The 1,153,433-nt window shown below is 46.6% G+C and overlaps 1 protein-coding gene, 2 long non-coding RNA genes and 1 pseudogene across 4 annotated transcripts; 3 read left to right on the top strand and 1 right to left on the bottom strand.

Annotated features, from left to right (window-relative positions):
* Window positions 1-15,941: 15,941 nt before the first annotated feature.
* LOC146859534 (uncharacterized) lies at window positions 15,942-17,126 on the bottom strand. The gene is made up of 3 exons (XR_014979783.1): window positions 17,003-17,126; window positions 16,798-16,904; window positions 15,942-16,142 (listed from the first exon to the last, which is right to left on the bottom strand). It is a non-coding gene; the product is annotated as an uncharacterized LOC146859534 (long non-coding RNA).
* Window positions 17,127-517,202: 500,076 nt separating this feature from the next.
* On the top strand, window positions 517,203-1,145,627 carry LOC146859531 (CD5 antigen-like). Its single transcript, XM_085650238.1, has 6 exons — window positions 517,203-517,265; window positions 637,509-637,826; window positions 731,442-731,756; window positions 860,085-860,405; window positions 915,141-915,173; window positions 1,144,836-1,145,627. Exons 1-6 carry the CDS (start codon window positions 517,211-517,213, stop codon window positions 1,145,354-1,145,356), a joined length of 1,563 nt encoding a protein of 520 aa, XP_085506364.1. The 5' UTR covers window positions 517,203-517,210; the 3' UTR covers window positions 1,145,357-1,145,627.
* Window positions 556,143-561,175, top strand: LOC146859533 (uncharacterized; annotated as a pseudogene). The gene has a single exon (XR_014980136.1). The product of XR_014980136.1 is annotated as an uncharacterized LOC146859533 (transcript).
* Window positions 663,505-665,531, top strand: LOC146859532 (uncharacterized). The gene is made up of 3 exons (XR_014980138.1): window positions 663,505-663,567; window positions 664,941-665,030; window positions 665,457-665,531. It is a non-coding gene; the product is annotated as an uncharacterized LOC146859532 (long non-coding RNA).
* Window positions 1,145,628-1,153,433: the final 7,806 nt, after the last annotated feature.

The following is a 1,153,433-nucleotide window of genomic DNA, read 5'->3' as shown; positions in this document are numbered from 1 at the left end:
ATAGGTAAGCTTTTGGACAATGTGTTACCTGAAGAGAAACAGTTTGGGTGTAGGAATTTGTAGGGTAAAGGTCAGAGACATGTGGTCATGGACCTATAAGAGGTGTTCCGGACATGGCTAGATGAGGCAGCTGCTCTGTCATGTGAGGCAGACTGTCTGCATGACATTTCCTCCTTTGTCCATGTGTAGACGTGTCTTTTTGAGTTCACATATGCTACAATGTCAACTGTTGACAATGGCTATTGTCTTAGAGGCCTCAGTCTCAACCCCCATGTGTGGACTGTGATGTATGTGGGTTGCTGACCTTCTAAATGCACATGGTCCCTCTGTGCTGTTCTATCTTGTCATGTTTATCGTGTTGTTCAATTTTGTACCATACGCTCCTGTTGTAGTATGCTTGGCTCATTGATGAATTTTTGTTCCGCCTATCTGACTAGATCTGGATTTACTGATTAATAAAGATGATTTACTATCCATCCCAAATTGTGTCCAGGGCATGGTAATGAGCTGATAGTGAGGTTTTTGTTTTGATATGGAAATGTCTTTTGACTTGTGTGCAGGGACGTTCATTGTACCATATGCCAGCAAATGTATTTCCCTCTGTCTGTCTTTTGTATGTGATACATTTTCTTAGTTTGGAAATGTGTGTCTTTCTTCATCCATTGTTTTGGATGATGAACCATCCTTTGTGTACTTGAAGATTTGATGCCTGCTCCGTGTGGACTGTATCATGTTGTCCCTTTTTGGAGTGCTGTGACTCCAAGTGGGATATTCTGATTCTCTGTCCTGACTGTTCAGGTAGGTATCCTATCCCATGCCCTGCTAGCTGACCTGAGTGAACCGTGGTGGGTGAATGGCACGGGTCCACCAGGGGCATGTAAACCTGGCCTGGCAAAGCATAGGGGGCCGCAAGATAGTTGTGTCCCAATGTATTCGAGTGTGGTGTGCGTGCTATCAGACCTGTGCGCATGGTAAGGATTGGTTGTAAGAGATTCATCTGTCTGAGTCTGGATCTGTGCTGGATCCTTCCCATGTTGTTATTCCTGACACATCCAACATCTCATTCTGGCTGTGTCTCCCTATGATGAACTGGGTACATGCCCTGCGGTGTGGTGGATGTAGGCTTTGGTGGATACCTGCTCAGACACGGCTATACTCCTCAGGACACATGATGTGGGACTGTGTAATTGGGCTGATGGGGGAGTGGCAGTCCAGGTTGGACTGTACTAGTCAATTTGTTGTTTCTAGACTTGTATTGATCTGTCAACAATTGGTGCATCAGGTAAAGTTAGGTGTGAGAGACAAAATTCAAGCTGGGTCTAGGTTTTCCATCTGATTGGGTGGATGTATTGTCTTGCTACTTGGTAGATCAGCTATAGGATTGGACTTCACTTTCCTGTGTGATTTATACATGTTGCTGTTTTGTTTGAAGCTCTCCAGAGTAGATAATGTGCTCTGCTATGTTTTGAAAATGGCAAGGTAATTATGACAAATGGTGTCACTTCCCGCAATGTTATTTCCTATGACATCAGGGGCCAGATGTACGATCATAGCATTTTGCGTCAAATTGCGAGTTACAATTTGCGACTTGCAAAATGCTATGTATAACAGTGTCTGAGACACTGTTTGCGATTCACAATAGGGTCGCAAATTGCATGCCTCATGAATATTAATGAGGCAGTCGCAATTTGCGACCCCATTGGGAATGGCTAGCACTCCCAGGGATGGTGGTCTGTTGGGGTCATCAGACCACCATGTCTTGGACTGCTTTTAAATATAGCAGTTTTTCAAATAATATGCAGCCCGTTTTCCTTAAAGGAAAATGTGATGCATTTAAAAAATAAAAGAGAAACTTTTAAGTTTAATTGCGCATCTTCTGAAAAGGGTGGTAAACTGCTAATGTTTTGCAACCACAATTACGGTCACAAAACATTCATACAATGGTTTTGGAGTCGCTATCAGGAAGGGTCACCCTTGGAATGCCCCTTCCTAATAGCGAGTCGCTAACCCTATTTTGTGAGTCGCTAATTTATTGGTTGGTACATGGGCCACACGTTTTTTGTGGTCGCAAACAGGTCTAAAACCCTTTTGCAAATGCAAGAAATGGTCGTACATCTGGCCCGAGATGTTCTTGTATTTGTATGTGCTTCAGACATTAGGATTTTGCCTGTGAAACTGATACATCTAGGTGCGGGCATGGTGCCAGTGAATATGTCTCTATGAACATACCTTTGTGAGTACATTGAAGTTCTGTTGCTCTGTAATGTTTCATTGTGTGTTGTGGTGTACTCATGTATTCACTTTGTGATACATGCATATGTGGCTATGGCCATTCCTGTGTCAACGTACACTGTGTGTTTCTCCCAGTATTTGTGGTCTGAATGTACCTACCTGATACGGACATTCCCTCATTTGACATACACAACATGCTACGGAACCAGGGTGGTATTGGGATCACAATTAGGCTTGGGCACTCCAAAACAAAGTGGCCCACATTCCGTGATCATCCCTTTCATTATAGCCTCAGGGCATTTACTTGGCAAGGGAGGTGTCAAAAAGCACACTGCTGCAGATCAAGGGGGTGGGGGGCTGAATGAGAATGGCCAAATAAAACTTGTCTCCCTGCGAGGCCCCTGCATACAACCCACCCTCCCTGCACCTGCCATGATCTAATAGGGATGGCTCGGCAGGAGCGATAACACTGCTTCTGGCAGGGCATACGAGGCAAGGCGCCAAGATGGGAATGACTTAAAGGCTGGCCCCAGCCTCAATTTACAACACGACTGGGGAGCGAACAAGATACTGGCACCACATTGAAGTGCCCTGGTGGGGACTGGGTAAGTAAGTCAATATCTTGGGGTACTTTACAGAAGCCCCACAAAAATGGCCCACAGATGACCATGGGGCACCAGCCCAATGATCAATGTCCGATTGCCCGCATTCCCAATCTGAGCCTATACGGAACACTTTCTAGTAGAACGCAACACCCATGGGGCTCAAAGGGCTCCAGCCTCCCTCGCTGTGTGTGTCAGCCTGGGCTGAGGCAGCTTCCAAACACACATACAGACAGCTCTTCAGCTGCTGTGGGTGCTGGGTGTGGCGTCTTATCGCAGTAGCACCCGAGTATTTCACAGGTCTTTAAAAGACCATTTACTTGAAGACAAGGCTTTGTTGTTTCTTCACCCATTCCTAGAGCCCCTGCATCTCCGCTCGGCCTATTCCTTAAAGCTGCAAATTACTTTTGATGCCACAGTGTGAGAATGCATTTCCTGAAAATTAACATTAGGCTTTTTTTTTGCATTTTTATACAGCTCGAACTCAACCTAAACTTATTGAGGTACTTTACATGAGCACCAGTTAGATTATTAAAGGACACATTGCTGGAAGTATTAGGCCCCCCCCAACAAAATTTAGATCTCGTTTCGCCCCTGCTTTTTACTGTATTGTCTTTCATCGGGTAGTTTTGGTATCCTGTAGGTATAGGTGTCTAATTTACTTTCAGCGATGACTGCGACAGTGGGGGTTGTAATATTCATCGTATTTGTACAGTAAAGGGGTGACATGGGCAATGGAATGCATAGCTGCACAGTCTCAGTTTTAGGGATCATGTTGTGATGAAATTCGGAGTTGAAATAGTCCTCTTACGACTACTCAGAGGAGGTGGTTGGTCCGACAGATTCAGCGCATCTTAAGTCCGTATCGTAATAGGGCGGACAGATTCGGACTCGGAAGTGGCTCCGAACAGCTCCATTCGGCGTTTCCCAAGACTTCTCGTCAGAATATCTAGTCGGCTTCAGAGTACTGAGTCGGTCGGTAAGCAATGGGTTTTGGGCATCATAATGCGTCGGTCTTGAAAACCGCACCCGAAAACAAGTAGGCCGGACGATCCGACTCCGATGGATTCTTGGATGCTTATCTGACCAACATCGTAATCAGCCACTAAGTACAAAAACTTTAGTATAAGGGTGTTGTTTTGTTTGATAGAGGGCATGCACCAGTATTTATTTATAATTTTATCTGATTTATCAATGTTATTGTGGTAGGTGGCCTGCAGTTTGTCAGTAGGAGCCTGGTTATATTTGTACATTTAATTTTCTTCTTTTGTAAAAGAACAATATTGCACAGTTGAGTACATTTAATCCATGTTTGTTTAAATTAGCTTTCTTTATTTACTATGTGGCCTAGTCTGCCAAGGGGCAATCCAGTAGACCCAGGCCAGTGCCAGTCTTGGGTGCCTGAAAAAACAGTTTCTGTGGTATATATTGTTTTAAAACATTATTTAGGGCTGGGATGATATTGGTTTGAATTAAACATGTGTTTTTATTTTTTGTATTTTCATTTTTTGTGGGAAATATGTATTGCCTTGGGAGAATGTGTGTTGCTGTAAAAATTTTAAAGCTCAGTTAATTTTCATTTTTGGCATTGCTGAATTAATAGTAGTATTTGCTTCAGTGTTAGCATGCCTCCTTTGTCGGTCCAGTGTGTTTGTGTGTGTTTGCCATAAGCCATCATTAATTTGTCTTTGTTCTCCATTACTTTTGGCCGGGGGCCATTTTGTGGAGTGTTTGTCCATAGGCCTGAATGCGCTCTCTTTGTTCCTCATGCCTCCTTGCTCAGTGTTGTAGTTTGACCATGTGGCGCTGGCTGACAGCCATTTTGTGCATCCAGCCAGTGTGCCTTTGCCATCAGCTTGCATGTGTTCTTTGTTCCCCATGCCTCCTTGCTTAGTGTTGTTGTTTGACCATGTGGCACTGGCTCTGCATCCAGCCAGTGTGCCTTTGCCATCAGCTTGCATGGATGGATGTGAGATATCAGTTTAATATTATGCTTGAGGATCTTTGTAGCGTATGTATATTAAGAATATGATGAACAGTGCTTATATATTGCATGCATACTTTGCATTCTTTTTGCACCTCCAATAGGTTTCTTTTTATCCTCCAATATAAATATTGCCAACTATTCCATGTTTTTAATATTAATTTATATTTTGTTGGTTTTTATTGTTTTATTTTCATTTTGCTATTCTTTATTTTTTTTTATTTCATGTGTATTTTATAATGTTATTCTTTTTTTTATGTTTTTTAATGTTGTTACTTTATTTTGTCTCAGACGATCGATTCATCCATCCATCAAAGGCCACAGCAGAACAACAGCTTTTTTATATATAATTCCATTTCCTCCTGGATATCCTGGCTGCGGAGCACTTTAGACAACATCAGCATCATTCATTTGTGTGATGATGGTTATTCCATTTCCCCCTGACTACATTGCCTGTCATTGACGCACACTAACCTCCATTTACCCATGCACTTCCCTGAGTGCCACAGGTGTATCCTTTAGAATATAGGGACATAAAAGAAAGAGCTCTATCTGTGGCTTGAATTTAAATGGGTTATTACCTAAGTAACCAGCCATACTAATATTCAATTTGTCTGTACTGATTCAAACTACAACTATGCCACGTTTTACTAAATGTTTATCTGTGCTTGTTTGCTTTCAGGTGCCCAAGAGAAGAGACATCACCCACAGTATTGACAAACAGAAGGCCTGCACAGTGATTTAACACTGCAATCCTCGTACCTCTTCCGCTGGTGCAGCTTAGTGCAAATGACAACTGAGATTTTTTTAAATGGCCCCAAAGAAAGATGCTTCCAAGAAAGTGGTCAATGAGAAGGAGCAGCTTCCCACCAGTGGTGTGCTGCCCAAAACATTTTTTTAACCAAGTTGTGTGCCTATCATACCAGCCTGAGGGGAGCAAACTGAGAGAAGCACTCCTGCATCAACAGCAGCACCCCAACCTAAGCCCAAGACCATGACTATCCCTGAGGCGGCCACTGCAATCATGGCCACCCAGTCAGGCTGTGACACTAGAATTGATTTGTCCCTTTCACAAAGTAATACCCAATTGTTTAAGGAAACAGAACAAAGTGGACAGCAGCCGCAGCCAGCAATAGTACATTTTCCTGATGTTGGAGCAGAACAGGAGGTTGAGCTTGCTTGCGAGGCAGAACCTCCTCTTTTAGAATCACTGGCTCCCAGATCTTCAGCAAGTAAAAAAAGGGTACAATTCCACCATCTTCTCCAAGCACCACTTCTGATGATGATGAAAGGGACCAGGCCTGGGCGGAGTTCGCTGAGTTGTGCTACGTGGAATTCCACAGAGTGACTAAAAATCTCCATCATGCTACTTGGAGCTCCATGGGTGGACAGAGCTTCCCGGCGCGCCCGTTTTTTGTGCAAAACACAACGAGGATTACATTTTTGTTTTCCAAATTGTGCATAAATGACACCATGAGGATCACAAGGGGTCGGCCATCTTGTTTTTCTGTTCTGTTAATGGTGCTGGGCCTTATTTTCAATCTCTTTGTTGTCTTTGTAATCCTCCCCCCTCTTAATTTATCAACTTCTTATTTCTATTTATTGTATGCTTTTCTGTCTTTGTCATTAATGTTTTTTGTAAAAAATGGACTTTTTGTATTTGTTTTTATTTTTCCTCTTCCTTATTTCTTCTTTCCTTTCTTTTCTAGTCTTTACCCCACCCAGTGCCAATGCAGAGCATGGTAGGCCTCCTCCCAGGTGTGCAGCCCCGGTTGATCTTCAGCGAGGAGGAGGTGACGCACTAGTCTTTTTTTGCAGCACCACCTCCCGGCCATGCTAGCAGGCCAGAAAGTGGATACCCCCTGCCGGAGTTTTGGTTGCACAGATGATAGGGAAAGTGATGCACTGCACTACAGGGAAAGGAACGGGCTATATAGATTGTATCTGGCACAATCAAAGTGTTTAGCATATGCCAAACTTGACATCAAATCATGCACTTGCATGTGTGTGGGAGTCTTCATTCATTTACCTGTGTTTACACTCATTTTTTAATTGTGCATTCAAGGATTTTAAGAGCACCAGTAAGTTAAACTTTTAATCATATTTCTTGAATACATAACATTTTTTCTCTCTATGCTACATCAAATTGGCGAGTGTCTTGTTGTCACACTTTAGTGACTATGGCTACTAATGGTTTATTAAATCTTACTCCTCCTCAACCCTTTTTACCCTCTTCTGCAGACAATGCAGTGAAGTGGCAAGAGTGGAAAGAGTAATTTCTTAATTACATTTCCACCTTGTATGAAGACGATGATTTGACACCTTTTAAACAAAAGAAAATATTGCTTCATTCTTTAGGTCCTGTGGAGTTAAAGGTGTACAACCGCATTACTAAAAACACTTTTTGGTTGAAATGTCTTCTTATAAGCCTTGGTCGATTTGGGTGCATGTTATGCCCCTATTGTGTGTGTAGGTATTGACCATTATAAATTCTTGCACAGGAAGCAGTCCAAGGATGAGACAGTGGAGGAGTATGTGTCCGATTTAAAGATTGTTGCTTTGACGTGCCGTTTTGGCACCTTGCATGACAAACTTATTAGAGATCAAATTGTTATGCATGCTGCTAATGGTTTTAGGTGATGATTTTTCCACATCTCGATATTTCTCGAAAAGGTTTCACCAGGGAACCAATTGCTTTGTAAGGGTTTCAAGAAATTGAATTTCCAAATTAAGAACAATTTGGCATTATGCAAGTTATACGTTTCCAAAGCTGGTCCTTCTGATTCAGGATGATGGGACCAAGGAAAACTTTGTATTATTTTGGATACCAGTGGTATAGAACCACTTCTTGGAGTTTGTTTCGATTCGAGTCATGACACCAATGTTTATAAATATTTTCCCAATGTGTTTTCGGATCAAGTGGATGCACTTAAAGGTTTCCAGCATAAAATTATTTTGAAGGAAGGTGCCACACCATGTATACACAAAGTCAGGAATATTCCCTAAGGGATCAGAGATAAAGTCTCAAAGAGCTGGATAAACTTCAGGTTGAAGGCATTATAGAAAGCTTAGAGTCGTCTGATTGGATCGCACCATTAGTGATAGTACGACAGGCCAATGGAAAAATTAGACTGTGTGTAGACCTTAGAGATGATAGATAAGAACATTCTGGTTGACCAATTTCTGCTCCCTAAGATAAGTGTGATGTCTATCAGCAAGAGAGCGAAATGCGTATCATCAGGTCCTTTTCACCATGATAGTTGCAGGTTAACTGCATTCATTACACCATTTGGGTGTTTTCAATTTGTTGTGTACCCTTTGGTCTGGCGACCATGGCTGCCATGTTCCACCAGTTAAAGTTCAAATTGTTTAAACATGTTAAGAAAGTAGTTTTCTTCCAGGATGACATCTTAGTCATGGGAAAACCGAGGAATACAACATGAAACTCAGGGAGGTTTTAGAAATCCTTAGTGAAAAGAGATTTACGGCGCAATATTCCAAGTGCAATTATCACTTAATTAGGCCATGAAATATTTGACAGAGGGGTGCAACCGAAGGCATCTTTAGTTGAGGCAATTAAAGAAGCTCCCACACCTACCAGTAAGGATGAAATCAGAACTTTTTAAGGCATTGCAGAATTGTATTCTAAATTTGTCCTGACTTTTTCTAGTAAAACTTTTCTGATCAGACCTCTTTTGAAAGATAAATGCGCTTTCCATAGGTCTGAAGAATGTCAACAGGCATTTCAGATTGTGAAAAATGACATTAATGCTGCCCCAGCGTTACAGGGTTTTAATCCTGTTCTGAGGAGTATTGTCACAACGGACGCCGACTGTAAAGGGTTAGACGCTGTTCTCACACATATTGATACAAGTGGAAACAAAAGTGTTATCGCTTTTGCTTACCGCTCCATTAGCCCTACAAAAGTGAAGTATTCAGTTATTGAAAAGGAGGCACTTGCATGTGTGTGGGGTTTGAAACATTTCAGGTCTTACATCTGGGTTTGCATTTCACCCTTAGGAGCGATTACAAGTCCCTAACTAAAGTTCTTAGCACAAAGGGTTTGATCACTATTTCTCCTAGATTGGCTTGCATGTCCATCACACTTTGGACTATAATTATGATGCTTGTTATGTACCTGGAGAAAAGAACAAAACGGCAGATTATTTGAGCAGGCTACCTTTGAAAGTGACTAACCAACCCTTAGAGGAGTTTGGGAATTTTTGTGTAGCTAAAGTCAACGAAGGCATTATAGAAAATGAGTGGGTGGAAGCCACTGTAAAGGATTATGGGCTGCAAAAGATTTGTAAATGGACTGGGGACGGTTGCCCATCCAAATGTGAGTTGAGTAGTGAATACAGACTTTTTGGGGAATTGAAACATCAATTGTCACTTGAGGAAGGAAAAGTCCTACATGCTGGAAGAGTGATTCCTCCTGATTCCTTCAAAAATAAAATATGCAAATTATGTCAGTCATGAGGGACATTTGGGAACTGCATAGTACATAAAACTACCTCTTTTTATCATCCAGCATGAAACGAGGCAGTGGTACGCTTTAACAGAGTGGTAAAGAATACTGTTCAGGTGGCGAATGAAGCCATCTCTCATGGTTTTAGGAAGTGTGGTGCACTGTGTGTACCTTGCAATTCTACTGGACTTAGCCCATTTGTACTCATGAGAGGCAGGCTGCCAGGCACCAAAGACAGTGTGAGGTGGATGCATTGCTGTAGGAGAAATGAATGGACCCCTGCCACAGTCAAAGAAGGTGTGACAAAACCACAGCCCTGTTTCTTGCTTTCTGTCCCTGGATGGATGGTGAGGAGGGGGTCATAAACACTTCTCTTGGTGATTATTTTGTGGCCTTCCTGGACTTCTCTGTTAGAGGACCGGCTTAATCGATTTGCAGAGCAGGGTGATGGAGAATGCTCTGCACTGCAAAAAAAGTAAACTGTCTCCCGTAGTGACCATTTTCAGTTTCTTTACTTTGTTTTCTTAAAAGTGCACCATGACTAAAGTGACAGGATGCACAAGCACTTTCTAATTGTGCCATGCAGAGCCAAGAAACAAAGAAATCAAGGAAAATTCAAGATGAGTCCCTTTATGTTTATTGCAGCCTATTAGATGAAAATGTTTAGCATTGCGGCCCTTTAACAATTTGGTACTCAATTTGTGTTTTGCAAAATCGCTAAAAGATGGAGGGTCCGATTGTGGAACAGCCCTCCCTAAATTCACATCGCTCCATCAGGAGGAGATGTTTTTAATGTGTCTATTCTGAGTCTTTGTAGGCGACATTTGGCAAGGATTTATCTATTATGTCCAGAAGGGTGATCGGTCCATACCTTTTGGGATGATTCCTATCACCCTCACCCTTGTTATATAAAGGAATAATAATGCTTCTCTTCCGTTAGACCTGACAGCTGTTTGCCTCCCTCTTTTTCCTGACCTGGTTTTTGCTGGTATTAGGACTCTGTGCACTTTACCACCTCTAACTATTGCTAAAGTGCTTGAGCTCCCTCCTCTAAACATAGTAATATTGGTTCATCCCCTATCGATATATTTAATGTACTTAGAAGTCCCTAGTAAATTATGCTCCGTGTGCCCAGGGCCTGTAAATTAAATTCTGCTAGTGGGCCTGCAGCACTCATTGTGCCCCCCACTTAAGTAGCCCCCTAAGAATGCCTCAGGCCTGCAATGGCAGCGCCCGTGTTTGCAGCTTAAACTGCCAAGTCGGCCTGGAAAGATAAATATCTTGCCAGGCACTCCCTTTTTATGCGTTCAAGGCACCCCTTTGGTAGGGCCTGGATCACCTAGTGAGCAGGACTTAATATATTTAAAAGGCAGGACATGTACTTTTAAGTAGTTGTACGATGGGGCCACTCATGCCTTTACCAAGCATGCCATTACAATGCAGTCAATACAATGAATGAGTCATTGCCACGCATTCCTGTACCATGCAGGGCGCTACAATGACTTGTCTTAGGGATGTACTGGACTTTGGAATACTATAATTTATTATTCTGACTCCAATCTGCACAACAGAATGGAAAGTGTTGGACTTAAATTGTAACACCAGTCCAACAACAAGTTCCCTAAAGCAAGCCGTTGTAAAGACTTGTGTAGTAAAGTTGCATTCGTTGTTGAGATCATGTTGTAAAGGCACTGCATGGTTCCAACTGTGTGACAAAGGTTATTTTCCCTTTTAAGTTTTACATGTCCTGGTAGTGAAAAAAATCGCTAAGTGTTTTTTCACTACAGTAAGGTCTACCTCTCCCATGCGATAGCAATGGGATTACCTAATTACATTTTATAGGTGTAATTCCTAATTGGGAACAGATAGAACCCCTCCAAGCCTGGTGTCCTAACTTATGGTAAAGTTGGATTTTAAAGTGCAATTCTGAAAATGTCACTTTTATACAGTTGAGATGTTCTTACATTATCCTTTTGATGCCTGCTGCTTGTTTCTGGTCGTAAGTCTGGGGTGGGTGACAGCTAAGCTTTCTGTATTCCCCTAGACAGCCACGCAGAATGAGAGCTTAGGTGTGACTTGGTGGTCCACCCTTGGGGGATGCAAGGGAGGAGCTGGACGCGCCCTCACTTCAAATTGAATGGCTGTGTCCTGTGAGTTTAGAGCCTGGGCAGGAAGGGCAGGACTGCTGTGTACTTCAAAGGCAAGTCTTTGAAGTCTCCACCACTTCAAAGGCTAAACTGGGTATAAGAACTGGACCGCTGATACCACCTTTCAGTACAGTTTTGGGCCTGTAAAGACTTTTCTAGGAAAAAGGACTGCTGTGCTGATAAAGGGACAACAATTCTGTTGGACTTTTGTTTTGATGAACTCCTGCCCTTCTGTGCTGACCTGCTGCCTGTTGCCCTGCATCACTTGAACCCAGAGTGACTCAAAGGACTAGCTGGCTGGCCTCCTGAACTGAAGTCTCAAAGACATAAAAAAAAACTTCAATCCATGAGTCTGCCCTGTCAAGTGGTGCCACCCCAGTCCGGAACCCTTAGAGGTGGGCTTAAGGCATTTTGCCCCAGAAACCGATGCATCCTCTGCTGAGCGATGTATCCCCAAACAGGACTGACACATCTCCACTGCTGTTGTGTGGATAGGACCGGTCACAAAAGACTTGCATCTCTGCTGCATCCCGCTTATGGAAGTGATGTGTCACTCTCAGGACACATTGTACACTATACTTTTCCCATCACAAGCTCCTCACATTCCTTGTTGATGGCCACATCAGCAACAACAGCTAACCCCCACATCTCAACTTCACCGCTCATCGGAACCAACACATCCTCTCAGCTGCGCCTCTAATCCTCCACACCAGCCTTCACATCAAAGCCCACTTCGACAGGATCCTCAACGTCGATGCATCAGGACCTCATATGGCAGCATGATCGTATCTCAGAACCGCTGATTCACCTCAGTGATGTGATGCAGCTTCAATCTGGATTCACGCATCTCTCCACAACTCGTATTAAGGTACTTTTGTTCAGCGGGCCTAACAGGGTCCCTGTAACTGGCCTGCACCCCATCACAGTCGGCCTGAACTTTTGACTTTCTGTCCGATCAGATACCCTTTAGTAGAGCTTTTTACTTTTTTGTGCTATTTTCAACATAAAATTTACAATCAATATCTCAAGTTCAACCTATTGGATTTTTTTTTTTTGTCTTGTTATATTTTTAAATTAAGTTCTAATTTTCTAATCTGGTGTGTAGTCTTTTTGTGTGGTGTTTCCTTTGTTTAACTGTTTGATGTGTTGCATACATTTTTTATACTTTATTTACAAATTAAGCCTGACTGCCCTGTGCCAAGATACCAGAGGGTGAGCACAGGATAAGTTACGATATTGCTTGTGCCTTCTCATAAGTGTGTGGTTAGTGCTTGACTGGGGCATATACCCCAGTCAGCCTGGAACCTAGAGCCCATGAGTTTAGATTAGATCCAGAGATTCTGAGAAGTTGGCCTGGTATATGATGGTCACTAGTTAAAGTGGCCACCTTGCACCAGTACAATTCGACTCTTATGGTAGATAGGTTTAAGACAACCTTTTTAAGAAAGCTATCCTAGTGGTAGCTGTGGAGAGCAGCCTTCAGGCAAAGTCTTTAGAGGAATGTAAAGCAGCTTGTTTTACCTTATAATCTCTTGAATTACTAAATGAAAGGACACCACACAGGTATATATATAAAATATATATGTATTTATTACTAGACACACTCTATTAATCTCTTTATGAGATTAGAAGTCAGAAACGTATGCACAAATCAACATTTCACAACAAGTTAAGCACAAATATGGCTGGGTCCTAGGGGTGTACCAGACCATATACTAAAAAAGAGACTTAGAGATAACGACTTGAGAAGGGACAAGGCCTAGGACCTTTAGAAGCGCTGGGGCCTCACTAATCCACCCAAGGCAGGTAAGTAAAGGACCCACGGGAGACGCATGCAGTGTTAGAACACAGCCGTGGATCCCAATTGACTTCAATGGAGCAAGTCGCGATTGGAAATTTAGAGTATTAGGATACTTCGGGAGAGTCTACAAGCAAGTCACTTACAGGGTAAGTAGTTCTAGAACCAACACCCACAGGAGCACCGTAGTGCTAGAGTTACCTCACCCAGGGAAGCCGGGTGCATTGGTGTCTTTTGTTGTCGGGTCGCGGCGTCGTTTTCAATGGGAGCCAAAGAAGACTTGCTGCTTGTGAAGACAGGAGAAGTGTCCCGTGGTATCAAAGCCTGGATTCAGGAGAAAGAAGACCTGAAAGCAGAGGGGACAGTGTTCAAAGTCACTTGGCAGTGACCCGGGGCGAGGAAGCTGGATGCCCACAGTTGTCGGGTGATTTCAGGTGATCACGGGTGTCTTGACTCTTCAACCACGAGGTCCAGGAGGCATCGACAACAACCAGGAGCTGGATTTGGCGTGTCCCACAAAGTCTGCAGCTTACTGCGGTTTTGGCGACCAGATTGGAGCCAACAAGCCTAGGTAACAGCAAGTCTTGTGGAAAGTGTAAAAAGTCAGGGGTGCAGACCAGCAAGGTCTGAGGGACTCACCCAGCAACGGTAAGTCAGGGCAGGCCTGGAGCAACCAGGGGAGCCCTTTGGTTTTATAGAAAAGTCTTCTTGGGACCCACAAGCCAGCCGGAAAGAGATTGCAAAGATGCCTCGGGAGGATTCACTCACCAGGAGTCCAGGGTCAATCGGGATGAGGTAGGCCTCTGATCTTCAGATAAAATCCTGCTGGAGGCTTGGACCACATGTGGTCCAATGCACAAGTTCGTAGAATGTCGTGAAGGGGTTGCACTTGAAAATAGTGCCCGGTACCCAGGTATTGTGGTACCTCGTCACTCGTGGGGTCCACTTGCCTCAGCGTCACTGAGGACTCACATTGACCTTGGACAAGTCCGGAACTCTACTTCCTGGGCTGCAGGGACTTCGGACTCCGGCGGGAGCGGGAAAGTTTGTGAATGTTGATTCAAAGTTTTCGTGCCTGCCAAGCAGTGGAGTCACTCCTTGACTCCAAGGGAGATTCTTCAGCCTTCCTGAGGTAGTGGAACGTCGAAGATCCAGGATTCTTCTTCAGAGCATCGTCCAGGGATATCTAGTTTGCAATGGCAAGGGTTCCCTAACTTATACTAGAAGGAAGGGAGGGGCTAGCTCTATGACCCCTCCTATGGGAGGGTCAGGGGAGTGGGTGGCTACACCCACTTCCTTTTGTCCAGTTTTGTGCCAGAGCAGTGGCAGGTAGCCCCTGAACCGGTTTGAGCTGGTATATGCACAGAGTAGCCTACTACTCCCCCAGTGCAGGACCTCAAAGCACTCTAGGAGTGCACCCACCCAGCCCCAATACACTAAACCCTGTCTGGGAGGTGACCACACCTCCCTGTGACAGAATGCCTATTGTTGGGTCTCCTCCACTGGGAGTTTCGGTCAGCAGCAGGAGGCAGCCCAGTGTCTGTGACTGGTGGCATCCATTTTGTGATGCCAGGGCTCTTCAGGATTCTACCGTGTTTCCACAGTGGGTACATGTCTATCCCTCTAGAAGGGTGGGATCATACTCCCACACCAGTTACTGGTGTGGGGTATGATTCCAAAGCGTTTGACACCAAACACGACATGTTTTGATGCAGCCATCCCTGAGTTAGTATTTACCGCGAGGGTATAATGCACTTAAGAGTATATGGTTTAACCGCATCCACAAACAGCCACAGAGAATAGACTCTGAGAGCTGCAGAGGGGCCCTGCTCAGGCAGAGGCACCCGCTCACATGGAAACCAAGCACCCTGCCCTCAGTACTGATAGGGCCTGCCTTAGGGGTTTATATATGTGTGTAGGTAGAGATATAGTGATCTATATCTCAGTGAGGAGTGCTAGCACTACCTCACCCAGGCTGCAGTAGCAGGCCTGTGGTGTCAGATTTAGTCTGCGTCCCAGGGGTGGCATAATACATGCTTCAGCCCCTGGTAGGTCTGTGAAGTACCTATACCCTTGGTACCTAGGGTACCATATACTAGGGGCTCATAAGGTACCACAGTATCCAATCACTAGTGCATCTAATATGCACTCCAAGTTGTTTAGAGAGAACAGAGAGACTGGGGCCCTGATTAGCAGGGTCCCATCCAGACTATAGCCAGAAACCAGTGTAAACATCAGAAAAAAAGTGGGGGCAACATAATGTGCAGATCCTACTCTCCTACAGAGATCAAAGGTTTGTTTTAAATATATTGCCTGAGAATTGGGGAAAGATTCTAATATGCCAACAGAGATTTTGTCCTGACCCACTACCCGACAATTTTTCAACTCTTTGATTGCAGATCCACATATATACAGACACATATAAACCTATAAGGCACTCCTATGGCAGGCCTTGACAACCCTGAAGGCAGAGTGCTTGGTTTTGTGTGAGAGGGTGCCCAAGCATGAGCTGAGCCCCTCTGCAGCTTTCAGAAATAATTCCTTATGGCTGTTCTGTGATACACAAACGTCTGGTGGACTGTCACAAGTGTACTGGATGCTCAGGAAAGTATAACGTATTAATGTTTCAACTATCTGCAAAACTGAAGAAAAACTGAAACAGTTTCAATTCACAATATTTATCTGTAAATGATTGATCTCATATCCAGCAGATTGTTATTAGTCATACATTAAAAGCACTGTTCAAGTTTTGCGTGCATGTTACAATAAAAGAAACACTGACATTTGGATGTTGAAATACATCAATAAATCAAAACAATACAATTAAGCTAACAGAAAACATAATACGCAAGGTATCAAAGTTCTGCCCAATGCATTTCGGGATTGAAATGAATCCCTTCTTCAGGGGCCTCTGAAAAGACAAATGAAAAAACATTTTGAAAGATGTCATCAATGATAAACTAAATTGAATTGTGGACGAACAGTAACAATGCTAAAGGTGCAGGGTCTGTGGCCGCGGCCAGAGTGAAATAGTTCCTGTACGCTTTCAGCCCATAGCAATGATCATCACAAAATGAAAAAATTGGAGAAAGCAAAGCGAAACTGGTGCACAAATTGAAATGGACGGGACGTGGGAATGAAAAGCATGCTTGACAAATACAACCAAGTGACTGCATGCCAAATATCGTGGCTAGTATAGAACGTTCTAGTGTTAAAAATCTGCGATGACTGCTTTAAGGGTACTTGCTGATGGAAAAGAGTTCAAATAGTTCCTGTTGGCTCTAGACTGTCTATGTGAGAGGAAACATGTACGTTGGCTGGGTCTCTATCATCAAAAATAAAGAAGTTGGATGAACTGGGTGCAAGAAGTGAAAAAACGTACGAAGAAAGCTGTGACTAGTGTGGAAAAAAACGTACTGCTGGTGAGAAAACTGCGGTAAAAAAACTCGGGAGCAATGAGGCGTGAAACAATTGAGGAAGACGCTGCTGGAGAAGAAAGGGAATATCAGTAGTGCCCAAAAGCTACCAAGAACTGCTGTGTAAACCGTATTACTAATGCAAGGTACCTGAAGCGTGTGAGCACGCTCGTTAACTCTCCAATGCGAATGAGACTTCCAACAAGCATGGACAAAAAATTGAGGAAATGGCCAGGTGCTTGTGCGAAACTGACGTTCTGTGAAAAAAAGAGAAGAAAAAGGTGAAATGGTGTGCGGTAACAATCACCGTTCACCAAAACTCTGATGTGACCTAAAACAGCGCAATAAAGCTTACCGGGGGTCTAATAAGGATAGTCCGTTCACTGTGCCTGAGCGCAGATCAGTGCATTGCTGAAGGAATGAGAAGAGCGTCGGCAATGATTGCCGGTAAATAGAGACACAGTCACGGTGCTTCGGCGTGTGACGTGAGACTAGTAAAACATAAAAGAGGGACTGATCAATATCAAACATAAGCGCCATCTTGAAATGGGGATGGAAAAAGTAAAATGAACTGTGAATCTGAATGTGAAAAAACGTGCGTTAATGAAAGTCACCCATGAGCAAGTATGCAAAGAAGAGAAAGGAGGAAAATAAAAATGGACAAAATAGTGGAAACAGGAAAAAATTGCGATTAGTGTTTGTTGCAAAATAAACAACTGTGACAACAGCGAAGGGGTGATAGTAAGATTATAAAATGCATGATAGAACGAACTGAAAAATATATGGGGATAACTGCAAAATGGACAGGGTGAGTACACGAGGAGATAAAAAATTGCTTCTAGTGTTGGTAAAAAGTGAAGACATGCTATAGCATTAAGGAAATGATAAGACGTGGTGTGAAAAAGATAAGGAATAAAGAGAACTGAGATGATTGCTAGGGACAAAGCCTACTTACAATCTGAGACAATTGCATTTCAAGTTTGTCATTCAGTCCGCCTGGCAGTAACGTCTGTAGATACTTGGTCCACCACACTTCTCTTTGAGCTAATAACCTGTCAGTATTGATTTCAGAATTAATCGAAATCATTTCGAGAATGGTGAATCTCAACTGGGTGATAGTGTGTTGATAATCTAACCCATGTGCTACTAAATGTGACTTCAGGGTTTTGGTGCGAATAGAGCTCTTATGTTCTGTAATTCTCAATTTTCCGAGACGTTTTGCCAACGTACAATAAGCCACACGGGCATTTAATGGTGTAGATGACATTATTGCTTTTACAGTCACCATTATATCCTAATGATATTGATTTCCCTGAATGCGGATGATTGATGATATTACCTGTTATAACATTAGGCAATTGACACAATTGTGACACTTGCGCATGCCCTTAAATTGTTCTTTGTTTGCTGGAATGGTCTGTGACAACATATCTTTAATATTTTTGCTGCGTGTATACGCGAATAAGGGTTCATGAGCAAACAAACCATTAAAGTCAGGTTCATGTTTCAATAATTCCCATCTTGATTTATAATTTTACTGATTTTAGCTGAATTGGTGGAGAATGTGGAAACAAAAACATGCCGGTTTTGGCTTATTTTAGGTTTTGTAAATAACAACTTAGTGCGTTCCTTAGCTCGCGTTTTCATGATAGCGTGTTCTAACACGCTATCAGGATATCCTCTCTTTTTAAATTTGTCATATTGCTCATTCAAGGCTGTTTCTAGCTGGTTGATGTCTGACACTATTCTTTTTATCCTAAGCAACTGCGAATAAGGAAGGTTGCGAATCAATGATGGGGAATGAAAACTCGAGAACAACAGTAGGTTGTTCCTGTCTGTGGGGTTGGAATTCACTGAGGTTGCTCGGAAATTAATGTTTTTAGTGATTAGTACATCCAGAAATGATAAATTGTCTTCATTGATATTGTATGTGAACTTGATGCGAGCGTTTTTCGTATTCAACTCATTAATTTGTATTTCCAGTAACTCCTAAGAGATTTTCCAAATCAGAAAGCTATCATCCATAAATCTGACATAAAATGCCAGATTGGAACTCCAAAGATGATCAGAAAAAATGTGGTTGTGTTCAAACTTTGACATAAATGTATTGGCATGAGATGGGGCGCCAGAAAAACCCATCGAAGTTCCGCTAGGGATACAGCCATACCATATACTCTTAAGTGCATTATAACCTCGTGGTAAATGCTAACTTTGGAATGGCTGCATCAAAACATGTCGTGTTTTGTGTCAAACATCTTGGACTACTACTCCCCCACCTGTTCTGGCGGCCGGGGTAGTATTCCACCCTTCTAGAGGGAGAGACATGTTCACACTGGTCCAACGTGGTAGAACTTTCCTGAGCCCTGGCATCACAAAATGGACGCCTCTGCCACAGACACGGCTCTGGCCTCCTGCTGCTGACCGAAACTCCGGCACGGGTGGCCTGGACAATAGGTTTCCTGTCAAAGGGGGGTGTAACCACCTCCCCAGACAGGCAGATGTGTATTGGGGCTGGGCGGGAGCACTATCTGGTGCTTTGAAGTCCTGCACTGGGGGCACATTTGGTGTCCCTGTGCATAGTCCAGTTCAAAGAGGTTGCAGGGGCTACCTGACCCTGCTCTGGCCCAAAACTGGACAAAGGAAATGGGTGGGGCCTTAGAGTTAGTCCATCCCCTAAACTTATTATAAGTATGGAAACCCAGTCCTTGTGACTTTAGATTAACCTGGACGAAACTCTGCAACATATATCCTGGACCTTTGACTTTCTATCACGACTAGAAGACTGAAGAAATCTCCCTTGGGGTCAAGGAGTGACTCCCCTGCTTGGCAGGATCCAAAGAAGCAACTGACTGGTCTGCATGGCTGAAGCTCCCACCGGACACCGAAGTCTTTGCATCACCAGAGGTGGATTTCCAGACTTCCCCGAGGCTACCCTGCATCCACAGCAAAGCTGAGGCCCGTGGCTATTGTGGGTGACGTGGAACCGTGACACCAGCACACCGTGATCTTTTGCAGCAACAGCATCTTCCTGGGATTCCTCGAAGTTCTTCTTTGGGCTCCGAGTAGCCCCAGCCTTGAACACCTCCTGCACCAAAGATTGCTGGCCTCCACTCCACGAGTGACCCATGGGCCAGTTTCAAGTGTGACCGCTTGAGGCTCCTTCGCGATCACTAGCCCGTTGGCTACCAGGTCCCCACGAAGGCAACTCCTCTTCTACTTGGGCTTTCCTGGTTGCTCCAGACGTGCCCAAACTTACCCTCGCTGGATGAGTCCCTCAGACCTTGCTGGTCGGCAACGCAGTCCTTTCTCTGAATTCCAGTGACTTGCCGTTGCTAAGGCTTGTTGGGTCCAATCTGGTTGCCAACACCGCAGCACTCAACAGACAGATGTTGTTTTTCTGCCACTGTACATCGATGAGTATGAAAAATTGCTGGTATGTACATTTCTTTGACATCCAGCACATAAATGGTGTTCTACTTTCTATTCTTGACATAAGGGTGTGTGTAGGCAAAACAACCAGCCACCATTGCATCATTGTGCACATGTGTTGGAGAGGAGTTGGCCTAACGGCTAGGGCGGTCAACCTCGAATCTGGGCAAATCACTTAGGGCCTCATGTAGGAAGCCAAATACCGGTCGGTAACGGCCGATTTTCGGTAATAATACCGTTACCGACCGGTATTTTGGCCATTGGTATGTAGGGGGACATATTTTGCTTTCGGAATTTACCGAATCGGTAAAAATACCGATTCGGTAATAATACCGAATCGGTAATGTTACCGAATCGGTAACTTTTCCGAATCGGTAATTTTACCGATTCGGTAAATTCCGAAAGCAAAATCGAGATGTAGGGGGAGTGTGTGTGTGTGTTTATGAGTCGGTATTTACCACCAACTTATAGTTGGTGGTAAATAATGAATGTATGTGTAAATGCATTTTTACGCGCGTAGCAGTGTGCAATGTGGCATACATACATGCCCTTAGGGCATGTATGTGTGCCACATGTGCACACATGGCCGAAACAGGGGTGCAACAGGGTGTCAATGTGACACCCTGCCACCCTTGTATGTGTTCCCCCCATTACCGAATCGGTATTCACCGATTCGGTAATGAGGCATACCTTCCCATCAATGGGAAGGTATGCCTCATTACCGAATCGGTAAATACCGATTCGGTAATCACCGACTAGTAACGAATCGGTAAAAATTACCGACTCATTACCTACATACGAGTTACCACTTCTTAAATACCGAGTCGGTACGGCTCGGTATTTAAGAAGTGGTAACTGGTACGCTACCTACATGAGGCCCTTAATCTCCTGTGCCTACCAAAAATGAATGTGTCCTCATGTAACGCAACTGGTGCAATGTAAAGCGCTCTGTTGCCAAATACCGAGTCAAGTTTGCACTATGTGAAACTCTGTAAAATAAATAAATGAATAAATAAAATGTGTCATCTTGTTGTCCAGACATAACGTTATGTTTGATTTGCAGATTCCAAAAGCATTGTCATGGTATCTGTGCTTCCCCCTCTTTCAAAGTGAGTCACAGGATAATTATCAAGATCATTTTGGAAATGAGAATGAGCCCTGTGCTCCTGTGTCCTGTTTTGTGGTTCCGTCGGGTGGCACACCACTGTCACATGGACACTGTAGATTGGATATGTGTTATCGTGTTGTAGTCTACATTATTCTTGGCTAGGAAGGGTTAGCACATTGTCCATGGTATACATTATTTACATTAGAAAAATGTATGATGTACTTTGTAGTGGCCTGCCTTACTTCATACCTTTTAAGTCTTACGTGAGTGTCTTAGAAGAAATTGGATGTTGTTTTTCTGCCACTGTACATCGATGAGTATGGAAAGGTGGTGGTATGTACATTTATACCATATATTTTACATTATACGGAATACTCTTATGTAGACATATTTCCCATTGCAATGTAGACATGACATGGGAATGTGCTCCACCATAACATCAGGACAGATGACAGTCCCTCATCCCATAGCATCATGGCAGATGACAGTCCCTCATCCCATAGTATCATGGCAGATGACAGTCCCTCATCCCATAGCATCACGACAGATGACAGTACCTCATTCCATAGCATCACTGCAGATGACAGTCCCTTATCCCATAGCATCACGACAGATGACAGTCCCTCATCCCATAGCATCATGACAGATGACAGCCCCTCATCCCATAGCATCATGACATAGCATCATGACATAGCATCATGACAGATGACAGTCCCTCATCCCATAGCATCATGGCAGATGACAGTCCCTCATCCCATAGCATCATGAAAGATGACAGTCCCTCATCCCATAGCATCGTGACAGATAACAGTCCCTCATCCCATAGCATCGTGATAGATGAGAGTCCCTCATCCCATAGGATCGTGACAGATGACAGTCCCTTATCCCATAGCATCGTGGCAGATGACAGTCCCTCATCCCATAGCATCATGGCAGATGACAGTCCCTCATCACATAGCATCATGAGAGATGACAGTACCTCATTCCATAGCATCACGGCAGATGACAGTCCCTTATCCCATAGCATCACGACAGATGACAGTCCCTCATCCCATAGCATCACGACAGATGACAGCCCCTCATCCCATAGCATCATGACATAGCATCATGACATAGCATCATGACAGATGACAGTCCCTCATCCCATAGCATCATGGCAGATGACAGTCCCTCATCCCATAGCATCACGACAGATGACAGCCCCTCATCCCATAGCATCATGACATAGCATCATGACATAGCATCATGACAGATGACAGTCCCTCATCCCATAGCATCATGGCAGATGACAGTCCCTCATCCCATAGCATCGTGACAGATGACAGTCCCTCATCCCATAGCATCGTGATAGATGAGAGTCCCTCATCCCATAGCATCGTGACAGATGACAGTCCCTTATCCCATAGCATTGTGACAGATGAGAGTCCCGCATCCCATAGCATCATGACAAATGACAGACCCTCATCCCATAGCATCATGACAGATGACAGTCCCTCATCCCATAGCATCATGACAGATGACAGTCCCTCATCCCATAGCATCATGGCAGATGAGAGTCCCTCATCCCATAGCATCATGACAGATGACAGTCCCTCATCCCATAGCATCGTGGTAGATGACTGTCCCTCAACCCATAGCATCATGGCAGATGAGAGTCCCTCATCCCATAGCATCATGACATATGACCGTCCCTCATCCCATACCATCATGACAGATGAGAGTCCCTCATCCCATAGCATCATGACATATGACAGTCCCTCATCCCATAGTATCATGGCAGATGACAGTCCCTCATCCCATAGCATCACGACAGATGACAGTCCCTCAATCTCAAAGCATCATGACAGATGACAGTCCCTCATCCCATAGCATCATGACAGATGAGAGTCCCTCATCCCATAGCATCATGACAGATGAGAGTCCCTCATCCCATAGCATCATGATAGATGACCGTCCCTCATCCCATAGCATCATGACAGATGACAGTCTCTCATCCCATAGCATTATGACAGATGACAGTTCCTCATCCCATAGCCTCATGGCAGATGACAGTCCCTCATTCCATAGCATCATGAGAGATGACAGTCCCTCATCCCATAGCCTCATGGCAGATGACAGTCCCTCATCCCATATCATCACGAAAGATGACAGTCACTCATTCCATAGCATCATGGCAGATGACAGTCTCTCATCCCATAGCATCATGACAGATGACAGTTCCTCATCCCATAGCCTCATGGCAGATGACAGTCCCTCATTCCATAGCATCATGAGAGATGACAGTCCCTCATCCCATAGCCTCATGGCAGATGACAGTCCCTCATCCCATATCATCACGAAAGATGACAGTCCTTCATTCCATAGCATCATGGCAGATGACAGTCCCTCATCCCATAGCATCATGATAGATGACCGTCCCTCATCCCATAGCATCATGACAGAGGACAGTCCCTCATCCCATAGCATCGTGGTAGATGAAAGTCCCTCAACCCATAGCATCATGGCAGATGAGAGTCCCTCATCCCATAGCATCATGACATATGACCGTCCCTCATCCCATACCATCATGACAGATGAGAGTCCCTCATCCCATAGCATCATGACATATGACAGTCCCTCATCCCATAGCATCATGACAGATGAGAGTCCCTCATCCCATAGCATCATGGCAGATGACAGTCCCTCATCCCATAGCATCACGACAGATGACAGTCCCTCAATCTCAAAGCATCATGACAGATGACAGTCCCTCATCCCAAAGCATCATGACAGATGACAGTCCCTCATCCCATAGCATCATGACAGATGACAGTCCCTCATCCCATAGCATCATGATAGATGACCGTCCCTCATCCCATAGCATCATGACAGATGACAGTCTCTCATCCCATAGCATCATGACAGATGACAGTTCCTCATCCCATAGCCTCATGGCAGATGACAGTCCCTCATTCCATAGCATCATGAGAGATGACAGTCCCTCATCCCATAGCCTCATGGCAGATGACAGTCCCTCATCCCATATCATCACGAAAGATGACAGTCCCTCATTCCATAGCATCATGGCAGATGACAGTCTCTCATCCCATAGCATCATGACAGATGCCAGTTCCTCATCCCATAGCCTCATGGCAGATGACAGTCCCTCATTCCATAGCATCATGAGAGATGACAGTCCCTCATCCCATAGCCTCATGGCAGATGACAGTCCCTCATCCCATATCATCACGAAAGATGACAGTCCCTCATTCCATAGCATCATGGCAGATGACAGTCCCTCATCCCATAGCATCATGACAGATGACAGTCCCTCATCCCATAGCATTGTGGTAGATGACAGTCCCTCATCCCATAGCCTCATGGCAGATGACAGTCCCTCATCCCATATCATCACGAAAGATGACAGTCCCTCATTCCATAGCATCATGGCAGATGACAGTCCATCATCCCATAGCATCATGGCAGATGACAGTCCCTCATCCCATAGAATCATGATAGATGACCGTCCCTCATCCCATAGCATCATGACAGATGACAGTCCCTCATCCCATAGCATCGTGGTAGATGAAAGTCCCTCAACCCATAGCATCATGGCAGATGAGAGTCCCTCATCCCATAGCATCATGACATATGACCGTCCCTCATCCCATACCATCATGACAGATGAGAGTCCCTCATCCCATAGCATCATGACATATGACAGTCCCTCATCCCATAGCATCATGACAGATGAGAGTCCCTCATCCCATAGCATCATGGCAGATGACAGTCCCTCATCCCATAGCATCACGACAGATGACAGTCCCTCAATCTCAAAGCATCATGACAGATGACAGTCCCTCAACCCATAGCATCATGACAGATGACAGTCCCTCATCCCATAGCATCATGGCAGATGACAGTCCCTCATCCCATAGCATCATGATAGATGACCGTCCCTCATCCCATAGCATCATGACAGATGACAGTCTCTCATCCCATAGCATCATGACAGATGACAGTTCCTCATCCCATAGCCTCATGGCAGATGACAGTCCCTCATTCCATAGCATCATGAGAGATGACAGTCCCTCATCCCATAGCCTCATGGCAGATGACAGTCCCTCTTCCCATATCATCACGAAAGATGACAGTCCCTCATTCCATAGCATCATGGCAGATGACAGTCTCTCATCCCATAGCATCATGACAGATGACAGTTCCTCATCCCATAGCCTCATGGCAGATGACAGTCCCTCATTCCATAGCATCATGAGAGATGACAGTCCCTCATCCCATAGCCTCATGGCAGATGACAGTCCCTCATCCCATATCATCACGAAAGATGACAGTCCCTCATTCCATAGCATCATGGCAGATGACAGTCCCTCATCCCATAGCATCATGACAGATGACAGTCCCTCATCCCATAGCATTGTGGTAGATGACAGTCCCTCATCCCATAGCCTCATGGCAGATGACAGTCCCTCATCCCATATCATCACGAAAGATGACAGTCCCTCATTCCATAGCATCATGGCAGATGACAGTCCATCATCCCATAGCATCATGGCAGATGACAGTCCCTCATCCCATAGCATCATGACAGATGACAGTCCCTCATCCCATAGCATCATGGCAGATGACAGTCCCTCATCCCATAGCATCATGACAGATGACAGTCCCTCATTCCATAGCATCATGAGAGATGACAGTCCCTCATCCCATAGCATCATGACAGATGACAGTCTCTCATCCCATAGCATCATGACAGATGACAGTTCCTCATCCCATAGCCTCATGGCAGATGACAGTCCCTCATTCCATAGCATCATGAGAGATGACAGTCCCTCATCCCATAGCCTCATGGCAGATGACAGTCCCTCATCCCATATCATCACGAAAGATGACAGTCCCTCATTCCATAGCATCATGGCAGATGACAGTCCCTCATCCCATAGCATCATGATAGATGACCGTCCCTCATCCCATAGCATCATGACAGATGACAGTCCCTCATCCCATAGCGTCATGACAGATGACCGTCCCTCATCCCATAGCATCATGACAGATGACAGTCCCTCATCCCATAGCGTCATGACAGATGACCGTCCCTCATCCCATAGCATCATGACAGATGTCAGTCCCTCATCCCATAGCGTCATGACAGATGACAGTCCCTCATTCCATAGCATCATGACCGATGACAGTCCCTCATCCCATAGCGTCATGACAGATGACAGTCCCTCATTCCATAGCATCATGGCAGATGACAGTCCCTCATCCCATCATACTTGCTTGTTGATGTGGGTCACACTGTCTTAGTCAGTGTCCACATGTGTGACTTGTTAACTATATGTTGTACTTTTGTTGTTATATATGTGAAAAGTATATGGGGTCACAGCAACAACGTATGCACAGTGGTATTCAACACCAAACCAATTTGACATTGTTGTCCACCATGATTGAGAGCCTTGTGGTCTGTCGTATGTTTGAGACGTACTTAATAACAAGCAGGCCATTCCCATAGGTCCCATTCCGGAAACGCTAACTGATGGCAGATGTATGGAAGATGTAGGAGCTGTGCACACTGCCAGGGTAGTTTGCAATTATGAATAAGCCCAGATAGTCTAAAATTGCCTGCACATTCATTGAATAGGTGTGCTGCCTCTTGCGGTATATGTGTGCAGTTTCTGCAGGAGGCACAAGTTACACATAGGTGCCGTCCATTCCCCCCAACAACTGTGGCAATCCAGCCATGGCATGAAAGCTGTGCCTGGTGTCCTGCCGATGCTGCGCAGTGGTGGAGAAGGAGAGGTACTGTGGCGTGAGGCTTATGACGGTGTCCATGGCATTGTGGAGGCCTCTGGAGAAGGCTGGTATACTCCTGCCGCTCTGGTGGTGCTGGGTTGGAAAGTTCCTGACACCAGCGTGTGCAGGACAGCGAGTAGCTTGGCCTCTGGATGGACGTTGCTGCAGCCTTGGCGCATTCTGGTTCAGGACGTAAACAATGGACCCCCGCTTAAGCCTGTAATGGGCAATATTATCCTCTCGCCTGAGGTCAGCGAGGGTGACCCTCAATGGTGTATCTGCTCCCGTCTGGCGCTGGCTCTGTGGTGGAGGTGATGGTGGTGGTGGTCTCCTTGGCGCAGCAGAAGTTTGGTGGCATAGTTGAACTTGCCAAGGATGGTTTGAGTCTGTTCTACTTTTAAACAAGTGTGTCAGCATCATTCTTAAGACCAAATATTTCCTTGAGGTAAAATACTGTTGCTGCTGAGACCTAGCGGCAGTTTTTCACTTTTAGTGACGTTCAAGAAGATCCTTGTACATATGGGTTTGTGTTTTTGTGGGTGTTTTACCGTCGGAACGCATACCTTGCATATCATATTCAGAAAGTCCCGCGTGCCAAACTGGCGTTGTTTAAAATAGGCGCTGGCTGTGAAAAGTGATGCTAGAGGGGTCTGGCAGCACTTTGTAAATATGGCGATAAAGAAAGCTGCGGAATGAAAATTGACGATACGTAGCATTAAATCCTTGTAAATACGCCCCAGAGTCATTAGGCTCTGAATGTCTTGAATGCTTTCCAAGGCTTGTAAGACCCCTCTTATCTGTGCCTTCCATGTTACTTGAGTAGAAAACAGGAAACCAATGAAACTGATAATGAACACTCAGGGGCGAAGCCTGGTCGGTAAGATTGGGGGGTGAGCTCCAGATGTTCTGAGACTGGCATATAATCTTTGAATACATTCTACAAGAAGCAGCGTGTGTGAGGAGGGGTGGGCGGAATTTGCGAAAGTGACTTTCCCAAATTATCGCGAAAATGTTAAAAATTTCCGCACACAACCGGAAATATCGCGAAAATGCGGAAATTTTTTTCCTGCCTGTTCGGGGTATTTTCTGCGTGGTCGCGGCTCGCCAACTTACCCATGCGGTTGCTTGCGGGCGTGGCCATCTTGTTTTCACTCTTCTCGCAGTGCATGATCGTGAGAAGAAAGACATGATCGCGCGACTAATGACATTTCTGCAGGCGCGAACTGTCGCGAGACAGCGCAAATGGCTACCAACAATCCAACATCTTATGGAGAACGCGACCGGATCGGGAAAACTTGTCGGCGAACGCGGGGATTCAGGTAAGGCGATCGCACGCGAGAATGTATTATTTTACAGCGCGAGCAAGAAACAAATTATCGCTAAACTGCAGAATGCGGAAATTTTGACATTTTCGCGCTCTCCGCAGAATGCGAAAATGCCAAATTATCGCAATTTCCGCGACCGGAACGGAAATTTAGCCCACCCCTAGTGTGAGGGGCCTTGGGCCATGGAGAGGGGGAGGAATGCGGGCTGGCATGCGTACTAAGAGAGAAGTCACTTGTCGTAAAATAACCAATATTTTGAGAACTTTGAAAACCAGGAGGAAGAGAGCACATCCCAGGTGAAATGTGACTGACATCTCACAACACCAAACTGAAAAGCAACTGGACCCAGCTATGTATCTGAAAATACACCCCAAACAACCACCCTGAAGCTACACCCCTGTGAACAATATTTAAAATGTTTGGTATAGAAAGGCCGAAATAATACGTTCTTTGTGTCCTTAGGTGAAGGAATAGAAACAGAAAAGGTGCACTGAGGCAGACTCACTGCACACTTACTATAGGGTTACATTCCTCTAGAAAGGGCCCAGTTTAGAAGTGCAGATACCACCGGGAAGAGAGGGTTTAGGTGGAAATGATTCTTTTGTGGGGTGATTTCAACCTTCGCTTGTGTCCCTTCCATCCCAAAAAACGATGGCCCTGGTAAGCACCGATGAGAGCGATATAAGACACTCCTTACGCACATGTTATGGAGACACATTTAATGAGTAACTTGTTAAATGTGATTTGGAGTTTGCAATGAATTCTGTAATCCAGCTGTGGCGTTTAATAGCACCTTTAAAGCAGGAGGGGGCAGCGCAATAGACTTTATGCTGCTTCACAATCTATTCTCTGCATTCGTCTCAAAATGTGTTACATGTGATATCGCGATAAGTGAAGGAGAGATTTGAACATCAGCCCTTCTAGACACCAGGCTGAGACCGAGAGGTCCCAACTGCTGGGGATTGTCTGCCTCAATGGATCTGCCCTGCGCTGGTCACTGGGAAACCCCAAAACATTTCTAGAGCACTTAACTACCACTCAGAGTGAAGCCTTTGCGATTGGATGATACAGCGGGGACACAAGACGTCACTGACGCCTCCGCGTCCGCTACAAAGGGCATCAAGAAGGGACACGTGCGCACCGGAAGCAAGGGACGCCAGAGCAGAGGGGATGGCTTGACCCAGCATGCACCAGGGCCTGCAAGAAATGAAAGGTCGCCCCAGGGGTACCCACTGTAGACGGGCATTGCCTGAAAGAGCCATGCCATCAGGCATGCCTGAATGAAGATGCCACGGCTGCCTGGCGCGCGATGAGCCCTTCCTGAGAGAGGCCCGAGCCCTCCCTTGAGCTGCCATCAGTGACGCTGAATGGGCTCAATATTCAATCTATATTCAAACCCTGGCGGGTTTTCTTTTACTGCATCTGCGTCTGATTCCTCAATAAATATTTTCCCCATGAAGATTTATCTATCCGACATTTACCCTTGAGGAGGTTACTTTGGCTTTAAGAGTGAGTAAAGGGTAGGCCTGAGCAAAATTTCCGTTCCGTTCGCGGAATTTGCGATAATTTGGCATTTCCGCGTTCCGCGGAGAACGCGGAAATGTCAAAATTTCCGCATTCCGCAGCTTTGTGATAATTTGGTTCTTGCTCGCGCTGTAAAATAATACATTCTCGCGCGCGCGCGATTGCCTTACCTGAATCCCCGCGTTCGCCGACAAGTTTACCCGATCCGGTCGCGTTCTCCATGAGATGTTGTATTGTTTTAGCCATTTGCGCTATCTCGCGACAGTTCGCGTCCGCAGTGACGTCATGCGTCGCGCGATCACGTCTTTTTTCTCGCGATCATGCACCGTGAGACAACTGAAAACAAGATGGCCGCGCCCGCAAGCAACCACATGGGTATGTTGGCGACCCGCAACCATGCAGAAAATCTCGCGAACATGCCGGAAAAAAACTTCCGCATCTTCGCGATATTTCCGCTTGTTTGCGGAGATTTTTAACATTTTCGCGATAATTTGCGAAAGTCGCTTTTGCAAATTCCGCCCACCCCTAGTAAAGGGGCCAAGCACCGGGCCCAGATAGCATTCCTGTCACCTTTTTTAAATATAACATCGGTTTACGGGGCGCTCTTTGACTCTGCTTTTTAGAGCCTGGGGTACTGCTGGGTTTTTATTTACTTGGACAGAATCTCTTATTGCCCCTGTATATGAGAAGAGGGACCGTAATCACCCTACCCAATATAGACCAATCTCCCTCTCAGATTATTTGCTTCAGGCTGCTGGTCATATCCCTCTGAAGAGATCGCCGGATTGGGCTGATTCTAATAACATTACATGAGACTCACTCAATGGCTTCCGTTCAGGAGTAGGGAAGACTGATCAAACTTTACACTTGAATCTTTTAATCGGGAAAACCATCCGCACACAAAACAAGGCCACATGTGTCTTGCATTTGTAGATTTAACATCTGCATTTGATTGTGTTGTGCATGACAAACAGTGGCGGCTCGCAGTGGGCGTGCTGCGGGGCGGTGAGGCGGGGCGTTGGAGGGGCAGTGTTGGGGGTAGCAAGCATGGACATACGATGGAACGCAGTAAAGTAATTATTAAGTTCCCCCATTCCATCTTACGCCCGTGTTTTCTACGCCCTCCACCCTGCCCCGCCTCACTGCCCCACAGCACGCCCTATGTGATCCACCACTGATAACAAACGATGGATTATCATGTACGTGCCTCACCGCCTCGCAGCACGCCCTATGCGATCTGCCACTGATGACAAACGATGGATTATCATGTACGCGCCCCACCACCCTGCGGTTCAGTGACTAAATATCGAGGGACAAAATATCGACTATACAAAAAATCGACACTAAAATATCGAGGGACAGAATATCGACTCCCTATCTACAAACAGGTAAGTACTAAAATATCGATTCCAAAATATAGACTGTCAAAATATAGTTAGCCAAAATATCGAATTTTTTAAATGTATTAAAAATAATATAAAATGAATTAAATATTAAAAACAATTAAATAAAACATACATAATATAATATAAAATAGCTTAAAATGTAAACATAATATAAGTAATTTAAAAAAGTAGAAATGTTGTTGGATACTGAGAGCGTAAAAATTACTATTCCCACTCCAGTGAGTGCAACAGTAGGGAAAGCGTTGGATAGCGTAGGGGTAAAAATTACTATTCCCACTCCAGTGAGTGCAACAGTAGGGAAAGCGTTGGATAGCGTAGAGGTAAAAATTACTATTCCCACTCCAGTGAGTGCAACAGTAGGGAAAACGTTGGATAGCGTAGGGGTAAAAATTACTATTCCCACTCCAGAGAGTGCAACAGTAGGGAAAGCGTTGGATAGCGTAGGGGTAAAAATTACTATTCCCACTCTAGTGTGTGCAACAGTAGGGAAAACGTTGGATAGCGTAGGGGTAAAAATTACTATTCCCACTCCAGAGAGTGCAACAGTAGGGAAAGCGTTGGATAGCATAGGGGTAAAAATTACTATTCTCACTCCAGTGAGTGCAACTGTAGGGAAAGTGTTGGATAGCGTAGGGGTAAAAATTACTATTCCCACTCCAGAGAGTGCAACAGTAGGGAAAGCGTTGGATAGCGTAGAGGTAAAAATTACTATTCCCACTCCAGTGAGTGCAACAGTAGGGAAAACGTTGGATAGCGTAGGGGTACAAATTACTATTCCCACTCCAGTGAGTGCAACAGTAGGGAAAGTGTTGGATAGCGTAGGGGTAAAAATTACTATTCCCACTCCAGAGAGTGCAACAGTAGGGAAAGCGTTGGATAGCGTAGAGGTAAAAATTACTATTCCCACTCCAGAGAGTGCAACAGTAGGGAAAGCGTTGGATAGCGTAGAGGTAAAAATTACTATTCCCACTCCAGTGAGTGCAACAGTAGGAAAACGTTGGATAGCGTAGGGGTAAAAATTACTATTCCAACTCCAAACAGTGCAACAGTAGGGAAAGCGTTGGATAGCGTAGAGGTAAAAATTACTATTCCCACTCCAGAGAGTGCAAAAGTAGGGAAAGTAATGATTTAAATTAAATATAAGATGACATTAATTATCAATACTGATAAAAAGTTAATTAAAAATAATTACCAATTAATAACAATTAATTACCATTTAAAAATATTAATTATCAATTGATAACAATTTAATACCAATTATTAATAATTAATTACCAATTACAAATTAATTATCAATTATCAATACACATGAATAAAAAATTAATTATTTACTTTATTACAATTAATTTACTTCCCACCCAATTCCCCTACAAACCCACAACCCGCTCCTATTAATAACAAATACAATTAACATAATTATCAATTAATCAATTAATATAAATTAATTACCAATTAATAAAAATAAATTACCAATTAATAATTAATTATCAATTAATTAATTATCAAAACATATAAATATAATTAACATTTAATTAACCGTAATTAAATTACTTCCCACCCTATTCCCCTATAAACCCACAACCCGCTACGGAATTAAATTATGCAATAATTAAATTACATAACATTCATTTGTTTAAATAAATTAAACATACTTTACAACAATAATACATCATTTTAACACAAATACTACCATACATAACACAAAAAAAATTCGATATTATGGTAATCTATATTTTAAAATTCGATATTATGGTATTCGATATTTTTAAGGTCTATATTTTGGTAATCTATATTTTTAAGGTCTATATTTTGGTAATCGATATTTTGTACCCCAATTTCGATACCCTGACCTATCTATATTTTGTAGAGTCGATATTCTGTCCACTCTATAATTTAACTTCGATATTCTGGGCAGTCGATATTTTGGAATCGATATTTTGGGTGTTTACCCCACCCTGCAGCACGCACTATGCGATCCGCCACTGATGACAAACGATGGATTATCATGTACGCGCCTCACCGCCCCGCAGCACGCCCTATGCGATCCGTCACTGATGACAAACGATGAATTATCATGTACGCGCCTCAACGCCCCCCAGCACGCCCTATGCGATCCGCCACTGATGACAAACGATGGATTATCATGGACGCGCCTCATTGCCCCGCAGCACGCCCTATGCGATCCGCCACTGATGACAAACGATGGATTATCATGTACGCGCCTCACCGCCCCGCAGCACGCCCTATGCGATCCGCCACTGATGACAAACGATGGATTATCATGGACGCGCCTCACCGCCCCACAGCACGCCCTATGCGATCCACCACTGATGACAAACGATGGATTATCATGTACGCGCCTTACCGCCCCGCAGCACGCCCTATGCGATCCGCCACTGATGACAAACGATGGATTATCATGTACGCGCCTCACTGCCCCGCAGCACGCCCTATGCGATCCTCCACTGATGACAAATGATGGATTATCATGGACGACTTGAGGGTAGACCCATCAATAGTCAATTTCCTGAGAGAGTTGTTTTCGGTAAGCAGGGCTAGAATGCACTACGGGCTAAAAGGGAAATGTACGCAGCCATTCAGCATAGAGAGAGGGGTCTGTTGTCTTGCTCCCTTTCTGTTTAATTTATGTATAAACACACTGGGTGATGTTTTAGGAAGCAGATGTAAGGATCTCCCCCAAGTTGGCCACCGACCTATTCCGGCCCTCCTCTATGCTGGTGATGCCATGCTTGAGGCCCGTATCCGCTGCGCCTACAGCGTCTTCTCAACCAGTTTGTTAGGTTTACGCAGGATTTGGGATTACAACTCAATATAAGTAAAATCATTAAACTTGGGAAAAGAAAAATTCCGTGATATACTGATTGAGAGCGTTAAGATCAATTCTACATCGGATTTTTTTGATTTAAAGTGGACTTGGCCATGTGCTCTCAAGGCCAGAAGGCTCCAGTCCGTGAACCCATTTCAGCCCTCTGCATTTCTCTAGGAAACTGAGGAAAAAGTCCCCATGAGAGATGATGACTATATTTAAGGCACAACAGTACACTGAACTAAGGGCCGCGCCCGCACGACACTGCGCCCGCCATGGTGACGCCATGAGTCAAGATGGGAGAAAAAACTTCAAAATGCAGTTTATCGAGAGCTTACTGTGAATTGGGCTGTTCCGTATACTGACAGTGGAAACGGAAGGTCGTGAGGAGCCGTGAGGAGTCCTGGTGGTCCTGTATTGCAGCGCTCGGCGCGGTGAGCACCGTGGGGCCAGAACTACACTACCCACAATTCCGTGAGGGGCACTTCCACCCACAGCGCGCCCGGAGGCGCAGAAAAGCCGCGAGGATTCCCCGCGTCGCGGGACGCGCGCGGGCGTCGCCGGGCTGAGCCCGGGCAGAGGGCGGGCCGTCTGTGGCCGTCCGGGGCAGACCGAGGCTGGGCTGGGCCACGACCCTTGTGACTTTATCCTGGACACGTGAGTTCGCTGTTAATCCTACACTTGGAGGAATTGGATTGTAGTGGTCTGGCGTGTCTCTTAGCCCTGATATTGGGCCAATAATTTTGACTGGGTGTAGTATATACCTCTTTGGTTTGGGGCTGGCACTGTCATCTGTGTACTGACTATGTCGAGCACCAAAACGGATATATGTACAGTTGCGGCTGGCCCCATGGATAATTACCTAGTGAAAGTGGTCAATAAAATCAATAATGACCGCAGACTATCTCTTGGGAGGGGGGGCACCCTTGTTCACCCTGATACTTCTTGTATACCTGTGGATGTTAACCCTGTTGACGATATGAACAGTGTTCGAGCTAGTCCACTCATAACTGTAGAAAGCCAGGTTGTCCTTGAGAACTTGGTAGATTGTCTCGATCCTCCGGATCTGGCTACCGCTGCAACTGAGGATGTTCTCCCCAGTCCAAGTCCAATGAGAGCGTGTAGAAAACAATTAAACAAAAGGGGGGGGGAGACCCACTAAAAAAAGGATAGAAGCCTTACACAAAGCCCAAAATAGTATTGCCTCTGGGTCGGGTCTACAGGAAACAAGTAGTTTGGGTGGTAATATTCTAGATCCAGCTCAATTTGTTTCACTCATTGCTACTCTTGAGGCTAAATTTGAGACTCTGTTAGCTGAGCACACGCAATCCTTACTGCTCCAATTACAAAACACTAACAAGGAAGTACAAAGGCTTGGTGATCTGGTAGCGAAACTTTTGCCAGGTCGTGGGGTATCTAAGTCATCAGATATTGGCTGTGCTGGGGTCCCTAATGATAATTTAAATAAACCGTCGCCACTACCTTCCCAGGCACCCGCTCCTCTAGTTTCTGCCTGTTCTGATCCTCCACCTCCCATTATTCCAGTTAAGCCACCCTCAGCGGGACAAGGTGGTACTTTTACCCCTAGACATGGTATTTCCTCAGGTTTTACCAATCTCCCTCCTGAGTGTGCTCCTTATGTAGTCGTCTTGACTAATGTGCCTGTTTTAGGAAACTCGCACGCCCATACTAGTGAGGAAACACATGAGTCGCTAAAAAATAAAACTGTAGATTGGCTCAACAGTAGATGTGGCTTTCCAGTGCATCTTGCAGATCAAATTATCTCTACTAGAAGTACTAAGTGGATTGGTCCGTCTCAGAAAAGCTGCGGTGGGGACTGTGTTATAGTTAATTTTAGATCCCCACAACATGTTAATACAGTCCTGATACGTGCAGCTTCCTTGACGACCGGAAATACTAGTGTGTGTGCGCGCCCGTTGGGTTATTTTTATAAATGTTATGGGAGTGTCCTAAATAGACCGGCTTTGAAACCCCTTGTAACCAGGGCTCCCCAGAGATCTATAGAACCACAGTGGGATAATATGGCAACTTTTTGCAGGGAAGATCATAACATCCCCACCCGCAATAGATTTGAGGTACTCTCAGGCCTAGATGCCTGTGATTGACAGGAGGATTCTGTAATCCAGGGGAACGCCAGTGTGGTTACTCCTGACTCCAGAGAAATTGATGAAATTATAATGCACCATGGAACCCCACGATCAAATCCTGTTAATATTGCATCTGATTCTGGTGAAACCATAAAATTTATGAGTTGGAATATTGCGGGTCTACGATCCAAGAAGAATGACCGTCGTTGGTTAGACATTTTGCAACAATATGACATCATTGCCCTACAAGAGACTTGGGATAAGGACTGTGACTTCTGGATGGATGGTTATACCTCCTATTTTGTACCAGCCCTGAGTTCTAATGCGGGAAGAGATAGGGGAGGCCTCATGTTCCTTGTTACTGTAAATATTCTGGGCTGTGTCAAGCAGATTGTAAGCACCTCCTATAATTGCCTTATTCTGGAAATTAGCTTGGCAAATGATGTTAAGTTCTTGTTTATTAACTGCTACAATTCCCAGCAAGAAAAGTCCCCTAACGAGCATATTCTTTGGCTGACTGAATTTTTAAAATCCTATAAGGACAATCATACCACTTTTTGCCATTATATTTTGATGGGTGATTTTAATGTTCATTTATGTAATGCTAACTGCCACTATAGAGATAAGGATGGCCCTGAATTCTCTAACCCCCAACATTTTGAACACAGTCCAAAAGGGGTTGCCATGGAGTCCCTTTTGTCAAATACTGATCTCTATGAGGCAGGTTTTCGGGACAAGTATTCTCGTGTCCCTACCTATGCTGCTAGGGATAGGGAAACTATAATTGATTATATATTTTTATCAGCGGGGCTTTTAAATTACGTGTTTTTTTATAACGCCCTGCGCTCCTGTTTTAGTGACCACAACCCGGTGATATTGATCTTGGCCAATGTTTTCCCAATTTTAGACAAACGCAATTTGACACCTGTGGTGGTTTCAGTGAATGCCAAAGACCAAGGGAGGAGATTACATTGGTCCAAGGTTATTCCTGAAGATTTCCTTGATTTAATTATATCTAAGACTGGCTGCCAATTAAATATATGTACTGACCCATCCTCTCATGAGATAGACATAATAACGGCCTTTGAAACCATTTGCTCTCAAGTAGCTATGGAACTTACCACTAAAGGTGGTCCCGCTAAACCTAAAACTGACCAAGGCTGGTTCAATCATAGCTGTACCTCAGCCTCAAACCAACTTAGGAAAGCCCTCAATGAAAAACCAAGGAATAAAGGATTGGTCACACAGTTAAGAAAAGCTTACTCTCAAGTATTACTGACACGGAAGAGGGAAATAAAACAGGAAGCTTGGGTAGCCTTAATGGATAGTGCTATCCTGAAAAACAGCTCCAAATTCTGGGAAATCATTAATTCCCCTTTTTTATCTGGTTCCCAGAACTCGGCGCTGGAATTGAATATCCCCGAGGAAGATTGGCTTGCCCACTTCGAAAATATTTATGGGAGTAATCTCGAGCAGGAAGTATTTACGATCACTAATTCCAGCTCTCCCCTCCCTCCTATTATTTTTACCATTGAAGAGGTGGAGAAAGCTATTGAGGGCACGGCCGGACGTAAGGCTCCAGGCCCTGATGGGGTGCCTACGGATATGTATAAGGCTAATACCAAGTACTGGGCCAAAGTTCTGTTAAATGTTTTTAATTCTGCTTCTTTAGTAGCCCCACCAAAATCATGGTCCCAGGCTATCATAATCCCTGTGTTCAAGAAGGGTCAAAGGGGTGATCCTAGATGTTATCGACCTATATCCCTGTTAGATTCCTCATTTAAAATTCTGGGAAAAGTTATTCTGACAAGGATAAATAATTGGGCAACTGATAAAGGGGTTATCTCTAATGCCCAGTATGGGTTTAGATCAGGGAGGGGTACAGAGGACCAATGCTTGAATTTACATCTAATCATAGCAAAGTATACCAAAGCTTCTGAGGGCTCGATTTTTGCAGGTTTTATGGACCTATCTACAGCTTTTGACCTGGTTAACAGGTCCAAGCTTTGGTCAATACTTTTAGAGTTAGGCTTAGATAAGCCCCTTGTGTATTTTATGGCAGAACTACACAAAGACCTGAAGGCTTCAATTAGGATGACCAAGGAGGGGAAACGCACTGCTAGCTTTAAATCCGGTAGAGGGGTACGCCAGGGATGTATTCTTGCCCCTTTGCTATTTACTTTATACATAAATTCCCTGGAAGAGAGTCTGCTAGCTGCCTCTCTAGATATCCCTAGAATTGATGGTAATCCTATACCTGTGCTCCTCTATGCGGATGACACCGTTCTTTTGGCGCGGACTCCACTTGGTCTCCAAAGATTATTGAATGCTTTTGGTAATTTCATGTCATCCTTGGACCTGGTGGTTAACAACGGCAAATCCCACGTAATGGCATTGGGGAAGGGAAAAAACCAACCCAAAACGTTTTACTGTAATGGGGCGGCTATCTCAAGAGTAAAAGTTTTCACCTACTTGGGTATCGTTTTTGACGATAAAGGCAACTGGTTACCCCAAGTAATTTCTAAGGCGAAAGCAGTGCGTAGTTCTTCGGCTGCTATATTGAGCTTCGCAAAAAGGTTGGGAGGGAAACCAAGTGAGGCTATTTTGAAAATTTACCAAGCTAAAACTATATCAGTAGCTAGGTATGGGGCCGCTATTTGGGGGTACATTAACCCTGATTCCATTCAAATAGAAGAGAATAAATTTTTTCGTGCCCTTCTTGGCCTCCCCCAATCCACCGCGACCTATTCTGTACATTTAGAATTGGGGATGGGATATATCTCTGACATTTTAAAGTTAGCCCCACTTTTGCTATGGATAAGAACCTGGTTGAACCCGGATCTTACAATGAATCATAATATCCTAAAAGAATGCTCTAAATTGGATAATTGGAAGAATATTCAGTGGTTGTCTCATATTAAATTGACTGCAAAGATGATAGGACGACCTGAACTTTTTTCCAATCCCGAAAGTTTAAGGAAAGCTGACTTAAGGTGGGTTAAGACGTACTTTATTAAGCACTGCGAGGTGGAGCGAGAATCTCAAGAACTCAGTAAAACTTCAGTTAGGGCTCACCTCTTGCTTAACTTATCTACGGTCATGCACCCATATTTATCTATGGTTACGAATAATTACCATAGGTGGCTTTTGATAAAGTTTCGTTTTAACCAAATACATCAGGTTTTAAGTGTTCCGCAGGGCTGGTTCAGATTTGAAGATGGGGTTCCCTGCAGATGTGACAATTTCTCCGCCCAAGATACGATGCATTTCTCATTTTTCTGTCCATTTTACCTAGAGGCCAGGAAAAGGTTTATCCGACCTATATTGAGAAAGGAGGCTTTTGTCCAGGTAAAACCAGCATTATTATTCCTGCAACTAATGGAATCACCAACAACTATGTTCTGTGTGGCTAGTTTTTTGGTTGCCTGTATTAGATCAAGGAAATTGAGATTGACAGCTTTGGAAGAGATCAATTAGTTTCTATATTGTGAATCACCGGGGAAAAATTTATTTATTTTTTAACATGTATATGATGGATTGTCTTCTCTTTTTATCTGTATAAAATGTCCTGTACACTTTTATGATTTTAACTAATCGAATAAAGTGGTTTTGATTGATTGATTGATTGATATATTTAAGGCTAAATGTCGGATACCGTAATGTGTGGAGTGGAGCTGTGGGGTTATGTCAATGTTCAAATACCGTAATGTGTGGGGTGGAGCTGTGGGGTTATGTACATGTTCAAATACTGTAATGTGTGGGATGGAGCTTTGGGGTTATGTCATTGTTCAAATACTGTAATGTGTGGGGTGGAGCTGTGGGGTTATGTTAATGTTCAAATACCGTAATGTGTGGGGTGGAGCTGTGGGGTTATGTAAATGTTCAAATACTGTAATGTGTGGGATGGAGCTTTGGGGTTATGTCATTGTTCAAATACTGTAATGTGTGGGGTGGAGCTGTGGGGTTATGTTAATGTGCAAATACCGTAATGTGTGGGGTGGAGCTGTGGGGTTATGTCAATGTTCAAATACTGTAATGTGTGGGGTGGAGCTGTGGGGTTATGTTAATGTGCAAATACCGTAATGTGTGGGATGGAGCTGTGGGGTTATGTCATTGTTCAAATACCGTAATGTGTGGGGTGGAGCTGTGGGGTTATGTTAATGTGCAAATACCGTAACATGTGGGATGGAGCTGTGGGGTTATGTCATTGTTCAAATACTGTAATGTGTGGGGTGGAGCTGTGGGGTTATGTTAATGTGCAAATACCGTAATGTGTGGGGTGGAGCTGTGGGATTATGTCAATGTTCAAATACCGTAATGTGTGGGGTGGAGCTGCGGGGTTATGTAAATGTTCAAATACCATAATGTGTGGGGTGGCGCTGTGGGGTTATGTAAATGTTCAAATACCGTAATGTGTGGGGTGGAGCTGTGGGGTTATGTCAATGTTCAAATACCGTAATGTGTGGGGTGGAGCTGTGGGGCGATGTAAATGTTCAAATACCGTAATGTGTTGGGTGGAGCTGTGGGGTTATGTGAATGTTCAAATACCGTAATGTGTGGGGTGGAGCTGTGGGATTATGTCAATGTTCAAATACCGTAATGTGTGGGGTGGAGCTGCGGGGTTATGTAAATGTTCAAATACCGTAATGTGTGGGGTGGAGCTGTGGGGTTATGTCAATGTTCAAATACCGTAATGTGTGGGGTGGAGCTGTGGGGTTATGTCAATGTTCAAATACCGTAATGTGTTGGGTGGAGCTGTGGGGTTATGTAAATGTTCAAATACCGTAATGTGTGGGGTGGAGCTGTGGGGTTATGTCAATGTTCAAATACCGTAATGTGTGGGGTGGAGCTGTGGGGTTATGTAAATGTTCAAATACCGTAATGTGTGGGGTGGAGCTGTGGGGTTATGTCAATGTTCAAATACCGTAATGTGTGGGGTGGAGCTGTGGGGTTATGTAAATGTTCAAATACCGTAATGTGTGGGGTGGAGCTGTGGGATTATGTCAATGTTCAAATACCGTAATGTGTGGGGTGGAGCTGTGGGGTTATGTCAATGTTCAAATACCGTAATGTGTGGGGTGGAGCTGTGGGATTATGTAAATGTTCAAATACCGTAATGTGTGGGGTGGAGCTGTGGGATTATGTCAATGTTCAAATACCGTAATGTGTGGGGTGGAGCTGTGGGGTTATGTAAATGTTCAAATACCGTAATGTGTGGGGTGGAGCTGTGGGGTTATGTAAATGTTCAAATACCGTAATGTGCGGGGTGGAGCTGTGGGGTTCTGTAAACGTTCAATCATTGTAATTGGTTGAAAACGCTTTTCTTCCCAAAAGTTGATTCCCTTTCGCCTGTCACTCGGAGTTGGGGGTGCCCTTTCTAATGGACCTAATTAAGATACGGCCTGCCTTGCTCTGGTACAAGCTTTGGACATCTGAGTCTGTGGGTTTAACCGGTGACATTAGAAGGACTGTCTCAAACCTCGGCGCACCCTTAGAGTGCCAGGGCTCAGGAATGTCAAACACCGTTATCAGATCTGGGACACTCGGATCCCTGTGATCATCAAAGTCTTTGAGCAGCATCTCTAGGAGAGAGCTCACATCTCTGCTCGAGGATCTAAGGTCATCCACAGAACCCCTGAAACCTACACTTCTTGGGAATCAACTGATGTTGCCTCCACATGATTTCAACCCCAGCTGATAAAGGTACCTGATGCTTGTCACAGATCTGCATTGCCAGGACTCAGGAGGGACATTTCTCACCGTCTATCTAGTGTTCCTACTAGAAACGAGTGGTCGCAAGACGAGGTGCCATGCCCTCGTGACACTGTACCCGCCCAGAGCACCACGCACATTGCTTTTTTATTCTGTAAATATTATTCAGACCCGAGAAGATGTTTAATCAAGTCTATGTTAAGATGTTTAAAATGTGTGCAGCGTCGACCAGATTTTTACAATCCCTTCGGGGTCTGTATATCTGTGTGGTTATGCCACGTTATTTATTGATTGTTCTCACTCGCAGAACGTTTTTATAGTTAACTTCATTGCCTATGTAAAATAATTTGTCTTTTATTTGTTTTATCTGCATTGCATATGTCTTATCGTAATTTTTTTACAGAACCTTTTTTTAACTCGAGCAATGAACTAATTTTATTTTTTACATACTTTTGTCATTTACAATGTGAAACCGAATAAACCTTATTTTTATTTTGATTCGACAGTTCAAATGCAGGTCAGCACTGTCTTCGAGGCCAACTGAGGCCGGCCCTTCACCGGAGCTATCAGAAGTATTTTATTTCTTTACCAGATGCCGAAAGACCTGCGCTTCCAGCATGATTGTAAACCAGGGAACTGAAAGGTTAAATAAAACAGGCTGAATCGAGCCCAATAACCCTGCCGGGTGAAGCCTGGGTGCAGATCTCATCATCCCAGGGGAAGAAGGCTGAGAGAATCGGCTGAGTCACACAGCACCAGCTAAGTCACACGGCACCAGCTGAGTCACACGCCACCTGGCTGAGTCACACGGCACCAGCTGAGACACACGCCACCTGGCTGAGTCACACGGCACCGGCTGACTTACACAGCACCAGCTGAGTCACACGACACCGGATGAGTCACACGGTAGTAAGTGCATTCTGTGAATACCAAAAGTAGTAAGTTTAGGATTTTGTCTTAAGTTAATTCTGTGACTCGGGCCCCATGTTCCAAAAGTGTTGTAGCATGTGACACAATAGGAGCATGTGTGATAAGTCACCTGTTTAGGAGTTGCAGTTCCAGCATTGTGGGGACTGGACAAATGTAAGCTTAAATAGTCTGGCAGGGATCCACTAGTTCCTATTTATGATCATGAATTTTTTTTGTGAGAGAGTAGGGGGGATTTTGTGTTTGAAAGGCATCAAATGTATTTGTGTCCAGTCTAGTGTAATTGTAGTAAATATCACTTAAGCCTGCGTGACTGCAGTATCCTACCTGTAGTGAATGCCTCGCTGGCATTCTTCACCAGAACTCCATGTTGCCTGGTGATGACTCTCCTCTAAGTGTTCATTATTAGAATGTTTAGGGTTGAATTGAACTTACTGTTGGGAATTTGGTAACTGGTGGAGCTTCTGTCCTATGCTCCACAACCTTGTAGCCAGTAAATAAACCTTAACGACTTACCTTGGGTCCTGAGTTGTTACTACAAACTGTTGGCCATGACCTGGATACACGGAGGGACCCCTGCGTGCTGCAAGTTCTTCATTACTTCCTCTGAAACCTCATCCTGGCTGTCTCCTTCGCTGCGCTGCCTTCTACTCAGGATTCCTGTTGGTGACTGCAGTGTAGTCCTGTCAGACACTGCTTCGTCGCAACCTCCTGTCAGCCAGATTTGTAGAGTTGCCTCACTGTTTGTTTTCCAGAGCTTAATACCCAACGCAGCTCAGTTTGTGAGGATAAAGTGGATCGTCACCCTTATGAAGCAATGAGACTAACCCCTGGTTTTTAAGAAGTTTGTTTTCTGTGCGCTTCCTGCCATTTCAAGGACCTTGCTTACGCTGCCGTCTTTGCGAGTGCATTTTCGAACGGTCATCCATTAAATCTGAAGCCGTGTGTAGAATTTGCTTGTCCTGTTCTTCAAAACAGTTTGCGTGTTTCTTTGGCATCCAACAAAGAGATCTCTAGTACTCCGGAAGGGTAATGACTATGTAAAAACGTATCTTTTTGTGCCTCTATTTTTGTTCCATTCAGCTTCTCTACGTAAGGGCGTGCGTCAGACCACAACCAACATCTGGGCATGCCTGCCAGTAGCCATCTGGAATAATACCTCATCTGAGTGGGAACGTCGAGTGAAGCTTTTATGTTTCCCAGCAACGGAACCGGCATCTGTGAAGCGTTTTCACCTTATCTTTTCACCAATACGAACGGCATATTTTGGTTTAAAGCTGTGTGTATTTACCTAACACACTATTATATAAAGTATCTATCTGTTTCGCCGATGTGCACAGCTTGTTATTTATTTATGGAAATACATTTAATTTCAGCTATTTGTATCCTGCAAATCTTCACCGATGTGCACGCTTTCATCAATTTTTCATCAACATTTTTTTTTAAAGTGCTTTGCCAACGTCTACAGTTTTTTATGAATCTCACAAGTACATTTCATGTTAACTTCTTTTTGGAAAACAGTAGTTTTCTATTTTAAGTTGCCTCATTAATATATTTCCAAAATGTGGTCTCACTTGGTATTTTATTATATGCAATATTTTTCTGCGTAATTAGGCATTTTATTTCAATCTTCAGCTGCAAACTCAAATGTTGGACTTACGCAACTTATTTTCTTTAATTTTATTTTTACAATGCAAGCAGTTACTCCACCTCAATCATTTCTTGACAACCCTGGGGAGCCACCAGTGCGTTGGGAAATATGGTTTGATGCTTTTGAGACTTATGTGGGTGTCATTGGGGTATCCAGGTTTTGCGCTGAAAGAAATAAATGTCTCCTTCTACACTCCCTTGGTTTCAAGGGTAGATCAATATACAAACATCTTCCTGACATTATGAGAACAGATGATGACAACATTGATGAATTTCATATGACAATTATCAAACTCAAAAACAGGTTTGACAAACAACCTAGTCTCATGGTGCTTCGTCACAAATCTTTCAAGAGAAACAAAATGATGGGGAGGATGTTGATGCTTACATATCTGTGTGTTTATTTGAAGGATTCACAGACCAACTAATTTGTGATCAATTTGTATGTCAGTATAAAGACAAACAAATTAGACAAAAGCTGTTATCTATGGGCAAGTGTGTTGATCCTGTTGCTGAAGTCATGGACGGTGGCAAGACTTTGAAATTACTAGTTGATACTGGTGCTAGGATCACTATGATTATGCAGCAACTGTTTGAAGAAACTTGGAGTGACAACATTTTAGAACCTCCTGATCGATGTCCTGTTTCTTACGAAGGATGCCGTATTGACTTACTTGGATTCTTTGAAGGTGAGATGAAATTTAAGAGAAAGAACAAAAGAGGGAAAGTTTATGTAGCGGTCAAGGGACTAAACATACTTTGATGGTTTAACCAAGGTCTTTTCGGTATTATTCTAAGGCCTGGTACCAAGGAACAAATTTTGATTGCCAGTTGTGGTGATAATGGGCAAAAATGGAAGGAACGTTTTCCTTCTGTTTTTGGAGATAAATTGGGTAAGATCCTTGGGTTTAAACATAAAATCATCGTTAAAGAGAATTCCATCCTTATAAAACATAAACTAAGGGGTGTTCCATTCAGTGTCAGAAATTATTTGGACAACGAACTTAAGGGTGTTTGTGAACAAGACATAATTGAACTCACTGAATCTTCTTTATTGTTGTCTTCTTTAGTTGTAGCTCGTAAGGGGTGTGGGCAACTTAGGGTGTGTGTGGATTGAAGGTTGTTAAATAAGGAGATATGGGTAGATTCACATCCCCTACCCAAGATCAATTACATGTTTGCATGTATCAAGGGAGCAAGATTCTTCACCAAATTAGATTTAGCATGCGTTTGCCACCAAATAGAACTACATCCCGAGTTTCGCAGTCTCACTGCTTTCAGTTCATCCCTGAGAACATTTCAATACTGGCGTATGCCATTTGGATTAACATCTGCTGCCTCTGTGTTTCGGAGAGTGATGCAAGAACTTTTGAAGGGTATTGATGGAGTCTTAGTTTTTCAAGACGATGTATTGATTTTTGCTGAAGATGCTTGTTGTCACGATTCCCCATATCCCTACCATTAGCAGAGTAAGCACACACCCCCGCACTCCCTTTAAGGTACGAATGCACCGGAGTGAATGGCAGAAGGGGCCGCGGCACTACAACTCCTAGGATGCCAAGGGACGAGACACCTCCAAGCTGATTGGAGGACACAGATTCAAACACACACATAAGCACCACCTACACAGGGTGAAGGTGCTTGACAATCGTTTTTGCTTCCCTTCGACAGTGCGGGCGCTTTCCTTCCCGCGGAGGAATCTCGAAACACCGTCTTTGCAGCCTCCTCGAGAAAACGCCCTGAACACTGAAGCGGCGTCGTTGAAGCCTCATCAAGACACCATTCCGGATGCCGAGTTCTGAAGGGAGTCTCTGGATGCGGACACGCAAGTACTACCTCCCTGTTGGAATTCCGGCTGAGAACTTTGTTACCCTTGTCTTTGCGACAAGCCTGCGTTTTCCGTTCTTCCCGCAAAGAGGTTGCGAGGAGAAAACTTTCACCCTTAGTTCCGCTCGTCAGAGGGCTGTTTCTACTGCCAGAAACCGCCTTTGATACCTTACCCTTTGCTCCTCACCCTTCACCCCAACCCGAATCCCCGGTACCTGGGGCAGTTCCGCATTTTTCCTATGGACCCCAGCTGTGAAGCTAACAGCGTCTAGGTGCTTCTCACCTCCCCGGAAAGGGTGCACGGGAGCACAGACTTCCCTGAGCATTGCCCGCGAGAAAGAGACTTGCATAAATGTGGAGATTGACCGGCTCTCTCTAAACTGTTGACACAGGTCATGTATTCCAGGGCTGTTACTGTCGGGTTCCTTGTAAGTGCCTAGGGTGCCTATCTTGTTTGGGAGTAAGAGTGAGCGAAGGTGGTGATAGTATTTTTTATGCTTGTGTTCCTTCTTGTCTTCCCCTCTGTAGGGCACTCACGCTAGAAGGATTCGAGAGCAGACCAGACTCAGGCCAGACGCTCCCCAGACAGTGACCTTTATTATTTTGTCCCCTTCCCTTTTCCCCGGGGTGCTGAGTTCCATAGTTGCGTGCTATTGCACTGTGGGGTTTATCATTTCGGAGAGTTGGGAGGATCCTCAGCGTACCATCGTTTCCGCTGGCTGCTGCGAAACGGTTAGTGGTGTCTAACTCTGTCCGTTACCACTAACCTCGTGACACTTGTTCACATGAGGCCATTTTGCACCATGTCCTTAAACGGTTTGAGGAAAAAGGAGTTGTATTGAAGTCAGAAAAGTGCAAGTTCTTGTGTTCTGAGGTTGAAAATTTAGGACATTTATTAACTCAGGATTGAATCAAGCCCAGGCAAGGATTGGTAGAAGCTATTGTCAACGCTTCTGCTCCTATTGACAAGGTTGGTGTCAAGTCCCTCCTTGGCTTATGTGAGTACTGTTCACGTTTTGTTTTAGATTTTGCCACTATAGTTAGACCCATAATGAATCTACTTAAAAAGGGAGTCAAATTCATGTGGTCAGACGAGTGTACTACAGCTTTCAATGTCATTAAGTTCGAGCTTAGAAGCTACTCTCACACAAAAACATCATGGTGGTGAAGACACTGTGGGCTCTACATCAAGGGTTTTAAGAGATGCTGAGATAGACTATTCAGTGATTGAAAAAAGAACGTTTAGCTTGTTTGTGGGCCATTGAGAAATTTCGCCTGTATGTTTGAGGCAGATGCTTCTTCCTACTTTTTATTTTTTAAACTGTTTTTATTGGTTTTTTTAACAAAACAGTAGCATCACCAGAAATTTCGAATAGTTACACAATGCTTTGCAATACATCCATAATGTCTTCAGAAGCATAAATGCCATAACAATATACACTTTCTAAACATGGCAGTAACTCAGTTATGCCTTCGAGGGCCAAGTAGTTTGCACCCTGCACCAATTGACACCAACCTTATCATAACCAGCAATGAGAGCCTCGCAGGTCAGTTTCCTATTAATGTTGTCTCAGTACACCTTCCAGACTGCTATCCCCAGTGGCGTGCGGCCGCCTTCAGAGAACATAGCAACTCCTCATCTTCGAGCTCCAGCATTCTTCCATACCCACACACACAGCCACCAACCTTCTAGTGTGACAACCCTCCTGTCTCCAGTCTCGATGCCACCTGCGGATACTCAAGCAAGTAACAGGTCAGGAGAGCCCATATGTTCCGCGGCCTAGAAGCCCTAGGCAATAACTCAGAGTATGTGTCCAGTTGCTCTCGGCATGTCACAAGATCAGTAATCCAATCCTTGAATTTCGGGGCTCGGCCTCTGCCCCATCGGCAAGCCAGCCTCCTCTTTGCCATCAAAAGTCCCAGTGCCACAAATTTCCTATGTGTTGCCTGTATTGGCTGGACATATCCGAGCAACGCCATCAATGGTGTGGGGTCAACTTGCGTATGCACCATTTGAGTCAGCGCCTCGAAGACCTGCCGCCAATAGGCATTCACCTCTGGGCATTCCCACGCCAGGTGCAGAAAATTCGCCCCAGGGGCCCCACATCGTGCACAGCAATCCGTCTCTCTCAGCCGATATTTACACATTTTAACCGGCGTGTAATATAGTCTATGCAGGTACTTGTAGTGTATCATTCGGAGTTTACTGCTGGCCGACACTCTTTCAGTCTGCAGACAGCAATACTCCCACTGCTCATCCGAAAGCTCCTCAGTAAGCTCCGCTTCCCATCGTGCACGAGAGAGTGGGTCTGCTAATTCCCTTTGCGTGTGTACTGTTCTGTAAACTAATGAAACCAATTGTGTGGCTGTCTTGCACTTCAACATGTCCTGCAGTGGAGCACACGCCACTGGTTCACCCGGGAAGTTTGGGGTAGTAGCTCTAATCCCCTGTCTTAACCTACTATACAGAAAGAGATCAAGCGGGGTGTGGTGCGGACCCCGCAACATCTGCCCTGCAGTGCGAAACCTTCCTTCCTGATATAAGTCTCCCCAGGTCTGAATATACATTCATTCCCTGAACTTATGGAACAGTGTCTCCTGCAGTAATGGCATATTTCGGTGGTGCGTGAGTGGCAACAAAGCCGCATACTGCATGGGCGTCTGCAGCATGCACCCAATTTGACGCCAAGCCTCGATCGTACAAGTGACGGTATTTGGTGTCTTATCCCGAGGTCCAACCGGTTCAAATAGCACTCCATCTAACGGTATCGGATGCGTGAGCCAATGTTCAGCCGCTACCTGTGGCATATACTTGCGCTGTGTCACCCAGTACCAAGCGTAGTGGGCCTGCACACTGAGGTAATACAATTCAAAGTGTGGCACCCCAAAACCTCCTTGCGAGTATGGCCGAGTAAGCACCTCCCATTGCAGCCTCGGCTGCCGACCTCCCCAGACCAGTCGCGTTAGCTCCGACCGGAGCATCGTAAAAAAATGTCTTCCTGGATAAAACGGGATATTGAGAAATAAGTAGAGTAACTGAGGCAGGAGCACCATTTTAATTAGAGAGACCCGCCCCGCCATTGACAAGGGGAGCGCGATCCATCGGGTCACACAGTCGGCAATTCGTGACATTGCAGTTCCATAGTTTAATCTCAAAAGCTCATCTTTGTCCCTCGTCACTCTTTTCCCCAAGTAGCGCAACTCCTCATCACACCATTCCAAGGGGTAATCCAACGGAAATTTACGCGTTGCCTGCGTTAGTGGAAATATACTGGATTTGTTCCAGTTGATATGAATCCCCGACAGTTTCCCAAACACTATAAACTCTCGCAGTATCGGATTCAGATTATCATGAGGATTCCGGATATATAATGTAATATCGTCTGCGTTTAAGGATATAAGGATCTGTCGCAGGTTGCATCGCAATGCCTTATCATTATGATGCTGCCGCAGTTTCGCTGCTAGCGGTTCGACGGTGATGGCAAAGAGAAGTGGAGAGAGGGGACACCCCTGTCGGGTACCACTCGTGATGGTAAGTGGCGGCGACATGTGTCCATTTATAAGTATCTTGGCTACTGGTACATTATACAGTAGTCTAATCCAGGACAAAAATAGGGGGGGAAATCCCATTCGTAGCATGATCCCAAATATATAATCCCACTCTACCGAATCGAACGCTTTAGTGGCGTCAAGGAAAACGGCCGCCAAAGGTAAATCAGGTGAGACATTGTTAAGAATCGCAAACAGTGTCCGTAAATTATGTGATGTCGCCCGCCCCGGCACAAAGCCAGACTGGTCCGGGAGTATCAAATTCTCCAGGAGCAAACTCAGGCGGTTGGCAATTAGTTTGGCTAGTATTTTAGCATCGCAATTGAGGAGGGATAGTGGTCTATAGGAATCACATTGCCGGGGCGATTTCTCCGGCTTCAGCAGCGAGACTATAAGCGCTTCCCTCATAGATGCAGGAAGGGTGCCCACCTCCAATGATTCCTCGTAGACCTCCCTCAGAAAGGGGGCCATAATATCTATATATGTCTCATAAAATTTGATAGGGATGCCATCCGTTCCAGTGGCTTTCCCAGATTGCATACCCATAATAGCCTCCCGAACCTCATCCAGCTCAAACGGTGCACATAAAAATTCTCTTTGCCTATCACTAAGCCACCCCAGTGCCACATCCCCCAGAAAACCCTCCAGATCTAACTCATCCATTCTGGTGGTCATATACAATTGCCTGTAATGTCGCGTGAATGCGCTAAGAATGTTAGCTGTATCCCGGTACACCTCACCATCAAGGTCTTCAATCTCCAGGACATAGTTGGAATAGCGAGGTTTCCTAACTGAGGTTGCCACCATCTTCCCCGGACTTTCACCCTTTCCATAGCAGCGGGCCCTCCAGTATTTCCCTCGAAAGCGTGTCTCCCTTTCTGCCGTGGCCATATAGTCCGTGAGTGTGTCTCTGAAGCTCGCCTGGAGCGTGGGAGATGGCGTACGAGCCATCTCCTCCTCCATCAATTTTAACTCCCTCTCCTGCCTGTTTAATGTGTTAGTGAGATCCTTCAGCACCCCAAACCCCTTGGACATGCAGAACCCACGCATCGTTACCTTAAATGCCTCCCAAATAATTTCTACACTGTCGACTGAACCCTTATTACGGGCAAAGAAGTCTTGTATTTCCTCCAGCAATTCCTCTCGGAAAACCTCATCCAGCAGCATGGTGGGCTGCAACCTCCAGGCACCTCTCAGCACCCTGAGGTCCGTGGAGGACAGTGTGAGGAGCACTGGGGCGTGATCCGAGTTTGTCCTGGCTAGGTGTTGCACCTTCAAGATCGCGGGGCCCAGCCCCCTAGACACCAACCAATAAACAAGTCGCGCCCATGAGGCCGCATGCGCCATGTAATGCCTGCCTTCTCGCAGTCCCGGGTGTACATGCCTCCAAGCTTCTAGCAATGGATATGCCTCAATTGTGTCCCTTAGGACCCCAGCCACCCTGTTGTAATGGTGGGAGGCCGGGTGCGATCTATCCCACCCTGGATTGTACGTGACGTTGAAGTCCCCACCCCAACTAATGTGTTGGGAGCCCGTCTCAACCACCTTGGCCCAAAACGCAGTGAAGAACACCGGGTCATCCACATTTGGCCCAAAACACCAGGCCAATGTAATCTACAGCGAGCCCAATCTCCCCCACGCTATACAATATCTCCCTTGCACATCCCCCACTGAACCCACAAAATGAAAGGGCACCTGCTTCTTTATGAGGATAGCTGTCCCGCGCGCATAAGAAGAATAGGAGTTGAAAATCCTGTGTTCAGCCCACTTGATCGCAAAGCCTCCAGCCCCCTGTAGATATGCAAGCAATTGTCGCCTCTTTCGCGCGTCCCCCAGCCCCCGAACATTCCATGTAACAATATTCAAACTGCCTACCATACAATCAGCCATACTCCTGAGCATCATACAAGCCCCCAAGTATCATTCTAGCATGGCAGGGTACCCACCCTCCTAATATATCACATAGTCTCTTTGACAATCCGCGATGCGCAACTGTAAACTCAGCCGAACGTCTCCCTAAACCATGTCCATTAGCATCCTTCTGGGAGATAAACAATTGGTAACCATCAACTCCCCTATTGATTCCCACCCTCTCTCACTGAAGCAGCCCCAACTTGCCAGTACTATGGTCCCCCCCCTACCCTCCCCAATCCCAACATAACAATCGTATACGCCACAACACCGAACTCGGATGCGTAGCGAACCTCCCCGGGGTAATACCCGCTGGGGGCTTTCACTAGGTAGGCGCACAATCACCTCTCGCCCCCAAAACAACCCGAAGCCCCCCTCCAAGGGAACATCCGGGCGCCAGGGGCCAGAGGGGCGCCCAGCACTCAAAATCTTACGCTCGCTTAGAACAGCAAGTAACAATAGTATTCAGCTTCAGTCTCGACACCTGCCACTTCGATAACAATGTACATCAGGTCTCGAGGGCGCTCCCTCCGGGTCCGTGTGCAGTAGCCTCCAGGGGGTCCTCCGTCTCTCTCTCCGACACTAACTGCTTCGCTGCGGGACCTCCACCCCCAGTACGACTCGATCGCTGCAGGTGCTTGAGAAAGTCTTCCACTTGATTCGGTGCGGTGAAGAAGAGTTGTTTTCCCTGATATGTCACCCTGAGGCGCGCCGGATAGAGCATCGCATAATCAATTTGTGCCTTTCGCAATTTAGCCTTGACCTCCATAAATTTACGTCTCTCCTCCTGTACCATGGGTGTAAAGTCAGGATATATGGAAAAGGAATTCCCATCATACGTAAGAGTCTGCTTGCGTCTGGCAGCGCGCAGCGCCACATCGCGGTCTCTGTAACTTAATAATCTTGCAATGATCGGATGCGGATTCCCCCCCGGCGGCGGCCGCGGGCCAAGAGCTCTATGGGCACGTTCCACAATGAACTGGCTGGAGAATGCTTCCGCGCCAACCAAGGATAAGAGAAGCTTTTCTATATATTCTTCCATCCGTCCAACATTGGTGGATTCCGGAATTCCCAGTACGCGTATATTGTTGCGCCGACTGCATGCCTCCAAATCCTCATTCTTTGCGGCAATTACCTTCAACAAATTATCCATCCGGGCAAGCCGCGTGGTATGGCTGGAGGCCATGTCATCCACATCTGATATGCTCCGTTCCGCTTCTGTAAGCTGCTCCTCATGCCCGTCAAGTTTATGGACTATGGCATCCATTCTGGTCGACATGCGGTCCACCTTCTCAACCACAGTGGCGAAACCCTGGCGGATCTCCTGCAGGATACTTTGGACGTCCGCATCTGGCGCCGCAGCTCCTTCCTGAGCCCCATTCCGTCCCTCGTGGGTTGATCCTGTTTGTGGGGCCTGGGTTCCGCATCGCACCGTCTCAAAATTCAGTTTCGGCTGCCTTTCATCCGTCTTCCCCATACTGTCTCTGTATCGGTGGTATAGGCCTAGCAGCGACCCACACCTACCTCACCAGCACCAGGTCACACTTCTATCCCCCGGCCAGCAGCCTCTCCCTGCTGCTCGCTGCCTCTTCCGGTCTTTGCATCGCTCTTCGTACTCCTCTCACGCCAGTACCTCAGCCCTCCTGCCACTCCACTCCGATATTGCCCCTCGGTGAGATATTCGCGGGTCAGCTCTTTGGGGCAATGGGCTGCGTGGCAATCCCCGCTTCCAATGGCCTCCCCCTCAAATCCGCCGTCACTTCGACGCTAACTCCGCTGTTAAGAATCCGGATCCCGCACCCAGGTGGGCCATACCAGCGAACGCGGGTGCCCGAAGCATATGATGCCCCTACAAGTGCTGCCAAGTCTTTTTCCTTCCGCAGTTAGGGCAGTGACTCCAATGATCCCAGACTTACTGTTGAACTCAGTGCACTACAATCGGGGGGGGGCCCACATGTCCGCAACTCAGTGTCCTCAAATACCCCGTCTCAGAAATCGCTGTCCGTCTCCGGCTCTGCCCTGTTCTGATACTCGACTCTGTAGCAAGGAGGGGGGCTCCTTCTCTGCCCTGCACGACCTTCTATCACCGCCCCGCAGCCGCTTCTCAGCCACGTTCGCGTGTCTGGCCCTCCGCTGCTCTGGTCCTCCCCTCTCCCTGTCCGGATGTGCCAGCAATTCTTCTCTCACCCTCATATATCCGCGAGGTCCACCATCCGGAAGCCAGCTCGCACCAATCCCCTCTTTCTCGAGAACGTCCGGCGCCCAGCACGCTCTCCGAGGCCCGATGCCTCGTGTGCAGCCGCGGCCTCAATTACTCCCAGCAGCCGTCCGCAGACCTCCGTGCATTCGTCCGCAGCGGCTCGGCCTCACCTCCCGGCCGTCTAACTTCAGATCTCGCGCCCCAAACTGCACCAGAATTGCATCGAGGCTGCCCGGAGGGTTCCCGCTGCTGTTGAGAGATTCTAAGCCTGCCGCATCAGCATTCGAGCAGGATAATTTAAGGATATTAGTGCCGGGCTACAGGAGCCTCACTGTAGAGCGGACATTCCATTTGCGCGCCACCTAGCGTCCCCATGCTTCTTCCTACTTACTGATCACAAGCCATTAGTTTCCATTCTTAGTGCTGGTGTCAATAAATATTGCACACCCAGGATTTTAAGGATGATCTCTAGACTTTAACAGTATCAATTTGATGTGTCTCATATTTCTGGAGGTAGGAATCTAAGAGCAGATTTCTGATCTTTTTTTCCTCAAAAGACTGATGAAAGTGAGGAAGTTGTGTACAGTGAATTGTGTGAAGAAGACTGTGATGATTGTTTTGTAGCTGTGTTAGATTTACTTACCTCAACTCTGGGTTCAGAAAAAGAATGGATAGTTGCTCTAAAGAATGATGAGTTACTTCAACAAGTTTGTGAATTTGTACATTGTGGTTGGCCAAGAGAGAAAGTCTTATCTCCTCTTCTTCAGCCTTATTGTAAGGTTGAGGATGAGTTATCTATCGAGGATGGTTTATTGTTAAGATGTAATAAACTTGTTCCACCTCATACTGCGAGACAAGAAATTATCAGAAATGCTCATGAGGGACATTTGTGGGCGACTCTCACTAAGCGTTGCATTCGTGACAGTTATTGGTGGCCAAAGATGGATAGTGAAATTGAGGAATTGGTTGCCAATTGCTGTGTATGCTGCGCTGCTGACAAGGGATTAAAGACTGCATCCCCTCCTTTACAGCCAATTGTTTGTCCCTGTGGTCCTTGGATAAAAGTGGGCATTGATGTCATGGGTCCATTTGATAGGTTGTCAGGTGGGAATAGATTTATTCTTGTACTCATAGACTATCCAGGTGTCCCTAAATCAAACTTGTGAAGGAAGCCAACTCTTCTCCCATTATTTCTTTCCTTAATGAAATATTTTTGAGAGAGGGTTTTCCTGAAACTCTTGTATCCGACAAGAGGACTCAATTTGTATGTGAGCTATTTGAAGATTTTTTTGCCTCCTGTGGGATTAAGCATGCCAAACGTTCTCTGTACCACCCTCAGACTAATGGCCTCATTGAGAGGATGAACCAGGTGGTGGGAGAATGCATCACGTTGGGAAAGCCTGGGAACCATGACATTGTTAAATCATTACACAGTATGCTGTGGTTCTACAGAACTATTCCTCATTGTTCTACTAAGATCACTCCCTTTGAATTACTTAGAGGACTCAAGGCCAACACGAGCTTCAGCCCTTGTTGGATGAATAAGTGGCTTAAGTCTGAGTCTGACTTAAATAAATGCATGGAAATTGTGAAACTAAATATGTCTGAATCTCAGAGTAAACTTAACACATGGTTTGATCAGAAGAAAGGTGCCAGAACTATTCCATTAATTGTTGGAGATTTAGTCTAGATCATGTCTTCTGTTCCTGTGAAAAAAGGTGAGAGCAAATACAGAAAACCCCTTAAAGTTGTGAGAATCTGTTACAATGCTGTTCATGTTTCGGGGGGACATTGGTGGAATCTTTCTAAAATTGTTAAAGAACAAATTGGAAACAATGTTTGTATAAAAAACAATGTGGAGAGTAATGGTTATGGTTCAAATCCTGTTCCTGCTGGGATAAGGAAGAGTTCAAGGGTACGTGTCTTTCCAAAGAGGTTTCGAGAGTGATTGTATCATTAACTATGTTCTTGTGTTGTCTTTTTCTTATTTTTTTCTTGTTTTGTATTTTTTGGGTTGTTTATTTTATATAAGAAGGAGGAGAGTTATGTAGTATCCTACCTGTAGCGAATGCCTCTCTGGCAATCTTAAACAGAATTCAATGTTGCCTGGTGATGACTCTCCTCTGAGTGTTCATTATTAGAATGTTTAGGGCCGACTTGAACTAACTGTTGGGAAGTTTGTAACTGGTGGAGTTTGTGTCCTATGCTCCACAACCGTGTAGCCAGTAAATAAACATTAACAACTTACCTTGGCTCCAGATTCGTTACTATAGTGACACAATGGCAATGCAGTCCTATCTTTTTATGTGCAGAAACTCTGCGCTCAGAATGTAGCAGGGATTCTGCTCATGCACAGAACTATGCGCAGGAAAGCAGGACCTCGGTGTATTGTTGTTTACCAAAACACCCACCTCAGTGCCCAGAACCCCAATCCGACTACCAATATTGTCTCATTTGTTCTCCGTACTACAGCGAAGCTACCAATGATTAGACAACCTAGAACATGCGACTTAATAAACTCTTAGGAATAGTGGGAAACAAGAACACTCTTTCATTCACACTCCTACTTGTCCACAACATGAGTAATCAGAGACACTGCATAGTTCAAAATGTTTATGTTTAACTAACGTGCTCTAAGGTGCAGTACTCTGGCCAACACGAGCAGCATAATGCATGAGAGCAATATAATCAGCATTGTTACAATTCCATAAAGCACAAAAGGGGAAATCATATTATAATGACAGTGGAAACAGGACTATAGCGCCTTCTACCACCCTCACCGTGCTCATGAGCTAGTTTAGAATATTTATAGAAGACCTCTAGGCTTTGTCAGCGAGACCCAATACCTACGAGATCAGATGCAATGAATCACATCCCAGGATCAGCACAGCTCATCTATGTTGGAAAGGTTTTCTCCAAGAGCCTCCTGATGCCTGTAATGCCATATTACAAAGCACCCGAGTTTCAATACAGTGCTCATAAACAATTTTTAAACTTAAAAATGTCCACAGGGGTACTGAATGAGGCAGACAAAAATCATTAATACATAGAAGGGCATATTAAAATGTCAAGTATTTGTAAAGCGCAAACTTGTACCCGAGGGTGTCAAGGCGCTGAAGGCCATTGGGAAGATTAATCAAGCTATTGCCCAAAGTCACATGGTGCTGGGTTGACCTGCCGCTGGGGATCTAACCGTGAGCCCCCTGGTTCAAGAGTCAGCTGCCCCGGCCACTGTTCCATACCTCTTCCACCTCTCATAGGCATAAACTTAAAAAACAACAGTGCATGTTCAGGCCTGGAATAAAGAAAGGCCTACATTGCCATATTGTTTTTAACCAAGTGTAAGGTGACAAAATTAAAAACTTGGCACGCCATATTGTACACAATTTTAACGTGCCATTGACTGTTGCAGTACACCTGTACAAATACAGGTCCTGACACTATAGGTCAAATGGTTCTGCACACATTGATACAAAATATAGAGTGTATCACAATTTAGACTAAATAAATTTGTTTTTATAAAAATGAATTTTGTTTTAGTGTAAAACACATTGTTTGTGTTCATGTAGCTATAGAATAACTCATGTTGTATCTATGGCTAATGGGGGGCTCTGTGTGAACAGAAAGGTTTTGAGCCTTTAGCAAGGCTCTTACAAAAGGCACTTGGAGGGACACTGATGGGATAAAGGAAAAAGGTCCCAGAGCTGAGCACCCAGGGGTGATGAATTGTATCCACCAATCAAAATGAAGAGCTGTGTAACATTGGTGCAGTGAAGTAAAGAGAATCCTCAGGATTTGTACCACAGCAGCCACAGGAATCATCTTAGCCTTAAAAGAGAAGCGGGATCCCTGAGATGCCATGAGGGACCCTGCAGTTTGGGGACCGAAGGGAAAGAGGAGGTACAAGACATTGCTGCAAGGTTTCGAGGAAAGATGGTAGCCAATCAAACATACAGGATCTAACCCCGGAGATTTACAAAAAGAGGCTGAGACATCAACACTAAGCACCTCTCCCTCAAGCATGAAAAGTATCAAAATGATTCCTGAAGTGCACGAGTCTGAAAGACCAAGCCTCATAACCTTCCACACAGGAGATGCTCCTTACACAGTGAATACAACTATTGACTCAGCACAACTGCTTGTATCGCTTATGACAATTAGTAAGTCCGTTAAAAGTATCAACATTAGTATATAACATTATGCTCACACTCTTTCTCATTCGTGGAAATCACTTCTTCATTGATATTCTTTTTAAATCATCTTCTTGTGTCTGGTCGTAGCCAACGCATTTTGTCCAAAAAGTCTTCTTCAAGGCTTTGTAATGGATTCGCACTTCATGTCACATGGAGATCCGGTATCGGGAGGCTGCACAGCCAGAGATGTTACATCTTTGAAAGGACTTACTAATTGTCATAAGTGATACAAGCAGTTGGGCTATCCTGAGAGAAGGCAGTTTACTGATAAGAATGTAATGGCCCAGACTGCCGGTGAAAGCAGAGAAGGAAGGCCCCTTGACTATGTTCCTGGGGGGATCATAGATGCCAGAAAAAGGGACGGTGTCTAGACCGCCTGTGGAGTAAACAATAGATTGTACTGGGTCCAAAGCTTCAAAGACATCTTTAAAGGAGGATATTGTTCCAGGAACCTTGACTGCAGCTGAGGCACAGGACAAATCAGGCTTTTTCAGAAGTGAAATAACAATGGCTGGCTTGAATGTAGAAGAAGCAGTGACATATAAGTGAATCACATGTTCTTGGGGCCGCCACATCCAGGGCCATCTGAAGCCTAGGCTGGAGGACATGGAATTAGGGGGGAACCCAACATGACAGCAACTGACAGAATTATTAATGCCTGGACAATCTGAGTCAATACAGGAGGAGATCTGCAGGGGTTCAAAGTCACTTCTGAGTGACTTTTCGCAATTGAGGTTAACAAACTGATTGAGAGATTGATCTACTGTTTTAAATCAGGGAGGATGGCAGTGATCTAGCAAAGATGATGACCAGTTTCTTTATTAGCACTTGGTAGGTGGCCTGTACAGCGCAGAAGCACTCGCCTCTACCTCACCAGTGAACAATAGTAGGTAATAGGTATGAAAAAGATCACGAGGCTCTGGTGAGCTGGGAGGTTTCTCTCTCTTCAAGGTTGACATTGCTAATTTGATGGTGTCCACTATACTTCACATTGTGTACCAGGGCAGTGAAAATATGCATCCGAAAGACTTTATACTACAGTGCACAACCAACTGCACCATAGACAGTGGACCTGTGGGAAAGAGGCGGAGACCTTTGGTTGCAACTGGCAGAGCCGGTTCCACTGATAGATCCTCCTGCTGTTAATCAGAGGGAACTATCAGTCTGTTGGAGAAGAAGTTCTGCTTATTTACGGCAGATTTTCACCTCTCCGAACTCTACTAAAGAAGAGTCAAGTTCTTTTATGATATTAGACAGTGCTTTTGAGGTACTGGAGAAAGAACAGATGCAATTTTGAGAGTCAGAGCTGTATGCTTGAAAAATGGCTTCTTTATTGGAGACTAGATGACATCCATGTACATCTCCAAGGGTGGTATCACATTTTTTCTGCCAGGAGTGCTCAAGGTTTGTTCCCTTAGTTTTAAGTCCAGAGAGGTGAAGGTTTTAGTTGTGAATCAGGACAATAGACACCACTGGATCTTCGTGATCACAAACAGCTGATCAAACGTGCCACTGAAATTCATCAGGTCTGGAGTTGGATCGAAACCTTTAGAACTGATCACCACATGGGGTGTGGTCATGTTAGAAAAAGCAGTGTTGCACAACTGGCAAACATTTTGATGATGGAAGTATCAGTCTCAGAATGGTGGCTCGCTAGTTCTGGGTGGAAATGCCATCACGTGTAAGAGTATAAAGTACACAGGACTAAAACTATTTGAGAAAGACCAAAATCATAAATAGGAAGAAAATACTCAGACAGGGAGTGAAGGTTAAAGGGAATCACCTTAAGAAAGGAATGAATTTTAGATACAGACGTATCTGTGATTAAATGACCTATAGCTAGAGAGAGATGCTGGTGGGCTCAAGTGAAGCATGGTGGGCCAGGTGTTGCAGGGCCTGGTTAACGGTCCATGGCTGAGGAAAAGGAATCAGCATGCTCTGCTGACATCACAGACACGCGTGCCCATGGTGCACCTGATGTACAGGTCCACTGGGCAACTGCTGGACACCTCTGCAGTGTGAATGGGCTAGTAACGACTCTGCGCAGTAGTACTCAACCAGTGGCCATGTCCATCCCCATCCACGGACACTAATATCTGAAATGGAGAAAGAGGACTTCCTGATTGAAACCTAGACCTCACATCTTGGTTCTACTACAGCAGCATCAGTAACGAAAAAGAAAAATAATACCACATAAAAGCACAATGGAAATATTGTGAAACAAAATTCTGATGTTAACTTTGAAGTTAATGAGAAGTGCATTTCAAGGACACTGCGTGTGCAACTTTGTAGCAACTGAAACCATTGAACCCTATAGAAGAGGTGGTGATGACGGAAAAAATGTTAAGAGAAAGAGAAAGTTTCTGGATTTTGAAACTTCAAGCCTTTACATTAGGTTGCAATAAGGAAAAGGAATTCCATGACTTACTATGACGTCCTTTCCTTCTGTATACTCTATGAAAAATACAATACCATGAATTCTGTATTAGGATAGGAATTGTTAAATAATAAAGCCTGCATTTTAGGCCTCGCCAGCGGTAACATCAGGATGTTATGTCATTAAATGACAGAGTGTTATTGGAATATAACTGTGGCCTCTGTGCAAATACGTATACTTAAGACCTCAAAAATAGAAACTTTCCTTACATTTAGACATATACTTATGAGCAAGAATCCTTGCATTTGTCTGTGACTATAGCTAGTGCTAGTTCCAGAGTCTCTAAAGGCGCTATAATAACACTGAATACCTCTCTATTTGTGGCCATTGGAGGTGGTATGATAATATTTTGTGCATGACACGATTCACTGTAACTGCATCTGACACCGGCATATCGGGTGGACATAGCTGTCAACGCTTCAGGGTGCTATGTGTGACATTTCTACAATGTCAGTGTAATTATGAGTGACATTTCAATGACTATGAGTGACACTTTCACGCGAGCAAAATCAAGCAAGGAAGACGAGGGGAGCAGATAAATATCAGGAATGGAGCAGTTGTCCCGACACACTGTACTTTCCATCGTTGTAATGTCCACTGACATTTGACAGGGGCATCGAGCGCGTGCGACTCGGACAGGCACATCTGGAGGATATTTTGTCCGCATGACTTTGTAGGAGTTCGAGACTGCTTGCAGTGGTTTGTTTTTAAAATTTTAGTATGCAATATCTGAGACATATATTTTTGATGAGAGTGTCTCCTTTTTTGTAGCTTTTTACGATGGTACCCTTTGAGCTCTTTCCACAACTATCTGTTTACCGATGAGATGACTCACTTGCCGGAAAATTTGGATGAATATTCATGGAGATAAGGTATTGAATTTTACTAAGCATTGATTGCCCGTATATATGGCAATCTGCTCCTGGAATAGGTTTTTTAACTCTTGTCAGTTTTGAGCATGTTGGTATTTGTTTTGCACTCTTTTAGAGTAATTTGGAGGAAAAAAGAATGGAAGCCAGTCCCTGATTTATCGTGCGTCGTGTTGACTGTAGGTAAGAGGGAGATAATTCTCTCCTTGTGGTAATTCTGATTTGACACTTATCTGGACGCATCTTGAGAGTATGGCTTCTTAAGGTTGGTTCTTTGGTTTCTTTTTCCTTTCCTCTTTCTTTTCCCTCTTTTTTAGAATTTCGAGACAGAATAGTATTTCTGTCATGCACATATTCTTTTGGCTGCACTTTTTCCTTCTTTTTTTGGAATCAGCACTTTCTTTTCTTGTCACACTGCTTCTCTCGTGCACGTTTTGTTCATTCTTTGGTGGTGGTTTGTTCTTGAAACACAAACAGTTTAGCTCTTATACTTTTTATTGTGAATTGAGCAAATTAGGATTGATTTGCTTAAAGACTGTTCTCTAGTCATTTGGAAATTAACTATTATCAAGTAATGATGTGGATCACATTTTGTAATTTAAATTTATTGTCATATTGACAGTCCTGAGGAAGCCCATGCGGGTGAAACGCGTTGGCTGTGGCTGTTGCTGTTTATATTCCTAATCCTGTTGAAAAAAAAAGAAGAAGTCTCTACACCGAAGACTGTGGAGATCTATTATTAGTATTTTGTGGAATATTATATGCCAGTTGCCTAGTGCCTCTCTGTGCTTTGTTTTATTTGTGTTTATATATTAGGTCTTATGGCACCGGACCTCAGAGGTGGGCACACATTGTGATATAAGATTGTTGTAAGTTACATCAAGTGAATAAAGGGTTAGTGCGGCTTTAATTATCCCAGCGCGTTGTTAACATGGCCTCTGGATTCATAATAGAACATGGCATAGCATAGCATAACATAACATAACATAACATAAAATAGCATACCATAACATAACATACCATAACATGGCATAGCATAACATAACATGACATAGCATAACATAACATAGCATAACATAAAATAGCATACCAAAACATAACATAACATAACATAACATAACATGGCATAGCATAACATAACATAACATAACATAACATGGCATAGCATAACATAACATGACATAGCATAACATAACATAGCACAGCATAAAAGAACATAACATAACATAATACAACATAACATAACAAGACATGATGAGGAGGGGACAGTGAGGTGTTGCAAAGATGGTATAGTGCTCTAAACTAATGCAGTCAGATAGCCAAAGGAGAGGCCACTAAGTCGAGCCCTCCTAGTATGAGAGAAAGGAAGAAGCCTGAACAACAACAAATTGAGTGCAAATGATTATATGACTGAAAACAGAGCTTGCAACCAGGAGGGACCGTATGAATGACCAGCACGATGGCAAAGACTCTTTTTCCGAAGGGAAACCAGTTTAGTTCTCTCAGGTAAGGAGCTCTGAGGCCATTTCCTAAAGCCCAGCAGCAATTGTGCTGCAGCATCTTGAACCAGCTGTAAGTGTCTGTTCTTTTGACCTTGAAGGATCAAATTACAGCAGTTGAGTCTTGCCACAAAGGCTTCTCTATTCTTTCTAGCAATGACATTTTGGGACAGATCTTCCTGTTTTAAATTTTACGTGGTTAATTTTTTTAGCAATGATTTTTCCAACTCAAAGTATCTACTTTTTGCTCATTTGTTTATTTTTTTCTCTAATTTAGCACCGGTCAAGAATAGTAGGTTAATGGAACCGCCGGACATGTTGTGTGGAGATTTCAGTGCTAAACTGGGTGACCCAACTTCAAGAGTTGGGATTGCGATCGTCATTGCTCAGGTAGCAATCTGCAGTGTGATGGGCAGAGAATTGTCTAGCTGTCTAGCATGGCACGATTTAGTCAACCTAGTCAAAGCATTCTTAGAGGGTGAGTTCCGACAGGCCACTAAAAGAGGCCACATAGGCATCCTCTGTCATTGATTATATCTTTGTTTCTAGATGCCTTTACCCTTTGCTTAAGAGTGGGTGGGTCTTCAAATAGCATGGGGTCACAGCAATGCAATTGTTGGTGTAGGATTCCTTCCCATAAATAGGTCCCATCCTACACCAGCAACATTACCGGTTAAGCATTCTAGTGATGAGCATAGGCATTCCCTCTGAAGCCTTAGCATATTTTCTCAACTCGCATCACAGGCTATTTCTTAACTGTTTAGCGGAAACCCATGATGACTCTATGTTTTTAGCCCATAATAATTTAGTATCAGCCGTAAAACAGTTTCTTTTAAAATCCATTCGAGCCAACAAGAAAGTACATCTATGCTTTGATAAGGCATGCTCAGCGGCAAATAGGAGTTTAAAACTGGTCCTTTTCCTTTCTCCCAGAATCAGAGCTGAAGTCCTGGCGGCCCGTTTGGCCTACTAAGTCGCCCTTAAAAATAGGGAGAAAGTTCTACTCAAAAATGATTGGGAACAATTAGAAACAGCTGCAGTGAGCGGTAATAGCAGCACTTTTTGGAACACAGAGCAGGCCTGGGCAGAGCTCGCAGAGCCTCACTACGTGGAATCCTGCAGAATCATTAAAAAACTCAGGGGTATATTCACAAGAACTTGTGCTAAACATCACCAAAAAATGTTAACGCAACTTTACACATCGCAGCCTGTCGTGGGAAAATAACCCTGTGTCAACCTGGAATTCACAACAACGCGGCCCGTGCGATAGTTTGCCGAAACCACGGCCAATGCCCGCGATACAACCACCTAGACGGAGATAAAAACACAAACCCCAACGCGAGAAAACCTGCGATGAGCCAAAGTGTGATGAGGAAATCAGCAATAAGCAGTGCCAGGCCTGCAACACACACCTGGCAGGTGGGAAAAATCACCATAAAAGTAGAAATAACACCCAAACACAAACTGACCAACACCCAAGCACCATGGAGGCAGCTGGAGCAGGCACAGAGGACGAGCACAACCCCACAAGCACCCCGGATGACCAGCCCAGGACCACGGGGACAGGGATGGGCAATGACAAGAAGAAGAGGAAGACAAAGTTCAGTCTGCAGGCGAACAGGGTTATAGTCATGGAGGTGATGGAACACCATAAACAACTGTTCATCACCTCCAACGTGTAATTGGGCACCAAAAATTGAATATGGTGGGACATCGTGGACAAGGTGAATGCCGTCGGAGGGCACAAGAGGACAATGGACGAGGTCAAGAGGTGATGGAATGACATCAAGCGAAAGACCAAGGAGAAACTCGCAGCCAACCAGAAGGCAGCAATGCAGGCTGGAGGTGGGGGCCACCCAGCTCATGCTGGATGACATGGAGGAGCTGGTGATAGTCATCAGTGTGGAATCTGTGGCCGGAGTCGGGGGACCAGCCACTGTTTGACAGGACACAACACAACTGCAACAGTGTGAGTGACCACCAGGTACTGGGGGATGGGTGGAGATGGCCATGATGGCACACATGCACAATCAAGCAGAGCACAGTGCACACCATCAATGACTCTGGGTCATCGCCCAGAGCTATAGACTGTCACAATGTACAACGCCATGCTGTCTGAATGACAACATGTACCATGCGGCTACATACATGTGGACACATTGCAATACACCATCTTCCCTTCACATTGCAGGGGCACCGTCAACACCTTGTGCACGGCAGTCCCAGACACTCTTCACTGATGACGAGGAGGACAACCCCAGCATCGACACACAAGCCCTCCTAGACATCATTGACATCATCCTCGACTCATGTCCAGGATCATGGCTGCCCAGCTGCATCGGGGAGACCCTACCCACCACCCAAACCACCCAGCAGGAGGCACCCACAGCCCCCAGCAGTCTCCCAAGACCCCCAGGAACAACACATGGCCTTCCAAAGCCGTGTGCTGGAGGGCCAGAGGGAGACGACTGAACAGGTGCGGGTGGGGTTTGACCTCATGGCTACCAAAAAGGACGTCATCCATGGGTGTCTAGGCCTGCTCCATGGCCTCCAATGAGCCCTGACTGACATCGCTGGAGTCATGACGCAGAGAGAAGAACACCTGTCCGCTCAGAGGGGCTCCAGCGATACTAGCCGTGAGCTGGCACACCTGCGGAGGCTCATTGAGGACATGAGGCAGATGGAGGTGGAAAGGATGGCAGCTACCGCTGCACACCAGCAAAATGTAGCTCAGATCTACCATGTCCTGCAGATCCTCATCATGGCATTGCTGCCACAATTTGTGGCGATGATGAATGCTGCTGCTCCCACATCATCCACATCTCCTCCCCCTGGTGTACCATTGCCTCACAGTGTGGCAGACGTAGCCACTTCAGTACCTGATGTGTCAGTGGCACACAGTGCCTCAGCCAGTACTGCAACACCCACAGGTGGGGCAGAACACACATCCGGGGATGAGGAAATGGATAGGTTTGTGATCAGGAGGCACTAGCATTCATTTCCACTACCTGGCCTGTTTCTGCTTGGTGCCGCACATGGGCCCATGACCTTCCACTGACCCCCGATACACTCCGATGCACTCACCTTGGACCATGACATGGACTGCCATATCCTGTTTGATGACCAATGACACGGCGACTAGACTGCAGACTGTACCTTTCCTTTTCTGCAGTACTTGTTATCCCCGGATGGACTCTGGCTGGCCCTCCACGGGCCCTTATTGTGTAGTGTGCTTGGCATCGCCCTGTACCACTCCAGCTACAAAACTGCACTGGATGTGCAATAAACATCCAGTAACGCACTCCTGTGTTCTGTCTTTCATCTTTCATGCATGAATGTGTGGATGAATATAGGGACATTGATTTCCCTTGCGTCAATGATGCTCATCCTTTGGGCTGCCAGTCGGAGGTTGTTACATTGCATATTGTGTACCGGGTGCCGTGGACACTACAACAGGGACACACGCATCAGTCACTTCCATGTCCGGACATGAACTGAACCATGGCCAGAGCCCACAAGTCATTGTTGCAAGCCCTGCGCTTGTCTGGCGTACGGCAGGCCAGACCACTGCGCTTGCGCTCTGAGGGGGGCCCTCATTGCTACCTATCGCAGGCATACTCGCTGGTGGTGTGCAGGTCACTGGTCTAGTTGTCAGCATGTCACAGCCACTCCCTGAGGGCAGGTTTGCACACACACCACACCCATCCGGCACAGGCGTCACAGGCCATGTGACTCTGCCAACATAAGGGGCCGACGACGTCACATTCCCCTCTGCCGGTGGTGACTGGATGACGGATGCTCCACGGTTTTCAATCATAAAGGGCCCATGAATTGTTGCGCACAGGGTTAGTGGCACCCGAGGTCTTGCAGCCGTCATGAGCCTACCACCACGTGGTGCAGACTGGGGTTGCACAGGGTTAGTGGCATTCAAAGCTCTGCAACTGGCAGAGGTACCTCGCCACAGGACGGTGACTTTGGGTGCACTGAGGTAGGGGCACCATAAATGCTGAGCGGGTGTGCAGCCTGTGATGATGCCCCATCCCGGCGGTCCAAACAGCTCAGGTTTTGTGTGCTCTGCTGGACCGCAGTGTAGGCCAGAGCCGCGGGCAGCACGAGCCTACCGCCATGTGGCGTCGCTTCCGGGATCACAGAGTTAGTGCCACCTATTGGGCTGAGCGGGTGTGCAGCCTGCTATGAGGCCGGGTGCACTGGTATGTCCTCTGCCATGGAGTAATCAAGACCCAGCACCAAACGTGGGACCTGGTAGCCTGTGAAGCATGGCTGCATAATGTGAAGGGTGCCTTATCTGCAGGTCCTGGGCTTGTGGCTTACAGCGGCACGTGGTGGGACCTTTTGTCTGCACGCCAGTGGCGGAAGGTGAGCAGTGAAGCCTGGGTGTACATGAGCGGGCATGCTCCAATGGGCAGCGGGAGAGGCTGGGGTGCCTCTGCCTGGGTGTGCATGGGTGGGCAGGCAATGTTGTCTTGTGCAATTGTATGTACTGTGCCAATCATGTATCTGGACTTTTTTCAGATGACGGGTCTGTCTCAGATGTGTGACCTGGTGAACTGTAATATATACCGGCAAGTGGTTGGAGACACACCGGTGGCAGCAGGTGAGCCGTGTGGCCTGGGAGCGTAGGCGTGGCACACTCTCCCTCTCTCCCCCTCTCTTCCTCTCTCTCTCCCCTCTCTTCTCTCTCTCTCTCTCTCTCTCTCTCTCCCCCTCACTTTTTCTCTCTCTCTCTCCCCCTCTTGTCTTCTCTCTCTCCCCCTCCTCTTCTTCTCTCTCTCTCTCCCCCTCTCTTCTTCTCTCACTCTCTTCCCCTACCTTCTCTCTCTCTCTCCACCTCTCTTCTTATCTCTCTCTCTCTCCCTCTCTTCCTCTCTCTCTCCTTCACTCTCTCTCTGTCCTTTGATGTGCGCAGGCAACACCTTCTCATCATGATATTTGTCTTGCAGGCTGTGACCAACGGATTGTCCTGAGGGGATCCACCATGTTTCTTCATTTCATTTCAGTGTTCGTTTTAATAAAGTTTCATTTGTTGCTTCGAAAGTGAATGTGTGATGTTCATTTTTGTGACGACACATGCATGTCACCAGTTGTGATTGTGCGACAGCATGCAGAATATTTTGTACATGTTTAGGTGTAGCTGATGTGGCATGTCTTTGGTCGGGGGGGTTGCTGGGGAGGGGGGCCCTGGGGGTGGTTGTGGCGGGTGTTTTTTGGCCTTTCGGCCCTCTGGGCTGCATGTTCAGTTGCCCGTGGGCATCTGTTGTTCTTCATGTGTGGCTCTGGGCTGGGCTCCCTTTTGTGGGGCAGGCTGTGGTCCGACTTTGCACCAGGTCAGAGCAGGTGTTATTTTCCTGCTGCTAACGCGCCTTATCACCTGTTTTGTGTTCTTATCGCAGTTCTGACTGGTCGTTGTGAATGTTGTGGAGTGGTGTTGTTGCGGCTTTTGGCACGGGAATGCCTACTCTGCATCTCATTAGATATATTTGCGGGGGTCATCTGTGGCGATGTTTTTTGCGGCTGCTATCGCGGGTAAACTGATGCTGTGGGATGTTATCACCAGCTTGTGATTGGGGCGATAAGTTTATCGCTACTTTCGCTGCAATAAATTGCCGTTGACTCAGCGATAGATCCTTGTGAATATGCCCCTCAGTGAATTCCAAAGAGCTCCTCCGGTGGGCGTAGTATATTGCTAGACCACCCAGCACCAGGGTACGTCTGATGTGCCTCTCGGGCCCACATTCCACTTCCACCATGTCTGTGCACAGCAACTCTGTCAAATGAACGTAGACTGCAGGTGCTCACATGCAGCATGTGTTGGGTGATTGCAAACCCCTGACTCTCCCTCATGGAGTGCAGTCCGAGCAGCCACGTAGCCCCACTCCTCCTCCACTGTCGCAGGCCACAATCGCCCACAAAGGCCCTGATGCCCCAAGCCCCCACAGGATCCCTCCAGGGAAAAAGAATTCCAGAACAGTTCTGCTGCCGGAAGTGGGTGCCAGCACCAAAGAGGAGCTCAGGCATCAGCTCATGATGTTCTCCTTAGCTCTGGTGCTGTTGTAACTGTGCTGCTTTCTGAGAGCTGCACTCACTTCCCCAGTTCATCACTGCTCTCAGAGCTCACCGACATCTCTGCAGCGCCCTCTGATATGAGCAGCAAGTTCTACACAGCCCAGCAGAGTTTAGCATTGGGGTGAGCTTTGACTGTGTCGCTTCACTGGCGTTAGGCAGAGTTTTGCAGAAATCTGATTTCCAAGGCAAACGTGTAGTAGGCAAAACTCCTGGAACTCCGAGTGGATTTGCTGTCCAACCTTAGCTAAGAGTATAAGATCAAGAAATACATGTGTTAGCACACTGCTCAATTGTAATATTCTGGGGCAGACTGGGTATCTCATTTTACCACCATCTATTATTTAGAAGACAAGGTAGAATTAGACATCTCCCTTCGCACAAAATTGTCACCTAGTGTCCGAGGTGATGCCAGCTATTCGCCAGTGTACAGAGGGAAAGAGCCCGGGCCGGATGGGATCTCAATAGATCTCTTAAAATGCAATGTAGATCACTAACCTTTTTAAAAGCTCATTTAATATAAATATCTCAGAATGATGGTCCTTATCGACCACAGTACCCATCTTTAAAAAGGGATGGCACAGCCCCAACATGCTAGGGTCCAATTTCACTTATTGACAGCAAAATTATTGGCAGATAGATCTATAATAGCCTGATTGAGTGGGCCGAAGACCAAAATATTCTCTCACCCTTTCAGTATGGATTTCGCTGTGGGCTAGATACAGTTGAACAATGCTTGAACTTGAGTTCAATTATAAATAAACAACGTGGCTAAGCATTGCCCCCTGTATCTTGGGTTTATAGACCTGTCCATGGCATTCGACTCAGTAAACAGATCAAAGCTGTGGCTAATGTTGTTGGAACTTGGGATCAAGGCCCTTTTGGTCAATTTCCGGTATTATCTGCATGTCGGACTTAAAGCCAAGGTGCGCATTAGCCCAAACTGCGATATGTCGCCTGAGTTTGTCTTAAAGATGGAGTGCGCCAAGGATGCATATTGGCCCCTTTACTGTTTTTAGGTCTCGCCTACGCAGCGCGCACGCGCTGCGTAGGCAAAAAGACCTTTTGACATTGCTTTGGCTTTTCAGCCAAAAACGTGCACGCGTTCCGTTGCCTTCAATGGCAACACGTGCACGTCTGGAGATTCACTTGCGGGAGCACGCAGCGCCATATGGTAGCAATTATCGCTCCTGGCGCTGCTCCCTCTCGCAAGTGGGGCGCTTTCACTCGCCCCCTCCTCTGCCCCTCCCCCTGCTGCCTCTTTTTAGCGCGAGGGACGCTCTTGTTTAAGACTTGTTTTTTTGGGGTAGAATCCTTGATTAGACTGGGATGGTAAGACCAACGCACATTTGTTTGGCTTTTACGTTCCCCGCCCTGCCCCGTACCATTAGCATTTCCTGTGCGAATCTTTCTGAATGCTTGTAATCGGAGGGCCGAAGCCATGCAGGGTACGGCAGGCCTACAGTCCCCCGCTGGCATTTACAAAGTGCTGAGATTACAGCTCATGTCCCTAGAAAAAGCATGGGTCAAAAATAAACACAGAAAAACACAGCCCATGGCTGTAAGGCGACATCTGGGTGGAGGGCTGCTGTGCGCTCCATTAACTGACCAGTGCTCTCATTCTCAGAGTGGAATGTGGCCCCCACTCGTCTCTTTCGAGCCGCAAAACATTGATGCATGTCCCTGCAATGCACAAGGAACGGACGGGAGCACCGCTTTCAGGCCCCACCGTCCTTGCAAATCACAACGGGTTACAATGCTCAGATTGAGACTCTGTGTCCCTTTGTTACACCAGATTCTACCTTTGCGCTCATCAAACTAGTTCTTTTTGCACACTTTAGGATTTGCAAGCGTAAAAAGCAGCAGCACATTGGACCTTTAATCCCCCCCCCCTTTAGAAATCAGAAAAATGGCGAAAATTAGCCTGAGTCATTTTGCTACTGTGCAAACATAAGATAACAGCGATCTGTTTTCACGTAGCGCTTCCTAGCACGGACCTGGGTTTCTTAACACTGCAATTACCTGTTTTTACTAATCGGCATTTGAGGCTGTCGCTGCACAAATACCTGCAGCAGGTGCGGTGACCCACGAGGCTACCAGTGCAGTGAGAGGGCGGCCTCTGCACTGTGCATTACGGCGGCCAAGGAGGGCAGCTGGCGCCGGCAGGAAGACAAGAAATTTTAAATAGACCTTGTATTCAACTCGCTTTCACCGGAGGCAGGTAGCTTTGGGAGATACTGGGAGGAATATTTTGGACTCTTGGCAGTTCTATGGAAATGAAATATGTCTTCATCATTTCGATAAGTCAGCGCTTCAACTAGACAGCGGCCTAGGGCCCAGCTATCATTCTGAGATGTGTATTCGAAAGTAACTTGTAAGATCGACCAGCAGTAAAGAAGCCCACTCCCCAGAGCAACCTACAGAAAAGTCTATATTTCTACTAAACATTGCAGGGCGCCCCTTCCTATATTGTGCGCTTTAATGTTAATGTTTAAGGCAGAAACGTGGGAGTGTGTTTTGTTTAGGGGTGGGCGGAATTTGCGTAATTGCGTTACGCAAATCTCCGCGAACAAGCAATTCCGCGTGTTCGCGATGCTTTTTTCCTGTTCACAATTGCTGTTTGCGTGCTCGGGGAGAAATATCTCGCGAACACGCATTTTGAGAACGCGAACAAGCAAATATTTCGCGAAATCGCGGAATGCAGACTTTAGAGCAATTTCGCGTTCTCCGCGGAACGCGAAATTCGGCAAATTCCGCAAATTCCGCGAGCGGAACGGAATTTACCGCCCAGGCCTAGTTTTGTTGCTTTGTATCGCTTGTGTGCACTATCTTACAAGAGGTAACTGAATATGGAACAGCATTATTAAAAATCCGACTCAGGCAGCGTCGAAGGGAGATGCGCGTGGTCTGGGAGGAGGGTTCAAAGCCTCGGCGGGCACGGGATGGCGCCGCTGGCGAGCTCGGACACACAGCAGCAGGGTGCCTCACTGGAAGAGTGCCGGGAAGTTCCTCTATTTCATACTGTATGTGACAGCGGTGCTATAAATGTGTAAAAGTACATTAAATGCACCCGAAGACAGCGTAATAACACCCTTATACTCACTGCTCAAGAATGGACTGTATATACTTATGAAGCATCGCCTTTATTTACAAAACAGGAAGATAAATTATTCGAGAATATTATAGATAGTGGTAGCAATAATAATTTCTGGACATAGTAATACATTGTATGTACATACTCGTAGGTAACAGACAGACTGTGCTACCCTCCGCAAATTGCGACTTGCCCAGTCGCAATACACTATAGAAAACAAGCATTTGTAATGCAATAGGTCTCACATTTACGCGAGTTTAAGCTATTGGCGCTGTAAATGACAATGCCTTTTATTTTTGTATTTTTAAACATAAATAAAAGGCATTGTCATTTATAATGCTAATAGCTTAAACTTGCGTAAATGCGAGACCTACTGCATTGCAAATGCTTTATTTCCTTTTTTTAACACAAATTAAACCCTTACAGTCAGGTAGAGATACAACATTGTCCACCACACTGGGGTCTGTAGCCCACAGTATAGGAGGTGAGGACATCTGCAGGAAGATGATGCTCCATGAAAGAACAAGCATTGGCATAGCCAATAGGTCTCGCCTTTGGGACCTTTATGCAGCACAATATCCTTGGTGCAACAACATGTTGCGTGGCTAAACACTTATAAGGTCCAAAACGCAAGACCTATTGGCTATGCCAATGCTTGTTTATTTATATAGCGGTACAAAAGGGGGTGGTGATGGACAGAGCATCAGAACCAATCAAACACTCACACCCAGTCAACAGATCTGGGTTTGATCCATCACCGTTCTTTAGCCCACTCTGCCACCCCAGTTCAGACATGGCCATATGCAAATCAGTCTGACCCTGTGCCTCATGGGAATAGTCCAGCCCGAACTGCCAAGCCATGTCTTCCCTGGACCGGAAACAAGCTTCCTAGGACCAGTTTCTGGCATTTCAGCCATCTTCAGACAGGTTTGCTTGAATCCAGTGGCAACGTGAGCAAGGGACTCAACGTCTGAGCAAACCCTGCCAACTTATGGCGAACAAAGCGGTAAAAAAGGAGGTGGTGATGGACAGAGCATCAGAACCAATCAAACACTCACACCCAGTCAACAGATCTGGGTTTGATCCATCACCGTTCTTTAGCCCACTCTGCCACCCCAGTTCAGACAAGGCCATATGCAAATCAGTCTGACCCTGTGCCTCATGGGAACAGTCCAGCCCGAACTGCCAAGCCATGTCTTCCCTGGACCGGAAACATGTTTCCTAAGACCGGTTTCTGGCATTTCAGCCGTCTTCAGCCAGGCTTGCTTGAATCCAGTGGCAAAGTGAGCAAGGGACTCACGTCTGAGCATACCCTGACAACTTATGGCAAACAAAGCGGTACAAAAGAAGGTGGTGATGGACAGAGCATCAGAACCAATCAAACACTCACACCCAGTCAACAGATCTGGGTTTGATCCATCACCGTTCTTTAGCCCACTCTGCCACCCCAGTTCAGAAAAGGCCATATGCAAATCAGTCTGACCCTGTGCTTCATGGGAACAGTCCAGCCCGAACTGCCAAGCCTTGTCTTCCCTGGACCGGAAACAAGCTTCCTAGGACCAGTTTCTGGCATTTCAGCCGTGTTCAGCCAGGTTTGCTTGAATCCAGTGGCAACGTGAGCAAGGGACTCAACGTCTGAGCATACCCTGCCAACTTATGGCGAACAAAGCGGTACAAAAGGAGGTGGTAATGGAGAGAGCATCAGAACCAATCAAACACTCACACCCAGTCAACAGATCTGGGTTTGATCCATCACCGTTCTTTAGCCCACTCTGCCACCCCAGTTCAGACAAGGCCATATGCAAATCAGTCTGACCCTGTGCCTCATGGGAACAGTCCAGCCCGAACTGCCAAGCCATGTCTTCCCTGGACCGGAAACAAGCTTCCTAGGACCGGTTTCTGGCATTTCATCCGTCTTCATCCAGGCTTGCTTGAATCCAGTGGCAACGTGAGCAAGGGACTCAATGTCTGAGCATACCCTGCCAACTTATGGCGAACAAAGCGGTACAAAAGAAGGTGGTGATGGACAGAGCATCAGAACCAATGAAACACTCACACCCAGTCAACAGATCTGGGTTTGATCCATCACCACTCTTTAGCCCACTCTGCCAAACAAGTTCAGACAAGGCCATATGCAAATCAGTCTGACCCTGTGCCTCATGGGAACAGTCCAGCCCGCACTGCCAAGCCATGTCTTCCCTGGACCGGAAACAAGCTTCCTAGGACCGGTTTCTGGCATTTCAGCCGTCTTCAGCCAGGCTTGCTTGAATCCAGTGGCAAAGTGAGCAAGGGACTCAACGTCTGAGCATACCCTGCCAACTTATGGCGAACAAAGCGGTACAAAAGGGGGTGGTGATGGACGGAGCATCAGAACCAATCAAACACTCACACCCAGTCAACAGATCTGGGTTTGATCCATCACCGTTCTTTAGCCCACTCTGCCACCCCAGTTCAGACAAGGCCATATGCAAATCACTCTGACCCTGTGCCTCATGGGAACAGCCCAGCCCGAACTGCCAAGCCATGTCTTCCCTGGACCGGAAACAAGCTTCCTAGGACCGGTTTCTGGCATTTCAGCCATCTTCAGCCAGGCTTGCCTGAATCCAGTGGCAAAGTGAGCAAGGGACTCACGTCTGAGCATACCCTGCCAACTTATGGCGAACAAAGCGGTACAAAAGGAAGTGGTGATGGACAGAGCATCAGAACCAATCAAACACTCACACCCAGTCAACAGATCTGGGTTTGATCCATCACCGTTCTTTAGCCCACTCTGCCACCCCAGTTCAGACAAGGCCATATGCAAATCAGTCCGACCCTGTGCCTCATGAGAACAGTCTAGCCCGAACTGCCAAGCCATGTCTTCCCTGGACCGGAAACAAGCTTCCTAGGACCGGTTTCTGGCATTTCAGCCGTCTTCAGCTAGGCTTGCTTGAATCCAGTGGCAAAGTGAGCAAGGGACTCAATGTCTGAGCATACCCTGCCAACTTATGGCGAACAAAGCGGTACAAAAGGGGGTGGTGATGGACGGAGCATCAGAACCAATCAAACACTCACACCCAGTCAACAGATCTGGGTTTGATCCATCACCGTTCATTAGCCCACTCTGCCACCCCAGTTCAGACAAGGCCATATGCAAATCAGTCTGACCCTGTGCCTCATGGGAACAGTCCAGCCCGCACTGCCAAGCCATGTCTTCCCTGGACCGGAAACAAGCTTCCTAGGGCCGGTTTCTGGCATTTCAGCCGTCTTCAGCCAGGCTTGCTTGAATCCAGTGGCAGGGCTGGACTGTTCCGATGAGGCACAGGGTCAGACTGATTTGCATATGGCCATGTCTGAACTGGGTATGGCAGAGTGGGCTAAAGAACGGTGATGGATCAAACCCAGATCTGTTGACTGGGTGTGAGTGTTTGATTGGTTCTGATGCTCCGTCCATCACCACCCCCTTTTGTACTGCTTTGTTCTCCATAAGTTGGCAGGGTATGCTCAGACGTTAGTCCCTTGCTCACTTTGCCACTGGATTTAAGCAAGCCTGGCTGAAGACGGCTGGAATGCCAGAAACCGGTCCTAGGAAGCTTTTTTCCGGTCCAGGGAAGGCATGGCTTGGCAGTTCGGGCTGGACTTTTCCCATGAGGCACAGGGTCAGACTGATTTGCATATGGCCTTCTCTGAACTGGGGTGGCAGAGTGGGCTAAAGAACGGTGATGGATCAAACCCAGATCTGTTGACTGGGTGTGAGTGTTTGATTGGTACTGATGCTCCGTCCATCACCACCCCCTTTTGTACCGCTTTGTTCGCCATAAGTTGGCAGGGTATGCTCAGTCGTTGAGTCCCTTGCTCACTTTGCCACTGGATTTAAGCAAGCCTGGCTGAAGACGGCTGAACTGCCAGAAAACGGTCCTAGGAAGCTTTTTTCCGGTCCAGAGAAAGCATGGCTTGGCAGTTCGGGCTGAACTGTTCCCATCAGGCACAGGGTCAGACTGATTTGCATATGGCCATGTCTGAACTGGGGTGGCAGAGTGGGCTAAAGAACGGTGATGGATCAAACCCAGATCTGTTGACTGGGTGTGAGTGTTAGATTGGTTCTGATGCTACGTCCATCACCACCCCCTTTTGTACTGCTTTGTTCGCCTTAAGTTGGCAGGGTATGCTCAGACGTGAGTCCCTTGCATACTTTGCCACTGAATTTAAGCAAGCCTGGCTGAAGACGGCTGAAATGCCAGAAACCGGTTCTAGGAAGCTTTTTTCCGGTCCAGGGAAGGCATGGCTTGGCAGTTCGGGCTGGACTGTTCCCATGAGGCACAGGGTCGGACTGATTTGCATATGGCCATGTCTGAACTGGGGTGGCAGAGTGGGCTAAAGAACGGTGATGGATCAAACCCAGATCTGTTGACTGGTTGTGAGTGTTTGATTGGTTCTGATGCTCTGTCCATCACCACCCCCTTTTGTACCGCTTTGTTTGCCATAAGTTGGCAGGGTATGCTCAGACGTGAGTCCCTTGCTCACTTTGCCACTGGATTTAAGCAAGCCTGGCTGAAGACGGCTGGAATGCCAGAAACCGGTCCTAGGAAGCTTTTTTCCGTTCCAGGGAAGGCATGGCTTGGCAGTTTGGGCTGGACTGTTCCCATGAGGCACAGGGTCAGACTGATTTGCATATGGCCATGTCTGAACTGGGGTGGCAGAGTGGGCTAAAGAGTGGTGATGGATCAAACCCAGATCTGTTCACTGGGTTTGAGTGTTTGATTGGTTCTGATGCTCCGTCCATCACCACCCCCTTTTGTACCGCTTTGTTCGCCATAAGTTGGCAGGGTATGCTCAGACGTGAGTCCCTTGCTCACTTTGCCACTGGATTTAAGCAAGCCTGGCTGAAGACGGCTGAAATGCCAGAAACCGGTCCTAGGAAGCGTTTTTCCGGTCCAGGGAAGGCATGGCTTGGCTTGACAGTTCGGGCTGGCCTGTTCCCATCAGGCACAGGGTCAGACTGATTTGCATATGGCCATGTCTAAACTGGGGTGGCGTAGTGGGCAAAAGAATGATGGATTTAACCCAGATCTCTTGACTGGGAGAGAATGTCTGCATTGTCAGCATTCCGTCCATCATTTGTTTGTTGTAACGCTTTTCGCCCTAAGTGGGATGGGTATTCCCAGACGTGGGACCCGTGCTCACTACGCCACTGGAGTCAAGCTATCCTGGCTGATGACGGCTGATAGCCAGAAACCGGTCCTAGGATGCTTGATTCCGGTCCTGGGAAGACATGGCTTGGCAGTTCGGGCTGGACTGTTCCCATGAGGCACAGGGTCAAGACTGATTTGCATATGGCCATGTCTAAACTGGGGTGGCGTAGTGGGCAAAAGAACGATGGATTTAACCCAGATCTCTTGACTGGGGGAGAATGTCTGCATTGTCAGCATTCCGTCCATCATTTGTTTGTTGTAACGCTTTTCGCCCTAAGTGGGATGGGTATTCCCAGACGTGGGACCCGTGCTCACTACGCCACTGGAGTCAAGCTATCCTGGATTATGACGGCTGATAGCCAGAAACCGGTCCTAGGATTCTTGATTCCGGTCCAGGGAAGACATGGCTTGGCAGTTCGGGCTGGACTGTTCCCATGAGGCACAGGGTCAAGACTGATTTGCATATGGCCATGTCTAAACTGGGGTGGCGTAGTGGGCAAAAGAACAATGGATTTAACCCAGATCTCTTGACTGGGGGAGAATGTCTGCATTGTCAGCATTCCGTCCATCATTTGTTTGTTGTAACGCTTTTCGCCCTAAGTGGGATGGGTATTCCCAGACGTGGGACCCGTGCTCACTACGCCACTGGAGTCAAGCTATCCTGGTTGATGACGGCTGATAGCCAGAAACCGGTCCTAGGATGCTTGATTCCGGTCCAGGGAAGACATGGCTTGGCAGTCCGGGCTGGACTGTTCCCATGAGGCACAGGGTCAAGACTGATTTGCATATGGCCATGTCTAAACTGGGGTGGCGTAGTGGGCAAAAGAACGATGGATTTAACCCAGATCTCTTGACTGGGGGAGAATGTCTGCATTGTCAGCATTCCGTCCATCATTTGTTTGTTGTAACGCTTTTCGCCCTAAGTGGGATGGGTATTCCCAGACGTGGGACCCGTGCTCACTACGCCACTGGAGTCAAGCTATCCTGGCTGATGACGGCTGATAGCCAGAAACCGGTCCTAGGATGCTTGATTCCGGTCCAGGGAAGACATGGCTTGGCAGTTCGGGCTGGACTGTTCCCATGATGCACAGGGTCAAGACTGATTTGCATATGGCCATGTCTAAACTGGGGTGGCGTAGTGGGCAAAAGAACGATGGATTTAACCCAGATCTCTTGACTGGGGAGAATGTCTGCATTGTCAGCATTCCGTCCATCATTTGTTTGTTGTAACGCTTTTCGCCCTAAGTGGGATGGGTATTCCCAGACGTGGGACCCGTGCTCACTACGCCACTGGAGTCAAGCTATCCTGGCTGATGACAGCTGATAGCCAGAAAACGGTCCTAGGATGCTTGAATCCGGTCCAGGGAAGACATGGCATGGCAGTTCGGGCTTTACTGTTCCCATGAGGCACAGGGTCAAGACTGATTTGCATATGGCCATGTCTAAACTGGGGTGGCGTGGTGGGCAAAAGAACGATGGATTTAACCCAGATCTCTTGACTGGGGGAGAATGTCTGAATTGTCAGCATTCCGTCCATCATTTGCTTGTTGTAACGCTTTTCGCCCTAAGTGGGATGGGTATTCCCAGACGTGGGACCCGTGCTCACTACGCCACTGGAGTCAAGCTATCCTGGCTGATGACGGCTGATAGCCAGAAACCGGTCCTAGACTGCTTGATTCCGGTCCAGGGAAGACATAGCTTGGCAGTTCGGGCTGGACTGTTCCCATGAGTCACAGGGTCAAGACTGATTTGCATATGGCCATGTCTAAACTAGGGTGGCGTAGTGGGCAAAAGAACGATGGATTTAACCCAGATCTCTTGACTGGGGAAGAATGTCTGCATTGTCAGCATTCCGTCCATCATTTGCTTGTTGTAACGCTTTTCGCCCTAAGTGGGATGGGTATTCCCAGACGTGGGACCCGTGCTCACTACGCCACTGGAGTCAAGCTATCCTGGCTGATGACGGCTGATAGCCAGAAACCGGTCCTAGGATGCTTGATTCCGGTCCAGGGAAGACTTGGCTTGGCAGTTCGGGCTGGACTGTTCTCATGAGGCACAGGATCAAGACTGATTTGCATATGGCCATGTCTAAACTGGGGTGGCTTAGTGGGCAAAAGAACGATGGATTTAACCCAGATCTCTTGACTGGGGGAGAATGTCTGCATTGTCAGTATTCCGTCCATCATTTGTTTGTTGTAACGCTTTTCACCCTAAGTGGGATGGGTATTCCCAGACGTGGGACCCGTGCTCACTACGCCACTGGGGTCAAGCTATCCTGGCTGATGACGACTGATAGCCAGAAACCGGTCCTAGGATGCTTGATTCCGGTCCAGGGAAGACATGGCTTGGCAGTTCGGGCTGGACTGTTCCCATGAGGCACAGGGTCAAGACTGATTTGCATATGGCCATGTCTAAACTGGGGTGGCGTAGTGGCCAAAAGAACGATGGATTTAACCCAGATCTCTTGACTGGGGGAGAATGTCTGCATTGTCAGCATTCCGTCCATCATTTGTTTGTTGTAACGCTTTTCGCCCTAAGTGGGATGGGTATTCCCAGACGTGGGACCCGTGCTCACTACGCCACTGGAGTCAAGCTATCCTGGTTGATGACGGCTGATAGCCAGAAACCGGTCCTAGGATGCTTGATTCTGGTCCAGGGAAGACATGGCTTGGCAGTTCGGGCTGGACTGTTCCCATGAGGCACAGGGTCAAGACTGATTTGCATATGGCCATGTCTAAACTGGGGTGGCGTAGTGGGCAAAAGAACGATGGATTTAACCCAGATCTATTGACTGGGGGAGAATGTCTGCAGTGTCAGCATTCCGTACATCATTTGTTTGTTGTAACGCTTTTCGCTCTAAGTGGGATGGGTATTCCCAGACGTGGGACCCGTGCTCACTACGCCACTGGAGTCAAGCTATCCTGGTTGATGACGGCTGATAGCCAGAAACCGGTCCTAGGATGCTTGATTCTGGTCCAGGGAAGACATGGCTTGGCAGTTCGGGCTGGACTGTTCCCATGAGGCACAGGGTCAAGACTGATTTGCATATGGCCATGTCTAAACTGGGGTGGCGTAGTGGGCAAAAGAACGATGGATTTAACCCAGATCTCTTGACTGGGGGAGAATGTCTGCAGTGTCAGCATTCCGTACATCATTTGTTTGTTGTAACGCTTTTCGCTCTAAGTGGGATGGGTATTCCCAGACGTGGGACCCGTGCTCACTATGCCACTGGAGTCAAGCTATCCTGGCTGATGACAGCTGATAGCCAGAAACCGGTCCTAGGTTTCGTCGTGGAGTTCCACCGCTCCTTCTGGGCGGGGGGCTCCAGACTCCACCCAAGCTTTCAGTGCCTTCTGCATATCTTCTTTGGTGTTGAGACCAGTGGTAGCGATTTTTAGTTCTTTGCAGAATTGCTTCAGTTCTCTGTGCGTGTATTCTTCCAGTTGTTCCGCCTGGAACACGGTACTGGTGTCGTTTTCTGTGAGACTCATGGCGTTTCCTTCTGCAATCTTTGTCGGTAGTGCGTCAGCCGTTCACGGTACGATCTCTAGATTATGGGCCCGAATCCCGTTGCTTGCCACCAATGTTAGAAGGCGACCTCAGAGGAGCCCGGAGGGGGCCCTGACTATCCTCAGACCGACCCTCGAGGTATCGTAGCCGGGCACTGGCGGGAGACTCCTCAGGGGAGGAATCTCGTATCTAGGATCGTACACTCGGCACCACACGACAAAGAGACGCCACACCGTGAGTTCTTAAGAACAGATCTTTATCAAATCGGAGTCGTAGGATCTTTATGATCAGCAAGGCAAATATATACAAGTAGAGCACGGGCTCGCAGAGTCTCGGGGGGGGGTTGGAGGTAGCGGGACAGTCTTTTGGGGATATGGATCAAAGGCAGGGGCGTACCCAGCGCACAGCTCACAATCCTCGAGCTGGGGCATATGCCTGTCGTCGTCGGGGTCCGGTGGGACCAGGAGAGTCTGTGGGAGCCGCGAGTCACTCAGCAGGGCTCCAGCACAAGTTCAGAGGTCTTACGATCTTTCGGGGAGCCGCGAGTCACTCAGCAGGGCTCAAGCACAAGTTCGGAGGTCTTACGATCTTCAGGGAGCCGCGAGTCTCTCAGCAGGGCTCAAGCACAAGTTCGGAGGTCTTACGATCTTCAGGGAGCCGCGAGTCACTCAGCAGGGCTCAAGCACAAGTTCGGAGGTCTTACGATCTTCAGGGAGCCGCGAGTCACTCAGCAGGGCTCAAGCACAAGTTCGGAGGTCTTACGATCTTCAGGGAGCCGCGAGTCACTCAGCAGGGCTCAAGCACAAGTTCGGAGGTCTTACGATCTTCAGGGAGCCGCGAGTCACTCAGCAGGGCTCAAGCACAAGTTCGGAGGTCTTACGATCTTCAGGGAGCCGCGAGTCACTCAGCAGGGCTCAGGTGTTTCCAAAGGCGAATCTCCCGGACAGTCCCAGAGCACCCCTTGTTATAGGTCGACTCCTCTTTGATGTCCGGAGTCTGTGCAGGCAGGGGTCTTGTCACCTGGGGGTCGCTTGTCGGGGTTTCCTGCCATTGTCTTTTGATCCTTTCAGGGCCGGGTCGGGAGGAGTCCCAGACACCCAGCAGGCGTGGAGCCAGCCCTCGGGGAGACCGGAGGGCCGATCGAAACCCACCTTCCCAGGGGTGCTCAGAGGTGCGATGGAAACTGCTCCTCCCTCTCTCATCCCAATGGGAGCACGATGTCCTCCAGCCGGAGTGACACCTCTAGGCCAGGGTCGCGCTGGGGCCGTGCGGCCATCATGGTGCATGAAGTGGGCACGTGGGCCCGGTGTGGCCGAAAGGAGGAAGGCCACGGACGGGGAAGTCCGGGTTGGGTGTGTGTGTGTTCTGGTGGGAAGGATCGGCTAGGCCGTGTGCTCGGGGTCTGCATGAGGTGCATGGGTCAGGATATGTGGTGCGGGGACAGGGATGGCCATGCCACGAGGCCGGGTCTAACGGTAGGTATACTGGGTGTAAGGTTCTGTTTGTGCCTGCAGCACGGATGTAATCGTGCACAGATTGACACATGGCCTAGTGTTTATCAAAGGTTGAAGGGGGGGTTAAGGCACTGCCAAAACTTGTCTAAATGCACACAGTCCACCTGCTGACGAGCGGACATGGCCACACCACCCACGGGTGATTTGGTCTCCCTCTGTCTCCCTTTCTGCCTCCTTCTGTCAGCCTCCTCCCTCTGTCCGTCTCCCTTTCTCCCTCCATCTGTCAGCCTCCTCCCTCTGTCCGTCTCCCTTTCTCCCTCCCTCTATCAGCCTCCTCCCTCTGTCCGTCTCCCTTTCTCCCTCCCTCTATCAGCCTCCTCCCTCTGTCCGTCTCCCATTCTCCCTCCCTCTGTCAGCCTCCTCCCTCTGTCCGTCTCCCTCTGTCTCCCTTGCTCCCTCCCTCTATCAGCCTCCTCCCTCTGTCCGTCTCCCTCTGTCTCCCCTTCTCCCTCCCTCTGTCAGCCTCCTCCCTCCCTCTGTCTGTCTCCCTGTGTCCACCTCTGTCTCTGTCCCTCTCTCTGCCCCTCTCCCTCCCTCTGTGTGTCACCCTCTGTCCCCTCAGCCCAGCTTCCTGGACACACACAGTTTGCAGGTCTTGCAAAGGCCATTGGCTTGTTCATGTGGGTTTGTTTCTTCTCTGCGGGCACCCATTGGGCGGAGTGTCTGAGTCTGCGCTGCTGCTGTGGCGGTGTGTGCTGACACTCTTTCAGTGTGCTGCGTCTTCATTGGCTGCTGTTATGTGCAAACTGTGCCTTCATACCCATGTCGTCCTGCAACGCGGCCACCATTAGCAGGCAAAACAGTACTCTGTGGGGACACACTGTTGGTATGGCTGTGCCCTAAGCCATATGGGCTGAGGGCATTGTTGTGTGCTTCAGAGTTGCTCTATGTTAGTTTTGAGGCCCACCCTCCCGGCATCAGGGACATCCTGTCTTGTGTTGGTGTTTTGTGTGGCCTGTGACTTGGCATGGCCTTGCTTGGGGCATGGGGCATGGAGGCGCTAGTGGCATGTGTGTGTTTTTGGAGTGTGGTTGTGTCCGGTGCTGGCTTTGGGGGGTTGCGTGCATGATTGGTATTTGGGTTGTAAATGGCGTTCCCCCATGTGAGGTGAGTTGTTTGTATACTCACCAGACTCTCGGACTCCTTCTAGTCCGTCTACTACCAACGGCGGCAGTGTGGCCATCACCTTCTCCTCCCAGAGATGGTAGTGTACCGGTCTGCGGGCCGGCCCTCCTCCAGTGATGTTGGCCTGGTTGTGCTCGTCCGTCATTTTGCGGCGGACCGTCCTCCGCAGATCGTACCACCTGGCTTGGCACTCATGCCTGGTCCTTCTGGTGGCCCCAACAGCATTCACGGAATTGACTATCCTCTCCCACATGGCAGTTTTTTCTCATATGCTGGTCCGTCTGATCAATGTTCCAAAGAGCTGTGGCTCGACTCTGATGATTTCGTCGACAAGGGACTCCAGCTCGACCTCTGTGAACTTTGGATTCTTGTTGGTGGGCATGGTGTGGGGTGTGGGTGTGGATGGTTGTGGGGGTGTGGGTGTGGATGGTTCTGGGGGTGGGGGTGTGGATGGGTGTGGGTGTGGATGGTTGTGGGTGTGCAGGTGTGTGTGTGTGTGTGAATGTGATGAGGGTGTGTTTGTGATGGTGGTTGTGTGAAGGAGTGCAAGTGTAAGGTGTATTGATGGTTGAAGTATGGTGCAGTGCGTTGTCTCTGGGGTCTGGCAGCAGTGGATCTGTTGCAAAGGATCATGGTTTGTGTGTGTTGGGCCTTTTTATTGGTCCATTTGTGGGTGTGGCTGTGTTTGAACTTTGGGTGGGTGTGTTATAAGGAGTGGTAGTGGTTTGGGCCTCTGTTTCTCTGTTTTTCAGTTGCAGGTCAGTGTATAGGATGTATTTGGCCTTGTTGGATATGTTTTGTGGTGTTGTGTGCCTCGGATTGACTGTCCTTATGGTTTTATGGTTAGTTCTGGTTCAGTAGGAGTGTTTTTAGCCTCTGTACGGTGCGTACATGGGCCATGTTGTTGTACAGTGCTGTCCTTTGCTATGGCTTAGTACGACTCGTACATGCCCGATGTTGGGTGAGGGTGCTGGTGTGTGGGCCTGGGGTAGGGTGCGTACGAACACGGGCAGGGTGTTGGTCTGCACCGTCCATCGGTGGTGGTGTTTCGCACGGTACATACAAGGGGGGCTGGGTGTAGGGTCCGTACATACACGGGTGGGGTGGGGGTACGGTCCGTACATACACGGGTGGGGGTATGCTCCATTCATACACGGGTGGGGGTACGGTCTGTACATACACGGGTGGGGTGTTGGTACGCTCCATTCATACACGGGTGGGGGTACGGTCTGTACATACACGGGTGGGGTGGGGGTACGGTCCGTACATACACGGGTGGGGGTTCGGTCAATACATACACGGGTGGGGTGGGGGTACGGTCTGTACATACACGGTGGGGGTACGGTCCATACATACACTGGTGGGGTGGGGGTACGGTCCGTACATACACTGGTGGGGTGGGGGTACGATCCATACATACACGGGTGGGGGTACGCTCCATTCATACACGGGTGGGGGTACGGTCCGTACATACACGGGTGGGGTGTTGGTACGCTCCATTCATACACGGGTGGGGGTACGGTCCGTACATATACGGGTGGGGTGGGGGTACGGTCCGTACATACACGGGTGGGGGTTCGGTCCGTACATACACGGGTGGGGTGGGGGTACGGTCCGTACATACACGGGTGGGGGCACGCTCCATTCATAAACGGGTGGGGGTACGGTCCGTACATACACGAGTGGGGTGGGGGTACGGTCCGTACATACACGGGTGGGGGTTCGGTCCATACATACATGGGTGGGGTGGGGGTACGGTCCGTACATACACGGGTGGGGTGGGGTACGGTCCGTACATACACGGGTGGGGTGTTGGTACGCTCCATTCACGCACGGGTGGGGGTACGCTCCATTCATACACGGGTGGGGTGGGGGTACGGTCCGTACATACACAGGTGGGGTGGGGGTACGGTCTGTACATACACGGGTGGGGTGTTGGTACGCTCCATTCATACACGGATGGGGGTACGGTCCGTACATACACGGGTGGGGTGGGGGTACGGTCCGTACATACACGGGTGGGGGTTTGGCGCGTACATCCGCGCCCTGGGGGCATTTTGCGCGTACATGCGGGGTCTGTGGTGGGGTGTTCGGCGCGTATGCGGGCACGTGTCTCCATGCTTGCTATGGGTGTTCGGGCCGTACGGTGTTTTTTGCATACAGTTGTGAAATCGAAAGGACGGGAGTGATCGTACTTGCGCGGTCGGACTTCATTTTTCCGATTCGTACGGTAAATCGTCCGGGGATTTGTCGGACACAATTTCCGACCCGAGGACATGTGGGGGACTTTTACGGATGTGATTCCTATGGAGTTTTTCTCATGCGAATCGTACTTGCCAGTTTGTACGGTACTTGTGCGACTCGTACGTAAAAAAATACGGATGCGAGTCGTACGGTATTTTTTTTTACCGGATCGGAATCGGCACCATTATCTATTTTTTCTAAGCACTGTGATCCTGAAGACTACTATAGCAGTTCTGGGTGATGAAACTGTGTAAACTATACAGAGACCACTTTTTGGTAGTGTGCTCTATACAAAGTTAAGTGTGCATATACACCACTTCTCAGAAAACACTATACCCCTCACAGAAAGTAAGATGAATACCACAAACAAAACTATTTTTCAATTAATTAGCAATAGGACACACTAAAACAAGGCGTAGCTTAGCGCACCATGAACAGCTCTGCAGGCCTCTTTCTGCTATTTCTTATATTCAAATTAGTTGTTTAATGTACTACAATATTCATCTTCAAATATTTTGTTTAAAGTATACAATCATGATCAGGCATATTTTAAAGGAGAAGATTGTGAAGACCTGCTGGGATGGATATTGTTAATATTTAACATCTGATTGTCATTGTGAGATGTCAAGGAGCAGTTGTGTGTAGCCATTCTGACCAGTAGTGGTGTTCTATATTACATTCCTATATAGGCCCATGACATGTGGCAGAGCTGTTTAGTTATTCCACGCCTGTTCAGAATGTAATGGGTGGTTAATTGTTGCAGACTGGTTTAGTAATGGGGGAGGGACATGACCCCTAGCAGTTTCATTGTATGTGAATGTAAGAGTGTCAAGCAATGAAAGTGAATTTTTATACAGCCTGTATGACCTAAAATTTACTGACTAGACCGATGAGTCTATGGTATTACTATTATTGTGGGTTTATATCTTGTATTGTATTGCAAATGGATTTATATAGTACCTTCTACAGCTGACGAGGCTCTGTGGCTTTTTTGAATAGGCAGGACGCTGCTCGGTCATCTGGGCTAGTGCGGTTAATGATTGGCCCTCTCAGAAAATGTCAAGAATGTGGTTTTATGGTATTTGCTACAGCCAAATCCTCATCCAATTCTACTGTGTGGACTTACTGCACTGTAAAGTAGCTCTTTTAAAATACCCAACGCGAAATAGGCAGAGCAGTATTTAATCATGTCATTCTGCTTCTTCTGAATCATAAAACAGGCCTAATTATCCTTACTAGCTCTTGTCTCTGTTACAAATCAGGGTTCATTGAGCTCTTCAATGCCCTTGTTCAAAACCTTTTAGGACCTATTATTTTTCATAGCCCATCTGTGTATCTATGATTGCAGTTTTCAATAGAATAATTGGTATTTAAGATAGGGGTGTGTATAATAATTTATATCTTATTTTTCCCCTGTGAATCAGGTATATATGTTTATGTAAAGATTTGTCCAATTTGTGCTAGCCCGGTCTGGTATCAAGAATATACAACAGGATTTCACAATTTTAATGACAAGACATTTTTGGCGATTCCTCTGTGTGTTCTTATGACCTCGTCATTTCAGGTACTGTGTGTGTGTGTGTTTGTGTATATGTGTCCTTGTGTGTGCATGTGTGCCTCTGTGTATGTGTGTGTTTTTTCACTAGTTGATAATATTTGAAGGCTTCAACAAATACATGCTCATTTATTTAAATTTTACATTGTGAGGAGTAATACTATTTTTCAAAATTAATGGACGATTTAACTTTAAAACAATTGTAGTGATTGCAATATGTTTACATGTGCACTTAATTCACTGTGGACAGGATTCCCATCCTCTGACTCAACATTGGTACTCTATTGAAATTTCGATTTGGCAAATCTGTACATATGTTTAGTTCATCTGCTTATAGGATTTATGATAATACTGAATATAGTAATTTTAGCCTCTGTAAAATTAGTCATTCAACATGTATAAAAGGATTAGACACAATTTAACTACTTAAAATTTGATTCAGTTTAATGTTCTAAAAATCAATTTCTCTCTTGTTGCAGAATCATTTGTTTGTTATAAACATTCCCATCAATATTATTACAAGCCAAATAGATTTAGAGCACTCTTTTATGAAAACAATTAGGGGAAATTGATTGTGGTACTCAACTTTATTTTCTCTTTAATAAAGCAAAACCATTAAGTTAGAAAGGCGTTTGGCAAATACTTCAAACCATGCTTATCAGGACGCTGATTGTTATGTGTCATCAACCGTTAAAGATCAAAAAGTTCTTATTAGGAGGCAATAGTTTTATCTTTAATTCAAAGGCAAAAAACCTTTGCATTATCCTTCAATATGTTGGTGAGGATGTGCGTGATAATTAATACATTTCATTACTTTTGTTTTATTTAATATTAAAGTGTGATAGTCTGTGGTTACATTTAAAAAAATATGAAAAATACTAACAGATTATGTTAGTAATATTCACAATGCTTTATACTCAATAAAACCACACAGCAATTGGACATTTCTTAACTGGATCACTGACAAAATATCGAAGGTCAAAAAATCGACCTACAAAAATATCAGAGCAAAAATATTGATGTCAAGAATATCGACATCCTATCTACAACATGGTAAGTACAAAAATATCGAAAATAAAATATAGAATGTCAAAAGTAGCGTTATTACAAATATAGGGTATTTTTTTGTTAAAAAAAAAGTAAAATAAACCAAATAATACTTATAAATAAAGTAAACATAATTAAATATATTTCATAATGTATACATTTAATAATTAATATATAATTTAATAAAACATTAATTAAACATATACATATAATATATAATATATACTTACTTAATAATCAGTTTTAATAATTGTTTTAATAACTTATAAATTATTAAAAATTATTATAAATTACAAATATATCATACACATAAAACAATAACATGAATAAAAATTAAATAATTATATATAACACATTTAAAAATTTACATTTAATTTGAATATCGTTAAAATTAATTATATATTACATTAGCTAAAATAATACAAAAAATATTAAATAGCACAGACAATAAAACTACTACTCCAGCTCCAAAAAAAACAACAGTAAGGAAATTGTTGGATAGCGTAGGGGGAAAAATTTCTATTCCAACTCCAGAGAGTGCAACAGTAGAGAAAGTGTTGGATAGCGTAGGGCTAGAAATTTTTATTCCCACTTAAGAGAGTGCAACAGTAGGGAAAGTGTTGTATAGCGTAGGGGTAAAAATTACTATTCCCACTCCAGAGAGTGCAACAGTAGGGAAAGTGTTGGATAGCGTAGGGGTAAAAATTACTATTCCAACTCCAGAGAGTGCAACAGTAGAGAAAGTGTTGGATAGCGTAGGGGTAAAAATTACTTTTCCCACTCAAGAGAGTGCAACACTAAGGAAAGTGTTGGATCGCGTAGGGGTAAAAATTACTATTTCAACTCCAGACAGTGCAACAGTAGGGAAAGTGTTGGATAGCGAAGGGGTAAAAACTACTATTCCCACTCCAGTGAGTGCAACAGTAGGGAAAGTGTTGGATAGCGTTGGGGTAAACATTACTATTCCCACTCCAGTGAGTGCAACAGTAGGGAAAGCGTTGGATAGCGGGAGGGAAAAAATTACTATTCCCACTCCAGAGAGTGCAACAGTAGGGAAAGCGTTGGATAGCATAGGGGTAAACATTACTATTCCCACTCCAGAGAGTGCAACAGTAGGGAAAGCGTTGGATAGCGGAGGGTAAAAATTACCATTCCCACTCCAATGAGTGCAACAATAGGGAAAGTAATGAGTTAATATATTAATAACAATAAGTTAAATATCAATACCAATAATATATTAATTAAAATTAATATCCAATTACATAATATTTTATAATTAATCAATTATAAATGCAAATAAATATTAATGATGACAAATTAATTACCTATTCATAATTAGTTAACAACTAATTAATTTTCAATTATAAAAATTAATTTATAATGAAAACTATACCAATTAATAATTAATTAACAGTAAATTAATTATCAATACAAAAAATAATGTTAATATGTAATTAATTACAATTACATTACTTCCCACCCTATTCCCCTATAAACTCTCAACCCTCTTCAGAAAATAAATTAATACATTTAACATAATTATCAATTAATAAAAATTAATTGCAAATTAATTACCATTTAAAAATGAAATAACAATAAATTAGAAATCAATACCAATAAATAAATAAAAATAATTACATTATTACAATTAAATTACTTCCCAGCCTATTCCCCTATAAACCCACAACCCGCTACAGAACTAAAATGCTAAATTAAATTAAAAATAATTAATAATTCCTAAAAATTAATATTTAATTTACTATAATTACTTCCCACCCTATTCCCCTTTAGACCCACAACCCGCTGCGGAATTAAATTACGCAAATATTAAATAACATAAAATTCATTAATTTAAAATAATTAAACATACATTACAAAAATATTAAACAATTTTAACACATATACTAACATACTAAACACTTTAAAAAATTCGATATTATTAAAAATTCGATATATTTTAATGCCTATATTTTATTACTTCGATATTTTGACAATCGATATTACTTACCTTCAATTCGATATTTTTAACCACTATATCATGTCCATTCGATATTTTGTCCATTCTATATTTTTACTTCGATATTATGTCCATTCGATATTATTTTTTCGATATTATGTCTAGTTACCGTTCATAAGGATCATATCAGTGTAACAACTTGCACCATAGATGTACTACTTATTAACCAACAATTCCAAAAGCAAACAGCAGCCAATACAGTACCACTTCATCAACCATTATCAACGTGTTGCACTGTAGGAGAGTCAGATAACCACAATATGTTAGCCCTTATTCTAAAATATTTACAAGACATACACCAAACCACAATCTAACTCAAAAGAAATGACTTAAGTCTTTCAAAATGGTTTGGCATGGTAGCACAGAGACCCTCAACCTGTCATGAAAGTAAAGACAGGCAGGAATAAACTATTTTAGATAGTTGCTGAAATCCATAACTTATAAACTGTCTAGCCCTACTTATGACTAAAAGGTCACCATCTTGGGGTGTATTGATCACCTCTAAGGAAAATGGGAATATCGGTTAACTTATATTGTTGTCAGTCTTGGTGTAGAAACAGCTGACAATTATAAAACATAAGACGTAGTGCAAATGTTCATGTGTATAAAACCGTAATTCAAGTCCCCAGCACACGTTGAAATCTGACAATGCAATAAATAACAGCAGTAGCTATTGTAAGTCACAATAGCTATATATACAGAAATCAAAGTTGTTTCCTTGATCTTTTATTCTTTCTCATGAATTCTTCAAACTCGGATCTTTAAACCAACTCGTATTTTGTCGCCTCAGTAATATGTACATGCACATTTTTCAAGGCTATGCAGTTTTCAGTTTGAAGTGTCCTTCGGTGTGTGTTAAGCAGAAACGATGCGCTTCTTAAACTCGCTCTTCAATATTGGAGTTAGGTCACGTCTCAGTATTCCTGTAAATGTCCCGAGTCCACATGCCGAGTTCTCGTGTATGAGCTTGAATTACGTTGTATTGTACCTTAGGCCACAGGATTTGGGGAGGCTGGTGGTTCTCTCCACCCTACAGCACTGTACTAATTGAGACTATTCAATCAATATTTACTGGATATACCCGCTCAGGCACCATTTCCCTATTACCCATACCACCATTCCTTCCTGTGTGTACAAAACCGGTTTAAGATTACGGTGTAATGTCTGAAGTCTAATCTTGATCAATGGACCAATGAAACTTATTATTATCAGCATTTGTTAATCACATAGCTACCCAGAGGCATCCCAGTGCTACCAGCAACAGACAGGGCAGAAGCTAGGTGGTTTATGGGATGGCGTTATGGAACAACCAGGTTGTGAGGAGCTTCCAAAAGGGGGGATGGAGGGTCACTGAGCGAAGATGTGGAAGGAGAGTGTTCCGCAATCTATAGGTGTTATACAAAAAAGGAACTGCCTACACAACTTACCTTTTTAATTTTTGTTATTGAGGCTAAGTATAAGTTAGCCGAACAAAGGCATTACCTGGGACGGTAGAAACTTATGAGAGAGCGATTAATTGGGGTCCCTTTCCTCCCAGACGGTCTTATGGGCTATGTAAAGAGATTGAAATGTAATTCTTTTATTAATAGGCAGCCTGTGTAGGGTCTTCAAGGCCGGATTAGCGGAATGGATTTTTTTAAATATTAAGCAGCATCCATGCAGTAAAATTCGGCACAACTTGCAATAGAGGGAGTTTCTGTAGACAGGCAGGAAAGGATCAGAGCTTGGATCATGATTCTCCTTGCCATAACGGAAAGGAGAGGTAAGACTTTCTGAAGCAATCTGTTGCATTGTCAGCTATTTTTTTCCCCTGCTGCTGCCCCTGCAGCCCACCCCCTGACCTAGCCAAAGGCGCTCCTAAGGCAAGCCCGTCTGCGCCCATCGGCGCCGGGACCACGCCCAGCACCAGACCCCCTGGCCCACGCGAGCGCCACAACCAACTCTGTTACGACCCCAACACCCTCCGCGCACTCAACTCCGGCCGATCCTCTACCTGCTTCTAGGCCACCCCGAAGTTCACCCACGGATCGTTCACCTGCCGAAACTGCAGCTACACCTGCCAGACTGTTAGAACTGGCGATTTCTGGTTGGCTAGGGCTTGCGCCAAAGCCAGGCAGAAACCACCACTCTAGTCAGGGCAAGGAAGTTACACGCCAAAGATAACCCCTGCTCACCCCCTTGGTAGCTTGGCACGAGCAGTCAGGCTTATCTCTGAGGCGATGTGTGAAGCGTTTGCGCGCGCACCCAGGCACAACACCCAAGGCCCACCACAAAGGAAACTCCACACAGAGTATTCTATAAAAATAGCCTTTGTATTATACACAACACATTAGATAAAAACACACACTTTACAAGGTGCCAACAGGCATGGGCAGAATTTACAAGGGATTTGTACAAGACAGGGCCACTGTTCTGCTCGATTTTCCCGGCCTTCTTGTGAGGAAAGGTGATTGAATGTGACTTCAGTCTCTTACCATTCAAGTCTAAGGGTTAGAGTAGTGAATGGAGCCTATTTACTAGGCACTTCGACATGATCCTGTGCTCTTCCCCATAGATCAGGGCTTGCACACATAGCCTAGGGGATAGATTCGTTAGTATTAGGGATAACCTGTCCTGTAGTGAGGGTATTTCATGGAGCCGTGCTGAATTCAGGCCTGGTAGGCCTCAAACGGGAGAGACTCCATCTTTCTTTCTGCTCCGGCAGCTTGGGATGCTTCTAGGTCAAATGTAATGTTTTAGTTATGAGGTGTTATTCGCTTGGAGAGAACCGGTTCAGGCCGGCCCTTATCGAAGGATTGTATTTTTCTTCATGCCGAAGACACTACATCAGGCCGGCCGGCTGGGAACGTGTCCTTGGTACGGGGAGGTACAAGAATTTGGTGGCCGGCAGGTTACGGGCCGGAATTTTCCATGAGGAAACGCACCTCTATATTAGTGAAAGTCTGAGGCAGTTACATGTTCAGTCCGTAGGCGGCATCTAGCCGTTAGCAGTAAAGCTACTACTTATTCCAGGGAAGACAGACGCCATCTTGAAGGCGGAGAAAAACCGAGAGACAGATACTCTCCTAGCAGAATAGCCAGAGAGGAGAGAGTAGCCGATAAGGAAGAGGTCCCAGTGACTCGGAGAAGGGTGAAGAGAACAGCGCATAGTGGTGCAGATGTGTATCCGTGACTGCGGAGGTGTGACTTCCAGGCGAGCCGAGGCACAGACGAGAAGGGAACCTAGATGACCACTGAGTGCAGGCTACACACTACTAAGGTGATGTCGACCCTTTCTTATTAGAGTGCACAACTTAATCTTTCACTTTTCTTTGCAGGTTATGTGTTATATTGTAATGTTATGTGATTGCATATGTAATGAGTAATAAAGTACCCAGTTTGTAGTGAACCAACATGTGCTGCGTGTTCTTGTATGAGAGGGTAGCCTATTCTTCTAGTCAGCTGCGGCTACATGAACAGATGTTAACCCTGATCAGGTAAGTGGTAACTGAATAAGGGAAAGAGGAGCCCCTCGAACCGGAGAACAGGCTATGCTCGAACTGGCAGTCCTTGTGTGATCTGATGAATAGTGAGACTGATTCCCTTTTTGTATGTTATGGTGATCATAGGATGAACTGTCGTATGAGACTGCCGTCTGGGTAGAGAGGTCTGGATTCGTATGGTATCGCGAGGCCGCCACTTGTGATACTGTCGTATGGGCAGAGAGGTCTGGATTCGTATGGGATCGCGAGGCCGCCACTTGTGATACTGTCGTATGGGCAGAGAGGTCTGGATTCGTATGGGATCGTGAGGCCGCCACTTGTGCTGAGACTGCCGTCTGGGTAGAGAGGTCTGGATTCGTATGGGATCGCGAGGCCGCCACTTGTGATACTGTCGTATGGGCAGAGAGGTCTGGATTCGTATGGGATCGTGAGGCCGCCACTTGTGCTGAGACTGCCGTCTGGGTAGAGAGGTCTGGATTCGTATGGGATCGCGAGGCCGCCACTTGTGATACTGTCGTATGGGCAGAGAGGTCTGGATTCGTATGGGATCGCGAGGCCGCCGACTGTGCTGAGACTGCCGTCTGGGTAGAGAGGTCTGGATTCGTATGGGATCGCGAGGCCGCCACTTGTGATACTGTCGTATGGGCAGAGAAGTCTGGATCCGTATGGGATCGCGAGGCCGCCGATTATAAGAGGTCTTGGTATGTATAGTAGGAATTCCCTGTCCTTAGGTGGTAGATATATGTGGTTACCTATTGTAAATAGGCCCTAAGGAGGGGGAGGGGGTAACGTTCTGGCTGGGTTAGTGAGGCTCTGATGAGCGGGTTCTATCTGATCCGAAAACCCAAGCAGAACAGCCACCTGGACCACTGTCAGGAATTAGCACTTTTAGAACTTAGCACATAAAATATATAAAATTACTGTAGCACAAAAATAATATGTATAGCACACAACCAGTACTTACTGGTATCAGGTGAGTACTACCTACGTAACCCTAACTACCTTAGGAAACTGTCACGCAGGGAACTAGAACCTCACTAGCACCACCTGTACTAGGAGAAAGCAAACAACCACCTAAGTATCACAATACCTGTAGGGGTAATAGAACGTTACACATGATGCATCACATTCAGAGGTATAGGGAAGGAAAACACATGATGCATCAAAACACATTCAGAGGTGTAAAGCAATGGCACATGACGCATAAAAACACATTCAGAGGTGCAAGGAAAGGAACAATTGCGCACGAACTCATATGCCACCACCTGTGGCAGTCCCTAGGCCAACTGGCCTTGTAGGGGCTAGGACGCCCTGTGTTCAAGTCAGGCTGCGCCAGCTGCGCAAAGCAAAACGTAATTATCCCCACCTAAACGTTGCAGCTGCCCACTAAGTGCTGGGCAGCTGTAGGAAGGAGCGTGGCCACCACTCTGCCCTTTCAAACACAAATCTGTCGCTCTCGTGGGGAGCCTCTCTGGGCTCTAGACAAAAGAATGTCCCCTAGAGCCTTCGTGGCTCTAAACACATTTTTGCCCCGTCGTTGGAGCCTCAACCGGCTCTGAAATCAATATGTCCCCAAGAGCCTTTCAGGGCCCTCAACGTTACTGTGGGCAAGGGGGGAGTGGGCCGCTGCCATCTGGGGCCACTCGATCGCTGGAGAAATGGCCCTGGACCGTTGGAGCCTATTCGCGCTCTGTCCCTCAAGAAATGCCCCCTATGTTGGAGTCCCACTCGGGGGACTCGTGGCCACACCGCGGCCCGCGTTGGAGCCCGACAGGCTCAAGAAGCACTGCCCCCCCCTCGATGGAGCGCATGGCGCTCTGCACCCCACACTGCTGCCCCCACTCACCGGGATTCTGGCAGAGGCGGCGCTGACGTCCTCAAAGGCGGCGGGGCTCTCCTCTTCCTTACAAGAGCCCCGCTCGGGCAGCCAGTACCTCAGGGACCCTTCTCTTTTCCGGCGAGGGCAGGAGCGCGGGGTAGGCTCCCGTAGCTTCCTGCTTCAAAGTCCCGCCCCCGTCCCAACGAAGGCTGCCTGACTTCCGGGCTTCCCCGGACCGGGCTGCAGCGGTGATATAAAACTTCAGCAATAAGAGGGGTAGGCTCCCTCGTCATAGAGCTAAACGGCGGGGTGGGCATCCGCCGCGATATACCACAAATAAGCGGGGTGGCACCCGCCAACGGCAAGGACAGGGCAAACGCCGGGTGGGCACCGGCTTGCAGCAAGGCAGCGCTCCCGAGCGCTAAAGGCGGATAAAAGCGCTTCCAGGCGCTTAGGGCTACAAATAAAGTGCTCCCAGCGCTTTAGGGCACAAATAAAGTCCAGCCAAAGTCTTCCAAGAGCAGGGGGGCAAAGGCTGGGCCCAGAGCCAGCACACAGGGCCCTCCAGCAGGGAGGCAGTCCCCAGTGGCGGTCTCTCCTGGCGCCCAGCAGCAGCAGGCCCCCTCCAGATGATCCTGCAAGAGAACACATTGTAAGGGGACACAGCCCCTTTTTATACAGTAAAAAGTCTTTGTCTAAAGGTGCAGGGAAGGGGTGAACCAGTTCCAACAGGTTCCTGAGCACTTTGTTTTGCTCAGCCCATCTCCCTATTCACTGGCAGGCCAGGGTCATCAGACGCACCACAGGGGCCGGCGCCAGCATTGTGTGGGGAAAGCCCTGTCCTATTCAGGACCCAGTTATACTCCTCCCCAGCCATCAGTATGCTAAACTCCCAGTCACCAATGGGTGACTCCTCCTGTCCCTGGGGATTTCCCTAGTCCGTCACATGACCTCCACCAGCCAATCGCCAGACAAGCCACACATTTCATACTGCACACTGAAGTGCCCACTTCTAGAAGTGGCACTTCCACACTAGGTACATGCACGCCGCACACATCATCGCGCAGCATTCACTCACACGATTCCGCACATACCAAACTCGGGCCTGCACACCACACGCATCAGGAACTACCAGGACACATACATTCCCCCATGCATTCCTATGGGAGGGCAGGCCAACCTCAACACACGCCCGCACTTTACCCTGGGACACAGCGGTAAAGTGCGCCTAAACCAAAAATCATTACACCAAGTTACCAATAGAAAGCAAAAAGTCTCGGGGGTGAACCTGCCAGAAGGGCCAAGTCCAACACGACCCCCTTCCAGCCAAAACGCAGGGTAGACCAATCACCACCGTGATGGTCTTCCCTGCTTGGGGCGATAAAACACGGACGCAGGCCCGCAACGGCAGGGACACTCTCTGGTTTTACGCCACTCTAAACCCATGGAATTCCTTCTAAAAGAACTCGGCGGACCAACTGGGCTACCCCGCTGGTACTCCTCAGTTGTCCGCGGCCAGGACCAGGCCCTAGGCCATCTAGGCGCCACTGGTCCTTGCCTAACCACAGAGTGGGGGGTAGTAACCCCTGGCACATAGTGACCATTTTCCACTCTACCCCTCATCAGGGCAGTTCTAAACTGCCACAGATCCTCCAGCCTAGGGTCCGTACCCTCAGGCTGACCAAAAGTCACGGGTGAGGCTCTCCTCCCCCTACCTCTTCTCCTAGGGTTCCGCCCTCTCTTCCTCTGAGAGGCGACCCCGTAACATAACTCACCAACCAGCTCAGGACATCTCCCTGAGAACTGGTCTCCCAACCTAGGGTTTAACCCCTCAGGTTGCACCGGGGTCAGAGGTGGGCTCTCCCACCCTCTGCACCCCCTTCCAGAGTCCTGCTCCCTACCAACTGGGGCGGTACCTCTGGAAGAAGAACTGGTCAGGACACTTGTTACAGTAGTCCTACTCTTCAGGTCAGGCTGCTCCTGAACCTGGCCTCCCAACCTCTGGTCTAAAACCTTCGGTGGAATAATTGCCTGGCACTTCAGGACTTCTGGGGACTTACACACCATCCCCCTGAGGCTGACACATGACCCATGTGTCGTGTGACTGTCTGTCTGGCGCAGATCTCCCGCCCCCTGTCCACCTGACAGTGCGCGAAGATCCCCCAGAACAGAAGTGGCGCCACCCTGGTCCCCCCAAGAAGATCTAGCCCAACTGGCTAGTCCCTGGTCCACTGGTGCATCCACTGGGAAACTCATCCCCCAACCACTCCTCACGCTGGACTCCTGTACCCTCCCTACCGGAGCGGTACTGCCAGACTCTAGAACCACAGGAGCCCTGCTTACAGGCGCTCCAGGTCCTCTACTCGCTAGGTGGTCCTCCTCAAATGGGCTAACAGGACAGCCTAGGTCCCCAACTTGGTGTTCCCTCATGAAACCATCCAAGTCCTGAGGCAGGGTTTCGTACGTCTGGGGACCCTCGGTCACCCACTTACTCCCGCTCCACTGAGCCAGGCCGTAAGGCCCTACACCCTCCTCTCTATCCTGGGACCTAGCTGGGCTACACGGAGCCTCTTCCACCACGCTGGGCTGGAAGATCCCTGAACCACTACTTTTGGAGTCACTCCCTAATGACTCTAGAGAACCTTGGGCCCTTTCCCAACGGTCTGCTTCCTCTGCAAGGTCCCCTGGACTAGCAAACCCATACTCCAACAGGTGTTGGCGCAGCTCGGGACAACAATTCCTGAGCATCTGCTCTTTGACAACCAGACCATACATGGTGGAATAACTGCGTTTCGGGTTAAGACTCGCCCAATCGTCCAGTGCATCCTCACATTCACCCAAAAACTCGTCCCAAGGCTGGTGAGACAGCTTCCTACTGCCCCTAAACTTCAACCTTAACTCCTCCTCCTGGGAAACAGGTACCAGACTGGGGGAACTGGGACTTCCTATACTGAAATCTATCTCGCTGCCACCACTGGACTCAACCCTCCCTGGGGAGCCCAGAAAACTAAGACTGCGCGCAGGGGATAGTCTACTCTCCAGCGCTGATTTCTCCCTGGTGAAGGCCCTCTCAGCCTCCTCTATCCTCTCCTGCGCTAAGACCCTCTCGGTCTCCAGCTTTTTCTCTTCTATAGTCAGCTGCGCCATCCCCCGGGCATGCTCTAACCTGAGTTTCTCCATGGCCAGCTGATGCTCCCTCTCTTCCCTCCTATCTACCCACTCCTCTGGGGACAGGGAAAGGGATGGGGTGCTGCTCCTGACACTGGACCCAGCAAGGGACTCCCTATCTATGGGGTCTTCTCTCTCTACTGGCGTCCCTGTCAGGTAATCCTCCTCCTCTTCAGATTCCTCAGGGCTCCCCTCAGACCCACCACACTCTCGGCGTGCAGCCCGGGCCCTATCTTCCTCGCTGCGCTCTCGCTCCCACTCATCCTTTTGCCATAGGATCAGGTTGTCCCTCAGTTTGGACTGGGTATCTGACTCACCCACCTCCATGTCCCTCTATTCACAGAACCTTACCAACTCCAACCTACTGTATCTAAACAGACCACAGAAATTAAAAGCAGGCTCCATTTTGGCGGACGTTCCTGAGAAGAGTTTAACACAAGGAACCTGAGTGTCTGAGCTAGCACAGGGGTACATAATTCACAAGGGACACCTTTAGGAGAGGAAATAATGGAACTTCAAAAAAACAATAATCCCTAAAATGTGGTTATCTAATGCAGAGTTTTGTGGTGTAGCCAGTCGCTGCTGCGGTACAGCGCAAACGCAAGTCCAAATCCCACCGCTGATCACCAATGTTAGAACTGGCGATTTCTGGTTGGCTAGGGCTTGCGCCAAAGCCAGGCAGAAACCACCACTCTAGTCAGGGCAAGGAAGTTACACGCCAAAGATAACCCCTGCTCACCCCCTTGGTAGCTTGGCACGAGCAGTCAGGCTTATCTCTGAGGCGATGTGTGAAGCGTTTGCGCGCGCACTCAGCAACAACACCCAAGGCCCACCACAAAGGAAACTCCACACAAAGTATTCTATAAAAATAGCCTTTGTACTATACACAACACATTAGATAAAAACACACACTTTACAAGGTGCCAACAGGCACGGGCAGAATTTACAAGGGATTTGTACAAGACAGGGCCACCTGGACCACTGTCAGGAATTAGCACTTTTAGAACTTAGCACATAAAATATATAAAATTACTGTAGCACAAAAATAATATGTATAGCACACAACCAGTACTTACTGGTATCAGGTAAGTACTACCTACGTAACCCTAACTACCTTAGGAAACTGTCACGCAGGGAACTAGAACCTCACTAGCCCCACCTGTACTAGGAGAAAGCAAACAACCACCTAAGTATCACAATACCTGTAGGGGTAATAGAACGTTACACATGATGTATCACATTCAGAGGTGTAGGGAAGGAAAACACATGATGCATCAAAACACATTCAGAGGTGTAAAGCAATGGCACATGACCCATAAAAACACATTCAGAGGTGCAAGGAAAGAAACAATTGCGCACGAACTCATATGCCACCACCTGTGGCAGTCCCTAGGCCAACTGGCCTTGTAGGGGCTAGGACGCCCTGTGTTCAAGTCAGGCTGCGCCACCTGCGCAAAGCAAAACGTAATTATCCCCACCTAAACGTTGCAGCTGCCCACTAAGTGCTGGGCAGCTGTAGGAAGGAGCGTGGGCACCACTGTGCCCTTTCAAACACAAATCTGTCGCTCTCGTGGGGAGCCTCTCTGGGCTCTAGACAAAAGAATGTCCCCTAGAGCCTTCGTGGCTCTAAACAAATTTTTGCCCCGTCGTTGGAGCCTCAACCGGCTCTGAAATCAATATGTCCCCAAGAGCCTTTCAGGGCCCTCAACGTTACTGTGGGCAAGGGGGGAGTGGCCCGCTGCCATCTGGGGCCACTCGATCGCTGGAGAAATGCCCCTGGACCGTCGGAGCGTATTCGCGCTCTGTCCCTCAAGAAATGCCCCCTATGTTGGAGTCCTACTCGGGGGACTCGTGGCCACACCGCGGCCCGCGTTGGAGCCCGACAGGCTCAAGAAGCACTGCCCCCCCCCCTCGATGGAGCGCACGGCGCTCTGCACCCCACACTGCTGCCCCCACTCACCGGGATTCTGGCAGAGGCGGCGCTGACGTCCTCAAAGGCAGCGGGGCTCTCCTCTTCCTTACAAGAGCCCCGCTCGGGCAGCCAGTACCTCAGGGACCCTTCTCTTTTCCGGCGAGGGCAGGAGCGCGGGGTCGGCTCCCGTAGCTTCCTGCTTCAAAGTCCCGCCCCCGTCCCAACGAAGGCGGCCTGACTTCCGGGCTTCCCCGGACCGGGCTGCAGCGGTGATATAAAACTTCAGCAATAAGAGGGGTAGGCTCCCTCGTCATACCCGCACCCGCCGCGATATACCACAAATAGGCGGGGTGGCACCCGCCAACGGCAAGGACAGGGCAAACGCCGGGTGGGCACCGGCTTGCAGCAAGGCAGCGCTCCCGAGCACTAAAGGCGGATAAAAGCGCTTCCAGGCGCTTAGGGCTACAAATAAAGCGCTCCCAGCGCTTTAGGGCACAAATAAAGTCCAGCCAAAGTCTTCCAAGAGCAGGGGGGCAAAGGCTGGGCCCAGAGCCAGCACACAGGGCCCTCCAGCAGGGAGGCAGTCCCCAGTGGCGGTCTCTCCTGGCGCCCAGCAGCAGCAGGCCCCCTCCAGATGATCCTGCAAGAGAACACATTGTAAGGGGACACAGCCCCTTTTTATACAGAAAAAGATCTTTGTCTAAAGGTGCAGGGAAGGGGCGAACCAGTTCCAACAGGTTCCTGAGCACTTTGTTTTGCTCAGCCCCTCTCCCTATTCACTGGCAGGCCAGGGTCATCAGACGCACCACAGGGGCCGGAGCTAGCAGTGTGTGGGGAAAGCCCTGTCCTATTCAGGACCCAGGTACACTCCTCCCCAGCCATCAGTATGCTAAACTCCCAGTCACCACTGGGTGACTCCTCCTGTCCCTGGGGATTTTCCTAGTCCGTCACACGACCTCCACCAGCCAATCGCCAGACAAGCCACACATTTCATACTGCACACTGAAGTGCCCACTTCTAGAAGTGGCACTTCCACACTAGGTACATGCACGCCGCACACATCATCGCGCAGCATTCACTCACACGAGTCCGCACATACCAAACTCGGGCCTGCACACCCCACGCATCAGGAACTACCAGGACACATACATTCCCCCATGCATTCCTATGGGAGGGCAGGCCAACCTCAACACACGCCCGCACTTTACCCTGGGACACAGCGGTAAAGTGCGCCTAAACCAAAAATCATTACACCAAGTTACCAATAGAAAGCAAAAAGTCTCGGGGGTGAACCTGCCAGAAGGGCCAAGTCCAACACAGACCATTTATACTCTCAATGTTGATCCGGCCCAGCTCTCCCATGCTGCTGCACCACTCTGCTTCCGCCTCATTTCTCTGAGTGCTTTGTCTTGCTTTTCCATAATTTTGACTGCTTTTTCCTTCCTTTCCCCCACTTTTGCCTTCTTTTTATGGCTTTCGCCTTCATCTCACCTATTTTTTGAGTGCTTTCTTCTGCTGTACCCTCATTTTTCACTGTTTTCTCCTTCTATTGTCTCTGTTTTTCTGAGTGCTTTACTTGCTTTCTCCACAAAGCAGCTAGCAACTCCAGAGCCGCGAGACCTTAACAGGTGATTTGCTTGGCTTTATACATCCTTTTCGATTGATTGATTGATTAACTTCATATAAACGTTGACCTGTTGAGCCTCACTAACGATCTGTAATTCTCTATTCATAATAGTTCAGATATGTAAATCACATTTCCATGTTCTTCTTAGATTCCTGCTGGCATTGTCCTTCATCTTTTAGGAATTAATCCAGAAAAGCTCATCATTCCAGTGCATAGACAATCGTGTATATCTTTCATAATTTCTGAAAGTGGCATTATGTTGATAACAAACTTCCAAGCATATTGGAGATACAGTATCCCACAAATGTTTAACTTATGAACAGTTTGAAATAAAGAAGTTAAAGATAACAGTAAATGTCTGGTCACATATGCTATGCAATGTTATTTTATGTCATGTTAAGTGTACTTTTTAACTAACGTCTCTCCCAGGAGGGTCTCCTGGTGCACATGAGCAAGTGGGCTCTGGCTGGTGCCCATGTGAAGAGCTTCATTTGTTGTTTCTTTCTAAATTTAAATACTGAGTTGGCAGCCCTCATGTGAAGTAGATTAGGAGCCGGAACAGAGGAGGTGATGCAAGTGGCTCTGGTTCTTCAGATGTGGGTACCAGTGGTGATCAGGAGGTTGACTCAGCTGAGTTGTCCAGTGGGGGTGTAAAATGTGATGCGGAGGTTGCGGTAGGTGGGTACTAGTCTGTGAAGTGTTTTGTATGTATGGGTGAGTAATTTGAATAATGTGTGCATATTTGTATGGGAAAATGTTTCTCCTTTATGTATGATGGAATGCACTGTGGTCCAGTAATCATGGTGGTGAAATTGTTTTGCCCTGTGCCCATAGAAAGTTTGGTATGTCTCTTTTAAATTTTCGCATCAAGTATCAAGTACAGGGGGAGTTAACCGGTGTAGCATTTCACCATAGGGACTTTTTTTAATCTGCCTCGAGTTCTGCTACAATAGTTTCCATGTTGTGATATGGCTCCTAATGTCTATATGACTCTTGTTTAGGTCTGCAAAGCATTGTTTAGCATTGTTTTCTATTTTCTTTTTGTAGGACATTCACATTGTTTTTTTTCCTAGAGTTGTTGGCGGTAATTCAATGGAAACTGGAAACCATTTTATTCTGTGGGTATGCTAAATTACATTTAAAATGGAAACATTTCAAATCTAAAGAGTTATTGTAAAATCTGACTAAATTTCAAATCTGTACTGATAAACATCATAAGCAGTCACATTGGCACACCCGTTTGTTGAGAAAGTGAATTTGTGGGTCCACAAAGTGACACACATCAAAAAGATATGAGTCACAATCACATTTTTCTTTGCGAAGCCTACGATTAGAAGCTTTGATCATGAGGTCCTGAAGAAAGCCAGGGATAGTCTTCCCGAAGGCTGAAACATGTCGACCAGTACATAGGAGCAGTAAACGTCTTTTAACTGCTTCTTCTTTTTTCTTTTCATACACTGCTTTTAGATAGGAACACGATTGATGGGACACAAGTTAGAATTATATACCCAGTGTTCGTCAATTGCTTATTCTATTTTAAAAACACCTTAAAAAACACAAAAATTTTCCTAAAAAAGTTTTGCATTGCACTCTAAATACTTTTTTCCTCTTTTCTTTGATGAATGCTTGGTAAGAGGATACAACTCATTCGTATCACCTCGACGTCACAAGAGGTTGTTGAGAAGAGTTGTTTGGTACCCCAGATGATGACACTGGGCACTTACAGAGTGTAATGATGGGATGCTGATTATCCTTAGATCAAGTTCATTCTCTTACCTCTTTTTTGTCTTCACTTTTTTGTATCTGTTTATTACATGCTTACTTCTTTAATTTACTGTTGGAGCAATTGCTAAGTGGCAACTTTCTTGAATTTGTATCAAGGGTTGCGATGTAGACCTCGGACTTCTTTTTTGTATTTGAATATTTGCAAAGGGGGATTAGGAATCCTCGAAGGTCTCTAAATATTTTCCCTCAGACCCTATTTGTATTTGTTTGTTCTTGCACAGCCTCCGGCTGCGGGTCTTTCTAATATAAAACAGATTCTTTTGAACTGTTTTTTTGTTAAAATATGGCAGAATTTAGCGGTTTGGCATATGATGATGCAACTCTCCAATCCATTCTGGATTCTACACCTAGTATTATTGATAATGTATCCAATGTAGAGACACCTACTGAGAATGATTGGAACAAAGTCCTTTTTTAAAAAAAATCTCACTCTCGCACTCTCCTACATGGAGCCATAATGGCAGAGTACCTGCGGGGTAATTGTGCCCCGTCGGGACTGATTGTCACGAATGCTCCCCACCTTTTTCTTCAAGACAAAACTTTGTTGAAAGATTGGTCCTTAATTGCATGGCGATGCACACGTGATTGGTTAATTCTCATAATATGCACAGCAAAGCGGATAGCAGACACCATCCTTGTAGAGATCCAATCACTTGAGGCACAAATAAAAACTACGATCACGGCGACCCTTTTTAAGAGGAATCAGGACGAGTCTAATAAAACAAATAAAGAGTTTAAAGATAATATTCTACTCACAAAGATTGATAAATTCAAGAAAGATTTGTTACGCTTTAAACACGAGGTAGTATATCCATATACTAGCGATGATTACTCTCCCCCTGAATTCAATAAGAAAGGGTGACGCTATGGCTCTTCCTATTCAGGATCAAGCTCAGAGGGGAATTCAGATGAAGGAGATCTACCTACGGATAATCGACAACAGTTTCGAGGGAGGGGACGTGGGAGGTATAATAGATCCAACTGGCAAGGAGGACCACAGACATCACACTTTCAACAGTGGTGGCCACCGACCCCTTGGGGTTTTCCACCAGCACACTTTCAACCCCCTGCACCTCATTTTGCAATGTAATTTCCACCTCAGTTTCCACCCAATCAGCAACAATATCCTTATCAGCCTTTTTTAGGATTTGGCCAAAGGAGACCAAGAGGCAAATGAAGGAATGCACCAAGCCAGGTACATTGGGAACAGCCCATAACATCACACATGGGCACCAGGAGCCAAACGAAAAAGAATGCACAACCAGGGACCAGTGCAGACCAAGTTTGATAGTAAATCTCAGCCAAAAACAGCTAACCGAAGACGAAACCCTAGTCCTCAATAGAGGTCTGGGTTTTGTAGAAACAAACTCAGGCGACCCTTTCCAAGTGAATTGTGAACTAGCACAGTTCTTCCGGAAAATCCGCCTTTTCTATTTTTTTCGTGATAAGGATACCTCTTCAGATCAGACTGAGTGTGAGAATAAGAATACTGGCCTGAAGAAACGCTCCTCATTCAATCCCCCTATCACTAGTGTTCCTCACAAAGTACTCACATTTGAAAGAGCAGTACAAGAAGAGGTAATGAGTCTATGTAAAAATCAAAAATCTCAGTTTCATAATCTATCTAAGAAAGAACAAAATGCGCTTCAGACGCTAACGAAAGATCACACGATAACAATTAAGCCCGCCGACAAGGGCGGAGCTATTGTTATCCAAGACAGGACAACATACAGAGATGAGTGCCTGCGTCAATTGTCAGATAGGCGCTCTTATTTACCGCTGAAAGAGGATCCCACTGAACGGATCAAAAAGACTATTGGCAATCTTGTTGAAGAAGGCATTTCGGAATGCTGGATTACTGCACAAGAAGCAGGTTTTTTGCATACGAACCATCCAGTAATGCCGTATTTCTATTGTTTGCCCAAAATACACAAGTCACAACGACCACCACTGGGAAGACCCATAATATCAGGTATTGGGTCACTTTTGGAGCCCCTCTCCACTTTTGTAGATTATTTTCTACGCCCCATAGTTAAGACTATGCCGACATTCCTACAGGACACTAAGGATGTTTTGCGCTTGCTGCCAGAGATTGATTTTGATCGAGACCTAGATTATTTAGTGTCTTTTGACGTAGAATCACTCTACACGTCAATACCGCAAGACGAGACCCTAGACACCGTTTACAACATCTTGACTAATGCCACTCTAGACTCTATAACACCAGTCCCATTCATAATGTCCTTGGCCCAATTGGCTATGAAGGACAATTTTTTTAAATATGAGGACACTATCTACCTACAGACCTCTGGGACCAGTATGGGCAGTATTTTTGCGCCTAGCTTGGCGAATCTTTACGTCCATACTTTTGAGCAAGAACACATCTTGACCACATCTAATCCATTCTTTGAATCGATCCGTTTTTGGAAACGGTACATCGATGATATTTTAATTGTGTGGCACGGTAGCTCTGAGTCTATCATTACATTCAAAGAGTGGCTTAATACTAGAAATGACTTTCGGAGATTTACAGCAGAAGTGGGAAAAGACAGGATAACTTTTCTAGACCTTTCCATTTTCGCCACTCCCACAGGTCTACAAAGCGGACTGTACCGCAAACCAATGGCACGCAATTCGCTGTTTCGCTTTGACAGCCAACATCCCAAATCACTCCGAGAGAACTTGCCCTACGGCCAGTTCCTTCGTATTCGGAGGAATTGCTCTACTCGTGAGAAATTTGAAGCACATTCCAACAATCTTAAACAACAACTTAACGAGAAGGAGTACCCAAAAAAACTGATCAAGAGAGCTTAAAAAAGAGCCTCCAATAACAACCGGGAGGCTCTTTTAGAACCCCCAGTGAGTAAACCTCCACTGGAGTGGTTAACCTGTGTGACTACCTTCTGTACGTTAACGAATGTGATCCAAAAAAGTGTTCGCAAACATTGGCGAATTCTGAACAGCCACACTGACAAAATACCATTACCTTTGTTTTCCTTGAAAAGAAGCACCAATCTAAAAGACATATTGGTCCACACTCGACCATGTGATCAGAAGCATATTGCAGACACTACCCTATGGGGCTTACCTCCGGTCCAGGGCCACTATCCGTGTGGCTCCTGTGCCGTTTGCCCACAAACCCAAGCGTCTAAAACTGTTGACATTGGTACTACCAAACCATGGGTACAAAAGAGTTTCACGAACTGTAATAGTGAAAACTTGGTATATCTCATTACATGCCCATGCCCTTTCCAGTATATTGGCATGACAACGAGGAAAGTTAAATTACGGATGCAGGAACACAAAAGCACATTTAGATGCAAAAAGACCATGACAAAACTTACCAAACACTTTTTTGAAAAAGGCCACAATGCAGGTGATTTTAATTGGACTGTGCTTGAAAAACCTTATATTCCACCACATGTCAGTGATGTGTCCAATTTCTTGTTTCTACGAGAGCAGAGATGGATATTTAAATTGTCCAGTGATGTACGCGGTCTAAATGACGCAATACCATGGATGTCTCTAAGTAAGAAGTAACAGTTGATTCAATTGCATCATAACCCTGACGTAAGCATCTGTTTATGTAGAAATATTTTTCAAATATATTTTTTTTAAACCAAGCACCATTTCCAATACACCATTGAGCACACCATCATACCTTACGAAGTAATCACAAATTGATAGAGGGTTCCTTTGATCTTCTATTTTCTGATTTTTGTGCTTTTTTCTGATAAACCAGTACCAATGCCTATTGTACAATTGTGAACATCCTCAGATCCCACTAAGCAATTGACATAGGGCCCCTTCGTAGCTCTCTCAATGTATTGTCATTTTTTACTATTTGATAAATGAAGTTAAGATCGATCCTGTTCTAGGTATTTGCTGCGATCTGTAACGTTTTTAGCACTTACTTTAGCGCACGTGAGGAATAGATGATATTGACTTTTAAGTCAAAACATGTTTATTTTCTTTTGCACTCAGTCCTGTAATAAATCACAGAGAGGACGCGTGTCGCCATCTGTCATTGTGCTAATACTATTACAAAAAACACTGCCCATGGATATCTTGCCGTAATAAATAAACATTTGCTACTGGGAACTACAATTACCGGCCATCATGATGCCGTTCTGTAGTTCTTACATACGTCATGCTTCAAGCGCCGGAAGTTCTTACGGCGTGTCTTTTGCTAAATGCTGACAGCTGTTGTTTGTTAAACATACGGTATAAAATTTAGCCGTCTGGTCACGTTCGGTACCTCCATCCCAGCGCGAGTCCCTGCCGGAGGTACCGACGGACAGGTATGTTTTTACAGCCCTTTCTTTAAATGACTGGCTCACTGGCTGCGGCTTTTTCTCGCTTGTCAGCTGCAAAGTGTAAGCCGTGCCCGTGTAGATGCTGTTTAATCTGGTTTTTAGAACCATGTCAAACTCTTTTACTATCTGAGTCACTGTTCCATCTTGGCTTTATACCAAAATAGTGCTAACAACGTTGGACTCTAACTAATAATTACGATTTTTTGAGTCGCTGGTTTGTTTTTCACATTTAAAGCCAGATGGATTATGTTACCTTAGGTGCTCTTTCGAGTATGGAGATTTGTTGCATCATTCTCATGCCATACCCCGTCTTTTGATTTTAAGTATGCCAATTGCTGCTCCGCTGACAAGCTCCTGCCTCTAATACTTAAATAGTAAGGGACATGGTCAAGCGGTTTGTTTGTCTTTTCTTATTATTTTACAGTTTTTGAGTTAAAGAGACCGCATTTTCCTGTGCTTGTCTTCTTATTGGCTCACGTTTGTTTTCAGAGCGGGGCCTCTTTCTTGACTTGAGCTGGTGCCAAGTGAAGTGGGGTTTTTTCCCTCAATGTTGATTGGTAAGCATGATTATTATTATTCTTTGTAGATACTCTGAGAAGTGGGGACAACAGATGTAAGCATTAAATACTATGTGATTATCTGTATAAATCCAAATCTTAACGTACATCTTTCTGTTGTTTCTAGATGTCACTAAACATCAATAATCACAGTGAGGATTTGGAAACAGCTATAAGGGTATAGTAATAACCCATTTTTCTGTGCGAAGCCTACGATTAGAAGCTTTGATCATGAGGTCCTGAAGAAAGCCAGGGATAGTCTTCCCGAAGGCTGAAACATGTCGACCAGTACATAGGAGCAGTAAACGTCTTTTAACTGCTTCTTCTTTTTTCTTTTCATACACTGCTTTTAGATAGGAAAACGATTGATGGGACACAAGTTAGAATTATATACCCAGTGTTCGTCAATTGCTTATTCTATTTTAAAAACACCTTAAAAAACACAAAAATGTTCCTAAAATTTTTTTGCATTGCACTCTAAATACTTTTTTCCTCTTTTCTTTGATGAATGCTTGGTAAGAGGATACAACTCATTTGTATCACCTCGACGTCACAAGAGGTTGTTAAGAAGAGTTGTTTGGTACCCCAGATGATGACACTGGGCACTTTCAGAGTGTAATGATGGGATGCTGATTATCCTTAGATCAAGTTCCTTCTCTTACCTCTTTTTTGTCTTCACTTTTTTGTATCTGTTTCTTTACATGCTTACTTCTTTAATTTACTGTTGGAGCAATTGCTAAGTGGCAACTTTCTTGAATTTGTATCAAGGGTTGCGATGTAGACCTCGGACTTCTTTTTTGTATTTGAATATTTGGAAAGGGGGATTAGGAATCCTCGAAGGTCTCTAAATATTTTACCTCAGACCCTATTTGTATTTGTTTGTTCTTGCACAGCCTCCGGCTGCGGGTCTTTCTAATATAAAACAGATTCTTTTGAACTGTTTTTTTGTTAAAATATGGCAGAATTTAGCGGTTTGGCATATGATGATGCAACTCTCCAATCCATTCTGGATTCTACACCTAGTATTCTTGATAATGTATCCAATGTAGAGACACCTACTGAGAATGATTGGAACAAAGTCCTTTTTTAAAAAAAATCTCACTCTCGCACTCTCATACATGGAGCCATAATGGCAGAGTACCTGCGGGGTAATTGTGCCCCGTAGGGACTGATTGTCACGAATGCTCCCCGCCTTTTTCTTCAAGACAAAACTTTTTTGAAAGATTGGTCCTTAATTGCATGGCGATGCACACGTGATTGGTTAATTCTCATAATATGCACAGCAAAGCGGATAGCAGACACCATCCTTGTAGAGATCCAATCACTTGAGGCACAAATAAAAACTACGATCACGGCGACCCTTTTTAAGAGGAATCAGGACGAGTCTAATAAAACAAATAAAGAGTTTAAAGATAATATTCTACTCACAAAGATTGATAAATTCAAGAAAGATTTGTTACGCTTTAAGCACGAGGTAGTATATCCATATACTAGCGATGATTACTCTCCCCCTGAATTCAATAAGAAAGGGCGACGCTATGGCTCTTCCTATTCAGGATCAAGCTCAGAGGGGAATTCAGATGAAGGAGAACTACCTACGGATAATCGACAACAGTTTCGAGGGAGGGGACGTGGGGGGTATAATAGATCCAACTGGCAAGGAGGACCACAGACATCACACTTTCAACAGTGGTGGCCACCGACCCCTTGGGGTTTTCCACCAGCACACTTTCAACCCCCTGCACCTCATTTTGCAATGCAATTTCCACCTCAGTTTCCGCCCAATCAACAACAATATCCTAATCAGCCTTTTTTAGGATTTGGCCAAAGGAGACCAAGAGGCAAACGAAGGAATGCACCAAGCCAGGTACATTGGGAACAGCCCATAACATCACACATGGGCACCAGGAGCCAAACGAAAAAGAATGCACAACCAGGGAAAAGTGCAGACCAAGTTTGATAGTAAATCTCAGCCAAAAACAGCTAACCGAAGACGAAACCCTAGTCCTCAATAGAGGTCTGGGTTTTGTAGAAACAAACTCAGGCGACCCTTTCCAAGTGAATTGTGAACTAGCACAGTTCTTCCGGAAAATCCGCCTTTTCTATTTTTTTCGTGATAAGGATACCTCTTCAGATCAGACTGAGTGTGAGAATAAGAATACTGGCCTGAAGAAACGCTCCTCATTCAATCCCCCTATTACTAGTGTTCCTCACAAAGTACTCACATTTGAAAGAGCAGTACAAGAAGAGGTAATGAGTCTATGTAAAAATTAAAAATCTCAGTTTCATAATCTATCTAAGAAAGAACAAAATGCACTTCAGACGCTAACGAAAGATCACACGATAACAATTAAGCCCGCCGACAAGGGCGGAGCTATTGTTATCCAAGACACGACAACATACAGAGATGAGTGCCTGCGTCAATTGCCAGATAGGCGCTCTTATTTACCGCTGAAAGAGGATCCCACTGAACGGATCAAAAAGACTATTGGCAATCTTGTTGAAGAAGGCATTTCGGAAGGCTGGATTACTGCACAAGAAGCAGTTTTTTTGCATACGAACCATCCAGTAATGCCGTATTTCTATTGTTTGCCCAAAATACACAAGTCACAACGACCACCACTGGGAAGACCCATAATATCAGGTATTGGGTCACTTTTGGAGCCCCTCTCCACTTTTGTAGATTATTTTCTACGCCCCATAGTTAAGACTATGCCGACATTCCTACAGGACACTAAGGATGTTTTGCGCTTGCTGCCAGAGATTGATTTTGATCGAGACCTAGATTATTTAGTGTCTTTTGACGTAGAATCACTCTACACGTCAATACCGCAAGACGAGACCCTAGACACCGTTTACAACATCTTGACTAATGCCACTCTAGACTCTATAACACCAGTCCCATTCATAATGTCCTTGGCCCAATTGGCTATGAAGGAAAAAAAAATTTAATATGAGGACACTATCTACCTACAGACCTCTGGGACCAGTATGGGCAGTATTTTCGCGCCTAGCTTGGCGAATCTTTACGTCCATACTTTTGAACAAGAACACATCTTGACCACATCGAATCCATTCTTTGAATCGATCCGTTTTTGGAAACGGTACATCGATGATATTTTAATTGTGTGGCGCGGTAGCTCTGAGTCTATCATTACATTCAAAGAGTGGCTTAATACTAGAAATGACTTTCTGAGATTTACAGCAGAAGTGGGAAAAGAGAGGATAACTTTTCTAGACCTTTCCATTTTCGCCACTCCCACAGGTCTACAAAGCGAACTGTACCGCAAACCAATGGCACGCAATTCGCTGTTTCGCTTTGACAGCCAACATCCCAAATCACTCCGAGAGAACTTGCCCTACGGCCAGTTCCTTCGTATTCGGAGGAATTGCTCTACTCGTGAGAAATTTGAAGCACATTCCAACAATCTTAAACAACAACTTAACGAGAAGGAGTACCCAAAAAAACTGATCAAGAGAGCTTAAAAAAGAGCCTCCAATAACAACCGGGAGGCTCTTTTAGAACCCCCAGTGAGTAAACCTCCACTGGAGCGGTTAACCTGTGTGACTACCTTCTGTACGTTAACGAATGTGATCCAAAAAAGTGTTCGCAAACATTGGCGAATTCTGAACAGCCACACTGACAAAATACCATTACCTTTGTTTTCCTTGAAAAGAAGCACCAATCTAAAAGACATATTGGTCCACACTCGACCATGTGATCAGAAGCATATTGCAGACACTACCCTATGGGGCTTACCTCCGGTCCAGGGCCACTATCCGTGTGGCTCCTGTGCCGTTTGCCAACAAACCCAAGCGTCTAAAACTGTTGACATTGGTACTACCAAACCATGGGTACAAAAGAGTTTCACGAACTGTAATAGTGAAAACTTGGTATATCTCATTACATGCCCATGCCCTTTCCAGTATATTGGCATGACAACGAGGAAAGTTAAATTACGGATGCAGGAACACAAAAGAACATTTAGATGCAAAAAGACCATGACAAAACTTACCAAACACTTTTTTGAAAAAGGCCACAATGCAGGTGATTTTAATTGGACTGTGCTTGAAAAACCTTATATTCCACCACATGTCAGTGATGTGTCCAATTTCTTGTTTCTACGAGAGCAGAGATGGATATTTAAATTGTCCAGTGATGTACGCGGTCTAAATGACGCAATACCATGGATGTCTCTAAGTAAGAAGTAACAGTTGATTCAATTGCATCATAACCCTGACGTAAGCATCTGTTTATGTAGAAATATTTTTCAAATATATTTTTTCTAAACCAAGCACCATTTCCAATACACCATTGAGCACACCATCATACCTTACGAAGTAATCACGAATTGATAGAGGGTTCCTTTGATCTTCTATTTTCTGATTTTTGTGCTTTTTTCTGATAAACCAGTACCAATGCCTATTGTACAATTGTGAACATCCTCAGATCCCACTAAGCAATTGACATAGGGCCCCTTCGTAGCTCTCTCAATGTATTGTCATTTTTTACTATTTGATAAATGACGTTAAGATCGATCCTGTTCTAGGTATTTGCTGCGATCTGTAACGTTTTTAGCACTTACTTTAGCGCACGTGAGGAATAGATGATATTGACTTTTAAGTCAAAACATGTTTATTTTCTTTTGCACTCAGTCCTGTAATAAATCACAGAGAGGACGCGTGTCGCCATCTGTCATTGTGCTAATACTATTACAACAAACACTGCCCATGGATATCTTGCCGTAATAAATAAACATTTGCTACTGGGAACTACAATTACCGGCCATCATAATGCCGTTCTGTAGTTCTTACATACGTCATGCTTCATGCGCCGGAAGTTCTTACGGCGTGTCTTTTGCTGATTGCTGACAACTGTTGTTTGTTAAACATACGGTATAAAATGTTGCCGTCTGGTCACGTTCGGTACCTCCATCCCAGCGCGAGTCCCTGCCGGAGGTACCGACGGACAGGTATGTTTTTACAGCCCTTTCTTTAAATGACTGGCTCACTGGCTGCGGCTTTTTCTCGCTTGTCAGCTGCAAAGTGTAAGCCGTGCCCGTGTAGATGCTGTTTAATCTGGTTTTTAGAACCATGTTAAACTCTTTTACTATCTGAGTCACTGTTCTATCTTGGCTTTATACCAAAATAGTGCTAACAACGTTGGACTCTAACTAATAATTACGATTTTTTGAGTCGCTGGTTTGTTTTTCACATTTAAAGCCAGATGGATTATGTTACCTTAGGTGCTCTTTCGAGTATGGAGATTTGTTGCATCATTTTCATGCCATACCCCGTCTTTTGATTTTAAGTATGCCAATTGCTGCTCCGCTGACAAGCTCCTGCCTCTAATACTTAAATAGTAAGGGACATGGTCAAGCGGTTTGTTTGTCTTTTCTTAGTATTTTACCGTTTTTGAGTTAAAGAGACCGCATTCCTTTGCTTGTCTTCTTATTGGCTCACGTTTGTTTTCAGAGCGGGGCCTCTTTCTTGACTTGAGCTGGTGCCAAGTGAGGTGGGGTTTTTTCCCTCAATGTTGATTGGTAAGCATGATTATTATTATTCTTTGTAGATACTCTGAGAAGTGGGGACAACAGATGTAAGCATTAAATACTATGTGATTATCTGTATAAATCCAAATCTTAACGTACATCTTTCTGTTGTTTCTAGATGTCACTAAACATCAATAATCACAGTGAGGATTTGGAAACAGCTTAAGGGTATAGTAATAACCCATTTTTCTTTGCGAAGCTTACGATTAGAAGCTTTGATCATGAGGTCCTGAAGAAAGCCAGGGATAGTCTTCCCGAAGGCTGAAACATGTCGACCAGTACATAGGAGCAGTAAACGTCTTTTAACTGCTTCTTCTTTTTTCTTTTCATACACTGCTTTTAGATATGAACACGATTGATGGGACACAAGTTAGAATTATATACCCAGTGTTCGTCAATTGCTTATTTTATTTTAAAAACACTTTAAAAAACACAAAAATGTTCCTAAAAAATTTTTGCATTGCACTCTAAATACTTTTTTCGTCTTTTCTTTGATGAATGCTTGGTAAGAGGATACAACTCATTCGTATCACCTCGACGTCACAAGAGGTTGTTGAGAAGAGTTGTTTGGTACCCCAAATGATGACACTGGGCACTTTCAGAGTGTAATGATGGGATGCTGATTATCCTTAGATCAAGTTCCTTCTCTTACCTCTTTTTTGTCTTCACTTTTTTGTATCTGTTTCTTTACATGCTCACTTCTTTAATTTACTGTTGGAGCAATTGCTAAGTGGCAACTTTCTTGAATTTGTATCAAGGGTTGCGATGTAGACCTCGGACTTCTTTTTTGTATTTGAATATTTGGAAAGGGGAATTAGGAATCCTCGAAGGTCTCTAAATATTTTCCCTCAGACCCTATTTGTATTTGTTTAAGTCAAATCTATGCCTTGTTGAAATAATATCTTATTGCTGTATTGATTACTACATTTTAGATTCTTTGTATTTCAACAACCTTTATTGATAATATGGCTTGGCATAGATATATCAATGTACGAGCATTGGGCAAGCCTTTTATTAATACGTTTTGATGTATAGCAATATTTCATTTGATTTTTTGCAGATTTTTTACGGCAAAACACAGAGGTGCCGATTACGATCCTGTAAAAACCGGGTACGAACCGTCGGTCGGAGCGTTTTTTCCGTCCGACTCATACCCGGTCGTAAAACTTTACAAACAAGGAATTACGATTCGCACGGAAACACCATTTCCGTACGAATCGTAAAAAACACCGACCGACGAAAATATACATACGAATGTGATCCGGGAATGCTGCGACGTGATGTCGGGACGCTTTCAGGCAGCATTTCACGACCCAGGAACCACGATTCGAACCGACAGCAGTCCGGACGGCAATATTTTCACGGCACCCAAAAAGTGCTGGAAAAGCGAAGTACGGCGTGAAACGACCAGAGTAGGTGGCCTGGTACGCGCCGTACCCCCAGCCCCGTATGTACGCGCCGACCCACCCAGCCCCCGTATGTACGCGCCGACCCCCCCCAGCCCCTGTATGTACGCGCCGACCCCCCCAGCCCCCGTATGTACACGCCAACCCCCCCAGCCCCCGTACATATGCGCCGACCCCCCCCAGCCCCCGTATGTACGCGCCGTACCCCCCCTGCCCCCGTACGTTCGAGTCGTACCCCCGTGTATGGACACCCTTGTACGTGTCGTACCCCCCGTGTATGTACACCCTTGTACGTGTCGAACCCCCGTGTATGTACACCCGTGTACGTGTCGAACCCCCCTGTGTATGTACACCCGTGTACGTTCGAGTCATACCCCCGTGTATGTACACCCGTGTACGTTCGAGTCGTACCCCCACCCGTGTATGTACGGTGCGTACCCCCAGCGCGTACGATTCGCATGGTAAAAAGTCCATACGTATCGCATTGGGAATTATTCCCCACACGTCCTACGCGCTGGGGGTACGCACCGTACATACACGGGTGGGGGTACGACTCGAACGTACACGGGTATACATACACGGGGGGTTCGACACGTATAAGGGTGTACATACACGGGGGGTACGACACTTACACGGGTGTACATACACGGGTGGGGGTACGACTCGAACGTACACAGGTGTACATACACGGGGGTTCGACACGTACAAGGGTGTACATACACGGGGGGCACGACACATACACGGGTGTACATACATGGGTGGGGGTACGACTCGAACGTACGGGGGCGGGGGGGGTCAGCGCGTACGTACGGGGGCTGGGGGGGTCGGCGCATACATACGGGGGCTGGGGGGGTCGGCACGTATGCGGGCACATGTCTCCATGGTTGCTATGGGAGTTCGGTGCGGACGGTGTTTTTTCCATACGGTTGTAACATCGGACGCACGGGATGGTTCGTAATTCCGCGGTCGGACTTCACTTTTCACATTTGTACGGTAAATCGTCCGTGGACGTGTCGGACACATTTTCCGACCCGAGGACGTGTGGGGAATAATTCCCAATGCGATTCGTATGGACTTTTTACCATGCGAATCGTACTTGGCAGTTTGTACGGCACTTGTACGATTCGTACGGTAAAAAGACCGGATACGAGTCGTACGGAGATTTTTTTTACCGGATCGTAATCGGCACCATATAATACAAATGTTTGATTCCTTGGGCAAATATAAACGTATTGATGATAATGACATGAATATACTTTGGTAAGTATCATCAGCACACCTGTTAAATTATTTTTATCAATAATTTTAAAATAATAGTAGAACCACTGTGGTATATTTATCATAAGTGTCTTTTTGTTTTTTATAACTCAGAAATGTTTTCAAGCACATATGGGATCTTCAACAGTGGAAAATTGAGTACCCAATACAATGGAAACAGACAGACAGTGAGAGTTGTGGTGTATTTGTCTGCACTGTAAGTTTCAATAGAAATCTTTATTCCTTGTCTAATATTAATTTCCATGGATAACCCACAACTGTTTTATTTTGTTTTTCAATTAATAGGCAGCTGATGTAGTCAGTCGTGGTATCTTAATGTCATCCGAAGAATTATCAGCGACTAATATGCAGCACCTAAGAAGATACCATGCTTCAAAACTCATGCTGATCTTAGAAAACAGGTATCATAATTCTTTAATCAATTAGATAATAAATACTAGTAAACTCTTTACATTTTTTCCTGGTGAAATAAAAAGCAAATTCATAATTAAATGGGTTAACATCATACATCCAATTATGATGTGTGCACACATATTATTTATTTAACTGATTATTGATCAATATTGATGTGCATTTTATGCGGCAGGTGAAAATATGGACTCTCAGTTTGTGGAAAATACATGCAAAGGACATACTTGATGTAAGTTGGATGGTGGATATGAGATCATCAACTGTCCTCAGAAGTTATAAGCATATATGCTATTGCACTGTCACTCCTTACTTAGGAGAAACTGGCTCCATGCATCAGCTTGTCATGACAATAAATCTTCATCCTAGTTACCCTGGCATTATTTGTCCTTCAGTTACAACACAATTGGAAAACGTTATGACTGTAATTTTCTTTTTAAAACATGCATTTGTTCATCCAAATATGATAGTATTCAAATACAGATGAATGTTTAAAGCCTTGATGTGCACATATGTCAAGTCCACCTAAGACAATGTATCAAAGTAAAATGTCAATCTAAATCAACTTTTTATCCAACTGTAGCTCTGTCTGAGTTTGATGTTGTGGATTGTTACATCGACAGCAGATTTAAAACAAAGTATCATACAAAATTAATGAATTCCATTACATTATGTCCAATTATTCCAGTTTTTTAGATGTGTTTAGATTATTTTGTGCCATGATTTATCAATGGTATGTTAGTATTTTATGTAGTTACTTCTAAGTTAAATTAGCAAGCATTAATGTTGTTAATGTCTTACATGAAAAATTTCATTTTCATAAAACCAATGAAGTAAAGTACTGCTATTTTGTAACCCTGGGCGTAGTTCGCGAAGTAGCACTTCGTGAAGCTACGCAAAGTGCACTTCACACTACGTGAGCTACGCGTAGCACTTCGCGAACTGCGTAGTACCTTGTTCGCACTGTTCCAGATGTCATTTTCAATGATTGCACAGTGCGGACAAGCAACCGGCACTGTGCAATCATTGAAAATGGCATCTTGCACAGTGCGAGCTGTAGTTTTCTGCTGCTCGAGTAGATTTTTACTCGAGCGGCAGCTTTCTCAACGCGAACTGGTAGTTTCTCATCGCGAGCGGTCGCGAGCATAAGCGACCACTCGCAATGAGAAACCTGACCTCCTCTCGTTGGGAATCTCGCCGGGAGGTTTATTTTCCATGCGCACGATCGCCAACTTGATGTTGCTGATCGCGAACAAGGAAAAAGTCTCACCGGGATGTCATTTTGCTTGCTTACGGTCGCCAACTTGACGTTGAGGACCGCGAGCAAGCAAAAAATGACCGCAGCGCTACGCAATACTACGCTACGTGTTCGCACTGTGCTACGTGCAATTCGCGTAGTGCGAAGTAGCGCGAACTTCGCAAACTACGCGAGCGTAGCGTAGTGCTTTGCCCAGGCTTACTATTTTTGTTCAAACTCTAATCTTGACAGTCACACTTTCCTGAGACCAGTTCTTGAATTGTGTTGTGAATTCTTACTCAAATGTCAAAACATTTTCACATGCAAACATATAGCACATATGCATTTATGTCCGCATGTTGTGTTGCGCCATACGCAATTGGACTCACTATATTTTTTTACCATTAAGGAGAATACCATTTCCATGACAAACAACTATGAGAAAGTAAAGTGCATGCTTTCCTAAGTTCAACTAGGTGCACAAATACCTTTGGGAAAATGGTCCTTATTCATGGTATTCATGGTGTATATTACAGCTATACAGTAATCTCACTGAACATAAACATTTGCAAGTATATTGTTCTTTTATAGTGCATTGAGAAGGAGAAGGTAGCCTCAGTTTCCAAAGAGAGTGGTCTGAACACTGAACAGTTAATGCAAAAAGAAGGTACTTCAGGAGCAGATCAAAGTGTTGTCCAAAAAAGAGAGACAGGAAAGAGCCTAGTTCGAGGAATCGATGGCACAGAATGCATTGCAGCAAAAGAGATGGTCTGCCTATACCAAGAGAGTGCTGATTTTAAAAAAAAGTAAGTTAAGTCATGTCTGTTTATAATATAACTATATATTATATAAATATTAGTTTGTGTCAGTGAGAAGTACTAGGATGTCCTATAAAATCAAAACCTGCAACTAATATAAGAATTGTTTTTTACAGGGAAAGTTATGCAACTGAATCTATAGTGATCTTGTTTCATGGTATAAATAAATAGCAACTATCCTAAGCCGGAGAAAAATGAGAGCACACTTCAATTTTTTTATTGACATTGTGACTATGTTGTTCTGAGTTTTGAGGATTGGAGATAATGTAAATAAGTACTTTTGCCTGGAAAAGTGATGCAAAAGATGCACTTTGTATTTTAAAATTTTACTTTTCACTGTTGTAAATGTCTTATCACAATATATTTGCATGAGCAGGTCACTGTATCCCAAAGAACAAAAACTGGAATGGATAGAGTGCGAAAAGTGCAAACAGTGGTTACATTCTGATTGTGCAGATGTACCAACACCAGAACAGTTTGTGGACACCCCATTTTATTGCGGATGCCACAAAGAAGTTCCACTTGCATTGGACAGGTAAATATGCAGTTAAAAATTGAATATATGTATTTATTTGACCTGCTTCTTGAAAGGAAAGGTGCAAAACTATAAGCCACAGTAAACTTGGATGATAGATAAGGCAGTTTGTACTGCATATCTCCACATTTATATGTTATGAGTGATTCAAGTGATACCTTTACTGTTCCTATTACCAATTTTGCATGGGGGAATCCATAATAAATGATTAGGTGTAGATATATCTTGCTATATAATTGAACACCACATTGATGGAAATTATGAGCAGTTGAAAATTCGGCAAAGTAAATTGTGATACTTGAAATTCCCATCATTTGAAGGCCAATAGAAAGTCACCAGGTGAGGTTAAAGAAGGAACATTATGATAATTAGTTGAGGTTTAGAGGTCGGATGTTCTACTAAGAGAAAAATATGCCAGAAGTTGATGATAAAACCTTTTAGCAATTACACTTGCTACATTTCCAAAAATGTAAATGGTTACAAATATAAATTATTTGAAATTCCAGCAGCATTCCAGAATTACTGATATTAATCTGTAACTGACATACATTATATTGAATATTCTTAGAATTCTTCATAGCTTTGAGAAAGGTTATTCAAGAATTCACAATAAACTAGTCTTTATGAGATGATATTTCAAGCTTTTATCAGCAATAGAGCATTATGTAATTCACAAGTAAAAAACTATTATGTTTAAATTTAGTCACACAATTAGTGAAATTTTTGATAAAAAATGCACAAGAAGAACTTCAAAATGTCTGATTTTGCTAAATGCATTGTATTTAATGGTTTCTAATTTTTAAATTAGAGTCATAAATGAAAACATTTAAAAGAGTTTTTAAGAGTTAGGCATTACTGTTTCTTATTATTCTGAATAAGTATTCCTTAAAAGAGTTATACATAGACTTTGATTACATTCAATGATTATGTTTTTAGAAAAATAGTTGAAAATGCCAGACAATCAATTAATATGTAAATATTGATTTTTAGGCTAAATAAAAACCTGGAAGACAGAGGCATCGTGAATTTACTTACTGAAGATGAGATAAAGGCTTGTATGAAATAATGAGTATTTCTATGAATTTTCCATTTTGTGTGTTTAAAACATGTATTTCATAACACAAACGTACTGAATGGAACTACCTTCCTCATATTAATGTTCAATATTAATGTGTTCAAGAGCCATGACACATAAAAAGAGGTTGCATGCAGTTTGAAGATTAGTGAAAACATGGAAAAATCTTAACTGTATTATTTTATGTCCTCTTTGAAAACATTTTATTAATAACAACATAATTGTTTAAGTGCTTATGTCCCTGCTAGCCATTTATCGACTTCTTGTAAAATTCTCATTTCCCTAATTACATAGATTTATCATAAGATTTTTTTAACATGTTGACTGTGTTCTCTGAATTAAATATGCTAAAACTCATGGTCCGGGTTCAACATGCGACCTTGGTGCGAATTAGTAGCAGAACATGTGGATAAGGGGTAATATAAACATGTAAATGACTCTTAAAAAAATCTAGGTCTGAGCTACGTGAAGAAACAAATATTTTACTAAATAAGGAAATAATGTGAAGTACTTTGGTGAATGCTTTTGTCAAAAAAGAGCATATTTCTGACTCATGATGTAAGAAACATGACGCACAACAAGACCCAGAGTTACTAAAGTTTGATGCAAACCCATGTTCAGCACTTACAGGTCTATTTAGAAACAGCATTTAGTAATATTACTATAGTACTACTAACAATCTATAAAATGCTATTTACAAACTTACTGTACACCTATCCTATTTTTTCTAGGCCTGGGCGGCAAATTCCGTTCCGCTCGCGGAATTTGCGGAATTTGGGTAATTTCGCGTTCCGCGGAGAACGCGAAATTGCCCAAAATTCTGCTTTCCGCGACTTCGCGAAATTTTTTGCTTGTTCGCGTTCTCAAGATGCGTGTTCGCGAGATATTTCTCCCCGAGCACGCCAACAGCGATTGTGAACAGGAAAAAGCATCGCGAACAAGCAATTCCGCGTGTTCGCGGAATTTCTGCGTGTTCGCGGAGATTTTTAACCGTTTCGCGGAGATTTGCGTAACGCGATTACGCAAATTCCGCCCACCCCTAATTTTTTCTGCTGTGGAGATCTCTGTCCAACTGCGGACCATCTGCATACGTAGGTATAAGTTAAAGTAGTAAATATGGAGGGTTTTGAGGGGAGGGGCTGGAAAATAGGGAACAGTTATGATTAAAGTGAGTGGGTTTGGGGAATAATGAGGGATTTACGGAGGGTCAAGGAGAGTGAGTGATGGGGTTAGGAACCCACAAAAGAGTAAGACTATTTCTCTAAAAAAAATCACTTATGTAGTTACTACAGCCCAGTCTCAGTCAATCTCAGAGATGAAATATGCTCAGAACCACCCATGGTCAACAAATGATAAAACAACACCCTCCTATACAAAATAAAGGTGATAGGAACTTAGATTAAAACACCATAGGAAATTGTTAGACCTGTCAGCCCTTTGGGTGGTCCCTCCTCATCATTATTTATTTTGTCCCACTTCTGCCTCAAACCCTGTTATAATTTTTCCTTTTTGGGAACCACCAGAGTTGTTAATGTTGATGCAGGGTCAGGGAGCCATTTTCCCTACCCCTGGAACTTCTGTTAGAGGGCCTGAGACACAAAATGGTGGCCATCCATTGTCACCTGTGACATAACCAGAACTCACTGGAGGTTTCTAGAACCTCCTGGAACATTCTAGAATCCTGTGATAGTGGGAGGCAGTTTAGAATGTTGGGAGGCCATCTCAGAGTGGCAGTTGGCATCTGACTGGAGAGGAGAGAGGACAGAGATAGAAGGAGGTCGGAGTAAGGCAGCAGAGGTGGAAACCAGTGCTTGGAGTGGGGTCCAGAAACCCACCCTTGATGCTAGTCCCTACTGACCTAGCCCAGCCTAAAGCCCTGTGTGGGACCAAGACCAGAAGAACCATCTTAAGGATCTGAACATTTGGAACAGGCCTTAAAGAGGAAGAACAGCAAGTTCCTGACCTGTTCAGCGGTATCCTCCTGGAGTCCTGACGTCGAGAAGCCTGGAGACCTGGGGCCTGAGGTAGAGAAGCGGCGCTGACAGAAAGCAGACGTCGTACCCGGAGCCGTCAGAGGTCGAGTGAGGGCGCCGACGGAGGTCGTGGAGAGGCACCGGAGGTCGAGTGAGGGCGCCAACGGAGGTCGTGGAGAGGCGCCGGAGGTCGAGTAGGGAGTCACCTGAGGTCGAGGTGAGGCGTCGACGGGGGAGTGAAGTCCGCCCACCGGAGTCGCCGGAAACTGAGGTGAAGCGCGCCGGAGGTCGGGAGTCGAGATCGCACTCCGGAGACACCCGGAAGAGGGGGAAGCGCGCCGGAGGTCGGGAGTGGAGATCGCACTCCGGAGACACCCGGAAGCGGGGGAAGCGCGCCGGAGGTCAGGAGTGGAGATCGCACTCCGGAGACACCCGGAAGCGGAGAGACCGTGTCCCTGCGACGCCGGAAGGCGACATCGAGTCGAGACCGCCCAGCGACATCGAGTCGAGACCGCCCAGCGACATCGAGTCGAGACCGCCCAGCGACATCGAGTCGAGGCCGCCCAGCGACATCGATCCGGAGCCGCCTCACGGCGTCGACACGGCGCCGAGCGGAGCCGATCGTCGTGGAAGGGACAGTAAGTGGTAGAGGGGGCGTCGAAGGCCCCGTGGAGCCCTAAAGACCATCCTAGGGGTTAGAGGGGTGTTAGGACCAGCCTGGGAGTGCCAGGGGTGAACTGAGACTGGTACAGTGACCTCCGTAAAGGGCTGTGTAGTTTGGAGGGCCAGATCTTTAGGTTACCCTTGCTCTGCCTCAGCTTAAGCCCCAGCCTTGACCAATCTAGGTGGGACACCCCCATGCCATCCAAATGACCACAAGCTGTGTATGGGCAAAGTAAGACCAAGTGACCTCATGAAAGTGATCTGATCTGTAATTGTCATTGATTGCTTTACCTTAATTATTGAAGGTGCTTTATTTATTGTCTTCCACTAATTTATTCTTGCACTGTATTTATTGTCTGACTGTATTTATTTGCCGTCTGTATTTATTGCACCTCTATTTATTCTTTGCTTAGTGATGACCTGAACCTATTTGTTGAAATTCCGAAGTAGCATTGTTTATTTGACCTGCTCTTTTGAAGGAAAATCCTATTGTATTGTATTTATGATGTGAAGCCTGCAACTAAGAGAAAATAAGATAAAGACATATATATTTTAATTTTGTCTTCCATAATTTTTACAGTGTAGTGTCGTTTTTGGAACGGATGAACGCATGGTTATTGTGAGGGTGTGACGTACGCTTAACACGGTGCCTGACCCCCAACCGCTCGAGCCAAGCTACCACTGTGCTGGGAACCTGGTGACTGCTAACCCGGTTGCCCGGTTTCCAACATAAAATTGGTGTTCAGTGGTGGGATAGAGCTGTGCTTGCGTCTACTCGACAATAAGGGTGGGCGTAGTGGGCGTAGTGGGGCTACGTGAAGCAGCACGTAGTGTGCCCAAATCTACGCACACTACGCGCTTCGCGTAGCCCCACTACGTGCCACCCACCTCCCGCCCGCCCTTCTTTTAAATAATATAAGCATTGAAAAATAAATTAAAATAAGTCGACTTACCCGTAAGCGCGGCGTCTCCGGGGCTCCCTCTTTCTGTTTCTAATTTCTTCTGGCAAATGCGCATGCGCGGACGCCCGCGCATGCGCATTTCTCGCGAGAAATGCGCATGCGCGGGTGTCCGCGCATGCGCATTTGCCAGAAGAAATTAGAAACAGAAAGAAGGAGCCCCGGAGACGCCGCGCTTACGGGTAAGTCGACTTATTTTAATTTATTTTTCAATGCTTATATTATTTAAAAGAAGGGCGGGCGGGAGGTGGGTGGCGGGTGGCAAGCAGCTACGCTTCGCCCTCGGCGTGTGCGTAGCGCTGCCCTGCTTCGCCTACTTCGGAAAGTGCGAAGCAGGCAGCGCTACGTACACTACGTGGGCGAAGCGTAGTGCTACGCCCGGGGTTACTCGACAATAACTTTGGGTAGTCCATAGGCCTACACCGGGAGTTTTCTCCAAGCGGACTTCCTAATTTTGAGTTTTGTTTTTTCCAAATTTACTTCTGGTGGTGGGAGGAGGTATTACAAAAGGTACCCCCCTGCATAGCTTCTGTAATCAACTGTCTTCTATCCTGAGTGGGCAAAATGGAGTTTGTGTTGGAGGATGTGGAAACTTATACTGTGGCCTAACTCAGAGAGTTTTGTCAGCGAGAGGGGGTGTATTGTCCCCAAGGTGCAAAGAAGGGTGAGCTCCAGACCAGCTTGAGGGCTTGGGGGGAGGCACGACGAGAAAGTAAGGTTGAGAAGGAGGACAGGGATGGAGAGACTGACAGCGAGGGGGCTGGTTTGTACCAACCTGAGGTGGGGAACCTATTAGCGGGGCCCAGAACACTTTCAAGGAATGGCAGCAGTGTCTCTAGCAGCGGCTTATCAGAAGCAGAATTAACTGACCGGAGGGAGAAAAGACAGCTCACATGGGAGTTGGCGAAGCTGGAGAAAGAAAAGGAGGAACGGAGGATGGCTCAGGAGTTGAGGCTCAGGGAGATAGATCTCCAGATCCTACGGGTCGGGCACACACTGTTCCTAATGGTGGCAGCGAAGACAGAGAAATCACCAGGGAACCCAAACCCTATCTGCCAAAATACATAGTAGCCAGCTATAGTGCGGGAGATGACATCGCCAAGTGGCTAGCGGCCTATGAGGTCTCTTTAAGAGCCCATGGGGTTCCAGAGAAATATTGGGGAGGGGGATTGTATAAATACATGCCTCCAGCTGGCAGGGATACATTATTGGCCCTGGAGCAGGATGAGCAGACCCACTACCCCACCATGAAAGTGGCGCTCGTGAGGAAGTTTGGACTAACACCCGAGAAGTACAGACAGAAGTTCCGGGGTAGCCACAAACTGGGCACACAGAATTGGGTGGATTTCCTGGACTATGCAAAGAAGGCATTAGAGGGTCGGATACAGGGCAGCGAGGTGAGGGACTACGAGGGGTTGTTTGATTTGATGTTGAAGGAACACCTGATCGAAAAATGTTTCCCCGAACTGCGTCAACACCTGGTGGATAGCAAGCTGACCAATCCCCGGAAGCTTGCTGAGGAGGCGGACATTTGGGCTAGTACCCGGGTGTCCACAAGGGGGACTGGAGGGGACTCTCAAAAGACCGGACAGGGCGCCCCCCAGAAGAAAGAGGGAGGGGAAAAGAAAACAGAGTTCTCTAATGGCCCCCAAAATAGTTTCCAAGGGAAGGGAACGGGATTCACCCCTAGGGCTAACCCTCCCAGAAACCCTAATCCTGGCCAGAGTCAGCAGCCAAGGGTTGTCCATTGCTTCGAGTGCGGTGGTGTCGGACACTATAAGGGAGATGTGAAGTGCCCGAAAAGACCACCCCCTCCCATCGGAGGAAAGGCCCCTGGAGTAGCTAGTGTAGTGCTCGGGGAGGAGATGCCTTTAGATAAGGGAAGGGAGTGGGCGGGTGTCACTTTAGTGTCCCTGGGAGAACGGGAGATGGTTCCTAAGATCCAGGTGCCCGCAAATACCACAAAGTATGGGCAGTGGGTCACCATCAACGGCCAAAGAGGGGAGGCTCTGAGAGACACAGGAGCCAGTATGACTATGGTACGTAGCCAACTGGTGTCTCCAGAGCAGGTGATTCCCAATGTACTCCACCCTGCCGCGATGGCTGACGGCAGAATGGGCCACTATCCGGTGGCCGAGGTTCCATTTGAATGGGAAAGGGTTGCAGGGTTGCTTCGAGTTGCTGTAAGCCCTGCCGTGCCAGTCGATTGTCTGCTGAAGAATGACATGGAGCATAATGCTTGGAAGGAGGTGGAATACCGGACTCATGCTGAGATGCTGGGTACACCTGACTGGGCCTGTGTCAGCACAGGGTCTGCGACTACCCGGAGGGGTAGTTAGTTTAGGCGGGAGCCTGGAACAAAGGCACAGCCGGCTGCCGACCAAGGGAAGAACCGAGGGCAGGAGGAGCCTGCCTCGGCATCCGCGCCCCGTGTGACGGATAGGCCACCGGAGGTGGTGGACCAGGAGTCCGCGGAGGGGGATGTTACCGAACTGGAGAACCTACCCATCCCGGCCAAGTGGCACGTGGAGGGAGGGCCGACCAGGGAGGAATTCTGCAAGGGCCAGAGGGAGTGTCCTACCCTTGAGGGACTGAGGCGACAGGCCGAAGCCCAGGCAGCAGGGAACGTTGAGGGGAACTACAACATTTACTGGGAGGATGGCATCCTCTACAGTGAACCCAAGGCACCCATGCACCGATCGTCACGGGCCTTGGTTGTCCCTCAACGATATCGAGCCTTTCTCCTGGAATTGGCTCATGAGATCCCCTTGGCAGGACACCTGGGGCAAGACAAGACCTTTGCCCGGCTTGTCCCACACTTTTATTGGCCTCAAATGAAAGTGTCGTCCGACACCTACTGCCGGACGTGTGTGTCTTGTCAAGCCCGTGGGAAAACAGGGGTGAAGCTGAAAGCTCCCCTGGAACCACTTCCTGTCGTTAGCACCCCCTTTGAAAGGGTGGGCATCGACATTGTGGGTCCGTTAGATCCGCCTACTACAGCTGGTCACAGGTTTATCCTGGTTCTGGTGGATCATGCCATACGGTACCCAGAGGCTATACCTCTGAGGACCATTACTGCACCTGTTGTGGCTAGGGCCCTGATGGGAATCTTTACCCGAGTGGGTTTTCCCAAGGAAGTTGTGTCTGACAGGGGGACCAACTTCATGTCAGCATACATGCGGGCCATGTGGAAGGAGTGTGGAGTGACCTACCGGTTCACCACCCCTTACCATCCCCAAACCAATGGTCTGGTGGAGAGGTTCAATAAAACCTTGAAAGGCATGATTAGAAGTCTGCCTGAAAGCCTGCGGAGGAAATGGGACGTCCTCCTACCCTGTCTATTGTTTTCTTACAGGAAAGTGCCACAGAAGGGAGTGGGCTTCAGCCCCTTCGAGCTTTTGTATGGGCACCCTGTGAGTGGACCTCTCGGCCTGGTGAGAGACGGATGGGAAAGAACTCCCAGAAAGCTTCCCCAGGACGTGGTGAGCTACATGCTGGCCTTCCGGAGCCAAATGGCTAAGTTGTGGAAGCAAGCTTCTGACAACTTGGAAGCCAGCCAAGCAGTGATGAAGGCGTGGTATGACCACAATGCTCATCCGGTGGAATTGGAGCCTGGCCAGAAGGTGTGGGTGATCGAACCAGGAGAGCTTAGCGCCCTCCAGGATCGCTGGTCAGGACCCTTTGAGGTGTTGGAGAAGAAGGGTAAGGCTACCTACTTGGTGGATCTGAAGACCCCTCGCCAGCCCCTACGGGTGCTGCATGCCAACCGCCTCAAACCCCACCATGAGAGGCCCGAAGTCATATTGCTGATGGTGACTGACGGAGCAGAGGACGTGGAAAGCGAGCCTCTCCCTGACTTATTTGCGTCTCAAGAGAAGGATGGGTTGGTGGAGGGAGTGATTCTCTCCCCGTCCCTAACTCCTGAACAGCAGGAGGACTGCCGCCAGGTCCTGGGGCAGTACTCTTCGTTGTTCTCCCTTGTTCCGGGTAGGACTCACCTGTGCGTCCATGATGTGGACACAGGAGACAGCACACCTGTGAAGTCAAAGATCTACCGGATGACAGACAAGGTGAAGGCCAGCATTCACAGTGAAGTCACTAAGATGCTGGAGCTAGGAGTGATTGAATCTTCCAGCAGCCCCTGGTCCAGTCCGGTGGTATTAGTACCAAAAGCTGTACCACCGGGTGCCCAACCGGAAATGAGGTTCTGTGTGGACTACCGGGGACTGAACTCAGTAACCAAGACTGATGCTCATCCGATTCCGAGGGCGGATGAACTAATTGACCGGCTGGGAGCTGCCCAATATCTGAGTACCTTTGACCTTACTTCCGGGTCCTGGCAGATCTCTCTGACTGATGGAGCTAAGGAAAGGTCAGCCTTCTCCACGCCCAAGGGCCACTACCAGTTCTGTGTGATGCCCTTTGGGCTCAAGAACGCACCTGCCACGTTTCAGCGTCTGGTGAAAAAGATCCTCACTGGAATGGAGAGTTTCTCTGCTGCTTATCTGGACGACATTGCCGTCTTCAGTAACAGCTGGGAGGATCACTTGCGTCACCTGCAAACTGTTCTCCAGGCCCTGAAGCAAGCTGGTTTAACGATTAAGGCCAGTAAATGCCAGATCGGGCATGGGTCGGTAGTGTACCTTGGACACTTGGTGGGTAGGGGAGCGGTGCAACCCCTCCAGGCGAAAATCGAGCCCATCATGGCCTGGGAACCCCCCAAGACTCAGACTGAGGTCCGAGCTTTTCTGGGCCTCACTGGATATTACCGCCGCTTCGTGAAGGGGTATGGTACCATTGTGGCCCCCCTCACGGAGCTTACGTCCAAGAAGCAACCTCGACGGGTAGTCTGGACGGAGGCTTGTCAGCAGGCCTTTGTGAAACTGAAGCAAGCCATGTGCGAGGCCCCGGTCTTAAGGGCCCCAGACTTTTCCAAGGAGTTCATTGTCCAGACGGATGCATCGGAACATGGCATTGGGGCAGTGTTATCACAACTCAATGAAGAGGGTCTGGATCAACCTGTGGTCTTCCTATCCCGGAGACTACTTCCCAGGGAACAGAAGTGGAGTGCAATAGAGCGTGAAGCCTTTGCAGTGGTATGGGCTCTGAAGAAGTTGCGGCCATACCTGTTTGGCTCGCACTTCCTTGTTCAGACCGATCACAGACCCCTTCGGTGGCTGATGCAGATGAAGGGGGAGAATCCCAAGTTGCTAAGGTGGTCTATCTCCCTACAGGGAATGGACTTTCAGGTGGAACATTGGCCTGGAGTGGAGCACGCCAATGCAGACGGTCTCTCAAGGTATTTCCGCCTTAGTGATGAGAACTCCCAAGGGGTTGGGTAGCTCTCCCCACTTTCAGCTGGGGGGGACGCGTGTTAGACCTGTCAGCCCTTTGGGTGGTCCCTCCTCATCATTATTTATTTTGTCCCACTTCTGCCTCAAACCCTGTTAGAATTTTTCCTTTTTGGGAACCACCAGACTTGTTAGTGTTGATGCAGGCTCAGGGAGCCATTTTCCCTACCCCTGGAACTTCTGTCTGAGGGCCTGAGACACAAAATGGTGGCCATCCATTGTCACCTGTGACATAACCAGAACTCACTGGAGGTTTCTAGAACCTCCTGGAACATTGTAGAATCCTGTGATAGTGGGAGGCAGTTTAGAATGTTGGGAGGCCATCTCAGAGTGGCAGTTGGCATCTGACTGGAGAGGAGAGAGGACAGAGATAGAAGGAGGTCGGAGTAAGGCAGCAGAGGTGGAAACCAGTGCTTGGAGTGGGGTCCAGAAACCCACCCTTGATGCTAGTCCCTACTGACCTAGCCCAGCCTAAAGCCCTGTGTGGAACCAAGACCAGAAGAACCATCTTAAGGATCTGAACATTTGGAACAGGCCTTAAAGAGGAAGAACAGCAAGTTCCTGACCTGTTCGGCGGTATCCTCCTGGAGTCCTGACGTCGAGAAGCCTGGAGACCTGGGGCCTGAGGTAGAGAAGCGGCGCTGACAGAAAGCAGACGTCGTACCCGGAGCCGTCAGAGGTCGAGTGAGGGCGCCGACGGAGGTCGTGGAGAGGCGCCGGAGGTTGAGTGAGGGAACCGACGGAGGTCGTGAAGAGGCGCCGGAGGTCGAGTAGGGAGTCACCTGAGGTCGAGGTGAGGCGTCGACGGGGGAGTGAAGTCCGCCCACCGGAGTCGCCGGAAACTGAGGTGAAGCGCGCCGGAGGTCGGGAGTGGAGATCGCACTCCGGAGACACCCGGAAGCGGGGGAAGCGCGCCGGAGGTCGGGAGTGGAGATCGCACTCCGGAGACACCCGGTAGCGGGGGAAGCGCGCCGGAGGTCGGGAGTGGAGATCGCACTCCGGAGACACCCGGAAGCGGGGAGACCGTGTCCCTGCGACGCCAGAAGGCGACATCGAGTCGAGACCGCCCAGCGACATCGAGTTGAGACCGCCCAGCGACATCGAGTCGAGACCGCCCAGCGACATCGAGTCGAGACCGCCCAGCGACATTGAGTCGAGGCCGCCCAGCGACATCGATCCGGAGCCGCCTCACGGCGTCGACACGGCGCCGAGCGGAGCCGATCATCGTGGAAGGGACAGTAAGTGGTAGAGGGGGCATCTAAGGCCCCGTGGAGCCCTAAAGACCATCCTAGGGGTTAGAGGGGTGTTAGGACCAGCCTGGGAGTGCCAGGGGTGAACTGAGACTGGTACAGTGACCTCCGTAAAGGGCTGTGTAGTTTGGAGGGCCAGATCTTTAGGTTACCCTTGTTCTGCCTCAGCTTAAGCCCCAGCCTTGACCAATCTAGGTGGGACACCCCCATGCCATCCAAATGACCACAAGCTGTGTATGGGCAAAGTAAGACCAAGTGACCTCATGAAAGTGATCTGATCTGTAATTGTCATTGATTGCTTTACCTTAATTATTGAAGGTGCTTTATTTATTGTCTTCCACTAATTTATTCTTGCACTGTATTTATTGTCTGACTGTATTTATTTGCCGTCTGTATTTATTGCACCTCTATTTATTCTTTGCTTAGTGATGACCTGAACCTATTTGTTGAAATTCCGAAGTAGCATTGTTTATTTGACCTGCTCTTTTGAAGGAAAATCCTATTGTATTGTATTTATGATGTGAAGCGTGCAACTAAGAGAAAATAAGATAAAGACATATATATTTTCATTTTGTCTTCCATAATTTTTACGGTGTAGTGTCGTTTTTGGAACGGATGAACGCATGGTTATTGTGAGGGTGTGACGTACGCTTAACACGGTGCCTGACCCCCAACCGCTCGAGCCAAGCTACCACTGTGCTGGGAACCTGGTGACTGCTAACCCGGTTGCCCGGTTTCCAACATAAAATTGGTGTTCAGCGGTGGGATAGAGCTGTGCTTGCGTCTACTCGACAATAACATAAATTAAAAGAAACAGTTACAAATTTAAATAAATGCGTTTTAATTTGAAAGCTGACATGTAAAAATTGTACTTTTGTATATAATTATAGTATATGTTATTATGTATTTTCATGTACAAATTAATGTTACAGTATTTATTATTAAAATCAAATTACATTATTTATGATTCATTCTGTTCCTCCTCTTTAATAACTATTAAAGCACACAAAATCTTTCTTCTACAGTAGGTGGAAATTGATTTTTTTCATTTAAAATTACCCAAAATTATTTAAATTTATTTTTGTTTAGATTATTATTATAGAGTTATACTAATGGTCTAAGATGATGTGAGAATTGAAAATGGCTCTCTAGGAGTAGTTAATTTGGTGTGTGTTAGACATTGGGTTAATGGAAGGCAAAGGTATGTACACTGTAACCACATTCATAGTCAGGGTAAGTCAGAAACACACTGTGGAATTAACCTGTGCTCAAACTCTGGTGGCTTGGGACAGAGCTGTCAGGTTTAACTTAAAAGGCAATATGTGATGTATTTGTGCTCCACATCAAACAGTAATACAGTTAAAACTCCTCAAAAAATCCAAACAGTTAAGAAAAATAAAGACTATGGTCCCAATTCATATCTCGCTAGTAATGCCCTGCATACAACTCGGATCCGTAGGGCTTTATGAGCAATTCGTGCAACTGGAGTCCAAACGAGCGAGTATGATGCATTCTTATGCTTACGGACTCGGTTTGCTCAGACTCCCATTCGATCCGTTAAAGCCAAATCCGATTCCTAGGCCTTCCGAGCGAGATCGGAATCGACCCCCTAAGTCAATGGATCAAACAAGATCAAAACATAAAAAAAACAAATGTGTAGCAGTCAAGGCAATAATTTTTAATGATTAAACGCAAAAATAGTGCTTAGAAGCAGTTATTGCCTAAAGAGATATTTCGTCATACCAGACAGGGACAAAGTTAAGAGTGCAGGCAGACTGCGATGGAGCACGGGTGGGAATCGGGGATCCACCTGGGCCTATTAAACAAAAGTACCTTAGTCCTTGGTTTGCATAGATAAAGAAGTGGGGTGCAGCCGAGCGATATGTCAGTGATCCCCACGCAGTTGTAGTGTTGCAAATCATGCTTCCATGCAATTGCGGTAAACATTAGTTCCATGAATGAGATGCCAGGTCTGAAGTGCAGTGGTTCTGAGTGTGATGCGCTGGGGTTTCTTCACTCTGTAAAGATGATTTGTCGATCTACTCCACACAGTGGCAGAGATGCATTGGTTCTGAAGTGGTGGCTCCGGAGGCGATGGGGAGGTTGCGAGTGCAATGCACTGACCTGGCTTCAACACAGCAGTAATGCATCACCCCAAAGCTCACTACAGGGGATGTGTTTGTTCTGATCAGTGCAACTGCCTCGATGCAAGGGTTTTTGTTGTTGCAGCACTTTATGCTAACTTTTAAGAGCCCTGGACTGGGTTGATACCACTTAGCACAGCAAGACTTGCAGAAAGCACAGTCCAGGTGCTGTTTATTGGTTGAAAAGATGTCTTTGATATCTCTTATACTTCAGAAACTGGATGCAAGCCAACAAGCCCTTGGAGATACTTAGGCTCAGGGATGTTGAGATGCAGATCCAGTCCTTCTCACTCCCAGGCAAAAGGACAGCAGGCAGCAGGCAAAGACATCAAAGTAGTTCAGCAAACTGGCATTCCATCCAGCCGCAGCACAGTCTTCCTTTTTACTGATATCATGTCCTCAGTTCTAGAAGTGCTCTGGGTTGGTGGATTCACCACTTATACTCTGCTGGGCCTTAGAAGTGGGGAGACTTCAAATAGATGCATTTTAAAATGCACAAGTCACTGCCTTTCTTGCCCTGTCCCCAGACTCAATAATTGCAGCCATTTGTGTGGGGTCAGTGCATATCGCTTTCAGGTTAAAGTGTCAGCACCTTGTTTTCATTCTGCCCGGGATAGGCCCTCAGGATGTGGATGACCTTTTAGTCACACCTATGCTCCCTTTGTTTGTAGCTGTCTAGAGGTAATGAAGAAAGCCAGCTGTCACCCACCCCAGACGTGTATGCAAAGACACATAGAAGGCACCAAATTGTTACAGTAAAAAAGTTAAATTTTCAGAATTTCAATTTAAAATCCATCTTCATCATAAGTTGTGTTTTTAAATTGTGATTCCAGAGAGACCTTAATTTGAGGTTCTCATCTCTTCCCATTTTGAAATTATACTTTTGAAATGTAATAAGGCAATCCTAACTTATCCTATGGGAGAGATATGCCTTGCAGTAGTGAAACAAATTTAAGAGTATTACAGAAACTAAAAACTAAATATGTCCTACTTTTGAAATACACTGAACCCTGTCCATGGTCTGTCCAGCGCTTTGGATCAGGCAAGTGGATTAACTTTCTAGGTAAAAATGGCAGTTTAAAACTGCACACACAGACTTTGCAGTGACAAGCATGACACATGTTTAAAGGGCTACTTATGTAGGTGGTACAATCAGTGCTGCAGGCCCACTAGAAACATTTAATTTACACGCCCTAGGCACATGTAGGGCACTTTAGTAGGACATTATAAGTTATTTAAATATGCCAACTTTGGATAAGGCAATGTTGCCATGTTGTCAGTAAAGCACAGCTGTACGTTAGCACTGTTTATCATGGTTAAAGTACCCAGGCTACTAAAGACATCAAAAGCGAAGTCAGCAAAAACATGAACTCTGAAGGGAAAAAGGCAGGGTAAACCATGCCAAGGATGTCAGGTCTAACAGTGTCCATAGTTAAAAAGAAGAGAAAGTAAGCGGACGCGAATGAAAGAAGGTATATTCACCCCAAACTTTTGTGAGTCCCTTGGCAAATAGTAGTTTCATAGCCTTAATTAGGTCTATTGAGCCCATCTCATGGTTCAATCATCGTTTTTGCCTTCCTAACTGGACTCATATTTTGCCTTGGTCTGGTGGTTTTGAGAAAGTACAAGACCAAAACTCCTACATCTCTCTAATATTGTTCCAACAATATAGGCTTGCCAGACAATAACTTAGGCACACACATACAAAGACCCCAGTAGGCTAGCACATACATATAAGCAAGCATAGAAACAAATTAGAATGACACGCTCAATAACATACATGCTGACTTACACTTATTACAGAAAGAGGTATATGTAGAAATGTGTCTCTACCTTAGTTTCATAATCATTTAAGAGTTACCTGCTGGGCAAAAGTGGTAAATACCTCCTTTTTGCATGTTGCAAAGGCAACAGGTAAGTGTAGGGTAAGGCTGTGGCACTTGTCAGCCAGCCATATTGTGGAAATCTTCAAAAGGGGTCAAGAGAGCTGCAGCTCTCTGTCTCCTAAAATCTGCTGGACATGATCATGAACAAAAGAACATTGAGTTAGGTGAAGGTCAGGGAAGGGCCAGAGATGGGCCGATATGAAATTGGAGGAGAATTGCCTTAGACTGGTCTCCTGAAACATCAAAAGACATCTGAACCTGAGATTATAGAGGAAGGATTCTTGCAATGGTGAGTACAGGAATTGACATGCATCAGTAGCATCCTTTAACCTTGTCCCTCGTAGAGTCCACCTGCTCACGTCACTGTTGTGACAATTTAAAGAATGTGTGAATATAGATTGGATAGATCTAGAGGACTCTGCAAAGAAAATGCCTGCCTTAGAGCGAGTTATGGCAAAATAACCCCTATTAGAATCACCAGCCATTCTTCGCCGGTGCCTTGAACCAACACCTAATGAACTTGCAAGATTGGGGTATCACTGAAGACAAACAAATAACAAGTATGTGCCACTGCCATGCTCCAATGCCCTTTAACCTCAAGGAGCTCCACTGGGAGGATATTTGGCTATCGGCACATATTGTCAATCCCTTTCTCACCCCTTCTCAATGACTGAAGGGAACCACCCATAACAGACACATTGACAACATGTGCCAAATGTAAACAGATTTCTTATATAAATACATATTGTTGTATTATTCATGATCACTTTATGGGTGGTTTATGTGCAGACACCTGGCTTACCTCTGCCCAAAGACAAACTTAAAAGCAAAGGAGATGCAATTATCATCTTTTGTCAAGAAAGCCATGACATTATTATTGAAAAACAACAAAAGGTCATGAGTTAACTGTTGTGTTACAAAAATGTGTTTCTAGACTTATAGGAAAGGGAATGTGATTGGTGCAGCCACTCTTTCAGTGGCAAATGTGTAGAACCATTCAAGACATGTTAGAATTAGATATTTGGAGCGAGTGGGACCGAAAACAAGAGTTCAAAATAAATAGTTGGTGGAGCAAGGACCTGTACTAGGGTGCGCTTAGAAAGGAAGAGCAAACAACTAAGCTAGAAGCCCTAACATGGCGAGGGCTAGATAAAGTTGAAAGTCTTTCATCCAAGACGGGAGAGACAGGTATGGCGAGAACAGATACAAGCTAGTTTGTTACCTTGTAAGCATTGCATAGGCAGATTTGGACACCATTGCGGAATCAGGGTCTAAATGTTACGCATTAGGTGAAGTTGTAAACAGAGCAGATAGCAGAGCAGTCATCATCATCATCCAAAATAAGAAGACAAGGGAGAATCTAACCGATCAATGAGGTTGATAAATGACCTAAACATATTTTAGGCACTATGTAGGTAGCATTTGTAAGACAAATAAGAGAATGATCACGAAGACACGGCAGTACTGGTTGCTAATGCCAACTGAGTTTTGAAAAGACTAGTTAAGCCATCAGTATAGTAATAGAATATGAAGGTACGACCCATGAAATAGGGTTAGTCAGAAAATATGAGAATGAAAGGGAATCACTCAGAAATTCAAACTGAGACAAGAGGTTAACAGGATAATGTATGCATACTTTTAGAAATCAATAGCAGGGGAGAAAGCAGTAACTAGTATGAAAATAACTTTAGGTAATAAATTAATTGAACTAAGCAGGTGCACCCAAAAGACATATTATTAGGAAGCCAATCTTAATCCATAAAGGTAATGGTTAGCTAACAGCATTAAATCTTTAGTGTACAATGCTTCTTGAAGAGTTTCATTATTTGCTTATAATCCAATTTTTATATTACATAAATGTGTGGAATTGGTACCGTAACTTTATGATTTTCATCTTTACTATATGGCAAAAGGAAATGAAATGACAAGCTATATAATAAAATACGCATTTTAAAACAAAATTAATACTGTCACAGATTAGACCTTTGTAGTTCCACTGATTTTTATTAAATTCCCATGTGGTACATAATACATTGTAGGGTGCATCAACTGTCATACAGAATAAATTTAAGATAAATTTGAGATATTACAGAATAATTCCATTAAGTTATATAATTGTTAATATAGTAACATACCCAGCAGGATGTCAACAAATAGCAACATTAATAGGGTGGGATTGGTATCTGGGTGTCTGGTGCAATTGTGTTGCTATTCCTTCAGCACAGTTTAGAAAAACAGGTACTCACTTATATTGAGTTACAACAACTTTAAAATGTATACATTAAACGTAAAAGTGACTTAACTGAAAAGATAAAGAAGACAATTGGAATATAGTTGCGACCACCATGGCTCACGAGTGGGTGGGGTCAAATGTAACTGTACGCCGGCCGGGTCCAGCATCTTCTCTGCTCCTGCCTCCGGCAGAAACAGGAACCAAAAGCAGGCAGCCAGGCTCCCGCCAATAAACCAATCACAATACTGCAAGCAGCATTTCGATTGTTTCAGATGCCGCCCAGCTAGCGGCTTATGGGGAGGCGATATTCTCCATGCAAGCTGCCTTGCAGCTTGCATGGAACAGGGCAGAGTGCACATGACTAGTTTGGGTTGCCCCAGGGGGCTGACGAAACAGTCTTTGCAGACTAAGTAGTGCGCAGGCACACCGCTCCTCCCCTTCATTTTGCAGAGCAGTGCTACCAACACACCCGCCCACAACCAAACATAAAATGCTAATAACAGAAAGTTATTACCATTTTATGTTTCTGCTTCTTGCACTGCGAGAAAGCAGTAAGGCAACGCTCCTCCTCCCTAGTGGAGGAGCCGCCTCTGTTAGAATAGGCGTACATTTTCATTAGAACTGATACACAAAACCTTTGCTATGATTATATGTAGACTATTATTGCAACACCCCTGGTTTACTCTTGAGTTAAGGTATAAGTTGTTTTACTCCTAACATACTCCATGTGTGGGGAAGTCAAGAGTACAAGAGTACATTTGATCATGATCTTTCTAGCTTGTGCTCATATTAAATAAAGATGATTCTTTACAAATCTTTTCAATAAGTAAAACGATGTAGAGATGACTGTAGTTAAAATGTATGAGGTTGGTTAGTTAAAGACAGCTGAAAAAAAACATATTGGACATTCTCAGCTACTTGCCATGTGATAATAAGGTCGAAGTTGAGAAACATTGGTTTGCTAATTGGTGATTTGTCTTTTATCGTTAATAGGAACATGCAAACAATATTATCAAGGGCAAAAAGAAATCCAATCGATTGTTCCTTTTCTCATACCCTAGATTTATGCCAAAATTAAAACAAGAATTTAATAGGAGGATGACAATATTCAATGAAAATGATGCGAGTAAAATATATTATTTATCAACCACACTTTGTAATTGATTCAGTAAATTAAACTATGTCGCTAATACCAAAACCGTTATATTATGATTATTTTTTATTGCAGGCAAGAAGTCTAATGGAACAAATTAAAAAAGTTCTACATTTTTCACTAAGTAGCCGAAAAACATCACTCATGATTGATGTATTATTACCAGAGGTGAGAGTTTACGTTAATGAAATAATCACTGCTTTTCTAAATTGTGATTTCTAATAATCAATTAATCAATCAATCAGTCATTTGTGAAGCACACTACATTGGTTGTTCTTCGGATGCCCGGGACGGTGGCGAGTGAGAGGTCAGCGGAGCGTAGCTGGCAGTTGTAGAAGGAGAGCCGTCTGTTGAGGTAGGCTGGGCCGGTCTTGTGGAGTGCTGACGGGGAGCCAGTGCAGGTTTCTTAAGTGCGGGGTGATGTGGCTGTGTCATGGTACGTTGAGGATCAGTCGTGCCGAGGCGTTTTGGATGCGTTGTAGTCGTTTGATGAGCTTGGTCGGGGCTCCCGCATAGAGGGCGTTTCCCTAGTCGAGTCTGCTGCTGACGAGGGCCTGGGTGACTGTCTTTCTTGTATCTGTCAGGATCCATCTGTAGATCTTGCGGAGCATGCGGAGGGTGTTTAAGCAGGAGGAGGAGATGGCGTTGACTTGCTTGGTCATAGAGAGCGTTGAGTCGAGGATGATTCCCAGGTTGCGTGCATGGTCGGAGGGTGTCGGCGCTGCCCCCAGTGCCGTCGGCAACCAGGAGTCGTCCCAGGCTGAAGGGTTGGAGCCGAGGATGAGGACCTCCGTTTTGTCCGAGTTCAGCTTCAGACGGCTGATCTTCATCCAGTCGGTGACGGCCTTCATTCCTTCGTGGAGGTTGGCTTTGGTGGTGATGGGGTCCTTGGTGAGGGAGAGGATCAGTTGAGTGTCGTCGGTGTAGGAGATTATGTTGAGGTCCTGCTGTCGGGCGACGTCTGCGAGCGGGGCCATGTAAATGTTGAACAGTGTCTGGCTGATGGAGGATCCCTGGGGTACGCCGCAGATGATCTTGGATGCTTTGGAACGGAATGGGGGGAGGCGAACGCTCTGGGTTCTGCAGGAGAGGAAGGAGGTGGTCCTTTCCAGAACCTTGTCTCGGATCCCTGCGGCGTGGAGGTGTGCATTTAGTGTGCGGTGGCAGACGGTGTCGAAGGCGGCGGAGAGGTCTAAGAGGATGAGTGCTGCGGTCTCACTGTTGTCCAGCAGGGTCCTCATGTCGTCGGTGGCGATGATGAGGGCAGTCTCGGTGCTGTGGTTGCTGTGGAACCCTGACTGGGAAGGGTCCAGGATATGAGAAATAAATACGTTCAAACTGCTTTTAACACTTTTTTGTGGCTAATTATATAAACTATAAGTAAATACATATAAAATACAAATAATAAGGAGTTACATTATTAGCTCACACAAATGACAAATCAGTAGTGAATGAGTTGATTTTATGATTAGACACGTTAGATTTTATAGCACCATCATAACTAGCAGTCGTGTGAAAAAATTAACACATTAACATGAGGACTGCATTGCACCATCATCAGCATTGCCCAAATTGTGTATATTCTTATTTAGTGACAGAAATGTCATAAAAATTATCTAAGAAAACAATATTAATACAATGGGAAGATATTAACGACTGCAATTCAAATTAAGTACTGCAGATAATTACCATCTTTTCTGTGGTTCTCCCAAATGTGTACCCAATGTCTTTTGCTGGATTTCAACCTATGTGCACATTATCGCAACTTAAAAAACTAAATATCTCATCTTTAATTTTTAACACATGTATATGAGTTTATCCTTAACTTAAATGACTTATTTAACTTCCCTAAAAGGCTCTAGTATAGGGTTAGAAAATGAACCCAGGGCCTGGAAGTAAAATTCCACATGTGGAATACTCTAAAGATTGTGCGATCCACGGATGGTCCTTAAAAATATGATTTAGGCCTTCCATATATTGCCAGACTGTAGCAGCTTAAAATGTTTTCCGTTACACATGTCACTATAACCCTTTTGACAGGAAGAAAACCTAGTTTTTAAATATTGATAATTCACTTCTAAGTACATCTTGCTGCCCATATGGTAGGGTACTGGAATTTAAAAGTAGAATGTGTGCAAAATAATATTGGCATAATCCGCCTGTGAGTGATAGGCATTTGAATCCCACATTGTTTAATTTATACATCTCCCCTTTAAATAGGCTGACATAGAGAGTTGGCCTTTGCATTATGAAATACTCAAACAATTCACAAATTGTAGACACCTTGATAGCTGAATCTACATCTGGGATTACTTTTCATGCATGTATGGTTTATGTGAACCAGGGGTTGTGAAAAAATGCCTTGAAATTTAATAGGGCTAAAACACAACTTCTGGCTTAGAACCTTTGTCAATATCTTAAAGTAGAAACTGGTGCTTTTCCAAATTGCAAGGGGCTCCTACACCGGCACCTTCTGATGGAACACTATGTGTCTTCATTAACATTTAGGTCACTTTCTAAAAGCAAGTAAATGCAAATGTAGTGTCCTGTTTTTTCTTTTTGGGTTGTTAACATAGGTGTTAAACATAATCCTACCATTCTTTCCCGGGTAGACTACTGCAATTCACTATATTTTTGGCTTCCTTCTTTAAAAATTTGGCCCTGCTTGCAACATGTTCAGAAAAGGGCAGTTAAGATTCTGCTTGCTGTGAATTGAAACAACATGGTCACCCAGACATAGTCCACAGTTTACACTCTCTGTCATTAAATAAGATACATTCCAAACCGATCTTTAATATCTGCTGATGCTCTCCTACTTGATGTTTCTCAACTTAAGTATGCGCGTAAGGGGAGGAGATCATTTGCTTTTCTCACCTATAAGGTATATAATACCATTACACCTGCAGGGTGAGCCCAATCACCTACAAATGTTTAAGTTTCTGAAAACTTGTATCTTCAAAGAAGTAGTTGTGTCTATCGTCCCAGGCATTCTTTACTGGGTATATGTTGGCCACAAAACATTTTCTCCACTAACAAGGCACCAGCAGAATCCTAGAAAATGTCAAAGTAAAGATGATATACTTTAATTTGTAACTATTGACAGGTAATTAGTACTAAATTCATGCAAATATGTTCCATGTTTATAAAAAAAAAAAATACATTGATAATACCTAATACTTAGCAAATATTTATTTAAAGTAATCTTTAGAAAGTTACCTGTTCCCTGTCTAAAACTCTGGGATGCTAATTTCCATTTGCTCTACAGCAGATGTCAAGCCACTCCTTGGCCTTCATAAACTGTGAAAACTGCTCTCAGTGCAGTAATAATGGCCTTGCTCTGTGGAGGTGTTTTTCTTCCCCTTACCGGAAGGCTAGTAGGGTTGGACCAAAAATGTACCTAACAAGTAAATGAACGGTGGAGCCTGGAGAAGGCTGCCCTTTGTCAACCAGCCACGTTTGCACAAATACAATGTTGGAGGGAATCTCATCCCTGTAATGGTTTAGAGTGAACACAAAGAAGAGTCATGCTGAGTTCCCTAACTAGCCCCATGTGTAGGTAAATAGGATCTGCACAAAGGAGGATGAATGAGAACAATCTCAAGCTCCATGCAGATAAGACCAAGACCATGCTGTTTGGTAAAGCCTCTTCCATCTGGGCAGCTAATTGTTGGCCTCATCAACTGGGTGCCACTCCTATGCCAAATCAAGCACTAAAGAATCTTGGGATAAAACTAGACCAAACCTTAATTATGAGAGAGCACATTATGGCCACCACTGGCTCCTGTCACCACAACCTACGACTACTGTGCAGAATTTTCCCTTACCTCCCTATTTCCTCCCGGAGTACTTTTGTTCAGTCCATCGTAATAAGCAGACTGGATTATGGCAATGCCCTGCTGTCAAACGTTAGCGAAACGCTGATCTCTAAACTTCAGGCTGTTGAAAATACGGCAGCGAGGCTTGTGATTAACTGCCCTTCTATCACTTCCTTGGAGCCGTTGCTGAAAGAACTATACTGGTTGCCCAGTTGCCTGTGAACAAACGCTGTAATTTTAAAATATTGTGTCTCACATATAATGCCTTAAAGGGCAAAGGCCCACTTTATCTTCAGAAAATAATAAAAGCATATGCTCCCTACTGTATTGCAAGATCTGGCTCGAAAGACCTGTTGTGGGTGCCCCCGCATTCGTTTAACACACAGCACTGGAAAGGCTTTTTCATATCTCACCCCTGTGTAATGGAAAAAGCTTCCTCTTCTTGTTCATTCATGTCCAAATTACTGTAAATTTAGGAAACAACTCAAAGCCCACTTATTTTAATCACCCTCATCGACTCTTGTTTTTGGTTCGTAACAGCGCCGAGATGCCCTAGGGTATCAAGTCAAATTAACATAACATCTTGAATTTTATTGTTAATGGGAGACAGAGAATGGCCACTGCAAAAATGGGACTTAGAAAACATTTGGACTTCCAGACCTCTGAAGGACTGGGACCTACCAACATAGCAAAACTCGTGAAAATGTGACCTTCCTGGCATGGAAAGTGTGTCCGATTCGGCCGGAAACAAGGGTTTCCGGATCTGATTCGGCAAACACAAATCCGATTCAGAGCCCTTGTGAACGACTTCAGAATTGGGCCCCTAGGCCCCATTTCCTGTTGGAGTTCTTGATGTCTCTGCCAAGGACCATAATATTTACCTTGCTCAGGTTGGCCTATAATAATTTATTGTTGTTGTAGATGTAAAGGAAATTCAATGCCCTTTGCAGGCCTATCGGATACAGGATAATTAGATGAACTATATAATGTGATATTTAAATATGTTGATTGTCAAATTTTGTGGTGAATACTCAGCCCTGAAGTAAGGTTATACCAATGTCAGCTTTATAGAGAGAGAATAGACAGCAGCCTTGTATCCAACATCTGTTAGTAGGTCCCTGGTTAGAAATTCAAGTGCCACCACCTACTTCAATTATGACCCAAATGGTGTTGAGTACGGAAAGGATTTCACTGAATAACTGTGTTTGGAATTCCTCAATCTTTCAAATTAACCATAAAATCCTTCTTTCAACAACAATAAATGCGACAGTATATTCAATAAAACATACATATAAAAAAATGCATTGCTTGTCAATACAGTGATAGACATCAGGATAAGAGCTATAATATTATCTTCATTGCAGCAATTTTGCCCAAACCATTTTTGATAGAAAGAGATATTCTGTTTCTCCTCATCCCAGTTTTTAAGATCAGTGAGTGGATTGGATTCAATCCATTGAATCCTAGCCTGGGACTCATTTTAATCCAATATTAAAAGGGGCAATTGGGTGCTAATTACATGGATTGGCTCTGTGTTCCGTTTTAGAAAAAACGTGTAAGATAGAGCCTTCCCATGTGTCAGGGACAGAGCTCAATTGAAAGCAGGCGTTAAGTACTGGGTGTGACCAAAAGACCAAGAATTCTGTATCATATTTACAAACTAAGTTAGATGATGGTGCATCATTGGATGTAATTTTCTGATTGCTTAGATGGGTAGTAAACAGGTAAAAAGATAATTTAAAGAAATGGAGGATGTAAGACAAGTAAAAAAAATTGACCTTCGTTGTTGTGTTATAAAAAAGAGGGCGTCCCTCGACTTGAGTCTGATTGGTATTTGTATGCGGCAGGGAATTCATTGTAATAAAAATCAGTGTTTTTGTTCAGTAATTCATGTTCCATTTTTTCTGTCAGGGCTATTGATATCATCATGTTGATTTCTAAAATGACGGAATTTGTTGAGAGTGTAAATTAAGACCAATGTTTGAGTCAAAAGTACCTCTTTGGAGCCTCTATATTTTTCTAGTAATTTTGTTTATCATTTGTACTAAATTATTTACAAGTGCTTCATACCTGTGGCTTATTTACTATTGTTGTTTATCACTATTAACTGCACTCATTCTTTGTCTCAGTGAATCTGAGAACCAATTATTTCCTACTTGGGGTCTAAGTCATCCTATATGATGGTCTGTGCTAGCTAGATTCTTTTTCAAGGAATTATGGAACTCAGCCATATTTAATACATGTAGATAAATGTATCCTGGCTATCAGGATGGTTCACAATCTAGGGTCAGGGTGGATTCCTACCAATGTTTACATTTATCAGGGACTAAGGAACCTTTTGATCATAGTTAATAATAAAAACATTTGGTATTTCCAATATGTGGCTAATAAGCAACATATGGGATTTCACATGACATTGTGCAAGAATATGGAAGTGGTCAATGTTGTTACTCTGAACCACAGTACATTGAGAACAGAATTAATATAGTGAACATGAACGAAATATATAATCTTGTGTGGGCCAGCTACAGGGGTGAACAATTAAATGAGGGCTGCCATTTAAAGGAAAGGGATTCAAGGTGTGAAAGAGACCTACAATTTCCATGCCCTCTGTCTTATAATTTTTATTGGGGGATCCCCTATTTCATTATAAGTAGTAGCATGAGTGTAATCATTATAACATTTTCCCTTTATTTTTAAATACATTTAAATTAAAATCCACCGCTGTAATCAATGCTGCTCCAAGACATATGGTTTTCAATCTGTCGATATTGCTCAAAACAAATATTTAAATAAAATGTTGTGGATAGTTAGATTGACAATTATACTAATAAAATGTGGAATATTTTTCCTAATATACTACATTTATACAAAAAAACTGCTTTGAAATCAATTCAGAATTATTTTATTGCGTAATAGCGATATGGATAGCTGTAGATATGTAAATTGAAAAACTAGGTGGGGAGGGACCATGTTTACATGTCATTCTATCCAGGAAGAAGGTTTTATGGTAGCCATTTACGGCATGAGATTTTGTGCTACAAGTCTTATGCAAACATAAAATATACCAGTTTATTTAGAAGGAAATTGTAGTGGGTTGTTGAGAAAAGCTCCTTCGATCCGATGCATTGTTGGAGATTAAGGAATATGATAGTTGACTAGGTATATCTAAGAATTGATACACGTTAGTAGGAGTGTTGTTTGAGCTGATCCCCAAAAATGTTTATGAGCCACGGTCAACTTGTTATCAAAGCCTATGGAAATTAATATTGAATGTCTATGGTATGGGAAATGGTTTGAGTCTCCTATTGTTCCAATCGATGCTGCAGGGGCCTACATTAAAGATCTCGGTCTGTGTACAGTATTCCTAAGAATGTATGGATATTTTTTACATTATTTGTGCAGCACATCTATGCCATAAGTATGACCGTTTGTGATTAATGGCAACTTTTTCTTATTATTTTTGCAATGGCATAATGAAGTTAAATACTGCTTAAATCAGGCTTCCGCAAACTATTGGATAATGGCAGCTTTAAATGCCACATTGTTAGTAATCATGGTATATTTGTGTCCATTTGTCACATCATTCTGGCTATTCTTGGAATAATAATGTCTATGACTGACATGTTGTGAAGGTTCCTAGCATTATGGTGTACATCCATTGAACAGTTGTGTCCCTGACAAAACAGTGGGTTTCCTTGCATGAAGTAGTCATCTTTAGCATTATGGTAGGCAAATCTGGAATGTGATAAACGAAACCTGGTCAGGCTGAGCAGACTATTCCAATGAGATTCATTGGCATTAGGAGAATCACAAAGGGGCATATAGGGGCTATGCTTGAAAAAAAAATTTGAAGTAAAAATTGAGTTTCCTTTTGAGACAGATTTTTTTTTATTTGAGTGTGTTTACCCATTATAAGAAGTTCATATATAAAAAAATAAAAAGACATGCATTCTTCTTAAAAGGGCTAAAACTATGGGTTGATGTTTAGCCATCTTCTGTGACCAAGTGGCCAGAGTGAAAACGTGGGCATGTGGTGCAGGAAAATGTGGTTATACACTTGCAGAGTGTATTGGAAAAATTTACATAAAAATAAATAGACACAAATGAGTAAGCCCTTCTCTTTACAACACATACCTTATAATTTGGCATTATTCATAAAACTGCAAATAATTCATTACATATCACCAAAATGAAATTTCAACTAAAACATCTATCGTTGATTAAAAAACTCGAAATTAAAATGTGCTATTTAAAAATGTATGCACATAAACCTGAACGAATGTAGGGTTTAACTTATCAGCGAAAAACTGTAAAACATGAAATAACCAGGCATTTTTCAAGCGCAAACACAAACGGGCAAACGGATATCCTTGTATGTTTAAATTGGGTAAAATCAGACAACTTGTAACATGTTCATAAATGTAGGTAGCAAGGGTAATGATAATTATAAAAATGAGGTAATACAACAAAAGAAGAGCCATATTTACAATCCTAAATAGTTGTACATTTAACTGTGTGTTTTCGTATAACATGAAATAAAAATGTTTCCATGGAAAGAATAAAAGGTAAGCAGCTTATCATATTGTAAAATGATCATTTAAAACATCAATTGCGAATCAAACTTTTGAAAATATAAAATAAGTGTACACACTTCACACCTGACAATAAATCCATCTGATAAACGTAAACTACTGAAAAATCAAATAACAGAGGACTGTAATTCTTTTTTTTTTTTTTGTCCTCATTCTGCCAAAAAAAAAGTCTTGATGGGATTCCTCCAATCAGTCCATGCCATCCTGTTTCCAGCCCTTAGGAGAGGCAGATGGAGAGAAAAAAAGGAGCTTTCCCTCCAAGATAGTACCGTTACCTTCTCCCACAACTGTTCACATCTCATGGGGCACCAGGATGTTACTTAGGAGGCCAGGACCGACGGTACATTGGCTTAATCATGGGACCCACTCTCAATCTCCCTCCAGTCTACTAGAGCTGCCCAAATCTTGCCTTTGCTTTTTTGATCGCAAGCCATATCTGATTCCCTAACATAGATAATACTCTTCAAGCATTCAGCAAAGGTCGGGGGATTTCTGATTTCCATGCCCTGCAGATTTCCCTCCTTGGAAGGATTACCACATAGAACGCAAATTTGGAAGCGGATGCATTCATGAAGTCATCGTTCGGTAGACCGAAAAAGATCATACTAGGACTTACTTCTATCTGTTGATGCAGCACGGCTTCCACAAAATCACATACCTCCATCCAATAATGTTTAATTCTTGAACATTCCATGAACATATGAATATCGTCAGCTGCAGGGTACTTACATCTAGGGCAGCCATATTCATTCCCTGTCACTTTAGATAGCTTTTTTGGGGACCAATAAACTCTGTAGGCGGTATACAGATGCAGCTGGTTTGACTATAGCAGGGGTCTCCAACCTTTTCTGTATTGAGAGCTACTTCATCTCAAGGAAAGTCCTGTTGAGCTCCTCGCAAATTTTATCACTGTAAAATATTAACAGCACATGTAAACTTTACACTATGACCACCCTAAGCAGGATGGTCACAGTGCCACCCAAGTATTCCAGGTGATAGTACCAGAAGAAATGCTAGGGAAACAATTATCAATATTAAATGCCCCCACCTGACTGATAAAGTAATTTTCAAATCTTCACATGCCTTGTGGCACAAAGGACATAACCACGGCAATAAGTCTCCTCCATTCAGCTTGACATATCTTTCAAGTATCAACTTTAAATGTGTTTTGGAATTGAAACCTTCATCAGCATATCATTTCTGAAAATATACAGATTTTTCTATCACCACTTTCCATTTTGGGCAAACAAACTAAATTTTCCTGAAAAAAACCCTTGTTTTTTTTCATTTTTAGGAAATACATAGTCCGCAAACATCAGCTAGTCATTTTAATTGAGCACTCACCTGTACAAATGCCTCATATGGACAGACTGCTTCAAATGCTCAGGTATTACAGTCCTAATCCATGGCACCATAGCACCGAGGACGACTGTATAATGCCAAAAATGCCCACCAGTATAAATTGTGCCAAGTCTGGACACCATAAGGACCAGGATGGCCACCATATTATTAGTCATGGTCCTTATTATGCAAGGGGCAGCCACAATTATATCAGGGACACCTAAATATAGTGCAGTCATGCTCTTAATATGTCATTGATGGCTGCCAGTGTACCATAACTAGGGGTGGGCGAAATCTGCGAAATCCACTTTCGCAAATTATCGCGAAAACGTTCAAAATTATCGCAAACACGCGGAAATATCGCGAAGATGCGGAAGTTTTTTTACCGCATGTTCGCGAGATTTTCTGCATGGTTGCGGCTCGCCAACTTACCCATGTGGTTGCTCGCGGGCGCGGCCATCTTGTTTTCAGTTGTCTCGCGGTGCATGATCGCGAGAAGAAAGGCGTGATCGCGCGACGCAGGACGTCACTGCGGGCGCGAACTGTCGCGAGACAGCGCAAATGGCTAAAAACAATACAACATCTCATGGAGAACGCGACCGGATCAAGAAAACTTGTCGGCGAACGCAGGGATTCAGGTAAGGCGATCGCGCACGCGCGAGAATGTGTTATTTTACAGCGCGAGCAAGAAACAAATTATCGCCAAGCTGCGGAATGCGGAAATTTTGACATTTTCGTGCTCTCCACGGAAAGCGAAAATGTCAAATTATCGCAATTTCCGCGAACGGAACAACATTTTTGCCCAGGCCTAACCATAACTAGACCACGATTACCCAAAATAGTAAAGGATGGCCATAATTATGTCATTGGGACTATTATGCCATGAACTGACACAATTGTGCCACAGACAAAACCCATGTGATGGGGGATAGCGTACCCATTTGGTAGTCCTTGACACCAGGTGTAGCGTACAGGAAGCAACAGTGTTTATAATGGATGCAAACATGGATGAATGCAGATGAGGCTCTTCATTTTCTCTGCTCAGGATCATAGCTTTCCTCAGCTCTTGGCTGCTCATGCACCCAACTGAAACATTTTCACTCTGACTCCTGGCGTCCCACACTTTAGTGGGTCAGCCCTGATTACTGCTCAGGCTACCATTGGCACTCTTCATTTATGGCCCACTGTTCACGCACATGGTGAAATTGATAGACCAGGGGACTACCACATGGCTAATCACCTTGTGACTTAGTCTGAGACTGGATAAAGCTGACCATGTGGCAGACTCAATAGGCCGACACAGTGTGTGTTTGATTGTTAATATTAGCCCCTGCCATAGGCTGGTTGGCTAAAGATCTTCAGATGAGAAGTGCTGCCTTTTTTTAAATGCTTAGAGTCTCTTCATAGACTCTCTGAATGAGATACTGGGATTGACTTCACCTCTGAGAGCTACTTTGAGGGTATTGGCGAGCTACCAATAGCTCCCAAGCTACTTGTTGGAGACCCCTGGACTATAGCCTGCAACATAAGAAAAGAGTCAGACCATGTTTTATACACATCATTTACTCTGTCTCCAAATACTTCGCCCCACAGTCTCATGACTTCAGATTCCCCATCCTCGTCGACTTCCAGGAGGGCCCAGTACCAAAACGAAACTTCCCTTTTCCATATGCCTGTTCTAGAAACCAGATCGAACTTCCAGTTTGCCTCCTCCTTGCACCAGGTCTGCGTCGCCCACCAGGAGGATAACTGATAAAACTTAAACCTTGTCAGTGACCCTCCAGTTAATCTGCTAAGCGCCTCCCAACTTACTAACTTTGAGTCTTCTTGCAGGTCACCCCAGCGTCTTATACCTCCCATTTTTAGCGGCTGACAAAGTAAGCATTCCAGAGTGCCGGGGGAGTCCCAAATTGGAGCCTGAGCTGCATAATATGGAATTTTCATTTTTCTTCTAATATACATCCAATTCTTTAAAGCAGCCCCCAAAATCTTTAGTCTAACTTTTTTATAGAACTTCGGGTCTCCGTACTTATATAGAAATAAATCCTGCCCTTGCACCACATCCCTTGACATTGCCAGGAACAATATACCTAATGATGAAGAATCGGTTTTGTTAGCCAACATCCTAAAAAATGTTAAATGGAAAGCATAACAATAAGTGAGTAGGTCTGGTAGCGCTAACCCACCCACTGTAAGGCCTCTCCTTAGCTTTTTCCAAGCTATCCTGGGATTTTTCGTAGCCCAAATGAAGGTACCAATTTTACCTTGTAACTTAGCTATATCCTCCGCCCTAAATGGCAATGGGATTGAGTTATATAGGAAGGTAATTTTGGGCAAAATTATCATTTTGACAAGGTTAACCCTCCCATAGATGTTTAAAGGGAGGTTTGCCCATCGTGTTAATAAACTGACAACCTCTTTGGAGACCCTCTTCCAATTAACTTTGGGGATATCATCTAGATTCTGGGGCTAACTGAACCCCCAGGTACCTCATTTGACTTTTTACCCCCTGACTAGCAATGACTTGGTTCCATTCCATTATTTCAGTTTTTTCCTTATTTATTTTATACCCTGAAACTTCACCAAATTTTTCTGCCTTCTCAAATAACCTAGGTATTGCCTCTGCTGGATTTGATGTAAACAGAAGCAAGTCATCTGCATAAAGAGCAAGTTTTAGCTCTAACTCTGCGATCTTGAAAGGGTGAATGATAGGGTCTGTCCTAAGCCAACTGACAAACGGCTCAATGTACAGGTTGAATAAAAGTGGTGACAGGGGGCACCCCTGCCTAGCGCCTCTTGAGATATTAACCCAATCTGTCAGGGCCCCATTTACCAAAACCTTTGCTTTCAGGTTTAGATATAGGCACTTCACCGCCTGGACAAAGTTGTTAGATAAAACAAAGCTTTTTAATGTCTCCCATAGATATACCCAGTTGACCTGGTCGAAAGCCTTTGCGGCATCTATTGCTACGATCGTTAGAGGGACCTTCTTTGCTTCTGCTACATATATTGCCCCCATTACCTGAAAGGCAAGCTCATTTAGCTGTCTCCCAGGTCTGAACCCTCTTTGATCTGGATGAACTATAGCCTTAATAACTTTTGCCACACTTGCTGCCAATATTCCTGCAAAAACCTTATGATCTGAGTTTAATAACGATATTGGTCTATTAGACTCAATCTTCTGTGGGTCTTTGTTTGGTTTTAAGATCAGAGTCACTGTTGCTTCTGCCCATGAACCTGGAGTACATTCCCCCTCTATGTTTTTTAACACTGGGACTACCTTATCTGAAATAGCTCAGTATACCTCAATTGGAAGCCCATCTGGGCCTACATCCTTACCCCTGGTCATTTTTTTAAATTGTGCTCTGACCTCTTCCTCCGTAATACTGGCTTGCAAGGATGTCTTATATTCTTCTGTCAACTGAGGGAGAGTTATTAACTTTAACTATTCCTGGACTCCCTCTAGTCCTGATGTGGTGTCTTCCTTATACAGGTCATTCATAAAAATTCTAACCTCCTCCCGGATTTTATCATCCTCATATATCAACACTCCAGACCCTCTTTGGATTATGTTCTTTATCAGGCTCCTTGCTCTATCCATTTTTGCCTTCCAAGCTAATAGAGAGCTACATTTCTCTCCGTATGCAAAATGCTACAGCTTGCTAGCTTTCCACCTATCCATAAGTTTTTTTTATCTAAATTGGCTTGAAATTCTGCCTGTAAGCCCTCCAGCTCTTTTTCCAGATGTGATACTATTCTCTGAGATGCCAATGATGCCTTCTGCAATTCTGTCTCTTTTTCCTTTATCTTAGTCATCTTATCTGTTTCTTCTTTTTTCAAAGCTTTCCTTTTACTTATCATTATCGAACAAAGTAACCCTCTTATATAAGCTTTGAAGGTCTCCCAGACTATCTGATCTTTAACTGTGCCAATGTTGAACTTCAAATACTCATCCGTTTTGTCTCCTAACTCCAATATCGCTAACATGGTCCTATCAAGAGTCCACCTTCTTTGAATCTCTTTTTGCTTAAACCCCCAATGTCATTGCCACTGCTGAATGATCTGATACGATTGCAGGGATATGAGTTATTGACTCAACTTCTGAAAACATTGCCTGATCAACAAGAAAATAAGTTTTCCCATTCTTACATCTAAATATCGAGCAGTTTAAAATCTTTAATCCAACTTTTCATCGCAGCAGACATTTTTGGTGGGCTGTTGTATTTTGCTTTTGAGGTACGATCTATCTCTTTATTTAACACCAGGTTAAAGTCTCACGCAATTATAATTGGTGCGGTCGTGTTCAGCAAACTAGCCTCTAGTTGTAAGAGCGCTCCTGGATTGTCTTCATTGGGCCTGTAATAAGCTACAAAGACTAAAGGGATACCCCAGACTGTTAAGGTGGCTGCTAACCATCTCCCTGACTTATCTGTGTCTTGTTTTACTACTTTTATGCCTACATTACCTCTGATAATTAGAGCGACTCCCCTTGTAATACCTTTTTGGTCTGAGCAAAGCACCTCTTGGATCCATCTAACCTTACTGAAACCCTGTTTGCACTCATGTACTGTTCTTCAGGAATTCAATAAACCGTGACAACTTCCTCCTACTTTTGAATCCATTTACGTTCCAAGTTATTAATTTAACTTTATTTGGCCTGTTCATTTTCATCGCACCCTAAACTCTTCCCTCGCAACTATAAAGCTTTAAGATTTGTATGAGGACTACATTTTTTATTTTTTCCTTCTTGCTCCCAACACCCTGTGCTCCCTCCCTTCATCCCACCCATAAGGAACCCTCCTACAATACCCTTGGCGATGAAAAACCACCTCTTCGGGACCATCCCTTTGCTACTGAGACACCTACTGTAAAAAGAAAGGGCTCACCAGTTGAATTATAGCTAGCTATATCAATTTTTACCAAATTTTACTAAACTTTTTGTTTACTCCTCTTTTTTCCTTTATTTCATTTTTCCCTTTTTTTTTTTCCTCGTCCTCCTTTTTTTTTCCTGACTATAATATATGCCCTTCTTCCTTTTATATTATCTAGTTATCTGACTTGTATTGTGCTGCCTCTGCCCTCAACAACCCTGAAGTCAATCCGGGTAACGGCGGCTTGTATTCTCCGCCACAGCTTGGTTCGGCGTGCTCCGAACCCAACGTACACCGCCGCTTCCTGCCCCATACGATAACACAATGGTGCGGCACGTCAAGGTCGGCAAGAAAGTAAGAAAAATAAGAAAAAAGAGTTTTAAAATCATGGCGTATCTTTAAAAAGAATCATCGTTATTATGTACCTGACGGTATCTTCACTAAACGTCGCTGTGAGTCATTTCATTGCCAACTTCGATTTTCTGCCTCACTGCTCCCGGAGGTCCCATGACCGGTGTCAGCCCGCCGCCATGTTCCTTACCGGGGGAGGAGCCAGTTCTGGCTTCTTGAACAATGGAGGACTGTAATTCTTCTAAGGAATGTTATATGGTATGAACACTTTCCATGTAAGCTTTTAAGCTAAACGTATGTAGATTTAAAAGTTCTTTATTTTCTTATTGCAGATGACAATCAAAATTCTCCAAAAACAGGAAGAGGTAAATAGATATGAAGCAGAACTTGTACTGATGAGAGGATACTTCCTAGACTCCGATGAGGATGAAGTAGATGAAGTGCAAACATTGAAAAAAGTGAAAAGGGACGCACTGAATTAACATTTTTGAAAGATTGTCTTGTTCATTACATTGAAAAATTAAATTGTATGTTTATGTTAAATGGTGTATAGTATTACATGTAACTTTAGCAAAAGATTTGTTATGAAAAATATTTATTGATTAAAATATAATATGTATAAATGTTTACTGTGGTTTAATTAAAAATAAAAGCAAAAAAGGGAGGTATTTTTTAGTAATGAGATAATAATACAACAAAGATATTCTTTGGCATGCCTATCAGAATCATATTGTACATCATTTTTGGTTTGTGGAACATAGAAATCAAAATGACTACCATACAGTGCAATTTTAAAAGTTGAATTCTACATCAACTACAATTTCATGTTATTTCTAATTTAAACTGATATTAATATAGAATGCACTTAATTACTGTGTAGATGTTTGCTAAATGGCAGGAAAATAAACGGCATGTCTGTCAAAATTAAAAAGAACAACACATTTAGTGGACTTTATGGGAAGAAACAGTTCAGGTAAAAGAAAATAAATATCTGTGATTTATCTTCAGGAAAAGAACATCTTTTGCATTACATATACCCAAAGTCTTGCCATATCTGTTACTGCTGGGTGTAGAACTATACGTTACACCTGACCCGCCTTTCAATATGATGAAATTGGTATCTTGGTATATTGTAAATTGGCATATTTAATCTTACTTCTAAGCCCCTAGTCTTGTGCACAAAGTGTACCCAAGGCCTGCAAGTTAAATGTCACTGTTGGACTGTAGCACCGAGTGTACCATCAACTGATGGTGTTAAACAAGGCTTCGGGACTACCTGTAGAAATATTATGGTTGGGGAGCCTTACCTTGTTATATTATATTTATGCCCCAAAGATGGTCCTTGAATTCACAGTAATACTTCATTTTTGTTGGTCCTAGTAAGTAGAGTGGCTAAAAGAAATCAGGCTTTACTAGAGGAATGTTGGACTTGGCCCTTTTTGCAGGGTCATCCCTAAACTTTTTGCCTTCCTCCTGTATTTTTTCTGACCTGTTGTTGGCTGTTTTATGACTCTGGGCACCTTACCACTGCTGACCAGTGCTAAGGTGCATATGCTCTCCCTATGGTAAAATGTATACATTGATTGGTGTCCATGTTTGGCTTATTCGGTTTACTATCAGCCCCTAGTAAAGTGCACCAGGAGTGCCAGGGCTTGTAAATGCGAATGCTGCTGGTGGGCCTGCAACGCTGGTTGCGCCACCCACAGAAGCGGCCTTGTAAAATTTGTCTAGGGTCTGCCACCGCAGACCCTGTGCGCGGTCTGGGACCGTCGCGCTGACTGCGCAAGTGCCCCCACTTGCCAGTCCCTAAACCTTCCCTTACCTACATATTAGCCACCCCTCTGGTAGGCCCACGGGCAGGGTGCATTGTAGGTGTAAGGTAGGACAAGCCCTGAGTGTGTGGCATGTCCTAATAGTGAATTACAGCCATTTTCGTTTTTCACTATTGAAGGCTACCTGCTCTCCATAGGCCAGAATGGGCTGCTGGAGTCACTACAACGCTGTGACCCCAGTGGACTCAGAGAGCATGGTAGAATGTCAAGTTTAGTATGCCTGAACTCAGAATAATAAAATACTTCTTGTAGTCAAGCTTATTTTAATATCCTGGGTTTGTAAATACTACTTTTAGAAAGTTAGTATTTACTGACCTGGCCATTTCAGTCCGCCTCTGCTGTGTGTGTGTGTTCTGCCTAGCAACAGTAAGGAGCAGGGTTGGGGAATCCCCAGAGACAGGTTGGCTGCCAGGTGGTGGGTAGAGAGATGACACCAGGATGGGTGGGAGGAGTACACCTTGACTCTTGAATAAACCTGTGCTCTGCCACCACAAAGCCGGCGCCGCCCCCTGTGGAGCGGCTGACGTCTCTGCCCTGCTGCTGAAAGGAAAGAGCAGAGTCACCATAACAAAGTGCTCCAGAACTGGACTGAGCCAGGCCCAGGCCCCCTGGCGCTAAAGAACAAAAGAATCACGGTATAAAAGTAGGAGCCTGGCTCCTAAGAAATCAGAATCCTGTTTACCACAAAGAACCTCTGCCCAACTAGAAGGAGAAGAAGACGCTGGAGGAGCTGGCCTGCTGCTTGCCTTGCTGAGAAAGGAGAGGAAGAGACTTACTGAAAAGACTTTGCTACTTTGTGCTTGAACATTCTCCAAGGGCTTGATCTGAGCTTGCCCCCTGAACTGAACCCCAGGACCAGTGGGTTCTCTGTGCTTTTGCTCGTCCTCCAATTCGAGCCGTGTGTGCATCCCGCTGGAAAGAGACTGCGCCCCTCATCGCCCCTCCTAGGGCCGTGACACTCAGAAGCTTGCCTGCCTCAAACCCGTGAGAGCCCCGCTCCGTCCAGAGCCGCTCTCTGTCCCCGGGCCAGGTCGCCTGCATCCCTGTCACCGCCTGCTACTGGAGCGCGCTGACCGCGCAACCACCCCTCCCGCCGGAAACCGTCCGACGACTGTGATCTACGCCGGGTCATCCAGCTGCACTGACCGTGCCCTGCGACCCCGCTTCGCTATCCCCGGACATCTCAGGCCGCGCCGCCCCCGCTGTGGAGACCCTCCGGCACCGCCGTGCTAAAGGGTCGCTGGCCGCGCCTGCCTACTTGCCCACACCTGCTGATTGAGGACCCAAGAACACTTCCCAAGCTGAGAGTCGCACCGACCTGTGCCGACTCTCCACATCACGAAAGAAGTTCCAGTATCGGGCTCGGGGCCCGCAACGCCTTATTTCCCCGTTCGCAGGAGCCGATCTCTGTGAGTACTGGAACCACAAGTAACATTTGCAAGAGACTACAAGGTCTCCATTTGAAGCTACGAACCAAGAACATTTGCCTGCTTTACAACCTGGTGGCATAGCGAAAACGTTATTGGTCTTGTGATAAGTCTGCTGAGATATATATACCTATTTTTACATAAAGAAGCATATTTTTATATATATCCAAGTCTGGTGTCCGTTTCTGGGGGGATTGATGTATTTACTGTGTGTATGATTGTAAGTGCTTAACCAACAACGCCCGAGGAATCGCCTTGGCTGCTCACGCCACGCACCTAGAGGGTGAGCAAGGGTCATTCGCGAGGGGTTATCCTGCACCCTGACGTGGAGGAGAGGGTTCCTGCTTGACACAAGGGCAACCTTGCGCCAACCAGAGACTCCCGACTCTAACAAGGAACATGTAAACAACACAACTTGTAAGAAATTCAGCATCAATCTACATAAAGTAAGGGTAATATTATCTTAATGTAGAGACCAAAATTAACACAATAGCATACTTATAATTTGAGTTATAGATTTTTAAAGCAATAGTAAATCAGTGCAGAAAAATACAGAGACAAAATAACATTGAAGTCAATTGCAAAATCCACAAGTGACAATAGGTCACTTGCAGGTCGAGTCAGCGGCGGCTCCTCCGCTGAAGCGGGACAGAGTCCCCCCACTGCTCGTTGAGCAGCTCAAAAAACAAAAAAGAAAATAGTAATAACTCAATGTTATTATCAGTTATTTTTCAGTGCGAACTCAGAGCCAGGTTAGGGTGGGACGGGGCTGGGCTGTCAGAGCCAGTGGGAGGAGAAAATATGTCTAACATTAGTGCACATGTCAGTTTGGCCAGCCAGGTGGAGAACGGTCCTAGTCTTCCAGGCACTGCCTGAGCAGCCAAACAGGAAGCTCAGACTAATCACGACGCTGATGTCTTGTTGGTGACAGCAGAGTTGTGATTGGCTTAGGGGAGTCTGGGAGCCTGTGTGCTTCTGTTCTGTGATGCCAAGAAGACAAGAAGAGAAGAGGATGGAGGAGAGGCAATGGCCGTACACAGTTAAGTATTTTTTCTTCCCCCAACACCCCAGTTCCGCAGCAGCCGCCACTGGGTCGAGTTACTTGGAACATGATAAATTTAAGGTCATGCGGGCCCCAGGACTGGGACCAGGCCACAGCAGTCAGCTACATTTTACATAGCCCCAGGTGCATAGTTGTCCTGGCGCTTCCTTGGTACAGAACTGTACCCACTGTGTTACCCCTGATTTTACCGCTTACACGGAGCAGCAAGAAGCAAAATGCAAAAGCATAACAGGCACACAATGCTGATGTCGGATGTTGGTTGCACACTGTTCTCTGTAGATACAGCGTCATCTGTGGGGGTTGGTTTACAGATTGGTGACTAACATGTCTTGGCTGCAGTAAACACAATGAAAAGCTTCAGGAACATCATTGGGTCAGTAACATAGTGGTGTGAAACTTTAGGGCAGGTGAGACTACATCTCCCACAATGCACTCGACCACCTTGTTTTGGGCAATCCCTCAGAGGGCCCAATAGCAAAGAATTATTCTGAGTCAGTGAGTCTATTTAAATGCAGTTTGTAGGGGAGTAGTTTTTCTAGTCCAGGGTAGACTGAGGGTTCGTCTGGCTTCCACAGGGGCCACCGTTTTGAGGGATGTTGAGTTCTAGCCAAGGACGTGGGTCATTCAATAAGTTCCAATTCTGTTGCCATTTGTTTTTGGCTGGTGGGCAAAGTTCTGTTATTGGGAACACGGGTCTCCTCTTGGGCCCTTTTAGAAGAAATCTTTTCAGATCTAAGTCTCTGGTGTCATGGGGGGTCCCTGAAATCCTAGATTTAGGGAATGTAGGGATGAGTGAGCTAGGAGCCAATGCGTAGCTAGCCTCTGCAGCTAGTCTGCCCTTGTAGTGACCTCATCCGGTGGTGGAGGTCACCTTTTCTACCCAGAAAACACTATTTCTGCCCTCCTAAAGATGAAAGAATTTAATTTTAGGTGTCCATACCAGTTTGCCCAAATGAGAGGTATGGCCAGCCTTCATCTATGTGATTGCCTCCTGCATAGCTAATTTCCAAGCTTTCCCCGTTGCAAGTGCGCCTGGGGCAAGGGGAGTGTTCTTTCCTCCCAGATCCATATCAGAGGAGGTGCAGCCTTTGAAGCTCACTGCTCTGATGTGCCAATTCACTAGGCTACTGGGGATGAGGGAGGTGTCACCTCCTGTCTTGGCTATATCAGGCACGAGAAAGCGCGGGTTGGTCAGCAAAAGCACAGTAGAGCTGGGCGTAAACTCTAAGGTGCCACATGGGTGCTTGCCACATCACCCAGGGCACAAGAATTGTGTCCGCGGTGAGAAGGCACTTTGTTTGATACCAAGCATGACTTATTCAAGGGGCACCAAAAATGGAACAGCCAATCTCGATATGTCCGGTTGACAGCCCATGTTATCCTATTGACCGCTAACATATATACTAATTTATAATGGGGAATGCTACTATAGGGACATATAGGCTTTCCCTTATTTGTTCACACCTTTAATATAATGCAACCTGATGCCTGGGTTAAGGGGTCCTACATTAAGGAGTGTCTTAGATACAGTAAAGGCTGTGTAGGTGACTGTGCCACACATTGTGAGGGCACAGTAGAGTTTGTGTAGTTTGCACTGCTTCTGCAAGGACAGGACTGCTGTCTTTAGTTTACATAGGTCACCCAGGGTGGCAAAAAATGTGCTGAAGCCCTGGTGACTCCTCTACTACCAATGCCCTGGGTACTCCGTGTACCATATGCTTGAAACTTATAAGGTGGTAAAATGTTTGCCAATTTGGGATTACCAAGTGGAAGATAGCAGTTTTAGGAGAGAGGACAGGCACTGGTGTATAGGCAGCAGCCTTTAGAGCAATGAGGGGGGTAACTATACAGAAAGCGGCACTTCCCTGCACTGCCATGATAGCCTCATTGTGGCACTTTAAATATTACAGTTCAACCTATCAAAGTTACCCCTTTTTACCGGTCCGAACTTTCTTTCTAAATATTAACACCTCACGCCTATGAAGGCCATTCTGCCCATAAAAAAAGTGTATTGGCAGATTTTCATAAAAAATGCACACAACATAATGCAGCAAGAGAAGTTGCTGAGCTGTGATACAAGAATGGAAAAGAACAGAACAGTGCCACATTGCAAACATATGGCACATTTCAGCTCCCTACCTACGCTGGTGAACTTGCACCAACTCAGGCAGACTTGCACCAGGATGCAAAGGTATATATTATGGGCAGTTGTTGTTTTTCTATAGGAAGGCATACCTCCCAGCAGAAAAACAATACTTAGAGGCATATTCCTTGCAATATGTGTGCTGCAGAATAAAGCACAAATGCAAAGAGGAAGTAACAAAGCAAAATGAAGCTTTTTCTCCCTGTTACTGCTCTACCTGGCAGGTGCGCGATTGTCACAGTAGATCAGGGTTACTACCTTCAGTATTGCAGGAATGCATTAGAATACAAGTGTGGGTGTGTGGGAATGCTCGTGGTCCACCCATTGTAAGGTCAACCCTTCACAGTGTAGCCAATGAGTCACGCAAGGTGACACAAATTGGCCCTTGAGTGACTTCCAAATCTCAAATTGCATTTTGAAGTCTGAACAAAAACTTCTAAGTGCTGTCCGTGAGGTCATGAGACACTTGGTTGACTTCTGCTGCAATCTCTGAAAAGTTGGAACAGAAAATGGCTTTGAACTTCCAGCCATAGGAGAACTGAGACCAACCATCTGAGCCAATCCCACAAGAGTGCGGCTTCACTGGGCTGAAGAATACGGTTTCTTGTGCAAGGAGCTTCTCTGCAGCAGAAAATCTGTTTCAGATGGTCCTCTATGAGAAGGTATCCAGGCCCCAGGTTTCCAGACTCATCATCAGATAGAACCTTTAGCCTTGTCAGATGGATGATTCTGACCTCTGAGAAAAGAGACTTAGGGATTGATTATGAGTTTGGCAGATTTGTGGACCACCAAACCCACAGTGGCAGTGCAGTAAGCACCACACCAGTGGTCCGACTGCTGTATTATAAGTATAGCATTCAGATCACCATAGGACTGCCACAACCACCAGGAATATGCAATCCCTAGGGGTTGATCAGTAGTCTGAGGGCCGCAATAAGCTGAAAGTACCACTGCAGCACCGCCAATCATGTTACTAGTTTCCTCACATCCAACCTTTTCATGGTGGTGAGTCCCCCACAGAAATGGTGGCAGTGAGAAAACCTAGAGGGTCTTATAGGGCCCTCTGTTCCCACTGGGTCATGGGATGCAGACATGGGGGCACATGGTGTGCCCCCATTTCTGCATGCACCCCCTTTCCTGCAAAGCATGCACTTTACAGTATATGCCGTGAATGAAGGGGCTTTGGCATTGCCATTGCTAGGCCTTTTTTATAGGCACCACCGTGGCAATGGCAAAGGACCACCTGCCAGACTACAAGATAACTCTTAATCTCGCGGGTGGCCGCCGGTAATGTATGGCAGTGTGGGAGGGGCGCTGGTGTGGTGTCTTGCTCTCCCACCACCAAACTCATGATCAGGCACTAAGTACAAACTTATAAATCTTGAACTGCCTAACAAAATTACTTGCACACAAAATTCTAACATTTCCCACCTAGGCCTTTTTTATAGGCACCACCGTGGCAATGGCAAAGGACCACCTGCCAGACTACAAGATAACTCTTAATCTTGCGGGTGGCCGCCGGTAATGTATGGCAGTGTGGGAGGGGGCGCTGGTGTGGTGTCTTGCTCTCCCACCACCAAACTCATGATCAGGCACTAAGTACAAACTTATGCATCTTGAACTGCCTAACAAAATTACTTGCACACAAAATTCTAACATTTCCCACCTAGGCCTTTTCCCTCCAAAACCAACAACTTCAGCAGGAACTCGTCCTAAAACTATCTGGCTTCCAGAAAACTTCCTCAGGTATGGTCTGCAACCTTAGCACAGGCAAGGATCTCCACTTTCATTTCTAAGTCCTAAGGTAAAACCTTCAATCTGACTGGACCCATTTGCTATATCTGACTGCATTTTATCTCAGTTAGCCTCAAATTACACCTAGGTCCAGGTCCCCCATGAACAGTGAATTATTCTTAACACACTTTCTTTTGAAAATATAATATCTCAGGTTCCCCTTATTGGTATTTCATTATTTTGAAGTAAATCTGTTTATTCAATTTTAAATTATTTTTGCAGATTGGAGTTAGATTACTAGTGTGTTGTGTTTTAAACTTTTAAGTGTTTTGAATATTTTAAATGCTTTACACATTTTCTGTAATTTAACAGTGTTTGCTCTGTGCTATATCTAGCAGGGGCTTAGTTTAGGTTTAAATTACTAAAATATAAGCTTGGACCAAAAAGGTTTTTGACTTTCTTACTTTGCTGACCTACCAACCACCCAAAAGTAATAATTGATTTTCTTACTGGTACCCTATGGGGTTCTTTTCTACACTACATTCCCTCATCCTGCTATGCAACTGCTGGCTTCTCAGAGATGCATACAATCTCAGAGTTTGTAAAAGTTTAAAATAGACTGTTCTAAATAATGCCTAAACACACACCAGTGCATTGCAACTTTAAACTCTTCTGTAAAACAACAAAGAAGATAGAAGCTTCAATACTTAAGCAAGAGCACATTACCAGCTCCTCAGAGTTCAGGGCTTACACCTGGAATGAAGTATCAGCATCCAGTCTAAAAAGATTATATTCAACCCATTTGGTGTCAGTGTCTTTCAGTGCAGAACAAATTATAAATAAAATGTTGCATGATGTTAGAACAAAACTAGAGTAAGATCCCTAAACTTTAAGGGCGCAATTTAGAGTTTGATAGGCAGTAGTCTGTCAGTCAGGGTGGTGGAGGAAATTTCATAGGCCACTATGATGTACTACAGCACACCGGATTTAGAGTTACCCTCAAGCCCAGCAATTACTTTTGTACCTTCACGGGAAAAGCTGTAACAATGGGTCCCATGAAGGTACAAAAAGCCTTGTGAACAGCAGACATCATTTTTGACAGCCAGCTACCAAACTCCAAAAACCTTCGGGGCTCATGACGATGTTGGACAGAATCACTTCTGCCCGATACTGACTCAGTCATGGAACCTACCGACGCCCAGTCGTCGACCCTGACCGCCCTATTATGATGCAAACAGACATTGTTCTGTTGCATTCCTATATTTTACTATGGGAGCATACCTTCCGGCCATAAACCGGCCATAGTAAAATGGGAGTTGCAGTTCATCCCTGCAGCCCGTGGTAGGAAAATAAAGGTGTTTTCTCAACCTCAAACGGGAGGCTATGCACCAAAGGGGGCACTGCTGGGGCACCCTAACACGCTTTTCAACATGGTTTCCATCTTGGACAGACCGGCATGGAAACCATGTCGGAAACCATGATCGTAATCTCAAGGGCGGAAAGAGCCACACTTTAGTTTACAGGCCGCATTCCGACTGGCAGACAGGCTCTCCAAGCCAGTCGGAATAAACGGGCAGAGTCCATTCCGACCCCCTCCATCAAAATGAGGTCGTCGGAAAGAAATCCAAACGGCCCATTATGATGTGGCTCGCCTTCCGAGCCATATCGTAATGGGCCCCTTAGTGTCATGGCTATGGTGTTGTCGACCCATCAGACCATATGCTAGTGAATAAAGTGACACAGATTACATTGTGGAACTTGACACAGATTTGTGCACCCAGAACCTTTTAATAGCAGTGTCACCTAACTGGTGATGCATGTGATGGACGGGTGTGGGTGTCAATAAAGCCGCGAAGGAACGGTAGCTAATTTCTGTGTTCAGCAGAACACTACAATAGCTAAGTTACTAATATGTGATTTATCCTGTTTCATAGGATAACATATCTTTCAAAGTCTCCCGTAGCTGTTGGGAACCGTGTGGCAGTGTTTCTGACCCAGAGATAGCCATGACCGGAGAGTTTGCAGTGGCTGCGGTGGTGAGCGGCCTTGGAGGCCAAGTGGGCAAGAATCAGGTGGAGCCTTCTGGGCAGCAGCCGGAGCTGAGAACGACGGGCGCGGCAGCGCCAGAGTGCTCCGAGGGTGGAAGGGCTGTCCGAGGGCAGAATTGAATTCTGGTTGCTGGCCTGGCGTGCGTGTTGTGGCAGCAACAGTGTATATGTGACTGGGAGGTCCCCAGTGGTGACCCGGTAAGTGTTTTTGCTCATCTCCCCTCCACCCACCTTCTACATTGATTCTAGAGGTCGATCGGGCCGCGGGAAGGGGGTGTCCCGCTGACTCACCGGGGGCCCGTAGTCGAGTGAATTGCCTGCTGGGGTCCAGACAGCCCGTGGGGGGCCATTGGGACTGTGCAGGGCCCAATTGGAGGTCCGTGGGCCGGCTCACGTGACCCTGCTTCCCGGCGGCTGTAGCATTGTGGCCTGCAGCATGGGGACTGGCACGGGAGCTGTTGGGCTCCACAAGCCATATATATCCACTCAGTGGAGGGACGCTGTGACCCTTTTTCTGTACAATAGTGTTACGGCTTGAGCCCTGGGATGTATTGCCCCTGACTGCAGGGGAAGAGCGCCATTGGAGGTACTGCGGAGCGGAGCCGAGCGCAGGGCCCTTAGCTGATGGGAGCTAAATAGAGCCCTGTGCAGTAGTGAACAGCCCTGCATGTACATTTGTGGTTCTTCTCACGGTGGCAAATAGTGAACCTGCGGCATGAAGGTCGGCTTGTGCTTGCTGGTCCCCATATATGCTACTGACTTTTACCAATCAAGGAGCCAGGTCTAGGCTTCATGCGCAATGTGGAACCCAGTGCGGGGGTGAGATATACTACCCTGATCGGCTGGACAGGGTGACACCGAGTAGGGGGACACACGACTGTCTGTGGAAGCAGGCGGGTTAGCGCTCGGTGCGGCTTGTGGGCAGGAGGTCTCCACCCAAGTCCCGATATTCAAAGCAGCAACAGATATCGACAGCCAAGACCGCAAGGGGGAAGATCTATGTGCCACAGGCTGTGCAGGTGTGGTTCGTACAGGGGGCCAGTCTGGGTGGTTATAGACCCGCCATCATGAGGTATAAGCAACAAGATTGCACCATGACAAAAGATAAAATGGCAGGCGGAACTGCTGAGCACAGCATGCTGGACCGCTACACCGGAACATGGGCCTCGACAACCCACCAGGGAGGTACACAGGGAGGCATTCCTGACAATGTCGCATTCATGGCGGCCATCACACAGTCCAGGGACACATTGGAAGAGAAGATTGGAGAGGTGGGCTCCGATGTCATGCTCCTAAGACAGGGTCAGCGGAATGCGGTGGAGCGCATTACTGAGACCGAGACCAGGGTCCAGGGTGTGGAGGATTCCATCACTACCTTGCAGAAAAAAGTTGCGTCACTGGAGACGATCACCAGGGGTCTGCCCTCGTGGGTGGAAGACGTGGAGGGCAGGGCCAGGAGAAAAAACCTACGCTTTATGGGATTCCACGAAGAATGTGAATGGGGGGACATGGAACAGTTCCTGACTAAGTGGCTCGCGGGCTGGCTTCCTCCATAGTTGTTGTCCTATTACTTTGTTGTTGAAAGGGCGCACAGGGACATGATGCAGAAGTCGCCCTCAGAAGCAAGACCAAGGCCTGTCATTGCAAAGATTTTGAATTACCACGACAGGGACATGATTTTAAAGCAAGCCACAATCAAAGAACCCCTGATGTTTGAAAACACTCGCATCCTCAAATTTCATGACTACACAAGACTAGTCCAGCAGAAGCGACAGTCATATATGGCAGCCAAGGCCCACCTTAGTGAGCTGAAACTTCCCTATGCATTGCAGTATCAAGCCAGGATGAGGGTGGTGTACCATTCCTGTATGCTATTCTTTGAGTCGCTAGAAGATGTCTTTAACTGGATGGATGAAACAGTGAAGATCCGGCCCACACACCGCTAAGGTTGGAATCAGATTCCTCATCCAGTGAGGTCATCCACAGCCCACCCAATCACAAAATAAAATGAACTAGGAGGGTGAGATCTAGACGCCAATCCTGCAGAGATCCCAACAGATCCACTTCGGTGCCCTGGCAGGGGTCTTCAGCCTCATAGGTACGTCAGGACTCTCACGGGTGGGAGACTGTTGGTGAAACTTGCTCAGACCGACGAAGCATGAGCTAGTACCTTTGTTCGTCTCTCAATAGTTGAGGGGAATGTCCGTTGACAATGGGCAGGTCATTGGGGAACCAATTGCGGGGGCGGGCACGGGGCTCCCATTGGGATCCACAAGCCACCTACGCCGCGACAGATACTTCAGCAGTTTTGAGGTATAGGTGGGGTTTGGAGGAAGTTGGGGTACACATGTTATATGTTTGCACTGCCTCACTGCTACACATGGCAACTATTCGCACACTGGCTTATAGTTGTCCCACACATCAAAGTCACTAGACTTTTAGATGGTAGTCACTATAGATAGGGCGTGACTCCAGGTGGGGGACCTCCGAATAGTGAGTTGGAACGTCAGAGGAGCACTAGATAAAGTCAAAAGAGCGGCTATACTCCAACAGGACAAACGGTACCGAGCAGACATCCTGATGCTTCAGGAGACGCATTTAATGGGTACTACAGCATTGCGTCTCCTCCGCTATGGCTATGTTTAAGTGTACCACTCTGGCTTCACCAGGGGGTCCCGTGGGGTTGCGATTTTAATTCATGGTAGTGTCTCATACCAGCATATCAAGACATGGACAGACATCCAGGGGAGATGCGTATTTATATGGGGGTACCATGTATGAGGAACAAGTGGTATTGGGCTGTATATATGCCCCCCGCCGCTGCAATGGGCGTTAGTCGAGCGTCTAACGACCCTGTGGGCGGATATACCGGAGGGATTAGCAATAGTAGGGGGGGACAGGAATGTTGTAATGGACTTGGCCATAGATAGATGGGGAAATTCCAATGTGCTCTATGGTACCAAAGTGAACTCCCTGGCGACGGGACTGGGATGGATGGATCTATGGAGGCGGCTGTATGTTGAGGAGCAGGGATACACTTATTTTTCGTCAACACATGATTCTTGCTTCCGTCTTGACTATATATTTATATCGATAGGAGCCATGGAGTCCATGAGGCCGAGGCACCACATGCTCTGGTCTGATGCATCCAGTGAAACAGCACATCCTACTGGAGTCCATGAGGCCGAGGCGCCACATGCTCTGGTCTGATGCATCCTGTGAAACAGCACATCCTACTTGAGTCCATGAGGCCAAGGCACCCACATGCTCTGGTCTGATGCATCCTGTGAAACAGCACATCCTACTGGAGTCCATGAGGCCGAGGTGCCACATGCTCTGGTCTGATCCATCCTGTGAAACAGCACATCCTACTGGACTCCTTGAGGCCGAGGCGCCACATGCTGTGGTCTGATCCATCCTGTGAAGCAGCACATCCTACTGGAGTCCATGAGGCCGAGGCGCCACATGCTGTGGTCTGATGCATCCTGTGAAACAGCACATCCTACTGGAGTCCATAAGGCTGAGGTGCCACATGCTCTGGTCTGATGCATACTGTGAAACAGCACATCCTACTGGAGTCCATGAGGCTGAGGCGCCACATGCTCTGGTCTGACGCATCCTGTGAAACAGCACGTCCTACTGGAGTCCATGAGGCAGAGGCACCACATGCTCTGGTCTGATGCATCCTGTGAAACGGCACATCCTACTGGAGTCCATGAGGCCGAGGCGCCACGTGCTCTGGTCTGATGCATCCTGTGAAACAGCACATCCTACTGGAGTGCATGAGGCCGAGGCGCCACATGCTCTGGTCTGACGCATCCTGTGAAACAGCACATCCTACTGGAGTCCATGAGGCCGAGGCGCCACATGCTGTGGTCTGATGCATCCTGTGAAACAGCACATCCTACTGGAGTCCATGAGGCCGAGGTGCCACATGCTCTGGTCTGATGCATCCTGTGAAACAGCACATCCTACTGGAGTGCATGAGGCCGAGGCGCCACATGCTCTGGTCTGACGCATCCTGTGAAACAGCACATCCTACTGGAGTCCATGAGGCCGAGGCGCCACATGCTGTGGTCTGATGCATCCTGTGAAACAGCACATCCTACTGGAGTCCATGAGGCTGAGGCGCCACATGCTGTGGTCTGACGCATCCTGTGAAACAGCACATCCTACTGGAGTCCATGAGGCTGAGGCGCCACATTCTGTGGTCTGATCCATCCTGTGAAACAGCACATCCTACTGGAGTCCATGAGGCTGAGTGAACTGAGCAAGTCAACCACATAATACCAGAGAAAAAAGGCAATTGAGGGAAGAACAAAATATGTCAAACCCGAATGTGTTATGATGCCTTAGGGGGTAACGTCTGTAACTATGTTGCCAGAGCCACGCGTTCGGAAGTCTGCAAGCGTAACCATGCTTGCCCAAACGCACTTGTCTAAACCACGCATATGCAAGGGCTGGGTTTGGGGGCGTATTTAAGGAAAGGGGTGTTTTTAGAGCTCCGGGGGCAGGTAGGGGGTTTGTGATTTAGGGCTTAGGGTGGGGGACACGTAGGGAGGTTGTCATTTAGGGCTTAGGGCAGGGGGAGGGAGGGTCAGAGTAGTGATAAACTCATCAGCACATACACCCTTACCATTCATGTCTTTACCAATTTGAATTTTGAATTTGACTTTATTGTTTGATTATTTAAAACCATTACAATTAGAAAATACTTTGTTTGTATAAAAAGAACTCAAAAAGGCAAGCTGTTTACACAAAAGTTAAAGAACAATAATGTTTTTAAATTTCTCTAATGAGATGCAAAGTGGGCCAGACATGCCAGGAGAAATGTCGCTCAGCGACTTTTCTCCTATCATCAAGCCCCACGCTATGAAGCATAGTGGCAGGAAAAGTAGCGATAACCCCTCTTATCGCTACTTTCCTTACGCCTGCTTCAGGACTGACTTAGCCATGATATTGTATGGAAGGTGGATATCATGGCTAAGTTTGTGAGTCCCTATCAACAAGCTAACGCCACACTACCTGAGATTATCGCTGGGTTTGCAGCGATAATCTCACGTTAGGCAGTTAGCGTGAGGATTTTTATCGGTTTTGAGATGAGTGTTGTTAATAGCACGCTATCTCAGCGATAAAAATCCACGCTAGCCGGCGATAATTATCCTAGCTTTAAGTGCGCTTAGCGATAATTATCACCGGTTGTTGCTGATATGCCCCTTGGTGAGCTGGATGTTAAGCATCGTGTTTTCTGGATTCATAGCTACTATGATGGCTTTTTGGCACGATCTGACCCCGAATTTGTTCTATTCGCCCCGCAACAGAATCCTTCTGTCATTGAGGAAGGCGGGACAGACACATACCACATGCTCAATCGATTCCAAGTGGCGCACGCACCCCTGCAATCGGTGTTGGCACTTGGGTGGTGCCATTCTGGTAGATGTTGTAAAAAAGGCCATTCGCCCATCCTCAGGGCCAAGAACCTTTTTTTCCATATAACAGCATAAGTGCTTGATATATAGCGAGCCTCTGCTCTGGGCTTAAACCTCGAAAGAACCATTCAAGCATGTTCTCCTTTTTCCAGTTGTGCCCTATCAAAGGAAAAGACCCGAGTGGGACTCTTCTTTTAATAGATATTTTTAGTGCCTACTGGGGTTTGATACTTCCCCAGTATTCTTTTACATCAAGCAATTGCAGGGAGTGTTCTAAGTAGCGTCAATGTTTTTGTCCAACTTGGCTGGCCGATATTTCTTGCCACAGCCTAGCCTCCAGACTTCCTTTCTGTGAATTACACAGTCTGTTACACAACGTGATAAAGAGGCCAACCCCACCTCCTTGATGATCTAATAGGCCGAACTCCAGTCGTATCTGGGCTGGGGATGAGGATTTCGGCAAGTGCCATACTCGCTTAAATGAAAGGTAACTTGTAATCTTAGCTTTTATAAATGTTAAAATCAGAGTTACAAGTAGCTGCCTCGCAAGCTTCGTTAATGCTGCCTCGATTGACAGGGCTTTTGCCTCAACCACTTCCTTCTGTTTTGAGAAAGTTCCCTTTGAGTCCATATAGACCCCAAAGTTTTATAGAATGTCACTGTTTCAATGCTTCTGCCATGAAAAAGCTGCCCACCACTCGGCTGCTTTATTCCCTAAAAGAAATTGTCTTTGTTTTCGATAAGTTTAATTGCAGGTGATTACTTGTTGTACAAGGAAGCGGCTGATCGAGAAGCCTCTGTAGACCGACTCTTGTGTGGCTGATTATGATAAGGTCATCTGCACTTTACTTGTGCCGGATCTGCCTAGTGGAGGAGAGTGGGAGTTGACATTGTCCAGTAACTGTGATAAATCTGAAATAAAAAGGTTAAAAAGCAGAGGAGCCAGCACACGTCCTTGTTGAGCGCCGCAGGAGGTTTGTATTGTTCTTGAGGCATAAGATCCCTCTCTCAAGTATTCGAGTGGAGTTGGATTGTTGCCTTTAAGAGGGCAGGAGGAATTCCCTATTTCTGCAGTTTAAGCCAAAGCAGACCCCTGGCCAGCTCTAAACGGGGGTGGCATGGTGAGCAAAAGAATGATTTAACCCAGATCTCTTGACTGGAGGTGAATATTTTGAATTGTTCTGCATTCCGTCCATCAATTGTGTGTCTTCTGCAGACCCCTGGGCACCCGGTCAAAGGCCACTTTAAAGTCGACGAAGCAACAATGGATTGGCATTCCTAGAACTGTTGCTTTCTCCGTCAATACAGATAAAGCAAACAGATTACTGGTCGTTCCTGATTTGGCCACAAATCCGGTCGGATTAAAAGGTGGATGATGTTTTTGATGTGCCCAGGACGACAGCTCTTCAAGCAACAGACGTGCGTAATGTTTGGATTCAACATCCAGGAGAGCGGTCATCCTAAAATGTTGGGGTCGACTCTCCTACCTCCTTTAAAAATTGGGTGGATAATGGCTCCTTTTCAAGACTCTGGCATGTCATGGCCTAGCCAGCAGTAAGAGAATTAAGGGGCGAGGACCACAGCTTTGGATCAGCTTTATACAGGGCCTGGGGGAGACCGCTGGGCCCGGGAGCCCGTCTGACCAGGCGTTGCTGATGATGCGTGCTATTCTTGATATCAGCACTTCGGGAGCCTTTAAAACCTTTAACATGAGATGTTCTTGCTAATTCACAATATCGATAGTGTTAGTAACTTGGGCGCGAGCAGCTGGCGCATTTTACCGGGCTTGCCTCCCAGCACTCGGTGTTCTCAATAGGGGCTGCGACGGCTCAGATGGTTCGAAGATGCTGAATCGGTCCTCTCCATTCTTGGATCCCTTAAAATGGTCTGTTAAAAAGAGTAAACATTCGTCTTTGCGTATGTTTGCTCGGCTTTGCCCTCTGGAGCCCAGAGGCTTCCTGTTCACAAGCGAACAAAATACCTTTGGGTTGGGGTTTTTGAGCGCGTGTACTCATTTCAGCCAAAACGGCAGTTTTTGGTTTATCTTGCTAAATTACTTTCCTACATGCTTTTTGGGCTGGCTTGTAAATTTTAAGTAACTGAGCATCTCCCAGACTCTGCCTAGTGTAACTTAGGGCCACGTTATGTCGAGATTTTATTTTTTTGTCTCTGCTGAGATAAGGAATTGGTTGCTGGGTGGCTGTTTTTCTGAGGTTGACGGAAATGTACTGAGTAGTTGGTTTGAGGGAAGCCCCCATGCTTCCTTCGGGGCAGTGTCTTCTCTCCCTGCTCCTAGGAGAGCTCCGCATGTTCTCATTGTTGCAGGGATTGAGCGATCTGACCTTTTTAGCCTCTTGAGATGCTCTGCGCGAATTCCGAAGGTTGTTTGGCTAGTTGCCGAGTGAAGGGCGACAATGAGGGATAAACTGATTATTTGAGGACGGTGATGCGATTAAACAATGTTCCATCAGGGGAAGCATTTCTTGTGGCTTAGCGTGAAGTCTAAAAATGAATGGGTGCGGCCATTTGTTCTTGTCCAGGATGGTGGAGAATCCATGGGAAAACTTAACCCACACTGTTAAGTTGTAGAACTGTATATCCTACTAATTTGCTCGGCCCGCTACCGGCAGGTTTCGATTGGGCCACTAAATGTAATGGGACTGCTGGATGTAGATCATTATACTTCTCTGTAATGTTGTGAAAGAGATTTGTCTAGAAATCACCTGAAATGAGACAGGGTTTGCTTTATGTTCGCTTTTTAAATTACACACAAACTGGGTCAGACGATCCAATTTAGCCTTTTTCTCTCTGTCCTATGGGGAAATGTATACGTTGAGCTGGAGCAGCTGTCCAGTCGAATTAAGGCTTCCGACTCTGATGCCGATAATCCGGTCTTCATCAAATTCTCGCTGGTTGATGTTTAAGTTTAGTTTACAGGCAGCGTAAATCGAAAGCCCACCCCGAGGTCTGCCTTCCTTGTGCTGTCTTGAGGCAGGAGACCTATATTCCGGGTATCCTTCTATTTGAATGCTTGTCGCCGGCCAAGTTTCCTGGAGAAATATGATGTCATGTTTTTTTATAAATTCCAGCGTATTGACAGGATGAGATTTTGTGATAAAGCCATTGGTGTTCAAAGAGCATATTGTTAGCCCAAGAGGGATTATGTTTCAATCTTTTGAACCCCGGTACAGGGACTCACGTCTGGGCATACCCTTCCAACTTAGGGCCAACAAATCGATACCAAAGGGGATGATGGACAGAGCGCTTGAGCTAATCAAACACTCACCCCCAGTCAACTGATCTGGGTTTAATCCATCATCATTCTTTAGCTCACTCCACCACCCCATTTCAGACATGGCCATATGCAAATCAGTCTGACCCTGTGCCTCATGGCAACAGTCCAGCCAGAACTGCCAAGCCATCTCTTCCCTGGACCGGAATCAAGCATCCTAGGACCGGTTTCTGGCTATCAGCCGTCATCAGCCAGGATAGCTTGACTCCAGTGGCGTAGTGAGCACGGGTCCCACGTCTGGGAATACCCATCCCACTTAGGGCGAAAAGCGTTACAACAAACAAATGATGGACAGAATGCTGACAATGCAGACATTCTCCCCCAGTCAAGAGATCTGGGTTAAATCCATCGTTATTTTGCCCACTACACCACCCCAGTTTAGACATGACCATATGCAAATCAGTCTGACCCTGTGCCTCATGGGAACAGTCCAGCCCGAACTGCCAACCCATGCCTTCCCTGGACCGGAAACAAGCATCCTGGGACCGGTTTCAGGCTAACAGCCGTCATCAGCCAGGATAGCTTGACTCCAGTGGCAAAGTGAGGAAGGGACCCACATCTGTGTCTGAACTGGGGTGTCCATTCCATACCAGTTCCCATTAACATTGGACAAAATCGTTGGCTCTTGGGGAATTGGAAGCCCCATAATATTGTGTATGTGGCTAAATACTTCTTTCAAATGCATTTCAAATACCGGACTTGACCCCCAGATATATACTGTTGAGTCCTCCACTCATTTTACTAGTCGTTTCTCGGTATAAGGTCCGCGGGACCGGACTAATTGAAAACGATAAACCAGCCCCCTTTGCTCTTGTGGCTTCCTTCTTTGCAGAGAAAGATCCTTCCACTGGCCCTTCATCCATTTCACGAAAACCACTGTGGTTAGCATGTTTCCATATCGGTTCCACTTGATTTGTTACATAAAATGAAGATCAGCACATACATTGATATTCACTAGTGACTTGCTCTGCACCTGTCACCCCCTGGAGGGTGAGCTCTAATGTAAAGCTTCGCTCCGATGTGCTGCTTATGGGTTAATATTTACCCACAGAGAATGCTTCACTTCAGACCTTGGTACAGTTGTTGCCTGAGGCTGGTTCCTTGTTTGCACACCTAACAGGCCTCAAGCTTTAGGCGTGTCTCTCTGTTGCCAGTTCTGGAACCTTCCAGTGCTGAGAAGATGTACACTGCCAAACAATGCACAACACAGCCTCCCTGGGGACTCTCTTTCCATCCCGACTTCCTGCTTGTACTTTTCACACATTAAAGGCTCCTGGTGTAGACTGTGGGGCAGCGGACCTTGGTGAAATGCACAGACCAATTTAGATACTTCGAACTCTCTCCCAATAAGATTCACCACAGACCACATGCCTCAGTTCTTTTAACTTTACAACAGTCCTAACACTTGGAAGGGACATATTATTTATGGTGCCTCAAACAGTGTTATGTCACAGATTATGGTCTGTCAGCATACAATGCCCTATAAATACACAGACAGACTGACACACAGAGACATGCAGACACGCACAGACAGCCAGAAATCTCTCCTGCTTACACACACACAGACACATACAGACAAACACACACAGACAGAGACAGACACATAGAACCGCACTCATGTGTATGCTTTGGTGCTACAGCCGTCAGCCAGACCTTTTGTAAGGAACTGAGTAGAAAGCTCTTCGACTAGTCTAGGGCCTGGCTCAGCACATGCTGCTCCTGCTATTTAGCACCAGAAAACCCTCCAGGATGAGTGGTGTGCACTACAGATACACAACACAACATAACATAACATAATAAAACCACACAACATAACAGCCAGGGGAGGGGACAGCAAGGTCACAGGTTTTTGGTGCATCCAGAACTCTAAGGGCCGGATTTATCAAGGTTTTGTGTTTCCCTTATGCCACACCAGGGGGTGCAAGAGCGACACAAAACCTGAGCGAGATTTATCAATGCGTGCAAGGCCGCCTTGCATCCCCCTGCATTGCTTGTTTCATCTAGATTAATGCTGCCTTGCTTCACTCTGCCCCAGGGAAGCATTTCATGAGTGGAGAGAGGGTGTTCCTGATGGAGCAGGGTTTTTTCTTTAAAATTGAATACCTGTTTCATTTTCGCATGTTATAATTAAAAGTACTACTGATTAATCATTAACCACTAAAGAGATGTTAAAGTCATGCCTAACCAACCTTATTAACAAGAGAATTACACGTGGGAACGCTATTGCATGGCTACAATAATAAGTGAACTAAGTTGGTGAGCCAACTGACAGAAATAGATGTTGCTTATGTAATGTTATTGTGTTTGCGCTTATAATTAATATGCATGAATGGCTTCTGATGTCGCAAATGGCTAGATAAATACATACACATAAGGGTATTAGCTGGGGAATAACACTGTATAATCATTTCCGTGCAGTAATTCTGTTTTATGTCTATTTTCACTTAAGTTGACTAATGTGGCCTACCAGAAAATGGCTACCACCCGCAGCCTGCATTCGAGTAGATGGAAATTTTGCAAAGAGGCTTCGTGCTGCCTGTGACCTTGCCTACTCGACAAAACTGAAAAGCCATGATCATGACGACAAATCCAGGATGGATGCCAAGAGCCCCTGAACATGAAATTTGTTGCGAATAAGAATGCTGAACTTATGAACTGATGATCCCACCACTGGGATACAAATTATCTTAAATAGACATCCGTAGAAGTATCGAATTAGTCATGGACATTCAAGTTTTTCTATTCATTATTTGGGACAATCTAAGTGTGAGAAAATCTTGCACTGTATCGCAAATGTACCAAGAGGACATTATTTCCGCCATTCATGCGTTCTGAACAATAAATTGTAACATTACAGAATGTAAATTTTGGTATAAATATTAGTAGACTAGAGAGGTCTAGCGCCACTTCTTCCCGAACTGATGATCCGAGGTCCCTATGCTGACGGAGAGGACGGTGACTCTACAGGACGGCTAGAAACCTTGATGGAATTACTGAGGACCGGTTCTGACTTAGGATCTGACATTTAGACAGAATAGGTAAATACGAGAGAAATTAATTTGCATTTAATTGGCTTTTCCTACAATTTTAGATAAACGAATATTCTGTTTGAATCTCTGTGTCGGGTGGTTATTTTCTTGTCATGTTTATTGAATTTATTTGCATATTATTGGTAAGGTTTTTGTCAGATTTATAAGCAACTAGTAGATGCCATTGACCTCAAAGTACATGCAGATTGGTTAGGTATCAGAAAGTGTTTCCCCTTATACATGGCACGGATAAGAGTGGTAGGATGAATGTTGGTGTAATGGGCCCCACCAGCGTGTGATGTGTGTGTGCGTGTGCGACTGTGAGATCACTCCGTCCGTGGAAGTAGAGGGGATTCGGAAGCTCCGATCTGCACTATTCCCACGCATACACCCATGGATTTTGCCATATTCCCAGATTCGTGGTAGACCTGGGAATGCGTCAAAATGCTACGCCTCCTCAGGGAAGCATAAAGAGGAGAAATATCTTTATTTATACTCGTTTTTTACACTTTCTATATTCTGCACCACACATAGAAAGAGGAAAATGCCTCTCAGGATTGCTTTTGAGCCTGCTCCCAGGCTCCCTTGCACCATGACTCAAAAGGACAGGAGTGCCCCGTATAACGCTAATTACGGCATGTTCCTGCCCTTCCCCTTTTAACGCATTCAGGTGTTTTGCTGCGTCGCACTGCGAGAAATATGGGCTTGAGTGAGGAGTTGTCTTGCAAAGATGGTAGAGTGCTCCAAACTGATGTAGTCAGATAGCCAAAGGAACTGCTGCCGAGTCGAACTCTCCTAATATGATGGAAAGAAAGAAGCCTGTGAGTGTGAAGGCTTATATTCCTGAAACAGAGAGTGCAAGCTGAATCAACAGCTTGATGGCAAAGACTCTTTTTGCAAAGGGAAGTCAGTGTAGTTCTGCAAGGTAAGGAGTTATAGGTCACATTTTGTAATGCCCAGCAGCAATCGTGCGGCAGCATTTTGGAGCAGTTGTAAGTGTCTGCTCTGTTTCTTTGTCCTTGAAGAATTGAATTTTACTATTTGAGTCTTGACACAAAGGGGGATTGAATTACCGTGTTCCTATGCTCCAGATCGATGAATGAAAGGAGTGTCTTTAATACATTGTGAAGGAGAAAGCAAAAAGACCCTGTTTTAGAAATCTGATCTTGAAATGAAATTCAAATGTCAGATATTTTGCCTAAATTCTTTGCAGACTGAGTCGAGCAGGCAGCAGTTCTTCCGGACTCTGGTTAGAGTTTCAGACTGAAGGATTAACAAAAAGTCAAGATTATGGGCTTTGCATTTAGTTTTAGGCAATTACTAGATAACCGATGTGTCCCCATTTATCTTGATGTCAATTGAGTGTCATCTACCTTTGCATAAAAGGAGAAGCCAAAGGAACAAATGAGTAGCCAAGAGAGCCACATACAGAGTGCACAGAGTTACAGAGTAAATAGGGTGGGGGTCTGTGACTATGATGGACGTGGTATGTGGAGATAAGAGGGTCTGTCTAGGAATATGAATGTGTGTGTCCGGTGGATGTGTGTGCATATCATGGTGGGTGAGTGGGCATACGGTTGAGAATGTTTTGCTTTTTGGTGGTGGATGGATGTATGGACACCGGATAGTGCCTTTGTTGATAAGTGATTCTATAACAAGACCGGAGGCTCATTGTTTTTAAGTCAAGCCTGCAAGATCGTGCACTTGGGCATGCAATCTCGCCAGCAAGACTCTTTTATGCAATAATGGGCTTAGATATCACCCACAGCTTACCATTTGTTTGCGCCATTGTCTCTCTTCTTTGCTGCCTTTTCATTGGGCAGTACTTGCCAAGCCTCACTTCCTTTTCTTCGTGTGGTGCACAGACCAAGCACACATTAATTTTCTTTGACTAGTGCCCTCTGCTGGTCATCTGCTGTTTGTGCTGGAAGCCAGGTACTATTTCTCAGCTATGCCGTGGTCAGCACTGGCTGAGTCACATGTCTTTTTTCACTTCTTTTAACTTAAACATAATCCCTCCCTGTTTCTTCTCCCCTCCTTCCCGTCCCTGTTTGTTCTCACATCTCCCACCTGCCCGGTCTCTTTTGCTTAATTTTACTTCTCCCAATTTCTTTTCATCCTGTCCCTTGCTCTTCTCCCCTTCACACCCACTCCTGGCTCCAGGGCCAGCTCTAGGGCGGTGCGACGGGTGCCACCGCACCCGGAGTTCACTTCCAGGGGGCTCGTGTTTGCAAGTTCATTATGGTTTAAAACTATCTGCTGCCAAATTCCTTTCCCCCAGCAAATTCCAGGCAACAAAAAAGATGTCAAGATAACTCCTGTGATTAATGTTCTTCCTGGAGAGAGATCAGAGTTTTGTCTAGGTGAGATTTTCACTCACTATAATGTAGCGCAGGGGGTCAATATGCTTGATGCAAAAACATGTATCATGCAGATTACAAAGTGCAAACAATGTGAATAGGTCAGTGGGTTATTGCTTTTAAAAGAGACAAACTTTTCTTACTTGCAATTTCTAAGTTAAATTCCTAATATAGAGCTGTGAGATATTAGCTTTCATCGTAGAACTGGATGCACACTGCAAGGTATAGATTAGAGCACAGATAAATGTTTTAAAAAGGGTTAGTTTGGGTAGAAATCAATTGTCATTATTAGTTACTTTTTACATTCTGAGTTTGTGCTTCTCTAGACAAAGCACTCTTAAACTACACTACTTACCAGTAGGGATGACTTGTCACTCCTACACCTTGAAAGCCTCAGTCCTATGTAACATTTCCAAAAACACTGATTAACAAACGTATGATTGATTGTCTCTATGTAATGTGTGTGTAATGCAAAGTGCTCTGACACCCTACGCATTCATGAGTGCCATTATAAAACTAATTGATTGCATCTGAGAGAGACTGGTTATGGAGACTTTGGCACTGTTAAAGGGTGGTGGTGAGGGAATCCGAGGTGGAGGTGGTTATTGGAGGGTGCCAACAAACATTGTCTCACCAGACGCCACCAGTGCTAAAGCCGGCCCTGCCCGGCTCTCCAAAGTCAATCTAAAAAGTGCTATGGAGAGTAGGCCATTTATATCACTCTTTAAAATCATCACATTAACCTGTTGAGTGCTCATGACGAGCTCAGCTCGTCATGAGTCAAAGTGGAGCTGTGCTCATGACGAGCTGAGCTCGTCAGAACGGCCGCGGCCCTCCCACGCGCGATTAATTCCCCGCCTGTGCAGGAGAATTAATCAGTGGGTGGGGTCATGACGAGCTCAGCTCGTCATGAGCACAGCTCCACTGTGAGTCATGACGAGCTGAGCTAGTCACAAGCACAGCGGTGCCACGGCCCTCCGCACCACGGGGGAATTTCCCCCGCAGGGAAGGGGTTAAAAATCAACACCATCTGCACTCAGCCCTCAAGTTAGCCAGCCCACCCGATTGGCACAAGCTTTTCAAATCAAATTCTCCACCAAAGTACTGCTTCTCCCAGCATTAATGCATTCTACACAGTGCATTATCATTGGGATATTTGCCCTTTCTACTTCCTTGTGCTGCTTCACCTTGAACCAAAGTGCATTATTAGATGCCCTCTGGACCTTTCAGTAATGAGGTAGTTGTTACACTAAGTTGTGTGCCTCACCTTCTGTATCTCAACAATATAGAGGTGATTGATTGACAGGTGTCAGTGTATACGTAATAGAATCAGAAGATGAACAGTATCTTCGGTCAGGCTTCATTTTGTGGGACAGTTGTTTTGACATATCCTTTGATATCCTGAGTAGACTGCTTACATCACACAAACAGACAGACGTGGTGCCAATTTCCTCCCTCCAGACGAGGCCCCTCAGTGGTCACTACAGAGACTTCAGTTGATATTTACTTTGAACACCTTCAGCACACATGGCACTTTCCTGCCAATTTCTGGGACTTCAGGTTCCAGGTTACAGTTACGTGGCACTTCCACAGCCTCTTTAGAGCTCTTGGGCTGTGCTTGGAAAGGCACTTGCCTCAGAGTGACGTGGAGCTTTCCAGCCACCATTTTGTAAAAACAGTGACAGAGCGAACGCCACCTGCAAATGACTCTGGTCAAGCAGCTTGTTCTCCTTTTATCACAGTAGATCTGTTGAGATAATACCCTTGGCAGTGGCATGTTCTAGATCTTTATTCCACCGACAGCTGACACAGCTTAGACACAGCGTCCTTGCTTCTTCTCCCACCAGCTGCCCACTAGCTCTCTCGACATACCACCAGTTACGATGGTACCCCTGGAGCATCACTGGATGGAACACCAGACCAGGGATATTACAAAAGCAAGACACACACATCTCCCTCCTATGGATTTTAAAGTTCCTCTCCTCACAATAATGTACAAAACTGAGCAAGAAAAATAAAAGTCGAAAACGTAAGGATATAAAAGCAAAAAAGAGGAAACCGGTATACTCTTTAAAACTCACTCTGATTATTCGTGGCTTTATACAGCACAACAAGTACTCAAAGTGTGTCCCGGCGCTAACAGTAAAATGTAGCCCAACAAATAAAACAACTAAAAGGCTGACCCAAAGAGCTAAGTCTTAAGAAGTTTCTTGAAGAGGAAAATGTCCCTGGTGGCACTGAGTTGTACTGGAAGCGCATTCCACTCATTGGCAGCCACATAAAAATAAGAGCTGCCTCCCCATTTTTTACTCCTAAATTGAGAGATGACCCCCAGCAAGGGTTTGGAAGACTGAAGAGACCTGACCGGTTGAAACAGAATACATCTGTTGGACGGGTACTGAGGACCTCTGCGATTAAGTGCTCTATGAGTTAGAACTAGGCCTTTGAACATGACACGTTCTTTCACAGACAGAGCTGGCTGGACGTGAGCTCTCCAGGGGAGATGCAGCAAGAGTCGAGCGGTGGTATTCTTCACTAGTTGCAATCTCCTCAGGAGGTAGGCAGGCAGCCCCCAGTAGAGTGAGTTGGCCTAGTTTAACTTAGAGGTGATCAATGCCTAGATCACTGTTTTTTACTGCATGAGGAGAAGCAGATACAGAATGTTTTCTAGCATTTTTAGCCAAAACAGGTACCTACTATCCCTGCCACCTGAGGGGCAAAAGACTGTGTTATCAGATTTCACCCTCATAATACTCACTACCGTGGCAGGGGGGTAGAGGGGGATTGCCTGAGGCCAAATCCATTGTCCCAAGTGGGGGGAGACCTGAAAAGCAAGATTTATGTCTTGCTGGCATTAAATTAGAGGCTGCTGTCAAGCATCCATTGGAATACGGCAGTGATACATGCCTTTACTCAGACCATTTGGGGTATTATGGTCCAAGTGAGGAGAAGCTGGGGCTCAGTGCAGACCTCTGGGAACTCCACAACTCAATCACTTTGGTAATGAGGTGAAAGAAGTTATCCAAACTGCTTGAGGTCTCTCTTCAAAGAAGGTACGCAGCAACGCCAAGGCTGGACCACTTACACCTACTGCACCAAGACGCTGCAGGAGAGTGGAATGCAGGACCATATCAAAAGCTGCGGATATATCTAGAAGAACCAGCGCCACCTGCTGGCCCTGATACACCACTAACCACTAGACGTTGAATCAACTTGGCTTGTTTCCAACCAAAGGGAGTAGGGACTCAACAAGGGATTTACTATTGGTATAAAAAAAATTGAAAGTTGAGTGCAGAGTTTGAGAGAAGGTTTTGAGTGTTGAAGCACGGAATCTGGATGGATACATTAATTTACAATTTTAAAGACCTCACCAGGTTTGTTATCTGATGAGTATATCACTGGAATCTACCATCTTCATCCGCTCCTCACACTTCAACCAGGATGGATTGAGTTTGGACCCAGCGAGACTTCTCCTCAGACATTTGAAAGTTGAAAGCTTGGTCACTATATTTGGTGCATTTCTATGTGCAGACGGTTTCTCCATGAGCATTGTTCTGAATTGGCCTCTACTTTCCACTGATATCTGAGCAGATGCTTTAACCAGTCTGTTCATGCCCTCAACCAGACCATTAGCCTTCGTTGACAACAACTCTGTGTGAAAGTGTGTAATATCCAACTCCTCCCAAAACTCCTTCATCTCATTTGAGACAAACTGAACTGCATTGTCAATGACAATGGATTTAGGAATCCCTTCCAAAGCAAACACATCCCTTAAAAATTCCAATGCACTTCTGATTATCATGGCCCTCACGCAACAAGCTTATAACCCTTTAGATGTGTAGTCAAACAACACCAAGACAAACCTTTCTCCTTGAGGCAACAGGCCAACAATGTCCAGCCCCAATTTAACACAAGCTTCCTCCAGTACCGCTCCATAACTATCGCCTTGGTGAAATTCCTTCGCAAATGTCTCTCATGTGTGAGATTCATAATTGTGTCTCGCATTCACACCGGAGGAAGTAACCGATTACCATGGAAAAGATTCCCATCCTCAATATATATCTCCTCTTGAACATTCCAAAATGCCCTTGCTTCTGCCGCAAGATAATTGAGATTAAGACATTCTGCCACCACTCATTTTTTTGACCAGATCCCTTACCTCCTCTTTGTGAGGGTCAAAGTCCCTATCAACCGTTCCAATTTCTGATTCCTTAATCCACATAACTGAGTTCATCACAGCTTCCTCCCCAATGAGTTTACTTGAAGGCAACCATGACAAACAATCCGCACAAACGTTCTTAGCCCCATGAAGATACTTGACAAGAAAATTAAACTCCATCAAATTTTCTGCCCATCTTTTTATTCGTGAGGAGCTGTTGTCTACATTCCTGCACCTCAGCAGCTGTTCTAGGGGTCTGAGATCTGTCCTGAGTACAAATGGCAGACCCCACAAGAAAATGTTGAATTGGTGTATTGCCCAGCTGCAGGCTAGTGTCTCTTGCTCAATTACTGAGTATGTTTAATCAGCATCGTTGAGAGACCTGGGGTTGAAAGCAACAACCTTCTGTCCTCCATCCTTCACCTGGGACAATACTGCACCAAGTACCTTCAAAATCGCATCAGTTATTAGGAAAGTTCTCCTTGTACCATCAAAATGACCAAGAGTCAGCATTTTGACAATTTCATTCTTTATGACTATGAAAGCTCTCTCAGCTTCATCAGTCCACTCAACCGGTAGACCTTCCTTAAGTTGGAACCTCCGAGGCTGCACAACACTGGCAACAATCCTGACAAACTTAGAGTAATGCTCTCTAAAAATTACCTGATTTGGTCTTTATTAGAAGGAAATGGCACCTCTATGATTGAATTGGCCAACTCAATTTCAGGACTGTTTCTTTCTCCAGAAATTGTGTGTTCGAGGTATGTAAACAACCCTACCCTAACTTACACTTCTCTTTTTTCAAGGTAAGAACTCTGTCCTTCAGTGCCGCTCAATACCTGCCTCAAGACATCATCATGCTGTTGCTTATCCTTTCTATAAACCAATATATCATCTTGGAAATGCATTACAGATCCTCTATCTTCCAACACGAATATATGATGTTACTTAGCAGACCATTATGCATTTACTTCGCAGTATATTACTAAGTAAACAACTTCCATGCATTTTTGACTCTTTTACCCTTACCCTCATAAACTACATTACCCTACACTGCCCAAACACCACTACACTACCCTAAAACACTACCCTACACTACACAATCAACACAACACTACCCTAAACCCAAATACACTACTCTACACTACACAAACACAACCCTAAAACCTAAAACACTACCCCCTGCACCACAACACTACCCTAAACCCAAATACACTACTCTACACTACAGAAACACAACCCTACAACCTAAAAGACAACCCCCTGCACGACCACTACCCTAAACCCAAATACACTTCTCTACACTACATAAACACAACCCTAAAACCTAAGAGAGTGCCCCCTGCACGACAACTACCCTAAACCCAAATATACTACTCTACACTACATAAACACAACCCTAAAACCTAAAAGACAACCCCCTGTACCACAACACTACCCTAAACCCAAATACACTACTCTACACTACATATACACAACTCTAAAACCTAAACGACAACCCCCTGCATCACAACACTACCCTAAAACCAAATACACTACTCTATACTACATAAACACAACCCTAAAACCTAAAAGACAACCCCCCCACACAACCACTATCCTAAACCCAAATACACTACTCTACAATATATAAACACAACCCTAAAACCTAAAAAACAACCCCCTGCATGACCACTACCCTAAACCCAAATACACTACTCTACACTACATAAACACAACCCTAAAACCTAAACGACAACCCCCTGCATCAAAACACTACCCTAAAACCAAATACACTACTCTATACTACATAAACACAACCCTAAAACCTAAAAGACAACCCCCTGCACAACCACTATCCTAAACCCATATACACTACTCTACAATACATAAACACAACCTTAAAACCTAAAAAACAACCCCCTGCACGACCACTACTCTAAACCCAAATACACTACTCTACACTACATAAACACAACCCTAAAACCTAAAAAACAACCCCCTGCACAACCCCAAAACCTACACTGCCTCACTTACCTCTCTCTCCTCGTGGTCCCTCGCTTCACCATGCTTCCTCTCTTCTCCTGTTTCAGGCGTCGTCAGAGCTGCACGTCGTTGTTTGGAAATGGAAGCGCACCCCTTCTCAAACAATGATGTGAATAGTCATCAAAGTAATTGACTTTGCTAAGTAACGGTATATTGCTAAGTAACGGTATATGCAAAGTAGAAGCATGCAAACTTAAAGCATGCAAAGTAAAACATTCTGCTAAGTAAAAAATGCATAGTAATGGTAAGTCGTAGTAGTGGCCGCAAAGTAAAGGTAGATTACGCTTCCAAAGGCATGGCGAAAGAGGTGAGAAATCTTAATGCAGTAAAACCTGGTGGTAAGCGGCAGACAAATCCATCACACTAAACACTATAGCCTCATTAAGTGTGGTAAGACCCTCTGGGATGTTCAACAGTGTTTGATGATTGATCCAGATGCTTTGATTGAGATCTCTGAGATAGACACACATTCGCAGATTTGCACCGTTGTCTTTCGGGGCAATAACTACTAGGGCCAAACACTCTGAGGGCTCTATCTCCAAATTTAACTCCAATTATATCAACCTGTTCAACTTGTCTTGCAAAGGCTTAATCGTGTGACTGGCCACCTTCCCTGCCTGATGCACCACTGACGTGGTGATTTGTACGGATGATTTTATTTTAAAATCCTTTCAGAAAGCCTAATTGATCCTTGAATACTTCTGGAAATTCATTCACCAAGCCAATGTCTTCCCCAATGGTGGCTACCATCATGCCATGATTGGGAGAATTGGGGTTCAAAACAATTCCTAAATCTCTCTGATGCCTCCACCCCAATAGGATGTCTCCCCACTTAGCCATGTGTATTTTAACCACTATCTCTCTTCCCATGAAATTTATAATCATCACCTTGTAGCCTACAAAGGTGCCGATTACGATCCTGTAAAAACCAGGTACGAACCGTCGGACGGAGCATATTCTCCGTCCGACGCGTACCCGGTCGTAACAATATACAAACATGGAAGTACGATTCGCACGGAAATACTATTTCCGTACGAATCGTACAAAACCCCAACCGACGAAAATAAACATACAAATGTGATCCGGGAAAGCGCCGACGTGACGTCGGGATGCACGCAGCCTGCCATTCACGAACCAGGAAGTATGATTCGCACCGACGTCATCCCGCACGGCGAATATTTTCCGGCAGCCAAAAACTGCCAGGAAATCAGGACGACGCGAACAAGGAGTACCTGCACGCGACCGACAGACATGGACCCGAACATTCGTGTCATCCCGGCCCTCATAGCAGTCGACCTCCTCTACAGGTTACGACGCAGATGCCGCAGAAGGTCAGAACAACAAAGGGAGAGGGGAAAGGGGGGGCAGGAGCAGGGGCAGGCCACAAAACCCCCACCGAAGTCACACAGCACACATGCCCTGGACATACCTGACCCCCAGGCCCTGGTCACTACGAGGGGGTGGGGGCGTGTCCAGCAAAGGCAGCGTCCGCCACAACGGAAGTGGTTGACGACGCGATCCGGCAACACAACAATACAGGTACGTCCCGTACCCACGCCTTAAGAGCGTGGGTATGAGTCGTACCACGCCCACACCTACGTCACCCCAACAATGGCGGGACGGCTGTACCCACGTGGCAAAGGCCTGGGTACGGACCGCACAAGCATTCCACAGCGTGGGTACGGATATGTACGGACCGTACCCCCACCCCCGTATGCATGGAGTGTACCCCCCACCCCAACCGTGTATGTACGACCCGTACCCTCACCCGCGTCTGCATGGAGTGTACCTCCACCCCAACCGTGTATGTACGACCCGTACCCTCACCCGCGTATGCTTGGAGCGTACCACCCATGCCAACAGTGTACGTACGGACCGTACCCCCACCCCGTATCCATGGAGCGTACCCCCACCCCAACCGTGTATGTATGACCCGTACCCTCACCCGCGTATGCATGGAGCGTACCTCCACCCCAACCGTGTATGTACGACCCGTACCCTCACCCGCGTATGCATGGAGCGTACCCCCACCCCAACCGTGTATGTACGACCCGTACCCTCACCCGCATATGCATGGAGCGTACCTCCACCCCAACCGTGTATGTACGACCCGTACCCTCACCCGCGTATGCATGGAGCGTACCACCCATGCCAACAGTGTACGTATGGACCGTACCCCCACCCCATATGCATGGAGCGTACCCCCACCCCAACCGTGTATGTACGACCCGTACCCTCACCCGCGTATGCATGGAGCGTACCTCCACCCCAACCGTGTATGTATGACCCGTACCCTCACCCGCGTATGCATGGAGCGTACCTCCACCCCAACCGTGTATGTACGACCCGCACCCTCCCCCGCGTATGCATGGAGCGTACCACCCATGCCAACAGTGTACGTACAGACCGTACCCCCACCCCGTATGCATGGAGCGTACCCCCACCCCAACTGTGTATGTACGACACGTACCCTCACCCGCGTATGCATGGAGCGTACCACCCATTCCAACAGTGTACGTACGGACCGTACCCCCACCCCGTATGCATGGAGCATACCTCCACCCCAACCGTGTATGTACGACCCGTACCCTCACCCGCGTATGCATGGATCGTACCCCCACCCCAACCGTGTATGTACGACCCGTACCCTCACCCACGTATGCATGGAGCGTACCTCCACCCCAACCGTGTATGTACGACCCGTACCCTCACCCGCGTATACATGGAGCGTACCCCCACCCCAACCGTGTATGTATGACCTGTACCCTCACCCGCGTACTTATGGAGCGTACCCCCACCCCAACAGTGTATGTACGACCCGTACCCTCACCCGCGTATGTATGGAGCGTACCCCCACCCCAACCGTGTATGTACGACCCGTACCCTCACCTGCGTACGTATGGAGCGTACCCCCATGCCAACAGTGTACGTACGGACCGTACCCCCACCCCGTATGCATGGAGCGAACCCACACCTGTGTATGCTCTAAGCGTACATATCCTGAAATAGGAGGGTTGGGTGCAGAGTCCTCCCAGCAGTGCCCAGACACAGGAGGGGTGGGTGCAGAGTCCTCCCAGCAGTGCCCAGACACAGGAGGGGTGGGTGCAGAGTCCTCCCAGCAGTGCTCAGACACAGGAGGGGTGGGTCCCTAACACTCCCAGCAGTGCCCAGACACAGGAGGGGTGGGTGCCTAACACTCCCAGCAGTGCCCAGACACAGGAGGGGTGTGTGCAGAGTCCTCCCAGCAGTGCCCAGACACAGGAGGGGTGGGTGCCTAACACTCACAGCAGTGCCCAGACAAAGGAGGGGTGGGTGCAGAGTCCTCCCAGCAGTGCCCAGACATAGGAGGGGTGGGTGCAGAGTCCTCCCAGCAGTGCCCAGACACAGGAGGGGTGGGTGCCTAACACTCCCAGCAGTGCCCAGACACAGGAGGGGTGTGTGCAGAGTCCTCGCAGCAGTGCCCAGACACAGGAGGGTTGGGTGCCTAACACTCACAGCAGTGCCCAGACACAGGAGGGGTGTGTGCAGAGTCCTCCCAGCAGTGCCCAGACACAGGAGGGGTGGGTGCCTAACATTCGCAGCAGTGCCCCTGCAAAGAAAAGGGTGGAGTACCCACAGATCCAATGCCCACAAATGTCAGTCAGGTGCACAAAGATCCTGCAGTACATGTACCACATGTGTGCGAGGCTGGGAGTATACACATACACGAAAAGAAAACATGTCCACATGAAGTCATGACAACAGTCTACATACACAAGTACAGTGACCACCAAGGACGCCACGAATGATGCAGATGGAGACATCGCTCAGCATGCATGGCCCAAGTCTAACGAGTCAGTCACACACCCAGCCAATGTAGACACAGCTCAGCACCACATATTGGAAAGACCCTGCAGGGAAGATGTCAGGTTACACAGAGGAAGGAACACACCTTGGGACAATGTCACCATACAGTACTGCTTACATGAACAAAGTTATGTAGCCAACAGCTTGTGATGGCACACAAATACCAGGATCCACCCTATGACCAGCACAAGACTACAATTCCCACACACCCAACACATTATCACCACCCAAAATAATGGAGCAGGTCCACCAAAAGCAATACCAGACAGACAGTAGTGTACTAAGGAAAAAGAAATTGCTTTATTCAGCATCCAAAAATCTGTTTGTCCCTTGAAAGTTCAAAATGTACAATGCCCATAGGGCAATCCAAAGTTCAAATCCAGGTGGGGGACACAGTGGGACGCGTGTCCCCTAGCTTGCCTGCACAGTCAGACTCCTTGGTCTTCCAGAGGGGGGGGCATCATGTGGGGGGGAAGGACCAGGCACCGCAGGGACATGAGGGCGAAGGGTAGGCGTCGTGGGTGCAGGGATGGAGGACTCCACCACAGGGGGTGGGGCAGGGCCAAAGGCGGATGCCAGGATGGCGCTGCACACCTAAGCAAGGTCCTCCAGCGACTCCCCTGCACCAGAAGGAACCACAGGCCCCAAGGAGGATGGGGGGTCAGAGGGATGGGTCGCAGCGCCACTGGGGGAGGGTGTGGACAGGGGGGGGGACTCAACCACCCTGACCGGGGACTCCCTTGACAGCTTGCGGGGTGGTGTCACTGTGGGGCTCAGGGACAGAGCGGCCATGAAGGAGTCTTTGCTGGATATGTGGCCAGGAGAGCTGAGGGGAGGGGATTTGGAGGGAGTGGATTTTGTGGAATGCGGACTCCCACTCTGGCTGCGTGTCTTACGTTTGCCCCCCGACCCAGTGGGTGTGCCTACTTCACCCTGTGTGTGCGTGCCAGGAGGTGTGCATTTGACCTTCCCTGCTGGTGTGGTGCCTGTGTCTGTTGTGGTGGGTGCATGCTGACGTCTGGGTGTACGTGGGACAGGCATGGGAGTGGGAAGTGTGGATGGGTCAGGGGTAGGGGTTTGGACGAAGCGCTGCAGGAGACCCACTGCTGCAGTCAGTGTCGATTCAATGGACCTCAGCAAGTTGCGTTGGTCAGCCTGCGATGAGAACATGCCCTCCAAGTATGCCTCCATGTTGTTCAGCACTTGGCTGTGGCCATGGAGGACATTAAGCATCGCAGCCTGACCAACCTGCAACTGCCGCTGGATGTCCACAGACTCGGCATTGGTGGCAGCAGTGGAGACAGGGGCAGGGGGTGCGGTGCCTGGCAGGAAGGAGACATGTGATGACCGGGCACGCTGGGAAGGGACACGAGCAAGTGGGAGGCGGCTGATGGCAATGGAGGGGGCGGGGAGAGACGTTGTGCCACTGTCAGCTGCTGGTGCAGCCTCCGCCCACTCGGAGAGCTCATCCTCGGACCCGTCAGCTTCATATTCTGTGGTGGCACTGGACAGGTCCTCGGCCTCACTCTCCTCCGCCTCAGTTCCACTCGATGTGCCAGCCACGATGTCACCGCTGGCACTGGTGCTCGGTCCCTCCGCTCCATCTGTGCTGATGTCTCCCTCCGTGTCCCCCGACGATGCTGTGGGCAAGGTGAAGAGACAGCAATTAATCATACACCTGTATGTATACATATGTCACATGAGTCCAATCTACATAGGTTACAGTGCATAGCCTGAAAAGAAAGATGAGTAACATCTACAAAACAAGGTACATATGTAGGGCATGCAACACACAGTTGGTTGACCCACCATGCCACTGAAAAACTATGGAGAGCATGACACAATAGCAAATGACATGAAATGGATTTTGACAGAGGAGCCAGGCTCTGGGGACAATCCAGCACTGCATCTGCACCACACAGCGTTGCCGAAAATAGGGATGAGCAGGGACCATATCCATGAACTTTAGGCACATGCTGCATAGGTAATACTGAAAAAATGCCCACCATGACTGGCTCACTGCACCTTGAGTGTATGTCCAGACAAACATCACACACTGGCCACACCTAGCAAGGAGATTTCAGGTTTTGACATGTAGGCTTTGCCCGCACCAAACACCCCCTACATGAGACAATTTGTTGAGACACAGGAAGACCTTACATCTCTTAGTCTGGGTGGAATACACAGGGGCTGCATAAATACAAGATTGGACGCCAAATACCCAAGGTGCGCCTGTCCAAATAATCATGTACAAATGGTCATCATCAGATGATTGTAACAAGACACACAGGCACTGGCCGCCGTGAGTATGAACAAGGAAAATCAGGTCAGGCTGTACAGTGGACACTACATTTTACGTCAATATACATGGTGCCAAGGGACAATGGCACAGAGCACAACCTATGCTGTAGACACTGAGAGTGTCCACATTTTGTGATGACACACATGATACCTAGCAAAATATGCCCCAGGCGACAGTAGTGGCCACACAACTCCATGCTCCTGAATGGGAATGACTGCAACACACGCTACTACAGTCAGTGGGTTTTTGTTGTTTTTTTTCTTCAGCATGATGTCAACTCCAGAACCACATTGCAACAAAGTAGATTCATTCAAACTGACTTCTGCTGTGCACCTGCAGAAAAAAATTCATACTTTAAACTTGGTCTCCATGACAACCAGCATGCATGTAGGCCTTTATACTTGTCCCTCATGTGTCCCCTATGTAATTTTGAGTTTCACACACAGGTACGGTGCGTTCCGGGGCCCTAGGGCACCCCAAATGCATAGCAACGGCCCGTACAGGTGTATGTATGGTCCGTATCACTATGGGTACGCATACGCGAGCACACCCATAGTGATAGTGAGCGTACAGGCGTGTGTACGGTCCGTATCACTATGGGTGTGCTCGCGTATGCGTACCCATAGTGATAGTGAGCGTACAGGCGTGTGTACGGTCCGTATCACTATGGGTGTGCTCGCGGATGCGTACCCATAGTGATAGTGAGCATACAGGCGTGTGTAAGGTCCGTATCACTATGGGTGTGCTCGCGTATGCGTACCCATAGTGATATGGACCGTACACACGCCTGTACGCTTCCCCAGTCATAATTGTGACCTAGCATGTTGTCATCCTTACATGTGTAGAGTACATGCACATGCAAGTGAATGTGCTTTTTGTGGCTGACTTCTTGTGTGTCTCTCATCCCCAGGTACTTGCGCATGCCGTCTGCTGGTTGCATTGTTGTGGCACTGCTATTCCTCATGAACACGTCATCGTGTGCTGACTCAGCATTACACGCACGGACCAGTTTGGAAGTCTCCTTAGGGTAAGGGATGCATCAGGGGTGTATTGGGTGTGGCAGTTGTTTACGATGTGTGCACACTGCCCCTGTCGATGTTTGGTTCCTCTGCAGACATGTCGCATCACCATGGGACACATGACATGTAGCTGGGTACACCTGAATAGATGGTCAGACTTGTTGACAGTCATCTGTGATGGGATAGTGGATTGTGATGATGGCATCAATGTGTGTAACACTGCCCTCGGACACATACGGTTTGCATTGGCATTACATGGTGTGGGACTTCCACATCAGAGGATCAATGGTGTATGGCAGCCTCTCCGTGAGCAGCAGGGGGTGTTTAGCTGTTAGCCGACACTTGTGTGCCAATTCCATGGCTATCACGCATTTGTGCTGCAGAAGGGGGGTTCCAGTGTTGGACCCACATGTTACTCCACATGACCTGTGTATGTGTACTCCGAGTTGCCTCTGCATTCCCGAATACATGAATAATAAAGGTGTCCCTATGCCTCCAAGGTGCCTATTCTCAGTCAATGCTGGTGTGTTGCCACGGTGCATACGGCATGTCTGGCATGGTTTTCCCTGATAGTGGCTATGTGTCTATGTGTCACAAGATGCAAGCTGTTTGTGTGGGATTAGACTGTGTATTGTGCATGATGTCCATGACTGTGTGGGTATTGTTACATGTGCCATCCCCATGCATCCAACGTTGGCCAGGCCACCATTCTCTGCATCCACCTGACTCAAGCTTGCAGGACATGGTTCTGCCACCTGTCCACACATACCTGGGTGCCCCCCAGGACACTCCACATGATCCCTGACCTCTGCGCATGGCTCTCGCTGTACTCAATATGTCTGTCGGCACGGTTGTGCGGCCACCCCCTCAGCTGGTTGGGCCCATCACGGGTGTGTATGGTGCTCCATGTCTGTGTTGCCTAATACATTGACCCATGTGTGTCCTGTGCCAGACTCAGGCCCCAGGGTGTGGATGGTTGAAGTCATATGAGAACTCAGGCATGGTTAGACTTTACAAGACACATGTAAGGTAATAATGCAAAATGTTGTCATCATCTCTTTATCGTGTAACTTTTTATTTTTGTTGGGGTACGTGGGGGGGGGTATGACATGAGGGGCTTTCTGGGTGTGTGGAATCCAAATTTCACTAGGGGAGTTGGTGTCCTTGCCATTGGAAATCCTCAGAGTCCATGCCACAGTCTTTGTCAACATTGGTCAGACAGTGACCAGCAAGTCCATGTGGCAGAGAATGTCTTTTGCTGATGTGCTGCTGTTGGTCCAGTGGGCCAGGTGCCAGGACAGGTGTCCTGGGAGATGGTGCTGTTGCGCCGACCCTCACGGTCTTTTCCATGGACGACCCGCCCTCCTGCGGGAACCCTCAGAAGCAGGCCGTGACGATGTTTGGGATGCTCCGTCGGATGTCTCCCCCTCCTCCTGATCCCTCCCTGTGGGTGGTGATGTTCTACGCCTGGTGGCACAGGGAGGGTTGCCTATCCGACGGAGTGTACGGTGAATTCCCGTGAACACCGTCATGAGCTCAGCCTGTCTGTCCTCCATCCGCCCTTGGTGTCGCAGTAGACAGGCATGTTGCTCCGCATGTTGCTGGGCCTGCTGGGTCTTGATCTCCTCGAGGATGGACACAACCTGGGCCATGCCCGTGGTGTCCTGCCGGTATGTGTCCAGGATGTTTCTGACATGGGAATATACCGGTTCCGCAGCCAACTGGTAAGGCTCGCGCCTCCGCCGTCCTCCACTCCCACCACCCCTGCCCACTTGCACCTGGCCTGCCCTTGTGGGCACATCGGGTCTCCGGGACCCCTGAGGGGTGGCATTGGCGTTGTCGCCTGCCTCCTCCTGGGTGCCCGGTACACCGTGTCCCTCCTGGTCAGCCTGGCTGCATTGTGGTGGTGGGGCAGGGATCCTGGGTGTCTCCTGGGATGTGGCAGGAGTGGGGGTGGTGGTTGGCCCAGTTGTACCTGACGCAGGTGCTGCAGGTGGTTGGACACCAGAGGGGCCAGGTTGGTCGGGGTCGTCCACAGAGTGGTGAGAGTCGTCGCTGCCGGTGGGTCCGTCATCCCGCCGAGCCAGGTCCTGTGAGTCTTCCCCCCCAGTGTTGGGGGGTGATCCACGACGTTGACCTGTGTGTGAGAGAGACAATGTTAATTTTGTTCCATGCAACATCCATGTTTCATTCGTTTCTAAGTTGGCACATTTCCTCTGGGAATTTGGATATGTCTTGCATTCCACTCACAGTGCACTTGTGCATGGGTATGTCCCTTGGCCACAGCTTTTGAGACGTTACCTATGTGTGGCACAGTCTTACGTGCTGCGTCAATTGTGACTGCAGTCAGCAGTGGAGTGAGCAGGTGTGGCGAGCCATGCATTGGCGCCTTCCGTGTTGCACTGTACGTGGGCACATGGAGTTGTTCCACACACTTATATAATGCAGGTAGCTGGCGTTGTGCTCGTGCACAGGTTGAGACATAGCCCAGTGTTTTGCCATGGAGAAGAGAGGGGGATTCAGGCACTGCCCACCCTTCTCTGCATGCACGCAGTACACCTGCTGAGGGGCAGACATTCCCACACCCCCCAAGGCTGAATTGGTCTCCCTGTGTGTCCCTTTCTCACTCCCTCTCTGTCCCCCTCTCCCTCCCTCCCTGTGTCAGCCTCCTCCCTCTGTCCGTCTCCCTGTGTCTCCCTCCCTCTCTCTCCCCCTCTCCCTCCCTCTGTGTGTCACCCTCTGTCACCTCAGCCCAGCTTCCTAGGCACACACTTTTTGCAGATCTTTGAATGGCCCTTGGCTTGTTGATGTGAGTTTGTTTCTGATCTCCAGGCACCCATTGGGTGTAGTGTAGGCCTGGGCAAAAATTTCGTTCCGTTCGCGGAAATTGCGATAATTTGACATTTTTGCGTTCCGCGGAGAGCGCGAAAATGTCAAAAATTCCGGTTTCCGCAGCTTGGCGATAATTTGTTTCTTGCTCGCGCTGTAAAATGATACATTCTCGCGCGCGCGCGATCGCCTTACCTGAATCCCTGCGTTCGCCGACAAGTTTTCTTGATCCGGTCGCGTTCTCCATGAGATGTTGTATTGTTTTTAGCCATTTGCGCTGTCTCGCGACAGTTCGCGCCCGCAGTGACGTCATGCGTCGCGCGATCACGTCTTTCTTCTCGCGATCATGCACCGCGAGAACAACTCAAAACAAGATGGCCGCGCCCGCAAGCAACCACATGGGTAAGTTGGCGACCCGCAACCATGCAGAAAATCTCGCGAACATGCCGGAAAAAAACTTCCGCATCTTCGCGATATTTCTGCTTGTTTGCGATAATTTTAAACATTCTCGCGATAATTTGCGAAGGTTAATTCCGCAAATTCCGCCCACCCCTAGTGTAGTGTCTGTGTCTGCGCTGCTGCTGTGGTGGTGTGTGCTGCCACTCTTTCACAGTGTTGGCTGTTTATTAGCTGCTGTCATGTGCAAAAACGTGCCTTCACCCCCATGTCTTAATGCAAGGCGTCCGCCATTTGCTGGCAAGTCTTTCCTGTGTGGGGACACACTGTTTGTCTGGCTGTGACCTAGGCCATATGGGCAGAGGGCATTGTTGTCTGCTTCTGAGTTGCACTATGTGATTTTTGGGGCCCACACTCCCGCCATCCGGCTTATCGTGTCTTGTGTTGGTGTTTTCTATGGCCTGTGACTTGACATTGACCAGCTGGGTGCATGGGGCATGGTGGCGCTAGTGGCATGTGCGTGTTCATGGAGTGTGGTTGAGTCATGCGATAGCTTGGGGTGCTTGCGTGCCTGATTGTGAGTTTGGTTGTGGATGACTTTCCACCCATGTGAGGTGAGTTGTTTGTGTACTCACTCGGGTCTCGGAGTCCTTCTAATCCGTCCACTGACACCACCGGCAGTATGGCCATCACCCTCTCCTCCCAGGGATGGTATTGTACGGGTCTGCGGGGCGGCCCTCCTCCAGTGATGTTGGCCTGGTTGTGGTCGTCGGTCATTTTGGCTCGGACCCTCCTCCGCAGATCGTACCACCTGGCTTGGCATTCATGCCTGGTCCTTCTGGTGGACGCAACAGCATTCACAGCATCGACAATCCTCTGCCACATGGCTGTTTTTTCAGAAATGCTGGTCTGTCTGACCAATGTTCCAAAGAGGTGAGCTCGACTCTGAGGATTTCGTCGACAAGGACCTCCAACTCTTGGCTAGTGAACTTTGGATTCTTGTTAGTGGGCAGGGTGAGGGGTGTGGGTGTGGATGGTTGTGGGGGGTGTGGGTGTGGATGGTTGTGGGTGTGTGGGTGTGGTTGTGCAGGTGTGTGTGTGAATGTGATGAGGGGGTGTTTGTGAAGGTGGGTGTGTGAAGGTGTGCAAGTGTAAGGTGTAGTAAAGGTTCAAGTATGGTGCTGTAGGTTGTCTGTGGGGTCTGGCAGCAGTGAGTCTGTTGCAAAGGCTCATGGTTTGTGTCTGTGGGCCCTTTTTATTGGTCCATTGGTGGGTGTGGCTGTGTTTGAACTTTGGGTGGGTGTGTTATAAGGAGTGGTTGTGTTTTGGGCCTCTGTTTGGGATTTTGGCTGTTGCAGGTCAGTGAATGTGTTGTATTTGTGCTTGTTGGACATGTTTTGTGGCTTTGTGCCATTCGAATAGTGTATTCTTGTGTTGTTTTGCTTTGTCCTGGTTGTGTACGTGCGTTTTTAGCGTGTGTACGGTGTGTACTTCGGCAATTTTGTTGTACAGTGCTGTCCTTGTGTCTGGCTTGGTATGACTCGTACATGCGCGATGTTGGGTGAAGGTGCTGGTGTTGGGGCCTGGGGTGCGCTCCGTAATTAGAATGTTGGGGTGGGGGTACGCTCCATACGTACGCGGGTGAGGGTACGGGTTGTACATACACGGTTGGGGTGGGGGTACGCTCCATGCATACGCGGGTGAGGGTACGGGTCGTACATACACGGTTGGGGTGGGGGTACGGTCCGTACATACACGGTTGGGGTGGGGGTACGCTCCATACATACGCGTGTGAGGGTACGGGTCGTACATACACGGTTGGGGTGGGGGTACGCTCCATACATACGCGGGTGAGGGTACGGGTCGTACATACAAGGTTGGGGTGGGGGTACGCTCCTTGCATACGCGGGTGAGAGTACGGGTCGTACATACACGGTTGGGGTGGGGGTAAGGTCTGTACATATACGGTTGGGGTGGGGGTACACTCCATACATACGCGGGTGAGGGTACGGGTCGTGCATACACGGTTGGGGTGGGGGTACGCTCCATGCATACGCGGGTGAGGGTACGGGTCCTATATACACGGTTGGGGTGAGGGTACGGGTCGTACATACACTGTTGGGGTGGGGGTATGCTCCATACGTACGCGGGTGAGGGTACGGGTGGTACATACATGGTTGGGGTGGGGGTACGCTCCATGCATACGCGGGTGAGGGTACGGGTCGTACATACAGGGTTGGGGTGGGGGTACGCTCCATGCATACGCGGGTGAGGGTATGGGTCGTACATACACGGTTGGGGTGGGGGTACGCTTCATGCATACGCGGGTGAGGGTACGGGTCGTACATACACTGTTGGGGTGGGGGTACGCTCCATACGTATGCGGGTGAGGGTACGGGTCGTACATACACGGTTGGGGTGGGGGTACGCTCCATGCATACGCGGGTGAGGGTACGGGTCGTACATACACGGTTGGGGTGGGGGTACGGTCCGTACATACACGGTTGGGGTGGGGGTACACTCCATACATTCGCGGGTGAGGGTACGGGTCGTACATACACGGTTGGGGTGGGGGTACGCTCCATACATACGCGGGTGAGGGTACGGGTCGTACATACACGGTTGGGGTGAGGGTACGCTGCTTGCATACGCGGGTGAGGGTACGGGTCGTACATACACGGTTGGGGTGGGGGTACGGTCCATACATACGCGGGTGAGGGTACGGATCGTACATACACGGTTGGGGTGGGGGTACGCTCCATGCATACGGGGGTGAGGGTACGGGTCGTACATACACGGTTGGGGTGAGGGTAGGGGTCGTACATACACTGTTGGGGTGGGGGTATGCTCCATACGTACGCGGGTGAGGGTACGGGTCGTACATACACGGTTGGGGTGGGGGTACTCTCCATGCATACGCGGGTGAGGGTACGGGTTGTACATACACGGTTGGGGTGGGGGTACGCTCCATGCATACGCGGGTGAGGGTACGGGTCGTACATACACGGTTGGGGTGGGGGTACGCTCCATGCATACGCGGGTGAGGGTACGGGTCGTACATACACTGTTGGGGTGGGGCTACGTTCCATACGTACGCGGGTGAGGGTACGGGTCATACATACACAGGGTGGGGGTGGGGGTACGCTCCATGCATACGCGGGTGAGGGTACGGGTCGTACATACACTGTTGGGGTGGGGGTACCCTCCATGCGTACGCGGGTGAGGGTACGAGTCGTACATACACGGTTGGGGTGGGGGTATTCTCCATGCATACGCGGGTGAGGGTACGGGTCATACATACACGGTTGGGGTGGGGGTACGCTCCATACGTACGCGGGTGAGGGTACGGGCCGTACATACACTGTTGGGGTGGGGGTACGCTCCATACATACACGGGTGGGGATTCGACTCGTACATAGGAGGGCTGGGGGGAGTGTTGGGCCCGTATGCGGGCACATGTCTCCATGGTTGCTATGGGAGTTCGGTGTGCGGACGGTGTTTTTTCCATCCGGTTGTAACATCGGACCCACGGGATGGATCGTACTACCGCGGTCGGACTTCACTTTTCACATTTGTACGGTAAATCGTCCGAGGATGTGTCGGACACATTTTCCGACCCGAGGACGTGTGGGGAATAATTCCCAATGCGATTCGTATGGACTTTTTCCCATGCGAATCATACTTGGCAGTTTGGACGGCACTTGTACGATTCGTACGGTAAAAAGACCGGATACGAGTCGTATGGGCAATTTTTTCCAGGATCGTGATCGGCACCATAGTCTTTATTTATCCCCCGTACCCTTCTGGGAAAATCTCAGAAGGTAGCAACACAACACCACTCTTCCCATAGACGTCTTCCCAAATCGTATCCTCCACCAGCCTGAATGGAGACAAGAATCCACCAAAACTGTGAGGCTTTTTACTCCTATTTCAACCTCACATTCAGACATCGTTATATGGTCATTGTCAACTATATCATCTACCTGATTAACATCTGTGGAGGAAAACACCACACAATAAAACCCATTCTGACTCCACTCAGTCACGTCCAGCACCTAATCCTCCATCGTTCTCCTACAAACCTGGGCAAAATGCCCATATTTTCCTCAACTACGACACACAGAATTTTGTGAAATACAATTAGGACTTTCTGAAAGATGGTAAGGACTGTAACATTTAAAACAATTGAGTTTGGATTATTATCCAGTATTGGGACTTACATTGCAAGATTCAGCACCTTCACCACCCATGGTTTTCTGATTGCCACTAGATGCCTTGCCAACATACGCCTGTCAGGAAATGTAGACACGCTGTGCTCCGGATGGGGTGTGTTTCCCTGCATTTCCTTCACACACCCAGAAGCATGCTCCATGCCCCCACTATCTCCATTGCTTCTTTGACTGAGGGATGTGCATCATACCAATTGATCCCGGAAGAGGGAGTCAGTCAATTCACCAAATTTAGAGGTCAGTGCAATATTTTTTAGAAAAGCTGCATTGTTGGCTGCCTGTTCTTATTTAGTCTGGGCCCTCACAAAAAACTTGTGTCTCTCCATCACCACATTTATGTGTGGGCAAAAATGTGCCTCCAGCATGGTGAGAGACATCTCAAAAACATCCTTTGGTTCACCTTGCCCATTGCAAGTTCTTCCAGGCTCTCATAGATATGGCGTCCCTCGATGTCCAGATTGTGAAGAAGTACAGCCTGTTTCCTTGCTGCTTAGAATTCTCCCCCCAATTGCTATCAAATAGGAGTCAATAAGATGCTTCCATCATATCAGGTTTTGGAATGCTGATGGTGCTGCCGACCTTACACAACATAATCTTCTTCAACTCTCTTCTGCTTTAACTGTCGGATGTTGGACAAATCCTGGCTGACATTGCCGGAGCCCCTCTGACCAGGCAGTTGTTGTTGTCTCAGAGTCATGACTCCAGCAATGTCAGCCATGGACCTTTGGAGAGCATCGAGCAGGCTGTGGGTGTCCGTGATCTTCTGTATGTGGTCTCAGATGGGACTTAGACACCCACGTATGGCATCCAGTTTGGCCGCCAGAATCTCAAAATCCACCTGCACCTGATCAGCCATCTCCTGCTGGACCTCTAGCACACGGTGTTGAAAGGCCAGATGTGGGTTCTGGAGGTCCTGGGAGCCAGCTGTGGTGGGAGGTGCTTGCTGCTGGTTGGTTTGTGTAGGGGGTGGGGTTGCTGCGATGCTGCTGGGTTGCCCTGCTCCTGGAGGTAGGGTGCTGAGTGAGTCAAGCAGATTTTGCAGTTCATCCTGGTTAATGGTAGTGTATTCATCCTCGTCATCAGTGAAGGTTGGTCTAGTCTGCTTTCCAGGAGTTGGTGTCTCTCACTCTGCAATGTGATAGGGGAGATACAGTTTACCAGTGTGTTTCATGTATGATCATGCATTGGATGAATTTACGAGCAGACTGCAGGACAGTGTACATTTTGAATGTTTTTGAGGAGATGCCTATTTTTTTGAGAGATAGTGGTTATTTTGAGGACATAACCAATGTGATGTTGTTGTTGTACATTGTCATCTCACAGTTTACAGATATGGCAAAGGATGATTGTCGTATTTGTATACACAAACAGCACATGTTGTGTCCTATGTTCATTTGTGTGAGTAATGCAGTTTGTACCACATAGTAGTCAATGTTGATGAGCTAAGATTTGTATCTATGTGTACTGCATTGTGTGATAGTGGCACCTGCAGCTTTTGGTTTACTGCCCGTTATAGCGTTCAGGCAGTGACCCTTTCACTTCTGTGCATTTAAATTTTACAATGCTGAGATGTCACAAGCTGGGTGGAATACGGGTCTTGGTCAGAGTTGGGAGACTTGTGCATTGTTTGTCATCAAATGTCTTGTTTACGTCAGGGGTTGTATGTACACTAGGATGTCTCAGAGAGTGACCTGCTCCCTTAAGGATGTGGTCCACACTCAGCCACCTCAGTGAGGTACCCTGCACCATGTTAATATATTGTGCCTGCAGGCATTCTATTCATCATGTACTGTCAGTAGCCTTGTCAGTGTGGCTCACGGAAACGCAGCGTTGCAGGGCAATGCAAATGTGCATGTGTTTTGTGCAAGATGAGTTATGTGTGAGGAGGGCCCACTTTAGGCACATTAAGAATGAGAGCCTTCTTGCTGTTTCAGCGTGTGCTGCACTATGTAGTACCCATGTGCATCCAGGTAGCTTTGTCTATTGTGATTGTTCTTGTGTGCATGTTGTCGCTCATGTTTTGTCTTGCATGCATTGCTTACTGCCCTCCTGTTGGCTTACCCATTGTGAGTATTGTGCAGCATGAGCTTCTATTGTTGTTGCTGTCTGAACAGACAGTGTCAACACCTATTACCCTCAAGGTTGACCCCACGTGTGGTGTGTAAGTGGTCTGTAATTTGATGTATGTGCATTTCCTGATGCCTGTTTATGGTGCTCAGGCCTTGTCACCGCCACCCTCACAGAACATGCAAATGGCAGGGTGATGTGTGTTTGTGTATGTGCCATGCAGCTGCTGACATGGGTGATACATGCTGTGCTGATTCTGGTATTCAATGGCTGGCTTAGCTTTTGGGTGATAACTACCTGACTGCAAATGTGTTCACTAACACAGTTGACTTACCAAACTGTTAACTTTAATTGCACATGATGGTGTGATGCACAACTCACATCAGGACTGATGTGAAATGCTATTTTCTGTATGGCAGATGTGTAGACTTGGGGGTGGAGGAGTGCAATTTGACCTAAAGTTTGGGCTTGCCATTTTTTACTTTGTCATTAATTGTTGCAAATTTGCTATCCTTGCTTGTTGTCATACTTTGGTTGTCATAGTACTTTACAGACACATTTTGGTTCTCTGAGTATGTCACACAGACAAGGCATGCAGTACATATTTGTGTGACACATTCCTATTTCTGCATTGTCCACATACTGTGGTGCTGCAGTCAAGTCTGTTGTTTGTGTGCATTTTTGGATGTGCATCTTTTATGCAGCGGCCTACATGGTCATTTTGTTGTGACATTGCGTGTGTGTCTGGTATGCAGACTCACTAGATGCTTCACTACTTGGTGTACAAATGGCTGCATCTCATGAACAGGCAAGTGTGCACATTCCACATCATCACACATATACAAATCGTCTGCACAGGGATGCATCTCTCTCTGACGCACAAATGAGGATGCACTGTGAATGTGACTGATCATGTGCACGAGTAGGAATGCCACCATCAATGTCAGCACACCTGCAACATTGTGTACGTAGTCCATGGAGGCGATTGTTGAAAACTAAAACGGCGATATGATTAAGCATTCACTGAAGACATGAATTCTCTCTAGTTAAAACATGTTTCTTGTCTTATGCTGACTAATGTCTGGACTCCATTTTGTATTGTCATGTCTCCACGTGCTTTGCATGAGAAGAGTCCTATCTTTTCGCTAGTTGCTCTTGTAATCTGCCCAGTAACAGTCTATAAATAGCTCCTTTGTCCGTCTGGCGCATGCCCAGACTTGACCACATCTGTTATCAGTTAGTCCTTGTTTGACCATGTTTTCGCGGGCTTAGGAAATTGTTAACTCCGCCCACATATTGATCCTGTATCGAAAATGTCCATAAATGGTAATGAATTTTGCTCCATGTTGTATCCACCAACTTATGAGCCCCTCTGTTGTGTATAAAAGGGGACCGTGTACGCAAGTTCTTTGTGCTACTCTATGCAATACTGAAGAGTGTTGTGTAGGTTGTAGGACCACCCTTAAGGGTTAATAAACTTTGTCTTTGTATTTGCAGCTTCCGTGCCAACTTCCTTCTAGCTTTTGTTACAGGAGAGCGAACCCTTGTATTCTGTGGGCCTAGCTGGGGCCTGTATTCATCAATTGGCGCCCGTCACGTGGGGCTCATCGGCGACTCGGATGCTCGAAGGACTGGTCGTGACGAAGGTGAGGAATTTGGCCGGGGATGTGATCACTGCCAGCGGCGTTTTTAGTCCTGGCATCCCGAGGTTTCTTCCTTCCCTTCCGAACTGACCTTCTGGGTGGTGCCGGTCCTCGACTGAGACCTCTTCTGTCGGTTTGCCGCGACAGCCGTTTGGGCGAATTTTGGAACTTGGCAGTTGGAATCTGGACACTCTTGCTTGGTAAGAACCGTTGTACGGTACTTGCTCCGAGTTTTGAAGCCTGGGTTGGCTATTTGAGTTTGATTTGTGATGACCGGTCATATCTTGTATTGATTACTGTGAGAATATATGCATTGCAACACATATAGGCAGGTAATGTGGAGATATTTCTCCAGGGTTGTTTAAATCTGAACGGCGCAAAGTTTAAGTGCCATTTTTTTTTTTTTTGATAAATACTGCATTTTGCATTATTTTTGAGCATGCCTGCTTTTAGCGCACTCCGTAAGTGGTGCTGCTGCTTTGGAAACCGGTTAAATCTCGAGGAATCTGCTCCAGCCCCCCCAGAGGGGACTCCTCATAGGGATATGTATGTGAAGCATGGTCTTTCCTCTATAATATACAGCACAGTGTGGAGGAAATACACCAAAAAGGATCCTGAGTTACGATGGCCTTTGTATGGATCGTTTGATATGCGTAAGATCGAGTATGTGGAACAGTGTATGTGTAAACGGCGTGCTCGGCAAGACATGTTTGAATGTGTACGGTTATGGGTGAAGGAAGTGCGTGAGCGAGAGAAACGTGAGAAAGCGCTGTTTGATAAAGAGCAACGGAAAAATGATCATGTGAGAGCACAGGAAGCGAAGCGTCGGAAGGAAAGAGAGCTGGCGGAGAGACAAGAGAAAGAGCGTAGGTTGCAAGTCTCGGGTCAATATGCTGTCCGCCAGCCCCTTTATCCTGTCCTTACTAATCTTGAAGATGATTTTTATTTATTAGATCGCTTTCCGCCCCCTTATGTTGGCGCGTCTGCCCAGAGGTCACAGGATTCTGGATCGGTTTCGGATAAGGTAGACACGCGGTCCATGTTATCAGTTGAGCATATGGGTGAGCTTTGGAAAATTTCTCTGCGTGTGCTTAAAGGCAAGCTATCTCTTGCTGAATTGTTGGGATCTTTGGAAAGTTGGCAGGATAGAGAGAAGCTGTATTTTGCTGCAACTTTTTCTGATGGAGTGATTACTGCCTTTCGGAAATATTCAGATGTTTTTGAGCCTGATGATATAGTATCAGATTCTAAAGCATTACGTAACGGTGTTTTTTCTCCCTCTGAGGTACCCGATGCGGTCCGACGGCTGTTTGCATTGCGAGACGCGGCGAGTGAACTTAAAGAGAAAGCGTGCCTACAGGCAACGGAGAAGGAGCAATCGGATTCACATATCGGCGGCGGCCAACCATCTACTTCCCATTCAGATAAGAGCGAACTAGTGCATGCTAAACCGATGCGAGAGGCGGCACCTTTGTATGTTCCTCCTAAAGGAGCAGGAAATAGTTCAGATATATCTTCCCCCGATGCTAGGGGATATTTTGTGTATAATTGGGTTTATACTCCCTGGCATAGGGCTGATGTTATGGCATTAAAGAATGCATTGCCTGACCCCCGCAAGAATCCGGCGGCCTTTTACGAAGAGGTCGAAGGGGCCTTGAGTTCTTGTACTATGACTTTACCACCGGATATGTGGAGATCTGTGCGGAAGGTGGATGATGTTACCGCTTTTAAGGCTAGGTGGTCTGAGATTGAGGATGAGGATAGGGAGAGAAAACCCGCGCAAAAACCACCACGGATTATTTTAGACCTTCCTGCCGCTATCTTGACTAAATTGAAAACAATTATTCCCCCTAAAAAGATTGACTGGAATATGTTAGCCTCATGTAAACAGAAGGTTGATGAATCAGTTTCAGATTTCTTTACGCGCTTTGAGGAGACATTTCATGATTTCAGTCGTCAGTCACTTACGGATGATACGGTTCGACATCTTTTTGTCGATAAATATGTGGCGAATTTATTACCGGGAATAACAGCTCGATTGAAAGTGAGTGAAAGTTCTTGGTCCACCTCGTCTCCGGCATCCCTCCTGACTATGGCTCAGTATTATGAGCGTCAGGAACAAGAAGCGAAGGGGAATGAGGAGAAGAAATCGAAAGATTTGAAAACTAAGGTGATGCTAGCACAAGTGTATGGTCCGCCTCGTCGGGGTGTCGAAAGAGGTAGAGGAGGATTCTATGGTCCCCCTTCGGGTCGGTCAGATGTTAATAGAAATCAATGTGCGTATTGTAAACAGTCGGGTCATTGAGTCAGAGATTGTCCGGTATTATATGCATCTCGTCAGGGACATGGTCAGAGACCACCGAGAGGTAGAGGGGGCTTTTCGAATTTTAGAGGGAACTCTAATGATCGTGCTCGATTTGAGCCTAACGTACAGCAACGGGATAGACCTAATGTATTTGATCGGCAACATCAGTATCAAATGTCTGGGAATGACCAATCTGGGTACCATGATTCACAGCATGCGTAGGATTGCGTTGGATGGGGGTTGGAATCAGTTGAAGTGCCGGTTGATCAGAAGGGTCCTTATGTTTCAGCAAATGTTTTGGGTTCTACTGATCGGTTCCTAGTTGATACAGGAGCTACTCGTAGTGCGCTGTCCAAACAATTGGTTCCGAGGGCTCCCCCATCTGGCTTAATGGTTACATCGGTAGGGTTTGATGGTACACTCTCTCGAAGCCCTCTATCCCGACCCCTTGCATTTCATGTTGACCACTTTTCTGCACCCTGTCCGTTTTTGCTTGCCCGGAACACGCCTGACAACATTATGGGTCTTGATATGCTTAAACACTTCAGAGCAACGATCCGCTGCTCCCCTACTGGAGTACGTGTGATATTAAATGATAATCACCCTATGACAGAACGGATGTGTGTGGTTGCGGAGGATGCTGCATTAGCTTCCCTCCCTCATTCTTTGTGGGCCACTTCGGATACTGATGTGGGACAGATGGTGATTCCGCCTGTCCACATTAGTGTCCAGGAGGGTGCGGTGTTACCACGCCTCCCTCAGTATCGTATTTCCCAGGAGGGGGAGGAGGCACTCATACAGATTGTGCAGGATTTGATTAAGGTGGGAGTAGTGGAGGAAGTTCCCTACAATGTCTGCAACAGTCCTATTTTACCCATTTTGAAGAAAGATACCGATACCAGGGTTTATCGTTTTATCATTGACTTAAGGGAAGTGAATAAGATAGTGATACCTCAGTATCCAGTGGTTTCTGATATCACGACGTTACTCACTTTGGTCCCGCCAACGGCGACCACGTTTTCAGTTATTGATTTGAAAAATGCTTTCTTTTCGATTCCTATTCATCCTGATAGCCGATACCTTTTCGGCTTTACTTTGAATAATAGGTCTTATAGATTTTGTAGAGTCCCTCAGGGTTATACAGAGAGCCCTAGTATTTACAGTCAAGCATTGAAAAGGCAATTGGATTCCTTTGTTCTGCCTGAGGGTGTCGCCCTTATACAATATGTCGATGACATCTTGTTGGCGGCCGACACTCCTGAGCTGTGTGAGAAGTGTACGTTATCTTTGCTTTCCTTTTTGGCATCTCACAATCACAAAGTGTCGAGGAAGAAATTGCAATTCTGTAGACCAAAGGTGACTTATTTGGGTCACCTTTTGTCTAAGGAGGGGCGTGCACTCACACCAGATCGTATTCAAGCAATTTTGGACACGCCAGTACCTTCCACACAGAAGGATGTGCGTGCATTTTTGGGTCTTGCTTCTTTCTGTAGGCAATGGATATTGGGGTTTTCACACATAGCTAAGCCATTGTTAGCACTTTTGACAAAAGACACACCGATTCCTCTTCCCTGGTCAAATGAGTGTGAAATTGCTTTTCAGCAATTACAACAAGCCCTTTGTTCAGCACCAGTGTTAGGTACCCCTGATTATACGAAGCCCTTTTCACTGTACGTGCATGAGAAAGATGGATGTGCATTACCAGTTTTAGTGCAGATGCACGGCGACAAGCAGCGCCCTTGTGCATATTTTTCGGCTGTACTTGATCCTGATGCCCGAGCATTACCTGGTTGTTTTCGCTCGGTTGTGGCGACAGCTGTGTCAATACGCCAAAGCAAGGGAATTGTGTTATCTCACAAACTGTTGGTATTAGTTCCCCATGCTGTTGATGCCCTGCTTAATCAGACAAAGACGCAGCATTTGACCAGTGCTCGTTTAACGGGATATGAGTTGATGCTTTTGGCTCCTCATATTACGTTAAAGAGGTGTGCAACGTTAAATCCAGCCACATTGTTGCCGTTCCCGGAAACTCAGTCTGAAGCACGGAAAGCACATGATTGTATTCTTGTGACTGAGGAACAGACAAAGGGTCGTATTGATCTCCAGGATACGCCCTTTACAGATGTTGATGGAGAACTTTGGGTGGACGGATCATGCATGAAGCTACCAGATGGTACGACTTCAGCAGCGTATGCAATTACCACATTACAAACAATAGTGGAGACAGCACGCATACCGCAGAAATCAGCTCAGGCAGCGGAACTGATAGCATTAACACAAGCATGTGAGCTCAGTGCAGGATTGTGTGTGAATGTTTATACAGATAGCCGCTATGACTTCGGAGTAGCGCACGATTTTGGCCTACCCTGGAAGGAGAGAGGGTTTCTAACGTCACATGGAGCACAGATAATGTATGGAGAGTTAGTTCACAAACTTTTGACTGCATTAACATATCCAAAGAAGATTGCTATAGTTAAATGTAGTGCCCATAAGAAAGTGGTTGATAAAGTTGGAGAAGGGAATGCTTTAGCAGACCGGGTGGCACGAGAGACTGCGATGCAGCCTGGCGCTACTGCAATGTATGTTGTGAAGTCACAGGCAGAAAGATGGCACGATGCTAGGAGAGAAGTGCTGGACCTACAGAGGACCGCTTCCGATAAGGAACGGGAGCAATGGTCCAATGTTGGAGAATTAGATGATGAAGGGTGTTGGAGAAGTAAGCAGATGGATAAATGGAAGTTACCCACAGCTTTTGTACAACCTATGGTTCAGATGGCACATGGACTAGCGCATGTCGGAGCTTCCGCAATTGTCAAATTACTCACACGAGTTTGGGAGCATCCGGAGATCGCTAGTACGGCAAAGAGGGTAGTGCAGACCTGCATGATTTGCCTGAGGTACAACCCAGGAAAGGGTACACAAACTCCAGCAGGAGGAATTGCAACACCTACTGCACCTTTTGAGGTTTTGCAGATGGATTATATTCAGCTTGAGCGCTGTAACAATCTGAAGTATGTTCTAGTAGTGGTTTGTGCCTTCAGTAAATGGGTTGAGGCATACCCTACGAAAGACAATACTGCAATGACTACAGCCAAGATGCTATTGAAGGAGTTCTTCCCTCGATATGGTGTTTGTAGATTGTTGTGGAGTGATAACGGACCTCATTTTATAGCAGACGTTATCAAGTATGTCCTGAAAGGCCTAGGCATTACTCAGAAGTTCCATGCAGTGTTTCACCCTCAGTCTGCGGGATTGGTTGAGAAATATAACGGTACTTTGAAGCTTAAGATCGCTAAGATCCAAGCTTCGACTTCTTTGACTTGGCCAGATGCTTTACCGTTGGCATTATTGTCAATTAGATCGATACCGCATTCTCGGACCGGTCTCACACCCTACGAGATCGTGTTCGGACGCCCAATGAATATTTGGGGTCCACCAAAACCAAAGTCAGTGTATGATGTACCTTGTGTAATGATGAATGATTACCTGGCACAGTTAACGGATAATTTGGTTTCTATTCATCAACAGGTTCGAGAAGCGCTCCCTGATCTGTCCACAGGTGAAGGTCATAATCTCCGACCTGGGGATCAGGTTATGATTAAGGTGTTCGAAAGGACGAACAGTCTGGAGCTGAGATGGGTTGGTCCTGAGCAAGTCTTGCTCGCAACGAGGACAGCTGTGCGAGTTTCCAATCGGAAGAAGTGGATCTACTCATTGCACTGTCGTAAAGTGCCGCCTGGATTAGTGGAGCCTGCTGTATTGACCGACCATCGAGAAATCCTGACTGCAGAGAAAGGCCGTGCTGTGGAACCGGCCGACACTGAGGAGCTCTTCCCGGACCAAGCGATTCCTGGAGGAGGAAGATATCATCTCAGACCGAGGAAGTGATTTTTTTTTTCTGTATCCAGTGACGTTGTCAGAATGGCCCTTAGGTTAGTGAAACGGAGAGCCAATGAGGCAAGGGGGGGGGATCAGCCCTGCATTAGTGTAGTGACACCCGTCTTGGCCCGCTGGAGAAGAAATCAACGGCTGCCTAAGGGGAAGAGTTCTGACAACCTTTTAGTTTCAGGAAGATATTGATTTTTTACTACGAGATGGAGAAGAAGAAGATTCTTTGTGCGACAAGCTTTATTATCATTGTAGCTATTGTTGGTATAACCACATGGTTTGTTGAGGATGTGACTCCTGCCCGTGAGTTGCTTGTTTTGACCACTCCAGTGCCTGAGGAGCACTACTTTTATACCCTTCCGTATCAAGAATTGAAGCATCGTCAGTCTTATTTGAATAACACTTTCATCCAGATGTTGCATCATACCCATGTCGCTACAAATGCTACGAACTGTTGGATATGTGGTATGATGCCAGCTCATCAGAAGAAAGGAGGAACGCCGTTCATACCTCTTCCTTTCTCTCATAATGGCTCTTGTAGAGCATGGTATACTTTGCTTTTTGCCACTCGGAAACCTACAGTGGGACGACTACTTTTTAGACTTAACAGGGAATGTCATCAAGATAAAGAAGGCTATCCACAAGCGAATGGGACAATATGGGAGTGGGAAGAATATCGACCAGACAATGAATCGATCCCCTACATCTTCACGAACACCAGAGACACTGCTGGGAATGAACAATTTGTGATTCAAGTGGCACAAGCTCAAGCGGACCAGTGTGTTCAGAGTGTGGGTTATATTCCTGTTGGTGTTAGCGACTGTATTATTGTTTTAAACATAGATGGATTAAATAATAGTACTTTCTTAGCCTCCCATAACACATACTTCATATGTGGGAATAAGGGTTATTATCGCTTACCAGCCGGCTGGTCCGGAGTATGTTATGTAGCGTTTTTATTACCTCCTGTATTCTTAGCACCTGCATCCTATCATAAAGATTTGAAGTTGTTGAATAATGTGACTGTAAATAGGTATAAACGTACTCTATCCATTGATGATGTTGATCAAACTGATACTAGCTTACAACAGTATATTGATTTTAACCTAGGATTGTTTTTCTTTGTTGGAGCTGCCCTAAATAGTAGGAAGGTTCGAAGATTAACCAGAGTTGTAGAGGCTGTGACGAATCAAACCGCTGCTGCTCTTGGGAATCTTACGGAAGAATTACAAATTACTAGAATTGTTGCATTACAGAATCGTATGGTATTAGATGTTATGTTAGCTGACAGAGGTGGAGCATCTAAAACTATCGGAAGTAGTTGTTGTGTGTTCATTCCTGACCATACGCCGTCAGTTTACAACGCTATTAATAAATTGCATAAAATCGCAGCTGAGATTCATACAGAAAATGGCACTTGGACCTTTTCTGGATGGTTTTGGGCATTGATCACTACATGGGGATGGAAGGTTTTAACTGGTCTCTGTATTATTGTAGCAATTCTGTTTTCCTGTTGCATCTGTGTTCAGTGTGGCCCTTTACTCTGTTCTATATGTGTGTCATTCTGTATACCTGATAAGAAAGCTATTGCCAATATCACCTATCAGAAACATTTAACCAAAGAGGTGGAAGAGATGATGAAAATCGATATATATGATGATTATCCTAATAAGCCGAATGTCTTCAGTAAATGCTGAAAGGGTCGTCTGTTGTAAACTAAAACGGCGATATGATTAAGCATTCACTGAAGACATGAATTCTCTCTAGTTAAAACATGTTTCTTGTCTTATGTTGACTAATGTCTGGACTCCATTTTGTATTGTCATGTCTCCACGTGCTTTGCACGAGAAGAGTCCTATCTTTTCGCTAGTTGCTTTTGTAATCTGCCCAGTAACAGTCTATAAATAGCTCCTTTGTCCGTCTGGCGCATGCCCAGACTTGACCACATCTGTTATCAGTTAGTCCTTGTTTGACCATGTTTTCGCGGGCTTAGGAAATTGTTAACTCCGCCCACATATTGATCCTGTATCGAAAATGTCCATAAATGGTAATGAATTTTGCTCCATGTTGTATCCACCCACTTATGAGCCCCTCTGTTGTGTATAAAAGGGGACCGTGTACGCAAGTTCTTTGTGCTACTCTATGCAATACTGAAGAGTGTTGTGTAGGTTGTAGGACCACCCTTAAGGGTTAATAAACTTTGTCTTTGTATTTGCAGCTTCCATGCCAACTTCCTTCTAGCTTTTGTTACAGGAGAGCGAACCCTTGTATTCTGCGGGCCTAGCTGGGGCCTGTATTCATCACGATGGCTGTTAGAAATGAGGGGGCTCTGGTTGACGCAGGTGTGAACCCACAACAAGCAGGGACCCTTTACTTCTTGTCAGGGCAAAGGATGACTCCCCAGAATAACCCCTGCTCACCCTCTAGGTGCATGGCGCGAGCAGTCTAGGCTAAGTCTCAGGCGTACACGGTTAAGCAAATGCAATTACACATACAGTAAACCCCTTGCATGCACCACAAACGGACACCAATCAGGAAGTATATAAAAATAAGCTTTTATGTCGATTCAGCAGATTCAATACAAGGCCCAGTAACGTTGAACTGATGGGGCCACAATTCTTAGGAATACGGTAAAGTTCTCTTTGTTACGGAAAGTTCTTTAGGCGGGCACAAGGTAACTGTAGGCCTCAGCGCACTTCGTGCTGAGGCGGCGTCCGGGAAGCACGCGGCAGATGACAGGGAAATCAGAACGTTGCGGACCCTGGATCCGATGCGAGCTCCCGGTCGAGTTCGTAAGTACAGTACCTTGTTTCTTGACGCGAAGGTGGGTGCGGGATTTCAGCGGCTCTTCGACAGAAGGGCGAGGCGGCGTCCGAGGCTCCCACACTTCACGATGGGTGTCTGATCTTCAGGCTCACGACAAGAGCGGGGTGTTGCAGGTGGCGGGTGAACAAAGCGGGGCAGCCGGGCGCGCAGATACGTCCGGGCCGTCCGAGGCTTGGAGATGCTCACAAACGCCGATTCCGGCGGGAGGGTGAAGGTGCACAGCGAGCCTCCAACGAGCGAGGTGACAGGGGCAGCCCAGCACAGCGTAGGGGGAGCGGCTCCGATCGAGCGAGGCTCTTCCCAAGGCAGGGGCGGCTAAGCAGTCCTGGTCACGGCTCAAGGAGGGACTGGGGCACGAGGGTCACAGCTCCGGCGAGGGAAAGGACACCACAGTCCAGCGGCAGGCGAGTGAAGATCAGGTAGAGCCCAATGGTCCTGGGGCTCCGTTCAGGGGGCAAGCTCAGTTCCAAGCCCTTGGAGATCGTTTTGGAAAAGCACAAGTCTTGAAAGTAAAGATAAAGCAAAGTTTTCAGCAACAGTTTCTCTTCTCCCCTTTGGCAGCAAGGTCACCACTGCAGGCCAATCCCCCAGGACAGGGACAGTCTTCCTCCTACAGCTTTCCCGGTGCCTCCTCCTCAGGCAGAGATTCTTCTTGGTCAAAAGCGGATCTAGTTTCTTAGGAGCAGGGCTCCTCCATTTATACAGCAAATCTTTTGTTCTCCCAGGCCAGGGGGTCCTTTGCCTAGTCCAGTCCGGTTTCTGAGCACTTTGTTTACGCGATGCAGGCTTCTTCTTTCAGAGTGCAGGGCAGAGTCCTCAGACGCTCCACAGGGGGCGGAGCCGGCATTGAGGTGGCAGAGCACTGTCCTATTCAGAGCCTAGGAGCACTCCTCCCACCCATCTACCTGTCGATCGTCCTATCCACCACCAGGCTACCTAGCCCTGCCCATCTGGGTTCCCCAGCCCTGTCACTCACACTAGCCAGACATCAGATACACATCAAGCAGAGGCGGGCTGAAATGTTTAGGCAAGCAAAGGCCAGCTTTCTAAAAGCGGCATTTGCAAACCCAGAATATTAAAATAAACCTTGCGAAAAGATGTACCTTATTATTCCGAGTTCAGGCATACTAAACTCGACCTTCTACCATGTTCCCTGGGCCGGTTAGGATCATAGGGTGTAACAATCCAAGCCGCCCATACTGGCCTATGAGAACAGGGTAGCCTTACAGCAGTGAACAACAAAATGGCGGTCATTCACTACCAGGACATGCCACGCATCTAGGCTTGTCCGACCTTACGCTCACAACGCACCCTGCCCGTGGGCCTACCAGAGGGGTGACTAACATGCAGCTAAGGGAAGGTGTTAGGGACCGGCAAGTGTGGGCACTTGCCAGTCAGCATGTCAGTACCAGACTGCACGCAGGTTCTGCGATGGCAGACCTTAGACATATTTTACCGGCCGCTTCTGTGGGTGGCACAACCAGTGCTGCAAGCCCACCAGCGGTGTTTGCCTTTACATGCCCTGGCGCTCCTGGCACACTTTACTGGGGTCTGACAGTAAATCAAACAATCCAATCATGGAATCCAACCAACATATACAATTTACATAGGGAGCACTCGCACCGCGACACTGGTTGGCAGTGGCACAGCGCGCTGAGTGTCCAACACCATGAAAACACATGAGGCACAGCGACAAAAAGAGGAAGGGAGACTCGCGCCAAGGTGCCAGGTCTAACACGTGTCCCCTCCAGCTGAAAGGTGGGGAGAACTACCCTACCCCAGGGAGTTCCTCATCACTAAGGCGGAAAAATCTGGACAGACCGTCAGCATTGGCGTGATCTGTACCAGGGCGATGTTCCACCGTGAAATCCATACCCTGTAGGGAATGGACCACCTCAACAGCTTTGGATTCTCACCCCTCATATGCATCAACCATCTGAGGGGCCTGTGGTCTGTCTGAACCCGGAAGTGAGACCCAAACAAGTAGGGTCTTAACTTCTTCAGCGCCCAGACCACAGCAAATGCCTCACGCTCAATAGCACTCCACCTTTGTTCCCGTGGAAGTAACCTCCTGCTAAGAAAGGCTACGGGTTGATCTAGGCCCTCCTCATTAATCTGTGAAAGAACAGCCCCCACACCATGCTCTGAAGCGTCTGTCTGAACGATAAACTCTTTGGAGAAGTTGGGAGCCAGGAGCACGGGCGCCGTGCACATAGCAGTTTTCAAGGCCTCAAAAGCTTTCTGACAGGTGTCAGTCCAAATCACTTTCCTGGGCTGCTTCTTCGAAGTCAGCGCTGTCAAGGGGGCAACCAGGTTGCCATACCCCTTGACAAACCTCCCGTAGTACCCGGTGAGACCTAGGAAGGCTCTCACCTCCGTCTGGGTTTTGGGCGCCTCCCAATTCAGGATGGTTTCTATCTTGGGCTGAAGGGGTGCCACCTGGCCACTCCCAACTTGGTGTCCCAAGTACACCACGGAACCCTGTCCGATCTGGCGCGTACTCGCCTTGATCGTGAGGCCTGCCTTGCGCAGCGCCATCAACACTTCCCAGAGGCGACGCAAGTGTTCCTCCCAAGTGGAGCTGAACACTGCGATGTCATCCAGGTAGGCTGCACTGAACGAATCCAGCCCAGCCAACACCTGGTTGACCAATCTCTGGAAGGTGGCAGGAGCATTCTTCATCCCAAAGGGCATAACCCGGAACTGGTAGTGCCCATCTGGGGTGGGAAATGCTGACCTCTCTTTGGCCCCCTCGGTCAAGGCGATCTGCCAATACCCAGATGTTAAATCAAACGTGCTGAGGTAGTTGGCAGCCCCTAGCCGATCGATGAGCTCATCAGCTCTGGGGATGGGGTGTGCGTCAGTCCTAGTGACTGAATTGAGTCCTCTGTAGTCCACACAGAACCGGAGTTCGGGTGTGGCTCCCGGCGCTGCAGCCTTTGGGACCAAGACCACGGGGCTGGCCCAAGGACTGCTGGAAGACTCAATTACCCCGAGTGCAAACATCTTGGAGACCTCCTCCTTGATGCATGTCCTCACCCTGTCAGTCACCCTGTAGGCCTTGTGCCGCACAGGTGGACTATCCCCAGTGTCCACATCATGGACGCACCAATCAGTGACACCAGGGACCAGGGAAAACAGGTGAGAAAATTGTCCCAGCAACTGGCGACAATCATTCTGTTGCTCAGGGGTCAGGGTGGAAGAGAGGATGACACCATCCACTGACCCATCTTGCTCCTTGGCTGACAGGAGGTCAGGAAGAGGTTCGGTCTCCTCTTCCATCCCCGCATCTGTTGCCAAGAGCATGCCCACTTGGGACCTCTCCAAGTGGGGCTTGAGGCGGTTGACATGCAGGACCCTTAAGAGGTTCCTAGGAGACTTCAGGTCCACCACGTAGGTAACAGGACTCTTGCGCTCCACCACCTCAAAGGGACCGGTCCACTTATCCTGGAGCGCACACAGCTCCACGGGGGCCAAGACCCATACTTTCTGCCCAGGCTGAAGCTCTACCAAAGTGGCATTCTGGTTGTACCACCGCTTCATCTCCTCCTGGCTGGCTTCCAGATTTGCCTCAGCAAGTTGCCTGAATCGCCTAGTCTGATTCCTGAAGGCCAGCATGTAACTATATACATTCTGGGGAGGTTTCCTGGGAGATTGCTCCCAGCCTTCCTTGACCAGACTTAAAGGTCCTCTGACTGGGTGACCATACAGAAGCTCAAAGGGACTGAACCCCAGAGACTTCTGTGGCCCCTCACGGTAAGCGAAGAGAAGGCATGGTAAGAGGACGTCCCACTTACGCCTCATGGGTCCTTCTAGGCCCATTACCATGCCTTTGAGGGTTCGGTTGAATCTCTCAACCAACCTGTTTCCTTGGGGGTGGTAAGGTGTGGTGAACTTGTAGGTTACACCACACTCTTGCCAAAGAGATTTCATGTACTTGGACATGAAATTGGTACCTCGGTCAGACACCACCTCTAGAGGGAATCCCACTCGGGAGAAAATTCCCATCAGTGCACGTCCCACCACGGGGGCCGTCACTGTCCTCAGAGGAATGGCTTCCGGGTACCGGGTGGCATGGTCCACCAGGACCAGGATGAACCTATTGCCCATCGCTGTCCTGGGGTCCAGTGGCCCTACAATGTCAATCCCCACTCGCTGGAATGGGGTACCGACCACAGGGAATGGCTGGAGTGGAGCCTTCTGCTTCCTTCCACTCTTTCCACTTGCCTGGCAAGTCTGGCATGTCCTGCAGTGAGTATCTGAACTCCTGCGCATTTGAGGCCAATAAAAGTGGGTGACAAGCCTTTCAAAGGTCTTGTCCTGCCCCAAATGCCCTGCCAATGGAACATCGTGAGCCAGCCCCAGTAGGAAGGCTCTGAAGTCCTGGGGTACCACCAGCGCACGGGCTGACCCAGGCTCAGCAACCTTAGGCTCTGTATATAGGAGGTCGTTCTCCCAGTAAACGAAATGTGATCCTGACTGATCACCTGCGGCCTGGTCTGCAGCCTGCTGCAGCATACCCACGAGAGAAGGGCACTCCTTCTGTGCCTTGCAAAAGTCCTCCCTGGTGGGACCCCCTTCCTGCTGCCAATGGGTCAGCTCCGGCAGGTCTCCCAATTCAGCTATCTGTTCCCCTGTAGGCTCCAGGGCATCCCCCTCAAGGTCTGCTTCCTATTGGACCGTGGGAACTTCAGGGGCCGGCTTCCCGCGCCCCTTGCTCCTTCTCTCTGAGGCCGGTTCCTGGGCCTCCCTCTCAGGCTCCAGGACCTCTTGAGTACCTCTACTGGCTGCCATGGACCATGTGGTGACACACGCCCAATCCGGCATACCCAACATCTCCAAGTGAGCACTCCGCTCCACCTTAGCCCAAGGTGAGCTCTCCAAATCGTTCCCTAACAAACAGTCATGGTGGGCTCAAGTTTCAAGTTTATTTTATTATGATAAGGAACTCTTTATGAGGTCCACATAAAACAACATATACATACAAAACAAAAAAATACATAAAATATTATTCCATCACAATTCCACGAAACATCTTAATACAGGTCCAAAAAACATTAAAAAAAGTTGTACAGTTTAAAAGCAAACATTTCATTGGGTGGGTTAATCAAGGCTGCCTTAAATGAAGAAGCAGATAATATGTTGAGATGTAAGCAAATTGGTCTTAACCATCTGCGCCTGCAAGACATCAGTGCAGGACAAACAAACATGACATGATCTAAGTCCTGATCATACAATTGACAAAGATCACAGCATGCCGAATGACCATGCCAGTACTGTACAACTTCTCGATATAATGAACCCACACCTGTTCCTCAATGGCAATAGGCGTAGGACTGGCTCTGGTACCACAACCTTTGCCAATTAAGGACCAGAATGTCTTGGTTTGGCCATTATAAGAAGCTTCCCTCAGTTGAATCCAGAGGGCATCTTCCTTAGAACGTTTTAAACGGGCCTTAAGTCTAACTCTCCTTCTTTTTAAAATAAACAACTTAGACTTAGCTTCTTGGGTAAAGAATAAAAATTGTCCCCTTACCACTTTGTTTATTTCTCTATTTATAGCCCGTAAAGGATGAGGGACTACGAGGGATTGTTTCACACCTGGTTTCTTTTTTGCACTAGCAGTTACAGAATCTAAAAAATTAATAAAACTCAACAGCTCTCTCCCTTCCCAGAAGGGTAAATTCTCAACAGTAAAATACAAAAGAGGCACCACATTTTCAACAGTACAAGGGTTCCAAAAACATTTCCCTGATCTGGAATCAAAATTCACAAAATCTGTATCCAGACTCCACGGATCCACTCTCTGAAGATTAACGGAGACAGAAAGCATCAGTGCATTATGGTCACTAAGAATAGACTCAATGACCTTCATATCCTTTAGTAGGTGAAAACCGGCATAATCTACCATGATAAAATCAATAATAGATTTTCCCTTATTAGATTTACGAGTATAAGCTGCCGGGATGTCAGACGGAAGCCTCCCATTTACTATTAAGCATTCAACTTTAAGTAAACCATCTAAGATAAGTTTACCTCTTTTGTTAGTTTTAATTTTGGAGGGAAACTGGGCAGGAGGTATATTCAAAGACTCTTCCAATTGAATATTTCTAAACAACTCCAACCCACAGTTAGATATATTACAATTTAGTCATGGTGGGCCTCACAGCTACCTGAAGAGTACCAGAGACCCCCCCCCCCACTCAAAGGGAATCTGAGCCACCTTGCAGTGTCTCTCTGTGTTGTCAGCGGCAACAACGGGGTAGAATGCATTGGGGACCACCTGCTCCTGAGACACCAGGTGACACCTGACAGCTGTCACACTGGCTCCTGTATCTCTAAGAGCTTCCACCCTATGGCCATTTATGGTCACCCACTGCCTGTACTTCTTAGTGTTCTCAGGCAGCTGGGTTGGAGGGGCCACTTCACGGTCTCCTAGCGAGACCAGGGACATCTCTGCGGGCCCCCACCCACCTTGGACATCCCTCTCCTCCCCCAAGGCTACACTAGTCACCTGCCGGGGTGGAGCACCAGTGGGTGCTGGTTTACCAAACAATGGACACTTCACATCAGAGGCAAAATGCCCCAAATTGTTACACCTGTAACATCTGACGGGCCCCTTCTGAACAGGAGGACCTGTCGGGGCCCCGGTCGGTTTCTGGGGTGGGGGAGGCTGAGAACCCTTCCCTTGGTTCCCTTGGGGACTATTTTGGGGCCCTTTTTGGAACTGCTTCTGTTTACCCCTGTGCCCCCCACTCTTCTGCTGGGGACCCTGCCCACCTTTGGCGGAATCTCCCACGGTACCCTTATGGACCCTGGTACTGACCCAGCGGTCCGCCTCCTCAGCAAGCTTCCTAGGGTTAGTCAGCCTACTATCTATCAGTTGCTGGCGTAGCTCAGGAAAACAATTACTGGACAAGTGCTCCCATGCCATTAAATCAAGAAGCCCTTGATAATCATTCACCTTACTACCCTTTACCCAACCATCCAGCACTCTGCAAAAGAAAGTCACATACTCCACATACGTACTATTGGGAATCTTAGTGCAACCCCTAAACCTCTGCCTATATAACTCAGGGGTCAACCCATACCTAGCCATCAATGCTTCCTTCATATGGGCATAAGAATTATGAACATCAGCAGGTAAATCTAACAGTGTGTCCCGCCCTTCACTCAGGAACCGTCCCCACAACCCCGCTCCCCAATCTTTCTCAGGGACCCGGTGGGAAGACATGGCTACCTCGTAGGCTCTGAACCACTGCCCGATGTCGTCATTCTTGAAGAACTCCTTCACTACATCCTTGGGAATATAAACTCTTGGTTCCGCCGGTACTGGCGGTGTGCTGCCACCAGAGGGATTAAGCTCCAAACTTTTTGCTTTCAGCTCCAGCTCCCTCAGCTTCATGTCATGCTCTAATTGTAGTTTCTTTTCTTCCATGGCTAATCTTTGTTTTTCCTTATCCATCTGCCCATGAAGTTTTGCCATCTCTACTTCGTGTGCCCGGGTTGCTGCCCTGTCTGCCAACTCTTCTGGCGACAGGCCTCTGCCAAACTCATGGACACTTTCTGGTGGAACCATTTCCACCTGATTCTCTGGTGCCTTTGACTCATACCAGGCCCTCAGCGCCTTCACAAATTGTTCCTTCTTTTTCAATCCAGTTTGGGCAATTCTGAACTCGGAGCAAAAACCTTTCAATTCTTCATTGCTATAATTCCGAAGTGCGCTTTCTTCCCAATCTATGTCCTCAAATCCAGAGATTATAGAAGCTGCCCTTCCGGCGGGAAGTGAACCAGGCATGGTTCTATCAACGGAGATTCTTGGCAAAACAAAAACAATTGCTAGTCTTGTGGCTGTGTTACTGGTCTGCTCTCACTACGTGGTGATCAGTGATTCACTATACGCAAACCACAAATGCAAATCCGTAAATCCTCACCGCTGCCACCAATGTTAGAAATGAGGGGGCTCTGGTTGACGCAGGTGTGAACCCACAACAAGCAGGGACCCTTTACTTCTTGTCAGGGCGAAGGATGACTCCCCAGAATAACCCCTGCTCACCTTCTAGGTGCGTGGCGCGAGCAGTCTAGGCTAAGTCTCAGGCGTACACGGTTAAGCAAATGCAATTACACATACAGTAAACCCCTTGCATGCACCACAAACGGACACCAATCAGGAAGTATATAAAAATAAGCTTTTATGTCGATTCAGCAGATTCAATACAAGGCCCAGTAACGTTGAACTGATGGGGCCACAATTCTTAGGAATACGGTAAAGTTCTCTTTGTTACGGAAAGTTCTTTAGGCGGGCACAAGGTAACTGTAGGCCTCAGCGCACTTCGTGCTGAGGCGGCGTCCGGGAAGCACGCGGCAGATGACAGGGAAATCAGAACGTTGCGGACCCTGGATCCGATGCGAGCTCGCGGTCGAGTTCGTAAGTACAGTACCTTGTTTCTTGACGCGAAGGTGGGTGCGGGATTTCAGCGGCTCTTCGACAGAAGGGCGAGGCGGCGTCCGAGGCTCCCACACTTCACGATGGGTGTCTGATCTTCAGGCTCACGACAAGAGCGGGGTGTTGCAGGTGGCGGGTGAACAAAGCGGGGCAGCCGGGCGCGCAAATACGTCCGGGCCGTCCGAGGCTTGGAGATGCTCACAAACGCCGATTCTGGCGGGAGGGTGAAGGTGCACAGCGAGCCTCCAAAGAGCGAGGTGACAGGGGCAGCCCAGCACAGCGTAGGGGGAGCGGCTCCGATCGAGCGAGGCTCTTCCCAAGGCGGGGGCGGCTAAGCAGTCCTGGTCACGGCTCAAGGAGGGACTGGGGCACGAGGGTCACAGCTCCGGCGAGGGAAAGGCCACCACAGTCCAGCGGCAGGCGAGTGAAGATCAGGTAGAGCCCAATGGTCCTGGGGCTCCGTTCAGGGGGCAAGCTCAGTTCCAAGCCCTTGGAGATCGTTTTGGAAAAGCACAAGTCTTGAAAGTAAAGATAAAGCAAAGTTTTCAGCAACAGTTTCTCTTCTCCCCTTTGGCAGCAAGGTCACCACTGCAGGCCAATCCCCCAGGACAGGGACAGTCTTCCTCCTACAGCTTTCCCGGTGCCTCCTCCTCAGGCAGAGATTCTTCTTGGTCAAAAGCGGATCTAGTTTCTTAGGAGCAGGGCTCCTCCATTTATACAGCAAATCTTTTGTTCTCCCAGGCCAGGGGGTCCTTTGCCTAGTCCAGTCCGGTTTCTGAGCACTTTGTTTACGCGATGCAGGCTTCTTCTTTCAGAGTGCAGGGCAGAGTCCTCAGACGCTCCACAGGGGGCGGAGCCGGCATTGAGGTGGCAGAGCACTGTCCTATTCAGAGCCTAGGAGCACTCCTCCCACCCATCTACCTGTCGATCGTCCTATCCACCACCAGGCTACCTAGCCCTGCCCATCTGGGTTCCCCAGCCCTGTCACTCACACCAACCAGACATCAGATACACATCACGCAGAGGCGGGCTGAAATGTTTAGGCAAGCAAAGGCCAGCTTTCTAAAAGCGGCATTTGCAAACCCAGAATATTAAAATAAACCTTGCGAAAAGATGTACCTTATTATTCCGAGTTCAGGCATACTAAACTCGACCTTCTACCATGTTCCCTGGGCTGGTTAGGATCATAGGGTGTAACAATCCAAGCCGCCCATACTGGCCTATGAGAACAGGGTAGCCTTACAGCAGTGAACAACAAAATGGCGGTCATTCACTACCAGGACATGCCACGCATCTAGGCTTGTCCTACCTTACGCTCACAACGCACCCTGCCCGTGGGCCTACCAGAGGGGTGACTAACATGCAGCTAAGGGAAGGTGTTAGGGACCGGCAAGTGTGGGCACTTGCCAGTCAGCATGTCAGTACCAGACTGCACGCAGGTTCTGCGATGGCAGACCTTAGACATATTTTACCGGCCGCTTCTGTGGGTGGCACAACCAGTGCTGCAAGCCCACCAGCGGTGTTTGCCTTTACATGCCCTGGCGCTCCTGGCGCACTTTACTGGGGTCTGACAGTAAATCAAACAATCCAATCATGGAATCCAACCAACATATACAATTTACATAGGGAGCACTCGCACCGCGACACTGGTTGGCAGTGGCACAGCGCGCTGAGCGGCCAACACCATAAAAACACATGAGGCACAGCGACAAAAAGAGGAAAGGAGACTCACGCCAAGGTGCCAGGTCTAACAATCGCTTAGGGTGCAATGAGGTCGGTGATGGTGCTGGCAAACGAGGCACGAGGTCCGGGGGATCTGTGGGTGAGGGTACTGGGAATTATGGTTTTGGGGCTGGTCTGGACCTGGAAGTGAAGGTGATATATGGGGGACAAAGATCAGAGGGAGATCCGGGTTTGCTATAGCCAGCAGGTGAAGCATCTGAGACTGAGAGATTGGCTCACATCTTTCCAATAGCACTGGAGCAGTATTTTGAGGTTATTCAGTAGTTTGGATTTAATCTAAGGACTTCCTTTCTGTTTCACCATGTTGGCGACTTACACTTCAGGACATAGAAACAACGGGTCCTCTCTGCTGCACTAGAAATCCCAAATGGGTAAGTTGTCCTACAATGCCAGTGGGCCAGGTCAGGCAGCTTGTTCTAATCTTTGAGCAATGCCAGCACCTTGGGAATCTCACGGGTGATCAGCTGCGCTATATAAATGATTGATTGATGCAGAACAGTGATTCATTTAATTGTTCAATTAACTTTAAATGGGATGAAAAAATGGGGGGCTATCAAAAGGGGGTGGCCTGTGCAATTAAGGGAGTTGCTTAAACACCCGGGGGTCTATTACGATGGCAGGCGGACAAAGTCAGCCCACCATCGTTTTGGCAAATGGGACCACCCGTTATATGTGTGGCGGTCCCACAAATCCAATTAGGATGTGCCTGCCACACTGGCGGGCGCATCTCGCATTTTTAACATTGCGGCGGGCGGTGCTTTTAGCAACACCCTCCGCAATCTTAAAAAGGCATTTGTGCATTTGCATGCACAATGTGCACCCCACATGCCCCCGACACCCTGGTGGCCCACAACGGGCCCCCACATGCAAACTCCGCATGCCTTTCCGAAAAGCACTTCACCGCCTGCATCTTGATATGGATAGCGGTGTCTTGCAGACACTGCCACCATTTCATTTCCCTTTCCCGCCCGGTCTCCTGTTAGACCGGCGGAAAACTGGCGGACGGTCTTTCCGTCCGCCGGGGACACCCCTGCCATCCTAATATGGCAGGGGAAATGGGAGGCGAGCAGTAAATAAAGCGGGCAGGCGGATCGCCACCACCATACGGGCGGTGGTGATCCGCCCACCATTATAATAAACCCCGTGGTGTTTTGCTACCAATTTCTGCCATTGCATTGAGATATATATACAACAATTGATATAACATCTAAAAACAAGCCAGTACTATTGGCTCTGTCAATGGTTGTTAGCTGTACAAAATAAATGAGTAACATCATGACTTTGTTGTAAGTAATATTAAAAACATGCTTCCATTCTGAAATGATGGGATTGCAAAGTAACTATGACGCTCCATTAGGAACATTAACTCAAATCCTTTGTAAAATATTTATCTTAATTTATTGTGGGCTTCAAAAATGTCTAGAAGTTGCTAATACTTGGCAGCAGCCCATAAAGCAGCTTTATCGCTGTGGTCCTGTTAGGTTTAGAGTCTGAGCTCTGTCCTTCACCCCATACCCCTCTGAGGATTCGCTATCTGGTGATCATATCTTTCTGGTTGTGGCAGCATGCACAACAAAGGTGTCTCTTTGAAGATTCATCAAAGGGCTATCGTGGGTGGTACTGCCAAGATAAAATATTTTCTTTACACTAAGGGCAAAAATGGAGAGCCCGATAGGAGCCCATCTCAGCACCTGGTTTTTAGAACTGCACCGCTGAGCACTGACAGGACGATGCCCAATTAAAGCCCCACAACATTATCTCACCATTCTGGGTCCCAGGCAGTGCCCATTCCAGGCACCCCTCTGGGCAGGTAAATGTCACTCTCAGCCCTGGGAGTGCTGGAGATCCTGAGCTTTGTCATCAAAAACAGAGGCAAACATAATGCCAGCCACAAAATGATTTTCGTCACCTCAGACTCCTCGATCCGCTGCTCATTTATCCATTCCATTTCCTGGGCCCGCCTCACTTCTGCAGCATCATGACCACCACTTTCTGAAACTCCTCTTCCTCAAAGTGCTGGTTCACGTCCAACCTCTGACAAAGGGAGAAAGACTGGGAGCCGGCACAAAGCCTCCCCCTCAAAGACCAGGAGCAGGCACAAAGTCTCCCTCTCAAAGACCAGGATCAGGCACAAAGTCTCCCCCTCAAAGACAAGGAGAGGACACAGAGTCTCCCCCCTCAAAGTCCAGGAGCGGGCACAAAGTATTCTCCTCAAAGACCAGAAGCGGGCACAAAGTCTTCCCTTCAAAGACAAGGAGTGGGCACAAAGTCTCTCCCTCAAAGACCAGGAGCAGGCAAAAAGTCTCCCCCTCAAAGACCAGGAGCGGGCACAAAGTATCTCCCTCAAAGATCAGGAGCTGTCAAAAAGTCTCTCCCCTTGAACACTTACTGCACCCACCTCTAGCCAGTGGTGTACAAGGGTTCCTTCTTATGGCCACTTAGGTTTTCATGCGCAAGGCAGCTGTCATTTTGGCTACACAGTTCACTGCAGATGCCTAGACCTGAATCAAAGAGCTTAGTGGGTGAAGTAGGGAGCCCTGCCACTGTTCAGGTACAACTTTGCAGTGACACCAAGAAGACAGACTCCTATTCCTCTAACGTCTATTGCACAGGATAATCTATATTAAACACTGGTTGATCCAGAGAGGCACAAGGAAGCGCCCTACACCATCGTGCTCCTAATGTAAGAAAATACATAACAAATTAACCCACATACTTGACATAGTACAAAATAAAGTTAGTTTTGGCAAGTAATGCTTTTAATGTCTGTGATTATCTTACAGCACTCGGCCCGGACAGACAAAGAAATAAAGAGATGAGAAGGTATCATTTTTTAGGTGTTCTTTTAATCTGGTAATTATAGGCAGCTTTAAATTCACCAGCATTTGTTCTCTTCACATATGCCTATTTCCTATCACATAAATGGAATCATTCTCCTAGCTTCATGTCCATTTTCAAAAGTTAAGGGTATCTTCTAGTCTTCATGTGCAACTGCATTGATTTGTTCATTTCAAATTCACATCCTGTTTAAGCCTGTGCAAAGCACTACGCTACGCTCGCGTAGTTTGCGAAATTTGCGCTACTTCGCACTATGCGCATTGCACGTAGCACAGTGCAAACACGCGTAGCGTAGTGCAGCGGTAATTTTTTGCTTGCTCGCGGTCCTCAACTCAAATTGGCGACCATGAGCAAGCAAAATGACATTCCCGCAAGACTTTCTCCTCGTTCGCGATCAGCAACATCAAGTTGCCGATCGCGAGTGTGGAAAATAAACCTACCGGTGAGCTTCTCAACATGGGAGGTCAGGTTTCTCATGGCGAGTAGTCCCGTATGCTCGCGACTGCTCGCGATGAGAAACTACTAGTCCGCGTTGAGAAAGCTGCCGCTCGAGTAGGAATCTACTCGAGCAGCAGAAAACGACCGCTTGCACTGTGCGGACAAGGATCCGGCACTGTGCAATCAGTGCGAACAGCATTTTGCACAGTGCACTAAACAGTTCACGTAGCTACGCGTAGCTCGCGGAGTGCGAACTGCACTTCACGCAGCTACGCATAGCGCTACTTCACAAACTGCACCCAGGGTTAATCCTGTTAGAAATTGGGATTTCGCCAAAATCATCCTCAGAATCCCCTTATCTTCTGGAATTTGACCTTCAAATGGATGCATTGCCAGAGGCCTTCTAATACACATTCCACATGCCTATCTGTTCATCACATGTATGTTCTACCTCAAAGTCTCTTGACTTTCCTCAAGTGCAAGCAATTTTAAAAGAATATTACCCCTCCAAAGGCAATGCCTTATATTCCCTTTCATGTCACTCTAAATATCTGTCGCTCCAGCAGAGTAATAATTTAATGTACGAGTAGATATCTAATTTAAGGTATTTGATTTAGACGATGGTTGTTAAATGGCAATCTTCTCCTATCAGCACATTATTACATTGGAAAACTTCATGCATGGATTGAGCATGGTCACAGTGGTGTTGATACATGAGAACTTTGCTCTTATTTTTCTTAAATTGTGTCGTATATAGGGGTGAGACCTGTGTGATCACCTTATATAAACGCTACATGTAAGCACTTCAAGGATATAGTAATGCACTCAGTTGCGATTCCGGTCTCCTAGCTCTCTCTTCCTGTGTGCTGGAGCATGCAACCTCAGAAAATTTTGTCCTGTGTACATTGTTCTTAAGTATTGTTTGTACAAATGTTGCAGCCTTGAAAAAGTCACTGCTCGACAAAACGTGTCAGCTGCCTTTGATGTGCCATTAAATCACAATCAAATTATAAGAGGACTGGAGATATTTGGATTCTCTGGAGTGGGCTTACCCTTATTCACAGAGGACTCAGGTGTTTAAGACATGGTAGTCCATAGCTTTGCTTGATATCCAGGAGTAGGTCACGTAACCCTATACCTTCTGGCACAGTTTATTGACATGTTTTAAATATGGACTACATTTGAATGTGTGCTTAAGTATTACCATTTTCTCATTTAAAGATCAGGAACTTCTGTCCTTTGATCTTCATGCACCCTAAGGTAGCGGGATGTATATCCCATGTAAGCACCATGACACTCTGAGGATTGGAACCTTGACCCTTGTCTTGATTGTTCTGATATGTGAGGAATGGCACAATGAATCTGAATAGGGATAGAATGTGTGGATTGCTCACTGGCAGGCTTTATTACTCTGATTCCACATTCCTCGTATCTTTACTCACTTCCCTGCTCATCCACCCTGGTTAGGTGGAAGTTGGGTAAGTGCTTAGGGAAAAACAGAAGACACTTGGTAAGGAAGAGTGCATGGTGTGAAGTGAGACCTCAAACCTGTTTATGTAAGTAATGGTCCAAGGAATGTGGAATTGGAGCAATCCAAACTTCACGTGAGGCCCAGGCATTAGAAGGAGATGCACCAGGACTCCGTTCATTTTGGCTCCCAAGCCAGTTTCATGCAGAGGACACCTCAAAAATGCCAGAAGTGTCGGTCCTACCGAGGAGAGGTTTACAACTCATCTCAAATCAGTGTCTGAAGATACACTGGGTGGGGCAGTTGGAATCAGATGGAGCCCATCTAACTGTGATATACAATATTCTATGCCTATAATGGATCCAAGCAGGATAAGCATCAATTCTTCTCTCTCTTCCCTAAAGGTGCCTTCTTTACAAGAGGCCTGCTGTTCATAGGTGGAAATGGCAATAGAGTTCTAAATTTCAACTGTTAGAAATGAGGGTATCTATTTGGCAGAGGTATGCACCTATGTCGAACTAGGGACTCTTGCACTTTAGATAAACCCTGCTCACCCCCTTGGTAGCTTGGCACAAGCAGGCAGGCTTACTCCAAAGGCAATGTGTAAGGCATTTGTACCCCAGGACATAGTAACACAGTAAAAACACCACAACTTAACACCACACCAGTTTAGAATAATAAAGTATCTTTCTCTAAACCAAACAAGACCAATGCGACAAAAATCCAACATACATGTACCAAGATATCTCTTTTAGAAGGATTAATTGAACAAGAGAACTGTAGAAATAAACAGCTCTACATAGGGCTTTTACGACATTGTGACAGGCACAAATCCAAAGTACAGCACAGACCGTGAGGTGCGGGGGCTGGGAATGGCCGAGGAGAAGCCGGTTCCTCGTTTCCACTAGGGAGGCAAGGCATTGAGTCTGTGATGAGGCAAGTCATTGAGTTTAATAGTTAAAGAGGTTGTGGATACTTTTTCAATAGAATAAATTAATAGTAAAGGTGTGAGGTGAGACTTTAATACTGCTTATGAGAATGCTTGCAGCTGTGGGAGGCAGGCTTGTGCCGCCCTTGCCTGTTCTCACCTGCCCCAGCCTTGTACCACATCACACCGCACACCCTGCACAACACATTTTAACGTGCCGCACCCAACTGTACACTTTGATAATAAATGCAACTGTTCATCTTTGTGAGCTTAAGCCTCAAACCCCTGTGCCACCTAATTAAATTGCAAGTCACAAGTACAAAGGCAAGTCAGTTGCAGTGATCTCCCCACATCTGGGAAAAAAGAAAAGAGCCAAAAAGCCTAGGGAAGTAGCTGATTTATATATCCAGTGATTTAGTCAGTGACTTTTGTAGGAATGAGATCTGGTAGAATCAGGTCAAGAACATTACTGGGACCCCAAACACAGAAAGCTACAACACCCACTGGCAGTAGCAACACCAGTGGTGTCTCATTACATGCGAGAATGGGGCGCAAAATAAACCAACCATCACCTAGGATCTTCAAATTATTTAATAAGTGTGCACCTCAGGTAAATACCATTGATAGATCTGAATTCCTTGAGCCCAGCACCAGCTTTGCTAGTTTAAAATATTTTATCGAATTTTATAGATAAATGAACAAGAAACAGACAAAAAATATAAGCAAAAGTGCGGTACACATTTACAAAAATGATATTCATGTGCTATGCAATTGTATAATAATAAATATATAGGAATTAATAATAACCTTGGAAAAGAACTCACAAAGGGGGACATATCCATGCCCCCATCACTGACAAGCATAGCCTGAGTTGGTACTCTGACTAGGCCAGAGTCCATCTCAGAACCCAGGGTCAACCCTACTACATCCATTAATTAAATGCTGCTGTATGTATTTGCCCAAGTTACTGGAACTCACAAAGAGGGACATATCCATGCAATCCCATCACTGACAAGTATAGCCTGAGTTGGTACTCTGACTAGGCCAAAGTCCATCTCAGAACCCAGGGTCAACCCTACTACACCCTTATTCTGTGTATTCCCACCAACAATTGTAACTACACTAGGGGAGCAGGTGCCTTAGGGGCATTGGTGGGGGCTGGAGTATTTTCTTTGGCCTTGGTGCAGTCACTGGTCCAGTGAATTTTCTGTTTACAGATTTTGCACCAAGGTTTCTTTTGGCCTTTACCCTTTCCTGACTGTGAATCCCCACCTGAAGAAGATTGTTGGGCCCTTGAGAAGACTTCTGGTCTTTACCCTTGTCCCCACCCTTGTCAGAGTTTTTGGAATCTTGATTCTTTGGGTCACCACCTTGGTTCTGTACCTTCTGCTTCATCCTGGTTCTGACCCATTTGTCTGCCTTCTTTCCCAATTCTTGGGGAGAGGTCAGATCAGAGTCTACCAGGTACTGGTGCAACAGCTGATTTTGACAGTTATTAAGAATCTGCTTTCCACAAAGAGCTGCTCCTAGTGTGATAACCCAAACGAGTTACAAGAACGTCGTGAGTGTGGGCATCTCACAAAAAGTTACGGACTGGTCTCACACACCACCTGGTGTCATGCTTCATCATTGACCAGTCCTCGCCCTCTAAAACCTTCGTTTGATAGAGGGCGGGCATACACTTGATGACAAGGATGCACTTCTAAATGACTAAGTGGGGGCCCGTGAGATTGTGAGTGAGGTTAAAAATCATTATAGTAATCAGAAGTGTATTTTAATGTGACTGAAAACTATATGATATTAAAATGTATGTGACGGCGATTGGGGTAATTAGTGTCCTCTAACCGTCTTGTGAATGGTCAACATGTTTCTGCCAAAGTGGCCCAGTTGGGTCCATGGCATTCATCAGGACCTAGTAATATATGTGGGCTCCGTTCTTACCAAACGTTGGTAAGGTGTTACCACTGTGTGGGTGTGGCGAGGGCCACACTTCACTTCCTAGAATGCTTCCAATGATGAAGCCTATAAAACAAGAAACATTTGAGAGATGAAGGTTAGTTGAAACTCGTTGGGTCAAATATACCTGTAAAGGAAAAAGAGGGGAAACAATGCATACATCGATTTCTAAGAGTGAAAAAAGTGTACGTGACTTTGTGACACTCTTTTTGTGTACACATGTGTGAGACTTTGAGGCTGGAGGCAGACAGTGCTGCCGCCAATCTTACCCTAATTAAATAGACAACTTGTCCCATGGGGGGAGGGAGCGGAGGGAATCCAATGATTGTCACCGCTGTAAGAGGTTAAGAATCTGCTCCCTTATTATCAGATTGTACAATCCTTTGAAGTCACACACTTAACTGCCCAATAACCAACCTTCCAGAGCCTTAGCAGCACAGTCAACAAAGTCAATCCAGTCCTGATTTTGTGCCTTTTGGGTGCCTCTGAACTTTAACCTGTATTGTTCAGTGGTTAGGCCAAACCCATCTATCAGTGCACTTTTCAAGACTTTGTAATCATCAGCATCCTCTTCTCTTACAGTGAGAAGCTTGTCTCTACCTTTGTCTGTAAAGGAGAGCCATAAGATTACTGCCCACTGACCTCGAGGGACCTTCTGTACTTTACAGGCCCTCTCCAAGGCAGATATCCATTTGTGGATGTCATCCCAACTCTGGTAGGGACAATCTTACTTAGGTTTCTATGGTCATAAGAGCTCTCCCTATCTCTAGGGAAATTGCTGCCACCAAGGGACTCTAGTCCCTCTTTTTTACTATATATTTTTAAAGGACCGATTTGCAAAACCTTTGATTCCACTTTGTTCGTGGCAAGCCACTTTTCTCTATATAGTTCTGTGATCTGTGGACGTTCACAAAACCCAGGACTAGATACTTGGGGGAGATTTCCAAAAGTGAAAACACACTTTCAACCCGCATACAGACATATTCATTAACAAAATTAGGTGTGATATACGTCCTTCAAGGCAACATCATTACACCCTCTTACTTCCCCTAGAGACCATATTCAGTCCCATTCTCAGTGGTATTGACTTCCCTCACATCCCTTACCAAGGGGCATATTTACAAGCTGGAGATAAAATATTATTGCCGCTTTTGCGGCCGTTTTCGGCTGAAAATCGGCGATAATTTTATCACCTAATTAGCAAGGCCACGCTAACACGTGAAATCTTGCTTTAGCGTCAGGATTCCTAACGCCCAGCTTTAATGAGATGCAAAGTGGGCATTCCTGACCTAACATGACAGGAGAAATGTCGCTAAGCGACATTTCTCCTATCATCAAGCCCCACGCTATGAAGCATAGCGTCAGGAAAAGTAGCGAAAACCCCTGTTATCGCTACTTTCCTTACGCCTGCTTCAGGACTGACTTAGCCATGATATCCTATGGAAGGTGGATATCATGGCTAAGTTTGTGAGTCCCTATCAGCAAGCTAACGCCACACTACGTGAGATTATTGCTGGGTTTCCAGCGATAATCTCACGTTAGGCAGTTAGCGTGAGGATTTTTGTCGCTGAAGAGATAAGCGTTGCTAATAGCACGCTATCTCAGCGATAAAAATCCACGTTACCCGGCGATAATTATCCTCACGCTAAGAGCGCTGAGCGATAATTATCGCCGGCTGTTGCTGATATGCCCCCTAATGCCTACCCACGCCCCTGGGACACGCCCAACAACTGCTGAAAAGCCCAGCAGTACGTGTGCTGCACCTCCCTGAAGAATGCTTTTGTGTCTCGCAGGCTCTGCTGCAGGCGAGCACGGTACTTGTAATGAATAAAGCTGCGACTCAGTTCCCTGGCCGGGCCAGACCTCATGCCGCTGCTAGGCTCCAACTCCAGTCACTCCTCTGTGCTGCAACCACCGCGATCAAAATAGGCAGCTGGCACAAATGCGCATGAACTTCCTGAAACAGATCTGCGCACGTACAACCACACACTGTATAACTAATCCTGCCGTGAAATTTAACGCATGCGCACCACCCATAAACAACAATTCTCCCTCTAGTGTCTTAATCTTGCGCCTGTGTTTTTTTCCCAGAGGTTTCTGTAGTGTTTTCACCGAAATAGGAGTTTAAATCTTCACCACTCAATAGGGTACTGCATTCTTTGTATGTTAAAATTCCTCACTCTGTAAATTTGAATACGGCACCTCTGTGGTTGTGTCACAAAAGAGACACAGTATAGTGACTTGTGTATTTATAGTGGTGCGAAGTTCCAGATTGAGACAAATAGAACGCACACTAAACAAGCATTGGCAATGCTATTGCATTGCAAGCAGAGTGCGTGCGTGCGTGCAACAACGCACAAGGGGGGGTGGCGGCTGCGAGAAGGCATTGGTCTGCCGGAGGAGGGGGGCACGGGAGTAAAGTAGTCTTTCCGGTAAAGGGGCTGATAGCCATGGAAGGACACAAATGATGACATGGCCGTCATAAGGAGGGACTTAGAAGCCTACAACCAATAGGAAGGCAGCATTCTGAAACACAAGCCAATGAACAAAGATGGGCAGAGAGTGGGCTGAGCTTCCAGGAAGCTTCCAGCTATACTGTATACTGCATGCCTCACAAAGCGAGCAGCACATGTGTTGCAACGCTAGGCAAGACCTAAAAAGTGGTATAAGAACCACGACTGAACTCGACACAAGGCCTAGAGCCTGTAGAATCGCTGACACCCCAAGGAACCACCCAAGGTAGTTACACAGGGGACCCACGGGGGCTGTATGCAGTGTGAGAACACAACCGCGGGTTCCCGTTATCTTCTATGGGCAATGTCGCGGTTGGAAATTTAAAGATTATGGACACTTCTAATCGAGTCAGGACCAAACCATTTTGGACTTAAGATGTTCTAGGGCTAGCACCCACGGGAGCACTGGAGTTCCCAGGGAAGCCGGGTGCATTGGTGTCGGGTCACGTCGTCGATTGCAATGGAAGCCTATAAAGAACTGCTGCTGCCGTGAAGAGGATAAGTGTCCGAAGAGATCCAAGCCTGGATCTGGGATAGAAGGAACCTGAAAGCTGAGGAGACAGAGTCTGGGTCACTAGCCAGTGACCAAGGGCAGGATGGACCAATGCCCACAGATGTCGGGTGCTTCAGGTGAGTTGATGGGTGTCTTGACTCTTCAGACACGAGGTCCAGGAGGTGTCGACAAAGTCCACAGGTTGGATTCGTGCTGTCCCACTAAGTCTGTCAAGTGCTGCGGTGTTGGCGACCAGATTGGACCCAACAAGCCTTGGCAACGGCAAGTCACAGGAATTCAGAGAAAGGACTGCGGTGCAGACCAGCAAGGTCTGAGGGGCTCACCCAGTGAGGACAAGTAAGGGCACATCTGTAGCAACCAGAAAAGCCCAAGCAGAAAAGGAGTTGCCTTCATTGGGGCCTGCTAGCCAATGGGCTAGTGATCGCGATGGAGCCTCGAGCGGTCGCACTTGAAACTGGCCCACGGGTCACTTGTGGAGTGGAGGTCAGCAATCTTCGGTGAAGGAGGTGCTCAAGGCTGGGGCCACTCTGAGCCCAAAGCACAACTTCGAGGAAGACCAGGAAGATGCTGTTGCTGCAATAGATCACGGTGTCCAGGGGTTACGGTTCCACGTCACCCACGATAGCCACGGGCGTCAGCTTTGCTGTGGACTCAGGGTAGCCTAGCGGAAGTCTGGAAATCTACCTCTTGTGATTCACAGACTTCGGCGTCCGGTGGGAGTTTCAGCAATGCAGACTGGTCAGTTGCTTCTTTGGTGCCTGTCAAGCAGGGGAGTCACTCCTTGACCCCAAGGGAGATTTCTTCTGTCTTCTAGTCGTGATAGAAAGTCAAAGGTCGAGGATATATGTTGCAGAGTTTCGTCCAGGGTAATCTAAAGTCCTAGGGACTGGATTCCTATACTTATACTAAGATTAGTATAAAGCGGCAGCAGGGCCTGTGCCCTCCCACACCTAATTTACAGAGCCCCGGGGAGGTGGTGGTATAATTATACGATGGTCCCCAGGACCTGGCCCACCTGGGGGCTCAGTTAAATGAAGTGGGGGAGCCCCGCTTCATTCATTTTTCAAAAAGTTTTTTGTCCAGATTTGCGCACCCAGCGCATATTTGGACGTTTAAAAAATAAACAATTGAGGGGGTCCTTGTAGGACCCCCCTGAGCAGGCCTAGGGGGTCAGGGTGATTCCAACCTGTCAACACTTCCTGGTTTGGAGTGTTGGCAGCCAATCACAGTGAAGCTCGTGGTATGGAGGGTGCGCGAACCCACCGCGCCCCTAGATATCGAAACTTTTATTTTTTTAATTTCTCAGCAACTACTGAACAGATTTACACCATTAAAGGTCGCTTTCTAAAGCATGCACTACCTTTTTGCCAAATTTGGTATAATTCTATTCAGCAGTTCGGGCTGCCGCCTTGGCTAAAGTTTCCTATGGAAAATTGATTTTGACACTTTTAGTTTTTGAATTTCTCAGCAACTACTGAACGGACTTACACCATTTAAAAAAAGGTGGCTTTCTGAACCAAGAGCTAACCTTTTGCCAAATTTGGTGTAATTCCGTTCAGCAGTTTTGGCTGTAGACTTTTCTAAACTTTCCTTTGGAAATTAACATGGAGAAAACACTTTTTGGGACCACCCTTTTTTCTCAGTCCCCGCTTGACAAATCACCCCCAAACTTTTAGGATAGGAGCTAATAACGCCAAAGTTATTAGCAAATCAAAAAATGCCTTTTCAATGGAACCAACATCCTAACTGTATCTACCTACTGGCGACTGCCAGTAGGTAATATATATTAGCTACTGGTGTTCACCAGTAGGTAGTTATAGTTAGGATGTAGTTTTCATAGAAAGAAAATTTTTTCATTTGCCAATAACTTTGGCGTCGTTTGACGAATCCTTCCGAAATGTTCACAATTAATGGGCCAGCAACTTCAGCTGCCATCTTGAAAATTTCAGGGTGATCCACCAAGCAGGGGCCTGAGGAAAAGAGAGTGTCCCAAAACTCTTTTTCTCCATGTTAATATCCGTAGGAAACTTTAGACAGGTCTACAGCCCAAGCTGCTGAATGGAATTACACCAAATTTGGCACAACGGTAAGCGCTTGGTCCAGAAAGTGACCTTTTTCTTAAATGGTATAAATCCGTTCAGTAGTTACTGAGAAATTCAAAGATTTCTCAGATATATGATTGTGTCCGCAATGGATTGGCCACCCCTCCCAATCTTGTGCCTGCGATCTGATTGGATGCTAACCCTTCAAACAAGTGTTGGTAGCCATCTTGTGACCCGGTTGAACCGAGTCACATTAAAAAACATTAAAAAAAGGAAAAAGGGGGAGGGTAGACAAACCATGAGCCCCTAGGCCCCTTGGGGCCAAAAAAGCATTTTTTTTTTTTAAATTGCGGGAGTCTTGGTAGATCCGTGAATCCCAGGAAAGTTTTTCAAAAACGAAGCACAGGTTTCTGCGCTTTGTTTAATGAAGCCCCCGGTTGGGCCAGGTCCTGGGGCAATTAAAAATAATGATGAAGGGGCCCGCATGAGCCCCCCCCGGCCCCAGGGACCCTCACATCCGCGGGGCTATATTCCTTAATAACGTGTGGTGGAGCTACTGCCCCCCTGCAGTCCCGGAGACTGCCACCTCTCTCGGGATGAAGACAAAGAAAATGTGGGGGGAATAAATCCCCCACAGCCCTGAGGACTAAAACCTCCCCTCGGCTATATTAATTAATAATGATGGGGGGCTCCTGCCTACCCATGCATTGCAGGGGACCGCCAACTCCCCTAGGGGGCCTCGCAGTCACCTCTGCCCCGGAGATCTCCACCTCCCCGGGGCACACACTTTAACAATAAAAAAGCAGGGGATCCCCGGGACCACTTCCTCCGGGGGGCGCAAATTAAATCACAAAGGGGGTTTGTTTCAGACCCCCGCCCAGGGGACCACCACCTCCCTGGGGCAAATGTGATCAAAGAAGGGGGGACAGTGTGACCCCCTCCTAGATAGCTCTGGGGACAGCCACCCCCCAGGGCCAGCTGCAGCAATGTCCCAATGGTCCCACCCCTGGGACATTACAGTTTGCTATGGCTTGGCGGGAGCACTGCTCCTGCCTATTCATAGCAAACGCAGCTCCGCTTTGCTTGCTTCCAGGAAGCAGAGCAGAATTGCAATGCCGGCTCCAGCAGAAGGCGGGGAGCGGGCATGGTTCGCAGGGGCCCTGAGCCTCCCCCACGCTCCCCAACAAGCTGTCCATGGCCCGAGGAATGGAGTCCCTGGGGCAATATTGGCCCAGGAAGGGTGGCCCCCTCCCCATTTAAAAAAAATATGAAGGCCTTGCCCTTGGGGTTGAGTTCCCTGGGACAAAAATTGGCCTAAGGAGGGGGGGGGGGGGGGCTTGCATGGCCCCTCCCTTTAAAAAAAAAAAACATGATGCCTGGCACTGGGAGATGGGGTCCCCGGGGCCAAAATCGGCATGGGGAGGGAGCCGCCTGACCCCCCTCCCCTTCTTAAAAAAATAAAAATACATATATATAAAGGCCAGGCCCCTGTAGATGGGGTACATGTCTCACTCACGCCTCTTTCTCTCTCTCCTATACTTTGCCACTCTCAGTCACCAGGTCCAGTCCTTTGCTCCTGTTCAACTACCGTGATCTCTGCTGTCTCTACTTATGGACTGAGATTAGAGATGAGGGGGCCTGGAGATTGCTTCACATCAATGGCTGATGTTTCTCAGGGAACCGACACAGCACACAGAGCAGTACAAGCTTTACTGAATCACACAAAAGGTAGAGCATCTCTAACAGCATTGACACACAAAGCAGGTGCAGCACAGGAGGAGGGAAAACGTTTCACGATCCGCAGGTAATCCGAAAAGGCAGCAGCCGTGCAAATTCATTTCACAATGAACAGGTTCAGCATGTGCATAAGCTGTTCAGGTTTCCTTCATATGGAACATGTACAGCACAGACAGCAATGGACAGATTCTAGATGGAAAGGTGAAATATAAAATACCTAAAAACAGGACAAGCATGGAGAAGTATGAGAGGATGTGTGTGTGGCAACCACGTGGATCCACGCCATTGTGTCATGTTTAGACAGTTATGGGTTTTTATCCAAAATGATTTTGCTAATGGTATATTTTTAATTAACATACTTATACAGGTAAAGAGAAAACTAGTGTTCCAAAATGTAGAGTCATTTTCATTAAGAAGCAAGGAGAAGCTAAAAGAAATATCCTTTGACAAGAAGTGAGAGGGATAGAGAAAGACAAAAGGTGAGTGTGAATGTGTGTGAGTGTGTGGGTTTGTGTTACTATCCTTGTGGGGACTTGAGTATAACACACTCATGCTGTGGGGATTTGATTACACTGTGGGGACCTGAACCCAAGTCCCCACAAAGTAAAGTCTTGTAAATGATTTTAAATGAGTTCAAAAATATCTGTGCCAAGTTTTACAAATTTTTAAAAAATTGCCTTGTGTGTACCTGTGTTTCACCAATTGTGTTTATTGTTTTGCTCAGCTCTGCCCCTGTAGACCAGAGGTGGTACTGCAGCCTTAAACACACACAGCATATTAAACACACTTCAGTAATTGGATTACATCTAGCAACAAAGAGGATTGTGATTTTGAAGGAGCATACCAACTAGAAAACATAATACATGAATGCAATGGCCTTTTTAAATCTATATAACCTTTTGTTATATTTTTTTTTTAGAAACAAATTGATATACTGATGTTACACTTTTGTTTTTTGGTGGCTATTTTCTTTGAAAAGCATAGACATGCACAATTAATAGAATCCTATTTCTTTTACACTTCAAACACCCACTTTAGCAAATGACTCCTGCATTGACAGTCAATGCAGTTTACCTGGTTGCTGCACTGCATTACGTAAAATGCGTAAATCTGTCCTAATATTACTGTGTAGCACACAATGTGAGCAGACTCCTCTATCCATGCGCACAGAGCATTCCATCTCTCACTGTTCATCATATGATAAATGCAGCCCCCTCCATACATGTGCCTCCTGCTTCACATCAATTACTGTGCAGCACACAATGTGAGTAGCCTCCAGATTCGATGTGCACAGAGCATTTAATCTGTGGAACTGCAGGAATTTATATGTGCAATCTCCTCCATGCGTGTGCCCACTGTTTTCCAACACGCAGTCTATAGGAAAGGATGTCAACAGCCATGTTCAGCTACACACACACTACATTCCATCACTCACTGCACAGCACAGTGTGTGTAGCCTCCGCCATGTACACACTACATTCCACCACGGAGTACCTCACAGTGTGAGTGGCCTCTGCCATCCATGTGCACACTGCCTTCCATCATTTACTGTTCAACACACAATATGTGCAGCCCCATTATCCATGTGAATACTATCTCCCATAATTTACTGTTCAACACACAATATGTGCAGCCCCATTGTCCATGTGCACACTATCTCCCATCATTTACTGTTCAGCACACAATATGTGCAGCCCCATTATCCATGTGTACACTACCTCCCATCATTTACTGTGAAGCACATATGTGCAGCCCCATTATCCATGTGCACACTATCTCCCATCATTTACTGTGAAGCACACAATATGTGCAGCCCCATTATCCATGTGCACAATATCTCCCATCATTTACTGTGAAGCACATATGTGCAGCCCCATTATCCATGTGCACACTATATCCTGTCATTTACTGTGAAGCACACAATATGTGCAGCCCCATTATCCATGTGCACACTGCCCTCGCATCATTTATTGTTCAACACACAATATGTGCATCCCCATTATCCATGTGCACACTATCTCCCGTCATTTACTGTAAAGCACACAATATGTTCAGCCCCATTATCCATGTGCATATTATCTCCCGTCATTTACTGTTTAACACACAATATATGCAGCCCCATTAGCCATGTGCACACTATCTCCTGTCATTTACTGTGAAGCAGAAGATATGTGCAGCCCCATTACCAATGTGCACAATATCTCCCGTCATTTACTGTGAAGCACATATGTGCAGCCCCATTATCCATGTGCACACTACATCCTGTCATTTACTGTGAAGCACAAAATATGTGCAGCCCCATTATCCATGTGCACACTGCCCTCGCATCATTTACTGTTCAACACACAATATGTGCATCCCCATTATCCATGTGCACACTATCTCCCATAATTTACTGTGAAGCACAAGATATGTGCATCCCCATTATCCATGTGCACACTATCTCCCATAATTTACTGTGAAGCACAAGATATGTGCATCCCCATTATCCATGTGCACACTATCTCCCATAATTTACTGTGAAGCAGAAGATATGTGCAGCCCCATTACCCATGTGCACACTATCTCCCGTCATTTACTGTGAAGCAGAAGATATGTGCAGCCCCATTATCAAGGTGCACACTGCCTTCCATCATTTACTGTTCAACACACAATATGTGCAGCCCCATTATCCATGTGCACACTGCCTTCCATCATTTACTGTTCAACACACAATATGTGCAGCCCCATTATCCATGTGCACACTGCCTTCCATCATTTACTGTTCAACACACAATATGTACAGCTCCATTATCCATGTGCACACTATCTCCCATCATTTACTGTTCAGCACACAATATGTGCAGCCCCATTATCCATGTGCACACTGCCTTCCATCATTTACTGTTCAACTCACAATATGTGCAGCCCCATTATCCATGTGCACACTATCTCCCATCATTTACTGTGAAGCAGAAGATATGTGCAGCCCCATTATCCATGTGCACACTATCTCCCGTCATTTACTGTTCAACACACAATATGTGCAGCCCCATTATCCATGTGCACACTATCTCCCATAACTTACTGTGAAGCACACAACATGTGCAGCCCCATTATCCATTTGCACACTATTTCCCATCATTTACTGTTCAACACACAATATGTGCAGCGCCATTATCCATGTGCACACTGCCTTCCATCATTTACTGTTCAACTCACAATATGTGCAGCCCCATTATCCATGTGCACACTATCTCCCATAATTTACTGTTCAACACACAATATGTGCAGCCCCATTATCCATGTGCACACTGCCTCCCATCATTTACTGTTCAACACACAATATGTGCATCCTCCTCTATCCTTGCGCAGACCACTTTCCATTAAACACTCTTCAGCACACAGTATTTGAAGCATCCTTTGTCCATGCGCCCACTGCATTCCTTCACTCACCGCGCTGCGCACAATGTGTGCAGTCTCTGCCATCCAAGTGTCCACTACCCGCCATCAATCACTGTGCAACACACAGTGTGTGCAACCTCCTCCATCTCCTAGGGTTTGAGCCCCTGTTCTTTTCCACCTAACCGACAGGACATCTCTCTGAGAGCCTGACCGGCGGAGAGCAGCTTTTCCTACTCTTGTAGGTGAGAGGCTGTGTATGTAAGGGAAGAGGTGTGGCGCAGTGGCCAGGGTGCCTGACTCTGGACCACAGGGTTTACAGTTCATTCCCCGGCCCTGGCGGCAGGTTCGCCCACCACCATGTGACTCTGATCAACAGCTCGCTTAATCTTCCCGACGGCCCCCAGCGCCGGGACACCTCTCTGGAGGTAGCTGTGCGCTTTACAAATGCTGGTATTTATTTATGCTGCTGCTCTGACGGTTTCTGCACTACCCCCAACCTTCATTGCAGCTGAGCTGTGGAATGCACATAGAATGTGTACAGGCACACCGGGACCAGCGGCTAACTCCTGTGTATGGCACATCTAATAACATAACATGGTGCTTGATGAATGGATGGAATAACTCTCTGCCCAAAGGATGAGATATTAGCAGCATTGATTGCACTTAAATGTGAAAGCGTCCTTATGCTGATGCATAATCTAAAATGTGCATCTGATCAAAGCCAGATGCTGCTACTAAGTAGTGCCTCGCTTTGCCCAATCCTTTGCGGGGTTGGACCTGCAGCGCCCCATTCTAGGCACCTGTAGCAGCCATGTAAAGAGTAGTGACAACAGACCCAACTTACTAGCCCTCAAAAACCACTGAAGACACCTGTTATGCCAGCATCTCGAATTCAAAACTAAATCTGCTCTCACTGTCAGGGTAAAAAAGTATGTGAGATATTACCTTGAAGCGCAATTATCCAAACACTGGCATTTTAGGGTGGGCAATTATGCAATTTTGTGCGCCTCGAGAATTAAAGGTCCACAGGGACAACCATTCACACTGGCTGTGTTAAGATTCAGTTTTAAAGTAAAAGTAACTTCTGCAGGCTACTTATAATACAAGTTTGCAAATGCCAGTGTCCACAGCAATAAGGCCATCAATGTTCACAGATAAAGGAAGGTATGTGATTTTATCGCTTACTTGTAAATATGCCCCTACATTATTTGCAGAGGTGTTTTCACGCAGGCGTCTTAGAGATAGTCACTTTATTTTTTGTTGGTTAAACGGGTAATTCTGTGCGTCTTTTCGAATAACCTGCTGGCCACTGATGTAGGTGCTGCTTCGCTATATGAAATCCCAGGACCTAGGAGTGTACTAAGCTAACTCCTCTTCATTTCCCTTCATGCTCAGGAGGTGCAGGGTTTTCTTAAACAAAACACACAACGCACAGCATTTGCTGGCACAAGTGCATTGCAATAGATTTTCTTTCTTACTAGGAAACATGTTAAATCCTCGGAAAGAAGCTAGGAGGAAAATGTGACACTGCAACGAAAATGGGAAATTAATGAATGTATCTTTTTATTCTGACACCTGTGGAACTGCATTTATTTGGGGAAACAAAAATGCAAGGGTCATGGTGGCAAGCAATGTAAGAGGGAAGGCCAAACAAACCCTCATTTATATTGTGCAAGTTAGAATCTGATAAAATACAGAGACCGAGCAGAATGCAGACACTTCAGAAGATGTTTGACAAACAGAACAAGCAGAGTGCAGACACTTCAGAAGATGTTTGACAAACAGAACAGGCAGAATGCAGACACTTCAGAAGATGTTTGACAAACAGAACAAGCAGAATGCAGACACTTCAGAAGATGTTTGACACACAGAACAAGCAGAATGCAGACACTTCAGAAGATGTTTGACAAACAGAACAAGCAGAATGCAGACACTTCAGAAGATGTTTGACAAACAGAACAAGCAGCATGCCGACACGTCAGAAGATGTTTGACAAACAGAACGAGCAGAATGCAGACAGTTCAGCAGATGATTGACAAACAGAACAAGCAGAATGCAGACACTTCAGAAGATGTTTGACAAACAGAACAAGCAGAATGCAGACACTTCAGAAGATGTTTGACACACAGAACAAGCAGAATGCAGACACTTCAGAAGATGTTTGACAAACAGAACGAGCAGAATGCAGACACTTCAGAAGATGTTTGACAAACAGAACGAGCAGAATGCAGACACTTCAGAAGATGTTTGACACACAGAACGAGCAGAATGCAGACACTTCAGAAGATGTTTGACAAACAGAACAGGCAGAATGCAGACACTTCAGAAGATGTTTGACAAACAGAACAAGCAAAATGCAGACACTTCAGAAGATGTTTGACAAACAGAACAAGCAGAATGCAGACACTTCAGAAGATGTTTGACAAACAGAACAAGCAGAATGCAGACACTTCAGAAGAAGTTTGACACACAGAACGAGCAGAATGCAGACACTTCAGAAGAAGTTTGACAAACAGAACGAGGAGAATGCAGACACTTCAGAAGATGTTTGACACACAGAACAAGCAGAATGCAGACACTTCAGAAGATGTTTGACACACAGAACAAGCAGAGTGCAGACACTTCAGAAGATGTTTGACACACAGAACAAGCAGAATGCAGACACTTCAGAAGATGTTTGACAAACAGAACGAGCAGAATGCAGACACTTCAGAAGATGTTTGACAAACAGAACAGGCAGAATTCAGACACTTCAGAAGATGTTTGACACACAGAACAAGCAGAATGCAGACACTTCAGAAGATGTTTGACAAACAGAACAAGCAGAATGCAGACACTTCAGAAGATGTTTGTCAAACAGAAAAAGCAGAATACAGACACTTCAGATGATGTTTGACAAACAGATCAAGCAGAATGCAGACACTTCAGAAGATGTTTGACAAACAGAAAAAGCAGAATACAGACACTTCAGATGATGTTTGACAAACAGAACAAGCAGAATGCAGACACTTCAGAAGATGTTTGACACACAGAACAAGCAGAATGCAGACACTTCAGAAGATGTTTGACACACAGAACAAGCAGAATGCAGACACTTCGGAAGATGTTTGACAAACAGAACAAGCAGAATGCAGACACTTCAGAAGATGTTTGACAAACAGAACAAGCAGAATGCAGACACTTCAGAAGATGTTTGACAAACAGAACAAGCAGAATGCAGACACTTCAGAAGATGTTTGACACACAGAACAAGCAGAATGCAGACACTTCGGAAGATGTTTGACAAACAGAACAAGCAGAATGCAGACACTTCAGAAGATGTTTGACAAACAGAACAAGCAAAATGCAGACACTTCAGAAGATGTTTGACAAACAGAACAAGCAGAATGCAGACACTTCAGAAGATGTTTGACAAACAGAACAAGCAGAATGCAGACACTTCAGAAGATGTTTGACAAACAGAACAAGCAGAATTCAGACACTTCAGAAGATGTTTGACAAACAGAAAAAGCAGAATACAGACACTTCAGAAGATGTTTGACACACAGAACGAGCAGAATGCAGACACTTCAGAAGATGTTTAACAAGCAGAACAAGCAGAATGCAGACACTTCAGAAGATGTTTGACAAACAGAACAAGCAGAATGCAGACACTTCAGAAGATGTTTGACAAACAGAACAAGCAGAATGCAGACACTTCAGAAGATGTTTGACAAACAGAACAAGCAGAATGCAGACACTTCAGAAGATGTTTGACAAACAGAACAAGCAGAATACAGACACTTCAGAAGATGTTTGACAAACAGAACAGGCAGAATTCAGACACTTCAGAAGATGTTTGACACACAGAACAAGCAGAATGCAGACACTTCAGAAGATGTTTGACAAACAGAACAAGCAGAATACAGACACTTCAGAAGATGTTTGACACACAGAACAAGCAGAATGCAGACACTTCAGAAGATGTTTGACAAACAGAACAGGCAGAATGGACACTTCAGAAGATGTTTGACACACAGAACAAGCAGAATGCAGACACTTCAGAAGATGTTTGACAAACAGAACAAGCAAAACACAGACACTTCAGAAGATGTTTGACAAACAGAACAGGCAGAATGCAGACACTTCAGAAGATGTTTGACAAACAGAACAGGCAGAATGCAGACACTTCAGAAGATGTTTGACAAACAGAACAAGCAGAACACAGACACTTCAGAAGATGTTTGACAAACAGAACAGGCAGAATGGACACTTCAGAAGATGTTTGACACACAGAACAAGCAGAGTGCAGACACTTCAGAAGATGTTTGACAAACAGAACAGGCAGAATACAGACACTTCAGAAGATGTTTGACAAACAGAACAAGCAGAATGCAGACACTTCAGAAGATGTTTGACAAACAGAACAAGCAGAATGCAGACACTTCAGAAGATGTTTGACAAACAGAACAAGCAGAATGCAGACACTTCAGAAGATGTTTAACAAGCAGAATGCAGACACTTCAGAAGATGTTTGACAAACAGAACAAGCAGAATGCAGACACTTCAGAAGATGTTTGACACACAGAACAAGCAGAATGCAGACACTTCAGAAGATGTTTGACACACAGAACGAGCAGAATGCAGACACTTCAGAAGATGTTTAACAAGCAGAACAAGCAGAAGGCAGACACTTCAGAAGATGTTTGACAAACAGAACAAGCAGAATGCAGACACTTCAGAAGATGTTTGACAAAAAGAACAAGCAGAATGCAGACACTTCAGAAGATGTTTGACAAACAGAACAAGCAGAATGCAGACACTTCAGAAGATGTTTGACAAACAGAACAAGCAGAATACAGACACTTCAGAAGATGTTTGACAAACAGAACAGGCAGAGTGCAGACACTTCAGAAGATGTTTGACAAACAGAACAAGCAGAACACAGACACTTCAGAAGATGTTTGACAAACAGAACAGGCAGAATGGACACTTCAGAAGATGTTTGACACACAGAACAAGCAGAGTGCAGACACTTCAGAAGATGTTTGACAAACAGAACAAGCAGAATGCAGACACTTCAGAAGATGTTTGACAAACAGAACAAGCAGAACACAGACACTTCAGAAGATGTTTGACAAACAGAACAGGCAGAATGCAGACACTTCAGACGATGTTTGACAAACAGAACAGGCAGAATGCAGACACTTCAGAAGATGTTTGACAAACAGAACAGGCAGAATGCAGACACTTCAGAAGATGTTTGACAAACAGAACAAGCAGAATGCAGACACTTCAGAAGATGTTTGACAAACAGAACGAGCAGAATGCAGACACTTCAGAAGATGTTTGACAAACAGAACGAGCAGAATGCAGACACTTCAGAAGATGTTTGACACACAGAACGAGCAGAATGTAGACACTTCAGAAGATGTTTGACAAACAGAACAAGCAGAATGCAGACACTTCAGAAGATGTTTGACACACAGAACAAGCAGAGTGCAGACACTTCAGAAGATGTTTGACACACAGAACAAGCAGAATGCAGACACTTCAGAAGATGTTTGACAAACAGAACGAGCAGAATGCAGACACTTCAGAAGATGTTTGACAAACAGAACAGGCAGAATTCAGACACTTCAGAAGATGTTTGACACACAGAACAAGCAGAATGCAGACACTTCAGAAGATGTTTGACAAACAGAACAAGCAGAATGCAGACACTTCAGAAGATGTTTGTCAAACAGAAAAAGCAGAATACAGACACTTCAGATGATGTTTGACAAACAGATCAAGCAGAATGCAGACACTTCAGAAGATGTTTGACAAACAGAAAAAGCAGAATACAGACACTTCAGATGATGTTTGACAAACAGAACAAGCAGAATGCAGACACTTCAGAAGATGTTTGACACACAGAACAAGCAGAATGCAGACACTTCAGAAGATGTTTGACACACAGAACAAGCAGAATGCAGACACTTCGGAAGATGTTTGACAAACAGAACAAGCAGAATGCAGACACTTCAGAAGATGTTTGACAAACAGAACAAGCAGAATGCAGACACTTCAGAAGATGTTTGACAAACAGAACAAGCAGAATGCAGACACTTCAGAAGATGTTTGACACACAGAACAAGCAGAATGCAGACACTTCGGAAGATGTTTGACAAACAGAACAAGCAGAATGCAGACACTTCAGAAGATGTTTGACAAACAGAACAAGCAAAATGCAGACACTTCAGAAGATGTTTGACAAACAGAACAAGCAGAATGCAGACACTTCAGAAGATGTTTGACAAACAGAACAAGCAGAATGCAGACACTTCAGAAGATGTTTGACAAACAGAACAAGCAGAATTCAGACACTTCAGAAGATGTTTGACAAACAGAAAAAGCAGAATACAGACACTTCAGAAGATGTTTGACACACAGAACGAGCAGAATGCAGACACTTCAGAAGATGTTTAACAAGCAGAACAAGCAGAATGCAGACACTTCAGAAGATGTTTGACAAACAGAACAAGCAGAATGCAGACACTTCAGAAGATGTTTGACAAACAGAACAAGCAGAATGCAGACACTTCAGAAGATGTTTGACAAACAGAACAAGCAGAATGCAGACACTTCAGAAGATGTTTGACAAACAGAACAAGCAGAATACAGACACTTCAGAAGATGTTTGACAAACAGAACAGGCAGAATTCAGACACTTCAGAAGATGTTTGACACACAGAACAAGCAGAATGCAGACACTTCAGAAGATGTTTGACAAACAGAACAAGCAAAATACAGACACTTCAGAAGATGTTTGACACACAGAACAAGCAGAATGCAGACACTTCAGAAGATGTTTGACAAACAGAACAGGCAGAATGCAGACACTTCAGAAGATGTTTGACAAACAGAACAAGCAGAACACAGACACTTCAGAAGATGTTTGACAAACAGAACAGGCAGAATGGACACTTCAGAAGATGTTTGACACACAGAACAAGCAGAGTGCAGACACTTCAGAAGATGTTTGACAAACAGAACAGGCAGAATACAGACACTTCAGAAGATGTTTGACAAACAGAACAAGCAGAATGCAGACACTTCAGAAGATGTTTGACAAACAGAACAAGCAGAATGCAGACACTTCAGAAGATGTTTGACAAACAGAACAAGCAGAATGCAGACACTTCAGAAGATGTTTAACAAGCAGAATGCAGACACTTCAGAAGATGTTTGACAAACAGAACAAGCAGAATGCAGACACTTCAGAAGATGTTTGACACACAGAACAAGCAGAATGCAGACACTTCAGAAGATGTTTGACACACAGAACGAGCAGAATGCAGACACTTCAGAAGATGTTTAACAAGCAGAACAAGCAGAAGGCAGACACTTCAGAAGATGTTTGACAAACAGAACAAGCAGAATGCAGACACTTCAGAAGATGTTTGACAAAAAGAACAAGCAGAATGCAGACACTTCAGAAGATGTTTGACAAACAGAACAAGCAGAATGCAGACACTTCAGAAGATGTTTGACAAACAGAACAAGCAGAATACAGACACTTCAGAAGATGTTTGACAAACAGAACAGGCAGAGTGCAGACACTTCAGAAGATGTTTGACAAACAGAACAAGCAGAACACAGACACTTCAGAAGATGTTTGACAAACAGAACAGGCAGAATGGACACTTCAGAAGATGTTTGACACACAGAACAAGCAGAGTGCAGACACTTCAGAAGATGTTTGACAAACAGAACAAGCAGAATGCAGACACTTCAGAAGATGTTTGACAAACAGAACAAGCAGAACACAGACACTTCAGAAGATGTTTGACAAACAGAACAGGCAGAATGCAGACACTTCAGACGATGTTTGACAAACAGAACAGGCAGAATGCAGACACTTCAGAAGATGTTTGACAAACAGAACAGGCAGAATGCAGACACTTCAGAAGATGTTTGACAAACAGAACAAGCAGAATGCAGACACTTCAGAAGATGTTTGACAAACAGAACGAGCAGAATGCAGACACTTCAGAAGATGTTTGACAAACAGAACGAGCAGAATGCAGACACTTCAGAAGATGTTTGACACACAGAACGAGCAGAATGTAGACACTTCAGAAGATGTTTGACAAACAGAACAAGCAGAGTGCAGACACTTCAGAAGATGTTTGACAAACAGAACAGGCAGAATGCAGACACTTCAGAAGATGTTTGACAAACAGAACAAGCAAAATGCAGACACTTCAGAAGATGTTTGACAAACAGAACAAGCAGAATGCAGACACTTCAGAAGATGTTTGACAAACAGAACAAGCAAAATGCAGACACTTCAGAAGATGTTTGACAAACAGAACAAGCAGAATGCAGACACTTCAGAAGATGTTTGACAAACAGAACAAGCAGAATGCAGACACTTCAGAAGATGTTTGACAAACAGAACAAGCAGAATGCAGACACTTCAGCAGATGTTTGACAAACAGAACAGGCAGAATGCAGACACTTCAGAAGATGTTTGAAACACAGAACGAGCAGAATGCAGACACTTCAGAAGATGTTTGACACACAGAACAAGCAGAGTGCAGACACTTCGGAAGATGTTTGACACACAGAACAAGCAGAATGCAGACACTTTACAAGATGTTTGACACACAGAACGAGCAGAATGCAGACACTTCAGAAGATGTTTGACACACAGAACGAGCAGAATGCAGACACTTCAGAAGATGTTTGACAAGCAGAACAGGCAGAATGCAGACACTTCAGAAGATGTTTGACACACAGAACGAGCAGAATGCAGACACTTCAGAAGATGTTTGACAAACAGAACAAGCAGAATGCAGACACTTCAGAAGATGTTTGACACACAGAACAAGCAGAATGCAGACACTTTAGAAGATGTTTGACACACAGAACAAGCAGAGTGCAGACACTTCGGAAGATGTTTGAAACACAGAACGAGCAGAATGCAGACAGTTCAGAAGATGTTTGACAAACAGAACAAGCAGAATGCAGACACTTCAGAAGATGTTTGACAAACAGAACAAGCAGAGTGCAGACACTTCAGAAGATGATTGACAAACAGAACAAGCAGAGTGCAGACACTTCAGAAGATGTTTGACAAACAGAACAAGCAGAATGCAGACACTTCAGAAGATGTTTGACAAACAGAACAGGCAGAATGCAGACACTTCAGAAGATGTTTGACAAACAGAACAAGCAGAATGCAGATACTTCAGAAGATGTTTTACAAACAGAACAAGCAGAATGCAGACACTTCAGAAGATGTTTGACAAACAGAAAAAGCAGAATGCAGACACTTCAGCAGATGTTTGACAAACAGAACAGGCAGAATGCAGACACTTCAGCAGATGTTTGACAAACAGAACAGGCAGAATGCAGACACTTCAGAAGATGTTTGACAAACAGAACAAGCAGAATGCAGACACTTCAGAAGATGTTTGACACACAGAACAAGCAGAATGCAGACACTTTAGAAGATGTTTGACACACAGAACAAGCAGAGTGCAGACACTTCGGAAGATGTTTGACACACAGAACAAGCAGAATGCAGACACTTTACAAGATGTTTGACACACAGAACGAGCAGAATGCAGACACTTCAGAAGATGTTTGACACACAGAACGAGCAGAATGCAGACACTTCAGAAGATGTTTGACAAGCAGAACAGGCAGAATGCAGACACTTCAGAAGATGTTTGACACACAGAACTAGCAGAATGCAGACACTTCAGAAGATGTTTGACAAACAGAACAAGCAGAATGCAGACACTTCAGAAGATGTTTGACACACAGAACAAGCAGAATGCAGACACTTTAGAAGATGTTTGACACACAGAACAAGCAGAGTGCAGACACTTCGGAAGATGTTTGACACACAGAACGAGCAGAATGCAGACACTTCAGAAGATGTTTGAGACACAGAACGAGCAGAATGCAGACACTTCAGAAGATGTTTGACAAACAGAACAAGCAGAGTGCAGACACTTCGGAAGATGTTTGACAAACAGAACAAGCAGAATGCAGACACTTCAGAAGATGTTTGACAAACAGAACAAGCAGAATGCAGACACTTCAGAAGATGTTTGACAAACAGAACAAGCAGAATGCAGACACTTCAGAAGATGTTTGACAAACAGAACAAGCAGAATGCAGACACTTCAGAAGATGTTTGACAAACAGAACAAGCAGAACGCAGACACTTCAGAAGATGTTTGACAAACAGAACAAGCAGAATGCAGACACTTCAGAAGATGTTTGACACACAGAACGAGCAGAATCCAGACACTTCAGAAGATGTTTAACAAGCAGAACAAGCAGAATGCAGACACTTCAGAAGATGTTTGACAAACAGAACAAGCAGAATGCAGACACTTCAGAAGATGTTTGACAAACAGAACAAGCAGAATGCAGACACTTCAGAAGATGTTTGACAAACAGAACAAGCAGAATGCAGACACTTCAGAAGCTGTTTGACAAACAGAACAAGCAGAATACAGACACTTCAGAAGATGTTTGACAAACAGAACAGGCAGAATGCAGACACTTCAGAAGATGTTTGACACACAGAACAAGCCGAATGCAGACACTTCAGAAGATGTTTGACAAACAGAACAAGCAGAATACAGACACTTCAGAAGATGTTTGACACACAGAACAAGCAGAATGCAGACACTTCAGAAGATGTTTGACAAACAGAACAGGCAGAATGGACACTTCAGAAGATGTTTGACACACAGAACAAGCAGAGTGCAGACACTTCAGAAGATGTTTGACAAACAGAACAAGCAGAATGCAGACACTTCAGAAGATGTTTGACAAACAGAACAAGCAGAACACAGACACTTCAGAAGATGTTTGACAAACAGAACAGGCAGAATGCAGACACTTCAGAAGATGTTTGACAAACAGAACAGGCAGAATGCAGACACTTCAGAAGATGTTTGACAAACAGAACAAGCAGAACACAGACACTTCAGAAGATGTTTGACAAACAAAACAGGCAGAATGGACACTTCAGAAGATGTTTGACAAACAGAACAGGCAGAATGCAGACACTTCAGAAGATGTTTGACAAACAGAACAAGCAGAATGCAGACACTTCAGAAGATGTTTGACAAACAGAACAAGCAGAATGCAGACACTTCAGAAGATGTTTGACAAACAGAACAAGCAGAATGCAGACACTTCAGAAGATGTTTAACAAGCAGAATGCAGACACTTCAGAAGATGTTTGACAAACAGAACAAGCAGAATGCAGACACTTCAGAAGATGTTTGACACACAGAACAAGCAGAATGCAGACACTTCAGAAGATGTTTGACACACAGAACGAGCAGAATGCAGACACTTCAGAAGATGTTTAACAAGCAGAACAAGCAGAATGCAGACACTTCAGAAGATGTTTGACAAACAGAACAAGCAGAATGCAGACACTTCAGAAGATGTTTGACAAACAGAACAAGCAGAATGCAGACACTTCAGAAGATGTTTGACAAACAGAACAAGCAGAATGCAGACACTTCAGAAGATGTTTGACAAACAGAGCAAGCAGAATACAGACACTTCAGAAGATGTTTGACAAACAGAACAGGCAGAATGGACACTTCAGAAGATGTTTGACACACAGAACAAGCAGAGTGCAGACACTTCAGAAGATGTTTGACAAACAGAACAAGCAGAACACAGACACTTCAGAAGATGTTTGACAAACAGAACAGGCAGAATGGACACTTCAGAAGATGTTTGACACACAGAACAAGCAGAGTGCAGACACTTCAGAAGATGTTTGACAAACAGAACAAGCAGAATGCAGACACTTCAGAAGATGTTTGACAAACAGAACAAGCAGAACGCAGACACTTCAGAAGATGTTTGACAAACAGAACAGGCAGAATGCAGACACTTCAGAAGATGTTTGACAAACAGAACAGGCAGAATGCAGACACTTCAGAAGATGTTAGACAAACAGAACAGGCAGAATGCAGACACTTCAGAAGATGTTTGACAAACAGAACAAGCAGAATGCAGACACTTCAGAAGATGTTTTACAAACAGAACAGGCAGAATGCAGACACTTCAGAAGATGTTTGACACACAGAACAAGCAGAATGCAGACACTTCAGAAGATGTTTGACAAACAGAACAAGCAGAATGCAGACACTTCAGAAGATGTTTGACAAACAGAACAAGCAGAATGCAGACACTTCAGAAGATGTTTGACAAACAGAACAAGCAGAATGCAGACACTTCAGAAGATGTTTGACAAACAGAACAGGCAGAATGCAGACACTTCAGAAGATGTTTGACAAACAGAACAGGCAGAATGTAGACACTTCAGAAGATGTTTGACACACAGAACAAGCAGAATGCAGACACTTCAGAAGATGTTTGACACACAGAACAAGCAGAATGCAGACACTTCAGAAGATGTTTGACAAACAGAACAAGAGCAGAATGCAGACACTTCAGAAGATGTTTGACACACAGAACGAGCAGAATGCAGACACTTCAGAAGATGTTTGACAAACAGAACAAGCAGAATGCAGACACTTCAGAAGATGTTTGACAAACAGAACAAGCAGAATGCAGATACTTCAGAAGTTGTTTGACACACAGAACAAGCAGAATGCAGACACTTCAGAAGATGTTTGACACACAGAACGAGCAGAATGCAGACACTTCAGAAGATGTTTGACACACAGAACAAGCAGAATGCAGACACTTCAGAATATGTTTTACAAACAGAACAGGCAGAATGCAGACACTGCAGAAGATGTTTGACAAACAGAACAGGCAGAATGCAGACACTTCAGAAGATGTTTGACAAACAGAACAAGCAGAATGCAGACACTTCAGAAGATGTTTGACAAACAGAACAAGCAGAATGCAGACACTTCAGAAGATGTTTGACAAACAGAACAAGCAGAATGCAGACACTTCAGAAGATGTTTGACAAACAGAACAATCAGAATGCAGACACTTCAGAAGATGTTTGACAAACAGAACAGGCAGAATGCAGACACTTCAGAAGATGTTTGACACACAGAACAAGCAGAATGCAGACACTTCAGAAGATGTTTGACACACAGAACGAGCAGAATGCAGACACTTCAGAAGATGTTTGACACACAGAACAAGCAGAATGCAGACACTTCAGAAGATGTTTGACAAACAGAACAAGCAGAATGCAGACACTTCAGAAGATGTTCGACAAACAGAACAGGCAGAATGCAGACACTTCAGAAGATGTTTGACAAACAGAACAGGCAGAATGCAGACACTTCAGAATATGTTTGACAAACAGAACAGGCAGAATGCAGACACTTCAGAAGATGTTTGACAAACAGAACAAGCAGAATGCAGACACTTCAGAAGATGTTTGACAAACAGAACAAGCAGAATGCAGACACTTCAGAAGATGTTTGACAAACAGAACAAGCAGAATGCAGACACTTCAGAAGATGTTTGACAAACAGAACGAGCAGAATGCAGACACTTCAGAAGATGTTTGACACACAGAACAAGCAGAATGCAGACACTTCAGAAGATGTTTGACAAACAGAACGAGCAGAATGCAGACACTTCAGAAGATGTTTGACAAACAGAACAAGCAGAATGCAGACACTTCAGAAGATGTTTGACAAACAGAACAAGCAGAATGCAGACACTTCAGAAGATGTTTGACAAACAGAACAAGCAGAATGCAGACACTTCAGAAGATGTTTGACACACAGAACAAGCAGAGTGCAGACACTTCAGAAGATGTTTGACAAACAGAACAAGCAGAATGCAGACACTTCAGAAGATGTTTGACAAACAGAACAAGCAGAATGCAGACACTTCAGAAGATGTTTGACAAACAGAACAAGCAGAATGCAGACACTTCAGAAGATGTTTGACAAACAGAACAGGCAGAATGCAGACACTTCAGAAGATGTTTGACAAACAGAACAAGCAGAATGCAGACACTTCAGAAGATGTTTGACAAACAGAACAAGCAGAATGCAGACACTTCAGAAGATGTTTGACAAACAGAACAAGCAGAATGCAGACACTTCAGAAGATGGTTGACAAACAGAACAAGCAGAATGCAGACATTTCAGAAGATGTTTGAAAAAACTGAACAAGCAGAATTCAGACACTTCAGAAGATGTTTGACAAACAGAACAGGCAGAATTCAGACACTTCAGAAGATGTTTGACAAACAGAACAAGCAGAATGCAGACACTTCAGAAGATGTTTGACACACTGAACAAGCAGAATGTAGACACTTCAGAAGATGTTTGACACACAGAACAAGCAGAGTGCAGACACTTCAGAAGATGTTTGACACACAGAACAAGCAGAATGCAGACACTTCAGAAGATGTTTGACAAACAGAACAAGAGCAGAATGCAGACACTTCAGAAGATGTTTGACACACAGAACGAGCAGAATGCAGACACTTCAGAAGATGTTTGACAAACAGAACAAGCAGAATGCAGACACTTCAGAAGATGTTTGACAAACAGAACAAGCAGAATGCAGATACTTCAGAAGATGTTTGACACACAGAACAAGCAGAATGCAGACACTTCAGAAGATGTTTGACACACAGAACAAGCAGAATGCAGACACTTCAGAAGATGTTTGACACACAGAACAAGCAGAATGCAGACACTTCAGAAGATGTTTGACAAACAGAACAAGCAGAATGCAGACACTTCAGAAGATGTTTGACACACAGAACAAGCAGAGTGCAGACACTTCAGAAGATGTTTGACAAACAGAACAAGCAGAATGCAGACACTTCAGAAGATGTTTGACACACAGAACAAGCAGAATGCAGACACTTCAGAAGATGTTTGACACACAGAACAAGCAGAATGCAGACACTTCAGAAGATGGTTGACAAACAGAACAATCAGAATGCAGACACTTCAGAAGATGTTTGACAAACAGAACAGGCAGAATGCAGACACTTCAGAAGATGTTTGACACACAGAACAAGCAGAATGCAGACACTTCAGAAGATGTTTGACAAACAGAACGAGCAGAATGCAGACACTTCAGAAGATCATCATCATAATCTTTATTTCGGTCACTTGGACCATAAAAGATGCAAACAAATACAGGTACTTATTTGTACAGCAATGAAATAGACAAAAAGATTACATAGAGATGAATTTAAAAATAAAGCTAAAAGAAACCTAAAAGATTCGATTAAAAACATTCAAGATGTACATGCAGTCATATTAAACTTGATAAAATGATTACGAATAGACCACATTAGTGTAAGAAATCTAGCGACTACAAATACAGTTAGGGCAGATAGATCTGTTTTTAAGATTCTATACGCAGAGGGATAGTTCCTGAAACCAGAATTTTTAAGAAAAGGGATGAGCCAATATTTCCGCGCTGCTTTATAAGCTGGGCAAAAAAATATAATATGTAGGTCATTCTCTTTGGGATAAGCACATGCTGGACAGATAGTTTGTGTTTTTGTCCAGCATTCAGTGTGTGTCCAGCATTCAGTGTGTGTCCTCAAAGCGAGAGTGCTGTATCTCCACTGCATACATAACTTCCTTGTTATTTGAGGGGCCATGTCGTCAAAGGTTTCAGGCCCAACTCCTCCTTAATAGATCTTAGGCCTAAATCAAATCTTAAGGGGAGAAGTGGTGTACTGAGTGGTAGTGCTGTCAGTTGTCTTATAAAACTATTCTCAGTAATCTAGAGTTTCTGATCAGCAGTGTGCCCCCAAATCTCACCCCCATACATTGCTGCCCCTCTGGCCTGCGTTCTATAAATTTGGAGTGGTGGGCCCAGTGGTTTATAAGTCGACCTGGCTAGCATCCTGCATATCCCACCCGTACTCTGCACTAACTTCAAATTTACCTTAATTCTGTGTGTGTCCCAGGTCATGGATTGGTTTAGGGTTACCCCCAGATAATCAAACGTGGTAACCCGCTCCAGTCTGACAGACCCTAGGATTGGGTTTGGGCGGGTTGAGGGATGCGGATTGAAGACCATATATTTGGTTTTGGACACATTGATTTCCAATCCGCGCCCCTTACAGAAATTCGTAAATCCGTCCAACACCCGTTGTATGCCTGTGGGTGATTTGGATAGCAGTAGGGTGTCATCGGCAAACATAATTGCCGGCACCCTACTGCCATTCAACTTGGGGGCATCAATGTTATTTATCCCTATAAGGTGATTGATTACCCCGTCCACGAAGAGACAAAACAGGGTTGGTGCGTGCACACAACCCTGTCTGACCCCAGTTTCTATGGGAAAGCTATCCGAAAGAGTGCCCCCTCTGCCGCACCTTACCTTGGCAAAATTGCCCTGATGTAGTCTCCTTAACATAGATAAAATATCTGGAGGGACACCTAGATCCTTTAAAACATTCCATAATTTGTCCCGTAAAACTAAATCGAATGCCGCTCGTAAGTCGACGAATACCGCATATAGAGTGCCTCCCTCAATTACCACCGTCTTCCAATATAAAAGGTTAAGACGGAAGATCTGGTCCAGAGTTGAGACACCTTCTCTAAAACCAGCTTGATACTTGCTCAATATATCCCGTTCCTCAATCCAATCTTGAAGGCGGTTTAATATCAGTCTTCCAAATAACTTTTGGGGAACATCTATAAGACTGATTGGTCTATAGTTGGCTGGGAGCAGAGGCGATCCCTTTTTAAATATTGGGACGATCTCCGCGCCCAGCCAAGTATTTGGCACCTCCATACCGCCGAGTATAGAATTAAATAATGTGAGTAAATAGGGGGCCCAGACATCAGGTTCTTGTTTGAATAGGTCTCCTGGCAATCCATCTAAGCCAGGTGCCTTGCGTGCTGTGAGTCTTGCTATAGCCTCGCGTACCTCAGTAAGTGTTAATGGGCCCCTATTATTGCATTCTTATCTGGACTAATGGGATTGGATCGGGCTTCATTGGGTAGTGTATATAGAGACTGGAAATGATTTTGCCAAACATTAGCGGCAATGTTGGGTTCGATTGCATTAGGCAGGTCTTCAGTTCCCGTATTCACAAGACGCCAGAAAGAACGGGAGTCTTTGCGTGCCAAGGTTGTTATAAGTTTCTCCCATTTGCCCTGTTCCCATTCCTTTTTAGCATGACTAATTAATGACCTGTAGGTCGATCTTTTTGCCCTGATTACTTCAGTCCCCTTACCCTCCTTGATCGCGATCAGAAGATCGGTTTTAGCCTTGCGGCAAGTAGGGTTGTACCAGGAGGGACTGAAAGCACATCCACTCCCCCCCTTTGATGTAGAAAATAAAATTTTGGACAATACTTGAATAAGGTCCTCATGTAGCAAACCCCTTAATTTATATATATCCAGTGTACTCTCTTTTTCTGATAATGCAAAGACCGTTGAGAGAATAGGGATAATCTGGGAATAGAGTCCGGGTAACTTCTCTGGGTCGGAAACAAGTCTTTCCCACTTCACCCGACGTCTATTGTTTGTGAGGGTTAATCCCCTCACGGGTGGTACCCTCAATGTCCTCCTTGCAACATAATCAGGCAAGTTATAATCCAATTCCAAGGCGTTGTGGTCACTATCTGATCTCGGGAATACCCGGAAGTCATTGATAAGTGGCCACAAAGCCAAAGGAACCAGGATATAATCTAGTTTAGATTCTCGACCCTCTCTATTATATGTATTTTTGGGGGGAATATCAGATTTTATCCTACCATTACAAGCACAGAGTCCATATTTTAAAGCTAAAGATGTAATTTGGACAGCGAGAGGCGTCCAGGTTTTTGGACCCGGTGCCTCCAAGGGTGGTATGGCCCAAGACTCATCCTCTTCTAAAGCTAATCAATCCAATGAGCTAAATATCGGCTCATAGTGGCAATTAAAATTGCCTCCAATTAAGAATGGAATTCCATCGGGGATTTCGCTTAGAACATCAGCAAGGTCCTCGATGGTGCGGGACTCTTTGGTAATATTTGTTGGCCTAGAATAGATGTTTACCAACATAAGGTTGATTGAGTTAGGCCATTCGAGCAGGACTACAAGAATGTCCTCCCTACTAGATGGTAATAGAGTAGCCTCACATCCCAGGTCAATGGCCACCCACGTAGCAAGTCCTCCCGAGGGGCGTCCCTTGCCCCCCCATTTCGCATTTATAGAAAACGTGACATAGCCCTTGTGTGTTAGCTCTTGGCGTGCCCAAGTTTCCTGGAAGAGGCATATGTCTTTGCCCTGGATGTATGAATTCCATTCCGGGCAATGCAATTTATTATAAAGACCCGCCACATTCCAGGAAAGTAACTTAAGTGGATGGGTAAGGTCACCTTTTTTTGATACATTTATAGGCAATCCCCTACTTAGTTGCGGCCTCCACGATGTGTTAGTTCGAGTATTACTGTTATGATGTAGCATGACCATACTTCTACTGGTTGGGGAAGGAGCAATCCCGGTAACTAACTCATCGTTAATATAATTCTCCTCATGATTAATTTCTATGCTGGGACTGGGTAAACAGGGTTTGATAATCTGAGGGCCATAGTGACCACACACCTCCTCATTTATCGCCTTGGTCAGTCAATCGACCATATCAAGACTGCTATATCGATTGGAGATTGGGAGGTAGTCATAATGTTGTCTTCTAATTGAGTAGGGGATCCTAGGTTCTCTATTTCCCCATTTACCCCTTGTTCTCTGGACTAATTCCCAACCTTCCTCAGCACACTCTTGTATTGGAGGTGGATAAAAGAAGGATAATGGTAGGGCTTGAATAGAGGTCCCCTTATCACGGTAAGGCCAATTACATATATGGGAAACAGTCCGGGGATCTCTAAAATTGACCAAAACACAATCCCCAGCAATAGATTTCCTGGTGTCGCCAAGCCATGGAGCTCTTCTTACCATTAAGACTTCACTATTTATTCCATCAGGAAGAGGTCTATTTGTGGAAAGCCAATTGATGACCTTGTTTTTAAGTGCATCCACAGGTTCCCGCGTAGATTGCTTCAATTCGGGAATACCTGCCAAGATAATTGTGTACGGACTTGCCTCTGGTGGTAGGTTCACTGTCCTAATTTTGATATCGTTGCCGTCGTTCTTGGCCTTACTTTCGATCATAGACAGATTCCCCTGTGTGTTTGTGCTAGCTAGATGATCTAAGAGTGGCTGATTGGAGTGTGATGAAGGGAATTGTGATTGTACAAGGTTTAACTCAGGAGCCCTTTCTTTAACTGGGGGTGCCATTTTAATTTTCTCACCACTAGTGGTCAGACCTGTTCCTGGCATCTCAGTATTTTACATAAGGGCGACTGACTGTTGTAGAAATCCCTTTTCAATATTAATTAGGGAAATTTCCATCTTAATTAGTCGCTCCTCCAAGGGTTTAAGCATTGTCCTCAGGAGGGTGCGAATATCAAGGAGAGTAATATCATCCTCCATAGAATCTATATTAATGCTGGGGGATTTTTGCCTAGATGGATTTGGTGATATTGTGCCTTTATATAGTGACGCTTTTTGCCTATAATTTTGTGTGACATTTTTTTTTCCCTCATTCAAGGACGAAATCCTAGTAGTTTTCGTCTTCCTTCGACGAGAATTCTGGACCTTCCTCTTGTTTTTTGGAATGGCTTCCTCCCTCACTCCCTGTCTTTGCAGCGTGAGCTGGTTTGCCTCCATGGTAGATCCTTTTGTGGCTGGCATATTACAGTTAAGAGCGGTGTGAGATGGAGGGGGCTCTGGATGGGGTAAAGATAATATGCTTGAGTCTAACAGTGCCGAAATATCACAGTCAGTATCGAGCGCGGTAGGCCCATTTGAGCCTAAAGTAGGGTGCATGTCATCAGTTCCCTTTCCCCCAACTGACATTGATGTACATTCCAATCGTTACACAGGGGAAATTGCATGTGCAAGGGGGCCCATAGATGATCTCCGTACCCAATCAATTTCCTGTGAAATACGACGTTCTAATGTGGTTATATCCTCAATCAACAGGGAACCAGCCTTTGCAAAGTAAATATCCAAAGTACCTTTGGGCTTCCCCGCAGCCTGCGAGGTCTTGCTTCTTGTCTCTCTCGCAGTCATGGTTCAGATGGGCAGGCGGGGGATTGAGGGCCAAAAGGGGGGGGGCGGCCCGGGCCCTGCCTCGCCCGTCCTCGAACGGCCTCAAACCGCCCACTCTTAGCACGGTCTTCGCTCCGTGCTTCGTTCCGTGCGCGTTCCGCTAGCGCGAATGAAGTGGGCAGTATTTGTAAGGAGAGAGAGACAGGGGAGTGGCTGTGAAGAGGACCCAGCTGCGCCGATGGTGCTCCGGGCGCTGGGGAAGCTGGTCCTCGCAGTCCCACCCTCCGGTGATTAACAGTCTCTATCCGGCGTGCAAGTGCGGGGCAAAATCAGGACACCAACAGTTCGTAGACAGAGCTGGTATTTAAATCCGAGCGGCTCCCGCGAAGCGGGGGCCGAGAGTCGTTGCTTGCTGATCAGGGGAGTGGCTGGGAAGAGGACCCAGCTGCGCCGATGGTGCTCCGGGCGCTGGGGAAGCTGGTCCTCGCAGTCCCACCCTCCGGTGATTAACAGTCTCTATCCGGCGTGCAAGTGCGGGGCAAAATCAGGACACTTCAGAAGATGTTTGACACACAGGAAAACCAAGGGAACGCCATTTCCACAGGACAGATGTAAAGTTTCAGTCTGAAAAAAACGCGATTGCTGTAAAATGAAAAGGAGATCTGGACGTACAAAGGTAAAGAAGGGACAATTAAGACACGTCTAGATAGAGTAGCACATGAGATCAACAACAGAGTAAAGCACATACATTGGGAATTTCATGGAAAAAAGAGAAAACACGGAAGATGCATGATGGACAGCAGGAATTGCCGTTGACACATGGGACATGCATGTAAAGCACAAAGTCCTGTTGTAACAGGAAGTTCCCTTGCATGATTTGCACGCATGCATACCTGCCCTGCTGACCTGTTTTCTGCCTCAGTGCTCACATCATTTAAGTGCATACACTGAGGACCCCTTCTCGTTAGAGGCATTGCAACCCATAGTCGGTTTGGAGGAGCGCACCAAGCATGCCCTCCTTAGTGGGCACCCGGATTGCCCTCCTTAGTAAATGTTATCATTTCAGACTGGCAGTGGTGGCAGTGTGTAACGTGAGTCCCTTGCTCACTTTGCCACTGGATTCAAGCAAGCCTGGCTGAAGACGGCTGAAATGCCAGAAACCCGTCCTAGGAAGCTTGTTTCCGGTCCAGGAAAGACATGGCTTGGCAGTTCGGGCTGGACTGTTCCCATGAGGCACGGGGTCAGACTGATTTGCATATGGCCATGTCTGAACTGGGGTGGCAGAGTGGGCTAAAGAACGGTGATGGATTAAACCTAGATCAGTTGACTGGGGGTGAGTGCTTGCAATGTTCAACACTCCGTCCATCATTTCCTTTGGTTTTTGCTTTGTTCGCCATAAGTTGGCAGGGTATGCTCGGACGTGAGTCCCTTGCTCACTTTGCCACTGGATTCAAGCAAGCCTGGCTGAAGACGGCTGAAATGCCAGAAACCGGTCCTAGGAAGCTTGTTTCCGGTCCAGGAAAGACATGGCTTGGCAGTTCGGGCTGGACTGTTCCCATGAGGCACGGGGTCAGACTGATTTGCATATGGCCATGTCTGAACTGGGGTGGCAGAGTGGGCTAAAGAACGGTGATGGATCAAACCCAGATCTGTTGACTGGGTGTGAGTGTTTGATTGGTTCTGATGCTCCGTCCATCACCACCCCCTTTTGTACCGCTTTGTTTATTTATATAAACAACCTTTGCTCCCATTTGACATATTGTCCTGTTGACACTCCAGGAATTGCCACAGACCAGGTTCCTGCACTTACATTCGTGGATGACGCGATCCTGTTAGACTGTACTCTTAAAGCTCTGCGGGAACTTGAGAACCATTTTGTGCTCTTCGTGAACAATTTAAATATGACAACTAATTACAGTAAATCCCAAATTATAACAATGGGTCCTGGGAAAAGTACTTTAAATAAACTCACTTGCAATGGGCAGTCTTTTTGGTTGTAAAGGAGTTTAGCTACCTGGGACTTATTTGTAACTCGGCTGGCACCTGGCACCCGCATGAGACTTCTTTTCAGTCCATCACATAAAGGTAGCATTTCTTCTTTGCTAAAAGTATACAATGCCCAATGTATCCCTGGTACAGTATACGGGGCAGGGGTCTGGGGTTACCATAAATCCTGTCCACTTTCGACCGAGATAAGTCGCATTTGTCGCAGGGTGGTACAGCTCTCCCTGACAGCTTCCACCTATGTTATCAACACTGAGCTCGACCGACAGTAGATCAATACAATCCACCTGGCTCCTTTGTTGCTCTGGATTGGCATCTGGGAATCCCCAAGCCAATCTAAGCAGGGATATCATTTTGTATTGTCTCGCGTTCGACAAGGGTTCAATCAATCAATCATTTGTAAAGCACACTACATACCCGCGAGGGTCTCAAGGCGCTGGGGGGGCTGCTACTGATCGATCAGCCAGGTCTTGAGTGTTCTCCTGAAGGTCAGCAGGTATTGGGTCTGTTGTAGGCTCAGTGGGAGGGTGTTTCATGTTTTGGCGGCGAGGTGGGAGATGGATCTCCCGCCTGTGGTAGTTCTTCGGATGCACTGGACGGTTGCTAGTGAGAGGTCGGCGGAGCGTAGCTGGCGGTTGGGGATGTAGAAGGAGAGATGTCTGTTGAGGTAGGCAGGGCCGGTCTTGTGGAGTGCCTTGTGTGCATTTTGCAATGTATGCGTCAGCTCCCCCCATGACCTCTCTAGCAGCAAGCTCAGACATTCGAATACCCCCCTCGACATCAGTAAGTAAGACCAGACCAGTACAGAGAATGGTGCTTACAGAGCGTCTCACAGGCACGTTCAATAAAGGAGACGAAGAGCCACCCTTGACAACGCTAACTAAGACACCCATGGGTTTGGAAAGAGGGGTGGTTACACCCATTTCCTTTGTCCAGTTTTGGGCCAGAGCAGGGTCAGGTAGCCCCTGCAACCTGTTTGAACTGGACTATGCACAGGGACACCAAATGTGCCCCCAGTGCAGGACTTCAAAGCACCAGATAGTGCTCCCGCCCAGCCCCAATACACATCTGCCTGTCTGGGGAGGTGGTTACACCCCCCTTTGACAGGAAACCTATTGTCCATGCTTCCCCTGCCGGAGTTTCGGTCAGCAGCAGGAGGCCAGACCCGTGTCTGTGGCAGAGGCGTCCATTTTGTGAAGCCAGGGCTCAGGAAAGTTCTACCGCGTTTGACTAGTGTGAACATGTCTCTCCCTCTAGAAGGGTGGAATACTACCCCGGCCGCCAGAACAGGTGGGAGGGGGGGGGTAGTATTCCAAGATGTTTGACACCAAACACGACATGTTTTGATGCAGCCATTCCAAAGTTAGCATTTACCGCGAGGTTATAATGCGCTTAAGAGTATATGGTATGGCTGTATCACTAGCGGAACTTCGATGGGTTTTTCTGGCGCCCCATCTTATGCCAATACATTTATGTCAAAGTTTGAACACAACCACATTTTTTCTGATCATCTTTGGAGTTCCAATCTGGTATTTTATGTCAGATTTATGGATGATAGCTTTCTGATTTGGAAAATCTCTTAGGAGTTACTGGAAATACAAATTAATGAGTTGAATACGAAAAACGCTTGCATCAAGTTCACATACAATATCAATGGAGACAATTTATCATTTCTGGATGTACTAATCACTAAAAACATTAATTTCCGAGCAACCTCAGTGAATTCCAACCCCACAGACAGGAACAACCTACTGTTGTTCTCGAGTTTTCATTCCCCATCATTGATTCGCAACCTTCCTTATTCGCAGTTGCTTAGGATAAAAAGAATAGTGTCAGACATCAACCAGCTAGAAACAGCCTTGAATGAGCAATGTGACAAATTTAAAAAGAGAGGATATCCTGACAGCGTGCTAGAACACGCTATCACGAAAACGCGAGCTAAGGAACGCACTAAGGTGTTATTTACAAAACCTAAAATAAGCCAAAACCGGCATGTTTTTGTTTCCACATTCTCCACCAATTCAGCTAAAATCAGTAAAATTATAAATCAAGATGGGAATTATTGAAACATGAACCTGACTTTAATGGTTTGTTTGCTCATGAACCCTTATTCGCGTATACACGCAGCAAAGATAATAATGATATGTTGTCACAGACCATTCCAGCAAACAAAGAACAATTTAAGGGCATGCGCAAGTGTCACAATTGCGTCAATTGCCTAATGTTATAACAGGTAATATCATCAATCATCCGCATTCAGGGAAATCAATATCATTAAGATATAATGGTGACTGTAAAATCAATAATGTCATCTACACCATTAAATGCCCGTGTGGCTTATTGTACATTGGCAAAACGTCTCGGAAAATTGAGAATTACAGAACATAAGAGCTCTATTCGCACCAAAAGCCTGAAGTCACATTTAGTAGCACATGGGTTAGAACATCAACACACTATCGCCCAGTTGAGATTCACCATTCTCGAAATGATTTCGATTAATTCTGAAATCAATACTGACAGGTTCTTAGCTCAAAGAGAAGTGTGGTGGACCAAGTATCTACAGACGTTACTGCCAGGCGGACTCAATGACAAACTTGAAATGCAATGTTTTTTGTAATTGTCTCAGATTGTAAGTAGGCTTTGTCCCTAGCAATCATCTCAGTTCTCTTTATTCCTTATCTTTTTCACACCACGTCTTATCATTTCCTTAATGCTATAGCATGTCTTCACATTTTACCAACACTAGCAGCGATTGTTTATCTCCTCGTGTACTCACCCTGTCCATTTTGTAGTTATCCCCATATATTTTTCAGTTCGTTCTATCATGCACTTAATAATCTTACTATCACCCCTTCGCTGTTGTCACAGTTGTTTATTTTGCAACAAACACTAATTGCAATTTTTTTCCTCTTTCCACTATTTTGTCCATTTTTATTTTCCTCCTTTCTCTTCTTTGCATACTTGCTCATGGGTGACTTTCATTAACGCACGTTTTTTCACATTCAGATTCACAGTTCATTTTACATTTTTCCATCCCCATTTCAAGATGGCGCTTATTTTTGATATTGTTCAGTCCCTCTTTTATGTTTTACTAGTCTCACGTCACACGCCGAAGCACCGTGACTGTGTCTCTATTTACCGGCAATCATTGCCGACGCTCTTCTCATTCCTTCAGCAATGCACTGATCTGCGCTCAGGCACAGTGAACGGACTATCCTTATTAGACCCCCGGTAAGCTTTATTGCGCTGTTTTAGGTCACATCAGAGTTTTGGTGAACGGTGATTTTTACCGCACACCATTTCCCCTTTTTCTTTTCTTTTTTTCACAGAACGTCAGTTTCACACAAGCACCTGGCCATTTCCTCAATTTTTTGTCCATGCTTATTGTAAGTCTCAATCGCATTGGAGAATTAACGAGCGTGCTCACACGCTTCAGGTACCTTGCATTAGTAATACGATTTACACAGCAGTTCTTGGTCGCTTTTGGGCACTACTGATATTCCCTTTCTTCTCCAGCAGCGTCTTTCTCAATTGTTTCACGCCTCGTTGCTCCCGAGTTTTTTTACCGCAGTTTTCTCACCAGCAGTACGTTTTTTTCCACACTAGTCACAGCTTTCTTCGTACGTTTTTTCACTTCTTGCACCCAGTTCATCCAACTTCTTTATTTTTGATGATAGAGACCCAGCCAACGTACATGTTTCCTCTCACATAGACAGTCTAGAGCCAACAGGAACTATTTGAACTCTTTTCCATCAGCAAGTACCCTTAAAGCAGTCATCGCAGATTTTTAACACTAGAGCGTTCTATACTAGCCACGATATTTGGCATGCAGTCACTTGGTTTTATTTGTCAAGCATGCTTTTCATTCCCACGTCCCGTCCATTTCAATTTGTGCACCAGTTTCGCTTTGCTTTCTCCAAGTTTTTCATTTTGTGATGATCATTGCTATGGGCTGAAAGCGTACAGGAACTATTTCACTCTGGCCGCGGCCACAGACCCTGCACCTTTAGCATTGTTACTGTTCGTCCACAATTCAATTTAGTTTATCATTGATGACATCTTTCAAAATGTTTTTTCATTTGTCTTTTCAGAGGCCCCTGAAGAAGGGATTCATTTCAATCCCGAAATGCATTGGGCAGAACTTTGATACCTTGCGTATTATGTTTTCTGTTAGCTTAATTGTATTGTTTTGATTTATTGATGTATTTCAACATCCAAATGTCATTGATTCTTTTATTGTAACATGCACGCAAAACTTCAACAGTGCTTTTAATTTATGATTAATAACAATCTGCTGGATATGAGATCAATCATTTACAGATAAATATTGTCAATTGAAACTGTTTCAGTTTTTCTTCAGTTTTGCAGATAGTTGAAACATTAATACGTTATACTTTCCTGAGCATCCAGTACACTTGTGACAGTCCACCAGACGTTTGTGTATCACAGAACAGCCATAAGGAATTATTTCCGAAAGCTGCAGAGGGACTCAGCTCATGCTTGGGCACCCTCTCACACAACACCAAGCACTCTGCCTTCAGGGTTGTCAAGGCCTGCCATAGGAGTGACTTATAGGTTTATATGTGTCTGTATATATGTGGATCTGCAATCAAAGAGTTGAAAAATTGTCGGGTAGTGGGTCAGGACAAAATCTCTGTTGGCATATTAGAATCTTTCCCCAATTCTCAGGCAATATATTTAAAACAAACCTTTGATCTCTGTAGGAGAGTAGGATCTGCACATTATGTTGCCCCCACTTTTTTTCTGATGTTTACACTGGTTTCTGGCTATAGTCTGGATGGGACCCTGCTAATCAGGGCCCCAGTCTCTCTGTTCTCTCTAAACAACTTGGAGTGCATATTAGATGCACTAGTGATTGGATACTGTGGTACCTTATGAGCCCCTAGTATATGGTACCCTAGGTACCAAGGGTATAGGTACTTCACAGACCTACCAGGGGCTGAAGCATGTATTATGCCACCCCTGGGACGCAGACTAAATCTGACACCACAGGCCTGCTACTGCAGCCTGGGTGAGGTAGTGCTAGCACTCCTCACTGAGATATAGATCACTATATCTCTACCTACACACACATATAAACCCCTAAGGCAGGCCCTATCTGTACTGAGGGCAGGGTGCTTGGTTTCCATGTGAGCGGGTGCCTCTGCCTGAGCAGGGCCCCTCTGCAGCTCTCAGAGTCCATTCTCTGTGGCTGTTTGTGGATGCGGTTAAACCATATACTCTTAAGTGTATTATAACCTCGCGGTAAATGCTATCTCTGGGATGGCTGCATCAAAACATGTCGTGTTTGGTGTCAAACGCTTTGGAATCATACCCCCACACCAGTAACTGGTGTGGGAGTATGATCCCACCCTTCTAGAGGGATAGACATGTACCCACTGTGGAAACACGGTAGAATCCTGAAGAGCCCTGGCATCACAAAATGGATGCCACCGGTCACAGACACTGGGCTGCCTCCTGCTGCTGACCGAAACTCCCAGTGGAGGAGACCCAACAATAGGCATCCTGTCACAGGGAGGTGTGGTCACCTCCCAGACAGGGTTTAGTGTATTGGGGCTGGGTGGGTGCACTTCTAGAGTGCTTTGAAGTCCTGCACTGGGGGAGTAGTAGGCTAGGCTAGTAAGAATCCTGGACCTTCGACGTTCCACTACCTCAGGAAGGCTGAAGAATCTCCCTTGGAGTCAAGGAGTGACTCCACTGCTTGGCAGGCACGAAAACTTTGAATCAACGTTCACAAACTTTCCCGCTCCCGCCGGAGTCCGAAGTCCCTGCAGCTCTGGAAGTGGATTTCCTGACTTCTCCAAGGTCAACGTGAGTCCTCAGTGACGCTGAGGCAAGTGGACCCCACGAGTGACGAGGAACCACAATACCTGGGTACCGGGCACTATTTTCAAGTGCAACCCCTTCACGACATTCTACGAACTTGTGCATTGGACCACATGTGGTCCAAGCCTCCAGCAGGATTTTATCTGAAGATTAGAGGCCTACCTCATCCCGATTGACCCTGGACTCCTGGTGAGTGAATCCTCCCAAGGCATCTTTGCAATCTCTTGCCGGCTGGCTTGTGGGTCCCAAGAAGACCTTTCTATAAAACCAAAGGGCTCCCCTGGTTGCTCCAGGCCTGCCCTGACTTACCGTTGCTGGGTGAGTCCCTCAGACCTTGCTGATCTGCACCCCTGACTTTTTACACTTTCCACAAGACTTGCTGTTACCTAGGCTTGTTGGCTCCAATCTGGTCACCAAAACTGCAGTAAGATGCAGACTTTGTGGGACACACCAAATCCAGCTCCTGGTTGTTGTCGATGCCTCCTGGACCTCGTGGCTGAAGAGTCAAGACACCCGTGATCACCTGAAATCACCCAACGACTGTGGGCATCCAGCTTCCTCGCCCCGAGTCACTGCCAAGTGACTTTGAACACTGTCCCCTCTGCTTTCAGGTCTTCTTTCTCCTGAATCCAGGCTTGGATAACACGGGACACTTCTCCTGTCTTCACAAGCAGCAAGTCTTCTTTGGCTCCCATTGAAAACGACGCCGCGACCCGACAACAAAAGACACCAATGCACCCGGCTTCCCTGGGTGAGGTAACTCCAGCACTACAGTGCTCCTGTGGGTGTTGGCTCTAGAACTACTTACCCTGTAAGTGACTTGCTTGTAGACTCTCCCGAAGTATCCTAATACTCTAAATTTCCAATCGCGACTTGTTCCATTGAAGTCAATTGGGATCCACGGCTGTGTTCTAACACTGCATGCGTCTCCCGTGGGTCCTTTACTTACCTGCCTTGGGTGGATTAGTGAGGCCCCAGTGCTTCTGACGGTCCTAGGCCTTGTCCCTTCTCAAGTAGTTATCTCTAAGTCTCTTTTTTAGTATATGGTCTGGTACACCCCTAGGACCCCAGCCATATTTGTGCTTAACTTGTTGTGAAATGTTGATTTGTGCATACGTTTCTGACTTCTAATCTCATAAAGAGATCAGTAGAGTGTGTCTAGTAATAAATACATATATATTTTATATATATACCTGTGTGGTGTCCTTTTATTTAGTAATTCAAGAGATTATAAGGTAAAACAAGCTGCTTTACATTCCTCTAAAGACTTTGCCTGAAGGCTGCTCTCCACAGCTACCACTAGGAGAGCTTTCTTAAAAAGGTTGTCTTAAACCTATCTACCATAAGAGTCGAATTGTACTGGTGCAAGGTGGCCACTTTAACTAGTGACCATTATATACCAGGCAAACTTCTCAGAATCTCTGATTAAACTCTGGATCTAATCTAAACTCATGGGTTCTAGGTTCCAGGCTGACTGGGGTATATGCCCCAGTCAAGCACTAACTACACTCTTATGAGAAGGCACAAGCAATATCGTAACTTATCCTGTGCTCACCCTCTGGTATCTTGGCACAGGGCAGTCAGGCTTAATTTGTAAATAAAGTATAAAAAATGTATGCAACACATCAAACAGTTAAACAAAGGAAACACCACACAAAAAGACTACACACCAGATTAGAAAATTAGAACTTAATTTAAAAATATAACAAGACAAAAAAAAAATCCAATAGGTTGAACTTGAGATATTGATTGTAAATTTTATGTTGAAAATAGCACAAAAAAGTAAAAAGCTCTACTAAAGGGTATCTGATCGGACAGAAAGTCAAAAGTTCAGGCCGACTGTGATGGGGTGCAGGCCAGCTACAGGGACCCTGTTAGGCCCGCTGAACAAAAGTACCTTAATACGAGTTGTGGAGAGATGCGTGAATCCAGACTGAAGCTGCATCACATCACTGAGGTGAATCAGCGGTTCTGAGATACGATCATGCTGCCATATGAGGTCCTGATGCATCGACGTTGAGGATCCTGTCGAAGTGGGCTTTGATGTGAAGGCTGGTGTTGAGGATTAGAGGAGCAGCTGAGATGATGTCTTGGTTCCGATGAGCGGTGAAGTTGAGATGTGGGGGTTAGGTGTTGTTGCTGATGTGGCCATCAACAAGGAATGTGAGGAGCTTGTGATGGGAAAAGTATAGTGTACAGTGTGTCCTGAGAGTGACACATCACTTCCATAAGCGGGATGCAGCAGAGATGCAAGTCTTTTGTGGCAGGTCCTATCCACACAACAGCAGTGGAGATGTGTCAGTCCTGTTTGGGGATACATCGCTCAGCAGAGGATGCGTCGGTTTCTGTGGCAAAATGCCTTAAGCCCACCTCTAAGGGTTCCGGACTGGGGTGGCACCACTTGACAGGGCAGACTCATGGATTGAAGTTTTTTTATGTCTCTGAGACTTCAGTTCAGGAGGCCAGCCAGCTAGTCCTTTGAGTCACTCTGGGTTCAAGTGATGCAGGTCCAGTTCTCTCCACCAGGCAAGAGGGCAACAGGCAGCAGGGCAGCACAGAAGGGCAGGAGTTCATCAAAACAAAAGTCCAACAGAATTGTTGTCCCTTCAGCAGCACAGCAGTCCTTTTTCCTAGAAAAGTCTTTACAGGCCCAAAACTGTACTGAAAAGGTGGTATCAGTGGTCCAGTTCTTATACCCAGTTTAGCCTTTGAAGTGGTGGAGACTTCAAAGAGTTGCCTTTGAAGTACACAGCAGTCCTGCCCTTCCTGCCCAGGCTCTAAACTCACAGGACACGGCCATTCAATTTGAAGTGAGGGTGCGTCCAGCTCCTCCCTCGCATCCCCCAAGGGTGGACCACCAAGTCACACCTAAGCCCTCATTCTGCGTGGCTGTCTAGGGGAATACAGAAAGCTTAGCTGTCACCCACCCCAGACTTGTGACCAGACACAAGCAGCAGGCATCAAAAGGGTAATGTAAGAACATGTCAACTGTATAAAAGTGACATTTTCAGAATTGCAATTTAAAATCCGACTTTACCATAAGTTAGGACACCAGGCTTGGAGGGTTTCTATCTGTTCCCAATTAGGAATTACACCTATAAAATGTAATTAGGTAATCCCAATGCTATCGCATGGGAGAGGTAGACCTTACTGTAGTGAAAAAACACTTAGCGATTTTTTTCACTACCAGGACATGTAAAACTTAAAAGGGAAAATAACCTTTGTCACACAGTTGGAACCATGCAGTGCCTTTACAACATGATCTCAACAACGAATGCATCGTTACTACACAAGTCTTTACAACGGCTTGCTTTAGGGAACTTGTTGTTGGACTGGTGTTACAATTTAAGTCCAACACTTTCCCTTCTGTTGTGCAGATTGGAGTCAGAATAATAAATTATAGTATTCCAAAGTCCAGTACATCCCTAAGACAAGTCATTGTAGCGCCCTGCATGGTAAAGGAATGCGTGGCAATGACTCATTCATTGTATTGACTGCATTGTAAAGGCATGCTTGGTAAAGGCATGAGTGGCTCCATCGTACAACTACTTAAAAGTACATGTCCTGCCTTTTAAATACATTAAGTCCTGCTCACTAGGTGATCCAGGCCCTACCAAAGGGGTGCCTTGAACTCATTAAAAGGGAGTGTTTAGGCCTGGCAAGAGATTTATCTTTCCAGGCCGACTTGGCAGTTTAAGCTGCAAACACGGGCGCTGCCATTGCAGGCCTGAGGCATTCTTAGGGGGCTACTTAAGTGGGGGGCACAATGAGTGCTTCAGGCCCACTAGCAGAATTGAATTTACAGGCCCTGGGCACACGGAGCATAATTTACTAGGACTTCTAAGTACATTAAATATGTCAATTGGGGATGAACCAATATTACTATGTTTAGAGGAGAGAGCTCAAGCACTTTAGCAATAGTTAGAGGTGGTAAAGTGCACAGAGTCCTAATACCAGCAAAAACCAGGTCAGGAGAAGGAGGGAGGCAAACAGCTGTCAGGTCTAACGGAAGAGAAGCATTATTATTCCTTTATATAACAAGGGTGATAGGAATGATCCCAAAAGGTATGGACCGATCACCCTTCTGGACATAATAGATAAATCCTTGCCAAATGTCGCCTACAAAGACTCAGAATAGACACATTTAAAACATCTCCTCCTGATGGAGCGATGTGAATTTAGGGAGGGCTGTTCCACAATCGGACCCTCCATCTTTTAGCGATTTTGCAAAACACAAATTGAGTACCAAATTGTTAAAGGGCCGCAATGCTAAACATTTTCATCTAATAGGCTGCAATAAACATAAAGGGACTCATCTTGAATTTTTCTTGATTTCTTTGTTTCTTGGCTCTGCATGGCACAATTAGAAAGTGCTTGTGCATGCTGTCACTTTAGTCATGGTGCACTTTTAAGAAAAAAAAGTAAAGAAACTGAAAATGGTCACTACGGGAGACAGTTTACTTTTTTTGCAGTGCAGAGCATTCTCCATCACCCTGCTCTGCAAATCGATTAAGCCGGTCCTCTAACAGAGAAGTCCAGGAAGGCCACAAAATAATCACCAAGAGAAGTGTTTATGACCCCCTCCTCACCATCCATCCAGGGACAGAAAGCAAGAAACAGGGCTGTGGTTTTGTCACACCTTCTTTGACTGTGGCAGGGGTCCATTCATTTCTCCTACAGCAATGCATCCACCTCACACTGTCTTTGGTGCCTGGCAGCCTGCCTCTCATGAGTTCAAATGGGCTACGTCCAGTAGAATTGCAAGGTACACACAGTGCACCACACTTCCTAAAACCATGAGAGATGGCTTCATTCGCCACCTGAACAGTATTCTTTACCACTCTGTTAAAGCGTACCACTGCCTCGTTTCATGCTGGATGATAAAAAGAGGTAGTTTTATGTACTATGCAGTTCCCAAATGTCCCTCATGACTGACATAATTTGCATATTTTATTTTTGAAGGAATCAGGAGGAATCACTCTTCCAGCATGTAGGACTTTTCCTTCCTCAAGTGACAATTGATGTTTCAATTCCCCAAAAAGTCTGTATTCACTACTCAACTCACATTTGGATGGGCAACCGTCCCCAGTCCATTTACAAATCTTTTGCAGCCCTTCATCCTTTACAGTGGCTTCCACCCACTCATTTTCTATAATGCCTTCATTGACTTTAGCTACACAAAAATTCTCAAACTCCTCTAAGGGTTGGTTAGTCTCTTGCAAAGGTACCCTGCTCAAATAATCTGCTGTTTTGTTCTTTTCTCCAGGTACATAACAAACATCATAATTATAGTCCAAAAGTGTGATGGACATGCAAGCCAATCTAGGAGAAACAGTGATCAAACCCTTTGTGCTAAGAACTTTAGTTAGGGACTTGTAATCGCTCCTAAGGGTGAAATGCAAACCCAGATGTATGACCTGAAATGTTTCAAACCTCACACACATGCAAGTGCCTCCTTTTCAATAACCAAATACTTCATTTTTGTAGGGCTAATGGAACGGAAAGCAAAAGCGATAACACATTTGTTTCCACTTGTATCAATATGTGTGAGAACAGCGTCTAACCCTTTACAGTCCGCGTCCGTTGTGACAATACTCCTCAGAACAGGATTAAAACCCTGTAACGCTGGGGCAGCATTAATGTCATTTTTCACAATCTGAAATGCCTGTTGACATTCTTCAGACCTATGGAAAGCGCATTTATCTTTCAAAAGAGGTCTGATCAGAAAAGTTTTACTAGAAAAAGTCAGGACAAATTTAGAATACAATTCTGCAATGCCTTAAAAAGTTCTGATTTCATCCTTACTGGTAGGTGCGGGAGCTTCTTTAATTGCCTCAACTAAAGATGCCTTCGGTTGCACCCCTCTGTCAAATATTTCATGGCCTAATTAAGTGATAATTGCACTTGGAATATTGCGCCGTAAATCTCTTTTCACTAAGGATTTCTAAAACCTCCCTGAGTTTCATGTTGTATTCCTCGGTTTTCCCATGACTAAGATGTCATCCTGGAAGAAAACTACTTTCTTAACATGTTTAAACAATTTGAACTTTAACTGGTGGAACATGGCAGCCATGGTCGCCAGACCAAAGGGTACACAACAAATTGAAAACACCCAAATGGTGTAATGAATGCAGTTAACCTGCAACTATCATGGTGAAAAGGACCTGATGATACGCATTTCGCTCTCTTGCTGACATCACACTTATCTTAGGGAGCAGAAATTGGTCAACCAGAATGTTCTTATCTATCATCTCTAAGGTCTACACACAGTCTAATTTTTCCATTGGCCTGTCGTACTATCACTAATGGTGCGATCCAATCAGACGACTCTAAGCTTTCTATAATGCCTTCAACCTGAAGTTTATCCAGCTCTTTGAGACTTTATCTCTGATCCCTTAGGGAATATTCCTGACTTTGTGTATACATGGTGTGGCACCTTCCTTCAAAATAATTTTATGCTGGAAACCTTTAAGTGCATCCACTTGATCCGAAAACACATTGGGAAAATATTTATAAACATTGGTGTCATGACTCGAATCGAAACAAACTCCAAGAAGTGGTTCTATACCACTGGTATCCAAAATAATACAAAGTTTTCCTTGGTCCCACCATCCTGAATCAGAAGGACCAGCTTTGGAAACGTATAACTTGCATAATGCCATATTGTTCTTAATTTGGAAATTCAATTTCTTGAAACCCTTACAAAGGAATTGGTTCCCTGGTGAAACCTTTTCGAGAAATATCGAGATGTGGAAAAATCATCACCTAAAACCATTAGCAGCATGCATAACAATTTGATCTCTAATAAGTTTGTCATGCAAGGTGCCAAAACGGCACGTCAAAGCAACAATCTTTAAATCGGACACATACTCCTCCACTGTCTCATCCTTGGACTGCTTCCTGTGCAAGAATTTATAATGGTCAATACCTACACACAATAGGGGCATAACATGCACCCAAATCGACCAAGGCTTATAAGAAGACATTTCAACCAAAAAGTGTTTTTAGTAATGCGGTTGTACACCTTTAACACCACAGGACCTAAAGAATGAAGCAATATTTTCTTTTGTTTAAAAGGTGTAAAATCATCGTCTTCATACAAGGTGGAAATGTAATTAAGAAATTACTCTTTCCACTCTTGCCACTTCACTGCATTGTCTGCAGAAGAGGGTAAAAAGGGTTGAGGAGGAGTAAGATTTAACAAACCATTAGTAGCCATAGTCACTAAAGTGTGACAACAAGACACTCGCCAATTTGATGTAGCATAGAGAGAAAAAATGTTATGTATTCAAGAAATATGATTAAAAGTTTAACTTACTGGTGCTCTTAAAATCCTTGAATGCACAATTAAAAAATGAGTGTAAACACAGGTAAATGAATGAAGACTCCCACACACATGCAAGTGCATGATTTGATGTCAAGTTTGGCATATGCTATACACTTTGATTGTGCCAGATACAATCTATATAGCCCGTTCCTTTCCCTGTAGTGCAGTGCATCACTTTCTCTATCATCTGTGCAACCAAAACTCCCGCAGGGGGTATCCGCTTTCTGGCCTGCTAGCATGGCCGGGAGGTGGTGCTGCAAAAAAAGACTAGTGCGTCACCTCCTCCTCGCTGAAGATCAACCGGGGCTGCACACCTGGGAGGAGGCCTACCATGCTCTGCATTGGCACTGGGTGGGGTAAAGACTAGAAAAGAAAGGAAAGAAGAAATAAGGAAGAGGAAAAATAAAAACAAATACAAAAAGTCAATTTCTTTACAAAAAACATTAATGACAAAGACAGAAAAGCATACAATAAATAGAAATAAGAAGTTGATAAATTAAGAAGGGGGAGGATTACAAAGACAACAGAGAGATTGAAAATAAGGCCCAGCACCATTAACAAAGCAGAAAAACAAGATGGCCGACCCCTTGTGATCCTCATGGTGTCATTTATGCACAATTTGGAAAACAAAAATGTAATCCTCGTTGTGTTTTGCAAAAAAAACGGGCGCGCCGGGAAGCTCTGTCCACCCATGGAGCTCCAAGTAGCACGATGGAGATTTTTAGTCACTCTGTGGAATTCCACGTAGCACAACTCAGCGAACTCCGCCCAGGCCTGGTCCCTTTCATCATCATCAGAAGTGGTGCTTGGAGAAGAGGGTGGAATTGTACCCTTTTTTTACTTGCTGAAGATCTGGGAGCCAGTGATTCTGAAAGAGGAGGATCTGCCTCGCAAGCAAGCTCAACCTCCTGTTCTGCTCCAACATCAGGAAAATGTACTATTGCTGGCTGCGGCTGCTGTCCACTTTGTTCTGTTTCCTTAAACAATTGGGTATTACTTTGTGAAAGGGACAAATCAATTCTAGTGTCACAGCCTGACTGGGTGGCCATGATTGCAGGGGCCGCCTCAGTGATAGTCATGGTCTTGGGCTTAGGTTGGGGTGCTGCTGTTGATGCAGGAGTGCTGCTCTCAGTTTGCTCCCCTCAGGCTGGTATGATAGGCACACAACTTGGTTAAAAAAAGGTTTTGGGCAGCACACCACTGGTGGGAAGCTGCTCCTTCTCATTGCCCACTTACTTGGAAGCATCTTTCTTTGGGGCCAATTCTCAGTTGGCATTTGAACTAAGCTGCACCAGCGGAAGAGGTACGAGGATTGCAGTGTCAAATCACTGTGCAGGCCTTCTGTTTGTCAATACTGTGGGTGATGTCTCTTCTCTTGGGCACCTGAAAGCAAACAAGCACAGATAAACATTTAGTAAAACGTGGCATAGTTGTAGTTTGAATCAGTACAGACAAATTGAATATTAGTATGGCTGGTTACTTAGGTAATAACCCATTTAAATTCAAGCCACAGATAGAGCTCTTTCTTTTATGTCCCTATATTCTAAAGGATACACCTGTGGCACTCAGGGAAGTGCATGGGTAAATGGAGGTTAGTGTGCGTCAATGACAGGCAATGTAGTCAGGGGGAAATGGAATAACCATCATCACACAAATGAATGATGCTGATGTTGTCTAAAGTGCTCCGCAGCCAGGATGTCCAGGAGGAAATGGAATTATATATAAAAAAGCTGTTGTTCTGCTGTGGCCTTTGATGGATGGATGAATCGATCATCTGAGACAAAAAAAAGTAACAACATTAAAAAACATTGAAAAAAGAATAACATTATAAAATACACATGAAATAAAAAAAAATAAAGAATATCAAAATGAAAATAAAATAATAAAAACCGACAAAATATAAATTAATATTAAAAACATGGAATAGTTGGCAATATTTATATTGGAGGATAAAAAGAAACCTATTGGAGGTGCAAAAAGAATGCAAAGTATGCATGCAATATATAAGCACTGTTCATCATATTCTTAATATACATACGCTACAAAGATCCTCAAGCATAATATTAAACTGATATCTCACATCCATCCATGCAAGCTGATGGCAAAGGCACACTGGCTGGATGCAGAGCCAGTGCCACATGGTCAAACAACAACACTAAGCAAGGAGGCATGGGGAACAAAGAACACATGCAAGCTGATGGCAAAGGCACACTGGCTGGATGCACAAAATGGCTGTCAGCCAGCGCCACATGGTCAAACTACAACACTGAGCAAGGAGGCATGAGGAACAAAGAGAGCGCATTCAGGCCTATGGACAAACACTCCACAAAATGGCCCCCGGCCAAAAGTAATGGAGAACAAAGACAAATTAATGATGGCTTATGGCAAACACACACAAACACACTGGACCGACAAAGGAGGCATGCTAACACTGAAGCAAATACTACTATTAATTCAGCAATGCCAAAAATGAAAATTAACTGAGCATTAAAATTTGTACAGCAACACACATTCTCCCAAGGCAATACATATTTCCCACAAAAAATGAAAATACAAAAAATTAAAACACATGTTTAATTCAAACCAATTTCATCCCAGCCCTAAATAATGTTTTAAAACAATATATACCACAGAAACTGTTTTTTCAGGCACCCAAGACTGGCACTGGCCTGGGTCTACTGAATTGCCCCTTGGCAGACTAGGCCACATAGTAAATAAAGAAAGCTAATTTAAACAAACATGGATTAAATGTACTCAACTGTGCAACATTGTTCATTTACAAAAGAAGAAAAATTAAATGTACAAATATAACCAGGCTCCTACTGACAAACTGCAGGCCACCTACCACAATAACATTGAAAAATCAGATAAAATTATAAATAAATACTGGTGCATGCCCTCTATCAAACAAAACAACACCCTTATACTAAAGTTTTTGTACTTAGTGGCTGATTGCGATGTTGGTCAGATAAGCATCCAAGAATCTATCAGAGTCGGATCGTCCGGCCTACTTGTTTTCGGGTGCGGTTTTCAAGACCGACGCATTATGATGCCCAAAACCCATTGCTTACCGACCGACTCAGAAATCTGAAGCCGACTGGATATTCCGACGAGAAGCGTTGGGAAACGCCCAATGGAGCTGTTCGGAGCCACTTCCGAGTCCGAATCTGTCCGCCCTATTACGATACGGACTTCCGATGCGCTGAAAAAGGCGGTATGCTCACGGAAGGAGAGTTATTGGATGAATTCGCTCATTAGGAAGGTTTTTGCTTCCTTTTTGAAGAGTGACAGAGAAGGTATTCTTCTGATGGAGGTGGGTAGTGAGTTCCAGATTCTTGGTGCAGCCCCAGAGAACGCTCGGTTATATGTTTTTTTTTTGCGGAAGCGGGGTGCTTTGAGCACACGGTCTCTGGCAGACCGGGAGTTTGTAGATCTCCCAAATATCACAATTTTCTGGGCGAGATATGCCGGGGAGTTCGTGTACAAGGCTTTGTGAGTGATGCAGGCCAGCTTGAGCTGGATTCTGTCTTCAAGAGGAATCCAGTTCAAGGCCTTCAGGTGAGGTGAAATGTCGTCAAATATTTTTGAACCAGGTGACCGTGGGTTGGTCTTCATGGGTCCAAACGGGAAACATCGGGAACTACACAGCCAGAGCCTTGAGTTCCAGAACCCCGCAAGCGTTATCAAGTTTGCCTGAACACCGAATTGGCCTTAGTCACACATATGTGTGGTTCAGGCACATGCGCTCTAGTGTTCAGAATGTGCGGGGACTTGAAAGAGGAGCATCAGGAAGCAGACTCAGACAGGTAAGTGAGGCTGGGGCCTGGTATGGGTGCATTGGGTAGTTTTATGGGATGGTGGTGGTTCAGGGTGGTTTTTAGGGGTAAGCGGGTTTGGGGTAATCTTAGGGGGTGGTGGGGATTCTGGATAGTTTTCAGGTATGGTCGGGGTATGAGGTAGTATTCGAGGGAGGGTTCAGGGTAATTATAGGGGGTTTGGGGTAGTTTTATGGTGTAGGGGTGTTTGGGGTAGTTTTTAGTGGTGGTGGGAGTTTGGGGTAGTTTTCAGGGGTACAATGGGGGTTTGGCATAGTTTTCAGGGGTGGTGGAGGTTTGTGTTAGTTTTTAGGGGTGGTGGGGGTTTGTGGTAGTTTTTAGGGATGGTGGGGATTCGGAGAAGATTTTAGGGGTGATAGGGTTCGGGGTAGTTGTCAGAGGTGGTGAGTGTTCTGGGTAGTTTTAAGGGGTGGTGGGTGTTTGTGGTAGTTTTAATGGGTGATGGATGTGCAGGGTAGTTTTAAGGGGTGGTGGGGGCTTGGGGTAGTTATAAGGGGTGGGGGGTGTTTGGAGTAGTTTTCAGGGGTGGTGGGAGGGGTTCGGTGTGAATCTCTTAACCACGGAAATGTGTTTACCATACATGGTTTGACAACACACAAATCGTTGTGATTAAGACTTGCGTTGCACGGACTGCATGGAACCTGCATGCGTGCTAAACACATTTGTGGGTCCAATACACAGCCGTCCAAACACATCAATAAATAGGATCACCAGTCACTGAACTCCACCCATGACGCGCAGGCTGTGATTTAGGGTCTGTTGCGCCAAATCATTGTCTGTCACTCTCCACATGTGTCCCATCTCAGCCATCAGTGTGCCATGTGCCAAGAAATGGACCCCTGCAATTTAGGATCCTCCAGCAACTGGACAAAGATAATGTGCTCCCAGACCCTAAATAGGTCCCCGACTGAACTCCATCCAGTGTTTCTCCATGCTGTCAGTCCTTCACAACAATGCTTCAATGGAAATAAGTCAGGACATGCAGAATAAAATACAGAGAGTATGGGATCTTGTCCGTCAGTAGCCACAGGCCCAATACTCCAAAAAACACTTTCATCAGGCTGTCGGCCGCACAGGGGAGCTGTACTTCATGGAGCAACATTGATCCCGCAGTCTCATGTGCCCTACATTTTGAGAATCTCCTCACTTTGTACAACTGCCTACCAAACAAACAACACTGACCCTTGCAGGGGTCCTGCCACAAAACATTCCTTTTAACATGCACAGCCATGATGGCCCTCGCTCTGGCAGATGCAGCCTACACTGAGCAACCCTTATAATGCCACTATTGCATATCAACCCTCGCAGCATGGTGCCCAACTCCCTGGAGGGGGCATCAGGCACAGCCGCTGTATGATGATGGCAAAAACACAAGATGCAGGGGAGCGGTATCTCCTCAGGAAGTGAAATGCAGCTGTGCCCTGTAACTGGAGGATTGCTCATAGAAACTATCTGTGGACGTTATGAGGATATGGTCCTGGTAACATTCACACAGTGAGACAGTTGGCATCATTCAGTTACAGATCCATGAAATGAAAATAAAACATGAAGGCAGCCACGCATCACACTCGACTTATCCATCTTCACCTCTTGTGGAGGATAATCCACACAGAGGGCAAAAACACAACACATTGGCCCAGTTAACAAGCAAACTCGACCCAGACTACAAATATGATTGTGTCACAGGAATTTCTGGAACGTCCCTGCCGATAGACTGAATATAGAGCAGCATGTTGTCTGCATCAATGGATGCTACACGTACCTCATCATCTAGTGGAACTCACCATGATTAACACCTCTGACAAATTTGTGGGCTAGCGGCTACATGTCAGGGCAAAGCAAATTTGAGAAAGGGGACAACACAAACTAAAGTAGGGTGATACTTCACTTGGGCAGTTGGCTTGGCATGAAAAGCACATATTTGTAACCCTGGGCGTAATGGGTGAAGCGGAGGTCCACAGAGTTGCGAACAAACTCCGTGGAACTCCGCTCCACCACCCGCCTCCCCCCGCCTATTTACAATGACTTGCACATTAATAAAAATTACATTAAAAACCACTTAACTGTACTGCGGTGTCCCCGGGATGCCCTCCTCCTCTTCCTCGATGTCTGGGTAATCCTTGAGAAAACTGCGCATGTGCACAGACCCATGCACGTGCATTTCTCGGCTGATACAATGTACTCTAGTTAGATCTACAAGATAAGTGTTTTCATTGCTGATATTGAGTCAAGTCTTTTAACAGTGCATTTTCAGATGGCACCACAAGTTCAATTTCCTCTCAGGATTATATTGTATATAACTTAAATATCCCCCACCCAGAAATATTTTCATTTTATTTTCTCACGATCTGGTACTTGCTTTCGTGTTTGAGCCACTGCAAACCTAGCATTTGATGGGTACCAAATCCCACTCTCAGCTACACTAACAAGTCTTTTGAAATGGAATTCATTAAATAATGACTTGCATATTGCTCTGTTCTAAGCACAATGACAAACATAAAAGAGAACTACAAAGGGTAAAGCTATCCAACATGTGTGATATAGCCACTGTACAGAGCATTTACAGCATAGACATCGGAGTTATCAAATTTGCAATAACTGTTCCCTTACTTCACAACACAAGCAAAATAACTGAATTTTTATCCAAGCAGCAATGTCACTGCAGCAATTAAAGTCAAAGGACCAAAGAATCCGAACACAAAATGAAATCACAGAACATTGGCACGGATTCAAGATTCCGTCTAACCTATCACAAACATATTAGCAGTGCCTATACAACCACAAAAGGTATCTGAAGCAAAAGTACGAAACTGTCAAATTCCAATCAAATGCGTTAGCTATGGGGTGTGGCCAAGCGGTCCGACATGGCGAACGCGCTTTAGACGAGCTCCGGAGGCACATCTTCATATCCGACTATCATCTTATGCCATCAGCTCCCTTTTTTCCCCTGGATCTCCCTACGCTGTGCCCGATTGTGCCACTGATGGAGCAGGGTTTTTACTTTAAAACCGAATACCTGTTTCATTTTCGCATGTTATAACTAAAAGTACTACTGATTAATTATTAAGTATTAAAAGTTTGTCAAATGTTGTCTAATCAACCTTATTAACAAGAGAATTACACGTGGGAATGCTATTGCATGGCTAAATAACAAGTGAACTAAGTTGGCGAGCAAACTGACAGAAAACGATGTTGCTTATGTGATGTTATGGTGTTTTGCGCTTATAATTAATATGCATTAATGGCTTTTGATGTCGCAAATGGCTAGATAAATACACACACATAAGGGTATTAGCAGGGGAATAACACTGAATAATCATTTCCGTGCAGTAATTTTGTTTATGTTTATTTGCACTTAAGTTGTCCAATGTGGCCTACCCGAAAATGGCTACCATCTACAGCCTGCACTCGAGTAGATGGAAATTTACAAAAAGGCTTCGCTCTGCCTGTGACCTTGCACCTCCGATGAACTGAAAAGCCATAAACATGATGACAAGTCCAGGAACGCAGCCAAGTGCCCCTGGAAGATGGAGATGTTGCACATGAACTTGTAATGAACTCTCTATTGAAACAAATTTACCTAGTAGAGACATCCGTAGATGTATCGAATTAGTCATGGATGTTCAATTCTGCTATTCATTATTTGGGACAATCTAGGTGTGAGAAAATCTCGCAAAATATCGAAAATGTACCAAGATGACATTATTTCCGCCATTCATCCGTTCTGAACAAAGAATTGTAACTTTATAGAATGTAAATTTTAGTATAAATAATAGTAGGCTAGAGAGGTCTAGCGCCACTTCTTCTTCCCGAGCTGATGATCCGAGGTCCCCATGCTGACGGAGAGGACGATGACTCTACATTAGGGGTGGGCGGAATTTGCGGAATTAACCTTCGCAAATTATCGCGAGAATGTTTAAAATTATCGCAAACAAGCAGAAATATCGCAAAGATGCGGAAGTTTTTTTCCGGCATGTTCGCGAGATTTTCTGCATGGTTGCGGGTCGCCAACTTACCCATGTGGTTGCTTGCGGGCGCGGCCATCTTGTTTTGAGTTGTTCTCGCGGTGCATGATCGCGAGAAGAAAGACGTGATCGCGCGACGCATGACGTCACTGCGGGCGCGAACTGTCGCGAGACAGCGCAAATGGCTAAAAACAATACAACATCTCATGGAGAACGCGACCGGATCAAGAAAACTTGTCGGCGAACGCAGGGATTCAGGTAAGGCGATCGCGCGCGCGCGAGAATGTATCATTTTACAGCGCGAGCAAGAAACAAATTATCGCCAAGCTGCGGAAACCGGAATTTTTGACATTTTCGCGCTCTCCGCGGAACGCAAAAATGTCAAATTATCGCAATTTCCGCGAACGGAACGAAATTTTTGCCCAGGCCTACTCTACATGACTGCAGGAAACTCTGTTTCTCCTACTGTGGACCGGTTCTGACTTAGGATCTGACATTTAGACAGAATAGGTAATTATGAGAGAAATGAATTTTGCATTTAATTGGCTTTTTCCTACAATTTTAGATAAATGAACAATCTGTATGAATTTCTGTCTCGGTGGTTATTTCTGGTCATGTTTATTGAATTTATTTGTGAAATCTATGAAATGTTCTCGCTAGATTTACAAGCAACAAGCTGGTCGCATTGACCTCAAAGTACAGGCAGATTGGATAAGGTTCTTGTGAAAGTGTTTTCTCCTTTACGGGGCACGGATAGAGTGATTTAGGATGAATGTTGGTGTAATGGGCCCCACCAGCATGTGATGTGTGTATGCGTGTGTGACTGTGAAGTCATTCCGTCCGTGGAAGTAGAGGGGATTCGGAAGCTCTAATCTGCACCACCACCATCTCGGAGCAGACACGCTTTAGATGAGCTCTGGAGGCACATCTCCATATCCGACTATCATCTTATGCCATCAGCTCCCTTTTTTCCCCTGGATCTCCCTACGCTGTGCCCGATTGTGCCCACCATCTCGTAGCAGCAATCAGAGCCCGAATTGACGCTGCTGCGGCCCATTGGCAGAGCCTCTCCCTGGTTGGAGCCTGCTGCCTCGGCTCATGCACTGCTGCGGCCCGGCCTGGTGCTCTGCATGCGCTGGGAGTCTGTAGCCTACCACCCGGAGGCTCCCTAGAAAAGACCCGGATGGGGATTGTGCTAGCCCAGCTTGAACTCTGACGCTGTCCTAGGACTATGACACCTGCGCTTTTATGCTCCCTGTCGCCCACCCCTGAATGCGACCTGCCTCTCCTTCCCTCGGCTGTGAGGAAACGCCCCTGGGGCAGATACCAGCTTTCTGTGTGGGGCTGCGGCCGGGCCTCCGCTGCGGGATGCTGCAGTGGAGAGGCCTGGTGATCGGCGACATTGGGCCCGGCGGCCTCCGTGGGCAGTGGCTTTGCCGCGTGACTGCTTCTGTCAATCGGAGACTCCTTCCGAGGTCAGTGTGTGGCCCTCCCCTTGCCTCATCTCTACTTTGGCTTCCCCTGGATATCCCCTGAACATGCTGTGCTCCTGTCTGGACCCGCTGTCTGTCAGAGGGCCTCCTCTTGTACTGCTCTGCCTGTTGCTGAGGCCAGGGCCGGCTTTACCGCTGGTGGTGCCCTGTGCGGCAATGTTTGTTGGCGCCCCCCCAATAACCACCTCCACCACAGGTATCTCTCGCTAGCACTCTTTAACAGTGACCAAGTCACCATAACCACACTCTCTCAGATGCATTGAATTAGTTATATAGCCCCACTCATTTTAGAGCACTTTGCATCACACACACATTACACAGAGACAACCGATCATACGTGCGTAAATCAGTGTATAGGAAATGTTACATAAGCCAAAGGACTGAAAGTGTAGGAGTCACATGTCATCCATACTGGGAGGCAGTATAGTTTAAGAGTGCTTGGTGTGGAGAAGCACAAACTCAGAGTCGAAAAAGAAACAGCAAAGTTGGGAGTTTTATTTAATAATAGGAATCGATTTCTAGCCAAATTAACCCTTTTTGCAGCATCAATCAATGTTCTAATAATGCATACGTTGCAGAGTGTATGCAGTTCTGGGATGAAAGTTAATAGCTCACTATTCTATATTAGGACTTTAAGTTATAAATTGCAAGTAACAAAAGGATGTCTCTTTGAAAGCAGTAACCTGCTGATTTGTGTACATCGTACGCACTCTGTAATCTACTTGATACAAGTTCTTTGCAGCAGGCATATTAACCCTCTGCACTAACTTCACCTAAGTCAAAACCTCAACTTTACAAAACACTGATCTCTCTCCAGGAAGATAATTAATCACACGAGCTATCTTGACATTTATGTGAGGCCTGGTAATTACCGGGGGAAAGAAACGCTGCAGCAGGTGCTTCAAAACCTTCAAACACAGCACCCCCACGAAGCCAGCAACCGGTGCAGTGGCACCGGTCGCATCGCCCTAAAGCCGGTCCTGGATGAGGCTGGGGTGTCACGCTGGGCTGAGCACAGAGCTGCCCCCCATGATCTGACCTTTAATCTGGGGCCCTCTATGTGCACAACTGTTGGGACTGTCAGCGACCTTTGAGGTTCTGTAGCAATCCGAACCCGTGTATTCAGTATCGTAGTACTGACACGATTTTGGTACCAATGAACAGCAAATGATCCATTATATACATAACAGTGTTTTCGCTGCGCAACTAACATGAATTCACTGAGAAATAGGGCATTCTGTTGTTAAGTCATGGCATCCATTTTAGATACGGCATCCATTTTGTTTCTTGCCCTCACATAGTCAATGAACGGGCGATGACCCCGGCAGAATCACCTTGTTAAGGACACGTAAGCTCGAGCCCCGAGAAAGGCTGACGCTGCATGACTAGGCAGAATCAAGCCGCCTCCCTTGCCTGAGGCCAGTCCTGCTATACTGGTTCTCGTGACCATTGTCCTGACTGAGAGGCCGAAGACGGTAGCCATGTCCGTTTATGATCCATAAACACCTCTTATCCTACTTTTCAATCCTTTGCACCTGGCTCTACTCCTCTCCTTCTGGGCTTTTACAATGGGGAGGTTACGATTTTTATGATGGGGAGGATCGGGCAAAGAATGGAAAACTGACAAGGGGACCTGATCGAATACCGAAAACCTACGACTAATTATTGTTTGATGTATATTTATTGTCTGTTTGGGATACCGGGTTGGGCATGAGAAATATTCGTGTAATGTTGCCTAAAGACATATTTTGTGTATTTAAGGCGCAACCCACTTAATGCAATTTGAACAGTCTCGTAGATTCTGCCTCTGTGTGGTTCCCATGACTTCTGTGTCCCTGCAGTAAATAAACCTTGGTCTTTGACGCCACCATCGAGAAACCCGCGTCTCTGTTTATTTTGTGCACCGAGACAGGAAGGAACTCAGGGGTCTTCGGTTGTTGTTTCCCTGACACCTCTGGACTCTTAAAAGTCCAGAACCTCAATTTGGCGCCCATGTGGGGCGACGTCATCCGGTACCGGTCCAAAGCCTGAAAAGTTCGAGGAGCTTCGTGTGAAGATTCCGGAGGGAGGTACCCCGCTTCATCGATCCCTGCATGTCGTAAAAGTGTCCCGACGATCTCTTCCACGAGGGTTCCCGTTCCCAGACGGCTACAGAGGACCGCTGCCCTGACTGTCGGCCTGTCTTGGACCCAAGGTGCAGGCCTTAGTACGGCGAGACGTAGACGGGTTCTCCTTGGTGACGTCTTCCACATTTCAGTTAAGTATTAAGTGGGTCGCGCTCAGTTTGGTTGTCTAGATACGTTTGTTTTTGAATTCGTAGATTATCATTGGTTGCTCTTGTTAAGATAATCTTTGTTTTGGTATTGGTTCATTTTGGTAAGTTCTCTGCGCATTTTGGTTGGAATTTGGTTTCGTTTGTCATGACTAACAGTAGTAATTGTATCTTGTCCTGGTTACGTTGCAACGGGGATTCCCGGTTGGAGGATTCATGTACAGTTCCTCCGATTGGAACTCCTACATATGAGCTCTATTGTAAACATGGTGTAGGTCCTATCGCTTATAATGAAGTATGGGTCCGTTATACCAGAAAAGATGGTGTCCTTAGTTGGCCACCGCATGGTAGCTTCGAAAGCGAAATTCTAGACAACCTAGAAATGAAGTTGTTTAAAAGGAAAGCCCGGCCGGCAATGTTTGATTCTTTTCGCGTATGGCGTAAAGAAGCCAAACAGAGAGAAATTAGGAAGACGAAGAAAGAACAGAAAGAGAAAGGGTTGACTTTAATGGAGTCTGCTAGGCAGCTGCATGTCAACGAGACTGAGAAAGCAATGGAGATGGCGAATAGAAAATATAATTTGGCAATTGATAAATGTTACCCTGTATTGCCATCTTGCCCTGCTAAGCCGATAGGGGACCACGAAAAAGATCCTCTGTTGTCTTACCTGTTGAGATCACCTCCACCGTATGCACAGGGTATTATTACAGCACCACAGTTACTACCTGTTGTACAACCAGCTGCTGGTCAGCCTGGAATAGTTGCTCCACTTCCTTTGATTCCAGCTCCTATCTTTCCTGTGGTTAATGTTCCTTCGGCACCCCCTCTTCCTGGGTCGCCTGTTCCGCCTTTACCTGTCGTTTCGCACACTGCTTTACCTGCAACACCCACCCTTACTATTTCATCTGCTCCAGCTGCCCTGTAAATATTCTGACTCCGCTTTCTGTTCGTCGGAAAATAACCGACTCTGTAACTAATATCTTAACTCCTCTCTACAGGTCTTTAATTAGGACCCCCGTTTCTGACTCTATACAGAGACGTAGCCAGCTTCCTGGTCCCCAGGAACGAGAAATGTTAGATTCGACAGCTCTTAGGTGGATGTCGAAAGCTGCGAAGTATGATGCACGAAGAGTGTTAGATACCTTTATGCAATGGAATGAACCAACTCAACGTTATGTTTTTGACGTGATGTGTTCTCTTGTGCGTGAGGAATGGGATGATGATGACTTAGATTCTGTCCCCTCTGATCTGATAAATGTTCAGCAGAAATTTGCCGCAGGAATGGTGATAGGTTCAGAAGTAGGGGAAGCGATAGAACTGATTTTAGCTTATAGGGATGATTCCCCTCTTCGAGCGCCAAGGGACCCTGATGGTTCACCGATTACTAGGAAAAGACGAGGTCAATATCCGATGAGGGAAGTTCCACCGATATGGCGTGATGCAGTTCAAGCTGATGGGGCTAATGGTATTGCAGCTGCTTCGGCACAATTCCAGAGAGTGTGGATACACATCCCTTGGAAGCGGGCCGAAGTATTAGCAGTAAAACAAGCGTTGCCGGACCCGCGTAAAAACCCTGCTGGTTATTATAAAGAGTTAACGCAAACAGTTCAAGCGTGTGTCATGAATTTGGCAGATATTGAAATGCTATTTGGCAATGTAGTGCCACAGCCTATATGGGCCAAGATTCGGCAAGAGAATCACCCAGTCGCCCTAGGAGGTGATTGGCCAGCTATTGTAGCGGCAGATGCGCAACAAGTTGGCGGTGCTAAACCTGAACCTCTGATTGCTGCCTTACCTGGCAGAATAATTAATCTGATGAAAACGCTGATGCCGGCGTTACGGGTAAATTGGGATAAACTATCAGCATGCAAACAAAAGAAGGATGAAAGCGTTTTGACTTCTTCACTAGATTTGAAGAGACCTTCGTAGACCACAGTGGGCAAGATATGAGTACTGAGGGAGGTCAGAGGTTGTTTGTCGACAAGTTCGTGTTTAATTTACTGCCTGAGCTTAGTAACAAGTTAAAAGATTCTAAGAGTGCATGGGCAGTATCAACGACAGCACAGATACTTGCAACTGCTCAGTATTATGAGAATAGAGAGAAAGAAGAGAAAGAAAAGTCAGAAAAGAAGACAAAAGATTTAAAGACTAAAGTACTACTGCAACAGGTATATCCGCCTCGCTCGAATCAGTCAGATTCACAGCAGCGACCCCAGTTTCAGCAACAGCCACAATTACAGCAAGGGACGTCCCAAAGATTTAATTATGGTTTTCCTCGACAACAGTTAGCATGGAATCAGTGTGCCTATTGTAAAAAGGAGGGCCATTATAAGAACGAGTGTCCAGTACTGCACGCACAGACCAGTGGTGTCCCAGCTCAGAGAGGTAATGGCGGGTTTATGCAAGCTCCTAGAGGTAGAGGACGTGGTACTATGACACCACAGGCCGATCGCCCATCAAATTATTTCGATCAGCGAAATATACAACCTGCACAACAGGGTAGATCTTCACAGTATCATGTTGAGGATTACTATGATCATAATGAAGAGATTCAGAGAAGCGAGTACTAGGACAGCCACAGGCAAAGAGAGGGAGTAGTATCAGTTCCAGTTGATCAGAGTGGACCTTATGTCGCAGTAGTCACATCAGGCGTGGTCGAACCGTTTCTGTTGGATACTGGTGCGGCAAAAAGTTCAATTATGCATGCGAAACTCCCTGGCGCACCTTTGTCTGGCTTAACGAACACTTCAGTAGGTTTCTCAGGCGCCCCTGTTCACAATCCTGTTTCTAGTCCTTTGTCAATCTCTGTTGGGCCATGCGAACTAGAAGCACCCCTTATCCTAACAACCGGTTGTAATGAGAATCTGCTTGGTTTAGATCTGTTGAAACGCCTGCATGCGACACTGTACTGTTCTCCTTCGGGAGTGCAGCTCACATTAGGCAAGAGAGTCATTTCTCCAATGTACATGTCGATGGATAAACTCCCACCGGAGCTGCGTTCTCTCCCTGATACTCTCTGGGCGACTGGTCCTAACGATGTAGGCCTTTTGGAAATTCCCCCTTATGTGGTAAGTCTGAAAGCAAATGTTAAATTCCCACGAATCCCACAGTATCTAATTTCAAATGAAGGTGAACATGCACTTTTACTGATCGTGAAAGAGTTAATACAGAAAGATGTGATAGAGGAAACTAGAGGAAATGTCTGCAATAGTCCTGTTCTGCCGATTTTGAAACGCACTGACCCTTCCAAACCTCCAATCTACAGATTTGTGATTGACCTCAGAGAAGTTAACAAAATAGTGATTCCGCAGTTTCCTGTGGTACCAGATATCACTGCATTATTGACGTTGATTCCTGCCTCAGCCTCATGGTTTACAGTGATCGATTTGAAAAATGCATTTTTTAGCATCCCAATAGCCGAGGAAAGTAGAGACATTTTTGGTTTTTCCTTAGGAGGTCGCAGTTTCAGGTTCAAACGCACTCCACAAGGCTATTGTGAGAGCCCTTCAATTTACAGCCAAGCATTGAAAAGTCAATTGGATGCTCTTGTACTTCCTCCTAGTGTTGCTCTTATCCAATATGTAGATGATCTTTTACTGGCCGCTGATGACAAGGAAACTTGCAAAACAGCTACAATTTCTTTATTACGTCATTTGTCAGACTTACATCACAAGGTTTCCCCTTCTAAACTGCAATATTGTTGCCAAGAAGTGACCTACTTAGGTCATCTTTTGTCAAAGGAGGGAAGATGGTTGACCCCAGAGAGAATCAAAGCAATCTCGCAGATGAATGTACCAAGCACACAGAGAGAAGTGCGTGCGTTTTTGGGTATTACGTCATACTGCAGGCAATGGATCCCAAATTTTTCTCTCATGGCAAAACCATTGGTAGCCCTGACTGGAAAAGGTGTTCCGAGCCCTTTGCCATGGTCTGATGAATGTCAACAGAGCTTCTCCAACTTACGTGATGCGCTGTGTTCAGCTCCTGTGTTGGGTACTCCTGACTACAGTAAGCCGTTTACACTATATGTCCATGAAAGAGAAGGTTGTGCATTGAGTGTTTTAACGCAACAATTTGGTGACAAACAGCGACCTTGTGCGTATTTCTCATCTACATTAGACCCGGTAGCCAGAGCGTTGCCAAGTTGTTTAAGAGCTACAGCAGCAGCTGCAGTGTCTATTCGACAGTCTGCTGGACTAGTCATGAACAACATGTTAGTAGTCATGGTTCCACATGCTGTAGATACACTCATGAATCGAACGAAAACTCAGCACCTCACCAGTGCTAGACTATCAGGCTATGAGCTGACGCTTTTGGCAAGTCACATTCAGATCAAGCGATGCAACATATTGAATCCAGCAACGCTGTTGCCGACTACTCTAGAGTCGAGTGATTCAGAGCCCCATGACTGTTGTTTCAGAACTGAAGAAGAGACAAAAGGTCGGATTGATTTAAAAGACACTCCGTTATTAGATCCAGATGGCACTTTATACGTCGATGGGTCATGTTTTAAACTACAGAATGGTGATGTGACGGCCGCGTATGCAGTTACGACTTTGAGTACAATTGTGGAGACCGCAAGAGTGAGTCAGAATTCTGCCCAGGCTGCAGAATTATTTGCACTAACAAGAGCGTGTGTTTTAGCTGAGGGAAAGAGAGTGAATGTGTTTACTGATAGCCAATACGCCTTCGGCGTAGCACATAGTTTTGGACGCCTGTGGAAAGAAAGAGGTTTTCTCACGTCCCATGGGACTAAGATCCAACATGGACAGTTAGTCAGCGATCTATTGGAATCCCTGACCCTACCGAATGAAGTTGCGATTGTGAAGTGCAGTGCACATCGAAAGATTACGGATGATGTTGGCCGTGGGAATGCGTTTGCTGATGAGGTCGCCAAAGAGACGGCCAAGAACATGACGAGCCGAATGTACGTTGCAACGTCTGCAAGATGGATTGCTGAATCAGGGATGTGTGAGAATACGACTGAAAGTGTGAAGGCAATCCAGAATGAAGCAACTGAAAATGAGAAAAATTAATGGAAGGAGAAAACGGGTAAAATGGATTCAAGTGGATGTTGGGTTGATTTGTCTGAACAGCAGCGTTGGATGTTACCTGATGCGTATGTGCTCGCAGTAGTCACGATGGCGCATGGAACGGCGCACATCAGTTCGAAAGGGATCTGTAAAATGTTAGCTCCAGTATGGAAGAATGATGGAATTACTATTGTATTGGGATATGACCCTGACATCTGCCTCTCGTGCTGGCCAAGGCTCTAACTTGACTGGCCGCTTCTTTGATATTAAATTTTTACCATCCTGCGAGGCATATTGGGATATCATAGAGAGGCCCATGGACAGGAAACTGTATTTCCAGTTCAGAATCGGGTCTCTCCCTGTAAAAGCTTTTACCCACAAATGGTCAATCTCCAAGGATGATAAATGTCACCACTGTCTAGACTTGATTGAGGATGCTGGTCATTTGTTGTTTGTGTGTCCGCTATACACTGCCCCCCGCCATAGATGGATAAAGCCAGTATGCCTAAATTTGGGAACACGTAGCTACAAGGAAGCTTTAAGAATTTTAGAATCTGATTGCACCCCCTGTTTGGTAATCGCTGTTGCTAAATTTTTGGGGTGGGCTTGGATATTACGCTTTCGTGCTTTGAAATCCACTGAAGCTGATCAATGAGTGTTTTGCCACCAAGAAATGTCTATTCATTTTATACAATGTTTGATCTTTTAAGATCTTTTAACTATTGATGATGTTTTTATCTGATCTTATCCGCCAGCATAATGATTTAATGTATTTTTAAGCTATTTTACCTTAGTATTTATGGAATTGTTAGGATGTATTTGCTTTTATGATATGCTGTCGAATAAATCTTTTGAAACTTGGAATTACTAAGTGTGCGGAAAGAGTGGTGAAAAACTGCATGATATGCCTGATGCATAATCCTGGCAAGGGAACCCCAACCCCAACTGGTCATTTTGCTCCCCCTTCTTGTCCCTTTGAAGTGATTCAGTTGGATTTTATCCACATGGACAGGTGTAACAATCTTAAGTATGTCCTAGTGGTAGTCTGTGCCTTTTCAAGATGGATTGAGGCATATCCATTAAAGGATAACACTGCTATGTCCACTGCCAAAATCCTCCTCAAAGAGTACTTCCCTAGGTATGGTATGCCACGGATTGTTTGGTCGGACAATGGAAGTGAGTTTGTAGGGAAAGTTATGAAGAGTGTGTGTACGGGTCTGGGTATCACCCAGAAGTTCCACAGTGCGAATCACCCACAGTCGGCAGGTTTGGTTGAAGGGTACAATGGTACCTTGAAGCTGAAACTTGCTAAAATTCAAGCTTCCACTGGTCTATCTTGGCCAGATGCACTGCCTTTAGCTCTACTGTCCACCAGAGCGACTGTACACTCTCGAGTAGGGCTTAGCCCATATGAGATTGTGTTCGGTCGTCCTGCTAATGTTTGGGGAGTCCCTAGGCCAAAGGAATTCAAACAGATCGAATATCCAATGTTGATTGATTATCTTTATGACCTGACTGCTAAACTAAGCCTTATTCGTCAACAGGTATTCGAATCCTTGCCTAAACTGCCAGAGAGTACAGGCCACACGTTGAAACCCGGCGACCAAGTGGTGGTCCGGAATTTCGAACGAACCCGGAACCTCCAGCCAAGATTCGTGGGCCCGTTTCAAGTACTCCTAACAACGAGAACTGCTGTACGCCTAGCTGGAAGAAAGAATTGGGTGCACGCTAGCCATACGAAGTGTGTCCCTCTCCCACTCCCCTACGACAACTGGGTTAGACAGTGATTTGGTGTATCCGAGACAGAACCTGTTCCTAGGCTCATCCCATTCAGTGATGCAGAGTACATAACGGACCCACGGACTGAAACGCAGAACTCTGACACCTCAGCAGGAACCGCTCTTTCGAACCCAGAACAGAGTATTGCACAAAGTGAACATTTGTCACCTGTGGAGTCGAACATTTCTACACCTGTAGACCAGCTATTTCAAGATCAGACAAGACCTGGAAAGTACAGATATAATCTACGTTCTCATGCTATGAACTAATGACATTGCATAATTACCTTTCTATTTGAAAACTGTTTTGATCTTATTGTATTCCATTCAGTCAGGAAGTTCGCTCTATAATTTTTATCCTTTTTGTTTTTACTCACCTTGCCATCTGGGTTACCGTAGGGTCGTAACGTGTGCCTTGTTTTAACTTGCAGGGAACCAGACACAAGGTCGGTTTCTTCTGTTTATTTTGGGAACCCCCAGGGTAGACAGAGGCAATTTTTTAACAGGTATAAACCATCCGTTGCGAACGGTTGTAGAAGATGGAGCTTCCTGAACTGCGACGGGCTTACGTCATAAATGTGCACAAGACAAAACTATATGACATATTGTATAGCAAATGTTTCCTAATGCAATGTGCTCTGACACTTCTGATTGTTTTAATAACTTTGGTAGGCGGAATTATTTTTGGTATTCAATTGATCTTTGCACCTGTTACGTCTACAGTATCTCCCCATGTTTCTGTTTCTCCAACTGTTGTTTCTATTCATTCATTCCATCCTTTTCCTGCACACAAGCAAGCTCGACACTCCGAGTTTATAAATAACACTTTCATTCAGCTCTTGCACCAACATCAACTAGTGGTTAACACAACGAACTGCTGGGTGTATGGCTTGATACCACATACCATGGATAAGGGCATCCCTTATCTGGTTCTGCCTTTTAGTTATAATGGATCATTCTGGGCATTTCAGACCATGTTCGTCTATGCTCTAGAGACCTATCCCCCACGACCTCCGCGTTCCACTAGGTATAACTCCGCTAATAGAGCCTTGGTAAAGGGAATCACTGACATGGTTAGAGACGTCAATAACACTCCGTTTATTCCTAAGGATGAATTGCGAGTTTACATGGGTTGGAACGTTACGGAATATGGCATTACTTTGGGTGAGAACAAACGTAAAAGCTCGACTCCGATCTGGGTCGTACCCCACCAAGGTCAAGTCTGTTTGCAAGGAAATGGGAGGAATCCGAAAGCTCGACTAGGGAAGAGTGACTGTATCGAAACATACGTTTTCCCATCACAGTCTTCCCCTGCATTCTTAGCTGCTAAGGGCACCTATTTTGTTTGTCAAGACAGAGCATACACATGGCTGCCCGCTGACTTCTCAGGCTCATGTTATATCGCTCAACTGTTACCTCCGACATACACTGCTGCACCGGACTATCACAAAACTAGAGTTGTGAGAGGTGTTACACAAAATCTCTGACTCCATTCATGTGGAGGAAGGTGACTGGTCATTAATGGGATGGTTCTGGAGTCTGTTATCTGCGTGGGGATGGAGAGTTCTGATAGTCACTGGTGTTGCGTTGGTATTTTTATTTTCGTGCTGTCTCATTGTTCAGTGTGGTCCTGCCTTATGTAGCGTTTGTGTTTCGTCATGCGTAAGAAGACCACCTGTTTTTAGGGATACGCGACGGGATAGAGTAATGCTTCAGCAACATATCAGTGACCTGATGAACATAGAAATGGACTCTGACATAGAGTAAGTTATTGCCTATGTAAGGGCAAAAGGACGGTCTGAGGTTCTGTAGCAATCCGAACCCGTGTATTCAGTATCGTAGTACTGACACGATTTTGGTACCAATGAACCGCAAATGATCCATTATATACATAACAGTGTTTTCGCTGCGCAACTAACATGAATTCACTGAGAAATAGGGCATTCTGTTGTTAAGTCATGGCATCCATTTTAGATACGGCATCCATTTTGTTTCTTGCCCTCACATAGTCAATGAACGGGCGATGACCCCGGCAGAATCACCTTGTTAAGGACACGTAAGCTCGAGCCCCGAGAAAGGCTGACGCTGCATGACTAGGCAGAATCAAGCCGCCTCCCTTGCCTGAGGGCAGTCCTGCTATACTGGTTCTCGTGACCATTGTCCTGACTGAGAGGCCGAAGACGGTAGCCATGCCCGTTTATGATCCATAAACACCTCTTATCCTACTTTTCAATCCTTTGCACCTGGCTCTACTCCTCTCCTTCTGGGCTTTTACAATGGGAAGGTTACGATTTTTATGATGGGGAGGATCGGGCAAAGAATGGAAAACTGACAAGGGGACCTGATCGAATACCGAAAACCTACGACTAATTATTGTTTGATGTATATTTATTGTCTGTTTGGGATACCGGGTTGGGCATGAGAAATATTCGTGTAATGTTGCCTAAAGACATATTTCGTGTATTTAAGGCGCAACCCACTTAATGCAATTTGAACAGTCTCGTAGATTCTGCCTCTGTGTGGTTCCTATGACTTCTGTGTCCCTGCAGTAAATAAACCTTGGTCTTTGACGCCACCATCGAGAAACCCGCGTCTCTGTTTATTTTGTGCACCGAGACAGGAAGGAACTCAGGGGTCTTCGGGTGTTGTTTCCCTGACACCTCTGGACTCTTAAAAGTCCAGAACCTCACCTTGAAGACTAGACCCCCCTGCGACTCTGAGGTGAGGCTGTGGGGGTGGAGTGGACCACTAGCCTGCGCTGTTCTCGGAGTGCAATTGCCTGCTACTGCCGATCCTGCAATGGACCTGCCCCCCGCTCACCGCGTGTGGCATAGGGAGGAGCTGTTGCTGGTGGGTGTCGGGGACATTGTACATTCATCGCGGTCCCTGTGGAGCACCCCCACTTACAAACTTATCGCGGCCCAGCAAAGGCACCCATTAGGGGGGTGGGGAGTCACCTACGTGCAGAGGCGGCTGGGCTAGGCCCCGGTGTGGCTTATGTGTTGGTTGGCTCCACGCCTGCTTCTCTGCCTGCCCGGTCGGTGAACAATATCTGGATTGCCCGCTCGCTGTGGAGAGCCCTTCCCCTTCTCTGCCTCTCCGGCGCTTCTGCCTTCACAACGGCCAGTCTGGGTGCTGACATACCGCCTGCTGGCCTCCCTTGGAGTCAGCTGACGTTGGGTGGGCTCCTCTGTCCCTGCTAATCATGACTCGCGACAAGCCGCAGAACTCTAAGCAGAGCACGCTCGATAGCTATACCTGCTCTGGGACACCGTTGGCCGATCCACCAAGTCAAGCATTTCCTGGTCCAGACAACGCTGTGCTGATGGCGACGATAACGCAGTCGCAAGACACTCTGGAACCCAAATTTGGGGCGGCGGGGTCCGATGTGATGCTAATCCGCCAAGATCTCTGCAAGGCGGTGGACAGAATTACGGAAGCCGAGACCTAGATTTCAACCACAGAAGATACGGTTGCATACCGCCACAAGAAGGTATCCGCTCCGGAATCCATCACCAAGGGTCTGGCACTTAGGGCAGAGGATGCCGAGGGTAGAGCCCGGAGGAATAACCTCTGCTTCATTCGCTTTCCTGGGGGCTGTGAAGACAAGGATGTGGACCAATTGCTTACTACATGGATCATGGGTTGGATCCCTCAGGCGTCACTATCTAGGTGCTGTGTATTTGAACACGTGCACCATGCCTTGATGCAAAGACCTCCACCAGGGGCCAGACCTCGACCCATTATAGCTCGGCTTCTCAACTTTCACAACCGGGATACGATCCTTACACAGGCCAGATTATTGGGTATACTCCAGTATGACTCCCATCTTGGCCTAATCTTTGATTCGGAGTAGTCCTCGGGGGAGGACGCCCGCCAGCTTCCCAAGCCCAAAGGGAAATCAAGTCGGACATCGCGTTTGTGGCACTGCTCATACTCTCAGGGTGCTTCCAGCTCCCGGATGGCCGGGGAGCCATGACATTCATCACCGTCGCCTTATGGAGACTGAGAGCCACAGATGTAGTCCCTACGCAGCCCCCATCGGCTGGTGAACTCTGCCTCCTTTTCATTATTTTCTTCTCTATTTCACCTGTATGATGTTGGTATTGGGGTCTAAGAGCTGGGACTTGTTTATACCTTATGCTGATGTCATGAAGTATGGGCCTAAGTGAGGCCTTTCCCCCATTCCTCTCTTCTCAGTATTTAAAATCTATACTGTGTGTTTTTGGGAAAGTGTTATGGGGACCATCGATGTTGGGCTGTGCCCTGTCCCCGTTGGGGCGGTGGTACGAAACTCACTGCAACAGATACTTTTATTGGTTTGAGGTATTGGGAGGGGTGGGTGGGGAAAGGTTTTTTTTAACTGTTTGATGTTACTTGCCATTGCCACTGGCTCTTTCGCCATATTTGTACCTGGGACTACCACTGCCACCCATCTTGTTTATTTATTCTATACATGTCACTACCGTCTAGGTCGCAGAACTTAGCAGGGGCTGGGAGTAGAGAGCTCCGAATCCTTAGTTGGAATGCCAATGGTCTGCTCGATAAAATTAAACGTGGCGCCGTGTTGCACCAAGCCAAAAGGCAGGGAGCAGGTGTCCTCCTTTTACAGGAGACTTACCTGGTGGGAACTAAGACACCTTGTTTGGGACGGTTTGGTTTTGCTCACATGTATCACGCTGGCTTTACTAGAGGTTCCAGGGAAGTTGGAATTCTTATACCTCGCACCATCCCCTTTGTCCACAGCCGTACGTGGTCGGACCCACAAGGTAGATACATTGAGATACATGGGACTATATATGGCAAACCTATTGTTCTAGGCAGTGTATATGCCCATCCACCCTCTTGTGGCCCCTAGTTGAAAAGTTGACGTTGCTCTGGACTGACCTTCCATCAGGATTGACTCTAGTTGGAGGGGACTGGAATGATGTTATGCTCCCATCACAGGACAGGTGGCACACCACTCCCCGAGTTGTGGACCATCCAGACTCCAAATTGCTGCATCTGGCTCAAAGCCTGGGGTAAGTTGACACATGGAGACCCGTACATCCTGACCTGCGTGGTTATACATATTTTTCTGGAGCCCATTCATCCATTCCTCGCCTAGACTACATTTTTCTCTCGGGGGCACACACTCCTAGGTTAGTTCAGGCTGCGATTCTCCCCAGGGGGCTCTCTGATCATTCACCAGTGTCTGTTCTCCTGTCCCTAGATCCCAGGCGTTCTCGATTTTGGTGGTGTTTGTCACCATGGTTGTTGAGAGATGATGACTATAGGGCGCATATTCATAAATCTTTGACGGACTACTTATTATTTAACACAGACACTTTAGAGTCTCCTGTCACCCTATAGGAGGCAATGAAAGCCATCCTCAGGGGGACAGACATCGCCTTTTCCACCGCACGACGCAGACAGTGACGTGATAGACTGATTAAAATCGAGGCCCAATTGCTTGAGCTGGAGCATGCTAGCAGGGACACAATGGGGCAGGACGCTCGTAGGCAGTTGCTACATGCACAACAGATGTATGCCAGTGAACAAAGCCCGACTCTATTGGCTTGCTACCTGTAGTTGGATATGCCAGTGGGGAGACAAACCCACTGCTCTTTTGCATCGCCTGTGCCTACGGACACTATGCCCTCAGATGCTGCCTAGTATACGGGGTCCAGATGGCACAGCTCCTACAGACCCAGCCGTCATTGTAGACCACTTTGCCTCGTATTTTGCAGACTTATATGCCCCCTTGAGGTACTCCCTAGTGCCCTGATTGTTGACTTCCCGCCGCGGGCACTATCAGATACAGCACGAGATGCCCTAGACGCCCCCCTGTCAATAGATGAACTGCTGCCTGCATTGCTAGCTATGCATGTCGGAAAGGCGCCGGGCCTGAATGGCTACCCCTGTGAGTTTTTCCAGAAATATCATCCGCAACTGTTAAAACCCTACTTAGCTGTGCTGGAAACTGCCTAGGAGAGTGGTGGTCTCCCGCCAGATTGTCGGCATGCTGAGATTGTGGTGTTCCTGAAGCCAGGTCGTCCACCGGAGCACTATTCGTCTTATCGCCCGATCTCTTTGCTTAATGTGTTGGCTAAACTCAGACCAAGGTGATTGCAAACTGCTTAGTCCCCTATTTTGCAGACCTGTTTCACCCGGATCAGGCAGGCTTCATGCCCAACCGCGCTACGCGTCACACTATCCGGTGTGCCCATAATGCTGTTGCGGCGGTTGATAGACTTGATGACCCTGCCGCGCTCTTGCTGGCGGACATGAACAAAGCTTTTGATTCCCTGTGTTGGACATATCTCTTTGCCCTACTTAATCACCTGGATATTGGTCCCCAGCTATTGTGCCTTATTCGCTTACTCTAGACTGACATAACTGTCACAGTCCGAGTGGCTGACTCGGTTTCCTGAAGCTTTCCTGTCGGGCGGGGAACGCGCCAGGGTTGCCCACTCTCCCCTATCTTTTTTCTCTTGCTTTGGAGCTGCATGCGACTTGGATATGCATAGATGCGCAGCTGCGCAGTTTTGAGTGACCACCGGGCTTGTCTGACCGCATAGCTTTCTATGCAGATGATGCCTTGTTTTTTTCTTATGGACCTTGACCGAATTGGTCCACGTCTTCTCCGCATCATGTAGATCTTCGGCGAAACATCCGGTTTATTCATGAACCGCAGGGAATCCTATTTGTGGCCGCTGCGCGGCAGAGACCGGCTGGACGCCTGGTCACGGGAAGTGATAGTGGCCCCAGACGGCTTTAAATATATGGGAGTATATCTCACATCGTACCCAGCACTGGCGTGGAATAAAAACCTCTCCCCCCTGTGGATGCAGGAGAGTGATCAGACGCGGACGTGGTCCCATCTCCCCCTATCTCTCTTTGGTAGGTCTGCTATTTTTAAGATGATTTCCCTGACTCGTCTCCTTTGCTAACTACAAAATCATCCCTATCTGATAAAACTGACATGGTTTTGCCAGATAAATGCTATTCTGGCCCGTTCTGGGGAGGTGGAGCATCGCGTGTGGTTCTGACGACCTGTTTCCAATCCACCTACACTGATGGAGTGGCCACTCGGGATGTCCAGGCCTACTACTTGGCCTCTCATTTACTTGTCCTTAATGACTGGTGGAATGGAGACCGCGGGGACCCGGCATATGCTGTAGAGCGTTGGCTACTGGGAGACAACGCCCTCCACCTGGTTCTCTACTCAGTGGCGTTACTTCGAGAACTACCACCTGCCACAATTATGGTCTTCAAAATCTGGAAGTCGGCTCTTTGTCGGATGGATTGGGGGGGAAACTCACTAGGGAAACTCCACTGTGGCATAACGGGCAGCTCCCACAGTTCACACACTTGTCTGGCTTTCGAGGCTGGGAGACCATTGACATAGACACGGGGGGTGCAGTTGTACGAGATTGCACTCTCAAGTCCTTCCTAGATATTCAGACGGAATATGGTATGTCCCACACGCAAGTTTATCGTTATCTCCAATTCCGACACGCCTTTACCCCATATATCTCACATCTAACAGAGATTCCCGAATTTAACCCTATTGAGGCAAAGGTCCTTATGGGCGACCAGGGAGACCATAAAATAACCAAAATATACTGCATACTTATCAATAACACCCCTACTGCATTACACAAAACCAGAGAGGCATGGCAACAAGACTTAGGACCGTTGGAGGAGGATGACTGTGTGGAGGCTCTGGAATCCCTGCGCAGTAGGGAATTGTGGCCTGTCTGCGTCTTATTCAATTCAAATACTTTCATAGAGCATATTATACCAGGCACAGGTTGTAGCGTGCAGGGCTTATCGCGTCCCCACATTGTCTACGCTGTAAGTCTATGGAGGGCACCTTCCTACATACCGTCTGGTCCTGCCCAACACTGTCAAAGTTCTGGAAGGGGGTGTTCACGTGCTTGTCTGAGGTTTAGGGGTGGGTCATTGCACCCTCATCGAGGCTCGCCATGTTGCATATTACAGAAGACATAGGTGGGAATAGGTATAAGCGACATCTTCTATTTCTTGGCCTCCCAATTACAAAATGTGATGACGCCAGGCGTTGGAAAGATGAGGCTCCATCATTACTTGGGGTATGGAGGAGGGACCTAGATTTCTATATGGGCATGGAACTCCCGGTCTTTCTAGCGAAGGGATGTTCCCGTAAACATTACAAAATCTGGAAAAGGTGGGCTGACTATAGGGGATTATATCTGGAGCCTCCTCCACCTCAACCGACGCTGAGGAACCACTGCTATGACACCATTCGACCTCTACTCAGAACTATGGTACTTGTTGTACGGAGATATTGGAGATATTGTGGCAATGTTGTTTTTGTTTCCTTTCTCTTTTTCTTATTTTTTTCAATCTCGATATTTTTCCCGGCAATATATTTACTGTGGAATCCATCTGTTACTATTGTTGGAAAAGTTGACTTTCTTGTACTCTATGTACCTTGGGTGCCCTACAAGGCCCTTTTATTATATTGGCTGTCAACAATAAAATGATGTTGCGAAAAAAAAAAAACGTTAGCTATTATTTCAGAACTTCCGCCTCAAACCAGTTTGTGATGGACAGCCTTCCTTTTGGACAGGAAAAACCTTCATTTCTTAGCCATTGCTATTGTTTTGAAAACATACTAGTCCATAGAAGCGTCACTCCTGAAAGTTTGTCTGCCCTGAAGAAGGTCAGAGGACCGACGTGTTCCCTTCATTTATGGTCGTGTGAGTGATTTCACGCAACACTGCAACACTGAAAAATTATATTTTCTACGTGTCACCTAACTGATTCTGGCTTCCAGGTCAGAGACTACTCCTGGCAGACCGTTCACAATAATAGCATGGATCGCTGCCAAAATTATTTGTGATCATTAACCTCAACGTGCGTAACAAAAACATGAATGTTTATAAACAAATAACAGTGGGCGGCAGCTATAGTAAAGTGAAAATGCGCTGTGCTGCACACTAGCATTACATTAAATGAACAAGTAGTCCCCACATAACACAATAACAAGTACAAGTGTAAGGGAACTGTAATTAGCCAATGCTCCTTGCGAACAAACGGAAATGATGTATCGGAGCACTAACAAATAAGGAGCAAGGAAACAATAAAACAACACCTGAATTAAACAAATGCAAGAAGCAGCCCAGATTACACTCCGTAGAGTGATTACCGCAGGTCTTGCAGATAGCGCACTCACACTGATGCTTGACCCAAAAAATGACACAAGGGAAGAACTGAGAAATTCAAGATGAATCAACAGGCAAAAAATTATTTCATGAAAAGAGATGAGAAATGTCAAGAATCTTATGATGAATGAATCAACAGAGAAGGTAGTATACTTAAAGTAAGGAGAGTAAAACGACCGCGTAGTGTGGTGAGTGCCTAAGGAAAGGAGGCTCCAACAGTAAATTTAATTTTAAAATGAGCACCTCGAAGGGATCCTCTACAATAGGAATGCCCATAACGTGAGGTGTACTTACTCAACACATCACAGTGTTGCGAGAAAAGGTGGTACACGGTGATGTGGCCTATGAAAGTGGAAGCTTGTCCTAACAAAAATACAAGTGAAACAAAATCTGTGTAAGTCCAGGCATCTGTATCGCACGTGTGAAGTGACACAAGTGAGGTGGAGTTTTCACACTTACTAGTAGGAGAGCAAAATGTATCTTTCATTCTTTACATACAGTATCAAGTTTGTCGCTCTGTAGAGAAGACTCCTCCCTGTTTTTTACTTAGCCCTTGGTTACTTAGGACTTTGATTCTCATCCTTGGTCAGCAACCTCTGATGCATCAATCACCGTTGGAATTAAGTGGAATTGTTGGGGAAAATAAAGTCCAGAGCAGTACATGTTGTTGTTTGAGGGAGGGAAGGCACCACAATGTTTTTCTATTTTCTGATTTTATTTGTTTGCCATTGGATGGCTGGTGTTTTAGTGTGAAGGGTGCAGGCAGCAGGCTCATGTGGAATCATGAGAAAGTAAAGTAAGGGTAGTGTACATTTTTTGATGGTAGACTTTGTGATTTACATATATATGTCCTCCTTTTCCTTGTGTCTTTGTGAATTTTCCCAGATGTATCATGATACAGTAGTGTTTTACTGTCTAGTCCGGTGTGGAACTTTAATGCATTTTTACTTTCTCACTGCTGCTGTGCTAGAGATTATTGTTATTTTTTTAGGGGCTTGTGGATGGTTTTCAACTCATGCCAAATTTGGGTTCCTAAAGACCGCATAAGATCAGGGATGGGAGCATTATGCCCACATCCCCTTTCTTTTCATGTCAGGGGTGTTTCTTTAGGGAGTACAGGTGTCCACTCGTCTTTTTTTTGATGTTGCTGCAGATTTGTGGAAACTCTGCAAATTTGCTGAAAAATGGAAAAATACATGTTTTGGTCCCAGGCAGGGTCCATCCGGGACCCTTCCATCAAGCCTAGGGGGTCAGGGTATACCTACCCTGACTCCTTAGCTAGGGGCATATTTACAACATGCGGTGATAAATTTCGCAAAGCACGCTTAGCGCTTTTATATTTATCGCCGTCTCTCACTGAAATTTATCGCCATACTTGCACTATATTTATAACGCATAGCGCTATGGCAATATAAATTCCAGCGATAGCGGGGTAATCGCCATCTTGCAGGGAACATTGCTGGTTTTCCAGCGATGTTCCCTGCAAAACGGCGATATGCTTGTTGATATGACCATGTGGTCATAACACAAGAATCCACCCCCATGTTAGGTATGGGTTAGTCATGATTTTAGCAGACGTTAGTTTTTGGCGAAAACAGCGTTTTTCACCCAAAACTAACGTATGCTAAAATGCGTGGGCCACCTTGTTAATATTGCGATGTGCACATCAGCGATATTTACAAGGTTGTACTGCCCAGTGACGCCCACTTTGCATTTCATTAGAGATGCAAAGGGAGGCATCGGAAAAAAGGGTGCTAACATGCGCTAATGCATGTTAGCACCCTCTTGTAGATAGGGCGATATTTTTATCTCCGCTTTTTAAGCTTTAAAAGCCAAACAAGCGGAGATATGGCCCTTGTAAATATGCCCCCTATTTCTTTCCCTTTTTGGTAGGACTGGAGACTGAGACTTGAATTCTTAAATGGATGCCACCATATAATTGTTAATGTGGTTGCAGCGAATCATGACTCAGCATAAGATCTGTCAGGTCCGCAGAGCCCCCGCAGTGTGACAAATACAAAGTGGTTGAACATTAATTACTCACTAACCATGGTACAGATTCAAACCAAGTGATAAAAAGCATGCTTTCTGGCTCAACACCTCGCTTTCTGCCAAATTTGATGTAAGTCCGTTCAGTTGGTTGGTGCTGTAGCTGTGACTAAACTTCCCTTGGAGGAATAAATGCAGAAAAGGCATTTCGGGACCACCCCTATTCTTGGCCCCTGCGAGATGGATCCCCAAAAACTTTCCATGCACAAATTAGACAAGAAAAACACTTTTTTTGAAACGTTTTGGGAAGATTCATCAAACAGCACTGCAAATAGCAAAACAAAAAAAAAATTCCAATGGAAATATGATCCTAACTATAACTCGCCACTGGGTAGTTATAGTTAGGATCATTTTTCCATAGGACATTTTTTTTTCGTGTTGCTAATAACTTTGGCGCCGTTTGAAGAATATCCATGAAACTATCTGAAAAAGTGCTCTTCTTTACTTCATTGTGCAAAGAATTGTTTCACGTGACCTGTCAAGCGGGGGCTGAGAAAAAAATGGGAGCCCAAAACATGTTTTTCCCATAGGAATTTTAGACAAATCTACAGCCTAAATCAATGAATGGATTTTGATCAAATTTTGCAGATCTAGGTCCAGAAACAGTGCATTTTGAGCTTTGGTGAAAATCCATTAAATAGTTTTTGATCAATTATTGGTCAAAAAATTGTGTATCAAGGGACATGAAGGTACCACGGATCTCAACAGATCTCAAATTGAGATCTAATTGATTACCACCACCTCAACCAGGAAGTGGTGTCAGCCACATTTGGACTCAAGATTCGGTCTAAGATGGACCCTACCTGAGGCCAAAAATGTTGTTTACCGCGCTTGTTCTTTAAGCCCTCCTGTGGTGTGTCAGGTCCCAGGGAGAATTGATGCTTATCTTTAGGGGGAGGGAGCATGTGTAGTCATGTGGTCACTCTCCCCATGCCATCCCAAGGGGCCAGGTGCAATTTCCTGGAAGAGGGTTTATTTGGCCCCGTCTCAGGGCCATTTTGGTCTCTTAGGTCCCCTTCCCCCAGGCTTGCTGTATGTTTAAAAGGGAAAAAGGCACACAGCCCTCCTTCCCAAGCTGTCAATTAGGTGGAGCTCATGAAGTTTCACTCTGCTGAATTCCATGGAGTTATTGAAAATTCTGTGGAATTCCTTGGAGTTCCGTGAGCGGGTGAAATTAGAAACACACAGCCATTGGAGTGCCCTCCGTGCTAGCACAGAATCATTCTAACGTAGGTGCTGTTACCACCAGATGGCACCACCCCCTCTTCCATTTTCTACTGACATTCTGAAGACAATCTTTTCTCACAAAATAGTTTTATTCACTCGCAATCCTGCATGTCTCACTGTCTCGATTGTGCATTACAGTAACATTTTGAGGATGCGGTCTTTGGGCTATGTTTAAGGTTAACTTTTTTCTCTTCTCTTAGATGTTTTATAATAGTATACTCAGCTACAACAAAGTATTCACCAGGCAACATAAATAAGCATTTAAAAGATGTAGCCGCTCACTAATAGCCCCTTCTGGGAGACACCCAAATACTCTCCCAATGCCTTGGGCGCCATATTGTAACTGTGCTCCTCTTCATTTTCACAGTTGCTGCAGTGTTCATTGTTGTTGTCCTCCAACTTCTGCCTGAGTGGTGTCTCACAGTCGCCCAGCATCTTCTTTAATCAGGGACTAGTATTCGGGCCTACCAATGCATGACAACATGCTGGCACCATATTGGATGTGTTGCACCAGGTTCTCTGATTCTTGTAGTTTAAGTGGGAGTTTCTTCATGTTGGATTGAGAGAAGACCAAAAACAAAGCATGCTGGGAGCTATAGTAAGAATATGATTACACAGCCATGTTGCACTGTGTAAGCTGACCAACACACCACAATGTTTAATAAGGACCCTTTTCAATCACAAAAACAGGCACATATAATGCCAGCGACTGTGCTTTGTATTTGCTGGTGTACACCCAGTTTTGCTTCATTTTTTGTAATTATGTTGTTGTGTATTTTCTTGGAGTTGTAAGTGATACATGGACAGTGTGTGCATGTTTACAGAGATTGCAGTGTGTAGCTGTTTGCACATTTAATAAGGAGATGTGTATTGTTAGGGTTTCTGCTGTACCCTGGGGCTGCTAGGTCTGTGTGTGAATGTTCAATCGGAGCTCCACTTGTTGTGTGTAGATATTTGTACACTTAATGCGCATGCATAGTCATGTATCATGTTGCACAGCATGACTGCGTGCAGTTCCGGGCTCATTTGTATGCAGAAAGATGTGTGAGTACTCTCAAGTTTTCAGCTGTTTTGTATCGATGTTGGTACTGACAGCTCTGCAGTACAAGCAGGACTGGGTACACTGGGACAGTGTGTAAAGTTAATGCTTTATACAATGCTGACAGTTGTAAACAGAGACCTGTGTGAGTTTTTGCTGCTGCACTTGTGAGGTGCTAATCCTTAGGCCAATTAATGTGTTTGTTATCTTCTGCAGTGCCACACTTTGCTTGTGTGCTATGAGGGCTGTGTACAGTGCCCCACTGTGTTCACAAAGGGCAGTGCACTCACATGAAGTGTTGTTGATGGGCTCCAGCAGTTTTGTACTAAGGACCAAGTTTGCTCTCAGAACTGTTGCACCATGCACTTTCGGCTGCCTGCACTTTCAGCTGTTGTACACACAGAGGGCTCAGTGTACTGGCAGTGATATTCTCTGAGAGCTGTGAAAACTCAGTGTAACACACTGTGGGCTGCTTACAGGTGAGCTGTCACTCACTGCCTGAATACTCCAATGAGCGGCTGCTAACCAATGGCTTTCTCTGTTGTATGTATGAACACACAATATCTCATTGGAAATTGAAAGCCAGCAAGCTCCCATGTAGAAGGTAAATGGCTCATGACACCCCCAAATCTATATGTTTGTGGTGAGCACGCCAGTAAACTCCACTTCGCCGGTGGCGGGCGGAGTTTTTGCTGAACTCCGAGCTCCAATCAGAGCATGGAGTGGGAAAAACTCTGCAAACTCCCCTGGTGGAGCAGAGTTTAACACCCATGACTAATTTCAGCCGCACGGCCCCCATCCCTTGGGGTCAAGCAGCATGTGGCTCACCTCCCGGGCCAATTTTATCGATATTTCTAAGGGGAAGTAGGCCTTGTGCCCCCTTTCCCAAGTAATAATGCTGTACCCAGGGGGATGGGGTCTTATGGGCATCATCGACCCTGGGAGGTAAGCCACATGCCTCCCTCACCTGAAATTGTAACCTAACCCCGAACAATTGTGTACCTGTGGCTGAAATTTGCTTGAAGAAGGCCCGCATGACCCCTCCCCAAATAACATCACTTTGGGCCCTGGGGAATTGGGTCCCCAGGGCCAGGCCCCGTGGTCAACTACCCACAGCGCACAGCCAAGGCCATGTGCTATATGGGGTTGGCTGCATTTCGAGGGGTTGGCCGCATGGACTGGCTGGGGGTTGGTTTTACGTATTGCAATCAAATATTGCTTTATTTTTAACAGAAACCCTAGACTTTCAGTGCAAAAAAAAGGTTAAAGTATCATTTTAGTTAGGTGAAATATTCAGTAACAATGTAATGGTTTAAGCTCTAGAAACTACATGAATTCACCAGTTATAGTTAACTCAAGTACCTATAACTCATGCCCTAAGGTAATAATGACTTGTGCCGTCGCCATGCACTGCTAATAGCCTCACATATTACATCTCTCATGACATCTACTATCACATCAACGATAAGATACCTGCAAATGTTAGAGTGAAATTATAGATGGGAAAACTGTGTACGTTGGGAGGCGAGTTATAGTTACTTAGGTCATGAGTTAAGATTGGTTGAGATAACTGTAACTGGTGAATGCAATGGTTGTTAGAGTTCAAAACACTATGTTGTGACTGAACATTTCACCTAACTACATCGTTATTTTAACCTTTGTTTTTTATGGTTTGAATATTTATTAGTATTTTTGCAACAACGGAGCACAACAATCATCCCACCTCCATCCACCAGCCAGTGGGGAGGGAGCAAAAGAGTAATACCTGGGAAGGCAATTAGGGAAACATGAAGGAGTCATTGAGGGGGGGAAGGGGTGAGAAGAAGGGGGTGAATTATATCGACAATCTGAGAGAGATAAGACATCAATCGTGAAAGGAAGAAAAAAATAAGAGGGGATGTAGGACGAACTGAGGGCAGTATGGCCGATACCATTTCAGGTGGATACATGGTCTGAGTGAGTGAAGCGGAGGACACGCAGGTACGTTGGGCAAGTCAGTTCTCTAAATTCACATGAAAGGTATTGTGTACATGGTCCCCTCACCTTACCAAATTGTGATAGGGTATGGGAGACTACTGCTGTCAATTTTTCAATTTCTAAGAGTCCCCACAGTTTTTGGAGTCAGTCCAGTCTCATTGGGAATGTATCCAAGCCCCAGCGAGAAAGTAAAAGATGCTTGGCAGCCCCGATTGTTAATAAAATGGTGTGCCCCTTGGCTGATCTTAAGGGGAATGTAAGGGGATTTGGGAGGCCCAGAAGGATGTAGCTAGGAAATCTGGGGAGTTCAGCATCGTGCATTTTGCCCACGGCTGCTAACACTTCTGTCCAAAAGGAATTGATTTTGGGACAGTGCCAAAGAAAGTGTGTGTGAGGGTGCCACTCCTCCCACCTTTCATTGGGTGACCCTGGCTGGTAAATAATATACCAGTAGTGTGCATTTTCTTTCTGGAGGTACTACAGGCAGGAGCTCAATCTCTGTTTAATATGTCTCTCTGGGGCATATCAACAAGAAATTGCGATAATTATCGCTAAGCGCTGGAAGCGCTAACATTTTTATCGCCGGCGAAGTCCTTTGTTTATCGCTGCCGTAGCGACGTATTAACAAGGCGCCGCTAGCAATCAGTTCCGGCGATAAAATCTTAGCGCCGGCGATAAAAAAACGCACGCTAATCCACAAAAAGTAGAGATAAGCAATTTATCTAAAAAATCAGCCTGACAATTGATAACAGGCCTGCATTTTGCACGCAGCAAGCGGGAAAATGCACTATAAAAGGCCCCCAAGCAGGGGAAAAAAATGGATTCCAGTGACCAGAGACCAGACCAGAGACATGGAGGAAGCAGGGCCAAGCGCAGAGACTGTAGCGAACCCCACAGCCAGCCAGGAGGAGCAGGGAGAGAGCCAGGGGAAGGAAGAGAGGAGGAGGAACCCCAGGTTCAGCCACCAGGAGAATCAGGTCCTGTATAGCCTGGTGGCTGAACACCAGCAGGAGCTGTTCATTTGGAAGACAGTGCCATTGTCCAGAAAGAAACATATCTGGGAGGAGATCACAGCTAAGGTCAATGCTGTGGGAGAGAGGAAGAGGAGGACCGTGGAGGAGGTGAAAAAACACTGGAACGACAGCAAGAAGAACACCAAGGAGAAGATGGCCGCCATCCGGAGGGCAGCCATGGCCACCTGAGGTGGTAACCCCGTGCCACAGCTGGAGCTGGATGAGCAGGAGGAACTGGTAGCGCAAGTCATCACAGAGAGATGGTGGTTGAAGTGCTGGGTCGGGACACCGCTGCAGGTCAACCGACACAACCACAGGGTGAGTACAAACTATGGAGTGGGTGGACGGGGGTGGATGGCCACAATGGCACACATGTATAATAAATAGCATTGCATACCCACAATTACTGTGGTTCAGGTCCCAGATAGCCCTGTGCATGGTGGCATGGACACACATAAACATTGCTAGACACACTTTGACGAACACACTGACATCCGCGCCGGGACACTCTTTGAGTATCTCCGTGAGTAATAAATGTACATAACATAACATAACATCGAAATGTGCACTGAAACCTCAGAAAAACACAGTCTAGCTACATCATCAGACCACAAAATAAGTGCCACATCACATACCAAAAGGCCACATCACGTAGAGACGCACAATGCTCACAAAATGCACACCTTGCACCATCACAACCTATATCCAAATCATCTCCACAAGGCCGCAACTCACAGGTGCCAAAATGAGTATGCAGTGTGAATGTGACTGATCATGCGCACCTGTAAGCATGCCAACAGCAAGAACAGCACACCTGTAAAATAGCACATGTGGCTGACTTGAGTGCAAGGATGTGTGTGGCCAACAAGGGTGACTTGGAGGGTCACACACAACCTTGCACACGAGCCAGACACATGTGCAATGTTGCAGGTGTGCTGAGCCTGTCGCTGGCATGCTTACTCATGCACGGGACCAGTCACATTCACACTGCATACTCATTTTGGCACATGGGAGTTGCGGACTTCTGAAGAAGATTTGGATAAGTGTGGTGATGAGGCAAGGGGGACATTGTGACAACCGCATGCCTGTACTACCAAAGTGCCCCCTTGCCTGTACATGCTATGCAGCACTGCGTACAGCAAGATGAGAAAGTAATGAGTCACTCCGCATACCGACAACACATGCAATGTCACACCAAAAATATGGATTATGGTGCATATTACCAAGGACGGCATTAAAATAATAGCCGCTTGAGCGGCAGAAAACTGCCACTAAAGCAGCGATAATGGCCCTGAAAAAATGCCCTGGAGAAATCCAATGCAAGCCCATGGTCACGCCAGACCATGGACTTCGATTGGAATTTCCTAGGGCATATTATCAAGGCCATGATCGCCGCTTAAGCGGCAGTTCTCTGCTGCTCAAGTGCCGATAATCTCTAATGCTGTCCCTGATAATTTGGCCCTTAGTTGTGTGCTCTCCATTGCAAAATGCAATGTGGGGCGCACCATGAAAGCCATTCAGTCATCCAAAGGCAACTCACCTGCATGCACACATATCCCTGTCCATAACACCCACCACCCTCTCCCGCCCCACGTCAACACATGGCATGTACTATTTTCACTAGCAAAATTTAAAAATCCTCATGTCTGCGTAATCTAAGAATTGTGCAAACCTAGGGACATATTACAAAGATCAGCATTAAAATCATTGCTGCCTTAGCGGCAGGAAACTGGCACTAAATTGGCGGCAATGGGCATGATAATATGCCCCTGGGAATTCCCAGAGAAGGCCATGTTCACACCAGAACATGGACTCCTTTGGGAATTCACAAGGGCCGACCATCAAGCCCAACACCGGCGTGATAGTGGCAGTTAAATCATATTAACGCTGATCCTGATAATATGGCCCCCTAGTCCCTCTCCACTCACTATGGTGTTCATTTTTCTGAGCATAGGATCCTTGGCTTGTTACAATGACATGTCTCCTTTACTACCTTCAATATTAAGAACCATGTAAAAAGGGGCATACCAATCAATTAACAACACAGGGCATATAAACCAACATCACAAGTCTATTTCACAATCCCTCAAGGCATGTCACTACCCATGTTGCTCTGTACACATTGATAGCCTTACCAGTGCGTAATCTGTGGTAATCTGTGTTATCCAGAAGCTAAACACCAAAAACACAATATACAGGCTGCCGCTTGAGATTCACTCATCATGCATGTCTACAATGGTGTGGAATGGTCACATCTACGCGCTATAAAGGCACTAGCCTGGTACCAGCTCACCTGGCTCGGTGTTGACATTGCACTCGCTGTCTTCGTCCACAAATGGTCAAAATAAATGGTCCCATGCCCTAGCCGCATCAAGTGATCCCTTGCCCACTGTACCCTTGACCAGTAGTAGCCTAACTATCCCATAACACTCTGCCCATTTGGTGAACTGGCACTCCCATTGATCTAAACTCGTGGCCCCCCTTGCCTTCCAGTGCATCGTAATATCCCCTCATGGCCAATAATAATACCCTATCCATAAACTTGCGGCAAGCACACTTTGAGCCGTGTGTGGGAAGCAATGTAGGATGCAAGTCCCCTACGACAGATCAACCTCCTTGTCTGTCAACACCTTCAATACTGTCATCAGTATGGTCCAATAAGTTGCCTAAAGTGGTCACCCCCAAATCATGTGAGGAAAGTTTGCCCCCTCTCCCTGAACCCTTGTGCATGCCTATGAGTCAGTGTAGAAACATGCATTGACTTTCTGCCAGTGTGAGGTAAGGCAATGTAAAACATTTTAAATAAGCCTTTGGAAGCGGGTGTGCCTTCTGCACCTCCATGCTTACTCCACAATCTCTGCACAAGCCCTTTCCGGGATCTCTCGAACTACACCTACCTCCCATTTCAATTCAGTTTGTCCAAAGGGGGCAGCTCCACGAGACCCATGCGCATGTACAGGCATGTGACTGCCTTAAACTTTACAGCTGTTGTCAATATGTATTGGCACCCTAAAGTAAGCTCAGGTCATGCTTGGTCCCCTTTACAATGCGCACAAATATCCGCTGCGATCGCTGCATGGAGCATGTAGTCCCCCTTTGAAAATCAAACCGCTCATGCAGAGTCTAGAATGTTTGCTCCTGGTATGATGCACAATACGGCCCACCACTGCCACACACACTCCACATGTGGGACAAAATCTGTGGGTAATGGGTGTGGACACTGCCTGCTCAGATAGCAACAACATTTGCCATACATGCTGCACCATACTCTGAAAGGGTAAACCAAAAGAAGTGCAGGAAGCAAGATTAAACATGACGCAATGCACACAACACAAATTGCAAGGAGCCAAAGCAACTTAGAGGCACATGTGTCCTACACAGTGCAGCTTTGTAGAAACAACATGGCATATATAATCAAGGAAGTTCTTAAAATTATCGCCACTTCAGCGGCCTGAAACAGACACCAAAGCGGTGATAATGTGCCTGATAACATGCAGCAGAGAATTCTAATCAAAGCCCATGTTCACACCAGAACATGTGCTTCTCCTGGAATTATATGTGGCACATTTCCAAGGACATCTTTGCCGCTTGTAGCGGAAGTCTCCTGCTGCTAAAGCGCAGATAACACCATGGACGTCCATGATAACATGCCCCCAAGTAGGCCCCCATTGCCAATGTGCCAATAGTGGGCACTCATCACACATCACCAATAGCACACTAAACACATGCACATGTGCAAGCACCTGCAAAGCTGCAACTCCTTGAGCCACATTGATAAGGCATGTGATAGGGCATGATGGATAGCATGCCTGCAGGACAAAGAGATTCACATGGTGCAGGACACCTCACTGATGTTGCGGAGTGTAGAACTCATCCTCAAGGGAGCATGTCACACCCTGGCACAAACTTATGTACACACAACCCCTGATGTGACCAAGACACTTGGGGGCATATTATCAAGCCAGGCGATAAAAGTATCGCCGCTTTAGCGCCAGGAAACTGCCGCAAAAACGGCGATAATGGGCTTGATAATATGCTCTATGGAATTCCAATTGAAGCCCATGTTAGATGTGAAGGACATCTAACATGGACTTCTATTCGAATTCCATAGAGCATATTATCGAGCACATCATCGCCGTTTTAGCTGCAGTTTTCTGGCGCTAAAGCGGCGATAATTTTATCGCCTGGCTTGATAATATGCCCCTTGATGACCTACTATGCACAAGTGTCACTACTCTGACAAGGATACACCATCCACACAGATTTACACATGTCTGCATTGTCCATACACAGAAGTCAAAGGCCCATTTCATGAAAGGGACAAGGGGCAGCTAAACAAAGGCAGCAGGTGCCATCATCACACAATGCAGTGTACACACATACTAATCGGAGTACATCAACTTTGCCTAATAGGTGTTGCAGACTGCATCAGTCACATAATACAAACCAAGACACAACAGGTAGCATTTGTGTGTAGCCACTGTCAAGACACATTTCTCACCTAGGCAACTAGTGATAATACAATGTACAAGTACACACACACATCTGTGATGTCTCTGAAATATTCACCATCCAGTAACTAGCATGCATATTGTACAAAATATCTCTCATGTCCAGTCTCCCTCAGTCTGATTGTTAAGTCAAATTATGCATGCCCATACATGGATCCCACTGTTAAACTGTATCTCCCATGAACATTTCAGAGGGAGCGACAACACCTCTTGGACAGCAGGACGACCCACTCCAACACGATGACTCGTCCCAAACACCAACTATCAATATGGACGAGTTTGAGCGTATCCTCGATTCCTTCGCAACACCAACTCCAGTAGCAGGGTTACCCACCAGCATTGCACCCAGCCCACCCCCTGCACAAACCACCCAGCAGCAAGCACCTCCAACCACAGCTGCCTCCCAGGACAAAGCCTGCACATGTGCGGCCTTTCAAACCATGGTGCTGGAGGTCCAACGGGAGACACAGGACTTTGTGCGGGTGGGCTTGGAGAGCCTGGCAGCCAACTTTGAGGAGCTCAGGGGGTGTCTGAATCGCCTTGAAAACAACGTTGCGAGGCTGCCAGACATCCACACCTCCCTCAATCACATCCAACGCTCCCTGGATGACATTGCTAGGGTCCTGATCCGGAGAGTGGACACACTGTCCCGGCAGGATAGCTCCAGCAGTGTCTCTGCTGCATTATCCCGACTGGCAGGGGTAATGGAGTCCAGGGAGCGGAGGGAGCTGCAACAGATGGCTGCCACGGCTCAACACCAGCGCAATCTGGAACAGATATGGCAGGCCATGCTTCTCCACATGACAGCTTTACCTCCCCACGGTCTAGGGACATCTGCTGCTTGCGCATCCACATCCTCAGTTCCGCACCCTGATGTGTCTGTCCCTCACAGTGCTGCTCCCACCATACCACTGCCCACATGTGAGACACACGACACATCATCGGACGAATGTGAGGCTGAAACTGCCACCATGGTGATGCGCAAGTCCAGCTAGCAGTGATGTACAAAGGCCTGTCGGTTTGTACACAACAACATTTCACTGCCCTTCCTCTCCCACTGTCTGCCGAAGTCCATGAACACCCAGCATGGACCCACACATTGACCCACAGCAGATCTCCTCTTGTTCATTGACAATGGCACTGGCACTGCTAAATCCGCCTCCTCCCCTGGCTCTGTCGCTCGCAATGGACTGCCAATCCCATGTTCTATGGTCAAGTTCTGGTCAATGCAAAAGCACTTTTTTTGTAAATAAATGCACTTTAATCACACAGGTGCGTGTGTCCATGAACAATCAAGTATTTAACTTAGGTAATAAGTAAGGGTTGTGAATTCACAAGAAGGTCCAGCAAGGCTAAATCAATCAATGTACATGTGTCACCTGACACAGATAGGCAGTGAGATGGCCGTGTATGTGCAAAAGCAATCTAGATAATTTTCCTATGACAACATCTTTAAAGTGCACCACTAACCCCTGAGTGTCTCAAGGAGCGGGGGTGGGTGGGAGTCTGCCACTGCTTGGAAAACCCATTCTTGAGGAGTCACATTAATGTCAGCATGAACTGTGCCTGCTGCAGGAGGGTGGGGAGAGTGTTCCAGTTATTTGCGTTGAGGTGGTATAATGAACTCCTGCAGGAGTTAGCTGTCCAGATGCGGGGGACTGTGGCAATTGCAATGTCAGCGTACCGGACCTGCTGGAGTGGGGTTCAGAGGCTGAGTCGTCTGTTGAGGTATGCATGTCCGGTGGCATGACCAGCCACATGGTCAAAAAGCAAGCAAGGAGGCATGGGAAATAAAGAGAAGAGATGCAGGCCTATGGCAAAAGCACACTGGCTGGCTACACAAAATGGCTGCCGGCCACATAGTCAGACAACAAAAACATCCAGCAAGGGGGCATGGCCACAAACAAAGAAGAAATGCAGGCCTATGGGGAGAGCACACTGGCTTGCTACAGAAAATGGCCACCAGCCACATGGTCGGACAACAACAACCAGCGAGAGGGGCATGGCCACAATCAAAGAAGAAATGCAGGCCTATAAGGAAAGTACACTGGCTGGCTACCCAAAATGGCCACCAGCTACATGGTCACAACAACTAGAAAGAGGCCTGAAAAAAAAGAACACATGCAGGCCCTGGCCACATGGCAAAATGATTCTTGAAACAACAAAGGCAAATGGTTGCGGGGTGTGTGGCCAGCGAGCCATTAAGGTGGGTGCAACTCTATAGAGCTCCGCGCTTAATCCCTCAATTATCCTAATTGTTCCAAGCAATCTAACCCTTCCAGCCGAGAAAACGACAACATCTGCCTGCAATACAAGCATTGCTGTGTCTACGCCTCTGGGGCAGCCCCGGAACGCAGATCTGACCTGTGGTGGTGGTGACAACGTGTGTGAGGCCCAGGAGACCCCAACTACAATTGCAGAGGTGGAGCGTGGTCAGACACACTATTGCTGCGCCGCCTATGCCTACAAGAGACCTGCTCACTAATATATTTGCCATGCCGCCACCGTGATCCCATCTGAGGTCAACCGTCTGAGATGCTGCTGGAGTGTGAGCCATTCTACGAGGGATCTGGCGAGGCGGCCCCTAAACTATTTTCCGTGAGCAGGAAACCCTTGCACTTCAACTACTTCAACAACTGCTGGGACGGCGCTACGGGGGAGACCTGATGTCACGGACGCCGCTGAGGTCAAACCGCTGCTGCTGCCAATGAGGCCCTCCAGACAGGCCTATATACTGTAACTAGGCCAGGAGACACTGCAGGAAGGAAACTACCGAGACTGCAAACATTATAAGATCCGGGAGTGCTGTGAAGATTGACAGTGTTCACATATGACTGGAGACAGCCTGAGTCCGCTTAGAAACTGCGTCCTGCTCCTCGAGGGATCTGGCCCCTGCATCCACGCCCAGGCGCAGAGAGTGGACTGTGCCTGTAGTGGGATGGGCAGCTAGGCCCTGCACTATTGCTTGGAGGCAACCCGTGGCCAGCTCCGACCTTCGCTCTGCTCTCGGAGAGACCCAGTTCCTGGACCCACACACATCTGCCTGGAGTCTTCATCCCGGTAAGCTGAACACGCTAAACCCTACTTTTCGCACCCGGTGTTCTTCCCGACACCAGCCCTACCTCGCATGAACGTTTTGGCCCAGAGTTCACTCTGCGTTCTGATCCTGCCCTTCCAGGGAATCCAGTAAGTAGAACTGCTATTCCTGGCTGCAGCCCCTCGTGGAAACTGGGGAAAGTCCTGAAAATGCAGTTACTACTGGTCCTGCTTGTGCTGAGGCGCAGCTGAGAAGCAGCCAGTAATCGTCTGGTGGCAGCGTTCTGGAGATGCATTGATCAGTGCCTGGAACCAGGAAAATCCTGCTGCCACGTCTGTGGTCAAACTGACTGCTGAGCTTACAAAAGCAGCGGCAAGAAGAAATGAGTCCTGCACCCTGCACCTGAAATATGGCATAAGGTAAGCCCTGCACCCCATACCAACCTGCGTGAGCCTGTACCTGAACCGGGGAAACTGCTCCATATGTACATAGGCGACAGTGCAGCATAGAATCGGTAATTTTCAGCCGCCATGGTCCTATGGCGCCTGCTGCTGCTCGCTGATACACACCGGGTCACCCACAGCGCCTTCCTCCCACCTGGGACAACCTTGCAAAGTGGTGGAAACAAGAGTGGGGTACTCTGAGTAACATAGTGGAGCAATAGAGCTCCAACAGGCTGTGAACCACCTAACGAATGTCTGAGTAGATCAGTACCAGGAGGGCAAGACCGGAGGGACAAATCTAGACGCTGACTCCTACGTGAATGTACATCGACGTTGTGGTCCGAACTGTACTGACCCTGCATTAATAACCTTCGCCATCCAATACACAGCAGCAGAGAGTACAGAACTTAACTGTCAGGTGCAGACAGGTTAGACACTAACCTCATAAGCCGGATACAGCGGGAGCGATGCTGGTTGCTCGGTCACCCTCTCCCCCTACATGGAATCACTCGTGAGCCTCCAGAAGGCGATCAGCGGGGAACACCACCACAGGGGAAAGGGATCAGAAGAACGCAGGGGAAGGAGGTAAAGGCGGGACCCTCAGATGAGCATGTCTAGAGTTGAAGCCTCACTTTAGTAGCTTGTCCCTCAGGTGCCCTGGAAAAGAAGAGCAGAGAAGGGTAGTCATGTACACGATGCTAGCACACAAACAAAAAGGGAGGCACAGTGTCTAACCAACAGCAACACTCACATGACTCAGGGCAAAGTCCTGCCAGCATGTAGATCCAGGGACGTTGATTATGGCCCCCCTACTTTGAAGGCCCTAGGTGTCGGGGTTGCTCTTTTGGTAAATCACCTCAACGACGTTCTGGAGACAAGACATCACTTCTCTAGGGGTTGGCCAGCGTCGCTCTCCAAGTCTTTCAACCGGCTCCAAGCGTGCAGGTGCTCCGGTCGCGATACGCTCTCTGAGCCGTTCAAGCAGCTCCAAGCGTTCGCTAAAGCGGATGTAGCTGGTCCAGTAAGGGTCCTTCCTTGGAACCCCAGGAACCCCCTATCATGAGTTTAAGGGAAAAGAAAAAGGCACACCCAGCCAGGAAAACGAGTGCGTCATTGGCCACACTGCCGAACTCAACGGGTCTCTGGACGGTGTCCTGCCGGGAGTCCCTGCCTTACTGCAGGCAGAAGTGATGAAATCATAAAAAGGTATTCCCTGAAGTCGGGTGTCGTACTTTAATCTCTGGGACCGCGTAAGGAACAGGGCCCTACCCCTGTCTATCCTGGTATTAGCGAACCGCAAATGGTTAATGCGGTATGTACAAGTGCTTTGTATAACGTTCTAGCTATGAATGCACTGTGTACACGCTGTTTTACATTACTTCGCGGGTTCCATTTTGGAAGCGGTGGCCATCTTGTCATTGCCCTCACATAGGCTACAATGGAGCAAATACGGGCCTCACAGTACATGGGCTTTTCCTTTGACTTCTCTGTGACCTGGGCAGCTGGCTCTGTTGCCCCGGGTCAAACTGGTCTCACGAGCTCCCCTTCCTCCATCCACCTGCGATTAGCATCAGGGCTTGACCCATCATAAAACCCTTCCATTCTACACGAGCCCCCGGCTGATCTCTTTCACACCTGACTGTTCCTGCTTTATGACTTGTTTCCCAAAACAGGAGATGCTCATGTTTATTGGGGGGCCTATTGATATCCGATGTGGGATCTGAACCTTACTGTGTAAATCATTGTGGGCTGGCCGAACTGGAATGTGGGATGGTCATCATGACTCTGCCTTTTCTTTTGAAATGTACACTTGTTTATTACCGTATTATAAAACCTAGGAATGTATGCTTGAGGCAGAAAAAAGCGTATTTAAGGTGAAGTCCGTTTCTATGATTTTCAGCAGTCTCCTGAGAACATACACGCTGTTGTACTTCTAGGATACCTGTAATTGGTCTGCAGCCAATAAATGAATCTTTGACTTCACCCAGAAGACTCTGTGTTTCTGTAGGTCTGGAACAGGGTGAACCCAGAAGTCATAGGGTGTGTGCCCCTGCACCGCTGGGTCTAAAATACCCAGTACTTCAGTTTGGCGCCCAACTCGGGACGATTTCAGCGGTACCAGTCCAAGCCAGAGGTTCGTGAGGAGCTTCGTGTGGAAATTCCGGAGGAAGGCCGCCACTTCATCGACCCCTGCATGTCGACGTGGTCCGAAAGTCTTTTCTGCGAGGTTCTCCGCGTCCCGACGGCTACGAAGGACTGCTGCCCTGATTAATCGACCTGTTTTGGACCCTTGACGAGTTTGAGAGAGCGAAACAATCGAGAGAGTCTTCTGGTGACGCCATCGATCAGCAATATTCAGTTAAGTATAAGTGGAGCGTCTCCCATTTGTTTGGTATCCCTCGGGATCGTTTGATTTGGTAATTTGGAGTTTGCAAACGCCAAAGCCAGAGGACTCGTGTATTCACGAGACTATCGTAATCGATAATCCTTTGACGTTTGGATCTAGACTAGTGAGCAAAGATGCCTGGTTCTAGAATATTTGGTAGATTATTCTGTTTGGGTTGTGGAAAAGATTTCCAGCTGGAGGAATCATGCCCGGTTCCTCCGGTTGGAACTCCAACTTATGAGCTCTGTGTAAAACATGGCGTAGGCCCCATTGCATATAATGAAGTATGGATCCACTACACCAGGAAAGACGGTGTTTTAAAATGGCCCCAAAATGGTAGTTTCGATACCGATATTTTAGATAATTTGGAAATTAAATTGTTTAAAAAGAAAGCCCGGCCGGCGATGTTTGATTCTTTCCGCTTATGGCGAAAGGAAGCCAAACAGAAGGAAATTAAGCTAGCGAAAAAGAATAAAAGGGAGAGAGGTATGACAGTAATGCAAGCAGCTGTACAATTTAAAGACAATGAGGAGGAGCAGATGAATGAGCAATTGCACAGACAGCGTAAGTTAGGGATTGACAAATGTTACCCAGCTTTACCACACTCTAAGCAGAATGAGTTAGAAGAAAAGGAGAAAAATCCCCTGATGTCGCATTTGTTGAGTTCGCCTCCCCCGTATGCTCAAAATGCCACGGCGCCTCCCCAGCTTGTGAATATGCCACCTCCAGTTAATATACTGCAAGCCTTGCCGCTACCGCCAGCTGCTGCGCAGCCGGCTCTTATCCATATAGCGCAGCCCTCTCAAGGGCCGCCAGTTGTGTTCCCGACTGCCCCCGCGCTTCCTGCGACTTTGCCTAATTCAGCAGCTACCTTCCCTGACACTCTTCCTTGCACCACTCCAGCACCTGTTTCTGCATCCTCTTTTCTCCCCTCTGTTTTTCCCCCTGTTTTCGCCTCAGCTTCTCCTTCAGCGCGACAGCGCTTAGCTAATGTGGTTACTACGTTAATGTCGCCTCTCTTTGAGTCATCTGGTGCGACTCCTGGTTTACAGCGTAAGCAATTGCGCAGTCAATTGCCTAACCCTGATGAGAAAAAGGTAATAGACAGCATGGCGCGTAGATGGATTGTTTTCCCTTCATTGTATGATGTGGAATCAGTTGTCAACGTTTTCCATCAGTGGGATGCCCCGAAACAGAGATATGTGTTTGAAAAAATGTGCGAAATTCTCTGTGAAGAATTGGAGGATAGTGGTAAAAACCCGAGCCCGCAGGAGTTGTGTAGAGTGAGGTTTGATTTTGGAACTGGTACAAATGTGGATCGCGAGGTAGATAGAGCAGTTGCGGTTGTATTGTCTTTCAGGAATGATGATTGTCAACAGTCATTGTTTGAACAAGATGTCCTTGTGGGGAAAAAGGTAAAAGCGCGACAATACCCCATGAGAGAAGTTCCCCCGGTAAGGAAGGAAGCAGTTGCAGCTGATGCCGGTGCCAGTATCGCTGCTGTGCCAGCGCATTTCCAGCGTGTTTGGGTACATGTTCCATGGAAGCGTTCTGAGGTGTTAGCGCTTAAGCAGACATTGCCTGATCCCCGTAAAAACCCTGCAGGATATTATAAAGAGTTGTCACAGACGGCAGGGTCATGCGTTATGAATCTGGCCGACATACACATGTTGTTTGGTAATGTTGTTCCACAGCCCCTATGGGGATCAATTCGTAATGCAGATCACGATGCAGAACTAGGTGCTACATGGGCTGACATCATTGCCGCTGACGCTAGACAGACTGGTGGCGCGAAACCTGAGCCTTTAATAGCAGAACTCCCTGGTAGAATCATCACATATATGAAGACAATAATGCCTGCGATGTGCGTAAATTGGGACAAGCTATCTGCATGTAAGCAGAAGAAAGATGAGACAGTGTCAGACTTCTTTACCAGGTTTGAAGAAACGTTTATTGACCATAGTGGGCAAGATATGAGTACTGAGGGTGGCCAACGGTTATTTTTGGATAAGTTTGTGCAGAATCTACTTCCTGACCTGTGTAAAAAGTTAAAAGATTCAGAAAGTTCTTGGGCTGTTTCCTCTTCAGCGCAAATACTGGCTACTGCACAGTATTATGAAAATAGAGATAAAGACGAAAAAGATAGAACAGATAAGAAAACGAAGGAACTAAAGACAAAGGTCCTTTTACAGCAGGCTTACCCACCACGTGGAGGTCAGAATAATTATAGGCAAACCCAAGATGTCTATCACCAACCCCAACAATTTCAGAACAATCAGCAAATGAACGGGTATTATCAACCACGTGTCCCTGTAGGTCCCAACCAATGTTCATACTGCAAAGAGGAAGGTCATTTTAAATATAGTTTCCCTAAATTAATGCAGCGGAACGGTAATGCGTATGGCGCAAGAGGTAGGGGTGGTCAGCAAGCTCCTAGAGGCAGAGGGCGTGGAAGTGTTCCCCAGAAAGCTCGTCTTCTTCCGCCCCAAAGCGCCATTAATAGCTTTGATCAGCAAGCTAACGCGACTAGTAATACAGCCCAGTATTACAATAATGATTATTATGCAGAGGATGGCGATGCAGGAAACAATGGTTACTAGGACAGCCGTAGACAGAGAGAGGGAGTTTTTTCAGTGCCAGTGGATCAGAGCGGACCGTATGTTAAGGTGACTACAGCAAATGTAACGGAGCCCTTTCTGCTAGACACTGGTGCTGCAAAGAGTTCAATCATGCATTCAAAACTCCCTGGCGCACCTTTGTCTGGCGAGATAAATGTTTCAGTAGGTTTTTCTGGCGCCCCAGCTAGGAACCCGATTTCTAGTCCCATGCCACTTTCTATTGGACCTTGCGAGCTGAAAGCACCCCTGATTCTAACAACAGGTTGTGGTGAGAATTTGCTAGGGTTGGATTTGTTGAAAAGATTGCATGCTACATTGTATTGTTCACCGTCAGGGGTACAACTTACATTAGGCAGGAAAGTGATTTCCCCAATGTACTTGTCTAAAAATACAATGCCGCCTGAATTGTCATCCCTTCCGGATGTCCTTTGGGCTACTGGTCCTAATGATGTGGGCCTCTTGGAGATACCGCCATACGTGGTGACTTTAAAGGCTAATGTCAGGCTGCCACGTATTCCCCAGTACAAGATCTCTAATGAAGGCCAGAAAGCATTGTTAGACATTGTCGGCGACTTGATTAATAAGGGTGTAATTGAAGAGACAAGAGGCAACGTTTGCAATAGTCCGATTTTACCTGTCTTAAAACGAACGGACCCTTCACAGCCACCTGTTTACAGATTTGTGATTGATCTTAGAGAGGTTAATAAGATTGTTGTGCCACAGTTTCCAGTTGTCCCTGATATAACTGCCTTGTTAACGATGATTCCAGCCTCTGCTGCATGGTTTTCAGTGATCGATTTAAAGAATGCTTTCTTTAGCATCCCAATTGCAAAGGAGAGCAGAGACATTTTTGGCTTTAGTCTGGGAGGCCGAAGCTTCCGCTTCAAACGCGCTCCCCAGGGCTACTGTGAGAGTCCATCCATATACAGTCAAGCTTTGAAAGCGCAGCTTGATGTACTTGTTTTACCTAGTGGATCTATTCTGATTCAATACGTGGACGATTTACTAATCGCCGCGGATACTGAAAAGATTTGCAAAGAAGCTACATTGTCATTGTTGCGCCATTTATCTGCCTTCCATCACAAAGTGTCTCTCTCAAAGCTGCAATATTGTCGACAAGAAGTGACCTACTTAGGTCATCTTTTATCGAAGGAGGGAAGGAAACTGACCCCAGAAAGAATTCAAGCCATTGCACAGTTGAGTGTGCCAAAAACACAGAGAGAAGTACGTGCTTTCTTGGGCATTACTTCATACTGTAGGCATTGGATTCCTAATTTTTCTTTGTTGGCAAAACCTTTGTTAGCCTTAACATGTAAAGACACACCAAATACTATCCCATGGTCTGAAGAGTGCCAGAAAAGTTTTGTGGAATTGCGTAATGCATTGTGTTCAGCTCCTGTGTTGGGCACTCCTGACTATAGCAAGCCTTTTACATTTTATGTTCACGAGAAAGATGGTTGTGCGTTGTCAGTGTTAACACAGCCTTTTGGCGACAGACCGCGCCCATGTGCATATTTTTCATCAACCTTGGACCCTGTAGCGAGGGCATTGCCGAGCTGTCTGAAAGCGACAGCTGCTGCAGCTATGTCTATCCGACAATCTGCTGGTTTGGTAATGGACAACACATTGATCGTTATGGTTCCACATGCTGTAGACACATTATTAAATAGGACCAAGACACAACACTTGACTAGTGCGCGATTATCAGGCTATGAGCTCACACTGTTAGCAAACCACATACACATAAAGAGATGCAACACACTGAATCCAGCTACGTTGTTGCCAATTCCAGCAGACTCAAATGAGATTGAGCAACATGACTGCCTGTTCAGAACAGAAGAAGAGACGAAAGGGAGAGTAGATCTAAAAGATACTCCCCTGACTGAGTGTGATGGTACTTTATGGGTGGATGGTTTGTGTTTTAAGCTCCCTAATGGTGACACGACTGCTGCATATGCTATCACGACTTTACACACGGTCGTGGAAACTGCACGAGTGCCACATAATTCGGCCCAAGCAGCAGAATTAATCGCCCTCACAAGAGCATGCGTGTTGTCTGAAGGAATGAGAGTGAATATTTACACAGATAGCCAGTACGCCTTTGGCGTGGCTCATAATTTTGGGCGATTGTGGAAAGAGCGTGGGTTCCTGACGTCGCGTGGAGCTAAAATTCAGAATGGCAAGTTGGTGAATGATCTCCTTGAGTCACTGACCCTACCGTTGCAAGTTGCGATCATGAAATGCAGTGCGCAGAGGAAAGTCACAGATGATGTTGGACGTGGGAATGCGTTTGCTGATGAGATCGCGAAATAAACAGCGCAGAATGTGAAGACTAGAATGTATGTTGCAGGCCCCGCAAGATGGGTTGATGATGTTGGAATGTGTGAAAACACAATAGAGAGTGTGAAGTCCCTTCAAGCTGAAGCCACAGAGAAAGAATTAAGCAAGTGGAGAGAAAGTATGGGTAAGTTGGATGAGAATGGTTGTTGGATTGATCTGACAGATCATAGGCGATGGTTGTTGCCTGACGCATATGTGCTTCCAGTGGTTACTATGGCACATGGAATGGCACATATCAGTACGAAAGGAATTTGTAAGTTGTTGGCTCCAGTATGGCAGAATGCTGGAATTCCCAAGTGTGCAGAGAATGTGGTCAAGAATTGCATGGTATGCTTGAAGTACAACCCTGGTAGGGGAGCCCCAACTCCAGCTGGTCATTTTGCACCCCCATCATGTCCATTCGAAGTTTTGCAGCTGGACTTTATTCACATGGAAAGATGCAACAAACTGAAATATGTACTGGTGGTTGTTTGTGCTTTCTCGAAATGGATAGAGGCTTATCCTCTGAAAGATAACACTGCCCTATCCACAGCCAAAGCCCTTGTGAAATAATTCTTCCCTAGGTTTGGGATGCCAAGAATGGTGTGGTGTGATAATGGAAGTGAGTTTGTGGGTAAAGTGATGAAGAATGTATGTGAAGGTTTAGGCATAAAGCAAAAGTTCCACGCTGCAAATCACCCCCAATCAGCTGGATTAGGAGAACGCTACAACGGCGCTCTAAAACTTAAATTGGCCAAGATCCAGGCGAGCACCGGTCTTAAATGGCCTGACGCTCTGCCTCTAGCACTCCTGTCCACCAGAATGACCGTACACTCACGAGTGGGACTTAGTCCTTATGAAGTGGTTTTTGGCCGCCCGGCCAACGTATGGGGTGTACCGAGGCCTACGAAGTTTAGTGAGATCGAGCATCCAGTACTACTCGATTACCTGTATGATTTGACTGTTAAACTGCGTGTTTTGCACCAACAGGTACATGATACTCTTCCCCAAGCTTCTGAAGCTCCTGGACACCCTATCAACCCTGGCTCGTGGGTCCTGGTCCGAAATTTCCAGCGCAAGAGCAACGACGAGCCTCGCTGGATCGGCCCCCACCTTGTGCTTTTATCAACAAGATCAGCGGTGCGAGTAAAAGGGAAGAAACACTGGATCCATGGTACCCACTGCAAAGTAGTCCCCTTGCCTCTGCCATATGACCAGTGGGTCCAGGAGGGTATTGCCGACTCTGAAGCAGACACTGTACCTCGTTTTCTACCATTCAGTGACGCACGCATAAGAGGCACAGTTTCAGACCAAGAGAGTGACAATATTCTGCAAGAAGCTGTGCCACCATCAAATCGACTGGACACCACAGAGCCTGAACTTTTGTTCCAAGACCAAACAGCACCTGACCGTCTCCGTTATAATTTGAGACCAAGGCCCATGGACAAATAAAGATTTCCTTACTATTTCCTTTTTGGCATTTTCAGCTCTCCCATCTGAAGGACTTTCTTGATTTTTGTTTTTCGAACCACCATCCGGGTTCTGCCGCAGGGTCGCGGTGCCAAGACTTTGGGGTACAGGCCGAAGACGTTAGGTCAACGGTTCTAGTTGGTCTAGGGCGTTTCCCTGGACTGACAGGCGTACTCCTTAGCAGAAGAAACTCATCCGCCGCGAGCGGCCCGATTAGAGGATGGAGTTTTTTAAGATGGAGAGACCGATTGAGGAAATGAACTTTAAAGCAAGGATGTGTAGAATTGTAAAAAGTAAATGTTTTGTATTTTTGTGCCTATTTACACTGTGTAGTATAATAATGTTCATCGTAGGATTTGTGTTTTTCTCCGCTCAAAAGCCCATTGCACCCACTGTACAGCCTATACCTCTTTCTACTGCCTCCTCTCACTCTTTTCACCCTTTGCCTGAGCACGAACAGACCAGACGATCAGAGTTCGCAAATAACTCGTTTATCCAGCTCTTGCACCAGCACCAACTAGTAATGAATACGACCAATTGCTGGGTGTGTGGGTTAATGCCACATACCATTAACAAGGGTATTCCCTATCTGGTGCTACCATTTAGTTACAATGGATCGTCATGGGCATTCCAAACTATGTTCCTCTACGCTCTAGATGCTTACTCCCCGCGACAACCGCGTTCCATCAGACCTGGTACAAATAATAAAGCCTTAGTGAGAGGAATTGCCGATATGAGCAGGGATATTGATGCATACTCATCCATTCCCAAAGAAGAGCTGAGACCTTATGTAGGATGGAACGCGACGGGGTATAGTATTAGTCTGGGTGAAAGACAGCGAAAAATCTCATCTCCAATCTGGGTCGTACCCCACATGGGCCGGTTCTGCTTACAGGGTAATGGTCAAAACCCTAGAGCTCAGCTGGGAAGAAGTGACTGTACTGAAACGTACACTTTCCCGTCACAGTTTTCCCCTGCATTTTTGACTGCCAAGGGTACATATTTCATCTGCAATGACCGAGCATATACATGGTTGCCCCCTGATTTCTCGGGCACATGTTATATTGCGAACTTGCTACCGCCAACATTTACTGCTGCCTCTGATTATCACAAGACCAGAGTTGTGAGAGGCGTGATTAGTAAGGAGGATACTGCCGGTCAGGAAGCGGGAGACTTCTTCTTGGGTTTCCTGCCGTTTTGGGGACCTATGGTCAATAGTAGGAACCTGAGACAGCTGACTCGTGTGGTTGAATCCACTGTCAATGTAACGGCTGGTGCCCTTGGTAATCTGACAGCTGAGCTCCAAGCGGATCGCCTTATGACTTTGCAGAACCGCATGGTTCTAGACGTTATTCTTGCAGACTGCGGTGGGGTATGCAAGGTCATCCAATCCAGTTGTTGCATTTTCATACCAGACAACGCTCCAACAGTATATCAGGCCATCTCCAAACTGCATAAGATATCTGAATCCATACACGTGGATAAAGGAGATTGGTCACTGGTGGGGTGGTTCTGGGAACTGATATCTGCCTGGGGTTGGAAAGTTCTAATGGTCATTGGAATGATCTTAGCCATTCTTTTCCTGTGCTGTCTGTGTATACAGTGTGCTCCTGCGATATGTGGCCTCTGTGCTACCTTAGGTGTAAGGAAACCTGTATCGAGGAACGAGCTAAGTAATAGGATGATGCTACAGCAACATCTCCATGACTTTGTGAACATTGACCTAGACTCGGATTAAGATGAGTATAGTGATTGCCTATGTAAGGGCAAAAGGAGGGTCTGTCGTACTTTAATCTCTGGGACCGCGTAAGGAACAGGGCCCTACTCCTGTCTATCCTGGTATTAGCAAACCGCAAATGGTTAATGCGGTATGTACAAGTGCTTTGTATAACGTTCTAGCTATGAATGCACTGTGTACACGCTGTTTTACATTACTTCGCGGGTTCCATTTTGGAAGCGGTGGCCATCTTGTCATTGCCCTCACATAGGCTACAATGGAGCAAATACGGGCCTCACAGTACATGGGCTTTTCCTTTGACTTCTCTGTGACCTGGGCAGCTGGCTCTGTTGCCCCGGGTCAAACTGGTCTCACGAGCTCCCCTTCCTCCATCCACCTGTGATTAGCATCAGGGCTTGACCCATCATAAAACCCTTTCATTCTACACGAGCCCCCGGCTGATCTCTTTCACACCTGACTGTTCCTGCTTTATGACTTGTTTCCCAAAACAGGAGATGCTCATGTTTATTGGGGGGCCTATTGATATCCGATGTGGGATCTGAACCTTACTGTGTAAATCATTGTGGGCTGGCCGAACTGGAATGTGGGATGGTCATCATGACTCTGCCTTTTCTTTTGAAATGTACACTTGTTTATTACCGTATTATAAAACCTAGGAATGTATGCTTGAGGCAGAAAAAAGCGTATTTAAGGTGAAGTCCGTTTCTATGATTTTCAGCAGTCTCCTGAGAACATACACGCTGTTGTACTTCTAGGATACCTGTAATTGGTCTGCAGCCAATAAATGAATCTTTGACTTCACCCAGAAGACTCTGTGTTTCTGTAGGTCTGGAACAGGGTGAACCCAGAAGTCATAGGGTGTGTGCCCCTGCACCGCTGGGTCTAAAATACCCAGTACTTCAGTTTGGCGCCCAACTCGGGACGATTTCAGCGGTACCAGTCCAAGCCAGAGGTTCGTGAGGAGCTTCGTGTGGAAATTCCGGAGGAAGGCCGCCACTTCATCGACCCCTGCATGTCGACGTGGTCCGAAAGTCTTTTCTGCGAGGTTCTCCGCGTCCCGACGGCTACGAAGGACTGCTGCCCTGATTAATCGACCTGTTTTGGACCCTTGACGAGTTTGAGAGAGCGAAACAATCGAGAGAGTCTTCTGGTGACGCCATCGATCAGCAATATTCAGTTAAGTATAAGTGGAGCGTCTCCCATTTGTTTGGTATCCCTCGGGATCGTTTGATTTGGTAATTTGGAGTTTGCAAACGCCAAAGCCAGAGGACTCGTGTATTCACGAGACTATCGTAATCGATAATCCTTTGACGTTTGGATCTAGACTAGTGAGCAAAGATGCCTGGTTCTAGAATATTTGGTAGATTATTCTGTTTGGGTTGTGGAAAAGATTTCCAGCTGGAGGAATCATGCCCGGTTCCTCCGGTTGGAACTCCAACTTATGAGCTCTGTGTAAAACATGGCGTAGGCCCCATTGCATATAATGAAGTATGGATCCACTACACCAGGAAAGACGGTGTTTTAAAATGGCCCCAAAATGGTAGTTTCGATACCGATATTTTAGATAATTTGGAAATTAAATTGTTTAAAAAGAAAGCCCGGCCGGCGATGTTTGATTCTTTCCGCTTATGGCGAAAGGAAGCCAAACAGAAGGAAATTAAGCTAGCGAAAAAGAATAAAAGGGAGAGAGGTATGACAGTAATGCAAGCAGCTGTACAATTTAAAGACAATGAGGAGGAGCAGATGAATGAGCAATTGCACAGACAGCGTAAGTTAGGGATTGACAAATGTTACCCAGCTTTACCACACTCTAAGCAGAATGAGTTAGAAGAAAAGGAGAAAGATCCCCTGATGTCGCATTTGTTGAGTTCGCCTCCCCCGTATGCTCAAAATGCCACGGCGCCTCCCCAGCTTGTGAATATGCCACCTCCAGTTAATATACTGCAAGCCTTGCCGCTACCGCCAGCTGCTGCGCAGCCGGCTCTTATCCATATAGCGCAGCCCTCTCAAGGGCCGCCAGTTGTGTTCCCGACTGCCCCCGCGCTTCCTGCGACTTTGCCTAATTCAGCAGCTACCTCCGCTGACACTCTTCCTTGCACCACTCCAGCACCTGTTTCTGCATCCTCTTTTCTCCCCTCTGTTTTTCCCCCTGTTTTCGCCTCAGCTTCTCCTTCAGCGCGACAGCGCTTAGCTAATGTGGTTACTACGTTAATGTCGCCTCTCTTTGAGTCATCTGGTGCGACTCCTGGTTTACAGCGTAAGCAATTGCGCAGTCAATTGCCTAACCCTGATGAGAAAAAGGTAATAGACAGCATGGCGCGTAGATGGATTGTTTTCCCTTCATTGTATGATGTGGAATCAGTTGTCAACGTTTTCCATCAGTGGGATGCCCCGAAACAGAGATATGTGTTTGAAAAAATGTGCGAAATTCTCTGTGAAGAATGTGTTTCTGTAGGTCTGGAACAGGGTGAACCCAGAAGTCATAGGGTGTGTGCCCCTGCACCGCTGGGTCTAAAATACCCAGTACTTCACGGGGCGCTCTTAGGCTAGTTCTATCCAGGTGAAGCCTGTGGCGTTGCTCCTCGTCTCAGCCCGGAGTCTCAGGGGGCGGGGGCACCGCCCTTCATGCGTCGCGGTCGATTGAAGATCCAGAGGTCACCCAGCGCTTCTCTCCCCCGCGGCACCTCGGCTTGAGCGAGGCGAGGAGTGCTCGGTGCGTATGGGGGGAAACGGAAAGGCGTTCCCCTCGTAGTCCGTACTAGTCCAAATTGACAAGCACCTGAGGACAGGAAGGCGGGGCTTTTGTAGTTCCCGTTCCCGTTTGCCTACCGCGTCCTCTCCCAGGTGTTATGGGAGATGTAGTTCAGGTCTTACGCACTTGCCTTGTTGTGCAAGTACGTGGCATGACCAGAGGGCTGCGCTCTTTGGGAGCGCCTAAACGTGACAGAACCCCATCCTTGCGCCCAGCATCTCGACGGGCCACCAGGTTTGGTCGGGTTGGCCGCGTGAAAACGCCAGAGCAGGCCAGGGCAGTGTAGATTGGCAACTGGTTCCCATGATCGGTCCTCTGGCCCGTACCCTTTCCAATCGATGAGGTAGTGTAGCCTGCCCCTAAGGCGTTTGGCATTGAGTATCTTCTTAACTTCATATTCCTCCCCGTCACCAACCACCGTAGGCTGGGGTCTAGAGAGGAGCCTGGTATTAGGGAGACAGGGCCTCAACAGGGACACGTGGAACACGGGGTGGACGCGCCAGGAGGAAGGGAGAGCTAATATCATTGCTACTGGGTTAACCAGGCTCACTATGGGATAGGGCCCCACGTATTTGGGTTGTAGGCGAGTATTACCCTATAGCCTGAGATGTTTGGAATTCAGCCACACCCTATCCCCTACTTTATAGGAAGGCTCTAGGGACCTCTTTCTATCCGCATAGTGTTTGTCATGTTTTTGTGCTGTAGCTAGTTGTGTTCTCGCTGTTTGGAGTATTGTTCTGAGGTGTACGTGGTGTTCTTGTATGGTAGGGTGGTTGGTGTGCACTGGCCACTCGAACGGCAACATGTTCGGGTGGTGTCCAAGCAAACAGTAAAAAGGCGAGCACCCCAGGGAGGAGTGCTCGGCGTTGTTGTACGCGAACTCCGCTAACCACAAAAGCCTACTCCATTCCTCCTCATGCAACAGCGTGAAACAGCGGAGGTACTGCTCCAGTGTTTGGTTCAGCTCTTCCGTTTTACCATCTGTCTGCGGGTGGTAGCTCGTGGAAAGGCAGGCGTCAATTTTCAGAACGCTACCCAACGCCTACCAGAATCGAGACATGAATTGCGTTCCTCTGTCGGTAATGAGAACTGCCGGAATCCCATGCAAGCGCACCACTTGCTGCAGGAACGTTTGAGCCAGAGCAGCGGCAGTGGGTAATCTGTTCATGGCTACGAAGTGACCCATTTTGGTTAAGTGGTCCACTACGACCAGGATGGTGTTATAACCCATGCTCGGCTGCATGTCTACGATGAAGTCCATGGACAGCGTTTGCCAGTGAGATGGGGGAACAGGAATGTGCTGGAGCCTCCCGCTGGGTTTCTTGTGTTTCACCTTTCCCTGTGCGCAAACGGCACAGCCCGACACGTAGGTTGCAGTATCAGGTCCCCAGGTGGTCCACCAGAAGTAGCGCTGCATGGCTTGGGTTGTCTTGCGCACACCCATATGACCCCCTATTGTGGAATCGTGGACCCAATGCAAGGCTCGTTGCCGTAGAGACTCGGTTGGCAGGAACAGCCTCCTCTCGTGATACAGGAAATGTTGCGAGGAGGAACGACATGGTGGGTTTTCCGCCACCCAAGTGAGCGGGTCCACTACCGCTGTCTGGTTTCTCAGTTTTTCTATGAAGTCACTCGTACTTGTCGCAGCCAGTAGGCCTTCCATAAAGGAGGCGTTCTGCAGAATGACGGGGTTCTCCTCAATGGGCGCCCTGTTCAGTTCGGGGGGTAGCTGGAGTCTTGACAAGGCATCAGCCTTTCCGTTTTGTGGCTCTGGGTGATACCGGATCACGAAGTCATAGTCGGAGAAGAACAACAACCATCGGAGCTGTCGGGGGGTCAGGGCCCTAGCCGTCTTCAGAAAAAGCAGGTTCCGGTGGTCCGTAAAGATCTCCACATTATGACACGCTCCCAGCAGGTGATGCCTCCACTCCTCACACCCCTTCTAAATTGCTAGCAATTCCTTTTCCGTAATACTATAGTTGACCTCACAGGCTGACAGCTTTTTGGAGAAAAAGGCGATAGGGTGTAGTTGGCTGGTATCAGGTTGGCATTGAGACAGACTGCCCCCTATCGCATAGTGAGAGGCATCTGTTTCCAATACAAATGGTCGAGAAGCGTAAGGATGCCACAAAACAGGGGGCTTCGTGAAACAACTTTTTACGGTCTGGAACGCCTGTTCAGCGGAGTCCGTCCAGAGGAAGGTCGCTCCTTTCTGTAGCAGATGCGTTAGGGGTTGTGTCATGCGGGAAAAGTTTTGTATGAATTGCCGGTAAAAATTTGCAAAGCCAAGAAAGCTCTGCAACGCCTTCACGTTGGAGGGGGATTTCCACTGAATGATAGCTCGCGTTTTCTTGTTGTCCATACACACCCCTCCGGGGCCTATGACGTAACCCAGGAACTCCACCTCTGTGACGTGGAATAGGCAATTTTCCAATTTAGCATAGAGTGCGAATCACTGCAGGTGCTCCAACACCGCAGAGACATGACGAAGGTGTTCCTCCATCAAGGCAGAATATATTAGGATATCGTCTGTATACACTATGCAAGACACGTCCAAGAGCCCCCTCAAGACCTCGTCCATTAAAAATTGGAATGCGGCAGGGGCATTGCACAGTCCAAAGGGCATCACCCGGTATTCGTACAACCCGAACTTCGTTCGGAAAACGGTTTTCAACTTATCTCCCCGCCGCTCTCTTACCAGGTGATATACGCGCCAGAGGTCCAGTTTGGTAAAGACCTTGGCCGTCTTCAATTCGTCCAGGAGAACAGGGATCAAGGGTAGAGGGTACCTGTTCTCCACGGTAGCTCTGTTAATGTCCCTGTAGTCTATGTAAGCCCTCAAGCCGCCATCCTTCTTCGTTATAAAAAAGATCGGCGAGGAGGCAGGAGAGGACGAAGGGCCTATAAAACCAGAGGACAGCATGTCTTTTAAGTATTGCTGCAGGTACGTGGTTTCGTCCTCCGTGAGTGTGTATACCCGACTGCAGGGGATGCTGGCACCGGCCTCTAGCTCGATAACACAATCGTAGTCCCTGTGAGGGGGAAGCCTTACTGCTTCTTGTTTATCAAAGACGGCTCTGTACTATTCATACACCACAGGTAACGCCGATAAGCAACACACCACTCGATCAACGCACGCACTTGCGAGCTTCCCTGCAGGACTTGTCTCGGGATGGGGACTCCTCTCCTTGTTCTTGGTGCAGTGCTCCCGACAAAAGGGAGAGGTCAAAGAAACGATATGTCAAGTACCTGATCAAGAACTTGAGATTCCGCAGGAACAGGTGAGAGCTCCTCGATCCCCTACTCCGCTACCGCGAACTAAGTTCACAACTAGCAAAGAGGGGGAAAGGGGAATTGGGATGACAAGAGAGACTGCCAGAGACTGCTTCTGCTTCTGTTGGACTGGAGGGTTGCTTGACTTCTATAGTCTCCTAAAAGATAAACGGGTTATGTAACAATTGCCCTTTACAACATTTCCCTCTCCAACCCAGAAACTAACTTCAATACCTGTCCTTCTCTATTGGCTTGCCTCTCTCCTGTGTTTCTACTGTGGGCTGGAATTCTATATATTCTTATTTGACCGTCTTTCTTATAGAATTCTGTGGGAAAGAAATCTTATTAAACTCTCTCCAAGAAATGAAGAAATAGTGTGTTATCTTTACTACCCAGTAATGTTACCTGAAACTTCCCACTAGCATTCCTTAAATAATAACTCTCTTCTTTTCTGGAATGGTGCAGGAAATAAGATGCAGTACTTCGTTGAGTAGTTGGTAAGTATACTTATATATATATATATATAACCATATCTACTACTGGATTCTCGCTGTTTCTTCTTCCAGTTTTATTCTCTGCTCTTTACTTTCGTTAGTACACTCCACAAAGGCTGGGAATACCACAGCCTTCTACACTTTCTTCTGCTTCAATGACTTAGCAAATGTCTTTTTTTCAATGTTCTCCAAAAATATTCTGTAGCCAACACACTACTAAATTGACGACTCTCCTGTAGTCTAAATGACTCAGAAACTAAAGTCTTCAGTCCTTCTACAAATATCTCTGACTGGACTCAAGATGATCAGCTGACATTCATAGCCCAAAAATATACCAGATGTTCCTTCCCCGTAATTCCGCGAAGAGACTGACCTTTAGTCACAGTGTACCTACTGTGACTCCTTTAACAATGAGCTCGGTTTCATTCTCTTGTAGCTCGCAGAAATGAAACTCCGAAAGTCTTCCTCAGGAACAGAGAAAACTGCTGCGAATTAATACGCAACTGTTTTCCTCAGAAATCACCGTTGAAGTGTGATGAGCTCAGCGCGAGCGCGCGCGAACTCAGCTGAAGAGGAATATCAATTGAACCACTAGAGCGGGGACTTGTAACTTCTGAACTGGCGTTACCAGCGGCCATCTTGGAATTCCGCCGAATTGAATAAAAAAGATTACGAAATAATCTAGTCATCACTTGCAGAGATATTACTCTGTGAGGTTTAAATCGGTCTCTCCTGTATTCCGCTTCACCCAACAGCCTGGATCTAAGAGTACCACATGGCTTGTCTTGCTCGGGCCTGACACGATATGAGCTGCCCATCGCACCAAGGGATCATGAAGCGTTAGCCAAGGCATCCCCAATATAAGCTTAAACTGCGGAGCATCAATTAAATCGAACTGTATGTCCTTGAAGTGATTCCCTCCGATCTGCATCGTAATCGGTTTGGTATGAAAACGCACTGGGCCGGAAGTTAGAGCAGAGCCATCTACGGCTTTCACCTTTTCGGGTGTTTCCTTTTGTTCAAAGGGTATGTGGAGTTCTCGGGCGTACTGTTGGCCAATGAAGTTACCCGTTGCCCCAGAAACCAACAGGGCATGAACCACCACCTTCACCTCAGAGGGTAAGTCCAACATGACACAAATGTTCATATGAGCGACAGAAGACTGTAGAGTGTTGGCTACTGCTGGTGAGACATCGGTTGCTGTGGGCCTCAAACATGGGGTCACCTTCTTTTTTGAGTGTGTCAGTTTCCCTGATGCTCCGAGGTGTAGTCCACCACCGAAAGAGTCCTGGTGGAGGAGTGTGGCTCAATGGTTAGAGTGGCAGACCCTGAAGCAAAGTTCTGGCCAGGGACCAGGGTTCGATTCCCGCCTCGGCGGGGCTCTGGCTCAATTTCCTCGGACCTGTCTATTCTCGCCTCGGTGCCTATTCTAATCACGGGCCCCACGCTGCAACTCTGGGCAATAGCTTGCTTAGCCTCCACACCGGCCCCAACAGCGCTAAGGATGCCTGGCTTCACCCTGGGGGTGCCCAGGAGTGGACACTTCACAGGGAAAGCCAGGAGGGGTTCCACAGCGGTATGAGTATCAGCGCCAGGAAATCGCAAAGGCGACACCGCAAGGTGGCCGTCTGGTGACAGTGCGCTCTATAAGTACCTTGATATTTACATTTACATTTCCTGACCCCCCTTGACTGGCTGTCTTCACTCTGCTTTTGCATTCCTTGATGAAGTGACCAGGTTTACCGCAATACAAGCACAGCTTTTGGCTTCTCCGCTTTTCTCATTCTGCTTGACTGAGGGGCCCTCTGATCCCACCGATCTGCATGGACTCGGCCCCCTCGACCGAAGTCGTTCGGTCTTCAGGGGCTGGGCGAAGACGCGAAGGAAGGAATCTAGTGTCTGATCGTTGTTTGTCCCCTTCCTTTCTAGGAGACGGTGGTCGAGCTGGACTATCAGATCAATAAGCTCATCACAGGTGGCCGGCAACTGTACTACCTGAGCTAGGACGTCCTTCAGCTCCCCTCTCAAACCCTGGTAGAACAGCAATGTCCTCTTCTCCACTGGCCAATCGGTCTCCACCACTAGCCTGTTGAAGGTGGTTATGTAAGTGAGCAGGTTCTGCGAGCCTTGCTTGAGAGAAAGGAGTTCTTTGTCCAGAGACAGCTGATGTGCTTTTCGATCGAACAACCTGCGCATCTCCACGCAGAAGTTTGGGAAGTGATACAACACCGGGTCGTCTCGTTCTATCAGGGGGAAAGACCAGCTAGCAGCGTTACCACCTAAGTAGGACAGAACAAAGGCTGTTTTTGCTTGATCCGTAGGGAACACTGTGGGTTTGCACAGGAAGTGCTGTCTGCATTGTCCCATGAAGATGCCGAACTTCTTCGGATCCCTGAAGAACCGTTCAGGAGGAGCGAGAGGCAGCTGCATGGGTTGTATGACATGTACAGGAGAAGGACCAGGCTGAGGAGGTGTGGAAAAGGAAGTATGCGGGAAGACCCCTGTGCCTTGCCCCCTAGAGAAGCCTGTGCTCTCCAATCAGTTGTGAGCGTGTGCTGTGAGGGAGGGGGTGGGAGGGTCCATCCCTTTATGTAGGAGCCGACTGTAGTTCCGGCCGGCTTTTGACGAGATAGGCCGGCCACCTCCCGTCGCATGGTGCCCATCTCATGATTGAGAGCCACTTTCTCCTCCCTAAAGGCTTCCACCTCCCCCCGCAAGGTGGTTAAGGACTCTAAGCTCGTGGTGAGAACGGTAACCGAGTCCATCACTCAGGCTGTACGTATCCGTGGACTTGTCAATCTGTCAGGTGCAGACAGGTTAGACACTAACCTCGTAAGCCGGATACAGCGGGAGCGATGCTGGTTGCTCGGTCACCCTCTCCCCCTGGATGGAATCACTCGCGAGCCTCCAGAAGGTGCTCAGTGGGGAACACCACCACAGGGAAAAGGGATCAGAAGAATGCAGGTAAAGGCGGGACCCTCAGATGAGCAGGTCTAGAGTTGAAGCCTCACTCTAGTAGCGTGTCCCTCAAGTGCCCTGGAAGAGAAGAGCAGAGAAGGGTAGTCATGGACACGATGCTAGCACACAAACGAAAAGGGAGGCACAGTGTCTAACCAACAGCAACACTCACATGACCCAGGGCGAAGTCCTGCCAGCATGTAGATCCAGGAACGTTGATTATGGCCCCCCTACTTTGAAGGCCCTAGGTGTCGTGGTTGCCCTTGTGGTAAATCACATCGACGACGTTCCGGAGACAAGACATCACTTCTCTAGGGGTTGGCCAGCGTCGCTCTCCGAGCCTTTCAACTGGCTCCAAGCGCGCAGGTACTCCGGTCGCGATATGCTCACCGAGCCTTTCAGGCGGCTGCAAGCGTTCGCTGAAGCGGATGTAGCTGGTCCAGTAAGGGTCCTTCCTTGGAACCCCACGAAGCCCCTATCATGAGGTTAAGGGAAAAGAAAAAATCACGCCCAGCCAGGAAAACTAATGCGTCATTGGCCGCACCGCCGAACTCGACGGGTCTCTGGACGGTGTCCTGCCGGGAGTCCCGGCCTTACTGCAGGCAGAATTGATGAAATCATAAAAAGGTATTCCCTGAAGTTGGGGCACTCTTAGGCTAGTTCTATCCAGGTAAAGCCTGTGGCGTTGCTCCTCATCTCAGCGTGGAGTCTCAGGGGGCGGGGGCACCGCCCTTCATGCGTCACGGTCGATTGTAGATCCAGAGGTCACCCAGCGCTTCTCTCCCCCGCGGCACCTCGGCTTTAGCGAGGCGAGGAGTGCTCGGTGCGAATGGGGGAAACAGAAAGGCGTTCCCATCGTAGTCCGTGCTAGTCCAAATTGACAAGCACCTGAGGACGGGAAGGCGGGGCTTTTGTAGTTCCCGTTCCCGTTTGCCTACTGCGTCCTCTCCCAGGTGTTATGGGAGATGTAGTTCAGGTCTTACACACTTGCCTTGTTGTGGAAGTACGCGGCATGACCAGCGAGCGGCGCTCTTTGGGAGTGCCGAAACGTGACATTAACCAAGTGCAGATAGCTGATAAGGGCGGTCCAACTCTCCATATGAATTTACACACATGCCTAACATTGGACACCAATGCTCTAGGTGCAAAAGCTGGCAATGGGCCACCTCCTCAACAATATGCAACAGAATGCAGTGCACACCATTTGTAATGAATACCAGGAGGATCCGCAGGAGCGTCAGGAATCCGGAGAGAATACCACAGCCTTCCCCGGCGGCCTTCCGACTCTATCAGACTCTAGAGTAAGGGATGGCACCCCCGGGGAAAACAGGGTAACAAAACAAGGGATGGCGGGAATACTTCAGGAAGGACAAGGGCTCCACGTCTGGTACAGGTGAGGCTGAATACTACTGTAGGGAAAGAAGGGTTAATTCAGCTTTGCAATGATGAGGCTTCTCCAATATTCAATTGTAACTCCTAGTCACACATACCCTTCTACTGCTAATTCCGTATGAATACTACAGCATTCTACTGCCAGTTCTAGGCGAACAGTAAAGACATAGGCCCGCTTCGAAGAGTATCCTGTACAACAGAGAGATATAAATTCAGACTAGCGTTAATTGTCCCCGCTAAAACCCATGCCTGTGTGACGTTCACCACTTACCCCCACTATTTACGGTGGACCGGGAGTCGTATAGGGTTTATATCAGCTGCAGGTATAGATAGTGCACCTAATTGAGGCGTAATTCACAGAGGTGTAGTAACCACAAGAGGCCCTCACAAACGTTCTGTAACTATCACACATAGATATGATTATAATAATAGAAACAAAAGGCAGCGCAAAGCGCTGTTACCGTGGTTCAGTTGTGGAAATTCGATATAACCAAGTAGTTCACGCAAGTCTTCCCAAGTAATCTCCAACTTATAACAAATCAGGAGGAACCCCCACAAGAGTCAGCGAGGTCGGGGTCAGATCAACAAGAGAGGGAAGGGTAAGATAAGGAACAAAAACAACAAAAGGGGAATGGGTGCGAGGCTAAAAGGCAAATGCCTCTTTTCCTATAGATGCAGAGCGTGGTGTCAGAGCTCTATTCGGCGGGGTGGTAGCGCCGAGAGTCCGGGTGAAACACCCGGTGTGCAGAGTTACGAGACGAACTCCGGCTTCGATATACCAGAGAACTTCCCGATGGAGAGGGAAGGAAGCTGAAGGGAAACTCGGCAACAAAAGGGACTAAACAGTCCAACGGAGACAAACTACACCAGTGTTACTGAACGCTAAGGAAACAGGCTCGTCCTCTGACGAAGAGACAGCACAGCGGAAACAGGAAGCAACTAAAGACGGAAGTCAGGCACAATGATGCGGATGGAAATGGGGCCCAGAACTAGAACGCTAAGCGCGTTCGGGAGCGTTTACGCTCCTTTTATACTCTTGCGATCGCCGAGCAGGGCTCCGGGGCATGACAGTATACTCCCCCCACAACGGTCCCCCAAGCATTTGGGTTTCTCTGGGTGTCTCAAGTGAAATTGGCGAACCAGACGAGGAGCGTGTACATTACAAGTTGGTTCCCACGTGCGTTCTTCCACCCCATACCCTTTCCAATGAATGAGGTACTCAAGGGATTTCCCTACAATGCGTGAATCCATAATGGCCTCAACCTCGTATTCCTCCGAATCCTGAAGGGTAATAGGAGCAGGTTTGTGGGGCAATCGGGTACCCGGTACAACAGGTTTGACCAAAGACACATGAAACACGGGGTGAATCTTAAAGGTGGTAGGAAGTTCTAATTTGAGAGCCACCGGATTTATCACCTTCAGCACTTTATAGGGACCAATGTATTTAGGATTAAACTTGCGAGGACCACTCAGCGTCATGTATTTGGTGGAAAGCCACACCTTATCCCCCGGTGTATAAATGGGTTCTAAGCGTCTGTGCAGGTCCGCCCCCTCCTTATACCTCACTTTAGCCTGTTCTAAGTTCTCCCCAACCTCTCTGTGTATGTTCTGTAATTGCCGAACCAGATCTGTAGCTGCCGGAGTAGGACTGGTAAGGGGAACTCCGGATGGTAATAGCTTGGGGTGAAAGCCTGAAGCACAGAAGAAAGGCATGTGAGAGATAGAGGAATGTGGACTGTTGTTGTATGCTATTTCTGCTACCCATACCCACTCATCCCAATCGGAAGGGGATTGGAGGACCTGAGTTCGAATGTACTGTTCAAAACATTGATTGACTCGCTCAGTCTGACCATCTGACTGAGGATGGTGACTCGAAGACAACCGAACATCTATCTGTAGCAAGGCACATAAATTTCTCCAGAATCGAGACACAAATTGGGTCCCTCTGTCCGAAATCAAGACAGATGGGAAGCCATGGAGGCGAACCACTTGCCGTAGAAACACTGAAGCCATCTCAGCAGCTGTAGGTAACCCCCCCAACGGGACAAAGTGAGCTGTTTTAGTAAAAAGATCAACAACCACTAATAAAGTATTGTTCCTTTTCACCGTGACGGGTAAGTCCACAATAAAAATCAAGCGACACCGTGTGCCAGGGACCAGGAGGAGTGGGCAGTGGTAAAAGCAGACCCACTGGATTTTGGCGGGACACCTTGGTTTGAGCGCAAACATGACAGGTTTCCACATATGTTTCTATATCTTCCAGCATTTTGGGCCACCAAAAGCGTTCCCGGATCGCCTTGATAGTTTTCTTGATCCCTGGATGGCCTGCCATGGGATGTGCATGATACCACTTCAAAACCTGGTCTTGTAATTCCAGGGTTGGTAACACCACTCCACCTTGAACGCAAACATATCCTTTTTCGATCGTTGTTTCTTGCGAGCCCACTAGTTCTTTCATGTTTACCGAGGACTGACTCTGTCTGATTAGATTCTGGAATCCTGTCTCAGAGAGCACTCCTCCTATGATAACGTCTCTAGCAATTATATTAGGCGACTCAGATGGCTCGTCCGGTTGTAAGAAACCCAGTCGAGATAAGGCATCAGCCTTGCCATTTCGTCGTCCAGGCCTGTATTGTATAGTCAACTCATATTCACTGAAAAATTGGGACCATCGCAGGTGACGCATAGACAAAGCTTTGGCCGACTTCAAGTACTGGAGATTACGATGGTCGGTGTACACCACAGCAGGATAACGAGCGCCCAACAGATATTGCCTCCATTCCTCAAAGGCCTTTTTGACTGCAAGTAACTCCTTGTCTCCTACCGCATAGTTGTATTCCGCAGGTGTGAACTTATGTGAGTAATAGGCCACCGGGTGGCAGAGACCTGTGCTAGGATCCACTTGACTCAAGACTCCTCCCACTGCCACTTGAGAGGCGTCCACCTCCACCACAAAGGGCAAGGCGGGATCTGGGTGACGCAAGACAGGGGCCCGCGTGTAGGCCTGGGCAAAAATTTCTTACCTGAATCCCTGCGTTCGCCGACAAGTTTTCTTGATCCGGTCGCGTTCTCCATGAGATGTTGTATTGTTTTTAGCCATTTGCGCTGTCTCGCGACAGTTCGCGCCCGCAGTGACGTCATGCGTCGCGCGATCACGTCTTTCTTCTCGCGATCATGCACCGCGAGAACAACTCAAAACAAGATGGCCGCGCCCGCAAGCAACCACATGGGTAAGTTGCCGACCCGCAACCATGCAGAAAATCTCGCGAACATGCCGGAAAAAAACTTCCGCATCTTCGCGATATTTCTGCTTGTTTGCGATAATTTTAAACATTCTCGCGATAATTTGCGAAGGTTAATTCCGCAAATTCCGCCCACCCCTACCCGCGTGAAGGCCCGTTTCATGTGATTTAAGGAGTCGTCGGCCTCTTTAGACCATACATACGGAACTCCTTTTTTCAGGAGTGTGGTGAGGGGACTGGCCAATTCCGAAAAGCCGCATATAAATCGCCGATAAAAATTGGCAAATCCCAAAAAACTCTGCAGGCCTTTAACAGCCACAGGAGCCGGCCAGGAAAGAACTGAGGAGATCTTGATGGGGTCCATAGCAAGACCCCAAGGAGACACTACAAACCCTAAAAACCTAAAAAGGGTACTTCCTGGGAATGAAAGGTACACTTCTCCAGTTTAAGTCTGACTTAAGTCTGTCTTAAGTTTGTCTTAAGTCTGTCTTAAGTCTGTCTTAAGTTTGTCTTAAGTCTTTCTTAAGTCTGTCTTAAGTCTGTCTTAAGTTTGTCTTAAGACAAACTTAAGACAAAATTCTAACTTCTGTGAATACCAAAAGTAGTAAGTTTAGGATTTTATCTTAAGTTAGTTCTGTGAATCGGGCCCTACATGTTTGTAGTAGAAGCTGCATGGATCACTTTGTACTCATTATACAGGACAAGCTAATATGCAACTGAGAGTGTCAGTTCTTCTGTGACACTTGCAAACTAACAGATCTTTGGTTCTGGGACAGAATGCTGAAGTAGCCTTGGCAAGGTTTGTGCAGCTGTATAATAAACTGCACAGCTTTAAGTTAGGGGCATCGGCTGCACCGCACATGTCAGACAACATGTAGAAGTAGACACATACATGAAACATTTTGGCAGTCAGTCATTCAAACTTGACAGAGTACGCTTTCACTTTCAAGCACACACCTCACTATCTGCTGTGAGAGGTGTGTGACTATCTCTCCTATTTCACCTTGTTGGTATTTTGATACTCTATATTGATACCCCCCTTTTTACCATAGAGGTCACCTTGAAATATATCCTTAGTCCTGAAGAAGACCCGTGGAGATGTTTTTCATTTACACTCTGTGAATAGGTATCAAAATGTCAACGTACAGATAAGATGTCTCGTATTAGCACTTCACATATCGGTGCTCAATATCAAGGCTATATGTGTTAATTTATATGATTGGTTCTTATGGATGCCAAATGAAAAAATAATTTCATCTTCTATGTGTATTGTGAATTTTAAATGTTTGGTTTATGTTGATTATATGGCACTAATTTATGTATGTATTGATCTATGGTGTTGAACTGTATTGAGCTTTGATATATTTGTATATGTAGTGTGCTATACGATATGTGACTGATAATACATTGCTCACTTTTAGAGTCTATAGCATCAGTCTAAGTGTGTTTTTGGGCCTCTATGGTACTCAATGTGGACTATGTTCCATTAATTATCCTAATGGTCAGAATGAAAAGAAAACATTTAAAAGTATTTCTGTCTTGCTCAACAGAACCAACCATTAGTACATACTGCTCTTGTGAGTCTCAGCATATTTCTATACGCCTTACTAAGTGTGTGTATGCCTTTTAGAGGTTAGACAACATTTGTAAAGAAGCTTATAGGTGAAACATTACCTCAGTTTCACACTGCAAGCTTACTAAATGTCTGTTCAAAACCCTCCATTAATCACTTTCAACTCATTACAGAGGAGAGCCAGGTATGAAGGGATGTGCTCAACTAGTTTCTTGATCCCTGCTTACCTCAGACATCTGTGCTTTTGGGACTTTTGTGAAATGGAATCCTAGAGTAGCTCTGACAATATTTGTCTATTGGTATGATAGACTGAATATTTTTTAAATTATGATCAATACCTGTATCACATGTGTCAAATAACACAGAGAACTACAAACAAACCTAAGACATTGTGCCAGTTAAGCATTCAAATTTCACAGAATACCCTTATAGTTTTAAAAACAGTTACCATTTTGTACATCCTCTTTGCAATCATTATTTCTGTAGAATTATATAGAGTACAACATGGGTTCCTACATTTGGTAACATGTTTTAAACCTCATGTTTCTCTAACGCTTCTCAAAGTTTATAAATATTTCATCTAAAAGTGAAACATTTAATTATCATCACTGAAGCACCCCTACACCATACATAACACACTTTAAACATTTGTGACTTACCTCGCAAATCCTGTTGTAGAATAGGAAAATATCACAAACTCTTAAATCATTTTCTTTCCCACACAATAAATGTGCTGCACCACTCTCAACAAGGAAAACCCAGTAGTAGTGCATTTTCCCTCTCATTTGCCACAGAAATTAATGTAAGTAACAAATCAGAATACTCCCTTCATTTTTCCAAAATCTCCACGAACAAGCAAAAATTCTGCGAACATGCAGAATTGCTTGTTAGCGATGCTTTTTTCCTGTTCGCGATCGCTGTTTGCATGCTCGGGGAGATATATCTCAGGAACACACATTTTGAGAACGCGAACAAGCAAAAAATTCCACGAAGCCGCGGAATGCAGAATTTTGGGCAATTCCGCATTCCACGTGGAAAGCAAAATCCACGAGCGGAACAGAATTTACATAATACATGGTAAGTATTACAGCTTGGCCTGGCCACTGTCAAAGTCATTTAGGCTGCACTTCTCCCTATGATGTGGGTTGGATCTGTGTTTGATATCTTGAAGCTCGATATTTGTGTATCCATACATGGAGGGTGTCAACTTGTTATACCCTTGTGAAGTTCTGCATAGACATGTGTCCATTTTGCAGTGTGTACCTTATAGCTACTTCATCTAGATATGTGCCACATGCTGTTAGTGCTGTGTTTGCTTTCATAAGTTACACCTACCCATTGCCTACACATGCACGGCACCTGGTTCTGCTATTGGTTGTCCCTCATGTACTTCAGTTCCCAGGTCCAGTGCCCATGGAGTTTATTAGACATGTGCAAAATGTCATGTGCCCCAGCCTTTTAGAGTTCCCCCTGATAGAGGCATTATTATTAGGCCTGGGCAAACATTTCGTTCCGTTTGCGGAAATTGCGATAATTTGACATTTTCGCGTTCCACGTAGAGCGCGAAAATGTCAAAATTTCCGCTTTCCGCAGCTTGGCGATAATTTGTTTCTTGCTCGCGCTGTAAAATAATACATTCTCGCGCGCGCGCGATCGCCTTACCTGAATCCCTGCGTTCGCCGACAAGTTTTCTTGATCCGGTCGCGTTCTCCATGAGATGTTGGATTGTTTTTAGCCATTTGCGCTGTCTCGCGACAGTTCGCGCCCGCAGTGACATCATGCGTCGCGTGATCACGTCTTTCTTCTCGCGATCATGCACCGCGAGACAACTCAAAACAAGACGGCCGCGCCCGCGAGCAACCACATGGGTAAGTTGGCGACCCGCAACCATGCAGAAAATCTCGCGAACCTGCGGGAAAAAAAATTCCGCATCTTCGCGATATTTCCGCTTGTTTGCGATAATTTTAAACATTTTCGCAATAATTTGCGAAAGTGGATTTCGCAAATTCCGCCCACCCCTAATTATTATGCTGAAGATAGTGTTTCAATTGTGCCCTTAGAATGGTTTTCACACTAATTCTGTGAAATCCCATTAACTGGTGTTGCCAATGATGTGGGTAGTGTGTGAGAGTCCAATAAGGAGAAGTTTTAGCAGAGACAGTGTGTTGTCAAAACAGGACCTGGGATGTGTACACTGTGAGTGTGTCTTTTTCACTATAGCATCTTGGTTAGAGTTGGAGTGACAGGGCCTCATAGCCTCATAGTAGCTGTAGCCACTTCAATCTCACTTTACCAGCACTAGAGAAATGGAAGACTGCACGAAGAGTGAAGATCGGTAGTAACATGGCAGATAAGTGAGAAGGTGCAAAAGGAGTCTAGCATCGTGGTTAGAGTTGGAGTGACAGGGCCTCATGGTAGTTGTAGTCACTTCTATCTCACTTTACCAATGCTTGATAAATGGTAAGCTGCATGCACAGTAATCATCAGTAGTAACATGGCAGACAGCGAGAAAGGGCAAAAGATGCTTGACAGAGATTAATAGGTGTGATACTGATGAGGAGGTGCTGTTCTGGAATACAAAATAATGCACACTTCACTATCACTGAATATAATTTGAAAGCAAATGTCCATTTGTATACAGTGTGCCTGTGCAGTACCAGTGTTTTGACCCGGGAGGGCTTCCTGCAGATGGACTGTTGATTATTTTTATGAAACAATCCCAGACAGAGTCCCTGTAAATGTGTATATTACTTAGGGACCCCAACTCCCTTGCTTGGTCCATGGTAGAGCATTGTTTTGCTGAGGACTCTGTGGAAACTGGTAGCTGTATATCTTAATGCCGATAGTGTCCATGACGGAGTGGGTTTTGGACATGATTGAGCAGGTACAGTAGTGGCACGACGTGTCTGATGGGCTCCATGATAGCAGAAGTGTAGAGGTTAGTAGAGTAGAGTTTGGGCCTTATATACCTCCCTTTCTGCTGTCTCAGATGTGGTGGTTTAACCCCCATGGTCATGCCGGCTGTAAAGCAACTCGTAATTGGTTCAGCGGTTTCACTGGCAGTCCGAGCCTCCCATGGCCTCATTGACCTTTTCTATGGCTGCCGTGGGCCTAGTTTGCTGGCGGTGTGGTTGGTTAGCAGGCGGTCTTTACAAAAGCAAACCAACCATCTCATATTGCGGTGGTCGGACCTCCAAACTTGTAATAAGGCACGATGCCTTTAAAGCACATGTACTTGAAAATGTGCTATGGCCGGTAAAACCTATCTTTTGGCCTTGGATTTGAAAAACAGAAAGAATGTGCTCAAGTTAGGGTGGTTGCTATTATGAACTTTCGTTGCCAGGGCTGTTAGTGGTTCCCAATCTAGCCCTGGTTCTCGCTTTCTGTATTTTTTTAAAGCAATTGCCACAGAAGGGAGGGTGAGGAGGGGGCTATGAATACCTCTTGATAATTATTTTGTGGCCTTCCTGGACTTCTCTATGAGGGGACCGGCCTAACTGATATTCAGAGCAGGGTGACGGAGAGGGCTCTACAGTGCAAAAAAAAGTAAACAGTCTCCCTGTGGTGATAGTTTCCTTTTTCTTTACTTTGTTTTCTTAAAAGTGCTTCATAACTAATGTGGCGACAAGCACTTTTTAACTGTAGTGTGCAGAGCCAATATTCAGGTAGCATTTTCAAGAAACAAAGAAAGCAAGGAAGCTTCAAGATGAGGCCCTTTATGTTTATTCCGGTTTATTAAATGACAATTGTGAGCATTGAAGCTCTTTAACAATGTTGTCCTTAATCAGCGATGCAAAATTGCTAAAAGGTGTAGAGTCTGATTGTAGAACAGCCCTCCCTAAAATCACCTTGCTCCATCAGGAGGAGATGTTTTGAATGTGTCCATTCTGAGAGTTTTTGTAGGAGACATTTGGCAAGGATTTTACCGATTGCATCCAAAAGGGTGATCGCTCTATGACCTTTGGGATCGTTCCTATCACCCTTGGTATATAAAGGAATAATAATTCCTTCTGTTAGACCTGACAGCTGTTTGCCTCCCTCCTTTTCCTGACCTGGTTTTTGCTGGCATTAGGACTCTGTGCACTTTACCACCTCTAACTATTGCTAAAGTGCTTGAGCTCTCTCCTCTAAACATAGTAATATTGGTTCATCCCCAATTGACATATTTAATGTACTTAGAAGTCCTAGTAAATTATGCTACGTGTGCCCAGGGCCTGTAAATTCAATTCTGCTAGTGGGCCTGCAGCACTGATTGTGCCCCCCACTGAAGAAGCCCCCTAAGAATGCCTCAGGCCTGCTATGGCAGAACCCGTGTTTGCAGCTTAAACTGCCAAGTCGGCCTGGAAAGATAAATCTCTTGCCAGGCCTAAACACTCCCTTTTTATGCGTTCAAGGCACCCCTTTGGTGGGGCCTGGATCACCTAGTGAGCAGGACTTAATGTATTTAAAAGGCAGGACATGTACTTTTAAGTAGTTGTACGATGGAGCCACTCATGCCTTTATCGAGCATGCCTTTACAATGCAGTCAATACAATGAATGAGTCATTGCCACGCATTCCTTTACCATGCAGGGCGCTAAAATGACTTGTCTTAGGGATGTACTGGACTTTGGAATACTATAATTTATTATTCTGACTCCAATCTGCACAACAGAAGGGAAAGTGTTGGACTTAAATTGTAAGACCAGTCCAACAACAAGTTCCCTAAAGCAAGCCGTTGTAAAGACTTGTGCGGTAACGATGCATTCGTTGTTGAGATCATGTTGTAAAGGCGGTCAATACCATGAATGAGTCGTCACAATACATTGCTTTACCACACAAGCCCTTACAATGGCTTGCCTTAGGGAAGAGCTGGACTTTGGAACAGTATAAGTTACTATTCCAGCTCCAGTATGAGCAACAGAAGGAAAAGTGTTGGACTTAAAATCCAACACCAGTCAAACAACGCGTTCCCAAAAGCAAGTCGTTGTATAGACTTGCGTGGTACAGACGCATTTGTTGTTGAGACTGCATTGCAAAGGCACTGCATGGTTGCGACTATGTGGCAAAGGAGTTTTCAAGTTTTACATGCCTTGGTAGAGAAAAACTCTCATAGCAATTTTTCACTACCGCGAGGCCTCCCTCTTCCATAGGATAACATTGGGACTAACTCATTGCATTTCATAAGTGTATCTTCTATTTGGGAAAAGATAGAACCCCTGTCCCCCCAAGCCTGATGGCTCTGGAATCCTAATTTAAAATCCTAACTTATGGTAAATTTAATAATTTATAATTTTAAAAATGCCTGTGCGGAGCTGCCTTTGATATCCTTAGAAAGCTCTCCAAGGGGCAGCTGTGGAGAGCATCCTTGAGGCTTAGTCCAGAAGGAGTGTAAAGCAGCTTGTTTTACCAGAATGCAATCTTATAGTAAAGATAAAGTGAAAAAGAACCACACACTGTATTTATAAAAATATGTATTTATTATTGAATTCTCACTAACACATTCAGGTATCTCCTAGCCGGAGACATACACAATGCACATGATACTTTTCAATAGAAACATGTAAGTAGCACAAAATACACAGTGGTGGCCAGGGGGAGACCAAACCATAGACTGAGATAGTGTTATGCGAACCACGACTTCAGTCAAGACTATACTCAGAAGACATAGAAGTGCAGGGTACCCAAGGAACCACCCAAGGTAAGTAACCGGGAGCCCACGGAGGCTGTGTGCTAAATAGGAACACAACAGTGGGATCAATGCAAGTCAATGGGTAGGTCGCTGTAGCAATTTTAAAGAAGAAGGATCCTTTCCAGTGGACCCTGAAGAAAGCCCATAGAAGACTGAAGGTTGGAGAGCTACCTCACCAGTGGATACCTTAGGAACCAGGATACCTGTGAAATGGCACTGGAAACCGCAGTCAAACTCAAATTAGAACTTCAGGAAGATGCCATTGCTAGAGAAGGTGAAAGTTTCAGGTGGAATCGAAAGGTGGGTTTGAGATGTGAAGAACTTACAAGCAGAGGGGACATAGTTTATGTCACTCAGGAGTGACCAGGTGGCACGGAAGACGAATGCCCACCAATGTCAAGTGTTGCAGGAGAGCTGACTGTGCCCTTGGAACTGCAGCTGTGTGGACCAGGTGACACTGTGAAAGACCAGGAGCTGTACACAAGCTGTCCCATGTTGGATGTCCAGAGATGAGGGGTCCATGTCTGGCAGGAGCACCAATAAGCATTGAAAGCTACAACCAATGTGGAAGTTGAAGAAGGTTCAATGCCTGGACCAGCAAGGTCCAGGAGACTCACCACAAGCAGGGTGTCAGGGTAGGCCCCAGGCAATCAGAGGAGCCCAAAGAATATGAAAATGACCCACAAGACGAGACGTAGGTTGGAGGCACTGGGATCGCTAGAGGACCTAGAACAGCTTGGCTGGGATGCAAACCTACAATGTAAGTGATGTGGTGAGGATGAAGATATAGGTTACTGGAGATGCTTGAGGTTGGGGCTACTGGGAACCTGAAGATCTTGGTGGAAGAAAGCAAACACGCCTTTGCAACTGCAAGTCAACATGGTGCACAGGGGTTCAGTTCCTGCAGCTCTGATGAGGGATATTGGCCTCAAACTTGGTGAGAGGACAGGGCAGGCCTCGAGGGATGTAAATAACCCCCACCTCTAAGATGCCCACAACCTTGGTAGGTTTCTGTATGGTTCACAGGTATGGACAGAGCAGCAGACGAGCAGGACGACAAGATCAGTAGCAGCAGGAGTCTTCCTGGTTGCAGCCTTAATGCCCAGAGCGAAGTCCAGAGTGCCCAGATGGTTGAAGAAGAAGTGGAGTCTGAAATGAATCTTGTCTCCCAACAAATCTTGGGACCCACTCACAGGTAAGCACTTACATACCCTAAGGAAAGGGTTAGAATGATTCAGGGGTCCCTACTTAAGGAAGGGCTGGACAAAGGGGAGGATACTCCCCTGTCCTTTTTCCAGTTGTTCACCAGAGCAGGAGCCAATAGCTCTCTGAACTGGTTTGAACTGGACTATGCATGGAGGGCACCAAATGTGCACTGCACGCAGACTTTGTGGTGCTGGCAAGCACCCCCACCCTACCCCAATACTAACCCTGGGTTGTGAACTCCGCTCCGCTTGCAGAGTTTCCCGCCCTCCGCGTTACGTGGATGTCGCGGAGTTCCAGAAAACTCCGCTTTGCGCAGCAGAGCAGAGTTTTTTTCCTCGCTCGCATTCACCAACTTCAAGTTGGCGAGCGTGTGCAAAGAAAATCCACCTCCCAGCGAGCTTTTTCCTAGTTTGCGATCGCCAACATCAATTGCAACGCTTGCAAGGATGCATATAGCAGCCCCAGCTGCGATTCAGGAAGTTTTGGTTCCTAGTATTTAATGTGAGCATTATTTAATTAAAGTCGTTATGGGTTCATCAGACACCACGCATTTCTAATCATTAATTCATGCAGCCAGTACAAGCTGGTTAAATATACCAGTCAGTGACAACCTGAAAGGCACCGGAGCCTTCGGAGTCAACTACTCACATGTAGTGACCTAGCAACTTGACGCAAGCATATTATTTATTAAAATGATATGCCAGAATTACTCTTGTAGCCTTATAATATGTAGTGTGAGAAAACGAGCAATGCAACAATGCGATTCTTATTTCGTAGCTTGACTAAAATCAATGTAACATGTACCACAACATATTTGAATAGCTAACTGCAAAAAATGCTTATTGCATTAGCACCGGTGTCCAGTGAGGGGACTCATTTGCTGTTTCAAGTAATTTAACTCTGGACTGAACAAGTTTGCAGATTAGGAAAAAAACCTTGTATCCTTGGTGCAGCCCAAACAGCCCTGTGCGCGTGCGCAGCCAAGGCACGCGGCTTCCTTGCTTCTAAGATATTGCACAAGAGTCTCGTTGTAAGGCTGGATGGACCCAGAGTGGTTTCTGCATTGCAGGACAGGAGCACCTCCCCTAATCGCATATGGAACGGCCAGAGGCACATCATGTACAGTGACGCGAGGCCTGCCTCGTGGGCCACACAGTTCTTGCTTACATTTCCATGTTTGCGCTAAATGTAGTGTTTGATGTGAGACGCCGCCTCTTCCGTTTCCTCCTCCCCACTGAAGACATACAGCGCCTGCAGTCATTATTCTTTACCAACTGTTAATGCAGCAGAACTGCATGTTTAATGTGCGAGTCAGGAGGCCGGCACCTTCCCAAGCAGCCGCACTGATGGCTTTTAAACACTATGAATGATCGCTGCTTCAAGGCGCTCCTGGTTTAATCCGGAAGCTTGAAACCTATTCAGTGGCTCCCCTTGTATTCGTGTTTAAGCGCTTTTCGCTGGCCCCGTGGCTTCGATGAGCTGGATGAATCAATGAGTGCATGACGCTGTCTCTTCTGCCAACACCTTCATTTGCGCTCCTAGGATATTCAGGGGCTGGAAAAAGCAGTCTTTTTTTCATGTTTATATATTTCTCCGTTAGGAGCATAGATTGGAGAACCTTGATTGGCTTTGCCTATTCCCTGCCTTTCAGCCCACTTGTGCTATCAAAAGTTTGTATACAGGTAGCAGAGCCTGCCAAAAGCCTGGGTTGACATGTTCTTCTCACAGCCCCATAGTGGCAACTTCTAGGGCCAAGCGAGTCAGCTTACAGCAGTGAGAGATCTGGTGAGTGGAGATTTGGGCAGGCCCTGGAAAAAGAGGGCACATGCTGAGTTGCAAGATGCGTGGTTTTCTCGCTCTGCAGGACATTGAAACAAAGAGTCAACATCTCCCCGGGCCTCTCCAACAGATGATCTAGGATGTCTCCTTCAGAATGCTTGGCCATGAAACACTCAGGTGCAGCCCATAGGGTGGGCACACAGCAGGCAAGCAGGTCATAAGTGAAGGAAACCCGCACTATCAGACAAGGCAACACATGGTAATCCCTAGGTGTACTCTAGTCTCCCGCTGGATTCGGCAGCTGGAAGTCGAAGTACAGTGAGGCAAGAAACGATTGGCTGCGTGCCCGATGGACGGGGGCAGCAGTGTGAAAGGGTCCCCCGTGTGGGACTCCGACGTCTGGGGGCATTATTCTTTTTGAGTCCATGAGAAGGACTCCAACGTTGGGGGCCATGTTTAACAGAGCCCACGAGGCTCCAACGACGGGGTGCCTTGGTTAGTTGAGAGCCGCGCTCGGCTCTGCAACGTGCTCGGGGGCATTATTTATTCCACGAGCCCCGTGAGGCTCCAACGAAGGAGCGCACATCTGTTTAGAGCGCAGTGCACGCTCCAACGCGTACGGGGGCATTTCTTTTGCGATTGAGTGGCCCCAGATGGCAGCGGGCCACTCCCACCTTGCCCCACAGAGTTGTGCAGAGCCACGAAGGCTCAGGGGGCATTTCTTGTCTTGAGGCTCCAAGGCTCAGGGGGCATTTCTTGTTTAGAGCCTGCGAGGCTCAGGGGGCCACACGTGTCGCAGATTTAGAGTCCAGGAGAGGCTCCAACCCCTGCCATATTTGTTTAAGAAGGCACAGTGGTGCCCCAGCCTCTCTCCAGTTGCCCAGCACTTAGTGGGCAACTGCTACGTGTAGGTTGTGCTTTGTGCACCCTGGTTTGCGCAGCCTGCGCAGGCGCGCCCTGACTTTGCTGGACACAGGGCGTCCTTGCCCGTTCAAGGTCAGTTGGCCTAGGGACTGCCACAGGTGGTGGCTAATGTGAGTTTTGCGCTATTGTTCCTTTCCTGCACCTCTGAATGTGTTTTTATGCGTCATGTGCCTTGTTTTACACCGCTGAATGTTCTTATGCATCATGTGTTTTCCTTCCCTACACCTCTGAATGTGATGCATCATGTGTAACGTTCTATTACCCCTACAGGTATTGTGATACTTAGGTGGTTGTTTGTTTACTCCTAGTGCAGGTGCTGCTAGTGAGGTCCTAGTTCCCTGCGTGACATTTTCCTAAGGTGGTTAGGGTTGCGTAGGTGGTACTTACCTGTTACCAGTAGTTACTGGTTGTGTGCTACATGTTCCATTTTAGTGCTACAGTGATTGTATGTGCTATGTTCTAAAGTATTATTCCTGTGTTCTAAGTGCTAATTTCCACAAGTGCTAATTCCTGACAGTGGTCCATGTGGCCCTGTCCCCTGTACATATAATCCCTTGTAAACTCTGCCCGTGCCTGTTGGCACATTGTAAAGTGTGTGTTTTTATCTAATGTGTTTTGATAATACAAAGGCTATTTTTATAGAATACCTTGTGTGGAGTTTCCTTTGTGGTGGGCCTTGGGTGTTGTTGCAGGGTGCGTGCGCAAACGCTTTACACATCGCCTCAGGGATAAGCCTGACTGCTCGTGCCAAGCTACCAAGGGGGTGAGCAGGGGTTATCTTTGGCGTGTAACTCCCCAGCCCTGACTAGAGTGGTGGTTTCTGCCTGGCTTTGGCGCAAGCCCTAGCCAACCAGAAATCGCCATTTCTAACAAGAGGGCACTTGCTTAGTTGCAAGATGAGTGGTTTCTCGCTCTGCAGGACATTGAAACAAAGAGTCATCATCTCCCCGGTCCTCTCCAACAGATGATCTAGGATGTCTCCTTCAGAACGCTTGGCTATGAAACATTCAAGTGCGGCCCATAGGGTGGGCACACAGCAGGCAAGCAGGTCATAAGTGAAGGAGACCCGCACTATCAGACAAGGCAACACATGGTAATCCCTAGGTGTACTCTAGTCTCCCGCTGGATTCGGCAGCTGGAAGTCGAAGTACAGTGAGGCAAGAAACGATTGGCTGCGTGCCCGATGGGCCTTGATCAGCCTCACTGCTTCGAGGTCACCACGCTCCATGCAATCATTTGACACAGTGTGGAGCCCTGAAAAGGGGAGTTTTGTGAGAGGATCCTAGAAGCTTGACGCCATAAGAGGAGATGCCTAAACTGAGGGCTAATCCCAAGTGTAGCCATGGCTCTGTTGCATAAACACTTCAAAAGGGCATCATTTGACTAAGATTCATTGATCAAAAATACTTTCCCAAAACCAAACCATGGACCAGGGGCTTTTACATTTTTAAATGCCAAATGGCTTGCAGAATGTATTTGACCAAAACCCTTTTCTTTTCTGTAGAGGTCTTACTCCATGGCACTAACTAAACAAGCATTGGCATAGCCAATAGGTCTCGCCTTTGGGACCTTATAAGTGTTTAGTCACTCAACAGTTGATGTTGCACCAAGGATATTTTGCTGCATAACTAAATACTTATAATGTCCCAAAAGTGAGACCTATTGGCTATGCCAATGCTTGTTTTAAGTGGCGTCTGGTTTGGCATCACAGAAGCGTGTCCAGCTCTGTGATTGTAACACTGACTGCAAGGATGGTGACATTTACTGGTGGATGAGGACATTCTCCTTAAATCCATGTGACTAGGATCACATTTCACCGAATGACCTCCTTTTCAATCTTAAAGACACTTAACGTGGAATTTTGATCCAAGTGAAGGCGTTTGTTTCCCACTTTTAAGACCTGTTCATTCTTGCGGCTCAAATGCCGTTACAGGATGAGGCTATTGGCTGTGACAAGGCAGGTGTCACAGTTCATATCATGGCGTGTCCAGCATGATGACTAACTGGACATTTCTGTTATAATGCGCCCCTTTCCTTCTTTTCAAAGGAAACAATATTGCGTTAGTGCGTTACTTTCTAGGATTATATGTGTGACCAATAATAATAATAAAACTGCGTTCTCGTCCTAATTAAAAATACGCATATAGAAGCATGATCTTTAAAAAAAAAAAGAAAGACTGTCCGGTCACTTCCAGCCTGAGACAGGGCTTAGTTGAACACTCCGCATTTACTCTGAACATGAACTTAAGACTCATTGCCAAGATGCTAAAAAGGAGCCTCGTCATGGTGTCGGGTCCCTTTGATAGGTGGAATAAAGCATGTTGCAAGCAGTATGTAGGAAATAGTCTGGTCAATACCTCAGAATGGTTATGGATGGGATTTTATACAAGGATGTAAAGGTATACACCAGCCTAGGCATCTTCTGACTCACAGAGAATATGTCCATCCTATTACAGGATGTTTGCAATCATCATAGTATGACCATGGGCTTGGTGTAGAACAGTTGGTATGCCTACAGATGATACTAAAAGTTACATACCCACGCTTGTATATGCCTACCTATTGAGTGTTTGTCATGGAATATCACCATCCAGGCCCACCTAGTGACCCATTTCTGTTCCCCCAGGGCCCTCGTTCTGTCTCCTGCGTTAGGGTTTAATCTTGGTTTCTCCACTACCGTCTGTGCTATGTCATCAATAGAATGTTGTTTCTCCAGGTAATGCACAGTCAGTTTTGTCATACAAAATAAATATATCCTGGGCTTAATCCACAATTATTCAGAGTCCTTAATGAATCAACATTGAGAAGGTCTTCTTTATCTTCTATTATTTCAGATCAACTTCTCCAACAACAGTACTAGTCGCCAACACGTGTTTCGTCTTATGTGGTGTAGGCCGCAGACTTCCTCAGGGCTAATGCTATAACGTGATCCGAACGACCTTGGAAGGTCAAGGCGTAACAGCTATACCAAGTTTCAAAATTATTTCGTAATCCTGTGATGAGAGAGAAAACATATATAGCCTCTCCACTTTTCTTATATTTCCATAAGTAACGGCATCGCATGTAGCATTGAAGAGAAAGTGGCGTCTAGTCAGTTTTGTGTTTGATTTTAGACACCTAATGGTACTTCTATGTTCCATTATGTGTGTCTTCACTTTTCGGCTGCTCGTGCCAATGTATTGTTTTTTACAGGGGCATGTGATAAGATAGATGAAATACTCAGAGTTGCTTTGTGTGTGTGTCCTCTGCTTCCATGGGTAAGTTAAGCCCACATCAATGGTTCTGTTTTTTTTCGTGTTTACATGAGCCACTTCTCGAGTGTCCTTTGAGTGGAGGCAAGCCACTGTTTGCCTCCAATACCCTAGGTAGACATGCATTAGATCTCGTATGTAGCAGAATATCCCTCAGATTGGCGCTCCTATTAAATGAGAAAAGGGGTTTGGCTACATTTATACCATTGAAATTCAGTATGCACCAGTGTTTTAATATTTAACATCATTTGTTTGATGTGGTGTGAAGCTGTACTAAAGGTAGTGACACACACTGGTTTATCCATGGATGGTTTCTCAACTCTTTCCAAGAGATTGTCCCAGTTAGTATTGGCTGCTCCCTCCCTGGCTCTTTTGATGCTATGCTCAGGGTATCCTCTCTGCTTGAGTTTTTTCGTAAGGAGGTCAGCCTCTTCCTTGAAAGCGGTTCTATCAGTGCAGGTATCTCTGAGTCTGAAGATATGACCCACATGAAGGTTGTCCCTTAAGGATTTTGGATGGAAGCTACCATAAGCCAGTAGTGAGTTTTTATCTCTAGGTTTATGGTAGACCATGATTGTAAGTTTTCCTTCGTTTGGTTCAATGATCAAATCAAAGAATGATAACTCAGCTCTTGTAACCGTGGATGTGAAATGAAGAAGGGGGTTCCTGCTGTTGAGCCATTCAAGGATCTGGGTGACTGAAAGTGCATCACCCCTCCAAATCACTAGCACGTCTTCTATGTACTTGCGCCACTCTCTGATGTTGTTTGACCAGGGATTGTGTGCGTTGTAAATCATGGTCTTTTCAAATGTGCCCACATAGAGTCCTGCTAGATTAGGGGCGAATGTGCCCACATAGAGTCCTGCTAGACTAGGGGCGAATGTGCTCCCGATAGAGATACCGTAGGTCTTCATGTATAATGCGCCCACATAGAGTCCTGCAAGACTAGGGGCGAATGTGCTCCCGATAGAGATCCCGTGGGTCTTCATGTATAATGTGCCCACATAGAGTCCTGCTAGACTAGGGGCGAATGTGCTCCCGATAGAGATCCCGTGGGTCTTCATGTATAATGTGCCCACATAGAGTCCTGCTAGACTAGGGGCGAATGTGTTCCCGATAGAGATCCCGTGGGTCTTCATGTATAATGTGCCCACATAGAGTCCTGCTAGACTAGGGGCGAATGTGCTCCCGATAGAGATCCCATGGGTCTTCATGTATAATGTGCCCACATAGAGTCCTGCTAGACTAGGGACAAATGTGCTCCCGATAGAGATCCCGTGGGTCTTCATGTATAATGTGCCCACACAGAGTCCTGCTAGACTAGGGGCGAATGTGCTCCCGATAGAGATCCCGTGGGTCTTCATGTATAATGTGCCCACATAGGGTCCTGCTAGACTAGGGACAAATGTGCTCCCGATAGAGATCCCGTGGGTCTTCATGTATAATGTGCCCACAAAGAGTCCTGCTAGACTAGGGACAAATGTGCTCCCGATAGAGATCCCGTGGGTCTTCATGTATAATGTGCCCACATAGGGTCCTGCTAGACTAGGGGCGAATGTGCTCCCGATAGAGATTCCGTGGGTCTTCATGTATAATGTGCCCACATAGAGTCCTGCTAGACTAGGGGCGAATGTGCTCCCGATAGAGATCCCGTGGGTCTTCATGTATAATGTGCCCACATAGAGTCCTGCTAGACTAGGGGCGAATGTGCTCCCGATAGAGATCCCGTGGGTCTTCATGTATAATGTGCCCACATAGAGTCCTGCTAGACTAGGGGCGAATGTGCTCCCGGTAGAGATCCCGTGGGTCTTCATGTATAATGTGCCCACATAGAGTCCTGCTAGACTAGGGGCGAATGTGCTCCCGATAGAGATCCCGTGGGTCTTCATGTATAATGTGCCCACACAGAGTCCTGCTAGACTAGGGGCAAATGTGCTCCCGATAGAGATCCCGTGGGTCTTCATGTATAATGTGCCCACATAGAGTCCTGCTAGACTAGGGGCGAATGTGCTCCCGATAGAGATCCCGTGGGTCTTCATGTATAATGTGCCCACATAGGGTCCTGCTAGACTAGGGACAAATGTGCTCCCGATAGAGATCCCGTGGGTCTTCATGTATAATGTGCCCACACAGAGTCCTGCTAGACTAGGGGCGAATGTGCTCCCGATAGAGATCCCGTGGGTCTTCATGTACAATGTGCCCACATAGAGTCCAGCTAGACTAGGGGCGAATGTGCTCCCGATAGAGATCCCGTGGGTCTTCATGTATAATGTGCCGTCAAATTCAGAGAAATTCCTGGTAAGGACTATTTCAGCCAGGTTCACAATGAAGGCTTGTGGGGTCTGGTACGTCCACTCCTCTTCAAATAAGATATTCTCTAACACTCTGTTGTGTAGCTCCTAAAAAAATATACAGGAACTGTGTGTTTAGACAGCATGCACCGTAGGATTGGTGTCGGACTGATTCCGGACACCCCACCGGGTATGTTGCCTTTTCTTGTACCAACTAGCTGACAGTGCCACTAGAATCTCCTCTTACCAAGAAGAGAAAAGTTCTTGACAACCACCGAACATGACAACCCTGATCTCTCAGGACCGTGGAAATAATGTACTACTACTTTTTGCTCACTCACTCGTGCTTGCTTAGTTTTTCTCTGAGAGATACACAGAATAAACAGGCAGGGCGTTTTTCAGTGAGCATTCATTGAACAGTTGTTCTTGTGTAGAATAGATGAGCTGCAACAACCGTTAGGCAGTATGAGATGTAAATGATTAGCAGTATCATGAAGGTAAATGGATGGTCTAGCTCTACCATCTTACACTAGTCATGAATAGATACGAGTATATAAAACACATGATAAAAGATGCATACTCCTACGATACCTTCCCTAACTAGAAGTACATAAGTGTACCTAGCATGGGTGTAGGTGTTAAGACAATAATCCCTCTAGGATTTAGTCAACCCCATTACCTGAAGTGAGAGACTTTGGGACCCTGCCCTGGTCTCGAGTTGGACACCCCACGAGGGATGTTTAGACCACTGCGAGCCGGAGTGTCTGCATGCAGGAACCTCAGTGTCTCTGGTCAGTGTGTCTGCTGGGAAGTCTCGATCTCCTCTGTCCTCTATTAGCAAGATGTATGTATATATACCCATAAGTCTCCCCAGGGGTCCTACCACGCTGTAATACTGTGTTGGCCTAAGGATGACGTCGAGCGTTAACTTTATTCATAGATATTATACAGGAGATGGTCGTCCTGCTGTGCTTCCATAAATCCTCATGCATAATTATGAGATCTTGAACCTGTGTTCTGAATGCTGAGTCGTGTCTCGGTAAAAGGTCAGACCCTGTAAACCATGACAAGTGTAATGTAGGGTAGAATATAGGTGAGGGGTAATGAAGTTACTGAGGCCTATATTATGGTAACTATATGGAATATGACAACCCGTAGGCTTTGAGGAATGTTTGTACACAGGGACTCAACATCCAAACCCAGCAGGTGGGCCAGCAGATGGGCCATCCTTGGACAATGGAAGGGAGGAGCTGGACCCAGGCTCACTTACACATGAATAGGCTGTATCCTGTCCTCACACAAAGGGCTGCATACCCCTCTGTTGTGAGACTGGAGCCTGGCCCTGAAGAGCAGGACCTCTGTAAACTTCAAAGGCCTGTCTGAAGTCTCCTCACTTCAAAGGACAAACTGGGTATAAGTACTGGACCTCTGACACCATGACTGCAGTATCATTTGACCGGTGAAGACTCTTCTAGGAAGAAGGACTGCTGTCCTGCTAAATAGACTGCAAGTCTGCTGGACTTCTGTTTCTAAACTCCCGCCCTTCTGTGCTGCCCTGCTGCCTGTTGCCCTCTTGCCTGGTGGAGAGGACTGGACCTGCATCACTTGAACCCAGAGTGGCTGGCCTCTTGATCTGGTGTCTCAAGGACATAAATGACTTCCAAATAACCCACTTCTGCATCTGGACTCTGCCATCTGTGAGTCTGCCTTGCCAATTAGTGCCACCCCAGTTTGGGACCCTTGGAAGTGGGCCTAAGGTGTTTCTCCAGTGAAACCGCTGCATCGTCTGCGGATTGACGCAGCCTCAAACAGATCTCGATGTGGATGCATTAGGACCTTGCAAAGCAGCCTCGTCGCATCTCAGAACCAATGATTTGACTCAGCGAAGTAACGCATCTTAGATATGATTCTACACATCGCTCTGCAACTTTGATTACGGTATTTTTGTTCAGCAGGCCAAACTGGGTCTATGTAGCTGGCCTGTGCCCCATCATGGTCAGCCTGAATGTTTGACTTTGGCCCGGTCCGGCATGACCACATATATCACAACAGAATTTGTTTCTTTTTGGTGGCATTTTTAACTTTAAACGTTAAAAATCAATGTCTCACATTCTTTGTGGATTTTTGTTGTTTTGGTCTTGTTTTATTTATTACATGTAGTTCTACTTTTCTAATCTGGTGTGGAGCCTTTTGTGTGGTGTTTCTACTATTTTACTGTTTGAAATACGACAAAAAAACATTATACATTGTTTCCAAGTTAAGACTGACGCTCTGTGCCAAACTACCAGAGGGTGAGCATAGGTTAATTTAAGAGAATGCTTTTGCCTTAATCTAGGATTGTGGTTCATGCTTCACCAGGGCTTATACCCCAATCAACCAGGAACCCAATTTCTAACACCTTTCATAAGTTTAGATTACATCCAGAGTTTAAACAGAGATCAAATATTTGTTTTAAATATATTTCCTGGGAAGTGGGCCAGGATTCTAATATGCCAACAGATTGTACCCGGACCCGCTACCCAAGAATCTTTTAACTCTTTGATTACATTAGTGCTTTATGCGACTTGTTGGTCTTCCCAAACTACAGCAGGAGGAGACTTCGGCTCCAACAAAGAATATTATTTGCCACTATCTGCATGCAGCTGCTCTATATGTGGCCGCCAGTGGTTTTAATCCAATGAGTTCTTTCGTGTGGTCCCTATCCAAACATGTTGCGATAATAAACCAGTATTTACTGGTACTTGTCTTAGAGAAGGCGATCTGCAAAGACCACCATCGTTGTGTGACTTGGGCCTCTCTTTGTTCCTTTACATGAGTGTGATCAGGTGTTAAAAGAAGGCTGTATAGGCTTAGCCAGCGCATTACAAAACTCTACAAGTAGGTTCTCAAATAAAAGGTTGTTAGCATTGCCTGAAGATGAGTTAATGGATTGAATTTGCATCCTTAATTTCTCATTCATAACTTGATCATTTTCATAACACCTATTTAAATGAGATCTTGTTATCCTGAACAATGGGGAACAATTTTTAGTAGTTCATTTAACAACCAAAGGCCAATTGTTAATTGAAGATGATCACTCCAGATAATTGACCCTCATGTCATACTGGATATTGATTTCGAATCAAGGTAACGTATAAAGTCACAATCTAATGGAGACCTAAGAGTTCCCCGCTGCATGAAAAACCTTCAGATGGGTGGCCTTTCAACCTGCCATTGATTTATGCCACATTTGATTCCAATGCATACTTGAGTAATAGAGGCGCCCACTTATCACTCCTTATATTTAGAAGTACAGGGTCTAAACATATCGAGCTCAGAAAAGCTACACCTCTGATAGCTAGATGAGATGTTAACATTAAATTATCCTACAATTAACAGGATGGCATTTGGAAACAAATTCTCTGCATTCAGGGTGGATTTCTGAAAAACTGAAAAGTCATTCTTAAAGTCACAAGTGGGTGAAAAATAAATATTGCAAACGAGGCATTGCACAAGTATATCATGGATGTTTATATCTGAACACTAAATCATCAATGCAAAATTCAAAGACAAAAGCACTTCGGTGGACTGCCACCCCATGACTGTTTTCAATAAAATCTATGTAGATGCTTTGGCATTCCCCTATAAATGGGGAACTGCTGGAACGAAAAATACCTTATAATCCTGTATTTCAAACTCTGTACGTAACCAGAATTCTTGCAAAGCAATCAACCATAAGTGAATCAAAAAGAGAGACAAACATCTAAAGTAGGTAGATTTAGCAAAGGACTTCCTTTCAAAGTCCATTTATCATCAATGCATCCCATTCATCAAGCGGATCTCATCTGGTCCTGTAAAGAAAGAAGTAGTGTCAATTACTATCTAAGAACCTAATAAACCTGTGACTCTTTGATACAATGATGGGCTTTGTTTAGTAATACAGAATGTACAGGAATACGTGAATATGAGGCTATGTGCATTGTTTGTAAACCAACCTCAGGCACAGAGTGTTGAAGGCAAGTCACAGGAGAATCCCATCAGAGAGCATGATCCATGCAGGATATGAGTTTCAATCTATCAATTAATCTATCACTCAAGCAATCAAATCAATTAATTAATCAAATCTTTATGTCGAATTTTAGAAAGATCCATAAAATGAAAAGACAATAAGGTCCCAAAATACCAATGACATCATAAAAATACATCAAAGGTAAAAACTCATAAAAGATCACTTTATTCCAGTGGTATATCAGAACCATAAAATCTATTGGTTAATATTTACGACCATAAAACGCCCAACATTCAGATTACAAATATTTAGCTCTTCATGGAGTTGCGCATATGAACGGCACTTTAAAAAACTACCAACCACAGAACACGTCAGGGCATTGGATAACGTCTTAAAATAGAGTGCAGGTTTGTGCTGATAAAATCATTTAATTTTAAAATTGGTAATAAAAATGTACACTTAGGGAACACATGATATTTAGAAAAATTTAAAATGTGTCAAAGTTTGAGTAGAAACCTCATCACAAGGGCAGATGATTAATATAGGGTCACAATGGCAGCGGGGAAACACCGATGGCTCCTGATGGAACCCGACCCTGAATGTTTGCTAGCAATGAGTCTTCTTCACACATCTCAACAGGATTCCAGCCCAATAGTCCTTGACAAGGGTTACTTCTGCGTTCTTCCTCTCACTGTTGACTCTACACAAAGATGTCTATCATTTTCAACATCTCCTTTGGCCATCAAACATGGGGAAGGAGACAATTCAGGTCTACCCAAGACTCCCGTACTTTTCTTCGCATATTTTAGCCAATCATTTTAAGACCCTGCTCAGTGACGACCCTGCAGATGAAATTTCTCTGCTCATTTGGTCAAATTAGAATCCAAGGAGGAGCTGCTAGCCTGATGGAACCCTCAATGTAAGGAGAGCTGGACGGTGGTAGTCCTGGCTGGCGCCTGCAATAGCGACTCTTCTCCTGTGGCATTTTTTCAAAAGATGGCTTCCACATAGGATACAACTGAATGTGCTTGGGTTTTTAAATGTTGAGTGTAGGCAGCACACATTTCTTTCCCAGCTTTCTGACTAAGTCAAAGACTGCCCTCACAGACTGAATAAGATGGAGACACCTGCGCGAGATGCAAGTTATCCAGGAGCTCTGGGGCATCGACGTTCACACTCATATATGAGAAATCATTCACTGTCGTAATAGGTTTTCTCTTGAAAGTGATTTGCCTAACCTTATGTCGTTGGTTACCACAGACCATGTACAGGGTTTTAGAGATTTTAGTTTCAAGTTCCATGTTGTACATACGTTTAACAAAATTATCAACAAATTCTCTCAGACTATTGGGGGCGCGTGCAATTAAGACAGTATCATCTGCATATTGCACTGCAGAAACAAACCGGGACCCACCTTCGACAGGTCATTTCCATTAGCAATTAGAAAATTACTCAACCTGTTAGTATCAGGGGTGGGCGGTAAACCCCTCTCCCCTGAATGAGAGGCAATTTATATCGCGCAAACTAAGCCCGAAGGCATCAAGGCGCCTATCAATATGATCAGAAACACAGAAGCCAGCTCACGGATATGCCATAACAAATAGCCAGGTCTTTAGAGCCTTCCTAAACAAGGGGACTGATGGTTGGGCTCTAATTTCCATGGGAAGAGCATTCCAAAGCTTAGGCGCCAAATAGGAAAAAGACCTTCCTCCCCACCTGTTTCTCCTAAAACGGGGTACCAGTAGCAGATTCTTATCTGAGGACCTCAAATTTCGGGCGGGGACATAGGGAACCAGGAGATCCTTGATTCCTCTCGCTCCTTGGCCTGAAAGTGTGCTATAAGTAAGACTAAGGATCTTAAAGTGATCCTAGCCGAGATAGGGAGCCAATGAAGGCTCTTCCTGACAGCAGTAGCCGACGAGAGCCTTGAGGCATCCGTTACAAACTTGGCAGCCGCGTTCTGAACAGTTTGAAGTCGCTGAACCAAACCCTTATCTAGACCAGAGTAAAGCACATTACAATAGTCAAGGCGTTAGGACACCAGGGCTGTTACAACTTGTTTGCGTGCAGAGGGAGCAAGGTAATATTTTATTTTTCTTAAGATTTTGATGATACCCCAGCAAGTCGACACCGTTCTGTTTACCTGTAGGTTCATAGAGAGCAAAGGATCAATCAGGACCCCCAGATTACGAGCCGAGTAGGTGGGAGAGGGGCACAGTCCCAGCGAAGGGGGCCACCACTTATCAGACCAAAGGTCACTCCCACCACCAAAGACAAGAACCTCCGTCTTATCCCCATTCAGCTTTAAGGAGTTGTGTATCATCCATTTAGAGACTGCCTCCATGCAGTTTCTAAAGCTGAGAACAGAGGAGTCGTCCGGGTGTGAGAGGGATACCATAATCTGAGTATCATCTGCATAAGAGACCCCCACCATCCCATAGGATCTTATTAGCTTGGCTAGTGGGGCCACATAGATATTGAAAAGGGTAGGGCTGAGAGCCGAACCCTGTGGGACCCCACATTGAACAGGCAGGGATGGGGATAAGAATTTGCCTAATTTGACCCTCTGTTCTCTCAGATCCAGAAAAGAAGCCAAAAGGCTCAGGGCCGATCCCTCCACCCCAATCTCCCTCAGGTGGGCTATCAAAGTCACCGGGGATGGGGTGTCGAAGGCTGCCGTAAGGTCAAGTAAGACCAGAAGAGTAGTATGGCCCTGGTCCACCTCCGTCCGGATATTGTTTAACACAACAGTGAGGAAGTGGCGGTATAGGGACCCCATAAGGTTGCAGGCCTTGTGAGATGGTCTAGCTCTAATGTTGTCTACAACCTCTTCAAGTGAGAAATGGACGTTCAGCAGAAAAGTCATGAGCTGCCTGCACAACATTATTACGGTCCATACCGAAAGAATAAATGAGTAAAATGTTGCACCCAACTTTCAGCACTAATAACGGTACCATGCACGTTGAGTCACCACAACCACTTTTCTTGACATTCACAATTTTCAAAAGGTACTCGAATCTTTTGGGCAGATTTACAAGACCCTTGCAACACTTTTGCGCTGCTGTTACATCACGTTTGTGATGCAAAAATGGCGTAAACAATGCAGCCAATTTACAACCTGAAGTAACTAGAGAGATGTATCACGTTGTAAAGCCCTGCGTCACATAATATATCTGCGTCAGGTATGATGTATGCTGGGTGGGCGTTCCCACACAGAGAAGCCTCGTAAAAGCGACACAGTGAAATCTACAAGGTTTCACTGTGCAACTTCTAGGATGGCACTGCAATAAATCCTTAGGCCTCCTTGAAGCAGGCGTAAGGAGTGACGCAGTACAATAAGTATAGCCTCAACATGCATGGCTGGAGTTGCGTCGTGCTTGAGACACAAATGCAGCAATGCAGGTATTTTGGGCTTTCAGATGCGTTGGAATTTCTGACGCATCTGTCAATCCTTGTGCTAAGTTGCACCGTATTGCAAATACCTTGCATCCACGGTGGTGCAAGGGTGGTGCAGGCTAAAGCAGGGAAACTGATGCATCTCTATAGATGTGTCAGTTATTGTAACTCTGCCCCTTTGTTTTTTAGGATTCAATCAAGTTTTGCAAGGTTTCTTAGTTTATTATTGCATTCCACACCCTAATAGATAACCTCACAAGCAGCCTTCGACCTGACAATATTGGCTTGATTTATAGAGACACCATTCACAGCACAACAGAGCATATTGTTTTGGCTCTTCTGCATTATTTCATGAACCAGCGTGAGGAAGGTCTTTTCTTGCTTTGAACTGAGCTCTCTTGGTAGAATTATTAAACTTAAATGAAGCTTCTATGATAAATTGGCGAGAGCAATCCAGAGTTAGCAGCCATTCATCTGGCTCTAATGATGGAAACAAGCAGGGGCGGGAACATGACCCCCTCCACCTCAGTCTCCACCCTTTGGCAGGGGTCTCCAGGCTCTCAAATCCTGTCTCAGCAGACAATCGGTGCCTGATTGTATTAAAAATAAGTCATTCGGGTTAAGATCAATGCCACTACCTTTAAGAGTCCTACGGATTGAGACAACACCTTCACACACTCTGAGAATGAGCCACAGCCAATAATCATGTCCTGATCATGCCCTGTCCAGTCTACAAAACGACCCTTGGTTTGACTCATCCTCTAATGTCTCTGCCATATTATCTTTAAAGCTCAGTCCCCCGCTATCTGCCCAATGCCAGATCTAGAAGGGATTGGTCTGGGCAGCATTAGTTACAATCTTAGCATTTAAATCCCCCCATGATAGCATGTTTTGACTTAAAACCAGAAATAATCCTGCACAGCAATTTTGACAACAAATTCCCCAAGAATCGAAAAATGCTGGTCAGAGCCAGAGTGACGTCTGACTTCTTTCTGGAGCAGGGCAGCGCCGCGAGCCTTCCCGCTGTGAGGAAGAAAACTGCAGGAATGTGTTGTTTTTGTAAGACACGGCGCATACCTGTCCAGTTTTACTACACGGACTCTCAAATGGCCGCCTTGCGCCAACACAGGTGCATTATGGGAAGATTGTCTTCTGAAGGAAGGTACACCTTCCTGCACAAAAACAATCAATGCAAGCAATTGTCTCTTTCCCTGTGCTGCTGAATGCAGCAAACATAGAAAGAGGAAAACAAAGAGAAATATTTGTCATTTCTCATCATTGTGCCTCCCTACACCTTCCCTGCAGAGGTGAGTGCTTGATACGCATTCCTAGGTTCACAGTATATTGTGAATCTGGGAATGTCAAATGCCATGGCTGTTACGTTGGAACACTTACCATAACGCCCATGGCACACCTGCCTATTGCAGTCGGACGCAACACAGTGACTTGTGCTGCATTGCTCACTCCATATCTACGAAGCCATGGAAAGCCATGGCTTACAGGCCTCAAGATATGATTGAGAAGCCTGCACTACTGGACCATCCGGGCAGCGCAGGCCTCCAGATATGATTGAGAAGCCTGCACTACCGGACCATCCGGGCAGCGCAGGCCTCCAGATATGATTGAGAAGCCTGCACTACCGGACCATCCGGGCAGCGCAGGCCTCAAGATATGATTGAGAAACATGCACTACCAGACCATCCGGGCAGCGCAGGCCTCAAGATATGATTGAGAAGCCTGCACTAACGGACCATCTGGGTGACGCAGGCCTCAAGATGAGATTGAGAAGCCTGCACTACCGGACCATCCGGGCGGAGCAGGCCTCTAGATCTGATTGAGAAGCCTGCACTACCGGACCATCCGGGCGGTGCAGGTCTCAAGATAGGATGGAGAAGCCTGCATTACCGGACCATCCGGGTGGCACAGGCCTCAAGATATGATTGAGAAGCCTGCATTACCAGATCATCCGGATGGCGCAGGCCTCAAGATATGATTGAGAAGCCTGCACTACCGGACCATCCAGGCGCCGCAGGCCTCAAAATATGATTGAGAAGCCTGCACTACCGGACCATCCGGGTGCCGGAGGCCTCAAGATGAGATTGAGAAGCCTGCACTACCGGACCATCCGGGCGACGCAGGCCTCAAGATATGATGGAGAAACCTGCATTACCGGACCATCCGGGTGGCGCAGGCCTTAACATATGATTGAGAAGCCTGCATTACTGGACCATCCGGGTGCCGCAGGCCTCATGATATGATTGAGAAGCCTGCACTACCGGGCCATCCGGGTGCCGCAGGCCTTAAGATATGATTGAGAAGCCTGCACTATCGGACCATCTGGGCGCCGCAGGCCTTAAGATATGAATGAGAAGCCTGTTATGTTATGTTATGTTATGTTATGTTATGTTATATGGCATTTCTATAGCGCACGGCTACTCCGACAGAGTGTCCCGGCGCTTTCCACTTGCAGCTCAGCGAAAATAGCATAACAACACAAAAACAGAACGGAAAAGAATCAGAAGAAAAGAAAACCTAAAGATTAAAAAGCCAGGTCTTAAGGCTCTTCCTAAACAGAAGCAAATTAGACGTGCTGCGTAGACCCAGAGGCAGCGAATTCCAAAGCAGGGGGGCTTTCAAACTAAAAGAACGCCCCCCAGTACGGGCTTTCCTTACTCGTGGCACCGAAGCCAGGTATAAAACTTCTGATCGTAGAGAGCGGGCTGGGCGATAAAAAGTCAACCTCCGCTGCAAATACTTTGCCCCTGTGCCAAACAGAGCTTTATGCATCAGAGTCAAGGTTTTAAACATGATCCGCTTCCGGATGGGCAACCAATGCAGCGCCTGCAACAGCCCAGAAGCTTCCGCTCGCCTATGAAGTCCAGCCACCTGCAGGCGCTGGACCAAATAGTCCGGGAGCCCTAGAAAAAGTGCGTTGGCGTAGTCCTGTCTAGAGCCTATTAGAGCCTGAACAGTGATCCGCCTGTGCTCCTCAGAGAGCAATGATAGAAATTTGCGGAGCATCTTCAAAATGCCAAAACAGGTGCCGACCAAACCAAGGATATGTGATCTTAGCGTCAGCTTGTTGTCCAGCTTAACTCCCAGGTTTTTGGCGACCAAAGAAGACAGAGCAGGGGGACACATATCCATAGGCCACCAGACCCGCCATTCAGGGTCGACGGTGCATCCGAAGAACAGGACCTCTGACTTGCTGGAGTTGGCCTTGAGGCTGTTCCGCTGGAACCAGTCAAAGACCATCCCCAGACAGCCCCGAATACCCACACCATCGAATGCCTGATCTTTCCCGCATGTGAAGAGCAGTTGAGTGTCATCTGCGTAGGATACAATCTGGGCCCCAAAATCCTCCACCAATGCCGCCAGAGGGGCCATAAAGATATTAAAAAGAGTCGGGCTCAACACAGAACCCTGTGGAACTCCGACTCCCAATGGCGGCATCTCTGCGGTGCTTTGGGAAACCCAGACTGTTTGACGGCGGCCCTCGAGAAAAGATGTAAACCAATTGAACACCGTCCCCCTAAGGCCGATGTCATAAAGCCTGGCGAGAAGCGCCTCGTGGGGGACGGTGTCAAAGGCCGCCGATAGGTCTAGCATGACTAGCATGGCCTTGCCGGCTACATCCAGCGTCTCCCGGATGACCTCCGTGACCTCCATCAGTGCCGTCTCAGTACTTAAATTGGGACGGAACCCGGATTGTGATGGATGCAGGAGATGGTTGGTTTCTAAGAAACCAGACAAGATGCCATGGACATGCTTCTCCGTGATCTTAGCTAGGGCCGGGAGGAGGGAAATTGGCCTGTAGTTGGCCAACACCTCGGCATCTAGTCCAGGCTTCTTCAGGAGGGGGATCACCATCGCCCGCTTCCAGGCGCATGGGACCCTACCCTCCCTCAAGGAGGCATTAAGGAGAGGATTAACCAATGGGTTCACCACCGATGCCACCCTGGCCAAAAATTTTGCCGGGCAGGAGTCCAATGGTGAACCAGATTTAAGATTGGTTAGCAGCATCAGGGAAGCTTCGTTGGAAATAGCGGGGAACTCCTCCAACACAGCAGCTGGTATGGACGATGAAACAGGTCCCACCCCAATGCTGCACCCCCCCTCACCAGACCTCTCCGGAAAAGAGGCCTGGATGGCCTTGATCTTCTCAGTGAAGAAGCTAGCAAGATCACAGACCCATGTGTCAGAAGACGCTGGAAGGGGCACGTTGGCTCTCAGGGTCGTGAACTCCCTCACCACAGTGAAGATCTCCTAACAGGAGTTCATAGACGCCTCTATCCTCCTGGCCAAGTATTCCTTCTTCGCACACAAGATGTCACGATGGTACACTTTCACTGCCGCCCTATAGGCTAGTTTCGCCTCCTCGTCATATTGAGAGCGCCAGGCCCTCTCCGCAACCTTACACTGGCAGCGGGACAGGCAAAGCGCCTCTGTAAACCACGGCGCAGATAGTCGTTTGGCCGTGGACCGAGGGGCAACTGCAGGGGCGAGATCGTTCAGCCTTTCTGCCAGCCAGATCTGCAGGGCCTCAGTGTTCCGCTCCAGATCACCCGTAAGGGAGCACGGAGGGTCCACCAGCGCCTGCATCTCAGGCGTCACTTTGTGCAGTGCCCTTGAGACTGAACTAGCCTGAACTACCGTACCATCCGGGCGGCACAGGCCTGCTTCTACCGGATCATCCAGGTGGCGCAGGCCTCAAGATATGATTGAGAAGCCTGTACTACCAGACCATCCGGGCGGCACAGGCCTCAAGATATGATTGAGAAGCCTGCACTACCGGACCATCCGGGTGGTGCAGGCCTGCTTCTACCGGACCATCCGGGTGGCACAGGCCTCAAGATATGATTGAGCAGCCTGCATTATCGGACCATCCGGGTGGCGCAGGCGTCAAGATATGATTGAGAAGCCTGCACTACTGGACCATCCGGGCGGCACAGGCCTCAAAGATGTGATTGAGAAGCCTGCACTACCGGACCATCCGGGCAGCGCAGGCTTCAAGATATGATTGAGAAGCTTGCACTACCGGGCAATCCGGGCGGCGCAGGCCTCAAGATATAATTGAGAAGTCTGCACTACCGGACCATCCGGGCAGTGCAGGCCTCAAAGATATGATTGAGAAGCTTGCACTACCGGACCATCAGGGCGGCGCAGGCCTCAAGATATGATGGAGAAGCCTGCACCACCGAACCATCATTAAACTTGATGCTCCGGGCGGCGCAGGCCTCTTGTAAATGAGGCATGAGATTCATGGCGACCCCTTCTGTCTATTCGTATTATGACTCTATCAATCAAGTTCATACAACTATGCAAGCAAGGAAAAGAGATTTGAGACTGTAACCTGTGCAAATTCTAATAGATCAGTGTAGAGATTTTCACCATTCCCAAATAAGGAGTCTAGAGATCACTTCAGGAATGAAGAAGTTTATTACAGAGCATAGGTAAAAGACCACCAGTCCAAACAGCAGTTGCAGTCCCACTGCCCACATCATATTCTCAACTCCACAGCATTCTGTTGCTATGCCATGACCACATAGAATGTAAGACATAGCCTGACAACAGTGATGAAGAACAATTGCACCGCCTTTATCCGCGGGTTTAATCACGATGTTAGTGTTCTTTTTCAGGGTTTCTAGGGCCTCCTGTTCTAGTTTGCTCACGTTATATTTCACATATTGTCTTTTTGTCAATATGGAATCAATGTCCCTCATGACTACCTGTTCGTATGCCAGCAATTTATGTGACATAAGGTGAGTAGGTGGGTTAAACTTGGAGGGTGGTCTAAGTCCACTGCCTGAGAAAACCGGGTTGTAGGGAGTCTTAAGGAAATAGTGTTTCAAGCGGATTTTCCTAAAGAATTGGTGCAACTCAATTTTCAAGTTAAAAGTGTTAGGCATGGAGGTTGGCACAAAGGAGAGGCCTTTCTCCAGGATTCCCTGTTCATTAGGTGTCAATGTATAGCCTGATAAATTGACTATCGGGTTCTTGGGTGCATGGACTACCATCTGTAGTGCTGTCGTCGTGTCTGTATTTCTCCATGTGTCTCCTGTTGAAAGTGTGTTTGTTTCTTCATTTGACCCCTCCCTTGATTCCATGTTCCGCCTCTTGGGCCCCTGGGCCTGCCCCAGGGGCGTCCCCGTCCTCGCTGTCCCCACCATGGTTCCTCCATGCTCCGCTGACATTCAATTTACTCTAGAATTCAATAGAGAAGCGGTACACTTCCTAGATATCATCATCAAGTCACAGTCAGGCAAACTGCACACGAGTCTTTACAGAAAAAACAGTGAACGGAATACACTACTGCGTTACACTAGTCACCATCCGCGTAACCTCAGGGATAACTTACCCTTTGGTCAATTCCTGAGGTTACGTAGGAACTGTTCAAAAAAAGAGGATTACTTTGACGAGTCTGCTAGTCTTTTAGCTAGACTATTAGAACGTGGATACCCCATCAGACTATTGAAACACGCACGTAAACGGGCCTGGCACAACCATAGAGAGTTTTTACTAGCCCCACAACCCAGAACAAACATCAAGGAGGAACGTTTAGTATGTGTCACGACATTTAACACGAAAAGCAGTGCTATCAAAAAAGCTATCAACCAACATTGGCACTTAATAGCGGAAGATTTGGGCAATATGCCACCACCTTTACACGCTTTCAGGAAGGGCAAGAATATAAGAGATCATGTAGTTAAATCTCTACTCCCTACACCACGCACAGTAAGCCAAAACACACTTTGGGGAATTCCACCGATCAGAGGTCACCACAAATGTGGATCATGCAAGGCCTGTACACTGACAAAAGATATAACGGAATTTTCACATAACAATCAGACATACCAACTCAACGAACATAGCAACTGTAATACTACGGGAGTTATCTATGCCATTGTCTGCCCATGTGGCTTTATGTACGTGGGTCAGACTATCCAGAAAGTTAAGTGCCGCATTCTGCAACATTGCAGCCGCATACGCTGCAAGACACAAGGTGCCCCCCTTGTGGAGCATTTCTCTACTTTTGAACACACTGCAGATAGCCTGAGATGGTGGGTAATTGAGAAGGTTACACCCAACCCAAGAGGTGGTGATTTCAATAGTATACTCAGCAAACGAGAATGCAGGTGGATACACTCCCTGGACAAGTTCGCCAGGGGTCTGAATGAATTTGAAGAAATTAGTAAGCAGATCTCGATTATGAACATTGGATGAATCCACCTATGTGGAATACATATACAACGGGTCATGAAGTCACTAGGGCCTTAGTGGGTCATATACCACCTACAATTTACTGAGTTACACATAACCAGGTAATAACACTATTCCTGTTACTGACGAGCATCACCTCACTATGCCTCATAATAAGTTAATCATGACCAATATCTAATTCTATATGATCTGCGACAATTATTCATTCCTTTGTTACACAATTGCCATGGTAACTCTCCTCTGCTGTACACCTTGTAACTCTGTTTACCACAAGCACTTGATAATTTCTGTTGTACATATTGTCAAACTATTAATTTTAACCACCATGTACAACACTGTTCTACGTACTTAGATGATGTTTACCTAATGGCTAACTTTTATGTTTGAATATGTTTCATTATTAATATTTTTTCGTCTAATTGTTGGTCTGTAAATATGTAAAATTGTAATTCGTTTTGACTGTCTTAATCAATGCTTGATTAATATCTTTTCGTCTATTTGTTGGTCTGTAAATATGTAAAATTGTAATTCGTTTTGACTGTCTTAATCAATGCTTGGTCCACACTATCTATAGAAATATAAGGGACCCCTTCCTTTTTGAAGTATATACCGGAGGTCTAATACCGATAGCTCGATGCGGATGCAATTATTAACTCTATTTATGAATAAGTTCTCCGCGATCTAATAAAACATTGACCCCTTATGAACGCACATCAGGGAGACTCGCAACCGGCAGTCCGGTCTGAGTCTTTTAACTCTTTCCCTTTTTACGCCCCGGTACCGTAGCCCTTACGTCGACCCCTTTCTCAAATAGACGTCCTCGCGGTGCGCGGTGATCGGAACACAAACACAACGCGTTACAGATGGATGCCGGATTTTAGCGGCCAAGGTAATTAGCTTGTACGAAAGATTATTTGCCTCCTTGTTAAGAGTATCTGGACACACTCGTCTTCTAACTACATTCTATTACAAACCCCCCCCCCCCTTTTTAGCCCTGGATTGACTCCAACCGTGGCAAAAAGACTTGGAACGCAAGTGGGTGGCACCACGCGATTGAGGTAAAACCCCCCCTTTTTTACTCTCATACTTGCATTATATAAATTACTAGAATGGCTCTGTTAATTGATAGCCGGTTCCTTACTTTTACAGCCCCCACCAGTACTACTGTGTGGCACCCCACTAATGGAGGCCAGCCATATGATGTACAACACTGATCTTCCATAAAAGGAACTCGCTTCATGCACCGCAGCGGGTAAGCCCTCCTTAGCCCTTTATAGGCCTACTTACTGGGCTTTTAATCGTAGTCCCATGCAACACATTTTTACTCTACTCTTATTAATTTTAGGCAATCTACTAGGCCCCACTCTTCCAGGTTGTTCCCCAGTCCTGAGGAAGATCCGCAAGGCCAAGGTTCAAACTTCCACTAGGCCACCAAGAAGGATCGAAACGTCGACGCCCCATATATATGAACCTGGGATACGTTTACCTACCCACGTGCCATATTAGAATTGGTTTCTAATGAATGTATAATTGCCTGATTTATCTATCGCATAAACTGATACACGTGACCAGGTCTATGCATTTGGATGGTGAATGACAACCAGTCCATTGCTTAACTTGTTTAAGTTTTCTTATGTCACAACCTCTGAAATAATTCCTTCTTTCCTTTTTAACTTTTCTTTACTTAAGCACCCTTACTATTTGCACGTTCCCCTTGGAGCAACCTTGACACAATTGTTAATGGAAATTTAAAAAATTCAAAAAGAATAAAATGCTTTATTAACTGTTGATATCGGTTTGTTGCATGGTTGACCCTATGAACAATACTGTATTGGATACTAAGAGCTACCAAAATAGATTACATGTAGCTCAGAATATGTGAATGATATCACTAAGTTAGGAACTACTGCCTACCTTGATTTATGGTCCAGGACCATTGTCCTTGGAATCAGGATGTAGCAAAATCTGATGATACGCAGAGGATAAGTCCATCACACTGAAACACCTGGCATCTTTGATTAATGTAAGAGTTTGAGTAATATTTGGTAGAGGCTGTCTGTCAATCCAAATATGCTTATTCAGCCCACGCAAATCCACACACATGCAAATCGCCTTCCCACCATCCTTGGGTGCCAAAACTATGGGAGCCAACCATTCAGAGCACTCGATTTCTTCAATCACACCAGCCCCGAGTATTTTCTTAAGTTCTGCATCCAGAGGTTCCATAAGCATATGTGGAACTTTCCTGACCTTACTAACAAAAGGCTGAGCATTGTCCTTTAGAATAATTTTATGTTGAAAATCTTTCAACAATCCTAACTGTTCACAAAAAACTTTCGGAAACTGTGAACATACATCCAACGACAAATTGGAAGACATAAGCAGAATCTTTTGCGGTGAATTGGGATCCAACTTGATCCCCATGTCCCTCTGGTGCCTCCACCCAAGAAGATTATCTCCCCTCCTAGCCACGTACACCTTACCCATTGTCTCCCTATCCTTGAACTGAATCCTTTTTATGACAAATCCTAAAACATCAATCCTAACCCCCCCATATCCTACTGGATTAATGTCCGGGGGTAACAATTCAGTCTTGTCCAAACCATAAACCGCATCCCAATTAGCATCTCCAACCATTCTGTAAGGTGAACCCGAATCCGCAAGAACAGTAAACTGCTGCCCACCAATCAACACTTCGCACTCAGGCATCACTAGTTCATCACCATCAACCGTACCATCATGCTTAATACTACAAATGAAATGTTTTTCTTGCTCAACTAGTTGTACGGGATGAATCCTCCCATTACGGCACACCCGTGCATAGTGCCCTCTCTTTCCACACTTATTGCACACAACAGACCTTGCAATACAATTCGGACTGTTAGGTGAGGGATTTTCACTCCCACATCTGAAACACTTGAAACCACTCTTACTTTGTCTGAAATTTTAATGTTCGGAATCAGAAGGCTTAAATCTAGGATGAGGTTGTTCTGGACCAGGAACCCTCTTCTCATTCTTATCATTCGCACTAAGACTTGTTTTCAACATATTCTTCGAGTCATCCCTTCTAACTTCACTCCTTTTTATCTCATGAATAGCCTTGTCATCACTACTAGTGTCATAACCCTTTTCAACTTTCATCTCCCGTACCCACATATTAGTATTTTCCATGCCCTCGACAATATACATCGTGTCTCTGAGATCAGGATTCTTGGCTAACAATTTTTGTTGAACTCTCGGATCATTAGTACATCTAACAATTTGATCCCTTATAAGGGAATCCGTTACCTGCTCAAATTCGCAGGTGCGAGCCAATGTTTTTAATGTAGCCACATAACTGGTAATCTTCTCTTGTTTGCCTTGGATCCTGGAGAAGAATTTATGTCGCTCTAACACAACATTAATTTTGGAACAAAAATGGTTCTCAAGCATCAAAACAGTCATGTCGTATACATTCTCAGGTTCACCCTCTCCACCCTCTCCACGCCCTAATGGAATCTCGTCTAAACTGTCATAGACATGCCTGCCCTCTACTCCCAAGTTATGTAAGAGCGTGGCTTGTTTTCGCACAGCTGAAAATTTCTCTCCCCCAATGGCTAAGAGGTAAGAATCAAACAATGGTTTCCACCTTTTCCAAGGCAAAGCAGGATCACCCACATCAGTTAGAAATTGGGGCGGTTGAGACATCCCCGTGGAAGCCATTATTTTCAGGCAATGTGAATAGTAGAGGTATATCTACAAAATGATATCCCAAGGTAAACACCAACAATCAAAGGAAATATAACTGTACCAAACTATATCACTAACAGGAAACCGAACCAAAATTCAGCTAAACCCTTCAAAAACATACCCCAAAAGAAAAAAAATAATAATAATTTGTACTGTAAAGGCTTAATCAAATGTCCGCCAAGAAATAATAGCCTCAAGCCTACAAATGTACTTGAAACTGTGATCCAATTTTCACCAGGCACGAGTGTGTGTATCACTGATACACAATTCCGATGTCCATGTACAAAACGCCGCTTCGTGAGTGAACAATTTTCATCAGGCAAGAGTGTGTGTATCACTGATACACAATTCCGATTCCCATGACGAAAACATCGCTCCGTGAGTGAAAATTGAAGTGCTTTGTAAAATCCAAAATGGCGACACGTTGCGTGATAATCCTGGAACGTCACTGAGTGGCTCACAGCACGCAATTGTCACTCCGAAGATGCCGGGAAGAAGCTAGCACGTCATCCCTCAGTGCTCGAGCCCGGTAAGAATCTTTAGAGTGATTTTTTTTTAAACTGCAACCGCTGGCTCCAAATTAAAATGCGATGTAATTAGAAATGCCAAAATTAAACATGACATATCTTACAAGTCACTCTCAGAGCAACAGAGCCACATCTCGAAAATGTCGGCGGACTGCCTAATAATCCAATTCAATTCCAAGTCACACAATCCACTGCCTCAGCTTGCGCTACGGTTGATAAATGTTATCCTCGCAATTGGAGCATGAATATCTTCTCTCTGGAAACACGTCGAAGTCGTCGGCTCGCAACGTTGAAATAATCACTTGTCATTCACCACAGCAGGGCCAGTGAATTATTTACCAGTATTCAATCAAGTAATCCAATGGGTTCGTATACGGGGAGGCTGGTGGTCATCAAGTCCTGTCAACTCGTCGCCAGTGTAGAGATTTTCACCAATCCCAAATAAGGAGTCCAGAGATCACTTCAGGAATGAAGAAGTTTAATACAGAGCATAGGTAAAAGACCACCAGTCCAAACAGCAGTTGCAGTCCCACTGCCCACATCATATTCTCAACTCCACAGCATTCTGTTGCTATGCCATGACCACATAGAATGTAAGACATAGCCTGACAACAGTGATGAGAAGTAGAACATAATTATACATAACTACCAAAGCATAAATAAACCCACAACAATCAGGCCTTTGGAGCCATAGGAATGGATGGAGAATTACCAACAGGAATAAGGTCCCTATCATAAAAAGAGCAGGTTGATGGTAGTGTCAAGATTAATATTTGCTGAATTATTTGAGAGTAATTGGTGTGTCAAATGTGGACACTTAAATGTATCAACCACATCAACCACACTATCCCCCCAGATGTGTTCAACAGTGGGGCCAATCCAGTTGTCTCATCAAACAAAGAGTATATTCTTGTAAACGTGTTTTCTTAACTATCCATCGACTCGTTTTATTCTTTATTTTAGTTGAATATTTTTCTGCATTTTCCAATAAGGGGGGACAATAGGCAGTACAACCACATATGGGAAACTTTCTGGGGGAGATTAAATAGGTGACCAGGGCGCAAATTCCCTCTACCTGTTCAATCAAATGTATTTATTTGTGTGTCTTAGCTTCTGGTAGAACTGTTCTAGCCCCCTGAGGACAAGAGCTGATTAAACTGTGGTCTGTCCCATGAACTGTGTTTTTGATTGAGGATGAAAGTCCACCTAAGTTATTGGAATTTCTTCGAGGGTGGGGCACAGCCTCTGTACCATCAGTTTGGGCTTGGGGAACACCTGTTGGAGAACTGGAAGAACAAGTGCTGCTTCCAGCCCATTGAGTCTTCCCACCAGGGGCAGACCATGCAGGACTCCACTGTTTCCTTCTCTTTGCTATCAGTTGCATTGATAGGGTCACCCTTGGAGCACTGGCTCGAACGGTCATGCAGATGTTTCATAGGGGTCTCACTAGAGCTCCCTTTGGGACAGTTGTTTAAACCAGATGGTCATTTCATTTTTATTTCTTTATGGCATTTGGGCCACAGCTGCTAGAGTTGTATTTGTTCACATGGCTGAATCCTTCCTCCCCAAGCTCCCCAAGTGCTGTGGCGATTGTTAGTACCTGGAACTGGGCTCTCATTGAACTAGAGATGGGCGGTTCTCACCTAAATCGATCTCCTTCATTATGACTTCCATAGCCCTTATAGAGGAGTCCTGGGTTGAGTTACCGGGTTCACTAGAGGGTATGGTACTTAAGAGGTTTCTCTTCTCCATACTGTCTTAGATAAGTATAATTGTACTACCACTGCAGAGTTCCTATAAATAAAAATGAACAAAATATTCATAAATACACCAGAGAACACTGCTATAAATACAGTTCATCCACGAATATTTGAAGGGCTGAGTAAAACCTAAAAAATCCAGAACCAAAAGGAGAGGCCCAGACCAACCTCATTTAGACACGGTTGGGCACAGACAGACCTGCTCTTGGCCCGGTCTTGGCCCAGTCTTGGCCCGGACTTATCCCAGGCATGTCCCACACATGCCCAGCACCATGGCAAGACAATAGTTTTAATTGCAAGGTGAGCCCTGATGTCAGTCCCTCCTTATCCGGGGATTTGTGGGCAGTGTGGTCTCTGGCAGTCACTGGCTGTGTCCTGCTTCATGGAAAGACAAGAGTCATTTATTAACAAGTGTGTGGTACAGCTTGGTGTGGCAACCCCTCTTTATCCTGGGCTTTGGGGGCAGTGTATCCCCAGCTGCCGCTGATGGCAGCCTCTGTTGTGGAAAGACAAGAGCCATTTATTAACCCGGTGAGATGGTACAGGTTGGTGTGGTAACCCCTCCTTACCCAGGGTCTTCTGTACAGTGTGGTCCCCAGCTGCTGTTGATGGTGTCCCAAGATGTGGGAAAACAAGAGCGCTTAAATAGCACACTGTGGTGTGATTTGTCAGCCCCTCCTCATCCTGAGCTTTCTGGGTAGTGTAGTTCCCAGCTGATGCTAACAGTCTGCTCATCAGCTATTCAGATTTTCTTCCTTCTTGCTCTATAAACAAACACACCATCAGATCATTGTATGAGTAGTTTATTAGGAGGTTGCGGGAAGTTGGCGCCTGCATCCTGTATGCAGAGGAAAACATGGCTTGCTCTTCTCTCTCTGGGCCATCTAGGGTGGCCAACTTCCCATCACTTTGCAGAACTCTTTGCATGCCTGTAGATACATTGCACCTATGGAGACACTGCTCACATGTAAACATCAGAGGACATTTGCTGTGGAATAGGAGCCAGGAGCAGAGTCGAGCATGTTTGTGGTTCATTCTAAATCTCCTTCACTAAATCAGGAAGCCTTAAAAGTTATAACTCTGCTGGGAATTGAACTTCTTGATTGTGATTTCGATTCCTACTGTGATTGACTTTTGCTGCCTTTACCATGTCCTGGAGTGAGTTTGACTGTTTGCTGTGTCACCTTTTCAGAGACAAGGTTAGAAAATAAACAACTGTGATATCCAAATGGAATGAAATTGTATTTAGCTTTGAAACACCAATGGTAAATATCAGTATCTTCCTCACATACTGTTCAGTAATTACCTACTACTAAAGTCCTGGCCCAGTGAGTACTTTTAGCAACAGAAGTAAGATATTTTACCTAATCTCAGCTTCTTCTAAATATGCTGGAAACAAACAATGTATTTTAAAGCTGTGCAGGCCTACAGAACTGTGACACTTATAGCACTGTGACACTTACAACACTGTCGCGCTTACAGCACTGTGGCACTTACAGCACTCACACGCTTACAGCACTGTGACGCTTCAGCACTGTGACACCTCAGCACTGTGACGCTTCAGCACTATGGCACTTACAGTACTGACACGCTTACAGCACTGTGTCGCTAACAGCACTGTGGCACTTACAGCCACTGTGGCACTTACAGCACTGTGACACTTACAGCACTGCGGCACTTACAGCACTCACACACTTACAGCACTGTGAGGCTTCAGCACTGTGACGCCTCAGCACTGTGACGCTTCAGCACTGTGGCACTTACAGCACTGACACACTTACAGCACTGTGACGCTTCAGCACTGTGGCACTTACAGCACTGACACACTTACAGTACTGTGACTCTTACAGCACTGTGGCACTTACAGCACTGTGGCACTTACAGCACTCACACACTTACAGCACTGTGATGCTTCAGCACTGTGACGCCTCAGCACTGTGACGCTTCAGCACTGTGGCACTTACAGCACTGACACGCTTCCAGCACTGTGACACTTCAGCACTGTGGCACTTACAGCACTGACACGCTTACAGCACTGTGACGCTTACAGCACTGTGGCACTTACAGCCCTGTGGCACTTACAGCCCTGTGACACTTACAGCCCTGTGACACTTACATCATTGTGACACTTACCTGGGAAGGGCAGCCCCTTGACCTTGACATAAGAATCAAGTCCGTCCCATTTGTGGTCTGTTGGACTGGGTGGAAATGCAGAACCAGGAGACATGGTTAAATATCCTGACCTCTCATTTGGTCAACTCTTGTGCACTTAAGAAATCACGTTATGAATGTATTCCTCTGCTCTCTTATTGGCATAATATGAAAGCTGGTAGTAAGTAGAGGTGTGCAGAACTTGTGGAGGTTCACTCTGCAGAACTCGTGGAGGTTCACTCTGCAGAACTCGTGGAGGTTCCACTCTGCACAACTCGTGGAGGTTCCACTCTGCACAACTCATGGAGGTTCACTCTGCATGGAGGTTCACTCTGCAGAACTCGTGGAGGTTCACTCTGCAGAGCTCGTGGAGGTTCCCTCTGCAGAACCCGTGGAGGTACACTCTGCAGAACCCGTGGAGGTTCACTCTGCAGAACTCGTGGAGGTTCACTTTGCAGAACTCGTGGAGGTTCACTCTGCAGAACTCGTGGAGGTTCCACTCTGCACAACTCGTGGAGGTTCACTCTGCGTGGAGGTTCACTCTGCAGAACTCGTGGAGGTTCACTCTGCAGAGCTCGTGGAGGTTCCCTCTGCAGAACCCGTGGAGGTTCACTCTGCAGAGCTCGTGGAGGTTCCCTCTGCAGAACCCGTGGAGGTACACTCTGCAGAACCCGTGGAGGTTCACTCTGCACAACTCGTGGAGGTTCACTTTGCGTGGAGGTTCACTCTGCAAAACTCGTGGAGGTTCACTCTGCAGAACTCGTGGAGGTTCCCTCTGCAGAACCCGTGGAGGTACACTCTGCAGAACCTGTGGAGGTTCACACTGCAGAACTCGTGGAGGTTCACTTTGCAGAACTTGTGGAGGTTCCACTCTGTAGAACTCGTAGAGGTTCCACTCTGGAGGTTCCACTCTGCAGAACTCGTGGAGGTTCCACTCTGCAGAACTCATGGAGGTTCTACTCTACAGAACTCATGGAGGTTCCACTCTGGAGGTTCCACTCTGCAGAACTCATGGAGGTTCACTCTGCAGAACTCATGGATGTTCACTCTGAAGAACTCGTGGACGTTCACTCTGCAGAACTCGTGGAGGTTCACTTTGCAGAACTCGTGGAGGTTCACTCTGCAGAACTCGTGGAGGTTCACTCTGCAGAACCCTTGGAGGTTCACTCTGCAGAGCTCGAGGAGGTTCACTCTGCAGAGCTCGAGGAGGTTCACTCTGCAGAACTCGAGGAGGTTCACTCTGCAGAACTCATGGAGGTTCACTCTGTAGTACTCCGTGGAGGTTCACTCTGCAGAACTCGTGGAGGTTCACTCTACAGAACTCGTGGAGGTTCACTCTGCAGAACTCCATCGAGGTTCACTCTGCAGAACTCATGGAGGTTCACTCTGCAGAACTCGTGGAGGTTCACTCTGCAGAACTCGTGGAGGTTCACTCTGCAGAACTTGTGGAGGTTCACTCTGCAGAACTCGTAGAGGTTCACTCTACAGAACTCGTGGAGTTTCACTCTGCAGTACTCGTGGAGGTTCACTCTGCAGAACTCGTGGAGGTTCTTTCTACAGAACCCGTGGAGGTTCGCTCTGCAGTACTCTGTGGAGGTTCACTCTGCAGTACTCGTGGAGGTTCACTCTGCAGAACTCGTGGAGGTTCACTCTGCAGAACTCGTGGAGGTTCACTCTGCAGTACTCCGTGGAGGTTCACTCTGCAGAACTCGTGGAGGTTCACTCTGCAGAACTCGTGGAGGTTCACTCTGCAGAACTCGTGGAGGTTCACTCTACAGAACTCGTGGAGGTTCACTCTGCAGAACTCGTGGAGGTTCACTCTGCAGTACTCCGTGGAGGTTCACTCTGCAGAACTCGTGGAGGTTCACTCTACAGAACTCGTGGAGGTTCACTCTGCAGAACTCGTGGAGGTTCACTCTGCAGTACTCCGTGGAGGTTCACGCTGCAGAACTCGTGGAGGTTCACTCTGCAGAATTCGTGGAGGTTCACTCTGCAGTACTCCGTGGAGGTTCACTCTGCAGAACTCGTGGAGGGTCACTCTGCAGAACTCGTGGAGGTTCACTCTACAGAACTCGTGGAGGTTCACTCTGCAGAACTCAGAGGAGGATCACTCTGCAGAGCTTGAGGAGGTTCACTCTGCGTGGAGGTTCACTCTGCAGAACTCGTGGAGGTTCACTCTGCAGAACTCGTGGAGGTTCACTCTGCAGAACTCGGTGGAGTTACATAAAAGCTCTGCAGGATTCCGTAGCGTTCCTCCCACCCCTATTATCTGTTTTGCTCATTTAATTCTGCACGCCTTCACTAGACCTGCACTCTACACATGTGCTTCCAAGCGCTAATGCAAAATAACATTCTAGCGTGACGACCTGCGGCACTAATAATTGAAAAATATCAATCCAGACCATTCTGGGTACAAAAGCCTTGTTTGAAAGGCTCCTGCATCTGCAGAGCGTTTGTTATTCCGAGCGCTACAGCTGTGATTTGAAATAAAACCCGTCTTTGAAGCAAACTTTTGAAATGCAACAGAGTGCTAAGCTTAGGGAAAAGGAAAACAATATTCTGCCAAGAAGCAACACATGCTGAAAGGTACAGGATGTGCCACTTGACAAAATGACTGCATCTTAAAAGAAAGTTCAGCACAAGCCATAATTATTTAAAGAGTATGTTACAGTGCATAGCCAAGTAACGTCTGGTGTGATAAATGACACTACTAATCTATGATCTCATTTCAAGATAGTGTACACCACAGCACTCCTCTGCTACAATGAAAGGGCAAACAACCAAACACTCACTACTGTCAGGAAAATTGCAGTTGTGAATTGAACTTCATTGTGTGCACAGGTAATCTTCTATTAGTAATCAAGGGTGACAACGCCACTGTTCCTCAGGCATCTGTCTACACTCTCCTACAGTGTGGCATCAGTTCCAGCAGGCTGTACTCCAGGAGGTCACACTAGGGCTGAAGCTGAGGCAAAGCATGGTTGGACTCAAGGAACCAGCTTCACCACCTGCAGAGCTGCATCCACCTCCTCTTGGGTGCGGCTCAGGAACTCACCAGGGAACAGAACAAGATGTACTTCACTAAAACATATGAGCATCTCAAAACCAGGCAAAACAATACTTTACTGTGACATCAATGAGCTGCGAGCGTGCAAAGTTGTGCTGCTATTAGGGTAGACACCGGTAAACTCTGCCAAGTGGCAATAGGCAGAGTTTGTGACAATGCCTAGTAGTATGTGGTTAAAAATGTTCTGGGCATTATTTGGGGAGAGATGTACCTAGCCTCATGACATATTCACTAAAATACACGGACGCCAATGCCCTCCACAGATGTCCTTTGAGACAGCCAGATGCGGGGCCCGGTGAGGTCAGGCAGGGAAGTGTTCAGCTGGCCGGTTGTGGAGGGGCTGTTCGGGTTGCCTCCACTAGCAGTAGATGATCACCAAGAGCCAGGCAGAGCAGAAGGCTGGCATGAAAAAAAAACTGCTCCGTGGAGAAGATGCACCTTAGGTGGCCAGGAGGCCTGTTAAAAATGCTACTGGCGGCTAGGCCTGGCTACCAGAAGCAAATCAAGTCCAAAATGAGGCCAGTAAAATGTTGCTCTAAGCAGTTACCACATTTCTTTAAGATACCCCAGGGGCAGGCTGGAACCTAAGGTCATTGCAACATCACTATGGGAGGGGGGACTGTGACATCTAAATAAAAAAAATTAAAGAAGGAATAACCCTTCCAATGTGGGCCACTTGAAAAATCAACAGTGGGCCAGCTAACTTATTTGTATTCACTACTCCCTAGAGGAGCACCCGATAAATCCCCCTTGCTCTAATCTGCATTTCCTGCCTGCATGTGGTGCCCAAAAAAGGGGCAGAGACACTACTTACCTTATGCTCCATTGCTATGCAAGGCTACAGAATGTGCAGAAGCCCCCCTGGAATATTTATCTATAACTGGCTGAAAGAGAAGCAGCCTGTGCCCGTGGATTCCACTGGAGCACATGTACTTGCCCCATTTCCTCTCTACTCCCACAAGCACAGAATAGTTGCAATCCTGTACAAAGCACAAGCAAAGGGAGGAGGGGGAATGAAAAGAGAAAAGCTATTTTTATACTCCTTCGGGTCATCTTAAAGTGTTCCTTTATTAAGAGCCACAACAACACTGACATGGATGACAATAACATGCTTAACATAAGCTAAACATTTCAAAACTCACGCTCTTTCATATCAATCATGCATCTACCTTATTCAATCTTTAGGCTAGCTCCTCTATATTACAGCTACATAATGTTCTTTTGCTTCTTTAGAAATGCAGAACTCGTATATGGATTATTGGGTTCTTCTTGTGTATCTTTTCAGACTCTGTTCTTAGCTTGTATTATGTAGTCTTTTTTTTTATAAACAGATTTATTGTGTCAAATATCAAACACAATGCCGAGCTCTGTAACCCAGAAGACATCTGCCATAGCACATAATGCTGGATAATGATATTGACATTTAGGTTATATACTTTCAGAATCGTAAACATAAAAAACAAGAGAACGTAAACCTTATAACCCCAGCTGCACTATTTCACCACTATGTCTTGAGTGCCACCCCAACACCCATACCAACTAATTAATTCCATTGCTATGTTGCTGGTCCCTCACACTATAGGCCTGTACGACTATCCTAGGATTGAGACATCCGCTGGGGGCACTGAATCTAGGTAAAGTCCCCAATAGTCCGCCCATCTCTTTCAGATCTTTGGATGTTTTTGACGGCGTTCCCTGGCTTTAAATATTGGAATCTCCAATCCCATACAAATGTCAAGGCCATTCTTCCATGCTGACAGCCAAGGTGGGACAGTTGCTTTCCACAGCCTTGCAATATCCCTTTAGTCAATGTCAGCCCCAACATCAGATGTCTTTTATAAATATTTCCCCCGATACCCTCCATTATGCGTTGGACTACCAATCTTGGTGAGGACGGGAGCTCCAACCACAATACCTCTGCAAGACAAGCCAGAACCCCTCGCAAGAATCTTGTGAGTTCTGTACAATGCCAAATCGTCTGCATGAGTGATCCCTCCTCCAGACTGCATTGTAAGCATAGCGGGGATGACATTAAGCCCATCCTCCACAGCCTTACTCTGGTATAGTTCACCCGGTGTTGGTATTTACCTTGGATGAGACGTAGCCGTGTTGAAATCGCTGCCTCCTGAGGGGAGACCAGTGCCTCCTTCCAATCATCCCAATCCAATGGGCCAAGATCACTCTCCCTTGCTTCTCTAACGTAGCAGAGCTAGTTGTCACCAGGGACTGATACATTTTGGAAATTGTATGGTCTTGTAGATCTCCCATAAACACCTTGGCTTCAATGGGGATACATTCAGGGAGGGCTTCTAACCCCGCAATGCTGGGGGAAATGGCATGCCTAAATTGGAGGTATTTATAAAATTGGGTTTTTGGCATCCGATATTCATGCTGGAGGTCTTGAAAGGATTTCAGGACAGAACCTTGCTGGAGCAGGGTTTTCTGTCAAAACCCGAACATCAGCTTATATTTTTTAAATGTCATAATTAAAATTATTAATAAATAATTACTAGATATTAATTTTGTTGAAGTTTCTGATTAATCAACCTTACTAATGAGAGAATTACACGTGGGAATGCATTTATGTTGCTTTATTAATACGTGAACTAAGTTGGTGAGCAAATTAATAAAATAAGTGTTGCTAAATTGCTATTTGTTATGTGTTTGCGCTTTAAAATAACGTGCTTTAATGCTTCTTTATGTCGCAGATGGCTAGATAATTACATACAAATAAGGGTATTAGTGGGAATTAACACTGTGTAATCATTACGATGTAGTAACGTTGTTTTGTGTTTCTTTTAATTAAGATTGTCCATTCTGGCCTAGTCAAAGATGGCCGACAATTACAGCCTGCATTTGAGTAGCTGAAATACGAAGAGAGGCCTCGCTGAATGGTTGAAATCCTGTCCTCGGCCTCTGTCTGTATTGAAAGTTTCCGTGAGGACAGCAGCTCTGGGCTTGCCGCCAGTTGTCACCAGTTATCCTTGGGAGAGTAAAAAGCCACAATGAACTTTGATAAACTTGCGGTGGCTTCACTATGATTCCGAGGAAGAGCATTCATGCATGTTACATTTTTTAGTTTGAGCTTCCTTCTTCCGTGTTTTTATTTTTGAGATTTTCGAGAGCGGAGGTTTTTCTAAATGTTGCGAGTCAACATCCTTTCCTGCTCGCTTTGCTCAACTGCTCAACGGACGTTTAGAGGATCGACGCTGATTGAGAGGACGGCGACTCGGGAGACTTTACTGAGAGACCTGTCCTGATCTAATTACGACATTTAGCTAGAATAGGTAACTATGAGAATAATGATTTTGCTATTGATTGACTTTCATTTGAACTAATTTAGATAAAAATAACCTTTTGTTTGAATCACAGTGTCGGGTGGTTATTTCTTTGTCGATTTATTGAATTTCCAAATGTGTTCTTATTTGTAACGCCCTGAACGTCTCAGGATCGTTTAACAGACACGACAATGAGGACGCAACCACTTGTGAAGGGTTAGTTCTTTTAATGAAGGCAAATAAAATACAAAGAACAAACAAAAGTTATAGTCACTGGAATCCTCCAGGCTAAGTACGTTACCAGCCCACAGCACGGATGGTCCTAACCGTCCTCTGCATATACGCCGATCCCGGCGTATGCCAACAGAGGGCAGAAATGAAATGGCCGACAATGCCAATCGGTAGGCTGTGAGGGGCACGAAGAGTGTTGGGGAGAATCGAGGAGTCAGGGAAACACCCAGCCGGGGTCTCTACCTGAAGGGAGCAGCCGCTCAACCTCTTCCTCAGACTGCACCGGGACGCGGAGTCACCTCCTGGTGATGCGTCACCGATACCCCAATCACAAGCAAGAAGACTGAACCGAGAGCAGCCGCTCGATCGATCCTGTGGACTTCCGAGTCTGTAACGCGGCAAACACCTCCTGGTGTGCGTTACAGCTGGCAGTCCCTGTGTCTCTGGTCGGGCTGGGAGTTACGACTCCAACCAGCAAAAGCGCCACTGCACTTGGACTCAGCCGAGTCAAAAAGCGAAGCTCAATGGTTGACCGGTAGAGCTTCCGGGTCCTTCACAGGTGACGATGGGGCAAGACACGGCCCAGGGAGTAACGACTCGACCTACCTCCGTTCTTGCCTTACTGGAGCACCACTCCGGAACACTGCTCTTCACGAAGCAGGTACGTCGGTGTAAACACAATATCCGACAGCCTTGTACCTCCCGGTTCCTCCCTTTATAGGGCGTGTTTTCCTTGAGTTATGTAACAGCTCTCCTGTTTGCATAAGGGCGTGTTTCCCTTGAGTTATGTAACAGCTCTCCTGTTTACATAAGGGCGTGTTTCCCTTGAGTTATGTAACAGCTCTCCTGTTTACATAAGGGCGTGTTTCCCTTGAGTTATGTAACAGCTCTCCTGTTTACATAAGGGCGTGTTTTCCTTGAGTTATGTAACAGCTCTCCTGTTTACATAACCTCTCAACCGCTAAGCATCCTGGGAGATGTAGTCCGTTTTCGCTGGTTACCGTTTTCCTCCCCTCGTATGACAGGAATTCTTGACAGTACATCCTCCCTCTCAGCGGCTCCCCACGGGTCCAGCGCTGGCAGGAAAACGCCGATGGAACAAGGAGACCAAGCGCGGAGCATGAACCCCTTCAGCCGGTTCCCATGAATGCTCCTCCGGGCCATAGCCTTTCCACGCAACCAGGTACCACAGCTTCCCCCTGCGCCATTTGGACGCCCGTATGCCCGACACTTCATACTCCACCTCCGACTCCACGCATACCGGCCTAGGTGTCCCAGACGGCTTGGAGGGTGCTGGTTTGAGTAATGATACATGAAAGACAGGGTGTATCCGCAATGACTGGGGCAAGCACACCTTCACGTTCACAGGACCCATACACTTGGTAATTCGATAGGGGCCCATGTACTTGGGATGGAACACACTGTTCTTTCGAAACCTCATGTTTCTTGTGGATATCCAGACGTAGTCTCCAGTGCGGTACAGTGGCCCGGGCCTTCTCTTCCTATCTGCCGCAGCCTTGTATCTTCTCTTGGCCTCTATTAGGACAGCCCTTGAGCGCATCAACGTGTCTTTTATGTGTGCCACCCTGTCCGCTGTGGCGGGAATCCTGTCCTCCCTGAACGGATGTAGAAATGGCAAGAACCTGGGATGTTGGCCATAGTTGCTATAGAACGGAGATGACTGTGTGGAGCTGTGAGTGGCGTTGTTATAGGCTATCTCTGCAACCCATAGCAGGTCGACCCATTCTTCCCTGCCCTGGTCCACAAAACATCGCAGATACTGTTTGAGCGTTTGGTTCAGGCGCTCGGTTTGGCCGTCCGTTTGAGGGTGGTAGCTGGTGGACAGGGCGGTCTTAACATGCAGCGCAGTGCACCAAGTCTTCCAGAATTGCGCAGTAAACTGCGACCCCCGGTCCGACACGATCACCCCAGGTAATCCATGCAGTCGTACCACATTCTTTAGGAGTAGTGACGCCAATTCCCCGGCCGTAGGGACTCTCTTGCAGGGGATGAAGTGCCCCATTTTCGTCAAGTAATCCACCACCACCAGTATTGCCGTCATCCCCTGGTCTACCGGTAGGCCCACCACGAAGTCCAGTGATATGCTATCCCATGGTCTATCCGGGGTCGGAAGTGGATGTAAGAGCCCTTGGGTTCGGCCATGGTCGGCCTTCATGGTAGCACACGTAGGACACTCCTGTCCCCACCTCCTGACATCCACTCTCATGGTTGGCCACCAGAAATGCCGTCCCATGCTAGCCACCGTTTTTTCAAAGCCCAAATGACCTGCGCATGGAGAGTCATGGCACCAGATGAATGCTTGTTTCCTTAGCCTAGGCGTGGGTATCAAGAGGCACCTGCCCTTCAGGGGTATCCCGTCCTTCAGCTGCCATTCTCTGTGACTGAGGAGCCACCTCCGCCATGCGAATGACCTGATCCCTCTCTTTATTCCCCTCAGGAAAGTATCCGGTTGGATAACCCCCAATACCATCCTCGGGGAAATGATGGAACGCTCGGTTGCAGGCAATGGTTCCTTAACTGCAGATTGACGGGACAGGGCGTCCGCCTTCCGGTTTTCCGTCCCCGGCCGATATGTGATGCGGAAGTTGAACCCCGCAAAGAAGATCATCCACCGCAGCTGCCTGGGAGAAAGGTGTCTAGTGGCCGTCATGAACTGTAGGTTCCGATGGTCCGTGTACACCGATACCACATGTCTTGCCCCCATCAACCAATGCCTCCATTCGGTGAAGGCGTCCTTGATTGCGAGAAGCTCCTTCTCCGAAATATGGTAGTTGCGTTCGGCGTCGTTGAGTTTGCGGGACATGTACGCAACGGGATGAAGCACCCCTGTGTCGTGGTTGCGTTGGGACAAGATAGCCCCCAGCGCCACATCCGACGCGTCCGCTTCCACCACGTAGGGGAGATCCGGATCGGGGTGAGCCAACACCGGCGCCTTACCAAAGGCGCTTTTCAGGGCCTCAAAGGCTTTGTTCGCTTCAGGGGACCAGACAAACTCCTTGGACTTCCTCAGTAGCTGTGTGATTGGGGCCACCACTCCTGAAAATCCATCTATAAACCGCCTGTAAAAGTTGGCGAAGCCAATGAAACTTTGGACGTCCTTCACGCTTTGGGGCACCGGCCATTCTTTCACCGCCTTGATCTTTCGTTCTGCCATCTCCCGTCCCTCTGGACTCAGCATCACTCCGAGGAATTCCACGGATGTGACGTGGAAGTCACACTTGCTGAGTTTACAAAACAGCATGTTGTCCCTCAGCTTTTGGAGCACAGCTTTGACGTGGTGTACGTGCTCCTCCACACTGGACGAATAGATGAGGATGTCGTCGATATATACGACCACGTAGATATCCAACTCCTCTCTGAATACCTCATTCAAAAAGTACTGAAAGGCTGCCGGGGCGTTGCACAGACCGAACGGCATGACGAGGTACTCAAAAAGGCCGAACCTGGTCTTAAAGGCGGTCTTCCACTCGTCTCCGTCCCTCATGCGCACCAGATGGTATGCCCCTTTCAAATCCAACTTGGTGTAGATACGAGCTTTCTTGACCTGTTCCAGAAGTACACTGATGAGAGGCAAGGGGTACCGATTTTTTATGGTTATCGCATTCAATGCCCTAAAGTCCACACAGGCTCTCAGCTCCCCATTAGCCTTCGGGATGAAGAAGAGTGGCGAGGCGGCCGGAGACTTGGACGGGCGGATGAATCCTAGCTTGAGGAGTTTATCCAGGTACCCCCGGAGATGCACGTTTTCAGGCTCCGTCAGGGCATACAGCCTGCCGCTGGGAACGCTGGCCCCTGGCACCAGGTCGATCTGGCAGTCAAACTGTCTATGTGGTGGTAGCACTTCCGCCTTCACCTCATCAAATACATCCTCAAAACTGTGATAAGCCTGGGGGAGAGCCACATCTTTTTCTGCCGCTGTAGCCACCGTCTGACTCCCGCTCTCATCTGCGTCAAGGGATTCCGTTCTTATTCCACAATGCAGGATGCAATACGGTGACGTCATTTCGATGCGATGTGTTGGCCAATCCACAAAGGGGTTGTGTTTCTGTAGCCACGGCAATCCCAATATGACGCCATATTGGGGCGCTCGGATGATGTTAAAATCGATTTGTTCCAAATGGTTCCTCCCATATCTCATCGGAAGGACCCCCGTGTGCTGTCCGATGGGCCCCGTCACCAATCGCCTTCCGTCTACCGCATAGACGTCTTCGGGTACTGCTTTGGGAAGAAGCACTAGCCCTAGCCTGCATGCCTCGTTGTGGTCCATAAACATGCCAGTGGCCCCTGAATCCACCATGGCCACAACGGGTATCCACTGGTCATGCACTCCCACGTGCACCGTGATAAACAGGTGTCGTTGTCCCTTAGTGACCGAGTTGGAAAGTGAAGGGATGGATGAGTGACTCCGAGATGCCCCTTCTCTGGTCTTGGAGTCCTCTAGTTTTCCGCCGGTATGTCCACCACGGCTGTTACCGACCGGTTGGCCCGATAACGTGACGTCTTCGGTTTGGCAGGGCATTCACGTACGTAGTGGCCTTTTTTGCCACAATATAGGCACAATCCTTGTTTACGGCGTGACTCTTTCTCCGTGGCTGTGAGGCTCGCTCGTATTGCGCTGATGTCCATGGGTTCTCCCTTGGATGCGGTGGAAGTTTCAGGACTTCCCACCGTCACATAGGATGGAAGGGATTTTCCTTTTCTCCCATGATCCCCCTTTCTTTCACTTAGCCTATGTTCCAGCCGTAATACCAGGTTGATAAGGCCCTCACATGTCTTGGGTTGAGGGTCAATATGAGCCACGGCGTCCTTGAGCTCATCGCACAGCCCTTGATGGAAGAGCGCCGTCTGTTTAGCAACAGGCCACTTGGTTTCCGCAACCAGCCTTCGGAACGCGTTGAGATACTGCACCAGGTCGTTGGATCCCTGTCTCAACTCAAGCATTTCACGGTCCGCCGTGTACGAGTCAGCCCTTCTGTCGAATACCTTCAGGAATTCCTCGCGAAAAGCACCCCAATCACATAAGAGGGGGTCGTCCCTGCTCACCAGAGGTACGGCCCATTGTGCCGCGTTTCCAGCCAAATAGGATATAAGGAAAGCCACACGAGCCTGACTCGTGGGGAACGCCTTTGGTTTGCACGATAAATGTAGCGCCACTTGTGTGAGGAATACCTGCACTGTGTTAGGATCCCCACTGTACCTCTCTGGTGTTGCCAAGGGGATGGCTACCGGCATTTCCACTACTACCGCAGGGGTCTGGTTCGTGAGGGAGGTGCTGGGCGTGAGCGGGTCCAATTGGATAGCATCCAGTCTGGCTTTTACATCGGCTGTTTCTTGCCTAGAGGCAGCCACTTCAACTTGCATGGCCGCTAAAGCAGCCAGCACATCATCAAGTGTTGCCATGTCTGTTATCGACCGGGAGACAGTTAGTGTTATTAAGGTCGGATATTTTGTAACGCCCTGAACGTCTCAGGATCGTTTAACAGACACGACAATGAGGACGCAACCACTTGTGAAGGGTTAGTTCTTTTAATGAAGGCAAATAAAATACAAAGAACAAACAAAAGTTATAGTCACTGGAATCCTCCAGGCTAAGTACGTTACCAGCCCACAGCACGGATGGTCCTAACCGTCCTCTGCATATACGCCGATCCCGGCGTATGCCAACAGAGGGCAGAAATGAAATGGCCGACAATGCCAATCGGTAGGCTGTGAGGGGCACGAAGAGTGTTGGGGAGAATCGAGGAGTCAGGGAAACACCCAGCCGGGGTCTCTACCTGAAGGGAGCAGCCGCTCAACCTCTTCCTCAGACTGCACCGGGACGCGGAGTCACCTCCTGGTGATGCGTCACCGATACCCCAATCACAAGCAAGAAGACTGAACCGAGAGCAGCCGCTCGATCGATCCTGTGGACTTCCGAGTCTGTAACGCGGCAAACACCTCCTGGTGTGCGTTACAGCTGGCAGTCCCTGTGTCTCTGGTCGGGCTGGGAGTTACGACTCCAACCAGCAAAAGCGCCACTGCACTTGGACTCAGCCGAGTCAAAAAGCGAAGCTCAATGGTTGACCGGTAGAGCTTCCGGGTCCTTCACAGGTGACGATGGGGCAAGACACGGCCCAGGGAGTAACGACTCGACCTACCTCCGTTCTTGCCTTACTGGAGCACCACTCCGGAACACTGCTCTTCACGAAGCAGGTACGTCGGTGTAAACACAATATCCGACAGCCTTGTACCTCCCGGTTCCTCCCTTTATAGGGCGTGTTTTCCTTGAGTTATGTAACAGCTCTCCTGTTTGCATAAGGGCGTGTTTCCCTTGAGTTATGTAACAGCTCTCCTGTTTACATAAGGGCGTGTTTCCCTTGAGTTATGTAACAGCTCTCCTGTTTACATAAGGGCGTGTTTCCCTTGAGTTATGTAACAGCTCTCCTGTTTACATAAGGGCGTGTTTTCCTTGAGTTATGTAACAGCTCTCCTGTTTACATAACCTCTCAACCGCTAAGCATCCTGGGAGATGTAGTCCGTTTTCGCTGGTTACCGTTTTCCTCCCCTCGTATGACAGGAATTCTTGACATTATTGTTTAAATCATGACTCGAGACATATCAATTAGGTCACATTGACCTCAGTTTAGATGCAGATTGATTTAGGAGTTCTCTCATATAACCAGTGTGGATAGAGTAATAGAATGAATATTAGTGTGATGGGCCCTAGCGTATGATGAGTGTGTGTGCGTATGACTGTGGAATTACTCTGTCCGTGGAAGTAGGGAGAATTTGTATGCTCCGATCTGCAGCAGTTTCCTGGTAGCAGTATGATGGTTTTGATTATTGTCTTGATCTGATAGATTGCTTGTACATAGGCTTTTGGATTTATTGATTTATTGATTGATGTTGATATATGTATTAACACTATATGTTGAGGTCGTCGTATTGAGTTCTATGTAGTGTGTACGGCTTCTGGAACGTGGGGAGCTGGTGACGGTTCCGTAGTAGGGCAGAGGGAAGTGAGTGCTGCTCTCGGGAAAGACGGGATTGTTGGCCCTGTACGTATGCAGGGAAAAGCGTGTGACAATTGAAGTTGCGCGTCGCATTGTCTGGGTTCGGAATCAGTGACATCGCTGTGTGTTACTATTAGAGACATATTTTCAGTATAAAAGGAGTGTGTATGGTAGCGAAGGTTATCTGTGAAATTCTGGTCTTAAGTCCCAGGGACCCGTAAGGTTCGCCGTTAAAGCTTATTACTGGAGAAGTAATAGGTATTCTCTGAGCTTGTTTGAAGGACTGGGCAGAGGTAAGCGCTGCTTGGTTAACGTGTGTTATAATTCTGTAGTGGGACAGATTGTTTGCTGTTCTCGGGAAAGGCAGGATTCTGTGTGGATGTGCTATATTTTCTGGTGTGAAAGTGCGTGAATGTATGAGCATTTAGTTGATTGTGAGACTCTTTGGAGCATTCCTAAGAGGAAACAGTTATTGGATGCATGTTAGAAGGGCAGAGTAGAGTGATGTGCTACTGTGTCAGCGAGAGTAATAATTCCGTAGTGGAGCAGAGGTAAGCGCTGTTCTAGAGAGAAAGATTTTTCTTTACTATTCTATGGTTAGCGAAGCAGACAATGGAGATGTTTTTATGTTGTAACTAATAGATTTTGTAGAATCGAATCTGAAACGAAGTCTACTGAGAAGGCTTTGTAAAGGAGGGGTAGACGAGTGACAGGAGACAGGGTAGAAGCGACTGCAGCGACTACTGACGTCAGACAGATCGCGCTATGATTGGACAGTGGATTAGAACAGTGCTCGCGCTGTGATTGGTGCGTTAGTGTGAGCCGCGCAGGGATTGGAAGGAGTACAGGGTGACGTAGACGTTCCAGGATTGGTGCGTTGGTGTGAGTCGTGCTGTTATTGGACAAAAGATCGTACAGTTGCAGAAAGGACTAGAGGGTTTTGGTAAACGTTAAAATGTATTACCAAACGGAGGAAAAGAAAAATAAATCCTTGTTCGGTAAAATTAAAAAATGGTTCGACAAGGATAAGGTCATAATAACTAGAGAAGGCGAATTGCTACCTCCGACAAGAACTCCTGCATCCTTCATGGTTGCGAAATATGGGTATCATACCTGTATTTGGTTAGACAATTGGGCTAAGTACACTAAAGAGGATGGTGTTTTAGCGTTCCCGGAACATGGTTTATTTAATCTGGCCGTGTTGAGAAATTTACGGGAAAAGATGATGTGTCTGGAGCCTAGACCAAGGCCGACACAGTTTGAGGCATTGGTGGAATGGGAAGATGAGGTGCATGAGCGAGAGAAGCAGAGGAGTGGAGGCAATTATAGGTATATTTTTGGGAGGAAATATGATCGTGAAACTCATCATGATCGAATGAGGAGATGGCGAGATGCTAGTATGTCAGAGGGATTATATCCTATGAGAACTGTGGAGGAATCGGAAGGGAGGAAAGGTGCAGAAAAGGTACCTGATGCAGAATTAAGGAGGTATGGGGCTAATGATTATGAGGATGAAGTCTTGGATGACATGATTTACAAGAGACCACCTCCATATAGACCAGAACCAGAAGTGAGAACACCAGTTGCTACTCCAATAAGAGATACTTTGCAGATCATTAAAACAGAAGTTGCGACACCTTATTTGAAAAGTAGTAGCTCTTTCACGGAAAGAGAGAGAGAGAGAGAGCGAGAGAGAGAGAGTGCAATCGGGGATGAGAAAACAAGAGAGTTAGCAAGGACAACATCTGAGTTGACAGAAAAGATCAGAGAATTAACGAAGAATTTAGACAATAGGTCCAGTTATGCCTATTTTTGATAAGCAAAGAATGAGTGAAAATGGTTTGACGGTTCCCTATGTAGGAAATGGTTTGGTTAATTCTTCGGGGAGAACAGGAATAAGGATGGAAAAAAATTATTTGAGACAGCTGAGACATGACACATGTGGTGGAGGGTCAGATGTACAGCCTAATTCAGGATTGAATACTGGTTGTTTAGAAAGAACGATTTTGGAACCACAGAGGATGGCAGAACCAGTGAGTACAGTGAAAAGATCTACAGAAATAACGGCTGAGGATTTGAATGATTGGTTGAAAGTTCTCCAAAAGAAGGATAAAGATTCACAGGCAGTGGATGTAGCCAGGTTACGCATAGAATTGGAGGAACTCATAGCAGGAACAATTCCTACAGAGATGTTGAAGAATCATCATGATGGAGAGTTGTTATTCATGTGCAAGAGTATTACCTGGAGGGCTAAGAGTACACATGACAGGTTAAAAGGAATAGCGAGTGAAATGGGAGTTGATATGGATAAGGTGAAAGCTTTGCAGAAGCCTTACAAGTTGGATTACTCTGACAAAGACATTGAGAATCTAAATGATGTTGGCAGAACAGGGCAGATTAAGGAAATGATTTCCTTATTGCGAAAATGGGGTGATGTGGAAAAATGGAAGGATAGGTGATACAAGAAAAGGGAAGATTCAGTGGACAGGACTTACTCAGCATTTCCCATGAGAGAAAAGGAAAAAACAGTGGATGCCTATCCTATGAGAGAGATTCCTGGAGGAGGATATGTACATGTCCCATGGACTAGACAGGATATTTTGTCATTTACGAATGATTTCCCTCGATTGAGAGAAAAGCCCGTTGAGTGGTATAGGCAGGTAGACAGGTTTGTTAAATTGTCAAAAGTGCTGTGGATTGACCTGAATAGTCTGTTTGATATAATTGTTCCAGCAGACTTGTGGGCAGAGTGCAAAATAGTTGTAGATTGGCCTGCTAAGTAGTATCCAAGAGATCTGAAAACAGGAGCACCAGACCCGGAGGTGATGAAGAAGTACGAGCAGGTTATTGTGTTCCTGAAGAATAAGGTACCCCCTAAAGAAACAGACTGGGTTAAGATAGATCGGACACATCAGGAAGCAAAAGAATCAGTTCATGCTTTTTATGAAAGTCTGATACTGGCTTTTAAACAGTTTAGTGGAGATGAACACCTGGGTGATAAGGATTTGAGTCATTTTGTATACAGATTTGTATATGGCTTGAGACCTGAAATCAGTGAAAGGATTCAAGAGCACACAGTTGATTGGCAGAGTAAAAAGATTGATTAAATCTTGAGACATGCGAAATACTTCAGTGATGAGATTGAGGCAAAACAAAGAAAGCTGAAAGAGAAAGCAATGTGGGCACAGGTGAAAGTTGCTGAAAGACAAGAAGCACAGATGGTGGAACAAGCAAATAATCCAGGAAATAGGCCCAGATATGGTGCAGGAAAAGGAAAGGGGAATTTAGAAGAGGCCAAAAAGAAGTTCCCATGTCACAACTGTGGACAATTGGGGCATTGGAGATCCGAGTGTACCAATCTACCATTAGTGAGTAATGAGAATAAATCATTGAATCAACAGGTGCAGAACGAGGGGTGTAATCATCAGCAGCAACAGCAGAAGGTTGTCAGACAGCAGAGTCAAGAGCCAAAACCGCCCTTGCCGCAGAATAGAGGGTCCCAGAAATATAACCAGGACTCAGGATTCTACAATGATGAGCAGGTAAACAAACTGAGGCGTACTAACCCGGTACAGCAGTACTGGTTAAAGAATGAGGGGAGTGAGTCTGAAGGGGACTACTGACGGTGCCGAAGAGAGGAGGAAGAGTGCATACTTGGTGCAACTCTAGAAATAGACCAGGCAGGACCATTTGTAGATGGGAAAATAAATGGGGAAAGTGTTACTTTTTTGGTAGACACAGGAGCGACGAGATCAACTGTCAGGTCAGCAGATATAAGAAATCTTCCTCTCTCGGACGAAGCAATCCAAGTGGTTGGTGTAGCTAATACACAGATTAAGACTCGTGTTACCGAACCAGTAAGGGTAAGAATAGGGAAATTTTCAGACATGCACAGGTTTGTAGTCTGTGACACTAGTCCGGTGAACTTGTTAGGTAGGGACCTATTGTGTAAAATGAATTGCACAATTTTTTGTACTCCGGATGGAATAGCTTTTGAGACACCAGATGAGGATGTCTTGTACAGGATGACTCTAGATAATAGAGAAAGTGAGATTGTTGGGACATATGCTGTATTTAATCCAGATGACTTGCCACAAGAGTTGAGGAATACAGTAAAAGCAGCGGTTTGGGATTTTACTGGAGAAGATGTGGGATTAATGAATAATGTAGATCCAGTGAAGATTTCAGTGAAAGAGGGAATCACTTATCCTAATATCCCGCAGTACAGATTGACACCAGAGATGCTTGGAACAGAGTGAGGGCATAATAATGGGATATCCTGTAAGGGTGTTCGTACCTCATGATGTGGCAATTCTTTTGACAAGAAGCAGAACTCAATATATGTCACATAGTCGGCTGACTAAATATGAGAAAATCATTCAATCAAATGTGACTCTTGAGAGATGCGTCAATGTGAATCCAGCAACACTCTTGCCAGATGCTGAAAATGTGAGTGTGAGAGATGATGTTGATCATGATTGCTTGGATGTGCTTGATTACTGTACAAAACCGAGACCAGACATAAGAGATTTGCCACTGCCTGAGAGTGATCATGTGTTGTTTGTGGATGGATCATGTCTGAGAACGGAGGAAGGTGTGCTGAGTGCAGCATATGCGGTGTGCAAGGTTTCAGAGGTTATGGAAGCTTCGTCTTTGAAAGGAGTAAGGTCTGCTCAAGTGGCTGAATTGGTGGCATTGACAAAAGCTTGCAAAATTGGGAAGAATATAAGAGTGACTGTGATGACTGATAGTCAGTATGGATTTGGAGTGGTTCATGATTTTGGCCAACTTTGGCTACAGAGAGGTTTCTTGACGTCAAGTGGAACTCCTATAAAGAATGCTGAAGTGATTGGGAAGTTGCTTGAGGCGATACAGCTGCCTAAAGAACTAGCAGTTGTGAAGTGTGCTGCTCATGGTCAAGGAGATGATTTTGTTACTCTTGGTAATCGTTTTGCAAATGACATAGCGCAGTATTGTGCAAAGAACGATCATTCGATTAACAAGGGATGAGAAAGAGAAATGTCTTTTTGTTCTGTGAATTTTACTAATGTCCTGGAAACATGGGATGAAGTGAAACAGTTGCAGGATGAAGCAGGAGATGAGGAAATGAGGGATTGGATCAAGGCAGGTTGTGCACCAAGAGAGAAAGATCATGTTTGGATCTATAGAGATGGGAGACCAGTTATGCCTAACTCCATGCTGTCAACAATGGCAAGAATGTATCATGGTCAGGGACATCTGGGGAGGGACGCTATGATTAGGTCCTTTAAACAAACCTGGTACAATGCAAAGTTCAGGCTGATTGCAGAGAGCATCTGTCAGAGATGTTTGATTTGTCAGCAGTTCAATACTGGAAAGAAAACAGTGGTGAGCCTAGGAACAATAGGCAGAGAAGGAGGTCCTTTTACCAGAATGCAAATAGATTTCATTGAAATGCCTCAGGTCAATAGATTGAGGTATGTTCTACTGGTAGTCTGTTTGTTCTCAAGATGGGTAGAGGCTTATCCGACTAGGAGAAATGATGGAATAACAGTGGCAAAGTTGCTGTTAAGAGAGTTGATTCCTAGGTACGGGTTCCCAGTGACAATTGAGTCAGACAGAGGGGGACACTTCTACAATGAGCTCATGGGTTTGATTTGTGAAGCATTGAGCATACAGCAGAAGGTACATTGTGCATACAGGCCAGAGGCTTCTGGTGTTGTTGAACAGATGAACGGCACAATCAAAAACAGGATTGGTAAGATGTGTTTAGCCACTGGAATGAAATGGCCTGATGTCTTGCCTCTAGTGCTAATGACTATTAGATCTACTCCAGATAGAACTACAGGGTTGAGTCCACATGAAATATTGATGGGACGAGCAATGAGACATGCATTCGTGCCTGTCAACAAATTGATGACAATAACTGATGACATGATTTTGGATTACTGTAAAGGCCTGGCTGACGCAGTTCATTCTGTGTTTCACCAGGTTGGAGGAGACGCCACCACACTTGAAAAGGAGCAAGCCCATGATCTGAGTCCAGGGGAATGGGTGAGGATAAAAGTGCACAGAAGAAGAAATTGCTTGGTTCCGAGGTGGGGAAGGCCAAGATAAGTCATTCTGACTACGACAACAGCAGTGAAGTGTGCTGGTGTGAAGAACTGGGTTCATGTGAGTCATACTCTGAGAGTTCCAAATCCAAAGGATGGGAATGGGAAAGAGTATTTTGAAGAGTCAGATTCCAGTGATGATCCAGACACTGAAACAGTGAGAAGAAAAAAGAATCCTGAAAGGGGGTAAGAGTTGGAAAGAGAGTCAGGTGATCCTTTTTTCTTACCGAGAGAAGCTTCAGGAGAAACATTGAGAGCTTCAGAGGAGAGTTTGGATTCTGTAAGAGTGCCTGAAGTTGTTCCAACAAGCAGTGGAGAAAACAAAGGAGGAAAAAGGAAAGAAAAGAGCAATTCCACAGGGACTATACCTGAATCGGATGAGGAGATTGAGGATCCACCTGAGATTACTCCTGAAGAGGTAGGGTCAGAAGAAGATAGAGAGGGACAGATTGCGGAAGACCCCCAAGGAGGTGTAGGGAACATTCCTGATAAGCTAGGTGAAGGGACAAGTAGACAGCAAGAAGATTGCGTGTCGGAGACCCGAGGAGGGACAGTAGTAGGGAAAACTCAAACGGTGGAAAGGAAGAAGTCTGTGGAGCAAAAGAAAATTGTTGAGGAACAAGAGGCAATTGAGACAGAATCAGATGAGAGTGAGAATGGAAAATCAGAGGGTCGAGTTCTGAGAAAGAGAACTTGGATCGGAGAAAGAAATAATAAAGAAGTGAGACCGAAAAGGAGTGTAAGAGGAGATCTTTGGCCTAACAAGATAAAAAGGCTGAGGTACAGACTGACACGAGCGAGTTCATTAAAAGCTGAACAGGTGAACGAGGTGTCGAGTCAGAATCAAGAAAAAGGAGAAGAACAAAAAGAGCCAAAAGAACCAGAGGAGATCAAGAGAATCAGAAAGCCTAACCAGAAGTATAGGTCACCGGAATGGACGTATGTGGCACTGTCTGAAGAAGAAGAGGCAGAAAGTCAAGGAAATCCAGAGGGGACCTTACGAGAAGTGGTTGAAGATGAGAAAACTGTTGGAGTCCTGAAAGTTATCTTGACTGACATTGGAGAAGAGTCAGATGCTCAGGATATTGAAGATCTGATACAATTTGATGTTGCTGAAGAAGAAGTGAGGAGTGATGAAAATCCAAATTGAGTGAACTAAAGAGTCACTTGGAGAAAAGAGAAGAAGAAGGGTTGTAAAATTTAGCAGATTGAAATAATCTAGTATTCTAAAGACTCAGTAGAGGAGTAGTAGAGGCTAAGTCAAAAGACACAGCCAAAGTAGTAAAATGGCTAACACAGAAACTAATCAAAGTAGATGTACCTTCTTGAAAAGATGGTGTAGAATGTGCTGCTGCTGTACAGGATTATTAATGCTACTGTGGAGTGTACTTGCTTTATTAGTTACTTTTAGGGTTACAATAGACACTTTTGGAATACATACTGAGAATATGACTAACATAGGGAAGAATTCACAGAAAGTAGTGCCAACTAGAATTAGTAACATTTACATACATACAGATAGATCGATTAATGATTTTTCAAGCAATGCTTTTTCAAAGTTGTTGTACGAATACGTAAAGACAATGGAAGTGAGGGATTGCTACGTTTGTATGCAATTGCCTGCATCCGTTTCAGAGGGAGTTACTTATCATCATCTTCCAGCTACGTATGGGATTTCATGTAGTGTGCTAAGTAGTGTTTTTTATTTGTTAGGGAAAATAGATTATGAGATGTCTAATAAAGATAACATTTTTGGGCAATTGCCTATGAATAATAAACTAAATCCTGCAAAAGAAGCTAACTTTTTTGGTGAGATTTTTATTGAGACAGAAGAATTAGCATTAGATTATATTTTTAGAAACAATTTAACTTGTAGTTTGAAGGAAGAAGAGAAAGCTTTCCTGGATATGGTAGAGAAAAGGAGAGTGAGCATGCATGAAAAGGCAGGAGAATATAAAATGAGTGAGACAGTGTGGGACATTGAGATGGGAAAGGAGTTGAAGAGAGGGGCCAGTCCAACTTTGGCTTTAGATGCACTACAGAAAGGTAAACTATGTATTACCAGGAGGAAATCCCAATATGATAATTATTTTGTTGGGACTAGTGAGTGTCATGATACATACTTTATTGCAACAGGATGGGGATTTAGAGGTGGAGAAGATCCAGTTTTCCCGGGAGTGTATTATATTTGTGGGAATAAGGCTTATTACAGGTTGCCTGACCATTGGTATGGCACAAGTTATGTTGGCCTGGTTTTTCCAAAGATTTTTCATATAGATAAGATAGAGGATGTAGAACAAATTAATCTATTAACACGCTTTAAGAGAGAAACTTGGTCAGAAATTGTAGGAGATATTTTTGGAGCTTTGATTCCAGCAGTGTGTGGAAATGTGGATTTTCCTGATCAGTTATGTCCCCTATCTTGGACCCCAACGGTTCTATGTGCATGTTACAAGCACATGTATGTTCCCTCCAGTTCCAGTTTCGAAGACGCAAACACATGTGCGTCCACCATCAACATGTCCTCTGTCAGATCCGTCATCAATGGGCTGGATATTCGATCCCTAAGTGTGAAAGGCCACCGACTTTATATGGCTAAGTTACTCCATTTTTGCAGTTCAGGCAGAGTAGGCCCGATTCTGTCCTCAAAGCCTTTCCCTGCTCTCTACCTCTGACAGCATCAGTTTGAGCCCGCATCTGTATCCATGAACTTTGTCCTACTTCCTGTGCAGCTAACGGTGCCTGCCTCGGCCAGTTTCGCCTGCCTGCCAAGAAGCTGTATTTCACCTTCAAATTATCTACTTTGCTCCTCAGCCGATGCATTCCTGTCTAGTAGTTTAAGTAAACATTCTTCCAGTTACCAAGCAAAAAGGCCCATCTTCTCTGTCCTCATGCAAGTAATTCATAGCCCTGTCACCATGGAATATTCCTACCCCCTCGCATTCAGTGTAGACACTTAGACGCTCGTACACGCACGCACAGTCAGTATAGAATAGATTCTGTCCGAGAGTCCTTCTTCTTGTGGATAACATAGTTCTTTAAACATAGGATGTTAGATATGATTTGGGATTAGGTTGACTTGACCCCCCAGACTTCTCGTCTCCACATGTAGAGCTAAATGTCAAGTCCCCGTCACCCCCTAGTTACACGTCAATTACACGTCATACTGCTGCGCGCGCACCTATGCCAAGTATTATCTTATAGATCCACCTATACATGAGATCATAACCAATCATGTTCCTCTTTACTCATTATTACACCCATTTTCGGTTACGCAGTCCAAACGTCAATGTCCTTATCAATTGTTACGCCTACTGTATTCATTTCATTGTAATGTATGATCTATAAAAGCAATTTCCTGTCAATAAAGTATGTACTTCACTTCCTGAACCCCCGTGGTGACGGAACCTGAAGGCCGCGACTCGAGTCGGCCATTTTGGAATAAAGCCCATTCAGAAACCTCTTATACCACGGATTCTGCCTCTTATTATTCTGAGCTATTTTATTTAAGATTCCGTATGAAATTCAGTCCAGGTAAAAGAATATTTACCACATAATGGCGCCCGAATAGGGACACTTTCTCATCTCACGCGCCGGCGGTGCGTTGCAGGCCCGGTCTCCTGCCACAGCTGGACGGACCATAACGCGTACCAGCAGGATTTCCTGTAGCTCCCTCCGGTCAAGCGGGGGCGACTGAGGCTGCGATCAACCCAGACGAGGCGGTGAGAAGTGCGAAGTATCCCGACCAGAGCCTAGCTGAGAGAGCAAGATCCGAGGTATACAGAGGCCCACCAGGTTTTCGAAGTCCCGATGTCCAGAGGGTTCGATGTCCACAGTCATCGAGTCCAGTCCATTCTCCGAGGCCTTCCGTTTCAAGGAGCTACCCGGTGAGTACCATCGCCGGGGAGGCGTGTTGACGCGCACATAGGTTGTGCCGGTCAAGACGGATTTGGGTACACAAATCCGGTCTGCACTGTTTAGCAGTGTATATGTACTGTTTAGCAGTATATCAAGTATTCCGAAGTATCTAGTTATTGTCGAGAATTCTGCTTGGTGATTAGTTATGCAGACTGTCATCATTGTTGGTCATTTTTTTTAAATTATGTTTTAATGTTTAATGTTTAATGTGTTAAACGTCTTGCATATTGTGGTATGAGTGATTGTTCATTATTGTGTTTTTCGCATTAAGTGTGTTCAAGACCAGGTATCAGATCAGTTGTCAATATGCCGCTCTTTTCGAAGTTAAGACAGATTACTACTAGAAAAGGGGTGCTTGAAGAAGCAGTCCCTATTCCTCCTAGGGACACTCCAGGGCACTTTATGTATCACAAGCATGGCTTAGATGCCATATTATTTCTTGATTTATGGGTAGATTACACCAAAGGATTGCCAGAAAGTCAAAGGTGGCCCGCAGCGGGAACCTGGGATGCAGAGTGCATCATGAAAGTCGAGGAGGAATTATGGAAAAGAAAGGTCAGACAGTCACAGAAAGACGCTGTTGAGTTATGGCGTAAAGAATCTCATAGACGTACAGAAAAAGCACGTAGACAAGAAGAGAAGAGTAAAGAAAGTTCAAATAAAGTTCAAGAAAATCTATTAATTGAGGAAGGTATCCGAGTGAAATCAGAACAAATAGATAGACAAAGAAATGCCCTTATGAATGGTATGTATCCCCTTCTAGCCGAAGGATTACCTAAAGCTGCTCCAGAGATACCGAAAGACTTGCCACCCCCATTATTTCCAATTAAGGTACATCCTAAAGGACATCCCAGAACCGCAGAAGATGTTTTTCTTTCCTCATATCTAGATGACGCAGCTCCCGAGTATGCTAACCCCGCACCACATAGACCGTCTGCCGGGGGGGTTCAACGTCAGGATCAGGTATCTGTCCCTGTGCAACAGCAAGTCCCGACACAAGCTTCGGCAAGCACATCTGTTTCCGCATCTGTCTCCGCAACCGATTCTACAGTGGTGTCCACACCTATAGTTGCTGTGTCACGTTCGACGAATCCATTCACACCCGACGCCCCAGTTGGGGCCACGGGAGGTGTTAGCAATACTTCTACGCCACCTAGAATAAATAAACTTGTTTTTCAAGAGTCAGCGCATTCACGTACACCCAAATTCGTAAGTGAACGTGCGCTTAAGGAACTTCTTATAGATTGTAGATATGATCCGGTGGTCGGTAAAGAGGACGAAATGGTCCTGGCATCATTACGCATCAGACGAGCCGCAGGGTATTTAGCGAAGTTACCAGGAATGGCTGCGCATCTAGATAAAATATATCATTTTGTGCAAACAGGACGAGATCCAGAATGTATTAATAGAGCTATGGAATTCCAGAAAGTAGAGATACAGGGGGAACTGTTACGTTTCCTCATAAACTGTGTGATCAGAAATCAAGACCGACCGGGGGTAGACCCGAATGCCATGCTTATTCTTACAAGATGGAGCCAGAATATATCAGAAGGGAGACACGATAAGCAAAATTGTATAATAGCCATGTGCCGAAAGATCCGTAAAGAAATAGAACGTATTCATGAAGAAAGATTGGAAACAGACGAGTTCGAGCAAGATGAAGTGTCCGAATCAGGGGATTCCGTAAGACAGTCAGAGACCATAGCCTATGTAGGTAGAGGAAGATCCTGTAATAATACTAGATGTTTTTCTGATCCAATACACTCTGTATGTCCAAATAATAGCAGAACGTATCCGACGCCAATAATAAATCTGAAGTCTCCTGAACATTTGTTTCAAGCCGCAGATAAAATACTCCGAGAACGAAGGGGTTACCACCTCCTCGATTCCATGGATGAGCAAGAATTAGCCAGATCAGCCGTCCACTGGATTGACAGTCCTGGAAAATACGGTGATGAGACCGTAGCACACACGTTTTTTAACCTCAGTCCAGATGAACAACGTTTAGCTGGAATCTATATGATTCAGCAACTCCTTATATTATATAAGAGCCAACATGCTGATCCTGGTCCTTTACCTGATATATTAACGGAACTACTCACGAATAGATGGAGAGGTTCTAGTAACAAGTTAATTAAAGAAATCTTAGTGTCACGTAAACAGTACGTCCTTTTTGTAAGCCCAGATCCTTTCTCGCTGCCCAGCAAGGAAAGAATGCCGTATTACATCGATAGACAAAATCCCTTACGAGAAGTGCACCCAATAAAAGGCGAAGACAATCAGTTTCACCGTGTATTTGTATACACACCCATAACAAAAATTGAATTGTTAGAAATGAAGAAAGTAGTACCGAGTCATGACAAAGACCCAGCGGGTTTTCACCGAGAAATTAAAGACATGTTACTGATGGGAGAGTATACCTATCCTGATATTATGACAATATTAAAGGTGCTAATGCCTGCTGGCATTTATGAAAAACTGAAAGAAAAAGAGTGGGAAGTGGGAGACCAAAAAATAGATTGGACAGCATTAGAAGCAGAGGAAAGGGCCCGAACTGCAGGTTCAGGGCTCGGGGATAAAGTTAAAGCATTACCAGGTTTACTAGTACAAGTACTGCCACGTTTATTAACTACGAAAAAGGAAGATTGGGGTGCAATCTCAGCCTGTAAACAAAAGCATGATGAAGACACAAGTGATTATTATGCCCGATTTGAAAAATGTTTTGGTGTAAATAGTGGTATAAAAGCAAGTAGTGAGTCGTATCCACATTTATTTGTGACAAAATTAGTGGAAAATGCATTGCCTCCAGTAAAGAATAGAATATTGAAATTCGAGAGTACATGGCAAAGTAACACTCCGTCACAAATGCTACAAATGTTACAGTATCATCACAATAGAATTAGAGACGAACAAGAACACGAACAAAGACGTATGAAGGATACAAAAATGAAAATGCTAGTTTCCCAGACAGTTCCAGCTGAAGGACATAAAAAGGGTATGACACATTCCGATTCAGCAGGACCTGTAAAAGGGACATGCAATTATTGTAAAAAGCCAGGTCATTACGTACACGATTGTCCAGTGCTAAAACATAATATCGCCATAGGTAAAACACAAGAAAGATCACGACCACTCAGACAGGATCAGAATGAACAAGGAGCTACGCAGCATGGACAGTCCATGCCAGCTCAGCAACAGTCTATGCCAGCCTCACAACAATCCATACAGTTTGTGCCAGCTGCACCATCGATGCCTGCTGCTGCCACACAAACCACAACACGACAAATGTATCAGACTGCACAGTATGAATATCCTGAGTATCAGCGTTACGCATGAACTAGCCTAGAGAGGGAAGTTGACTTACCCCTTATTGAGATTCCTGTAGATCAGGAAGGACCTTATGTACATAGTGAATTATTAGGTCAAGATAGAAAATTCCTACTCGATACAGGGGCAAGTCGAACAACTATAAAACGTAGTGAAGTTCCAGGGGCACCCCTCTCAGGCTCTCAAAATGTTTCCCTTGGTTTTTCAGGAAAGCCTATTGTTAATGAGGTATCACAGCCACTTCCACTAACGATTGGTCCTTTGACACGAACTACTGATTTATTGCTTACCAAATCTTGTCCAGAAAACCTATTAGGTATAAAGACATTGAAAGCCCTAGGGGCTATTATCTGTTGTTCTCCGGAAGGAGTACGATTGTTTCTACGTGATTTTAAAGGTCATTATGTATCCAGAGACATGGATCGCCGATTACAGACTTTACCAGCACATCTATGGGCACAAGGCCCTACTGATGTTGGTTGCATGAACATTACACCATACCGAGTCACATTAAAGGCAGGAGTGGTGCTACCACGAATGCGACAATACAAGTTACCACCAGATGCTGTAGTGGCTTTGCTGAAAATCATTGACGAGCTAATTGCCCAAGGAGTAGTTGTAGAAACAGACTCCAATGTATGTAATTCACCGATAATTCCGATTCTTAAACGAACAGATCCTACAGCTCCGCCAGTGTATCGATTGGTTATTGATTTACGCGAATTAAACAAATGCATTGTACCACAATTTCCTGTGGTCCCCGATATCTCATCATTATTGACAGCCATTGATTCCGAAGCAACATTCTTTACTGTAATTGATCTCAAGAATGCTTTTTTCAGCGTCCCCATAGATCCGGAAAGCCAATATTTGTTCGGATTCAGTTTAAATGGGCGTAGCTTTAAATTCTCACGCGCACCTCAAGGATTTACAGAAAGCCCCAGCATCTATAGCCAAGCACTGAAACGAGAACTAGATAGTATCCACATGCCAGTCAACACTGCTCTGCTCCAATACGTCGATGATCTGCTGATCACCGCTAGAAGCGAACCGGAATGTGAAAAGGCTTCTCTGACAGTTTTACATTTTCTAGCAGACAAGGGGCACAAGGTGTCTCCTTCTAAGCTGCAATTCTGTGTCCAGCGAGTTATTTATCTTGGTCACTCGCTGTCCAAGGAGGGAAGGCAGCTTACACCAGATCGCATTCAGTTAATTGCTAACATGTCAATACCCAAGACACAAAAGGAAGTACGGGCTTTCATAGGCCTCACTTCATATTGTAGGCAGTGGATCCCTCAGTACGCATTTCTAGCAAAACCACTCATTCAGTTGACAACACAGGAGGCAACCACATCGACTGTCCTCCCTTGGACCCAGGAACACACACAAGCTTTTGAAAGCTTAAAGAAAGCTCTATGTCAAGCACCTGTTTTAGCGACACCATGTTACAGCAAACATTTTACACTCTTTGTTACAGAACGCGAAGGTACTGCCTTGTCAGTACTCACTCAGGAACAAGCAGGATCACGCAAGCCATGTGCGTATTTTTCCAGTACATTAGATCCCGTAGCTCAGGCTTTGCCTGCGTGCCTGAAATCAGTGGCAGCAACAGCTTTAGCAATTAGACAAAGCGATGCCATAGTGTTAGGACATCCATTGACAGTACAAGTACCACATGCAGTAGAAGTCCTTGTGAACCGAACGCAAACACAACACTTGACCATAGCAAGACTTACCGGTTATGAACTGACATTGTTTCAGCCACACATAGAGATCCGACGTTGTAATACATTGAATCCTGCTACACTTTTACCTGTAATTGGAACAGACCCACTAGCTCATGATTGTGTTGAAGTTATTGAAATAAAGACGAAACCCAGACAAGACTTAACAGACGTTCCATTGTTAGATCCAGACCTGACGTTGTATGTAGATGGATCGTGCATGAGAACAAGTACAGGAGATTTAGTGGCCGCGTATGCAGTCACAACAGACACTGAAGTTATTGAAACAAACTGTATAGATACTTTGTCAGCCCAAGCAGCGGAACTTATTGCTCTAACACAAGCCTGTATTCAAGCCACAAATAAAAAAGTTAACATATACACTGATTCACGTTATGCATTCGGAGTTGTACATGACTTCGGGGTGCTTTGGCGAGAGAGGGGTTATTTAACTTCTCATGGGACCCATATTCAGCATGGGTCTCTCATTCATGCTTTGTTAGACGCAATCCATCTGCCCACAGCTATATCGATTATGAAATGTAAAGCACACACGAAGGTTACTGATATCATTTCTCAAGGCAATGATTTAGCTGACAGAACAGCTAAACAGACTGCTCAGACTCACATATCCGACATGACAAAGCCAATAGTCCCGACACCAACACAGTGTATGACAATTAAGGATCCCGCACTTGATATAATTGACATACAGTCACATGCCACAACAGAAGAAATAAAGAAATGGACTGAACTAGGAGGGATCCAGACAGATCAGGGATGGGTGACAAAGGAGAAATCTGTATGGTTTCTTCCTGACTCTATGGTCCAAGCCATTATAGCTACAATTCACAGTCCGGCGCACTTAGGAGAGAAAGCTATGCTAGATAGCATTCAACACATTTGGTTCAATAAACATTTACGAGCAGCAGCTAAACAAAAAATCCGTACCTGTATGATATGTTGTCAGTTCAACCCAGGAAAAAGTGTTCCCGTAGAACAGGGTGGATTTCATACTCCTGATCATCCTTTCGAAGCTCTCCAGATGGATTATATCCAGATGGAACGATGTCGAGGATTCAAATATGTTCTTGTAGTTGTCTGCGCTCTTTCCCGATGGACTGAAGCGTACCCAGTATCAGATTACACTGCCCCGACCACTGCCAAGCAGCTAGTTCGAGAATTCTTCCCACGGTACGGTTTACCACGTGTTGTATATTCAGATAACGGCCAGCCTTTCTCATCTGAATTAATGAAACATGTTTCACTTTTGCTGGGATATCAGTGGAAGTTTCATTGTGTCCGACACCCCGAGGCAGCAGGTCTCGTGGAACGACATAATCAAATTTTGAAAATCAGATTGTCTAAAATATGTCAGGAGAAAGGTGTTGACTGGATAGTAGCCTTACCAGTTGCACTATTTTACATACGAATGGTAGCACACTCTCGAACAGGGCTATCCCCGTATGAGGTGATCTTCGGCAGACCACCGAATATGTGGGGGACGCCTATACCCCGTAAAATAACTGATGTTGATTGTAATATGCTGACAGATTACCTGGCTTCCTTGATGTCTGCACTACAATCTTGTCGTTCACAGGTGGCTGCAGCCTTTCCTGACAACACTGAGGTGAAACCCCATGACGTAATCCCGGGCGATTATGTCCTTGTGAGGAACTTTGACAGAAAGACTCAGCTGGAGCCCAGGTGGAAAGCACCCAGGTTGGTCCTGTTGACCACAAGAACAGCCGTGAAGATCGAGGGCCGCAAGGGCTGGATTCATTCAAGCCATATTAAGAAATTTCATGGACTATCCTCGGATATAGACACTGTGCCCTGCACTCCCTCACAGACTGATACAAAGCTTCCTTTTGTTGAACCGAACAATTCTGAAAAGTACAAACTAAAGCTTAGGCCCAACCAGTTGAGCAATTTGATTGTTTAAGTCCTCTCCAAGGTGAAGCGGTTGAATTGTCTCTGACATGTATCCCTTGGACCTGAGTAGAGAAAATACCCGAAAAATGTTGAAACGACAGGCGTATTGTAAAGCACTGCGTAGCCACTGTATAATGACATTATTAATTTTGTTTTCCTTGAGTTTTATAATAATTACTGCAAGTATATTGTTGCATATGTATTATCCTGTTTCTAAACATATTTTCAATATAACTGATGAACATTCTTTTAGTGACCTACCCCCACATGAATTATCTTATAGACTTGCGCTGCGTAATAACACTTTCATTAGTATGTTACATCATTCCCATCAGACTAGTAATGCTACTAATTGTTGGGTGTGTGGCCGACTTCCTCCCTATCAGAATAACAAAGGAGTTCTGCCTTTCCTCCCCCATCCGTTCACACATAATGGCTCCTGTGGAGCATGGTTTAGTTTACTAAATTCCATAGACTCAGACACAGCAGTTTATCAACACCATTGGATATGGGGAAATCTGAATCTAGTTTTATTTAAAGTCTGTTACCCTGATAAGGAGGGTCACCCCAGTAGAACAGGAACTGATCTAGAAAATGAAGTGTATGGATTAGGTAATTTTACACCTAATCTTATGATTCTGAATGTCGAATCCGAAGTTGAACTAATTCTGCCCACTATGTCAGTATTTCCAGTTAAGGGTGAATTATGTGTAAGAAAAGTTGGTTCCATACATATGGGCCATAGCAAATGCGTTACTACAGTAGAATATAGTGATCAAGGTAAATCTTCATTTAGAGCTTCTCGCCATTCCTACTTTATATGTGGTCAGACCGCATATATGCGTCTGCCTCTAGATTGGGATGGTACCTGTTACATAGCATTCCTTTTGCCACCTGTTTTCCTAGCTCCTCCTGATTATTATCGAAATGTTCATTTAGTACACAATAGAGAGCGAAGAGATCTCCCAGTTGTCGATTATACTGAGACGGCATGGGACAAATATGTAGACTTCAATAAAGGTATCTTTCCCTATATAGGTACAATTTCAAATAGTAAGCTGATACGTAGGCTAACCAAGACTCTTGAAGCTGTAGTGAATGAGACTATAGCCGCCCTAGGCAATCTGACAGAGGAGCAATCGGTGATGAGAATTGTTGTTCTTCAGAATCGTCTTGTCCTTGACGTCATCCTGGCCGATAGGGGCGGAGCTTGTAGGGTCATCGGATCCAGCTGCTGTATATTCATACCAAAAAATTCGCCATCTGTATATAAAGCTATAACACGCCTTCATAAGATTGTGAGCCAGATACACGAGGATCCAGGCACTTGGACGTGGTCCGGGTGGTTTTGGAGTGTGATATCAGCCTGGGGATGGAGAGTTCTGTCCTTCCTAGGTATTGGCCTTCTTATACTATTCAGTTGCTGCTTATGCCTGCAATGTGGACCAGCGATTTGTGGTCTGTGTGCCACATCGTGTATTCCACATCAAGGTTTTCGTTCAAAATCCCGGAAGAAGAAAGAAGAAGAAATGATGCTCCATGAGCAAATCGATGGATTAATGAAGATCGATATCTCTTGAAGGGCAAGTAGGGGACAAGGAGGGAATGTGGAAATGTGGATTTTCCTGATCAGTTATGTCCCCTATCTTGGACCCCAACGGTTCTATGTGCATGTTACAAGCACATGTATGTTCCCTCCAGTTCCAGTTTCGAAGACGCAAACACATGTGCGTCCACCATCAACATGTCCTCTGTCAGATCCGTCATCAATGGGCTGGATATTCGATCCCTAAGTGTGAAAGGCCACCGACTTTATATGGCTAAGTTACTCCATTTTTGCAGTTCAGGCAGAGTAGGCCCGATTCTGTCCTCAAAGCCTTTCCCTGCTCTCTACCTCTGACAGCATCAGTTTGAGCCCGCATCTGTATCCATGAACTTTGTCCTACTTCCTGTGCAGCTAACGGTGCCTGCCTCGGCCAGTTTCGCCTGCCTGCCAAGAAGCTGTATTTCACCTTCAAATTATCTACTTTGCTCCTCAGCCGATGCATTCCTGTCTAGTAGTTTAAGTAAACATTCTTCCAGTTACCAAGCAAAAAGGCCCATCTTCTCTGTCCTCATGCAAGTAATTCATAGCCCTGTCACCATGGAATATTCCTACCCCCTCGCATTCAGTGTAGACACTTAGACGCTCGTACACGCACGCACAGTCAGTATAGAATAGATTCTGTCCGAGAGTCCTTCTTCTTGTGGATAACATAGTTCTTTAAACATAGGATCTTAGATATGATTTGGGATTAGGTTGACTTGACCCCCCAGACTTCTCGTCTCCACATGTAGAGCTAAATGTCAAGTCCCCGTCACCCCCTAGTTACACGTCAATTACACGTCATACTGCTGCGCGCGCACCTATGCCAAGTATTATCTTATAGATCCACCTATACATGACATCATAACCAATCATGTTCCTCTTTACTCATTATTACACCCATTTTCGGTTACGCAGTCCAAACGTCAATGTCCTTATCAATTGTTACGCCTACTGTATTCATTTCATTGTAATGTATGATCTATAAAAGCAATTTCCTGTCAATAAAGTATGTACTTCACTTCCTGAACCCCCGTGGTGACGGAACCTGAAGGCCGCGACTCGAGTCGGCCATTTTGGAATAAAGCCCATTCAGAAACCTCTTATACCACGGATTCTGCCTCTTATTATTCTGAGCTATTTTATTTAAGATTCCGTATGAAATTCAGTCCAGGTAAAAGAATATTTACCACATAATGGCGCCCGAATAGGGACACTTTCTCATCTCACGCGCCGGCGGTGCGTTGCAGGCCCGGTCTCCTGCCACAGCTGGACGGACCATAACGCGTACCAGCAGGATTTCCTGTAGCTCCCTCCGGTCAAGCGGGGGCGACTGAGGCTGCGATCAACCCAGACGAGGCGGTGAGAAGTGCGAAGTATCCCGACCAGAGCCTAGCTGAGAGAGCAAGATCCGAGGTATACAGAGGCCCACCAGGTTTTCGAAGTCCCGATGTCCAGAGGGTTCGATGTCCACAGTCATCGAGTCCAGTCCATTCTCCGAGGCCTTCCGTTTCAAGGAGCTACCCGGTGAGTACAATCGCCGGGGAGGCGTGTTGACGCGCACATAGGTTGTGCCGGTCAAGACGGATTTGGGTACACAAATCCGGTCTGCACTGTTTAGCAGTGTATATGTACTGTTTAGCAGTATATCAAGTATTCCGAAGTATCTAGTTATTGTCGAGAATTCTGCTTGGTGATTAGTTATGCAGACTGTCATCATTGTTGGTCATTTTTTTTTAATAATGTTTTAATGTTTAATGTTTAATGTGTTAAACGTCTTGCATATTGTGGTATGAGTGATTGTTCATTATTGTGTTTTTCGCATTAAGTGTGTTCAAGACCAGGTATCAGATCAGTTGTCAATATGCCGCTCTTTTCGAAGTTAAGACAGATTACTACTAGAAAAGGGGTGCTTGAAGAAGCAGTCCCTATTCCTCCTAGGGACACTCCAGGGCACTTTATGTATCACAAGCATGGCTTAGATGCCATATTATTTCTTGATTTATGGGTAGATTACACCAAAGGATTGCCAGAAAGTCAAAGGTGGCCCGCAGCGGGAACCTGGGATGCAGAGTGCATCATGAAAGTCGAGGAGGAATTATGGAAAAGAAAGGTCAGACAGTCACAGAAAGACGCTGTTGAGTTATGGCGTAAAGAATCTCATAGACGTACAGAAAAAGCACGTAGACAAGAAGAGAAGAGTAAAGAAAGTTCAAATAAAGTTCAAGAAAATCTATTAATTGAGGAAGGTATCCGAGTGAAATCAGAACAAATAGATAGACAAAGAAATGCCCTTATGAATGGTATGTATCCCCTTCTAGCCGAAGGATTACCTAAAGCTGCTCCAGAGATACCGAAAGACTTGCCACCCCCATTATTTCCAATTAAGGTACATCCTAAAGGACATCCCAGAACCGCAGAAGATGTTTTTCTTTCCTCATATCTAGATGACGCAGCTCCCGAGTATGCTAACCCCGCACCACATAGACCGTCTGCCGGGGGGGTTCAACGTCAGGATCAGGTATCTGTCCCTGTGCAACAGCAAGTCCCGACACAAGCTTCGGCAAGCACATCTGTTTCCGCATCTGTCTCCGCAACCGATTCTACAGTGGTGTCCACACCTATAGTTGCTGTGTCACGTTCGACGAATCCATTCACACCCGACGCCCCAGTTGGGGCCACGGGAGGTGTTAGCAATACTTCTACGCCACCTAGAATAAATAAACTTGTTTTTCAAGAGTCAGCGCATTCACGTACACCCAAATTCGTAAGTGAACGTGCGCTTAAGGAACTTCTTATAGATTGTAGATATGATCCGGTGGTCGGTAAAGAGGACGAAATGGTCCTGGCATCATTACGCATCAGACGAGCCGCAGGGTATTTAGCGAAGTTACCAGGAATGGCTGCGCATCTAGATAAAATATATCATTTTGTGCAAACAGGACGAGATCCAGAATGTATTAATAGAGCTATGGAATTCCAGAAAGTAGAGATACAGGGGGAACTGTTACGTTTCCTCATAAACTGTGTGATCAGAAATCAAGACCGACCGGGGGTAGACCCGAATGCCATGCTTATTCTTACAAGATGGAGCCAGAATATATCAGAAGGGAGACACGATAAGCAAAATTGTATAATAGCCATGTGCCGAAAGATCCGTAAAGAAATAGAACGTATTCATGAAGAAAGATTGGAAACAGACGAGTTCGAGCAAGATGAAGTGTCCGAATCAGGGGATTCCGTAAGACAGTCAGAGACCATAGCCTATGTAGGTAGAGGAAGATCCTGTAATAATACTAGATGTTTTTCTGATCCAATACACTCTGTATGTCCAAATAATAGCAGAACGTATCCGACGCCAATAATAAATCTGAAGTCTCCTGAACATTTGTTTCAAGCCGCAGATAAAATACTCCGAGAACGAAGGGGTTACCACCTCCTCGATTCCATGGATGAGCAAGAATTAGCCAGATCAGCCGTCCACTGGATTGACAGTCCTGGAAAATACGGTGATGAGACCGTAGCACACACGTTTTTTAACCTCAGTCCAGATGAACAACGTTTAGCTGGAATCTATATGATTCAGCAACTCCTTATATTATATAAGAGCCAACATGCTGATCCTGGTCCTTTACCTGATATATTAACGGAACTACTCACGAATAGATGGAGAGGTTCTAGTAACAAGTTAATTAAAGAAATCTTAGTGTCACGTAAACAGTACGTCCTTTTTGTAAGCCCAGATCCTTTCTCGCTGCCCAGCAAGGAAAGAATGCCGTATTACATGGATAGACAAAATCCCTTACGAGAAGTGCACCCAATAAAAGGCGAAGACAATCAGTTTCACCGTGTATTTGTATACACACCCATAACAAAAATTGAATTGTTAGAAATGAAGAAAGTAGTACCGAGTCATGACAAAGACCCAGCGGGTTTTCACCGAGAAATTAAAGACATGTTACTGATGGGAGAGTATACCTATCCTGATATTATGACAATATTAAAGGTGCTAATGCCTGCTGGCATTTAAGAAAAACTGAAAGAAAAAGAGTGGGAAGTGGGAGACCAAAAAATAGATTGGACAGCATTAGAAGCAGAGGAAAGGGCCCGAACTGCAGGTTCAGGGCTCGGGGATAAAGTTAAAGCATTACCAGGTTTACTAGTACAAGTACTGCCACGTTTATTAACTACGAAAAAGGAAGATTGGGGTGCAATCTCAGCCTGTAAACAAAAGCATGATGAAGACACAAGTGATTATTATGCCCGATTTGAAAAATGTTTTGGTGAAAATAGTGGTATAAAAGCAAGTAGTGAGTCGTATCCACATTTATTTGTGACAAAATTAGTGGAAAATGCATTGCCTCCAGTAAAGAATAGAATATTGAAATTCGAGAGTACATGGCAAAGTAACACTCCGTCACAAATGCTACAAATGTTACAGTATCATCACAATAGAATTAGAGACGAACAAGAACACGAACAAAGACGTATGAAGGATACAAAAATGAAAATGCTAGTTTCCCAGACAGTTCCAGCTGAAGGACATAAAAAGGGTATGACACATTCCGATTCAGCAGGACCTGTAAAAGGGACATGCAATTATTGTAAAAAGCCAGGTCATTACGTACACGATTGTCCAGTGCTAAAACATAATATCGCCATAGGTAAAACACAAGAAAGATCACGACCACTCAGACAGGATCAGAATGAACAAGGAGCTACGCAGCATGGACAGTCCATGCCAGCTCAGCAACAGTCTATGCCAGCCTCACAACAATCCATACAGTTTGTGCCAGCTGCACCATCGATGCCTGCTGCTGCCACACAAACCACAACACGACAAATGTATCAGACTGCACAGTATGAATATCCTGAGTATCAGCGTTACGCATGAACTAGCCTAGAGAGGGAAGTTGACTTACCCCTTATTGAGATTCCTGTAGATCAGGAAGGACCTTATGTACATAGTGAATTATTAGGTCAAGATAGAAAATTCCTACTCGATACAGGGGCAAGTCGAACAACTATAAAACGTACTGAAGTTCCAGGGGCACCCCTCTCAGGCTCTCAAAATGTTTCCCTTGGTTTTTCAGGAAAGCCTATTGTTAATGAGGTATCACAGCCACTTCCACTAACGATTGGTCCTTTGACACGAACTACTGATTTATTGCTTACCAAATCTTGTCCAGAAAACCTATTAGGTATAAAGACATTGAAAGCCCTAGGGGCTATTATCTGTTGTTCTCCGGAAGGAGTACGATTGTTTCTACGTGATTTTAAAGGTCATTATGTATCCAGAGACATGGATCGCCGATTACAGACTTTACCAGCACATCTATGGGCACAAGGCCCTACTGATGTTGGTTGCATGAACATTACACCATACCGAGTCACATTAAAGGCAGGAGTGGTGCTACCACGAATGCGACAATACAAGTTACCACCAGATGCTGTAGTGGCTTTGCTGAAAATCATTGACGAGCTAATTGCCCAAGGAGTAGTTGTAGAAACAGACTCCAATGTATGTAATTCACCGATAATTCCGATTCTTAAACGAACAGATCCTACAGCTCCGCCAGTGTATCGATTGGTTATTGATTTACGCGAATTAAACAAATGCATTGTACCACAATTTCCTGTGGTCCCCGATATCTCATCATTATTGACAGCCATTGATTCCGAAGCAACATTCTTTACTGTAATTGATCTCAAGAATGCTTTTTTCAGCGTCCCCATAGATCCGGAAAGCCAATATTTGTTCGGATTCAGTTTAAATGGGCGTAGCTTTAAATTCTCACGCGCACCTCAAGGATTTACAGAAAGCCCCAGCATCTATAGCCAAGCACTGAAACGAGAACTAGATAGTATCCACATGCCAGTCAACACTGCTCTGCTCCAATACGTCGATGATCTGCTGATCACCGCTAGAAGCGAACCGGAATGTGAAAAGGCTTCTCTGACAGTTTTACATTTTCTAGCAGACAAGGGGCACAAGGTGTCTCCTTCTAAGCTGCAATTCTGTGTCCAGCGAGTTATTTATCTTGGTCACTCGCTGTCCAAGGAGGGAAGGCAGCTTACACCAGATCGCATTCAGTTAATTGCTAACATGTCAATACCCAAGACACAAAAGGAAGTACGGGCTTTCATAGGCCTCACTTCATATTGTAGGCAGTGGATCCCTCAGTACGCATTTCTAGCAAAACCACTCATTCAGTTGACAACACAGGAGGCAACCACATCGACTGTCCTCCCTTGGACCCAGGAACACACACAAGCTTTTGAAAGCTTAAAGAAAGCTCTATGTCAAGCACCTGTTTTAGCGACACCATGTTACAGCAAACATTTTACACTCTTTGTTACAGAACGCGAAGGTACTGCCTTGTCAGTACTCACTCAGGAACAAGCAGGATCACGCAAGCCATGTGCGTATTTTTCCAGTACATTAGATCCCGTAGCTCAGGCTTTGCCTGCGTGCCTGAAATCAGTGGCAGCAACAGCTTTAGCAATTAGACAAAGCGATGCCATAGTGTTAGGACATCCATTGACAGTACAAGTACCACATGCAGTAGAAGTCCTTGTGAACCGAACGCAAACACAACACTTGACCATAGCAAGACTTACCGGTTATGAACTGACATTGTTTCAGCCACACATAGAGATCCGACGTTGTAATACATTGAATCCTGCTACACTTTTACCTGTAATTGGAACAGACCCACTAGCTCATGATTGTGTTGAAGTTATTGAAATAAAGACGAAACCCAGACAAGACTTAACAGACGTTCCATTGTTAGATCCAGACCTGACGTTGTATGTAGATGGATCGTGCATGAGAACAAGTACAGGAGATTTAGTGGCCGCGTATGCAGTCACAACAGACACTGAAGTTATTGAAACAAACTGTATAGATACTTTGTCAGCCCAAGCAGCGGAACTTATTGCTCTAACACAAGCCTGTATTCAAGCCACAAATAAAAAAGTTAACATATACACTGATTCACGTTATGCATTCGGAGTTGTACATGACTTCGGGGTGCTTTGGCGAGAGAGGGGTTATTTAACTTCTCATGGGACCCATATTCAGCATGGGTCTCTCATTCATGCTTTGTTAGACGCAATCCATCTGCCCACAGCTATATCGATTATGAAATGTAAAGCACACACGAAGGTTACTGATATCATTTCTCAAGGCAATGATTTAGCTGACAGAACAGCTAAACAGACTGCTCAGACTCACATATCCGACATGACAAAGCCAATAGTCCCGACACCAACACAGTGTATGACAATTAAGGATCCCGCACTTGATATAATTGACATACAGTCACATGCCACAACAGAAGAAATAAAGAAATGGACTGAACTAGGAGGGATCCAGACAGATCAGGGATGGGTGACAAAGGAGAAATCTGTATGGTTTCTTCCTGACTCTATGGTCCAAGCCATTATAGCTACAATTCACAGTCCGGCGCACTTAGGAGAGAAAGCTATGCTAGATAGCATTCAACACATTTGGTTCAATAAACATTTACGAGCAGCAGCTAAACAAAAAATCCGTACCTGTATGATATGTTGTCAGTTCAACCCAGGAAAAAGTGTTCCCGTAGAACAGGGTGGATTTCATACTCCTGATCATCCTTTCGAAGCTCTCCAGATGGATTATATCCAGATGGAACGATGTCGAGGATTCAAATATGTTCTTGTAGTTGTCTGCGCTCTTTCCCGATGGACTGAAGCGTACCCAGTATCAGATTACACTGCCCCGACCACTGCCAAGCAGCTAGTTCGAGAATTCTTCCCACGGTACGGTTTACCACGTGTTGTATATTCAGATAACGGCCAGCCTTTCTCATCTGAATTAATGAAACATGTTTCACTTTTGCTGGGATATCAGTGGAAGTTTCATTGTGTCCGACACCCCGAGGCAGCAGGTCTCGTGGAACGACATAATCAAATTTTGAAAATCAGATTGTCTAAAATATGTCAGGAGAAAGGTGTTGACTGGATAGTAGCCTTACCAGTTGCACTATTTTACATACGAATGGTAGCACACTCTCGAACAGGGCTATCCCCGTATGAGGTGATCTTCGGCAGACCACCGAATATGTGGGGGACGCCTATACCCCGTAAAATAACTGATGTTGATTGTAATATGCTGACAGATTACCTGGCTTCCTTGATGTCTGCACTACAATCTTGTCGTTCACAGGTGGCTGCAGCCTTTCCTGACAACACTGAGGTGAAACCCCATGACGTAATCCCGGGCGATTATGTCCTTGTGAGGAACTTTGACAGAAAGACTCAGCTGGAGCCCAGGTGGAAAGCACCCAAGTTGGTCCTGTTGACCACAAGAACAGCCGTGAAGATCGAGGGCCGCAAGGGCTGGATTCATTCAAGCCATATTAAGAAATTTCATGGACTATCCTCGGATATAGACACTGTGCCCTGCACTCCCTCACAGACTGATACAAAGCTTCCTTTTGTTGAACCGAACAATTCTGAAAAGTACAAACTAAAGCTTAGGCCCAACCAGTTGAGCAATTTGATTGTTTAAGTCCTCTCCAAGGTGAAGCGGTTGAATTGTCTCTGACATGTATCCCTTGGACCTGAGTAGAGAAAATACCCGAAAAATGTTGAAACGACAGGCGTATTGTAAAGCACTGCGTAGCCACTGTATAATGACATTATTAATTTTGTTTTCCTTGAGTTTTATAATAATTACTGCAAGTATATTGTTGCATATGTATTATCCTGTTTCTAAACATATTTTCAATATAACTGATGAACATTCTTTTAGTGACCTACCCCCACATGAATTATCTTATAGACTTGCGCTGCGTAATAACACTTTCATTAGTATGTTACATCATTCCCATCAGACTAGTAATGCTACTAATTGTTGGGTGTGTGGCCGACTTCCTCCCTATCAGAATAACAAAGGAGTTCTGCCTTTCCTCCCCCATCCGTTCACACATAATGGCTCCTGTGGAGCATGGTTTAGTTTACTAAATTCCATAGACTCAGACACAGCAGTTTATCAACACCATTGGATATGGGGAAATCTGAATCTAGTTTTATTTAAAGTCTGTTACCCTGATAAGGAGGGTCACCCCAGTAGAACAGGAACTGATCTAGAAAATGAAGTGTATGGATTAGGTAATTTTACACCTAATCTTATGATTCTGAATGTCGAATCCGAAGTTGAACTAATTCTGCCCACTATGTCAGTATTTCCAGTTAAGGGTGAATTATGTGTAAGAAAAGTTGGTTCCATACATATGGGCCATAGCAAATGCGTTACTACAGTAGAATATAGTGATCAAGGTAAATCTTCATTTAGAGCTTCTCGCCATTCCTACTTTATATGTGGTCAGACCGCATATATGCGTCTGCCTCTAGATTGGGATGGTACCTGTTACATAGCATTCCTTTTGCCACCTGTTTTCCTAGCTCCTCCTGATTATTATCGAAATGTTCATTTAGTACACAATAGAGAGCGAAGAGATCTCCCAGTTGTCGATTATACTGAGACGGCATGGGACAAATATGTAGACTTCAATAAAGGTATCTTTCCCTATATAGGTACAATTTCAAATAGTAAGCTGATACGTAGGCTAACCAAGACTCTTGAAGCTGTAGTGAATGAGACTATAGCCGCCCTAGGCAATCTGACAGAGGAGCAATCGGTGATGAGAATTGTTGTTCTTCAGAATCGTCTTGTCCTTGACGTCATCCTGGCCGATAGGGGCGGAGCTTGTAGGGTCATCGGATCCAGCTGCTGTATATTCATACCAAAAAATTCGCCATCTGTATATAAAGCTATAACACGCCTTCATAAGATTGTGAGCCAGATACACGAGGATCCAGGCACTTGGACGTGGTCCGGGTGGTTTTGGAGTGTGATATCAGCCTGGGGATGGAGAGTTCTGTCCTTCCTAGGTATTGGCCTTCTTATACTATTCAGTTGCTGCTTATGCCTGCAATGTGGACCAGCGATTTGTGGTCTGTGTGCCACATCGTGTATTCCACATCAAGGTTTTCGTTCAAAATCCCGGAAGAAGAAAGAAGAAGAAATGATGCTCCATGAGCAAATCGATGGATTAATGAAGATCGATATCTCTTGAAGGGCAAGTAGGGGACAAGGAGGGAATGTGGAAATGTGGATTTTCCTGATCAGTTATGTCCCCTATCTTGGACCCCAACGGTTCTATGTGCATGTTACAAGCACATGTATGTTCCCTCCAGTTCCAGTTTCGAAGACGCAAACACATGTGCGTCCACCATCAACATGTCCTCTGTCAGATCCGTCATCAATGGGCTGGATATTCGATCCCTAAGTGTGAAAGGCCACCGACTTTATATGGCTAAGTTACTCCATTTTTGCAGTTCAGGCAGAGTAGGCCCGATTCTGTCCTCAAAGCCTTTCCCTGCTCTCTACCTCTGACAGCATCAGTTTGAGCCCGCATCTGTATCCATGAACTTTGTCCTACTTCCTGTGCAGCTAACGGTGCCTGCCTCGGCCAGTTTCGCCTGCCTGCCAAGAAGCTGTATTTCACCTTCAAATTATCTACTTTGCTCCTCAGCCGATGCATTCCTGTCTAGTAGTTTAAGTAAACATTCTTCCAGTTACCAAGCAAAAAGGCCCATCTTCTCTGTCCTCATGCAAGTAATTCATAGCCCTGTCACCATGGAATATTCCTACCCCCTCGCATTCAGTGTAGACACTTAGACGCTCGTACACGCACGCACAGTCAGTATAGAATAGATTCTGTCCGAGAGTCCTTCTTCTTGTGGATAACATAGTTCTTTAAACATAGGATGTTAGATATGATTTGGGATTAGGTTGACTTGACCCCCCAGACTTCTCGTCTCCACATGTAGAGCTAAATGTCAAGTCCCCGTCACCCCCTAGTTACACGTCAATTACACGTCATACTGCTGCGCGCGCACCTATGCCAAGTATTATCTTATAGATCCACCTATACATGACATCATAACCAATCATGTTCCTCTTTACTCATTATTACACCCATTTTCGGTTACGCAGTCCAAACGTCAATGTCCTTATCAATTGTTACGCCTACTGTATTCATTTCATTGTAATGTATGATCTATAAAAGCAATTTCCTGTCAATAAAGTATGTACTTCACTTCCTGAACCCCCGTGGTGACGGAACCTGAAGGCCGCGACTCGAGTCGGCCATTTTGGAATAAAGCCCATTCAGAAACCTCTTATACCACGGATTCTGCCTCTTATTATTCTGAGCTATTTTATTTAAGATTCCGTATGAAATTCAGTCCAGGTAAAAGAATATTTACCACAAGTGGGAATTTCATTAAATGCATATGGAATTCGGAAGCTGTCAACAGTGGTAGATTGCTTATCGACAAGCACCGCTGGAGGGTTTCTGTTGGTGAATACGGAGATGGTTGCCTTACGCGCCATGTCTATGCAAAATCGACTTGCCCTTGATATTCTATTGGCCAAAGAGGGTGGAGTTTGTGGAATGCTGAAGGTTCAACATTGTTGCACTTACATTCCTGACGAAAGCAAAGATCTAAAGATCTATATCAAAAATATTACTGATTTGCATGAAGAATTAGTACCACTGGAAGCTGAAAGTATCTGGACTAAAATGGCTAATAAGATGATTGCTGTTAAGAACTTTATAGCTAAAATAGGTAGTACCATATTTGGTAAGATATTGTTTCCTTTGACATGTGTGATTGTTGCTTTATTGATACTTAGATTAGGGTGTTTGTGTTGTAAAAACAGGGGAGGGAAAAAGAAAATAATGAGAGGGAAAATTGAAAAGAAACAAAAGAGGTCAAAGAGAGACCCACAAGAAATAGAATTAGAGGAATTTAGGGAGAGTGTGTATCTGGAATCGAAGAGAGGTGATGAAAGAGAGACTGGTGTGTAGTGTTATATGAAAGACATTTCAATTTCTCCTAAGAAATAGGGGACTACATTTTTTTTTTGGGTTGGTTTTTGTGGTGATAATATATGACCAAAGGGGGGATTGCTGGAGCAGGGTTTTCTGTCAAAACCCGAACATCAGCTTATATTTTTTAAATGTCATAATTAAAATTATTAATAAATAATTACTAGATATTAATTTTGTTGAAGTTTCTGATTAATCAACCTTACTAATGAGAGAATTACACGTGGGAATGCATTTATGTTGCTTTATTAATACGTGAACTAAGTTGGTGAGCAAATTAATAAAATAAGTGTTGCTAAATTGCTATTTGTTATGTGTTTGCGCTTTAAAATAACGTGCTTTAATGCTTCTTTATGTCGCAGATGGCTAGATAATTACATACACATAAGGGTATTAGTGGGAATTAACACTGTGTAATCATTACGATGTAGTAATGTTGTTTTGTGTTTCTTTTAATTAAGATTGTCCCTTCTGGCCTAGTCAAAGATAGCCGACAATTACAGCCTGCATTTGAGTAGCTGAAATACGAAGAGAGGCCTCGCTGAATGGTTGAAATCCTGTCCTCGGCCTCTGTCTGTATTGAAAGTTTCCGTGAGGACAGCAGCTCTGGGCTTGCCGCCAGTTGTCACCAGTTATCCTTGGGAGAGTAAAAAGCCACAATGAACTTTGATAAACTTGCGGTGGCTTCACTATGATTCCGAGGAAGAGCATTCATGGATGTTAAATTTTTTAGTTTGAGCTTCCTTCTTCCGTGTTTTTATTTTTGAGATTTTCGAGAGCGGAGGTTTTTCTAAATGTTGCGAGTCAACACCATTTCCTGCTCGCTTTGCTCAACGGCTCAACGGACGTTTAGAGCTTGTTTGTAACTTTTTATGTGTTAGTTTTCCTATAAATATTGTTAGACTAGAGAGGGTCTAAGGCCACTTCTTCCCGAACCTATGCTCGTGAGGATCGACGCTGATTGAGAGGACGGCGACTCGGGAGACTTTACTGAGAGACCTGTCCTGATCTAATTACGACATTTAGCTAGAATAGGTAACTATGAGAATAATGATTTTGCTATTGATTGACTTTCATTTGAACTAATTTAGATAAAAATAACCTTTTGTTTGAATCACAGTGTCGGGTGGTTATTTCTTTGTCGATTTATTGAATTTCCAAATGTGTTCTTATTGTTTAAATCATGACTCGAGACTTATCAATTAGGTCACATTGACCTCAGTTTAGATGCAGATTGATTTAGGAGTTCTCTCATATAACCAGTGTGGATAGAGTAATAGATTGAATATTAGTGTGATGGGCCCTAGCGTATGATGAGTGTGTGTGCGTATGACTGTGGAATTACTCTGTCCTTGGAAGTAGGGAGAATTTGTATGCTCCGATCTGCAGCAACCTTGCATCACATCTCCTAAGGAAGAGATACGTATATTGTACCATCCGCAAAATCCGGGTAAAGCAGCCAGTTGTGGCAATCGCCCAATATGCCACAGTGGGTGTTCCCCTGTGAACTTGTCCCACCACCCCATCTTACAGAGAGAATGTTTCCACACCAGGAATACCACCCTTGCGGCTGGCGGTAAAGTCTTACGCAGGGGTGCCAAATACAATATGGTATGAAGGGTGGAGTCCCCATGCATCATCACTTCACTGCATATGCGTGGTCTGACCTATCCCCATACCACCATTCATTCAGTATCAGCAGGTGCGATGCCATATAGTACGATTGCTCATCCGAAGTAGCCAACCACCCACAGTACGTCTATTGAAAGTAGGTCCGCAATGCAACTCTGGATGCCCCCCCTGCCCACAGAAATTGACCCAATGTCGTATTAACTTGGCAAAACCACTTAGGGAGGATTGGGTATGGATGATTCTGCAATTGGTAGAGTAGACATGGCAGCGATACCATCTTAAAGATGGCCGATCTGCCATATATGGAGAGGGGCATGTGGGACCAGACTTTTGACTCCTCACATACCCGCGCCCATATCGGAATGATATTTCTGTCTCAGGAGAAATGTGGCGAATCCAACAGGAAGACTCCCAGATATTTCACCCCCACCGTGGTAACCTGCACTGCTGATGCCCAAGGCCCCAGTCCTGTCATTTCCCCAAGTACCCACAGGGTAGATTTACGGGGATTCATGAAAAGACCTGAGAACTCCCCAAATATTTGCATGATACGGAGCAGCTCGGTCTCGTCTTATTGATGTCCGTCATAAAAAAATAAGACATCATCGGCATATCATGCAATGCGGTTCAAGAGCCCATGTGTCCACTCAAAGCCTGCCCCCTGTGCATCCATCCGCACCCACGCCGCCAGGGGCACCATTTCCAAGGTGAAAAGATATGGTGACAAGGGACACCCCTTGCGGGTGCCCCTTCCAATGGAGAATGTGAAGGAAGTGGATCCCCCAATGCGCACCGATGCCGTAGGGTCTGTATACAGCAATTTTAAAAATGAAGAAAAGCATGGGCCCATATTCATGCGATCTAGAAGTGCAAACAGATATACCCAGCTAAGGGAGTCAAACGCTCTATCCATATCTGCCAGTAAGAGGGCAGCTTGTTCTCCCAATACCTGGATGGTGGCTATGCCAATGTGCACTTGAGGCATTAAGCTGGCCTGGTCGTGATGGATCAAGCTGGTTATACGTGACTGAAGGGGATTGGCCAGTACATTTTCCAAGATTTTTGCTTCAACAGGCAACGATGAAATGGGACGGTACGAGACATTTTGGTCTGGGGGTCGGCCCGGTTTATGAAAAACGACCACTTCCGGGTGTCTCCAGTCTCGCGGGAGGCAGCCTTGTTCTCTCGCTCCGTCCATTGGGACCCGGTGCTTTTTCAGAATTCAATTCCCCCAGCACTGTTCTCAACTCCTCCTCAGTAAGCAAGAGATCAAGCTCTGCACGTGCACTGTCCGAGAGGGCCCAAGGAGGTAAATCATCTATAAAGCGGTGTAGCGTGCCTTCCTGTAAGAGTTCCTTAGGAGTGTATAATTCGGCAAAATTCAAAAATCTCTGCAATGAGAGAGGAATCCCTGAGAATCCTTCCATCAGGGCCCGGTATACTTGGAAAAACCTTGGGGTACAAGGATCCCTGACACAGTTGATGCAGTAGTTTGCTGGACTTGTCCCCCCACAGGTAAATCCTACTATGGGATGGCAACCACACCAAATGAGCTTCGTCCATCAGAAGGTTGGCATGAGCATGTCACGCCAGTACCAGCTGGCGACGCATCGGACTCCCCCCTCCTCCCTACTGCTTCACTCACGTTCCATTATGTGGGCCTCCGATCTCAGAAGCGATTCCCTTCGGGCTTCATGTGCCGCTGCACAAAACGATATGTCGACTCCCTGTATCGTTGGCTTCATAACCTCCCACAAAGGTTTGGCCCCTACTACCGATCCTACATTAATGTCTAGGTATTACTCGATTGCCTGCCCTATATGTTCCCTATATTTCTCATCCTGCCAATTGCAGGGGAAGAGACGCCATCAAAAGGGTTGCTTTGCAGGACCCAACTGTATCATAAGAACGACCGGAAAGTGATCTGACAAACCTCTTGGGAGGATCTCTACAGCCCTCACCCCACTAGCTGCACCTTAGGGCATGGATATATAATCGAGTCGGGAGTATGACTCATGTACCGTCAACAGATATGTGCAGCCCTGCTCTTCACCATGTAGCCACTGCCTGGGATCTGCCCAGCCCAATCCCATCACCAGGGAGTGTAGTTTGGTAGTTTGACAAACATTGGAATGCCCCCCCATCTCAATCTATCTTTGGCCATGTCCATCACGTTGTCCCAATCCCCACCTATCATTGCCAACCCATCCTGTATATCCGCCCATAGGATCATAAGGCACTCAACCTGCGCCCAAGAAAGCAGTGGGGGACATAAACACAGCCCAAAACCACCTGCTCCTTGTATATGGTGCCCCTGACAAAGACGTAACTCCCCTGAGTGTTCACATCTTAGAGTGCTTGGGTCTAAACAGTCGGCACCAACAGCCCCCTGCCCGGGGTAGTCCCGAGGTGACTATGAGGCTGAGGTCCCCTGTTGTGGCAACAATGTAGATCTACTAGGATCACTACAGGATTAAGATCAACGTCTGGACCTCGACCTTCTGTTTCCTTTAGGTTTGGGCTTGGGTGGTTTACGGACAACATCGCTAGATGATCAGTCTGAGTCCCTCCTGGGCGGTGTGGGGCCGAACCTTCACTGTCTCTTCTGTTCAATTGAAGACATCCTCGGGCGACTCGAAGAAGAGAGTACATGACTGGTACACCACCCGCAATCTGGTGGGGTATAGCAAGGCATATGGGAGTTTCAAGTCATGCAGGTGAGCCTTGGCTGCCAGTAATGACTGCAGCGTCTGCTGGACTATCCGCGTGTAATCTGGAAACACAAGAATGCGGGCATTATCGTAGGTCAGGGGCTCTTTAGCTCTGGCTTGCTTCAGGATCGTGTCTCTGTCATGATAGTTTAAGATCTTAGCAATGACAGGCCTCGGTCTGACTCCTGGAGGTGACTTCTTTGTCAAGGCTCTGAGGGCCCATTCAACCATGAAACAGAGGGACAATGACTCCGGGGGAAGCCAGCTCGTGAGCCACTGGGTCAGAAACCATTCCTTGTCCCCCTTCACATCCTTCAGGGAATCCTACAAAACTTAGATTGTTCCTCCTGGCTCTGCCCTCAGCATCTTCCACTCGTAATGCCAGGCCTCTAGTGACCGTCTCCAACAAGCAACTTTTTTCTGTAGAATAGTGACAAAGTCTTCCACCTCTGAGATCCTGGTGTCGGTCTCGGTGATACGCTCCACTGTGTTCTGTAGATCTTGCCGGAGAAGCATGATGTCAGAGCCCACCGCCTCAATTTTCGCATCCGAGAGGACCCTGGACTGTGTGATGACCGCCATGAGAGCTGCATTGTCTGGCATGCCTCCAATCGCACCCCCCTGTTTGGTTGCCAAGGCCACTGCTCCGGTGTATTGGTCCAATGTGCTTTAATTATTCGACCCTCCAGCTATTTTGTTTTTCATCATGGTTTCCTTCGGGTCCTGCTGCCTCAAGATAGACACTCCGCAACCCCCAAGTCGAGCTCATTAGATGGCCCATGCTTGTAAATCCTGCGGTGTGTGGAACTTTGTTTCTTGCCTGTTCCGCTGTCAATATTCGTCCTGCACAAAAACCCTCACGATATCGGGGCTTTGGCAGAGACCCCCTGCCCATAAGCCGCACCGAGTACTAACCCGGCTGCCTCCGCAGACAATCGTTTCTCCTCCCCCAATGAGTGCCCCGCTGTCCACCTGCCTGCTGCTCCCACTCGTCAAAGGAAGTATGTTGCAAGGCCCACACTGATGTCCAGTGCTGGAAATGTATACTAGGCCTGAATCTCCACTAAGCTGGTGTCAATTATGAGGACTAGCCAACCCCAAGCCCGTCCTCCCTTCACCAGACCACAGATCGCGATCCCCTAGGAGGGTATTCCAATGCTTTCCAGGTTGGCCATGGCTGATAAAGGCTACGTTTCCCACAACTTCCATAGGCCCAATGACCAGCTCTACTCCGTGTTAACCCCTTCGCTGCCAGGCCTTTTCCCCTCCTGTGCCACGCCCTTTTTTGGCTATTTGGGGTAGTGCGCGCTGAGGCCCCTGTAACTATTTGACCACATAAGGTATCCACGCCAAAATTGCGTCCTTTTCTTCCAACATCATGGGGATTCTAAAGGTAGTCAGGGTTTGTGGATTCTCCCAGAGGGGTCACAGAAATGAGCCAAAATACAGCAAAAAATTTTTTTTTTTCGGAATAATGGGAAAAACGGGCTGCAAATGAAAGCATCTGGGTTTTTCCCTGCAAATGTTATCAAAAAAGGGTTTGTGGGGTTGAAATCACCATTTTCCCAGCTTTTCGGGGATACCAGACTTTTGTCAGAAACCCAACATTTTTTACACAGTTTTGGCATTTTTCTGGGACATAGCCTAATTTTGCTATTTTTGTGCTTTTGACCTCCTTCCAGTTAATGGCAGAAATGGGTACAAAAGCAATAATGGATCCTGTAAAGCTATACATTTTCGAGAAGAAGACCAAATTCTGAATTTAGCAAGGGGTCGTTTGTGTAGATCCATCAAGGTTTTTTTATAGAAACTAACAGTTAAATATAGGATAAATTGAAAATTAGTTGAAAAAAACAGCCTTTTGTGTCAACGTTTTCACCTGTAACTTCTTTGAATTATGACAGCTCTTTGAAAGCAATACACCATTATATCCGCTGGACATTACTGGTTGTGGGGATATATAGGACTTGTAGGTTCACCAAGAACCCGACAAACCCAGAGCCAAAAACTGAGCAGCAACTTGCAATGGTTTTTTATTTTCTACCGGGTATATAGTAATTATTCTGTAAAAATGTGTACATGGAAAAATCGGTATGAAAGACACCTGTGTATTTCTGAAATGGGAACAAAAAATAGAGTTTAGAAACAGTAGATATTTGCACATTTCTGAAATTGGGAATACTCATACTAGCATGAGAATTATAAGTCATTTTTTAGAATGACTTTTTTTTTACACAATATCTTTCATTTGGAAGGCAAACATGCATCAAAAGTCAATAGATAATAACAGTTCCTTTACAAATCTGAATTACCCTAAGTCTCCCAATAAAAATGGTACCTCACTTGTGTGGGTAGGCATAGTGCCCGCGACAGGAAACGGTGCAAAACGTAATGTGGTCACAACTCAATATCGCAGTGAAAATTTACCATTTTTTGGCAAAGTGCCTAGCTGTAGTTTTTGAACCCTAGCTCTGCGGGCACCTTGGGAAACCTAGCAAACCTATCCATTTTTTAAAACTAGACAACCAGGGGAATCCAGGATGGGGTGACTTGACTGCCTCCCACCAGGGTCTGTTACCCAGAATCCCTTGCAAACCTAACAAATTGTCAAAAAAACACATTTTCCCCACATTTCTGTGGTGGAAAGTTCCGGAATATGCGTGGATCCACAAATTTCCACCCACCCTGCATTCCCCAAAGTCTTACGAGAAAAACGGTACCTCACTTGTGTGGGTCGGCCTAGTGCCCGCGACAGGAAACGGCGCAAAATGCAACATGGTCACACCTCAATTTCGCAGTGAAAAATGACCCTTTTTTGGCAAAATGTCTAGCTGTGGTTTTTGAACCCTAGCTCTGCGGGCACCTTGGGAAACCTAGCAAACCTATACATTTTTGAAAACTAGACACCCAGGGGAATCCAGGATGGGGTGACTTTACTGCCTCCCACCAGGGTCTGTTACCCAGAATCCCTTGCAAACCTAAAAAATTGACAAAAAAAACACATTTTCCCCACATTTCTGTGGTGGAAAGTTCCGGAATCTGCGTGCATCCACAAATTTCCACACACCCCGCATTCCCCAAAGTCTTACGAGAAAAACGGTACCTCACGTGTGTGGGTCGGCCTAGTGCCCGCGACAGGAAACGGCACAAAACGCAACATGGTCACACCTCAATTTCGCAGTGAAAAATGACCCTTTTTTGGCAAAATGTCTAGCTGTAGTTTTTGAACCCTAGCTATGCGGGCACCTTGGGAAACCTAGCAAACCTATACATTTTTGAAAACTAGACACCCAGGGGAATCCAGGATGCAGTGACTTGACTGCCTCCCACCAGGGTCTGTTACCCAGAATCCCTTGCAAACCTAAAAAATTGACAAAAAAACACATTTTCCCCACATTTCTGTGGTGGAAAGTTCCGGAATCTGTGTGGATCCACACATTTCTACACTCCCCACATTCCCCAAAGTCTTACGAGAAAAACGGTACCTCACTTGTGTGGGTCGGCCTAGTGCCCGTGACAGGAAACGGCGCAAAATGCAACGTGGTCACACCTCAATTTCGCAGTGAAAAATGACCCTTTTTTGGCAAAATGTCTAGCTGTAGTTTTTGAACCCTAGCTATGCGGGCACCTTGGGAAACCTAGCAAACCTATACATTTTTGAAAACTAGACACCCAGGGGAATCCAGGATGCGGTGACTTGACTGCCTCCCACCAGGGTCTGTTACCCAGAATCCCTTGCAAACCTAAAAGATTGACAAAAAAACACATTTTCCCCACATTTCTGTGGTGGAAAGTTCCGGAATCTGTGTGGATCCACACATTTCTACCCTCCCCGCGTTCCCCAAAGTCTTACAAGAAAAACGGTACCTCACTTGTGTGGGTCGGCCTAGTGCCCGCGACAGGAAACGGCGCAAAACGCAACATGGTCGCACCTCAATTTCGCAGTGAAAAATGACCCTTTTTTGGCAAAATGTCTAGCTGTAGTTTTTGAACCCTAGCTCTGCGGGCACCTTGGGAAACCTAGCAAACCTATACATTTTTGAAAACTAGACACACGTGTGCTTCCAGGGAGGCATGGCTTGCGTGGATCACCCAACGTTTTCTTACCCAGAATCCCCTGCTAACCTCAATTTTAGCTGGAAAAATCAAATGTTTCACACATTTTTGTGTGGGAAAGTTGTGGCATCAATGGGCTCACTCAAATTTCCCACCACCCAGCGTCCCCCCGGGTCTCCCGGTAAAAATGGTGCCTCACTTGTGTGGGAGGCCCAAGTACCCGGAACAGGCAAGGGCCCAAAACGCAGTGAGGCAACATCAAAATTGCCTATCTCAAAACCACCTGGTTTTGCAAGGGGGGTCACTTTGGTTTTTGACCCGGTGCTCGGCAGCCATCTAGGGAAACCTACCAAACCCATACATTTCTGAAAACTAGACACCCGGGGGCTTCCAGGGAGGTATGGCTTACATGGATCCCCCAACGTTTCCTTACCCAGAAACCCCTGCAAACCTCAATTTTAGCTGAAAAAAATCACATTTTTCACACATTTTTGTGTGGGAAAGTTGTGGCATCACCGGGCTCACTCAAATTTCCCACCACCCAGCGTTCCCCCGGGTCTCCCGGTAAAAATGGTGCCTCACTTGTGTGGGAGGCCCAAGTACCCGCGACAGGCAAGGGCCCAAAACGCATTGAGGCGACATGAAAATTGCCTACCTCAAAACGACCTGGTTTTGCAAGGGGGGTCTTCTGGGTTTTTGGCCCGGTGCTCGGCGGCCACCTAGGGGAACCTACCAAACCCACACATTTCTGAAAACTAAATACCCGGGGGATTCCAGGGAGGTATGGCTTGCGTGGATCCCCCAACGTTTCCTTACCCAGAATGCCCTGCAAACCTCAAACTTAGCTGAAAAAATCACCTTTTTCACACATTTTTGTGTGGGAAAGTTGAGGCATCACCGGTCTGACAGAAATTTCCTACCACCCAGCGTTCCCCCGGGTCTCCCGATAAAAACGGTGCCTCACTCGTGTGGGAGGCCCAAGTACCCGCGACAGGCAAGGGCCCAAAACGTATTGAGGCGACATGAAAATTGCCTACCTCAAAACGACCTGGTTTTGCAAGGGGGGTCACCTGGGTTTTTGGCCCGATGCTCGGCGGCCACCTAGGGGACCCTACCAAACCCACACATTTCTGAAAACTAGTAACCTGGGGGATTCCAGGGAGGTATGGCTTGCGTGGATCCCCCAACGTTTCCTTACCCAGAATGCCCTGCAAACCTCAAATTTAGCAAAAAAAATCACCTTTTTTACACATTTTTGTGTGGGAAAGTTGAGGCATCACCGGGCTGACACAAATTTCCTACCACCCAGCATTCCCCCGGGTCTCCCGATAAAAACGGTGCCTCACTCGTGTGGTTGGCCCAAGTACCCGCGACAGGCAAGGGCTCAAAATGCATTGAGGCGACATGAAAATTGCCTACCTCAAAACGACCTGGTTTTGCAAGGGGGGTCATCTGGGTTTTTGGCCCGGTGCGCGGCGGCCACCTAGGGGAACCTACCAAACCCACACATTTCTGAAAACTAAACACCCGGGGGATTCCAGGGAGGTATGGCTTGCGTGGATCCCCCAACGTTTCCTTACCCAGAATCCCCCGGGTGTCTAGTTTTCAGAAATGTGTGGGTTTGGTAGGTTCCCCTAGGTGGCCGTCGAGCACCGGGCCAAAAACCCAGGTGACCCCCCTTGCAAAACCAGGTAGTTTTGAGGTAGGCAATTTTCATGTCGCCTCAATACGTTTTGGGCCCTTGCCTGTCGCGGGTACTTGGGCCTCCCACACGAGTGAGGCACCGTTTTTATCGGGAGACCCGGGGGAACGCTGGGTGGTAGGAAATTTGTGTCAGCCCGGTGATGCCTCAACTTTCCCACACAAAAATGTGTGAAAAAGGTGATTTTTTCAGCTAAATTTAAGGTTTGCAGGGCATTCTGGGTGAGGAAACGTTGAGTGATCCACGCAAGCCATACCTCCCTGGAATCCCCCCGGTGTCTAGTTTTCAGAAATGTTTCGGTTTGGTAGGTTCCCCTAGGTGGCCGCCGAGCACCGGGCCAAAAACCCAGATGACCCCCCTTGCAAAACCAGGTCGTTTTGAGGTAGGCAATATTCATGTCGCCTCAATGCGTTTTGGGCCCTTGCCTGTCGCGGGTACTTGGGCCTCCCACACGAGTGAGGCACCGTTTTTATCGGGAGACCCGGGGGAATGCTGGGTGGTAGGAAATTTGTGTCAGCCCGGTGATGCCTCAACTTTCCCACACAAAAATGTGTGAAAAAGGTGATTTTTTTCAGCTATATTTGAGGTTTGCAGGGCATTCTGGGTAAGGAAACGTTGGGCGGCACCGTTTTTATCGGGAGACCCGGGGGAACGCTGGGTGGTAGGAAATTGGTGTCAGCCCGGTGATGCCTCAACTTTCCCACACAAAAATGTGTGAAAAAGGTGATTTTTTTCAGCTAAATTTGAGGTTTGCAGGGCATTCTGGGTAAGGAAACCTTGGGGGATCCACGCAAGCTATACCTCCCTGGAATCCCCCAGGTGTCTAGTTTTCAGAAATGTGTGGGTTTGGTAGGTTCCCCTAGGTGGCCGCCGAGCACCGGGCGAAAAACCCAGGTGACCCCCATTGCAAAACCAGGTCGTTTTGAGGTAGGCAATTTTCATGTCGCTCAATACGTTTTGGGCCTTTGCCTGTCGCGGGTACTTGGGCCTCCCACACGAGTGAGGCACTGTTTTTATCGGGAGACCCTGGGGAACGCTGGGTGGTAGGAAATTTGTGTCAGCCCGGTGATGCCTCAACTTTCCCACACAAAAATGTGTGAAAAAGGTGATTTTTTCTGCTAAATTTGAGGTTTGCAGGGCATTCTGGGTAAGGAAACGTTGGGGGATCCACGCAAGCCATACCTCCCTGGAATCCCCCGGGTGTCTAGTTTTCAGAAATGTGTGGGTTTGGTAGGTTCCCCTAGGTGGCCGCCGAGCACCGGGCGAAAAACCCAGGTGACCCCCATTGCAAAACCAGGTCGTTTTGAGGTAGGCAATTTTCATGTCGCTCAATACGTTTTGGGCCTTTGCCTGTCGCGGGTACTTGGGCCTCCCACACGAGTGAGGCACTGTTTTTATCGGGAGACCCCGGGGAATGCTGGGTGGTAGGAAATTTGTGTCTGCCCGGTGATGCCACAACTTTCCCACACAAAAATGTGTGAAAAAGGTGATTTTTTTCAGCTAAATTTGAGGTTTGCAGGGCATTGAAATGAAATGAAATGAAAAAAGTATTTGATTAAGCGCACTGCGGCCAAGCGGCTTCCTGGCGCTGGTAGCAAGAACAACAGTCACAGAAACAGCCCTGTGGTAAATATTTCGTTATCGGTACTATGTTTTATGCGGTAACGTCTATTAAGAATAACTCAGTAAATATAAGAGGCAGAATCCGTGGTATTAGAGGTTTTAAAAGGCTTTATTCCTATAAAAAGAAGACAATTCGAATTGTGGGCCTTCTATTCCATCACCACGAAAGTTCAGGAAGGAAGGGAGCATATATTATTGACAGATGAGCAGTTTTATAGAAAATGCATTACAGTGAAACAGATGCAGGAGGCGTGACAGCTGATAATTCAGATAAACTGTACATACGTAACAATTAGAGGCGTAAACATGGGTGTAACTAAAATACGTCATTAAACATGATGTCACAAGTGGGTGGATCCATAGAAGAATCCTGCAATGTCAGCAGAAATATTTGGCAGAGATGCGCACGCAGCCGCATGACGTGTGATTGACGTGCAACTAAAGAGTGAAGGGGACTTGACATTTTAGCTCTACATGTGGAGACAGAAGTCTGGGGTTATGTCAACCTAATCCCAAATCATATCTAATATCCTATGTTTAAAGAACTGTGTTATCCAAAAGGAAAGGTCTCTTAGGATAGAATCTTATTCTATACTGACTATACTGACTGTTAGTGCGTGTACAAGCGTCTAAGTGTCTACACTAGATGCGAGGGGGTAGGAATATTCCATGGTAACGGGGCTATGAATTACTTGCATGAGGACAGCGAGGCCTGGCCCCTTTGCACGGTAGCTGGAGGAATGTTTACCTAAACTGCTAGACAGGAATGCATCGGATGGGGAGCGAAGCAGATAATCTTGAAGGTGAAATACAGTTTTTGGCAGGCAATAGGCTGGATCAGGCACCGTTAGCCGCGCAGGGAGTAGGACAAAGTTCATGGATACAGATGTAGGCTCGGGCTGGAGCTTTCAGAGGCAGAAGGCAGGAAAAGGCTTGATGACAGAATTCGGGCCTACTCGCCTGAATCTGTGAAATGTGGAAAGTGAACCACATAAAGTCGGTGGCCTTTCATACTTAGGAATGGAATATCTGACCCATTCATGGCGGGTCTGAAAGAGGACATGTTGACGGTGGACGCACATATATTTGCGTCTTCAAAACTGGAGCAGGAGGGAACATACAAGTACTTATAGCATGTACATGGAGCCGTTGGGGTCTACGATAGGGGACATAACTGATCACAAAATTCATATTTCCTCATTCCCTCCTTGTCCCCTACGGACCCTCAGGAGATATCGATCTTCATCAATCCATCGATCTGTTCATATAGCATCATTTGTTCTTCTTTCTTCTTCCGGGATCTTGAACGGAAACTTGAATGTGGGATACACGATGTGGCACACAGACCACAAATCGCTGGCCCACATTGTAGACATAAGCAGCAACTGAATAGTATGAGAAAGCCAATACCTAGGAAGGATAGTATTCTCCATCCCCAGGCTGACAACACGCCCCAGAACCAACTGGACCAAGTCAAGGTGCCTGGACTCTCGTGTATCTGGCTTACAATCTTATGAAGGCGAGTTATGGCTTTATATACTGACGGTGAATTTTCTGGGATGAAAATGCAGCAACTTGATCCGATGACCCTACAAGCTCCGCCCCTATCGGCCAGGATGACGTCAAGGACAAGACGATTTTGAAGCACAACAATCCGCATAGCAGACTGCTCTTCTGTTAAATTGCCTAAGGCGGAAATAGTTTCGTTCACTACTGCTTCAAGGGTTCTGGTTAATCTACGTATCAGCTTACTATTAGTGACTGTACCTATATAGGGAAAGAAACCTTTATTGAAATCTGTGTATTTCTCCCATGCTGTTTCAGTGTAATCGACAATTGGGAGATCTCTCTGTTGTCTATTGTGTACTAAATGGGTATTTCTGTGATAATCAGGAGGAGCTAGGAAAACAGGTGGCAGAAGGAATGCTATGTAACAAGTACCATCCCAATCTAAAGGTAGACATATATATGCGGTCTGGCCACATATGAAGTAGGAATGATGGGAAGCTCTAAATGTAGACTTGCCTTGATCACTGAATTTTATTACAGTGGTGCATTTACTATGACCCATGTGTATGGAACCATTCTTTTTTATACATAATTCCCCTTTTACTGGGAATACTGACATGGCGGGCAAGATTGGTGTAGCTTCAGATTCAACGTTCAGGATCATGAGGTTAAGTGTAAAATTACCTAATCCATATACTTCATTTTCTAGATCAGTTCCTGTTCTTTTGGGGAGTCCCTCCTTGTTAGGGTAGCAGACTTTAAGTAAAACTAGGTTCAGGTTTCCCCATACCCAGTTGTCTTGATAAACTGCGGAATTTGAATCTAGGGAATTAATCAAACTAAACCATGCTCCACAGGAGCCATTGTGTGTGAACGGATAGGGAAAGAGGGGCAAAACTCCCTTATAGTTTTGATAGGGAGGGAGTCGGCCACATATCCAACAATTTGTGGCATTGCTGGTTTGATGGGAATGATGTAACATACTAATGAATGTGTTGTTGCGCAGCGCAAATCTATAGGACAATTCATGCGGAGGAAATTCGCTAAAAGAATGTTCTGCAGTTATATTGTAAGCATGTTTAAGAATAGGGTAATACATATGCAATAGTATGCTAAAAATAATGATCAGAAGACTTAGAAAAAACAAAATTAATAATGTTACTGTACAGTGACTACGAAGTGATTTACAATACGCATGCTTTTTCAGCTGCATTTGCTTATTTCTTTCTCTATTCCGGTCTAGAGGATACATGTCAGAGACAAATTCAACTGATTCACCTTGGAGAGGACTTAAACAATCAAATTGTCTGACTTACTAGACCTCAATTTTAGTTTATAAAGTTCTGGTTTGGTTAATTCAACCAAGGGGAGCTTTGAGTCTGTCTTTGAGGGAATACAGGGTTGAGTAATCACACTGGTTGGTAGTCCATAAAATTTTTTGATATGACTCGAGTGCAACCACCCTTTCCTTCCCTCGATTTTCACGGCTGTCCTTGTGGTGAGTAGAACCAACTTCGGTGACTTCCACCTAGGATCCAGTTGGGTCTTCCGGTCAAAGTTCCTGACCAGCACCAGGTCACCAGGAACCACGTCATGGGGCTTCACCTCAGTATTATCGGGAAAAGCTGCGGTTACCTGTGAACGACAAGATTGTAGTGCAGACATCAAGGAAGCCAGGTAATCTGTCAGCATATTACAGTCAACATCAGTGATTTTGCGAGGTATAGGCGTCCCCCACATATTTGGTGGTCTACCGAAGATCACCTCATACGGGGATAGCCCTGTTCGAGAATGTGCTACCATTCTCATGTAAAAGAGCGCAACTGGTAAGGCTACTATCCAGTCGACTCCTTTTTCTCTACATATTTTGGACAATCTAATTTTCAAAGTTTGATTATGGCGTTCTACGAGACCTGCTGCCTCGGGATGTCGGACACAGTGAAATTTCCATTGATAGCCTAATAGAAGGGAAACGTGTTTCATTAGTTCGGATGAGAACGGCTGGACGTTATCTGAGTAGACAACACGTGGTAAACCGTACCGTGGGAAGAATTCTCGAACTAACTGTTTGGCAGTAGTCGGGGCAGTGTAATCTGAAACCGGGTATGCTTCTGTCCAACGGGAAAGAGCACAGACAACTACGAGAACATATTTGAATCCTCGACATCGTTCCATCTGGATATAATCCATCTGGAGGACTTCAAAAGCATGATCGGGAGTTTGAAATCCACCCTGCTCTACGGGGATGCTTTTACCTGGATTAAACTGACAACATATCATACAGGTACGAACTTTTTGTTTAGCTGCTGCTCGCAAGTGCTTGTTAAACCAAATGTGTTCAATGCTGTCTAGCATAGCTTTTTCTCCTAGGTGCGCTGGACTATGTATTGTGTTAATGATGACTTGGACCATAGAGTCGGGAAGAAACCATATAGATTTTTCCTTCGTCATCCATCCTTGATCCGTTTGGATCCCTCCTAATTCAGTCCATTTCTTTATTTCTTCTGGTGTAGCATGTGTCTGTATGTCAATTACATCAAGGGCGGGATCCTTAACTGTCATGCAATGTGTTGGTGTTGAAACTATTGTCTTTGTCATGTCAGTTGTGAGAGTCTGATTCTGAGCAGTCTGTTTAGCTGTTCTGTCAGCTAGGTCATTACCCTGAGAAATGATATCGGTAACTTTTGTATGGGCTTTGCATTTCATAATCGATATTGCAGTAGGTAGATGAATCGCGTCTAATAGGGCTTGAATGAGGGGTCCGTGTTGGATGTGGGCACCGTGAGAAGTTAAATAACCTCTCTCTCGCCACAGTACGCCGAAGTCATGGACGACTCCGAATGCATAACGTGAATCTGTGTATATGTTGACTTTCTTATTTTTGGCTTGAATACAGGCTTGTGTCAGAGCAATGAGCTCTGCTGCTTGAGCTGACAAAGTGTTAATACGATTTGTTTCAATGACTTCAGTGTCTGTTGTGACGGCGTAAGCAGCCACTAACTCTCCTGTACTTGTTCTCATACATGACCCATCTACATACAATGTCAAGTCTGGATCTGACAAAGGGATATCTGTCAAGTCTTGTCTGGGTTTCGTCGTGATAGTAATAACTTCGACACAATCATGTGCCAATGGATCTGTTCCGCCCACTGGTAACAGTGTGGCAGGATTTAACGTATTGCAACGTCTGATTTCTATATGTGGCTGAAACAATGTCAATTCGTAACCGGTGGGTCTCGCTATAGTCAAGTGTTGTGTTTGTGTGCGGTTCAAGAGAACCTCTACTGCATGTGGTACTTGTACTGTCAATTGATGTCCTAACACTATGGCATCGCTTTGTCTGATTGCTAAAGCTGTTGCTGCCACTGATTTCAGGCACGCAGGAAGAGCCTGAGCTACTGGATCTAATGTACTAGAGAAATAAGCACATGGTTTGTGTGATCCTGCTTGTTCCTGAGTGAGTACTGACAAAGCAGTACCTTCGCGTTCTGTAACAAAGAGTGTAAACTGTTTGCTGTAACATGGTGTTGCTAAAACAGGTGCTTGGCATAAAGCTTTCTTTAAGCTTTCAAAGGCGTGTGTATGTTCTTGAGTCCAAGGGAGGACAGTCGATGTGGCTGCCTCCTGAGTTGTTAACTGGATGAGTGGTTTTGCTAGGAATGCATATTGAGGGATCCACTGCCTACAGTATGAAGTGAGGCCTATAAAAGCCCGCACCTCTTTTTGTGTCTTGGGTGGTGGCATGTTAGCGATTAACTGGATGCGGTCGGGTGTAAGCTGCCTTCCCTCCTTGGACAGCGAGTGCCCAAGGTAAACAACTCGCTGGACACAGAATTGCAGCTTAGAAGGGGACACCTTGTGCCCCTTGTCAGCCAAAAATTTTAAAACCGTCAGTGACGCTTTTTCACATTCAAGTTCGCTTCGAGCGGTGATCAGCAGATCATCGACATATTGAAGCAAGGCAGTGTTAACTGGCATGTGGATACTGTCAAGTTCTCGTTTCAGTGCTTGGCTATAGATGCTGGGGCTTTCTGTAAATCCTTGAGGTGCGTGTGTGAATTTAAAACTTCGTCCATTTAAACTGAATCCGAACAAATATTGACTTTCCGGATCTATTGGGACGCTAAAGAAAGCATTTTTTAGATCAATTACAGTGAAGAACGTTGCTTCTGGGTCAATAGCTGTTAGTAATGAAGAGATATCTGGGACCACAGGGTATTGTGGTACAATACATTTATTTAATTCGCGCAGATCAATAACTAATCGATATACTAGTGGTGCTTTTGGATCCGTTCTTTTAAGAATCGGAATTATCGGAGAATTACATACATTGGAGTCGGTTTCGACAACCACTCCTTGTACAATGAGCTCGTCAATGATTCGCAGTAAAGCCACAACAGCATCGGGTGGTAACTTATATTGTCGCATTCGTGGTAGTACTATTCCTGATTTCAGTGTAACTCGATATGGTGTAATGTTCATGCAACCGACATCAGTGGGGCCTTGTGCCCATAAATGTGTAGGTAAATTCTGCAGTCGGTGATCCATGTCTCTGGATACGTAGTGACCTTTAAAGTCACGTAAAAATAGTCGTACTCCTTCCGGAGAACAACATATTATAGCTCCTAGAGCTTTCAATGTTTTTATGCCTAACAAGTTTTCTGGACATGATTTAGTAAGCAATAAATCTGTAGTACGTGTCAATGGACCAATCGTAAGTGGAAGAGGTTGTGTTACGTCATTAATTATAGGTTTTCCTGAGAATCCAAGGGAAATATTTTGTGAGCCTGAGAGGGGTGCCCCTGGAACTTCACTGTGTCTTATAGTTGTTCTGCTTGCCCCTGTATCAAGTAAAAACTTTCTGTCTTCCCCTAATAGTTCACTATGTACATAAGGTCCCTCTTGGTCTACAGGAACCTCAATAAGGGGTAAGCCAACTTCCCTCTCTAGGCTATCTCATGAGTATCGCTGATAATCGGGATAATCTGCTTGTGCGTACTGATACATCTGTTGTGTTGTTGCTTGTGTTGCAGCAATAGGCTGCGTTTGTGGTGGTGCTACGGTCTGTGGTGGAGCTCCCTGTTGCGGAGCTGATTGTTGCGGAGCTAACCTAGGTTGTGCATGCTGAGGAATTTGTTGTTGATTCTGATCCTGTCTAGGTGGACGTGGTCTCTCCTGGGTTCTACCTGTAGCAATATTATGTTTCAGGACTGGACAATCGTGTATATAATGACCTTGTTGTTTACAATAGTTACATGTCCCTTTCGTAGGACCTGCGGCATCACCCTTTTGATGATGACCATCGGCTGGAACTGACTGTGCAACAAGCATTTTCATTTTTGTATCTTTCATACGTCTTTGTTCGTGTTCTTGTTCTTCTCTAATTCTATTGTGGTGATATTGTAACATCTGTAACATCTGTGATGGGGTATTACCTTGCCAGGTACTTTCGAATTTCAATACTCTATTCTTAACTTGTAGCAGAGAATTTTCAACTAATTTTGTCACGAACAGATGTGGATATGACTCACTACTGGCTTTTATGCCACTATTTATACCAAAACATTTTTCAAATCGGGAATAGAAATCACTAGTGTCTTCATCTGGTTTTTGTTTACAGGCTGAGATTGCACCCCAGTCTTCCTTTTTCGTAGTTAATAAACGTGGCAATACCTGTATTAGTAATCCTGCTAGTGCTGTAGTCTTTTCCCCAAGCCCTGCTCCTGCAGCTCGGGCCTTTTCTTCGTTTTCCAACGCTGTCCAATCTATCTTTTGGTCTCCCACCTCCCATTCTTTTTCTTTGAGTTTTTCATAAACACCGGCGGGTAATAGGACTTTTAATATTTTCATAATGTCGGGGTAGGTATACTCTCCCATGAGTAACATGTCCTTTATTTCACGGTGGAAACCTGCTGGGTCCTTGTCATGGCTGGGTACTACTTTCTTCATTTCTAATAATTCCAATTTAGTTATAGGCGTGTACACAAATACGCGTGTAAAATTATCACCGGCACCTCTAATTGGGTGCACTTCGCGTAACGGGTTCTGTCTATCTATGTGATACATTTTTCTTCCCATGATGGGAACTGGAACGTGTTCTGGGCATACGAAATTTAAATATTGGTTTCGAAATTCTAGAATTTCTTTAATCAAATCAGTACTTGACCCTCTCCATATATTCGTGAGCAGTTCTGTCAATATGTCAGGTAAGGGTCCTGGATCGGAGTGTTGGCTTTTATATAATATAAGGAGGTGTTGAATCATGTATATACTAGCTAAACGCTGTTCATATGGGTCAAGATTCAGAAACGTGTGTGCAAGTACATCATCATTGTATTCGCTGGGACTGTCAGCCCATTGTACTGCGGACCTGGCTAATTCTTGTTCGTCCATGGAATCGAGCATATGGTACCCTCTTCGATCTCGGAGTAATTTATCAACGGCTTGGAATAGGTGTTCGGGGGATTTTGTTTTTAACATAGGGTTTGGAAAATGTCTATTATATTCTGGACGTATTGAACGTACCGGATCATTAAAACCTCTGGTATTATTATGGGGTTTTCCTCTACCTACATAAGCTATCGTTTCTACTTGCTCTGACTCTTGCTCCTCCTCCTCTCTGTTTAGGTCAGCGGCGTCCACCTCTAATCTTTCTTCGTGTATTCGTTCTACTTCTTTGCGGATCTTTCGGTACATGGCGACTATACATAACTGTTTATCATGTCTCCCTTCTGATACATTCTGGCCCCAAGTGACAAGTTTTTGCATTTCTTCCGGATTTACCCTAGGCCGGTCTTGATTTCTGATTACACAGTTTATGAGGAAACGTAACAGTTGTCCCTGTACCTCCGCTTTCTGGTACTCCATGGCTCTGCTAATACTTTCAGGACCTCGCCCTGACTGGACAAAGTGATATATATTTTCTAAATGTGTAGTCATTCCTGGTAGCTTCGTTAAATATATTGCAGCTCGTCGAATACGTAATGATGACAGCAGCATTTCGTCCCGTTTACCGGGCACAGGATCATATCTACAATCTACTAGAAGTTCCTTAAGCATGTCGGGAGTTGCTAGTTTGGGCGTACGTTGGTGTGCTAATTCTCTAAGGGAAAATTTATTTCCTCTGGGTGGCGTAGAAAAAATGTCTGTCGTACCTCCTGTAGCACCGTCTGGGGTGCTGGACGTGAAAGGATTTGTTGAAGGTGAGACAGAGATTGTAGATGCGGGAAAAACTGTAGAGACGGACGGGCCTGTTGGAACTTGTGTAGGAGTTTGTAGTTGCGGGGGTACAGACGTATGCTCTTGGTGTTGAACACCATCGGCAAACGATGTGGGTGGTATGGCATTAGCATACTCGGGAGCTGCGTCATCTAAATAGGAGGAAAGAAAAACGTCCTTTGCTGTTTTGGGATGTGATTTGGGATGTGCTTTTATCGGAAACAATGGAGGTGGCAAGTCTTTTGGTATTTCCTGAGTAGCCTTAGGTAACCCTTCGGCCAGAAGTGGATACATACCATTCATAAGGGCGTTTCTTTGTCTATCTACTTGTTCTGAGTTTACTCGGGTACCTTCCTCAAGTAATAGATTTTCTCGAGTTTTATTTGAATTCTCTCTACCTTTCTCTTCCTGTCTGTGTGCTTTTTCTGTACGTCTGTATGATTCTTTACGCCATAATTCAATGGCATCTTTCTGTGACTGTCTGGCTTTCTTTTTCCATAATTCTTCTTCTACTCTCATGATGCAATCTGCATCCCAGGTCCCCGTTGCGGGCCATCTCTGACTCTCTGGTAATTCTTTGGTGTAGTCCACCCATAAATCAAGAAATAATACGGCATCTAGACCATGCTTATGATACATAAAGTATCCTGGAGTGTCCCTAGGTGGAATGGGAACAGCTTCTTCGAGTACCCCTTTTCTAGTTTTGATCTGTCTTAGTTTTGAAAAGAGCGGCATTTTTAGATCTTGTTTCTAGAACACACTTTATACAATGAACATAGTAATGCACAGTCATTCATACCACAATGTATAGAACGTATTAAAACATTTAACATTTAACAGTTTTAACGAACAATGATAACTAATAGAAAACTAGACATAATACTGACACTAGATAATACTTATTTATATGCGAAACATACTATATATACTGCAAAACAGTACAGATACACTGCTGAAACAGTGCAGACCGGATTTGTGTACCCAAACCCGTCTTGACCGGCACAGACTATGTGCACGTTAAGTGCCTCCCCGATAATGGTACTCACCGGGTAGCTCGGAACGGAACTAAAACTGGACCGGACTGGACTCGACTCGACTGGACTCGGAACTTCGGAACCTGGTGGGACTCTGTATACCTCGGATCTTGCTCTCTCAGCTAGGCTCTGGTCGGGATACTTCGCACTTCTCACCGCCTCGTCTGGGTGTTGATCGCAGCCTCAGTCGCTCCCGCTTGGCCAGAGGGAGATACAGGAAATCCTGCGGGTACGCGTAGTTGTCCGTTCAGCTGTGGCAGGGGACCGGGCCTGCAACGCACCGCCGGCGCGTGAGATGAGAAAGTGTCCCTATTCGGGCGCCAATTTATGTGGTAAATATTTCGTTACCGGTACTATGTTTTATGCGGTAAAGTCTATTAAGAATAACTCAGTAAATATAAGAGGCAGAATCCGTGGTATTAGAGGTTTTAAAAGGCTTTATTCCTATAAAAAGAAGACAATTCGAATTGTGGGCCTTCTATTCCATCACCACGAAAGTTCAGGAAGGAAGGGAGCATATATTATTGACAGATGAGCAGTTTTATAGAAAATGCATTACAGTGAAACAGATGCAAGAGGCGTGACAGCTGATAATTCAGATAAACTGTACATACGTAACAATTAGAGGCGTAAACATGGGTGTAACTAAAATACGTCATTAAACATGATGTCACAAGTGGGTGGATCCATAGAAGAATCCTGCAATGTCAGCAGAAATATTTGGCAGAGATGCGCACGCAGCCGCATGACGTGTGATTGACGTGCAACTAAAGAGTGAAGGGGACTTGACATTTTAGCTCTACATGTGGAGACAGAAGTCTGGGGTTATGTCAACCTAATCCCAAATCATATCTAATATCCTATGTTTAAAGAACTGTGTTATCCAAAAGGAAAGGTCTCTTAGGATAGAATCTTATTCTATACTGACTATACTGACTGTTAGTGCGTGTACAAGCGTCTAAGTGTCTACACTAGATGCGAGGGGGTAGGAATATTCCATGGTAACGGGGCTATGAATTACTTGCATGAGGACAGCGAGGCCTGGCCCCTTTGCACGATAGCTGGAGGAATGTTTACCTAAACTGCTAGACAGGAATGCATCGGATGGGGAGCGAAGCAGATAATCTTGAAGGTGAAATACAGTTTTTGGCAGGCAATAGGCTGGATCAGGCACCGTTAGCCGCGCAGGGAGTAGGACAAAGTTCATGGAGACAGATGTAGGCTCGGGCTGGAGCTTTCAGAGGCAGAAGGCAGGAAAAGGCTTGATGACAGAATTCGGGCCTACTCGCCTGAATCTGTGAAATGTGGAAAATGAACCACATAAAGTCGGTGGCCTTTCATACTTAGGAATGGAATATCTGACCCATTCATGGCGGGTCTGAAAGAGGACATGTTGACGGTGGACGCACATATATTTGCGTCTTCAAAACTGGAGCAGGAGGGAACATACATGTACTTATAGCATGTACATGGAGCCGTTGGGGTCTACGATAGGGGACATAACTGATCACAAAATTCATATTTCCTCAGCCCGAAGGAGTTAGCCGGAGTACGCATGAGAGAACAGAAAAGTTTTCAAAGATTTACGAAAATGGGAGTAAATGGGAATGGATCGCATGGAAAGGGGAAGACTATTCCAGAAACGGGGGGCCAAAACAGAGAAGCGTGTGCCTCCAGTTCTGGTTTTGCGGAAACGGGGGACATTAAGAAGGGCCAAGGAAGAAGAGCGAAGAGTATGAACCGAGGTGTGAAAAGAAATAAAGGAACATATGAATGCAGGGGCAGATCGGGCAAGGGCCAAGAAAACCAGACAACCCATTTTGAATAGAGATCGCTGAAGGACAGGGAGCCAGTGAAGAGACCTAAGAACGGGAGTGATATGATGGGTTTTGGGGAGGTGAAAAATGAGACGGGCGGCCTGGTTCTGAATAGCTTGCAAGCGGCGTGATTCGTAGGCTGGAATGCCCATGTACAAGCTATTCCCGTAGTCAAGACGGGAGGTAATCAGAGCCGTGATGATAATTTTGAGTGCATCTGAAGAAAAAAAGCGGGAGATCTTTCGAATAAGCCGAAGGGAAAGAAAACAAGAGGAAACAACAGAGCTGATTTGTGCGTGCATGGAGAGATCATGACTGACCTGAATGCCCAGAGTTTTGACTGAAGAGACGGGAGTGGGGAGGGGGCCAAAAGAGGAGGGACAAAAAGCAGAAGACCAAGGACTGGAAGAGCCGCCCGTCAAGACCAACTCGGTCTTGTCCGGGTTAAGCTTGAGATGGTTAGAGCTCATCCAATCCGAGATAAAGACCAAAGTAGAGCGAAATTTAGAAAAAGACAGAGGTGAGGAGGAAAGATCAAAGACAAGCTGGTGGTCGTCGGCATAGTTGTATACGGAGACCCCCTGAGCAAGAAGAGAAGAGATAAGAGGGTAAATGTATAGATTAAATAGCAGAGGAGAAAGAGAGGAGCCTTGGGGAACACCACAGGAAACCAAGCGGGGAGGAGCAGAGAAGCCAGAGAGGTGAACAGCCTGAGAGCGGCCAGAGAGAAAGGAGGCAAGCCAAGAGAAAGCAAGGCCCCGAATACCCGCCGCGCTGGCCCGGTCAAGAAGGATGGAATGGACGACCGTGTCAAACGCAGCGGATAGATCAAGGAGAACCAGGGCTTGAGGAAGAGAGGAGTCAGCCTTAAGTTTCAGCTCATCGAGGACAGCCAAAACCACTGACTCAGTGGAGTGGCCTCGACGGAAACCTGCCTGATGAGAGGCCAGGACATGGTTCTCCTCAATGTAAGTAGAGAGGCAAGAGGTGACATAGCTCTCTAAAACCTTGCCAAGATAGGGAAGAATGGAAATAGGCCTGAAATTAGAGGGAAGTGAAGGGTCAAGACCAGGTTTTTTTAAAATGGGCAGAACAATAGCGGATTTGAAGAAAGAGGGAACTAAGCCCAAGGCAAGAGAAGCATTGAGGAAAGAAAGAGGGGGAGAGGGACAATTGGTAAATAGAGCTCTTAAAATCCGGGCCGGGGCGCAGTCGGCTGGAGAGCCTGACTTGATCTTAGCGAGCAAAGTGAGAAATGTGTCCAAAGAAATAGAGGGAAAAGAATCAAAAGAAGAAGAAAGAACCGAGAGAGAGGAAGTAGGGGTAGGGGGAGGGAGCAGAGGGATGTTAGCTTTAATCTTAATGATCTTCTCGATGAAGAATTCATTAAGCGAAGAGCAGAGGTCTTGAGAAGGGATAAGAGTGGAGTTGGTACGATTTGAGAAAGCCAGATCTTTGACCAAGGAGAAAATCTCCTTGGATTTATTGGCAGAGAGAGCCACTTTCTCAGAAAAGTAATTTGTTTTGGCCAGGAGGACGGCCCGCTTGTATTCCAGGAGGAGATGTTTATATTGGGCCCGAAGAACGGGGCAGTAATTTCGTCTCCAATGACGCTCAGAGCGTCTCAGATCTAATTTCAACGCTTTGAGCTCGGTATTAAACCACTTATGAGCGTCATAGGGACGAACGGCCTTGCAGGCACATGCATCAAGCAAAATACCGGTCGCAAACGGGCAGATTCTCAGAATCTGACCCGTTGCTCCCGGTATTTTTGCATTTGGGATGCATCATCCCAAATGCAGAAATCGCTATTTAAGGAATCTCTAAATTGGGATTCCTTAAATAGCGATTGCATTTAAGGAATCCCTAATTGAGATTCCTTAAATGCAATGCATTACACTTTAAAAAATAGCGATTTCGCTAATAGCGTGAGCAAATTACCATGAGGCTGGCCCTCATGGTAATTTGCGAAAACTTAGAAAAATGCACTTCTTTGCATTTTTCTAAGTTACATGTTGCCCACACACATGCCCTTAGAGCATGTGTGTATGCAACATTTGTGCAGAGTGAACATACATGGGTGCAATAGGGTGTCATTTTGACACCCTTGCACCATCGAAATTGCGGGAGCAATTTGCGAGTACCTACTGGTACTCGCAAATTGCTCCCGCAATCTCTAATTCATTCCTATGGGCCTGGAGGCCCATAGGAATGAATGGGAAGACATTCCTTAATTGCGAATCGCAATTTGCTAATCGCAATTAAGGAATTTGTGGGAATCGCTAATTCTTTAGCGATTCCTACATGCATAGGGTTTTGCTATTCCTTAATTGCGATTCCTTAATAATCGCTATTAAGGAATCGCAAAACCCTATGATGATGCATGTGCCTATTAGTTTTCCCAAGCGGGGCGACCTGGTCGCAAGAAGAGGACAGCCAGGTGTTAAGCGCTTCAGCTTGGGAATCCAAAGAGAGTTCGGAAAGATCAGGAGTAGAAGAAGCAAGAAAGAGAGAAAGAGAGTTGAGGTCGACCCGATTCCAGTTACGAACAACAAGGTTTTTGGGTAGGGAGGGCCTGTCGGGAGCACCAAGAGTGATGGAAAAGGAAATAAGAGAGTGGTCAGACCAGGTGCAAGGAGAAATGCTAGGGGGAGAGAGCGTACAACTTAAAGACCAAATCTGGTCAAGTATATGACCCTGAACATGGGTAGGGCCAGCGACATGGGGATGGAAATTAAGACACTGAAGAGTAGCCGAGAAATCCTTGGAGGACGAGTCCTCCTTAGCGTCACCCGGCCAGAAATTAAAATCCCCCAACAGGAGAACCGAGGAATTGTTAACCACAAGTGTTGCAAGGAGTTCCTGAAGGGTGGCAACGAACAGGGGCATGTGCTGGGGAGGGCGGTACATAAGGACAACCGTGAGAGGAGCAGGGAGATTAAGTGAACGAGCAACCAGAAAAACCACATTGGGTATAGGTGAGTGAGGGAGAAGCTGAAACTGTAAGCTGGAACGAACTATCATGGCCAGACCGCCACCCATCTTGCCGTCAGGGCGATCCGACCGGAGGGCGTAATAGGAGGAGGGGAGAATGGCCAGGACGTCCGGAAGAGAGTCGGACGAAAACCAAGTTTCAGTAAGAAAAAGAAAATCAGGGGACTCAGTGTGCAAAAGGTTAAATAATTCCAATTGATGTTTCACAGCTGACCGAGTGTTCATTAAGAAAGCAGAGGCAGAGTTGGGAGAGATAGAAACAGACAGTACAGAGGGATCTAGCAAAGGGGGGGGGTCTGAAACTAAGATACCGAGCGAGTCCAAGTGTAGCAGCAGTGAGGGTGCAAGAGGCTGAGCAAGTTTACAGGAGTGCAGTTGAGCAGAGGTGTACACCTGCAGAGAGGCAGAGCCCATGGCCCCTGGTCCCGGCCCGTCGCGGACGGGCGCAGACGGGCTTAACTTAGGCGCAACTTCGGCGCGCCTTCGTCGCGCCTGCTGCGCTCGTCCGCTGCGCCGCCGAGGAAAAAGGAGCATGTTATAGGCGCCAATGACAGGGCGTGGCAGGGGGTGGAGGGACCAAGAGACTGCACCGCCAACCCCAGAGCGTCCAAGATGGCGAGCTCACCCACCCCGCTCCAGTGACCAGCCGGCAAAGGAGGAGAGCGAGGAGCGGAAGGCGCTCTGGAGTGCAGGCAGGTAAGAACGTGCAGTGCTTGTTTTTAAAATGCGCAGAGTCCACAGCGCTGGCAAAGGAACTGCCAAGGTTCCGTTTAAAAACAAAGCTGGAGGCAAGCGTTGCTCCCGGAGTCGCGTCGGGAGATCGGTGACGTCAATCAAGCTGGCCGAAGGGGTAGCCAGGTAACAGATATACCAGCCAGGGGGGGAGGGACCAAGAGACTGCACTGCCAACCCCAGAGCGTCCAAGATGGCGAGCTCACCCACCCCGCTCCAGTGACCAGCCGGCAAAGGAGGAGAGCGAGGAGCGGAAGGCGCTCGGGAGTGCAGGCAGGTAAGAACGTGCAGTGCTTGTTTTTAAAATGCGCAGAGTCCACAGCGCTGGCAAAGGAACTGCCAAGGTTCCGTTTAAAAACAAAGCTGGAGGCAAGCGTTGCTCCCGGAGTCGCGTCGGGAGATCGGTGACGTCAATCAAGCTGGCCGAAAGGGTAGCCAGGCAACAGATATACCAGCCAGGGGGGGAGGGACCAAGAGACTGCACCGCCAACCCCAGAGCGTCCAAGATGGCGAGCTCACCCACCCCGCTCCAGTGACCAGCCGGCAAAGGAGGAGAGCGAGGAGCGGAAGGCGCTCGGGAGTGCAGGCAGGTAAGAACGTGCAGTGCTTGTTTTTAAAATGCGCAGAGTCCACAGCGCTGGCAAAGGAACTGCCAAGGTTCCGTTTAAAAACAAAGCTGGAGGCAAGCGTTGCTCCCGGAGTCGCGTCGGGAGATCGGTGACGTCAATCAAGCTGGCCGAAGGGGTAGCCAGGCAACAGATATACCAGCCAGGGGGGGAGGGACCAAGAGACTGCACCGCCAACCCCAGAGCGTCCAAGATGGCGAGCTCACCCACCCCGCTCCAGTGACCAGCCGGCAAAGGAGGAGAGCGAGGAGCGGAAGGCGCTCGGGAGTGCAGGCAGGTAAGAACGTGCAGTGCTTGTTTTTAAAATGCGCAGAGTCCACAGCGCTGGCAAAGGAACTGCCAAGGTTCCGTTTAAAAACAAAGCTGGAGGCAAGCGTTGCTCCCGGAGTCGCGTCGGGAGATCGGTGACGTCAATCAAGCTGGGTAAGGAAACCTTGGGGGATCCACGCAAGCCATACCTCACTGGAATCCCCCGGGTGTCTAGTTTTCAGAAATGTGTGGGTTTGGTAGATTCTCCTTGGTGGCCGCTGGGCACCGGGCCAAAAACCTAGGTGACCCCCCTTGCAAAACCAGGTCGTTTTGAGGTAGGCAATTTTCATGTCGCCTCAATACGCTTTGGGGCCTTGCCTGTCGCGGGTACTTGGGCCTCCCACACGAGTGAGGCACCGTTTTTATCGGGAGACCCGGGGGAACGCTGGGTGGTAGGAAATTTGTGTCAGCCCGGTGATGCCTCAACTTTGCCACACAAAAATGTGTGAAAAAGGTGATTTTGTCAGCTAAATTTGAGGTTTGCAGGGCATTCTGGGTAAGGAAACGTTGGGGGATCCACGCAAGCCATACCTCCCTGGAATCCCCCGGGTGTCTAGTTTTTATAAATGTGTGGGTTTGGTAGGTTCCCCCAGGTGGCCGCCGGGCACCGGGCCAAAAACCTAGGTGCCCCCCTTGCAAAACCAGGTCGTTTTGAGGTAGGCAATTTTTATGTCGCCTCAATACATTTTGGGGCCTTGCCTGTCGCGGGTACTTGGGCCTCCCACACGAGTGAGGCACCATTATTCTCGGAAGACTTTGGGGAACGCGGGGTGGGTGGAATTTTGTGGACCCACGCAGATTCCAGAACTTTCCACCACAGAAATGTGAGGAAAATGTGTTATTTTGGACATATTTTTAGGTTTGCAATGGATTCTGGGTAACAGAACCTGGTGAGAGCCAGTCAAGTCACCCCATCCTGGATTCTCCTCGTTGTCTAATTTTAAAAAATGCCCAGGTTTGCTAGGTTTGCCTACGTGCCAACTGCGCTAGGGCCCAAAATCCACAGGTATGCACATTGCTAAAAAAAAAGGTGGCGTCCAGTGGGCTTTCTGCCGCCCTGGGGGGGAATCGGGTTTCATCCCGATATGCCCCTAAAGGGGTAGAAAGACTGTGGCTATTTTTTGTGGGGGTGGGGGCATTGGTATGACCATTTTGGGCAGCCCCCACCCCCACGCATAAAAAAGCCTGCGTATTCGCTGGCGCCTAGTGGGCTTTCTGCCCCATCAGGGGCCGCTGCCGCCAACTACCCTCCCAGGGGGACGGAAAGACTGTAGTTTCTCTGGGGGTGGGGTGGGGGTATTGTCATGGCCATTTTGGGCAGCCCCCGCCTCTATTTTTTTTATTTTTTATTTCCTGGTGTCTAGTGTGCTTTCTGCCCCCCGGGGGGGCAGATTGGGGGCCAATGCACCATCTGCCCCCCAGGGGGGGCAGAAAGGCTGTAATGGTGGCGGGTGGGTGGGGGCATTGACGTGCCCTTTGCGGGCAGCCCCCACCCTAAAAAAAAAGTAAAAACGAATCACTGGTAGTTAGTGGGCTTTCTGCCCCCCCGAAGAGGCAGATTAGGGGCCAATGCCCCATCTGCCCCCGGGGGGGGCAGAAAGACTGTAGTAATTGGTAAAAAAATTCCCTGGGGTCTAGTGGGCTTTTTCGCATGTTAGCACCCTTTTTCACTACGCTTCCCTTTGCATCTCTAATGAGATGCAAAGTGGGCGTTCCAGAGCAAAATAATAGGAGAAATGTCGCTAAGCGCCATTTCTCCTATTATTAAGCTTCGCGCTGATCTTGTTGGAGACATAAAAAGCAGTGCTAACCACGGTTAACGCTGCTTTTTTACGTCTGCTAACTAACAGATTTAGCCATATAATCCAATGGGAGGTGGATTACATGGCTAAATCCACCATGGGCTATCAACAAGGATATCCCTATCCTTGTAGTTTTATCGCTGCATTACCAGAGATAACCTCCCAAAATGCCGCTATCGCTGGATTTTTTATCGCCTAGGCGGTTAGCGTTGGTAATAACACGATAACCAGGCGATATTATCAAGCTGTTCCTTAATATGCCCCTCTATTTTCTAGAAATGGGAAAAAACCCCTGTTGTGAACACCTTGTACCTTAGAGGTAGATCCTGAAAAATTCAGAATGACTATTCAAAAACCCCCTCTGAGTAAGAGAGACTGCGAAAGGCTACTCTCCTCAGTAAAGAAGGCATTTAAAGTGCCCATTCTTATGGGCACGCATGCAAGAAGTAGAGACAAGAACGAGGCGCAGAACAGGACTAGAACACTCAGTGAGTCTTTTGTGGAGTGTGAGCGTGAAAACATCAGGCGCAATCTTTTGTGAAGCAGCATGAGATCAAGAGATCGTCATAAACCCCAGCTGTTCTTCATCTCTAGTGAGCACTTTCTGATGCGGGAAATAAGAGATGACATTGCTTCACTAATCGTGGGGTGTAAACATGCCGAGAGATTTCCCAAGACCTTTCTTTAGGACCCAAACCTTTCCACTTTTTGAATTTTGAATCTAAGATTCTACTGACTTTATATGCTGTCGGGGAACCCGACCAAGCTGAATCTGGAGGAGCTCCCACATTTAAGTTTGGAGGTTTCTTTTTTAACAGAGTAACATGAAACACTGGATGGATTCTTACTTGGAAGGGCAACTTTAATTTTACTGTTACTGGATTTATTATTTTCTCTACTCTAATGGGGCCTAAAAACCTAGGCTGAAATGTTGTATCCCTTTAAATGTTAATGTCAAGTAGATAACCAGACCTTTTCTCCATTATTATAGTTTGGTTTTTTTTCTTTTCTTTCCCAGCATACATTTATAGGAGGTCTTAGCTTTGATAAGTGTTATTTAGCTGATTGATATGCCTTCTGAATTTTGTTGGCTAAAATCATATACTGCTGTAACTGTGTCAACAAATTGTCCCACCAAAACATTTGGGTGTCTGTCAGACTTTAAATGAAAAGGAAAATAACCAATGGAAGCATGAATTGGATTGTTTTATGCAAATTCTGCAGTACAAAATAAATATGGCCACTCTGCATCTTGGTGTAATCGGTATAGGCGTAAGTATTATTCAAGCTCCTCTTTCAGTTTGACCATCATTTTCTGGGTGATAACTAGTGGAGTATCTAGAATCTATTCCAAGCCTTTTCATAAATGCTTTCCAAAAGTGTGAAGTGAACTGGGCTCCTCAATTAGAAATTACAACCACTGGGATACCATGTGCCCTGACAATGTGCTGGGAAAGAGATGGGCTAGTTGAGGAGCACTAGGAAACTTTTTAAGAGGAATTGAATGACTCAATTTTTAGATGGAGTCTACAAACACTAGGATGGTATTATAGCCCTTACTAGAGGGTAAATCTACTATCAGATCCCATGTGACTGTGTGCCAAGGGTATGTTGCAGTAGAGAGTGGAAGAAGTTCCCCCTAGCTTTACCACCGAGGCATCTATCACAAGTTTGAACATGTTATTTTATTTGAGGTTTCATTGCAAGCTACCAAGATTTCCCTTTACCAGGTCTGTAGAATTCAAACCTCCTTTGTGACCTACCAGCTGATCATCATGACAAATCCGTAAAGCCCACTCTTGCATTTCTTTAGTGGGTAAGTATAGAGTTTCTTTCAAATAAGGGTGATTCTCCACAACTTTTTCTATCAGCATCTTCCTTTGTCCACTCAAGCATGTCTTTCTCTGACATTTACTCTTGTACCTTCATATTAAATTCATGAAATTGTAAGGCACAAGCAAATCTTTCTGCAGAAATAATCGGAGCCATGTCCTTTCTTTCTGTCTTTAGTTGAGTATCCATTATTGGAAAGGTTTCTGCCTTTCCATTTGCTGTGCCAGGTCAATAGGTGATTCTAAAGTTAAAGTCTGCAAAGTATAATGGCCATCTCAATTGTCTAGGGTTAAGGTTAGGGCAGATTTTAGAAATTGGAAGTTTTTATAGTCCATGAACACTGTAACTACATGACAAGCTCCAAGTTGTAATGCTGCCATTCCTGAAAGGCATCGTTTACAGCCAGCAATTCTTTCTTAGCAATAGAGTAGTTCACTTCGAGGGAAGTTAGTTTCCGAGACTGGAAGTCCACAGGATGTAGTGACACAGTACTCTTACGATATTGTGATACCACTCCTCCGTTCGCCAAATCTAAAGCACCAGCTTCAAAGTCATAGTGACGATAGAAGTTTGACAATCTGATGAAACTCTGTACCTCTTTAATGTCTTCAGGAGATGGCCAATTCAAAATTGCTTAGATCTTGGCTGAGTCCATAGAAATAATTTTAGCAGATAAGATGAATCCAAGAAATGCACAAGTCACACTTTTCTAACTTGACATAAAGGTTGTTTTCCACCAATTTCTTGAGAATGGCCTTCACGATTGCACATGTTTACTTAGTTCTTTTGAAAACATTAAGGTGATGTCTATATATAAAATAACAACTCTGTCTACAAACCTTTCCCAAAACATCATTGACAAAGCGTTAGAAGGCGGCTGGAGCATTACAAAAACCACAGGGCATTTGGTATTTGCATAACCCAAATGTAATGTGAAGAGCAGTCTTCCACTCATCACCTTCTGCCACCCAGATTAAATGGTAAGCACCACAGAGATCCAACGTCATATATATTTTAGCTTCTTTATCTTAATCTAAGAGCTCAGAGATCAGAGGTAGGGGGTAACGATTTATAACTGTTCCTAAATTCAAGGCTCTGTAGTAAATAAAAGTTTAGTTCTCCATTCTTCTTTGGGACAAAGAAGAGGGGTGAAGTGATGGGAGTTTGAGAGGGATGTATAAATCCATTAGCAAGATTTTGCTCGAGGTGTTCTCTTTCAGTGAGTGCATACATTCTACTGCAGGGTAGATTTGCTCCAGGCTCTATCTCAATTTTTCAGTCATATGCCCTATGAAAAGGTAACCTTTCCATTTTGGCCTTATCAAAAACTATTGCCAAGTCATCATACTCCAGTGGGACGTCTGCTTTCTCTAAAGTGGAAATCATTTTCAATTGTGTATCTAGAATCTGGGCTTGAGAGATCTTTTGATCTTTCTCCATAGATTGGTAACCTTGTGTTAGACCCGGCCTTGTGGCATGGCCATCCCTGACCCCTGGCCACACCCCCTGACCCGTACACCTCATTCAGTCCCCAGTATACGGCCTAGCCAGTCCTCCCACCAGGACCCACACACACCCAACCCGGACTTCCCTGTCCGTGCCCTCCATCTTCCCAGCACCACCGGGCCCGCGTGCCCACTTCCTGCACCTACGATGGCCGCCCGGCCCCAGCACAACCCCGGCATAGAGGCGCCACCCCGGCTGGGGAACATCGCGCTCCCATAGAGTGAGAGAGGAAGGAGCAGTTTCCATCACACCTCTTACCTCCCCTCGGGAGATGGGTTTTGATCGGCCCTCTGGCCTCCCTGAGGGCTGGCTCCACGCCTGCTGGGTGTCTGGGACTCCTCCCGACCCGACCCTGAAAGGATCAAAGGACGACATGGCAGGAAGCTCCAGCGAGCGACCCCCAGGTGCTAAGACCCCTGCCTACACAGACTACGGACATCAAAGAGGAGCTGACCTATATCAAGGGGTGCTCTGGGGCTATCTGGCAGATTGGACTCTGGAACGACGAGAGCCCTGCTGACGTGGTCGCGGCTCCCTGGCAACCTTGGAACACCTGAGCCCTTCTGAGTGACTCGCGGCTCCCCTGAAGATCGTAAGACCTCCGAACTTGTGCTGAGCCCTGCTGAGTGACTTGCGGCTCCCCTGAAGATCGTAAGACCTCCAAACTTGTGCTGAGCCCTGCTGAGTGACTCGCGGCACCCCTGAAGATCGTAAGACCTCCGAACTTGTGCTGAGCCCTGCTGAGTGACTCGCGGCTCCCCTGAAGATTGTAAGACCTCCGAACTTGTGCTGAGCCCTGCTGAGTGACTCGCGGCTCCCCTGAAGATCGTAAGACCTCCGAACTTGTGCTTGAGCCCCGCTGAGTGACTCGCGGCTCCTAAAGGCTCCTCTGGTCCGGCTGGACCGCAGCGTATATCCCCCGGCTCGAGGATTGTGAGCTGTGCGTTGGGTACGCCCCTGCATCCATCCAGATCCCACAAAGACTGTCCCGCTACCCCCTTTCCTACCGAGACTCTCTGAGCCTGAGCTCTATTTTGTACATAACTACCTGGGTGATCATAAAGATCTGACGAAGCTGAATAGATAAAGATCTGTTCCCAAGAACCTACCGTGTGGTGTCTCTTTGTCGTGTGGTGCCGTGTGTGCGATCCTAGATACGAGACTCTTCCCCTGAGGAGTCTCCGCCAGTGCCCGGCTACGATACCCCGAGGGTAGGTCTCAGAGGGTTCAGGTAACCTCCCTGACTTCCCTAGGGTCGCCTTCTAACATTGGTGGCAAGCGACGGGATTTAGGCCCATCATCTAGAGATCGTACCATAAGCAGCGGACGCACCACCGGCAAAAACAGCAGAAGAAAACGACATGAGCCTCGCAGAAACCAACGCGAGTGCTGTGTTCCAGGCGGAACAACTGGAAGAGTACACGCACAAAGAACTGAAGCAATTCTGCAAAGAACTAAAAATCGCTACCACTGGTCTCAACACCAAAGAAGATATGCAGAAGGCACTGAAAGCTTGGGTGGAGTCCGGAGCCCCCCGCCCAGAAGGAGCGGTGGAGCTCCACGACGAAGCTGGACTCTCCCCAAGAGAAAGCAGCATAAACCAGGTACGAAGCTTCGTACCAGACGGGGGTCTATCCCCGGAAGAACTCGCAGACAGAGAGAGAAGTCGCAATCACAAACTCGAACTGGCCAAACTAAAAATTGAGGGCGAGTTGAAATTAGCTGAGAAAAAGCTAGCAGTGGAACAGATGCGAGTACAAGGCGAACTAGAAGAGAAGAAACTCCAACGAGAGCACGAAGGACGAAAACTTCAACTGGAGCACGAACGAAGCTTGAAAGAAATCGAGCTCAAGTGAAGGAGCGAAGAAAATCGACCCCCGGAGAACCAGGGGGCGCCACCACAGGCGGAACAGAAGGTCCACATCCCCAAAGATATGGTCAAGGAATATTACAAGAACGATGACATCCAACAATGGTTCAAGGCCTACGAGGTCGCCATGACCTCCCACCGAGTCCCGCAGAAAGATTGGGGGGCCGGGTTGTGGGGACGATTTTTGTGCAAGGGGAGAGACACCCTGCTCGACCTCCCATCCTCCATGCAGACCTCCTAGAGTCACATGAAGGAGGCCCTCCTCACAAGGTACGGCACCGCCAGCGGTTTCGGGACTGCAAGAAGATCCCCAGTACCACGAGTATGTGAACTTTTTCAGCCGTGCATTCGATGGGTGGATTAAGGGCAGCAAAGTCACCACCCTGGACGAACTAACCAACTTCATGTTATAGGAACACCTGGCGGCGAACTGCTTTGTGGAGCTATGCCAGCATCTGCTCGACAGCAAGCTCACGGATCCGAGGAAGCTAGTTGTCGAGGCGGATCGCTGGACCAACACCTGAGTCTCCCGGGGCCCTGTAGGAGAATACCTCCGAGCCAGTCAGGGACCACCTCGCCAGAGAGGGGGGGGGAACCAGGGAGGGCAGAGGGAATCCTCATCCAGTCCCCCGAAAAGCCAACCTCCGCACTTCCCGGCACCCCCACCCGCTGTATCCAGTCCACCCGTGAGACGGGGGCACCGGGTGACTATCACTTGTTTCTGTTGCCAGAAGCCCGGGCATTACGCCAATGACCCTGAATGCCCCATGGCCCTGCGCGTCCCCACTACAGCCCCTCCCGCCAGACAGATAGCTAACGTAGCCCTAGGGGAGGAGATTGAGGAGACTGTAGAATGGGAACCCGCCGCCATGACCATATCCTTCCCAATGTATTTTGCTCTGTAATTGCTGCTGACAACACGGAGAGTCTCTGTCAGGTAGCCCTGGTGCCTTTTGAATGGGGTAGAGTGGTCAGTAAATTGAAAGTAGCAGTAAGAATCTCTCAGCCGGTCGACTGTCTCCTGGGAAACGACCTGGAAAGTTCCCCCTGGCAGCAAGTCGAGCGCAAGGCCCACCTAGGGATGATGGGTCTCCCCGAGTGGGTGTGCGCCACCACCCGATCTATGGCGACCCGACTGCCCCCCCTGGGGGAAGTCGAGGACGCACCTGCCAAAGAGGACAGGATTGTCCCAGCTGAGGTACCCCACATCTCCCCACATGAAGAATCTGTCGCCAACGACGGACCCCTACCGTCCGACCCCACACAGATCGCAGAGTTAAGCGTTCTGCCCGAGTTGGCCCAGTGGCGCCACGAGGGGTGCCCCTCCCGCGAGGAGTTCTGCCAAGAGCAAGCTACCTGTCCCTCCCTGGTCGGACCCCGGCAGCAAGCAGAGGCCCAAGCCGCGGGCGACCAGTCTGGGACACACCGGCTATATTGGGAAAATTACCTTTTGTACAGTGAGCAGAAGTCGGTGGAGCTAGGACCAGCCCGGGTGCTGGTGGTACCCCTACACTTCCGAGACTTCCTCCTGGGCTTGGCCCACGATGTCCCCCTCGGAGGCCACTTGGGCCAAGACAAAACATGCAGTCGCCTAGTGACTCACTTTTACTGGCCGAAGATGAAAGCAGATGTAGAAACCCACTGCAAGTCCTGTCCCACGTGCCAGGCTAGTGGGAAAAGTGGAGGAAAGCGCAAGGCTCCCCTCCAACCCTTCCCGGTCGTCAATACCCCGTTCGAACGGGTAGGGATCGACATCCCAAGGTCACCGCTTCATCCTCGTCCTAGTGGACCATGCCACCTGATACCCGGAGGCCATCCCCCTATGCACCATCACCGCCCCCGTGGTGGGCCGGGCGTTGATGGGGATCTTTTCCCGTGTGGGTTTTCCCCGCGAGGTCGTAAGCGACCGCGGGACGAACTTTATCTCTAAATACATGACGTCCCTGTGGCAACAAAGTGGAGTCTCCTATAAGTTCACCACACCGTACCACCCCCAAGGGAATGGCCTAGTAGAGCGGTTTAACCGGACTCTGAAGGGGATGATCGCAGGCCTGGAAGAGCCCCTCCGGCGCAAGTGGGACGTCCTGCTCCCCTGCCTTTTGTTCACCTACCGGGAAGTCCCCCAGAAATCCCTGGGGTTCAGCCCCTTTGAGTTACTCTACGGGCACCCCGTCCGGGGGCCCCTCAGCTTGGTCAAGGAAGGGTGGGAGGCGGTGCCCCGAGACCCCCCCCGAGATGTGTTCCGATACGTCCTGACCCTCCGAAACCAGACTAGGAAGTTTCGAGAAATGGCCGAGGCCAACCTGGAGGCGAGCCAAGAAGAAATGAAACGCTGGTACGACCAGAACGCCACTCTGGTCGAGTTCCAGCCGGGCCAGCAGGTATGGGTCATGGCCCCCGTGAAACCTTGCGCCCTCCAGGATAAATGGACCGGGTCCTTCAAAGTCGTTGAGCGGAAGAGCCAGGTCACGTACTTGGTGGACGTCCAGACCCCTTGGGACCCCCTTCGGGTCCTTCACGTGAACCGCCTCAAGCCCCACTTTGTGCGGGCGGAGCTGAGTCTGCTGCTGGCCGCAGATGACGGGGCCGAGGAGGAGTCCGATCCCCTCCCTGACCTCCTGTGGACCGAGGAGAAGGATGGCTCAGTGGAAGGAGTGAACCTCTCTCCATCCCTCACTTCCCAGCAACGCGAAGACTGCCACCAGCTCTTAGGGCAATTCACTGACTTATTCTCTCTCGTCCCCAAAGTCACCGACTGGTGTGTCCAAGACGTGGACACCGGAGACAGCCCGCCGGTGAAGCAATGAGCCTACCGAGTACCTGATCGAGTCCGGTCCTGCATCCAGGCCGACGTCTCGAAGATGTTGACCTTAGGGGTGATCGAACCCTCAGACGGCCCCTGGGCCAGCCCCGTGGTACTGGTCCCGAAAGCAGCAGCCCCCGGTGTCGCCCCAGAACTCCGATTCTGTGTGGACTACCGGGGACTCAATGAAGTCACCCGAGCCGACGCTCACCCCATCCCCAGACGAGCTCATTGACCGCCTCGGGTCGGCTCGTTTCCTCAGCACATTCGATCTGACCTGCGGATACTGGTAAATTGCGCTCACGGATGGAGCCAAGGAGCGGTCCGCCTTCTCCACCCCGGATGGGCACTATCGCTTTCGCGTGATGCCCTTCGGGATGAAAAATGCCCCCGCCACTTTCCAGCGACTGGTGAATAGAGTCCTGGCCGGGCTGGGAAAGTTCAGCGCCGCATATCTCGACGATATCGCGGTTTTCAGTTCCGAAAGGAGCGAGCACCTCCACCACCTCCAGAGGGTGCTAACGGCCCTGCGCCAGGCAGGTCTCACCGTAAAAGCCAGCATATGTCAGATTGGGCAAGGTTCGGTGGTCTACCTCGGGCACCAGGTCGGAAGCGGGCAGGTCGCCCCTCTGCAGCCTAAGATCGACGCCATCCTAGCCTGGGAACCACCCACTACCCAAACGGAGGTCCAAGCTTTTTAGGCCTCACCGGCTACTACCGAAGATTCATTAGGGGGTACGGCAGCCTGGTCGGTCCCCTCACGGAACTCACGTCCAAGAAACAGCCCAAGAAGGTGCAGTGGACCTCTGCCTGCCAATAGGCGTTCGATGCCCTGAAAGCGGCCATGTGTACTGCCCCCGTGCTCCAGGCCCCCGACTACTCCAAGGAGTTTTTGGTACAGACTGATGCCTCCGAGCATGGCATTGGGGCAGTCCTGTCACAGGTGAATGACCAAGGACTAGACCAGCCCATAGCCTTCCTCAGCTGAAGGTTGTTACCCAGAGAACAGAAGTGGAGCACCATTGAACGCGAGGCGTTCGCCGTAGTCTGAGCCCTCAAGAAACTACGACCCTATCTGTTCGGCACCCATTTCAAGGTCCAAACCGACCATCGCCCCCTGCGATGGCTCATGCAGATGCGAGGGGAAAACCCCAAACTATTGCGGTGGTCAATCTCCCTCCAGGGGTTGGATTTCACCGTGGAACACCACCCTGGTATTGACCACGCCAATGCTGACGGCCTCTCCCGGTTCTTCCGCCTCAGCGAAGAGAACCCCCAAGAAGATGGGTAGTTCTCTCCGGCTTTCATCTGGGGGGGACGCGTGTTAGACCCGGCCTTGTGGCATGGCCATCACTGACCCCTGGCCACACCCCCTGACCCGTACACCTCATTCAGTCCCCAGTACATGGCCTAGCCGGTCCTGCCCACCAGGACCCACACACACCCAACCCGGACTTCCCTGTCTGTGCCCTCCATCTTCCCAGCACCACCGGGCCCGCGTGCCCACTTCCTGCACCTACGATGACCGCCCGGCCCCAGCACAACCCCGGCCTAGAGGCGCCAACCCGGCTGGGGAACATCGCGCTCCCATAGAGTGAGAGAGGGAGGAGCAGTTTCCATCACACCTCTGACCTCCCCTCGGGAGATGGGTTTCGATCGGCCCTCTGGCCTCCCTGAGGGCTGGCTCCACGCCTGCTGGGTGTCTGGGACTCCTCCCGACCCGACCCTGAAAGGATCAAAGGACGACATGGCAGGAAGCTCCAGCGAGCGACCCCCAGGTGCTAAGACCCCTGCCTACACAGACTACGGACATCAAAGAGAAGCTGACCTATATCAAGGGGTGCTCTGGGGCTATCTGGCAGATTCGACTCTGGAACTACGAGAGCCCTGCTGACGTGGTCGCGGCTCCCTGGCAACCTTGGAACACCTGAGCCCTGCTGAGTGACTCGCGGCTCCCCTGAAGATCGTAAGACCTCCGAACTTGTGCTGAGCCCTGCTGAGTGACTCACGGCTCCCCTGAAGATCGTAAGACCTCCGAACTTGTGCTGAGCCCTGCTGAGTGACTCGCGGCTCCCCTGAAGATCGTAAGACCTCCGAACTTGTGCTGAGCCCTGCTGAGTGACTCGCAGCTCCCCTGAAGATTGTAAGACCTCCAAACTTGTGCTGAGCCCTGCTGAGTGACTCGCGGCTCCCCTGAAGATCGTAAGACCTCCGAACTTGTGCTTGAGCCCCGCTGAGTGACTCGCGGCTCCTAAAGGCTCCTCTGGTCCGGCTGGACCGCAGCGTATCCCCCGGCTCGAGGATTGTGAGCTGTGCTTTGGGTACGCCCCTGCATCCATCCAGATCCCACAAAGACTGTCCCGCTACCCCCTTTCCTACCGAGACTCTCTGAGCCTGAGCTCTATTTTGTACATAACTACCTGGGTGATCATAAAGATCTGACGAAGCTGAATAGATAAAGATCTGTTCCCAAGAGCCTACTGTGTGGCGTCTCTTTGTCGTGTGGTGCCGTGTGTGCGATCCTAGATACGAGACTCTTCCCCTGAGGAGTCTCCCGCCAGTGCCCGGCTACGATACCCCGAGGGTCGGTCTCAGAGGGTTCAGGTAACCTCCCTGACTCCCCTGGTGGTCGCCTTCTAACACCGTGTTCCCCCGCAATTGCAAAAGTTCATCTGAAAAGTTATTTTTCCACGGTCGATTTCTGGATGCTGTTCAGTTAACCAAGGCAGTCCTAAAATGAACTGACACTGAGGAGCATCGCTCAAGTTGAATTTTATCTTTTTGCAGTGTCCATTGCTATCCATCAACTCAATCGGTTCTGTCTCATACGTTGTTGGGACTGAGGGAGAATGAGTCCCATCCACAGCACATCCTGCTTCAATTACCTTCTTTGTGATACAACATATATCAATAATTTTGGCATTTTGGATGTGACAAAACATTCCAGTGGCTCCAGAATCAAGCATGACAGATCAACCCTTGAGTTTCCTGCTCTCTGGCTTTTCTTTTTTTTAACTGTGACGTGCAGGAATGTAGATTGTAAGGTGTTAGTGATTAGCTGTTTTTGGGAGTTGTTTACTGTTGAACTCTCATCAGGGCAACTTCCTTCACTGAGGAGGTTTTCTTTCCCTGAGTTGTTGTATGAACAACAAAACAACACATCTGTGTGCTTCCCCTGAGTTGGCACACAATTGGCCACCATGCGCCAACGCAGGCACCATTGATGCAAGGGTGCCTGAGTTGCAGAAATGGTTGTTTTTGTGCCGGTAGGGACACCTTCCTGCACAAAAAACAATCTGTGGTGACATGTTTCTCTTTCTATGTGTGCTGCAGAATGAAGCATGCTTAGAAAGAGGAAATAATGAGGAGAAAACAAGTATTTCTCCTCATTGCACATTGTGGGATTTTGATGCATTCCCAGCTTTTCAGAATGTTGTAAATCAGGGACTGTCATGTTCCATGGATGTTGGGAATGCTCACATAAACACCCACGGAACCCCCTTTCATGCAACGTAATGCGTGAATGGGGCCCATATTTAGAAGGCCATGAAAAGTCAAACTGGGTGACTCTACATGGCCTTGTAATTATGGGCAAGCCCAGTGTGTCACATGCGCGTTAAGAGAAGTAACACACAAGGGCCACTATGGGCAGGTAAATGAGGCCCTCATTTTCCACAATCAACTTATTAAACTGAGTCAAGTAAGAAATTAAAACTCTATTCCATTGTTCAAGATTTAACAATTTGCTGCCTGTGGCTAGAGATACAGACCCATGATCAACTACCCAGAGGAAGTCTGTTTTGAACCTCATACTAGATATGATCATTTCAGGAAGCCAAGGGTATAGACCAGGCTGCATTACCAATCAAATAAGACAATAAAAACACTACAGTTGATTGGTCGTATGCAAAAATGATTGGTCTACAAAGGAAGTGTAGGGAACATTTTGTCAAGAAAATCTGTGCTTCGTGAGGATCCCCGCTAAAACCTTCAGAGGGGGCAGTGAAATAATAGGGGCCATGGAGTATATAACCTGAGTAGAGATTGCGGATGCTGTTGTGGAAGATGGTTTGTTTGTTAACCCACTACCCTGGGGTGAAGTTCCCGCCATTAAATCATTTTGTCTCTGTATGAGTTGTTGAGACTCACTGTGTGATCTTTAATTTCTTCTCTTGAGCTTTTACTTTACTCAGCTCTGTGGGATAATGGTTTTTGAATATTGTCTATAAGGTCTGCTAAGGCATTGAAATCTATATAGTCTGCCATCTTGCTCATGTTGAATGAAATCTCTTGGGAACTTCAGTCTATCAGAGAGAACCAACCTGTGCCAGAGGATTCCACAGGAGCAGATACACTTGTCCCAATTCTTCCCTACTCCTAAGTGCACATAATAATAACACAGCAGAAGCAAGGGAGAAGAGGGAATGGGAGAACAAGAGAGACTTCCCCCAGAGTAAGGTGCCCTTCTAAGTTTTTCTGTTTCTAATCTTCTTAAGGTCTTCTCAATGTGTTTCTTATATAAGAGCCACAACAACAGTAACATAGGATGAAAATAAGATTCTTAACATTTCCAAACAACTATTACTCTAAAGCTCACCTTCTTTCATATCAGTCATTTATCTACCTTATTTACTCAATCTTTGATAAAAAAAAATATATGGTATCAGTTCCCAGAAAGGGAATTGGGCAAATCTTCAATCAGAACTTCCTCTTGAATAAAAGCCTTTCTTTTGAGAAAACAGGGTAAGACAATTCACTCTCTCATATGTCCATTTCTTACTATGTTCCTTCCATTTAGCTTTAGCGTGATAATTCTTTCCTCAGAGAAAACTGCTTACAAAAAGTTTTGCTCTTCGTTCTCAAAAGCACTAATCCCTAGAAATGGATAACAACCCCTGGCGTTCACACCTTTTAACTTAGAGGCAGAGCCTGAAAAATTCAGAATAACTATTGAGCTTTAAAGGTGGTTTATTGCTAAAGTACAACATGTGGTTATTGTTGTTAATGTGGTGACAACTTAACAAATCCAATAGGTCTGCTTTATATATATTGATATGGTGATCCCTTGGCTGATCAACAGGCGATTTGAAGGGTGTCATCAAATGATGTCCACACACCTAACATATGTATTTGTTAATTAATGGATAGCATTTAGTGGTGTGTGTGCGATTTTTTTTTTCCCTTTTAAAAGATAAAGCACTGACTAGACAATATCTTATTGAATGTTGTTGGTGTAAATTGAGATTACTAGCCCACACCACCTCCCCATAGTAGGTCTTGAACTGCTCTGCTTTACTACCATGAGAGAGTCAAGTGTTAGAATGGGGAACTTGTTCTCAGTAAAAAGACAATTGCAGACATATCACTTGCACAGGATTCATATTCTTCACAACTAATAACCTGATTTCTCACAGTATTCAACATGTTAAACCCAAGTGGAGGGTTTCAATTCTATTGTTCTAAACTGCTAGAGCAGGTTCTCAAAAGATATAAGAGATGGACTAACCCATTGTTCCGAATTCGGCGGGAGCGATGCACTGACGTACTGACAGCCTGTGACCAGCTATAAACTCCAGGAGAAGAATAACACTCAATTTCAATTTCAATTCACTTAAGCTTTATTCGGTTCAAATTAATGACCATAAAAGCATATACACAATCACACAATCATGGTATGAAAATACGAACAAATTATAACAGACATGATAATACATTAAAATCACTATGATTAATTAATACAATTAAAAACGATGACACTTGCACGATTAAAAACACATATTTTTCCTGGAATTGATGCATTTGTTTAAAAAAGTTGCAGTATAAAAACATACATCCGCAGATTGTAAATTAAAAATCAATTTCATTGCGTGCTCAACTGTGCGTGCTCCATATTTAACAAACATGGGTTTAAGTAAAATAATACGAAAATTGGAGTACAACTTACAGAACAATATAAAGTGCATTGTGCTTTGCTTGGAAATTCCATCGCATCTACAAGGGCCAGATTGATGTTTCTTCATTATTGGGTGGGCCACCAAATGGTGCGCTATTCCAAATCTGAGTCTTGTTAGCACAAATTTATGCATTGGTCTAGTGACCAAAGTTAAGTAGACAGGGAATCCATCCTTAAACAAATATCTGTTATAAAACATAACAGTGGATAGAGTTCCAGCGGCAACAATTCTCTTATTCTCCGCATAGGCCAGACAAACCCTTTTTAACTCTACTTTGGGGATCAATAAAACAGCATTGGGATCAATTACAATGTTCAAGTTAAAAATATCTGAGAAACACACAATAATATATTTAATCCAGGGTATTGCTACAGCTTTATCTAATCGCAAACAATCCTGAATAATAGACCTAGTAAAAGACTTCTCCTCATTCAGGTCATCAAAGGCCTAAGGGACAAAAGGTCAAATAGGTAATTCACAGATAGTTCCTTATGGCACAGAGCGTTAGAGGCCGATGTGGGTAGGCATAAAAAATTTTTAAGGAAGAAATTCTCTTCCAGCTGCAAATTGTGAGCGCAGCAATAACCCCAGATTCCTGCCCAACACAATGCAATTGTTACGCCTCTGGCCTGATATATTTTTATCATGTCCCTGGTCCTACGATCCCCAATTTTCGCAGCGAATCTGAAAATTCCGTGGGCATTCCTAGCCATTTTATTACGTATGTTGTTAAATTCATGAGTCCACTGTTTGTCACTAGCAAAGGTTACACCTAAATAGCAAAATTTGTCCACTTGCTGTACTTTTGCATTGTCAATAAAAAACCCTTTCGTTACATGTTTTAATTTCTTGGGGCCGCAGATCATGGTGTACGTTTTCCCTTTATTGATAACTAATTTTCTGTCAACAATAAAGGAAGCAAAACTGTCCATCAATCGTTGCAATCCTACAGGAGTTCTGGACAGCAACACAGCGTCATCGGCGTATAATAGTACCGGCACTGATACACCATTGATCATAGGAGCATGTGCATTAACTTCCTTTAAAATAGCATCAATTCCATTAATAAATAAAATAAATAAAAGAGGAGCTAAAACACAACCCTGCCTTATACCACGTTTAACGCTGAAGTTCGGGGTACATTCCCCCTTCCTACCAAAACGTACACATGTTTTTAATCCCTCGTACATCCTGGCAAGAAAATATATTATGCCCTCTGGCGCTCCCAAGTTCAACAAGGTTGGCCACAAAATGGAGTGGTCGACCATATCGAAAGCGCTACTTAATTCAGCGAAGCATAAATACATAAGGCCAGGTTTTGCGTCACTATACTTCCCGATCAATAGTTCTAGATTGACACATTGGTCGAGCGTACCCCTGCCTTTCCTAAAACCATATCTGCCAGAATACCATCCTGTTCCACCCATTCTTCTAATCTTATAAGCATAATCCTGCTCATGACTTTTACGGAGGAGTCCAATAAGGAGACAGGGCGATAGTTCTTTGCATCAGACCTGCATCCTTTTTTATATATTGGAACAATGATGGACTCCCCCCAGGTCGGAGGGGGTTCAGTACAAACAGCGGCATTAAAAACAACAGCCAACAGGGGACCCCAGACTTTAGGCGCTTCTTTATAAACATCAATTGGGACCCCATCCGGGCCTTGGGCCTTTCCGCCCTTACTCGCCCTGATGAATACAAGCCCCAGCTAGGCCCGCAAGAGACAAGGGTTCGCTCTTCTGTAACGAAATCTATAAGGAAGTTGGCACGGAAACTGCAAAATACAAAAACAACGTTTATTAACCCTTAAGGGTGGTCCTACAATCCACACAACACTCTTCAGTATTGCAAGGAGTAGCACAAAGAACTTGCGTACATTGTCCCCTTTTATACACAACAGAGGGGCTCATGAGTGGGTGGATACCACATGAAGTCGAAGAACATTACCATTTAGGGTCATTCTCGATACTGAATCAATACATGGGCGGAGCTAACACACTCCTTGAGCCCGCGAAAACACATGGTCAAGCAAAGCTAATTATAACAGATGTGGTCAAGTCTGGGCATGCGCCAGATGGACAAGAGGGCTATTTATAAACTGTTGCTAGGCAGATTACAAGAGCAACTAACACAGAGGTCGGACTCTCCTCGTGGCAAACACGTGGCAGCGTGATGATACAAAATGGAGTCCGGACTTCGGCCAACATAGTGAAGGAAACACGATAAAAGGGGAAGCATTAATGTTTTCAGTAAATGCTTAATCACATTCTGCTTTAATTTACAACAGACGACCCTTTCAGCATTTACTGAAGACATCCGGTTTCCAAGAATAATCATCGTATATGTCAATTATCATCATTCCTTTAACCTCTTTAGCTAGACCCTTCTGGCGGGCAACATCGGCAATAGCTTTCTTATCTGGAATGCAAAATGAAATGCATACGGAACAGCATAATGGTCCACATTGAATACACATACAGAGAAAGAACAGAATTGCTATGATAATACAGAGACCGGTTAGAACCTTCCAACCCCAAGCAGTAACCAACGCCCAAAACCATCCAGAAAAGGACCAAGTGCCGTTTTCTGTGTGGATTTCAGCTGCTATTTTATGCAGTTTATTAATAGCGCTATAAACAGATGGCGTATGATCAGGGATAAACACACAGCAGCTGCTTCCAATAATTTTACAGGCTCCTCCTCGATCAGCTAGCATCACGTCCAATACCATACGATTCTACAATGCAACAATCCTGGTTATCTGTAATTCTTCCGTAAGATTCCCAAGAGCAGCAGCAGTCTGATTAGTCACAGCTTCTACCACTCTCGTTAATCTCCGGATCTTCCTACTATTCAAAGCAGCTCCAACAAAGAAAAACAGTCCTAAGTTGAAATCAATATACTGTTGCAAGCTAGTATCAGTTTGATCCACATCATCAATCGATAAAGTACGTTTATATCTATTTACAGTCACATTATTCAACAACTTCAAATCCTTATGATATGACGCGGGTGCTAGAAATACAGGAGGTAATAGGAATGATACATAGCATACCCCAGACCACCCAGCCGGCAAACGGTAATAACCTTTATTTCCACATACGAAATAGGTATTATGGGATGCTAGGAAGGTGCTGTTGTTCAGCCCATCGATGTTTAATACGGTTATACAATCACTGACACCAACAGGGATAAAACCCACACTCTGGACACACAGGTCCGCTTGGGCTTGGGCCACTTGGATCACAATTTTTTCCTTCCCCACAGTGTCTCTGGTATTCGTGAAGATATAGGGAATGGATTCATTGTCCGGTCGGTACTCTTCCCATTCCCAAATTGTTCCATTTGCTTGTGGATATCCATTTCTGTCCTGATGACATTCTTTATTAAGTCTGAAAAGCAATCGTCCCACTGTCGGTTTCCGAGTAGCAAACAACAAAGTGTACCATGCTCTACAAGAGCCATTGTGAGAGAAAGGAAGTGGTATGAATGGCGTGCCTCCTTTCTTCTGATGGGCTGGCATCATCCCACATATCCAACAGTCCGTAGCATTTGTAGCAACGTGGGTGTGATGCAGCATCTGAATGAAAGTGTTATTCAAATAGGATTGTCGATGCTTCAACTCTTGATATGGCAATGTATAAAAGTAGTGCTCCGCAGGCACTGGAGTCGTCAACACAAGTGTCTCTCGGGCAGGAGTTGCCTCCTCCACAAACCATGTGGTTATACCAACGATAGCTACTGTTAGCATGAACCCCAACGCACAAAAAATTTTCTTCTTCTCCATGTCAAAGGAAACAATACCCTGATATCTTCCTGAAACTAAAAAGTCTGTCAGAACTCTTCCCCTTGGGCAGCGGTTGATTTCTTCACCAGCGGGCCAAGACGGGTGTCACTACACTAATGCAGGGCTGATCCCCCCCCCTTGCCTCATCGGCTCTCCGTTTCACTAACCCAAGGGCCGTTCTGACAGTATGTCCCGGTACTGGAAACCTCACTTCCTTGGTCGCAGATGATATCGCCTTCCTCCAGAAGTCGTGTGGTCCGAAAAGAGCTCCTCAGTGTCGTTTGGCTCTGCAGCACGGCCTGTCTCTGCTGCTAGGACTTCTCGTTGATCGGTCAGCACGGCAGACTCCACCAATCCGGGCGGTACCTTTCGACAGTGCAAGGAATGGATCCAATTCTTCCTGTTCGAGACTCGCACTGCCGTCCTTGTTGCAAGAAGGACTTGCTCAGGTCCGACCCATCTCGGCTCCAAACTGTTCGATCTGTCGAAAACCTTTATCATCACATGATCTCCAGGCCGGAGACCATGTCCTTCGCCAGTAGACCGATCAGGGAGCGCCTCTCGGACCTGTTGATGAATAGAAACCAAGTTATCCGTTAACTGTGCCAGATAATCACTCATCATCACACAAGGTACATCATACACAGCCTTAGGTCCTGGTGGACCCCAAATATTCATTGGGCGTCCAAATACAATTTCATAGGGTGTAAGGCCGGTTCGAGAGTGTGGCACCGACCTGATTGACAATAACGCCAGTGGCAAAGCGTCTGGCCAAGTCAAAGACGTTGAAGCTTGAATTTTGGCGATCTTAAGCTTCAGTGTACCATTATACTTCTCGACTAGTCCTGCAGACTGAGGGTGGAACACGGCGTGGAACTTCTGGGTGATGCCTAGGCCCTTCAAGACATACTTTATAACATCTGCTACAAAGTGAGGGCCATTATCACTCCACAGAAGTCTACAGACGCCGTATCGGGGGAAAAACTCTTTCAGCAATAGCTTCGCTGTAGTCATTGCAGTATTGTCTTTCGCAGGGTACGCCTCGACCCATTTACTGAAGGCGCAAACCACTACTAGAACATATTTCAAATTGTTACAGCGCTCAAGCTGGATGTAATCCATCTGCAAAACCTCAAAGGGTGCAGTGGGCGTCGCAAATCCTCCTGCTGGAGTTCGCGTGCCTTTCCCTGGGTTATACTTCAGACAGATCATACAGGTCTGCACCACCCTCTTTGCTGTGCTAGCAATCTCTGGATGCTCCCAGACTTGGGTAAGCAATTTCACAATTGCGGAAGCTCCAACATGTGCTAGCCCATGTGCCATTTGAACCATAGGTTGTACAAAAGCCGTGGGTAACTTCCATCTATCCATCTGTTTATTTCTCCAACAACCCTCGTCATCCAACTCTCCCTCGCTAGCCCATTGCTCCCGCTCTTTATCAGAAGCGGTCCTTTGCATTTCTCGCACTTCTTCCTTTGCATCACGCCATCTCTCCACCTGTGATTTCACTACATACATGGCAGTAGTACCGGGCTGCATCGCAGTCTCCCGTGCTACTCGATCCGCTAGCGCATTCCCTTCTCCAACCTTATCAACCACTTTCCTATGGGCGCTACACTTAACAATAGCGATTTTCTTTGGGTATGTCAACGCAGTTAAAAGGTTGTGGACTAACTCCCCATGCATTATCTGCACCCCGTGTGACGTTAGAAACCCTCTCTCCTTCCAGAGTAGGCCGAAATCATGCGCTACTCCGAAGGCATAGCGGCTATCTGTGTAAACATTCACACACAATCCTGTACTGAGCTCACACGCTCGTGTTAACGCTATCAGTTCCGCTGCTTGAGCTGATTTCTGTGGTATGCGTGCTGTCTCCACTATCGTTCGCAACGTGGTAATTGCATACGCTGCTGAAGCCGTACCATCTGGTAGCTTCAGACATGATCCATCTACCCACAATTCTCCATCTACCTCTGAAAAGGGCGTATCCTGGAGATCAATACGACCCTTTGTTTGTTCCTCAGTCACAAGAATACAATCATGCGCTTTCTGTGCCTCCGGCTGGGTCTCGGGGTATGGCAACAATGTGGCCGGGTTTAATGTCACGCACCTCTTTAACGTAATATGAGGAGCCAAAAGCGTCAACTCATATCCCGTTAAACGAGCACTGGTCAAATGCTGCGTCTTTGTTTGATTAAGCAGGGCATCCACAGCATGGGGAACTAACACCAACAGTTTATGGGACAATACAATTCCTTCACTTTGGCGTATTGACACAGCTGTCGCCGCAACCGAGCGAAAACACCCTGGCAATGCGCGGGCGACAGGATCAAGTACAGCCGAAAAGTATGCACAAGGGCGTTGCTTATCACCATGCATCTGTACTAAAACTGATAATGCACATCCATCTTTCTCATGCACATACAACGAAAAGGGTTTTGCATAATCAGGGGTCCCTAACACTGGTGCTGAACAAAGGGCCTGTCTCAATCGCTGAAAAGCAGCGTCACACTCATCTGACCACGGGATTGGGATAGGCGTGTCTTTTGTCAAAAGAGCTAGTAATGGCTTAGCTATGTGTGAAAACCCCAATATCCACTGCCTACAAAAAGAAACAAGACCCAAAAATGCACGCACATCCTTCTGCGTGGATGGCCTTGGTGTGTCCAAAATTACTTGGATACGATCTGGTGTGAGTGCACGCCCCTCCTTAGACAAAAGGTGACCCAAATAAGTCACCTTTGGTCTACAGAATTGCAATTTCTTCCTAGAGACCTTGTGGTTGTGGGATGCTAAAAAGGAAAGTAAGGCTATCGTGCTTTTCTCGCACAACTCCAGGGTGTCAGCCGCCAACAGGATGTCATCGACATATTGAATGAGGGCGACCCCCTCGAGTAAAACAAAGGAATCCAACTGTCGCTTCAAGGCCTGACTATAAATACTAGGGCTTTCTGTATAGCCTTGGGGAATTCTACAAAAACGATAAGATCTATTGTTTAATGTAAACCCAAAAAGAAATCGGCTATCAGGGTGAATGGGAATAGAAAAGAAGGCATTTTTCAAATCAATCACTGAGAACACGGTCGCCGTAGGCGGGACCAAAGTAAGCAACGTCGTGATATCGGAAACCACCGGGTACTGAGGTATCACGATCTTGTTTACCTCCCTCAAATCAATTATGAACCGATAGACCTTTGCATCCGTGTCCTTTTTCAAAATTGGGAGAATCGGACTGTTACAGATATTATAGGGAACTTCTTCCACTACCCCCACTGCAATCAGGTCTTGCACAATCTGTATGAGAGCCTCCTCGCCCTCCTGGGAAATACGATACTGTGGGAGGCGTGGTAGTACCGCCCCCTCCTGGACACTAATGTGGACCGGAGGAATCACCATTTGTCCGACATCTGTGTCCGAAGTCGCCCATAAAGCGCGGGGGAGGGTAGCCAACAACGCATCCTCTGAGATCGTACACATCCGCCCAGATCGGGGGTAGTTGTCATTTAGAATCACCCTCACACCCTCAGGGGAACAGCGAATTGTAGCCCTAAAGTACTTTAACATATCAAGGCCCATAATGTTGGCCGGTGTGTACGGAGCAAGCAGAAACGGACAAGGCGCAGAAAAACAATCAACTTTAAATGCAAGGGGCTGCGAAAGAGGGCTTCGGGAGAGTGTACCGTCAAACCCTACCGATGTAACTATTGAGCCGGATGGGGGAGCCCCCGGAACCAAGTACCTAGACAATGCACTACGTGTCGCTCCTGTATCCACTAGGAACTGATCAGTAGAACCTAAAACCTCAGCCGATACATAAGGACCCGTCTGATCGACCGGCACCTCAACTGATTCAGACCCCCATCCAACGCATTCCTATGCATGCTGAGAATCATGATGTCCCGAGTGATCAATGTCCGATACATGATACTGATGCTGGCGATCGAAAACGTTTGAGCTATCTCGGTGCTGTCCAGCAGTGTCGAAACGGACATTATCGTTAGAATTCCCTCTAAAGTTCGAGAAGCCCCCTCTACCTCTCTGGCCACCCGGAGTGTGCCCCTGCCGCGAAGCACGCAATGCTGGGCACTCCCTGGCCCAATGGCCCAACTGCTTACAGTACGCACATTGGTTCCTATTCAAATCAGATCGGCCCGAAGGGGGACCATAAGATCCGCCCCTTCCCCTATTATTATTACCCCGGCGGGGCGGGCCATATACTTGTGCTAACATCACTTTGGTTTTGAGATCTTTCGATTTCTTCTCCTCCTGGCCCTTCGCCTCGTGCTCCTGACGCTCATAATACTGAGCGATGGTCAGAAGGGCCGTCGGTGTCGCGGAGGACCAAGAACTCTCACTCGCTTTTAACCGGGCCGCAACTGCCGGCAGCAGATTAGCCACATATTTGTCCGCGAAAAGGTGGCGGCCCGTGTCGTCAGTAAGCGACTGGCCACTAAAATCATGAAACGTCTCCTCAAAGCGCGTAAAGAAGTCCGCGACTGACTCGTCAACTTTCTGTTTACATGCAGCTAACATATTCCAGTCAATCTTTTTAGGGGGGATAATCGTCTTCAACTTAGCCACAATAGCCGCAGGGAGATCTAAAATATTCTGGGGTGGTTTCTGTGCGGGCTTCCGTTCCCTATCCTCGTCCTCAAGGTCAGACCACCGGGCCTTGAAGGCAACCGCATCATCTACCTTCCGAACAGAGCGCCACGTATCCGGCGGTAGGATAAGGCCAAAGAATAGGTCTATATCCGCTAAGGTCATAATGCAAGAATTCAAGGCCCCCTCGACTTCTTCATAGAAGGCCGCTGGATTCTTGCGGGGGTCAGGCAGCGCATTCTTTAATGCCATAACATCGGCCCTATGCCATGGAGTATAAACCCAATTATACACAAAATATCCCCTAGCATCGACAGAATTAATATCCGAGCTAGTCCCTGCTCCCTTGGGAGGAACATACAAAGGCGCCGCCTCTCGCATTGGTTTAACATGCACTATGTCATCCTTATCTGACTGGGAAGCGGATGGGTAGCCCCCTGCTGCAGACGAATCCGACTGCTTCTCCTCCTCCGCTCGTTGGCGTGCTTTCTCTCGAAGGGCCAGCACCTCGTCCCGCAAGGCGAACAGCCGCCGAGCCGCCTCAGGAGCCTTAGAGGGAGAAAAAGCACCGTTACGTATTGCTCTGGCATCTGAAGACACTTCGTCAGGCTCAAAAACATGAGAATATTTTCGGAAAGCATTAATCACTTCATCCGCGAAATGACCCAGAAAATACACTTTATCTCTCTCCTGCCATGACCCCCAAATTTGAAATAAGTCCTCCATGGATACCTTGCCGTTAAGCGCACGGAAGGAAATTTGCCGAAGCTCAGCCATTTGCTCGGCCGGCAGCATGGACCGTGTGTCTACCTTACCCGAAGCCGGGTCAGAATCTTGCGGCCGCGGAGCGGATGCGCCAACATAAGGGGGCGGAGAGCGATCTAGCAAATAAAAATCATCATCAGGATTATTAAGGACAGGATAAAGCGGCTGGCGAACAACATATTGACCCGAAACTTGTAGCCTACGCTCTTTCTCTTGTCTATCCGTCTGCTCTTTGTCCTCCCGACGCTTTGCTTCTTGTGCTCGCACATGATCATTCTTTCGTTGCTCTTTATCAAACAGCGCTTTCTCACGCTTCTCTCGCTCACGCACTTCCTTCACCCATAATCGCACACACTCAAACATATCCTGACGAGCACGTCGCTTACACATACACTGTTCCACATACTCAATCTTACGTATGTCAAACGATCCATACAAAGGCCATCGCAACTCAGGATCCTTCCTAGTATATTTCCTCCATAACGTGCTGTACATTATGGAAGAAAGACCATGCTTCACGTACATATCCCTATTAGGAGTCCCCTCTGGGGGAGCTGGAGCAGATTCCTCGAGGTTCAACCGGTTACCCAAACAGCAGCACCACTTACGGAGTGCGCTAAAAGCAGGCATGCTAGGAATAATGCAAAATATGCAGTATTATCAAGAAAAATGGCACTTAATCGTTGCGCCGTTCCAAGTTTACACAGCTCCGGAGAAATTTCTCCACATTACCTGCCTATATGTGTTGCAACGCATATATTTTCACAAAGACAAATTCAAAATATGACTAGTCACCATCAATCAAACTCAAATAGCCAGACCAGGCTTCAAAACTCGGAGCAAGTACCGTACAACGGTTCTTACCAATCAAGAGTCCAGGTTCCAACTGCCAAGCTCCACAATCGCCCAAACGGCTCTCACGGCAGGACCGACAGAAGAGGTCTCAGTCGATGACCGGCGCCACCCAGACGGTCAGCTCGGAAGGGAAGGAAGAAAAAACCTCGGGATGCCAGGGCTAAGACGCCGCTGGCAGTGATCACGTCCCCGGCCAAACTCCTCACCTTCGTCGCGACCAATCCTTCGAGCATCCGAGTCGCCGATGAGCCCCACGTGACGGGCGCCAATTGATGAATACAAGCCCCAGCTAGGCCCGCAAGAGACAAGGGTTCGCTCTTCTGTAACGAAATCTATAAGGAAGTTGGCACGGAAACTGCAAAATACAAAAACAACGTTTATTAACCCTTCAGGGTGGTCCTACAATCCACACAACACTCTTCAGTATTGCAAGGAGTAGCACAAAGAACTTGCGTACATTGTCCCCTTTTATACACAACAGAGGGGCTCATGAGTGGGTGGATACCACATGAAGTCGAAGAACATTACCATTTAGGGTCATTCTCGATACTGAATCAATACATGGGCGGAGCTAACACACTCCTTGAGCCCGCGAAAACACATGGTCAAGCAAAGCTAATTATAACAGATGTGGTCAAGTCTGGGCATGCGCCAGATGGACAAGAGGGCTATTTATAAACTGTTGCTAGGCAGATTACAAGAGCAACTAACACAGAGGTCGGACTCTCCTCGTGGCAAACACGTGGCAGCGTGATGATACAAAATGGAGTCCGGACTTCGGCCAACATAGTGAAGGAAACACGATAAAAGGGGAAGCATTAATGTTTTCAGTAAATGCTTAATCACATTCTGCTTTAATTTACAACAGCCCTGATCCCCTTTTCAACTTCTTCCACAGTTATTTCAAGCGGTAAAATAGGCCAACTAGATAAGCGGGCATTAATAGTTTTACCCGAGTTGAAGATAGTTGAAAAATGGGCAATCCACCCCTCACAAGAGACATTAGCTGTTGTGTTTGTCTCCTTGAGGAATGGAGAGTTAACTGTTGCCCAAAATAACGTACAATTAGAAAGTTCTGCCGCTTCATTAAGTGAGTCCCAGGCTTGCTGTTGAAGAACCCCCTTCCTAAATTTAATGGCATTTTTATAATCTGACCTTAATAATGTAACTAAATTTTTATCCCTGGGCTTTATTACTAAAGCCTGCTTAAGTTTGGATAGGGCTGCAGAACAGGTTTCGTCAAACCAAACAGGTCCCGGTCTTGGGCAGCCCCTATTACGGCCCGTAAACTTCGCATTAATGACAGTGTTGATCCCTATAAAACAAGATAGGACCCGCTCATTGTCTAATCTATTTTCTAAAATAAAAACAATATCTGCTAAATTCATCGTTATAATAGTTGAGGTCAATTCGGATGCTTTCGTCCCTACCCATCTAAGTCTTACCCCGTTAGCCCGGTGAGCTTCTATATTGTCGATTGTGGTACCCATCTCTCCAACAGTCTCTTCCCACAAAGTTGTGGCCACAATAATACAATTGTGGTCACTTGTACCCATTATTTCAATTTGCAGTGGGGCAAAACAGTTGGCGATACTAGAAGATACTAGCACATGGTCAATCACTGAGTTAGAGCGCCAGTTTTTGAATGTAGGGACGGGCAGACCATTTTCATCCCTACAACAATCCAAAATTTCCATGTCATGACACCCCATTAGTGTATTCACAGTTTCCCCATAAGAATCATGACCAAAGTGTGGAACCTCCCAACCGGCATTATTGGAAACCCCACAGGCTTTTAGAGGTGATAATTCACACAATGAAGTATTAAAATCCCCACACCAAATAATCTCAAAAACAACATTGGAATCCAAACTCAGGGTGTCGATAGCGTTGGCCAAATCTGTTATTATTCTTCCCCTTGTGCTATCAAAAATATTATTGTAATAGTTGACCAGAAGGATGTTACGGCCTTTGCCTTCACGGATCCAGAGCATCTGAACAAGGTCGCCCACCGGTATATATTTTTCCACCAATATTTGACGTTGAACCGATACAAGGGTGAGTAAACCCCCCTTAGCTCTTCCCGGACCCTCTCCTCGTGCTGGTAAATTATATGACACGAATCCCTCATAGTCAACATCACTTTTGCACCAGGTTTCTTGGAAACATAAGATGTCATACTTATTAATAAAAGTTCCCATCCAGGATCTCTACCCTTAGATTTCAGGCCGGCCACGTTCCAGCAAACCAGTCTGGAACAAGTACCTATTCTGGTAGAAGTCCTATTAGCGGAACCTGAGGCAACTTCAACAATAGTGGCCACCTCGGATATTTGTCCCAAATTACATGCTATCATAAAACTCTCCTGTTCATTCTTTGCCTCAGTCAGATTAGGCGTGAGAGCTATGACCGTGGCTATTATTTCATCAACACAGTCATCCCCATTAGATCCCTCCTTCCTTGTTAGGCACATCTCCCTCTCTTGTATACGTCAATCATTAGTGTCCAGGGAGCTAAGAGCATGGAATCTATTTTGTGTGGGAATACCAAAATGAGGTCTATAGGTGGGCGGGTAGGTAATATTTCTAGTGCTTTCCTGTGGGTTGGTATTAAGATGGTTATAAAAGAAACCTAGCGATCGGGCACTTACATTAACATTGGCGGTTGGGAGAGATGCAGCTCTTAGGAGGACTGTAGCGACATGCTGTGGATGTTTAAAATTTACAATTACACAGTCCTCCTTTGAGCTTTTCTTAGAACTCCCTATCCATTTAACTCTCCTGGTAGTCAAAACATTATCAAAGAAATTCAATGGGAAACCGCATTGCCTATTTATCCAGGATAGACATTTATTTTTTAAAGAATCGTGTGTTTCTTGATAACTCCTATTATCAAGTGGTGGCACATTTGTTAATACCACCACATAAGGTGCACATTCAGGTGGGAGATTAACAACGTGCCTTTTATGAATTTCTTCCCATCCATTGTCATTTTCTATAACAGACATAACCTGACTGTCTGAATGAGTATGCACATGAGGTAATATGGGGTTAGCACTAACATTTTCTTTACTGCTTATTGCCTTAATAGAAGGCTCGCCCTGTATCTTACCTTTACTTTTACTACTAGTTATGGCCGTCGTGGCAGTAATTACCTGTCCTGGGTTTTCCAAGGCCTTATTGAGCAGTCCGCCCAATCTTGCAACTTCTGTCGTTAATTCATCAATTTTTGACACCAGCGGGTCTATAATGCCTCTAATCTTTGATTCAATGATATCCGCTAGATTATTTATTGTGTCACCATCTACACTATCCTTATTGGACGTAACAATTTTATTTGTTTCAAATTGTTTTATGGGTGAGGCTGCTCGTTTTCTTACAATACGCGTTCCCCCCTTCTTGTTTGGTATTTTTCTACATGTTCTGATTGCCCGAGCTACGGGGGTAGGAGAACATTGTAATACCTTATCCGGGCAGTTACCTATCTCCACCTCAGTGGAGGGGGTTTGTTCAGAATCGGGCAGACCCTCCTCCCCAACATCCGAATTAGTAATATTAGATTGACTATTCGCATCCCATGAAGTAAAAACTGGTGAACCCCCGGCAGGGGTCTCCAACAGTGGTGAAATATTTTTCCCTAATGACTGTCGTCTTTCAGAATTTATCTTGCTAACCTTCTGAACCAAATAATTATCCAAAGTACGTGGCCCGGAAGGAGCCTTCAGTTTAGACATATTATCAATAGACACAGTTCACAATAAAGCTTACTGAATTGTAATAATAATTACACCATACACTGAAGGTGTTCGATATTTAAAAGTGCTTTAGAACTAATAAAATGTCCGAAAACAGTACAAATAGTGTGCCCAATGGCACTACCTTTACTATATTCAAGCACTTCCTCAGGTGCAGCGCCTCTGGCCCAGCCCAGTCTCTTCAGGCCTCTGAGGGCCACAGAGGGCCCGCCCTTTGCCCGGACTTAGCCCGGCGCCGCCCGCGCGCGTCCCGCGACGCGGAGGGAGCCGCGATCTTAAAAGCGCCTCGGGGCGCGTTGGCGGCGTCAGCGGCCGCAGGGGTGCTTGGGGGCTGTAGTCTCCCCCCGCTCTCTGCCGCAAGGTGTGATGGCGGCGGCGGGGGAGACAAACAGCAAGAGGGGCCCAAAAAACAGCGACAGCGGCGCTGGCGTGATGTGGCAGCAGTGATTACCTCTGCAGGCGAGCAAATGACCAAGTCCGTAGGTTCCCCTAACACCTATTCCAAGAGAACACCAAGAGCAATGGGGGGACCAGGGATCATGTCTTGTGCTTACGTTCTTACTACTTGGCGCCATCTGCCACTCTCAAGTCCGGGGACTGTGCCTCAGAAGACGTGTGTTTGGTGTTACCTGCTTCTGGTATTTTAGAAAATAAAAAATGTATATTGACTATCAGGCTTGCACACAAAAATGTTCAAACGCAGACATTAACCCTTTTCAACTAATGCTTACTATTATACTCTTTACCTAAGAGCAAGTCAGCTGGGTTCTAGATGTCAAAAGAGTCTGATTTGTCTCATGTGAGTCTCAATTTACGTTTTGCAAGTTGTTGCATCATCACTGTTAATTGTCCTGTAGTAGCCTCAAATCCTGGTTCTTTTTCCCAAGCCTTGAGTTTGAGTCTTTGCCGATAACTGAGCAATTAGAAACACTTGCATAATGCCGAATATCTTGCACATGTGTGCTTACAAATGGAACTAATTTCACTTCTCTGATCTCTTTTTATCTTGAGAGGGTGTCCAGATCCTTTGTGCAACTCAGGAACGTTGTGGTGGAAACAGAACTGGACGTTGAGGATCCTCTGGATTCATTGGGTGTTTTCAGGTAAGTTTCAAGGAGAGATGCTAGGTGCAGGTCTTGCTAAATAATTCTGATTGCCAAGCAAGGGCGTGCACTACACACATCCTTTTATATGCTGGTACCCAAGATGGCCACCAAGTTTCCTAATTTCAAACAATCTGTAATTAATGTTCTAGAATGTCCTCCACAGACTTGGTCATCATAGAAAGAGCATGCTATGACTAGAGGTGGGTGGAACATTTCATTCTGCTTGCCGGATTGGCAGAATTTTGCTCACTCCACATTATTCTTTAGTATGGCGTCCTGGCCAAAATTCTGCCATTCGTCATGTGCCAAAAGTTTACTCTTATTGAAGCAATGCAATGGCAACAAGAAAGAATGAGACTCCAACAAGTGAGCTGGCGAACATGAGTGAGATTTGGGATCCCCTAGTAAGATTAAAAATTTCTAGGAAGCCGTCTGGTGCCATTTTCTAACACAGACTTTCACAAGCTGTTGCGCTCAGAGAGATGCTTTTCAAGTATATTTTCTACTCAAGAAGCAGAAAAATCAAACCTGGACTTTTAAGTAAATAGTTCAGTAAGTAGGGACAACCACTGCTTGAGCCATCTGAGAGGTCTGTGGTTAGTTTGAACACTGAAGTGAGTGTCAAATAGGTATGGCCTCAACTTCTTTAGGGACCAAACCACAGCAAAGGCTTCCCTCTCAATGGCACTCCATCTTTGTTCACTGACAAAGGCAACTGGCTGTTCAAGGCCCTCTTTATGTACATGTGTCAACACTGCCCAAAGCCCTTGTTCTGAAGCATCTGCCTGAACCACACATTAATGTGCGTAGTTAAGGGCTAGTAACACTGGTGCTGAACACATAGCATCTTTCAGAGTATCAAAGGCCGTCTGCCACTCTAGAGCCCATTGACTTTCTTGGGCTGCTTTTGGAAGATAGTTCTGTCAGGGAGCCACAATGGTCCCATACTTCTGATCAAATATTCTATAATACCCATCCAGACCAAGGAATGCCCTGACCTGTTTCTGGGTTGTAGGAGCTGCCCAATCCAAACTTGTTTCCAGTTTGGGCTGGAGAGGTTATACATGGCCTCCATCTACAAGATGGCCTAGGTACACAATTAGTTGTCACTTACTGGCATTGATAGTCAGGCCTGCCTGTTGCAGGGCCTGAAGCACTTCTTTCTGATTGGCCAGGTGATCCCTCCAGGTGGAACTTTACACAGCTATATTGTACATATACGCTGCACTAAACTGTCCCAGCCAAGACAGGACCCCTTTCACTAACCTTTGGAAGGCGGAAGGGACATTATTTGGGGCAAAGGATATTACTTTAAATTGGTAATGTCCCTCTGGTGGGCATAATGCTAAAATTGCCTTTGCTCCTTCACTGAGGGCATTCTGCCAGTAGTCTGAGGTCACATTAAGTGTTCTCAGGTACTTAGTCTTAGTGGCTGCATTCAATTCTCCGTAGTCTACACAGAACCTTAACTCCTTCTTTTCCCCCTGGGGATTCTGTTTGGGTACCAGCACCACTAGGCTGGCCGATGGACTATGAAAGGGCTCAATTACCCCAAATTTCAGCATCTTAGCTACCTCACCCTTGATGCTAACTCTGGAATGGGCAGATAACCTGTACTGTTTATTTTGGCAGGCAGTCTGTCACCGGTGTCAGTGGCATGTCCAAACAGTGATACCCAGCACCTGATTGCAGTCTCTGGGGTTGATTCATAGAACTAACTTAAGACAAAATCCTAAACTTACTAGTTTTGGCATTCACAGAAGTTAGGATTTTGCCTTAAGTTTGTCTTAAGACAAACTTAAGACAGATTAAAGACAGACTTAAGACAGACTTAAGACAAACTTAAGACAGACTTAAGACAGACTTAAGACAGACTTAAGACAGACTTAAGAAAAAAGAGTCCACCTAAAGTAGGATACTGAGGAAAGAAGAAAGACATATGAGGCTGAGGTATGATCAGGAGGATTTTAATAATTTAATACGTTTGCGGAAAGAATATAAAATGTTAGTGAGATCCAAGAAAAGGAGGTTTAAAGAAAAATGCTGGGACTCCCTATTGGAAACAAAAAACATTAAAGGGTTCTGGAAACTGATGCAAGACACTGCGGGTCGATCCCCGGGAACCATGAGCTGTGTGGTTGACGAGGCATCCTGGGAGGAGTACTTAGGCTAATTATATATGGCCAGTAATGTGCCAGTACTAAGTTAGGAAAGAGTCCGGATGTGGCGGGCAGCAAAATAACTATTACCTTCATGCTCCATTGAAAACGTGAAGGATACTATTAGGAAGTTAAATTTAACCCAAGCAGCAGGGTCCGATAATTTACCCGCGGTTATAATTAAAACAGAGTCAAATTGGTAGGCACAATTTATATCTAAGATGTTTACCGCCTTTCTAGATTCAGGTATTATCCAAAAATCATGGAGGGGAGCGGTAATTAGACCCCTGCATAAAAAAGGGGACAGAAAGGATCCTAAGAATTATAGATTAATCAATCTATTAGATATTGGTAAGAAAGTGTTTTCTAATATTATTTTAGGCAAATTGAAGGATTGGGTCGAGCTACATGCGATTGTCCCTGTGGAACAAGGAGGGTTTAAGGAGGGGCATCAACCTTGGACCATTGCTTTGCCTTATGGGCAGTAGCTCGGAAGCCAGTAGAACAGCAAGGTAACTTATGCTGTTTTGTCGACTTTCGGGCTGCATTTGATGTAGTAGATAGAGAGCGCCTTTGGGAGACGCTTAAAAGATATAATATTTCTGAAGAACTCCTAGTAGTCATCCAAGAGTTGCGTAGTGAGAACTGGGCACTGCTCATCAAAGACACAATGGGTGGTTTGACACAAGAGATAGCAATCAATAAGGGCCTAAGACAGGGCTGTGTTTTGGCACAATTTTTCACTTTTCCTTGGTGATTTGCCGTCTCTTTTAAAGACGGAAAGAGACGCAAGCCCAAAGGTAACCGGGAAGCATTTGTCCTGTTTACTGTATGCAGACGAACTAGTCATTCTTGAGCAAACTGAATTCGGTCTGCAAAGGAACTTAAATGCATTTGATATATATTTTACACCTTGACGAACTAATGAGACCACCAAGATGACATAGTCATCCTCTGCAGCTGCCGATCTGGTACTCGAGGTCACTGTGACCTTTAAAAACTGGGGGATAAGGGTGTAATCAAATGTAGATCCAGAATGCCCCATGTTTTACTATCGCACAAGAAGAACCTGGCAGCCACCACCCCAGATAACAGCCCCTGCTCGATCTTAAGGAGGGCATGGAGCAAATCTCCAACGCCCCAATCTCTCACACTCTCCCATTCTGGCATCCTTAATCTGGGGAACTAATGTACGGTACATTAATGTCCTGAGTGTAAGTGACATGCCTGGGGGGGAGGAAGGGTTGAAGGGGGGGTAGCTGTGGGAAGGGAGTTCTACAACTGGGACTGCATACTTGTAATGAAGTGGTACTGTGAGTGAATGCTGAATTACCTGCGTGTACTGGCCGACCACTACTCTGTATGATACTTGCTGCATTAATGGTATGCCATGCTGACTAAGGACTATGCTCCTGAGCAGCAGAGTTGTGGTATAATACCTCCATGTAACCTTTGTGAAACCTAATAATGTTTGTTTACAAAAAAAAAGAAGCGTTAAAAAGAAGAGATCCGCCATTTAACCAGTGGAGGAACAGGTCCCATCGGGAGCGATGCTGTCCATAGCTGTAATGTACGTGCCTATGGCTAGGACTGCAGATGGGGACTGCGGGGCACAAAGAAATGATCACGCTCACATGAATGTGTCCATCTGATCAGAAATAACAGGCAGTCAGACAACTTCTTGTAACAACTCAAGTGTGTTTGATTGAAGTAATATAGCCTCCTTGAAAAGGCACCCAAACTGCAGGCAGCTAGTAAGGTCCCAGCCATGGTCCCAGAGCCAGTAAAGCATTTACAGACAGCCTGCTATGAGAATATTGTGCCTGAGGGAAGGAAACTTGAGGGCACCTTGAATCTATGATATGGGCCATACTAGACACTAAAGACGGTCACAACTATACTAGGGAGCCTCTCATGCATATCCTGCAGTGCCCCCCCAACAAAGAACCCGAGGAAAGTGCTGTATAATACTAATTTCATATCACACAGCCGTATCACAGTTCCATTCCACCGCGTATTTTAATTGGGCAGGATTAGAGAAGCTGATAATATCAAGGCCGACAAGACCAACTCTGTGATGTCACTGTTTTACATTTCCTATGCTTTTTCAGATGGTGTTGTCTGGGTTACAGTACAATAGGTTTGACTTTGGACGGCGTGCGCATGCCCAATCAGCATGGCATACACTTTCGGGTTGGGCGCAACTCATGTAACTCTGTGTAGCATCATTATGCCAATTGCCGAAGAATTCAATGGGATTATGCTTGAATTATGTATCTGTAATTCTGTATTTAGTGCAATTTCCACTTTGCAAAAACACTCACTTGCATACAAAATGGAGGCGAGGATGCATTGTGTGCTAAGAAAAAGCACTAAATGCAAACAAATGCTAATAGCGACTGTGAGTAGCCACTCGCGCTCACTAAATGTGCTCTTAGGGTATAATTTTCCCCCAACTTACTACCATCATTTAGCGCTATTTTCTTAGCGCAAATTCTGAAGGAACTATCGCCGAGTTATCAGCACTTTAGCGCAACCAAAGCAGCGATAAGTTTATCTCCCCATTCCCAAGCTGGTGCTAACAGCCAATACCACCAGTTTTCCTGAGAAAGCATCCGCAAAAAACATCGCCACAGACGACCTCGGCAACTATCGCTAATGAGATGCAGAGTAGGCGTTCCGAGCAAAAAGCCATGAAAACACCACTCCTCAACATTCTCAACGACCAGCCAGATCGGTGATAAGATCACAAAACATGCAATAAGGCATGTTAGCAGCAGGAAATTATCACCTGCTCTGACCTGGTGTAAAATCGGACGACAAGCTGCACCATCAAAGGGAGCCCAACCCACAGCCACACCAGAAGAACAACTGATGCCATAAAGCTACTCATCATGCAGCTCGGAGCCCCAACAGGGCTACAACACCCACCTCCACCACCCCCAGGACCGCCACCCCCCACACACACCCCCCTGGACCACCACCGAGGCAGGGCAGACAAAGACAGAGGAACTTCAGGAAAGGCACCAGTCTCACAGACTTAACACCAGAGTATGTCATTGCCCACTACAGGCTCAAATGGACAACCATCCTCCGCATCCTGAACTTTATTGCCCACAGACTGACGTACCAACACAGTGGACAACCAACATCCCTCCACAGTCAAAGCTGCTGGCTGTGCTGCACCTGTTGGACACTGGGACCTCCCAACCAACAGCCGCCAGAGTCGGAGGAGTCCCACAGCCAGACCCATCCAAGAACCACACACCTGTCCTGGATGCCATCATCAGCCAGGTACCTGAGTACCCATACGTCCCCCACAATGCGCAGGAACAGCTGGAGACCATGCAAGGACTATACGCCATATCTGGATTTCCGCACGTGTCGTGTGCAATCGACTGCACATATGTCCTACTTGTACCCCCTGCCGACACTGCACACAATTACCGCAACAGAAACCACACACATAACATAATTCCGCAGGCAACAGTGGACCACTGGGGACTCTCCACCAATGTCGTATCCAACTACCCAGGCAGTGTGCATGGTTCATACATCTTCTGACAGTCCAACATCAACCAGCACTTCCAGGATGGCACTTATGGGAATACACTGCTCGTTAGCAAGTACCAAATGAACACAACACACACCACCTCAACTCCACAATCAAGCAACTCACAACTCTCGCAATGCACACATCACAAAATCACATACAACATTCCAAACAATATGCAAAAACACCAGACACGAAAGCACAACTTACTGTGGCAACCTGGGCTAGCCATGAACATGATCCATCAACGGGATGGCACCTCAGCCACACAATAGCGGAATGTGGGGAGAGGTAGGAACCAGGCATGTGCGACGGAGGCAAGTGACACATAAATGTGAATGTCAACAATGCCAAGTGTGGTGGAGATGTGCTGGACAGACCACAGTATGCAGACCACAGACATATCCATGTGCACATGCACTGCTGGTCCTTTGACTGCAGTGGACAGTGGATGCAACCATGTCCCCGCCGGCAGCGGGTAAGACCTTGGACATGTAGGTTTGTCGTCACCCACTCAATACGTAAGAGGTGTGGACTGGGCCCTCGTACAGAGGTCCGGCATGGGTGTGTGATGGATGATTCCTGGGATCTGGGTGTGGTTTATTACAGGACATGTGCAAATACATGTGTCTCTGTCTCAGTGTGGGTCTCCTTTGTGGGGTGTAGGTGGTCCCTGAAAGGACTTAGACACCCACGTATGTGGTCCAGTTTGGCTTCCATGGGCTCTAAACCCCACCCGCACCTGTTCGGCCACCACTGTTTGGCATTCTGACACCTGGCATTGGAATGCGATGTGTGCCTCGGTGGAGTGTCGGTAGCCAGCCGTGGTGGCGGGTGCTTCCTGCTGTGTGGTCTGTGCAGGGGCTAGGGTCTCCTCTGTGTGGCTTGGCTGCCCTGCTCCTGGGGGTGAGTTGCCTAGGATGTCCATGAGCTGTTGTGGGGCGTCTGTGTCGGAGGTGTGGTGGTCCTCTCCAGCATCACTGACGGGTTTTCTGGTCTGCTGTGCTGGAGGTGTTGTGTCCCTCTGCAATGTGAAGGAAAGATGCATGTTGACATTGTGTTGACATGTATGTTGGTGCATTGTTATTGTTTACATGCGGACTGTATGTCAATGTACATTGTGACTGTTTGGGAGGTGCTGGAATTTGAGGCGGGACAGTGAACATTTGGACTACATGACTCATCTCACACATTCCTGCTATGTTAGATGTGATTGGCCTGTTTCGGGTCATGGGCAGACCCAGTTGTGTACTCTGTTCTGCAGTGTCGGTGTTGCACTTTCTACCACATTGTCATGGAATGTGCTGTGATTGCTATGTGTGTGTGTGCTGCAGTGTGCCACGGGGATCAGGGCCATGATCCTGGGTCATTGTGGGTGTGCAGTGTGCTACACATCGTTGTGCATGTGTGCCATTGTGCCCTTCTCCCCCCGTCCCCCCAGTCCCTAGTCGTTGCTCACCCTGTTGATGTTGTGTCAGGTCCTATTGTGCTGTGTCCGTACTCCCGACTCCTTGCACCAACTCCACACTGATGACTGTGGCCTCAATTTCCTCCAGCTCCTTCTGTGGCGCAAGACTCCCACCTCCTGTCGCCTTTGCTGCCTTCCTGTTGGCAGAGGATTTGTGCTTGGTTTGGGTTTTCACATCATGCCTACGCATCTTGGCCTCCTCCATAGCCCTCTACACTCCGACTGCATTCACGTCTGTCAGATTGGCGTTCAGTTGATGGTAGTGTTCTGTCACCTCTGTGACGCCTATATGGTTTTCCTGCCGACTGCACCCCGTCTTCCTCTTCCTCTTCTTCTTGCTCTGCCCCAACCCCGTGGTTCCTTGCTGGTGGTCTGTGGGGCTTGTGGGGTTCGCGTTGGCCTCTGCTGTCCGTCCGGGTGCATCCATGGTGCTACGCAGTTTCTTTTTTTCTCCCTTTTTGTTTTTTGTTGCTTTTGTAGTGCATTTTCCCGCGTGATCCGTTGGATTTTCAGGCCTATGGCTGGTGTTCGCAGTTTTTAATATCGTAATTGGCGTCATCGCATGATTTTTCGCGTTGGTATTTCGTACTTTTGTGGCGTCACGTTGATTTTAGCGCCGACACTTGACGCGTTATCGTGGGTTTATCGCATGGTACCGCCATGTTGTGAATACCACGATAACATGGAGCTATTTTCCCGTGATAGACTGCGACGTGAAGAGTTGCGTTAAGCTACTTTTGCGGTGGATATCACACGTTCTTGTGAATATCCCCCAAGGTATCCTCGCATCCAGATTCATTTTTTGCTAAGAAACAGCACTAAATACTGCAGAACATGTATAGCAAGCTCAAGCCACCACTCGCACTCACTGAATGTGTTCTTGCAGTCGCACCCTCCCCCCAAATTGTCTTAATTACTTGAGGAGGAGTAATCGCATACTTATCGGGGATTCTGCTTCAAAGAGTAGCACAGATTTACAGAAATTACTACGATTACTTCGGCGTCATCGAAATCCCGCACAGGCCTAATCCAAATGTCAGACCTTTTGGCTTTGCCAATGCTCAGTATTTTTGTTTACGGTGGTGTAATGTTTGCTTCTCATCTATATGTTTCTTGTAATTCAATGAGATTAGCACAGACAGTTCTGTAAACAATACAAAAGTAGTCCAACCCTGTCTGGTTCCAAACTGCATCTTCTTTAAATAATGTTTCCAAGAATATTTTACATTAAGTCCAGAAATGTTCCCCACTCAGAAATGTGCACAGAGATGTCCCATTTATGGGTGAAGAGATTCACCAGAGAGCCTGCTCTTACATGACTGTTTTCAGCCCTGAATCTCGAATGCTGTAAATGTTGTCTTCATAAACTCAATGGAATGCAAAGTTCTGAGTCAGTGAGAGGCTGTCTGTAAAGGTCTGAGTCAGTGAGAGGCTGTCTGTAAAGGTCTGAGTCAGTGAGAGGTTGTCTGTAAAAAGGACCATTGGTGTTTACCCCTGGAGTGTCACAAGGGAGAGTCAAGCATCTGCCTGCCGTCCTCACCTGACAAGCACCTGGGTTTACAAATGCTTTGTGTTTGTGACAGACGCAGGTTTATTGTTTACCCTGAAATGAGACCCGTGATCACCTGCCTGACAACGGTGCGTCTTGTTTACTCCCCACGAGCCCCAGCTCAAGCTGTGCAGCCAATGGGCGCCGTCAGAGGCTCTTATGTAGGGCTGGCCTGAAGCAGGGAGCAGCAGAGACGACAAGCACAGGTGAGTGCAACAGCTATGCTTCTGCAGCGTGAGGGCATGATTGGTCAAACTGACCCTCTTCAGTCCAGGGTCATCACAGAGGAAGGGGCTCAGCCAGAGGACAGTGGAATGGATGTTCCGTCATGAGTCTGAGCAGCTTCCGGTCTGTCGGACCTGCAGTTCACAGCCCCATGTAGGGTCTGGGGGAGGGGGGGGGCTGATGCTTTCCTGCTGCTGAGCTCTCCCTGTGCCCCTGTCTACAGAGGCCTCTGATCAGAAGCTTGTTTTCCACGGGCCCTCGTGGCCAAAGAGGCAAAGCCCAGCCCTGCTTGGAGCTCGGAGGCGGCCTCCTGCCGGTCACTGCCCCATGGAGGGTCTGGGGGAGGGGGGGGGCTGATGCTTTCCTGCTGCTGAGCTCTCCCTGTGCCCCTGTCTACAGAGGCCTCTGATCAGAAGCTTGTTTTCCACAGGCCCTCGTGGCCAAAGAGGCAAAGCCCAGCCCTGCTTAGAGCTCGGAGGTGGCCTCCTGCGGTCACTGCCCCATGGAGGGTCTGGGGGGGGGGGGCTGATGCTTTCCTGCTGCTGAGCTCTCCCTGTGCCCCTGTCTACAGAGGCCTCTGATCAGAAGCTTGTTTTCCACGGGCCCTCGTGGCCAAAGATGCAAAGCCCAGCCCTGCTTGGAGCTCGGAGGCGGCCTCCTGCCGGTCACTGCCCCATGGAGGGTCTGGGGGAGGGGGGGGGCTGATGCTTTCCTGCTGCTGAGCTCTCCCTGTGCCCCTGTCTACAGAGGCCTCTGATCAGAAGCTTGTTTTCCACGGGCCCTCGTGGCCAAAGAGGCAAAGCCCAGCCCTGCTTAGAGCTCGGAGGCGGCCTCCTGCCGGTCACTGCCCCATGGAGGGTCTGGGGGGGGGGGAGGGGGAGGGCTGATGCTTTTCTGCTGCTGAGCTCTCCCTGTGCCCCTGTCTACAGAGGCCTCTGATCAGAAGCTTGTTTTCCACTGGCCCTCGTGGCCAAAGAGGCAAAGCCCAGCCCTGCTTGGAGCTCGGAGGCGGCCTCCTGCCGGTCACTGCCCCATGGAGGGTCTGGGGGAGGGGGGGGCTGATGCTTTCCTGCTGCTGAGCTCTCCCTGTGCCCCTGTCTACAGAGGCCTCTGATCAGAAGCTTGTTTTCCACGGGCCCTCGTGGCCAAAGAGGCAAAGCCCAGCCCTGCTTAGAGCTCGGAGGCGGCCTCCTGCCGTTCACTGCTTGGTAGCCAGGGATGGGAGAGGGACATCGAGGGAAGTAATGAAATGAAATGACATGTTTTTATTGTTCAGTTAGTAAAAACTTACAATTAAAAACACCTTTATACAAATTCTTCTTACATTTCATGCATATCAATACCATACCCTTATTTGAAAAACCATATGTTAAAAAGTACTTTTCATCAATTCATGAAAACCCAAGAATATATCGAACAATACTCATTGTCCACAGTTAACTAGTTTCTTCTCCACTATTTCTATATACTTCAAAAGTCTGCCCGTGAACTGCAAACTTTCTCCTTGTAGACTAGCTATTACTACTTGTCGACATGTTTGTACCATTTGGCTATTAAAGTCCGACCTCAACAGCCTCCTACGTTCATCTATTAGAGCAGGACAGCTACAAAGGATGCAACAAATATCTTCGCTCTTGTAGTTACGGAGGCGACATGTCCTCTCACTGCTCATCATTTTCCAAGCAGGAGCATCTCCAAGAAATTGGCTATTTCCAAATCGGAGATTCATAAACTTCAACTTTGCCCTTTGGCTATTTAAGTCTCCGAGGTAGCTCTGAGTTTTTAACATATGGTACGAAGCAATAACTGTCCACGCATGGGATCTCTTTGCCAATACAGCTTTATCCCATAGTGAGGACAATTGTTTACTGCACCCATTTATAACTTTATGAAAAGCCACCTGTGAGAGGGGTAAAGCCCATAATTGGTCCGCCTTATACGTGTCTATCACCAGTTTAAAATATTCATGAGCCTGCTTATGTTTACTATCACAAATTGCCTCCCAGACCACTGTCATAAGCGAGGAGTTATTCTCCCTTCTAAGTTGATGGCAGATTTTTTTTTAATATGCTCCTAAGCTGTTTAGGCTCTGTCTTTTGAGTCCGAGTTCAAGTCGGATTTGTGCTGGAGAAGTCTGCCGAGGAAGATTAAACAGGCGTCTGTAGGTCCCCGTCACTAGTTTGTCTATGATGTTATCAGCACATCCTCTCAAAGTCTCTATTCCACATACGAGAGATGAAACATGTTTCACTGACATGACTTGTAATAGTGGATTGAGGGAAAGCCCTTTTAAATTATTCTGGAGTGTGGCAAATGCTGCAGGTACTGAGTTATTTCTTCTCTGTAGTGCAGCGCACTGATTGTTCCCTGTACCCCTAGCATCTATTACAACACCCAGATATCTATACTCAGAAACCGATTCTAAGACAGAGCCTTCCATTCTAAATGTTGGTCTTGTAGCCAACCCCCTAGTCACCAGCATTGTTTTTGTCTTTTTTAAGTTAATCTTTAGCCCATGAGAAGGGGCATAATGAGCACTTTCATTAATTAGTCTCTGTAACCCCACCTTTGTGTAACTTATTAATACAATATCATCGGCATACAGTAAATGCGAAACCTTAAAACCTGCCACAGTCAGGGATTACGGATGAATATCATTAAGCCCTGATGAAATATCAGCTAAGTACAAGTTAAATAGGGTAGGGGCCAAAACACATCCTTGCTTCAACCCGTCCCTTATCATCATTTCTTTTAACAGTACTGTGCCCTGTCCTAATCTTACTCTCGTCCAAGTATTGGTATACAACAATTGTATCGCTCTCAGCAAACCATTTTGCACAATTTGTTCCAAAGAATATATCTGTGTACAGTGTCGAAAGCCGATCTAAAATCAATAAAACACAAATGAAGATTCATCCTACGGCGCTTGGCCACTTCCATTATGAGAACTAACATTTGAATGTTAATAATCATCCCCATGCCTTTCATAAACCCTGTTTGATTCTTTGGAAGTAGCTTACTGGAATCAACCCAGGCCGTTAGCTCTGCCAGCAGACATTTAGCAAAAAACTTTGCTTCACAATCCGTTAAAGCTATAAGTCTAAATCAAGTGAAGTAGTTCCCCGAAGGACATGGACATTTCTCTTCTGTTCTTTTTACAAACACTGGGAGGTTTGTTTCTGTAAAACAAAAGTGAATGCAAGGTGGGCCGCAGCACCACAGGAGGCCCTCAGCACTTCATCAGGGATGAAAGTGCATACACCACACTTCCTTCACAGAGATCACGGCAGAGAGTCGGGCTTTCCTCAGTAGGGAGAGTGTTCCTTGGCGAGTATTCACCTTGTGAGTGGATGGAGGTGAGGGCTTTCCCTGACTAGGTATGCTGCAGCACCACAGCAGGTGCTCAGCACTTCAGCAGGGATGAAAGAGCATACATCACACCATCCATCACAGAGATCACTGCTAGAGAGCTTGGCTTTCATCAGTAGGGAGAGTGTTCCTTGGCGAGTATTCACCTGGTGAGTGGATAGAGGTGAGGGTTCCCCCTGACAGCATGCTGCAGCACCACGGCAGGCCCTCAGCACTTCATCAGGGATGAAAGTGCATACACCACACTTCCATCACACAGATCACGGCAGAGAGCTGGGCTTTCCTCAGTAGGGAGAGTGTTCCTTGGCGAGTATTTACCTGGTGAGTGGAAGGAGGTGACGGTTCCCCCTGACAGCATGATACAGCACCATAGCAGGCCCTCAGCACTTCATCAGGGATGAACGTGCATACACCACTCTTCCATCACAGAGATCATGGCAGAGAGTTGGGCTTTCCTCAGTAGGGAGAGTGTTCCTGGGTGAGTATTCACCTGGTGAGTGGATGGAGGTGAGGGTTCCCCCGACAGCATGCTGCAGCACCAAGGCAGGCACTTAGCACTTCATCAGGGATGAAAGTGCATACACCACACTTCCATCACAGAGATCACGGCAGTGAGCTGGGCTTTCCTCAGTAGGGAGAGTGTTCCTTGGTGAGTATTCATTTGTGAGTGGGTGGAGGTGAGGGGTTTCCTCTGACTAGGCATGCTTCAGCACCACAGCAGGCCCTCAGCACTTCATCAGGGATGAATGTGCATACACCACACTTCCATAACAGAGATCACGGCAGAGAGCTGGGCTTTCATCAGTAGGGAGAGTGTTCCTTGGTGAGTATTCATCTGTGAGTGGATGGAGGTGAGGGTTCCCCCTGACGGCATGCTGCAGTACCACGGCTGGCACTCAGCACTTCAGCAGGAATGAAAGTGCATACACCACACTTCCATCACAGAGATCACGGCAGAGAGCTGGGCTTTCCTCAGTAGGGAGAGTGTTCCTTGGTGAGTATTCATCTGTGAGTGGGTGGAGGTGAGGGGTTTCCTCTGACTAGGCATGCTTCAGCACCACAGCAGGCCCTCAGCACTTCATCAGGGATGAATGTGCATACACCACACTTCCATAACAGAGATCACGGCAGAGAGCTGGGCTTTCATCAGTAGGGAGAGTGTTCCTTGGTGAGTATTCATTTGGTGAGTGGATGGAGGTGAGACTTTCCCCTGACGGCATGCTGCAGCACCACAGCAGGTCCTCAGCACTTCAGCAGGGATGAAAGTGCAAACACCACACTTCCATCACAGAGATCACGGCCAGAGAGCTGGGCTTTGCTCAGTAGGGAGAGTGTTCCTTGGCGAGTATTCTCCTTGTGAGTGGATGGAGCTGAGGGTTCCCCCTGAATAGGCATGCTGCAGCACCACAGCAGGCCCTCAGCACTTCATCAGGGATGAAAGTGCATACACCACACTTCCATCACATAGATCACGACCAGAGAGCTGGACGTTCCTCAGTAGGGAGAGTGTTCCTTGGAGAGTGTTCATTTGGTGAGTGAATGGAGGTGAGGGCTCCCACTGACGGCATGTTGCAGGGCTCCCCGCGCTGTCTACACTACCTCCCATTGTATAACGGAGCAATGTCTTCTGGTCATGGCGGGGGTCCCACTTAAAAAACTGGAGGCCGTGCATGGCTTGGGAAATCGGTAGTTATGCAGGCAGCGCAAGCCGATGGGCCACGAAGAACGGCCTACACAGCGTACAGGTATTTATAAATGTCTGTGATTAGTTGACACCATCACCCTGAGGAGCCAGAAGCAGGGCATCTACTGTCCACCTGATGCAGCACATCCAGGGCTTTGTCTTAAGTGAATTCTAGACTTCCATCACCTTGTCACTATGCGAGGTAACATATCCCTGACCTCAGGCCCTCGCCCTCCAGCCTGAAGAAGCAATAATCAACTCTCCCCTATAAAATGCATCACTAAATCCTGCTGAGCCAGTCAAATGCTGCCCAGTTCTACCTGACTTCCATACTGGAGTCCACTCCAGGACCATAGCTACAGTCCCTGCTGCAAGGGCCCCCCTTCCTCACAAGGTGTCCAATAGGCTGGTAGATGTAGAGAATCTGTGTTTCTATCCCTGACTCACAAACGTCATCAAATCACGTCTATGGTTGTTGTCACTTCTTAATCTTATCAGCTCAGTCAGCTGTTAGTTCTAAGCACCACAAGATTCTGAAGGGCCTGTCACGGTGGTGTGCGGTGGAAACGTGTTAGAATGGATATTGTGCATTTTATGACAACTCTCAGCAGGATGCCTTGGCGTCTTTATCTCTGGCATCCTCTTCTGGTTTCAGGGAGTTTCTATTGTGATTTGCACTGATGCCGCTGGTGTCCCACTAGCATCCCTTATGTGTGGCTTTGTGCTCTGCTGTTTAGATCTTGGGTGGACCTCTTCTGCTCAGTGTACACAGAGTCTCCCTAGGGCCGTGCCCTTCTTCATGATTGAAAGTCTTGTCTATCTCAGCTGTCTCCTCTTGATTCATTGGCTCTTCTCCTTATTCTTGTTTTTGTGCCACCCAGGAGCATTTCGCTCTCACAGTGTTCTGATTGGTTGACGAGTCTTTCTGCTGCTTATGTTGCTGCATTCAGTGAATCACATTTATTTTATTTTCCTATCAGCACTCCATGAGAGGGCATGTGTTTTCCTGCTATCCTTCCTATGAGATTCCTCCATGTTGAGTTTGCCCTCCTTCCTGAGCTCTGTGTTGCTTCTGGTCCATCTTTCCTGAGCTTGTCTGCTGTATATGAAACCCCATTCATGGAAACCTACTGCAGATTCATGCCCCTCCTCCGAGGCCTTATTTGAATCGCTTTGTACAAATACTACAAGTGAACTCAGAGATGGCCGCTGTGACGCACTTCCATCCATAGTGACTCTCGTTGAATATATTTGTGTAATGTGTACTGTGCAACAATTCCATGTGCTAATAACTTTGGTGCTCTTTAAAGAATGCGCAGGCTGTTCGCATGTTAAACCCAGTGCAGAAATGTCAAGTTTCAAGTGGCTTAGACAAGAGGGGCACCTTTAAATGGGGTTCAATAATGGCTTTCACGGTGGCAGTGAAAAGACATTGTTTTGTTTTGCCTCTCACTTTTGATCCCATTCACGGATTGGCACCAAAACTGCAAATCATTTGGCATAGACAGCTAATGTCTGACATGCCAGTTTCTATGAACATCTGCGCAGGGAAAAAGTCACGTTTGTTGAAAAATGTGCTTCCCATTTTTGCTCCCATAGGACATGTTGTTTGCGCCCGCTGAGTGGATTTATGAAAAACGTGGCATGAAAGTTGAGCTTTACTCGAAAGTGTGCTTAAACTGGATTGGTGTAAATCCATTCAATAGTTTTTTAGATGAAAGTTTGAGGAAAACTCGCAAAGCTGGCTTGAAAGGGTTAGCATTCTGTATATTTTTTCCATTGTTAACCCCAATTCAGAAAATCACCAATCCTGTTAATGCCACTGACATTTATTATCAAATGCACCTGTCTGTAGAAGGGCTCTAACAATGCCTTCCTCCATCTTGAAATTATTCTCACACCATGGAAAGGTAACTTCCAAAGCCATGCGTTGGCCCCCCAGAGAGTGCTGGGGGTCTCTAGAGGCGAGGAAAAATCAACAAAAACTTCCCCAAAAAATATATGAATGGGAAAAAACTGTAATTCCACAGCCGGCATTACGTGAGATGCAAAAAAGCACTGTTTTGTCAGCAAAGGTGTGTGTGCAGCAGGGATTGGCACACGTGATAGGTTGGATGCCGGGGCTGTGCACATGGGTTAGACACTGTAGACAAATCCATTAAAGGCCTCCGCGATGGTGGCTGGCCACAAACAGCAGGTTGGGCACTGGGTGGCTGCGGAACAGGGTTGCCTGCCTTCTGTGGGTTGAGATGGGGGCCTGGTGTTCAAGGCCATGAACAGCAGGGATTAGCGTCCTGCAGCAGGTTGGATACAGAGCAGCTGTGCGCCATGCAGGTTGTCGGCCCTTGGTGGGTAGGAGACAGGGTCTGCCCATAGGCCAGGCCTGGCAGATAACCCCGGCTCTGCAAGGCCATGTGAACAATGGGTTGACTGCACATGGTGTGTTGGACAAAGGTGATGGCAACAGACCAGGCCCTGTAGCCACTTCCTCTCATGGTGCGTTGGACAGAGGAGATGGCAACAGACCAGGCCCCGTTGCCACTTCTTCTCATGGTGGGTTGGACAGAGGCGATGGCAACAGACCAGGCCCTGTGGCCACTTCTTCTCATGGTGGGTTGGACAGAGGCGATGGCAACAGACCAGGCCCTGTGGCCACTTCTTCTTCTAATGGTGGGTTGGACAGAGGCGATGGCAACAGACCAGGCCCTGTGGCCACTTCTTCTCATGGTGGGTTGGACAGAGGCGATGGCAACAGACAAGACCCTGTGGCCGGGTTGGCCGCAGGGTGGCTTTTGACACGGTGGGCTTGCTTTTATTATTATTATCATAAGTTATTAGAATGAATGACATTGCTGCGGTGGGCTTGCTTTTATTATTATTATAAGTTATTAAAATGAATGACATTGCTGCAGTGGGCTTGCTTTGATACTTGACTCTGATTTGCAACTCAGCCTTGAAGTGTGTTCTCGTTACCTGTGGTCAGCGTTGCGAATAACAAGGGGTCGGACAGAATGTTATGTTATGTTATGTTATGTTATTTTTATTTCTAGAACGCGCTGTTACCCAAGGGCGTCCTGGCGCTATGTGAAGTCATGAGGAGGCCATGAAAAAGGAAACAAATATGAAGATCAGGCAGAGAAAAGCCAGATTTTCAAGGCCTTCCTAAAACAAAGTAGATTGGTTGTGGATCTAAGGTGCAGCGGCATACCATTCCAGGTCTTAGCTGCGCATGCAACAAAACTTTTTCCTCCCCAGCTAGCCTTGTGGACTCTGGGTACAGAAATCAGCTTAGCCTCTGACGAGCGTAGTGCTCTTTTTGGCAGGTACCAGGAGAATTGTTGCTTAAGAAACTCGGGCCTTATCCATGTAATGCCTTGTGGACCAGGCATAGAGCCTTAAATTGAGTCCTTTTCCTAATGGGCAGCCAATGAAGCTTTGTGAACTCAGCTGAGATAGATGCATGTTCAGGTATATTATTAATCAGCCGAGCTGCTGCATTCTGGAGGATCTGCAGTTTATGCATGAGTCCTTCTTGTAGCGTGAGGTAAAGCCCGTTACAGTAGTCCAATTTGGACAGGGCTAAGGTGGCGATGATTGTTTGAATACTATCTTTGGGGAGGTAAGGCATTATTTTTCTGCACACTCTGAGCGTAAAGGAGGTGGAGGAGACAACTGCATTAATCTGGTCTTTAAAGCTGAGTTTGCAATCTACCCAAACACCCAGATTTTTAGCATTTTTCTTGGGGGTGGGCAGGAGGCCTAAAGAGTCCGGCCACCATGCCGGGGTCCAGAAGCTGGGGTCGTTGCCGAAAAGCACCACCTTCGTTTTGCCTGAGTTTAGTCTGAGGCAGTTCTAATCCATCAACTTCCCACCGCTGACATACACTCTTGGAGCCGTGATGCTGTTCGCCCCAAGGACCCTGGCATTAAAGACACCACGATTTGGGTGTCATCCGCGTAGGAGGTAAGCGAAAAGCCGTATGATTCAATAAGTGGAGCCAAAGATGATACGTAAGTATTGAAAAGGGTGGGGCTCAAGGAGGAGCCCTGAGGGACTCCACGAGGTAGGGAGAACGGTTTGGAGGAGAAATCCCCTAAAGCAACAGTTTGGATCCTATTGGAGAGAAAGGATTCAAGGAGGTCCCAAGCGGTACCATGAATTCCAATCTCAAGCAGACGGTCCATCAAAAGGACATGATGGACCTTGTCGAAGGCCACGGAAAGATCCAACATGATCATCACAGCTTTACCTCCTAGATCTAATGATGACCTGATCTCTTCCGTTGACTTGATCAGGGCTGACTCGGTGCTATGCCCGGATCTGAAACCGAATTGAGAGGGATCCAATGCCTGTGAGTCTAGTAGGAACCTACTTAGTTGTAAGTTCATAAGTTTTTCTACTCTTTTTGCTGGGAGAGGCAGTCTAGAGATTGGCCTTAAATTATTTGGGTCTTTAGAGTCTAGAGTGTTTTTTTCAACAGAGGCAGGATAGATGCACTTTTCCAGATTTTGGGAAAGTAGCCTACTGAGAACATCGAGAATGTCACATGATCTTGCTTACAGGTTTGTTTTGACTCTGCGTGGGCTGCATCTCTCGAGGGAGGAGATGTTTGGTGTACAGTGAATGTTTGCCATGTTCATTCCCTGCCAGCTTACAGTCTTTTGAATCACAGCCCATATACTGCATGTCTCTTGCAGCCCCAGGTGCACCTGCTTACATGGAAGTGGCAGGGCTCAAGTACGGTTCACAGGGTGTGTAAGCATTTGTTGCAGAACAGATGCTTGTGCCTTAACACAAAGCGCATCGAAGTACCACATTCACGTTTCATATACAGTTCATGAAAAATTATCCCAATGTAGAGGATGCCTGGCTCTGATTGGCTGGAGCATTTGGTTAATGATCGCGCTCTGGCTTACCAGCGGATGTCTGATAATGATATAATTTTCTTTTTGTGTGACTGGCAGATGCCTTGCGTGGTACCCTTTCAATGAACTGCATGTGCTGGAATCAGCTAATGCCATGCATTACTCTGCAGCACCACCCGTTGTGTGGACGCATTACCGAGAGATGTTTATAAATTATGTTACAGCCTGAAACCAACAGGGACTCAAAACATGAGCTCTGGTGTTTCTGCCAGACAAATACTTAGGCATAGAGAGAAGAGCTGTTGGAGCAAAGCTTGGGTCTTGTCGCAGCAGCTCCCGCTGTCTGTGCCGCTGCTTGCTCCCGCAGCAACACTCCATGGGAGTTAACTTGTCAAAAACAGTGGGAGATGCACCAATCATAAAACTTTTGGAGGCTACCATTTTTTTATGAAACAGACAGCACCCAACCAGCACCGATGGGAGGAGTCAAACCCCACAAAGTACATACAACAGATCATCCTGCAGCGCAAGAGCTGTATGCTCGACCTGAACGTTTATTTATTCATTATAAAAGTTTTCTATGGCGCGAACATGACAACCGGGGGTACCAGAACCCTTTCCAGTATATAAATCAGGGAAGCATACAAGGGTTAAAAAACATAGCAAACAAACATAGTAAAAACAATATTAACGGTTTCATAAAGCACGGAGCCCTAGGGAGCATTGGAAGCAAAAAGTCCAGACAAACGTTTCTTCATCCATAAAGTTTTTATTTCCTTGAGAAAGGAAGTATAGGATAAAGTCTATGTTGAAAACCTGGTCACAGGATGCATTAGAACACTCTACAGTATATCAGTTGCAAGCGGAATTAGGCTTAGGTAATATAGGACCGACAGACCCGCAAGACAGTCTTCATATATTCCGACCAGCAAGGATGTCCTCTAGCGACTTGGAAGACCGATTACAATGGTAAAAGTTTCTTCATCAGTATAAATTTAACATCCTTTTTCGAAAAGGACAGTAGAGGGATTCAACCTAACTTCAGGGGGTAAGGCGTTCCATATCCTCAGGCGATACCCTAGAAGGCTTGATTATAAGATTTTCTTTGGTTAAATTTTTGCGGTTTCAGCACTTCTTGAGGATCTAGCTCCAACCGAGAGCTCCACATTTTGAGCTCGGTACATTGGGGTATTGAAATTAATGGCTTTATGTGCCATATATGCAATTTTTTATTGTATCCTAGCTTCGTAAGGGAGCCAATTTAGGGATATCAGCTCTGCTGTGATATGATTGTTTCTTTACAAGCCCGTTACGAGCATCGCAGCAGTATGAGGGTAGCCCTGAGAAGGGCCGCATTCACTCAAGGAAGGCCGCACAGGTTTACGCTTCCATACTCAAGCTTAGTGATCACTAGGGCTTGCACCGCAACCTTCAAGTCATGTGAAAGGAGGAAAGGTTTTATTTTCCTCAAGAGGCTGAATTGGAAGTTTGTTCCTTTGGTGAGTGTACTAATATTCTTCTCCATGTTCAGACTCTTGTCTAGCTTTATTCCCAATGAGCTTGTGGAATCAATGATGTGTGACGTGCAGTAAAGAGCTGTTTGTTGACTCATCCATTATTCGATGACTTGAGATTGCTTGGGTGGTGCAATTAGGAGGAATTCAGTTTTAAGAGTGTTGTGCTTCAGGGTGTTCGGTGTCAGCCAGCTTTGTGTTTTCAGTAAGACTGAGTTGAGAGATCCGATATCCTCAGGGGAGGAGATCTTCAGGTATAGTTGGGTATCATCAGCATACATGTGATAGTGAGTGCTGGATGATTTCAGGATTTCTGTCAAAGGCTCCATGAACAGGTTGAAGAGAGTGGGTGAGAGCGTAGATCCATGTGGAACCCCCAGGGTGACCGTTGAGGGATGAGACAGGGACTGGTTCACCTTGAAGCTTTGGGTTCTATTGTGGAGAAATGAGGAGAACCAGTTTAGTACAAGCCCAGAAAGACGCATCTTGTGTTCCAAGAGGTCAATTAGGTTGTCGTGTTTAACAGTATCAACAGCTGATGAGAGGTCGAGGAGGATCAGTAGGCAAGATTTGTTTTCATCTAGCAATCTTAGTTCGTCATCCACAATGTGAGTGAGAGCAGTTTCTGTGCTAAGACCCTGGCGGAAACCGGATTGAAATTGGTCCAGGAGTTGGAATTGATCAATGTGGTCACAAAGCAGGGATTTTAGAAATTGGGCGGAAGTTGTGTGGGTCAGAGGGATCTGCAGATGGTTTCTTTAGAATAAGGGTAACCTGCCCAGATTTAGGCCGTCCGGGATAGCACCTTGCGGAAGTGAAGCACTGACAATCTTTGTCGAGAGTGGTTGTAAGGAGGCTCTGATCTTCTGATGAAGAAGTTCGATGGCAAGGGGTCGTTGAAGTGGTAAGATGGTTTCAGAGTAGCTAGAGTTTTGTGTATAGTGCTTTCATCCAAAGTTTTGAAAATGCTCCAAGAACATTATTTTTGGGGGGACAGAGCCGACCGGGCAGGATGTCATCCGACCAAGTAGGAAGGAAGGTGTTAGGAGGTGCGATTGAAAGGTGCTCCAAGGCTGACCGTAGTTATGCTTCAATCTTAGTATTCTTATCAGAGAAGAAGTACGTACATTCTTCACAGTTGGACTGCAGACCTAGACACAGTGAGGAAAATTTAGGTTGACTGTTTGATTGCTTGATGAGCTCGAACAGCTTTTTTGGACTTTTTTTGCTTGCTCTAATTGTTTTCTGAAGAAGGTGGCTGTATAGCATCTGATGCGTTTGGTATAGATATTTCTTACATATCTCAGCTAATTGAGATGTTCAAGGAAGGGAGAGGATCTCCACAGTCTTTCCACTAGTCTCAGATTCCGTCTTTCAGTATTTAGACTCTCGTTGTGCCAAGGCTTGGAGACTTTGGAGGACTGTCTTTTTAGCTGCAGAGGCGCCAGCGGGTCTAGAACACTTGTCATGGAACTGTTATAGTGGTCCGTAAGGTCATGAACGTCGGTCATATCCCCTGGAGGAGGCAGGGTGTTATCACAGAGAGCAGTCAGATCATGCAAGTTGATGTTTCGTAGACATCTTTTCCAGTGTCTGGGGTACTTAGGCAGAACTCTGTTAGCTCTCACAGAATCTGAGATCAGGAAGGTGATGCAGTAGTGGTCAGTCCAATCGGTTCAATAATAGATTCAAGGTGAATGGAGTTGAGCTAACCGATGGCTAGATCTAAGGCAGCTCCTTTAATGTGAGTAGGGCTGTAACAGATTTGGATTAAGTTAAGGTCTGCCAGGAAGGATTTAAGGCTATTGACAGCCACACCATTCATGTTGTTCCAGTGGGGGTTGAACTCTCGCAAGAAGATCTGAGTGCCATGCAGATGTGTGTTAGATGTGATGATATTCATGACCTGTTCTATGAAGGGAAGATTGTCTCATGGAGGGTGGAAAAATGTGCGCAATTTGCATGGATGATTATTGCTATAAGCCACCTCAATGCACAGGTATTCACAAGACGGCAGGAGAGCCGATTGTGATTGTTTGACTGATAGACTGCTACGATGTATGCAAGCGATGCTGCCACCATGTCTGCTAGATCAATCTAACCTAATGGTATCGTAGTTAGGAGGAACTAGTATGTCCAGGATGGGTGCAGATGAGTTGTTTAGCCAGGATTCAGTCAACATTACAATATCAAGTCATGTGTATGGATGTGCACGGCTGAGGTCATCAATGTCAGCAGCGTGTCTTACTGCCAATCTGCAGTTGAGAAGCAGGCATTTAAGTTTTCGAATGGTGTCCAGTGTGCTAGAAAGAGTAGCGGTGACCCTCGTAAGTTTGGTCTCATTTAAGGCTCCGGTGTTTACCCTAGATTCCCTGAAAGGGTCCGAAAGGATTGCTTCTATTTGGTGCAAGTTAGTAGAGGTGGCGGATTGTGAAGGATCATATGAGAGTAGGCAGGAATTAATATTTTTGCCAGACAGTGGGTCTTTAAATCTAGAGGGACACGAGGGGTCATTAGGGTGGGGAGCGGTTTTCCAACTATGGGACAGGGTGCCATTTTTGATGACAACCTAGCTGGTAGGGGGGAGCAGGAAGCATGGTGCCCAAGTTAGATGGGGGCACAAGGTTGAGGCATTTATTGTTTGTGGACCCGCTTAGCTTCAGATTAACGGACAGCTCTGTGGTGACATGTAATAGACTTTGAACCTCTGCATTAAGTTGTTGGAGGCATCTAGTCTAGCTTCCAATGAGGTGTGGGAGAGGGTTTTCAAGGCTTGGTGCAGGGGACCCTGCTAAGTGGGAAAACTAGAGGAAGATGGTATCAAAACGCCTTGAAGAGCCTGTGACTGCAAGGTGGGGCGGGATTCATGGCCTTGGGACTGGGGGCTAGGATGGGAAGGTGAGTTAGGGGAAGAGGGGTATGGCGGATATTGACCCAAGGGCACCTTCGGAAGCAAGGTAGGTCTGTGGAATAAATTGGAAGATGAGAGATGCAGCCCTTGGCAGGGAGGCGGTATTGGTTGTTGTCCAGTTGTTTGCCCAGTTCAGATGATCAGACACCGGGGGTGTTGCCGATTTAGATATATGGAGGGTCTTGGTTTCACTCCCAATGTCTACCGTACTGGGCTTGGAGGTCAAGGGAATATCTGGGGAGATGGTGTGATTTATGGAGCATGTCAAGTCAGAGCTTAGTGTCCTAGAGGAGTGGTGGGCATGCATTCTAGAATGGTGGATGCACTGGAGGGGCTCATTCCCAACTGGGATAGAAGGAGAATTGCTATTGTGTATTGTGGTCCCTAAGTGGGAGCCAAGAGGAGTCAAGGATGAGAGATGGTAAACTTTGAGGAGTCTGGGAGATCTCTGAGGAACTAGCGGCTCCTAGGGAGGGGGAGAATTTAATGCTTGACATTGTGGGCCAGATATACAACGGTTTTTGCATGCGCAAACGGGTCTCAATTATTTTCTGACTATTTTGGAATTGCGAGTCACTATTAGGAAGGGGCGTTCCCTTTCTAATAGCGAGCGCAATCCCATGTACAAATATTTTGCGACCGCCAAAAAGGGTGGTAATGAGGTTGCAAAAGGGAAGATGTGCCAGGGGACCCCTTCCCCTTTGCAAATGCAGGGAAACATATTTTTTAATGGCAGGCAGTGGTCCCATGGAGCACTGCCTGCCCTTAAAAAATTAAACAAAAACATTTCATTTTTTTTTTTTAAATGCATCCCGTTTTTCTTTAAGGAAACCTGCTTTATTTAAAAGCAGTCCCAGACATGGTGGTCTGCTGAGCCCAGCAGGTCACCATACCTGGGAGCGCCTGCCATTCCCAATGGGGTCGTAAATTGCGAGAGGCTCATTAATATTCATGAGCCTCTCAATTTGAGACCCCATTGGAATCGCTAACAGTCTGTTACACACTGTTGTAAATCCAAAATAGCGCCTCGCAAATTGCGAGTTGCAAAATACTCGCAATTTGCGAGGTGCTATTTTGGGCATCATGCATCTGGCCCTGTGTTCTTAATGATGGGGAAAATATTGTCAAACATGACCGGAGGCTTGGATAAGGATAGTCCCATTTTTGTAAGGGGAGATGGTGGTATCTGCTCTAAAGACCAGAGACGGAATCACCGTAACTCTAAGACCATGTGGAGTCTTCATGGAAGTGGAGATCCGGAGCAGTGTGTGTAGGGCCTTCATCCATTGAGCATGCCGTTGTGTATAAAAGATGAGATCACTTATAATGGCACCTTTTTTAATGGAGAAGAAGAGATCTGAGAGAAGGGTTTCAGGGTGGGATTTAAGTAGTCTATGTTTAAAGCTTTTTGCAGTGTTTTTAGGTCTCGCCTACGCAGCGCGCATGCTCTGCATAGGCAAAAAGACCTTTTGCGATTGCTTTGGCTTTTCAGTCAAAAACGTGCACACGTTCCATTGCCTTCAATCGCAACGCGTGCACGTCTAGAGATTCACTTGCGGGAGTGTGTGGCGCCAAATGGTAGCAATTATCGCTCGTGGCGCTGCTCGCTCTTGCAAGTGAAACGCTGTCACTCGCCACCTCCTCTCGCCCATCCCCCTGCTGCCTCCTTTGAGCGCAAGGAACGGGCTTGTTTTAGTGGACGTGGTGTCCGCTTTAGTGTTTGCATTTTTTTTGTCTTTTCTATTTCTAGATTGGGGCAGCCCTCACCGTCACCCAGCACACACAACGCTACCTCAAATCTCGGTTTGCAGTAATGAGTTGGGACATGCTTGCAATTTGGGAACTGCTACGTTTTACCCTCTCAAGTGAGCGCAGAGATGACACCTTGTACAATTATGTCCAGAGTTTTCATTTTAACGTGATCGTTCACGTTGCAGCCGTCCAAACAATGTCATTTTTATTTAAACTAGTTACTGAAGTACTGATATATCTTTACATGTTTCACTGGTATGTTAAGCATTGATTGGGTCAGATATTATCAAATAGCACACAGTAAAAATTCTATGTCTCGATTAATGAATATATAATCGCATTTTATTTTTAAACTGGCTCTATAAATAAAGATACTTTGTGAATCTTTATGTATCGGATGGGATATAATACGAAAATTAAGAATGCTGATCCGAAAGTAGCGCACTTCGATTTTGGTGCTTGAAGGCACTCAAATCTTCACGTCCAAGTTTCTATAGGGTATTTTTCATCCATTACATTTCTGAGGGCTTGACCTGCTTGAATTTGTCAGATGAAAACCCGACCATTGAACTTCACTGACAAATTTATAATTCGGACATATGTGCAAACAGTGGTTTGCTCTCTGGCCTGCCCCTTCAATCAAGAAAATTCCCTGCTGCCCTGTTAATTTTTTTGAGGCACAGCAGGAGAACAACTTATAAACACCTCAGACAGACAGACCCACGCATGGCACTCAGAAGCCTCAATGCCATTTCAGGTATCTGCATCCTTGAATTTGTGTTCAACACTTTGACATCGTTTGAGAAGTGTGGTTGCATTTCTGCACGGTCATAAGGTCAGCAGGTGTAGTGCAAACGAGCTATCACCCATGTGTAAAGTCCGCTTCAGAAATTAAGAAACAACCCTCAAGTGTTAACTTCAAAATGAATGATAAACTGAATAAACAACGTCAAGGAGCCTTGGACTCGGAGTTTTGCATAAAAAGGAAAATTCATAAAACGCGAGTCTTGTATTCCGTAGCCACGGTCCACGGACTGCGCGATGCTTCTGCCCTTTTGATATGGAGACCTCGGGGACCTTGAGGTCTGCTGGGGTTTGAACAGAGAGCAGGAAATTATGTACTGTTCCGTTTTGTATAGTGGTCAGGAAAATGCAAACAAGAAACGGGGGTGGCATAGAGTGGAGTGCAAAAAGAAGAGGGAAAACCAAAAGAGCAACTTTCTCCAGCTAGACTCCCAGATTTTGGACCAGCACCCTCTCAACATCAGACCTGGTGCAGTCTAAAGATCTACCCCTTCAGTGAGTACAGGCTCTGCTCCCCTCGAACATTCTGCCTGACTGTAAACAATCTTGATCCTTACCTCTGCACTTCCTCCCTCACTCAAAACTCCATCATACTGCAGCTAGCTTTGTGTGTTATGTTCACCTCCCGGTGGAACTGCTACTGGCCCCAGCTGCAGACAATATGCTGCATGGCTAAATACTTATAAGGCCCCAAAGGCGAGACCGATTGCATTGCAAATGCTTGTTTGATAGGTTAGGGGGATATTTAATTGTGAAAGCATTCTGGCCAGATGGCTCCAGATTAGGAGAGATGGCGCTTGAGGGCTCTGTGTCCATGTCAAAGCTAAACTCAGCTATTTGCATGGAAAGTGTGAATAACTTGTGTAATGGGACCACATAGTGATAGGAGAGGAGTCTTATGAATACAATATAAAAGCTAGAGGAGCGCCTATGAAGGGTGTGGACAAGGTGGCGAGTATAGGTTTGAGGCACAGGCTTCACTCTGGACGTGACGGCCTCGACCAGGTCAAGGGGTAGGGAAGAAACTGAGGCATCTCCCGGGGCTGAACAACTGCATAGAGATTGGTGAAGAGGTCTTCACAGACAAATAAATCTTAGAGGTCAGACAGAGACCAGTACAGCTAGCAAATGGGTCCGAGTGGGCTGTGGGGGGTGACTAGGGACACAGAAGAGGGAAAGGCGAGGCAAGTGACCAAACTGTCCCTATTGACCACCTAGAGTGATCATATTCAATAATGCTAACTAATCCAATGTGAGGCCATCTATCCCGGGCCATTAAGATAGGAGCCTAGGATTCATCAGCAGACTTTATGTGCTTCCGAAGGGAATATTGTCCTATTACGAAAATGGGATTACAAACAAGACATAAGGGAATCCTAATTGTTCAATAAAGTAGTGTTAAGGTAAACTAACCAGTCCAAGATGGCCACCATATGTGGAGGATTGAGCAGTCCTCTTTCATTTTCATTTCAAACAGTGTAAGGATCAGGGGAAGAGAGTACACCTCATCTATTTATATTAACTGAGTTAGGATCACAACAGGGATGCCATGCGCCGGGAGACACAAAAAGGGCCCTGCGCACAAATGGAGCCATGCAGAAGCAGTCCACACAAGGCAAGAGGTGTGGTGCAGAGGCCATGGTGGATGACTCTGGAACCCGGGGGCTCACGGTTCGGTCCTCGGTGCCGGCCACAAATCAGCCCAGCACCATGTGACTCTGGGCCATAGCCTTCTTAATCTTCCCGACGGCCCCCAGTGCCTTGACACCCTCTGGAAATTTTTCATGCTTTACAAATACTGGACATTTACATTTGGACATTTACAAAACCTCAGGGCAAAATGATGTGAGCCTGAGGATCCTGCAGGGCCATCTGGCTGCAGCCTGCCGCAAGCGTGAAGCTCACAGCAGGGGGAGCCACGGCAGCATCGGCAGTAAATATCAACAAAGAACAAATGGAGCTGGCGTGAGGCGAGTGCCAGAGTGTCTTGTCTTGGGCCATCAGTAGGGCTGACAGGAAAGCAACAATTGGGCAACCCCACCTTCACCGAGGCCCCTCCAACTAGCCTCACCAGCTGCAGAAGAAGCGGAGGGAGATGCAGCTCCGCATCGGAGAGGTCACACCTCTGTAGGCAGCAGCAGCCTCTCCCAAGCCATTCAGTCCTCAATCCAGCATCGGTGGGATCTGCGGCAGAAAGGGAGAGTCCAGCCACCACAGTCAGCATGTTCCTCAGACAGAGAGAGTCGAGCCACCACAGTCAGCATGCTCCTCAGCCAGAGAGAGTCGAGCCACCACAGTCAGCATGCTCAGAGAGAGTCGAGCCACCACAGTCAGCATGCTACTCACAGCCCGGGGTGGGCCGCGAGGCAGCGGGGGAATTAGCAGGCAGATCCTGGGCACCACAATCGAATATTCAAATACAGTGTCATCCAGGTTAGGATCCGGATGGCAGACTCGGGACCGCACCATCCCACCAGCGGGAGTCAAACCGCAGTCGCCGCTAGACCGCGGGTGAATGAAAGGGCAGATCAAAGGCAACAAAATCTAGAGCACTGATCCAGCGCCAACAGGGGTAGGATCAGGACAGCTGACTCCAGACAGCACGGTCCCAGTAGCGGGCAGCAGGAGTCAAGAAGCAGTCCCGAGGGACAATTCCGACCAGTTTAGTTCAGTTCCAGCACAGACATTGGGAGGATGGCGCGGGCATGGGGATGCAAGGGATATACACCCAAAGGTGATCCCTGAACTCAGGAGCTCATAGAGGGAGCTCCCAACACAATTTTGGCTACATACAGCACGCACTGTCATAGTAGTCCCTGGACCTGAAGGTACCTACTTTGTGTGAAGCTGAGCGCTTTGTAATAGGCAGAATGCAATCACTCACAAAGACGTTAACCAGTAGCTGAAGTGGGCTGACCCATTCTCCAATGCTGTATGCTGGTGGGCAGAGGAAAAATATGAATGACACAATAACAGACCAATGGATGAACATAGATGGCTGAAAGACTCTATGAATACATAAATTATATATATAATCTTAGCAAAGTTCTAACTTTTTTCCAAATTTGGGGTAAATCTGTTCAGCCTCTTTTTCTACAGTTATGACGGGGAAAAAAGCATTTTAGGACCCCCCTTTTACTAGATCCCTGCTCGATGAATCACCCCGAATCCTTCAATGGAAAAAGCTGACGGGATGATCTTTTTTTTCACATATATGCAAAGAAAAATGATTTTGGGAAGTTTTGTTGGACATTTTGAGCTTCGGCGAGTGGCTCCTGAACAGCTTGTGCTGGTCGTAAATTGAAGCGCAGATGACAAGAAAAGTTCAAATGTCTTGGGGAGATACTTAGGATCGGAAATTAAAGACCTCAGGATTAAAGAAGCATGGGGGAGTCCCAAAGACACAGCAGCTTCCTCTCGAATTAGTAACTGCTCAGTAAAGTTTTTGTCTCTCCTACAGGATAAGAAACATTTGCAAAAAGACAACATGCTTGGACAGTTGTTAACACATACCAGAGCTTGAAGCCCCGATCATATCTGAACACACACTTTTCACCAGTTTTACCCTCATCCTTGGCACTTGCCCAGCTGTCTTGGGGCAAAGAAGAAAGCTACTCAAACCAATCTTTGTGTAACTTTGTTTTTGCTCCTGCAGGCAAGCCTCAATGCCCCTAGCTTGCCAGGGAACAACATCTTTGAGCCTTGAAAATGATCGGCTTGGAAAAACCTATGATTCAGATGGCTCTGTATGGCGTTCTAAGACAGAAGAGATCATTCAAGCACACAACACACTCTCACTTTATTGGAAATGTAATGAGGATGTGATGGCCTCCAGCGGGTATCACTCCGGCTCAACGGTCAGGTAGAGACTAAAAGTTCTATAAAAGAAAAAAGATAACATAAATTTGCACAATGCGCATTCACTTTATGCAGCACACTGGAAAAGAACAATGAGCAAAAACACCATTGTTTCTGAGTCCAGAAAGGCAAAGCACTTTAAACAAATATGGACTGTTAGTTTTTTCCATTTGCACACTGTCTGCCATCGAGGCACCAGCAATAGACTCATGTTTTTAATCCAGATGTTTTATCAGAATGTTTGCAAATTACGATGGGATGATTTAATTACATTTGTGGAACTTTTTTTGTAATGGTTTCTATTAACTATACATTAAACATACTTACTGAACTGATTAACACCAAACCAACAAAATCAAACCTTTTTAATTAACGTTCTACTTTCATTCCATGTTGGGTGTAAATCTATTCAGAGGTTGTAGGCACAAGCAAAATGTCTTACAAGAGCTGAAATACAACGTTTTCCTCCTGCGCGGATCTGCACATATAATACAACCCAGACTTTAGCTGACTAAGCTAGGAAATTACAAAATGTTGTGCAAATCTCTCTATAGGGGCAAAGGTTAGAGGGAAATGAAAACAAAGCCTTTGCAAAAGAAAGTATTTCTGAACCACAGCTGTTTTGTTATCCACGAATACCTGTCTCTAATCCCAAATACTGATCTGTCCTTTGCGGATGTTTTGACCAGTTTCAAAATACACATTTGTTCATACTGATTTGTTAGTATTCGGGAGAATGCTATAATGTCACTCATTCAATGTAATGCATGTTGTAGATTAGACCTAAATTGAGGAGACAGAGGCCCTGACATGGCCTGGGTACCCCAGTGGGGCTCATTCACCCTCATGCTGGTCCTAGATTGAGGAGGTAGAGTCCCTAACATGGCCAGGGTAACCCCAGTGGGCTCGTTCACCCTCATGCTGGTCCTAGATTGAGGAGACAGAGGCCCTGACATGGCCAGGGTACCCTAGTGGGGCTCATTCACCCTCATGCTGGTCCTAGATTGAGGAGGTAGAGTCCCTAACATGGCCAGGGTAACCCCAGTGGGCTCGTTCACCCTCATGCTGGTCCTAGATTGAGGAGGTAGAGGCCCTGACAGGGCCAGGGTACCCTAGTGGGCCTCATACACCCTCATGCTGGTCCTAGATTGAGGAGGTAGAGGTTCCTGACATGGCCAGGGTACCCTAGTGGGCCTCATTCACCCTCATGCTGGTCCTAGATTGAGGAGGTACAGGCCCTGACAGGGCCAGGGTACCCTAGCGAGCCTCATTCTCCCTCATGCTGGTCCTAGATTGAGGAGGTAGAGGCCCTGACATGGCCAGGGTACCCTAGTGGGCCTCATTCACCCTCATGCTGGTCCTAGACTGAGGAGGTAGAGGTTCCTGACATGGCCAGGGTACCCTAGTGGGCCACATTCACCCTCATGCTGGTCCAAGATTGAGGAGGTAGAGGCCCTGACATGGCCAGGGTACCCTGTGGTCCTCATTCACCCTCATGCTGGTCCTTGATTGAGGAGGTAGAGGCCCTAACATGGCCAGGGTACCCCAGTGGGCTCATTCACCCTCATGCTGGTCCTAGATTGAGGAGGTAGAGGCCCTGACATGGCCAGGGTACCCTAGTGGGCCTCAATCACCCTCATGCTGGTCCTAGATTGAGGAGACAGAGGCCCTGACATGGCCAGGGTACCCTAGTGGGCCTCATTCACCCTCATGCTGGTCCTAGATTGAGGAGGTAGAGGCCCTAACATGGCCAGGGTACCCCAGGGGGCCTTATTCACCCTCATGATGGTCCTAGATTGAGGAGGTAGAGGCCCTGACATGGCCAGGGTACCCAAGTGGGCCTCATTCACCCTCACGCTGGTCCTAGATTGAGGAGGTAGAGGCCCTGACAGGGCCAGGGTACCCCAGTGGGCCTCATTCACCCTCATGATGGTCCTAGATTGAGGAGGTAGAGGCCCTGACAGGGCCAGGGTACCCTAGTGGGCCTCACTTACCCTCATGCTGGTCCTAGATTGAGGAGACAGAGGCCCTAACAGGGCCAGGGTACCCCAGTGAGTATCATTCACCATCATGCTGGTCCTAGATTGAGGAGGTAGAGGCCCTGACGTGGCCAGGGTACCCCAGTGGGCCTCATTCACCCTCATGCCGGTCCTAGATTGAGGTGGTAGAGGCCCTGACATGGCCAGGGTACCCCAGTAGGCCCCATTCACCCTCATGCCGGTCCTATATTGAGGAGGTAGAGGCCCTGACAGGGCCAAGGTACCCTACTGGGCCTCATTCACCCTCATGCTGGTCCTAGATTGAGGAGGTAGAGGCCCTGACATGGCCAGGGTACCCAAGTGGGCCTCATTCACCCTCACGCTGGTCCCAGATTGAGGAGGTAGAGGCCCTGACATGGCCAGGGTACCCAAGTGGGCCTCATTCACCCTCACGCTGGTCCTAGATTGAGGAGGTAGAGGCCCTGACATGGCCAGGGTACCCCAGTGGGCCGCAGTCACCCTCATGCTGGTTACAGATTGAGGAGGTAGAGGCCCTGACATGGCCAGGGTACCCTAGTGGGCTTCATTCACCCTCATGCAGGTTCTAGATTGTCACCTGCTCTGTATATTCTGTACTGAAGAGAATTAGGTACAGGGTGGGATCCAAGACAAGGTAAGAGATCCAGGGTGAGCAGGAACAGAAAGAGCGATCTTTAATGAACCCACAGAGAATCTACCAGGGAAATACTAGTGTAACAAGTAAAGATATATTCAAGTGCTCTGAGTAAGTCAAAGAAACATTTGAACCTAAGTGACACTGATGTTAAATTGTCTTTTCCTATTTTCAGAATCTTGAAAATGTTGCTGAAGGTCTTGTTCCACCTTCAAGTGCTCAGTACTTGTTTTGCTATCGGTGAGTGTGTGTTTTTCTACTATTGTTTTTTAAGATTATTCTGTAAGATATTTTATCTTTCCATGCTGTGAACAGCCATTTCTGGGAAAGTGAGAGAGAGGAGAAGAGAGAGGGGGGTGAGAGAGAGGGGGGAGGACAGAGTGAGTGAGAGAGACAGAGGGCAGAGTGAGAGAGAGAAAGAAAGGGACAGAGACAGAGAGAGTGGGAGAGAGAGAGCAGATTCTAGAGTTAGAAGAAGAATGTAGGAAAAAGGAATAGATTTTATGGGAATAAAGAAAGAAAGAGATATAGAACTTGTGAATTCCTGCTAAAGGAAGATTACTTCTGCACAGAGTATCTCTTTCTACATAGCTGTGGGAATTATGAAACCAGAACACAAAGCTGAGGACGCCCAGTGCTGCCTAGAGTTTCCCAGAGATCAGGAGACTGGGCAGATTCAATGGGACCTGCACAGATAAGCATATGAGAGCCCAGATGGCTGGTGTGAGGGAGGGTCTGTGAGGTGTGGTCCCAGAGAAGCCAAGAACCATTTACAGGCCCATCACTGTCTGAGGTGTGCCACCGTCAGCACACACACCTACACTGCCTCTTTGTTACACAAGTTATGCCAAGGTCTTATCGTTGGTGTAAACAATACTCTAATACCTTCTGAGAGCACCTCTCCACTAAGGCCCTCTGCAGACAGAGGTTTACAAGGCAAGATTCAAGCTTCAATGCAAAGCCTGATCCATGCAAGCATCATGAACCCAACAAGCACTGATGCTGTTTGTTAAAGGCCTTTTTGATTGTTTCAGAGGGGGTAATATTATTGTGGTCATAAAATACAGGAATTTTGCTTTATTTCACATGAACGCAAAGGCAACAGTTGATGGACAGAATGCAGAACAATGTCATACATTCAGTACAGAGATCTGGGCCTAAATCCATCGTTTTTTTGCTCACCGTGCCGTTCCAGTTTAGACCTGGCCATATGCAAATCAGTCTTGACCCTGTGCCTCATGGGAACAGTCCAGCCCGAACTGTCAAGCCAGGTCCTCCCTGGACTGGAACCAAGCAAGTTATATCACATGCACATCACAATTTAATCTACAGAATAAAGACTGTTGGTTTAGGGGGTAACACAGCTGTCACTTGGTGTACATGATTTTCTAGGGTGCCCAGAATGTTGTCTAGGTGCATTAAATTAATATGTAACATTTGATAATATGTATTTGTAAAGCACAATCAGAGAGTTCACTCCAAAAAGCCCCTCAGTCAATAAAGAGGGTTGATTTTTTTTACTTGAGCCCAGCTTTCAATAAATGTATTCATTTTTAACCTTGATTGTTCCAATATTATTGAACTGAATTACAACAAATCGCAAAAAGCACGCTTTATTTCTGATTAGCCTTTTTGGCTTTGGCACTGTATAACATTTCCTAAGGAAAGTGCATGAGAAAATTGCATTTTGGGACCCCCCTTTTACTCGGTCCCTGCGTGATGGATCACCCCGAAACCTTCAGAGGAAGGAGCTGGGGTGAGGGGGATCTTTGTTCAGGAAAGCTTCATGAATATTTGCAAAGTGACATCAAAGTTATTAGCAAAAAAACTCACTTCCTATAAAAAGTCTGACGTAATTGTAAGTATACAGTGGTGACGTCCGCTGTGTAGTATCTTGCTATCCCGGGCAGGAGTAGAAGAATTTAGATGCAAGGGGCAGAGTGCTGGTGGGGATGCCAGGGCCTTGAAGAGAATGTCCAGTTACTGGGGAACATTGGGGCATATTTACAAGGGCATTATCGCCGCTTTAGCAGCACTTTTTGCCGCTAAAGCGGTGATAATTCCATCGCCCTATTAACAAGGCGGCGCTAACATACATTAGCGCATGTGAGCTGCCGTTTTAGTAACGCCACGCATCTTAGCGATATACATCGCTAATGAGATGCACAGTACCTTCCCGTAACACCACGACAAAAGGTCGCAAACAGGACATCACGTTATTTACAACGTGGCCCCGGAACCACGAAGCGATGATGAAACCCGCGCTAACAGCGGTTTACGCCGGAGCCTGCCGCCTGCTCAAAACTTGACTTAGGCATGTTTTGAATGGGAGGTGGATTCTTTGGTTGCATCCACACTCCCCTATTATCAAGCTTTTCATTAGCGTGTGAAATCATCGCTTGATTTAACACGCTAATGATGAATATCGCCGTCTATCGCAGGTTTGTACATCGGCTGTGAGCAAGGCATTGTAAATATGCCGCTAACACGGCGATGCAAACCAGCGATAGGCAGCGATATTCCAAATCGCGCTAAGCGGGATTTGCGATGTTTGCCGCGATTCGTTGTTAATATCCCCCATTGTTCTTGTATTAGAATTCAACTTTGTTCTGGGATAATGACCCCCAAGTAGGGGGCGAAGTTTTTAAAAGTGGATGTGAGTAGTAAGAGAAGGGCCAGGTCTTCCTATGCTGTGAGATGTTTGGTAATTAATTTTGAACCCAGACACCTTAAACAATTTCTCAAGTCAGTTTAATATTAGAGGTAGCTGGGGTCTGATTCACAAAGATACATTTACACTTCGGTGTACTTTTGTGTAAGGTTACCATCTTCTTGCTATTCACATACTTCAATTAAACAGTAAGTTTACAAATGTGGAGACTCTGCAGTCAGGGTGGAGAACTCTGCACGTACACATATAGGCCTGTCCTACGCTTTATGTCCCCCCTACTCCTTGACTGCAGATTTTCCGCAGTCCTAAACTTCCTAATAAATGGAAGTTCATGAATAGCAAAAAAAATAATAACTTTTTTTAGTAGCAATTCCTTTTAGAGCTTGTTTATAATTAATCAGATATTGTTAAGCTCAGATAAGTTTTCAACAATATGTTTGGTAGATCACAGTTCGCCGTGTAGTGCATATTATGAAGTGCGATATAAATAAATACCATTCAAATTAAAGTATAAATATATTCTGACCATTGAAATGATTTAATGCAATTGATCATTATATGTGAGCTTTTCACTGAACTTGGATAAAAGCTTTACGAGCCTCATGTTCAAGTGGATGTTGAAGGGATTCAGAGACACCAGAATGGCCTGTCTGCAAGTCTGCACACTAACAATATCAAAAGTTCTGTGCAAGAGCTCTCTGCACTCTCTGTAAAGTGCTGTGCACAAAAAAATCTACATGCATAAGGGTTCTTTTCGGGTATTGGAGAGCCTGCAGGTGGAGTCTATGGGCAAACTGAACCACTTGGGAAAAATGTCCAAGGTTGGAAAAAACCCAAATTGATGGTGCATGAACTTCAATTTAACATATCTGAATAACTTGTTCTCAGAAATACCTGAAGAACCTTTGCATTGTATCTGTTTATCACCATCCAGGCATGCCTTCACTGGCTAACGTGCTCTTGTCCTCTAGTTTGCTAACCTTGTGAGCGCTGATGGAAACAAACGTTTTAAACCTACCTGAGCCAGCTCCTGGTTCCGAAGATTCCTTGCCTGGTAAATATATCTAAAGACATGTTCAGGAACCAAAGTTGAAAAGAGTTACTTGTACTAGTTCTGATCTCTTGCCAGTTAAGATTATCCAGGGTACCAGGCCTAGAGGCTCTTAGTTTGTGGCACAACGTAACGTAAGAAATATTTATTGGTTGGCTATTGCTTGATTTAACCCTTTCTGTGTGTATGGTAGACGGGAGCCGTCGTGCGCCACAGTGCTTGTGTGCACAGGACGACTTCCGGCCATCCTGGCACATGGCACCGGAAATCCCTCTGGTGCAGGCACCAGAGGAATTTCTTTTTCTCCCCCAAAGTCTCGGGAGATGGGGAAGAGCTTCCCCAGCTCCTGAGGCCCCCCTGGTTTCTATGAAATGACGATCAGCGCGCACACCTTTAGGCTCATTTCAGTTTCACATTCTATGTGCTTAGAGGGCTATCTCAGCCCCCTGAGCATGTAGAAAGATGGGAGACGTATCATTGGATAGGGGAGAATTTACCCTTTCCAATGGTCCCCCTCGCCATTGGACCCCTGCTTGGGGGTCGCCCCCAGAAAGCACAATAGGTGCCAGCGATTCTACTGGCTTTTTTTAGGCATTTGGGCTGCCTAGAATGTGCATACCAATGCCCCCACCCCCTCATAAAATAGCCACAGTCTTTCTGCCCCCCCTTAGGGGCATATCAGGGTAAACCGCTCCGATTCTCCCCCATGGCGGCATAAAGCCCACTCGGCACAGACTTGTTTTTAGCAATGTGCCTATCTGTGGATTTTGGGCCCTAGCGCAGTCGGCACATAGGGAAACCATTTTTGAAAATTAGACTCCAAGGGGAATCCAGGATGGGGGGACTTGTGTGTCTCTCACCAGGTTCTGTTACCCAGAATCCTTTGCAAACCTCAAACTTAGTTAAAAAAAAACACATTTTCCTCACATTTCTGTGTTGGAAAGTTCTGAGATCAGCGTGAATCCTCTAAATTCCACCCACCCCGCATCCCCCTAAGTCTTCTGAGAAAAATGGTACCTCACTTGTGTGGGTAGGCCTAGTGTTAAACATTTTTTAATAAGGTGTGTGTGGACTTGCGCTTGGCAGGCAGTATGCATGGACTGGTGCTTAGCTGGTGGTGTGCGTGGACTGGCCCTTGGCTGGCGGTGTGCGTGGGCTGGCACTTGGCTGGCAGTGTGCATGCACTGGCGCTTGGCTGGCGGTATGCATAGACTGTTCCTTGGCTGGCAGTTTGCGTGAACTGGCACTTGAAGGAGAAACTTTGAGGGATCCACGGGAGCCATACTTTGTTGGACTCCCCCAGGTGTCTAGTTTTCAGAAATGTGTGGGTTTGGTAAGTTTCCCTAAATGGCGGCTGAGCTAGTGAAGTACTGGGAATTTTAAGCCCAGCGGTGCAGGGGAACACACCCTAAGACTTCGGGTTCTTCCTGTTTCAGACCTACAGAAACACAGAGTCTTCTAGGTGAAGTCAAAGATCGATTTATTGGCTGCAGAGCAATTACAGGTATCCGAGAAGTACAACACAATGTATGTTCTCAGGAGACTGTTAAAGTTACAGAAACGGGCTTCTCCTTAAATACAAAATATCATGCTTCAGGCACACATTCCTTGTTTTACGATATGGCCATATACATGTATTCATTACAAACGAAAAGGCAGAGTCATGATGACCATCCCACATTCCAGTTAAGCCAGCCCACAATTATTTACCCAGCGAGGCTCAGATCCCACATCAGATATCAACAGGCCCCAATAAACACGAACATCTCCTGTTTGGAAAACAAGCCATAAAGCAGGAAGAGTCAGGTGTGAAAGAGATTAGCCGGAGGCTTTTGTGGGATGAAAAGGCTTTATGGTGTGTCAAACCCTGATGCTAATCACAGGTGGCCGTAGGACGGGGAGCTCGTGAGACCGGACTGACCGGGGGCAGCGGAGCCAAACTGCCCAGGTCACAGAGAAGTCAAAGGAAGGCACATGTGTTCTAAAGGCCCGTATTTGCTCGTAATGTGTAGCCTATATGAGGGCAACCATAAGCTGGCCACCGCTCTAAGATGGAACCCACGAAGTCAATGTATAATTACGTATACACAGTGCATTTATAGCTAAAACGTTATACAAAGCACTTGTACATACCGCATTGACCATTCGCGGTTCGCTAATACCGGGATAGACAGGGGTAGGGCCCTGCCTCCCGCGCGGTCCCAAATTACCACAGACCCTCCTTTTGCCCTTACATAGGCAATAACTATACTCACATCAGTCCGAGTCTAGGTCAATATTCACGAAGTCATGGAGATGTTGCTGTAGCATCATCCTATGACTTAGCTCGTCCCTCGATACAGGTTTCCTTACACATAATGTAGCACAGAGGCCACATATCGCAGGAGCACACTGTATGCACAGACAGAACAGGAAAAGAATGGCTAAGATCATTCCAATGACCATCAGAATTTTCCAACCCCAGGCAGATATCAGTTCCCAGAACCACCCACCAGTGACCAATCTCCTTTATCCACGTGTATGGATTCAGATATTTTATGCAGTTTGGAGATGGCTTGATAAACTGTTGGAGCGTTATCTGGTATGAAAATGCAACAACTAGATTGGATAACCTTACATACCCCACCGCGGTCTGCAAGTATAACGTCTAGAACCATGCGGTTCTGCAAAGTCATGAGGCGATCGGCTTGGAGCTCAGCTGTCATATTACCAAGGGCACCAGCCGTAACATTAACAGTGGATTCAACCACACGAGTCAGTTGCCTCAGGTTCCTACTATTGACCATAGGTCCCCAAAACGGCAGGAAACCCAAAAAGAAGTCTCCTGCTTCCTGACCGGCAGTATCTTCCTTACTAATCACGCCCCTTAAAACTCTGGTCTTGTGATAGTCAGAGGCGGCAGTAAATGTTGGCGGTAGCAAGTTCGCAATATAACATGTGCCCGAGAAATCAGGGGGCAACCATGTATATGCTCGGTCATTGCAGACAAAATATGTACCCTTGGCAGCCAAAAACGCAGAGGAAAACTGTGATGGAAAAGTGTACGTTTCAGTACAGTCACTTCTCCCCAGTTGAGCTCTTGGATTCTGACCATTACCTTGTAAACAGAACCGACCTATGTGGGGTACGACCCAAATTGGGGATGAGATTTTTCGCTGTCTTTCACCCAGACTAATACTATACCCCGTCGCGTTCCACCCTACATAAGCTCTCAATTCATCTTTAGGAATAGATGAGTATGCGTCGATATCTCTGCTCATATCGGCAACTCCTTTCATTAAAGCTTTATTATTGGTGCTAGGTCTGATGGAACGCGGTTGTCGCGGGGAGTAGGCATCTAATGCAAAGAGAAACATGGTCTGGAATGCCCATGACGATCCATTGTAACTAAACGGCAGCACTAGATAAGGAATACCCTTATTAATGGTATGTGGCATTAAACCGCACACCCAGCAATTGGTTGTATTCATGACTAGTTGGTGCTGGTGCAGGAGCTAAATAAACGAGTTGTTTACAAACTCTGATCGTCTAGCTTGTTCATGTTCAGGCAGAGGGTGAAAAGAGTGTGAGGAGACAGTAGGAGGAGGTATAGGCTGTACAGTGGGTGCAATGAGCTCTTGAGAGGAGAAGAATACAAATCCTACAGTAAACACTACCATACTACATAGTATAAACAGACATAATAATACAAAACTCTTGCTCTTCATTATTTTACACATTTTCGTTTTAAAGTTCATTTCCACAGCGAGTCTCTCCATCTTGAAAAACTCCATCCTCTAATCGTGCCGCTCGCGGCGGGTGAGTATCTTCTGCTAAGGAGTACGCCTGTCGGTCCAGGGAACGCCCTAGACCAACCAGAACCGTTGACCTAACGTCTTCGGCTTGTACCCCAAAGTCTTGGCACCGCGACCCTGCGGCTGAACCCGGATGGTGGTTCGAAAAAGAAAAATCAAGAAAGTCCTTCAGATGGGAGAGCTGTGATATCAAAAACAAAAAGGTAAGGAAAAAGAATATTTATTTGTCCATAGGCCTTGGTCTCAAGTTATAGCGGAAACGGCCAGGTACTGTCTGATCTTGAAACAAGAGTTCAGGCTCTGTAGTGTCCAATCGAATTGACGGTGGCACAGCTTCTTGCAAAATATCGTCACTCTGTTGTGCTGAAGTTGTGCCTCTTACGCGTGCATCACTGAATGGTACAAAACGAGGTACAGTTTCTGTTTCAGAGTCGGCGATACCCTCCTGGACCCACTGGTCATATGGTAGAGGCAAAGGGATCCTCTTGATGTGGGCGCCGTGAATCCAGTTCTTTTTCCCCTTTACTCGAACAGCTGATCTTGTAGACAGAAGTACGAGGTGAGGGCCAATCCAACGGGGTTCATCGTTGCTCTTTCGCTGGAAGTTCTTGATGAGCACCTACGTGCCAGGGTCAATAGGGTGTCCTGGAGCTTCAGAGGCCTGGGGGAGAGTATCATGCACCTGTTGGTGTAAAACACGCAATTTAGCCGTCAATTCAGACAAATAATCAAGCAGTACTGGATGTTCGATTTCGCTGAATTTCGTCGGTCTTGGCACACCCCATACATTGGCCGGGCGGCCAAAAATTATTTCATATGGGCTAAGTCCCACTCGTGAATGCACAGTCATTCTTGTGGATAGGAGTGCTAAAGGCAGAGCGTCAGGCCATTTAAGACCGGAGCTCGCCTGGATTTTGGCCAGCTTTAGCTTCAGAGTGCCATTGTAGCACTCTACTAATCCAGCTGATTGGGGGTGATTTGCAGCGTGAAACTTTTGCTTAATCCCTAATCCCTCACACACATTCTTCATCACTCGACCCACAAATTCACTCCCATTATCACTCCACACCATTCTTGGCATTCCAAACCTAGGAAAAAATTCCTTCACAAGGGCTTTGGCTGTGGATAAAGCAGTGTTGTCTTTTAGGGGATATGCTTCTATCCATTTTGAAAAAGCGCAAACAACAACCAATACATATTTCAAGTTGTTGCACCTTTCCATGTGGATAAAATCTAGCTGCAAAACTTCAAATGGATATGATGGAGGCGCAAAATGACCAGCTGGAGTTGGGGTTCCTCTACCAGGGTTGTATTTCAAACATACCATACAATTCTTGACCACATTCTCTGCACACTTGGGAATTCCAGCATTCTGCCATACTGGAGCCAACAACTTGTGGTAAATAAAATATTACGCTCTCAGAATTTCAGAATATCAATAAGATCATGCATAAAGCAAGAGGCTGAGTCTGTGGTATCAGGTTCATAAAGGGATTTATTCCAATAACTCGAGTCAAAGGGAGAATATTTCCATCACCAAAATTGGATCTGGAAAGGGGCTCAAAAGTATTCTCAATATTCTCAAAACATTATTCACAGAGTACAGTATATATACATTTCTCAATTGTACGTAAGCAAAAGAGCAAGAGAGAATGAGATAAGAGCATGTGGGCGTGTAAGTAGGCGTGAAGGTGGGCGTCCATGTGGGCGTCCACTTGATGATAATGGGTAATTTGTCATGTGTGGGTGGATACCTGGAGGGGGTTGCGTGATCTGCTGGAATTGTACTGGAACTTTGCCTTACTTGTGCTCAACTCGAGCATGACGTGTAACTGACGTGGGGCTAGAGGGAGAAAGGGACTTGACATTTAGCTCTACATGTGGAGACAAAAGTCTGGGGTTATGTCAACCTAATCCCAAATCATATCTAACATCCTATGTTTAAAGAACTATGTTATCCAAAAAGAAAGGTCTCTCGGAGTAGAACCTTATTCTATACTGACTATATTGACTGTGAGTGCGTGTACAAGCGTCTAAGTGTCTACACAATATGCGGGGGCAGAAATCGTCCATAGTAACAGGGCTATGAATTACTTGCATAAAGACAGAGAAGCCGGGCCTTTGCTCGGTAGCTGGCAGGATGTTTACTTAAACTACTAGACAGGAATGCATTGGGCAGGGAGCGGAGCAGATAATTTCGAAGGTGAAATACAGTTTTTGGCAGGCAACAAGCTGATGTCAGGCACTGTTAGCTGCGCAGAGAATGAGGACAAAGTTCATGGATACAGATGCAGGCTCAGACTGGAGCTCTCAGAGGCAGAAGGCAGGAAAAGCTTGATGGCAGAATCAGGGCCTACTCGCCTGGACTGAAAAATAGCATAAGTGAACCATATAAAGCCGGTGGCCTTTCGTACTTAGGAATGGAATATCCGGCCCATTCATGGCGGATCTGAAAGAGGACATGTTAACGGTGGACGCACATGTATTTGCGTCTTCATAACTGGAACTGGAGGGAACATACATGTACTTGTGATTTATACATGAAACCGTTGGGGTCCAAGATAGGGGACATAACTGATCATAAAAATCCATATTTCCACATTCCCTCCTTGTCCCCTACTTGCCCGTCAAGAGATATCAATCTTCATCAATCCATTGATCTGTTCATATAGCATCATTTGTTCTTCTTTTTTCTTCTGGGACGAACGAAATCTTGGTGGTGGAATACACGATGTGGCACACAGACCACAAATCGCTGGTCCACATTCTAGGCATAAGCAGCAACTGAATAGTATGAGAAAGCCAATACCTAGGAAGGATAGGACCCTCCATCCAAAGGTAGATAATACACTCCAAAACCAACCGGACCAAGTCCAGGTGCCTGGATTCTGGTGTATCTGGCTTACAATCTTATGAAGGCGAGTTATGGCTTTATATACAGATGGCGAATTTTCTGGTATGAAAAATGCAACAGCTTGATTTGATGACCCTACAAGCTCCGCCCCTATCGGCCAGGATAACGTCAAGGACAAGACTATTTTGAAGCACAACAATCCGCATAGCAGACTGCTCTTCTGTTAAATTGCCTAAGGCGGAAATAGTTTCGTTCACTACTGCTTCAAGGGTTCTGGTTAATCTACGTATCAGCTTACTATTGGTAACTGCACCTATATAGGGAAAGAAACCTTTATTGAAATCTGTGTATTTTTCCCATGCTGTTTCAGTGTAATCGACAATTGGGAGATCTCTCTGCTGTCTATTGTGTACTAAATGAGTATTTCTATGATAATCAGGAGGAGCTAGGAAAACAGGTGGTAGGAGGAATGCTATGTAACAGGTACCATCCCAATCTAGAGGTAGGCGTATATATGCGGTCTGGCCACATATAAAGTAGGAATGACGAGAAGCTCTAAATGTAGACTTGCCTTGATCACTAAATTTTATTACAGTGGTGCATTTACTATGGCCCATGTGTATGGAGCCATTCTTTCTTATACATAATTCCCCTTTTACTGGGGATACGGACATGGCGGGCAAGATTGGTGTAGCTTCAGATTCAACGTTCAGGATCATGAGGTTAAGTGTAAAATTACCTAATCCATATACTTCATTTCTTAGATCAGTTCCTGTTCTTTTGGGAAGTCCCTCCTTGTTAGGGTAGCAGACTTTAAGCAAAACTAAGTTCAGGTTTCCCCATACCCAGTTGTCTTGATAAACTGCGGAATTCGAATCTAGGGAATTAATCAAACTAAACCATGCTCCACAGGAGCCATTGTGTGTGAACGGATAGAGAAAGAGGGGCAAAACTCCCTTATAGTTCTGATAGGGGGGGAGTCGGCCACAGACCCAGCAGTCTGTAGCATTGCTAGTCTGATGTGAATGGTGCAGCATCTGAATAAAGGTATTGTTGCGTAAGGCAAGTCGATATGATAGCTCATAGGATGGCAGATCACTAAATGTGTGCTTTATGGTATCATTAGTGGAGGAGTATAAGAGTGAGGCAATAGGAGGAAAAATAGCATGTAGTATTAAGCTGATACATATTATCGTGATGCACAGAAGAGATTGAAAAATTACAGTCACTATACATCTATTTGCTTCTTATCTTGCTCTCTTATTTTTGCTTTATGTTATTGTCCAAGATCTTATGCGAGCCAGAATACATGTTCAACCGCTTCACCACCTAGTGGACTTAATTGATCAAACGGGTTCTGACTTCTTAGATCAAAGTTTAGCTTTGTGAAAACTTCTGGGGAGTCTCCTCTAGAAAATGGTGTTCAAAATCCAAAATCCAAGTTTAAAGTCTTTTTCCTTTGTAAAAGAGTGGTGAAGGTGCACTTTGACTTTAACGGCCGTCCCCGTGGTCCAGAGCACTGACTTTGGCGCCTTTCATCCAGGAGCGATGGAGTATTCTTTGACCTGGGTGTTGTCAGGGAAGGCGGCAGCAACCTGCGAACAACAAGAGAGTAGTGCAGACATCAAGGAAGCCAGGTAATCTGTCAGCATCAGTAATCTTTTAGGCATTGGAGTGCCCACATATTTGGTGGTCTACCAAAGACCACTTCATAGGGAGATAAGCCTGTTCTAGAATGAGCTACCATTCGCATGTAAAAGAGGGCAACCGGCAGGGCTACCATCCAATCTACACCTTTGTCTGCGCAAATTTTTTATGTCTGATTATGTCTTTCTACAAGGCCTGCTGCTTCAGGATGTCGCACACAATGGAATTTCCAGGTATACCCTAACAGAAGGGACACCTGCTTCATTAGTACCAGGACATATTTGTAACCTCTACATCTGTTTATTTGGATATAATCCATTTGGAGCACTTCAAAAGGGTGGTCAGGTGGATGGAATCCACCTTGTTCCATCGGAATGCCTTTACCTGCATTGAATTGGCAACAGATCATACATGTTCTGACCTTTTGTTTCGCTGCTGCACGCAGGTGCTTGTTGAACCATATATTCTGTAAGCTATCTATCATTGCTTTCTCTCCTAAGTGTGCAGGACTATGTGCGGTATTTATAATCACTTGTACCATCGAATCAGGAAGAAGCCATGTGGATTTGCCCTTGTCATCCAACCCTGATCAGTCAGTACCCCTCCTTGTTCCGACCATTTCTTTAATTCGTCCATCGTAGCATGTGTCTGTATGTCTTGTACATCCCTGGAAGGATCCCTAACTGTCATGGCTTTGGACACTTATTGAACCTGTAACTTTGTCATGTCTAGTGGGGTCTGAGCTGTCTGTTTAGCTGTTCGGTCTGCCAGATCATTGCCTTGGGAAATGGTATCTGTGGCTCTAGTATGTGCTTTACATTTTAGGATAGCTATGGCTGTTGGTAAATGTATTGCTTCCAGTAGGGCTTGAATATGGGGGCCATGCTGTATCTTGGCCCCATGAGAGGTCAAGAAACCTCTTTCTCGCCAGAGAATCGGTGTAAATGTTTACTCTCAGGTGCTTAGCTCTTATGCATGCTTGTGTCAGGGCGATGAGCTCTGCTGCTTGTGCTGACAATATGTCTATTCTTTTAGTCTCTATTATTACAGTATCAGTAGTTACTGCATATGCTGCCACTAATTCTCCCGCCCCTGTCCTCATGCATGAGCCGTCAACTTATAGTGTTAGGTCGGGGTCTGGGAGTGCAACGTCTGTCAAGTCTTGTCTTGGTTTAGTCACGGTATGTATTACTTCAACACAGTCGTGTGGTGAAACGCTTTCTGCACTGGAGGGCAAAAGGGTAGCAGGATTCAGTATGTTGCATCGTCTGATCTCTATGTGTGGTTGAAATAACGTTGGCTCATAGCCTGTCAGTCTAGCTACAGTCAGGTGTTGTGTTTGTGTCCGGTTCAAGAGAACCTCTACTGCGTGTGGTACTTGTACTGTCAGAGGGTGGCCCAGCACTATCAAGTCACTTTGTCTTATGGCTAAGGCCGTTGCTGCAACTGATTTTTGGCACGCAGGCAAAGCCTGTGCTACTGGGTCTAATGTACTAGAAAAATAAGCACAGGGCTCGTGTTTACCTGCATGATCTTGTGTTAGGACAGATAGTGCTGTTCCATCCCGCTCTGTCACAAAAAGCATAAACGATTTGTTGTAATCAGGGTTTGCTAAAACTGGTGCTTGACATAAAGCTCTCTTTAATTCTTCAAATGCCACAGTGTGTTCTTGAGGACTTTAGTCTTTTTGTGTCTTGGGCTGGGAAAAACCAGAAATCAATTGAATACGTTCCGGTGCCCACAACTAATTCCCCTGAAAGATCACAATAAAACATGAGAAAAAGGGGAAAGCACCATACCTATTTCCTCGACTTAATTTCTAAGGGGGCTAATTTCTAAGGGGCTTAATTTCTTAAGGGGCTAGCGGGAAGCGAACCTCCTCAGGGGCCAGCAGAAAGCCAATATTCTCCTCCTTCCCCCCCTTTTTGACAGGAGGAAATCTGAAACAGATTTCACTGCTGTCAAACACTATCAAACCCTGTGTCTTGTCAACACTATTAATCCCTGTGTGTAGCTACTGGGCGTAAGCAAAATTATAGGAGATACACAGCGTATTTGAAATGGCGAGAAATCCTTCAAATTATTGCACAAACCTCATTGTGTTAGCTCATAAGCTGGCCAAATGACATCTCATATGCAAATATCCTTATTACATGAACCTACACCAACCTGAAGTCAATATTAATGCTAGGAGGTCCTAATAGGAATGCTAAATTACCTAAATATTCGGAAAACCAAGTTTAAGAACAGTTGTTAATGTTGATAATTAATAATTTATCTGCTAAAGAAATCAGTCATTTTGCAATAATTTCCACCTATACAATAAATAGCCTAATTTAAAAACAAGTCAACTTTTGGGGCCACCACTTACAAGAATGAGCTTACTAAAGCAAACTTTAAAAAGGAAATCCTGTCAGATATTTTCTCATTACCCTAAATACCGAGCCTCATTTGTCACTCTGTGGTGGCAGTCCTTATTTAAAACAGGCCTTCAAGAGTTAAGATGCGAGTGCACAGATCATAATTGTTCCTTAATGTCCAATCTGGAAACATATGACCGAGGCTGCCTGTCTATAAGAGAAAGGCAGTCATGTGAAAAATATTTTAGTCTTGCATAATTTTTCCTTTTATTTCATTCATCTCCAACACCAATTAGACATACACTGATAACGTGTTGTCTGCTATTTTGACAGCATGATAAAGGTAATATCACGTCTGTGAAATTTAGTAATTGTGAACAAGTTCCAGCCAAGCGCTGTGCAAAGATCGCCGTCGTCACGACTATCTCTGTACTTGCACAGGAGAACTTGGTATTAAACGCTAAACAGACTGGTCAATACAACACAAAAACAAAACATATATAAAATACATATGCCAAGCCATCAGTATACCAAGCACAGAAAGCATAGACAATTGCACTAACATATATAAATGAGCAGCGATGCGCAATTACAGTACCTACAGCTCAGAGGCGAACACTCTGGCCTGCTTAATTTGTCAGGCTTATAATCAATAACTTATTTACCTGCCCTATACACCCCCATCTGAAATCACCGTGTCAAGTCTGACACACAGAATCAGCAATAATAATCAAAAACGAAGAACACACGAACCTGTTTGTTTTCTTTTATAAAAACAGAATCAGCAATAATAATCAAAAACGAAGAACACACGAACCTGTTTGTTTTCTTTTATAAAAATGAGCTATGCATCTTCGTCAACACAATGTACCCTAATGTCCCAGACGAAGACGCACCTCTCATCTCTCCTCACAGACTTTTAACCACTGGATCATTTATCCAATGCAACTGGTGGCAGCTTGTGGCCACAATTCAAAAATGTCTGAATTTGAAAATCGTTTTTATATAGGCACATAGCCCTTAAAATTCCAAGCAAGAGCAACATTTTACTTTCTGGCCAGAAGCAATATAGCATTTTCTAAAAAATAAAACAAATCTTCTCCATAGACATTTCCTCGGGGCACTCGTTTTGCACAGAATTGAACAAGGGAATCTTTCTCGACTTACATTTCTCAGCTGCCCTGTCTTATCAGAGAAGTTAAAAATAGCCCCTCAGCGCGGCCTGAGCCTGGACTGCCAGCCAACTTTTTTGTTGTTCCGGCTGCAGGCATTGCACAGATGCGATGTCAGAGAAGCTTTCTAAGCAGTGCCTCTGTTCTGCTCCTCTCACCGGCCCCCACCTACACTGGCTACAAGGTCAGAATCTGTCTCCGATTTCTGTATCACATACTGCTCTACACAGCCCCCACCTTCTCCTCACTCTGAAGCTGTCAAAGACAAAAAGACTACTCAATTCCATAAAAACTGCAATAATTCGCTCAATTGAAAAATTATTTTTACATACAATTTGCACTCAGGGGGTCATAATCTCACCGACTTGACCCAGCACATTGGCTCACTGGACCACCAAGAACACAAACCTGTATTCTTGAACAATTTGCAAATTCGAAATACCCACAATTCTTTTTTTTTTTTTTTTTTTTTTTTTTCAAGCTAAACTTTTCAAAAATTACTTTTTCGTTAGCACTTTGTACATTAGGGGTGTCATCAAATCACAGGTGTTGCTCCTTCTCTAGCTACACCCCTCTCAATTTCCTATTGACAACGTAGTCAAATGTTGGACCATGTAAACACCAGCTATGCGCTGTTCAATTGGTGGGTGGTTCAAGAACCTTCGGGCTACTATATCATTATTATATGTATCGTGGTACTTGCGGTGGCACTCTAACTGGTCTTTCTACTGGGGCCACTCTTGCTAGGTCCTCTGAAAGGACGGGATAAATACCAGCAACGTCAGTATTTCTTTCTCTGTCAGCCTGCGCTCATTTTACCTACTCCAATTACTCCTGTAACATCTGTTCCTTGGCTTTTCCAGACTCCAGTCTACTTCTCTCTGCTTCGTGAAACACTTACTCTGACCTCCTATGTGACTCCTTGCGCCAAAACTCAATGGCATCCTTCCAAGCTGGTCTACATTTTCTCTTTCATAAGAGTGTTTCGTTGTCTATCTACTTGTTCTGCTTTTACTCGGATACCTTCCTCAACTAACACGTTTTCTCGGGCTTTGTCTGAATCCTCCCTACTTTTCTCTTCTTTTCTGAGCGCTTACTCTGTGCGTCTATGCTATTCTTTACGCCATAATTCAATGGCATCATTATGTTACTGTCTGGCTATCTTTTTCCATAATTCTTCTTCTACTCTCATGATGCAATCTGCATCCCATGTCCCAACTGCGGGCCACCTCTGACTTTCTGGTAAATCCTTGGTGTAGTCCACCCATAAATCAAGAAATAATACGGCATCTAGGCCATGCTTATGATACATAAAGTACCCTGGAGTGTCCCTAGGTGGAATGGGAACAGCTTCTTCGAGTACCCCTTTTCTAGTTGTGATCTGTCTTAACTTCGAAAAGAGCGGCATATTGAGAACTGATCTGATACCTGATTTTTGAACACACTTAATACAATAAAACACGATAATGAACAGTCATTCATACCACAATATGTAGGACGTATTAACACATTTAACATTTAACATTTAATGAGCAACAATGATGATGATGATCTAAGAAACTAGTCACTAAACATAATACTCGGCATTAACTGGATTATTCTGAATTTATATACTTGATATACTAGATATACTGCTAAACAGTACAGATACACTGCTAAAACAGTGCAGACCGGATTTGTGTACCCAAACCCGTCTTGACCGGCACAACCTATGTGCACGTCAGAACGCCTCCCCGGCAATGGTACTCACCGGGTAGCTCGGAACGGAAGGCCTCGGAACTGAACTGGACTGGACTGGACCGGACTGGACTGGACTGGATACTTCGGAACTTCGGAATCTGGTGGGCCTCTGTATACCTCGGACACAGCTCTCTCGCAGGTGGGCTCTGGGTAGGACAATCTGCGTTCCTCACCGCCTCGTATGGATGCCTGGTCGCAGTCTGTCCCCTTCGTTGGCCTGAGGGAGTTGGCGGGAAGACCCGCGACGTGCGCGCTTGAAGTCCATCACGGCTATGGAAGGGGGCAAAACTGGACCTTCATCTCCGGCGTGTGGGGAAAGAGATTAAACTGTTCGGGCGCCATTATGTGGTAAATAAAATATTACGCTCTCAGAATTTCAGAATATCAATAAGATCATGCATAAAGCAAGAGGCTGAGTCTGTGGTATCAGGTTCATAAAGGGATTTATTCCAATAACTCGAGTCAAAGAGAGAATATTTCCATCACCAAAATTGGATCTGGAAAGGGGCTCAAAAGTATTCTCAATATTCTCAAAACATTATTCACAGAGTACAGTATATATACATTTCTCAATTGTACGTAAGCAAAAGAGCAAGAGAGAATGAGATAAGAGCATGTGGGCGTGTAAGTAGGCGTGAAGGTGGGCGTCCATGTGGGCGTCCACTTGATGATAATGGGTAATTTGTCATGTGTGGGTGGATACCTGGAGGGGGTTGCGTGATCTGCTGGAATTGTACTGGAACTTTGCCTTACTTGTGCTCAACTCGAGCATGACGTGTAACTGACGTGGGGCTAGAGGGAGAAAGGGACTTGACATTTAGCTCTACATGTGGAGACAAAAGTCTGGGGTTATGTCAACCTAATCCCAAATCATATCTAACATCCTATGTTTAAAGAACTATGTTATCCAAAAAGAAAGGTCTCTCGGAGTAGATCCTTATTCTATACTGACTATATTGACTGTGAGTGCGTGTACAAGCGTCTAAGTGTCTACACAATATGCGGGGGCAGAAATCGTCCATAGTAACAGGGCTATGAATTACTTGCATAAAGACAGAGAAGCCGGGCCTTTGCTCGGTAGCTGGCAGGATGTTTACTTAAACTACTAGACAGGAATGCATTTGGCAGGGAGCGGAGCAGATAATTTCGAAGGTGAAATACAGTTTTTGGCAGGCAACAAGCTGATGTCAGGCACTGTTAGCTGCGCAGAGAATGAGGACAAAGTTCATGGATACAGATGCAGGCTCAGACTGGAGCTCTCAGAGGCAGAAGGCAGGAAAAGCTTGATGGCAGAATCAGGGCCTACTCGCCTGGACTGAAAAATAGCATAAGTGAACCATATAAAGCCGGTGGCCTTTCGTACTTAGGAATGGAATATCCGGCCCATTCATGGCGGATCTGAAAGAGGACATGTTAACGGTGGACGCACATGTATTTGCGTCTTCATAACTGGAACTGGAGGGAACATACATGTACTTGTGATTTATACATGAAACCGTTGGGGTCCAAGATAGGGGACATAACTGATCATAAAAATCCATATTTCCACAAACTTACAGATTCCTTTCATACTGATATGTGCCATTCCATGTGCCATAGTAACCACTGGAAGCACATATGCATCAGGTAACAACCATCGCCTATGTTCTGACAGATCAATCCAACAACCATTCTCATCCAATTTACCCGTACTTTCTCTCCACTTGCTCAACTCTTTCTCTGTGGCTTCAGCTTGAAGGGACTTCACACTCTCTATTGTGTTTTCACACATTCCAACATCACCAATCCATCTTGCAGGGCATGCAACATACATTCGAGTCTTCACATCTTTTGCTGTTTCTTTCACGATTTCATCAGCAAACGCATTACCACGACCAACATCATCAGTGATTTTCTTGTGCGCACTGCATTTCATAATCGCAACTTGTAACGGTAGGGTCAGCGACTCAAGGAGATCACTCACCAACTTGCCATTCTGAATCTTAGCTCCATGCGAAGTCAGGAACCCACGTTCTTTCCACAATCGCCCAAAACTATGGGCCACGCCAAAGGCGTACTGGCTATCCGTATATATGTTCACTTTCATTCCTTCAGACAACACGCATGCTCTTGTAAGGGCAATTAATTCTGCTGCTTGGGCCGAATTATGTGGCACACGTGCAGTTTCGACAATCGTGTGCAAAGTCGTGATAGCATATGCAGCAGTCGTATCACCATTCGGAAGCTTGAAGCACGAACCATCCACCCATAAGGTACCATCACACTCGGTCAGGGGAGTATCTTTAAGATCTATTCTCCCTTTTGTCTCTTCTTCTGTTCTGAACAGACAATCGTGTTGCTCAATCTCATCTAGGTCTGCTGGAATCGGCAATAATGTAGCTGGATTCAACGTGTTGCATCTCTTTATGTGTATATGATTTGCTAACAGTGTTAATTCATATCCTGACAATCGCGCACTAGTTAAGTGCTGTGTCTTGGTCCTGTTTAACAATGTGTCCACAGCATGTGGAACCATAACAATCAATGTATTATCCATTACTAGTCCAGCAGACTGCAGAATAGACATAGCTGCGGCGGCTGTGGCTCTCAGACAACTTGGCAATGCCCTCGCTACCGTGTCCAAGGTTGACGAAAAATATGCGCACGGATGCGGTCTGTCGCCAAAAGGCTGTGTTAACACTGATAATGTGCAACCATCTTTTTCATGAACATACAATGTAAAAGGCTTACTGTAGTCAGGGGTACCCAACACAGGAGCTGAACATGATGCATTACGCAATTCCCAAAAACTTTTCTTACACTCTTCAGACCATGGGATAGGATTCGGTGTGTCTTTACATGTTAATGCTAACAAAGGTTTTGCCAGCAAAGAAAAATTTGGTATCCAATGCCTACAGTATGAAGTGATGCCCAAGAAAGCACGCATCTCTCTCTGTGTTCTAGGCACACTCAACTGTGCAATGGCTTGAATTCTTTCTGGGGTCAGTTTCCTTCCCTCCTTCGATAAGAGATGACCTAAGTAGGTCACTTCTTGTCGACAATATTGCAGCTTTGAGAGAGACACTTTGTGATGGAAGGCAGACAAATGACGCAACAATGACAATGTAGCTTCTTTACAAATCTTTTCAGTATCCGCGGCGATTAGCAAATCGTCAACATACTGAATGAGGGTAGCACCACTAGGTAAAACAAGTGCATCAAGCTGCGCTTTCAAAGCCTGACTGTATATTGATGGACTTTCACAGTAGCCCTGGGGAGCGCGTTTAAAGCGGAAGCTTCGACCTCCTAAACTGAAGCCAAAAATGTCTCTGCTCTCCTCTGCAATTGGGATGCTAAAGAAAGCATTCTTCAAATCTATCACTGAAAACCATTCAGCGGAGGCTGGAATCATAGTTAACAAGGCAGTTATATCAGGGACAACTGGAAACTGTGGCACAACAATCTTATTAACCTCTCTAAGATCAATCACAAATCTGTAAACAGGTGGCTGTGAAGGGTCCGTTCGTTTTAAGACAGGTAAAACAGGACTATTGCAAACGTTGCCTCTTGTCTCTTCAATTACACCCTTTTTAATCAAATCACTGACAATTGCTAACAACGCTTTCTGACCTTCATTGGAGATCTTGTACTGGGGAATACGTGGCAATCTGACATTGGCTTTTAAAGTGACCACGTATGGCGGTATTTCCAAGAGACCCACATCATTGGGACCAGTAGCCCAAAAGACATCCGGGAGGGATGACAATTCAGGTGGCATTGCATTCTTAGACAAATACATTGGGGAAATCACTTTCTTACCTAATGTAAGTTGTACTCCTGAGGGAGAACAATATAGCGTCGCATGCAATCTTTTTAGCAAATCTAATCCTAACAGATTTTCACCACAACCTGTCGTTAGGATGAGGGGTGTTTTTAACTCGCAAGGTCCAACAGAAAATGACATAGGACTAAAAATCGGGTTCCTAACTGGGGCGCCAGAAAAACCTACTGAAACATTCATTTCGCCAGACAAAGGCGCGCCAGGGAGTTTTGAATGCATGATTGAACTCTTTGTAGCACCAGTGTCCAGCAGAAAGGGCTCTGTTACACCCGCTGTAGTCACTTTAACATATGGTCCACTCTGATCCACTGGTACTGAAACAACTCCCTCTCTCTGTCTACGGCTGTCCTAGTAATCATTACCTTCCACATTGTCGTCCTCTGCATAATAGTCATTATTATAGTACTGAGCTGTATTACCAGTTGCATTGGCTTGCTGATCAAAGCTATTTATCGTATTTTGAGGCGGAAGAGGACGCACGTTCTGGGGAACATTTCCACGCCCTCTACCTCTAGGAGCTTGTTGACCACCTCTACCTCTTGCGCCATACGCATTACTAGTACGCTGCATTAATTTAGGACAACTATACTTGAAATGACCTTCCTCTCTGCAATATGATCATTGATTGGGACCTACAGGGATGCGTGGTTGATAATACCCATTCATTTGCTGGTTATTCTGAAATTGTTGGGGCTGCTGATAGATACCTTGTGTTTGCCTATAATTATTCTGTCCTCCACGTGGCGGATAAGCCTGCTGTAAAAGGACCTTTGTTTTCAGTTCTTTTGTTTTCTTATCTGTTCTATCCTTCTCATCTTTATCTCTATTTTCATAATACTGTGCAGTAGCCAGTATTTGCGCTGAAGAGGAAACCGCCCAAGAACTTTCTGAATCTTTTAATTTCTTACACAACTCGGGAAGTAGATTCTGCACAAATTTATCCACAAATAACCGTTGGCCACCTTCAGTGCTCATGTCTTGACCACTGTGGTCGATAAACGTTTCTTCAAACCTGGTGAAGAAATCGGACACTGTCTCATCTTTCTTCTGCTTACATGCGGACAGTTTATCCCAATTTACGCGCATCACGGGCATTAAAGTTTTCATGTAGGTAATAATTCTACCAGGGAGGTCTGCTACTAAAGGGTCAGGCTTCGCGCCACCAACTTGGCCAGCGTCTGCAGCAATGATATTAGCCCATGTGTTACCCAATTCTGCAGCGTGATCTACATTACAAATGGATCCCCATAAAGGCTGTGGAACCACATTCCCAAATAACATATCTATGTCAGCCAGATTCATTACACACGATTCTGCAGTTTGTGATAACTCCTTATAATATCCTGTAGGGTTTTTACGGGGGTCAGGCAATGTCTGCTTAAGCGCTAACACCTCGGCTCACTTCCATGGGACATGTACCCAAACACGCTGAAAATGAGCTGGGACAGCTGGATTAGCATTCGGATCAGCAGGTCTCCACACTGGAGGAACCTCACGCATCGGATATTGGCGCGTTTTTACCTTCTTCCCCACAGGGAATTCCTGTTCGAACAATGATTGCTGACAATCGCCATTTCTGAAGGACAGTAAAGTCGCAACTGCTTTATCTACATTGGGACCCACAATTGTACCTGTTCCAAAATCAAATCGTACTCGACACAATTCCTGTGGGTTTGGGTTATAACCATTATCCTCCAATTCCTCACAGAGGAATTCACACATTTTGTCAAAGACATACCTCTGTGTTGGGGCATCCCATTGGTGGAAAACGTTAACAACTGATTCCAGATTATAGAGTGAAGGGAAACCAATCCACCTACGCGCCAGATGATCTAACACCTCTTTCTCGTCAGGACCAGGCAGCTGACTACGCAATTGCTTACGTTATAAACCAGGGGTCACACTAGATGACCCAAAGCGAGGCGACATTAAACTAGTAACTACATTAGCTAGTCGTTGTCGTGCTGAAGGAGAAGTTGAGGCGAAAACGGGGGGATAGACAGAAGGAAGAAAAACGGATTCAGATACAGGTACCGGGGTAGTGCAAGAAGGAGCGCCAGGGGAGGCAGCTGACATACTAGGCAAAGTCGCAGGAAGCGCGGGGGCAATAGGTAACACAACTGGCGGCCCTTGAGAGGGCTGCACTGCAGGGATAGGAGCCAGCTGAAGAGGAGCTGGCGGCTGTGGGAAGGCTTGCGGCATATTTACTGGAGGCTGCACATTCACAAGCTGTGGAGGTGCTGTGGCATTCTGCGCATACGGGGGTGGCGAACTTAGCAAATGGGACATTAGGGAATCTTTCTCTTTCTCTTTTGTCTCATCTTGCACAAGGGGTGACAAAACAGGGTTACATTTATCAATCCCCAGTTTGCGCTGTCTATGCAATTGCTCATTCATTTGTTCCTCCTCGTTATCTTTAAATTGCACAGCTGCTTGCATCATTGACATACCTCTTTCTCTCTTATTCCTTTTCGCTAGCTTAATTTCCTTCTGTTTGGCTTCCTTTCGCCATAGGCGGAAAGAATCAAACATCGCCGGCTGGGCTTTCTTTTTAAACAATTTAACTTCCAAATTATCTAAGATATCTGTATCAAAACTACCATTTTGGGGCCATTTTAAAACACCGTCCTTTCTGGTGTATCGGATCCATACTTCATTATATGCAATGGAGCCCACGCCATGTTTTACATAAAGCTCATAAGTTGGAGTTCCAATTGGAGGAACCGGACATGAATCCTCTAACTGGAAATCCCTTCCACAACCCAAACAAAACAATCTTCCAAATACACTAGCACCAGGCATCTTCGCTCACTAGTCTAGTTTCAAACTTCAAAGGATTATCGATTACGATAGTCTCGTGAATACACGAGTCCTCTGGCTTTGGTGCTTGCAAGCTCCAAATCAAAAATGATCCCGAAGGATACCAAAAATCCCGAAGGATACCAAACAAACTGGGAGACGCTCCACTTATACTTAACTGAATATCGATGATCGATGGCGTCACCAGAAGACTTTCTCGATTGTTTCGCTCTACCAAAATCGTCAAGGGTCCAAAACAGGGCAATTAATCAGGGCAGCAGTCCTTCGTAGCCGTTGGGACGCGGAGAACCTCACAGAAAAGACTTTCGGACCACGTCGACATGCAGGGGTCGATGAAGTGGCGGCCTTCCTCCAGAATTTCCACACGAAGCTCCTCACAAACCTCTGGCTTGGACCGATACCGCTGAAATCGCCCTACGTTGGGCGCCAACTGAAGTACTGGGAATTTTAAGCCCAGCGGTGCAGGGGAATACACCCTAAGACTTCGGGTTCTTCCTGTTTCAGACCTACAGAAACACAGAGTCTTCTAGGTGAAGTCAAAGATCGATTTATTGACTGCAGACCAATTACAGGTATCCGAGAAGTACAACACAATGTATGTTCTCAGGAGACTGCTAAAGTTACAGAAACGGGCTTCTCCTTAAATACAAAATATCATGCTTCAGGCACATATTCCTTGTTTTACGATATGGCCATATACATGTATTCATTACAAACGAAAAGGCAGAGTCATGATGACCATCCCACATTCCAGTTAAGCCAGCCCACAATTATTTACCCAGCGAGGCTCAGATCCCACATCAGATATCAACAGGCCCCAATAAACACGAACAACTCCTGTTTGGAAAACAAGCCATAAAGCAGGAAGAGTCAGGTGTGAAAGAGATTAGCCGGAGGCTTGTGTGGGATGAAAAGGCTTTATGGTGTGTCAAACCCTGATGCTAATCACAGGTGGCCGTAGGACGGGGAGCTCGTGAGACCGGACTGACCGGGGGCAGCGGAGCCAAGCTGCCCAGGTCACAGCGAAGTCAAAGGAAGGCACATGTGTTCTAAAGGCCCGTATTTGCTCGTAATGTGTAGCCTATGTGAGGGCAACCATAAGATGGCCACCGCTCTAAGATGGAACCCACGAAGTCAATGTATAATAACGTATACACAGTGCATTTATAGCTAAAACGCTATACAAAGCACTTGTACATACCGCATTGACCATTCGCGGTTCGCTAATACCGGGATAGACAGGGGTAGGGCCCTGCCTCCCACGCGGTCCCAAATTCTAAAGTACCACACCCGGGGCCAAAAACCCAGGGTAGCCCCTTGCAAAACCAGGTTGTTTTGAGATAGGTAATTTTGATGCTGCCTCAATAGGTTTTGGGCCCTTGCCTGTCACGGGTACTTGACCCACCCACGCGAGTGAGGTACCATTTTTATCGGGAGACCTGGGGGAATGCTGGGTGGTAGGAAGTTTGTGGATCCACACAGATTCCAGAGCTTTCCCACTCAGAAATGTGTGAAAAATTGGATTTTTTCAGCTAAATTTGAGGTTTGCAGGGGAATCTGGGTAGGGAAACGTTGAGAAATCCATGCAAGCCATACCTCATTGAACTCCCCAGGGTGTCTATTTTTCAGAAATGAGTGGGTTTGGTAGGTTTCCCTAGATGGCGGTGAGCCTGGGGCCAAAAAATCAGGTTTCCCCCAAAACCAGGTAGTTTAGTTATAGGTAATTTTGAAGTCTACACAGTATGATTTGGGCCATTTCCTGTTGCAACCACTATGCCTACCCACACAAGTGAGGTACAATTTTTATTGGGAGACCTGGCGAAATCCTGGGTGGTAGGAAACTTGTGTCAGCCCTGTGATCCGACAACTTTCCCACACAGAAATGTGAGAAAAAATTGTTTTCTTCAACAAAATGTGAGGTTTGCAGGGGATTCTGGGTAGGGAAATGTTGGGGTACCCAAGCAAGTGATACCTTGCTAGACTCCTCCAGTTGTCTAGATTTCAGAAATGTGTGGGTATGGTAGGTTTCCCTAGATGGCCACTGTGCCAGGGGCCAAAAACACATGGCACCCCCCTTGCAAAACCAGGTTGTTTTGTGATAGGTAATTTTGATGTTGCCTCATTAGGTTTTTGCCACTTGCCTGTCGCGGGTACTTGACCCACCCATGGCAGTGAGGTACCATTTATATTGGGAGACCTGAGGGAATGCTGGGTGGTAGGAAATTTGTGGATCCATGCAGATTTCAGAACTTTCCCAAACCGAAATCTGAGAAAAAAGTGATTCTTTCAGCTAAATTTGAGGTCTGCAGGGAGTTCTGGGTAGGAAAAGTTTGGGGGACCCAAACAAGCCATACCTTGCTGGACACCCTCAGGTGTCTAGTTTTCTGAAATGTGTGGGTTTGGTAGATTTTCCAAGATGTCCGCCGAGCCTGGGACCAAAAACCCAGGTGACTCCCCTTAAAAAACAAGGTTGTTTTGTAATAGACCATTTAGATGTCTCCTCAATACGCTTTGGGCCCTTGCCCATCACGGGTACTTGGGGCACCGGCATGAGTGAGGTACCATTTTTATCTGGAGACCTGGGGGAACGCTGGGTGGTAGGAAATTTGTAGATTTACATAGATACCAAAACTTTCCACCACAGAAATATGAGGAAAATGTGTTTTTTTTTTTTTTACAAAGTTTGAGGTTTGCAAGGGATTCTGGGTAACAAACCTGCTGAGAGCCATCCTGGATTCCCCTGAGTGTCAAGTTTAAAAAAAGTATATAGGTTTGCTAGGTTTGTTAGGGCAGAGTTAGGGTTCAAAATCTAAAGTTAGGCACTTTGCAAATAAAGGGTCAGTTTTCACTGTGAAAATGTGGTGTCTCCATATTGCGTTTTGTGCCGTTTCTTGTCGCGGGCACTAGGCCCACCCACACAAGTGAGGTACCATTTTTCTCAAAAGTCTTTGGGGAATGCGAGGTGGGTGGAATTTTGTGGATCCACGCAGATTCCAGAGCTTTCTACCACAGAAATGTGAGGAAAATGTGTTTTTTTGGACACATTTTGAGGTTTGCAAAGTATTCTGGGTAACAGAACCTGGTGAGAGCCAGACAAGTCACCCCATGATGAATTACCCTGGTTATCTAGTTTTCAAATATGTATAGGTTTGCTAGGTTTTCCTAGGTGCCGGCAGAGCTAGGGTTCAAAATCTACAGCTAGACACTTTGCAAAAAAAGGGTCAGTTTTCACTGTGAAAATGAGGTGTGTCCACGTTGCGTTTTGGGCTGTTTCCTGTCGCGGGCACTAGGCCGACCTGCACAAGTGAGGTACCATTTTTCTCAGAAGGCTTTGGGAAATGTGGGGTCTGTGGAATTTTGTGGGTTCACGCAGATTCCATAACTTTCCCCCACAGAAATTTGAGGAAAACGTGTTATTTTGACAAAATGTAAGGTTTGAAAGGTATTCTGGGTAACAGAACCTGGTGAGAGCCAGACAACTCCCCCATCCTAAATTCCACAAGGTGTCTAACTTAAAAAAATGTATAGGTTTGCTAGGTTTCCCTAGGTGCGGCAGAGCTAGGGTTCAAAATCTACAGCTAAGCACTTTGCAAGAAAAGGGGTCCGTTTTCACTGTGAAAATGTGGTGTGTCCATGTTGCGTTTTGGGCTGTTTCCTGTCGCGGGCACTAGGCCTACCCACACAAGTGAGGTACCATTTTTCTTGGAAGACTTTGGGGAATGCGGGGTGGGTGGAAATTAGTGGATCCACGCAGATTCCAGAACTTTCCACCACAGAAATGCCATCTCCTAGTTTCTGCACCTTCCACAAGGCTTTTATCAGGCCCCTTCCACCATCATCTGCCACTCGTAAAATAGGCAATTACGAGAAAGGACACAGGGATGGACTGGGGGACATACGACCTGTTGCCCCCGTTGACCCTGGATTCTAATGCAACACTTGCAGGCTGGTTCCCCCTTGCTCCTGGGGCCTGGTCTTTGACCAGGACTTTGATCAGGAACCAGGAACCCTTCCTCCTATTGGTGGTCAGTGAGCGTTAGCACCTACCTTGAGGTGCTGAGTGGGCAGGGTGTGGAGCAGCAAGGGTATGGGCAAGGGATGTGCCACAGGGTCAGAAGGGGCTGCTCAGTACATCTGTCTTACATTGCTACCCTCCTACCGACCTGCCTTATCTTGGAAATGTTCTAATGATCCTCGCGCCTAACGGCTTCTGGTCCGTCCCTTTAAGCCCCTTGAGCATCCCTCCACATAACATCCCAACTCACAGTCCCGCTGTCACCCCTCCTCCTTCCTTCTTCCTGAGGTCGGCTACAGGCACCGTAATGTCTAAAGAAAGTGTCGATTGCCAACATCAAAACAGAACCCACTTTAGAGAGCAGCCCAGTGTGGACAAACATGGATGCCGAAAACGTGGACGACAAGATTTCCAATGGTTCTGAACCTCTACACTTATACATAAGGACGATGAGGCTCCCAAGGGCTCTAAACCTTTCATAGTCACAACAACCTCCACAGCCATAAAAGAGGCACGCTCAAAGGCTATCATCCAGACAGGCGAGGATGAAATTGGACCGATCCCCCTATCAATGGGAATGGAGTCACCCCACCGGTCCATCATATCTACATCACCTATGAGGAGGAAGAGAAGGTCCCAGTCTTGCCATAACTTGGAGCCTCCCCAGCTCTACTTGACGCTCACACATTAAACTATGATTCAAATCTGGAAAGGGACCTGGTCGCTGCAACAGCCGGGGGGTCATTGGATGACACCGGTAGTTCATGTAAAAGTCCAATAGTTTCGGCTGACAACTTCCATACCCCAAAAAAAGAAATGGACACCGCTGCATTGTTACAAGGCGCAATAATTCATAAGAGTAAGGATGGATCATGTATTCCCATATGCTCATCCTTTGAGCCTGAGTCAAGTGACTTCCTACACAGATCTCCATCGCTCCTGTCGTTTGAACTTTCATGCGCGCAGGACAACCTGCTAAGGTAAGTCAGCACTTCCCATTAGACTGCTAACATGGCAATCGGAGAAGCTCGAACTACAAATCGACACCCTCCAAGTCATGGCAACAAAAATGGGCGAGATGGCCAAGAAAATCGATAAGTTGGCTGCAACCTTTAGCAATCCAACCCTGCTAACTCCCTCTCCTGAATATCTGTGCCCTATTCTAATTGACAAACTGTCATCGCTCTTGACGTTACTTTCCTCGCTGGTGGAGGAATTAAACCTCAGCATCAGAACACACTCAGACCCTGCGAGCCTGGAGAAGAGCATAAAGGACCATACTGTAGTGGCCAGGGATGCAGACATAGAATCAATCCAACCCCACCAATCATTAAAAACAGAAACCCAGCCGTTACCCCGCTCCTAACCAGAGGGAATGACGGGAGGGAGCAACCACACAGCGGACCTTGCCCCCAACAACATAGGCATCATAATCTCGCTGAAAGTATCTCAGTCTGCCACGCCAACAACGCGGAGGGAGAAGAAACATCTTAAAAAGCAAAAAAAAGCAAGCTAAGAGACTACTATTATGAACCCCCCAGTGAAATTGAACAGCCTTGTAACAAAAAAAAGAATCAGCAATTCAGGCATTGACAATCAAACTGGAAAACAATCAATCTCTTTTCCCCATATTCTGCAAGAATCCCCATGTTAAACATCCATCAGTACCAGCCTCATCGACTACGCATACAATCAATCTGCCATCAAAGGTGGAGTCTGCCTCAGGGGCACTTCCAGACAGACAGGGTGTAGCATGCCTGGGAACATTGCAACAGCAGGTCTTGATCCAACTCTGTCTCAGCACTGCCCACCCGCGCCCACCAGCCTAACTGCAAACAACGATAGGGAAGCCAGTGTGGTGGGGCTGACTTAGGGGGAGGCCCTTTGATCGGGATTATCGTTACCACCTGGCCCTCAACCAAGGCTCCAAGTCCCAACAGTACCCACAGTGATACTGGCACAGAAAAATCTACTAAACATCCTGTGTAACGTCAATGGAAAGCCAACACCACAGCCTCAACAGGCCCAAGCCACCTCCATGAGAACAGAACCTACAAGATTGCACTGAAGGACTGAATGCGCCTTCCAAGGCCTCCCGAAAGTTTCTCAGTCTATGCTGAACCATGCGGACCAAATTCCAACAACACAAAGGCCCTTCCATAATGACTGCATCTTCAGGTCAAATACGCTGGCCCTAGGTGGAGGTTACTCAGCAAAAATGAGCATGACCCCATTGTACATTTCAAAGGGGAGCATTGATACTCTTAATAGAACAAATATTCTGGCACTCCTCCAACATATAAAGGCAAATCAATAAAGACTGACCGCACTCCGTGGTGATTCAATGTTCAAATGTTATCCAATGTTAACAGGTATGGTGCTAGTGAGAACCACCTCGTGATCAAACGAGGTGTGTGAAATATGTAGCATGTTAGCAATTTTAATAAAGTTCTTCAAAAAACTGTTGCTCCTTCACATTTTACATCTCATGTTGAGCAAACAAACTTTAAAGTAACATATGTAACTTCCAGTAACATTGAGCTCCCCGATGCATTTCAGGTCAAACCCTTCGTCAGGGAAAATTTCCTACGAAAAAACACTTGATGACAAAAATCATTTTTTTTAAAAATAATTACGGTGTTGTGGTTGATATATCCGTAAACTAACTAAAATTCAGTAATGGTAGAAAGTTTCTCACTTCTGCACATGTTGAACGAGGCATTGCATACTAAAAAACTTGTAACTGAAAAGGATTTAGGTGCTGTGTTAGAAGTGTAATAGAATTGAAATAATAAAGACCCAATCCGAATACTATAATGTTCGCGAATGCTCTAAGCGTTCAGAAGGTTATTTCTTTCCAATTCCGTAATCAGGAAATAGGTAAAGTCTAAGAATATCGTGGGGTCGATAAAAGACATGATTAGCGGGAACAAACAAAAGGTAAAGCTCTTACACCAACGAGAATTATTCTGGATTAATTTACTTGAGTCTGTGCCCCCCAAGGGTTTAAATGAATGTCTTGAATTCAGTTGTTATCTATAACATGGTGAAATGCATACACACTGTTATTTTTTTGTTTGTGACTCTTTAAAGCGCCAATGCGCCCACACAGAGTGCTGACGTGAGTCCGTCTTTTCCTTGTAGGAGGACGTTTTTGCTACCCCTCCAACATACACATTGAGCGGGGGGAGACAGGTCACTTCCATTCTCCAAGCCATCTCCCCCTTTAGCGCTCCACCCTCCCCAAATTCGGCCTATTGGGGCTGGGTCGCCTCCAACTTGGCCGACCAACTTCAGGCACCCATCAAGTAAGGCACCTTGGCCATCAAAATTCAGGTCCTCTCCACGCAATGGGTCTGTGCAGCATAGATGCACATCAGCTCGCCCCCAACCATTAAGCATCATGACTTGGAATGTTGCTGGGATGATAAAGGTTCTGCAAAGCCCATCATTGATCACATTCCTTGAAGAGGCCGATTTAACCTGGGTTCAAGAAACATGGGCAATCGGATCCATCCCATTAGCAGGCAATGCAGAATACTTCAAACCTGAAACCAAGGAAATGTATTTGGGAGACCCTCCGGGGGTATCTCCATATACATTAAGCATGCCCTGTAACTACAATTCACAGAGATAAAGAACCCCTCTGACATGTTCCTAGCTGGTACTCTGAAAGGCATCAACACAGTAGACATCCAATTACCAGTACTTGTAATCAATGTATACTATAATCCCCACGGGCAGAGCTCCAAGGATAAGCTCACTCGGCTGAGAACACAGATTGAAACCCTGCTCACACAATTTGCATCCATGGAACCCATCAGTTTTGTGGACTTCAATATGCACAATATAGGGGTGCAGTCATCTGATGGCAACCCTTCCAGGGGTACTGGGAGATTTAGTGCCCTTTTTCGAACATATCATTTAGCAACAACTCATTCTTTATCTACAGCATCCAAGCCATAGCATCCAAGCCAGGGGTAATCCATTCACCTAACTACAACAGACTACCATGGAATATATTTTATTTAGTGAGAGGCTATGAAAAGATAGGCTAATTTATGCAGTGCTTCCGAGGAGCGAACAAATGTGACTCATGGAAATCGACATGGACTGGCTGGCAGACCGGCCAAAATAATTTGCATACAAACTAGCTTTGTTGTTCCGAGGAAGCACCACCTACAGAATCACAACTAATTTAACACATTGCGTGGGTCAAGTTCCAGCGATCAAGCAATGTGCCAAACAACTAAACACCAAATGAAGGGAGTATAAAAAAACTGGGTCGGAGTCTGCCAAAAAAGCAACCAAAATTATCAGCAACGTCCCACTCTCAACAGGTTTGGAAGGCAAAACGTGAATCCACAGAGGCAAAATGGCTGAAAATCTTTGCGCTTTTGGCTCTGTGCAAGTCCCAAGAATTCTGGTAATATCTAAATAATCTAATCCATGGGACTTCCAGCAGAGAGAACCCACTTAATACGGACACTTTGGTAGCTCATGTGAAATCTATGTACACTGTCGACTTGAAAGTACCTTCTCCAAACAGTTCCACAGTACCATGGGGGGAATGGATAACATCACAGCAGAGCCCACCAGATCCCCGGTTGATCTAACTGTTCCAGGCAAGGTAGTAGTCTAAGCCGCCCTAAAAATGATTCGGCATAATGGAGCACCCTGTCCCAATGGACTGCCAGCTCCCTCTTCAGGGAGGACTTGAATTGAAATTGGAATTGAAATAATAAAGACCCAATCCGAATACTATAATGTTCGCGAATGCTCTAAGCGTTCAGAAGGTTATTTCTTTCCAATTCGCGTAATCAGGAAATAGGTAAAGTCTAAGAATATCGTGGGGTCGATAAAAGACATGATTAGCGGGAACAAACAAAAGGTAAAGCTCTTACACCAACGAGAATTATTCTGGATTAATTTACTTGATTCTGTGCCCCCCAAGGGTTTAAATGAATGTCTTGAATTCAGTTGTTATCTATAACATGGTGAAATGCATACACACTGTTATTTTTTTGTTTGTGACTCTTTAAAGCGCCAATGCGCCCACACAGAGTGCTGACGTGAGTCCGTCTTTTCCTTGTAGGAGGACGTTTTTGCTACCCCTCCAACATACACATTGAGCGGGGGGAGACAGGTCACTTCCATTCTCCAAGCCATCTCCCCCTTTAGCGCTCCACCCTCCCCAAATTCGGCCTATTGGGGCTGGGTCGCCTCCAACTTGGCCGACCAACTTCAGGCCCCCATCAAGTAAGGCACCTTGGCCATCAAAATTCAGGTCCTCTCCACGCAATGGGTCTGTGCAGCATAGATGCACATCAGCTCGCCCCCAACCATTAAGCATCATGACTTGGAATGTTGCTGGGATGATCAAGGTTCTGCAAAGCCCATCATTGATCACATTCCTTGAAGAGGCCGATTTAACCTGGGTTCAAGAAACATGTGCAATCGCATCCATCCCATTAGCAGGCAATGCAGAATACTTCAAACCTGAAACCAAGGAAATGTATTTGGGAGACCCTCCGGGGGTATCTCCATATACATTAAGCATGCCCTGTAACTACAATTCACAGAGATAAAGAACCCCTCTGACATGTTCCTAGCTGGTACTCTGAAAGGCATCAACACAGTAGACATCCAATTACCAATACTTGTAATCAATGTATACTATAATCCCCACGGGCAGAGCTCCAAGGATAAGCTCACTCGGCTGAGAACACAGATTGAAACCCTGCTCACACAATTTGCATCCATGGAACCCATCAGTTTTGTGGACTTCAATACGCACAATATAGGGGTGCAGTCATCTGATGGCAACCCTTCCAGGGGTACTGGGAGATTTAGTGCCCTTTTTCGAACATATCATTTAGCAACAACTCATTCTTTATCTACAGCATCCAAGCCATAGCATCCAAGCCAGGGGTAATCCATTCACCTAACTACAACAGACTACCATAGAATATATTTTATTTAGTGAGAGGCTATGAAAAGATAGGCTAATTTATGCAGTGCTTCCGAGGAGCGAACAAATGTGACTCATGGAAATCGACATGGACTGGCTGGCAGACCGGCCAAAATAATTTGCATACAAACTAGCTTTGTTGTTCCGAGGAAGCACCACCTACAGAATCACAACTAATTTAACACATTGCGTGGGTCAAGTTCCAGCGATCAAGCAATGTGCCAAACAACTAAACACCAAATGAAGGGAGTATAAAAAAACTGGGTCGGAGTCTGCCAAAAAAGCAACCAAAATTATCAGCAACGTCCCACTCTCAACAGGTTTGGAAGGCAAAACGTGAATCCACAGAGGCAAAATGGCTGAAAATCTTTGCGCTTTTGGCTCTGTGCAAGTCCCAAGAATTCTGGTAATATCTAAATAATCTAATCCATGGGACTTCCAGCAGAGAGAACCCACTTAATACGGACACTTTGGTAGCTCATGTGAAATCTATGTACACTGTCGACTTGAAAGTACCTTCTCCAAACAGTTCCACAGTACCATGGGGGGAATGGATAACATCACAGCAGAGCCCACCAGATCCCCGGTTGATCTAACTGTTCCAGGCAAGGTAGTAGTCTAAGCCGCCCTAAAAATGATTCGGCATAATGGAGCACCCTGTCCCAATGGACTGCCAGCTCCCTCTTCAGGGAGGACATGGACTTTTGGTCCTATAACCTTGCACAGCTATACGGATAATGTAGGCTTCGGGAGGACATCACTGCTTGGAAGGGCTCACTGCTGAAACCAATATACAAAAGAGGGCCAAACACCGACCCTAGGAACTACTGGATGATTGCCCAGTTGGACATTGAGGGCACGGCCTACGCAAGTACACTATTGCAGGAATTATTTGACTGGGCTTGTACCGAAGGTCTTTTGCCCTTTTACCAGACTGGGTTCAGACCAGGGTGTTCTACCAGAGATAGTGCCCTGTCATACTTAGCCCAACAAGTGGTGCCCCACTGCTCCCCTCCACTCTTTGCCTGCTTCATTGACTACTTAGCAGCCTTCGATGGGGTTGACCACAACATCCTCTGGCAGAAATTGGTACGCTGGAACATCAGCCCATCATTATTACTAGCAATTAGATCGCTGTATTCTCAAACCTGGGTAAGGGTCAAACTTTCCAGGGAGTCTGCATGGAGAAAATTGCTGCAGATCGGGGGCTAAAGCAGGGATGCATCCTGGCACTAATGCTTTTTCATTTGTACACCGCAGATATGGGCAAAGCATTGTACAGAGCTAAGGGAAGAGGTGTGGCACAGCGGCCAGGGCGACTGGCGTTGGACGCTGTGGATCACAGTTCGATCCCTGGCACCAGCGGCAGGTCAGTCCAGCACCATGTGACTCTGGGCAATAGCTTGCTTAATCTTCCAGAAGGCCCCCAGCGCCGGGATGCCTACGGGTAGCTGTGCGCTTTATAAATACTGGATTTACATTTACATTTTTTACTTTAGCTACCCCTAAGATCGGCCACACAAAGATCCAGCTGATGCAATATGCTGACGACCTTGTTCTTTTGAACCAAACCAAAATAGATCCTCAAAAAACACTTACACTCCTCTTTGAATATAACGCCGAAAACAAGCTGATCACTAACCTAAGCAAGTCCAGAATAGTTATTTTTGACCACTACCCAAAGAAAAAACAGGCAAAGTGGAGGTCGGGTTCTCTGGTTTTGGACTGTGTACAAACCTATAACCACCTTGGGGCCTGGTTCAGAGAAACGGGCCTGCCACAGTCCCACCTCCACAATCTGCTTAATAAGGAAAGATGGTCACATATGCCCTCTGCAAATTATACGTCATCTTAGATAGTCCAACAACTATGGCCATTCAAAGAGTACTGAGGGCCAACTTACTACCGTCCCTTAACTAGACGCAGCAGGCATATCCAGGGAGGTTCACGCAGGACTTGGAAAAAATACATTGCACAGCATTTAAAAAGATATTTCGTTTACCAGCCTGTACTACGAACATCTTAATTTGCCTGAAATTCGATCTTAACCAACACAAATTAGAAGAGCTGGCTGCGCTGACGAAATACTTTTATCTAACAACTGTGGCTCCGGAGAACACCATGAAGGCCATCATAAAATTCATTTTCCTACAACCAAGTAACCCTTGGTCTGCCTGACTTGCTACAACCAAAGATCTTCTGCAACTTGCGACAGAGAAATGGGACCCTAGCATATTTAACTATGCTATCATCAAAACAACAATAAAAAAGCAACTACGCTTACGTTCTCGCAGTCTAGACATGGAATACTTGGCAGCCAGAGATTTTAATGAAACTCAATGTCTCCCTCACATACTACTTAGCCACAATCTCCACCTCATGCAGCCCGTAGGGAGACAAGCTCTACATCGGATCCTCACAGCCAGACTACATCCGCTTCCCCTAAAAGAGTTATATCCAACAGGGAATGCACGGCTGGGCATTACGGAGTGTCGCCTCTGCAACTACAAAAGAAAGTCCCTGGCACACATCTTACTTTGCTGCCCTGCGGCTAGTTCATAGAATCTATCTCAGACCCATTCTTCTCCAAACGGGCACCTGCACAGCAAAGGAGGCTTTCCAACAGCTTTACACTCTATATATTGTGAAGCACATGGCTAACTTTGGGAAATGTGTTTACTATACCTGCACAACATTGAAGGACAAGTCTCCACAGGCTGAGTGCGGCAAGCTGCCTGTCAGCCCCTAACATGTCAGGGTCACCGTCCCGGAGGTCTAGCCATCACTGAACACCTGACTCACACCAGGGCTCTTTTAGCCTTAAAATCCCATCCCTATGTTGCAGATTTTATATAAAATAAGCACACAAAAAACACAAACAAAAGAAAAACTGATGTTAAGAATGTCCTGCACATATATTTTATTTTTCAATCTTCAAAAGTTTTTTACGTTATAATTTGTAATGGTTTTAGGTGACCACACAAATAAAAGAATTCATTCATTACTCAGCCTCGTGCTTATTCTTCTGGGACAATAGGTTCCTTTTTTTGTAATCGTTATTTTCATTTTCATATTGAGAACCATAGAAATAATAAGATAGAGAATACAGGCTCTACTGAGCAATGGCATGAGAGAAGATGAACTACAATAGAAACAAGACCAAGGATAGGAAGGGAGAAGGCCGATGGGGGACCCCTGCTGTGTTAACTACTCTGGGACACAAAATAGAACTGAAGGGAGAGGGAAGGTAATGGCCAAGGCCATGGAAGAAAGGGGGGAAGGTAGGACCTCAGCAGTGCATATGCAGTGAAAGATAGATAAAGGGCCACCACCAAACCGCAGGTGGAGACAAAAAAGAGAGAAGGGGGTACGGGAAGGAGGAAAGTAGGGGAAGTGGGATTAAAGGAGGGTAGAGAGGGAGGCTGAGGATGGGGCAGAGAGGAAGGTGACTGTAGAGAGAAGATACGCCCATAGGTGGAGTGTGCATGATTCCAGGTACAGATCGGGCCGGGCATGGCACGGCCTCATCAAGCATCGACCTGAATGAATGGGGCACAAAACTGTTGATATACATTAAGCTTTTCAGTAAGATGTTAAATTATCTTCTCAGAGGACGCTTTCCAAAACATTGCATTGAGCCATTCTGCATGAGAAGAGGCATTTGGGGAGCACCAATGTGCAGGAAACACAGCTTCACCATAGTCAGAGTCTTGGTTCAGAACCAGTGCTCATGGTATGTCATTGGGGTGCAAGCAAAGTCATGCAGTAGCATTGCCTGGAGAGAAAACAGAGAGGGAAGTGGCAATGTCTGGCTTTGCATGGCCATCACCTCCACCCATAACTGCCAGATGGAGGAACAGTCATACAAATTGTGAGTGGAGTTACACCAGGACTCACTTCATCATTCATAACCCCATGCCCCGGAGAGAAGGCAGGTCCATGGGAGGAGTGGGATTTAGTATGCAGCAGATGACCACATGCAGGACGCATACGGGACATGCCCAGGCATGGCCTAGGTAAAGACCGGGCCAAGAGCAGGACCACCTGAGCACATCAGAGCATGGGGGATGCTGGACTGGGCCACCGCTCTTTGCAGTGCTTCAGGAATTCTGCACCTCTGTGGTCGCTGTTGGAGGGATCATGAATAGCGGATGAAATGTGTATGAGGAGATCAATTAACCCTATGGGGCAGAAAGTTCAGATTGCTAAAACTGTTTCTTCAATCACTAAATTTCTTACCAGTATGATTGGAGTAGTAGAAAGGGATACCATTTACTCATCATCCAAAAAGGGACAGTTGTCCCACCCTGTAAGTGACATGATCATTGACTGGGACTTCTGGTCCCCTGGGAATACCGCCCCGGAACTGACGTAGGGGTCATGTGTCTCTGGGGGTGGGATCACATAGGGGCAGAGCCATGCAGGAGACCTCAGCGAACCAGAAACCATGGGGAACCTGTGGCCATAATGTGATGCAGAGGTGTGCGCCTCTTTTTGGAGTGATTAGAATGCCTATTAGGCACTCTTAAGCCACATGAACAGCAACCAGGAGCCCGTCTACAGAAAGATAGACACTTATCAATATGAAGAGATACAGCCCCCTCATCAAAAGGACAACATCGGTTGGCAGCCAGGCCACTCTTGATAGATAGTATCATAGCCTAACATCTGTGGTATTGGACGAGAATGTGCAAGAGGAAGCTCCTTTCACAAGGACCTCTGCCATTGGATGGAAGTACTCAGTTTCAAGGATTGGTCTCAGCTGGTATCCCCGATTAAGGTTGACACCAGCTGCAATGAGGCCTCGAGTAACATCGTAAATACTGTAAACAATTTCTTTGACATGGAAGAAGTTGAAGAATCTATAGTTCATTCTAACTCACCCCTCTATGAAGATATAGGGTTTGTGAAGGAGCCTGTTCCTAAGGAGGTCACCGTGCAACAACCAGGCGCAATCTCTGAGGCCGGTGATGCTTCAATGGACCTCTGCGACTCTCAAGATTATCAGAACAGCCGCTGAATGCTGTGAGAATGACCAGGTTAGTAAAAACATTATAGACACTTAATGCGTGTACTGCAGTATTTTTTTTTTGTAGCCAATTGAATGTCTCTCTATCTTCTTTTGAATCTTAGAAATCCCCATCAAGAAAGAACCAGGGCGGAGGGGGGCAGCCATCTAAAAATTAATGACATACATTTTACTGCTTGTGGTGTTCAAAACAGACTGAAAGTTCCACAAGCCAAAACAATGAGTCTCTCTATAAATGTGTCTGTGCCTCTTAGAACGTCAGTTTTGAAATGGAAACTCCAGGCATCCCCTATGATGCCATATTGCCTGTTAAAGGTTTTGCGGCTGCTGTTGTACTCGCATGTGTCATACATGAATATTACAGCCTTTGTTACAGGCATAGAATTACAGATCCTCAACAGGAGGGTCACAAGTGCTTGTGCAACTCATGCAGATCAAGAACAATCCATCATATATGTAGTTTGTTGGACCCGTACAAGCTATATACACTGTTTAGGGTGGTGTATTGGCTATCCGAGGAAAAGAAATATGTTCAGCCTGATATGATTAAGATCTTGTCATCGGCGCTCAAAGAGATCAGATACTCCAGCGAACCATGCTCAAAACTCTGTTGCATGGGGTTGTGTACGTAATTTGATAGAAAGATGATAGAAAGACTGGTAGAAAGTCGCATTTGCAATATTTATCATAAAAATAGAAGAATTGGGTCTTTAGCCCCACGAAGACTGTTTTAAAATAATTAACTTATTTAATGTTACACACTTACAGATTTTTAGGACACGCACCAACATGTCACTACGCAAGATGTCTATGTGTTATGTCTTGGATGAAAATGTATCGCCAGCGTTGGAAGGTACTTTTAGAGCCAAGGAGCACATATCTGTAACAATATCAACGCCAATATGACTTGTACTATGAAAATGTAAAGTACTTCCTGCTTATATTTTTGCTAATATTCTTTATTTTTAATAAAATGTCCTTACGCTGTGGCAGCTGATAACATGTCGGGAACCGGGTTAAGAAAGCTTTATTACGATAAATGAGGGGTCCGGAGCTTCGGAAGTACCTAAGCTTTCTTTAGAACGGCTTTAGCTGAAAATGAACTGGTGAATAAGTTCTGGTTTAGACTTGGTTATCTGGGGAGGAGGTGTATTCACTCCACAAACCAGGAGGCGTTATAAGAGGAGACTTACAATTGTTAATGAGTAAATAGATTATCAATGGCAGGTGGACGTAATCAGTCTTCAAGATATAGCAAAGCTTAATAACGGAGCTCGATATATATTAATAGTCATAGAAGTTTTGTCCAAGTACGCCTTTGCAGAAGTGCTAAGTGATAAAAGAGGGGCAAGCATCACAGAGGCTTTTTAAGCCTTCTTTGGGAAAGGTAAAATCCCTCAAAAACTACAAATAGACACTGAAAAATAATTCTTTAACAAATCAGTTCAGAAATTATTAAAGCAGCACTCTGTTCTTCATTTTGTAAAGCACACAGAAGTAAAAGCAGCTGCTGTAGAATGTTTTAAAAGAACTTTAAAGTCTAAGATGTGGAGATATTTTAAGGCCTAAAACACCTACAGATACGTCAATGTTCTACAGGCTGTTATAGATGTTTATAATGCTAGTTATCACAGAACCATAAAAACAGCCCCATTGAGGTAACACAGGATAATTTGTTAATTGTCTGGAGAATGGTGTACGGGAGCCATTTCACTGCAAGGGTTAAGAAACCTGTGTTAACAAAAAGGTCATCATGTTAGGATTTCAAAGATGAAAGCGTTTTTTAGCAACGAGATATGTATAGTGGAAAGTGTGGAGCTTGTAGAGGGAGTGTATACTCACAGGTTAAAGGACTACAATGGAGAAGCAGTATAGGGTGTCTTTTACAAGGAGGAGTTACAAAAGGTACCTGACCATCCGTACAGGGTGTACAGGGTTGAAAGGATTCTGAAAAGGAAAGGTAGCGGGGATAACAGACAGCCGTTTGTCAAATGGAGGGAGTGGCCTGAGTAATTTAACAGTTGGGTGCTCGCCAGCTCCCTGCAAGGTGTGTTAGTACAGGACGGTCTCACCGCACAGGTCCAGATGGAGACTGCTCCCTTTTATATTACCCTACCGTCCAACGCCTCTAAGGACATGTCCCCAGACAACCACATTTCTAGCTGCACCTTGCAATAGCTAAACCTGTGGACCTGAAATAGGATTGGGTGGTAGCCCTACAGAGATCCAGTACCCGAGAACATGGAAAACATTTACAACGAAAAAGCTCAAGTTTAACATTAAGCCCGAACAGGACCCTTTGAGCATACGCGCCGGCTATCGACCCAGTTATTACCCATCCATAGTCAGCATTGAAATGTATACGAATACTCATCTGATGTTCAATAACGTTATAAGGATGGTATTTCTTAAATCTCCAAATCGCAATACCGTGTTTAGCTATGCTGATAAATTAAGAAGGGTGTTAGGTACCGTGCAACAAATAAAAAGCCAGGTCGAACCGGATCCTACGTGCCCCGATATTAACGAGGGTTCTATATTCTCAACGTTTATAGTGATATTGTAGAGGCACAGAGGATCGGTGATAGTTATTCACCGTTGTTAAGATGGGTCCAGGTGAAGGGCATAAATGATACAGTGGTAAATATTCAATTTAACAAGGCTGACTATGTAGTAATTTCAAAAAAGCTTTTGACACTATTTCAATCATCATCTACGGCGACCAAACTGACCTGCTGTCCTTTAAACATGGGAAAGTTGTTGTTAAGCTTCATATAAGACAGAGAAGCAACAGTGACTTTTAAGAAGGTATCATGGTGGTTGTGAAAACATACGGTGGCGATTCTATGTACGGGACTATTACAGCAACCAGGCCAGAGATGGAGGGCCACCGTGCTTTCAAGGGCACAACCCACGCAGCAAGGGCGGCTCCTCCACTGGGGCGGAGGAGCATCGCCCCACAGCTTTCTCTCAGTGTGAGAAGCAGAAACATTAAATGGTAATAACTTTCAGTTATTACCATTTTATGTCTGGTTGCAGGTGAGTGGGCAGGGTGGGTTGGGGGCTGCTCTGCAAGCAGGGCAGGGGAGGAGAGGTGTGCCCACTCCTGAGTGTAAAATGTCTGTTTATTTGGCCCTTGTGCTCTCTGCCATTCTTCATGCAGACTGCAATACAGCCTGCATGGAGAACATGGCCTCCCCATAAGCCCCTGGCTGGGTGGCATCCCCACCAATCACAACGCTACTTGCAGCATTGTAATTGGCTAAGGGAAGGGAGCCTGGCTGCCTGTTTCCTGTTCCTGCCAGAGGCAGGAGAGCAGGCGGGCAGGAGCAAAGAAGACGCTGGACCCAGCTGGCATAAAGATACGTTTATTTAAAAAAAAAAAATGAATCCCGTCTCCTGCACGAACTCCCTGTGCGACCCCTCACATTCTCCACCCGCGACCCATTTTTATGGTGGTGTCGTAAAAAGCCGCTAAAATGATCACTTACCCCATCACAACCATGTTTGATCTAAAGTACAGTAGTGATACCCTTGAAACGCAGCTTTCAGCCGGCCTCTTCTACAAGGATACATGTGCGCAGTTGGAAGACAAGGAACTGGACAGGGACTATCAAGGTTTTGTAAAAAGAGCAAGGTTCGCCGCAGACAGTCCTCCGAGGGCACATACATTCAGACCTCTTCTTTCAAGATAAACTGCTCGTCAATGCTATTTGTCTTAAGATCAAACTTAACCACAACAAGGACTCGTCTCTTCGGTGTGGATACGGTACAGTATAAACTGGATACACTCCCCGCAAACCTGTCTTTAAAGAGAGTTAAAGTGTCACAGAGTGTCAGACTAGCTCATGCCAACGCTTTTCAAATATTGAACACCAAGTGCCCCATTGAAAGTGTAGCTCTGAAGGTATTCAGCATCCCCACTGTTACCAGATTAACCCAGAAGCAAACTTTATTTCTGGGGCAACTGCCCAAACTTATTATCATCGGTTTTGTGGACAAAACCACTTTTAGTGGTCTCTTTGCCTCAAACCCTTTCAATTTCACGACATTAACTACACGGCTCTGGCCAATGTGGAATCTGCGATTCCTGCAAAACCCTACACACCCAGTTTTGAAACCAACAATTTTATAAGGGAGTATCTTTGTCTGGTTTTGATAACTGAGAAATACTTCGGGAATGTGGGGTTGTCATGTCGCGAGAAGGATATGGGTCCAGATACTCACTGTTCGTATTCGATCTGACTCATGACATGAAAGACAGGGACCATATCACTTTGTCAAAAACCGAACTCTAAAAGCTGAAATACAGCTTAGTCAACCATTGCCTGTGAATGCGAACATGGTTGTAATCTCTGTATTTGAAGGTGTCATTCAGGTCAACCACGCCCAGCTGATTTTATTTGACTATCTTTAAAAAATGGTGATATGGACATGATTTAGATACAGAAGTTCTTACGCTGTCATATATACGCTAGGAAATATTTTTTCGGGGTTTTTCAAAGCGATAGGTTACCTGGGGAAATAGGGGTAAAAAGATCCCACATGCTTGTCCTAAACACAGATCACAGAACACAGAGGATGGAACACACTGGGTAGCCCTGTTTATGGATATTGACAAGGTAACAGTGTTTGACAGTTCAGCAGAGTTTCCCGAACATAGCATCTATACAAAACCTATATTTTGGTATGTAAAAAAAGCTGCTGCCGGGGGGAATATAACAAGATGAGGGTAGTCATCACATGCGGGGAACACTGTATATATTTTATTAGTAAAATGTCATAGGGTATGACATTTAGAAATGTAATAAATGTGTATTTGAATGCCTTTGTTAACATGGAATACACCGTTTGTCAAAATTGTAACACCATGTAATGTATATATGTGTAATGGCAACTGTCTAAAATTATGGAATTTAAAACATGACTTCAGACTTTGATTTTTATTCTGGCACCACCACCGTAATTAAAATGATTTAAAAGATGACAGAACCAGGTTGAATAGTTAGAGGTGTTAATTGCAACCAGTTTTGCAGTCCAAGTATCATCTACTATAGGAATATAGGAAGAATAAGTCACACATGTTATCCGTTGCATTCTGGAGAGATATTGATTTGGGGTACGTGAGACCTTTGACTAGGTGGTACCTACGGGACCCAACAATCCTTTAGAAGCTACAAATGTACTCCACAGCATGTGTGCTGCCCCCCGGTATCTCTGACTTATATTTTTTAACAGATTGTCAATAAAGATATCTGCGAGACATGCACTGGATTCCCGTGAACAAGAGGATTACCTTCTAGCTCCTCACCCACACACACAAGGCAATCCACAACACCGGACTTGCGTACCTCAACAGACGACTCACCTTCCACACCCCGAACCGACAGCTCTGCTCAGCCGACCTCACCCTCTCCACTGTCCCCCGTATCCGAACAGCGACCACCGATGGCAGATCATTCTCCCACCTCGCCGCCAAGACCTTGAACACCCTCCCCATACTCCTACGGCAGACCCAGGACCTACTAACCTTCAGGAGGCTTCTCAAGACCTGGCTGTTCGAGCGTTGGTAGCACCCCTCCCCCCCCAGCGCCTTGAGACCCTCACGGGTGAGTAGTGCACTCTACAAATGTACTGATTGATTGATTGATTGAGGTGTGGGTGTTGCCAGATGTTGAGGCGTTACAGGGTTTGATGGCTGCTGTTCAGAGTCAGGCCCATATATTTTGTTTGGTATTTAACTGCTTGTAATAGTTTAAAAAGTTGTTTAGTGAGCTGGAGTAAAGACCCACTTTCTCGTACGGATTTAGATCTCACTTGTTCAAAATTTCCTTCATCTCAGCATCCAGATGGAGAGTCTAATTTTTCCTTGTATCCCAGGTGTCATCCGTAGATGGTACCAGCTGTCCAACTGTTGTCTAGGCACTAGATACATCTTCGTGACATGCTCCATCCCTGCCTGGATAGGATACTTGTAATTGCTGGCACAGCTATGCCCAACAAAGAACCTTTAACACTACCCGGCTGCTTTACCAGTTTCCTCTTTGTTAGACCTGTCAGCCCTAGGGCGGTCTTTCCCTGTGTTTTTGCCCTTGCCTCATTTTTTACACCCTCTTTTTCGTTGGCCTTAGGTCTCCGAGCGCCTTCCCATTGCTAATCAATGCTAAGGTGCAGGTGCTCTCTTCTTCCAACATGGCTGCCACAGGCCCCTGCTACTGCGGAGTGGTCTTTTTAGTAACACCCTAGTTGCCAGGAGCTGGCTGGGACACTAAACATTGTTGCCACACCAACCCGCCTTTTTCTCTCATAGTTAGAATAGGGAAGCTCCTGGAACCTTCTAGAACAGGGGATGGGTCTGCTTTTTGCAGCCTTAGAGAGTGGTCATCTGACCTGGGCATTTATAAGGGAATCAGTTGGGGCATCACTGACCTGGGGGAACCTATGCAGGAGACTTAGGTGGTAGGGCCTAGTCAGGGACCTATACCACTGGGAGTGACAGGGCTTAGGTGCTGCCTTCCAAGCTGTGTGAAGAACACTGGACTAGCCCACTGATCTGGCCCGGCCGGAGGGGAACCCAGGGACGATATGCAGTGACTGACTAACCTGCCTTCAGCCACCAACTTGACTCCCCCCCCCCTCAAGAAATCATCTACTAAGGGCCCAGGAACCATCAAGCGCCGAGAAGACCCTATAACTTCCCATAGGACTTCTGGGGGATCAACACCAGGTATTGGCGCTGTGACACCCCTGCGTGCCCTGACTCCACCTGGGTCCCCGTTGCTGAACTGCCACTGTCGTGTGGCCTGTCCTGCCTAGAACTGAACCTCACTGCGCTGCTTCTCAGCGCTCCCCCGCTGGGCCTGGAGAAGCGCTGGGTTACCGGCGGCATCGCCAGAACTGCTGACCTGGTCTCGCAGCCTCCCCCCCTACTGAGGCGCTGCTGGAGCACTCACCGTCACGGCCCAGCACCCCGTGGGCGGAGTGCCGCTGACATCCCCGGGGCCCGCTGAGGTGTACGGGGACCCGCCATCGCCGGCGCAACCTGGGCGCTTCCTCTGCTGGGGGCCCGCCCGCTGATCGACCCTTGTGGCGGCCCTGAGTCAGGAGAGGGCCGGCGGAATCCAGAGTGGGGCGTGCTAGGCCCGGAGGCCGCCATCTCGCCTCACGTGACGGGGCGTCCTCCCGGTCTCCGCCCCGCCACAAACCCATTGGCCCTCGCGGCCACGCCCCGCAGAATGCGCTGCCATTGGCGGCTACAGGCGCGCATTCCTCGAGGCCGGCTGTGATTGGTTCCCGGGCCACAGGGACCATCGGAGGGCCCGGAACCTGCTCCCTGCCAGAGCGGGGCTCCCCGGCTGAATCCAGACCCGCCGGAGGCCCCGTGTAACCCCCGCAGATCCCGGACACTGCCAGGAAGCCCGCACTGCTGGCTGGAGGGGCTCCAAGGAGAGTGAGTCCCCAACCTGCCTGTAATCCGCCGCAAGGGCCCCGAGGAGGCCAAAGGAAAAGGTAACCCCCGGGGAGAAGGGCGGAAGGCCGGAGGGAGGCCCCGAGATCGCCCCTCCCCTGGGGGAGACTGTAGTTGGGCCCTGTTGGCCCCCACTTGCCCAGGAACAGTGGATAATCCGGCCCAATGCCATATTGACTCATGCTCCATGAAATGCTGATCTGTGCTTCATGAACTCGTCATTTTTGCTTGAGGGAATACTGTTTGCTAAAGCTACCCAGGTTGAATGAAATGTTTATTCCTGCCTGACGAAAGGGTTTATTCATGCCTAATGAAATGTTGATTAATTCCATTCAATGACATGTTATCCTTGATGAAATGCTTTGATGAAAAAGAGATACCGTGATTATTGATTACCCTGATTCTGATCTAGATAAAAGCTATTTGATTTTTACTCAAATTGACTGGTGTGGTGTCAGTCATTGCGTGCGTTTCCTGTTCCAGTGGATGAGTGTGCTGTATGGTCACTTTACACCTAAGCTTTCGGGTGCCTGCCTGCTCGCGCCAAGCTACCCCCTGGGGGACTGGTGACCCCAGTTCCTACACTCTTGGAAATGAGGGTTTCCCTTTTATTACTGAGCTTCTTGATAAGGTGCTGCTTCTTCTTCAGCCCCCGTAACTGGTGCTCTGATTAGGGACGTTACCGTTTAGGGTGTTTAGGGCTATTTCTGAAATCGTCTGAAGCCACGCACAGGTTGGCCTTTGTTTGATTGGGGCTGGCTGTAACCAGCATTTTTAGTTGGACTAAATTATGACGTAGACAGCCAGACATGGTCAACACCTTATATTATAAGTACTAGATTGTGAATGTTAGGAAAAGTCTTGAGCTCATCTTTTTATAGTCTCTGGGCCTTTAAGTGGACCAGCAAGTGGTCATGGGGTTACTTGGTAGAGTCGTTAAATGCTTCCATGAAAAACTGGGTGTTTCCCGGGTACATCTGTTTAGTTATGATTGATATTTGCTGTTTGACATGGGGATTTTTAAATAAAACAAAGTATGGGGTTTTGAGAGCTATAAAATGACTGTTCTTACCGTTGTAAAACAAGTTCTGCACAATGTAGCAATGCTTAGATTGTGGTGGTGTGAATATTGGATAAAAAGCTTTCTCACGATGATCCCCACCTTCTCGTATAAGGTTGTCTACAATTACCTTTTTTTACAAAATTCGTAGGTAACAAGGCATTGTCATTGAGTTTATTAGGTATACCTTCTATAAACCTGATATGTTGTAACCTTCGGGATTGTTTAGTATAAAGATCTTTCCAGCAAGAATAAAGCCACACAATACTGTTAAGGGTTTGGGATAAACTCCCGGGAGCATTTTCCAAGGGCTTCTTTAGAAAGTAGCTTTTACCACAGTTTCAGGGACCTGCTAAAATGCAGGAGCCAATTGTTGCGATCTGGTGTCCATAGAGTCGGGGCCCTCCACATTTATGTCTTTTAAGAACCATACAGCAGTGTTTTGTAGTCCTCAGTCAGGACCCTTTTATCAAACACTAAGCATAACGTTATATGTAAGGGCTATGTTGTAATTTCCTACTTTTTTTTGGGACCTGACTAATCTAGGCTGATTAATACTATTGTTTATCATTTTCACGGTCTCCCGTTGCCGAGTATTCATGCACCATGTCCTTTAGACTGTCAAAATTGATTTTCAAGGAGTTGTTAACATTTAATGTTATGCCTTTGACTTTCAAACATACTGTGGTGTTCGTCATTTTGTAAGAATATGTTTTGGGCCTAGATAAGATGAGTGCAATGATATACTCATCCTTATCAAGTTTGCTAGTCAAATCGTGGAGATAATCACCTGGTGAAGGGTTTTTATCCCCAATTTTTGCACAAAAATAACTGAGTAAGTAGTGTGATACAAACAACAGCCCTGTAGTTTTTCCATAACCTTGTAAAGCTCTAAACATGTGTGAGTGGTTGTGAAGCATGCTATGAAGATGTTTATGTTGTTACATGTTGTGGGGCACTCTTTTGTGAATTTACAACACAAGGCTGCTGTCTCATCATCGATAAACTCGTAGCTGGACACCTCATAAAATGGTGCGAAAAGGTACTTAAACAATTCATCAGGATCTTTGATTATGGTCGTGTTTAACAGGTTTGTATGCTGGGTGAAATTTCCCCATAAGGAGTCGAAACAGAGTTTGGCTTACTGTCTTCTGGTGGGGCCGTAAGCATACACCCTCGTGAGCGTAGTAGTCATCGATGTACTTTTGCCTTGCATCCTGGCTAGTGCACCATTCTGGATACCCAGATGCCTCCTGTTTGTCTGTGAGAAACAAGTTAATATACTCAGAAAAGAGCTGGTTTGTGGTCCTCTCAAAATGCCAAACTTCGTGTACTCTTCCTAGCCGGTATCCTTTCACTAAGGCTGCCTGTACCTCCATGCCACACTAGGTCCCTGTGAGCATCCTTTGTTCTTCAGTGTGCCTACACTCGGTAGGCTCTTTACTTTCATCACATGTTCTACATAGGGGAACATTAGCTTCCCATCTACTTGGTGTGGGAGTACTGGAAAGTGAAGCCACCTTGGAGGGTAGATTTGGCATTTAACTACCCAAAGTATTCGGATATGAGTGTAAAGTCCTTATATATGATGACGGGTGGCCTAAGGGTTATAGGTTCATCTGTTCACAAAGGGATACATACCGGTGAAATCATAGAAATGTATTTTCTCACCCTCTCCTATTACCCTGTGCAGCTTTATAGCATTCGTACAACCCCCCAATAAGGCTTTGAGGGGCTCTAAAAGGTTCTGGCAACTCTCGACTGTTAATGATAGAGCGAAGTCGGATGTTAGCATATGTAACCACTAATGCTCCCAGAGGAATTTTGTAACAAAGCCACAGTTTTCAACATATGGGGTCTTCATCAGAGTAAGTCTGTGTAGGTATTCAACTTGGTATCAAAAGGTCTGTTAAACTTGTCGGGTTTGTAACAACAAGGACAACCGTGGTAAAAACATGTGTTGTATTCAAAGGCAGTTGGCACACCCTTAATTACAGCTTACCCATCTAGGAAATAAGGACTCATGCGATATTCATCACCCTGTAAGGCGTGTAATGAATATGTATGCTTCCTTGACAGACACGTACATGACCCATTGGATAGATGGGGTTCAATAATGTTTCTGGTTACGGTTACACAGGTCTGGCAATACTAGAGAGATGCTTTCAGGTATTAAAAACATGTGTTTGTAGAGACATACACATGGAAGCAAGCACGATGTTTTGAAAAGGGTCTATGTATTCTATGGATTTTGTCATTTGGGGGTGTTGGGTTTCAAACTCTTTTCCTGTTAAGTCATCTCCATCACAACATCTCTGAAGAGATTTCAGGCTTTTTGCAGGATAATTACAACATCCTGGCAATAAGCTTTCAACTCTGTTTGAAAGTGAAAGTTATTTTTGCGGTTTTCATTATACCCTTGTAGAAAGCTCTCTTTCATCACTCGGGCTGACAAATGCAAAAAGAACTATTGATGGACAGAATGCAGAACAATGTCATACATTCACCCCAGTACAGGGATCTAGGCCTAAATATGTCGTTTTTTTTGCTCACCATGCCATTCTAGTTTGGACCCAGCCATATGCAAATCAGTCTTGACCCTGTGCCCTAGGGGAACAGTCCAGTCCAAACTGCCAGGCCAGGTCCTCCCTCCCTCCCTGGCTTCAGCCAGGATAGCTTGATTCCAATGGCATGGAGAACTATTGATGGAAACAATGCAGAACAATGTCATACATTCATCCCAGTACAGAGATCAGGGCCTAAATCCATCGTTTTTGAAAATGTGCAACATTCCGTCCATCATCTTGTGCGTTTTGCTGTTCGCCCTATATGGGAATGGTATGCCCAGATGTGGGTCCCGTGCTCACTATGCCACTGGAGACAAGCTATCCTGGGTGAAGAGGTTTGAAACCCTGAAACCGGTCCTAGGATGCTTGAATACGGTCCAGGGAAGACATGGCTTGGCAGTTCGGGCCGGACTGTTCCCATGAGGCACAGGGTCAAGACTGATTTGCATATGGCCGTGTCTGAACTGGGGTGGCGTGGTGAGCAAAATAACGATAAATTAAACCCAGCTCTTTGACTGGGGGTGAAAGTTTAGCCAATGTGCAACATTCCGTCCATCATCTTGTGTGTTTTGCTGTTCATCCTATGTGGGAAGGGTATGCCCAGATGTGGGTCCCGTACTCACTACACCACTGGAGACAAGCTATCCTGGCTGAAGAGGGGTGAAACCCCAAAACCGGTCCTAGGATGCTTGATTCCAGTCCAGGGAAGACATGGCTCGGCAGTTCGGGCTGGACTGTTACCATGAGACACAGGGTCAAGACTGATTTGCATATGGCCATGTCTGAACTGGGGTGGCGTGGTGAGCAAAATAACGATGGACTAAACCGAGATCTGTGACTGGGGGGTGAATGTTTTGCCAATGTCCAACATTCTGTCCATCATCTTGTGTGTTTTGCTGTTCGCCCTATGTGGGAAGGGTATGCCCAGATGTGGGTCCCGTGCTCACTACGCCACTAGAGACAATCTATCCTGGCTGAAGAGGGGAGAAACCCTGAAACCGGTCCTAGGATGCTGGATTCCGGTCCAGGGAAGACATGGCTCGGCAGTTCGGGCCGGACTGTTCCCATGAGGCACAGGGTCAAGACTGAATTGCATTTGGCCGTGTCTGAACTGGGGTGGCTTGGTGAGCAAAATAACGATGGATTAAAGTCAGATCTGTGACTGAGGGTGAATGTTTTGCCAATGTGCAACAATCCGTCCATCATTTTGTGTGTTTTGCTGTTTGCCCTATGTGGGAAGGGTATGCCCAGACGTCGGTCCCGTGCTCACTGTGCCACTGGAGACAAGCTATCCTGGGTGAAGAGGGGTGAAACCTTGAAACCAGTCTTAGGATGCTTGATTCCGGTCCAGGGAAGACATGGCTTGGTAGTTCGGGCCGGACTGTTTCCATGAGGCACAGGGACAAGACTGATTTGTACATGGCCGTGTCTGAACTGGGGCAGCGTGGTGAGCAAAATAACGATGGATTAAAGTCAGATCTGTGACTGGGGGTGAATGTTTTGCCAATGTGCAACAATCCGTCCATCATCTTGTGTGTTTTGCTGTTCGCCCTATGTGGGAAGGGTATGCCCATACTTGGGTCCCGTGCTCACTATGCCACTGGAGACAAGCTATCCTGGCTGAAGAGGGGTGAAACCTGGAAACCGGTCCTAGGATGCTTGATTCTGGTCCAGGGAAGACATGGTTTGGCAGTTAGGGTCGGACTGTTCCCATGAGGCACAGGGTCAAGACTGATTTGCATATGGCCGTGTCTGAACTGGGGTGGCATACTGAGCAAAATGGCGATGGATTAAACCCAGATCTGTGACTGGGGGGGAATGTTTTGCCAATGTGCAACATTCCGTCCATAATCTTCTGTTTTGCAGTTCGCCCTATGTGGGAAGGGTATGCCCAGACGTGGGTCCCGTGCTCACTACTCTACTGGAGACAAGCTATCCTGGCTGAAGAGGGGTGAAACCCCGTAACCGATCCTAGGATGCTTGATTCCAGTCCAGGGAAGACATGACTTGGCAGTTCGGGCCGGACTGTTCCCATGAGGCACAGGGTCAAGACTGATTTGCATATGGCCGTGTCTGAACTGGGGTGGCGTGGTGAGCAAAATAGCGATGGATTAAACCCAAATCTGTGACTGGGGGTGAATGTTTTGCCAATGTGCAACATTCCGTCCATCATCTTGTGTGTTTGGCTCTTTCATCACCGGCATCATATACTTAACAATATAGCTGTGTGGCAGCAGCATGGGGCCCATATAATTCTAATTTCCCCAGGTGTTAAAAAAGTATGAGAAATAACCTTTACACTGGTGTAAACCACAGGCTTTTGGCAGCTTGCTCAAGCTCAAGGGCAGAAAATTCAAGGTATCTATGAACATTATTTGTAATGGTCCGGCCGTTCATAACATCAGTTTGGAGTATGGGGTAATAAGTTCTACGGCCATCTTTTCACAAATCACATTTTGCAAAATGAAGGAAGTGTCATACGCTTTTGAGTTATGTGCCATCATGGTATACTCAGTTGTCATCGGAAGTTAGATGGTGAGCGCAAATATATTTAGATTTGTGTACACCTGTCTCTTGTGTACACTTTATGTCGAACACTATGCAGTCTTCTGTTTTGGTCTTTTGGTTGTCCTTTAACCATGTAACACTGGTGTTGTCTTCCAGCTTGAAAAGATGCCTGACACCTGGGGCATTCTATGCCTTTGCATTTTTTATCTTGTTCCATGAAATGCTTGCACCCCACATAATCTCTTTTAAGGATGAACATAACATCCCTGTTGTGTAACCTCAAGCAGGTTTGCGAGCGACAAATTAGTTTACAAGTGCAACATTTCACCTTCTGGACAGCGTCTATGGCACAGCCGTCCCTTTGACACATCTTACAGTGCATTTCACACTGGTGATTTGCCTGAGTGTTGTAGATGTGATCGCAATGGGCGCACACATATATGGTGTGAGAAGGTGGCCTGATATATGCTGTCCACTAGTTCTAGTGGGCACCTTGTATCAGTCCAAACAACCCCTTATGGTGAATGGTTAAAGACAACCTTTATTCCTGCCCGACAGTACTATTTCCCTTATCTATAAAAAACTAATAAACATTCGGGCGGATCTCCTCGTGCGTCTGCGGGAGGCGTTGTTAGAAATGGGGGTCTCTAGTTGGCAATGGCTGGCCACTGTCCAAGTAGGGACCCTTCTTCCTAAGTCAGAGTAAGCAGCCTACACCCTTTGACAACCCCTGCTCAACCCTGTGGTAACGTAGCACGAGCAGCTAGGCTTATCTCAGAGGCAGTGTGTGAAGCATTTATGACCATACACAGTAATATAATGAGGAACACTACAAATGGACACCACTCAAGTAGTTATGAAAAATAGGTATTTTTATATAGACTTAATCACAAGACCAATAACAGTAAAAATCCACAATACTATAAAAATATAATTACTTTAGAAATGCTGCAAGGAAAAATAGTTCAGGATGCACAAAATGATGTTTAGTTCAAGGCAGGGGTCTCTGCGAGCCTTTTACTCACAACGTATCTGGTTCCTGGAGCAAAGCAACAAAAATGTCGCTAAGGAGTTGTTGCGATAGATTTCCTCACGCTAGCCAGCGATGCGTTGAATCCTTACCGCAAGGGAGGATGATGCGCTGGGTTGCGGGCAGGACAAAGCGACAAACTTCTTCACGCTTGATCCGGTGATGCGATAAAATCCTTGCCGCAAAGGGAGGATGATGCACCGGGCCTGTTGCGTGTGCGATCTTGCTGCGTTGACAAAGATGGCGCTCCGCAAGGGAGCGACGATCCGGATTCGATGCGGGGAAAATGGCGAACGCTCGGCGTCCGCGCTGCGATGATCCTGTTGCGATGATTTTCAGATAGAGGGCGTTTTCGGGCCCGCTGACGAATGATGCGATCTTCTTGGGGATAGCGAGCACTCGGCGACAGCGGAGCGGCGATTTTCCTCACGCTCACCAGCTGCAGCGGCTCGCTAACGGGGGTTAGAGACGATTTTCAGCGCTCTCTTCTCAGCAGTAGAAATAGAGGCCCTGGAACACACAGGGGCCTCACCTGCAGATAGTAATCCTCGCTGGGAGGAAACAGGAGGCTGATGGTGGAGTCTGATGTGCCTGAGACTCCAGCAGGAGGCTAGCTCTCTTCTAGCCCTTGGGTGATTGCTGTAGCAAAAATAAAAGTCCAATCAAAGTTCTTTTCCTCTTCTTGAAGTCCAGTGGTAGCAGCTGCAGGCCAGTCCCAGAAACAGCACACAAGGCACAAGGACAGTCCTTCTCTTGCAGATTCCTGTAGCCACACGGACAGAGGTTCTTCTTGTTATCCAGGAGCAATACAAATTGTAGGGGTTTGTGCACAAATATTTATACCCCCAAAGTCTTTGTTCTTAGGGGTCCCAAGTCTCTGAACCCAGCCAGAACCAGTTCTGCCCAGCCCTGGAGCACCTTGTTGATCAGGCTGCATCCTTCCTTTCAGAAAGAGGGGGTCTGCCTCAGACGCACAGTGGGAGGTGGAGCCAGCTTTCACCTTGCCAGGCACAGCCCTATTCAAGTGCAGGAGCTACCCCTCCCCTCACACCTACGCAGGTCGCTCTATTCAACCCAGGTCTGACTCAGCCTGCCCTGTCCCTCCAAAACCAGACAGCCAATACACATAATAGCAGAGCAACTGGAAGGCTTAGGCAAGAAAGTACCTATACTCTAAAAGTGGTAGTTTCAAACACAGAATATAAAAATAACCTTCACTAAAAGATGTATTTTAATATTCTGAGCTCAGGCATACTAGATTCGTTTTTCTACCATGTTCTGTGGGTCAGTTAGGACTATAGGATGTAATAGCCCAGACCTCCCATTCTGGCCTATGGAGAACAGGTAGCCTTACAGTAGTGAAAAACGAAATTGGGTGTAATTCACTACTAGGACATGCTACATACAACAGGGCATGTCCTACCTTACACATACAATGCGCCCTATCATAAGGGGGGCTTACATGATGCCAAGGGAAGGTTTTAGGGGCTGGGAAGCGGGGGCACTTCACAGCCAAGATGGCAGTTCTGGACTGCACGCAGACACTGCAGTGGCAGGTCTGAGACACACTTTACAAGCTGCTTCTGTGGGTGGCACAAACCAGTGCTGCAGGCCCACCAGCAGCATTCGGTTTACCAGCCCTGGGCACACACCGGCCACGCTACTAGGGACTAACAGGTAAACTGAATAAGCCAATCATGGATGTACCAATTCATATGTCATCTTTACAAAGGTAGCATTCGCGCTGTGGCACTGAATGGCGGCGGCACAGCGCCCAGAGCATCTATAACCAGCAAAAACAGAGGAGACACAGCGAAAAAATGGAAGGGAGACTCACGCCAATGGTGCCAGGTCTAACACACGTCCCCTCCAGCTGAAATGTGGGGAGAACTACCCATCCCCTGGGAGGTTCTCATCACTAAGGCGGAAAAATCTGGACAGACCATCAGCATTGGCGTGTTCTGTACCAGGGCGGTGTTCCACCGTAAAGTCCATACCCTGTAGGGAAATGGACCACCTTAACAACTTGGGATTCTCACCCCTCATCTGCATTAACCACCTGAGGGGCCTGTGGTCGGTCTGAACCCGGAAGTGAGTCCCAAACAGGTATGGTCTCAGCTTCTTCAGCGCCCAGACCACAGCAAATGCCTCTCGCTCGATCGCACTCCACCTCTGTTCCCGTGGAAGTAACCTCCTACTGATGAAGGCTACAGGTTGGTCTAGTCCCTCCTCATTCATCTGTGACAGAACAACTCCCACCCCATGCTCTGAAGCGTCAGTCTGGACAATAAATTCCTTAGCAAAGTTGGGCGCCTGGAGTACGGGTGCTGTACACATGGCAGTCTTGAGAGCATCAAAAGCTTTCTGACAGGTGTCAGTCCAGTTCACAATCTTGGGCTGCTTCTTGGAAGTCAGCTCAGTCAAGGGGGCAACAATGCTGCCATACCCCTTGACAAACCTCCTGTAATAACCCGTGAGTCCTAGGAAGGCCCTCACCTGGGTCTGGGTCCTTGGGGGCTCCCAAGCCAGGATGGTCTCAATCTTGGGCTGTAGAGGGGCCACCTGGCCACTCCCTACCTGGTGTCCTAAGTACACCACCGAACCCTGCCCAATCTGGCACTTACTGGCCTTGATTGTGAGGCCTGCTCTGCGCAGCGCCATCAACACTTCCCAGAGGTGGCGTAAGTGGTCCTCCCATGAGGAACTAAATACGGCAATGTCGTCCACTGAAATCCTCCAGCCCAGCCAACACCTGGTTGACCAACCTCTGAAAGGTGGCAGGGGCATTCTTCATCCCAAAGGGCATCACACGAAACTGGTAGTGCCCATCTGGGGTGGAGAATGCAGACCTCTCCTTTGCCCCATCAGTTAAGGCGATCTGCCAGTACCCAGACGTCAGATCAAACGTGCTGAGGTACCGGGCAGCCCCCAACCGATCTATGAGCTCATCAGCTCTGGGGATGGGGTGCGCGTCGGTCCTCGTGACCGAATTGAGACCTCGGTAGTCCACACAGAACCTAAGTTCTGGAGTGTCACCAGGCGCTGCAGCCTTTGGTACCAAGACCACGGGGCTGGACCAAGGGCTGCTAGAGGACTCAATCACCCCCAGGGCAAACATTTTGGAGACCTCCTCCTTAATGCAGGCCCTTACCCTGTCGGTCACCCTGTAAGCCTTGTGCTTGACAGGAGGACTGTCCCCGGTGTCTACCTCATGGACGCACCAGTCAGTGACACCAGGTACCAGGGAAAATAAATCTGGGAATTGCCCCAACAGCTGGTGGCAATCTCTCTGCTGTTCTGGGGTCAGTGTGGTGGAGAGGACCACACCCTCCACTGACCCATCCTTCTCTCCTGCACACAGGAGGTCAGGAAGAGGCTCACTCTCCTCCTCCATCCCTGCATCTGTGGCAAGAAGCATGCTCACTTCAGACCTCGCAAAGTGGGGCTTTAGGCGATTCACATGCAGGACCCGCAGGGGGTTCCTGGGAGATTTAAAGTCCACCAAATAGGTAACTTGACTTTTTCGCTCCACCACCTCAAATGGACCGGTCCACTTATCTTAGAGCGCACAGGGCTCCACTGGGGCCAGTACCCAAACCTTTTGACCAGGTTGAAACTCGACCAGAGTGGCATTCTGGTCGTGCCAACGTTTCATCTCCTCCTGGCTGGCTTCCAGATTTGCCTCAGCAATGTTACTGAAACGCCGAGTTTGGTTCCTGAAGGCCAGGATGTAGCTAAACACATCCTGGGGAGGTTTCCTTGGAGATTGCTCCCAGCCTTCCTTGACCAAACTCAGAGGCCCTCTTACCGGATGGCCATAGAGCAGTTCAAAGGGGCTGAACCCTAAGGACTTCTGTGGCACTTCACGGTATGCAAACAACAGCCATGGCAAGAGGACGTCCCACTTACGCCTCAGGGACTCCTCTAGGCCCATGATCATGCCCTTCAAGGTCCGGTTGAATCTCTCAACCAGACCGTTACCCTGGGGGTGGTAAGGAGTGGTGAACTTGTAAGTCACCCCACACTCCTTCCACAGAGACTTCATATACTGGGAGATGAAGTTGGTCTCCCTGTCGCTCACCACCTCTCTGGGGAACCCCACACGGGAGAAGATCCCCATCAGTGCACGTCCCACCACGGGGGCCGTCACTGTCCTGAGCGGGATGGCTTCAGGGTACCGGGTGGCATGGTCCACCAAGACCAGGATGTACCTGTTGCCCATGGCTGTCTTGGGGTCCAGAGGCCCCACAATGTCAATGCCCACTCGCTCGAATGGGGTGCTAACAACTGGGAAGGGTTGGAGTGGGGCTTTGATCTTCCCCCCACTCTTCCCACTTGCCTGGCAAGTCTCACAGGTCCTACAATACGTATCTGAACTCTTGCGCATCTGGGGCCAATAAGAGTATGTGACCAGCCTTTCAAAGGTCTTGGTCTGCCCCAGATGTCCTGCCAATGGAATGTCATGAGCCAACCCCAGTAGGAAGGTTCTGAAGCACTCGGGTACCACCAGCACACGGGCTGACCCCGGCTCAGCAACCTTAGGCTCGCTATACAGGAGACTGTTCTCCCAATAAATCAGATGTGAACCGGACATATCACCTGCTGCCTGGGCTGCAGCCTGTTGCCGCATACCCTCAAGAGAGGGGCAAGTTCTCTGCTGTTCACAAAACTCCTCCCTGGTGGGCCCCCCTTCCTGCTGCCACTGGGTCAGCTCAGGCAGGTCCCCCAGGTCGGTACTCTGCTCCCCGGTAGGCTCCAGGGCATCCCCCTCAGGGTCTGCTCCCTCCTGGGCCGTGGGAACCAAGGGGGCCGGTTTCCCGCGCCCCCTGCCCCCTCCCTCTAAGGCAGGGACCTGGGCCATATTCTCAGGCTCCAGGTCTTTCTCAACACTCTCTTTGGCTGCCATGGACCGAGTGGTAGCACATGCCCACTCAGGCAGTCCCAACATTTGCAAGTGAGCTCTCCTCTCCACTGTAGCCCACGGTGAGTTCTCTAAATCATTGCCCAACAGACAGTCCACAGGCATGGCGGGCCTCACAGCCACCTGAAGAGTTCCTGAGACCCCCCCCCCCCACTCAAAGGGAACCTGAGCCACCTCACATTGGCTCTCTGTGTTGTCTGCCGACACTACTGGGTAGAATGCATGGGGCACAACTTGCTCTTTGGACACCAACCGGGAGCTGACAGCAGTTACACTGGCTCCTGTGTCCCTCAGAGCCTCCACTCTATGGCCATTGATGGTTACCCACTGCCTGTATTTTTAGTGTTATCAGGCAGTGCAGGCTTAGGAACCATTTCAAAGTCTCCTAGTGAGACAAGGGTCAACTCTACGGGGTCCCACCCACTTGGGGCACCCATCTCCTCCTCCCCCAGGGCTACACTAGCAAGCTGGCGGGGTGGTGCACGGGGTGGTGCAGCAGTATCCTTTTGGGGACACTGGGGGTCAAAGTATCTGTGGCCCACCTGGCCACACTTAAAACAAGTAGGGGGCCTCCTTGGAACAGGATTACCTGTTGGAGGCACTGGCTTCTTATCTGGGGGAGGCTGGGATACCACTGCCTGGTTCCCTTGGGAATTATCTTTGGGCCCTTCGTGGAACTCCCTTGGTTTACCCCTGTCCCCCCCACCTCTCTGCTGGGGACCCTGCCCACCTTTGGCAAAGTCTCCCACTGGACCCTTGCGAACCCGGGTGCTCATTCAGCGGTCCGCCTCCTCAGCAAGCTTCCTAGGGTTAGTCAGCTTGCAATCTATCAGATGCTGGCGTAGCTCAGGAAAACAGTTACTAGAAAAATGCTCCCATGCAATCAAGTCATACAGTTGCTCAAAAGTTTCTACTTTGCTGCCTTTTACCCAGCGCTCCATTGCTCTGCCAAAAAAAGACACATATTCAACCCACGTGGTACCCTCTATCTTCTTGCAGGTTCTAAATCTCTGCCTGTACATTTCAGGGGTTAAACCATAGCGGGTAATCAAAGCTTCCTTCATGTGGGCGTAAATCCTCCTACTTTCTGGGGGTAGGTCCAACAAGGTATCCCTCCCCTCACTCACAAACCGTCCCCACAACCCCGCTCCCCAATCCTTCTCAGGGACCCGGTGGGACACCATGGCTAATTCATAAGCGGCAAACCATTGCCCAATATCCTCACTTTTATGAAAATCCTTAATAACCTCTTTCGGTATATACACTCTACTCTCAGTATGCACTACTGGTATGCTGCCACCAGAGGGGGAGATCTCAATACTCTTGGCCTTAATCTCCAACTCCCTCAAAACTCTCTCATGTTCAAATTTCATCTTCATTATCTCAACTTCTAACTTCTTATTCTCTAGGTCTCTCTGACCATCCAATTTGAGCTTAGCCATCTCCATATTATGCCGCCTATCTCTCTCCCTGTCCTCCATCTCTTCTGGAGACAGACCCCTTGAGGACACGCTAGTGCCCGGGCTGGAAACTGCTTTATCCCCTACCAAATCTACAATTTCTTCCGGCTGCTCTCCTGCATTCTCTCCCCCCTCCACAGGCCCTTCCTCATTCCTAGGGGCATCCCTGGCTTCTAACCAGGCCTTCAGCGCCTTGTAATACTCTTCCCTCTTAGTGAGACCTGTGATAGGGACCGTGAAGCGTTTGCAAAAACATTTGAGCTGCTTGGCATTGTAGGTGTCTAATTTCTCTTCTTCCCAGGAGAGATCCTCAGAGGCATTGGATCTGGGCTTGCCCATTGTGGCAATAACTGGCAATAACGATCAAAAATAGAATCAAAAAATCTCAACAACGTACGTGGTTATGTTATGGTCTGCACTCACTAGTAGTGTACACTATAATTACTGTATGCAATCATAAATGCAAGTCCAGATCCTCACCGCTGACCACCAATGTTAGAAATGGGGGTCTCTAGTTGGCAATGGCTGGCCACTGTCCAAGTAGGGACCCTTCTTCCTAAGTCAGAGTAAGCAGCCTACACCCTTTGACAACCCCTGCTCAACCCTGTGGTAACGTAGCACGAGCAGCTAGGCTTATCTCAGAGGCAGTGTGTGAAGCATTTATGACCATACACAGTAATATAATGAGGAACACTACAAATGGACACCACTCAAGTAGTTATGAAAAATAGGTATTTTTATATAGACTTAATCACAAGACCAATAACAGTAAAAATCCACAATACTATAAAAATATAATTACTTTAGAAATGCTGCAAGGAAAATTAGTTCAGGATGCACAAAATGATGTTTAGTTCAAGGCAGGGGTCTCTGCGACCCTTTTACACAAAGTATCTGGTTCCTGGAGCAAAGCAACAAAAATGTTGCTAAGGAGTTGTTGCGATAGATTTCCTCACGCTAGCCAGCGATGCGTTGAATCCTTACCGCAAGGGAGGATGATGCGCTGGGTTGCGGGCAGGACAAAGCGACAAACTTCTTCACGCTTGATCCGGTGATGCGATAAAATCCTTGCCTCAAAGGGAGGATGATGCACCGGGCCTGTTGCGTGTGCGATCTTGCTGCGTTGACAAAGATGGCGCTCCGCGAGGGAGCGACGATCCGGATTCGATGCGGGGAAAATGGCGAACGCTCGGCGTCCGCGCTGCGATGATCCTGTTGCGATGATTTTCAGATAGCGGGCGTTTTCGGGCCCGCTGACGAATGATGCGATCTTCTTGGGGATAGCGAGCACTCGGCGACAGCGGAGCGGCGATTTTCCTCACGCTCACCAGCTGCAGCGGCTCGCTAACGGGTGTTAGCGACGATTTTCAGCGCTCTCTTCTCAGCAGTAGAAATAGAGGCCCTGGAACACACTGGGGCCTCACCTGCAGATAGTAATCCTCGCTGGGAGGAAACAGGAGGCTGATGGTGGAGTCTGATGTGCCTGAGACTCCAGCATGAGGCTAGCTCTCTTCTAGCCCTTGGGTGATTGCTGTAGCAAAAATAAAAGTCCAATCAAAGTTCTTTTCCTCTTCTTGAAGTCCAGTGGTAGCAGCTGCAGGCCAGTCCCAGAAACAGCACACAAGGCACAAGGACAGTCCTTCTCTTGCAGATTCCTGTAGCCACACGGACAGAGGTTCTTCTTGTTATCCAGGAGCAATACAAATTGTAGGGGTTTGTGCACAAATATTTATACCCCCAAAGTCTTTGTTCTTAGGGGTCCCAAGTCTCTGAACCCAGCCAGAACCAGTTCTGCCCAGCCCTGGAGCACCTTGTTGATCAGGCTGCATCCTTCCTTTCAGAAAGAGGGGGTCTGCCTCAGACGCACAGTGGGAGGTGGAGCCAGCTTTCACCTTGCCAGGCACAGCCCTATTCAAGTGCAGGAGCTACCCCTCCCCTCACACCTAGGCAGGTCGCTCTATTCAACCCAGGTCTGACTCAGCCTGCCCTGTCCCTCCAAAACCAGACAGCCAATACACATAATAGCAGAGCAACTGGAAGGCTTAGGCAAGAAAGTACCTATACTCTAAAAGTGGTAGTTTCAAACACAGAATATAAAAATAACCTTCACTAAAAGATGTATTTTAATATTCTGAGCTCAGGCATACTAGATTCGTTTTTCTACCATGTTCTGTGGGTCAGTTAGGACTATAGGATGTAATAGCCCAGACCTCCCATTCTGGCCTATGGAGAACAGGTAGCCTTACAGTAGTGAAAAACGAAATTGGGTGTAATTCACTACTAGGACATGCTACATACAACAGGGCATGTCCTACCTTACACATACAATGCGCCCTATCATAAGGGGGGCTTACATGATGCCAAGGGAAGGTTTTAGGGGCTGGGAAGCGGGGGCACTTCACAGCCAAGATGGCAGTTCTGGACTGCACGCAGACACTGCAGTGGCAGGTCTGAGACACACTTTACAAGCTGCTTCTGTGGGTGGCACAAACCAGTGCTGCAGGCCCACCAGCAGCATTCGGTTTACCAGCCCTGGGCACACACCGGCCACGCTACTAGGGACTAACAGGTAAACTGAATAAGCCAATCATGGATGTACCAATTCATATGTCATCTTTACAAAGGTAGCATTCGCGCTGTGGCACTGAATGGCGGCGGCACAGCGCCCAGAGCATCTATAACCAGCAAAAACAGAGGAGACACAGTGAAAAAATGGAAGGGAGACTCACGCCAATGGTGCCAGGTCTAACAGGCGTGGATCGGGGATGGGGTGGAACTGGACGACGAGGACTGGCAGTCTGCGCTGTCCTTCCCTAAGGAGGTGGCCATACCCGCGCGTCTCCGTCTTGTCCAGCTTAAAATTCTCCACCGTGTTTACGTGACGGGCCCTCGTTTAGTTCTGATGGGTTTCTCTGAAGACGGGCTCTGTAGGCGCGGCTGTGGGCTCAGCGCCACTTTTCTCCATGTTCTCTGGGAGTGCCGTAAGGTTGCGGAGTATTGGCGCCGGGTGCATGCTGTCATGGAATGTGTCACTGGGGTCGCCCTGTTGCTTGAGGTCCGCCGATGTGTGCTGAACGTGTGGGAGCCTAATGATTATAATGCGGCTCAGACTCGGTGGGCGGCCCTTGGGAACATGGTTGCTAAGAGGGACATCGCACAGCTTTGGGGTTCTCGGCGGCCTCCCACCGTGTCAGTATGGAAGGAGAACATGGACTGGTGCATGTGCAGAGAGAAGACTGTGTATGTGGCCCGGGGTAAGCCGGGGGCGTGGGGTAGAATTTGGGGCCAGTGGAACGCGTACCGTGGGAACATCTGCACACCCCCCCTCGTGGACTCATCTGATGCTGCCTTGTCCCCCTGATCCTGAGGTTCCCGGACTATTGCATTTCACCTGTAGATGGTTGTGGCTCTCCCGTCACCCCCACTTCCCCCTTGATCATCCTCATTGACCACCCGTGGGTGGAGTTGGTACTGTGTGGTCCCCTAGCCGTGGTTAGACGCCTCTTTTTCGATGGTTTCCGCCTTGTCTTTTGGTGTTACTTTATTTTTCCTTTTTTGTTTGTATTTCTAAAATTTATGTATCCGGATAACTTCTGAGGTGCACTCAATACTTTGTCAATTCGGCTGAGCCCCAGGGGGCCCATTGCTTCCTTGACGTTGTTGAACATGTATATAATTAGCGGCCGGCCCTGGTGGTTGTAGGCCCATGTTTGTATTGAGTTTTTATGTGCAATAAAGGTTTTTCAAAAAAAAAAAAAACGCCACCTTTATTGAAAGCTCTCCTAGTGGTAGCTATGGGGAGCAGTCTTCAGGCTAAGTCTTGAAGGAATGTAAAGCAGCTAGTTTTACCAGTCTATAATCTCTTGAATGATCAAATTAAAGGACAACTACATCAGTTATGTATTCAAAATATATGTATTTAGGATAAAACACACCCCTCTAGTCTCTTTAATGAGACTGGAGATAGAAGTACTTTGTTTACAAGTTAGCAATTATCAGTAACAGCACAAATACACGTTTGGGCCCTAGGGGTGTACCAAACCATATACCAAAAAAGTGGTATTAGAACCACAACTGGGATAGGCAGAAGGCCTAGAGCCTGTAGAATCGCTGGGACCCAAAGGAACCGCCCAAGGTAGTGACACAGGGTACCCACAGGGACTGTATGCAGTGTGTAAACACAACCGCGGGTTCCCGTTAGCTTCTATGGGCAATGTCGCGGTTGGAAATTTAAACATTAGGGACACTTAGAATCGGGTCAGGACCAAACCCTTTTGAACTTAAGAAGTTCTAGGGCTAGCACCCACAGGAGCACCAGAGTACTCAAGGTACCTCACCCAGGGAAGCTGGGTGCATAGTTGTCTTTTGGTGTCGGGTCGCGTTGTCGATTTCAGTGGAAGCCTGCGAAGAACTGCTGCTGCCGTGAAGAGAAGTGTCCGAAGAGATCCAAGCCAGGATATAGGAAGGAAGGAACCTGAAAGCAGAGGGGACAGAGTCTGTGTTACTAGCCAGTGACCAAGGGCAGGGTGGACCAATGCCCACAGATGTCGGGGTGCTTCAGGTGAGTTGATGGGTGTCTTGACTCTTCAGCCAGAAGGTCCAGGAGACGTCGACAAAGTCCATGAGCTGTATTCAAGCTTTCCGACAAAGTCTGTCGAGTGCTGCAGTGTTGACGGCCAGAATTGACCCAACAAGCCTTGGCAACGGCAAGTCACTGGAATTCAGAGAAAGGACTGCGGTGCAGAACAGCAAGGTCTGAGGGACTCACCCAGCAAGGGTAAGTCAGGGCATGTCTGGCGCAACCAGGAAAGCCCAAGTAGAAGAAGAGTTGCCTTCGTGGGGACCTGCTAGCCAACAGGCTAGTGATCGCGAAGGAGCCTCAAGCGGTCTCACTTGAAGCTGTCCCACGGGTCACTCGTGTAGTGGAGGCCAACAATCTTCAGTGCAGGAGGTGCTCAAGGAAGGGGCTACTCAGAACCCAAAGCACAACTTCAAGGAGTACCAAGAAGATTGTGTTGCTGCAAAAATTCATGGCGTCCAGGGGTCACGGTTCCACGTCACCCATGATAGCCATGGGCCTCATCTTTGCTGTGGACTCAAGGTAGCCTCGAGGAAGTCTAGAAATCCACCTCTGGTGATGCAAACACTTTGGCGTACGGTGGGAGATTCAGCGATGCAGGCCGGTCAGTTGTTTCTTTGGTGCCTGCCAAGCAGGGGAGTCACTCCTTGACCCCAAGGGAGATTTCTTCCATCTTCTAGTCATGATAGAAAGTCGAAGGTCCAGGATATATGTTGCAGAGTTTCGTCCAGGGTAATCTAAAGTCCCAGGGACTGGATTCCTATACTTATACCAAGTTTAGGGGATGGACTAAATCTAAGGCCCCACCTATGGGTGGGTTTGGAAAGAGGGGTGGTTACACTCATTTCCTTTGTCCAGTTTCACGCCAGAGCAGGGGCTGGTAGCCCCTGCAACCGGTTTGAACTGGACTATGCACAAGGACACCAAATGTGACCCCAGTGCAGGACTTCAAAGCACCAGAGAGTGCTCCCGCCCAGCCCCAATACACATCTGCCTGTCTGGGGAGGTGGTTACACCTCCCTTCGACAGGAAACCTATTGTCCAGGCCTCCCCTGCCAGAGTTTCAGTCAGCAGCAGGAGGCCAGACCCGTGTCTGTGGCAGAGGCATCCATTTTGTGATGCCAGGGCTCAGGAAAGTCCTACCGGGTTTGACCAGTGTGAACATGTCTCTCCCTCTAGAAGTGTGGAATGCTACCCCCGCCCCCAGAACTGGTGGGGGGTAGTATTCCAAAGCGTTTGACACCAAACACAACATGTTTTGATGCAGCCATTCCAAAGTTAGTATTTACCGTGAGGTTATAATGCACTTAAGTGTATATGTTATGGCTGTATCACAGAACAGCCATAAGGAAGTATTTCTTAAAGCTGCGGAGGGGCTCAGCTCATGCTTGGGCACCCTCTCACACAAAACCAAGCACTCTGCCTTCAGGATTGTCAAGGCCTGCATAGGAGTGGCTTTTAGGTTTATACGTGTCTGTATATATATATGTGGATGTGGATATAGGTAGCCTATACCACGGTAAGGGGTGCAAGCACACCCTTACCCAGGCTGCAGTAGCAGACCTGTGGTGCCATTTTGGAGTGCTTCCCAGGGGTGGCATAATACATGCTTCAGTCCCTGGTAGGCCTCTGAGGTACCTATGCCCTAGGTACATAGTATACCATATACTAGGGGCTTATAAGGCACTCCAGAATCCAATTAGATATGTACCTAATGTACATGCAAACCATTTTAGAGAGGAAGCAGCTAGGCTGTGGTCCTGATCAGCCAGACTAAGGTCGAAAAACAGTGAAACACCAGCAAAAAGAGGGCGTACCCATGTGAAGCAGATCCTACTCTCCTACACTTGGCTCCCAGAAATCCCTTAATTTACAAGATACACTAAAAGTGATTTTCATGGTGGAGAACATATTCGGTCTGTTTTTTCACACACTCCCCAGTTGTAAAGTACTTCCAAGAACGGTTGTGATAATGAACTTTTACCGTGTTGACAAAATAGTTCTCAAAAAGACCTAGGTCCCCAAAGCCAACCAGGAAGTCGGGCAGTATTTCAAGCCTGCATGAGCTTTATCCGCTCTAGACAAATGACAGCATCTGGAGCACTGCAATCCAGCAGTAACCCTATGATGCTGGCTGCCAGACAATTGTTTCTTGTCAATGATTTTACTGTAAGTACACTCTTGAAAGGCCTGGAAACACCACCCTCATGACCTTGTATAATGAGGGCAATGACTCTGAAGGTGCCATAGAGGGCATTTCAGCCTTACTTTATAAAAGACTAGAGAGGTTTTCTAGAAATTCCACAGCGTCACACATGTCGCAAGGTGTTTGTCTGGTGAACAAAGGGCTGTCAATGCACTTACCCTGGAAGCGTAGTTGGAAGAAATCATTAGGCCCCACATCGTGTAACAACCTTTCTAGAAGCATTTGCACGTCATGATGGATGGCTTAAACCCCAAGATCAGAGCACCGTATGCACTCTAGGTCAAACAAACCTAAATTCTTTGTAAGGCTCTGTAGCGTTTAATCTCCCTACAGTATGTCTGTAACTTGTAATGCTTCTAAAACATGCTTGAGAAATCGTGCTTTTTGGTGAGCTCTCGGGGGAATCACTTTAGGGGGTTGGGCTTAGGCAATGCAAAGATGTATTTTCAAGCTGCTGTGTAGCGCATTTTTAAATTTACTTATTAAAAGCCTGTGCTGCTTAGCGCTATTATTCTACTTTTGTTTCCTACTGGCCCATCCATTTCTAGGCAGCCTCCCGCAGCCGATTTGAAAGGTTCGGGTTGTGTTTGTGAGCTCCATACTTGCAGCTGTTCCTGTTACAGTCCCTACATCGGACCCTTCTGTGTGCTCAGGATGTTGGAGTCTCTCAGCTTTTACCCCTTGAGGGCATCACATGTCTGGATCTCGGGAGGTTCTCTCCTACAATTATGTTTTGCTGTCTATTAGGGCTGATTTATATTTTTCTGTCAAGGGGGTGGATCGTATAGACTGTGTTTCAGGAGCTCTAGGTGCTTTTTGTTCTTGAAGCACGAAAGAATCAAAGGGCTATAGTCATTCACATATTTCACCTGAGTCCAGTTTTATTAATAAATGATAAACTGTAGGCTGTAGGCCTAGTCATATGGGCATAACCTCTATGTCTGTCGCTGCTGATTGACAAGCTTGTAAACACCTTTCCGGCCTTTGCATTATCTCTCTCTAGGCATTCGTCATTGGCCTGTTCTCGCTTCACTCCTTCTCCAGTTCTAAGGTCTTTGAGTTCAGCTGCCATTTTAGCTTTCTGACAGCCTACGGAGTATCGTTTATATGTGTCCCTAGTGCAGTTTTCTGGTCTAGAAACTCATATTCTGGGGCATTAGGGTTGACTTGTAAAGTGGAGCATGCATTAAATACAGTATTAGGTCTAGGGTTGATATATACAGGGTAAGTGCGTGGTTTGTCCGGACGCACATGCCTGCTCACAATGGAAGTTGTGTGGACGTTTTGAAGGGTCTTTGTGGTGTCCTTTACAGGTGTAGATGTCCTCTTAGCCTCACTGGGACTTTCTCTAGAGACCTTTTGCCGCATTTCTAGGATGTGGGCATAAAAATATACATTAGAAAAAAATAAAGACCCTGTACAGATGAATACAGCTCCCCCCAAGCCCTCCCCCACTGAGGCCTAACTTGTACAACATATTTTATACCCCAGGACTATATGATGAAGCCACATTCTGGTTGGGAGAAAAAAAGCATTATGGTTCTTTTGACTCTGTATTTTGTAAAAACACACCAATATTCTCCTTTCTTTGTAACAGGTCCATCTTTAGAAGCTGAAGACTTCCTTTTTTAGGATCTCATTTTTTGCTCATGGTTCTGCCTCTTGCACCAGCCCACTGCCCTTTGTATGCCTCTATGGGAACTGTAAGGAAAGAAAGGCACATTTACAGTATAATGCAATACCTTAGCCGCCTCTCTGAGGACCCCTCCTATAAGTCAGCAATGGGGGTTTGCACTATCAGGGCCTCATGATTAAACACCGTTTATGGCAAGGACCTTTTTGTTTACCTGTAACAGCAGGATTATGTTGCATGTTGTGTGCTGCATCTTGACCCTCCATGATTTGCTGCAGAGCATCAACAGCCAGTTGTACTTTAGAGTCATAACCTGTAAAAACACACATACAATTAGAAAAACAGCTTTGCTGAGACACCGCGGTTAATAAAATGTCTAAGAACTATAGAACTCTAAGTATCTATACCTTGCTGAAAGGCGATTGTTTCGTTATCACTCACAGTTATTTCTGGAAGATCCTGTGGGGTAGAGCAGACAGAGTTACTTTAAAAATAACTCTAGTAAACAACACATTACCACTTGTTACATTTATCACAGAAAACGGTTATACATGTTTAACATAATGCTGTGTCTACATTCACAGTTTGCAAATAATTGTACACGGGTAATGCCACTTTGTGACAGGTATTAGAACCCTGTTCTACATTAGGATTTTAACCTATGAAGTACAAGTAACAAAAGGGACTCCCTACCAAAAATCAGTAACCCTCTGATCTACCTACATTTTACCTACATTATGAACTACAAGGCATACGTTCTCTGCAACGGACACATTAACACTACCTGTGCTACTTATGATTATGAAAACAGCAGCCTCCACACCAAGATTTCCTCACCAACAACACCTTTTAACAACGCCCCTCAAGTTTCCACAACCATGCTCTTTCAGATGTTTTTGATAAGTTAAATAGCGCCAGTCATACCCATGTAGGGGTCAGAGCACTTTGCATCCAACACACACACACAAACACACACATTACATAGAGATACACAGACATCTAGGTTGAAATCAACCTGTAGGAAATGGTACATAAGCCAGAGCATTACAAGATATAGAGGTCACATGCCAGTCATTATGGTGTCACATGGCCGATAGGGACATTGTCGACATCACTAAGTTAGCATGAGCCCTGCAGCCATGATGCAGCTTTTGCGCACATTACTACATGGCTTTATTTTTGCATTACTCTGTTTATGCCTTTCACGTGAGACCTGTCTGCTGTGTTCGTTCTCTGCCTGTTTCTGGAGTTTAGTCTGAACATTGTGAGCAAGGTCGATAAACAAAGCCCCTTGTTATTCTACTCTGAACAGGCTCTGGCACCTAGACAAAACATACTAAAGCAGCTGCTTCTGGAGACTCGTACTTTTGATATTATGGGGATACATGGTTAGGTGACACACACTTGGAGAGGGACCTTTCAAGGGAGAAGAGCAACACGCACCTACGATGTTTAAGTTTAAGTTTAAGTTTAAGTGTATTTTTATTTGTTTTATTAATTAAAATCTTACAAAAAGTGATTAAAATATCATCAAATATAAAATAATTAAAACACTATATTCACAATTGCTTTCATGTCTCTAAATACAATATACGATATAGTTTGGGATATAATAAAAAAAAAATATCAAATATTTCTCCTCTAGTTTTTTTCCAACAGAGCAGAGATCATAAATATATCTTTAGAATTTAGGCATGCCATCATTGCTTGCCTACATGTCCTTAGTCCACAGTCATTAAATAGTCTCTTTAAAAAAAAATTCCTTTCCGTTTCTAATTTGGGGCAAAGACATAGTAAATGTATAATGTTCTCTTTCCCACATTTACATAGCCTACATTCAATGTTGTCTTCTGTCTTTTTCCATGTGGGTAAATGAAATAAACCCGGCAATAAGCCAAAGCGTGCTCTGATAAAAGACTTTCTTGTTTTTCTGTGACCATGGTATTTCTAAATATCCTTGGACTTCTTTTTTGATAAATCAATTTATGATCGGCCATGCATGTTTTCTTTTTACAAGTATATCCTTGTCTTTTATCAGTGACAGATGATTAATAAGTTTGTTAATTGTTTTTTTAAAGGTTTCTTGGGTAATAGTATTCTCCCAAATCGATATTACACCAAATTCTTCCTTTGCTCTATTTAGGTAAGCCCAAGCCTGTAGCTTCCTATTATATTTGACTTCTTGCCATAATAGCTGGGACATTTGATTTTCTTGGTCGTATTGTATTCGATTCCAGACTTTAAGAGCTTGTCCTTTTCTTGCTATTAGCTGGTTATTTATCCCAAATTCCAGCCTCACCTGTGCTTGTGTGGCATTTTTCGGCAGGCAAAATTAGATTTTATACGTTTTTGAAATTGCATTGTTAAAAATCTCTGCATCTTTCCCATTTAATACCTCACAGCCATATGTCAGGGTAGGTAATAGCTTTACTGAAATGATCTTTAGTAAAGGGCAATAAAACAAATCACTTATTGATTTCTGAATAATCCTAAATGCAGCAATCAAAGTATTAGCTTTTCTTGTAATTTCTTTTTTTTGCGGAAAAAAATTTCCACTATCATTAAATATAACTCCAAGATACCGGTAGGAATCAACTTGTTCTAATCTAATTCCCTCCAGCATCCATTTATATTTATTTTTAAGCCTTGTAGTTTTTCGTAACTACCATTACTTTGGTCTTTGTTTCATTTATCACCATATCATTTTGTTTTGCATACGTTGATATACGGTCTATTAACCTTTGCAACCCAACTTTGGTGTGACTTATAAGAATAACATCATCTGCGTACAGCAGATTAGATATTTGTTTATCTGCTAATCTAGGGGGATGTGCATTTACCTCATTCAATGCAGTTGAGAGGTCTGCTAAAAATAGATTAAATAGCAGTGGTGCTAGAACGCACCCTTGTTTTAGACCTCCCGTCGTAAGTATCTTGTTGGTTAATGTTTGCCCGTCACCAATTCTTACCCTGATCCAAGTATCAGTGTACAATAGTTGTATCATTCTCAATAGTAAGTTTGGAATGCCTTGATCTTTGAGTTTTTTCCACAGACGATGTCTGTTCACACAATCAAAGGCCGATTTGAAGTCGACGAAGCAAAAATACAAAGGCTGTTTAGCTAAAAGTGCCTTATCCATTAATACAGATACAATCTATATATTTGTGGAGGTTCCAAAGCCTTTTATAAACCCTGTTTGATTTGGGGGCAATATCCTTTTATCCTTTACCCAGTCTGTCAAACTGGATAGTAAAAGCCCTGCAAACAATTTTGCATCAGTGTCTTGAAGGGTAATCAGACGGTAATTCTCTGGTATTTGCCAATTTCCTTTTTTAAAAATAGGAGATATTAAAGACCCTCTCCATGATTTTGGAACCAGCCCCGTTTGTACGACTTCATTAAATACCTTTGTCAAATATATAGCCCAGAAATGTAACCACAGATTTATTCGGCCTAGTTAATCCATTAATCACTTTCCAAAACTCCCTTGAGTTTGCTTCATTACTGGCATAGATTTTTGCCCACAATTCCTGGTTGACTTGGTTTTTTTCGTTCCAAATTAGTTTCCTCAATTTATTGTTGGCATTTTTAAGTTTTATTTGTATATCTTCATTATTTGGGAGCTTATTTAGCTGTTTCCTAAGTTTATTGCGGGTCCGTCTGATTTTTTTGATTGTGTGTCGGAAATTGATGGTAGTATCCTTTTTTTCCCTTTGAACCATATGATTTTTTTTAACACGAAAAAAGGTATCATACGGTGCAACTATTTTCTGTGTGAAATGTTCCCATTGCTCAATCATTCTTTAATTAGTTCTCGTGCCTTTTTTTTTGTACTGTCCATATTATTTGTTTTCCATGTAAGTTTTCTATAGTTAGCAGTACAGATCTGTCCATGCATGTTTAAGTAATTTTGATATTTTGAGCCTAACAATTTCACTTGGACTATTTGTTGACTATGGTCGCTATCAAATACCTTTTTTAGCTGGTAAAAAGCAATTTTGTCAAAGATATTTATAGATACCATAGTATAGTCTATTCTTGATTTATACTGATGAGACTGAAATCTACCGTTTAACATTCTTAGCCCCAATGCTTCCATGTCCATCATGAAGTTCCTCCCAATTATATTTAGTTTAGTTTTTTTTTGAAGGATCAAGTACTTGTTCTGGGATTAACCATTGGTGATTTTGGGACTGTATAAAGTCGTCCCATATGAATTGTATTAACAGATTTATATTAAAATCTGCTGTAACAATAAAATCTACAGATGGGTCTTCCATTATTTTGTCCAACAAGAAGATAGTAAGAGCAGCACACGTCTCCTTCCTTGATATCTGTTTAGGTGGTATATATATATTATTTAATATTAGAGTTTTTGATTTATTTTCTTACTTATTAAATAGTTCAACTTCACAGCTTGGAAGTTAGAATTATTCGTGTCTAGCTGCCTATGTTCAACTTTCAGGTCAATCAATAAGAATATTGCCTGGCCCCCACACGGGCGTCCAAATTTGTAATGTCTTCTTGTAGGAACAAAATATCCTTTATATCCTTGTAGCATAAAAGGATACATTTTCCAGGTTTCCTGCAATGATATAATTTGATAACAATTTGTTAGTGACTCTAATTGGGCATTTTTTATTTTTTTACATAAACCATTTATGTTCCATGAACATATCTCTATTGTATTTAATTCTTCTGTTTTATCTTGTGATTTGTTCTGTCATTGTTCGATATTACCATGCAAAGCTGTCAAGATCCATTTCTCATTTATTCCTTTATTTTCTTTTATCTTTTTATCTTTTCCTTGATCCACGGACTTTTCATCATCAGAGTTTTCATCTTTCGTCTTTCATCCCGTTTGGTCTTTTCATAGGACTTTCTTCTAATAGGACTTTCTTCTATTATAAGTGAAGCTGGATACACCTTTGGGGCTGGTTGGCTGATTTTTATCCCCCAGCTGTGAAAAACTTCTGTTCTTGCAAGATTTGGTCCACTATAGAATCAGTATTTACAGTTAGCAATGTTATTGGTTGTCTGCCATCAGGATTTTGTAAAAAGCTTACACAATCAATATCTTCTGTTGTCACTTTTTCCAATGATGGTATAGATTTAAAAAGTCGAAGGATATTTCCTCTATTCAAGGTATCATGGTTGCCACGTCAGTCAAATAATGGTGTGAGAGTAATTTGGGAAGGTCTTTTCAGAGTCGACATTCATTTCTTTTTTCCCTCACAAGCTTGATTTTCCTTACATATAATTTGTTTACCGTGACAATTTCTTATGATAACTAGGTCACCCCTTATATGTTTATGCCTCTTATCTTCATTAGTTTCTTTTGATATCGTAGAGTTATTCTCAGTTTCCGCTATCCGTTGTTTATTTGTAGGTAGACTATCTTGTTGTTGTATCAGATTCCAACGTGCTCTTGGTGTATTATTTTGGTCATGGGCAGCCTGCTTTTGTTCTTCATTTTGGCTAATTAATGATGTTTTAAGATCAAAGGAAGTTAGAGATCTCGTTTTTTTGATCGGATCGCTTTCGATTTCACAAGTAAGATCTTTTGTTAGTACACAACCATTTCCTTTTAATCTAGATATTTCATTTTTTTCCTGGGATTTCCTCCCCTCTAATATCACTACTTTGCCTTTTTGGACAGTATTTTCCGTTAGTATAATTGTATTTGTATTTGTAGGGAGTGGTTTTAAGTCTGCAAGATGTTTCCCAGACTTTGTAAATATATCATAATATTTTTCATTTTCTTCCAATAGTTTTGCAGACTGACTCCCTGATACCTCACAATCTTTTTTTTCCTACTTCTTTTTTTTTTCCTTGTTTTATCGTATCGGCCGGTGTTTCCGGTATGGAATATGTTTTTGATGCATTTTTCTTTTTTGCCTAATTTCTATCTTTACGTAATTTTTTTCTTTGTCTCTTTGTTATTTCAAAGGCCATTAGGTCTTCATTATCCTTTCCTATGTCATTCAACTGTACTGGAAAGTCGAGGCTATTTATTTCTTGTTGTTTCCTCTGCATTGCTTCTGAGTTTAGTTTGTTCACGACATTAGAATCTATTATGTCACCTATTTGTTTCATTTTTTTTTCCACTACAGATGCCGATGAATTTTTTCCAATGCAACATGTCTCCTCTTTTTGATTTTCATATTTATTTCGCACAATGTCTTTAACATCTTCCAATATGATGTTTACTACATCCGGAATAGTTGCCAGTTTGTTTATTATAGGTGCACATGTGAAGTCGAAGTAATTTGAGGCTGCTTCTTTTTTAGCTTTATTTAATAAGTTATTTAACTAAGCTAATTTGTGATTAATTCAGGCGACTGCATTAGCCATGACTCCAAGTATTTCAATTTGGGTGTCCATTTTATTCGACTGATATGTCAATGCTTCTAGAGTTAGTATTGATGTATGATAAAATATATCCCATACAGATCCTAGATCTTGATTGCCTGCAGTTTTAACATTTTGATTAATAGGTACCTCATTTTTTCTAATAGGAGTGTTTATGCCATCCTCGCAAGGTTCTTGGTTTTCTGTTTTAATTTTTGCTTTAACCAAGTTATTACATTTATCGATATATTCAGTTTTTACTACCACTTGCTCATTGCCTCCCCTATTTTTGTTAATCGCTTTTATTGATTGGTTAGGAGTGTCACACTCTTGATTTTTATGACTCAATTCCACATGTATTTCTCCACTCTTTCTTAATGGCGTATTTGTCACCAATGCCATGTTTATAGTATCCATAATTGGGGATTGTGTTTCTTGCATGACTTTGTCATCATTATTAAATTTGAGCTCATGGTTACTGTGTAATGTGTAGTCGTTAGCTGGTTCATTTGTTTTCCTTATTTCAACTTTAATTTCTAATGGTAATGGGTCCCCTGAAGTCATAGGGTTCATAGGCTTATCAACCCGTGGTAGATCTTTTGTCTGTATTTCCATCCCTTCTGTATCCGAGTCCCTCTCTTCCGTTTGAGGTAGCAATACTGGGTTGTCCAAATCCATTTTTTGTTCGATTGTTTGACCCTCTAAGTCCTTATTTTGTGTATTGCTAACATAGTCGCACTCACACTCTATACCAACTACTGGTGTATTCTTTCCAGGGTGTTAGTTGGTTTATTCGGTGTCTGTAATTGCTTTACTTCTGAATTTGATTCCATTGACATAAGTGCTCCTGTTGGGTCTCTCATAAAATCTAATTTCTGTGGTATTTTTATAGATTTTTCGAACATCCGTGTTATTGGAGAAATTAAAGTTTGACTTGCTCCTTTTAACTGTGCTTTAGCTTTTTTTAACACTTTAGGTCCTAACATTTTACGTGCTCGTCTATTGGGAGGGCCCAGTGATCTTTCCTTTCCTGAGCACATTCTAGATGATTTGCCTTGTTTGTTTTGTATTGTGGTCAGTTATACCTTAGTATTTTATAACATTAGTACATTGTAATTATATGCTGATATCAGTGTATCTGTCACAGTATCATTGCTAGATATATCCCTGCAAAGACAATATTGGGTCAACGTCTGCACACGGTCTATTCCGCCTTCATATCATTAACTTTATCACCACATCCACCTTAGTGATGAATCCCGAACCCCAGCTAATATAATACCACGCACACCGGGAACAATTGCAATTGCCGGCACAGGCACAAAGTATAGAGTCCTCCTTGATGTTCCCGCGGTACCCCCCTCTCAAAAAAATAAAAATATAAAATATGCAGAGTCCTCCTCTCTGTTCCTGCACCAAATTAGAGAGGGGAGATGCCTTGGAAATGCATGTTTAATACTTTCACGCAGGTTCAGTAATTACTCAATTAGTAGAACACTGAGGGTTCTAACGCACAGGCTTCAATGGGAAGGCAGGCAGGCAGTAGGGGTGGGTGACAATTTCCGTTCCGCTCGCGGAAATTGCGACAATTCGACATTATTGCGTTCTGCGCGGAACTCGAAAATGTCGACATTTCCGCGATCCGCGAGGGAACGGAAATTAAATGAAGCAGGGGCCCGAGTTGAAGCTCAAATTCAGTAACGCATTAATCAGCCAAAAAATTTGTGAGCTTGGAGGTGGCTTAGCAGATGTGCCTTCTCCCCATTTCCACCTTGAAATGTTAGCTGTAATACTTGACGGTGGTGTTTGCATCCTTCATTTTCTCGAGCGCAATCCTCGTGTATAATTCGTGAGCGTGGTTAAGCAGATGTGCCTTTTCCCCATTTCCACCTTGAAATGTTAGCTGCAATACTTGATGGTGGTCCTTGCATCCTTCATTTTCTCGAGCGCAATCCTCGTGTAGAATTCGTGAGCGTGGTTAAGCATTTTCACCCTGAAATAATAGCTGTAATCCTTGATGGTGGTCGTGCATCCTTCATTTTCTCGAGCGCAATCCTCGAGTAGTTCCTTTGCCAAGGCGGTTCCTTCTCCTTGTCTGCCTCAGAGACACTGCTCTGACCCTTTATAAACAAGAGGCATGTAAACTGCATGGAAGCCCCGTCCGTTTGGCCCCGCCCCACACACCAGCGGTGGGCAACGTCTTCCCGCCATTTCCCCCACTATGATGGACAGCTGACTCGAGGGACCCCAGGGCCGTCGGCGCCGTGGCAACGTTACAGACACACATGGTCACTGTAGACAAACCTTCTGGCCCTATACGCAGCTGTAGTGTAGGAAAAGTACTATACATTTACCCAACGAGGTAGCACTTACTGATTAGCCAGGAGAGAGGTATTGCACAAAACGGTGGCATCTTCTTGGGTAAATATGCAGGGCAGGATTCATTCTGGCACGATGCTCTTGTCACAAACCCCAACCGGAAGCACTAATTTCCGCGATCACGCGAAATATCGCGAGATCGCGGAGATTTTGTGCCATTTTGCGATATTTTGCGAAAGGCACTTCCGCAAATTCCGCCCACCCCTAGCAGGCAGTCATATAGATATCAATGACGGTCAATATAGATAAATGAAAAACAGCTACAGACCTCCCTCATTTAATTTCATGATTATTCACTGGAGGTTCCTCGCACGGCTCGGGTTTTCCCCTCCTTTAACCACAAGCCGTACCTAGTAACTGCCGCCGTTGCCGTTGCCGTAAAGTTTCACAAATATGCTGCAGGGGCTTTTGGATGGTCACGGACTGGTTGCGGGAGACCCCGCGCTCGGGTCACTACTCGGCTCACTCGGCTCGCTACTATCGAGCCGCAAGCACAAACCTCCGCCACCACAAGCACAAGCCTCCACAGCGCGTCAGACCGCTCAATCGCTCACCAACAATCTCCTTCTGCGGGGTAGTAAATATCCAGGTGGAGTGCTTAGAAGCCAGCTGCTATATAGTGCTGCACGCCGACCGCGTGACCATCGAGCGGGTGCAGGTGGCTGAGGACAAGGTGTCCGGCGCCATCAGGGTATCCCGCTACTTCACCTACCCAGCCAACCAGGTTTTCGTGGTGGTGCTGGAGAGAGAGGCACAGAGGAGCTATAATCTCAAGATCGTATACCGCCCCTTGATCGAGAATCGATGTAGAAATACCATCTATAGTCTAAGGTATGGGGTCTGCAGACAAAGCCCAGAGATCTTCCATTATCTAAAAATACTTATTCCTATCAAGGGGAGGGAGGTTAGGCACTATATTCCTTTCTCCGTTGTCTTTGTAAAATGACATCTCCCTTTATGATGTATGGTCTAGCTGCAATGTTAACTATATTAGTTGTATGCATTTTTCTGCTTGCTGTGGCTCGTATACTGCATGTTACAGAGCAATCGGTAAAACATTTTAAACTATATTTTTGTCTCATGCAGATCTTTTTGTGGACATGTATGAGAGTGTGAGCGAAAAAGTGTGTCTTTTTACTGCGATTCCTCAGAGATCTGGGAGTGTTGTGTTCTGGGGTGTCGAATCATTTGCTTCTTCATGAGTGTGCAGGAGAGCGAGTGAGATGCTCTAGCTAGTCCGTACTGGGCTCGTGGGCACTAAGGTAGTAGGAAGGCTTAGCCCCCATACTTCAAGATTCCATAATCCTGCGCATAGTTCTGTATATGCGCAGAATCCCTGCAACATGGTGCCCAACGTTTGGTCTGGTACATATACAGGAGAACCTTGAGTAGCACTTGTGCTTGTCCACAATACCCTCTCACCAGTTTCAGAGACGTCCATGGTGAGTGGGGTTTACCTCCTACATTAGAGTTTTTATAGGTTTTTCAAGCTTGAATTTTAAAAGGGTTCATTTTTTTCTTATTTGACCCAGTGTTACGCTATCGTTTCAGTAATGGCGATTAATATTGCTATGCCAAACTGCGCCGCGGTTACTGCTCATTTTACTAGATATGGAGTCCCAGTCGTGGGAGCAAGTTTTATATTTGTGGTAGAGGCAGATGCAGCTTTCCGCTTAAAAGTTTTGTACTCCTGGGTTAAGTTTCCTGGGGTTGATGGAAACGATAACTTCTTTCATGAATATGAACGTGGTGTGGTTCCACAAGTTTATCGTCAATAACGTTTACTTGAAGTTCCGTTATCATCTTGGGAGCATACCATATGGTTCAATGGCGCACCTTCCTCCCCCTGTTTCACATAGCCCAATTTGGCAGGATTTTCACCACATGCAAATTATCTTGGTGTTTCACACGGGAAGCTACGTGTTTTACACACATCGTTAATTCATATACACAGAGGTATCATACAATATTTATCTTGTAATATACCGGTGGCTTCGGCTGCTGCCGCTCAACAACCAGGGCACGGTGGCGTGGTTATAAATCCTATCATGATTAATTCAGTGATGGGGAAGCACCAGCAGAAGAGGGATGAATTTCCCTTTTGGTTGGCTGAAAAGTTAAGCAACTTGAAGCTGTTTTTCTACATACTTCTCCTGTGGATAAACACAGGATCCTCACAATGGGCCCGATTCACAGAACTAACTTAAGACAAAATCCTAAACTTACTACCATTTTGGTATTCACAGAAGGCACTTACTCATTTTGGTATTCACAGAAGGCACTTACTCATTTCGGTATTCACAGAAGTTAGGAGTCCTAACTTTAGGACTCCTAAATGCCTTCTGTGAATACCGAAAGTCTTAAAATTAGGATTTTTCTCAGTTTAGTAGTAGTATAGTTAGGACTCCTAACTTTAGGACTCCTAAATGCCTTCTGTGAATACCGAAAGTCTTAAAATTAGGATTTTTCTCAATTTAGTAGTCCTAAATTTAGACTTAGGACCACTAAATTGAGAAAAATCCTAATAGCCTGTGAGAAGTTGGCCTGGTATATGCTGTCCACTAGTTATAGTGGGCCCCCTGTACCAGTCCAAACAACCCCTTATTGGTTATAGGTTAAAGACAACCTTTATTGAAAGCTATCCTAGTGGTAGCTATGGAGAGCAGCCATCAGGCTAAGTCTTGAAGGAATGTAATGCAGCTTGTTTTACCAATCTATAATCTCTTGAGTGCCTAAATGAAAGATAACCACACCAGGTATATATATAAAATATATGTATTTATTTCTAAACACACCCTCCTAGACTCTTTATGAGACTAGAGGTCAAAACACATTTGTTAAACTTCAAATATCACAGTAATAAGCACAAATACACGTCAGGCCCTAGGGACGAGCAAAATCATATACTAAAATAGTGGTATAAGAACCACGACTTAACTAGACACGAGGTTTAGAACCTGTAGAATCGCTGGGACTCCAAGGAACTACCCAAGGTAGTGACACAGGGGACCCACGCGGGCTGTGTGCAGTGTGTGAACACAGCCGTGAGCTCCCGTTAGCTTCAATGGGGAAAGTCGCAGTTAGATTTTTAAAGATTAGGTACACTTAGAAATGAACTAAGACCAAACCCTTTGGGACTTAGGAAGTTCTAGGGTCAACACCCACGGGAGCACCAGAGTACTCGTGTTACCTCACCCAGGGAAGCCGGGTGCATAGGTGTCTTTTGGTGTCGGGTTGCGTCATCGATTTCAATGGGAGCTGGTGAAGAAGTGCTGCTGCAGGGAAGATGCAAAGTGTCTGAAGGGATCCAAGCCTAGATCAAGGATGAGAGGAACCTGAAAGCAGAGGGGACAGAGTCTGGGTCACTAGCCAGTGACCCGGAAGGCGCTAGTCAGATGCCCACTTATGTCGGGAGATTTCAGGAGAAGAAGGAGAAGCTTGAGTCTTCAGCCATGAGGACCAGGCAGCATCGAGGATGACCAGGAGCAGGATTCGAGATTTCCCACGAAGGATGTTGAGTGCTGCAGCATCGGTGCCCAGATAGAACACAACAAGCCTTGGCAACAGCAACCCATGCAGAAACAAAAAAGATGCTTTGGTGAAGACCAGCAAGGTCTGTGGGACTCACCACTTGGTAGGGAGGTGGGGCAAGTCTGGAGCAACCAGGCAAGCCCAAGGAAATTCAATATTACCCCCTCAGGGACCCACCGGTCAACGGACCAGGGATTGGGAAGGGACCTCAAGACGAAACACAAAATGGTGGCCCAAAGGTCACTCGGGGTGACTAGGCCTACAATCGTTGGTGGATTTAGTGCTCGAGGTGGGGGCTACAAGTCAGCCCAAGCACAACTTCAGGAGATGTCGAGAAGTCAATGCACTTGCAAAAGTGCACAGTGACCAGGAGTTCCGGTTCCACGCTACTCACGAGTGCTACGGGTTTCAGCTTTGCTGGGGACTTGGGTTGGCCTGTGTGATGTCTGGAAATCATCTTCCTGGGCTGCAAATACATCGGAGGCCAGCAGGAGCTTCATAAATGCAGACTTGCAAATTGCTTTGTTGGTGCCTGCCAAGCAGGGGAGTCCCTCCATGACCTCAAGGGAGATTTCTTCAGTCCTCTGGTCTTTAGCAGAGCGTCAAAGTTCTAGGATTCAGCTTCAGAGTTTCATCCAGGGATATCTAAAGTTCTGGTTTCAGAGGTTCCTTACTTATACCTAAGGAAGGAGTTGTACTAGCTCTGGGGACCCACCTATGGGAGGGTTTGGAAAGAGGGGTGGCTACACCCATTTCCTTTGTTTAGTTTCATGCCAGAGCAGGGGCTGGAAGCCACTGAACCAGTTTGAGCTGGACAATGCACAGAGGCAACAAATTTGCCCCCAGTGCAGGACTTCAACGCACTCAGAGAGGGTTCCCACCCAGCCCCAATACACATAAGCCTCTCTGGGAGGTGGTTACACCTCCCTGTGACAGGAAACCTATTGTCCAGGCCTCCCTTGCCGGAGTTTCAGTCAGCAGCAGGAGACCAGACCCGTGTCTGTGGCTGCAGCATCCATTTTGTGATGCCAGTGCTCTGTTAAGTTTCTACCGGTTAACCCAGTACTGCCATGTCTCTCCCTCTAGAAGGGTGGGATCATACTCCCACACCAGTTACTGGTGTGGGGGTATGGTTCCAATGTGTTTGACACCAAACACAACATGTTTCCGTGCAGCCAGTCCAAAGTTAGCATTTACCATTTGGTTATAATGCACTTAAGAGTGTATGGCCAGGCTGCACCACTGACAACCCCGGAGAAGAGATTCCAAAGGCTGCAGAGGGACTCGGCTCATGCCTGGGCACCCTCTCACATATAACCAAGCACCCTGCCTTCAGGATTGATAAGGCCTGCCATAGGGGTGACTGTGCAGTGATAGGTGAGATATAGTGAACCTCCACCTCAATAAGGGGTGCATGCACCACCTTACCCAGGCTGCAGTAGCAGATCTGTGGTGTCATTTTGGGTGGCTTTCCAGGGGTGGCATAATACATGCTTCAGCCCCTGGTAGGCCTCTGGGGTACCTATGCCCTGGGTACATAGTATACAATATACAGTATACAATATACTAGGGACTCACAAGGGCTCCTCAGGATCCAATCTGTGGTGTACCTAAAGTACAGGGAATACATTTATAAGGGAAAGCAGATAGGCTGGGGACCTGAATAGCAGGTTCCCAGCCAAACTCATTCAAAAACCATCAAAACACCAGGAAAAAAGTGGGGGCAACCATGCAGTCAGATTCCACCTTCCAACAAAGCCTGCAGTGATATCCAAAGGTCCTGATTATTTTAAGTGCTGTTCATCTGAGTTCACCACCACAGACCCGAGTCGACTGCCAGTCTGCAGCTACGATGAAAGGAGCAATGCTGTAAATGGAGCGGAGACAAGGGGTTGCCTAGCAACCGGGATTCCCCTGCACCAACCAGCTGCTGCCACCGGGACTGCCTGCCAGCACGTCAGCCATGAGAGAAGGAGCCACAACCCCCAGTTAACGTAACGCTTGGACCGAAGTCCTGAGCTGCTGCGTGTGTCGCTGACTGGGGTAGGCTGCTGGGCTGCAAGGGGCTGCTCAGGCAGCCAGTTAAACAATGAGGCCTCCTCTCCTGGTGACCACGATGGCTCGCACTTGAACATAGGGGGATTGACCTAGCAGGGCCTGTTCTTTGCCTCCCTTTTAGTTACCACATATTTGGGGGCACACTTTCATGATTGCTGGCCATGGAGTCAGCTTGGGAAGAGTATTGAATGGCTCCAAACAGCAGGGGCATCGTCCGTCGGTGCCGGGGTGGCCCGTGTTGGTAATACCCCGTTTGGGATTATAACTTGCTCCAATTTAATTACTGTCTCACCCAAGTACTCTTGCGCACAAAGACATACAGAATCAACAAGTTTAATTTTGGTAACACCTGTGAAAGAAATACAGAACAAGTTTTTTTTGGGCAGCACCTTTAACATACATTTTTACTGAAAACCTTTTCCTATGTATGTTGGATTTTTGTCATTTTGGTTCTCTGCAATTTAGATAAAAATACTTTATTTTTATTTTATTTTTCAAAACCGGTGTGGTGTCCATTTGTGGTGTTTCACTGTGTTACTGTGAGTGTTGGTACAAATACTTTACACATTGCCCTTGGGATAAGTCGGTCTGCTCGTGCCAAGCTACCATGGGGGTGAGCAGGGATTATCTAAAGTGTATATCCCCCTTACCCTGACTAGAGGCAAGGGTCCCTATTTGGACAAAGGTACCTACCTCTGCCAACTAGAGACCCTCATTTCTAATAGCGAACAAAGCAAGCACAAGGAGATGATGGACGGAGAGCTGAAACTTTTCAGACACTCACCCCCAGTCACAGATCTGGGTTGAATCCATCATCATTCTTTAGCTCACGTCACCACCTCAGTTCAGACACAGCTATATGCAAATCAGTCATGACCGTGTGCCTCATAGGAAGAGTACAACTCGAACTGTCAAGCCAGCACTTCCCTGAACCAGAAACATGCATCCTGGGACCGGTTCCTGGGTAACACCCTTCATCAGCAAGGCTAGCATGAATCCTGTGGCAAAATGAGTAAGGGACCAACGTCTGGACATACACTGCCAACTTAGGGCGAACAAAGCAAACACAAGGAGATATGGAGTCTGGGCCTGCCCCCCGATAAACATACATATTGGCATAATACTCTCTAAACTGTTCCAAATATTTTATCCAATGGAGCGTAGTGTTCCCTACCCTGAGAGTCAGTTATGTTATCAATATGATAGTGGTCCTCACGTGCCTTAAATTTCCCAGCCAGTATCCTGCCCGGTCTGCCACCCTCGCGGTACCTCCAGGCCCCCTGTTAGCGTGAAACATAGCAATTTTCCGAATCCGCGGCCGTGTCATTTTCCTGAACCAGTGCTTGAATGCTTGATAGTGTGTCTGGGGTAGGGTTATCTGTGTAAGGTGTCTCTAGGGTTTTTAGGGTTTTTAGTGTTGTCTCTATTATTCTATTATTTTGGTGAGTTGTCATCTGGGATCCTTCAGTATACCGGCTGTGGTGCCCATTCAGACTCCCCGTATTGTCACCTTAAACGCCTCCCAGAGTGTGGTAGCACTATCCACAGTGCCCTTATTGTCCAGGAAGTAGTTTTCTATTGCTTTGTGAATTGTGTTGTTCTATAGAGGTTCCAGTAACGCCTCCGAGCGGAAGCGCCACGTAAACAGGCGACGTGTTGAAGTAGGGATTTGTAGAGTCAGTTGCACTGGATTGTGATCAGAGAGCGTAGGTGGATAGTTGGTGACCTCTGTCACCCACTCCACTGCGCCCTCGCTAAGGAGCCACTAATCCAACCTAGACCAGCTGTTCTGTGCAGGCATGGCGTGTGTACTCTCTTTTGCCGTGCTATCACGCAGTCTCTAGACATCCACGAGTCCGAATTCCAACCTAGCCTGGTTAATACTCCGGGCCACTTTAGGCGTTTGAGTGCTCTGTGGGTTAGATTTTTCGAGAGCTGAATCTAGATACGTGTTAAGGTCCCCCCCCACACTATGACTGTCTCAGACCACTGTCTTAGTATGACATACATTCATTGAAACACTTGTGGCTCATCTACTATGGGACCGTACATGTGTATGAGGGTGAATAATGAATTTCCCAATTTACCCAGAACCATTGCGCATCTACCTTCATCATCAATGTGAGTCTTGTGTGGTGTGAATGGGACGCCCTTCTTGACCAATATGATGACCCCTCTGGCGTAAGATGAGTATGATGAGGTTAGCTTGAAACCCACCCATTTAAGCGCAATGTTCGCTGCTGAGGCCTTGGTCAGGTGCGTTTCTTGTAAGAATGCGTTCTGGGTGACATGGCGATTCAGATATGCAAAAACATGTCGGATTTTCTGAGGAGAGTTTAGCCCTCTAATTTTCCATGTTAGCAATCTATATTTCTCACCCATTGGTCTCTTTGGCATTGAAGTTCACAAATGGATCAAAGATCTGACAGTCAGAATACACTGGAGTAAAAACACAGAGCTCGGTCTTGGTGTCGATACAATCACAATAAACAATCTTCTTCATGACCATACATGTGCATTGGCTAGTTTCAGACGCATGGAGCCCCCCTGCCCACCCCCTCCCAGTGCAATCTCCCAATTAGGTTGAGAATACAAACCTCTCCCCATCCCAATATCTACCCCAAACCTTATATAGAGCTACAAACAAATAGGAGATCACCCTCTGGGAGGGAGGAACGACAGCAAACACCTGCCAAACGGCAGTGTGGCCAGGCTGCAAGCACAATATAACCATCTAGCTCTACAAACCCTGAAAAAGGAAACATACTGGAATACCCCATCCATAAAACGTAAATAGACTGATACTAGCGGTGGAGTAGCCATCAACACAGCGCCACAGCCAGATCACGGGCCTTCCTTTTATAACACCGGCTATTGTGTACATATCGGCAGATACATGAATAAACAACTATAATGAGCATCATTTTGGTCGGCTATTAATCAGCAACACTCAGATATCTGTCATAGCTGCAAACCACGCGGTTGCAGTATTATTTTATCTTACTGCTAACGCTGGACGTATTATACTTCGCATTCTGTCTTATGATTGTGGCAGTTCATATCTCTTGCACAAGAAATAAGACTGTTCAATAAACCCTTTTTATTGAAATGCCCGTATATCTATTTCTGTGTAACTCCGTAGAAACGAAGCATGCACGATTGACTGAGTGAAACTACTATCTATTGTTTCCACGATTCTGAGATTGTTCCGATTCTAAGGGAAACAAAGTTGTCATGTTTATGCAGTTGTCAGAAACTAATTCATTCTTGTTTATTCAAGAAGTTTCTAGTGACCTCTGAGTTAGCTGGCACACACAAGTAATTAAGTTTAATGTACTCGATAGTGACATACTAACCTCAGTCCTATGTCAAAATTATAGTGTATGTTATTCCAATGCGCAGAGCCTATCAGAAATATAGGAACTACACTATATGGCACCCAACGGTTTGGTAAGGCACTAATTTAACGCTAGATACTGAAGTAACTCAGTCGTGCTTTTCTCAGAGACCCCAACTCATAATACTCCATAGGACATCTGGAGTGGGTAGGGATAATATCCGCCATAGCTGAGTAGGACGAAAGTCCTATGTATTAGCTGTTTGGTTTTTTTCAACGTTGAAGGATACAGTGTCCAAAAAATTGTGCACCTTATCTTTGTTCCCTTGAAACTTGCTCTGCAATTTTCATTAAACAATGTCCCAAAACAAGGATAATAACACCGGAACCGATGGAGCTGTACCCGACGAAATCGCAGCAGCTTTTGATTATACAGGTTTTAATGAAACTGATGAAAATGCAAAAATCTTCGCTCCAAATTTATGGAGAGCCATCACTCTAAAACATATAAAAACATGGCCTAACACCAAGAGGTGGTAGAGCAGTTTTTGTGATAGAAGCACATGAATCTCACCAGACAGAGGTATTCTATTCATGGATAGTACTCCCAGAATCAAATCCAGTAACTAAAACGTTTCACTTCTACAAAGAAGATGAACCACCTGAGGAATAGATTCCTTTCAAGGATATTGAAATTCCACTCACATACTAGGAGCATGATCTCTGGTTTAAAGGCGCCCTAAAACATTACAATCACATTACCAGGCTCGGTCCACTAGGTAGAACAGGAGCATCATGGCAGATTTTAGCCGGCTACGCACCTCATCCTGACATTGAAGCAATGTCTGACGAAGAATTACTTAATGAGATACAAAATTTAATAGAATTACACAGTTAAACCACAACTGTCTGAAAGTCCTGAAAAGGCCTTTACTAAAAACAATCCTACCTCTTCTAAAAAGAAGTGGGAAAATAACAAACAACTTTCAAAAGAGAAAGATTGTCAATCCCAAGGTAGGTCTCCTCAAAAGGAGCCCTCTGAAAGGAGGTATAACCTCAGGAATTTGGATAATTAGAGAAAACCTGACAGGTATCAAGATACAGATACACGTTCATCTTCTACCTTTCAGATATCGTCACAGTCATCCGAAAGAAGAGGACGGTCAGATCAAAAAGAAGAAAGAGTGAAGTCCAAAGACGATCAACACTTTCAGAAACACAAATCAAAACCTCAATTCTCCAAGATGAAAGTAGCAGGTCTGACGATCAGACATGCCGAGGATTCTGAGAACACACCTCAAGAACGGAGAATGGGCTCAGACGATATATGAATTGTTTTGGGAATATTCTTCGTTTTACTTTGGTTAGCTCTGGTAATAACTCTGGGTATGCTGATAAATGGAAGATATTTAAATGGACACAGCAAGTAAAAGAGTGAACTTACTTCTCCAGCCACACAAATCATCCCATCGTGAAGCAAGAGACTTGTCAGCAGTGAACATCACAGCCGTTCCTATACCAGATGGTATGGTTTGGGACAGAACTGAATATGTCATTTTTGGCCCGTCGGAACATTTGAAGTTTCCACACTTATTTAAAATTTCATTAAGTGACTTTATTACCTCTAGTACCTTTTCTGATGATTGTGACTTTGAGACTGTCAATAACATGATGGCTGATCTAGAAATGTCTGCAGTATTCACAAAGCATGAATATTTAGAGGGTTCATCAGACTATGTCAAATGTATTGTTATAACCATTATGGTCATCATTTCTTGCATAAAACTGCATCACCTAGAAATGTATTTATGTATAACCAATGGGAACATTGCCCTACACCTCCAAAGGGTAGCACAAAAACGTTTGCAATGAAATTTCCATATTTTTCAGGGTTCAACCTATCAAATCCAGAATCGTTTTATTTTAAGAATATGAACAAGACAGGAACAAAAAAGATGTTGCCCAATAAGAAACAGATTTATTCTGCAGCCTTTATTGCCCAACTGTCTAGACAGGGTTTCAACTTTTGGAAAGACAACATTTCAGACAAAATCTGTCTGGGGTACAAAAGATTGGCAGGTGCAGGGGTAGAAGCTTTGATTAGACCCTGTATCATCCCTGAGCAAATTATGTTTTTGAATGACACTGTCCAGCAAACGTCTTGCCTTGGGTTAGCCAAGATCAAAGACATGAACACACCAACCATACCTATACCTGCAATTAATAGCACTACACAGGGGGAGGTCGACGTACATAATATTTTGCATCACAACATATCAGATCCAGAATGGAAGAAATGGTTGCTCTGGCCCACAGACACGAACAACTGTCAAGATCGATTCCTGAACAAAACACAGGGTTTGACAATCAATAGGCCAGACCCACGCTATGTTCAAAGACAGCATCCAGGGGTACTAACAACATACAGTGTAGGGAAACTCTGCCTTGATTGGCTACAGAAAGCTACACTGCAGGATGTAAAACAACACTTATCTTTACTTAAAGAAGGCGCAGACATTAGGGAATTCTTGCTAGGACCAAGAAAACCACGTCAAAAACGTTTCATATATGATGGTATCTACGCTGCTTTTAATGAAATATGGAAGATTACCCAAGCAGAGACTGCAGAAGGAATAAGAGAAACTGATCGTATTAATTTAGAGAAATCTCTCTCCGTAGTAGACAATGGGTTAACGACTCTGTCGTCCACAATATATTCATTGGACAGCATTGTGTCTTCTGCCATAGACATCATGGAAAAAGACTTGGTCATGTTGCAACATAGTCAGTCTCAACTGTGCTCTATAATGAAATTAGGCTGGACACTACAAAACTTGCATGCAGGCTATGTGCCTTGGCGTTTAATCAACTCTACGTCACTGTTTTCAGAATTCAATCTCACTGATAAACAGATCAAACTGGCACAAAGGGGAGCAGACTACACGGTGCTGAGCATTGAAAAACTGGAAAAATTACCATTCACGGTGGCAGAAAAACCAGCTACTGAGTCGATCATACATGGTAAAATTAATCTGCCTGTTACAACTTTCCATTTTCAATATTGCCTAAAAGATATACCAGCAGGCAAATATGAAAGGTTGGATAAAGAATACATCAAGGCATCTTGGGATTTACCTTATACGCATAGATTTTGGAGTGGGGGGCGTGAAATGTGTCTTAGCGGTATAAACTGTGAAAACACACTAAGCGGTTCTCTCCTTTGTCAGGGTATTAATTTACACAGGACCTGCGATGGTTCCACTGCAAACTTATACTGTCTCCTGCAAGGTTCACCAGCTGCAGTGATTAATCCAATTTTTGGACTACTTTTGAATGGAAGTTACCTCATGTTGAATGATCACAGCTGCTGTGGCATGGTGCCAGGTATTCTATATCTAGTAACGGTTACATCCAGGGTCACTTTCTGTATGCAAGTCTTGTTTCCACAAATACAGAGACAGTCAGGGAGTCACCTTTATGGCCTTCACTGAACATCTCTTCTATACGAATTGATACGCTAAGCAGAATGTAAATGTATGTGTCTTGTAAAGCGCACTGCTGCCCTGAGGCGTCGTGGCGCTGTAGACCGCTGGGGAACCCGTCCTGGCTATCCCTGGGAGATGGTCCCTCCTGGGTATCTCCAAGGTGAAACCAGGCATCCCCAGCGAATGTGGGGGGTGGTTGTGGAAATGAGGCAAGCTAATGCCCAGAGTTGCCGAGTGTGATCCCTGGTTAGAGTAGGCACCGAGGCGAGAATTATCGAGTCCGCTGGCCCTGGTCCACAACCCTGCCACGTCGGGAATTGAACCCTGGTCCCGGGCCGTCCTCTGCTTCCGGGTCTGCTGCCTCTAACCAGTGAGCCACACCACTCCATGAAAGCCATTCTTTTACAACAAACTGTGCACTGACCTCGGCCAAAGAAACCTATGATCTACAAGTTGCAAGGACTTCTGCCAAGATACATGCCCTTTTGAATACAAACTGCCCTATACATTTCTCAGAAATGTTAGACCGTATCTTAAACATGTCTGATACGAGCGGTATTGTACGTGTATTTAAGAACGTGTGTTCAGGACTGTTAGCACCTTTTCAAGCAGTCCTCGGAATAGCTCCCAACTTCGTGCACTCTGTGTTTGGCGGACTGCCGCTCCTTTCAACACTCATTGCAGGGATCCTATTTTTGCTCCTACTGCTACGATATGGCAAGCAAAATCACCAGCATCACTCCCAGCACCATAGAGAGAGCTCTATTGGAAATTAAGTGTCGTGAGCGCATCGTCCAAATTTTAGGTTTACCTGGTCTACGAGAATTGAATATCACATGGTTTCTGTCATTCAGACCAATCTGGCAAGGTTGCATCTTACCTGTTCTACGCTGCCTGCTTTGCGGTGAAGAATGCGTCCTGGACATCTGTCTAACACTCCCATTAGTCATGCCTACGGATATCGATACTCTGCTGGACCCAGTAATGGCCCATGCTGTGTGTTGTCCCCAGCGGCTACCAATTCTGATGACGGCATTCATTGAGATGTCACAGACGCAAATTGCTACTGCTGAGGTACGAGAGGAAACAACAGGCACGCAGGTAACATCCGATACGAACATTGCTGATGCGTCCAATGCTGAAGGCGATGCTTCTCACCTATGTGCGGTTAATCTTCTAAACGAGGTAATCCAACTTTCACCTACAACAGTAGACGACTTTTTGTCTACAGGGTTAGAAGATTTTCTGTTTTCTCCATCCTCATACACTGACTTTTGATTCAGCACACGGTGTACCGGGAAGACTCTGAATTTGGCCTTCATTTTTTCAAAACAAAGACTAAACTTGGAACTTTTTCTTCTGATTAATTTTTATGTTCTCCAAATTTGAATTGTTCCTTTTATGGCACAGTAATCTGCTTATAGTAGAACTATTCATAGAGAACAGATTTCTTTGATATACTTTCGGAGACAATACGTAATCTTGTCAAGAACAATTGATTTCTGTACCTTGACATGAAATTGTTTTGGCCTTTTTTCTTCTGTATTTATGAGCCATTTCATACTGGTTTTTTTTATATATGTATGTTAATTCGTTTAGCATTCAATATAAATATATGCTTGGAATGAAACATTTCTTTGATATGTACAGCACCAATGCATTTTTATGCATGGCAACAGTTTTTATGCATTTCACAATGTGTTTTTAGACATGTTTTTAGCCATCCATATGTAGCTATATTTTAGATATGTTTACCATGTTTAGAATTTAGTAATGCCGTTCATACGAAAGTGGAGTGGGTGTTGTGTGTCGATTTAGATACCGTATATAGGTGTCCCGATTTATGTCCTTATATAGGCACAATTCTCATTGCCCATATTTAGGCATAGAAATCCTACCCTTATTTAGGCATTGTCCATGCTAACCAAATACAGGCATGGCCACCTACATCCGTTCATCTACGTCAAAACGAGTTTTTGGAAAACCAAACTCTTAAGCCTTTAGGACTTCCCCTTGCTTGGATATTGATTTCTCCAAGAACTCATTTATTATGCATGAACATCTATTCCTTAGGGGTTCATTCATGACGTTATTCTGCCCGACTTTTACGTCAATACTGGCATTCCTAAACAAATTCAAGGTATACATATACCTTCACTTACCATGGGAAACCACGGTTAGGCTGCCTACTTGCACGACGCGGCTCACCATGGCAAGTTCGAAAGGAAGTCAATTCCCCGCCTGACGCACTGACCACACGCTGTCATCCTCCTCGCAGAGAATCCAGCTCCAGTTTTTCTGACTCCCCTTGCGGGATGTTAGAGATCGAGACTCGGAAAGAGATTCCACCCTCACTCATTCGAAGGTATCGAGCGGACTAGAACCTAGAGGGACTTTTGGCAAATCTTGGCAACTATAGCTAAACTAGACTATAGACAGACAGCACCTACTTCTTACCTCGTACTACACTTAGGTTAGGTACACTGGGGTAGAACTAGCTAGAAGCATCAGATGAGAATTAACATTTTAGCCTGTGTTATTTATGTATGTATTTTTATGAATATCTGTCATGTTGCGGGGATTCTGCTCATGCACAGAACTATGCGCAGGAAACCAGGACCTCAGTGACTTGTGGTGTACCAGAAACTTACCTCAGAACCCAGAACCCCAATCCGGCTAGCATTAGTGTCCCATTCGTTATCCGTTATTTAGATGGCGGTCCCAATGTATAGACAACCCAGAACAAGTGACTTAGTGTACTTTCAGGAATGGTGGGAATCAGAAATACCTGTTCGTAATTATTCTCATATCAGTCCACAACAAGAGTAATCAGAGACACGGTAAAGTTTAAAAGGTTTATTGTATTAACTACGTGTCCTAAGATGCAGTACTTTGGCTAACATAAGCAGACAAATGATTAAAACCAAAACCATCAGCATTGTTACAATACAATAGAAAATGAAAGGAGAAATCATTGTATAAATGACAGTGGAATACAGCCACCTTCCTTTCACTAGTAAACTAGCATTATTAGACTAGTAGAAGGTCTCTAGGCATAAGTGGGGAACCCCATACCGTAAAGACCAGCTTAGTGGATCACATCTCAGGATCGGGTGTTCTCTGCTCCTGGGAAAGCTCTTCTTCCGAATGTGTGTGTAAGGCATGCAGACTGCAATATTAAAGGGAATCAACCTTCAGGTATTTGCAGCTGCGTGCGTGTTATGGCTAAATAGTGGGCCGATCAACCTGAACTCAAAAACATGCATTGTCTGGCAACCCAGACTGTTTCTTTACACAATGTTCTGACCAAGGTCACAGCTCACGGCTAGGGATGTGAACAACAGACAGTTCCCATGTGAAGAAAAAGGCGAGCAAGCAGTTTTCAAATAATAACATGTAACTGCAGTGTCGTGTGCAAAAGCAGCAAAAGTGGCAAGATGGCTTTCTAACATCTAACGCGGTTATGTTAACTTAGCAATGTATGTAGGTAAAGGGCAGCCCTCACTACAGTCATAGCTACAAACCATGCTGTTGCAGTATAATTTTATCTTACTGCTAACGCTGTACGTATTATACTTTGCATTCTGTCTTACGATTGTAGCAGGTAATATATCTTGCACGAGAAATAAGACTGTTCAATAAACCCTTTTTATTGAAACGCCCATCTATCTATTTCTGTGTGTCTCTGTAGAAATGAAGCATGCACGATTGACTGAGTGAAACTGTTATCTATTGTTTCCACGATTCTGAGATTGTTCCGATTCTAAGGGAAACAAAGTTGTCCTGTTTATGCGGTTATCAGAAACAAATTCCTTCTTGTTTATTCGAGAAGTTTCTAGTGACCTCTGAGTTAGGTGGCACACCCAAGTAATTAAGTTTAATGTACTCAAAAGTGACATATAGACCTCAGTCCTATGTCAAAACTATAGTGTATATTGTTCCAATGTGCTGAGTATTGGAACAATACAGGAATACAGGAACTACACTACACTGCCAACTTAGGGCGAACAAAGAAAACACAAGGAGATGATTGACGGAGTGCTGAAACTTTTCAGACACTCACCCCCAGTCACAGAGCTGAGTTGAATCCATCATCATTCTTTAGCTCACTTCTCCACCTCAGTTCAGACCCAGCTATATGCAAATCAGTCTTGACTCTGTGCCTTATGGGAACAGTCCAGCCCGAACTGCCAAGCAAGTTCTTCTCTGAACCAGAAACAAGCATCCTGGGACCAGTTTCTGTATAACACCCTTCATCAGCCAGGCTAGCTTGAATCCAGTGACAAAGCGAGCAAGGGACCCACGTCTGGGCATACCCTGCCAACTTAGGGCGAGCAAAGCAAACACATGGAGATGATGGATGGAGCGCTGAAACTTTTTTTTAGACATGCACCCCCAGTCACAGATCTGGGTTGAATCTATCATCAAGAAGATGATGTACAAAGAGCTGAAACATTTCAGACACTCACCCCCAGTAACAGATCTGGGTGGAATCCATCATCATTCTTTAGCTCACTTCACCACCAGAGTTCACACCCAGCTATATGCAAATAAGTCTTGACCCTGTGCCTTCTGGGAACAGTCCAGCCTGAACTGCAAAGCCAGGTCTTCCCTGAACCGGAAACAATCCTTCTGGGACCGGTTTCTGTGTAACTACCTTGATCAGCCAGGCTAGCTTGAATCCATTAGCAATCCCATTAGCAATTATTTTCCAAAAAATGCATTGCCCCCATTTTAGCAGCCATCAATAAATCAACCCAGCATATATCTTCCCTAGCTCTATTCCCCATTCTGGTTGTTTTCTTGTATGTCCCTCTTAATGCTCAAACCTCCTGTAAGTTGTTATTTTTTAATGAGGGTAACAATGCTTTTTTTGCATCACAGCATCCTTTTGTACAAAACAAATTGCTTTTGTCACTATGAAACCTGACCAGGATTTTTGTTAGGGGGCTTTGGTCAAATTATTTGGCAAGGAGATCACCAGCCTAGAGAGACCCTCAAGAAAGGCTTTATAAACTTTAACAGGAGTGCCTTGGTTTGCTATACCTGCTGGCCATTTGCATTGAAACTTTAATTAAAATATTCTCTACTTTGGGTAAAAATAGGCCTTTCCTTAAAGTGGGGGCTCCTTGTTTATCAGAAGGAGACCTTCCATTACATGCTCTCAGCCTATTTTTTACAGTGAATTGGATTACTTGTTTTGCTGCCACAGTACACAGAGCAAATTGCACAGCATTAAGGGCAGGTATAGCCCAACTCTCATCTTCTTCGTCGAGAAACATGTCATACCAATACACGGGTTCAAAATTTATGTTGCGATCTCCTCTTATAACAATCCGGTGCTTAGGATCAATTAAAGAGACAGATTGCTGTAAAATACCCAGTGTAGGTGTTTCTGTGCCCCTATTCCTTTGCCTGCAATAGACATTATAAATATTCAAGCAAGCCCAACTGAGTAATGGATTATTAGACCCAGAATGTCAGGTGATACAATATCTAAGACATCAATTCTGCTATTTAGGTGAATTTTTGTTCAAACCAACCGACCCCCTAACGCCCGACCATGAGAAGATGATTCAGCATATACAAAATATGAAGTATAGCCGACTTTATAGACTGGCTCAATAGCCCATATTTTTAGGAAAACACAAACATCGAACGCTTCAATGTAGTCCATCCAATTTGGTGCAGACAGGGTGAATTTGATTCCTGCAATATTCCAGCATAAGATATCAATTATTTCATTTGTGTTGACTACAGAATGGGTACACAAACTCCCCAAATCCCTCCTCATGAACAATGAGAAATAGGAAACTAGATGGGGTGGTCTTTAGATTGAGAACAAGGCTGGTCTGCTTGAATCGGCAACCGGGAGGCAGATGCACAAAGTACTGGAGTACTCATTTGGTCATTTGTTCATTAGGGGTTTCCCAAAACATCAAGTGCCATGTTTCCCAAAGTTTAACCGGATGGTCCAATACTGTGGGGCAGATCCACAAGGAAGTGCCGCAGCATGGCAACGCAAGCCCTTTTGCTGCGCCACGCTGCAGCACTTCCGAAGAACAGGAATGCAACATATTTACAAAAATATGTCGCATTTCTATGATCTCCCCTGTGCTGGTGCACAAACTGCAGCCATGCGCCGGGGCAGCCACCCTTGCACCATGGTGCAATAATGCCTGCTTCATGGGAAGATTGTTTTTGTGCAGGAAGGGGCAATCACTAGAGGCATTTTCCTCTTTCAATGCATGCAGTAGAATGCAGCATGTTTTGAAATAGGAAAAAACGATGAGAAATAAAAACATTTCTCCTCGTTGCGCCTTGCTACGCCTCCTCTAGAAATGTGTCTCATTCCATGGGTGTTGCATGGGAACACCCACAGCAACATCCATGGAACGCCCCTTCCACGCAAAGTGCTGCGTGTGAAGGGGCCATATTTACAAGGAGAGGAAAAGTCACAAAAAGTGGCTTTTCCTTTCTTTGTAAATATGGAGATGTGAAATGCGCCTCCAGTACTTCACAAAAAGTGACTTACTGGTTGTGCAGGGGGCTTGTAAATCTGCCCCTGTGTTCCTCGTCTAGTATGGGAGGGTACTTGATGGACTTGGCCCTTTTTGCAGGGTTATCCCCTAACATTTTGCTCTGCCTCCTATTTTTTTCTGATCTGTTGTTGTTGGTTTTAGGACTCTGGGCACTTTACCACTGCTAATCAGTGCTAAAAGTGCATATGCTCACTGTGTAAATTGTGAACATGATTGGTTAGCCATGATTGGCATATTTGACTTACTGATCAGTCCCTAGTAAAGTGCACTAGGTGTGCCAGGGCTGGTAAATCAAATGCTACTAGTGGGCCGGCAGCACTGATTGTGCCACCCACATGAGTAGCTCTGAAAATGTAACTCAGACCTGCCACTGTAGTGTCTGTATGCAGATGTTAACTGCCAAATCGACTTAGCAAGTGCACCCACTTGCCAGGCCCTAACCTTCTTTTTTCTTATATTTTAGTTACCTCTATGTTAGGCCCAAGGCACCCCTGTGGGCAGGGTGCAGTGAATGTGAAAGGTAGGACATGCCCTGATGTGAGTTGCATGTCCTGATGGTGAATAACTGCCAATTCACTATTGCAATGCTACCTGTTCCCTTAGGACAGATTGGGAAGTTTGTTTATAACATCATGTAAACAGAACTGCCCCTGGGAACAAGGTAGGAAATTAAGTTTAGTATGCCCAAACTCAGAATGTTAAAATGCATCTTTTAGTGAGGGTGATTTTTACATTCTATGTTTGAAAATACCACTTTTAGAAAGTAGGTATTTTCTTGTTTAACCATTCTGTGTGCCTCTGCCTGTTTGTGTATTGACTGTCTGGTTTTGGAGTGACAGGGGCTGGGGAGGTGCACTCTCTCAGACAGCCACTGGGGGGGAGGGTGATGTTTGTCCTGACTTTCCTGAATGAATCAGTGCTGGGATGAATGGATCTTGGCTGCATTCAGAGTAAGGGGAGGAGTTCTCACTAGCACCTGAATAGGCCCATTCTGCATGTAGAGTGGTAGGAGGAGATTTCCCTTTCACCTGAATAGGGCCTGTCTGCCTTACACAATGCTGTCCCCACCTACTGCAGGGCAGCTGCACAGGAGAGGACAGAACTGGTTTGGGCTGGGCTCAGAGAAACTTGCACAAAGAGAACAAAGACATTTTGGGGTATAAGTATTAGACCTAAAACCCCTGATCTTTAGACTACATCTGGAATCAAGAGGAACCTTTGTTAAGGAGAAGAGCTGGAGAAACTGAGGAGAAGTACTGTCCTCGTTGTGTGTCTGGGGTTGGCTTACAGTTGCTGTTTCTACCAAAGAAAGGAAAATTACTTTGCTGTGTGCTGGGTTCCTTGCTTGAGGAAAGACTCCAAGGGCTTGAGTAGAGCTTGCCTCCTGTTTTGAAGTCTCAGGAACGCAAAGACGTCACCCCCAGCTCCCCTGAACTTCCTTGCTGGGAGTTCTGACCTGCCAGGAGTGCCTGTGAATGTGTGGGGCCTCTGGAGGATGTTTCTGCTGCTGGGAGCTGGAAAGCAACACAACAACAAGAAAATCGATGCATTGCTGTTCTCCGACACAATGCGGTGGTGCGAGAAGAATCTCCCCGCACCACCGCTGCTGAAACAGACGCAGCGCCTGTCGCTGCTGCAAGAATCGACGCATCGAGGGATCGCGGCTGAAGAAATTGACGCAGTGACACTCGACGATGCCGCATCATTTACCAATGCATTGTCCCTATGCGGCAAGTTTTCCCCGACACATCACCTGCGGATCAGAGTCATCTCAGAATCAACACATCGCTTCCCCCTACAGACCGGACACAATGCACCGCTCCTCCTTGTCCAGTGGAACTGTCGCATCACATCCACGAAGGTTTCAGGAATCGACGCATCAATAGTCTGTCATCTGGCTTGGTGAAATTTGTCGCAATGTAAGACATCAGCCATCCATAGTTTTCTTTGGACTTAGTTGCTAAAGCCTTTTGAAAGTCATTTTTCTTAATATTTGTATGTTTGGTCTTGTTAAGTTTATATAAAGATACTTTATTTTTGGGTGTGGTGTCTATTTGTGGTGTTATCACTGTGTTACTGTGAGTGTTGGTACAAATACTTTACACATTGTCTTTGGGATAAGCCTGTCTGCTCATGCCAAGCTACCAAGGGGGTGAGCAGGGCTTATCTAGAGTGTGTATCCCCCTTACCCTGACTAGAAGCAAGGGTCCCTATTTGGACAAAGGTACCTACCTCTGCCAACTAGAGACCCCCCATTTCTAACAGTACGGGACTAGTGAAGAGGGGAAATTGGTTACATCTCTTGTAGACCCCATTTTTGTAATTCGTCCTCCTTTCCCAGTAGGAACCATATCATCTTTGGCATTGGTGAGTCAATCTTGCGCGTCCATGTATGATAAGAGTTCGTAGGGATTGTGTCTAGGGATGTTAAATATTGATTGCCCAGAGTTAGAAGCGAGGCCTTTGTGCTGATAACAATCTTTGTTAAGACATGGTACAAGGGACTGGGGTCTGTAAATTTGTAAAAATAGCCCAGTGGGACAATGATAGAAAATTAGAAAGACGCTTTAAGAGAATGTCTACAGTCACAGGAGATTTAACATTAACTACGACACAGTCCCCAGGACATTCCTTTGGATGGATGCCAAGCCACAGAGATCTTCTTGCTGATATAACATCTAGGGCTATATCATGAGGGCATCTCGAGTTGTTTTTTATCCAATGGGCACACTTATTCTTCAGAGCCACTTGATCTTCCAAAGAGTCCGTGGGCAGCACTGGCACATTTTTATAAACTATACAATAAGGTGTGCATTCCTGGGGGAGTTGGGGAAGGTCTAGGGCCATTTTAGGTTTACGGGCTTCAGCCTGTTGAGGTCAGCCAATACCAGAAATAATTTTAGAAGTAGGAGCATTTTGAGGAATGGGGGATATTTGGTCTGATTCAGTTGCAGTTGAGTAATTACAGGGCTAGCTAGAGATGGATCAAATTTTACTCCTTTAGTTAGAGGTATCAGATTCTTTAAGTCCTTTGTCGGTGAAGCAAAGTTAATCTGGTCAATAATCTGGTCAATAATGGAATGGACACATGTTTCCACTATCTTCAATATGGCAATTGTAAAAACCTCTAAAACTGCCTCACTTACTATTTTCATATGCTGCCGAGGAGACTGATCAATATGTTGTGGAGCTATATCACTTGGTGTAACTGGAAGCCCAATAGAGCAAGTTGAAGAGATAGCAGCCTTTGTTCTCTTCCTTCGCTGTTTTGGCCGCGCTACCTTTTTGGCTTTGGGGTTAGATGCTGTTGGATTAGGTTTGCCGTCCGATAAACATTGATTTGTTTGAGTGGGACTTGCTGGAAGATCTTAGAGTAAGAGTTGGTTTGTGGGGGACTTCTTCTAGCAGTACAGTGGTTCCTTGGGGCTCAGAGATGGATCCAGTGGCAAGACAGAGGGGAGCTATAGAGTCAGTGTTCAAAGATAATCTCATATGTTAGAGAGCAATCTCAGAGGAAACTATCCCTAGTCCCCTCTTGAGCATAGAGTCTACCGAAGTGTTTTTTTTATTGGAGTAGTGGAGAGCCCCCCCCGATAATTTCTTCCCCTTTACCAACCTGTACAGTCACTGGAGTTGTATTGGCAGATGATGGAATATAAAATGTATGTGGGTATGTCAAGTTTAAGTTGGAGCAAAATACCGTGGCCCAGCCCAGCCTACTCAGGTCTATGATGGGCTAAGACGGGCACATCTTGGCCTGGTCTTGGCTCAGGCGTGCCCAGGCATGCCATATGCATGTCCCATGTGCGTCCTGTGCTGCGGGATACTGGAGCCATTTTGTAGTGCCTCAGACCTCCTTTGCCTGAAGCACACTGGGGGACTTAGTCCCACCCAGTGCAGGAGACACCGCAGTTGTATCAAGTACATCAGCAGGTAGACGATCAGTAGGTGAACCAGTGCTGCAGGATACTGAATGTGTTTTGAAGTGCCCCAGAGCTCCTCCCTTTGACTGATGCACACTGGGGGATGTAGTCTAACCCTAGTGTGGGAGACACAGCAATTGCTGCAAGTTCTGCAGCAGGGAGACTGTCGGTAGGAGAACCCATTTTGTGGGATGCTAGAGGTGTTTTGCAGTGCCCCAAAGCTCCTCCCTTTGCCTGATGCACAATGGTGGATGTAGTCCCACCCCAGTGCAGGATACACAGAAGTTGCAGCAAGTTCGGCAGCAGGGAGACCATCACTTGGAGAATCCATGCTGCGGGATCCTGGAGGTGTTTTGCACTGCCCCAGAGTTCCTCCCTTTGCCTGATGCAGAATGGTGGATGTAGTCCACCCCAGTGCAGGAGACGCAGCAGTTGTGGCACGTTTGACATCAGGGAGACAGTGACTAGGAGAACCCATGCTGTGGGATGCTGGAGGCATTTTGCAGTGCCCTAAAGCTCCTCCTTTGCCTGATGCACACTGGGGGACAAAGTCCCACTCCAGTGCAGGAGACACAGCAGTTGCGGCAGGTTTGGCAACAGAAACACCATCAGTAGGAGAAAATAATTATTACAGGGGTGCTTGTTACACCCGCCTAATAAATGAATTTTGAGGTAAATAGTTGGGTGCAGCTGATTTCAGTTGGGTTTGGTAAGGTGTCACCAGGAGTGTTTCCCTTAACATAGACAAACTTGTACACACACTCTCATCCTCTCTGTGTTAAAAGTCTTGAAAGATGTGGTTTATTTTACAGAATATTGTGCTTTCCCTCATTTAGTGTCTCTACCAATCCATGTTACACTCCCTTTCTACTACCTCTTAATTCCCCTCATGCACCCTGCTTGTCATGTAATGTATTTTAAACTGATATGCCAACAAGATTCTGACCATAGAAATCTGCAATTTTTTAGGTCTGCCAGAGCCCTTACTCCTCGACAGATGAGATGGGTTTCCTTTTTTAGCGAAAATGACTTTGTTATAACTTTTCGTCCCGGAGTTAGACAAGGAAAAGCAGATGCTCTGTCACGATTGGGGGAAGACTTCAGGTACATCACAGAGACCCCTGTGCCTATTATCCCTGAGCATAGGATCATAGCGATCGGTGAACAACTAGATATTGATTCTAACTCCTTCTTGTTACTACTAGAACAGGAGTTCCACGAGCTGGATCACAAGGACTGGTTGACAGACCCATTGAACTCCATCGTTAACGGTTTGTTTTATCATGAAAAACATCTGTTTCTTCCCTCAGACCAAACACGATATATAATCATGAAATGGTGCCACACATTACCCATGGCTGCTCATCCTGGGGGAGAAAAGACACTCCGAACTTTGCAGAGATGGTTTTGGTGGAAGGGCATGAATCAGGACGTCACCAGTTTTGTCCAGACTTGTTCCACATGTGCTCGGCAAAAATCAGTACATTGTGCTCCAGCTGGCCTGTTACAACCATTACCAATCCCAGATTGTCCTTGGTCCTCTATCAGTATGGACTTTATCTCAGACCTACCAGTTAGTAAAGGGTTTATAACCATTCTGGTGGTTGTAGATATGTTATCTAAAATGGCTCACTTTGTTCCGCTAAAAAAACTCCCTAAGGCCAAAGAGCTCACAGACATATTCATTGAACATGTAGCCAGATTGCATGGCTTGCCCTCTGTAATTGTCTCCGACAGAGATCCTCAATTCGTATCCAAGTTTTGGCATGGCCTGTGCAACCGTCTACACATAGACCATCGGCTCTCTTCGGCTTACCATCCGCAAACAGATGGTCAGACCGAGAGAACCAATCAGACTCTAGAGCAGTTTCTGAGGTGTTTGATCAGTACCACTACCCCTGATTGGGTCCAAGCCCTCCCATTGGCGGAGTTCACGTATAATAATTCTACGCACTCTGGCTCCAAGGTTTCTCCATTTTATTTTGTTACAGGCTGTCATCCTAAGTTCCTTCCTCTTCATCTCCCGTCCACATTGATAAAGGTCCCCACTGTCACGGAGCATCATATGGGACCAAGCCAAACATGAGCTGTATGAGGCTAAGCAATACATGAAAACATACGCTGACAAACAGAGACGCCCTGCGCCAGTTTATAAAACAGGAGATCAGGTATGGGTGTCCACCAAAAATATGAAACTACCTGGACCTCGAAAATTACAACCAAGATATGTGGGACCTTACCCAATATGACAAGTAATCAACCCCGTAGCAATGAAACTTGAATTACCTTCAGATATGCAAATACACCCTGTCTTTCACACTTCTCTGCTCAAACCTTTTGTCTCTCCTTCTTGTCCGGAGCCACCCCCACCCCCTGTCACCATCAAAGGGGAATTAGAGTATGAAGTGAGGCATATAATCGATTCTCGCAGATGCAAGGGAAAATTGCAATACTTAGTAGATTGGGTGGGATTTTCCCCTGAAGACAGAACCTGGGAACGTGCAGAGAATGTTCATGCACCAGTATTAGTGAGAGGATTCCATGCATTACACCCCTCTAAACCTAGACCAGTGAGTAGACCGTTAGGGGGGAGAACTGTTGTGAGAAGTTGGCCTGGCATATGCTGGTCACTAGTTATAGTGGCCACCTTGCACCAGTCCAATTCGACTCTTATGGTGATAGGTTTAAAAGACAACCTTTAAAGAAAGCTATCCTAGTGGTAGCTGTGGAGAGCAGCCTTCAGACTAAGTCTTGAAGGCGTGTTAAGCTTATTGTTTTACCATAGATAACCTCTTGAATGACCAAATGAAAGAGTATTCCACACAGGTATATATATAAAATATATGTATTTATTCTAAACAGAATCCCACAGTCTCTTTATGGGGCTAAGGCAAAGTTACAATTCAAACAAGCACTGATAAATACAATAAATTGCACTGTTAACATTGGGCCCCAGGGTGGGACCAAACCATATACTAAAAAAGTGGTATAAGAACCACGACAATTCTAGAGACAATGCCTAGGGCATTTAGGATTGCTGGCCCCTTTAGAATCCACCCCAGGTTATGAGGAAGGGGACCCGCGGGAGGCGCGTGCAGTGGAAATAGCTGCTATCGGGATCTTTATTATAGCCTATGGAGAATGTCGCGGTTTGAAATAAACAGTTTAAAGACACTTCTAGCAGGAGTTCAAAGTTAAAACTTTAGAGTTAAGCTTTTGAGGAGCCCACTACCACGAGAGTTCCGAGGTACCACTGTTACCTGCCCCAGGGAAGCCGGGTGCATAGGTCGTTTTCAATGTCGGGTCGCGGGCTGATTTTCAATGGAAAAAGAGTCAAAACTGCTGCTAGCCAAATGCGTCGATGATGCCGTGAAGGTTGAAGATGTAGAGTTTGTAGAGAAGAACCTGAAAGCAGAGGGGACAGAGTCTGGGTCACGGCAAAGTGACCAGCAGGCTCAAAGGAAAGAGCCCTTCGATGTCGGGTGCTTCAGGTGGAAAGAGGTGTAGCTTGGATCTGCAGCCACGGGCTCCGGGAGGCTTCAAGGATAGCCAGCTTCTGGAGGGCGACTGTCCCACATTGGATGAGGGTCGCTGCAGTGTTAGTGTCCAGATTGGATCCACTAAGCCTTGGCAACCGCAACCCATGCAAGATGCACAAATCAGCTACGGTGCAGACCCACGAGGTCTTTGAGAGGTCTCCTTTGGAGAGACTGTAGAACAGGCCTGGAGCAACTAGAAGAACTCTTGATTCTCGAGATTGACCTCCGCTAGGGCCCACAAGTTGAGTGACAATGGACCATGGGAGGCGGCAATTTGGAGTGCGTAAAAGGGCACCCACAGGCCACCGGAGGGGGCTAGGGTGCTGGTCTTTGGCACAATTGCTGTAGAGTGATTGGCTCGTGAACGGGCCAAAGCACAACTTCCCCACTGGTCAGGGTCGTGTGCTACGCAAGAGGTGGCTGGTGTTCTGGGGTATTGAGTATCTCGGCACCCACGTGGTCCACGGTGCTCAAACTTGTTGAGCACGCTCACTGGCCTCTGGGATGCTCAGAAAACCCACCTCAAGGGCGCTGGAAGTCGACGAAGTCCGCAGGAGCAGCAAAGTTCCAACTGCGTCACTTGCAGTGTTTCAGGTGCCTGCCAAGCAGGGGGATAACTCCTTTATCCCAAGGGAGATTTCTTCAGTCAGCTGGGAAGCAGCTCGTCGAAGGTCAAGTCTGTGAAGTCCAAGATTAATCTGAGGCTCTGGGGTCACGTTATTCACCTTTATCCCCAAGATTAGGGGAGTGTCCAGAGTAGTGTCCACCAATGAGTGGTGAGGCAGGAAAGGGTGGCTACACCCTCTCCCCTTTGTGTGTTTCCCGCCTGGGCGAGGGGCAGGATGCCCCTGAACCGGTTCCAAGCGGTGTATGCAGAATGCAGGCGCTGGAGCTGCCTACGTGCAAATCTGAAAGGACATTTGGTGCACCCACCCTGTTCCAATCCACATCTCCTGTCTGGGAAGGTGCTGGCACCTCCCTGCCACAGGAGCCCTAATGTCCAGCTGCCGAGGCTGGGATTTTCCCCAGCAGCAGGCAGCCAGAGTCGTGTGGGTGGCCGGTAGCATCCATTTTGTTCTGCGTGTGCACTTTTTAAATTGGTGTCTAAATTCTGCCGCTTTTCCCATATCGCCCCTCTAGCACGGGGGAATCGTACCTTCATGCCCATGGCTGGACTGGGGGTATGATTCCTACATGTTTGACACCAAACACGATATGGTTCTGTGTAGCCATTCTCAAGTTATCGCGTTATCGCCATAGACTTATAATGCGGTTAAGCGTTTATGGAATGGCTACACTACAAACAACCCAGCAATGATTTTACAAGGTTGCAGAGCGCCCCTACTCAGGTCGGGGTCCCCCCTCACACATACCTCAGCACCCTGCCTTGTAGGATTACCAAGGCCTGCCATAGGGGTGACCTATGAGAGTATATGTGTTGTAATGGGGTGGGATATAGGGTACTTATATCCCTGTAAGGGGTGCTAGCACCACCTTACCCAGACTACAGTAGTGGTCTGGTGGTGTCATTTTGTATGGCTGTCTCAGGGTGGCACAATAAGTGCTGCAGCCCTGGTAGGCCTACTGAGGGACCCATGCCCTGGTTACCTAGGGTACCATCTACAAGGGACTGCCAGGGTATCCTCAGCATCCAATTGGTTTGTACCTAGGGTACACACATTAGTTTTAGGGAGGAAGAAGATAGGCTGGGGTCCTGGATAGCAGGATCCCAGCCAGACAAGTCAAAAACCACTCAAATACCAGGCAAAAAGTTGGGGGCAACCATATAGTCAGAGTCCACCTTCCTACAACTGTCACCCACCAAGCTTCCAGTATCTCGTTCCCATCTGTTTCCAACACTCACAAAACTTCATCTCCCATCATGCATTGTGAGGGCTACCACCCTGTATGCTTACCCATGCTGCTCTGAAATGCAGGTCAGCTGACTTCTGGTATAAAGGCAGACAACGCCCATTTTCTGGTGCTTGGCTTCCTTCCTTGGTTAGAACCATGCCCCTTTTGTGAATTGCTTGAATCACGTCCCAGCAAGGTTCGCCCCTGGCATTGTGGTAAATGCAGTTTCAGTTACTTGCTTGCTTCAAGAGCGTTCGAGTGTTTCGCCACAGTTGGCGCAGATAGTTCTGATCTCTAGACACGTGTTTCTGGTTCTTTAACTGTCATCAGTAGATATTAAAGTCTTTGAAATTTTGGGTTTGCTGTAGGCTGCCAACATCTTTCTCAGGTCAGGTACCTCTGACAGGCATGCAGGTGCTTCATCCACGAGCTCGTCAGCTCAATGACTCACTGGAGAACTATTAAACAGGAACAGGGGTGGGAGGACGCTGCTTCACCTCCCAGCAAGGTTCCCTCCTGGCATTGTGGTAAATGCAGTTTCAGTTACTTGCTTGCTTCAAGAGTGTTCGAGTCTTTTGCCACAGTTGACGCAGATAGTGTTGATCTCTAGACACGTGTTTCTCGTTCTTTAACCATCATCAGTAGTGATTACAGTCTTTCAAATGTGGGGTTTGCTGAGTATGCTGCCAACATCTTTCTCGGATCAGGTACCTCTCACAGGCAAGTGGGTGCTTCATCCACAAGCTTGTCAGCTCAATGACTCACAGGAGTACTATTAAACCAGAACAGGGGAGGGAGCACACCGCTTCACATCCCAGCAAGGTTTGCCCCTTACATTGTGGTAATTGCAGTTTCAGTTACTTGCTTGCTTCAAGAGTGTTCGAGTGTTTCACCACAGTTGGCGCAGATAGTGCTGATCTCTAGACACGTGTTTCTGGTTCTTTAACCGTCATCAGTAGAGATTACAGTCTTTCAAATGTCTGGTTTGCTGAGTAGGCTGCCAACATCTTTCTCAGGTCAGTTACCTCTCAAAAGGCATGCGGGTGCTTCATCCACAAGCTCATCAGCTCAATGACTCACGGGAGTATTATTACACAGGAACAGGGGTGGGAGCACACCATTTCACCTCCCAACAAGGTTCGCCCCTGACATTGTGGTAATTGCAGTTTCAGTTACTTGCTTGCTTCAAGAGTGTTCCAGTGTTTCGCCACATTTGGCACAGATAGTGCTGATCTCTAGACACTTTCTGGTTCTTTAACCGTCATCATTAGAGATTACAGTCTTTCAAATGTGGGGTTTGCTGAGTAGGCTGCCAACATCTTTCTCAGGTCAGGTACCTCTCACAGGCATGCAGGTGCTTCATCCTCAAGCTCGTCAGCTCAATAAATCATGGGAGTACTATTAAACAGGAACAGGGGTGGGAGCATACCGTTTCACCTCCCAGCAAGGTTCACCCCTGGCATTGTGGTAAATGCAGCTTCAGTTACTTGCTTGCTTCAAGAGTGTTGAGTGTTTCGCCACAGTTGGCGCAGATAGTGGAGAAGTGTGGCTCAATGGTTAGAGCGGCAGACCTCGATGCAGAGCACTAGACCGGGACCAGGGTTCGATTCCCGTCGCGGCAGGGTCTCGGGCTATAAATTCCGCGGACCGGATATTCTCGCCTCAGTGCCTATTCTAATCTCGGGTCCCACGCTGCAACTCTGGGCAATTGCTTGCTTAATCTCCACAAAGGCCCCAACAGCGCTGGGATGCCTGGCCTCACCATGGGGGTGCCCAGGAGTGGACACTCTATACGGAAAGCCAGGAAGGGTTCCTTCAGCGGTATGATTACAGCGCTGAGATACCCGTAGTGGTCATCGGTGCTATATAAAATACCTATACATACATACATACATACATAGTGTTGGTCTCTAGACACGTGGTTCTGGTTCTTTAACCGTCATCATAAGAGATTACAGTCTTTGAAATGTGGGGTTTGCTGAGTAGGCTGCCATCACCTTTCTCAGGTCAGGTACCTCTCACAGGGAAGCGGGTTCTTCATCTATGAGCTAGTCAGCTCAATGACTTATGGGAGTACTATTAAACAGGAACAGGGTTGGGAGCACACCGCTTCACCTCCCAGCAAGGTTCGTACCCTGGCATTGTGGTAAATGCAGTTTCAGTTACTTGCTTGCTTCAAGAGTGTTTGAGTGTTTCGCCACAGTTGGCACAGATAGTGCTGATCTCTAGAAATGTGTTTCTGGTTCTTTAACCGTCATCAGTAGAGATTACAGTTTTTCAAATGTGGGGTTTGCTGAGTAGGCTGCCAACATCTTTCTCAGGTCAGGTACCTCTCACAGGCATGCGGGTGCTTCATCAATGAGCTCGTCTGCTCAGTGACTCACGGGATTACTTTTAAACAGGAACAGGGGTGGGAGCACACCGCTTCACCTCCCAGCAATGGTTTGCCCCTGACATTGTTTTAATTGCAGTTTCAGTTACTTGCTTGCTTCAAGATTGTTCGAGTGTTTCGCCACAGTTGACACAGATAGTGCTGATCTCTAAACACGTGTTTCTGGTTCTTTAACCGTCATCAGTAGAGATTACAGTCTTTCAAAAGTGGGGTTTGCTGAGTATGCTGCCAACATCTTTCTCAGGTCAGGTACCTCTCACAGGCAAGGGGGTGCTTCATACACTAGTTCATCTGCTCAATGACTCATGGGAGTACTATTAAACAGGAACAGGGGTGGGAGCACACCGCTTCACCTCCCAACAAGGTTTACCCCTGACATTGTGGTAATTGCAGTTTCTGTTACTTGCTTGCTTCAAGAGTGTTTGAGTGTTTCGCCACAGTTGGCGCAGATAGTGCTGATCTTTAGACACATGTTTCTGGTTCTTTAACTATCATCAGTAGAAATTACAGTCTTTCAAAAGTGGGGTTTGCTGAGTAGGCTGCCAACATCTATCTCAGGTAGGGTACCTCTCACAGGTAGGCCTGGGCAAAAATTCTGTTCCGCTCGCGGAAATTGTGATAATTTTACATTTTCGCATTCCGCGGAGAGCGCGAAAATGTCAAAATTTCCGCAATCCGCATCTTACCGGAATTTTTTTTCTTGCTCGCGCTGTAAAAACATACATTCTCACGTGCGCGCGATCGCCTTACCTGAACCCCCGCGTTCGCCGACAAGTTTTCCCAACCCAGTCGCTTTCTCCACGAGATGTTGGATTGTTGGTAGTCATTTGCGCTGTCTTTCGACAGTTCGCGCCTGCAGTAACGTCATTCGTCGCCCGATCACGTCATTCGCCGTGTGATCACGTCTTTCTTCTCGCGATCATGCACCGTGAGACAAGATGGCCGCGCCCGTGAGCAACTGCATTGGTAAGTTGGCGAGCCGAGATCACGCAGAAAATACCGCGAACGGGCAGGAAAAAATGTCCGCGTCTTCGCGATATTTCCGCGTGTTTGCGGAGATTTTTAACATTTTCGCGATAGTTTGCGAAAGTGAATTTCGCATATTTTGCCCACCCTTACTCACAGGCATGCGGGTGCTTCATCCACGAGCTTGTCAGCTCAATGACTCATGGGAGAACTATTAAACAGAAACAGGGGTGGGAGCACACCGCTTCACCTCCCAGCAAGGTTCGCCCCTGGCATTGTGGTAAATGCAGTTTCAGTTACTTGCATGCTTCAAGAGTGTTCGAGTGTTTCACCACAGTTGGCGCAGATAGTGATGATCTCTAGACTAAGCCTGGGCAAAGCACTACGCTACGCTCATGTAGTTTGCGAAATTCGCGCTACTTCGCACTACGAGAATTGCACGTAGCACAGTGCAAACACGCGTAGCGTAGTGTTGCGTAGTGCTGTGGTCGTCAACGTCAAGTTGGCGACCGCGAGCAAGCAAAATGACATCCCGGCGAGACTTTTTCCTTGTTCGCGATCAGCAACATCAAGTTGGCGATCGCGAGCATGGAAAATAAACCTCCCGGCGAGATTCCCAACGCGAGGAGGTCAGGTTTCTCATTGCGAGTGGTCGCGTATGCTCGCGACCGCTCGCGATGAGAAACTACCAGTTCGCGTTGAGAAAGCTGCCGCTCGAGTAAAAATCTACTCGAGCAGCAGAAAACTACAGCTCGCACTGTGCAAGATGCCATTTTCAATGATTGCACAGTGCTGGTTGCTTGTCCGCACTGTGCAATCATTGAAAACGACATCTGGCACAGTGCGAACAAGGTACTACGCAGTTCGCGAAGTGCTACGCGTAGCTCGAGTAGTGCGAACTGCACTTTGCGTAGCTTCGCGAAGTGCTACTTCGCGAACTACGCCCAGGGTTACTCTAGACACGTGTTTCTGGTTCTTTAACCGTTATCAGTAGAGATTATAGTGTTTCAAATGAGGGGTTTGCGTAGTAGGCTGCCAACATCCTTCTCAGTTCAGGTACCTCTCACAGGCATGCTGGTGCATCATCCATGAGCTCATCAGCTCAATGACTTATGGGAGTACTATTAAAAAGGAACAGGGTTGGGAGCACACCGCTTCACCTCCCAGCAAGGTTCGCACCCTGGCATTGTGGTAAATGCAGTTTTGGTTACTTGCTTGCTTTAAGAGTGTTTGAGTGTTTCGCCACAGTTGGAGCAGATAGTGCTGATCTCTAGACACGTGCTTCTGGTTCTTTAACCGTCATCAGAAGAGATTACAGTTTTTCAAATGTGGTGTTTGCTGACTAGGCTGCCAACATCTTTCTCAGGTCAGGTACCTCTCACAGGCATGCGGGTGCTTCATCCAAGAACTCGTCAGCGCAATGACTCACGGGAGTACTATTAAACAGGAACAGGGGTGGGAGCACACCGCTTCACCTCCCAGCAAGATTCACCCCTGACATTGTGGTAATTGCCGTTTCAGTTACTTGCTTGCTTCAAGATTGTTCGAGGGTTTCGCCACTGTTGTCGCAGATATTGCTGATCTCTAGACACGTGTTTCCGGTTCTTTAACCATCATCAGTAGAGATTACAGTCTTTGAAATCTGGGGTTTGATGAGTAGGCTGTCAACATCTTTCTCAGGTCAGGTACCTCGCACAGGCATGCTGGTGCTTCATCCACCAGCTCGTCATCTCAATGACTCACGGGAGAACTATTAAACAGGAACAAGGGTGGGAGCACACTGCTTCACCGCCCAGCAAGGTTCGCCCCTGGTATTGTGGTAAATGCAGTTTCAGTTACTTGCTTGCTTCAAGAGTTTTCAAGTGTTTCGCCACAGTTGGCGCAGATAGTGCTGATCTCTAGACACGTGTTTCTGGTTCTTTAACCGTCATCAGTAGAGATTACAGTCTTTCAAATGTGGAGTTTGCTGAGTAGGCTGCGTACATCTTTCTCAGGTCAGGTATCTCTCACAAGCATGTGGGAGGTTCATCCACGAGCTCGTCAGCTCAATGACTTATGGGAGTACTATTAAACAGGAACAAGGGTGGGAGCACTCCGCTTCACCTCCCAGCAAGGTTCGCCCCTTGCATTGTGGTAAATGCAGTTTCAGTTACTTGGTTGCTTCAAGTGTGTTTGAGTGTTTCGCCACAGTTGGCGCAGATAGTGCTGCTCTCTAGACACGTGTTTCTGGTTCTTTAACCATCATCAGTAGAGATTACAGTCTTTGAAATGTGGGGTTTGCTGTAGGCTGCCAACATCTTTTTCAGGTCAGGTACCTCTCACAGGCATGCAGGTGCTTCATCCACCAGCTTGTCAGCTCAATGACTCACAGGAGTACTATTAAGCAGGAACAGGAGTGGGAGCACACCGCTTCACCTCCCAGCAAGGTTCCCCCCTGGCATTGTGGTAAATGCAGTTTCGGTTACTTGCTTGCTTCAAGAGTGTTCGAGTGTTTCATCACAGTTGGCGCAGATAGTGCTGATCTCTAGACACGTGTTTCTGGTTCTTTGACCGTCATCAGTAGAGATTACAGTCTTTGAAATTTGGTGTTTGCTTATTAGGCTGCCAAACATCTTTCTCAGGTCAGGTACCTCTCACAGCATGGGGGTGCTTTATCCATGAGCTCGTCAGCTCAATGACTCACGGAAGTACTGTTAAACAGGAACAGGGGTGGGAGGCAATGATATCCTATGGAAGGAAATTCAAGTTACTGGTAAGTGCGGTTAGAATTACTTTTCAAGATCAGTAATGGGCTCAAAGATGCAGCACCGAGGTCTGTCCTGATAACATGTGATTAAATCCGAATTCGTAGTTCGGCTGATTTTAGAGGAAAATTTGTAAGTTCCAAAACTCCACACTTAGACGAATTTCCAAGTTAAACCAGTCAATGTTAGCCTATGGAATGAAATTCAAGTTACTGGTAAGTACGGTTAGAATTACTTTTCAGGATCAGTACTGGGCTTTAAGATGCAGCACTGAGGTCTCTCCTGATAACAGGTGAGTGTATCGGAATTCGTAGTTCGGCTGATTTTAGAGGAATTTTTGTACGTTCCAAAAATCGACACTAAGAAACTTTTCTGCTGAAAACCACACAATGGATTCCTATTGAAGGAAATACAAGTTACTGGTAAGTACGCTTAGAATTACTTTTCAGGGTCAGTGCTGGGCTAATAGATGCAACACTGGGTTCTCTCTTGATAACAGGTGAGTAAATCGGAATTCGTAGTTCGGCTGATTTTAGATTAATATTTGTAAATTCCAAAATTCCACACTTAGAAACTTTTCGGCTGAAAACCACACAATGGATTGCTATGGAAGGAAATACAAGTTGTAAGTTTCAAAAATCGACACTTTGAAACTTTTCCAGCAAAAAGTAGGCAATTATATCCTATGGAAGGAAATTGAAGTTACTGGTAAGTACAGTTAGAATTACTTTTCAGGATCAGTACTGGGCGCAAACATGCAGCACTGAGGTCTCTCCTAATAACAGGTGAGTAAATCGGAATTCGTAGTTCGGCTGATTTTACTTTGGTCCAGTATATATAGAGCCACTTTCCTACACCATCCCCTCCCTTCACTACTGTGCAAACACACCCTGTGGCGCATTTTAAGTTGGGGAAATAATTCCCTTTCAATCTTGAGGGTCTGTAGAGACCAACTAGCCCACTAGGTACATCCAGTAAGCGCCACAGAGCTGCGTAGCAGAGAGATATAAAAAGGCGCACGGCCTGCACCACCTCTATGCAACGCAGCACAGTGGCACTTCCTGGAAGCACCTGGTGGGCTACTTGGCCCCCAGGGTCCCTCAGGATTGAAGAGGAATTTTTCCCCCAACTTAAATCGAACCACAGGGCGTGTTTGCACACATCACCTCAAGCCCCGTCCCCTCACTTCACCAGTGTGTAAACGTGCCCCATGGCGCATTTTAAGTTGGAAGATTAAGTCCCCTTGAATCCTGAGGGTCCCTAGGGTCAAACTAGCCCACTAGGTACCTCCTGTAAGCGCCACAGTTCTGCATTGCAGAGAGGTGTAAAAAGGGGCGTGGCCTCTGAACACCTCTCTGCAATGCAGCTCCCTGGCGCATACTGGAGGTACCTAGTGGGCTAGTTGGCCCCCAGGGACCCTCAAGATTGAAGGGGAATTAATTCCTCAACTTAAAACGCGCCACAGGGCGCGTTTGCACAATGGTGAAGGAAGGGGGCAGGGCCTGAGGTGTCATGTCTGCAAACATGCCCTGTGGCGTGTTTTAAGCTGGGGAATTAATTCCATTTCAATCCTGAGGTCCCCTGGGGGCCAACTATCCCACCAGGAACCTCCAGTATGCGCCAGGGGGCTGCGTTGCAGAGAGGTGTTCTGAGGCCACGCCCCTTTTAACACCTCTCTGCAACGCAACTCTGTGGCGCTTACTGGAGGTACCTGGTGGGCAAGTTGGCCCCCAGGGGACTTTAGGATTGAAGAGAAATTAATTCCCCAACTTAAAACGCACCACAGGGTGTGTTTGCACACATATCACCTCAGGCCCCGCCCCCTACCTTCACCACTGTGCAAACACGCCCCGTGGCACGTTTTAAGTTGAGGGATTAAGTCTCTTTGAATCCTGAGGGTCCCTTGGGTCCAACTAGCACACTAGCTGCGTTGCGTTGTAGAGAGTTGTGAAAAGGGGCGTGGTCCCAGAACACCTCTCGCCAACGCAGCCCTGTTTAAAAAAAAAAGAAAAAATCTTTTTAAGAAGGGGTTCTGTGTAGCCCCCCTTCTTTTTCTTATTTTTTGGCCCTGGGGACCCCATCCCCCAGGGCCTGCCCCCTAATATTTTTTTTTAATTTTAAAACTGTGGAGGGGGGCTACGTTGCCCCCCTCCTGAGGCCTTACTCTGCCCTGGGGCATGGGCCTTTTTTAAAAATAATTTTCATTTGGAGTGGGGCTACCTTGCCCCCCTCCTATGGCCACTTATGGCGCTGGGGACCCCATCCTCCGGGGCCAGCACTTTTTTTTTTTTTAACATTTTGGGGAGGAGGGCTGCGTGGCCCCCCCCGGGCCACTAATCAATCAATCAATCAAAACACTTGCATAGCGCGCTACTCACCCGGAAGGGTCTCAAGGCGCTTAGGGGAAGGGGGCCGCTACTGCTCGAACAGCCAGGAAGTTGAGTTGTCTCCTGAAGGCGAGGTGGTCCTGGGTCAGCCGAAGGTGGATGGGGAGGGAGTTCCATGTCTTGGCCGCCAGGTAGGAGAAAGATCTGCCTCCGGCGGTGGCTCTTCGGATGCGTGGTACGGCGGCGAGGGCGAGGATAGCGGACCGTAGCTGGCGGGTGGGCGTGTGGAAGGTCAGGCGATCGTTGAGGTACTTGGGGCCCAGGTTGTGGAGAGACTTGTGTGCGTGGGTGAGGAGCCTGAACGTGATCCTCTTGTTGACGGGGAGCCAGTGCAGGTTCCTCAGGTGGCCGGAGATGTGGCTGCGTCGAGGGATGTCCAGGATCAGTCGGGCCGCGGCGTTCTGTCTGCGTTGTAGTCTTTTCTGTAGTTTGGCTGTGGTTCCGGCGTAGAGGGTGTTTCCGTAGTCCAGCCGGCTGGTGACGAGGGCCTGGGTGACCGTCTTCCTGGTTTCGATCGGGATCCACCGGAAGATCTTGCGGAGCATGCGGAGGGTGTGGAAGCATGAGGAGGAGATGGCGTTGACTTGTCTGGTCATCGAGAGGGAGGAGTCCAGGATGAAGCCCAGGTTGCGTGCGTGGTCTGTCGGCTTGGGGGCGGTGCCCAGGGCTGGGGGCCACCAGGAGTCGTTCCAGGCGGAGGGTGATGGTCCAAGGATGAGGACTTCCGTCTTGTCTGAGTTCAGTTTCAGGCGGCTGTTCTTCATCCACTTGGCGACGTCTTTCCTCCCTTCGTGGAGGCTGGTTCTAGCGGTGTCGGGGTCTCTGGTGAGGGAGAGGATCAGCTGGGTGTCGTCGGCGTAGGAGATGATGTTGAGGTTGTGTTGGCGTGCGATGGTTGCGAGGGGTCTCATGTAGACGTTGAAGAGGGTGGGGCTGAGTGATGATCCTTGCGGGATGCCGCAGATGACTTCGGTGGCCTCGGAGCGAAACGGGGGGAGGCGGACTCTTTGTGTTCTTCCAGCGAGGAACAAGGTGATCCACTTCAATGCCTTCTCTTGGACGCCGGTGTTGCTGAGGCGTTGGACTAGGGTGCGGTGGCAGACAGTGTCGAACGCGGCGGAGAGGTCCAGGAGGATGAGTGCCGCTGTTTCCCCATTGTCGAGAAGGCCTCGGATGTCGTCGGTGGCTGCGATGAGGGCAGTCTCGGTGCTGTGGTTGGATCTGAAACCGGACTGCGAGGGGTCGAGGGATCCATTAGTCTCGAGGAAGGCGGCAAGCTGTCTGTTGGCGATCTTCTCGATGACTTTGGCAGGAAAAGGGAGGAGCGAGATGGGGCGGAAGTTTTTGAGGTCGGTGGGGTCCGCTGTTGGTTTCTTCAGTAGGGCGCTGAGCTCGGCATGCTTTCAGCTCTCCGGGAAGGTGGCGGTGTCGAAGGAGGTGTTGATGACGTCTCGGAGTTGGGGTGCGATGTTGGAGTCGGCCTTGTTGAAGACGTAGAGGGGGCAGGGGTCAGTCGGAGATCCAGAGTGGATGGTGTTCATCGTGCGGGCTGTGTCTTCGGTGGTCACTGCGGTCCAGGTGCGGAGGGTGGCGGTGGGGTGCGTTGGTTCGACGGTTGGGTGTGGGGATGGTGCGCTGAAGCTGTTGTGGATGTCGGTGATCTTGCGGTGGAAGAATGAGGCGAGGGAGTCGCAGAGATCTTGTGAAGGGGTGATGTCGTTGTTGCCGGTGCTGGGATTGGAGAACTCCTTGACGATGGTGAAGAGTTCCTTGCTGTCATGGGCGTTTTTGTCCAGTCGATCCTTCAGTGATTTCTTCTTGGTGGTGCAGATGAGCTGGTGGTGCTTGCGGGTCATGTGTTTGAGGGTGGTCATGTTGTTAGTGGTCCGGTCGAGGAGCCAGGCTTTCTCAAGGGTGCGGCAGGTCTTCTTGGAGTCCTTGAGTTCGTCGGTGAACCAGGGGGCCTTATTGCTTCTGGGTTTGCTGGGAGGGTTCTTCAGTGGTGCAAGGTCATCGGCGCAGGTAGTCAGCCACTGCGCGAGGTTGCGGGCTGCTTCGTTGGGGTCCGGTGTGCTCGCAGATAGGTTCTGGCTGAGGGAGGAGGTGAGCTGGTCGGCAGTGATCTTGCTCCAGCTTCTGTGAGGAACCTGTTGCAGGTGGTGGTGGGTTGTGGTTTTTCTGAAGCTGAAGTGGACGCAGCTGTGGTCTGTCCAGTGAAGTCCGGCGGAGTGGCTGAAGGCGATGTGCTTGCTGAATGAGAAGACGGGGTCAAGCGTGTGGCCGGCATAGTGGGTGGGGGTGTTGACCAGTTGCTTGAGTCCGAGGTTGGCGAGGTTGTCCAGCAGGGTGCTGGTGTTGCGGTCCTTGTTGTTTTCCAGGTAGAAGTTGAGGTCCCCTAGGAGGATGTAGTCGGCGGAGGGGAGGGCGTGCGGGCTGATGAAGTCTGCGATGTCTTCGCTGAATTGTGTGCGTGGTCCCGGGGGTCTGTAGATGAGGGTGCCTCTGAGGGTCGTCTTTGGGTCGGTGTGAATCTGGAAGTGGAGGTGTTCGGCGGCAGCGTAGGTGTCGTCGGCGTCGGTCGTGATGTGGACGGTGCTCTTGTGGACGATGGCGATGCCTCCCCCAGTCTGGTTGACGCGGTCCCTCCTGATGATCTTGTATCCATCCGGGATGGCGATGGCGATGTCAGGGGCAGAAGAGGCGTTCTTCCAAGTTTCAGTGAGGAACGCGACGTCTGGTGAAGTAGTGTCGAGCAGGTTCCAGAGTTCGACGGCGTGTCTGTGGATGGAGCGGGTGTTGAGCAGGATGCATTTGAGGTCGTTGCTGGGGTTTGGCTTGGCGGGCGCGGTGCATGTTCGGAGGCAGGTGAACTTGCAGGTTGTGCAGGTGAAGGGTCCGTGGAAGCGTTTCGGGGCGGACCGGCAGCAGGCGGGGTTCCGGCCGGCCTTGAGTGCGTTGAGGGCGGCAGCGTCGTAGGTCTGTCGGGTCGTCTTGCGTCGGTGGGGGCCAGGGGTCCTGGCGCTGGGCGCGGTCCAGACGCGGACGGGCGCAGACGGGCTTACCTTTGGCGCGCCTTTGGCGCACAATCGGCGCGCCCGCTGCACATGACCTCTGCACGTACGCGCGGTCGCCATTTATGGCGAAGTGGGAGGGAGGGAGGAGCAGCTGGGAGGCGGGGAGGGCACAGAACAGAAAGGGGGCGTGGCCGATGGACGGCGGCGGGAAGCGGGGAGCGGGGCGGGCACAGGGGGCTGAGCAGAAATTAAGCGATATACTCAGAGGCAAAAACACACGCACGAGGAAGGAAACAGTTAAAACAAATCAAGGTTCAATACAGTAATGCAGTGACACACGCACGAGGAGGGAAACAGTTAAAAACTAAATCAAGGTTAAATACAGAAGGCAGAAACACACGCACGCAAAATGCGTCGTAGGGGCTGGGAGCACCGAGGCAGTCACAGCGAGGCTACGGGCAGCAGTGAGGCAAGGGGCACACACACAGCTGGTGGCTGTGCGGCGCGGGGGTGTCCTGAGAACAGGTCACACTCACCTGCGCCGCGCGGTCGCCATTTATGGCCAAGTGGGAGGGAGGGAGGAGCAGCTGGGAGGCGGGAGCGGGGAGGGCACAGAACAGAAAGGGGGCGTGGCCGATGGACGGCAGCGGGAAGCGGGGAGCGGGGCGGGCACAGGGGGCTGAGCAGAAATGAAGCGATATACTCAGAGGCAAAAACACACGCACGAGGAAGGAAACAGTTAAAACAAATCAAGGTTCAATACAGTAATGCAGTGACACACGCACGAGGAGGGAAACAGTTAAAAACAATATCAAGGTTAAATACAGAAGGCAGAAACACACGCACGCAAATAGCCCCATCCCCCGGGGCCTGGTCACCTCGTTGGGGACCGTGGGGGAGTCCACTCCCCCCACGGTCCCAGCCGGCTCCCGCTTCCTGCAGGAGCTGGCATTGCTTTTTCACATGAGGAGCAGCTGACATGTTGCTCCCCAAATCTGCTTTGTTTCCCTGCTCTCGCTTCAACGAAGCAAAGCAGTTTGCAATGACAGGGCGGGAGCTGCAACGGCTCCTGCCATGGCATTGCAAACTATAGTGTCCCAGGGGTGTGCACCCCGTGACACTGCAGGAGCCGGCCCTGGGGGGTGGCATTTGCCAGGGCCATCATTGGCTCCAGGCGGGGGCCGCGATGACCCCTTCCACTTAATTTAAAGCCCCGGGGGGTGGTGGTCCCCGGGGCGTGTGGGGGGGCTTGAGCCCCCCTCACAGGTATTTTATTTATACGTAATTATACTTAATGCATAAATACGTAATTTATATGTAAATAAAGCCTCAGGGGTTGGCGGTCCTCGGGCTTGGCGGGGCCTTTGAGGCCCCCCACCCATTTTTTGCAAAGCCCCGGGGGGTGGCGGTCCCCGGGCGGGGGGCTAAGAGCCCCCCCACATATTTCACAAAAGCTCCGGGTGGTGGCAGTCCCCGGGACTGGGGGGCCCCTCTGGGCCCCCATTACTATAAAATATTGCCCCCGGGACTTGGCCCCCCTGGGGTCTAATGGTAAACGAAGTGCAGGAGTCATTTTTTTGGGGTCTTGGGGTTCCTTGTGGGATCCCCTGAGCAGGCCTAGGGGTCCAGGGTGTTTCTACCCTGCCCCCTTTTTGCCTTTTTGTGTTTTTTTTGTGCTTTCTTGGCTGCCAACGCTTCCTGATTCAGAGTGTTGGCTGCCAATTAGCATAAAGCTCTTGCTTGGGAGGATCCGCGGCCCTAGATATATCTATCTTTTTACTTTTGAATATCTCAGGAGCTACTGAACGGATTTATACCATTTAACCAAAAGGTACAAGTGTGAACCAAGGGCTATCTCTTTGCCAAATTTGGTGTAATTCCGTTGAGCAGTTCGGGCTGTAGCTGCATCAACAGGTCCTATGGGAAATTGCATGGGGAAAACGCGTTTTGGGACCCCCCTTTTTTCTCAGCCCCTGCTTGACGAATCACCACGAAACATTCAGGATAGGAGCGGACCGGAGATGACCAAAAGTTTGGAAAATTTCGCAAAGATTTGTCAACCGGCGCCAGACTTATTGGGGATAGAATGTTGCGGATTTCCTATGGAAAATAGGTCCTAACTATAACTATCTACTGGTGACCGCCAGTAGATAATATATAGGCATTGCCATATACTTGTATATACTGTACTCCTGCAACTAACGATGATGGAGCCTACATTCCACAACTCTAAACACATTTCAGAACTTGAGCTTTTTTTTAGATATAAATGGTTAAACATTTCAGCACTGAACCCTCCAGTAGCCTTCTGTCCGGCATCCAAACTCAAATGTGAGACGTTGGAACATGGGCTATTTTTCTGCAGCGCATACTCTGCTGTGCACCGGAAATGGATTGGCCCACTATGCCACCTGTCAGAGGGGTCTCAACAGAGCTTTACAATGAGAATCCTGAGAACTGACACAAGGAGACTGTAGTATATAGTGGAGCAAGGGCTTTAATCTCTATATCCCTCATGGGACGGGTGCTTTTAGATTGGAAATGATATGTAATTTAATGTATGGTTTTCTAATTCTATGAGTGAATTCACCAAGAGGGACTCCTGTCTGGGTCACAGACACCCACATCTGTGCCCCAATGAGGAGCTCAATGGTGATTTGATTTTTTCTTAGTCTGAGAAGTTATCCAACCAGTGTCCATTTCTGCACATCCAGGTGTATCATAACACACAGGAAAAGATCAAATCTGTGACAATGTGAAGTCAGTATACTTCAATGCGGTGTTGAGATGGTCATGATTTTGGTATATTACTACCTCATGCAAGAGGCCCTCTTACATGTGTGTGGTACTGTTCTTAGCAGAGAAAAATAAGGAATATTTGATGGGAGGCATTTGCTTGAGTTTCTGGAGTTTTATGTCACTCAAAAGTGAAGAAAGTGTGATATATTTACACGTAGTTTTGAATTACAGGAATTCTGTATAACATAACGTGTTTGGCTTCTGTGAGCACCATCCGCATCAATTCCACTCTGCCAAGTGTGTGGAAATGTCTCCAGTTGGTAGGTACCCTCAGTTTTGGCAGACCCCGGAACCAAAATAGCGCAGCTTTCCCCCGTTGGTGTAACGTCAAGCCCCCCATGCTCTAGACCCGTCAGGTGCTCTCAGGCCAAGGGTCCGCTGACTGAACACAGTGCCAGAGGGGCCCCTTGGAGCTAATGTTACCCCACTGGTGTCTCCTATGAACTTGCCTCATTTAAAAAACACATTCCCGGGTGTCTAGTGTGGCTTCCTGCTCAAACACATGAAAAACCACACTCTGAGGATCCAGGCGAATTCTGATTTGGGTCATGCCAGGACAGAGATATGTTCCTGTGTGAGGAAAACTGAAGGGTGCAAAGACATATTATTGAGGGGTTTACACGCCAGCAGGCAGCCCTGAATGTAATTAAAATTGTACTGTTTTATGGGTGTAATGTGTACACTCATGCTTGGAGAATTATAATGCTTATATTTTAGCAAACACTCTGGCACAGGAGTTTGTAAATATCCAGGCAGTGACAGGGTTTACAGAATGTAACAATGTGCATTTCTTCTGTTTCTGCAGGTCCCTTCAACAGGCTTGTACTGACGCATTCCAAGGATCCCTGTGTTGGGTTTTTGCGGGTTAAAACCTATATATGGGGAAGAGTGTGTAACCACCAGTGGGACATGAATGATGCTGCAGTGGTCTGTAGAGAGCTGGGGTGTGGAGTTCCAGTTTCAGCAACAACCGGATCTTCCTTTATTAGAAATATTAATGAAGCAGTACAGATAACAGATGTACAGTGCAAGGGAAGTGAACGCAGGCTCTCAGAGTGTCCCTACAGTGACCAGGTACCTCTGGACTGCGACACCACGAAGTCCGCAGGAGTGCGCTGCACAGGTAAGAAGCAAGCAATATTATGAGATCTCACGTCCTGGTATGAACTGTGACCAATGTATCTGCATCTTGTAAAGCAAACCTAACAACAAAGTAACAGAGTGCTGCACATTACACTGGAGAGCATAACAATGTGGAGAGTAGGCTCGAGGAGGAAGGCTGGTCACAGAGAAGGTGTTGAAGAGGACTGATGTGTAAACAGAGGCTGTGAACCCAGGTTTAAGTTGGGAGGAATGTAGACATTAGTACAGAATTTTCAGATCACACTGTTATAGTGAAATTACATTTTGATTATGTTTTTTCAAGACTAGAGGTCTTTTCGGAAAGATCATAGCAGAGAGGTTTGTTAACACTGGGATGCAGTCCTCATTCTTGAGGCATAGCCTAAACATTTTGTGTGGTTAGAAAATGTACCACAGAATCCAGACAACCACAGCATTTTCAACCCATACCAGACACCTGCCAGTATCTCGCTTGGCTTACTTGTGTTAGTTTTGTATAGGTCCACCTTTAAATGCGGCCAAATAGATCTTACTTAATCCACACATCTCCACATTTTAGCAGGAGATTATGTGTATCAGGTAATCCATCATCATCAATAATCCTGACAGAGACAGTCAACAATAAATTGTATTTGTTTTTGAATTATTGGAACACATTTCCTCTCAAGTAAGCACACACAAGAACGCCGGGTTGGTGACTGCCCACCTCAAGGAAAAGTCTCAACCCTAATCAGGCTGAACCCCCAAAGTCACTAAATTAACTTTGAGCTCAGCCCCCTGGTTGCTATGGCACAGTGTAGGGAGGCTTAGCATAGTTCATGGAGCAAAGTATTTCTGCAGCACCAAAAGAGTAGTGAAGTCAAACCCCAAGCAATAAAAATGTAAAATTGGAATAGTAGGGTAACATGTAATAATTAGAACCACACCAAAACAACACACATTCAAGAGACAATAGGTTCAAAGGTGCGATCAGATCATATTAATTTTATGACAGAGCCCTTAAGTACTCAAACCTCGCCTGTCAGTGAAGGGTTCTCCAATCTTCATGAAATAGATTTACTTATGAACAACTAAACAGGGATGAAAGAGAGCTTGTGCTAGCAGCTGGCAGCTTAGAGATGGTCTCTTCAGTAAATTCTGCAACTACTGACCCTATAGAGATGACCCATTCTGAAACAACAACAATTAAACCTTGTGTATTCATCCATGGAGAACAAAGAATTGAATCTCCTGTTCAGCAGGCACCAGTGTTCAGAACTGACCTTTCCTTGATCTCGTGGAATGTAACTGGGGAAAAAGCCAAATTGGATGACCAAGACTGGATAGATTTTGTGGGGATGTATGATGTATGGCTTTTTCAGGACACCTGGGCTAACAAGAAGGTATTCCGGGATGCATTTACTGCCTGCAGTGTGAGAGCAATCCCTCCAACAAATTCAGGGCAGAGAATGCGTGGTCTGCTGATCCTAGTAAAAAATGATGTTGCTTGTATTCAAGAGCTCTTAAGTATAGATTCTCTAGATATAATGGGCATTAAACTAATTTTTTAAGGGGCATGTATTTGATCTTGTTGAACATTTGTTCACGTCAAATGCCCACCAACTGTGATTCACCAGTTTTGACCATGCTGGATGAGTTGATTGAATTATGTCAACAGGTAGCTAAAATATTTGTTGGAAGTGACTTTAACACTTCTTTTGAGCCCTCCTCAACAATTAGTTTGGTAACTGAAGAAGAGACTGAATACTGCCGGATCCCCAATCTGATAGGGAGCCCACATCGTTCCTTTATAATCACTGCCCTACAAGTGGCCTCAGTAGTTGTTGGCCGGAGTCTGAGGGCATGTAATGGACAAACTCATCTTGATATAAATAGGGCAGTTTCATTCAGGAGAGGTGGACAAAGCAGTACCATCGATTACGTCCTACTAGACGTAAAGTTATGGTCATCATTAAGGGACCTGAAGGTTGACAACGTGACAATAGTAATCACTATCCCCTCTCTACTATTTCATCAGGGACAGAGTTTAATAGATCACCTCCATTTAACCTTGCGATGGCTCCTGAACCCATTACAGATAATAACTGCTGAAGGATCTCCTGGCCTAGTGTAATGTCAGATCAAAAACACAAGCTGAAACGTATCATCTGTTCTTACATTTCATGTCTGGTGTTCACATTGAGAGTGTGGATCCTTTCATTATCTTTAAATATCCATAAATGTTTTTTCAATAGATCTTTTCTAGGGAACATAAGAACAAGTTCAAGTGCCCTAAGAAAGATCCTAAGTCGTTCTCAGAGGAATGTGAGCAGGCCCAGAGGTTTATGAACACAGCAGCCAGGGGATGTCATTGTGATGAATTTGTGACTTCCTGTCAAAGGTATAAGGTAATGCTAGACAAAGCCAAGAGAGAATGGGGAGATAACAGGTGGAAAGACATGTTCCAGGCTCTCAAAGTCAGAGACAACCATACTTTTTAGTCAATTATTACACACTGGAATATAGGGCATCAAAGTTCAAGGCAATAGCATATTTCGCCTGATAAATGCTAGGAAATTTTCCGGCACTTTACTCAACAGTTAGGCAAGCGGAACCTACTTTAACTTATAATGAGGAGTATCCCAGCTATGACCGGATTTAACTAGATTGCGGACCTTGCACTAAGATTTCTTTTAGTTTGGTGGAGACCCTTTTAGCTGTTAACAGCTTAAAATCCCAAAAGGTACATGGAGCAGATTACACACCGGGAGACCTTTATAAAGCTGAACCCAAGCTTTCGGCTTGATATGTTAATCTGTTGTCAAATGCAATCTCAGCTGGGGGGGGGGTGATCCTTGACAGAAATAATTCCTGTGTTGGAAAAGGGAGACACAGGTTAACTATAGGCCTATTAGCTTGATAAACAATTTACAAAAAGTCTTTGCTGGACAGGTTTTGATGAAGTTACAAGAATGGATTGAAGACGTGCAGATTCTGCCACCACAGCAGGCAGGATTCGGTGTTAAAATAAGCATTTTAGATCAGGTGTTTAATGCTTGCCCTCCTTTATTGGAAGTATGCATTGCTGCGCCATCGATCATCCCCTTTGGTATCGCTTTGTTCGCTCTAAGTTGGCAGGGTATGCCCAGACATGGGTCCCTTGCTGGCTGATGAGGGTTATGAACCCGAAACCAGTTCCAGGATGCTTGTTTCCGGTCCAGGGAAGACATGGCTTGGCAGTTCGGGCTGGACTGTTCCCATGAGGCACAGGGTCAGACTAATTTGCATATGGCCATGTCTGAACTGGGGTGGTGGAGTGAGCTAAATAAGGATCATAGATTAAACCCAGATCAGTTGACTGGGGGTGAGTGTTTGATTTGCTCAAACGCTCCGTCCATCATCCCCTTTGGTATCGCTTAGGAAGATTCATAAGAAGCCAAGCAGGCGTATTCTATGTGGTCTGTAGCCTTATCGTCACATATTGAGGTGACCAAAGGTAAAGAGCCTTGCCATAATAGAGGCAAGAGATGCTGAGGGCCTGGACAATTAGTTTTTTAGCTAAAAAAGGGAACAGGTTTGAACCTTTCTTAAAAGTCTAAGGATACCAAAGCAGCCTGCCACAAGTTGTTTTGCTGTGCACTCCTTGGCAAGACTGGAGTCTAGCCACATTCCGAGACTCTTTTTCTCCCCCTTTAAGAGTGTGGAGTCCCTCTAGACAATCAGGCAGTGGAGTTGGAACTTTCTTACTGAGGTTATTACCCGGTATCATAAGCTCAGTCTTGTCTTCATTGAGCTTGAGTTTGCACTTGGCAATCCATCTGGACAGTTCTACAGTGTCGAAGGTAAATTTATATAATGTATATTGAATGAATACATCAATTGTATAAGAGTGCCCAAAAAGCAGCAATAAGGAAAAACACACAACAGTTTGCCGTGATGTTCAGTTACTAGGTAAGGTTACAATCGGCTGCTACAGAGGTTCTACACCTGCTCAAATAATCTATGCTTCATGAAAGATTGTTCTCCGTCTCTGCTATTTCAGTCTGTTTTTAACCCTCTCTTTCAGTCTTTGCTTCTTATCCCTTTAGGACATTCATTTTCTTGGAATGTTTAGGGAATATCAGTCTATAAGTTCACAGATGATTCATTATTTCCATACTTCATGGTTGGGTATGTCATGACCTCAACGAAACAATCCATGGTAATGCCCTTGTCCTGGGTTATTGGGAACATTTGGACTCCCAAGGTCTGACCATGGAGAAGGTGACGGTATGCTGAAACAATTAAAACTATGTGAGAACTCTATGAAATGTGCACAAACTATAATGTGTGTGCACCTAATGTGACCCAGTAAGACCAGTTATTTACAGAAAGCCTGTTATTCATACTCTCCAGGTACATCTATTGGTATGGTTAGGTGATTTTCTCAGTGACAACATTAACATTTTGAATTAAAAATCGACAGTGATGTCATAAATTGTGTCATAGAACATATCATCAGTGATGTCATGTGAGGTCAAAGCAGTGCATGGCGGGGTTCGCATGTTATAGATAGGGCTGCTAACTATAACTGCTGAGTTTATGTGGTTTATTTTAGTTAAAAGCATTTATGATGTCACTGAGAAATTCACCTAAATATAACATTACTTTTTTACCTTTGTTTTTCCAGTGAATTGCTAAGGTGTTTTTTTAATTGAAAACTGATCTTTTTATTACCCCCAACTATATTGTTATTTTAACCTTTGTTTTTTTCTGTGAATTTCTAAGTTTAAAAAAAAGTAAATCAATTTGTTAAGTGAGATGATATACGATAGAAAGACTTTATAATATTATAAGTGTGCAGACATTGTTTTGAAAGAATGCTTTTTTTTATTGTAACCTAACGGGATATAGTTCAGTTTGCAAAATGTTTCTAAAATATGTATGAGTATTAAACAGATACATTTTCAATATTTAAGTACAGATAGTGTATTTGCTCAGTTCTTGTATCTCTCATATCGAGACATGTTGCCAGCAATCTATTTTTAAGGTGTCATTACTCTTGTGAGATGCTCGCAGGACACTTGCGAGATTGTAGAGCTCTAAATTTCATTGTGATCTATTATATACAGTTCTTTATCATGTTTTCATTTATTATTTAATGTCAGTCTATAATAGAATAGTGATTTAGTGATGGCTCTCGCGAGATGCTTGCTGGAGCTGGAGGCACAATCCCCTTTGTGGACTCCAAGGGAGCGGTACCTCCTGTTTGGCTTTCACTACATACTAGCAAGATTGTTTATTTAGAATTACGTTAATTACAGTGTTTTCCTATAAATTTGAAGAGAGAAGAACATTAGACATGTTGACTAAGCTATGAATTATGTATTGTTCTATGGAACATATCAAGCAAGTACTTTTCTTTTTTTTACATTCTTGCTAGACATTTGCAAGACTCTACTGAGAGGCTTGGAACAGGAAGCACACCATAGGGAAGGATTGTGATTGGTTCATTTTTTTGTTTGAGTCTGTTTGAGTATTTTCCAGGTTTCTCATATTATAAATCACTGAATCATATTTTCAACAGTACGGCTATATGGTCATAGGGAAATTAAACTTAGAACCTGTAAAAACTACATGCATTAACCCGTTAACCACGGCGTAAAATCTGCCGCAGTGCAGGCGTTTCCGTGTGCGGGCGAGGCCGTGTCGGCCAACGGACGTGCCCAGCACTACGGAGGTAGTGCTCGCGACGGCCATTGGCCGACGCACGCAGCGAACGGGTTTAACAATGTAACAAAACCGCACCAGTCCACACTGTGAATTTGTGTACATCTACTGAGTAGGGACACCATGGATAACAGGTGCACTGAGGGAGAAGCCGTCAGAGTGGTCTAATGGAAAGGTGCATCTGGGGAGCCTCCAGTGTCTGCAGTGTTATATTTCATATAGATGCCCTAATATAGGCATGATCTTAGATGCCCTTATATAAGCATGCTCTTTCACCTACATTAGTTCCCTATACTACACAATAACGAGTTCTGAGGGTTGAGCCTTATCTAGTCTGTGGTCTGGGTACAGAAGGAGGGTTTTTTCCCGAACAAAGGCCTCCTATAACATCTCCAATGTGCTCATACAGTATGAATGAACATTCATGAGGGTTCTTGGAAAACAGGCAGGGGCGTCAATCCACCTGCAAAACATCTACATACACGGTTTATCCCATATCTCATCCTCATACCCAACAAGTGCTAACACAAGGGACAAGAGACAAAGGAACTCTATATACTTTTTGTATAAATACAGCACCTTTTGCTAACATTAGGCAGAGGGAACCAAGACTTCCAGGCAAACACACTCACTGACCAGAGATGCTGAGGCTCCTGCATTCAGTCGCTGCAGCTGACAGTGGTCTAAACAACCCTTGTGGGGTGTCCAACTCGAGACCAGGGCGGGGTCCCACACTCTCTCTATTCAGGTAATGGGGTTAGGCTAATCCTAGAGGGATTCTTGGCTTTCACACCTACTCACTTCCCAGGTACACTTAGGTACATCTAGATATGCATCGTAGGAGTACGCACACTTTTATAAATGCATTTTATATTCATGTATGTATTCATGATGCTTCAGCGGTCTTTGGAAAAGCTGAATGGACGGTCGTTGGAGCAAGATGGCGGACTGACTCCGCCACAGAGTACCACCGCACGGATGAGCTCCCTACACCTAATGATTTTTTGTATGTATAAGACCGCTAACAGACCGCTAACAGTGCTCTAATTCTATATGGCATAATTACGGATCAGCAACTCACCAGTTGGCATATATTGGACCTCCCGAGGCTTCCGGCCAGGGAGCGAGCCTCGAGAAAGTTGGAAAGCATATGGAAGATTGGCGAGTCGGGGGTCAGATGCTGGCTATCCATACTTCGGACTGTTTTTGAGCTGAGGAGTATTGGGCGCAGACCGGTATGCGGATGGCTGAGGCAGCTCCTCCTAACAGCGCCGACGCCGACATCGGTGTTCGTTTCTGATCATGGCTTGGCAGTTCGGGCTGGACTGTTCCCATGAGGCACAGGGTCAAGACTGATTTGCATATGGCCATGTCTAAACTGGGGTGGTGTAGTGGGCAAAAGAACGATGGATTTAACCCAGATCTCTTGACTGGGGGAGAATGTCTGCATTGTCAGCATTCCGTCCATCAATTGTTTGTTGTAACGCTTTTCGCCCTATGTGGGATGGGTATTCCCAGACGTGGGACCCGTGCTCACTACGCCACTGGAGTCAAGCTATCCTGGCTGATGACGGCTGATAGCCAGAAACCGGTCCTAGGATGCTTGATTCCGGTCCAGGGAAGACATGGCTTGGCAGTTCGGGCTGGACTGTTCCCATGAGGCACAGGGTCAAGACTGATTTGCATATGGCCATGTCTAAACTGGGGTGGTGTAGTGGGCAAAAGAACGATGGATTTAACCCAGATCTCTTGACTGGGGGAGAATGTCTGCATTGTCAGCATTCCGTCCATCAATTGTTTGTTGTAACGCTTTTCGCCCTAAGTGGGATGGGTATTCTAGCTATCTGGCTGATGACGGCTGATAGCCAGAAACCGGTCCTAGGATGCTTGATTCCGGTCCAGGGAAGACATGGCTTGGCAGTTCGGGCTGGACTGTTCCCATGAGGCACAGGGTCAAGACTGATTTGCATATGGCCATGTCTAAACTGGGGTGGTGTAGTGGGCAAAAGAACGATGGATTTAACCCAGATCTCTTGACTGGGGAGAATGTCTGCATTGTCAGCATTCCGTCCATCAATTGTTTGTTGTAACGCTTTTCGCCCTAAGTGGGATGGGTATTCCCAGACGTGGGACCCGTGCTCACTACGCCACTGGAGTCAAGCTATCCTGGCTGATGACGGCTGATAGCCAGAAACCGGTCCTAGGATGCTTGATTCCGGTCCAGGGAAGACATGGCTTGGCAGTTCGGGCTGGACTGTTCCCATGAGGCACAGGGTCAAGACTGATTTGCATATGGCCATGTCTAAACTGGGGTGGTGTAGTGGGCAAAAGAACGATGGATTTAACCCAGATCTCTTGACTGGGGGAGAATGTCTGCATTGTCAGCATTCCGTCCATCAATTGTTTGTTGTAACGCTTTTCGCCCTTAGTGGGATGGGTATTCCCAGACGTGGGACCCGTGCTCACTACGCCACTGGAGTCAAGCTATCCTGGCTGATGACGGCTGATAGCCAGAAACCGGTCCTAGGATGCTTGATTCCGGTCCAGGGAAGACATGGCTTGGCAGTTCGGGCTGGACTGTTCCCATGAGGCACAGGGTCAAGACTGATTTGCATATGGCCATGTCTAAACTGGGGTGGTGTAGTGGGCAAAAGAACGATGGATTTAACCCAGATCTCTTGACTGGGGGAGAATGTCTGCATTGTCAGCATTCCGTCCATTAATTGTTTGTTGTAACGCTTTTCGCCCTTAGTGGGATGGGTATTCCCAGACGTGGGACCCGTGCTCACTACGCCACTGGAGTCAAGCTATCCTGGCTGATGACGGCTGATAGCCAGAAACCGGTCCTAGGATGCTTGATTCCGGTCCAGGGAAGACATGGCTTGGCAGTTCGGGCTGGACTGTTCCCATGAGGCACAGGGTCAAGACTGATTTGCATATGGCCATGTCTAAACTGGGGTGGTGTAGTGGGCAAAAGAACGATGGATTTAACCCAGATCTCTTGACTGGGGGAGAATGTCTGCATTGTCAGCATTCCGTCCATCAATTGTTTGTTGTAACGCTTTTCGCCCTAAGTGGGATGGGTATTCCCAGACGTGGGACCCGTGCTCACTACGCCACTGGAGTCAAGCTATCCTGGCTGATGACGGCTGATAGCCAGAAACCGGTCCTAGGATGCTTGATTCCGGTCCAGGGAAGACATGGCTTGGCAGTTCGGGCTGGACTGTTCCCATGAGGCACAGGGTCAAGACTGATTTGCATATGGCCATGTCTAAACTGGGGTGGTGTAGTGGGCAAAAGAACGATGGATTTAACCCAGATCTCTTGACTGGGGGAGAATGTCTGCATTGTCAGCATTCCGTCCATCAATTGTTTGTTGTAACGCTTTTCGCCCTAAGTGGGATGGGTAGTCCCAGACGTGGGACCCGTGCTCACTACGCCACTGGAGTCAAGCTATCCTGGCTGATGACGGCTGATAGCCAGAAACCGGTCCTAGGATGCTTGATTCCGGTCCAGGGAAGACATGGCTTGGCAGTTCGGGCTGGACTGTTCCCATGAGGCACAGGGTCAAGACTGATTTGCATATGGCCATGTCTAAACTGGGGTGGTGTAGTGGGCAAAAGAACGATGGATTTAACCCAGATCTCTTGACTGGGGGAGAATGTCTGCATTGTCAGCATTCCGTCCATCAATTGTTTGTTGTAACATGATCGAGGAATGGCACCACCAAAAAACGCTCCAAGAGGAACACGAGCTGGACGAGTTCTTGCAGACGCCACAGGGGGAGATACTGACACTATTGTTACCGGCTGTAAAGAGGCCAAGAGCAATGCACCGATAGTCGGTAAGCCGATTCTACGTCTTTTTCAAACGGGAAAAGTAGCTGAACTTTTAATTAATGGGGTTGCTAACCAAACAATGACTGATAGTGAGCTGTCAGGTACAATATTGGAAGCCATTCCAGATTGTTCCAATACATCTAAGGAGTTTTCCCAGTCGGGGATATTAAGTAGCAACAAAGGTGTTAGAGCCGAGAAGATTGCGGAAAGAGAGGTGCTCAGTGGACAATCTATTTCTATACTGGCAGAGCTAGCAAATCCGGTTGAACTAGTGAACCAACTCTCTGCAGCAGATAACTCAGCATCTTTAATAGAAATTAACGATAAACTTTCTGCAGCCAGTACCCTAGGGTGCTCAGATGTCACAGAGAGCTCGGGAGATGTACAGATGACTGTGAGTAATGATGGCACGGAATCTGCCTTGGAAGAGTGGGAAGAGATGGCGTCTCCCACTGATAATGAGGCAGTAGCAGAGACTAGCACTAAAATATACAAAACACCTCCCGGGGTTAAAAAAATAAAAAACAAAACACCCCAAGGGCCTGACAATCTGCGGCAGAGTATTGTACAGCAAAATTTGCCGCTCACACGTGTGAAAAGTAATGCGGAAGACAGACCCCTCCGTCGATGGGTACAAGCAAAAGGAGGGGTCAAGAGCATGGTATCCCGAATAACTGGCAATAGCCCAACTGAGACCTCCCCGGTAAATGAGTGTCCTAGACAAAGCAGAGAAAACGGAGAAAATCAAATGGAGAATGGAGGGAGCTCCCAACAGGTCCCTCCTTCTATAGGTCCTTCTCCTTCTATAGGAAAACAATCTCAGAAGCTTCTACCACATTCTGCTGATATAAGGGACCCATCAATCCAGCCTTCAGCAGCGTATTTGTCTACTGACACTTTAACGAGTACTGATCCTACATTGGCCCTGAAATTACAGTTTTTGAAAGACCACAGATCAGAAGCTCAAGATCGTTACACACAGGTCACAACAGACAATAACATAATGCAACAGACATTGCAAAAAATGACTGTAAAAATTGGAGGTCTTACTGAGGATATATCAGAGCTTCAACAGAGGGTCGGAGACACTGAACAATTGGCCAGTCATACAGATACTTTGGTGCAGAAACAGGCCACTCAGATCTCAACTATTAATCTCAATCTAGAAGATTTGGGAAATCTCTGGACTATTTGGCATTCCAGAAGGAGCAGAAGGGGTAGATCCCAGGGCATACCTTGAACAGCTATTACAAAAGGCATTCCCGGACTTATTTGACTGGGATTGGATTCCCAACTACAAGGAGTGCATAGATTGCCAATGGGTCAGCGTAATTTGGATGCTCGGTATCCCTGCCCTTTTCAGATTTTTGGGGGCAATTTTTTGCTTAGACAGGCGGTAGCACTGAAGGCCCGTCCTAATTCTCCAATAACAGTCGAATCGATTACTTTTTTTGTCAGGTCAGATCTCTGCAAAATAACAATGGATAGATGCTGGCAACTCCGTCAATTAATAGATCCATTAAAGTCTCTTCGGGCACAAGTTTACCTTCAAGAACCAGCACGTTTAAAGGTTTTTGAAGACGGTCGCACTAATTTTGATGAACAAGAAGCTAAATTAGCGATTGTAAAATGGCACACTGTAACAAAATAGAGGACTTAGTATAAAAGGCTGTAAGGTGGTATTGCTCTGTGTGCTTAGCTCTAAGAAACATAGAATTGGTACTGTTTTTTTTTTAGATTTTGGTTTCGATTTTCTTTCTGATTTGTATTACAGCTATTAGAAACTATGAAAGATAATTTAGTATAATTATGTTAGGGCAATTCTTCCTCTTTTTACACGTAGTTTTCACATTGAGAGCAGCTCTTGGGGGTGTAAGGGTAGCCACCGTTGCGGATGTGTTTCTGTTGTGTTGCCCAATCAGCGGCAACAGGTTAAAGGGAAGGTCTTCTCCTTCAAGAGACATCCCACCCTGTCCCAGAGATTCTCTGGGACAGGGTGGGATGTGGAAGAGTTGGGAGGTATGCAGAGGGGAAAGAAAAAGTCATCACTGGGGCATATCAAGGTTTTGTTAGGGGGCTAGTTACTAGATTACGTATTCTAAAATATTTTTCAAGAGTTCAAATGCTAATTATACATAAAGTTGATTTGATGATAAGGAATGATGGCAAGGGTTAAATTTATGATATGGAATATTGCTGACCTTAACAATGCCAATAAGCGGCAATTAGTCTGGGAGGAATTAACCAATTAACCAACCACACATATTTTTAATCACCGAAACTCATTTGGCTTACAAGGATCGCCATTTGTTAAAACATCTGGGGTATGAGACAGTAGCATGTACAATACAAACAATATCAATGAAAGGAGTCGCTATACTAAAAGATAAGAGGTTTATGTGTAAAATAACTAAGACTGACTGATCAGAGAGGTCGCTGGATAGTGGTTCAGATAGACATTCGAGGTAAAAAATATGAAATATGCACAATATATGGGCCAAATATAGATGACCCCGCAATATTTGATTTCCTTAATCTGGAATTGCTAAACTGGGATGGGGAAAGATTGCTAATGAGAGATTTCTACTGCCCTGTGGATTGCAATATTGATTCTACGAGAAGGGGGGGTACTCGCAGAATGTGCAAGACCCGGGCAGCAATACAAGAAATAGTGAGACTACAATTTTTAAAAGATGCCTGGAGACAAAAGTATCCAGCTCTTCCAGGCTATACGTACTACTCCGCTCCTCATTAGACATATTCAAGAAGTGACGTGGCTTGGGTCTCTGATAGCCTAATATTAGACTTAGATATGGCAATATGCCCCGGGGTGACATCTGACCATAATCCTATCTTATTAACATTTATGGCTACAGTTGAAGATAAAAAGATTACGCCATTTTCATTACCTAGACACCTTCTCACTGGTAATGAGTATATTTCTAACACTACACAACAACTTGAGGTGTTTTTAGGGAAAATATTGGCACAGCGTCTCCACTGATAGTCTGGGACACGATGAAAGCTTTTGTTAGAGGCATCACACTGCAATATATATGGCAGCAAAATAAGCAAAGGAAGAATGAAATGGAGACACTACTCACAGCCTTACGTGATATTGAAGCACAACATCTGGATGCCGTAGCACAAGATCAGAGAATTCCGGATCACCAATTGCTTACTTTGGTAGATGCAAGAGCAGTGGTTAAAAAGGTTTTTAGAGACAAAATAGCAGCCAACTACAATGGGCACCGTATGGAGCAATATGAAAATGGAGAACATATTGGCAAAACTTTAGCTTATCAGACAGCAGAGGCTAAGCCTCAAACTAAGATAAAAGCTATAAAGGGAGCATATGGTATCATACACTTATCCTACACAATGACACTTCAGCTATTTTGGAACAGTTTTCGCTTTTTTATCAGAAGCTCTATTCTTCTACTATCATACCTGATAAAGACAATATGGCACAATATCTTACAGAGTGTAACCTTTCAACTCTGAACGAGGCAGATGCAGCTTTATTAGATAGTGCATTATTGCTGGAAGAGATAGTACTGGCTATATCGGCATTACCCTAAGGGAAAACAGCAGGGGTAGACTCAATACCTTTAGAATTCCATAAGGTTTTTAAAAATACATTACTCATACCGTTTAGTATGGTTATCCATCATTGCATTTACCGGGAAGGCGCCGGATTTGTGTAATATGACCCAGATTGAATTTTTCCCTAAGAAAGGTAAACCAAACACAGAATGCGGATCAGACAGACCCACGGGTTTATACTTGGCAGAGACACTACCACCCACATTAAGATGGGTATTGGGGCTTTCGATTATGATGAGAAAGAGAAGATGGGTCTTGGTATGACCCTCTTAGATGCCGAAAAGGCCTTTGACAAGGTTGAATGGGAATTTCTCTGGGCTACATTAAGTACACTCGGCCGTGGTGGGCAGTTTAGATGATGGGTACAAGCCTTATATTACAAACCTCAGGCTACGTTGATATACTCAGGCTCATACACAATTTCATTCGATATCTCTTGTGGAACAAGACAGGGCTGCCCCCTCTCCGCATTATTATTCGCTCTTTATATCGAGCCATTTATTCGCACATTACAAGCATGCACAAATATAAAACCGTTAGTGACCGCTACTAGTAGACTCATGATTACGGCATATGCTGACGATGTCGCGATCATTTCCACCAACCCTTCTGAAACTGTTTCAGCCGTTGAAATAGCAGCAAATAAGTTTGGTTCTATATCTGGTTATAAACTAAATAGTAATAAAACACAGGTGCTTATCAATTTTAAACCAGAATCTTCAATCACGGGGGTATGCAATACAGCCACATACCTTGGAGTTAAGATTTCAGCCAAAATAGATCAACTGATTACTCTAAATTACACCCCATCGCTGAATGAAACCGTCAAGTTATTGAATCACTGGCACAAGCTTCCTATAGGGCTTCCAGGGAGATGTAATTTAATTAAAATGAAAATACTACCTACGTTTTTATACCTGTTTAGGTCTATTCCTTTACGTGTCCCAAATAACTTTTTTAAAAAACTATATGGGGTACTCAGTAGCTTTATATGGGGCTTTAGGAAGCCCAGAAGGGTGATTGGCCTGCTCAGATCTCCTTACAACCAAGGTGGCCTTGGGCTACCAGACTTTAAAATGTATTTTTGGGCTGCTTTTGCTGGACGCTTTCGCAGACTCTTCGGGATTGATCCAAAAAATTATTTCTATCGGCTGATTTTAGGAGGCGATAGTCATTTATTTTTATATCGTACTAATGACCCAAACTATTTCAAACACGTCAGATTCAAGACAGTTAGGGACAGTATTTATATATGGAGGGCTATGGCTGGCAGAAACAAATTATCATTAATACATAATAAGCTCCCACTATGGGGGAACCCTATGTTCCCCGATGTGTTTCATGACCCAGCGGGTAAATCCTGGTCTAAGTATGAGGTTATATGCTTAGAAGATTTGTATGATATGAATGGTATTGAGTCATTTGAAGTTTTACGACTTTGTTACAAATTACCTGCTCACTACTTTTTTAATTATATGCAGATCAAGGATTACCTGGGAAAAAACTTGGGGTCGAATCTGATAACTCACTCGACGATCTGGGACTGCTTATACGGGGAAACTTTGAAGTCTTTAATTGGTAACATGTATAGACATCTGTCGAATTTTAAATTGGATGGATGTGAAAAATTAGCAACACGCTGGAGTCAATTATTGAATATAGATGTAACATCTGGCACAATTAAACAGGCCCTGGGCAACTTAGGGGATTCAGTCCATTCGGTGATCTTACAATTGTAGCATTTTCATACAATCTGCATGCTCTATTATACACCTGAAAGAATAGCTAAATGGCTGAAGGGAATTGCTCTGGGGGAAAGACAAAATGCCCCAAATGTGGGACATATGCGGCCAATCTTATTCACATATTTATGGAGCGTACGGAATTAAAGACTTATTGGCAGAAGATAGGCCAAGTGCTCTACCTCAAATTAGGATTGTGTTCCACGTTAACTGTTTTAGAAATCATGCTAGGCTGTAAGGCAGATAAACCAGCCGTAGCACGTCTTTTTTCAATCTTGATGGCTGCCGCTAGATTAGCTATTGCCCGGGCATGGGTTTCATCGACGCCGCCATCTATTGGTGAATGGTGGACTAATATTAGGAAAACATTGGGTTTGGAAACTACCTTGGCTAAAGCTAGGGGTGTTCGCTCCATGGTCAAAATTAGAGCAATTTGGGGGCCTATGGATGTGGCGACACCATAAAAATCAAGCAAGGTGGCTATTTAGATATTATTGATATATATTTGTATGCTGTGTCATTGTTTGGAAATGTCTGGGTCATAATTATATGTACCCAATCTTCCCTTTTAGTTTCTCCTCCTTTTGTAAATGCTCTTGGCTCCTTTCAGATTCTTATTCTTTGTTTAATCTAATTGCAAAGTCAATATTTATTACTTACAGTTATTTGTCTATTGTATACTATGTATCTTTTGCCCCATTTGATGACAATAAGAAAAAAAAAAAAGTATGTATTCATGATTATTGCAAGATGGTAGAACTGTACTATCCTTTAATATTCACTGTACTGCTGATAATATATCTCTTCTACTGCCTCACGATTGTAGCAGCACATATATTTTACACTAGAAGAAAAACTGTGCAATACATCCTCCTTGTAACACGGCCGACTGTTTCTTCTATGTAACTCTCTGAGACAGAAACGAAGTGAGCACGAGTGACTGAGTGGAAAGTAGTATATTGTTTCCACGATTCTGAGGAATCGGGGATGTCATATTCTGAGGTTGCCAGAAACTAATATCTCCCCGATAAGAGGAGGTTCTAGTGGTACTGTGAGCTAGCTAATGCAAACAGGCTAACATGGCCTCTTAGGAAGAGGTGTGGTGCCACGGCCGGGATGACTGACTCCGGAATCTGGGGATCACGGTTCGATCCCCGGCGGCAGATTAGCCCAGCACCATGTGACTCTAGCTTGCTTAATCTTCCGGATGGTCCCCAGTACCTAGAGACCCTTACGGGTGATTGTTTGCGCTTCACAAATGTGGATTATTATTCTTATTATGCGGTGGGGGACTCAGAGTTAGTCTGCAATCCCACAGCTCAGATCCTACATGGGTACTATAGGAACTACACTACATAGCGCCACCAATGTTGGTTAGGTACTTATTTAACGGTAGAATCTGAGTAGTTCAGTCAACGGTATTCTCAGAGACCCCTACTCACAAACGCATCTGGAGTGGGTGGGCACAAACTCCGCCACAGCTGGGTAGGCACCCTTCCTATTTATTGGCTGCTGGTTAAATAAGCTTGAGGGACACTTTTTTCCTAAAATTGTGCAAAACACCTTATCTTAGTTCTTTAGGAAAGTTGTTTTCATATTCAGCAAAACAATGACTGAAGACAACGATCATAATTCAGTTCCTGTACTACACGTCCCAGAAGACGAGGAGGATGTAAATGCAATACATATTGCACCCAATGGCAGGCATTCACTCACACTCAAGCTACTTAAACATGGTTTAACAGCCAGAGGTGGTATAGAAATATTCGTGATAGAGGCACACAAAGATTTTCAGACAAAGGTATTCTATTTATGGGTTACATTTCCAGCAGCAAATGCAATAACAAAAACTTTCCATTATTACACACATGAAGACATACCAGCGGTCTACACTCTGTTTGAGGAGATTGAAATTCCGCTTAACTACCAGTGACATTTTTACTAGTTTAATGGCGCCCTACCTCACACAAGAAGAAGAGCAAGACTCGGTCCGTTAGGAAGACCAAGAGCAACATGGCCGATATTAGCGACCTATGCACCACATTTTGACATTGACACAATGCCACATGATGAATTGCTCTTACAACACAAAGAGTTGATAAAACTTTACAGAAACATGACACAATTTGTCATGAGGGCACTTGCGGTCTCAGCAACAGTAATTACAACAAATGCAGCTCCTACACAGAGCACAGCTGCTTAAATTACTCCACAAACGTTACACACGGTAATGGGAAAAATGCCCACGAAACGTGAACAAATCCCTTTTGGGTTGCACAGAAAATAACCCAGTTGGAAGCAGTATTCCAAAATACTACTCCATTTGAAAAACACAGAATACTGATAATCTGCTTGCCCATGGGGATTACACCACAAATCGAGGATTGTACCTCTTGGGGTACAGTCTTTGCTCCCATTTATACCAGAACACATGCTATTCAATCCTTGGCTGTAGTACCAGATATATTAAGACAAATACAGAATAAGTACGGGGCAGAGCCTGCTCTAAACTGAGGGATGAAATTACTAGGTAATTATGCCCAGATATAAGCAATATTATTAGCGAATATTAAAGGAGAGGCAGCATCAGTGGCAATCCACCAACGCCTACGGGAGTTCACTCCCTTAGAACAGGAGAACGAACTACCCGGAATAATTGAAACTGCATATGCAGAATTAGGCAGAAACAGTTTGAGGGGAAAGGACACTTCCAAGCAGACACCGGCTTCTTCTAAAAAGAAGTGGTACAACAGATCTCAGTCCCGAGGTAGGTCTCCTCCACAGGAGCCCTCTGAAAAGAGGTATAACCTTAGGAATAGAGATAATATTAGGAAACCTGACAGGTATCAGGATATTGATACACGTTCCTCTTGTTCCTTTCAGGGTTTCGACAAAAAACTCAGAGAGGACAGGACAGTCAGAACACAAAGAAAAGCATGCACAGTCCAGGGACAAGCAGCGCGTTCAAGACTTTACTTCAAAAAAAGAAGAAAAGCCAAAATCAAAACCTCAGTTTAAAAAGAAGTAGGTTGCAGGCCTGAAATCAGACATGCCTAGAATTCTGAGGACACAACTTCTGAGTGGGGAATGGGCTCTGATGATGCTAGACAGTGCAGTAGAAGTAACAATAGCTCGCCGGTACATGGAGACATTTCTGGTGACAGCGGACTTGAATGATTACATCACAGTGGAAACACCAGACAAAAGGGTCAGCGTCCCACATAAGTTATATGAAATAACACTCCGGATGGAGGGGGACAAGCCCAGGAAAATAAAAGGTCTCTTTTGGAAGAACCTGTCATCTGGTTAATGCTTCTTGTTAGCAGAACAAGTTTGGCTGCTAGCATTTGTTTTGGAGTGCCCCAGGGGAGAAAGTATAATTTTTCCTGCATTTTACGACCATGTTCCCATTCCCCTTAAACATACATATACACAGGAGTGGGCAGTAGCTCTAGCACCAGCATTGTATAAAAATCATGCCGGATGGGATGAGGATTCAACCAACCACGGGATCCTGTTAAAAGTTTCACCAAATGCTCAGAGGCAATACCTTCTAAAGCAAGAAGCTAAAAAACAGGTCAGGGAGATCTTAGATCTACTTGAGTACCAACATGCACCTCACCAATGAACAATCCTTTGTTTACCCTATCAAAACCTGACAATACATATCATCTAGTTTTAAACTACAGACACTCAAACTCATGCACAAAGACATTCACTGTCGAAAATGCACATGCACATAGTGCGTTAATGAATAAGAGTGTGCAGGAAAAAACAAAAAAAACAACAGTTGATATCTCAAATGGATTTTTCTGCCAAAATATAGCACCTGAAAGCAGGTATCTGACCGCATTCTCCGCGTTGGTGTCCCAGCGATAATATTGTTGTTTCCTCCAGGGGTACAAGGACAGCCCGGGGGTCTTTTTAACAAGGGTAACAGGGTTACTTCAAAAATTTTACAAAGAAGTGTTGTCCTATGTGGATGATATTTATCTGACGGACAACAACTTAGAGAGGCACTTGACCAGGGTGAGCACCATTATTATGGGATTCGCCACTGAGGGCTACAAATTGTACTTTAAAAAATCAAAAATTGCCCACCTCAATGTCCTATTTTTGGGATATGAGCTGTCAAGTGAAGAGAAAAGTCTGGCAGCTAACTTTTTAGAAAAGCGTGCTCTGCTCCAGCCTCCAAAATGTTTAAAACATTTACAGTCCATACTGGGATTCCTACATTTTGGCAGAAGATACATTTTGGGTTACGCAGAAAGAGTAAAACCTTTCTACCACTTAATAAAACCTGACTTTTCAGCCAGACATTGGACAGAGGAACACACCAATATCCTACGTTCACTCCAAGAAGACATATAGCTTCAAAACACTTACAAACACGCATAAACACACGCCACTTGGCGATCCGCATCATTGCGGGTCAATGCAGGTACACCTACTTAACCTTCAATGAAGGAGAAACAGTACCAATCGCATATGAATCACAGCTGTACGCAAATGTGTTTCACTTCAACAGAGAAAATACTGACAGCAGTTCAGACTGCTGTAGCAAGAGAAAGAGCACTGACTCAGGGGAAACGCATAATTGTTGTAACCCTAGTACCGGCTTTAGAAGCCGTTACAAAAGATAGCATTCCAAATGCAAAAGCCTTACATCAAAGATGGATACAATGGGCTAATTCTCTTACTGCAATGGATGTTGAATACAGATTTGATCCAAGTTTAAAAACACAAGCATTTCTGCAATACGAACAAGAATATCCTCTACCAACTGAAATTTTGCCTCTCGATCAGTATGAATACATTATTTACGCTGACGGACCTGCTCAACCGGCCATAGGGAGTAAGCAACAATACAGCGCAGCATGTGCTATTGTTAAAGGTCACATGACGGATGGAAAATTCCATCCGAGTTGCGCTAAAATGCAATCTCTAGGAGACTGCATGGCACAGTTGGCCGAGTTAAAAATGAATACTGGCACTCGTAAATACAGATCATGAATTTCCCACACTAATCGTGTGTGATTCCTTTTACTGTGTGCAGTCGTATAATCTATACCACTGGGAACAAAACGGGTTCAAGGATGCAAAAGGTGGCACAATTAAGCACAAAATGATATGGGAACAGGAAGTAGAGTTGAAAAACAAACTACCACGGGCTCATGTGATCCATACACTGAGTCATCAACCTAATGGCGTTCACGTTGAAGGGAATTAATGGCTGATGAAGCCGCAAAGGGGGCTGTTCACACGGCTTTCAAAGCTGCAATCACTCGTACAAAGACGAGAATAGACGGCAAGATTATGGTAGCTGTCATAACTTCACGCAAAGGCTGCACAGCAGTACCAAAGAAATTTCCACTCAAGTACTCCTACAAGTTAGATGCAAGCAACAGTCCATATGCTCAGATCCCTGGAGTGGGGGATAGAGTAATACCAAATATGGATCGCAGACGAGGTTTGATTGTGGCAGCACACAAGGGTTTGGGTTCTGCGCATACAGGGGTTACTGCGACTATTTCATTATTGAAACAGCGCTATTGGTGGCCAGGTCTAACAAAACAAACTAAGGACTACGTCTTGAAATGTGACATCTGCCAGCAGATGAACGGATCCACCATAACACGCCCAGCCCAGACACCATTATTAAAATCAGACAAACCTCTCGCAAGTGTGCATTTGGACCACTGCGGCCCCTTACAATCTGGCTTACAAGTATAACATGGTTGCAGTGGATTCCTGCTCTAGATTCCTATGGGTATGGCCTCAGCGCTCGGCTGACCCTCAAACTGTTATAAAAGATTTGCAAGTCTTTATAGGCACATATGCACTTAGCACGTTTCATTCTGACTGCGGCCCGACGTTAAGCTCTCTGGCTTACCAAGAGGCCATGGAAAGTATGGGCGTAGCATTGCAGTACTCCTCTCTGTACTATCCTGACGGAAATTCAGTCGTGGAGAGGAAAAAAACGGGACTTAAAGCAATCTTTAACTGCTAGTGTATTAGGCAAGGGCGGTAGTTGGGTCACACACCTGTATGAGGTTCAGAGAGCCCTCAATAATCAGCCAAGAAGTTCTCTAGGGGGTGTCACTCCATATGAGGTCCTATTTGGGATGAGAATGTGGGTACCTGATCTAGATTGTGAAGGTGCAGTGGCAGATAAGAAACCATTTGATATCCATGATCGTTTGCCTGTTTTACAGGATCTAAATGAATCCAGGACACAACAAATTAACATCCACCTAAAGCAGACCACCATTGGGGAATTCAAGGCTGTAACAGCAAGAACTGTCTGGATCCCAAAAGTCAGAGAGAAAATAGCGAACAAAAAAGAATTTGGACCTTCCTACAGAACAGAACAGTACCTGTCCGAGCAGTACACGGAACAAGAACTGTTCTATTGCCGCCTCTTGCCGGGAAAAAGGGGAAAAGATCTGTCTCAATTGACTTAATCAAACCACACTATGTGGCCAATACTAAGGAGTAGGCCTCGTGGACTCCAGAGTAGCAGACGCCTTCCTCTCGCTACAATCCAAGAAACTCAAACAGAAAGACTCATCACATTTGAAGGGCCTCCTGTACGGTGAGAAGAACTATGCAACAATGCTATGGAACTCGCTCCTCTTGAATGCGAAGTTTGACTTCAAAATCAAACTCAACTTAACACCCAAGTTGCAATTCAACCTACAACAGATGTTTACATGAATATGCCTCGTCAAGAGCAAAGTGCGATTTCAACAAATCCCGATGCAATTCCAACAAATTAATAAACTGCTTGTGGCTATTTCATGACCTTTGATATGTTTTCCTTAGATCCAAGTGAACCAGAAATGACACCAGATGAAAAAAAAAAGCAACAAGTCATAAACTTTCTGCACTTTCTAAAAGAGACATGCCTGGTATCGCCTTGGGTAGAACTCTAGGTTATTACTGGGATACTGTTTTTTCTTTTCTGGCTAGGCTTAGTAATAACTTTTAGCATGCTTATTAATGGACAATATCTTCGACAAAGCTCCACAGCCCAAAAGATGAACCTCATCCTGAAGCCACATCAATCATCACATCGTGAACAATGAGACTTGTCATCAGTGAACATCACAGAGGTTCCTATACCGAATGGCATATTATGGGACAAGGCTGATTTTGATATATTTTGCCCGACAGAAATTTTACAAAATAATCATGTATTTAAAATTTCATTGAGTGATATCATTACCTCCAGTACTTTTTCTGATGATTGGGACACTGAAACTGTTCATAACATGTTGTCTGCTTTAGAGAAAACTGCTGCATTTCCTGATACTGAAATGTTCCTGCACAAATCTATTTCAACTAGAAATGTGTTTGAGTACCACCAGTGGGAACATTGCCCTACACCACCAAAAGGTAGTTCACAGGCGTTTGCACAGAAATGTACATATATCAAGGTATAACACCACTTACCCAGCCTCATATTATTATAGGGTTACACCAACACCAGCACTGAAAATTATGTTGACAAATACCAAACAGCTTTACTCTGCTTCCTTTATCACCCGATTGTCTGAACAATGTTCTGACCTATGGAATGACGAGATAGACTTAAAATCAGTCTGGGGTTCTAGGGACTGGCAAGTCCAGGGAACAGAAGCGCTATTTAGAGCTTGCCTCATTCCACAGCAGATTATATTTCTGAATAACACTGTGCAACAGACATCCTGTCTTGGACTAGCCAAGCACAAGGACCTGAACACACCTCGGTTTCCAACACCATTACAGGGGTGGCAAAATTCAACTACTAAACATGAAGGGGGAACAGTAGATGACATTCTACAATGCAATAGAACAGAACCAAGTTGGAAAGAATGGTTGGTTTGGCCCTTAGACACGAACAGATGTCAAAAGCGATTCCTGAATATCACCGAAGAATTCGGTATCCATAGGCCAGATTCATGCTATGTACAAAGAGAACACCCAGGGGTAGTGACATCCTTTAGTGTTGGGAAGTTGTGCCTTGATTGGCTAGAAACGTCAACACTCACAGAAGGGAAACAAAACTTATCTTTCCTCCCACAAGACATGGATCTTAAGGATTTTTTACAGGGACCTTACAAACAACGTCAGAAACATTTCATATATGCTGGCATTTATGCTGCCTATAATGAAAACTGGAAAATATTACAACAAGAGGCCGCTGAGAGAATACGGGAACTAGACCGGAATAATCTAGAAAAAGCATTAGCTGTAGTGAACAATGGGTTAACAACTTTGAACTCCAGGATATATTCCTTAGGCAGCATTGCATCTTCAGCGATAGACATACTGGAACACGATTTGGCCATATTACAACACGGGCAATCTCAGTTCCGTTCTGTTATGTTACTGAGCTGGACGGTGCAATCTTTGCATGCAGGCTATGTGCCTTGGCGTTTTATAAACAGCGTATCACTGTTTTCTGAATATAATCTGACAGATAAACAGGATGACATTGCACAAAGGAGAACAAAATATACAATGCTGCGTATTGAAAAACTGGATAGATTACCATTCACAATAGCAGATTCACCATCAACAGAATGGCTAATCCATGGCCACATAACTACACCGGTCACGACCTTTCAGTTTCAATATTGCCTTGAGCAAAGGAAGGTAGAAAAATATGAAAAATTGGGACAAGAATACATTAAGGAATCCTGAGAATAACCATATAGATTCTGTTGCCAGAGTGGGGATTGGGAAGTTTTTCTTAGTGGTATGAACTTCAAGAATGCCTTAAGCGGTTCTCTCATGTGCCAGGACATGTCGTTACACGGAGCATGCAATGGTTCAGTAGCAAACTTGTCCTGCCACATGAAAGGGACTCCAGCTGCTGTGATTACGCCGGTATTCGAGCTACTCTCGATTGGGAGTTACTCGATGATGGACGATCAAGGTTGCTGTGGCATTGCCTATCTGGTCACTGTGAACTCCAGGGTTACTTGCTGTATGCAAGTATTATTTCCACCAACAAGTACAGTCAGGAAAGCGCTGTTATCGCCTTCATTGAATGTTTCTTTTATACAACTTGATACTTTGAGCAGACTGAAAGCCATGCTTTTACAGCAAACTGTACCCTTAACCTCCACTCGAGAGACCTTTGATCTTCAAATCACAAGGACCTTGACTGAGATACAAGCTCTTATACGTACAAGCTGCCCCTTTCATTTCATAGAAATGGTAGGTCATATCTTTAACATGTCTGATATGAGTGGTATTGTAGACCTATTTAAACCATAGGGTCAGGATTTCTAAACACCTTTCAGACGACCCTCAGAGTTATTCTAAATTTTATACACTCCGTATTCGTATGCATTTTTGGAGATTTACCTCTAACACTGCTTCTTGTAGCGGGAATCCTGATTCTGATTTACCTGATACGCTATGGATGGCCCAATCACCAACGAGACGGTGAAAGCTCTTCTTGAGCATAAATACAGTGAGCGCATGGTACAATATCTGGGCACACCTCACCTACGAAAACTGAGTGCTTCTTGGTTCCTATCATTTAAACCAGTCTGGATGGACTGCATCTTACCTGTTCTTCGATGCCTGTTTTGCAGTGAAGAATGCTTGTTGGACATCTGTCTGACACTTGAAACAGAGATGCCTACGGATGCCTGAGAGTGAACATGAGGAAACATGGGGTCATCACCATGGCAACAGAACATGCAGGTGGGGATCTGTGCTGAGAAAGTGTTGGGTGGGGGCACTGACATTTGTCCTCCCCCCTGTAGTCCACCTTGCTGAGAGTCAGGTCCTCAGCATCACTGACACAAACAGAGCTCATCTGAATGAGGCGAGGGGAGACGATAAAGGGATTCATGCAAGATCACACAGAGCGACCGCAAGTAGCTGCAACTCCAACCTATTTCACTTTGAATCTCCACTCTCGAGTAACCCCATTCCCTGGGCTCCTTGGGCTAGTGGAGGGAGTGGTGTTTGAGAAACAGAGCCCTTGCATTTCCTTTCGCCTTGCACGCAGTGGACTTGCCTGGGTTTGAGAGGTGTCCACTTGCGGGGTCCGTGCACTGCTACAGAGAGCACAATGGTAAACGTCTGACAGGAGAAGAGTGGTAAGACCCACGATCTGGAGCCTTCAGCTGAGTTTAAGAGTGTTGTCCTGAAAAAACATGTCGGTTTACACTGCTGTTCCCGTCACATGCTTGTCTTCATTAAGCTGTGTTCTCTTTTTCTGATCTGTCGTAATCGCTTTCTGTACTTTCTTTTGTTTTCCTCCATCCTGGTGTTCAAGGGTCATTTTTACAACATAATTTAAAGCAGAAATGTGATATCTAAAATAACAAGACACACATGTGAAATGCAGGAACTTAGTTAGAGTGCCACTATTTATTTAAAGAATTTAGAAAATAAATGTGAAAATACCAACATGCAATCTAGTAAGTAAAAAGCGTAAAAGACACCTCGCAGGTCAAGAACAAAAACATGCAATCTAGTAAGTTTAAAGTCACAGTAATCAAAAGAAAATGAGAGAGAGAGAAAAAACTAATAACCAATTCCATTTCCATTTCCAAGCTTTATTTCGATCTTATAGAACATAAAACCAAAGCCATAAAATACATACAAGGCAAAAGAGCAATAAAAACACCAATGGCCATTACAAGATAAAGCCATGTGCAGTGGGTGAACACAATTCTTAACATTTAAAAAGATGTAAAAGGATTTTAAAAGGAAATTAAAATTGATTTCATTTGTTGGTTAGATCAAGACAATAGGAAATGGCTAAGGAACGATTGTCATGTGCGGGGGAAGTTAAAAATTTGCAGCGCCTGTGCCCCATGGAGTTTAGGAAACAGGACACAGCGAAAACAATCGGAGGGTGAGTGTCAGTACTCAAGACTCTGAATGCCTCCCGTATCTGTCTGTACACCAGGTTCCTACATATTGGTAAAAGCCAGTGCCTCCTAGGTACATCATATTCTGGGCGAAAGAAAAAAAACATGGATGGGAGTCTCTTATTGACTATTGCAGGCAGGACAGCTAGCAGGGGAGGCTTTTCACCAGTTCTTTGTCTGTGCATGGACCGGCAAACAACATCATCTAAATTGAACATAAAGTTTCCTTGCTATAAACGGATGTTCATCGTCAAGGAAGGGTTCAAATGAATAGTGGTCTTTAAAGTTGAGTAAGTCAGAGGTTAAGCAACCTGGTTTAGTGCTCCCTTGGATTTCGGGCAGTCTATATTTTCAATGGATTTTGACTAATTCGAGCCGTGATATTGTTGGTGACACTTCCTCAGTGTGGGTCCATAGATTCGGACGGCCTAGTCTACAGCACAGGTCTTTGATATGTGTGAACCAGGGTAATTTGCTCACCCCTGGGAGCCCCATGATCGCTTTAAGTTCGGACGGTTAGGCTATTAGCTCGGGGGTCGCCCATAGCCTATGCCAGAATGTCAGAGGTCGCAGTCCGATTTCCTCAACTATGGGTCTTGTCCCAAGGTCCATACGTAGGGGAATAAGCGCGATGCTTTGTGCCAGGCCCAAAAGCTGCCTTATAAACTTGTTCTCAGTTTTAACCAATCCACCTACAGGGTGCTGTCCCCAAATTTCTGATCCATACATTACGGCACTTCTAATTTGGTCTTTATATATCTCGGTCACTGGGCCCGGTTGTCTAGCTGTGGAGTTTCTATAAAGTTTTGCTAATCCCCATGACATCTGTGCTAACCTTAGGCCTGCCTTTTCTAGCTGTGGGCCCCATCCAAAAGTTTCCGTCTGTAACCCCCAGGTAATCGTAGACTGCTACCCTCTCTAGCTGGATACCATTTAGGGTAGGATTAGGGCGAGATGTTTTACTAGGATTAAATGGCATATAGTTGTTTTTTTGCGCATTAATGTCAAGGCTCCTATTCTTGCAGAATGAAGAAAAGCTATCAAGTTTTATCCTTTCTATCTTTATTCTGCAGATAGATATAAATACTCGCTCCTAACAGGACAATTTTCATTGAGAGCTTTACACAAATTCGAGGAATGAAAACAGTATGCTCTATTTATTTTATATGGTAATCTTAAAACCATTCTAAATACCCAATTCACTGACTATCAGATTGAGCCCCCTTTCCTCCCAAAAGCATGCTTTGACTTATAAAAAGACTCTCCTCCTTTAGTTTTGAAACGCAATGTAAGGCTACAAGATTAGTGGATATATATTTATCCTAAAATTATGTTGTCCTTTTTGCCATACATTTAGGTTGTATATAAATCTTTCTCTAAAGGAGCGCTAACCACTAACTTCAGTATTGAGGGAACACATGGAAAAGATCTTCTCATCACAGTTTTGGTAAGATTATCTTTCTTCTGTAAACTTCTAAAAAATCTTTGTGTATGATATAAATATGCACGTATGTTTGTTGTCATACGTTTTTCTATTTCTGACACATCACTAAAGAATTCCTTGCCCCGTTCAAGTGAATTGTAATACAGTGACTACTGAAGGAATGTAGATTACCATTTTTTCTACAAGTGATATTTCGATTGTCATTGATTCAGCAGGTCGATAATAAATAATGCTCATTCTTTTTGTTAAAATTATAATTTGTGCAACAAAGTTGTAAGAAATAGGCTGGTAGCTTGTTTTGTTTCTTTTTGTATATATTTCTTGTATATAATTGTACACAACAGCCTCTTTTAGCATGTAAATAGAACTGTAAATATGGTTATGTTCGTGTTTATAAATATATTGTTTATTGTTTATACTTATTTGTAGCCCTGAAGAAGTCCGTAAGGACGAAGCGCGTTGGCTACGCAGATTTTAAAGAAGAAAATTAAATAAAGAAATTTGAAACCAGACCTGCTGATTGGACTGATATTCTTCGATATACGATATTGTATTACATATAATGATTATGTGGTGTGCAGGATCATACTGCTTTGTTTATGATTTTTTAGGAGGTTTAGAGGTATTAAACCTCAGATCCTTAGCACCCTAAGAAAGTAATATAGATTTTGACCCCACTAAATAATAGGTGCAGTCACTATTGCCTCATACCTCATCATTTTGTGCTTGGCCATCTTCTGCGTGTGCCTGATTTAATGATGTCTCTTTTCTTTCTCCCATGTCTCTGAGTGCTTTCTCCTTCTTTGCCTTGTTTTCTACTGCTTTCTCCTTCCTTTCCCTCGTATTCTGAGTACTTTCTCCTGCCTCGTCCTCATTTTTACTGGGTTCTCCTTCATCTCCCCTGGCCTGTTTTTCTGACTACTTTCTACTTCTATTGCCTAGTTTTTACTGTTTTTTCCTTTCTCTCCCATTTTTTTTGCTGATTGATTGATTGCCATCCGCCTCCAACGCTTCTTGCCTTTCATTCCAGTGTGATTACACCTCCTCTTATAATGCGCCTTCAATCAATCAATCAATCAATAAATTTGCAAAGGGGACTACATAGCCTTTAGGGTCTCAAGGCTCTGGAGGGGGCGCTGCTACTGCTTGAACAGCCAGGTCTCCTGAAGGTCAGTAGGTCCTAGATCTGCTGTAGGTGGATGGGGAGGGTGTTCCAGGTCTTGGCGGCGAGGTGGGAGAATGATATGCCACCGGTGGTCATTCTTTGGATGCGTGGGATGGTGGCGAGGTCAGCGGAGCTAAGCAGGCGGCTCGGGGTGTAGAAGGCGAGTCATTTGTTGAGGTATGCTGGTCTGGTGTTGTGGAGTGCCTTGTGGGCATGGGTGAGGAGCTTGAAGGTGATCCTCTTTTTGACGGGAAGCCAGTGCAGGTCTCTCAGGTGATATGTGATGTGGCTGTGGCGAGGGATGTCGAGGATAAGGCGAGCCGAGGCATTCTGTATGTGTTGGAGTTGTTTCAGGAGTTTGGCCGTGGTTCCTGCAGAGGGCTTTGCCGTAGTCCAGTCTGCTGCTGACGAGGGCCTGGGTGACTGTCTTTTCCATGTTCCGGTGGGCATCCATCTGTAGATCTTGCAGAGCATGCGGAGGGTGTTGAAGCAGGAGGATGAAATGGCGTTGACTTGCTGGGTCATTGATAGCGAGTCATCCCAGGTGGAGGGGGTGGGGCTAAGGATGAGGACCTCCGTCTTGTCTGAGTTCAGTTTCAGGCGGCTGTTCTTCATCTATTCGGCGACGGCCTTCATTCCTTCGTGGAGGTTGGTTTTGGCGGTGGTGGGGTCCTTTATGATGGAGAGGATGAGCTGGATGTCATCGCCGTATGAGATAATGTTAAGTTTGTGCGATCGGACGATGTTGGCGAGAAGTGCCATGTAGACATTGAAGAGTGTCGGGCTGAGGGATGATCCTTGGGGAACGCTGCAGATGATCTTGGTGGCTTCCGAGCGGAAAGTGGGGAGGTGGACAATCTGTGTTCTGCCGGTAAGGAAGGAGGTGGTCCAGTCCAGGGCTTTGTCGCCGATCCCTGCGTTGTAGAGGTGTGTGCGGAGGGTGTGGTGGCAGATGGTGTTAAAGGTGGCCAACAGATTAAGGAGGATGAGGGCCGCAGTTTTGCAGTTGTCTTGCAGTGTCCTGACGTCGTCGGTGGCGGCAATGAGGACAGTTTCGGTACTGTGGTTGCTGCTGAATCCTGATTGGGACAGGTCCAATTGTCTTGTTCTGTTTGAGGAAGCGTTTCATTTGCATGTTGACAATCTTCTCAATGACTTTCGCCGGGAACGGGAGCGGGAGCGGGGAGATGGGCCTGAAGTTCATGAGGTCCTTAGGGTCTGCCTTGCGTTTCTTGAGTAGGAGGTTGATCTCGGCGTGCTTCCAGCTCTCTGGGAAGGTGGCGGTCTCGAAGGAGGTGTGGATGATCTTCCGGAGCTGGGGTGCGATGATGGGGCTTGCTTTGTTGAAGATGTGCTGCGGGCAGGGGTTGGATGGTGAGACGGAGTGGATGGTGTTCATGATTTTGATGGTGTTGTTTTTGTGGGTCCAGGACAGCAGGAAGTCAGTGTGGCTGGGGGTGCTGAGTCTGAGGTGTCGGTTGCTGTCAGGGGGGTCTGGTTGTTAAAGCTGTTGTGGATGTCTGCGATCTTGCGGTGGAAGAAGGTGGCTAGGGAGTTGCAGAGGTCTTGCAACGGCGGGATGTTGTTGGAGTTCGCGCTGGGGTTGGAGAGTTCCTTCACGCTGTTGTATGCATTGTTGTCGATGCGTTCCTTGAAGGAGGTCCTTTTGGCGGTTCCGATTAGTTGGTGGTGCCTGCGGATGGTGTTCTTGTGGGCTGTGTTGTTGTCTGCTGTCTGTTCGTGGTGCAACTTCTTCTCAAGTCTTCGGCAGGCCTGTTTGAATGCCAGGAGGTCAGCGGTGAACCAGGTGGGTTTTCTGTCTGTGTGTCTGTTTGAGGGTTTCTTTATCAGGGCGACCGTGTTGGCGCAGTCGTTGATCCATTGCCTGAGGTTCCGGGCTACAGTGTTGTGTCGGCGGTGTCCGTTGGGGGGTTTCTGTCGAGGGTAGTGATTAGCTGGTCTTCGGTAACCTTGGTCCAGCTGTGGTGGGGGGTCCGTTGTGGCTAGTGGTGTGTGGTGGATTTCTCGAAGGTGAAGTGGACTCAGCAGGGGTTGGTCCAGTGGAGTTTGGTGGTGTGGCTGAAGGTGACGTTGTTGCTGGTGGAAAAGATAGGGTCAAGCGTGTGTCGCTGTTGTCGAGCAGGGTGGTGGAGTTGCTGTTGTTGGCATTTCCGAGGTGAAAGTTCAGGTCTCCAAGGAGAATGTAGTCCGTGGATGCGAGAGCATGCGTGCTGACTAGGTCTGCGATGGAGTCGCTGAACTGTGGCCGGGCTCCGGAGGGTTTGTAGAATAGTGTTCCTCTGATGGTGGTGTTTTGGGCAATGTGGATCTGGAAGTCCAAGTGTTTGGTAGCGGTGAGGGTGTCGTCGTTGCTGGTCGAGATTCTGAGGGTGTTCCTGTGGACAACGGGGATTCCTCCTCCTACTCCGTTGATGAGGTTTCTGCGAGTGATTTTGTAGCCATCCGGGAAGGCGATAGCGATCTCGGGTGTTGAAGAGGGGTTCATCCAGGTCTCCGTCAGGAAGGCGACATCCAGGGAGGATGAGTCGAGTAGGTCCCAGAGTTCGATGTCGTCCTTGTGTGCAGGGCGGGTGTTGAGTAGTATGCATCTGAGATTTTTGTGTCCTGCCCCGGTGTGCCCGGTGGTGGCTTGGAGGCTGGTGAAGCTGTAGGTCCGTCTTCTCCATGGGTGTGCTTTAGTGTGGCCTGGAAGCAGGTGGATGAGTGGTCGGCGTTGAGTGCATGGAGGAAGTTGGCATCATAGCAGCGGCAGGTGTCATGGAGTCCGTTGGTGCAAGGGGTCTGTTACTGGGCACGGTCCAGGCTTGGATGGGTTCTGACGGGCTTGCCTTTGGTGCACCTTCAGCACGCCAGCGGCATAATAAGGGGAGGTGGGAGGGAGGGGCAGCTGGGCGACGGGGAGCGTGAGCGAATGGGTGAGCGAGGGGGGCCGCAGGGGACGCAGTGGCGGGGAAGGGGAAGGAAGGCTGGAATGCAAGAAGGGGTTATGGCGCAAAAAACAGGTGGGCCACAATACAACAGAATAACAGAATACAACCACAAAATATACAATAGAGTACAAGAGAGATAAAAACAGTGGAGCAGAATACAACAGCGGGAATTACAGCAGGGTGAGAATCACAATCAGACAAGTTAAAGTGAAAACGGGCAGCGTCAAAAGTCAAATACCTACGAGGGCCTCGAACCTGCGGCAGCAGCGAGGTCAGGGCCACAAGCTCAAGCAGGTGGAGCTGTGCGGCGTGGGGAGCGATCTGCCTGGGACAGCTTTCCCTTTCTGTCCACTGTAATTAGACATCCTCCTGCACCAGGCTCAGCTCTCTCCATGCTGCTGCACCGCTCTGCTTCCTCCCCATTTCTCTGAGCGCCTTGTGCTTCATTTTTCACTGCTTTGAGTGCTTTTTTATGAGTAATTTCTGCTGCTGTTGCCTCATTTTTACTGTTTTCTCCTTCCTCTCCTCCTGTTTTTCTGAATGCTTTCTCCTGCTTTTCCATCACCTTTCACTGCTTCTCCTCATTTTTCCTCATCTGCTACTCCCGCCTGCCCCCTGTTTTCCCGCCTTCTGCCTAGCCCTGCCCACCACCTCTCATTGCCCCTGCCTCCTTCCACGACCTACTTTCAGATCAGATCAGATCAGACTAGCTTTATTCGATTTTTGTTACATAAAACCATAAAAGCGACAATTCATATATATACACATCAATACAATACAATACAAATCATTACAATAAATAACATTTAATTAAAACAGTATTAAATCAATTCAAACGAGTTCGCTACTCTCCGAGTTCCGTTTTCTGAGAACACTTTTTAAAAAACCGGACATAACCATAGTACAGGTAGCGTTTCCCAATTGCTGCAGACTGAGGAACGCAGGACGGCATTGACGACAAGCACCATGCTTCAAATACTGTTTGATCCACCTGTTACGCTCACTCCCATATAATTTGCAGAACAATACTACATGGAAGGTGGACTGCACAGAAATACTATCACAAGGGCAGGGAGCCAGGGCTCTAGACCAATCATTTTTGGTTGGATATGTGACTAACCGATGAAATAGATTAAACCTAAATCTTGTCAAAATGAATCGGTCGAAGCCCAGGTTACACATGGTTAGATATGGCTGGATTGTGTAGGTGGTCAGCGACAATTGATGTTCACTCACTGTTTTCTTTGTCACTTCTCCTACACACCTGAGAAGTTCAAAATGGGCAATACATAACCTCTTCAATTCTGGTTTTGAAATATTCAAAATTGAGGCTGGGATGCTGAAAAACTCTGGCTTTTGGATATCAGCAAATATTTTCCTGATATACTCAAGCCAGGGTATACTCTTGGAGTTATCTAGGCCCATGACATCCTTTATTATTTCCTGATTTAGGCCAAGGGCCCCTGAGACCCAAACTCTGCGCCAGAGTAGGACAGGTTGCAGTTTAATCAGGTCGGATATATAATCCATCCCCAATTCCTGATGGCAATTAAAAACTGAGGTACCTTTCAGGAGAGCTAACAAGTATCTGAAAAAGTTGTTTTCTTCAACTTGTATCGCCGATGTATCCTGGTACCCCCAGATCCCTGCCCCATAATGCAACACTTCTACATTTAGATATATAAATCTTTAGCATGATCTCAGGGGGTCTTTTGCCAAGCTTAGCGGCGAAGTTCTTTAATGCTCCTATGGTGCGTTTAAATGATAGGGTCCTGTTCTTGACCTCAGGGCCCCAGGAGCCAGAACCCTCAATTATAACCCCGAGGTATGGAAAGGTTTTAGTATGGTCAATTACAAGCCCCGATGCTCTTAGATTTTTACAGCTTGGATGAGCCTTACCACACTGCATCACATATGATTTTTTTAGCATTTATCATAAGGCCCCTTTCTTCCATGAATTCAAGATATTTTGTGAGGGCTTTCTTTGCTCCGACCTTCGTTCTCGCCATTAGTACCGCGTCATCCAGGTACAGAAGCGATACAATTGACTTATTGCCGTACTTTGGGGAGTCTATTTTACAAGCGCCCAGTTCCTCCTCAAGTTTATTCGTATAAAGGGTAAAAAGAAAGGGGGCCAATACGCACCCCTGTCTTGCCCCTTTTTCTATCCTGAAGGGCCCAGTGCACTCCCCCCTCAACCCAAATCTAACTTTGGCCGTTGCCCCTGAATAAAGTTGCCTTAGAAAGAGAACAATGGCAGGATCAACCTCCATTTCCTCAAGGATTTGCCACATCTTGGCATGTATCACGCAATCAAAGGCGGCAGAGAGGTCAACAAAAATGGCGTATAATTGTCCTTCCTTAGCCCGAGTGTATTTGGCTTGTAACAAAACAAAGTTTAAGACCTGCTCTACCGTGCCCATCCCTTCATGAAAGCCATACTGTACAGGGCTCAAAATATCATGTTCCTCGGCCCACAGTTGCAATTTATTTAAGACCACCCTCCCCGCCATTTTCATGAGGGAGTCTAATAAGGAAATAGGTCTATAATTAGATTGGCAGTGCCTGTCCCCATTTTTGTATATCGGTATTATGACCGATTCCGACCAGGTACCAATAAAACCTATGGTACAACAGGCCTGTAGGACCCGGGTACAGAGTGGGGCCCACAAGTCTGTGTTTAATTTATAAATATCATTAGGGATCCCATCCGGTCCCGGGGCTTTATTATTTTTACTAGCTTGTAGTGCCAGCTCTACTTCCTGTAGGGTAATCCCCATGATAATAGGGTGAAAATCACTCCCTCTCAGTGAACACCCTATCAATTTATCCTCTTTCATGGGAGACCCCTCAACATTTTTATACACCTTCGAGAAGAAGCCAATCCAAGTTTTTTCGTCAATAGCGATGTCCAACCTTTCTGCCTCCTTCTTGGTAAAAAAGGGTGCGTTGACTGCCTCCCAGAAGGCCCCTCTACTCTGTGAGGCTGTCAGCAAATTCTGCCATGCTACGTCTTTAATTTCCATTTTCCGCATGCACCTTGCCTGGGTATACGCCTTCCTACAGTATCTAATTGCCTTAAGGTCCCTTGGTTTGAGACTCCAGGCAGCCTTAAGGGCAGTATACGCCTTGGCACACCTGGAGTCAAATCAGCCCACCCCTTTATTGAGTTTTTTCCTCTGTACCCTGGTTAGTTATCCTGGATCACCCTAGTAATTTTACCAAAGGCCTCCAAGGTTTGTTCTTCTGAGGTACACTCATCCAAACATCTCAATATATCTGTTAGAGCCAGAGTTATTATTTCTTTACATTTATTGACCGAGTCTACGGTGCTCCACTTAAGTGTCATCCCATTATAGCGAGCTATGGCGATATTTTGTGTCCAAGTAAGTGACTCGATAGTAGTAATACTACTTAACTCTCCTGTGGTTATAGTCATACTAAGAGGGAGGTGGTCACTTAGGCCAATTGCTGGAATCACAAAGTTTTCTACGCAATGTGAGAAACTATTTGACACAATTACAAAATCAATAACGGAGTGACACCCTCTAGCTAGAAATGTGGCACTAAATTCCACCTTAGGTGTACACATTAGGTTTGCAAATCCAAGGTCCAGATTGGTCATAATGTTATTTAGTACCTCTCCTTTTACTGAATGCATAAAGTGACACCTGCTCACATTTTCCCCCCTGCCATATTCCTGAAATCCACAGTTTTCATGGTCACAAATATTCAAATTAAAATCCCCTACCCATACCAACATTTTGTTTTCCCCACTCAACAAATTCTGAGCATTTAATTCCCCTTGCAAGCTACCTAAAACCTCTGCAAAATCCCCATTTTTTATGTTGTTATAGAAGTTAACTATTAATAGCTCAACCCGATGGTTTAGAATAACTGAAACCATCTGGTAATAATGTGTGTTACTTCTTCTTATGATTTTAACAACTTTTAGCAGATTAGAGACATAAATACAAATCCCTCCTTTATGTCTTCCAAACAGGGAATGAACTGCTGGGATATGAAAAGTTTTAAAACCAGGAAGATGTATCTCATTAATAAGCCAAGTTTCTTGTACACATAGGATGTCAATGTTTTGGACAAAGTCTCCCCAGATAGTATCAAGCACTTTGCTCTCTAACCCACATACGTTCCATGAGACAATCCTCACTAGACCACCCTGCTCCCTGCGTTTATTCTGTTTGACAACGATTTCTTCTTGTCAGTGTTCACCCCATGCAAGTCCGGCATGAGGACCAGCCCGGCATCTTCTTGCTCATGCTTTGATTCTCTGTTACCGGTCAACATTAGGTCAGTTTCCCTCCAACCCCCAATATTGGCTATCAACCCAGAAGGGTTCTCATGGAGAGGTTCTCTATTGAGTTCAAGTTCCTGTACGATGGGATTTGTTTTCTTATGCATTTTCCCTGTTACAGTTTCCCCTTGGGTTATATGGTCATGTGGGAAATATAGTACAGGAGACTTCCCCCCTTGAGAAGCATCCATATATATCAATGTACCTTTATCTTTTCCACCACCCAGTCAGTCACACTCATTTAAACCGGAAAGGGCTGTAAACCGATTTGATCCTACCAAAGAAGGTGTATATCCCAGATTTCCCCTTTGTGTTCGGAGTGGGTGGCATAAATGTCTCTTCCTGGGATATTCCCAGGGCTGACTTAATTGTGGGTATGGTAACCTATCATCCTGAACGGTCACTTTGTTGTTGAAATTGGGGCCTAATGCAATCATCCTGGCGTTGGACCAAGTGCCTAGAACAATCATCCTGATATTGAAAGGGGGGTCTAAAGCGATCGTTCTGTTGTTGGAATAAGGGCCAAATGCCATCATCCTGATGTTGGAAAGGGGGCCTAGAACAATCATCCTGATATCGAGAGGGTGGTCTAAAACGATCGTTCTGTTGTTGGAATAAGGGCCAAATGCCATCATCCTGGCGTTGGACCAAGTGCCTAGAACAATCATCCTGATATTGAAAGGGGGGTCTAAAACGATCGTTCTGTTGTTGGAATAAGGGCCAAATGCCATCATCCTGGCGTTGGACCAAGTGCCTAGAACAATCATCCTGATATTGAAAGGGGAGTCTAAAACGATCGTTCTGTTGTTGGAATAAGGGCCAAATGCCATCATCCTGATGTTGGAAAGGGGGCCTAGAACAATCATCCTGATATTGAAAGGGGGGTCTAAAACGATCATTCTGTTGTTGGAATAAGGGCCAAATGCCATCATCCTGATGTTGGAAAGGGGGCCTAGAACAATCATCCTGATATTGAAAGGGGGGTCTAAAACGATCGTTCTGTTGTTGGAATAAGGGCCAAATGCCATCATCCTGATGTTGGAAAGGGGGCCTAGAACAATCATCCTGATATTGAAAGGGGGGTCTAAAACGATCGTTCTGTTGTTGGAATAAGGGCCAAATGCCATCATCCTGATGTTGGAAAGGGGGCCTAGAACAATCATCCTGATATTGAAAGGGGGGTCTAAAACGATCGTTCTGTTGTTGGAATAAGGGCCAAATGCCATCATCCTGATGTTGGAAAGGGGGCCTAGAACAATCATCCTGATGTTGAAAGGGGGGTCTAAAACGATCGTTCTGTTGTTGGAATAAGGGCCAAATGCCATCATCCTGATGTCGGAAAGGGGGCCTAGAACAATCATCCTGATATTGAAAGGGGGTCTAAAACGATTGTTCTGTTGTTGGAATAAGGGCCAAATGCCATCATCCTGATGTTTAGAAAGGGGGCCTAGAACAATCATCCTGATATTGAAAGGGGGGTCTAAAACGATCGTTCTGTTGTTGGAATAAGGGCCAAATGCCATCATCCTGATGTTGGAAAGGGGGCCTAGAACAATCATCCTGATATTGAAAGGGGGGTCTAAAACGATCGTTCTGTTGTTGGAATAAGGGCCAAATGCCATCATCCTGATGTTGGAAAGGGGGCCTAGAACAATCATCCTGATATTGAAAGGGGGGTCTAAAGCGATCGTTATGTTGTTGGAATAAGGGCCAAATGCCATCATCCTGATGTTGGAAAGGGGGCCTAGAACAATCATCCTGATATCGAGAGGGTGGTCTAAAACGATCGTTCTGTTGTTGGAATAAGGGCCAAATGCCATCATCCTGATGTTGGAAAGGGGGCCTAGAACAATCATCCTGATATTGAAAGGGGGGTCTAAAACGATCGTTCTGTTGTTGGAATAAGGGCCAAATGCCATCATCCTGGCGTTGGACCAAGTGCCTAGAACAATCATCCTGATATTGAAAGGGGAGTCTAAAACGATCGTTCTGTTGTTGGAATAAGGGCCAAATGCAATCATCCTGATGTTGGAAAGGGGGCCTAGAACAATCATCCTGATATTGAAAGGGGGGTCTAAAATGATCGTTCTGTTGTTGGAATAAGGGCCAAATGCCATCATCCTGATGTTGGAAAGGGGGCCTAGAACAATCATCCTGATATTGAAAGGGGGGTCTAAAACGATCGTTCTGTTGTTGGAATAAGGGCCAAATGCCATCATCCTGATGTTGGAAAGGGGGCCTAGAACAATCATCCTGATATTGAAAGGGGGGTCTAAAACGATCGTTCTGTTGTTGGAATAAGGGCCAAATGCCATCATCCTGATGTTGGAAAGGGGGCCTAGAACAATCATCCTGATATTGAAAGGGGGGTCTAAAACGATCGTTCTGTTGTTGGAATAAGGGCCAAATGCCATCATCCTGATGTTGGAAAGGGGGCCTAGAACAATCATCCTAATATTGAAAGGGGGGTCTAAAACGATCGTTCTGTTGTTGGAATAAGGGCCAAATGCCATCATCCTGATGTTGGAAAGGGGGCCTAGAACAATCATCCTGATATTGAAAGGGGGGTCTAAAACAATCGTTCTGTTGTTGGAATAAGGGCCAAATGCCATCATCCTGATGTTGGAAAGGGGGCCTAGAACAATCATCCTGATATTGAAAGGGGGGTCTAAAACGATCGTTCTGTTGTTGGAATAAGGGCCAAATGCCATCATCCTGATGTTGGAAAGGGGCCTAGAACAATCATCCTGATTTTGAAAGGGGGGTCTAAAACGATCATTCTGTTGTTGGAATAAGGGCCAAATGCCATCATCCTGATGTTGGAAAGGGGGCCTAGAACAATCATCCTGATATTGAAGGGGGGTCTAAAGCGATCGTTCTGTTGTAGGAGTAGAGGCCTGATGACATCGTCCTGATGTTGAAAGGGGGGCCTAGAGCAATCATCCGGACGTTGAAATAAGGGCCTGGAATTAGTTACAGGAGCCGATAGGGCTCAAGGGTAAAAATAGGGCAATTCACGTGGAGTGATTAAATTACCACATTTTTGGGGGAACCAATTTAAGATGTATCTAACTGCTCTATCATCTCTAAAATTAATAATGATGATATCCCCTGATATGTCCTTTATTCTATGTCCCAACCAAGGAAGACGCCTAACGTGTAGTATCTCATCATTAATGGAGGAAGTGGTCTATTCTGCCTAAGCCAAAATATAACTTTATTTTTAAGCTGGTATTGATCTTCTCTCCTATTATCCTCTAAAGCAGGCACTCCAGTGAGAACTACCACAAACGGAACTGCTTCCGGAGGCAGTTCTACATTGGGGACAATAACCCTGTCGGGGTGTTCTCGGCCATTTAGTTTTTGCGTATTTCCTTGATGATTAGGTATTACGCCTGCCGCAGGGACTTTATCACTAATTCCAGCATTTAGCCGTGTTGTTTCAGAGGGCACTCATTTCAGGGGTTTCGGTTTATCATGATTAGTGGTTGTGGGAGGGCAGGTTTGATATGCAGACGAGGAGGCTGTATATATTTTCCAAATGAGGTAGATTTATTTTCTTTAGTGGCAATAAGAGGTAGTGAATAAACAGTTCCATTGTTCTCCTCCTGTTGCTCCCTGAGCTGGACCCAAAGGTGATGTCGAACCCGCAGGGTGGGACTCTTCTTCGTCGCTAGTATCGAGGTCTCCCCGGAGGCTCATAGGAGGAAAGAGAAAAAGGATCTGTCAGTTCTGTGCTTGTTTATACTCTTTTGGGTAGTTTTATTCTAACCGTCACCACACCCGGAAGTGCTCTCTGGGATTCTCTTGTCCGTAAGGGTGCGCATGCATAAAAGAAAAGAAAACCAACAAAAAAACAACTGTGACCTTGTCCGGTCTGATAGTTAAGTGAACTCTTTCGTCTCAGGGGAATTGGTAACACCAAGAGAGGTTGGTCGTCTTTATGGCCCAGGCACGTTCTACTCAATAAGAGGCTAAGGAGAAATATCTATGGGTCATACGGGTCAGGCACTTTCTTTTACCCCCCTCCCTCTCTCCTCTCCCCCCCCCTTCAATCCCTGGGGATGGTTGTACTCACAGGCTCCGCCGCAACTCTCCAGAGTTGCGGCCGCTCTCCAGCATCCTCCGTCGGACACCACCACTCCTCGCACCACTGCTCGTCCGGGTCTCCGACGTCGCCGTCTTCTCTCCACGCGTCCTGGGGTTCATCTCCGCCTTCCGCCGCCGTCGTACCGGGTCCGCTTTCTCTCTCTTGTTCTTCACGTTGTTCTCCGTCTTCTCTACCGCTGTTCTGCCACACACGCTCCACCCTCTTTCATTGGCTCTGGGAGACAACTTCCTGGGTCGACCCCGCCTACCTCCGATGGCTCCCGGATGTCCTTCTGTTGAGAGACAGGGGGGTTGCATGGGTAATGCAGTCTTTGGCAGTCCCGTTTTCCTGTAAGACCGGGAGGATGACGTGGACTATGAAATGAACCCTCCCTGGGTGTTCTATGGGTAGGTCCGTCCTGCAATCTCCCACATCCCTTTTCCCTTGCTGTCCTTCTACTAAGGGATTGTTCTTGGGGATAAAAAGTCTACGTTTCCTTGTTCGCTTCCTTTTCGGTGCTTGGTGTGGAATCGGTAGGGTTGAAGGGACAGGAACCACCTAAGGACTCTTTCGTTGTGGCCCTTGTTCCGGGCTAACCATTCAAGGGGGGCGTGGTCGGTATACAAGGTGAATTCGCGACCATCTAGATGATAGCGTAAAGTATCTATGGCCCATTTGATGGCCAGGGCTTCTTTTTCGATCATAGCGTAATTTTTTTCTCTTGGGAAGAGTTTTCGGCTAAGGTACAGAATGGGCTTTTCTCCTTGTGGGGTCTCTTGGGACAGCACAGCCCCTAATCCCTGGTCCGACGCATCGGTTTGAAGGATGAAGGGAAGCGAGTAATCCGGACTGATCAAAACGGTGTCGGAGGTAAGTGTGTTTTTTAAGGCATGGAAGGCCCGTAGAACATCAGTAGGGGGATTCCGTAATATCTCTTCGGTTTTGACGTTTTTCTGGAGCAAATTAGTTAAAGGGGCTGCCAGGTGGGAAAACTGAGGTATAAATCGGCGATAATATCCCAATAACCCTAGGAATGCTCAGAGATCTTTCTTAGTTCTGGGTAGGGATATTTGAGAGATTGCAGCTAATTTAGACGATTGTGGTCTAATAACCCCCTCTCCCAATAGATACCCCAGATACTGAACGGTCTGGGCGGCAAGATGGCTTTTGGCTGGATTTATTTTAAGACCGTATTGTCCTAAGGTTTGGATGACTTGGAAAAGATGTGATAGGTGTAGTTCCCACGTGTCGCTATACATGATGATATCATCTATGTAGGCACCTGCATAGGACTCATGGGGCTGTAAGGCTATATTCATTGCTCTTTGGAAAGTTGCTGGTGCCCCATGAAGGCCAAAGGGTAACACTTTGAATTGATATAATCGTTCCGGGGTGGAAAACACCGTTTTCTCCCTATCCTGTTTTCTCAGGGGGACCTGCCAATAGCCTTTGCATAAATCCAAAGTGCTGATATATTTTGCTTTACCTATTCGTTCCACCATCTCATCTACTCTTGGCAGGGGGTACGTGTCAGACTCCGATATTTTATTGACTTCTCTGAAGTCGATGCAAAATCGTACCGATCCGTCCGGTTTCGGCACGAGGACAATGGGTGAATTCCATTCACTTATGGAAGGTTCAATGATGTCCATTTGTAGCATCTTTTGAACCTCTTCTTTTATGACTTGACGCCGGGCCTCGGGAATGCGATAAGGTTTCAAACGAACCCGTTTCCCTTGAGGAGTTTTCAGGGTGTGCTCGATAAGGGTAGTTCGGCCAGGAGTGTTAGAGAAGGTCTCTTTCAGGGGTTGTAAGACTCATGAAAGGTCATTACGCAAGGTAAGAGGCAGGTCGGGGTTGATTCATTGATCGAACAAGGGAGACTGTTCACCCACTGTACACATCGAGACGGGCAAGGGACCCTCCCATTTCTTTAGCACATTAATATGGTATATTTGTGTCGTATGTCTAGCGGGATCAAGTTCAAGGCGGTAGGTCACAGGGGTTACCTTTTCTACTATTCGATAGGGACCCTGCCATTGTCCTAACATTTTCTGATCCGAGGAGGCCATCATGAGTAATACTAAGTCACCCGCTTGGAATGTCCTGGCTTTGGTTCTCTTATCGTACTGGGTTTTTTGTGACCTCTGGGCGTCTTCCAAATTGTTCCGCACTATAGTCCTAATCTGACTTAAGTGAGTGCGTAATGCGGCTACATACTCGGAAAGGGGTTTTGAATTGTCTTTTTCTCGTTCCCACCCTTCTTGGGCCATGTCTAAGAAGGTACGGGGTTTATGGCCATATAGTAACTCAAACGGAGAATAGCCGGTGCTTTTCTGTTCCTTGCACCGAATGGCGAATAAGGCCAGAGGCAACATGTCTTCCCATTTCCGGGTTTCAAGTGCTAACAGCTTCTTAAGTGTGGTCTTAATGGTGGCATTGTACCTTTCCACTAAACCATCGGTTTGTGGATGGTACGCCGCTGTTCTAATCTGTTTGACCCCCAGCTGGGAACAGACCTGTCTCATTAAGTGGGATACAAAAGGGGTCCCTTGGTCGGTCAATATTTCTTTGGGGAAACCCACCCTTGTGAAAACTGTGTTCATGGCTTTGGAGATATTAGAGGCATCGGGTCGATGTAAGGGTATGGCCTCTGGGAATCGAGTGGCATACTCTACTATGAGCAGAACATACTGGCAACCACTACGTGACAGTAACAAGGGACCTATGATGTCCATACCGACGCGATGGAAAGGCTCGTCTATTATAGGGAGTGGTTGAAGCGGAGCTCGGGGAGGATTGTATCTACTGTTCTTTTGACACACTGTACATTCCCTACAATATTTTTTTACCTGCTGGTAGATACCTGGCCAGTAGAGCTGCTCCGTTATCATTTTCTCAGTTTTCTCAGCCCCAAAATGACCCCCTAACAAGTGGCTGTGGGCAAGAAATAGTACTTTGTCTTTGAATGGACCTGGAATCAATAACTGGGCCTTCTGGTTGGGGGATCCCTTTCTGTATAGCAAACCCTGTTTCTTAAAGAAGTAGGGACCTACATGTTGTGGGTCTTCTTGGTCTAAGGTTTGGTTCCATGCTTCCTGTAATACTGGATCTTCTTGCTGGGCGGCATGGAAATTTCTATCGGCTTCCCACGGATTTTCCTCCAGAAGGACGGTTAATGCTACGGGGCTCCTGGATTTTTCGGCTCTCCGTTGTTTTCTACTTTTCCTCTCTTTGGAAGGGGGCCACTCTTTATCTGTGTCTTGAGAAAAGGGAGCGGAGGACCACCAATCGTCCTCCCGGGAACGGGTCTCGTGTAATAACTGGGAAAATTTAGGGTAATCATTCCCGAGTATTGCTTGTTCTGGCAAGCGTGGTATCAACCCTACAGTAAGGGTTGTTCCTGAATCGTGTGGGTGTTGAATTTGTACTGTAGCTGTGGGATACGGCTTGGTATCTCCATGAACACACCGAATGGAGACAGCTCCGTCAATGGGGCCAAGTCGGTCTCCTAGTTCTTGAGGACGTATTACGCTGTGTAAGCACCCCGTATCAGCTAGTGCAGTCATTGATTTACCATTCACGGATACATTGCATCGATAGGGGGCTTTTCCTTTTTCCAAGGGAGAGCAGTAATAATCTCGCGCCATCCCTATTTCCATTGGTTCCTCTTTCAGGGGACAAAACCAGGCGATGTGTCCCATCCCTCCACACTGGAAACACTGGGGTCCTACTGTCGGAGCCCGAGGGGCCACTCCTCCAGGAATGATGGCTATGGGGTCCGGTCTTTTTACCAACGGAGGCCGCAGACGACGTTGGGCCCCATGAGCCACGGGTTTCCCGGTAGCTTCCTCGCGACCCTTCTGTACTTCCTGAGCCCTGTTAAAGGCGCTAGCGATTTCTACTGCTGTTTCGAGTGTGAGGTTGGCCTGTTGTCGTACCCACTATTGGATAGGAGGGTGAAGAGAGGACAAATATTGTTCCAAGTATATTTTTGCCATGATCTCTTCCTTTTTTGTGGTGGCTGGCTTTAACCACCGATCGGCCATATCTTTTACCCTAAAATATAAGGCTCGAGTGGTTTCTTGGGGTCCTTCCCTCATTTGTCTTAGTTTCCGCCGATACGTCTCATCATCCACTCCCAGCTGTTCCATAATACAGCGTTTGATGTCCGAGTAGGGAACCACCCCCTGTACCGTCGCAGCCTGGTATGCGGCCTGTAGGTTGCCTGACAGGAGGGGACCCAGGTATTGGCCCCACTTGTCGACTGGCCATGAGGCCGCAGTAGCCATCCATTCAAAATTAGTAAAGAAATAGTCCGGATCTTCTCCTGCTACATAGCGTTGTAGAACCACAGAGGGAAGGGTGGTAGGGCCCCTCTGGTGTCTGAGTACCTCTGTGATTTTATCCATAGCTGCCCCATGTGTCTGGTTTTGACCCGTAAGCACTTGTTGTAACTTGCCACGGTCCTCTTCTACCACAGTCAGGAAGCGTTCCATTACTTTCCCTAGATGTTCCTGGTTTTCTGCCATCTTGGCTAGGGCAGCCTCCATTTTGCCTTTCAATCCCACTTCTGACACCACTTGTGGGAGGGCAGGTTTGATATGCAGACGAGGAGGCTGTATATATTTTCCAAATGAGGTAGTTTTATTTTCTTTAGTGGCAATAAGAGGTAGTGAATAAACAGTTCCTTTTGGTTCTCCTCCTGTTGCTCCCTGAGCTGGACCCAAAGGTGATGTCGAACTCGCAGGGTGGGACTCTTCTTCGTCGCTAGTATCGAGGTCTCCCCGGAGGCTCATAGGACGAAAGAGAAAAAGGAGCCGTTAGTTCTGTGCTTGTTTATACTCTTTTGGGTAGTTTTATTCTAACCGTCACCACACCCGGAAGTGCTCTCTGGGATTCTCTTGTCCGTAAGGGTGCGCGTGCATAAAAGAAAAGAAAACCAACATAAAAACAACTGTGACCTTGTCCGGTCTGATAGTTAAGTGAACTCTTTCGTCTCAGGGGAATTGATAACACCAAGAGAGGTTGGTCGTCTTTATGGCCCAGGCACGTTCTACTCAATAAGAGGCTAAGGAGAAATATCTATGGGTCATACGGGTCAGGCACTTTCTTTTACCCTCCCCTCCCTCTCTCCTCTCCCCCCCCCTTCAATCCCTGGGGATGGTTGTACTCACAGGCTCCGCCGCAACTCTCCAGAGTTGCGGCCGCTCTCCAGCATCCTCCGTCGGACACCACCACTCCTCGCACCACTGCTCGTCCGGGTCTCCGACGTCGCCGTCTTCTCTCCACGCGTCCTGGGGTTCGTCTCCGCCTTCCGCCGCCGTCGTACCGGGTCCGCTTTCTCTCTCTTGTTCTTCGCGTTGTTCTCCGTCTTCTCTACCGCTATTCTGCCACACGCGCTCTGCTACCGCCCTCTTTCATTCGCTCTGGGAGACAACTTCCTGGGTCGACCCCGCCTACCTCCGACGGCTCCCGGATCTCCTTCTGTTGAGAGACAGGGGGGTTGTATGGGTAATGCAGTCTTTGGCAGTCCCGTTTTCCTGTAAGACCGGGAGGATGGCGTGGACTACGAAATGAACCCTCCCTGGGTGTTCTATGGGTAGGTCTGTCCTGCAATCTCTCACAGTGGTTTTTACTCCCTTTTGAGCAGTGTTGTTTGAATATGGTCCTATAGTTGTAGGTACTATTGGAAGCTTTGGTACATCCTTAATTACCCCTTTAATTTCCCCGATTATCTGCTCTACGTTCCCTAGCTGTTGGGCTAATCCTATTAATCTCTCTATTACTGGCAATATTAGGGAACAAATTAATTGTTCAATACCTCCCATTAAATCAGCACTAGATGTTTCTTTTATTGGGAGGTGTGGTGGAATAGCTGTGGCAGATGTTAAGGGTATATTGGATGAAGGGCTCTTAGAGTTACCAGAGTCAATTTGAATGATCTTATTTTTCTGTAGTACACTCCCCCTCTTTCTCCTTTTTTTTGGTCGTGATCCTTGACGTCTCCTTTTTTTCGGTGGTAGACCTTGGGGTCTGGGAATTTTTGGAGATTTATTAGATTTTTGGGCAGTCTCTTCAGTTCGTAACGGGGTATCTAGCAGGACTTCTACCTCTGGTGAATTACAAAAAGATACAAAATCGATTGTGTTCAAATCATTGCTTCCATCTGGTAGAAATGTTCTATCCTGCAAAAGTAATGGGATGCTGTCATTAAGAGATACCTCAAATCCCTCAACGTCGGGTGGTATACTTGAGTGCGTACTGGCAAGCGGCGAAAGAGCTAAGTCTAACGGGCCCAGAGAAGAACTCCTGTTCCTGATGAGTTCAACTGAACGGCGTCTCTCGGCCCGTCGCTCCGCAAGAGCAATGTCCCTATCAATACCTGTAGTAGCCCTAATGACATAGTTGTCTAGCGTTCCTCTATTTCCTCCCCCTGGCAATGAAAATTTTTCTTTAGGGAGAGTCGAAGTCATAATGCGTACATATACAATAAGAGCAGAATTTAACCACTCAGACCTTTAAAAATAACACCGATAGTTTAGCAGACCTACGTTAATCAGACATAGTTGTCGGTAAAGTCATATGCAATGTTAATACAGTGTCTGCTTACTGGGGTGTTGGCCAAGAGTCCTCTCCGGAGTTCAGCATGTCAAGGGGTGGCCCAACCCAGCCTCCTCTGGCCTCCTCTGGCCTCTGAAGGGAATAACGCCAGTTTTAAATCCCCTCCTGTCGGGTGATTCCGATATATGGCTTCCGCCCGCTATGCCTGCTGGAGCCTGTAATTTCTAGTTTCTTGTGAGCCCCCAAAGCACTCCCCCACTTCAGCAGCCGCGCTATGATCGAAATGTGCAGCAGCGGAGGGAGAGCGAGAGCACCTGACGCCGCACCGGGCAATATATCCAGGGAAACTGTTCAGCGTCGCGAGCCCGGGAAAATTATATTACACCAGCACGGTGAGTTCCAAACAGCAAAAACCTTCTAATTGTACTGACAGAGGAATGGCTTCCGTGGGGCAGTTGGCCTGCTGTACGGGGGCCAGGGGGCCGTAATGAAGGCCGCAATTGCCGAACCACAAAGACCCGAATCCTTGGGCACAGTTGGTGTGCTGACTGTGGCCCCAGGGACTACACGGGTCACTCCAGGTGAAAGAGCCACTGGTCATGGGCGCCCCCAAGTGAAGAGGTCAATAAATGCTGCTTGACGCCTCGGACACTTAGGCCAGTAAGTATCTGATCTTTGGCTTATGGCTTGAGCTTGTACTTCGTTGATCCTACGTTATGTAGCTCTTAAAGCTCTTAAAGCTCCTCGGGTCCTGACGCTCCTGACTGCGTCACACTGCACCTTGATGCTGTCTTAATGTTGTCGCTGCACGGCTCCTAGTGGCCAAGGGTGGCCAGGGGTCGCTATTCCTCCTAGTGTACCCTCTGGTGTGTCACTGTGACGCTCCCTTAGATTTTCCAGGTCCTGGGCCTGGGCCCGGTACAAGTATCACCCCTGCTACCGCTGCCTCAGCCACTGCTCCTACAGCACCCCCGCAAAACTCACCACCATACACTGTCAGGCTGTCAAGGGGGAAGGCGGTTCCGCTGCTCAATGAGGCTCGTAGGGCTCGGCGGGTAGCTCTTAACTCTGTGCTCCCTGGTCACGGTTCACTGCACACCGCTCACCGCTCAATGCGCTCTGCGCGCTGCTTGTCACTCCCGCTCCTGCTCCGCTCCTGACACGTTGAGTGGGACCGAGATGACGTCAGGAGTCAGGGACCCCCCCCCCCTCTGTAGTGCGGGATCAGCCGGGGGCGGCCAGGTGCTTCAGCGGTACCTTGCGCGGCAGTCGGCGTCTTTTCTCCTTACTCTCTCATCGAAGAGTGGCGACCTGCAAGCTGCGGACTGGACCTACTTAATGAACCCAAAGTGTGACCCCACAGAGCAGGCCTTAGGGCCAGCTCTCCCTGTGCTGCTGCACCACTGTGCTCTCTCTGTTTCTTTGAGTGCTCTCTCATGCTTTTGCCTCATTTTACTGCGTTCTCCTTCATTTCCTCCTGCTTTGCTGAGTGTGTTCCCCTTCTCGTGCCTCATTTTACTGCTTTCTCCTTCATTTTCCTCTGCTTTTCTGAGTGCTTTCTCCTGCTATTGCCTCGTTTTATACTGCTTCCCCTCCCTCTCCTCTGCCTTTGTGACTACTTTCTTCTCCTCTTGCCTCATTTCACTGCTTTCTCCTTCCTGTCCCATGTTTTTCTGAGTGCCTTCTCCTACGCTTGCCTCGTTTTACTGCTTTCACCTTCCATTCCCCGCTTTTCTAAGTGCTTTCTCCTGCTTTTGCCTTGTCTTTTACCTCTTTTTCCTTCCTCTTCCCTGCTTTTCTGAGTACTTTCTTCTGCTTGTGCCTTGTTTTTATTGCTTTCTCTAACCTGCCCTCAGTTTCTTAGTGCTTTCTCCTGCTTTTGTCTCATTTTTACTTTTTTTACTTTCCTCTCCCCATTTTTAGGTCGAGCCTATAGCGGCAGCGCGCATGTGCTGCTCGCTTAGCGAGGCATGCAGTATTCAGTATGGAGTGGAAGCTCCATGGAAGCTCCGCCCACTCTTCGCCCTTCTTTTCGATTGACTTAGGTGCTAAATGCTGCGTTCCGATTGGTTTTAGGCTTGTTAGTCCCTACTTATGACTGTCATGTCGTCATTTATATTGTTCCATGGTTACTGGCCCGTTTACTTCAAGTGTTGCACAGTAGATTGCGAGCACTACATTCTTCCTGTGCCCCCCGCAGCCGGTGCCGTCTCAGCCTCACCGTACTCCCGTTGTTAATGGCTTCTCACCTGCTCGCCCACACTCCCATTTCCAATGCAATAGGTCTTGGGTAAATGCGAGTCCTATTGCATTGCAAATGCTTGTTTCTAGGAAGAAGCAAGCTAAGGGCTGCATGCTGTTTCACATCTTCACTCCTAAATGGTTCTGCAGTGGCGGTGTTCTCTCCAGCTGGGCCCGGTGTGTGTGTTTCGCAGACCTCCCTCTCCTGTTCCCAGTCCTGCGTGATGATCTGTCGTTGGCCCGTTCCACCCTCCTCCTCCCTCTCGGAATAACTTTGTGGGAGTTTGGGTTTGGACAGGGAGAAGCCCAGCTCTGGCTCTTGTTAGACCCAGACTTTGGAAGTCTGCTGCACTTTCACGAGCAGACAGAGCTGCAGCACAGCCAGCTCCAAACACACACTTCCTGGACCGGGCAGGAGCCCAGGGGCCACCGAAGGGACAAGTGGCAGAATCCGCAGCTCCTGGTGAGAAAGGAACCACCCGAGTCAATGGAACTGCTGAAGGTGAGTGCCCAGCAGCCCAACTCTCACACAGACTGTGGAGCTGATACCGGCTGAATACACCGTCACCTGGGAAGTCAGCATCAGGTGTTCTGATCTCCAATCCTGGAGTCACTCGTACACACACCATGTGATAGTGGGCAAATGGTTCTACCTTCCATTGCCTGCTGTCTGTCATTAGAAAATCTGAAAGTTCTCTTAAGGGTGTGCAGCACAGGCCCACGGGACAGGCTATGTATCAGTTATGTAGGCTAATGTAAATTGTTTTCCTTTATAAGTAATTTTTTTTCTTGGATTCGAGGAGAGTAGGATATGCTTCACATGGGTACCCCCACTTCTTGCTGGTGTTTCACTGTTTTTCGACCTTAGTCTAGCTGTGGCCCTGCTAATCAGGACCACAGCCTAGCTGCTTCCTCTCTAAAATGGTTTCCATGTACATTAGGTACATATCTAATTGGATTCTGGAATGCCTTATAAGCCCCTAGTATATGGTATACTATGTACCTAGGGCATAGGTACCTCAGAGGCCTAAAAGGGGCTGCATCATTTATTATGCCACTCCTGGGAAGCACTCCAAAATCACACCACAGGTCTGCTACTGCAGCCTGGGTAAGGGTATGCTTGCACCCCTTACTGTGGAATAGGCTACCTATATCACTACCTTATACAGACACATATAAACTTATAAGCCACTCCTATGGCAGGCCTTGACAATCCTGAAGGCACGGTGCTTGGTTTTATGTGAGAGAGTGCCCAAGCATGAGCTAAGCCCCTCTGCAGCTTTCGGAAATACTTCCTTATGGCTGTTCTGTGATACAGTGAAAAGTAATTGGTGGTGAGATGCACACCTCCTTACTCAAACTGTTACTTATAATCCTTGTCATGTACTCTCCAGTTTCAACCAAGTAGGCATGCTCGCTTGCTCCGCGCTCCGTCCACTTGCACTGCAACATAGTAGGAACACGAGGGCACCACTTTGCGATCCCCATCAAGCTGCACAGCCAATCGCCAACGAATCCAATGAATTAAATTCATAATCAACTTTTTCTATTAATCCTCAATTTTATCCAAAATTTTTCATCCCATTTTCTGCGATTGGCTGTGCAGCTTGATGGGGATCGCAAAGTGGTGTTCTATGATACAGCCATACCATATACTATTAAGTGCATTATAACCTCCCGGTAAATGCTAACTTTGGGATGGCTGCATCAAAACATGATGTGTTTGGTGTCAAACGCTTTGAAATACTACCCCTCGCTAGTTCTGGTGGCGGGGGTAGCATTCCACCCTTCTAGAGGGAGAGACATGTTCACACTGGCTAAACCCAGTTAAAACTTTCCAAAGCCCTGGCATCACAAAATGGATGCCACAGACAAGGGTCTGGCCTCCTGCTGCTGAGGGAAACTCTGGCAGGGGAGGCCTGGACAATAGGTTTCCTGTCTCAGGGAGGTGTAACCACCTCCCCAGACAGGCAGAAGTGTATTGGGGCAGGGTGTGTGCATTCAGAGAATGCTTTTGAGACACTGCCTGGGGCACACGAGGTGTCCCTGTGCATAGCCCAGTTCAAACTGGTTGCAGGGGCACTCAGTCCCTGCTCTGCCACGAAACTGGACAAAGGGGAAGGGGTATAACCACCCCCACCCCAGGCCCACCCATAGGTGGGGTCTTAGAGTTAGTCCATCCCCTAAACTTAGTATAAGTATAGGAATCCATTCCCTAGGACTTTAGATTACCCTGGACGAACCACTGCAACATATATCCTGGACCTTCAACTTTCTATCACGACTAGAAGACGGAAGAAATCTCCCTTGGGGTCAAGGAGTGACTCCCCTGCTTGGCAGGCACCAAAGAAGCAACTGACCGGTCTGCAATTCTGAAGCTCCCGCCGGACGCCGAAGTCTCTGCATCCCCAGAGGTGGATTTTCAGACTTCCCCGAGGCTACCCTGATTCCACAGCAAAGCTGAGGTCCGTGGCTATCGTGGGTGACGTGGAACCGTGACCCCTGGACACCATGAACTTTTGCAGCAACACTATCTTGCTGGTACTCCTTGAAGTTGTGCTTTGGGTTCTTAGTAGCCCCTTCCTTGAGCACCTCCTGCACTGAAGATTGTTGGCCTCCACTCCACGAGTGACCCGTGGGCCAGCTCCAAGTGCGACCACTCGAGGCTCCTTCGCGATTAGTAGCCCATTGGCTAGCAGGTCCCCACGAAGGCAACTCCACTTCTGCTGGGGCTTTTCTGCTTGCTGTAGTCTTGCCCTTACTTACCCTTGCTGGGTGAGTCCATCAGACCTTGCTGGTCTGCACTGCAGTCCTTTCTCTGACTTCCTGTGACTTGTCGTTGTCAAGGCTTGTTGGGTCCTTTCTGGTCACCGACACCGCAGCACTCGACAAACTTCATGGTACAGTTCGAATCCGGCTCGTGGACATTGTCGACGCCTCCTGGACCTCGTGGCCGAAGAGTCAAGACACCCATCAACTCACCTGAAGCACCCGACATCTGTGGGCATTGGTCCATCCTGCCATAGGTCACTGGCAAGTGACCCAGACTCTGTTCCCTCTGCTTTCAGGTTCCTTACATCCTAGATCCATGCTTGGATCTCTCCAGACACTTCTCCTCTTCATGGCAGCAGCAGTTCCTTGCATGCTCCCATTGAAATCGACGACGCGACCCGACACCAAAAGACACCTATGCACCCGGCTTCCCTGGGTGAGGTAACTCGAGTACTCTGGTACTCTCGTGAGTGCTAGCCCTAGAACTACCTAAGTCCAAGAGGGTTTGGTCCTGACTCGATTAGAAGTGTCCCTAATCTCTAAAATTCCAACCGTGACATTCCCCATCGAAGATAATAGGAACCCGCGGTTGTGTTTCCACACTGCATACAGTTCCCGTGGGTCCCCTGCGTCACTACCTTGGGAGGTTCCTTGGGGTCCCAGCGATTCTAGAGGCAATAGGCCTAGTGCCTATTCCATTTGTGGTTCTTATACAATTTTTTTAGTATATAGTTTGGTACACCCCTAGGTCTCAAACGTGTAGTTGTGCTTTTACTGATGCTTGATCACTTGTAAACTAAGTATTTCAAACTCCAGTCTCATATAGAGACTAGAGGGGTGTGTTTAACCTTAAATACATATCTTTTGAATATATACCTGGTGTAGTTGTCTTTTCATTTGATCATTCAAGAGATCATAGACTGGTAAAACAAGCTGCTTTACATTCCTTCAAGACTTAGCCTGAAGGCTGCTCTCCACAGCTACCATTAGGATAGCTTTCACATAAGGTTGTCTTTAACCATTCACCATAACGGGTTGTTTGGACTGATACAAGGTGCCCACTAGAACTAGTGGACAGCATATATCAGGCCACCTTCTCACATGGATAGCCAGGAAAAATGAAAGGCAATCACCCCCCTAATCCCCCAAAACCTGATCTATATTCGAATCCTCTGGGTGTTTTCATTTTGCAAGACATCTGGACCTCTGTGCAGAAGTCAGACTGTAGGAGCACCTGTGACTGACTCTGCCCCAGCTCTCTTGGACTTGGAGGTGTTCTGACAAACCAGCTGCCTCCCGCCTGCAAATAAAAGAGAGAAACAATACCCTCTTCTGCGCCACATTTGAAAGACGCCTTCAGTGAAAGGGAGGTCAGCTTCTTGGCTGTGAAACTTCTTAGCTGTGTGTGATGTGTTTTCACAGCCAAGGGCTCCTATGTGTACTTTATCATACTGTTTGTTACAATTTAGCACTTTACTTCCTCCCATCGAGGCCCCTAGTGCTTTTATAGGACCTTTTGTGAGGAAGAAAGTAGTTTCATATATTCACAGCAATGTGTATTAACGTAGCACATTCCACAGAGTGTATCTGCTTCTAAGCGCTTTTGTGCCGGTTCCTACGGTAATAAAAAACACATGTGTAATTTTACAGCGCTCGCTCGGCCACTGGAGAGTTTTAGCGCCGAATAACAGATAATTATAGTTACCCAACTCAATGGTATTCCTTCAATCGCCCTCGGAAGGATGAAGGGCTGAGTGAACCTGCCGAGATTCAAACCGGTGGCCACAGATTTCTAAAGTGGCAATGGCAGACGTGTAATCCACCTTGTGAGGATAAAATGTAGATCTGATCCTGCCAGAGTCAATCCTGAGCCCTGAGGTTACAGCCGTAAATGAGTAGAGGGAGCAGTTTGCACTGAATTACCCTACCATCGCGAGTACCGTGTTCACTTGTAAAAACCACACCTGGAGTAATGAGCCCAGCTCTGAGAGCCTGGTAGCTTCACTGTGCCCACCCGAAAGATGCCACCTGCAGTTGTGTTGTGAGGGCCACCCCTGGATTATTGTTGTGTACAGTTGTGCCGAGCCTCGCCAGGAGTGTGGTGCCAACTGCCAAGCCCTGGAGGGCCCATTTCGGATGTAGTGTCAAGCCACAGTTTGAGTACTGAGTCCTTCTCGAGAGCAATGCTGTGTGTATATTTATTGTGCAGCACTAACAACAAGAGAAGTTGCCTTTTCAAAAGATCACAGGCGCTGTGTGAGCTCCAGAGGTCTGAAGTAGAGTACTGCGCACAATTCTGGGGGACCAACAGGAGAACTGTGCCAAGTTCAGAGGGTGACCTGGGGCACTTTGGTGAGTCTAAAAACTGCGTATGGAGCACTCTGTCCGGTCCTGGAAGCCTCATCTCCACTACACTCTGTCCAGTCCTGGAAGCCTCATCTCCACGACTCTCTGTCCTTAAAGCCTCATCTCCACTACTCTCTGTCCAGTCCTGGAAGCCTCATCTCAACTACTCTCTGTCCAGTCCTGGAAGCCTCATCTCCACTACTCTCTGTCCAGTCCTTGAAGCCTCATCTCCAGTCCTGGAAGCCTCATCTCCACTACTCTCTGTCCAGTCCTGGAAGCCTCATCTCCACGACTCTCTGTCCAGTCCTGGAACCACTACTCTCTGTCCAGTCCTGGAAGCCTCATCTCCACGACGCTCTGCCCAGTCCTGGAAGCCTCATCTCCATGACTCTCTGTCCAGTCCTGGGACCACTACTCTCTGTCCGGTCCTGGAAGCATCATCTCCATGACTATCTGTCCTTGAAGCCTCATCTCCACTACTCTCTGTCCAGTCCTGGAAGCCTCATCTCCAGTCTGGGAAGCCTCATCTCCATGACACTCTGTCCAGTCCTGGAAGCCTCATCTCCACTACTCTCTGTCCAGTCCTGGAAGCCTCATCTCCACTACTCTCTGTCCAGTCCTTGAAGCCTCATCTCCACTACTCTCTGTCCATTCCTTGAAGCCCCATCTCCACTACTCTCTGTCCAGTCCTGGAAGCCTCATCTACATGACTCTCTGTCCAGTCCTGGAAGCCTCATCTCCACGACTCTCTGTCCTGAAAGCCTCATCTCCACGACTCTCTGTCCAGTCCTGGAAGCCTCATCTCCACTACTCTATGTCCAGTCCTTGAAGCCTCATCTCCACTACTCCCTGTCTATTCCTTGAAGCCCCATCTCCACTACTCTTTATCCAGTCCTGGAAGCCTCACCTCCATGACTCTCTGTCCAGTCCTGGAAGCCCCATCTCCACTAGTCTCTGTCCAGTCCTGGAAGCCTCATCTCCATGACTCTCTGTCCTGTCCTGGAAGCCTCATCTCTACTACTCTCTGTCCAGTCCTGGAAGCCTCATCTCCACTACTCTCTGTCCAGTCCTTGAAGCCTCATCTCCACTACTCTCTGTCCAGTCCTGGAAGCCTCATCTCCACTACTCTCTGTCCAGTCCTGGAAGCCTCATCTCCACTACTCTGTCCAGTCCTGGAAGCCTCATCTCCACTACTCTATGTCCTTGAAGCCTCATCTCCACTACTCTCTGTCCAGTCCTTGAAGCCTCATCTCCACTACTCTGTTCAGTCCTGGTGACCACGTCTGGGGTGTTTCTGGAGGTCACATCTATAATATCTCCAAAGTGTAGGTAAGGAATGCAGGATTGAGCAATCCGAGCCATAATGAGATGGCAGAGAGTGCCACCTTCCCTTATTCTGAAATTCACAGAGTCTCTGGAAGAAGACAAGAGGTCAGGTTCAGTGAGCATCTGCCTACGCCTTAAAGCTCTTCAAAGCCCCTTCTTCAGGGGCAGTAGGTGTTATATCAATCCATTAACAATGCAGTGCCCAAGATGTCTGCACGTGTCTTCGTGCGTGGCTGGAATCCCTCCCAGCAGGCGTGTGTGGTGTCTGCATTCCCAAAGGACGTGGGTAGTTTCTATGTATTTAGTAGGATTTATAAAGCGCACACACAGATATAAAGCACCAGAGCAGGGCGGAGAGACAAAGAGGGGGGTTGGGGGTGCACACATCACAACAGATTACAGCTAGTAACCATCGTCCTGACACTTCATGTGTAGCAACGGTGCTCTTTGCTGAGAAAGGCCTACACTTTCTTCTCGAACAGCACACAGCCTTGATTCTCTCTGAACACCCAGTAATCTCTCGCCGTATCTCTTTTAATGGCCTTCACACATTGGGTTAATTATTTTTATGTCCTAGTGACCAACCCCAAACTGGACAAAGTTGTCTGTGATTGATGAACATCTTTGAGTGGTGTCTATCTTTGGCTGACAAAGGTACTGTTAAAATGGCGGCGTCTTTACTTAGGATACGTAAGTAAACTCTAGGCGGCAGTCGCAGAAGCACCTCAAAGCACGGTTTGTCTCCCGCACATCCCTCCTATGCCTCTCAGTGAATGGTCGCCGGTCATTGTACTGTAAGTAAATTATCGTGGGGTTTGGGTCAGCTGGGTAGTCGGTAACGAATCACTCATATTGGAGTCCAGACATCGGCCCTCTAAATCCGGCCTTTCACTGGGTACAAAAACGAACTGTATGATTCTGAGCCAACTACGTCATATCCCTGTAACAGAGTTTGAAAATGTGTAATATAACAATATATACAATACATGAAAACTTTGCTCTATGATTTTGGGGTCGAGCATTCGAGACCTATTGTAATTTGTCTTGTGGGTTTAAAGCCATCGCCTTTCTTTTGATTTGTTTGTTTCAGTGTCATTTGAAAATCCTTGCCTGCTAGTGGTCATCCCTGCCTCATTGTCCCTCCTTTTTCCCTTCTGTTCCTCCCATGCAGCATGGACTAAGTACTATCTCATTCCGCTATGTTCCTTTATGTGTTCTATGGGGGACTCTTTTTTTTCTTGGATTCCTGGTCTGTGACTGTTTGCCTGTGTTCAGCTTCGGTGCCATAGCTGCATACGTGTAGATATAGCATTCCTCTCTCCCAACTCCTCATAATGCCACAGTTGTGTTAATGCTGCCTCCCTCACTGTGTCTTCTGCTTGTTGATTGTATCTATTTCGATGTTTTGCTCTTTTTGTGTCCACCTGCAGTCGGGCTTCTTTTTGGTAAGACATTTGTATTGTTTTGTGCTTTCTTTTAAAGAGGATTGGGCTTGTTCAAGTCTTGTCTCGCAGTCCCTCTAGTGCTGGTGTTCCCGTCCCATCCCTCACCCCTACTGCCATTTGACAACAGCTGCAGCTTCTTAGGAGCCACCGTTGTATCTACTTTTCGGTAACTTCAAGGGAAAGCAAAAGTGGTGCTTTTACTTAATAAATGGTTGTTTCTCAGGGCGCTGTTTGTTTTTTAAGATGGGGCACGCCAAAAAAAGTTGTGTCGTAATTGGCTGCCATATTAGGGTCAGGCAAACAAAGCTACCACTTCTTTATTTTCAAGAGACTTTAACATATTTTTACTCAGCGCTGCGCCTGTTTCACGAGTGCTGCACTTTATCTTCTTGGATGGGTACAATACGGTGGTACACGTTAAACTCTATCAATATTTTGAATCCATGTCAGTTTACAATCACGCTTTGCCTTCTGAAATGTTTTATTTCCCCCACCAACACAGTAACGTCGTTCTTGTTACTCCCGTCACCTGGGATGTGTTTTAGCTGAAATTTGGGCAGCACTACTATAATGTGACGTTTGCGTACTCTAATGACTGGCAAACCCTCAGTAAGACCTGCTGTTGGCAATGAGTACTTGTGTGAGTAGCGTCTCATGTTCTGAGCATGCGCAGTGTATTACACAACAATAAACCACACTGGTTCTATAGCCGCCTCTCCTCCTGATCACGGGAGAGAGTGTGCTTCATCACCTGGGACTGTTCAACAACAGCTCAACCATCCAGAAAATACCACCGCATTTAGCAGAGAAATAACCCAGCACTATTCAGAAGAGGCGAGCGATTGTCTTTCAGAACATTAGTCTCCATTTCAAACGCGGGTTAAACGTTCTGAAAAGAGAATCTAAAGCATACAGAGAAAGTAAACGTGAACGCAAGTCTGCTCACCTCATCTGAATGCCGCTGAGATATTTATTTAGAAAGTGCGGTCGGGTTCTCTTCTTTCTAGAGATAGTGCCCATTTAAACGTTGTTGTTTGGACTACAATGGACCCAAGTTCCCTCCACGCGAGGAGTACTTGCAGGGGGGCACCTGCTGCCTCCCGCTTACAACTAAAAACAGGAGTCTGTCTAGAAGCCTCTGCCGGCCGAGGCGCTGCACCCATGGCAACACTCCTACCCGGAGAAGGGTCAGTGCTAGCAGAATCCTCCGCCGGCCGAGCGCCGCACCCATGGCAGCGCTCCTACCAAGAGAAGGGTCAGTGCTAGCAGAAGCCTCCGCCGGCCGAGGCACTGCACCCACGGCAGCGCTCCTACCCGGAGAAGGGTCAGTGCTACCAGAAGTCTTTGCCGGCCAAGGCACTGCACCCACGGCAGCACTGCTACCCGGAGAAGGGTTAGTGCTACCAGAAGCCTCCGCCGGCCGAGGCACTGCACCCATGGCAGTGCTCCTACCCGGAGAAGGGCTAGTGCTACCAGAAGCCTCCGCCGGCCGAGGCGCTGCACCCATGGCAGCACTCCTACCCAGCAAACAGTTAGTGCCACCAGCATAGGGCAAGCCCACCCCATCCTTACTTCAGAAGAGCCACCTTCTGCCAGCCGGGAATCCTCTGCGTGATTTTTACTGCTTTCCACAATTGCTGCTGCCTTTCTGTCCATGCGATCGTTATATAAACTGGTTGTTTTAATGCCCATTATAAAGAGCTGTGACCCAGCTGTTTAATGTAGAGAGGTGGAAGGGGTCAAAGCCTCAACCATTATGACACCCAACACTCACCAGCAAACACTAGCAGGGGCACACAACACCTAACAAAGAGCTAGGGCAAACTCCCATCAAATTAGAGTTTAAATCCAGAAGAATTCTGCCTTCTGAAATCTTTATAAAATTAGCTCTGTGCATTAAAATAGAACTTACATTTTAATAGTGTTTTCTCCTATTTTTTCTTGGTGCCGTAAAGACATTGATATTATGCAGCACTATTTAAACATAAAGCGCACAGACGAAATATTGCATTTTGATATCAAGAACAAAAGAATGTTCCACTCTGTTTAATACACATTATAGGCAGCTGGCTATCAAGCGTAATATATACAATTATTGTGCCATCTGCAGACGTCAATGCACAACCTGGAGACATGTTGGATTCCAGTAGGGGTGTATCTCTCAGCCTTATAGCTTTCAGAGATTGATAACATGGATATCACAGGGTTAAGGGCAGTACACGTCATTTACAGTGATGCAAAACTGGAGCAGGGCAAAGGCTGATTGCAAATCGCTGATTCATTCATTCATTCCTGGCTGAGGTTGCATGGTGGGCAGAAAACAATGATGGCCTGGAATGTGCGATTCTTCGTAGCTGAGGTTATTTCAGGCATTCCACCCATCAGTGCGACACCCAAAGAGCGACAGGTGTGACGAGTCCTAGGTTCTGTGTTCATTGTGCTATAATGCTCAGGCTGAACCCTGTTAATGAAGCCCAAATATATTGAATCTGGTTTAGAGTGGCTCGTGCTCCCAATCGTAGGGTTCCAGGACTGGTAGTTTAGGCTGGTCTATTCCTATTTGAGCAAAACACAGGCTCATTTGCATGTGACAACTCAGCCTTTTCCATGTTAAGCATTTATTCCATTCCTTGTACACAGTGAGAGACTTGTGCTCATTGCAGAACACTTCTCATCTGCTCTTGTCTGGATGTTCCAGCTCCTACCTCGCCTTGTTTCCGTCTCTCAATTCTGCAGCCTTCATGCTCGGACTCTCTTTATAAAATTGTCTCTGCGCCATCGGAGACTCTTCCTTTGTTTTCATCTTTTTGGATTTCCCACCTCAACTGGTGAGGAGAGACAGAGGAACGCTCCTTGTTACTTGATTACTTTCAACTGCTTCATTTATAATGAGATGGCTCATGACATCTTCTCTTACCAATGTTGTCATGTGTGTGACAGCGAAGGAAGTCACAATGAGACCGCGTTTCATTGGCTCGGGTGCGCCGTGATGTCACCCCATTCTACAATGAAAGGCTTGGTTTTGTTATAGGATTCCAATTGGACTCAAAAACATGTTCCGATAGGCAGTGCAAAAAGAAAAATTGATGGACAGAATGCAGCACAATGTCAGCACATTTCTAGGTTGCTGACTTTCGGCTTTCTTTTACAGGTCTCTTCAGTGGATAAACCAAGCAGGAGTCTGCGTCACAATTTTATCAACTTGCATTTCAAATGGCAGTGTGAGTCGCTTGTATTCACTCCACATGCAGGAAACCACTGTGACAGCGCAGAGAAATGACTGTCTCACTGCCAATATAAATTGTGCAACGCGCTGTAGTATGCTGCTCAGCCAGTATGTGTTTATATTAGAATGTTGAAGGATAGAATGTTGGTATGATTTAGTCAGTTGCTAAATGGGCTGAGCAGATACAGACCGCTCCTGGTGGGGCTCATCTATTATAGAACTTGATACCTAATAAACCTACATGAAAACTACCAAGACTGGACCACTTCTCGTAACATTACATTTGGCGACGATTTGGAAAGACCCTGCGCTTCAACTTCCAAGAAACCTCAAGATAAAGCTACCTCAAGTTACAAAAACCGAGAAGCAGCAGCTCAACTTATCTGGCACTACGAGCCCCACCAGTGACCCCCCACCGGTCGCCCTCAACTCCAAAGTGCCACTTTCTACCTACGGATCCTGCTGCCTTCCAGTTCCTTTCCATAGTTTCCTGTCCGCATGCCAGTGGTGCAGATCGGGTTCTCCAAATCCCCTCTACTTCCACGGACGGAATGATTTCACAGACACACGCACACACACACATCATACGCTGGTGGGGCCCCTAACACCAACATTCATTCTATCAAACTGTCCATGCCTTGTAAAAGGGAAAAACCATCAGTTCTTAACCAATCTGCTTTTCCTTGATGGAAGAACCACTTTCCCTAAATCACCCTAACAATCCTTCCATCAAATAGGTCGATCGAATCATTTAGTTGTTATAAAGTTTGATGAAAATCTTAATAATCTAAACATATTCATTAATCATTTCAAGGAAATAATCACCCGACACATTTATTCAAACATTAATTTCTTTTATCTAAATCAAATGCAAGTAAAGCCTAGTAAATGCAATATCATCTTTGTCATATTTACCTATTCTGGCTAAATGTCGTTTTCTAAGTCAGAACTGGGCCTCAGAAATTTGTGCCGTCATGTAGAGTCACCGTCCTCTCCGTCAACAAGTTCTGAATAGCGAAGTTCATAGTAACAATTTTGTTTCAACAGGACATGACACTGATAAATGTTTCGAGTTCGTCCTGTACATGTCCGGTTCATTATTTCAGAGTTTGATAATAATACAATTTTCTTCACGTTCAGGGGCATCTGGCACTCCTCCCAGAGTAGTCTTCATGGACATGGCGTGATGGGTCAATCTGGGGACACAGCTGGTGTCATTGTGAACGCCTTTCTCCATTGTATAATTCGGGAAGTTTATTTAGTACTGCTAGTCTTCAGTCGGCGGCCATCTTGTGACAGGCCACAATGGTCAACTTAAGCAAAGAAATAAAAATCGCAATTAATACATGTAAATAATTAAAACAGTGTTATTCCCCTGCTAATACCCATATGTGTGTGCATTTATCTAGCCATATGCAGCATCTAAAGCCATTAGTGCATGTTTATTTAAAGCGCAAATCACAATAACTTCACATAAGCAATGTTTATTTCATTAATATGCGTACCGGCTTAGTTCACTTGTTATTTTAGCCATGCAAATGCATTCCCACGTGTATTCTTTCTGTTAATAAGGTTGGTTAATTTTCAAATACTCCAAACAGTTAATAATTATAATTATTCAGTAGTACTTTTAATATAAACATACGAAAATGGAATAGGTATTTCAATAAATGTATTATACCTGCTCCAGCAATCCCCCCTTTGGTGATTTTATCACCACAAAAATCAAAACCCAAAAAATTGCAATTTTTCCCCTTTTACGGAAATTCAAAATGTTTTCTCGCTCTGATGTTATAATCTTGTTTCCTCTTCATCTTCTCTTTTTGCTTCTATATACATACTTTCCCTCCATTCTTCTAATTCTATTTCTTGTGGATCTCTTTCTGGTTTCTTTTCTCTCTTTTTTATATTTACTCGTCTAATTTTCTTTTTATTTCTTCTATATCTACAACACATACATCCTACTCTAAGAATTAATAACGCGAAAATTACACACGTTAGTGGAAATAATATTTTACCAAAAATGGTACTACCTATTTTAGCTATGAAATTCTTTATAGCAATCATTTTATTAGCAACTTTAGTCCAGATATTTTCAGCTTCCAGTGGTACTATTTCATCATGCAATTCAGTAATATTTTTGATATAGACTTTTAGATCTTTGCTTTCGTCAGGAATGTAAGTGCAACAATGTTGAACTTTCAGCATTCCACAGACTCCACCCTCTTTTGCCAATAAAAGGGCAAGTCGATTTTGCATTACCATAGCACGCAGGGCAACGATTTCAGTATTTACCAAAAGAAACCCTCCAGCGGTGCTTGTAGACAAGCGATCCACTACAGTTGACAGTTTTCGAATATTATATGCATTCAAAGATATTCCCACTGCTGGTATCAAAGCTCCAAAAATGTCACCTACAATTTCTGCCCAAGTTTCTCTTCTACTGCGCATTAGTAGGTTAGTTTGTCCAGTGGTTTCTACTCTATCCATGTGAAAGATTTTTGGAAAGACTAGGCCAACGTAACATGTGCCATACCAATGGTCTGGCAACCTATAGTAAGCCTTATTCCCACAAATATAATACAATCCAGGAAAGACTGGATCTTCTCCACCTCTAAATCCCCATCCGGTTGCAATAAAGTATGTATCATGGCACTCACTAATCCCTATGAAAAAGTAATCACACTGGGATCTCTTCCTTGTAATGCATAGTTTGCCTTTCTGTGGTGCATCTATAGCCATTGTTGGACTAGCTCCATTCTTCAGCTTCTTTTCTTTCTCAATGTCCCACATTGTTTCAGTCATTTTATTTCCTTCTGCTTTCTTGTGCATGTTTAACCTTCTTCTCTCAACCATGTCTAGGAATGTTTTCTCTTCTTCCTTCAAACTGCATGTTAAATTGTTTCTAAAAACGTATTCTAATGTTAATTCTGTAGTTTCTATAAAAATCTCACCTAAAAGGTTAGCTTCTTTACCAGGATTCAGTTCTTTATTCATAGGCAATTGCCCAAAAATGTTATCTACATTTGACATATTATAGTCTAATTTCTCTAATTGATAAAATATACTAATTAGCACACTACATGTAATTCCATACGTAGCTGGAAGGTGATGATAAGTTACTCCTTCTGAAACAGAGGCAGGTAATTGCATGCAGACGTAGCAATCCCTTACATCCATTGTCTTTACGTATTCATATAACACATGAGACAACAATTTTGTTGATTTTTCTCAAATCCTGCACTATTCTGAACTTCCCATTAGGTTTCTTCAGTCCCATTATAGGTGAATTACATGGGCTGCTCAGTAATACCCTTAACACTCCCTGCTGGATCATTTTCTCAATTATAGGTGTTACTCCTTCAATTATTTCGGGTGTCAGTCTGTATTGTGGGATGTTTGGGAAACTTACTCCTTCTTTTACAGAGATTTTTACTGGGTCTACATTTCTCATCAGGCCTACATCTTCTCCAGTAAAATCCCAGACTGCTGCTTTCACTGTCTGTTTTAATTCTGGGGGCAATTCATCAGGATTGAATACAGCATAGGTTTCAGCAACATCATTCTCTCGGTTAGCTATAGTCATTTTATACAGAACATCCTCAACTGGTGTCTCAAAAGCTATTCCATCTGAACTACAGAAAATGGTGCAGTTCATCTTGCACAACAAATCCCTACCTAACAAATTCATAGGACTGGTGTCACACACCACAAATCGGTGCATGTCTGAAAATTTCCCTATTCTGACCTTTACCGGTCCAGTAAGGTAAGTCTTGATCTGTGTGTTAGACACACCAACTACTTGGATTGTTTCATCAGAGAGAGGAAGATTCTTTATATCAGCTGACCTGACAGTTGATCGGGTAGCACCAGTGTCGACTAGAAAAGTAATGTTTTCATCATTAACCTTCCCATCTACAAAAGGTCCTGTCTGGTCTATTTCTAGAGTTGCGCCAAGCACGCACTCTTCTTCCTCCCCTTGGCACCATCAGAATCCTTCCTCAGAATCACTTTTCTCATTCCTCAGCCAATATTGTGACACAGCGCTCGCGCGATGCGGTTTGTTTACCTGTTCTTCGTTGTAGAATCCCGAATCTTGGCTATACTTCTGAGTGCCTCTGCTGTGTGGCAAGGGCGGCTTTGGCACCTGATTCTACTGCTCTATATTGCCTTTCGCTTTTCCTGGGCCAAATCTCGATTTATTTTCTGGGTTATTTGCTTGTTCGACTAACTGGGCTTCCTGCCTTTCTGCAACCTTCACTTGTGCCCACATTGCCTTTTCTTTCAGCTTTCTTTGCTTTGCCTCAATCTCATCACTAAAGTATTTAGCATGTCTCAGGATTTCATCGATCTTTTCGCTCTGCCAGTCTACGGTGTGCTGTCTGATCATTTCACTAATTTCAGGACGTAAACCATATACAAATCTATGTACAAAATGGCTTAGGTCCTTTTCACCGAGATGTTCATCTCCACTAAACTGCTTCAAAGCCAGTATTAGGCTTTCATAGTAAGCATGGACTGATTCTTTCACTTCCTGATGTGTTGGGTCTATTTTAAACCAGTCTGTTTCTTTGGGAGGTACCTTGTCTTTCAAGAATACCATAACCTGCTCATATTTCTTCATTACCTCGGGATCTGGTGCTCCTGTTTTGGGATCTCTGGGGTATTCTTTAGTTGGCCAATCTATAACTATTTTACATTCTGCCCACAAGTCTGCTGGTACTATTATATCAAACAGACTATTCAGGTCAATCCACAGCACTTTTGACAACTTCACAAATCTGTCTACCTGCCTGTACCACTCGACGGGCTTTTCTATCAATCGAGGGAAGTCATTTGTAAATGACAAAATATCCTGTCTGGTCCATGGGACATGCACATATATTCCCCTCCTGGAATCTCTCTCATGGGAAATTCTGTCACTACCTTCTCCTTTTCTCTCATAGGAAATTCTGGAAAAGTTCTGTCTGATGCATCCTCTTGTTTTCTATGCCACCTACTTTTCCATTTCTCGACATCTCCCCATTTTCTCAGCAAAGTGATTATGTCCTTAATATGCTTTATTCGACCTGTGGTGTTCATATTCTCAATATCTTTATCCGTGAAATCCACTCGGTAAGGCTTCTGTAAAGCTTTTACCCTGTCCATGTCAATTCCCATTTCACTCGCTATTTCTTCCAGCCTGTCATGTGTGTACTTTGCTCTCCATGTGACGCTTTTGCACAGGAATAGCAACTCCTCATCCTGGTAATTTTTCAGCTTCTCTGTGGGAATCGTTCCTACTATTAGCTCTTCTAGTACCATGCGTAATTTAGCCACATCAATGGTTTGGGATTCTCTTTCCTTTCCCTGCAAGCCTTTCAGCCATTCACTCAATTCATCAGTGGTTATTCCTGTGGATTTCTCTACACTCACTGGTTCTGTTACTCTTTGGGGTTCTAATATTGATCCTCCGGTCATCCTGTTCCTTTCTATGCAATCGGGATTAAAAAATGGATTATTCTGCATATTCAATTCAACTTCACACATTGTATGTCTCCACGGGTTCTCTCTTGTTCTCATTAGAGTTTGCTCTGGCTGAACAATCTGCCTATTGCTCACATGCGGAACTGTTAGACCATGTTCGCTTTCTTTCTGCTTCTCAAAAATAGGCATAACGGGACCTATTGTTACAGGAACTGTAACTGCTTCAAGATTTTTGGTCAATTCTCTTATTTTCTCTGTCAGTTCTAGTGTGTTTTTTGCTAAGTCCATTGAGTTTTCACTCTCAGCCCTGTTTTCCATTTCTTTCTCTCTTTCCCTAAGGGAATTACTTCTCTTCACTTCAGGTGTCATGACTTCTGTTTTGATGATTCGCAGGGTATCTCTCATTGGGGTAACTGGCGTTCCGACCTCTGGTTCTCGTCTATACGGAGGTGGACTCTTGAAGAACATGTCATCTAAGACATCGTCCTCAGACTCATTCGCCCCATATCTCCTGGTTTCTACATTATGTTTCCTCTCTGCAAACTTTTTCCCTTCAGTCTCCCCTGCAGTTCTTACGGGAATCAGTCCTTCAGTCATACTAGCATCTCGCCACCTTCTCTTTCGATCATGATGAGTTTCATGATCATACTGTCGTCCAAACATATACCTATATCGACCACCGCTTCTTTGTTTTTCCCATTCATGCATTTCATCTTCCCACTCAGTCAACGCTTCAAATTGCTTCGGCCTAGGCCGAGGCTCTAGACTCATCATTCGTTCCCGCAGATTTCTTAATATGGCCAGATTAAATGAGCCATGTTCTGGGAAAGCTAAAACTCCGTCCTCCTTCGTGCACTTCACCCAATTGTCCAACCAAATACAAGTGTGATACCCATATTTCGCAACCATGAAGGATGCGGGGGTCTTCGTCGGAGGCAGTAACTGTCCTTCCCTAGTCACAATCTCTTTGTCTTTCATAAACCAGTTTTTTATTCTACCAAACAAAGACTTCTTCTTCTTTTCTACATCGTGATAATACATTTTCCTGTTTTACGTAAATCCCTAGTCCTTTCTACAACTGTACGATCTCCTGTCCAATTGCAGTTCGACTCACACTAACACACCAATCCGGAGCGTCTATGTCACCGACACAATCCACAAATCCCAGCGCGACTCACACCAACGCACCAATCCTGGAGCGTCTACATCACCCTGCTCTTCTTCCAATCCTTGAGCGGCACAAACTAACGCACCAATCAGAGCGCTTCCACTGTTTCAACCCACTGTCCAATCCCAGCGCGGTCTTCCTGACATCAGCAGTCGCTGCAGCACCTCTTGCTCCTGTCTCCTGTCTCTCGTCTACCCCTCCTTTACAAAACTACTCGGTAGACTTGTTTCAATTTCTACGATTCTGTTAGTTACAACATATAAACATCTCCATTGTCTGCTTCGCTAACCACGGAATAGCAATACACCTTTCTCACGAGAATTCCGCCTTTCCTGAGAGCAGCGCTTACCTCTGCCCTTCTACGGAATCGTTACTTCCGTTGATAAAGTAGCACATCCCTCTACTTCACCCTTCTAGCAAGCATCAATTAACTGTTTCTCCAGAATTAAGACACATGGTTGGAGACACAATGCTCCTGAGAAATAAAACCAGAGTTTCGCAATTAACCGGAATGCCTTTTTCATTCACTCACTTTCACACCAGAAAATGTAGCACATTCACACAGAATCCTGTCTTTCCCGAGAACAGCGATCAGTCTGTCCTACTACAGAATTATAACACACGTTAACAAAGCAGCGCTTACCTCTGCCCTGTCCTTCTAACAAGCTCAGAGAGTACCTATTACCTTTCTAGTGATAAGCGTTATCGGAATGCCAAAAGGATCCCTGGTACCTAAGACCAGAACTTCACAGGTAACCTTCGCTATCATACACACTTCTCTCACACAGCATATATGTCTCTAATGGCAACACACGGCGATGCTACCAAATCGAACCCAGACAATGTGACGCGCAACTTCAATTGTTACACGTTTCCCCTGCATGCATACAGGGCCAACAATTCCGCCTTTCCCGAGAGCAGCGCTTCCCTCTGCCCTACTATGTGATTGTCACCGACTTCCTACGTCCCAGAAGCCGTACACACTACATAAAACTCAATACGACTTCAACATATAGGGTTAGTACATGTATCAATACCAATCAATAATCAATAAGCTATATACACGCAAATTCATCAAACCAGAACAATACATAACCATCATACTGCTACCAAGAAACTGGTGCAGATCGGGTTCTCCAAATCCCCTCAACTTCCACGGATGGAATGATTTCACAGACACACGCACACACACACATCATATGCTGGTGGGGCCCATAACACCAACATTCATTCTATCAAACTGTCCGTGCCTTGTAAAAGGGAAAAACCATCAGTTCTTAACCAATCTGCTTTTCCTTGATGGAAGAACCACTTTCCCTAAATCACCCTAACAATCCTTCCATCAAATAGGTCGATCGAATCATTTAGTTGTTATAAAGTTTGATGAAAATCTTAATACTCTAAACATATTCATTAATCATTTCAAGGAAATAATCATCCGACACATTTATTCAAACATTAATTTCTTTTATTTAAATGAAATGCAAGTAAAGCCTAGTAAATGCAATATCATCTTTGTCATATTTACCTATTCTGGCTAAATGTCGTTTTCTAAGTCAGAACTGGTCCTCAGAAATTTGTCAGAGTTTTCTGTGCCGTCATGTAGAGTCACCTTCCTCTCCGTCAGCATCGGGACCTCTGATCATCAGTTCAAGAAGTGGCGCTAATACCTCTCTAGTCTACCAATATTTATACTGAAATTTACATGTACAATGTTTTCTTTTCCCCATTCTCGTTATTCTGATTGGTGAGTTTAAAATTGAAGTCCGGATCTCACAGCAACATTCGCAAAAGTTCCCATGTATTTCCAAATTGCAAAGTTCTGAATAGCGAAGTTCATAGTAACAATTTTGTTTCTACAGGACATGACCCTGATAAATGTTTCGAGTTCGTCCTGTACATGTCCGGTTCATTATTTCAGAGTTTGATAATAATACAATTTTCTTCACGTTCAGGGGCATCTGGCACTCCTCCCAGAGTAGTCTTCATGGACATGGCGTGATGGGTCAATCTGGGGACACAGCTGCTGTCATTGTGAACGCCTTTCTCCATTGTATAACTCGGGAAGTTTATTTAGTACTGCTAGGCTTCATTCTGCGGCCATCTTGTGACAGGCCACATAGGTCAACTTAAGCAAAGAAACACAAAGTTGCAATTAATGCATGTAAATAATTAAAACAGTGTTATTCCCCTGCTAATACCCATATGTGTGTGTATTTATCTAAGCATATGCAGCATCTAAAGCCATTAGTGCATGTTTATTTAAAGCGCAAATCACAATAACTTCACATAAGCAACGTTTATTTCATTAATATGCATACCGGCTTAGTTCACTTGGTATTTTAGCCATGCAAATGCATTACCACGTGTATTCTTTCTGTTAATAAGGTTGGTCAAATACTCCAAACAGTTAATAATTATAATTATTCAGTAGTACTTTTAATATAAACATACGAAAATGGAATAGGTAGTTCAATAAAAAGTATTATACCTGCTCCAGCACCAGTTCCTGCCTGCATGCAAGCTACTGCGACACCGATCACCCTCAACTACAAAGTGCCACTTCCTTACTGCAGATTCTGCTGCCTCCCAGTGTCTACCTACAGTTCCTATCCGCATGCCAGTTCCTGCCTGCATGCCAACTCTGGCAATTCACTGCTTGTTTTTCGGCTGACTACTCGCTCGGAGCAACGTGTCCTTCTGTCTGCCCCTGCATACCGCTCCGGCTTGCTTGTTCCTCACATTCCTGGTTCCTGACATGCAGTGTTTGTAACCTTCAAGTAATCGGAGCTCATAATTTCCTCTATGCTGCCTCCCTTTTCTTAACAACTGCCCCAGCTACAGGCATTTCATTATAGCCCTGCGAACTTTACAAGCAATTCGACTCTCTAGCACCGACTACAGCGTGAGCAGACACTCACTGTCACCTAATGGAGGTCAGTCTTATTTTTAATATCCTGCATTTTTCAGAAGAAATGCCATTTTGCAGCACTGTTACCGTTTTTTGCCACGCGACATTTGAAAGTGGCGCGAGACACCTCCATACCTCGAGCTGTAGTCGTGCGGATCCTCTGTGGTTGCACCTCCCATCCAAGGTCTTCTCCCTCTGTGACGATCCTTCCCTGCGTCATCACGGCTCCTCAGCAATTGTTGAGCCTATTCTTACCGAGAGCCACCCTGCCTGACGTCGTCCTGCGTGCCGCCATTTTGAGTTTGGTGCTTTTCTTCACTTCATGTGCACCTTCCAGCATACTTCTCTTTTTGCCAACCACAAGCGTTTGCCATCCAATCTTACCACAGTTCTCTTTTGTGCCTTCTTCCGTCGCATGGAATTTCTTCAAGGACATCGGAGCGCCTTAATGGATTTTCCGCAGGTACTGTTTCATTTTATTTCTTTATTTTTTAAACTTGCTGCCTGTTCACATTTGTTTTTCAGACACTCCGTCTTCTTTGGGAACCTTCAACACCACTTCGATCTGCAGTTTCCTTTCTCGAAGTACTGTACTTTAACTTTTACAACAGCGCCATCTAGCGGTTATATTCCACCACCGCACCTCTACAAGGAATTTAAGGCTCCTTTGTTTTAGACACTACAATTACACTTTCTCCAGTATTTTATCTCGTCAATCTTCCTACCAAGGTACTATTACATTCCTTTTCATCGTTTTTCACCGGAACTTAGCACAGTTCTTCAGCAGTTTCCAGACCACGGTGATCACCTCATTTATTTTATTTTATTATTTTCGTAGGACATTGACATTGACACACCTCATCTTAGCAGAGTGTCTCTAAGTTCTAATGTGCTATGCTCTGTACATCTTGCAGAGCTGCAATTTTCTCCATTCTCAAAATGTGTATTTTATGGTGTTTTTACTGTTTTATTTGCATTTTCATATTTTATTTCTATGTGCATTGTATTTTACTGATTTATGTGGTCCTCCTCCAAATCCGTCTCAAATTTTCTTGTTGCACATTGTGCTGTGTGCCCCTTCCGCACACCCTTCACCCCAACTTCCTTTGGGGGTTTTCAATGTTCAAGGTACTTTATACTACAGTGCTTATTTTACATTATGTTACTTTACGTTGCTTTACAGTGCCTTCTTCCCAAGCTCCTAGGAGAATTTTCCAAAAGCATAACATTAATATTTGTTTAATTGCGGTACTTTTCTTACATATCCCCTGTTCATGGGATCTAAGACAGTCTGTAATTTCACCTTACATGGTACCTGTACGTGATTTTACATTTTCCTACTGTCTAGTGGATTCATTTTCCAAAATCCAGCTAGGTGTACCTTTCACACCACCTTACATGTTTAAAGTGCGTTTCTCTTTCTTTCTTCTGTACTTACTGTTCTTTTCTACTCACCATCTCCACAGTGGTCTGGCCAACCACTGTGCCCTGGCGGTGATTCTTATTCATGTTTTTGCGCTTCCATTGCCGCGCAAACTTCTTCCTTCATTTCTTTGCTTGTTTTTCCTTACAGTACTCTTCCCTTTGCAACTTCGTCTTCATCACATCTGTTGTCTCCGTGAAAGGGGGAGGAAGGGTGGTGTTCCTTTTCGATACATGCTTTGCTTTCATTCTTCTTTCTTCAGTGTTTTTTTCAGTGCTTTTCTTTTAAAGGTTCAAAATGTATTACACATTCATTAGACATTTTAAAACGTATCATTATCTCATTACGTGTTTTAAAATGTATTCTTTATCACATCACTTCAAGATTTATTCACCTTAGGTTTTGATTGTAACCTTTTGTTGTACATCTTTGAAGTCTCCTTTCTCATTGCAAAGAAGGGAGAAGATGTAGTGTGCTGCTCAGCCAGGATGTGTTTATATTAGAATGTTGGTATGATTTAGTCAGTTGCTAAATGGGCTGAACAGATACAGACCGCTCCTGGTGGGCTCATCTATTATACAACTTGATACCTAATAAACCTACATGAAAACTACCAAGACTGGACCACTTCTCGTAAGAATACACGCGCTTTCTCTTTTTTTTCTTCAGAACGTTTTACACAAACAACCACAGCGATAGGTCACAAGAAATGGAAAAAATGATGGGAGGGGTTAACAAATAAGTAAATATAGCTGATACAGTCCCGATGCTACATAACAGCACACATGCCACCTTCCCCTGTATCCTTTTCTGAAATGCTTTCAGTTTTATCTGATATCCAAGCCACAGTAAAACATAGGGCCATATGTACAACAGTAGTTGCGGAGTGAGGCGTTAGCCGTCACGGCTTAACGCCTCTCGCCGCCACTTCAGAAACGCAAGGCTGCACCATATTTACAACAATATGGTGCAGCCTTGCGTTTCCCCAGCACTGGTGCTACACTAAGCTGTGTAGCGCCAATCCAGGACTCCTTGCACCATAGTGCAAGGGTGTCTGCGTGCAGGGGAAGGATTTTTTTATGTACAGGAAGGTCCCCCTTCTTGAAATGCCATTTTGTCATTTCTATGAGTGCTGCTGAATGCAGCACACTCATGGAAGTCACAAAATGTCCTTTTTTTTAAAGATAGTTTATGTACAGGAAGGGGGACCTTCCTGTACATAAACAATAAAAGGCTTTTTGCTTTTTCCATGTGTGCGGCACAAGGCAGCACAAACGGAAATAGAAAAAATTAGGAGAAATATAGTTTTTCTCCTCGTTTCACCACTTAAGAGCAGGTTTTCCCTCGCCTTATTTTTGGCGCTGCCTCCTATTTACACTGCCCTCGTAAATAAGGGGCAGCGTCAAAATCGATGTGTGTTGCAGTGGAACGCCTACCGCAACACCCACTGCCCACCCCTTTCTCGCTAAGCATAGCATGAAAGGGGCCTTATTTAGAAGGCGGCGTTACGCCATGCTAAGTGGCTTAACGCTGCCTTGTCAAGAAGGAGAAGCCCCTGTCACCACTGAAACATCACTAAAAGAGACGTTTCTGTGGCGATAGGGCTTGTGCATATGCCCCATATTGTGCACTTTTCGTAAAGGCGCCTTACTGGTTACAAGGACTGCATATTTAAATGGCGGCAATATCAATTTTTCTCAGTGGTTTTATAGTTCGCGCTAGTTATCCGATCTGATTTATTTACTTGATGGAATTGGAGGAGGAAGGAAGGAGTGCGCGGGTTCCAACGGGCTTTGAACCTGTTGTCTTTAGTCGGCATCAGAGATCTGCAGCGCAGTGCTGTGCCTCGCCCACTCAGGGGTCTCTCTAGACAGGGGCAACAAACAACGTCTAGATCTCAAATTCTCTCACTGTCTTGGACCCACCATGTCCATATTTATGAATCTTCAGTGTCTGCTAAGTGTGTCTAACTCCCCACCCCTAATGGATTTACCTGCTAGATGTTGGCCAAAATGGGAAGGCAATAGGTTTTCTCCCAAACTTTCCTGGATTAATTGCAAACGTTGTGCCCTACCCTTTCTGGCTACCTGTTACTTGCCTCTCTCATCCTTGTGTCTCACCATTATTTATCTGCAGAAAGGAGACCAGCAGGTGGGGAGGGCATATCCTTACCAAGTGCTTTCATGTTTGGCCATTTACATTGTGTATTATGTCATTTAAAAAATATTATTTACAGGCGTTTGTGTGCCATGGAAGGAGGCCCTCAACTGCACACCACATCATTAAACTCCACTATATACCACTCCACAACACAAAGTATCATTCCACATAAATACATTCCAAACCACAGAATTCCATGCCACATAATTCCAGTACACTCAATACCACTTAATTACTATCCACATAATTCCACAGCACACCATGCCACATAATTCCAATACATAAATCCACTCCACACAATTCCATGCCACACAATTACACAGCTAACTAGTTCAAGCCACATAAATCCACAACACACCATTTAATTATACTCCATAACACATAAGTTAAAAAAATTGCCATTTACAACGCCAATAGCGCCAACAAATACAAGACGTATTACATAAGTAAAAAACATTCCGATTTACAGTGCAAACAGCTCCAAGTCCAACTAATACTAGACCTATTGCATTTCCAATGCTTGTTTTTTTTGTTGTTGTTGGAGTTTGATATAGCGCCAACCAGACCCAAAGGTATTGGGGCACTTTACATGGGCACCAGTTATGTCACACTAGGACAGGACACATACAATTTTTGGTAGGCACGGGGAGATTATGTGATTTCCCCAGAATCACAGGATGTGGAGCCGACACCTAGACTCGAACCTGCCTCCCCAGCGCCTAAATCGGCATCTCTGGCCTTTACGCCACATCTTCTCCCTGGTTTCTGAAAATGTGACCTCAATAAATCTCCGCGCATACATACACACAACCGTGTGTCGCAGCAACTATAGTGTTTTCCGCAACAGGTCATGGTTGAGATGCTGCTGCTCACATGAAATATTCCCTGAAATGTATGTGTGCTGCGTCTGTCTACTGTAATGTATGTGTGCAGCGCCTGTCTACTGTAATGTATGTGTGCTGTGCCTGTCTACTGTAATGTATGTGTGCAGCGCCTGTCTACTGTAATGTATGTGTGCAGCACCTGTCTACTGTAATGTATGTGTGCTGTGCCTGTCTATTGTAATGTATGTGTGCAGCGCCTGTCTACTGTAATGTATGTGTGCTGTGCCTGTCTACTGTAATGTATGTGTGCAGCGTCTGTCTACTGTAATGTATGTGTGCTGTGCCTGTCTACTGTAATGTATGTGTGCTGTGCCTGTCTACTGTAATGTCTGTGTGCAGCGTCTGTCTACCGCTGCCCTTTGGTTTTCACTGATAGGGGGGGGCGCCGGCCAGCCAATCAGAGGCGCCCTCCAACATCTGCCAGCAGCTGGCCGGAGATGATCATTCACCCAGGGGGATGCTGACACAGGAGCTGGAATCAGAATCTCATGATGGGTGGAGCCGGAAGCAGTGGGCGGGACCTGCCAATCACACAGACCTTGTTGTTCAGTTATTCCACATATTGTTGCGCTGTCTGAACATAACACGCTAAGATGGCTCGATGCACACCATGCACTTGCTCGAGAGATGTGTGTGCAGTCGAACCACAGGTCTGATTAGTCCTAAAGTAGCACAGAGGGTTAATGTGCCTGCTGCAAGGCACGGCGTGTGGCATGCGAGGGACATATGTGTATTTCACGGAGATGGCACACATGGCTCCTGCTTCCGGTGCAAGTATCTGTATGCCCTGAGTCTTATATGAATATCTGTATGCCTCTAAGGCCTATATAAATATCTGTATGCCTCTGAGTCCTATATAAATATCTGTATGCCTCTAAGGCCTATATAAATATCTGTATGCCTCTAAGGCCTATAACAATATCTGTATGCCTCTGAGTCCTATATAAATATCTGTATGCCACTGAGTCCTATATAAATATCTGTATGCCACTAAGTCCTATATAAATATCTGTATGCCTCTGAGTCCTATATAAATATCTGTATGCCTCTGAGTCTTATATAAATATCTGTATGCCTCTAAGGCCTATATAAATATCTGTATGCCTCTGAGTCCTATATAAATATCTGTATGCCTCTGAGTCCTATATAAATATCTGTATGCCTCTGAGTCCTATATAAATATCTGTATGCCACTGAGTCCTATATAAATATCTGTATGCCTCTAAGGCCTATATAAATATCTGTATGCCTCTAAGGCCTATATAAATATCTGTATGCCACTGAGTCCTATATAAATATCTGTATGCCTCTGAGTCTTATATAAATATCTGTATGCCACTGAGTCCTATATAAATATCTGTATGCCTCTAAGGCCTATATAAATATCTGTATGCCTCTAAGGCCTATATAAATATCTGTATGCCACTGAGTCCTATATAAATATCTGTATGCCTCTGAGTCTTATATAAATATCTGTATGCCACTGAGTCCTATATAAATATCTGTATGCCTCTGAGTCCTATATAAATATCTGTATGCCTCTAAGGCCTATATAAATATCTGTATGCCTCTGAGTCTTATATAAATATCTGTATGCCTCTGAGTCCTATATAAATATCTGTATGCCTCTGAGTCCTATATAAATATCTGTATGCCTCTGAGTCCTATATAAATATCTGTATGCCTCTGAGTCCTATATAAATATCTGTATGCCTCTGAGTCTTATATAAATATCTGTATGCCTCTGAGTCCTATATAAATATCTGTATGCCACTGAGTCCTATATAAATATCTGTATGCCTCTGAGTCCTATATAAATATCTGTATGCCGCTGAGTCCTATATAAATATCTGTATGCCTCTGAGTCCTATATAAATATCTGTATGCCTCTGAGTCTTATATAAATATCTGTATGCCTCTGAGTCCTATATAAATATCTGTATGCCACTCAGTCCTATATAAATATCTGTATGCCTCTGAGTCCTATATAAATATCTGTATGCCTCTGAGTCCTATATAAATGTCTGTATGCCTCTGAGTCTTATATAAATATCTGTATGCCTCTGAGTCCTATATAAATATCTGTATGCCACTCAGTCCTATATAAATATCTGTATGCCTCTGAGTCCTATATAAATATCTGTATGCCTCTGAGTCCTATATAAATATCTGTATGCCTCTGATTCCTATATAAATATCTGTATGCCTCTGAGTCCTATATAAATATCTGTATGGCTCTGAGTCCTATATAAATATCTGTATGCCTCTGAGTCCTATATAAATATCTGTTTGCCTCTGAGTCCTATATAAATATCTGTATGCCTCTGATTCCTATATAAATATCTGTATGGCTCTGAGTCCTATATAAATATCTGTATGCCTCTGAGTCTTATATAAATATCTGTATGCCTCTGAGTCCTATATAAATATCTGTATGCCACTGAGTCCTATATAAATATCTGTATGCCTCTGAGTCCTATATAAATATCTGTATGCCACTGAGTCCTATATAAATATCTGTATGCCTCTGAGTCCTATATAAATATCTGTATGCCTCTGAGTCTTATTTAAATATCTGTATGCCACTCAGTCCTATATAAATATCTGTATGCCTCTGAGTCCTATATAAACATATGTATGCCTCTGAGTCCTATATAAATGTCTGTATGCCTCTGAGTCTTATATAAATATCTGTATGCCTCTGAGTCCTATATAAATATATGTATGCCACTCAGTCCTATATAAATATCTGTATGCCTCTGAGTCCTATATAAATATCTGTATGCCTCTGAGTCCTATATAAATATCTGTATGCCTCTGATTCCTATATAAATATCTGTATGCCACTCAGTCCTATATAAATATCTGTATGCCTCTGAGTCCTATATAAATATCTGTATGCCTCTGAGTCCTATATAAATATCTGTATGCCTCTGATTCCTATATAAATATCTGTATGCCTCTGAGTCCTATATAAATATCTGTATGCCTCTGAGTCCTATATAAATATCTGTATGCCTCTGAGTCTTATAGAAATATCTGCATGCCACCGAGTCTTATATAAATATCTGAATGCCACTGAGTCCTATATAAATATCTGTATGCCTCTGAGTCCTATATAAATATCTGTATGCCTCTGAGTCCTATATAAATGGTCAGAAGTGTAATCACTCATTCAGGCAGATATGTCTGGCCTTCTGAAAGTTCATGCATATCTCTTACAGGGCTTGGAAAACTATTCTGCCCCCGAAATCATAGTTTATGTCTTTAGCAGGTATGAAGAGACTGTGTTTCTTCCATGGCACTGGCGCCGACGTGTTAAGGTCCAGCTAGCCAAGCCGGGGCGTAACACAGACCCCCACATACCCTGCGGTGCGGGGGGGCCCTCAGGCCAGTAGTAAGGCCTTATAGAGCTCCGGATTATGTCTTTAGCAGGTATGAAGAGACTGTGTTTCTTCCATGGCACTGGTGCCGACGTGTTAAGGTCCAGCTAGCCAAACATGGGTGTAACACAGGCCCCCGCATACCCTGCGGTGCGGGGGGGCCCCGAGCTGCAGGGGGCCCCCTCAGGCCAGTAGTAAGGCCTTATAGAGCTCCGGATTATGTCTTTAGCAGGTATGAAGAGACTGTGTTTCTTCCAGGGCACTGGCGCCGACGTGTTAAGGTCCAGCTAGCCAAGCCGGGGCGTAACACAGGCCCCCACATACCATGCAGTGTGGGTGGGGCCCTCAGGCCAGTAGTAAGGCCTTATAGAGCTCCGGATTATGTCTTTAGCAGGTATGAAGAGACTGTGTTTCTTCCAGGGCACTGACGCCGACGTGTTAAGGTCCAGCTAGCGAAGCCAGAGCGAGCGCCCCCAGAAGGACTGCCGAGGCCCCCTTAAGGGAGGGGTTTAAGGTGATGAAAATATCGCCACCTACAGGCGGCTGCTGAACGTGTTCCAGTTTTGGCAAAATGCACAGGGATAAAGTGAGCGAATTCACTGAAGCCAGCCGGGTCCCCACTCCATGTTACAGCCGGATCGAGGGTCCAGCGGGGTCTCGCCCTCTTCCAGCACTGGTGCCAACCGGAAGGGGCACATTTTGTCGACCTCGAAAGGTTGAAACGTGGATCCAACCCCCCTGGATTCGAGCCTGAGACTTGCAAATTGAACACCACCAATGAACTCACAAAAGGATCTTGTCTGCTTTGTCACCCCACACATCTGCAAGGGCTGTGCAGCTCCGTTGCGAATTACCATAACTGCCTCCTCCCCCTGTGCTCCTGCACACAGGGTGCCTCAGTGAGTTAAACGTCACTCACAAGTGCCTGCAATTCAGAGGTTTGACTGCTGGCATGGCTGACTCACCTGACATCTTTCTGAGGCCTTTGAACCGCGTACCATTAAAAGGGGTAATGGTGACGGACATTCCAGATTTTAGGTTTGATGGACGAGCGCTATAGGAGGGTGCACGCTTATTTAAGTGAAGCACCTTGCACTTATCCAGACGACCCTTGTGGTGATTTTAGTGTTCTCAGACAACCATCGAAAGATCTCTGAGTGGGAGCTGTGGAGAGCAGCCTTCAGGCTGAGTCCACAATGAGGTCACGCAGCTTGATTAACAGATCTAATCACACAGCGTGGGTTAAACGTGAAAGAACCACACTGGTGATGAATTTAATGTGTGTGTTAATGTGGAGTAAATTCCATTTTTGGTGGCTGAAGTTTTTCCTCCAGAATCCGTATTTGAATGCTATTTTGTTCCTTAGAAAAGTGTCTTTAACCTGCCCATTACTCCAAAAATATTGGAGGTAATTACATTATATCCACCAACGGTTTATCTCCAAAAACCCGGAGATCCTTCCATGGTTACCACTGCTCTTGGATTTTACCCCAGATGAGTTGTTCTGCATCTAACTTTGATCCCACTTACCTACTTTTCTATTGTTATTTGTTTACATATTTTCCTCCAGGGTAAAGCTGGAGTTCGCAACTTCACTTTACTTCACTGACCAGGATTGTGATCATTTCACCTCAGGAAACTAGTTATATCTTTGTCATTTGAGTATTTTATTGTGGAGTACATGTTTGTCAACATGGCAGCAACAAGAGCAGCTTTGTGGAGCAACGTTTTATACCTCGTGCAGAGACAGGTGCCGGTTCAGCCTGCTGACGTTTGGCGCTTTAGTATAACCAGAGCCACTGGAATTACATAGGACAGTTCCTTGGGCAAAATGACAATAAGGCAATTTGTGGCACATGGCTAAACACTTATAAGGTCCCAAAGGCGAGGCCTATTGGCTATGCCAATGCATGTTTGGATTGCGTTCTCCTGATTTTGCCTAATTGTTACTGCTTTCTCCTTCCTTCACCTGTTTTCTGAATGCTTTTTCCTGCTTGTGCCTTCTCTTTCACTGCTTCTCCTCATTTCCCCTCCTAAACCCTTTCCTCCCTTTCCATCCGGTGTGATTACACCTCCATGTTACACCCTTTCCGAACGAACCATCCAATGGGATTACATCTTCTCCTCCTGCACCTCTTCCTCCCTTTCCATTGATCCAGCGCAAGATTGGGACTTAAGGAATATACATACAGATATCTTCCCTGCGTCGCAGACCCGTTATCATACTAGCTCATTCATACATGCATTCATTGGTGGGGCCGATAACACCAACTCTCATACGTCACCATTCATGAGTCTGCACACAGGAGGGATGAATGATTCAAGCGCTGGACATGTGGGGGGTACCTTATAACCTATAGGGAAGAAAAGTAATGTTACAAAATATACATTAGCATCCGCCACCTATAGATTCTTAATCCTAAACATCAAGGCACTCCACCACTTGGTCGACGGACCAATTAGTTGGATTGGTTGATGGTGATTTAGAACCAGCTACAACACATTTAAGACTCAGAATCATTTATTCTCTTCATTTGAATAAACCACAAACTCCCAACATTTATAATTAATCAAAGTTTAGAAATGTAGTCAATTAATACAGATTGCTGGACATTTCTATTGACCTATTCTGGCTCTCTGCGTTTTCTCTAGTTCACTTGGCTCTGCATAACCGAATTTAGCTGCCAATTGTCCCAATAAAGCAGGCCAAAGCTATAGGTCCAAAAGTTCTTTGCTCAGCACGCTGCAGTCCCAAAGATCTCAAAAGGACCAGAGAATCGTGCAAGCATCTGTCATCAGTAGGTTTGCGGTCACAGAGCAAAAAGCAGCATCAGCATCTCAGATCAGATCCGAGCCGCAGTTCAGTGGTCCAGTGGCAGCGAGCAGACCCCTCCTATTCTACTACTCTTTTATAATGAATTTCAGGATGACATGAAACAATTTTAGACCAAGAAAGCACGCTATTGGCTGATTGGAAACGTCCGATTTTACATCAGAATAGTTCACAATGTTTTAGGTTTTGCTTGTATGATCCAATTGTTCATTTAAACCAGTTTTTTACCTGTTCGGAGTTTGGCAGTCCACCAAGTTCCTATCCTTGACTGAGGACATGGTGAGCTGAGGTCATCAGGAAGTTCACGGAGCCATCCGAGTCTGCGCAGTAGACATCGCGCTCACGAGACGGTGGCCACTTCTGAACTCCATGTCGGGCATCATTTTCTAGGTAGGCCCAAATGCCAACTTAAGCAAAACAAACACAAAAGAATAATTAATACAAAGAAATGAAGATTCTAATGTTAACCCCTCACTAATTCCTTTATGTATGAGTATTTTCCTAGCATATAGCGACATTTAAAGCAATATATTTACCTTTACGGTCCTCCACGAGAATGCAAACGTCACAAATATGCGTACAGATTTTAGTTAATAGAGTTATTTTGCCATGCAAATAGCAATTTCCCACGTATAATTGGTGTATGCATATGGTTGAATTACTCTCACACTGCACTCCGTTAGCAAATTATAATCAGTAGGTTATATAATTAATTTTCACATTCAAAATAGAGGAGGTATACAAAATGTTGCTTTACCTGCTCCATCACCATCCAGTGTGATTACACCTCTGCTTAAACCCCTTTCCAACATTCTATCCAGTGTGATTACATCTTCTCCTCCTGCACCTCTTCCTCCCTGTCCATCCGGTGTGATTACATCTTCTCCTCCTGCACCCCTTCCTCCCTGTCCATCCAGTGTGATTACATCTTCTTCTCCTGCACCCCATCCTCCCTGTCCATCCAATGTGATTACACCTCTTTTTACACCTCTTCCTCCCTGTCCATTCAGTGTGATTACATCTTTTCTCCTCCTGCACCCCTTCCTCCCTGTTCATCCAGTGTGATTACACCTCTTTTTACACCTCTTCCTCCCTGTCCATTCAGTGTGATTACATCTTTTCTCCTCCTGCACCCCTTCCTCCCTGTCCATCCAGTGTGATTACACCTCTTTTTACACCTCGTCCTCCCTGTCCATCCAGTGTCATTACACCTCTTTTTACACCTCTTACTCCTTGTCCATCCAGTGTCATTACACCTCTTTTTACACCTCTTACTCCCTTTCCATCCATTGTGATTACACCTCCCCCTGCAGTAAGTAATTCCCTTTCCATCCAGTGTGATTACACCTCCTATTACACCCCTTCACAACATTCCATCCAGTGTGGTTACATCTTCTCCCCCTGCACCCCTTCCTCCCTTTACACCAGTGTGATTACATTTTCTCCTCCTGCACCCCTTCCTCCCTTTACACCAGTGTGATCACATCTTCTCCTCCTGCACCCCTTCCTCCCTGTCCATCCAGTGTGATTACATCTTCTCCTCCTGCACCCCTTCGTCCCTGTCTATCCAGTGAGATTACACCTCTTTTTACACCTCTTCCTCCCTGTCCATCCAGTGTGATTACATCTTCTCTTCCTGCACCCCTTCCTCCCTGTCCATCCAGTGTGATGACATCTTCTCCTCCTGCACCCCTTCCTCTCTGTCCATCCAGTGTGATTACATCTTCTCCTCCTGCACCCCTTCCTCCCTGTCCATCCAGTGTGATTACATCTTCTCCTCCTGCACCCCTTCCTCCCTGTCCATCCAGTGTGATTACATCTTCTCCTCCTGCACCCCTTCCTCCCTGTCCATCCAATGTGATTACATATTCTCCTCCTGCACCCCTTCTTCCCTTTTCACTAGTGTGATTACATCTTCTCCTTTGCCGCTCCTTCTCTTTCCGTCTAGTGTGATTACACATCCTCCTGCACCAGGCACAGCTCTCTCCGTGCTGCTGCACCGCTCTACTTCCTCCTTCTTTCTCTGAGTGACTTCTACTTTTCCCTCATTTTTCCCTAATTTCTCCTTCCTTTCCCCCTGTTATTTTGAGTGTCTTCTCCTGCTCTTGCCTTTTTTTACTGCTTTCTCCTTCTTTTCCCCATATTTCCAAATGCTTTTGTCTCATTTGTTACTGTTTCTCCTTCCTCTCACTCACTTTTCTGAGTACTTGCTCCTGCTTTTACCTCGTTATACTGTTTTTGCCTTGTTTTTCACTGCTTTCTCCTTCCTTTCCCCTGTTCTTCTGAGTACTTTCTTCTGCTTGCGCCTTGTTTTTCACTGCTTTCTCCCAGTTTTATCCGTTTTCTGAGTGCTTTCTTCTGCTTGTGCCACTTTTTATTATTGCTTTCTCCTTTCTTACCCCCTCTTTCTGAGTGCTTTCTCCTGATTCTCCCTTGTTTTTACTACTTTCTCCTTCCTCTTACCCCGCTTTTCTGACTGCTTTCTCCTGCTTTTTGTCATTTTTGAATAAACAGAGCACAGTGAAGCAGGTAGCAACTCCAGCGCCTTGAGTCCCTCAGCGCTATACAAACCTGATTGTTTGATGGAGTGACATCCTCCTGCACCACTTCTTCCCTTTCCATCCAGTGTGATTACACCTTCTCCTCCTACAGCACATCTTATCTTCCCATCCAGTGTGAATACACCTTCTCCTCCTACACCCCTTGTTCTCTTTCTATCCAGTGTGATTACACCTTCTCCTACAGCACTTCTTATCTTTCTATTCAGTGTGATTACACCTCCTCCTACAGCACTTCTTATCTTTCTATCCAGTGTGATTACACCTCCTCCTACAGCACTTCTTATCTTCTATTCAGTGAGATTACACCTCCTCCTAGAGCACATCTTATCTTTCCATCCAGTGTGATTACACCTCCTCCTCCTACACTCCTTGTTCTCTTTCTGTCCAGTGTGATTACACCTCCTCCTACAGCTCTTGTTTAATTTACATCCAGTGTGATTGCACCGCGTCCTCCTGCACCAGTTTTTCCCTTTCCATTCAGTGTGATTAAGCCTGTTCCTATACCCCTTCTTAACTTTATATCCTGTGTGATTAAACCTTCTCCTCCAACACCCTTTGTTCTCTGTCCATTCAGTGTGAATACACCGTCTCCTACAGCTCTTCTTCACTTTCCATCCAGAGTGATTACACCTTCTCCTCCTACAACCCTTCTAATCTTTGCATCCATTATGATTACATCTCCTATGGAACATCTTCCCTTTCTGTCCAGTGCGATTACACCTCCTCCTACAAGACGTCTTCCCTTTCAATCATTGTGATTACACCTCATTGGAAAGTGTTTGATTGTTAATGATACGTAGGGACCTACCACTAATAATAAGGCTACAAATACAATAAAAGGGTTAGTCAAGGTCTCAGTATATGATTTTCTTTTTCAACCCTTGGAAGCTGGCAATGAGCAGGCAGGTGCAGCTTAGGAGACAAGTGTGTAAAGCATTTAAAAGAAACCAATACATTAGATAAGTAAGACATAATACACCAATTTATAAAAATAGACACCAAAACAACATACATTTAATAAAGGGAACCAGAGGTATGATTTTTTAAATAATAAATGCTTTCCAGTTTTCAAAAACCAATAGAGCCAAATTGAGGCATCTAGTCTCAACTGACTGGGAAAAAGTCACAGTTTTATGTCAACCGTAAGGGGGCCCTGGTGACATACACTAAGCTGGGAGCCTCAGTCAAAACTTTACCTTCGCACTTAGACACTTTTCTGGCGGATTTTTCCTCAACGTGGAGCGAGACTCTTCTTCAAGCCGGATCCGCGTCAATGTTGTCGGCTTGATTCTCCGCGAGGCCAGGGTCAGCTCCTGGAAGTCTTGGGCTCCGGAACTTTCATTGGGAGAACCTGACATCTAGGCAGGGTTGCCGGTCGACGTAGACTGCTTTACCATCAACATCAGGTCAGTCACTTATTAATGTCTGGAACTTCTTCCTGAAATTGCTGTTGAGGGTTCAAAGTGCCCAAAACATCAATCCAGTGGTCTAGAAGCTCTGAGATGGTCCTTGGAATGTTGTGACTACAATTCGCACAATGCACCTTTCAAAATCCTTAAAAGTCCACTGGACGCACTCCAGGATGGAGGCTTCTTGGTGGAGATGATGCAGGTGAGCTCTGGTAACCTGTAGTTTGGAGGGAGTCCACTCCTAAATCATTGTGAAGCCGGACAAATTCCTTAGGGCTGTAGTATCAGATTGTGCAGCAGGTGAAATCCTTCAGAGTGCAGTCCTTTAGGTGCAGATCACATTTCCAGCATGATAGTCCTTCTTCTCCTTGTTTCAGGCATTAGATCTGAGTTGCTTGGCAGCTCTTCCATATTTATGCTGTGTTCCTGGGTATTAAGCAGGGGGACAAACCTGACCAATGGGAAGCAGGGTGCCACACTCAGGTATGACCACTTCCTCCAAAGTTCGGTATATCCTTGCCCCAAAAATCACTTCTCTCCCAAAATCCAAGATGGAGAACATTTCTCCTGAAGGGATAGATCTGTCTATGCCAACCCACTGGTGTGGCTAAGATTCTTTAACACACCCCTTCCTGTCCCTTCATTAATCTAAATACAGGGGCTCCTGTGTGGCTGGGGAGGCAGGAGGTGGGGGTAAGCCTGTGTTGCCATATAGCGTCATTCTTCATTTTAATACCAGTTTGGCTACTGCACCCCCATCTTGCCTTGTGCTTCTGCAGCTGCAGTTCTCCACCCACAGGAAATCCTTTGTCTCACTAGTCGGCCACTTCACACCTCATTAAGAAAGTCTGGCTTAGCCTGGCAGAGGGAGGCCAATCAGAAGATGGCAGCTGGAAGGCTGGACTTTGGCTTACAGAAAAGAAATTTCTGTAACTTCTTTTCTGTAATATTTAACCACGTTGTTCGCGATAAATAAGGTTTTTGAAACCAGTACCAGAGTCGAAATGTGAGGATCGTCCTGAGCCCAACCGTCATCTGTAGCGGAGTAGACTTCCAGGTTTCTTCGTATTTCATGTGTTTTGAGTTGGTTGGGGATGAACATTTCAGGGAGTCATGTGGTGAGTTTCTTTTGTTACCTAAGTGTCCTGGCTCGTTTTCTTACTTGGTGGGCATGATGTCTGCTGCACAGCATTTTGGATCTTCTGCAAAGTGTTTTTGTTATGCTGCCAAGTCTCTGGTTACTTTCAAGCGCTTATATTTGTCAACTGACAGTGTCTCAGTTCGGAGTTCTTTCATCTGGATTGTCACCAAGAACTGTTGCACGTCTGTCTATTTTCACAAGTGACAGGCACACCTATGACTATGGTCATTTAACATGTTATGGTTTTATTATTTAAATATATGTGAGTGTACCCAGTGTCACACTACTCGGGTGAGATATCGCTCACCGGCGGGTCACAGTTTATTATTGCACTACTAGTGAGAATGTTTTTGCATACTTATGTTGGTGTTCCGATTTAGTACCACATTTTTTATTGTGTTGGTCGTGTGGTGTGTATCAGTCACTCTATGCTGCACGTTGTCTACTATTCTGTCTGTTAGTCATGCTGTGACTCACTTGTCGGGCTATAGGGGGTGTTAGTCCCACCTATTAAATTGGTTAATGGGAGTTTGTCCCTTGAATATAGTGTTTAGGGGGTGTTAGTCCCACCTAGCTTATGGTTAATGGGTGTTAGTCCCATATACTTCGTGTTTAGGGGGTGTCAGTCCCACCTAGGTCATTCTTAATGGGTGTTACTCCCATATTTTTTGTGTTTAGGGGTGTTAGTCCCACCTAGGTCATTGTAATGGGTGTTTGTCCCGTTTTAGGGGGTGAGAGTCCTACCTATGCTATTAGTAATGGGTATTTGTCCTTTTTACTAAACTTAAAGGGGGTGTGAGTCCCGCCTTGGTCATGTTTGGGTTGGGTCTTAGTCCCATTTATGTTTATGTACATCTGGGTGTTAGACCCATATACTCAGAGTTTAGGGGGTGTCTTCCCACCTACGTTTTAGTGATGGGTGAGGTCCACCCATTGTATATTTGTTCTGATAGTCATTCTTCCTGTATATTTCTTCAATTTCTAGAGTAATTGTAGTTGTTTTCTATTGTGATTCTCTGCGTTTTTATATAAGTATCTTTTGTGGTGTCTACTCAATTTCTGTTTGGGAGTTTAACGTTCTTTTCGTGTCTTATTAAAAGAGGAGGTTGGTGATAGTGTGTGAGTTTAATGTTCTCTTTGGTGTCTTATTATAAGAGGAGGATGGTGATAGTTCATTCTTATTTTGTCATCCTTTTCTTCTCCTTTTTCTTTCGTGTTATAGTCTGGTTCCCTTTCGTGGTATAGTTTATTCATCTTACCCTTGGGTTTTGGACTATTTATCTCTTGTTTAGATTTTGTGTATAGTTGTTTTGAACTTTGAATATTGTTGGTTTATTTTCAATTGTAAAGAAGGGAGATATTGTAGTATCTTCATGTAAGGTTATTACTGTCGCCTGTATCTTGTAACTAGATGCTTAGCCAGTGTGAGAGTTCCATGTGGAATGTTGACGTGACTGGAATGTTGGAGGTTGCTGTGAGACAGTTGAGAGGATGGGCTGAGCAGCTAGCAGGCTGCTCCTGGTGGGTCTATTCTATGGACTTAATTAACTTAATAAATATACTTAAGATCTATCCTGGCTACGTCTGCTGTGTCACATCAATCTATGGAACCAGGTCACTTCAGTCTACTGGGCTCTAAACCTATCTGCCAGCACCAATTGTAATTTACCTAATTACCATATGCCTTATAACCAGAGCCCTGGCCCTGGGGCTGGTAAGCAGAGCCCATGCACAGTCAGAGTCAGTTACCACCAGTATCAAGCAAAATGTGGGAGTGATTAGGGCAAAAAGGAAGATTTTTGCACACACCTCCTCCTGCACCCCGTCTTCCCTTTCCATTCAGTGTGATTACACCTGCTCCTACCCCCTTCTTCCCTTTCCATCCAGTGTGATTACACCTGCACCTACCCCCTTCTTCCCTTTCCATCCAGTGTGATTATACCTGCACCTACACGCCATCCTTCATTTACATCCAGTGTGATTGCACCTCCTGCTACACAGCTGATTCCCTTTCCAATCAGTGGGATGACAGCTCCTCCTACAGCCCTTCTTCCCTTTCCATTCAGTGTGATTACACCTCACCCTACAGCGCATCTTACCTCCAAGTGGGGTGCCTCACTCTCACTATCACTGTGGGATGCTGCACTATCATTACGGGATGCTGCAATCTTACTATCATTGTGGGATGCTGCTCTCTCACTATCACTGTGGGATGCCGCACACTCACTTTCATTGCCTCGCTCTTAATATCGTTGTGGGATGTCGCACTCTCACTATCACTGTGGGATGCCGCACGCTCACTATCATTGCCTCGCTCTTAATATCGTTGTGGGATGCCGCACTCTTACTATCATTGTGGGATGCCACTCTCTTACTATCACTGTGGGATGCCGCACTCTTACTATCACTGTGGGATGCTGCACTCTTACTATCATTGTGGGATGCCACACTCTTACTATCACTGTGTGATGCCGCACTCTTACTATCATTGTGGGATGCCTCACTCTTACTATCACTGAGGGATCTACACTCTTACTATCATTATGGGATGCCACACTCTTACTATCATTTTGGGATAGCACACTCTTACTATCATTGAGGGATCTACATTCTTACTATCATTATGGGATGCTTCACTCTTACTATCATTGAGGGGATGCTGCACTCTTACTATCATTGTGGGATGCCGCACTCTTACTATCCTTGTTTGTTGCCGCACTCTTACTGTCATTTTGGGATGTCGCACTCTTTTCTATCCTTGTGGGATGCTTCACTCTTACTATCATTGTGGGATGTTGCACTCTTACTATCACTCTGGGATGCCGCACTCTTACTATCATTGTGGGATGCCACACTCTTACTATCACTGTGTGATGCCGCACTCTTACTATCATTGAGGGGATGCTGCACTCTCACTATCATTGTGGGATGCCACACTCTTACTATCACTGTGGGATGCCGCACTCTTACTATCACTGTGGGATGCTGCACTCTTACTATCATTGTGGGATGCCACACTCTTACTATCACTGTGGGATGCCGCACTCTTACTATCATTGTGGGATGCCACACTCTTACTATCACTGTGGGATGCTGCACTCTTACTATCATTGTGGGATGCCGCACTCTCACTATCATTGAGGGGATGCTGCACTCTTACTATCATTGTGGGATGTCGCAATCTTACTATCACTGTGGGATGCTGCACTCTTACTATCATTGTGGGATGCCGCACTCTCACTATCATTGAGGGGATGCTGCACTCTTACTATCGTTGTGGGATGTCACACTCTTACTATCACTGTGGGATGCTGCACTCTTACTATCATTGTGGGATGCCACACTCTCACTATCATTGTGGGATGCCGCACTCTTACTATCACTGTGGAATGCTGCACTCTTACTATCATTGTGGGATGCCACACTCTCACTATCATTGTGGGATGCAGCACTCTCACTATCATTGTGGGATGCCGCACTCTCACTATCATTGTGGGATGCCACACTCTTACTATCACTGTGGGATGCCGCACTCTTACTATCACTGTGGGATGCCGCACTCTTACTATCATTGTGGGATGCCTCACTCTTACTATCACTGAGGGATCTACACTCTTACTATCATTATGGGATGCCACACTCTTACTATCATTGTGGGATAGCACACTCTTACTATCATTGAGGGATCTACATTCTTACTATCATTATGGGATGCTTCACTCTTACTATCATTGAGGGGATGCTGCACTCTTACTATCATTGTGGGATGACGCACTCTTACTATCCTTGTTTGATGCCGCACTCTTACTGTCATTTTGGGATGTCGCACTCTTTTCTATCATTGTGGGATGCCACACTCTTACTATCATTGTGGGATGTTGCACTCCTACAATCATTGTGGGATGCTGCACTCTTACTATCACTCTGGGATGCCGCACTCTTACTATCATTGTGGGATGCTTCACTCTTACTATCATTGAGGGGATGCTGCACTCTTACTATTATTGTGGGATGCCGCACTCTTACTATCCTTGTTCGATGCCGCACTCTAACGGTCATTTTGGGATGTCGCACTCTTACTATCCTTGTGGGATGCTTCACTCTTACTATCATTGTGGGATGCCACACTCTTACTATCATTGTGGGATGCCGCACTCTTACTATCATTGTGGTATGCTACACTCTTACTATCATTGTGGGATGCCGCACTCTTACTATACTTGTGGGATGCTTCACTCTTACTATCATTGTGGTATGCTACACTCTTACTATCATTGTGGGATGCCGCACTCTTCACCTGCATCCGGACCCGCCCCACACCAGCACCCGCCAAGCCGAACACCAGCAGCAACCACCTCAAGTGCATCCTGCTCAACACCCGCTCCGTCCACAGACACGCCGTTCAACTCTGGAACCTCCTCGACACCACAGCTCCTGACGTTGCCTTCCTCACGGAAACCTGGATGAACGACTCCTCAGCGCCCGACATCACCATCGCCATCCCAGAGGGCTACAAGATCATCCGGAGAGACCGCGACAACCAGACTGGAGGAGGCATCGCCATCATCCACAGGGACACCATCCGTATCTCGACCAACGCCGACAACACCCTGACAACCGCCGAACACCTGCACTTCCAGATCCACACCGACCCCAAGACCACCCTCAGAGGCACCCTGATCTACCGACCCCCGGGACCACGCACTCAATTCAGCGAAGACATCGCCGACTTCATCAGCCCGCACACCCTCCCCTCTGCTGACTACATCCTCCTCGGGGACATCAACTTCCACCTGGAGAACAACAACGACCGCAACACCACCTCCCTGCTTGACAACCTCACCACCCTCGGACTCAAGCAGCTGGTGACCAACCCCACCCACCTCGCCGGACACACACTCGACGCCGTCTTCTCGTCCAGCAAAGACATCTCCTTCAGCCACGCCACTGGACTCCACTGGACGGACCACAGCTGCATCCACTTCAGCTTCAAAAGAACCACGGTCCACCACCACCAGCAACAGGCTGCACGAAGAAGCTGGAACAAGATCACAGCCGAGCAACTCGCCGCATCCCTGAGCCAGCACCCTCCCGCCAGCTCACCGAACCCCAGCCAAGCCGCCGACAACCTCACGAAATGGATCTCCACCTGCGCGGACGAGCTCGCCCCTCTGAGGACCCCGCCCAGCAGACCCGGAAGCAAGAAGGCCCCGTGGTTCACCGACGAACTCAAGAGCTCCAAGAAGAACTGCCGAGCTCTCGAGAAAGCCTGGAGAAGAGACCCAACGTCGGACAACATGACTACCCTCAAGCTCGCCACCCGAATGCACCATCAACTGATCCACGCCACCAAGAAAACAGCATTCAAGGACCGGCTGGACAACAACGCACACAACAGCAAGGAACTCTTCAACATCGTCGGAGAGCTCTCCAACCCCAACGCCGGAACCAACGACATCACCCCATCGCAAGACCTCTGCAACTCCCTCGCCTCCTACTTCCACAACAAGATCGCTGACATACACAACAGCTTCAGAACACAACCAACGCTCCCCACGACCAAACCAACGCCCCCCACCACCACCCTCAACGCCTGGACACCGATCAACCTCGAAGACACCATCAGCACGATGAACTCCATCCACTCCGGATCCCAAACCGACCCCTGCCCTCACCACATCTTCAACAAGGCCGACGCTGTCATCGCACCCCACCTGCGGGACATCATCAACACCTCCCTCGACACCGCCACCTTCCCTGAGAGCTGGAAGCACGCCGAACTCAACGTTCTACTAAAGAAACCAACGGCGGACCCCACCGAACTCAAGAACTACCGCCCCATCTCGCTCCTCCCGTTTCCAGCCAAAGTCATCGAGAAGACCATCAACAAGCAACTGGCAGCCTTCCTCGAGACGACCGGTTCCCTCGACCCTTCCCAGTCAGGCTTCCGGGCCAACCACAGGACCGAGACCGCCCTCATCGCTGCCACCGACGACATCCGAACCCTGCTGGACAATGGAGAAACAGCGGCCCTCATCCTCCTAGACCTCTCCGCGGCATTCGACACTGTCTGCCACCGCACCCTTGTGCAGCGCCTCAACAACGTCGGAATCCAGGAGAAGGCACTGGATTGGATCATCTCCTTCCTCACCGGAAGGACACAGAGAGTCCGCCTGCCCCCGTTCAGATCAGAAGCCACGGAAGTCATCTGCGGCGTCCCTCAGGGCTCCTCGCTCAGCCCCACCCTCTTCAATGTCTACATGAGCCCCCTCGCGGCCATCGCACGCCAACACATCCTGAACATCATCTCCTACGCCGATGACACCCAGCTGATCCTCTCCCTGACCAACGACCCCGCCACCGCCAGAGCCAACCTACACGAAGGGATGAAAAACGTGGCCGAGTGGATGACGACCAGCCGCCTGAAACTGAACACAGACAAGACGGAAGTCCTCATCCTGGGCTCCTCACCTTCCGCCTGGGACGACTCCTGGTGGTCCCCCGCCCTGGGCAACGCACCCAAACCGACAGACCACGCACGCAACCTGGGCTTCATCCTGGACTCCTCCCTCTCCATGACCAGACAAGTCAACGCCGTCTCCTCGTCCTGTTTCAACATCCTGCGCATGCTACGTAAGATCTTCCGGTGGATCCCCACCGAGACCAGGAAGACGGTCACCCAGGCCCTCGTCACCAGTCGATTGGACTACGGCAACTTCCTCTACGCCGGTACCACCGCCAAGCTCCAGAAGAGACTCCAGCGGATCCAGAACGCCTCGGCGAGACTCATCCTCGATGTCCCCAGACGAACTCACATCTCCAAACACCTGAGAGACCTGCACTGGCTCCCGATCAACAAAAGAATCTCCTTCCGGCTCCTCACCCACGCACACAAAGCCCTACACAACCAAGGCCCGACCTACCTCAACAGCCGCCTCAACTTCTACGCTCCCAAACGCCACCTCCGCTCGACCAGTCACGCCCTCGCAGCCGTCCCCCGCATCCACAGAGCGACAACAGGAGGAAGATCCTTCTCCCACCTGGCCGCCAAGACTTGGAACGCCCTCCCGACCGACCTACGCCTGACCCAAGACCACCTCTCCTTCAGGAAGAAGCTCAAGACCTGGTTGTTCGAGCAGTAGCGGACCCCCCCCCCTAGCGCTTTGAGACCCTCCGGGTGAGTAGTGCGCTTTATAAATGCCTATGATTGATTGATTGATTGATCATTGTGGGATGCTACACTCTTACTATCATTGTGGGATGCCACACTCTTACAATCATTATGGGATGCCACACTCTTACTATCATTGTGGGATGCCACACTCTTACAATCATTATGGGATGCCACACTCTTACTATCATTGTGGGATGATGCACTCTTACTATCATTGTGGGATGATGCACTCTTACTATCATTGTGGGATGCCACACTCTTACTATCATTATGGGATGCCACACTCTTACTATCATTGTGTGATGCCGCATTCTTACTAACATTGTGGGATGCCACACTCTTACTACCATTGTGTGATGCCGCACTCTTACTAACATCGTGGGATGCCACATTCTTACTATCATTGTGGGATGCCGCACTCTTACTATCATTGTGTGATGCCGCACTCTTACTAACATTGTGGGATGCCACACTCTCACTATCATTGTGGGATGCCGCACTCTTACTGTCATTCTAGGATGCCGCACTCTTACTATCATTGTGGGATGCCACATTCTTACTATCATTGTGGGATGCCTCACTCTTACTATCATTATGCGATGCCGCACTCTTACTAACATTGTGGGATGCCACACTCTTACTATCATTGAGGGATCTACATTCTTAGTATCATTATGGGATGCTTCACTCTTACTATCATTATGGGATGCCACACTCTTACTATCATTGTGTGATGCCGCACTCTTACTAACATTGTGGGATGCCACACTCTCACTATCATTGTGGGATGCCGCACTCTTACTGTCATTCTAGGATGCCGCACTCTTACTATCATTGTGGGAGGCCACATTCTTACTATCATTGTGGGATGCCTCACTCTTACTATCATTATGCGATGCCGCACTCTTACTAACATTGTGGGATGCCACACACTTACTATCATTGGGGGATGCCACATTCTTACTATCATTGTGGGATGACGCACTCTTACTATCATTGTGTGATGCCGCACTCTTACTAACATTGTGGGATGCCACATTCTTACTATCACTGTGGGATGCTTCATTCTTACTATCATTGTGGGATGCCTCACTCTTACTATCACTGAGGGATCTACACTCTTACTATCATTATGGGATGCCACACTCTTACTATTTAGTTATAATTCAACTGAGCTTGAATAGACTGTAAATTTTATTACATTTTGCAGCTGTTTTTGCTCTATTTATTCATCTGTTTACAATGAACCACAAAGAGACTGGGCCTATGTTACTTTTGTTTGACATTTGTATTGATATTTTCCCATTGTACATGTAGTGTTTTATCTCATGATTTGCAATGATTTTGATTAATCGTGCAAAAATAAAGAACCATGAACCTTTCAAACATATGTATAATGTTGACACTTTACCTGATTTTGCGACTCTTGCTTGATATCTGTCCACTTATGCTGTTCCCAGGTCCTGATGAGGTCCGGTTGGTGAACGGCGCCTCTCTCTGCTCTGGAAGAGTGGAGGTCAGGCACAATGGTGTGTGGGGGACGGTGTGTGATGATTCCTGGGATCTGAATGATGCTTCAGTTGTCTGCAGACAGCTCGGCTGTATTTCAGCGGAAGAACATGAGTACAATCCAACATTCGGAAAGAGTTCTCTGCCTGTTGTCATGAGTAATGTCCAATGCAGAGGAGATGAGGCTGCTCTATGGAAGTGCCCACAACAAGGCTGGGAACACAATACCTGTCCTACAGGAAGGGACGCTGGGGTGACCTGCACAGGTAAGGAATGGAAACCAAGTGAAATAAAGTTATCTTTTCTCAAGAAATGTAATGAACATACACTGTAAACACATATTTGAGGCTAGATGCAAAGTGAAAGATTGCAACAAGCAATATACTCTGACTGCAATAACAACAGATGTAAGTTCTAGACTGGCTAACCCTCTGAAAACTCACAGATTCGCATCGAACTTAGAGGCAGCAGACACCCTGACACCGGCACTGTGGCACCGACTCTCATTTCTGCACAGAATAAACAGAGCACTTGCTTGCCAGCATCAACACACAGATTTGGCACTACTGAACAGCATTCTGCACATAGCTGCTAGATTTGTCTGGAAGTAGGGTTTTGGATATGCCAGGAAGAGTGGCGATTTGCTGTGTGTGCGTATGGTGGTTGTAGTGTGTGTATTGCACGGTGCTACCAGGTTCGGAGGAAATACCCTATAACCCCCGTATAAGTATGTGGATGTAAACCCACACAAGTTACTGAAAAGCCGAGTCCTGGGCACACGTTTAAATGATAAAAACAATGTTTGTTGAGGTTCTGAGCATTTGTAGAGCTGTTATTAAAGGTAAGGTTGCTGTTTTTGGGGCACTGAGGGAAGGATACAAATATGAGGAGAGAGTCTGAGGGAGCGGTACAGAAATAACAAACAGCAACGCTTATTGTGGTGATGGGTGATGTGGGATAATTAGTGATAAAGCATTATAGGCATGTAAATGTTATCCAACCTAAGAAAGCGAAATCCAGCATGCTGTACATGTAACATCAACAACAATAGAAAGGGAAACAGGACACAACTTGAATAGTGATATTCTGACCATACTCCAGACCACAATCGGAAATGGAGTAGTTATCGGTACAGGATATTATAGCGCCGTCTGAAGGAAAAGGGTCAAGACAGTGACTGAATCATAGAGGTAAACGGTTAACAGGGTAAGGGGGACAGACAGAGAGCGATGCAAGTAATTTCCCATCATCCACCTGCACATGAAGTGACATGATTGGCTTCCTGTCAAACTGTCTTCACGTAATGGAGGCTGTAACGCAGACGTGCTGTGCCAAAAGCATGTCAAAGCCAAGGATCCCTAACCTTCCTCCCTCCCTCCTCCCCCCATCGCCACCCCACCTCACCACGCCTGAGCCCTGGTCATATCTACCAGTGCGGCTGCTGAGCTTCGCCACCCAACACTGAAGGTGCATTCTGCTGCACCATCTGCCATTTCACATACACTCTCCCACACCCATCTCACTCCTCCCTCACACCTCACAAACCCAACATACTCAACACACGCCCAAACATACCTGACCCCCCTTACTACACCACACCACACCGCTCCATATCCTTCAAACTTTTCAACATTTGCTCCCTCGCTAAACACACCAACGAAATGTGGGATCTGTTACACAAGCACTCACCAGACCGTCTCTTTCAGACAAAACCTTTTTAACTTCATCGTCTGCTCACGTTATTGCCATGGCAGTCCCCCTGGATACAAGATCTCAGGACAAGACAAACAGACCGGCGGAATCACTGTTATCTTCAAAGAATCCATCCAATTCTCACCCACCTTGGAGAGCACCACCAGCAACATGGAACACTTCAACTTCAAACTCCTCATCATTGTGAACTACATCCTGGGTGGCACTGTTATCTACCGCCTTCCCAACCAAGCGCCAGCTTCAGTGGCACCATTGCAAATGTTGCCACCTCCCTGATTCTTGACTCAAGTGCCTTTATTTTACTTGGTGACGTTAACAACCAACTTGAGGACCTCACTGATTTCAGCACAGGCAACATCCTCAAGGGCCTGTCCAACCTCGGACTCTCTCAGTGAGTGGACCCCACACATGCTGTCAGATAACTACTAGACCCCATCTTCACCAGCTTCAGCAAACCCCCAGTAGACAAGCTGTTGGGAAGAATAAGCCCTCTCCTTGGTAAAGACGTGTACCCCTGCCCTGAGTACCCAACTGTATTATTGTCTGGATTCCTAATGCTGACCTTTTTGTCATAGCCAAACATGGATCATGTATGTGCGCCAGAACATAGGCCTGTCTCATGGTCTGCACTCATGTTGGACTGGGAGGGGCTCTTAAAGCACTATTCTTATAGTGGTGGAAGGCTACTGTCTTCAACAGTAGGTAAACAGCACAAGTGCAGTGGTGGCAGCATACCCTGTGATGTTTATAAGAAGTGACCAGATCTTTTTATCATCATAACTTTGCATGTGTAGAATTAGAATTAAAATACTTCTTTCATAAAAAAAGATATTTGACTGGACATTAATTTATTGTGGGAGCTGCATGCACATCGAGGTAATTGTCATGTCTACTAATCTGTATCTACAATTCCCTCTGAGGGAACGTTGACTGCTCCGGCTATCTTACCAATTGAGAGTCAGGTGAAGAAGGAGGCATATGACCCAACTGAGTGGGATCCATAGTAGGGTGGGCCCCAGGACAGCAGGAGAAAATGGCCCAACCACCTTGGTTAGCCCCGGTAACCCCTGCTTGCCCCATGGCCCTCTGAACGGGGTTCTGACATAAGCCCATCACAAGATCTCAGAAACATCTTGCTCTACGGACTCCTACACCACCAGCCTTGACACAAAAGCAAACTTCCCAAATCTATCTTTAACTTCAACACCTAGATCACCGCCTGCGCAGATACCCTGGTGCCTCTCAAAGCCAACACAACAAGACCACAAGCAAGCTGGAAAACATAAGAGCTCAGGCTCAACAAATGCCACTGCAAAAAACATGAAGGCAGGATGACACTTGAAAGAGCATCGGCAAATCCGTCCTCAGATGCTACTATCAACCAATCAGAACCACCAAACGCTCCATGGCCACCGACCTCATCGAAAGCAACTCCAACAAGGCAAGGGAATCTTTCCCATAGGTAATGCTTCACCACTTCGGCAGCAAGCTGTACCAATGTAACCTCCTCTCAAGACCTAGGCACCCAGCTGTCCTCATTCTTCACAAACAAGAAACAAGATCACCAGCATCGATGAAGACCTTCATACAGCAACAGGTTACCAAATGATCTACTTGCCGGTTGGGTGCTAAGTCCCCTCCCTCAGCAATGGATTGTGATGCACCTTCACCTTGTATCAGAGTGTCTCGCCAACCTTGGTATCCAGGCAAACACTGTATCAACAATCTCAGCACGTGAGCATGGAGAAGATTGTATTTGTGGTGTGACACATGAAGTGACAACAGGCTGGATGATGCTAGGACCTGGGGAGGGATTGCAATCCAGATAAATCTGTTACTTCGTTGTAGGGTCCAGATGAAATCTTCTGTATTACTTACTTTTACAGGAGAGTTTAAACACACGACTTGAAAAAGTCCATAGACTGAATAATTGCACAAAAAGATACAGTATTCTCACTCATGAAGCATAGGAATGTTAAAATATTTTTTTCTGCAAGAAATGCACTTAGAGCCAGAAGAAACTGAAAACATTCATAGAAGACTCTACTTGGCCTCCTACCCAATCTAATCAAAGATGGAAGAAAACGGTGTTTATTGAATCCATAGGCACCGATGTTGTGAAACCTTCCATACTTATTCTAGCAATTTGGGCCGGTTACTTCAATGGCATGACAGGAAAGGTTCAGGATCGGACCACTCCAATGAAGAATGCTCACACTTGGTTAGTGAAACAATTACGAGACATGCCTGTGCAGATTGATCTAGTCAATGTTTATCTCCTGCAAACCCCAAGAGGTGGTACATGCTGTTTTTACTCTGAACCACAGAGATCATCTACAAGGATTGACCGGGTTTTTATTAGTAGGGAGAAACCTGACTAGTGTGTTGGAATGGAGAATTCGGGCAGGACTGTGTCATTCCCATTTAACCGAATGTACCCAGATGATGACTCCGAGTTGAGGCCCTGGGGATTGCGCCTTCCAATCAATTCTTAAAGAGGAGCTGAGTGTGCATTTTTACATGAAAAGTAATAGGGTAGGATACTAAAATGTTATAATTACATATTGTCCTATCTTAATATTGAAGCACAAATATGGACAGAAATATCAAAGGTCAAGCATATATATGAAATTATAGGTTTATTTTTCTTAACTCTACAGTTCAGCTAAATGTATGGCAATTAAACAATTATAAGTACAGTCACCTGCCCATAATCAGGGTTTTCAAGACTTTTCAGACACTGAATTTGCACCAATCACCCCAAAAATCATTAATCATTAAGATTATCTAGGAAAAATCAATCTTCCTTGCCTCATGGGTGAACAGAGAAATGTAAAATTCCTGGTTCAAGATGGAAGAGCTGAATGCCTCATTATAATAATCAACATTTGTAAAGCGCCAACAATCACCCGTAAGGGTCTCTAGGCGCTGGGGTCCGTCGGGAAGATTAAGCAAGCTATTGCCCAGAGTCACATGGTGCTGTGCTAATCTGCCGCCGGCGCCGGGGATGAAACCATGATCCCCAGATTCCGAAGTCAGTCGCCCTGGCCGCGGTGCCACACCTCTTCCCTAATTAAATATGCCTAAAAATAGTCTTTCACCGGAGAATGCAAGCTCCCGTTAGAAGGTAGTTCTAAGTCGAAGACAGAAAAATGGGTCCGGGGCATGACCCACTAGATTGAACATTACTAAACATATGTTACTTTTCTTTCTTAGACATGTATATTTTAGAAAAATTTTGTCAGAGTCTAAACAGCGATCTCAAAATAATTTGGTTAATTTTTCTAGCTTCCCCCATGTACCTTCATGGCCCGCCCAGGCTTCTTCACAGCCTTCCGAGATGTAGAATCCTGGAGCTGCGCCTGATGCAGCAGCAGAACTGCCACGCCATACCATTCCTGTGGCGGGCTTATTTCCGCTCGAAGAGTCTCTATTGGCAGCCAGTCCCCAAAGTGCATATGAACTGGTCCAGAAGAAAATATACCCTATGGGGCAGATTTAAAAAAAATACATGTAATGAAGCGGAGCACCCAAAGAGGTTGCAGTACGTTGCGTGACAGGGAGGGAGCAGGAGATCTCCATATCTTTTATATGGCTATTTCCTCCCCTCTCCTTAGCGCCGGCACTGATTTTAGCTGCCGAATGCCAAGCACACACCTTAGCGCCATAGCGCGAGAGTGTGTGCATGAGTCTAACATACGTTTTTCCCACTTTGTATGTGTGCTGCACAGTGCAGCACGTATGCAATGTCGGAAAAGAAGAAATAAAAACATTTCTCCTGTTAGCGCCTCCTTTGAGGTGGTGTCAACTTTTAGCGCAAAACCCTGTCTGCAATTATTTGTAGATAGGGTTTTGCATCAAAAGACATAGGTGGTTGTATGGGAATACAACCTATGTAACGCCCCGTTGGTGCTAAGTGAAGCTAAGTAGTGCTTCTCGCGGATTTGCGCCACTTTTAGGGTACTTTCCAGCACATACCAAGTTTTGCAGAGGAAAGTAAATTACCCCCAAAAACTTTTGTGCTGGTTAGCATCACTTTTGTGATGGTAATCCAGCCCAACATGTTTGAAAATTTAGCCTAATGGAGCAAATTTTTTAAAAATATAAGCAACGCAGCACCCAAAGAGGCTGTGCTGCGTTGCATGACAGGGAGGAAGCAGGAGAGAACCATATCTTCTGAGATATGGCTCTCTCCACCCTCTCCCTAGCACTGGTGCTGATTTCAGCTGCTGAGCACCACGCACATACCTTAGCGTCATAGCGCTAGGGTGTGCGCCTGTGTCTAGCGTAGGCTTTTTATTGAAAGGGTACCCTTCCTGTACACAATACCATGCATATGTAGGTGTGCTGCACAGTACAGCAGGCATGCAAAGTCGGAAAAGGAAGGAAAAATAAAATTAATTCTCCTGTTAGCGCCTCCTCTGAAGTGGCGTTAGCTTTTGGTGCAAACCTCTGTCTATACTTCTTTGTGTATAGGGCTTTGCGTCAAAAGGCATGGATGGTTACATGGGAATGCCCATGTACCACCCATGTAAAGCCCCTTTGACGCTAAGTTTTGCGCTGGAAAGTAACTTTCCCCAAAAACTTTTTTTGCTGGTTAGTGTCACATTTGTGATGCTAAACCAGTGCAAAATGTTTGAAAATCTATCCCTAATGGCAGATTTTTTTAAAATACACGCAATGCAGCACCCAAAGAGGCTGTGCTCTGTTGCGTGACAGGGAGGGAGAAGGAGAACACAATATCTTCAGAGATATGCAGGGCTTGAAGTGGGATGAAATAACTGCGGGGTCCCTTAAAGGGGTGGGGCCACTGTAATTAAGGGCGTGGCCTAAAAGACTTAAGCTTCAAATCTGTGCTTAGCATAGTGTAGCGCCCAACTTGTATTTTGCTGTTTCTGTCATTGCAGTCAGATATATGATGCAACAAGTAACATTGCACCTACAACAAGTCGGGACTATTGGCTTTGTCAGTGGTTGCTAATTGCACAAGATAAATTAGCAGCAACTATGGTGTGTATATAATATTGAAAACATTTCCACTTTAAGCCCTGGTGACACCACGACAATGTTGCTGCTCTCGAGTTTCAAAAAGAAAAGGGAAATCCGGAGAGAAAATGACTCTCTTTAAAGGATTTCCCTTCCCCTAGAACGCTCACATGGCATGACATCATGCCGTAACTTTCCACTAGTGAGAAGTGAGCAGTTCGAGCACGCGCACATCGATGTGCTGCTGTCACTGCAGTCCAGGAAAAACAGACCGCCTGTGCCAGGGCACAAAACAGAGACTGATAGAGACCCGTTTCGAGGCCCCCTTTAAAAAACTGCTTGTTGCTCAGCACCGGTGAGACCCGGCCCACTTAAAGCCCTGGAGATATGGCTGATTCCTCCCCTCTCCCTAGTGCCAGTGCTGATTTCAGCTACTGAGTGCCACGCACGCGCTTTAGTGCCATAGTTCCAGGGGGTGCGCGTGAGTCTAGCATAGGTTTTGTATGGGAAGGATACCCTTCCTATACAACATACCAGGCTAGACATTTCTTTTGTTAGCGGCTCTCTTGGAGTGGCGTTAACTTTCAGCGCAAAACCCTGTCTACAATTCTTTGTGGATAGGGTTTTGCGTCAAAAGACATGGATGGTAGCACAGGAATGCCCATTTACCACCCATGTAATGCCCCCTTGAAACAGTGTTTCGCGCTGCTTTGTGCTACTTTTAGGGTATTTTACAGCACAAAACAACTTTTACGCTTTAAAGTACATTTGAAAAAAAACATTTTGTGCTGGTTAGCATCACTTTTGTGATGCTAGCCAGCAACAAAATGTTTGAAAATCCATCCCTAAGTGTCCTTGCAACAGAAAAGATGAGAAAACCACTTGTTAAAAGGGTAGACAAAAACCGAATGTAGTGATAGTGACGATACACTGGCCTCTAAATGAGAGTTTTCATTTATTTGGATTTCTATTGTGCAATGTAATTGTCGCAATTAAAGAAACAACCTGTACAAAACCATAGTTAAAGATAAAAAGCTATTGAAAAAATAACCAAGATATCAAAGAACTGTAAATTTACAATCTGAGAAGGGCTTAAAAATATCGGGCCCTTCTAATGCTGCGTTATTATTATTCTCTGCAAATGATTGACATGTGCCTCTAAATATATCATGATATTCGGGTGTTTTGCATGATTCTTTCGATTCCTGTTAAAAGAATTCCAAAGGCTCTGCCCAGCCTTCCTGTGCAAAGAAAAAGAAAGGGCTCAGGACGTTTCCATGGTCAGCCAAAGGCATAAAGGAAGGGCTCAGGACGTTTCCATGGTCAGCCAAAGGTGTAAAGAAAGGGCTCAGGACGTTTCCATGGTCAGCCATAGGTATAAAGAAAGGGCTCAGGACGTTTCCATGGTCAGCCAAAGGTGTAAAGAAAGGGCTCAGGACGTTTCCATGGTCAGCCAAAGATGTACAGAAAGGGCTCAGGACGTTTCCATGGTCAGCCAAAGGTGTAAAGAAAGGGCTCAGGACGTTTCCATGGTCAGCCAAAGATGTAAAGAAAGGGATCAGGACGTTTCCATGGTTAGCCAAAGTTGTAAAGAAAGGGCTCAGGACATTTCCATGGTCAGCCAAAGATGTAAAGAAAGGGCTCAGGACGTTTCCATGGTCAGCCAAAGGTGTAAAGAAAGGGCTCAGGACGTTTCCATGGTCAGCCAAAGGTGCAAAGAAAGGGCTCAGGACGTTTCCATGGTCAGCCAAAGGTGTAAAGAAAGGGCTCAGGACGTTTCCATGGTCAGCCAAAGATGTAAAGCAAGGGCTCAGGACGTTTCCATGGTCAGCCAAAGGTGTAAAGAAAGGGCTCAGGACGTTTCCATGGTCAGCCAAAGATGTAAAGAAAGGGCTCAGGACGTTTTCATGGTCAGCCAAAGGTGTAAAGAAAGGGCTCAGGACGTTTCCATGGTCAGCCAAAGATGTAAAGCAAGGGCTCAGGACGTTTCCATGGTCAGCCAAAGGTGTAAAGAAAGGGCTCAGGACGTTTCCATGGTCAGCCAAAGGTGTAAAGAAAGGGCTCAGGACGTTTCCATGGTCAGCCAAATGTGTAAAGAAAGGGCTCAGGACGTTTCCATGGTCAGCCAAAGGTGTAAAGAAAGAGCTCAGGAAGTTTCCATGGTCAGCCAAAGGTGTAAAGAAAGGGCTCAGGACGTTTCCATGGTCAGCCAAAGGTGTAAAGAAAGGGCTCAGGACGTTTCCATGGTCAGCCAAAGGTGTAAAGAAAGGGCCCAGGACGTTTCCATGATCAGCCAAAGATGTAAAGAAATGGCTCAGGACGTTTCCATGGTCAGCCAAAGATGTGAAGGTTCACATGTCTGCATAACAAAGGCCAAGTAATCAACTTGGCTGATACCTGCTGGCCATGACTGTCGGAGATGGGGGGATGGGCTCTCCTGCAGCCAATACACACACCTTGGCTACGTGAGCAGACAGAGCAGGAGGCCAGGAGCAGTGGGTGCGACTCGCTGAAAGGCTGAAGATCTGGTCAAAGCGTTGTTTTGTCTCTGCTCATAGAATAGATGCGTGTCAGTGATTATAGCAAACACGTTTGTCCAAGCTCACGAAAAACTCGTAAAAAGTATTGTTTTCAAGTTCAGTAAATGGTGAGCAGTAACATTCCTATAAAGGCAACAGCAGCCTACTTTGGACATTGGAATCCTGGTTTGAGTCCCAGGGTTTGCTAAACCTCCCGTGATTATGGAAAATGTATTAATTCTCTTGGGGGCATATCTACAACAACCGGCGATAATTATCGCTAAGCGCACTTAGCGCTAGGATAATTATCGCCGGCCAGCGTGGATTTTTATCGCTGAGATAGCGTGCTATTAGCAACGCTTATCTCAAAAGCTTATCTCTTGGTTCTGTTTAGGAGGGTGTCTACCGCATGCGGCACCATGACAATGAGGGTATTATCTAATAACAATCCGGCAGACTGGCGAATGGAAACTGCTGCTGCTGCTGCTGCTGCTCTCAAACAGCTAGGTAAAGCCTAGCGGTAAAGGCATAGAGTCGAGTTGTGATTTTAATGCTTGACTGTAAATAGAGTGGCTCTCGCAATACCCTTGAGGAGCTCTCTTGAACCGGAAGCTTCGGCCTGCTAAGGAGAAGCCAAAAATATCCCTACTTCCCTCAGCAATAGGTATGCTGAAGAATGCATTTTTGAGGTCAATGTCAGAAAACCAGGAAGCTGAGGCAGGTATCATTGTCAATATGGCATTAATGTCTGGGACAACAGGGAATTGAGGCACTACAATCTTATTAACTTCTCTGAGATCAATCACAAACCGATAAACAGGTGGCTGGGAGGGGTCGGTCCGTTTAAAAACAGGTAGAATAGTCTCTTCGACCACACCATTCTGTACCAAATCATGAACTATAGTCAAAAGAGCCTTTTCGCCGTCACTGGAAATTTTATACTGTGGGATGCGAGGAAATTTAACATTAGGCTTAATCGTACAATATATGGCGGAATTTGTAAGAGGCCCACATCATTTGGGCCGGTAGCCCAGAGGGTGGCGGGAAGAGACTGTAATTCAGGAGGGAGCTGGTCTTTAGACAAATACATCGGTGACGTCAGTTTCTTACCTAGGGTAAGACGTACCCCGGAAGGAGAGCAGTGCAATGTCGCATACAATCTCTTCAACAAATCCAAACCCAACAAATTTTCACCACAACCAGTTGTTAGAAGAAGCGGGGCCTCCAATTTGTAAGGACCTATCGAAATGGGCAAAGGACGTGAAACTGGGTTTTGAACTGGGGCACCAGAAAAACCCACAGAAACATTTGTACAGCCAGACAAAGGTGCCCCAGGGAGTTTAGAGTGAATCATAGAGCTCTTGGTCGCACCAGTGTCTAATAGGAATGGCTCTGTAACACCTAGTGCTACCACATCAACATAAGGCCCGTTCTGGTCCACTGGAACTGATACTACTCCCTTACTTTGTCCAAGGCTGCCCTAGCTAGATTGGCCATTCTGGCTCCCATCCTCAGTATAGTAATCATCATTGTAATAGTTGGTAGACTGAACATTGTGCTGATCAAAATAATTTGTGGAGTTTCCAGGGATCATGGAACTTTGGTTATTAGGCGGTGTACCCCGTCCTCTACCCCTGGGTGTTGACTGGTAACCACCCCGGCCTCGTGATCCGGGGGTGCGTTGTAACAAAACCGGGCAATTATACTTTAAATGGCCTTCCTCTTTACAGTAGGCGCATTGATTCTGGCCCAGTGGTGGTCGGAGAACCAAAGGCCCAGGCCTCTGCAACTGTCTCTGAAATTGTGGAGGCGGCTGATATTCCTGTTGGGCAGGGCGAGGAGGATAAGCTTGCTGCAAGAGAACTTTCGTTTTCAGCTCTTTCGTCTTTTTATCAAGTTTCTCTTTCTCCTCTTTATCCCTATTTTCATAATACTGGGCAGTGGCCAATATCTGGGCAGAAGACGATACAGCCCACGCACTTTCGGAATTCTTTAATTTATTAGATATTTCCAGAACCAAATTAGACACAAATTTATCTACAAACAGTCGTTGGCCACCTTCCGTGCTCATATCCTGACCACTATGGTCGATAAACGTCTCCTCGAAATGAGTGAAGAAATCAGAGACATTTTCATCCGCTTTCTGCTTACAAGCTGCTAACTTATCCCAATTAACTCGCAGAGGAGGCATCATTGTTTTCAGTAAGGCAATGATCCTGGCTGGGAGTTCTGTAATTAAAGGCTCAGGTTTGGCACCACCCACTTGGAGTCTGTCCGCGGCAAGTATGGCAGCCCAATTACCCCCCAATTCCGCGGGATGGTCCTCCTTCCGAATCCTAGCCCATAATGGTTGCAGGACCACATTACCCATTAGCATGTCTATATTGGCCAAATTCATAACACATGCATCAACAGTTTGGGACAGCTCTTTGTAGTACCCAGCAGGATTTTTACGGGGGTCCGGTAAAGACTGTTTAAGGGCCAGTACCTCAGATCGTTTCCAGGGAACATGTACCCACACACATTGGAAGTGAGCAGGTATAAGAGGATTACCACCCTGAGCTGCGACTTCCTCTCTCCACACTGGGGGAACCTCTCTCATAGGATAGTGTTTTAATTTTCGCCTAACTGAGGAATTGCGTTTTGGGAAAGAACGGCAAGCAAACATCTTTCTGAACGTGACGAGCGTCCCTACCGCATCCTCGACCTCAGCGTCCACAATTAATCCTTTATCAATCTCGGCCTGTACATCTAGCAGGCCCTGGGGAACTGGCCCCAATCCCATATCTTCCCATTCTTGACTCAAAACATTGCACATAACATAAAAAACGTATCTTTGCGTAGGTGCTTCCCACTGGTGAAAGGTGAGCATAATGTCTTGCAAATTATACTGCGAGCCGTTCATGACCCACCGTCGGGCAAGGAGGTCTAGCACTCCCCGTTCGTCTGGACCGGGGAGTTGACTATGAGTTTGCCTGCGAGGAAGAGCGGGAGTAGTTTGCAAAGCCCCAAAGATAGGGGACAAAAGGCCAGAAACGGTATCGATCATCCGTTTCCGAGCGGAGGGAGAATTCTTCATGAGGACAGGAGACATTATATTAGGCGGAGCAGGTGAGGCGGTAGCATTTATATTAAGCGGAGCTGGAGAGGGAGTAGCATCTACGAAGGGAGCCGACGGGAAGGGAGAACTCGGTAATGCCGGAATAGGTCGTAATGTGGGTGCGGGAACCAATTGTGGAGTGACGGGTGGAACAACAGGTGGGGCAGGCACTAACAATAAGGGTGCATTCACTCTCGGGGGAGGCGGTAATACGGGAGGTACATTAGTCCCCTGCGCATAGGGCGGGGGTAGCCTCAACAGATGAGACATTAAAGGGTCCTTCTCAAGCTCCACACTTTTCTCTACAGGGGGAGTCGGCAACACTGGATAACATCTATCGACCACCATACGATGTTGCCTATCTAGAATCTCAATCGCACGATCGGTCTCATCATTTTTAAATTGCTGAGCAGCTTGTACAATAGTCATATTTCTCCTATTTTTTTTAGCTTGTTTCATTTCTTTCTGTCTGGCCTCCTTGCGCCATAAGCGAAAGGAGTCAAACATAGCCGGCCGGGCTTTTCTTTTAAACAGGGCGTTTTCCAAATTATCTAAGATATCGAGCTCATAACTGCCGTTCTTCGGCCACCGTAAAACACCATCTTTCCTGGTATAGCGAACCCATGCCTCATTAAACACTATGGGGCCAATACCATGTTTAGAGTATACTTCATACGTAGGAGTTCCGGCCGGAGGAATTGGACAAGAGTCCTCCAGTCGGGAATCCCTATTGCAACCAAAACCAAACCAAGTACTAAACTTATTAAAACCAGGCATCGTTAGCACACTAGTTTTCTTACAAACTTCAAGGGGGATTAATTAGTCACTTTACGGTACACAAACTGTACACACACCGCGGTTTCGGCTTTTGCAAAAGTCGAACAAAACAAAACAAAGACAAAGGAGTGGCCACTATACTTAACTTATCCAGATGAGTCCCACGCCAACAGAGGTCTGTTCTAATGTCTCACCATACCAAAACCAAGAGGGCCAAAGCGTGGCGGCAGTCAGGGCAGCAGGTCTTCGCAGCCGTTAGAGAGGAGAAGCCACGCTGTAAAAACCTTCGGTCCACTTACGACATGCAGGGGTCGATCACGTGGTGCGCGTCCTCCGGAATTTCCTTGCGGGGCTCCTCACGATCCTCGGGCTGGACCCACGACCTCTGAAGCCGCCTCACAGAGGGCACCATTTGAAGAACCAGGCTTTGTCAGGCCCGGCGGCGCAGGGTACGCCTGAAATCTTCTGAGTTCGCCTTCAAAATTACAGAGACACGGAACACTCTGTCAGCATGGGAACTTCAATTTATTTAGCTGCAGCTAGGTACAGTTGTCCCAGAAGTACATCGTAAGTAGGTTCTTAGGAGACTGCCACTTCAATCTGTGGCTCACAATCTTTTGTAGCGCTAGAATCCCCTAAAGCAACACCCCCCTTCTTGTGTAATAAAAATACAAATCATCCACGAGAACACATTCTTTGTACAAGATACTGAATAATGGGCAATACAAATTCCTTCCCTAAGGTCGTGTTCCCTATCCGACCCGACAGGTCAGGTGGTTTAGTCATTCCTTAGCTAAATCACTTTACGACAGGGCGCGTGTGCGTGCTGGGGATGATAATTCGTAAAACATCTGTAGGGGCCGGAGAACAGTCACCAAGGGTCAATAGATGGTTATATAAGGAATTGGCTGCTTCGAGCCAAGGTTCACGGGGTGCAGGATGGGCTTGGCTCCCCAGCAACAGAGAGGTTGTGTTAGATGTATAACAACGAAAAATACGAAAGAAACGCTATAAGTGTCTAAGGTGCCTGAGTGCTGGAAAACTCAGTGGTTCCCTCCGGGTGGAGGATGCATGGAATCAACCCAATGATGATGCTATCACGTATCTAAAGGCGGAGAACCAAGATATACCGCCCCAACATATTCTTGACGTGATTGAGGGTTTTTTACCTATATCAGAGACAACCACCTGAACCCTGGTGCCAGTAACTAGTGATCCCTCCTCCTTTGATTATCTATGACTAGCCGGAAGCCGGTCGGATCACAGCTTCTCTTTCCCTACTCTGATTGTATCGTATGTAGCAGCGCACAGCTGTGGGAATTTTTTCCTTTATTCCTGTATTAACTAGGAATAACCAGATCTCGGTTATCAAATACCTCGATCTTATTGAACCCCTCCCTTTTACCGAAGATGGCAGAGAACTTAGGCTTAAGTTACTCTTTAGAGGAAATCAACGCCATCCTTGCTGCCCCCTCATCTTTCTTACAAGATGGAGACCTAACGCAAACCCTAGCTCAGAACAACGACTGGGAAACTTTATCAGAAGATAAGAAAGAACAGGTAAAAACTGCTATCCATGGTGTCATCATGACAGAGTACCTGCGCGCAAACGCTGCACCCAGAGGCCTCTGGGTTCACAATGCTCCAAGAATTTTTCTACAAGATTTGGCCTTTAGAAAAGACTGGTCGGCCATCTCATGGAAGTGCACCAGGGATTACCTCGTCCTCATAATCAAAACCGCGACAAGACTAATTGAGGCCCTCACGATCAAGATTCAACTGACAGAGGCAAAACTCAAAAATATGGTACACATCACAGTGTACAAGAAGAAACTAGAAGAGATCAACCGGGACATGAACGAGACGAAGGAATATCTGACACAAAACAAAATTCAAAAACTGAGTAAAGATCTGAAACGCTTTTCCACAGAGAAAATGCATCCATACAGTAGAGACGATTTTGTAGCACCCAACTACCAATCCGACAACGACTCCAGTGCCAACTCTTCCAACAACTCAGATTACAGTGGAGAAGATACCACTCAACAACGTAACTTTAGAGGCTCCAACAGACGTCAACAAAGACGAAGACCGAACACCTGGCGTAACCCAACATTTGGGGAACATCCACCACCTCTTTTCCATCCATTTGCTCAAAACTACCAAGGATGGATGAATCCGTATCAAACAATACCACCTCCATTAGGTCCCTATATGGGCCCCTTCCCCCAACAACCACCGCCTTTTTTAGGGAGAGGCCGGTCCAACCAGAGAGGGAGGAGGAGAGGTGTGACATGGTTAGACCAAGAAAGGCAAATACTAACAAGGAGTATGTCCAACTTGAACAAAGACAAACCCAGCACGAGCACGACTCACTAATCTTCAACATCTCTGGCATTTCACTAACAGATGAGCAAGAATCGGTACTAAACAAAGGCCTTGGCTTCGTCCCCACTCCACCACTGGACATTTTTAAACTACAGAGTGAAGTGGCCCATTTTTGCAGAACATTAAAACTTAAAGCTTTCTTTCAGGGTAAGGAAGATAACACTACCAAAGGAGACACCTCCTTGAGACCCAAGTCAACATTCTGTCCAGCACAACATCAAGTCCCAGTTGAGATTCAAACCTTCGAGCAAGCAGTCAGGAAGGAAATCAATCAACTTGGCGAGACAGCTATAAAACCATTCATGAATACTACAAACAAAGAGAAGAAGGCTTTGGAAGAACTGAAAGCGCACCCTGACATCATTATCAAACCCGCCGATAAAGGCGGAGGCATTGTCATCCTCAATAAAGAAGGTTACCATACACAATGTCAAGAGCTTCTATCCGACGAGAAATTCTACAAGATAATAACAGAAGATCCCACACCCAGATTACAGCGAACCATCAATCTAATGGTTGAGGAAGCAGAGACAAATAGGTGGATCTCTAAGAACGAGGCTTCCTTTTTACGTACCACTTCTCCACGTATACCATACTTTTATTCGCTGCCAAAAGTGCACAAGGCAAGAAAACCTCCACCTGGCCGCCCCATAGTGTCTGGGATCGGCTCAGTTCTGGAACCCCTCTCCCAGTTTGCTGACCAATTTCTCAAACCTATGGTTCAAAAGACACCCACCTACCTTAAAGATACACGCGATCTTCTGAATTATCTCACGGACAAAAGTTTCTCCAGTGAAACTATGCTGTTGGTAGGACTCGATATTGAAAGTCTTTATACGAGCCTACCACAACAAGCCACCTTAGACACTCTTGAAGATCTACTGTTCCAAGACGAATGGCCATACCATACGCCTAGACACTTCGTCCTAGAATGCTGCAGACTGGCCCTAACTGAAAACTTTTTTGAATACGAGGACACTCTATACCAGCAACGCCACGGTACTTCCATGGGAAGTACCTTTGCTCCCAGTGTGGCAGGGCTCTACGTGAGCAACTTTGAGAGTACATACATCCTTAATGATACTAATCCCTTCCTTCCAAGAATCCTTTTCTGGAAAAGGTATATAGATGATGTCATCATGCTCTGGGAAGGTACCAAAACCAATTTACAAACATTTCATGACTGGATGAACATCCAAGACCCTTGTCTTAGGTTTACCTTTGAGGCACATAATGATCATTTGGACTTCCTAGACCTTACCATCTACGTTGAAAATGACACCATTAAAACTAAGACTTTCTTCAAGACAACAGCTAAGAATAGCCTGCTTTCTTTCAATAGCTTCCACCCGCGTCCACTACGAGAAAATTTGCCCTACAGCCAATTCCTTCGTCTCAAAAGGAATTGTAGTGAACTAAGTGAGTATAAACAACAAGCTCAAGACCTTTCAAACAAACTCAAGAAAAGGAACTATCCAGAAAAAATTATCAAAAAATGTCAGAAACGAGCCCGGAACCAGCCTAGAGAAAGCCTCTTAGAACTAACACCACAAATCAAATCTACAGAAAAACTGACGTGTGTCACCACCTACAGTCCTGTTACAAACTCTGTAAAGAAAATTATCAATAAAAACTGGCGCATCATTACGTCTGGAAATCTCACTTGGCCAAAACCCATGTTTGCCAATAGACGAACTCGAAACTACAAAGACATCCTGGTACACACACGTCCACCTGACGTAAAACCGAACCCAAGTCAGAGCACCCTGTGGTCCCTACCCCCAGTAACTGGCCACTTCCCATGTGGCAATTGCTCTGTGTGTTCCCTGACTGAAATCACTAAGAGTGTGATCCTATCACCAAAACTGACCTGGACGATGAGACAACATACCAACTGCAACACGACACATGTAATCTACATGATTACCTGCCCATGTCATCTTCGGTATATTGGAATGACCTGCCGGAAGATTAAGCAAAGAATATGCGAACATCGCAGCAACGTCAAATGTGGTAGAGGAACGACCAAATTGAGCTCACACTACATTGAACATCCACACACTGTCAATGAGCTTAGTTGGATAGTCCTTGAAACACTGGTATTCAAAACATCAAATGCAGAAAAATTACTCTTCCAGAAAGAACAGCGATGGGTCCATCGCCTCCAGACCAACACCATGGGACTGAATGATGATGTCCCATGGTTGAGCGTGTAAATAGAAGTCTCCACCAGTCATAATTGTCTCCTCCATGTGACACCATAGAGCTCCGTGTACAATTTTCACATCTGCCTGATTGGCACATCAGCTCTTAGCAACCACCACTTTGGCATTCAAACAACTGTGCCCTCCTTATCTGTCAAGACACCTCGCCCCAAACCCCGCAACAGACGAAATGAAGCTAATGCGCTAATTAGTGCTTGCACTCTGTTCATGGCAATCGTAGACAACAATCCAATAAAGTTTTCCAGGCGACAAGACGGCCCGCTCCAGTCCCTTCACTGTTTCTATGTTACTAACTATTTTAGGGCACATCAGCTCTTAGCAACCACCACTTTGGCATTCAAACAACTGTGCCCTCCTTTTCGGTCAAGACACCTCGCCCCAAACCCCGCAACAGACGAAATGAAGCTAATGCGCTAATTAGTGCTTGCACTCTGTTCATGGCAATCGTAGACAACAATCCAATAAAGTTTTCCAGGCTACAAGACGGCCCGCTCCAGTCCCTTCACTGTTTCTATGTTACTAACTATTTAAGACACACCCCTAGCCTACGTGTGCATACAGGAAACTAGAGTCAGCACAAGTCGTAGCGGACCATGCGGTACGGAGACCTCCACCTCTACAGCCTTTGGAAGACACGTAACGTTAACCTGGGGAATCCCCCTTGTAATGTGTGTTTTTCTTTTCCTTTTTCATTGTTTAGTATTAACGCAGCCTGTATCTTCGTACGGAGTTCGTACATTGAAACATTCAGGTATTTTTCAGTTAATATTGCACGCTATTTCCATACTAGAGGCACAATTGAAACATTTCTTCAAATAGCGCGCCCTACTTCATTATTAATTCTTTCCCATGTTTACAACCACAAACGTTAGACCTAAGGAACCACTCTTTTCCCTAACTCCCAATAGGTATGGCTAAACAGTTTCCTTGCGGATTGAACACGCGTACATTACGAGCAGTCTTCACCACCTTCGCTGCATATATATTTATTCTACATGTATGTCTGAATTTCTGATGTATGTTTGAATTATCTTTCACCAGTCGTTGTCTCCTAGGGACATTGCTTTTTGCTCTCCTAAGTAAGAGCGATGGTTCGCAACTTCACTTGCAGATCAAAATGTATACCAATAAGTATATAAAGACTTGCCATTTATATTTGCTTTTATATTCTTCCCTTTTTTAAACTCCTTTGGCACCTTATCTACCCTTCTACCCCTTTGAATCATTGAGGTTTTTCTCTGTATATAGGTATTAGTCCTGTTGAAGTCCATCTGAATCAACCTTGGAACTTCTAATTGATGTATTTCCTCAATTCACATTATTCACCTGTGGTCCTGAAGAAAGCTCCCTGACCTTTGGGCTTTACATGAGCTGAAACATGTCGACCAATCACCACGTTTAAAGTCGGAGAGGGTCCATTACTCATCCAACCTGCAACTTGACCTTTTTTAACGTCTCCCCAGCACCTATCAGAATAAAGTCTTTTTATAGGTAGCATGAGGAACAACTCCTTTTTATCACTCACTTGAGCACTCCTCACTTTTTTATTTTATCATTTTTTTCCCTGATCACTGCTGGAAAACTCAGTGGTTCCCTCCGGGTGGAGGATGCATGGAATCAACCCAATGATGATGCTATCACGTATCTAAAGGCGGAGAACCAAGATATACCGCCCCAACATATTCTTGACGTGATTGAGGGTTTTTTACCTATATCAGAGACAACCACCTGAACCCTGGTGCCAGTAACTAGTGATCCCTCCTCCTTTGATTATCTATGACTAGCCGGAAGCCGGTCGGATCACAGCTTCTCTTTCCCTACTCTGATTGTATCGCCTGAGTGAGGGCAACAGCGCCATAATGTTGTTTAAGCGGGATGGGGTAAATTTTAAAGTTCCTCATCCTGCAAAACACAGGAGGTGGTACATGCTGTTTTTATTCTGAACCACAGAGATCATCTACAAGGATTGACCGGGTTTTTATTAGTAGGGAGAAACCTGACTAGTGTGTTGGAATGGAGAATTCGGCAGGACTGTGTCATTCCCATTTAACCTAATGTACCCAGATGATGACTCCGAGTTGAGGCCCTGGGGGATTGCGCCTTCCAATCAATTCTTAAAGAGGAGCTGTGTACATTTTGACATGAAAAGTAATAGGGCAGGATACAAAAATGTTATAATTACATATTGTCCTATCTTAATATTGAAGCACAAATATGGACAGAAATATCAAAGGTCAAGCATATATAGGAAATTATAGGTTTATTATTCTTAACTCTACAGGTCAACTCAATGTATGGCAATTAAACAATTGTAAGTACAGTAACCCTGGGCGTAGTTCGCGAAGTAGCACTACGTGAAGCTACGCAAAGTGTACTTCGCACTACGCGAGCTACGCGTAGCACTTCGCGAACTGCGTAGTACCCTGTTTGCACTGTGCAAGATGTCGTTTTCAATGATTGCACAGTGCGGACAAGCAAACGGCACTGTGCAATCATTGAAAACAGCATCTTGCACAGTGCGAGCTGTAGTTTTCTGCTGCTCGAGTAGATTTTTACTCGAGCAGCAGCTTTCTCAACGCGGACTGGTAGTTTCTCATCGCGAGCGGTCGCGAGCATACGCGACCACTTGCAATGAGAAACATGACCTCCTCGCGTTGAGAATCTCGCCGGGAGGTTTATTTTCCACGCTCGCGATCGCCAACTTGATGATGCTGATCGCGAACGAGGAAAAAGTCTCGCCTGGATGTCATTTTGCTTGCTCGCGGTCGCAACTTGACGTTGAGGATCGCGAGCAAGCAAAAAATGACCGCTGCACTACGCAACACTACGCTACGCGTGTTTGCACTGTGCTACGTGCACTTCGCGTAGTGCGAAGTAGCGCAAACTTCACAAACTACACGAGCGTAGCGTAGTGCTTTGCCCAGGCTTAAAGTACAGTCACCTGCCCGTAATTAGGGTTTTCAAGACTTTTCAGACACTGAATTTGCACCAATCACCCCACAAATCATTAATCATTAACATAATCTAGGCAAAATTAATCTTCCTTGCCTCATGGGTGAACAGAGAAATGTTAGATTCCTGGCTCATGATGGAAGAGCTGAATGCCTCATTATAATATTCAACATTTGTAAAGCGTGAACAATCACCCGTAAGGGTCTATAGGCGCTGGGGAGACAGTGTTTCGCGCTTCTTTGCGCTACTTTTAGGGTATTTTCCAGCACAAAACAACTTTTACGCTTTAAAGTACATTTGAAAAAAAACATTTTATGCAGGTTAGGCCACTTTTGTGATGCTAACCCACAACAAAATGTTTGAAAATCTATCCCTATGTGCAGATTTTAAAAAAATTCATGCAATGCAGCACCCAAAGAGGCTGTGCTCCGTTGCGTGACAGGGAGGGAGAAGGAGAGCACAATATCTTCAGAGATATGCAGGGCTTGAAGTGTGATGAAATAACTGCGGGGGTCCCTTAATTGGGTGGGGCCACTGTAATTAAGGGTGTGGCCTAAAAGACTTAAGCTTCAAATCTGTGCTTAGCATAGTGTAGCGCCCACTTGTATTTTGCTGTTTCTGTCATTGCAGCCAGATATATGATGCAACAAGTAACATCGCACCTACAACAAGTCGGGACTATTGGCTTTGTCAATGGTTGTTAGTTACATAAGATAAATAAGCAGCAACTACGACTTGTATATGACATTGAAAAACCTTCCACTTAAAGCCCTGGTGACACAACAACAATGTTGCTGCTCCCGAGTTTCAAAAAGAAAAGGGAAATCCGGAGAGAAAATGACTCTCTTTAAAGGATTTCCCTTCCCCTACCACGCTCACATGGCATGACATCATGCCGTAACTTTCCACGAGTGAGAAGTGAGCAGTTCGAGCACGCGCACATCGATGTGCTGCTGTCACTGCAGTCCAGGAAAAGCAGACCGCCTGTGCCAGGGCACAAAACAGAGACTGATAGAGACCCGTTTCGAGGCCCCCCTTAAAAAACTGCTTGTTGCTCAGCACCGGTGAGACCCGGCCCACTTAAAGCCCTGGAGATATGGCTGATTCCTCCCCTCTCCCTAGTGCCAGTACTGATTTCAGCTACTGAGTGCCACGCACGCACTTTAGTGCCATAGTTCCAGGGGGTGCGCGTGAGTCTAGCATAGGTTTTGTATGGGAAGGATACCCTTCCTATACAACATACCAGGCTAGACATTTCTTTTGTTAGCGGCTCTCTTGGAGTGGCGTTAACTTTCTGCGCAAAACCCTGTCTACAATTCTTTGTGGATAGGGTTTTGCGTCAAAAGACATGGATGGTAGCACAGGAATGCCCATTTACCACCCATGTAATGCCCCCTTGAAACAGTGTTTCGCGCTGCTTTGTGGTACTTTTAGGGTATTTTCCAGCACAAAACAACTTTTACGCTTTAAAGTACATTTGAAAAAAAACATTTTGGGCTGGTTAGGTCACTTTTGTGATGCTAGCCAGCAACAAAATGTTTGAAAATCCATCCCTAAGTGTCCTTGCAACAGAAAAGATGAGAAAACCACTTGTTAAAAGGGTAGACAAAAACCGAATGTAGTGATAGTGACGATACACTGGCCTCTAAATGAGAGTTTTCATTTATTTGGATTTCTATCGTGCAATGTAATTGTCGCAATTAAAGAAACAACCTGTACAAAACCATAGTTAAATATAAAAAGCTATTGAAAAAATAACCAAGATATCAAAGAACTGTAAATTTACAATCTGAGAAGGGCTTAAAAATATCGGACCCTTCTAATGTTGCGTTATTATTATTCTCTGCAAATGATTGACATGTGCCTCTAAATATATCATGATATTCGGGTGTTTTGCTGACATTTAGTTTAAAATTGCATGATTCTTTCGATACCTGTTAAAAGAATTCCAAAGGCTCCGCCCAGCCTTCCTGTGCAAAGAAAAAGAAAGGGCTCAGGACGTTTCCATGGTCAGCCAAAGGCATAAAGGAAGGGCTCAGGACGTTTCCATGGTCAGCCAAAGGTGTAAAGAAAGGGCTCAGGACGTTTCCATGGTCAGCCAAAGGCATAAAGGAAGGGCTCAGGACGTTTCCATGGTCAGCCAAAGGTGTAAAGAAAGGGCTCAGGACGTTTCCATGGTCAGACAAAGGTGTAAAGAAAGGGCTCAGGACGTTTCCATGGTCAGCCAAAGGTGTAAAGAAAGGGCTCAGGACATTTCCATGGTCAGCCAAAGGTGTAAAGAAAGGGCTCAGGACGTTTCCATGGTCAGCCAAAGGTGTAAAGAAAGGGCTCAGGACGTTTCCATGGTCAGCCAAAGGTGTAAAGAAAGGGCTCAGGACGTTTCCATGGTCATCCAAAGGTGTAAAGAAAGGGCTCAGGACGTTTCCATGGTCAGCCAAAGGTGTAAAGAAAGGGCTCAGGACGTTTCCATGGTCATCCAAAGGTGTAAAGAAAGGGATCAGGACGTTTCCATGGTTAGCCAAAGTTGTAAAGAAAGGGCTCAGGACATTTCCATGGTCAGCCAAAGATGTAAAGAAAGGGCTCAGGACGTTTCCATGGTCAGCCAAAGGTGTAAAGAAAGGGCTCAGGACGTTTCCATGGTCAGCCAAAGGTGCAAAGAAAGGGCTCAGGACGTTTCCATGGTCAGCCAAAGGTGTAAAGAAAGGGCTCAGGACGTTTCCATGGTCAGCCAAAGATGTAAAGCAAGGGCTCAGGACGTTTCCATGGTCAGCCAAAGGTGTAAAGAAAGGGCTCAGGACGTTTCCATGGTCAGCCAAAGGTGTAAAGAAAGGGCTCAGGACATTTCCATGGTCAGCCAAAGGTGTAAAGAAAGGGCTCAGGACGTTTCCATGGTCAGCCAAAGGTGTAAAGAAAGGGCTCAGGACGTTTCCATGGTCAGCCAAAGGTGTAAAGAAAGGGCTCAAGAGGTTTCCATGGTCAGCCAAAGATGTAAAGGTCAGCCAAAGTTATACAGAAAGGGCTCAGGACGTTTCCATGGTCAGCCAAAGGTGTAAAGAAAGGACTCAGGACGTTTCCATGGTCAGCAAAAGATGTAAAGAAAGGGCTCAGGACGTTTCCATGGTCAGCCAAAGGTGTAAAGAAAGGGCTCAGGACGTTTCCATGGTCAGCCAAAGGTGTAAAGAAAGGGCTCAGGATGTTTCCATGGTCAGCCAGAGGTGTAAAGAAAGGGCTCAGGACGTTTCCATGGTCAGCCAAAGGTGTAAAGAAAGGGCTCAAGAGGTTTCCATGGTCAGCCAAAGATGTACAGAAAGGGCTCAGGACGTTTCCATGGTCAGCCATAGATGTGCAGATTCACATGTCTGCATAACAAAGGCCAAGTAATCAACTTGGTTGATACCTGCTGGCCGTGACTGTCGGAGATGGGGGGATGGGCCCTCCTGCAGCCAATACACACACCTTGGCTATGTGAGCAGACAGAGCAGGAGGCCAGGAGCAGTGGGTGCGACTCGCTGAAAGGCTGAAGATCTGGGCAAAGCGTTTTTTTGTCTCTGCTCACAGAATAGATGCGTATCAGTGATTATAGCAAACACGTTTGTCCAAGCTCATGAAAAACGAGTAAAAATTATTGTTTTCAAGTGCAGTAAATGGTGAGCAGTAGCATTCCTATAAAGGCTCCAGTAGCCGACTTTGGACATTGGAATCCGGGTTTGAGTCCCAGGGTTTGCTAAACCTCCCGTGATTATGGAAAATTTATTAATTCTCTTGGTGTCTTAGAAGAAAAAACACAGCCCAGCGATGTAATGCCCTTGGGTCAAGTTCGCGCTAGGAAATAAAAAGGCCAGTAGCTAAGGCGCCCTCGTGATTTAATAAGTGCTAAGCACCTTGTACAACAGCATTTAATGAACGGAACAGCACAGTGACTTCACATGCACAGGCGTGCAGAAAGTTTAACACCGATCCTTGTTTTGTTTTATTAGAAATCACCAATGCTTTCTTTAGTTTTAAATTCATATTTCAGCTTCTAGCCATTATTTTTCCTTGAGTATTTCAAATCCTCACATCTTCTTTTTTGGGTCTTTTTGAAGGGAGGTACATTTTTTTAAATTAATCAAATCCTACCTGCAAAAGGTTGCTGCTATTTCAAACAAGTATTGGCATAGCCAATGGGCCTCACCTTTGGGACCTTCTGTTTAGCCAGAGCTTTTGTCTTTCCCAATGTCTTTAAGCTGTGTTTTAGAGCAGCATAGCTGCTGTGCAGCATGTTGAAAAGTTATTATAAAAAAGTGTTATAAGCATTTAAAAGTTATTATAAACAGTGCTATAAGCATTTTTGTTACTTTATATATAACCAAGAAGACAATATGTACAACTGAACGACCATATTAAACAAAGAACTAACATAAAAAATCATGCCCTTTTCTCTCGCGAGCCTCTAGATGGCATTGCGGTCCTGATAGTTAGTGGGCGGGCGATTATAGGGCGAGGCGGGGTGCCAGGAACAGATCTTGCAGCCAGCGAGCGACGGGCACGCTCCCCTATAAACATCGGAGAGAGATTTTCAGGGCCAAATATGTCCTTGACCAGGGACTCGAAAAAGGTCTCCGTCCTGCCTGTGTTGGTAGATTCAGGAAGGCCTGTGACACGGATGTTGTTGCGGTGCGACCTCGCCTCCAAATCTTCCTTTTTTGCTTGGATGAACGCTGAGACTTTTTCCATGTGGAGTGCCTTGTCCGTCACCTCGCCGAGGCCATCTTTGGTTGTGGAGACGCGCTGCTCAAGTTACCCCATCCTTGCATTCTGCTTCTCGAGCTGGGATGACATATGGTCCAACCTGTGGTTCACCACCGCCATAGTCCCTTCAATGGATTAGAGACTCTTCTGCATGGTGAGCAGAGTTGCTTCCTGCGTGGGGGGCCCTCACCCTGGGCCTCCGCCTCAGAGGCTGCCTTTTGCTGCGATTTAGTGGATTTGCACACCTCAAACGTGAGGCGAGGCTGCGTCTTGTCAGTTCTGCCCATGTCTGCTGCTGACAAAATGAAGGGGAGTCCCACTTCTCTGCCGCCGCGTCCCTGAGGCTCGAGCCCCGCAGCCAGCAGTTATAGTCGTGGCACACCGCAGGCACAATGACACACTCTCTGGGGCACAACATCTCTCTGTGCAACTCAGATTTATCATGCTCAACAGCGAATCAGTCCCAGGTGATATCCAACATGCACCAGGCATGGGAATTATCAGCCCTGAGAGGCGATCCAACGCAGAGCAGCCCATCCACAATGCCGCCTACAGGGTACAGCTGCTGTGTGTATCAGAACTGCTACACCTCCAGAGTCAATGCACCACTAGATGCACCTTCAGCCACACAGAAGGCCCAGAGGGTACCTGGCCTGGATGGTGTGGGGAGACCGAAGAGAAATCAGCTTGAGCACACCATGAGGGGGAGGCCTCCCAGATCTATCCGGAATATGGATGCCATCGCAGGGCATACAGGGAGACACGAGCGCCACACCGGCTCAGCCACACTGACAGGCTGCAGCATGCCGAGTGCTGCCATATGCTCCATCCCTCACCCACCACCACAGCTGAGGACTAGGAGCCCAGACACTCCCCACTCACCACTGCCTGCAGTCGGCTCCACCAGCCTTCCAGTCCTCAGGCGCAAACACAGCGAATGCGCACTGCAGCAGTGGCAGCAGCCCCAGGACTCGGCTGCCTGGCGCGCTCCGCTGAAGGCCCCTGGTTTTGAAAGTGAGTAGTCCACACCTCGGTTCTCGGGCCACACTGGCGATCGGTCCAGCACCCTCTGATCGGCAGGATCGTCACCGGCAGATTAACCGCTCGCTAGCTGCGCGTAGAGTTGTTGCGGTGGGGAGAATTTTCGTTTGGCTGCAGCGGCTGCCATCTTGTCGCTCATCAGGCAGAACACGAAAATCGAATTTTCAGCCGTCACGCTGCCAGCAGATACCCAGGATTCCTCCGCAGGGTGCAGGGTGCTAGCGCGATGAGGGACAGCCGTTTACAGGCTTCGATGCTGCAATATTAGGCGGATTTTAGGCGCATGAGAGATCGGCCGAGCTGCAACAGAAGTGCGGCCATCTTGCTTGGCGCCCTCTAGCGCCGCCCTGCTGACGAAATCTCTAGTGCTGGAAATGCCACTAATGAGGGAATTTTCGCTACAGGGAATGGACTTTACTGTGGAACACTGACCTGGAGAGACCATACCAATAATTATGGTCTCTCAGGAATATTCCATCTTAGTGAAGGGAACGTCCAGGAGTTTAGGTAACTCTCTCCACTGTCAACTGGGAGGGGCACGTGTTAGACCTGAAAGCCTTGGGGTGGTCTTCCCCCAAGGAGTTTGCCTGCTTACCTCCAATTTTGCTGAATTGGTTTTTGTTAGACTTTGGACTCTGTGCTCTTTACCACTGCTAACCAATGCAAAAGTGATTGTGCTCCCACCCCTAAACATAGTGTATTTGATATATACCTAATTGGCATGTTTGATATACTTGTAAATTACTGGTAAAGTGGTATACCAAATACACAGGGCCTGTAAATGAAATGCTACCAGTGGGCTTGCAGCACTGATTGTGCCACCCACCTAGTAGCCCTTTAAACCTAGTCCCAGGCCTGTTCTTGCAGCCTGCAGGCAGTGTTACACGGCCATGTTGGCTTGGCATTTAAAACTCCATGCCAAGCCTTAATCACCCCATTTGTTATATATGTCACCTCTAAGGTAGTCCCTAGGTAGCCCATAGGGCAGGGTGCTATGTAATTAAAAGGTAGGACATATGATTTTGAGTTTTATATGTCCTGGTTGTCAAAAACCTCCAACATCATTTTTCACTACTGTAAGGCCTACCTCTCTCATAGGATAAAATTGAGGATTCCTGATTACATTTAATAAGCTGTAATTCCTAATAGAGAGAAGGTTGATTTGTCAATCAATCATGGATTTGCAGAGCATGCTAATCACCTGTGAGGGTTCCAAGTGTTAGATCCAGTCTGCTTGGGATTTCAGTGGAAGAGCGAGGTCTGGAATCCCCTTCTGAATTCCTGGAGGGAGGGAGTGATATGTCCTCAGGTAAATGGGGAGTCTGTTCCAGGATTTTGTTGTGAGGTAGGAGAAGGAACGAATTCCACTGTTGCTGCAGCTGATGCAGGGGTGTGGTGGCGGAGAGAGAGGCAGAGTACAATAGTCTTGAGGGGCGGTTGAAGCTCAGGCGGTGGTTGATGTATGCTGGTCCTTGGTTGGAAAGGGCTTTGTAGGCATGCGTCAGGATCTTGAATTGGCATCTCTTGTGTACAGGGAGCCAGTAGAGTTTCTTCAGGTGGGGGTGATGTGAGTCTGTCTGGAGAGGTTGAGGATGAGTCTAGCTGCTGAGTTCTGGATGGTCTAAAGTCTCTTAAGGAGGTGTGATGTGATTCCGGCATAAAGAGTGTTGCCATAGTCCAGGCGGCTGGTGATGAGGACTTGTGTGATGGTACATCTGGTGGGTACAGGGAGCCATTCGAAGATCTTACAAAGCAGGTGGAGGAGAGGATGTAGGCGGGGGAGACTTTGTTTATCTGGCTCTGCTTAGTACCGATGGAATGGCAATGATAAATCCTCTTTAAAGTTGGATTTATTGTTAGTATTTTGAAAATGCTCCTTTTAGAGAGGCATTTTTCTGCACTTAGCCATTTGGTGTCTGCTGCCTGTCTTTGATCAGTGTATGGGTTGCATGACGGCTGGGCTTTGTGTACTCCCTCTAGATACCCACACACAAAGGGAGCTTAGATATGACTGAATGGGTCTTCCTGGGTGGATGGAAGGAAGGTGCTGGACACAGTCTCATACTTACACCTGAATAGGCTGTGTCCTGTCCACACACAAAGGGCTGCATATCCCCCATACTGAGTCTGGAGACAGAGCAGGAAGGGAAGACCTCTGTGCACTTCAAAGACCCTTCTTTGAAGTCTGCCCCACTTCAAACACACAACTGGGTATAAGTACTGGACCTCTGACACCACCCACTCATTACACTTCTGGACCTGTAACCACTCTGTAAGAAGATGAACTGGTGTGCTGAAGGACTGCTACTCTGCTGGGCTGCTACTCTGAAAGAACTTCTGCCTTGCTGTGTGCCCTGCTACTCTCTGTTGCCTAGGTGCTAAATATTGGAGCAACACAAATTCGATCCAGAGTGACTCCAAGGGGTAGCTGACTAGCCTGCTCAACTGAATGTTCAGGGACATAAAAGAATTCCAACTATCCTGCTCCAATTGAATCATTGGAAGTGGGCATACCGGACTGCTCCAGGGGAACCCAAGCATCCTTTGCTGAGAGAGCAGAATCCGGACATCGCCACTGTTGCGGGAACACGACCAGTGCATTGCACTCGGAACCAGCGCTTCGCTGTCAGATCCACTGCATTGACGCCACTGCATGGAAAAGATTGCAGCAGCCGGGAGAAACCCAGTGCATCGCCTTTGGAACATCACTCTTCCAAAATGGTGCATTGTTTACAGAACTGATGCATCGCCTGTGCTGGGTGGAGAAAATGGATGCATCACCTCGACTGCAGGATCAACACTGATGCATTGCTTGGCTGCACCCCTCATCTTCGTTGTCACAACTGGGATCAAAGTACTTTTGTTCAGTGGGCCTAAGGGGGTCCCTGTATCCGGCCTGTGCTCCGTCGCGGTCAGCCTCAGCTTTGACTTTGTCCTGGTCCGGTGCGCCCAGATATGCCAAATAGGTGCTGATGATATTTTGCAGTTCATTCTTTTAAAATTCATATCTCATGGTATATTTATTGGATTTTTGTCATTTTGGTCTTGTTTCATTATTTTGTGGTGTTTACACTATGTTATTGTTTGAAGTGTTGCACGAATGGATTACACATTGCCTCTTAAGTTACACCTGACCGCTCTCTGCTAAGCTACCAGACGATGAGCAAAGACTACTTTTAAGTTACCTTGATGGCTTACCCTGATGAGGACAGTGGTGTAACACAGGCGCCCGTAACCCCGGTGGGGCGGGGACCCCCGAGCTGCAGGGGGGCCCTGAGCTGCATGCAATCCCCTCAGCACAGTACTCTGGCCTGGGAGCTCTGGAGTAATTCAGGAGTGGGGCCCCTCCATGTACCTTGCAGGGGGGCCCCCTCAAGTTTCATTACGCATGTGGACTAGGATTGATTGCTGCCTGACCCCAGTCAACCAGGAACCCAATTTCTAACACACATATACACACACATAAATATATGTAAAAACAAGGTTAAAGGGACATTAGGACTTGTAATTATATTTTACTTTACATTAAAAAAATAAAACCAGTTATAGTTACCTCAAGTAATTATAAGTTGAGCTGAGTGGAAAAACCAGGATTCCAGCTGTGAGTGGGAGGTCAAACACTGATCTTTCAAGTGAATACATGAGTGTACAGATACATCTGACTAATACAATCTGTTTGGTATCTTCAACATAGCATCATTGCACACATTATTGTGGAGACTTGAGTTTGACTATGGTCACACACTATCAGGGTGGGGACCGTGACATCCATATAATCACACACCTTCTCTCTGGGGACCTTAGCATCCCTATAATACCACACTATCTCTGTGGAAACCTGGCATTTATGTAATCACACACTATCTCTGTAGGGACCTGTTATCCCTATAGTCACACACTATCTTTGTAGGGACTTGGCATCCTTATAATCACACACTATCTCTGTGGAAACTTAACCAACAATATAATCACACACTATCTCTGTGGAAACCTTGCCATCCCTATAATCACACACTATCTCTGTGGGGACCTGGGTATCCCTATTATCACATACAATATCTGTGGGGACTTGAACATTACTATATTATCACACTATCTCTGTGGGGACCTGGCATCCTTATTATCACTTACTGTCTCTGTGGAAACCTGGCCATCAACATAATCACACACTATCTCTGTGGGAACCTGGGCATACCTATAATTACACATTATCTCAGTGAGGACCTAGATATCCTCAAAATCACACACTATCTCTGTGGGGAGCTGGACATTCCTACAATCACACACTATCTCTGTGGGGATCTGGACATCAATATAATTCATCACACACTATCTTCTTGAGGAATTGTTCATGGCTATCATCACACACTATCTCACTGGTGACCTTGCCATGTGTATAATCACACAGTGTCTCTGTTGGGACCTCGGCATCAATTTAATTACACTTCTGCGTTGTGGGAATTTGAACATTATTATCATCACACACTATCTCTGCAGGGACATGAGCGTGTCTCTCATATACTTTTTCTATAGAGAGACTTGTTCTTGACAGTTGTCACACACTTTCGCTGCAGGTCTTCAGTCACTATTGTTGTGGGGATGTGGGCATCCCTATTATCACACATTATCTCCATGGGGGCCTAGGCTTCACAATAATCATACAACACAACAATCCCTGCAGGACTTGAGCAAGACTATAATCTGTGCAAGCAACTGGGTATGACTATAATAACCGACCATCACTACAGGGACCTGAGCATTACTATTATAACATTCTCTGTGTGGGGACTTGAACGTAACTATGATCACTCACTATCTCTGTGGGATTTTGAACATAACTCTAATCACACAATATATTTGAGGGACCTTCAACATTAATATAACCACACACTATCTCAAAATGGTCTTCAAGATGAGTATAATTAAACGCTTTATTTGTGGGGACCTGAGCATTAATGTAATGAAACACTATTTCTACATGAACCTCAGTATGACTATCATTGTATCCTATCTCTACAGGGGCTTGAATATGACTATTATAACATTTTCTATGTTGGGACTTGAATATAATTATGACACACTGTCTACGGAAACTTGAACATGCCAATAATCACGCACTATCTATGCGGGGACTTCAGCATGACAATCACACACTATCTCTACGGGGACTTGAACATGACAATAATCGCACACTATCTCTGCAGGGACTTGAATATGACAATAATCGCACACTATCTCTGCGGGGACTTCAGCATGACAGTCACACACTATCTCTATGGGGAATGGAACATGCCAATAATCACACACTATCTCTGCGGGGACTTGAACATGCCAACAATCATACACTATCTCTGCAGGGTCTTGAACATGCCAATAATCACACACTATCTCTGCGGGGACTTGAACATGCCAATAATTATACACTATCTCTATTGGGACTTGAACATGCCAATAATCACGCACTATCTCTGCGGGGACTTCAGCATGACAGTCATACACTATCTCTACGGGGACTTGAACATGCGAATAATCGCACACTATCTCTGCGGTGACTTCAGCATGACAATCACACCATGTCTCTGCGGGGACTTCAACATGCCAATAAACACACACTATCTCTGCGGGGACTTGAACATGCCAATAATCTCACACTATCACTGTGGGGACTTGAACATGCCAATAATCACACACTATCTCTATGGGGACCTGGCCACCTCTTGAATAACACTCAATATTTGCATGAACTGCAGCATGACTGTCATTGTAAACTATCTATAGAGGGACCTGAACCTGACTATAATCAAACATGATGATAATCGGACACTGTTTTGGAGGATTTCAACATGTCTATAATCACACACCATCTGTGCGAGAACCTGGCATCCCTATAATGACAAACTATCTCATGTGACTAAAACATAACTAGCATCAAATATCACCTCATTGGGGACTTAAGCATTAGCATAACCACAAATAATCTAGGCAGGACTTGAACATAAATATAAACACACACTATGCCTATAGAAACTTGGGAGTGACTACATTGAAACACAATTTTAAAATAATCACGCCCTATCTCGGCAGTGGCTTAAAAATTATTATCATCACATACTCTCTCTGCCAGCTGTAGAACATTGCTATAATAACATACAACATCTTTGGGGCCTATCATCGCAGAACATGCAAAGTCAATGATGCCTAGTGGTGAGGTTGATGAAAAGGGCCAAGGTAATCTCAACTTGACTTTCCTATCCGACCACATTGCAGGATGTTTGGCCTCTAACTTATCTTAACGTTGTGTTGTTTCCTTATTCCTGAACGTTTGTGAGCACTCAGTAACTGGCTAAATATCTGTAAATCTCTTTGCAGGGACTTCATATGCTATAGGCTTCTGCTGAGAAATTCATTATCATCACAGTCCATGCTCTGTGTGCTCGTAGGACACAATGAGCTATTTATATATGACTAAACTATCATGTAATTTAAGTACAGCATTGAAAAATTATATTTAGCCATTTGTTTATGAAGGCATTCAATAACAAATGATAATTATTGAGTAAGTCCCCACGAGGATGGTAACCCATGTTCAAGACCCCACAAGGATGGTTCTGTGCGCACGATTAAAAAACAATATATTTGCAAATTTGAAGCAGGATCCTGTTTTATGAATTTTATCTGAACATATTTCTGTTATTGCCATTTTTTTAATCCATTGGGAAAGGTTAGTCCCCACAAGGCAGGTGTTCACACATAGTCCCCACAAGGATGGTGACGTGTGTGTGTGCGTGTGTGTGTGTGTGTGTGTGTGTGTGCACATTTGAACAGAGGAGATGGCTGACATCATGGCTCATTGGAGAAGAAATTTGGGATTCCCTCTATTCAAAGTGGAAGGGGAGGAAGGAGTTTAGCTCCTGCATTATGTTAGGTCGGTCTCTCCCACAATGCCTTTCCACTGCAAGATCAGGGATCTGGTCGTCCAAATGGAAGGAATTGAACAATGTGCTCAATTCCAAAGTTCCTGCAGGAATTGCACATGATGGAACGATCAGATGATGCATTACCTCCTTCCATTAAGGTGGACGCCATTCTGTCAACCTTCATTGGGACAACACTGACTCCTGGGGACTGTGCGTCAACTGAGGCCACAGATAAGAAGGTAGATCCAGCTTTGGAAAAGGCTTTTTTCTGCTGATAATTTGGCTTTAAAGGCGATACTAACCCATTTATGTGGTGCCGTCCAGGATAAGAGATTTTGATTAGTTATCAGTAGCCTTCCGGAAAGGTACGGACTATGTGGATCTTATAGTGGCAATTGAACAGCTTTCAAAATTGTTGGCTGACATTTCACTTGACAAGTCTACAGCAATGGCAGCTGGGTCTGAGGGTTCAGTGTGAAGGAATGTATGCACCGGATAATTATCAGTAATCCTCATTACACCAAGTCCAGGCCTCCCTCTTCACAGTCCCTTTCCATGAACATTAACACAAAACAAATTCACACTTTCTACCCTCCCAGCATCACAGTGAGTCGTCCAGCAGTAATTGTAAGAAGAAATCCCCATGACCACTTCCTCATCCCGGTCCCGTTCCTGGGCCAGTATCAAAGCCTTCAGGTTCAGCTATTCTAAAAGATTGGATCCAAAATTAAAATGCAAGACCAATGCTAAATGATTTGAATTATATTGGTCCAGAATTAATTGCTGCATACAGAACACATGGACACAAAGCTGAGGATGTGTTAGCACCCAAAACCAGCCATTAATGTGAAAGTATGAGGCGATGGCTAAATGGCACCAGTGCTAAGGTCATCGATTGACAGTCCTCTAAATGCTGCCCAAGATGTTGATGCACTCCTTGCCAGGGGCCCCTGTATGATACTCTGATGAGGTAGTTCCTTTTGTCTCAGACAAAACATAATACTCTGTTTCAGCCAACTCGATGTTGATGGGTCTCAGAGTCATTCTGTCAGGGAAAAATCTCACACATGGTTTGCTGGAAATGTCCCTTTCTGTAGGGTCACTCCCAAACATTTTGGCTTTTTCCTCCCCTGTTTTCTGAATTTGTTTTTGTTGGCCAGTGATGACCAGTGCTAAAGTTCTTGAACTCACTCCAAATAAACATGGTTTGATTGGCATATACCTAATTGGCACATTTAATTTACTTATTAGTCCCTTGTAGACCGGTATACCATATACCCAGGGCCTGCAAATTAAATATTATAAGTGGGCCTGCAGTGCCTGTTGTGCCACCCACATAGTTAGGTCTGTAAAACTTGTCCCATGCCTGACATTGCAGCATGAAGGTGGTATCACAATGCCATGTCGACTTGGCATTTAAAATCCCCACAAGCCTTAAACACCCCTTTTATTACATATAAGTCACCCTAAGGTAGGCCCTAGGTAGCTAATAGGGCTGGATGCTGTCTGTGTATGTAAAAGGTAGAACATGTACATTTAGGTTTTGCATGTCCTGGTAGTGAAGAACTGATACATTAATGTTTCACTATTGTGAGACTTTCCCCTCCAATGAAAATAAATATTGGGGATTCCTTATTACATTTAATATACTGTAATTCCTAATTGAGAGGAGGTAAATCCATAATGTTTAGTATGTATGGAATTGAAATGATAAATCATCTTTAATGGCAAACTCAGATTGATTGTTGACATTTCGAAAATGCCACTTTTAAAAAGTCGCAAAATAAATAATTGATCGATCGAATGCTGAACAATGTCAAACATTCACCCTCAGTACAAAGATCTGAGTCTAAATCCATTGTGTTTTGCTCACCATGCCATTCCAGTTTGGAACCAGCGATATGCAAATCAGTCTTGACTCTGCTCCCCATGGAAACAGTCCATTAATTATACTTTTTGCATTTGTCACCTCAAGTGAGACGAGGATGCCCAGATGTTGGTCTTGTTGAAACCGGTCCTATCCAAAACAATGGATTTAACCCAGATCTGTGACTGAGGTTGAATGTTTGATTGGTTTAGCATTCCGTCTATCATCTGTTCTGTTTGCTTTTGTACCCTAAGTGGGAAGGTTATGCCCAAACATGGGTCCCGTGCTCACTTTGCCACTGTATTCAAGCTAGCCTGGCTGATGAGGGGTGATACCCCAAAACCAGTTCCAGGATGCTTGATTCTGGTCCAGGGAGGACCTGGCCTGGCATTTCATGCTTGACTGTTCCCATGGGGAGCAGGGTGAAGACTGATTTGCATTTGGTTGCCTCTGAATTGAAATGGCATCTAGAGCAAGTCAATGATGGATTTAACCCAGATCTGTGACTGGGTTGAATGCTTGATTTATTCAGAATTCAGTCCATCATCTGTTCTTCTTTGCATTTGTTACCTTAAGTAGGAAGGGAATGCCCCGTCATGGGTGCTGTGCCTGCTATGCCACTGGATTCAAGTTAGCTTGGCTGATGAGGGGGGATATCCCAAATCCAGTCCCAGAATGCTTGGTTATGGTCCAGAAAGCACCTGGCATGGCAGTTCGGGCTGGACGTTTCCTTTGGGGAGCAGGTTGAAGATTGATTTTCTATTGGCTGAGTTCAAACTGGAATGACATGGCGAGCAAAAGAACAATGGATTTAACCCAGATCTGTGACTGGAGGGGAATGTTTGATTTGTTCAGCATTCCGTCCTTCATCTACTCTTTTTGTGTTTGTCACCCTAAGTGGGCAGGGTATGCCCAGACGCGAGTCCTTTGCTCAGTATGCTACCTTATTCAAGCGCGCCTGTCTGATAAGGGTTCATACCCCAAAACCAATCCCATGATGCTTGTTTTATAGTACAGGGAAGATCTGGCCTGGCATTTTGGGCTGCACTGTTCCCATGGGGAGCAGGGTCAAAACTGATTTGCATATGGATGGGTCTGAACTGGAATGGCATGGATAGCAAAACAACAATCGATTTAACCCAGATCTGTGAATGAGGGTGAATGTTTGATTTGCTTTGCATCAGTCCATCATCCTTTCTTTTTGCAAGGTGTCTACTTCAGCCAAACCCACACATTCTCCCATGAACCGGCACATTGTGCCGTTGCGTGGATTGGAACTTGCACATTTCACCTGGTGGTTGACCAGAACTAGCGCATCGGCGCTGTTGCGTGGATCAATCCGATGCATCGCCTTTGGAACCACCTCTGCTTGACGCTCTTCCCGGCTCTACATCTTCACATCTCCATTGAAGGTATCCTTGATGACGACGAGGAGAACTCCGCATCACAGCACCTGCGCTCATTGGAGCTGATGCATCATTACTGCTGAACAGATCAGGACCAGTGCATCACTGCCACTGTGAGGATCAACACCAACGCATTGCTTTGACATTGATGCATTGCTTTGGCTGCATTCTGCATCCTCGTCGAAAGGACCTACAACGTTGACGCAACCCAGACTAATGTGCTTTTGCTCAGCGGGCCTAGCCTTCTCCCTGTAGCCGGCCTGTGCTCTATCGCGGTCAGCCTGAACTTTTGACTTTTTCCCGGTCGAACGAGAGAAGAAAACCCCTTTTTTTTGCACTATTTTAACTTAATTATTCATAAACTAGTATCTCTGGCTTTACTCATTGGATTTTTGTTGTTTTGGTGTCAAATAATTTATCAAAATATAGTCTATTTTTGTAAGTTGGTTTGTGATTTTTCTTGCGTTGTGTTTTCAGTTTATTACTGTTTGTGTGCTGCATTAACATTTTACACATTTGCTCTAAGTTAAGCCTGACTGCTTAACTTGCCTGACTGCTCGACAGGGTTAAGCACAAGTTAATTAGTGACTTTTCGTGGTTCACCCTGCAAAGGAGTGTGCCTGTTACTTACTTGACAGGACTCACACCCCAGTCAACCAACAATTCATTTGTTCACAGTGCTCTTTACACCACAATGCCCCAATATTACTATTCTTCTCCCCAAGCAGAAAACTACACGGAATAATGCCTTACAGGACAAATATTCAAGATCTGAAAAAAGAGGTTTAAATTATGGACTTTGAAGTGCAATCAAGAAATGTAATTACTTCACAGAAAATTGCTACAAGAATTTTATATGGACACCAAGCCTGGCAATTATACCAATGGAACCCATATGAACTCAGTGTTGCTGTATGAAACCTACGGCCTCATCTGGGCAGCCTCTAGATTTGGGTTGCATCCTTTATTAGACTTTATAAGTGCTTATTCTTACCAGGCAGAATATAGTTTGGGCAGACTGTCTGTATATTAATTGTTCGTGCGGTTTACTCGAGTTCCTCAAAAGAGAAAGTGCAAGCGTGCTGTATTTAGCAAGACAGTGCAGGGTACACTCACTAGTGTGTGGAAATAGCACTGCTTTGTACCTTTGAAGCTGTCTGAGCGTCCCTCTATTTCTTCTTGTATCCACCTTTCTGGGCTCTGTGAACACAACTTGTTCCTCATGCCTGTGGATCACATTTAAGCGATTTCTATTACATCCGGAAGAGAGTCCTTTGCCTTCCGTTGCTCGAGTTCTACAAAAGCTAAATGCTATTGAATGTAATCCCTTCTCTCATTCACAGGCAGGACAGCAGGCAATAGCCTGAGAAGAGATATTGTCCGCCTAGTGTTCACTTTCACAGTTAGGACTGGTCCATCGTCTTGTGTTTCTATTTGTTATTTGTATCATATATAATAATTGCTCTTTAATGTTGTGTACCACTGTTACACTTGTTGTGTTATTGATTTGTTTTGAGTATGTGTACAAAATGAGTTATGTATGATGGTATTCTAACCAAGTGTTGTCCACTCTAAGACATGCATAACTGAGTTTGATTGTCTTTTGTAAAAAATGCTATAAATTAAGCTGAATAAAGCTTCGATGCCTTTCAATTATTGGGCTAAGGTGCCTACCAAACTCATGACCAATAGCCTTCCTGGACACATTGTTTTGTTTTCTACGCCAGAAATCTCCTCATCATACTGGACAGCAAGCTTACTATGACATTCCAGGTCAATGAAGTCTCCTCCTCTTGCTTCTTCATCCTGCGAATGCAGCACAAAATCTTCAAATGGCTTCCACAGAGCTCAAGACGAACCATCACTCAAGTCATCATCACCAGCTGACTGGACTACGGTAAAGCGCTCTACTTTGGAATTGCAGATCACCTCCTTCATAGACTTCAATCAATCAATCAATCATTCATAGGCATTTATAACGCGCACTACTCACCCGGAGGGTCTCAAGGCGCTTGAGGGGGGGGGGGGGCGCTACTGCTCGAACAACCAGGTCTTGAGCTTCTTCCTGAAGGAGAGGTGGTCTTGGGTCAGGCGTAGGTCGGGAGGGAGGGCGTTCCAAGTCTTGGCGGCCAGGTGGGAGAAGGATCTTCCTCCTGTTGTCACTCTGTGGATGCGGGGGACGGCGGCGAGGGCGTGACTGGTCGAGCGGAGGTGGCGTTTGGGAGCGTAGAAGTTGAGGCGGCTGTTGAGGTAGGTCGGGCCTTGGTTGTGTAGGGCTTTGTGCGCGTGGGTGAGGAGCTGGAAGGTGATTCTTTTGTTGATCGGGAGCCAGTGCAGGTCTCTCAGGTGTCTGGAGATGTGACTTCGTCTGGGGACGTCGAGGATGAGTCTCGCCGAGGCGTTCTGGATCCGCTGGAGTCTCTTCTGGAGCTTGGCGGTGGTACCGGCGTACAGGGCGTTGCCGTAGTCCAGTCGACTGGTGACGAGGGCCTGGGTGACCGTCTTCCTGGTCTCGGTGGGGATCCACCGGAAGATCTTACGTAGCATGCGCAGGATGTTGAAACAGGACGAGGAGACGGCGTTGACTTGTCTGGTCATGGAGAGGGAGGAGTCCAGGATGAAGCCCAGGTTGCGTGCGTGGTCTGTCGGTTTGGGTGCGTTGCCCAGGGCGGGGGGCCACCAGGAGTCGTCCCAGGTGGAGGGTGAGGAGCCCAGGATGAGGACTTCCATCTTGTCTGTGTTCAGTTTCAGGCGGCTGGTCGTCATCCACTCGGCCACGTTTTTCATCCCTTCTTGTAGGTTGGCTCTGGCGGTGGCGGGGTCGTTGGTCAGGGAGAGGATCAGCTGGGTGTCATCGGCGTAGGAGATGATGTTCAGGTTGTGTTGGCGTGCGATGGCCGCGAGGGGGCTCATGTAGACATTGAAGAGGGTGGGGCTGAGCGAGGAGCCCTGAGGGACGCCGCAGATGACTTCCATGGCTTCTGACCTGAACGGGGGCAGGCGGACTCTCTGTGTCCTTCCGGTGAGGAAGGAGATGATCCATTCCAGTGCCTTCTCCTCGATCCCGACGTTGCTGAGGCGCTGCACTAGGGTGCGGTGGCAGACAGTGTCGAATGCCGCGGAGAGGTCCAGGAGGATGAGGGCCGCTGTTTCTCCATTGTCCAGCAGGGTTCGGATGTCGTCGGTGGCAGCGATGAGGGCGGTCTCGGTGCTGTGGTTGGCCCGGAAGCCTGACTGGGATGGGTCGAGGGAACCAGTCGTCTCGAGGAAGGCTGCCAGTTGCTTGTTGACGGTCTTTTCGATGACTTTGGCTGGAAACGGGAGGAGCGAGATGGGACGGTAGTTCTTGAGTTCGGTGGGGTCCGCCGTTGGTTTCTTTAGTAGAGCGCTGAGTTCGGCGTGCTTCCAGCTCTCAGGGACGGTGGCGGTGTCGAGGGAGGTGTTGATGATGTCCCGCAGGTTGGGTGCGATGACAGCGTCGGCCTTGTTGAAGATGTGGTGAGGGCAGGGGTCGGTTCGGGATCCGGAGTGGATGGAGTTCATCGTGCTGATGGTGTCTTCGAGGTTGATCGGTGTCCAGGCGTTGAGGGTGGTGGTTGGTTTGGTCGTGGGGAGCGTTGGTTGTGTTCTGAAGCTGTTGTGTATGTCAGCGATCTTGTTGTGGAAGTAGGAGGCGAGGGAGTTGCAGAGGTCTTGCGATGGGGTGATGTCGTTGGTTCCGGCGTTGGGGTTGGAGAGCTCTCTGACGATGTTGAAGAGTTCCTTGCTGTTGTGTGCGTTGTTGTCCAGCCGGTCCTTGAATGCTGTTTTCTTGGTGGCGTGGATCAGTTGATGGTGCATTCGGGTGGCGAGCTTGAGAGTAGTCATGTTGTCTGGCGTTGGGTCTCTTCTCCAGGCTTTCTCGAGGGCACGGCAGTTCTTCTTGGAGCTCTTGAGTTCGTCGGTGAACCACGGGGCCTTCTTGCTTCCGGGTCTGCTGGGCGGGGTCCTCAGAGGGGTGAGCTCGTCCGCGCAGGTGGAGATCCATTTCGTGAGGTTGTCGGCGGCTTGGCTGGGGTTCGGTGAGCTGGCGGGAGGGTGCTGGCTCAGGGATGCAGCGAGTTGTTCGGCTGTGATCTTGTTCCAGCTTCTTCGTGCAGCCTGTTGCTGGTGGTGGTGGACCGTGGTTCTTTTGAAGGTGAAGTGGATGCAGCTGTGGTCCGTCCAGTGGAGTCCAGTGGTGTGGCTGAAGGAGATGTCTTTGCTGGACGAGAAGACGGCGTCGAGTGTGTGTCCGGCGAGGTGGGTGGGGGTGGTCACCAGCTGCTTGAGTCCGAGGGTGGCGAGGTTGTCAAGCAGGGTGGTGGTGTTGCGGTCGTTGTTGTTCTCCAGGTGGAAGTTGATGTCCCCGAGGAGGATGTAGTCAGCGGAGGGGAGGGCGTGCGGGCTGATGAAGTCGGCGATGTCTTCGCTGAATTGAGTGCGTGGTCCCGGGGGTCGGTGTGGATCTGGAAGTGCAGGTGTTCGGCGGTTGTCAGGGTGTCGTAGGCGTTGGTTGAGATACGAATGGTGTCCCTGTGGATGATGGCGATGCCTCCTCCAGTCTGGTTGTCGCGGTCTCTCCGGATGATCTTGTAGCCCTCTGGGATGGCGATGGCGATGTCGGGTGCTGAGGAGTCGTTCATCCAGGTTTCCGTGAGGAACGCAACGTCAGGAGCTGTGGTGTCGAGGAGGTTCCAGAGTTGAACGGCGTGTCTATGGACGGAGCGGGTGTTGAACAGGATGCACTTGAGGTGGTTGCTGCTGGTGTTCCGTTTGGTGGGTGCTGAAGCAGTGCAGGTCCGGATGCAGGAGAACTTGCAGGACTGGCAGGTGAAGGGTCCGTGGGTGCGTCTCGGAGTGGCTCGGTAGCACCCGGGGGTTCGGCCGGTGTTGAGTGCGTTGAGGGTGGCGGCATCGTAAGTCCGGCGGGTGGGGTGGCCTCTGCGGGGGCCAGGGGTTCTGGCGCTGGGCGCGGTCCAGGCGCGGACGGGCGCAGACGGGCTTACCTTTGGCGCACCTTCAGCGCTCAATCGGTGCTCCCGTTGCGCGCGTCCGCTGCGCGGTCGCTCTGGGGGCGTCATAAGAGGGGAGCCGGGAGGGAGGGTCTGCGGGGAGACGGGAAGCGCGGGACCCAATCGGCGGGCGGGGGGGCGGGGTCTCGTTGGTAGCGGTGGGAAACCTGGGGGCTCGGCGGCAGCTCTGAGGTGGCTGGGGCGCCGCTCGGCGGCCCTGTGGCGGCTGGGGCGGCGCTCGGCGGCCCTGCGGTGGCTCAGGCAGCAGGAGGCAGCAGGAGGCTCAGCAGGTAAGGAGCAGGCGGGAGGTGTGGGGGCGACCAGGCCGAGGGCCCAGTGGTCACTCAGAACATACAGAACGCAGCAGCCAAAGTCGTCCTTGACCTCCCCCAACAAACCCACATCACCTCAAGGAACTCCACTGGCATCCAAAACAGAAGAGATGCCAGTTCAAGCTACTAACCCACGCATACAAAGCCCTTCACAACTGCAGCCCCACCTACAACAACCACCACCTGAACTTCCATCAGCCCACCAGACACCTCTTCTCTGCCTCTCTTGTGCTTGCAATCACCCCCTATGTCCACTGATGCAGAAACGGTGGATGCTCCCTCATCGTAGCAAAGATGTGGAATGGCCTCCCCTACACCTCTTGACCTCAGATTCACTACCAGAGTTCCAAAAATCATTAAAGAGCTGGCTCTTTATGTCCACATGCATTAAATCTGATCCCCAAGGGAGGTGGGTTTTAGCAGAATGCCGGCTTAATATGGAATCCTCTTTCACCCTCTGTTCAATCTATGGGAGTACTGCGGACGATCCTGGGGCAATCAACTATATTTCTGAAGAGCTAGTCCATTGGCCTCTCCCAGTTATTATCTGTGTGGATTTTAATATCAATTCAGCCAGTAATTGGGGAAAAACAGCCATTGTAAATATATGGGTAGGAAACCCAAAGTCGTTCAAGCCTTGAAAAATGTAATGCACACACACAGGCTGATGGATGCCTGGTCCAACCTCAAGCCGAACCAGCCGGGATGCACCTATTATTCAGCTCCACATTATTCTTTTGCCAGATTGGATTATTTTCTGATATCAACTTCCCTACTTCACGAAAGCAAGATAGATGTCTTACCACAAATCTTGTCAGATCACAGCCCTTTGATCTTAAGTCTAAAGGGCACATCGTTTCACAAGCCAGCTTCAACTTGGAGCTTCGAGAGAGCATTACTGCTCGATGTAAAATATCTAAACCACATGAAGGGCTGGATCCAGGACTTTTTGGAAGTCAATACTGGATCAGCTCAAATTAGGGTCATTTGGGATGCCCTGAAGGCAGGTATACGAGGGGAGACCTTGCAGTTTTCCTTAAGAAAGAATAACATTGAGAGGGAGCAGATTTTAAACTCCAGAAAAAGCTGTGCCAAGCAGAAGAAAAACTCATTGGCGCAGTTCAGAAGGGGGCAGACATCATACCTGCCCAGTTAGAATTAGCCATCTATAGGGCAGAAATTGACTCAATCATAGCAGGAAAAGCTGCCAAGAAATGGGTCACTGCAAAGGAAAAGATATACAAATACAGTGAGCAAGTCGGCCACCAGCTAGCGGTAAGGACAAGGCAATATCTTACTACAAACGGGATACACTCTATACAGACTCCCACAGGGGATGTCGCTAGCGAGCCTAGCGAGATCAGGGCGGCCTTTTGCGACTTCTACTCTCAATTATATACTGAAGAAGGTATTTATTCTCAAGCTATCAGACATGAGGAGATAGATAAATATCTAGATGCAGTGTCATTAACACATCTGGACACAGAGGACCGTAGGCAATTAGAAGATCCCCCTCCTGGGAGGAAATAGCTAATGCCGTGGCAAACCTACCAGACGGTAAGGCGGTGGGTACTGACAGCATCCCAGTGGACTTCTGTAAAGTTTTCTCCACTCAGATTAGCTGAATTTCTACAGCTTTGGTGGGTCACATCTTTAATGGGGCCACCACTCCAGCTTCCTGGGCGACAGCCAAGATAATTATCTTCCTTAAAAAGAACGAATCCCCCTTAGAAATGGGCTTGTATCGCCCAATTACACTCATAAATGGTGACCTTAAAATCTATGCTAACATTTTCACCTCCCGACTATCTACCAAAATTGAACATCCGGAATCCATATGGCAACACGGTTTCACTCCGGAGAGGGGTATTACCGATCATATTTAGAAAACCATCTCCCTGTTCGACGCAGCACAGAATTCAGGAGACCCGATTGCGCTTATACTACTTGAAACCAAAAAAGCATTTGATCGGGTCTCCTGGCTGTTTCTGTGGCACGTCATGAAAAGGATGAACTTTGGACCTAATGCCATTCAAGCCATAAAAGGTTTCTACTTCAACCCTACCGCTAGGGTTCTAACAAATGGGTAATAAACCGAGCAATTTGAGATCACTCGCGGGACCCAACAGGGCTGTCCCTGCTCCCTGCTGCTCTTTGCTATATATATAGACCCTTTTATCAGAAAGCTCATTAACAATTTAGAAATCCCAGCTATAAACAGACACGGACTGCACACTAAAATGATGGCCTATGCACACGACTTTGCTTTCGTCACGCCCGATCCCGAGAGGGCCATTAAAGCCGTAGAGCATGAAGCACAGGATTTTGGGAAGATATCGGGGTATTCGCTAAACAAGGGAAAAACCCAGATTGTCATGTATAGGCAGATCAATTGGGCTGATCATAGAGTGGTAAAAAAGGCCAAATACCTAGGGGTAAATATCCTGGCAGACACCGGTTTAATAGTGAACGAGAACTTGGAGCCTCTTGCTGCAGATACCAAAAAGACTCAGCAACTTACATTTGACTATCGTGGGCTGCTGTAACGTTATCAAACTGATGTTCTTCCCCAAAATTCTTTACTGTTTTAGAACTATCCCTCTCGAGTTTACGAAGCAAGCTCTACAGAAATTGGACCCTTGTTCTCCCAATTCATTTGAGCTTATTCTCAGCCCAGAAGATCACTTGCATTTCTTGCTCCTCCTCTTGAGAGAGGGGGTTGGGCCATTCCAAACTTGCGATTGTATTATTAGGCTGCGGCTTTACAAGGTTGCGCCATATTGCTCCAAGATCAATGTTCTACTTCCCACACAACGCTCCCGTCACCATTTGAATTATTGTTGGGTTCCGAGGCTAAAGATGTCTGTGGTGCCAATTAGAGTTTGGGTACTTTAAGAGGGTGAGATTTAAGTCCCTTATCGGAGCTTTTAAGGTATTCACGGCCATGCGTAAACTACTTTGGCTGGGTAGACTTAATTATTACACCCCCACTAATAACAACTTCAATTTGCCTGGAAGTTTTGAGAGTTCTTACTTCCAAAATTGGTATAGTTCGAGGATAAAAACACTAGGGGCCCTGTACTCGCCCAGTGGGGTCTTGGCCTTTCAAGAGCTTCAGACAAGATTTAATCTGAGCCAGAATGGGGATTTATAAGTATTATGCAATTAGGGACTTTCTTTCATGGAAAGCCGGGGGGCCCTCTGGTTTTGAGAAACACAAACTCGTAGAGAGACTGTCTGCACCCTGAGTTCCCCGGCTAGGGTCCATCTACTCTTTGCCAAATAGACTTATGCCTGATGAGATGACCTCAATTTCTAACAAATGGTAGCAGAAATTGGATATTTCAGACAATACCTTTCATCTAGCCTTTCAATAAGCACAGAGCGACCGTCTATCGGCCAACTTAAAAGCACAATTTTATAAAACCTGTTCTTCCTTTATTATACGCCAAGCAGAATTGCCAAGTGGGGGACCGGTAACGGTATGTACTGTCCCCGATGTGCTGAATATAGTGCAGACTCTGTGCATATGTTTGCTTTGTGTATAGAATTAGAGCCCTTCATCACCCAAATACAAGCCTTTTTAAGTAAAGTAGTAGCACAGGACGTTTTGCTAAACCCCACGACCATCCTGCTGGGTATTTGTGGTTCTATTAGCAGAAGGGAAGGTGGGGCCTTCATTTTTCTTCCAATGGCTGTTTACAGGCTCTGTATAACCTCTGCCTGGATTGATCCAGTTCCTCCGTTATTTTCACACTGGTTGGCCCGGTCATTGTCAATAGGGAATTTGGAGAAGTCTATTAATGCTAAAAAGGGGGTACGAGCTAAAAACAAGCATTTGCAATGCAAATAGGTCTCGCATTTGTGAGTTAGAGCTATTGATGTTGAAAATTGCAATGTTTTTTACCTACATGTTTCATTTTTGGAGTGAATATATGTAGTGTGCAAAATCCCTTGGAAAGGTCCTGCACTTTGTAATAAATATATTGAATAAGACGCAAAGGGTGGATTGTGTCAACAATTGCTTGGCACGTACCTCATGGGTGAAGTGTCTCCACACATGCACACCGTGGTGCTATACTAATGCGAAACTCACTAAAAGTAGTGCTTACAGACTAACCAACTCGATCGGGATCGGAGCATGGGACCGAATCCTGGTTTCTCTTTCATTTTCTAGACTGTTTGACTCACTCTCCTGCGTCTTGGTTATCCCCCAAACACTGGGAGGCAACGAAGTTTGCCAAGGGGGCGGGGGATAGGAGGGCTTTGGGGATACATGAAAATGCATTCATTGCCTAGTTGTCAAAGGTTGCCCGGTGCTATTAGTTAAAAGTGTGCAGATGTCATTAAGAAATTAAGATTACTTTACTTGCATCTAATAGAAAATCTACATTAACTAAACAAAATGCCAGTGTTTTAGACAGTACTGGTTGCTTATTTTCACTGCATCAATTTTTGTATTTACTCATTTACACAGCATCCAAAGTAGGTTACCTAACCCCAAAGCCCTGAGTTGTTAAAAGACCCTTAGAAGGGAGTGTTTTACAGTTGACCAAATGTATCCAAATTTTGGTGGTGCCATGGAATGATCAGCCAATGAGGTACTCGATGAGCAGGTATTTAACTACACGTTCAAAACGTACGGTATTGTGGCTGTTGTTTATTGGTACACAACCACCTCTCTGAATGTGTTTATTAACACAGAGCTCCATATACCAGACAGTGCTCACAGAGGGGCGACTAAAGCACAAAACAAAATGTGTTAATTTATCCTGAGTGTGAAGGCACCCGGAAGGCTTAGGTGCCCACCCGGAGAGGCTATGGATCCCAGCGCTTCTACAGACTCTGCAGTGCTCCTCTGCACCAGCAGGGCACAGCTCAGATTCTGCCGCTTCTGCTAAGAATAGGTGAGGGGGATGAGGATGGGGCATGTGGGAGTTGCCGGCAGATTTCCAGGTGATTGAAAGTGATGATTCTGACGTGAGGCAATGGAGACTGACTTTGTCTGTTTGTCTGCACCAGTCTATTTCTCTACCATCTACCGGGCTCACTGTCATGTATCCATTCATCTCTATTTGTTAGAGGTGCGCGAGCCAATATATTAATTAACAGGTAGAGCCAGCAGGAGACGAGCCAAGCGTATGCGGGCCAGTGGGCGAGCCATGAAAATGATCGGCATGTTAATCATACAGTAAACATGATGTAAATATGCGATAATGTCTCTTCAGAATTCAAAAAATTGCGTTTCTTTAGCGCGTCACCTTAGTACACAAGATTATAGCACTGAATTGAGAGGAAGTTATTAAAAGTGCTTGTTTTAAGCATGAGTTAAAACACTGCCGCTCCTCCCGCCCGACAACAATGTTGTGAACTAAGAGGTGTCAGTTACCATGCATACCCCGAATGTTGCCTAGAATCTTATTTTATTTAGAGTAACATTAAAATCTAGTTCATTAAACACGAGAAGTTTTTGTACAGCACGCATCTTGAACTCGCATATTTCAAGGTGGCAATAATGAAGAAGAAAACGGAAGTGCCGGAAATCAAGAAAACACAAACGGGAGTGTGGGGGCAGGGGAGGGTGAGAAGTCACAGACTTTGGAAGGGGGTGGTGGGGTGGGGAGACAGGGAAGAAAACAGTGTTAGGAGTAAAGGGGCCAATAGCCGTGGATGGATATAAATGATGAATGAGGAGGGACTAACAAGCCTCAAACCAATCGGAAGGCAGCATTTAAGACAAAAGCCAATGGGCAGAGAGTGGGCGGAGCTTCCACAAAGCTTCCACTTTAAAGTATATACTGCATGCCTCGCAAAGTGATGGCAATGCATTTGCACTGCAACGCTAGGCGAGACCTAAAAAGGGAATTGTAATTTGGGAACTCCTTTGCAGATGAAAGGGTGGATGGATGGGTAGGTAGGTAAAAGTGTGGATGGATGGATGTGTGAAAGGATGGATGTAAGGACGGATGAATGAAGGAATGGGTGGATGAGTGAAATGGATGGTGGATGCACGATGGATGGATTGATGAGCGAAAGGGTGAATGAATGGATGTGTCAAAGGGTGGCAGGATAGATAAGAGAGTGAAAGGATAGATGGATGAGTGGATGAAAGGGTGAGTGGATGGAAGGGTGAATGAATGTGAGAAAGGTTGGATGGATGAAAGGATGAATGAATGGATGGAGGATGGACGATGGATGGAGTGAAAGGGTGAGTGGATGGAGGAGAGAAAGGATGAATGAGTAAAAGGGTTGATGGATTGATCAATGAGTGAAAGTTTAGATGGAAGAATGGATAACTGAAAGGGTAGTCGGAGGGATAAATGACTGGAAGAAGGATGAAGGGATGGATGGCTTAAAGGGTGGATGGATTGTTGGATGGATGGATGGATGGATGGATAACTGTGTAGATGGGTGAATAGGTTTGTATATGGATGTACAGACAGATGGATGGATAGAATGGGGAAAGAATAAATGATAGATGAAAGCATGAATGGATGGCAGAATGTAAAGGTGAAAAGGTGGGTGGGTGGAAGGATGAAAGAATGAATGGATAGCTGCTTGGATGGCAGAGACAAAAGAGCTCTTCTGGGGAAGAGTTGCAATGAGTTGCTTCACTTGCTTAGTGATGTAAGAGCTTTGGTTCAATGTGGGAGATATTTAAATTTTCTGGCTACTCCCTTGAATGCTTCCTATGGAAAGTTAACAAGTTTGTTTACAGATTCTTGAGCAAGATGGCACCTGAGTAGTTTGTTTCTCCGCCTACCATCCTTACCAAGCCGTGGTAGCTCGGTGATCGGCTTTACGAACTGAGGGATGCCGCCCAGAATTTGAATCCTCCTATGCTCGCTGAGCCATCTCTCGCTCGGAGGACGTCATCACCTATGCCTCGGCTCAGAATACGGGCGTGGCGGTCCTGGATCGGCCACAGTGATCTTTTTGGTTGCAGCAGCCTCAATACTGTGTCTTTTGGTTTCCTGTGAGCCTTATCCACTGCAGTTCGGCAGGGCACTTTCACCTAGGGCCATGGCAGCTCGAGGCTTGAAGAATGCCAAGATGCGAGCTGCTCTGCTGACTTTTGGGGGCACGGGCGCCTCCATAACGGACCCCATGGGTCCGTCGGAATCCTCCCATGAAGCCAACTCTCGGGAGATGTTCAACAAAGGGAACAAAGAGACAGCAGGTAAAAAAAGCTGTACAGCGAATACCCCAAGGCTCTCTGCAAGCTGAAGGGGGGTGTTGGCAGCCTTCTATCGCTAGTTTGTTTCCCCCTCTCGCTCTGTAGTCTCTAAGGGAAAACACTTGGCAATACTTTAGGGGATATAGTCTCTATTGAACCTTCAGGCTGTGGGGCAGAGGCTCGGACTACACCCAACAAAAAACCTTTGAGTAATATTCCCGTAGCTGGGCCAGAATCGCTGTTGCAGCAGACACAAGAAGTGCAACTGGGCTCTTTGATATGTGGGCAGGTGCCCGCACCACAGGAGGACTCTAAGCAAATCACGGAAGTGGTTCAAGGTGACTGCCCTCCCCTTGACACGACACTGGAAACTCAAAAAGAAACAGATTGTGGTGCTAATCATTGTACTACCCCCTTGCTCAGCATCCCCTAGGGCCTAAGGCAACGGGCGGTTCCTTCTCCCAAGACTCTGGGGGAAATTTGATTTTCACTAACCGATGGATCTGAATCCTCCATTGATGGAAATTTGTCTTCATGTGAAGAAAAGCCTTCCGACTCAAACAGCAGTTTCACAGTGAAAGATTTGGTCATAACTCAATGCAAGAGATCATCATTGAATAAACGAAAAGGAAAGCACAACGGGACCAATCACCAATTAAAATGGGACTATTCCGCCACACAGCTAACTTATCCAGATGGGGTGCATCCATTAAAGAGCCCAGTCAAGAAGGTTAAAATAAGTTTGGCACTGACATGGGGGACCCTCTTTGTCCCCTATTCTTCACTCCATAAAGCAATTTCAGGAAGATGAACAGAGTTATAACTGTCAGGCTAGAGCTGCTGCCAAAAAAGTGCAGGGTGGAATAAGGAAGTTGAATAAAAAATGTAAAGACATTGTGGAATGTTTAACTTCTGTTGAAGATTGGAGGGAGAGGCTTGAGGTAGAAGTTAAAGCATTGAAATGTCAAAGTACCTCCCAAAGGGCCCTTATGACTGATGTGGAAGCTAAAGGATCAAGAAAATAGACAGCGGCAGAACAACCTGCGACTTCTTGGATCCCAGAAGGAGCAGAGGGCGGCAATGTCAGGCAGTTCATGGTGAATATTTTTAATGGAGCGTTCCCCGATTAAATCAAATTGGACTTGGATTTTGAGATTCAACGTGCACAACAGTGCCCCTTTATGTTAAATAAAAGACAGTCAGATGAAGGTGAGAGGCCTAGAGCAATGCTGGTTTGTTTCGGAAACGCTTAGGTAAGAGAATTTGTATATGACAAGCTCGACCAAGCTCCAAGAAAGAACATGAAGGGGTGGCTTTTTTTGCCAGGCCCAACTTTGCACATGCTACTGTTGAACGTAGGTGGCGCTTACACCAACTCTTTGCTCTATTCCAGCAGATAGGTGCCAAAGTTTTTCTTCAAAGTCCGGCAAAGCTAAAAGTTATTTTCAATGGTTTTGCCCGTAGCTTTACCTCGGAAGTCAAAGCTCCAGAGTATCTAAACAAACTTAAGATGAAACCTGGTAGCTCTAACCAACTGATTTGAGCATATCTGAAAGCAGGACTGAATCAAAATCAGGTTGGGGAACCTAAAAACGAATTGGAATGCTTATTTTTTGGGGGGTTCGGCATGGGGGATTGGTGGTAGGCTTACCAGTCAGGCGCACATCATTCAGGTGGGTCCTGATTGCTCCTTTTTGGAGGGCCTGGGGGTTTGAGCTGGGGTTGGGGGGGAAGGGGTCCGCACAGGGAAAGATGTATGATTAAGTTGAAGTGCTTTATGGTTAGTTTTTTCTTTTGTTGTTAAGATAAACCGCTTGTGCTATGAATATAGGTGTGACAAAGAGGTGGGGACTAGGCCCTTTCAAATGTTAGGAAAGGGGAAGCTGCGGATTGCCACCCTCAATATTTGTGGTCTAAATGATGTTCAGAAAAGACAAAGAATCTCTCAAGGGTTGCGACTATTGTGTGCGGATATTTTCTGCTTACAAGAGACTCACACTGAAGAAATGCAGAAGGATGAGTTAAAAACTCTGGGTTATACCCTAATTGGGGGACATCTCAAAGTGTATGCATATGGGGGTGGCAGTTCTAGCATGTAACAATCTTATGCCATTTAAACAGACTTGGGTGGATCCTCATGGAAGGTGGGTCATTACCGAATGTCGGCATTTTGCTTATATGCCTCTTACATTGTGCTCAGTGTACGGTAGCATTGCTTATGACCCAGGGGTTTTCGATTGGATATCAAATGAGTTAGAACTTTGGCCTATGCCAATTGTTATTTGTGGAGATCTGAATATTAATTTACCTTGCAATTGGGTTATGGATGATCATCATAGAAACACCGGAAGAAAAACAAATGTTTTACAAGCCCTTAGGAATCTAAGTTGTGACCATGGGCTTATTGCTCTATGGCACAGCTTGAAGCCAACAGAGCATGGGTATACATATTATTCTGCTCCAAATCAGTCTCATGCCCATATAGATTACTTTCTTTTACCCCCTCTTTAATGCAGGATGCTTACATAGAGCTGCACCCTCGAATTTTGTCCGATCATAACCCACTAATTTTAGAGCTTAAGGGAAAAGGGTTTGCTAAGAGGGCTTCTGCATGGAGCTTTGAAAGAGCTTTGCTATATTACGAGGATTATCGTAAATATATGAAAGGGTGGATCCCGGAAATTCTGGACAGGAATGTCGGTGCTGCCCCAATAGGAGGAGTGTGGGATACACTCAAGGCATTTATTCGGGGTGAAAACCTTCAGTTGTCTCTGAAGCCGGGAAAAAATGAAAAATGCTTTTTACAGGAGTGTCAAAAGAAAATGGCTCTTGCAGAAGAGAAACTCATATTTGCAGTCCAGCAGGGGAGTGGAGTGGATATAGCCTAAATGGAGGTGATGAGTGTTAAAGCAGCAATTGGGGACATTTTTGCCAAGAAAGCTGAGTCCAAGCTGGCAGCTTTTAGAGAAAGACCCTATAAATATAGTGATAAAATAGTGCTTTACTTAGCACTAAGAACAAGCACTTAGCACTTAGCACTAAGAGCAAGGCAGCAAACAACAAATAATGAGATATGGTCCATTAGGGATAAGATAAGGGCCACTTTTCAAAAGTACTTTAAGGCACCTTTCCCAGAGAGTACAGATGGAGACGCTCACTTAATATAAAAGGCTATGGATGAGTATCTTGACTCAATTTTCCTGACTCCATTGACTTGGGAGGAACAAGAGCTACTTGAAAGTCCCCCTTTTGGTAGGATATTCTTGGTGCAAAGACCAGCCTTCCAGAAGGGAAGGTAGCTGGCACTGATTGTATACCCACCGAATCCTATAAAATATTCTCGGGCCAACTTAAGGAGGTTATAAAAACTCTGTTTGAGAAAATTTTTAAAGGCGTACCCTCCCCTAATTCTTGGTTGGTTGCTAAAATCATTGCTTCCCTAAAAAGGATATACCTTTTCAGGATCTTGGCTTGTATCATCCGATTACCTTAATTAATGGGGACTCTAAAATCTATAAAAAAATATTAGGTTCTCTCCTGTCGCATGTGATCAGCAATTTGGCCTCCAAATGGCAGCATGGGTTTATACCTGATAGAGGTACAACAGACCATCTAAGAAGAGCCATCTCTATGTTTGATGCAACTCAGGTTACATATATATTAAACCCACTGCCAGTGTATAGATAAATGGGGAAATGACTGAACAATTTCAGATCTTACAGAGGACTCGGCAGGGATGCCCCGCTCTCCTTTGCTTTTCGTGATGTATATTGATCCTTTAATTAGAAGACTAGAAATAACCTGATTATTCTCCCAATACACATGGATAGCTATGACATGAAAAATCATGGCTTATGCTGATGGCATTGCGTTGGTTACCCCAGAACCAGAATTATCAATTAAGACGCGAAGGTTTAGGCAAGTGTCAAGGTATTCCCTAAACAAATATAAAAACACAAATTATTATTAATGAGAAAATAGCTTGGGTAGACCCAGAGTGGTGAATCATGAAGGCTATCTAGGGGTGAATATACTGGCCAATACGACCAGCTCGTGGTTTGAAAATCTTGCCCCTTTGTGTAATACGACTCAGAGATCACTGTGTAGGTTGAATAATTTGCACCTTTCTCTTGTAGGTAGATGTAATGTTATTAACCCCTTCGCTGTGGGGGGTGCGGGGGGCAGCGCGGTGGCGCTGTGCTTATGACGGAGCCACTCCGTCATGAGCCACGGTTGAGCTGTGCTCATGACGGAGCGGTTCCGTCATGACTCCGCCCAGTTGCGTTGTCCCCCCGCACAGGCGGGGAAACAGCGCCGCGTAGGCGGAGCGGCCGCCAACGGCCGTGACATGACGGAACCGCTCCGTCATGAGCACACGGCAACCGTGGCTCATGACGGAGCGGCTCCGTCATGAGCGGGGAAAGGGTTAAAATGATATTTTTTCCCAAAATGTTATATTTTTTTTGGGCTATCCAATTAGAATTCTTCCTTCAAAGGATGAAGAAATTGGATGACCTTTTTGCTCAATTTATTTGGGCCTATTCTCGGCCCAGAAGTGTTTGTCACTCCCAATTTAAAACTATATTTTTGGGCGACCACCTTGCAGCAGTGTTCCGTTTTAATACATGATTACCCCAATTTACAGATATCTGATTCTCCCTCTTCTTTTGAATTATTAATTTGGCCTGAAGCTTGGGTCTGTTTATGGTGGCAATTGGAACTGGGGTTTTACAAAAGGGTGAGATTTAAAGACTCTTACGGGAGCTTACAATGTCTTTACCTCAGTTTGCAGATTGCTGGGCATTGGTAGATTGAATTTCTATACCCTTATGAGAAATAATGAGAATTTAATGGAGATTTTTGGGGATCACTATGTGGCAAAGCAGGGATAAATAAACATGGGGTCTTTTTTGCTTCATTGGACATTATCCCATTTAGGGACCTTAGAATACATTTTGCTCTTAGTCACAAGGAAGTTTTTTAATATCTCCAGATCAGGACGTTTTTACAACACAAGGGTGGGGGGGGGGGGCAGCTAGCTTTGCTAAAAGTGAACTTATTGAAAACATTGATTGTCATTCAACCTCAATGACTCGGGAACATCTACAACCTGCTCATTAGCCAGATGAATGATGATCAGCAAAAATACTCAGGGAAATGCCAATTGAAATGAGGCATAACTGACATGACCATTCATCAAGCCCTCCCAGCTACACTCTCCGATTTGTTATCCACAAATCTTCAGGCTCAGTTTTATAAGACCTGTTTATTTTATATTACACTCCAAATAGGATTGCTAAATGGGAGGCGGGAAAGGCATCCGATGCCCACGATGTTCTCTCCATGGAGTAGACATAGTGCATGTGTTTGCCACCTGTGGGGCCCTTTCATCTGTGTAAGAGGATATCTCTGGCTTTTTCAGAGATAAATTGTCTTTGAATTTAACAGGGAATTTAACATTAACCCCTTTGGTGATATTATTGGGGGTCTAAAATTCTGTCGGGCAAAACGAGGGGGGGCTTTTGCCATAGCCATCTTCGGGCTTTGCGTCGCCTCTGCCTGGCTGGATACCAACCTTCCTTCCTTTCAGCAATGGTTGGCTTGGTTGGCTCGATGTACAAACTGGAAAAAGAGATTTTGCTAAGAACGGAGCTCGATCCAGGAAATAGGGATTGAGTATTTGGGAGCGTTTCACCGATTAGGATAAATATTCGGCCTGGCAAAGGGGGGGAATAACAAAATGCACAAAGAGCACCTTTGGTCTATCTGTGGATAAAAAAGCACATGCCACTTTTTGATCTGTAAGGCAAGGGAGGCTGGTTAATGAGTATGTCCTTTTTATTAGGATCGCTTTTAGATGGGAAATTGTAGTATTCCTCTTATTATGAAGCACTTGTCACTTTAAGATTCTCGTGTGTGCTTTACTGGAGGAAACGCTTTGATTAATGATTTATATTTAAATCTGTCAAGTTTGAGCATGAATTTAAGAAACCATGTTATAAGCACATTCATGATTTAATTGTGTATTTTCTCTGTGTGGGGCCGCGGGGATGTGTGGGATGGGTTTGTGATGTAAAAAATAAAAAGGAAAATGTACAGGTTCAACAGAGGGTGTGTGCAGGGTCCAAATGAGGACCACAGGGAGCCACATTCATGGGTAAAGGACTTGTGGGTTGAGCTACAAGGAGCACAGCAGGTCCCCATACTGATTCTTCAGGGAGCCTCTGGTAAGTGGATATTCAGCCCGAGACCCTTCTGCGGAGAAGGCGGCAGAACAGACTGAGCACAGTGGCAGCCAGACATAGAGCTGGATGCACTAAAATGGCGTATTATTGCCACATCCTCCGAGTTACCATTAACTCTGGGGTCGGGGAAAATCTGGACCATTATAATTGGACCCTTGGAGGGAATCAGTAATTCGGGGTTTGGTTTTCAAAGTGTTGTACCAGATTTTGACTCTTAACTTTTGGCTGCTTTTTAACGCACAACTCAGGGTGAAAGTTAATACCTTATAATTCTGAAGGGGTCAGTTGCTGTAACTGTCTCCATCGGACCTAGTTGCCCAGTTGTAATGAGGGCATTGCAGTGATTTCACCACGGGTTCCCCACAGCACAAGTCAACTCCGTCTCGTCATCCTGCTTCAACACCCTGCGCATGCTCCGAAAGATCTTCCGGTGGATCCCCACCGACACCAGGAAGACGGTCACCCAGGCCCTCGTCACCAGCCGACTGGACTACGGAAACACCCTCTACGCTGGAACCACAGCCAAACTACAGAAAAGACTCCAGCGCATACAGAACGCCTCTGCACGACTTATCCTGGACACCCCCTGCTTCAGCCACATCTCTCCCCAGCTGAGAGACCTGCACTGGCTCCCCATCAGCAAGAGGATCACGTTCAGACTCCTCACCCACGCACACAAGGCTCTCCACGACATGGGACCCACATACCTCAACAACCGCCTCACATTCTACACACCCACCCGCCACCTCTGCTCTGCCAGCCTCGCCCTCGCCACCGACACGCGCATCCGCAAGACCACCGCCGGAGGAAGATCCTTCTCCTACCTGGCGGCCAAGACATGGAACTCCCTCCCCTCCCACCTACAACTGACCCAGAACCATCTCTCCTTCAGGAAACAGCTCAAGACCTGGCTCTTCGAGCAGTAGCGGATCCCCCTTCCCCCACCACCTTGAGACCCTACGGGTGAGTAGCGCGCTTTACAAATTCATTGATTGATTGATTGATTGAATATAATTGACTATGGGGCATATGTATGAAGCCTATTTCCCTTTCGCAAACGGAAAAAAAGCCTTTTGGGATGTATCATCCCAAAAGACTGTCGCAGAATAGGGAATCGCAAAATTTGCGATTCCTTATTTTGCGAAAGCATTTAAGGAATAACAAATTGCGATTCCTTAAATGCAATGTAAAAAGCACCCAAGTTGTGTGATTTCTCCTTAAGAAATCGCAAATTACCACCAACTTCAAGTTGATGGTAATTTTCGTTTTCTTTGAAAAATTCACTTTTCTGCATTTTTCAAAGTGCTATGTGGCACACATACATGCCCGTAGGGCGTGTATGTGTGCCACATGTGCACACATGCACATTTCAGGGATGCAACAGGGTGTCCTTTTGACACCCTGGCACCCTTGAAATTGTAGTCTCAATTTGCGATTCTCTAATTGAGAATCGCAAATTGAGAATGTATTCCCAATGTCTTCCCATTCATTCCTATGGGCTTCTTGGCCCATAGGAATGAATGGGGAGGTATTCCTTAATTGTGAATCACAATTTGCGATTCACAAATAAGGACTATGTAGGATTCACAAAATTATTTGCAAATCCTACATACATAGCGTTTTGCGATTCTCAAATAGGGATTCTCTAAAAATCGCTGTTTGAGAATCGCAAATGTATTCTTTGACACATATGCCTTATATTATTTTCAATATTCTTGACTTGTACTACATAGCTGACTTTGAAGTTGTATGCCTGTTTCAAAAGTAACCAGAAGCCTCAAATTGGACTTTTCACTTCAGGCAAGTGTGGCCAGGACAGAGGTATCAGGACAGAGTGGTCAGAACAGAGTGGCCAGGACAGAATGGTCAGGACAAAGTGGTCAGGACAGTATGGTCAGGACAGAGTGGCCAGGACAGGGTAGTCAGGACAGAGTGGTTAGGATAGTGCGGTCAGGAAAGAGTGGTCAAGACAGTGAGGTCAGGATAGAGTGGTCATATATGTCATAAACTCAAGTAACAGCCATGATCCTTTCAACAATAGAACAAATGTTTATGCAACCTTTCCCTGGGGTCCTTGGGCAGTCCGTGGTTCTCAATGGTGTTGGATCACTTTTGAAAGTAATCAACTCACTAAAGACACAGGGCTGAGAAAATTCTAAATGTTACTTGGAGAGCAATTGTGCAATTGTGAGGGATTTCAGTGTAGTGCTCAGAGAGACGTTATGCAAGTACCAAAAAATTATAATATGGATCACGTTCAATATTTGGCTAACATGTGAGCTATACATTATTGTCTTGAAATTTGTGCTTGGATTAGGATTTCTAACTGTGGGAAAATGCTGCATTTTTTCCCAGCACATATTTTGGCAGGTAGCACTTGGCAGGATTTGTAGGGGGCATTTTGCAAAATTCACACTTCTTCAGCCCTGAGCATGAAGAAATATGTTCTGTCTCAACAGTATGCCTCATTCTGAGGTGTAGAAGTTGGAATGAGTAACTAATACCACACATGATAAATACTGCACTGGGGCTGTACTTACTTGGTTCCGCACTGCCACCTCACATATGGTGTTCTTCATAATGAGTAGGGGTGGGCAGAACTCAAGTATTATGGGGCATATTAACAAGCCAGGCGATATAATTATCGCCGCTTTAGCGGCAGAAAACTGCCGCTAAAACGGCGATAATGGGCTTGATAATATGCTCTCTGGAATCCCAATTGAAGCCCATGTTAGATGTGAAGGACATCTAACATGGGCTTCAATTGGAATTCCATAGAGCATATTATCAAGCCCATTATCGCCGTTTTAGCGGCAGTTTTCTGCCGCTAAAGCGGCGATAATTATATCGCCTGGCTTGTTAATATGCCCCCAAGTACCTAAAAACTCTGATGGATTCTGAGAAGTTCAGCGAGAAGGGTGGATTTCAGCATGTTGTGTTGCTTGTGCTGATTTTTAGCATTTGGAGCTGGTTCCGCACTGTAAATCCAGCACAAATGGAACCACGTGGCGTGCCAGCGGGTGCTGCTTATTTCTGCTGCTTGAGTAAATTTTCTACTCGAGTAGCAGCTTTCTCAATGTGAACGGTTGTAACATGCAGCGACCGTCCACATTGGGAAATCTCACTGGGAGGCGGTCTAATGCCTGAAAATAACTCCAGGGGATGCAAGTTCTAGTTAGCAAACACAACGTTGGCGAGCCGCGCATGACAAAAAACTCCACCATGCAGCGGGTGGCAGAGTTTTGCTGGAACTCTGCATTCCAAGCGGAACTCTGAATGGGGCAAAACTCCACAAACTCTTCCATCGGGTGGAATGTTTCGCCCACCTCTAATAATGAGCACCACTGTGTTTTAATGCTGCCGTCATATTCTGCAATATGCAAGAAGATGTTTCAAATGATGTGTGATATAAAACATTGACAAACTGCAGCTGACTTCTTTCACTCTTTCCTGTTTCCTAAAAAGTGTCACAGGGATCAGGTTGTAAAATGTATTATCTTTTGAGCCAGAGAAAGGTACAGTAAACACAATGTTACAAGAATAACCAGGCGTTGGTCAGAAGAGGCCTTCAGACATAGGAAGCCAGGCTGCCTTTGAATAATCATTTGGGGCATGGCTTAGCAGCCCCACTTAGCGGACATGTTTTTCTAACACTCTGGCTTCGGCACCTGCAATTTTACACAATCCTGTGAGGTGAGGTTCCCTGGGGTCTTCCCAAAACCAGTCGGGAGGAATTGTCCACAGCACTACTGCTGGGAGCACAATCAATAGTGGAATTGCAGACTTCCCTGTGGACGGAGCCTGGCTGGCCTGGGGGGCCACTGAATACTGGAGTGGCGTAGACGAAAGTCTACGACCACAGACTGGTGATCAGTGCAATGCCTTGGAAGTGGCTCCAGAGAGATGTAGAAAATAAAGGCCCTGGATGCCTGTGCACCCCCAGAATTGCAGTAGACAGGCTGGGGCATTGACTACACCCTTGATTAGGCCTGGCACCCTTCTCTCCTTAATACTAACTTAGCAGCATTGACTTTAGGTAGATGCCTCCTATTTAAAATAAAGCTCAAGGATGACCTAAAATAGAAAAATTTCCAAATATACTCAGCTCCTCACCTCAACTTCTGAAACCGTTCATAAGCAGTATGAAGGGATACTACCCGAGTAAGCCTTAACATCAATCTTCCATCAGGCTTTACAAGATTCTAAAATGGCACTTGAACTAAATATGGGAGAGGTAGGGGTTGAAGTTGCTTTTTTGTGGCAAAAGCTTTGCAACACAGTAGATTGGGTGATGCAGGCTGAGGGAAGAATCTCTGAGTTTGAGGACACCATCAGGTAGCTCTGATCCATGATGACTCGCATTACAGACAAATCCAAGGATTTGACCCTGTGCATAGAGGATGCTGAACGATGCACCTGCCACAACAATTTATGCTTTATCTGGTTCCCTGTGGGGGCAGAGGGTACTGAGTTTAGACGCTTCCTAACTAATTGTCTGGAAACCATTGTGGCCATACTGTTATGGTCCTCAGTATGGGAAGGGGAAACCGCTGCTCCCAAGAAAGCAGGGAGGCGCAGGGCGGTGTGAATGGGTGATGACTGAGGCATAAAGGAAAGAACCATAAGATCCAAGATGCACAGGGCAACCACCATGTCTTCTCCAGGGTTTGGGGCTGCCTATATAAGCCCCTCCCCGGAGAGAGCAGGTGCTTGTCAATCACTAAGAGCTGTTGGACTCTGGCTCTGTATTTGAAGTTTCCTGCCGTACCTTTTGGATATTTGGTTTCCACCTCGGATGGTCCGCAGTGGCAAAGCTTTGTTCAGGCATGTAAGCCTGGAATGCTGCTGCTGCTCTATGGTCTGGAGCACATTCCCGCTTTCTCTTGAGATCAACCACTCTGTGGTCCAGAGCGCCACCCAGCATAGTGGTAATCCTGTCTCTGCTCTCTCCTGCCAACGGACTCAACCGCTTCTGGTCCAGAGCACCATGCCGAGCAGAGCATGTGCCTGCAAATAGAAGCGGAGTCACCCAGCAGCTCCGCAGAGTAGGAAACTTTCTAGTGCGTTCCATTGCAGAACACTTGTTTGGAAGGGGAAGACACTTCTCTTCGGATTTCAGCCATGACTGGGGGGAACTTGCCTTGTTTTACGGAGAATGAAAAGCCATTGTTCTCTGCATCTGCCTAATTTTTCTCTTCATTTAGTAACATGTGGGACATCTCACACTTGGCTTATGTTTTTTCCTTATTCTTGACTACTACCGTAAATGTGAGGCTCGCGCACACTCAAAAACTTATATTACTTTTGGGATCTTTGTATCTTTTGGATAGTTTCCTTGGATCACAGTTTAGCTACTTGGTCAAGCCCTATTGGGTGATGTCATTAGTTACAACTGCTTTCTGATAACGCCTTTCTGTGTGAACGGCATGTAAATTTGTTTTGGTGGGATTAATGACTACTTCCCTTTGTACTGATTGTTCATAGCAGGTTGTCTGATGGTAGTAATGGCTGTGCTTTCTTTTGTATGCATGGTACCGCCATTGCTGCATGATACTCCAAGTAAGAAGGGTTGCTCCTATTTACGGAAAGGACCAAAGAGTCCCAGATTTGGTGGACCGCTACCTTTTGTTATTTTATCCCTTTCCCTTTTCCCTTGCATACTACTGTGCAGGGTAGGGTATTATATGCTCCCTGGGGAGTAGTGCAAGGAGGAACTGTACATCCCCCTGCTGGATCTGGTACTGAAGGTTAGTGGCTCGTGTGCTGGTAACCAATCTGAATCTGACAGATTGACAAGCCCGAGTAGCATACCCAGCCTGGGCGATGGACGTCAATGCAGTCCTCACCTCTATTCTAGAGACTATGTCTGCCATGCAGATGAAGGTTAATGCTTTTTGAACCAAGAGGCAGGACCTCAGGAAAGAAATGGGTTCTATATTGAGAGAGGTGGCCGGACTAGTTAGAAAGGGCAAGCCCGAGCATGGTGGGGGGTCTTACATTATGGAATGGACATTACATCCACAACAACACCAGCAAACAGGCGGTCGTTTAGGGCCATCAACACCCATTCCCACAGGTATTTTAGCACCCCTATTCTTCCCCATCATCGGCATGAGGGCCGGCAGCCATTGCAGTTATCCAGTGCCCATAAATTCCCTTGGCAGCCCCCAAACATTTTTATGGAGATCCAAAAAAGTTTGGAATCTGCCTCAGTAAATGTTGGTTGCATTCTTTGTGCAAACCTATGATATTCCTCCAATACAAGTCCAAAACTGCTTTTCTGATGTCCTACTTGGGTGGGAATGCAGCCAGTTAGGCGATACCCCTGATGGAAAGAGACAATCCATATAGCATAGCTTTACCGACTTCTGCACAGAGATGCACAAGCTATTCAATGGGAAATCGCATCTGCTAACCTCAGATCGCAAATTGATAAATCTCAAACAAGGATCTCAGGACCTGCTTATATATATCACCACGTTTAATCGCCTCTTGGTGGAAACGTATTGGCCACAAGAAAAGAGAACCACTTTGTATTATCAAGGGCTCCGATGGGAGTTTAAAGGATGTTCTTGCTCAAGTGATTCACCTGCCCCACAAATGTGAAGAACTGATTGAACTTACCGTACAGCTCGATCATCGGATACAGGAAAGGAAGACTGACAAAAGCCGAAGTGACTTCAAGTACTTCGTTCCTTGAGCATGTCCAGCTCCCGGAGAAGTAACAAAAGCTCCAGAAGGAGCAGAAACCATGCAAAAAACATGGAATACGAGGACACTTCACTGTTGAGGAAAGAGAAAAGAGATGTAAGCACCAACTCTGTCTCTATTGTGGGAAAGGACGACACTTCATCAAAGATTGCAAGGTCAAAGTTAGGTCTTCAGAAAGAGCACCTCTGTCCAAGACTCAGGTAGTATTACAGGGACAGAAGTGAAAAGTCAGAAAACTAGCGACCTCGAGCCAGCATGAGATCCCTAGCTTGGGGGAAAAAGGACAAAGAGGTTTCTCCAGTGATTGTGAACACCATGCAACATTCGGTTCCACACTTAAATGTATGCGTGCCTCTGTGGTTGAAGGACAGAATATTATTGCAAATACCAGCTTTGTTGGATTCAGGGGCAACGGGTAATTCCATCAATAGGACATGCACTAAAGACATTGGAGGGCCTTGTCAAAAGAAAGAGATGCCCGAACCTGTGATGGCAGTAGATAGAACAGCATTAGCAACTGGACCCGCCAGGTATCATACACAACCTGTAGTCATGCAGTTCGGAAAGGAGCTCTATGAAAGTATACAATTCGACCTGATACACGCTCCGCACTTCCGGTTGATTCTGGGGATGCCGTGATGATGCTGCATGACCCTACGGTAGGGTGGGCCAGTTGTTCAGTGACGATGGGTTCCCTTTTCTGCAGAGAGAATTGTACAAAAAACCGAGCAGTGCCGCTGAAACCATCGGATTTCCAAGCACATCTCCTATCCGTTGGATGTGAAGACCAGGTGCTAGGTTGTGCGATGTTGTTACCCCCGAGAATAACAGATAGCGCTCCGTATTCGATAAACAGGAAGCGAGTCGCCTCCCTCCCCACAGGGAGTATGATTTCAAGATCAATCTGACTCCAGTAGCAACGATCTGGTGTAGTAGTATTTATGCTTTGATGGAACTGGATACTCAATTAGAACCTAGCAAATGGATTCATGTGTCCTTCGTCTTCCCCTGCTTGCTCTCCTCTCTTCTTCATCCCGATCAAGGAAGGCAATTTGAGGATCTGTACTGACTATAGAGCTATCAATAGAGTCATCATAAAAAAACGGTACCCCATTCCTCTTATTCCAGTGTTAGATGAAGGGTTTGTCTGTTTTTACGTAGTTGGATCTCCGTGGTGCCTATCATCTTGTGAGAATGAAAGAAGGATATGAGTGGAAAAATACATTGCCGATGAAATTCAGGCTCTTCAATTACCAGGTTATGCCCTTTGGCTTGTGTAACTCTCCGTGGATTTTTGGTACTGCATGGACGAGATAATTCAGGGACTCTAGCCGTTATTTTCATGTTACACATTGACAACATCCTGATCTACTCCTCCAACCTAACGGAGCATGTGACACACGTAAGAACTGTACTGGAGAGACTGCAGAAGAACTCATTGAATGCCAAATTGGAAAAGTGTTTGTTCCATGCCTCTGATTTTAGAATTCCTGGGTTATGTCATAAACGCCAAGGGTATACGGATGGACACCAGGAAGGTGGATGCGATCACACAGTGGAAGCCTTCTTAGAGTTTCAAGGCCTTGCAGAGCTTTATATGCTTTGCCAACTTCTACAGGGGGTTCATCGAGGTCTTTTCTAAGAATATACAACCTCTCACCCACTTATTGAAAAAAGGGGAGTCCTTCATTTGGACGGACCATGCAGAGGCAGCCTTCCAGAGGCTGAAATACTGTTTCACCCAAGCGCCCATAGAAAGACATCCAGATGCTCGAATACCATTTGTACTTGAAACAAACACGTCATACCATGCTTTGGGGGGTATACTATCACAGAGACATCCCGAGACAGGCCACTTAAATTCTGTGGGCTTTTATTCTAAAAAACTCACCCCCTGCAAAATGAACTATAACATATCAGATAAAGAGCTACTGTGAGAAGTTGGCATGGTATATGCTGTCCACTAGTTATAGTGGGCACCTTGTACCAGTCCAAACAACCCTTATTGATGAATAGGTTTAAAGACAACCTTTATTGAAAGCTATCCTAGTGGTAGCTATGGAGAGCACCCTTCAGGCTGTCTTGAAGGAGTGTAAAGCAGCTTGGTTTACCAGATTATAACCTCTTGAAAAACTAAATGAAAGGAGACCCACACAAGGTATATATAACATATATATGTATTTATTTCTAAACACTCACTACTAATCTCTTTATGACATTGGAGTCCACGATACACAATAATACAGTTCTAAAACGATAATAAATAGCACAATATACACTGGGACCCAGGGGGACCAAACCATATATTAAGAAAGTGGTATAAGAACCACAACTTGGCTAGACACAAGGCATAGAGCATGTAGAATGGCTGGGACCCCAAGGAACCACCCAAGGTAGTGACACAGGGGACCCACGGGGGACGGGTGCAGTGTGAGAACACAGTCGCTAGCTCCCGTTCTATTCTATGTGGAAAGTCGCGGTTGGAATTTTAGAAGTTAAGGACACTTAGGAGAGGACTTTGAGCAAACCCCTTTAGACTTAGGGGGTTCTAGGGCCAACACCCACGGGATCACCAGAGTACTCGAGTTACCTCACCCAGGGAAGCCGGGTGCATAAGTGTCAAATGGCGTCGGGAATCGTTGATTTCAATGGCGATCTGCTGCACAGTGCTGCTGCCGAGAAGACGAGAAGTGTTCGGGGTGATTGAAGCCTGGATCGAAGATCAGAAGAACCTAAAAGCAGAGGGGACAGAGTCCGGGTCACTTGCCAGTGACCAGGGGCACAATAGAAGAATGCCCATCGATGTCGGGTGTTCCAAGTGCGAAGAGGTGAAGCTTGACTCTGCAGACATGAGGATCAGAAGGTGTTGATGATGACCAGGAGCTGGATTCGAGCTGTTCCATGAAGGATTTCGAGTGCTGCAGTGTCGGTGCTTGGATTGAACTCAACAATGTTTGGCAACAGCAACCCATGCAGGAAGAGAAAAGATGCTTTGGTGCGGACCAGAAAGGTCCTGGGGACTCCCCAAGTGATGGAGAGTCAGGGCACATCTGGAGCAACCAGGTAAGGCCAATTAGAATTAAAGTGGCCTTCACAGGGACCCACCAGTTGACGGACCAGGGATCACAAAGGGACCTCGAGAGAAAACACAAAGGGCCAGCTCACGGAACACTCGTGGAGTGTAGGTGGGCAATCTTCAGTGGAACTGCTGCTCGGGGTCAAGACTACAAGTAACCCAAAACTCAGCTGCAGGAGTCTATGGAAAGCTGATGCTTCTACAAAGTGACGCGGTGTCCAGGGGTTCGGGTTGCACTGTCACCATGAGGGATATGGGCCTCAGACTTGCTGTGGGCACTGATCGACCTCTAAGACTACAGAAACCCACCTTCTGTGTTGAAAAGTTCTTCGGAGCCCTCAGGAGCTAAAGAGATGCAAACGGGTCAGATGCGTCTTTGGTGCCTGCCTTGCAGGGGAGTAACTCCTTTACTCCAAGGGAGATTCTTCAGTCATCTATTTCAATGTAGATCATCGAAGTTCCAGGATCCTGTATTGGAGTTTCGCCCAGGTGTCAGCTAAAGTCCTGTAGCCAGAGGTTCCTATCTTATACCCAAGGAAGGGGTGGGACCGACTCTAGGGACCCACCTATGGGAGGGTTAGGAAAGAGGGGCAGCTACACCCATTTCCTTTGTCCAGATTCGCCCCAGAGCATGGACTGGTAGCCCCTGCAACCAGTTTGAGCTGGACTATGCACAGGGACACCAAATGTGGCCCCAGGTCAAAGCACTCTTGGAGTGTCCCCACCCAGCCCCAACACACTAAAGCCTGTCTGGGAGGTGGTCACACCTCCCTGTGACAGGAAACCTATTGTCCAGGCCTCCCCTGCTGGAAGTTCGTCCAGCTATGCAGAAAAGCAATGGTCCTTAAATAGTACAAAGATAAATATAGATTAGAGTCAATACTATATTCCGAGTGTCCAGCCGGACAGACGATTTAATATGGGAATCAGAGAATAAACAAATTTTCAAAACAAAATACTTGTGGGACACAGTCCTGTATCCCGAAGGGAACATAACAATTACATAACACACAAGGACAATTCAGGCAAGACGTTTTGTAGCTTGTGAAGTATCAATTGTAACAAGCTTTGGACAACAGTCAATACACTTTTTAACACAGTGGAGTAATGTGCAAGATTGCGAACACAGCGGTTATTGGTGCATCGTCACGTCGCCGGAACCAATTAATTCCCTGATTCACTCAAGCTAATCCACTGGATTCCTCCGCCATCCTTCTTGCTCCAGAGCTCCGACATCCTCAATCTCGGGCTATTCTCGAGCTCTTGACTTTGGAAACGCGTCCGACCCCCGGACCAAGGCAAATTCTCTCGAATCAGGCTTGTACATTATTGTAGTCCTGATGATGATCCTATTATTTTCTTGAAAGGATCAAAACGTCGTCGACCCCTTTAAAACAGCTTGCACATTAATCCTCTGTTTTAAAAAAAGTGTATTGACTGTTGTCCAAAGCTTGTTACAATTGATACTTCACAAGCTACAAAACGTCTTGCCTGAATTGTCCTTGTGTGTTATGTAATTGTTATTTTCCCTTCTGGATACAGGACTGTGTCCCACAAGTATTTTGTTTTGAAAATGTGTTTATTCTCTGATTCCTATATTAAATCGTCTGTCCGGCTGGACACTCGGAATATAGTATTGACTCTATATATATATATTTATCTTTGTACTATTTAACTTGTTTAAGGACCATTGTTTTTCTGCATAACTGTTACCCAAGGTCCTTAACTACCTTGAGGGTTCCTTTGTTTTTTCTTAAATATAGGAAGTTCGTCCAGCAGCAGGAGGTCAGACTCCTGTCTGTGTCTGCAGCATCCATTTTGTGATGCCAGGGCTCTGTTAAGTTGGTACTGGGTATACCGGTGCAATCATGTTTTTCCCTCTAGAAGGGTGGGATCATACTCCCACACCAGTTACTGGTATGGGGGTATTAGTACAAGGTGTTTGACACCAAACACAACATGTTTCCATGCAACCATCCCAAAGTTAGCATCAACCGTTTGGTTATAATGCACTTAAGAGCACATGGTTTTGGCTGCATCAAAAACAACCCCGGAATCAAGGTTCGAAGGCTGCAGAGGGGCTCTGCTCATGGATGGGCACCCTCTCACATAACACCCAGCACCCTGCCTTTAGGATTGGTAAGGCCTGCCATAGGGGTGACTGATAAGTTTATATGTGCAGTGATATGGAGAGATATATTGAACCTATATCTCAGTAAGGGGTGCATGCACCACCTTACACAGTCTGCTGTAGCAGTCCTGTTGTGTCATTTTGGAAGGCTTCCCAGGGGTGGCATAATACATGCTGCAGCCCCTGGTAGGCAGCTGGGGTACCTATGCCCTTGGTATATAGTGTACCATATAGTAGGGACTTATAAGGGTACCCCAGGATCCAATCTGGAGTGTACCTAAAATACTTGTAATCAATTTAGAGAGGAAGCAGCTAGGCTGGGGTCCTGTTTAGCAGGGCCCCAGCCAGACTAAAGTCGAAAAACAGCAAAAGTAGGAAAAAAGTGGGGGCAACCATGTAGTCAGATTCCACCTTCATACATAACCCCCCAAACAAAAGGAGATAAGGCTAACATTGGCCAGTTGAGCCTTTATTGACTAAGTGGCCATATAAGGAAGAACCTGCGCTAGCATGGTTACCCACTGTCTTATGGTCCACTAAGCAATCCCTAACCCCAAGGGTATGGGATGATATAGACCATTTGGAGTTACTACCTGTAGTCTGTTTTGGCAAAGTAAAATGCTGGAGGGGTGGCTGAGTAGAGAAGTGAGGCCCTAATAAAGTTGGCCTCAGCTTCCTCAGATCACTGGACACCATGGAGGCCTTTCTTTCCATGACTGAGTTGTATCTGGCACTATGGGTCAACCTTTGGTTGTTTACAGCTGGGGGTTGGGTCCCTTTGGTTGAAGCACTGGAGGAACATGGTAGGTTACGAAACTTTTGGTCCCAGGTTTGCCCAACAGAGTCCATACGGGGGAGGTCCCTACACAAAGGTAAGGGGGATCCCTCAGTGTGTTGAAGAATGTTCACATGGCTAGGGCTACCAGACTGGGTGCCCCTAATCTACCGATGGGGGGTTCCTCTGGACAGGGGACCCTGTGGGGTCCACTGACCTCCCTGACCTCTGCAGCCCTGGGATGACTGAGGCAGGGTAGAGAGGGGCAGCTTACCTGCTCCAGACAGGGTATCACCTTGGAAGGGTCCCCTGCCACCAGGGGTGTTGCCAGGACAAGCCTGACTAACTCTGCGGCAGTTCCTTCACTAGGGGTAGGATCTCTTCCCTGAGGAGGCTGACCTTTACCTATAGTCTGGGGCAAAGAAGATGTTCCTTCATCCCTTGTGCTCTCTTGTGGAGGAGAGTGAGCCATTCTTTCAGGCTCCATCACTCAAAAATGTCCATCGGGTTGGGCTGTGGCCATCACAGCCCCACTAACTCTCTCAGGGAGGCCTAACATTCTTAAATGGTCCTGGTATTCAACTTCAGCCCAGGCTGAAATTTCCATATCATTGCCCAACAGGCAATCTACAGGCAAGTATCAGGACACAGCCACTCTCTTTGGGCCAGTGACCTCTACCCAGCTGAGATTGACTATGGCCATTGGATGGTCTGTTCTGCTGCCATCAATGTTGGTCAACTGGTACTTGAACTCAGGTAAAAGCTGATGGGGGGGACTAGTTTCCCTGTCACCATGGTGACACTAGCCCCTGTGTCCCTGAATGCCAACACCTTCTGACCATTGATTAGGGGCTCCTGTCTGTACTTGCCCAAAGTATTGGGACTCATAGTAAAAGTGACAACTCCCATGCCACCATCACAGACTGAGGATGCCTGTGAGGGGGACATGTATAAATTATGGTCCACCTCTGTTCCCCATGACAATGCACCTAGTTTTTGGGTGCACTACCACCACCTGGGGGATTACTACTGGTAGTACCGGGAGGAGTGGTAATATTTGTAGGAGGAATATTTTCTTTATTGTCAACTCTATTGCAACTGGGATCAGTTTTCCAGTGGCCAGGCTTTTTACAAACATGGCAATATGGTTTCTTTTCAGGGGAGGAAGGAGTTTGGGACCCACCCCCAGAAGAGGACTTTGGGGGCCCTGTAGTGGACTTATCTTTTGATTTATCCTCACCTTTCTCTTGGGTCTTGGAAGAATCTTTCTACTGGCCACCCCCTTATTCTTGGGCTTTACTCTGCTTCTGACCCATTTGTCTGCCTTCTTTTCCAATTCTTGGGGAGAGGTCAGATCAGAGTCCACCAGGTACTGGTGTTAAAACTGTTTTTGATAATTATTAAGGGTCTGCTCCCTCATAATCAAATTTTACAATCCTAAAAAGTCATGCACTTTGCTGCAATGTATCCAACCTTCCAGAGCCTTAGTAGCACAATCTACAAAGTCAACCCAGTCTTGAGTCTGTGCCTTTTGGGTATCTCTCAACTCTTCAAGATTTTGTAATTGTCAGTTTTCTCTTCTCTAACAGTGAGGAGCTTGTCCCTACCTTTGTCTGCAAAGGAGAGCCACGAGATTGGTGCCCATTGCTCCTGAGGGACCCTCTGTACTTTAAAGTCCCTTTTCAGTTCAGTTATCCATTTGTGGATAACATCCCTACTCCGGTAGGGAGTGAAAATCTTGCTCAAGTTCCAATATTCATGAGTTTACTCTACCGCTAGGGATATTGTGCCGCCACCATGGGGCTCTAACCCCTATCTTTGTGAAGCTCTCTGGAGCTCCAGGGATTCCGAATCTAGTGCCAACTGCTCTTTCTTGATCCTAAGCTTAGCTGTCGCAAACTCAAGCAGTCTACATTTTCTCTCATAGGAGGACTCCCTGTTCTGGGGAGCTGAGGTCCTATGAGAGACAGAGGTCCCTACAGACGCACCAGAATGACTCCTCAGAAGAAGATCTTGATCTTCTTGGCACACCACCAACCCTTCCAGATGGGATAAAGTGAGGGTCACTGTGGCCTTCTCCCTCACCTTCAGGATAGATTGTATTTTCCAGGTTTGAGTCATTTTGATCCTCCTGATCAGCATCAGAGTCCAGGTCATAGGTGTTGTCACCTCTTGGCCTTTCCTCTTCTGCTGCCCCACCCAACCTGCCTGCCTCATCAGACCCTGGGGTCTTTCTAAGATCAACTAACAGCAGAGCCTCCATGAGGCGTTGAGTGTTTACACTCCTCCCTGCCTTCAACTTCCTAGCTTTACCCATATTTCTCAATTCCATGAATGTGAGATGGTCCTACTTGGATGACAAAGAGCTACCTGCTTCAGGTATTGAAGACATACTAGAGTAGTGAGGTTTTTCACCTACCTAACCTAGTAGGAGCTACTAGACTCTCTTTAGTTGAGGAAAAGAGGTGCGCTGGTCCCTTTGCTAACCCAACTCCAAGTTCAGTAGAACTTATTGTATTATAGACCTAATTTATATGTACCTATGTACCTATAGTGGTTTTCAGTTAGTCACTCAAAGAGATTATCTGGTTAAGCAATAGCAAGCTTGAATACCGCCGCTGCTACCAATGTGAGAAGTTGGCCTGGTATGTGCTGTCCACTAGTTATAGTGGGCACCTTGTACCAGTCCAAACAACCCTTATTGATAAATAGGTTTAAAGACAACCTTTATTGAAAGCTATCCTAGTGGTAGCCATGGAGAGCACCCTTCAGGCTAAGTCTTGAAGGAGTGTAAAGCAGCTTGGTTTACCATATTATAACCTCTTGAATAACTAAATGAACGGAGAACCACACAAGGTATATATAAAATATATCTATTTATTTTTAAACTCTCACTACTAATCTCTCATGTGATTAGAGTCCAAGATACACAATAATACAGTTCTTAAAACGACAATAAATAGCACAATATACACTTGGCCCCATGGAGGTGATGAGTACAGGCCCCAGCTAGGCCCGCAGAATACAAGGGTTCGCTCTCCTGTAACAAAAGCTAGAAGGAAGTTGGCACGGAAACTGCAAATACAAAGACAGAGTTTATTAACCCTTAAGGGTGGTCCTACAACCTACACAACACTCTTCAGTATTGCATAGAGTAGCACACAGAACTTGCGTACGTGGTCCCCTTTTATACACAATAGAGGGGCTCATAAGTGGGTGGATACAACATAGAGCAAAATTCATTACCATTTATGGACATTTTCGATACAGGATCAATATGTGGGCGGAGTTAACAATTTCCTGAGCCCGCGAAAACATGGTCAAACAAGGACTAACTGATAACAGATGTGGTCAAGTCTGGACATGCGCCAGACGGACAAAGGAGCTATTTATAGACTGTTACTAGGCAGATTACAAGAGCAACTAGCGAAAAGGTAGGACTCTTCTCGTGCAAAGCACGTGGAGACATGACAATACAAAATGGAGTCCGGACATTAGTCAACACAAGAAACACATTTTAACTAAAGAGAATTCATGTCTTCAGTGAATGCTTAATCATATCGCTGTTTTAATTTTCAACAGACGACCCTTTCAGCATTTACTGAAGACATTCGGCTTGTTGGGATAATCATCATATACGTCAATTTTCATCATCTCTTCCACCTCTTTGTTTAAATGTTTCTGATAGGTGACATTTTCAATAGCTTTCTTATCAGGAATACAGAATGACACACATAAAGAACAGAGTAAAGGACCACACTGAACACAGATACAACAGGAAAACAGAACTGCTACAATAATACAGAGACCAGTTAAAACTTTCCATCCCCATGTAGTGATCAATGCCCAAAACCATCCAGAAAAGGTCCAAGTGCCATTTTCTGTATGAATCTCAGCTGCGATTTTATGCAATTTATTAATAGCGTTATAGACTGATGGCGTGTGGTCAGGAATAAATACACAAAAACTACTTCCGATAATTTTACATGCTCCACCTCTGTCTGCTAACATAACATCTAATACCATACGATTCTGTAACGCAACAATTCTAGTGATTTGTAATTCTTCCGTAAGATTCCCAAGAGCAGCAGCAGCTTGATTCGTTACAGCCTCTACAACTCTTGTTAATCGCCGAACCTTCCTACTATTTAGGGCAGCTCCAACAAAGAAAAACAATCCTAAGTTAAAATCAACATACTGCTGTAAGCTAGTGTCAGTTTGATCAACACATCAATAGATAGAGTACGTTTATACCTATTTACAGTTACATTGTTCAATAACTTCAAATCTTTATGATAGGATGCAGGCGCTAAGAATACAGGGGGTAATAAGAACGCTACATAACATACTCCGGACCAGCCGGCTGATAAGCGATAATAACCCTTATTCCCACATACGAAATATGTATTATGGGAAGCTAAGAAAGTACTATTATTTAATCCATCTATATTCAACACAATAATACAGTCACTAACACCAACAGGAATATGACCCACACTCTGAACACACAAGTCCGCTTGAGCTTGTGCCACTTGAATCACAAATTGTTCATTCCCAGCAGTGTCTCTGGTGTTCGTGAAGATATAGGGGATTGATTCATTGTCTGGTCGATATTCTTCCCACTCCCATATTGTCCCATTCGCTTGTGGATAGCCTTCTTTGTCTTGATGACATTCCCTGTTAAGTCTAAAAAGCAGTCGTCCCACTGTAGGTTTCCGAGTGGCAAAAAGCAAAGTGTACCATGCTCTACAGGAGCCATTATGAGAGAAAGGAAGAGGTATGAACGGCGTTCCTCCTTTCTTCTGATGAGCTGGCATCATACCACATATCCAACAGTTCGTAGCATTTGTGGCAACATGGGTATGATGCAACATCTGGATGAAAGTATTATTCAAATAAGACTGACGATGCTTCAGTTCTTGATACGGAAGGGTATAAAAGTAGTGCTCCTCAGGCACTGGAGTAGTCAAAACAAGCAACTCACGGGCAGGAGTCACATCCTCAACAAACCACGTGGTTATACCAACAATGGCTACAATGATAATAAAGCTTGTCGCACAAAAAATCTTCTTCTTCTCCATTTTATAGTAAAAGTCAATATCTTCCTGAAACTAAAAGGTTGTCAGAACTCTTCCCCTTAGGCAGCCGTTGATTTCTTCACCAGCGGGCCAAGACGGGTGTCACTACACTAATGCAGGGCTGATCCCCCCCCCTTGCCTCATTGGCTCTCCGTTTCACTAACCTAAGGGCCGTTCTGACAACGTCCTGATACAGAAAGAAATCACTTCCTCGGTCTGAGATGATATCTTCCTCCTCCAGGAATCGCTTGGTCCGGGAAGAGCTCCTCAGTGTCGTTCGGTTCCACAGCACGGCCTTTCTCTGCAGTCAAGATTTCTCGATGGTCGGTCAATACAGCAGGCTCCACTAATCCAGGTGGCACTTTACGACAGTGCAAGGAGTGGATCCAGTTCTTCCGATTGGAGACTCGCACAGCTGTCCTCGTTGCGAGCAAGACTTGCTCAGGACCAACCCATCTCGGCTCCAGACTGTTCGTCCTTTCAAACACCTTGATCATAACATGGTTTCCAGGCCGGAGGTTATGTCCTTCACCTGTGGACCGATCAGGGAGCGCTTCTCGAACCTGTTGATGAATAGAAACCAAATTATCCGTTAACTGTGCCAGATAATCATTCATCATTACACAAGGTACATCATACACTGACTTCGGTGGACCCCAAATATTCATTGGGCGTCCAAACACGATCTCATAGGGTGTGAGACCGGTCCGAGAATGCGGTATCGATCTAATTGACAATAATGCCAGCGGTAAAGCATCTGGCCAAGTCAAAGAAGTCGAAGCTTGGATCTTAGCGATCTTAAGCTTCAAAGTACCGTTATATTTCTCAACCAATCCCGCAGACTGAGGGTGAAACACTGCATGAAATTTCTGGGTAATTCCCAGTCCTTTCAAGACATACTTGATAACGTCTGCTATAAAATGAGGTCCGTTATCACTCCACAACAATCTACAAACACCGTATCGAGGGAAGAACTCCTTCAATAGCATCTTAGCTGTAGTCATTGCAGTATTGTCTTTTGTAGGGTATGCCTCAACCCATTTACTGAAGGCACAAACCACTACTAGAACATACTTCAGATTGTTACAGCGCTCAAGCTGAATGTAATCCATCTGCAAAACCTCAAAGGGTGCAGTGGGTGTTGCAAATCCTCCTGCTGGAGCTCGTGTACCCTTTCCGGGGTTGTACCTCAGGCAAATCATGCAGGTCTGCACTACCCTCTTTGCCGTACTAGTGATCTCCGGATGCTCCCAAACTCGTGTGAGTAATTTGACAATTGCGGAAGCTCCGACATGCGCTAGTCCATGTGCCATCTGAACCATAGGTTGTTCAAAAGCTGTGGGTAACTTCCATTTATCCATCTGCTTACTTCTCCAACACCCTTCGTCATCTAATTCTCCATCATTGGACCAATGCTCCCGTTCCTTATCGGAAGCGGTCCTCTGTATCTCCAGCACTTCTATCATAGCATCGTGCCATCTTTCTGCCCGTGACTTTACAACATACATTACAGTAGAGCCAGGCTGCATCGCCGTCTCTCGTGCCACCCGGTCTACAAAAGCATTCCCTTCTCCAACTTTATCAACCACCTTTTTATGGGCACTACATTTAACTATAGCAATCTTCTTTGGATATGTTAATGCAGTCAAAAGGTTGTGAACTAACTCCCCATACATTATCTGTGTTCCATGTGACATTAGGAACCCTCTCTCCTTCCAGAGTAGGCCAAAATCGTGCGCTACTCCGAAGGCATAGTGGCTATCTGTATAAACATTCACACACAATCCTGTACTGAGCTCACATGCTCGTGTTAATGCTATCAGTTCCGCTGCCTGAGCTGATTTCTGCGGTATGCATGCTGTCTCCACTATTGTTTGTAATGTGGTAATTGCATACGCTGCTGAAGTCGTACCATCTGGTAGCTTCAGGCATGATCCGTCCACCCACAGTTCTCCATCTACATCTGTAAAGGGCGTGTCCTGGAGATCAATACGACCCTTTGTCTGTTCCTCAGTCACAAGAATACAGTCATGTGCTTTTCGTGCTTCAGACTGAGTTTCCGGAAACGGCAAAAATGTGGCTGGATTTAACGTTGCACACCTCTTTAACGTAATATGAGGAGCCAAAAGCGTCAACTCATATCCCGTTAAACTAGCACTGGTCAAATGCTGTGTCTTTGTCTGGTTAAGCAGGGCATCAACAGCATGGGGAACTAATACCAACAGCTTATGAGATAACACAATTCCCTCGCTTTAGCATATTGACACAGCTGTCGCTGCAACCGAGCGAAAACAACCAGGCAATGCTCAGGCAACAGGATCAAGTACCGCCGAAAAATATGCACAAGGGCGCTGCTTGTCGCCGTGCATCTGCACTAAAACTGATAATGCACATCCATCTTTCTCATGTACATACATTGTAAAGGGCTTCGTATAATCAGGGGTCCCTAACACTGGTGCTGAACAAAGGGCTTGTCGCAATTGCTGAAAGGCAATTTCACACTCATTTGACCAGGGAAGAGGAATTGGGGTATCTTTTGTCAAAAGTGCTAACAATGGCTTAGCTATGTGTGAGAACCCCAATATCCATTGCCTACAAAAAGAAGCAAGACCCAAAAATGCACGCACGTCCTTCTGTGTGGAAGGTACTGGCGTGTCCAAAATTGCTTGAATACGATCTGGTGTGAGTGCACGCCCCTCCTTAGACAAAAGGTGACCCAAATAAGTCACCTTTGGTCTACAGAATTGCAATTTCTTCCTTGACACTTTGTGATTGTGGGACGCCAAAAAGGAAAGCAAGGATAACGTACACTTCTCACACAGCTCAGGAGTGTCGGCCGCCAACAAGATGTCGTCGACATATTGTATAAGGGCGACACCATCAGGCAGAACAAAGGAATCCAATTGTCTTTTCAATGCTTGACTGTAAATACTAGAACTCTCTGTATAACCCTGAGGGACTCTACAAAATCTATAAGACCTATTATTCAAAGTGAAGCTGAAGAGGTACCGGCTATCAGGATGAATAGGAATCGAAAAGAAAGCATTTTTCAAATCGATAACTGAAAATGTGGTCGCCGTTGGTGGGACCAGAGTAAGTGACGTCGTGATATCAGAAACCACTGGATACTGAGGTATCACTATCTTATTCACTTCCCTTAAGTCAACGATAAAACGATAAACCCTAGTATCGGTATCTTTCTTCAAAATGGGTAAAATAGGACTGTTGCAGACGTTGTAGGGAACTTCCTTCACTACTCCCACCTTAATCAAATCCTGCACAATCTGTATGAGTGCCTCCTCCCCCTTCTGGGAAATACGATACTGAGGGAGGCACGGTAACACCGCACCCTCCTGGACACTAATGTGGACAGGCGGAATCACCATCTGTTCCACATCAGTATCCGAAGTGGCCCACAAAGTACGAGGGAGAGAAGCTAATACAGTATCCTCTGCAACCACACACATCCGTTCTGCCATAGGGTGATTATCGTTTAATATCACACGTACTCCAGTAGGGGAGCAGCGGATCGTAGCTCTGAAGTGCTTAAGCATATCAAGACCCATAATGTTGTCAGGCGTGTTCGGGGCAAGCAAAAACGGACAAGGTGCAGAAAGTTGTTCAACACGAAATGCAAGGGGTCAGGATAGAGGGCTTCGAGAGAGTGTACCATCAAACCCTACCGATGTAACCATTAAGCCAGATGGGGGAGCCCTCGGAACCAATTGTTTGGACAGCGCACTGCGAGTAGCTTCTGTATCAACTAGGAACTGATCAGTAGAACCCAGAACATTTGCTGAAACATAAGGACCTCTCTGATCAACCGCCACTTCAACTGATTCCAACCCCCATCCAACGCAATCCTACGCATGCTGCGAATCATGATACCCAAAACGGTCATTCCCAGACATTTGATACTGATTTTGCCGATCAAATACATTAGGTCTATCTCGTTGCTGCACGGTAGGCTCAAAGCGAGCATGATCATTGGAGTTCCCTCTAAAATTCGAAAAGCCCCCTCTACCTCTCGACGGTCCCTGACGGGGTGCATATAGTACCGGACAATCCCTGGCCCAATGACCCAACTGTTTACAATACGCACATTGATTTCTATTAACATCTGACCGACCCGAAGGGGGACCATAGAATCCTCCTCTATCTCTTTCGACACCCCGACGAGGCGGACCATACACTTGTGCTAGCATCACCTTAGTTTTCAAATCTTTCGATTTCTTCTCCTCATTCCCCTTCGCTTCTTGTTCCTGACGCTCATCATACTGAGCCATAGTCAGGAGGGATGCCGGAGACGAGGTGGACCAAGAACTTTCACTCACCTTTAATCGAGCTGCTATTCCCGGTAATAAATTCGCCACATATTTATCAACAAAAAGGTGTCAACCCGTATCATCCGTAAGCGACTGACCTCTGAAATCATGAAATGTTTCCTCAAAGCGCGTAAAGAAGTCTGAAACTGATTCATCAACCTTCTGTTTACACGAGGCTAACATATTCCAGTCAATCTTTTTAGGGGGGATAATCGTTTTCAACTTAGTCAAGATAGCAGCAGGGAGATCTAAAATAAGCTGGGGCGGTTTTTGCGCGGGCTTTCTCTCCCTATCCTCATCCTCAATCTCAGACCATTTGGCCTTAAAAGCGGCTTGATCATCCACCCTCCGCACAGATCGCCACATATCCGGTGGTAAAATAAGAACAAAGAACAAGTCTATATCCGCTAAGGTCATGGTACAAGAATTCAAGGTCCCTTCGACCTCTTCGTAAAAGGCCGCTGGATTCTTGCGGGGGTCAGGCAATGCATTCTTTAATGCCATAACATCAGTTCTATGCCAGGGAGTATAAACCCAATTATACACAAAATATCCCCTTACATCGGGGGAAGACATGTCTGGACTAGTTCCTGCTCCTTTAGGAGGAACATACAAAGGTGCCGCCTCTCGCATTGGTTTAGCATGCACTAGTTCGCTCTTATCTGAATGGGAGATAGATGATTGTTTTCCGCCGACGTGTGAATCCGATTGCTCCTTCTCCCTTGTCTTTTGGCGTGCTCTCTCTTTAAGTTCAAACGCCGCGTCCCGCAATGCAAACAGCCGTCGGACCGCATCGGGTACCTTAGAGGGAGAAAAGACACCATTACGTAATGCTTTAGAATCTGATACTACATCATCAGGCTCAAAAGCATCAGAATATTTCCGAAAGGCAGTAATCACTTCATCAGAAAAAGTTTCAACAAAATATAACTTTTCTCTATCCTGCCAACTATCCAAAAATGCCAATAATTCAGTAAGAGATAGCTTGCCCTTAAGCGCACAAAGAGAAATTTTCCGAAGCTCACCCATACGCCCAGTTGATAACATGGACCGCGTGTCTACCTTATCCAAAACCGATCCAGAATCCTGTGACCTCGGGGCAGACGCGCCAACATAAGGGGGCAGAGAGCGATCTAATAAATGAAAATCATCTTCGAGATTAGTAAGGACAGGATAAAGTGGCTGGCGGACAGCATATTGACCCGAGACTTGCAACCTACGCTCTTTCTCTTGTCTCTCCGCCAGTTCTCTTTTCTCCCGACGCTTCGCTTCCTGTGCTCTCACATGATCATTTTTCCGTTGCTCTTTATCAATCAGCGCTTTCTCAAGTTTCTCTCGCTCACGCACTTCCTTCACCCATAACCGTACACATTCAAACATATCTTGCCGAGCACGCCGTTTACACATACACTGTTCCACAAACTCAATCTTACGCATATCAAACGATCCATACAAAGGCCATCGTAACTCAGGATCCTTTTTGGTATATTTCCTCCATACTGTGCTGTACATTATAGAGGAAAGACCATGCTTCACATACATATCCCTATTAGGAGTCCCCTCTGGGGGGGCTGGAGCAGATTCCTCGAGATTTAACCGGTTTCCAAAACAGCAGCACCACTTACGGAGTGCGCTCAAAGCAGGCATGCTCAAAAATAATGCAAAATATGCAGTATTATCAAAAATGGCACTTAAAGTTTGCGCCGTTCAAATTTAAACAACTCCGGAGAAATATCTCCACATTACCTGCCTATATGTGTTGCAACGCATATATTCTCACAATAATCAATACAAAATATGACCGGTCATCACAAATCAAACTCAAATAGCCAACCCAGGCTTCAAAACTCGGAGCAAGTACCGTACAACGGTTCTTACCAATCAAGAGTGTCCAGATTCCAACTGCCAAGTTCCAAAATTCGCCCAAACGGCTTTCACACGGCAAACCGACAGAAGAGGTCTCAGTCGAGGACCGGCGCCACCCAGATGGTCAGCTCGGAAGGGAAGGAAGAAAACCTCGGGATGCCAGGACTAAAAGACGCCGCTGGCAGTGATCACTTCCCCGGCCAAATTCCTCACCTTCGTCACGACCAGTCCTTCGAGCATCCGAGTCGCCGATAAGCCCCACGTGACGGGCGCCAATTGATGAGTACAGGCCCCAGCTAGGCCCGCAGAATACAAGGGTTCGCTCTCCTGTAACAAAAGCTAGAAGGAAGTTGGCACGGAAACTGCAAATACAAAGACAGAGTTTATTAACCCTTAAGGGTGGTCCTACAACCTACACAACACTCTTCAGTATTGCATAGAGTAGCACACAGAACTTGCGTACGTGGTCCCCTTTTATACACAATAGAGGGGCTCATAAGTGGGTGGATACAACATAGAGCAAAATTCATTACCATTTATGGACATTTTCGATACAGGATCAATATGTGGGCGGAGTTAACAATTTCCTGAGCCCGCGAAAACATGGTCAAACAAGGACTAACTGATAACAGATGTGGTCAAGTCTGGACATGCGCCAGACGGACAAAGGAGCTATTTATAGACTGTTACTAGGCAGATTACAAGAGCAACTAGCGAAAAGGTAGGACTCTTCTCGTGCAAAGCACGTGGAGACATGACAATACAAAATGGAGTCCGGACATTAGTCAACACAAGAAACACACTTTAACTAAAGAGAATTCATGTCTTCAGTGAATGCTTAATCATATCGCTGTTTTAATTTTCAACAGAGGGACCAAACCATATATTAAAAAAGTGGTATAAGAACCAAGACTTAAATAGACACAGTGCCGAGAGCACGTAAAATCTCTGGGACCCCAAGGAACCACCCAAGGTAATGACAGAGGGGACCCACGGGGGACGCGTGCAGTGTGAGAACACAGCCTCTAGCTCCCATTCTATTCTATGGGGAAAGTCGCAGTTGGAATTTTGGGAGTCTAGGACACTAAGGAGAGGACTTTGAGCAAATCCCTTTAGACTTAGGTGGTTCTAGGGCAAACACCCATGGGAGCACCGGAGTACCTACCTCACCCAGGGAAGCAGGGTGCATAGGTGTCAAATGGTGTCGGGAATCGTCGTTGATTTCAATGGCAATCTGCTGAAAAGTGCTGCTTCCGGGAAGACGAGAAGTGTCTGGCGTTATCCAAGCCTGGATCAAAGATCAGAAGAACCTGAAAGCAGAGGGGACAGAGCCTGGGTCACTTGCCAGTGACCAATGGCACGATAGACAAATGCCCACTGATGTCGGGTGTTTTAGTTGTGAAGAGGTGAAGCTTGACTCTGCAGCCACGAGGACCAGGAGGCGTCGTCGATGAGTAGAAGCTGGATTCAAGCTGTCCCACAAAGTGCTGCGGTGTCCGTGCTCGGATTGAACCCAACAAGTCTTGACAACAGCAACCCACACAGGAAGAGAAAAGATGCTTCGGTGAGGACCAGCAAGGTCCTAGGGACTCCCCAAGCAATGGGAGTCAGGGCGTATCTAAAGCAACCAGGTAAGCCCAATTAGAATTAAAGTTGCCTTCACAGGCACCCACCAGTCGATGGACCAGGGATCCCGAAGGGACCTTGAGAGAAAACACAAAGGGCCAGCTCACAGAACACTTGTGGAGTGTAGGCAGGCAATCTTCGGTGGAATTGCTGCTTGGAGTCAGGGCTACAAGTAAACCAAAGCTCAGCTGCTGGAGTCGCTGGAAAGCAGATGCTTCTGCAAAGTGATGCGGTGTCCAGCGGTTCGTGTTGTACTCTCTCCACGAGGGATACGGGCCTCAGACTTGCTTGGGGCACTGATCGACCTCTAAGACTACAGAAACCCACCTACTGTGTTGTAAAGTTATTCGAAGTCCTCAGGAGCTTTGGCGATGCACACCAGTCAGATGCGTCTTTTGTGCCATCCTTGCAGGGGAGTAACTCCTTTACTCCAAGGGAGATTCTTCAGTCATCTAGTTCAATGTAGATTGTCGAAGTTCCAGGATTCTGTATTGGAGTTTCGTCCAGGTGTAATCTAAAGTCCTGTAGCCAGGGGATCCTATCTTATAACCAAGGAAGGGGTGGGACAAACTCTAGGGACCCACCTATGGGAGGGTCAGGAAAGAGGGGTGGCTACACCCATTTCCTTTGTCCAGTTTCACACCAAAGTAGGGGCTGGTAGCCCCTGCAACCGGTTTGAGCTAGACTATGCACAAGGACACCAAATGTGCCCCCAGGGCAGACTTCAAAGCACTCTTTGAGTATACCCACCCAGCCCCAATACAATAAAGCCTGTCTGTGACAAGAAACCTATTGTCCAGGCCTTCCCTGCCAGAGTTTCATCCAGCAGCAGGAGGGCAGACTCCTGTCTGTGGCTGCAGCATCCATTTTGTGATGCCAGGGCTCTGTTAAGTTGGTACCGGGTATACCGGTGCAATTATGTTTCTCCATCTAGAATGGTGCGATCATACTCCCACACTTGTTACTGGTAAGGGGGTATGATTCCAAGGTTTGACACCAAACACAACATGTTTCCATGCAGCCATCCCAACGTTAGCATTAACTGTTTGGTTATAATGCACTTAAGAGTATATGGTTTTGCCTGCATCACAAACAACCCTGGAATAAAGGTTCCGAAGGCTGCAGAGGGACTCTACTCATGCATGGGCACCCTCTCACATAAACCGAGCACCCTGCCTTAAGGATTGGTAAGGCCTGCCATAGGGGTGACTGATAGGTTTATATGTGCAGTGATATGGAGAGCTATAGTGAACCTTCATGCACCACCTTACACATGCTGCTGTAGCAGTCCTGTAGTCCTGTTGTGTCATTTTTGAAGGCTTCCCAGGGGTGGCATAATATATGCTGCAGCCCCTGGTAGGCCTCTGGGATACTTATGCCCTGGGTATATAGTATACCATATACTCGGGACATATAAGGGTACCCCAGAAACCAATCTGGAGCGTACCTAAAGTACTGGTAGTCAATTTTAAGGGGATATCAGATAGGCTGGGGTTCTGAATAGCAGGACCCCAGCCAAACTAATTTGAAAACAAGCAAAACTAGGAAAAAAGTGGGGGCAACCATGTAGTCAGATTCCACCTTCCTACATAACCCCCCCCCACCAAATGAAAGGAGAGAAGGCTAACCTTGGCCAGTTGAGCCTTTATTGACTAAGTGGCCATATAAGGAAGAACCTGCACTAGCATGGTTATCCCCTGTTGTATGGTCCACAAAGCAATCCCTAACCCCAAGGGTATGGGATGATCTCTAACATTTGGAGTTACTACCGGTAGTTTGTTTTGGCAAAGTAAAAGGCAGGTGGGGTGGCTGTGTAGAGAAGTGAGGCCCTAATAATGTTGGTCTCAGCTTCCTCAGATCTCTGGTCACCATAGAGGCCTTTCCTTCCATGACTGAGTTGTATCTGGCCCTAAGGGTCAACCTTTGGCTGTTTACAGCTGGGGGTTGGGTCCCTTTGGTTGGAGCACTGGGGGGACATGGTTGGTTTGGAACCTTTTGGTCCCAGGTTTGCCTTTGCCCAACAGAGTTCATCTGGGGGAGGTCCCTACACAAAGGTAAGGGGGATCACTGAGTGTGTTGAGGAATTTTCATCTGGCTAGGGCTACCAGACTCGGTTCCCCTAATATGCTGATGGAAGGGTTCCTCTGGACACGGGGCCCTGTGGGGTCCACTGACCTCCATGACCTCTGCAGACCTGGGCTGACTGAGGCAGGGTAGAGAGGGGCAGGTTACCTGCTCCAGACCGGGTACCACCTTGAAAGGGTCCCCTGCCATCAGGGGATTTGCCATGACAGGCCTCACTACCTCTGGGGCTGTTCCTTCACTAGGGGTAGGATCAGTTCCCTGAGGAGGCTGATCTTTACCTATAGTCTGGGGCAAAGGAAGATTTCCCTTCATCCCTTGTGCCCTCTTGTGGAGGAGAGTGGGCCATTCTTTCAGGCTCCATCACTCAAAAATGTCCATGGGGTTGGGCTGTGGCCATCACAGCCCCACCAACTCTCTCAGGGAGGTCTAACATTCTTAAATGGGCCTGGTATTCAACTTCAGTCCAGGCTGAATTTTCCAGATCATTGCCCAACAGGCAATCTACAGGCAAGTTTGGGGACACAGCCACTCTCTTTGGGCCAGTGACCCCTCCCCAGCTGAGATTGATTATGGCCATGGGATGATCTGTTCTGATACCATCAATGATGGTCACCTGGTACTTGAACTCAGGTAAAAGCTGTTGAGGGGGAACTAGTTTCCCTATCACCATGGTGACACTAGACCCTGTGTCCCTGAATGCCAACACATTCTGACCATTGATTGGGGGCTCCCGTCTATACTAGCCCAAAGTATTGGGACTCATAGTAAAAGTGGCAAATCCCATGCCCCCGTCACAGACTGAGGATGCCTGTGAGGGGGACCTCTCTAAATTAAGGTATTCCTCTGTTCCCCATGAGAATGCACCTCACTTTTTTGGGTGCACTACAACCACCTGGGGGATTATTACTGGTAGTACCAGGAGAAGTGGTAGTATTGGTAGAAGGAATTATTTCTTTATTGCCAACCCTAGGGCAACTGGGATCAGTTTTCCAGTGGCCAGGTTTTTCACAAACATGGAAATATGGTTTCTTTTCAGGGGAGGAAGGAGTTTGGGGCCCACCCCCAGAAGAGGACTTTTGGGGCCCTGTAGTGGACTCATCTTTTGATGTATCCCTTGACCCTGAGTTCAGGTAGGTCACCCCCCCTCTGACCCCCTCTGCCGCCTCACGGTCCTCCTGTGACGCGGCCTGTGCCTGCCCCGCTGCCTGCTCTGCCGCTTCCTGCCCTCGTGCCACCGGTACACTTATACTGTATTGTGCGTCTCTTTTTGCTTTTTGCTGTATTACCGTAATATTGTGTCTCTTTTTGCTTTTTGCTGTATTACCGTAATATTGTACCTCTTTCCACTGTATTTGTGCCTGTGTTCCCCACTTGCTACTGCCCTTAATTGTACCCCTGCCCTCTGTTTTTGCCTTCTGTATCCCCCCTCCCGCTCCCCTCCCTCACATTCTCGCATTCTCCCACCGCTGCGTCCCTGCGGCCCCGCCCCCCTGCGAGCCCATTCGCCGCCCCGCTCCCGCCTCCCAGCTCCTCCTCCCTCCCACTACCCTTCTTATGGAGGCCGCGAAGCGGACGCGCGCAGCGGGTGCGCCGCTGGCGCGCCGAAGGCGCGCCACAGGCAAGCACGTCTGTGCCCATCCGCGCCTGGACCGCGTACAGCACCAGAACCCCTGGCCCCCACAGGAACCAGAAGCCCCGCCTGAGATACGACATCGCCGCCCTCCACGCACTCAATGCCGGACGAATACCCGCCTGCCATCAAGCCACCCCGAAACGCACCCACGGACCCTTCACCTGCCAAGCCTGCAAATTCACCTGCCTCCGAACCTGCACCGCGCACCCCAGACCAGGCGCCAACAACAAACACCTCAAGTTCATCCTGCTCAACACCCGCTCCGTCCACAAGCACGCCGTCGAACTCTGGGACCTCCTTGACACAACAGCACCAGACGTCGCCTTCCTCACGGAAACCTGGATGAACGCCTCCTCGCCATAGCCATCCCGGACGGCTACAAGATCACCCGGAAGCACCAACCAAACCGGAGGAGGCATCGCCATGGTCTACAAGAACACCATCCGCATCATGACCAACTCCGAGGACACCCTCACTGCCGCCGAACACCTTCACTTCCAGATACACACCGACCCCAAGACCACCCTCTGAGGTACCCTTATCTACAGACCCCCGGGCCACGCACACAAATCAGCAAAGCCATCGCAGACTTCTTCAGCCCGCATGCCCTCGCCTCCTCTGACTACATCCTCCTAGGGGACCTGAACTTCCACCTGGAGAACAACAATGATAACAACTCCACCACCCTGCTAGACAACCTCGCCAACCTCGGACTCAAGCAACTGGTAGACACCCCCACCCACTACGCCGGCCACACGCTTGACCCCGTCTTCTCCTCCAGCAACCTCGTCACCTACAGCCACTCTACCAGACTACACTGGACTGACCACAGCTGCGTCCATCTCAACTACAGAAGGACCACGACTCACCACCACGCGCAACAGTCTCCCCGAAGATGCTGAAGCAAGATCACCACCAACCAGCTTACCACTGCCCTCATGTGGAAATGTGGATTCTCCTGACCAGTTATGTCCCCTATCTTGGACCCCAACGGTTCTATATGCATGTTACAAGTACATGTATGTTCCCTCCAGTTCCAGTTTCGAAGACGCAAACACATGTGCGTCCACCGTTAACATGTCCTCTGTCAGATCCGCCATGAATGGGCTGGATATTCGATTCCTAAGTATGAAAGGCCACCGACTTTATATGGCTAAGTTACTCCATTTTTACAGTTCAGGCAAGTAGGCCCGATTCTGTCCTCAAAGCCTTTCCCTGCTCTCTGCCTCTGACAGCTTCAGCTTGAGCTCGCATCTGTATCCATGAACTTTGTCCTACTCCCTGTGCGGCTAACGGTGCCTGCCTCGGCCAGTTTTGCCTGCCTGCCAAGAAGCTGTATTTCACCTTCGAATGATCTACTTTGCTCCTCAGCCGATGCATTCCTGTCTAGTAGTTTAAGTAAACATTCTTCCAGCTACCAAGCAAAAGGCCCGGCCTCTCTGTCCTCATGCAAGTAATTCATAGCCCTGTTACCATGGAAAGTTTCTGCCCCTTGCATCTCATATAGACACTTAGACGCTTGTACACGCACTCAGTCAGTATAGAATAGATTCTGTCCGAGAGCCCTTCCCTTGTGGATAACATAGTTCTTTAAACATAGGATATTAGATATGATTTGGGATTAGGTTGACATAACCCCAGACTTTTGTCTCCACATGTAGAGCTAAATGTCAAGTCCCTTTCTCCCTCTAGTTGCACGTCTATCACACGTCATGCTGCTGCGCACGCATCTCTGCCAAGTATTTCTGCTGACATTGCGAAATCATCTCCAGGTATCCACCCACACATGACAATTTACCCATTATCATCAAGTGGACGCCCACATGGACGCCCACCTTCACGCCTACTTACACGCCCACATGCTCTTATCTCATTCTCTCTTGCTCTCTTGCTTACGTACAATTGAGAAATGTATATATACTGTACTCTGTGAATAATGTTTTGAGAATATTGAGAATACTTTTCAGCCCCGTCCAGATCCTTTTTGGTGATGGAGATATTCTCCCTTTGACTCGAGTTATTGGAATAAAGCCCTTTATGTATCTGATACCACAGACTCAGCCTCTTGCTTTATGCATGATCTTATTGATATCTGAAAAATTATGACAGCGTGATATTTTATTTACCACAGAATGGCGCCCGAACAGTTTAATCTCTTTCCCCACACGCCGGAGATGAAGGTCCTGTTTTGCCCCCTTCCATAGCCGTGATGGACTTCAAGCGTGCACGTCGCGGGTTTTCCCGCCAACTCCCTCAGGCCACCGAAGGGGACAGACTGCGACCAGGCATCCATACGAGGCGGTGAGGAACGCAGATTGTCTACCCAGAGCCCACCTGCGAGAGAGCTGCGTCCGAGGTATACAGAGGCCCACCAGGTTTTCAAAGTCCCGATGTCCAGAGGGTCCGATGTCCGCAGTCGTCGAGTCCAGTCCATTCTCTGAGGCCTTCCGTTTCAAGGAGCTACTCGGTGAGTACCATCGCCGGGGAGGCGTGTTGACGCGCACATAGGTTGTGCCGGTCAAGACGGATTTGGGTACACAAATCCGGTCTGCACTGTTTAGCAGTGTATATGTACTGTTTAGCAGTATATCAAGTATTCCGAAGTATTCAGTTATTGTCAAGAATTCAGCGTGGTGATTAGTTAGGCAGACTGTCATCATTGTCGGTCGTTGTTAAAATGTTTAATGTTTAATGTTTAAAGTGTTCAAATATTGTGGTATGAATGATTGTTCATTGTTCACTGTTCATTATTGTGTTTTTTTCGTATTAAGTGAGTTCAAGAGTAAGTATCAGATCAGTTGTCAATATGCCGCTCTTCTCGAAGTTAAGACAGATTACTACCAGAAAAGGGGTGCTTGAAGAAGCAGTTCCTATTCCTCCTAGGGACACTCCAGGACATTTTATGTATCACAAGCATGGCTTAGACGCCATATTATTCCTTGATCTATGGGTGGACTACACCAAAGAGTTACCAGAAAGTCAGAGATGGCCCGTAGCTGGGACCTGGGATGCCGAATGTATCATGAAAGTCGAAGAAGAGTTGTGGAAGAGGAAAGCTAGACAGTCACAGAAAGACGCTGTTGAATTATGGCGTAAAGAATAGCATAGACGCACAGAGTAAGCGCTCAGAAAAGAAGAGAAAAGTAGGGAGGATTCAGACAAAGCCCGAGAAAACGTGTTAGTTGAGGAAGGTATCTGAGTAAAAGCAGAACAAGTAGACAGACAACGAAACACTCTTATGAAAGAGGAAATGTAGACCAGCTTGGAAGGATGCCATTGAGTTTTTGGCGCACGGAGTGACATAGAAGGACAGAGTAAGTGTTTCACGAAGCAGAGAGAAGTGGACTGGTGTCTGGAAAAGCCAAGGATGAGATGTTACAGGAGGAATTTGAGCTGGTAAAATGAGCGCAGGCTGACAGAAAAAGAAATACTGACGTTGCTGGTATTTATCCCGTCCTTTCAGAGGACCTAGCAAGAGTGGCCCCAGTAAAAAGACCAGTTATAATACATATATTAATTACATAGTAGCCCAAAGGTTCTTGAGCCCCCACCAAATGAACAGCGCATAGCTGGTGTTTACATGGTCCAACATTTGACTACGTTGTCAATAGGAAATTGAGAGGGGTGCAGCTAGAGAAGGAGCAACTCCTGTGATTTGATGACACCCCTAATGTACAAAGTGTTAACGAAAAATAATTAGTGACAAGTTTAGCTTGGAAAAAGAATTGAGGGTATTTCGAATTTGCAAATTTTTCATGAATACAGGTTTGTGTTCTTGATGGTCCAGTGAGCCAATGTGCTGGGTCAAGTCGGTAAGATTATGACCCCCTGAGTGCAAATTGTATGTAAAAATAATTTTTCAATTGAGCGAATTATTGCAGTTTTTATGGAATTGAGTAGTCTTTTTGTCTTTGACAGCTTCAGAGTGAGGAGAAGGTGGGGGCCGTGTAGAGCAGAATGTGATACAGAAATCGGAGACAGATTCTGACCTTGTAGCCAGTGTAGGTGGGGGCCGATGAGAGGAGCAGAACAGGGCACTGCTTAGAAGGCTTCTCTGACATCGCATCTGTGTAATGCCTGCAGCTGGAGAGCTTTGGGGCCAGGAGTAGGAAAAACAAAAAAAAAGATGGCTGGCAGCCCAGGCTCAGGCCGCGCTGAGGGGCTATTTTTAACTTCTCTGATAAGACAGGGCAGCTGAGAAATGTAAGTCGAGAAAGATTCCCTTGTTCTATTCTGTGCAAAACAAGTGCCCCGAGGAAATGTCTATGGAGAAGATTTGTTTTATTTTTTAGCAATTGTTATATTGCTTCTGGTCAGAAAGTAAAATGTTGCTCTTGCTTGGAATTTTAAGGGCTATGTGCCTATATAAAAACGATTTTCAAATTCAGACATTTTTGAATTGTGGCCACAAGCTGCCACCAGTTGCATTGGATAAATGATCCAGTGGTTACGGGTCTGTGAGGAAAGATGTGGGATGCATCTTCGACTAGGACATGAGGGTACATTGTGTACAAAGAAGCATAGCACATTTTTATAAAAAAAAAAAAAAAAAAAAAAAAAAAAAAAGAGACAGGTTCGTGTGTTCGTCATTTTTTGATTATTATTGCTGATCCTGTGTGTCAGACTTGACGCGGTCATCATTGGGATGACCCACTGTCAGATGGAGGTGTATAGGGCAGGTAAATCAGTTATTGATTATAAGCCTGACAAATTAAGCAGGCCAGAATGTTCGCATCGGAGCTGTAGGTACTGTAATTGCGCATCGCTGCTCATTTATATATGTTAGTGTCTAATTGGTATTGGAGATGAATAAAAGAAGGAAAAGTTATGCAAGACTAAAATATGTATCACATGACTGCCTTTCTCTTATAGACAGGCAGCCTCGGTCATATGTTTCCAGATTGGACATTAAGGAACAATTATGATCTGTGCACTAGCATTTTAACTCTTGAAAGGTTTTTTTTAAATAAGGACTGCCACCACAGAGTGACAAATAAGGCTCGGTATTTAGGGTAATGAGAAAATATCTGACAGGATTTCCTTTTTAAAGTTTGCTTTAGTAAGCTCATTCTTGTGAGTGGTGGCCCCAAAAGTTGACTTGTTTTTGAATTAGGCTATTTATTGTATAGGTGGAAATTATTGCACATTGACTGATTTCTTTAGCAGATAAATTATTAATTATCAACATTAACAACTGTTCTTAAACTTGGTTTTCCGAATATTTAGGTAATTTAGCATTCCTATTAGGGCCTCCTAGCATTAATATTGACTTCAGGTTGGTGTAGGTTCATGTAATAGGGACATTTGCATATGAGATGTCATTTGAGCTAACACAATGAGGTTTGTACATTAATTTGAAGGATTTCTCGCCGTTTCACATACGCTGTGTATCTCCTATAATTTTGCTTACGCCCAGTAGCTACACACAGGGATTAATAGTGTTGACAAGACACAGGGTTTGATAGTGTTTGACAGCAGTGAAATCTGTTTCAGATTTCCTCCTGTCAAAAAGGGGGGGAAGGAGGAGAATATTGGCTTTCTGCTGGCCCCTGAGGAGGTTCGCTTCCCGCTAGCCCCTTAAGAAATTAAGCCCCTTAGAAATTAGCCCCCTTAGAAATTAAGCCAAGGAAATAGGTATGGTGTTTTCCCCTTTTTCTCATGTTTTATTGTGATCTTTCAGGGGAATTAGTCCAAGCCCCTAATACAGCTTCTACTAAAGTCCTCCCTTGGACACAAGAACACACTGTGGCATTTGAAGAATTAAAGAGAGCTTTATGTCAAGCACCAGTTTTAGCAAACCCTGATTACAACAAATCGTTTATGTTTTTGTGACAGAGCGGGATGGAACAGCACTATCTGTCCTAACACAAGATCATGCAGGAAAACACGAGCCCTGTGCTTATCTTTCTAGTACATTAGACCCAGTAGCACAGGCTTTGCCTGCGTGCCTAAAATCAGTTGCAGCAACGGCCTTAGCCATAAGACAAAGTGACTCGATAGTGCTGGGCCACCCTCTGACAGTACAAGTACCACACGCAGTAGAGGTTCTCTTGAACCGGACACAAACACAACACCTGACTGTAGCTAGACTGACGGATTATGAGCTGACGTTATTTCAACCACACATAGAGATCAGACGATGCAACATACTGAATCCCGCTACCCTTTTGCCCTCCAGTACAGAAAGCGTTTCACCACACAACTGTGTTGAAGTAATACATACCGTGACTAAACCAAGACAAGACTTGACAGATGTTGCACTCCCAGACCCCGAGCTAACACTATATGTTGACGGCTCATGCATGAGGACAGGGGCGGGAGAATTAGTGGCAGCATATGCAGTGACTACTGATACTGTAATAATAGAGACTAAAAGAATAGACATATTGTCAGCACAAGCAGCAGAGCTCATCGCCCTGACACAAGCGTGCATAAGAGCTAAGCACCTGAGAGTAAACATTTACACCGATTTTGTGGAGAGAAAGAGGTTTTTTGACCTCTCATGGGGCCAAGATACAGCATGGCCCCCTTATTCAAGCCCTACTGGAAGCAATACATTTACCAACAGCCATAGCTATCCTAAAATGTAAAGCACATACTAGAGCCACAGATACCATTTCCCAAGGCAATGATCTGGCAGACCGAACTGCTAAACAGACAGCTCAGACCCCACTAGACATGACAAAGTTACAGGTTCAATAGGTGTCCAAAGCCATGACAGTTAGGGATCCTTCCAAGGATGTACAAGACATACAGACACATGCTACTGTAGACGAATTAAAGAAATGATCGGAACAAGGAGGGGTACTGACTGATCAAGGTTGGATGACAAAGGGCAAATCCACATGGTTTCTTCCTGATACCATGGTACAAGTGATTATAAATACCGCACATAGTCCTGCACACTTAGGAGAGAAAGCAATGATAGATAGCTTACAGAATATATGGTTCAACAAGCACCTGCGTGCAGCAGCGAAACAAGAGGTCAGAACATGTATGATCTGTTGCCAATTCAATGCAGGTAAAGGCATTCCGATGGAACAAGGTGGATTCCATCCACCTGACCACCCTTTTGAAGTGCTCCAAATGGATTATATCCAAATAAACAGATGTAGAGGTTACAAATATGTCCTGGTACTAATGAAGCAGGTGTCCCTTCTGTTAGGGTATACCTGGAAATTCCATTGTGTGCGACATCCTGAAGCAGCAGGCCTTGTAGAAAGACATAATCAGACATTAAAATTTTGCGCAGACAAAGGTATAGACTGGATGGTAGCCCTGCCGGTTGCCCTCTTTTACATGCGAATGGTAGCTCATTCTAGAACAGGCTTATCTCCCTATGAAGTGGTCTTTGGTAGACCACCAAAATATGTGGGCACTACAATGCCTAAAAGATTACTTATGTTGACAGTAACATGCTGACAGATTACCTGGCTTCCTTGATGTCTGCACTACTCTCTTGTTGTTCGCAGGTTGCTGCCGCCTTCCCTGACAACACCCAGGTCAAAGAATACTCCATCGCTCCTGGATGACAGGCGCCAAAGTCAGTGCTCTGGACCACGGGGACGGCCGTTAAAGTCAAAGTGCACCTTCACCACTCTTACAAAGGAAAAAAAAAAAAAACTTTGAACTTGGATTTTGAACAACATTTTCTAGAGGAGAATGCCCAGAAGTTTCCACAAAGCTAAACCTTGATTCAAAAAGTCAGAACCCGTTTGATCAATTAAGTCCACTAGGTGGTGAAGCGGTTGAACATGTATTCTGGCTCGCATAAGATCTTGGACAATAACAAAGCAAAAATAAGAGAGCTAGATAAGAAGCAAATAGATGTATAGTGACTGTAATTTTTCAATATCTTAAGAGCATCACGATAATATGTATCAGCTTAATACTACATGCTATTTTTCCTCCTATTGCCTCACTCTTATACTCCTCCACTAATGATACCATAAAGCACACCATAAAGCACACATTTAGTGATCTGCCATCCTATGAGCTATCATATCGACTTGCCTTACGCAACAATACCTTTATTCAGATGCTGCACCATTCACATCAGACTAGCAATACTACAGACTGCTGGGTCTGTGGCCGACTCCCCCCCTATCAGAACTATAAGGGAGTTTTGCCCCTTTATTGTCTATCCGTTCACACACAATGGCTCCTGTGGAGCATGGTTTAGTTTGATTAATTCCCTAGATTCGAATTCCGCAGTTTATCAAGACAACTGGGTATGGGGAAACCTGAATTTAGTTTTTGCTTAAAGTCTGCTACCCTAACAAGGAGGGACTTCCCAAAAGAACAGGAACTGATCTAAGAAATGAAGTATATGGATTAGGTAATTTTACACTTAACCTCATGATCCTGAACATTGAATCTGAAGCTACACCAATCTTGCCCGCCATGTCCGTATTCCCAGTAAAAGAGGAATTATGTATAAGAAAGAATGGCTCCATACACATGGGCCATAGTAAATGCACCACTGTAATAAAATTCAGTGATCAAGGCAAGTCTACATTTAGAGCTTCTCGTCATTCCTACTTTATATGTGGCCAGACCGCATATATACGCTTACCTCTAGATTGGGATGGTACCTGTTACATAGCATTCCTCCTACCACCTGTTTTCCTAGCTCCTCCTGATTCTCATAGAAATACTCATTTAGTACACAATAGACAGCAGAGAGATCTCCCAATTGTCGATTACACTGAAGCAGCATGGGAAAAATACACAGATTTCAATAAAGGTTTCTTTCCCTATATAGGTACAGTTACCAATAGTAAGCTGATACGTAGATTAACCAGAACCCTTGAAGCAGTAGTGAACGAAACTATTTCCGCCTTAGGCAATTTAACAGAAGAGCAGTCTGCTATGCGGATTGTTGTGCTTCAAAATAGTCTTGTCCTTGACGTTATCCTGGCCGATAGGGGCGGAGCTTGTAGGGTCATCGGATCAAGTTATTGCATTTTTCATACCAGAAAATTCGCCATCTGTATATAAAGCCATAACTCGCCTTCATAAGATTGTAAGCCAGATACACCAGAATCCAGGCACCTGGACTTGGTCCGGTTGGTTTTGGAGTGTATTATCTACCTTTGGATGGAGGGTCCTATCCTTCCTAGGTATTGGCCTTCTCATACTATTCAGTTGCTGTCTATGTCTACAATGTGGACCAGCGATCTGTGGTCTGTGTGCCACATCGTGTATTCCACCACCAAGATTTCATTCAAGATCACGGAAGAAGAAAGAAGAACAAATGATGCTATATGAACAGATCAATGGATTGATGAAGATTGATATCTCTTGAAGGGCAAGTAGGGGACAAGGAGGGAATGTGGAAATGTGGATTCTCCTGACCAGTTATGTCCCCTATCTTGGACCCCAACGGTTCTATATGCATGTTACAAGTACATGTATGTTCCCTCCAGTTCCAGTTTCGAAGACGCAAACACATGTGCGTCCACCGTTAACATGTCCTCTGTCAGATCCGCCATGAATGGGCTGGATATTCGATTCCTAAGTATGAAAGGCCACCGACTTTATATGGCTAAGTTACTCCATTTTTACAGTTCAGGCAAGTAGGCCCGATTCTGTCCTCAAAGCCTTTCCCTGCTCTCTGCCTCTGACAGCTTCAGCTTGAGCTCGCATCTGTATCCATGAACTTTGTCCTACTCCCTGTGCGGCTAACGGTGCCTGCCTCGGCCAGTTTTGCCTGCCTGCCAAGAAGCTGTATTTCACCTTCGAATTATCTACTTTGCTCCTCAGCCGATGCATTCCTGTCTAGTAGTTTAAGTAAACATTCTTCCAGCTACCAAGCAAAAGGCCCGGCCTCTCTGTCCTCATGCAAGTAATTCATAGCCCTGTTACCATGGAAAGTTTCTGCCCCTTGCATCTCATATAGACACTTAGACGCTTGTACACGCACTCAGTCAGTATAGAATAGATTCTGTCCGAGAGCCCTTCCCTTGTGGATAACATAGTTCTTTAAACATAGGATATTAGATATGATTTGGGATTAGGTTGACATAACCCCAGACTTTTGTCTCCACATGTAGAGCTAAATGTCAAGTCCCTTTCTCCCTCTAGTTGCACGTCTATCACACGTCATGCTGCTGCGCACGCATCTCTGCCAAGTATTTCTGCTGACATTGCGAAATCATCTCCAGGTATCCACCCACACATGACAATTTACCCATTATCATCAAGTGGACGCCCACATGGACGCCCACCTTCACGCCTACTTACACGCCCACATGCTCTTATCTCATTCTCTCTTGCTCTCTTGCTTACGTACAATTGAGAAATGTATATATACTGTACTCTGTGAATAATGTTTTGAGAATATTGAGAATACTTTTCAGCCCCGTCCAGATCCTTTTTGGTGATGGAGATATTCTCCCTTTGACTCGAGTTATTGGAATAAAGCCCTTTATGTATCTGATACCACAGACTCAGCCTCTTGCTTTATGCATGATCTTATTGATATCTGAAAAATTATGACAGCGTGATATTTTATTTACCACACTCAGCCAAAACCCCCCTACCTATACTTCAGACACCAATGACGCAGCCCGCAACCTCGCACAGTGGATATCCAACTGCGCCGACAACCTGGCACCACTGAAGAACCCTCGGAGCAAACCTGGCAGCAGGAAAGCCCCTTGGTTCACCGACGACCTCAAAGACTCAAAGAAATCCTGCCGTACCCTCGAGAAAGCCTGGCGCCACGAACAGACGGCAGACAACCTGACTGCCCTCAAGAACGCCACCCGAAAACACCACCAGCTGATCCACGCAACCAAAAGGACATCGTTCAGTGAACGACTGGACAACAACACCCACAACAACAAGGAACTCTTCAACATCGTTAAAGAGCTCTCCAACCCCAGCGCCAGCAGCAACGACATCACGCCTTCGCAAGACCTCTGCAACTCACTCGCCACGTTCTTCCACCGCAAGATTGTCGATATTCACGACCGCTTTGGCACCCAGCCCACGTACCCCACCACCGCACCAATGCCCCCCACCACCACCCTCTGCGCCTGGACCCCGTCAGCACTGAAGACACCACCCACATGATGAACACCATCCACTCTGGCTCCCCTGCCGACCCCAGCCCCCACCACATATTCAACAAATCCGACTCCATCATCGCACCCCAACTCCGGAACATCATCAACAACTCTTTCACATCCGCCACCTTCCCGGAGAGCTGGAAGCACACAGAGATCAGCGCCCTCCTGAAGAAACCCACCGCGGACCCCACAGACCTCAAGAACTTCCGGCCCATCTCGCTCCTCCCGTTCCCCGCAAAAGTCATCGAGAAGACCGTCAACAAGCAACTGACCGCCTTCCTCGATACGAACAACTCCCTCGACTCATCGCAGTCCGGTTTCCGAGCGAACCACAGCACCGAGACCGCCCTCATGGCAGCCACCGACGACATCAGGACCCTGCTCGACAACGGGGAAACTGCCGCCCTCATCCTCCTCGACCTATCAGCCGCATTCGAAACAGTCTGCCACCGCACCCTAACAACCCGCCTTCACCACGCCGGGATCCAAGGAAAGGCCCTGGAATGGATCACATCCTTCCTCTCCGACAGAACACAGAGAGTCCGTCTCCCGCCCTTTCGCGCCGCGGCCACAAAGATCATCTGCGGCGTACCCCAGGGCTCCTCGCTCAGCCCCACCCTCTTCAATGTCTACATGAGCCCCCTCGCAGCCATCGCTCGCAACCACATCCTCAACATCATCTCCTACGCTGACAACACCCAGCTGATCCTCTCCCTCACCAAAGACCCCGCCACCGCCAAAACCAGCCTCCAGGAAGGAATGAAAGACGTCGCGGAATGGATGAAGCTCAGCCGTCTGAAACTGAACTCAGACAAGACGGAGGTCCTGATCCTCGGACCAACCCCCTCCACCTGGGACGACTTCTGGTGGCCCCCTGCCCTGGGCTCCGCCCCCAAGCCCACAGACCACGCACGCAACCTGGGCTTCATCCTTGACTCCTCCCTCACGATGACCAAGCAAGTCAATGCAGTCTCATCCTCATGCTTCAACACCCTTCACATGCTCCGAAAGATCTTCCGATGGATCCCCACCGAAACCAGAAAGGTGGTCACCCAGGCCCTCGTCACCAGCCAGCTGGACTATGGGAACGCTCTCTACGCTGGAACCACAGCCAAACTACAGAAAAGACTCCAGCGCATACAGAACGCATCTGCACGACTCATCCTGGACATCCACCGTCACTCCCACATCTCCGCCCACCTGAGAGACCTGCACTGGCTCCCCGTCAGCAAGAGGATCACGTTCAGGCTCCTCACCCATGCACACAAAGCTCTCCACGACATTGGCCCCGAATACCTCAACAACCGCCTTACATTCTACTCGCCATCCCGCCAGCTCCGCTCCGCCAGCCTCGCCCTCGCCACCGTCCCACGAATTCGAAGAACCACCACCGGAGGAAGATCCTTCTCCTACCTGGCCGCCAAGACGTGGAACTCCCTCTCCACCCACCTTCGACTGACCCAGGACCACCTTTCCTTCAGGAAGCACCTCAAGACCTGGCTCTTCGAGCAGTAGCAGCCCCCCTTCCCCCCAGCGCCTTGAGACCCGCTCAGGTACGTAGCGCACTCTACAAATTTCGTGATTGATTGATTGATTGATTATCCCCACCTTTCTCTTGGGTCTTGGAAGAATCTTTCTTCTGGTCACCCCCCTGATTCTTAGGCCTCACCCTGGTTCTGATCCATTTGTCTGCCTTCTTTCCCAATTCTTGGGGAGAGGTCAGATCAGAGTCCACCAGGTACTGGTGTAAAAACAGTTTTTCACAATTATTAAGGATTTGCTCCCTCGTAATCAAATTGTACAATCCTAAAAAGTCATGCACTTTTCTGCCATGTATCCAACCTTCCAGAGCCTTAGTAACTCAATCTACAAAGTCAACCCAGTCTTTAGTCTGTGCCTTTTGGGTATCTCTGAACTTCAACTTGTACTGTTCAGTGGTTAAGCCAAACCCATCAATCAGTGCACTCTTCAAGGGGCATATCAGCAACAACCGGCGATAATTATCCCTCAGCGCTCTTAGCGTGAGGATAATTATCGCCGGGTAACGTGGATTTTTATCGCTGAGATAGCGTGCTATTAGCAACGCTTATCTCCTCAGCAATAAAAATCCTAGCGCTAACTGCCTAACATGAGATTATTGCTGGAAACCCAGCGATAATCTCAAGTAGTGTGGCGTTAGCTTGCTGATAGGGACTTACAAACTCAGCCCTTTTCCTCTTTGACCTCACCTCTGCTTTCACGCTTCTCCCCTCCCATCTTGCCTCCCTCCTTCTGTACGTCACTGTGCTTGGGGTGGACGTCATGGAGCGTGCAGGTACACACACCTACAGCATCATTTATCCCCCTAACCTATCTAAACAATCAGCCAAACGCTTCAAGCATAATTTTATTAAACTTCACCCTGAAACGCTCTTCGCGGACCCTTATTTCTCACCTCATACTGGAGTCACTACCACAGACTTCATTTTCCACACTAAACGAAGAGCCCTATGGAGAAAAGCATTCCTAGCCTCTCTCACGATCTCCTCTACACGGAAAACCGCACATGGAACAGCCTTCGTTACTTCCCCCTCCCAACTATTTCATGCGACAGCAACCATCACCATCTACAATAAGGGCACCATCCTCATTCAGGCCTCAGATCATAATCTTAATCTCTTAGATACCATCTTCCCCATCATTAAAAACCGGGTGTCTATATCACAGCTGCCTTCTCAACCCGCCCCCGTGGCAACTCAGACTGGATTAACCCCCCCATCCTTACTTACAATATTTCCCCTTCTCTGCTTGGCTCCAGTCCCTCCCCCACTCAACCTACCCCTCTCTCCCACACTCAACCTACACCCCTCTCCCACACTCAGCACTTAACCTCACCTTCAACGCCTGGCTCGTTCAACTCCCCTCCCCCACTCACGCCCCAGTCCCCACTGACACCTTTGCCTTACAGCTCTCCCCCCCGTGCACCCCTCCCATCCACACCTCCCCCGGCACTGCACCTGACCCACTAACCCTACTACTGCCCAGCACGACTGCATCAACCTATGTGCCCCCCTTTGATGAGGAACCTATTCCTCTGAAGCCCTCCGCTCCTCTCCCCCTCACAATTTATATCCCGCTGACACGTTCTCTTCCGCCACCTCCCTATCGCAAGACCCGGCCTCATCTGACAACACTGTTTACCTCCTCCACAGAGACTGCATGATAATATTGTCTCACCTCACCCCCTTTCGGATACTACTCTTCTTTCTGAACAAGCCACCCACCATCCTTTCCCCATTCCTGTACAACAGGCTGCATCCACAACTTTACATCCCCCCACTCAGCCTCCCTCAGGCACAACACACCCCCCCACCTCTCATTCATCCGCATCAGATCCTAGATTAAACGAAATTATGATCGCCTTGCACCAAATTACAGCGGAGCTACATTCGTTCAAGGTGATGCTGTCGAGACATTCATTGCGCTTCACGTCATCAAAGTTCTATAAATCACACGAGCACCTGGACCTCATTCCACCTGCCTCCAAAATGCACCCTCCCTGTTGGAAAACAGTTCCTTCCCACAATGCTCGTACACGCCCTATGCGCACCTCCAATCTGCTTTCGGAGAGCGATCTCCTCTCTCTTCTGCACTCTTACGAACCTTCCGTCCCCAACTCCCTTCCGTCCTCTCAGACAACCATTCCGACTATCCTCCTCAACCCTGGCAGACCCGCCACACACAACAACAGAGGAGTCTGTGGTAATAACCTTAGAAGAATCCTTGTCCCTCAAGACCCCTCTTCTTCCCTCACTGCACCCCATCTGAAATGCACTCTTCTAAACTGCCGATCAGCCTCCAGACATGCTGCCGACATAGCTGACCTCATCATCTCCCAGGAGCTTGACATCCTATTTCTTACTGAAACCTGGTTAACAGATTCATCCACTCCGTTCCACGACATCCTCGTACCACCTAACTACGACCTCATTAGACTTGATAGATCGGACAAGATAGGGGGCGGCATAGCTTGTATAGATCGCAGCAGCATCATCATAAACAGAGCCATCTCGCCCTTTTTCCCATCCTGCGAATACTTATGCCTAAACATCTACTGTAAGGGCAAACCGGTATGCTCTCTCCACATCATCTACCATCCCCCAGGAGACAACCTCCTCTTCACCGAACACCTCATGAATTTGATCTCCTCTAACAACGGGCGTCAAAACACCCAAATATTCCTAGGTGTCTTCAGTCTCCATTGGAATGACATTAATGACTCCGGGGTCAACAGCTTCAAAAACTTCTTGGATGATCTAGCCCTCATCCAATCCTGTAGTAGTCCGACACACAACAAAGGATCAACCCTTGATCTCATTATCTCCAAAGCTGAAGTCATCCAGGTGGATTCGATCCAACCATGCGACTGGTCGGACCATCACATTATTGCCTTTCACATCAAAGAAACCTTTAACCCCTTGTGTGCCACGCCCTTTCCCCGCCCTGTGCCAGCCGTTGCATTAGCGGGCGGGGTTCATGACGAGCTGGACTCGTCATGGGCACAGGGCAACCGCGGCCCATGACGAGTCCAGCTCGTCATGGGCACACAAGGGGTTAAACTCAACTCATCGCAACCCACAAAACCAAAGATCTGGAAAAGAGACTTGAAAAAAATCAACCCCAACTCACTCCCCGCCTCCAGTTATAACCTGCTCCAGCCCCCTGTAAACACCTCAGACGTCCATGTTCTCACAAATCACTATCTCAACGCTATGACCTCGATAATTAATGAGGCAGCCCCCCTGCAACTTAAGAGAGCTCCCATTAAAGATTCCAAGCCCTGGTAACACGCTCTACTTAATGAGAACAGACGAGTCCTCAGGTCCGCAGAACGCAATTGGAGAGCTGTCCCATCTGCTCTCCACCTCAAACTCCTTAGGAAAAAGAGAAATGCATACTACAAAAAAATTAAGCGCACTAAAGCTGACTTCTTCAGCCACCAATTAGACCAAGCTAAGAACCGGCCAAAAAAACTCTTCGAACTTGTCAAAAATCAATCCAAGGAAGCTCCCCAACGGGCTCGAGACCTAGCTCGCCCACATCCTAATTGTCAAGAATTCTCCACCTTCTTCAATCTGAAGACTGACAACATCATAAAGGATCTCCTTAATGACAGAGCACTACACACTGCCCCTCATACGGTAACCACCCCCTTACTTACACCCATCACATGCCATTCCCCCCCTAAGGCCTGCCCAAAAAATGAGGCAGCCTGGTCTTCCTTTGAGACGTACACTGAAGAAGCCCTAGGTAAGATTCTCAACAACCTGACCCGGCCCATCACTTCACTGACCCTCTCCCGGCTAATGCAGTCAAAGCCCTCTCACCTTGGCTTCTTCCACTCTGGACCAAAATCATTAACAGCTCACTCCAACAAGGCTGCATCCCGGACTCCCTCAAAGTAGGCCAAGTCTCACCTATCCTAAAGAAACTCACTGCTGACCCTACCGACCTCAACAACTACCGTCCCATTTCCAATATCCCCACCTTGGCCAAATTGCTGGAAAAATGTGTACACCGACAACTGATCAATCACATAGATCACTTTGACCTCAGGCTTCAGAGCTGGTCACAGCACTGAATCTGCCATGACACACATTCTTGATGACGCGCTACAAATCCTTGACCAGAATGGTTAGTGCTTACTCATCTTACTAGACCTCTCATCAGCCTTTGATACGGTCAAACACCAGAAACTATTAGATCTCCTGGAGCATAGGATGGGTCTGTCTGGCACAGTGCTAAAATGGATTGCATCCTTCCTGCATAACCGTACACAAAAATTCAAGGTTAACAACGCGCTCTCCAATGCCTCCCCTGTATCTCTTGGGGTGCCGCAAGGGTCCGCACTCTCACCGTCCTTATTTAACCGCTCACTGAAATCCTGCAAACATCCAATGTTCAATTTCATATGTATGCGGACGACACACAACTATACCTCAAGATCAACTCCATAGAAGACATTAATATGCTCAACTCCACACTCAAGATCACCCAATCTTGGCTATCCGAAAACCACCTTAAACTGAACGCACTAAAAACTGAATTCCTCCTCATAGCACCCCAGGCCAAGATCCCTTTAATGCATGATTTGATCAAACAGCTCACCGCGTTCAACGTACGACCAACTATCGTGGACTCAGCAAAATCCTTGGGGATCACTCTCGACAACAACCTCATGATGCAAAAACACATCAGTAACGCTACTAAGAGAGCTAACTTCCAGATAAGTACCCTAAGGAAACTGAAACCCTTACTGCCAGTCGAGGACCTCAAGTTGGCAGTACAAGCGCTAGTTATCCCTTGTGTTGATTACGGAAGTGTCTCCTTGTGTGGCCTACCAAAAGCTGCAACAGCACCCTTAAGAGCGTCCATCAACGCTGCAGCTAGACTCATCACTGGCTCGAAAAGAACTGCACACATTACCCCGGACTTAAAATCCTTGAACTGGCTTCCTTTTGAAGCTAGAATCCACCTAAAAGTGGCATGCATGACTCATAAAGCCTTACACCACAGCTCTCCCAGCTACCTCGCGCAGAAACTGACAATCTCTGGGGGTCTAAGGTCTTCCAGGAGTGCTAAAAACCTTCTACTGAAACCCCAAAGGTTCAACAAAAAGAAAACCTATAATCGATCCTTCTCAGGGATGGCGCCCAAAATTTGGAACACTCTGCCCCCCGAAACCAGACGGAACGCCTGCTCCGCCTCTTTCAAAAAAGAAGTCAAAGCGTTTCTCTTGGCAACATTTACATGAGCTCTTTCTCCTCAGACCTGAGTTCTCTTGTTTCCTGTTATAATAGACAGCACCATGCTTTAATCCTCCTACTATATTTGTACTAACTATGCGTTTATATGATTGTTTACCTGCATATTTTGTTTTGTTCTACTTACATCCAGTTGTTATGTAAAGCGCTCTGATATCCGCAAGGATCTTGTTCGCGCTCTATAAAACTTTCTAAATAAATAAATAAATAAATGATATCCACCTTCCATAGGATATCATGGCTAAGTCAGTCCTGAAGCAGGCGTAAGGAAAGGAACGATAACATGGGTTATCGCTACTTTTCCTGCTGCTATGCTTCATAGCGTGGGGCTTGATGATAGGAGAAATGTCGCTTAGCGACATTTCTCCTGTCATGTTAGGTCAGGAACGCCCACTTTGCATCTCATTAGAGATGCAAAGCTGGGCGTTAGGAATCCCCACGCTAAAGCAAGGTTTGACGCATTAGCGTGTCCTTGCTAATTAGGTGATGAAATTATCGCTGCTTTTCGGCCGAAAACGGCCGCAAAAGTGGCGATAATCTTTTATCGCCAGCTTGTAAATATGCCCCCAAGACTTTGTAATTGTCAGCATCCTCTTCTCTAACAGTGAGGAGCTTGTCCCTACCTTTGTCTGCAAAGGAGAGCCACGAGATTGCTGCCCACTGCTCCTGAGGGACCCTCTGTACTTTACAGGCCCTTTCCAGTGCAGTTATCCATTTGTGGATGTCATCCCCACTCTGCTCAAGTTCTTATGGTCATGAGTCTTTACTCTACCGCTAGGGATATTGGGGCATATTTACAATGTGGCGATAAAAAATTATCGCCGCTTTTGCAGCCGTTTTCGGACGAAAAGCGGCGATAATTTTATCGCCTAATTAGCAAGGCCACGCTAACGTGTGCAACCTTGCTTTAGCATCAGGATTCCTAACGCCCATCTTTGCATCTCTAATGAGATGCAAAGTGGGCATTCCTGACCTAACATGACAGGAGAAATGTCGCTAAGCGACATTTCTCCTATCATCAAGCCACACACTATGAAGCGTAGAGTCAGGAAAAGTAGCAATAACCCCTGTTATCGTTCCTTTCCTTACGCCTGCTTCAGGACTGACTTAACCATGATATCCTATGGAAGGTGGATATCATGGCTAAGTTTGTGAGTCCCTATCAGCAAGCTAACGTGATATTATCGCTGGGTTTCCAGCGATAATCTCACTTTAGGCATTTAGCGTGAGGATTTTTATCGCTTAGGAGATAAGCGTTGCTAATAGCACGCTATCTCAGTGCTAAAAATCCACATTACCCGGCGATAATTATCCTCACTCTAAGAACGCTGAGCGGTAATTATCGCCGGGTGTTGCTGATATGCCCCATTGTTGCTGCCATCATGGGGCTCTAGCTCCCATCTTTGTAAAGCTCTCTGGAGCTCCAGGGATTCCCTATCTAATGCCAACTGCTCTCTCTGGATCCTAAGCTTAGCTTTCTCAAACTCAAGCAGTCTGCATTTTCTCTCATAGGAGGACTCCCTGTTCAGAGGAGCAGAGGTCCTATGGGAGACAGAGGTCCCTACAGATGCACCAAAATGATTAGACTCCTGAGAAGGAGATCTTGATCTTCTTGGCACACCACCAACCCTTCCTGATGGGATAGAGAGAGGGTCACTAAGGTCTTCTCCCTCACCTTCAGGATGGATTGTATTTTCCAGGTTAGAGTCATTTTGATCCTCCTGGTCAGCATCAGAGTCCAGGTCGTAAGTGTTGTCACCTCTTGGCCTTTCCTTTTCTGCTGCCCCACCCAAACTGCCTGTCTCATCAGACCCTGGGGTCTTTCTGAGATCATCTAACAGCAGACCCTCCATGAGGCGTTGAGTGTTTGCACTCCTCTATGTCTTCAGCTTCCTAGCTGTACCCATATTTCTCAATTCCGCGAATTTGAGATCGTCATACTTGGATGAAAAGGAGCCACTGGCTTCAATCAATCAATCAATCACTGCATTTTTAAAGCGCGCTACATACCCGAGAGGGTCTCAAGGCGCTGGGGAGGGGGGGTGCTACTGGTCGAAGAGCCAGGTCTTGAGGAGTCTTCTGAAGGCTAGCAGGTCCTGGGTCTGTCGTAGGATGGTGGGGAGAGTGTTCCAGGTCTTGGCGGCTAGGTAGGAAAAGGATCTGCCGCCGGCGGTGGTTTTTCGGATGTGGGGGACTGTGGCGAGGTTGGCTGAGCGGAGGCTTCGGGTGGGGGTGTGGAAGCTGAGTCGGTTGTTGAGGTAGATGGGTCCAGTGTTGTGCAGTGCTTTGTGTGCATGGATCAGGAGCTTGAAGGTGATCCTTTTGTTGACGGGGAGCCAGTGCAGGCCTCTCAGGTGGAGTGTGATGTGGCTGCGGCGGGGGACGTCGAGGATGAGTCGGGCCGAGGTGTTCTGGATGCGTTGGAGTCGTCTCAGGAGCTTGTTTGTAGTTCCTGAGTAGAGGGCGTTCCCGTAGTCAAGTCTGTTGGTGATGAGGGCCTGGGTAACGGTTTTTCTCGTGTTGAGGGGGATCCATTTGAAGATCCTGTGGAGCATACGGAGGGTGTTGAAGCAGGACGCGGAGACGGCGTTGACTTGCCTGGTCATGGAGAGAGTGGAGTCGAGGATGACCCCCAGGTTGTGTGCGTGGTCCGTGGGTTCCGGGGCTGTGCTTAGTGACGTGGGCCACCAAGTGTCGTCCCAGGATGATGGGGTGGGTCCGACTATGAGGACCTCCGTCTTGTCTGAGTTCAGCTTCAGTCTGCTGTCCTTCATCCAGTCGGCTACGGCCTTCATTCCTCTGTGGAGGTTAGCTTTGGCGGTGTGGGGATCTTCGGTGAGGGATATGATCAATCAATCAATCAATCAAGACATTTGTATAGCGCACTATTCACCCGTAGGGTCTCAAGGTGCTGGGGGGAGGGGGGGGCGGGGGGGGGTGCCGCTACTGCTCGAACAGCCAGGTTTTCAGCTTCTTCCTGAAGGAGAGGTGGTCTTGGGTCAGGCGCAGGTCGGTCGGGAGGGAGTTCCAGGTCTTGGCGGCCAGGTAGGAGAAGGACCTTCCTCCTGTCGTCGCTCTTCGGATGCGGGGGACGGCGGCGAGGGCGTGGTTGGCTGATCGGAGGTGGCGTTTGGGAGCGTAGAAGTTGATTCGGTTGTTGAGGTAGCTCGGGCCTTGGTCGTGTAGGGCTTTGTGTGCGTGGGTGAGGAGGCGGAAGGTGATTCTTTTGTTGACGGGGAGCCAATGCAGGTCTCTCAGATGTCCGGAGATGTGGCTGGTTCGTGGGATGTCGAGGATGAGTCTGGCTGAGGCGTTCTGGATCCGCTGGAGTCTCTTCTGGACCTTGGCGGTGGTGCCGGCGTAGAGGGCGTTGCCGTAGTCCAGTCGACTGGTGACGAGGGCCTGGGTGACGGTCTTCCTGGTCTCGGTGGGGATCCACCAGAAGATCTTCCTTAGCATGCGTAGGATGTTGAAGCATGCCGAGGAGACGTTGTTGACTTGTCTGGTCATGGAGAGGGAGGAGTCCAGGATGAAGCCCAAGTTGCGTGCGTGGTCTGTTGGTTTGGGTGCGCTGCCCAGGGCGGGGGGCCACCAGGAGTCGTCCCAGGCGGAGGGAGAAGAGCCCAGGATGAGGACCTCCGTCTTGTCTGAGTTCAGTTTCAGGCGGCTGGTCGTCATCCACTCGGCTACCTCTTTCATCCCTTCGTGCAGGTTGGCTCTGGCGGCGGCGGGGTCGTTGGTCAGGGAGAGGATCAGCTGGGTGTCGTCGGCGTAGGAGATTATGCTGAGGTTGTGTTGGCGTGCGATGGCCGCGAGGGGGCTCATGTAGACGTTGAAGAGGGTGGGGCTCAGCGAGGATCCTTGAGGGACGCCGCAGATGACTTCGGTGGCCTCTGACTTGTACGGTGGTAGGCGAACTCTCTGCGTTCTTCCGTCGAGGAAGGAGATGATCCATTCCAGAGCCTTCTCCTGGATTCCGACGTTGCTGAGGCGCTGTACTAGGGTGCGGTGGCAGACAGTGTCGAATGCCGCGGAGAGGTCTAGGAGGATGAGGGCCGCTGTTTCTCGGTTGTCCATCAGGGCTCGGATGTCATCGGTGGCGGCGATGAGGGCGGTCTCGGTGCTGTGGTTGGCTCGGAAGCCAGACTGTGTGGGGTCGAGGGATCCATTCGTCTCAAGGAAGGCGGCCAGCTGCTTGTTGACGGTCTTCTCGATGACTTTGGCTGGAAACGGGAGGAGCGAGATGGGGCGGTAATTCTTGAGTTCGGTGGGGTCCGCTGTGGGTTTCTTGAGTAGAGCGCTAAGTTCGGCGTGCTTCCAGCTCTCAGGGAAGGTGGCGGTGTCGAAGGATGTGTTGATGATGTCTCGCAGGTGGGGTGCGATGACAGCGTCGGCCTTGTTGAAGACGTGGTGAGGGCAGGGGTCGGTCGGGCATCCGGAGTGGATGGAGTTCATCGTGCGGATGGTGTCTTCGGTGTTGATCGGAGTCCAGGCGTGGAGGGTGGTGGTGGGGGGTGGTTGTTTGGTCGTGGTGTGCGTTGGTTGGTTGTTGAAGCTGTTGTGTATGTCCGCGATCTTGTTGTGGAAGTGTGAGGCTAGGGAGTCGCAGAGGTCTTGCGATGGGGTGATGTCGTTGTTTCCTGCGCTGGGGTTGGATAGCTCTTTCACGATGTTGAAGAGTTCCTTGCAGTTGTGTGCGTTGTTGTCCAGCCGGTCCTTGAATGCAGTTTTCTTGGCGGCGCGGATCATCTGGTGGTGCTTCCGGGTGGCAAGCTTGAAGGTGGTCATGTTGTCCGGTGTTGGTTCCCTTCTCCAGACTTTCTCGAGGGCTCGGCAGTTCTTCTTGGAGCTCTTGAGTTCGTCGGTGAACCATGTGGCTTTCTTGCTGCCGGGTCTGCTGGGCGGGGTCCTCAGCGGGGCGAGCTCGTCCGCGCAGTTGCTGATCCACTTCGTGAGGTTGTCGGCGGCCTGGCTGGGGTTCGCTGAGCTGGCAGGAGGGTGCTGGCTCAGGGTGGTGGCGAGCTGGTCGGCTGTGATCTTGTTCCAGCTTCTGCGGGCAGCCTGTTGCTGGTGGTGGTGGGTCGTCGTTCTTTTGAAGGTGAAGTGGACGCAGCTGTGGTCCGTCCATTGGAGCTCTGTGGCATGGCTGAAGTCGATGTCTGTGCTGGATGAGAAGACTGCGTCGAGCGTGTGTCCGGCGAGGTGGGTGGGGGTGGACACCAGCTGCTTGAGTCCAAGATTGGCGAGGTTGTCGAGCAGGGCGCTGGTGTTGCGGTCGTTGTTGTTCTCCAGGTGGAAGTTGAAGTCCCCCAGGAGGATGTAGTCAGCGGAGGGGAGGGCATGCGGGCTGACGAAGTCGGCGATGTCCTCGCTGAATTGGGTGCGTGGTCCTGGAGGTCGGTAGATCAGGGTGCCTCTGAGGGTGGTCTTCGGTCGGTGTGGATCTGGAAATGCAGGTGTTCGGCGGTGGTCAGGGTGTTGTCGGTGCTGGTCGTGAGACGGATGGTGTTCCTGTGGATGATGGCGATGCCTCCTCCCATCTGGTTGGCGGTGCGATCCCTCCGGGTGATCTTGTAGCCCTCTGGGATGGCGATGGCGATGTCGGGAGCTGAAGAGGCGTTCATCCAGGTCTCCGTGGGGAAGGCAACGTCTGGAGCTGTGGTGTCGAGGAGGTTCCAGAGTTCGATGGCGTGTCTGTGGACGGAGCGGGTGTTGAGCAGGATGCACTTGAGGTGGTTGCTGCTGGTGTTCGGCTTGGCAGGTGCTGGTGCGGGGCAGGTCCGGATGCAGGTGAACTTGCAGGTGAGGCAAATGAAGGGTCCGTGGGTGCGTCGTGGTGTGGCTTGGTGGCATCCCGGGGTTCGGCCGGTGTTGAGTGCGCTGAGGTTGGCGGCGGTGTACGTCAGGCGGGTCGGTCGGGATCCTCGTGGGCCAGGGGTCCTGGCACTGGGCGCGGTCCAGGCGCGGACAGGCGTAGACAGGCTTGCCTTTGGCGCGCCTTCGGCGCACAATCGGCGCGCCCGCTGCGCGTTCGCACGGTCGCCATATATGGCGAAGTGCGCGGGTGGGCGGAGCAGCTGGGAGGCGGGAGCGGGGAGGGTACAGAAAGAAAAAAGGGGCGGGGTCAGCGGTGGTGGCGGGAAGCGGGGAGCGGGGAGGGATGAGACGGGGCGGCTGAAAGTACTGGCAAAACAGGCAGGAATGGGGGGACAAAAGTACAAGATAACAGCAAAATCAAATCACAAACACAATACAGTCAGAGGCAGTGGCACAGGGCAAGAAGCGAGCAGAGACCACGCCGCTCGAAGTCAGGGGGCGTGGTCACGCGGCGGAGCCGGGGCAGCGAAGCAGAGGCTGGGAGGCACACGCAGCAGCTGGTGGCCGTGCGGCGCGGGGGTGTCCCAGAACTAGGACACACTCACCTGCGTCGCACGGTCGCCATATATGGCCAAGTGCGCGGGTGGGCGGAGCAGCTGGGAGGCGGGAGCGGGGAGGGTACAGAAAGAAAAAAGGGGCGGGGTCAGCATGTGGAGGCGGGAAGCGGGGAGCGGGGAGGGATGAGACGGGGCGGCTGAAAGTACTGGCAAAACAGGCAGGAATGGGGGGACAAAAGTACAAGATAACAGCAAAATCAAATCACAAACACAATACAGTCAGAGGCAGTGGCACAGGGCAAGAAGCGAGCAGAGACCACGCCGCTCGAAGTCAGGGGGCATGGTCACGCGGCGGAGCCGGGGCAGCGAAGCAGAGGCTGGGAGGCACACGCAGCAGCTGGTGGCCGTGCGGCGCGGGGGTGTCCCAGAACTAGGACACACTCACCTGCGTCGCACGGTCGCCATATATGGCCAAGTGCTCGGGTGGGCGGAGCAGCTGGGAGGCGGGAGCGGGGAGGGTACAGAAAGAAAAAAGGGGCGGGGTCAGCGGTGGTGGCGGGAAGCGGGGAGCGGGGAGGGATGAGACGGGGCGGCTGAAAGTACTGGCAAAACAGGCAGGAATGGGGGGACAAAAGTACAAGATAACAGCAAAATCAAATCACAAACACAATACAGTCAGAGGCAGTGGCACAGGGCAAGAAGCGAGCAGAGACCACGCCGCTCGAAGTCAGGGGGCGCGGTCATGCGGCGGAGCCGGGGCAGCGAAGCAGAGGCTGGGAGGCACACGCAGCAGCTGGTGGCCGTGCGGCGCGGGGGTGTCCCAGAACTAGGACACACTCACCTGCGTCACACGGTCGCCATATATGGCCAAGTGCGCGGGTGGGCGGAGCAGCTGGGAGGCGGGAGCGGGGAGGGTACAGAAAGAAAAAAGGGGCGGGGTCAGCGGTGGTGGCGGGAAGCGGGGAGCGGGGAGGGATGAGACGGGGCGGCTGAAAGTACTGGCAAAACAGGCAGGAATGGGGGGACAAAAGTACAAGATAACAGCAAAATCAAATCACAAACACAATACAGTCAGAGGCAGTGGCACAGGGCAAGAAGCGAGCAGAGACCACGCCGCTCGAAGTCAGGGGGCGTGGTCACGCGGCGGAGCCGGGGCAGCGAAGCAGAGGCTGGGAGGCACACGCAGCAGCTGGTGGCCGTGCGGCGCGGGGGTGTCCCAGATGATCCATGATCAGCTGGGTGTCGTCGGCGTGGGAGATGATGTTGAGGTTGTGTTGTCGTGCGACGTGGGCTAGGGGGGCCATGTAGATATTGAACAGCGTCGGGCTGAGGGAGGATCCCTGTGGGACGCCGCAGATGATCTCGGTGGTTTTGGAGCGGAAGGGTGGGAGGCGGACGCTCTGGGTTCTGCCGGAGAGGAAGGATGTGGTCCAGGCCAGGGCCTTCTCTTGGATACCGGCGTCATGGAGGCGTGCTGATAGGGTGCGGTGGCAGACCGTGTCAAAGGCTGCTGATAGGTCCTGGAGGATGAGGGCGTCTGTTTCTCCTTTGTCCATCAGGGTCCGGATGTCGTCAGTGGCGGCGATGAGGGCGGTCTTGGTGCTGTGGTTGCTGCGAAAAACGGATTGGGAAGGGTCCAGGATGTTGTTAACTTCGAGGTAGCGGGTCAGCTGTTTGTTGACAATCTTCTCGGTCACTTTTGCCGGGAAAGGGAGCAGGGAGATGGGCTGGAAGTTCTTGAGGTCCTTGGGGTCCGCCTTGGGCTTCTTCAGAAGGGTGTTGATCTCGGCGTCCTTCCAGCTTTCTGGGAAGGTTGCTGTCTTGAAGGAACAGTTGATTGTTTTCCGGAGGTGGGGCGCGATGGTTGCGCTGGCTTTGTTGAAGACGTGGTGAGGGCAGGGGTCCGATGGGGATCCGGAGTGGATGGAGTTCATGGTTTTAAGGGTGTCTTCGTCGCTGACGCTGGACCAGACGATCAGGCGACTGGTGCGAGTGGTAGTCGCAGGGGTGGTGCACTCGATGATGGGTGCGGGGGGTCAGAGTTGAAGCTGTCGTGGATGTCGGTGATCTTGCGGTGGAAGAAGGTGGCCAGGGAGTCGCACAGGTCTTGAGATGGCGGGATGTCGTTGGTGTTGGAGCTGGGGTTTTAGAGTTCTTTCACGATGCTGAAGAGCTCTTTGGTGTTGTGTGCGTTGTTGTCTAGGCGGTCCTTGAAGGCGGTCTTCTTGGCGGTCCTGATGAGTTGGTGGTGTCTGCGGGTGGCACTCTTGAGGGCTGTGTGGTTGTCTGGTGTTCGGTCGTGGAGCCATTTCTTCTCCAGCGTCCGACAGGTGTGCTTGGAGATCCGGAGGTCCTCGGTGAACCAGGCGGCTTTCTTGTTGGTGTGGTTGGTTGTAGAGGTCTTGAGAGGGGCGAGGGTGTTGGCGCAGTCGTTGATCCACTGTGTGAGGTTGGTCGCGGCGGTGTCTGGGTCGGTGGGGTCGGTGGGTGGTCTCAGGGCGAGGGCGGTAGTCAGTTGGTCCTCGGTGACCTTGCCCCAGCAGCAGCGTGGTAGCTGTTGGGTGCGGTGGTGTGTGGTGGGTTTTCTGAAGGTGAAGTGGACGCATATGTGGTCGGTCCAGTGTGGTTCGGTGGTGTGGTGGAAGGAGACATGGGGGCTTGCGGAGAAGATGGGGTCGAGCGTGTGTCCAGTGGCGTGGGTAGGTGTCGTTACGAGCTGTTTGAGTCTGAGGTTGGCGAGGTTGGCGATCAGGGCGATGGAGTTGGCGTCGTTGTTGTTCTCGAGGTGGAAGTTCAGGTCCCCGAGGAGGATGTAGTCCGTGGAAGCGAGGGCGTGGGTGCTGATGAGGTCGGCGATGGTGTCACTGAACTGTGGGCGGGGTCCGGGAGGTGTGTAGATGAGAGTTCCTCTGAGGGTGGTGTTGGGGTCGGTGTGGATCTGGAAGTGCATGTGCTCGGCGGTGGTGAGGGTGTCATCGGTGTTCCTTTTAGAATTTGATGGAGTCTTTGTGGATGATGGCGATTCCTCCTCCCACTCCGTTGGTGCGGTCTCTGTGGGAGATCTTGTAGCCCTGTGGGATGGCTATGGCGATGTCTGGTGCTGAGGTGGCGTTCAGCCAGGTCTCCATCAGGAAGGCGACGTCGGGGGCGGTGGAGTCTAGGAGGTCCCAGAGTTCGATGGCGTGCTTGCGAGCGGAGTGGGTGTTGAGGAGGATGCAGCGGAGGTGGTTGGGTTCTCTGGCTGGTGGTGTGGAGGGTTGGATGCTGGTGAATCTGCAGTTCCGGCAGGTGAAAGGCCCCTGGGTGCGTTTCGGGGTGGCCCGGTAGCAGGGGTGGTCTCGTCTGGTGTTGAGTGCGTGGAGGGTGCTTGCGTCATAGTGCAGTCTGGTGTTGCGGGTGGTGCAGGGTCCAGGGGTTCTGGTGCTGGGTGCGGTCCAGGCGCGGACGGGCGCAGACAGGCTTGCCTTAGGCGCACCTTCGGAGCGCCAACGGCGCGCCCCCTGCTCGCGGCCGCTGTGCGGCCGCTTCGCGGCCTCCATATGAGGGCAGAGGGAGGGAGGAGCAGGTGGGAGCGGGGCGGCCAATGGGAGTGAAGGGGGCGGGCCACAGGGGCTCAGCGGCGTGGGAAAACCCGGGAAAAAACGGCGGGAAAAGTCGGCGGGAGAGGGACAACAGAGCACAGGGGTACATAAAGTAAAACACAGGGGCACAGATTGAAAAAAAACAAAGTGGCACAGAAAGCCAAGAGCAGGGGTACAGAATAAAAAAGGGAGCGAGCAGTCAGGCGGCAAAAGCGGCAACGGAGGTTCAACCCACAGGGGGCTGCGTGGCAGATGGGGGGAGCGACCTGCCTGGTGACAGGGTCAGAGGTCGCTTCAGGTCTTGAAGACTGTTAGACCTGGCACCATTGGCATGAGTCTCCCTTCCATTTTTCTCTGTGTCTCCTCTGTTTTTGCTGGTAATAGATGCACTGCCATTTAGTGCCACAGCGCAAGTGTATAGATGAAATGTGAATTGGTACATCCATGATTGGCTTATTTGGTTTACCTGTTAGTCCCCAGTAGCGTGGCCTGTGTGTGGCCAGGGCTGGTAAACCAAATGCTGCTGGTGGGCCTGCAGCGCTGGTTTGCGCCACCCACAGAAGCAGCTTGTAAAGGGTGTCTCAGACCTGCCACTGCAGTGTCTGTGTGCAGTCCACAACTGCCATCTTGTCTGTGAAGTGCAACCACTTCCCAACCCCTGAACTTTCTCTTGGCATCATGTAAGCCACCCCTATGGTAGGGTGCATTGTATGTGTAAGGTAGGACATGCTCTGATGTGTGTAGCATGTCCTGGTAGTGAATTACACCCAATTTCGTTTTTCACTACTGTAAGGCTACCTGTTCTTCATAGGCCAGAATGGGAGGTTTGGCTATTACATTCTATAGTCCTAACTGACCCAAAGAACATGGTAGAAAAACGAATTTAGTATGCCTGAGCTCAGAATATTAAAATACATCTTTTAGTGAAGTTTATTTTTATTTCTGTGTTTGAAAATACCACTTTTAGAAAGTAGGCATTTTCTTGCCTAAGCCTTCCAGTGTGCTCTGCTGTTATGTGTATTGGCTGTCTGGTTTTGGAGGGACAGGGCAGGCTGAGTCAGACCTGGGTTGAATAGAGAGATCTGCATTGGAGTATGGGGAGGTATAGCTCCTGGACCTGAATAGGGCTGTGCCTGGCAAGGTGAATGCTGGCTCCACCTCCCACTGTGCGTCTGATGGCAGAGCCCCTCTTTCTGAAAGGAAGGATGCAGCCTGGTAAACAAAGTGCTCCAGGGCTGGGCAGAACTGGTTCTGGGTGGGTTCAGTGACTTGTAGCTTCTGAGAACAAAGACTTTTGGGGTATACATATCTGTGCTGAAACCCTTACAATTCGTATTGCTCCTGGACAACAAGAAGAACCTCTGTCCCTGTAACTGAAGGAATCTGCAGGAGAAGGACTGTCCTTGTGCTTGTGTGCTTTTTCTTGGACTGGCCTGCAGTGGTTACTACTGGACTTGGAAGAAGGAGAAAAGGACTTTGAAGGAACTTTTATTTTTGCTACAACAATCACCCAAGGGCTAGAAGAGAGCTAGCCTCCTGCAGGAGTCTCCGACACATCAGACTCCACCAACAGCCTCCTGTTTCCTCCCAGCGAGGATTTCTATCTGCAGGTCTCTGTGAGTTCCAGGGCCTCTAGTTCTACTGTGGAGAAGAGAGTGCTGAAAATCGTCGCTAACACCCGTTTGCGAGCAGCTGCAGCTGGAGAGCGCAAGGAAAATCGTCGCTCTGCTGCCGTCGAGTGCTCGCTACCGGAGATCATCGCATCACCTGAATGCGGGCCTGAAAACGCTCGCTAACCCGAAGATTATCGCATTGCATGTTTGCGGGCCTGAAAGCGCTCGCTAACCAAAGATCATCGCATCAGCTGTCTGCGGGCCTGAAAGCGCTCGCTAACCAAAGATCATCGCATCACCTGTCTGCGGGCCTGAAAATGCTTGCTAACCCAAAGATTATCGCATTGCATGTTTGCGGGCCTCAAAACGCTTGCTAACCAAAGATCATCGCATCGAGTTCATATCTTCACGACATCGCAGAGCGGACGCCGAGCGTTCGCCATTTTCATCGCATCGCATCAGGATCATCGCTCCCTCGCGGAGCGCCATTTTCTGTCATCGCAACAAGATCGCACACGCAACAGGCTCGGCGCATCATCCTCCCTTCGCGGCAAGGATTTTATCGCATCGCCGGCTTAGCGTGCAGAAGTTTGTCGCTTTGTCCTGCCCACAAACCAGCGCATCATCCTCCCTTGGGGCAAGGATTCAACGCATCGCTGGTTAGAGTAAGAAAAATCATCGCTACAACTCCTTAGCAACATTTTTGGTGCTTTGCTACAGAATCCAGGTATCTTGTGAGTAAAAGGGTCGCAGAGACCAGTGCCTTGAACTGAACTCCTCTTTGCACACCTTGAACTATTTTTGCAGCACTTTACGAGTAACCCTATGTTCTAGTATTGTGGATTTTTACTGTTATTGGTCTTGTATTAAGTCTATATATAAAGATACTTATTTTTTATAACTACTTGTGTGGCGTCCCTTTCTAGTGTTCGTGCGAAGTGACCTTGAGAGAAACCACAAAGGGTCAGCTCACAGAACACTTGTGGAGTGTAGGCGGGCAATCTTTGGTGGAATTGCTGATTGGGGTCAGGGCTACAAGTAAACCAAAGCTCAGCTGCTGGAGTCGCTGAAAAGCTGATGCTTTTGCAAAGTGATGCGGTGTCCAGGGGTTCGGGTTGCATGGTCGCCATGAGGAATACGGGCCTCAGACTTGCTGTGGGTACTGATCGACCTCTAAGACCACGGAAACCTGTTACTGGTATGGGGGTATGATTCCAAGGTGTTTGACACCAAACATGACATGTTTCTATGCAGCCATCCCAAAGATAGAATTAAACGTTTCGTGATACTGCAATTAAGAGTATATGGTTTTTGCTGCATCACAAGCAACCCTGGAATAAAGGTTCCGAAGGCTGCAGAGGGGCTCTGCTCATGCATGGGCACCCTCTCACATAAAAACCCAGCACCCTGCCTTAAGGATTGGTAAGGCCTACCATAGGGGTGACTGATAGGTTTATATGTGCAGTGATATGGAGAGATATAGGGAACCTATATCTCAGTAAGGGGTGCATGCCACACCTTACACAGGCTGCTGTAGCAGTCCTGTTGTACCATATACTAGGGACTTATAAGGGTACCCCAGAATCCAATCTGAAGTGTACCTAAAGTACTGGTGGTCAATTGTAAGGGGAATGCAGATAGTCTGGGGTCCTGAATAGGAGGACCCAGCCAAACTAAGTTAAAAACCAGAAAAACACCAGGAAAAAAGTGGGGGCAACCATGTAGTCAGATTCCACCTTCCTACAGCTACTGGCTACAAAATGAGCATGTGAAAAGCTGAGACACCATCTACTCGGTGCCAAGCATGCAGTTGAGATCTAAGCAGACCACCGGAATTTGTTGTTTATGAAGATGGCCTGGGCTCTCACGTCACAGCAGCTGCGTTGGTCCCTTTTCTTTGCGGACTACGATTTGATCATTAAATACGGACCAGGGCCCCAACATGGCAAAGCAGACGCATTATCCACAACTGAAGTTGTCTTCATAGAAGAGGAAACTCCTGCTGCAGTACCTCCTCACATCTTACATAAGGCTGCATTTCGGGAAAAAGAAATAGACCTAATCTCTGAGGAAGACTTTTTGGAAGACCTAAAGGTATGTCTATCAGCTTTGGGCAAACAGCACTGGGTGGCAGAAGACCCAGCCAATAGAAGCAAATAAAAGGATCTGCTGTACCGTCACCACGCTTTGTACCTCCTGAAGCAGGACTACAGGAACAAGTCTTTAAGCGGGCACACGGTTCCACCTTGGGAGGACACATGGGTATTTAGAAAACTATTGTGCTCATAGAAAGACATTTCTCGTGGCCTGGGTTGTGAGAGGCCGTTAAGCAATACATCAAGGAATGTACTGATGCCTGAAGATTGGACAACTAATCGGAGAGTGTAGCTGGGAGGGCTTGATGAAAGCCCAGTCATACAAAACCTGCTGGACTTCTGTGTCCTATCCCTATTCAACCCACTCCATGGCACACTGTCTCTATGGACTTCATCGTAGAGATGCCACTTAGCAATGGACACTCAGTGAAACTGGTGTTGGTGGAGCATCTGACCAACATGGGTCATTTCATTCCCATGAAGTCGATACCTACGTCCTCCATCTTAGCAGGTGTATTCTTTCCACATGTGGTAAGGGCACATGGTATACCATCGGTGGTTATAACGGATAGAGAAACTCATTTCACTTCACGATTCTGGCAAGAACTCTGCAAAACTATGAAAGTCAGTGCTTGCTTAGCTCCGCAAACCGATGGAAAGACTCAGCGTTTGAACCAAGCACTGGAACAGTACTTACAATGTCTCTCAGTGCTCCATGAAACAAAATCAAGTACCCTTTTGTAGACTGCTGAATTCGCTTACAAAAATGGAAAACGCACCACGTTCGGGTGTTCTCCATTCTATTGTTTGTATGGATATCATCCCAAAATGCTTCCCTTTGACTGACCAGTGGTAACAAAACATCCTTTTATCCTAAGAACATCATGCGGATCTCTGTGCAATACTTCTAGAAGCAAATAATCTGTTAGCCAAGGCCCAAGAAGCGAGTGAGCACTTTGCTGACAAGAAACGGTCTAAAGAGCATATGTACCAGGTGGGGGAAAAGGTTTTGTTAGCCACTAAGAATCTGCATTTAAATAAAGGGAGCCGACAAGCTAAAACCTAAATATATGGGGCCATACCCAATCGTGAAAATCATCAATCCCGTAGCCATGAAACTGGATCTGCCGCTGTCATGGCATATCCATCCTGTTTATCATTTCTCCCTTTTGCGCCTGTGCCCACCACACAAGCTATTGTCTAGCACTCCTGTAGCTGTTAAAGTGGGCGGTGAACTGGAGTACAAAGTACAAAGCATACTAGATTCCAAGAGAAGGAGGGGAAGGGTTTACTACCTCATGGATTGGAAAGGTTTTGGCCCAAAGACCGTACATGGGAACCTGTTCAAAACCTGGATTGCCCATATCTACTCCGGCGTTTCCATGCTCTTCACCCTTCCAAACTAGGATGTCCGATGGGATAGCGGTAGCTGCAGAAGGGTACAGTCATGATCCTCCATGGGAGAAGGGGAAACAGTTTCACCCGAGAAAGCAGGGAGGCATAGGGCGGGGTGAATGCGTGATGACTGAGGCATGAAGGAAAGAACCACAATATCCAAGATGCAGGGGGCAACTACCGCATCTTCTCCGGGGTTTGGGGTTGCCTATATAAGTCCCTCCCCCGGAGAGAGCAGGTCAATCTCTGGCTCTGCTCTTGAAGTTTCCTGCCGTACATTTTGGATATTTGGTTTCTACCTCGGATGGTCCACAGTGCCTAAGCTTTGTTCAGCCGTGTAAGCCGGGAAAGCTGCTGCCGCTCTGTGGTCCGGAGTGCTGTCCTGCTTTCCCTTAAGATCAACTGCTCTATGGTCTGGAGCGCTGCCGAGCATAGTGGTAATCCTGCCGCTGCTCTCTCCTGCTGGTGGACTCTACAGCTCCTGGTCCAGAGCGTTGCCCAGTTCAGTGGTAATCCTGCCGCTGCTCCCTCCTGCTGACGGACTCAACCGCTCCTGGTCCGGAGCGCTGCCCAGTATAGTGGTAATCCTGCCGCTGCTCTCTCCTGCTGACGGATTCTACAGCTCCTGGTCCGGAGCGCTGCCCAGTATATTGGTAATCCTGCCGCTGCTCCCTCCTGCTGATGGACTCAACCGCTCCTGGTCCGAAGCGCTGCAGAGCATAGTGGTAATCCTGCCGCTGCTCCCTCCTGCTGACGGACTCTACAGCTCCTGGTTCGGAGCGCTGCCGAGCATAGTGGTAATCCTGCCGCTGCTCCCTCCTGCTGACGGACTCTACAGCTCCTGGTTCAGAGCTCTGCAGAGCATAGTGGTAATCCTGCCGCTGCTCTCTCCTGCTGACTGACTCAGCAGCTCCTGGTCTGGGGTGCTGCCCAGTATAGTGGTAATCCTGCTGCTTCTCTCTCCTGCTCACGGGCTGTCATGGTGTGTATGCTGGCTCACCGTTCCTTCCCGTTTGCGTCCTTGTGTGCCTGGAGCGCATGCGTGGTGCCTCTTGCGGGAGGCGATTCCCCCCACTTCCGGTTTTCTCGAAGGCTAGCGGTCTAGTATTCCGTGCCGGAACCACCCTGACGTCAGCGGCGTTTCCGGCAGGAATCTCATATTACCTGCGTCTTCCCCCGGGTACAGCGCTTCGCATCGACGCCAGACCAGACGCCTCTAGACTGTGTTGTTACCTGTAACCTGCAAGCCACTTCCGCGCTGGAGCGCTACGCCTTGCCACTGGTAGGACTGCTTCTGGGGATTGCGTGAGTTCCGCGCTGGAGCGAGTCGGGCCATTTGAACTTTGAAGGATTGCGTGAGTTCCGCGCTGGAGCGAGTCGGGCCATTTGAACTTCGAAGGATTGCGTGAGTACCGCGCTGGAGCGTTTCGGGCTATTGTACCCCTGGGAATTGCGTATCCGCGCTGGAGCGAGTCGGGTTGTGTAACCCGTTCCTGTAGCTCTTCCTGTTTTGGTGGACCTATGGCGCTGGAGGGCTACTCCTTGTTCTAGACTTGCCGCTTGTTGCTTACCTGTTTGGTTTCCCCCGCGCTAGTGCGCCTCACCCTAGTCTAGGTGTAGTGCTGCAGTTAGGGCACGTTTTCATTTCCGATTCTTGCTAGTAGCCTATGGTGCTGTGGGAGTACCGACAGTTAGAGCCCTATTCCCGGCACACCACCTTGTTGCTGAACCCCCAAACTCAGGGGCTTAGTTGTTTTTCCTTTCCCCTTCATTTAGCCACCCTGCGCAGGAGCGCTTGTTTACTTTGACTTTGGCTCTGGCAAGAGAGCAGTAGCTCTGACTTTCTGTACTGTGCAACCGCGCATATGCGCTTGTTTATATTACGTTTTCCATGTGGATAGCGCAGGAGCGCTGATTGTTTTGACCGCACTTCATATTTTGCATCCTTATAAGGTATTGATTGGCTCCCGTATGAGTGTGTACTAGTGTATGGAATACCACTGTTGTATTGTTGGTAACTGGTGTCCCCTTGTTTCCCGATTCAGCTGGGGCCCAGGGCATCTGAACTAGAGGGACGTCCGCTGCTTACATCTACACCAACCAACCATCCTAGGCTACCTTCCCCGCTTCCATTTCTATCCTAGCTTATTGATCACTCCTAAGTGGGATAGAGTGGGTGAGGGGGCGATAGCTCATGTCGTCCCTGTGAGAACACTCCGCAAGAAGCAGGTACTTGTGGGGCCCTGATACGGACTCAACCGCTCCTGATCCGGAGCACTGCCCAGTATAGTGGTAATCCTGCTGCTGCTCCCTCCTGCTGACAGACTCTACAGCTCCTGGTCAGAAGCGCTGCCGAGCATAGTGGTAATCCTGATGCTGCTCTCTCCTGCTGACGGACTCTACAGCCCCTGGTCCGAAACGCTGCCCAGTATAATGGTAATCCTGCCGCTGCTTCCTCCTGCTGATGGACTCTACAGCTCCTGGGCCGGAGCGCTGCCCAGTATAGTGGTAATCCTGCCGCTGCTCCCTCCTGCTGATGGACTCAACCGCTCCTGGTCCGGGGTGCTGCCCAGTATAGTGGTAATCCTGCCGCTGCTCTCTCCTGCTGACGGACTCAACCGCTCCTGGTCCGGAGCGCTGCCCAGTATAGTGGTAATCCTACTGCTGCTCCCTCCTGCTGACGGACTCTCCATCTCCTGGTCCGGAGCGCTGCCCAGTATAGTGGTAATCCTGCTGCTGACTCAACCGCTCCTGGTCCGGGGTGCTGCCCAGTATCGTGGTAATCCTGCCGCTGCTCTCTCCTGCTGATGGACTCTATAGCTCCTGGTCCGGAGCGCTGCCCAGTATGGTGGTAATCCTGCCGCTACTCCCTCCCGCTGAAGGACTCAACCGCTCCTGGTCCGGAACGCCGTCCGGAGCACGCACCTGCAATTAGAAACACAGTCGCCCAGCAGAGTCGGAGCCTTTTTAGTGCCTTCTGCTGCAGAACGCTTGCTTGAATGAGAAGCCATCGTTCTCTGCATCAGCCTCATTTTTCTCTTTATTGAGTAACGCATGAGACATCACACGCTTGGCTTATATTTTTTCCTTATTCTTGACTACTACCTTAACAGTGAGGCAAGCACACGCTCTAAGGACGAGAGTGAATTCCGCGCTTATATTACTTTTGGGTTTATTGAATCTTTTGGATCGTTTCCTTGGATCACAGCCTGGCTACTTGGTCAAGCCCTTTGGATGCCGTCATCAGTTACAACTTCTTGCAGATAACACTTTTCTGTGTGAACGGCATGTAAGTTTGTATTGGTGGTGGGGGACTTATGATTGCTTCCCTTTGCATGGATTGTTCATAGCAGGTTGTCTGACGGTGTGCTGGTAACCAGTCTGACACAAACAGAAATTCTCAAATTCCCACAATGTTTCATTATAGATCGAGTGCACCATGCCCTTGGGCTTCAGCCTCCCCCCCCCCCCGGGACTATGGCTTGACTGCCAGATTTCTAAACAGGACTAGATTCTGAAGGAGGTACTGATTAGGAATGCTATCAAATATGATTGCCAAAATGTAATGATATTCCCAGATAATACTAAACTTGTACAGAAACAGCTAAGTACATTTGACTCCATGAAACAGAAACTCAGGCCAATGTCCCGCTAAGCTTAAAATACTCCACCACTCAAAATACCTCTTCTGTGACCCTCCCAAACTGTCCTGGAGTTGGATAGAGGAATAGCAATCCAGACCGACATGCACCATAAGAAAGATAAATGATAGGACAGACACAAATGGCAATGTGGCAAGTGTCCACAACAAGTATTCCAAGGACAACATAAGGATAAAGACGCTGCTTACCCATCCAAATCATCTCTCAGGGAATATGTGACAATGGAATGCTTAGATTCAGGACCACGATGGAAAATCCCCGTCACGCCCACTTGATTGGGCTTCACTCTCCTCTCAGTCAGACGCAGAACTGGATATCATGCTCAGACAGGCCTCATAAAGAAGATGGTCCGCATTGGACTGCTGTGGTTGAGGTGACAGATACACACTTGTCTTGCTTTGGCCTGCTCTGATCTTGCTTCCTGAGGCATGTTTATTCTCCAGACCTCATACCCTGGGAAGTCTCACTTTGCTCTTTAACTTTGGTTAATGGAGCCATGACCCCTTGTTATTCTTATGCAATCAATCTTTTCTTTATTCACTTGTTCTATGGGGTATTTGTTTTAGGGATACACCCTACGGGGCTCACAACATCTTGACTGCAGTGATGGGGGACACAGGTTCAGGTTAATTTCTACAGGTATTTCACTGTTTATATGGGTGGGGAAACAGGTGTAGTTTGTTTGCAACTAGATATACGCCTAACATCAATTGCAGCACACCTTTTTATTGCTACATGTATTTAAAATATTTCCATCCATACATTTTAATACCCAAGCACATGCGCGATATAGCGAGCCCCCTCCATTGCCTCACTTTGTCAACGGGCTTGTTAACGAAATCAAACATGGAGCTGCGCTTAGGAGGGCTAACAAATCAGCATACTATTGCTTCAAGAAATCCACCGTCTTTCCCCAAACGTTTTCACTCTTTTCCCTTCATTTTTGCTGAAACTTGTGTTTGTTGTCCTTAGGACTCGGAGCACTAAATATGATGACATTGGCTTTTATGCACTTGGCACATTTAATTTACTTGTAAAGTACAGTGGTACCACATGTACCCAGGGCATGTAAATTAATTGCCACTAGTGGGCCTGCAGCACTGATTGTGCTACCCACTTACATCGCCTTTTAAACATGTCCCAGACCTGCCATTGCATATTGTGTGCATAGTTTTAAACTGCCATTTCAACCTGGCAAAATAAACATTTTTCCACCCTTAAACATTCCTTTTTAATGTATATACATCACTCTTAGGGTAGGTACTACACAGCCCAAATTGCAGGGTGAAGTGTATTTGAAAAGTATGATATGAATTTTATGTTTTACATGTTCTGGTAGTGAAAAACTCCTAAAATCGTGTTTCACTACTGCAAGGCTTGCCTCTCCCATAGGATAAGATTGGGTTGCATTATTACACCTAATAAGGGGTAACTTCTAAATAGGAACAGGTACACAGTTCGTGTTTAGTGTCTTTGGAATTATAATTAAAATCCTCTTTAATGGTAAAGTTGGATTTTAAATTACAGCTTTGTAAATGCCAGTTTAAGAACTTTGGCATTTTCCTGCCTTAGTCATTTAGTGACTGCCCTTGGGTCATATGATTAGCTGATTTTGGCAGTTGGAGTTTGTGTATTCTGCCCAGACAGCTGCACATAATCAAGAGCTTGGGTATGCCTGTATGGACCATTACTGACAGGATGAAGGGTGCAGCTGGGCACAGACCCACTTGCAACTGAATAGGCTGAGTCCTGCCTTCACATAAAGGATTGCATACCCCCTGTAGTTAGGCTGGAGCCAGAACAGGGGAGCCAGGAACCTGAGCACTTCATACGGAATTCTCTAGAAGCTTCTCCCAAGACATCAGGTATAAATGTTAGACCTCAGACACCAACTCTCCACTCAGTCCACTTCTGCACCTGGGGAGGACTCTACCAGGAAGAAGGACTGCAGTGCTGCTGAAGAACTGCCACACTGATAGACTACTGCTCTGTTGGACTGCTGCCCCACTGTCCTGTTGCTCTGCTTCCCTCCTGCCGGAGTGAAACCTAGAACCACCAGAGTGAGTCCAAGGGCTAGTTGGGAGGCCTCCTTATCAGAGCCTTAGGAACAGACCAGGCTCCAACAACCTTGAACCCTGAATCTGGCCTCTGGCCTCTGTGAAGCCTGTCCTCCAAAGTGGTGCCAGCCCAGTCCTGGACCCTTGGAAGTGAGTCTGAAGGTGCTCTGTCAGCACAACTGTGGTCTCAGCAGAACTGATGCATCACCTCTGCTGCATGACGCAAATCCCAGCAGAACCAACGCATCCATTATTCGGGATTTACAATCATTGGAGGCAACCTCAATGACCTTGTGGATGCAACAGTCAACAGAGTTGGGTCCCTGCTGGTGGCCACTCAAGCTCACACTTTGCTTGAGTCCTTTTTTTGCAGCCCATGACCTGAGTGAGGCGTGGTGCAAACATAATCTAGAAACTGGGGTTACGCTTTCTTTTCTGGGGTGCATAAATAATTTGTTCACCTGATTACTTCTTTCTGCTACATGCCTAATTGAACTAGATTGTCAGCATGACAGTATATTGAAGAGAACTGTCCAATCATGCAGCCTTGTAATTCAAATACGAAACACCCATTCCCATTCTTCTCCACCATGGAGAACTAATGCACAAAAAGTCTTTAGAGATAGCCTTAGGAACATTTCCATAAAATATTTCCAGATCAACATGGGGTCTGTTAGGTCTCCTGAGACAAACTGGAAGGCATACGGATTGGGGGAGATGTGGTTTTGAAGTTGGCCTTCCAAAAAAAAGAAAAATAACAGAAAATCTATATTCTAAGAATTCTCTCCACGAAGCAGAGTGTGAATATCAACTGAATAGATCTGATATATCAACAATTATCAAGGTTGGGGTAGTTCCTCCTTGGTCAAAATGGTCACCAAACATTGATCCAAGTGGCTGGTAGTCCTGTCGCAGGAAGACCTGAAGGTCAGATCTTGGTGCCGTCACACAGCTGTTAGGGTGTCATGCTTCATCATTGGGTGCTCCTTATCAGGGCGGCGCTGCAATGCCTGATGGGCCTGGGGGATCTTTGTCAGAGATCTTTTTATCCGAAAAATGTCGTATCGATGAGTGCAAGTAAGGAACCTAAGTAACAGTATAACTAGTGGTGTGAATGAGTGGTGACTAAAATAGGCTCTAGTATCCTAAAAACAAATCTTTATAGGAGAAGGGTACCAGGACTAGATACAAACAGTGATGCTATCATGTAGTCATCAAGTACCAGGATAGCTGCTAGTGAAGTGTGGTCAACATGTTTCGTGCCTCGACAGCCCAAGGATCAGGCGGCACTTCATCAGGACCAAAAAAACAATAAATGTATGCCCCTATCTTGGGCTTCAGGTCTCCCTTTTATCAAGGGATGACCTAACAATGTACACCGGTCTACCCCTAAATGCTTGCTGGCCTATGGTTCTACCTCAAGAGAGGCAAAGTAATCATCCAGAGGCAAGATGGAGGGTCCCTGTCAATTTGAGGGACACTTGTCGGCGTTTAATACTCTGTGGTCTCACCTACCCGCCCCCATTGTCCTGCAACACAGTTCTTATAAATTACATATTAAGTCACGCTTGAACCCAAACACATTTATTTGATTAGTCCAAGATATTGTGAAGGCCTCTCAATGTTACTATTATGAGCACGGAAATAAAACTGGGAAATTATTGCACTGATTAAGACAAAGTAATGAGAAGTTCACACATATAGTTAAAATTGAGAATGGGTATGGCATCCTCCATCAGGGACCAGCTGGCATAGTGGAGACCATTGCTCATTACTATGTAACATTATATAGAAATTCATCACCTGTATCAATGGGTGGCAGACATAGCTGCGTAACAGACGTCCGATATGCATGACGTACTCCTGACCAAGCATCTAATATTGGTAAATCCATCTCACCGGATGAAGTGGCGAAAGCTATCTCCCAGATTTCAAATCAGAATTTTTCAGACCTCAATGTCCTCCCTATTGAGTTTTTCAAATGTCAGGCAGACATATTGGGATAGACACTTCTGTACCTCTATGAAAAGGCTAGGTGTGGAAATGAGCTCAGTAAAGGAATCAGCAATAAATTAGAAACCAGAAGGCCCTACATTGATAATATACTGGCTGGAGCACATATCTGAGGAAAAACGCAAATGAATCCAATAAGAAAAGGCCCAACAGGGCCTAAGATCTCTAATTATAATAATCATACCACTTTTAGGTGGCCTTTTCCAGGTTGCTGGACTGCAGAAATGTGCCCCAGTTCTCAATGTTTATTAAGTGCATCCATGAGTGTGCAGCATCTCAGGACTCCAGCACAGAAAGAGTGCACAATGCTCCAAACTTCCCCTCTCAAAGGGAGGAACAATGTCCAAAAGAAACTAGCAGAAGCCAGGCACATCACAGTGAATGACATGTTCGCCAACAGGCAAGGCTAGTGCCTAGGGCGGCCCTCCATCCACAAGCAGAGTGTTGCTCGAATGATTCATTTTTGCCCCAGGTGGGAGGAGCTAATTGTTGCCACAGTCCTAGTAGCCTCAGAGCCTGAGTGAGAATCCTGTGAGGCAGATGGTTGCCCCATGATTGCTTGTCCCCTGGCTCTCTCTTCATAAATGAAAGAGCCATGCTGGGAGAAGGAGACTTGGGACGGGGGGAGGAAGGACCCCAGCAGCTGGCCCCCACCAGCAAAAGAGCAAATGCCTGGTAGGTAGGAGCCAACTTGACTGCGCAGGCTTAGGAACCCATGCTGTCTTTGGAGGAAGCATGCGGGTGCCCTATAAGTGCAGTAGGAGCACCGACTCCTGGTAAGAATAAAGCCCACTAGTGGCACAACAGAAAGATGGAGAAAAAGAAGAATGAACCCGCCTCGAGCAGCTGATTTAAAATGCCACATTAGGGTCAGGTGCTTACAAATTAATGCACATTGGACTCCAGTGCCCCAAGAGCCCTAAACAGGAGTGGCCACCCTAAGGATCCTGGGCTCTGCAGGAGTGACCATCGGAGAAGTTTTTATCTAAAGTAAGTATTTTAGGAACTGGTGCTTTTTCAGGCATGCTTTCGGTGCCTGGATCCTAGCTGTTAGGTTCTCGAAAGGTTGCTCAAATGAGATGTGAGACTCTGATATGTTCAATGTTTTAAACCTTCATTGGGATGGTCAATTGAAAGCTATCATAAGTGCATGTTTCTGATAACATTTAAAATAGATGTACGAGTAAATTACATTGTAATGGAAGAGCTTGTATTCTGTGTTGAATTAATATGGTTATAGTAGACACAGCTTGTTGATCTGCCCGGTTATCAAGCAGCTCTCCTTGTATTAGAAGCTGAGGGGAATATTGTATTTTAGGGGTTATGGCTTGCTGCTGCAAAGACTGTTTGAGGTGCCTCCAGTATGGGCTCACTCGGGTGCACTCGGGTGCAATAAGGGCCTGATTGATATTGCAGCATTCAGGGTACTATGTCACAACGGGGATGGATATCCCGTCGGCGGAAACATGCATTCAATTATATTCCATGGGATTTATATTTCTGCAGATGACATATCCTTCAACGTTGTGATGAAGTAACCTGCCCACCAACATATAAACCAGGCCCTCAATGGATTACTTGACCTTTGGGAGCTTGCTTTGCTTTAAGGCGTTTTTCTATATATAGTGTGGTTGTGTGACCTCACCGTGTAATAAAGTCACTACCTGTATTGCGTCCATTGAGGTTGGTTGTAAAACCTTCGCCCAACCATGCCTAATGTTCTTGTCCCACTGGTAAGGGCTTGTACAAGGGCTAATTGCAATGTTCTACCTTTGTAGACTCATAGTGAGTGTTATCTTTAGGTGGAAGCACCCAGTAATGGATTAATGCTCACCTCTGACATCTGCTGTGTCCTGCACATCATGAGCTCAGAGCTTGGAACTCAGCATCTCAGGTTCTGCGGTCAATAATTTGAGTACAAATAAACAAAGTAATTGTAAACCTTGGTAATTACAACACCTAGAATAAAAGAATGTATGGGATGAAATGCTATAAACAAAGGAATCATTAAGGGCAGCAGTAACAGAGTACCTTGGTTGCCTAACACTCAGTCAGCTCACCCAGTTTAAAGTCTGGTGGACCACCAGGTTTACACCGATAGAGCAAAATGTACCCATTCAGCGTAAACCTTCCTCCGAAGGCCAGAGAGAATATGGAGCTTCACCGGTAAGCCATTCTACCCTATTTAGAATGGGTAGTCAGATGTCTTTATACTGTCTACCAAATCCATGAATATCCTGGAGGTGAGGGAATGTTAAAATAAAAAAAAAATATATATATATATCCTTCCACCATGGGAGAAAACTCCACTGGTGTTGGGGCTATTCATTTTCACTTTGCCAAAGCAAACTCCCACTCTAAATAACTTTGTATAAAACGTTGAGATAGTGGTTCATACAAACCCATAGAGTTCCCTCATGGCCGACAGTGAACTTTAAATTGGGTGGGTGAAGTGTTGCCGGACATACCACCCTGACCGCCTTCACTCCACCTGCCAAAATCTAAATTGGGCCCTAAGAAGTGGAGTCATACACTGTACAATTCTATAGTCTAATTGTTTAACGTTCTTCTAAGATAGACTCTAATGTTGTTAAAGGTATGCTTCTAAAAACTCCCATGGAACTGATTTTTTTTTGCAGATGCACATGATTGTGAAACACTAGTAACTAATGTTGCATCATGTAATATCAACAGTCTATTTGCACACAATTAATATACTTATGTATTTAATGGTGAGCTTCTGCTAATATGCTAGAATCTCGAAATGGCATTATTTATTTAAAGACTATTGCTAGATCATATTAGGTATATAAATTCAGGATTTACAGAGACAATGCTCAGCTTCTCAGATCTGTTTGTCCATCTGTGAGCTCAGGGTGGAGAAGCAGTGAAACCTGCTGACTGCTGATATTGTATCTCTTTACTCACCTTCAATTGTCTCCTTTCTAGAGGTGGTCAATGTACTCAATATCTGTTCCCTTCTCTTCCACTGGTCACAGGTGGTGCTGATGAGATATTGTACCTCTTTACTCACCTTTAAATGTCTCCCTTCTAGAGGTGGTCAATGTACTTAATATCCGTTCCCTTGTCTCCCACTGGCCACAGGTGGTGCTGATGAGATATTGTACCTCTTTACTCACCTTTGAATGTTTCCCTTCTGGAGGTGGTCAATGTACTCAATATCTGTTCCATTCTCTCAACTGGTCACAGGTGGTGCCGATGAGATCCGCTTGGTCAATGCTGGTGATGCCTGCAAAGGGAGAGTGGAGGTCAGGCATGGGAAGCGATGGGGGACGGTCTGCGATATTCACTGGGATAAGAAGGACGCTGAGGTGGTCTGTAGACATCTTGGATGCGGATCAGCTTTATATGCACTAAGTGGCAATGAAGTGTTTGGAGCAGGATGGCACCGAGTTTGGCTGAGTCGGATTCGATGCACAGGAGCAGAGGCGTCCTTCTTCGACTGTCCTCATGATGCGTGGGGACATAATCCCTGTCACATCAGAAGGGATGCTGGAGTGCAATGTTCAGGTGAGAGAAAGGAGCACAAAGGGAAATATTCAGTTATGAAAACTAATATCATGAACGATAAGAATGTAGTAATGTTGTGATTGCTGAAGAATTGGACAGAGCTAATTGGGTGCAGTGGGTATATGGTGATACCTCATCTCCAGGTCTATCACTTGGTGATTCACAACCATTTGGGTATCCCAGAGTGTGATGCAGGATGACTCATTTATTGTGGCAGAGACATCCATTTTGTGATGCCAGGACTCAGGAAAGTCCTACCGGGTTTAGCCAGTGTTAACATGTCTCTCCCTCTAGAAGGGTGGAATGCTACCCCCGCCGACAGAACTGGCGGGGGGGGGGTAGTATTCCAAAGCGTTTGACACCAAACACAACATGTTTTGATGCAGCCATCTCAAAGTTAGCATTTACCACGAGGTTATAATGCACTTAAGAGGATATGGTATGGCTGTATCACAGAACAGCCATAAGGAAGTATTTCCGAAAGCTGCAGAGGGGCTCAGCTCATGCTTGGGCACCCTCTCATATAAAACCAAGCACTCTGGCTTCAGGATTGTCAAAGCCTGCCATAGGAGTGGCTTATAGGTTTATGTGTGTCTGTATATAGGTGTTGATATAGGTAGCCTATACCACGGTAAGGGGTGCAAGCACACCCTTACCCAGGCTGCAGTAGCAGATCTCTGGTGCCATTTTGGAGTGCTTTCCAGGGGTGGCATAATATATGCTGCAGCCCCTGATAGGCCTCTGAGGTACCTATGCCCTAGGTACATAGTATACCATATACTAGGGGCTTATAAGGCACTCCAGAATCCAATTATATATGTACCTAATGTACATGGAAACCATTTTAGAGAGGAAGCAGCTAGGCTGTGGTCCTGATTAGCAGGGCCACAGCCAGACTAAGGTCAAAAAACAGTGAAACACCAGCAAAAAGAGGGGATACCCATGTGAAGCAGATCCTACTCTCCTACACAACCCTCCCCCCCCTAAACGCAAGGACATCAAACTAGCCTTGACCAGTTGAGTGTTCATGTAAGTGGAAATTCCTAGAGAGTCCATCTGCGTTGGCATGGTTACTCCCAGGTCTATGTTCCACAGTAAAGTCCATCCCCTGTAGGGAAATGGACCACCTAAGCAGATTGGGGTTTTCAACCTTCATTTGTTTTAGCCATAAGAGGGGCTTATGGTCTGTCTGAACAAGGAAGTGAGTACCAAAGAAGAATGGCCTCAATTTCTTCAGAGCCCAAACCACAGCAAAGGCCTCTCTCTCAATGACTGACCAACTTTTCTCTCTAGGGGTCAGCCTTCTGCTTATGAAAGTTACTGGCTGATCCTGACCTTCTTCATTCAATTGTGACAGTACAGCCCCAACCCCCATTTCAGATGCATCAGTTTGAACAATGAACTTTTTGGAGTAGTCAGGACTCTGCAGAATGGGAGCAGTACACATGGCCTGCTTCAGGTCATCAAATGCCTTTTGACAGCTAGCTGTCCAATGAACCTTTTTGGGCATTTTCTTAGAAGTTAAGTCATTCAAGGGTGTCACTATTGATCCATACCCTTTGACAAATCTCCTATAGTACCCAGTCAGGCCTATGAAGGCTCTCAGCTGAGTCTGGGTAGTGGGAGCAACCCAGTCCATTATGGTCTGGATTTTGCTCTGCAATGGTTGAACCTGGCCTCCACCTACAAGGTGGCCCAAGTACACAACCTGAATCTGCCCTATCTGGCACTTAGTAGCCTTGACCGTTTAGCCTGCTTTTTGCAGGGCCTCCAAAACATTCCTTAGGTGGACCAGGTGATCCTTCCAGGTGGAGCTAAAGACAGCAATATCATCTAGATATGCTGCACTAAAGGCTTCCAGCCCTGTGAGAACTGTATTCACCAACCTTTGGAAAGTGGCAGGTGCATTCTTCAAACCAAAGGGCATTAACATAAATTGATAGTGCCCGCTAGGGGTAGAAAATGCTGTTTTTGGCTTTGCATCATGAGCTAGTCTGCTCTGCCAGTAGCCAACTGTCAAGTCAAATGTGCTAAGGTACTTGGCTGAGGCCAGAGTATCTATAAGCTCATCTGCCCTTGGTATTGGATGGGCATTAGTCCTAGTGACTGCATTGAGAACCCTGTAGTCCACACAAAACCTCATCTATCTTTTTCCACCACTGGTGTGAGGTTTTGGAACAAGGACCACTGGACTAGCCCAAGGGCTATCTGAGGGTTCAACAACACCTAAATCCAACATTTTCTGGACTTCTGTCCTGATACAGTCCCTGACATGGTCAGGTTGCCTATAAATCTTATTTTTAATAGGCAGACTGTCCCCAGTGTCCACTTCATGAGTGCACCAGGTAGTCTGACTTGGAGTCAGTGAGAACATGTGTCTGTACTGATTGAGCACCTGTCTGCAATCAGCTTGTTGCTGGGCAGTGAGGCGGCCTGCCAAGGCTACACCAACAACTGACCCATCATCAGGGTTCTGTGAGAGGAGGTCAGGGAGTGGGTCACTCTCTTCCTCCTGTCCCTCATCAGTTGCCATGAGCAAGCCCATGTCAGCCCTGTCCACATATGGCTTTAGCCTGTTGACATTGAGAACCCTATGGGGACTAAAATTGATAACAGCTATGTATAAAGATCCGAAGGCAAAATTGCTTTATTGTAATATCAACACTAACTATTTCTCTGTAAGGCGCGGCATGAGGCAGGGTTGCCCTCTCTCACCTCTTTTATTTGCTCTCTATATTGAGTCATTCATTAGAACACTACTGGCTAATAAAGCAATCTCCCCACTGAGCATCGAGCACCGCCTCCTTAAACTGATGGCATATGCCGACGATATCGCTATGGTTACTATCAAGCCTAAGGAGGCTTTAGAACAAATAACTCTGGAAGCAAAAAAGTTTGGCCAACTCTCTGGCTATAAGCTCAATCGTAGCAAAACCCAGGTTTTGCTTAATTTTCAATCGCATGATCAGATTGAAGGCGTCTGTACGAAGGCTACCTATCTAGGGGTCCAAATGTCTGCTAATATTAAACTTATACACGCGCTGAATTATGTTTTTTTATTAAATAAAATTGAAAAATAATTAAAAGCTTGGCATAAGCTATCTCTGAGCATCTTGGGCAGATGTAATCTTATCAAAATGAATATTCTTCCTAAATTTCTTTATTTTTTTAGATCAATTCCATTATGTATTCCGAATGCTTTCTTTAAAAAACTGGATGGAATTTTTAGTAGCTTTATTTGGGGATACCGGAAGGCTAGAAGGGCTGTAGCATTAATGAAATTCCCTTTTAATCAGGGAGGGCTAGATTTACCTGATTTTAAATATTATTATCTCTCGGCTTTTGTAGACCGTCTATGGAGCTTCTTACATCCTGAATTGATGCAATATTGGCATTGGCTGATTTTAGGTGCCGAAAGCAAATTATTTCTTTATCGCATTCATGATCCTAATTATTTTAAGCGTGTTAAGTTTAAGACGATACGGGATTTGGTATATATTTTGAAAATTTTTGAATCCAGACTCTTTCTTCCTGTAATCCATAGTAGATTTCTTCTCTGGGGTAATCCAATGTTCCCCGGAATATACCATGATAGTATTACCTTTCAGTGGGCTAAATATGGGGTACATTCACAGGGACAACTGTTTGATTGCAACGGCCTGAAGTCATTTGAGAATCTCTCTATAACATATAATATCCCACAAACCTTTTTTTTTAAGTACTTGCAAATTAAAGATCATTTGGTTAGGAGTCTGGGAATACGGTTGGTTAAAGAGGACACTATGTGGGAACTAATTTATGGCCAGAATTTAAAGGCTACCATCAGTAGGGCATATCGAATTCTCTGTGAAAATCGAGTTGATGGAGTAAATGGAGTGAGAATCTGGGGGAGGCTATTACAAGGGATAGGTTAAAGTTGGCTTTTGATTATATCTCTCGCTCAGTACACTCTACTAATCCTCAGCCCCAGCAATTTCGCACACTATGTTGTCTCTATTATGCACCCGAAAAAATTGCTCGATGGTCTCTAACTGGGGTTTTAAGCTCTACCCCCCATGAAGGCTCATGCCAGAACTGCCCTTAATGTGGCCAACACGCAGCAGATATTATCCATATGTTCGTGGTCTGCCCCTTGTTGAAAGAGTTTTCGGATAAGATTTTGGTGACAATATCAGGTAGATTTACGATGGATATAAGATTGTCAACGGCAGAACGGATGCTAGGTTATAAGGAAGATTGTGTACGACAGAATTCCCCCTTACTTTCTATAATGATTGTTACTGCACGCTTAGTAATCGCTAGAGCATGGATTTCTACCAAACCTCCTACAGAGATGGAATGGTGGTAAGCTCTCAGAGAAATCGGAGAAAGAGAGAAAGCTCTGGCTAGGAATAGGGGAGCTCGGGCTCTCCTAATATACAGATCTATATGGGGGGTCCTAGATTAATAAAATTCCAATCTACTTTTTTATTTTTTGTTTGAAACAAACAAAGAAACTATGTAAATGAAATCACTGCCCATTTCGGTCTAAGTTAACTAACAATGCTGATCATGGATTATGATCCCTGATTGTGATTTTTATTCTGATTCTATTTCTACCTTCAAGCCGACCTATCTGCTCATCTATTTGATATCCGTTTTATGATTTAATTTAATGATATACTAATGTATTCTGAAGAGAAACCTATGGGGACTCCTGGGAGTTCCTAGGTCTACCAAATAAGTTACCTCTCCCTTCTGTTCAACAATAGTGTGGGGTCCACTCCACTTGTCCTGGAGAGCTGCTGGGGACACAGGCTCCAACACCCACACTTTCTATCCTGGCTGGTAAACAGTCAGTACAGCCTTTTGGTCATGCCAGGCTTTTTGCAGTTCCTGGCTAGCCTCAAGGTTTTTTTTTGCATTTTTCATGTACTCAGCCATCCTGGAGCGGAGACCAAGTACATAGTCCACTATGTCTTGCTTTGGGGGCTTGAGAGGTAACTCCTATCCTTCCTTCACTAAACACAATGGACCCCTGACAGAGTGTCCAAACAAAAGTTCAAATGGGCTGTAGCCAATCCCCTTTTGAAGCACCTCCCTGTATGCAAATAAAAGGGAGGGCAAGAGCAGGTCCCATTTTCGCCTAAGCTTCTCTGGGAGTCCTTTGATCATGCCCTTTAGGGTTTTGTTGAATCTCTCAAATAAACCATTGCATTGGGGGTGATAGGGTGTGGTGAACTTGTAGTTCACTCCACACTCCTATCACATAGCAGTCAAGTAACTAGACATGAAGTTTTCACCCCTGTCAGACACTACCTCCTTAGTAAAGCTTACTCTTTAGAACACACTCAAGAGAGCTCTTGCCACTACAGGTGCTGTAGTGGTCCTTAGGGGAATTGCTTCTGGATACCTGGTGGCATGATCCACTACCACCAGTATAAATCTGTGCCCAGATGCTGTTTGGGGATCCATGAGACCCACAATGTCGATCCCTAACCTTTCAAAGGGCACCCTCACCACAGGTAGTGGCATCAGATGGGCTTTTGTAGTGCCACCTGCTTTGCCACTGGCTTGGCAGGTTACACAGGAACAACAAAACTCCTTTGTGTCTTCAGACATGTGGGGCCAGTGAAAGTGAGGAACAATTCTGCCCCAAGTCTTGTTCTGGTCTAGGTGTCCTGCTAGGGGAATATCATGGGCTAGGGTCAATAGGAAACCCATATACTTCAGAGGTATACCAAACCTCCTGGATGCACCAGGCTTGGGGTCTCTACTCTCTGAGTACAGGAGTCCATCATCCCAATAAACATTATGGGTACCACTAGCATTCCCAGCAGCCTCATCAGCAGCTTGCTGTCTGAGGGTTTCAAGAGAGGTGTAGGTTTTCTGCTCCTGGCTCACATCAGACCTGGAAGGCCCCCTGTCCCCAAGAACTCAACCTGGTCAGGTTCAAGCTCCTCTGGGACAGATCCTTCTTCAGGCGCAAGATCATCTCCCTGAGGAGACTGATCAGCATCCTGAGACGGGAAGACTCTGCCTTAACCCTACTCCTCCTCCTCTTGTGAGGCACCTGGTCCATTATTCCAGAATCCAGGGCCTGTCCAGCTTATGACATTTTTGCCTGTGACCTGGTCACAGCAAAGACATGTGCATGGATCCCTAACATTTCTGCATGTGTCCTGAGCTCCACTTCAGCCCAAGCTGAAGTTTCTAGATCATTGCCAAGCAAGCACTGTACTGATAGGTCTGCACTTACCACAATCTTCCTAAGGCCAGTTACCCCTCCCCAGGAGAAGTTAACAACTGCCAGAGAATGGTCTGTTCTGACATTGCTAGCATTGGTCACTTGGTACATTTCACCAAGTATAATCTGCCCAGGATCCACAAGATCTGTTGTCACCATTGTGACACTTGATTCTTTGTCCCTGAATGCCCAAGCTTCTACTCCATTAATTAAAGGCTGCTGTCTGTATTTCCCCAAGTTACTGGGACTCACAAAGGGGGACATATCCATGCCCCCATCACTGATAAGCACAGCCTGAGTTGGTACTCTGACTAGGCCAGAGTCCATCTCAGAACCCAGGGTCAACCCTACCACACCCTTATTCTGTGTATTCCCACTATCAATTGCAAATGCACTGGGGGAGCAGGTGCCTTAGGGGCATTGGTGGGGGCTGGAGTATTTTCTTTGGCCTTGGTGCAGTCACTAGTCCAGTGAGTCTTCTGTTTACAGATCTTGCACCAAGGTTTCTTTTGGCCTTTAACCTTTCCTGACTGTGAATCCCCACCTGAAGAAGATTTTTGGGGCCCTTGAGAAGACTTCTGGTTTTTACGCTTGTCCCCACCCTTGTCAGAGCTTTTGGAATCTTGCTTCTTTGGGTCACCACCTTGGTTCTGTACCTTCTGCCTCACCTTGGTTCTGACCTATTTGTCTGCCTTCTTTCCCAATTCTTGGGGAGAGGTCAGATCCGAGTCTACCAGGTACTGGTGCATCAACTGATTTTGACAGTTATTAAGAATCTGTTCCCTCATTATCAGATTGTACAATCGTATGAAGTTGCACACTTTACTGCCCAATAACCAACCTTCCAGAGCCTTAGCAGCACAGTCAACAAAGGCAACCCAGTCCTGATTGTGTGCCTTTTGGGTGTCGCTGAACTTTAACCTGTATTGTTCAGTGCTTTGTCCAAACCCATCTATCTGTGCACTTTTCAAGACTTTGTAGTCATCAGCATCCTCTTCTCTTACAGTGAGGAGCTTGTCTCTACCTTTGTCTGCAAAGGAGAGCCATAGCATTGTTGCTCACTGACCTTGAGGGACCTTCTGTATTTACAGGCCCTCTCCAAGGTAGTTATCTATTTGTGGATGTCATCCCCACTCTGGTAGGGAGGGACAATCTTACTTAGGTTTCTATGGTCATAAGACCTCTCGCTATCTCTAGGGAAATTGCTGCCACCAAGGGACTCTACTCCCTCCTTTTTACAAGCTCTGTAGAGCTCCAGGGCTTCCCCATCTAAAGGCCATCTGTTGCTTTCTGAGGTTGAACTTGTCTTGCTCATACTTCAGCAGTCTCTCTCTCCTCTCCTGGGAGGTTTCCCTCCCTCTGTGAGAAGAAACAGAGGTTCCTATAGAAGAGTTAGACTGGATAGATCCCCTTGACAGAGATCTATCCCTTCTAGCCCTGTTGTCAGGCCTACCAGGAGAAATAAAGGAAGTGGCATTATTGTCATCCTCCTCATCCTCATCCTGGTGGTCTGTGTTCACCAGAGTCTGGTCATTGTCACCAGTCTGGTCAGTATTAGAGTTAGGGTCAGGGGAGATTCCACCCCTAGAGCCACCCTCAGGTGCTGCCCCACCCACACTGTCTAAATCATCAGGCGCACTAGGCCCTGTGATATCATCCAGTTTCAGTATGTTTATGAGATGCTGGGTGGATGGACTTTTGCCTGTCTTCAGCTTCCTAATGGAACATAATAAAGGATCATTGTTGATACTATACTTAACACCAGCGCATAGCTGCCAAAGTTTCAGATTGCCATTTGTGACATTTCCATAATTTCACTGAAATTATGAGTGACATTTCAGCGACTATGAATGACACTTTCTCGCGAGAAAAAATCATGCAATGAAGACGAGGGAAACTTCTTAACATCAGAAATTACAGCCATTTGAGCCAAAAGAAACTCCAAGAAGTTCATGAAACACCACCATGACCACGGGCACTGGTGCACTGTAGGTCACACCAGATCAAGCCAGCCCTAGCAGTGTGCACCCTTGGGCCCTTGCTGGCTGTCTGGTGACCCTACTGTGCTTCGGAGTGAACGTTGAGTGCTATACCTACACAGGATTGAGTTCTGATTCGGATTAAAACATGGTTGCGCCAGGTGCGCCCAGCTGTGTCTGCAGGGCCTCTGTAAGTCTGATTGCGACATCATGATACAAAACAAGTTAAACTCACCTTTGAGCATGAAAGACTCACCCGGCACAAAGATGATGAAGTGGACACTGATTTTTCTGTCCCTACTGTTTGATGTTGCCTATCTTCAAAATGGCACCGGTCAGGCGATTTCAGGTTGACGCCCTGTGTGGTGCAGAAAAGGTGAGCAGAGGGGCCGACTGGACATCAGCCAATGTTTTCTTCCTCATCCTGTTGTTCTATGTTTATTGAATGGTTTGGCCCCGGAGGTTTGGGATCGCCATGGAAATCGCGCCTATCAAACCAAGCTACTTGCTTCATATTGCTAAAATATGATATAATATTATAATATAATATAATTGCTCCCCCACAGACTATTGTTTTTGGATTTTATCTTTTGCTTTTTGAGGTTTGTGTTTGTTTACCTATCTAATTGTGTTTGTTTACCTATCTAATTTGCTCCATTTTTACTTTTACGGAAAGCGCGAAAATGTCAAAATTTCCGCATTCCGCAGCTTAGCGATAATTTGTTTCTTGCTCGCGCTGTAAAATAATACATTCTCGCGTGCGCGCGATCGCCTTACCTGAATCCCCGTGTTCGCCGACAAGTTTTCCCGATCCGGTCGCGTTCTCCATGAGATGTTGGATTGTTGGTAGCCATTTGCGCTGTCTTGCGACAGTTCGCGCCCGCAGTGACGTCATTTGTAGCGCGATCACGTGTTTCTTCTCGCGATCATGCACCGCGAGACAACTGAAAACAAGATGGCCGGACCGGCGAGCAACCACATGGGTAAGTTGGCGAGCCGCGACCATGCAGAAAATACCGCGAACGGGCGGGAAAAAAACTTCTGCATCTTCGCAATATTTCCGCCTGTTTGCGGAGATTTTTAACATTTTCGCGATAATTTGCGAAAGTGAATTTCGCAAATTCCGCCCACCCCTAATTTTTACTAGGCCTGGGCTAAAATTTCGTTCCAGTCGCGGAAATTGCGATAATTTGACATTTTCGCGTTCCGCGGAAAGCGCGAAAATGTCAAAATTACCGCATTCCGCAGTTTAGCGATAATTTGTTTCTTGCTCGCTGTTAGACCCGGCCCTCGTAACATAGCTAGACCTGACCCCTGCACCTCACACCAGCCCCCAAACCCACGGCCTAGCCGATCCTTCCCACCAGAACTCACACGCACACAACCCGGACTTCCCCGTCCGTGGCCTTCCTCCCTTCGGCCACACCGGGCCCGCGTGCCCACGTCATGCACCAAGATGGCCGCCCGGCCCCAGCGCGACCCTGGCCTAGAGGCGCCACTCCGGCTGGAGGACATCGCGCTCCCCTTGGGATGAGAAAGGGAGGAGCAGTTTCCATCACACCTCTGCGCTTCCCTGGGAAGGTGGGTTTCGATCGACCTGCCGGCCTCCCCGAGGGCTGGCTCCACGCCTGCTGGGTGTCTGGGACTCCTCCCGACCCGGCCCTGGAAGGATCAAAGGACAATGGCAGGAAACCCCAACAAGCGACCCCCAGGTGACAAGACCCCTGCCTGCACAGACTCCGGACATCAAAGAGGAGTCGCCCTATAACAAGGGGTGTTCTGGGACTGTCCGGCAGATTCGCCTTGGAAACACCTGAGCCCTGCTGAGTGACTCGCGGCTCCCTGAAGATCGTAAGACCTCCGAACTTGTGCTTGAGCCCTGATGAGTGACTCGCGGCTCCCTGAAGATCGTAAGACCTCCGAACTTGTGCTTGAGCCCTGCTGAGTGACTCGCGGCTCCCTGAAGATCGTAAGACCTCCGAACTTGTGCTTGAGCCCTGCTGAGTGACTCGCGGCTCCCCGAAGATCGTAAGACCACCGAACTTGTATCTGAGCCCTGCTGAGTGACTCGCGGCTCCCACAGACTCTCTTGGTCCCGCCGGACCCCACGACGACAAGCGTATCCCCCCAGCTCGAGGATTGTGAGCTGTGCGCCGGGTACGCTCCTGCATTTGATCCATATCCCCAAAGACTGTCCCGCTACCTCCTACCCCCCTCCAAGACTCTGTGAGCCCACGCTCTACTTGTATATGTTTGCCTTGCTGATCATAAAGATCCTACCACTCCGATCTGATAAAGATTTGCTCTTAAGAACTCCCTGGGTGGTGTCCCTCTGTCGTGTGGTGCCAAGTGTACGATCCTAGATACGAGAGTCCTCTCCTGAGGAGTCTTCCGCCAGTGGCCGGCTACGATACCTCGAGGGTGGGTCTCAGGATAGTCAGGGCCCCCTCCGGGCCCCTCTGAGGTCGCATTTCTAACATTGGTGGCAAGCGACGGGATTCGGGCCCATAATCTAGAGATCGTACCGTGAACGGCTGACGCACTACCGACAAAGATGGCAGAAGGAAACGCCGTGGTTCTCACAGAAAACGACACCAGTACCGTGTTCCAGGTGGAACAGCTGGAAGAGTACACACACAAAGAACTAAAGCAATTCTGTAAGGAACGCAAAATCGCTACCACTGGTCTCAACACCAAAGAAGATATGCAAAAAGCACTGGAAGCTTGGGTGGATTCTGGAGCCTCCCGCCCAGAAGGAGCGGGGGAGCCCCACGACGAAGCTGGACCCTCCCAAGAAGAACGCAGCAGCAACCAGGTGCGAGGCTTCGTACCAGATGGAGGCCTATCTCCGGAGGAACTCGCAGACAGAGAAAGAAGTCGCCATCACGAGCTCGAATTGGCCAAGCTCAAAATTGAGGGCGAGTTGAAATTAGCCGAGAAAAAGCTAGCAGTAGAACAGATGCGAGTACAAGGAGAACTAGAAGAGAAGAAACTCCAACGAGAACACGAGGGAAGGAGACTTCAACTGGAACATGAACGCAGCTTGAAGGAGATAGAGCTAAAAGCAAGAAGCGAAGAAGCGCGGCCCCCGGGGAACCGAGAGGCGGCCGCCCCGGCGGAGCAGAAGGTCCACATCCCCAAGGATGTGGTCAAAGAATATTACAAAAATTATGACATTCAACAGTGGTTCCGGGCCTACGAGGTCGCCATGACCTCCCATCGGGTCCCGCAGAAGGATTGGGGGGCTGGGTTGTGGGGACGATTCCTGAGCGAAGGGAGAGACACCCTGCTTGACCTACCCACCTCCATGCAGACCTCCTATGACCACATGAAAGCGGCCCTCCTCACAAGGTACGGCCTTACCCCGGAGATGTACCGCCAGCGGTTCCGGGACTGCAGGAAGATCCCGGGTACCACCTGGGTGGAATATGTGAATTTCTTCAGCCGCGCCTTCGATGGGTGGATCAAGGGCAGCAAGGTAACCACCCTGGAAGAACTAACAGACCTTATGTTGTGGGAACACCTGGCTGCGAACTGCTTTGTGGAACTATGCCAGTATCTGCTCTACAGCAAGCTCACGGATCCGAGAAAGCTGGCTGTCGAAGCGGATCGCTGGACCAACACCCGGGTCTCCCGGGGCCCTGTAGGAGAGTACCCCCGAGCCAGTCAGGGACCACCCCGCCAGAGAGGGGGGGGAAACCAGGGAGGGCCGAGAGAGTCCCAGGCTAGTCCCCCGAAGTCCCAACCTCCACCTTTCCCGGCACCCCCACCAGCTGTATCCGGCCCCCCCCGAGACGGGGGCAGCGGGTAACCATCACTTGTTTCCGTTGCCAGAAGCCCGGGCATTACGCCAACGACCCTGAATGCCCCATAGCCCCACGCACCACCCAGGCAGCACCCCCGCTAGACAGATAGCCAATGTAGCACTGGGGGAGGAGGTTGAGGAGGCCGAGGAGTGGGAACCCGCAGCCATGGCCCTAGTATCCTTAGGAGATAGAGAGATGGTCCCTGGGAGCCTCCTGCCCTCTAACACAAAGAAATATGGGCAGCTCGTAACAATCAATGGCCACCAAGTAGAAGCCCTCCGTGACACTGGGGCCAGCATCACCGGTGTCCTCAGCCATTTAGTCCCCGAAGAACAGGTCCTCCCCAACGTATTTTGCCCTGTCATTTCCGCCGACAACACAGAAAGCCTATGTAAGGTAGCCCTGGTGCCCTTTGAGTGGGGAGGGGTGGTCGGTAAACTGAAGGTCGCAGTGAGAACCTCCCAACCAGTCGACTGTCTCCTGGGGAACGACCTGGAAAGTTCCCCCTGGAGACAAGTCGAGCGCAAGACCCACCTAGGGAGCATGGGCCTCCCTGAGTGGGTGTGCGCCACCACTCGATCCATGGCAGCTCGACTGACCCCCCTGAGGGAAGTCGACGACGCCCTGACCCCTGAAGATAGGATGGTCCCGGCCGAGGGTCCCCACATCCCCCCACCAGAAGGGTCGATCACCAGTGATGAACCCCCGCCTTCCGACTCCACCCAAGTCACCGAGTTAGGCGATCTGCCCGAATTAGCCCAGTGGCGCCACGAGGGGGGACCCTCCCGAGAGGAGTTCTGCCGAGAGCAGGCTGCCTGTCCCTCCCTGGTCGGGCCCCGGCAACAGGCAGAGGCCCAGGCCGCAGGCGACCAGACAGGGACGCACCGGGTGTATTGGGAGAATGACCTTTTGTACAGCGAACAGAAGTCGGTGGAGCTAGGGTCCGGCCGGGTGCTGGTGGTACCCCTACGCTTCCGAAACCTCCTCCTGGGCTTGGCCCACGACGTTCCCCTCGCAGGCCACTTGGGCCAGGACAAAACGTACAGTCGCCTCGTGACTCACTTCTACTGGCCCAGAATGAAAGCAGATGTAGAAGCCCACTGCAAGTCCTGTCCCACGTGCCAGGCCAGTGGGAAGAGCGGAGGGAAGTGCAAGGCTCCCCTCCAACCCTTCCCTATCGTCAGTACCCCTTTTGAGCGGGTCGGGATCGACATTGTAGGACCTCTGGACCCCCCAACTTCCCAAGGGCACCGGTTCATCCTCGTCCTGGTGGACCATGCCACCCGTTACCCTGAGGCCATCCCCCTGCGCACCGTCACAGCCCCCGTGGTGGGCCGGGCGTTGATGGGAATCTTCTCCCGCATGGGTTTTCCCCGCGAGGTCATGAGCGATCGCGGTACCAACTTTATCTCCCGATACATGAAGTCCTTATGGCAACAATGCGGGGTGTCCTATAAGTTCACCACCCCGTACCACCCCCAAGGAAACGGCCTGGTAGAGCGGTTTAACCGGACTCTGAAGGGGATGATCGCGGGCCTGGAAGAGCCCCTCCGGCGTAAGTGGGACATCCTGCTCCCCTGCCTCCTATTCGCCTACCGCGAAGTTCCCCAGAAATCCTTGGGGTTCAGCCCCTTTGAGTTACTCTACGGGCACCCCGTCCGGGGGCCCCTCAGCCTGGTCAAGGAAGGCTGGGAGGCGGCGCCCCGAGGCCCCCCCCGGGATGTGTTCCGTTACGTCCTGACCCTCCGAAATCAGACTAGGAGGTTCCGAGAGATGGCCGAGGCCAACCTGGAGGCGAGTCAGGAGGAGATGAAGCGCTGGTACGACCAGAACGCCACTCTGGTCGAGTTTCAGCCGGGCCAGCAGGTATGGGTCATGGCCCCCGTGAAACCCTGCGCCCTCCAGGATAAATGGACCGGACCCTTCAAAGTGGTTGAGCGGAAGAGCCAGGTCACGTACTTGGTGGACGTCCAGTCCCCCCGGGACCCCCTCCGGGTCCTCCACGGGAACCGCCTCAAGCCCCACTTTGTGCAAACGGAGCTGAGCCTCCTACTGGCCACTGATGACGGGTCCGAGGAGGAGTCAGATCCTCTCCCTGATCTCCTGTGCACCAAGGAGAAGGACGGCTCCATAGAGGGAGTGAACCTCTCCCCGTCTCTCACTCCCCAGCAACGTGAGGATTGCCGCCAGCTCCTAGGGCAGTTTTCGGACCTCTTCTCCCTGGTCCCTAAGGTCACCGACTGGTGTGTCCATGACGTGGATACCGGGGACAGCCCGCCAGTGAGACACCGGGCCTACCGAGTCCCTGATCAGGTCCGGTCCTGTATCCAAGCCGAAGTCTCGAAAATGTTGACCCTAGGCGTGATCGAACCCTCAGACAGCCCCTGGGCCAGCCCCGTGGTCCTGGTCCCAAAAGCAGCTGCCCCCGGGGTCGCACCAGAACTCCGCATCTGCGTGGACTACCGGGGACTCAATGAAGTCACCCGAGCCGATGCCCACCCCATTCCCCGAGCCGACGAGCTCATTGACCGGCTCGGGGCTGCTCGGTTCCTCAGCACCTTCGATCTCACCTGCGGCTACTGGCAAATTGCGCTCACAGAAGGAGCCAAGGAGCGGTCCGCCTTCTCCACCCCGGATGGGCACTATCGCTTTCACGTGATGCCCTTCGGGATGAAAAATGCCCCGGCCACCTTCCAGCGACTGGTAAATAGAGTCCTGGCCGGGCTGGAAAAATTCAGTGCTGCATATCTCGACGATATCGCGGTTTTTAGCTCTGAGTGGAGTGAGCACCTCCAGCACCTTCGGAGGGTGCTGACCGCCCTGCACCAGGCAGGCCTCACCGTGAAAGCCAGCAAGTGCCAGATTGGGCAAGGTTCGGTAACCTACCTGGGGCACAAGGTCGGAAGCGGGCAGGTCGCCCCTCTACAGCCCAAAATCGACGCCATCCTAGCCTGGGAACCCCCCACTACCCAAACGGAGGTCCGAGCCTTTCAGGCCCTCACGGGCTACTACCGGAGATTCATCCGGTATTATGGCAGCCTGGTCGGTCCCCTCACGGGACTCACGTCCAAAAAGCAACCCAAGAAGGTGCAGTGGTCCCCTGCCTGCCAAGAGGCGTTCGAGGCCCTGAAAGCGGCCATGTGTACTGCCCCCGTCCTCCAGGCCCCCGACTACTCCAAAGAGTATGTGGTACAAACTGATGCCTCCGAGCATGGCATCGGGGCAGTCCTCTCTCAGGTAAATGACCAAGGCCTAGACCAGCCCGTAGCCTTCCTCAGCCGAAGGCTATTGCCCAGGGAACAGAAATGGAGCACCATCGAGCCCGAGGCATTCGCAGTAGTCTGGGCCCTCAAGAAACTACGCCCGTACCTGTTCGGCACCCATTTCAAGGTCCAAACCGACCATCGCCCCTTGCGATGGCTCATGCAGATGCGAGGAGAAAACCCCAAGCTACTGCGGTGGTCAATCTCCCTCCAGGGGATGGATTTCACCGTGGAACATCGCCCTGGGAATGACCACGCCAACGCCGATGGCCTCTCCCGGTTCTTCCGCCTCAGCGAAGAGAACCCCCAAGAGGATGGGTAGTTCTCTCCGGCTTTCAGCTGGGGGGGACGCGTGTTAGACCCGGCCCTCGTAACATAGCTAGACCTGACCCCTGCACCTCACACCAGCCCCCAAACCCACGGCCTAGCTGATCCTTCCCACCAGAACTCACACGCACACAACCCGGACTTCCCCGTCCGTGGCCTTCCTCCCTTCGGCCACACCGGGCCCGCGTGCCCACTTCATGCACCAAGATGGCCGCCCGGCCCCAGCGCGACCCTAGCCTAGAGGCGCCACTCCGGCTGAAGGACATCGCGCTCCCCTTGGGATGAGAGAGGGAGGAGCAGTCTCTATCACACCTCTGCGCTTCCCTGGGAAGGTGGGTTTCGATCGACCTGCCGGCCTCCCCGAGGGCTGGCTCCACGCCTGCTGGGTGTCTGGGACTCCTCCCGACCCGGCCCTGGAAGGATCAAAGGACAATGGCAGGAAACCCCAACAAGCGATCCCCAGGTGAAAAGACCCCTGCCTGCACAGACTCCGGACATCAAAGAGGAGTCGCCCTATAACAAGGGGTGCTCTGGGACTGTCCGGCAGATTCGCCTTGGAAACACCTGAGCCCTGCTGAGTGACTCGCGGCTCCCTGAAGATCGTAAGACCTCCGAACTTGTGCTTGAGCCCTGCTGAGTGACTCGCAGCTCCCTGAAGATCGTAAGACCTCCGAACTTGTGCTTGAGCCCTGCTGAGTGACTCGCGGCTCCCTGAAGATCGTAAGACCTCCGAACTTGTGCTTGAGCCCTGCTGAGTGACTCGCGGCTCCCCGAAGATCGTAAGACCACCGAACTTGTATCTGAGCCCTGCTGAGTGACTCGCGGCTCCCACAGACTCTCTTGGTCCCGCCGGACCCCACGACGACAAGCGTATCCCCCCAGCTCGAGGATTGTGAGCTGTGCGCCGGGTACGCTCCTGCATTTGATCTATATCCCCAAAGACTGTCCCGCTACCTCCTACCCCCCTCCAAGACTCTGTGAGCCCACGCTCTACTTGTATATGTTTGCCTTGCTGATCATAAAGATCCTACCACTCCGATCTGATAAAGATTTGCTCTTAAGAACTCCCTGGGTGGTGTCCCTCTGTCGTGTGGTGCCAAGTGTACGATCGTAGATACGAGAGTCCTCTCCTGAGGAGTCTCCCGCCAGTGGCCGGCTACGATACCTCGAGGGTGGGTCTCAGGATAGTCAGGGCCCCCTCCGGGCCCCTCTGAGGTCACCTTCTAACACTCGCGCTGTAAAATAATACATTCTCGCGTGCGCGCGATTGCCTTACCTGAATCCCCGCGTTCGCCGACAAGTTTTCCCGATCCGGTCGCGTTCTCCATGAGATGTTGGATTGTTGGTAGCCATTTGCGCTGTCTCGCGCCTGTAGTGACGTCATTTGTCGCGCAATCACGTCTTTCTTCTCGCGATCATTCACCGCGAGACAACTGAAAACAAGATGGCCGCGCCCGCGAGCAACCACATGGGTAAGTTGGCGAGCCGCGACCATGCAGAAAATACCGCGAACGGGCAGGAAAAAAACTTTGCGATAGTTCCGCGTGTTTGCGGAGATTTTTAACATTTTCACGATAATTTGCGAAAGTGAATTTCGGACATTCCGCCCACCCCTAATTTTGACGAGATAATCTGTTTTGCTACCTAATCTGCTCTTGATTTTTAATTCCTCCCTTGTTTATCTTACTCCCCTATTTTATCGTGTTTGTTTACCTATTTAATGTGATCCATATTAGCACTGTAATCTGCTTTTACTATCTTATCTGGTCCTGACTGTATTTCCTCACTTATTTGCCCCTTGCTTGATTCATCATATCTATCGTGCTTGTTTTACCTTTTCTACCCTACTGAACATCAGTGATGTAATTTGTTTTGCTATCAAATCTGCTCCTGTTTTTATTCCTCTCTTGCTTAACATTACCTCCTTATCTTGCCCCTGATTTTTTCGACCCCACACTCTCACAGCACCCCCTCTCCTCTCCTCCCCAACCCCCATCTCCTTTAACTTCCTTCTCTTTACTCTGTCTCACGTCCACCCAACATGCCCCTTCACAGCACTGACCATCACCCTCAGGACCATACCCTCTCTAAACACGGCCCCAACTCCTGGACCATTCTCTACCCCCCAAATCTCTCCAAACACGCAAGGAAAAATTTCAAACATAAACTCCTCATCCGCAACCCTGAAACACTCATTGTTGACAACTACTTCAGCCTCACCTCCCCCATTATTACCAACTACATCTTCTACTCCAAACGCCCTTCTAAATGGAAGAGCATCTTCCTCCAACACCTCCCTATCTCTAAATCAACCAATATCCCATATGGATTTAAAATATCCACCGCTCCCTCCCCAGCCTTTCAGGGTGATATTGATATCTCCATCTTCAAAACAGGTAACATCCTCATACAAGCCTCGCCATCCCACCTTTCTATCTTTGAACACCAATTTAGCACTATGTCTCTCCTCCTTAACCACTTAGCGCCTAACACTCCTCCTCCCCAAACGAACATTGCCCCTCAAACCTCTTCCTCCCCCCTCCCCCTCCACTCTACATCCACTCTCAATCTCCAAAAATTGTCCTCACCATCTCCCTCCCTGGACCCCCCTATTGATAACGACTACCCCCATCCCCAGTTACCTACTTCTCATCCCCCACTTATCTCCCTCTCTCCCCCTAACCCCCTTAACCCTTACTCCTCTGACCCCTCCTTGAATAACGGTAGCCCCAAACTCCTGTCACCTACTTATCATTCCCTTCTCATGACCCGCCCTCCTCCTGTCCCCCAAACCTCCCTCTCCCTGACCCAACCACTCACTTACCCCACCGTCTTTTCCCCGCAACCACCTATCACAACTCCTCACCCCCCTACTCCTACCAATCCCATACACTCTCTGCTCCTCCCCTTCCTCTCTACCCGCCCCCGCAGGCGCTACCTACCCAACCCCCTAACCCCGCACCTCAACTCCCAATAAACAGCCATCTCCCTCACACACCCTCACCCCAACCCTCAATAATTACACATCCCCATCACACCAATATATTCGTTTCTCACTCGCTTCATACCCTTTTATCCCCTCTGACCACATCACCTGAAGATTTCTGCCCCTTGTATAACCTAACCCGTCCACTCTCACTTAACAGCTCCGCCAGCCATCACTCCATACCTACTACCCTATCTCGCCCCTCACACAGTAGGCCTCCATCCGCAACTAATCACGACCACTCCCTATCCCCAGACCACTCTCCTCCCATCTCCTACGCCCCGTCATTCCTTCCCTGTACCCGGAATACCCCGAGCATACACAACACTGTACTCGCCCTACCCACTTTAACTTCCGAACCCCTCACTCCTCCCAGCCCAGTCACCGCTCACCCCACACCATCTACCACATCTCCCCCCTCACCCATTAGTCCACCCTCTGCAAATAACTCAGACCATGCACTCCCGATACCTCCCTCTCCTCAATTGCCCAGATCCTACAAAAAATTGAGTGTGAGCTATCTAATTTAACTACTTAATTTGCCCGACTCAGAAAAGACTTCTTCATACACAGCACCAGATCCCTTCCTCACCATAAAACCACCATCCTCCCTCCCTCAAACATCCCCAATAACAAACACAACCTTTGGAGATCACTCCCTCTCCGATGCCGTAAGCATAGACCTCTCCGCACCTCGAACCATCTATCCCATCCGACCTCGCCGACCTTTGTAACTCCTACCTTCCTAATCTGCCAACCACCAACCCTCCACTCCCTTATGGCCCTATCCCTGTTATCATAGGGACAAATAGAACCCCCTCCTCGCCCGCTTCCCCCAGACCACCACCCCAACTTTCGCTGATCCAATCTTGCCCACCCTCCATCCCCAACCCCAGACCACTGAAATGCATGCTAGTTAACTGTCGCTCCGCGGTCCTACACGCCACGGAACTCTCGGAAACCATCCTGAGTGAATCCTTTGATATTACATTCCTCACTGAAACATGGCTAAATGACCACTCAACGAGCATACTTAACCTTCTCTCCCACCCGGTATACTCAGTTCTTAGAAAAGACAGACCTAACAGAGTTGGGGAGGGCTAGCCATTATCTTCAAAAAGGAACTTCAGATTTTCCTTATCACTAACCCAGGCTACTCCTCATGCGAATACCTGGAAGCAGAACTGTTAACTCAAAACTCCCTCCCAATTCATCTACACGACATCTATCACCCCCCGGGACCACCACAGCCCTTCATTGAGGACTTATCTGATCTACTGGTGCAATCACCATTATCCAACTCAAAAAATCTCTTTCTTGGGGATCTCAACCTCCATTGGAATAATACCAATGACCCCACCCTCTCCCTCCTCACTACACTTCTTGAAATAAATGAACTCAAACAACTCTGCCAATCGCCAACTCACACTAAAGGATCCATACTGTCAGATTCCTTGGACGGTGATGTGTCTCACCTGTGTTTCTGCAGAGGCGCCCAGGCACTGATGACAATGTCCACAACTTCCCTCAACCACCACTAAGCATATCAGACTATATACTATAGAGGTGATTAGGGGAAGAAGGGAAACAAAACAAGGGAAGAAAAAAAAGGGATGAATGTCTTGCACAGTCTCTGCCTTCAGTCGATTCACTGTCAGGTAGCTTATATCTCCCTTCTTCCTGTTCTGGTATAGGGAACATATAAAATGGGCCACCCAGGAGGCATTAATTCCTCCCAGCTAACATATCACGCTGCACTCTTAAAGTCAGGATATCAGGATTCTACAGTCCATATATAGAGCTAGCAGCAGTTGAAGCAGCACAATTACAAACGGAATAAAAATAAAGGAAAAGAGCGACCTTCAAATGTTACCGGAGTTCAGGTGTTCCTTGATTTCATCTGATGTCCGGTGTACCCACAGTTGGGTCGCAGTGACTGAATGAGAAACACCGTAGAGAGTGGCTAATGACGATATGACGCGAAACCAAGGGCTCAGGCAGTGCGCTCAGGAGTCAAAAGACTGAGTAGGTAGCCATAGTTCCAGGAGAAATGGAGCGGGGAAATTGGAGTTCAGGAGACAAAGGGAAGCGGCATTCGAATTGCAGGAGCCAAGGGCAGTGGAAATCCGTCCGGGAAGTTAAACGCAGAGCCTCCAGCCCGACCCACCGGCGGGACGCTGGGTCAGCGAACGAGCTAACCACAGATCCGATCGGTAGGCGGAAAGTAAGCTCTCACGCCACAACACCACAGCGGAATCCCTCCCTCTCTGATAATGCCGCCGGGATATCCTATACAGCCCTACGATTACGGGGTTGAAAAGCACAGCGGTGAGGTCCAACGGCAGTCGATGGCACAACGGGCAAACAGGGAAGAGACAAGGAGAAACACGGGATACGGCATCCAAACAGGAAGCGGATGAGCTTTGGGTATACGGGGCTTCAGAATTCAGTACGCAAAGCGCTTCTTCCGTAGGGAAGCCAGGCTTTTATTCCTGCCTGACTCCTCCGCGCATGCGTGTTCTCTAGACACCATCTTTGGTTCGGAGCGGCGACATTCCTGTCACATACTTGACGTCATTCTGTCCAACGATGATCTGACCTCCGTTACCAATATCATCCCCACTGACTAGTCCGACCATCACCTTATACTGTTCACCATTGCTACCTCAGCAAACCTCCCGCCCCTAAAACTACCAGACCTAAGAAATTGACCAGAAACCTAAAAGGCATCCCCCCAGGTGTTCTACAATCGAAACTCCAAGCTCAACTTCTTCTCATTCCCCCCTCCCAAAATGCGAATGAGCTCACTGAACTATTTAACAATACTGTTACTGATATTCTTGACCAACTAGCCCCGCCTAAACTCAAAACCTAAGAAACACCCCCTCAAACTCTTGGTTTAATACTGAGATAAATAATGAGAGACGGGCACTCAGACTGTCGGAAAGACCCTGGAGACACCATCCCTCACCCTCTCATCTTGCACTTCTCAGACATGCTAGATCCACTTACAAAAAACACATCCTCAAGGAAAAGGCATCCTTCTTCCGCACTCAACTTGACCGTGCCAAAAACAGACCCAGGGAACTCTTCAAATTCATCCGAAACCAAACTTCCCCTACACCTCCTAATATGACAGCCTCATCAGACAGATGTGAAGAAATTGCCCACTTCTTCTTGGAAAAAATTGCCAAAATTGACCAATCCTTCCTTCCCACACAACTATCTTCAAACTTCCAATCCAATCTTGTCCTCACCTCTAATGCCTACCCCACATCCCCCCTTCCAGATGACCCTCTCTCTCCTCTGCCCTCTATCCTACCGCTCCCCAGCGAGCCTCCTCACCCACCCATTTCCATTCCCCCACAACACTCCACAGGCCTCTCACCTTCCACATCTCCAGCAACCAACTCCCCTAAATCTCAACCTAAGAACAATGCCTCCTTGCTCAACTTTCTCCCAGTCACTGAGCTTGAAGTCCTCAATTTTAATTGGCAATATAAAACTGTCCTCCCACACAAAAGACCCAATACCCTCCAACCTTGTCCCTGCCCTTAAGCACATCATCACCCCATTCTGGACCAAAATCATCAACACCTCTCTCTCCACTGGCTGTATCCCCTCCTCCCTTCAGCTTGGTCAAATCTCACCTATAATCAAAAACCCCAATGCTGACCCCAATGACCTAAATAATCTCCGCCTCATCACTAACCTCCCCCTTCTCTCAAAGGTACTTGAAAAATGTGTCCTACTACAACTAGACACACACATAGAAAATTTCAACCTTCTCGACCCCTTTCAATCTGGCTTCAGAAAAGTCTGCAGCACCGAAACGGCAATGCTCAATGTCATAGATGACATCCATCAATCACTTGACAATGGCGAGACCTGCCTTCTTATACTTCTTGATCTCTTCGCAGCATTCGATACAGTCAACTATTCAGCCCTACTTAATGTGCTAAGGACCCGTTTCGGCCTTAATGGCACAGCCTACAAATGGTTCATCTCTTATCTACAACACCGTACTCAGCAAATCAAATTTGAAAACTGTCTCTCTACCCCCACTCCTGTCTCCCTTGGAGTCCCCCAAGGATGTATTCTCTCTCCCTCCCTCTTTAACCTCTTTATGGAACCCCTCACCCTCATTATTAACCAAGCAGGCATAAATTACCACCTCTACGCTGATGACACCCAAATCTATTACAAGATTAAAACTCATGCTGACATCTTACACCTGAACAACACCCTTACCAAGATCCAAACCTGGTTCCTTTCCAATCATCTCAAAGTCAACCCTAACAAAACGGAAATCATTCTCTTCTCCCCCAAAAATAACCCTCTACCCATTCAATCATGGATCCCTGACCTCAATGCACTCAATTGCTCACTCACCCTGTCCAACTCCGTCAAATCTCTTGGCATCACTATCGACAACACCCTAACCCTTAATGTTCACATCAAAAACTCTGCTAAAGGAGCCGTCTTCACTCTCCGTCACCTCAAGAAAATCAAACCATTCATACCCACCGATGATTTCAAACTCGTAGTTCAGTCGCTTGTTCTGTCACGTATTGATTATGGTAATGCCATCCTTAATGGAATCCCCAAGGTACCCCTAGCTCCAATCAAAGCTGTGCTCAACCTTGCTGCCAGGCTCATCACGGACTACAAATGCTTCGATCATTTATCCGCGGCTCTCAAATCCCTTAAATGGCTCCCTATCGAAGGAAGATCTGCCTACAAAACCGCCTGCATTACTTATAAAGTCCTCCACCAAAACACTCCGCATTACCTCTCAAAGAAACTCCACACTGCGGTCTCCACTCGACCTCTGAGAAGCACCAACACCCTACTCCTAATCCCACCTCTGCATAAAAAGAAATATACACAGTCTCGCTCCTTCTCTGGCAATGTCCCTATTATCTGGAATGCCCTCCCAAAAAACCTGCGCTGTAATCCCTCCTATTCTAGTTTCAAAAAAGACCTCAAAACCCACCTCCTCAATTATTATTGGGGTTCCTAACCTGTGTCCTACTCATGATTTCTTATCTATCATACTATATTTGTTCAGTAATTATCTACCCTGTTCTCCTGTTCACCATTTACCTAATTACTTAAATGTATAGCTCCTGCCCCTGTTTATTTATCTGGTTTTGTATAATGCTCATGTTGTTTGTACTTTGTATAATTCAAATTTCTGTTGCACTACCTTTCATATGCTTTTATACCCTATGTGCCTTATACTATCCTTATCTTGTAAAGCGCTCTGATACCTCTGGGTCTAGCCAGAGCTATATAAAACCTTCAAAATAAATAAATAAAATAAATTGGCCCTAAGCTGAGCAAAGGTGAGATCCTCATATTTATAGGGAAGGAGCTCACTGGTTCCTGGTAGGGACCGACTGGTTCCTGGCTGGTTAGACAATACTAATGTGGTGTGGTGAATTGCAGTACCTACACTAGTGCAGGCCTACTAAACTCTCTTGAGTTGTAGAAAGGGTGTGCTATCCCTTAACACACAACTCTAAGTTCAGTAGAACTTACTGTAGCTAAACTTGATATTATATGTACCTCAGGTACCTTTAGTGGTTTTCAGTTGATCAATTCAATTGAAATTATCTGGTAAAACAATAGCAAGCTGGAATCCCACACGCTGTACACCAATGTGAGAAGGTGGCCTGATATATGCTGTCCACTAGTTCTAGTGGGCATCTTGTATCAGTCCGAACAACCCCTTATGCTGATAGGTTAAAGACAACCTTTATTGAAAGCTATCCTAGTGGTACCTATGGAGACCCTTTGCTCTTAAGAAGTTCTAGGGCTAGCACTCACGAGAGCACCGGAGTACTCGAGTTACCTCACCCAGGGAAGCCGGGTGCATAGGTGTCTTTTGGTGTCGGGTCACGTCGTCGATTTCAATGGGAGCCTGCAAAGAACTGCTGCTGCAGTGAAGAGGAGAAGTGTCCGGAGAGATCCAAGCCTGGATCTAGGATGGAAGGAAGCTGGAAGCAGAGGGGACAGAGTCTGGGTCACTTTCCAGTGACCTAGGGCAGGATGGACCAATGCCCACAGATGCCGGTTGCTTCAGGTGAGTTGATGGGTGTCTTGACTCTTCAGCCACGAGGTCTAGGAGGTGTCGATGAAGTCCACGAGCCGGATTCGAGCTGTTCCACAAAGTCTGTCGAGTGCTGCAGTATCGGCGACCAGAATGGATCCAACAAGCCTTGGCAACTGCAAGTCACTGGAATTCAGAGAAAGGACTGCGGTGCAGACCAGCAAGGTCTGAGGGACTCACCCAACAAGGGTAAGTAAGGGCACATCTGGAGCAATCAGGAAAGCCCAAACAGAAAAGGAGTTGCCTTCTTGGGGACCTGCTAGCTAACAGACTAGTGATCATGAAGGAGCCTTGAGTGGTCGCACTTGAAGCTGGCCCACGGGTCACTCGTGGAGTGGAGGCCAACAAACTTCGGTGCAGGAGATGCTCAAGGCTGGGGCTACTCAAAGCCAAAAGAACAAATTCGAGGAGGACCAGGAAGATAGTGTTGCTGCAAAAGTTCCCAGTGTCCAGGGGTCATGGTTCCACGTCACCCATGATAGCCACGGGCCTCATCTTTGCTGTGAACTCAGGGTAGCCTCGGGGAAGTCTGAAAATCTACCTCTGGTGATGCAAAGACTTCCGCGTCCGGTGGGAGCTTCAGCGATGCAGACCTGTCAGTTGCCTCTTTGGTGCTTCCTTGACCCCAAGGGAGATTTCTTCAGTCTTCTAGTCAGGATAGAACGTTGAAGGTCCAGGATATATGTAGCAGAGTTTCGTCCAGGGTAATCTAAAGTCCTAGGGGCTGGATTCGTAGACTTATAGTAAGTTTAGGGGATGGATTAACTCTAAGGCCCCACCTATGGGTGGGCTTGGAAAAAGGGGTGGTTACACCCATTTCCTTTGTCCAGTTTCACGCCAGAGCAGGGGCAGGTAGCCCCTGCAACCGGTTTGAACTGGAGTATGCACAGGGGCACCAAGTGTGCCCCCAGTGCAGGGCTTCAAAGCACCAGAGAGTGCTCCCGCCCAGCCCCAATACACATCGGCCTGTCTGGAGAGGTGGGGACACCTCCCCTCAACAGGAAACCTATTGTCCAGGCCTCCCCTGGCGGAGTTTCGGTCAGCAGCAGGAGGCCAGACCCGTGTCTGTGGCAGAGGCATCCATTTAATGATGCCAGGGCTCAGGAAAGTCCTACCGGGTTTAGCCAGTGTGAACATGTCTCTCCATCTAGAAGGGTGGAATGCTGCCCCGCCACCAAAATTGGCGGGGCGGGGGTAGTATTCCAAAGCGTTTGACACCAAACACAACATGTTTTGATGCAGCCATCTCAAAGTTAACATTTACCGCAAGGTTATAATGCACTTAAGAGTATGTGGTAAGGAGTACATTGAAAAAAAGATGCGAGACAGAAAAAGTGCAGTGTCAGTTTCAGCTGTGCCATTGGTTTTGGGGCAAAAAAAGTCTCCCCGATAATGATGATGTATCACAGAACAGCCATAAGGAAGTATTTCCGAAAGCTGCAGAGGGGCTCAGCTCATGCTTGGGCCCCCTCTCACATGAAACCAAGCACTCTGCCTTCAGGATTGTCAAGGCCTGCCATAGGAGTGGCTTATAGGTTTATATGTGTCTGTATATAGGTGTGGATATAGGTAGCCTATACCACGGTAGGGGGTGCAAGCACACCCTTACCCAGGCTGCAGTATCAGACCTGTGGTGCCATTTTGGAGTGCTTCCCAGGGGTGGCATAATATATGCTGCAGCCCCTGGTAGGCCTCTGAGGTACCTATGCCCTAGGTACATAGTATACCATATACTAGGGGCTTATAAGGCACTACAGAATCCAATTTGATAAGTACCTAATGTACATGGAAACCATTTTAGAGAGGAAACAGCTAGGCTTTGGTCCTGATTAGCAGGGCCACAGCCAGACTAAGGTCGAAAAACAGTGAAGCACCAGCAAAAAGTGGGGGTACCCATGTGAAGCGGATCCTACTCTCCTACAGTGACTCTTCTTACCACTGCCACAGTGTCCTCAGTCTTCATTTTGCAAGGAGTGAGGAGCCCAGGGTTTAAAATACTACTGCACATGTAGGTAGCCTCTTCCCAATCACTAGTGTTCTCAGTCTGCATTTTGCCAGGTCTGGGGAGCCCTTGGCTTAACATTAAAATTATACATGTAGGCAATCGCTCCCCCACCACCACCCCAGCGTTCTCAGTCTTAATTATGCAAGGTGTAAGGAGCTCAGGGTATAAGATAAATATTACACATGTATGTAACCCCTCTCCCACCACAGCCCCAGAGTTCTCAGCCTTCATTATGCAAGTTGTGAGGAGCACGGGGATTTAGGTAAATATTACAAAAGTATTTAACCCCTCTCACACCACTGCCCCATTTTTTTCAGTCTTCATTAGTGAAGGTGTGAAGAGCTCAAGGTTTAAGGTAAACATAACACATGTAGGTAGCGCTTCCACACCACTGCCCCAGTGTTCTCAGTCTTCATTAGGGAAGGTGTGAGGAGCAAATGGTTTAAGGTAAATAATATAAACGTAGGTAACCCCTCTCCCTCCACAACCCAGCGTCATCAGTCTTCATTTATGTAAACTGTGAGAAGCCCAGGGTTTAAGGCAAATATTTGACATGTAGGTAACCCCTCCCCCACCACGGCCCCATTGACCTTAGTCTTCAATATGCAAGGTGTGAGTAGACAGGGTTTAAGATAAATGTTATGCATGTAGGTATCCCTTCCCACCATCATCCCAGTGTTTTCAGTCTTCATTATGCAAGGTGTGAGGAGCCCAGGGTTTTTGATAAATATTTGACATGTAGGTAACCCCTCTCCCAACACCTCCAAGTGAACTTAATCTTCATTATACAAGGTGTGGGGAGGCCAGGGTTTAATATAAATATTACACATGTCAGTAAACCCTCCCCTACCACCACCACAGTGTTCGCAGTCTTCATTATAGAATGTGTGAGGAGCCCAGAGTTTAAGGTAAATATTACAAATGTATGTAACTCCTCTCCCACCACCACCCCAGTGATCTCAGTCCTCATTATGCAAGGTGTGAGGACCCCAGTGTTTAAGGTCAATATGAAACATGTATGTAATCCTTCCCCCACCACCGCCAAAGTGTTTTCAGTCTTTATTATGCAAGGTGTGAGTACCCAAGGGTTTAAGATGAATATTCCACATGAAGTAACCCTTACCACCACTGCCATAATGTTTCAAGTGTTGATTCTGCAAGGAGTGAGGAACCCAGGGTTTAAGATAACTATTACACATGTAGGTAACCTCTCCCCAATCACTGATCTAGTGTTCTCAGTCTTCATTATGACAGGTGTGAGGAGCACATGGTTTAACATTAAAATTACAAGTGAAGGTAATCCCTCCCCCACCATCGCACCAGCGTTCTCAGTCTTAATTATGCAAGGTGTAAGGAGCCCAGGGTATAAGATAAATATTGCACATGTATGTAACCCCTCTCCCACCACCACCCCAGAGTTTTCAGTCTTCATTATACAAGTTGTGATGAGCCCAGGGCTTTAGGTAAATATTTTACATGTATTTAACCCCTTTCACACCACTGCCCCAGTGTTTTCAGACTTTACTAGTTAAGGTGTGAGGAGCCCAAGGTTTAAGGTAAACATTTGTTTCTTTATTAATTTTGCTCATATACAGTTATAACAGTCCAACGTAATGAAACATACAAGGCATGTTCATCACAGCGTAGAACAATATTATTCCAGATTATATAATATACCAGTTCTTCATCCACCGAGCACACATTTCAACACATTTATAGATTACAAATTTCTGCCCAATTTTTTCATTTGTCCGACATAGTATCTCTCATTCACAGAAAGTAAGTAAGTCGCCAGAGGGGCCCATTAGTCATTAGGCCTAGATGACATAGGGAGCTCTTCAGCATAGCATGCCGACTGGCATCTGCAATATACAAGATCTTCAAACCATTTTTCTTGCCCTGGCACCTTTTTACTATCCCAACAATTAGCCTTATTCCTCTTAGCTATTAGCAAAGCAATAAGAACCAACCGCCTTGTCTGTGGTTGCAAGCGTCCAGCTAGCCCTAGTAGGCACATTTGTGGTGTGCATTCCACTGCTTCCAAAACCATTTCAGAATGGGACTTTCAGGCACATGCATCAAGAAAAGCGAATATTAAGGAATCGCAATTAAGGACTCTCAAAAACCTATGCCTGTAGGTATCACTATTAAAATAGCGATTCCTAAACATTCCTTAATTGCATCTCGCAAATTGCGAGTCGCAATTAAGGAATAGCTTCCCATTCATTCCTATGGGCCTACAGGCCCTTAGGAATAATGGGAAATTGCATGCGCAATTTGCGAGTACCAATAGGTACTCGCAAATTGTGCATCGCAACAGGCCTTTTTGTGGGCACAAACGGATGATTTTTGTGAATCGCACCATTTGCGATCGCAAAAAACGTTGATGCATGTGCCTTTTTGTGACTTGCACCCAGAATGCATGTACCCTCCCACAACTCCAAGCTAAGTGCATTAAATCAGCATCCTGCATTTGACATCTTGTACAATTGTTTGATTCTCTCAACCCATGCCTCTTCAACTGTTTCGAAATATAGTATAGATGCAGAAAAAACTTAAAGTGGATGATGCGCAGATTACAATTGGCTGTCAACAGTCTCGTGATAGAGCAGCAAGAGCCCCAGTCTTTATCCCCGAGTGGCTCATCTAGCTCTATATTCCATTTCTCTCTGGCCCCACAGTTTGTGGGCACTCTGTCATCTTGCTTGAGTTTTTTGTGGTAAATTTGAATTAGGGTGGGGGTTGCCCAAAATGGGCATGTCCATGCCCCCACCCCCTCCCTGAAAAAATTACAGCCATCCTGCCCCCCCTGGGGGACAGATGGGGCAGTAGCCCCCAATCTGCCCCCCCGGGAGGGGGGGCAAAAAGCCCACTAGATGCCAGGGATTTTTTTAGGCAAATTTTAATTAGGGTGGGGCATTGGCATTCCCATTTTGGGCAGCCCCCACCCTAATTACAATTTGCCCAAAAAACTCCCTGGCGTCTAGTGGACTTTCTGCCCCCTGGGGGGCAGATAGGGGAGTTGCCCTCAATCTAGACACCAACGATTACGCTGGCTTTTTTTATGCGTGGGGGTGGGGGCTGCCCAGAATGGGCATACCAATGCCCCCACCCCCCAAAAAAATAGCCACAGTGTTTCTGCCCCCCTTGGGGGCATATCAGGACAACCCCCTCCCCCGCGATACCCCCCTGGTGGCAGAAAGCCATCTAGGCACGGAGTTGTTTTTAGCAATGTGCCTACCTGTGCATTTTGGGCCCTAGCGCAGCCGGCACATAGGGAAAACTACCAAACCCACACATTTCTGAAAGCTAGACAAGTCCAGCGAGGTATGGCTTGCGTGGTTCCCCTAACGTTTTCCTACCCAGAATCCCCTGCAAACCTCAATGTTATCTGAAAAAATCACTTTTTTCACACATTTTTGTGTGGGTAAGTTGTGGCATCACCGGGCTAACACAAATGTCCCACCACCCAGCGTTTCCCAAGGTCTCCTGGTAAAAATGGTGCCTCACTTGTGTGGGAGGCCCAAGTCAGATCCTTCCTTGTTGCTGTTCCAACCCTTCTTAATCAGATCTAAAACTTCATTTAGAACCACATCCAGTGCCATTTCATCACACCATCTTTTTTCACTAATGATCTGTTGATCAATGATACAAACCAATTCATCAGAATCCTCCCAATCATTTTCATCAGACAAAGTGTTGGGTGTAAGACGTGACAGCACATCTGCTACGTTATTTTCAACTCCTGGTATGTATTTTATCATGAAATTATATTCTTGTGGCCCTATCACCCACTTTGTTATTTTGCTGGATGTGGCATCGAGGCCCTTTTTACTAAATATCTCCACCAGGGGCTTATGATCAGTTCTCACTTCGAAATCAACACCCCAAAGGAACTTTTTTAATTTTTTTATAGCCCAAAATACTGCAAGGGACTCTCGTTCCACAACTGAATATCTAGTTTCAGGATCTTTGAGACTTCGTGACCAACACATAATGGTTTGCATCCCATAGGAATCCTTCTGTTGCAAAACAGCTCCCAGACCCTTTTCACTTGCATCAGTGATGAGTATGGGTTTGATCATAGGGTTAAAACTAGCAAGAGAAGGTGCTGCGTTAAGTTTCCCTTTGATATCAATGAACTCCTTTTCCCAACATTCAGTCCATTTGAAATCCACACCTTTCTTAAGTATCTCATATTTGCTGCACAATTAGCAAAGTACTTTACAATATTTGTCGATCACTACACATTTGTTTAATTGTCTCAAGTCAATGCAGAGTCTCAAATCCCCATTGGGTTTGCGTGCTGCCACTACCGGAGCCAACCATTCTGTCCCTTGAACCTCTTCTATGATTCCCCAATCTTTTAATTTTTCAATTTCTTTTTGCATATCCTCCCTTACTGAAAGAGGAACATTCCTCACTTTGCAACATACAGGAATAGCATCTTCTTTAAGTATAATTTTATGCTTGTATCCTTTGAGACACCCCAGATTTTTATTGAAAACATTGGGATACTCTTTCTTAAGATCATCAACCAAATCCCCACTTTCTTTTTTCATAATAGAATTTATGTCACTTCTTAGTTGAATGGGAGGATCAGCATTGGGGTCAAGGAAGACTCCAAGGTCACCTTGATGGATCCAACGGATGATGCTATCACCTTTTATTGATACGTACGTTTTACCTGTAACAAATTTTTTTTTGTACTCGATCAGACCTGTGAAATACCCATGAAGTTTGATGGGCTCTCCCCCATAAGCCAATGGCCTTATGTCTGGCTTCAAAAGTTTAACTTTACCTTTCAAATTATTCATATAAAATCCACATGAAACAATTGTAATTTTCGCTCCTGAACCAAATAAAACTCTAGCTTTTGCTCCTTCAACTAAGATTTCATCATATGGACAATTCTTCTTCTTTTATCCACTTACCACCTGTACAACTATCTGACCACATTCTTAATCTTCGGAGTTGAATTCATCGTATTCACAATCATTAACATCAACTTCTTTAACCTTAGATATCACCTTACTCTTACACATTGAGGCAAAGGGACCTTTCCTTTTGCATTTAGGACATGTTAAACCTAAAGCTGGACACTTTATATTATTAGCCAAATGTCCCATTTTACTGCACCTGAAACACTTACTATTGGTCCATTTTTCATGAGGCTCCTTTGTAACTCCTATCTTTAGATCTATAACTCACTTTACCTTTGTTCTTAATTTCTTGAACCTTGAACTCTTTCATGGAATCTTTCTTCAAAACTGCAACACATTTCATCGAATGTTCAATCCTTTTGGCTACAACGAGAACCTCATCTAGGGTAGGCTCATCACGTGACCATAATTCTTCCCTGACTTTCTCCATATTGCATCCAAACATGAACTGATCACTTATACGTTCATCAGTTAAGCCATCGAATTTACAAGAAGAAGCAAATTTCCTTAAAATAGTTACATAACATTCCACCGTTTCCTCATCACCTTGCATCCTCTTAGCGAACGTATACCTTTCTAAAATAGTGCTTACCTTTGGCAAGTAATGATTATCTCGTTTTTTGATGCATATTTCATAGTCGTTGAGCCCATTCGCTTCTTCAAGTGATAAGTCTTGTAGGTGGTCAAAAACGTCTTGCCCCTCCGACCCTAAACAATGTCAAAGTAATGAAGACTTTCTCTCTGCACTAAGTGAAGGGCCACATACCCTAGGGTACCTTTCAAATACAACTTTCTACTTCTTCCATTGTATAGGAGGATTACCTGCCTAAGATAAAAAAAATGTGGCTGCAGTAACATTTTGCATTTTTAGATTTCTATTATTATATTCAAATATTTTGCATGAATGTGTGAGCTAGGAACAACCATAGAGAGGCTCTGCTCGAGAAGAGAACACAGGGCCCTATCGAAGACAACAAAAGGATTACTTGTGTCAACACGTTTTGTAATTACTCCAATGCACTCAAGAAGAGCATTTTAAAGAACTGGAGGGTGCTCAAAATAGAGGGTAGCTCTCTACCTCCTCCCCTCTTTGCCTTCAAAAGGAGTTCGAATTTGAAAGACCAATTGGCACATACCCGCCCTAAATTAATGAGGAACCCAGAATCCACTACACTGTGGGGATTACCGCCAGTCGTGGGTCATTTCCCATGTGGGACCTGTTCAGTATGTTCTCAAACTCGGCATACTACCGAGGTAGATATTGGGACAAGTAGACCTTGGTCCCTCAAAGCACACACAAACTGCAACAGTGAAAGGGTGATCTACCTAATTAAATGCCCCTGTAACAAGAACTATGTGGGCATGACATCACGTAAGGTCAAAGTGAGAATATCGGAGCACAAGAGTACCATTCGGTGCAGGAAAAGTGCGACCAAGCTCACTAACCACTTTTTATCAGTGGGCCACAAGGAGAACGAGCTGCAGTGGGTCATCCTTGAACAACCACGCATTCCACCTCACATTACTGACATCCAGAAGTTCCTTTTACTCAGAGAGCAGAGGTGGGTGCACAGACTGCACTCAGATACTGAGGGTCTGAATGATGAGATTCCTTGGCTGTTGCTATAGTATTTCCTTATAAAGAGTATTAAGGATATGGACTGACCTGCATGTCAGACAGATGATACTATTGGGAGTTTGTTATTTAGTTATACTCACCTTATTGAGACTGTTTGTAACGCCCATTAGTGTTTGTATTCGACCTTGAGCACTCTTGGTTTGTTTTGATCATATAAGACACTGCCCAGTATCAACGTCAGGAAGTCTAATATACTCTGATGTGATCCACTGACTCGTTTGCTATCTGATCACGTATAGCAACATTCCATCCACACTACGAGTGCCAGCGATATGGACTGACCTGCATGTCAGACAGATGATACTATTGGGAGCTTGTTATTTAGTCACACTCACCTTATTGAGACTGTTTGTAACGCCCATTAACATTTGTATTCGACCTTGAGCACGCTTGGTTTGTTTTGAGCATATAAGACACTGCCCCAAGTGAAGGACTCTGGGTATTTACATACAGAAGGATACGGTGTTCCAAGCACCACTCCAAATATACTCTGATGTGATCCACTCGTTTGCTATCTGATCACGTATAGCAACATTCCATCCACACTACGAGTGCGGGGGGGCAGGGCATAGTATAGAGTAGGTTACAGATACCGCACATGCGCATCGCGGGTGGGGGACTGCAGGCTAGCGTTCCTTTCTCTGCGCATGCGCGGGCTTCAGAGAACAGGCAGTTTTGTGGACACCTAATCCGGCCCATCGCACCTGTATCGACTACGGATAGAGAGGGATAAATAGACAGTGTTGGCTCGTCCGCAGATACCTCCGGTCTTGATTCATAGACCGCCCCGGGGTACCGACGGACAGGTGAGTTTGGACTGTGTAGCTCTGAAAACTTTGTTGCGCACGTACTGGGTGCTTTGGTTGTGTTTTGTCACTCTAGTTGATTTGCTTGAATTTCTCGTTGGTCTTGAGCATTTGATAGCGCAGAGAGATCACTTTTAGTCTTTTTCTTACTTATACTACCTAAAGTCTGGTCTGACCTTTTACTCTTAGGGACCTGTAAAACCTGTTAAGAGGCTTGTCTCTTTGGGATACTTTTCTATGTGGTTCTTCCACTTGTTTAGTAGCACCTTAACAGTTAGTACGGTATGAAACACCTAACCGTCTTCATAAGGCACCTCAGTCCGGGTCCTTCTACTTCCTATTATTATTCTGCTAACGTTTTGATTGACCACTTTTTGCCATCCATTGCGCTGCTTGGGTGCATCTCATGTTTTACACCATGCCTTCAAGAGGAGAGTTTTTTCAGGTATTACCAGCTGCTACCTGTTTTCTCTCCTACTGTTTTTATGTTTAGAGCGGGGCCCCTTTCCCTGAGTTGAGACCAGGTTGAGGTGAGGGCAGCGCCCACTTGATATGGGTAAGTGCAATTCAATTTACCACATTGAATGCCATTCAGCATTAATATATGCGTGATTTAAGGCCATTTAGGATTAATGACCCCTGACTATGTTTGTACACAATGGGCCATTGTATCTTTTTACTTTCTTCCACAGGTATCCGGTTTTGATTGTTCCTGACCTGACCGGTGCGGTAGGATTAGTTTATTCACACACCCCTTTTTGAATATTTTGTTGACACGTTTTCACATTTAACCACAGCAGTAATCTAGGTCCTGACGAAAGCCCTGATACTATTTGATCTTTTGTGGGCAGAAACATGTTGACCGATCATGCTATGGACAATAGCATAATGACAAAACTATTTATGCCATATTGCCATTTTGCTTCTTAATCTTGACAAGGGTCCTCTACCAATAAAGAATCTTTGAGCATCCTTAGCCATTTTTAAATTCACTCTATTATAATTTTTACTGCTGATTTTAGGATCTCCCGTTTTGCTCTTTGGGTAGGATTTCATCCCAGACAATACCCGTGAGGGATCAGGTGACTATCCTCCTTTGTTGCTTCTTCCATGCTAGTGACCGGATCACTGTTTTATGAACTGGTCCAGCAGGTTGGAGTATACAGACCCAGATGATAATAACAATTAACCACCTTAAGTGATTGATGGGTCCTGTTTAAGGAGAGGCTCTCTTATAGAGTTGTCACTTTTGTAATGGGGTTTACCTTGGCTAATTTGTGTACTTTCTTTACTCAGCCCCAGACCCAGGTTGTTTCAGTGTTGTGATTATTGTTCTTTAGGGGAATTACAACCTGCTGGTCTACAATTTTGTACTAAAATTTTCCCTTAGACCTCCACCAACATTAATTTGTGTTATTACTGTTAGAACGGCATTCGCCGTAGGTCTGTCTTTTGTTTTTTCGAATCCATGAACTTTGGGATTCGACACGCTCCTTGGCTGGTTTTCTTCTGAGAGTGCATCCTTTCACTTGTAGTGTTTGGCTTATGGTCGTTTCTTCTTTTATCTTTTTTTCGTGTTTTCTGGTGTTCAAACAACACCTCTGTTTGAATTGCCTACCCTTGAATACTGACAGCAACCTTTTGCGATGTCTGAGAGACAAGGTCTATCGTTTGATGACGCAGTAGCGTTAGACATTCTGCAGACACCTAGCATTATTGATTTACCACCCAATACCACTACTTGCAAAGATGAGGATTGGAACAAGGTGCTTTTCCTCAAACGAACACATGCACGTACACAAGTCCATGGGGCGATTATGACCGAGTATTTGCGGTCTGACTGTGCACCTACAGGCTTAATAGTAACTAATGCCCCAAGATTATTTTTGGATGACAAAGGTTTCCTGAAAGATTGGTCTTTGGTGGCTTGGCGCTGTACGCGTGATTGGCTCATTTTGATTATAACAACAGCCAAGAGAATAGCAGATAACATCCTAGTTGAGATCCAACTCCTAGAGTCCCAGATCAAATCAGTTCTGGTGACGTCAAGCTTCAATAAACAGTCCAAAGAGACGGACAAAACTACTAAGGAGTTCAGGGACACTATACTGGCAAGTAAAATAGTTAAATTTAAGAAGGATTTAGCTAAATTCTCCATGACCAAGGTCTATCCTTACACCAGTGATTCTTACACTCCCCCGGTGTTTAACCAACAAGGGAGACGACCCGGTTCAAACTATTCAACGTCAGGAAGTGAAAATGATTCGTCAGACTCGGATCATGGTGGTAATCCTTCTTCTAGAGGGCGGCATTGGAACAAACGGGGTCCGAGAAGAGGCAATTTCTATGGGGGTCCACAACAACCACAATGGTGGCCTCCTGGTCCCTTTAATTATCCACAGCCCTTTTTCCCTCATCCTGGCTTTCAGGGCCCTTTTCATCAGGATAACTTTCAACAACAGCCTTTTTTAGGGCAGGGCCAACGTCGCTCCAGAGGAAGGAGAAGATCAGCACAGCCCAGTGTACATTGGAGTCCTCCAGCATCTCGGACACGGAGCAATCTGAAAGATCCTCCAGTAGCAGGTCCCAGCAACACGACAGCCTGATTGTGAATCTGAGCAAACGGATACTCAACAAAGACGAGACCTCTGTCCTTGAAAAAGGACTTGGGTATGTTCCAACTTACAAGGGAGACCCATTCCAGACAAGACAAGAACTCGCGGGTTTCTTTAGAAAAGTCAGATTACGGGCTTTCTTCAAAGATAAACCATTAGAAGACAACCAAGAAGATGGGTCCAATACTGGTCTACGCCCTAAATCGACTTTTACTCCACCTGGTCATATGGTCCCTCCGGAAGTACTAACATTTGAGAGGGCTGTCCTCAGAGATGCTGAAACCATTTTTCAAAATGTAAACCGCTCTTTTTCCAACTTATCCAAAAGCGAACGTTTTGCCCTCCGGTCGTTAGCAGATGACAGATCCATCGTCATAAAGTCTGCTGACAAAGGGGGTGCAACAGTCATTATGGATGCGGATGCATACCAATCAGAATGTAGGAGACAACTGAACAACACGAGTTTCTATCGCCGCATTAAGCTGGATCCCACCAAGAGACTTCTCGTGACCATAAAAAACCTGACAGATGAGGCCCTAGAACAAGGCTGGATCACTGCTCATGAGGCTCAGTTCCTCTATACAGCATACCCTATTATCCCCTACTTTTATGTATTACCCAAAATACATAAAGGGGTTTTTCCTCCACCTGGTAGACCCATAATTTCGGGGATAGGGTCTGTTCTTGAACCCCTATCTACCTTTGTAGATTTTTTCTTGAAACCGCTTGTAAGAACCATGCCCTCTTTTGTTGAAGACACGAAAGACTTGCTACGCATCCTTGACGGGATGCCATTTGATGTCACCCAAGATTTTTTGGTGAGTTTTGACGTGGAGTCATTGTATACATGTATTCCACAGGATGAGACATTAACTACCATAAGAATGCTCCTTGAAGGTGTCTCCCTGCAGAGCCCAACTCCAGTGGACTTCATCATGACATGTGCAACTATGGCCATGAAAGAGAACTTCTTTAAGTTCGAGGAGGATCTCTTTTTACAAGTCTCTGGGACTTCCATGGGGAGCATTTTCGCGCCATCCTTAGCGAATCTGTACGTCCACCAGATCGAACAGACCGAGATCCTCTCTGACACAAATCCGTTTCTAGGTCATATTTTGACCTGGAAACGTTATATTGATGATATTTTTGTCATCTGGAGGGGCCCGATCGAGACAATCAGAGATTTTCACACCTGGTTGAATAACATGAACAGGTTCCTGAAATTCACCTGTGATTTTTCAAGAGAAAGCATATCCTTTTTGGATCTACGGATCAGCCCAAATAATGACACTCTCAGCACTGAACTCTATAGGAAACCTATGGCACGGAACTCCCTCCTTCATTTCCAGAGTCACCATCCTAGAGCTCTGAGGGAGAACCTTCCATTTGGACAATTTCTTCGCATTCGGCGGAATTATTCTCTGAAATGTCCAAATACAATGAACATGCTTCCTTTCTGTCCACACAACTACAGGAGAGGCAGTACCCTAAAAAGATCATTAAGACATCTATGAAAAGAGCTAGGAACAACCATAGAGAGGCTCTGCTCGAGAAGAGAACACAGGGCCCTATCGAAGACAACAAAAGGATTACTTGTGTCAACACGTTTTGTAATTACTCCAATGCACTCAAGAAGAGCATTTTAAAGAACTGGAGGGTGCTCAAAATAGAGGGTAGCTCTCTACCTCCTCCCCTCTTTGCCTTCAAAAGGAGTTCGAATTTGAAAGACCAATTGGTACATACCCGCCCTAAATTAATGAGGAACCCAGAATCCACTACACTGTGGGGATTACCGCCAGTCGTGGGTCATTTCCCATGTGGGACCTGTTCAGTATGTTCTCAAACTCGGCATACTACCGAGGTAGATATTGGGACAAGTAGACCTTGGTCCCTCAAAGCACACACGAACTGCAACAGTGAAAGGGTGATCTACCTAATTAAATGCCCCTGTAACAAGAACTATGTGGGCATGACATCACGTAAGGTCAAAGTGAGAATATCGGAGCACAAGAGTACCATTCGGTGCAGGAAAAGTGCGACCAAGCTCACTAACCACTTTTTATCAGTGGGCCACAAGGAGAACGAGCTGCAGTGGGTCATCCTTGAACAACCACGCATTTCACCTCACATTACTGACATCCAGAAGTTCCTTTTACTCAGAGAGCAGAGGTGGGTGCACAGACTGCACTCAGATACTGAGGGTCTGAATGATGAGATTCCTTGGCTGTTGCTATAGTATTTCCTTATAAAGAGTATTAAGGATATGGACTGACCTGCATGTCAGACAGATGATACTATTGGGAGTTTGTTATTTAGTTATACTCACCTTATTGAGACTGTTTGTAACGCCCATTAGTGTTTGTATTCGACCTTGAGCACTCTTGGTTTGTTTTGATCATATAAGACACTGCCCAGTATCAACGTCAGGAAGTCTAATATACTCTGATGTGATCCACTGACTCGTTTGCTATCTGATCACGTATAGCAACATTCCATCCACACTACGAGTGCCAGCGATATGGACTGACCTGCATGTCAGACAGATGATACTATTGGGAGCTTGTTATTTAGTCACACTCACCTTATTGAGACTGTTTGTAACGCCCATTAACATTTGTATTCGACCTTGAGCACGCTTGGTTTGTTTTGAGCATATAAGACACTGCCCCAAGTGAAGGACTCTGGGTATTTACATACAGAAGGATACGGTGTTCCAAGCACCACTCCAAATATACTCTGATGTGATCCACTCGTTTGCTATCTGATCACGTATAGCAACATTCCATCCACACTACGAGTGCGGGGGGGCAGGGCGTAGTATAGAGTAGGTTACAGATACCGCACATGCGCATCGCGGGTGGGGGACTGCAGGCTAGCGTTCCTTTCTCTGCGCATGCGCGGGCTTCAGAGAACAGGCAGTTTTGTGGACACCTAATCCGGCCCATCGCACCTGTATCGACTACGGATAGAGAGGGATAAATAGACAGTGTTGGCTCGTCCGCAGATACCTCCGGTCTTGATTCATAGACCGCCCCGGGGTACCGACGGACAGGTGAGTTTGGACTGTGTAGCTCTGAAAACTTTGTTGCGCACGTACTGGGTGCTTTGGTTGTGTTTTGTCACTCTAGTTGATTTGCTTGAATTTCTCGTTGGTCTTGAGCATTTGATAGCGCAGAGAGATCACTTTTAGTCTTTTTCTTACTTATACTACCTAAAGTCTGGTCTGACCTTTTACTCTTAGGGACCTGTAAAACCTGTTAAGAGGCTTGTCTCTTTGGGATACTTTTCTATGTGGTTCTTCCACTTGTTTAGTAGCACCTTAACAGTTAGTACGGTATGAAACACCTAACCGTCTTCATAAGGCACCTCAGTCCGGGTCCTTCTACTTCCTATTATTATTCTGCTAACGTTTTGATTGACCACTTTTTGCCATCCATTGCGCTGCTTGGGTGCATCTCATGTTTTACACCATGCCTTCAAGAGGAGAGTTTTTTCAGGTATTACCAGCTGCTACCTGTTTTCTCTCCTACTGTTTTTATGTTTAGAGCGGGGCCCCTTTCCCTGAGTTGAGACCAGGTTGAGGTGAGGGCAGCGCCCACTTGATATGGGTAAGTGCAATTCAATTTACCACATTGAATGCCATTCAGCATTAATATATGCGTGATTTAAGGCCATTTAGGATTAATGACCCCTAACTATGTTTGTACACAATGGGCCATTGTATCTTTTTACTTTCTTCCACAGGTATCCGGTTTTGATTGTTCCTGACCTGACCGGTGCGGTAGGATTAGTTTATTCACACACCCCTTTTTGAATATTTTGTTGACACGTTTTCACATTTAACCACAGCAGTAATCTAGGTCCTGACGAAAGCCCTGATACTATTTGATCTTTTGTGGGCAGAAACATGTTGACCGATCATGCTATGGACAATAGCATAATGACAAAACTATTTATGCCATATTGCCATTTTGCTTCTTAATCTTGACAAGGGTCCTCTACCAATAAAGAATCTTTGAGCATCCTTAGCCATTTTTAAATTCACTCTATTATAATTTTTACTGCTGATTTTAGGATCTCCCGTTTTGCTCTTTGGGTAGGATTTCATCCCAGACAATACCCGTGAGGGATCAGGTGACTATCCTCCTTTGTTGCTTCTTCCATGCTAGTGACCGGATCACTGTTTTATGAACTGGTCCAGCAGGTTGGAGTATACAGACCCAGATGATAATAACAATTAACCACCTTAAGTGATTGATGGGTCCTGTTTAAGGAGAGGCAGCCCTTGGAATTAGGCATCTGGCTAAAGACCTTATAGCCTCCTTCCTTGTTAATCGCAAACAGGCAGTCAATCTGGGCAACTACTACTCGCCCACTTCTGAACTGCCCTGTGGAGTCCCTCAAGGATCCTCGCTAAGTCCCACACTTTTTAATATCTATGTTGCGGACTTGGCGAGGGTTATTAAATCACATGGGATGCGATTAACTACCTACGCGGATGACACCCAGCTTGTGCTGGCGGTGCATAAGAACGGTCCAGTGGTAGCAGCTAAGTTTCAGGAGGGGTTACTGGATGTACAATCATGGATGCACAGTAACTGCCTGAAACTTAATGCAGAGAAAACCGAAGTTATGACTTTCGGTAAGATCTCCCCCGAATGGAAAATCCCATAAATAAATAAATAAATAAATAAATAAATAGAGTTGTCACTTTTGTAATGGGGTTTACCTTGGCTAATTTGTGTACTTTCTTTACTCAGCCCCAGACCCAGGTTGTTTCAGTGTTGTGATTATTGTTCTTTAGGGGAATTACAACCTGCTGGTCTACAATTTTGTACTAAAATTTTCCCTTAGACCTCCACCAACATTAATTTGTGTTATTACTTATATAACAACCATACAAACTGGCTTAAATATAACGCTAATTATACAATTATGCTTATTGCGAAGTATATTCTATTTAGAGAAATTATTGTTATGTATATCTGCTAAGGGTAGTAATCTCGTAGCTGTGTATGTCTGCTTCTAGCACACTATACTATAAAGTCACTAGTTCATGAGCAAGAGCTAAAACAAATACATTTTTAGCGCCTCCCAAATGTAGCTCAAAGTTATAAAGCTGTGCCTGTCAGCGTAAATTGTGATGCTGAGCGCACGATGAACAAAACTAAGTAAAAGCCGTGCGCATCGGCGTGTAGCTTCCGATAGTGATGCTGAGCGCACTTCAGGTTGCTAGGGTACTCGAAAGCGTCGCTTTCAAAATGGCCTCCACGTGGGATTATACTGCGGAATGACGTCAGACGCCTGCGTGACTGCAGCAAGATGACGTTCACTGTGATTGTCGGAAGAAGAAGGTTCCTGACGCAACATATGAAGAAGTTCTATTCCTCGTTCGTAACGACAACAAAGAGACGTTGGTGTTTAATTTTGAAGCAATATCAACTTTCAAATTATATGCAGTCTCACGAAGAAACTCGATGCCTTTTTCAATGTGATTGACAATTATAAAACAACTATTAAGCGCTATACGAGCTGCAAATCAAATTCCAAGCGCTGAGTCATCAATCAAAGGCGCAAAAACACAAAGAGTAGCTAATGTTACTGAATGTTATCAATGACGCCAAAGCCCCAAGGTTTTGTCAAAGTTACCGATAATCGACTTCTTCAAATTAAGTCATCAGCAAGCATAGAAATTATGTTTTTGAAAATCAGGAAGTTAGTTTTAAAACAGCACTAATTCCAAGATGTCGATGTTCTCCACGACAATCCTAAGCGTGCTTAAATGTTCTTAAACCATTCTCAAGTAGAAATATTATTTACAAATTAAGTCTGAGGCATGAGGCATGAGGAACTTCTATCAAAATTAAAGGATGAGACCGTATCGGAAATGTATTTACTCAAACTTTAATACATATGTGGTGAAGCTCCCAATCCTTGTTAAAATGAAATTTGATAACCAAATCTTGCTGAAATTAAATTCTGGTAAAGTTCCTTAGTATTAACTATCACTTCAGAGAAATTTGAGGAGAAAGGTCTTATTCTAGAGCTATGTAAATTGGGCTCTTATAGGTAAAATACCTGTTCTCTTTAAATGAAGAAATTTCTCACCAGACTTCTGTGTTGAGATCTCACATGGGCATCCTGCCGACTACGCCAGTGAAGCAGTCCTGTTAAATGACATCAGGACACAGGAAGGCTGTTTCATCTTAGGTTTATTCCATAGAGATCCCATCCATGCAGCAGCAGGCATCAACAGCAACTGAACAAGTTTACTTCCAAATCTTCTCACATAGAATACGGTGACATCACAGATGACACCACTAACATTCCTAACCTGACATCTAATAATAACATAAGGCAGATTAAATGTATGTCAGTACATTGACATACTACACAGATCTTCAGCCTCTTGCAGGATTCAAGAAGGGAGGAGGAGGCCCTGAAGTGAAGAGAGAGGTCGTAGCAAGGTGCGATGTGGAGAAATCTAGGCCTCACATTCTACTTTTGAGGAAACAGGGTGTATGTGCGAGAGGTTGTGAGGCTGACGACAGGGTCTGGTGGATTGGTGGAAGTGAAGGCGGCTATTAAGATATGCTGGCCCTATGTTATGCAGTGTCCTGAACGCGTGTGTGAAGTCATTAACACTGCTACTCTGATAAATGCACCGGGGCCTCAAAGGAGGCAGGGTGGCTGCACCCTGAAGCCCCTGATAGGGAGCAACTGCAGTTGATTATAGGTTTGTATGTTCAAGATTAGAAAACTTGGTTTTAGAATTTTTAAGAGTCAGACAAAGTGCAAAGAACGTGCAAAAGTAATTCTTCATGTTAACCATACAGTTGGCAATTTTTGTCTCTAAATTGTGGTGTCCATGGAGAGACACGGTCCAAAATTGCCAAAGTGATATTTTTAGAATTTAAAATTGAATTCTAATGAGAAAGGAGAATCTAGATTTTGTATCTCCTTTGTAATAAGGGCTTTATAGTCTATTCAAGTGACTGGTAACTGAATGAGCTTTTATCTTGGTCAATGGAAATGTGTTTTCAGTTTTTATTTGCCAGTTTCTGAAATAATAGGAGGCTCATTTGAAATGACCATGCATCCTCTAAGAACAGTTATTTCCAATCGGTGATTAGAAGAAACCTCCACTGATTTCTATGTTCATTATGATTTGTGTTGATGTCTCTCCAAATGAGCTGAACTAATGTATTATCATTACTCAATCTTATTTAATGCATTTATTTACTGGAAACAAAATCTTGAATAATATTCAACTAGTTTATTGAAAATTCAAACCTGGTTTGTGACTTGGCCAAATTCGTAAAGTCTAAAAACGTGTCTATACATTTTACATATTTTTAAATGATCAACGTGTCCGGCTACTGATGAAGGTAGGGCAGCAAGGCTAAGTGTTATTGTTGGGAGAGTTTGGTTCATCCCTGATGAAGAGTGGAGCATGCAGGGAATTGATGGTTTTGTTTATATCAATTCGAATGCCAGAGCAAAGAAAGTTGCCTTTTGGGTTAGTGAGTTTCTGTGAGGTTCGACGGTGCCTCGATATTCAAACAATAAGCCCAAGTATTTATATTCATGAGCGGTTTCTATTTTTTCTTATGAAGGTATTTTGGGTTTTGTTTCCTCATTGTTAATTTCTAGTTTACTTGGGTCACAGTAAGAAATTATGTGATTTAATGATCTTTATAGACCTGCAGGGGTTTTATAGAGTAAGATTGTATCATCTGCACATTGCAGGATCGGCAGGTCTTGACTGATGAATAGCCAGTTCGGGTGTGTCTACTTGTGACTTGTCGATCACATCATAGAGAGCCACAATGTAAATATTAAATAAGGCGAGGGCTAATATACAACCCTGTTTCAGCCCATTAAAAGTCCATATTTTTCTTGACATTTTTCGACTGCATGCAAAATGATAATGTAATATGGATTTGTAGAGTGCTAATTTTCACCCATGAGAATATCTTGGCACTGACTAGGTGAGTGTAGGTGTGTAGTAAGGCTGGGAAGAGTGTATTGCCATAGTCTACTCTTCTTGTGATTAGGGACTACATGATGAAATGTCTGATATCCAATGTATGATGTCATCAGTTCCAAAAGAATGTTAAGATTGAAGGAATGCTCAAGGGATAGATGTGGAAGCTGATTTACAAGCTCCATTGAAGATATTATTAAAAATCTGGGAGTCACTTGAAGATCTTACATAGCATGCAGAGGATGTGGATGCATGAGGAGGCGACGGGGTTGAGATGGGTCTTTATCGTGAGTAATGTATCCAGGCTGAGAACTAGGTTCCAAGCATGGTTTGTTGGGGAGGGTGTGGGTCCAAGTTTGGCGGGCAGCCAGGTGGAGTCCCAAGGTGAGCTGTTATTCCCAAAGATCAGCACTTCAATTTTGTTCGTATTGAGCTTGAGGCCATTTTATTCCATCAAATTAGCCACGCTGGTCATGCATTGCTTGAAGCTTGCATTGGTGGTGTCCTTATTCATCTGTGAGGGAAAAATGTGCTGGGTGTCATCAGCAAAGGAAATGATGTTGGTTCCTTTGGATCTGATGATGTTTGCCAGAGAAGCCATGCACAAGTTGAAAAGTGTGGGGCTGAGTGACAATCCCTGTCGGACTCCATAGATGAGGTCATTGGGTTCTGATGCGAACGGCGTGAGTCTGACTTGTTGCGTTCTTCCGGAGAGGATGGAAGCTATCCATTTGAGTTCTGGTCCTGGTATTTAGGGGTGGGCAATAAATTCTACTCCGCCATTGGAGTTCACAGAGTTTTGGCCACTCCGCATTACAATTATAACCCTGAGTTATGGCAAAACTCAGCCAACTGCTGTAAGGCAGAGTTTTTTCTCATGCGTGGTTTGCCAGTGGTAAGTTGGCGAGTGCGAGTGAGAACTGGCATTCCCTAGCATGATTTCCAGCCGCTGGGAGGGCACCTGACAATATTTCCTCAATGCGAGCAGTCGCGACTGTTTGCGGTGAGAAAGCTGCTGCTTCAGTGGAAAATCTACTCGAGCTGCAGTAAAGAAGCAGCACCCTCTGGTGTGCCAAGTGGTTCATTCTCACTGATTTTGCTGTGTGGAACAAGCTCCCTGAACTAAAAATCATTGCCAGTAGCGTGATGTGCCAATTTCTGCCCGTTTGCGGAACTCTGAAGAATCTTGCTGAGTTTTCATGTAACTCCTTGGAATTCCTTGGAGTGAAACTCCACAAGCTCTACCCACCCCTACTTGTATTACTGCTGTGTGTAGTCTACCATTGAAAGTGTGGTGGAAGATGGTGTTGAAAGCGGCGGAGAGGTTGAGGAGGATGAGGGTGGCGGTCTCTCTATGGCAGAGAATGATGTGGATGTTATCTGTGGCAGGAATGAGGACTGGTTCAGTGCTGTGATTGTTTTCAATTCCTGATCGTGAGTCGTACAGAGCTTGTGGTGTTCTAGGTTATGAGAGAGTTGTTGATGTTCTTCTCAATGACTTTGGCTGGGAAGGGGAGCTGCAAGATGGTTCGCTAATTACTGAGTACATCAGAGTCGGCTGAAGGTTTTCAAGGATGGTGGTGACATTGTCATGTTTCCGGCTATCAGGGAAAGTGACTGTCTTGAGGGAGGTGTTAATGACTGAAGTGAGTGCAGTGCTGTTCATGGCTCTTCCCAGGTTGCAGTCATGGTGGAGGCAGGGTTCTGTAGGCACCCCTGAGTTGACTGTCTCCTTTATTGCTGCAGTGTCCTCGATAGATAGAGGGTTCCATGCTGTCAGTTGGTGGTCGTTGGTCAAAAAGGTTAGCAGGCTGGGCAAGTCGTTGAGGGGTGGCTGGGGTTCAAAGTTGCTATAGACCTTGGGGACTTTTTCGTGGAAGAAGTCAGAGAGGTTGAAGCAGAGTTCTTCTGTATGTGTGATGGCGTTGGTCGCAGCTGTTGGGTTGGTTAATTTCTTGACAATGGAAAAAAGTCCCTTGCCATGGTTGGAGCTAGATTTGATTCTCAGGTTCAGGTCCTTTTTTTGGTCTTTTTGACTTGATGGTGATAGTATCTAAGTACAGCCTTGTAGGTGCTTATTTTGGTGGTTCCTCTGATGATTCTCCATTTCCTTTCAAGCTGTTTACAAGCTCTCTTGGATTTCTTGAGGTCAGTGTTGTACCAGCTATCATCATGTAGGCTATCTGAATGGCATTCAGCAGTGGTACCGGAATATTGCATTGTTGCAGTTTGTACCACAGGATATTATGCTGGACCTTGTCAAAGGCCGCTTTGAAATCTCTAAATTTTGAGTGTAATGATGACTTTGTTCCAATGAGTTTTCCCACTAGTATAGTGAGTTCTGCAACTGAGTCATGACGAAAGGTGGTCTGAACAAACGGGTTCAGAGATTGTTTTTCAACCCGGCCATCCGGATCTTGTAAAATGCACTTTTAAAAATGTTTTGCCTCAATATCTAACTAGGTGTTAAGCTTACAGTTTGCTAGGTTCTTTTGGTCTCCTTTTTAATAAATAGTTTCTAGGTTTTTTGTATTACCTGCGTTGTTCTTCAGTAGTTAAAGAGTTAAGGAGAGAACTAGGTGCCTTTGTCTTGTCTTACTTTAAGGAAAGGTCTCATTTTGCATGACCACCCGAAAGTGTTGGACTGATACTGCTGGTTTTTTGACTGTGAGAGTGCACAGAGGACTGCAAACCAGAACTTAGTGCCAATGTTCTGAGCCCTAAAGTGTATGTTTGGTTGGCTTAAATCCAATAGACATAAGTTAACTTACCAAGGGTAGCCAGTGCATGTAAGTTAAGGAGTCTCTCCTGGGCTGCAGCACTTTTTGTGCCACCCTGAGAGCAGCAAGTTAAAACATGCCCCCTAGTCTGCACCTGCAGGCTGAGAGAGCAGCTTGAAACTGATAACCCAACCTTGCCATTTAAATTAATGACAAATCCCAGACTTCCTTTTTATAATATATATAAATCCCCCTAAGGTAGGCTTCTAAAAAATCCCAGGGCAGGGTGCTGTAAATTAAAAGATAGAACATGTATTCATCATTTTTACTGTGGAAAGGCTTGTTACCCCATTAGCGAGTGCAGAGTTACACGCTGACACATTAGCTGTGCTAAATTGTGAATTAGCCTGCTAAGTTTGGTACACCGAGGTATGAAACAAATCGTTACCTTAAACCCAACTTGATGTCCAGGTCGAATTTAATGTAACTTCCACATAAAAGCAACTTTTAGAATGTTGCCATTCTGTTGCCCAAAGTTTTCCCGGTGGCCATTTGCAGATGCTGGCCAGAAGACAGTCCTTCGCTGTCCTGGGGGTGTGGTGAAGAGTGACTTCCAAGGGGAGCCACAATAGAGTCCTACGTTTGGAGGAGGTATGACCTCTCCCTGGCAAGAAGAGTCACAGGGTAAGATTATAAGGGTAGCCACATTTGAAGGGCAAATGGTAGACACAAGAGGTGCTGATCTTTTGTCCTGATAGACAGGTTAGCATCAGGGACAGAGATTGGTGCCAAGTGGCCTAAACAGTTTTCCCATTGGTCTGTAGACCACACTTAGTCATACCTCTTGGGTGGGCTGCAAAGCTCCACACATTAAGAGAAGTATTAGGCCATCTTGGGAGTGGGCAAAAAAAGTGCACTCTGGGATAGCTAGTTCCCACACATTGCAGGAAGTCATCATCAGGAGGAAAGGGACCAGGTTGCCTTTTGGCTAGTAACCACCTCATCCCCAAAGGGCATTTTCTGGTCATTAATATGGCACCCCTAGCACCGAGGCCTCAGATCACATCTGGACTCGGAAGAGGACTGACAAAGGACTGCAGTGCTGTTCCCTGGACCCGGCAGAAGAGAAGACTCAAGGAGTCAGTTTGCTGACTTTGTGTTCCCACTGCAGGGCAATAACAAGCTGAAGAAACCCACCTGGCAAGTCAGTAACCACAATCACTCGACCACCCTGACTATTGACGAGCAGCCTGCAAGACCAAGACCCAAAATCAAAAGTTAAACCTATGTCTGCTGGTCCCAGGAGAGTCATTGGAGTGACGTTTGGTTGCCCAAGAAGGACACTCGCCACCATCAAAAGGAACTGCTGGGCTCGCTGTGACCAGAAACCAGTAGTCCGATGACAACTGAACATTTGCTGCCCTGACCAGGACTTTGAGTGACATCGAGCCCTGTGGGGAACGTCACTCCACACTGATTGTGGACCGAGGAGTAGCACCAGGTAGATCACTGTTGATTAAACACTATCCTCAGCATCATACAGCATCTTCAGCATCTTATATTCCTTGCATCAGAACTATTCCATTCATGTCTACAGAGATTCTTCATTTGAGCTGGAACTGGACTTGAAAAGGCTCCGGTGACAGGTAACTGTCCAACTACTCCTCACTTGTCACCTTGGCTTGTTTTCTGCTGGAGTTGGTCATCCAAAGTGGGCCACGGTACCCAAACACAACTCTTTAACAAGTGATGCAAAGTATCTGCTAACTGCAGTAGTTGCCAATGCTTGCTGATAATTGAGTGAAAAGCAGTCATTTACGTTTTACTTAAAAATCTATGTCTCTGGTAGTTTTTCTTAATTTTAATTTTTACTTTCTACAAATTCATAACAATATGTGTTGTGTGACTTTCTCAAGTGGTTATTCTGGTACTTCCAAATTCTTTGCACTTGTTTTTTTGTTGAAGCCTTAATGTTCATAGTCACAGCTACTCGGGGTTGAGCTATAGTTTTACAAATGAGCCTGACTAGACTCAAGATAGTATTGTGAGTATATTACATGGTGACGTCACACAACTGCACCATGTAATACACCACTTTCCTCACAGTTGCCCTTTGCTTTCAAAAAGGTGCAGCTGGAAGAGAATTTGGCCGAGTGCACTGTCATGCCTTCCCTTGTCGTATTGTGGTAAGTAATAATGACTCATTTATCCTCTCAGGAGGTAATACTTATGCAATATTTGTTGCTATCCTCTTGTCGACTGCCCTGGGATGATATATTTCAGTTAGCTCTGCTTGGCTTTCTGTTTGTCCGTCTGTAAAGAGCCATTATGAATTGATACCAACTTTCCTTCAGAATCGTCTTGGGGATTCTTTTTTGTTTTCTGGCTATCCTATGGATTGCATTTTTCTTCTCCATTAGGTCCTTACTGAACAAAGAGGAGCTATTATGCTGTATCTGGACTATTGCAAAAATTCTTTCTTGGATTGTTTTGCATTTCATTTTTGGTGTTGGATGGACATATACATTAATTCATATTAGCGATTTTTTTTTTAGAATAATTTCCAGTTTTATATACAGGTGGCTTGGATTTGGTTTCTTTCAAGTGGAAGCTTTGCTATTTTATCCTTCTTAACCGAGTTTAGGAAAACGGCAAGACGATCCTTTCCCTGACCTAACTTCTTTTCTTTTCTTGTATGTCAAATTTGAGAATTCTCATTGCTGAGATTCAGTCCCAAGTGCAGAGACTCACCCACTCCTGAGGGGCATTCACCATGAATGCAGAGGCCCTTTGTAAATCTGGCACATAATATATTTCCTTGGATCCGCATACCCAGTTGTCCATTTGAACTATATTGTAGTCACAAAATAATCTAGTTACAGCTTTCCACATAATCTAAGTTGACTTGAATGTTTAACAATGGTGGACTTTAAAAATGCCTTAATGTCATGTTAGCTGACACCACTGCATGTTAAGATCTGGCATTATTGGGACCTGAACGTTGGCAAAAAGGTAATCGAAACTCAGACAAAGACCTAAAGTTTTGGTCTTTGCCACTGAGCTCTGTCCTCAAAGACCGTATCAAGGAAAGGCCAAAGAGAAGTGATCCAGCCCACACTGTCCTGCAGAATCCAGCCTTTTTCTCTTCCTCAAATTTTGTGCCCCACATTTCATCCACTCGCCTTATCATACATTGACGGATGCAACACAGTACTTACTGGCCCTAATTTACACCAAGCAAAGCTTTTCTTCAGTCAGTAGCATAAATATTGTTTAGCCAATAGACTTTGAGAGAAACTCCCTTACAATGGAAGAACTGCATTGGGTCCCTCTCCCTGACAGAATCCATTTCACAGTCTGTAGTTTGGTCTTGAGTACTCTCCATTCAAGTAAACCCTGCTATCTGGCCTCTAACTCAATGTTTACAGGGTAAATAGACATAATATCGAGAAAAAAAATATCGAGTGGACAGAATATCGAGTTTTTAATATAGAATGGACAGAATATCGAATTGCAAAAATATAGTGGTGAAGAATATCGAAAAACAGGTAAGAAATATCGATTACAATAATACAGAAGTAAGTAATATCGACAGTCATAATATAGGGGCACATGCATCAACAATGCCATTTGCGATTCCTTATTAGCGAAAAATAAGGAATCGCTAATAAGGAATAGCAAAAGGCTATGCATGTAGGAATCGCTATTCAAATAGCGATTCCTTAACTTTCCTTAATTGCTACTAGCAAATTGCGAGTAGCAATTAAGGAATGCCATCCCAATCATTCCTATGGACCTCCAGGCCCATAGGAATGAATTGGAGATTGCATGAGTAAATAGCGAGTACCAGTAGGTTCTCGCAAATTGCTCATGCAATTTCAAGGGTGCAAGGGTGTCAAAATGACACCCTATTGCACCCCTGAAATTGATATGTGCACATATGTTGCACACACACATGCTCTAAGGGCATGTGTGTGCGCAACATGAAACTTTGAAAAATGCACAAAAGTGCATTTTTCAAACTTTTAGCAAATTACCATGCAGTTCATCTTCATGGTAATTTGCTCCCCCTATTAGCGAATTCGCAAATTTTTTAACTTTCATGCATTGCATTTAAGGAATCCCAAATTGAGATTCCTTAAATTAAGGAATCTCAATTTGGGATTCCTTAAATGCTATCGCTATTTAAGGAATCGCTATTTAAGGATTCCTTAAATAGCGATTTTTGCTTTTGGGTTGATGCATTGGAATTGGGTATTTTTAACTCAATACCGGGAGCTATTAGCGAATCGGTATTTTACCGACTGGATTTTGGCTTGATGCATGAGGCTGAAAGTTGTTAAAAATATTGAATTTTTTATAGTGTTTTAAGTGTTAGTATATGTGTTAAAAGTATGTATTAATATTGTAATGTATGTTAGAATATTTTTAAAGTAATGAATTTTATGTTATTTTATTTTTGTGTAATTCAATTCCGTAGCGGGTTGTGGGTTTATAGGGGAGTAGGGTGGGAAGTAATTTAATTATAGTACATTAAATAATAATTTATAGGAATTATTAATTATTTTTAATTTAATTTTGCGTTTTACTTCTGTAGCGGGTTGTGGGTTTATAGGGGAATAGGGTGGGAAGTAATTTAATTGTTATTAGTTAATTATTAATTAATATTGAAAATTAATTGGTTGTTGATTAATTATTAATTGGTAAATAATTTGTATTAATTGGTAATTAATTTGTATTAATTGTTTAATTGATAATTATGTTAATTGTATTAATTTAATATTTGTAGCGGGTAGTGTGTTTATAGAGGAATATGGTGGGAAGTAATATAATTGTCAAAAATTAATTATTTAAATAATTTGTGTATATCGTTAATCAATATATTATTAATTAATTATTAATTGGTATTATTAGCATTTATTAATGTTTGTTATTGAAAAACAATTGGTTGTTAATTATTAATAGGTAATTAATTAAACACAAATGTATTGGTATTTATAAATAATCAATTATTAAATCTTGTGTGATTGGTAATTAATTGTAATACCTGTTTTGATATTAATAAATAATTATTTTATAAAAAAATATTAATTTATTATTTTCCCTACTTTGGCACTTACTTGAGTGGGAATAGTAATTGTTACCCCTACGCTATCCAATGCTTTCCCTATTATGGCACTCTCTGGAGTGGGAATAGTAATTTTTACCCTACCGCTATCCAACGCTTTCCCTACTGTTGCACTCTTTGGAGTGGGAATAGTCATTTTTACCCTTCCGCTATCCAACGCTTTCCCTACTGTTGCACTTTTTGGAGTGGGAATAGTAATTTTTACCCCTATGCTATCCAATGCTTTCCGTACTGTTGCACTCACTGGAGTGGGAATAGTAATTTTTACCCCTACGCTATCCAACGCTTTCCCTACTGTTGCACTCACTGGAGTGGGAATAGTAAATTTTACCCTCCCGCTATCCAATGCTTTCCCTACTGTTGCACTCTCTGGAGTGGGAATAGTAATTTTTACCCCTACGCTATCCAATGATTTCTCTATTATTGCACTCTTTGGAGTGGGAATAGTAATTTTTACCCTCCCGCTATCCAACGCTTTCCCTACTATTGCACTTACTGGAGTGGTAATAGTAAATTTTACCCGCCCGCTATCCCACGCAGAAAATATTGAATATTTTTAATAAATATTACGTTAATATATATGTTTTTTTTTTTTTTTTTACTTACATTAATTATTTATTAATTTTAATGTTATTTAAGTATTTTTAAGTATGTGTCAGTTAATTATATGTATTATTTCATTAATTTTACATTACTTTTAAAACATTTAAAAAAATATATATTTTGACTAATTATATTATTTACAACGATATTTTGGATTCTATATTTTTGTACTTTCCTGTTTGGAGATAGGGAGTCGATATTTTGGTATTCTATATTTTGGCATCGATATTTTTGTAAGTCTATATTTGTGTAGTCGATATTATGTCAGTGATCCGTTTACAGATTCGAATGAACTACGAGGAGGTTATTCCTGATCAGACAGAAAATCCAAAAGTCTTACAGAGAAAACGGACATCAACAGGCTTTCTCTGTATCTATCAAAAAAGAGGACGGGGAGATTACCGGTCCAGAATACACTCACCACCAAACAACCAAAGTCAAATACCATATACTGTTCCGAGGGGATTCTGTATCCACCTTTCTCACACCTTGGGATCCTCGACCTGTAGACTTTATCTATGCGCATGTTTGCATCGACCACTTTGGCAGAATGGGTTATGTTGGGGCAGAACACTACTCTTTTACTAGTGGTAGATTGAGGGGGAGGGTGCGCTCATGTTAGATTTTTAATGACACTTTCACCAGATATTTTTGATCTTGTGCATTTATATATCCACTTTTCATTTTATTTTTATGCAGGTTATCCTAAACTAAGTGCTTTATTAGTACAGTGCTCGAAAGTTGTGATAAGATGTCAGCCAGCACCTTATCACCCACGCATTTGAGTTAAAGAGCGCCTCACTCTACTGAGAAGATTAGGTCACATCATATACTGTTGGTCCTGACAAAATAGCCCTAGATCGCTCCACGACTACCTTAGGGATGAAATATGTTGACCTATAACTTAGACCAGAGCTTGCTAGACGGTCTATAGGTGACAGATTTACACTCTCACTTGAAGAGACACAGACCATAGTATCCTAAGTGTCTCTGCCTTCTTTTTTAAGCTCAAGATCTACCGGGGATATCACATTAAATATTTTGTTGGCATCTGGTTGGCAGTTGATTTTATCTTCACACCATTCACCGATCTTCTCACATTGTAGGACACACCATTCCTTGTTCTCCGGTGCTCAATTGGCATATTTATTAACAGATCTCTGACAAAGAACCCTCTTGTGGGGCCCGCCAGGCATTGCAGCGCCGGCCTGGCGAGGAGCACCGCCCTATGATGAAGCATGTCACCTTCAGGTGAATGAGGGCAACTGTACTTACAAGCACCTGATTCCCCTGGGACCTGCTTACAGCTAGGGATACTTTCTCAGGGGCTGAATCCCCTCAGAGCCTTTTCTCTGTTTATAGATTGAGACTCAGGAACAAGCTCCTTTTCACCCTCAAACTTACTTAATTGGTGGTGCAAACTTGGGAACGTCTCAACACAGACTGTATGCCTGTATCCTCCATGTCTCACCACACTGTGATGCCGCTTCTGATGTAGTCTGTAGTAGTACAATTTGTTGTTTGGAGTTTTATTACTATTTAAAACAAAGATCAATGATCTTATCTTCAATTGTTTTTTTTTTACAGAGAATCGGAAATTGCGCCCCCAGATCTACAAAGGTAATGCATTTTTAACAATGTATGCAGATTATTAGACATGTAATTCATATAGCATGTATTTTAATTAGGATCTTTGTGTATGTATTTCAAATATATCATGTAGGGAAATACCTCTTTTTGCATGCTCACCCCCAATGTTTTGAACTGATGCTGATGGTTTTTGCCTCTGGTAAGTGAGGTGTACTCAGTGCCAGTGAGGTCTTTGTCTGAGGAGCTCTAACACCACTGGCATATCTTAACTTACTTATAAGTACCTAGCATATTTTACCAAGTGAACTCAGGGTCTGTGAGTTAAGGTATCCCTCATGGGCTACAGCAGTTATTTTGTCACCCTGATTTTGATGAGGCAAATGTATGTCTCCGAACCAATCACTGCAGACGGGTAGGACAGTTTCACTCTGCTAACTCAACATGTTTTTATAAATTGTTGTTTTTACAAATTGGCATTTTGCTGTGGAAAAGCTAGTAGCCACATTGGGGAGTGCAGGGTCACAGCTGACAACCCAACAGTGCTAACTCCTGCATAGGACTACTAAAATTGATACTTCCAGACATCAAAATAATTTCTACATTAAACCTGACATGATGCTCAATTCGAATTCAATATAATGTTTGCACATATAGCAACTCTAGAAAGTTGTTACTTTGTTGCCCTCCATTATCCAGTGACCATTTATGGTTGCCGGGCACAAGACAGCTTCTGCCCTCCTGGGGGGAGCTATGAATGACTCTCAGGAAGAAATACATGGGACCTGACATTGGAGGAGGTGTGACCTCTCCCTGGCAGGAAGGCCAAACAGGGTGTGAGCCCAAAAGTTGAACTTCAAAGGGAAAGCAACCTTTGATGAGAAACAAGCAAGAGGGGATTCTCTTTTGTTCCTTGCAGACACGGTGGCATCAGGGGCATCAGGGACAGGCTGAGAGAAGCCACTGCTAAACTGCTTTTCTTTGGGCATCCAGATAGTCACATCTTTGGGATGGGCTAGGGAAGGCCACACAAATAGATAGGGGTTCTGACATGCTTAGACTGGACAGAATGTTGCATTTTGAGCTAGCCACACGCCACACTTCACAGGAAGTCATCACTAGGTGGGAGGTGACCCAATAGCCTATTGGCCGGTCATTGCTGCATCCCTCAAAGGGACAAACTGGGCTTAAAAGTGGCACCCAGACCTTGGATCACATCTGTACTAGAGGAAGGAACAAAGAAGGACTGCTCTGCTGTTCCTGGGACCCGGCAAAGAGAGACTGTACAAAAGACTGAGCTGCACCTGCTGCTCCTTGGGAGAGCAAAGAGAGAACCGTGCCTGTGATGCCCTACGCAAAGAAAAGTCATCCCCAAGGCCCAGACTGGAGATGTGACTCCAAGAGTCAGTTGGCTGACGCCCAGTTATTTGTACAAGGCCACAGAAGCTGAAGAAGCCTGCCTTTGTGAGTTGGTAGCCAAAGACGCCTGATCACCATTGAGTGCTGACGTTTAGCTTGGGAGACAGAGTCCCAACTGCTCAGAAGTTGCACCCGAGTATGATATACCTGGGAGAGTCATCGGAATGCAGTGTGCTCACACATCAAGGATGTTACCATTAGTTAAAGGGAACCACTGGATGCGCTGTAAGTGGAGACCAGTAGACCAGTGGCAACAGTTTTTTGTCTGGGCTTCACCCAGACATCGAACCCTGTGGCTGAGGTCTTATCACTGTGTTTGTGGACTGATCAGTGGCCCCAAGATAATCCCTCTCATCAGCTCAACATCCTCAGTATCCTTGAGCATCTTCAGCATCCGGTATCCCTTGCATCAGGACCACTTCAATGATTCCCCTTGTCACCAGCTCAGCATCCTCAGGATCCTTGAGCATCTTCAGGATCCTCCATCCCTTGCATTAGGATCAGTCCAATAAAGGCTATGGTAGTTCACCCGTAGAGCCTGGACCTCAACTGGAGACTGATTTGATGGCAGGGTAACAGTGCATCCAGACCTTATGGCCCTCTGCGACCAGAACCATGATGGATTTAGTGACCCCAAGCGTGCTGGGATGGTAGCTGTGCATCCAGCCCTTATGGCCCTCTGCGACCAGAACCATGATGGATTTAGTGACCCCAAGCGTGCTGGGAAGGTAACTGTGCATCCAGACCTTATGGCCCTCTGCGACCAGAACCATGATGGATTTAGTGACCCAAAGCGTGCTGGGATGGTAACTGTGCATCCAGACCTTATGGCCCTTTGTGACCTGATCCATGATGTATTTAGAGACCCTAAACGTGCTGGCAAGGTAACTGTGGATCCAGACCTTATGGCCTCTGTGACCTGATCCATGATGGATCTAGCGACCCCAAGCGTGCTGGGAGGGTAACTGTGCATCCAGACCTTATGGCCCTTTGTGACCTGATCCATGATGTATTTAGAGACCCTAAACGTGCTGGCAAGGTAACTGTGGATCCAGACCTTATGGCCTCTGTGACCTGATCCATGATGGATCTAGCGACCCCAAGCGTGCTGGGAAGGTAACTGTGCATCCAGACCTTATGGCCCTCTGCGACCAGAACCATGATGGATTTAGTGACCCCAAGCGTGCTGGGAAGGTAACTGTGCATCCAGACCTTATGGCCCTCTGCCACCAGAACCATGATGGATTTAGAGACCCCAAGCGTGCTGGGAAGGTAACTGTGCATCCAGACCTTATGGCCCTCTGCGACCAGAACCATGATGGGTTTAGTGACCTCAAGCGTGCTGGGAAGGTAACAGTGCATCCAGACCTTATGGCCCTTTGTGACCTGATCCATGATGGATTTAGAGACCCTAAACGTGCTGGCAAGGTAACTGTGCATCCAGATGTTATGGCAGGTGTGATTGCATGGTAGTTTAAAGCTTTATTAAAGCTCAGCATTTTTACAGCGATCTCGGTCCATTTCAAGGACTTACTGCATCTGAGAAATAAATGCAATGATTAATCATTTCCTTGAAAATTCATGTCTCCAAATACCCCTGTGGATTTTTGCTGTTAAGAATTTTATTGAAAGATAAAAGTAAAACATGTTTTTATAATTGGGATCAGGTTATTTTTGCTCCTGATTCACAAAGGTAAACTAACAATTTGTTGTAACTTTACTACTTTTTGGTCGTCACAAAGGTATTTACGAGTAGTATCTTTATGACTGCTGAGTCTCCCCACTCGTGGCGGAGACTTGGGCCCATATTCTGAAAACTGGAATGCAGCGCCGCCTCCAGAGAGGCTGCGCTGTGCTGCGTTGCGTGACTGGGAGAGAGCAGGAGAGCACCATATTCACAGAGATATGGCGCTCTCCTCCCCTTTCCTTAGTGCCGTGCTAATTTCTGCTGCAGTGAACCAGGCACAGTGCTAGGGTGGGTGCCAGAGTCCAGCATGGGTTTTGTACTGGAAGGATACACACTTCAAAGCTTTTCCTACTTTGTATGTGTGCTGCACAGTGCAATACGCATGCAAAGATGGAAAATAAAGGAAAAATTAAAACATTTTGTCTTTTAACACATGCTTTTCAGCGGCGTTAATTTTTGCCACTAAATCCTGTCTACTAATGTTAGTAGATAGGGTTTAGCATCAAAAAGCATGGGTGGTTGCATGGGAACGCCCATGCACTACCCATGTAATGCTCCCTTGACGTTAGTTTTCAATACAAACAAATGCCACAACCAATTAGCATTGGTTTGTTAATCCCAAGAAAGGTTTAGCAAAGGGTTAGCATTAAAAAAGTAACTCTAACCCATCACTAAACCTTTGAGAATCTGGGCCCCGGAGTCTCCGCTCTTGGGTCATAGACTCCACACTTCAGACGGAGCACTCCGCACAGAGAGAGATAGGACAAATGGGAGTGCAAGACTGCACATAGGTCCTGCATCAGATACCACATCATGTAGTATATTTGTAGTCCTTCAAATAGTAGTAGAAAATGCCAAATATGTGCAATCTCAAGACTTCACCTGTTCCATATGCACATGTGTGCACATCACATAAAAACAGCAGAGTGTGGGAACATTTACCTATACATTGGACTACATAATGGGTGAGGAACACAAGCAACTTGGGTGACAAATGCCAGCAAATGTGGATGAAATGTGAGGGGAATAGAGAGAAGTAATGAGCTACATTGAGAGTGTCTTTGAGGGATTTGAGACAGTCCTCACCCACCTCCAAAAGATTGTCACCAACATCAAAATACAGGAAACTGGGGTGTTGTTGCAAACAGAGGGCAGGGTATGCAGGTGCATGAGCAGCTGGGCAATACTTTTTCTCTTGAGCTACTAGTTGGGTTATGGCCTTTATGTAGGTTCACAGTCTGTTGTCAATGATGACTGGAGGAGAATTAACACTGTCCCTACATTCCATCCTGAAACAGCTCTGGGAGCCTTTCATAATGTATGTGATTCAAATCAGTACTAAAGAGCTAAGAGATATGCCAAGATAACGATTGGTCAAATGTGTTTTTACTCTTTAGGGGCTATGGAGTTAAGGGTTCCTTACCCTTTGGGAGTAAAGATTCCTCCAATTTTCAAATTTCCCCAGCCCCGTCGACATCTCTAGCATTACCTGCAAAAGCCAGCTTGACGGTTGATGTCTATGCATTGAGTGAGTGAATTAACTTTTTGTTGTGTTGTTCTAATGAAAAAGAGTCTCATCGAAATCAGTGGGTTGCAAAAACAACCAACAATTATGCATCTCCCTTGGGTATCAGGGGTCATGCTGTGTGGCGCATTGTCCTATTTTCACTGGCCCTTATGACAGACGCCGTTGCAAACCTCAAAGTTTGTCAAAAAACGCACACATTCTCCTCAAATTTCTGTGCAAGAAAGTTAAGAATCTATAGTCATCCACAAATTTCCTACCACTCCGGGTACCCAACTGTCTCCCGATCACAACAGTACCCCACTTGTGTGAGTGAGCCAAGAGACCGCCACACATAACACCCTAAAACATGTAAAAAGATCAACAATATGGGTAGCTGGTAGGCACCGCCCCAAATATTATTTGTGGCCGTGCTTACCAACCACAGACCTTTTTGAAAACTAGACACCCATGGGATTTCAGGGTGGTGTGTCGTGCATGGATCCAACAAGGTTTTCTTACCCACAATCTCTGCAACTTCCTTTGACCTTCATTTGTGACCTTCAGCCACACAACTGGGGCAGCATTTGTTTTGATTATGTGAGGCATTACTGGGTGGTAGGAATGTTGTGGATTTCTGGTGATTTTGGAAGTTTCCATCACAGAAATGTAAGACAAATGTGTGATTTTAGGAAAGGGTGAAGTTTGCAGACCATTTTGGGAATTTTGGGTAAGAAAACCTGGTGAGTGCCACACAAGGAACACCACCCTGTAATTCCTGGGTGTCTAGTTTTCAAAATGTGTAGGTTTACTGGGTTTCCCTTAGGTGCCGACTGAGCTAGGGTCCAAATTCCAATCTCAAAAATCGACAGTTACCCACATTGCGAGAAAAAATATGATGTGTCAATGTTGAATGCTAGGCACTTACCTGTCATTGGCACTGTGAGAAGAATGCCTGGTACATGCTGTCCACGAGTTATAGTGGGCACCTTGTACCAGTTCAAGCAACCCTTATTGATGAATAGGTTTAAAGACAACCTTTATTGAAAGCTAACCTAGTGGTAGCTATGGAGAGCACCCTTCAGACTAAGTCTTGAAGGAGTTTAAAGCAGCTTGGTTTACCAGATTATAACCTCTTGAATTACTAAGTGAAAGGAGAATCACACAAGGTATATATAAAATATATGTATTTATTTCTAAACACTATCTACTAACCTCTTTATGAGATTAGAGTCCAAGATACACAATAATGCAGTTCTAAAACAACAACAAATACAGAATATACAATGGGCCCCAGGGGGGGACCAAACCATATATTAAGAAAGTGATATAAGAACCAAGACTTGACTAGACACAGTGACTAGAGCACGTAGAATCGCTGGGACCCCAAGGAACCACCCAAGGTAGTGACACAGGGGACCCACGGGGGACGCTTGCAGTGTGTGAACACAGCCGCAAGCTCCTGTTCTAGTCTATGGGGAAAGTTGCGGTTGGAATTTTACAAGTTTAGGACACTTAGGAGAGGACTTTGAGCAAACCCCTTTAGACTTAGGGGGTACTAGGGCCAACATCCACAGGAGAACCAGAGTTCTCAAGTTACCTCACCCAGGGAAACCGGGTGCATAGGTGTCAAATGGTGTCTGGAACCGTCCTTGATTTCAATGGCGATCTGCTGCAAAGTGCTGCTGCCAGGAAGAAGAGAAGTGTCTGGGGTGATCCAAGCCTGGATCGAAGTTCAAAAGGACCTGAAAGCAGAGGGGACAGAGTCTGGGTCACTTGCCATGACCAGGGGCATGATAGACGAATGCCCACCGATGTCAGGTGTTTCAGGTGCGAAGAGGTGAAGCTTGACTCTGCACCCACGAGGACCAGGAGGTGTTAATGACAACCAGAATCTGGATTTGAGCTGTACCACAAAGGATGTCGAGTGCTGCGATGTCAGTGTGCGGATTGAGCCCAACAAGCCTTGGCAACAGCAACAGCAACCCAAGCAGGAAGAGAAATGATGCTTCGGTACGGACTATCAAGGTCCTGGGGACTCCCCAAGCAATGGAGAGTCAGGGCACATCTGGAGCAACCAGGTAAGCCCAATTAGAATTAAAGTTGCCTTCACAGGGACCCACCAGTTGACAGACCAGGGATCGCAAAGGGATCTTGAGAGAAAACACAAAGGGCCAGCTCATATTACACTCGTGGAGTGTAGACGGGCAGTCTTTGGTGGAACTGCTGCTTGGGGTCAGGGCTACAAGGAACCCAAAGCTCAGCTGCAGGAGTCCTTTGAAAGCTGATGCTTCTGCAAAGTGACACAGTGTCCAGGGGTTGGGGTTGCACGGTCGCCACGAGGAATACTGGCCTCAGACATGCTGTGGGCAGTGATCAACCTCTAACAACATGGAAACCCACCTCCTGTGTTGCAAAGTTCTTCAGAGTCTTCAGGAGCTTCAGAGATGCAAACCGGTCAAATGCGTCTTTAGGGTCTGCCTTGCTGGGGAGCAACTCCTTTACTCCAAGGGGGATTCTTCAGTAATTTAGTTCAATGTAGATTGTCGAAGTTCCAGGATTCAGTATCAGAGTTTCGTCCAGGTGTAATCTAAAGTCCTGTAGCCAGGGGATCCTATCTTATAACCAAGGAAGGGGTGGGACAAACTCTAGGGACCCACCTATGGGAGGGTCAGGAAAGAGGGGTGGCTACACCCATTTCCTTTGTCCAGTTTCACGCCAGAGCAGGGGCTGGTAGCCCCTGCAACCGGTTTGAGCTGGACTATGCACAGGGACACCAAATGTGCCCCCAGGGCAGACTTCAAAGCACTCTTGGAATACACCCACCCAGCCCCAATACACTAAAGCCTGTCTGGGAGGTGGTTACACCTCCCTGTGACAGGAAACCTATTGTCCAGGCCTCCCCCGCCAGATTTTCATCCAGCAGCAGGGGGGCAGACCCGTGTCTGTGGCAGCAGCATCCATTTTGTGATGCCAGGGCTCTGTTAAGGTGGTACCGGGTGATACCAGTGCAATAATGTTTCTCCCTCCAGAAAGGTGGAACCATACTCCCACTCCAGTTACTGATGTGGGGGTATGATCCCAAGGTGTTTGACACGAGACACAACATGTTCCCATGCAGCCAGTCCAATGTTAGCATTAACTGTTCGGTTATAATGCACTTAAGAGCACATGGTTTTGGCTGCATCACAAACAACCCCGGAATAAAGGATACGAAGGCTGCAGAGGGGCTCTGCTCATGCATGGGCACCCTCTCACATAAAACCCAGCACCCTGCCTTCAGGATTGGTAAGGCCGCCATATGGGTGACTGATAGGTTTATATGTGCAGTGATAGGTGAGATATAGTGAACCTATATCTCAGTAAGGGGTGCATGCACCACCTTACATCGGCTGCTGTAATAGTCCTGTTGTGTTATTTTGGAAGGTTTCCCAGGGGTGGCATAATACATGCTGCAGCCCCTGGTAGGCATCTTGGGTAACTATGCCCTTGGTATATAGTGTACCATATACTAGGGACTTATAAGGGTACCCCAGGATCCAATCTGGAGTGTACCTAAAGTACTGGTAATCAATTTAGAGAGGAAGCAGCTAGGCTGGGGTCCTGTTTAGCAGGGCCCCAGGCAGACTAAAGTCGAAAAACAGTGAAACATCAGCAAAAAGTGGGGGTAACTATAAGAAGCATATCCTACTCTCCTACAGGCACAACTTCTACCCAAATGTAATTGGGCAAAAGATAAGCTGGTGTGTGAGAAATAAGACATTTTGAAAAATGCCCTCTTAATCATATGCCAGTATCGGTAACCAAAAATTCAGAGATGTACAAATACCCACTTCTTCCATGCATAGTATTTGCTGCACATTTCAGAAATACGTAGATTTCTTTGATACCCATTTTTCACTCTTAATATTTTTCCATATGCGTTGCTCTATTCTCAGCGCGCAATGAAAGATCACTGTAAGGCGGGGCTCAGTTGTTGGATCTGGACAACCAGAAAACACCATAAATCACCACCATCAGGACGGTCTCGCGAGTAAAATGGTTTATTGCTTTTGTAAATCGACGATTGTGTCAAGTGACAGAAATAGGGAAAAAAGTTTTGCCTCCCTTGTTTCTGCCACCAATAAAGGTATTTTGACTGTTAGATTTTTGGATTTTAAGGATTTATACCAATTCGAAGGGTTTATGGATATCATTTTCCCCATACTAGCTAGAAAATTGTTTATCCAATGGAGGCTAGGGACTCTTCCCATTAAAACATTTACTTACAACTGGACAAAAAGGACGGATAAAATCTGCCCAGGTTGTTGCATTTATGATGAGGAAGAACCCCATATTATGTTTTTCTGTCCTGCATACAATCGACCCAGAAAATACTGGTTAGCTCCTCTATGCAGAAACTTGGGCTTAAGGAGCTATCTCCATTCCCTTAGAATATTGAAAACGAGCACGGCACCCCACATAGTATTTGCAGTTGCTAAATTTTTAATGGCCATGTGGCAGTTAAGGTCAAAATATCTTAAAGATTGATTCCTTTGGCTATGATTCTTAACGCCTTTCGCAATCGGAAATTCTTTTTATACTATGATGGTTTTTTGTATTTTACTATGTTCTTAAACTAATGTGGATGCATTTTAATGATATTGTTTTTGCATCTTTTATGGCCAAATTGGCCGAAATAAAGAATTTGATTGATTGATTGATTGATTGACAGAAAGAAAACTTTGCCATAAATGGGTGTTTTTCCTACTCATTTTCAATATTTATTTATTTCAACAGTAAGTTTCTCGGGGAAAGCATCGAGGAAGCTACGGAGTTGGCCCCCTTCTAAATTCAGAATTGTTTCTTCTCTTCAGAAATCAATAGCTTTCCGGGATCACCCATTGATTTCAAAGTAGTTTGGAAAAATGGGCTTCCTCTTTGAGAAATGCCAAAACTGTGACAATTTCTTTTTTTTTAGTTCGATCTGCATATCCTTGAAAGCTGGTAAGATGATGACTTTAGCACAGCAAATCCTTAATTTATGCCATTTTTGGGGGAAAAACAGAGACTTTTTTGCAGAGCACTTTTTTCCTATTTTTCCTAAGACAACTACGAACGTAGCTATATTTTGGCTATTTCTTGGTACCCTCCAGGAGAAGCTACAAACCCTGGATTCCCTTTTAATCCCCAGGATGTTTGACAAAATAACACAAATTTGGCATGGATGCCTTATGGGAAAAACGTTATGGAGGCCCAAGGTTAAACTACCGGAAATAGCCAAAAGGGATCAGCACTGGTGTGAAAATGCCTCAGCAGTTAATGGGTTAAGAAATACTCAAAGGTGTTGGCAGCTGGTGACCTTGCATTGACTCTCCTATGTTTGTGTTGAAAAAATACAGGAATCTTAAAGATCATATGGTCTGTTCTGCCTTTCTTACCACCCACTCTCAGTGACATCAAGGGCCCTCCCCCCTTTGTTAGACATTTAAAATCTGGGCCCTGCAGCATCTGCCCACTTATTAATGAAACCAAGATGATTATACATGGTAATGTCTGAGTATCACCCCAGAGGTTTTCTAACTGCAGTATTGATAATGTAGTGTATGTGATCACCTGCCTTTGTGGCAAACCATACATTTGCCAGACTACTCAGAAGGTTTACATTTGAATTTGACAGCATAAGAGTCGCATCGGATGCAAAGTCCTGACTGCTCTCTTGGTTGAGCATTTTATTAACTCACACGCGCCAACATTTCAGAAGGGGAAGTGGGAGATGAGGAGGGTGGATTTCTCCCATTGACTTCTATTGAGGCCAGAATCGGGTCTATTGTCATGTACTGGGACGAAATGAAAATATAATTCTTTTTACGTTACCTGTCAGGAGCTTGGAGAAAGCGCAATGGTGGGCAGAGAAAGGGTGACAAGAATGTTGTGAGTTTAAGGTGCAGGTCCAGTACTTCTCATTCAGGCAGGAGGTCAGCAGAGCAGCAAGGCAGCGGTCCAGCAGGGGAGCAGCCCAGCAGGGCAGCATCCCAGCCTAGAGGTAGTCCTTTCAGCAGCACATCAATCCTTCTTCTTGGCAAAGTCTTCCACAGGATCAGACATGTACTGAAGAGGTGGAGCCTGAAGTTCAATATATAAACCCAGTGCCTTCTTTGAAGTGGGAGAGGTTTCTAGAGAATGAAGCGCTCAGCTTTCCAGCCTCCCCTGCCCTGACTCCAGCCTAACTTCAGGGAGTATGCAATCCTTTGTGTGAAAGCAGGACACAGCCCATTCAGTTGCAAGTGGGGCTGTACTCAGCTCCAACCCCCCATTCTGTCAGTGATGTCCCATCCAGGCACACCTAAGCTCACTATTGTATGTGGCTGTTTAGGAGGAATACACAAAGTACAGCTGCCAAAGACACCCAGTCATATGAGACAGCGGCAGGCTGCAGGCACTGAATGGCTAAGGCTGGAAAAAGACACCTTTATTAAATTGGCATTTTCAAAATTGTATTTTAGAATCTGACTTTACCAATAAAGAGGATTTTTAATTACAGTTCAAAAGACACCAAACATGAACAGGTCAACTTTTCCCATTCCAAAGTTAGCCCTTATTAAGTGTAATAATGCAACCCAATTTAATCCTATAGCTGAATTAGGTCACACAGTAGTGAAAATGAATGACTGAATTACACCCTTTCTTTTTAATTTATATATAAACTCCTTCAGAGAAGGCCCTTTTGGACACAAAAGCTGACTGTCCCCAGGTAGGCAAGCGTAACCTTCCTGTCCTCTTATATGCGGAAGAAGCAGTCCTCTTGGCGAGGACAGCTAGGGATCTACAACTTCTCCTGAATTCTTTTGCCCTATTTATGGAAGACCTGGACCTGTCGGTTAAGCACTCCAAATCTCAGGTGGGATCCCGGAAGGCTAAGCAGTCTACCTTCAAGCTCAGACTCTCGTCGATACCAAAAGACTAATGGGAGTAGTGTTTGACAACACCTGTAGTTGGTGCCCCCTGCTTACGTGGAAGAAAGGAGAATTAGTGAAAGCTTCTGCAGCTGTTTTTAACTTTGCCAGCAGAGTGGGAGGGAAACCAATAGGGGCTCTTTTGAAGATTTATCAAGCCAAATGTATTTCAATGGCCAGCTATGGGAGCGAGATAAGGGGCTGCATTGAGGTAGGGACCATGCAACCTTCTGGAAACTCTTTCCTGCGACTGGTCCTTTCCGTTCCGCAAAGCACCCCGTCCTATGTCGTGGACGAAGTGTTGGGGATGTCTTTCCTCTCAGATTAACTGGCCTTCCGTCCCTTGGCATTGTGGCTTAAGATCTGGGCTAAGCAAGAGAACTCACTTAGCAACCACATCCTATGGGATTGTCTATCTCTCGACCATGTTTTGCGCATTGGGTGGCTACAATACATAAGAGTCCGCCTCTCGAGGCTAGGCCCAGCTGATCTATTTACCGAACCCAAGTGCACATGTAAGAGGGACCTTGTTTTGGCCAAATAGTGCTTCTTAAGAAGGTGCCACTGTGAAAGAGAGGAAAAAGAGCTGTGTAAGCCTAGCGTGCGTAAGTACATTGTGTTGAAAACACTGCCAACCACTGAGCCATATCTTTTAGGGCTCAAAAGTATTTACAATCGTTTTTTATTGACGACGTTTTGGCTCGACCATTTTCACAATCTTTTGGCTCATCCCCGTGGCTCCCACAGAGGTTGGTGCCTCATGCCCTGTGGCTGCGACAGAGAGTCTCCTCAGGACATGATGTAAGTTTTAATATTTTGTACTTTTTATGCTGTTCCTAGAAAGTTATTTATTATTCCCATCCTAAAAAAATGGGTTTTAGGAGGGTGAGACCAGCTTTTATCTTTTTACAACTCCTTTTCTAGTGACACTGTTCTGTATACTCTTAACTTTTTTCGGGTTGCCGTCAGACTTAGGGCAATCCGCAATTAATCTTTTTATTGCAACTCATGTACTTTTTAACTTGTGTTTAGATTATCTGGGACGTATCTTATTTGTGATTCTGTAACCTGGACGTTGTTTTATTGTTGTTAGTTTGACTTTTATGGTTTTATTTATAAAACTGAATAAAGTTTATTGAATTGAATATTGAATGAAATACTTTATTTTGTATGGTCATTAAAACCATTACAAACTGGTTGATTAAGAATCTAAAAATCAGGTAATTGATCACTAATATAGCAGCAACAGACAACAATACCTAACAGAACATTTCATCATGTATGGCTGATAAAAACGTTGAAAACAGTTATTTGAAAAAATGATATTAATTGATGCAGTAAATCAATAATCACTTAAAAAGGCATGATCAAAGACGAGGCTAAAAAATAACCTAGTTATAATTCCACTAAAGTGTTATAGTTGACTGTGTGACCAAATTAAGTGTGCAAGTGGTTGTCCGCTGATCTTTTCTCCACCAGTATCAAAAACTTTGTAAAGCGGATATGTAAGTGCATATTGTTAGGGTCCAAGTACCCAGTGGTTGCCACTCTACAGGAGAGAATACCCTGTTTATTAAACTATTTCATCAACAAGGATCTCCGTTCAACTAGTAGACGGGAACAAATGCACACGTTGTGAATAGTAGTCTCCGTCGCTGAATGTCATCGCCTACAGACCCTGCTAGGCTTGGATCTCATCAATGGTGGAGCCAAGTCATGCATTGGCAGACTTACGGATTTGAAGTGCATATTCTTGCTTTTTAAAAAGATTGAATGGCACACAAGTAAGGTAGCCTGTTATTAACTGTATAATCATTAAAAATCATCCATGCATAAGGGAGTTTAGATAAAAGATTCTTGCCCTATGTTCTTGACAGCCGTTGCATGACTTTTTTAATTATTTTTTTGAATTCTTGAAATGAAACGGGCATAGCCCACAAATCTCTTAATTGAATGAATCTAACGCTGCGTCCAAATATTTCCCAAAGGAAGATGTTCTATTCTCAGTGGCTTTTTCCGTCCAGCTTGAGTAGTCCTGGGAATTGGAGTCAGCAGCCTTTAGCTTAAAAGGAAACATACTTTAAATTTGCAAACCATCTGGCCTTTTACACCAAATTCCGAGCAGATTTGGGAAGGTGAAGAATATTTTGGAAGATGAAAAACCTGCCTATAAATATTATCTATAATCATGTCAATAAAATTTGCCGCTATGCCACAAAAAACTTTGCAGTCATAAGTTAGGGTTGGCAGCGGCTTGCCATTTAATATTTTAACCATAAGCTCTCGCGAGACATCATGCATCGCGCGATCACGTCTTTCTTCTCGCGATCATGCACCGTGAGACAACTGAAAACAAGATGGCCGCGCCCGCGAGCAACCACATTGGTAAGTTGGCGAGCCGCAACCACGCAGAAAATCTCGCGAACATGTGGTAAAAAAACTTCCGCATCTTCGCGATATTTCCGCCTGTTTGCGATAATTTTAAACATTTTCGCGATAATTTGCGAAAGTGGATTTCGCAAATTCCGCCCACCCCTACTTATGAGCCCGCATTATCTTTAAAAATGGTGCCAAGGCAGTTATACATAAGGTGCGCAAGGTACCCACGAGTCTGCATGCTGAACTTAAGCGTGAACTGGAACGTTTGTGTGTCATGGACATAATTGAGCCCATTGAGAGGTCTGAATGGTTAGCCCTTATAGTTTTAGCACGCAAGGCTGACAAATCGCTTAGGATGTGTGTGGACTTGAGTGATCTCAAAGCCAACATTTGGGTGGATCACTGATCATTGCACAACATAAAGGAAATGTTGGCAACATTAGATGGAGCCAGGTATGTTTCTACATTTGACATTTCCTCAGCTTCTCACCAAGTTGAGCTAAGCAAAGACTCCAGACACCTTACCTCCTTCGTGACACAAGAAGGACCTTTCCGTTACAAACGCATGCTCTTTGGATTGGCTTCAGCTTCTGCAGTGTTTCAGCGCATCATGGGCAACTTATTCAAAAACACTGTGGGAGTTGTTTTTTATCAACACGATATCCTCGTCTATGCACAAACTGAGTTGGAGCATGACTGCAGAGTCAAACACGTTCTGGATACTGTAAAGTTGCATGGCCTGACTTTAAGGAGGGACAAATGTAAGTTTTTTCAGGAGAGTGTGGATTATCTGTGTCACTCCATTTCCTTTAATGGAGTGGAACCTGAGGTGAAAATTTTAGATGCCATTCAAAATGTACCGCCACCTAGAAATAAAGATCAACTTCACTCCTTTCTAGGGTTAGTGGAGTACTATGCCAAATTTGTGGGCAATTTTGATGATAAATAAAACCTCCAGTTTGCGTGAGAAAAATGCCAGGTTTGTGTGGTGACACAAATGTGATGCTCAGTTTAAACTTCTCAAAAAGAAAATTGTGCTGGCACGCCCCCTGAAAATATGTAACAGTAATGACCTGTGCATTGTCTCTACCGACGCCACCAATGTGGGGTTGGGTGCTGTTCTTATGCAAAAGAGAAGGGATGGTTGCAATGAAACCATTGCATTTGCCTCCAGGACTCTTCGAGGTGCTGAGAGCACTGACTCCACCATTGCAAAAGAGGCATTAGCCGTATGGTGGGGTGTTCAGTATTTTCAACATTTTCTGTGGGGGAATGAATTTGTTCTTATTACCGATCACAAGCCCCTAGCTGACCTTTTTACCAAAGCCACGGATAGCTAAATGGCAATACAGATTACAGGAATTTAATTATCGTTTGATGTATGTGGCAGGTGCTAAAAACAGCATAGCTGACTGTTTATCCTGGTTACCCCTTGTTGAAAATGTCAGCGAATTTCCCGATGAAGATCTCAACATTGTGTGTGCTGTGGGTAGATACTGTGAAGGGTGCACTTTCTGAGTGTGAGCAGTTACAGGCTCTATCTGAAGACAACGAAGTTAAGATGGTTGTTGACTATCTGGTTAATGGTTGGCCCATCAACAAGAATTTTTCCTCTGAACTTATTCCTTTTAAAGAGTTTGCAAAGAGTTGTCCATGGCTGAAGGAATATTACATAGGGCTGCTCTTTTGGTTGTTCTGGTATGCATGCACAAGAGTATTCTAGACCTGCCCCCATAGGTCATCTTGGTATTCGTGCCGTGAAACGCAGAGTCAGAGAGGATCTTTGGTGGCCCGGGTTGGACAGATCCATTGAGCATTATGTTAGGGACTGTTGCGCATGTGTTTTGAGTGACAAGTCACAGGTAACTCATCCCTCTCCTATTAACCCCATTGTTGTGAAGGATTCACCTTGGTGCAAACTAGCTTTTGACATTGTGGGTCCTTTTGGTATCACTGGGAGTTCTCCCTTGTATGCACTAGTCTTGGTGAACTACATATCCAAGTGGCCTGAGGTGAAGTTTGTGGAGTGTGTTAATTCCTCAGCCGTCATTAATTCTTTTAAATAAGTGTACCTCCATGAAGGGTTTCCAGAGGAACTGGTGACTGATAATGGCACCCAGTTGGTTTCCTTCGAAATGCAACATTTTCTTAGGGAACATGGCATCAAACACTTTTTAACTTCTCTTTATCACCCCCACAGCAATGGTCTTGTTGAACGCATGAATTGTGTTATCAAAGATCAATTGCAATTGGCTTTGGTAAACGGTTTGCACTGGAGAATGGCCATTGCTGACATGCTGTGGGCAGTCAGGACTACCCCTCATATCAGTACCGGCATTTCTCCCTTCACTCTTTTCAGGGGGAGGGTTGCTGTTTCCAAGTTAAACAAAGATTGGATGTCTAGGAAAGAGGTTGATCAGCATAAACTTGGCAAAGTAGCGGATGTGAGAGCAACTGTTCAATCAAAGTATGCTACTGCTTCTAGGAAAGTTTCTCCTGTTTGTGTTGGTGATTGGGTGAGTATCAAGAAGCCTGGTTTTGTTCACAAAGGGACTTCTTGGTTCTCAGCTCCGGCAAAAGTGAAAGAGGTGAAGGACTGTGTGGTGTTGTTAGAGAATGGGAAAATATGGAATAAATGTGCCATTTCCATCATTCCCCAATCCAAGATTGTGTACGTTGGAGGGAAGTTGGGTGTTCATTTTGATCATGCTTCTACTCATGCTACTACCAATGCTAGTCCTGCTCATTCAGGTTCCTCTATTGCTGATGCAACTCCTGTTCATTCTGGTTACACTTCTCCTGCTCATTCAGGTTGCTCTATTTCAGGTTCCTCTACTGCTAGTGCGACTCCTGTTCATTCTGGTTAGTCTTCTGCTAATGAATTCCCTTCCAGAAAGGGTGTTTTGTCTAGATCGCACCACTTCCAGGAGTTTTCCTTCCAGGGTAAGAGCTGCCCCTATTAACCCCTTCAGCGTGGCGCGGAGCGGAGCGGTTCCGTCATGCGCACAGCGCAACCGACGTGCATGAAGGAACCGCTCCATCATGTGCATTGAAGGGGTTAAGTTTCATGAGTAGGTTATGTATTGATTATGTTGAGTTGCACTGTTAGTTATATTTGTTTCATTTTTTTTTTCTTTGTTATATTGTGAAGGAAGGGGGGGTGTTGTGGATCTGCATTGGAATGTTGGAATGATTCCTGGTTGTTGGTTCCCTGCGTGGGACACAGATTGTACTGTTGTGGCAGTTGCTACATGGGAGCTGCCTTGATGGGACATATTAAGCAAAGTATTTACCAGTGGCTGCTGTACTTCTTTTCAGTGTCGAAGTCAACTTGTTTAGGCAGCCCAATCCAATATGGCCGCCGGCGTGATGACGCCTAAGTGTGATTGTAAGAGCACTGTGGCCGAAACGCACGTCACGTGATAGAGTTTCCAAACATAGTAGCGTCACACACATGTTGCTATGGCGCGTCGTCACAGGCTAGATTTCCAAGATGAGAGCTTAGCTGGAGAACGTCGTCACAAACAGAGCCTGGGTTTACAAGGTAGCAGCGTTGCAGGAGAGCGTCTTCACAGCCATGCAACTGCTGTCGAGATACAACAAAAGTGCCCAAAAATACACAAAAAGGGCAAGGAATATCAGAAGAACTCCGGATCTTCAAAGAAGTAACCACTATTGAAGGCAGAAGTTCGGATAAAGCTCCAAAGCTCTGATTGGCCATCGAAGCCCTGAAAAAAAACAACTGGGTCCAGAAGACAAGACCGCACCTGTGGCACTGAAGATGAAGTAGCAGGAGTAGTATTCTCCACTCATCGCCACTTGTAAGGATCGATGGATGCCAGGTAGGTGAGTTTACAAAGATTTTAAAGAGAGCGGCACAGTACAAACCAGCCAGAGTAGGCAAGTATAACAATCTGCCATTAAGCAGTTCTAGAGCAGTAAATACCAGATAAAAAATGCATGCACATGGAATACTTAAAGCGTGACATAACCAGTATACAAAAGGAAGAAAAGAAAGAATGCAACAGTTTGAAATAAGAAATATGCCAACTGCGGCACTATGATAACAAGCTTTTTGCTAGCAAAGTGATATAAGGTGTTTAATTGTTGCAATAAAACTGTTAAGTGGACAGGAACAAAGATCTGATATGCTATTTAAAGTCCTGCACTCTCGTGAGGGATATTATATGAGAGAACTTCTGGACTCTGATAGAGGAATGCAAACCTGCAATAATAAAGTATTACGAGTTACCGTTGGTTAAGATTTATAAGTGATGTTTAAATTTGTATTCCAGGCTATTTAGATCTATGTTTTTGTCTAAGTGTGCACCAAAAAATGTATCCGCCCAGACTAACAAGACTGTGATGGAGGGCCAGGCTGTGGATGAATCCCCGAAAAGATTTGAGTTCCAAATGGACATATTAAGAAGAGCTTTGAGGCTAAAAATTACCATCAATGGAATCGTAAATATTCCAAGCAGTTCAGTTACAAATAAGGGCTGAAAAGAAAAGGCAGAAATCACAAATCTAAAAGAGGTAGAGGACTATACGTGTGAATTTGGCAGACAAAGAACTGCCAGGTGTGAAGGTACCCCTGGATTTTAAAGATCCTGTGGTGGGTAAAGAAAGCATACAGGCCACAGGCTGCTTATGGGTGAACGGAGCGAATTAAAATAAACTTACGGCTGATGATTCACATGTCAAATCTGTTGAGGCAGACGGCTTGCAGCGATACATATAAAGACATGATGTTTTATTAAGTTGTGTTATGTTATGTCTATTTGTATAGCATGCTAATCACCTGTGAGGGTATCCAAGTGCTTTGCAGGTGGGTAGGCAGCTGTCTCCCAGGTGAGATTGTTAAAAAAAGTCTCCAGCTTCTTACAGAACTCAAGAGGTGATGAGGAAGCTCAGACAGATGAGGTTCTTGGGTTCCAACCTGTTGGGTGGTATGCTGACGTTTTGTGTTGTTTGTGTTCTTCCTGTGTGGAAAAAGCAGATCCAATAGAGGGCGGGTCCTTGGATGCCTATTTTATGTAGTCTTCTCATCAGGAGTGGAGGACTGTGTTGAAGGCCGCTAAGAGGTCGAGCAGGATGAGGTTTACAGTTTTTGGATTATACTGATGTCATCTGCTGCTGCAATGAGGGCAGTCTTGTGCTATGATTGGGCCAAAAACCTAATTGAATGGTGTCTAGGGGTTGGTGTGTTTTAAGGTAGAAGGCGAGTTGCTTGTTGATGGCTTTGTTCATGACCTTGGCTGAGTAGGATTATACAGAGATTGGGCAGTAGTTTGCTGGCTGTGTGGAGTCTGACGAAGGAGTCTTTTCAAATGCTTTAACCGCTGTGTGTTTTCAGGCCTCTGTGAACATTGAGTTGGTTATGAAGGTGGTTAGGATACAGATGAATATTTCACCGATTGGGGTTGCACCTATTTGTAGCGGTAGTGGAGCCAGCCGTCCGTCAGTGTCCTAAATTAGATTGTTCCCATGATGTTGGCTGTTTCTTCCATCCTGACTGTTTCACTTGTCAGTGTGTTTCCATGATTTTTAATTGGTAAGATGGAGGTGAGCCTGAAATGGATTGGTTGATGGTTGATTTTGTTGCTGAAACATTCTGATTGGTTATTGCATTGGTCTTGTGATGCGGTAATGCTTTTTATGGTGGAAGTTGTGGTGGAGAGGTTTTGAAGGTCACAGAGATTTCTTTTGCAGCTATTCAAGTTGTTATCTATGTGCTCAGCTAAACTCTTTTCAGCTATTTGAGCTGTTATCTAAGGGCTCAGCTAGGTCATTCTTCTTGGTTTCCTTGATCAGCTGGTGGTAGTGTCTCATTGCTGCTCTGTAAGTGCCCTTGTCAGTTTCTTTGTGGTTCATTCTTCATTTCCTTTTCAGTTGTTTGACGTGTTGTTGGGTTGAGCTGAGTTTCTCAGTGTACCAGCTAGCCTGCATCTGAGTTCTCTTTTGTTGTGTTTATGGGGTGCCAGGAAATTGGCTCGCTGTGATCCAGGAGTCAAGCTGTTTGAATGTCACTCTTTAGGTCCCTGCTGGAGTTGGGCTAGGTAAGTTCCAGAGTGTGGGACTAATTGCAGTCCACGATGCTGCTCTAGCTGCATCAGGCCAGGCTGGTAGTAGCGGATTTTGTTTGGCGTGGGATGTTGATTTGGAGGTGGAAGATGGCATAGTCAGTCCAGGTGAGAGACAAGGCTGTAGTGATTTTGATAGACTTAAAGGTGGTGAAGATGGGGGGAGGATGTGTCTGGAGGAGTGTGTGGGTTTGGTGCCATGTGTTAGAGCACAGATTCCTAGGCTTTCGGGAAGTTTGGTTGAGCTGGGGACATTCTGGTCTTCCAGGTAGAAGTTGAGGTCTCCTAGTAGAATGTAGGCTTCGGATTCGATAGAAGGGGGGTCAACAAAATCTGTGATGTTGTCACCAAAGGCAACTTGTGGTCTAGGCGCCCAGTAAATGAGGGTTCTGTTCGTGGTGTAAGTTGCCAAGATTCAGTTTTCAATCCGGCTACTCCAGGAAGACGGCTGCGTTCTCTGTGATAAAATGTATGGTTTTTTTTAGATTATTGTGCTTTCTCCTCCAGTTTTGTGTTGGCAGTCCTGTTGTGTAATCTTGTATCCTGCCTGGATGGCTGTGGCAATGTTGGGTGCTGACTTGGTGGTAAGCCACGTTTCCGTAAGGAAGATGATGTGCAGGGCATTGTTGTGCAGGATGTAAAATATTTCAGTGGTGTGTTAGCTGAGTGAGCAGGTGTTGAGGAATATACATGATAGTTTATCTTAGTATTTGCTAGTGGGATCGGGAGTTGCGCTGTGTGCAGGCTGGGTGAGTACTTGTATATTTTGTCATGGTGGTTGGGACCAGCCCGAGAGCCTCCATAGACCCCTTCTGAAAGATGTAGGAGCCTTTGTGGGGATTAGTATTGCCGACCAGCCCAAGAGCCTGCCTAGACCCTCTTCCAAAAGAAGTACACGCCTTTGTGAGGGATTAGGATTGCTGACCGGCCCGAGTGCCTCCCTACACCCCATTCCTAAAGACATAGGAACATTTGTGGGGGGATTAGGATTGCTGACCTGCCTGAGAGCTTTCCTAGACCCAATTCTGAATGAAGTAGGAGCCTTTGTGGGGGATGAGAATTGCTGACTGTCCAAAGAGCCTCCCTTGAATCCCTCCCAAAAGTTGTAGGAGCCTTTGTCATGGGTGATTGTTGCCGACTGGACCAAGTTTCTCCCTAGATGTCTTTCTGAAAGATGTAGGAGCCTTTGTGGGGGATTAGGATTGCAGACCGGCCCAAGAGCCTCTTTAGACCCCCTTCCAAAAGTCCTAGGGACCTTTGTAAGGGATGAGTATTGCTGACCAGCTTAAGATCTTCCCTAGCCCCCCTTCTGAAAGACTTGCAAGCCTTTGTGAGGGATGAGGTTTGCTGACTGGCCCTAGAGCATCCCTAGACCCCCTACTGAAAAATAACCTTTTTGAGGGTTGAGTATTGCCGCCCAGCCCAAGACCCTCTCTGGACCCCCCTTCTGAAAGACATACGAGCCTTTGTTAGGGACCAGGTTTACCGACCCGCCCAAAAGCCTGCCTAAACAAGCCTTCCAAAAGACTTCCAAGCCTTTATGTGGGATGAGGATTGCCGACTAGCCCTAGAGCCTCCCTGGACCCCATTCTGAAATACTTCCGAGCCTTGGTGAGTGATCAGGATTACCGACCAGCCCAAGGACTTCCTGGATCCCCCTTCCAAAAGACTGACAAGCCTTTGTGAGGGATAAGATTACTGACCAGCCCAAGAGCCTCCATGGACCCCCCTTCCAAAAGACTAACAAGCCTTTGTGAGGGATCGGGATTACCTACCAGCCCAAGAGCTTCCTTGGACCCCCCTTCCAAAAGACTGACAAGCCTTTGTGAGGGGTCATGATTACCTACCAGCCCTAGAGCTTCCCCGGACCCTCCTTCTGAAATACTGACAAACCTTTGGTAGGGGTTGAGATTATCAACCAGCCCAAGAGCCTCCCTGCACCACCCTTCCAAAAGACGGATGACCCTTTGTTAGTGATCAGGATTGCCGACCAGCCCAAGAGCCTCCATGGTCTCCCCTTCTGAAAGATGTACAAGCCTTTGTGAGGGGTCAGAATTACCGACCAGCCCAAGAGTCTTCCTGGACCCCCCTTCCAAAAGTCGTATGAGCCTTTGTGAGGGACTAGGATTACCAACCATCCCAAGAGCCTCCTTGGACCCCCTTCCTAAAGACTAATGAACCTTTGTGAGGAAGAGTATTATCGACAAGCCCAGGAACCTTCCTGGACCCCACTTCTGAAAGACTGAAGAACCTTTGTGTGGGATCAGGTTGCCTACCAGCCCAAGAGCCTCCCTTGACCCCCCTTCTGAAAGAATGACAAACCTTTGTGAGTGCTCAGGATTTCCGAACAGCCCAAGAGCCTCCCTCGACCCCCATTCTGAAAGACTGACAAGCTTTTCTGAGTGATCAGGATTGCCGACCAGCTCAAGAGCCTCCCTGGACCTCCCTTTCGAAAGACATGCAATCGTTTGTGAGGGATCAGGATTTCTGACCAGCCCAAGAGCATCCCTGGACACCCCTTCTGAATGACTGACAAACCTTTGTGAGGGATGAGATTACCTTCCAGCCCAAGAGCCTCCCTTGACCCCCCTTCTGAAAGAATGACAAGCCTTTGTGAGTGGTCACGATTTCCGACCAGCCTAAGAGCTTCCCTGGACTTCCCTTCCAAAAGAATGACAAGTCTTTGTGAGGGATCAGGATTACCGACCAGCCCAATATCCTCCCTAGACCCCCCTTCTAAAATGTTTATGAGCCTTTGTGAGGGATCAGCATTATTGACATTACCGATCAGCCCAAAAGCCTTCCTTGACCCCCATTACAAAAGACTGATGTTCCTTTGTGAGTGGTCAGCTTCCCCGGACCCTCCTTCTGAAATACTGACAAACCTTTGGTAGGGGTTGAGATTATCGACCAGCCCAAGAGCCTCCCTGCACCACCATTCCAAAAGACTGAGGAGCCATTGCAAGGGATAAGGATTGCTGACCAGCCCAAGAGCCTCCCTGGACACCCTCCTAAAGACTGATGACCCTTTGTTAGTGATCAGGATTGCCGACCAGCCCAAGAGCCTCCATTGGCTCCCCTTCTGAACGACGTACAAGCCTCTGTGAGGGGTCAGAATTACCGACCAGCCCAAGTCTTCCTAGACCCCCCTTCCAAAAGTCGTATGAGCCTTTGTGAGGGACTAGGATTACCAACTATCCCAAGAGCCTCCTTGGACCCCCTTTCAAAAGTCTAATGAACCTTTGTGAGGGAAGAGTATTACCGACAAGCCCAGGAACCTTCCTGGACCCCACTTCTGAAAGACTGATGAACCTTTGTATGGCATCAGGTTATCTACCAGCCTAAGAGCCTCCCTTGACCCCCCTTCTGAAAAAATGACAAACCTTTATGAGTGATCAGGATTGCCGACCAGCTCAAGAGCCTCCCTGGACCTCCCTTTCGAAAGACATGCAGGCGTTTGTGAGGGATCAGGATTTCTGACCAGCCCAAGAGCATCCTTGGACCCCCCTTCCGAAAGACTGGCAAACCTTTGTGAGGGATCAGGTTACCTTCCAACCCAAGAGCCTCCCTTGACCCCCCTTCTGAAAGAATGACAAGCCTTTGTGAGTGGTCACGATTTCCGACCAGCCTAAGAGCCTCCCTGGAGTTCCCTTCCAAAAGAATGACAAGCCTTTGTGAGGGATCAGGATTGCCGACCAGCCCAATATCCTCCCTAGACCCCCTCCCCAAATTTTTATGAACCTTTGTGAGGGATCAGGATTATTGACATTACCGATCAGCCCAAAAGCCTCCCTAGACCACCTTACGAAAGACTGATGTTCCTCTGTGAGTGGTCAGGATTTCCAACCAACCCAAGAGCCTCCCTGGACCCCCCTTCCAAAAGAATGACAAGCCTTTTTGAGGGGTCAGGATTGCCGACCAGCCCAAGAGCCTTCCTAGATCCCAGTCCAAAAGCCATAGGAGACTTTGTGGGGGATTAGGATTTCCGACCCGCCGAGAGCCTCCCTAGACCCCCTTCTGAAAGATGTAAGAGCCTTTGTGGGGGATGAGGATTGCCAACCAGCCAGAGAGCTTCCCTAGACCCCCTTCTAAAGACGTTTGAGCCTTTGTGGGGAATGAGAATTGCAGACCGGCCCATAAGCCTCCCTAGACCTCATTCCAAAAAACATTTGAGCCTTTGTGGGGAATGAGGATTATCAATCCACCCAAAACCCTCCCTAGACCCCCTTCTGAAAGACTTATGAGCCTTTGTGGGGGATCAGGATTACCGAACGGCCTGAGAGCCTCCCTAGACCTCCTTCCAAAATACGTACAACCCTTTGTGGGGGAAAAGAATTGTTGCTGTCCAGCCTGTGAGCCTCCCTAGACCCCCTTCCAAAGACATTTGAGTCTTTGTGGGGGATGAGGATTGCCGACTGGCCCAAGAGCCTCCCTACACCCCCTTGCTAAAAACATTGGAGCCTTTGTGGGGGATTAGGATTGCCGACCGGCCTGAGAGCTTCCCTAGACCCAATTCCAAAAGATGAAGGAGCCATTGTGGTGTATTACAGTGCTGACTGGCCTTAGAGCCTCCCTTGACCCCTGTCCGAAAAATGTAGAAGCCTTTGTCAGGAATGAGTATTGCTGACCTGACAAAGAGCCTTCCTAGACTCCCTTCCGAAAGACATACAAGGCATTGTGGGGTATGAGGATTGCCGACCGGCCAAGATCCTCCCTAGACCCCCTTCTGAATCACTTGGGTGCCTTTGTGAGGGATGAGTATTGCCGCCCTACCCAAGAGCCTCCCTAGACCCCCTATTGAAAATCTTTGAGCCTTTTTGAGGGATTCAGATTCCTGCCCAGCCCAAGACCCTCCCTGTACCCTACTCCTGATAGACGTACAAGCCTTTGTGAGGGAAAAGGTTTATCGACTGGCCCAAGATCCTCCATAGACCAGCGTTCCAAAAGAATTACAAGCCTTTGTGAGAGATGAGGATTGCCGACCGGCCTGAGAGCTTCCCTAAACCCAATTCCAAAAGATGTTGAAGTCTTTGTCAGGAATGAGGATTGCTGACCTGACCAAGAGCCTTCCTAGACCCCCTTCTGAATGACTTGGGTGCCTTTGTGAGGGATGAGTATTGCCGCCCTACCCAAGAGCCTCCCTAGACCCCCCTATTGAAAATCTTTGAGCCTTATTGAGGGATTCAGATTGCTGCCCAGCCCAAGACCCTCCCTGTACCCTACTCCTGATAGACGTACAAGCCTTTGTGAGGGATCAGGTTTATCGACTGGCCCAAGATCCTCCATAGACCAGCGTTCCAAAAGAATTACAAGCCTTTGTGAGGATTGCCGACCAGCCCAAGAGCCTCCCTGGACCCCCTTCCAAAATACTTCTGAGCCTTTGTGAGGGAACAGGATTACCGAACATCCCAAGGGCCTACCTGGACCCCCCTTTCAAAAGACTGACAAACCTTTATGAGGGATCAGGATTACTGACCAGCCCAAGAGCCTCCATGGAACCCACTTCCAAAATCATGACAAGCCTTTGTGAGGGGTCAGGATTACTGACCAGTCCAAGAGCTTCCCCCGACCCCCCTTCTGAAAGACTGTCAAACCTTTGTGAGCAGTCAAGATTACCGACCAGCCCAAGAGCCTCCCTGGACCACCCTTCTGAAAGACTGAGGAGCCATTGCAAGGGTTCAGGATTAAGGACCAGCCCAAGAGCCTCCCTGGACCCTGCTCTGAAAGACCGACGAGCCTTTGTTAGTGATCAGGATTGCCGACCAGCCAAAGAACCTCCCTGGAGTCCCCTTCTGAAAGATGTACAAGCCTTTGTTAGGGGTCAGGATTACCAACCAGCCCAAGTGTCTTCCTGAACCCCCCTTCCAAAAGTTGCACGAGCCTATGTGAAGGCCCAGGATTACCGACCAGCCCAAGAGCATTCCTGGACCCCCCTTCAGAAAGACTGACAAGCCTTTGTGAGGGACCACTATTACCGACTAGCCCAAGAGCTTTCCTGGACCCCCCTTTCAAAAAACTAACAAACCTTTGTGTGGGATCAGGTTACCTACCAGCCCAAGAACCTCCCTTGACCCCCCCTTTCCTAAAGAATGACAAGCCTTTGTGAGGGATCAGGATTTCCGACCAGCCTAAGAGCCTCACTCGACCCCACTTCTGAAAGAATGACAAGCCTTTCTGAGGGGTCAGGATTATTGACCAGCCCAAGAGCCTCCCTGGACAGCCCTTCCGAAAGACACGTGAGCCTTTGTGACGGATCAGGATTACCGACCAGCCCAAGAGCCTCCCTAGACCCCCCTTCCAAAAGTTTACAACCCTTTGTGAGGGATTACTGACATTACTGACCAGCCCAAAAGCCTCCCCAGACCCCCTTATGAAAGTCTGAGGATCCTTTGTGAGTGGTCAGGATTTCTGACCAGCCCAAGATCCTCCCGAGACCCCCCTTCCAAACGTTTTACAAGCCTTTGTGAGGGATCAGGGTTACCGACCAGCCCAACATTCTCCCTAGACCCCCCCTTAAGAAAGACCAATGAGCCTTTATGAGGGATCAGGTTATCTACAAGCACCAGAGCCTCCCTGGATCCCCCTTCTGAAAGAATGATAAGCCTATGTGAGTGGTCGAGATTTCCGACCTGCCCAAGAGCCTCCCTGGACCCCCTTCCAAAAGAATGACAAGCCTTTGCAAGGGGTCTGGATTGCTGACCAGCTTGAGAGCCTCCCTAGATCCCTTTCCAAAAAATATATGAGACTTTGTGGGGGATTAGGATTGCTGACCCACCCGAGATACTCCATAGACCCCGTTCCGAAAAGACATAGGAGACTTTGTGGGGGATTAGGATTGCTGACCCGCCCGAGAGCCTCCCTAGACCCCCTTCCGAAAGATGTAGAAGCCTTTGTGCAGGATGAGGATTGCTAACTGGCCTGAGAGCTTTCCTAGACCCCCTTCCAAAAGACATTTGAGCCTTTGTGGTGGATGAGAATTGCAGACTGGCCCAAAAGCCTCCTGAGACCTCCTTTGGAAAAACATTTGATCCTTTGTGCGGAATGAGGATTATTAACTCGCCCAAAAAACTCCCTAGACTCCATATGAAAGACAAACGAGTCTTTGGGGTAGATCAAGATTACCGCATGGCCCGAGAGCCTCCCTAGACCCCCTTTCAAAATACATACACACCTTTGCGGGGAAAGAAGAATGCTGACTGTCCCGAGAGCCTCCCTACACCACCTTCCTAAAGTCATAGGAGCCTTTGTGGGGGAATAGGATTGCCGACCGGTCTGAGAGCTTCCTGAGACACGATTCTAAAAGACATTGGAACCCACCTTTGTGGGGGGTGAGAATTGCTGACTGGACAGAGAGCCTCATTTGACCCCCTTCCCAAAGATGTAGGAGCCTTTGTCGGGGATGAGGATTGCTGACCGGCCCAAGATCCTCCCTGGACCCCCTTCCACAAGACTTGCGAGCCTTTGTGACTGATGAGGATTGCCGACTGGCCCAGGATCCTACCTATACCCCTACTGTAAAATGTATGAGGCTTTTTGACGGTTGAGGATTTCCACCCAGCCCAAGGCCCTCCCTTGACCCCCCTTCCAAAAGACTTACATGCCTTTGTGTGGGATCAGGTTTACCGACCAGCCCAAGAGCCTCCCTAGACCAGCCATCCAAAAGACTTACACGCCTTTGTGTGGTATCAGGTTTACCGACAGGCCAAAGAGCCTCCCTGGACCCCCTTCCGAAAGACTTACAAGTCTTTATGAGTAATCAGAATTTCTGATCAGCCCAAGAATCTTCCTAGATCCCTCCTCTGAAAGACTTACGAGCTATGGGAGGGATCAGGACTACCGACCAGCCCATGATCCTACCTAGACTTCCCTTCCGAAAGACTCACAAGCCTTTGTGAAGGATCAGGATTATCTACCAGACCAGGAGCCTCCCTAGACCCCCCTTCCGAAAGACTTATGAGCCTTTGTGAGGGATCAGGATTACTGACCATTCCAAGAGCCTGCCTAGACCCTCCTTCCGAAAGACTTATAAGACTTTGTGAAGGATGCAGATTTCTGACCAGGCTAAAAGCCTGCCTAGACCCCCCTTTGAAAATACTTACAAGCCTCTGTGATGGATCAAAATTACCAACCAGCCCAAGAGCCTCCCTAGACCCTCCTTCTGAAAGACTTACAAGGCTTTGTGAGGGATCAGGATTACTGACCGGCCCAAGAGTCTCTCTAGACCCCCTTCTGAAAGGCTGACAAGCCTTTGTGAGGTGCAAAGATTTAAGCTGAATGTGGTCAAGTCTAAATGCTTTGGTCTTATCTTAGTAACCGATGTCTGGCGTTGGGAACAAGAACACTCCCCTTTCCAAGTAGTAAGAGTAACCATTAAATACTTGTGGGTCCACATTGCAACCTTCCTAACAATGGTGTGGGATATTTAGAGGAATTTACAAAGTTGCCTTAGTGATGTGCTTTCATGACAGGGGCACATAGCATCTATCAAGATGAATGTGTTGCCATTGGTGTTATTTCTGTTACAGTCCATCCCCTCGGGGGTTGAATAGGAGATTATTAGACACATACAGCACGCATGCTTAGATTTCCTCAACAGAGGAAAAAAAACAAGAATATCTGTGAAATACACATCACCCCCTGGATGTCGGAATACATTTCAATTTAGTGGTACTGTTGTAAGGGATACAGGATGCTAAAGATAGTGAAGGATGCATGCGATGCTGTGCCCGTGATATGGGTCTTCCTGGGGCTACTCCGTGGTGTAGGAAGCTGGCTCTGTGTATACTACACGAAAGTGAGGTATAGTGTGCACAGAGTCCAGTGGCACCCCAAAGGTAGGCAGAGGTAAAGTTATATAGCACCTTACTCTCTATTTGTGGTAGTGTGGTCGAGCAGTAAGTGGAGAGGTGTGGCTCACTAGTTAGAGGCGGCAGACCCGTAAGCAGAGAATCGGCCAGGGACCAGGGTTCAATTCCCGACGCGGCAGGGCCGTGGACCAGGGTCAAAACGGACTCGATAATTCTCGCCTCGGTACCTACTCTAACCAGGAACACACTCGGCAACTCTGGGCATTAAGCTTGCCTCATCTCTACAACGGCCCCCCACAGACGCCGGGGATGCCTGGTTTCACCTTGGAGATACCCAGAAAGGGACCATCTCACAGGGATAGCCAGGACGGGTTCCCCAGTGGTCTACAGCGCCGGGACGCCCCGTTGCTGGGGTAGCTGTGCGCTTTACAAGTCTACAACATTAACATTTATCAGAGGACAGTGTTAAGCATTTGCTGTACACAATCAGTCAGCAAATGAATTTACACACTCAAAGACTTCAGACCAATTGGTTTTGTATGGAACCAAACAAGCCTGGCACAGGTAAGTGATAAATACTTTGCATTAAATATACAGTTGAAACACAGTTTGAATTGCAATGGTAAATGTACTTTGATTTGATCACAATAGTGTTACTGATAATGCAATGCTTTTCAGGATACAGTTCATATACTTTGAATAGGATTTTTAGCAAAATTACAGGTAAGTTACTTTTGAGATTACTTTTCTTACACAGTGCAGTATGCCTAGATACTGCACTTGGACATTTCCTGTAAACAGGTAAGTAAAAGAGTGTTGGTTAGTAAGTACAATTTTAAAGAATTTCTTTAGGTTTTCCAACTTCACACTTAGAAACTTTTCATAGAAAAACAGTCAATGTTATCCTATGGAGGAAAAAGTGTTATTGATTTAAAGGTAAGTACTCTGTTGTGGGAGTTGGTATTCTGAGGTTAGACTCAGGAATCCCTCAGGGTGAAGGATGCACTCCTGTTACACCCTCAGCGGCACTAGGACGGCTGGGTGCAGAGTGCTGAGGCCCAATGTTATCCAATGGGTGATTGGGGGCCTCAGGTTGGTGGCTGCTGACGAGCAGGCCACTGGGTTGTGGGAGCAAAGCTCCTGGACTTAAGCTCAGGGCAAATGGGTGTTTAGGCCAGCACAAAAGTTGCACACTCGGCGACACTGGGGCGGCCGGGTGCAGTGTGCTGTTTTGGCATCGGAAGCCCTGTAGCTTTGCAGAAGAACTTCAGTCTCGGGGACGAAGGTCTTCTGGGTGCGACCACTTGGAGAGGTAAGTTGGGTTGTTGGAGGTAGGTTATGCACTGTTGGTTGGGCCACCCAAGGCCGTGGGGCGTCAGATGCAGGGGTGCCTTTTAGGGTAGGATGTTCTTACCAGCTCCTGGTCGCTGTTGGGGAGACCATCTGGTTTGAGGCTGTAGGCGGTGGCTGGAGGCTTGAGGCAGGTCAGGGGTCACCAGATCTCGGGTCAGGATCACCGGGGAGACCTCCTACTTGTATTTTCCCACTCGAGGTCCTGCCGTAGATGGCGGGTGCAGAGTCGTGCGGATTTCCAGTTGTTCAGCCGGGGCCAGAGGTTGTTGATGAACAAATCCGGTGTTCACGGGTGACACAGTCTTGGTTGAAGGCAGGCAGGTCCTCCGTGGTTTTCGAGGTTGCTGCCTGCAGGACACACCGGGATTTCTCAGGACCAGGTTCAAGGTGGAGACAGACCGGTAGGGCTGGCGCCAAGTCAGTGGGCATCTCCATCTTGTTTGCTTTGGTATGGCTGTTTGGTCCTTCTCTTCTTTTCTTGTAGTTGGTTCTTGCCTAAGGAAGCATGGTTAAGGGGTGCCCCTTAATACTAGATTTAGGGGTGTTACAGGTAAGTAAAAAGGTTGGGACCAATGGGTCACTTCTCTGGGGTGGGTATACCCCCTATTATGCCACCCTCCAGTGGAAGGGGTACATAAGCTTTTCCCTGGTTTGATGTGTCCCCCATCTAAAAGATGTCAGGGACTGAGAGTTGAGCTTCACCTCGCCTCCCCACCTGAGAGGTGGAGTTGGCAGAGGTGGGCACACCTCTCTTTCTCACTTGTTTTTCCCACCGGTTCTCCCACCCAAAGTGGGGGTCAGAACCAGTGGGGACCAGAAGCTGAAATCAGCAAGTGGCCAGGGGAAGCTCACAAAGGTGACAAGCCTTTGAAGCTTCCCCTTCGTGGACCCTGCCCATCCTGGGGGAGGAGCTGTGGCACCTATTTGCAATGTTTCAGTCCCCCGAGAACGGCAGACTCTCTACCGAGGGGTCCAGAAACATGTCTGGTGATGGCAGCTGAAAGCAGCCACTTAGCCTGGACACTAGTGGTAGGTCATTATTCAGGGGGCTTTTCTAAGATGCCCTCTGTGTGCATTTTTTATTAAATACCACACTGGCATCAGTGTGGGTTTAATGTGCTGAGAAGTTTGGTACCAACACCTGGGGGCAGCACCTAGGACCAGTGCTATCTGACTACCCTGAAGGGAACGTAATGGAAAGGTCTGAGGGTTCGGCAGACCTAAGAAAGTGTATGCAGATAATCTAGGGATGGAGGTGTGAAAAGCAATGTCAGCATCAGAGAGAATTTTGTCCCAAAATGTAGTACATTTCGAGTCATGCCATAAAAGATGTAGGAGAGTCCCTGGACTTCCACACCCCCATGAGCAATTCCCAGAATACCCTGAGTACCATCTATAAATACAATACGGTGTTAGATACCACTTAGAGGTGATCTTGTAAGCAGATTCACTTCTGGCCTTATTGTTTGCTGAATGGTGAACTCTGTGAAAAAATAAGAGATGTTTATCATCTTTTTACAGCACTAGCCTTTGCTCGAAAGGGGTCAGAGGATGCCCTCACCCGTCTGATATTCAGAGGAGGTCACCCAGTGCCTCAGCTTTAATTATTGAGTATGCTCCGCCATTGTAAGAGAGTAGTCAGCTTATAATTGATTAAAGGGCATAAGCCCATTCTAGTCAAAGAGAGATCCCATTCATTTGCAACCCCCTTGATGTCACTGTTGAAACATTCCCGGTGCCAGCCGTGGAGGGAAATTCAGATTATCTCAAACTGGTTTCATCCAAGACGGAAATGAAGTGACGTCAAATCACACCGCCATCGAATGCCATACTTTGAGCATGGAGCTAGTGATCGGGGAAGAGTATATGCCCTAGGCTCTGTGCTTACATGCTAACCAGACCTCTTTCCAGATATTAGGGCCTGCAACTGCTTGATCCTTAATGTTTTTCAGAAATTGGGTGGCTCCATTCCACCAGGAAACAGAGTAGTCCCCCCTGACAATATGGAAGCACCATTGGTACCGCTAGGTGCTCGTCCTTTTTCTGATGATGAAGTGGCCCTTGATGGAGATTATATCTTTTGCCATTGCACAAGAAGTTATATATCTCTAATTGCAAGGTTCACAGAGCTTTAGGAGGAGTGGTCAAGGAAAGCACCTGGAAAATATATAAAATGCGGGGGAGTATAGTAATGTTTAGGTCGAGTCTAGCGTTGCAGCGCATGCGCTGCTTGCTTTGCGAGGCATGCTGTATTCGGTATAGTGTGGAAGCTCTGTGGAAGCTCCGCCCACTCTCTGCCCATCTTCTTCATTGGCTTAGGTCCTAAATGCTGCCTTCTGATTGGTTTTAGGCTTGTTAGTCTCTCCTCATGACGGCCATGTCGTCATTTGTATCCTTCCATGGTTACTGGCCCCTTTACTCTGAACACTATTTTCTTCCCTGTCCCCCCCACCCTCTCCCGCAGTCTGTAACTTCTCAGCACCCCCCTAGAACCCCCACTCCCATTCGTGCCTTCCCGCCTGCACACCAGTTTCCAATGCTATAGGTGTTGCGTAAATGTGAGTCCTATTGCATTGCAAATGCTTGTTGTGGTTTTGGGACTAAGTGGCGGAGTTTGACGTTACCTTCTCTATGTGGGCGGGTCGATATGAAATGAGCGTGCCCTGCTGAGATGTCTAGTTGGTGGGTGGGGCCCAGTACTACAGGGGCCGTGATTTGACAAATGGGCAGGGCTGGTCATCGGTTATGGACATGGCTTCGGGCTGTAGGCTGGGCCTGTTCCTGCCTGCTCTGTGACTCTTCCCTGGAATCACTTCTTGTCTCCCTGATTTAGTCTGAAAATTGTGGTGAGCAGCCGACCCCCACGTGAAGCGGGAGGTCGTTATCTTCAGAGCACCCACGCACGTCATTCTCGGGGAAGCGCTCCTCCAGTTTAGCCAGGAGCGACTATGAACTGGGGCAGCGAGCTGTGGGTGAGTGTGGGGGTGAGGCTGCAAAGAGGGGAATGGGGTCACTTTGGGTTATTATACTTTAGAGTGAACAGCAAGTGATGCTGGATGATTGAGGGTCTGACGGCAGCAGTAAGTGGGTGGGCAAATGAAAGTTTGGCCGTGGGGGGATACTTTATGCATCACTTGCCAGGGATGGTTGTAAGACTTTATGGTCACTGAGTGGTTAGTCTACGCCCATTTAGGGAGTGCGGCAGTGGTAATCTGGAGTACAATTTTGTGTTTATCCGGGAGATATTTTGGGGGGTTTTGTGAAGTGAGAATATAGCCACTGACGAAAACTCAAAATCCTAGGGTCATGGAGTGGGTGAGACTTTGACCATACAGGTGTAAGAACAACAATCTGTGGTCAGTTTGGTGGATGGGACTCCCACTGATTGAGGTAGACCACGGTCACTTGTCACCGAGGTAGGAGGAAATGAGAACTTGATCAGTGAGTGTGATTCTTTGTCACCAGTGTGTGAGACTCTGAACACTGGGGAAATTGATTGAAAGTTATTAACTGAGGACTGGGACGATCAAATTACTACCAGAGAGTGAACCAATAGCATTAGTAGAGATAAAACTATAAGATCACTGATTGAGAGAGTATGGGTTTTTTGGAAGCAGAGCAAGGGAGCTCGTACATCTGTCACTGTGGGGTGTGTGGGAGAGTGAGACTCAGCATTCACTGGGTGTTAGACTTTTTTTAGTGGGAAGTGAGACTGTGGCAATCTGGGAGGTCACCTGGAGGGTTACGCTGGGGTCGCTAGATTTTGAAGAGGCTTGGTTCTATTTGGAAAAAATGTACTGTAGTATTAAGAGAGAAACTGCTATTTAGTGTGCACTATGGTATTTTTAAGAAATGGCAATAATCCTGTTTCAACACTGATGTCAAAACAACGGGCCTTCATCTGGGCTGGAGAGACCTAGAACAGTTAAATAGTACAGAAACGCATATAATTTTGTCGTGAAGAGTCAACGCTGAGTAGTGCTCCAGAGCGGATACTTTGCAGCTTGGTGTAGTTTCTCTGGCACTCATCGCCATCTCTTTGGCTAGAGTTGTACTTGCTTCCCTCCTCAGGCGTAGGCCTTGAGCAGTGTCATAAACAGTTCCTCCACTGCAGGAAGCATACAGACAAATGTGTTTAATAAGTCTTTTCTAGAATAAAAATAACATGTCAACCTTAAACTTAAGGTAGCGAGCGGAATGCTTTTAACAGACATCATAACTTTTGAGAGGATGGATAGAATATCTGAAATGGTTCTAATTACCAGTATTTGGTATATCAGAAACAAACCTGAAAAGACTAGTTCTTATTTTAGGGCAAAAAGCAAACAAAAATGAGGGAAGTTGCTAATTTAAGTCCTTATTTATAGAGGGTCCCTTTATTAAAAGATTGCAGTTGATAGCAACCAAAGTGTGTGGTTCTTTCCTGAGCAATCAAAGCTCTTTCATGGTTTTAGCTGGGATAAATAAACAGCTTGTCATCATTTGTTTAGGTTGACGAACGTTCCCTCCAGACCCCCCCCTCCCCAATCTAACATGGACTTCAATTGGAATTCCATAGAGCATATTATCAAGCCCATTATCGCCGTTTCAGCTGCAGTTCTCTGCCGCTAAAGCGGCGATAATTGTATCGCTTGTCTTGATAATATGCCCCAATGTTCTTTCAAAGTAGGAAGTGTTTGGAATGTTGCCCTATAAATAGCTGCATTCTAATAGTTACAGCAGCTTAGTGCACGCCACTGTCTCGGACAACCATCAACAACATTTGTTCAAATGTGACTGTACTTGACGTGCAACACCAGCCATCCCAGCATTGCATTATGCTAGATACAGCCTTTAAAAAAAATCAATGTAACTTATTTTTGGACTTCCAGCACTGTTTTCAGTTTCAGCTGGTCTTTGCAAAGTTCACAGAGTTTCAGGAGCATTGCCAAATGTCTGTAGCGAATAGTCCCTTAAAGGTGGTGGCACTAGCACGTTGCGTCCTCTATCTCGCACAGACAATACTGAGAGTTGTGCAGCATGTCACAGATCAACAAGTAAGCAAACATGCCCCTGAAATTCAGTCAGAGAATATGGATGCGTAGGGCTCAATCCCCGTTTCCCAAGTTGCCACTATCAGAAGGACAAACAGATATATGAAGGCAGCATACTTTGCTGCAAGAGGCACCGCTGAATTCGAATGGTATGGTTTCTCTTTCAATGTGATGCACTCCAGCAGAAATTATAACTAGTCTTCTTGGTGGTATGCTTCAAGGAGTCCCCGCGAGAGATGGGGACGGAGAAAATTGAGACCTTTCAGAATAAAAGGGTTGTCGTTTGCCCAGAGAGGTCTATCTATGCAGCAGAAAGATGCATTCCAGACAGTGCAGGTGGCAGCATGTGGACCTGAGACCAGCACAGCCATTCATTCCAAACCTCTGCAGGAATGATCCTGAACTTGAGGACCTGGGATCCAAATGTTCCCACAACCCAGTCTCCATTGGCTTAACTTCCTTTCTAGCCAGCAAAGACATCTGCATAGGCATGGAAATACCAGACTCTAGAGAGCATAAGACTCCTAATGACCATGGCATTTATTTAGGTTATTTGACAGAACAAACCTAACCCAAGAAAACTTCTCAGAGATACAGAACAAGACGACTGGCTTTACATTAAATAGTTAAGATGATGTGGCCTGCTTAGTGATATGCCAGGTGGAACTCAGAAGTCGTTTCCAGAAGGCAAGTGGGCTGGGTGCTCACAAATCCAGCACGGGAATATGTGATATATGAGAATCACTGGAATAATATGAAGTCTCAATGTAATAGGGCCATATGTAGAAAGCAAAATTGCGATCACAAATGCCGAATTTCGCCGAATTTCGGCGTTTGCGATCGCAATTTTGCTAAGTGGAATGTAGGAAGGCAAATCTGCGTGCAAAATAAGGAATCGCTAAATTTGCGATTCCTTATTTTGCAATTGCATTTAAGGAATCGCAAATTTTGCGATTCCTTAAATGCAATGTAGGAAGCACCAAAAAAGAGCAATTTGGCCTTAAGGAATCGCAAATTACCACCAACTACAGGTTGGTGGTAATTTGCGATTTCTTTCAAAAATGCATATTTTTGCATTTTTCAAAGTGGAATGTGGTGCACACACATGTCCTTAGGGCATGTATGTGTGCCACATGTTCACCCATGCTCATTTCAGGGGTGCAACAGGGTGTCCTTTTGACACCCTGGCACACTTGAAATTGCATTCTCAATTTGCGATTCTCTAATTGAGAATCGCAAATTGAGAATGTCTTCCCATTCATTCCTATGGGCCTCTAGGCCCATAGAAATGAATGGGGAGGTATTCCTTAATTGCGAATTGCTATGTGCAATTCGCAATTAAGGAATATGTAGGATTCACAAAATTATTTGCTAATCCTACCTACATTCTGTTTTGCAATTCTCTAATTGCGATTCCCTAAAAATTGCAATTAGAGAATCGCAAAACACTTTCTACCTACATATGGCCCCATATCTCTTCAGTTTAGATGTGACTCAGATGGCTTTTGCTGTTCGGAAAGCCTCATGTCCTCAATTATTTAAATAAAGTACAATAATGAGTACACAGATGGTAGGATTTGTATCTGGCATCTAAGCCATTGGCTTTCATCAGTTCTTTGGATGGGCAGTCTATCAAGGCCATAGCATTTTGTTGATGATTACCATATGCTATTTATGCTCCTGATCACATTTAGTGATGGGGCATCAAGTCGAGCATTCAAGACCTCTTGTATGTACTTTAGTATATACTTATCTGTGTATGTACTTTGTGGGCTTTGGAGATCAGCCCTAGGACTTGTCTGCTTTCACTTAGGGACTTTTGTTTCCTGTTCAACGTCTCTATTTGACTGTCGTAATAGAAAACGAGTAGTAGAGGTCAGTAAAATACCAGAATCACTTTAGCATTCTCAAAATTCCAGTCCATAGAAAGTGGTGATACGAAAGCGAAGAGAGTCTACTGTCGCTGGGGACTGCAGCTAAGAATCTCTGAGATGTCAGTGAGAGAGCCGTGATTAAGTCGTATTGATTTGTAAAGATATGGAGAGGTGGGCATGATCTGACCGTGATCAGGGGGCAATAACCGTCTCTATAATATGGACATGAGAGTTGGGGTTTCAAGGAAATAATCTATGCATGCTTAGATTTTATGGGCAGCTGAATAAAAAGTGTAATTTCTAGACAGTGGGTGGAGATGGTGCCAGTCATTTTGAAATCCTGATGCAGAAAAAGCTCTGATTGGTCAGAGCAATGCAAAGAGCGGTGTAGGTCAATGTCCATTACTAAGTTCAGGTCACCACAGATCAGGATGGTGGAATCCGGGGACCTGAGAACAGGGAATTCAGGATGAAGGGTTCTTGGGATTCATTATGTGCATAAATGTTTACTAGAGTAAAATGAAAAGTACCCAGTGTAAGTCGAACAGCAAGAAGACGGCCCTTGACTTCAGCAACAGTATCTAGAATCTCCCCTTTAAATCCACGGGAGAACAGGATGGCCGCCCCTCCCTTCTTGATGAGACCAGAAGAACACATTTGGTGTGGGAAGCGCCAGGAGTGCATTCAAGGTGTATCTTTGGAGAATAGGTGTCTCTCCTGGAGACCAATATCACTACCGGACTGTTCCCGAAGTGAACGCGCAGCAGACCAGTTAATGGGAGTGTCAAGGACCCATACGTTGAGGATGGGTATTTTAAGGGTCTGGAATGTGATCAGGGGGACAAGGGCTGTGAGAACTGGTGTCTCCCAAGAAGAGAGAGCCTGGATCGCATGGAGGAGCAAAAGAAAAAGGAAAACCCCTGCCAAAAAAATTGTCAAACAAGAACATACAAAATATATAAAGAACAATAGAACAATTCCATCATTTCAGTGTGAATAGTCACGAACATGAGCCTGATACAGGCAGGGAGCACTAACCATGGTCACAGGAGCGGACAATTCCCAAGGAAAGAGACAGCAGGTTATCACTCAAGCGGGTGATTCCCAAGGAAAGAGACAGCAGGTTATCACTCAAGCGGCTGATTCCCAAGGAAAGAGACAGCAGGTTATCACTCAAGCGGGTGATTCCCAAGTAAAGAAATAGAAGGTTATCACTCAAATGGGTGATTCCCAAGGAAAGAGACAGCAGGTTATCACTCAAGTGGGTGATTCCCAAGGAAAGAGACAGCAGGTTATCACTCAAGCGGGTGATTCCCAAGTAAAGAGATAGCAGGTTTTCACTCAAGCGGGTGATTCCCAAGGAAATAACCAGAAGGTTATCACTTAAGCGGGTGATTCCCAAGGAAAGAGACAGCAGGTTATCACTCAATCGGGTGATTCCCAAGGAAAAAAACAGCAGGTTATCACTCAAGCGGGTGATTCCCAAGGAAAGAGACAGCAGGTTATCACTCAAGCGGGTGATTCCCAAGTAAAGAAACAGCAGGTTATCACTCAAGCGGGTGATTCCCAAGGAAAGAGACAGCAGGTTATCACTCAAGCGGGTGATTCCCAAGGAAAGAGACAGCAGGTTATTACTCAAGTGGGTGATTCCCAAGTAAAGAAACAGCAGGTTATCACTCAAGCGGGTGATTCCCAAGGAAAGAGACAGCAGGTTATCACTCAAGCGGGTGATTCCCAAGGAAAGAGACAGCAGGTTATCACTCAAGCGGGTGATTCCCAAGGAAAAAAACAGCAGGTTATCACTCAAGCGGGTGATTCCCAAGGAAAGAGACAGCAGGTTATCACTCAAGCGGGTGATTCCCAAGTAAAGAAACAGCAGGTTATCACTCAAGCGGGTGATTCCCAAGGAAAGAGACAGCAGGTTATCACTCAAGCGGGTGATTCCCAAGGAAAGAGACAGCAGGTTATTACTCAAGTGGGTGATTCCCAAGTAAAGAAACAGCAGGTTATCACTCAAGCGGGTGATTCCCAAAGAAAGAGACGGCAGGTTATCACTCAAGCGGGTGATTCCCAAGTAAAGAAACAGCAGGTTATCACTCAAGTGGGTGATTCCCACGGAAAGAGACGGCAGGTTATCACTCAAGTGAAGGCGCTAAACGCCCCCATCCCAACCAGCAAGATGCCTTCCTACCAAACCTGGTACTATCATGTGGAAGAAAATACAAATAGGTCAGGGTGTGTCGGATTTGTCAGTGCCCCTCTGTCTTCAGGTGTTGAGCCATAGTACCAGGGTCTGGTTTCATTTTTGCGCTGGAGTTGCCAACCTGACACCAGCAGGACCATTTACAATTTGGGCGTACTTGTGAGGCGGTGTGATGAGGAACATCCAGGAAAGCAGTAATACCAAGGACACTGCATGCCTCAGTTAGAGATCTGAGTTGATACAATTTGCCCTCATTGCGAAAAATGATCCAGAAAGGGTACTCCCAAGAATATGATATGCCAGCCTCTCTAAGGTTGGCAGTGTCAGGGTGGAAGTCTCTGCATTTCTGAGCTTGCCAGATCTTGGTATAGCACGTGAGCATGACCTCAAAACTGAAAGAGATGGGCCTCCCGTGCCTTACGAAGGATAGTCTCTTTCATCCCAACCGGTGCTTCATCTGGTCAGAGCAGGTCCACGTGGTGAACTCGGTCCATTTTAATTTCAGTATTGTCCGGTTTGCCCAAGTTGTCCCAGAAGAGAGCCTCAACATATTCTCTCAGAGCAGAACCTTCAGCTAAAGTGGGGACTGCTTTGATGCAGATATGGCTTCACCTAGAGTGATTTTCTAGATCTTCAGCGTGAGCCTGGAGATCGCGGTGTTGGTACTTCAGACTGAGAACTTCTTGTTGTAGTCATTCTCCTTCTTCTTCACGGGACGAGTCAAGCTCTTCAAGCTCACCTTGTCGCCGCCCTCCTCTAGGTACCTGCAAACTTCACAAAGATCAGCTGAGAGATATCCTTTAACTGCTTGTAAGTCATCTCAAAGTAAGGTGCAAAGACCTTTTAGAAATTATTTTGTCACTGGGTCTTCCGGATCCTCCAGTTTGGTATTAGTGCTCTTAGCAAGCATATGTGTCTTGTCTCCTAGGTCACTTACATGACGTAGCAAAGAGATGCCCATTGGCAAGTGTGGAAATAAAGAGGCAACCCCTCACACATCAACAGGGGCCCAAGGGCCAGAAGCACAGCGGCGAGCCATTTGGATCCACCAGCAACAAAGCTGCAATCCAGATCGTAGGCGATCAGGAAACTGTCAAGGTCAGGGATCACCCAATGCAGAGTCTTAATGGGGAAGCTCCTTCAAAACCCACCAGCTATAGTTGCAAAGTCGGAGAGGTGATCAAAGAATCTACGTACTTTCAGGTGGGTGACAGAGTAATAGCCCCAGCAAAGACCACGACTGCCTGAAGGAAACATTGCAAGCACCCAGGGGCCGCAGATGTGTCACAAGCAGTCACATCTTTCAAGGAGAGGATACAATGTTTTGTGGGATGAGGAGGGATAGATATAGGGCCGACCCAGGTCAATCTGAGGGCTTTTTTGGGGTGGTTTGGAGGTTTGTTGTTTGATGATATTGAAAAGCTATTTAGTTTTTTCTTTAGCCTTTTCTAGAGTATTGCGGAAGAAGGTCTTTTTTCTTTTGTGATGTGTGTTTTTTATAATTTCTGAGCTCTTGCCTGAGCTGATCTAGGATGGCTGTGGATGGGTTAGTTCGCCAGAGTCTTCCTACAGTGCCCATTGTGGTTTTCCCTATGTTAGGCTAACTGTGCACGACACAGGCTGCATTAGCTTTGCAGATGTTACTATATAAACACCTTTGCTTTTGTGTCACATTATATTTACACACAGAGCCTGCAGTTGTTTTCTTGTTCTGTTCTTTTCTGGGATTTAGTCTGAACAGCAGACAAGGTCAAGCAACAATGTCCCTTGTTATTTTGTTCTGGTCAGGCACTCACACCCAGACACAACACAGAAATGCAGCTTTTGTTTATGAACATGTGAACCTTGTAATATAGGTATGCACAGCAGTGTAACACACAGACATGTAAGTATAAAAAAGAAAACCTGTTATAATTTGATATGTAAATAATACATCTTTTAAACATTATACAATTACAATGTTTGAAAACATAATGGCAGAAAGAGCAGATATATATCACATCACAAAAGGAAAGCAATTATTATGTCACATGGGCTACACGTACAACCAATAATGCACATCGATGGAAACTATAAATTGGAAATGCACTACATATGACTGGAATGCATGCACGCATGAATGAGAAAATAATCCTAATATTATCTACAACAGATAACTTACTAAAACTAAGCCATTATCAAACTTGGATGAGGGACAGGATCTTCAAAATATGTCCCAAACCATTCACTCAGATGTACACCATACATCCTGTGTATTGCAAGTCAATTATACCTTTTGTATATTCCCTATTACAAAGTAAAACAAGTAGAACGTACTACAAACTCTTAAATCACATTAAACATAAAACAAACAACTACTACCTTCGAAAATAAAATTAGACAAGCTATGAATCAAACCATTTTAAAAGTCCACCAACACACAGCCATTCAAGGCTGTAACTATCATTGCAATCAAAGCAGATGGAGACATCTGCAACAATCTACACAAAGAGCAGACAATCAATACAGTGCAAACACCAGCCCATGTCCCTGTCACACAGGGAGCTAACCTCTACATTTCACTAATGAACTCCTCACTAACAACAAAATGATGCAAACTGAGCCCCGAATGGAATATTTTGAACACACTTGGGCTAGGAGACTAAGGGCCTGATTTAGATGTTGGCAGATTTGGTCCCACCATCGCATTCCCGCTGGCTTGGCAGGCCGTCTGCTGTATTTAGATGATTGCATGTCAATGGCAGGAAGACCGCCAGAGTCCCAGCAACTCCACCATGATCTCCCTCCTATGTTGATGGCAGTAGAGGCTGAAGCGGCTGTTGGAGGGGGTCTCGCCAAGAATCCCACCGAGCCAATTATGATGTTGAGGCAACTGTGGTGGGGACACCTCCAAAATCAGTTGGGCAGAAACAAAGGAAAGTGGTGAAAAAGTACCTTTTTTCGTGTTCCCACTTCAGTTTCCATCTTGTACCCCTCTTTCCCGGTCCTTCCTGTGCTGCTACCTCTCCACAACGCTTAGTCACCCCGTGGTCGCCAGAACCTAAGCTAGACTTCTCTGTCACTTGTCTCAATGTTAAACATGTTTTGACATTTGCATTAGCCTCGGGCATGTTTATGGTACTGTCACATGCAATTTGTTTATGTGTATTCATCTTAAAACTTCCCGTACTGACACTTAAAAAAATATTTATTTGGTTGTGGTGGGTGTTGTACTTGTGGTGCCTGTGGGTGTACATTCAACAGTGCGTATATGCTGTTGATATGCAATGTTATATGTAAGAAAAAGGGCATTAAACATTACCTGCCTAGATGTGTAGTGTGATAATGATAAGTAGTACTCACTTGTCTTCACACCACCCTGGCCTCATTCTGTCATGACTCCGCCAGCACAACAAGAACATCTAAACTAGATCTGAGCAACACCACTGGGTTCACGGCGGCGGAGTACTGGTAGCCAGCAGAGAAGACCTCAGATGTGGCGGGAACCAGTCTGTTGATGGCACAACTAAATATGGCTGGCGGAAATCCGTCAACTTGAGTACTTGGAACTACCACCACAGCGGGATGACTGTAATATCGCCAAGTTCTAAATTAGGTCCTAAACGTCTCTGAACACATAGGCCGACTCAATTTCCAAATAGCACAGAGGAATGGCTATGACAGCACCTTGGCACAGGAAGTCAAATTAAACAATGCAGTGGAAAGATGGCACAATACCTTCCAAACCACACTAATCAGACCCCGGCCTACACTTTATGGGGCAAATTTACAAGCCCCTTACACCAGATTTGCGCCGCTGTTGCATCACTTTTGTGACGCAGCGGCGGCGCAAAGCCAGCGCCATGCTGTGGGCTATTTACAACGTGACGCATCTAGGGAGATGCGTCACGTTGTAAAGCATGCGCCACATGTGGGCGTACCTGCACAGGGGGGGCGTTCCGGCACAGGAACGCCTCCGAAAAGTGGCTGAGTCAAATCTACAAGATTTTACTTTTCCGGCCATATTGCGTCAAATCCCTGCACCTGCTTGAAGCAGGCGTAAGGATTGACGCAGCATGTTAGGGATAGGGGCACCCCGAGCCTTGCTGGAGCTGCGTCGCGGTTGCGCCGCAACTCCAGCAATGCGCCAACCTTACGCGGGTAGATGTATCTGCTTGTCCTTGCGCCACAATGCACCTGGGAACATAAATCTGCCCCTATATATTTATGGAAACCCTACAATAAGAAAAAAAACTACAAACAACTATGAATGGAACAATCAGTAACACACAATAAACCTAAGTAAAACTCTTCATAAAAAAACATAGGAGTAGACCACTTAGAAGTGATAGCCAAAAGTCTATTATAAAGCAAATACTAACCTATAAAAAAATACAACAAAACCAAGATTTTTGAATATCAATAATAAAGTTTAACTAAGCCTGATATTATAAAATAATAAGTATACTATTTATATAAAAACCTAAACATCACCAACCATAAAACTTAAGCAACAAGTCCCATTCAGCATAAAAAATAAATACAACACATACAATGAATATATCAAAATAGCAATCACATAAAACTAATATCAACAATATCCCATATCCCGCTAAAATCAGAGAAATTAACTACCACTTACTGTTCTGTAGCTGCATATCATGGTCCATATCCAAGTAGTCAAAAAGTATAATCCACCAAACACTGGAAAATAATTTCCAAAAAGCCAAAAATAAACAAACAAATAAATAAATAAAATCCAATAGGGACCCCTCAAAGCAATCCAAAGTATCAAGGAACCACGAAAAAGAACAGAAAATGTATTTGAAAAACAGTCCTGGAAACCTGAAAAAGAAAGGAAATTGAAGTAAAATATTTTGATTTACTAGAAACCCAAACTGATTTATGTTGAAAAAAGCAAAATCCAAATAAAATTGGACACGTTCATCAAAGGAAACCTGCAAACTAAAACAGAATACCCACCCGCCAAAAACAGTAAAACCAAAAACAACATATACATTACCCTTAATCATCAAAAAGCAATATGACATAAGATATCGACAAGTTAGTGACAAACACTACAATTACTAGAACTAAATGTACAAAAATCCTACAAACAATGCTATAAATAACCTCTATAACTCCTCCCTACATCCCCCAACCTCAAAACCCTAAACAAACCTTTAAAAAGGACTTGCCTGTTCCAACAAAGAGCAGCAGCTTCCAACAACCTGTATTTGGGAAATTACACTAAAAATTAGAAGATTAGACCACAAAATAGAAGGTAGTGGCAAAAAACATATGGTCAAAAAATGAAACGAAATAAAGACTATCCCCTTAAAATTAAATACTTCATCCCCCTACTAGTAGTGTACCAGGAGGCACGATTGCAGAGTGGTGGAGAAAGGGGGCAGGCCTCCAATCTGGTCTTGGCCAGGCCTGGGTGAAGTTACAAACAAACTCCTCGGAGTTCCACAAGTGGTGGAGTGCAGTGCAAACTGTAGTCCGAACTGGTATTCCTGCTGCTCAGGTAGAAATTCTACCCGAGCAGCAGCTCGTGCTAGCAAACTTACCATTTACTGTAAGTTCGCGATCGCGAGCGGGGAAAGAACTCTGCTGCACTACGCGAAGCAGAGTTTTCCGTACTCCGCAAGCTCTGCGGAGTGCCTCCAATATGTTGTTACCTCCAATAAGTCCCATACAGAGGGATTGCTAAGTGGTCTTCGGAGGCCACGTTCCCTTTCTCCACCACTCTGCAAACACGGCTCATGCTGCACTACTGGTAGGGGGATGAAGTCCACTTTACTCTTGAGGGGCCTTGGGGGCCAAGAAACCCTCCTGTTACCTCCTGTAAGTCCTACACAGTACAATTCCTGATAGCTGGTTAGAGGCCCAGCCCCCATTCTGCACCACTCGGCAAACATGACTTCTAGGTACAAAACAACAGACATTCCCTGAAAAAAACAAAGGTTATAGGGACATTATAGTTAGGAATTAGCATTTAATAAAAACTTAGAAATTCACAGAAAAAAACAAAGGTTACAGGGACATAATAGTTAGGAAATACAATTAAAAACATTAGAAATTCACTGAAAAAAACAAAGGTTACAGAGATGTTAGTGTTAGCCTCAGGTTTGACTAATCCAAAACCAGAGAAATTAACAGTTTAACTCACGCCCCTGCAATGCACTGCTTATGACCTCACATAATACATCACTCAAGACATGGTCAGTGACATTACTCATGACTTCACTGATGACATCATCAGTGATTGTTAGTGTTTTCTAAAAGTTAATTATTTTTAAACATATATACTAAGGTACTACAAAATTACTACAGATGCCCAGATATACAAATTTGGTTTCCTTTAATATCTTTAAAACTACTGAACAGATTTACACCAAATAAGAAAGAGCTTGATCTTCGTACCAAAATCTACCTTTCTCCCAAATTTTTTATAATTCTGTTCAGCAGTTCGGCCTGCAGGAGTGTCTAAACACTCTAGGTAATTACTTGAGAAACTCACTTCTTTTTACCTCTGTCTTTTTCTATGCCCCTAAGACTTTCCATGCACAGCTAGAATGAGAGCACACTTTTTGGGAAACATTTTGTTCAGATTCTTCAAACAGTGCAAAAGGTATACGAAAGTCAAAAAACACAAAAAAAAAAACCTTGCCATGGAATAGGCCATATCCACCCTAACCCCTAAAAATGCCCTTGCCAATCAAAAACCCATACCCACCTTAAACCCTAGAAAATCCCTTGCCACCCTAAACCCTAACAAATCCCTTGCAACCCAAATACCCATAACCACACTAAACCCATAAAAATTCACCTGCCACCCAAAATCCCATACCCACCCTAAATCCTAAAAAATGCCCTTGCCACTCAAAAACACATACTCACCCTAAACCCTAAAAAATCCCTTGCCATTGAAAAATCCAGACCCACCCTAAATGTTGAAAATTCACTTGCCACTCAAAAACCCATTTCCTCCCTAAACCATAAAAAATCCCGTACCACCCAAAAACATATACCCACCCTGAACCCTAAATGTTCCCTTGTCACCCAAAAATACATACCCGCCCTAAACAGTAAGAAATCCCATACCACCTCAAAAACATACCCACCCAAAATACTAAAAAAGTAATTGCCACACAAAAACCCATACAAACGCTAATCCTGAAAAAAATAATTACCAGCCAAAAACAAATACCCACCCTAAAAATTCCCTTGCCACCCAAAAATACATAACTTCCCTATACCCTATAAAATCCATTGCCACCAAATTACACATACCAGCCCTAAACCCTAAAAGTTCTCTTGCTACCCAAAACCCATGCATACCTTCGACCTAAAAAATTCCTTACCACTCAAAAAACCCATACCCACCCTAAACGCTAAAAATTACCTTGCCACTCTAAAGCCTAAAAATTCCATTGCAACCCAAAATCCCATACAAATGCTGTACCCTACAAATGTCTTTGCCACCCTAACCCCAAACAAATCCCTTATCACCTAAAAACCCATACCATTCTTAACCTTAAAAAAATCACTTGTCACCCAAAAACCAGTACCGACCGAAAACCGGAGAAATTCACTTGCCAACCGAAAATCAATACCCTCCCTAAACCCTAAAAAATCAATTTCCATCCAAAAACACATACCGACCCTCAACCCTAAAAGTTCCCTTGCTGTCCAAAACCTATACATACTTTAAACCTAACCAATCCCATACCACTCAAAAACCCATACCCACCCTAAACCCTAAAATTCCATTGCCACTCTATGGAGGATAGTAGGATCTGCTTAACATGTTTACCCCGACTTTTTGCTGGTGTTTAACTGTTTTTCAACTTTAGACTGGCTGGGACCCTGCTATTCAGGGCCCGAGCCTAGCTGCTTCCTCTCTAAATTGATTGCATGTACTTTAGGTACACCACAGATTGGATCCTGAGGTACCCTTGTGAGTCCCTAGTATATGGTATACTATGTACCCAGGGCATAGGTACCCCAGAGGCCTACAGGGGCTGAAGCATGTATTATGCCACCCCTGGAAAGCCACCCAAAATGACACCATGGGTCTGCTACTGCAGCCTGGGTGAGGTGGTGCATGCACCCCTTACTGAGGTAAACGTTAACTTTACCTCACCTATCACTGCACATACAAACCTATCAGTCACTACTATGGCAGGCCTTAACAATCTTGAAGGCAGAGTGCTTGGTTATATGTGAGAGGGTGCCCAGGCATGAGCTGAACCCCTCTGCAGCCCTCGAAATCTCTTCTACGAGGTTGTCAGTGATGCAGCCTGACCATATAATCTTAAGTGCATTCTATTTTAAACGGTTAATGCTAACTTTGGACTGGCTGCACGGAAACATGTCTTGTTTGGTGTCAAACACCTTGGAATCATACCCCTACATCAGTTCTTGATGTGAGGATATGATCTTTTGTTCCACGCCGTATGGTGTAGTGGGGGTGAGGGGCCCAGTGTGGATAAATGTGGTGAATAAGTGTGTGCAGTGACCCGACGAGGAGCAGGCCCAATGATGAAGCATGACACCTAGATGGCTGGGTGTGTGAGGGCCCTAGTTCCAAATAAGGGAATTTCCCCATATCCCTGTAACACCAGTGGACGACGTCCTTAGTAATAGTTTTCCTGGCTCCCTCTCTACTTAAGACTCTTACAAGGAACTACATACCCTCTTTTTGTTTTGATTATTATGGACATGTATGTAGGACCTTTAATAGCCCACTTGTCCCCCTCGTTGTTAAAGGATATGATCCCAACCTTCTAGAAGGAGAGACATGGCAGCACTGGTATACCCGGTAGAAATCTAACAGAGCCCTGGCATCACAAAATGGATGCTGCAGCCACAGACACAAGTCTGGCCTCCTGCTGCTGACCAAAACTCTGGCAGGGGAGGCCTGGACAATAGGTTTCCTGTCACAGGGAGGTGTAACCACCTCCCAGACAGGCTGATGTGTATTGGCTCTGGGTGGAAGCACTCTCAGAGTGCTTTGAAGTCCTGCACTGGGGGCACATTTGGTGTCCCTGTGCATAGTCCAGCTCAAACCGGTTCAGGGGCTTCCAGCCCCTGCTCTGGCACGAAACTGGACAAATGAAATGGGTGTAGCCACTCCTCTTTCCAAACCCTCCAATAGGTGGGTCCCCAGAGCTAGTCCAACCCCTTCCTTAGGTTTAAGTAGGGATCCTCTGTAACCAGAACTTTAGATATCCCTGGATGAAACTCTGAAGCTGAATCCTGGAACTTCAACGCTCTACTTAAGACTAGAGGACTGAAGAAATCTCCCTTGGGGTCAAGGAGTGACTCCCTGCTTGGCAGACACCAACAAAGCAATTTGCCATTCTGCATTTCCAAAGCTCCCGCTGGACTCTGAAGTATTTCAAGCACAGGAAAAGGATCTACTGACATCTCAGAAGCCAACCCGAGTCTCCAGCAAAGCTGGGACCCACAGCCCTCGTGAGTAGTGTGGAACCGGAACTCCTGGTCACCGGGCTCTTTTGCAAGTGCATTGACTTTTCGATGTCTATTGAAGTGGTGCTTGGGGTTACTTGTAGCCCCCACCTCATGCAGCAGATCCATTGAAGATTGTCAGCCTAGTCACCCCGAGTGACCCGTGAGCCGCAATTTTGTATTTCCTCTTGAGGTCCCTTTGTAATCCCTGATCCGTTGACTGGTGGGTCCCTGAGGGGGTAACTTTGCTTTTCCTTGAGCTTTTCTGTTTGCTCCAGATATGCCCTGACTCCCTATCAAGTGGTGAGTCCCACAGATCTTGCTAGTCTGCACCAAAGCATCTTTCTCGTTTCTGCGTGGGTTCCTGTTGCCAAGGCTTGTTGTGTCCAATCTGGGCACCGAAGCTGCAGCACTTGACATCCTTCATGGTACAGCTCGAAACCAGCTCCTGGTCATCCCCTCCACCTCCTGGTCCTCGTGGCTGAAAAGAAATCACCCGACATCGGTATGCATCTGCTTATCCCCTTCCTGGTCACTGGCTAGAGACCTAGACTCTGTCCACTCTGCTTTCAGGTTCGTCTCATCTTCTAGCCAGGCTTGGTTCTCTTCAGACACTTCTCATCTTCCTGGCATCAGCACTTCTTTTCCAGTTCCCATTGAAATCGATGACGCGACCCGACACCATTTGACACCAATGCACCCGGCTTCCCTGGGTGAGGTAACACAAGTACTCCGGTGCTCCTGTGGGTGTTGGCCCTGGAACTTCCTAAGTCCCAAAGGGTTTGGTCCTAGTTGATTCTAAGTGTCCCTAATCATTAAAAATCTAACCGCAACTTTCCCCATAGAAGCTAACGGGAGCTTGCGGCTGTGTTCTCACACTGCACACACCCCCCGTGGGTCCCCTGTGTTACTACCTTGGGTGGTTCCTTGGAGTCCCATCGATTCTACAGGCTCTAGGCCTTGTGTCTTGTCAAGTCGTGGTTCTTATACCACTATTTTAGTATATGGTTTGGCTCGTTCCTAAGGCCTGACGTGTATTTGTGCTTATTACTGTCATATTTGAAGTGTAACTTATGTGTTTTGATCTCTAGCCTCATAAAGAGACTAGAAGGGTGTGTTAAAAATAAATAAATATATTTCATATATATACCTAGTGTGATTGTCTTTCATTGAGCCATTCAAGAGATTATAGACTGCTAAAACAAGCTGCTTTACATTCCTTCAAGACTTAGACTGAAGGCTGCTCTCCATAGCTATCACTAGGATAGCCTTCAATAAAGGTTGTCTTTAACCTATAACGAATAAGGGGTTGTTTGGACTGGTATAGGTTGCCCACTATAATTAGTGCACAGCATATACCAGGCCAACTTCTCACACTCTAAACCCTGAAAATTCCGTTGCCACCCAAAAACCCTTAACCTTAAAAAAAATCACTTGCCACCCAAAAACCAATATCCAACCCTAAACCCGAGAAATCCATTTGCCACCCACAAACCATAAACCCTAAAACATATCTTACAATCCAAAAACCTATAACCAACAAAAACCCAAAAAATTCCCTTCCAACCCAAAAACCCTAAACCCGAAAAAATACCTTACAACCTAAAAGGACACACCCATCCAAAACCCTAAAAATTACCATATCACCCAAAAACCAATGCCCACCCAAAATCGTAAAATTTCCCTTGCCCAACAAAACTCCACACCCATCCTAAACCTTAAAAATTCCCTTGCCACCCAAAAACCTATACCCACCCTAATCCCTAAAAAATCCCTTATCACTGAAAGACCCACACCCACCCTAAATGCTGAAAGTTCCCTTGCCACCCAAAAACCCATACCCACCGTAAACCCTAAAAAATCCCTTACCACCCAAAAACCTATACCCACCCTAAATCTTAAAAATTCCCTTACCACCCAAAAACCCATATACACCCTAAACCCTAAAAAATCCATTGTCAACCAAAACTCCATATCCACTCTAAACCCTAAAAAAATCCTTGCCACCCAAAAACCCATACAAACGCTAAACACTAAAGAATCCATTACTACACAAAACACATACCCACCCTAAACCTAAAGGATCCCTTGCCACTCAAAACCCACACTCAACCTAAAACCTAAAAAATCCTTTACCACCCAAAACCACATACCCACCCTAAACCCTGAAAATTCCCTTCCCACCCAAAAACCCATACCAACGTTATACCCTGCAAATTTCTTTGCCACTCTAACCCCAAACAAATCCCTTATCACCTAAAACCCCATACCCTCCTTGACCTTAAAAAAATCACTTGCAATCCCATAAAAAAGGCTGACCCTAAACCCAAGAAATTCACTTGCCAACCAAAAATCCATATCTTCCCTAAACCCTAAAAAATCAATTGCCATCCAAAAACACATACTGACCCTAAACCCTAAAAGTTCTCTTGCTACCCAAAACCTATACATACTTTAAGCCTAAAAAAATCCCATACCACTCACAAATCCATAACCACTCGAAACACTAAAAAATCCCATACCATTCTAAACCCTAAAAATTCCCTTGCCACCCAAAAACCATACCCTCCTTAACCTTAAAAAAAATCATTTGCCACCCAAAAGCCAATACTGACCCTAAACCTGAGAAATTTACTTTCCACCCACAAACCCTAATCTCTAAAATATATCTTACCACCCAAAAACATATAATCACCAAAACCCCCAAAAATTCCCTTGCAATCCAAAAAACCATACTCAGCGTAAACCCGAAAAAAATACCTTACCACCTAAAAGCTCAAACCCACCCTGAACCCTAAAAATTCCCATATCACCCAAAAACCCATAGCCACCTGAAATTGGAAAATTTCCCTTGCCCAACAAACCTCCACACCCATCCTAAACCTTAAAAATTCCCTTGCCACCCAAAAACACATACCCACCCTAAACCCTAAAAAATCCCTTGCCACCAAAAATCCCATACCAACCCTAAACACTAAAATGTCCCCTACCATCCAAAAAGCTATACCCACCCTGAATCTTAAAAATTCCCTTGCCACCCAACACCCATACACACCCTAAACCCTAAAAAATCCATTGCCACCTAAAAATCCATACCCACCCTAAAGGTTCCCTTGCTACTCAAAACCCACACCCACCCTAAAAACTAAAAAATCCCTTACCACCCCAAAACCACATACCCACCCCAAACCATAAAAATGCCATTGCCACACAACAACCCATACCTACCCTAAACCCTAAAAATTCCCTTGCCACCCAAAAACCCGTACCCACCAGAAACCCTTAAAAAACCCTTACCACTCAAAAACGTATACCCACCCTAAACACTAAAGAATATTACCACCTAAAAACCCATAGCAACCTTAAATCCTAAAACATCCCATGCCACCCAAAACCCCATCCTAAACCCTAAGAAATACCTTACCACCCAAAAACGCATAACCATCAAAATCCCTAAAAAGTCCCTTGCCACCTAAAAACCCATACAGCCAATAAACCCTAAAAAATACATTACCAGCCAAAAACACCCACCCACCCTAAACCCTAAAAATGACTTATCACCCAAAATCCCATACCCACCCTAAACCATAACATTTCCATTGCCCCCAAAATCCCACACCCAGCCTAAACCCTAAAGGTTCCTTTGTTACCCAAAACCCATACCCACCCTAAAACCTAGAAAATCCCCTACCACCTAAAAACCCATACCCACCCTAAATCCTACAAATTTCCTACCACCCAAAAAAACCCATACCCACTCTAAATCCTAAAAATTCATGTGCCACCAATAAACCCATACCGACCCCAAACCCTAAAAAATCCCTTGCGACCCAAAGATCCTAAACCTCACAAAATCCTAAAAAAGCCCTTATCACACAAAAAACCATACCCACCCTAAAAATACCTTACTACCCAAAAATCCATACCCACCCTAAACCCTGAAATTTTCCTTGCCACCCAAAAACTCATACCCACCCCAAACACTAACAATTCCCTTGCCAATCAAAAACCTATACACACCCTAAACCCTAAAAAATACTTCACCACCCAAAAGCACACACATAACCCTAAACCCTGAAAATGTATTTATGACCCAAAAACCCATACCCACCCAAAACCATAGATTTCTCTTGCTCCCCAAAAAATCCACACCCACCCTATACCTTAAAAATTGACATGCCACCCAAAAACAAACACCAACCGAAAACCCAAAAAATACCATACCACTTAAAAGCACCCACCCACCGTAAACCCTAAAAATGCCCATATCACCCAAAAACCCATACCCAACAGAAACCGTAACATTTCCCTCGCCCAACAAAACTCCACACCCACCCTAAACCTTACAAATTCCCTTCCCACCCAAAAACCCATACCCACACTAAGCCAAAAAAAATCGCTTGCCACCGAAAAGCCCACACCCACCCTAAATGCTAAAAATTCCCTTGCCACCCAAAACCCATACCCACCCTTAACACTATAAAATCCATTACCACCCAAAAACCTATATCTACCCTAAATCTTTAAAATTCCCTTGCCACCTAAAAACTCATATCGACCCTGAACCCTAAAAATTCCCTTGCCACCCAAAAATCCATACACACCCTAAACCTTAAATAATTCATTGGCACCTAAAAATCTATACCCACCCTAAACGCTAAAAAATCCCTTGCCACCCAAAAACCCATACAAATGCTAAACCCTAAAAAATCCCTTACTACGCAAAACCACATACCCACCCTAAAAATTCCATTGGCACACAATAACCCATACCCATCCTAAACCCTAAAAAATACATTACCACCTAAAAACCCATACCAACTCTGAATCCTAAAACTTCTCTTGCCACCCAAAAAAACATCCTAAACCCTACGAAATACCTTACCACCCAAAAACGCATAACCATCCTAAACCATAAAAAGCCCTTGCCACCCAAAAACCCATACAGACACTAAACCCTAAAAAATACATTACCAGCCAAAAACACACACCAACCCCAAACCCTAAAAAATTCTCATCACCCTAAAATCCATAACCACCCTAAAATATAAAATTTCCATTGCCCCAAAAATCCCACACCCACCCTAAACGCTAAAGGTTCCTTTGCTACCCAAAACCCATACCCACCCTAAAACTTAGAATATCCCCTACCACCCAAAAACTCATACCCACCAGAAATCCTAAAAATTTCCTTGCCATCCAAAAAACCATACCCTTAAACCCTAAAAATTCTCATATCACCCAAAAACTCATACCCACCCAAAACTCTATCTTACCACCCAAAAACCCATAGCCACCCAAAAACCTAAAAAACCTGAACCCTAAAAAATACCTTACCACCCAAAAGCACACACAAACTCCTAAACCATGAAAAATCCATTATGACCCAAAAACCCATACCCACCCAAAACCATAAATGTATCTTGCTCCCCAAAAATCCACACCCACACTAAACATTAAAAATAACGTGTCACCCAAAAACCCATACCCACCCTAAACCTTAAAAAGTGACATGCCACAAAAAAACCACACCCCCCCAAAACCCTAAAATATCCCTTCCCATCCAAAAATAAACCCACCTTAGGGTTTTTGAGTGGCAAGAGAATTTTTAGTATTTAGATACAAAACAATTCTCTTGCCACCCAAAAACCCATACCCACCCTAAACCCTAAGAAATCCCTTACAACCTAAAACCCATATCCACACTAAGGATGCGGAAGGAACAGATTTTTACTACTGCCATATTACGATGGCGGTGGGAACCTGACAGCGTCCGCCGCAGATGCAAAGACCGTCCACCGCCAGCAATGGTTCTGATTGCCTGGCGAACAGTGCAGGATGCATAAAATGGTGGCGGTGCATAGCAGGCACCACCAGATCATGATGCATCGAAAAATCAGACTTGCAGTCTTTTGAAACGGGGGCCCGTTGCCGGCCCCCCTTGTTGTGGGGGGATGTGAGGTGCACTTGGGGGGTACACATGGTACCCCCCCACATTTCCATTCACCAAGTGGCAGGCACCACATGGTGCCTGCTACATAGTTCAGGGAAATGCTATGCACCTTTCACATTGTGTGCGGGGCTGCAGACAGCAGCTCCACCCGCAATGTTAAAGGCCCATACTGGCGGGCGCATCCTAATATCAGTAGTAGTAAAGACTCTGGGGCAGATTTATGTTCCCTGGCGCATCCCTGCAAATCAGCAAGGATGCGCCAGGAATGATGCGTCACGCAAGTTTACCCTTGCGCCACCACAGATGCGCCGCATTTACAATGCAGCGCATCGTGGCGCAGGAATAAACAGATGCGTGACGCATCCGATGGCATAAGGTTGGCGCAGTGCTTCAGTTGCGTCGCAAGCGCGACGCAACTCCAGCACTGTTCCAACCTACCCTATCCCTAACATGGTGCGTCAAGCCTTACGCCTGCTTCAAGCAGGCGCAGGGTTTTGGCGCATCAGCGTTGGGAAAGTGACTCAGTCAAATCTTATAGATTTCACTGAGTCACTTTTCAGGGGCGTTCCTGCGACGGAACGCCCCCCCCTCTGTCGACACGCCCACGTGAAACCTGACGCAGGTTTTACGTGGCGCAGGGCTTTACATCGTGACGCATCTCCACAGATGCGTCACGATGTAAATATGGCGCAACGTGGCGCAGGGTTTACACCACCGCTGCGTCACAAAAGTGACGCAACGGCGGCGTAAAAGTGGCGCATCTCCAATATAGATCTGCCCCTCTGTGTCTTAATAAAATCTAGCCTTTCTGACACCAAGGCTAGGAAAATCTCCATTTTATCACAAGGCTGGAGGCTCATATTATGCTTGTTCAAAGCAATGCAACAACTGAATCAGATATATGAGCAATAAGTTTACAATAAAGGGTCTTGAATGTATTAACGTTGGACCAATCTGCAGATTTGAGGTTGTTGTGCAAACCTTCACCGGCTCAGAAGGCCAGAGAAGCCATGGCTCCTCTGGCCGAAATGGCACCAAAAGAAGAAATATCAATTCTAGCCAAGGACATGATCCACCTAATCCTGAGGGCTAAAGATGGGGAAGAAGCAGGCTAATAAGGTTTCTGATAAGAGATTAATAACTGAGTAGAAGAGGATGACCTCAAATCTGCAGTTCGTGAAACGTATGATTTTAGGCAATTTCCAATGCATAGTTTAGGCTGAGAAGGGAAACAGGGGTAATGAACTGTAGATAAATTGGTCTTGGTACATCTATGAACCTGAAAAGTAACACCATGAGGAGAATACCAGCGGAAGAAAAGGAAACACAGACAATGGGAAATAATCGTAAAATAATGGAACTCCAGAGGTTAATTAGTGGAGAGAAAGACATGCTCCCTCGGTGGAGATGAATCCTAAATGAAGCATTGTGTAAATGTGAGCGATTGGCGTTGCAGATGCTATTTAGTTGTTTTCCATTTCAAAGTATGCCAGCAGTACGCAAAGAAATTTCTTTCACGAAGGAAAGGGTACAGGACCAGGGACACCTAGGGACAGCCTGTGGTACTGCACCCTTTTCTTCGTGAAAATAATTTCTTTGTTTATGCTAATCCTGGCATACTTTGAAATGAAATAAAAATTAGCATTTGCAATGTCAATAGCTGGTTTCCATTTCAAAGTATGCCACCAGTACGCAAAGAAATGTCTTTCGCGAAGGAAAGGGTGCAGGACCAGGGACACCTAGGGACAGCCTGTGGTACTGCACCCTTTTCTTCGTGAAAATAATTTCTTTGTTTATGCTAATACTGGCATACTTTGAAATGAAATAAAAATGTGCATTTGCAATGTAAATAGCTGGCTATTTTGAATAATACGAGAGGTTTTGCACTGTAAATCCTCTGAGCAGCCTCCTGTGTGGCTTCAGCAGTGAATATGTAATTGCGGCAGGAAGCAAAGAACAAACCTGCAGTTTGCCCAATATAAGTTAAAAGGTAGGACAAAGTGAAAGGAAACACGCATCCACGAGGTAAGAATCAAAGGCAGGCTGAATGGAAGTGAAGTATCTTCTGATACAAAGAAACAGTAGGCTGCAAAGACAAGCGGCCGGAACGAGGGAGAGTAGGCACCCCTCCCCCAACCAGATGACACACTGCAGGCAATTAAGTGCGAGCAGAAGCGGAAGCCGCTGCCTCGGGACTACACGGAAGTGACAATAGGGCCAACAGAAATCAAGAAAACAACAGCAATGCTAAACTTAAACCAATCACGAGGGGCAGGAGAAATTACACGGAGGTGAAGCCAATATATAAATTACTTTAAGTCTCGCTGAGACAGCGCATGCAGCGCATGCGCTGCCACACGCGAGACCTAAAAATGCATAAATTATGGTGGAGTGCAACAAGAACACTTTCAGTGGCCGCATGGATACATCATGTCTACTCTGTTTCCAGCATTAACCTGCAACAACAACAACAGAACAGAGCAGGCCCACGGCACCAGGCCGTGACCAAACCTCCATTTAGCGTACCTTTTTTGACAGAGGCAGACAAAGCACATCTACAGCAACAGAGCATATTACAAATTAAGTGACTAAATAAATGCACCACTGTCAGTCATACCACTAAACTCAACTCAACTCCACCACTACACAGACATGTAGGTCTGGTGTGGTTGTTGTTGACTTATTTACCTTTTATGCCATTCATGAAATGCCCTGACTTATTCCATCAATCATCTCCGATCCTACTGAGTGACTGCAAACTCACTGTGGTCATCATAATGGTGTTGTCCAACTAAGTGTGCAGTGTACAGAGTGAGTCCACATTACATATTCAAAATGCAATGGATCGGCCTGCAGTAGAAGTACAATTTTGTTATTAGACAACAAGAAGGGAAACATTGACTTGAGTTACTTTCAGTGTGTAGATTAAATAATAATAGTACACAAACAATTCACTTCATGCACAACAAACAACAACAATACTACATGCCATCATTCATTACCTGTTCCTTCTCATCTTAAGTTAAGGGACAGCCTCTCCCGGCTCAGAAAGGAGGATAGCTATAGTGGTCATCATGTTCCACTTCTTTTGGAGGGACTCGACGAGGCAACATTTTCTTGCTTGTACTATTATTATTCTACATCCAATCATCATCTGGCTTTAGGGAAATGGATTTAGGGTAAGTCAGGAGGATGGAGGAGCAGGACTCGGAGTAGAGGACTTCAGTATGCAGACAGCTGCACCTCCAACATGGCAAGAAAAAGACTAGAAGACGGTGTTTGTTGGAAGGCGGACCTCGGGGGAGTCGGAGAGACCACCCAGGGGGGCCCCCACACTGTACGAAGTAGCCGAGCGCTGCTGAGAAGCCTCCTAGGAGAGGTCCTTCTCCTACACCGTACTAGCACAGTAACACCACCACACAGGACTCGAGGATGTTTATCAAGACGAGCAATTCTTTATCAGCATTTAGGAAGTTACGGTTATCGATATATACAAGGGGGGATCGAGGGATCCGCAAGAGTCTCAAAGTCTTTGATAGGGACGGGGTAGCGGGACAGTCTTTAGTAGCAGCTAGGTACGAGGGTACCTTAGGCCCAGTTCTTGATCCTCAAGCTGGGGGGACTCCGGGTCTCGGAGGGGTCGAGCCGCGACGGCGTCAGCAGGGCTCTGGCGATCAGTTCGTGGAGCTGGAGCCGCGACTAGGTCAGCAGGGCTCTTAAGGTGTTTCGGTTCAGCTCGAGCCGCGACGACGTCAGAAGGGCTCTGGCGATCAGTTCGTGGAGCTGGAGCCACGACTAGCTCAGCAGGGCTCTTAAGGTGTTTCAGTTCAGCTCGAGCCGCGACGACGTCAGCAGGACTCTGGGGGAGGTTTCAGCGAGGTTGGGCCGCGACAGCGTCAGCAGGGCCCCGATGTTCCGTGAGGTTCCTTGTCTCAATAAGGTGGAGCCGCGACGCAGTCAGCAGGGCTCGTGGTATAGTGTCAAGCAAGAGTTCTTCTCCGTAGGGTCAGCCGCGATTCCATCAGCAGGGCTCTTGACTCCGGGATACAACTACTGTCCCATTGCGGGGTTGCCCCAGATATAGGTCTGGAGCCCTTTGATGTCCGGACCCTTGCGCCTGGGGGGGCGGAGAGGCCGGGCTGGGAGAGGCCAGACGCCCAGCGGTAGAGGCGCCAGGCCCGGGGAGGCCGGAGGACGATCGCACCTAGGTGTTGAGGGACGGCGGGGGTCCCATCGAAACTCTCCTCCTCCGGGAGTGGTGAAGTGGCCATGCGGTGCCCCCTGGCCAGATCTTGGTGCCTCGATGTCGGGGCTTCGCTGGGGCCGAGGCCGGAGGGAGCCGGGCTGCATGGGCTGGTGCGTGGAGCAAGCATGGGGGGGACCCTGAAGGGATGAGGGGTCCCTGTGCGGCCTGGAAAAGGGGGCCGCTGAGGCGGGTGTAGGAAAACGGGTACAATCCAAAGGGGGCCTCGACGGGAGGAGGGGTCCCTGGCGGCCTGAGAGGGCGGCCCATGTAGGCCGGTGCGGGGGACGAGCACAATCCAAGAGGGTTAAGACCACGCCACGAGGCCGGGTCCAACAGGCGTCCCCCCCAGCCGAAGGCAGGGAGAGTCACCCATTTCCTTGGGGGTTCTCCTCGTCGAGGCGGAAGAAGCGGGACAGGCCGTCGGCGTTGGCGTGGTCATTGCCGGGCCGGTGTTCAACAGAGAAGTCCATCCCTTGCAGCGAGATGGACCATCGCAGCAGCTTGGGGTTCTCGCCCCTCATTTGCATTAACCACCGCAAGGGCCGGTGGTCGGTCTGGACCCGGAAGTGGGTGCCGAAGAGATAGGGCCGGAGCTTTTTGAGGGCCCACACTACAGTGAAGGCCTCCCGCTCGATGGTGCTCCACCGCTGCTCCCGGGGCAGCAGCTGTCGGCTGATGAAGGCCACGGTCTGTCGAGTCCCTCCGAATCTACCTGGGACAGGACGGCCCCTATTCCATATTCGGAGGCGTCCGTCTGCACCACGAACTCCTTGCTGTAGTCAGGAGCCTGTAGCACGGGGGCAGTGCACATCGCCGTTTTGAGAGTCTCGAAGGCCGTCTGGCAGCGGGGGGTCCAGTGTACCTTCTTGGGCTGCTTTTTTGACGTGAGCTCTGTGAGGGGGCCGACAATGCTCCCATAGTTTCTGATGAATCGCCGGTAGTACCCGGTGAGGCCCAGGAAGGCCCGGACAGCTGTCTGGGTGGTGGGGGGTTCCCACGCCTGGATGGCATCAACTTTCGGTTGGATGGGAGCCACCTGACCGCTCCCTACTTGATGGCCCAGATAGGTCACCGATCCTTGGCCTATCTGGCATTTGCTGGCCTTGATCGTGAGCCCGGCCCTTTGGAGGGCGGCCAGGACTGCTTTGAGGTGCCCCAGGTGCTCAGCCCAGTGGCTGCTGTATACGGCAATGTCATCTAAATAAGCCGTGATGAAGGCCTCTAGCCCGGCCAGGACCTTGTTCACTAGTCTCTGGAAGGTGGCCGGGGCGTTCTTCATGCCGAAGGGCATCACCCGAAAGTGGTAGTGCCCATCAGGAGTGGAGAAAGCGGATCTCTCTTGGGCACCGGGGGTGAGCTGGATCTGCCAGTACCCGGCGGTGAGATCAAAAGTGCTCAGGTAGCGGGCTGCCCCTAAGCGGTCGATAAGCTCGTCGGCCCGGGGAAGAGGATGGGCATCGGTCTTGGTAACAGAATTCAGGGCCCGGTAGTCCACACAAAATCGTAGCTCCGGGGGGGTGCCTGGTGCGGCGGCCTTTGGCACCAGGACGACGGGACTGGCCCACGGGCTGTCGGAGGGCTCGATGACCCCGAGGGCCAGCATCTTCGCCACCTTAGCCTGGATGCAGGCCCGCACCCCGTCGGGTACTCTGTAGGCTCTGTGTCGCACGGGGGGACTGTTCCCAGTGTCGACGTCGTGGACACACCATGGAGTCACCCCCGGAGTGAGGAAGAAGTGGACCGCAAAGGGCTGCAACAGTTGCTGACAGTCGTGGTGCTGTTCCGGGGTCAGGGAGGAGGCGAGTTGGACGCCTTCGATGGTCCCGTCATGGTCGCTGGTCCGCAGGAGGTCGGGTAGGGGCTCTTAGTCGCCTTCGCCCCCGTCGTCGGTCGCTATCAGTAGGCTTAGTTCGGTCGGGGCAAAGTGGGGTTTGAGCCGGTTAGCGTGTAGAACCTGGAGGGGGTTCCCCGGAGACTCCATGTCGATCAGGTAGGTGACAGGGCTCTTCTTTTCCACCACCTTGAAGGGCCCGGTCCATTTGTCCTGGAGGGTGCAGAGGTCAACCGGTGACATGACCCAGACTTGCTGGCCCGGCTCAAACTCGATGGTAGAGGCGTTTTGATCGTACCATCTTTTCATGTCCTCTTGGCTGGCCTCGAGGTTGGCTTCTGCCAGGGCTCGGAACCTTCGTGTCTGGTTTCGTAGGGTCAGGAGGTATCTGTAGACGTCGGGAGGGGCATCTCGGGGCTTCGTCTCCCAGCCCTCCTTGACCAGGCTGAGGGGTCCTCGGACTGGATGCCCGTACAACAATTCGAAAGGGCTGAATCCCAGGGACTTCTGCGGGACCTCCCGATAGGCAAACAGGAGGCACGGCAGCAGGACATCCCATCTCCGCCGTAGGGGTTCTTCCAGGCCCTTGATCATGCCTTTTAAGGTTCTGTTGAACCGCTCGACCAGTCTGTTCCCCTGAGGGTGGTATGGGGTGGTGAACTTGTACGTGACCCCGCACTGCTGTCACAGGGACCGCATGTATTTAGAGATGAAGTTCGTACCTCGGTCGCTCACCACTTCTTGGGGGAACCCCACTCTCGAGAAGATCCCCATTAAGGCCCGGCCCACTACGGGGGCTTTCACAGTTCGAAGCGGGATGGCCTCAGGGTACCTGGTTGCGTGGTCTACGAGGACCAGGATGAAGCGGTGACCCAGGGCGGTCCGGGGGTCCAGGGGCCGTACGATGTCTATTCCGACCCGTTCGAACAGGGTGTTGACTGCTGGGAAGGGCTGGAGAGGGGCTTTGACCCGTCCCCCCGTCTTGCCGCTGGCTTGGCAGGTCTGGCAGGACCGGCAGTGGTTGTCCACGTCCTTCCGCATCCGGGGCCAGTAGAAGTGGGTCACCAGGCGGCTGTAGGTTTTGTCCTGCCCCAGGTGCCCGGCGAGGGGCACATCATGTGCCAGGTTAAGGAGGAACTCCCGGAATCAGAGGGGGACCACCAGCACTCGACTGGCCTCCAGTTCTGCAATCTGCTGCTCGCTGTACAGTAGTCCTTCGGCCCAATAGACCCAGTGGGTTCCGGTCTGGTCACCATTGGCCTGCGAGGCTGCTTGCTGCCGGACTCCTTCAAGGGAGGGGCAAGTCTTCTGTTCCTGCAAGAACTGTTCTCTGGTGGGGCCCCCGTTGTGGCGCCATTGGGCAAGCTCCGGGAGTGTGCTGAGAGAGGCGATCTCGTCCGGGGGGGGGCACCGTGGATCTGGCATCGGTGTCCGCTTCTTCCTCGCTGGAGGCAGGTGGTGGCACGGGCCCCTCGGGCTCGACGGTGTCAGCGGCCATGGACGAACGGGGGGCCTGGGCGGCCATGGACCGGGTGGTGGCGCAGGCCCATTCGGGTAGTCCTAGCATTCGGAGATGCTCTCGCCGCTCCACTTGAGCCCAGGGGGAACTCTCGAGGTCGTTCCCCAGGAGGCAGTCCACCGGAGCGTCGTCGCAGACAGTCACCTTCAGCATGCCCGTCACCCCTCCCCATTCGAAGGGAATCTGGGCCATCTGGCACATGCTCTCGCTGTTGTCGGCCGTCCGGACGGGGCATAGCACATTCGGCAGGATCTGTTCGGGGGCCACCAGGTGGCAGCGGACAGCGGTGACACTGGCTCCGGTGTCACGGAGGGCTTCGGCCCGTCGTCCATTGATAGTGACCCACTGTTGGTACTTCTGGGTGTTGCTCGGGATGGGTGTTCGGGGCACCATTTCTCGGCTGCCCAGGCAGACCAGGGACATGGCCGCCGGCTCCCACTCAGTGGACCCCCCGTCGAGGGGTTCTTCCTCTTCCTCCCCTTCTCCCAGGGCGGCAGCCGCTAGTTGTCGGGGAGGGGGCCCGCTGGTCCCACTTCGTCGGTTCCGGGGGCAGGCAGGGTCGCTGGCATAGTGTCCTGTTTGTTGGCAGCCGTAGAAGGTTATCGTGGGCCGGGGTCCGGTTTTGGCTGGCGTCGTCCCTCTTCGGGCTAGGTTCGGGGAGGTGTGTTGCTGAGGCGGCCCCCGAGGCGGACTCCGGGGCGGCCCGGCTGGGATGTCTCGATTCCTGTTCGACCCTCCTCCCCCGCCGCACTGGCGGGGGGGTCCGGTGGGGTTTCGCTGGTACTCCCCCATCGAGCTCCGGGGGACTCGGGTGTTGACCCATCGATCGGCCTCGGCGGCGAGCTTCCGCGGCTCGGTCAGCTTGCTGTCGAGGAGGTGTTGTCTTCGCTCCACGAAGCAGTTGTTGGAGAGGTGTTCCTAAATAATGAGGTCGACCAGCTGCCCGTAGGTGGTGACCTTGCTCCCCTTTATCCAACCTTCCAGGGCCCTGCTGAAAAAGTCAACATACTCTACCCACGTGGTACCGGGGATTTTCTTGCAGTCTCTGAAACGCTGGCGGTACATTTCCACGGTTAGTCCATGGCGGGTGAGCAGGGTCTCCTTCATATGGTCGTACGAGGTCATCACCTCTTCCGGGAGCTGGAGTAGGGTGTCTCGGCCCTCGCTAAGGAACCGGCCCCATAGGCCGGCACCCCAATCCTTCCGGGGTACCCGATGGGAGGTCATGGCCACCTCGTACGCCTTAAACCACTGCTGGATGTCGTCGTTTTTATAGTACTCCTTGACGACATCTTTGGGAATATGGACCTTGGCTTCGGTGGGCGGCAGAGTGTCTCTATTGCTGGGGGTGCCGGTCTCCCCCTTCTGGGCCTTGAGCTCGAGTTCTTTGAGGCCCCGCTCGTGTTCGAGGGTCAGCCTTTTCTCCTCCAGATCTCGATGCCGCTTCTTCTCCTCTATCTCCTCTTGTAGCCGTAGCTGTTCCATGGCCAATTTCTTTTCGGCCAGCAGGAGTTCGCCGTCCAGCCGAAGTCGTGCGAGCTCTAGCTCATGGGTCCGGACCTTCTCCCGCTCTCGTATTTCTTCTGCGGAGAGGCCGGTTTCCAGGCTGTTTCTCCCTCTGTTCGCTGGGGTCGGTGCTGGTGGCGTGGCTGCATTCAGGGGCAGGGGACCTTCACTCTGGGAGGGACCCGCCTCGGACTCTATCCAGGTTCTCAGGGCTTTCTGCATCTCTTACTTGGTACCTAGGCCGGTGGTCGCATTGCCCTTGTCCTTGCAGAAATGTTTTAACTCTTTGTGCGTGTACTCTTCCAATCGTTCTGGTTGGAACTCCATGGTCGCGGTGGTTTCCTGGTTGCTCCTGGTCTCTGTTCGTCTGGATGGATAGCGAGTGGGTTACTTGCTTGTACGATCTGCGTTCGGCTCGGATCCCACCGCTGCCACCAAATGTTGGAAGGCGGACCTCGGGGGAGTCGGAGAGACCACCCAGGGGGGCCCCCACACTGTACGAAGTAGCCGAGCGCTGCTGAGAAGCCTCCTAGGAGAGGTCCTTCTCCTACACCGTACTAGCACAGTAACACCACCACACAGGACTCGAGGATGTTTATCAAGACGAGCAATTCTTTATCAGCATTTAGGAAGTTACGGTTATCGATATATACAAGGGGGGATCGAGGGATCCGCAAGAGTCTCAAAGTCTTTGGTAGGGACGGGGTAGCGGGACAGTCTTTAGTAGCAGCGGGGTACGAGGGTACCTTAGGCCCAGTTCTTGATCCTCAAGCTGGGGGGACTCCGGGTCTCGGAGGGGTCGAGCCGCGACGGCGTCAGCAGGGCTCTGGCGATCAGTTCGTGGAGCTGGAGCCGCGACTAGGTCAGCAGGGCTCTTAAGGTGTTTCGGTTCAGCTCGAGCCGCGACGACGTCAGCAGGGCTCTGGCGATCAGTTTGTGGAGCTGGAGCCGCGACTAGGTCAGCAGGGCTCTTAAGGTGTTTCAGTTCAGCTCGAGCCGCGACGACGTCAGCAGGACTCTGGGGGAGGTTTCAGCGAGGTTGGGCCGCGACAGCGTCAGCAGGGCCCCGATGTTCCGTGAGGTTCCTTGTCTCAATAAGTTGGAGCCGCGACGCAGTCAGCAGGGCTCGTGGTATAGTGTCAAGCAAGAGTTCTTCTCCGTAGGGTCAGCCGCGATTCCATCAGCAGGGCTCTTGACTCCGGGATACAACTACTGTCCCATTGCGGGGTTGCCCCAGATATAGGTCTGGAGCCCTTTGATGTCCGGACCCTTGCGCCTTCGGGGGGGCGGAGAGGCCGGGCTGGGAGAGGCCAGACGGTCAGCGGGAGAGGCGCCAGGCCCGGGGAGGCCGGAGGACGATCGCACCTAGGTGTTGAGGGACGGCGGGGGTCCCATCTAAACTCTCCTCCTCCGGGAGTGGTGAATTGGCCATGCGGTGCCCCCTGGCCAAATCTTGGTGCCTCGATGTCGGGGCTTCGCTGGGGCCGAGGCCGGAGGGAGCCGGGCTGCGTGGGCTGGTGCGTGGAGCAAGCATGGGGGGGACCCCGAAGGGATGAGGGGTCCCTGTGCGGCCTGGAAAAGGGGGGACGCTGAGGCGGGTATAGGAAAACGGGTACAATCCAAAGGGGGCCTCGACGGGAGGAGGGGTCCCTGGCGGCCTGAGAGGGCGGCCCGTGTAGGCCGGTGCGCGGGACGAGCACAATCCAAGAGGGTTAAGACCACGCCACGAGGCCGGGTCCAACAGTGTTGATGGATTTCTTGTGATTCGAAGTTTCGAACCAGAAAGACAGACACACCCAAATAAAGGTAAATAAGGAAGGAAGAAAGTAAGAAGTTTAAGCCTATTTGTCAGGGAAGTATAGCTCGTCCTCAAACTCTGGGGGTTCAGCCAGGAGTAGGTAATCATCTAACACACTAATTCTGTCTCACCTAAGCCGCTGTCCTCATCTTCCTGCGTTGATTCATGTATTGTGTAATTTTGTGGTTTAAAGTGCTGATTCATTTTGATCATGGTTAACCTTTCCACGTTTTTGGGCGAGAGACTGGTCCTTTTCACTGTTATAATGGCACCAGCAGCACTGAAAACAAGTTCAGAAGAGACACTTGCGACAGGGTAGGCCAGATAGTTCATCAAAAGCCTACTGAGCACTGGCCATTGGTGCCTTTTCCCATACCAATATCGCAATGGGTTTTGATCAATGTAGACCTCTGTTGGGTCATTCAGATAGGCCTGGACCATGCGCTCAATGTTCAGAGGTGCTACACTTTGCCTGGCCTCTTTTGTCTTTGCATCAGCACTGGACTTAGCAAGCCCCATGCTGTAAATACCAAGCCTGTGCCGATTTTACAGGGGCTGATGTTCCTGTTATTGCTGTTGTCAATAGTGTTGGTGACTGCTTTGAGCCAAACGCATGGCCCTCAGGCTTTGAAGTGGAACTTGACTCTGGATGCCCTGCTGCAGTACTTGTTGTGGGTTTGAGTAGCGGGCCTTTAATTACCAGCCGTTCATTTTCAAAGTCACTGGCTGCCTCAGCTATCCCTGTTTTGTACCGGGAAACATCCATTTCAGTAAAAGGAATTAATGTCTGACTATTCAGTGCCGATTTGTACCGTGGATCCAGAATTGTGGTACAAATGAAATGTTTTTCTGTTACTATGCTAGTTTGTACCCTTTTATTTTGAATTAAGCGACAGGATAAGCTCTCCACCAACTCATATGCTTCTTTTTTTTCCTCTACACCTTTGTGCACTTCAGACACCTCCTTCAGCTGTTGCTCTAGCATGTGTAACAATGGGATAGCTTGGCCCATAGTACAGTCCTCCTTGCTGACTTGACGTGTGAAGACCTCAAAAGGGAGAAGCATCTCAGTCAGGCATTTAACTAGGCACCATTAATCCATCTGATGGGTCATACCTTTCACAGTAGCATCCCCTCTTCGCATGACATATTCATTGATTGTTCTGTACTGCTCAAACAGAAGGTCAAGCATGTAATAAGCTGAGTTCAAACGTGTTGCCACCTCCTGGATGAGTGTCTTGACTGGCATTCTATACTCACTTTGAATGATCCTCCGCTTCTTCCGGGCTTTAAAAGATTGGCTGAAATGTGTGCATATTCTTTTGTAGGTGGTCAGTAAGTTGCTGACTATGGCTTCTTTTTTCAGAAAGTCTTGAACAATGATGTTAATGCAGTGCGGCAAACACGGGACCCTGAAATAGCCACCATCCTCCATGGCCTTAAGTACATTACTGTCATTTTCCGTGGCAACAAAACCAATGTTAAGGCCTCTTGGGCACAGCCATTCAAAGACCTTGCTGTTAAACTCTTCCAAAATATTTGCAGCAGTATGAGATTTCTCCATGGCGAACATGGCCCCAGTTGCATGTTTCCGAGTAGCATGAAAAATCTCAGCAGTGTCAACAACACCTGCTTCAGATATCTTTTCTCTAACCCGCACAAAAGAGATCCAGTGTGCAGTGATGCACATGTAATCAGTGACTTGGTGTTAGACGGCGACCTCAGAGGAGCCCGGAAGGGGGTCCTGACTACCCTGAGACCCACCCTTGAAGTATCGTAGCCGGGCACTGGCGGGAGACTCCTCAGGGGGAGGAATCTCGTATCTAGGATCGTACTTCTGGCACCACACGACACAAAGTCACCACACCGTGTGTTCTTAGAAATCAATCTTTATCAATTATGTTAGCACTGCAAATATGTACAAGGAGAGCGCGGGCTCAATGAGTCTCGGAAGGGATAGGGGGTAGCGGGACAGTCTCTGGCAAAGGTTCAAGGCAGGGACGTACCCGGCGCACAGCTCACAATCCTCGAGCTGGGGGATACGCTTGTTGTAGTTGGGGTCCGGCGAGACCGTGGGAGTCTGTGGGAGCCGCGAGTCACTCAGCGGGCTCAGGTACAAGTTCGGAGGTCTTACGATCTTCAGGGAGCCGCGAGTCACTCAGCAGGGCTCAGGTACAAGTTCGGAGGTCTTACGATCTTCAGGGAGCCGCGAGTCACTCAGCAGGGCTCAGGTACAAGTTCGGAGGTCTTAAGATCTTCAGGGAGCCGCGAGTCACTCAGCAGGGCTCAGGGGGGTCTAAGTTCCAGGAGCCGCGACCGCGTCAGCAGGCTCTCGTTGTTCCAGCGTCGAATCTGCCGGACAGTCCCAGAGCACCCCTTGTTATAGGTCGACCCCTCTTTGATGTCCGGAGTCTGAGCAGGCAGGGGTCTTGTCACCTGGGGGTCGTTTGTCGGGGTTTCCTGCCAGTGTCTTTTGATCCTTTCAGGGCCGGGTCGGGAGGAGCCCCAGACACCCAGCAGGCATGGAGCCAGCCCTCAGGGAGGCCGGAGGGCCGATCGAAACCCATCGTTCCAGGGGGGTTCAGAGGTGCGATGGAAACTGCTCCTCCCTCTCTCATCCCCTGGCAGGCGGGATGTCCTCCAGCCGGAGTGGCGCCTCTAGGCCCGGGTCGTGCTGGGGCCGGGCGGCCATCTTGGTGCATGAAGTGGGCACGCGGGCCCGGGGTGGCCGAAAGGAGAGAGGCCATGGACGAGGATGTCCGGGTCGGGTGCGGGTGTTCTGGTGGGAAGGAGCAGCTAGGCCGGGTGCTTGGGGCTGCAGGCACCAGGTTAGGTGGTTCGGGGGGCAAGTAGAGCCATGCTACGAGGCCGGGTCCAACACGCGTCCCCCCCAGCTGAAAGCCGGAGAGAACTGCCCATGATCTTGGGGGGTTCTCTTCGCTGAGGCGGAAGAACCGGGAGAGGCCGTCAGCGTTGGCGTGGTCCGTACCAGGGCGATGTTCTACGGTGAAATCCATCCCCTGGATGGAGATTGACCACCGCAGTAGCTTGGGGTTCTCTCCTCGCATCTGCATAAGCCATCGCAAGGGCCGATGGTCGGTTTGGACTCTGAAATGGGTGCCGAATAGGTAGGGGCGTAGCTTCTTGAGTGCCCAGACCACGGCAAAGGCTTCGCGCTCAATGGTGCTCCATCTCTGTTCTCTGGGCAACAGCCGCCGGCTGAGGAAGGCGATGGGCTGGTCCAGGCCTTGGTCATTCACTTGGGACAGGACGGCCCCAATACCATGCTCGGAGGCATCGGTTTGGACTACAAACTCCTTGGAGTAGTCAGGCGCCTGAAGGACGGGGGCAGTACACATGGCTTTCTTTAGGGCATCGAACGCCTCCTGGCAGGCAGTCGTCCACTGCACCTTCTTTGGCTGTTTTTTGGACGTGAGTTCTGTGAGGGGGCCGACAAGGCTGCCATACCCCCGGATGAATCTTCGGTAGTAGCCAGTGAGGCCCAGAAAGGCTCGGACCTCCGTTTGGGTGGTGGGTGGTTCCCAGGCTAAGATGGCGTCGATCTTTGGCTGTAGTGGGGCGACCTGGCCGCTTCCGACCTGGTGCCCCAGGTAGACTACTGAACCTTGCCCAATCTGGCACTTGCTGGCTTTCACTGTGAGGCCTGCCTTGCGCAGGGCGGTCAGCACCCTCCGGAGGTGCTGGAGGTGTTCACCCCATTCGGAGCTGAAGACGGCTATGTCGTCTAGATAGGCCGCGCTGAACTGTTCCAGCCCGGCCAGGACTCTATTCACCAGTCGCTGGAAGGTGGCCGGGGCATTTTTCATTCCGAAGGGCATTACGCGGAAGCGGTAGTGCCCGTCTGGGGTCGAGAAGGCGGACCGCTCCTTGGCTCCCTCGGTGAGCGCAATCTGCCAGTATCCGCAGGTGAGGTCGAATGTGCTGAGGAACCGGGCTGCCCCTAGTCGGTCAATGAGCTCGTCGGCTCGTGGAATGGGGTGGGCATCGGCTCGGGTGACGTCATTGAGCCCCCGGTAGTCCACGCAGAATCGGAGCTCGGGGGCGACACCGGGGGCCGCTGCCTTCGGGACCAGGACCACGGGGCTGGCCCAGGGACTGTCAGATGGCTCGATCACCCCCAGGGTCAACATCTTCGAGACTTCAGCTTGAGTGCAGGACCGGACCCGGTCAGGGACTCGGTATGCTCGGTGTCTCACCGGCGGGCTGTCCCCGGTGTCCACGTCATGAACACACCAGTCGGTGACTCGGGGGATTAGGGAGAAGAGGTCGGAAAATTGTCCTAGGAGCTGGCGGCAGTCCTCTTGTTGCTGGGCAGTGAGGGCTGGGGAGAGGTTCACTCCTTCCACGGAGCCATCCTGCTCCTTGACACACAGGAGGTCTGGGAGGGGATCAGACTCATCTTCGGCCCCGTCATCGGTGGCCAGCAGGAGGCTCAGTTCTGTCCGCACGAAGTGAGGCTTGAGGCGGTTCACGTGAAGGACCCGAAGGGGATCCCGAGGCGACTGGACGTCCACCAAGTATGTGACTTGACTCTTCCGCTCAACCACTTTGTAGGGCCCAGTCCACCTGTCCTGGAGGGCGCCAGGCTTTACGGGGGCCATGACCCACACCTGCTGGCCCGGCTGGAACTCGACCAGAGTGGCATTCTGGTCGTACCAGCGCTTCATCTCTTCTTGGCTGGCCTCCAGGTTGGCCTCGGCCAGTTCTCGGAACTTCCTGGTCTGGTTCCGGAGGGTCAGAATGTATTGGAACACATCTCGTGGGGTGGTCTGGGGTGCTGCCTCCCACCCTTCCTTAACCAAACTGAGGGGACCTCGGACGGGGTGTCCGTAGAGTAACTCAAACGGGCTGAACCCTAAGGACTTCTGGGGGACTTCCCGGTAAGCGAACAGGAGGCAGGGGAGCAGGACGTCCCACTTACGCCGGAGGGGCTCTTCTAGGCCAGTGATCATCCCTTTCAGAGTCCTGTTAAACCTTTCTACTAGGCCGTTCCCTTGGGGATGGTACGGGGTGGTGAACTTATAGGACACCCCACATTGTTGCCACAGGGACGTCATGTATTTCGAGATAAAATTCGTGCCGCGATCGTTCACGACCTCGCGGGGAAAACCCACCCGGGAAAAGATCCCCATCAGGGCCCGGCCCACCACGGGGGCCGTGATGGTGCGTAGGGGGATAGCCTCAGGATAGCGGGTGGCGTGATCCACTAGGACCAGGATGAAACGGTGACCTTGGGGGGTGGGGGTGTCCAGTGGCCCCACGATGTCGATCCCGACTCGTTCCAAGGGGGTACTGACGACCGGGAAGGGTTGGAGGGGAGCCTTGCGCTTCCCTCCACTCTTCCCACTAGCTTGGCACGTGGGGCTGGACTTGCAGTGGGCTTCTACAGCTGCTCTCATTCTAGGCCAGTAAAAGTGGGTCACGAGACGGCTGTAGGTCTTGTCCTGACCCAGGTGGCCGGCGAGGGGGACGTCGTGGGCTAAGCCCAGGAGGAAGTCTCGGAAGCGTAGGGGTACCACCAGCACCCGTCCGGATCCCAGCTCCACGACTTCTGCTCACTGTACAAAATGTTATTCTCCCAATAAACTCGGTGCGTTCCGGTTTGGTCGCCTGCGGCTTGGCCCTCGGCCTGGCGCCGCAGCCCGACCAAGGAAGGACAAGTGGCTTGCTCCCGGCAAAATTCTTCCCGGGTGGGCCCGCCCTCGTGGCGCCATTGGGCCAATTCGGGTAGATCGCCTAACTCGGGGACCGGGGCGGTGTCGGACGGTGAGGGTTCGTCGCTGGCGACTGACCCTTCTGATGGGGGGACGGGAGGACCCTCGGCGGGGACTGTTCTGATTACTTCGATCGGGGTGTCTTCGACTTCTCCCGGGGGGGTGAGTCGGGCTGACATAGATCGGGTGGTGGCGCACACCCACTCGGGGAGTCCCATCATTCCTAGGTGGGCCTTGCGCTCGACGTGCTTCCAGGGAGAACTCTTCAGGTCGTTCCCTAAGAGGCAGTCGACCGGCTGTGAGGTTCGTACGGCAACCCTTAGTTTACCTATCACCCCTCCCCACTCAAACGGCACCAGGGCTACCTGACACATACTCTCTCTATTATCTGCGGAAATTACCGGGCAAAAGACGTTGGGGAGGATCTGCTCCTCGGGGACTAAGTGCCTGAGGACACCGGTGATACTGGCCCCGGTGTCCCGCAGGGCCTCTACTTGGTGGCCATTGATCTTGACGAGCTGCCTGTATTTCTTTGTGTTGGAGGGCAGGAGGCTACCAGGGACCATCTCCCTATCTCCCAGGGATACTAGGGCCATAGCTGCGGGTTCCCACTCCCCGGTTTCCTCAACCTCCTCCCCCAGGGCTACGTTGGCTATCTGTCTCGCAGGGGTTGCAGGGGGGACTTGGGTGGCCATGGGGCACTCCGGGTCATTGGCGTAGTGCCCGGGCTTCTGGCAACGGAAACAAGTGACGGTTACCCAGTGTCCCCGTCTCCCGGGGGGTCCGGTGTCTGGTGGGGGGGGCGCTGGGAAAGGTGGAGGTTGGGTTTTCGGGGGGCTAGGCTGGGACTCTCTCTGCCCTCCCTGGTTCCCTCCTCCTCTCTGGCGGGGTGGTCCCTGACTGGCTCGGGGGTATTCTCCTACCATGCCCCGGGGGACCCGGGTGTTGGTCCAGCGGTCGGCTTCCACAGCCAGCTTCCTGGGATCTGTGAGTTTGCTGTGGAGCAGATGCTGACATAGTTCTACAAAGCAGTTCGCAGCCAGGCGTTCCCACAACATGAGGTCGGTGAGTTCCGCAAGGGTGGTGACTTTGCTGCCTTTGATCCACCCATCGAAGGCCCGACTGAAAAAGTTTACATACTCCACCCAGGTGGTGCCCGGGATCTTCCTGCAGTCCCGGAATCGCTGACGGTACATCTCTGGGGTGAGGCCGTACCTTGTGAGTAGAGCCTCTTTCATGTGGCTGTAGGAGGTCTGCAGGGAGATGGGTAGGTCGAGCAGGGTGTCTCTTCCTTCGCTCAGAAACCGTCCCCACAACCCTGCCCCCCAGTCCTTCTGCGGGACCCGATGGGAGGTCATGGCGACCTCGTAGGCCCTGAACCATTGTTGAATGTCATCGTTTTTATAATATTCTTTGACCACGTCCTTGGGGATGTGGACCTTCTGCTCCGCTGGGGAGGCCGCCTCCCGGTTTCCCGGGGGCCTCCCTTCCTCATTTCTGGCCTTGAGCTCGATTTCCTTCAAGCTGCGTTCGTGCTCCAGTTGGAGCTTCCTTCCTTCGTGCTCCCGTTGGAGCTTCTTCTCTTCCAGTTCGCCTTGTACACGCATTTGCTATACTGCTAGCTTTTTTTCCGCTAACTTCAATTCGCCTTCGATTTTGAGTTTGGCTAACTCGAGTTCGTGATTGCGACTTCTCTCTCTGTCCGCGAGTTCTTCCGGGGATAGGCCCCTGTCTGGTACGATGCCTCGCACCTGATTGCTGCTGCTTTCGCCTTGGGGGGGTTCGGCTTCGTCGGGGCGCTCCCCCGTGCCTTCTGGGCGGGAGGCCCCGGCATCCACCCAAGCTTTCAGTGCTTTCTGCAAATCTTCTTTGGTGTTGAGACCGGTGGTAGCGATTTTAAGTTCTTTGCAGAATTGCTTTAGCTCTTTGTGTGTGTATTCTTCTAGTTGTTCCACCTGGAACACCCTGTTGGCGTTGGTTTCTGCGGGGCTCATGGCGCTTCCTTCTGCCATCTTTGTCGGTAGTGCGTCCGTCGTTCACGGTACGATCTCTAGGTGATGGGCCCGAATCCCGTCGCTTGCCACCAATGTTAGACGGCGACCTCAGAGGAGCCCGGAAGGGGGTCCTGAATACCCTGAGACCCACCCTCGAAGTATCGTAGCCGGGCACTGGCGGGAGACTCCACAGGGGGAGGAATCTCGTATCTAGGATCGTACTTCTGGCACCACACGACACAGAGTCACCACACCGTGTGTTCTTAAAAATCAATCTTTATCAATTATGTTAGCACTGCAAATATGTACAAGGAGAGCGGGGGCTCAATGAGTCTCGGAAGGGATAGGGGGTAGCGGGACAGTCTCTGGCAAAGGTTCAAGGCAGGGACGTACCCGGCGCACAGCTCACAATCCTCGAGCTGGGGGATACGCTTGTTGTAGTTGGGGTCCGGCGGGACCGTGGGAGTCTGTGGGAGCCGCGAGTCACTCAGCGGGCTCAGGTACAAGTTCGGAGGTCTTACGATCTTCAGGGAGCCGCGAGTCACTCAGCAGGGCTCAGGTACAAGTTCGGAGGTCTTACGATCTTCAGGGAGCCGCGAGTCACTCAGCAGGGCTCAGGTACAAGTTCGGAGGTCTTACGATCTTCAGGGAGCCGCGAGTCACTCAGCAGGGCTCAGGGGGGTCTAAGTTCTAGGAGCCGCGACCGCGTCAGCAGGCTCTCGTTGTTCCAGCGTCGAATCTGCCGGACAGTCCCAGAGCACCCCTTGTTATAGGTCGACCCCTCTTTGATGTCCGGAGTCTGAGCAGGCAGGGGTCTTGTCACCTGGGGGTCGCTTGTCGGGGTTTCCTGCCAGTGTCTTTTGATCCTTTCAGGGCCGGGTCGGGAGGAGCCCCAGACACCCAGCAGGCATGGAGCCAGCCCTCAGGGAGGCCGGAGGGCCGATCGAAACCCATCGTTCCAGGGGGGTTCAGAGGTGCGATGGAAACTGCTCCTCCCTCTCTCATCCCCTGGCAGGAGGGATGTCCTCCAGCCGGAGTGGCGCCTCTAGGCCCGGGTCGTGCTGGGGCCGGGCGGCCATCTTGGTGCATGAAGTGGGCACGCGGGCCCGGGGTGGCCGAAAGGAGAGAGGCCATGGACGAGGATGTCCGGGTCGGGTGCGGGTGTTCTGGTGGGAAGGAGCGGCTAGGCCGGGTGCTTGGGGCTGCAGGCACCAGGTTAGGTGGTGCGGGGGGCAAGTAGAGCCATGCTCCGAGGCCGGGTCCAACACTTGGCAACTGGTCCACATGTCTGTTGTCAGGTGGATATTGTGAACAGCACTCTGCTGCAAAGCTTGTCCAACCAATTCCAGCACATAGTGATGTAGTGCTGGAACAGCAACTCTGGCGAAATAGGACCGGCTGGGAACCTTCCAGTTAGGGCAGATGACTGACACAAATTCAAGGAAACCCACCCCTTCCACAAAAGAAAAAGGGAGAAGGTCTAGCGCTAACATTGTAGCCAGCTTCACATTGTACAAACGTGCCGTTGGGTGTTGCGTTCGTTCTGCCCCTCCGACCTAAGCATGCTGACAATGGTAGGCTTTTTATTTTCCTTTATGGTGTAGCTGATGCAGGTGACTTCTTAAACCCTGCACAGGGAAAACTTGAACACAGCAAAGAGCAACAAGGCCAGTGGCAAAAAAGAAGTGCAGAGTATGTCCAGGAGAGGCTGCACAGGAAATGTGCGCGACTGTACCTTTCCATGGTCAGCAACACAGTCAGGGGGTAACAATGGGCCATACAGGCCCACCTGTGTGAGAGACAGGTGTGTGAGGCTGACTAACACTCAGACTTGGCTGTCAGGCGGACTGGGAGCTGGCTGTGTCTCGGGGACTGATGGGGCACTTGACCGGGGAGAGAGTGGAACAGCTGAGGTAGAGCTATCAGTTGTTTGGCAAGCTGGAGGGCTACTTGAACCAGGTGGTGTAGTGGCACATGGAGGTGGAGTCATGCAGACAGGAGACACGCTGTGGCTGGGAGATTGTGGAGGGGTGCCTTTCCACTTCTTGGGGATCCTAAATGGCTTGACTGACTCTGGATCAATGGTAAGTGGTGTGGGCACAACAGGCACACTCACCACCAAAACAGCATCAGGTGCAGGCACTGGCACCACCTCTGGTGATGTGCTGGACCCAGCAGAACGCTTTGCCTGGCTTCGCCTCTTCCCCCTTCCCCTTCCCCCTACAGTGCCCTCCGGCCCCTGCTTTACAGGGCTTGGAATGGGAGTCGAGGTGGTGGGGGAATCTGCCTTGGAGTCCTTCCTAGGTGTACCCTTGGCACACAACTTGTTGCCAATGACCAATCCGGCTGGAACAGGAGGGGACAACACAGACACAGACTACAACATGACAGTCCACAATGGACATTAGACCATGCCACCCACCATGTTTTACTTTGGGGACAATAGAATGGTGCACATTGTTGTCAGATGGTAAATAGACATAATATCGAAAAAAAAATATCGAGTAGCAAGAATATCGAGTTTTTAATATCGAATGGACAGAATATCGACTTGCAAAAATATAGTGGTGAAGAATATCGAAAAACAGGTAAGAAATATCGATTGCAATAATATAGTTGTTAAAAATATCGATTTTTTTATAGTGTTTTAAGTGTTAGTATATGTGTTAAAAGTATGTATTAATATTGGAATGTATGTTAGAATATTTTTAAATTATTGAATTTTATGTTTTTTTATTTTTTTGTAATTTAATTCCGTAGCGGGTTGTGGGTTTATAGGGGAGTAGGGTGGGAAGTAATTTAATTATAGTACATTAAATAATAATTTATAGGAATTATTAAATATTTTTAATTTAATTTTGCGTATTACTTCTGTACCGGGTTGTGGGTTTATAGGGGAATAGGGTGGGAAGTAATTTAATTATATATTATTAAATAATAATTTATAGGAATTATTAATTATTTTTAATTTAATTTTGCGTTTTATTTCTGTAACGGGTTGTGGGTTTATAGGGGAATAGGGTGGGAAGTAATTTAATTGTTATTAGTTAATTATTAATTGGTATTGCAAATGAATTGGTTGTTGATTAATTATTAATTGGTAAATAATTAGTATTAATTGGTAATTAATTTGTATTAATTGTTTAATTGATAATTATGTTAATTGTATTCATTTAATATTTGTAGTGGGCAGTGTGTTTATAGGGGAATATGGTGGCAAGTAATATAATTGTAAATAAATAATTATGTAATTTATTTGTGTATATTGTTAATTAATATATCTTTAATTTAATTTTGCATTTTACTTCTGTAGCGGGTTGTGGGTTTATAGGGGAATAGGGTGGGAAGTAATTTAATTGTTATTAGTTAATTATTAATTGGTATTGCAAATTAATTGTTTGTTGATTAATTATTAATTTGTAAATAATTAGTATTAATTGGTAATTAATTAGTATTAATAGGTAAATTGATAATTATGTTAAGTGTATTCAATTAATATTTGTAGCGGGTATTGTGTTTATACGGGAATATGGTGGGAAGTAATATAATTGGAAAACAAAAATTATTTAAATAATTTGTGTATATCCTTAATTAATATATTATAAATTAATTATTAATTGGTATTATTTGCATTTATTAATGTTTGTTATTGAAAAACAATTGTTTGTTAATTAATTATTAATTGTTAATTAATTAAACAAAAATGTATTGGTATTTAAAAATGATCAATTCTTGTGTGATTGGTAATTAATGGTAATACTTGTTTTTGTATTAATAATTAATTAATTTAAAAATAAAAATACATTTATTATTTTCTCTACTATTGCACTTACTTGAGTGGGAATAGTAATTTTTACCCCTACGCTATCCAATGCTTTCCCTATTATTGCACTCTCTGGAGTGTGAATAGTAATTTTTACCCTCCCGCTATCCAACGCTTTCCCTACTGTTGCACTCACTGGAGTGGGAATAGTAATTTTTACCCTCCCGCTATCCAACGCTTTCCCTACTGTTGCACTCACTGGAGTGGGAATAGTAATTTTTACCCTCCTGCTATCCAACGCTTTCCCTACTGTTGCACTCACTGGAGTGGGAATAGTAATTTTTACCCTCCCGCTATCCAACGCTTTCCCTACTGTTGCACTCTCTGGAGTGGGAATAGTAATTTTTACCCCTACGCTATCCAACGCTTTCCCTACTGTTGCACTCTCTGGAGTGGGAATAGTAATTTTTACCCCTACGCTATCCAACGCTTTCCCTACTGTTGCACTCACTGGAGTGGGAATAGTAAATGTTACCCTCCCGCTATCCAACGTTTTCCCTACTGTTGCACCCTCTGGAGTGTGAATAGTAATTTTTACCCCTACGCTATCCAACGCTTTCCCTACTGTTGCACTCACTGGAGTGGGAATAGTAAATGTTACCCTCCCGCTATCCAACGCTTTCCCTACTGTTGCACTCTCTGGAGTGGGAATAGTAATTTTTACCCCTACGCTATCCAATGTTTTCCCTATTATTGCACTCTCTGGAGTGGGAATAGTAATTTTTACCCTCCCGCTATCCAACGCTTTCCCTACTGTTGCACTCTCTGGAGTGGGAATAGTCATTTTTACCCCTACGCTATCCAACGCTTTCCCTACTGTTGCACTCACTGGAGTGGGAATAGTAAATGTTACCCTCCCGCTATCCAACGCTTTCCCTACTGTTGCACTCTCTGGAGTGGGAATAGTAATTTTTACCCCTACGCTATCCAACGCTTTCCCTACTGTTGCACTCACTGGAGTGGGAATAGTAAATGTTACCCTCCCGCTATCCAACGCTTTCCCTACTGTTGCACTCACTGGAGTGGGAATAGTAAATGTTACCCTACCGCTATCCAACGCTTTCCCTACTGTTGCACTCTCTGGAGTGGGAATAGTAATTTTTACCCCTACGCTATCCAACGCTTTCCCTACTGTTGCACTCACTGGAGTGGGAATAGTAAATGTTACCCTCCCGCTATCCAACGCTTTCCCTACTGTTGCAGTCACTGGAGTGGGAATAGTAAATGTTACCCTCCCGCTATCCAATGCTTTCCCTACTGTTGCATTCTCTGGAGTGGGAATAGTAATTTTTACCCTCCCGCTATCCAACGCTTTCCCTACTATTGCACTTACTGGAGTGGTAATAGTAAATTTTACGCGCCCGCTATCCTACACAGAAAATATTGAATATTTTTAATTAATATCACGTTAAGATATATGTATTAATTTTTTTTTTTACTTACTTTAATTATTCATTAAGTTTACTGTTATTTAAGTATTTTTAAGTATGTGTCAGTTAATTATATGTATTATTTCATTTATTTAACATTACTTTTAAAACATTTAAAAAATTCGATATTTTGACTAACTATATTACTTACAACGATATTTTGGATTCGATATTTTTGTAATTTCCTGTTTGGAGATAGGACTTCGATATTTTGGCATTCTATATTTTGGCATCGATATTTTTGTAAGTCTATATTTTTGTAGTCGATATTATGTCAGTGATCCTTGTCAGATGTGTAGGCCTCCCCAATCTGGGTGCATGCAATGGATGCATTGATGAAGGCACAGTCAGATCGGGTACACTATCGTTCCCTCCCATGGATTCCAAAGACTACCCCAATGCAGAAGAAACCTGAAAAGCACAACTCAGAATGTAATGTGAATGCACAGCATCCAAACCATCTTTGTAAGTACAGTTCGGGCAAATGCATGCCACCGGCACCTAGCCCAGCAGCCCCTTACATGCCACAGCATCACACTACCAACATCACATATGCCAGCGCTGGCACAGGCTCTGTACACATGCAGTCACTCCCAGCCAAAGTCAGTCTCCGCAAATGCTCACCCCTGGCTTGCTGCTTATGCTCCTTCAAACGTTTATCCAGCTCAGGCTGTGTCACTGCCAAGATGTACCCCATTAGTGGTGTCATGCTGCGCCGTGCCAAACGCCCAGTGCGAGGAAGCATCCTCAAGGTCATCTCTGCCACGTTCTTTGCCAGCAGGCTGATGTCGTCCCATCTCTTGTGGAAGTGGGTGCGCTGTCGGTTTGACACCCCCAGAGATTGCACCTTCGCTGCGATGGCCCTCCACAAGGCCTTATGCTGGTGTACCTTGAGCTGCAACTATATGTCTGACGGAGACTAGAGTACATCTCACATGGTACACCTGCATGAGAAAACCTGATGTAAAAGCATAGAGGTGTGTGGGGGATTACAGTCCCTGCACATCTCACACACATGCAGGATCCCAGCACTGAAAAACCTATGTAGCCTGCCCACATCTCCAGTCCATTTTTGGCTTGAGCAACACATACATCACATGTAAAAATGTGTTTGGGGGTAGACTTACTGTGTCCAAGACTGCACAGCCCTCAATGTCCCTGCCCTGTGAATAGATGACTGTGTCAAGGATGTCACATTGAGAGACATAATCTCATGAATCCAAAATCCTCTTCACAGTGTGTGCAATCTACAGTGCTGAGATGGACCATAGCTGGAGTGCAACGTGAAAAGACTGATGTAATACTCTGTGGCTGAAGTGATGTGTCCTTGTCTTTGTTGGTGGGGACTGTGCTTGCCAGTTGGGCTCACACTGAGATGGACTACAAGGGCACACACAGCCAGTCAGCCAAACAATCACTGTCCTGACTCCTGCATGAACAACCTTCTGCATCATTGTATGGCTGACAACACAACACAGGCCACTCATACGTCCATGTGCAGGCAGGCAAACCTGCAAAAACAACAATTGATGGACAGAATGCAGAACAATGTCATATATTCACCCCAGTACAGAGATCTGGGCCTAAATCCATCGTTTTTTTGCTCACCATGCCATTCCAGTTTGAACCCAGCCATATGCAAATCAGTCTTGACCCTGTGCCTTGTTACAACCGGTCCCAGGATGCTTGTTTCTGGTCTAGGGAAGACATGGTTTGGCAGTTCGGGCTGGACTGTTCCATTGAGGCACAGGGTCAGACTGATTTGCATATGGCCATGTCTGAACTGGGGTGGTGGAGTGAGCTAAAGAATGATGATCGATTAAACCCAGATCAGTTGACTGGGGGTGAGTGTTTATTTTTGCTCTAACGCTCTGTCCATCATCCTCTTTGGTATCGATCAATCAATCAATCAATCAATCAAAGACATTTATAGAGCGCACTACATACCCGTAGGGTCTCAAGGCGCTTAGTGGGGGGGGGGTGCCGTTACTGCTCGAACAGCCAGGTCTTGAGCTTCTTCCTGAAGGAGAGGTGGTCTTGGGTCAGGCGCAGGTCGGTCGGTCGGGAGTTCCATGTCTTGGCGGCCAGGTAGGAGAAGGACCTTCCTCCTGTTGTCGCTCTACGGATGCGTGGGACGGCGGCGAGGGCGTGGCTGGTTGATCGGAGGTGGCGTTTGGGAGCGTAGAAGTTGATTCGGTTGTTGAGGTAGCTCGGGCCTTGGTCGTGTAGGGCTTTGTGTGCGTGGGTGAGGAGACGGAAGGTGATTCTTTTGTTGACGGGGAGCCAATGCAGGTCTCTCAGGTGTCCGGAGATGTGGCTGTTACGTGGGATGTCGAGGATGAGTCTGGCTGAGGCGTTCTGGATCCGCTGGAGTCTCTTCTGGAGCTTGGCGGTGGTTCCGGCGTAGAGGGCGTTGCCGTAGTCCAGTCGGCTGGTGACGAGGGCCTGGGTGACGGTCTTCCTGGTCTCCGTGGGGATCCACCAGAAGATCTTCCGTAGCATGCGCAGGATGTTGAAGCACGCCGAGGAGACGGCGTTGACTTGCTTGGTCATGGAGAGGGAGGAGTCCAGGATGAAGCCCAGGTTGCGTGCGTGGTTAGTCGGTTTGGGTGCGGTGCCCAGGGCGGGGGGCCACCAGGAGTCGTCCCAGGCGGTGGGCGTGGAGCCCAGGATGAGACCTCCGTCTTGTCTGAGTTCAGTTTCAGGCGGCTGGTCGTCATCCACTCGGCTACCTCCTTCATCCCTTCGTGCAGGTTGGCTCTGGCGGCGGTGGGGTCGTTGGTCAGGGAGAGGATCAGCTGGGTGTCGTTGGCGTAGGAGATTATGTTGAGGTTGTGTTGGCGTGCGATGGCCGCGAGGGGGCTCATGTAGACGTTGAAGAGGGTAGGGCTCAGCGAGGATCCTTGAGGGACGCCGCAGATGACTTCGGTGGCTTCTGACTTGTATGGTGGTAGGCGGACTCTCTGTGTTCTTCCGTCGAGGAAGGAGACGATCCATTCCAGTGCCTTCTCCTGGATTCCGACGTTGCTGAGGCGTTGCACTAGGGTGCGGTAGCAGACCGTGTCGAAGGCCGCGGAGAGGTCTAGGAGGATGAGGACCGCTGTTTCTCCGTGGTCCATCAGGGCTCGGATGTCGTCGGTGGCGGCGATGAGGGCGGTCTCGGTGCTGTGGTTGGCTCGGAAGCCGGACTGCGAGGGGTTGAGGGATCCGTTCGTCTCGAGGAAGGCGGCCAGCTGTTTGTTGACGGTCTTCTCGATGACTTTGGCTGGAAACGGGAGGAGCGAGATTGGGCGGTAATTCTTGAGTTCGGTGGGGTCTGCTGTAGGTTTCTTGAGAAGAGCGCTGAGTTCGGCGTGCTTCCAGCTCTCGGGGAAGGTGGCGGTGTCGAAGGAGGTGTTGATGATGTCCCGCAGGTGGGGTGCGATGACAGCGTCGGCCTTGTTGAAGACGTGGTGAGGGCAGGGGTCGGTCGGCGATCCGGAGTGGACGGAGTCCATTATGCGGACGGTGTCTTCGGTGCTGATCGGAGTCCAGGCTCGGAGGGCGGCGGTGGGCGGCGTGGCTGTGGTCGTGGCGTGCGTCTGTTATGTGCTGAAGCTGTTGTGTATGTCCGCGATCTTGTTGTGGAAGTAGGAGGCGCGGGAGTTGCAGAGGTCTTGCGAAGGGGTGATGTCGTTGTTTCCGGCGTTGGGGTTGGAGAGCTCTTTCACGATGTTGAAGAGTTCCTTGCAGTTGTGTGCGTTGTTGTCCAGCCGGTCCTTGAATGCAGTTTTCTTGGCGGCGCGGATCAGTTGGTGGTGCTTCCGGGTGGCGAGTTTGAGGGTGGTCTTGTTGTCCGGTGTAGGTTCCTTTCTCCAGACTTTCTCGAGGGCTCGGCAGTTCTTCTTGGAGCTCTTGAGTTCGTCGGTGAACCATGGGGCTTTCTTGCTGCCGGGTCTGCTGGGCGGGGTCCTCAGCGGGGCGAGTTCGTCCGCGCAGTTGCTGATCCACTTCGTGAGGTTGTCGGCGGCCTGGCTGGGGTTCGCTGAGCTGGCAGGAGGGTGCTGGCTCAGGGAAGCGGCGAGCTGGTCGGCTGTGATCTTGTTCCAGCTTCTACGGGCAACCTGTTGCTGGTGGTGGTGGATCGTCGTTCTTTCGAAGGTGAAGTGTACGCAGCTGTGGTCCGTCCAGTGGAGTTCTGTGGCGTGGCTGAAGGTGATGTCTTTGCTGGATGAGAAGACGGCGTTGAGTGTGTGTCCGGCGAGGTGGGTGGGGGTGCTCACCAGTTGCTTCAGCCCAAGGTTGGCGAGGTTGGCGAGCAGGGTGCTGGTGTTGCGGTCGTTGTTGTTCTCCAGGTGGAAGTTGAGGTCCCCCAGGAGGATGTAGTCGGCGGAGGGGAGGGCATGCGGGCTGACGAAGTCGGCGATGTCCTCGCTGAATTGAGTGCGTGGTCCCGGGGGTCGGTAGATCAGGGTGCCTCTGAGGGTATCGCATTGGGTACACACACCCTCCCCCTGGAGACAGCATGTCAGGCAGTGCATGACACAACCCCACACTCCCAGACAAATACTGCATCAGTCCAACTACATGTATGCACCCCCTGCCCTCCCCCCTGTTGAGGACTTACCATGACATTTGGAACACCATATAGACTTGGGTACTGTGTGAGCACCTCGTCCACCAGGACCTCCACCTCCTCGCTCGTGAAGGGACTGGCACGGATCTTCACTTTCCTTGCGATCACTGTGGACGTGAGACAACAGCAGGGGATTTTGGTGGTGAGGGTCCCAAGGCAGCAGTCCATGGAGGCAGCAGCAGGTGAGGGGTCTCTGGCAGCAGTCCCTGGAGTCAGCAGCAGGTGAGGGATCTCTTGCAACAGTCCCTGGAGTCAGCAGCAGGTGAGAGGTCTCAGGCAGCAGTCCCAGGAGGCAGCAGCAAGTGAAGGGTCTCTGGCAGCAGCCCCTGGAGGCAGCAGCAAGTGAGAGGTCTCTGGCAGCAGTCCCAGGAGGCATCAGCAGGTGAGGGGTCTCTGGCACCAGTCCCTGGAGTCAACAGCAGGTGAGGGAGCTCTGGCAGCAGTCCCTGGAGGCAGCAGCAGGTGAGGGGTCTCTGGCAGCAGTCCCTGGAGGCAGCAGCAGGTGAGGGGTCTCAGGCAGCAGTCTCAGGAGGCAGCAGCAAGTGAGGGGTCTCTGGCAGCAGTCCCTGGAGGCAGCAGCAGGTGAGGGGTCTCTGGCACCAGTCCCAGGAGGCAGCAGCAGGTGAGGGGTCTCTGGCATCAGTCCCTGGAGGCAGCAGCAGGTGAGGGGTCTCTGGCAGCAGTCCCTGGAGGCAGCAGCAGGTGAGGGGTCTCAGGCAGCAGTCCCAGGAGGCAGCACCAGGTGAGGGGTCTCAGGCAGCTGTCCCAGGAAGCAGCAGCAGGTGAGGGGTCTCTGGCAGCAGTCCCTGGAGGCAGCAGTAGTCCCTGGAGGAAGCAGCAGGTGAGAGGTCTCAGGCAGCAGTCCCAGGACGCAGCAGCAGGTGAGGGGTCTCAGGCAGCTGTCCCTGGAGGCAGCAGCAGGTGAGGGGTCTCAGGCAGCAGTCCCTGGAGGCAGCAGCAGGTGAGGGGTCTCAGGCAGCAGTCCCTGGAAGCAACAGCAGGTGAGGGGTCTCAGGCAGCAGTCCCTGGAAGCAACAGCAGGTGAGGGGTCTCAGGCAGCAGGCTCTAGAAGCAGTGGAAATGTGAGGCTCCCTCCCACATATAAATTGCCCCCTGGGGTCATTTCTAAGGTGCCAAGCTGCAGCAATTGATGGTCCAGGTCTGCCTCTTTCAAATGCATCCAATGGCCGCCTCCGCGGTGGCGGAGGACGCCTACCGTGATCTTCAAAATTGCATCATGTCACCGCTATCAAGGTTCCCATTGGCTCTAGGGCAAGCTCCATTGCGGTGACACACCGCCGGGGCCAGGCGGTAGCTGCCGTAACATGGATGGTGGTGCATTGCTACCGCCATTTACCCATGTCTACATGCCTATCACTACCACACTTGTGTGAATGGGGGGGTGCTGCTCACACTGCTGGGGACAGGTGGTAGCTACCGCGATTTGGGTGCCATACATTCACATGAGGCACCGCGATTTGGGCAGCAGACCATGCCAACCGCCATTTGGGCATGTGTCCATGCCTATCACTACCGCACTTGTGTAAATGGGGAGTGCTGGTAATGCACCGCTGGGGACAGGCGGTAGCTACCGCAGCATGGATGGCGGTGCATTGCAACCGCCATTTACCCAGGCCTACATGCCTATTACTACCACACTTGTGTGACGGGGGGGTGCTGGTGACACACCGTCGGGGCCAGGCGGTAGCTACCACGACATGGATGGCGGAGCATTGCAACCACCATTTACCCATGTCTTCATGCCTATCACTACCTCACTTGTGTGAATGGGGGTGCTGGTGACACACCGCTGAGGACAGGCGGTAGCTACCGCGATTTGGGTGCCATACAATGGCAATGGCCATCTGGCAAACATCCACAGTGCACAGTGCCCACATAGTCAATGGCACATCATCATTGTGCACACGATGCCAATGTCCCATTTACTCCACTGGTGACTACGCATGCCATGTTTGTGTATGTGCAGTTGTTTACTCCGTCACATGTCACTAATGGATTTGATGTTCGGGTATGCAGGACAGTGTTGTCCTTGGCTCTACAATGTATACACATGTCAAAGTGTTGAGGTGCATTGACAATCACAGCAATGCTTGGCTAAATGTATGATGATCCTTTTTGCATGGCCTCTTCTGTCCACTCATGCACACATTTGCCATTTCTGCGCCGACTGTGGTCATTGTGTAGTGGAGGTGTGCCATGTTGAGATGACGCTTGAAGGTGTGACAGGTACAGCAGCTATGTAGGAGACTGTGGGGTTGATTTGTTACACATGTGCTGGATGTTATACTCCCAGGCATACCCATGTGAAATGTGGCCATATCCCTATGTGCATTCACATTGTCCAAGGTGCAATTTGAGCTACTTGTTTTGTGTAAGTTGACAGGTGTGCCCTTTGTGTAGCTGAAGGTGTTCCCACATGTAAGCTGGTCTGTAACTCAATTTTGATGGCAGCCATTGTTGTCGTTGTGCCATCCAGAACGTGAGATGCTGTGCCCATCTCATGATGTATTGCATTGACATGTGTCCTGTTAGACGGCGACCTCAGAGGAGCCCGGAAAGGGGTCCTGACTACCCTGAGACCCACCCTCAAAGTATCGTAGCCGGGCACTGGCGGGAGACTCCTCAGGGGGAGGAATCTCGTATCTAGGATCGTACCCCTGGCACCACACGACACAGAGACACCACACCGTGCGTTCTTAGGAATCAATCTTTATCAATCAGATTAGCACTGCAAATATGTACAAGGAGAGCGCGGGCTCAATGAGTCTCGGAAGGGATAGGGGGTAGCGGGACAGTCTCTGGCAAAGGTTCAAGGCAGGGACGTACCCGGCGCACAGCTCACAATCCTCGAGCTGGGGGGTACGCTTGTTGTAGTTGGGGTCCGGCGGGACAGGTGAGGTTCTGGACTTTTAAGAGTCCAGAGGTGTCAGGGAAACAACACCCGAAGACCCCTGAGTTCCACCTGTCTCGGTGCACAAAATAAACAGAGACGCGGGTTTCTCGATGGCGGCGTCAAAGACCAAGGTTTATTTACTGCAGGGACACAGAAGTCATAGGAACCACACAGAGGCAGAATCTAGGAGACTGTTCAAATTGCATTAAGTGGGTTGTTTCTTAAATACACAAAAAATGTCTTGAGGCAACATTACACGAATATTTCTCATGCCCAACCCGGTATTCCAAACAGACAATAAATATACATCAAATAATGATTAGTTGTAGGTTTTCGGTATTCGATCAAATCCCCTTGTCAGTTCTCCATTCTCTACCTGATCCTCCCCATCATAAAAATCGTAACCTCCCCATTGTAAAAGCCCAGAAGGAGAGGAGCAGAGCCAGGTGCAAGGATTGAGAAACAGGATAAGAGGTGTTTATGGATCATAAACGGGCAGGGCTATCGTCTTCGGCCTCTCGGTCAGGACAATGGACACGAGAACCAGTATAGCAGGACAGGCCTCAGGCAAGGGAGGCAGCTTGATTCTGCCTAGTCATGTAGCGTCAGCCCTTCTCGGGACTCGAGCTTACGTGTCCTTAACAAGGTGATCCTGCCGGGGTCATCGTCCGTTCATTGACTATGTGAGGGCAAGAAAGCAAAATGGACGCTGTATCTAAAATGGATGCCATGACTTGACAACAGAATGCCCTATTCTTCAGTGAATTCAAGCTTGTTGCGTAGCGAAAATACTGTCATGTATATAATGGATCATTTGCGGTTCATTGGTACCAAAATCGTGTCAGTACTATGATACCGAATACTCGGGTTCGGATCGCTACGGAACCTCAGACCGTCCTTTTGCCCTTACATAGGCAATAGCTTACTCTATGTCAGAGTCCATTTCTATGTTCATTAGGTCACTGATATGTTGTTGTAGCATTACTCTATCCCGTGGCGCATCTCTAAAAGCAGGTGGTCTTCTTACGCATGATGAAACACAAACGCTACACAAGGCAGGACCACATTGAATGATGAGACAGCACGAAAATAAAAATACCAACGCAACACCAATGACCATCAGAACCTTCCATCCCCACGCAGATAACAGATTCCAGAACCATCCCATTAGTGACCAGTCACCTTCCTCTACATGAATGGAGTCAGAGATTTTGTGCAACTTAGAGATGGCCTTGTATACCGTTGGCACATTATCTGGGATAAAAACACAGCAACTTGATTGGATCATCTTACATACCCCACCTCGATCTGCAAGTAACACGTCAAGGACCATACGGTTCTGTAACGTCATGAGGCGATCCGCTTGAAGCTCAGCCGTTAGGTTACTAAGGGCACCCTGTGGTAAATAAAAATTCCTTTACCGGGACTGAATTTGATACAGAAACATTATAAAATAGCTCAGTAAAATGAGAGGCAGAATCCGTGATATTAGAGTTTCGGAATGGGCTTTATTCCAATAATCGATTATAATCGGATGCTTCAAGTTCCATCACCACGGGGGTTCAGGAAGTGAAGTACATACTTTATTGACAAGAAGTAACTTTTATAGTACATACATTATAATGAAGTGAATACAGTAGGCGTAACAATTGATAAGGACATTGACGTTTGGTCTACGTAACCGAAAATGGGTGTAATAATGAGTAAAAAGGAACATGATTGGTTATGATGTAATACATAGGTGGATCTATAAGATAATACTTGGCATTGATGCGCGCGCAGCAGTATGACGTGTAATTGACGTGTAACTAGGGGGTGACGGGGACTTGACATTTAGCTCTACATGTGGAGACGAGAAGTCTGGGGGGTCAAGTCAACCTAATCCCAAATCATATCTAACATCCTATGTTTAAAGAACTATGTTATCCATAAAAGAGGGACTCTCGGACAGAATCTATTCTATACTGACTGTGCGTGCGTGTACAAGCGTCTAAGTGTCTACACTGAATGCGAGGGGGTAGGAATATTCCATGGTAACAGGGCTATGAATTACTTGCATGAGGACAGAGAAGATGGGCCTTTTTGCTTGGTAACTGGAAGAATGTTTACTTAAACTACTAGGCAGGAATGCATCGGCTGAGGGGGAAGCAGATAATTCGAAGGTGAAATACAGTTCTTGGCAGAGAGTAGGCTGATGTCAGGCTTCGTGAGCCGCGCAGAGAATGAGACAAAGTTCATGGTCACAGATGCAGGCTCGGACTGGAGCTTTCAGAGGCAGAAGGCAAGAGGAGTTTTGATGACAGAATCAGGGCCTACTTGCCTGGACTGTAAAGTGGCATAAGTGAACCATATAAAGCCGATGGCCTTTCATATTTAGGAATGGGATATCTGGCCTATACATGGCGGATCTGTCAAAGGACATGTTGACGGTGGACGCACATGTATTTGCGTCTTCATAACTGGAACTGGAGGGAACATACATGTACTTGTGACATGCACATGGAACCGTTGGGGTCCAAGATAGGGGACATAACTGACCAGAAAAATCCATATTTCCACATTCCCTCCTTGTCCCCTACTTGCCCTTCAAGAGATATCAATCTTCATCAATCCATTGATCTGTTCATATAGCATCATTTGTTCTTCTTTCTTCTTCCGGGATCTTGAATGAAAATCTTGATGTGGAATGCACGATGTGGCACACAGACCACAAATTGCTGGTCCACATTGTAGACATAGACAGCAACTGAATAGTATGAGAAGGCCAATACCTAGGAAGGATAAAACTCTCCATCCCTAGGCTGATACCGCATTCCAAAACCAACTGGACCAAGTCCAAGTGCCTGGGTTCTGGTGTATCTGGCTTACAATCTTATGAAGGCGAGTGATGGCTTTATATACAGATGGCAAATTTTCTGGTATGAATACGCAGCAGCTTGATCCGATGACCCTACAAGCTCCGCCCCTATCAGCCAGGATGACGTCAAGGACAAGACGATTTTGAAGCACAACAATCCGCATAGCAGACTGCTCTTCCGTTAAATTGCCTAAGGCGGAAATAGTCTCATTCACTACTGCTTCAAGGGTTCTAGTTAATCTACGTATCAGCTTACTATTAGTAACAGTACCTATATAGGGAAAGATGCCTTTATTAAAATCTACATACTTGTCCCATGCCGTCTCAGTGTAATCGACAATGGGGAGATCTCTCCGTTCTCTGTTGTGTACTAAATGAATATTTCTGTAATAATCAGGAGGAGCTAGGAAAACAGGTGGCAAAAGGAATGCAATGTAGCAGGTACCATCCCAATCTAGAGGTAGACGCATATATGCAGTCTGACCACATATAAAGTAGGAGTGGCGAGAAGCTCTAAATGAAGATTTGCCTTGATCACTGAATTCTACTATAATAGTGCATTTACTATGGCCCATATGTATGGAACCAACCTTTCTTACACATAATTCACCCCTCGCTGGGAATACTGACATGGTGGGTAAGACTAGTTCAATTTCAGATACGACATTCAGAATCATGAGATTAGGTGTAAAATTACCTAATCCATATACTTCATTTTCTAGATCAGTTCCTGTTCTTTTGGGGCGACCCTCCCTGTCAGGGTAACAGACCTTGAGTAAAGCTAGGTTCAGATTTCCCCATACCCAATGATCTTGGTAAACTGCTGTGTCTGAGTCTATGGAATTAATTAAGCTAAACCATGCTCCACAGGAGCCATTATGTGTAAATGGATGTGGAAAGAAAGGCAGGACTCCTTCATAATTCTGATAGGGAGGGAGTCGGCCACACACCCAACAATTGGTGGCATTACTAGTCTGATGGGAATGATGTAACATACTAATGAAAGTGTTATTGCGCAGCGCAAGTCTATAAGACAATTCATGCGGAGGTAAGTCACTAAAAGAATGTTCAGCAGCAACATTATAAACATGTCTAGAAATAGGGTAATATATGTGCAACAACATACTTGTAATAATCATTAAAAGACTCAATAAAAACAAAATTAATAATGTCACTATGCAGTGGCTACGCAGTGATTTACAATACGCCTGTCGTTTCAACATTTTTCGGGTATTTTCTCTACTCAGGTCCAAGGGATACATGTCAGAGACAATTCAACCGCTTCACCTTGGAGAGGACTTAAACAATCAAATTGCTCGACTGGTTGGGCCTAAGCTTTAGTTTGTAATTTTCAGATTTGTTAGGTTCAACAAAAGGGAGTTTTGTATCAGTCTGTGAGGGAGTGCAGGGCACAATGTCTATATCCGAAGATAGTCCATGAAATTTCTTGATGTGGCTTGAATGAATCCAGCCCTTGCGGCCCTCGATCTTCACGGCTGTTCTTGTGGTCAACAGGACCAACTTGGGTGCTTTCCACCTGGGCTCCAGCTGAGTCTTTCGGTCGAAATTCCTCACAAAGACAAGATTACCCGGAACAACGTCATGGGGTTTCACCTCAGTGTTGTCGGGAAAGGCTGCAGCTACCTGTGAACGAGAAGATTGTAGTGCAGACATCAAGGAAGCCAAGTAATCTGTCAGCATATTACAGTCAATATCAGTTATTTTGCGTGGTATAGGCGTCCCCCACATATTCGGTGGTCTACCGAAGATCACCTCATACGGGGATAGCCCTGTTCGAGAGTGTGCTACCATTCTCATGAAAAAGAGTGCAACTGGTAACGCTACTACCCAGTCGACACCTTTCTCTCTGCATATTTTGGACATTCTAATTTTCAGTATCTGGTTATGTCTTTCTACGAGACCTGCTGCCTCGGGATGTCGGACACAGTGGAATTTCCACTGATATCCTAACAGAAGTGAAACGTGTTTCATTAATTCGGATGAGAACGGCTGGCCGTTATCTGAGTAGACAACACGTGGTAAACCGTATCGTGGGAAGAATTCTCGAACCAACTGTTTGGCAGTAGTCGGGGCAGTGTAATCTGAAACCGGGTATGCCTCCGTCCAACGGGACAGAGCGCAGACAACTACGAGAACATATTTGAATCCTCTGCATCGTTCCATCTGAATATAATCCATCTGGAGTACTTCAAAAGGATGATTAGGGGTATGAAATCCACCCTGTTCTACGGGAACGCTTTTTCCTGGGTTGAACTGACAACAGATCATACAGGTACGGACCTTTTGTTTTGCTGCTGCTCGTAAATGTTTATTGAACCAAATGTGTTGAATGCTGTCTAGCATAGCTTTTTCTCCTAAATGTGCTGGACTATGTATAGTGTTAATTATGACTTGGACCATTGAATCAGGAAGGAACCATACAGACCTTTCCTTCATCATCCATCCTTGGTCCGTTTGGATCCCTCCTAATTCAGTCCATTTCTTTATTTCGTCTGGTGTAGCATGTGTCTGTATGTCAATTACGTCAAGAGTAGGATCTTTAACTGTCATACAATGTGTCGGTGTCGGGACTATTGTCTTTGTCATATCGGGGGTTTGAGTTTGAGCAATCAGTTTAGCTGTTCTGTCGGCTAGATCATTGCCTTGGGAAATGATATCAGTAACCTTTGTATGGGCCTTACATTTCATAATTGATATTTCAGTGGGTAGATGTATTGCATCTAATAATGCATGAATGAGGGGTCCGTGCTGAATGTGGGCACCGTGGGAAGTTAAATAACCTCTCTCTCGCCACAGCACGCCGAAGTCATGTACAACTCCGAATGCATAACGTGAGTCAGTGTATATGTTGACTTTTTTATTCATGGCTTGAATACAGGCTTGTGTCAGAGCGATAAGTTCTGCGGCTTGAGCTGACAAAGTAGTTATACGATTAGTTTCAATGACCTCAGTATCTGTTGTGACTGCGTAGGCGGCTACTAACTCTCCTGTACTTGTTCTCATGCATGAACCATCTACATACAAGGTCAGGTCTGGATCTGACAATGGGACATCTGTTAAGTCTTGTCTGGGTTTTGTTGTTATTGTAATAACTTCAATACAGTCATGGGCTAGTGGGTCTGTTCCGACTACTGGTAAAAGTGTGGCAGGATTCAATGTGTTACAGCGTCTGATTTCTATATGTGGCTGAAACAATGTAAGCTCGTATCCTGTAAGTCGCGCTACAGTCAAGTGTTGTGTTTGCGTTCTATTTACAAGAACCTCTACTGCATGTGGTACTTGAACTGTCAATGGATGTCCTAACACTATGGCATCGCTTTGTCTGATTGCTAAAGCTGTTGCTGCTACTGATTTTAGGCATGCAGGCAAAGCCTGAGCTACGGGATCTAATGTACTAGAAAAATAAGCACATGGTTTGTGTGCTCCTGCTTGTTCCTGTGTGAGTACTGACAAGGCCGTACCTTCGCGTTCTGTAACAAAGAGTGTAAACTGTTTTCTGTAACATGGCGTTGCTAAAACGGGTGCTTGACATAAAGCTTTCTTTAAGCTTTCAAAAGCTTGTGTGTGTTCCTGAGTCCAAGGGAGAACAGTCGGTGTGGCTGCCTCCCGTGTTGTCAATTGAATGAGTGGTTTTGCTAGAAATGCATACTGAGGGATCCACTGTCTACAATATGAAGTGAGGCCTATGAAAGCCCGCACCTCCTTTTGTGTCTTGGGTATTGACATGTTAGCAATTAACTGAATGCGGTCGGGTGTAAGCTGCCTTCCCTCCTTGGACAGCGAGTGACCAAGATAAACAACTCGCTGGACACAGAATTGCAGCTTAGAAGGGGACACCTTGTGCCCCTTTTCGGCTAGAAATTGTAAAACTGTCAGTGATGCTTTCTCACATTCGGGTTCGCTTCTAGCGGTGATCAGCAGATCATCGACATATTGAAGCAGGGCAGTGTTAACCGGCATGTGGATACTGTCAAGTTCTCGTTTCAGTGCTTGGCTATAGATGCTGGGGCTTTCTGTAAATCCTTGAGGTGCGCGGGTGAATTTAAAGCTACGCCCATTTAAACTAAATCCGAACAAATATTGGCTTTCCGGATCTATTGGGACGCTGAAAAAGGCATTTTTGAGATCAATTACAGTAAAGAATGTTGCTTCGGAATCAATAGCTGTCAATAATGACGAGATATCTGGGACCACAGGAAATTGTGGCACAATACATTTGTTTAACTCGCGCAGATCAATAACCAATCGATATACGGGCGGAGCTGTAGGATCTGTTCGTTTAAGAATCGGAATTATCGGTGAATTACATACATTGGAGTCTGTTTCTACAACTACTCCTTGGGCAATAAGCTCGTCAATGATTTGTAGTAAAGCCGTTACAGCATCTGGTGGTAACTTGTATTGTCGCATTCGTGGTAGCACCACTCCTGCCTTTAGTGTGACTCGATATGGTGTAATATTCATGCAACCAACATCAGTAGGGCCTTGTGCCCATAGATGTGTAGGTAAAGTCTGCAGTCGGGGATCCATGTCTCTAGATACATAGTGACCTTTAAAATCACGTAAAAACAACCTTACTCCTTCCGGAGAACAACATATTATGGCTCCTAGGGCTTTCAACGTTTTTATTCCTAACAAGTTTTCTGGACATGATTTAGTAAGCAATAAATCTGTAGTTCGGGTCAGAGGTCCTATCGTAAGTGGAAGAGGCTGTGACACTTCATTAACAATAGGTTTTCCTGAAAAACCAAGGGAAATATTCTGTGAGCCTGAGAGGGGTGCCCCTGGGACTTCACTTCGTTTTATAGTTGTTCGACTTGCCCCTGTATCGAGTAAAAATTTTCTATCTTGACCTAATAATTCACTATGTACATAAGGTCCTTCTTGATCTACAGGGATCTCGATAAGGGGTAAGTCAACTTCCCTCTCTAGGCTAGTTCATGCGTAACGTTGATACTCCGGATATTCATACTGTGCAGTCTGATACATTTGTCGTGTTGTTGTCTGTGTGGCAGCAACAGGCAACGGTGGTGCAGCTGGCACAAACTGTATTGGCTGTTGTGCGGCTGGCACGGCCTGGGCATGCTGCGTAGCTCCTTGTTCATTCTGATCTTGTCTTAGTGGCCGTGATCTTTCTTGTGTTTTACCTATGGCGATATTATGTTTTAGCACTGGACAATCGTGTACGTAATGACCTGGCTTTTTACAATAATTGCATGTCCCTTTTACAGGTCCTGCTGAATCCGAATGTGTCATACCCTTTTTATGTCCTTCAGCTGGAACTGTCTGGGAAACTAGCATTTTCATTTTCGTGTCTTTCATGCGTCTGTGTTCATGTTCTTGTTCCTCTTTAATTCTATTGTGGTGGTACTGTAACATTTGTAACATTTGTGTTGGAGTGTTACCTTGCCAGGTACTCTCGAATTTTAATACTCTATTCTTTACTGGGGGCAGGGCATTTTCCACTAATTTTGTTACAAACAGATGCGGGTATGATTCGCTACTTGCTTTTATGCCACTATTTATACCAAAACATTTCTCGAATCGGGCATAGTAATCGGTAGTGTCTTCATCTTGCTTCTGTTTACAGGCTGAAATTGTACCCCAATCTTCCTTTTTCGTAGTTAATAAACGTGGCAGTACCTGTACTAGTAGACCTGGTAGTGCTTTAGTTTTGTCCCCAAGCCCCGAACCTGGACCTCGGGCCCTTTCTTCTGCTTCTAATGCTGACCATTCTATCTTTTGATCACCTACCTCCCACTCTTTTTCCTTGAGTTTCTCATAAATGCCAGCAGGCATCAACACCTTTAATATTGTCATAATGTCGGGGTAGGTATACTCTCCCATGAGTAACATGTCTTTAATTTCTCGGTGAAAACCCGCTGGGTCCTTGTCATGACTGGGTACTACTTTCTTCATTTCTAACAATTCTATTTTCGATATAGGCGTATATACAAATACACGTTTAAACTGATTGTCCTCGCCTTTTATTGGGTGTACTTCTCGTAAGGGATTCTGTCTATCCAGGTGATACGTCGTTCTTTCCTTGACAGGCAATGAGACATGCTCTGAGCATACAAAAAGAATATACTGCTTTCTAGATACTAGAATTTCTTTAATTAATTTGGTACCTGGACCTCTCCATTTATTCATAAGCAATTCAGTCAATATGTCCGGTAAGGGACCAGGGTCCGAATGCTGACTCTGATATAGTATAATGAGTTGTTGAATCATATAAATCCCAGCTAACCTCTGCTCATCTGGGGTGAGATTCAAAAATGTGCGTACTACTGTCTCATCACTATATTTTCCGGGACTGTCCACCCAATGAACAGCTGCCCTCGCTAAATCTTGTTCATCCATAGAATCGAGAAAATGATAACCCCTTCGTTCTCGGAGTAGTTTGTCGGCGGTTTGGAACGAATGCTCGTTAGACCTTATGTTAATTATAGGTATTTGGAAATTCCTGTCATTATCTGGACATATTGGACGTATTGGGTCAGTATGACATCTAGTCTGATTCCTATTACAAGATCTTCCTCTACCTATATAGGCTATGGTGTCTGACTGTCCGGCGGGCAGTCCTGACCCTTCTTCCTCGCTTTGCTCGAACTCGTCTGTCTCTAATCTCTCTTCGTGTAGGCGTTCTATTTCTTTACGGATCTTTCGGCACATGGCTATTATACAATTTTGCTTATCGTGTCTCCCTTCTGATATGTTCTGGCTCCATTTTGTAAGAATTTTCATTGCTTCCGGATCTACCCCCGGTCGGTCTTGATTTCTGATCACACAGTTTATGAGAAAACGCAACAGTTCCCCCTGTATCTCTACTTTCTGGTATTCCATAGCTCTGTTAATACATTCTGGATCTCGCCCTGTTTGAACAAAATGATATATTTTATCTAGATGCGCAGTCATTCCTGGTAGCTTCGCTAAATACCCTGCGGCTCGTCTAATACGTAATGATGCCAGGATCATTTCGTCCTCTTTACCGAGCACCGGGTCATATCTACAATCTATAAGAAGTTCCTTAAGCGTACGATCACTTACGAATTTTGGTGTACGTGAATGCGCTGACTCTTGGAAAATAAGTTTATTTATTCTAGGTGGCGTAGAAAAAATATTGGTAGCACCTCCCGTGGCCCCGTCTGGGGCGTCGGGTGTGAAAGGATTCGTCGAACGTGACACAGCAACTATAGGTGTGGACTCAGCTATAGAAGTACCTGTAGGAACAGGTGCAGAAACAGATGTGCTTGCCGGAACTTGTGACTCGATTTGTTGCTGCAGGGATACGGGTGCTGGATCTTGGCGTTGGACCTCCCTGGTATGCGGTCTACGTGGGGCGGAATTAGCATACTCGGGAGCTGCGTCATCTAAATATGAGGAAAGAAAAACATCTTCTGCGGTTCTAGGATGCCCCTTAGGATGTACCTTGACTGGGAATAATGGGGGTGGCAAGTCTTTCGGTATCTCTGGAGTAGCCTTAGGTAATCCTTCGGCCAGAAGGGGATACATACCATTCATAAGGGCATTTCTTTGTCTGTCTACTTGTTCTGATTTCACTCGGATACCTTCCTCAATTAATAGATTCTCTCGAACTTTATTGGAATTCTCTTTACTCTTCTCTTCCTGTCTACGTGCTTTTTCTGTTCGTCTATGTCAGGGGTCTCCAACAGGTCGATCGCGAGCTACCGGTAGCTCGCCGACCCTCTGAGAGTAGCTCGCGCTGCTATTTAATTATTGAGACGTCATTCACAATTTTATTTTGTATCCCGTCATTTTCTTTCACAACTTTCAGCTCTTTTCCACAAGTAAACAGCCCTTGCCCGCCCTCACACAAACCAGCTGCTCTGATTGGCTGTAGTGAGCTTAGCTGGGGTGGGGCGGGCTGAAGATCGTGACGTTATTCCTCCTCCTTTTCCAGGCTGGCACCGCGCTTCCCATCATCTTCCACTCCACTGACTTGGACCTCCCGGAGCAGCTCTGAGGTAAGAGGGGCCCCTGACCCTGAATGAGCTGCGTCGCCGGGTAAAAGCACACAGTGCTTGCAAGGCCTTTTGATTTTAGCGTTGTCTGCCACTGCACTTTAGAGATCTGCCTTCAGTAAAAAAGCGCAGTGGCAGGCAACGTTTAAAATTAAAAGTCCTTTCAGGCACTGACTGGGGCTGGGCCGAAATTGCTGTGGGACTGGATGCCTGTGTTAAGTTAATTAAGAAATGTAAGATTCTTATTATTGCCTGGCGAACGTGAGGTGTTTCCTCCGATTCACGCGCCATCTGCCTTTTCCAAGCTGGCACCGCGCTTCGGATCACATTTAATTTTTGTGGCCTCCCGGAACAGCTGTGTGCTAAGAGGGGCCCCTGACCCTGAATGAGCAGAGTCGCCGGGTAAAAGCACTCAGTGCTTGCAAGGCCTTTTGATTTTAGCGTTGTCTGCCACTGCACTTTAGAGATCTGCCTTCAGTAAAAAAGCGCAGTGGCAGGCAACGTTTAAAATTAAAAGTCCTTTCAGGCACTGTGACTGGGCCGATATCGTGGTGGGAGTCGATGTTAAAGTCTGACTCTAAGATTCATGTCTGCACTAATCCACTTTCACTGACTTTATCACGCTTTCATTTGCCTTTGCGTAGTAGTCAGTGAAAGTGGATTAATCTGTGAAAGTGCATGCAAGTAAAGTACCTTTGATTTTAACATTGGCTGCCACCGTGCTTTACATATGCATGAGGAATAAAGTGCGGTGGCAGCCAACGTTAACATCAAAGGTCCTTGCAGGCACTCTAACACTGTGGCAGCCAACTTAAGTGCTCGCCTGCACTGAACACCTCCAAATTCATGCAAAGGCAAATATATAGCGCGGTGTAGTAATCAGTGAAAGCCTTTCACTGATTACTACACCGCGCTATATATTTGCTTTTTTATGACTGTGACAGCTGTTAGCAGGCCTGGTTAGTATGCACCCATGCAAGGACCTTAGATTTTAATATCGGCTGACACCGTGTTTTAATACTTGCCTTAACAGTAATGAAAGCACAGCGGCAGCTGACATTCAAATTAGAAGTCCTTGCATGTACTGTGCTGCAGCTAGGGCAGCGCGACCTATGCCACCGGGTGCTAAGGCTGACTTCATGTGGGGGCACCAATATAAATATAGAAAACACCTGCTACTGCGTTCCTGGCCTGGAACTAATTTCTGCCAACAATAAAAATGTCAACGTGGATGATGAATGTACTTGGAAACAGAGCAAGAGATTGTTTGTATAATTTGTAAACTTACAATACACAGGAAGTTTTTACTCGCTGTAGGATAGCACAGAGGGTTAATATGCCTGCTGCAAAGAAGGTGCAGATTGTTGCTAGCTAGCTCTTTGAGTTAAAATCCAAATGTAGAACAGTGAGCAAGTAACTATTCAAAGAGCTGCATGCAAACTGCAAGGTATAGGCTGGCTGGCCGGGCTGGACCATTATGATTTCCCCCAGTTGTTGCAAAATAGGTTCATTTGGGTACAAATCAATTCCTATTAGAATCCCCCAACCATGTTGTTAGGTCGGAGTTAGGTTTTAAAAAAAAAGAAATTCTATGTTTCTGCCTCTCCTGACCAAGCACTCTTAAACTATCCTGCCTACCAGTATGGATGACTTGTGACTCCTATACCTTCTTGTACTCTGTCTTATGTAACATTTCACTGATTGATTGTCTGTGTAAATCTGTGTCATGTAAAATGTTCTGACACCTTACACTGGTTGGTAGGAGTGGCGCTATAAAAGTAATTAAAATAAATGTATCTGAGAGAGAGTGGTTATGAAGGCTTGAGATTGATTATTTCAGTGACAGCTATTAATTGAAAGGTCTTGATTTTGAAGCAATTAATTATAAGGTTTCGAAGCGTCTTGACAACACCAATCCAAAGTCATTCTTTTCAGTGTTTCTAGACAGGAACTCTTTAGCATTCAAACCACAGTATGGGCTCTGAAGAAATTAGGCTTAAAATTAATGAAATTGAGCGTGGGGAGGTCTCTCGGAAAAATGTGCGAGTTGCTTGGGGTTTAGTAGCTCACGACGATTTTCACTGACCAGAAGTAGCTCTCACTACACAAAAGGTTGGAGACCCCTGGTCTATGTGATTCTTTACGCCATAATTCAACGGCGTCTTTCTGTGACTGTCTGACTTTTCTTTTCCATAACTGTTCCTCGACTTTCATGATGCACTCTGCATCCCAGGTCCCCGCTGTGGGCCACCTCTGACTTTCTGGTAATCCCTTGGTATAGTCTACCCATAAATCAAGAAATAATATAGCGTCTAAGCCATGTTTGTGATACATAAAGTGCCCTGGAGTGTCCCTAGGAGGAATAGGGACGGCTTCTTCGAGAACCCCTTTTCTGGTAGTGATCTGTCTTAATTTCGAAAAGAGCGGCATATTGAGAACTGACCTTATACTTGATTTTGACCTGATACTTGAATTTGAACAGACTTAATACAATAAACACGATAATGAACAGTCATTCATACCACGATATACAGAACATACTTAAACACTTTAAACATTTAACATTAAACCTTTAACTGAAACAACAATGATGATCGTCTGCATAGCTAATCACCAAGCTTAATTCTCGACAATAACTAGACAATAACTAGATACTTCGGAATACTTCGGAATACTTGATATACTGCTAAACAGTACAGATACACTGCTAAAACAGTGCAGACCGGATTTGTGTACCCAAACCCGTCTTGACCGGCACAACCTATGTGCACGTCAGAAATGCCTCCCCAGCAATGGTACTCACCGGGTAGCTTCGGAAACGGAAGGCCTCAGTAACTTGAACTTGAACCGGACTGGACTCGACTCGACTCGACTCGTCGGACACTGGGCTTGACTTCGGACTGGTGGGTCTCTGTATACCTCGGATCTTGCTCTCTCAGCTAGGCTCTGGTCGGGATACTTCGCACTTCTCACCGCCTCGTCTGGGTGTTGATCGCAGTCTCAGTCGCCCCCGCTTGACCGGAGGGAGATACAGGAAATCCTGCTGGTACGCGTTATTGTCCGTCCAGCTGTGGCAGGAGACCGGGCCTGCAACGCACCGCCGGCGCGTGAGATGAGAAAGTGTCCCTATTCGGGCGCCATCATGTGGTAAATAAAAATTCCTTTACCGGGACTGAATTTGATACAGAAACATTATAAAATAGCTCAGTAAAATGAGAGGCAGAATCCGTGATATTAGAGTTTCGGAATGGGCTTTATTCCAATAATCGATTATAATCGGATGCTTCAAGTTCCATCACCACGGGGGTTCAGGAAGTGAAGTACATACTTTATTGACAAGAAGTAACTTTTATAGTACATACATTATAATGAAGTGAATACAGTAGGCGTAACAATTGATAAGGACATTGACGTTTGGTCTACGTAACCGAAAATGGGTGTAATAATGAGTAAAAAGGAACATGATTGGTTATGATGTAATACATAGGTGGATCTATAAGATAATACTTGGCATTGATGCGCGCGCAGCAGTATGACGTGTAATTGACGTGTAACTAGGGGGTGACGGGGACTTGACATTTAGCTCTACATGTGGAGACGAGAAGTCTGGGGGGTCAAGTCAACCTAATCCCAAATCATATCTAACATCCTATGTTTAAAGAACTATGTTATCCATAAAAGAGGGACTCTCGGACAGAATCTATTCTATACTGACTGTGCGTGCGTGTACAAGCGTCTAAGTGTCTACACTGAATGCGAGGGGGTAGGAATATTCCATGGTAACAGGGCTATGAATTACTTGCATGAGGACAGAGAAGATGGGCCTTTTTGCTTGGTAACTGGAAGAATGTTTACTTAAACTACTAGGCAGGAATGCATCGGCTGAGGGGGAAGCAGATAATTCGAAGGTGAAATACAGTTCTTGGCAGAGAGTAGGCTGATGTCAGGCTTCGTGAGCCGCGCAGAGAATGAGACAAAGTTCATGGTCACAGATGCAGGCTCGGACTGGAGCTTTCAGAGGCAGAAGGCAAGAGGAGTTTTGATGACAGAATCAGGGCCTACTTGCCTGGACTGTAAAGTGGCATAAGTGAACCATATAAAGCCGATGGCCTTTCATATTTAGGAATGGGATATCCGGCCTATACATGGCGGATCTGTCAAAGGACATGTTGACGGTGGACGCACATGTATTTGCGTCTTCATAACTGGAACTGGAGGGAACATACATGTACTTGTGACATGCACATGGAACCGTTGGGGTCCAAGATAGGGGACATAACTGACCAGAAAAATCCATATTTCCACAACCCGCAGTTTCGGTAATGGTGGATTCAACTACCCGTGTTAGTTGACGTAGGTTTCTACTGTTGGCCATAGGCCCCCAGAACGGGAGGTAACCTTTGAAAAAGTCTCCTGCTTCTTGGCCAGCAGTATCTTCTTTACTGAAAACACCTCTCACAACTCTCGTTTTGTGATAGTCCGGTGCAGCAGTGTATGTCGGAGGTAACAGTTGAGCGATATAACATGAGCCTGAGAAGTCAGCGGGCAGCCATGTATATGCTCTGTCTTGACAAACAAAATAGGTACCCTTAGCGGCTAAAAATGCAGGGGAAGATTGTGACGGGAAAACGTATGTTTCAATATAGTCACTCTTCCCTAGTCGAGCTTTCGGATTCCTCCCATTTACTTGCAAGCAGACTTGACCTTGGTGAGGTACGACCCAGATCGGAGTCGAGCTTTTACGTTTGTTCTCACCCAGAGTAATGCCATATTCTGTAACGTTCCACCCCATGTAAACTCGCAACTCATCCTTGGGAATAAACGGAGTGTTATTGACGTCTCTAACCATGTCAGTAATTCCCTTTACCAAGGCTCTGTTAGCGGAGTTATACCTAGTGGAACGCGGAGGACGTGGGGGATAGGTCTCTAGAGCATAGGCGAACATGGTCTGAAATGCCCAGAATGATCCATTATAACTAAAAGGCAAAACTAGATAGGGAATGCCCTTATCCATGGTATGTGGTATCAAGCCACATACCCAACAGTTCGTTGTGTTTACCACTAGTTGATGTTGGTGCAAGAGCTGAATGAAAGTGTTATTTATAAACTCGGAGCGTCGAGCTTGCTCGTGTGCAGGAAAAGGATGGAAAGAATGGATAGAACCAACAGTCGGAGAAACAGAAACATGGGGAGATACTGTAGACATAACAGGTGCAAAGATTAATTGAATACCAAAAATAATTCCGCCTACCAGAGTTATAAAAACAATCAGAAGTGTCAGGGCACATTGCATTAGGAAACATTTGCTATATAGTATGTCATACAGTTTGGTCTTGTGCACATTTATGACGTTAACCCGTCGTAGTTCAGGAAGCTCCATCTTCTACAACCGTTCGCAACGGATGGTTTGTACCTGTTAAAAATTGCCTCTGTCTACCTTGGGAGTTCCCAAAATAGACAGAAGAAACCGACCTTGTGTCTGGTTCCCTGCAAATTAAAACAAGGCACACGTTACGACCCTACGGTAACCCAGACGGCAAGGTGAGAGAACAGTAGAAACAAAAAGATAAAAAGCAAACTTCCTGACTGAACGGAACCCAACAAGATCAACACAGTTTTTCAAACGGAAAGGTAATTATATAATGTCATTAGTTCAAAACATGAGAACGTAGATTATATATGTACTTTCCAGGTCTTGTCTGATCTTGAAATAGCTGGTCTTCAGGTGCAGAAATGTTCGATTCCATAGGTGATAAATGTTCACTTTGTACAACACTCTGTTCAGGGTTTGAAAGAGCAGTTCCTGCTGAGGTGTCAGAGTTTTGCGTTTCAGTTTGTTTGTCCGTTATATACTCTGCATCACTGAAAGGGATGGGCCTAGGAACAGGTTCTGTCTCGGATACACCAAATCCCTGTCTAACCCAGTTGTCGTAGGGGAGTGGGAGAGGGACACGTTTCGTATGGCTAGCGTGTACCCAATACTTTTTTCCAGCTAGTCGTACAGCAGTTCTCGTTGCCAGGAGCACCTGGTACGGGCCCACGAATCTTGGCTGGAGGTTCCGAGTTTGTTCGAAATTTCGGACCACCACCTGGTCTCCTGGTTTCAGCGTGTGGCCTGGACTCTCTGGTAGTTTAGGCAAGGATTCAAATACCTGTTGACGAATAAGGCTTAATTTAGTAGTCAGATCATAAAGATAATCAATCAACATTGGGTATTCAATCTGTTTGAATTCCTTTGGCCTAGGGACTCCCCAAACATTAGCAGGACGACCGAACACAATCTCATATGGGCTAAGCCCTACTCGAGAGGGTACAGTCGCTCGGGTGGACAGTAGAGCTAAAGGCAGTGCGTCTGGCCAGGAAAGACCAGTGGAAGCTTGAATTTTAGCAAGTTTCAGTTTCAGGGTGCCATTGTACCCTTCAACCAAACCCGCTGACTGTGGGTGATTCGCACTGTGAAATTTCTGGACGATCCCCAGGCCCGCACACACACTCTTCATAACTTTCTTACGAACTCACTTCCATTGTCCGACCAAACAATCCGTGGCATACCATACCTGGGGAAGTACTCTTTGAGGAGGATTTTGGCAGTGGACATAGCAGTGTTATCCTTTAATGTGTATGCCTCTACCCATCTTGAAAAGGCACAGACTACCACCAGGACATATTTAAGATTATGACACCTGTCCATGTGGATATAATCCAACTGAATCACCTCAAAGGGGCAAGAAGGGGGAGCAAAATGACCAGTTGGGGTTGGGGTTCCCTTGCCAGGATTATGCATCAGGCATACCATGCAATTTTTCACCACTCTTTCCGCACACTTAGTGATTCCATCATTCTTCCATACTGGAGCTAACATTTTACAGATCCCTTTCGAACTGATGTGCGCCGCTCCATGCGCCATCGTGACTACCGCAAGCACATATGCATCAGGTAACATCCAACGCTGCTGTTCAGACAGATCAACCCAACATCCACTCGAATCCAATTTACCCGTTTTCTCCCTCTATGCATTCTTCTCATTTTCAGTTGCTTCATTCTGGATTGCCTTCACACTGTCAATCGTATTCTCACACATTCCTGATTCAGCAATCCATCTCGCAGATGTTGCAACGTACATCCGGCTCGTCATGTTCTTGGCCGTCTCTTTGGCGACCTCATCAGCAAATGCATTCCCACGACCAACATCATCCGTAATCTTTCGATGTGCGCTGCACTTCACAATTGCAACTTCATCCGGTAGGGTCAGGGATTCCAATAGATCGCTGACTAACTGCCTATGTTGGATTTTAGTTCCATGGGACGTGAGAAAACCTCTTTCTTTCCAGAGACGTCCAAAGCTATGTGCAACGCCGAAGGCGTATTGGCTATCAGTAAACACATTCACTCTCTTTCCCTCAGCTAAAACACACGCTCTTGTCAATGCAATTAATTCTGCAGCCTGGGCAGAATTCTGACTCACTCTTGCGGTCTCCACAACTGTACTCAAAGTCGTAACTGCATACGCGGCCGTCACATCACCATTCTGTAATTTAAAACAAGACCCATCGACATATAAAGTGCCGTCTGGATCTAGTAATGGAGTATCTTTTAAATCAATCCGACCTTTTGTTTCTTCCTCAGTTCTGAAACAACAGTCATGGGGCTCTAAATCACTCGACTCCTGAGTAGTTGGCAACAGCGTTGCTGGATTCAGTGTGTTGCATCGCCTGATCTGAATATGACTTGCCAATAGTGTCAGCTCATAGCCCGATAATCTAGCACTGGTGAGGTGCTAAGTTTTCGTTCGATTCATGAGTGTATCCACAGCATGTGGAACCATGACTACTAACATGTTGTTCATGACTAGTCCAGCAGACTGTCGGATAGACACTGCAGCTGCTGCCGTGGCTCTCAAACAACTTGGCAATGCTCTGGCTACCGGATCTAATGTGGATGAAAAATACGCACAAGGCCACTGTTTGTCACCAAATTGTTGCGTTAATACACTTAATGCACAACCTTCTCTTTCATGGACATATAGAGTAAACGGCTTACTGTAGTCAGGAGTACCCAACACAGGAGCTGAACACAGCGCATCACGTAAGTTGGAGAAACTCTGTTGGCATTCATCAGACCATGGCAAAGGGCTTGGAACACCTTTTCCAGTCAGGGCTACCAATGGTTTTGCCATGAGAGAAAAATTTGGGATCCATTGCCTGCAGTATGAAGTAATACCCAAAAACGCTCGCACTTCTCTCTGTGTGCTTGGTACAGTCATCTGCGAAATTGCTTTGATTCTCTCTGGGGTCAACCTTCTTCCCTCCTTTGACAAAAGATGACCTAAGTAGGTCACTTCTTGGCAACAATATTGCAGTTTAGAAGGTGAAACCTTGTGATGTAAGTCTGACAAATGACGTAATAAAGAAATTGTAGCTGTTTTGCAAGTTTCCTTGTCATCGGCAGCTAGTAAGAGATCATCTACGTATTGGATCAGGGCAACACCAGGAGGAAGTACAAGAGCATCTAATTGACTTTTCAATGCTTGGCTGTAAATTGAAGGGCTCTCACAATAGCCTTGTGGAGCGCGCTTGAATCTGAAACTGCGACCTCCTAGGGAGAAACCGAAAATATCTCTACTTTCCTCGGCTATCGGGATGCTGAAAAATGCATTTTTCAAATCGATCACCGTAAACCATGAGGCCGATGCAGGAATCAACGTCAATAATGCAGTGATATCTGGTACCACTGGAAACTGCGGAATCACAATTTTATTAACCTCTCTGAGGTCGATCACAAATCTGTAGATTGGAGGTTTGGAAGGGTCAGTGCGTTTCAAAATCGGCAGGACAGGACTATTGCAGACATTTCCTCTCGTTTCCTCTATCACATCTTTCTGTATTAAGTCTTTCACGATCAGTAAGAGTGCTTGTTCACCTTCATTCGAAATCCGATACTGTGGGATTCGTGGGAATTTAACATTCGCTTTTATACTTACCACATACGGGGGAATTTCCAAGAGGCCTACATCATTAGGACCAGTCGCCCAAAGAGTATCAGGGAGAGAACGCAGCTCCGGTGGGAGCTTATCCATCGACATGTACATTGGAGAGATGACTCTCTTACCCAATGTGAGCTGTACTCCCAAAGGAGAACAGTACAGTGTCGCATGCAGGCGTTTCAACAGGTCTAAACCAAGCAGATTCTCATTACAACCGGTTGTTAGGATGAGTGGTGCTTCTAGCTCGCATGGCCCAACAGAGATAGATAAAGGACTAGACACAGGATTGTGAACAGGGGCGCCTGAGAAACCTACTGAAGTGTTTGTTAAGCCAGTCAAAGGTGCGCCAGGGAGTTTCGCATGCATAATTGAACTTTTTGCCGCACCAGTATCCAACAGAAACGGTTCGACCACGCCTGATGTAACTACTGCGACATAAGGTCCACTCTGATCAACTGGAACTGATACTACTCCCTCTCTTTGCCTGTGGCTGTCCTAGTATTCTCTTCCCTGAATCTGTTCATTATGATCGTAGTAATCCTCAACATGATACTGCGAAGATCTACTTGGCTGTGCAGGATGTACATTTCGCTGATCGAAATAATTTGATGGGCGATCGGCCTGTGGTATCATAGTACCACGTCCTCTACCTCTAGGAGTTTGCATAAACCCAACACTACCTCTCTGAGCTGGGACACCACTAGTCTGTGCGTGCAGTACTGGACACTCGTTCTTATAATGACCCTCCTTTTTACAATAAGCACACTGATTCCATGCTAACTGGTGTCGAGGAAATCCATAATTAAATCTTTGGGACATCCCTTGCTGGAATTGCGACTGTTGCTGAAACTGGGGTCGCTGTTGTGGATCTGACTGATTCGAGCGAGGCGGATAAGCCTGCTGCAATAGTACTTTAGTCTTTAAATCTTTTGTTTTCTTTTCTGACTTTTCTTTCTCTTCTTTCTCTCTATTCTCGTAATACTGGGCAGTTGCAAGTATCTGTGCTGTCGTCGATACTGCCCATGCGCTTTCTGAATCCTTTAACTTATTACTAAGCTCAGGTAGTAAATTAAACACGAACTTATCAACAAACAACCTCTGACCTCCCTCGGTACTCATATCTTGCCCACTGTGGTCTACGAAGGTCTCTTCAAATCTAGTGAAGAAGTCAGAGACGCTTTCGTCCTTCTTCTGTTTGCATGCTGATAGTTTATCCCAATTTACTCGTAATGCTGGCATTAGCGTTTTCATCAGATTAATTATTCTGCCAGGTAAGTCAGCAATCAGAGGTTCAGGCTTAGCTCCGCCAACTTGTTGTGCGTCTGCCGCTACAATAGCTGGCCAATCACCTCCTAGGGCGACTGGGTGGTTCTCTTGCCGAATCTTGGCCCATATAGGCTGTGGCACTACGTTGCCAAATAGCATTTCAATGTCTGCCAAATTCATGATACAAGCTTGGACTGTTTGCGTCAACTCTTTATAATAACCAGCAGGATTTTTACGCGGGTCTGGCAACGCTTGTTTTACTGCTAGTACTTCAGCTCGCTTCCAAGGGATGTGTATCCACACTCTCTGGAATTGTGCTGGAGCAGCTTCAAAACCCAAGTTCACATTAGCGGCAACTGCTTCGCGCCATCGGATACTGACCTCGTCTTTTCCCAGTAATCGGTGAACCATCATGGTCCCTTGGCATTCGAAGAGGAGAATCATCTCTATACGCTAAAATCAGTTCTACCGCTTTCCCTACTTCTGAACCTATCACCATTCCTGCGGCGAATTTCTGCTGAATATTTATCAAATCAGAGGGGACAGTATCTAAGTCATCATCATCCCATTTTTCACGTACAAGAGAACACATCACGTCAAAAACATAACGTTGAGTTGGTTCGTTCCATTGCATAAAGGTGTCTAACACCCTTTGTGCATCATACTTCGCAGCTTTCGACATCCACCTATAAGCTGTTGAGTCTAACATTTCTTGTTCCTGGGGACCAGGAAGCTGGCTACGTCTCTGTATAGAGTCAGAAACGGGGGTCCCAATTAAAGACCTGTAGAGAGGAGTTAAGATGTTAGTTACAGAGTCGGTTATCTTCCGACGAACGGAAAGCGGAGTCAGAATGTTTACAGGGTTCGGGAACAAGGCAACTGGAGCAGATGAAATGGTAAGGGTGGGAGTAGTAGGTAAAGCAGTTTGCGAAACGACAGGCAAAGGCGGAATAGGCGACCCAGGAAGAGGGGGTGCCGTGGGATCATTAACCACAGGAAGGACAGGAGCTGGAATCAAAGGAAGTGGAGCACCTATTCCAGGCTGACCAGCAGCTGGCTGTACAACAGGTAGTAACTGTGGCGCTGTAATACCCTGTGCATACGGTGGAGGTGAGCTCAACAGGTAAGACAACAGAGGATCCTTTTCAAGGTCCTCTATCGGCTTAGCAGGACAAGATGGCAGTACAGGGTAACATTTATCAATTGCCAAATTATATTTTCTATTCGCCATCTCCATTGCTTTCTCAGTCTCGTTGACATGCAGCTGCCTAGCAGACTCCATTAAGGTCAACCCTTTCTCTTTCTGTTCTTTCTTTGTTTTCCTAATTTCTCTCTGTTTGGCTTCTTTACGCCATACGCGAAAAGAATCAAACATTGCCGGCCGGGCTTTTCTCTTAAACAACTTCATTTCTAAATTGTTTAGAATTTCACTTTCGAAACTACCATGCGGTGGCCAACTAAGGACACCATCTTTTCTGGTATAACGAACCCATACTTCATTATACGTAATAGGACCCACACCATGTTTACAGTAGAGCTCATATGTAGGAGTTCCAATCGGAGGAACCGAACACGAATCCTCCAACCGGGAATCCCCGTTGCAACGTAACAAGGACAAGAAACAATTACTACCTTTAGTCATGACAAACGAAGACAAATTCCAACCAAAAATGCGCAGAGAACTTAGGCCTACCAAAAATGAACCAATACCAAAAAGAAAGATTATCCTAAGAGCAACCAATGATAATCTACGAATCCAAAACAAACGTATTCAAATAACCAAACTGAGCACGACCCACTTAATACTTAACTGAAATGTGGAAGACGTCACCAAGGAGAACCCGTCTACGTCTCGCCGTACTAAGGTCTGCACCTCGGGTCCAAGACAGGGCGACAGTCAAGGCAGCGGTCCTCTGTAGCCGTCTGGGAACGGGAACCCTCGTGGAAGAGATCGTCGGGCCACTTTTACGACATGCAGGGATCGATGAAGCGGGGTACCTCCCTCCGGAATCTTCACACGAAGCTCCTCGAACTTTTCAGGCTTTGGACCGGTACCGGATGACGTCGCCCCACGTTGGGCGCCAATTTGAGGTTCTGGACTTTTAAGAGTCCAGAGGTGTCAGGGAAACAACACCCGAAGACCCCTGAGTTCCACCTGTCTCGGTGCACAAAATAAACAGAGACGCGGGTTTCTTGATGGCGGCGTCAAAGACCAAGGTTTATTTACTGCAGGGACACAGAAGTCATAGGAACCACACAGAGGCAGAATCTAGGAGACTGTTCAAATTGCATTAAGTGGGTCGTTTCTTAAATACACGAAAAATGTCTTGAGGCAACATTACACGAATATTTCTCATGCCCAACCCGGTATTCCAAACAGACAATAAATATACATCAAACAATGATTAGTTGTAGGTTTTCGGTATTCGATCAAATCCCCTTGTCAGTTCTCCATTCTCTACCTGATCCTCCCCATCATAAAAATCGTAACCTCCCCATTGTAAAAGCCCAGAAGGAGAGGAGCAGAGCCAGGTGCAAGGATTGAGAAACAGGATAAGAGGTGTTTATGGATCATAAACGGGCAGGGCTATTGTCTTCGGCCTCTCGGTCAGGACAATGGACACGAGAACCAGTATAGCAGGACAGGCCTCAGGCAAGGGAGGCAGCTTGATTCTGCCTAGTCATGTAGTGTCAGCCCTTCTCGGGACTCGAGCTTACGTGTCCTTAACAAGGTGATCCTGCCGGGGTCATCGTCCGTTCATTGACTATGTGAGGGCAAGAAAGCAAAATGGACGCTGTATCTAAAATGGATGCCATGACTTGACAACAGAATGCCCTATTCTTCAGTGAATTCAAGCTCGTTGCGTAGCGAAAATACTGTCATGTATATAATGGATCATTTGCGGTTCATTGGTACCAAAATCGTGTCAGTACTATGATACCGAATACTCGGGTTCGGATCGCTACGGAACCTCACCGGGAGAGTCTGTGGGAGCCGCGAGTCACTCAGCAGGGCCCCGGTACAAGTTCGAAGGTCTTACGATCTTCAGGGAGCCGCGAGTCACTCAGCGGGCTCAGGTACAAGTTCGGAGGTCTTACGATCTTCAGGGAGCCGCGAGTCACTCAGCGGGCTCAGGTACAAGTTCGGAGGTCTTATGATCTTCAGGGAGCCGCGAGTCACTCAGCAGGGCTCAGGTACAAGTTCAGAGGTCTTACAATCTTCAGGGAGCCGCGACCACGTCAGCAGGCTCTCGTTGTTCCAGCGTCGAATCTACCGGACAGTCCCGGAGCACCCCTTGTTATAGGTCGACCCCTCTTTGATGTCCGGAGTCTGTGCAGGCAGGGGTCTTGCCACCTGGGGGTCGCTTATCGGGGTTTCCTGCCATTGTCTTTTGATCCTTTCAGGGCCGGGTCGGGAGGAGTCTCAGACACCCAGCAGGCATGGAGCCAGCCCTCAGGGAGGCCGGAGGGCCGATCGAAACCCATCGTCCCAGGGGAGTTCAGAGGTGCGATAGAAACTGCTCCTCCCTCTCTCATCCCCTGGCAAGCGTGATGTCCTCCAGCCGGAGTGGCGCCGCTAGGCCCGGGTCGCGCTGGGGCCGGGCGGCCATCTTGGTGCCTGAAGTGGGCACGCGGACCCGGGGTGGCGGAAAGGAGAGAGGCCATGGACGAGGATGTCCGGGTCGGGTGCGTGTGTTCTGGTGGGAAGGGTCGGCTAGGCCGTGTGCTTGGGGGTTGCAGGTACCAGGTTATGTGGTGCGGGGGCAAGTAGGGCCATGCTACGAGGCCGGGTCCAACACGCGTCCCCCCTAGCTGAAAGCCGGAGAGAACTGCCCATCATCTTGGGGGGTTCTCTTCGCTGAGGCGGAAGAACCGGGAGAGGCCGTCAGCGTTGGCGTGGTCCGTACCAGGGCGATGTTCTACGGTGAAATCCATCCCCTGGAGGGAGATTGACCACCGCAGTAGCATGGGGTTTTCTCCTCGCATCTGCATGAGCCATCGCAACGGCCGATGGTCGGTTTGGACCTTGAAATGGGTGCCGAACAGGTAGGGGCGTAGCTTCTTGAGTGCCCAGACCACGGCAAAGGCTTCGCGCTCAATGGTGCTCCATCTCTGTTCTCTGGGCAACAGCCGCCGGCTGAGGAAGGCGATGGGCTGGTCTAGGACTTGGTCATTCACCTGGGACAGGACGGCCCCAATGCCATGCTCGGAGGCATCGGTTTGGACTACAAACTCCTTGGAGTAGTCGGGAGCCTGGAGGACGGGGGCAGTACACATAGCCTTCTTTAGGGCATCGAACGCCTCCTGGCAGGCAGTCGTCCACTGCAGCTTCTTTGGCTGTTTTTTGGATGTGAGTTCTGTGAGGGGGCCGACAAGGCTGCCATACCCCCTGATGAATCTTCGGTAGTAGCCAGTGAGGCCCAGAAAGGCTCGGGCCTCCGTTTGGGTGGTGGGTGGTTCCCAGGCTAAGATGGCATCGATCTTCGGCTGTAGAGGGGCGACCTGGCCGCTTCCGACCTGGTGCCCCAGGTAGACTACTGATCCTTGCCCAATCTGGCACTTGCTGGCTTTTACTGTGAGGCCTGCCTGGCGCAGGGCGGTTAGCACCCTCCGGAGGTGCTGGAGGTGCTCACTCCATTCGGAACTGAAAACGGCGATGTCGTCTAGATAGGCCGCGCTGAACTGTTCCAGCCCGGCCAGGACTCTATTCACCAGTCGCTGGAAGGTGGCCGGGGCATTTTTCATTCTGAAGGGCATTACGCGGAAGCGGTAGTGCCCATCTGGGGTGGAGAAGGCGGACAGCTCCTTGGCTCCCTCGGTGAGCGCAATCTGCCAGTATCCGCAGGTGAGGTCGAATGTGCTGAGGAACCGGGCTGCCCCGAGTCAGTCAATGAGCTCGTCGGCTCGTGGAATGGGGTGGGCATCGGCTCGGGTGACGTCATTGAGCCCCCGGTAGTCCACGCAGAATCGGAGCTCGGGGGCGACACCGGGGGCCGCTGCCTTCGGGACCAGGACCATGGGGCTGGCCCAGGGACTGTCAGATGGCTCGATCACCCCCAGGGTCAACATCTTCGAGACTTCAGCTTGAATGCAGGACCGGACCCGGTCAGGGACCCGGTATGCTCGGCGTCTCACCGGCGGGCTGTCCCCGGTGTCCACGTCATGGACACACCAGTCGGTGACTCGGGGGATCAGGGAGAAGAGGTCGGAAAATTGTCCTAGGAGCTGGCGGCAGTCCTCTTGTTGCTGGGCAGTGAGGGCTGGGGAGAGGTTCACTCCTTCCACGGAGCCATCCTGCTCCTTGACACACAGGAGGTCCGGGAGGGGATCGGACTCATCTTCGGCCCCGTCATCGGTGGCCAGCAGGAGGCTCAGTTCTGTCCGCACGAAGTGAGGCTTGAGGCGGTTCACGTGAAGGACCCGAAGGGGATCCCGAGCCGACTGGACGTCCACCAAGTATGTGACTTGACTCTTCCGCTCAATCACTTTGTAGGGCCCGGTCCACCTGTCCTGGAGGGTGCCAGGCTTCACGGGGGCCATGACCCATACTTGCTGGCCCGGCTGGAACTCGACCAGAGTGGCATTCTGGTCGTACCAGCGCTTCATCTCTTCTTGGCTTGCCTCTAGGTTGGCCTCGGCCAGTGCTCGGAACTTCCTGGTCTGGTTCCGGAGGGTCAGAACATATTGGAACACATCTCGTGGGGTGGTCTGGGGTGCCGCCTCCCACCCTTCCTTAACCAAACTGAGGGGACCTCGGACGGGGTGTCCATAGAGCAACTCAAACGGGCTGAACCCTAGGGACTTCTGGGGGACTTCCCGGTAAGCAAACAAGAGGCAGGGGAGCAGGACGTCCCACTTACGCCGGAGGGGCTCTTCTAGGCCGGTGATCATCCCTTTCAGAGTTCTGTTAAACCTTTCTACTAGGCCGTTCCCTTGGGGATGGTACGGGGTGGTGAACTTATAGGACACTCCACATTGTTGCCACAGGGACGTCATGTACTTCGAGATAAAATTAGTGCCGCGATCGCTCACGACCTCGCGGGAAAAACCCACCCGGGAAAAGATCCCCATCAGGGCCCGGCCCACCACGGGGCCGTGACGGTGCGTAGGGGGATAGCCTCAGGATAGCGGGTGGCGTGATCCACTAGGACCAGGATGAACCGGTGACCTTGGGAGGTGGGGGGGTCCAGGGGCCCCACGATGTCAATCCCGACTCGTTCGAAGGGGGTACTGACGTCCGGGAAGGGTTGGAGGGGAGCCTTGCGCTTCCCCCCACTCTTCCCACTAGCTTGGCACGTGGGACAGGACTTGCAGTGGGCTTCTACAGCTGCTCTCATTCTATGCCAGTAAAAGTGGGTCACGAGACGGCTGTAGGTCTTGTCTTGACCCAGGTGGCCGGCGAGGGGGACGTCGTGGGCTAAGCCCAGGAGGAAGTCTCGGAAGCGTAGGGGTACCACCAGCACCCGGCCGGATCCCAGCTCCACTGACTTCTGCTCACTGTACAAAATGTTATTCTCCCAATAAACTTGGTGCGTTCCGGTTTGGTCGCCTGCGGCTTGGCCCTCGGCCTGGCGCCGCAGTCCGACCAGGGAAGGACAAGTGGCTTGCTCTTGGCAAAATTCCTCCCAGGTGGGCCCGCCCTCGTGGCGCCATTGGGCCAATTTGGGTAGATCGCCTAACTCGGGGACCGGGGCGGTGTCGGACGGAGAGGGTTCGTCGCTGGCGACTGACCCTTCCGATGGGGGGACGGGAGGACCCTCGGCGGTTACTGCTCTGACTTCTTCGGTTGGGGCGTCTTCGACTTCTCCCAGGGGGGTGAGTCGGGCTGACATAGATCGGGTGGTGGCGCACACCCACTCGGGGAGTCCCATCATTCCTAGGTGGGCCTTGCGCTCGACGTGCCTCCAGGGAGAACTCTCCAGGTCATTCCCTAAGAGGCAGTCGACCGGCTGGGAGGTTCTTACGGCAACCCTTAGTTTACCTATCACCCCACCCCACTCAAACGGCACCAGGGCTACCTGACACATACTCTCTCTATTATCTGCGGAAATTACCGGGCAAAAGACGTTGGGGAGGATCTGCTCCTCGGGGACTAAGTGCCTGAGGACACCGGTGATGCTGGCCCCGGTGTCCCGCAGGGCCTCTATTTGGTGGCCATTGATCTTGACGAGCTGCCCGTATTTCTTCGTGTTGGAGGGCAGGAGGCTACCAGGGACCATCTCTCTATCTCCCAGGGATACTAGGGCCATAGCTGCGGGTTCCCACTCCCCGGTTTCCTCAACCTCCTCCCCCAGGGCTACGTTGGCTATCTGTCTCGCAGGGGTTGCCGCAGGTGAGACTTGGGTGGCCATGGGGCACTCTGGGTCATTGGCGTAGTGCCCGGGCTTCTGGCAACGGAAACAAGTGACGGTTACTCGGTGTCCCCGTCTCCCGGGGGGTCCGGTTACTGGTGGGGGGGGCGCTGGGAAAGGTGGAGGTTGGGTCTTTGGGGGGCTAGGCTGGGACTCTCGCTGCCCTCCCTGGTTCCCTCCTCCTCTCTGGCGGGGTGGTCCCTGACTGGCTCGGGGGTATTCTCCTACCATGCCCCGGGGGACCCGGGTGTTGGTCCAGCGGTCTGCCTCCACAGCCAGTTTCCTGGGATCGGTGAGCAGATGCTGGCGTAGTTCCACAAAGCAGTTCGCAGACAGGTGTTCCCACAACATGAGGTCGGTGAGTTCCTCAAGGGTGGTGACTTTGCTGCCCTTGATCCACCCATCGAAGGCCCGACTGAAAAAGTTCACATATTCCACCCAGGTGGTGCCCGGGATCTTCCTGCAGTCCCGGAATCGCTGATGGTACATCTCGGGGGTGAGGCCGTACCTTGTGAGTAGAGCCTCTTTCATGTGGCTGTAGGAGGTCTGCAGAGAGATGGGTAGGTCGAGCAGGGTGTCTCTTCCTTCGCTCAGAAACCGTCCCCACAACCCTGCCCGCCAGTCCTTCAGTGGGACCCGATGGGAGGTCATGGCGACCTCGTAGGCCCTGAACCATTGTTGAATGTCATCGTTTTTATAATATTCTTTGACCACGTCCTTGGGGATGTGGACCTTCTGCTCCGCTGGGGAGGCCGCCTCTCGGTTTCCCGGGGGCCTCCCTTCCTCGTTTCTGGCCTTGAGCTCGAGTTCCTTCAAGCTGCGTTCGTGCTCTAGTTGGAGCTTCCTTCCTTCGTGCTCCCGTTGGAGCTTCTTCTCCTCTAGCTCGCCTTGCACGCGCATTTGCTCTACGGCTATCTTTTTTTCCGCTAACTTCAATTCGCCTTCGATTTTGAGTTTGGCTAACTCGAGTTCGTGATGGCGGCTTCTCTCTCTGTCCGCGAGTTCTTCCGGGGATAGGCCCCTGTCTGGTACGATGACTCGCACCTGATTGCTGCTGCTTTCGCCTTGGGGGGGTTCGGCTTCGTCGGGGCGCTCCCCCGTGCCTTCTGGGCGGGAGGCCCCGGCATCCACCCAAGCTTTCAGTGCTTTCTGCAAATCTTCTTTGGTGTTGAGACCGGTGGTAGCGATTTTAAGTTCTTTGCAGAATTGCTTTAGTTCTTTGTGCGTGTATTCTTCTAGTTGTTCCACCTGGAACACCCTGTTGGCGTTGGTTTCTGCGGGGCTCATGGCGCTTCCTTCTGCCATCTCCGTCGGTAGTGCGTCCGTTGTTCACGGTACGATCTCTAGGTGATGGGCCCGAATCCCGTCGCTTGCCACCAATGTTAGACGGCGACCTCAGAGGAGCCCGGAAAGGGGTCCTGACTACCCTGACACCCACCCTCGAAGTATCGTAGCCGGGCACTGGCGGGAGACTCCTCAGGGGGAGGAATCTCGTATCTAGGATCGTACCCCTGGCACCACACGACACAGAGACACCACACCGTGCATTCTTAGGAATCAATCTTTATCAATCAGATTAGCACTGCAAATATGTACAAGGAGAGCGCGGGCTCAATGAGTCTCGGAAGGGATAGGGGGTAGCGGGACAGTCTCTGGCAAAGGTTCAAGGCAGGGACGTACCCGGCGCACAGCTCACAATCCTCGAGCTGGGGGGTACGCTTGTTGTAGTTGGGGTCTGGCGGGACCGGGAGAGTCTGTGGGAGCTGCGAGTCACTCAGCAGGGCTCAGGTACAAGTTCGGAGGTCTTACGATCTTCAGGGAGCCGCGAGTCACTCAGCGGGCTCAGGTACAAGTTCGGAGGTCTTACGATCTTCAGGGAGCCGCGAGTCACTCAGCGGGCTCAGGTACAAGTTCGGAGGTCTTACGATCTTCAGGGAGCCGCGAGTCACTCAGCAGGGCTCAGGTACAAGTTCAGAGGTCTTACGATCTTCAGGGAGCCGCGACCACGTCAGCAGGCTCTCGTTGTTCCAGCGTCGAATCTACCGGACAGTCCCGGAGCACCCCTTGTTATAGGTCGACCCCTCTTTGATGTCCGGAGTCTGTGCAGGCAGGGGTCTTGCCACCTGGGGGTCGCTTGTCGGGGTTTCCTGCCATTGTCTTTTGATCCTTTCAGGGCCGGGTCGGGAGGAGTCCCAGACACCCAGCAGGCATGGAGCAAGCCCTCAGGGAGGCCGGAAGGCCGATCGAAACCCATCGTCCCAGGGGAGTTCAGAGGTGCGATAGAAACTGCTCCTCCCTCTCTCATCCCCTGGCAAGCGTGATGTCCTCCAGCCGGAGTGGCGCCGCTAGGCCCGGGTCACGCTGGGGCCTGGCGGCCATCTTGGTGCCTGAAGTGGGCACGCGGTCCCGGGGTGGCGGAAAGGAGAGAGGCCATGGACGAGGATGTCCGGGTCGGGTGCGTGTGTTCTGGTGGGAAGGGTCGGCTAGGCCGTGTGCTTGGGGGTTGCAGGTACCAGGTTATGTGGTGCGGGGGCAAGTAGGGCCATGCTACGAGGCCGGGTCCAACATGTCCACTTTCATCTCAAATAGGAGGAGGCCAAATCTGATTCGTCACTTGACGGTGCTGGAGGACATGGAGGACGTTGTGATAATCCGGAAATGCCGGCTGGATCAAGCCACCCTGAAAACCCTTTGTGACCTGTTGGAGCCCCACCTGCAGCCTCGCAGGGCATATCCAACAGCTTTCACCCCTACTGACAAGGTCATGGTGACCCTGCATTTTTTTGCCACTGAATCATTCCAGGAGACAGTGGCCAGCGCTGGTGGGATGTCACAACCGATGTTCAGCATGGTACTGCGTGATGTACTGTCCGCCATGATGATATACAAGGACAGATACATCCATTTCCCCAGGGGTGCTGAATTGCCAGCTGTGAAGGGAGACTTCTATCCCCTTGGACACATCCCCAATGTCGTAGGTGCCATTGATTGCACCCATGTCGGTCTTGTGCCACCCCAGGCAAGTGAGCACATTTACGGGAATTGCAAGCATTACCACTCCATAAATGTGCAGGTGGTTGGTGTGCCTGGCAGATATGATCATCTCCCACGTGTGTGCCAAATTTCCTGACACAGGCCATGACTCCTACATGCTGCGGAACAGCATTTTGCCCCAGCTGATGGCTAATCTGCTTCCCGAGCATGCATGGATTGTGGGTGAGTATGCCTAGTCGTATTGCGTGCTGGGTGTGTGAGCTGCTGTCCTCAGCCTCCGCGACATTGCAATGTCTATTTGTGTTTTTCATACCTAGGTGACTCTGCATATCCCAACCATCCCTGGTTGCTGAGCCCACTGAGGAATCCCAGGACCCCAGCAGACGTACGCTACAATGAGGCACATGGGAGGACATGTCGTGTGGTGGAGAGTATGTTTAGTCTGCTCAAGTCACATTTCCGCTGCCTGGACAAGACCGGAAGTGCACTGGCATACTCTACCGGGAAGGTGTGTCAGATTGTAGTGGCATGCTGCATGCTCCACAACCTAGCCATTCGCAAGGAGATTCCCATGCTCCTGGATGATGGTGAGGACCCAAGGCCCCAGCCTGCAAACCAACCCGTGTCCAGTGATGAGGACAGTGGAGAGGAGGAAGGTGTTGACCTGCATAACCAGCTCATCACCGGCTACTTCACTTGAAGGTGGGTGACAATGTGCAACATACCCATTGTCAGCTGATATTGCTTTCGTCGTGAAGTGGCATGTGAGAATTGTAACAGCAGCCAGTTGTAGACCCAGCAGTGTTTAGCAATGTTTCTGGGAAAGGTCATTTGGGAACATCTAAAGGACGTGTATGTTAACACTTGTTTCCCATTGCGACGTGTGCATGTTGGTTTATCCTGATGGTAGGGGTTGCGTGATGCCACACCCAGACAAATAAAAGTAGTTCTGTTGTGTTTCCCTAGGTGCCTTCGACTTCTCCTTGCCTACATACAGCCCATGCTCCCGGTACATTATGATCATTGTTAGACCCGGCCTTGTGGCGTGGCCATCCCTGACCCCTAGCCACACACCCTGACCCGTGCACCTCATTCAGCCCCCGAGTACACGGCCTAGCCGGTCCTTCCCGCCAGAACCCACACACACCCGACCCGGACTTCCCCGTCCGTGCCCTCCATCTTCCCAGCACCACAGAGCTCGCGTGCCCACTTCATGCACCTACAATGGCCGCCCGGCTCCAGCGCAACCCAGGCCTAGAGACGCCGCCCCGGCTGGAGGACATCGCGCTCCCACGGAGTGAGAAAGGGAGGAGCAGTTTCCAACACACCTCTGACTTCCCCTTGGGAGATGGGTTTCGATCGGCCCTCCGGCCTCCCTGAGGGCTGGCTCCACGCCTGCTGTGTGTCTGGGACTCCTCCCAACCCGACCCTGAAAGGATCAAAGGGCGACATGGCAGGAAGCTCCAACGAGCGACCCCCAGGTACTAAGACCCCTGCCTACACCGACTCCGGACATCAAAGAGGGGTTGACCTATAACAAGGGGTGCTCTGGGACTATCCGGCAGATTCGACTCTGGAACGACGAGAGCCCTGCTGACGTGGTCGCGGCTCCCTTGCAACCTTGGAACACCTGAGCCCTGCTGAGTGACTCGCGGCTCCCCTGAAGATCGTAAGACCTCCGACCTTGTGCTTGAGCCCTGCTGAGCAACTCGCGGCTTCCCTGAAGATCGTAAGACCTCCGACCTTGTGCTTGAGCCCTGCTGAGTGACTCACGGCTCCCCTGATGATCGTAAGACCTCCGACCTTTTGCTTGAGCCCTGCTGAGTGACTCGCGGCTCCTAAAGACTCCCTCGGTCCGGCTGGACCCCAATGACCACAGCGTATCCCCCAACTCGAGGATTGTGAGCTGTGCGCCGGGCACGTCCCTGCATTGATCCGGATCCCCAAAGACTGTCCCGCTACCCCCTATCTCTACCGAGACTCTTTTGAGCCCGTGCTCTATTTGTAAATATCCACCTTGTTGATCATAAAGATCCTACGGAGCTGACTAGATAAAGATCTGTTCCCAAGAACATACAGTGTGGTGTCTCTTTGTCGTGTGGTGCAGTGTGTACGATCCTAGATATGAGGCTCTTCCCCTGAGGAGTCTCCCGCCAGTGCCCGGGTAGGTCTCAGGGTGCTCCCTGTCTTCTCGGAGGTCGCCTTCTAACAATCATGTTGAAGGCTGTGCATCCTGCAATAAAGACGGGGCAGACACAACAACATGTGTGTAAGGATATTTTATTTGCTATGCTGAGATGCGAGGGGCAGTGTACATTTCCATGGGGAGGCAGTGAGTTGACAGTTGTGGTAGATGAGATAATCGAGTAGTCACCACATTGATGTGGTGACTCAGTCCAACAGACAGATGCCATTCACAAGGCAGTGTGGGGAAGGACAGTCCAAAAAGTCAATGCAGTGGTGAAGAGGGTTGCCATCATGACTGGCTCCGTGACTGGCATCTGGCAGGTGTTTTGCCTCCAGATACTCCCAGGGTATTCTTAGGATGGCCCATTCGTCGTTTTGCAGGAAGGGGCCCTGCTGCAGGGCCAGTGGGGTCTGAGGACTCACACCTATCTGTGGGCGCATAAGAGTATGTTGAACTGTCTTCGTGAGGCCCACCAGAGGGAGGTGGAGGTGTTGTTTGTGGTGCATGCCTGTCCCTCAGTGCCGCCACTTGCTGGCCCAAGAGGTCCACGATTTGTCCCATGCATGTGTCGATGGACCTCATCAGCAGGATGAGCTCATGCAACAGTTCGTCCGACAGGCCCGTTCGTCCCTGGGCCTGTACTTATGCGCCCAGGTCTCTGATGATATGTTCCAGGGATTGAGTCCCAGCCTCCTGGTGTCCATGGGTGACCCTGCCCCTCCCACCTGCCCTGCTGCCACGGACCTGTTGCCTCACCACTGTGGGCACCCGCATACTCTCCCTGCCCTCCTCCATCGGTGGTGTGTGCTGGTCATCCTCTGGGACAGGGAGTTTGTTGCAGGCAGCACTGGTGGTGGTGGTGGTATTGGCAGTAGCCGCACAGGCCATGACAGCAGGGGTCTGCTGTGGAGTTGTTGTTGCCAAAGATGTGGTGGGGGTGACAATGGGGTCCTGGGACCTGTTGCTCCCTGGCACACCAGATGGCTGGCTTCGAGCTCATCGTCCATGGAATCCCAGGAGTTAACATCCGAGAGTCCATGTACCGGGGGGGAGACTGGCTCTGCAGAATGCTGGTGTTGTCCTCTGCAGTGAGTTCTTGGTCACCTGTGGGTCAGATGGGAAATGGTAATTGTAGTGCACCTGGCAAGCTTTGTGTTAGCTGTGTGTCATTCACTTTTTGTACACTGCACAATTAACTGATCACATTGTTTCCTATGTGCACTACTGTGCTTCCTGGCATGATTCAGTGGTACATGCATTACTTGTCCATGGTCTGAGGTGTGAAGGCATACCACGCAACCCGTGCACAATTAATGATTACAGGGCCTTGTTGCCATCTAGGGCCTGGCACAACATGTTTTTAATTGAGGACTCATTGTTGATTTGTCTGACCTGGCAGGCGTCAAATCTGGCCATGGACTGGCCATTGTCATCTCCTGCATACCTTTGTCCTGTCATGAGCATATCTTGATTTGCACCACCACACAAGCTTTCGTATTTTTAGAATGGTCCTTTTTGCACTTGCCCCATGGCGATGCACATGTAAATAGGTGCTGTGGATGATTGTGACCTGACTTTCTTCTACTTGTGCTTTGGTGTGTCACACTTTGGTAGCTGTGCCATTTTCCTTAGCTTACCTGTGTGCACACTGTGCTTGGCAATGGGGTCGGTGTGCATATTTGTGCAATGAAAGGGCTGGTGTTGTCATATGGCACCATTTAATTTCTGATGAATGTGTGGGTGCACGTACTGGCTACTTACCTGTAATGTGCCCACATTTGGGTTTGTTATGTCACACATGTGTGTGTGCGTGGTGGCAGCTTACATCCTCCTCAGTGGGGTCACAGGCCAGAATCATATGTCTACCTACCTGTAAGTTTGTTTGGTGTACTGCAATGGCTTCCAACTGCTTCTGGGTGGCATGGGGGAGGGCTCCATTTTGGTGAGGTGTGGGACAGGGGGCATGATAGGAGTAGTAGTGCAGACCTCCCACACACAAACACCCTCCCAGGGAAGATGGCTACCTGCCTCTATGTTTGATGAAGGTAATGTAATGGCTGACACATGCTTCTGGGTGGGGTGGATGGAGGGTTCCATCCTGCTGCGGTAGGGGGCAGGAGGCATAGTGGGAGAAGTGGTACAGGACTCCCACCCACAAACACCCTCAATGTGAAGATGGCTACCTACCTGTAAGCTTGTTTGGTGTACTGCAATGGCTTCCAACTGCTTCTGGGTGGGGTGGGGGAGGGCTCATTTTTGCTGAGATGTGGGACAGTGGGCATGGTGGGAGTAGTAGTGTCGGCCTCCCACCCACAAACACCCTCCCACACCCTCCCACAGATGGCCTACCTACCTGTTAGTTTGATGAGTGTAATGTAATGGCTGACACATGCTTCTAGGTGGGGTGGGGGAGGGCTCTATCTTGCTGAAACTGTGGGACTAGGGGGCCTGGTGTGAGTTGTAGTACTGTCTGCCTGTACACATTCCCCCAGGGTAATGTTGCTAGCGACGTTTGGGATGAATGGGAGTGAGTGAATGTTGGATCTGTGAGACATGTTTTTGTGAGTGTGTGGTACAGATGGATGAAATTTGTCCTAGGTGGTGTATTCTTTTAGTTGTGCAAGACAGTATATATCAGTGTGGTGCTAGTCATTTGTTTGTACTTACCAGCCTCCACTCCCCCGGCTACTCCTGTGAGACTATCTGGCTGCAGTGTGGCAAGCACCTTCTCCTCCCATGGTGTGAATGGTTTTGGTGGAATGGGAGGGCCCCCGCCAGTCCTCTGAGCCGGTTCGCGGTTCTTGCTTCTCATCTCTTTGACAACCCTCTTCAAATCATGCCACCGCTTCATGATCTCCTGTTTGTATCTTGGGGTGGTCCCTACTGCATTGACCCTTTCGACTATCCTTGCCCACATTTGTGTCCTTGTGGCTAATGGTGTCTGTTGGACCAGGGTACCAAACAGTTGTGTTTCCAATCTGAATATCTCATTTGCTATAACATTCAACTGACTCTCAGTGAATTTGGGCATTTTCTGCGTTGCCATGGTATGTGATGTGCAAAGTGGTTGTGGGTGCAGGAGTGTGAGTGGTGGGTGTTTTTGTGGTGTGTATGGTGTGTGATATGCAGGGGGGTTAGTGGTGCAGGTGTGGAAGTGGTGGTGGTGCTGTATGTGGTGTGGCTAGTGATGTTGTGTTCTTTGCCTCTCCTTTAATGTGGGGTGTGTGTCCCTTCTGTTCTGGAGTATTGCAAAGGATTGGGGTCAGGGAAGGGGATGGTTTTGTACTCAGCTATGTGGGTGTGTCCAATTGGGGTATTGCTGTCAGGTGTGGTGTGTGTGTTGTCCTGGGAGATGTATTTTTCTTTTTGTGGTTGTGTCATTGGGGTGTGTTTTGTGTATTTGGGGGGTATGGCTAGTTTGCTGTGTGCACTTTTTAGCCTTATTGTGGGTTTTTGGCTTCATACGCCATGTTTTTCACGGATCGTCTGCAGCGGTGGCTGTGCTGCAGCTCTTCCGCTGGCTCTCCCATTCATCCCAGTGTGCGACCGCGGTGGTCGGAAACAGCGGTACGTAGCGCGGGACCCTTGGGGATATCCTAATTTCCCGTGCGGTGTCTCCGCTGTGCTTGCAGTGGGTGGGTGTTTTTCTGCCACGTATCCGACAGCAGCGGATGGATTTTGGCACTCACTGCCCTCTACGGGCGTTTTTTCTTGGCCCCGTTCCGCCACGGTCTGTATTTTTTAGCGACTGATCCTAATTTGGCTGCCGGTTTTCCCATGGTACAGGCGGGCGGTTGTTTTCCGCTTCCATAGCAGTCGGGTGGTTTTCCGACCGCCATCCTAAAGAGCCCCTAAATGTTCAACATTTGCTTATCACCCAAAAACCCATACCCACCCTAAGCCCTAAAAAATCCCTTACCACCTAAAAACCTAGACTCACCCTAAACACTAAAAACACTAAAAATTCCCTTGCCACCTTAAAACTCATTCCCACGCTATACCCTAAAAATGACCTTGCCATCCATAAAACTCATACCCACCCTAAACCTTAAAAAACCCTTATCACCCAAATACCCACAAACTCCCCAAACCCTTAATATTCCCTTGCCACCCAAAATCCCATAACTACTCTAAACCATAAGAAATCCCCTCCTCCTTAAAACCCATGCCCACCCTAAACCCTAAAAAGTTCATTGCCACGCAAAAACCCAAACCCGCCCAAAATCCTAAAAAATCCCTTGCCACCAACAAACCCGTACCCAACTATAAAAATCTCTTACCACCCAAAAACCTGTAGCCATACTAAAGCCTAAAAATGCCTTTGCCACCCAAAAATGCATACCCACCCTAAACCCTAAAAATTCTCTTGCTGCCCAAAACCCATGCCCACCCTAAACCCTACCACAGTACCCAAAAACCCATGACCACCCAAAACCATAAAAATTCATTTGCCACCCAAAAACACATACACACCCTAAACCCTAAAAAATACCTTACCGGCCAAAAACGCTAAACCCTAAATGATTCATTACCACCCATATACCCATACCCACGCTAAACCCTAAAAAATCCCTTACTACCCAAATACCCATACCCACCGTAAACCCTAAAAATTCCCTTGCCACCCAAAAATCAATACCCACCCTAAACCCTATAAATTCCTTTGCCACCCTAAAACCTATACCTACCCTAAAATCCCCAAAAATCCTTTGCCACTCAAAAACCTACACAAACGCTAACATCTACAAAATTCATTACCATGCAAAACCCAATCCCACCCTAAACCCTAAAAATTCCCTTGCTATCCAAACACCCATACCCACCCTAAACCCTAAAAAATCCTTTTCCACCAAAAATCCATAACCACCCTAAACCCTAAAAATGTCATTGTCACTCAATAACCCATGCCCACCCAAAATCCCAAAAAATGCCTTGCCACCCAGAGCCCATTCCCACCTTAAACCCTAATATCAATATTTATATATATTCACTGGTAAAAAACAAAGGTTACAGGGACATTATAGTTAGGCTCAGATTTCACACACATTAGGAGCACGGTTGCCAGTATGAGTGGTGTTCTTTCTGCACGGTGTGAATGATAACTGTGGACCCTTATTAACAATCATGTTCTCACATTATTAATGTGTTACTTCTCATTTAGAGGGAATAAAACAGATGTTATGGTTTTGCAACTGTTTTATATAAAAAATGTTTTTAAAGAGATTTGTGCAAAATTATATGGTTGTGATTATTATATTTGTGTTTCAATTAGATGACAAGATTTTGCACCAGCAATTGTAGTACTAGGAGAGACAGTTGTTATTCTAGTCCTGATGAGGGTGGTCTTTGATTAATCTAGTGTCACCAAAACGCGTCAACGCCCTTTTTGCTGCTTTTAGGTTATATTCAAGGGACTTTCCATATCTAATCTCATAATTTATTGATAGATCTTTATGAAATCGATTGATCTACTTGAAATAACTACATTATGATGATTTGATAGTTTTCACATGTCTACTGTCTCCTGTGTATTGTACTCTTTATTTGTGACCTATTATCATATTTTTGTTGTGTCTATTTTATTATATTCTTTCAGAATTTTTTTTTTAATAAAAAATGTTTTTACACTCATTATAGTTTTTTTTTAATGTGTTTATAAATGTTTTTTGGGGACCATTTGTGGGGAATGCAAGATCTTTGAGGAAGTGGATGGTTTGAAGATTCAAGTGGAAGCGTATGGTAGTTGGAAATTACATTTGTTCCAAGAGAGTTACTTTTTACCGTGTCGGATTTCACACACACAAAACCAGTGAAATTCAGCAGTTATAATTAGCTGAGCTACTATAACTCATGCCCCCACAATGCACTGCTAATGACCTCACATATTACATCACTTATGACACGGTCAGAGCCATTACTGATGATGTCTCAAATTACATCACTGCTGACATCATCCAGTGACTCTAAGGGCCTAATTATGATGCGGTCAGAATCGACTCCGACTGTCGGTCAGAGCTGTTCCGACCACATCGTTATATGCTGGTCAGATTCCTTTCCAACCACTCCATTACGATGGAGTCGGTCAGAAAGGAGTGTGAACGGTCATTCCCACTGTCTTCCGACGGGCTCAGAGAGCCAATCCGCCAGTTGGATTGCGCCCAGTAATCTCTTTCTGCCCTTTCGAATATGATGTTGGGTTTACACAGCCTTTCTGTGCCGGCCTTTCCGACACAGAAAGGCTGTTGGAATTCGATTTTGGGGTCCACCAGAAGAGCTTCTTCTGGTGTGCAGCCTCTGACTGGAGGCCGAGGGGGCACCTATGGTTCCCCCCTGTTTTGTTCCCTGCACCTTGTGGCATGCACAGTGCCTGCCACGGGGTGCAAGAATGAGCTTTATCTCAAATTTCAAAATGGAAGCATGAATTCTGGCCGGAATGCATGCTCCCAATGTAAAGTATAGGAGTGCGACCGAGTGTCGGTCGGTTCCTTGACCAAGATGATTAGTGTTTTAAAAAGTTCATGAATGTTAAATATCTATACCAGGGTGTATTGGCGAATCAGTGGGTCTATAGGTGCCTGGATGGATGATTCAGTGGGTGCATGACTGACTGCCTAAGTGAGTGATTAGGTTTCTCAGTGAATATATGGGTGAGTGACTAGGTTGTGCGAATGTCTCTATCAATCTGTCAGTTGCTATCTGAGTGGCTGTATGGGTTGGTGAGTGGATATGTGAGGAGCTGAATGGGTGATTGATTATCTGTCTGAGTACCTGTATGAGTGTCTGTTTGGTTAGGTGAGAGGGTGTGTGACTGCTTACATGGATGAGTGAGTCAGTGGCTGCATGGGTTAGTGAATGTGAAATTGAAGGACTGTATAGGTTACTGAGTATGTGTATGGGTGTGTTGGTGAGTGAATGGATGTGTCAGTGGTATATGGGTGAGTAACTGTATATGTGAAAGGCAGTATAGGTGAGTGTTGGAGTATTTGAATGACTGCATGTGTGATTAAGGGATATTGATGGCAGCTGTATAGTTGAGTGTGTGCTTGTGTGACTGACTGTATGGGTGAGTAAGTATAAGTTAGTACCTGTATATATAAGTGAGTTGGTGTGTGTATAACTGTGTGGGTAAGTAAGTGGCTGTTTAATTCACTCTATAAGTGACTGAGTAGGTGTGTGAGTTGCTCTATGGGTGACTGACAGTGTGTGAGTAGATATATCAGTGGCTGTATTAGTGAGTGAGTTGGTATATGAGTGGCTGTATGGATAACTGAGTAGATGTGTGTATAGACCTATGAATCAGTGAGTAGATGTGTAAGTACTGCTATGGGTGTTTCAATGGTTTGGAAAATGCTAGTGTGGAATTTGGAATGGGTGTATGAAAGGTTATATTGGGGTGTGAGTGGTTGTGTCAGAGATTTTGTGGATGATGTCATCAGTGATGTCATTCGATATGTCATCTGTGATGTCACTGACCATGTCATGAGTGATATAATGTGTGAGGTCATAAGCAGTGCATTGCGGGGGTGCGAGTTATAGTTAGCTCAGCTAGCTATACCTGCTGAATTTCTCTGGTTTTGTGCCTAACTATAACATCCTTCGTTTTTTTCAGTGAATTTCTAAGGTTTTTTTAAATTCTATTTGCTAACTATAAAGTCCCTGTAACCTTTGGTTTTTCTGTGAATTTCTATGGTTTTTAAAAGCTAATTCCTAAAGATTACATCCCTTTAAGCTTTGTTTTTTCACTTAATTTCTAAGGTGTTTTTAAATTCTATTTCTTAATTGTAACATCCATCTTTTTTTAAGTGAGCCTCTAAAATTTTCATATTTTCCTTCTATTATTGTATATTGTATATTATATTATATACCACTCATTGTTTGATTTTGTATGTGTTTATCAGAAAGTACATTGTCAACACAACATTGTCGCATTTACTGTGGAGAATCTGTGATCAGCAAATGTATTTCACATGTTATTTTAACTTTTCTTTCTGTGATCAATTTAGGAGAAAACCAACTTTACAAAAAAATGTCATATTCACGACTACTGACATCATCACAGTGACATTGGTAGTCACGAATAGCGCATATTGTGTACAAAGTGTAAAACGTATATATAGACATTGAACAGTAGACTTTGATTAGTGTACTTTTCAAACTCATATTTTTGTAGTGAGTTTCCAGAAAAATCATCTTCAAACACTATTTTCCGTTTTCGCGAAGACTGAGGAAGTCACGATGATGTTGATAATTGCGGATACCACGTGTTTGTCAACACCTCTGAAACATATAAATAGAGGTATTGTGAACAAGTTTCAGTATAACTGTTCACTATTATAGTTTTGAAAGCTCTGCTTTTCTTTCCATTTTTAAAGAAAACTACTTTAAACTTGTATTTTGTATTTCCACTTTTGTGCAGTAACTGCGAATATGTCGGTCAGCGCGAATATCACCTGCCCGGAATAGCAAGGAATATGATTGGATAATATACTTTTCAGCAAAATCAATAGGAAGTTTGTAGTGACTTAGTCCAGACGTGTAGAGGATCTTTAGGTGTTTATTTGTAGATAGTTACAAGTCATCTAGTTAAATCCAATACAAGATCATTACAAAAACCCCACCAGGAGCAGCCATGATGGTGCTCAGCCCTTCTCAACTGACATCTCTGGCTCCCAGTATTCCGTAACACATCATTGGATGAACATTCCACTGGCAAAGCAAGAGATTGCATGCATGACAACAAAGCCAGGATATAACAAAATTCATACTCACTCCTCCTTCTTGAATCTTCTTTCATAGAACTTTTTTCTGAGCAGGTAGATCGACCTCACTGTGGAGAGATTGTGCCCTTTTAATTCATTAAAAGTGGCAACACAGGAAGGAGTTGGGGGTCAGCAGCAACAACAACAAGACCAGGATGTGGAGGAGGTGGAGACTGGAGATGAGAAGAAGAGGAACCTCCACAATAGAGAGCCGGTGTAGCATGATAATTTTTCAAAATCCCATCTGGGGAATCTAAAACTGCTGCAAAACTAGTGCAATGCACAATCTGCGACAAGACCCTCTCTAAAGGGACAAACAAAAAATATTCACAGGAGATGACGTCCATGTTATATCATCTTAAAACCTATAATAGAAAACATCTCCAACCGGTGATCAAGCAGAGGGAAGCTGGAGGACCATCTACATCAGTGGCAGCAGCAACAATTTCCGGCCAGAAAGTTCCTTCTGAGGTGCAGACTACTAAAACGGTAACCAGTCACAATATCGAAAAAATCAATATCGACTGGACAGAATATCGAGTTTTTAATATAGAATGGACAGAATATCGAATTGCAAAACTATAGTTGTGAAGAATATCGAAATTCAGGTAAGAAATATTGATTTTCATAATATCGAAGTTAGAAATATCGACAGTCATAATATAGTTGTTAAAAATATTTTAAAAATTATAGGGTTTTAAGTGTTAGTATATGTGTCAAAAGTATGTATTATTTTTGTAATGTATGTTTGAATTTCTTTAAAGTAATGAATTTTATGTTATTTCATTTTTGCGCAGTTTAATTCCGTAGCGGGTTGTGGGTTTATAGGGAAATAGGGTGGGAAGTAATTTATTTATAGTAAATTAAATATAAATTTTTAGGAATTATTAATTATTTGTAATATAATTTTGTGTTTTAGTTCTGTAGCGGGTTGTGGGTAAATATTTATTTTTATGTATTGGTACAGATAATTAATTTATTGTTAATTAATTATTAATTGGTCATTAATTTGTATTAATTGGTAATTAATTTGTATTAATTGGTTAATTGATAATTACATTCATTGTATTAATTTATTATTCGGAGCGGGTTGTGGGCTTATAGGGGAATAGGGTGGGAAATAGTTGAATTGTAATTAAGTAATTATTGAAATTATGTGTGTGCAATGATAATTCATTTACTGTAAAATAATTATTGATTGGTAATTTTTATATAACTTATAAATATTTGGTATTGAAAATTAATTTTTTATTAATTATTAATAGGCAATTGATTTTTAATAAACAATATGTGTTGGAATTAATTATTACATATGTTGTAATTGTTCATTAATTTAAAACAATTTTTTATAGGTAATGAGAATTAATGTATTTGTATTTAATTATTAAATCATTACTTTCCCTACTATTGCACTCACTGGAGTGGGAATAGTGATTTTTACCCCTACGCTATCCAACACATTCCCTACTGTTGCACTCACTGGAGTGTGAATAGTAATTTTTACCCCTACACGGTCCAACACTTTCCCTACTGTTGCACTCTCTGGAGTGTGAAAAGTAATTTTTACCCCTACGCTGTCCAACACTTTCCCTACTGTTGCACTCACTGGAGTTGGAATAGTAATTTTTACCCCTACGCTATCCAACACTTTCCCTACTGTTGCACTCTCTAGAGTGGCAATAGTAATTTTTACCCCTACGCTATCTAACACTTTCCCTACTGTTGCACTCTCTGGAGTGGGAATAGTAATTTTTACCCCAACGCTATCCAGCACTTTCCCTACTGTTGCACTCACTGGAGTGGGAATAGTAATTTTTACCCTCCCGCTACCCAACGGTTTCCTTACTTTTGCACTAACTGGAGTGAGAATAGCAATTTTTACCCTCCCGCTATCCAACGCTTTCCCTACTGTTGCACTCACTGGAGTGGGAAAAGTAAATGTTACCCTCCCTCTATCGAACACTAAAAATATTGAATATTATTTTAATATTATTAAGTTAAAACATATATGTATTAAAAAATAAAAATGCATGTTTATTTTTTTAAGTTACATTAATCATTTATTAATTTTAAGGTTATTTACGTATTTTTAAGTATGTTTTACTTAATCATATTCATTATTTCACAAACTATATTAGTTACAACAATATTCAGTGTTCAATATTTTTGTACTTACCTGTTTGTAGATAGGAATTCGATATTCTGATGTTCTATATTTTGTAAGCGATATTCTGGCAGCTCGATATTTTGATAGTCGATAGTCTGTCAGTGATCCTACTAAAACAAATATGACTTGAGAGTTTTCAAGGGGCCACGTACTGCAAGGACTGAAGTGTTGTTGTAAGTGCTGGTGAGCAGTGTGTAACAGCTAATTGTAATGCTGCAAAACATCATACATGCTAATTCTTTTCCCTCTTTTATATTTTTTGCACATTTTTCAGTGCATGTTTTTTAATTATTCTTGTCCCAGTTGCCATTTTTGTTATTATTAAAAGAAGAAAAAAATATATAACTTCACAAAAACACTCAAAAAAATCAACTGCAAAAAAAGGCTCCTTTTGGAACCGCCTTTTACAGTTAAAAAAAGATAAAGTGTGTATATATGTTGGAATGAGTGTATGATTGGTGTATGGATGATTGAATGAGTGCATATCTGGTACATGGATACTACAATGAGTGCAGCAGTGTTTCCTGAGTGAATCTATGAGTGCATAAGTAGTAACAGAATGATTGGATGAGTGCATGGGTAAAGCCTGGGAAATTGGATGAGTGCAAGTGTACTGCCTGGGTGATGGGTGAGTGCATAGATAGTTCTTCGGTGATTGGGTAAGTGTATTGATACTGCCTGGGTGATTGGATAAGAGCATGGCTAGTGCCTGGTTGATTGGATGAGTGCATGGGTAGTGCCTCAGTGAATGGATGAGCACAAGGGTAGTACCTGGGTTATTGGGTGTGTGCATGGATAGTGCCTCAGTGAATGGATACGTGCAAGGGTAGTGCCTGGGTGATTGGGTGAGTGCAGGGCTAGTGCCTGGGTGATTGGATGAGTGCATGGGTAGTTCCTGAATGATTGGATGAGTACATGGGTACTGCTTGGGGGGCTTGATGAGTGCGTGAATAGCACCAGGGTGATTAGATGAGTGCATGAGTAGCGCCTCATTGAATGGATGAGTGCAAGGGTAATACCTGGGTGATTGGATGAGTGCATGTGCAGTGTCTAAGTGAATGGCTGAGTGCAAGGGTAGTGACTGGGTGATTTGATGAGTGCATGGTTACTGCTGGGATACATTAATGAGTTCATTGGTAGTGCCTGAATAATTGGATATGTGCAAGAGTAGTGGCTGGGTGATTGGGTGAGTGCATGGGTAGAGCCTGGGTAATTGGATGAGTGCAAGGTACTGCAATGGTTAATTGAGTGAGTGCATGGATAGTTCTTGGGTGATTGGTTGAGTGCATGCATAGTGCCTGGTTGATTGGATGAGTGCATGGGTAGTGCTTGGGTGACTGCATGAGTACATGGGTGATTAGATGAGTGCATGGATAGTGCCTGAGTGAATGAATGTGTGTAAGGATGGTACCTGAGTGAATGGATGAGTGCAAGGGCAGTGCATAAGTGATTGAATGAGTGCAATGTAAATTCTGGATATTTGGATAAGTGCTAGGGTAAAGCCTGGGTGATTCGGCAAGTGCATGGATAGTGCCTGGGTGATTGGGTGAACACATTGATAGTGCCTGGGTAATTGATTGAGTGCATGGGTAGTACCTGGCTGATTGGATGAATACATGGGTAGTGCCTGGTTGATAGGATGAGTGCATGGGTAGTGCCTCAGTAAATGGATAAGTGCAAGGGTAGTGCCTGGGTTATTGGGTGAGTGCATGGAGAGTGCCTGGGTGATTGGATTATTGCATGGGCAGTGTCTGGGTGATTAGATGAGTGCATGGATAGTGTCTCAGTGAATGGATAAATGCAAGGGTAGTGCCTGGGTGATTGGGTGAGTGCATGGATAGTGACTGGGTGATTGGATGAGCGCATGGGTAGAACCTGAGGGATTAGATGAGTACATGGCTACTGTCTGAGTGACTGAATGAGTGCATGGGTAGCACCCAGGTGATTGGATGAGTGAATGGGTAGTACCTCATTGAATGGATGAGTGCAAGGGTAGTGCCTGGGTGATTGGAAGAGTGCATGGGTAGTGTCTGAGTGAATGGATGAGTGCAAGGGTAGTGCCTGGGGAATTGGAAGAGTGCATGGGTAGTGTCTGAGTGAATGGATGATTGCAAGGGTAGTGACTGGATGATTGGATGAGTGCATGGGTACTGCTGGGTGAATTGATGAGAGCATAGGTAGAGCCTGAGTAAATGGATGAGTGTGAGGGTAGTGACTGGGTGATTGGATGAGTGCATGGGTAGTGCCTGAGTAAATGGATGCGTGAATGGGTAGTGACTGGGTGATTGGATGAGAGCATAGGTACTGCTGGGGTAAATTGATGAGTGCATGGGTAGTGCCTGAGGGATTGGATGAGTACATGGCTACTGCCTGAGTGACTGAATGAGTGTATGAACAGCACCTGGGTGATTGGATGAGTGCATGGGTAGCACCTCATTGAATGGATGAGTGCATGGGAGTACCTGGGTGATTGGATGAGTGCATGAGTAGTATCTGAGTGAATGGATAAGTGCAAGGGTAGTGACTGGGTGATTGGATGAGTGGATGGGTACTGCTGGTGTGAATTGATGAGTGCATATGTAGTGCCTGAGTAAATGGATGAGTGCCAGGGTAGTGCCTGGGTAATTAGATGAGTGCATGGGTAGTGTCTGACTGAATGAATGAGTGCAAGGGTGGTGACTGCATGATTGAATGAGTGCATGGGTACTGCAAGGGTGAATTGATGAGGGCATGGGTAGTGCCGGAGTAAATGGATGTGTGAATGGGTAGTGACTGGGTGATTGGATGAGTGCATGGTAACTGCTGGGATGAATTGATGAGTGCATGGGTAGTGCCTGAGTAAATGGTTGAGTGCAAGGGAAGTGCCTGGGTGATGGGATGAGTGCATGGATAGTGTCTGAGTGAATGAATGAGTGCAAGGGTAGTGCCTTTGTGAATTCATGAGTGCATGGGTAGTGCCTGCATGAATGTATGAGTGCAAGGGTAGTTTTTGTGTGATTGGATGAGTGCATAGATAGTGCCTGGGTGATTGGGTGATTGCATGGATAGTGCCTGGGTGATTGGATGTGTGCATAGGTAGTGCCTGGGGGATTGGATGAGTTCATGGCTACTGCGTGGGTAACTGGATGAGTGCATGAGTAGCACCTGGGTGAATAGATGAGTGCATGGGTAGCACCTCATTGAATGGATGAGTGCAAGGGTAGTGCCTCAGTGATTGGATGAGTGCATGGGTAGTGTCTAAGTAAATGGATGAGTGCATGGGTAGTGAGTGGGTGATTGGATGAGTGCATGGGTGGAGCCTGGGTAATTGGATGAGTGCAAGGTACTGCAATGGTTAATTGAGTGAGTGCATGGATAGTTCTTGGGTGATTGGTTGAGTGCATGCATAGTGCCTGATTGATTGGATGAGTGCATGGGTAGTGCTTGGGTGACTGCATGAGTACATGGGTGATTAGATGAGTGCATGGATAGTGCCTGAGTGAATGAATGTGTGTAAGGATGGTACCTGAGTGAATGGATGAGTGCAAGGGCAATGCATAAGTGATTGAATGAGTGCAATGTAAATTCTGGGTAATTGGATAAGTGCCAGGGTAAAGCCTGGGTGATTTGGCAAGTGCATGGATAGTGCCTGGGTGATTGGGTGAACACATTGATAGTACCTGGGTAATTGATTGAGTGCATGGGTAGTACCTGGCTGATTGGATGAGTACATGGGTAGTGCCTGGTTGATATTGATGAGTGCATGGGTAGTGCCTCAGTAAATGGATAAGTGCAAGGGTAGTGCCTGGGTTATTGGGTGAGTGCATTGAGAGTGCCTGGGTGATTGGATTATTGCATGGGCAGTGTCTGGGTGATTAGATGAGTGCATGGATAGTGCCTCAGTGAATGGATAAATGCAAGGGTAGTGCCTGGGTGATTGGGTGAGTGCATGGATAGTGACTGGGTGATTGGATGAGCGCATGGGTAGATCCTGAGGGATTAGATGAGTACATGGCTATTGTCTGAGTCACTGAATGAGTGCATAGGTAGCACCCAGGTGAAAGGATGAGTGAATGGGTAGTACCTCATTGAATGGATGAGTGCAAGGGTAGTGCCTGGGAGATTGGAAGAGTGCATGGGTAGTGTCTGAGTGAATGGATGAGTGCAAGGGTAGTGCCTGGGTGATTGGAAGAGTGCATGGATAGTGTCTGAGTGAATGGATGAGTGCAAGGGTAGAGTATGGATGATTGGATGAGTGCATGGGTACTGCTGGGTGAATTGATGAGAGCATAGGTAGAGCCTGAGTAAATGGATGAGTGTGAGGGTAGTGACTGGGTGATTGGATGAGTGCATGGGTAGTGTCTGGGTGAATGAATGAGTGCAAGGGTAGTGACTGGGTGATTTAATGAGTGCATGGGTACTGCCAGGGTGAATTGATGAGTGCATGGGTAGTGCCTGAGTAAATGGATGCGTGAATGGGTAGTGCCTGAGGGATTGGATGAGTACATGGCCACTGCCTAAGTGACTGAATGAGTGTATGGGCAGCACATTGGTGATTGGATGAGTGCATGGGTAGTATCTGAGTGAATGGATAAGTGCAAGGGTAGTGACTGGGTGATTGGATGAGTGGATGGGTACTGCTGGTGTGAATTGATGAGTGCATATGTAGTGCCTGAGTAAATGGATGAGTGCAAGGGTAGTGCCTGGGTAAATAGATGAGTGCATGGGTAGTGTCTGAGTGAATGAATGAGTGCAAGGGTAGTGACTGCATGATTGAATGAGTGCATGGGTACTGCGAGGGTGAATTGATGAGGGCATGGGTAGTGCCGGAGTAAATGGATGAGTGAATGGGTAGTGACTGGGTGATTGGATGAGTGCATGGTAACTGCTGGGATGAATTGATGAGTGCATGGGTAGTACCTGAGTAAATGGATGAGTGCAAGGGAAGTACCTGGATGATGGGATGAGTGCATGGATAGTGTCTGAGTGAATGAATGAGTGCAAGGGTAGTGCCTTTGTGAATTCATGAGTGCATGGGTAGTGCCTGCATGAATGGATGAGTGCAAGGGTAGTTTTTGTGTGATTGGATGGGTGCATAGATAGTGCCTGGGTGATTGGGTGATTGCATGGATAATGCCTGGGTGATTGGATGTGTGCATAGGTAGTGCCTGGGGGATTGGATGAGTTCATGGCTACTGCTTGGGTAACTGGATGAGTGCATGAGTAGCACCTGGGTGAATAGATGAGTGCATGGGTAGCACCTCATTGAATGGATGAGTGCAAGGGTAGTGCCTCGGTGATTGGATGAGTGCATGGGTAGTGTCTAAGTAAATGGATGAGTGCATGGGTAGTGAGTGGGTGATTGGATGAGTGCATGGGTTGTGTCTGAGTAAATGAATGAGTGCAAGGGGAGTGACTGGGTGATTGGATAAGTGAATGGATAGAACCTGGGTAATTGGATGAGTGCAAGGTAATGCAATGGTTAATTGAGTGTGTGCATGGATAGTTCTTGGGTGATTGGGTAAGTGCATGGAGAGTGACTGGGTGATTGGATGAGCGCATGGGTAGAACCTGAGTGATTAGATGAGTATATGGCTACTGTCTGAGTGACTGAATGAGTGCCTGAGTCGCACCCAGGTGATTGGATGAGTGAATGGGTAGCACCTCATTGAATAGATCAGTGCAAGGGTAGTGCCTGGGAGATTGGAAGAGTGCATGGGTAGTGTCTGAGCGAATGGATGAGTGCAAGGGTAGTGCCTGGGTGATTAGAAGAGTGCATGGGTAGTGTCTGAGTGAATGGATGAGTGAAAGGGTAGAGACTGGATGATTGGATGAGTGCATGGGTACTGCTGGGTGAATAGATGAGAGCATAGGTAGAGCCTGAGTAAATGGATGAGTGTGAGGGTAGTGACTGGGTGATTGGATGAGTGCATGGTAGTGCCTGAGTGAATGAATGAGTGCAATGGTAGTTTCTCGGGGATAAATTGATAAGTGCATGGGTAGTGTCTGAGTGAATGAATGAGTGCAAGAGTAGAGACTGCATGATTTAATGAGTGCATGGGCACTGCAAGGGTGAATTGATGAGGGCCTGGGTAGTGCCTGAGTAAATGGATGAGTGCAAGGGTAGTGCCTGGGTGATGGGAAGAGTGCATGGATAGTGTCTGAGTGAATGAATGAGTGCAAGGGTAGTGCCTGTGTGAATTCATGAGTGCATGGGTAGTGCCTGCATGAATGGATGAGTGCAAGGGTTGTTTTGTGTGATTGGATGAGTGCATAGATAGTGCCTGGGTGATTGGGTGATTGCATGGATAGTGCCTGGGTGATTGGATATGTGCATAGGTAGTGCCTGGGGGATTGGATGAGTTCATGGCTACTGCTTGGGTAACTGGATGAGTGCATGAGTAGCACCTTGGTGAATAGATGAGTGCATGGGTAGCACCTCATAGAATGGATGAGTGCAAGGATAGTGCCTCTGTGATTGGATGAGTGCATGGGTAGTGTCTAAGTAAATGGATGAGTGCATGGGTAGTGAGTGGGTGATTGGATGAGTGCATGGGTTGTGTCTGAGTAAATGAATGAGTGCAAGGGGAGTGACTGAGTGATTGGATGAGTGAATGGGTAAAACCTGGGTAATTGGATGAGTGCAAGGTAATGCAATGGTTAATTGAGTGTGTGCATGGATAGTTCTTGGGTGATTGAGTGAGTGCATGGATAGTGCATCAGTGAATGGATAAATGCAAGGGTAGTGCCTGGGTGATTGGGTGAGTGCATGGATAGTGACTGGGTGATTGGATGAGCGCATGAGTAGAACCAGAGGTATTAGATGAGTACATGGCTACTGTCTGAGTGACTGAATGAGTGCCTGAGTAGCACCCAGGTGATTGGATGAGTGAATGGGTAGCACCTCATTGAATAGATCAGTGCAAGGGTAGTGCCTGGGAGATTGGAAGAGTGCATGGGTAGTGTCTGAGTGAATGGATGAGTGCAAGGGTAGTGCCTGGGTGATTGGAAGAGTGCATGGATAGTGTCTGAGTGAATGGATGAGTGCAAGGGTAGAGTATGGATGATTGGATGAGTGCATGGGTACTGCTGGGTGAATTGATGAGAGCATAGGTAGTGCCTGAGTAAATGGATGAGTGTGAGGGTAGTGATTGGGTGATTGGATGAGTGCATGGGTAGTGTCTGAGTGAATGAATGAGTGCAAGGGTAGTGACGGGGTGATTGAATGAGTGCATGGGTACTGCCAGGGTGAATTGATGAGTGCATGGGTAGTGCCTGAGTAAATGGATGTGTGAATGGGTAGTGACTGGGAGATTGGATGAGAGCATAGGTACTGCTGGGATAAATTAATGAGTGCATGAGTAGTGCCTGAGGGATTGGATGAGTACATGGCTACTGCCTGAGTGACTGAATGAGTAGCACCTGGGTGATTGGATGAGTGCATGAGTAGTATCTTGGTGAATGGATGAGTGCAAGGGTAGTGACTGGGTGATTGGATGAGTGGATGGGTACTGCTGGTGTGAATTGATGAGTGCATATGTAGTGCCTTAGTAAATGGATGAGTGCGAGGGTAGTGCCTGGGTAATTGGATGAGTGCATGGGTTGTGTCTGAGTGAATGAATGAGTGCAAGGGTAGTGACTGCATGATTGAATGAGTGCATGGGTACTGCAAGGGTGAATTGATGAGGGCATGGGTAGTGCCGGAGTAAATGAATGAGTGAATGGGTATTGACTGGGTGATTGGATGAGTGCATGGGAACTGCTGGGGTGAATTGATGAGTGCATGGGTAGTGCCTGAGTAAATGGATGAGTGCAAGGGAAGTGCCTGGGTGATGGGATTAGTGCATGGAAAGTGTCTGAGTGAATGAATGGGTGCAAGGGTAGTGCCTGGGTCAATTCATGAGTGCATGGGTAGTGCCTGCATGAATGGATGAGTGCAAGGGTAGTTTTTGTGTGATTGGATGAGTGCATAGATAGTGCCTCGGTGATTGGGTGATTGCATGGATAGTGCCTAAGTGATTGGATGTGTGCATAGGTAGTGCCTGAGGGATTGGATGAGTTCATGGCTACTGCTTGGGTAACTGGATGAGTGCATGAGTAGCACCTGGGTGAATAGATGAGTGCATGGGTAGCACCTCATTGAATGGATGAGTGCAAGGGTAGTGCCTCGGTCATTGGATGAGTGCATGGGTAGTGAGTGGGTGATTGGATGAGTGCATGGGTAGTGTCTGAGTAAATAAATGAGTGCAAGGGGAGTGACTGGGTGATTGGATGAGTGAATGGGTAGAGCCTGGGTAATTGGATGTGTGCAAGGTAATGCAATGGTTAATTGAGTGAGTGCATGGATAGTTCTTGGGTGATTGAGTGAGTGCATGCATAGTGCCTGGTTGATTGGATGAGTGCATTGATAGTACCTGGGTGATTGGATGAGTGCATGTGTAGTGCCTGGGTGATTGCATGGGTGCATGGGTAGTGCCTGGGTGATTAGATGAGTGCATGGATAGTGCCTAAGTAAATGAATGAGTGCAAGGGTGGTACATTAGTGAATGGATGAGTCCAATGGCAGTGCATAAGTGATTGAATGAGTGCAATGGTGTCTCTGGGTAATTGGATAAGTGACAGGGTAAAACCTGGGTGAATGGGCAAATGCAAGGATAGCATAGATAGTGCCTGGGTAATTGTTTGAGTGCATGGGTAGTACATGGGTGATTGGATGAGTGCATGGGTAGTACATGAGTGATAGGATGAGTGCATGGGTAGTGCCTCAGTGAATGGAAAAGTGCAAAGGTAGTCCCTGGTTTATTGAGTAACTGCATGGATAGTGCTTGTATGATTGGATGAGTGCATGGGGAGTGTCTGGGTGATTAGATGAGTGCATGGATAGTGCCTCAGTGAATGGATAAGTGAAGGGGTAGTGCATGGGTGATTGGGTGAGTGCATGAGTAGCACCTGGTTGATTGGATGAGTGCATGGGTAGTGCCTGGGTAATTGGATGAGTGCATGAGTAGTATCTGAGTGAATGGATGAGTGCAAGGGTAGTCACTGGGTGATTGGATGAGTGCATGCGTACTGCTGGTGTGAATTGATGAGTGCATATGTAGTGCCTGAGTAATGGATGAGTGTGAGGATAGTGCCTGGATAATTGGATGAGTGCATGGGTAGTGTCTGAGTGAATGAATGAGTGCAAGGGTAGTGACTGCGTGATTGAATGAGTGCATGGGTACTGCGAGGGTGAATTGATGAGGGCATGGGTAGTGCTGGAGTAAATGGATAAGTGAATGGGTAGTGACTGGGTGATTGGATGAGTGCATGGGTAGTGCTGGGGTGAATTGATGAGTGCATGGGTAGTGCCTGAGTAAATGGATGAGTGCAAGGGAAATGCTTGGTTGATGGGATGAGTGCATGGATAGTGTCTGAGTGAATGAATGAGTGCAAGGGTAGTGCCTGGGTAAATTCATGAGTGCATGGGTAGTGCCTACATGAATGGATGAGTGCAAGGGTAGTTTTTGTGTGATTGAATGAGTGCATAGATAGTGCCTTGGTGATTGGATGAGTGCATAGGTAGTGCCTGAGGGATTGGATGAGTTCATGGCTACTGCTTGGGTAACCGGATGAGTGCACGAGTAGCACTTGGGTGAATAGATGAGTGCATGGGTAGCACCTCATTGAATGGATGAGTGCAAGGGTAGTGCCTCGGTGAATTGATGAGTGCATAGGTAGAGCCTGAGTAAATGAATGAGTGCGAGGGTAATGACTGGGTGATTGGATGAGGGCATGGGTAGTGTCTGAGTGACTGAATGAGTGCAAGGGTAGTGACTGGGTGATTGAATGAGTGCATGGGTACTGCCAGGGTGAAATGATGAGTGCATGGGTAGTGCCTGAGTAAATGGATGAGTGAATGGGTAGTGACTGGGTGATTGGATGAGAGCACAGGTACTGCTGGGGTGAATTGATGAGTGCATGGGTAGTGCCTAAGTAAATGGAAGAGTGCAAGGGTAGTTCCTGGGTGATGGGATGAGTGCACAGGCAGTGTCTGAGTGAACGGATGAGTGCAAAGGAAGTTTCTGGGATAAATTGATGAGTGCAAGGGTAGTGCAAGGGTGATGGGATGAGTGCATGGACAGTGTCTGAGTGAATGAATGAGTGCAAGGGTAGTGTCTGGGTGATTTCATGAGTGCATGGGTAGTGCCTGCATGAATGGATGAGTGCAAGGGTAGTTTCTGTAGGATTGGATGAGTACATAGATAGTGCCTGGGTGATTGGGTGAGTGCATGGTTAGTACCTGGGTGATTGGATGAGTGCATGTGTAGTGTCTGACTGAATTTATGAGTGCAAGGGTAGTGACTGGGTGATTGGATGAGTGCATGGTTACTGCTGGGATAAATTGATGAGTGCATGGATAGTGCCTGAATAAACGGATGAGTGCAAAGGTAGTGCCTGGGTGATTGGAGTAGTGCATGGGTAGTGTCTGAGTGAATGAATGAGTGCAAGGGGAGTGACTGGGTGATTGGATGAGTGAACGGGTAGAGCCTGGGTAATTGGATGAGTGCAAGGTAATGCAATGGTTAATTGAGTGAGTGCATGGATAGTTCTTGGGTTATTGAGTGAGTGCATGCATAGTGCCTGGTTGATTGGATGAGTGCATGGATAGTGCCTGGGTGATTGGATGAGTGCATGTATAGTGCCTGGGTGATTGCATGGGTGCATGGATAGTGCCTGGGTGATTAGATGAGTGCATGGATAGTGCCTAAGTAAATGAACGAGTGCAAGGGTGGTTCATGAGTGAATGGATTAGTGCAATGGCAGTGCATAACTGATTGAATGATTGCAATGGTGTATCTGGGTAATTGGGTAAGTGCCAGGGTAAAGCCCGGGTGATTGGGCAAGTGCAAGGATAGTGCCTGGGTGATTGGGTGACAGCATGGATAATGCCTGGGTAATTGTTTGAGTGCATGGGTAGTGCCTGGGTGATTGGATGAATGTATGGGCAGTGCATGGGTGATAGGATGAGTGCATGGGTAGTACCTCAGTGAATGGAAAAGTGCAAAGTTAGTGCCTGGGTAATTGGGTGACTGCATGGATAGTGCATGGATGATTGGATGAGTGCATGGATTGTGCCTCAGTGAATGGATAAGTGCAAGGATTGTGCCTGGGGGATTGGGTGAATGCATGAGTATCACCTGGGTAATTGGATGAGTGCATGGGTAATGTCTGAGTGAATCAATGAGTGCAACGGTAGTGACTGGGTGATTGGATGAGTGCCTGGTTACTGCTGGTGTGAATTGACGAGTCCATATGTAGTGCCTGAGTAAATGGATGAATGCAAGGGTAGTGCCTGGGTGATGGGATGAGTGCATTGATAGTGCCTGAGTGAATTAATGAGTGCAAGGGTAGTGCTTGGATGAATGGATGAGTACAAGGGTAGTTTCTGTGTGATTGGATGAGTGCATAGATTGTGCCTGGGCGATTGTGTGATTGCATGGATACTGCCTGGGTGATTGGATGAGTGCATAGGTAGTGCCTGAGGGATTGGTTGAGTTCACGGCTACTGCTTGGGTGACTGGATGAGTGCATGAGTAGCACATGGGTGAATGGATGAGTGCATGGGTAGCACCTCATTGAATGGATTAGTGCAAGGGTAGTGCCTCAGTGATTGGATGAGTGAATGGGTAGTGTCTAAGTAAATGGATGAGTGCATGAGTAGTGAGTAGGTGATTGGATGAGTACATGGGTAATGCTAGGGTAATTGGATGAGTGCATGGGTAGTGTCTGAGTGAATGAATTAGTGCAAGGGTAGTGACTGCGTGATTGAATGAGTGCATGAGTACTGCGAGGGTGAATTGATGAGGGCATGGGTAGTGCCTGAGTAAATGGATGAGTGCAAGGGTAGTGCCTGGGTGATTGTATGAGTGCATGAGTAGTATCCAAGTGAATGAATGAGTGCAAGGGTAGTGTCAGTGTGATTTCATGATTGAATGGGTAGTGACTGGGTGATTTGATGAGTGCTTGGGTACTGCTGGGGTGATTTAATGAGTGCCTGGATAGTGTCTGAATGAATGAATGAGTGCAAGGGTAGTGTCTGGGTGATTTCATGAGTGCATGGGTAGTGCCTGCGTGAATGGATGAGTGCAAGGGTAGTTTCTGTGTGATTTGATTAGTGCATAGATAGTACCTGGGTAATTGGGTGAGTGCATGGATAGTGCCTGGGTGATTGAATGAGTGCATGGGTAGTGCCTGAGGGATTGGATGAGTGCATGGCTACTGCCTGGGTGACTGGATGTGTGCATGAGTAGCACCTGGGTGATTGGATGAGTGCATAGGTAGCACCTCATTGAATGGATGAGTGCATGGGTAGTGCCTGGTTGATTGGATGAGTGCATGTGAAGTACCTGGGTGATTGGATGAGTGCATGGGTAATGTCTGAGTGAATCAATGAGTGCAACGGTAGTGACTGGGTGATTGGATGACTGCCTGGTTACTGCTGGTGTGAATTGATGAGTCCATATGTAGTGCCTGAGTAAATGGATGAATGCAAGGGTAGTGCCTGGGTGATGGGATGAGTGCATTGATAGTGTCTGAGTGAATTAATGAGTGCAAGGGTAGTGCTTGGATGAATGGATGAGTACAAGGGTAGTTTCTGTGTGATTGGATGAGTGCATAGATTGTGCCTGGGTGATTGTGTGATTGCATGGATACTGCCTGGGTGATTGGATGAGTGCATAGGTAGTGCCTGAGGGATTGGTTGAGTTCACGGCTACTGCTTGGGTGACTGGATGAGTGCATGAGTAGCACATGGGTGAATGGATGAGTGCATGGGTAGCACCTCATTGAATGGATTAGTGCAAGGGTAGTGCCTCAGTGATTGGATGAGTGAATGGGTAGTGTCCAAGTAAATGGATGAGTGCATGAGTAGTGAGTAGGTGATTGGATGAGTACATGGGTAATGCTAGGGTAATTGGATGAGTGCATTGGTAGTGTCTGAGTGAATGAATTAGTGCAAGGGTAGTGACTGCGTGATTGAATGAGTGCATGAGTACTGCGAGGGTGAATTGATGAGGGCATGGGTAGTGCCTGAGTAAATGGATGAGTGCAAGGGTAGTGCCTGGGTGATTTTATGAGTGCATGAGTAGTATCCAAGTGAATGAATGAGTGCAAGGGTAGTGTCAGTGTGATTTCATGATTGAATGGGTAGTGACTGGGTGATTTGATGAGTGCTTGGGTACTGCTGGGGTGATTTAATGAGTGCCTGGATAGTGTCTGAATGAATGAATGAGTGCAAGGGTAGTGTCTGGGTGATTTCATGAGTGCATGGGTAGTGCCTGCGTGAATGGATGAGTGCAAGGGTAGTTTCTGTGTGATTTGATTAGTGCATAGATAGTACCTGGGTAATTGGGTGAGTGCATGGATAGTGCCTGGATGATTGAATGAGTGCATGGGTAGTGCCTGAGGGATTGGATGAGTGCATGGCTACTGCCTGGGTGACTGGATGTGTGCATGAGTAGCACCTGGGTGATTGGATGAGTGCATAGGTAGCACCTCATTAAATGGATGAGTGCATGGGTAGTGCCTGGGTGATTGGATGAGTGCATGGGTAGTACCTCATTGAATGGATGAGTGCATGGGTAGTGCCTCAGTGAATAGATAAGTGCAAGGGTACTGCCTGGTTTTTTGGGTGAGTGCATGGATAGTGCCTGGGTGATTGGATATGTGCATGGGCAGTGCCTGGGTGATTAGATGAGTACATGAATAGTGCCTCAGTGAATGGATAAGTACAAGGGTAGTGCCTGGGTGATTGGGTGAGTGCATGGATAGTGACTTGGTGATTGGATGAGTGCATGGGTAGTGCCTGAGGGATTGGATGAGCACATGGCTACTGCCTGACTGATTGAATGTGTGTATGAGTAGCACCTCGGTGATTGGATGAGTTTAAGGCAGGTGCCTGGGTGATTGGATGAGTGCATTGGTAGTGTGTGAGTAAATGGATGAGTGGATGGGTAGTATCTGGGTGACGAAATGAGTGCAGGGATAGTGTCTGAGTGAATGAATGAGTGCAAGGGTAGTACTTGGCTGATTTCATGAGTGCATGGGTAGTGCCTGCATGAATGGATGAGTTGAAGTGTAGTTTCTGTGTGATTGGATGAGTGCATAGATAGTGCCTGGGTGATTGAGTGAGTGCATGGATAGTGCCTGGGTGATTGGATGAGTGCATGGATAGTACCTGAGGGATTGGATGAGTGCATGGCTTCTGCTTGGGTGACTGGATGAGTGCAAAAGTAGCACCTGGGTGATTGGATGAGTGCATGGGTAGCACCTCATTGAATAGATGAGTGCAAGGGTAGTGCCTCGGTGATTGGATGAGTGCATGGGTAGTGTCTAAGTAAAGGAATGAGGGGGTGATTGGATGAGTGTATGGGTAATGCTGGGGTGAATTGATGAGTGCATTGGTAGTGCCTGAGTAAATGGATGAGTGGAAGGGTAGTGCCTGGGTGATTGGATGAGTGCATGGGTAGTGTCCAAGTGAATGAATGAGTACAAGGTTAGTGTCTGGGTGACTTCATGATTGAATGGGTAGTGACTGGGTGATTTGATGAGTGCTTGGGTACTGCTGGGGTGATTTGAAGAGTGCCTAGGTAGTGTCTGAGTGAATGAATGAGTGCAAGGGCAGTGTCTGGGTGATTTCATGATTGCATGGGTAGTGCCTGTGTGAATGGGTAAGTGCAAGGGTGGTTTCTGTGTGATTGGATGAGTGCATCAATAGTGCCTGTGTAATTGGGTGAGTGCATGAATAGTGCCTGGGTGATTGGATGAGTGCATGGGTAGTGCTTGAGGGATTGGATGAGTGCATGGCTGCGGCCTGGGTGACTGGATGATTGCATGCATAGCACCTGGGTGATTGGATGAGTGCATGGGTAGCACCTCATTGAATGGATGAGCGCATGGGTAGTGCCTGGGTGATTCCATGAGTGCATGGGTAGCACCTCATTGAATGGATGAGTGCATGGGTAGTGCCTCAGTGAATTGATAAGTGCAAGAGTACTATCTGGGTTATTGGGTGAGTGCATGGATAGTGGCTGGTTGATTGGATAAAAGCATGGGCAGTGCCTGGGTGATTAGATGAGTGCATGAGTAGGTCCTCAGTGAATGGATAAGTGCAAGAGTAGTTCCTGGGTGATTCGGTGATTGCATGTGTAGTGCCTGGGTGATTGCATGGGTGCATGGGTAGTGCCTGGGTGATTAGATGAGTGCATGGATAGTGCCTAAGTAAATGAATGAGTGCAAGGGTGGTACATGAGTGAATGGATGAGTGCAATGGCAGTGCATAAGTGATTGAATGAGTGCAATGGTGTCTCTGGGTAATTGGATAAGTGCCAGGGTAAAGCCTAGGTGATTGGGCAAGAGCAGGGATAGTGCCTGGGTGATTGGGTGAAAGCATGGATAGTGCCTGGGTAATTGTTTGAGTGCATGGGTAGTGCCTGGGTGATTGGATGAGTGCATGGGTAGTGCATGGGTGACAGGATGAGTGCATGGGTATTGCCTCAGTGAATGGATAAGTGCAAGGGAAGTGCCTGGGTGATTGGGTGAGTGCATGAGTAGCACCTGGTTGATTGTATGAGTGCATGGATAGTACCTGGGTGATTGGATGAGTGCATGAGTAGTATCTGAGTGAATGGATGAGTGAAAGGGTAGTGACTGGGTGATTGGATGAGTGCATGGGTACTGCTGGTGTGAATTGGTGAGTGCATATATAGTGCCTGAGTAAATGGATGAGTGCGAGAGTAGTGCCTGGGTAATTGGATGAGTGCATGGGTAGTGTCTGAGTGAATGGATGAGTGCAAGGGTAGTGCCTGTGTGATTGGATGAGTGCATGGGTAGTGACTGAGTGAATAGATGAGTGCAAGGGTAGAGACTGGGTGATTGGATGTTGCATGGGTACTGCCAGGGTGAATTGCAGAGCGCATGGGTAGTGCCTGAGTAAATGGATGAGTGAAGATGTAGTGACTGGGTGATTGGATGAGTGCATGGGCACTGCTGGGGCGAATTGATGAGTGCATGGGAAGTGCCTGAGTGAAAGGATGAGTGCAAGGGTAGTTTCTGGGGTAAATTGAGGAGTGCATGGGTAGTGCCTGAGAAAATGGATGAGTGCAAGTGTAGTGCCTGGGTGATGGGATGAGTGCATGGATAGTGTCGGAGTGAATGAATGAGTGCATGGGTAGTGCCTGTGTTAATCAATGAGTACAAGGGTACTTTCTGTGTAATTGGATGAGTGCATAGATATTGCCTGGGTGATTGGGTGAGTGCATGGGTTGTGCCTGAGGGATAGGATGAGTGCATGGCTACTGCCTGGGTGACTTGATGAGTGCATGAGTAGCACCTGGGTAGCTGGATGAGTGCATGTTTAGCAGCTCATTGAATGGATGAGTGCAAGGATAGTGCCTGGGTGATTGGATGAGTGCATGGGTAGTGTCTGAATAAATAGATGAGTGGATGGGTACTAAGTGGATGAGTGGATGATTGCATGGGTACTGCTGGGGTGAATTGATGAGTGCATGGGTAGTACCTGAGTAAATGGTTGAGTGCAAGGGTAGTTTCTTGGTTTTTGGATGAGTGCATGTGTAGTGTCTGACTGAATGAATGAGTGCAAGGGTAGTGTCTGGGTGACTTTCTGAGTCCATGGGTAGTGCCAGTGTGAATGGATGAGTGCAAGGGTAGTTTCTCGTGGATAAATTGATAAGTGCATGGGTAGTGCCTGAGTAAATGGATGAGTGCAAGGTTTGTGTCGGAGTGATGGCATGAGTTCAGGGATAGTGTCTGAGTGAATGAATGAGTGCAAGGGTAGTGTCTGGGTGATTTCATGAGTGCATGGGTAGTGCCTGCATGAATGGATGACTGCAAGGGTAGTTTCTGTGTAATTGGATGAGTGCAGAGATAGTGCCTGGGTTATAGGGTGAGTGCATGGATAGGGCCTGGGTGATTGGATGAGTGCATGGGGAATGCATGAGGGATTGGATGAGTGCATGGCTACTGCCTGGTAGACTGGATGAGTGCATGAGTAGCACCTGGGTGATTGGATGAGTGCATGGGTAGCACCTGATTGAATGGATGAGTGGATGTGTAGTGAGTGGGTGAGTGGATGAGTGCATGGTGTTGGACCCAGCCTCGTGGCGTGGCCCATTCAGACCCGTAGTGACACCAGGCTACCCCCTACACCCCACACTACACTGACTAGCGTAGCCTCCCCGACCCAGAACCCGGGGTTACCCCTGTCCTCCCCTCCATCTTCCCGACACCAGGCACCCTTCCCATTCTATCGGCCTCGCGGCCTCCAGTACCCAGCCCAGCACCCCCGATGGCCGCCTCGACCCACGCACAACCCCGGCCTAGTCGGGCCGTGCCAGCTGGGGGGAGAGAGAGCTCCTGGTGAGCAGGAGAGGGAGGAGTAGTTTTCATTCACACCTGGCCTCCTCCCAAGAGATGGTTTCGATCGGCCCTCCGGCCACCCTAAGGGCTGGCTCCATGCCTGCTGCGTGTCTGGGATCCCTCCCGACCCCGCTTTGAAAGGATCAAAGGGCCGCGTGGCAGGAACCCCCAACAAATGACCCCCAGGTGCTAAGACCCCGGCCCGTGAGGACTCCGGACATCAAAGAGGAGTCGACCTATAACCAGGGGCGCCCTGGGACCCTCGGCAGTTGAATCCTGGAACGAACGAGCCCTGCTGACGTGGTCGCGGCTGAAGAACATCCCTACAACACCCTACGGAATTCTTGGAACCTTGGTGAGCCCTGCAGACAGCGTCGCGGCTCTACCTGGCAGAGACGGACTTCTGCCTTACGACACCCGAGCCCTGCTGATGTGGTCGCGGCTCACCTTACACCCTAGAGAACTCTGAGCCCTGCTGAGTGACTCGCGGCTCCTGGAAGATTGTCCGACCTCCGACACCCGGACTCTAGTCCTACAGAGCGGACACACTCAAGAGACATTCCGGTCCGGCTGGACCCCAAAGATCATCTCGTATCCCCTGGCTCGAGGATTGAGAGCTGTGCGCCGGATACGCTTCCGCATTGACCCAGATCCTAAGACTGTCCCGCTACCCCTACCCCAACCAAGACTTTGTGAGCCCTTGTTCTACTTGTACATACTCCTGCGGATCATAAAGATCCTGATATTGCTAGATAAAGCATACGTATTCCAGAATCTACGGTGTGGTGTCTCTTTGTTGCCTGGTGCTGAATCAGCGTGTACGATCCTAGGTGTGAGACCCAGTCATGAAGAGGGTCTCCGACCAGTGCTCGGCTATTTCTCCCGGAAGGGTGGGCGCAGGGTAGCCAAGTACATATTCTGCCCTCCCCTGGGGCTAGCCCTTCTAACACTGGTGGCAAGCGACGGGATCCGAGCCTGCAATCTAGAGATCGTACAACGAACGGCTGACGCACTACCGAAAAAAGACGACAGAAGAAGCCACCATGAGCACCACTGAAACCGAGGCGAGTGCTACGTTTTGTGTACAGCGGTTAGAAGAATATACACACAAGGAGCTGAAACAATTTTACAAACAACAGAAGATCGCTACCGCTGTAGCCAGAGGGGCTGATATTCCTGACTCCTGGGGGGGGGCTGAGATTCTTCCCATCTTTAAAAAAGGTGATCGTTCATGCCCGGGGAACTACCGCCCAATCAGCCTTATTGACTCGGTCCAGAAAATTATCGCTAGAATGATCTTGGCACGAATACAGGCTTGGATTGAGCAGGAGGATATCATCTCTCCCCTCCAAGCTGGCTTCAGACCGTGTACCAGTACCATCGACCAGGCATTTAAATTCCAACTAATTGTCTGGAAAACGGTCTATCTGTGTGGCGGTACTTTATACGCTGCCTTTGTAGACCTTCGGTCAGCATTTGACCTAGTCAATAGGACGAAACTCTGGAGCGTATTGGCTGAGCTAGGGCTTCCTCCCGATCTCCTGAATATCATCATTAGGCTCCATGACAACAACTTTGCACAAGTTCGCTGGGGGAAACAGGGCCAGGTTACGGATCGGTTCAGGGTCAATCGGGGTGTAAGACAGGGGTGCGTCCTTGCTCCTACTTTGTTTCTTTTGTTTATTAATGGTGTTGTTAAGTATTATTCTAACACATCGACTGACGCCCCAACGTTGGGAGGTACAAAAATACCCCTCCTTATGTTTGCCGATGACACCCTTCTCCTTTCCCAGACCCTGTCTGGATTACAGGTGGCACTCAACGTCTTCACGAAATTCTGCCTTGATTTTGATCTATCTGTCAATGTGTCCAAAACCAAATACATGGTTTTTAATAAAGGGAGAGGTATAAAGGGCCATGTCTGTATGGACAAAGCCTTGCTGGAACGTACTAATGTTATGACCTATTTAGGGGTAGTTTTTGAAAACAAGTTGGATTGGAGGCCGCAAATTGACGTTCTATCGCTAAAATTTGCTCAGCTTTCAGGTTGCCTAGTCAAAGAACATAAGCAATCCCAGTCGAGAATGATAGGTCCCCCCATTAAAATCTACAATGTAAGGATCAACTCGGCGATCCTTTACGGCGCCGAACTTTGGGGCTTCGCAGATCTTTCTCCTCTGGTTAAGGCGCAATATAAATTCCTCAGATTGCTCACGGGGCTTCCTTGTTCTACCCCTGTCAAACCCCTCCTGTTGGACCTTGGTTGTCACTCGTTTGATGATATTGCAAGGTTCAAACCATTGGCTTTCTGGAGGCGTTTATGGACAGTCCCTGAGTTGGACCTTTATGCTAAGGCCTTTCTGGATGTGCGAGCCATCTTGGGGGCTGGCAACATTCCCTGGTTCAAACAGACCAAACAACTCCTGGAATCTATGGGGTTGGGAAACCTATGGTCCGATCCAGCCAATGAACCCTTTCCCTCTAAGAAAGATTTTAAGAGCCTTTATTGGTCAATGATACAGCAGAAACATTTTAATACAGCTACCGCAGAGTCCTTGTCAGGAAGGTTCCTAGCCCAAAAAAGAATTCCATTCCTCGAAGCTTACTGGGACACCATCACCAGACCCTATGACAGGAAACTATACCACCAATTTAGGGTAGGCACACTTCCGACCAACTCTTTCACCAAAAAATGGAAGGGCATGACCAGCGACTCCTGCAAAAATTGTTTTGATTGCATAGACTCTGTCGGACACATTTTTTTTGTTTGTCCTGCCTACGCTGCACCCCGAGCTAAATGGCTCAAACCATTATGTCAAATTTTGGGCACCAGACGAGGTTCTGAAGCACTTGAAATGTTGAGATTTGAGCCTAGCGAATATGTTGCTATCGCTGTTGCCAAATTTTTGGCTTGGGTTTGGTTTATCAGAACCAAGAGGCATTAGGGTACTGAAATATTTTTATGTATATTGCACATGTTTTTCTTCTTTTTAATCTATGTATTTTTAAAATTATGTATTTCTTTATGTATTGTAATTGTCTTTCATGATGTAATACATCGATAATAAAGACTAACGAAACGCTACCACTGGTCTAAACACCAAGGAAGACATGCAACAAGCCCTGAAAGCCTGGGTGGAGTCCGGAGCTGCCCTCGCCCGACTGGACGAACTCGGTGAGGAGAAAGAGCGGCCGGATGAGCTCAGGAGCTTCCCGAGGACAAGCAATAACCCCCAAGCACAAAGCAATGCAGCGGGTGGGGGATGGTCCCCGGAAGATGCCACAGACAGAGAAAGGGACCGAAGTCATGAACTGGAAATGGCCAAACTGAAAATAGAAGGCGAGATAAGGCTAGCCGAGAAAAAGCTAGCGGTAGAACAACTCCGAATACAAGGAGAGCTAGAGGAAAAGGAGTTACAACGGGAACACGAGGAAAAGAAACTTCGGCTGGAGCACGAGCGCAGCTTGAAGGAAATAGAGTTCAGAGCACGGAGCGAGGGAGCAGAACCCGCACTCCTGGGGGAACCGAAAGTCCACATCCCTAAGGATGTGGTCAAAGAGTACTATCGGAATGATGTCATTCAGCAGTGATTCAAAGCCTACGAGGTAGCCATGACCTCCCACCGCGTTCCACAAAAGGACTGGGGGGCCGGGTTGTGGGGGTGATTCCTGAGCGAAGGACGAGACACCCTCCTCGACCTACCAGCCTCCATGCAAACATCCTACAGCCACATGAAGGAGGCCCTCCTCACGAAATACGGCCTCACCCCCGAAATGTATCGGCAGCGGTTCCGGGACTGCCGAAAGATCCCAGGCACCACCTGGGTGGAATACGTAAACTTTTACAGCCGAGCGCTGGAAGGGTGGATCAAGGGCAGCAAAGTAACCACCTTCGAAGAGTTGACCGACCTCATTGCCTGGGAACACTTGTCCACAAACTGTTTTGTAGAACTACGCGAGCACCAACTCACAGACCCAGTGGAAGCTGGCCGTCGAAGCAGATCGCTGGGTAAACACCCGGGTCCCTCGGAACCCCGTAGGAGACTGCACCCGCAGCCAGTAAGGACCTCCCCGTCAGAGAGGGGGGGGAATCAAGGGAAACCGAGGGAGTTCCCATCCGGGCCCCCGCGTAGCCCTCCGAGGAACCCACCTCCGGGGTTCCCAGCTCCTCCGCCAGGCAGTGCCGCCACCGGCAGACTAGGACCCCGGGTGAATATCACATGTTTCCGCTGTCAACGGCTAGGGCATTACGCCAGCGACCCTCAGTGCTCCATGGCCCTGAAACCCCCCACGACAACTCCCCCAGCCCGACACCTGGCCACCGTGACCCTAGGGGAGGAGTTTGAGGACCCCGAGGGATGGGAACCTGCAGCTATGGCCCTAGTCTCTCTAGGAGATCGAGATATGATTCCCGGGGCCCCCCTACCCGCAAACACGAAGAAGTTCCGCCAGATTGTAAAGGTCAACGGCCACCCAGTGGAGGCCCTTTGCGACACCGGGGCGAGCATCACTGGTGTCCTCAGCCACTTAGTCCAAGCGGACCAGATCATCCCCAATGTCTTTTGCCCTGTGATAGCTTCCGACAACACTGAGAGTCTGTGTAAGGTGGCCTTGGTACCATTCGAATGGGGGGGAGTAACCGGAACCTTGCGGGTGGCTGTCCGAACCGCACAACCCGTGGACTGTCTCCTGGGAAACGACCTGGAAAGTTCCCCCTGGAGACAGGTCGAGCGCAAGACCCACCTCGGGATGATGGGTCTACCAGAATGGGTGTGCGCAAACACCCGATCCATGGCGGCCCGACTACCCCCCCCGCGGGGGAGTCAAAGACGAAACCCCCAGCACCTCCTCCGTGGCCCAACCCGGGGATGATCCTGTTGAACCTCACACCCTATCCCCAGGAGAAGAGCCCCCCGCCGACGACGGGTCCGCTCCCCCCGACCACAGGCAGATCACAGAGTTAGGTGAGCTGCCCGAGTTGGCCCAGTGGCGCCATGAAGGGGGCCCCTCCCGAGAGGAGTTCTGCAGAGAACAAGCGACCTGTCCTTCCCTGATCGGACCCCGGCAGCAGGCCGCCGCCCAAGCCGCGGGCGACCAAACGGGAACCCACTTATTGTATTGGGAGAATGACCTCCTGTATAGCGAGCAGCGGGCTGCCGAGCTAGGGTCAGCCCGGGTCCTGGTGGTACCCCTACGCTTCCGAGACTTCCTCCTGGGCTTGGCCCATGATGTACCCCTGGCCAGCCACCTGGGCCAGGACAAGACCTACCATCGCCTAGTAATGCACTTTTATTGGCCAAAAATGCGAGCCCACGTAGAGGCCCACTGCAAGTCCTGCCCCACGTGCCAAGCCAGTGGTAAAAGTGGAGGGAAGCGCAAGGCCCCCCTCCAGCCCTTCACAGTCGTCAGTACCCCCTTTGAGCGGGTCGGAATTGAGATCGTGGGGCCCCTGGATCCCAAGACCACCCAGGGTCACCGCTTTATCCTCGTACTAGTGGACCATGCCACCTGATACCCGGAGGCCATCCCCCTCCGCACCGTCACGGCCCCCGTGGTGGGCCAGGCCTTAATGGGGATCTTCTCCCGGGTAGGGTTCCCCCGAGAGGTCGTGAGCGACCGAGGTACCAATTTTATCTCCTGATATATGAGATCCCTGTGGCAACAGTGTGGAGTCTCGTATAAATTCACTACCCCTTACCATCCCCAAGGCAATGGTCTAGTGGAGCGGTTTAACAGGACTCCGAAGGGAATGATCATGGGTCTCGAGGAGCCCCTGCGGCATAAGTGGGACGTCCTCCTCCCCTGCCTCCTGTTCGCCTACCGGGAAGTCCCCCAGAAGTCCTTGGGGTTCAGCCCATTTGAGTTGCTGTATGGGCACCCAGTCCGAGGCCCCCTGAGCTTGGTCAAAGAGGGATGGGAGACGGCACCCCGGAACCCCCCACAGGACGTGTTCCGGTACCTGTTGACTCTCAGGAACCAGACTCGGAAGTTCCGAGAGCTGGCCGAGGCCAACCTCGAGGCGAGTCAGGAAGAAATGAAGCGCTGGTACGACCAGAACGCCACGCTGGTCGAGTTTCAGCCCGGGCAGCAGGTCTGGGTGATGGCCCCCATGAAGCCGTGCGCCCTCCAAGACAAATGGACTGGGCCCTTCAAGGTGATCAAGCGAAAAAGTCAGGTGACCTACGTGGTTGACGTCCAGTCCCCTCGGAACCCCCTTCAGGTCCTCCACGTGAACCGCCTCAAGCCTCACTTCGTGCGGACGAAGTTGAGCTTGCTCCTGGCCACAGACGATGGGGCGGAAGAGGAAACGGAGCCTCTTCCTGACCTCCTGCGGGCCAAAGAAATAGATGGCTCCGTGGATGGGGTGATCCTCTCCCCCTCCCTCACACCCCGACAACACGAGGACTGCCGCTGGCTTTTGGGCCAGTTCTCCGACCTGTTCTCCCTCGTCCCCAAGCTCACCGACTGGTGCGTCCACGATGTGGACACAGGAGACAGCCCACCGGTACGGCACCGAGCCTACCGCGTCCCCGACTGAGTCCGGGCCTGCATCCAGGCAGAGGTATCGAAGATGCTATCTCTCGGGGTGATCGAGCCCACCGACAGTCCTTGGGCCAGCCCCGTGGTACTGGTCCCGAAAGCAGCTGTCCCTGGTGTTGCCCCCGAACTACGGTTCTGCGTGGACTACCGGGGGCTCAATGTGGTCACCCGCACAGACGCTCACCCTCTCCCCCACGCAGATGAGCTCATTGACCGCCTTGGGTCTGCTCAGTTTCTCAGCACCTTCGATTTGACCTGCGGATACTGACAGATTGCACTCACGGAGGGCGCCAAGGAGCGGTCCGCCTTCTCCACCCCGGATGGGCACTATCGCTTCTGAGTGATGTCATTCGGGATGAAAAATGCCCCGGCCACCTTTCAGCGACTGGTGAATAGGGTCCTGGCCGGGCTGGAAGAATTCAGCGCCGCCTATCTGGACGATATTGCGGTATTCAGTTCCGAATGGGGTGAGCACCTCCAGCACCTCCGGAGGGTCTTGGGGGCCCTGCGCCAAACCGGCCTCACAGTGAAGGCCAGCAAATGCCAGATTGGGCAAGGATCAGTGGTCTACCTGGGGCACCAGGTTGGCAGCAGGCAGGTCTCCCCTCTCCAACCTAAGATTGACGCCATCCTGGCCTGGGAGCCACCAACCACCCAAACCGAAGTCCGAGCCTTTCTGGGCCTCACTGGTTACTACCGGAGGTTCATTCAAGGTTACGGCAGCCTCGTAGGACCTCTCACGGACGTCCAAAAGACAACCTAAAAAGGTACAGTGGACCCCTGCCTGCCAGGAGGCGTTCAACGCCCTGCAACTCGCCATGTGTACAGCCCCTGTGCTCCAAGCCCCCGATTACTCCAAAGAGTTTGTGGTCCAAACGGATGCTTCCGAGCACGGCATCTGAGCCGTCCTCTCCCAGCTCAATGAGAAGGGCGTAGATCAGCCCGTGGCCTTCATTAGCTGAAGGCTACTGCCCCGAGAGCAACGATGGTGCACCATTGAACGCAAGGCGTTCGCCGTCGTCTGGGCTCTAAAGAAACTGCGACCCTACCTCTTCGGAACCCACTTCCGAGTCCAGACGGATCATCGACCCTTACGGTGGCTCATGCAGATGAGGGGGGAGAACCCCAAATTGCTACGCTGGTCCATCTCCCTCCAGGGGATGGACTTCACAGTAGAGCATCGCCCTGGCAACGACCACGCCAACGCTGACAGCCTCTCCAGGTTCTTCCGCCTCAGCGAAGAGAACCCCCAAGAAGATGGGTAGTTCTCTCCGGCCTTCAGCTGGGGGGGACGCGTGTTGGACCCGGCTTCGTGGCGGGGCCCATTCAGACCCGTAGTGACACCAGGCTACCCCCTACACCCCACACTACACTGACTAGCGTAGCCTCCCCGACCCAGAACCCGGGGTTACCCCTGTCCTCCCCTCCATCTTCCCGACACCGGGCACCCTTCGCATTCGATCGGCCTCGCGGCCTCCAGTACCCGGCCCAGCACCCCCGATGGCCGCCACGACCCACGCACAACCCCGGCCTAGTCGCGCCATGCCAGCTAGGGGGAGAGAGAGCTCCTGGTGCTCAGGAGAGGGAGGAGTAGTTTTCATTCACACCTGGCCTCCTCCCAAGAGATGGTTTCGATCGGCCCTCCGGCCACCCTGAGGGCTGGCTCCACGCCTGCTGCATGTCTGGGATCCCTCCCGACCCCGCTTCGAAAGGATCAAAGGGCCGTGTGGCAGGAACCCCCAACAAATGACCCCCAGGCGCTAAGACCCCGGCCCGTGAGGACTCCGGACATCAAAGAGGAGTCAACCTATAACAAGGGGCGCCCTGGGACCCTCGGCAGTTGAATCCTGGAACGAACGAGCCCTGCAGACGTGGTCGCGGCTGAAGAACATCCCTACAACACCCTACGGAATTCTTGGAACCTTGGTGAGCCCTGCAGACAGCGTCGCGGCTCTACCTGGCAGAGACGGACTTCTGCCTTACGACACCCTAGCCCTGCTGACGTGGTCGTGGCTCACCTTACACCCTAGAGAACTCTGAGCCCTGCTGAGTGACTCGCGGCTCCTGGAAGATTGTCCGACCTCTGACACCCGGACTCGAGTCCTACAGAGCGGACACACTCAAGAGACATTCCGGTCCGGCTGGACCCCAAAGATCATCTCGTATCCCCCGGCTCGAGGATTGAGAGCTGTGCGCCGGATACGCTTCCGCATTGACCCAGATCCTAAGACTGTCCCGCTACCCCTACCCCAACCAAGACTTTGTGAGCCCTTGCTCTACTTGTACATACTCCTGCGGATCATAAAGATCCTGATATTGCTAGATAAAGCATACATATTCCAGAATCTACGGTGTGGTGTCTCTGTGTTGCCTGGTGCTGAATCAGCGTGTACGATCCTAGGTGTGAGACCCAGTCCTGAAGAGGGTCTCCGACCAGTGCTTGGCTATTTCTCCCGGAAGGGTGGGCGCAGGGTAGCCAAGTACATATTCTGTCCTCCCCTGGGGCTAGCCCTTCTAACACATGGGTACTGCTGGGTTAAATTGATGAGTGCATGGTTAGTGTCTGAGTAAATGGATGAGTGGATGGGTAGTGTCTGAGTGAATGAATGAGTGCAAGGGTAGTGTCTGGGTGGTTTCATAAGTACCTGAGTATTGCCTGAGTGAATGGATGAGTGCAAGGTTAGTTTCTGGGGTAAATTGATGATGAGTGGATGTGTAGTGCCTGAGTAAATGGATGAGTGCAAGGGTAGTGTCTGAGTGAATGAATGAGTGCACGGGTAGTGTCTGGGTGATTTCATAAGTGCCTGGGTATTGCCTGAGTGAATAGATGAGTGGAAGGGTAGTTTCTGGGAAAAATTGATGAGTGGATGGGTAGTGCTTGAGTAAATGGATGAGTGCAAGGGTAGTGCAAGAGTGATGAGATCAGTGCATGGATAGTGTCTCAGTGAATGAATGAGTGCAAGGGTAGTATCGGGGTGATTTCATGAGTGCATGGGTAGTGCCTGTGTGAATGGATGAGTGCAAGGGTAGTTTCTGTAGGATTGGATGTGTGCATAGATAGTGTCTGGGTGATTGGGTGAGTGCATGGTTAGTGCCTGGGTGATTGGATGAGTGCAAGTGTAGTGTCTGACTGAATGGATGAGTGCAAGGGTAGTGACTGGGTGAATGGATGAGTGCATGGTTACTGCTGGGATAAATTGATGAGTCTAAGGGTAGTGCCTGAATAAATGGATGAGTGCAAAGGTAGTGCCTGGGTGATTGGATTAGTGCATGAGTAGTGTCTGAGTGAATGAATGAGTGCAAGGGGAGTGACTGGGTGATTGGATGAGTGAATGGGTAGAGCCTGTGTAATTGGATGAGTGCAAGGTAAGGCAATGGTTAATTGAGTGAGTGCATGGGAGTTCTTGGGTGATTGAGTGAGTGCATGCATAGTGCCTGTTTGATTGGATGAGTGTATGGGTAGTGCCTGGGTGATTGGATGAGTACATGGGTAGCCTCGGTGATTGCATGGGTGCATGGATAGTGCCTAAGTAAATGAATGAGTGCAAGGGTGGTACATGAGTGAATGGATGAGTACAATGACAGTGCATACGTGATTGAATGAGTGCAATGGTGTCTCTGGGTAATTGGATGTGAGGGTGAATTGATGAGGGTCTGGATAGTGCCTGAGTAAATGGATGAGTGCAAGGGTAGTGCCTGGGTGATGGGATGAGTGCATGGATAGTGTCTGAGTGAATGCATGAGTGCAAGGGTAGTGCCTGGGTGATTTCATGAGTGCATGGTTAGTGCCTGCATGAATGGATGAGTGCAAGGGTAGTCTCTGTGTGATTGGATGAGTGCATAGATAGTGCCTGTGTGATTGGGTGATTGCATAGATAGTGCCTGGGTGATTGGATGAGTGCATAGGTAGTGCCTGAGGGATTGGATGAATTCATGGCTACTGCATGGGTGATTGGATGAGTGCACGAGTAGCACCTGGGTGAATGGATGAGTGCATGGATAGCAGCTCATTGAATGGATGAGTGCAAGGGTAGTGCCTCAGTGATTGAATGAGTGCATGGGTAGTGTCTAAGCAAATAGATGAGTGCATGGGTAGTGAGTGGGTGATTGGATGAGTTCATGGGTAATGCTAGGGTGAATTGATGAGTGCATGGGTAGTGTCTGAGTAAATGGATGAGTGCAAGGGTAGTGCCTGTGTGATTAGATGAGTGCATGGGTAGTGTCCACGTGAAAGAATGATTGCAAGGGTAGTGTCATGGTGATTTTATGATCGAATGGGTAGTGACTGGGTGATTTGATGAGTGCTTAGGTACTGCTGTGGTGATTTGATGAGTGCCTGGATAGTGTATGATTGAATGAATGAGTGCAAGGGTAGTGTCTGGGTGATTTCAAGAGTGCATGGTTAGTGCCTGTGTGAATGGATGAGTGCAAGGCTAGTTTCTGTGTGATTGGATGAGTGCATCAATTGTGCCTGGGTAATTGGGTGAGTGCATGAATAGTGCCTGGGTGATTGGATGAGTGCATGGGTAGTGCCTGAGGGATTGGATGAGTGCATGGCTATTGCCTGGGTGACTGGATGAGTGCATGAGTAGCACCTGCGTGATTGGATGAGTGCATGGGTAGCACATCATTGAATGGATGCATGTGTAGTGCCTTGGTGATTGGATGAGTGCATGAATAGTGACTCAGTGAATGGATAAGTACAAGGGTAGTGCCTGGGTGATTGGGTGAGTGCATGGATAGTGACTTGGTGATTGGATGAGTGCATGGGTAGTGCCTGAGGGATTGGATGAGTAGATGGCTACTGCCTGACTGATTGAATGTGTGCATGAGTAGCACCTTGGTGATTGGATGAGTGCAAGGGTAGTGCCTGGGTGATTGGATGAGTGCTTGGGTAGTGTCTGAATAAATGGATGAGTGAATGGTTAGTGCCTGGGTGATGGAATGAGTGCAGGGATAGTGTCTGAGTAATTGAATGAGTGCAAAGGTAATACCCCGGGTGATTTCATGAGTGAATGGATAGTGCCTGCATAAATGGATGAGTGGAAGTGTAGTTTCTGTGTGATTGGATGAGTGCATAGATAGTACCTGGGTGATTGAGTGAGTGCATGGATAGTGCCTGGGTGATTGGATGAGTGCATGGGTAGTGCCTGAGGGATTGGATGAGTGCATGGCTACTGCTTGGGTGACTGGATGAGTGCACGAGTAGCACCTGGGTGATTGGATGAGTGCATGGGTAGCACCTCATTGAATGGATGAGTGCAAGGGTAGTGTCTCGGTGATTGGATGAGTGAATGGGTAGTGTCTAAGTAAATGGATGAGTGGGGGATTGGATGAGTGTATGGGTAATGCTGGGGTGAACTGATGAGTGCATGGGTAGAGCCTGAGTAAATGGATGAGTGGAAGGGTAGTGCCTGGATGATTGGATGAGTGCATGGGTAGTGACTGCATGGGTAGTGACTGAGTGAATGGATGAGTGCAAGGGTAGTGACTGGGGGATTGGATGTTGCTTGGGTACTGCTAGGGTGAATTGATGGGTGCATGGGTAGTATCTTAGTAAATGGATGAGTGAATGTCTAGTGACTGGGTGATTGAATGAGTGCATGGGCACTGCTGGGTAGAATTAATGAGTGCATGGGTAGTGCCTGAGTGAATGGATGAGTGCAAGGGTAGGTTCTGGGATACATTGATGAGTGCATGGATAGTGCCTGAGAAAATGGGTGAGTGCAAGTGTAATGCCTGGGTTATGGGATGAGTGCATGGATAGTGTCTGAGTGAATGAATGAGTGCAAGGGTGGTGTCTGGGTGATTTCATGAGTGCATGGGTAGTGCCTGCGTTAAGCGATGAGTGCAAGGGTACTTTCTGTGTGATTGGATGAGTGCATAGATAGTGCCTGGGTGATTGGGAGAGTACAGGGTTTGTGCCTGAGGGATTGGATGAGTGCATGGCTACTGCCTTGGTGACTGGATGAGTGCATGAGTAGCACATGGGTGGCTGGATGAGTGCATGTTTAGCACCTCATTGAGTGGATGAGTGCAAGGATTGTGCCTGGGTGATTGGATGAGTGCATGGGTAGTGTCTGAGTAAATGGATGAGTGGATGGGTACTGAGTGGGTCAGTGGATGAGTGCATGGGTACTGCTGGGGTGAATTGCTGAGTGCATGGGTAGTGCCTGAGTAAATGGTTGAGTGCATGGGTAGTTCCTTGGTTATTGGATGAGTGCATGTGTAGTGTCTGACTGAATGAATGGGTGCAAGGGTAGTGTCTGGGTGACTTTATGAGTGCATGGGTAGTGCCTGAGTGAATGGATGAGTGCGAGGGTAGTTTCTCGGGGGTAAATTGATAAGTGCATGGGTAGTGCCTGAGCAAATGTGTGAGTGCAAGAGTAGTGCCTGGGTGATGGCATGAGTTCATGGATAGTGTCTGAGTGAATGAATTAGTACAAGGGTAGTGTCTGGGTGAATTCATGAGTGCATGGGTAGTGCCTGCATAAATGGATGAGTGCAAGGGTAGTTTCTGTGTAATTGGATGAGTGCAGAGATAGTGCCTCGGTGATTGGGCAAGTGCATGGATAGTGCATGGGTGATTGGATGAGTGCATGCATAGCAGCTGGGTGATTGGATGAGTGCATGGGTAGCACCTCATTGAATGGATGAGTGCATGGGTAGTGCCTGCATGAATTGATGAGTGCAAGGGTAGTTTCTGTGTGAGTGGATGAGTGTATCAATAGTGCCTGGGTAATTGGGTGAGTGCATGGGTAGTGCCTGAGGGATTGGATGAGTGCATGGCTGCTGCCTGGGTGACTGGATGAGTGCATGAGTAGCACCTGGGTGATTGGATGAGTGCATGGGTAGCACCTGTTTGAATGGATGAGTGCAAGGGTAGTGCCTGGGTGATTGGATGAGTGCATGGGTAGTGTCTGAGTGAATGAATGAATGAGTGGAAGGGTAGTGTCTGGGTGATTTCATAAGTGCCTGGGTATTGCCTAAGTGAATGGATGAGTGCAAGGGTTGTTTCTGGGGTAAATTGATGAGTGGATGGGCAATGCCTGAATAAATTGATGAGTGGATGGGCAATGCCTGAGTAAATTGATGAGTGCAGGGGGAGTGTCTGAGTGAATGAATGAGTGCACAGGTCGTGTCTAGGTGATTTCATAAGTGCCTGGGTGTTGCCTGAGTGAATGGATGTGTGCAAGTGTAGTTTCTGGGGTAAATTGATGAGTGGATGGGTAGTGCCTGAGTAAATGGATGAGTGCAAGGGTAGTGCCTGGGTGATGGGATGAGTGCAGGGATAGTGTCTAAGTGAATGAATGAGTGTAAGGGTAGTACCTGGGTGATATCATGAGTGCATGGTTAGTGCCTGCATGAATGGATGAGTGGAAGTGTAGTTTCTGTGTGATTGGATGAATGCATAGATAGTGCCTGGGTGATTGGGTGAGGGCATGGATAGTCCCTGGGTGATTGGATGAGTGCATGGGTAGTGCATGTAGGATTGGATGAGTGCATGGGTACTGCTTGGGTGACTGGATGAGTGCACACGTAGCAACTGTGTGATTGGATGAGTGCATGGGTAGCACCATATTGAATGGATGAGTGCAAGGGTAGTGCCTCTGTGATTGGATGAGTGCATCGGTAGTGTCTAAGTAAATGGATGAGTGGGTGATTGGATGAGTTTATGGGCAATGCTGGGGTGAATTGATGAGTGCATGGGTAGTGCCAGAGTCAATGGATGAGTGGAAGGGTAGTGCCTGGGTGATTGGATGAGTGCATGGGTAGTGTCCAAGTGAATAAATGAGTGCAAGGTTAGTGTCTGTGTGATTTCATGATTGAATGGGTAGTGACAGGGTGATTTGAGGAGTGCTTGGGTACTACTGTGGTGATTTGATGAGTGCCTGGATAGTGTCTGAGTGAATTAATGAGTGCAAGTGTAATGTCTGTGTGATTTCATGAGTGCATGGGTAGTGCCTGCATGAATGGATGAGTGCAAGGGTATTTTCTGTGTGATTGGATGAGTGCATCAATAGTGCCAGGGTAATTGGGTGGGTGCATTGATAGTGCCTGTGTGATTGAATGAGTGCATGGGAAGTGTCTGAGGCATTGGATGAGTGCATGGCTGCAGCCTCGGTGACTGGATGAGTGCATGCGTAGCACCTGGGTGACTGGATGAGTGCATGGGTAGCACCTCATTGAATAGATGAGTGCATGGGTAGTGCCTGGGTGATTGGATGAGTGCATGGGTAGCACCTCATTTAATGGACGAGTGCATGGGTAGTGCCTCAGTGAATAGATAAGTGCAAGGGTAGTTCCTGGATTATTGGGTGAGTGCATGGATAGTGCCTGGGTGATTGGATAAGTGCATGGGCAGTGCCTGGGTGATTAGATGAGTGCATGAGTAGTGCCTCAGTGAATGGATAAGTGCAAGGGTAGTGCCTGGGTGATTGGGTGAGTGCATGGATAGTGACTGGGTGATTGGATGAGTGCATGGGTAGTGCCTGAGGGATTGGATGAGTACATGGCTACTGCCTGACTGATTGAATGAGTGCATGAGTAGCACCTCGGTGATAAGATGAGTGCAAGGGTAGTTCCTGGGTGATTGTGTGAGTGCATGGGTAGTGTCTGGGTGAATGGATGAGTGCAAGGGTAGTGACTGGGTGGTTGGATGAGTCATGGGTACTGCTGGGGTGAATTGATGAGTGCATAGGTAGTGCCTGAGTAAATGGATGAGTGTGAAGGTAGTGCCTGGGTGATTGGATGAGTGCATAGATAGTGTCTGAGTGAATGAATGATGCAAGGGTAGTGTTTGGGTGATTTTATGTCAGTCAGTCAGTCAGAAAACTTTATTTCGGCTATCAGCCATAAAAGTTCATAATACACAATAAAACTCAATAAACAAGTACAAAAAATGTAAAAAGATGTTACAGAAATACTAAAAGGAATACAATTTAAGACATTCGAGCAAGCACATAAAAAAGAGCACAATATTTAAGATGAGTAGTGCCGCTGGATTTACTTTAATACAATAATAATCGTCTTCTGATTAGCCATATTGAAAATAAAAATTTGGCAATCACCGTGACAAATAAGGGAGAGGGATCGTACTTCAATAACCTAAAGAGGTCTCTGTAGTTCCTAGCCCCCATATTTTTTGCAAGCTGGATTATCCATTTTCTACGGGGGATTTTATAGGCTACACAAAAGAAAATTACATGAACCTCCGATTCTTCGAGAATACCACACCCAGGGCAGGGCTGTCTGCTAAATCCAGCCCGGTTGTTTGTTCTCGAGAAGAGAGGGAGAGAGCCATGCCTAAATTGTATAAATAGTTTCTTGGCAATAACCGGGTGGATCAAATCTAGTGCAGGCTCAAAGCTGTAACCATTTTTGACCTCAAGGAATACCGAGGTCATGTTAGGGCTATTCACTGATCGAAAAACCTGGGTCAGATTATATTCCTCTAGGATTTTTGCCAGAGACTTTTTTGAAAGAGAAGGGCATGACTCCTCAGGTGTTAGCCAGAGATCTTCTCTTCCGATTGCCCTCAGTGATTTTTTTACAAATGCTAACCAGGGAATGGCACCTGCCTTTGGAATCGACAGAATAGTTCTTAATTCCTCCCTAAAGTTTGCAAGTTCGGGAGTGGTCCATAGTCGGCGCCAATACATTACCGGTCTTGAAGAGACCAGGTCTGCAATGGGTTGAATACCCAGGTCCATCCTAAGCGGCTGCATAGGAGTGCTCATGGGGAGTGCCAGTAATTGTCTAATAAATTGAATTTCTGACTTAGTTAAAATCGGGACTGTGTTATGGCCCCAAAGTTCAGAACCATAGGCCACCAAGCCCCTCGCCTGTGCTTTGTATATCTCCACTAGTGGGCTAATCAACTTTAATGGGCTATTTTTGTACATTTTTAAAATTCCCCTGGTTATTTGTACAAATTTCAAGTTCACTTTTGAAATCTGGGGGCCCCAGTTCATCTTATTGTTGAGGGTTAAGTTCAAATAATCGAAGATGTTTACCCGCTCAAGGTGGAGACCATCCAGTTTAGGTGCGGGGCGGTTTGTAATGTCTGCGTTCAAGACCATATATTTGGTCTTATTCACATTAATGACTAAGTTCCTTTTCCTGCAAAATGAAGCAAAACCATCCAGGATTCTAACCAGTCCCATGGGAGTCCTGGACAGGAGCAGGGTATCGTCTGCAAACATTAATGCAGGTATTTTTCTACCCGCCAGCCTAGGTGCATCTATATCCTTTAGGGCCAAAATCTCCTCCACCAGCCCATTTAAAAAAAGGGAGAAAAGAGTTGGAGCTAATACGCATCCCTGCCTTACTCCCTTCTCAACTCCAAAAGGGTGCGTGAGTTCTCCATTTAATCCAAACCTAACTCTAGCAAAGGTGATTTTATGATTGAATGGGTAGTGACTGGGTAATTGTTAGACCCGGCCTTGTGGCATGGCCATCCCTGACCCCTAGCCACACACCCTGACCCGTGCACCTCATTCAGCCCCCGAGTACACGGCCTAGCCGGTCCTTCCCGCCAGAACCCACACACACCAAACCCGGACTTCCCCGTCCGTGCCCTCCATCTTCCCAGCACCACAGAGCCCGCGTGCCCACTTCTTGCACCTACAATGGCTACCCGGCTCCAGCGCAACCCAGGCCTAGAGGCGCCGCCCCGGCTGGAGGACATCGCGCTCCCACGGAGTGAGAGAGGGAGGAGCAGTTTCCATCGCACCTCTGACCTCCCCTTGGGAGATGGGTTTCGATCGGCCCTCCGGCCTCCCTGAGGGCTGGCTCCACGCCTGCTGTGTGTCTAGGACTCCTCCCGATCCGACCCTGAAAGGATCAAAGGACGACATGGCAGGAAGCTCCAACGAGCGACCCCCAGGTGCTAAGACCCCTGCCTACACAGACTCCGGACATCAAAGAGGGGTTGACCTATAACAAGGGGTGCTCTGGGACTATCCGGCAGATTCGACTCTGGAACGACGAGAGCCCTGCTGACGTGGTCGCGGCTCCCTTGCTACCTTGTAACACCTGAGCCCTGCTGAGTGACTCGCGGCTCCCCTGAAGATCGTAAGACCTCCGACCTTGTGCTTGAGCCCTGCTGAGTGACTCGCGGCTCCCCTGAAGATCGTAAGACCTCCGACCTTGTGCTTGAGCCCTGCTGAGCGACTCGCGGCTCCCCTGAAGATCGTAAGACCTCCGACCTTGTGCTTGAGCCCTGCTGAGTGACTCGCGGCTCCGCTGAAGATCGTAAGACCTCCAACCTTGTGCTTGAGCCCTGCTGAGTGACTCGCGGCTCCTAAAGACTCCCTCGGTCCGGCTGGACCCCAATGACCACAGCGTATCCCCCAGCTTGAGGATTGTGAGCTGTGCGCCGGGTACGTCCCTGCATTGATCTGGATCCCCAAAGACTGTCCCGCTACCCCCTATCCCTACCGAGACTCTTTGAGCCCGTGCTCTATTTGTAAATATCCACCTTGTTGATCATAAAGATCCTACGAAGCTGATTAGATAAAGATCTGTTCCCAAGAACATACAGTGTGGTGTCTCTTTGTCGTGTGGTGCAGTGTGTACGATCCTAGATACGAGACTCTTCCCCTGAGGAGTCTCCCGCCAGTGCCCGGCTACGATACCCCGAGGGTAGGTCTGAAGGTGCTCCCTGTCTCCTCTGAGGTCGCCTTCTAACAGTGATTTGATGAGTGCTTGGGTACTGCTGGTGTGATTTGATGAGTGCTTGGGTACTGCTGGGGTGATTTGATGAGTGAATGGATAGTGTCTGAGTGAATGAATAAGTACAAGGGTAGTGCCTGGGTGATTGAGTGAGTGCATGGATAGTGACTGGGTGATTGGATGAGTGCATGGGTAGCGCCTGAGTGATTGGATGAGTACATCGCTACTGTCTGAGTGACTGAATGAGTGTATGAGTAGCACCTGGGTGATTGGATGAGTGCATGGGTAGCACCTCATTGAATGGATGTGTGCAAGGGTTCTGCCTGTGTGATTGGATGAGTGCATGCGTAGTGTCTGAGTGAATGAATGAGTGCAAGGGTAGTGACTGGGTAATTGGATGAGTGCATGGGTACTGCCATGGTGAATTGATGAGTGCATGGGCACTGCTGGGGTGAATTGATGAGTGCATGGGTAGTGCCTGAGTGAATGGATGAGTGCAAGGGTAGTTTCTGGGATAAATTGCTGAGTGCACCGGTAGTGCCTGAGTAAATGGTTGAGTGCAAGGGTAGTTCCTGGGTTATTGGATGAGTGCATGTGTAGTGTCTGAATTAATGAATGAGTGCAAGGGTAGGTTCTGGGTGACTTTATGAATGCATGGGTAGTGCCTGAGTGAATGGATGAGTGCAAGGGTTGTTTCTGATGTAAATTGATGAGTGCATGGGTAGTGCCTGAGTAAATGGATGAGTGCAAGGGTAGTGCCTGGGTGATGGCATGAGATGACGGATAGTGTCTGAGTGAATGAATGAGTGCAAGGGTAGTGTATGGGTGATTTCATGAGTGCATGGGTAGTGCCTGCATGAATGGATGAGTGCAAGGGTAGTTTCTGTGTAATTGGATGAGTGCACAGATAATGCCTGGGTGATTGGGTGAGTGCATGGATAGTGCCTGGGTGATTGGATGAGTAAATGGGTAGTGCATGAGGGATTGGATGAGTGCATGGCGACTTTCTGGGTGACTGGATGAGTGCATGAGTAGCACCTGGGTGATTGGATGAGTGCATGGGTAGCACCTGATTGAATGGATGAGTGCAAGGGTAGTGCCTGGGTGATTGGATGAGTGCATGGGTAGTGTCTGAGTAAATGGATGAGTGGATCAGTAGTGAGTGGGTGATTGATTGAGTGAATGGGTGCTGCTCGTGTGAATTGATGAATGCATGGGTAGTGCCTGAGTAAATGGATGAGTGCAAGGGTATTGTCTGGGTGATTAGTTGAGTGCATGGGTTGTGTCTGAGTGAATGAATGAGTGCAAGGGTAGTGTCTGGGTGATTTAATGAGTGAATGGGTAGTGACTGGGTAATTGGATTAGTGCATAGGTACTGTTGGGGGGATTTAATGAGTGCATGGATAATGTCTGAGTGAATGAATGAGTGCAAGGGTAGTGTCTGGGTGATTTCATGAGTGCATGGGTAGTGCCTTTGTGAATGGATGAGTGCAAGGGTAGTTTCTGTGTGATTGGATGAGTGCATAGATAGTGCCTTGGTAATTGGGTGAGTGCATTGATAGTGCCTGGGTGATTGGATGAGTGCATGGGTAGTGCCTGAGGGATTGGATGAGTGCATGGCTACTGCCTGGGTGACTGGATGAGTGCATGAGTAGCACCTGGGTGATTGTATGAGTGCATGGGTACCACCTCATTGAATGGATGAGTACAGGGTAGTGCCTGAGTGATTGGATGAGTGCATGGGTAGTGTCTGAGTGAATGAATGAGTGCAAGGGTACTGTCTGGGTGATTTTGTGTGTGATTGGGTAGTGACTGGGTGATTGGATGAGTGCATGGGTACTGCTGGGATGAATTGATGAGAGCATGGGTATTGCCTGGGTGAATGGATGAGTGTAAGGGTAGTTTCTGGGTGATTGGATGAGTGCATAGACAGTACCTTGGTGACTGGATGAGTGCATGGGCAGTTATTGATTGAATGGATCACTACACATTTAGTGCCTGTGTGAATGGATAACTGTATGAGTAGTGCCTGAGTGAATGGATCAGTGCATGAGTAATCCCTGGGTGATTGAATGAGTCCATGGGTTGAAGATCAGTGAATGGATGAGTGCAAGGGTAATGCCTGGGTCATTGGATAAGTGCATTGGTCGAGAATGAGTAAATGCATGAGTGCATGAGTGGTGTCTGAGTGAATGGATTTGTGCATGAGTAGTGCCTGGGTGATTGGATGACTGCAAGTGTACTGCCTTGATGAAAGAATGAGTACAAGTAGAGTGCCTGCTTGATTGAAAGGCTATAAGTGTAGTGACCAGGTAATTCAATCACTGTATTAGTAGTGAGTGTTTGAACACATGACTCTATACGTACCACCTGGGTGATTGGATGAGTGCCTGAGTAGTGGCTGGGAGATTGGATGAATGCAAGTGCAGTACCTGAGTGATTGGACGACTACCTCAGTAGTTACTAGATGGTTGGATGAGTGGAAATGTACTACCTTGGTAATGGGATGAGTATATGAGTAGTGATGAATTGATCATCACAAGATTAGTGATTTGACACATGTAACTAATATATCCTGACTTCCAACTACTGTGAAAAAATATAAACAGACAAAAATGTATTACAATTTCATTTTGAACATTAGGCAACCAAACAACATCCTTTTTAACCAAAACTTTAGTTCAACATAGACAAATGTTTTACTGATTTTTACTGCTTTCAGCACATCATTACAACTATGTCATACTGTTCACTGCACTCATTACAAGTTTTTTTAACTTGCTTCCTTGCTGATAGGTTACTACCTTACTGAAAAAAACTGTTTCTGATATTGTTATATCTGGAACAAAATGTCCAACAATTATAAAAAGAAGCAGTCTTCATTTTTGGATATCCTTTTGTAAACATCCTCCCTGCTAGGCCAAATGATGTTAAAATGTTCTTAGTCCATGTACGAAAAACATAACACATAGCACTATATAGAAGTTTCTGCAGCAGAAACAAAAGGGGATTTTTTTTGGTGTTGAAGATACTTTTCACATGCAACTTAAGGCTACTGGTATTATAGTACCTCCATTTACTTTTTATCTGTAGTAATACAATGTAGTCCTCAAATGTTTAAAAAATTCCTTTCCTGTAGTTAAAAAGAGTCTTTTATTTCTAACAGCTTGCTGTAGACAATACCCCTAATAGGCCGAATAATGTCTCAGAAACACATAATCCATATATATGTCAATCCGATACCACATTTTCTTATCCTACATTCTCCTTAGACCTTTGGTTCTAGAAATAGCACATATGAGTTTGGTATCTTTCTAGGTTGTATTGATTTGAATGTCACTTGTGTGTCAATGCACTCTGTCCATTCTGTTTGACATCTTAAATATATTGCCTAGTTTCCAGAGGCTATATTAACTCCTTCATAAAATATGATTGTTGTATTGTGAAAGTTTTTTTTTAGATGAAAATTTGTGTAGCTTTAAAGTTTGTAATTTTAGTTTCTAATTTAATTCCATCCACTCTGAATTGTTGCAGCATGACTATGACATATTTTCCATACATTTGTAGAAACAATGTTGACCTAAGTTCTGATTTGTAGTTTGGACAGGTCATATATTGATGGGCATTTGCAGTTATATTTCCAAAGGGCACAGCTTTACAATCTGGTAATGTCAAGTAGAGGAATCATTCTGAGTTGATTTCAGTGCTAGACTAACATTCACCATCTTCACAGTTATGAGTCCATGTATAAGTTAAACAAAAGAATTCACTGATATTCACATCCTCTTCATCTAATAGTCTTAGCATTACCATGACAAATGTGTGAGCATCCTGCTGAAAATTTGAGAGAACACTACTGATCCAGGGCAGTCATCATGAGTTTTCTTATTCCAGTAGCAGAGTGTATAATACTTCTGTCACTTCTTAATTCTTCAAGTACACTACTCAGTTGTGGAGATATTCTTTTATCTATGTTTTCTTTAATGTAATTTGTGAAATGAGGCGACTGGCAGACTGCATTTGACACTACATTAGCATAACAGTTCACTCCAGATTTATTATCAAAATGATACCCATCTTTATCCTCATTGTGCTGTAGTTTTCTTTTCTCTCCTTCTTGTTGTTTTTGATTTGTTTATCTTTCTGTCAACTTCGATATTCTGCTTTCAAATTTTCTGCTTTGGACACATTAACTCTTTCTAAAATCACAGGATAATGGTTCATAGATTAGTATATTGAGCTCTTAACCAATTATACTCCCTTACACAGCTCACATCAGCACTTACTTTCTTCTCATCAAAATCAAGCATAACTAAAACAAACAATGTTCTAATTAGTGACAAAGCAACATATGACATTCCTTCTTTGAATACATTACTGCCAATATTAACAACGATTGTGTTTTGTGAATAGCTATTGCATGCGCTAAAGACACTAGGAACTGCTTTCTCTGGACATACAAGTCTTTCACAAGTAGGAACGTACAACACATCTATCAATCTGCTTAACTTCAGCAATATCATTAAAGTATATGACTAAGTATTCGACATCATTTCTGTTATGATAATTAATAGATTTCATAACTTTACCCATTGCACCATTCAATAACCCTTCTTCAACATTTAAATCATGACGTAAGATTACATGACAATTTTTACAGATACAGAACTGTTTTTCTAATCCTGCAGTTTTTGATACAGACCTTTTAAAACTATTTAATTTTGATCGCAGTTTTTCTGTTAGTAGTACTGTAACTCCTCAATGTTCTATTTTATCATTTTCTCTAATTTTGAGTATCTCTTCTTTTTCCAGTTGCAATAACTGTTCATTGAATTTTCTACACTCCCCAAGAGTTGGCATCAAACAAACAATAGACTTCTCTTCCTTACTAAAATTATACATTACTTCAGCAGCTGAAACATTACTTGGATACAAATTTTTGATGAGGCTGGTTTGTAATACTGTCTTTCCCTCTTTTGTGAGGACTCCCACTCTCATGTCCTTTAGTATATCTGCATAATGAATATCTGATGCTTGGCGCATATTTTGGATTAACTCCTTGTATTGAAAGTTTTCCCAAATGTTTACATTTGCAATACTTCCTAGTGAATTCCTTGTTTCATTATGTAGAAGATTTGCGAATACAGGTTGTCCTTTTAGGGGAGTTAGTTGTAGCAGTTCTCCAAAGACTATTAAGTGTTTTCCTTCAAATATTACATCGTAGTCAGTTTTTATTATTTGCTGCATTCTTAAAGGTATAAAAGCTAGCATTAGGTTAGACACCATGCTGACTTCATCAATAATTAGTAGCTTTAATTTCTTTAATACTCTTACCACTTCATGACAAGCATCAGCAGATACTTTTTTGTATTATAATTTGTTGTCATGTTCAACAGGCAGCAATAATAATTGATGAAGGGTAACTCCTTTAACATTATGAGCAGCTACCTCTGTTGGTGTTGTGACTACAGGCGACAAATTGGAATCTGTTCTCTTCTGTAGGTAATTTGTCAGTACTTTAACCAAGAAGCTTTTTCCAGTTCCAGCTTGACCACTTATGTACAATAGAATAGGGGTGGGCGGAATTAGCGAAATCCACTTTCGCAAATTATTGCGAAAATGTTAAAAATTATCGCAAACACGCGGAAATATCGCGAAGATGCGGAAGTTTTTTTCCGCATGTTCGCGAGATTTTCTGCTTTGTTGCGGCTCGCCAACTTACCCATGTGGTTGCTCGCGGGCACGGCCATCTTGTTTTCAGTTGTCTCGCGGTGCATGATCGCGAGAAGAAAGACGTGATCGCGCGACGCATGACGTCACTGCGGGCGCGAACTGTCGCGAGACAGCACAAATGGCTAAAAACAATACAACATCTCATGGAGAACGCGACCGGATCAAGAAAACTTGTCGGCGAACGCAGGGATTCAGGTAAGGCGATCGCGCGCGCGCGAGAATGTAATATTTTACAGCGCGAGCAAGAACCAAATTATCGGTAAGCTGCGGAATGCGGAAATTTTGACATTTTCGCGCTTTCCGCGGAACGCGAAAATGTCAAATTATCGCAATTTCTGCGAACGGAACGACATTTTCGCCCAGGCCTACAATAGAACTGGTTTATATGTACAACATGAACACTTTTTATTCTCATGCAGACATCCATGTTCTACTTTACCTTTCATATCATCAAAATTGTCTTTCTAATATGCATTCAATTGCTGTGTTAGTAGTTCTAGATCCACAGTTTCCTCTCTTTCTTGCTTCATTTTATTCTCCACCTTATTCATAACTAATGCAGCTTCATTTTCAATGATTGGCTGTCCACGAGGATCTTTACTTCCAGGTGCTGAACTTTGACTATTATGAGAACTCTCTCTTGCTATTTTCATCAGAAATTGTTTCTTCTTGTTCAATCTCTTCTCTCAACATTTGAAGATACACTGGAAACACAGAGCAATCAATGCTGTCTTTGACAGCATTGAATGAGTCTTCATAACAGTCAAATTCTCCAAGTAGCTCATTTTCAGTTTGCCATGGCTTAAACAACTGTAACAAGGCTAATTACAAAAACAGTTTTATGTCTGCATTTTTGCAGCTTAGCTTTTTGATGGTTGATTAAATTTCCTTTGTTATGTTTCACCATTCATCCTTTACATCCAGCCACAGCAAGTTTTCCTTCTTCTGTTTTGAATGACATTATTTCTGAATGTATAATGTTGAAGTATGGTGTCAAAACATCACAGAGGTTGTTCAAAAGAACCTCACACACCAACCTGGTTGGTGTCATGCGTCATCATTGGGTTCCCAGTTGGGTAGCCGAATGCTACCCAACTGTGCTGCGACACCTGATTACAGTGGAGAGGGTTTTGGTTTGTTTTATGTGTGATGAAGTAGTGAAAGTGGTGAATATTAAAAATACCTATGGGAAACTCACTATATGATACTTTATTGGTTGAAAAAAATGTTGTAGCTTTCTTCAGGACCTATTAAATAAGTGAATAATGTGCAAGAGTGAAGAAGTGAGTGGTAAAAATAATCTACGTGTGTAGTGCAAATATACACACTCTCTAAGGTGTGCTTACCACACGAAGTTCAACTGACCTTTGAGATTCAGCGATAGTAAAAAAATATATATATCCTGTAGGGAGAAAAAATTGACAAAACAATACAACATGTAACATAGAAAACATGATGTGTAAATTACAGTTTTATCCCCTTGGTTATTCCCCCTGTGGTTATATTCACAGCCAGTGTCACTCAAACATGTAACAACATTCATTAAATCATTCACAATTGTTATTGGAATCATTGCATGCTCGTAAAGCCGGTGAACATGCTGGTGGAGTGCGCAGGTCATGACTACATGCGGCATCAATAGACCACTGCCGTAGTGAGAGCAGGCAACATGTGTGCGCTTGGTAGACCCACGTTTGCTAATAATAAACAAGGAGGGGTGAGGGATTGCAAAACCACACTCGTATTCTAAGGGCGTTTAAATACTGCCGCCAATACCGCGGGAGACTGAAAACTCTGTAATATATGGCGATCGGTCAGCACAAGACAGAAATAGTAAGCTACTGTATGTAATTACGTAATTTCACGAGAATTCCATGTCAATCGTATCCAGGGCGGGAAGAGCTCCTATTAGGTACTCTATGAGAAGAGGTTTTTGAAAGAAAGGAAGGAAAAATTAAGCGTGGATGAAAATCAAGTCAGCGCAAGGAAGAGAAGTGATAACAGCGTTAACCACTTATCAATAGTAAAACATGGAATGTTCTTACTTTTGTCTCAGAGCTCCTCCGCTGATCAACCTGTTTCGGCATCCACTGGATAGTGATGAATGTCATTGTGCCTGATGCATAGGTATATATACAATAAGTTGGGCGGGGGCTGGGAGAGGAGATTGAGAACACCTTCACACTAGAGCACTGGAGCGGGAACATAAGGTGAAACGCGCCGCGTGCATGTGTCACCGGATGTGAGTGAAGTGAGGATGCACACATGTCTCGAAACAACTAGACCGCTAATGCGACATGCTCTCTTACGTGTGCTAGACGTGGAATTTTCTCAAAGTTGTATTTGAAGACTGTATTTGTAAACTGCAAAGCGGAACAGATAGGTAACTCTTCACGGCTGATGTGTCTCGAAAAGGGCTGAACAGTAAATGCTCCACATGACAAATTACGATCGCTGGACAGGGAAGTATTCCAAGTAAAGTTTGACCCGAATGGATGAATATGGCTGCACTGCTAATATGGTTCGTGTCAATTTGAAGCAGTAACTGCACAAGAAAAGCTCTAAAAGGAGAATTGGAGGACTATGGTTGAAAAAGTGAAGCGGATGAGAATGGACAACTCTTCACGGTTCATTTTAATATTAGAAGCAGGACATGGACCACTGAATGGACGAACCTTCGGTGTGCTGTTTTCTTCGGTTCATCCCATAGCAACCAGAAGCCTGCCTTGACGTCTCTACATTTCCTGCGACAACACAACAAACTGAGCTCACTCAATTTCATCTACAACTGCTTCCTCGCTTCCCAGTGAGAGATCTTGTGTAGACGCCTTCCTCCTCGTTTTGCAGCACGAAGCCCCTGGGTGACCTCACGCACCGTCTCAATGAAACTATTCTTCCCGCGGGAGAGACTGTGACTCCTCTGCGACCCCAGATTGAGTCTGGCCATACCTTCAGGTACTTCTGTTTACTTTCTATGCTATTGGGTGTCCCATGGTGGTGCTCAAGTTTCACTCACGTCATCGCTTGCTACCTCGCGCTTCGCTCTGCACTCGAGCACCACTCACAACATCTTTAGCTGCCTCGTGCCTTACTCTGCACTCCAGCATCGTGCAAGACATTGACGTTTTCACGTCTGCTACATTCTCTGCCGGTAATTCCAATCCCAGTGGCCATTTATGTTTGGGCAGCACATCAGTGATGTGCACACTCTTTCCGACTACGGTCTAACGTGCACAACATCGAAGTCCTCACATCTGCTACGTTCTCTGCTGGCAATTCCATTTCCAGCGGGCATTTATGTTTAGGCAGCACATTAGTGATGTGCACACTCTATCGGACTACATTGTAACTTCAGCAGCAATTTCCTCACGCTGCTCATCTCTTTCTTGGCAACCTTCCTATCATCCAGCATGTCAGTGATGTGCACACTTATGTTGACAGAACCAGTTCTGCATGTCAGTGATGTGCACACTTATGTTGACAGATCCAGTTCTGCATGTCAGTGATGTGCACACTTATGTTGTTTGACAGATCCAGTTCTGCATGTCAGTGATGTGCACACTTTGAACTCCACTTTACATTTTCATTTTAATGCTACTTCGGAGGCCATATTTGTTGGACAATCTGCCAAGGTTTTGTACTTTTACCACATCATAGTACAGTTTTTCTTTACTTTTTTGTGCATCTTTGTATATTTTCTTTTCTTCTTCCTCTCAAAACTAGTATTGCGGACCCTGGTGATCCGCACACCTAATATTTGTTTTTTCTAACACATATTTCTAACGACTATTGACTCACTTTACTTCTTGAACACAGTGGATCACAGTTAGCCACTCTCTCCAATAATTCCATCACCTGTAAAGAGTTTTGCCTTTTACCCTTTTCCAGTTCGTTTTTGTTTTTGCTTATGTGTACTATGCATGCTGTGACACCGCCACCATCATTCCTAGACAATCCAGGAGAGCCACCAGTAAGATGGAAGTGTGGTTAGATGCTTTTGAGACTTATTTGGGAGCCATAGGGGCATCTAGATTTTGTTTGGAAAGGAAAAAAGTGCTTGTTGCTTCATTCACTTGGTTTTGAGGGGAGGTCCATCTACCGGATATCCCACAAACTGAGGGTGAGGACGAGTACCAAGAGACTATTCTGAAAATTTAAAATAGATTCGACAAACAACCTAGTCTCATAGTTCTTTGGTATACGTTTTTCAAGTGAAAACAAAGTGAGGGTGAAGATGTAGACGCATACATTTCAGTTCTGAGGAGGTTAGCTGCTTTATGTCAGTTTGAGGGATTCACTGATCAGTTGATTCATGACCAATTTGTCTGTCAGTGCAAAGAAAAACAAATAAGGCAAAAACTTTTAGTTATGAGCAATCCGTCCTTAAAGGAGACTATCAAAATTGCGGTGAGCAGCCAAAATATCGAAACTAAAATATCTACCTACACAAATATCGAGTTTTAAATATCGAAGGGACAGAATATCGATGTCAATAATATCTATGGACAGAATATCGATCCTAAGGTAAGTATTTTAATATCGATGTTAGTAATATCGAAGTTAGTAATATCAACATCAAATATATCGATTTTACTAATATTGATGTTACTAATATCGATATGTATATTATTGTTATGTATTTTATTATGTATTTAATATGTATGTGTTATATGTTTTTAGTTAAGTGTTCTACTGGTTTTAACATATATGTATAACATTTTTATATGTTAACAATGGTTTTTTAAGTCAATTTTGTGTTTTAGTAACGTAGCGGGTTGTGGGTTTATAGGGGAATAGGGTGGGAAGTAATTTAATTATATGGAATTAATTATACATTTTTAGGAATTATAAATTAATTTTAATTATTTTTTGCGTTTAAGTTCTGTAGCGGGTTGTGGGTTTATAGGGGAATAGGGTGGGAAGTAATTTAATTGTAATTAATTAATAATTTATTTTCATTTATTGGTATTGATAATTATATTATTGTTAATTAAGTATTAATTGGTAATTAATTTTTATTAATTGGCAATTAGTTTTAATTAGTTGATTAATTGATAATTATGTTAAGTGTATTATTTTATTAGTGGAGTGTGTCGTGCGTTTATAGGGGAATAGTGTTGGAAGTAATTGAAATCTAATTAAGTAATTATTAAATTAGTTGTTGGGTATTGATAATTAATTAATTGGACAATAATTATTAATTGGTAAATATTTTAAATTATAATATTTTGGTTATGAAAAATAATTAATTGTTGATTAATCATTAATTTTGAATTAAATATAATTAAATATTATGCATTGATATTTCTAATTAATATATTAATAAGTAATTATTAATTGGTAATGAATGTGTAATATTTATTATTTTGGCGTATGAAAAATATTTAATAGTTCAATATTTTTTAATTGGTAATTAATGTTTCATAATTATTATTTTGCGGTATATATATTTTTTAAATGGTTAAATATATTTTAATTGGTATTTACTTTTTAATAATTCAAATGTTTTTGGTTATGAAAAATATTTTATCGTTTAATATTTATTATTTGGTAAATAATATTTATTAATTATTATTTTTTGGTATTTATTATTAATGTATTGTTAATTAATTATTCATTGGTAGTTATGTTTGTAATAATTATTTATTGGTATTTGTAAATAATTTTGAGTTATTTAATAATTAAATCACTAATTATTTTAAATAATTATTTTATTTATAACTATGTTATTTTTAACTTCTACGCTATCCAACACTTTCCCTACTGTTGCACCCTCTGGAGTTGGAATAGTAAATTTTATCCCTACGCTATCCAACACTTTCCGTACTGTTGCATTCTCTGGAGTTGGAATAGTAATTTTTACCCCTACGCTATCCAACACTTTACTTACTGTTGCACTCTCTGGAGTGGGAATAGTAATTTTTACCCCTACGCTATCCAACACTTTCCCTTCTGTTGCACTCTTTGGAGTTGGAATAGTAATTTTTACCCCATCGCTATCCAACACTTTCCCTACTGTTGCACTCTGTGGAGTTGGAATAGTAATTTTTACCCCTACACTATCCAACACTTTCCCTACTGTTGCACTCTCTGGAGTGGGAATAGTAATTTTTACCCCTACGCTATCCAACACTTTCCCTACTGTTGCACTCTCTGGAGTTGGAATAGTAATTTTTACCCCTACGCTATCCAACACTTTCCCTACTGTTGCACTCTCTGGAGTGGGAATAGTAATTTTTACCCCTACGCTATCCAACACTTTCCCTACTGTTGCACTCTGTGGAGTTGGAATAGTAATTTTTACCCCTACGCTATCCAACACTTTCCCTACTGTTGCACTCTCTGGAGTTGGAATAGTAATTTTTACCCCTCCGCTATCCAACACTTTCCCTACTGTTGCACTCTCTGAAGTGGGAATAGTAATTTTTACCCCTACGCTATCCAACACTTTCCCTATTGTTACACTCCCTGGAGTGGAAATAGTAATTTTTAGCTCTACGCTATCCAACATTTTCTTTACTGTTTTTTTTTGGAGCTGGAGTAGTAGTTTTATTGTCGGTGCTATTTAATATTTTTTGTATTATTTTAGCTAATGTAATATATAATTAATTTTAACAATATTCAAATTAAATGTAATTTTTTAAATGTGTTATATATAATTATTTAATTTTTATTCATGTTATTGTTTTATGTGTATGATGTATTTGTAATTTATAATAATTTTTATCAAGTTATAGGTTATTAAAACAATTATTAAAATGTATTATTAAGTAAGTATATATAATATATATTATATGTATATGTTTAATTAATGTTGTATTACATTATATATATATTAATTATTAATTTTAAACATTATAACATATATTTAATTATGTTTATTTTATTTATAAGTATTATTTGGTTTATTTTACATATTTTTTTTAACTAAAAAATACTTTATATTTTTAATAACGATATTTTTGACATTCTATATTTTATTTTCGATATTTTTGTACTTACCATGTTGTAGATAGGATCTCGATATTCTTGTCATCGATATTTTTGTGTCGATATTTTTGTAGGTCGATTTTCTGTCCGTCGATATTCTGTCAGACATTCCAAAATTGCTAAGGGTATAGAAATATCCATGGTTTCTCTAAAAGAATTGGAATATAAGCCCTCTGCTAGATGGAGACTAGTTGAGGGGAGGCATTTTGCGGGATGGTAGGGGTAATGAGAGGTTTGTTGATAGACGTGCCGATACCCCAAAAGGCCTTATGGGCTATGCATAGAGCCTTAAATGTAGCTCTTTCAGAGACAGGTAGCCAGTGAAGCATCTTCAGGGCCGGTTTGACACCCCCAGCAATAGCACAGTTCTGTGCAACTTGGACTTTCCTTAAAGTTGCTTTGGGTGCTCCAAGGTAGACACAGTTTCCGTAGTCCAAGCATGATAGGAGCAGGGCCTGTATCAGGGTCCTCCTTGCACTCATTGGAAGGAGGGAGAGAACCTTGCGAAGTAGTCTAATAGCGCCAAAACAGGCTCCAGCTACTCATAGGTGCCGATCACGATCCGGTAAAAACCGGGTACGAACCGTCGGACGGAGCAAATTCTCCGTCCGACGCGTACCCGGTCGTCAAAATTTACAAACAAGGAATTACGATTCGCACGGAACACCATTTCCGTACGATTCGTAAGAAAGCCCGACCGAACAAAATAAACCTACCAATGCGATCCGGGAAAGGGCCGACCTGACGTCGGGGCGCTCGCAGCCTGCCATTCACGAACCAGGAATCACGATTCGCACCGACGTCATCCCGCACGGCGAATATTTTCCGGCTGCCAAAAACTGCCGGGAAATCAGGACGACGCGAACAAGGACCACCAGTACGCGACGGACAGACAGGACGCCGCGAACAAGGAGGACCAGATCGCGACAGGACGACGCGAACAAGGAGTACCAGTACGCGACGGACAGACAGCACGACGCGAACAAGGAGGACCAGTACGCGACAGGACGACGCGAACAAGGAGGACCAGTACGCGACGGACAGACATGGACCCGAACCTACGTGTCATCCCGGCCCTCATAGCAGTCCACCTCCTCTACAGGTTCCGACGCAGACGCCGCAGAAGGTCAGAACAACTAAGGGAGGGGGGAAAGTGGGGGGGGTGGGGGTGGCTGGACCAGGGCAGGCCACAAAACCCCCACCAAAGTCACACACCACACATGCCCAGGACATATCTGACACCCATGCCCTGGTCACTACGAGGGGGTGGGGGCGTGTCCAGCGAAGCCAGCGACCGCCACAACGGAAGTCCGTCACCACGCGAACCGGCAACACAACCAGACCGGTACGTCCCGTACCCACGCCTCAAGAGCGTGGGTACGAGACGTACCACGCCCACACCCACGTCACCCCAACAATGGCGGGACGGATCGTACCCACGTGGCAAAGGCCTGGGTACGGCCCGCACAAGCATCACATAGCGTGGGGACGGATATGTACGGACCCTACCCCCACCCGCGTACGTATGGAGCTTACACCCACCCCACCAGTGTAAGTACGACTCGTACCCTCACCCGCGGACGTACGGACCACCCCCCCACCCCAACATTGTAAGTACGACTCGTACCCTCACCCGCGGACGTACGGACCGTACCACCACCACACCAGTGTAAGTACGACTCGTACCCTCACCCGCGTATGCATGGAGCCTACCCCCACCCCAACATTGTAAGTACGACTCGTACCCTCACCCGCGTATGCATGGAGCCTACCCCCACCCCAACAGTGTAAGTACGACTCGTACCCTCACCCGCGTATGCATGGAGCCTACCCCCACCCCAACATTGTAAGTACGACCCGTACCCACCCGCGTACGTATGGAGCGTACCCCCACCCCAACAGTGTAAGTACGACTCGAACCCCCCCGCGTACGTATGGAGCGCACCCCCACCCCAACAGTGTAAGTACGACCCGTACCCTCACCCGCGTATGCATGGAGCGTACCCCCACCCCAACCGCGTATGTACGTACCGCACCCCAACAGTGTAAGTACGACCCGTACCCTCACCCTCGTATGCATGGAGCGTACCCCCACCCCAACAGTGTAAGTACGACCCGTACCCTCACCCTCGTATGCATGGAGCGTACCCTCACCCCAACAGTGTAAGTACGACCCGTACCCTCACCCGCGTATGCATGGAGCGTACCCCCACCCCAACAGTGTAAGTACGACCCGTACCCTCACCCGCGTATGCATGGAGCGTACCCCCACCCCAACAGTGTAAGTACGACCAGTACCCTCACCCGCGTATGCATGGAGCGTACCCCCACCCCAACCGCGTATGTACGTACCATACCCCAACAGTGTAAGTATGACCCGTACCCTCACCCTCGTATGCATGGAGCGTACCCCCACCCCAACAGTGTAAGTACGACCCGTACCCTCACCCTCGTATGCATGGAGCGTACCCTCACCCCAACAGTGTAAGTACGACCTGTACCCTCACCCGCGTATGCATGGAGCGTACCCCCACCCCAACAGTGTAAGTACGACCCGTACCCTCACCCGCGTATGCATGGAGCGTACCCCCACCCCAACAGTGTAAGTACGACCAGTACCCTCACCCGCATATGCATGGAGCGTACCCCCACCCCAACAGTGTAAGTACGACCTGTACCCTCACCCGCGTATGCATGGAGCGTACCCCCACCCCAACAGTGTAAGTACGACCCGTACCCTCACCCGCGTATGCATGGAGCGTACCCCCACCCCAACAGTGTAAGTATGACCAGTACCCTCACCCGCGTATGCATGGAGCGTACCCCCACCCCAACAGTGTAAGTACGACCCGTACCCTCACCCGCGTATGCATGGAGCGTACCCCCACCCCAACAGTGTAAGTACGACCCGTACCCTCACCCTCGTATGCATGGAGCGTACCCCCACCGTGTATGTTCCAAGCGTACATATCCAGAAATAGGAGGTGTGTGTGCAGAGTCCTCCCAGCAGTGCCCTGAGACAGGAGGGGTGGGTGTGGAGTCCTCCCAGCAGTGCCCTGAGACAGGAGGGGTGGGTGCAGAGTCCTCCCAGCAGTGCCCTGAGACAGGAGGGGTGGGTGTGGAGTCCTCCCAGCAGTGCCCTGAGACAGGAGGGGTGTGTGCAGAGTCCTCCCAGCAGTGCCCTGAGACAGGAGGGGTGGGTGTGGAGTCCTCCCAGCAGTGCCCTGAGACAGGAGGGGTGGGTGCCTATCACTCCCAGCAGTGCCCTGAGACAGGAGGTGTGTGTGCAGAGTCCTCCCAGCAGTGCCCAGACACAGGAGGGGTGGGCGCCTATCACTCCCAGCAGAGCCCTGAGACAGGAGGGGTGGGTGCCTATCACTCCCAGCAGTGCCCTGAGACAGGAGGGGTGTGTGCAGAGTCCTCCCAGCAGTGCCCTGAGACAGGAGGGGTGGGTGTGGAGTCCTCCCAGCAGTGCCCTGAGACAGGAGGGGTGGGTGTGGAGTCCTCCCAGCAGTGCCCTGAGACAGGAGGGGTGTGTGCCGAGTCCTCCCAGCAGTGCCCTGAGACAGGAGGGGTGGGTGTGGAGTCCTCCCAGCAGTGCCCTGAGACAGGAGGGGTGGGCGCCTATCACTCCCAGCAGTGCCCTGAGACAGGAGGGGTGGGTGCCTATCACTCCCAGCAGTGCCCTGAGACAGGAGGGGTGGGTGCCTATCACTCCCAGCAGTGCCCTGAGACAGGAGGTGTGTGTGCAGAGTCCTCCCAGCAGTGCCCAGACACAGGAGGGGTGTGTGCAGAGTCCTCCCAGCAGTGCCCAGACACAGGAGGGGTGGGCGCCTATCACTCCCAGCAGTGCCCTGAGACAGGAGGGGTGGGTGCCTATCACTCCCAGCAGTGCCCTGAGACAGGAGGGGTGTGTGCAGAGTCCTCCCAGCAGTGCCCTGAGACAGGAGGGGCGGGTGTGGAGTCCTCCCAGCAGTGCCCTGAGACAGGAGGGGTGGGTGCCTATCACTCCCAGCAGTGCCCTGAGACAGGAGGTGTGTGTGCAGAGTCCTCCCAGCAGTGCCCTGAGACAGGAGGGGTGGGTGTGGAGTCCTCCCAGCAGTGCCCTGAGACAGGAGGGGTGTGTGCAGAGTCCTCCCAGCAGTGCCCTGAGACAGGAGGGGTGGGTGTGGAGTCCTCCCAGCAGTGCCCTGAGACAGGAGGGGTGTGTGCAGAGTCCTCCCAGCAGTGCCCTGAGACAGGAGGGGTGTGTGCAGAGTCCTCCCAGCAGTGCCCTGAGACAGGAGGGGTGGGTGTGGAGTCCTCCCAGCAGTGCCCAGAGACAGGAGGTGTGCAACACATGTGTGTGAGGCTGGAAGTACCCAAATGCATACTGCCTACAAGGGAACATGTCCCCATGAACTCATGTCAACAGACTCCACACACAAGTACAGTGATCACCAAGGATGCCACGAATGTTGCAGGTGGAGACATGGCCCTGCATGCATGGCCAAAGTAGAAGGGCTCCGTCACACACACAGCTCATGTAGACACAGCTCTGGGCTAAACATTGGGAACACCCTGCAGGGAAGATATCAGGGTACACAGAGGAAGGAATACACCCTGGGACAATTGCACCATGCAGTAACTGCTTACATGAACAAAGAAAGTTAGCTAACACCTTGTGATGGCACACAGATCCCAGGGTCCCCCCAATGAGCAGCACACCACTACATATCCCACACACCCAACACATAACCACCACCCAAAAACATGTAGCAGCCCCACCAACACCAATACCAGCATAGCAGTAGTGGGGAGAATCAACCACCGTGACCGAGGACTTCCTTGACCGCTAGCGTGGTGGTGTCACTGTGGGGCTCAGGGACAGAGCCGCCATGAAGGCGTCCTTGGGGGAGATGTGGCCAGGAGAGCTGAAGGGAGGGGATTTGGAGGGAGTGGACTGGGTGGAATGCGGACTCCCACTATGGCTGCGTGTCACACGTTTGCCCCCCGACCCAGTGGGTGTGCCTACCTCACCCTGTGTGTGCGTGTCAGGAGGAGTGCGGTGGACCTTCCCTGCTGGTGTGGTGCCTGTGTCTGTTGATGTGGGTGCATGCCGACGTCTGGGTGTACGTGGGACAGGCATGGAAGTGGGAAGTGTGGATGGGGCAGGGGTAGGTGGGGGGAGGTCGCGCTGCAGGAGACCCACTGCTGCAGTCAGTGTCGAGTCTATGGACCTCAGCAAGTTGCGTTGGTCAGCCTGCGATGAATGAATGCCCTCCAAGTATGCCTCGATGTTGTTGAGTGTTTGCCTGTGGGCATGGAGGACATTAAGGATCGCAGCCTGACCAACCTGCAGTTGCCGCTGGATGTCCACAGACTCAGCATTGGCGGCAGCAGTGGAGACAGGGGCAGGGGGTGCGGTGCCTGGCATGAAGGAGACATGCGGTGACCGGGCACGCTGGGAAGGGACACGAGCAAGTGGGAGGCGGCTGATGGGAACTGAGGGGGCGGTGCGAGGTGTTGTTCCGCTGGTGCAGCCTCCGCCCACTCGGAGACATCCTCCTCGGACCTGTCAGCTTCGTATTCTGATGTGCCAGTCGACAGGTCCTCGGCCACACTCTCCTCCGCCTCTGTCCCACTCGATGTGCCAGCCCCGATGTCACGGCTGGCACTGGTGCTCGGTCCCTCCGCCTGGTCTGTGTCCATGTCTCCCTCTGTGTCCCCCGACGATGCTGTGGGCAGGGTGGAGAGACAGAAATTAATCAGACACCTGTACACATCTGTCACATGAGTCCAATCTACATAGGTAACATTGCATAGCCTGAAAAGGAAGATCCCTAACATCTACTAAACAAGGTACCGATGTAGGGCATGAAACACACAGTTGGTTGAGCCACCATGCCACTGAAATACCATGGAGAGCATGAGACAATAACTAAAGACAGGAAACGGAGTCTGACATAGCACCCAGGCCCTGGGGACAATCCAGCACTGCATCTGCACCACACAGCGTGGGCGAAAATACCGATGACCAGGGACCATATCCATGAACTTGAGACACATGCTGCATAGGTAATGCAGAAAACATGCACAACATGACTCGGTCACTGCACCTTGCGTGTGTGTCCAGACAAACATCACACACTGCCCAGACCCAGCAAGTAGAAATCAGGATTTGACATATAGGCTTTGCCCGCCCCAACCACCCCCTACAAGAGGCAAATTGTTGAGACACAGGTGGCACCAACATCTCATAGTCTGGGTGATAAACACAGGGCAGGCAAAATGCAAGATTGGACGCCAAACAGCCAAGGTGCGCCTGTACAAATAATGAGGTACCAGTGCCCATCCTCAGATGAGTATAACAAGACACACAGGAACTAGCAACTGTGAGTATGAAGAAGGACATTCAGGTCAGGCTGCACAGTGGACACCTGTACAAAATAGCACGTCTATATACATGGTGCCAGGGGACAATGGCACAGAGCACAACCTACGCTGTAGACACTGAGAGTGTCCACGTTTATGATGACACATACAACACCGATGAAAAGGTGCCCCAGGGGACAGTAGTGGCCACGCAACTCCATGCCCCAGAATGGTAATGACTGCAACCCACGCCACCATCCCTGCACTATGCGTATCGCACACTCATGCACATCATGTCACAGGCCACTACATAGGACATGCGCACTGTAAGGCATGACACATGAGAGACCAACTCCCATGTCTGGAGTCAGCATCAGTGCCAACTGACATGGAACCCACATGCAGTGAACTTGACAGGGCACAGCCAAGGTCCCAAAACCTGTTACCCACCACCCCCACACATGATGCTACAGGCATAGTTCTCGTGGACAAAGCGCCAGCCTACATTACCTTGTGAAGGAGTGGCTACACACAGACCAGGGAACACATTGCAAGGAGGGGAAGGGTGGCAGGTGCGCAGCGCTATACTGGGGCAAAATGGATCTGCACAGCACCTTTAAACCCTGGCAGTGAATTCATGCTACTGTGCCCTTACAAATGCCGGTGACACACAACACACACATGTACCTACCCCCTTCCGGCTGCTGCTTCACCTGTAAGCGCCGATCCAAGTCCGGAAAGACCACCGGCAGCACACGCCTGTGGAGGTGGCTCAGACGGCGGCGCCCGCGGTTCTTGTGGCTCTCAGGTGAGTCCTTCAGCAGGACCCGTGCAATCCTCCGCGTCCAGCACCGGATATCCTGCCAGCGTTTCCTCACCTGGGACAGGCTCCGCCTCCGACCATCCACACCCCTCACGGCACTGACGGCGGTCAGCCAGATCTGCTCCTTGGCAGTGGCGCCTACCTGTGAGGAAGAACAAGTGACACCACATCAATACACCAGCCACATGTCACAGAGAGACATTTGATAACAAATTAGCTGGTAACAACAAGGCATGTCATGCAGCCAACTCATTGCACCTTTGTCATAGGGACATGATCCTCTGGTGAGGGAAAAAGCAGTACGTGCCATAGTGGGTACACAGGTGGAATGATGGCAATGTCACAATCAATGATCAAGGCTCACACTGTGCATCACACCCACCCCTCCTGTCTCAGGGCACTGCTGTTAGTGATAGGCACACACCCCTCCTGTCTCAGGGCACTGCTGTGAGGACTCTGCACCCACCCCTCCTGTCTCAGGGCACTGCTGGGAGGACTCTGCACCCACCCCTCCTGTCTCAGGGCACTGCTGGGAGGACTCTGCACCCACCCCTCCCGTCTCAGGGCACTGCTGGGAGGACACTGCACACACACCTCCTGTGTCTGGCCAGCACCTCAAAGCAGTCACATGCCACAGGCCACTGACGCCACCTCAGCAGAGTACACAGACACACACAGGCACAGGACATTCACCTGCCATTGCCAAATGCAGATACAAACCTCACTGCACATGTGCCACTAGATCGGGGGGGCTCACAGGTGTGGGGCCGTCTCTGCACGTCAGACACACAGCACTGCTCCCTGCTCACATGAGATGTGCAGGGCATATCCAGGCCTCATGCATCTGGGGTGGTCCACTACACATATGCACCCACACAAATGACATTGGACTTACACACACAGATGTCCAGGGGACGAACACATCATGTGGACACTCTCAGCATAGGTACAGTGGACAAACACACATCTGTAGGTACAGTCACCTGTCACACTGGGGTAACCACAGAATCACAGGAGGACTGTAGTAGCTACATACCCTGGAGGATTAGACAGGCACAATGTGTAATGCCACATGCAGTGATTGTCACAGTAAACACAATGCAAGTGAGGAGAGCAGACATGCACCACAGCATGCTCTGGCTGGGAGACATCAGGCATCCCCCCCCTGGTACCCCCCCTACAGTACATGGCATGTGTGTCACACCAGGACACAATGCCAGAAGTCACAGTCACAACATAGGGACAGTCTGTGCCAGTGGCCTATGCACTCACCTGATACCCTGGTCGCCCATACAGCATGGGGTACCGTGGGAGGATCACATCCACCAAAGCCATGTTCTCCTCCAGGGTGAATGGCTGTGACCTCTCCACAGCCCTTGACATGGTTCCAGGGAATCAGTAGCAGCAGCTGGGTCGACGAATTCAAAGATGTGCAGGCAAGTACTCCCTCATGGGACCTGGCTGCCTTATATGTGCCTTTCTGCCCTGTCTCATGCACAGGAGTACAGAGTGATTGGTCACTCACATTTGCATCCTATGTTTCCACCAATCCCTTCAAACCTAGCAGTCTGTGTGTACTCTATCGGTTTCATTCTCCTGCATGATGTCAGCTCCACAAACACATTGCAACAAAGTATTTTTATTCCAACTGACTTCTGCTGTTCACCTTCCAGAAGAAATTCGAATTTTGAACTTGGTCTCCATGACAACCAGCATGCATGTAGGCCTTAATACTTGTCCCTCATGTGTCCCCTATGTAATTCAGAGCTCCACACACAGGTACGGTGTGTTCCAGGGCCCTAGGGCACCACAAATGCATTGCAACGGCCCGTACTACGTTCACAATCAGTATGTGTGGCCTCGCGTATGCGTACTCGTAGTGGTACGGGCCGTACACACGCCTGTACGCTCCCTATCACTACGAGTACGCATACGCGAGCCCACCCATACTGATAGGGAGCGTACAGGCGTGTGTACGGCCCGTACCACTACGAGTATGCATACGTGAGGCCACACATACTGATAGGGAGCGTACACACGCCTGTATGCTCCCTATCACTACGAGTACGCATACGCGAACCACACATACTGATAGGGAGCATACACACGCCTGTACGCGTCCTATCAGTATGTGTGGCCTCGCGTATGCGTACTCGTAGTGGTACGGGCCGTACACATGCCTGTACGCTCGCCATCACGATGGGTACACATACGGCAGCACTCCCATAGTGATATGGGAACGTACACAGGCCCTCTTTGCAGCAGTACAGCGGTATTCACACATCACAGTGGTGACAGGCGGCACACAGGTAGGGATAGGGCGGACATACTTGTCCATGGATGGGCATACTTGTCCATTAATTGACATTGAGGCATCGTCTGTGCATCAATACATGTGTGGGGCACAGGTGTGAAAGGCCTGTGATGTGGAACATTACTCCTGAGTCGAGAAGGCACCAGATGTATGATGAGATGTGTACAGATGTACTGTGTGATGGTGCGATGTGTGCCAGGCATGCCCTTGACTCCTTTGACATGTGTGCATGTCGTACTGCGCACTTGGGGTGAGCGTCACTGGCATGGCACGGACACCAACACACAGAAGTGTCCCCTGATGCCCGGTACAGGGGTTATGACACCTGACTTGTCACTACCCACGGTGCACAATGTGACTATGTCATGTATGTGTGGGGGCTTCCCATCAGGTTGATGTTGGAGCACCCTCAAAAGCTGCAGCCGTTGCAGCAACCAACATGTGTCTGTGTGTAGATTGTCATTGCACACTGTTCCGCACACCATGCCACATGTGGTATCGGATGTGAGGTGCACATGTATGCATGGGACACGGAGTAGCGTGACAAGGACATGTCAGCATCCTCACAAGGTATGTGTGGTGAGTCATGACATGTGCACCTTCATGGCAAGGTGTGTGGGCTGGCCTAGTGTAATGTCATGTGACCTGTGGCTCCAGTGTTCCGCTACCAATCTCTGCAATCGGCATCCTACTGCTGCTGATGTGTGTGCGTATGTCACTCCTGTGTTGCGTCTGGCTGTTCACTTGCACTGGGACACAGCTATTCCCATGGCGTGGCATGGGGAGGGTTCTCAATCTCCGTGTGTAGCTGGGTCTTTGAAGGAGTGTCACCTTGCATCCATACGTGTCCTGGCCATGTAGCACATACCTGACTCCCTATGTAGCATGTGTGTATTGCCAGATTAACATGTGCTCAGTACACATGAGTTGTTGTCGTAGTGCACTCACTCTTCCTTGTCACTTCCAAATTACTGCAGAGCGCCGCCTCTTGCCCGAAGAATTCCAGACTTGGCTGCCATGCAGGATAATGACAGCATCCGGCTCTACCGCTTCACCCAACCGTTGATTCTGGAGTTGACGGCGAGACTGGCACCACACCTGCAACCGCAGCACAGGTATCCCACGGCACTGACACCCCAGCTGAAGGTAATGGCTGCCCTACATTTTCTTGCCACAGGTACCTTTCAAAATACCATAGCTCATGTTGGTGGCATGTCCCAGAGCACGTTCAGTGGTGTGCTGCATGATTTCTTAGAGGCCATGTTGATTCACCTGGATGACTTCATCAAGTTCCCAACCCCTGAACAGATGACTGAGGTCAAGCGTGGATTCTATGCCCTGGGAGGGATGCCCCATGTCATTGGGTCCATAGATGGGACACATGTAGCTTTGGTACCACCACACGCACGGGAGGTGGCGTACCGCAATCGGAAGCACTACCACTCCATCAATGCCCTTGTGGTGTGTCTGTCCAACATGGTGATTTCACATGTCTGTGCTCGTTTTCCAGGATCAGCACACGATGCCTACATCATGAGGGGTAGCGGGATGCCTGATATGATGATGCAGCTGCGCAACGAACGGGCATGTGTTGTTGGTGAGTACAGTCTGTCTGTCCTGTATTCAGTATAGCCTACCAGCACGACCGCTTCACCACTTCTAACGATGACCATGTGCTTTCCATGTAGGGGACGCTGGCTATCCCAACATGCCTTGGCTGCTCACACCTCTCCGCAACCCCATCACGCCGGCCCAGCTCCACTACAACACCGCCCATGGCCGGACAAGGCGAGTGATAGAGAGGACGTTTGGCATGCTGAAGAGCCGATTCAGGTGCCTCCACAAGACCGGCGGCGCACTCCCATATGCCCCGGCGAAGGTCTGCAAGATCTTCATGGTCTGCTGCATGCTGCACAACATGGCAGTTGAAAGAGCAGTGCCACTCATCCTGAATCAACATGACGAGGACCATCCACCCGTGGAGGACGAAGGGCTTGGCAATGGGGCTAGTGATGTGGAGGATGTGGAGCCGCAAGAGGACATCCGGACTCGGCTCATACGCGACTTCTTTGCTTAGTGGTGAGTACCAGTGTCTGAGTGTGCACGCATTGGTCCCCGTGTGGCATGCGTTGTGATGTGTGTCTCCACCTGCATGTATGGCACGTGAGTCAGAGGTGTGTGTGGGTGTGTCACTGGAGTGATGGTGCCAGTGATGGTTGTACTTCCGCAGTCATAATTGTGACCTAGCATGTTGTCATCCATACATGTGTCGAGTAAATGCACATGCAAGTGCCTGTGCTTTTTGTGGCTGACTTCTTGTGTGTTTCTCTTCCCCAGGTACCTGCGCATGCCGTCTGCTGGTTGCATTGTTGTGGCACTGCTATTCCTCATGGACATGACATCGTGGGCTGACTCAGCGTTACAGGCACGGACACGTTTGGAAGTCTCCATGGGGTAAGGGATGCATCTGGGGTGTATTGGGTGTGGCAGTTGTTCACGATGTGTGCACACTGCCCCTGTCGGTGTTTGGTTCCTCTGCAGCCATGTCGCATCCCCATGGGACACGACATGCAGCTGTGTACACCTGAATAGATGGTCTGCCTGGTTGACAGTCATCAGTGATGGGATAGGGGATTGTGATGATGGCATCAATGTGTGTGACACTGCCCTCGGACACATTCGGTTAGCATTGGCTTGACATGGTGTGGGACTTCGACATCCGCGGATCTATGGTGTATGGCAGGCTCTCCGTGTGCAGCTGTGGGTATTTAGCTGTTAGCCGACGCTTGTGTGCCAGTTCCATGGTGAACACACATGGGTGCTGCTGAAGGGGGGTGCCAGTGTTGGACCCACATGTTACTCCACATGATGTGTTCATGTGTACTTCGAGTTGCCTCTGCAATCCCGAATACATGACTAATAAAGGTGTCCCTATGCCTCCAAGGTGCCTCTTCTCAGTCAATGCTGGTGTGTTGCCATGGTGCCTCCTGCTTGTCTGGCATGGTATTCCCTGATTGTGGCTATGTGTCAATGTGTCGAGTGGCAATATGCAAGCTGTGTGTGTGGGCTGAGACTGTGTATTGGGCATGATGTCCATGACTGTGTGGGTATTGTGACATGTGCCATCCCCATGCATCCAACGTTGCCCAGGCCCCCATTCTCTGCATCCACCGGACTCAAGCTTGCAGGACATGTTTCTGCCACCTGTCTACACATACCTGGGTGCCCCCCAGGACACTGGACTGGATCCCTGACCTCTGCGCATGACTGTTGCTGTACTCAATGTGTCTGTCAGCACGGTTGTTCGGTAACCCCCTATGCTGGTTGGGCCCATCACGGGTGTGTATGGTGCTCCATGTCTGTCTTGCCTAATACACTGTGACCCATGTGTCCTGTGCCAGACTCAGGCCCCAGGGTGTGGGTGGTTGAAGACAAAAGATGACTCAGGCATGTTTTGACTTTACAAGACACATGTTAGGTAATAATGCTACCAGCAGGCATCTACTCTTCATAGTGTGATTTATTATTGGGGGGGGGGGGGGGAAACAAAGTGAGTGTCTTTCCGGGAAGTTTGAATCCAAAGTTCAGTAGGGGAGTTGGTGTCCTTGCCATTGGATGTCCTCAGAGTCCATGCCACAGTCTTTGTCAACATTGGTCAGCCAGTGACCAGCAGGGCCATGTGGCAGAGAATGTCTCTTGATGCTGTGATGCTGTTGCTCCAGTGGGCCAGGTGCCAGGCCAGGTGTCCTGGGAGATGGTGATGTAGCGCCGACCCTCACGGTCCTTTCCGTGGACGACCCGGCCTCCTGCGGGGAACCTCACCAGCAGGCCGTGACGACATCTGGGATGCTCCGTCGGATGTTTCCTCCTCCTCCTCCTGATCCCTCCCTGTGGGTGGTGATGTTCTCCGCCTTCTGGCACAGGGAGGGTCGGCCATGTTGTCGGCCATCCGACGGAGTGTAGCGTGAATCCCCTGGAATGCCGTCACTTGCTCAGCCTGTCTGTCCTCCATCCTCCGTTGGTGTACCAGTAGACAGGCATGTAGCTCCGCATGTTGCTGGGCCTGCTGGGTCTTTATCTCATCGAGGCTCCCCTTGATCTCATTGAGGGTGGACACAACCTGGGCCATGCCCGTGGTGTCCTGTCGGTATGAGTCCAGGATGTTACGGACATGGGAAAATACCGGATCCCCAGCCAACTGGTCAGGCTCGTGCCTCCGCCGTCCTCCACTCCCACCACCCCTGCCCACTTGCGCCTGGCCTGCCCTTGCGGGCACATCGGGTCTCCGGGACCCCTGAGGGGTGGCATTGGCATTGTCGCCTGCCTCCTCCTGGGTGCCCGGGACACCGTGTCCCTCCTGGCCAGCCTGGCTGCATTGTGGTGTTGGGGCAGGGATCCTGGGTGTCTCCTGGGATGTGGCAGGAGTGGGGGTGGTGGTTGGCACAGTTGTACCTGACGCAGGTGCTGCAGGCGGTTGGACACCAAAGGGGCCAGGTCGGTCGGGGTCGTCCACAGTGTGGTGAGAGTGGTCGCTGCCGGTGGGATCGTGCTCCTGCAGATCCGGGTCCTGTGAGTGTTCCCCCCCAGTGTTGGGGGGTGCACCACGGCGTTGACCTGTGTGTGAGAGAGACAATGTTAATTTTGGTCCATGCAACATCCATGTTTCATCATTTCATAAGTTGGCACATTTCCTCTTGGAATTAGGATCTGTCTTGCATTCCACTCACAGTGCACTTGTGCATGGGTGTGTCCCTTGGGCACCACTTTGGCCCCTTTAACTATGTGTGGCACAGTCTTACTTGCTGTGTCAAGTGTCACTGCAGTCAGCAGTGGAGTGGGCAGGTGTTGCGAGCCATGCATTGGCGCCTTCCGTGTAGCACTGTACATGTGCACATGGATTTGTTCCACACACTTATGTGATGCAGGTAGCTGTCATTGTGCTCGTGCACAGGTTGTGACATGGCCCTGTGTTTTGCCATGGAGAAGAGGGGGGGTTCTGGCACGGGCCACCCTTGGCTACATGCACGCAGTCTACCTGCTGACGAGCAGACATTCCCACACACCACACGGCTGATTTGCTCTCCCTGTGTCTCCCTCCCTCTCTGTCCCCCTCTCCCTCCCTCTCTGTCCCCCTCTCCCTCCCTCTGTGTCCCCCTCTCCCTCCCTCTGTGTGTCACCCTCTGTCACCTCAGCCCAGCTTCCTGGGCACACACTGTTAGCAGATCTTTGAGTGGCCCTTGGCTTGTTGATGTGAGTTTGTTTCTGATCTCCAGGCACCCATTGGGTGTGATGTGTGTCTGTGCGCTGCTGCTGTGGTGGTGTGTGCTGCCACTCTTTTACAATGTTGGCTGTTCATTAGCTGCTGTCATGTGCAAAACAGTGCCTTCACCCCCATGTGTTGATGCAAGGCGTCCGCCATTTGCTGGCAAGTCATTCCTGTGTTGGGACACACTGTTTGTCTGGCTGTGACCTAGGCCATATGGGCAGAGTGCATTGTTGTCTGCTTCAGAGTTGCACTATGTGATTTTTGGGGCCCAGCCTCCCGCCATCTGGGTTACCGTGTCATGTGTTGTTGTCTTCTGTGACTTGCCATTGTCCAGCTGGGTGCATGGGGCATGGTGGCAGCAGTGGCATGTGCGTGCTCATGGAGTGTGGTTGAGTAATGCGATGGCTTGTGGTGGTTGCGTGCCTGTTAGTGATTTTGGTTGTGGATGCCGTTCCCCCCATGTGAGGTGCGTTGTTTGTGTACTCACCCGGGTCTCGGAGTCCTTCTACTCCTTCGACTGCCTCCACCGGCAGTATGGCCATCACCCTCTCCTCCCAGGGATGGTACTGTACGGGTCTGCGGGAGGGCCCTCCTCCGGTGGCGTTGGCCTGGTCGTGTTCCTCCTGCCTCTTGGCTCTGACCCTCCTCCGCAGATCGTACCACCTGTTCTGGCATTCCTGCCTGGTCCTCCTGGTGTCTGCAACAGCATTCACAGCATCGACGATGGTCTGCCACATGGCTGTTTTTGCTGCAAGGCTGGTGTTTCTGACCAATGTTCCAAAGATCTGTTGCTCGACTCTGAGGATTTGATCAACAAGGACCTCCAACTCTCGGTTACTGAACTTTGGATTCTTGGTAGTGGGCATGGTGAGGGGTGTGGGTGGGGATGGTGGGGGGGCTGTGTGGATGTTGGGGGGGGTGTGGATGGTTGTGTGTGTGTGTGTGTGTGAATGTGATGAGGGTGTGTTTGTGAGGGTGGTTGTGTGAAGGTGTGCAAGTGTAAGGTGTGGTGTAGCTTGTTGTATGGTTCTGTGGTGTCTGGCAGCAGTGAGTCTGTTGCAAAGGCTCATGGTTTGTGTGTGTGGGCCCTTTTTATTGGTCCATGGGTGGGTGTGGCAGTGTTTGAATTTTGGGTGGGTGTGTTATAAGTAGTGGTGGTGTTTTGGCCCTCTGTTTGTCTTTGCCAGTTGCAGGTCAGTGAAGGTGTATTTGTAGTGTTTGTTGGCCATGTTTAGTGGCTTTGTGCCATTCGAATAGTGTCTTCTTGTGTTGTTTTGTTTTGTCCTGGTTGTGTACGTGCGTTTTGAGCGTGTGTACGGTGTGTGGATGGGCCATTTGGTTGTACGGTGCTGTCCTTGTGTGTGGGTTGGTACGACTCGTACATGCGGTTGTGATGTTGGGGCCTGGGGTGCGCTCCGTACTTAGGAGGTTGTGGTGGGGGTGCGACTCTGATGTACACGGGTGTACATACAGGGGGGTACGACACGTACTGGGGTGGGGGTACGACTGGAACATACTGGGGTGTAGGTACACGGGGGTATGACACGTACTGGGGTGGGGGTGGGGCTCGCACGTACTGGGGTGTACATAGACGGCGGTACGACACGTACTGGGGTGGGGGTACGACTGGAACGTACTGGGGTGTAGGTACACGGGGGTATGACACGTACTGGGGTGGGGGTACGACTGGAACGTACTGGGGTGTAGGTACACGGGGGTATGACACGTACTGGGGTGGGGGTGGGGCTCGCACGTACTGGGGTGTACATAGACGGTGGTACGACACGTACTGGGGTGGGGGTACGACTGGAACGTACTGGGGTGTAGGTACACGGGGGTATGACACGTACTGGGGTGGGGGTACGACTGGAACGTACTGGGGTGTAGGTACACGGGGGTATGACACGTACTGGGGTGGGGGTACGACTGGAACGTACTGGGGTGTAGGTACACGGAGGTATGACACGTACTGGGGTGGGGGTGGGGCTCGAACGTACTGGGGTGTACATAGACGGTGGTACGACACGTACTGGGGTGGGGGTACGACTGGAACGTACTGGGGTGTAGGTACACGGGGGTATGACACGTACTGGGGTGGGGGTATGACTGGAACGTACTGGGGTGTAGGTACACGGGGGTATGACACGTACTGGGGTGGGGGTGGGGCTCGCACGTACTGGGGTGTACATAGACGGTGGTACGACACGTACTGGGGTGGGGGTACGACTGGAACGTACTGGGGTGTAGGTACACGGGGGTATGACACGTACTGGGGTGGGGGTACGACTGGAACGTACTGGGGTATAGGTACACGGGGGTATGACACGTACTGGGGTGGGGGTACGACTGGAACGTACTGGGGTGTAGGTACACGGGGGTATGACACGTACTGGGGTGGGGGTACGACTGGAACGTACTGGGGTGTAGGTAAACGGGGGTATGACACGTACTGGGGTGGGGGTGGGGCTCGCACGTACTGGGGTGTACATAGACGGTGGTACGACACGTACTGGGGTGGGGGTACGACTGGAACGTACTGGGGTGTAGGTACACGGGGGTATGACACGTACTGGGGTGGGGGTACGACTGGAACGTACTGGGGTGTAGGTACACGGGGGTATGACACGTACTGGGGTGGGGGTGTGGCTCGCACGTACTGGGGTGTACATAGACGGTGGTACGACACGTACTGGGGTGGGGGTACGACTGGAACGTACTGGGGTGTAGGTACACGGGGGTATGACACGTACTGGGGTGGGGGTACGACTGGAACGTACTGGGATGTAGGTACACGGGGGTATGACACGTACTGGGGTGGGGGTGGGGCTCGCACGTACTGGGGTGTACATAGACGGTGGTACGACACGTACTGGGGTGGGGGTACGACTGGAACGTACTGGGGTGTAGGTACACGGGGGTATGACACGTACTGGGGTGGGGGTACGACTGGAACGTACTGGGGTGTAGGTACACGGGGGTATGACACGTACTGGGGTGGGGGTGGGGCTCGCACGTACTGGGGTGTACATAGACGGTGGTACGACACGTACTGGGGTGGGGGTACGACTGGAACGTACTGGGGTGTAGGTACACGGGGGTATGACATGTACTGGGGTGGGGGTACGACTGGAACGTACTGGGGTGTAGGTACACGGGGGTATGACACGTACTGGGGTGGGGGTGGGGCTCGCACGTACTGGGGTGTACATAGACGGTGGTACGACACGTACTGGGGTGGGGGTACGACTGGAACGTACTGGGGTGTAGGTACACGGGGGTATGACACGTACTGGGGTGAGGGTACGACTGGAACGTACTGGGGTGTAGGTACACGGGGGTATGACACGTACTGGGGTGGGGGTGGGGCTCGCACGTACTGGGGTGTACATAGACGGTGGTACGACACGTACTGGTGTGGGGGTACGACTGGAACGTACTGGGGTGTAGGTACACGGGGGTATGACACGTACTGGGGTGGGGGTACGACTGGAACGTACTGGGGTGTAGGTACACGGGGGTATGACACGTACTGGGGTGGGGGTGGGGCTCGCACGTACTGGGGTGTACATAGACGGTGGTACGACACGTACTGGGGTGGGGGTACGACTGGAACGTACTGGGGTGTAGGTACACGGGGGTATGACACGTACTGGGGTGGGGTACGACTGGAACGTACTGGGGTGTAGGTACACGGGGGTATGACACGTACTGGGGTGGGGGTACGACTGGAACGTACTGGGGTGTAGGTACACGGGGGTATGACACGTACTGGGGTGGGGGTACGGCTGGAACGTACTGGGGTGTAGGTACACGGGGGTATGACACGTACTGGGGGGGTAGGGCTGGAACGTACTGGGCTGTACATAGACGGTGGTACGACACGTACTGGGGTGGGGGTACGACTGGAACGTACTGGGGTGTAGGTACACGGGGGTATGACACGTACTGGGGTGGGGGTACGACTGGAATGTACTGGAGTGTAGGTACACGGGGGTATGACACGTACTGGGGTGGGGGTGGGGCTCGCACGTACTGGGGTGTACATAGACGGTGGTACGACACGTACTGGGGTGGGGGTACGACTGGAACGTACTGGGGTGTAGGTACACGGGGGTATGACACGTACTGGGGTGGGGGTACGACTGGAACGTACTGGGGTGTAGGTACACGGGGGTATGACACGTACTGGGGTGGGGGTGGGGCTCGCACGTACTGGGGTGTACATAGACGGTGGTACGACACGTACTGGGGTAGGGGTACGACTGGAACGTACTGGGGTGTAGGTACACGGGGGTATGACATGTACTGGGGTGGGGGTGGGGCTCGAACGTACTGGGGTGTACATAGACGGTGGTACGACACGTACTGGGGTGGGGGTACGACTGGAACGTACTGGGGTGTAGGTACACGGGGGTGTGACACATACTGGGGTGGGGGTGGGGCTCGAACGTACTGGGGTGTACATAGACGGTGGTACGACACGTACTGGGGTGGGGGTACGACTGGAACGTACTGGGGTGTACCTAGACGGGTGGGGGTATACATACACGGGGGTACGTGTCGGACGTACGGGGGCTGGGGGGAGTGTTGGGCACGTATGCGGGCACATGTCTCCATGGTTGCTATAGGAGTTCGGTGCGGACGGTGTTTTTTCCATACGGTTGTAAGCTCGGACGCACGGGATGGATCGTGATTCCTCGGTCGGACTTGGCTTTTCACGTTTGTAAGGTAAATCGTCCGAGGACGTGTCGGACACATTTTCCGACCCGAGGACGTGTGGGGAATGATTCCCAGTGCGGGTCGTATGGACTTTTTACCATACGAATCGTGATTGCCAGTTCGTACGGCACTTGTACGATTCGTACGGTAAAAAGACCCGATACGAGTCGTACGGGGACATTTTTTACCGGATCGTGATCGGCACCATAGTGTTTGGTCATCGAAATTAAGGGCACTGTCCAGGCAGATGCCCAGGCTTTCTATCTTGGACTTTGGAATCAGGACAGGCCCCAGCCAATTGGGCCAGATGTGTTTGAGGTCTAATCCGAAAGTATTACCTAGGAGCATCAGCTCTGTTTTTTTGCCATTCAGCTTGAGGCAAGAGTGTTCCATCCACGAAGCCACTTCATAAACGTAACTTTATAAAAATATGTATTTATTATATAATACTCTCTAACACATAGAAATATCTCCTACCCGAAGATATGCACAATGCACACAATACTTTGCACAGAAACACAGTAAATAGCACAAAATACACAGTGGACCCCAGCGGGGGGAGCAAATCACATACTAATACGTTTTTTATTTATTTATTTTTGGGTTTTATAAAAAGCGAACTTGACCCGTTAGGGTATCAGAGCGCTTTACAGGAATCATAGAAATGTACAATAGGCTTGGAATCACAAAAATATACTAAAGGTAAAGAGGGGCAGGGTGCAGGATATATAAAGGATAGAGGACACGTCTATAAAGTTTGCATTTTATAGTTACTTGAGACAAGTCTCCAGGTTTCTAGGAGAGGTGACTAGGTAATCCGAGGGGAGGCGCTAGTCGGGAGTTGATCAGGGTCTCTGTGCTGGTTGGAGGCAACATTTTACCAAGGAATTTACCCATAAGGAAGGTTTTGGCCTCCTTTTTGAAGCGTGCCAGAGAAGGGATTGTTCTGATGGCGGGCGGGAGAGAGTTCCATATTCTTGGAGCGGCTCCAGAGGAAGCCCGATTCTAATTTTTTTTTTTTTCCAGAAGCGTGCAGGTTGTAGCAGGAGGTCTCTGGCGGATCGGGAGTTTCTGATTCCTCTGGAAACCACAAGTTTCTGTGCAAGATAAGCAGGGGGTTTGAGTATAAGCCCTTGTGTGTGATGCAGGCCAGTTTAAGCTGTATTCTAGCCTCAAGAGGAAGTCAGTTCAAAGCTTTCAGGTGTGGAGAAATGTGGTTGAATTTTCTTGAGCTGGTAAGAAGTCTGGTGACAGTGTTGAGGCAGGCTTTTAAAGGTGCCAGGGAGATCTTAGGTAAAACCGAGAGGGTAGAGCAGCCATATTCCAGTCTGGAGATGACAAGTGCTTGGACGGCCATTTTTAGGTTGGCAGTGTCGAGGAAGGGTTTCAGTTTCCTAAGGTAGCTCAGGTGGAACCTGGCTGATTTGGCCATCGCGTTGATGTGGTCCCGCATGTTCAAATTGCTGTCCACGGTAATTCCCAGAGATTTGGCTTAGTCCACAATGGTCGGTGGGCAATCTAAGGCTGTGATAGCCTTAATCCATGTCTGCATCTCGGGATTGGTTTTTGGGGGGAAATTAGGAGAAATTAGGTTTTCTTTGCATTGAGTTTGAGTTGATTGGAGGCGAGCCATTGGACAGTCACTTTCAGGGCCTTATTCATTGAGAGAATCTCCTCGAGGGATGAGGTTTTGATGTAGATCTGAGTGTTGTCAGCATACATGTGGTAGGAGATATTTAATGTGCGTAGAACTTTGACAAGAGGTTCAAGGAAAAGGATGAAGAGGGTAGGTGACATGGTTGGTCCTTTAGGGACTCCAATCGTGACCGGAGAGGGAGCCGATAGGTTGCCGTTGATTAGGAATCTCTGTGATCGGTTTTGAAGGAAGGACCTAAACCATACTAGAACAGAGTCATCCAATCCCATCCTGAGTTTGAGGCGTTTGAGTAGTTTTACATGGTTGACCATGTCGAAGGCTGAGGATAGATTTAGGAGGATTAGGAGGCAGGTTTTCCCTTGGTCGAGTGCTTGGACAGCATCATCAACAATGTGGAGCATGATTGTTTCGGTGCTGTGCACGGGTCTGAATCCAGATTAGAAGTCATCAAGTAGGTGGAAGTTGTTGATGTGTTGACTTAGTTGCTGTTGTTCACATTTATCCAACACTTTAGCTAAGAGAGGGCTGTTGGCGATAGGTCTGAAGTTGTCGGGGGAAGCTGGATCCAGCAATGGCTTTTTCCAAATGGGTAGGACTTGGCCGGGTTTCAGAAGTCAGGAATGGATCCCTGCCGCAGAGAGGCGTTAATTATTACAGTCCAGCTAGGAATAATGAACCGGGCGGCGGCCGTTAGGCAGTTGGGGGGGAGAGGGTCATTAAAATGGTTGTTCGGGTTTAAGGTCGATAGGATTTTAGAGACGGAGTCTTCGTCATAGAGTTTGAAATCAGTCCAGAGTGCTTGATTTTTAGGTGAAGTCTGTGGGGGCAGCGCAGGGGGAGGAGGCAGGTCAGGAAGGAGTAGAGAGTATGTGGCGGCACTAAGTTAATTTTCTAAGGCTTTGGCTTTGTCAGCGAAAAAGGAGGAGAATTCCTCAGATGATATTAAGGACTTGGTGGTATAAGAACCACGACTCGAGTTAGGACAAAGTCGAGAGGATGCAGAATTGCTGGGGACCCACAAAACCACCCAAGGTAAGTAGATAGGGAACCCATGGAGAGCATGTGTGAACATGAACAACTGATCCGTACACTTCCACGTGTAAGTCGTGGTTGGATTTATAAGGATTAAGGACCCTTTCCAGTGGACCCTGAAGAAACCCTGTGGAAAACAGAATGTTGGTGAGCCACCCCATCCGTGGATACCCTAGTACCCACATTACCTACAACAAGGAAGGTAGGTGCAAACATCAGAAGTGGTGTCAGAAAGTGCCGCTGTGGAGGAAGGAGAAAGTGTCTGGTAGAATACAAAGATTGATTCATGTTGAGAGGTACCTACAAGCAGAGGGGACAGAGTCTATGTCACTCAGGAGTAACCAGGAGACTTAGAAGATGAATGCCCTCCGATGTTGGGTGTTGCAGGATGGTAGACAAGGAACTTGACTCTGCAGCTGTGAGGACCAGGCGATGCTGAGGAAGACCCGGAGCCATGCACAAGCTGTCCCATGAAGGATGTTGAGTGCTGAGGGGTCGATGTCTGTCGCGAGCACCAACAAGCCTTGGCAAATGAAACCAATGCAGAAGCTGAAGAAGGTTCAACGTCGGGACCGGAAAGGTCAAGGGGACTCACCACATGCAGGCGGGTCAGACCAGGCTCCAAGCAATCAAGGGAGCCCAAAAGAAACAAAGGGGACCCTCAAAAGGGCCCAGAGGCACTTGAGTCACAAGAAGACCTCCAGCAGCTCATCAAAAGATGCAGGCCACGATGCACATGATGTGATGTGGACAAAGACTTTGGTCTCTGGAGGTACTTTTGGTTGGGGCTATTTGGAGCCCAAAGATCTAGCTGGAAGGAAGCTAACAAACCTTTGCAATTGCAAGTGGATACAGTGCACAGGGGTTCGGTTATTGCAGCCCCCGCAAGGGATACTGGCCTCAAACTTGGTGAGATGGCAGGTCAGGACTCTAGAGCTGTGGAAAACCACCACTTGTGTTGCAGAACCTTTTGGAGTCCTGAGGAGCCCAGGACGAGCAGACCGGACAACTTAGTTGCGGTGCCTGCGAATGCAGGGAAGTGACTCCTTCACTTCAAGGGAGATTTATTCAGGTATCTTTGATGCTTCACAAGCTTTGGAAGGTTCCTGTATCATGCACAGGCACAGATTATGCAGCAGACTGGAAGTAAAGACAAAGTCGAGCCCAAGCAAAGTCCAGCAAAGTCCAAAGTGCACAGACGACAAAAGAAGAAGTGGTGTCTGATCTGAATCTTGTCCCATAATGAATCTAGGGAACTACACTCAGGTTAGCCCTTAAGTACCCTAAGAAAGTGTTTGGACAATTCAGGGGACCCTCCAAGGGGAGGGTCTGGACAGGGGGGAGGTTACTCCGATGTCCTTTCTCCAGTTCCGCAACAGAGTGGGAGCCAATGGCTCCCAAGACTGGTTTAAACTGGACTATGCACAGGGAAACCAAATGTGCCCCTGATGAAGCCTTGGTGGCACTGGCAAGCGCTTCCACCCAGCCCCAATACACTAAATCCTGTCTGGAAGGTGGTCACACCTCCCTGTGATAGGATACCTATTGGTCTGCCTTCCCCTGCTCAAGCTTGGATCAGCAGCAGGAGGGCAGAAATGTGTCTCTGGTCAGCAGCAACAATGTTGTGCTGTCCGGGACTAGAAAGAAAAAGACACACAGATGATGCAGAGCAAATCAAACGTTCCCCCCAGTCGATAGATCTGGGTTAAATCCATTTTTCTTTTGCTCACCATGCCACCCCAGTTTAGACCCAGCCATATGCAAATCTGTCTTGACCCTGTGTCTCATGGAAACAGTCCAGACCGAACTGCCAAACCAAGTCCTCCCTGGAACGAAAACAAGCATCCTGGAACCGGTTTTGGGGCATCACCCCTCATCAGCCAGGCTAACTTGAATCCAGTGGCACAGTGAGCCCGGGACCCACATCTGGGCATACCCGGCACTCTTAGGGCTAGAAAGCAAAAGACACACAGATGATGGATGGAATGCAGAGCAAATCAAACATTTACCTTCAGACAATGGATCTGGGTTAAATCCATTGTTCTTTTACTCACCATTTTACCACAATTTAGACCAAGCCGTATGCAAATCAGTCTTGACCCTTTGTCTCATGCGAACAATCCAGACCGAAGGCTAGCTTGAATCTAGTGGCATAGTGAGCCCGGGACCCACGTCTGGGCATACCCAACGCTCATAGTGCGAAAAAGCAAAAGACACACAGATGATGGACGGAAAACAGAGCAAATCAAACATTCTCCCCAAGTCAATAGATCTGGGTGAAATCCATCATTCTTTTGCTCACCACAGGACTGGAAGGCTGTCACCGGTAACACTGAGAGCCTAACGGAGGGCTCTCCCAGTGTTTGGAATCATGATTCCAACATGTTTCATACCAAGCATGATAGAATACGTTGCAGCCACTTTCAAGATGGTCATCGCGTAATTACGTGGTGCTCTCCATATAATATATGGCTGCTTCACTGACAACCTGAGAGAATGGACTCTGTAGGCTGTAGGGGTGTCCTGCTCATGCAGGGGCACCTTCTCACTTAGAACCAAGCACCCTACTTTCAGGATTGCAGATGCGTGCTAGAGGGGTGACTTATAGGTTTTAAGTGCAGGAATCCAAGATATAGGAAACCTATATCTTTAGTAAGTGGTGCTAGCACCAACTTACATGGGCTGCAATGGCAACCATCTAGTTCCATCTTAAATGGTCTCCCATGGGTGGCATAATGCATGCTTAAGCCCATGGGGGACCTCTGGTGTACCTATGCCCTGGGTACTTTAGTAACATATCCTAGGGACTGATAAGGGTACCCCAGTATCCAATCTGGGGTGTACCTAAGTACTGAACATAATAATGTACAGAGAAAGCAGATAGACTGGGGTCCTGATTAGCAGGATCCCAGTCAGACAGTCAATAACAGCTTAGCACCAGGCAAAAAGTGGAGGTAACCATAGAAGCAGATCCTACTTTCCTACACAAACACCCCCAAACATAAGCAGATGAGACTAACCTTGCCCACTTGATTCTTCATTTTCTAAGTGGAAATATCTGGAGAGTCCATCCTCATTGGCATGGTTACTCCCAGGTCTATGTTCCACTGCACAATCCATCCCCTGTAGGGAAATGGACCGTCTCAAAAGTTTGGGGTTTTCACCCTTCATCTGTTTAAGCCTTAAGAGGGGCTTATGGTCTGTCTGAACAATGAAGTGAGTGCCAAACAAGTATGGCCTCAACTTCGTCAGGGCCCAGACCGCAGCAAAGGCCTCCCTCTCAATAGCTGACCAACGTTTCTCTCTGGGGTCAACCTTCTGTGATAAAAGCTACTGGCTGATCCTGGCCCTCTGTATAAAGGTGTGACGACACAGACCCTACCCCCACCTCAGATGCATCTGTTTGCACAATTAACATTTTAGAGTAATCAGGACTTTGCAGCCAAATGCCTTTTGACAGCTAGCTGTCCACTGAATCTTTTTGGGCATTTTCGTGGAAGTAAGGTCATTCAATGGCGTCATAATGGATCCATAACCTTTTACAAATCTTCTTTAATACCCAGTCAGGCCCAAGAAAGTTCTGATCTGAGTCTAAGTAGTTGGAGTAATCCATTCCATTATGGTCTGGGTTTTGCTCTCAAGTGGTTGAACCTGGCCTCCACCTACAAGGTTGCCCAGGTACAAAACCTTGCTCTGCCCTATCTGGCACTTAGTTACCTTGATAGTGAGGCCTACTTTCTGCAGAGCCTCCAGAACATTATTCAGGTGGACCAGGTGGTCTTCCTGGATGGAGCTAAAGACAGCTACATCATCTAGATATGCTGCACTATAGGCTTCCAGGCCTGTGAGAACTGTGTTCACAAACCTTTGGAATATGGCAGGTGCACTCTTCAAGCCAAAGGGCATTATAATAAATTGATAATGCCCACTAGGGGTAGAAAATGCTGTGTTTGGTTTGGCACCCTCAGCTAGTCTGATTTGCCAGTAGCCAGCAGTCAGGTCAAATGTGCTTAGAAACTTGGTTGAGGCCAAACTATCAATAAGCTCATCTACCCTAGGAATTAGGTGAACATCAGTCCTAGTGAGTGCATTGAGGCCCCTGTAGTCTACACAAAACCTCATCTCTCTTTTTCCACCCTTGGTGTGAGGTTTAGGTACTAGGACTACTGGGCTAGCGCAAGGGCTATCGGAGGGCTCAATTACTCCTAATTCCAGAATCTTTTGGACCTCTGTCCTGATGCAATTTCTGACATTATCAGGCTGCCCGTAAATTTTATTCTTAACAGGTAGACTCTCACCTGTGTCCACTTCATGGGTACATTAGGTAGTTTGACTGGGCATCAGAGAAAACATATGCCTGAATTGATTGATGACCTTCCTGCAATCGATCTGCTGTTGATCAGAGAGGCTGCCTGTCAAGGCCACTCCATATACTGATCAATCATCAGGGTTCTGTGAGAAGAGATCAGGGAGAGGGTCACTCTCTTCCTCCTGTCCCTCATCAGTTGCCATGAGCAAGCCCATGTCAGCCCTGTCAACAAAAGGTTTTAGCCTGTTCACATGCAGTCCCCTATGGGGACTTCTGGTAGGGCCAAAGTCCACCAGGTAGACTACCTCACCCTTTTGTTCAAGTATAGTGAGGGGTCCACTCCATTTGTCCTGGAGAGCTGCTAGGGCCTCAGGCTCCAACAACCGCACCTTCTGACCTGGCTGGTCAACAGTCAGGACAGCCTTTTGGTCATGCGAAGCTTTTTGCAATTCGTGGCTGCCCTCTAGAAGTTTGCTTGCCTTCTTCTTGTGTACAGCCATGCGGGAGCGCAGACCAAGTACATAGTCCACTACTTCCTGTTTGGGAGGTTTGAGAGGTAACTCCCATCCCTCCTTAACCAGAACTAGGGTCTCCTAACTGGATACCCAAACAGAAGTTCAAAAGGGCTATAGTCGACCCCTTCTGAAGGACCTTGCTGTAAGCAAAGAGAAGGCAGGGTAGAAGGACATCCAATTTTCACCAAAGCTTTTCTGGAAGGCCCATGATCATACCCTTTAGGGTCTTGTTGAATCTTTCAACTAACCCCTTGCATTGAGAATGGTAGGGTGTGGTGAATTTGTAATTAACTCCACACTATTTCCACATTGCAGTTATATAACTTGACATGAGGTTTGTACCTCTGCCAGTTAAGACCTCCTTAGGGAAGCCCACTCTGTAAAAAAGTCCTAAGAGGGCCCTTGCCACCACAGGAGCACTAGTGGTCCTAAGGGGAATAGCTTCTGGGTATCTAGAGGCATGGTCCACCACTACTGGAATACAGTTGTGCCCAGATGCTTTAGGAGGGTTCATGCGACCCATTATATGAATCCCAACCCTCTCAAAGGGAACCCCAACCATTGGTAGTGGAATTATGGGGCCTTTGTGATGTCACCTGACTTGCCACTGGCTTGGCAAGTGGCGCAGGAGTAACAAAACTCCTGTGTGTCCTCAGACATATGGGGCCAGTAAAAGTGAGGGACAAGCCTGTCCCTAGTCTTGGTTTGCCCTAAGTATCCTGCCAGGAGAATGTCATGTGCAAGGGTGAGTAGGAAACCTCTAAACTTCTGGGGTATAACCAACCTCCTGGTGGTACCCGGCTTGGAGTCTCTACCCTCTGAGTAAATACGTCTATCATCGCAGTAGATCCTATGGGACGCACTGACGCACTGGCATTCCCAGCAGCCTCAGCAGCAGCCTGCTATCTGAGGGGCTCAGGAGAGGGACAGGTTTGCTGCTTCAAACTTAAATCTGCTCTGGAAGGGCCTCCTGCCCCAAAAATTCAACCTGATCTGGCTCAAGTTTATCCGTTCCTTCACAGAGGCTAAGATCATCTCCATCAAGAGACTGATCCCCACTCTGAGTCTGGGGGGAAGGCCCAGCCTTTCCCCTCCTGCTCCTTCTCTTGGAAGGCACCTGGTCCATTGTACGAGGATCCAAGGCCTGTTCAGTGGAAAGATGTTTGGCTTGTGACTTGCAGAGTCGTGAACTCTACTTCAGACCATCCTGAAGTTTCCAAATCATTGCCCAACAAACAATCTACAGGTAGGTCTGAAGATACCACAACCTTTTTAGGTCCACTTACCCCTCCCCAGCTGAGATTCACAACTGCCAATGAATGGTCAGTCCTTACATAGTTAGTACTAGTAACTTGGTACATTTGTCCAAGTATGAACCGGTCAGGAGACACATTTTTCTCTGTCACCATTGTGACACTGGCCCCTGTGTCCCTGTAGTTCATAGCCTTTTTTCCACTAATTAAAGGCTATTGCCTGTACTTGCCCAGACTACTGGGACTGACAAGTAAGGTGGCAAGATCTATGCCACCATCACAGACTAAAACTGCCTGATCTGGAGTCCTGACTAACCCATCTCAGAACCCAAGGTTGAGCCTACTAATCCCTTGGTTGCAGTACTACCACTTGTACTGGAGCTAGGGGGTGTAGTTGCCTTAGGGACAGTGGTAGTAGTCGTTTCCTTGGCCTTTGGTCAATCAGTATCCTTTGTCCAATGAGTCTTTACCTTTCAGATATAGCACCAAGGATTCTTTTTGCCTTTCTTGGCGGATTGTGTCCCCCCCCCCCGATGCAGGTTTTTGGGGCCCTTGAGAAGACTCTTTCTTATCCCGACACTTATCCTGTGATTCTTCTGGTCACCACCACTGTTCTGATTTATCTGCTTCACTTTGGTTCTGACCCATTTATCGTCCTTCTTTTCCAATTCTTGGGGAGAAGTCAGATGTGAGTCCAACAGGTATTGATGCAAAAGATGGTTCTGACAAATATTAAGGATCTGCTTCCCATAATCAAACTGTATAATCCGTGGTAGTCAAGCACTTTGCTGCCATGAAACCTTAATGGCACTATACACAAAATCTACCCTGTCCTGAGTCTGTGTCTTCTGAGTGTCTCTGAACTTAATGCGATATTGTTCAGTGGTTAAGCCAAACCCACCAATGAGAGCACTGTTCAAAACTGAATAATTATCAGCATCTTCTTCTCTAACAGTGAGGAACTTATCTCTACCTTTGTCAGCAAAGGTGAGCCACAAGATAGCTGCCCACTGAGACTTCATTGCTAATAGTTGAACCATACCTGCCCCTTCTCTGCTGCTTCTCGCCTGCATTTTAATTTTTTTATCATTTACGGGGTCTTTTTTAGCTGTTGTGTGTTAACTTCACTTCCTGCATCCCGTTACGGCCTTGCACTGCGCTGATTGGCAGTCTCCAACCAATCAGGAGCTAGACCGGGAGGAGCCTGTTGTGCCCCATGTCTACTTTATGCCGGCCTTAGCTCGGATGCGCAGACTTCAATGCTAATAGTTGACACTTACCTGCCACTTCTCTGCTGCTTCTTGCCTGCATTTGAATGATTTTATCATTTACGGGGTCTAATAATATTTTAGCTGTTGTGTGTTAACCTCACTTCCCGCTTCCCGTTACGGCCAGGTACAGCACAGATTGGCGGTCTCCAACCAATCAGGAGCTAGACTGGGAGTAGCCAGTTGTGCTCCCCAGCAACTTTAAGCCGGCCATAGCGCGGACGCGCCGCTGACGCTCCACCGGTGCGCCAAAGGCAAGCCCGTCTGCGCTTGCCCGCGCCTGGGTGACGCCTGACGCAAGACATGCTGCTGGTCTGTACCCCCAAAGACAGCCCTATTCATGGGACGACCTGGTCTCCATCAGAACCATTGTATCTGTAACCTCTAACCCTTCTCCCCGTCCACTTTTAAATTTCTCAGTCTAAACTGTTGCTCGCTCATAAAACACTTTGCTGAGGTCTATGATTTAATCCAGGATGAGGTACCTGATATCCTCTTCCTAACCGAAACATGCCTCACTAAAGATACGGAGGCTGAGCCAGCATTGACTCGGTTTGCTCTGACTCCCATTGAAGTCTATGGGAGCCTGTATACCGTACGCATACACAGGCTCCCATAGCAAAAAGGGGTGGGTGGGGAAAAGCGTACATCTTGTGGTGCCACACTGTGCATGCTGGGATTGGGGGGTACCCATGGGCACTCCCCATGACAGATTTGGAGGGCCCCGGGTTAATGGGGGCCTGCTATGCCCATCGAAGTCCGATTCCAATAGCTGTTTCATCTCGCTTAGACCGAGTCGATGCAGCTGTCCGAATCGTGCATCATACTCGCTTAGTCGGAATCAGGCTCCATTGCGCCGCACGATTCAGCTACAAATGAGTCATACGGACAGGATCTGGTTCGAGAACCATTCGGTCGATGCGTACCCGATCTTTGCATCGTACTTGGTTTTCTGGATCTGTGTACAATTTGGTCAGAAACTAGGGTTATGAATCGAATCCGGGAAAGCCAAGCTGATTCAGAGGCCTTCCTACATCGGAATCGGGCCCGAAGTGTGGTGTGGTTTTTAACCTACCTAACCTAGTGGGAACTAAACTCTCTGAGGTTAGAGAAAGAATGTGCTATACCCATGACTTACCCAACCCTAAGTTCAGTAGAACTTACTGATTCTAAGCTTGTATTATATGTGCCTAGAATTAGTGTTGGGTTTTCAATTAATCAACATAAAGATTTATCTGGTAAAAAAATGCAGGCTTGAATCCCAGCTTCTCACATATAAATGTGTTTTCTAACTACACACATAACTGCCAAATTAATTAAAATGAGGCTATAACAACCAATGAAATAAAAGCATAAACAACAAAAACCAATAGAAACATTCAACTAATTAAAACAAGTATAAAAGAAGCCAATTAATTAACAAAACATTACCTCACAACCTGCAAAGATTGGAGAAGGACAAAACGCTGCTGAATTGCTGCCACAACTGAAGACCTTCAGAACTTTTACACTTAAACAACCTGATGCAAAGTAAGTGCACCTAATATTTCTAAGCAATACTCTAACTAAACTTAAAAGCAGTAAAACATGCCAAATAAAATAAATAAATGTATGCCCATTTGTTTACACTTTTCTACAGATTTAAACACCTTAAATTAACAAATCTGACCAAAAAGAAATACAACAGAGAAAACAAACTGGGCATATTACTGAAACAAGAAAATAAACTATTAATCTATAAAACAAAATAAGTATGACTGCTAATTAATTTTAAAATGTAGCTAAATAATCTTAAATGCTAAATGCCCTAACAAATGAAACAAATAAATGGTTTCTGACTTTTTTCCTCTTTTCTACAGCCCTCACCAACTGCAAATATTCAAACTACAATAAATAAACAGAAGTATCCACCTAAAATAGTGAGTATTATTTCAAATAAACGTAAAAAGAAAAGCAACTCAATACTAAGTATCCTTAACTAAACTCAACTTTAATAACATTTCACTCAGAACATTAAAGCAGGAAAAAACAACAGAGGACTTAAAAGAAAATGAAGAAAATACAAACACAACATATATGTAAGTGTTTTAAGTAATAAAAATGTAATAGCCATTATGTTTATTAATTTATGCTTATATATAGCTCAGAAAATGACAGAAGTGGCTAAATTCATATCCTCTCAAAAAGGGAAACTTTTGCTCTGTTCCACAGGCCACACTTACAGCCAGGAATGAACATTATCTAAGCATATTCATTGGAAATGTACCAAATACTACTCTAATTCCTGCAATGGGAGGGCAACAACCAGGGAAACCACAGTGATAAATGTAAAAGAACATAACCACCCCCCAACGTCACTGAAATAGAAGTCAGAGACATTTTAGAAAACATTAATAGATATCTTAACCAATGTCCCAGAGCACGTAACTGGTCAGTTGCCTTTCATCCCAATACTAAAATGCCAAATAGCACAAAACAAAAAATCCATCTCCCAAACACCACCAGCCCCAAAAAGATTTAGAGAAGCAGAATCCTACCTGAATTCCCAATTACACACAAAAAAGAAAAGTTCCTCCTTTATGACAACAAAAGTCATGAAAAAAGAATGATTGTCTTTGCCACACCTGCTAAAGTACAAAAACTGGTACAATGCGAAACCTGGATGGAACATTTAAAATATGTCCTAAACCACAACAACAATATTGCTTTTATATACGCATTACTATCTAATACAAAATGTATGACTTACATAGAGCTCCTAACACAAATTAAAGAACAAACTAATGATTACTACCCCCAAAAAATTGTAATCGACTTTGAGCATGCAAAGATAAAAGCAATTTTAAAAATGTGTCCCCACACAGCAATACAAGGATGCTACTGTCACTTTAACCAAAGTATATGACGCAATCTACACAAGTCTACCTTAAGTGTAGAATATGCAGCAAATAGTAATTTTGCATATCAAGTAAAAAAAAATTATTAGCCCTAGCCTACATCCTCATCGCTGAAGTAGCAAACCACTACAACCTACTAATAGAAAGTCCTTTCTACCAAGCAAATGAAACAAAAATTAACTCCCCTAATGGACTATTTCAAAGACTGATGGGTAGGAAAACTATCAAACAGTCAATTGGGGGTTTACATAGCACGGATACTCACCCAGGAGGGTCTCAAGGTGCTGAGGGGGGGTGCTGATTTGCTTGGGCACAGGAGTTCAGTCGAACAGCCAGGTCTTGAGATCCTTCCTGAATTGGGTCATTAACAGGGATTGCCTGAGGTGGGGAGGCAGGCTGTTCCAGGTCTTGGTGGTGAGGTGGGAGAAGGATCTTCCTCTGGTTTTGGGCTTGTGGATCCATGGGACAGTTGCAAGGGTCAGTTGGGTGAAGCAAAGGTGTCTGGCGGGTAAGTGGCATGAGAGGCAGTGGTTCAGATATGCTGATCCTGCATCGTAGAGAGCTTTGTAGGCACGTGTGAGGAGCTTGAAGGTGATTTTTATGTTGCCTGGATGCCAGTGTAGTTCTCAAAGGTATGCAGTAATGAGGCTGCGGTGGGGGATTTTGAGGACCAGTCTGGCTGTGGCGTTTTGAAAGTTCTGTAGTTTCCTGAGGAGTTTCTGGGTGATGCCGGTTTAGAATGTGCTGCCGTAGTCGAGTCTGCTGGTAATGAGTGCATGGGTGACCGTCTTTCTGGATTCTGTGGGGAGTGTGTGGAAGCAAGATGAGGATACAGTGTTGATCAGGAAATTCATTGTGAGAGAGGAGTCCATTATGATCCCGAGGTTATGTGCATGGTTCATGGGGGTTTTGGGGGTTCCCAGTGTGGTAGGCAACCAGGAGTCATCCCAGGCTGAGGGGGTGGGTCCCAGGATGAGTGCAATCTCGGTGCTGTGGTTGCTTCGGAAGCCGGATTGGGAGATGTCCAGGATGTGGTTCCCTTCAATGAACTCAGAGAGTTGGGCATTGATGGCCTTATCAACTACCTTAGCTGGGAAGAGATGCTGGAAAATGGGCCGGAAGTTCTTGAGGTCTGTTGGGTCAGCTGATGGGTTGATCTCAGAGTGTCTCCAGTCATCATGGAAGGTGGCAGTCTTGATGGAGGAGTTTATGGTCCAGCAAAGCTCGGAGCGATGGAGGTGGCTGCACTATGGAAGATGTGATTTTGGCAAAGGTCCATTGGGGCTCCGGAGTGGATGCTCTCAATGTTCCTGAGTGAGCCATCTCTGGTGAGTGGAGTTAAGTTGAGCAGGATCTGCAGGCTAAGATTGAAATCGCTAGCAATAAGGGCAAGGAGATCTTTAGCATAGTGAAGTCGTTCACCTCCCCGAAGGCGGCAGCTTAGGAGTCTCCTCACTCAGCTGAATGGACCAGCCAGGTGGCCCTATCCCTCCACAATACAATTATCATGATCCAACAGTCTTTTTCTTTGGATACAGGGGAGGTCCTGACCCCACATCAGATACTGGGCAGAGAATCTGGTCCCCAGCAACCTCCAGCACTATTATAATTCCCGGCTGTGCAACTTGACAAATCTCTTACATATCTCAAGGGACTTAAGTCTGGGTCTCCGGTCGATGCATGTCCTGCTAAATAGTTAGCATTTTTAGCCCCCACTATAAAACTCACTGTGACTAAGGTGATAAACATATCCCTCTCCACCGGCATTGTGCCGTCCATTTGGAAGCAGGCAAAAATTCTGCCGCTCGTAAAGACTGTCCTTGGACCCGAATGTTCCTGCAAACCAAAGGCCTATCTCCCTCCTCCTGGCTCTCTCTAAGGTACTCTAGGATTATACAGAAATTCACAATCTACTGCATATAACTCAATCTGGCTTTAGGGCCAATTACAGCACTGAGATAGCTCTGTTGGAAGTGATGGAGCACTTTAAAGAACAGCTTAACTGTGGGGGCAGAGCTATCCTCATATTACTTGACATGTCGGCAGCGTTCAAAATGGTCCCACATGAGAGACTTCTCGATAGACTGAGGAACATAGGCATTGGGGGTGCTGCACTAGCTTGGATAACATCCTTCCTGGAGAATAGAAACTAGGAAATATGGATGCCCTTTTGAGTCCCGCATGCCCTGTGTGAAAGTAGGAGTCCCTCAGGGCTCCATCCTTAGCCAGACTCTTTTTGGCACTAAGATAATCGTATGTGGTGATGATACGCAGCTGATCTTTACCTGCGACAGGGGTTCAGAGTTTGATGGGGATGGAATCAGATCTTGTCTCACAAAGGTGTTTAATTGGCTCAAGGCAAACCAGCCTAAATTAAACCCTGACCAATCAGAGATTGTCTTTTTTGGCCTGCCTTCCATGAGCAAATGGGGCATTGGTGGCCTGTGGAGTTATCCCCCCTCTCAGCCCAAACCACTTTAAAAAAACCGTGGCATCAATATCAATAGTGCCCTGTCTATGAGATGCCATGTCAAGGCATTGCTGAGTACTTGTTTTTATCAAGCTTCGCATGTTAAAAAATTTACTCTGGATCCCAGATTTTGTGTGGGCATATAAAATTAAATTTTATCTCCTACGATTCGAGGGCCCGTTTTATGTAGTGCTCTGTGAGCGTAGCACAGGAGTTTGAACTTAGCCCTTTGGCAAATGGGCAGCCAGTGTAATTCTTTCAGACTTTCAGATGCTGAGCTGTACTTGCTTTTGTTGCAGATCAATCTAGCAGCAGTATTCTGGACCACCTGTAATCGGTAGAAAAGGTAGACAGACATGCCCACATAGAGCGCGTTCCCATAATCTAGTCTGCTAGAAAGTATTGACTGAGTAATTCATTTTCTACAGTTTAAGGGAATCCATTAAAAGAGTAAACACAATAGTTTCAACAGAGCAAAGCTCTTTCCACATAGTGCTCAAATTTGGTCTTGCATTGTTAGAGCATTATTGATGAGAATTCCCAATTTCTTTGCCACTCGCTTGGGTTCTGGGGCAGCCCCCAGTGCCTGGGGCCACCAGGTGTTGTCCTAGATTAAGTGTGCTCCACCAAAAAGTGAGATCTCAGACTTTTCTGCGCTTAGTTTCAGGCTGTGTTCCATCACCCAAGTTGCTGTTTCTGTTAGACAGTTGATTAGGTAGTGTTTGGTATTTTCATGCCTGTCTTCAAAGGCAATTAGCAGCGTAAGAGCAACTATTGAAACCCCATTTCCTACTGCTCTCCGCCAGGGAGGAGACATAGATGTTAAAAAGAGTGGGGCTCAAAGAGGGCCCCTGTGGTACTCCATGCTTGATGGTTCGTGAGCTTGAAGAGTGGTGGCCCATTTGGATTTTTTGTCTTCTATTGGATAAAAAAGAGGTGAACCGCTGAAGGGCTTTTGAATATATTCCTTTTTTGTACAGAATATGTAGCAGGTGGTCATGGGAAACAGTATTGAAAGCCGCTGTTAGCTCCAGAAGGATCAGTGCGGCGGCTTTCCCTTGATCTATCAAGGTCCTGATGTTATCTGATACTGCAAGTAGAGTCGGTTCTGTTTTGCTATTAGCTCTAAAGACGGTCTGGGAAGGCTCTAGTAATTCATTAGTTTCAAGGAAGTTTACCAATTGCTTGTTCACCAGTTTTTTCAACACCTTGGACAGGTGAGGTAATTGAGAGGTCGGCTGGTAGCTAGCAGGGTTGTAAAGTTCTAGACCAGCTTTTGTAAATAATGGCAATACTATGGTTTCTTTCCATGTGTCCGGGAAGGATGCTGAGTCTAGAGATTTATTAAAAATGCGAGTGACATGTGGGCTTAGGACAGAGGCAAGTTTTGAGATAATAAGCTGAGGTCGAATGGAGATCCTGCTTTAGCCTCCATCAGAGCTTTTGTAACTTCTTCTTCTGAAAGGGGCCGGTGGCCTAAATCAGCCTGTGCTTTGGGGTGTGGTGCTGATGTCTTGCTATCTGATTTATTGACAGTGAATTGTCTATTGAGGGAGGAGTACATTTTAGTGACTTTATCAAAGAGGAAGTTGTGATTATCTCGCATTTATCAACAGAAGGGGTCATAGTGTGGGTCATACCAGCTGGTTTAAAGAGTTATTTCACTATTTTATATAGTTCTTTAGAAGTGTTACAATTGTCTTCAATTCTTTTTGCATAATAGAGATTTTTTGCGCTTTGAAGAGCATTATGATAGATTTTTAAATCCTCTTTGTAGAGCAATCTATCATTGTTTTTTTTTGATAGTCTAAACTTGTGTTCTAGGGTTTTACATCTCCTTTTTTGTAATTTTAGCTCTAAAGAATACCATTTCTCAGATGGCATTTCCCTGCTAGATTTATTTACTACTCTAGGGGCACACAGGTCCAATGCATTAATGATGTCATTATGCAAACGTCCAGCCTCAGCCTGGGCAGAGAGTGTTTTCTCAATATTTTGGTCACACGCCAGAAAATGAGACGCAAACAACTCAGGGGTAATAAGGCTCCATGGTCTTTTTGTTGTATTCTGGGGTATCAATTCATTTGTTCCTTTTTTTTTTTTTTTTTTGTCCTCATTTGCCCAGGTTGACAAAAGATGATAACCTGTGCTCTGGGGTCTCCCTTGATACCACCCTCTGGGCCTCGACTTGGGCCGTTTGACTGGCGCTCTCGTTGGGACCTGGGTCTGCGGCGGCCATGGCATAGTCGAATCCGCAGGGTGAGTTGTCCCCTGCCGGCCTGCTCCTACCCTGCCTGTGCTGTACGGAGTAACCCAACGGATTTGCCCTTTCCTTTCTGACTCCCGGTGACTGAGACCCGCCACCATCTTGGCCTACGGCTGGGACAGTCAGTCTGTAGCTCCTGGAGCAGGGCAGCTCCTCGCCAGGCATGGCAAGGTAGGTCACCAACCAAGCTGATCTCCCTGACTCTATAGTCTTCTTGGCCCAGGCTCCCGTTTATATCCCGGCTCATCTGTGACACAGCTACCTGCTGACTCCCTGCTACTCTTGGCAGTCCGGAGACAGTCGCTGCTGTCTTCTACCTCGACCCTATACGCTGCCCAAGGCATGGGGCAGCTCAGGATTTTCTTTTTTCCCCCTGTGCTGCTCTACATCGAAGCTGAGGCCGAGGATCACTCAGTGACTAGCAAGATGCGGCCCGACCCTCAGCTTCTCATAAGAGGCCGCTTTTGGTCTATGCTCTCAAGCATGATCCTACCCCTCACCACGAAACGAGGTCGTCAGCACTCACAACACCGAATGGTCATATTCCGAATGGACACCTGGAACATCCCTGCGACACTCCACTCCCTGTGTTCCCTCTGCCCCACACATGTCGAGACTCTGAGCCCCCAGCCCCTTCCAGTGTTTATTCCCTGGGTCACAAAGACAGCACTGTGCCCACCGATGACCCCGCCCACTACTGCCACCACGCTGGTATAACTATGCTTCCTTGAGCCCCCAGCCCCCGGGCGTGCTTCCGGCCGCTACCGAGAGGTGCTGTGGGGCCCTGGGCATCTGCATTGAGACTATGGTGCCCACGATCACTCCCGCCTTCGGCTACTGAGGGAATCACAGATCTTGCATCTCTGACGCCGAGAGCTGTCTACTCTTGCTCCAAGGATCAGATATTATTGGCCACATCCTCGAAATTACCCTCTACTCGCTGAGGTTGGGGTAAGTGCACCATGAAGGGCTTCTGGTCCCCTTCTCCTTACATTATTGAAATCTCTAAAATGGCCACCCCGCCTCTCTGGAATATCTGGGTCGAGTGCATGACCCTGTCTTCTATTAAGGATTCCTCACTCTCTCTAAAATGGCCACCCCCTGCGCTCATCTTGATTAACTGGTAGATTGTTTGACCCCACTACCACTATTCAAGTACCCTCTCTCCAAAATGGCCGCCACATGCTCATTAGTGCTATAGCTGACCTGACTCATGACCCCAGCACCACACTATCCGGAACACTGTAATGGGACCTAGCACATGACCACCATCCAGCATAGACCTGATCTCTCCACTAGGAGGCTCCCGGATATTAAGGGCTGTAAATGGCCAACCCCGCTCCTCACTATAATAACTGGGTCGATTGCTTGAACTGATAGCACCATGAAGACACGACCCCGTGTGGATCACTCTGTGGACTCCTGCTCAATCCTACCTCGTTTACTAAGCTCTCTCCTCCACGACCACCCTTACGCAGTATAGACTACAGACTTAAAAAGTCCAACCAACCTCTCCAAAAATGTGACTAAAACTCTGAAACACAGACTGCTTAAAGCCAACCCAGAAACCCTTATCTCTGACCCCTATCTCTGTCCAAAAATAGGTACTATTATGAGTGACCTGATCTTCTACACTAAAAGAAGAGCTCAGTGGAGATTGACGTTCCCCTCCCTACTCAGAATCACCTCGGCCACAAAATTCCCTCACGGTCTGCGACTTTTGGCTACAAAGTCTCCCACTTTTAGAGCAAATACAACTATATCCATCTGCAACAATGGGACTATACTAACTCAGGCCACCGATCGCAACCTGAACATCTTTGATGATAGATTTGCCCTCTTTAAAAAATCTTTGGTCACTAGCGAATCCCCTATTCAATCTAGGTATGGACTTCCCCTTACCCCGTCTCTGGAGGTCCCTGATCCACCGTTAATGGACCACAACCTGAGTAATGCCTCTCCTACCCTGATCAACACACACAGGAGCACAGCTGCTCCATCCCCAAGCTCCCCTAACTCACACACTGTGCCACGACCTGAGCAGACTTTTTCCAGTAACCACGGAGCATTTGTTATCTCTAGCTCCATCCACCTCTCCGACACCTACACCACCCTCTCTCCCACTAGCCCTTGCCTATATAACTCCCTCACTCGACAGCGGGTTTCCAACAGGAACTCTTGCAACCCACCATCCCCTAACCTCCCTTCCATCACCCACTTGCCTTGCGTACCCGTGCATCGGAAATGGAACTCTCCACTAACGGATTTCCCCCTTCCCTCCTGTTCACCTTCCCTGGTCTCCCCTCTGCCTTCCCCACTGAACAAGCCTCCGCCTCCCCTCCACGTGACCCATTATCCACACTCAGATCCTTCTTCTAAGTTCAAGAAAATAAACCAGGAACTTCTAACTCTCAAAACTGTCATCCAAAAACTCCTTAAGTCCACTGAAGAGCTAGCCCTTGATCTCTCTTACAACATGTCCACACTTGAGATCCCACATCTTTCTTCCAACTTGACATCACATGAGATCCCGCATATGATCCAGCCGAAAACCCCTGCTCAGATTTGGAATACCACTCCCTACCCTAACGCCCCATCTAGACCTGCTAGATCCAATAATCCATTTTCAGAACTTGCTATTCTCTCCTCCCTCTTGAGTACACCTCTCCTCATTCGGCCATCTCAGTCCCTGCTAGATCCTCACAAACAACCCCACTAAATGCCCCTAGTGCGACATTCCCTAAACCTGGTAATGTGGAACCTATCCAAGCATCACACCCAGCCCTCATAGAGCCCCCAGACTCAACATCTCCTTCAAAACTGCGACATTCCCGGAAAGCTGGAAGCATGCCGAAATCAAATCAACGCCCTCCTCAAGAAACCCAAGGCGGACCCCAAGGACCTCAAGAACTTCCGGCCCATCTCCCTGCTCCCGTTCCCGGCGAAGGTCATCGAGAAAATCGTCAACCTGCAACTGACCTGTCACCTCGAAGAAAACAACATCCTGGAGCCGTCCCAATCCGGATTCAGATGAAACCACAGCACAGAGACAGCCCTCATCGCCGCCACAGACAACATCAGGTGCCAACTAGACAACGGGGAAACATCAGCCCTCATCCTCCTGGACCTTTCGGCCGCCTTCGACACGGTCTGCCATCACACACTAAAGACTCGCCTCCAGGAAGCCGGAATCCAAGAGAAGGCCCTCGACTGGACCACATCCTTCCTTTCCGGCAGATCCCAGAGCGTCCGCCTCCCGCCCTTCCGATCCGAAGCCCCCTGGGCTCCTCCCTCAGCCCGACGCTGTTCAACATCTACATGGCCCCCCTCACACAAGTGGCCCGACACCACAACCTCACCATCATCTCCTACGCCGACGACACTCAGCTCATCCTCTCCCTCACCAAGGACCCGCACTACGCCAAATCCAACATCCACGACGGAATAAAGGCCATCGCCGACTGGATGAGGAGCAGCCGTCTGAAATTGAACTCGGACAAGATTGAGATCCTCATCCTCGGACCCACCCCCTCAGCCTGGGATGCCTCCTGGTGGCCGACCACCCTGGGGACAGCACCAACGCCGACCGACCATGCTGCAGCGCGGAATGCAAAATCCCTCTCTAAGTCACAGATCATAGATCGCACAGACACACTCAATCACTACATTCGCTGGTGGGGCCCATAACACCAACATTCAATTCTCTATTAATCTGTTCTCCTAGGGAGGTGATTTATTCCATTCGCTGTAATGAAAGGAAATACCCTTCTCTATTCAATAAGGCCTAAACTTTACCTTTTGGTATTCCTCTCATAAATAGGCCATGGATCAACTAGCTGCTGGTGGAAGTGATTTTCCAAACCTATAACTTATTTACATTAATAAATTGTTCTCATAATAAACAACCCAACACAGTTCTTGTAATAATAATCATATTTTATCTAAATATTCGCAAAAGAGTTCATTTGTTAAATCAAGCAGCTGACCATCATATTTACCTATTCTGGCTAAAAGTCGTTTTCTAAGTCAGAATCTTGGTCATCAGTTCAATCTGTCAGAGTCTCTGGAAACAGCTGTCCTGCAGTGTCACCGTCCTTTCCGTCAGCATAACGTCAGGAAATTCAAGAATGTGCTCAAAGAAGATGGGTGGAACCTCTCTATTCTATGGCCTTTTATAGTAAAATTACATTCCAAAAAGTAACGGGTATTGTTTAGAAAGTCTCTGATTGGTTGATGAAATCCGTACCAGCACTTTCTCATAGGGAAAATGTTTCTTTACATATAGTTCAAATTAGTGAATAGAAATGTATCTTCTTTTGTTTCTTTTCGGGCATCTGGCTGGCATCCCAGAGTGTCCTTGAAGGGCACGGTCAGGTTAGGGTCGTGTAAAGGCCACTGTAGCTAGCGGCAACGCATGCACACTTCACCCAAGCCTTGTTCAGCGTTGGCAGACGGGTTCAGCGCAAATACCAGCCATCTTTAGGTAGGCCATAATGGACAACTTAAGCAAAGAGACACAAAAACGTAATCAATACATAGAAATGACTAATAAAATGCTATCCCCACGCTGATACCCATATGTGTGTGTATTTATCTAGCAGAAGCAACACTCATTGCGGGTTGTACTCACATTAATTGAGCACAAATTACAAATACATCACGGTAGCAACATATAACATGTAATATTCTGTTTATCTATGATTAATATGCGTACACTGTTTAGTTCACGTATTAATTAGGCCATGCAAAAGCAATTCCCACATGTATTCTTTATGTTAGTAAGATTGGTTAAACTCCACAGCAAACCAGATAATACGGTTATTATTAGTTAATTAATCTTATTAATCTAAACATGCAAAATGGAGAGGGTATACAAAAATGTAATTAAAAACCCTGCTCCAGCAACCACGCACGCAACCTAGGATTTATCCTCAACTCCACCCTCTCCATGTCCAAACAAGTAAACGCCGTATCCTCCTCCTGCTACAACACCCTCCGCACACTTCGCAAAATCTACAAATGGTTCCCGACCGAGACAAGAAGAACGGTAACACAGGCCCTCGTAAGCAGCAGGCTGGACTACGGCAACGCACTCTACGCCGGAATCCCAGCCAAACACCTGCGCCGACTCCAGCGCATCCAAAACGCCTCCGCCCAACTGATCGTCAACGTACCTGGCCGCTGCCACATCACCCCCCACCTGTGAGACTTCCACTGGCTCCCCGTCGAAAAGAGGATCACTTTCAAACTCCTCACCCATGCACACAAAGCACTCCACAATGCCGGACCAGCATACCTGAACAGCAGACTCAACTTCCACACACCCTCCCGCCAGCTCTGCTCCGCCAGCCTCGCCCTCGCCACCGTGCCCCGCATTCAACGTACTACCTCTGGCGGCAGATCCTTCTCCTTCCTCGCCGCCAAAACCTGGAACACCCTACCTACCCACCTACGTCAGACGGAAGACCTACTCACCTTCAGAAAACACCTCAAGACCTGGCTTTTCGAGCAGTAACGGCACCCCCCCCCCCCTCCCAGCGCCTTGAGACCCTCACGGGTAAGAAGCGCGCTTTACAAATCCTCTAATTGATTGATTGATTGATTGAATGCCAACTCCATAAACATTAATAAACTCATGCAGATCCCCACTACACAGCCCACTCTCACAGACACCATGCACAAAGCACATCTGAAATGCATGTTACTTAACTGCAGATCAGCGGTGAAACATGCCACAGACCTTGCTGATCTCATCCTTGCCCAAGAACTGGACCTCCTTATCCTCACAGAAACATGGCTCAGTGACTCCTCTGGCCCTATCCTTGACCTATTGGTCCCCCCAAATTCACAACATTATCAGACTCAACCGAGTTAAGAAAACAGGAGGTGGCATAGCCTGTATATTCTGCAACTCTCTAACAACAAAACAGTCCCCCTCAGCTAATCTCTCATCCTGTGAATACCCATGCATAGATATCACTAGCACACACAGACGCCTATGCAGCCTTCACATCTTCTCCCACCCCCAAGTGATAACCTCCATCTAATTGAACAAATCATGGAAACCATCTCCTCCAACCTGGGCTGACACTGTCCTCAGACACTGGATCTAATCATCTCCAACCCCAACTCCATTCATCTCGAATCCATTCTACCCTGTGACTGGTCTGACCGTCATTATATCAACTTCCTGATACTTGAAAGCTGGAACCACAAAAGTGCCCAACCACTAAAACTAAAACACTGGAAAAGATCGATCCATAACATAAGCATTAATGAGCTCTAGAGCGCTGCAATTTCTCCCTTCTGACGCCTGCAAACATGAACAATGTTCACGACCTCACTGAACATTATAACAACGCATGCTATCTGCCTTGAATGATACGGCCCCCCTTCAACTTTAAAGAATTCCCATAAAAGTCTCCAAACCTTGGTTCAATGACAGACTAAATGCGGACAGACACAGCCTAAGACCAGCTGAATGCAATTGGAGATCCACTCCCTCCACGGAGTTTCTAAAAACTCTAAGACTCAAAAGGAGTAGATACAACAAACACATTAGAATGATGAAAGCCAACTTCTTCAAATAGCAACTTGACAAAGCCAAAAATTGCCCAAAACGACTTTTTGAGCTCATTAAATCACAATCCAACAACACCTCTACCCAATCTCAGCACCTCTCTCACCGGCAACCAAACTGCGAAGCGGTTGCAGAATTCTTCCTTGTAAAGACAAATAAAATTGAATCAGATCTTAGGTCTGCTGCACTCAATCTCTATCCCTCCCTTGACTCCTCTGTCTCCACACCCTCGCCCTCACCTCATGGTCTCTCCCTCAAAAACAATGCCTCATAGAGTCAATTCACTCAATGAATTTACCATCCTTAATATTCTCTCAACCCTTATACCCTCTAATCACTTCAATGACCCCTTCCACCCCAACTTCTTCATAGAAATGATAGGTTCACTAGCACCGCTCTGGTCCAAGATCATCAACGCCGTACTTCTTCAAGGTGAGATCCCGGACTGCCTGTAGGCCGGCCTAGTGCTCCTAGTCTCAAAAAGCCCTCGACTGACCCTGCTGACCTGAACAACTACCGACCTATCACAAACATACCCACCCTGGCAAAACTTCTGCAGAAATGTGTTCAGTAACAACTACGCAAACATATTCAGCAATTCCAGCTTCTCGCCCTATTCCAATCACTTTGCAGTCACTTTACTTGACCAAAATGAAGCCTGTCTTTTAATTCTGCTCGATCTCTCATTTGCTTTCGACACGGTCAAACATGACAATCTACTCTACCTCTTAGAATCAAGGATGGGGCTCTCAGGCACGGTCCTTAAATGGTCTTCCTCTTTCCTCAACAACAGAGCACAAAGAGTCAAATGCAACTAGTCTTTATCCAACCCTAGTCCCTGCACACTTGGTTTCTCCCAAGGTTCCTCACTCTCCCCCACACTCTTTAACCTTTTCCTTGAGCCATTGACTGTAATTTATAAAGCCTCCAACATCCAATATCACATGAATGCGGATGACACTCAACTCTACATGAAAATCTCTTCCCCCCGATTACATCAAATCTCTCAACGGAACCCTCCTCAAAGCCCTAAACTGGCTAACCTCTAACCATCCCAAATTAAATGCCCTCAAGACAGAATTCCTCCTCATTGCACCCGTTAGGCAAACCACCACTGTGGTGAAATATCTGTGTAACCTCACCGCACTCAACAGCTCACCACACATCATTATCTCCACTAAATCACTGGGAGTTGTGCTAGACATAAACCTAAACATGCAAGACCACATCAGATCATCGACCAAAGGATCTAACTTCCAACTTTGCATCCTAAGAAAACTCAAACCCTACCTTCCCCAAGATGACCTTAAATCAGCGGTGCAAGCCCTTGTCATCTATAGACTACAATACGGCAGTGCTACTCAATGCGGACTGTCGAAACTCAGTTTAGCCCCTATCAGAGCATCTCTGAATGCTGCTACTAGACTCATCACGGGTTCTAAGAAGACCAACCACATCTCGCTGGAAATGAAATCGCTCAATTGGCTTCCCGTTGAGGCAAGGATACAACTAAAGATCGCTTGTATGACCCATAGGGCACTACACTTCAACACCCCACTCTACCGAACAAACAAGCTGGAACTTTCTGGTGGCTCCAAGTCCACAAGGAGAACTAGCACACTGCTGCTCAAGCCAAAGAAATTTTGGAACCTTAAAACCTACCATCGAACATTCTCTGGCATCGCCCTGAGAATCTGGAACTCCCTTCCAGTGGATACAAGACTGATTCCCTCTACACTTGCCTTCAAAAGGGAAGGTAAAGCTCTACTAATGAACAAATCGTTGAACTCGATTCTTTGCTCTTCTTGTTTTTTTCCACGAAATTCGAGCACCTTTTGAGGCCCAAATAAAGCTGGTAGTTTTTTACTGAACTCTTCTGAGCTATTCTTCCTTAAAAGCCATGGGCATATTCTGAAATAAGAAAGTCAAACTTAGGGAGAATTGACATTTTTACAAGATTGACTCTACCATAAATTGTCAAAGGGTGATAAGACCAACTAAGTAGAAATTTCTCCACTTCCTTGCTGATCTTCTGAAAGTTCTTTTCGGGGATTTGTTCTTTTTTCTGGACAATTTTGATACCTAGGTATCTCATTTCCTCTTTAACACACTTCAGTTGTGAGTTGATGTTCCAAGTCATTATGATCGTTTTGCTCTCATCAATCTCACATCCTGAGATCCGCCCAAATTGTGATGTCAGCTCATACACTACCGGTAATGCTGTGGTGAGCTCTGAGGTATATACCACTCAGTCATCATCGTATAGTCCTACTTTTTTCTCCTAGCACCGAAATTTAAAAGGGAGCATACTGTCATGTTTTCGTATCTTCTCCGCTAGGGGTTCAATGTATAAATTGATAAGGAGGGGAGATAACAGACACACTTGCCTCGTCCCCCGATATATATTAAAAACTCTTGAGATATTTCCATTTACTAATACTTTAGCTGTTTTTATACAATAATTCTATTGCCCTACAAACATTCTCCCCTAAATTGGATAGCCTTAAGATTTTTTGCAGGTAAAGCTAGTTTACCCGGTCAAAGGCCTTGGTCGCATCAACTGTGATAGCTGCCAGTGGTATTTTATATGTAGATGCTGGTGGTATTTGTTCCTCTGGATATGAGTAGGAGGGCAAGTGAGACACTATATCTAGTTGGACTGTGGCTCAAGGATAAGGAGGTGGTATGGTGACTCAGTCCCTATATACCTAAGTCCTATGGTCCCAAGCATAGTTCTGTTCCTGAGCAGAATCCCTGCAACAAGACTTACTGCAAAACACACAAGTAATTTTTTTTAATACTGCCTGATCGCTACACCAGATTTACTTCTGACTTTGTAGTTGTTAAGTTGTTTTCGATTTAACTAAATTCAAATTTAGGCTTATATACTAATTTTAAGGTTGTTCTGGTGTCACACTACATGAGCCAAATGCACTTTTATTTAACGAAGGCAAATGCTTGTCTCAGGCTACAAAGAGTAAGCATAGTATTCCTCACAGAAACCTTTAAACCTGAGCCCATACCGTAAGATGTTCTTCCAGTGAATGCATAAGGCCTGCAAGAGCACTCAGAATACAAGTATTGACCCCCATAAACAGTCAACAGTTGAATAGCTGGGATAAACATAATTCTCGGATAAGAACAACATGAAATTAAATTGTTGTGAGAGCATGTTGTGAACAAATCTCTGGAAGTTTCTTGGAAACATTGTTAGCCGCTTAACACAGCTTACTATTTTTGGTAACAAACTAAATCCAAGCAATCGCCAACAGCATGCTGCCCAATTAATTACTTTCTGATTGTTCACTGCAAATGAATTACTCCCCCACAGTCAGTCTCCAGTGACCTGATCCAGAGTTTAAAGACTCACTCACTGCCTATCTATCATTAGCCCATCTCCTCTGGCTATTCCATCATACATATCAGCTTCCATACCTTTGTCGTCCATCATTCATCATTTAGCCTGTACTGTAAGTAAAGTTACAGCTGCTAAGCTCTGCATCGTTGCACTACTGCACAGACGCTACTTGTCTGTCTGCAGTCTGCACAAAGTTGTAAGTCAGTGAAACGGAGACATCTTCATCCATATTAATGTTATGAGATTGAGAGTAGTTTGTGTCATCATTCAGCCCCGTTACTGTAAGTAAAGTCACAGCTGAGGTCTGCATCAGTGCATTCACCTAGCAAACCTATACATTTTTTAAAGCTAGACACGAAGGGGAATCCAAGATGGGGTGACTTGTGTGCCTCCTACCAGGTTCTGTTATCCAGAATCCCTTGCAAACCTCAAACTTAGTTTATAAAAAAATATATTTTCCTCACATTTCTGTGGTGCAAAGTTCTGGGATCTGCGTGGATCCACAAAATTCCACCCACCCCATATTCCTCAAAGTCTTCCAAGAAAAATGGTACCTCGCTTGTGTGGGTAAGCCTAGTGCCCGCAACAGGAAATTACCCAATTTCCCGCTCCTAAAACGGTTAACATTCTTATATTTACATATAAAATAATTGTAAAATGATACATTTTATTCCATTTTTTTTAAAACTACTCCCCACCCTTACCCCGCATAAACCCAACATCCTGCTACAAAAAAATGTATTTTACAAAAAATTATATTATTATTAATATTATAATTAACATACAACACCAGCAATTACTAAAAAAATGATTAAAATAAAATAAAGAACACTTACAACATATTAAATACCATTTCTAAAAAAAATCGATATTCTATACAACTATAATTTTAACATTAATATTTTTAATGTAGATATTTCAAACTAAATCTATTTTCTCTATTCTTGACATCAATATTACTTACCTCAATATTATGCTATAACAATATTCTTGGCAGTTCGGGCTGGACGTTTCCCATGAGGCACAGGGTCAAGACTGATTTGCATATGGCCAGGTCTTAACTGGGGTGGTATGGTGAGCAAAAGAATGATGGATTTAACCCAGATCTCTTGACTGGGGGTGAATGTTTTGATTTGTTCTGCATTCCATCCATCAATTGTGTGACTTTTGCTATCACGATATTCTTGACACAAAGTGAACGTCACTTGATATTCTGTCTCAACACTCTGGGTACCCTCTTCAGAACATCTCTGGACCTGTAGAAGACAAAAGAAGAAAGACACCTGTTGAAATCAGGACTTCAGAAAGTGGTCTGTACCCACTGTAACCCCAAGGGCTTGGCCTGTTCTCACTTGTTTCCAGGACTGATGAGTGATCTTCAAGGGCTACTTGGCTAACCTCCTGTTATCCTTGAGGAGCAAAAAATGCTGCATGGAGGCCAAGTTTCTGCTAAATCCAGCTGACCAGTATCAACTGGATTTGCCCTGTTCCTTGCTGGTGGCTACTAGTAGATTGAGTGCTAACCCCTCAAGTGGTATCCAAAACTTCCTGGACCCTAGGCTGGCAAAGATTGGACGTGCCCCCCATCACGATCTACAAAGCTGAACAGTTGAAAACATTTTCAAACAATTATAAAAGGAACCAGAGCCAATTATGGACGGACTCAGCTTGCTGGTTTGCTCCACTGAACGAAGCTTAACTTCTGCAAATGATGTGAAGTACACAGTTAGAAATCTTCACCAGCAGAAGGCACCAAAAATATCCAGCCTTTGAGTGACCTTCCTTTGGCGTGGATTTTGAATTTCTGCGGCTCTTAGCCCTCCTGCCAAAAGCAAATGGCTTCACCGCAACTGTGTATGATCACTATCTGACTTCATGAACCCCGTTTTGCTCATAGCCTGCTGCCTTCTCCTGCTGAGATTTTTTGCCTTCCATTCCTTAGACTGAATTAGAAAGTTACATTGTCTACTGGACTGCTCTGTTCCCTGTATCCGAAATACGCTCCGTCCCTGTTGGACGTAAATATTGACTTGGACCCGGTCTTGCACAACCAAATATCTACGGGTGGTGCTTTACATTTTTTGGCACCAGAAACAAATAAAATATTACCAAATTGTATCTACAGTTTCCTACATCATATGTTTGTCAATTTTGTGTCTATTTGCTCATTAACATGTTCTCTATTTTCATAAACTGGACTGGGATTTTTACTGTGGTGTGTTTTCAACTCTTTCTGTGCTGTTAATACACAGTTCTCCAAATTTAAGCGTGCCTGCTCTCTGCTACATCTACCGGGGGTTGAGCTCAGGTTTAAATTGAGCCTAAATTGACCTATTGTGTTAATATTACTAGGTGTAGACCTACAGCCCTAATCGACTTTACAATATTTGACCTCCACAAGAACCAATGAAGACCTTTCAGCAGTGGTTTCAAAATAGTGTGTTTCTGAAATTCTAGACATATTCATCCTGCTAGTTTCTACAGTCTTTGTTCCTATTCTGAATTCTTTGTGAAGCCAAGTCGAGATAGTAGTGAGGTGGCCCAGGTTGGACGTGCCCAGAGATCTCTTGATAACTCATTGTTGACGTGAAAGAGAGGAAGTTTGTTTCTGAACAAGGAAAACAGCAGAGTGACACATTTGATCACAGGATAACTGGAGATAGGTTGGGGCTCTGTAATGATCACTTTTGCGCCATGTAAAGTGGCACATGCGTGATGGAAGGCTTTGAGTCAGATTTATGAAGCCATGCAAAGCTGCCCTGGGTCACTTTGAGAGGCCTCATAAATCATGAGTACGGTGATGCGGCACAAATTGTTGTGTTGCGTTACTCTGCGGCCGGGAGGCGTTCTATGGGAGTTGTGGTGAAAATTCCCACGCAACACCTATAGACTTTGACACTTCCCCAAATTTAGAAAACCATGTAAACCTGGGGAAGTGGCAAGTCCAATTCCGTACGCCTCCAGAGGTGAGGCGTAACGAGAAGTATGTTCATTTCTGCTCGTATTTTCTTCATGTGTGCTTCATGGTGCAGTGCACATAGAAAGAGGAAAACGCTTTGTAGGATTGTTTTTGCGCAGGAAATGTGCCTCTTTCTGCACAAAAACAACCCTGCATGCCATGCAGGCTCCCTTGCACCATGGTGTATGGGTGCCAGGCTGATGAAATGGCGCCAGTGCAGGGAGAAAGGACAGGAATGCACAGTATTGCAAAAATACAGTACATTCCTGCCTTTCACTCTGAAGTAGGGCAGCACAGAAAGGCACCTTACTATGCTGCCCAATGCCAAAATCCCATACATGAGGCCCTTTGTCTTCAAGGACATGACTGAGGACAATTCCAGATCCCATTGTCATCTCACTGGTGGTCTTTAAGGACACACGTCCTTCAAAAGCATCTCTTTAATTTGAACTGCAGCAAAGAAGTAAGAGAGTTGGACAGATGGGTTTGCAGATGGACATACTGAAGGGATTGTGGAGAGATGAAAGGATGGATGACAGAAAGAAGCTGTTGGGCTTAGACTAGGGAAGAGGGATTAGACAGGAGGAGCTGAGAGCTGGACAGACTGACTGATGTACATTAACCTTATCTTTTCTTTTCCTCCTCAGAATCTCTGTTCCTGGATCCGAACACAGCTGATCCTTCACTCAACATCTCCGCAGATGGGAAGCGAGTCACGCGCCTCACTAGTTCAAATCATATTACCAAGAGTGATGAGACATATGTGCGTGTGGGTTGTGCCAGAGGAACTGTGGGCTTCACCTCTGGGAAGCATTACTGGGAGCTGACGGTGCCCCCTCAACCTGAATTTTACAGATTTTGGCAGATAGGGGTGGCCACGGAGTCTGCTACTATAAATGAAGACACTGACCTAATGGAGCCTGAGAATGGCTTCTGGGTTTTGGAGAGCATGTTATACCTTTCCTCGATTCACACCTTGCCTTATACCCTTTCGAGCAGCCTGCCATTCGTAAGTCCCATTGGAGTTTACCTGGACTTCGAGGGGGGTCTGGTGTCCTTCTTCAATGCTGAGACCCAGGAGCACCTCTTCACCTACACAGACACCTTCACAGAGAAGGTCTTCCCTCTTGTTTGTAACTACGATTCTTCAACTATTGAGCTGAATTAAATTGTAGAGGGGCAGGCCTGTCAATGTATATCTTTGATCATTCTTATAATTCACTTCCTTAGCAGAAGAAAAGCTGAAAATCATGTTCCAAACTGGTTGATGTATTTCAAGGCAGCAGTTTCCATTTGTAAAGACACAGGATTTTGAATTTGAATAGCTCATGTTTGCTGGTACCTGCTGGAAGTGCATGAAACAATGTATAAAATTAACATATTTTTTTCAGCCACTTGAATCTTTAAAATAAATAATGTGCCCGTTTACAGGGCTTGCAGGTCTGTTCACATTACTCGCGCCTCACCACCAGTATTCTCAGGCCTCTCACTTTCAGTCCTACAGATCTCTTCATTTTATGCTCAACACTAAAATTTAAGGTGGTAGAACAGTGACCTGGGTCAAACACCTGCTGCATAGTCGGGTCTCTAACCTGCAGGACATAGTGGCTTCCGCGATTTGTACTTGTAGAAACTTCCATTTAGTTGAGAGATGGAATCTCATGTTGGCAGTCACACGAGACCAGCTACCAAGATCCTGCCCACTAGACAGCACTGTTTTGGGAGTGAACCCTGCAATGACGTAGGTGCTAAAATCTTCAAATGATGCCAGTAGCTGTGCCTCCCTTCCCGGCTCTGAAATGTTCTGGATGAGTCTGTGCTTCACATCACTGAGCCCTTATGGATGAGATGGGTTTATCTATTTGGGCGAGTGCACACCCTCAGAGAGGGGAAGAGCTCACCCCATCAGCATCCATCAAACATCCATTGATTCACCCTCAGAGAGGGGAAGAGCTCACTCCATCAGCATCCATCAAACATCCATTGATTTACCCTCAGTGCGAGAGAGGGGAAGAGCTCACCCCATCAGCATCCATCAAACATCCATTGATTTACCCTCAGTGCGAGAGAGGGGAAGAGCTCACCCCATCAGCATCCATCAAACATCCATTGATTTACCCTCAGTGCGAGAGAGGGGAAGAGCTCACCCCATCAGCATCCATCAAACATCCATTGATTTACCCTCAGTGCGAGAGAGGGGAAGAGCTCACCCCATCAGCATCCATCAAACATCCATTGATTTACCCTCAGTGCGAGAGAGGGGAAGAGCTCATCCCATCAGCATCCATCAAACATCCATTGATTCACCTTCAGAGAGGGGAAAAGCTCACCCCATCAGCATCCAGCAAACATCCATTGATTTACCCTCAGTGCGAGAGAGGGAAAGAGCTCACTCTATCAGCATCCATCAAACATCCATTGATTTACCCTCAGTGCGAGAGAGGGGAAGAGCTCACTCCATCAGCATCCATCAAACATCCATTGATTTACCCTCAGTGCGAGAGAGGGGAAGAGCTCACCCCATCAGCATCCAGCAAACATCCATTGATTCACCCTCAGTGCAAGAGAGGGGAAGAGCTCACCCCATCAGCATCCATCAAACATCCATTGATTTACCCTCAGTGCGAGAGAAGGGAAGAGCTCACCCCATCAGCATCCATCAAACATCCATTGATTCACCCTCAGTGCAAGAGAGGGGAAGAGCTCACCCCATCAGCATCCATCAAACATCCATTGATTTACCCTCAGTGCGAGAGAGGGGAAGAGCTCACCCCATCAGCATCCATCAAACATCCATTGATTCACACTCAGTGCGAGAGAGGGGAAGAGCTCACCCCATCAGCATCCATCAAACATCCATTGATTTCAGCTCTCAGTCAAGGAGTACAGAGGTTGCCCTCTTTACCAACATGTTGCCGTTTCATTGGTCTTTTGGAAGGTTCTGCTTAGGGTTTAGCGAGGGCTGCACGTCGCCACATATCACTCTTACTGTGCACCTGGTGAAGAGAGCACAGGCAAAGGCAGTGCTGGCTACGCACTCCTACACCGATGGGCCACAGGCGTCATGAGTGATATCCATTTGACGTAGGCTTTAGAGAGATTATAAGTTGGGATGAACGGACCTTGCTGCAGTTCACTTAGCTGAATCCCATTGTAATTGCACCACTTTCCGACAGCAGTTCCATGCTGTTGGAAAGTACCATCATAATCCCAACTGCAGAAATGCTGTCCTTAATGAATTATGAGGCCTTTCCGACTGGCCGACGGGCTCCTTGAGGTCGTCGGAACTGTGTTGGATTCCCCAGCCGGTTTAAATGTATTATAATGTATTATAATGACAGGGGTGGGACTTTGAACCTACAATGCCGGTCTGAAAGCATTCGACATTGTAATTAGGCCCATAGTGTCAAAGTGTTAGATTCAGGCCGTGTAGTATTGTACTTACAGATGGAAGAGCAATAAGGCTTCCAAAAAAGACAGAGGCACCCATTCTTACAAAAAAGAGGAGGAAAAATTGCTCAGGATAAAGCCGAAAAAATCAGGTGAATAGTCTCTAGAATTAATGTTGTCTGACAATTGTACATGAATAGTCACTTAGGAGAACTGAGCATCCCCAAATCTCAAAGGTCATAGTTAGGGCTGGGTAGAACTTGTAGAATTAGACTCCACAGAATTCTGTTGAGTTACATAAAAATTCTGCAAGATTCTGTGAAGTTCCCCCAACGGGCAGAAATAGACACGTTGCACTGCTCGGGCTGCGAATTAGCAGCGGTAGCGCTTTCTGTGTTGAAAACGTAGCACAACGGCACAGCACTTTGCGCTCGAGAGCGCAGCTACTCAAGTTATTTCACTAAAGTAGATTTTTTATTCAAGCTGCAGCCTTTCGATCGTTGATGCTCACGACCGCCTGCGACTGCCTGTCTTACAAAAATATCTCCAGATGTCTTCCTTGCGATTGGAAATCACACTGTGGGATGCCAAATCTCAATTGTGCTCAGCAACTTACCATTCGGAAGCCGAGCACAAGAGAAAATTCTGCTTTGCAGCGATTGATCAAATTTGGCTGGAATTAATTCCATCCCTATTCCTAGTAAGACAAGTATGCATGACAATATATGAATGAAAATTATTGAGAAACCAAGCAGAGAAATAAATGGAGGTAAAGTTATAAGAAAAACAAAAAGAACATATCTATGGCTAGGATTTTGCAGAGTGCATAGCTACCCAAGACTGAGCTTCTCAGCACTAATAGGACCCAGTGAGACATATACAATTTTACTTAAACAGATGTTTCACCTTTTTCCTAAAGCACAACCGATCTGAGACCAAGGGGTAGGGAATTCCATAATTTTGCAACCTGATACGCAAAGGAACAACCACCACTTCTTGCTCTCCTGATTCTGGGGAGCGTTAACAGGGAGAGGTTGTTAGATCTCTGCTCTCTGCCACCTTTGTAAGGGAATCTGAGATGCTGAAAGATATTGGTGTTGGTTGCATGTTTTAGCTTGTGAACAATAAATAAAGCTTTAAATTGTTTGCTTTTGGATAATGGCAGCCAGTGTAGTTTAGCAAAGGCAGGACACACTAATTGGAAAGACCTAACAAGACATGGACCACAGCGTTCTGAATAAGTTGCAAATTTGTTATGATGGTGAGAGGAGTTGGCCTAACAGCTAGGGTGCTCAATCTCAGACCTGGGGAACTGGGTTCGAGTCTTGGTAATGATGCTGAGCATCCTGTGATTCTGGGCAAATCACTTAATCTCCCTGTGCAAAATAATGATGGATGTGGCCCAGATCTTTGACTGTCGGCATTCCCCCCATCATTCGTTTGCTGTAACACTTTTTTCTATGGGTATGCCAAGACGTGGATCCCTTGCTCACTGTGCCACTGGATTCAAGCTAGCCTGGCTGATGAAGCGTGACATACCCTGAAACCGATCCCAGGATGCTTGTTTCCGGTCCAGGAAGGACCTGACCTCGCAGTTTGGTCTAGACTGTTCCCTTGGGGCACAGGGTCAAGACTGATTTTCATATTACTGGGTCCAAACTGGGGTGACGTAGTGAGCAAAAGAACAATGGATTTACCCCAGATCTTTTGACTGGGGGAGAATGTTTGATTTGTCAGCATTCCGTCCATCATTTGTTTGCTGTAACACTTTTCGCTTTAAGTGGGATGGGTATGCCAAGACGTGGGTGACATGCTCACTGTGCCACTGGATTCAAGCTAGCCTGGCTGATGAAGGGTGACATACCCTTAAACAGGTCCCAAGATACTTGTTTCCGGTCCAGGTAGGAACTGGCCTGGCAGTTCGGTCTGGACTGTTCCATTGGGGCACAGGGTCAAGACTGATTTGAATATGGATGGGTCCAAACTGGGGTGGCGTAGTGAGCAAAAGAACAATGGATTTACCCTAGATCTTTTGACTGGGGGAGAATGTTTGATTTGTTGGCATTCCGTCCATTTGTTTGCTGTAACAATTCCTGGGCCCTGGCCCACCCCACATGGAAAGTTTAAAAATGGCAGCAGAGCCCCAAGCGCTCCTCAGTGAAAAAGGTCAAAGGTTGCATCCTTGAGGATGCGATAACTTGGCCACGTTGGGACGATCAATGACGATCCTGAACACATTTTACTCCTGGTGGTGAGCTCTAGCCACCCGAGGCAGTTACAGCAGACATCCTCACCTCCCAAAGCGGTACTGAGAACTGACTCTCCTGACTCCCTCCACCAGTCTTCCTCCTTATCTTTGTTTCTGGGCTCATCAGTCCCAGGATTTACACAAACTGGTCCTCAGGGAGTGTAAGGGGGGCAGCCTCCCTCACTCAACTGTTGCCTGGAGCCGACTGGGCAGCCCTTGGCCCCAGAAAAATACCAAGTGAGGAAGAACTTCGTCATTGTGTAAAAGGTTTCAAAGTGGAGTGGAAGGTTCCAGCAGTCACTCACTCCTGGCCAATCCTAGGGTGCAACATTACCTCTCCACCCCTGTCCCAACCCTCCTGCACAACATGCTGGGACAGTTCAAAATGGCGTCATCCAGGGTCCCTAGTCATATCTCCTCTGGAGTTCTAAGCTTCGCCCCTCGCTGACATCACTGCCAGGACCCTTCTCACTAAATCTTCAAAGGAGAGAGCCCTCCTGTGTTTGGTCTAGAGATCTGGGCTCCCTCCTTTACTCAGTGGGCTTAGGCAAGCCCAATCTCTGGTACAATGTGACATTTGATCGATTGATGCAGACTTCAGCCCTTCCCCTTTCCTCCTCAGGAGCTGCGTGAAGCAATGTTATTTGGATCCTTTGTGTGGGGAGGCCTTTGTTCCTGCTATTGGGGTGAAATGTAGTTAGCCTGGTACAGCTGGTTGACAAAAGACCTGGGCTCTGATCCTGAGCTGAGCCAGAGAGATATGACAATTCTGTATGACCCTTTAGTTGTATTGTATTGTATTGTAATTGCATTTTTATTGCACTTACTACCCCTGACGAGGCGTTGAAGCGCTTTTTCGGCGAGTAGCACGCTACTCCAGGACCCATAGAGGATTAGTGTTGAAAATTAGTATAGTGAAATATGAAGTCATTTGAGTGGTGGATATGTTATTCAGTTATTTGGGTAAAGAAGGGTAGGTGGCAGGATAGAAGAGGGAAAGAGGTTTGTATTTAAAATAGCGCTTGCTACCTCTGATGGGGTTCTGGCGAGTAGCACGCTACTCTGGAACCTATAAGGATTAGTGTTGAATTAGTATGGTGAAACATGTTATGTTAACAATGATATTATGTTAACAATGATTTGTATAGCGCACTGACACCGATTGGTTTCCTGGCGCTGTAGAGACAGAGAACAGTCAGAGTAGGAAGCCAGCAGAGTTAGTAGTAGGCTTGTTGATAAAGCCAGGTCTTTAGGGATTTCCTGAATGATATGAGGTTGGGGCATAGCCGGATCTCAAGGGGGAGGGCATTCCACAGACGGGGTGCCAAGGTGCCAAATCTGCAGCCACCCGAGCGTTTACGTTTAAAGGATGGGATTTGTAAAAGGCATTGTTGGGCTGAGCGAAGGCTACGGGACAAGGCATACTTTATAATGAGTTTTGTGATGAAGGTGGGGCTTTTACAGTGGAGCGCTTTAAAAATCATACAACTGACTTTGAAGGTACAGCGTTGGGCGACTGGGAGCCAGTGAAGATCTTTCAAAAAAGTAATTTTAGTGGTGGATATGTTAGTTAGTTATTTGGATTGAGAAGGGTTGAGGAGGGGTAGAAAAGGGTAAAAGGTTTGCATTTATATAGCGCTTGTCACCCTGATGGGGTGTTGAGACGCTTCATTGGCGAGTAGAATGCTACTCTGGAACCCATAAAGGATTAGTGGTGAATTAGTATATTGGAATATGGAATTTGAGAGGCAAACATGTTAGTCTGTAATTTTGATTGAAAATGATAGCGAAGGGAAAGAAGAGTGAAGGATTTTTTTTTAGGTCATAGCAGTAGGAGGAGGCTTTTGGATGAGTAAAAAGGAGTTTTGGAGGAGAGGAGTCAGAGAGAAGAGTTTAGATAGGTTTGTTTTGGAAGATCGGTATAGTAAAAGAGGTGTCAGATGATGCAAGGAGGGGTAGAGTAGGAGAGAGTCTAGAAAGGGTTATTTTGGGGATTATAGTAGTGGTATGGGGTTTGGGATATATGAGAGCGTGGTTGTAAAGGATATATTAATAGATTTATAGGGTGAGAGATAGGGTAGTGCACTGGAAATAGTAGTAGAAAGAAGCTTGAGATGAGTCAGAAGGTTGGGCTAGAAGATATATTGATAGAAGTATAGGCTGAGAAATAGGGCAGTGCACTTGAAATGCAAAATTAGAAGAAAGTGATAAATATATAGATCCATAAGAACATTGAAAGTATATAGATACATAAAGGAGGTAAATATATGTATATTAGAGATATTGATAGAGGCACAGGATGAGAAATAGGGTAGTGCATTGGATATGTTTTTTCAGGAGAAAAGTAACAGACACACAGATCCAAGTACATGGAAGGTACATAGATGCACATTGGAAGTAAGTACATGTAGACCAAAGATGATTTTTATTTATTTACTGTATTTTTTTTCCCTCAACAACATAATTATTCTACATGTTTATGCAAAGCAATACACAAGGATAGGTACATATCTAAAGAGAAAACAAATGCTTATATACAGAAGGATATGCTGTCAATTTCTTTTTGCGTATGGTGCTTATGTGGGGAAGAACCAATTCTTGAGTGGTTTTCTGAGGAGAAGGTGGCTGTTAGTGGATAATATGTTGGGGGGTAAAGAGTTCCATAGTTTAGCTGCTTGAACAGAGAAGGATGTGCCACCCATGGTTTTTTTCTTGTATGTTAGGATTTAGAGGCGAGATGCCCCTTTAGAGCGGAGGTCCTTAAGTTGAATGTGTTTGGTGATTTTATTCCTGATGAAGAATGGTCCCATTCCATGTATTGCGTTGTGGGTGATACAAAGCAGCTAGAACGTGGATCTTCTGGCAAACGGTAACCAATGCAGGGCTTTCAAGGCATGTGAGATGTGGTCTCGCGGTTTGAAATGCAAGATTAGTCTGGCAGTCGAGTTCTTAATCCGTTGTAGTCATTTCATGGTTGTTAAAGGTGATCCGTGGTAGAGGTTAGTGGCGTAATCGAGTTTGGACATAACAAGGGAGATGGTAGCTTGGAACTTGTGTCGAAATCCCAAATGAGGGAAAATTCGTCACAGCATTTTTATAGTTACAAAGCTTGATTTTGCAAGTTTGTCCACTTGGGCATTCATCAACAGCTTGGTGTCCATGGTCATTCCAAGGTTTCTTACTTCCTTCGATACTTTAGGTGGTGATCTCAGTTCATTAGGCCATGCGGCAAGTGAGTTGTATTGTTTCCATTCCCACACGTGAGTATTTCCATTTTTGAAGCGTTCAATTTGTGATGGCTCCAAGTCATCCACTGATCCACGGCTCTGAGACAACTGAAAATTGGGGATTTTCCAATGTCTTTGGGGCATTCCAGTTGAAGGAGTATTTGTGTGTCATCTGCATAGTTATAACACGTGAGGTGAAATTGATTGATCAGTACTGGTAATGACATCATGTAGATGTTTGAAAGCATGGGCGAGATGACAGAACCTTGAGGAACCCCTGCTTTTGTGGAGTATGGTCTGGACAACAAAGGTGGGGTATGGATGACATTAGTTCTGTTTCGAAGGTAGGACGTGATCCAGTGTAAAGCAGTTCCCTCTAT

Source organism: Triturus cristatus, chromosome 3_2 (genome assembly GCF_964204655.1).
Source record: "Triturus cristatus chromosome 3_2, aTriCri1.1, whole genome shotgun sequence".
Classification (NCBI taxonomy): Eukaryota; Metazoa; Chordata; class Amphibia; order Caudata; family Salamandridae; genus Triturus; species Triturus cristatus.
Note: the sequence above shows the minus strand (reverse complement) of the source record. Positions and strands in the feature narration are given on the sequence as shown.

Coding starts and splice junctions, on each gene's coding strand:
- LOC146859531 (XM_085650238.1), top strand. CDS start 517,211: ATGTTGCTGAAGGTCTTGTTCCACCTTCAAGTGCTCAGTACTTGTTTT. Junction 860,406..915,140: donor TGCTGGAGTGCAATGTTCAG/GTGAGAGAAAGG, acceptor TTTTTTTTACAG/AGAATCGGAAATTGCGCCCC. Junction 915,174..1,144,835: donor GCGCCCCCAGATCTACAAAG/GTAATGCATTTT, acceptor TTTCCTCCTCAG/AATCTCTGTTCCTGGATCCG.